A 1,153,433-nucleotide genomic window follows, 5' to 3' on the forward strand; every position below is an offset into this window, starting at 1 on the left:
TCGAGTACCTTTACTGGCTGCCATGGACCGTGTGGTCACACACGCCCAATCCGGCATACCCAACATCTCCAGGTGAGCACTCCGCTCCACCTGAGCCCAAGGTGAGCTCTCCAAATCGTTCCCTAACAAACAGTCTACAGGCATGGCGGGCCTCACAGCTACCTGAAGAGTACCAGAGACCCCCCCCCACTCGAAGGGAACCTGAGCCACCTTGCAGTGCCTCTCTGTGTTGTCAGCGGCAACAACGGGATAGAATGCATTGGGGACCACCTGCTCCTGAGACACCAGGTGACACCTGACAGCGGTCACACTGGCTCCTGTATCTCTAAGAGCTTCCACCCTATGGCCATTTATGGTCACCCACTGCCTGTACTTCTTAGTGTTCTCAGGCAGCTGGGTTGGAGGGACCACTTCACGGTCTCCTAGCGAGACCAGGGACATCTCTGCGGGACCCCACCCACCTTGGACATCCCTCTCCTCCCCCAAGGCTACACTAGTCACCTGCCGGGGTGGAGCACCAGTGGGTGCTGGTTTACCAAACATCGGACACTTCACATCAGAGGCAAAATGCCCCAAATTGTTACACCTGTAACATCTTACGGGCCCCTTCTGAACAGGAGGACCTGTCGGGGCCCCGGTCGGTTTCTGGGGTGGGGGAGGCTGAGAACCCTTCCCTTGGTTCCCGTGGGGATTATTTTGTGGCCCTTTTTGGAACTGCTTCTGTTTACCCCTGTCCCCCCCACTCTTCTGCTGGGGACCCTGCCCACCTTTGGCGGAATCTCCCACGGTACCCTTGTGGACCCTGGTACTGACCCAGCGGTCCGCCTCCTCAGCAAGCTTCCTCGGGTTAGTCAGCTTACTATCGATCAGGTGCTGGCGCAGCTCAGGAAAACAATTACTGGACAAGTGCTCCCATGCCATTAGATCAAGAAGCCCTTGATAATCAGTCACCTTACTACCCTTCACCCAACCATCCAGCGCTCTGCAAAAGAAAGTCACATACTCCACATACGTACTATTGGGAATCTTAGTGCAACCCCTGAACCTCTGTCTATATAACTCAGGGGTCAACCCATACCTAGTCATCAATGCTTCCTTCATATGGGGGTAAGAATTACGAACATCAACAGGTAAATCTAACAGTGTGTCCCGCCCTTCACTCAGGAACCTTCCCCACAACCCCGCTCCCCAATCTTTCTCAGGGACCCGGTGGGAAGACATGGCTACCTCGTAGGCTCTGAACCACTGCCCGATGTCGTCATTCCTGAAGAACTCCTTCACTACATCCTTAGGAATATAAACTCTTGGTTCCGCCGATCCTGGCGGTGTGCTGCCACCAGAGGGATTAAGCTCCAAACTTTTGGCTTTCAGCTCCAGCTCCCTCAGCTTCATGTCATGCTCTAATTGTAGTTTCTTTTCTTCCATGGCTAATCTTTGTTTTTCCATATCCATCTGCCCATGAAGTTTCGCCATTTCCACCTCGTGTGCCCGGGTTGCTGCCCTGTCCGCCAACTCCTCTGGCGACAGGCATCTGCCGAACTCATGGACACTTTCTGGTGGAACCACTTCCACCTGATTCTCTGGTGCCTTTGACTCATACCAGGCCCTCAGCGCCTTTACGAGTTGCTCCTTCTTTTTCAATCCAGTTTGGGCAATCCTGAACTTGGAGCAAAGACCTTTCAAGTCTTCATTGGTACGATCATGAAGTGCGCCTTCCTCCCAATCTATGTCTTCAAATCCAGAGATTACGGAAGCCGCCCTTCCGGCGGAAAGTGAACCAGGCATGGCTCTAACAACGGAGATTCTTGGCAAAACAAAAACAATGCTAGCCTTGTGGCTGTGTTACTGGTCTGCTCTCACTACGTGGTGATCAGTGATTCACTACACGCAAACCACAAATGCAAATCCGTAAATCCTCACCGCTGCCACCAATGTTAGAAATGAGGGGGCTCTGGTTGACGCAGGTGTGAACCCACAACAAGCAGGGACCCTTTACTTCTTGTCAGGGCGAAGGATGACTCCCCAGAATAACCCCTGCTCACCCTCTAGGTGCGTGGCGCGAGCAGTCTAGGCTAAGTCTCAGGCGTACACGGTTAAGCAAATGCAATACACATACAGTAAACCCCTTGCATGCACCACAAACGGACACCAATCCGGGAGTATATAAAAATAAGCTTTTATGTAGTTTCAGCAGAGTTAAATACAAGGCCCAGTAACGTTGAACTGATGGGGCCACAATTCTTGGAAATACGGTCAAGTTCTCTTGGTTTTACGGAAAGTTCTTTAGGCGGGCACAAGGTAACTGTAGGCCTCAGCGCACTTCGTGCTGAAGCAGCGCCCGGGGAGCACACAGCAGATGACAGGGAAATAAGAACGTTGCGGACCCTGGATCCGATGCGAGCTCGCGGTCGAGTTCGTAAGTACAGTACCTTGTTTCTTGACGCAAAGGCGGGTGCGGGATTTCAGCGGCTCTTCGACAGAAGAGCGAGGCGGCGTCCGGGGCTCCCACACTTCACGATGGGGGTCTGATCTTCAGGCTCACGACAGGAGCGGGGTGTTGCAGGTGGCGGGTGAACAAAGCGGGGCAGCCGGGCACGCCGATGCGTCCGGGCCGTCCGAGGCTTGGAGATGCTCACAAACGCCGATTCCGGCGGGAGGGTGAAGGGGCACAGCGAGCCTCCACGAGCGAGGTGACGGGGCAGCCCAGCACAGCGTAGGGGGAGCGGCTCCGATCGAGCGAGGCTCTTCCCAAGGCGGGGGCGGCTAAGCAGTCCTGGTCACGGCTCAGGGAGGGACTGGGCACGAGGGTCACAGCTCCGGCGAGGGAAAGGACACCACAGTCCAGCAGCAGGCGAGTGAAGATCAGGTAGAGCCCAATGTTCCTGGGGCTCAGTTCAGGGGGCAAGCTCAGTTCCAAGCCCTTGGAGATCGTTTTGGAAAAGCACAAGTTTTGAAAGTAAAAGTAAAGTAAAAGTATTCAGCAACAGTTTCTCTTCTCTCCTTTGGCAGCAAGGTCACCACTGCAGGCCAATCCCCCAGGATAGGGACAGTCTTCCTCCTACAGCTTTCCCGGTGCCTCCTCCTCAGGCAGAGATTCTTCTTGGTCAAAAGCGGATCTAGTTTCTTAGGAGCAGGGCTCCTCCATTTATACCACAAATCTTTTGTTCTCCCAGGCCAGGGGGGCCCTTGCCTAGTTCAGTCCGGTTTCTGAGCACTTTGTTTACGTGATGCAGGCTTCTTCTTTCAGAGTGCAGGGCAGAGTCATCAGACGCTCCACAGGGGGTGGAGCCGGCATCGAGGTAGCGGAGCACTGTCCTATTCAGAGCCTAGGAGCACTCCTCCCACCCATCTACCTGTCGATCGTCCTATTCATACCAGGCTACCTAGCCCTGCCCATCTGGGTTCCCCCAGCCCTGTCACTCACACCAGCCAGACATCAGATACACATCACGCAGAGGCGGCTGAAATAGTTAGGCAAGCAAAGGCCAACTTTCTAAAAGTGACATTTGCAAACCCGGAATATTAAAATAAACCTTGCGAAAAGATGTACCTTATCATTCCGAGTTCAGGCATACTAAACTCGATCTCCTACCATGTTCCCTGGGTCGGTTAGGATCATAGGGGGTAATAATCCAGGCCGCCCATACTGGCCTATGAGAACAGGGTAGCCTTACAGTAGTGAACAACAAAATGGCGGTCATTCACTACCAGGACATGCCACGCATCTAGGCTTGTCCTACCTCAGGCTCACAATGCACCCTGCCCGTGGGCCTACCAGAGGGGTGACTAACATGCAGCTAAGGGAAGGTTTCGGGGACCGGCAAGTGTGGGCACTTGTCGGTCGGCGCGTCAGTACCAGACTGCACGCAGGCTCTGCGACGGCAGACCTTAGACGTATTTTACCGGCCGCTTCCGTGGGTGGCACAACCCGTGCTGCAAGCCCACCAGCGGCGTTTGCCTTTACATGCCCTGGCGCTCCTGGCGCACTTTACTGGGGTCTGATAGTAAATCAAACAATCCAATCATGGAATCCAACCAACACATACAATTTATAAAGGGAGCACTCGCACCGTGACACTGGTTGGCAGTGGCACAGCGCGCTGAGCGGCCAACACCATAAAATCACATGAGGCACAGCGACAAAAAGAGGAAGGGAGACTCACGCCAAGGTGCCAGGTCTAACAGTTGAGGTCTTTTATGATGGGCCCGTCCGGCCTGTTCGAACAAGAATGCTGGATTTTTGCTTTGTCATTGGCGATGGGTTGGATAACTGAAAGTGGGTTTGTTGTTATGTGATGCCTCTGTAAATATCATCCTCTGATTGGTCAAATTTGTGAATAATTGATGCTAGCCAGGAACGTGGTTTTTGGCATAAAAGACGATGATCCGCTCTATTATGTTGAGCAGTCTCCTGAGAACATACACCGTGTTGTACTTCTAGGACCTCTGTTACTGGCTGCAGCTAATAAAATTGATCTTTGATGTCAACAGAAGAATCCCGTGTCTCTGTACTCTAAGATAGGTGAACCCGAAGACTTCGGGCGTGTCCCCTGCGCCGCTGGGATTAAATCCCGGTTCTTCAGTTGGCGCCCAACTCTGGGGCGACTTCAGCGGTACTGGTCCAAGCCTGAAGATCGTGAGGAGCTTCGTGTGAAAATTCTGGAGGGAGGCCTACCACTTCATCGACCCCTGTATGTCGTTGTGGTCCGAAAGTCTTTGCTGCGAAGTTCCCCGCATTCCGACGGCTACGAAGGACTGCTACCCTGACTGTCGCCCTGTCTTGGAGCCTTTGATGACTTGTAAAGCGAGACGATAGACGGGTCTTCTGGCGACGTCATCGATATTTCAGTTAAGTATGAGTGGAGCGTCTCCCAGTCCTTAGTTTGTTTTGGTATCCTTCCGGATCGCTTTGATTTGGTACCTGCAGGCCCCAAAGCCGAGGGACTCGTGTATTCCCGAGGCTATCGTTTTGATATTCCCTTGAAGTTTGAAGCTAGACTAGTGAGCGAAGATGCCTGGTTTTAGCAGACTTGGAAAGATATTTTGTTATGGTTATAATAGGGATTCCCGATTGGAGGACTCGTGTCCGCTACCTCCGATTGGAACTCCGACCTATGAGCTCTATTTAAAACACGGCGTGGGCCCCATCACGTATAATGATGTATGGATTAGGTATACTAGGAAGGATGGTGTCCTAAAGTGGCCCCAATATGGTAGTTACGACACGGAAATTTTAGATAATTTAGAAGTCAGACTCTTCAAAAAGAAAGCCCGGTCGGCAATGTTTGACTCTTTCCGCCTTTGGCGAAAGGAAGCCAAACAAAAGGAAATTAAGTTAGCGAAACAAAATAAGCGTGCACGAGGTATGTCGATGGTGCAGGCTGCTATACAGTTTAAGGATAATGAGGAAGAGCAAGAAAGCGAACAGATGTTTAGGCAACGTAAATTAGCGGTAGACAAATGTTACCCAGCTTTGCCGCCTCAACAGCAAGAAGAAAAGAAAGATCTTGCGAAAGATCCTTTAATGTCACATCTATTAAGTTCACCACCCCCTTATGCTCAGAGTGCTACCGCACCTCCGCCACTTGTAGTTGCGCAACCCCCGGTTGTTTTACCTCCAGTGGTTCCTCAACAGCCAGCTCTCCCTCTACTGGTTACTACTGCCTCGGCGCAGCCTTCTCAAGGGCCGCCGTCTTTGCTACCTCCTTCGTCTGCTACTCCTATACCTGTGTTGTCTGTTCCCTCTGTCACTGTTCCGACTTCGGTTCCTTCTCATTCTGCTTTGTCTCCTGTTCTTTTGTCACCTTCTCCATCTGCTCGACGGAGGATGACTGATGCGGTTGCTAGTCTTTTTTCTCCTCTAATGGGTTCATTGGGTATGTCTCCTGTTGTAGAGCGTAAGCAATTGCGTAGTCAATTGCCTGGTCCTGATGAACGGACAGTGTTAGATCACTTGGCGCGTAAATGGGTTACCTTTCCTTCGCACTATGATCTTGAGGGTGTTATCGATGTTTTCCATCAATGGGAAGCACCGAAACAGAGATACGTATTTGAATTGATGTGTTCTTTCCTTCGTGAACAGTGGGAAGATAGTGCGGTAGGGCAGACTCCGCATGAGTTGTTCCGTGTGCCGTCCGAGTTTGCGAAAGGAACTATAGTGGGTCTTGATGTTGAAAGAGCAGTCGCGACATTGTTGTCGTTTAGGAGTGAGTCTCCTTCCAGGTCACTATTTCAGCCTGATTCTTGAGTTAGGAGAAAGGCGCATCAATATCCCATGCTTGAGTTTCCTCCCGTTTGGAGACCTGGTGATTTGCAAGCTAATCCACAGGTTCTGCCACATTTCCAGTGCGTTTGGGTACATGTTCCATGGTAGCGTGCCGAAGTCCTAGCTCTAAAGCAGACTCTGCCTGATCCACGTAAAAATCCTGCAGGGTTTTATAAGGAGCTATCTCAAACTGCGGGTTCCTGTATTATGAATTTGGCTGCTATAGATATGTTATTTGGGAATGTGGTTCCACAGCCTATATGGAGTAAGATTCGTCATACGGATCATGCGCAGGAATTAGGAGATACATGGAATAACCTTAGAACTGCAGATGAAAGACAAATAGGTGGTGCTAAACCCGAGAATGTGATTGCTGATCTCCCTGGTAGAATTATTGATTATATGAAGACTTTGATGCCTGCTATGCGTGTCAATTGGGACAAGTTGTCTGCATGCAAGCAGAAGAAAGACGAAACTGTGTCTGACTTTTTCACTCGATTTGAAGAGACATTTGCAGACCACAGTGGTCAAGACATGAGTACAGAAGGTGGTCAAAGGTTGTTCGTTGACAAGTTTGTGCATAATTTGCTTCCCGAGTTGTGCAATAGGTTGAAGGATTCTGAAAGTGCCTGGGCTGTTTCTTCGTCGGCACAGATATTGGCTACTGCCCAGTACTATGAGAATAGAAATAAGGATGAGATAGAGAAAGCGGACAAAAAGACTAAAGAACTGAAGACTAAGGTTCTTTTGCATCAAGCATACCCGCCTCGCAATACCCAGCGTGATTATCAACAACACCAACAATATCAGAGAATGGTTTTCCCGTGGCCCCCCCTCCCTCTCAGACCCCCTTTTTATTGACCACCCTAGGGTGGTCCTATGTGGAGTTCCTCTGCTGTGGTTAGACGCCCTTTGAATGTTTTTCGCCTTGCTTTTTGTTTTTCTTTACTTTTGTTGATATTTATGTAAAATAGGGTGTATCCTGACTTCCCTTATGTGCAGCCTGATCTCCTGTCATTTAGCGGAGCCCCTGCGGGCCAGTCATTGTTTTTGAACTGCTTGAACATTTCTGAATACTAGCGGCCGGCCCAGGTGGTTGTAGGCCCGTGCTTGTACCCTTTTTCTCTGCACAATAAAATTAAAAAAAAAAAAAAAAACAATATCAGAGAAACTCGCAAAGGTTCGAGTCTTCTCAACAGCGTTTTTCTGTAGGTCCTAATCAGTGTGCGTATTGCAAAGAAGAGGGTCACTTCAAGAATAGTTGCCCGACTTTATTACAGCGCACGAATGGTGTTTCTGGTATGAGAGGTCGAGGGGTTCAACAAGCTCCGCGAGGTCGAGGACGTGGTATGTCTCCGATTGCGCATTCCTTGCCTCCGCAAAATTCGATGAATTGTTTTGATCAACAGAATGGTACGTCTGGTGGGACGGCTCAATACTATGCGGATGATTATTACATTGAAGGTGAGAATATGGAAGGTAACGATTGCTAGGACAGCCACAGACAAAGAAAGGGAGTCGTTTCAGTTCCAGTAGATCAGAGTGGACCTTATGTTGAAGTGATTGCATCAGGTGTGTCAGAGCCTTTTCTGTTGGACACTGGTGCTGCGAAGAGTTCTATCATGCACTCTAAACTCCCTGGCGCACCTTTGTCTGGCTCAACGAATGTTTCAGTAGGTTTTTCTGGCGCCCCGGTTAGAAATCCGATTTCTAGTCCTTTGTCTCTTTCTGTTGGACCTTGTGAATTCGAAGCACCCCTCATTCTGACGACAGGTTGTGGTGAGAACTTGTTGGGCTTGGACTTGTTGAAGAGATTGCATGCAACGCTTTATTGTTCTCCTTCAGGAGTGCAGCTTACATTGGGAAAGAGAGTGATCTCTCCGATGTATTTGGCTAAAGACCAACTTCCAGCTGAATTGTCTTCTCTTCCTGATTCTCTTTGGGCTACTGGTCCTAATGATGTGGGTCTTTTGGAGATTCTGCCTTATGTTGTGACATTGAAGGCGAATGCTAGATTGCCACGCATTCCACAGTATCGTATCTCAAGTGATGGTGAAAGAGCACTCTTGGCGATCATCTCTGATCTGATTGAGAAAGGTGTGATTGAGGAAACGAGAGGTAATGTGTGCAATAGTCCGGTGTTGCCTGTTCTGAAAAGAACCGATTCTTCACAACCTCCTGCATATAGGTTTGTGATCGATCTTCGCGAGGTGAATAAGATCGTTGTTCCACAATTTCCTGTTGTGCCTGATATCACCGCTTTACTGACTTTGATTCCGGCTACAGCCACGTGGTTTTCGGTGATTGATTTGAAGAATGCTTTCTTCAGCATCCCAATTGCCGTGGAGAGTAGAGATATTTTTGGCTTCTCTTTAGGAGGCCGAAGTTTCCGGTTTAAACGCGCTCCTCAAGGCTATTGTGAGAGTCCATCAATCTATAGTCAAGCCTTGAAGATGCAACTTGATTTGTTGGTTTTACCTGATGGTGCTGCCCTTATTCAGTATGTTGATGATCTTTTAGTTGCTGCTGACAATGAAGAGACTTGTAGAGAGGCTACTCTGTCGTTGTTACGTCACTTGTCTGATTTCCATCATAAGGTTTCTCTTTCAAAGTTGCAATATTGCCGACAAGAAGTTACCTACATAGGTCACCTCTTATCGAAGGAGGGAAGAAGATTGACCCCAGAAAGAATTCAAGCGATTGCGAAAATGAGTGTGCCTACGACACAGAGAGAAGTGCGTGCGTTTCTAGGTATTGCATCGTACTATAGACAGTGGATTGCTAATTTTTCATTGCTTGCAAAACCTTTGATAGCTCTTACTGTTAAGGATACTCTGAATCCTATTCCTTGGACTGACGAATGTCAGAAGAGTTTTTCAGAATTGCGTGATGCGCTGTGTTCGGCTCCTGTGTTGGGTACTCCCGATTACGGTAAACCCTTCACATTGTATGTCCACGAGAGAGAGGGATGTGCATTGTCAGTTTTGACTCAACAGTTTGGTGATAAGCAACGTCCATGCGCTTATTTTTCGTCGACTTTGGATCCGGTAGCTAGAGCGTTGCCGAGTTGCTTGAGAGCTACAGCGGCATCGGCTGTTTCAATCCGACAGTCTGCTGGTTTGGTGATGGACAATACACTGATCGTGATGGTTCCACATGCAGTGGATACCTTGTTGAACCGTACCAAGACACAGCACTTAACTAGTGCTCGGTTGTCAGGTTACGAATTGACATTGTTAGCAAGTCATGTACATATAAAGAGATGCAACACGTTGAATCCAGCCACGTTTTTGCCGATCTCAACTGAGACAGATGATACCGAACAGCATGATTGTTTTCTTAGGACTGAGGAAGAAACGAAAGGGAGGATAGACCTTAGGGACACTCCTCTTGCGGAATGTGATGGTACTTTATGGGTTGATGGTTCGTGCTTCAAGCTTCCGAATGGTGATACGACTGCGGCATATGCGGTTACGACTTTGCATACGATTGTTGAAGCTGCTCGTATCCCACATAATTCAGCACAAGCGGCAGAGTTGATTGCATTGACAAGAGTGTGTGTGTTGTCGAAAGGGAAAAGAGTGACTGTGTACACTGACAGCCAGTATGCGTTCGGTGTTGCTCTTAGCTTTGGACGATTGTGGAGAGAACGTGGGTTTCTGACTTCGCATGGGACCAAGATCCAACATGGTCAATTGGTGAATGAACTTCTTGAATCCCTTACTCTGCCGTTGCAAGTTGCGATCGTGAAATGCAGTGCGCATAAGAAAGTCACGGATGATGTTGGTCGTGGTAATGCGTTTGCAGACCAAGTCGCGAAAGAGACTGCGAGAGATGTGATGAGTCGAATGTACGTTGCGGGTCCGGCAAGATGGGTTCCAGATAGAAGTATGTGTGAAGATACGATTGAGAGTGTGAAATCCATTCAAGCTGAAGCTACAGAGAAAGAGTTGAATGAATGGAGAGAAAGCAAGGGTAAATTGGACTCGAATGGTTGTTGGGTTGAGTTGTCAGAGCATCAGCGATGGTTGTTGCCTGATGCGTATGTACTTCTAGTGGTTACGATGGCACATGGAATGGCCCATATCAGCGTGAAAGGAATTTGTAAGATGTTGGCCCCAGTATGGCAAAATGCTGGAATTCCTAAGTGTGCAGAGAATTTGGTCAAGAACTGTATGGTTTGTTTGATGTACAATCCTGGTAAGGGAACTCCAACTCCAGCTGGTCATTTTATCCTCCCACGTATCCGTTTGAGGCTTTGCAGCTAGATTTCATCCACCTGGAGAGGTGCAACAATCTGAAGTATGTCTTAGTGGTTGTTTGCTCTTTTTCTAGATGGGTGGAAGCCTACCCTTTGAAGGACAATACTGCCTTGTCCACAGCTAAAGCCCTTATTAAGGAATTTTTCCCTAGGTATGGGTTGCCGAGAATGGTCTGGAGTGACAATGGGAGTGAATTTGTGGGTCAAGTGATGAAGAGAGTGTGTGATGGGTTAGGAATCCGGCAGAAGTTCCACGCTGCCAATCATCCCCAGTCAGCTGGTCTAGTTGAGTGCTACAATGGCACGTTAAAATTGAAATTGGCCAAAATTCAAGCGAGCTCTGGTCTACAATGGCCTGATGCTCTGCCGTTAGCCCTTCTGTCCAAAAGAATGACTGTGCATTCACGAATGGGTCTGAGTCCTGAGTTGTGTTTGGTCGCCCGGCAAATATTTGGGGAGTGCCGCGGCCGACAAAATTTAGTGAGATAGAATACCCTGTATTGCTTGACGACCTGTACGAATTGACGGCTAAATTGCGTGTTCTGCATCAACAGGTTCATGATACTTTGCCACAGGTTTCTGAAGATCCAGGGCACACCATTGAACCTGGCGCGTGGGTGCTCGTGAAGAATTTTCAGCGAACCAAAAACGAGCAGCCCCGCTGGACAGGACCGTATCTGGTGTTATTATCCACCCGTTCTGCGGTACGAGTGCATGGTAAAAAGAACTGGATTCACGGCGTACATTGTAAGAGGGCCCCTTTGCCTCTGCCGTACGACCGTGGGTCCAAAAAGGACTTCCTGAATCTGAGACTGAGACCGTGCCTTGTTTTCTGCCTTTCAGCGATGCCCGTTTGATTGGAACAAACACTGAGCCAGAAAGCGATAATCTTCTTCAAGAAGCTGTGCCTCCATCGAACCGTTTGAACACTGTTAAACCTGAGCTACTTTTCCGAGAACAGACATTGCCTGGCAAAGAGCGTTACAATTTGCGACCAAGAGTCGCGGGACAAATAATAAATTAAGTTCCTTCTTTGCTTTTTTTTAAGGTCAGCTCCCCTCCGAGAAACTATTTTTGATTTTTGTTTTTCGAACCACCATCCGGGTTGAGCTGTAGGGTCGCGGTGCCAAGTCCTTGGAGTGCAAGCCGAAGACGTTAGGTCGACGGTTCTGGGTGGTCTAAGGGCGTTCCCTGGACCAACAGGCGCATTCCTTAGTACGGAACACCCATCCGCCGCGAGCAGCACGGTTAGAGGATGGAGTTTTTCGGGATGGAGAGACCTACTAAAAGAATGAGCTTCAAGAGCGAAATGTGTATAATAATAAGTAGAAAGCGGTTTTTAATATTATGTCTGTTTATACTGTTCAGTTTAATGATGTTTTTAATTGGATATGTGACATTCTCTATTCAAGTGACATTCATGCCCACTGCACAACCCATGCCTCCTCCTACTGTCTCTTCACATTCTTTTCACCCCCTGCCCGAACATGAGTCCATTAGGAGAATGGAATTCGCTAATAATTCCTTTGTTCAGCTTCTGCACCAACACCAGCTAGTAGTGAACACAACTAATTGTTGGGTGTGTGGCCTTATGCCCCATACTACCGAAAAAGGTATTCCTTACCTGGTCCTGCCATTTAGCTACAATGGTTCTGTGTGGGCATACAGAACAATGTTCATTTATGCCCGTGAAGTTAACCCCCTACGTTCTGTGAAGGATAATTCGAAGAATAGTGCTCTGGTCAAGGGAATAGTCGACATGGTTAGAGGAATAGGTTCTTATGAGACTATCCCGAGAGATGAGACGCTAGCGTATATTGGATGGAACGTTACTGGATATGGAACTAGTCTGAGTGGGAACCAGCGAGCGAAGAGATCCTCCCCGATTTGGATAGTACCCCATCAGGGTCATTACTGTCTGCAAGGCAATGGCAAGAATCCTAGAGCTCAGTTAGGGAAGAGTGTTTGCATTGAGACATATGTTTTTGCATCCAAGACTTACCCACCGTTTCTAGCAGCTAAGGGTACCTACTTCATTTGCCATGACAGAGCGTATACATGGTTGCCCCCTGATTTCTCGGGCACATGTTTTGTCTCGTTCTTGTTACCCCCTACATTTACAGCTGTGGCAGATTACCATAAGATGAGAGTCGTTAGAGGTGTCTTCAGAAAGGAAGATACCGCAGGACAAGAATTGGGAGATTTCTCGAAGGGTTTTCTGCCGTTTTGGGGACCTATGGTTAACAGCAGGAACATACGGCAATTGACGAGAGTAGTTGAGTCCACCATAGTCGAGACTGCCGGCGCCCTTAGTAAATTGACTGCTGAGCTCCAGTCGGATCGCCTTATGACTCTTCAGAACAGAGTTGCGTTAGATGTCATACTTGCAGATAGAGGAGGGGTCTGTAAATTGATCCAATCAAGCTGTTGTGTTTTCATTCCAGACAACGCTCCGACAGTTTTCCAAGCCATCTCCAAGCTACATAAGCTCTCCGAGTCCGTACATGTGGACGAAGGAGATTGGTCGTTAATGGGATGGTTCTGGGGATTGTTATCAACCTGGGGATGGAAGATTCTGATGGTCATTGGGATGGTATTAGCAATCCTTTTCCTGTTCTGCCTTTGTATACAGTGTGCTCCTGCTATATGTGCCCTTTTTGCTACCTCGAGTTCGAGGAGACCTGTCCAGAGAGAGTTACTAAGTACCAGGATGATGCTACAGCAACATCTCAATGATCTGATGAATATAGACCTGGACTCAGATTGACGTGAGTTTAGGTTATTGTCTATGTAAGGGCAAAAGGAGGGTCTGTGGTTCTGTGAATTCTGAACCCATTCAATGAAGGTTGTCGTATCGTGATGATTTTGGTATCAGCGAACCGCGACTGACAAGTGCGGTATGCGTAAGCGTTTTCGTCATGCTACACCGATGGATTCACTGTGTATTTGACGATCTAGTCTGCACCCGTGGGTTCCATTTTGTGCATAACCGCCATTTTGTGGTTGCCCTCACATAGGCTAACGACTACAGGATGACTGTGGCCAAGCGAGCCTCTAGGGACGCATACACTTTAGTTCGAGTTCGTGTTGACTTCAGTTTGACCTGAGTCAACTGACCCTGTTGCCCGAGGCTAAACTTGTTGAGCCAGTACCTTGTTAAGCAGCTGGTCAGATAGAGATCAAAGAGCAGGGCATTAATGATTCTATGGCACACGCACACACCCCTCTATCTTTCCCTTCATCTGTTTCTGCTCCTTCCTTTTATGGCCTTATGGCCTAATTATTGATTTGGGTTGAGGTCTTTTATGATGGGCCCGTCCGGCCTGTTCAAACAAGAATGCTGGATTTTTGCTTTGTCATTGGCGATGGGTTGGATAACTGAAAGTGGGTTTGTCGTTATGTGATGCCTCTGTAAATATCATCCTCTGATTGGTCAAATTTGTGAGTAATTGATGCTAGTCAGGAACGTGGTTTTTGGCATAAAAGACGATGCTCCGCTCTATTATGTTGAGCAGTCTCCTGAGAACATACACCGTGTTGTACTTCTACGACCTCTGTTACTGGCTGCAGCTAATAAAATTGATCTTTGATGTCAACAGAAGAATCCCGTGTCTCTGTACTCTAAGACAGGTGAACCCGAAGACTTCGGGCGTGTCCTCTGCGCCGCTGGGATTAAATCCCGGTTCTTCAAGCTGTTCTGCGGTGCTGAGGGTGTCGTTGCTGCTGGTAGAGACTCTGAGAGTGTTCCTGTGGACAATGGCGATTCCTCCACCTACTCCGTTGGTGCGGTCCCTGCGGGTGATCTTGTAGCCTTCCTGGATGGCTATAGCGATGTCAGGTGTCGAGGTGGCGTCCAGCCAGGTCTCCATCAGGAAGGCGACATCTGGGGAGGTTGAGTTGAGTAGTGACCCAGAGTTTGACGGCGTGTTTGCGGGCAGAGCGGGTGTTGAGAAGAATGCATCTGAGGTAGTTGTGTTCTTTCCTGGTGGTTGGGTTGGTTTTCCGGATGCTGGTAAAGCTGCAGTTCTGGCAGGAGATGGGTCCTTGGGTGCGCTTTGGGGCGGGCAGGCAGCAGGTACGTGATCATCCGGTGTTGAGTGCGTGGAGGGTGCTGGAGTCGTATTGGTGATGGTTGTTGTGGCGGAGGCGGGGGCCAGGTGTTCTTGTGCTGGGCGTAGTCCAGGCGTGCCTTTAAAGCGCCAGCGGCGCCAACGCTGTGCGTGTCCACTGCGCGCGGCAGCTTTGCAGCCGCCATAAGAAGGGGAGGTGGGAGGGAGGAGTATCTGGGAGGGGGAAGCGGACAAATGGAAGCGCGTGGGGTGCGGGGCCGCAGGGGACTCAGCTGCGTAAAACGGGGGTGTGGAACAGCGCGGGATACAGAAGGAAAAAGATGGTCAAAGGCAAAGGGCACAGTGATGGCACAGGTGGGGAACAAAGACACCAAAAATTACAGTGAAATGCAATAAGAATAACAATACAGTGTAAAATACCGAGAGCATGAGCGGGAGCAAGGAAGGGTCTCGAACCCCTGTCAGCGGCAGCGGCAGCCGGGCTGAGGGCACGGGCGCACAGGTGGTGCTGTGCGGCGTGGGGAGCAACCTGCCAAAGGGTCAGGGGTCGAAGTTGTGTTAAAATTTGGTGCTCTGCTCGTGACAGATGACGCAGTCCAGGAAGCCTACGTCATGTCATGTGATGTTGATGGTGTGTGCAAACTGTCACTTTCCTCAGTGGACCCTGCAGGTGAGGTGGCTGCTGTCTGTTGCTTTGTTTTAGGTCTGGACATATAATTGCATGGCTTGTGTGGTGCCACAGTTCTGCCATCAGCATGAGATGGATGTCTGAATGTGAGCTGTGTCAGGCGTGGCCTATGTCATTGGAACATTCACATGGCGGTGACTGGAGGAGTGTGGATCAGTGCCTTCGCTAGATGGTATGAGAGCCAGGGTGCCTGTTGGTGTCTGTGTTTTTGGTGCAGGTCTCATTCCCAGTTTGTACAGTTGTATTGACGCTGATGCAACCGTGCAGAAAAAACTAGCAAAATGTCTGTTTGGAGGATCAACACTGAGGCAATGTACTCAGCATTGATGCCGCTAAATAGACAGAAGCAACACATGTCCAACCTAAGTCTGATAATAGCAAAAATCACCATAGACCAAACTCTCAACACTGCCAACATAGTATGCATAATGAATCATGGACCCATCTCTCTCTTACATGTCACAAGTGATCAAGGATATGCTCTCTGCCCGTGGATGATGACACCCATACGAAACCCCACCACCCAGGCACAGAGGCAGTACAATGCTGCACATCGACGCACACGTTGTATCATGGAGCGCACATTTGGCGTGCTGAAGTCATGTTTCCGTTGCTTGGATATCACAGGTGGCAAACTGCTGTACAGCCCAGAAATGGTAAATAAAATCATACTAGCATGTTGTGTATTGCACAACATTTGTGTGCGCACAAATGCCCCCTGGATCCAAGTGCCTGCAGCACCGGACGATGATGATGAAGATCTGCGAGGTGGACCCCACCACACAGCCACTGCAGCAGTAATTGCCCGAAGGGACAGTATAATAAACAATTACTTTCCGTGAGCACATCACATTGTGAATGTCAAAAATAAAGAGAGGTCTTTGGGAAATTACCACAATGACTGTTTGTGGCAATAAACAAACTCCACAAACGTACCCTGTCTGCAAATTACTTTCCTACATAAGTAGATCTCAATGAAATGTTACCATTGTACAATAATTGCAAGTAAGATCCCAAAAGTTAAATCATGGTGTGTATGTCCCCTCATTACAGAGATGCCATAGTGTGTCAATTGTGCACAACTTGACTTTACAAGGAGTAAAATCTGGCACCCAATTCATCAGTTGATGTGTCAAATTGTATGTAAATCATGATTCACAGGGTGTACTTGGTATGAAAACGTGAAATGTAGGGGTTTGAAAGTGGTAAATAATGAACTTGAATGTTTAGTCGGTGTTAAATTTCACTGTTAAGGTTGTGAAAAGGGGGACAAATCTGAAAAGTGGGTGTTGAATGGGGGTCAAATCTGAAAAGTGGGTGTGAAATGGGTGTCAAATCTGAAAAGTGGGTGTAAAATGGAGGTCAATTCTGAAAAGTGGGTGTGAAATGGGGGTCAAATCTGAAAAGTGGGTGTGAAATGGGGGTCAAATCTGAAAAGTGGGTGTGAAATGGGGGTCAATTCTGAAAAGTGGGTGTGAAATAGGTGTCAATTTTGAAAAGTGGGTGTGAAATGGGAGTCAATTCTTAAAATATATCTCTGCATGTATCCAATACTTTGAATGAGCCACCAGCAGAGCTCACATGCACGCCATCTCTGGACACCTTTATGAAGACTGTCAAGACCTGTCTCTACGTCGAACAAATCTGCTCATCGGCAGTATGCCCCAACAGACAAGATGAACTATCTGACCATCTCCCTACACCCTGTGGCGGACAAAATCACCACAAAAATACCCAGTGACTCAAAAACACCCAGCTGACTGCCTTTATTGAAGACAACTCCATCATGGACCACTCCCAGCCTGGGATTGGCAGCAAGCACAGCACCAAGAATGCACACCATGCTGCCAATAATTACATACGCATGCCACATGACCCGGGTCACATTGCGGCCAACACATCCTACTATACCTCGATGCCGCTCTCAACAACGTCTCACACCGCACCACATACGCCACACTCCACAACCTGGGGAAATGAGGAACCGCCCTCTCATGGATCCACTCCTTCCTCTACGCAATAAGCCAAAGGATCAGAAACCCACCTCCATCTCCGAACCCACAGAGGCCAACTGAGGAGTACCCCAGGGACCGTCACTAAGCCCCACGCTTCTCAATATCTACAATGCCACCCTCACCGCTATTGTCAGACAGCACGGGCTTAGCATATCATCCCACACAGAGAACACACAGCTCATCCTCTCCCTCCCTCACGAAGAAAGACGCAGACACAAAACCCTGTGACCAGCAAAGAATGTCTGAACTTGCAGATTGGATGAAAAACATCTGCCTAAAGCTGAACTCCGAGAAGAATGACCTCCTCATCCTTGGTCCATCCACATCGCATGGGACAACCCCTGGTGGATCTCTGGCCTTGTGAGCCTGCCCCCAGTGACAGACCACGCACGCAACCTCGGCATCATCCTCTACTCCTCCATCATCATGACCTGCCAGATCAACTCCATTGCCTGTAACAGCTACAACTGCCTACTGATCCAACGCTATAAATTCCAATGGGTAACCCCATAATACATCACAAATGTCATCAACACACTCATCACCAGCAGACTGGAATACGGCAATGCCCTCAATGCAGGGATGAACAATATGCCACAACACAAGCTCGACAACATGCAGAAGGCTGATGACACACCCATCCTCAGACCCCCACGTCACTAACATATTAGCCAACACATACAAAACCTCCACTGGCTCACAGTCAAGAACAAAGTTACCGTCAAACTACTCACACACGTCTACAAATCACTCCACATCATCGGACACAAAGACAGCCACGAGAGAGTCACCACAACATCCCCAAGTGGAACTGCTGCTCCGCCAACCTTGGCCTCGCACACTCCCTGGATCCGTAATGCCAGGGCGGGAGGAAGAGCTCTCACCTACATCACCAGCAAAGCCATGTACAAGATGACAGTCAACATCAAACGCTCCACCACCATGCATGCTTACATGCGGGACGACAAGGCATGGGTATTTGACTGAGACGGAGCTGCACTCTCACTCCCCCACAGCGACTTGTGAGCCTCACATGAGAGTAGCGCACATCATGGCCACACTTATTGTCTGATTGATCTGCGCACATACTCATCACCTACAGACCACCACAGGTGAGTAGTGCCCTTACAATTCACATCATTTTTGGGAATTCATTTTTGCGCAAATTGCTATTGAGATGGTGATGATTCATGTTGCATGCAAGTTAGGCTGTCAACTGACATGAAATATAAAATGTAGGCTGTCTTCATTGTGGAAAACAATCCTTTCAGTGTATTATTGTGCTTTGATTTGGAATTTGCTCTGACTGTCCATCTGTTTATGGAATTTGTCTTGGCGCTAAATATTCACGCCCAGGCAATGTTTCTATCATCCTTGATATGGAAAAAACATCGCTGTACAATACTGTATCAGCCTTGGGGCATTTGCGGCCTCTTTGCGTGCAGATTTCAATCGCATTCAACAAAACGGGCCGCATACCCATCACAGTATCAGACTAAGGACCTTTGCGGCCTCTTCGCGTGCAGATTTTAATCGCATTCAACAAAACGGGCCGCATACACATCACAGTATCAGACTAAGGACCTTTGTGGCCTCTTTGCATGCAGATTTTCATCGCATACCAAAAAAAGGCCCGCAAACACACAGGAAGTGATGTATGCATGCTTCCTGTCTCACAGGGTAGTGGTCTTTCACTTTTGAGCACATTGCTGTTGATTTGTCTGAGAGAAGGAGGTGTCTGGTGGTTTCTGGTGTTGTGCTGAGAGTTATAGAGTGTTGCTGTGTCCTGTGCCCTGTCAAAAGTGTCTGTAAAATCTTTTTTTATTGTTTTAAATTGTCTAACTGTCTACTGTCCTCTGTCTTGTTGTGTTTCTGTAGGGGTATTTAATTACAGTTTGTTTAGAGCGTTATTATTTGTTAGGCTTGATTGGTTACTGGGGGCAGGGAGATTCTGGCTGTGGGCAGGTATGGGAGGATGACTGAGGGGGCATTGGAGGGCTTCCTCTGGATGATACTGTTTCACCTGCCATTAATGTTGGAGAGTAGATGACGTATCCTGCAGGGGTACAATGTCTCAGTGCGGAAGCTGTGGTGGGAGCGAGTGCGTGCCCAGATGCTCCGGTGCTTTGGAGTGGACCGGACAGTGCAACAGTGGAAGCACCGCTGGCAGGACATGCTGGCACGTGAGGCCGACCTCCTCGACTTCACTGGAGTGCTGCCTGGCCTACAGGGTGGTGAGTACAAAGCCTAATTTTGTCCATGACCAATGTTACGTACATAAACAAGTGACGTGTGTGACAAGAAGGTATGACGTCAATATGCTGTCTCAACACCCTGACACTGTAACAACGTGGTCAAGACAATGCAATTCACCGAAAGAACTTGCGCATGATGCACGGGACTTGTGATTTGTATGACTTAGTCTTCCCACAACAGTGTGTGCCAGAGTAGAGAAGGTGTTTGAATAGTCAATCCTAATCTCCCTTATTGTAGTGCGCCATCCAGTGCAAGAAGCATTGACGAGTTGCGTTGTAATGACCGCATTGAAAGGGTTTTGCGCAGTAAAGAGCACATTGAAACAGAGGTCTCACGTGTGACCCATCCTAAAATTCATATGCTTATTGTGAGCGGCTACTCAGCAGCAAGGGTCGCAATGTGCGGGGGGGGCTTTGCATGTTGAAGTACATCAAGGGGGGTGTCTGTCGAAGAGGTATGTCCAGAGTTTATCATTCTTGATGTTGAGCAATGTTGTCTGTCGGAGGTGGAGTCGAATGTCGTTTCAGGTTAGGTCTGTGATGTAGGAAAAGGAGCAGACTCCCGATCTGGTCTCTCTGGTGCGGGTGAACACATTGTAGGAGAGATGGTCTGATCGCAGGGGCCTCTGGTGTGTGTAGAAAGAGATTCTGACGTTAAGGTATGCTGGCCCAGTGTTGAGGAGGGCTGTGTGAGCGTGGGGGAACATCTTGAAGGGGACTCTAGCTCCAATGTGGAGACAGTGGAGTGTGCGCAGGTGGTGGGAAATGTGTCAGTGTCTTGGCAGTGTGAGGATCAGTCCTGCAGTGGCATTTGCGACGTCCTGTAGCTTACAGATGTGGTTTGTGTTAATTCCAGCATGGATATTGGTGCTGTACTTGGGTGACCTGCTGCCCAGGGCATGAGTGACTGTCCATGTGAGTTTGAGTGGGATACATTTTGATGGGCTAACATAGGAGGCAGAGGGTGTGGAAGCAGCAGGAAGAGATGGGCTAGATCTTGCGGTTCATTTTGATATTTGAGTACAAGATGATTCACAGGTTGCGTGCGTTGTCCGTGGGGGTTTTTGGGTTTCCAAGTGCGTGGGATCACCAGGTGTACATCCATGCGTCACTGTTTTGGAGCATGACGGGACTGGACGTTTTGTTGTTGTTTAGTTGTAGGCAGTTGTCTGCCATCCATATGGCAATGGCTTCCATGCCTTCGCAACAGTTGTGTATGGCGGAGTTGTGTCATTTGGATGTAAAGGGGAGGAGTTGTTTGTCCTCTGCGTATGGTACAATGCTGAGTCCATAGCTTATGACGATTGTGACAGGTGGAGCCATGTAGATGTTGAAGAGCGTAGGGCTGAGGGCGGTTCCCTGGGGTACTCCACATGTGGCTGTTGTAGGGTCTGAGAGGAAAGAGGGGTGTCTGACCCACAGCGTTCGTTCGGAGAGGAAGGAGCCTTGTCTTGGATCCCTGCGTCATGGACTCTGCATATTGGTGTGTGTTGACAGACAGTGTTGAACGCCGCCGAGAGTTCAAGTATGATGAGGGCAGCTGTGTTTGCTTTGGCCAGTAGGGTACAGATGTCATCCCTTGCGTCGAGGATGGTGGTTCATAGACTGTGGTTTTACATGATGCTGTATTGTGAGTCGAGGGTGTTGTCTTGTCTGATGAAGCTTGCAAGTTGGTTGTAGATGGCTTTCTCCAAGAGTTTTGCAGGGATAGGTAGCAGAGAGATGGCTCTGTATTGTTGGATGTTTGTGTGGTCTGCCTCGGGTTCCATCATGAGTGGCTTGATCTCGGTGTGTTTCCTGTCGTTGGGCAACAATGCATTTGCCAGAGAGGGTTTGATGGTGTTGCAGAGTATGGGTGCAATGTATTTTGCAGCCAAGTTGAAAAAGTGTGTGTGGCAGGGGTCCGTGCGGCACCCGTAGTGGATTGACGTCATTACCTTCAGTGTATCTTCGTTGGTCATGGGTGTCCAGTTGTTGATCGCTGGTTTCCGGTTGGTGAGGGTTCAGTGTGTTGGTTGTTTTCGTCAGAGTTGTCGTACATGCTCATGGTTTAGTGTTTTAAACACAATGGATTTTAAAAAGTGCAGAGTTGGTCGCAGATATCTTGTGAGGGAGGGATGTTGGTGAACTCGCTGGTGTGTCGGGCCAACTCCATGGATGATGTGGAATATTCCTTTGATGTTGTGCGCATGAATTGGGATCCTGTAAACATTTCATGTTTCTAATGTTTGTTGTGATGAGTTGGTGTTGGCCGTTGCTGGCGGGTCGGAAGTTGTAGTTGTGTTCTTTTGTATGTTGGTCCTCCATTCCTTTTTAATGCAGCGGCAAGTGCGTCTGGACTTGCAAAGTTTGTTTAAAAACCATCTTGCTTTCGGGGGGGCGGGGGTGCCCAGTTTCTTCTGGGGGGCCATGGTGTTGTGGCTGTTGACGATGCATCTGTGCATGTTTTTTGATGCGTTGTCGTTGGTCTAGTCTTCAACAATGTTTTGGGTGGAGTTGCTGAGTGATGAGTTTGGATGTTGAGCACTGAATCCGGTGCAGTCTTTTTGTGGGAGTAGGTGCAGGTTCATGTGGATGGTAACTGGCTTGAAGGTGAAGTGGACACATCAATGGTCAGTCAATGCAAATTTGTGGGCCTGGCAGAAGCTCATTGAGTCTCCTGTTGTGTAGAGTGGCGCAAGTGTGGGTCCTGATGAGTGTGTGGGGTCAGTCATGATCTGGCAGAGTACAATGCTGTGTAGGTTGTCCTGGAGGGTTTTTGTGCTGGGGTACAGTTGTTTTTTTTACGTGGAAGTTGCGGTTCCCAAGCGGGTTGTAGTTGGTGGATGCAATGGCATGCGGGGAGATGATGTCGGTGATGGAGATGGCAAGAGGCCCGCGAGGGCAATAGTTAATGGCTGAGGGCGGTTCCCTGGGGTACTCCACATGTGGCTGTTGTAGGGTCTGAGAGGAAAGAGGGGTGTCTGACCCACAGCGTTCGTTCGGAGAGGAAGGAGCCTTGTCTTGGATCCCTGCGTCATGGACTCTGCATATTGGTGTGTGTTGACAGACAGTGTTGAACGCCGCCGAGAGTTCAAGTATGATGAGGGCAGCTGTGTTTGCTTTGGCCAGTAGGGTACAGATGTCATCCCTTGCGTCGAGGATGGTGGTTCATAGACTGTGGTTTTACATGATGCTGTATTGTGAGTCGAGGGTGTTGTCTTGTCTGATGAAGCTTGCAAGTTGGTTGTAGATGGCTTTCTCCAAGAGTTTTGCAGGGATAGGTAGCAGAGAGATGGCTCTGTATTGTTGGATGTTTGTGTGGTCTGCCTCGGGTTCCATCATGAGTGGCTTGATCTCGGTGTGTTTCCTGTCGTTGGGCAACAATGCATTTGCCAGAGAGGGTTTGATGGTGTTGCAGAGTATGGGTGCAATGTATTTTGCAGCCAAGTTGAAAAAGTGTGTGTGGCAGGGGTCCGTGCGGCACCCGTAGTGGATTGACGTCATTACCTTCAGTGTATCTTCGTTGGTCATGGGTGTCCAGTTGTTGATCGCTGGTTTCCGGTTGGTGAGGGTTCAGTGTGTTGGTTGTTTTCGTCAGAGTTGTCGTACATGCTCATGGTTTAGTGTTTTAAACACAATGGATTTTAAAAAGTGCAGAGTTGGTCGCAGATATCTTGTGAGGGAGGGATGTTGGTGAACTCGCTGGTGTGTCGGGCCAACTCCATGGATGATGTGGAATATTCCTTTGATGTTGTGCGCATGAATTGGGATCCTGTAAACATTTCATGTTTCTAATGTTTGTTGTGATGAGTTGGTGTTGGCCGTTGCTGGCGGGTCGGAAGTTGTAGTTGTGTTCTTTTGTATGTTGGTCCTCCATTCCTTTTTAATGCAGCGGCAAGTGCGTCTGGACTTGCAAAGTTTGTTTAAAAACCATCTTGCTTTCGGGGGGGCGGGGGTGCCCAGTTTCTTCTGGGGGGCCATGGTGTTGTGGCTGTTGACGATGCATCTGTGCATGTTTTTTGATGCGTTGTCGTTGGTCTAGTCTTCAACAATGTTTTGGGTGGAGTTGCTGAGTGATGAGTTTGGATGTTGAGCACTGAATCCGGTGCAGTCTTTTTGTGGGAGTAGGTGCAGGTTCATGTGGATGGTAACTGGCTTGAAGGTGAAGTGGACACATCAATGGTCAGTCAATGCAAATTTGTGGGCCTGGCAGAAGCTCATTGAGTCTCCTGTTGTGTAGAGTGGCGCAAGTGTGGGTCCTGATGAGTGTGTGGGGTCAGTCATGATCTGGCAGAGTACAATGCTGTGTAGGTTGTCCTGGAGGGTTTTTGTGCTGGGGTACAGTTGTTTTTTTTACGTGGAAGTTGCGGTTCCCAAGCGGGTTGTAGTTGGTGGATGCAATGGCATGCGGGGAGATGATGTCGGTGATGGAGATGGCAAGAGGCCCGCGAGGGCAATAGTTAATGGATGAGGGTGATAAGATTTGATGTTACAATTTTTAATGATTGCAATATGGAGCGGTAAGCGGGAGACAGAGGTTCACTGGAACACCAGGGATGAGGCACAGGTGAACCTGCGGATGGAGGATGCCTTCAGACAATCACACTAGAGAGTGCAGTGGCTTGTGGGAGCCCACATGCAATGGTGGATGTGTGAGGGGGAGAGCAATTTCACTGACAAATAGTCAGTGGTCATGCTCGTCTGTCCACGCAGTGGACGTCATTAAGTAGTGTTCCAATTGCTAAAGATTTGCGGAGTGAGGTGTGAGGTGCAATGTGTCTACGCATGATGTGGTCACATCAGACACACAATGCTGCATCATGTTGACAAGCATAGGGGGCTATTGTGTGTGTGCCACTGTGCAGGATCAACACTTGGGAATGTGGTACCAAAGCTGGAACATTTGTGCAAATACTGTGTGCAGGTTGCCGTATGTGTGTGTCTAATAAGGGTGACTGTACATGTCCAATACAAGCCATTGTGTGTGTGAGCTATGTGTGGGACAGAACCTACTGTAAAAATTGCAGACCTACATGAAAAGTTGAACCGTACCTACACTGCCCCTGTACATAGTTAATGTGTGTTAATGTGCTTGTGAGGTCAAAAGACACCAAGGAAATATGACAGCTCCGGAGTGTCATACACCACAGACCTCTGTGTAACTGCTGAGATGCCCTCATACACAGAACAAATGTTATCTCATGCCTGTGTAGGAATGGTGCCTTGAGATTGCGTGACACAACTCATATGTGCGTGTCTTTGAGCACTGATGTTTTTTGTGGCCCACCACTGCATTCACAGGTCGTGTGTGAATGGCAGTCAAAGTAGACCCAGTCATGTGGCCAACATGTAAGTCAACACCACAGTGATGTTGCTTTTTCAGTGACTGTAGTGGATTTCTTTTTGAATATGTCAAGTTTGTTTATGTCTGGTGATGTCAGAACTCCAAAGGATCAGAATCATTCAGTCTGTTTTACACATCAAGAACACACGATTTCTAGCACACAGAAGGTAAAGGCCATTACTTGGAAGGAAGCTTGGAGATTGTATAACTCCAAGATGGCCGACGAAGTGCTGAAGTTGATGGTCTAGTCTTTCTTCGTTACGGAGCTACTAGTGGCGCTCACAATAGAACGTTGGTGCACTTCACCGAGACTTTTGACAGAAGCGCACGCATTCTTGTATCCCAGTCAGTTAGTTAGTTAGTTAGGTTTCGTTGATGCTAGTCTGTTATCAATTCTTGCCATAGTGAAACTATTCCTGAGATATTGCCGAGTCCGAGATATTCAAATTCTACTCTCGTCATAGAAGCTTCGTTGGATTGCTTGCGCAAGCCTCCAGCAGAGACACTATTCAATAATCTTTGAAAACCAATTCCAAGACCACTACCTCGCCGAGGGAGCAGTGTTCCAGTCAGAATCAGTGCTGTCACTGAAGCTCCAGAATTTCGACTTCCTCACGGGAGCAGCGTTCCAAACCGAAGACTGTTCAGAACTAGACGCTAACTCGTCAAGTAGTAGCGAACTCTCCATACCTCAGCTAAGTACCACGAGTTATCGATTGAGTGTATGTAATTACTTATTGCTCGAGTTCCTGATAGTTCTGAGGAGACCATAGACTGTATATATATTATTATCTCTGAGGAGGAACTTGATATACATCTCATAATCACCATCTACCAGTTGTCTAGAGGAGGCTACGTGAGAAGGTTATCCGGTTGCCTTGTCTCTACACTCCTTATTAGAAAAAAACTAGAATGAGATAGTAATAAGAAATTAGGTATGTATAAGTTCAGTTAAGATAATAATTGATTAGAAAAGAATACAGTCCATTTACAGAATCACTTATAGATATTTATCTTGCTACAGAACGACCCTATCTTTAAATGACAGAAAGATTCTGAAGACACATTGAGGAGAGGCAAAGGCCAAGGTTATTCTGGTATGTACACAGAGAGAAGGAAGTTGAGAGAGTATTTAGGATTTAAATTAATATTAGAACTAAGTATGCATGTGTTTAGTTTCTAGAACCAACTATCAAGAAAGACCACAAGTGCAGAGAAGAAACAGAAGGTTGGAAGCAGAAAACCTCAGGCAGTCTCTTTGTCTTCTTTATTATTTTATCCACTCCCCCTTCCCCCACTGGGAGATTCCCATGGGGGCTAGCAACATTGGCACCAGAGGTTCTCCTGGACGGGGCATTGGGAACAAGCATCTCTGCTCCTGCACAAGTCCAAGATTTGACAGAGTGAAGTGCCCAAGTGTTGAAACTTGCGCCTGAGCAGAAATGGCTGAAGGTTTAGAGTTAAAAGACTTGGGGGAAGTTTTAGGTCTAATCCAAAAAGAGCTTACAGCAGTTAGAGACGAGAATAAGGGATTGAGACAAGAAATAATGGACGCTAGAAGGGAAACTGTGGAGTTGGCAGCTAGATTAACTGAAACGTCTAGATTTCCAGACACAGAAAGAGAAAGCTTGGGTTCCACTTCCCGATTAGCAACTCATGTGGTGCACTCCCTGTCCCCAGTGATACCATTAGCACCTCCAGAAAGATTTAGTGGGGATACACAAAAGGCCCAAGTGTTTTTGACACAATGCTCTTTGCATTTTATGTGTCGTCCTACGATTTTTCCGGATGTACAGACCCGCGTGGCCTTCATTTTGTCCTATCTCAGTGGTGACGCCGCCAATTGGTCCATGCCATTGATCTCCAGAGATGATGCTCTGCTATATGATTTTGAGAACTTTAAAAAATAATTTCTTCGAATTTTTGATCGACGAAAGATATCGCAGGCCACAGATAATGAATTATTAGAACTAAAACAAGGTAATAAGGAACTTGTGGCATATCTGGCCCAATTCAACAAGTTGGTAGTAGAAACAGACTGGCCAGAGAGTAAAAGAGCTGCTGTCTTCTATAGAGGGCTTAAGGACGAGTTGAAAGTAGGGGTGGGCGGAATTTGCGTAATCGCGTTACGCAAATCTCCGCGAAACGGTAAAAAATCTCCGCGAACACGCAGAAATTCCGCGAACACGCGGAATTGCTTGTTCGCGATGCTTTTTTCCTGTTTACAATCGCTGTTTGCATGCTCGGGGAGAAATATCTCGCGAACACGCATTTTGAGAACGCGAACAAGCAAAAAATTTCGCGAAATCGCGGAAAGCAGACTTTAGGGCAATTTCGCGTTCTCCGCGGAACGCGAAATTACGCAAATTACGCAAATTCCGCGAGCGGAACGGAATTTACCGCCCAGGCCTAGTTGAAAGACGTTTTAGCCCAAATTCCAAATCGACCCACTGATGTATCGGCCTTGATAGACTTAGTTTTGGAAATCGACTTTAGACAAAGCGAGAGGAGAGGTGAAAAGAAGAAAGAATTCAGATTCAACGCTCCAAGATTTGACAGAGTTAAGGTAGAATCAACAAGAAATACAGAAGGTCAATCTGGGGTGGAGCCAATGCAGATCGGAACTGTCCGTGGGCCTTTAACTAAGGAAGAGAAGGAGAAAAGACAACAGAATAATTTATGTATGTATTGCGGAAATAGTGGACATTTTGTGAGAATGTGCCCAAAGAAACCAAAAATGTTTTCCAAGGAGAAGGAAAACTTCAAGCACCACCAGTAAAGGGAGTTGGGCTGGTGGTTGCAGAGAATAAAACAACTCCAGAAGAGCATTATTTGGCAAATACCTTACAGTCATCGAATCCTCACCTAGTGATTTCTATGACATTGAAATTCAGAGACATTACCCTGACAGAAGTTTCAGTCATGTTGGACTCAGGAGCGACTGGAAACTTCTGTGATATAAAATATGCCAGGAAGATTGGTTTGAGAGCAATTCAAAAGGCGAAAAGTGAACCAGTGAGGGCGGTGGATGGGACCAATCTTTCTTCCGGACCCATCACCAGTCATACGGAACAAGTGGAAATGAGCTTTCAGGAGGGTCATCGAGAAGTTATACAATTTAATTTAATTGATGCTCCTCAATTCCAGATTATACTGGGCTTGCCATGGCTCACTGAGCACAACCCGAGTATAAAGTGGGAAACTAGAACTGTGAAAATGAACTCTGACTTTTGCACCGAAAATTGTTTTAACATTACAGACAGAGTTAGAGAACCTGGGCCGGCCACACATTTGAGCGAACAAGATGTATCAGTTTGTGTGATCCACACAAGTGAGATACCACCGGAGTACAAAGAGTTTCAAGATGTATTTGATGAAGTTGAAGCGGAGAAACTGCCCCCCCATCGACCATTCGATTATCGAATAGAATTGGAGCCAGGTGCGAATCTACCGTGTAGCAGAGTCTATGCCTTGACAGAAAAGGAGAACGAGCATCTAAAGAAGTATATAGAGAAATATCTGGCAAATGGGTTCATACGCCCCTCCCAATCCCCCGTCTCTTCGCCGCTTTTTTTTTGTCCCAAAGAAAGAAAGAGACCTAAGAACGTGTATTGATTATCGAGCAATAAATAAGGTCACCATCAAGAACAGATATCCTTTACCACTCATATCAGTACTCTTAGACCAGGTGAAGGAAGCACAGATATACACTAAGCTGGATCTTCGTGGTGCTTACCATTTGATTAGGGTTAAGGAGGGCGATGAGTGGAAGACGGCCTTCAGGACGAATTTGGGACTGTACGAATATCAAGTAATGCCTTACGGATTGTGCAATGCCCCAGCTGCCTTTCAGCACTTCATCAACAGTGTGCTGAGAGAATTCATAGACCAATCCGTTATTGTATATATCGACGATATTTTAATCTACTCAAAGACAGAAAAAGAACACCCAGATCAAGTAAGGAAGGTTTGCCAAAGGTTGAGAGAAAACAATTTGTATGTCAAATTAGAAAAATGTGAGTTCAATACAAAAGAAGTGGAGTTCCTTGGATTCGTTCTCACACCATCCGGAATAACCATGGATACAAAAAAAGTGATGGCTGTTCTAGAATGGAAGTCTCCAAGGAATATTAAGGAGTTACAAAGCTTCATAGGCTTTGCCAATTTCTATCGAAGATTTGTAAATGAATTCTCTCTTAAACTCATTCCACTCACTCGACTTCTGAAGAAGGGTGTTCCTTTTAATTGGACAGAAGAAGCTGAAAAGGCCTTTCAACAATTGAAACTAGAATTCACCACCGCACCAGTTTTATTGCATGCCGACCCCACTGAACCCTTTTATCTGGAGACTGATGCTTCAGATTTGGCATTTGGAGGAATTCTATCCCAAAGGAATAAAAAGACTGGACAACTCCATCCGGTTGCTTATAGGTCTAGAAAATTAACTTCGGCAGAAATCAATTATACAATTACCGAAAAGGAGCTACTAGCCATCAAGGACGCTTTTAAGGAATGGAGGCACTACTTGATGGGAGCAAGACATGTCGTGACGGTGTTCACGGATCATCGAAACCTGAAGTTCTTGAAATTAGCAAAGACTCTTACTCCACGCCAACTTAGATGGTCACTGTATTTCGCAGATTATGATTTTGTAATCACGTACAGACCTGGAAACAAGAATGGAAAGGCTGACGCCTTGTCCAGATTAGACACTGATGGTGTGGAGAAACATCAAGAACAACAAAAGATCATTCCAGAAAATAAGATTGTGGCTGTAGTGAATCAAGAGACTGTAGAGACAGTAGAGGAAAAGATAATGAAGGCTATGACATCTGAAGAAATGAGAGAATGGACAGAACAAGAAGCTGAAAGAGAAATTCGACATGGTTTACCATTCCACGCAGGAAAATTATTTCTACCAAACCAGGACACACGACAAATAGCTCTTGAAGAAAACCATGACCACAGATTGGCTGGACACAAGGGAATACAGAAAACTAAAGAATTGGTTAAGAGAAACTTTTGGTGGCCACAAATGTCTCGGGACATTGATTCCTATGTGGGTTCATGTGAGGTCTGTGCTCGGGGAAAATCTGAGAGACAATCCCCTAAGGGATTACTCCAACCCATGCCCACTCCCCCATATCCATGGCATACAATCACTATGGATCTAATAGTGGATTTGCCTTCAGATCAAGGTTACAACACCATATTGGTGTTTGTTGATGCCTTCACCAAGATGGCTCATTTTGTTGCCCTAAAGAAAATCCCAACAGCCAAGGAGTTAGCCAAACTCTTCAGCACTCATGTCGTGCGAGCTCATAGTATCCCAAGGGTAGTGGTCTCAGACAGGGGTTCCCAATTCCTATCCCATTTTTGGAAGACATTCATGTAAGGTTTAGGGGTTGAAGCTAGATACTCCACGAGTTTTCACCCAGAAACAGATGGGCAAACGGAGAGGGTGAACCAAGAATTGGAACAATATTTGAGGCTATACTTACTTGATCAAGAAGGGGACTGGCCAGAGTATATTTGGGCAGCTGAATTTGCATATAATAACGCAAAAAATGTCTCCACAGGTTTTACTCCCTTTTATTTAAATTATGGAAGACACCCTAATTCCTCTACACATTTTAGAGAAGTTTCAGTTCCTGCAGTCCAAGACATGATTAAAGATCTAACACACGTTCATCAGGTAGCACAAGGAAATTTGATCAGGGCTAAAGAAAGTTATAAAAAATATGCAGATAAAAAGAGAAGAGAGGGTCCAAACCTAAAAGTTGGAGATCAGGTATGGTTAAACTCAAAAAACCTTAGGTTAAAAGGAACCCGCAAATTTCAACCAAAACTTATAGGGCCTTATCAGATCAAGAAACTAGTTAACCCAGTAACTTATCGATTGAAATTACCAAAAAAGATGAAAATCCACCCAGTGTTTCATGTCTCCCTGTTAAAGAAGACCTCACCACACCTCAGAGTGACACTACCTCCAAAAACTGTACAATTAGAATCTGGAGAGGAATTTGAGGTTAAAAGAATACTGGATTCTGCTAGACGTAAAGGAAAGATCTATTATTTAGTTGACTGGAAGGGTTATGGTCCTGAGGAGAGATCCTGGGAACTAAATTCTGATGTTCATGCTCCTCGTTTGGTAAAGGCCTTCCACCGAAAATTTCCAAGGAAACCCCAACCGGAAGGACCTACCTTGCGAGAGGGTACTGTCAGAACTCCAAAGGATCAGAATCATTCAGTCTGTTTTACACATCAAGAACACACGATTTCTAGCACACAGAAGGTAAAGGCCATTACTTGGAAGGAAGCTTGGAGATTGTATAACTCCAAGATGGCCGACGAAGTGCTGAAGTTGATGGTCTAGTCTTTCTTCGTTACGGAGCTACTAGTGGCGCTCACAATAGAACGTTGGTGCACTTCACCGAGACTTTTGACAGAAGCGCACGCATTCTTGTATCCCAGTCAGTTAGTTAGTTAGTTAGGTTTCGTTGATGCTAGTCTGTTATCAATTCTTGCCATAGTGAAACTATTCCTGAGATATTGCAGAGTCCGAGATATTCAAATTCTACTCTCGTCATAGAAGCTTCGTTGGATTGCTTGCGCAAGCCTCCAGCAGAGACACTATTCAATAATCTTTGAAAACCAATTCCAAGACCACTACCTCGCCGAGGGAGCAGTGTTCCAGTCAGAATCAGTGCTGTCACTGAAGCTCCAGAATTTCGACTTCCTCACGGGAGCAGCGTTCCAAACCGAAGACTGTTCAGAACTAGACGCTAACTCGTCGAGTAGAAGCGAACTCTCCACACCTCAGCTAAGTACCACGAGTTATCGATTGAGTGTATGTAATTACTTATTGCTCGAGTTCCTGATAGTTCTGAGGAGACCATAGACTGTATATATATTATTATCTCTGAGGAGGAACTTGATATACATCTCATAATCACCATCTACCAGTTGTCTAGAGGAGGCTACGTGAAAAGTTTATCCGGTTGCCTTGTCTCTACACTCCTTATTAGAAAAAAACTAGCATGAGATAGTAATAAGAAATTAGGTATGTATAAGTTCAGTTAAGATAATAAGTGATTAGAAAAGAATACAGTCCATTTACAGAATCACTTATAGATATTTATCTTGCTACAGAACGACCCTATCTTTAAATGACAGAAAGATTCTGAAGACACATTGAGGAGAGGCAAAGGCCAAGGTTATTCTGGTATGTACACAGAGAGAAGGAAGTTGAGAGAGTATTTAGGATTTAAATTAATATTAGAACTAAGTATGCATGTGTTTAGTTTCTAGAACCAACTATCAAGAAAGACCACAAGTGCAGAGAAGAAACAGAAGGTTGGAAGCAGAAAACCTCAGGCAGTCTCTTTGTCTTCTTTATTATTGTATCCACTCCCCCTTCCCCCACTGGGAGATTCCCCTGGGGGCTAGCAACATTGGCACCAGAGGTTCTCCTGGACGGGGCATTGGGAACAAGCATCTCTGCTCCTGCACAAGTCCAAGATTTCACAGGTGACAACACATATTTACATTTGTTCACTCACAGATGGACGTACACCGATCACACAGGGGGACATTGACAGATTCCGGGAGCCAGACGCCACTGGTGAGTATGGTCAAGATATATTGGCATGGTGTGGTGTCATGAATGTCTGTGCCAAATGCTACACGTTGTCGATTAGCAGTAAGGGTGTGTATCGCATGTCACTTGCCCACAATGTGAAGATGTATTTGTTTTTTCCGATTTGTGTACAAATTGGTAGGTGAAGGTGGGGCAATGCATCTTATTCACAGTTGTGACTTTGCCCATCAACAGTCAGTGATACACCTTTCAATTCATGTGCATAATTTCTAGCACCTAATCATGCAAACTAGTCATTTTCACTGAAGTTGTGTTGGCAATAGGCTCTTTGATTTTAGCACCTGCTTAGTTGCGCTTTTTAGTCAATACGGCAGTTTCCTGCTGTGTATATCGTCCATGGTGCGTGCAGTGGGTGTTGCATCATGCACAAGGAGGCAGTGCTCTTCAGGCCGTGCAAGCTCAGAAATGTTGGCACAGTGAATTGTAATGTATGCTGCATTGCAGCTTCACAGAAGTGGCAGTGTGTAGCTTAGAGCCAAACTTATCAATGGCATGTTACACACACATGCAAAAGATGTGTATATCAATTGCATCTCTGTGCACTGCAATGGTGTTGTCAGGCTGTGTCCGTGGGGACATTCCATGCTTGACTGTGGATCATGTGTACAAACTCCTCTGTCACAATTGGTGACATTACTCAACAAGCATTTTCTACGCATGCTTTCCCGAAGCATTATCTGATGTCACATTGTGTTGACAATGCAGGGCTCGATGACACTATCTGTGAGTAGGCATTAGCCATCAGAATTACACAACCTGCATGGTGCCATTACAATGTGGAATCCATTGTTACTGTTTGCGTTGTGAATGCCTGCGTGTTCTCATCTACTACGGAGAGAGATTATTGGTAACAAGACATGCATGAGTGACATATTTGGTTATGTGATGTCTGCCCCTCGCAGTGTCAAAAGTGTCAGATATTGTATAGTAATGGTAGAGTGAGTAAAAGCACATCATGCAATAGTCAGCGTTCATACAACAAACATGTTTACATGTGTGCTGCATGATGCAGCATGATTGTAAGTGTGAGTAAGGCTGTCCCAGTCTTGTTCATGTGCATGTAGGGTGAGCTTACAATAGGTTGACATTCACACCGGCACACAGCCACCCTTGCCCTCTTGTGTAAGAGTGCCACTTTTGGCAATGACTCGCTGTACTGCACACAGCTGCTGGTGGACACACAGGGCTGCACATGTGCATTGTACAAAAGTAGCAGCAGTGTGTCACAGGAGAGGATGAGGGTGGTGCTGTGCATGGAGAGCTAATGCCTCCCTACTCAAGTCAATTGTACATGTCACCCACACTCAGGGTGTACAATGGTGCCATGTTTTGACTGGGTAATTAGCATTTTTTCATGTCAGTACATGTCCCATGCCATGCACTGTCATGTCTGTCTCCACAGCCTGTAGTGTACGATTCATGCCTTGACATTTGTTTGAACAGGTCACTTTGTTACTCAACAGAGTTACGCTGGTGTGTTGCCTCCCATGTTGTTTTGAACTTTGTGTAGGAGAGTAGGATCTGCTTCACATGGGTACCCCCACTTTTTGCTAGTGTTTCACTGTTTTTCGACCTTAGTCTGGCTGTGGCCCTGCTAAACAGGACACCAGCCTAGCTGCTTCCTCTCTAAAATGGTTTCCATGTACATTAGGTACATATCCAATTGGATTCTGGAGTGCCTTATAAGCCCCTAGTATATGGTATACTATGTACCTAGGGCATAGGTACCTCAGAGGCCTACCAGGGACTGAAACATGTATTATGCCACCCCTGGGAAGCACTCCAAAATGACACCACAGGTCTGCTACTGTAGCCTGGGTAAGGTGGTGCTTGCACCCCTTACAGTGGTATAGGCTACCTATATCACTACCATTGCACACACATATAAAACCTATAAGTCACTCCAATGGCAGGCCTTAACAATCCTGAAGGCAGAGTGCTTGGTTTTTATGTGAGAGGGTGCCCCTGCATGAGCACAGCCCCTCTGCAGCGTTCGGAGTACTTCCTCTGATGCTGTTTGTGGTGCAGCCTGACCATATACTCTTAAGTGCATTATAACCTCACGGTAAATGCTAACTTTGGACTGGCTGCACGGAAACATGTTGTGTTTGGTGTCAAACGCTTTGGAATACTACCCCCCCCCCCCGCTAGTTCTGGCAGTGGGGGTAGCATTTCACCCTTCTAGAGGGAGAGACATGTTCACACTGCTCTAACCTGGTAGGACTTTCTACAGTCCTGGCATCACAAAATGGATGCCTCTGCCACAGACACGGGTCTGGCCTCCTGCTGCTGACCGAAACTCCGGCAGGTGAGGCCTGGACAATAGGTTTCCTGTCGAAGGAAGGTGTAACCACCTCCCCAGACAGGCAGATGTGTATTGGGGCTGGGCGGGAGCACTCTCTGGTGCTCTGAAGTCCTGCACTGGAGGCACACTTGGGTGTCCCTGTGCATAGTCCAGTTCAAACCGGTTGCAGGGGCTACCTGCCCCTGCTCTGGCGCGAAACTGGACAATGGAAATGGGTGTAACCACCCCTCTTTCCAAACCCTCACATAGGTGGGTCCCTAGAGTATGTCCAACCCCCAAACTTTGTATAAGTATGGGAACCCAGTCCTTGCGACTTTAGATTACCCTGGATGAAAATCTGCAATATATATATCCTGGACCTTCGACGCTCTACTTTGATTAGAAGACTGAAGAAATCTCCCTTGGGTCAAGGAGTGACTCCCCTGCTTGGCAGGCACCAAAGAAGCAACTGACCGGTCTGCATCACTGAAGCTCCTGCCGGATACCGAAGTCTTTGCATCACCAGAGGTAGATTTCCAGACTTCGCCAAGGCTACCCTGAGTCCACAGCAAAGCTGAGGCCCGTGGCTATCATGGGTGACGTGGAACCGTGAACACTGGACACCATGAACTTTTGCAGCAACATCATCTTCCTGGTCTTCCTCGAAGTTGTGCTTTGGGCTCCGAGTAGACCCAGCCTTTAGCATCTCCAGCACCAAAGATTTCTGGCCTCCACTCCATGAGTGACCCATGGGCCAATTTCCGGTGCGACCGCTTGAGGCTCCTTTGCGATTGCTAGCCCGTTGGCTAGTAGGTCCCCACGAAGGCAACTCTTCTTCTGATTGGGCTTTCCTGGTTGCTCTAGACGTGCCCCGACTTACCTTTGCTGGGTGAGTCCTCCAGACCTTGCTGGTCTGCACCAACGTCCTTTCTCTGATTCCAAGTGACTTGCCGTTGCCAAGGCTTGTTGGGTCCAATCTGGTCACCGACACCTCAGCACTCAACAGACTTCGTGGGACAGCTCGAATCCAGCTCCTTGTCATCATCGGTGTACCTCGTGGCTGAAGAGTCAAGACACCCATTGTTAGAAATGGCGATTTCTGGTTGGCTAGGGCTTGCGCCAAAGCCAGGCAGAAACCACCACTCTAAGTCAGGGCTGTGGAGTTACACGCCAAAGATAACCCCTGCTCACCCCCTTGGTAGCTTGGCACGAGCAGTCAGGCTTATCCCGGAGGCAATGTGTAAAGTGTTTGCGCGTGCACACAGCAACAACACCCTAGGCCCACCACAAAAGGAGCTCCACACAAGGTTATATATAAACAATAGCCTTTGTATTACAATAAACACATTAGATGATAATCACATAATTTACACTGTGCAACTGGCACTGGGCAGACTTTTACAGGGGAATATTTACACAAGACAGGGCCACATGGACCACTGTCAGAATTAGCACAAATCACCAATAGTAAATGTAGAACATATACCAACGGAAACACAAATTATCACTGTAGAGCACAACCAGTAACTACTGGCGCAATAATGACCTCAGCATTATCACAATAGAATCAGGTATAAAACCTATCCTGTATACATCACAGGGGCATAAACACATTATGCAATTTCTCATAAGTCTAACGCATTAGACCCTACCTCCTAAGTATAATTACACTAGGGGCGTACATCACACAGGGAAGTATAATCTCCCTAACATAAACCTGAATAGGTAAAACAACCTCCTATGCAGAAATCATATCTAGAGGTATAAAACACAGGGTGCGCAAAATATACTACACACGGTACATTTCCTAACACCCAACGCATTAGTATATAAATCACCATAACACCTAAATCGCATTAGGGTCCAGGTCGCACCAGAACCTAAACGTAGCAGCTGCCCACTACTTGCTGGGCAGCTGGGGACAAGAACAGGGCCTAAACGCTGCAGCTGGGGAAATCAAATGAGGCATGGGCTCTCAATGGCCCTTGAAATAATGTCCAAAACGTTGGAGCTACCTAGGCTCTAAAAACAACATGTCCCCCAGTACTGTGGAGCCACACGGGGCTCCTGAAATTAATATGCGCCAAACGTTGGAGCCATCTAGGCTCTAAGAACCAACTTGCCCACTTGTTGGAGCCACCCGGGGCTCTTGGAATAATTATGCCAATCGCTAGAGCCCCACGGGGCTCTGTAAACCACTCTGCCCCCAAAGAGAGAGGAGCACTGGCACTCTATGTGCCGTGGAATCCCTGCTAACTGGGACTCTTAAACAAATGGGGCCACGGAGGAGCAGGCTGGCTCCTGAAACAAAATCATGCCTGCCTCGTTGGAGCGGCCCGCTGCTAGACGGGGCCACTCAGAAGACTAAAGCACCAACCATGCGCCTTGAAGAGCACCCCAGCACTGAGGCGGCATGCATACTAGAGCCCCCACTCACCGGGCTCTGCCGGGGACTCCGCTTCTTCATGGCGATGTAGGTGGCGGGGAGAACCTCTGTTCTCTGGCTGCTGGCGCCCGTGGGGCTCTCCCTCACTCCTGGGAGCCCCGCACAGGCAGGCGCCGGCTTCCCTTCGCCACTCCTCTTCACCCGGGCCCCCTCCTGGGACCCGGGACTTCGACATGGAGCCTCCGAGGCTCCGGGCAGCACTCTCTCCCTCTCGCATCCCTGGCGGGCGGGACTTCCTTTCATGAGGAGGAAGTCCCGCCTCGCTCCAGGCATCGTACTGCCTGACTTCCTTTCTGGCCTCCGGCCGGCGGCGGTGAGACGCGGGATGGGCTCCCGCTTTGCATAAAGATACCAGCGGGGTGGGCACCCGCCAAGACGCTAAATAAGCGGGGTGGGCACCCGTAACTAAAATAGATAAATGAGCGGGGTGGGCTCCCGCGCACTCTAAAATATACGTAACGGACATAAGCAGGTGGGCACCCGCAAGGCTCATTAAAAGGGGGGAATCCCTACGCTGGGGATTCCCCCCAGCAGCGATGTGCGGCCCTGGGGCAGCGAAGCTTCAGCGTCCCAGGGGAATCCATGTAGAGTGCTCCCAGTGTGCAGAAGCAAGAAGGAGCAATAAAGCGCTCACCAGGCACTAGAAGTACAGCACAAAGTCCTTGATAGATCAAGGAAACAGCAAAAAGGTCCCAAAAAGTCCATCAGGCATCCAGGGGCTGGGCCCCAGCAGCAGCACTCCCCTGGCAGATTCGAGTCCAAGAACAAGAACATTTTCATGGGGTCACAGCCCCTCTTTTATACACAGAATCCTTTGTCTCCAAAGGTGCAGGGAAGGGGCGAACCAGATGCAACTGGTTCCTGAGCACTTTGTTTTGCTCAGCCCCTCTCCCTATTCACAGGACAGGCCAGGGACATTAGACGCAACACAGGGGGTGGAGCCAGCATAGTGTGGGGAAATCCCAGCCCTATTCAGGTCCCAGGTGTACTCCTCCCACCCATCAACATACAGATCTCTCCATTCACCACCGGGGCGGACCCATCCTAACTCCTGGAGCCAGACACGCCAGCCAATCACAAAGCCAGACAGTCACTGCACATTTATTACACAGACATGCCAGCTTCTAGAAGTGGCACTTCTACACGAGACACCGTAACGCCACACACATCATTGCGCGGCATTCACTCCCACGAGTTCGCACATACCAAACTCGACCCTGCACTCCTCTCACATCAGGACTTAACACGGTCACTCAGATCCCCCATGCATTCCTATGGGAGGGAAGGTCAGTCTCACTAAAACATACACAGAGCACACGCACTTTCCACTGGGACACAGTGTGAAAGCGCCTAGAGGCCTAAAACCACTAGTACAACATAGGAAAAAGGCTAAGATAATGCAAAAAGTTCTAGGGGTGAACTGGCCAGAAGGGCCAAGTCCAACAACCGTCAGCTCACCTGAAGCACCAGACATCTGTGGGCATTGGTCCATCCTGCCCTTGGTCACTGGTAAGTGACCCAGACTCTGTACTCTCTGCTTTCAGGTTCCTTCCATCCTAGATCTAGGCTTGGATCGCTTCGGACACTTCTCCTCTTCACGACATTAGCACTTCTTCGCCAGCTTCCATTGAAATCGACGATGCGACCCGACATCAAAAGACACAGATGCACCCGGCTTCCCGGGGTGAGGTAACACGAGTACTCCAGTGCTCCCGTGGGCTCTAGCCCAAGAACTTCCTAAGTCCAAAAGGGTTTGGTCCTGACTCATTTCTAAGTGTCCCTAATCTTTAAATTTCAAACCGCGACATCGCCCATAGAAGCTAACGGGAATCCGCGGTTGTGTTTACACACTGCACACGGCCCCGTGGGTCCCCTGCGTCACTACCTTGGGTGGTTCCTTGGGGTCCCAGTGATTCTACAGGCTCTAGGACTTGTGTCTAGTTCAGTCGTCGTTCTTATACCACTTTATTGGTATATGGTATAGTACGCGTCTAGGGCCCAAACATGTATTTGTGCGTTTACTGTTGATTGCTAACTTGTAAATTAAGTACTTCGAACTCCAGTCTCATAAAGAGACTAGAGCGGTGTGTTCTATCTTAAATACATATATTTTAAATAAATAACTGGTGTGGTTGTCCTTTCATTTGATCATTCAAGAGATTATAGACTGGTAAAACAAGCTGCTTTACATTCCTTCAAGACTTAGCCTGAAGACTGCTCTCCATAGCTACCACTAGGATAGCTTTCAATAAAGGTTGTCTTTGACCTGTTCACCATAAGGGGTTGTTTGGACTCATACAGGGTGCCCACTATAACTAGTGGACAGCATATATCAGGCCAACTTCTCACATTTGTGTGCAGCGTGTGGGATTCCAGCTTGCTATTGTTTTACCAGATAATCTCAATTGAATTGATAAACTGAAAACCACTAAAGGTACCTTAGGTACATATAGTATCAAGTTTAGTATACAGTAAGTTCTACTGAACTTAGAGTTGTGTGTTAAGGGATAGCATACCCTTTCTACAACTCAAGAGAGTTTAGTAGGGCACACTAGTGTAGGTAGTGCATTACACCACACCACATTAGTAATGTCTAATCAGCCAGGAACCAGTGGGTCCCTACCAGGAACCAGTGAGCTCCTTCCCTATAAATATCAGGATCTCTCCTTTGCAAAGATTAGGGCCTTATGTTCCATCAGGAAGCTCAAGACAGGCAAAAGCCCAACCACCCAGCATCCCATAAAGATACTCAAGCTGAATGATATCTCAGGGCCTAGTGGGTCTGGTGGGGTAGGCAGAGTGGGCTACAGAAGCTGAGGGTGGGTCTAGTGGTAGAAATTCCCCTGACCCTACCTCTAATCCTAACCAGACTGATGACAATGATCAGGATCTGGTGAACCCAGCTCCCCTGGATGAGGATGAGGAGGATGACAATAATGCTCCCCTCTTTGTTCCTCCAGGGAGAGTTGAAAGTAGGGCTAGAAGGGATAGGTTTCTCTCAAGGGGATCTGTCCAGTCTAACTCATCTGTAGGGACCTCTGTTTCTTCTCACAGAGGGAGGGAAACCTCCCAGGAGAGGAGAGAGAGACTGCTGAAGTATGAGCAAGATAAATTCAACCTCAGAAAGCAGCAGATGGCCCTAGATAGGGAAGCCCTAGAGCTCTATAGAGCTAGTAAAAAGGAGGGACTAGAATCCCTTGGTGGCAGCAATTTCCCTAAAGGTAGGGAGAGGTCTTATGACCTTAGAAACCTAAGTAAGATTGTCCCTCCCTACCAGAGTGGGGATGACATCCACAAATGGATAACTGCCTTGGAGCGGGCCTGTAAAGTACAGAGGGTCCCACAAGGGCAGTTGGCAGCAATCTTATGGCTCTCGTTTGCAGAGAAAGGTAGAGATAAGCTCCTCACTGTAAGAGAAGAAGATGCTGATGATTACAAGGTCTTGAAAAGTGCACTGATAGATGGGTTTGGCCTAACCACTGAACAATACAGGTTAAAGTTCAGAGACACCCAAAAAGCACAAAATCAAGACTGGGTGGACTTTGTTGACTGTGCTGCTAAGGCTCTGGAAGGTTGGTCATTGGGCAGTAAAGTGTGTGACTTCATAGGATTGAACAATCTGATAATGAGGGAGCAGATTCTTAATAACTGTCAAAATCAGCTGTTGCACCAGTACCTGGTGGACTCTGATCTGACCTCTCCCCAATAATTGGGAAAGAAGGCAGGCAAATGGGTCAGAACCAGGGTGAGGCAGAAGGTACAGAACCAAGGTGGTGATCCAAAGAAGAAAGATTCCAAGAACTCTGTCAAGGGTGGGGAAAAGGGTAAAGACCAGAAGTCTTCTCAAGGGCCCCAAAAATCTTCTTCCAATGGGGAGTCCCAGTCTAACAAGGAAAAAGGACAAAAGAAACCTTGGTGCAAAATCTGTAAACAGAAAACTCACTGGACCAGTGACTGCGCCAAGTCCAATGCATCTACTCCAGCCACCATTGCCCCTAATTCACATGTTCCCCCTAGTACAGCTACAATAGGTGGTGGCATTGTTCAGAATAAGGGTGTCGTAGGGTTGACCCTGGGTTCTGAGATGGACTCTGGCCTAGTCAGAGTTCCAACTCAGGCTGTGCTTGTCAGTGATGGGGGCATGGATATGTCCCCCTTTGTGAGCCCCAGTAACCTGGGCAAATACAGACAACAGCCTTTGATAAACGGAGTAGAAGCTTGGGCATTCAGGGACACAGGAGCAAGTGTAACCATGGTGACAAAAGATCTTGTGGATCCTGGGCAGATTATACTTGGTAAAATATACCAACTGACCAATGCTAGCAATGTCAGAACAGACCATTCTCTGGCAATTGTTAACTTCTCCTGGGGAGGGGTAACTGGCCTTAAGACAGTTGTGGTAAGTGCAGACCTACCAGTACAGTGCTTGCTTGGCAATGGTCTAGAGACTTCAGCCTGGGTTGAAGTGGAGCTCAGGACACATGCAGAAATGTTAGGGATCCCTGCTCATGTCTTTGCTGTGACTAGGTCACAGGCCAAAATGTCTAAAACTGGACAGGCCCTGGATTCTGGAATAATGGATCAGGTGCCTCACAAGAGGAGGAGCAGAAGGGTTAAGGCAGTGCCTTCACACCTGACTCAAAATGCTGATCAGTCTCCTCAGGGAAATGATCTTGAGCCTGAAGAAGGAACTGTCCCAGAGGAGCTTGAACCTGACCAGGTTGAGTTATTGGGGACAGGGGGCCCTTCCAGGTCTGATCTGAGCCAGGAGCAGAAAACCTGCCCCTCTCTTGAAACCCTCAGACAGCAAGCTGCTGGTGAGGCTGCTGGGAATGCTAGTGGCACCCATAAAGTTTATTGGGATGATGGACTCCTTTACTCAGAGAGTAGAGACCCCAAGCCTGGTTCATCCAGGAGGTTGGTTATACCTCTGAAGTTTAGGGGTTTCCTATTGACACTAGCCTATGATATTCCCCTAGCAGGACACCTGGGTCAGAACAAGACTTGGGACAGAATTGTCCCTCACTTTCACTGGCCACACATGTCTGAGGACACTAAGGAGTTTAGTCGCTCCTGCGTAACCTGCCAAGCCAGTGGCAAAGCAGGTGGCACTACAAAGGCCCCCCTAATGCCACTACATGTGGTGGGGTTTCCTTTGAGATGGTTGGGATTGACATTGAGGGTCCCATGGATCCTCAAACAGCATCTGGGCACAGATTCATACTGGTGGTGGTGGATCATGCCACCAGGTACCCAGAGGCAATTCCCCTAAGGACCACTACAGCACCTATAGTGGCAAGAGCTCTCTTGAGTGTGTTCTCAAGAGTAGGCTTTCCTAAGGAGGTAGTATCTGACAGGGGGCAAACTTCATGTCTAGTTACTTGACTGCTATGTGGAAGGAGTGTGGAGTGAATTACAAGTTCACCACACCCTATCACCCACAATGCAATGATTTAGTTGAAAGGTTCAACAAAACCTTAAAGGGCATGATTGAAGGACTCCCAGAAAAGCTTAGGCGAAGATGGGACATACTCTTGCCCTGCCTTTTATTTGCATACAGGGAGGTGCCTCAAAAGGAGGTTGCCTACAGCCCTTTTGAACTTTTGTTTGGTCACCCTGTCAGGGGTCCATTGTGTCTGGTTAAGGAAGGATGGGAGTTACCTCTCAAGCCCCCCAAACAGGACATAGTGGACTATGTACATGGTCTCCGCTCCAGGATGGCTGAGTACATGAAAAAGGCAACCAAAAACCTTGAGGCTAGCCAGGAACTGCAAAAGGCCTGGCATGACCAAAAGGCTGTACTGACTGTTTACCAGCCAGGACAGAAAGTGTGGGTGTTGGAGCCTGTGGCCCGAGCTGCCCTCCAGGACAAATGGAGTGGCCCCCATACAATAGTTGAACAGAAAGGGGAGGTTACCTGCTTTGTAGACCTTGGAACCCCTAGGAGTCCCCATAGGGTACTTCATGTCAACAGACTTAAACCATATGTTGACAGGGCAGACATGGGCTTGCTCATGGCTACTGATGAAGAACAGGAGGAAGAGAGTGACTCACTCCCTGACCTGCTTTCTCAGAACCCTGATGATGGGTCAGTTAATGGTGTAGCCTTGGCAGGCAGCCTCACTGCCCAGCAGCAAACTGACTGCAGAAAACTTCTCAGCCACTTCAGACATATGTTTTCTCTGAGTCCAAGTCAGACCACCTGGTGCACTCATGAAGTGGACACTGGGGACAGTCTGCCTGTGAAGAACAAGATCTACAGGCAACCTGACCATGTCAGGGACTGTATAAGAACAGAAGTCCAAAAGATGTTGGTTTTGGTGTGATTGAACCCTCAGTTAGCCCTTGGATTAGTCCAGTAGTCCTGGTACCTAAACCTCACACCATAGAGGCAAGAGCGAAATGAGGTTTTGTGTAGACTACAGGGGTCTCAATGCAGTCACTAGGACTGATGCCCATCCCATCCCCAGGGCACATGATCTAATAGATACTTTGGCCTCATCCAAGTTTCTAAGCATATTTGACCTGAGAGCTGGCTACTGGGAGATCAGACTAGCTGATGATGCAAAGCCAAAGACATCATTTTCTACCCCTAGTGGACACTATCAGTTTGTGGTAATGCCCTTTGGTTTGAAGAATGCACCTGCCACTTTCCAAAGGTTGGTGAATCAAGTCCTTACAGGCCTGTAAGACTATAGTGCAGCATATCTGGATGATATTGCTGTCATTAGCTCCACCTGGGAGGATCACCTGGTCCACCTGAGGAATGTTTTGGAGGCCCTGCAAAGGGCAGGCCTAACTATCAAGGCTACTAAGTGCCAGATAGGGCAGAGTCAGGTTGTGTACCTGGGCCACCTTGTAGGTGGAGGCCAGGTTCAACCACTACAGAGCGAAATCCAGACCATAATGGACTGGGTTGCTTCCACTACCCAGACTCAGGTGAGAGCCTTCTCAGGCCTGACTGGGTGCTATAGGAGATGTGTCAAGGGGTATGGATCAATAGTGACACCCCTGAATGAATTAACTTCTAAAAAGATGCCCAAGAAGGTTCAGTGGACAGCTAGCTGTCAAAAGGCATTTGATGACCTGAAGCAGGCCATGTGTACTGCTCCCATTCTGCAGAGTCCTGACTTCTCCAAAAAGTTCATTGTTCAAACTGATGCATCTGAATTGGGGGTTGGGGCTGTACTGTCACAATTGAATGAAGAAGGTCAGGATCAGCCAGTAGCTTTCATAAGCAGAAGGCTGACCCCTAGAGAGAAACGTTGGTCAGCCTTTGAGAGGGAGGCCTTTGCTGTGGTCTGAAGAAGATGAGGCCATACTTGTTTGGTACTCACTTCATTGTTCAGACAGACCATAAGCCCCTCTTATGGCTAAAACAAATGGTGAAACCCCCAAACTGCTAATGTGGTCCATTTCCCTACAGGTGATGGACTTTACAGTGGAACATAGACCTGGGAGTAATCATGACAATGCAAATGGACTCTCTAGGTATTTTCACTTAGAACATGAAGACTCAACTGCTCAAGGTTAGTTTAATGTCCCTGTGTTTGGGGGGGGGGGGGTTGTGTAGGAAAGTAGGATCTGCTTCACATGGGTACCCCCACTTTGTGCTGGTGTTTCACTGTTTTTCAACCTAGTCTGGCTGTGGCCCTGCTAAGCAGGACCACAGGCTAGCTGCTTCCCCGCTAAAATGGTTTCCATGTACATTAGGTACATATCCAATTGGATTCTGGAGTGCCTTATAAGCCCCTAGTATATGATATACTATGTACCTATTGCATAGGTACCTCAGAGGCCTACCAGGGGCTGATGCATGTATTATGCCACTCCTGGGAAGCACTCCAAAATGACACCACAGGTCTGCTACTGCAGCCTGGGTAAGGTGGTGCGTGCACCCCTTACAGTGGTATAGGATACCTATATCACTACCATTGCACACACATATAAAACCTATAAGTCACTCCTATGGCAGGCCTTGACAATCCTGAAATAAGAGTGCTGGGTTTTTATGTGAGAGGGTGCCCCTGCATGAGCAGAGCCCCTCTGCAGCGTTTGGAGTACCTCCTCTGATGCTGTTTGTGGTGCAGCCTGACCATATACTCTTAAGTGCATTATAACCTCACGTTAATTGCTAACTTTGGGATGGCTGCACGGAAATATGTTGCGTTTGGTGTCAAACGCTTTGGAATACAACCCCCCCCCCCCCCACCAGTTCTGGCGGCGTGGGTAGCATTCCACCCTTCTAGAGGGAGAGACATGTTCACACTGGTCTAATCCGGTAGGACTTCCTACAGCCCTGGCATCACAAAATGGATGCCTCTGCCACAGACACGGGTCTGGCCTCCTGCTGCTGACCGAAACTCCGGCAGGGGAGGTATGGAAAATAGGTTTCCTGTCCCAGGGAGGTGTAACCACCTCCCCAGACAGGCAGATGTGTATTGGGGCTAGGCGGGAGCACTCTCTGGTGCTTTGAAGTCCTGCACTGGGGGCACACTTGGTGTCCCTGTGCATAGTCCAGTTCTAACCGGGAGCAGGGGCTACCTGCCCCTGCTCTGGCGTGAAACTGGACAAAGGAAATGGGTGTAACCACCCCTCTTTCCAAACCCTCCCATAGGTGGGTCCCTAGAGTATGTCCAACCCCCAAACTTTGTATAAGTATGGGGACCCAGTCCATGTGACTTTAGATTACCCTGGACAAAACTCTGCAACATATATCCTGGACCTTCGACGTTCTACTTTGCTTAGAAGACTGAAGAAATCTCCCTTGGAGTCAAGGAGTGACTCCCCTGCTTGGCAGGCACTAAAGAAGCAACTTACTGGTCTGCATCGCTGAAGCTCCCACCGGTCGCTGAAGTCTTTGCATCACCAGAGGTGGATTTCCAGACTTCCCCGGGGCTATCCTGAGGCCACAGCAAAGCTGAGGCCCGTGGCTATCGTGGGTGATGTGGAACCGTGACCCCTGGACACCGTGAACTTTTGCAGCAACATCATCTTCCTAGTCTTCCTCGAAGTTGTGCTTTGGGCTTCGAGTAGCCCCAGCCTTGAACATCTCCAGCACCGGCGATTTCTGGCTTTCACTCCACGAGTGACCCGTGGGTCAGTTTCCAGTGCGACTGCTCGAGGCTCATTCGCGATTGCTAGCCCGTTGGCTAGTAGGTTCCCACAAAGAAAACTCCTCTTCTGATTGGGTTTCCTGGTTGCTCCAGACATGCTCTGACTTACCCTCGCTAGGTGAGTGCCCCAGACCTTGCTGGTCTGCACCGACGTCCTTTCTCTGATTCCAAGTGACTTGCCGTTGCCAAGGCTTGTTGGGTGCAATCTGGTCACCGACACCACAGCACTCGACAGACTTCGTGGGACAGCTCGAATCCAGCTCCTTGTCATCATCGGCGCCTCCTGGACCTCGTGGCTGAAGAGTCATGAGACCCGTCAACTCACCGGAAGCCCCCGACATCTGTGGGCATTGGACTATCGTGCCCTTGGTCACTGGTAAGTGACCCAGACTCTGTCCCCTCTGCTTTCAGGTTCCTTCCATCCTCGATCCAGGCTTGGATCACTTCAGACACTTCTCTTCACGGCAGCAGCACTTCTTCGCCAGCTTCCATTGAAATCGACGACACTTTCCTGGGTGAGGTAAGACGAGTACTCCTGTGCTCCCGTGGGTGCGGGCCCTAGAACCCCCTAAGTCCAAGAGGAAGATAGTAGAAGTTAAGATTGACAACCTGGCACGTCGGCAGACCTGCATAATCGACTCATGGAGCGGGGCTCCCCAAAAAGACTCACCTAAAGGGCACAGAAAAGGGCTTGGTATAGCCGACGTGAGAACCTGCTCACACCCAAGGAGAAGGACACAGGACCCATGGATAGGATGATATGCGTCACAACCTATTCAACGCAGAGTCATGCCATTACGAAAACCATTATCAAAGATTGGGGCCTAATATCCGATGACATAGAGCAAGACAACCCTCTGATGCATTCTTTCAAAAAAGCCAAAAGTATCAGGGAACACGTGGTACGGTCCAGACCCCTGAAACACCCTCGATCATGTGGAATCTGCCACCCATCCATGGCCATTTTAAATGTGGGCATTGCAAAGCGTGTCATAGAACCAGTCAAACGAAAGAGTTCACCTACAAGGGCCATAAAATTCCCTTGAAAACTTTCTCCAATTGTAACACAAATAATGTTATCTATGGCTTTATATGTCCGCGTGATCTCATCTACGTGGCCAAACCCAACAGAAGATAAAGGCCCCTATTCTCCAGCACTGCCGCCGGATAAGATGTGGCAGCGCCACTTGTGGAGCATTCGTCTTTGATGAACCACAATCCCGATGAGCTCAGATGGGCAGCACTAGAGGAAGCATCCCTTGGCCCCAGGGGGGGTAACATCGGGCCAGTCTTAATCTGAGGGAATGTCAGAGGGTGTCCCTCCTGGACCCCATTAGGAAGGGCCTGATCGAGTCTGAAATGAGCCATGTCCAGTTTGCTTGCTTGACATTTGACCAACAGGTATTTAGCAATCCTAACGGTTGTGCTCAGTCCCTAAAACTTGCCCACATCGTGTGCGACTAACCGACTGGGGGAGTATATAAATCAGATGACGCTGTCACGTGCATTAACGTCAGCAGATCTCAGAATTGTGAAGTTTTTCAAATGTGGCAATACATTAATCTGCTGAATATTATCATTGTTTTTTTGCATTATAGTGATGTATGACTCATCCCTGACAATATGACACCTGGAAATTATTATGCATTTTTACTGCTCTATTGTGTTAGTCGTTTGTTGATGAAATGTTTGCAGTCATGAGACGCCTTCTCAGAGCTGTTATCACTGTACATTTCCGTTCCATTACTTGAGTTTTTCATGGACTATTACGAATGCTCAAGCCGTGGTTTGTTTTGCTAACGGCATTGGACATTGTGTTTTGTGTGATTGTCCTTGTGACCCAGAGCGTCAGATTTGTTGGCACTTGTCCATACATCTTTGAGTTCAGCCTAGATTTGTGTCTCACACTCGCACGTGTAGATCGGCCGCTGTGACCAATCCAGCTTTCTCCAGCCTTCGGTTCGCTCTCTGCGAACGGAGGCAGTGTCGCTGAGTAGAGGTTAGTACACTTGAGCGCCCCCCCATGATCTACTGTACGCACCACTGTAATCCTGTGCGTGCCTTCACCACAACTAACTGTTACCCCCATTGTTATGCTTTCAGCTCTCAAGACAGTCGGAGCCGTGTGGCTGCTTTCAATAGCACGGGTAACTGCTCGAGTACTGGCAACCTCATGCTTGTGCTGTACTTTTTCTCTAATTCGTTCCCTTCTAATTGACATTTCCCACGCCCTTTATCCACAGATACATTGGATTCAGTGTGCTTTTCCCGATAATTCAGGTACATGCTTTTCCCGCGCCTGCGTTTTTAGGTCTCGCCTGAGACAGCGCTTTAGCGCTGCTCTCGCGAGAGCTTTTGTAAATGGGGGATCTGGAAGTGCAAACGAGTGCTTTCAGGCCTCCAAATACAGTGCATGTGCGCCGGACGCGCGCACCATTTGGAGGCCTGAAAGCACTCGTTTGCTTTCACTTTCGCGGGCCGCACGGTGATCGCGATTGCGATCACTTTCACACAGTGCATGCGGCGCGCGCACGATTTGGCAGCCTGCGTGTACATTTCGCGGGCGCTTTGATGTTCTCAGTGAGCCGCGCGGCCACTGCGAACATCAAAGTGCCCGCGAAATGTACACGCCATTTGCCACCCCCTCCCTTATCCCACTTCCACTTATCTCCTTTCCTTTCTTTCTCTCCGCTTCACTTCCTTTTCTGCCAGCTCCTTGTTGCTCCTTTTCAATAGGTCTCGCAGTTACACGAGTTAAAGCTATTGGCATTGTAAATGACAATATATGAAATAAAAGAGAGAGACCCCTTGTAATACTCAAGGGAATAGGGTACTCATAAAAGTGTCAACTAGCAGTCCCTTGTGTACTATCGTAATTAAACAATTATTTTCCACCACTCTTATACAGAAATCATTTGAATTTATTATTTAAAAAAACATGTTATACATCACTTTTTAAAAAACACAGTCTAAAAAAAGTCCCTACTTAGCAATTACTATGAACAGTAAATTTTTCTTAGTAGCACAGGAAGGAACCTGTTACAAATACATATGAGAAATTCAAATATACCGATTAAATTATTACACAAAAATCAAACAGTAACATATTCCGTTATGAACCAGCATAACCGAGAAAACCACATAAAAAGACAGTACACTTTGTCATATATTGCACATCCTCCTGAACATAAATCAGATTATACCACTTATGAGATACTTATATATTTATCTCTATAGGTCGGTACTTATTCCTTGAATTGTGCCTTTTTTGCGTCGACGCGTTTCGATGGGCTCATTTGTTTGCCACTATCTTTTTCAAGACCATTGATGAGGGTTTTCTCAACTCAATGTTCAATATTTCAATCCTGTATTGAGATAAATATAGCAATTCATCGTTTATTTATGATATTGCGATAATATGTATACTTTCGTGTGTATCTCACCTATTAATTCCCAAGCCTCTTTTTATTTGGCATGGTCTGGGGACTCATAAATAGACTTTCACGTGATCCTCACCTTTTTGCACTTTCAATTCCTTCTTATCTTGAGTTGATCTATTCTATGATCATACTCCCTTTCAGGTTTGTGATGGATCGTCACACTTTTCTATTCAATTGGCTGTATTCTGAAAAAAACATGTGTTTTATTATGTTGCCTAATTTCCATTGAGACTATCAAGTATCCATGTCAATTACTTTGTGTCTATCCCAAAATGGTTCCTACCTTCAAGTTGCTCTCATTGTTGCACATAAATTTCTTTGTTTCTGATCTGATTTATTTTTCTTTATTGGCGCAGGGGAGACGGATTCACGTCTATAATGTCTCTCCCTGTTTTCTGGGCCGCCTTCTCCTAATTGTTAAGGATCGGAAAACATTGTTTCAGTATGTTGCTTTAAATGAGCGATTGCTAACTTTAGCTATTCTACTAGTATTTATCAGCTACGGCATATTTATTGCTGTTCGTTTGGAGCGCTAAGTCAGTGGTAAAGGCACCAGTTCCCAATATGTGGTCCTCCTTTTATTCGACTAACGCCCAACACGAGTAGGGCCACGCTTCTCTTTTCTTGCATACGCCGAAACTCATATAATGCTGCCACCCACAATTTTTATGCGCTACGTATTGAGCCGTCAAAATGTTCGCGGGAGGCGCCATCCTGTCACTCCATATTTTTAATCTAAGGTCATTTCGGTGCTATCAATATCGCAGATTGCTACTATCTTTCAATGCCTACGCCTTACTAATAGCAGCGTGCTCTCTAATTAATTAAAAGCAATGTCTACGGTTAAATACATTGCTCAACTATATTACTCTTCATTCCCTCTTACCTGTGGCGTGCAGGTGATGTACTCGTGCAGAAACGTATCCTCGGTATTTTCTTACACCGCGTTCTATCGTGTGCTCCTATTTGATCTCACTCACCTCATTCCTGATTGGTCGTGAGTGTCACCTGACCCTAACTTGGCCAATCCTGGCCATATTAGTGGACCATCCCTTGATATTGTGTTAATCTTCTTTCTACGAGCCTATACTTTAAACTTTATTCAGCGAACACGATGTTCAATCGGCTCTTTAAAGGTAGCTAGTCGAATTCATAGCCAATCCATTAATGTTATATTTCACTTTACTTGTTTTGAGACCTGTTGTTTGATATTTATTCTACGAGCACAATGTTAAGTCGGCTCTTTTACGGTAGAATAATTAAACGCATTATACGTCTTCCAATCAGATTGCTTTGTCTTCATCCCTATATTTTCTTTTGTTTCATTATCCCCCTTCTGCTTAGTCTCATTCAAATCATATAGTTGTGTTGATTTCAACATAACTTTGTTCTACCTAGGAATCCTCCCACTATTCTACTCGCTGTAGACTCTTGTTTGACCAAAACTTATTATTGGGGACATTGGTATTGCACCTACTCTATAGGGTTGTTGTATTGCACTTTTTATTGAGATTTCAACAATATGTTAGCTGTGGGCAATTTTGTTTCTTGTTCTTTCTTGCTTTTTCTACCATTTTCCTTTTATTTCCCAAAGCTTTAATCCAGTTATATAGATTTATGCGATTTATTCGCTGCTGGTGCATATTAAACTCAGCATTGTGTGTTTGTTATTTGCAAACCATCATCTGCACTAATCGTTTAAAACATTGACCTTAGCTTATCTCTAAATAAACAGCTGTCACAAAAACCCCTGTGTTATTGTAATTGCTGCAATTCCTGTCTCATCATCAAATCTTCTGGGCCCATTATTTTGTAATTATGCTCATCCAATCTTCTTTGGAATTAAGTCCCCTATCTACTGTATTAAATTGACACATAAACCATTGTGCAACAATGAGAGCAACTTGAAGGTAGGAACCATTTTGGGATAGACACAAAGTAATTGACATGGATACTTGATAGTCTCAATGGAAATTAGGCAACATAATAAAACACATGTTTTTTTCAGAATACAGCCAATTGAATAGAAAAGTGTGACGATCCATCACAAACCTGAAAGGGAGTATGATCATAGAATAGATCAACTCAAGATAAGAAGGAATTGAAAGTGCAAAAAGGTGAGGATCACGTGAAAGTCTATTTATGAGTCCCCAGACCATGCCAAATAAAAAGAGGCTTGGGAATTAATAGGTGAGATACACACGAAAGTATACATATTATCGCAATATCATAAATAAACGATGAATTGCTATATTTATCTCAATACAGGATTGAAATATTGAACATTGAGTTGAGAAAACCCTCATCAATGGTCTTGAAAAAGATAGTGGCAAACAAATGAGCCCATCGAAACGCGTCGACGCAAAAAAGGCACAATTCAAGGAATAAGTACCGACCTATAGAGATAAATATATAAGTATCTCATAAGTGGTATAATCTGATTTATGTTCAGGAGGATGTGCAATATATGACAAAGTGTACTGTCTTTTTATGTGGTTTTCTCGGTTATGCTGGTTCATAACGGAATATGTTACTGTTTGATTTTTGTGTAATAATTTAATCGGTATATTTGAATTTCTCATATGTATTTGTAACAGGTTCCTTCCTGTGCTACTAAGAAAAATTTACTGTTCATAGTAATTGCTAAGTAGGGACTTTTTTTAGACTGTGTTTTTTAAAAAGTGATGTATAACATGTTTTTTTAAATAATAAATTCAAATGATTTCTGTATAAGAGTGGTGGAAAATAATTGTTTAATTACGATAGTACACAAGGGACTGCTAGTTGACATTGTAAATGACAATGCCAATAGGCATTGTTATTTGCAATGTCAATAACTCAAACTCGCGTAAATGCGAGACCTAATGCATTGCAAATGCTTGTTCCTCTTGTCCTTCACTTAGGAAGTGGTTTAAATTTAATTTATGTTGCTTATGAGTGACTCCGTTTATTTTTTGCAGCTCATTCTCACTATGGTAGTGACACCCGACATACCCGGCATGTCATAGCCTTAATTAATTATTCTATATAGGGGCCGATTCCGATCCGGGTCGGAAGGGCACCGAACATGATCCGGCCAGAAAAACTACGAGCCATACGCGTGTTTTCCGCCCGACTCGAACAGCTGTACGAGCGAGCAAGTGCGATGCAAGCTACATGAAATTCACGGACTGACTCATTTCCAAGTCCGCACCGCTCCGTACATCTCGGTCGTAAGCTAACCATGGCTAGGGTGACCAACTGACATTGGTGCAAATTGAGGACGGTGAGTGTACAAATTCAGGACAAAGGGTCAAAATTCAGGACACAAATTCAGGACAGGAGGTCAAAATTCAGGACAAAACTTCAGGACAATAGATAAGTTTTACAGACACATCAGAGGAGGTCGTGTAATAGTATATAAGTAAGCCCACATATTCAACCATTTGCAAACCTATCCATCATGTATCCTTCCATCTATCATTTCACTCATCCATCCCATCATCCATCCTTTCACTCATCCATCCATCATCCATCATCCATCCACCCTTTCACCCTATCCATCTGTACACTCATCTATCCACTCTTCTACCCATCCATCATTTCACTCATCCATCCAGCCATTTACCCTTTCACCCATCCAGCCATCCTTTCACTTAATCATCCACCCATCCACCCAGTCACCCAGTCACTCATCCTTCCACCCATCCACCCTTTCAGCCATCCATCCATCTTCCCTTTCTCTCTCTCTCCATCGACCCTTTCACTTAGCCATCCTTCCTTCCATCCATCCACCCACCCATCCATCTACTCATCCACTCATGAATCCATCCATTGACCCTATCTCTCATCCATCCTTTCTCTCATCCATCTATCCTTTCACTCCTTCACTCATCTATTCATCCTTTTGTCCATCTACCCTCCCTTTCACTCACTCATCCATCCTTACATCCACCCTTTCACTCATCCGTCCATCCATTCACCCTTGCACTTATCAATTCATCAATCCATCCATCATTTCGCTCATCCATCCACCCACTCACTCACCATCCACCTTTTCACTCATCCATCCTTTCACTCATCCATCCTTTCACTCATCCATCCACCCTTTTGCCCATCCAGCTACCCTTCCACCCATACAGCCAACTATTTACCTTTTCTCTCATCCATCCTTCCACTCACTCATCAATCCATCCATCCATCCACTCTCATTCTCCATCTATTCAAGCTTTCATTCATCCCTTCACCCTTTCACTAATTCATCCAGCCATCCACCCATCCCTTCACTTACTCACTCGCCCACCTTTTCATTTTAATTTTGAGTTGAGCCTTTTTGAGAAGAGGCCCATCAAGAACTTCACCCTCGCTGCAGGAGCCATTCCAGGACTGGGGCAGAAGCCACCCAGGGCGGAGACAGGATCCACCACAGGGGGGGGACAGGAGCCATCAAATGCGGGGGGGGCAGGAGTCACCACATGGGGGGACAGGAGCCATCACTGGGGGGGGGGCAGGAGCCATCACAAGAGGGGGAACAGGATCCACCAGGGTGGGCACAGGGGTGGGCATGCAGTATTCTAGTATCATCATGGTCTGTTCCAGGGTGGGGTAGGGCTCCTCACCCCCCTCCTGGACAAGACAACGAGAAGACAGGCTCTCTTTCCAAAATGTTAGTTTTGCCATCCCCCGCTGTGATGTACAGTACTTAAAGGAGATACTCCAAGAGAACTGATTTAACTGATTGTCCTCCATACTTTGTTAATCAGTGTGGGTGCGATTGTGTCATTTCTTTATTTTATTACATTATAGACTGCATGTTTGCAGAACCGAGGTTTGCTTACAATTTAGTGACAGTAATTAAGCTCTGTGAAGAGAACCACGTGCTGCCACAGTGTAATCAGGGCCAGTTCTAGGATGTTTGGGGCCCTGGGCAGAAAGGTAATGTGTGAGGTCCCTCTAAATTGCAGAGACGTGGCACATTCAGGGCTGTTTGCATCTGAATAGATGCCCCTGCGCCTGAAGCTGCAGCCCCTCCCTCTCAGTCACCTTCAAGCACCTCTTAACAGCTCATCAAGGGTGGAAGGTGTGAGGGTTGCCATCCCGCTGTGCCTCTCCAACGCTGCTGGGTATCTGAGCTTTGGTACTGCATCGGAGTCTGTTACACCCGACCTCAACAGCATCGGAGTCAAGAAGGGAGGTGGGTGGAAGCTGTGTCGGCTTAGGGTGGTGCGACCGGTGCCCGGTTAAAATTACAGTCAAATGGCGTCCGTTAAAGAATCCTTCACGGACAACGGACAGACGGCCGAAATTACAGACTGTCCGTGAAATTTACGGACGGTTGGTAACCCTAACCGTGGCATGCAATGGATGCGATTCATGACCGAACCAGTACGATGCAAGCGTCGGACAGCCTGTGCGAGCTGGAGTGTCCGTCTCGCAAATCGTCCGGGTGGTTGCCTTTGGGGGTCCGCGTCGGACCCACTGTCACCCGCAGCCCTACGACTCGGACACAATCTGAGACCCAAGGGTCCCCCCAACACAGGCATATACGGTGCGGATGGTACCGACGCGTACTCACTGTAGGGGGCGCACTTGACCGCGACGTACCCATTCAGTCAATGGGAGCCCATGTACGCGTCGTACGACCAGCTCCCATTTACTTCTATGGGAGTCCGACCGAACCGAGTCCGACAGCATACAGCCGCATCGTACTTGCTCGATCGGACTGCAGGACTCCGGCTCGGTCAGAAAACACTCCAGATCCGGCTCGGTCGGAGTGCTTTCCGACCCGGATCAGAATCGGCCCCTAAGTAAGAGACCACCCTTTAGTCATTTTTACCATTTTGTTAAAATTGCACTTCACTTAGTTAATTCGCACCCTATTTATTGCAGGTGCCTGATCGCTCTCACCTAATAGGAGCCCGCGCGCCCTTCTGTGCCCCTTGCCTTTGTGCAGAGGCTTCATGGTAATTATGGTTTGGGATTCAATCATGTACATCTAGACTTAACTCTGGTTTATACAACTATGGTCCTAAAGTCTTCTTCGTGTCCTTCCCTAGATCACTCCCCCCCTCATCCCCACACCTTTGTCCTGATGAAGACCCCGGCGTAAGGGACTCAGCAGCCTACTTCTCATCATCATCATCAAAAATACTTTATTTCGAATTTAGAATATAAATTCATAAAAAGTCACAAACAAGCACAAGTTTAAGTACACATCCAAGATAAAAAATCAAGTCCCATCAATATGTTTAACAGTCCATGTCCATTCTAGATTTCAAAGTAGATTTTAAAAAACGGACAATAAAATATACACAATCCATATTCAGTAGTTGTAAAAACGTTAAAGTGGGTTTAACTTGAGTAAAATTCATTTTCTTTAAAATTGGGATCAAGAAGGATTTTCTTGGGACTGAGTAAAAAGTGCAAAAGAACATAAAATGTTCTAAGTTTTGCGGTGATTGCCCATTACAGCCACATACTGGTAACAACTGACCTCTAGTTCCCCCTTTTGGTCTAGCCAATAAAAAATGAAATGTGTTACATCTGAACCTAGTTAACAGAAATTTTTCATGTGAGGTAAAAGTGGCCATCAGGTAGGGCTCAGCAGTGGGGGTCGTGATTAAGGGAGGATAGGACCGGACACTTGGTTTCATGACCTCAATCCCCTCCCTTTCTTGAATCCTATGATTCAAGAAAGCGATTTTGATTAGTGGGATGTCATTTTTAAGGCTTGCTTCAGGATTGATAAATGAGGAACCCCTTCCCAGTAGGTCAAATCCCTTTTTAATATACTTAAACCAGGGGATTCGTGCCATGTTCTCTAATGCCAGGCAGTCTTTAAATATAGCTCGGGTCAGGGGAATATCCGGGTTAAGCCAGCACTGTAGCCAAAAGACCATAGGGCGCAGTGTTAAATGGTCGAATAAATAAGGTACTCCCAGTCCTTCATGAGCCACCAAGTTGGGAGTACTTTGCGGGACACATAGTAATCTTTTTAGAAACTTATTTTCCTCAACCTGTAAGGGTTTAATTACACCGCGTCCCCACAGCTCACTACCGTAGCTTGCTATGGCGACACTCTTGGCTCTGTAGACCTGAAGCATGGCCCCCGTCGGTTTCTTCCCTGTTTTTGAGGCAAAATTAAAAATTGCAGCATTTGCCCGGGCCATCTCCCCCTTTTTTTTGTGTATCACAGCCTCCCACTTTAACTTATCGTCAAATAAAACCCCTAGATATGAGAACACCCTGGTACTGGGAATTATGTCACCCCCTGTTTTAAACTGGAATGCCTTTCTAGTGCGCTTACCCAGTCTCATAGTGTACGACCTGGTGCTATTAATCTTTAGATCTAGGTTATTCATAAACTCGTAAAAGGCGTTTAGCAGGGTTTGAAGCCCAGATTCTGTCCTAGCTATTAGAACAGCATCATCCTCGTATAGCAGAACGGGGATACCCCGTTTAGCTATACGCGGGAAATCTGCACCTGTCTCTATCAGGGTGCTCTCAAGTTCATTTATATAAAAGTTAAATAAAAAAGGAGCCATAATGCAACCCTGCCTTACACCTTTCTTAATGGGGAAATCCTTCGTTACTTTCAGATCCTTGCTGTACCGAACATTTGCCCGGGTTGAAGAATGTAAATCCCGTAAAAAATGTATCAACCCCGCATCTACCACTCTCGCCTCCATGGACTGCCAGAGTTTGGATCTGTTAACACAGTCAAACGCCGATGATAAGTCCATGAAGGCGAGATGTATTGAACCGGGGTACACCACAGTGTATTTATTGAGCAGCAGATACAAGTTAAGGCACTGGGTGGTGGTCGTACGCCCTGGATGAAAACCATACTGACAGTCTGATAACATCTTGGTGTTATCTGCCCAGTCCTTTAATCTGTTTAAGATGGCTCGCCCCATTACCTTCACAACCGAATCAATAAGTGATATCGGTCTATAACAGCTAGTATCACTTCTGTTGCCTTTCTTAAAAACGGGCACTATGGTTGACGATGCCCAAGAGTTCGGGCACCCTTCTATGGCGGCCGCATTAAAAACGGGATGGAGGGTAGATGCCCAAAAGTTGGGGTCTGATTTAAATAGGTCTGGTGGAATCCCATCAGGGCCAGGGGCTTTGTTGCTAGTCAAACCCGCGATTCCATCTAGGATCTCGGGTTGGGTAAAGGTTATAGCTGGAATGTCCCCGTGACTTAATAGCACATTGCTGTACTCGGCCGGGCTATCAAACATTAATTTATAGTGATAAACCCAATCCCCTTCTCCTATATGTGCCACCAGGCCGTCCCCCCCCTCTCCTGATGGAACAAAGGACCATTAACAGCTTTCCAGAACCTGGCGCTATCTTTCAGTGTGCTATTAATTCTTCCCAGGCTTTGCCCTTTAACGCAGCCTTACGAGTTGCAAGGGCTTCCCTATATTCCCTTCTCAAGGAGCGCACTACAATCGGGTTTCTGGGATTTTTTGCCGGTGCTTCCCTTAACCGTTTTGCTGCTTTGGTACAGTTGGTATCAAACCATTTGGGACCCAGTTTAACTCTATATCCTGGCTTTCCCAACAGTAACTCACTTATTTTCCCGGTCATGTTAGAAAATGCATCCAGGACACTACTAGCAGTTGCTCCATCTATAGTGCAAGTAACTATTTCTCCCGAACAGTAGACCTTTACGTTGTTGTTGAAGACATCAGATGATATTTGAGACCACCTTAGCATCCTCTTACCATCTGTGGTACTTAATGAGGCTGTTACTGGGATGTTACAGGTAAGATCGGTCAAGATACCACCAAGGTAAACTGACAGCGGATTGTGGTCACTGTATTCATTAGTTATGATGGTAAATCCCCCTAGAAGGGCGGCTAGGGATGCCGAGATAAGGATAAAATCAATAAAGGTACCCCTCCCCTTGCCTTTGAACGTTGGGATCGGGAACATTGTAGCAGGACTCATATAAGACATAGCCACCCCCATGTCATTATCACTCAGAAGATTATTAAGTTCCTCTCCTTGCAGCGAGTGTTCAAAATGCAAACCTGTCAAGCGCGGGCAACCTAAGTTGGCTAGACAGGTGGTGATAGGGCTACCACAGGGGTGAATGTTAAAGTCCCCCATTATTATCAAGTTATGTCGGTTGTGGGCTATATGTTTATTTATGAAGTTAGCCAATGTCTTGATGTTACCTCCTTCAACAGGGATAGTTGGGGAGTTGTAAAAATGTATTAAACCCCATTCAGACCCCCCCCCCTCCTTAATGTCATTGCCAGAATTCCTGGGTGTGGAATCATGCGGACCTCACATTTAATGTCAAGTGAGATATAGGTTACCAACCCTCCCTTGGGCCTGCCACTAGCCGAGGGGGAGGCCGGGACAAAAAAGACCTTGTAACCATCCAAGTAATAGTTACAGTCCATAGCCCATGTTTCCTGTAGGCTAATAATCTTAAATTGTCTGACAAAAGCAAGCCATAATGGGTCATTGCTTTTCCTGGCCAGCCCTGCAATGTTCCATGATAATATATTATTGCTAACAATTGACGAGCTGTCTTTTACTATCTCTTTAATAAGGTCCGGTGAGGAAATGAGTAGGCTTGTTCCACTTATTGCCTGAGGGCTTAGTCAGTCACACTCTTCTAAGTCGGATAGGGGTAAAAATCTATTTCTTAATTCTAATCTTGGGAAAAGATGAGCACTATCCATGTCCCTGGAAGAGTGAGAGCGAAGGGGGATTCGATGTTGGAAGTTCTGTTCTGTAGTGTCCCTTGTATGTGTATAAGCTCTACGACAGGTGTCAGACCTGAGCCTACGGGGCTCTCGGGTATAGAAGTAGCCCAGGGGTAAGATAACTATGTTAGCGCTGGGTCCCAGGTAACGCTTTTGTGTCTCCTGCAGTATCTTCTCAGCGGAGCACGGGTTATCAAAGTTTACGACAATACAGTCGCCTTGACACAATTTTGCCCTGTTACCAATCCAGCTAACTCTACGGGCCATTATTATATATCTAATAACATTGTGACCCATGTATATATTGAACCATTGGTTCAATTTATTTTTAAGTTGATCAAAATCCTCTGTAGCCCCTTCCTTTAGTTGGGGGACATTTCCCAGAATTATTGTGTATGGGGTGGACTCCATTCCATTAGTAAATCAATTGTCTGGATTCCCTGGAAGAGTTGGGCGTGCACGTCCCCCTCCCGATTTCTCCCTGATTTATCAGTGATACTGTTAAGCTTTCTAACTTCTGGAGGCCCCGATGAGGACGTGGTTTCAATAGGTGAATTGGAATGAGAAACTAAATTAACAGGAGCCTCTCTAGGTTTGCATGTACCGACATTATGTACCCCATTCTGGTCATCCTTAGAGACCCTGGGAGTGCCGATTGACAGGGCTTCTACTATATTGTCAGTCTGGTTGGCTGGTCTAACAATTGTTTTACAGCCACATCTCCCCTCTAATAGTGCTAACCTATCTTCTATATTATTAAGCTTCTTCAATATTGGGTCCAGTAGCTTTATTAACATGGTTTCTAGATTTACCAAGCTATACTCATTCACCTGACCCATAGACAGGTCACACTTAGATGCTTGTTTTCCCAGAGGACTAGTTTCAAGTACGATTGCCTCTGTACTCTGTTCATTGTGTGTTATCACATCCATACTGCCCTGACCACCCACTTGCTTATTTTCCTGCCTACTTCTCATTTGGGGTCGAAACGTTTTACACTTTAACGTATAGCCAGCGTAAACAACAGATATTTCATACTGTGTTACTGTTCTAAACCGTGGTTGTATACTGCTTCTGTCAAATTGTGATTCATAGGCTGGAAGAATGAGCCCATGATTTTTAAGTGATGCACTGTTTCTTGATTGACACTTCTTCCTCCAATCACTTTCCTATCCTCACTGAAGCACCATCACCCTACCCTCTTCATTCCTTCCCCCCCTTACCTCGTTCGCGCCTAGAGACACTGTCAAATGTAATAATGTACTAATGGAGGAGCCTAGCGCGCAACCAAGATGGCCGCATAGGTGCGAAGCTCCCGAGGACCTCCGCGACCTCCTGAATTAATCCTGATTATATCCTGTCTTTGATGAGGGGACTGTGTCTGTGTACCCGAGCTGAGGCGGCACCCGTTTTCCGTTTTCGAATCGGACCCCGGACACCGGTGGGAGCACCGATCGAAGATTGCGGCCTTCTCCGCGCCGGCCCCCCGGATTGGAGTTGTGGGGCGATCCGGGGACAAAGCGAACAACAGCGGCGGGCAGGGCTGGGCGACTCGCGTACCCCGCGCTTTCACTTTCGCTTTTGCGCCCTCCTTGCCCTCAAGCGAGGTAGGGTTGCGGAGCGGGGTGCGGTGGTGTGGCCTTGTCCCGGTGCCCGGCTGACCCGCCGGCTGTGAGTTGTCCTGCGGTCCAGTGGTCACCCCCCCCGGTACCCGTGAACTGGTTTATCGGCCCTTTCGAGGAGATTGGCACGACTTTGGGAGTGCGACATGTCCACAAAGCAAGATGGCGACCGGGCAAAGGTGAAATCGACCCGCCGTGGCCCGGCACTTCAGTCTAACAGCATGGACCGCTACACCCTCCAGAAGGGTTCTCCAGAGGCACCGCGTACATCCCCCGCGGGCCCGACTGAGGCGTCTGCTCAGCCCGCGGATCTGACCCTCCGGGACGTCATGGGCGCCATTGCCGAGATGAAGGCCTCGGTGGACCAGCGCTTTGATACTCTGGCGCAGAAGATAGACTCGGCCCTGGTGGATGTGGGCCTGGTGAGAGCCGACTTGTCTAAAACAAATGACCGGGTCGATTCCCTGGCCCACACTACCTCGAGTCTCACTACAGACGTGGCGGCCCTTCAAAAGGAGGTGCACCGGCTTGGCCAGGCGAGCGCCCTGATGGACCGTCGATTGGAGGACTCCGAGGGTCGGGCCCGGAGGAATAACGTTCGCATTGTCGGGGTGCCGGAGGGACGAGAGGAGGAGGCGGCAGATTTGTTTGTGGAAGACCTGATCCTCACCCGTCTCCAGCCCCGGGGGCTGAGTAAACTTTTTGCGGTGGAACGTGCTCACAGGGTCCCCGGAGGAAGACCTAAGGCCGGAGCCCCGCCGCGGCCTCTCATTGCCCGGATTTTTAACTTTCAGGACAGAGACGCTATCCTGCAGACTTCCAGGCTACAGGGACCGGTCAAGCTCGATAATATGGACGTGAATTTCTACCCTGACTTTACTCCGACGGTCCAAAAGCAGAGACTGAGTTTTCTCGGAGTTAAACGTCGCCTACGGGACCTGAACCTTAAGTACTCAATGCTTTTTCCAGCTAAGCTGAGGGTGGAGGTGGATGGTCGCACGCACTTTTTTGACCGTCCCGAGGCGGCTGGGGACTGGTTGGATACTCTGCCTGGGGATCGGGGCCGGGGGGGTGGGGGGGGTGCGGTTGGCGGGGAGGGCTCGCCGGATCAGAACTGAGGGGTGAATAGTAGGCCTTGCTCTGGACAACATTCCGGTTACCATTTACTGATCGTGTATGTTCCCCTCCTATGGAGGTCGTACGGGGTCCATTGGGGGCTTTCCCTCCTCCTCTGGGGGACTAGTTAGTTTTTCGTTTATGGGGCGACAGGCACACTGCACTTTGGGGGGGCTGTCTGGGCTCATGCAGGGGTGCAGGGAGGGGGGAGTTCTGTTGGGATGGGTGGGTGGGGGTGGAGTGTTGTTTGTTTGCACCGCAAGGCGAACCCTTTACTGTATTGTTGTTTTCGAGATGCTCTTTGGGGGACGACTGATGGCTTCCATGTATGATGGGGGGTAGGGATTTGACTGTGTTATCATGGAACGTTAACGGACTGGGGGATAGGATTAAGCGTGGTGTGGTCCTGCAGTATCTGAAACGAATTTCACCAGATGTGGTCTTCCTGCAGGAGACACACCTTATAGGTAATTCCTTTCATGCCATGAATCGGCGAGGCTATCGCTTGGTGGCCCATTCGGGCTTCACTTCGGGCTCGCGGGGGGTGGGCATCATGATTAAGAACTCGCTCCCATTGGAGGTTGATGAGGTGCGCCATGACGAGAGGGGACGTTACAATGTCTTGGTGGGTAGAATGGAGGGCAGAGTGGTCGTTTTTGTATCAGTGTACGTTCCGCCGGGGTTGCAATCTACCACGTTTGCGGACCTGGGGCGCCTCCTCCTTGACCTCCCGGGTGGGCTTCTGGTAGTTGGGGGGGACTTCAATGCGGTGGCTTCTGGGTCTATGGATCGTCATCCCCCCAGGGACCTCCACCGGGCACAGGCGTGGCTGTCCGGCCTTTTAGATACACTAGGATTGGTGGATTGCTGGCGACTAAAGCATCCCGCGCAGCTGCAATACACCTTCCACTCGGGTGCCCATGGTAGCCTCTCGCGGCTTGATTATGTCCTTGTCCCTGCGGCCTATGCTGGGAGAGTGGGAGAGGTGCGCCATTTGGCGCGGGGTATTTCAGATCACTCCCCACTACTGTTGCACTTTGATGTCTTCCCGAGGGGGGAGGGCAGGGTAGCCCCAATCAATGCCTGGTACCTGCGCGACCCCACTATTCGAGCCGAATTGATCAAATCCTTGCAGCGGTACTTTGAGGAGAATGTGGGGTCTGTCCCTTCGGCTATCTCCCTGTGGGATGCTTTTAAGTTAGTTCTCAGAGGGGAGGCCCTCTCCTTTATCTCCCATGCCCGGAGGCGCGAGTGGGAGGAGGTAACCCGGGTGGAGGCCGAAATTACTGAACTAGAGGGTGACCTGGGGAGCGGGGTGACGGATGCCACATTGCATGTTCTACACCTCAAGCAGGCGGCCTATAGGGCCCTCGTCACGGAGGCGGCCAGGGGCCTCAGTAGAGAGCAACAGGGGCGACTGTATGATGTGGGTGATAAGGCTGGTAAATTGATTGCGTGGTTGGACAAAAAGGAGAGAGCTAGTCGTGTGGTTCCGTTGATCGAGAGGATGGATGGTGTGTGTGTCACCGAGCCGGACGCCATTGTCTCCTGCTTCGCGGATTATTTCTGCGAGGTGTATTCCCCGGTTTCTCCCTGCTCGGAGGAGGATTCCCATGCCCTGCTTCGGGACATCGCGCTGCCCTCCCTTTCGGTGGAGGACAGGGATTCGCTGGACGCTCCTCCCACCTCGGACGAAATTGCCCTTGCTATCCGCTCGGTCGCATCTGGCAAGGCCATGGGCCCCAATGGCATCCCCATCGAGCTGTATAAGCTGCGACCGGATGTACTGGCGCCCCACCTGCGCGCGATGTTCCTGGCGGCCCGCTCGCGGGGTTCCCTTCCGCCGGACCAGCGTCTGGCCACGATCGTGGTGATCCACAAGGAGGGGAGACCCCGTGAGCGGGTCACATCCTATAGGCCTATCTCGCTCTTGAACGCGGAGCCCAAAATCCTCGCCAAGGTGCTGGCCAACCGGCTGGTCGGCGTGGTGGGCGATTTGGTCCACCAAGACCAGTCCGGCTTCATACCCCATCGCAACACGGCCCTTAATCTGCGACGCTTGCACGGGGTGCTAGCGCGTGTCCCGTTCGTGCGGGAACCGGCCATCTTGGCGTCCTTGGACGCCACCATGGCGTTTGATACGCTCGAGTGGCCATACATTTGGGCGATGCTGGCGAAATTTGGCTTCGGACCGGGCTTCATCAGCTGGGTCAAGTTGTTGTATTCCGGCCCATTGGCGCAGGTGGTGGTGAATGGACGAGTTTCGGCCCCATTCGCACTGGGACGGGGCACGCGACAGGGTTGCCCCCTGTCGCCTCTCCTGTTTGCACTGGCCCTGGAGCCCCTGGCGGAGTGGCTGCGGTGGCACCCTTCCATCCGTGGTCTCCGCTGGACCCCCGAGCATGAGGACCGTGTGTCCCTCTACGCTGATGATATCCTTCTATATCTCGCCTCCCCGCGTAAATCACTGATCGTCCTAGTTGATGTTTTGCGCTCATTCGGTCGCAACTCAGGCCTCGTCATCAACTGGGCGAAATCCTGTCTATATGTGCTTGCCGGGGAGGCTCCGGTCCTACCACGGGACTGTCCGATCCAGATTGCCTCCCAGGGGTTTCGGTACCTGGGTATATATATTACTCTGGACCCGGAGGCCCGCTATGAGCGGAATTTGCTGCCCCCCCTCCAGCGCTTGAAGGAGGACGTGGTGCGTTGGCGGCGTCTGCCGCTTTCGCCGCTTGGCCGAGCGGCCTTGTTTAAGATGATGTCGTTGCCGCGCTTTCTGTACGCTCTCCAGAACACTATGGACTTGGTCCCGGCGCGCTACTTCCGTGAGGTGGAGAGTTTGCAGCGTCGCCTGTTCTGGGACGGGAGGCCACGTATTGCCTTGGCTAAATTGACGCTCCCGTGGTACGATGGGGGGGTTGCCCTCCCGGATATTAAACGGTATTACTGGGCCTCCCAGCTAGCTGCGATTAATCATGGCCTTTACGGGCCCGCACTGAACCCGGCATTTGAAATGGACAAGATGCTCCTGCCCGGTGGCGACTACAATCGAGCGCTCTACTCTGGCGCGCCGGACCCTCGCCTGACGGGACCGACGCGTGTCATGGTGCGTGTGTGGCACGCGGCTAACGCAGCTATGGGGTGGAAGGACCGTTTGACCCGGGCGTCACCGCTATATGCGTCTGCGAGGTTGGGCTCCCTGTGGACCTCGAAGGGCTTCGAGAAGTGGGACACGATCGGCATCAGCACAGTGGGAGATCTCTGGACGAGGGGGGGATTCAAAACTTTCGAGACGCTGCAGACGGAGTTTCAGTTGCAAGGCAGTGAGTACTTTCGGTACTTACAAGTCCGCCACGCGCTGGGCTCCGTCTTCCCGGATGTCGCGTCCATTCCGGAGTCTTCCCCCCTGGAGGACAGAGTGCTGGACGGCCATGTCCCAGACAGCACGATCTCCCTTATATATAAAAAACTGATCAACGACCGATCGGGCCTGCTGACTGGCCTCCGCGAGGCCTGGGTTGCCGATGGGCTGGAGTTGGATGACGAGGACTGGATTTCCGCGGTGGCCTCTCCGAAGGAGGTGGCCATCCCGGCTCGCCTTCGCTTCGTCCAGCTTAAGATCCTCCACCGGGTTTACGTGACGGGGCCAAGGCTTTTACGTATGGGCTTTGCTGAGGATGGACTGTGTAAGCGTGGCTGTGGTGCTTTGGCAACTTTCTTGCATATTCTGTGGGAATGCCCAAAGGTGGAGCGATTCTGGCGTGATGTGCACGAGGTCCTGCGAGTGGTTACGCGTGTCGCGCTGTTGCCTGAAGCGAGGAGATGCTTGCTGAATGTGTGGGAGCCAACTGACTACTCGGTACCGCAGACGCGGTGGGTGACTCTGGGATACATGATAGTTAAGCGTGACATTGCTCAATTGTGGGGATCCCAGAGGCCCCCGGCGGTGTCGGCCTGGAAAGAACACATGGATTGGTGTATGTTTCGTGAAAAGGTGGTGTATGTTGCGAGGGGTAAGCCTGGGGCGTGGGTGAAAATCTGGGGCCCCTGGAACGCCTATGGCGGGGGTATTTGCGAGCCGCCACTGCTGCCGGCTGCCTCACCAGCTCCGTCCCCCTAGTCGACCCCCTCCCCCAGCCACGGGCACGTGGTTCCCCAGTCCCTGATCTGTTCTCATTCCCCTCTTCAGAGTTTGGCGATTGGTTGGGGTCCCCCACTTAAGGAGCGCGTGCTGTCACTTGGGATTGCGGGTTGCCTTGCGGGTGTGGTTTTTGTGTTGTTGTGTTTTGACAAAAGGAAACCGTATTGTGGTTTGGAGTTATGTGGCCTGCACTACTGATATCTCCTGATTTACCTTTTTGCACCGCCAAGAGATTTTTCTGTATATATGTCATATGCTTCTGCCACTCTAGCGGCCGGCCAGACGGTTGTAGGCCCATACCTGTACCTATTTGAGATTGCAATAAACGGTTTCAAAAAAATAAATAAATAAATAATGTACTAATATTGTCATTAAGGGGCATATTTACATTGAGGTGATAATACATTATCGCCACTTTAGCGGCCGTTTTCGGCCGAAAAGCGGCAATAATTTTATCGCTATATTAGCAAGGTCACGCTAACGCGTGAAACCTCGCTTTAGCGTGGGGATTCCTAACGCCCAGCTTTGCATCTCTAATGAGATGCAAAGTGGGCGTTCCTGACCTGACATGATAGGAGAAATGTCGCTAAGCGACATTTCTCCTATCATCAAGCCCCACGCTATGAAGCATAGCGGCAAGAAAGTAGCGATAACACCTGTTATCGCTACTTTCCTAACACCTGCTTCAGGACTGACTTAGCCATGATATCCTATGGAAGGTGGATACAATGGCTAAGTTTGTGAGTCCCTATCAACTAGCTAACGTGAGATTATCGCTGGGTTTCCAGCGATACTCTCACGTTAGCCAGTTAGCGTGAGGATTTTTATCGCTATTGAGATAAGCGTTGCTAATAGCACGCTATCTCAGCGATAAAAATCCGCGCTAGCCGGCGATAATTATCTTAGCGCTAAGTGCGCTGAGCGATAATTATCGCAGGTTGTTGTAAATATGCCCCTAAGAGACTATTGCCTGGTGTGAATTAAACACTGTGTGCACTAAATACCCTTTGTCTAATGTTTCGTTTTGAATATATATTTTGATAGTGTACATTACATTGGTGTTTTCTGCGACCATTGTTCCTACGTACTCTCTGATACCCAGGCCCCAGAGACTATTGTTGGGTTTACCCTTCATATGTAGCCATCTCTGCCCTGGCAGGCGATGAGAGTTTCATGTAACGTTTCTTGGGGTGCCCACACCTTCACTGATACCCTGGCGTAGTTTATGGAGTATTCAACGGAAGACGTTATTTTCTTAATGCCCACTAGAGGGTGCTCCGACTCCATTTAGCAGGACTAGTTTGCAAGTATTGCGAATCTCCCTCCCAGATAGTCTTCTTTCTGAAGTGTTTCCTTTCAATGATGAGGGGGTACAAACCCCCCGCCTCACTCCTTGCACATAACCAGGTCCCCTGGAATTATGGGGCAAGGGAGGGCCAAATTATGCATCAGGGCGTACTCAAATTTTGCAGCAAGAAAAATCAACTCTGTCTGGACAAAGGTTTCACCTTATTAGTTCTAGTCTAAAACCCAAATACAGCAATATGCAAATGAAAGGTGAAGAGCCGACCTTTGTACAGGGCCTTCACAGCAACACGTTTACCCGCATTTGTAGTAACAGTTTGAGCTAGAATTTCTTTTTAGTTAAATTCTGTCAATTATGCAGCAAATGGTGGATTATGCGGCAAATCCATGCCTATGCAAAATATGCAGCGGCCGCAGAATTACAGAATTACAGAGGCCCGGCAAATAACCAATTAGTTCGCAATTTAATTTCCTTGCATGCGTTGCCTCATCTATAATGTGCATATTTTGCTCTCATAGGAGCTTTGTTCGGGAGTCTTGGAGAAGTCAGGAGTTACTGTGAGCCCTTTATTTACTTATGCATTTTTATATGGTGCGAACATTACCCAAAGGGGATAGTTCGCATTACAGTAACGGTTGTGACATACGGTATAAAATTAGAAATCATAAGATAGGGCATAGAATGACATTATCCGAGGCAGTGTGAACATAAGCGAGGGAACAGGTTGTTGACCAGGGCATTGATTTACAAGTCATTACATAGGGCATAGAGTCCGATTACCCATAGAAAGTGCGCACATGGAAGAAGTGACAGGCTGTCTAGAGACGCCCAACTAGAGATGCGGACAAGGGCAGGGGGCGTCAGGGACTGTTCCCATGAGGCACAGGGTCAAGACTGATTTGCATATGGCTGGGTCCAAACTGGAATTGCATGGTGAGCAAAAAAACGATGGATTTAGGCCCAGATCTCTGTACTGGGGAGAATGCATGACATTGTTCTGCATTCTGTCCATCGACTGTTGTTTTTGCAGATGTCAGGGTAATGGCCATTGCTGAATCCACACCCTCAGGGTGAAAGGTGAGGAGCAGGAGTCAGAAGGGTGTTCAGCGGAGGTGTAAAGGTATCCATCGGGTGGTGAGTGGGTGCGGGGTAAAGAGGTCCATCGTCTGGCTGCGCTTCCTGAGGAGGATTGTGCCCCGAGTTCTCCCTTTCCCTCGGTCAGGGGTTCAAGCCGCAGTGCGTGGCATTCTTAGATGCCCTGGTGCCCGGGAAAGCTGGAGTTTGTCAGCAGGCACCGTGAGGTGAATGAGTGCCGGGCCTTGTGAGTGATACAAGCCCGTGTGTGGCCCCGGTGTCAATGGGCCCCCCGTGGAGAGGAGGCGGCATCGGTGAGATATGGTCATTTCTTTTGGCCCCACAGACTTCAGAGGAGTGAGGCGGGTCTGAGGGAGCTCAGTCAAGAGGGAGTTACAGTACTCGAGTCTTGAGGGCGCTGACCAGGCCCTCCGGGATTTCGGGATTTCATGGTTTGCAAATAACATTTTAAAACCTGCAGTTTTGTAAAAAGTGCCCTCGAAATTTGAAGAATGCGTTTGATATTTTTCTGGGGGGTGAAGAGGCTGACTACGGGTCGTGAAAAAATAATTCAAAGGGTCATGAAATGAAAACATAATTCGGCAACGAGGACATCTTGTGGCCGTCTTGTGGGTGTGCACCGACACAAACCGAGGCTGGGCACCCGGTTGGCAATCCCGCTCCAGGTAGTGAGATAGTTTATGGGTTTAGGCACCTGCAGCGATCGGGGCAACATGTGGCTGATTTCGTGTCCCTAGAACTGGGAACGTTTGATTCACTCATTCAGCTGCAGAAACTGTACACAATGTTATGTTTACATATTCTGCCACGGTTTATGTATGGAAACTTTACTTGGATATGCATAATTTTAATAACACATACATGAATAAACACGAATACACTGGGAGTTTTATTATTCTGTGTGATGACCTAAATTGTGTATCAAAATGAGAAAGGGATTCTGCGGCTTTTAGTAGGTTTAGATTGCTTGTTTTAAACCGGAAATTCACTATCGTTAAAAAAAAAAAAATACAATAGTAGGTATAAATTTGTGGAATTTGTATTTTGGTTTGAGAAACACTTCCGTGCTCGTATGCTGTGTTCTTTGAGAGCCGTACGATCCTGTGTCGGAGCGCACTGAGACATGGATCCTGTTAGCAGCATGCCAGCGTTAATGTCCAGGTAGATTTTTCCAACACGGCCTCAAGACGCCCTCACTCCTCTAAGGTATGTTCTGTAGCGTTTCTCCCTCGTCATCTCTGACAGCCCTTGAGAGCTTTTACACGTGACGCAATACCTCAGACTGCGACCCCACCGCATGCCCAGCAGGATTATGAGGTATCCACGGAGTACAATGTTTAGTAGATGCGATTTAAATACAATTCATTTATCTGTGTCACCATGCAGTAGTGAGACCGAGTAAAGTACATATAGGGGCTTATTCGCAAGCCCCTTGCGCCACTTTTGCATCATATTTAACAAGGGAAAAGCGACGTACGGGTGGCGCAAGGGGCTAGTAAATACGCCCCATAGTGGCAGATTTACAAGCCCCTTGCGCCACTTTTGCGTCACTTTTCCCATGTCAAAAGTGACGCAAATGTGGCGCAAGGGTCTTGTAAATTTGCCCCATAATGTTTTAGGGCAACGCAGGGTATCTGGGAGGGGGCTGTGTGCTTGGGAAAGGAGGGCGTCTTCTGACCTTAACAGAGAAGGAACCTCACTACACCGGAAGAGGCGTCGCTTTTGAACCAGGCCTGATGGAGAAGAGCCAACATCGCCCTCTAGTGTTTGTTGAAAATACCTCATTAAAGTTACATCCTGCCTTGCGAGGAAAGTATAGATTATACATCGCAGGCCTTATTTATGAAAAATGTTGCATCACCGTGAAAACAGCGATGATACAGTTTTCACTGCACCCGCCTTGCAACATGATGGATGCATCATATTTACTGTATGATGCGCCATGTCGCAAGAAAAGCTAGATATTACTGACGTATCTGTCGGCGCAAAACTGCCGCAGTGCTGGAGTTGTCTCGGAAGCGTGATGCATCTCTAGCAATGCAGGGGGGGGGGGCTATGATTATGTACTGCGCCAGTCTTACACCTGCTTCGAGGCAGACATAGGACATTGACGCAATGGCGTCCTAAAAGTTGAGCACTGAAATCCCATAGATTTCACTGGGTGACTTCTATGAGGCTTTATGCGGGGGAACACCCACCCTGCATACATTATACCTGGCGCTGGTATAATGAGGCACAGGGGTTTACAAAGCGACGCATCTGCCTAGATTAGTCACTTTGTAAATAGGGCGCAACAAGGCGCATCTTTTATGCCGCCAGTGAGTCACAAAAAGTGACTCACCAGCAGAGCAAAGTGTCGCAAGGCACCATAAATAAGGCCCGGCATATTTCAAAATAAAGTGCCGCAAAATGCCAAAAAATTTCCATATTTGTGCCACAAAATTTGCAAATCCATTCCGCAATGTCCTGCGACGTCTGACTAAGGTTTGAACAAGGGTTTACAGATCTTGCTCCGGAACGCAATGGTGGATTCCCCGGAGAACACGCGGTTGATATTGTGGATTTCCAACCATGGGGCTGATTTACTTAGGCAGGTTTAGTCTTTCATCCAGGATGACTCCTACGGGTTTTTTGATGTCAACACTGGTGGATTTTCTGTTAAGGAAGTTGAGTGCATCCACCAAGGATGACTGACCTCCACCGTGACTGACCACTCTCCCGCTTGCCACTCTTCTGATGTGCGCATACGCACATGACCATGTGGGGAGCCCAGGTGCAGCTCACAGTGCTCAGAGCTGCAAGAAAGAGAGGCTGCTCTCGGTGGCATCTTTGTTGGACAGACTCCAGGAGCTGCACTCAAGAAAGAGAGCCACCTGCAGGTCTTTGGCTCTGGGAGGGGGCCCGATTACAAAGAACCATTGGGAAGAGTCTCATGTTTTTATAAGCGCAACGTCATCGAAGTTCACAATGATGACAAACTGTCTGTTAAAGCCAGTAGGATAAAACTGCTCACACACAAAAGGTGATGGGTGGCATGCTTGCAAATACTTGAAGCCCTAGCAATTACTCGGGAAGCATTCCAATCCATCAGTTTGTGTCCTCAGATTGGACCCAGTCATATGCAAATCAGCCTTGTCCTTCTCCAATGAGAACAGTCCGCCTCAAACTGCCGGGCCAGGTCCTTCCTGAACCCTGAACACAAGCAGCCCAAGACCGGGTTCAGCCTCATGAGGCCACGTCAGCTGGGTGCAGTCTGGTTCCAGTGGCACAGTGAGAAAGGGACCCATGTTTGGGCCTCCTCAGGCGCTACCTCAGGCTCACAAATGTTGATGGGAGGAAGGCTTCCAATAAGTCTAACCACTGGCAATCACGAGGGGTAGCATTCCTCTGGATGAAATTCACGTATTGTGGGATTGATTTAACGCCCTAAGTAGCCAAGATTATGTCCAGACGTGGGTCCCTTGCTCCCTGTTCTGTAGGCGCCAAGCTGTACCTCCTGATGAGGCCTAACAAGGCTGAAGATGGTCTGGGGTCACTTGTGTTCCCTTCTGGAGGGGGCCTCATCTGGCAGTTCAGAGTGGACAGCTTCCATGAGGAGCAGAGTTGGTTCTGATGTGCCAAAGGCGGGACTTTCTCTAGACAGGCACAGTGGGCAAAAGCGCGATGGGTTGGGATGCGACCCTGAGTGACTGTCAGTGGTTAGAGTATTTACAAGCATTCCTCCATTCACTTTTTGTGTGATTGATAGAACTGTTCACTGCCGAAAGCGTTTTCACCTTCCTTCATTTGTAGTTGTTTCTCCATGTGCGCTGTTGTGATGTAATGTTATGTTATTGTGTTATGTTGATTTGTATAGCGTACTAACCACCCAAGAGGGTACCCACTGCCATCTTCTGTGTTTAGTATTTAGATGTGAGTAAAAAGGCCATTTTTAGGTCTCGCCTAACCCAGCGCATGCGCTGGTCTGGCGAGACTTATTGAGAGGGCTGCAAAAAGTGCTACCAGGCCAGCCTAGAGCTACAGTGCATGTGCGCGGGCGCGCGCACCCCGCTTTACCGCGATTACTTTCACTTTCGCGGCCGCACGGCCGCTTTGATGTTTGATCGTGATCGTGATCGCGATCACTTTCGCGGCGCACGGCCGCTTTGCATAGCCAATAGGTCTCGTTTTTGGGACCTTATAAGTATTTAGTTATGCAACTGTTGCATAGCTAAACACTTATAAGGTCCCAAAGGCGAGACCTTTTGGCTATGCCAATGCTTGTTTCTTCTTGAGACACTGATGTGTTAGTTATACGTTCCACCATGCGCTGCTCATTCAGCGTCTGCATGCCCTGCGTTTCAGGGACACGGCACTGACATTGCTGAGGTCCTTTCTGGCCGACAGGACACAGTGGGTGGAGTTGGGAGACGCGAAGTCTCATCATTGCTCGCTCCCCTGTGGGGTGCCGCAGGGCTCGGCACTTAGTCCCACTCTTTTTAACGTGTATGTTACCCCCCTGGTGCAGCTCATCCACAGCTTTGGTCTGACCGCACTGTCCTATGCGGACGATGCACAGATTGTGGTATCCATCTCATGTCAGGTTGAAAAAGATGCAGATAACTTTTGCAGATGTATGACGGCAGTGGCAGGTTGGATGCAGAATAACTGCCTTCAGTTAAACTCAGATAAAACGGAGGTAGTACTCTTTGGGGTAGAGACCTCCTTTTGGAATGCGTCCTGATGACAGGCAGAACTGGGCAACCCTCCGAAGCCCGTGGAGCAGGCAGGAAACGTAGGAGTCTCTTTCGACACTAAATTGTGCTTATCCACTCAAATCAATGCAGTTACTTCTGGGGGTTCTTTATGCTATGAGTTCTCCAAAACGTTCTCCCGTATATTCCATTCGACTTACAGAAGATTGTGTTGATGGCCCTCATCACATCTAAAATGGATTATTGCAATGCACTTTATCTCGGGACCTCCAAATATCTGGTGAAAAAATTGCAGTCTCTTCAGAATGCCGCAGCACGCACACTTTTGAAAATTCCTTAGTTTAAACCGGTGTCTCGCTTACTGCATTGATTGCACTGGTTGTCGGTTAAGAAGAGGATCTCCTTTAAGGCGCTGTGCCTTATGCACAAGGATCTAGGATCTCCTTTAAGGTGCTGTGCCTTATGCACAAGGCTCTAGGATCTCCTTTAAGGTGCTGTTCCTTATGCACAAGGCTCTAAGATCTCCTTTGAGGTGCTGTGTCTCATGCACAAGGCTCTGGGATCTCCTTTAAGGCGCGGTGTCTCATGAACAAGGCTCTGGGATCTCCTTTAAGGCGCTGTGCCTCATGCACAAGGCTCTGGGATCTCCTTTAAGGCACTGTGCCTCATGCACAAGGCTCTGGGATCTCCTTTAGGGCGCTGTGCCTCATGCACAAGGCTCTAGGATCTCCTTTAAGGCGCTGGGCCTCATGCACAAGACTGTGATCTCCTTTAAGGCGCTATGCCTCATGCAAAAGGCTCTGTGATCTCCTTTAAGGCGCGGTGCCTCATGCACAAGGCTTTGGGATCTCCTTTAAGGTTCGGTGTCTCATGCACAAGGCTCTGTGATCTCCTTTAAGGTGCGGTGCCTCATGCACAAGGCTCTGGGATCTCCTTTAAGGCGTGCTGTCTCATGCACAAGGCTCTGGGATCTCCTTTAAGGTGCTGTGCCTCACTCACAAGGATCTAGGATCTCCTTTAAGGCGCTGTGCCTCATGCACAAGGCTCTGGGATCTCCTTTAAATCACTGTGCCTCATGCACAAGGCTCTGGGATCTCCTTTAAGGTGCTGTGCCTTATGCACACGGCTCTAGGATCTCCTTTAAGGCACTGTGCCTTATGCACAAGGCTCTGAGATCTCCTATAAGGTGCTGTGCCTCACTCACAAGGATCTAGGATCTCCTTTAAGGCACTGTGCCTCATGCACAAGGCACTGGGATCGCCTTTAAGGTGCTTTGCCTTATGCACAAGGCACTGGGATCTCCTTTAAGGTGCTGTGCCTCACTGGCAAGGATCTAGGATCTCCTTTAAGGCGCTGTGCCTCATGCACAAGGCTCTGGGATCTCCTTTAAGGTGCTGTGCCTTATGCACAAGGCTCTGGGATCTCCTTTAAGGTGCTGTGCCTCATGCACAAGGCTCTGTGATCTCCTTTAAGGCGCTGTGCCTCACTCACAAGGATCTAGGATCTCCTTTAAGGTGCTGTGCCTTATGCACAAGGCTCTAGGATCTCCTTTAAGGTGCTGTGCTTTATGCACAAGGCTCTGTGATCTCCTTTAAGGCGTGGTGTCTCATGCACAAGGCTCTGGGATCTCCTTTAAGGTGCTGTGCCTCACTCACAAGGATCTAGGATCTCCTTTAAGGCGCTGTGCCTTATGCACAAGGCTCTAGGATCTCCTTTAAGGTGCTGTGCCTCATGCACAAGGCTCTGGGATCTCCTTTAAGGCGCGGTGCCTCATGCACAAGGCTCTGGGCTCTCCTTTAAGGCGCTGTGCCTCATGCACAAGGCTCTGTGATCTCCTTTAAGGCACTGTGCCTCACTCACAAGGATCTAGGATCTCCTTTCAGGCACTGTGCCTTATGCACAAGGCTCTAGGATCTCCTTTATGGTGCTCTGCCTTATGCACAAGGCTCTAGGATCCCCTTTAAGGCGCTGTGCCTCATGCACAAGGCTCTGGGATCTCCTTCAAGGAACGGTGCCTCATGCACAAGGCTCTGGGATCTCCTTTAAGGCGCTGTGCCTCATGCACAAGGCTCTGGGATCTCCTTTAAGGTGCTGTGCCTCATGCACAAGGCTCTGGGATCTCCTTTAAGGTGCTGTGCCTCATGCACAAGGCTCTGGGATCTCCTTTAAGGCACGGTGCCTCATGCACACGGCTCTAGGATCTCCTTTAAGATGCGGTGCCTCATGCACAAGGCTCTGGGATCTCCTTTAAGACACCGTGCCTCATGCACAAGGCTCTGGGATCTCCTTAAGCACGGTGCCTCATGCACAAGGCTTTGGGATCTCCTTTAAGGCGCTGTGACTCATGCACAAGGCTCTAGGAGCTTCTTTAAGGCACAGTACCTCATGCACAAGGCTCTGGGATCTCCTTTAAAGCACTGTGCCTCATGCACAAGGCTCTGGGATCTCCTTTAAGACACCGTGCCTCATGCACAAGGCTCTGGGATCTCCTTAAGGCACGGTGCCTCATGCACAAGGCTTTGGGATCTCCTTTAAGGCGCTGTGACTCATGCACAAGGCTCTAGGATCTTCTTTAAGGCACAGTACCTCATGCACAAGGCTCTGGGATCTCCTTTAAAGCACTGTGCCTCATGCACAAGGCTCTGGGATCTCCTTCAAGGTGCGGTGCCTCATGCACGAGGCTCTAGGATCTCCTTTAAGGCACTGTGCCTCATGCACAAGGCTCTGGGATCTCCTTTAAGGCACTGTGCCTCATGCACGAGGCTCTAGGATCTCCTTTAAGGCACTGTGCCTGATGCACAAGGCTCTGGGATCTCCTTTAAGGTGTGGTGCCTCATGCACACGGCTCTAGGTTCTCCTTTAAGGCGCGGTGCCTCATGCACAAGGCTCTAAGATCTCCTGTAAGGTGCGGTGCCTCATGCACAAGGCTCTGGTATCTCCTTTAAGGCACTGTGCCTCATGCACAAGGCTCTGGGATCTCCTTTAAGGCACTGTGCCTCATGCACACGGCTCTAGGATCTCCTTTAAAGCACGGTGCCTCATGCACAAGACTCTAGGATCTCCTTTAAGGTGCTGTGCCTCATGCACAAGGCTCTGGGATCTCCTTTAAGGCACTGTGCTTCATGCACAAGGCTCTGGGTTCTCCTTTAAGGCGCTGTGCTTCATGCACAAGGATCTAGGATCTACTTTAAGGTGCTGTGCCTTATGCACAAGCCTCTAGGATCTCCTTTAAGGTGCTGTGTGTTATGCACAAGGCTCTAGGATCTCCTTTAAGGCACGGTGCCTCATGCACAAGGCTCTGGGATCTCCTTTAAGGTGCTGTGCCTCATGCACAAGGCTCTGGGATCTCCTTTAAGGCACTGTGCCTCATGCACAAGGATCTGGGTTCTCCTTTAAGGCGCTGTGCTTCATGCACAAGGATCTAGGATCTCCTTTAAGGCGCTGTGCCTTATGCACAAGGCTCTAGGATCTCATTTAAGGTGCTGTGCCTTATGCACAAGGCTCTAGGATCGCTTGTAAGGTGCGGTGCCTCATGCACAAGGCTCTAGAATATCCTTAAAGCGCGGTGCCTCATGCACAAGGCTCTAGAATCTCCTTTGAGGCACTGTGCCTCATGCAAAAGGCTCTAGAATCTCCTGTAAGGAGCTGTGCCTCATGCACAAAGCTCTGGGATCTCCTTTAAGACGCTGTGCCTTATGCACAAGGCTCTAGGATCTCATTTAAGACGCTGTGCCTCATGCACAAGGCTCCAAGATCTCCTTTAAGGCACGGTGCCTCATGCACAAGGCTCTAGGATCTCATTTAAGACGCTGTGCCTCATGCACAAGGCTCCAAGATCTCCTTTGAAGTGCTGTGCCTCATGCACAAGGCTCCAAGATCTCCTTTGAGGTGCTGTGCCTCATGCACAAGGCTCTGGAATCTCCTTTAAGGTGCTGTGCCTCATGCACAAGGCTCTGGGATCTCCTTTAAGGCACTGTGCCTCATGCACAAGGCTCTGGGATCTCCTTTAAGGCGCTGTGCCTCATGCACAAGGCTCTAGGATCGCCTGTAAGGTGCGGTGCCTCATGTACAAGGCTCTAGAATATCCTTAAGGCGCGGTGCCTCATGCACAAGGCTCTAGAATCTCCTTTGAGGCACTGTGCCTCATGCAAAAGGCTCTAGATTCTCCTGTAAGGAGCTGTGCCTCATGCACAAAGCTCTAGGATCTCCTTTAAGACGCTGTGCCTTATGCACAAGGCTCTAGGATCTCATTTAAGACGCTGTGCCTCATGCACAAGGCTCTAAGATCTCCTTTAAGGCGCGGTGCCTCATGCACAAGGCTCTAGGATCTCATTTAAGATGCTGTGCCTCATGCACAAGGCTCCAAGATCTCCTTTGAGGTGCTGTGCCTCATGCACAAGGCTCCAAGATCTCCTTTGAGGTGCTGTGCCTCTTGCACAAGGCTCTAGAATCTCCTGTAAGGAGCTGTGTCTCATGCCCAAGGCACTAAGATCTCCTTTGAGGCGCTGTGCCTCATGCACAAGGCTCCAAGATCTCCTTTGAGGTGCTGTGCCTCATGCACAAAGCTCTAGAATCTCCTGTAAGGAGCTGTGTCTCATGCCCAAGGCACTAAGATCTCTTTTGAGGCGCTGTGCCTCATGCACAAGGCTTTTCACAAGACAGGTCCGTCTTACTTTCAAGAACGGTTCTCATGGTACCGGCCAAGCAGAAGCCTTAGTTCTAGTTCTGCCTTCATGGTCAGGGATCCAAGAATCCACAGAGTGAGGTGGGGAGGCAGATCGCTAGCATACAGGGGGAAAGCTATGGAACTCCTTCCTCTGGCTCTCTGCTCACAGCCAGCAGTGCAGCCATTCAGAAAGCAGCTTAAGACTTGTCTGTTTCCTCCTAAGCAGCCTGATTTCCCAGGTTCGAGCTCTCTTTAAATCTTTGGTCCCTTCTCTCGGTCCGGATCTGCTTAACGCTAAGATACCCTTGGGTAATGCGCGCTTTATATTACTATTTCCTTCATTCATACTGGAACGGCTCTGTGCGCTTCGTCTCTACCCCACACACCCTCTAAACCCCTAAAAAACCTAGGAATTCTGCTAGATGAGAAAGCTCAAAGATGAAGTTAACAAGACTACATCCGCCTCCTGTTCTCTGAGGCTAGTTAAGAAAATTGAACAAGCATTGACATAGCCAATAGGTCTCGCTTTTGGGGCCTTATAAGTATTTAGTTATGCAGCAGAATATCCTTGGTGCAACAACACCAACTGTTGCATGGCTAAACACTTATAAGGTCCCAAAGGCGAGACCTATTGGCTATGCCAATGCTTGTTAATAATGTAGGACATACTGTAGATGGGAGCATAGGCACACACTATGGCACTAGCAATTTCCCTAAAGCACAAGGATGTGGCGTAATAACCAGAGCTGTGGAGCAAGAAGCTAGAGAACCATGTTGGAGTTATGGTGTTGGCTTACAGCCTTGTGAAATAGAGTATGTCATGTTAAGACCATATCTGTAACCCCACATTGTGTGCTATACAGGCAGAGGGAAAAGAATTACGGGCAGATTTAAGAAAGGAACCTGCAATAAATTTAAACTGTGTAAGATAAGGCCTAAGAGACGATTAACAGTGCTGTGGCAATAATTATTAAAGGCAGACCGACCCCCAAAGTGGCCAAAATGCTGAGAGATGAACAGCAGCGTCCGTAAAGCGGTGCACGCTAATGAAGTCAACCAAAACATGACCCTCTCACCCTTGTCTGAAACTGGCGCCAGAATGTAGTCACATATGGGGCATACAGTACAGACGGTGCCGGCTGTCTGCTGCAAAGAGTCATTTTGAATAGATGACCCAAAAGAGTAGCATGGGAGTGAAGATTGCTGTGCTAGGGCTAGCCGCGGCTCACTGGCGACTGGTGAACTTTGGAAAAGGGGAGAATTTTGAAACAACAGGGACAAACAGTACAGTTTACTAAATAATGTTCATACATATTGGCTAAGAATCCAAGGGATCTGAAAGAGCTGTCCAATGCCAAACAGCAAAAGGGTTTAAAAGTTACAGAAAAATAGGGTATAATGCACCGATAAAGAAGGGGCGAGAGGAGGGAGCTCGGTGTTGAGATCAGTCAGATAGTGTGAGGAGTAAGGGAGAGAAGCTGGCAAGACTGAGGAGGAGAGAAGCCAGTAAGGATGTGGTTAGAAAGGGGTGAAAGGATAATAAAAGGGTGAGAGAGAGAAGCAGCAGGTGAAGGGTAGAGAGGAAGACTGGGTAGAACGGGGATGAGAAGCAGAGAGGAGGCGTGAGAGGAGGAGGAGCTAAGTGGTTCAGGAGAGATACACAAAGGAGAGAAAAAGATTAAAGAAAAGGAGAAATTGCAGGCACCAGGAGAGAAGGCAAAGGAGAGAATCTAGTGAGGGGAAAAGAAGCCAGTGAAGGACGGGGTGGGAGTGAGGGGGGTAGAGGCCAGTGAAAGTGAGGGAGATAGAATTGGCTAGTGATGTAGGAAAAGAGGCGGATCTAAAAAGGTTGAGGGTGAAAAGAAAGAGGACAAAGGAAAAGATCATTAAGGGAGTGAGGAGAAACCAGAGGAAGTGAGGAGGGAACAAGAGCATAAGAGAGACATAATTCAAAGAACAGCTAGAGAGGATGAGAAGCAGGAAAGCCATAGGAGAAGAAGCAGAGAGTGAGAGGGACTCCAGAGAAGAAGAGAAAGAGTGAAGCTAGGAGATGCCGGCGAGGGAGAGAACAGGGCAGTGGAAACCAGATGTCCGATGGCAAGTGAAAGACTGGGAAAAAAGGAAAAGATGGATAGGTAGCCAGAGTGAATGGGGAGCCCGACCAGGCAGTGGGTTACAATTGTAGAAGCGCTTATGCAAGTGCAAAGTAGCGACAACGTGGGTTGATGAGGGAACGGCTGTCATAGGAGACAGCCACTGAGTGAACAACATGGAAGGAAGCAATGCTGAGCTGCCGCTTCCAGTCTCTTTCTAACATGAATAGAGTGCAGAAAGAAAAATAGAACTAACAAGCGGGAGTTGTGTGCGCGCACGCACGCTAAAAGAAAACTAGAAAAATGATTAGAGAAATCAACTTTTTAAAAAACATTTAACGAAAAATATGTGAAGCGTAATATAACTCCAAACGCTAACTCTTTGAAGGGTGGTACATAGGCTGCTTAGCAGAATAAAGCAAACAATGTCAAGTCAAGTCAAGTCAGAGATATTTATATCACGCACATATCACTCAGAGAGTCTCATGGCGCTTGCAGAAAACTCCGAAAAGAAAAGAGGACCACAGATTAATTGCCGAAAAGCCAGGTCTTTAACTTTTTACGGAAGTCACCGTGATCAGGCAGGTTACGGAGATGATAAGGCATTTTGTTCCATGCAGAGGGGCCAGATAGGAAAAGGCACGGCCTCCCTGCCTAGCAGTGTGAATCCTGCGGGGGATGAGCAGGGCAGCGTCACTGGATCGCAGGGCTCTATAGGGATGGTACCAACGGAGTTTTGGCAGCCAATACTTGGGTCTGTTACCATACATTTGCTTATGAGTCAAGCATAGTATTTTAAACAGGGTTCGTTTCCTTATTGGGAGCCAATGAAGGGAGTTTAAGCAGAGGCGGGCCGAGGTCCTATATGGGCAATCCAAGACAAGCCTGGCGGCCGTATTTTGAAGGACTTGGAGTTTAGCTAAAAGATCTGAAATAATGGCATGTAAAAGCGAGTTCCCATAATCTACTCTGTTCATGATAAGGCCTTGTATTAGAGGTCTACGGGCCTCTAAAGGAAGCCACTTAAGCACTTTACGCAGGCTCCGCATGACACCATAGCAAGTGCTGATCACATGCTTTACGTGGCCACTCATGGACAAATTATTGTCAATGTAAAAGCCCAAGTTTCGGACCACGTTCTTATATGCGGGGCAAGGCCCGAGCTTGGACGGCCACCAGTCATGCGTCCAATGGTCAGCAGCTTTGCCGAACAGCATGATCTCAGTTTTGGTTCCATTTAACTGGAGATGATTTGATGACATTAATTCATCCACTTGGATCAGACAATTTTTAAAACGCTGTCTGGTTTCCTCTGGGTCAGGGCCCAAGGTGATTAAAATCTGAGTATCATCAGCGTAAGATATGACATCAAAGCCATATTGTCTGATCACCGCGGCCAGTGGAGTCATATAGAGATTAAAAAGGGTGGGGCTCAATATAGAGCCCTGAGGAACACCCATCTTTACTGTTCGTTCACTGGACGTGATGTTGCCCATCTGGACCACGGTTTTGCGATCTCTCAGATAGCAGCTGAACCAGTTTAGGGCTGGCCCCCTGACCCCCATCTCCCAAAGTCGACGTTCAAGTATATGATGGGAGATGGTGAGGTTCCGTATGAGACGGGACGGCACTTTTTGAGTGATGACGAATATGGATGAGTTTGGTATCCCCGAACCGCAAATGACGAGTATAGTGGGTGTACGCAGTTTCGCTATGCAGCCACGTATGGTTCGTCTCATTTTTGGGTTTGTTCATCCGAACCCTCGGGTTCCATTTTAGATACGGCATCCATTTTGTTTCTTGCCCTCAGGTAGCCAGCGAACGGGCTTTTTGTCCGCTTCGTGACCCTGGGACTTTCAAGCTTGCACGAAGGACACGTGTTTCTTTGAGGTGACTTTTACGATGGGGGAAATGACACGAGTAAGGCAGATGGCCCCGCTCAAGGCTCATCTTGCCGCTCCGGTCTATTGTTTCAGCCACGCATACATTAGACACGAGGTCTTTGACCCTTCTATCGAGTTTCCTTTATTGCCCCTGACACTCTTTTCTAACCTGTTGTGTATTCTGGTCCTTTCCTTGCATCTGTTTTTCGTCCTTCCTCTTAATGTGTTTATGGTTAGGATGGAATGTGTTTATTGCGGAGGGAATATGTTTTTACAGTTGAGAACCGGCAAGACTGTTGTAATTATGTTCCGGCCTCCTGAAATATGAACACGACCCTTTTGAAGTTTATTGTGGGAACTGAGTTGTAACCTTTGTTCGCCATACTGTGCTATGGCAAAAACCTGTATAAAAGGAGCGATCCACTTCTACGAATTTGAAGCAGTCTCCGAGAACCTACACGTTGTGTACTTCTTGTGACCTCTGTATCCCTGCAGTAAATAAACGCTGATCTCTGACGTCGCTGGAAGTGTCCCGTGTCTCTGTGTTTGGTACGCCAGAACAGGTAACCCACGAAGGTTTCAGGTGTTGTTCCCTGGCACCGCTGGGTCTTAAGAATAACCCAGTCCTTCAGTTGGCGCCCAACGTGGGGCGACATCAACGGTACCGGTCCAAAGCCCGACGATCGTGAGGAACTTCGTGTGAAATCGCCGAGGGAAGGTGCACCCCGCTTCATCGATCCAGTTGTCGAAATAAGTGGCCCGACGCCTTTTCCCGCGAAGATCCCCGCCTCCTGACGGCTGCGACGGACCGATGCCCTGACTGTCGACCTGTTTTGGCGCTTGGCGTAGTCCTTTGTACGGCGAGACGATAGACGGGCCTTCCTGGTGACGCCATTGTTCTCTCAGTTAAGTATTTGTGGGTCGCTCCCAGTGTTGCTTTGTTGTTTGCATGGTTCCATAGCATTCGTGGTTCTTAGTTGTTGGGTTTTATTTGACGATTGCAATTACCAAAACCGAGGGTCTTGCAATTTTTTTGCGAGGACATCGTAACTCGATAGCCCTTGAAGTTTGTATACTCGGTTAGTGTGCACGATGCCTGGCCGTAGTACTTTGTTTGGGTTTCTCAAATGTTGCAGCATGGATTCCCGGCTGGAGGATTCATGTCCGATACCTCCGGTTGGAACTCCAATTTACGAGCTCTATAGTCGTCATGGCGTGGGTCCTATCGTATATAATGAATATTGGGTCCGCTACACTAAAAATGATGGCGTCCTTAGTTGGCCATCTCATGGTAGTTTCGAGACTACCGTTTTAGATAATTTGGAAGCTAAATTATTTAAGAAGAAAGCTCGGCCGGCCATGTTTGATTCCTTCCGGTTATGGCGGAAAGAGGCCAAGCAGAAAGAAATCAAATAGAATAAGAAAAATAAAAGAGAAGGTGTTATCACGGTGATGCGCAATGCAGAACAATATCAGTTAGACAAAGATGAGAAAGAGCAGGAAGTTAGTGCTCGGCTTCACCATATGGCAGTGGATAAATGTTATCCGGTGCTACCTTCTAATATTGACAAGACAGGTGAAGAAGCGGTGGAGGATTCGCTCTTGTCTTATCTGATGAAATCACCACCTCCCTATGCTCCCGATGTTATGGGTCCCGTTCGTCCACCTCTTCCTCAACCCGCTGTTTTGGCGGCTGCTGGTCAGCCCGCCGTTCCTCCCGTACTCCCGAATCCCCTTGGGCCACAGATCGTACATCCTCTTGTTCCGGTTTCTCTCCCTGCTGCGCCTTTCCAAGTCCCTCCTCAGCCTGTCATTCCTGTTGTTCCTGCTGCTGCGTCTACTTCCACTGTTTCCACCCCTATTGTTGCTACGCCTGCATCTTCTTCCTCTTCTCCTTCTGTTCGTAGTCGTCTCATGACTGCGGTTGCTTCTCTTTATTCTCCGCTTTTTGGGCCGATACTTGGCTCGACTCTTTCAGATGTCGCTCAAAGACGCAGTCAGCTTCCTGATGGTAGAGAACGTGAATCGTTGGTGAAAACGGCACGTAGATGGATTCGTAACCCTGTTAAATACACCCCACGTGTAGTGTTTGAAACGTTTTCCCAGTTTAATGTGCCCACGCAACGATTTGTGTTCGAAGAATTGTGTAAGTCATTGAAAGAGGAGTGGGACGATGATATAGCTGATGATATACCACCTGAGGTTTCCGAGCTGCAGTTTCGGTTTGCCACGGGTGTAATCGTGGGTGACAAAGTTCGAGAGGCCCTAGAACGCTTGTTATCCTTTCGATGTACGGTGCAACCTCGTGCGTTGTTTAAGGACGCGACTGCGGAATGGGTGGCACAACCTGGTCAATATCCCATGCGGGAAGTTCCCCCGGTATGGATGCCAGGTGATCCGGCTGCTAACCCTCCTGTCCCAGGCCATTTCCAGAGAGTGTGGATTCACCTCCCTTGGAAACGATCGGAAGTTTTACAAGTGAAGCAATCCTTGCCTGATCCCCGTAAGAATCCTGCGGGTTATTACAAGGAGCTGTCCCAATTGGTGGATGCTACTGTCATGAATCTAGCCGATATTGACATGTTGTTTGGCAATGTGGTGCCTCAGCCGATTTGGGCGAAAATTCGTCACGAGAATCACGTAGCCGAGCTAGGCGGTGACTGGGCTGCCCTTACAGCGGCAGATGCCCGGCAGGTCGGTGGGGCTAAACCTGAACAGATTATTGTGGCTTTGCCTCAGAGGATAATTACCCTCATGAAAACACTTATGCCAGCGATGCGCGTCAATTGGGACAAATTATCAGCGTGCAAACAAAAGAGGGATGAAAGCGTTTCTGATTTCTTTACGAGATTTGAGGAAGCGTTTGTTGATCATAGCGGTCAGGACATGGGTTCTGAGGGTGGTCAGCGGCTGTTCGTTGATAAGTTTGTATCGAACTTGTTGCCCGACCTTAGCCACAAGTTGAAGAATTCTGAGAGTTCGTGGGCGGTTTCTACCACTGCCCAAATATTGGCTACGGCCCAATATTACGAAAATAGAGAAAAGGAGGAAAGTGAGCGCGCAGATAAGAAAACGAAGGATCTTAAAACTAAGGTCTTATTGCAGCAAGCCTATCCTCCGCGTTCGAATTTCGGTGATACACAGCAGCTAAACAGATCACAACCACAGTTCTCCAGATCGCAGACGCGAAATGTTTCGCCCGCACCTCGCTTTGTGCTGGGATATAATCAATGCGCATATTGTCGTGGGGAGGGCCATCTGAAGTTCGATTGTCCGGTTCTCCGTGATAGGACCAATGGTGTGTCGGCTCGAGGAGGACGTAGTGGTCCTCAACAGGCTTCCCGTGGTAGAGGTCGCGGAGTTACCCAGAATCAGGCCGACCGCTTTGCCACGTCTTCGGACTCGCACAATTGTTTCGATCGGCGCGAACCATCGTCCGGTCGGTCTGCACAGTATCATGTGGATGATTGCTATGTTGAGTGTGATGTTGATGCGGATGGTATCTACTAGGACAGCCATGGACAAAGGAAGGGAGAAGTATCAGTTCCGGTTGATCAGAGAGGGCCTTATGTTGCAGTAGCCACTTTGGGCGTCGTTGAGCCTTTTCTGTTGGACACTGGTGCAGCAAAAAGTTCCATCATGCATTCAAAACTCCCTGGCGCGCCCTTGTCTGGCTTAACGAATGTTTCCGTTGGATTCTCTGGCGCCCCCGTTAGCAATCCAGTTTCTAGCCCTTTGCCCCTTACAATTGGGTCTCATGAGCTAGAAGCTCCCTTGATTTTGACTACTGGTTGTGGTGAGAATATTTTGGGCTTAGATTTGTTGAAAAGGTTACATGCGACTTTGTACTGTTCTCCTACGGGTGTGGAGCTTACGTTGGGTAAAAGCGTGATTTCCCCTATGTATTTATCGATCGACAAGCTCCCGGCGGCATTGAGATCTCTTCCGGACTCCTTGTGGGCGACAGGTCCCAATGACGTGGGCCTGTTGGATATACCACCTTATGTTGTCCAACTGAAAGTTGGTGCGCGTTTGCCACGTATACCTCAGTATCGTATTTCCCTTGATGGTGAAAGAGCATTGTTAGCGATCATTTACGATCTGATCGGTAAAGATGTTATTGAGGAGACACGGGGTAATGTGTGCAATAGTCCCGTGTTGCCTATTCTGAAACGAACGGATCCCTCCAAACCTCCTGTGTACCGTCTAGTTATCGACTTACGGGAGGTGAATAAAGTCGTTGTTCCGCAGTTTCCTGTGGTGCCAGACATTACAGCTTTACTGACTCTGATTCCAGCCACTGCATCATGGTTGTCGGTGATCGATCTGAAGAATGCGTTCTTTAGCATTCCGATTGCTGAGGAAAGCAGAGATTTGTTCGGTTTCTCATTAGGTGGTCGCAGCTTCAGATTCAAGCGCGCACCACAGGGCTACTGTGAGAGTCCATCAATTTACAGCCAAGCTCTTAAGAGTCAACTTGATGCGTTTGTGTTACCGGCTGGTGCAGCCTTGATTCAGTACGTTGATGATCTATTGGTCGCTGCTGACACTGAACAGCTCTGTAGAGCCGCTACAGTGTCTCTGTTACAGCATCTCTGCGCATTACATCATAAAGTGTCACCTTCCAAACTGCAATATTGTTGTCAAGAAGTTACCTATCTCGGTCACTTATTGTCAAAGGCGGGAAGAAGGTTGACCCCTGAACGAATTGCAGCAATTGCTCGAATGACTGTGCCAACAACTCAGAGAGATGTGCGTGCCTTTCTAGGTATCACGTCATACTGCAGACAGTGGATTCCGAACTTTTCACTGTTAGCGAAGCCATTGGTAGCTCTCACGTGCAAGGACGTTTCGACTCCTTTGCCTTGGACGGAGGAATGTCAGAAAAGTTTTTCTGAACTACGTGATGCGTTGTGTTCGGCTCCTGTGTTAGGTACTCCTGATTACAGCAAGCCATTCACATTATACGTCCATGAGAGGGACGGTTGTGCGTTGAGTGTTTTAACGCAACAATTTGGTGATAAGCAGCGTCCGTGTGCATATTTTTCCTCGACCTTAGACCCGGTAGCTAGAGCGTTGCCGAGTTGCTTGAGGGCGACAGCGGCAGCTGCGGCGTCTATTCGACAATCCGCAGGTCTGGTCATGGATAATACGCTCATAGTAATGGTTCCGCATGCAGTTGATACGCTCTTGAATCAGACAAAGACTCAACATCTGACGAGTGCAAGGTTGTCTGGGTACGAGCTGACCCTTTTGGCAAGTCATATACAGATCAAACGTTGTAATGTACTGAATCCGGCGACATTGTTGCCGATTAATATGGAATCAGATGATGTACTGCCACATGATTGTTATTTACGGACTGAGGAAGAAACAAAAGGTCGTGTGGACCTGAAAAACACTCCCTTGGCAGATCCCGATGGTATTTTGTATGTGGATGGTTCTTGCTTCAAATTGCCGAATGGCGATGTGACGACTGCGTATGCTGTGGTGACATTGAGCACGGTTGTGGAAACTGCGAGATTGAATCAGAATTCCGCGCAAGCGGCAGAGTTAATTGCATTGACAAGAGCGTGTGTTCTGTCGAAGGGAAAGCGAGTGAATGTGTTTACTGACAGTCAGTATGCATTTGGTGTTGCGCATAACTTTGGAAGATTGTGGAGAGAAAGAGGATTTATGACATCGCATGGTACGAAGATCCAACACGGGCATCTCGTGAATGATCTTTTGGATGCACTTACGTTGCCTAAACAAGTGGCGATTGTTAAATGCAGTGCACATCGAAAAGTGACGGATGATGTTGGTCGTGGTAATGCATTTGCGGATGAAATCGCTAAGGAAACGGCTAAGAATATTGCGACTCGAATGTATGTTACGAGTTCAGTAAGGTGGCCGACGGAGACTGGTATGTGTGAAAATACCGTTGAGAGTGTGAAAGCAATTCAGAACGAAGCTACTGAAGCTGAAAAGACCAAGTGGAAAGAAAGTACAGGGAAATTGGATATGCATGGATGTTGGGTTGACCTGACGGAATGTCAGAGGTGGATGTTACCAGATGCGTATGTATTAGCTGTTGTGACGATGGCTCATGGTTTGTCACATATTAGTGCGAAAGGAATATGTAAGTTTTTGTCCCCTGTATGGAGGAATGAGGGTATTGCTAAGTGTGCCAAAAGAGTGGTTAAGAATTGTATGGTGTGTTTGATGCATAATCCCGGAAAAGGCACCCCCACTCCACCTGGTCATTTTGCTCCTCCTGTTTGTCCCTTTGAGGTTATCCAGCTGGACTTTATCCATATGGAGAGATGCAATAACCTGAAGTATGTTTTGGTTGTGGTTTGCGCGTTCTCCAGATGGATTGAGGCCTATCCTCTTAAGGATAACACTGCCCTGTCCACAGCAAAAATCCTGCTGAAGGAATACTTTCCTCGGTACGGAATGCCACGGATTGTATGGTCGGATAATGGGAGTGAGTTTGTGGGAAGTGTAATGCAGAGTGTGTGTAAGGGCCTGGGAATTCGACAGAAATTCCACAGTGCTAATCATCCTCAGGCAGCGGGTTTGGTTGAAGGGTACAATGGTACCCTGAAGCTGAAACTCGCTAAGGTTCAAGCTACGACTGGTCTGTCATGGCCTGATGCCTTGCCTCTGGCTCTCCTATCGACCAGAGCAACCGTACACTCTCGAGTAGGGCTTAGCCCATATGAGATTGTGTTCGGTCGCCCTGCGAATATTTGGGGAGTCCCGAGGCCTAGGGCTTTTGATAGTCTTGAGTATCCAATGTTAATTGATTACTTGCATGATTTGACCACTAAACTACGGTTAATCCATCAACAGGTCCTTGAAGCTCTACCGGCGCAGACAGAGGGTCCTGGACATCAGCTCCGGCCAGGAGACTGGGTGGTTACCCGAAATTTTGGTCGAAAGCGTAACTTGGAGCCAAGATTCGTCGGACCCTATCAAGTCTTGTTGACGACGAGGACAGCGGTTCGACTGGAGGGTCGGAAAAACTGGGTGCATGCCAGCCACACAAAGAAGGTACCGATCCCCTTACCAACTGACGGTTGGGTGAGGACTGGGATTTCGGCCTCAGAAACTGAGACTCCTTTGCACTTTGTGCCATTTAGTGACGCTCAACTTGTGGAGGAGGATTCGTCACTGCCAGATCCACATGTGGAGTCATCAGTAGTAGGGAACCCAAGGTCTGACTCGTTGTCCACTTCATCGAACACTGTTGCGTCAGCTGAACAATTGTTTGTAGAGCAAACTCGACCTGGAAGAAGTCGATACTTTCTTCGTTCAAGGACTAATAAAAAGTAACAGTACAGTGGTTTTTGACGTTACGAATATTATGAACGATTACATCCTTTCTTTTTGAGTTGTTTGTGCTTTTCCACTGCTAAGAGACTTGTAATAAATTTGAACGTTTCGTGGAAACCTCGCCATCCGGGTCACCGTAGGGCCGTGCGGGTACTCCTTTCTGTTTAGCAGGTTTCTGACGCTAGGTTGGTTACTTTTGTCGATCTCTGGGAACTCCTGGGGATTGATAATCGCTACTCAGAACGAAGTGCGTCAAGTACGTCACGGACGGTTTGTAGAGGATGGCATTCTCTAAGCTGTTGGAAGAAGAAAGGGTGTTGGCACAGAGATCAGAATTATGGAGGGTTGTACGAACAAAATGTTTTTTGTTTCAGGTGTTTCTACTGTTTCTGGCCTTATCTATGTTATTGGTGGGTGGAGTGTATTTCGGAGTGCCGTTGTTCTTGCCTTCTGTTTCACCTACCTTTTCTCCTAACCTAAGTTCCCTCACCACTGTCTCCCCACATTCCTTTCATCCTTTGCCTCAACATGAGCAGGTTAGGCGTGCGGAATTCATGAATAATTCCTTTGTTCAACTTCTACATCAGCATCAGTTGGTGGTGAATACTACCAATTGTTGGGTATGTGGGTTAATGCCACACACCATGGATAGGGGTATTCCGTATTTGGTCCTTCCATACAGCTCCCAGGGTTCAGCTCGAGCATTCCAAACTATGTTCCGTAGTGCACTAGATTCCTACCCCAGTAGAGAGCCACGGTCTGTCAATTTTGGTCCTGGGCCGTACCACAAGCCTTTGGCGATAGCCATAGCAGATCTGGATAGAGATATTTTTGATGCATCACTCATTCCAGATGAAGAAGTGCAGGCCTATAAGGATCTAAGTGAGACTGAGTATAGTACGTCAGTGGGTGATAGACAGCTTAAGAGCTCGTCCCCAATATGGATTGTACCGCACCTTGGTAATTTCTGCTTGAAAGGTTTGGGTCGAAATCCAAGAGCACAACTTGGGAACAGTGCTTGCACTGATACGTATGTCCTACCGATGCTCTCCTCCCCTGTTTTTCTGACTGCTAAGGGCACCTATTTTGTATGTTATGAACGCGCGTATACATGGTTACCCCGTGACTTTTCGGGTACCTGTTATATTGCGAATCTTTTACCTCCGACTTTCACAGTTGCTTCGGACTATCACAAAACTAGAGTCGTGAGAGGCGTTATTAGCAAAGAGGACACTGCTGGTCAAGAAGCAGGAGACTTCTTTAAGGGTTTCTTGCCGTTTTGGGGACCTATGGTTAATAGTAGGAACCTAAGACAGTTGACCCGTGTGGTAGAGTCGACTGCTAATATTACTGCAAATGCCCTTGGTAATCTAACAGCTGAACTACAGGCGGATAGACTCATGACGTTGCAGAACCGTATGGTTCTAGACGTTGTTCTTGCAGATAGAGGGGGTGTGTGTAAAATTATCCACTCGAGTTGTTGCATTTTTATTCCTGACAATGCTCCAACTGTTTACCAAGCCATCTCGAAGTTGCACAAGATTTCCGAGTCCATACACGTGGACGAAGGTAATTGGACGCTCCTGGGATGGTTTTGGGGCCTGATGTCAACCTGGGGTTGGAAGATTCTAATGATCGTAGGGGCTGTTGTAACGATTCTGTTCACGTGTTGTCTTTGTGTACAGTGTGGTCCTGCCTTATGTGGCTTATGTGCTGCGACGTGTATAAGGCGGCCATCTGTTACCAAGGAGACGTTGATGAATAGGATGATGTTCCAGCAGCAGCTGAACGATCTGATGAATATTGATATAGATTCCGATCTTGACTAGTGCTTGCCTACATGAGGGCAAAAGGAGCGTCTGAGGTTCCGTATGAGACGGGACGGCACTTTTTGAGTGATGACGAATATGGATGAGTTTGGTATCCCCGAACCGCAAATGACGAGTATAGTGGGTGTACGCAGTTTCGCTATGCAGCCACGTATGGTTCGTCTCATTTTTGGGTTTGTTCATCCGAACCCTCGGGTTCCATTTTAGATACGGCATCCATTTTGTTTCTTGCCCTCAGGTAGCCAGCGAACGGGCTTTTTGTCCGCTTCGTGACCCTGGGACTTTCAAGCTTGCACGAAGGACACGTGTTTCTTTGAGGTGACTTTTACGATGGGGAAATGACACGAGTAAGGCAGATGGCCCGGCTCAAGGCTCATCTTGCCGCTCCGGTCTATTGTTTCAGCCACGCATACATTAGACACGAGGTCTTTGACACTTCTATCGAGTTTCCTTTATTGCCCCTGACACTCTTTTCTAACCTGTTGTGTATTCTTGTCCTTTCCTTGCATCTGTTTTTCGTCCTTCCTCTTAATGTGTTTATGGTTAGGATGGAATGTGTTTATTGCGGAGGGAATATGTTTTTACAGTTGAGAACCGGCAAGACTGTTGTAATTATGTTCCGGCCTCCTGAAATATGAACACGACCCTTTTGAAGTTTATTGTGGGAACTGAGTTGTAACCTTTGTTCGCCATACTGTGCTATGGCAAAAACCTGTATAAAAGGAGCGATCCACTTCTACGAATTTGAAGCAGTCTCCGAGAACCTACACGTTGTGTACTTCTTGTGACCTCTGTATCCCTGCAGTAAATAAACGCTGATCTCTGACGTCGCTGGAAGTGTCCCGTGTCTCTGTGTTTGGTACGCCAGAACAGGTAACCCACGAAGGTTTCAGGTGTTGTTCCCTGGCACCGCTGGGTCTTAAGAATAACCCAGTCCTTCAATGGTGTCGAAGACCGCCGACAAATCAAGCAGAACAAGGATGGCAGACTGCTGCTTATCCAGGGCTAATCTAATATTGTCCGTGATCTCAATCAGTGCTGTCTCTGTGCTGTGTGCCGCACGGAACCCGGATTGAGAGGGATCTAAAAGTTCATGGCTCTCAAGATGACTCACAAGCTGCCTATTTACTAGAGACTCCAATATTTTTCCAAAAAATGGTAGCAGGGAGATTGGCCGATAATTCGAGAATATATCTGGATCCGCTGAAGTTTTTTTTAGAATAGGCCTAATTCTGGCTTTTTTCCAACACACTGGAAAATCGGCTTTTGCCAAGGACTTATTGAAGATTTCAACTAGTCTAGTTAGGACTGTGGGGGCCAGCGAAGGGAATATTTTAGGAGGGAAAGGGTCATCTGGGGAGCCAGATTTAATTTTTGTGCTGGCCTCGGTGACTGACTTAAGGTCACATTCCTTAAAATTCCGTAGATAATCATCTGAGATCAGAGGAGACTGTGAGAGTACTACCAGGACTTTGTCTATGTGTGCAGGGGCCAACGGAAAAGTGCTATGGATTTTCATGATTTTGGCCTCGAAAAAATCAGAGAGGGAGTCCGTCCATATTTGGGAGACGGGTGCTGCAGATGCATTAGTAGTTGTTGTAAATTCTTTGAAAATATGGTATAGCTCCTTAGAGGAATTCTCTGCCCTATTTATTCTATCAACCAGATATGATTTCTTGGCTAGTTTGATGTCGAGCACATAACCATTATGCATCTTGTTATAGTTGTCGCGATTAACGAGATTTCTGGTTTTCCTCCACAATTTTTCTGCAATACGGCACAGACGTTTAGTGGCCTTAAGTGAATCAGTGAACCAAGGAGAGTTTCTAGACTTGGGCCTAATGTTCTGAAGCGGGGCAATTAAGTCTATAGTGGTTCCAATAGCATTGTTTAATTGCAGTACGTCGTAGTCAACACTCAAGTCGTAATTTAGGGGATAAGAACTAAAGTTATCTTTGAATAATGGAGTAGTGACTTTATGCCAAGGTCTACGAAGAATAGACTCATTACCCTGATGGAATTTCTTTTTTGGTGCGGAAGGAATGTCAAACTTTAAAAGGTGGTGATCCGTCCATATTAGTGGTACAGGATTTTCCACCATCAGGTCCAAAACATTGTTTTAGTGAACAAAAGATCAAGCGTATGACCCGCACAGTGAGTGGACCCATTTACCCGCTGGCCTAGTCCCAGAGTACTCAGATCTGAGAGTAGTTTATCTGTGTCTGGATTGGCCGATAACTCCGCATGATAATTAAAATCCCCGATAAGCAGGAATCTATCAGAGGCCAGAACATGAGGGGCAATGATTTCTACTAGCTGGTCGGAAAAATTGCCCTTTAAGCCAGGGGGGCGGTAGACCAGGGCTCCTCTCCAGGAGCCATTTGAAAGACCAACAATTTTAAAAGAGCAGATTTCAATGGTGCTACAGGATACAAAATCCAGGATGCTTAAAGTGAACGCTCCTTTGTATATAATAAGTAGGCCACCCCCTCTTTTCTCCTTTCTATCGACTCGAAGAATTTTATAATCAGGGGGAAGGGCCACATGTAAATCGGGTCCCGAATGCTCGTGTAGCCAGGTTTCAGTAATAAAACAAATATCTGGGTCAATGAGAGTCAAAAGATCCCATACGTCCAGTGCATGTTCAGAAATGGAACGAGCGTTAAAATAGATGGCAGTCAATGAAGTAGAAGGAGCATTATTTTGATTCAGTAATATTGGTCTAATAGAAGGGGTGGGACTAGTCTGATCATGAGAACGCCTGATCTCAGGATGCAGAGACATGGCAGTTTCATGAGGGCCCAAATATGTAATGGGTGGGATGTTAAGGCTTTTTAATTGGGAACTAGAATATTGTATTAAAACCATTTTAAGAATAGGCCAAGATAGTAACAAGAGGAAAAGTCTAGGAGCAAAATTACACAAAATCACAGGACAAACCTGGGTAGAACAAGGGGTATGGCCACTGGACGCGACCGGTCGCGGACAGGCGCAGACGGGCTTGCCTTTGGCGCGCCTTTGGCGCGCCGCTGCGCGCGTCCGCGCCCTCGTCCAGATTAAGTAGGCAATGGGCCAGAACAACTAGAGCGCGTCCCTAGACTTCCATCGGAAGCAGGAAGTGTGGTCGAGCCCCTCCTGACCCTCCGTTCAATCGGCACACGCCGTGACGGAACGGGGTCGGGCTCGTAATCACTAGAGGCAGGAAATTGGAGCAGGTAGGCTACAATGATTTTAACAGCAGTTGTAATATTTGCAAGTAAATTAGATTTCCCACACTGACACTGACGGTATCTAAAACGTGCAAAGTGCAAATATAGTGCGGAATAGTGCAAAAACAGTCAGGGCAGTGAACATATGGTTAAAAACACAAACATTTAAATTTTAAAATGAAACGATTTCACCAGCAATAATTAAGACTAAAAGCAACAGCCAGTCTGTTCTGACCGGAGTAGTGCTGCGCGCGTCCGCGCCCTCGTCCAGATTAAGTAGGCAATGGGCCAGAACAACTAGAGCGCGTCCCTAGACTTCCGCCGGAAGCAGGAAGTGTGGTCGAGCCCCTCCTAACCCTCCGTACAATCGGCACACGCCGTGACGGAACGGGGTCGGGCTCGTAATCACTAGAGGCAGGAAATTGGAGCAGGTAGGCTACAATGATTTTAACAGCAGTTGTAATATTTGCAAGTAAATTAGATTTCCCACACTGACACTGACGGTATCTAAAACGTGCAAAGTGCAAATATAGCGCGGAATAGTGCAAAAACAGTCAGGGCAGTGAACATATGGTTAAAAACACAAACATTTAAGTTTTAAAATGAAACGATTTCACCAGCAATAATTAAGACTAAAAGCAACAGCCAGTCTGTTCTGACTGGAGTAGTGCTGTGACCTTTATTTCCATAAAAGAGGGACTTGTCCTTCAAAAGGCAAGACAGTGTGCCACCCTAACAATGCAGCACCACTGACCTTGCTGAGCGTCATTCCCTAACATCCAAGAAAGGCACGCCAGGCACAACAGCAGCAACTGACTGCGAGCAGCCATCGCCTCAAAGAGGAGGGGTCGAACTCCAGCATCTGCCAATGGAAGCGTAGAAGCAAAATGCTGCGTGAACGCCAGGAAAGGTCAAGCAAAAATGACGGCTATTGTAACCTAGCAAGTTTGCCTACTCGTTTGTATTAAAAAATTAAAATATCTGAGTTATAATCTTTCTAAAACAAAAAAATTAAAAGAAATTATTTTTGCCAGTTTTTGTTGTCATTTTGGTATTGAGAATATTGAATTAATCTGTGTTATTCGTTCTAAAAGCAACACGTTGGTGGTTAAACAGCTAGTGTGCCAGTTTGATATTGTGGTCTCTTTTACAAATAATAGTGCACTTAAAGCTAGATCACACATTTTCACTCTTGCAGAAAACTCACGTGAATTTAGGGGAAAGTCTTCCTTCTTCTGTTTCAATCGCAACAAATCGAAGTGAGGCTTAATTTGATCGCCATCTTGGAATGTCCAGAAACTCCCGAAAGCATGGTATTTTTAGCAATTTTTTTTTTTTAAATCAGCCAGATTTCACCTGAATGCACTTCAGTTCTTGAAATGTTGGAAACGTTTTGCATTTGTTTTCTGTAAACGGTATCAGACAATGTAAAGGATGTGAAAACGTGTTAGCCTTATCCGGCTTTATTGTAATCTGCTGGGGTTATGTTTAAATCATCATAAAATAGCCTTAAGAATTCAAATGTCAGCTATTGAGCATTGTATATAGGCTTTCGGCAGGACACAACTCCTAAAACAAGCATTGGCCGTGAGGCCATGAAAGTGACACTGCCGCGAAAGTGAAAGTGATCGCGGGCTGTAAGGGTGCCCGCGAGCGATGCACTTAATGACCCGTGACGGAGGAAAGCCAGATGGCGGCTGCGCGCGTGCACGTAACCGCAAGCTTGAGGCCAGCAAAAGCCTGTGGTAGCACTTTTAAAACCCACTTACTAAATGTCTCGCCAGAGCAGGGCATGCGCTGACTCAGGCGAGACCTAAAAAGTTCTACCTTTTGATTTCTTGAAGACAGTAGTCACGTCTCTTGTACTCACAAGACTTGACTACTACAATAGCCGGTCCCTTAACATATCAGCAGGGTCCGTGAAGAAGCTTCTGTCCCTGCAGAATGCAGGAGCTCGGTTCCTTTTTAAAACCTCAAATTTAAATCAGCAAAAGGGGCCATTAATAAACTTCACTGGTTACCAGTTAAACAAATTAGGCTTAAAGTGCTATGTACTTCCCATCAGTCGCTGCAAGGCCTCGGACCCTCACACTTCAAGGATAGGCTGAGATGGTTTATCCCGAGCAGGGCCCTGCGGTCCGGCTCAGCAAGGAATCTAGTTGTTCCCTCTTTCAGAAGGGGTGGGGAAAGCTGCTTTAGGAGCACTGCTGTACTCTGGGAAAGCCTCTACTTGGACATTAAAACCTCTCCATCGCCACCAGTTTTCAGAAAATCTCTGAAACATCCCTTTTTGTACAGCAGTAGCAGGCGTGGGCTCTTAATGGAGTACCTCTGCCCATTACGAGGACCCTACAATCTGCACCTTTCAAGTCTTTTTAGCACCAAGAACCCTCTGGGCTGGAGTTTGCGCTTAATAGATCCTTCATTCTTTCATTTGTCTCTACCCCCCACAACCTTTCTGAGTACCCCAAGACTGCTCGCCCCTGCCAACCCGAGGTTCAAGTGCTAGAGGGCTTTCATTTTTTGTCCAGTAATTAAGTTAGTTCCTGGACATAAAGGTAAAAGGCCCCGAGGCTCACTCTTGGAGCACGGTAACCCCTGATTGCACAGTGCCCCCCCAACTCCCAAACCAGTCCCCAGACCAGCTGAACCCGTGGGTCCTCGTCACTCACCAGGAATCTTGGAGGACGTTGCTTAGTTTATGGTTTGACGGATGGTGCTTTATCCATCACAAAGGCGGAGGACATTACCCGAGCCACCCTACTGGACTACCGTCTGTCAAGTTTAGAGATGACCGCCGGCCCAGTGGCCATCTCTGTACATTGAGGAACTACCTCTCGGTGATTCGGTTCAGTGCACAAACAATGTGGTGGACAGACAGGCACAGCTGGTTTTGAGGGACGTTCACTAAACCTTCTCAAAGTTTTTCATTTTTCAGAAACCAACTTTCAAAGCAGAATTTCTTTTTTGAGAAACAAAAAACCAATGACTCTCTCACCTTCTCAGTTTAATCCTGTGGTACCGGGGTCATTATTTGTTTTTTTCTGTTCCTCATCACCAGGTTTTTCATGGCAGTAACAGACAGAAAAAAAGGCATGATACTGCTCACCCTAAATAGGGCAGAAGAGTAGCGTCCTTCCTCTGGTGGCCCCTACTCCGTCGGGTAATCAGAGGAAGTTGTCTGGCAACGGCGCCAACAGAGGCTCCATTGACGTAAAACTGAAGGTCAGCCTGTCTCTGAATGAAGCAGTGGTGGGCAGTGCGTGTGGTGGGCAGTGGGTGTGGTGGCAGTGTGTGTGGTGGGCAGGGAGTGTAGTGGGCAGAGAGTGTGGTGGGCAGAGAGTGTGGTGGGCAGAGAGTGTGGTGGGCAGGGAGTGTGGTGGGCAGTGGGTGTCATGGGCAGTGAGTGTGGTGGTCAGTGGGTGTGGTGGACAGTGGGTGTGGTGGGCAGGGAGTGTGGTGGGCAGTGGGTGTGGTGGGCAGTGGGTGTTGTGGGCAGTGGGCGTGGTGGGCAGTGGGTGTGGTGAACAGGGGGCAAGGGACGGGGCGTTGGCCAGTGGCATCAGCTCACTAACATTACAGGATCTCGATAACGATGATGGTGTTCCTGATGGGCGAGGGCAGAACACCTTCGTGAAGGAGTGTGTGCTTGTGTGAGAGGAGGAGGCAGTGTGTTGGGTGAGTCTCCAAGTTGTGTTTGCGGAAATTTGGTTCAACAATGCACTATGAAGCAAAACACCTGAATATATTGACAAATGTGGCATCAATTTGCTATAGTAACACCTTAATACTGAGCACGTTTACCACCGAGATGAGGTGATGATAATATTTTAAGAAAGGGTGATTACCAGAAACAAGCAATCAGCTGCTTCATCAGAGTTATTTGGAGCACAGGCGGCTTCTAGCCGCTTTTCACAGCTCATGAAGATCTGTTCTGGAGGCAGAACCGACAGGAACCCAGGATACTCCGCAGTGCTAATCTGAATTGTTTTACGGTACCCCAAAACACCTTTAAATTGTGTTCCTTGATAAATTACAGGACAGTTTTGGTGTTACAAACATTTTTTTCATCTAAAACTGCAGAAGTAGCGCCCACCGCAGAGGTGGCTCCTCTAGGACACCGAATAAAGAGGTATTTTAAGATACCACCATTAACTTAAAATACCTTGGGGCATATGTACAAGGAGTTAACACCACCATAGTGTCAATTTTTTTGATGTTACGGCAGGTTTTTTTCATCGCCGTATTTACAAGTTTCCGCTAACCGCAGTTTGCGGCAGTTTTCCAAGGGAAAGTGCTTTATTCGGATCGCCAGTTCTGTTAGCGGGACTTTACTAAAATGAGATGCAAGGTAGGCGTTCCCGTGCAAAAACAGCCGCTAACCCCACTTCGCATTATTTACAAGGAATTTCTTGTATGGTGCAAAACCAAAAAACTGACTCTAACTTCAGTTAGAGGCAGTTTTTTATGTCCAGAAAATAGCTGTTCTTAAAAATGGTGCAAGCATATGGGGCCTCATTTCAGAAGCTTTTGGTGCTGGACAGCGCTGCAAGGAATGTTGCAGCGCTGTCCTGCGACAAAACCACAAGTCAGGAATGTGCACCATCAATAGGATAGGGCACATTCCTGGGCCTCATTCATGAAAAGTGTTCCATCGCTGCGAAAAAACAGTGTTGCTACACGTTTCACTACGCCCTTCTTGCAACACCATGGATGCGCTGCATTTACTGTACAGCGCTCCATGTCGCAATTAATTACTGGGAATCTGAGGTATTTATCAGTGCAAAAGTCACACATTGCTGCAGCTGTGTCACAAGCGTGACGCAACTCCAGCAATGCATGTGGCCAGCCCATCCCTGTGGCACTGCGTCACCCTTACGCCTGCTATGAGGTAGGTGTAAGGTACTGACGCAGTGGTGTCCTACAACTGTTGTGGTAAAATCTGATGGATTTCACTGTACCACTCCTATGAGGTTTTGTTGCATGGGAACGCCCGCCCTGTATACATCATACCTGATGCTGGTTTAATATGGAACATGGCTTCACAAGGTCACACATATGCCTAAATGCGTCACTGTGCATATACGGCGCAACATGGTGCAAGAATCAGGCTGCAAGTACGTCAAGAAAATGACACCCCGAAGGGCCACATGAATAAGCCCCCCTGTCTTTTTCCCCTACGTTGGCGCACAATGGCTGCCATGCGCCAACGCAGACACCCTTGCGCAATCGTGCATGGCTGACAGTGTTGTGGAGTTGATTGATGTTTTGGCTCCATCTGTTCTCGAGACGTCTGCAGGTGGGGCTGGACTAGTGGAGGGCGGGAGTGAACCAGTTGGCCTACTTGGAGTGTTGTTTGCCTGGTCATTTCTTGAGGGGTGCCACGGTGTTGACGCAGTTGGAGATCTAACGGTGGAGTCTGCACGTGACGGTGTTGGCGTCTATTAGCGTTGGTGGAGTAGTGGTGCTGAGGGAGTTGACAGGAAGTTCTTCAGTGGACTTGGTCGACCCACAACTGGGGGGGCAATGATGGCGTGGTGTACAGTGGACGTGGTGAAGGCGTGATGTGAACAATGATGGTCGGTACAGAAGAGTCCTGTGGTGGGGCCGTAGTCGAAGATCCAGCTGGCGGAGAAGACGTGCTCGAGCGTGAAACAAGCTATGTGGGTTGGTGCGGTGACTAGCTGCTCGATCCGATGCTGGCGAGGTTCCCCAGGAGTGGGGTAGTGTCCTGGTCACTGGGGTTGTCCAGGTGAAACTTGAGGTCTGCGAGTAGGATATAGTCGGTGGATGGGGGAGCCTGGGGTGCGATGCGGTCTACAATGGCATTGGTGAATGGGGGTTCATGGCCCGGGGGGGCTGGAGATGAGGGTGCCGCAAGGGTAGTGTTGGGTTTGGTCCTGATCTGGAAGTGGAGGTGTTCCATGGTCACCGTCGGGTCATTACAGTGCGTGGTCAGTCGGAGTGTGCCTTTTCCAGACAATGGCAATGCCTCCTCCTGGACACTTGGGGTGGTCCGTGCGAGTAAACCTGTAGCCGTCGTGGATGGTGATGGCGATGTCCGGTCTGGAGCAGAGGTTGGTCCAGGTTTCCGTGAAGAAGGTGATGTCTGAAGTGGTGGAGTTGAGGAGGTCCCAGATTTCTACAGACACCTACCCAGCCGGGCATCGGGTACAGCTCCCCTCTCAACTCCGCTGCTCGTCTTCCTCCTCCCCCCCTTCTCTCTGAAGTCCATGGTGTCTAACGTTTCGGCGGAATCCTTTCAAAGCTGCTAATGCCTCTCTGATTGCTCCGGATGACGCAGAGGAAACGGGCAGAGGTTCTACCCTCCTGACTCTCCCCCTGCTTCCGGGTTCGATTACCACTGCTTTTCCCTACAGTTACCTCGCCTACTGCGCCTCCCGCTTGTCAACTGGGACGATTTTGGGACTTACAGGAGGTAAGACCTATCGGCACTGCGCTACGTGGCGTTTTGAGCTTGTTACTCTCCTGTCCGTGCCGGAGAAGCGCCCATGCTGGTTTCCAACTTTGCTGCCTCCTGTTATCTTGATCTGCTGCCCTGGCGCCCATAACAGTTCCTCTGGTGACATTCAACAACAGATCTGACACCGCTGCCGAGTACACTTGCTCATGAACGGCATGGCTGTGACTCGAAAATAGACTGCCCCGCTCCTGACTTTCTGGATCTTTTCCCCTTCTAGTGCCTCTCCATGAAATCAGCGCTTATTTTTCTTTTTTCTCCGGACTTAACCTTTTTGGTCTTGGACCCTTATGCTCCCTGCCATTTTGGGACTCTTTTCCACTGGCTCTCCAACCCTCGAGCGGCCATTTTAGCAATCCCTGTTTCCTGCTGGACGACTTCGCAACTGTCTCTTGTTGGCCACGGACCTACTCCTCGTTCTTCTGATTTTGTTGACATCCCTGGTGCCATTTCCGTTTTGTTTCCCCTCTCACTTCCCTGTCCTTATCTGTTTTTCCATCCCCTTTCCTTTCTGTGCTCCCCTTTTTTTCACACCAGCCCCTTAGGCTGTGTCTTGCCTCTGTTTTTACTGTTATATCTCCTGCTGTTTTCTGCCTCATCACGCGTCCACTCATTGCCATCCTCGAGTTTTCTCATATTCCTAACTCGTGTTTTTTTTCGGCTACCGTGTAACATTATGTAATTGTTCTGTAACCTGTGTAACTTGCTTCGTACTGACACTCTGTAAAGCACTCTGCTACCTACGGGTCTAGCCAGCGCTATATAAAACTCAAGTAAATAAATAAATAAACAAATAAAAAATAAAAAAATAAAAAATGCCTTTTTGTGCAGAAGGTGTGTTTGCTGTTTCGACAGGCGCAGGGTGCAAGAGAATTCTACAGTGTTACTAGATGGCAGGCGGTGTGGTGTCCAGGGTGGATGGCGAGGAGGGTGCGGGCGTTGTAGCGGTGGAGTGTCCGAGAGGAAGGGTCTTTGGAGCTGGCGGACGGAAGCAGACAAGCTTGCCTTTGGAGCACAAGTGGTACGCAAGCTGCGTAAGGCTGCACAGCGGCTGCCATTATGTAGTACTGCATGGGGGACTGGACAGCTGGGAGGCAGGAAACACGGGAAAGGACCCTGGATGGCACGGGGATGCGGGGGGAGCGAGGTTTGTAAATATATATTTTTATAATTCTTACCTCAAGGCCGGGTCCTCCATCTTCTGTGCTCCTGCTCTCCTGAGTCTGCTTCCAGGAACAGGAAGCAGGTAGCCAGGCTCCCTCCCCCAAGCCAATCAAAATGCTGCAATGCGGCGTTGCAATTGTTTTTGAGAGCCGTGCCGTTCAGCCAGGGCCTGGAGGGGTGGGCATGTTCTCCATGCATGCTATAATGCGGCCTTCATTGCGAACAAGGATGAGCACATAACTGCTCTGGGCGGCCTGAGAGGGTTGACCAGTCAGTGCACACTTGAGTGGGCATACCACTCCGTCCTTGCCCAGCTCCCTGGGTAGTGCAGTCCCACCCACCCTCCCGCCCGCAAAGGAGACATAGCATGAGTACATCAGTAAGTTATCATCATGTTATGTTTCCTCTTCTTGCACTGCTTGAAAGCAGTGGGGCGACGCTCTTCCGCCACAGCGGATGAGCCACCACTGGGGGTGCGTCACCCGCAGGGGCTAGGCCTGGGCCAGACTCGACCCCTGGGCCTCCTCCGCTACATATCCCACCTTCTCCTCACCTGGGCATTGACACTGTGGTGCCCTCAACTGCACTCTCTCCAAATCTGTGACTCAGCCAGCAGGAGCCTCAGCCAGGCGGGATTCCACAAGCCAGGGTACAGCAGTCACTGCCAAGTCCGCTGGGGAACCTCCCGATGCAGGTGATGCAACAAGGCCTCCTTAGGCGTGAAGTAGCAGCGCTCCCGACACACAAGCTCGGCGCTGCTCAGGGGCCTCACCCTCCACAGAGTCCAGCCAGCGTAACATCCTCCGGCCTGTGATGCAGAGAAGCGCAGCCCACCATTGGTAATCCCCTCCGTGCACCCCGGTGTAGTGGTGGCGCGTGGTATGCAAAGCAGACCTCCCTACGCTGGTGTGCAGGAGCGCCTCTACCATTCACAGCTCCAAGGGGCACCAGGTGGTCTTCTCACACAGGTCAGCAACGTGTCTCCATGCGACCTGGCAGACTTCACCACCAGGTGTGGGCGATCGCCAATGCCTCAATGTCTACTCCCAGCAACTCCACAGCAACCTCCGCATCCCACTCCGGGTCTCAGACGCAGGCCCAGTGAGGTCTCCGGGCCCCGGGGGCTGTCCGCGCTTTCAAGGTTTTGGAAGCCGCGGTGTTGCAAGGAGTGTGCAATAATAAGTGATGCGTCACTGGTGTTGCCAGCGATGCACCTCTTTTCATGACTGTAGCCCTGGATTCCCTCTTCCCCTGGGACTCTGGCTGGTCATCCCGGCTGTTGGGGGCTTGGGGGGTTTGTTGATCTGTGCTGCACTTGGCCCTGGCTGCTCCAATCTGCATTCCATTGGTTTTGTTTCCTATTTTTCATTGGGGGGGGGGACTTAAAGGCTATTTTTGCATCTAGAGGTAAAAAAAAGTCACGTTGGGCTGACTAACGTGAGTTTTTCCCCCACAAATTGGCCTTTTGTCAGTTTTCACCCGCTAACGCCTGAATTTGTATCGCCTTCACGCTAGTGTTAACAGCGGTTTTCACCGCAGCTACCTGGAACTATCGCCATATAGCGACGTATTGTAAATACATCGCTAATAGGGCAATAGTTTTTGGTGATAGGCCGCGTTAAGCAAACTGTAGCTAACTAGCATTAGCGTTAGTTAGCGGCAGTTCTTGTACATATACCCTCTTGTACCTTATGCCAATGCACATTGAGGAAGATAAAATGTCCGGACTCTGCTGGGTCCAGCACCGGGCTGTACTGTTCTTTTCTGCTACGATACTGTTAATATGGAATTAGATGCATTTATCGATGAAAATAATATTTTGTCCATTTTAATAGATTCCCCTGTTGTGAACTCTACATCAACCTCGAATAGGCAGTCCAGAAGGCCCGCAAACCGAGACCCGGTATGGCTGATTGATAGGTCATAGGTCACAGGTGGGAGTGTGCATAGCAAGCAGGCTAGCTCTCAGGCAGGAAACTCTTGATGAATCCCACAGATAGGCGCAGCAACATGACAAAGGGTCAAGGGAAAGTGCCCCAACAAAGCCATAAAAGTCAGGTGCCACATGAGGTAGGAACACATAGCCAATCAGGGCCTAGCACACTTTGGGCCTCATGTAGGAAGCCAAATACCGGTCGGTAACGGCCGATTTTCGGTAATTATACCGTTACCGACCGGTATTTTGGCTTTTGAGATGTAGGGTGAGAATTTCATGATTCGGTATTTACCGAATCGGTAAAATTACCGAATCGGTAATATTACCGATTCGGTAAATTTACCGATTCGGTAAATACCGAATCATGAAATGAGATGTAGGGGGAGTGTGTGGTGGGTGTGGGGATTCGTTATTTACCACCAACTAAAGGTTGGTGGTAAATGACGAATAGGTGAAAAAAAGCAATTTTGTGCACGTTTAAGTGTGCAATGTGGCAGACATACATGCCCTTAGGGCATGTATGTGCGCCACATGTGCACACATGGCCGAATCAGGGGTGCAACAGGGTGTCAATGTGACACCCTGCCACCCTTGCATGTGCTCCCCCCATTACCGAATCGGTATTTACCGATTCGGTAATGAGGCATACCTCAATCAATGGGAAGGTATGCCTCATTACCGAATCGGTAAATACCGATTCGGTAATTACCGAATTTTTCCGATTCGGTAATATTTACCGACTCATTACCTACATTGCATTTACCACTTCATAAATACCGAATCGGTATGATTCGGTATTTATGAAGTGGTAAATGCCAGCCCACCTACATAAGGCCCATAGTGATCACACCCTCCTCACGCCAGACATCCGGACACGTATCCACTGGCCACATTCAGTCCATGCGAGGTCAAGACCTACCTGTGGTAATCATTAGCCAATCAATTTATGACTCCAAAGTTAGCAACCAATATGCCTCAACATATATGGTACGCAGGAAACTTTTAGAACCCATCATGTTTTGTATAAACAAAGGACATATACGGAATGTAAGTTGAGAGAGTCTTGAGGCCCTGTGCCTGTAACTGTTCTCTCTTTTGCAATGTTTAATTAAACAAACTGTTCCTGTTTTGCTAAACGCCTCTTGATTTCTGTTTTTGAAGGGATTTCAAACTCAAGTAACACTGCTATAAAGTTCTCTTATCTTCATTACATCCAGTGTCACTTTTCATTTTATACTTCATAATATAGAAACTACCTCAGAACTCTCTGAGAATTACCTAACATGCCTCAGAGGCCTGCTACTGAACGCTTAAAGCTAAGTGTGCATAAATTATAACACACGCACCTTAAATTAATATTAAGTGAAAGTGTTTGGTGGGAAATGCACTCATATACGTTATGAAAGCTCCACTGGATAACGCGATCACTGCAGATGTCTGTGCGTTTAACCAGAGAGTCACAGAGCTGAATCCTGGTTGGCGCAGTCGGGAACAGTTACTTGTGTTTTCGTAGTGCTACGCGGGCCCAGCCCAAGACCGAAAGTGAAAGTACCTGCCTGATTCTTACAGTCTGTGTAGGAATTCATCACATAGAATAACTACTTGTTCTTTGAAAACTTTCTCTGGTATCAGTGGTACTGGAACAGTTTTCAGAGTGGGTGTGGGGGGGGCTGCCATCAATGTTGCGTCACAGAAGTCAGAGGGATTGTGAAAAATCCAAGTGTCGTTGAAAGAACAAGTGTAGCAAATGAGCCATGTAAAGTCAGTAGGAGAGCGGTAAGGGTGCGGTGTGTGTTGAATTTTGGAGCTCACTGTCGCAAGTATATTACGAAAGCATGGTGTGGTAGTCACCGTCATTTACAGACAGCACACTTTCCATTGACACAGCCACTAAATTTGCATGGACAAGCAAATTAAGTGATAAAAGTATACAGCACGCAAACGATAATGTGTGGAAATCGGGTTTCAGCGAATATGTATTGTTTGCGCATCACCGAGTAAAGTGTCTTGATTTGTTTTGACCCTATTAAACCCTTTGTTTCCATCACACCTAAGAATTACAAAACATGTGCTTCATTTGTGGTTTTCTAACTGCTGATATATTTAGAAATATTTGCACAGTTCTTTTACAGGCATTTAAATGCTGCTTTGTGCAAGATTGTCAGAGTTCATTTTCCAAACTCCTCTCACTTTGCGATCAGGAAGAGAAACCTAAACACCAATCTCCATGTTAAGAGAATAAGCAGCAAAGTTTCAGAAAACAAAACCTGACATTTGATCTTTGTTTTTGAACCCACTACATATTGTGACAAGAAGAAAGCAGAATTTAAAGGAATCTTTATTGTTCATTCATCTTCTGAATTCCAGCATGGATTTTTTGGGGGTGCTGCAGTGGCCCCAGCCCCTATCCCCCGGATCTGCTTAATTTTAATTGAACTTACACTGCATTTAAAGACATGGCCAATGCTGCCCAAAAGGCAGGCTGTTTGAAGGGGCCATGTTTAGGTTTCGCCTGCACATCGCTAGTGAGATCTCGGAGAAATAAAATAAAGATTGAAAACTGGCTTAGACTCTGCCAATTACTTACCATTACTTATCATTGGTTGGCTCCCACTTCACTTTTGTTTCCTTGCTTCTCATTGGACCACACCTCCTACTCGCCTCCAGCTTTCTCCCGAGGTTCGAGTCTTCCTCCCGCCGTGGCGCATGGACGAACTACAGCTTCCTGTGGCGGTATCCTTCCACTGGCCACAGGCTCCTGCAGGCACTCTTTATTGTATTTACCTTTGCACATGCACTCTTGCAGAGTGCATGTGTCAGCAGTCCCTCTTCTTCACCCCTGCCATCCGTTGTGTTTTGATCCACCCCCTATCCTGCTCCCACCCTCAGTTATGTTTTGACTCACCCCTTTCCCAGCCGCACTACGATGTGTTTTGAAACCCACCCACCCCTCTCCCACTCTCCGTTGTGGTTTGAACTCTAGGAGTGAGCATAAGAGAACTATAAGATTGGGATATTTGACCGGTGCCGTCCAGAAACACCACTGCTGGCTGTCTTTTGGAAATTGTTATTGGGAGTGAAACGTGCACGGTCACCAGGAAGAAACGTGTTATATATCCTAGGATGGAAGATTACCGAGAAAAAATGGTGGAAGACTTGTTCAAATGTGCTAGAGAACATACAAAAGGTCAATGGTGACAAAGGATAGTCTATAAAAAGAATTCCAGAGACTTGAAATATTGAAGAAGAATGACCTTTCTGAATGGAGGCAAGGGGTTACATTGAAAAGCTAATTAGAGAACAAATGAATACCAAGGGGCTTGAGGATCCTAATATTTCCCACATTTGATGATGAGGACAGTGATTTGTTGACCGGATGATAGGAAAATTTGGCACAATGCGTCATTTAGCAAGATGAATACTTAGATAAAAAATTCTGATTGGAAGGTAATGATACTGAAAGAACAGATAGAAAAATTGGAGTTAGAAATAAGACAGATGAATTTAAAGGAGCTAACAGAGAAAAACTATGTAATTTTGAATAAAACCATTAAAACACACCAAGAGGAACTAAAAGAAAGGAAGTTAGGAGGCATGAACGGGACTGTGCCAAAGGCAGGGCCTTTACATTCGCAAAGTGCATTGATGACGTCCCGACTGGGAAAGATGAGATAAGGATGAATGAAGGGAAAGAGCAGGAACCCATCTCGATAAGCACCTGGGAACCCTCCTCCGTAGAGGAAGGGGGCGCAAACAGCATGCAGTCGGCTGTAGGGCCATCACATAGTTCGTCTTTTTCTGACAAGGTTACATGCTTGAGAATAGGTACACAGAAAAAAGGAAGACAAAGAGTGAGGAGGGAGAACAAACAATACAGGGATGATAATGAGGAACAGGTCAGAGAACAGAATAGAGTACTTACTAACAGGGAAGGAGAGCAGACAATGGCAGATTCAGACACCAAACTGCAGGTTATCAATCTCACAAATCAGAACTTAAGTGAAGAAGAAGTGTCGCTGGTGAGAAAAGGTCTTGGCCTTCGTGGTCTTGATAACTGGGATTTTGCCGCTTTGAAAGTAGATTTGTTTAAATTCGCTTGACATCTAAAATTGAAAAGTTTCTTTGAAACTCTTGACAAAAAGGAAGGGATAAGAAGGGCTGCAGAAGCAGCATTGAGGGAACTGTCGGCTGAGGATGTCAATGGGGTACACATGCTTATGCCAATTAATTGAATGATAATGATTTGCTGATTATGGAAGTGTGTGATCAATTGACAGTGGTCTGAGGCCAAATTCTAAGTCTACACTACAAGGGAAACAGTTTTCCGGGATAGATATGTTTTCATCAAGTGTTGGCCCTACGAGTGCTGTTCGTTGTTATCGCAGTTTGATAGATAGTCTGTTCGGAGCAAAGGAAGACGGTCTCAAAATGGTGATGGTGACTCTTACATGGACTTCTGGACCATGATTGGTAGTTATATGTAAAGTACCATGTTAAACATAGCTTGTATAATGTTAAAATGTTTTTCATTGGTTGCTGTGTTTTTTGCATTTAAAGAAAGAGAAGCAATAATCCTCGCCTCCGTATCCTTAATAGAATTGAAAATTCTTGGCGAGAATGCTAGCAAATATTTTGCTCCCCATGAATCCGTACAATTTTTTCTGAACTCGCCGGGCTTGGGAGGAAATTGATGCTGTTCCTCTTCTTTGCTGCATTGTTGGATTTCCAATTTACACTTGGGACTCACTGTGCGTAATGTGATTTCTTAAGTGTTGCCGTTCGTTCATTGTAGTTGATGAATTCTCATTTGGACTTGAATTTCTTGAGTCTTATCTGCAATTCATTGGAGAGCATTGAGAAGAGTCATTACTTGCATTTCTCGTTTACCCCTTTGAACCATATGCAGATTCTTGGAAGAAGTTATTTGGCACAGCCTCATGAGTCACGGGCCTTCTTGGACCTCTTCGCCCTGTGCTTAAGTATTTACTAACAGACTAAGGGGTATATTCACAAGAACGTGTGATACCTACCACACGAGTAGCTTAACGCAACTCTAAACATCACAGCCCATCGCGGGAAAATAACCTTGTGTCAACGTGGAATTCACAACAAGGCGGCCCCATGCGATAGTTTGCCGAAACCACGGACAATGCCCGCGATACAACCACCTTGACGGAGATAAAAACACAAACCCCAACGCCAAAAAACCTGCGATGGGCCAAAGCGCGATAAGAAAACAGTGACAACCAGCGTGAGGGCAGCAATACTCATGCGTAATGCGGGGAAAAAACACAAGAACAGCACATGGAAAATGTCACCGAAAAAATACATCAACAGCGGAGTACCACGGATGCACCCTGACCAACTGCAGAGGACAACATGTACACCACAACATCCAAGCACCGTGGAAGAACAGAACCGACAGGCACACCGCATGAAAGAGACCAGTAGCAGACAAATCAGAGCCGCAGGAGCGACTCGCCCACCGTGCAGCATATGCACATAAGCAGAAGTGCGCCTCGACATCGACAACATCCCGGTACAAACAGCAACCCCTCCACAACTGAACACAGGACACAACTGGTTCCGCAAATGTGCACAACATGGCAAATCACATCTGAAACCGCAGGAAAATGTAACATAACAATGTACAAGTACAACCTGTAACCTGCAAATATGTTTTAATCACACATGCAGTGCAATTGGACATCTTCTATCGTCCCATGATTGGCAGGGACGCCACAATGTGACGTGCTCATGAGAAGTAAGTGTCGATAATGGAGTTACTACGGGCCATGCCTGCCGCAGCTGCAGTGGGATGTGGGCCACCTGCCCCATCGTCCCCATCATCGTTCGGTACCTCTGGAACTGGGATCCATGGGGCATTGGGGCGAACACAGATGTTGTGCAACACACAACATGCAACGATCATCTTGCACACGATGTCTGGGCTGTACAGGAGCTTTCCACCTGTGCCGTCCAGGCACCTGAAACGTGACTTCAACACACCAAATGTGCGTTCAACGATGCCCCTGGTGCGTATGTGGACCGCATTGTACTGCCTCTGGGTGGGTGTGTTCGGGTCTCGGAGGAGTGTCATCATCCAAGGGCAGAGTGCATATCCTTGATCACCTGTGACAGTGCAGGGAGAAAGGAGTCAATACTTGGTTCGGCAGGATGTGATGGCAGGGCCACTAATACAGTGACGCCTGTGCTGGCTGTGTGTGGGGTGAGTGTAAGCCAGCCCTCAGGGAGTAGCTGGTGCTGGCAACAACTCCAAAAGTCATCAGGCACTCAGAAATGCAATGTCAGTACAACAAGGGGGAATGACTTGAGTCGCACAGGGCTAGTGGCCCCGGATGCACAGCCGCAGACACAGGCCCACCGCCACGGGACGCTGACCTACGGGAGACTGGGGTAGGGTCATGAGGGCAGAGCAGGGCCTCACATGTGTCATGGGTGCCTTCTGCGGAGTCTCATGAGGGAGAATGGGAGGCCTACCCCAAGGGCATGATGAAGAGGGTACATGCCAGCTGTGTCCAGCAACATGGCGGATATGAATGACACAGATCCAGGCCAGACACCAAGTCCGTACGTGTCCATTACTGATGACAACCCCCAGGCCACAGGCTCAGACACCAACGATGTTCCACCGGAGGATGACGGTCACTCATGGCACACATGGTTAGTGGCAACACGTATCGCCGGCTTGCGTTGAATAGGGTAAGTGGCAACACGTGTTGCCGGCTTGCGCTGAACAGGGTTAGTGCACCATGTGTTGCAGGCCTGCGATATGGAATTATGCCTCACTGATCGAAGGGAGTCTTGTGCTGTGGCCGCTGCCACGGACTTGGGGTCACTGCCATTCAGGACTCAGGACACTGTTCCACATGTGGGACCTACTGGGCCAAAGAGGACGCCGGTGGAGCATGTAAATTAGTAAGGAGTGATGTGGACCAGCGTCGGGGGGGCCAACGATGGTCTGCGGAGGCTGCAGAGGTCACGGGACTTGGGCTTGGTGCTTGCACCGGCACGTGTTGGGCCCTCTTGGACACACAACAGTGTCGGCAGGTGAGCAGTGCGGCACTGGGGTGGGCAGGCCTGGTCTGTGCATCAGCATCCTGGGGTGCAGCAGGCGCACAGGGTCGCAGGCCCCGCTGCTCTTGGCGTCGGCCTCGTGGCAGGCCGTGCGGCACTGCACTATCAGTGATGTTGGCCTTTCCGGGAGTGGACCACGCCATGCGCAATGGGGTTTGTCACCACACCCCTGCGCAGCCCTGGCGTACTCAGGGCCAACCCACTATGCTCACGCACACAGGGGGGGACGCAGCGTGCGACACTTCCGCTATCTGTCCCACGACCTGGGGGTGACATGGTTGCGTCCACTGCTCACTACTCTTCAGTCACCAGAAGTTGTGGTCTGCATGGACATATCAGTTGTTTGCATTCCCATGTCTGTCCTGCACATCCACGCCTCACTTCTCGTTGTGTATATTCCCACTCATGGGTCACTTGCATCACATGGCTGCATTCCGCATCTCCACACGTTCAGCTGTTGTGTGTCTGTGGTGCCATGAAATGTATGTATTGGGTGCAGGGGTAGCCCAGGATGACCATGGAGTGGTGTAGTCGTGTCTGGTAGGTGGTCGTGTAGTTTGACATGTTGTATGTGGTTTGGTCACGTGTGCTTTGCCACAGTTGTGCGTTGTGTGTTGGTGGGTTTGGGGTGTGTGATGTGTTGATTTGGCACTTACCAACTAGCAGTCCCGTTCCATATATGCCATCCTGGAAGCGCTGGTTGATGATGGACTGTCGGAAGGTGAAGGAATCATGCACACTGCCTGGGTAGTTGGCGACGTCATTGGTGAAGAGTCCCCGGTGGTCCACTATTGCCTGCACATTGATGGAATGCTGATGCTTTCTGTTGCGGTAGTGGTGGGCAGTATCCGCAGGGGGCACAACTGGGACATGTGTGCAGTCGATTGCACCCAACACGGCGGGGAATCCGGCTATGGTGTAGAAGCCTTGCTTTGTCTCCAGCTGTTCCTGCGCAGTGTTGGGGAAGTGAAGGTACTGGGGTATGAAGCTGAGGATGGCATCCAGGACAGGTGTGATGAACTTTGATAGGGTGGCTGTGAGACCCTCCGACTCTGGAAGTGTTTGGTTGGAAGGTACAAGAGGCCAAAAGGTGCAGCACAGCCAACAGCTTTGTCTGAGGTGGGATTTTGGTTCTCCGCTGTGTTGGGACCATCAGCCCATGGCGATGTGGGTCATGATGCGGAGAATGTTGACCCTTTTGAGCCTGTAGTGGGCAATGACTTCTTCGGGCGTTAGGTCTGTGAGACTGGTGCGTTTTCTGTAGATCCGCTGTCTTACTCTGCGCTGCCTCTGTGGTGGTCCGGGGGGGGGGCGGGTCCGGGTCCTGGGGGTGGTAGCGGTCCTGGGGGTGGTGGCGGTGGGTGTTGTGGCCCTGTTGAGGCTCCGAGCTTCATGATGAGTAGCTCCATGGTGTTGTTTCTTCTTCGGGTGTGGCTGTGTGCGGGGCTCCGTTGCCTACTGCAGGTAGTCGTCTGTCTTTACACCTGCTTGAGGCAGGTGTTAAATACCTGCGGCTACCGCAGCTTATTGCCTCTTTTTGGTTCACTTCGCAGATCTGGCAGTTCGTTGTGAAAGTGGTGTTGTGGTTTTTTCGTGTGTTTTTGCACGGGCACGCCTACTCTGCATCTCATTAGGGTTAATTGGTGGTGTCCACCGTTGTGATACATTTTGGGGCAGTTATCGTGGGAATACTGGTGATGTCTGCAGTTTGCCCCAGCTTGCGAATGGGGTGTTAGGTCTATCTCCACTTTTGATGCATTAAGGTAGAGATAAATCGGAGATAAGTCCTTGTGAATATCCCCCAGGGTGATTTATACCTTTGCGTGTTTGAGTTTGTGCACATTCTCTCTTTACATGATACAGTCTATCATTCATCGACTCTGGCCCCACCTTATGCTTGCTTATGAATGTACAAACACAACAGTTGATGGACAGAATGCAGAACAATGTCATACATTCACCCCAGTACAGAGATCTGGGCCTAAATCCATCGGGGCAGATTTATGTTTCCTGGCGCATCCCTGCAAATCAGCAGGGATGCGCCAGGAAAGATGCGTCACGCAAGTTTACCCTTGCGCCACCACAGATGCGCCGCATTTACAATGCAGCGCATCGTGGTGCAAGGATAAAAAGATGCGTGACGCATCTGATGGCATAAGGGCGGCGCATTGCTGGAGTCGTGTCGCAAGCACGACGCAACTCCAGCAATGCTCAGGGGCTGCCCATACATAACATGCTGCGTCATGCCTTACGCCTGCTTCAAGCAGGTGCAGGGTTTTGACGCAGCAGCGTCGGAAAAGTGACTCAAGTGAAATCTTGTAGATTTCACTGCGTCACTTTTCCGAGGCTTTTTCCAACGGAACGCCCACCCTGCATACATTAAACATGACGCAGGTTTAATGTAGCGCAAGGCTTTACAAAGTGACGCATCTCCCTAGATGCGTCACATTGTAAATAAGGCGCACCATGGCACATGGTTTACGCCGCCGCTGCGTCACAGAAGTGATGCAACGGCAGCGTAAATGTCTCGCAAAGGGCTTGTAAATTTGCCCCATCGTTTTTTTTGCTCACCATGCCATTCCAGTTTGAACCCAGCCATATGCAAATCAGTCTTGACCCTGTGCCCCATGGGAACAGTCCAGCCCGAACTGCCAAGCCAGGTCCTCCCTGGACTGGAACCAAGCATCTTAGGACCGGTTTCGGGGTTTGACCCCTCTTCAGCCAGGATAGCTTGATTCCAGTGGCATGGAGAGCACGAGACTCACGTCTGAGCATACCCGTCCCACTCGGGGTGACAAATGCAAAAACAACAGTTGATGGACAGAATGCAGAACAATGTCATACATTCACCCCAGTACAGAGATCTGGGCCTAAATCCGTAGTTTTTTTGCTTACCATGCCATTCCAGTTTGAACCCAGCCATATGCAAATCAGTCTTGACCCTGTGCCCCATGGGAACAGTCCAGCCTGAACTGCCAAGCCAGGTCCTCCCTGGAATGGAACCAAGCATCCTAGGACCGGTTTCGGGGTTTCACCCTTCTTCAGCCAGGATAGCTTGATTCCAGTGGCATGGTGTGGCAGAGTGGGCTAAAGAACGGTGATGGATCAAACCCAGATCTGTTGACTGGGTGTGAGTGTTTGATTGGTTCTGATGCTCCGTCCATCACCACCCCCTTTTGTACTGCTTTGTTCGCCATAAGTTGGCAGGGTATGCTCAGACGTTGAGTCCCTTGCTCACTTTGCCACTGGATTCAAGCAAGCCTGGCTGAAGACGGCTGAAATGCCAGAAACCGGTCCTTGGAAGCTTGATTCCGGTCCAGGGAAGACGTGGCTTGGCAGTTCGGGCTGGCCTGTTCCCATGAGGCACAGGGTCAGACTGATTTGCATATGGCCATGTCTGAACTGGGGTGGCAGAGTGGGCTAAAGAACGGTGATGGATCAAACCCAGATCTGTTGACTGGGTGTGAGTATTTGATTGGTTCTGATGCTCCGTCCACCACCACCCCCTTTTGTACCGCTTATGAATGTACAGCATTAATTTTTCACTTTTATACTCGCCTTTCCTTTCCTTCTTTCTCGCTCCAGGCTATCATTGGTGGCAGATCTTAGAATGCCTGCTCTGTGCAGCTTACTTCTTCCTGCTGCTTGGGCTGAACTCCCAAGTCGGCTCCCACATCTTGCAGGACTTCTCTTCATTTGGATTTTGGGACAGCACCGCGGATTTCAAAATCCTGTTCAACACCAAATGTCATGTTATGTAGTATACACCAGACACCAGGGGGCAGATCAACAACAACCAGCGATAATTATCGCTCAGCGCACTTAGCGCTCGGATAATTATCGCCGGCTAGCGTGGATTTTTATCGCTGAGATAGCGTGCTATTAGCAACCCTTATCTCATCAGCGATAAAAATTCTCACGCTAACTGGCTAACGTGAGATTATCGCTGGAAACCCAGCGATAATCTCACGTAGTGTGGCGTTAGCTTGCTGATAGGGACTCTCAAACTTAGCCATGATATCCACCTTACATAGGATATCATGGCTAAATCAGTCCTGAAGCAGGCGTAAGAGAAGTAGCGATAACAGGGGTTATCGCTACTTTTCCCGACGCTATGCTTCATAGCGTTAGGCTTGTTGATAGGAGAAATGTCGCTTAGCGACATTTCTCCTGTCATGCCAGGTCAGGAACGCCCACTTTGCATCTCATTAGAGATGCAAAGCTGGGTGTTAGGAATCCTGACACAGAAGGAAGGTTTCACGCGTTAGCGTGACCTTGCTGATTAGGCGATAAAAGCGGTGATAATTTTTTATCGCCTGCTTGTTGATATGCCCCCAGGTGAGTAAGCGCCCACACTACCAGGTACTTATGAATATTCTTAATTCGCTCGCTAATTTTGGATTCGCAGTATTATCCTCTACAGATGATACACAGCTAATAATTCTTTCGATAAAGATCTGAATCAGGCAAAGGAGCGCTTTTCGGCTGAGATGAACTCAATTGCCAATTGGATGACTGAAAACCTCCTCCAGTTAAATACTGGAAAAAAATAAATTATGCTGTTCGGCAAGGCCCAACAACTTTGGGCCCCTGATTGGTAGCCATCTGAGCTAGACACCACTCCTTCCCCTGAACAATTAGTTAAGAATTTAGGTATATGAATCGGTCAATCCCTCCCGATGAAAGAGCAGATTCTGCCCATTACAAGCACTTTCTTTCTTACCATATGCCTGGTGAGCAGAGCCTTCCCCTTCCTCTTTCTGCGAGGAAAATATTGGTCCATGTTTTTGTCATCTCCTGTCTGGATTATAGGAATGCCTTATTGGCCTCTGCAAATGAGACATTGTTATCTAAGAAACATGTTGTCCAGAACACAGTAGCCCATCTCACTTGCAACCTCCCATCTGGGGTGGCTTCTACACTTCTTATATTGGCTAACAATTCGGAAAATACGCTGCCGAACCCATAATTCTTTGACTGGGAAAGGACCCAGCTATCTATCTTCAAAGCCCACCCATCATCGCCCAGTTAGACTTTCATTGGGTAAGGACCCAGCTATCTATCTTCAAAGCCCACCCATCATCGTCCAGTTAGACTTCCATTGGGAAAGGACCCAGCTATCTATCTTCAAAGCCCACCCATCATCGTTCAGTTAGACTTCCATTGGGAAAGGACCAGCTATCTATCTTCAAAGCCCACCCATCATCGTCGAGTTAGACTTTGATTGGGAAAGGACCCAGCTATCTATCTTCAAAGCCCACCCATCATCGTCCAGTTAGACTTTCATTGGGAAAGGACCCAGCTATCTATCTTCAAAGCCCACCCATCATCGTCCAGTTAGACTTCCATTGGGAAAGGACCCAGCTATCTATCTTCAAAGCCCACCCATCATCGTCCAGTTAGACTTCCATTGGGAAAGGACCCAGCTATCTATCTTCAAAGCCCACCCATCATCGTCCAGCTAGACTTTCATTGGGTAAGGACCCAGCTATCTATCTTCAAAGCCCACCCATCATCGTCCAGTTAGACTTTCATTGGGAAAGGACCCAGCTATCTATCTTCAAAGCCCACCCATCATCGTCAAGCTAGACTTTCATTGGGAAAGGACCCAGCTATCTATCTTCAAAGCCCACCCATCATTGTCAAGTTAGACTTTGATTGGGAAAGGACCCAGCTATCTATCTTCAAAGCCCACCCATCATCGTCCAGTTAGACTTCCATTGGGAAAGGACCCAGCTATCTATCTTCAATGCCCACCCATCATCGTCCAGTTAGACTTCCATTGGGAAAGGACCCAGCTATCTATCTTCAAAGCCCACCCATCATCGTCCAGTTAGACTTCCATTGGGAAAGGACCCAGCTATCTATCTTCAATGCCCACCCATCATCGTCCAGTTGAACTTCTAAGATCAAGTGACAAGGCTTTGCTTACTGTCCCTGGGATCAGAAATTCTCGCACTGGGGCAGGCCCTTTTCCTACCTAGCCCCTATATACTGGAATAAGCTGCCTTATTATGTTCGAACTTGCACTGATCAGGCCAAATTCAGGAATTGATTGAAGACAGAGCTGTTTTAATCTTCTTTCTTCTTGCCTGTGTCTCTGCTTTGCGCTGAGACACCCTACCCGGGGCGCGCACTATAAATGAAACTAATAATAGTAATGGCATGGGGCTAGTCACGACCGGTGCTTGTATCTGGTCTTCCTCTCTAGTCTCTGCCTGTTGCAAGCTGTCTGTTCCTGCCCTCCCTTGCCTGCCAATCCCTGGGTGCAGGAAGTGGTGACCAGTGCCAACATTCTCTCTCCATCTGCTGCAGGGTCCTAGTGTCCAGCTTTGACAGTCCAACAACAGTGCTGTAATGAAACTTGAGGGAGCCATCCTGCAAAGTACATGGAGGGGGCCTCCACTCTCCAGACCCAGTCAGGGGCTCTCAGGTCAGGGGCACGTGCAAAGTGCCTGAGGGGGCCTCCTGGAGATTGGGCCCCCCCTCGCACCACGGGCGCTGCGGGGGCTATTGTTACGTCACTGACCAACAAGCATCACTTAACCAAGTGCAAGATTTATAGTCTTGAGAAGTGCAAAAGATGGCAGCAGGTTGAATGTTTGGTCTCAGTAGGGTCCAAGGAGTGGCTTATCTCTTTAAGGCACTGATATGACGTCACATACATAGTCGGATGCATTCTAGCACTGTCGGTTTACAAGAATAAACACGTCTAGGTATCAGATATCTGGAACTTAAATCAACATATATTCCTGCCAGGTTCCTATGTTCTTCTGAACAATTGACCGTGCCGGTAGATCGCTAAGTGCCAACAGTAGACACTTATCACACCAAATAAAACATCCCCAAGGAGTTTTTAAGAATACTTAAAAGTATCCGGAAGCAGTCGCATCCAAACAAAAGGCGACCAGGCACTTGATTCGAAGAAGATATACCATTAGAACCTCAAACGTTTATTAGAGTTCTGCTGCAACAAAAACCAAAGAGCACTTATGAGTGTCTGTCCACCTCAGTAAAACATCTAGACATTAGCCATGATACTGTCCTGGGTGATAATGCGCTCTACAAATATGCATAACATAGCTTAACATGTGTCAAGAAATCATTGATAAAGACAATAGGTCTTGTATTGGCAAAACCTTTTAGATTTGCCAATGCTTGTTCAATTTCCCATTTTCTTTCTAAACCCCCTCCAAGTCCGGCGTGCTGCAGCACCTCCTGCACCCCTAGTTCAAGTGCCCGGGAGGAGAGTGGGGGTGGGGGAGCTAGGCAAGTAGCTAGAGATTACGGAAAGAGCTAGAAATGCCCCCCTTTGGACCAGCCTCCAAGCGATGCTGTGAGGGGACTCTGGGATCTGCTGAATCTGCCCCTCTGTTCCACATGCCGACAACCAGACACAAATACGTCCTGAAAGACAACTGTGTGTGCAGTTCCTCAAGGGGGTGGGAAAGGGAAAGGACAAGTCTCTTATTGAATGCCCCCACACACCTAGCAAGGTGTCATGCTTCATCATTGGGCTGTGCGCCCGCGAAGGGGCTCTTTGCCGGAGATCTTTTAAGAGACAGCCGTTTGGTGCGTGAGGGTGAGTGAACTGTGTAGAGAGTGAGTGTGAAGGGTGGTCTTAAATAGGTCCAGCACTGCCTTTAGGGTTTTATTTTTATTCATGAGGTGTGCTAACCTAATTAAAATGTGTGGGCCCTGTATGGATATACAATGATCCACAGGGTCTAGAACATGAGTGTGGTGGACATGTTTCTTGCCTACTGCCCCTAACGGGTCACTCTGCAATTCTTCAGGACCGTTGTCTCAGAGAGAAAATGCTCAAAAACTCTTACACTACTACACTGCCAGTGTCATAAAAATTCAGTATATCACCAGCAATGTAAGAGGCGGTCCAAGGACGGTGGAGGACCTGGAAAGAAGAGACCCCCAGTTGTGGGGTCGTGGGTAGACGGGATTGCCTTGTGAGCGATTCGTTGCTCACCATGAAGGGGGGCGCGCAACTAGCCGTGCCCCTACCCTGGCTCAGGCTCTCGTGAGCCTGAGCCAGAGTAGGAGCAGTAGGCAGTAGGGGCAGTAGGCAAGAAACATGTCGACCACACTCATGTACTAGACCCTGTGGATCATTAACTATCCAGACAGGGCCCACACATTTTAATTAGGTTAGCACACCTCATGAATAAAAATAAAACCCTAAAGGCAGTGCTAGACCTATTTTAGATCACTCTGCACACTCACTCACTACACAGTTCACTCACCCTCACGCACCAAACGGCTGTCTCTCAAAAGATCTCCGGCAAAGATCCCCTTCGCGGGAACCCGTCGGGCGTTGCGGCACCGGCCCGACGAGCAGCACAGCCCAATGATGAAGCATGACACCTTGCTAGGTGTGTGAGGGCCTTCAATAAGAGACTTGTCCTTTCCCTTTCCCACCCCCCTTGAGGAACTGCACACACAGTTGTCTTTCGTAATCCTTGGAGCATTGTGCAGGACCTCGTATCAAAAGCTCTAGGTTCCTCTCTTGGTTATAAACAAATAATTCCCGCCCATTGGACAAAGGCAGTAGGCTTGGCTTTTGTATGGTGCATGCACACAGAGGCACAAGACATATGGCACTGGCTAGCACAGTGCTGAAACAATGCAGACAACTTCTAACAGACTCTGACATTTCCGACCCCATGGGGTCTGCAGTCCTTTCTCTTCATGAGACAAAACCACTTGGAAGTGGCTAGATGGAAAACATATTCACCATACAATAGAGGATGAGGCCTCACGGCCAGAGCTGCTGACCTGGGAGAGTCTGGAAGAGAGTTGAGTAACTTGTAAGTACACAAAACGTGAGCAGGTCAATTGAACAAATAAATACAGGATTAATGTGGAGAGTCGGGAAGAAAGAATGAGCACTTAGTTGTCCTGACTCCAACTCATCGAAGGTGCCCAATAAATGTCTGTTAATCCTTAGTATCTCTCCAGGTTCACCGTCCTCTAGTTGCAAGGTGTCTTTACCCAGGAGACGCACGGCTGTCTCCCCACGGTGTCCACAGAGATCGCCAGCCCGCTCCACCATCTCTACTCCAGGCATTGCACAGAGATCGCCAGCCCGCTCCACCATCTCTACTCCAGGCATTGCACAGAGATCGCCAGCCCGCTCCACCATCTCTACTCCAGACATTGCCTGGACGTGGTGTCACCACCGAACTGGTGAATCCCACAGTGGACACAGAAAACTCACCCACACCTGCAATAGTCAACCCAGTGTTTATTAGGCACGTGCACTTCCTGAAGACTAGGTTACAAAAGTCAAAGGTTCATTAGAAGCCCACCTGGTGCCAATGTGGACATCACGTACTCAACCAGAAAGGACAAGGCAAGAAGAGACACAGAAATATTCAAAGGATCCTATGTGCATAAAAGGTTATATAGGTATATTAAAGACATGACCCAGGTGGATGTAACATGCACATATACATTAAGGGCACGTAAAGATAAAGTGTTAGATACATAAAGCATTTACATAGCAACTCACCCAAGCTCAAAGTTACACTTCCCTTTGTTATGGATAATATTGATCCATTATGTACAGCACATATCACAAAACTCTCTCAGCTCACAGTAGTGTAGCACAAGTCAGCCTGGTCCTACCACCTTCATATCCAGACCACAAGTGTCACTCATTGGGCGTGAGACTCACACCAGGTACAGTCCTATGATTATCTGTCTCAACACAACAATGACTTTAAGGAACTCACAATTGGAAATCAACTTTTGTCAAATAAAACGTTAATTATTAGGAGAAAGCCAGACTCCTATGGCTCTTAGGACCTAGAAGTCTATGGAATCTTAGGACCTAAAAACCTATGGAATCTTAGGACCTAAAAATCTATAATCTTAGGACCTAAAAATCTATGGAATCTTAGGACCTAAAAACCTATGGAATCTTAGGACCTAAAAATCTATAATCTTAGGATCTAAAAATCGAATCTTAGGACCTAAAAACCTATAATCTTAGGACCTAAAAATCTATGCAATTTTAGGACCTAAAAACCTATGGAATCTTAGGACCTATCTTAGGACCTAAAAATCTATGGAATCTTTGACAGAACCCAGCACCGTGCCCTGTTCTGCCTCAGTTCTGGGATGCAGTCGACTTACTATCTTAGGCTTTCCCGATGTGACACGCACTCCTGCTTTCAACCGTTCCAACGTAAAAAACAATATATATTAATAGAACTTTTATTCATAGTCACTCTTATTGTACACCTGTTATACTTCTAGCTTCGATTCCTGCTGTGTTAATGAGCTCAACGCCACTAGTTGTCAAGCCTCTGACTCCAATCCATCGTTAGCTGCTCCATTAAAGCACCTGAAACTAGCGCTAAAGAAATGAGGTGTGAGCGTCACAGAGATAGAGTTTCTTTCGGATACGTAGGTCTCAGTGGCAATATTGAGGAGAAGCTCCAGCCACAATCAGAATGTCCTGAACTGCCGGCCTCCTGTCGAGCCAGAGGTGATCTGGGAGAAGAAGTGACTTATCTTTAACAATGATTCTTCAAAGTGATTCCAAAGAACCAATGTGCTCAGGACTTCCACAGCGACTAGAGAATGCCAGAGTGTGAGTGGATGAAACGCAAGGCATGACGTTGTTCTTGCTAGATAATGAGCATTGTTTAACAAAAGTCATTGCTGGAGAGCTAAAGATTCTGGAGGTGTGGGAAGCAGGGCCAACTGGGAACTCAAAGCAGCCCTGGCAATTATCTCGGACCAGCCCCTGGAGAGCACTGCCTGGCCCCGGGAGGCTGGAAACGCTCGCTTGCCGCTTTTGTTACTGGGGCCACATATTGCAGCACGACTGTAAAACTGGACCCCATCGCTGCTATACCGGCTGCCATCCTTCCAGCCTCTCGGGGAAATGCCTGATGGCCGGTACGGCAAATCCAGCCCTGGTGGGAGGAGGTAGCTCTGCATGTGAACAGCAGAAAGACGGTACCAGACAAGCACCAGTGAATGTGGTGTTACATATGAACAGTGCTGTCGAGGAGATGCTACGCTTATCTATACTAAAACCGGACTCACAGTCGAGGCCGACGGTGAGCACAAGTTGTAGTTGTGCAACATGCTGCTCTGGCGGGTGGCCCTAGGTCATAGGTGAAGAGACCGTGGTGGCAGGTGAACGGTCCACTGTGGAGCGAGGAGATGCGATGCAGCAGTTGTTGAGGCATCTGGGGTCCAGGCTCACTGAAGAAGGTACCACAGCAGCACCGGTGGAGGAGGTGTTCCATAATCCCAGTGTAGTCGAGGAGATGCAACGCGGCTCTATACTAAACAGGACTCACAGTCGAGGCCGACGGTGAGCACAAGTTGTAGTTGTGCAACATGCTGCTCCAGCGGGTGGCCCTAGGTTGTAGGTGAAGAGACAGTGGTGGCAGGTGAACGGTCCACTGTGGAGCGAGGAGATGCGATGCAGCAGTTGTTGAGGCATCTGGGGTCCAGGCTCACTGAAGAAGGTACCACAGCAGCACCGGTGGAGGAGGTGTTCCATAATCCCAGTGTAGTCGAGGAGATGCAACGCGGCTCTATACTAAACAGGACTCACAGTCGAGGCCGACGGTGAGCACAAGTTGTAGTTGTGCAACAGGCTGCTCCAGCGGGTGGCCCTAGGTCATAGGTGAAGAGACCGTGGTGGCAGGTGAACGGTCCACTGTGGAGCGAGGAGATACGATGCAGCAGTTGTTGAGGCGTCTGGGGTCCAGGCTCACTGAAGAAGGTACCACAGCAGCAGCGGTGGAGGTGGTGTTCCATAATCCCAGTGTAGTCGAGGAGATGCAACGCGTCTCTATACTAAAACAGGACTCACAGTCGAGGCCGACAGTGAGCACAAGTTGTAGTTGTGCAACAGGCTGCTCCAGCGGGTGGCCCTAGGTCATAGGTGAAGAGACCGTGGTGGCAGGTGAACGGTCCACTGTGGAGCGAGGAGATACGATGCAGCAGTTGTTGAGGCGTCTGGGGTCCAGGCTCACTGAAGAAGGTACCACAGCAGCACCGGTGGAGGTGGTGTTCCATAATCCCAGTGTAGTCGAGGAGATGCAACGCGGCTCTATACTAAACAGGACTCACAGTCGAGGCCGACGGTGAGCACAAGTTGTAGTTGTGCAACAGGCTGCTCCAGCGGGTGGCCCTAGGTCATAGGTGAAGAGACCGTGGTGGCAGGTGAACGGTCCACTGTGGAGCGAGGAGATGCGATGCAGCAGTTGTTGAGGCGTCTGGGGTCCAGGCTCACTGAAGAAGGTACCACAGCAGCACCGGTGGAGGAGGTGTTCCATAATCCCAGTGTAGTCGAGGAGATGCAACGCGGCTCTATACTAAACAGGACTCACAGTCGAGGCCGACGGTGAGCACAAGTTGTAGTTGTGCAACATGCTGCTCTGCATCCAATGACGAGAAGGACTAGGAGGGGTGTGTCTTGATCACAATTAACTACATGAGGGAGACGGATCTGCTGGGAATTAAGAGCCCTTAACAAGAGGGCACACAGTAGGAACTACAAACTCTTCCTTACAACAGCTTCAAATGGCGCCACTTTCTGTCATCTTCTGTGCATGGCCTTATGAACGATACCATGCTGGAGAAGCAGTGTTACAGGTAAGTAACTTTTCATTTCACAGAAGTCTGTGGACAACCACTAACTCCACAGCAGAAGTCCGAGCTCACGAAGCTCTGACCACTCACAACAACAGAGGTGGGATGTGCGGGGTTGTCACCACGCATTGCATGTGTGCACTGAGGTCCTGCGGTGCAGAGGAAGTCGGACAGGGAAGTAGCCCCTTCGCCCACTCTGTACTGCATGAGTGCAGGAGGTGTGCCGGGTCACCTTATCCCAGGTAGGGGTTATATCAGAGTGCCTGGAATGCAACCATGGGCCGGAAGCTCATTTTCACATATCAGGAAGCCTAAGGGACAACACTCTGGGGCCCCAGAGCAGAAGGAACATACGAACAGCAAAGAGGAGAGGCGGCTTCTGCTGTGGTCAGGAGCCATGGGTCCTTAGCTCGGGCTCTGTACTCCAGAACATTTGGGATTTATATTTCTCTGCCTCAGATGTCTTCATTAATTAAGACAGGAAGTGCTTTAAAATGGCAAAACCCTAACTAAGTGCTAAAGAAAACACTGCCCTTACATTCACCTTTTCCTTTCTCAAGAATTCGAAGCAAAGGATGCTGCTCGCTCAGTGTGCGCAGTGATGAGGCTGCAATGAATAGCGTCTCCAGCTGGTATATAATCTGCATTGTCAGCAGTGTCCCTCCCGTTCCTTTCATTCACCATGGGGGTATCACCTCCACTAAAGATAGTGGTGGTCAGAAAGTCACCGGTATTCATCGCATCCATCATGGGGGGTGCCACCTTCACCACAGATAGAGGGGGTTGGAAAGTCACCAGCGGCGAGCTTCCATGGAAAGAAGAGGTCTGTGACCCAACATGTTGGCAGAGACCACCAGCATGCTATGGAGACGAGGTACATGGGTACTGATAATAGTGGGGTAACGCAACATTATGGGTCCCCTTGCAGAATGTGATGAGGGGTCTCTGAGTCTCCCATATCTCAAAGATATTCATTGACCATTGCCTAACTGGGTGCTCCCTGGAGGGTTGGGGGAGGCCCTGGAAGGGTGGGGACCACCCTGCTCCTCAGGGCCTGCAGGAGCTTGTGTTACACCCCTGACTGGCAATGTACCCCCACAGTGTGGCTCTATTGCTCAAAATGACAAAGGAAAATCCACCTTTTACCTGGGGGGTGGGCAGTAAACTCAGACCTGGCAGTGGGTTTCATGGAGTTTTGCCTACTTCGCTCTCCACCTGGAGTGCAGAGTGTCAGATAAACTTTACGATCCACTGCGTGGCAGAGTTATTCTCACGTGTGCTCACAAACATTAAGTTAGCAAGTGTGAGTGAGAAAAATTGAATGCTAGGAGTAGGACAAGTCCCGGCACAATCTTTCACCTTGGGCGGTCGGGACAGCTCACTGCTGTTCACGTTGAGAAAGTTGCCGCTCAAGTAGAAAATCTGTTCGAGCAGCAGAGAGAAGCAGCGCCCTCTGGCGTGGGGCCTGGTGTTGTTCGTGCAGTTTTACATCACAGAATAAGCTACCGGCAATAAAAAGCAGCATGAGCAACACGACGTGCCAAACTTCCGCCACTCGCGGAACTTAGTGGAATCTCGCAGAGCTTTTAAGAAACTCCACAGAATTCCAGAGTAAAACTCCACGAGTTCTGCCCACCCCTACTTTTAACATGTCCACTGGTGAAAATTCCACTGCAGGTTTCCCTCCAAGGCGGCTCCTCCCACAGCAGAAAAAGAAACTTGGAGGCAGGAACATCCACCCACCTTACCTAAGAACGCAGAATGTGGCCGACGTCCCCTCGCCAGTGTGTGGCAATAGAGGTGCACCCCGCAAAGGTGGAGAGAAATTCCATCAACAAGTCTCTAAAACAGCTAAGTCATCTCTTTAATCAGCAACAGTCCTGCCTCAGGTGACTTCTCTTTATGGACCTGTGGCAGCGGAGGTGACTCCAGGTGGCCGGTCACCTGACTATGTGCCCATGATTCTGGCCTCTGATAGGTCGGCTTCGTGGCACTGGAAGTGATATTGTAAATATTCATTTCTATAGAAGACTTGATGCTCAGCTGGCTTCATGAGGCTCCTAGTATTGACTTTTAAAGGCTAAATCAATGTGTCAAAATAGGAAGCAGGAACTGGGGCACAAGGATCCTGGCTTCAGCCTCTGGGCAACTAAAACACGCGTCCGCTGAACGGGTCAGGAAGGGGCCTGTTTACATACAACACTCACATCTATACCAGGGTGCCCAGTTCAGGGGGACCTTCTGTGAAGTTAATAAGGGCCAATATACTCCAGAACAGGTGTTTTTGGAACACCAACTCAATTTTACGTTGTGACTTACATACTGATGATCCTTATCACACAAGAGAAAAAGAGGCCGAGCTAGGCCCCACATCTGCCTTTCATCCTTTAGGCACGGTGTGCCCCTCAGCCGCTGTTTCTCATCTTCTCTTTCTAGATTACCTAGGTCAGCCACTCTTTCTAACACACCTTTATGCTTCCCACTTCAATCACCTACTTTGAATTCACGTGACCCTGTCCTTTCTCTATAAACGTCTAACCTCGTCCTCGCTCCTTCAAACTTCTGCCTCATGCATTATTTAAAGACGAGATTTGCAGTCTATCCTTTCTGGATCCCTTCTCCATGATTCCTTTCCTTTCCTCCTGCAATATCTGCACCTTCTTGACACCCAGACTTACCTTTCCTTTAAGAGTCCCATCTCACTCTATCCGGGGATCCTCTACCTCACCCTTCATTTCCAGACTGAGTTTCAGGTCTATCCTTTCTGCATCCCAGCCCCATGACTCCTCTCTAGAGCGTGCGCTGCAGCCACCGTTTCCGGACCACCACCCTTATCTTTCGTTCATGTCACCCCTTTCTCATTCGCCTTTCATGGAACTCTACCTCATCCTTCTTTCACAGGCCATGTAATGTTTCCTTTACTGATGGAATGCATCGCCTGCTTAAGGAACACCCAACACCTTTTCTTCCTTTCTAGAATCTCTGACTCTCCATGCTTTCCCATTAATTCCTCATCTGGGTCTGAAGATTCCCTCCAAAGGCTTCCCCCTACATCCCGCTTTAGCATCCCTATCTTTCGAAAGCCTCACCTCCTCCCCGCCATAGCTCCCCCTACATCCTGCTTTAGCATCCCTATCTTTCTAAAGCCTCACCTCCTCCCCGCCATGGCTCCCCCTACATCCTGCTTTAGCATCCCTATCTTTCTAAAGCCTCACCTCCTCCCCGCCATGGCTCCCCCTAGATCCCACTTTAGCAGCCCTATCTTTCTAAAGTCTCACCTCCTCCCCACCATGGCTTCCCCCTACATCCCGCTTTAGCATCCCTATCTTTCTAAAGCCTCACCTCCTCCCCGCCATGGCTTCCCCCTACATCCCGCTTTAGCATCCCTATCTTTGTATAAGCCTCACCTCCTCCCCGCCATGGCTCCCCCTACATCCCGCTTTAGCATCCCTATCTTTGTATAAGCCTCACCTCATCCCCGCCATGGCTTCCCCTACATCCTGCTTTAGCATCCCTATCTTTCTAAAGCCTCACCTCCTCCCTGCCATAGCTCCCCCTACATCCCGCTTTAGCATCCCTATCTTTGTATAAGCCTCACCTCCTCCCCTCCATGGCTTCCCCTACATCCTGCTTTAGCATCCTCCCTATCTTTGTAAAAGCCTCACCTCCTCCCCGCCATAGCTCCCCCTACATCCCGCTTTAGCATCCCTATCTTTCTAAAGCCTCACCTCCTCCCTGCCATGGCTCCCCTACATCCCGCTTTAGCATCCCTATCTTTGTATAAGCCTCACCTCCTCCCCTCCATGGCTCCCCCTACATTCCGCTTTAGCATCCCTATCTTTCTAAAGCCTCACCTCCTCCCTGCCATAGCTCCCCCTACATTCTGCTTTAGCATCCCTATCTTTGTATAAGCCTCACCTCCTCCCCGCCATGGCTCTCCCTACATCCCGCTTTAGCATCCCTATCTTTGTATAAGCCTCACCTCCCCTCCTCCATGGCTTCCCCTACATCCTACTTTAGCATCCCTATCTTTCTAAAGTCTCACCTCCTCCCCACCATGGCTCCCCCTACATTCTGCTTTAGCATCCCTATCTTTGTATAAGCCTCACCTCCTCCCCGCCATGGCTCCCCCTACATTTCGCTTTGGCATCCCTATCTTTGTATAAGCCTCACCTCCTCCCCTCCATGGCTGCCGCTACATCCCGCTTTAGCATCCCTATCGTTATAAAAGCCTCACCTCCTACCCGCCATGGCTTCTCCTACATTTTGCTGCTGCTGGCCAGTCCCTTTTGTGGATTTCTGGTTTTGGGCATCCTGCCTTTTTCTTATTTTGATCTTTTATTTTTTAAATAATGTTGTTATTAGTGCCATCATCAAGTGGCAGAGAATTAGTGTCTGACATATTTAGGGTTGTGCATAATCTGAATCCACCGAGACCTGACTGCTACAAGAGGTAGGTGGATGATGGTGACTGCTTGTGATACACATCCTAGAACAACACATGGCACAAAAGATGGATCACAAGGGCAGTCCAACTGTCTACGTATGACAAACCAGGCTTGAAAATATACAAGAATGATCCGGACCAGGGCACGGGCGTGAAGGCACCAACAACCAAGTGAGAAGGGGCCCCCTGAACGCGGACTGCAGCACGTGGTGCACCAAGGCACTAGTTCACAAATGACCAGCTCCCCATTGTGAGCATAACACTGAACCCCCAAATCAGCTCTTCACTAGACCCAGAGTCCCAGATTGCCCCTTTTAGAAGCAAATGGAAAGGAATGCTGGCCTGGCCTGGCATGGATTCACTGAGGAGCAACAAAACAGTGGGTTGGACGAGTGTCTACAAGGATCTCTGTACCAGTCTGGTGAGGGCGCGGCTGTAAAACCACAGTCCGGTGGTTTGAAGCTCTCAGCTCAGAAAGATTCTCTCACGAAGAAGCATCTGTGCCACACAAACTCTGACTCTCTCTGTTGCAGGGGGGTGTGTCCATGGACGAAGAATGGGTGATTCAAAGACCGACAGAGGCGCGGATACAAGGGTCATTGGATGTTTGGAGACATGTATGACACAATGAGCTGTCTCTTTCCGTAGAAGACATCCACAGACCTCTGGATTCCTTATACACCAGGAATAAGAACCTCTCACTACAGAAGGACCCTGACCGAACATCGTTAGGTTTCTCTGTAGAGTATCACGCATGTAGCCATGGCAGGTGGGTTGGACATCGCTCTTTAACATTCGTGAGCGCTGCTGGATTTCTCAGATGTGGAAGAAAGCATGAAAAGTTGGGTTTCTCGGTTGCAAATAAGGGTGTCCAATGACTGTGGTGTTTCTCCATGACGAAGGCATGTGTGACACTGCAGACCAGAACAGCACGTTCCAAATCTGTGCCCAGAGTCCGTCCTCAGACCCATGGGCTGTTCTGGCGAGAAAGCTTTATTTAGACAGTGCCTAACATTCTTTGGCTACGTGCAACCAAAGATGGCTGTGTGTCTCTCACATGTAGTCACTGTCTGCCCGGTGCATCCATGGAGGTCGTCCGCCAACACTCCAAAGGCTTCCAGTTGGCCATGCGCCATACTGGAATGACCCATCTCACTGTGGCCTTAGCACTGATGACAATCTACACCTCATTCTGTATTGGGCAGGAACAATGTTTGTTCTTCTCTAGTGTCCTGTGATGCAATATCATAATATTAAATGCTGTGTGTCACTTATGAACATATTCGGTATATTTTGGCGGTCACTGGTGTGTGACCGGACCATGGAATGTGAAGGGCTCTGCTAATAACACATTTGAGTTTACAGTTCGCCTGTGGTCCCCGGCAGGTGGTGTTCTCATCTCCATCCTTAGCCCCCTTGCTAACCTGAGACGGTGCAGATGGGAATAAATGCTCTTCTTCTCCCAAATACGTTTTGATGATAAAATCCTCTCGAAGGGTCAGGAGTTGCATCCTTAATTCTGGATTCCAACCCCTTAGTCCCTCCCACCAAACACTGTGTCCTGAGATTGTTCATAAAGAAACATCCTTTTCTAAATGGAATCCTGAGTGGTCGGGCTGGGGTGCATCAGGCCAGAGGTTGTCCAGAAACCTTGCACAAAAACCACAATTTCAGGTCCTCAAGACTGCACTAAGACCCTCTTCCTGTGGCCCTGGGATCTGGTGCTTGTGTTAAGTGTCCACGTCACTTGTCTGGAGTAGGCCTCGGTGTCCGTCCTGCAGGCATCGGTACCATCAGGCCTCGTTCCTTGTCCCCAGCTGTGGAATGAGGGATCCCTCGTCCAGCAAGGCCCGGGAATCGTCTTCTGAAAAACACAAGCACACACAGATTACTTCACAGAGTCAAAAATAGCCCAACAGCATCATAAATAGGGGAGGATGTAACTTGCGTAATTTGCTGTGGTGTAAATAGGCGTAGTTACTGCAAGATTCTGTGCAATTACATGAGGAGAGCAGTTCATTTATCGCTATTTTCTTAGCGCAGGAATGTCCTCCGCCCTCCAAAAGGAACTTGAGGATTCATTTTGAGCTAAGAAATAGCACTAAAAATAACACAACATGAATAGCAGCCGCTCACATTCGCTAAATTTGTTGTTTCTGTGCTCCCCCCCCCCCCCCCCCCAGCAAATTACTCTTCACTACGCGAGCGGGCGTAATTGCATAATTATTGGTAATTTTGCATCAATAAGCAACGCAGAATTACCACAATTACTCCAGCGTAATGACCATTGTTCCCAGGCTAATCATAAAGAGGGCCGAATTATGTCCCCTCACACTCGTATGACAATCATCAACCACAACACAAGGGGCATCAGCACCACACTGGCACCAGCTCTGTGTACTGGCCTGAAACTGATGGCAAGGTCCTTGTTATCTGTCAACGTGTCTTAAAATGAGCCATCATGGACGATGTAAGAAAAAGTTCATCTCAAGCAGCTCGTGAGTCATTTCCCTCACGAATCACCAGCCAATAAGCATTCTTGAAATAAAACTATTGGCCTTCGGGGAGCAGCAGTGAAGGGGAAAAGGACCTGGGAAATGTCTGGCCTGGAGCAGCGTCAGAGGTGGAAAGAATCCCATACGTGAGATGGCGTCGCCCCTCGCCTTACCCTCAGGGGAAGAGCATTTGGGCCTAAGGTGAGGAGATGAAATGGAGGAACAGCACCAATTAAAGGACCTGTTTGATACTCACATCCTCCCACGCATCCCTTTCTAACATATTCAGAAGTAGGGAAGGGATACTCATCAGAGCACGGGCTTCAAAATATGGGACCCCTGGTCCATAGAGGATGGAGGCAAGAGGCAGGAATTAGGGAGGCGAAGTACATCACAGGTGAAGGGATTTAGATGGTGGATAAGGAAAAGTCAATCACCTGTAACATAGGGTTACTAGGGCCTTCCGGGATAGATGAGGAAACAGGCGACAGTCATGGGAATACGTTTATTGATTAATTAGAGAAAGTAAATCATCTGTAACACGGGGAACGATGAGAAAAAGGGGAGTGAATAAGGAAATGTAATTCATCTGTGGTGACTGGTGCAAGCTGATGTATAGGGAAAAGTAATTCACCTGTAACACTGGGGTGTTGGGGATAAAGTGATCGATAATCAAAAATAATTAATCTGCAACATCTGGGTGATGGGGATAAAGTGTTGGATAAGAAAAATGAAGTCACCTGGAACACTAGGGTGTCCGAGATAAAATGATAACCAAAAGTAATTCACCTGAAACAGTTGAGTGCTGGGGATAAAGTAATTAATAAGCAAATGTAATTCAACTGTAATGCCAGGGTGGTGGGGATAAAGTGATTGATAAGCAAAAGTAATTCACCTGGAACATCTGGGTGCTGGGGATAAAGTGCTGGATATGAAAAATAAACCACATGGAACACTGTGGTGTCAGGGATAAAATGATCGATGAGCAAAAGTTATTCCCCTGCAAAGCCGGGGTGTTGGGAGTAGAGCGACTGATAAGCAAAAGTAATTCACCTGTAACACCTGAGTGTCAGGGGTAAAGTGATCGATAAACAAAGTTAATTCACCTGCAAAGCCGGGGTGTTGGGATTAAAGCGATTGATAAGCAAAAGTAAATCATCTGTAACACCTGGGTACTAGGGTTAAAGTGATCAATAAGCAAAAGTAATTCACATGAAACAGTTGAGTGCTTGGGATAAAGTCATCGATAGGCATAAATAATTCACCTGCAACGCCGGGGTGTAGGGGGTAAAGTGATTGATAAGCAAAAGTAAATCACCTGTAACACCGGGGATAAAGGCTTTGAAAAGCAAAAGTAAATCAACTATTACACCGGGGTGTCTGGGATAAAGTGATTGATAAGCAAAAGTAGATCACCTGTTGTGCCGTGGTGGTGGGGATAAAGTGATCGATAAGCAAAAGCAATTCACCTGTAACGCCCGAGTGTAGGGGATAAAGTGATCGATAAGCAATAGTAAATCACCTGTGAGGCCAGGGTGATAGGGATAAAGTGATCGATAAGCAAAAGCAATTCACCAAAATGCCAAGGTGTCTGGGATAAAGTGATTGATAAGCAAAAGTAAATCACCTGTAACGCCCGAGTGCTGGGGATAAAGTGATCGATAAGCAATAGTAAATAACCTGTGATGCCAGGGTGATGGGGATAAAGTGATCGATAAGCAAAACCAATTCACCTGTAACGCCCGAGTGCTGGGGATAAAGTGATCGATAAGCAATAGTAAATCACCTGTGATGCCAGGGGGATAAAGTGATCGATAAGCAAAAGTAATTCACCTGGAACATCTGGGTGCTGGGGATAAAGTGCTGGATATGAAAAATTAAACCAAATGGAACACTGTGGTGTCAGGGATAAAATGATCGATAAGCAAAAGTAATTCACCTGCAAAGCCGGGGTGTTGGGAGTTGGGCTGGGTGGTAAATTTCGTTCCGCTCACGGAATTTGCGATATTTTGACATTTTCGTGTTCCGCGGAGAGCGCGAAAATGTCAAAACTTTTGCAACCTGCTGCAAAACTGAAGTATTTTTCTTGTTCGCGCTTCAAAAATTCTCGCGGTCGCGACTTACCGGGTCCCTGCGTTCGCCGACGAGTTTTCCTATCCGTTCGCGCGTGCCACAATATGTTGAATTGTTGGTAGCCTGTCGCGCTATCCCGCGAGAGTTTGCGATCGTGAACTCGTCATTGCGATCGCGAACAGGAAGTAAGCATCGCGAGCAAGATGGCCGCGCACATTAGCGACCGCATGGGCAAGTTGGAGATATATTTCACCGCGAGCACGCAAAAACACGAATGGGCGGGAAAAGCAATCTCCGCATCTTCGCGAAAGTTTTGCATGCTCGCGGAGATTTTGCGCAATTTCACGATAATTTGCGAACGGCAATTTCGCAAATTCCGCCCACCCTTAGTTGGGAGTAAAGCGATTGATAAGCAAAAGTAATTCACCTGTAACACCTGAGTGTCAGGGGTAAAGTGATCGATAAACAAAAGTAATTCACCTACAAAGCTGGGGTGTTGGGAGTAAAGCGATTGATAAGCAAAAGTAAATCATCTGTAACACCTGGGTACTGGGGTTAAAGTGATCAATAAGAAAAAGTAATTCACATGAAACAGTTGAGTGCTTGGGATAAAGTCATCGATAGGCATAAGTAATTCACGTGCAACGCCGGGGTGTTGGAGGTAAAGTGATTGATAAGCAAAAGTAAATCACCTATAACGCCGGGGATAAAGTCTTCGAAAAGCAAAAGTAAATCACCTATAACACCGGGGTGTCAGGGATAAAGTGATTGATAAGCAAAAGTAGATCACCTGTAGTGCCGGCGTGGTGGGGATAAAGTGATCGATAAGCAAAAGCAATTCACCTGTAACGCCCAAGTGCTGGGGATAAAGTGATCGATAAGCAATAGTAAATCACCTGTGATGCCAGGGTAATGGGGATAAAGTGATCGATAAGCAAAAGCAATTCACCAAAATGCCAGAGTGTCGGGGATAAAGTGATTGATAAGCAAAAGTAAATCATCTGTAACGCAGGAGTGCCGGGGATAAAGTGATCGAAAAGCAAAAGTAAATCACCTGTAACGCAGGAGTGTCAGGGATAAATTGATTGAAAAGCAAAAGTAAATCACCAGTAACACCGAGGTGTCAGCGATAAAGTGATTTATAGGCAAAAGCAAATCACCTGTAACGCAGGAGTATCAGGGACAAAGTGATCGAAAAGCAAAAGTAAATCACCTGTAATGCCGGGGTGTCGGGGATAAAGTGATCGAAAAGCAAAACTAAATCACCAGTAACACTGCGGTGTCGGGGATAAAGTGAATGATAAGCAAAAGTAAATCACGTGTAACACCTGGGTGTAGTGGATAAAGTGATTGATAAGCAAAAGTAAATCACCTGTAGTGCCAGGGTGGCGGTGATAAAGTGATCGATAAGCAATAGTAAATAACCTGTGATGCCAGAGTGATGGGGATAAAGTGATCAATAAACAAAAGCAATTCACCTGTAATGCCCGAGTGCTGGGGATAAAGTGATTGATAAGCAATAGTAAATCACCTGTGATACCAGGGTGATGGGGATAAAGTGATCGATTTGCAAAAGCAATTCACCAAAATGCCAGAGTGTCGGAGATAAAGTGATGGTTAAGCAAAAGTAAATCACATGTAATGCCAGGGTGCGGGGGATAAAGTGATTGATAAGCAAAAGTAAATCACCTGTAACGCAGGAGTGTCGGGGATAAAGTGATTGATAAGCAAAAGTAAATCACCTGTAACACCCGAGTGCTGGGGATAAAGTGATCGATAAGCAATAGTAAATAACCTGTGATGCCAGGGTGATGGGGATAAAGTGGTCGATAAGGAAAAGCAATTCACCTCTAACGCCCGAATGCTTGGGATAAAGTAATCAATAAGCAAAAGTAATTCACCTGCAAAACCAGGGTGTTGGGAGTAAAGCGATTGATAAGCAAAAGTAATTTACCTGTAACACCTGAGTGTCAGAGGTAAAGTGATCGATAAACAAAAGTTATTCACCTGCAAAGCCGGGGTGTTGGGAGTAAAGCGATTGATAAGCAAAAGTAAATCATCTGTAACAACTGGGTACTGGGTTTAAAGTGATCAATAAGCAAAAGTAATTCACATGAAACAGTTGAGTGCTTGGGATAAAGTCATCGATAGGCATAAGTAATTCACCTGCAACGCTGAGGGGTTGGGGGTAAAGTGATTGATAAGCAAAAGTAAATCACCTGTAACGCCGGGGATAAAGTCTTTGAAAAGCAAAAGTCAATCACCTATAACACCGGGGTGTCGGGGATTAAGTGATTGATAAGCAAAAGTTGATCACCTGTAGTGCCGGGGTGGTGGGGATAAAGTGATCGATAAGCAAAAGCAATTCACCTGTAACGCACGAGTGCTGGGGATAAAGTGATCGATAAGCAATAGAAAATCACCTGTGATGCCAGGGTGATGGGGATAAAGTGATCGATAAGCAAAAGCAATTCATCAAAATGCCAGAGTGTCGGGGATAAAGTGATTGATAAGCAAAAGTAAATCACCTGTAACACCCGAGTGCTGGGGATAAAGTGATCGATAAGCAATAGTAAATAACCTGTGATACCAGAGTGTCGGGGATAAAGTGATTGATAAGCAAATGTAAATCAACTGTAACGCAGGAGTGTCGGGGATAAAGTGATCGAAAAACAAAAGTAAATCACCAGTAATGCAGGAGTGTTGGGGATAACCCCCATTGCTCCAGTCTTGGACATATACGCTGCAAAGGCGATAGGCAGTGCTCTTTATGGCGCGGAACTATGGGGTTTCTGCTGTGTAGATGCCCTTGTGTCCAGTGAAAATAGATTCTTTAGAGACCTTGCATCGCTCCCAAGGGGTACACCAACGTAACCATTACTGAGCGATCTTGGTAGGCGCTCTATCAGAGATTTAGTCACTCTCCGTCCTCTGTTATACTGGGCGCGGCATTGGCGTACCCCTGAGCTTTCTAACTATGCTGACGGCCTAAGGGAGGATATGAATTTGCGAGGAGCTCACAAAATTTTGTGGCTTACGAACATCAAGAAGCTTCTGGTCGCAACAGGCCTCGCATCTGACCGGGATTTGGGGGCACCATTATCTAAGGAGGAAACTAAAAAAGCCTTTTGGGCATGGGTCGATGCACTGGAGTCAAGAGACCCCAATCTTGGCAGATTGACAGAGGCATTCCGTCAGCACAAACCTATGCCCTTCCTAGAACCCTATCTGGACTTCATTACGAAGCCCAAGGATAGATCGCTTTTCATTCAGTTCAGGTTTGGGACTCTTCCCCTTCGCGATCGCACTAGCAAGTGGAACCCCCCGCACAAGACTCCCCCGGATTGTCCAACTTGCTTGGGTGTTATTGAAAATGTCTCCCACTTTTTCTTCGCTTGCCCAGTATATGTGCAACCAAGAATGAAATGGCTTAGGCCCGTTTGTTTGCAGTTGGGAACAAGGGATCACCTTGCCGCTCTAAGAATCCTCAAAACGGACACATTTACTACTATAGTTTGCGGGGTGGCCAAATTTTTAGGCTGGGCATGGCTGATTAGGCAGAGGCTAATTAGCTCCAGTTGATCATTCTATTTATCCTCAAAGCTGCTAAAGTTTAATACATTTTTAATTATTTATTGTATAAAAATTAATCAGATTCTCATTTTATATAACATGTTTTTAAAATGTATTTTTATGAAATTGTGTTTTATGTACTTTTGTGCTTTTATGACATTTCATGTCGAAATAAAGCTTTGATTGACTAAAATGATAAATTGATCGAAAAGCAGAAGTAAATCACCAGTAACACCGAGGTGTCGGCGATAAAGTGATTGATAAGCAAAAGTAAATCACCTGTAACGCAGGAGTGTCAGGGATAAAGTGATCGAAAAGCAAAAGTAAATCACCTGTAATGCCGGGGTGTCGGGGATAAATTGATTGATAAGCAAAAGTAAATCACCTGTAACGCAGGCGTGTTGGGGATAAAGTGATTGATAAGCAAAAGTACATCACCTGTGATGCAGGAGTGTCAGGGATAAAGTGATCGAAAAGCAAAAGTAAATCACCTGTAATGCCGGGGTGTCGGGGATAAAGTGATCGAAAAGCAAAAGTAAATCACGAGTAACACCGCGGTGTCGGGGATAAAGTGAATGATAAGCAAAAGTAAATCACCTGTAACACCGGGGTGTAGGGGATAAAGTGATTGATAAGCAAAAGTAAATCACCTGTAGTGCCAGGGTGGCGGTGATAAAGTGATCGATAAGCAATAGTAAATCACCTGTGATGCCAGGACAATGGCGATAAAGTGATCGATAAGCAAAAGCAATTCACTAAAATGCCACAGAGTGTCGGGGATAAAGTAATCAATAAGCAAAAGTAATTCACCTGTAACGCCAGGGTGCTGAGGATAAAGTGATCGATGAGCAAAAGTAATTCACCTGGAACATCTGGCTGCTGGGGATAAAGTGCTGGATATGAAAAATTAAACCACATGGAACACTGTGGTGTCAGGGATAAAATGATCGATAAGCAAAGGTAATTCACCTGCAAAGCCGGGGTGTTGGGAGTAAAGCGATTGATAAGCAAAAGTAATTCACCTGTAACACCTAAGTGTCAGGGGTAAAGTGATCGATAAATGAAAGTAATTCACCTGCAAAGCCGGGGTGTTGGGAGTAAAGCGATTGATAAGCAAAAGTAAATCATCTGTAACACCTGGGTACTGGGGTTAAAGTGATCAATAAGCAAAAGTAATTCACATGAAACAGTTGAGTGCTTGGGATAAAGTCATCAATAGGCATAAGTAATTCACCTGCAATGCCGGGGTGTTGGGGGTAAAGTGATTGATAAGCAAAAGTAGATCACCTATAGTGCCGGGGTGGTGGGGATAAAGTGATCGATAGGCAAAAGCAATTCACCTGTAATGCCCGAGTGCTGGGGATAAGTGATCGATAAGCAATAGTAAATCACCTGTGATGCCAGGGTGATGGGGATAAAGTGATCGATAAGCAAAAGCAATTCACCAAAATGCCAGAGTGTCAGGGATAAAGTGATTGATAAGCAAAAGTAAATCACCTGTAACACCCGAGTGCTGGGGATAAAGTGATCGATAAGCAATAGTAAATAACATGTGATACCAGAGTGTCGGGGATAAAGTGATTGATAAGCAAATGTAAATCACCTGTAACGCAGGCGTGTCGGGGATAAAGTGATCGAAAAACAAAAGTAAATCACCAGTAATGCAGGAGTGTTGGGGATAAATTGATCGAAAAGCAAAAGTAAATCACCAGTAACACCGAGGTGTCGGCGATAAAGTGATTGATAAGTAAAAGTAAATCACCTGTAACGCAGGAGTGTCAGGGATAAAGTGATCGAAAAGCAAAAGTAAATCACCTGTAATGCCGGGGATAAATTGATTGATAAGCAAAAGTAAATCACCTGTAACGCAGGTGTGTTGGGGATAAAGTGATTGATAAGCAAAAGTACATCACCTGTAATGCAGGAGTGTCAGGGATAAAGTGATCGAAAAGCAAAAGTAAATCACCTGTAATGCCGGGGTGTCGGGGATAAAGTGATCGAAAAGCAAAAGTAAATCACCAGTAACACCGCGGTGTCGGGGATAAAGTGAATGATAAGCAAAAGTAAATCACCTGTAACACCGGGGTGTAGGGGATAAAGTGATTGATAAGCAAAAGTAAATCACCTGTAGTGCCAGGGTGGCGGTGATAAAGTGATCGATAAGCAATAGTAAATAACCTGTGATGCCAGGGTGATGGGGATAAAGTGATCGATAAGCAAAAGCAATTCACCTGTAACGCCCGAGTGCTGGGGATAAAGGGATCGATAAGCAATAGTAAATCACCTGTGATGCCAGGGCAATGGGGATAAAGTGATCGATAAGCAAAAGCAATTCACTAAAATGCCAGAGTGTCGGGGATAAAGTAATCAATAAGCAAAAGTAATTCACCTGTAACGCCAGGGTGCTGAGGATAAAGTGATCGATAAGCAAAAGTAATTCACCTGGAACATCTGGCTGCTGGGGATAAAGTGCTGGATATGAAAAATTAAACCACATGGAACACTGTGGTGTCAGGGATAAAATGATCGATAAGCAAAGGTAATTCACCTGCAAAGCCGGGGTGTTGGGAGTAATGCGATTGATAAGCAAAAGTAATTCACCTGTAACACCTAAGTCTCAGGGGTAAAGTGATCGATAAATGAAAGCAATTCACCTGCAAAGCCGGGGTGTTGGGAGTAAAGCGATTGATAAGCAAAAGTAAATCATCTGTAACACCTGGGTACTGGGGTTAAAGTGATCAATAAGCAAAAGTAATTCACATGAAACAGTTGAGTGCTTGGGATAAAGTCATCAATAGGCATAAGTAATTCACCTGCAATGCCGGGGTGTTGGGGGTAAAGTGATTGATAAGCAAAAGTAGATCACCTATAGTGCCGGGGATAAAGTGATCGATAGGCAAAAGCAATTCACCTGTAACGCCCGAGTGCTGGGGATAAAGTGATCGATAAGCAATAGTAAATCACCTGTGATGCCAGGGTGATGGGGATAAAGTGATCGATAAGCAAAAGCAATTCACCAAAATGCCAGAGTGTCGATGATAAAGTGATCGATAAGCAAAAGTAAATCACCTGAAACGCCCGAGTGCTGGGGATAAAAGGATTGATAAGCAATAGTAAATAACCTGTGATGCCAGGGTGATGGGGATAAAGTGATCGATAAGCAAAAGCAATTCACCAAAATGCCAGAGTGTCAGGGATTAAGGGATTGATAAGCAAAACTAAATCACCTGTAACGCAGGATTGTCGGGGATAAAGTGATCGAAAAGCAAAGGTAAATCACCAGTAACACCGAGGTGTCGGCGATAAAGTGATTGATAAGCAAAAGTAAATCACCTATAATGCAGGACTGTCGGGGATAAAGTGATTGAAAAGCAAAAGTAAATTACCTGTAATGCAGGGGTGTCGGGGATAAAGTGATTGATAAGCAAAAGTAAATCACCTGTAACACCGATGTGTCAGCGATAAAGTGATTGATAAGCAAAAGTAAATCACCTGTAAAGCAGGACTGTCTGGGATAAAGTGATCGAAAAGCAAAAGTAAATCACCTGTAACGCAGGAGTGTCGGGGATAAATTGATCGAAAAGCAAAAGTAAATCACCAGTAACACAGAGGTGTCGGCGATAAAGTGATTGATAAGCAAATGTAAATCACCTGTAACGCAGGGGTGTCGCGGATAAAGTGATCGAAAAGCAAAAGTAAATCACCAGTAAATCTGGGGTGTCGGGGATAAAGTGAATGATAAGCAAAAGTAAATCACCTGTAACGCAGGAGTGTCAGGGATAAAGTGATCGAAAAGCAAAAGTAAATCACCTGTAATGCCGGGGTGTCGGGGATAAATTGATTGATAAGCAAAAGTAAATCACCTGTAACGCAGGCGTGTTGGGGATAAAGTGATTGATAAGCAAAAGTACATCACCTGTGATGCAGGAGTGTCAGGGATAAAGTGATCGAAAAGCAAAAGTAAATCACCTGTAATGCCGGGGTGTCGGGGATAAAGTGATCGAAAAGCAAAAGTAAATCACCAGTAACACCGCGGTGTCGGGGATAAAGTGAATGATAAGCAAAAGTAAATCACCTGTAACACCGGGGTGTAGGGGATAAAGTGATTGATAAGCAAAAGTAAATCACCTGTAGTGCCAGGGTGGCGGTGATAAAGTGATCGATAAGCAATAGTAAATCACCTGTGATGCCAGGGCAATGGGGATAAAGTGATCGATAAGCAAAAGCAATTCACTAAAATGCCACAGAGTGTCGGGGATAAAGTAATCAATAAGCAAAAGTAATTCACCTGTAACGCCAGGGTGCTGAGGATAAAGTGATCGATAAGCAAAAGTAATTCACCTGGAACATCTGGCTGCTGGGGATAAAGTGCTGGATATGAAAAATTAAACCACATGGAACACTGTGGTGTCAGGGATAAAATGATCGATAAGCAAAGGTAATTCACCTGCAAAGCCGGGGTGTTGGGAGTAAAGCGATTGATAAGCAAAAGTAATTCACCTGTAACACCTAAGTGTCAGGGGTAAAGTGATCGATAAATGAAAGTAATTCACCTGCAAAGCCGGGGTGTTGGGAGTAAAGCGATTGATAAGCAAAAGTAAATCATCTGTAACACCTGGGTACTGGGGTTAAAGTGATCAATAAGCAAAAGTAATTCACATGAAACAGTTGAGTGCTTGGGATAAAGTCATCAATAGGCATAAGTAATTCACCTGCAATGCCGGGGTGTTGGGGGTAAAGTGATTGATAAGCAAAAGTAGATCACCTATAGTGCCGGGGTGGTGGGGATAAAGTGATCGATAGGCAAAAGCAATTCACCTGTAACGCCCGAGTGCTGGGGATAAAGTGATCGATAAGCAATAGTAAATCACCTGTGATGCCAGGGTGATGGGGATAAAGTGATCGATAAGCAAAAGCAATTCACCAAAATGCCAGAGTGTCGGTGATAAAGTGATCGATAAGCAAAAGTAAATCACCTGAAACGCCCGAGTGCTGGGGATAAAAGGATTGATAAGCAATAGTAAATAACCTGTGATGCCAGGGTGATGGGGATAAAGTGATCGATAAGCAAAAGCAATTCACCAAAATGCCAGAGTGTCAGGGATTAAGGGATTGATAAGCAAAACTAAATCACCTGTAACGCAGGATTGTCGGGGATAAAGTGATCGAAAAGCAAAGGTAAATCACCAGTAACACCGAGGTGTCGGCGATAAAGTGATTGATAAGCAAAAGTAAATCACCTATAATGCAGGACTGTCGTGGATAAAGTGATCGAAAAGCAAAAGTAAATTACCTGTAATGCAGGGGTGTCGGGGATAAAGTGATTGATAAGCAAAAGTAAATCACCTGTAACACCGATGTGTCAGCGATAAAGTGATTGATAAGCAAAAGTAAATCACCTGTAAAGCAGGACTGTCTGGGATAAAGTGATCGAAAAGCAAAAGTAAATCACCTGTAACGCAGGAGTGTCGGGGATAAATTGATCGAAAAGCAAAAGTAAATCACCAGTAACACAGAGGTGTCGGCGATAAAGTGATTGATAAGCAAATGTAAATCACCTGTAACGCAGGGGTGTCGCGGATAAAGTGATCGAAAAGCAAAAGTAAATCACCAGTAAATCTGGGGTGTCGGGGATAAAGTGAATGATAAGCAAAAGTAAATCACCTGTAACGCAGGAGTGTCAGGGATAAAGTGATCGAAAAGCAAAAGTAAATCACCTGTAATGCCGGGGTGTCGGGGATAAATTGATTGATAAGCAAAAGTAAATCACCTGTAACGCAGGCGTGTTGGGGATAAAGTGATTGATAAGCAAAAGTACATCACCTGTGATGCAGGAGTGTCAGGGATAAAGTGATCGAAAAGCAAAAGTAAATCACCTGTAATGCCGGGGTGTCGGGGATAAAGTGATCGAAAAGCAAAAGTAAATCACCAGTAACACCGCGGTGTCGGGGATAAAGTGAATGATAAGCAAAAGTAAATCACCTGTAACACCGGGGTGTAGGGGATAAAGTGATTGATAAGCAAAAGTAAATCACCTGTAGTGCCAGGGTGGCGGTGATAAAGTGATCGATAAGCAACAGTAAATCACCTGTGATGCCAGGGCAATGGGGATAAAGTGATCGATAAGCAAAAGCAATTCACTAAAATGCCACAGAGTGTCGGGGATAAAGTAATCAATAAGCAAAAGTAATTCACCTGTAACGCCAGGGTGCTGAGGATAAAGTGATCGATAAGCAAAAGTAATTCACCTGGAACATCTGGCTGCTGGGGATAAAGTGCTGGATATGAAAAATTAAACCACATGGAACACTGTGGTGTCAGGGATAAAATGATCGATAAGCAAAGGTAATTCACCTGCAAAGCCGGGGTGTTGGGAGTAAAGCGATTGATAAGCAAAAGTAATTCACCTGTAACACCTAAGTGTCAGGGGTAAAGTGATCGATAAATGAAAGTAATTCACCTGCAAAGCCGGGGTGTTGGGAGTAAAGCGATTGATAAGCAAAAGTAAATCATCTGTAACACCTGGGTACTGGGGTTAAAGTGATCAATAAGCAAAAGTAATTCACATGAAACAGTTGAGTGCTTGGGATAAAGTCATCAATAGGCATAAGTAATTCACCTGCAATGCCGGGGTGTTGGGGGTAAAGTGATTGATAAGCAAAAGTAGATCACCTATAGTGCCGGGGTGGTGGGGATAAAGTGATCGATAGGCAAAAGCAATTCACCTGTAATGCCCGAGTGCTGGGGATAAAGTGATCGATAAGCAATAGTAAATCACCTGTGATGCCAGGGTGATGGGGATAAAGTGATCGATAAGCAAAAGCAATTCACCAAAATGCCAGAGTGTCGGGGATAAAGTGATTGATAAGCAAAAGTAAATCACCTGTAACACCCGAGTGCTGGGGATAAAGTGATCGATAAGCAATAGTAAATAACCTGTGATACCAGAGTGTCGGGGATAAAGTGATTGATAAGCAAATGTAAATCACCTGTAACGCAGGAGTGTCGGGGATAAAGTGATCGAAAAACAAAAGTAAATCACCAGTAATGCAGGAGTGTTGGGGATAAATTGATCGAAAAGCAAAAGTAAATCACCTGTAACGCAGGTGTGTTGGGGATAAAGTGATTGATAAGCAAAAGTACATCACCTGTAATGCAGGAGTGTCAGGGATAAAGTGATCGAAAAGCAAAAGTAAATCACCTGTAATGCCGGGGTGTCGGGGATAAAGTGATCGAAAAGCAAAAGTAAATCACCAGTAACACCGCGGTGTCGGGGATAAAGTGAATGATAAGCAAAAGTAAATCACCTGTAACACCGGGGTGTAGGGGATAAAGTGATTGATAAGCAAAAGTAGATCACCTGTAGTGCCGGGGTGGTGGGGATAAAGTGATCGATAAGCAAAAGCAATTCACCTGTAACGCACGAGTGCTGGGGATAAAGTGATCGATAAGCAATAGAAAATCACCTGTGATGCCAGGGTGATGGGGATAAAGTGATCGATAAGCAAAAGCAATTCATCAAAATGCCAGAGTGTCGGGGATAAAGTGATTGATAAGCAAAAGTAAATCACCTGTAACACCCGAGTGCTGGGGATAAAGTGATCGATAAGCAATAGTAAATAACCTGTGATACCAGAGTGTCGGGGATAAAGTGATTGATAAGCAAATGTAAATCAACTGTAACGCAGGAGTGTCGGGGATAAAGTGATCGAAAAACAAAAGTAAATCACCAGTAATGCAGGAGTGTTGGGGATAACCCCATTGCTCCAGTCTTGGACATATACGCTGCAAAGGCGATAGGCAGTGCTCTTTATGGCGCGGAACTATGGGGTTTCTGCTGTGTAGATGCCCTTGTGTCCAGTGAAAATAGATTCTTTAGAGACCTTGCATCGCTCCCAAGGGGTACACCAACGTAACCATTACTGAGCGATCTTGGTAGGCGCTCTATCAGAGATTTAGTCACTCTCCGTCCTCTGTTATACTGGGCGCGGCTTTGGCGTACCCCTGAGCTTTCTAACTATGCTGACGGCCTAAGGGAGGTTATGAATTTGCGAGGAGCTCACAAAATTGAGTGGCTTACGAACATCAAGAAGCTTCTGGTCGCAACAGGCCTCGCATCTGACCGGGATTAGGGGGCACCATTATCTAAGGAGGAAACTAAAAAAGCCTTTTGGGCATGGGTCGATGCACTGGAGTCAAGAGACCCCAATCTTGGCAGATTGACAGAGGCATTCCGTCAGCACAAACCTATGCCCTTCCTAGAACCCTATCTGGACTTCATTACGAAGCCCAAGGATAGATCGCTTTTCATTCAGTTCAGGTTTGGGACTCTTCCCCTTCGCGATCGCACTAGCAAGTGGAACCCCCCGCACAAGACTCCCCCGGATTGTCCAACTTGCTTGGGTGTTATTGAAAATGTCTCCCACTTTTTCTTCGCTTGCCCAGTATATGCGCAACCAAGAATGAAATGGCTTAGGCCCGTTTGTTTGCAGTTGGGAACAAGGGATCACCTTGCCGCTCTAAGAATCCTCAAAACGGACACATATACTACTATAGTTTGCGGGGTGGCCAAATTTTTAGGCTGGGCATGGCTGATTAGGCAGAGGCTAATTAGCTCCAGTTGATCATTCTATTTATCCTCAAAGCTGCTAAAGTTTAATACATTTTTAATTATTTATTGTATAAAAATTAATCAGATTCTCATTTTATATAACATGTTTTTAAAATGTATTTTTATGAAATTGTGTTTTATGTACTTTTGTGCTTTTATGACATTTCATGTCGAAATAAAGCTTTGATTGACTAAAATGATAAATTGATCGAAAAGCAAAAGTAAATCACCAGTAACACCGAGGTGTCGGCGATAAAGTGATTGATAAGCAAAAGTAAATCACCTGTAACGCAGGAGTGTCAGGGATAAAGTGATCGAAAAGCAAAAGTAAATCACCTGTAATGCCGGGGTGTCGGGGATAAATTGATTGATAAGCAAAAGTAAATCACCTGTAACGCAGGCGTGTTGGGGATAAAGTGATTGATAAGCAAAAGTACATCACCTGTGATGCAGGAGTGTCAGGGATAAAGTGATCGAAAAGCAAAAGTAAATCACCTGTAATGCCGGGGTGTCGGGGATAAAGTGATCGAAAAGCAAAAGTAAATCACCAGTAACACCGCGGTGTCGGGGATAAAGTGAATGATAAGCAAAAGTAAATCACCTGTAACACCGGGGTGTAGGGGATAAAGTGATTGATAAGCAAAAGTAAATCACCTGTAGTGCCAGGGTGGCGGTGATAAAGTGATCGATAAGCAATAGTAAATCACCTGTGATGCCAGGGCAATGGGGATAAAGTGATCGATAAGCAAAAGCAATTCACTAAAATGCCACAGAGTGTCGGGGATAAAGTAATCAATAAGCAAAAGTAATTCACCTGTAACGCCAGGGTGCTGAGGATAAAGTGATCGATGAGCAAAAGTAATTCACCTGGAACATCTGGCTGCTGGGGATAAAGTGCTGGATATGAAAAATTAAACCACATGGAACACTGTGGTGTCAGGGATAAAATGATCGATAAGCAAAGGTAATTCACCTGCAAAGCCGGGGTGTTGGGAGTAAAGCGATTGATAAGCAAAAGTAATTCACCTGTAACACCTAAGTGTCAGGGGTAAAGTGATCGATAAATGAAAGTAATTCACCTGCAAAGCCGGGGTGTTGGGAGTAAAGCGATTGATAAGCAAAAGTAAATCATCTGTAACACCTGGGTACTGGGGTTAAAGTGATCAATAAGCAAAAGTAATTCACATGAAACAGTTGAGTGCTTGGGATAAAGTCATCAATAGGCATAAGTAATTCACCTGCAATGCCGGGGTGTTGGGGGTAAAGTGATTGATAAGCAAAAGTAGATCACCTATAGTGCCGGGGTGGTGGGGATAAAGTGATCGATAGGCAAAAGCAATTCACCTGTAACGCCCGAGTGCTGGGGATAAAGTGATTGATAAGCAAAAGTACATCACCTGTAATGCAGGAGTGTCAGGGATAAAGTGATCGAAAAGCAAAAGTAAATCACCTGTAATGCCGGGGTGTCGGGGATAAAGTGATCGAAAAGCAAAAGTAAATCACCAGTAACACCGCGGTGTCGGGGATAAAGTGAATGATAAGCAAAAGTAAATCACCTGTAACACCGGGGTGTAGGGGATAAAGTGATTGATAAGCAAAAGTAAATCACCTGTAGTGCCAGGGTGGCGGTGATAAAGTGATCGATAAGCAATAGTAAATAACCTGTGATGCCAGGGTGATGGGGATAAAGTGATCGATAAGCAAAAGCAATTCACCTGTAACGCCCGAGTGCTGGGGATAAAGGGATCGATAAGCAATAGTAAATCACCTGTGATGCCAGGGCAATGGGGATAAAGTGATCGATAAGCAAAAGCAATTCACTAAAATGCCAGAGTGTCGGGGATAAAGTAATCAATAAGCAAAAGTAATTCACCTGTAACGCCAGGGTGCTGAGGATAAAGTGATCGATAAGCAAAAGTAATTCACCTGGAACATCTGGCTGCTGGGGATAAAGTGCTGGATATGAAAAATTAAACCACATGGAACACTGTGGTGTCAGGGATAAAATGATCGATAAGCAAAGGTAATTCACCTGCAAAGCCGGGGTGTTGGGAGTAATGCGATTGATAAGCAAAAGTAATTCACCTGTAACACCTAAGTCTCAGGGGTAAAGTGATCGATAAATGAAAGCAATTCACCTGCAAAGCCGGGGTGTTGGGAGTAAAGCGATTGATAAGCAAAAGTAAATCATCTGTAACACCTGGGTACTGGGGTTAAAGTGATCAATAAGCAAAAGTAATTCACATGAAACAGTTGAGTGCTTGGGATAAAGTCATCAATAGGCATAAGTAATTCACCTGCAATGCCGGGGTGTTGGGGGTAAAGTGATTGATAAGCAAAAGTAGATCACCTATAGTGCCGGGGATAAAGTGATCGATAGGCAAAAGCAATTCACCTGTAACGCCCGAGTGCTGGGGATAAAGTGATCGATAAGCAATAGTAAATCACCTGTGATGCCAGGGTGATGGGGATAAAGTGATCGATAAGCAAAAGCAATTCACCAAAATGCCAGAGTGTCGATGATAAAGTGATCGATAAGCAAAAGTAAATCACCTGAAACGCCCGAGTGCTGGGGATAAAAGGATTGATAAGCAATAGTAAATAACCTGTGATGCCAGGGTGATGGGGATAAAGTGATCGATAAGCAAAAGCAATTCACCAAAATGCCAGAGTGTCAGGGATTAAGGGATTGATAAGCAAAACTAAATCACCTGTAACGCAGGATTGTCGGGGATAAAGTGATCGAAAAGCAAAGGTAAATCACCAGTAACACCGAGGTGTCGGCGATAAAGTGATTGATAAGCAAAAGTAAATCACCTATAATGCAGGACTGTCGGGGATAAAGTGATTGAAAAGCAAAAGTAAATTACCTGTAATGCAGGGGTGTCGGGGATAAAGTGATTGATAAGCAAAAGTAAATCACCTGTAACACCGATGTGTCAGCGATAAAGTGATTGATAAGCAAAAGTAAATCACCTGTAAAGCAGGACTGTCTGGGATAAAGTGATCGAAAAGCAAAAGTAAATCACCTGTAACGCAGGAGTGTCGGGGATAAATTGATCGAAAAGCAAAAGTAAATCACCAGTAACACAGAGGTGTCGGCGATAAAGTGATTGATAAGCAAATGTAAATCACCTGTAACGCAGGGGTGTCGCGGATAAAGTGATCGAAAAGCAAAAGTAAATCACCAGTAAATCTGGGGTGTCGGGGATAAAGTGAATGATAAGCAAAAGTAAATCACCTGTAACGCAGGAGTGTCAGGGATAAAGTGATCGAAAAGCAAAAGTAAATCACCTGTAATGCCGGGGTGTCGGGGATAAATTGATTGATAAGCAAAAGTAAATCACCTGTAACGCAGGCGTGTTGGGGATAAAGTGATTGATAAGCAAAAGTACATCACCTGTGATGCAGGAGTGTCAGGGATAAAGTGATCGAAAAGCAAAAGTAAATCACCTGTAATGCCGGGGTGTCGGGGATAAAGTGATCGAAAAGCAAAAGTAAATCACCAGTAACACCGCGGTGTCGGGGATAAAGTGAATGATAAGCAAAAGTAAATCACCTGTAACACCGGGGTGTAGGGGATAAAGTGATTGATAAGCAAAAGTAAATCACCTGTAGTGCCAGGGTGGCGGTGATAAAGTGATCGATAAGCAATAGTAAATCACCTGTGATGCCAGGGCAATGGGGATAAAGTGATCGATAAGCAAAAGCAATTCACTAAAATGCCACAGAGTGTCGGGGATAAAGTAATCAATAAGCAAAAGTAATTCACCTGTAACGCCAGGGTGCTGAGGATAAAGTGATCGATAAGCAAAAGTAATTCACCTGGAACATCTGGCTGCTGGGGATAAAGTGCTGGATATGAAAAATTAAACCACATGGAACACTGTGGTGTCAGGGATAAAATGATCGATAAGCAAAGGTAATTCACCTGCAAAGCCGGGGTGTTGGGAGTAAAGCGATTGATAAGCAAAAGTAATTCACCTGTAACACCTAAGTGTCAGGGGTAAAGTGATCGATAAATGAAAGTAATTCACCTGCAAAGCCGGGGTGTTGGGAGTAAAGCGATTGATAAGCAAAAGTAAATCATCTGTAACACCTGGGTACTGGGGTTAAAGTGATCAATAAGCAAAAGTAATTCACATGAAACAGTTGAGTGCTTGGGATAAAGTCATCAATAGGCATAAGTAATTCACCTGCAATGCCGGGGTGTTGGGGGTAAAGTGATTGATAAGCAAAAGTAGATCACCTATAGTGCCGGGGTGGTGGGGATAAAGTGATCGATAGGCAAAAGCAATTCACCTGTAACGCCCGAGTGCTGGGGATAAAGTGATCGATAAGCAATAGTAAATCACCTGTGATGCCAGGGTGATGGGGATAAAGTGATCGATAAGCAAAAGCAATTCACCAAAATGCCAGAGTGTCGGTGATAAAGTGATCGATAAGCAAAAGTAAATCACCTGAAACGCCCGAGTGCTGGGGATAAAAGGATTGATAAGCAATAGTAAATAACCTGTGATGCCAGGGTGATGGGGATAAAGTGATCGATAAGCAAAAGCAATTCACCAAAATGCCAGAGTGTCAGGGATTAAGGGATTGATAAGCAAAACTAAATCACCTGTAACGCAGGATTGTCGGGGATAAAGTGATCGAAAAGCAAAGGTAAATCACCAGTAACACCGAGGTGTCGGCGATAAAGTGATTGATAAGCAAAAGTAAATCACCTATAATGCAGGACTGTCGTGGATAAAGTGATCGAAAAGCAAAAGTAAATTACCTGTAATGCAGGGGTGTCGGGGATAAAGTGATTGATAAGCAAAAGTAAATCACCTGTAACACCGATGTGTCAGCGATAAAGTGATTGATAAGCAAAAGTAAATCACCTGTAAAGCAGGACTGTCTGGGATAAAGTGATCGAAAAGCAAAAGTAAATCACCTGTAACGCAGGAGTGTCGGGGATAAATTGATCGAAAAGCAAAAGTAAATCACCAGTAACACAGAGGTGTCGGCGATAAAGTGATTGATAAGCAAATGTAAATCACCTGTAACGCAGGGGTGTCGCGGATAAAGTGATCGAAAAGCAAAAGTAAATCACCAGTAAATCTGGGGTGTCGGGGATAAAGTGAATGATAAGCAAAAGTAAATCACCTGTAACGCAGGAGTGTCAGGGATAAAGTGATCGAAAAGCAAAAGTAAATCACCTGTAATGCCGGGGTGTCGGGGATAAATTGATTGATAAGCAAAAGTAAATCACCTGTAACGCAGGCGTGTTGGGGATAAAGTGATTGATAAGCAAAAGTACATCACCTGTGATGCAGGAGTGTCAGGGATAAAGTGATCGAAAAGCAAAAGTAAATCACCTGTAATGCCGGGGTGTCGGGGATAAAGTGATCGAAAAGCAAAAGTAAATCACCAGTAACACCGCGGTGTCGGGGATAAAGTGAATGATAAGCAAAAGTAAATCACCTGTAACACCGGGGTGTAGGGGATAAAGTGATTGATAAGCAAAAGTAAATCACCTGTAGTGCCAGGGTGGCGGTGATAAAGTGATCGATAAGCAACAGTAAATCACCTGTGATGCCAGGGCAATGGGGATAAAGTGATCGATAAGCAAAAGCAATTCACTAAAATGCCACAGAGTGTCGGGGATAAAGTAATCAATAAGCAAAAGTAATTCACCTGTAACGCCAGGGTGCTGAGGATAAAGTGATCGATAAGCAAAAGTAATTCACCTGGAACATCTGGCTGCTGGGGATAAAGTGCTGGATATGAAAAATTAAACCACATGGAACACTGTGGTGTCAGGGATAAAATGATCGATAAGCAAAGGTAATTCACCTGCAAAGCCGGGGTGTTGGGAGTAAAGCGATTGATAAGCAAAAGTAATTCACCTGTAACACCTAAGTGTCAGGGGTAAAGTGATCGATAAATGAAAGTAATTCACCTGCAAAGCCGGGGTGTTGGGAGTAAAGCGATTGATAAGCAAAAGTAAATCATCTGTAACACCTGGGTACTGGGGTTAAAGTGATCAATAAGCAAAAGTAATTCACATGAAACAGTTGAGTGCTTGGGATAAAGTCATCAATAGGCATAAGTAATTCACCTGCAATGCCGGGGTGTTGGGGGTAAAGTGATTGATAAGCAAAAGTAGATCACCTATAGTGCCGGGGTGGTGGGGATAAAGTGATCGATAGGCAAAAGCAATTCACCTGTAATGCCCGAGTGCTGGGGATAAAGTGATCGATAAGCAATAGTAAATCACCTGTGATGCCAGGGTGATGGGGATAAAGTGATCGATAAGCAAAAGCAATTCACCAAAATGCCAGAGTGTCGGGGATAAAGTGATTGATAAGCAAAAGTAAATCACCTGTAACACCCGAGTGCTGGGGATAAAGTGATCGATAAGCAATAGTAAATAACCTGTGATACCAGAGTGTCGGGGATAAAGTGATTGATAAGCAAATGTAAATCACCTGTAACGCAGGAGTGTCGGGGATAAAGTGATCGAAAAACAAAAGTAAATCACCAGTAATGCAGGAGTGTTGGGGATAAATTGATCGAAAAGCAAAAGTAAATCACCTGTAACGCAGGTGTGTTGGGGATAAAGTGATTGATAAGCAAAAGTACATCACCTGTAATGCAGGAGTGTCAGGGATAAAGTGATCGAAAAGCAAAAGTAAATCACCTGTAATGCCGGGGTGTCGGGGATAAAGTGATCGAAAAGCAAAAGTAAATCACCAGTAACACCGCGGTGTCGGGGATAAAGTGAATGATAAGCAAAAGTAAATCACCTGTAACACCGGGGTGTAGGGGATAAAGTGATTGATAAGCAAAAGTAGATCACCTGTAGTGCCGGGGTGGTGGGGATAAAGTGATCGATAAGCAAAAGCAATTCACCTGTAACGCACGAGTGCTGGGGATAAAGTGATCGATAAGCAATAGAAAATCACCTGTGATGCCAGGGTGATGGGGATAAAGTGATCGATAAGCAAAAGCAATTCATCAAAATGCCAGAGTGTCGGGGATAAAGTGATTGATAAGCAAAAGTAAATCACCTGTAACACCCGAGTGCTGGGGATAAAGTGATCGATAAGCAATAGTAAATAACCTGTGATACCAGAGTGTCGGGGATAAAGTGATTGATAAGCAAATGTAAATCAACTGTAACGCAGGAGTGTCGGGGATAAAGTGATCGAAAAACAAAAGTAAATCACCAGTAATGCAGGAGTGTTGGGGATAACCCCATTGCTCCAGTCTTGGACATATACGCTGCAAAGGCGATAGGCAGTGCTCTTTATGGCGCGGAACTATGGGGTTTCTGCTGTGTAGATGCCCTTGTGTCCAGTGAAAATAGATTCTTTAGAGACCTTGCATCGCTCCCAAGGGGTACACCAACGTAACCATTACTGAGCGATCTTGGTAGGCGCTCTATCAGAGATTTAGTCACTCTCCGTCCTCTGTTATACTGGGCGCGGCTTTGGCGTACCCCTGAGCTTTCTAACTATGCTGACGGCCTAAGGGAGGTTATGAATTTGCGAGGAGCTCACAAAATTGAGTGGCTTACGAACATCAAGAAGCTTCTGGTCGCAACAGGCCTCGCATCTGACCGGGATTAGGGGGCACCATTATCTAAGGAGGAAACTAAAAAAGCCTTTTGGGCATGGGTCGATGCACTGGAGTCAAGAGACCCCAATCTTGGCAGATTGACAGAGGCATTCCGTCAGCACAAACCTATGCCCTTCCTAGAACCCTATCTGGACTTCATTACGAAGCCCAAGGATAGATCGCTTTTCATTCAGTTCAGGTTTGGGACTCTTCCCCTTCGCGATCGCACTAGCAAGTGGAACCCCCCGCACAAGACTCCCCCGGATTGTCCAACTTGCTTGGGTGTTATTGAAAATGTCTCCCACTTTTTCTTCGCTTGCCCAGTATATGCGCAACCAAGAATGAAATGGCTTAGGCCCGTTTGTTTGCAGTTGGGAACAAGGGATCACCTTGCCGCTCTAAGAATCCTCAAAACGGACACATATACTACTATAGTTTGCGGGGTGGCCAAATTTTTAGGCTGGGCATGGCTGATTAGGCAGAGGCTAATTAGCTCCAGTTGATCATTCTATTTATCCTCAAAGCTGCTAAAGTTTAATACATTTTTAATTATTTATTGTATAAAAATTAATCAGATTCTCATTTTATATAACATGTTTTTAAAATGTATTTTTATGAAATTGTGTTTTATGTACTTTTGTGCTTTTATGACATTTCATGTCGAAATAAAGCTTTGATTGACTAAAATGATAAATTGATCGAAAAGCAAAAGTAAATCACCAGTAACACCGAGGTGTCGGCGATAAAGTGATTGATAAGCAAAAGTAAATCACCTGTAACGCAGGAGTGTCAGGGATAAAGTGATCGAAAAGCAAAAGTAAATCACCTGTAATGCCGGGGTGTCGGGGATAAATTGATTGATAAGCAAAAGTAAATCACCTGTAACGCAGGCGTGTTGGGGATAAAGTGATTGATAAGCAAAAGTACATCACCTGTGATGCAGGAGTGTCAGGGATAAAGTGATCGAAAAGCAAAAGTAAATCACCTGTAATGCCGGGGTGTCGGGGATAAAGTGATCGAAAAGCAAAAGTAAATCACCAGTAACACCGCGGTGTCGGGGATAAAGTGAATGATAAGCAAAAGTAAATCACCTGTAACACCGGGGTGTAGGGGATAAAGTGATTGATAAGCAAAAGTAAATCACCTGTAGTGCCAGGGTGGCGGTGATAAAGTGATCGATAAGCAATAGTAAATCACCTGTGATGCCAGGGCAATGGGGATAAAGTGATCGATAAGCAAAAGCAATTCACTAAAATGCCACAGAGTGTCGGGGATAAAGTAATCAATAAGCAAAAGTAATTCACCTGTAACGCCAGGGTGCTGAGGATAAAGTGATCGATGAGCAAAAGTAATTCACCTGGAACATCTGGCTGCTGGGGATAAAGTGCTGGATATGAAAAATTAAACCACATGGAACACTGTGGTGTCAGGGATAAAATGATCGATAAGCAAAGGTAATTCACCTGCAAAGCCGGGGTGTTGGGAGTAAAGCGATTGATAAGCAAAAGTAATTCACCTGTAACACCTAAGTGTCAGGGGTAAAGTGATCGATAAATGAAAGTAATTCACCTGCAAAGCCGGGGTGTTGGGAGTAAAGCGATTGATAAGCAAAAGTAAATCATCTGTAACACCTGGGTACTGGGGTTAAAGTGATCAATAAGCAAAAGTAATTCACATGAAACAGTTGAGTGCTTGGGATAAAGTCATCAATAGGCATAAGTAATTCACCTGCAATGCCGGGGTGTTGGGGGTAAAGTGATTGATAAGCAAAAGTAGATCACCTATAGTGCCGGGGTGGTGGGGATAAAGTGATCGATAGGCAAAAGCAATTCACCTGTAACGCCCGAGTGCTGGGGATAAAGTGATCGATAAGCAATAGTAAATCACCTGTGATGCCAGGGTGATGGGGATAAAGTGATCGATAAGCAAAAGCAATTCACCAAAATGCCAGAGTGTCGGTGATAAAGTGATCGATAAGCAAAAGTAAATCACCTGAAACGCCCGAGTGCTGGGGATAAAAGGATTGATAAGCAATAGTAAATAACCTGTGATGCCAGGGTGATGGGGATAAAGTGATCGATAAGCAAAAGCAATTCACCAAAATGCCAGAGTGTCAGGGATTAAGGGATTGATAAGCAAAACTAAATCACCTGTAACGCAGGATTGTCGGGGATAAAGTGATCGAAAAGCAAAGGTAAATCACCAGTAACACCGAGGTGTCGGCGATAAAGTGATTGATAAGCAAAAGTAAATCACCTATAATGCAGGACTGTCGTGGATAAAGTGATCGAAAAGCAAAAGTAAATTACCTGTAATGCAGGGGTGTCGGGGATAAAGTGATTGATAAGCAAAAGTAAATCACCTGTAACACCGATGTGTCAGCGATAAAGTGATTGATAAGCAAAAGTAAATCACCTGTAAAGCAGGACTGTCTGGGATAAAGTGATCGAAAAGCAAAAGTAAATCACCTGTAACGCAGGAGTGTCGGGGATAAATTGATCGAAAAGCAAAAGTAAATCACCAGTAACACAGAGGTGTCGGCGATAAAGTGATTGATAAGCAAATGTAAATCACCTGTAACGCAGGGGTGTCGCGGATAAAGTGATCGAAAAGCAAAAGTAAATCACCAGTAAATCTGGGGTGTCGGGGATAAAGTGAATGATAAGCAAAAGTAAATCACCTGTAACGCAGGAGTGTCAGGGATAAAGTGATCGAAAAGCAAAAGTAAATCACCTGTAATGCCGGGGTGTCGGGGATAAATTGATTGATAAGCAAAAGTAAATCACCTGTAACGCAGGCGTGTTGGGGATAAAGTGATTGATAAGCAAAAGTACATCACCTGTGATGCAGGAGTGTCAGGGATAAAGTGATCGAAAAGCAAAAGTAAATCACCTGTAATGCCGGGGTGTCGGGGATAAAGTGATCGAAAAGCAAAAGTAAATCACCAGTAACACCGCGGTGTCGGGGATAAAGTGAATGATAAGCAAAAGTAAATCACCTGTAACACCGGGGTGTAGGGGATAAAGTGATTGATAAGCAAAAGTAAATCACCTGTAGTGCCAGGGTGGCGGTGATAAAGTGATCGATAAGCAACAGTAAATCACCTGTGATGCCAGGGCAATGGGGATAAAGTGATCGATAAGCAAAAGCAATTCACTAAAATGCCACAGAGTGTCGGGGATAAAGTAATCAATAAGCAAAAGTAATTCACCTGTAACGCCAGGGTGCTGAGGATAAAGTGATCGATAAGCAAAAGTAATTCACCTGGAACATCTGGCTGCTGGGGATAAAGTGCTGGATATGAAAAATTAAACCACATGGAACACTGTGGTGTCAGGGATAAAATGATCGATAAGCAAAGGTAATTCACCTGCAAAGCCGGGGTGTTGGGAGTAAAGCGATTGATAAGCAAAAGTAATTCACCTGTAACACCTAAGTGTCAGGGGTAAAGTGATCGATAAATGAAAGTAATTCACCTGCAAAGCCGGGGTGTTGGGAGTAAAGCGATTGATAAGCAAAAGTAAATCATCTGTAACACCTGGGTACTGGGGTTAAAGTGATCAATAAGCAAAAGTAATTCACATGAAACAGTTGAGTGCTTGGGATAAAGTCATCAATAGGCATAAGTAATTCACCTGCAATGCCGGGGTGTTGGGGGTAAAGTGATTGATAAGCAAAAGTAGATCACCTATAGTGCCGGGGTGGTGGGGATAAAGTGATCGATAGGCAAAAGCAATTCACCTGTAATGCCCGAGTGCTGGGGATAAAGTGATCGATAAGCAATAGTAAATCACCTGTGATGCCAGGGTGATGGGGATAAAGTGATCGATAAGCAAAAGCAATTCACCAAAATGCCAGAGTGTCGGGGATAAAGTGATTGATAAGCAAAAGTAAATCACCTGTAACACCCGAGTGCTGGGGATAAAGTGATCGATAAGCAATAGTAAATAACCTGTGATACCAGAGTGTCGGGGATAAAGTGATTGATAAGCAAATGTAAATCACCTGTAACGCAGGAGTGTCGGGGATAAAGTGATCGAAAAACAAAAGTAAATCACCAGTAATGCAGGAGTGTTGGGGATAAATTGATCGAAAAGCAAAAGTAAATCACCTGTAACGCAGGTGTGTTGGGGATAAAGTGATTGATAAGCAAAAGTACATCACCTGTAATGCAGGAGTGTCAGGGATAAAGTGATCGAAAAGCAAAAGTAAATCACCTGTAATGCCGGGGTGTCGGGGATAAAGTGATCGAAAAGCAAAAGTAAATCACCAGTAACACCGCGGTGTCGGGGATAAAGTGAATGATAAGCAAAAGTAAATCACCTGTAACACCGGGGTGTAGGGGATAAAGTGATTGATAAGCAAAAGTAGATCACCTGTAGTGCCGGGGTGGTGGGGATAAAGTGATCGATAAGCAAAAGCAATTCACCTGTAACGCACGAGTGCTGGGGATAAAGTGATCGATAAGCAATAGAAAATCACCTGTGATGCCAGGGTGATGGGGATAAAGTGATCGATAAGCAAAAGCAATTCATCAAAATGCCAGAGTGTCGGGGATAAAGTGATTGATAAGCAAAAGTAAATCACCTGTAACACCCGAGTGCTGGGGATAAAGTGATCGATAAGCAATAGTAAATAACCTGTGATACCAGAGTGTCGGGGATAAAGTGATTGATAAGCAAATGTAAATCAACTGTAACGCAGGAGTGTCGGGGATAAAGTGATCGAAAAACAAAAGTAAATCACCAGTAATGCAGGAGTGTTGGGGATAACCCCATTGCTCCAGTCTTGGACATATACGCTGCAAAGGCGATAGGCAGTGCTCTTTATGGCGCGGAACTATGGGGTTTCTGCTGTGTAGATGCCCTTGTGTCCAGTGAAAATAGATTCTTTAGAGACCTTGCATCGCTCCCAAGGGGTACACCAACGTAACCATTACTGAGCGATCTTGGTAGGCGCTCTATCAGAGATTTAGTCACTCTCCGTCCTCTGTTATACTGGGCGCGGCTTTGGCGTACCCCTGAGCTTTCTAACTATGCTGACGGCCTAAGGGAGGTTATGAATTTGCGAGGAGCTCACAAAATTGAGTGGCTTACGAACATCAAGAAGCTTCTGGTCGCAACAGGCCTCGCATCTGACCGGGATTAGGGGGCACCATTATCTAAGGAGGAAACTAAAAAAGCCTTTTGGGCATGGGTCGATGCACTGGAGTCAAGAGACCCCAATCTTGGCAGATTGACAGAGGCATTCCGTCAGCACAAACCTATGCCCTTCCTAGAACCCTATCTGGACTTCATTACGAAGCCCAAGGATAGATCGCTTTTCATTCAGTTCAGGTTTGGGACTCTTCCCCTTCGCGATCGCACTAGCAAGTGGAACCCCCCGCACAAGACTCCCCCGGATTGTCCAACTTGCTTGGGTGTTATTGAAAATGTCTCCCACTTTTTCTTCGCTTGCCCAGTATATGCGCAACCAAGAATGAAATGGCTTAGGCCCGTTTGTTTGCAGTTGGGAACAAGGGATCACCTTGCCGCTCTAAGAATCCTCAAAACGGACACATATACTACTATAGTTTGCGGGGTGGCCAAATTTTTAGGCTGGGCATGGCTGATTAGGCAGAGGCTAATTAGCTCCAGTTGATCATTCTATTTATCCTCAAAGCTGCTAAAGTTTAATACATTTTTAATTATTTATTGTATAAAAATTAATCAGATTCTCATTTTATATAACATGTTTTTAAAATGTATTTTTATGAAATTGTGTTTTATGTACTTTTGTGCTTTTATGACATTTCATGTCGAAATAAAGCTTTGATTGACTAAAATGATAAATTGATCGAAAAGCAAAAGTAAATCACCAGTAACACCGAGGTGTCGGCGATAAAGTGATTGATAAGCAAAAGTAAATCACCTGTAACGCAGGAGTGTCAGGGATAAAGTGATCGAAAAGCAAAAGTAAATCACCTGTAATGCCGGGGTGTCGGGGATAAATTGATTGATAAGCAAAAGTAAATCACCTGTAACGCAGGCGTGTTGGGGATAAAGTGATTGATAAGCAAAAGTACATCACCTGTGATGCAGGAGTGTCAGGGATAAAGTGATCGAAAAGCAAAAGTAAATCACCTGTAATGCCGGGGTGTCGGGGATAAAGTGATCGAAAAGCAAAAGTAAATCACCAGTAACACCGCGGTGTCGGGGATAAAGTGAATGATAAGCAAAAGTAAATCACCTGTAACACCGGGGTGTAGGGGATAAAGTGATTGATAAGCAAAAGTAAATCACCTGTAGTGCCAGGGTGGCGGTGATAAAGTGATCGATAAGCAATAGTAAATCACCTGTGATGCCAGGGCAATGGGGATAAAGTGATCGATAAGCAAAAGCAATTCACTAAAATGCCACAGAGTGTCGGGGATAAAGTAATCAATAAGCAAAAGTAATTCACCTGTAACGCCAGGGTGCTGAGGATAAAGTGATCGATGAGCAAAAGTAATTCACCTGGAACATCTGGCTGCTGGGGATAAAGTGCTGGATATGAAAAATTAAACCACATGGAACACTGTGGTGTCAGGGATAAAATGATCGATAAGCAAAGGTAATTCACCTGCAAAGCCGGGGTGTTGGGAGTAAAGCGATTGATAAGCAAAAGTAATTCACCTGTAACACCTAAGTGTCAGGGGTAAAGTGATCGATAAATGAAAGTAATTCACCTGCAAAGCCGGGGTGTTGGGAGTAAAGCGATTGATAAGCAAAAGTAAATCATCTGTAACACCTGGGTACTGGGGTTAAAGTGATCAATAAGCAAAAGTAATTCACATGAAACAGTTGAGTGCTTGGGATAAAGTCATCAATAGGCATAAGTAATTCACCTGCAATGCCGGGGTGTTGGGGGTAAAGTGATTGATAAGCAAAAGTAGATCACCTATAGTGCCGGGGTGGTGGGGATAAAGTGATCGATAGGCAAAAGCAATTCACCTGTAATGCCCGAGTGCTGGGGATAAAGTGATCGATAAGCAATAGTAAATCACCTGTGATGGCAGGGTGATGGGGATAAAGTGCTCGATAAGCAAAAGCAATTCACCAAAATGCCAGAGTGTCGGGGATAAAGTGATTGATAAGCAAAAGTAAATCACCTGTAACACCCGAGTGCTGGGGATAAAGTGATCGATAAGCAATAGTAAATAACCTGTGATACCAGAGTGTCGGGGATAAAGTGATTGATAAGCAAATGTAAATCACCTGTAACGCAGGAGTGTCGGGGATAAAGTGATCGAAAACAAAAGTAAATCACCAGTAATGCAGGAGTGTTGGGGATAAATTGATCGAAAAGCAAAAGTAAATCACCAGTAACACCGAGGTGTCGGCGATAAAGTGATTGATAAGCAAAAGTAAATCACCTGTAACGCAGGAGTGTCAGGGATAAAGTGATCGAAAAGCAAAAGTAAATCACCTGTAATGCCGGGGTGTCGGGGATAAATTGATTGATAAGCAAAAGTAAATCACCTGTAACGCAGGTGTGTTGGGGATAAAGTGATTGATAAGCAAAAGTACATCACCTGTAATGCAGGAGTGTCAGGGATAAAGTGATCGAAAAGCAAAAGTAAATCACCTGTAATGCCGGGGTGTCGGGGATAAAGTGATCGAAAAGCAAAAGTAAATCACCAGTAACACCGCGGTGTCGGGGATAAAGTGAATGATAAGCAAAAGTAAATCACCTGTAACACCGGGGTGTAGGGGATAAAGTGATTGATAAGCAAAAGTAAATCACCTGTAGTGCCAGGGTGGCGGTGATAAAGTGATCGATAAGCAATAGTAAATAACCTGTGATGCCAGGGTGATGGGGATAAAGTGATCGATAAGCAAAAGCAATTCACCTGTAACGCCCGAGTGCTGGGGATAAAGGGATCGATAAGCAATAGTAAATCACCTGTGATGCCAGGGCAATGGGGATAAAGTGATCGATAAGCAAAAGCAATTCACTAAAATGCCAGAGTGTCGGGGATAAAGTAATCAATAAGCAAAAGTAATTCACCTGTAACGCCAGGGTGCTGAGGATAAAGTGATCGATAACCAAAAGTAATTCACCTGGAACATCTGGCTGCTGGGGATAAAGTGCTGGATATGAAAAATTAAACCACATGGAACACTGTGGTGTCAGGGATAAAATGATCGATAAGCAAAGGTAATTCACCTGCAAAGCCGGGGTGTTGGGAGTAAAGCGATTGATAAGCAAAAGTAATTCACCTGTAACACCTAAGTGTCAGGGGTAAAGTGATCGATAAATGAAAGTAATTCACCTGCAAAGCCGGGGTGTTGGGAGTAAAGCGATTGAAAAGCAAAAGTAAATCATCTGTAACACCTGGGTACTGGGGTTAAAGTGATCAATAAGCAAAAGTAATTCACATGAAACAGTTGAGTGCTTGGGATAAAGTCATCAATAGGCATAAGTAATTCACCTGCAATGCCGGGGTGTTGGGGGTAAAGTGATTGATAAGCAAAAGTAGATCACCTATAGTGCCGGGGTGGTGGGGATAAAGTGATCGATAGGCAAAAGCAATTCACCTGTAATGCCTGAGTGCTGGGGATAAAGTGATCGATAAGCAATAGTAAATCACCTGTAATGCCGGGGTGCTGGGGATCAAGTGATCGATAAGCAAAAGCAATTCACCTGTAACGCCGGAGTGTCAGGGATAAAGTGATCGATAAGCAAAAATATTTCACCTGTAACGCGGGGTGTCGGGGATAAAGTGATCGATAACCAAAATTAATTTGGGTGTAGGACTGGGATGATGGAAATAAAGCTTCAGAAAAGTAATTGGCGCTGGCTCTATTTCTTGATGTCTTGATACAGATTTAATTTCCTGGATGTGAAACATTTATAAATCTTTGAGAACACAAGGAGGCACTGATGCAAGGACATGTCTGTAACTATTGGGAAACATCCTGAACAACGACTCTGGAACTATGATTTCTGGATTCAAGCAAGCTGAACCACAACTTGCCCGAACAGCATCTTAGCCTTAACCACGCATGTGCGTGGTTAAGGCTAAGTCGGTCTAGTATTCGGGATGGGTGTAATTGAGAGGAGCGTCAGAGAGGAACAGGACAGGTAAGAGGGTTTCGATAGTGGGAAGTTTGTGTTAGTTTTTAGGGGATGGGAGGGGTTCAGGTTAATTTTTAGGGATGGGTGTTTGTGCTAGTTTTTATGGGGCTGGGGGTTTCATGTTAGTTTTTAGGGGTGGAAGAGGTTCGGTTTGTTTTTAGGGATGGGGATTCCTGTTAGTTTTTAGGGAGTGGAGGATTTGTGTTAGGTTTTAGGGGGTTTGAAGGGATTGGGTTAGTTTTTAAGGGATGGGGTTTGTGGTAGTTTTTAAGGGGTGGGGGTTTGTGTTATTTTTTAGGGGTGGGGGTTCATGTTATTTTTTAGGGGGTGCAGGGTTTGTGTTAGTTTTTAATGGTGGGAGGGGCTTGTGTTAGTTTAAGGGGTGGGAGTGGTTTGGGGTAGTTTCTAGGAGGTTGGGGGTGTACTTAGGACTGAGGGGGAGAGGAAGGTGGGCGGTAAACTTAGCCACTGATAGGCGTTTACCAAGCATGCTTTTACCACAAAAAATCATGGTAAAGGAATGAATGGTAAAGGAATGCATGGTTAAGACATGATCGTTCTAGAGACCGCGTTGTTAAGGTAGGCAGTTCAGTTCAGTTCATGAAGCTTTATTCGGTTCATATCATATAATGACCATGAAAGCACAGCAAAACACAAGAATACAGAAATACAAACGACAAATGTTTAAAAAATCATACTTTTCCTATAATAAATAGATTTGCAAATAAAACTGGCAGTATAAAAACATGTGTCTGGAGAGTTCATGTTAAAAAGCAACCTCATTGCGTCATCCGTATTAAAAATGCCATATTTTAAAAACAAAGGTTTTAAAAATGTAATCCTTACATCCATAAAGAGAGTGCAAATAAGCATAAAGGGCATACTACTTTGCTTTGAGTGTCCGTCGCACGGGCAAGGGCCAACAGGATGCCTTTTTTGTTGGGGGAAAGCCACCAGGACATGTGCCATTCCTAGCCTTAATCTCGTTAAGACGAATCTATGGGCTGGGCGGGTTACTAGGTTCAGATACTGCTGGAATCCTTCACTTTCAATATATGTGTTGGAGGTCTGAACAGTAGTGAGAAGACCAGGCCCTACTAAACGTTTTAGAGTTCTAGATAACATAAAAGTATTTTTCAAATCTTGTTTAGCAAGAACTCGGGGGGAACTAGGATCTAACACTAAGTTCAGCCCAAAAATAGCCTGGTAACTCTCAACAACAAACTTGAGCCAAGGGATTTTCATGCAGTTATCTAATTTAAGGCAATCCTTAATAATAAGTTGGTTAAACTCTGTCTCTTCTTTGTGCCAAATTGCTTTATAGAGTGATAAAGGCCTAAGTAAAACAAGGTCGCTCAAATAGGCTGCCCCAACCTCTTTGTGGATCAGCTCTGTTGGGGCAGAAGCAGGTAGACACATAAGTTTTTTAAGGAAAGTATTTTCTTCTGTCTGCAGACAACCAACATTAGAATACCCCATAGCCCAGCCCCATATAGGGCGATGGAAACACTTTTTGCCTTGTATATCTCCATCATGTCTCTTATTCGTCTATCCCCTATCTTTGTGGCAAATTTAAATATGCCATAGGAACTTTTAGTCATTTTGGTCCTAACGTTAATTAGGTCCTGGGCCCAGCTTCCGTCGCTCGTAAAAGTGACACCCAGATAGCAAAAATTTTTCACTTGCTGTACTTTCACTCCTTCTATGAAAAAAGCATGATTTTTACCAGTCTTGGCCCCACAGATCATAACGTGTGTTTTACTTTTATTAATCAGCAGCTTCCTTTCCCCAATAAATGTGGTAAACCGATCCATCAAAAGCTGCAGACCAATAGGAGTCCGAGATAGGAGCACGGCATCATCCGCATAAAGCAGGACTGGCACACTAATCCCGGCAACCTGGGGTGCGTCGGCCTTAACTGTTTTCAGGACGGTTTCCACCCCATTAATAAATAAAATAAACAACAACGGGGCGAGGACACAACCCTGTCTGATTCCACGTTTCTCATTAAAATTCGGGGTACATTCCCCATTAACCCCAAATCGTACACATGCTTGCATCTTATTATATAATCTAGCAAGGAAGAAGATAATTTCCTTTGGAGCGCCTAGTTCTAGCAGGACTGACCATAGAAGTGAATGATTAACTAGGTCAAAGGCGCTGCTTAAGTCGGCAAAGCAAAGGTACAAGTTACCATGGGTAGCCTTAGTAAATTTACCGATTAATAATTCTAGATTCAAACATTGGTTCAGCGTCCCGCGACCCTTTCGAAAAACATATTGGGAAGTTGCAAGTATCCCATTTTCCTCAGCCCAAGATTCCAATCTGGACAGCAGCACCCGGCTCATAATTTTTACCGATGAGTCCAATAGACTAATTGGTTGATAATTACAAGCTGATGCTTTGTCCCCTTTTTTCTAGATGGGGACAATAATTGAATCTCCCCATGTAGGTGGAATCAAGGTAGTTACCGCTGCATTGAGGACCAAAGTAAGTATCGGTCCTCAGATTAGTGGTAGGGCTTTATAAACGTCAACAGGGACTCCGTCGGGACCCTGGGCCTTCCCTCCCTTGCTAGCGTAGGGAGATGTCTAATGGGACCATGGGCCATTGCCTTTGATCGTTTTCAATCGAGGTACTATCTTGAAAAATAGATGTAAAATGGGATACCCAGGCCTGGCTCCCCACATTAGAAGAGAGTTGGGGGGTTATATCATCTTGTAGGAAAGGGGAATTAACAGTGGACCAGAATAGGCAGCTGTCCAGGGTTTCTGCCGCCTGAGTTAAATTATCCCAGGCTTCCTGCTGTAATTCCTTCTTCCTTCTAGTAAGTGCCGTTTTATATTCATAACGCAGTAATGTGACTTGATTCTTATCCCTCGGGGTGAGTGCTAAAGCTTGTTTAAGTTGGGTGAGAAGGGTTGTGCAAGCGTGATCAAACCAACCCTTCCCCTTGCCTCTCGTACCCGGCTTATTCCCCATAAATATGTTGTTAATAATCATATTAATGTTGATAAAATTAGTCACAACAGAGGTAGGTGAACACCCTGGTGTCAAGATAGCATTAATACTTATCAGGTTTTTTGATATAATTACAGGCACTACTACAGCAGATTTTTCCCCTTTCCATCTAAGCCTGGTCCCATTTACTCTATGTGGCTCAATATTAACTAGGATTCTTGGCACCACCTGACCTCTACATTTCCATGATTCGATTTGCATGGTAATACAATTATGGTCACTCAAATCAGAGGTATCCTTTATTTTGATCAAACAATGGGGCACTAAACTGGATGAGACCATGATATGGTCAATGCTTGAGCTAGCGTTTCTCCCTACAAATGTAGGGATAGAATAAGCGCTTGCCTCTAATACAGGCCTTACCAGCTCTAAATCATAGGTTGCCATAACTTTATTAATAGCCTCCCCATAGGCAGTATGTGGGAAATGATACATATTCTCACCACTAATGTTTAGTATCCCACAGGCCCTTGAGGAGGACAAACCACAAATTGTGGAATTAAAATCGCCTAACCAAATAAATGAAAAAATGCATTTTGCTTCGACTACAAGCTTCATGAGGGCACTATCAAGCTCAGCTATCACTTTGTGCCGGGAATTATTAAAAATATTGTTATAAAAATGTATTAAAAGCACCTCTGTACCATCTGATAGTCGCACCCATAGGATTTGAGAGTGGGTACCAGTTGACAAATGTTTAACAACCGTCAGTTTAAGGTCTACTGATATGAGGCAAATCAGTCCCCCCTTTGCTCTTCCATATCTAGACTCTAGAGCTTCTACGCTATAACATACATATCCTTCAAAGCTAGGTGTAGCGGTGCACCAAGATTCTTGGAAACAGAGAATGTCAAAAGATCTAATCAAGGCCTCCCATCCTAGTTTGTTTCCCTTAGAGGCCCAACCGGCTATATTCCAACTAGAAATGGAGATACCCCCGGAATGAAAATCGTTCCCAATCGAATCCGAGCATCCATTTACATCAGTAATCAGATCCTGATTGTCCTCAGGGGCATTTACTACTGTTACCCCACTATTAATAGTTTCCAGGCTGTCATTAATCTGTAAATCCTCAGTGGCTAACCTTATCTTATTAGATTTGTTAGATAAGTCGCACGTAGTAATGGACAACTGGGATTCAACAACCTTCTGATGTCAATCGTTCTGATCTAGGGAGCTCAGGGATTGAAATCTATTCTGAACAGGTATTTCATAAACTGGTCTAATGTTGGGGGGAAATGGTCTTTCTCCATTGTTGGTATGTTTAGGGGAAAAGGCTCCGTCTCTTTTTATAGCATAGGACGTCCTGTTAAGATGGTTATAAAAATAACCAAGAGGTCGTGCAATAATAGCAGTTTCGTTCTGAGTTACAGACGCTGCTCTTAACAGGACCGTCGCAACATGCTGAGGGTGTTGGAAATTAACAATTACACATTCCCCCCTGCAGGACTTCCTAGAATTTCCAATCCAACTGACCCTTCTAGTTGTCAAAATTTGGTCAGAGTGTTTAAGCGGAAATCCACAATGCCTGTTTAGCCAAAAGATAGTTTTGTTTTTTAATGAGTCCTGCGACTCTGGAGAGGTTCTAGTCTGATTAGAATCTAAAGAGGGGACATTAGATAGAACAATAACATAGGGTGCACATTCTGGTGGTAGATCTACGGGTCGGTTGTTGTTGGGTATAGCTTCTCTTTCTAATCTTGTAGACACTGCGGGTGCCTGCACAGAACTACTTAGTTTTGGAGCCGATACTCCACTCTGATATACAAGTGCTGATGCAGCTCGGACCTGTACCACCCGTCTATCTGCTTGCGAGCCTGATGTGGCTACTATCGCAGAACAGATACTATCATTAATAGATTTTGAGGCTAAATCACCTCCAAGGCCATCCCTCCCTGAGGGCCTAGGATAAACCATCTTGGTCGAATGCCTATCTAGAGCACTCCCTAGTCTAGATACTTCGGCTGTTAGTTGATCAATTTTAGTAGTTAGTGGTTTGACAATCGACTCAAGTTTACTCTCTAAAATACCAACTAACAAATTGAATTGCTCAGTATTGATAGTCACTGTATTGTCTTTAGTCAATGTACCTTTATCGCAGACAGTGTTCTTCGGTGAAGGTTCTAATTTTTTCCGGTTGGTGTTTCCTCCCCGTTTGGTAGTCGCTTTTCTGCACGCCCTCACTGAGCGCGGAGCCGGCGGGCATTGCTCTGATATATCCTCCGTGACTACTAATGTAGCCTCAATCGGGGCGCAGGCATCTGAAATTACTATGGGTGGGGCATCAGAAATACAACCAGTGACCACATCCTCAGCGATGTCAATAGTGTCTTTTTCGGCGGCTCCCTGGGGTAAGTCAGACAGGCTTTCTCGGCCTAATGATTTCCTCCGGTCGCTATTAATTTTGCTCACAACTTTAACAAGATAATTGTCCATAATTGATTTTTGTTTGGACATAGTATGACAGGTGGATGTTCCAGCTATATCGAAATATCCGTACTGTGGATCACAAGGTATGGTTCACAATATACTTTAGGTCCACATACCCAGGGTGCACCCTCAAAGCCCAGAGACTATGTTGCAGACACAGCACACTTACTGGCTTCGATGGCAGCAATCAAGGAGGATGGCCCAGCCCAGCCTCAATCGGTCCTCTGAGGGCCACAGAGGGCCCGCCCTTTGCCTGGGCTTAGCCCGGCGCCTGCCCGCGCCCGTCCCACGTCGCGGAGGGAGCCGTTTGCTTTTAGCGCCTCCGGGCGCGGAAGTGCTGACGGGAGGGGGCGGTGTCAGCTGGGATCCTAAGAGGCGTAGTCCTGCCCTCCCCTCGTGTGGCACCCAACGGCAGCAACAGCGGCGTGAAAGGAGAGAGCGTCCGCTCCACGAGCCCCCAGCAGCAACCAGGTGAGAACTACTGTGTTAGTTTTTAGGGGGTTTGAAGGGATTGGGTTAGTTTTTAAGGGATGGGGTTTGTGTTAGTTTTTAAGGGGTGGGGGTTTGTGTTAGTTTTTAAGGGGTGGGGGTTCATGTTATTTTTTAGGGGTGCAGGGTGGGAGGGGCTTGTGTTAGTTTAAGGGGTGGGAGTGGTTTGGGGTAGTTTCTAGGAGGTTGGGGGTGTACTTAGGACTGAGGGGGAGAGGAAGGTGGGCGGTAAACTTAGCCACTGATAGGCGTTTACCAAGCATGCTTTTACCACAAAAAATCATGGTAAAGGAATGAATGGTAAAGGAATGCATGGTTAAGACACGATCGTTCTAGAGACCGCGTTGTTAAGGTAGGCAATGTTGAGGAACTCGTTGTTCCGTCATACAACCGTAACTATTCCTACGAACATAAATCAGAACCTGAGAATGCTCTTTAAACCAATGTTTCCTCTCTGTCTCTGTGAATGTTTATGTCAGATGAGTTCAAACCTCATCTGTTCTCATTACTGGGTGGGGAGGTGGTGAAAGGATTTTTCAGAGGCCTCAGGTTAAAACACACTGTGCCGGTGTCACATAGTTTGCTTTGGCATCAAGTAGTGATTACAGCAGTGAGTTAAGAGGAGGTGCTCACCAAACCTCTTGATGCTACTTCTATCTACGTGCCATAGCGCCAGGACAACGGTTGGTATTTGATGCGCTTGATAAGTTGTTGATGTACACATGAATACATAACATGCTGTACAATGAGTCGAGGATTGTGTTTTTCAGTTGTTTTAGCTGAATACATCTTGCATCAGCGAGTCACCTCTGAATCCTACCGTGGCACCGTTATCACCAATCAGTGTGCACTTGGGACACTTGTAAGATGTCTCAGAAAACACTGGCAGTAACAACAGATATATGTGTCACCATCAGAGAGATGGGCGAACTTTAGAGATAGCTGTAGTAATACTACTACTACTACGACTACTAATAGTAATAATAACAATAATAGTATCAATAATCTGTCTCTCTTGAGGCATTGTTGGAAAACCGACACATAATTATTAATAGCTGCCATTCACTCAATGCACTGCATTATCTTAAAACTGTTTGGGTGTCTTGTGTGTGTCTTTCAAGGGAAGAATACTGATAAGTCAAGTGTCTGATTAAAGTCAAAATCAGGCCTAACCCTATTTAATACAGACGGCTGCTGCATCAGCACCACCTTACTTACAAAGAAACTTGTGACGGAATAATCCACTGGCAGAACCTGTGAATATTTCACTGACCTTGCAAGCTGTGATCACAGCAGCAAACGCGACATTCCAAGGAAGGAACTGGGGGCGGATTTACTAAGATTTTGCTTTGGAGTTGCATCACAGCCCCAACGGGAAATCATTTTATTTTTTTACTAAGCCATGCAAAGCCACTTTGCTTGCTTTGATAAGTACAAAGTAAGGCAAGGTAGCGCACTGTGTTACCTTACATTGGGAAAGCGTTCCATGGGCACAGCATGGGTGTTTCCACGCATCCACCAATGGATTCTGGCACATTCCCAGATTTACAAAGACTGGTAAACCCAGGAATACCTAAAAAACAATGCTTTCCCCGGTTATTTCCTCTTTCTACAGGTACTACATACATTCATTCTGCAGCTCACATAGAAAGAGGAAAACACTGTTGAGGGTTGTTTTTGGCAGGAAGGCATCCCTACCTGCACAAAAACATTCCTGTCTGTAACGGAGGCCCTGTTGCATCATGGTTCAAGGGCCTGCATTGGTGCTGGGCAGGACACAGTGCACCAGCAATAGGAGGCAGCAGAAATGCATCACATCTTTGTTGATATTGCGCATTTCTGCCTTTCACGCATTGCCTTGCTGCTCTGCGTGAAAAGTGAGTGAATCTGCCACATGAATACACTTTACCCTACAGTGCCCTCGATCACCAAGAAGTCTCATTCAATGTCGGGTCAAATTGACTTCTTGATTGTGAAATATTGAAATTAATTTCTTTAGGGGCCAACTGCCTGATCATGAAAAGGTCAGTCTTTCATTTTTGAGGGTTCAATCAAGCACGGTGCCAATGTTTTATGACTGGTCTTCTCCAGCAATCCCTGTTCCAGTGCCTTTGAAATGTACGCCTCTTTGATGCATTGGTTACGGAAGCGGCTGCGACCCGTGGTATAGTGAGTACTCAGTCTCACTCACCCCACGCCATCCCAGTAACCTTTCAGCTATGAGATAAGAAAGTGGAGAGCTGATGGGGCTGGTGGCCGCGCTCCCTTCCTTGTGATGGGGGAGCCGTGGGTGCACCTCAATGCTGCTTTTAACCTCATCTCTCCTTATGGATATCACTAGTTCCTTAGTATAATTATTATTAGAGGGATATTGCATTGCTGTTTGTCATATTTTTCTTGACATATTACAGTTCCCTTATTGTATTTTTATTTTTATTGGAGGAGGGGGGTGTGTTATGGTTTTGCATCAGAATTAGAACAGTTGATTCTAGAATACACCCAGGTCTGTACAGTCGAGACCCTCGAGCTGCCCTGGGATTGTTGATGAATCCAGATCCTGAATAAACATATCCTCACTTACCTCTTTGGATATCGTTGGCATGAGGGAACAAACACACTATCGACAGCTCGAGTACAGCGGTATGCCATGGTGGCCGTGCCTATGTAGAAGCTACTAGAATTAAGATGAGATGAGCGTGAGCGTCCTCATCACATATGGAAGTAGTGAGAGAGGCTGAAAAATGTAGGCAGATATCCCTGACCAGTTCATCCATTGTGCATGGCTCAGTGACTGGTGAAGCCCGGAGGCGACGTGCGTTCTCTGCTGTTGCGAGGAGATCTATGTCTGGCATTCCCCAAACTTGGAAGTACTGCTGAAGGACTCATGGGTGAAGTTCCCACTCATGGACTTGTGGCTGCGTCCTTCCTAAAAGGTCCACAACGTCGTTGTCTTCTCCTGAATGTGATGTTGTATTGCCCATTTATATGCTCTGCGCTAGCTGATCTGGCAGAAAAGAGAGAGCGCCTCCCTGGTTCTGCTTGTAACACACTGCTTTCATCTTGCCCGTCTTTATGAGGACTACTTAGTGGTGAATGTACGAGAGGAAGGCCCCGAGCACCAACTGGATCCCTAGGATCTCTAAATGTTGATGTAAGGGGTCCTCTATTGAGCAGTCCATACTCCCTGGACTGACATATCCAACGTGTGTGCCCCATCGCGTGAGTGATGTGTCTGTGGTAATGAGAGCGGGTCCATGAAAGCCCTTACCTGCAACAGGTTGTTGCTGTTCCACCACTGCAGGGAATGATTAACTGTGAGCCGAATCAACGGTAGACCCCCCAGACTGCCCTCCGGCTCTGACCACTGTGATGCCAGACACCTCTGTAAGGGGCCCATGTGTAGCCTCACATGGGGGTACAATGGCTATGCAAGAGGCCATCATGCCTAGGAGGCATATTACCGTCCGGACTGCCAGGTGACGATGTGGCTGGAAAAGAGGAAGTTGGTTATGGGGATTGAGAACCCTCTCGGGATTGCCGTCGGCTTTGGCTGTGACAGAGTTGAGAACTGCACCCAGATAGTGTTAGATCAGGAGTGCTTCCAGATGAGATTTTGTGATTTTTAGTGAATTCCAATCTGTGGAGCGGGGTGATGGTAGCTTGTGTATCCTTTAGGCATTTTGCTCTTTCTCCACTCTTAAATTGCCAAGCGTCTAGACAGGAGAATACATGAATACCCCGTCTTCACAAGCAAGCCTCTACTACTGGAAGACATCTTCTGAATACCCTTGGAGCTGATTCAGAAGGGCAGTTGTAGGAGAGTAGGATCTGCTTCTTATGGTTACCCCCACTTTTTGCCTGGTGCTATGCTGTTTCTGACTAGTCTGACTGGGATCCTGCTAGCCAGGACCCCAGTCTCTGTACTTTTCCCCTAAATTGGCTATGGTAAGTACTTAGGTACACTCCAGATTGTCTACTGGTGTACCCTTATAAGTCCCTAGTACATGTTACAAAGGTTCCCAAGGCATAGGTACACCAGTGGTCTCCCATGGGCTTAAGCATGTATTATGCCACCCATGGGGGATCACTCAAACTGTAACTACAGGCCTGCCATTGCAGCCTGTGCAATCTGGTGCTAGCACCACTTATGCAAGATATAGGTTTACCTATATCTAGGGTCACTGCGCTTAAAACCTATAAGTCACCCCTAAGGCAGGCCTTTCAATCTTGAAGGCAGGGTGCTCGGTTCTAAGTGTGAGGGCACCCCTGCATGAGCAGGACACCCCTACAGCCTACAGAGTCCATTCTCCCAGGATGTAAGTGCATCAGCCATTACGCTATATCGGGTGGCCATGCATCATTATGCAATGACCATCTCTAAACTGACTGTAACGAACCCTGTAATATTTGGTACAAACCCGTTTGAATCATACACCCACACGGTAAAAGCTGTGGAAGTTATGATTCCAAGCACTGTAAAGCTCCTCCGGGAGGCCCTCAGTGCTCTTGGTACCAGTATCCCAGAACCGGACAGCAAGCTAGGGCTGCTGCCGACCAAAGACGTGTTTCTGCCCTCCTGCTGCTGAGCCAAGCTGGAGCAGGGGAAGGCAGAACAATAGATATCCTGTCACAAAGAGGTGTGCTCATTTCCCAGACAGGGTTTAGTGTATTGGGGCCCGGTGGAGCCTCTTCCCAGCACCACTCAGACTGCTTGAAGGGCACAATTGGTGCCCTGCTTGCATACGCCAGTTCAAACCAGTTCTGGGAGCCGATGGCTCCCACTCTGGCACGAAACTGGACAAAGGACATGGGAGTATCATCCCCACTGTCCAACCCCTCCTCTGGGAGGGACCCCTGATTCATCTGAACCCTATCCTTAGAGTACTTAAGGGCTTACCTGTCGGTGGGTCCCTAGATTCGTCGTGGGACAAGATTCAGATCAAGACAGCACTTACTCTTCGAGCATCTGGGCACTCTGTACTGCTGGACTTTGACTGGACATAGAGACTGCAACTGGGAAGACTCCTGCTGCTTCTGGTCTCATCGCCCTGCTCATCTGCTGCAACATCCATGCCTGTGCTCCATACAGGAACCTTCAAAAGCCTGTGGACATCCAAGACATCCCAAGGAATCTCCCTTGGAGTGAAGGAGTCACTCCCCTGCATCTGCAGGCACCGCAACTAAGCTGATCGGTCTGCTGATCCTGGGCTCCTACGGACTCCGAAAGGCTCAGCAACACAGGTGGTGGTTCTTCACATCCTTCGAGGCCTGCCCTGTCCTCTCACCAAGTTTGAGGCCAGTATCCCTCGATGGAGCAGTAGGAAACCGAACTCCTGTGACTTGCCATTGCAAAGGCTTTTTGGCTTCCTTTCTCAAAGATCTTAGGGCTCCAAGTAGCCCCAACATCAAGCATCTCTTGTGACCAAGATCTTTGTCTTCACCGCATCACTTGTACCGTGGGCCTGCATCTTTGGTGAGCTGCTCGAGGTCCTCTTGTGACACCAGTGCCCTTGGCCTCTGGGTCCTCCTGAGGGTCTTCTTTGATTTCTGCGGGATCCCCTGATTGATCGGGGCCTGCCCTGACTTCCCTTCTTGTGGCGAGTCACTTGAACCTTGCTGGTCCTACTTATGCACCTTTTTTGCTTGCCACATTGTTTGCAGTTGCCAAGGCTTCTAAAACCGCGGCATCTTCCTGAAGTCCTCCATTGAATTTGAATTTGGTTTCTGATGCCACTTCACACCTATGCACCCGGCTTCCCTGGTGTAGGTATCCTGGTTCCTAAGGTATGCACGAGTGGGGGGACTCTCCAACCTTCTGTCTTCCACAGGGTTTCTTCAGGGTCCACTGGGAAGGGTCCTTCTTAAACTTTGCAACTGTGACTTACCCATTGACTTGAATGAGCACACGGTTGTGTTCCCACACTGCACATGGCCTCCGTGGGATTCCTGGGTACTTACCTTTGGTGGTTCCTTGGGTCCGCAGCATTTCTACGTCCTCTGGGTACAGTCTTGACTCAAGCCACGATTCTCATCTCTCTATTTTAGTATTTGGTTTGGTCTCCCCCTGGCGACAACTGTGTATTTATGCTACTTACCTGTTTTTATTGCAAAGTATTGTGTGCATTGTGTTATATCTCCAGGCAGGAGATATTATCATGTGTTAGTGAGAGTCTTCTAATAAATACCTATTTTTATAAATACATTGTGTGGTTCTTTTTCACTTAACCTATACCAGTAAGACTAAGATCTGGTAAAAACAAGATGCTTTACACTCCTTCTGGACTAAGCTTGAAGGCTGCTCTCCACAGCTACCACTTAAAGAGCTTTCTAAGGTTATCTAAGACCTCTTAAATCACATTAAGAGTTGTCTAGATCAGTGCAGGGTGCTACACTTACATAAGTGAGCACCATAACCTACCTACAGCAGTACTTTGACCTGATAATGACGGTCACTTACTACAAGTCTTAGATATTTGCGGTGAGCAGGATGAATGGGAATGTGGAAGTATGCATCTTTTAGGTCGAGGTTAAGAAAACGATGGAGGGTAGTGCCTTCTTAATTGGTCCACGTCAGTGGATAATCAATATCAGAGACATTGCTCGAATGAAGATCATTTCTGACAGCTCCTTTCACTAGTCGACTTTCCCGAGGACCGCAGAGACGTCTTTTCTACTCTCACAGGAAGACTGTGTTGATTAATATTCACCGCCTTGAAAAAGCCCACGGCCAATGGGCCACTAGGGCGAAACACGTGTCGGCTTTTGTTTTTCTCTTCACAATTTGAAATTTTTGCGCTCCTTTGATAAAAAGATAAATAAAAACAACACAAATGATCCTCATTCGAGCAATGTCTCTGATATTGATTATCCACTGACGTGGACCAATTAAGAAGGCACTACCCTCCATCGTTTTCTTAACCTAAACTTTTCAATGGCTCTTGGGTGTAGCCATTTACAAGGACTGTGCCACATATAAAATTGGGCCCTAACAACTGCAGCGTCGCAAGTCCAGAACTTTCCACCCATACAGCAACCTATAATCTTTTAGGTCGAGGGCTGTCATGAACTCGCCTTCCTGTAAAAGTGGTATAACATCTGGTAGGGTGACCTTATGAAAAGGTTCCAATATAAGATATCGATTGAGAGGCCTGTGGTCTAGTACAGGCCTTAGTGTCTCATTCTTTTTAGAATTAAGATGCACAGGGAATACACTCCTCTGCCTTGATACTGCTTTGGAACAGACAGAAGTGACTTTACTTCAAACTTCAGAAGTTATAAATGTTGTGCACTGAGGCTGTTTCTCCGTGGAGGTATGTTTGGTGGGGTTGATAAGATTTCAAGACAATATCCGTGCTGTGCTATTGAAGGCACCAATGGGTAGGAGGTGATGTCTGTCCAATTAGTCTGGAACCCATTAAATCTGCCCCAACAGGAGTTGAGTGGTCGGCGGCATGCGAGGGGAGTCACTGCTTAGTAATGGAGGCATCCTTGTCTGGTGTATCTCTGCCTTTCCCTCTGGCTCCATTGCCTCAGTGTGAGTCATGCCAGACCTTTTCCTCCTTGCTGATAGTAAGCCTGCAGTTGTTATTGAGAGGTTTGCCCTTGGTCTGAGGTGGCTGTTTGCAGTGCGCCCCTTTGCTGTTAACGTGTCCATTTTAATTTTTTTTAACATTTCATCGACCTGAGGGCTGAACAAATGTTCCCTATCAAAAGCTACATTCCGCATGTGTTGTTGTTGCACCTCCAGTTTAAAACCCGAGATACGCAACCACGCATGTCTGCGTAAAAGCCCAGCAGATTTGGCACCTCTTGCCGAAGTGTCAGCTGCATCAAGTGTACACCTGATGGTTGCATTAGAGATAAGCTTCCCTTCATTTACCAGATTCTCAACTTTCTTCTCATCATCATCTGAAAGATGCTGAAGGATAGCTTCCAACTCGTCATCCCGCTGCGGTCGGTTGTATATATATCTTTGTATTGCAGTCCCACAGAGGTTGCAATCCGCCTGTGATCCGCGTTGCCGACCACCATCCTCTTCCCGCAGCATCTGTCCTCTTGCTCTCTTTGCCTGGAGGAGGAGCATCTCCTCTTGCTGTAGAAACCACTAAGGATTTGGGGGATGGGTGCCCCTAATGTAGAGGGCGCCTGAGGGTGATGGCTTGCATTTCCTCTGTACCATAAGATAAAGTACTCTACTTTTGACAGGATCCTCAAACATGCCTGTAGACAGTTTCAGTATAGACTTTTTTTACAGGTGCACACTGAACAGATCTTTATGTTTTGAATAAAGTCTCTATTAAAGAGTCCTCCTCTTCAGGGGGGTCATACATATCTACCTTGTGGTATGCTGCAGCTCTTTGAAGAACACTATGGTTACTTGGGGTGTCATCTGGCCGGATGATGGGGAATGGGAACTAAATCTGGGTCTCCTGTGGGTCGACATTACCGTCCTCCCAAGGATTATCAGTGCTGTGGATGATCTGTAGGCTCTCACAAATCATCGCCTTTGCAATAAGGATCTACGCTCCCTGAAGTTGAATGTGTAGGAGGGAGTGGTGTAAGTGAATGTGCTGGTGAGCTGTGTGGTAATGGAGGTGGTGATGGACTGGTGCCTTTTGCTCACTATATGTCTCTTTGGCAGTGGGAACATCAAAGCTCCTCAAACTCTAGCTTCTTCCTTTTAGGAGTACTAAGTTTCCCAGTCTTGGGGTCAATGGTCTGCAGAGTCTTGTTGTGGAACTGATGTATCTTTTCCCAAATTGGAGTCTCTTCCTCGTCAGCTGGTGTTTTCGGGCTGACTTTGCTTTCGGCTCTGAAATATCCTTGTGAGGGCTTTTCAACCGTTCCTTCAGTGACTGGTCATTTGAAGCAGAGGGATTTGATGTCCATTGTTTTCACGCCATAGGTTTAGACGCTGAAGACTTTAACACCGGTGGTGCTGAAGTGTAGGGCGGCCAGAGGTCTGCGACTGCAACACCTCAGCACCCTGCTAGGACTTGTGGCTGGAACCCCGATTGGGATGGAGGAGTCTCTTGTCCTTTCTCTGCTTTAAAGCCTTGACTTGTGTGGACTGGAACCATTTGGTTACAGAGCACCAAGACCTCTCTGGTGCAGTGGGCTGCTGGGGCAATCCGCTCTAGGGCGTGGCTCGATAAAGTCTTTCAGCTGTGCTTCAAGGGTTAGTGTTGAAGGGCCAACGCTACTCATGACCCATGGAGTAGTCTTCAGCCCCAAGTTTGCCTCTGGATCGACGTGAGGGCCCTCACGGAAGGACACCGATGACTGACCATAGTCAGTGCTGCCTCCAATGTCGATGTTGAAGTCTCCGAAGGCGATGTTGGGTGGGCTACCTGCCAGCTCGGCTCCCTCTTTATCGGCGCCAATGATTTCCTCTCCCACTAATACCTCGAGCTCGGCTGTGGTCTCCATACTATGAGGAAGTCGTTGGGCCCGATGGTATCTCAAAGTCTTTTTTGACTAGTACTGCTGGCATGCCACACAATCATGGTCGTTGTGTTTGCAGGAAGGACAGAAGTTACAGACCAGGTGCTGATTGGTGTGCGGGCATTTTGCATTGCACTGCAGACACCTTTGATATGTGGTCCGTTCCATCACCCCTTCCGGAACATGCTTCGCTCCGAGTTGAAGGTGCTGAGCAGTCGACAAGTCCGTTTTTTCAGACAGTCATCTCAGATGCAGGGCATCCATTGCAGGCCGGGTCCTCGATGATGGTGTGCGGTTCTCCAGGTCTATAAGGCCTCAGGAAAGGACGTTCAGAGTGAGCTGCGACAACCACGTCCAAGCCTGATGGAGGAGAGACACAATCTGAAGGTGGAGCCGATGACCATGCACATTGCCTCGAAGAGGAGAAATCACAGGATATTGTGACCCGAAAGACTTATTCGAAGACAAATAATTTGTAAACGTCCAAGTCCAACACTGGATAGAAGGAGTGTGCAGAGCACGTGTATCTACAGCCGCACATGCTACAATTATGTTGTTTCTTTACAAGCAACCAGGGATTCCACTAATCATCTTTGAGGTCCACAAGTTTTGCTTCTGAAATTTGGTAACAACCCATAACTGTGCTACCTTGTTATCTTTGTATTGCAAGCTTTATTTTTATAAGCAAGCTGGAGAAATAGGCTGCATAGAAAGAACTAAAGAATGGCGAGATAAGCAAAAAAAAGGAGGGCAGTAGAAGAGTGCTATCAATAGTGAACAAAAAGAGGTAAATTGAGCTGTAATCAATAGAAATGACTCTGTAGTTGGCTTCAGAAGTGATAAGAGAATACAATATTTAAGACATGAGCACTCTTACCTGCCTGGTACTCATACACAGCTCTCAGGCAAGCTTTAGGAGTAGATTCCAACCCCGCCTAGAACAGAAGAGCGACAGTCAGCCCGAGTGATCCCTCTTGTTATGTTATTCCTCTCTGGAAAACGACATCTGTCCTCCTACCAGAGCCATGGCATCTTCATCGCATCTTACAAACCAAAAGAACAGAGCTCAACAGCGGACTTTCCAATCTGCACCTTACGCTAGTTTTGTTTGGGTGAAGTGTTCTGCGCACACTCCGGCACCTGCTGTTGTGTGATGCCCCTGTTAGTTAAATCCTCAATCCATAAAGCAATAGGAGGTATGTCAGATGATGAAGTCAAGGTAAGCGTAGCAGTTTTCTTCAAAAGCCTTTATTCATTTTCTTTATTTACATGTGTAATTCCTTATTACAACAGAACAGCTCAGCCAATGGGTTTCATTCCCAAGTGTGGGAACTTCATCAGGGCTTAAAAATCATATAGATCTATGTCGAGATGATGATCGTTCACTGAAGGGCTCAAGACTTATCAAGGTACTCCCTGGGCGTGCTGATACTGTGAGGCACTATTCCTCGTTTGATGCTTTCGATGATGACACTGTGAGGCATTTTTCTCCTTTGATATTGTGGATCTAGAACACCATCATTTGTTCTTAAACGGACTGTGATTGTCTATATGGTTTTAAAGCCCTGATGAAGTTCACATGCTTAGGACCGAAACACATTGGCTGAGCTGTTCTGTTGTAATAATGAATTACACATGAAAATAAAGAAAATGAATAAAGGTTTTTGAATAAAACTGCTACGCTTACCTTGACTTCATCATCTGACCCACCTCCTATTGCTTTATGCATCTTACAAACCACATGACATCAGCTAAATACTGACAACTCAACACAGAAACTCACTCACACTCTACATCACCTGCGCTCTCCGTACCTCAACCACGGTAGATGCCACCCAACTTATTCTAACTTGTCTAACTTCATTACCAGCCTACTCTACCCCACTAAATGCTAATGCCCCTTACCACAACATACAATGCATTACTGTACATGTCAGCAACACACCGTACCTCATCCACTCTACAGTACCTTAATGTACTGAAGGCTTTACTACCACATTAGTACTATATGCCATTACAGCCTGCTGAATTATGATCCAACCACACAACCCTTCTGTGCTCTGTCCAGATCTATGCAATCACCTCCCCGCACACTCCAACACAACCTTTCTCACCACTCTCTACCACACACAGCTTAACTGTAACACTCACAACAGATTCCAATACACCTACACTACTCAGTCCCAACCCTTGACAGCATCAAACTGCACTCCACCGCATCCACCCAGCCACTATTTTCAAGCTCACACTTTCCCACGTCACACCACATTATCGTTGACCACCCTCAGTCACCCCACTTTACAACTATTACCCTGGTCCACTCTACCACATGCTCACCTATGGTTACAGATATCCCACCCTACACTCTGCCCCTCTGCAGTCAGACAAAACACACATGCAGTTGTCAGTGGTAAATCCAGTGGACATGGGCTGCAGCACCCTTTAGCATCTATTGTTTTCCCTTTTCGTCCATCTATATAAGATGACTGTGCTCATGTACAGAGTTTGCTTAGCCGATGGATTCTGGTATGCTCTGCACATGCCATGCACTCATATACTTTGGCACTTGTGTATGTTCACACACAAACCAACTGACATACATGGATCAAAGGAAGGCAAAACCTTACACGTGCCCATCAAATGAGGTTGACAGCCGGAGCTAAATCAATGTTTCATTCTATTTTACTGGCTGTGTGCACGCCTTCAAGTAGGATACCTGCTCTCCTTCTTCGTCCGGCATCGTTTGCTGCTGCGGCATCTCTTCTTCCTCCTGCCCTCCGATGCCGTTGAGCCTTGCGCCATTCACCTGAATCCCTCCCAATGTGTAAGGGGCATCTGCATGAGGAGCACTGGGGCCCTGGCAGGCCAGACGTGCCTCTACACCTGAAGGGGCAGAAAAAGAGACATTCTCACTACTACTGAGGAGCAACCTGGAGAAGCACAACTACGGTAGAAGCAACAGTGGTGACTCAACATAAATCCACTCTGTGATGGAACAGTGGTGACTCAACATAAATCCACTCTGTGATGGAACAGTGGTGACTCAACATAAATCCACTCTGTGATGGAACAGTGGTGACTCAACATAAATCCACTCTGTGAAGGAACAGTGGTGACTCAACATAAATCCACTCTGTGATGGAACAGTGGTGACTCAACATAAATCCACTCTGTGATGGAACAGTGGTGACTCAACATAAATCCACTCTGTGATGGGGTTAAACCCCCATGGAACAGACCCTCTCAGGACCCTGCAATGATTCTTTCCAGTTACTATTGCTCTTGGGGGGACAGCCATATCTCTTTAGCTCTCAGTACATTTTACAACACACAAAATACCCTTCCACATAAACCGGGTTGTACCTCAGTAGAAAGACAGGAGGGCACATATCTACGTCACTTGCCACTGTTCGTGGGGACTGTGGGGAAAAAATGTCATACTGGGGTTGAATGTTCTTTATTCCCTGCTATTCATGTACCCCCCAGTGCAGACACAAACTTCACACAAAGATTTAAAATATTTAGAAATATAAGTGGCTACTATGGTTACTGTCATCAACTGCAGGTAGCGTCAAAAAAGTTAAACCAGGGGAATGGGTACCCAGTTCAGTGGTGTTTATTTATTGATGTAGATTTTATGAGCAGTGAACAAGGCCACGCAGGCACCGCGGCACCTTATAGAGAAGCAGAATAACTTTATCTGGCATCAATGAGGAAATGATCGGGGTGGATTAACAAACTAGGTACTAGGCAGACAGAACCAAACGAGGATAAGGAAGGTCAGTGCATGGGACAAGGTAAGAACGACCAAAGCCAGAGTGACCTGCTCAAGAACTCACTATTACGGACAAGACTTTAAAGTTAAATTGAAACTAGTGTGCGAAAATGAGATGAGTAAGGACGCGTAGTCATAAGAGATGAAAGTAGGAGATGAAAGTAATCAGGACTAAGAATAGCTTTGGAACAGAATATCTGTGAAGCAAGGAGAAGATGCTGTGGTTTGCTGAGATGGTGCGCTCTCCGAGAAGAGCTGAAGCAAGATGCGCTGTTTCTTGAAGAATATACTCAAAGATGCGTAAGGCGTGGCTATCTGCAGATAAAGTCAGGTTTTGGGTCAGATGGTCTGGAATGCCCACCAGAACGGCCTTCTGGATAAGAGACGCCAGTTTATCGATTTGTCTGACTTTGATCAGAAGCAATTGCAGTGTAATGAGAATGGGTCAAATGCCATCACGTTTCGCAGCCGCCTGGAGCATGGCTGTGGGCGACCAACATGGCTTGTAGGAGTGCATGTAGCAAGAGGATACTCCTTGACTAGGGAGAACAATCGTGTTTTTGAAGTCTTATTCCAGAATGTAGAATTTGATCCCTTGGATAAATCTCTCTGCACTTGGGCAATGCTGGCCTCCTCATACATTCCAGAAAATGAACTCTACTCTCAAGAAAGACATGTAGAATTCAGCATGTTTAGCGATGGAGGCTGTATTTCAAGGGTGGAATGGTGGTTTTCAAAGATGTTCATTGACTCTCAAGGTGTGTCTCGACAGTAGAAATACAGGTTTAGAAGGATTGGCTTGGAAGTGTTGTTGGGTCATCTCAATAAATACTGAATTATATGAATGGAAGAGAAATGTACTCAAGAAAGAAATCCGAAGCCACAGCTGAGTGCCACAGTATAGAGATGGTAGGACATGCCTGGACTGTTGAGCGGAGTTCGGGGGGCTTCTTGTACAGAATGAAAAGAGAGGCTAAAATAAAAGAGGCCTGAGGGACCCTTTGTGAGAGAGGATTTGTCTTGAGAGAGTTTCCCTTCTTAATGTTGTGTTCGATTTGTTTGGTCTGCGGAAGACAGTCCGATCGAATATGGCCCCATACACTCTCCTAGAGTGTCTAGGATGGTGCCCTGGTTCACAGCATCAAACGGCAGCGACAGGTCAAGGAGGATGAGGAGGCACGAACCAGAGGAATCTAGAAAACTGAGGCGCTCATGAACGAGGAGGTTGTCATCTTGGAGCAACGTCTTCAATTAGATGCACTGGCGACTTCAAGAATTTCCACCAGACTAGGAAAGGTCATACATGGAGGAAGAGTTCTGCTTTTCAGGATAATTTAGATTCTTTTTGACATTTGCTTTAATTTTGCTATCTGTCTGCTCACAAAGGTTTGGTACCTCATTTCTTTTGGATTGTACTTTCCTTATTAAAAAATACTTCTTATGCTTGTCTGCAGACTTACAGTCTATGCCTCTGACACCACTGGTAGGAGAAATGATGGTAAACACTGCGCTAACTCTCTAGAAAGAACAATACCTCTGAAGATAAGTCTAGAACTAGAAATCAACGCGCCAAATGGCTCAGAAAAAACAAGAAATCGTTTTTTGCCCATTTGGCCAGGAAGGCAGATTTCTTGTATGGCTGAAACAGGGACGCTACCAAAACATTGGACGAGTCGCTAAATGTAACATTAACTCCATAACTAATATTGAAGGTTAATCCTAAACAACCTAGAGTTACCTGATTGAGGCACGCAGCCAAACATTCACGCGCATCTTAATTACAATGTAACCTTTTGTGGTGCATAAACACTTAACCACAAGCTGCAGCCCCAGGGGAAGGTGGGGAAATGCAGAGAAGGGAGGAGGCGAAGACATTAGCGATGAGCTGTTTAGTAACATGGCCCCGATTCAACGTATCCAGATCAGGAGTGGTGGTGTTTGGGTTTGCGGGCTCTAAACATGCTTCTCATGAGCCGCTGCTTGCCTTTGGCCTGAAAGCAGAGTTACTGGAGCTGAACCCTATGAGGTTACTGGTGGTGGGCCATATGCGGTTACTGGAGGTGGGCCCTATGCGGTCACTGGTTGTGTTCCCTATGGGGTTACTGGTGATGTGCCCTATGCAGTTCCTGGTGGTGTGCCGTACGGGGTTACTGGTGGTGTGCCCGGTGGCGTTACTGTTGGTGTGCCCTATGCAGTTCCTGGTGGTGTGCCATACGGGGTACTGGTGGTGTGCACCATGCATTTACCGGTGGTGTGCCCGGTGGCGTTACTGTTGGTGTGCCCTATGCAGTTAATGGTGGTGTGCACTATGCAGTTACTGGTGGTGTGCCCTATGCTGTTACTGATGGTGTGCCCTGTGGCATTACTGGTGGTGTGCCCTATGCAGTTACTGGTGGTGTGCCGTACGGGGTTACTGGTGGTGTGCACTATGCAGTTACTGGTGGTGTGCCCGGTGGTGTTACTGTTGGTGTACCCTATGCAGTTACTGATGGTGTGCCCTGTGGCATTACTGTTGGTGTGCCCTATGCAGTTACTAGTGGTGTACCCTTTGCAGTTACTGGTGGTGTGCCCTATGCGGTTACTGTTGGTGTGCCCTATGCTGTTACTGGTGGTGTGCCCTATGCAGTTACTGGTGGTGTGCCCTATGCAGTTACTGATGGTGTGCCTTGTGGTATTACTGGTGGTGTGCCCTATGTGGTTACTGGTGGTGTGTCCTATGCAGTTACTGGTGGTGTGCCCTGTGGCATTACTGGTGGTGTGCCCTATGCAGTTACTGGTGGTGTGCCCTATGCAGTTACTTGGGGTGTGGCATTTGCAGTTACTGGTGGTGTGCCCTGTGGCATTACTGGTGGTGGGCCCTATGTTATATGTTATAATGGGTTTTATACCGCGCTCAAATACTCAAGAGTGTCCTGGCACGCACAGTTACCAAAGCCTAGTGGAGCAAAGTGTTTAAGTCATCTGGTTAAAGAGGAAGGTTTTAAGTTTTTCAAAAAGTCTGAAATCCTGAATATGCCGTAGTTCCACTGGAAGGGAGTTCCATGCTATAGCTGCTTTAACGGAGACGGACTGACCACCCAGCCGTATCCTACGGAATCGGGGGATCATCATCCGTCGTTGGGTGACTGAGCGCAAAGATCTACTGGGGACATAGAAAGCAAATCGCTTCCTAATGTACATTGGCCCAAGACAGTGCACAGCTCTGTGGGCCAAAGTGAGAGCTTTAAATTGCACTCTCTGGGCCACAGGAAGCCAGTGCAGGTCTCGTAGATGCTGTCTTACGCTAGATCTTCCAGAGATGTTAAGCAGGAGTCTGGCCGCGGCATTCTGTATAGTCTGCAGTTTTTTTTGCAGATAACCAGGGATGCCAATGTACAAAGCAGTGGCATAGTCAATGCGGGAGAGAATGAGAGTGCGGGCGACCATTTCCTTGGCTGGCCTTGGAAGCTGGGGAAGACCCTTCTTAATGATTTAAGGGTACCAAAGCAAACTCTGGTAAGTTTCTTAATTTGCACTGAAAACCAAAGGTCTTCTCCAAACCAGACCCCCAAATTCTTTGCTGGAACGCCCTCTGAGTTGGGTCGAGGAAATTTTGGTGGCCACAAAGTGTCTCTGAAGGCAGGCGGAAACTGACCATACAGAAGGACCTCCGGCTTGTCTTCGTTGCACTTCAGTTGGGCAAGTGCAAGCCACTGAAACACGGAGAGACAATTCTGAGCAGTTTCCGTCGACAAGTCGGAGTCCTTCCAGGTAAATAGGAGCTGGGTGTCATCGGCATAAGCTATTATTTTTGCCCCCAGCTCCTCTGCCAGAGAAATCAGAGGAGTCAAATAGATATTAAAGAGCAAAGGGCTCAAGTTAGAACCCTGTGGGACTCCAGTAGACATTTTCTTGGCAGCCGAAGAAAAAGGTGGCATCCAGACCTGCTGAGTGCGTTCTTCCAAAAGGATTTCATCCAATCCCAGGCAGGGCCAACGATGCCAATGTCTGAGAGTCGAGTGAGAAGTAGTTGATGGGGCACCGTATCGAAGGCGGCAGAGAGGTCAAGCAGAATCAGGGCCGCCCTGCCGCCCACGTCCAGGCGTTCCCTAATTGCCTCTGCCATTCCCACCAGTGCGGTCTCGGTGCTATATGATGCCCTAAAACTGTGAAGAGCACCGGATACTTCAACATAAGCCTCAAGCTGTCGAAAAACCACCTTTTCACAAACCTTAGTCAATGCCGATAGGAGAGAGATGGGGCGATAACTAGCAAGTTTCAACGGATCTAAAGAAGGTTTTTTTAAAGTGGCAAAAGCTTTGCCTGCTTCCAATTCGAAGGTACCATAGCAGTCTGTAGGGATAAATTGATAATCGTGGTTACTTCTGGGTAGACCACCTCAGCGACTCCAGCCAGAACTCTAGCTGGACAGGGGTCTGTCGGGGAACCCGACTTAAGTGATTTGAGGATGGCCAATATATCTGACCCAACTATGGGCAAGAACCGCGTAAATGGAGAGGTCACTGAGGTAGGAGTTAAAAGGAGCAGAGGGAAGGGATCCCTCAGCACCCGGAAACCCGTCCATAAACTATCTTGAATGGTCTGTATCTTTTTAAAAAAAAAAAAAGAAGGCAACTCCTCACACCATTGCGATGAAGCGGGAAGGGCCGCTTGTTCGGCGCAGGGTGCCAGAAAACCTCTGACATTGCAGAAAATCTCCTTGCTTTTGTTATTAGCTTTGGCAATCCGTTCCGCATAAAAACTACTTTTCGCCACCCTAATGGCTGCATAGTACTCTCTCTGGGCTTTGCGAAGATCAGTTTTGGCCAGAGGACAATACTCCCGACAATACGCCAGCCTCGTTCAAGTTTTTTACATCCCAGTTTATGCTCTCTAAGAGCGCCAGAGTACCAAGGTTGAGATGGAATAAGTCTTGATCGCCTATTCGAAAGTAGTTGAGAAGCGGAACCGACCCCTTGGCTGATCCAGGTGGCAAAGCTATCTACCGCCCATTCAAGATCATGGGATACCAACGGGCGAGACAGTAAAAGGGCCTTAGAGAGGGCCGGGATATCAATCTTCGGTAATGGCTTGATTTGGGCCAAAGCAGTAGAGGGAGGGAACTTCCCTATAGTCCAGGAACACCGGACCAGGTAATGATCAGACCAAGTGACCTGAATAGGGTCAATAATGGACAAGGCAAAGTTGGAGCATACCAAGTCGATCGTATGTCCTCCTTTATGAGAGGGAGACTTGAACCACTGGGTCAGTTGTGCCAGATCAAACAGATCCATTAATTCCCTGGAGTCAGAAGCCCCCGGGCAATCTACATGGATGTTGAAGTCACCCAAGAGGAGGAAATTTGAGAAGCGAAGGGCACGGGGGACAATGACATCATTCAGGGCTTTCAAAAATGCACCCGAGGGGCCAGGGGGACGGTACACCAGGGAGCCACCCAGCGTATAATGCGGCGACATAACAATGGTAAAGTCAAGGGCCTCCCCATCCACTAACCCAACAGAAACCTCACTAGAGAAAACCCAAGTGTCTCTGAACACCACTGCAATCCCGCCCCCTCTCCCAGTTGTGCGAACCACTCTTGCAATTTTGTAGCCCGAGGGGATGGCCAACTCAACCACAGGGGCGCAAGACTCATTGAGCCAAGATTCAGTTACAAATAACACATCTAAGTGTTTGTCAAAGAGAAGTTCATGAATATCAAGGGCATGTTTGACCATAGAACGGGAGTTAATGAGCACAGCCCGAATCCTGTTATCCCGCTCAAATCGAGGAGCTGGGGCTGTCTGCTTAGTTTGGAAGCAGAAATGGCAGGTGGGACATGTCCTAAAAAGACTATGAAGGACTGCCCATTGATCCCCCCCATTGCACTTAGCAGTATCAAGCGCCAATAGTTCCTTACGACTAAAGGACCTCCGGCCATCCTGCTCCTCAAACATATTGCGAACAACGTGGCTGGCGCTGGGCGCTCTCGGGGCACGGACGGGCGCAGATGGGTTTGCCTTTGGCGCACCAGCGGTGCGTCCGCTGTGCGCTCGCGCCAGCCCCATAATTTATACTATGCCCGCATTAATGGGGAATCAGGTGTGGGAGCTGGGAAAGCCTAGACTGCTCACCCTGACTCAACCCAAGATGGCGGATCGGCAGCACGGAGCGAGAGGTGGCGTCCGGGACCGATATCAAACCCTCCAAGTAAGGTGCAGTTTTAATTAGGTAAAAAACAAGTCACATTGGTTTAAATAACAATTTTAAAAAGCGTAGCTTGTGCAAAATAGGCAAATAGATCGATTCAGTGAGCGAGGACTTCAGAATTAAACAGATGGCTAATCACATTAAGTTATCTCCCGGCTCACGCCTCAGGAGTGGTAACGCTGCGCGCTCGTGCCAGCCCCCTATGCAGTTACTGGTGGTGTGCCCTATGCGGTTACTGGTGGTGTGCCGTATGCAGTTACTGGTGGTGTGCCCTGTGGCATTACTGGTGGTGTGCCCTATGCAGTTACTGGTGGTGTGCCCTATGCGGTTACAGGTGGTGAGCCCTGTGGCGTTACTGTTGGTGTGCACTATGCAATTACTGGTGGTGTACTGTACAGGGTTACTGCTGGTGTGCCCTATGCAGTTACTGGTGAACTGCCCTATGCGGTTACTGATGTGAGCGCCAAACATAAGTTCAATTGCTTCATATATTTACAACCAAACGCTGTTCATGAGTTGACACCGCTTTACTAAATTCATGAATGCAATGACATTATTAATGGTGTTGTGTGTCCTCTTTCATGGTGGTCTTGCTGTCTTCACTGAACCAGCTCTGACGAAGCAACGCGTTCCTCCTTCGGACTCTGCAGTAATCATTGTCTGTCAATGTCCACCTGGGCCGGAATGGTTCGTCCCACTTCAGGATGTAATACATCACAGTTGTGTGGTTTGTCTGGATCAACAATCTCTTGTGATCTTCTCCCCTGTTACACCTGCACACATTTCATCCATGTAGAACTTTTCAATCTTCCCGTGACTGCCTGTTCTGGTTGTCTCACGCAATGAGCGCATACTTAGACTCGGCCACAGTTGTACATGGCACCATCTTGATGAGGAACACTAGACGACCTGCCGTTGACGTTCTTTATCATTAGTGATGAGGACAATTGACCTGTGGGAAGGATATTGTTGAAATAAGCAGCCCACGGGGACCACCCTCAGGTCCATGCTGATGTCTGCGACAATGATGCTAAGAGTGGGGTGAACTTTGATTCCGCTCCATCAATGGGGCATTCTGGATGTTGTAAAAGTTGTGTCACAAAGCACACTTGGCCTCTATGGGAGATCGAAGCAGCGGAAGATCTACACAGTCCTAGGTGGGAAGGGAATGCCCAGACGTGGGTCCCGTGAACGCTATGCCACCGCATTCAAGCTACCTTGGCTGATGAGGGGTGTTACCCCGAAACCGGTCACAGGATGCTTGTTTCCGGTCTAGGGAGGATCTGCCTGGCAGTTTGGCTGGACTGTTATCATTGCGGGCAGGGTCAAGATTGATTTCCATACGGCTGGGTCCAAACTGGGGTGGCATGGTGAGTAAAGAAATGAGGAATTTAACCCTGATCTGTGACTGGAGGTGAATGTTTGATAATGTCCAGAATTCTGTCCATCATCTTTTTGGTTGCTATAGTTGCCCTAAGTGTGCCGGGTATGCCCAGACATGGGTACCGTCCTCACTATGCCACTGGATTTAAGCTACCTGACTGATGAGGGTGATACCCCGAAACCGATCCTAGGATGCTTCTTTCTGGTCCAGGGAGGACCTGTCCTTGCAGTTTGGGCTGGTCTGTTCCCATGGGGAGCAGGATCAAGACTGATTTTCCATATGGCTGGGTCTGAACTGGAGTGGTTTAGGAGCATAAAAAAACGACAGATTTAACCCAGATCTATTGACTGGGGGTGAATGTTTGATTTATTCAGCATTCCGTCCATCATCTGTTCTTTTTGCATTTGTCGCTCTAGACAGCGGCAGACGTGTACCCCACCTTCTCGTGTCTGCTGCTACCACTCACAAGCGTTCAATGAATACCCTGAGCACTGGTTTCAGTCAGGAGGATCACAAAAAGGTCGGGCACAGCCAATCGCATAGTTAGGGGAAGCATCCTTTAGACCTACGGCGGACATGTATTCACCCTCCCCTATGTGCTGTTATAAACAATTCTAAATTGTTTTCCAAACTGCGTTGTTCTCTGACCCAAGGCCAGATAATGGCCAGTGAGTAACGAGTGTTGTGGTATTAAGCGCCCTCCATGGCTTAGTTCATGCCTTTCACATTTTATAGCCTCTGCTAAGTTTGTCCAACATCGACCTCAACATTCTGTGAGTGCACTGCAGGTGCAGCATGCTTTCACTCTGCTGTCTGTCAGAAGAGCTCAACTTTCCTGCTGAGGGGGGTCATAAACAGGGAATCCCCCAGAGAGAAGACAGCTACATCCCCCCTCATTCAAGAACAGGCTGGCAAGGCTGGTAGTATAATTCTAGCCTAGGAGGGGCAGGGTTTTTATCCTGTGCCACCCTAGAGAGACTCCTATGAACTCTCCCCTGCAGCGAACCATAGAGTCGCTGTCGACTGGGTCGCTGACTACCCTCATGTGTACAACATGAGAACATGACTCATGTATGCTGAGTATGTTTTATGTCCTTGTTTTACAGTAACATGGGTAAGTAGAGGTATGAGTTGAGATGCTGTATTTATGGGTGTGTAAGATGTAGGTTTTCCTTCAGGTTTCCGCTCTAAGGCTGCACTTGGCTAACTGGAGATCCTGCTGTTCGGGTGCCCCTCAGCATAACTGGTTCTTCTTGTTACGTGGTGGGAAGGTGCCATCTTGTTGCGCAGTGGGAAGGTGCCATCTTGTTACGCAGTGGGAAGGTGCCATCTTGTCATGTGGGGGGAAGGCTGAAATCTGATTATCTGGGGAGGCTGCCATCTTATTACTTGGGAGGGCATTGTAAGAAACTGTCTCTATATATACTGCACCAAAGTCAGGTACAGTGTGCACAGAGTCCACAGTCCCCAGAGGTTTGGCAGAGGTTAAAGTTAGATAGAACCTTACTCTCAAAAGTGGTAGCTTGGTCGAGCAGTAAGGCAGTATCAGAGGACAGTGTTAAGCATTTGATGTACACACTCAGTCAGCAAATTAATTCACACACACAAGAACTGAACTCTAGGCCAATGGTTTTTGTATAAAAAGATCTACTGTTTTATTTTTAGAACCAAGCAAGCCTGTAAATACTTTTCAGATATGAGATGCTGTTATTGAATACTTTCAGAATACAGTAGGACTTTGTACCAATTCGAGTTTACAGGGGTTGCAATGCAATGCACAAACTTAGACTTAGTACATAGGAATCAATAGGCTTTTACAGTAAAATGCAATTAAATTACTTTTCGGATTACTTTTACTAACACAGTGCTGGATCTTAGATTCAGCCCTGGGACATTTCCGGAAAACAGTTGAGTAAATGCGTTTTAGTTAGATGTACAATTTTTAAAGAATATTCCTGTATTTCAAAAGTTGACACTTGAAATCTTTTTCACATAGAATCACCAATGTTATCCTAAGGAAGGAAATTCAATTCACAGGTAAGTTACTTTTTAGTTACTTTTCTTACTCAGTGCTGAACACCTGGGTTCAGCACTGGGACATTTCCTGAAAACAGTTGAGGAAATTTGGTTAAGATATTTGTGCGATTATTAAAGAATATTCTTAGTTTTCAAAAGTCGACACTTAGAAACTTTTTGGGAGAAAAAGTGTCAATGTTATTATATGAAGAAAATCAGGTTATCGGTTTTGGGGCAAGACTCAGGGGTCTCCCAGGGTCAGTGATGCACTGTTGCACCCCCAGTGGCACTAGGGAGGTCGGGTGCAGAGTGTTGAGGCCCAATGTTATCCTAAGGAGGATAGGGGGGCTCCGGATGGTGGCTGCTGGCAAGCAGGCCACGGGGTTGTAGGGGCAAAGCTCCTAGGGTTTAGCTCAGGGCAAGTTGGGGACCAAGTTAGCACAAAAGGGGCACCCTCAGCGGCACTAGGGCGGCCGGGTGCAGGGTGCTGTTTTGAGGTCGGGTTCCCTGTTGATTTCAATGGAGATTTACTGGGACAAAGAAACACTGCAGGCTCGGGGACGAGGATCTTGCAGGAGTGATCACCATTTCGAAGGGGTAAGTTGGGATGTAGAGGTTTGGTTAGGCACCTCTGGGTTGGGCACACAAGGCTGTGGGGCGTCGGGTGCAGGGATGCCTTGGGATGTCGGATTTCCTTACCCGCTCTGGTCACAGTAGGGGGGTTCTCTGGATTGAGGCTGCAGGCGTCGTCAGGAGGCTTGAGGCAGGTCATGGGTCGCTGGATCTCGGGTCAGGATCGCTGGGGGGACCTTTGCATTTGACCACTCGAGCTCGGGCCGGATTCGGCGGGTGCAGAGTGTGCGGAATTCGTGTTTCCTGGCTGGCACCAGAAGCTGCAGTTCAAACACTTCCGGTGTTCACAGGAGAAACAGCGTAGAAAGTGAAGGCAGGCAGGTCCTCCGGGGTTTGTGAGGTTGCTGGCTGCTGGAGATGCTGGAGTTTCGCAGGAGCAGGTTTGAGGGGAGACAGGCCTGTAGAGCTGGAGCCAAGTCAGTAGGCGTCGTCCTCTTGTTAGCTCTGCACGGCTTTTCGTCCTTCTTCTTCTCTTCTTTTCTTGTTGTTGATGGGTCTGAGGAAGGAAGGTTCAGGGTGCCCCCCTAAATACTAAATTTAGGGGCGTTACAGGTAAGTAAAGGGCAGAGACCAATGGGTCCCTTCCCTGGCGTGGGTACACCCCCTATACTGCCACTCTCCAGTGGGAGGGGGGCAGGAGACTGTCCCTGGTTGGCTGGGTCCCCCCATCTTCAAGATGGCGGGGACTCAAGGTTGTGCTTCACCTCGCCTCCCCCACCTGAGGGGTGGAGTTGGCAGAGGTGGGCACACCTCTTTCACTCACTTGTTTTTCCCGATGGTTCTCCCTCCCAAAGTGGGGGGTAGAACCAGTGGGGACCAGTTGCTGAAAGCAGCAAATGGTCTGGAGAGGCTCGCAAAGGCCTTCATGAACCCTGCCTATTCTGGGTGAGGAGGCTTGGCACCTAAACATGTCTGGTGGTGGCAGCCTAAGCAGCCACTCAGTCAGGTCACTAGTAGTTGGTCGAATTTCAGGGGGCATCTCTAAGATACCCTCTGTTCTGCATTTTACATTAAATCCCACACTGGCATCAGTGTGGGCTTAATGTGCTGAGAAGTTTGATACCAAACTTCCCAGTCTTCAGTGTAGGCATTATGGTGATGTGGAGTTCGTAATGACAAACTCCCAGCACCATAAACTCTTAATGGCAGCACTGCACTTACAGTGCCAAGGAATGGACTTGGGCACTGTAGAGGTACAGGACTCATGCACCTGTGACCTCACCACTGGCATAGGGCACCCAGCTAGAGAGGTGACTGATGTATGCCAGGGCAGTGGTTTGTGGGCATGGCACACAGGGATGTGTGCCATGTCGACTCTTCACTTTGTTCTGCACCAAGGCACTCAGTCTGCAAAGGCAGTGTGTGAGTGTCAGGGTACAGGGCCTCTGAGGGTGGCACACTAAGTGCTGCAGCCCTTAGAGGCCTTCTCTGGTCATAGTGCCCTGGGTACCTGCGGTACCATTTACCAGGGGCTGACATGTGGCCAGAGATGCCAATTGGATTTGTTTTTGGTGAAAGAACCCAGGCCCTGGGAACCTGATTGGCAGGGACCCAGGACTCATCAAGAAAAAGTGCATCAGTAGTCTGGCAAAAAGTGGGGTTACTGCAACAGAAACCCACTTTCCTACACAAGCCCCTCCCCCGCCCAAAGGCCAGGAGACTTTGCCAAAGCTGGGAGAGTCTTTCTAGTCTTTCAGGCGAGGAGGAGTAGAGGAAGTGGTTTGAAAGTTGCAGGGCCTACTCTGCCTTACATCCTTCTGTCCAGGTCAGTCCCTTTGGGGAGCTGTCCTACCTCAACAGTTTCAGGACCTAATTCCCAATGCTCCTTTCCTAGCTCTTTAGTGTCTTCACCCCATCTTTTTAGTTTGGGTTCAGAGGTGCCCACCTCTGTAAATTCTAACTGAGCCAGGGCAAAGCCCAGCCTGACAGCTGTCAGTGCCCAGAACCACACCTTTAGCTCCTCAATGGTAAGTGAAGAGGCTACCTTACTGGGTTCTTGGGGTTCTGGTTGCCTGTCGGCTGTTTTAGGGTGGGGTTCACTACACTTGTTAGTGAATACCCTTCCTCCACCCTTTGTTCTGCCAGCTGAGGAGCCACCAACTCAGGCTGGAGAGTTGCCTGACTAGTCAGGTCTTTTTGTTGGCTAAGGGGGACTTTACCAGTGCCATTTTTGGAGTTCTCCCTCACTGGGATAGAATCTCCCTGGCCCTCTGGAACTGTGGCTAACAGTTGCCCCCCTTTCCTACCCTGTTTCTTCTTTTTCTTTTGGGGCTTAGCTGCACTAACTGCAGGTTGAGCCCCCCCAGGTTTCTTGGGTGAGGTCTGGCATTGGACCAGTCCCTCTCTTTGGCTCAGACCAACCTCTGAGTGGTCATTTCCCAGGGGATAATCAACGGGGAGGTCTTTACTGATTACCACCTTTCTCCATATAAGGGACCCAGCTATTGCTAGGGGCACTACATCCACAGGCCTAACAGTGACTACCCCTGGGACAGCCCTTACTCTTATTGTTTCCCCTGGGACATACTGGTGTGGGAATACCAACCTGTCATGCACCACAGTGTGACCAGCAAAGGTATCTCTCAGGGTAGTGGCTGGGATTCCATTCACCAGTAGGTGGTGGGAGTGTCTACTCCCCTCTGGAATCTCCAGCTCACCCCTTGGGCCCATTTTCCAGTTGAAGGCTAGGAGGACTTCCTTATCTGAGGACCCTTCCTCCAAAGCTACACTAGTCACCCCTGGAGCTGTACTAGGGACTTCGTTTTTAGGACAGGTAGGGTCCTTGGTGTGGTGTCCTGCCTTTTGACAGTTGTGACACCATATTCTGTTGGGATCCCAATTCTTACCTTGGTACCCTGTTTTAGTTTGTGAGGTGTCTTTGGGCCCGCCCTCCTGGACAGGTTTTTGGGGGGTTACCTGGGACTCCTTACTTTTTTCTTTGAGGGGTTCACTATCTTTCCTCTGGGGAGGCTTTGTAACCCCTTCCTTTTGGTCACCCCCAGTGGACATCCTAGTTACCCTTGTTTTGACCCAGTGGTCTGCCTTCTTTCCCAACTCTTGAGGAGAAACTGGACCTAGGTCTACCAGGTACCGATGCAACTTCTCATTAATGCAGTTACTTAATATGTGTTCCAGGAATGGTTCTGGGTTTTGTGAGCCCCCCTGAATCAAATTCTGTACTCCTCAGTTGTGTGCCCCAAATCCCTCAATCAGAGTCTTCCTCATGAGGTCATAAGACCCAGCATCTTCCCCAGGAAGGGCCAGGAGTCTGTCTCTGCAGTTACCAGAGAACAGTTCCCAAGAGAGTGCCCCCCAGAAAGTCTTCTTCACCCTTCTGGCTTCACAAACCCTCTCAAAAGCTGTGAACCACTTGGTGATATCATCACCCTCCTCATATTTAGGGACAATCCCTTTGGGGATTTTAGGATCATAAGATTCCTCTCTATCCTCATTATTTTGATTGCTGCCACCATTGATGGGTGCTAAACCCATCTCCTTTCTTTCTTTTTCTAGAGCCAGGAGTCTGGACTCTAGATCCAATCTTTTGGCCAGCCTTTCTAAAAGGCTGTCCTCCTCATTGAGGCTGTCCTCAACGTCCTCACTGGAGCCTGACCCACCTGTGTGGCTTCTAGGTCCCCAGGGGTTGATTCTTGGAGTTAAGGGTATGGAGACCCTTTCCTCCTTAGGGATTATTGGGGGTGGGTTACCAGCCCTGTCCTCCTCATCCCTTTCCCCATCTGATTGGTCATCACCATTTTCAGATGGGTGGGCCTGTGCATACTCAGCCAGGAGCTCCTGGAGCCCTTGTTTGGTTGGATGCTGGCCCATTGGTATATTTTGAATTTTACATAAAGACCTTAATTCCTTGAAAGACAAGTGAAGGTAAGGGGTGAGATTGAGCTCCTCAACCATGTCCTCTATGTTATCTTGGTTATCTTCACCACTAGCTGGATTCTGTTTTTGAGACATTCTAACAAAAGGTTCCAACCCCTCTACCCTTAGCTAAAGTGATTTTTTATTTTCTAAAATCCTAAAGGGACTTAAGCAAGGCCCTAACAAGACTTTTATTAATTTGGAGAAAAAAAATGCCAATTTGAAAAATCAGATTTCTAAAGGCAATTTAAGAGTTCTATCGTGTGATCAGGTGGTAACCAAGTGGTCCAACAAATGCAAGTTGTGTATCCCACCTCTGATCCACCAATGTAAGAAACTGTCTCTATATTTACTGCACCAATGTGAGGTTCAGTGTGATAGAGTCTAAGGGTCTCAGAGGTAGGCAGAGGTTAAAGTTAGATAGAACCTTACTCTCCAAAGTGGTAGCTTGGTCGAGCAGTAAGGCAGTATCAGAGGACAGTGTTAAGCATTTGATGTACACACTCAGTCAGCAAATGAATTCACACACTCAAGGACTGAACTCTAGGCCAATTGTTTTTGTATAAAAAGATCTACAGTTTTATTTTTATAACCAAGCAAGCCTGGCACAGGTAAGCATTAAAATAATTTTCAGATATGAGATGCATTAAAATACTTTTCAGATATGAGATGCTGTTATTGAATACTTTCAGAATACAGTAGGACTTTGTACCAATTCAAATTTACAGGGGTTGCAATGCAATGCACAAACTTAGTAGACTCTGCACCGGGGCATTTCCTGAAAACAGTTGAGAGAATGCGTTTTAGTTTAGTTGTACGATTTTTGAAGAATATTCCTGTATTTCAAAAGTTGACACAAAAACTTTTTCACAAAGAACCACCAATGTTATCCTATGGAAAAAAATTAAATTCACAGGTAAGTTACTTCTGAGTTACTTTTCTTACTGAGTGCTGGACACCCGGGTTCAGCACTGGGACCTTCCCTGCAAACAGTTGAGAAAATTTGGTTAGGTTATTTGTGCGATTTTTAAAGAATATTCTTAGTTTTCAGATGTCGACACTGAAACTTTTTGGGAGAAAAAGAGTCAATGTTATTATATGAAGAAAATCAGGTTATCGGTTTTGGGGCAAGACTCAGGGGTCTCCCAGGGTCAGTGATGCACTGTTGCTGCACCCCCAGTGGCACTAGGGTGGTCGGGTGCAGACAGGGCCGGCTTTAGGGCGGTGCGACCGGTGCCACCGCACCGGGTGCTGGCTTCCTGGGGGCGCCGTGTTTGCAAGTTTATTAAGCTTTTGAAGCACCTGCTGCAGCGTTTCTTTCCGCCGGCAATTACCAGGCCTCACATAAATGTCAAGAAAACTCGTGTGATTAATTATCTTCCTGGAGAGAGAGCAGTATTTTGTATAGTTGAGGTTTTGACTCATGTGAAGTTAGTGCAGAGGGTTAACACATGCCTGCTGCAAAGAACGTGTACCAAGTAGATTACAGAGTGCGTATGATGTAAACAGATTACAGCTTTCAAAAGAGACATCCTTCTGTTACTTGCCATTTATAACTTAAAGTCCTAATATAGAATAGTGAGCTATTACCTTTCATCCCAGAACTGCAAACACACTGCAAAGTATACATTATTAGAACATTGATTAATGTTGCAAAAATGGTTAATTTGGCTAGAAATCAATTCGTATTATTAAAGAAAACTCCCAACTATGCTGTTTCTTTTTCGACTCTGGGTTTGTGCTTCTCCACACAAGCACTCTTAAACTATACTGCCTACCAGTATGATTGACATGTGACTCCTACACTTTCAGTCCTTTGGCTTATGTAACATTTCCTATTCACTGATTTACACACGTATGATTGATTGTCTCTGTGTAATGTGTGTGTGATGCAAAGTGCTTGGATACCCTACACTGGTAGTATGAGTGGCGCTATATAACTAATTCAATGCATCTGAGAGTGTGTGGTTATGGAGACTTGGTCACTGTTAAAGGGTTCTAGTGAGAGAATCCGTGGCAGAGGTGATCATTGGGGGGGCGCCAACAAACATTGTCGCACAGGGCGCCACCAGCACTAAAGCCGGCCCTGGGTGCAGAGTGTTGAGGCCCAATATTATCCTATGGAGGATAGGGGGGCTCCAGTTGGTGGCTGCTGGCAAGCAGGCCACGGGGTTGTGGGAGCAAAGCTCCTAGGGTTAAGCTCAGGGCAAGTTGGGGACCAAGTTGGTTCAAAAGGGGCACCCTCAGCGGCACTAGGGCGGCCGGGTGCAGGGTGCTGTTTTGAGGTCGGGTGCCCTGTTGATTTCGATGGAGAGTCTCCGGGACAAAGAAACACTGCAGGCTCGGGGACGAGGATCTTCCAGGAGCGACCACAATTTTGAGGGGTAAGTTGGGATGTAGACGGTTGGTTAGGCACCGCTGGGTTGGGCACACAAGGCCGTGTGGCGTCGGGTGCAAGGGTGACTTGGGACGTCGGATTTCCTTACCCGCTCTGGTCGCGTGGGGGGGTCCTCTGGATTGAGGCTGCAGGTGTTGTCAGGAGGCTTGAGGCAGGTCAGGGGTCGCCGGATCTCAGGTCAGGATCGCCGGGGGGACCTCGTCATTGTATTTTTCCACTTGAGCTCGGGCCGGATTTGGCGGGTGCAGAGTGTGTGGGATTCGCGGTTCCTGGCTGGCACCAGAAGCTGCAGTTCAAACACGTCCGGTGTTCACGGAAGAATAGCTCGGAAAGTGAAGGCAGGCAGGTCCTCCGGAGGTTGTGAGGTTGCTGGCTGATAGACACACCGGGGTTTCGCAGGAGCAGATTCGAGGGGAGACAGGCCTGTAGGGCTGGGGACAAGTCAGTGGGCGTCGTCCTCTTGTTAGCTCTGCACGGCTTTTCGTCCTTCTTCTTCTCTTCTTTTCTTGTTGTTGCTGGGTCTGAGGAAGGAAGGTTCAGGGTGCCCCCTACATACTAAATGTAGGTGTGTTACAGGTAGGTAAAGGGCAGGGACCAATTGGTCCCTTCCCTGGGGTGGGTACACCCCCTATTCTGCCATTCTCCAGTGGGAGGGGGGCAGGAACCTGTCCCTGGTTGGCTGGGTCCCTCCATCCTCAAGATGGCTGGGACTCGAGGTTGTGCTTCACCTTGCCTCCCCCACCTTAGGGGTGGAGTTGGCAGAGGTGGGTACACCTCTCTTCCTCACTTGTTTTTCCCGCCGGTTCTCCCACGCTAAGTGGGGGGTAGAACCAGTGGGGACCAGTTGTTGAGTACAGCAAGTGGTCTGGAGAAGCTCACAAAGGCGGCATGCCTTTGAAGCTTCTCCTTCGTGAACCCTGCCCATCCTGGGGGAGGAGGCTTGGCACCTCATCCCAGGATGTGCATTGTTTCAGGCCCCCGAGAGCAGCAAGCTCTCGACCCAGGGGTTCAGAAACATGTCTGGTGGTGGCAGCCTGCGTAGCCACTCATTCAGGTCACTGGAAGTTGGTAGTTTTTCAGGGGGCATCTCTAAGATGCCCTCTGTTGTGCTTATTACATTAAATCCCACACTGGCATCAGTGCAGGTTTAATGCGCTGAGAGGTTTGATACCAAACTTCCCAGTCTTCAGTGTAGGCATCATGGTGCTGTAGAGTTCGTAATGACAACACCCAGCACCATATACTCTTAATGGCAACACTGCACTTACAGGGCCCAGGAATGGACTTGGGCGCTGTAGGGGTACAGGGCTCATGCACCCATACCCTCACCACTGGCATAGGGCACCCTGCTATAGGGGTGACTGATGTATGCCAGGGCAGTTGTTTGTGAGCATGGCACACAGGGATGTGTAACATCCATACGAAAGTGCATGAAGAAAGATTTCTTCTGCTGGCGTGAGCACTGTTGCATAAGCAATTGTATTGCTATCTTCCAATTACTCTGTTAAACCTCTATAAATCACTCTTGAGGCGAATGTTCAATAACTTCAATAATATTATTCCCAAATAGGGTGCATTAAACTCCATGCGAAAATCATTCTTGGCAATCCAATTATAGCATCAATATTTGCAAACCCAATGCATTTCGGGTCCAATCAAGACCCTTCATCAGGGGTCTTATATGCCAATACTGTAATGCAAAAAGAACAAAAGGCATTTTATCTTACAGTCCTTACTGTAACTACTAACAAACTATTATTATGAAACGTGGAACACTAAAAAGGTGCTCAGGTTCAACAAAATGAGAAACAGAGACGTGTTGTATAAAACAAAATGGGAAATGCATGCTCGTGGCCAGTGAATACATTGATAGAAGATTGTTGTTAAACTGCGTGCGAGTTGATTGACAGAGAACGCGCAACTTGGTTTGAACGGAGAGAAACAGGGACAGGGATGTGTGCCATGTCGACTCTTTGTTTTGTTCTTCGCCAAGACACTCAGCCTGCAAAGGCAGTGTGTGTGTGTGTCAGGGCACAGGTCCTCTGAGGGTGGCACAATAAGTGCTGCAGCTCTTAGGGGCCTTCTGTGGTCACAAGGCCCCGGGTACCTGTGGTACCATTTACCAGGGGCTGACATGTGGCCAGCGAGGCCAATTGGGTTTAGGCTTCAATGCAGTTTTAGGGAAGGAACACAGGCCCTGGGTCCCTGATTGGCAGGAGCCCAGGGCATTCTCAGTCAAAGTACATCAGCAATTCAGCAAAAAGTGGGGGCATACCATGCAAGAAAGAGGGCACTTTCTCACAGGGATGACATCTTGTTACGTGGGGGAGGCTGCCATCTTGTTATGTGGGAAGGCTGCCTTCTTGTGTGAGGAGGCTGCCTTCTTGTTATGTGAGGAGGCTGCCTTCTTGTTATGTGGGGAGGCTGCCTTCTTGTTATGTGGGAAGGCTGCCTTCTTGTTATGTTAGGAGGCTGCCTTCTTGTTATGTGGGAAGGCTGCCTTCTTATGTGAGGAGGCTTCCTTCTTGTTATGTGGGAAGGCTGCCTTATTGTTATGTTAGGAGGCTGCCTTCTTGTTATGTTAGGAGGCTGCCTTCTTGTTATGTGAGGAGGCTGCCTTCTTATGTGAGGAGGCTTCCTTCTTGTTATGTGGGAAGGCTGCCTTCTTGTTATGTGAGGAGGCTGCCTTCTTGTTATGTGAGGAGGCTGCCTTCTTGTTATGTGGGGAGGCTGCCTTCTTGTTATGTGGGAAGGCTGCCTTCTTGTTATGTGAGGAGGCTGCCTTCTTGTTATGTGGGAAGGCTGCCTTCTTGTTATGTGAGGAGGCTGCCTTCTTGTTATGTGAGGAGGCTGCCTTCTTGTTATGTGAGGAGGCTGCCTTCTTGTTATGTGAGGAGGCTGCCTTCTTGTTATGTGGGAAGGCTGCCTTCTTGTTATGTGAGGAGGCTGCCTTCTTGTTATGTGGGAAGGCTGCCTTCTTGTTATGTGGGAAGGCTGCCTTCTTGTTATGTTAGGAGGCTGCCTTCTTGTTATGTGAGGAGGCTGCCTTCTTGTTATGTGAGGAGGCTGCCTTCTTGTTATGTGAGGAGGCTGCCTTCTTGTTATGTGGGGAGGCTGCCTTCTTGTTATGTGAGGAGGCTGCCTTCTTGTTATGTGGGAAGGCTGCCTTCTTGTTATGTGGGAAGGCTGCCTTCTTGTTATGTGAGGAGGCTGCCTTCTTGTTATGTGAGGAGGCTGCCTTCTTGTTATGTTAGGAGGCTGCCTTCTTGTTATGTGAGGAGGCTGCCTTCTTGTTATGTGAGGAGGCTGCCTTCTTGTTATGTGGGAAGGCTGCCTTCTTGTTATGTGAGGAGGCTGGCTGCCTTCTTGTTATGTGAGGAGGCTGCCTTCTTGTTATGTGGGGAGGCTGCCTTCTTGTTATGTGGGAAGGCTGCCTTCTTGTTATGTGAGGAGGCTGCCTTCTTGTTATGTGAGGAGGCTGCCTTCTTGTTATGTGGGAAGGCTGCCTTCTTGTTATGTGAGGAGGCTGCCTTCTTGTTATGTGACGAGGCGCCTTCTTGTTATGTGGGGAGACTGCCTTCTTGTTATGTGAGGAGGCTGCCTTCTTGTTATGTGAGGAGGCTGCCTTCTTGTTATGTGGGAAGGCTGTCTGCTTGTTATGTGAGGAGGCTGCCTTCTTGTTATGTTAGGAGGCTGCCTTCTTGTTATGTGGGAAGGCTGCCTTCTTGTTATGTGAGGAGGCTGCCTTCTTGTTATGTTAGGAGGCTGCCTTCTTGTTATGTGGGAAGGCTGCCTTCTTGTTATGTGGGGAGGCTGCCTTTTTGTTATGTGGGAAGGCTTCCTTCTTGTTATGTGGGGAGGCTGCCTTCTTGTTATGTGAGGAGGCTGCCTTCTTGTTATGTGGGAAGGCTGTCTGCTTGTTATGTGAGGAGGCTGCCTTCTTGTTATGTTAGGAGGCTGCCTTCTTGTTATGTGAGGAGGCTGCCTTCTTGTTATGTGAGGAGGCTGGCTGCCTTCTTGTTATGTGAGGAGGCTGCCTTCTTGTTATGTTAGGAGGCTGCCTTCTTGTTATGTGGGAAGGCTGCCTTCTTGTTATGTGAGGAGGCTGCCTTCTTGTTATGTTAGGAGGCTGCCTTCTTGTTATGTGGGAAGGCTGCCTTCTTGTTATGTGAGGAGGCTGCCTTCTTGTTATGTTAGGAGGCTGCCTTCTTGTTATGTGGGAAGGCTGCCTTCTTGTTATGTGAGGAGGCTGCCTTCTTGTTATGTTAGGAGGCTGCCTTCTTGTTATGTGGGAAGGCTGTCTGCTTGTTATGTGAGGAGGCTGCCTTCTTGTTATGTTAGGAGGCTGCCTTCTTGTTATGTGAGGAGGCTGCCTTCTTGTTATGTGAGGAGGCTGCCTTCTTGTTATGTGAGGAGGCTGCCTTCTTGTTATGTGGGGAGGCTGCCTTCTTGTTATGTGAGGAGGCTGCCTTCTTGTTATGTGGGAAGGCTGCCTTCTTGTTATGTTAGGAGGCTGCCTTCTTGTTATGTGGGAAGGCTGCCTTCTTGTTATGTGAGGAGGCTGCCTTCTTGTTATGTGGGAAGGCTGCCTTCTTGTTATGTTAGGAGGCTGCCTTCTTGTTATGTGGGAAGGCTGCCTTCTTGTTATGTGAGGAGGCTGCCTTCTTGTTATGTGAGGAGGCTGCCTTCTTGTTATGTGGGAAGGCTGCCTTCTTGTTATGTGAGAAGGCTGGCTGCCTTCTTGTTATGTGAGGAGGCTGCCTTCTTGTTATGTGGGGAGGCTGCCTTTTTGTTATGTGGGGAGGCTGCCTTCTTGTTATGTGAGGAGGCTTCCTTCTTGTTATGTGGGGAGGCTGCATTCTTGTTATGTGGCAAGGCTACCTTCTTGTTATGTGGGGAGGCTGCCTTCTTGTTATGTGAGGAGGCTGCCTTCTTGTTATGTGGGGAGGCTGCCTTCTTGTTATGTGGGAAGGCTGCCTTCTTGTTATGTGAGGAGGCTGCCTTCTTGTTATGTGGGAAGGCTGCCTTCTTGTTATGTGGGAAGGCTGCCTTCTTGTTATGTTAGGAGGCTGCCTTCTTGTTATGTGAGGAGGCTGCCTTCTTGTTATGTGAGGAGGCTGCCTTCTTGTTATGTGAGGAGGCTGCCTTCTTGTTATGTGGGGAGGCTGCCTTCTTGTTATGTGAGGAGGCTGCCTTCTTGTTATGTGGGAAGGCTGCCTTCTTGTTATGTGGGAAGGCTGCCTTCTTGTTATGTGAGGAGGCTGCCTTCTTGTTATGTGAGGAGGCTGCCTTCTTGTTATGTTAGGAGGCTGCCTTCTTGTTATGTGAGGAGGCTGCCTTCTTGTTATGTGAGGAGGCTGCCTTCTTGTTATGTGGGAAGGCTGCCTTCTTGTTATGTGAGGAGGCTGGCTGCCTTCTTGTTATGTGAGGAGGCTGCCTTCTTGTTATGTGGGGAGGCTGCCTTCTTGTTATGTGGGAAGGCTGCCTTCTTGTTATGTGAGGAGGCTGCCTTCTTGTTATGTGAGGAGGCTGCCTTCTTGTTATGTGGGAAGGCTGCCTTCTTGTTATGTGAGGAGGCTGCCTTCTTGTTATGTGACGAGGCGCCTTCTTGTTATGTGAGGAGGCTGGCTGCCTTCTTGTTATGTGAGGAGGCTGCCTTCTTGTTATGTGGGGAGGCTGCCTTTTTGTTATGTGGGAAGGCTGCCTTCTTGTTATGTGGGGAGGCTGCCTTTTTGTTATGTGGGAAGGCTTCCTTCTTGTTATGTGGGGAGGCTGCCTTCTTGTTATGTGAGGAGGCTGCCTTCTTGTTATGTGGGAAGGCTGTCTGCTTGTTATGTGAGGAGGCTGCCTTCTTGTTATGTTAGGAGGCTGCCTTCTTGTTATGTGAGGAGGCTGCCTTCTTGTTATGTGAGGAGGCTGGCTGCCTTCTTGTTATGTGAGGAGGCTGCCTTCTTGTTATGTTAGGAGGCTGCCTTCTTGTTATGTGGGAAGGCTGCCTTCTTGTTATGTGAGGAGGCTGCCTTCTTGTTATGTTAGGAGGCTGCCTTCTTGTTATGTGGGAAGGCTGCCTTCTTGTTATGTGAGGAGGCTGCCTTCTTGTTATGTTAGGAGGCTGCCTTCTTGTTATGTGGGAAGGCTGCCTTCTTGTTATGTGAGGAGGCTGCCTTCTTGTTATGTTAGGAGGCTGCCTTCTTGTTATGTGGGAAGGCTGTCTGCTTGTTATGTGAGGAGGCTGCCTTCTTGTTATGTTAGGAGGCTGCCTTCTTGTTATGTGAGGAGGCTGCCTTCTTGTTATGTGAGGAGGCTGCCTTCTTGTTATGTGAGGAGGCTGCCTTCTTGTTATGTGGGGAGGCTGCCTTCTTGTTATGTGAGGAGGCTGCCTTCTTGTTATGTGGGAAGGCTGCCTTCTTGTTATGTTAGGAGGCTGCCTTCTTGTTATGTGGGAAGGCTGCCTTCTTGTTATGTGAGGAGGCTGCCTTCTTGTTATGTGGGAAGGCTGCCTTCTTGTTATGTTAGGAGGCTGCCTTCTTGTTATGTGGGAAGGCTGCCTTCTTGTTATGTGAGGAGGCTGCCTTCTTGTTATGTGAGGAGGCTGCCTTCTTGTTATGTGGGAAGGCTGCCTTCTTGTTATGTGAGGAGGCTGGCTGCCTTCTTGTTATGTGAGGAGGCTGCCTTCTTGTTATGTGGGGAGGCTGCCTTTTTGTTATGTGGGGAGGCTGCCTTCTTGTTATGTGAGGAGGCTTCCTTCTTGTTATGTGGGGAGGCTGCATTCTTGTTATGTGGCAAGGCTACCTTCTTGTTATGTGGGGAGGCTGCCTTCTTGTTATGTGAGGAGGCTGCCTTCTTGTTATGTGGGAAGGCTGCCTTCTTGTTATGTTAGGAGGCTGCCTTCTTGTTATGTGAGGAGGCTGCCTTCTTGTTATGTGGGAAGGCTGTCTGCTTGTTATGTGAGGAGGCTGCCTTCTTGTTATGTTAGGAGGCTGCCTTCTTGTTATGTGAGGAGGCTGCCTTCTTGTTATGTGGGAAGGCTGCCTTCTTGTTATGTGAGGAGGCTGCCTTCTTGGTATGTGGGAAGGCTGCCTTCTTGTTATGTGAGGAGGCTGCCTTCTTGTTATGTGAGGAGGCTGCCTTCTTGTTATGTGGGAAGGCTGTCTGCTTGTTATCTGAGGAGGCTGCCTTCTTGTTATGTTAGGAGGCTGCCTTCTTGTTATGTGGGAAGGCTGCCTTCTTGTTATGTGAGGAGGCTGCCTTCTTGTTATGTTAGGAGGCTGCCTTCTTGTTATGTGGGAAGGCTGCCTTCTTGTTATGTGAGGAGGCTGCCTTCTTGTTATGTTAGGAGGCTGCCTTCTTGTTATGTGGGAAGGCTGCCTTCTTGTTATGTGAGGAGGCTGGCTGCCTTCTTGTTATGTGAGGAGGCTGCCTTCTTGTTATGTGGGGAGGCTGCCTTTTTGTTATGTGGGAAGGCTGCCTTCTTGTTATGTGGGGAGGCTGCCTTTTTGTTATGTGGGAAGGCTTCCTTCTTGTTATGTGGGGAGGCTGCCTTCTTGTTATGTGAGGAGGCTGCCTTCTTGTTATGTGGGAAGGCTGTCTGCTTGTTATGTGAGGAGGCTGCCTTCTTGTTATGTTAGGAGGCTGCCTTCTTGTTATGTGAGGAGGCTGCCTTCTTGTTATGTGAGGAGGCTGGCTGCCTTCTTGTTATGTGAGGAGGCTGCCTTCTTGTTATGTTAGGAGGCTGCCTTCTTGTTATGTGGGAAGGCTGCCTTCTTGTTATGTGAGGAGGCTGCCTTCTTGTTATGTTAGGAGGCTGCCTTCTTGTTATGTGGGAAGGCTGCCTTCTTGTTATGTGAGGAGGCTGCCTTCTTGTTATGTTAGGAGGCTGCCTTCTTGTTATGTGGGAAGGCTGCCTTCTTGTTATGTGAGGAGGCTGCCTTCTTGTTATGTTAGGAGGCTGCCTTCTTGTTATGTGGGAAGGCTGTCTGCTTGTTATGTGAGGAGGCTGCCTTCTTGTTATGTTAGGAGGCTGCCTTCTTGTTATGTGAGGAGGCTGCCTTCTTGTTATGTGAGGAGGCTGCCTTCTTGTTATGTGAGGAGGCTGCCTTCTTGTTATGTGGGGAGGCTGCCTTCTTGTTATGTGAGGAGGCTGCCTTCTTGTTATGTGGGAAGGCTGCCTTCTTGTTATGTTAGGAGGCTGCCTTCTTGTTATGTGGGAAGGCTGCCTTCTTGTTATGTGAGGAGGCTGCCTTCTTGTTATGTGGGAAGGCTGCCTTCTTGTTATGTTAGGAGGCTGCCTTCTTGTTATGTGGGAAGGCTGCCTTCTTGTTATGTGAGGAGGCTGCCTTCTTGTTATGTGAGGAGGCTGCCTTCTTGTTATGTGGGAAGGCTGCCTTCTTGTTATGTGAGGAGGCTGGCTGCCTTCTTGTTATGTGAGGAGGCTGCCTTCTTGTTATGTGGGGAGGCTGCCTTTTTGTTATGTGGGGAGGCTGCCTTCTTGTTATGTGAGGAGGCTTCCTTCTTGTTATTTGAGGAGGCTGCATTCTTGTTATGTGGCAAGGCTACCTTCTTGTTATGTGGGGAGGCTGCCTTCTTGTTATGTGAGGAGGCTGCCTTCTTGTTATGTGGGAAGGCTGCCTTCTTGTTATGTTAGGAGGCTGCCTTCTTGTTATGTGAGGAGGCTGCCTTCTTGTTATGTGGGAAGGCTGTCTGCTTGTTATGTGAGGAGGCTGCCTTCTTGTTATGTTAGGAGGCTGCCTTCTTGTTATGTGAGGAGGCTGCCTTCTTGTTATGTGGGAAGGCTGCCTTCTTGTTATGTGAGGAGGCTGCCTTCTTGGTATGTGGGAAGGCTGCCTTCTTGTTATGTGAGGAGGCTGCCTTCTTGTTATGTGAGGAGGCTGCCTTCTTGTTATGTGGGAAGGCTGCCTTCTTGTTATGTGAGGAGGCTGCCTTCTTGTTATGTGAGGAGGCTGCCTTCTTGTTATGTGGGAAGGCTGCCTTCTTGTTATTTTTTTTTTTTGAAAACTTTCTTTATTGGCATTTATAGAGAGTATAACACACGGGCACAGGCGATATCGGCATTATCACATAGGTTTACATTTCAAGTGCACCCGTGCACAGTCCATACAATCGTGCAGCCTTCTGGCCCTTCAAGCCATTCGTCGCTGTCCTGAGTGGGGCTGCAGATGTGTGCCCGGGCCAGCCTCTGGGTGCACCCTACTGGAGCGCGCCATAATCGCCTTGCCGCAGGGGTGCCATGCAGTAGGACTACCCCCCCTGTGAGGGGCGTCGCAGGGGCTATGAAAGTGCAGCCATTAAGTAACCATGAACTAACTGGGGGCGGAGAAACCGGGGAAAGGGAGGGTGCACTGTGTCGCCTTTCGGGAGTACTGGGAGCTGCGCGCTCATACGCTGGACCATCGTGTGGGAAAGGACCGGGGTAGTCGCGCACGCGGAGGTGAGGAGGGGGGCAGGGGGGGCGGGAGCATCCAAAATGGCCTATGAGGGCTCTGGTCGTGGGGCCCGGGGGGACAACCTCTGCGAGACCCCAGGAGCCCGGCCTGCCTGCGCACTACCCGGGATGGACTCCGGCGTTGCGGGTGCCCCCAGAGGGTCTATCAGTCTCGGGTGCGCCGCGGCCTCCGTCTCCTGCGTGAATGTGTGCATTAACATGGCCCAGGGCATTGAGATCGGGTGTTTGCGCATCCCACGGGCTTCCTCCGTTCTGAGTGTGGTTTCCTCCGCTCTGCCCCACTTCCTGACAGCCCCCACCCATGCCGCTAGAGGGGGCCCTCCCGGCGCCTTCCAATGCATGGCAATGCATCGTTTAGCGAGGATCAAGATGAGGAAGGCAAACCTTCTCTCCACTTTCTGCCGCTTATGCCGGTCATGAATTCCCAGCGCGCACGCCTCCCATGTGTCCATGTCCCGGAATCCTGTGACCATTTTTAGGGTAGCGTGAATCGTGTGCCAGTAACTGTAGAGTGTCGGACAGTCCCAGAACATGTGCCTGAACGAAGCAGCAGGCTCCAGGCATCTAGGGCATCCAAATACCCTGTCGGGGAAATATTTCTGCAACTTTTCTGGGGTTAGATACGCCCTATGCAGGATATGTAGCTGGATGTTCTTAAACCGGTAGTTACGGGACACTTTCTTGGTATACTCCAAAGCCCTTGTCCACTCCCTATCGTGCAGAGGCCGTTGAAAGTCATCTTCCCAGTGTTCTCTAAGGGTCGCCAACGTAGGGCTCCGCAGGGCCCTCACCGCTTTATATATCCACGTGACTAGATGGCGACCGGGCCCCATCTGCAGCATCGCATGGATGACCGGGTGTGTAGGGGGCTCCACTTCAATCCCTCCCCACTGCCTCCGGCAATCTAATAGAAGCTGCCTATGTCGCAGGAATTGGCCCCCAGGGAGCTCGAAGTCCTCGACCAGTGCCTCGAAGGGCTGCAGGCCCTCCCCAGAGAACAACATCCCCACCTCTGTGATCGCGTAATCCGTCCACACTCGCATCATTTGCTCCGTGTAGTACGCCCGACCCCTAGGTAGCCCCACCAGCGGTAACAGCGGGGAGTACAGGGGAATACCCCGGCTGAGTCGATGAACACGCGCCAAGCAGGCACGCGCCGTCATGACTTGGAGGGGCCGGGATGCCGGCGGCGCTGCACCCGGCAGCAACATACGGTGGACCGCTGGGGTCGGGATCCGCCCCGTCTCCGTGCACAACTCCTCTTGTGCCCTGCCTGCCGTCCAACGCGACACCCATTGTAGTTGGGCAGCGAGGAAATACGCCTCGAATGAGGGAGCCGCCAACCCGCCCTGATCAAGGGGTAGCTGTAGTTTTGCCAGGGCTATCCGCCGGCGGCCGTTTCCCCAGATAAGGGTCCCGAGCAGGGTATCCAATTCCCGGAACAGGGATCTCGGGGGTACCACTGGGAGATTGGAGAAGAGATAGAGCAGGCGCGGCACCAAAATCATCTTCGCAACGGCTATCTTTCCCGGAACAGCCAAGTGGAGATCCTACCAGAAATGGACTAAGGATCGAATACTACCCATCAGCGTGCGGTAATTCCCCTCATAGATATCTTGCGGCGTATGATATAGTTTAACGCCGAGATATCAAACCGCCTGGGGGCTCCACGAGACTGCTATGCCTCCGATTCGTATCGGACCCTGGGGCACGGTGGGTGTCAAGGGATAAACAGTGGACTTGGCCCAATTCACCCTAAGGCCCGTCGCCTCTGCGAAATCGTGCAGGATGCTTGATATTGGGGTCAGGTCGGTCGTGATGTCCCGGACGTATATGAGTACGTCGTCGGCATACAGTGATACTGCGTGGGTATAATTGCCGATCGGGATGCCCCACTCTTCGCTCGCCCCCCGCAGCATGGCCGCCAGCGGCTCCATTGCTAACGCGAATAGGAGGGGGGAGAGGGGGCACCCCTGTCGAGTACCGCGCCGGATCGGGAAGGAGTCCGAGATGAGAGGGCCTATACGCACTCTGGAACTGGGCGAGGTGTAGCTGAGCCGTGTGTAGGCCAGCAGTTGGGGTCCGACGCCCACTCGGAGCAAGACCTGAAACAGGTAAGCCCAAGAGAGCGTGTCGAACGCTTTTTCGAGGTCCAGCACCAGACACGCTGCCCGGGGGAACCGCTCCCGCACCTGGTCCTGCACGTGGAACAGCCGTCGGATGTTTGAAGATGTGTGCCTGCCAGGCACAAATCCATTCTGATCGGGGTGGACAAGCCGCGGGAGGATCGTGGCATACCTGTCCGCCAGGGCCTTCCCGTAGATTTTATAATCCGCCGACAATAGGGTTATGGGTCGGTAAGAGCCTAGCTGCTGCGGGTCTCTATCTGGTTTGAGGAGGGATACTATGACGGACTCGCGCATGGAGTGTGGCAGGACTCCCACGTCCAGAGCCGCTTGGAACTGCAATTCCAGCTGGGACACCAGCTGGGACGCAAACGTCTGATAAAATTCCAGGGGGAAGCCATCCAGACCCGGGGCCTTGTGGGTGGCTAGCGCCTTCATGGCGCCCCGAATCTCTGCCGCTTTGAGAGGGCGGTCGAGGTCCAGCCGCGTATCCCTGTCTATGCGGGGAAGCTGAATACGATCCAGGAAGGCCGCCGGGGCGGCATCCGACCCCGAGGGGCGGGGGCTAGCGTACAGGCGCATGTAGTGCTCCTGGAAGGCCTTGAGTATCTGCCCCTGCGAATACACCAGGGTGCCCTGGACGTCCCGGATGGCCGTGATGGTCGGGAGGCATGAATCCCGCTTTATGAGCCACGCCAGCAGAGCGCCCGCCCGCTCACCCTCCGTATGGGCCCTAACCGCGTACGCCGCGAAGTTAAACCGACGCATGCTTGCCAGCGCTGTGGCGTATGCGGTCTCAGCATTAGCCAACACAGCCGGCGCGGCCCTCGCAGGGTCCGTCTCCTTGGTGAGTGCGGCCAGCGCCCCCTCCGTCCGCTGTATGTCCCCCTCCAGAACCCGCCGGACCCCTGCAATATGACGAATACAATTGCCACGCATTACCACCTTAAAAGCATCCCATTCTGAAGCTCGGGTGTTGGCAGTGCCAGTATTTTCCCTAAAATAGTGACTGATGTGGTCCGCTAAGGTTTGCCGGAAGACCGGGTCCTCGTGACTGTCCCTGGGAAGGCGCCAGGCGGGGACGGGGGGGTGCGGCGGGCGCCATTGTAGTGTGATCGTGTGGGCGTCATGGTCGGAGATAGTTCTGCCCAGGTAATCCGCGTCCAGAACAGCAGGGAGGATGGTGGGAGAACCAAGGAAACAATCCAGGCGCACTCTAAGGTCATGCGGCCTGGAGTGGAACGAGTAAAGTTTAGCGGTGGGGTTCCGAAGCCGCCAAGCATCCGCCAGGGACCAATGACGCATCCATGTGGTAAACCGTTTCGCCTGCGTTACAACGGGGGAAGAGGGGAGGGGCGGATGAGATCTGTCCAGGTTCACGTCTTGTACGCAATTATAATCGCCCCCCAGGAGCCATGGTGCCTGCGTGTATGCGCTTAAGGGATGGGAGAGCGCGTCCCAGAATTTGGATTGGTCGACATTTGGCCCATAGATACTGCCCAGCAAGATCGTCTGGCCGTCTAACCGGCCAAGCAACAATACATAACGACCCTCCGGATCTATTACGTGGGACAATTCCTGGAAGGGGACTCCCGGGCGCACCCATATGAGGGCACCACGCGCGAATGCAGAGTAAGTCGTGGCATAAAGGGTCCCCCGCCAACGCCTGCGCAGCTTTGTCACCTCCCCCGCCGCTAGGTGTGTCTCTTGCAGGAGTGCAATCTGTGCCTGGTGACGTTTGAGATATGCGTAGACGGAGTACCGCTTGCGCGCTGTGTGCATGCCGCGCACGTTTAGTGTAAGGAATGTTATTCTACCAGCTTGCGCCATCAGGACATGTGCCTAGCGTGCGTCTCAGGACTGGTCCCCCGGGACCCCCAAGGGCCCCCCCCAGTGCCAATCCCTCCATCCCACCCTCACGGATCCAGCGCAGCAGCATGACCTTTCATCGGCGCGCGGGCAGGGACACAGTGCAGAAGGGGTGTGTGTAAGGGGAAAGGGAAACAAGGTTGAGGCGAACATAACGTGCCCCAACACACGGGACCTATCGTCAAGCGCGACACGTCCAAACTAACTCCCATGTTGCAGGGGAGCATGAACCTATTAGGAAAGGGGGGGGTCGGCTGGCGTCCGTCCTGAGCTCTACAAGCGGGCTATGCGCAGGATCTATGGCTAGCCAGTGGGGGAAAAAGTGAGCACTTCAGGGGGGGAAAGAGTGCCCCGGGCAGCAGGGACAACGCCAGAGGCGCCGGGCTTGCAATTGCATGGGGCGGGGAGCATCACCTCGGGCCGCAGACGTGCGGCCCTCCGCACGGAGCCAGTCATATCAGGTCGTCCGCGGGGTGACTGAGGGCAGGGCTCCCGAGTCCACCCCGGACTGTGTCGCCTCACTGTCCTCCTCTTCTTCTGACGTGAAAACGTGAGGAGCCCGCTCCAAGTCCGTTGCCGGGGAGGCCGGGCAGAGGCCCGCCACCGCTTTGAGGGCCTGGCGCCGTTCCTGGACGATCTGCTCCAAGTCCGGTGACCCCAGAGTGCGTGCCGGCCCCCCGGGGGTACCAGGGCGGTGTCTCTTCCGTGAGCGCTGCCTCCTGCGTCCTCCCGCAGCTGCTCGTTGTTCGACAGGGCGCCCAGCCCTCTGGGCCCCGGCACAGTTCTGGTCTGCCCAGTCGTGCGCCTCCTCCGGCGCCGTGAAGAAGTGTGTGACACCGCCGTGGATAATCTTCAGACGGGCCGGGAAGAGGAGAGAGTACTGTACGTTTTCAGCTCGAAGGCGCCGTTTCACCTCCAGAAAGGATGTGCGTTGGCGTTGAACCGCCCGGGAGTAGTCGGGAAAGATCATGACGGTTTTATTCTCGATGCGTAGTGGGCCCGCCTGTCTGGCCGCTCGTAGTACCGCATCTCGGTCCCTGAAATGGAGGAACTTGGCCAGCATCGGGCGAGGTGGGGCCCCCGGCCGCGGCCGACGAGCTGGCACGCGATGCGCCCGCTCAACCGAGAAGTAGGCCGTGCGGTCGTCATCAGGGGTGAATGATTTCGTCCAGGTCTCGATGTACTCCACCGCATCGGCCCGTTCGATTCCTTCCGGCAGCCCAAGGACTCGGATGTTGCAGCGCCGAGACCGCCCCTCCAAGTCATCAACGCGTTCTTCCATGGTGGACATGCGAGTCATCAAAGCTTGCATCGAGTCCCGGTGTGCGTCCACCATAGGTTGGATGTCAGCGACTGCTTTGGCGTTGTCTGCAACTCTATCGGCTAGCTTCCGGTGGTCATCTCGGAGGAGACTGACGTCCGTGGTTAGGGTGCCCAATTGTTGCTCCAATGAGAGTCGTGACTGTTCAATCGCCATCAGGACCTGATCCAGCTTGATCGACAAAGAGGGCTCTCCGCTTGATCCAGCCGCTGCCGGGGCCCCTCCACGTGCGCCAGCCTGGACCCCCGACGCCGTCCCCGGGGCCGACTGCCCTGTCCTGGACTTGCCCATGGCGCCCACCCGGAGGGCCGCTGCAGGTGCAGGCCGATTGCAGTGTCCGAGCGAGATGTGGCCGCTGCCTGTACCGGACCCCCCGGCACTCCGCTTCTGCCTACCTCCAACTGTTAGTACCTTCGGGCCGTGTCACTCGTGTGGCAAGCGGGGCCACGGAGGGCAGATCAATCGCCCGGGCAGTGGAGGCCCCCTTCCACGGCGTCGCAACCAGTCCCTTGTCTCCTGCGGCCAGTGCTCTGCGCCGCGTGTCCCCGGGCCAAATGTCGCCGCCGGGTCAGTGGGGCCCGGCAGTCCAGGCACCTCTCGGTATCTCCTCCGCCGTCAGGGCGGGATCCGGGCAGCACCCTCGGGCCTCAGCAGATGGCGCGCACCTCCCTCGCCGATCTGCCCTCCAAGTCAGTAGGCCGGGGCGCCACTGGCCGCCATCTTAAGGCCAGGCAGGCACCACCGCAATCAGCATCCGAGGCCTCCCCGCACGGGTATCACCCCCCCGGGGGGGGGGGAAGCGCCGCCGTCACACCGGACTGCCGCCGCGCGGGCCCACCTGAATCCCAGTCTCTCAGGCTCCGCAGCACAGCCGTCTCCCGGTCCCTCTCTGGTCTCCACTCCGCCGCACTGGGTGACAGCGAAGGCAGTCCTCGTTGGTCGGCGTCTACAATATCCGCACCCCCCGGGGAATCACTCCTCTCAGCAGCGCCGTCCGCGCTCCGCGTCGCCAGCAATGTCTGCCACTCGGGGGGAGGGGGGGGGGACTCACGGGCAGCCCACCAGCACCTCCGCAGCTCCGGAGCCCGAAGTTCTCTGCAGCCCCGCCTCCGCTCCCGGCACTCTGCTCCCGTGATATGCAGCCGGGGAGCGGGATCGATCAACGCCAATGCCCTGACCGCCGATCGTCAGTGACCGCGGCAGCACCAGGCGGGCGCCATTTTGTGGCCGGCTCCTCCGCACCCGGCCAGCTCCCGCATCAAGGGTCCGGCGCCCGGGGGCCGCTTCGCTACCGGGTCTGCAGCGCCGGTTTTCCCCGCTCCTCCGGACAGCCTCAGGATGTCATGTGGCGCCCCCAGGCTTGCTGAGAACGGGCGAGGGTAAAGCCCGATCCCGGAGCTCTAGCAGGACGCGTCCGTCGTGGCGGCCATCTTGGCCACGCCCCCGGCTGCCTTCTTGTTATGTGAGGAGGCTGCCTTCTTGTTATGTGAGGAAGCTGCCTTCTTGTTATGTGAGGAGGCTGCCTTCTTGTTATGTGGGGAGGCTGCCTCTTTGTTATGTGGGAATGCTGCCTTCTTTTTATGTGAGGAGGCTGCCTTCTTGTTATGTGAGGAGGCTGCCTTCTTGTTATGTGAGGAGGCTGCCTTCTTGTTATGTGGGGAGGCTGCCTTCTTGTTATGTGGGAAGGCTGCCTTCTTGTTATGTGAGGAGGCTGCCTTCTTGTTATGTGAGGAGGCTGCCTTCTTGTTATGTGGGAAGGCTGCCTTCTTGTTATGTGGGAAGGCTGCCTTCTTTTTATGTGAGGAGGCTGCCTTCTTGTTATGTGATGAGGCGCCTTCTTGTTATGTGGGGAGACTGCCTTCTTGTTATGTGGGAAGGCTGCCTTCTTGTTATGTGGGAAGGCTGCCTTCTTGTTATGTGAGGAGGCTGCCTTCTTGTTATGTGAGGAGGCTGCCTTCTTGTTATGTGGGGAGGCTGCCTTCTTGTTATGTGGGGAGGCTGCCTTTTTGTTATGTGGGGAGGTTGCCTTCTTCTTACGTGGAGGGCGGCACATGTTTTGTGAACCCCTTAGGTATGCCCAAGGATTTGTGATCCCCTTACATTCCATTTGAAACCGCGGGCATAGGTAACGGTCAACTGAGTCCGTTGGCGTGAGATTATCTCTGAGGACGACATTGTACTCGGTGTCAGGGCGCTACTCCAATAAAGATACTTACTTCACTTCACCTTGTTGTTCCTCTGTATCTTTACAATTTTGAAGTCACAGGTCACATGATATGATAGACACAGACAACATATTAAGAGATTATAATTCATACAATATCATATACTTTGCAATATAATTCTTCTTAAGAAATGCCTCACATAAAGTGTGTTTCCCTTAATTCATGCTTAATTATATTTCATTTGAACATGAATAATAAAATGTGTGGGTTTTTTGTTTTGTTTTTGATAATCCACTTCATTGTTTCATTTTTTACATTCTTTCTGTTTTGTTTGGCTGCTATGCAGTTTCCTATTTTTACATTTTAAATTTTTCTATTTTTCTTATTTTTACTCATGCCACAAAAATAATTTCACTTAAATTGAGTTGGAGTATAACAGTGCGGTGCTCACTGCTCATCGGTGTGTGTGACTCTAATCTCATTTCTTGTATTCACTGACATTGACCCTTGCCCCCTCTCTTTAAACTTTTATTCACAAGTTTGTACACCCTCCAGGACTCAGTCAAACAAGCATTGGCATAGCCAATAGGTCTCGCATTTGGAACCTTATAAGTGTTTAGCCATGCAACAGTTGGTGTTGTTGCACCAAGGATATTCTGCTGCATAACTAACTACTTATAAAGTCCCAAAAGCGAGACCTATTGGCTATGCCAATGCTTGTTTAAGAATCGCATGACCGTATCCAAAACGTATGAGTGTATGAGGATGGCGTAAGCTCCAGGAGCTTGCGGCATCTTCCCATGCTAGGAGAAACTCTGGCCTGTTGACTGGGGTTCAAAGACTACTTATTGGTCTTTTATTAATAAACTTTTTCAAACTTTCAGTGGCGTGTGAGATTTTCTTTAACAATATGTTTTACCTTGTATTTTATGACTGGGTTGAGTTGAGGAAATTAGAGTGAAATGTATGTAGCGCGTCTCTGTGGGCTCTTCAGTTCAGAGCAGTCGGGTACACCACATGTTTAGTGGTGGTGGCATAGTCAGGCAAATAGAAGATTACTTATCCAAGTGTGAAAAGGAGCCTACTTTCTTAAGAACATGTTATTTGTTGTCTGAGTTTTCGCTGGATGTAATCCTAAGAAGCAGCTAGGGTAGAGGCACTCTTTGTATTTTGTTCAAATGACATCAGTGCACCTTGTAGCCTTTATCCCATGGGGGGGGGGGGGCCGTAGCAGGTTTCTGTTGGATGTACATACGATCCAAACCATTTTGAGCCTCATGTTCACTGCCCAAGGTGCTGCGGTATATGTTGGCTGCAAATGGACAGGAAAATGATACAAAGAAGATAGAAATCTGCCACGAAAGATGCAGCGCAGTGTGAAAAGGACACAGGCGTCTGCTGCATGCCATCTTGAAAAGCAAGTGCACGAAAGATGATGGGGCTGTGCCCAATGCAAGACATACTATTAAATATATGGCAACGCTTCATATAGAATACATGGCTATGTTTAGAATCCTTGTTTCCTAAGCACACTCAATAAATCCATTTGGGGGCAAAAACTACGACTGACAGTCAAACTGACATGCACACTTATAAGTGCACACTCCTCGTCCTACCTGCTGTGTCCGGCCCGCACTATACTCAGACATTGTGTTTTTATCATTGTATTTCTCAGCTGCTGGCTGTGGGCCGTGAGGCGACGCTCCCTTTGAGCGGCAGTGGTACCCACTGAAGTCTGAAGAGACAAGGAGAATAGAAATCACGACGAAGGGAAATAACCGCACTATGGTGCCTGGGACAGATGGAGTCCAGATGTAGCCAAGGTCTGATATGTCTTCTGTTGTTTTTGTTCCAGACTAGCGAAACCATGGTGATACAGCCAGGGAGATACATATGTTTTGACGCACCTGCTTACAAGAAAAAAGATTGCCTGAAAAGTAGATCACAATGTAAGTCAGGGTGGTGGCAGGAATGGAGTGGCTGGACACTGCAGTATTGTTTTTGATACCAATGCATGTGTGCCAAGTTTATGGCAACCTTCTTTTCGAGTGGCAGAAAAATAGTGTAAGTACACCAGTGCGCAGCAATTGGGGTACCTAAAGGGAAAGAGATGAGCGCGTGAAGCACAGGTGCTGCATTTAACTATTCAGAGATGAGCGAGTGAAGCACTGGTGCCGCATTTAACCATTCAGAGATGAGCGAGTGAAGCACTGGTGCCGCATTTAACCATTCAGAGATGAGCGAATGAAGCACTGGTGCCGCATTTAACCATTCAGAGATGAGCTAGTGAAGCACTGGTGCCGCATTTAACCATTCAGAGATGAGCGAGTGAAGCACTGGTGCCGCATTTAACCATTCAGAGATGAGCGAGTGAAGCACTGGTGCCGCATTTAACCATTCAGAGATGAGCGAGTGAAGCACTGGTGCCGCATTTAACCATTCAGAGATGAGCGAGTGAAGCACTGGTGCCGCATTTAACCATTCAGAGATGAGCGAGTGAAGCACTGGTGCCGCATTTAACCATTCAGAGCTGAGCGAGTGAAGCATTGGTGCCGCATTTAACCATTCAGAGATGAGCGAGTGAAGCACTGGTGCCGCATTTAACCATTCAGAGATGAGCGAGTGAAGCACTGGTGCCGCATTTAACCATTCAGAGATGAGCGAGTGAAGCACTGGTGCCGCATTTAACCATTCAGAGCTGAGCGAGTGAAGCACTGGTGCCGCATTTAACCATTCAGAGCTGAGCGAGTGAAGCATTGGTGCCGCATTTAACCATTCAGAGATGAGCGAGTGAAGCACTGGTGCCGCATTTAACCATTCAGAGATGAGCGAGTGAAGCACTGGCGCCGCATTTAACCATTCAGAGATGAGCTAGTGAAGCACTGGTGCCGCATGTAAACATTCAGAGATGAGCGAGTGAAGCACTGGTGCCGCATTTAACCATTCGGAGCTGAGCGAGTGAAGCACTGGTGCCGCATTTAACCATTCAGAGCTGAGCGAGTGAAGCACTGGGGCCACATTTAACTATTCATAGATGAAGCACAAAAGGGGTTGTCACTTGTTTATGATAGTGTGTACAGTGGGATATTATTTCCGGGAGCAGACCCTTTTAGTGCTCTATCGTATGAGCTAAGGAATAATGCTGGTCCATTGTCACACTTCCCATTTAAGCCCTATTACACGGGAAAAGGATTCAAAACATTTGTGGCCGACAGTGTATACGTAGTGAACTGGTAATCACATTTCTGGCCTGTTGGTGGTGTTCTGCTCAGCTTTAGCTCTTATTGTAAACCCTGCATATATCCTATAAGCAGAGGATGATTGTGGCAACATAGACTGCGCAACCTACTGTTAAAGGTACCTTTAGTGCTATGATCAGCCCAGGGACTTTACACTCTGGGAGTGCCAGGCAAAGTCCTCCTTCCATCAAGGCAATATAGATGTAGCTTTCGGGTATGACACAGGCACATCTCTCTTAGTCATTGTGTTTGATTTGTGTTGGAGTTTAGTGTTTCCCCACACAGTAGCACCTGTGTGTTCTGGGTCTTTGTTGCCTGTGACCCTCACAAGGATCTGTGCTCAAAGCACAATCTGCCATAAAGTATTGTGTCCTGTTTGCAGTTCGGTTTCAGGTATCATCTCCTATCTTGTAAGCAATACTGTGATACATTCAAACTCTAGTGTATTAAAAAGGAATGCAAGCTCCTCGAGGCTGAATAAAATATCCCTATGCACCCCTAATTGCAAATGCATTAATAAAAGCAGATGAGGCATTAGAAGAAGATAGTTGTGGAAAATGTATAGAAAGCCATAGTTTGTCTTGGGAAAAATATAGGAAGTGGTGATGGGTGCATCAGTCTATAACATGCATGATAGTTAGGGGAAAAGACGATTATCAGTTGTAATATTCTAAAGTACCAGAATTCATTGACCCTTCTAATGCTGCATAAGTTGCCACTATGAGAGGGATAAGCACCCAAAACTATTTGCCACAGATAAACACAGACAAAATGTTAACCAATCCTGCAAACTGCAATCCTAGAGGAAAGCCTGAGACAAACTACAGAGCAGTAAATCAGGGATATATTTACGTCTGTGTTTACATGATGAAAAGTTTAGAACAGTACATTAAAATCTGTTGAAAATCAACATGGCTGAACTAACTGGAGCACAGGAAAATGTTTTAACATAGAAGGACATTGGATAATAACTGTTCACTGTTCGATCGGGCATAACACCCAGGATCCAGCAGTGTTGGATCTACTATATTATATGCATAAATGTCTAATTTCTGCAACAACAAAAAAATGATTTCTCGGGTGAGGGGGGGGAAAGTTATAGGAAGCGGCGGTGCACAGGAGGAATCTGAGTAGGCAATGCTGGCTGACAATAAACGGGTGCAATAGTTGTACAGTACACCAGAGTCAACAAGCACCAAAAAGACGCGCGACCGCGAAACGCGCTCTGTGGTGGGGGAGGGGGAGGAGCAGCATTGAAGCCAAGGCGGAGAGACTGAGCAAAACAAGCATTGGCCGCGTGGCCGTAAAAGTAACAGCCGCGCGGCGTGAAAGCGAAAGTGATCGCGATCAAAGCGAAAGTGATCACGATCGCGAGGACACGCTCTGTGGTAAGTGACCACTCGCACACCAGTGATCGCGCTGGAAGGGAGGCAGATGGCTTCTGCGCGCGTGCATGCTCGCGTGAATGCAAGCGTAAGGCCAGCGAGGTCTGGTAGCACTTTGAAAACCCCTTTACTAAATGTCTTGCAGAGCAGCGCATGCGCTTGCTCAGGCGAGACCTAAAATCAGTACTGCAATCAGTGTGATCATAAGTCATTTAGACTGGCAGAGATGTTGTGCTCTCTATATATACAGTCACCCTGTATTCCCTTTAAGATCCGTGATGTCCTACAATAAAAAGTGCACGTGCAGTAGTGCAATTCAATCCTTTCCGACTTACAATTGGAATAGAAACAAACTCTTTAAAGGGCATATGCAATGATGTAAACTTGAAAGACTTTTGCACAATAAAGACAATGCAACCTGCAACAATAAAGTGCTGGTACTTCCATGTCCAAATAGATACATGTATGTTATTTGAGTTATAAAGTTATTTGCTATATTGAAATGTGGTGGAATGTATTACCGGTGAATGTTTGATACTTTTTGAAAGTTTTGTACAGTAATTTATTACTGTGATTTATTGTTTCTAGTTCTAAGTGAGTTATCTTTTAATTAAGGAAGGTCACGGTGGTATCCTGGTTAGGGAAGTCGAGTTCTGGAAGGGATTGTGTGGGGAAACGACAGTTGGAGAAGGATGGGTGGAAGGAGGACGCTGTCTTGCTTGCTCCAATAAAGTAACTCTTACTTACCTTAACACTTGGTTGCCGTGCACCATTCTACAGGGGATACAGTAATATAATTTAGTAGGTGGGGAGGGGCCATGACTCACAAGAGGCAAAGCCTCGAGTGGGTCCTAATGTCCCTTCCCTCCCTCAACAGTAGCACTAAATACCATACTACACTCTGCACATCTTCATGCAAGGCTTATGCCATAGTCCTTTTTGATGGTTTAAAAAAAATATGTTTAATCAAATCCAGGATGCAAGGGTTTTAATTTGTGTGGTAAGGTGAAATCACATCAAAGAGGCCTTGTAACTACTACAAAAGTTGTTACAATGCGTAAGGTAATTTAAACATGTAAGATGGCGGGCAGTAAACACCGTAGGGCATCACTCTAATGAGACAAGAAACTGGAATTGGACATCTGTACTGTAGTAGTAAATGTGTTCATAGTGTTATTACATTTGCGCCACAGAACGTGTTTTGGCCACATTCGTTGTCACTGCCATGGCATAAATCCATGTATGCATAGAAAACATTGTGCATAGAAACAGTAAAACAGGACTGCATAGGCATATCAGCTGTACAATATAACCAAGATCGGTCTCTGCGCCTCTCCATCTTGACATATAGAAAGACAAGTGTTAACCACCCTGCCCGGAATGCCTACCTGTCTCAGAGTCCTTTTCATGAGTGTTCACTGAGGCTACGGTGAGGTCTCTCGGCTGCTGAGGAGTTGAGGTCTCGACTTCTGCCTCCAGAGCAGTGTAATGAGCCAGCGTCTGAAAATTTGTGGAAATTGAGACAGTGTCAACTGCAGAAGAAGTGTCTTTGCTGATGACATATTCCCTCTGCCAAGCTTCGTCGACGAATGACACATGGACCTGTGACGTTTCCAAATCGTCGCCGGTCCTGGTGGGCAGACCGTGGACCTGTGACGCTTCCACACCATCGCTGGTCCTTGTGGGCAGACCATGGACCTGTGACGCTTCCACACCGTCGCTGGTCCTTGTGGGCAGACCATGGGCCGGTGACTCCAAGCGCAGGTCAGGCGCTTCAACTGCGACATGCATCCTTCGAGAGCTGATTTTCTGGCACTCAACGACAAAACCCTTTTCTCTGAGAGAAGCTTCAGGTGGCATCAGCTCTTCACTGGTTGTGTTCAACAAGGAACTCTGTGTTTCATTGCATATGGTGGCAACGACTGACGACGAAGGTCTAGGCGGACTGCCAGGAAGCGCAGGCTCACAGCAAGGTGTCTCGTCAGAGGTGATCGCTTCATCTATGGAGGATAAGGCAAAGAATGGAGACGCTGCTGCTTCTGGAATTAAAGTCGGCACTGACTCGACTGTGGGGGGGATTACAAGAGGTGGGAAAGCTGATCTCATTGGGCTGAGAGGCAGGATAGGCTTCCCTTCTTGTGTGAAGTCATCACACCCAGCTGAGGAGGTAGGGGGCTGGAACTCTGTTGTACTGGAGGTTAAGGAGTGTACTAACTCAACCAGGGAAGGGACTGCGGAGGGTGGAGGCTCAGCTCTGGGTGGGGAGGCAGACCATGTAACATCATCAAGGAGTGATTCATAACCAGATGTAATGACCACAGGTGCGGCCTCTTGGGTAACGGATGCAAAAGATTGGCTGGATTGGTCTGGGAGTGGGATTACAAGAGATGGGGATACTGCTCTGGGATAGCTGGTGGACAGAAGTGGCTCAGCACATGGGGAGACATGTTCAGGGATTAGTTCACTCCTGGGGAAGGTGGCAGAAGATTGACATTCAACTCTATTCGCTGTCCCAGAGAGTATTGACTCCTCTGCAGATGGCATTAAGGCAGGCGGGGAGCCGGCTCTGGGTGGGCTGACTGGTTCAGTAACATCATCAAAGAGCGATTCATACTTAGATGTAAGCATCGTGGGTGGTGACTCTGCTCTAAGGGATGTGAAAGATGGCACTGAATCCACTACAGGTGCAATTAGGAGAGGCGGGGATACTGCTCGGGGAGGGATGGCAGGTAGGAGTGTTTCAATGTAAGGTGAGACATGATCACATATTGGTTCACACCTGGAGGTGACATCAGGGGATTTGAATTCTACTGTATTCGATGTAACCAATGGTGTGGACTCCTCCTGGAGTGGGATTCCCAAAGGTGGAGACACAGCTCGGTGCGGGTTGGCCGGCAGGAGCAGTTCAACGCATGGTTCATCCTCAGAGATTGGTTCCCGCCTGGTGATGATGGCAGGGCACTCAAACTCTGGGGTAGTCAATGTCAAAGAGGACACTGGCTCCATTTCAGATGTGACTGTGGGCGCTGGGGGTCCCCCTCTGGGTGGGCTGGCAGGCAGGTCTGCCTCCACTCTTGGTGAAGGGTCATGGAGTAGGGATTCCCACTTGGTTGAAATGGCAGTGGGTGGTGAATCTGCTCTGCCTGCTGTAAACGCATCAACAGCGTCTACTGGGACTGGAATGATGGGAGCTTGAGATGCAGTGCTGTGAGGGATGGAAGGCGGGTCAACTTTTACTGAGTTTGGTACTGATACAAAGTCATCTGTAGAGGGACTGACAGGGGCCGGAGACTCATGATCGGGCAGGCTGCCTACAGATCGGAAATCATCTTTGGGTAAACGGGCAGGAGGGTTGGATTCATTAATTGGTGGGCTGGTAGGTGGCTTGGCTCCATCTCTGACTGGGCTTGTAGGAGAGAGAGAGTTAATTCTTCCAGGGCTAACATGGTTTAGAGCCTCAAACCTGTTTGCAGTGAGAGGAGATAAAGGTTGTGATGAAGAAAGGCTAGATGGAGAAACCACCCTAACATTTGGTGGACTAGAGGGTCTCGGAGGCATAGTTTGTGTTAGACTTGCAGCCGGCAAAGAGTCAGCCCTGAAAAAGGGTTTGGGTGGTGGCACGCCTGCCCTTGGTGGGTTAGCGATGGGGAATCTGCCGCCTCTGGTGGGCGCTCCAGCCTTGGAAAAGATCATGGATGGGGAGCATGTCTCTGGTGGAGTACGGGGACTTGTGGATGTGAAGAATTCATGGCGACGTGCATAGGAGGGAGAAGGAGAGGGTGAGATGGGGGACTCTGGCTTTCGAGACATGAAGGATGACTCGGTCAGGCTGCGCTGGTACCGCAGGGCTGGTCTCCTGGTGCCTCCTAGAAGAGAAGTGTGACAAAACAAAGTAAGGTAACAGTAATGATAAACACAAATACAGCATTAACCTAGTCATACTCGAATAACATCGATCACTCCACTGTGTGGGACCTCAGAGTGGCGCAAATCTTAGTGTCGTCCTCTCGCCTGCAGTGAAACGTGAGGACTAGCCCTTCCAACAGCCGCAGCAGTTCATTTTTTAAAGAACTCTAGCAGTTTTGCCATCTCTAGCCCTGTATATGTTCTCTTATTCTACTCTGGGGAACCTTCCATTTAAGGGCATGGTTGCCTCTTGGTTGCTGTTTTGAAATGATACATGCTTGTGGCTCCAAAGGAGGACAGACAGACAAGTTACTCCCCTGCTGTAGCTCTCTTTCTAGTGGACACTCTGTCTAACTGTAGAATCCTCACCTTAGAAAATCCCCCAGGCAGTAGATTCGAACCAGAGAATTTTAAAGCAGTGCTCCCATGCGCGATAAGTGGCATTGTGTGGCTCCACACTGACTTACCGCCCCAAAGTGAAGCAGTGGAGCTGCATATGAACTCCACCTCTGTACGCTGACGTCAGTCTCCTGTCTTTTCCCTTTCCACGACCATACATGCACAGTGTGAACAATTGTTGGTAAGTACTAACTTGAGACCTTTCTAAATGTTAAAAAGAGGCCAGTCCACTGAACTGGGAGGTGGGAGGGACACGCGGAATCTGCGGTTAGATAGAGTATCCACCAGAGAGAGCAGTAACGAACGTAACTACCTTGTTCTTCTGACAGATTCTTCCAAGCCTAGATCCCGCACCTTAGAATAGATACCAAAGAAGGACCTTCCATGGAAGTGAGTCTGTGTACTGGCCTAAGAGCAAACATTCTTGCAGAACCATGCAGGCGAGATGATATTCCTAGCGGCCCTGGCTGTCAAGGCAATAGGGCTTTATGAACATGTGCACCAGTGTCCACGCCAGGCCCATATCAAGGAGAGGCAATCCTTGCACCAACGCAGTGGTAGCGGCCTTAGCCCTGGTGGAATCCGCCCTCAGACCTTCGAAGTACTGATTCCTGACCAGTGCATAGCGCTTCTTTATGCAGAGAACTATACTCCTTGGCAGGGTCGTCTTCTGCACAGCCTTCCCATTCCTTACCCCAGAAAACCCATAGATAGTTAATTGTCCACTCAATGGTTTTTTGGGGGAGAACTGATGGAATCTCTCTTCCCCTTTTGAGGGGTGGGGAAGAGAAAGGAACGGTGGTAGAGGGATTGATTGTCTAGCATCAAAAGGAGTCACAATTTTCAGCAAGAATGCCGCCTGAGACCTCAGAACCAATTAGGTTAAAAAAAGTGATGTACGGCAGTCGCACTGAAAAAGCCTGTAGTTTACTTACATGACAAGCTAACTTAATTGCAATGAGGAACAGAGTCTTCAAGATCAGGAGATGCAGCGAGCAGCTATGTTTAGGGTCAAAAGATGTACAAACGAGGAATGTCAAGACCAAGTTATGGTCCCAGTGCGGCATCACAAACGGTTTGGGAGAAAACGTGTCAAACCCATAATAAACCTCAGGACAACAGATTCTTTAAGGTATCAGGGGTAACCCCATAGCAGGATGGCCAGCTGCTCTTCTGAACATCGATCTGGTGTAGGACGACTATTCGGTGGGGAGAAAAAAAAGGAAGGGTGTAGCCCTTTTATACAATCTGCAAGAACCAGCTGTCGGACGTGATGGATCGCCAACCCGTGCGGAAGCATTGGATCCTGACGCCCACTGGTTGGGCATGCACCACTGAGGGCAATCTAAAGCGTGTTTTAGCCACTGTAGCAGGGAAAGAGGACTGATGCCCAAGCTGGGCTGCATGGTGTTTGCAGGTTTCACGTACATGGCTCCGAAAAGACTGGGTTGACTGCTACATCACTCATGAAAAGGCTGACTCTGTCCATCCATCAACCCTCAGGAGGAGCCTCTCAAGTTCCTGAACTGGTGCAGCAATGTTTAGCCGGGTCAATGGCCAGAAACAGAGTGCTGTAGCTCTACCGCCTCTAAAGTGTTCCCAAGTGGAGTCCGCCTTCTGCCCAAAGAGGAAAGATCCATCCAAGGCATGTCTATCAGCGGAGCTGCACACTGATGGAGAACTCATTGGACCTCATCCAGGAAGGTCAACGATGGAAAACACTGGTGCCAGCCACCCTGCCAATGCAGTCCTTGGTTTCTAAACCAGCATGGATAACATACTTGGTCACTGCTCTCATCACAAATAGTCTGATCAAGAGGAGTCTGATAATCCTGTGGGGCTGCCGGCAAGATCTCACTGGCCATGTTCCAACGGGGACATCTATTTTGGCCCATTAGCTAGACTGTGAAGAAACCATATGTTTGCCGAGTGCATGAATCCGTTTAGATTCTCAATGCAGAGGACTGGTTGGAAATGAGTTAGAGGTCACCTTACTGGTTAAGGCCTGTACAATGAAACTTTCCAGAGTAGAGCGCTCGGTGAGAATATCCAGGTCACCAGCTGCCCTCTGGTGACGTCTCGTCACTTATCAGCTAATGAGAAGGCAAGAAGATTGTTTCAACCAGGTAGCCATCAGAGTATCTGTGAGGGCATCTGTTGCTGGCCGTGGCTGTAGAATTGATGTCAAATTCTTTTTTTCATTCCGGTGGAGGCCATCTGTCACTGCCGAACCACCAGTGCAAATGAGCCACTTTCTTCCGTTGGTGGACAAGTCATGCTTTGCCTCAGAAGAAGTATCAAGCTCACTGCGATTCTGCAAATCAAGGTATTCATCATCATCAGTGAAACAGGAGGGGGGAGCTAGCCGCCTTCCTCCCCATCATCATCAATATCCTGAGGTGCAGCTTTTTCTGGCACAGGACCAGAGTCAGAACCTAAAAGAGAATGAAGACTCTGCTGACACCTGCGAAGTGGGGATGCCATCTCCTGTGTCCACCTGTGAACAATCGGCTGGACACCAACCCTATGCAGAAAATGGAGCGTGAGGTTTCGTGGGCTCATATACCAGAATTGAGAAACAGCTTATGGCATCCGGGCTGGCTGGGGGTGAGCATGTTCCTCATTGACCCAGTTGCCTGGAGGGCAGTGTAGTAGCAAAGACAGGTGTGACTGTGCCTTCTCATGGAGGCGCAAGGCTTGGTGTCCATCTTTCAGGAATCCTTCCAAGCGTGGTCTTTCGTGGTTCATTGTGTGACAGCCCACCCTGAGGATGTGCCCTTGCTATCATTCATTCACATTCAAACAAGGGCTGGTCATCTGCCCACCACTGGAGGTGGAGCACACCTTGCTTAAAAGATTTAAACCATGGGCAAGTTGCTCAACAGATACAATGAAGCAGAGAAGCTTTAGGCCAACCATTTGTCTGCTGGTTTCCATAAACATAGGCATCTATAATCTGACGGCGTCTGCCCACTGCCATCCTACTGGCATCAGATGCTACTTGAATTGTGGTCCTCCCAGGGCCAGGCTTTTGATGCCCCTTCAATGCAAAACAATGTTCTGGGTGGACTCCAAGCGCCGCGTGCTTATAAAGGGTGCTTACGTGAACATTTAGAAAGATCATGGCAGTCCAAGCAGTTTGTTCATTCCCTGTAGCTCTGAGCTCCATGATCCTGCCCCTTGTCCATATCTTTCTTCGATGTCTGTATATGTCATGTCCCCTACAACTCTGTTCACAAGACGCACTGTAGCTTTATGTTCACCCATTTCTGGAGTTTGTTATCTTTGGATACAACCACAATTTAATGTCAAGGACAGACCCCTGAGAAATCAGTCCAGTTTTATAGGTGAAAGAAGAATGCTGAAATTCTTGAAAGAATAAAATATCAAGACAACAGCGAGCACACAGAAAACATACATGTGGAGGGGGATAGGACGGACAGGCTGCTGTCACATGTTATTAAAACGAAGGTTGATAGAAATCCGATGACTGCTTGTGAGCAGAGAATGGGGAAGTTGGATATGCTTGTGGTAATATTAAAAATGCACTTAGGCACTAATATAAGCACTTATATACCCCAGGGCCTGCCAGTCCCAGGGAGGCATCTGTGGAATATCTGGCAGAAATGTGCCTGCCAGGCCAATCCTCAGAAGATAGAGCTCTGCCCCCTGATGCTGAAGGACATCTGGTTAGCGATCCTTTCCGTGAATGCCAGCAACACCTCAAGTACGGGTGGCTTGCTGGACGAATTCTATATGGTGTACAAGGGATTACTTACTCCTCAGCTATTGTAACTTTATGACTCCTTTCGGGGTGTGGAACCTGTCCTGATACCACCAAGAAAGCACTTGTAGTAGTGCTACTAAAGCTCGGACGAGGTTCCCTGGACGTGGCCTCCTACCCTACCTCTCTCCTCGCTTAACACTGATGATAAAATATACCATAAGATGATGGGCTCTCGGCTACTGAGAGTGGTGCTATCATCATTACATCCTGATCAGTTGGGATTTGTACCCGGCACAGCATGTCATACAAGAGGAGACTGTTACATCTCATGGGGAGCACGGAAAAAGCTGACCACCAATCACCAATGCCAGCGACTAATATGGAAAAGGCCTTTGACACAGTTAGTTGGGAGTATGTCTACACCACTCTGTTCTGCATGTAATATGAGGAGCTTTTTCTTCAATGCTGTAAAATAGATGCAGCCACAACTCCAAGAGTTCGGACGGGGGCAATCATCTCGAAGAAGCGACACATCTTAAGAGGAACTCGTAAGGGCTGTCCCTTGACTCCTTTAATGTTCACAGTTTAATGGAGTCACTGAAGTGGAGAGTGAGCAGTGGCAAAGTACAGAAGTGTAGGGCTTCATGGTGTCATTCATAAAACGCAAATGATGTTTTTCTCATATCTCTCTAAATCTCATTGAGACCGCTATCCACTTTGGTGGCGTGTCAGAAACCATCTATTTCCCCTGCGAGACAGAGCAGTGAGACACACAAAGTGGAAAGATGAATGGGGTACATAATGGACTCCCAGACACGTTTGAATATTTGTTAGATGAGCTATATTGGCTGTATAAATGTCACAAATGGAAATTAGCGTATGCAATGGCGGCATTGGGTGGACGGTCAACGTTTTGGTGAAGACTCCCACTGTCAGTGATGGGTAGGGTAGCCCTGAGGAGAATGGCGCCACCCCCAAGAATTCTATACATCTTTGCAGTCCTCATAAATGATTCCTACTCATAGAGATAGTTTGGGTGATGGTAGAAAAGTATGGCACTGAATGAACTTAAATTTCCAATAACGACGGGACGTCTTGTTCTGCCCGAACTAGGGCTACGTTTTCTGGTAGCACAGTTCTAGTGGGCAGCAAGATGGATGGCAGGGCCTAAGACGCCATAAACATAACTACTTGATAAAGCATCAGCAACGTCTACAATAGTGTGGAAAGATTTGCCTCTGCTGATGACTTGTGAGAAGTTGCTTGTTGAGGTTCACTAACAAAGCGAGGGTGACAATGGCACATGCTCCAGGGCTGCCGATAAGGATCATTATCAATATGAGGGACATGGGAGGGGTGGCGAAAAGATCAATATGGGAAGTAGCAGAAGCTATCAATACCGGGGATTTGTTTGTGGCAGGCGGTTTGAGGAGTAGAGATTTCAGCCAACCTCCCGGTTGTATAATACTTTTATTCCTGTGATCCAATAGTTGTGGGAAATAGGGAATGAAGAACTCGCCACAGATGGTGCACAACAACTATTACTTATGATGGATATGGATCCCATAGCAGTTACTCAGTTGTATGAGACACTCAGGCAGAGGGTCGCAGGTGAAGACGGGACTTAAATGGGAAACATCCCTAGACAGGGAGTTTACAATGTCACACTGAGGTGGGATTGGAAGTTTTAAGAGGAAAGTTTCCAAGAATGGCAGACTGAAATATATTCAATGTAATTATGTACATCAGACGTATTTGGCCCCAGCTGGATTACACAGGATTTACACTAAAATCCCTAGTAACTGCCCTGGGTGCAGAAAATCAGCACACAACTTTTATCACATGATGTGGTTATATGATTGATTTGTGGGCTCCCGCGAAAAAGGTATGACAACCTGAACTGGAGCAACAGGCCGGTGTACTGTATTCAGGCCCCTGCTATGCTCCCTGGGCGAAATGCCAAAATCCAAAAAAGGTAAAGTAGTAATTACATTCATAGGCCTGGTGATGTTGAACAACAACAACAAATTTCCAGGTCTTGGAATCTGCCCATTCCACATAAAGTGGAGGACTCGATGTCAGAAGCTAGTAGATTGGTGGGGACCAAAATCAAAGAGACCTTTGCAGAGGGCTGCAGAACTAGGACCATAAGTTCTGCACAAGCACGGTATGTTCGATTCATACATTTCCTAAAGGGGATACTTATCCACCTTAGGTCATAAAGGGAATTGCTCAGAGTCAAGGGATGTGTCTAAAATCAAAGAGCTGAGCAATTACTGTGGCAGTTGAAGAACATTTATATTAAATTATAGGTTGTCTACTAAGGTATATCCCGTCGGGAGATAGGGACGGAACGATTGGAGGGATTATAGGTACATAACACCATGGGTCACCTTATAACTGAGATGGATTGGAACAAAAAGAATTCAAAGGACAATGGGAACAGCATTGTTAATGGATCCTATTAGTCTGGTTCGTTTGAGCTGAAAGTAAGTCTGGGCAGTGAACTCCAGTGAGATTTTTCCTTATTCACGCTTGTCAATGTCAGGTTGGCGAGCACGAGTGAAGGATAGCAACCTCCCTGCAAGATTTCTCAATGCAGGCGGTTGGTTTTCTCAATGCTAGTGGCCAAGTATGCTCGCACCCACTCGTGTTAAAAAAACGTCCGCTCGCTTTGAGAAAGTTGCTGCTCAAGAAAGAAGGCAGCGCCCACTTGCGCTGTGCATGGTGCCATTCGTGATAATTTCACAGTGCGGACAAACACCCAGCACTGAAAATTATCGCGAACAGCATTTTATTAACTCACTCCACCGCTCAGCGTATCGCGGCGGAGTTTTTTTGCACTTGGCGGGATTAACTCCAAGAACTCTGCCCAGGCTTAGCTAAATGATGAAAAGGGCAATGCTTATTGGCATGAAAAATCACTGCAACTAATATTGGAATAGTGCAACATAGGAGAAAGAGCATAATGGAAAATCAATAAATGTCCAAGGAAAGAGCAAGCTCTTCCAGTAGCCACTGTGCCACCCAGCACAGAATAGTGTGCATGAAAAGTGTCATGAGTCCTTTAGAGGGTCCCAGTTAGGAGGAGCACAACACAATACAACACAATCAACACAAAGGGTAACATCCCTCCTTTGCATTCATGTAGACCCTTATTCGAAGATGACAATTAAAACAGAAGGAGTAGGAAGGCACCAAAGTCCCCCTTACATCATAGAATTGGAGGAGCCAAGCAAGGACATCCCGCAGGAGCTGCATCAAACATGTGGTGCCACATCTAATACTTATAAATGTCTCCATAGACATGATTCAAACAGGAACTGACCTTACCGGAAGACTCCATTTCATCTTAGAATGGGAACCTCCAGGAGAGTTCACTGAACAGACTGCCATCTTGGAAAGGGCAACTCATAAGGCTTGCCAATGCCTCTTTCCTATAACTGATGGCGTCAGCCTAAAAGATGGAGAAGCTAAAGTTTAGCACTCGTTGCCCAGCACAGAACTGCCCCGTCCTGGTGCTGCCCCTCCTGTATAAACTCAGAACACTCATCCAGGGGCCTGCATCAAGGGCAGAGCCGGTGTGTACCTGCAAAAAGGGAAGACCCAGTGTGGACCTGCAAAAGGGACAGAGCCTGTGTGGACCTTCAACAGGAGCAGAGCAAGTGTGGAACTGCAACAAGGGCTGAGCCAGTGTGGACCTGCAACAATGGAAGAGCCAATGTGGACCTGCCGCAAGGGCAGAGCCAGTGTGGACCAGCAACAGGAGCAGAGCCAGTGTGGACCAGCAACAGAGGCAGAGCCAGTGTGGACCAGCAACAATGGAAGAGCCAGTGTGGACCTGCAACAAGGGTAGAGCCAGTGTGGACCTGCAACAAGGGCAGAGCCAGTGTGAACTTGCAACAGGAGCAGAGCCAGTGTGGACCTGCAACAAGGGCAGAGCCAGTGTGGACCTGCAACAGGAGCAGAACCGGTGTGGACCAGCAACAGGAGCAGAGCCAGTGTGGACCTGCAACAGGAGCAGAGCCGGTGTGGACCAGCAACAGGAGCAGAGCCAGTATGGACCTGCAACAGGAGCAGAGTAAGTGTGGAACTGCAACAGGGGCAGAGCTTGTGTGGACCTGCAACAGAAGCAGAGCCAGTGTGGACCAGCAACAGGAGCAGAGCCAGTGTGGACCAGCAATAGGAGCAGCGCCAGTGTGGACCAGCAACAAGGGCGGAGCCAGTGTGGACCAGCAATAGGAGCAGTGCCAGTATGGACCAGCAACAGGGGCAGAGCCAGTGTGGACCTGCCACAAGGGCAGAGTCAGTGTGGACCTGCAACAAGGGCAGAGCCAGTGTGGACCAGCAACAAGGGAAGAGCCAGTGTGGACCTGCAACAGGAGCAGAGCAAGTGTGGACCTGCAAAGGGGACAGACCCTGTGTGGACCTGCAACAGGAGCAGAGCAAGTGTGGAACTGCAACAGAGGCAGAGCCAGTGTGGACCATCAACAGAGGCAGAGCCAGTATGGACCTGCCACAAGGGCAGAGCCAGTGTGGACCTGCAACAAGGGAAGAGCCAGTGTGGACCTGCAACAGGAGCAGAGCAAGTGTGGACCTGCAAATGGGACAGAGCCTGTGTGGACCTGCAACAAGGGAAGAGCTAGTGTGGAAAGGCCACAGGGGCAGAGCAAGTGTGGAACGCCAACAGAGGTTGAGCCAGTGTGGACCAGCAACAGAGGCAGAGCCAGTGTGGACCAGCAATATGAGCAGAGCCAGTGTGGACCTGCAACAAGGGCAGAGCCAGTGTGGACCTGCAACAATGGAAGAGCCAGTGTGGACCAGCAACAGGTGCAGAGCCAGTGTGGACCTGCAACAAGGAAAGAGCCAGTGTGGACCTGCAACAGGGACAGAGCAAGTGTGGACCTGCAAAAGGGGCAGAGTAAGTGTGGATCTGCAACAGGGGCAGAGCTAGTGTGGATCTGCAAAAGGGGCTGAGGCAGTGTGGACCTGCAACAAGGGCAGAGCCATTGTGGGCCTGCAACAAGGGCAGGTCAAGTGTGGACCTGCAACAAGGTAGGAGCCATTGTGGACATGCACACAGGGATGGAAGTAGTGAGGACCTGTACCAGGGGCAGGGCCAGTGTGGACTTGCAACTATAGCAGAACAAGTGAGGATCTGCAACAAGGGAAGACCCAGTGTGGACCTGCAACAAGAGCAGAGCCAGTGTGGACCTGCAACAATGGAGTAGCCAGTGTGGGCATGCAACAGGGACAGAGCAAGTGTGGACCTGCAAAGGGGGCAGAGCAAGTGTGGATCTGCAACAGGGGCAGAGCTAGTGTGGATCTTCAAAAGGGGCTGAGGCAGTGTGGACCTGCAACAAGGGCAGAGCCAGTGTGGGCCTGCAACAAGGGCAGATCAAGTGTGGACCTGCAACAAGGTAGGAGCCATTGTGGACCTGCACACAGGGATGGAAGTAGTGAGGACCTGTACCAGGGGCAGAGCCAGTGTGGACTTGCAACTATAGCAGAACAAGTGAGGACCTGCACCAAGGGAAGGCCCAGTGTGGACCTGCGAAAGGGACAGAGCTAGTGTGGACCTGCAACAAGGGCAGAACAAGTGTGGACCTGCAACAAGGGAAGACCCAGTGTGGACCTGCAACAAGGGCAGAGCCAGTGTGGACCTGCAAAAATGGAGGAGCCAGTGTGGACCTGCAACAGGGGCAGAGCAAGTGTGGACCTGCAAATGGGGCAGAGCTACTGTGGATCTGCAAATGGGGCAGAGCCAGTGTTGACCTGCAACAAGGACAGAGCCAGTGTGGACCTGCAACAGGGGAAGGGCAAGTGTGGACCTGCAACAGGGGCAGAGCCAGTGTGGCCCTGCAACAGGGGCAGAGCCAGTGTGGACCTGCAACGGGCAGAGCAAGTGTGAACCTGCCACAAGGGCAGAACCAGTGTGGACCAGCAAAAGGGACAGAGCCAGTGTGGGCCAGCAACAAGGGCAGAGCCAGTGTGGACTTGCAACCGGGTCAGAGCCAGTGTGGACCAGCAACAGGAGCTGAGCCAGTGTGGACCTGCAACAGGGGCAGAGCAAGTGTGAACCTGCAGCAAGGGAAGACCCAGTGTGGACCTGCAACAAGGGCAGAGCCAGTGTGGACCTGCCACAAGGGCAGAGTCGGTGTGGACCTGCAACAAGGGCAGAGCCAGTGTGGACCAGCAACAAGGGAAGAGCCAGTGTGGACCTGCAACAGGAGCAGAGCAAGTGTGGACCTGCAAAGGGGACAGAGCCTGTGGACCTGCAACAGGAGCAGAGCAAGTGTGGAACTGCAACAGAGGCAGAGCCAGTGTGGACCATCAACAGAGGCAGAGCCAGTGTGGACCTGCCACAAGGGCAGAGCCAGTGTGGACCTGTAACAAGGGAAGAGCCAGTGTGGACCTGCAACAGGAGCAGAGCAAGTGTGGACCTGCAAATGGGACAGAGCCTGTGTGGACCTGCAACAAGGGCAGAGCTAGTGTGGAAATGCCAGAGGGGCAGAGCAAGTGTGGAACGCCAACAGAGGTTGAGCCAGTGTGGACCAGCAACAGAGGCAGAGCCAGTGTGGACCAGCAATATGAGCAGAGCCAGTGTGGACCTGCAACAAGGGCAGAGCCAGTGTGGACCTGCAACAATGGAAGAGCCAGTGTGGACCAACAACAGGTGCAGAGCCAGTGTGGACCTGCAACAAGGAAAGAGCCAGTGTGGACCTGCATCAGGGACAGAGCAAGTGTGGACCTGCAAAAGGGGCAGAGCAAGTGTGGATCTGCAACAGGGGCAGAGCTAGTGTGGATCTGCAAAAGGGGCTGAGGCAGTGTGGACCTGCAACAAGGGCAGAGCCAGTGTGGGCCTGCAACAAGGGCAGATCAAGTGTGGACCTGCAACAAGGTAGGAGCCATTGTGGACATGCACACAGCGATGGAAGTAGTGAGGACCTGTACCAGGGGCAGGGCCAGTGTGGACTTGCAACTATAGCAGAACAAGTGAGGACCTGCAACAAGGGAAGGCCCAGTGTGGACCTGCGAAAGGGACAGAGCTAGTGTGGACCTGCAACAAGGGCAGAACAAGTGAGGACCTGCAACAAGGGAAGACCCAGTGTGGACCTGCAACATGGGCAGAGCCAGTGTGGACCTGCAACAATGGAGTAGCCAGTGTGGGCATGCAACAGGGACAGAGCAAGTGAGGACCTGCAAAAGGGGCAGAGCAAGTGTGGATCTGCAACAAGGGCAGAGCTAGTGTGGATCTGCAAAAGGGGCTGAGACAATGTGGACCTGCAACAAGGGCAGAGCCAGTGTGGGCCTGCAACAAGGGCAGATCAAGTGTGGACCTGCAACAAGGTAGGAGCCATTGTGGACCTGCACACAGGGATGGAAGTAGTGAGGACCTGTACCAGGGGCAGAGCCAGTGTGGACTTGCAACTATAGCAGAACAAGTGAGGACCTGCAACAAGGGAAGGCCCAGTGTGGACCTGCGAAAGGGACAGAGCTAGTGTGGACCTGCAACAAGGGCAGAACAAGTGTGGACCTGCAACAAGGGAAGACCCAGTGTGGACCTGCAACAAGGGCAGAGCCAGTGTGGACCTGCAAAAATGGAGGAGTCAGTATGGACCTACAACAGGGGCAGAGCAAATGTGGACCTGCAAATGGGGCAGAGCCAGTGTGGACATGCAGCAGGGGCAGAGCAAGTATGGATCTGCAACAGGGGCAGAGCTACTGTGGATCTGAAAATGGGGCAGAGCCAGTGTTGACCTGCAACAAGGACAGAGCCAGTGTGGACCTGCAACAGGGGAAGGGCAAGTGTGGACCTGCAACAGGGGCAGAGCCAGTGTGGCCCTGCAACAGGGGCAGAGCCAGTGTGGACCTGCAACGGGCAGAGCAAGTGTGAACCTGCCACAAGGGCAGAACCAGTGTGGACCAGCAAAAGGGACAGAGCCAGTGTGGGCCAGCAACAAGGGCAGAGCCAGTGTGGACCTGCAACAGAAGCAGAGCCAGTGTGGACTTGCAACTGGGTCAGAGCCAGTGTGGACCAGCAACAGGAGCTGAGCCAGTGTGGACCTGCAACAGGGGCAGAGCAAGTGTGAACCTGCAGCAATGGCAGAGCCAGTGTGGACCTTCAACAGGGGCACAGCCTGTGTGGAACTGCAACAAGGACAGAGCCAGTGTGGATTTGCAACAGAGGTAGAGCCAGTGTGGATCTGCAACAGAGGCAGAACCATTGTGGACATGCAACAGGGCAGAGCCAGTGTGGCCTTGTTATGGTGCAGAGCCAGTGTGGACCTGTAACAAGGGCAGAGCTAGTGTGAACCTGTGAAAGGGACTGAGCCAATGTAGACCTGCATGAGGGGCTCAGCCAGTGTAGGTCTGCAACAAGGGCCCAGCCTGTGTCGATCTGCAACAGCAGAGCCAGTGTGGACCTGCAACAAGGATGGTGCCAGCGCGGACCTGCAACTGTGGCGGAGCCAGTGTGGACGTGCAACAAGGATGGTGCCAGCGTGGAACTGCAACTGTGGCAGAGCCAGTGTGGACCTGCAACAGGGGCAGAGCCAGTGTGGACCTGCAATAGGGGCAGAGCCAGTGTGGACCTGCAACAGGGGCAGAGCCAGTGTGGGCCTGCAATAGGAGCAGAGCCAGTGTGGACCTGCAATAGGGGCAGAGCCAGTGTGGACCTGCAATAGGGGCAGAGCCAGTGTGAACCTGCAACAGGAGCAGAGCAAGTGCAGACCTGCAACAGCGGCAGAGCAAGTGTGGACCTGCAACAAGGGAATACCCAGTGTGGACCTGCAACCAGGGCAGAGCCGGTGTGGACCAGCAACAAGGGCAGATCAAGTGTGGACCTGCAACAAGGGAGGAGCCAGTGTGGACCTGCACACAGGGGCACAGCCTGTGTGGAACTGCAACAAGGACAGAGCCAGTGTGGATTTGCAACAGAGGTAGAGCCAGTGTGGATCTGCAACAGAGGCAGAACCATTGTGGACATGCAACAGGGCAGAGCCAGTGTGGCCTTGTTATGGTGCAGAGCCAGTGTGGACCTGTAACAAGGGCAGAGCTAGTGTGAACCTGTGAAAGGGACTGAGCCAATGTGGACCTGCATGAGGGGCTCAGCCAGTGTAGGTCTGCAACAAGGGCCCAGCCTGTGTCGATCTGCAACAGCAGAGCCAGTGTGGACCTGCAACAAGGATGGTGCCAGCGCGGACCTGCAACTGTGGCGGAGCCAGTGTGGACGTGCAACAAGGATGGTGCCAGCGTGGAACTGCAACTGTGGCAGAGCCAGTGTGGACCTGCAACAGGGGCAGAGCCAGTGTGGACCTGCAATAGGGGCAGAGCCAGTGTGGACCTGCAACAGGGGCAGAGCCAGTGTGGGCCTGCAATAGGAGCAGAGCCAGTGTGGACCTGCAATAGGGGCAGAGCCAGTGTGGACCTGCAATAGGGGCAGAGCCAGTGTGAACCTGCAACAGGAGCAGAGCAAGTGCAGACCTGCAACAGCGGTAGAGCAAGTGTGGACCTGCAACAAGGGAATACCCAGTGTGGACCTGCAACCAGGGCAGAGCCGGTGTGGACCAGCAACAAGGGCAGATCAAGTGTGGACCTGCAACAAGGGAGGAGCCAGTGTGGACCTGCACACAGGGATGGAGGTAGTGAGGACCTGCACCAGGGGCAGAGCCATTGTGGACATGCAACTATAGCAGAACAAGTGAGGACCTGCAACAAGGGAAGACCCAGTGTGGACCTGCGAAAGGGACAGAGCTAGTGTGGACCTGCAACAAGGGCAGAACAAGTGTGGACCTGCAACAAGGGCAGAGCCAATGAGGACCTGCAACAAGAGCAGGACAGGTGTGGACCTGCAACAAGGGAAGACCCAGTGTGGACCTGCAAAAGGGACAGAGCCAGTGTGAAACAGCTACAAGGGCAGAACAAGTGTGGACCTGCAACGAGGGAAGAACAGGTGTGGACCTACAACAAGAGAAGACCCAGTGTGGACCTGCAAAAGAGACAGAGCCAGTGTGGAACAGCTACAACAGCAGAACAAGTATGGACCTGCAAAAGGGACAGAGTCAATGTGGACCTGCACACAGGGGCAGAGCAAGTGTGGACCTTCAACAGGGGCAGAGCCAGTGTGAACCTGCAACAGAGGCAGAGCCAGTGTAGACTTTCAAACAGGGGCAGAGCCAGTGTGGACCTGCAACAGGGGTAGAGCCAGTGTGGACCTGCAACAAGGGCAGGGCCAGTGTGGACGTGCAACAGGGGCACAGCCAGTGTGGACCTGCAAAAAGAGCACAGCATGTTGGACTTGTAACAGGGGCAGAGCCAGTGTGGACCAGCAACAGGAGCAAAGCCAGTTTGGACCTGACCACGAAGACAGCTATCAATGGACACAGTCAATACACTGCACGGAAACATATCGCTTGTTGCCATGATCCATTAAAATGTGAGAATGATGCATAAAGGGCAAGAAACAACCCTGAAGGTCTCTTACAAACCCTTGGCAGCCATATGTCGGGAATCAATGTGGTAATTGCAAATCTGTACCCTAGCAGTTACTCTGATCACTCACCTGGAGGGGGCGATGTCGGGGACAGAGAGGAGGAGGACGAGAAAGAGTTCTCCCTCTGCCGGAAGAACTCACGTGGATTCAGGGATCGCTGCGACACGAGCACGGCTGCCTCCTGAGGGAGAAATAAAGAAAACATAGCAGTCAAGAGACTTTAATACTGATGTAACATGAGGGACAACAGATGAGCCCATGGTGAGTACAAAAGAAGCTTCGTAGCTGCTAGTGGTGCAACTGGTGCAGTGGCACCAGGGCACGGAGGTGGAAGGGGCATTGGCTGCAGTTCCCTTAGAGGCCCCTACTCTATACATACAACTTGCCTGCGGCCCAGCTCTGTGTTGACTCTTAGAGGAGAGTGGGTGGACAGAAGGAGGGGCGAAGAGGAGAAAGGAGAAATGGAGATGGAAAAGAAAAGGGATGAAAGAAAGGTCCCAAGAGGGGAGGAGAGGATGACGCCACAGAATGGGAGATGCAGATAAGGATGAGAGAAAAAGAGAAATGAGAAAAAGAGAAGCGAAACGGACGAGGAAGGTACAAGGGGCCAGAAGGAAAGATCTACTAGAGAGAAGGGAGAAAACAGATAAGGACGAGTGAGATTCAGCAGAAGGGAAGAGAGAGACACAAGATGGGGTTATAGGGAGAGAATGGAATGGGAGGAAGCAGATACGAGAAGGAAGGGGTGAAGGGAAGAATAGAAATATCGGTAGAGTGAGAAACCTGGAGATCCATACGTAGCAGCACAGCTATCATTACTGCATTGACACCGGGGTCAAGGGTGGTGTGAGACCTATTGCACCAGAATCACATCTGTAATTTAATATTGATCCATGGGGACCTGGGAACTATTTTCCCTGCTTGTATTTGGGCCCATTTCATGCAGGGTGTAAAACGACTCAGGTCAAGTAAAGAGCCGGGCACCCATGACCACGTATCGGGTCTATGTTTTGAACTCCAGTCAATCATGGGCTTCACCCTGATAGTCTGTGTACTTTGGGCTTCTTTCACAAAATGGGTTCTAGCCTGGAAAGAGTAAGTATTTCTACCGGCTCAGCTCGGTGATTCTAAAAGCCCTGAACAACCAAGTCAGGCAGGCAGAAAATATATTATGTTATATGTTAGGTTATTTAAATATGTTATGCTATATGTTACATTACTTTATCAATCAATCAAACAGCATTTGTAAAGCACACACTGTCACCCCTGTGGGTATCTGGACGATGTGTCTCTGTGGAAGAGCCAGGTCGAGAGTCTCCTTCTGAAGTACGCCAGCGAGGGGGCTGTACGGAGCTGGAGGGGAAGGTCGTTCCAGGTCTTGGCAGCGTTGTAGGAGAAGGAGTGGCCACCGTTGTGGCTGCGATGGATGTGGGGTGTGTGTGTAAGGGTGAGTGAGGAGGAGCCCAGGTGTCTAGAGGGTTGGAGGAAGTTCAATCGATGGTTGAGATAGGCAGGTCCTAGATCGTGGAGGGCTTTGCAGGTGTGTGTGAGGATCTTGACCTGGCATCTCTTCTGGATGGGGAGCTAGTGGTGGGTCTCTCAGGTGGGGGGGGTGATGTGGGTTAGTTTGGGGAGGTCCAGGATGAGTCTGGCTGCGGCATTCTGTAGGCACCTTTTTTCACCACAAAATCAAGAGCATCTACGACAACTTCGATGAAGACAACCAACACACTGAACCCTCACCAACCACTCCCAACACCCTGAAGCCAGCGATCGACAACTGTACAGCCCTCACCACCGAAGACACACTGAAGACAATGAAGTCAATCCACTCCGGGGCCCCCACGGACCCCTGCCCCCACCAACTTTTCAACAGAGCCGCCGACACAATCGCACCCATGCTCTGCCACATCATCAACCGCTCCTTGGCAACCGCCACGTTCCCCGACGACTGGAAACATGCCGAGGTCAACCCCCTCCTGAAGAAACCCTCGGCGGACCCTACCGACCTCACAAACTACAGACCCATCTCCCTGCTCCCGTTCCCAGCAAAAGTCATCGAGAAAGCCATCAACAGCCAACTCACCACATTCATCGAAGAGCACAACATCCTCGACTTCTCCCAATCCGGCTTCAGAAAAAAACACAGTGTGGAAAACACCTTCCTCGCTGCAACAGATGACATCCGCACCCTACTGGACAAAGGAGAAACAGCAGCCCCCATTCTCCTCGACCTCTCAGCGGTGTTCGACACAGTCTCTCACCGCACCCTAATACGCAGACTCCATGACGCAGGGATCCAAGACAAGGCCCTCAACTGGATCTACTCCTTCCTCTCTGGCAGAACGCAGCGGGTCAGACTCCCCCTTTCCTCTCGGACCCTACACCTACCACCTACAGAGTCCCCCATGGCTCCTTCCTCAGCCCTACACTCTTCAACGTCTACATGGCTCCGCTCGCCCCCATTGTCAGAACCTACGGACTCAACATTGTGTCATACGCAGACGACACCCAACTCATCCTCTCCCTATCCAACGAACCCAATACCTTCAGACACAATTTTCGAGAAGGCATGGAAGCCGTCGCCAAATGGATGAAAAACAGCTGCCTACAACTAAACACCAACAAAACAGAAGTACTCATCATGGGCCCAAACCCCGATGCCTGGAACGATACCTGGTGGCCACCAGCCCTCGGAAGCAGCCCACCCCCACGGACCACGCACGCAACCTGCGAATCATCCTGGACTCCGAGCTCAATATGGACCGCCAGATCAACTCCGTCTCGTCCTCCTGCTTCCACACCCTCCGCCTCATACGTAAGACCTTCAAATGGATCCCCCTTGAACACAGAAAGACCATCACTCACACCCTGGTCGCCAGCAGACTCGACTACGGCAACGCACGCTACGCCGGAATAAACAAAAACCTCACCCGCAAGCTACAGAACATCCAGAATGCCGCCGCAAGACTGGTCCACGACCTGCCAAGACACTGCCACATCTCCCAGTACCTGCACACAGTCCACTGGCTCCCCATCGAACTTAGAGTCACCTTCAAGATGCTCACACACCCCACAAGGCCCTCCACGACACCGGACCAGCATACCTGAACAGCCGACTCAAATTCCATGCACCCCAGAGGACCCTACGATCAACACAGCTCTCCTACGCCGTGGTTCCCCGCATCAGAAAGACCAGATCGGGAGGCCGCTCCTTCTCCTCCCTCGCGGCCCGAGCCTGGAACGCCCTTCCGCTCCACCTCAGACAGACAACATCGCTCCCCATCTTCGCAAGAAACCTCAAAACCTGGCTCTTCAACAGACCCCCCCCCCCTTGATGGACTGGAGCCTGCTACCCCCTTCCCCCCCAGCGCCTTAAGACCCTTACGGGTGAGTAGTCGCACTTAACAAACGACTGATTGATTGATTGATCTTCTGAGGAGATGGGTGGAGATGCCTGCGTAGAGGGCATTGCTGTAGTCGAGGCGGCTGGTGACGAGGGCCTGAGTGGCGGTTTTTCCTGTGTTGGTTGGAATCAATCTGAAGATTCTGGGGAGCATGCGTAGTGTGTGGGAGCAAGAGGAGGCAACTGCGTTGACTTGTTGTTTCATGGTCTGTTGGCTGTGAAGAATGATGCCGAGGTTGCGTGCATGGTCGGTCGGTGTGTGTGCAGGTCCAAATTTTGCCAGCCACCAGCTGAGGTACCATGCGGAGATGTTCTTCCCAAAATCAATACTTCAGTTTTGTCGGAGTTGAGTTGGAGGCTGTTGTCTCTCATCCATTTGGCTATGTTGGTCTTGCCGTTGCAGAAGTTGGTTTTGGCATTGGAGGGGTCCTCCTGAGTGGGAGGATCAGTTGAGTGTCATCTGCGTACAAGATTATGTTGAGTCTGTGGGATCTGACGACGTCTACAAGGGGGGTCATGTAGATGCTGAGCAGGGTGGGGCTGAGGGATGATCCTTGTGGTGTGGTGCCCCATATGATGACTTGGGGTGCGGAGGTGAAGGGAGGCAATCGGATGCTGTGTGTTCATCCTGTGAGGAAGGAGGTGATCCACTTGAGGGAGTCTTGCTGTAAGCTTATGTTCTAGAGTCGGTTGATGAAGGTGTTGTGAGAGAAAGTGTTGAACGCCGCGCAGAGGTCGAAGCGGATCAGGGCCACAGTTTTTCCACGGTCGAGACGTGTTCTGATGTCGCCTGTGGTGGCACTAAGTGCAGTCTCAGTGTTGTGGTTGGCCCGGAATTCTGATTGTGAGGTGTCCAGTAGGTGTTTTTTGTTCCAGGCTGGCTGATGGCTTTCTCGAGTACTTTGGCTGGTTAGGGGACAGGGAGATCGAATGCTAATTTTTTAGATCGCTGGGGTCAGTAGAGGGTTTCTTTAGGAGGGGCCTGGGTTCATCGTGTTTCCATCTGTCTGGGAAGGTTGCAGTGGACATGGAGGTGTTGAGGATGCTGGTGAGTTGCGTGCTGATCGGGTTCGTTGTGAGGTTACAGAGGTGGTGGGGTAGGGGTCGCTGGGGGCAGCGGTCGATTGGCTCCCCGGAGTGGACGTTACTTTATATATTATGTTATCTTATCTTATGTTATGCCATGCTATGTTATGTTATGCTATATTGTGTCACAGAGAGCTGTATAGATGGGGGGTGGAACTGCAGTTCCACCACTGCAGTGTTGTTGACATTCATTCATGTTAGAAAGAGTGACGGCAAACCTAGCGGTGAGAGATGATGTCCTCCATAATGTGAGAGGGATGATGTTAGTCTGTCCCTAAAGCAGGAAAGTGAGAGTGAGGATCTCATGTCAGGTCTGTGAGTGCCAGAGGGGAAAGGCAAAACCACCTTCAGAAGCTCCGTGGTATGTGCACAGGAGCTTCCCGACTTGAGCTACTGACCAGTGGAGGAGACATCAGATCTGTGGGTGCTGCATGGGGTGGTCTTTCTGACCCTTGTCTGAGGTCCACAGGGGGGAGACACTGACCCCTGGGGTGGGGGCTCTATATGTCTAAGATCCACAGGGTGGAGGCCACGATCGGTAGGGTGGGGGTTGTTTCTGTCTGAGGCCCACAGGGTGGAGGCACTGATCCCTAGAGTAGGGGTTCTTTCTGTCTGAGATCCAGAGGGTGGAGGCACTGACCCATGAGATGGGGGCTGTTTCTGTCTGAGCTCCACAGGATGGAGGCACTAAACCCTGGGGTGGGGGCATTTCTGTCTGAGCTCCACAGGGTTGGGGCACTGATCACTATGATGGAGGTTCTTTCTATGTGTGGTCCACAGGGTGGAGGCCATGATAGCTAGGGTGGTCTTTCTGACCCTTGATGGAGGGCCACAGGGTTGAGACACTGACCCCTGGGGTGGGGGTCCTTTCTGTCTGAGCTCCACAGGATGGAGGCCATGATAGCTAGGGTGGGGGTTGGGTCTGTCTGAGGTCCACAGGGTGGAGACACTGATCACTAGAGTGGGGGTTCTTCATGTCTGAGATCCAGAGGGTGGAGGCACTGATCGTTAAGAGTAGGGGTTCTTTCTGTCTGAGATCTAGATGGTGGAGGCACTGACCCCTGAGATGGGGGCTGTTTCAGTCTGAGCTCCACAGGATGGAGGCACTAAACCCTAGGGTGTTTTTTTTTCAGTCTGAGCTCCACAGGGTGGAGGCACTAAACCCTGGGGTGGGGGCTGTTTCTGTCTGAGCTCCACAGGGTGGAGGCACTGATCCCTAGGGTGATGGTTCTTCCTGTCTGTGGTCCACAGGGTGGAGGTCCTGTCCCCTGGGGTGGGGGTTCTTTCTGTTTGAGATCCACACTGTGGAGGTCCTGGGGTGGGTTTTATTCTGTCTGTGGTCCACAGGGTGAAGGTCCTGTGGTGGGAGTTGTTTCCGTCTGAGGTCCACAGGGTGGAGGCCATGACCCCTGGGGTGGGGGTTATTTCTGTCTGCGGTCCACAGGGTGGATGCCATGACACCCAGGGTGGGGGTTCTGTTCTGTCTGAGTTCCACAGGTTGGATGCCATGATCGCTAGGGTGGGGGTTGTTTCTGTCTGAGGTCCACAAGGTGGAGACACTGATCATTAGAGTGGGGGTTCTTTCTGTCTGAGATCCAGAGGGTGGAGGCACTGACCCCTGAGATGGGGGCTGTTTGTGTCTGAGCTCCACAGGATGGAGGCACTTAACCCTGGGGTGGGAGCATTTCTGTCTGCGGTCCACAGGGTGGATGCCATGACACCCAGGGTGGGGGTTCTGTTCTGTCTGAGTTCCACAGGATGGAGGCCATGATCGCTAGGGTGGGGGTTGTTTCTGTCTGAGCTCCACAGGGTTGGGGCACTGATCCCTATAGTGGAGGTTCTTTCTGTCTGTGGTCCACAGGGTGGAGGCCCTGACCCCTGGGGTGGAGGCTCTTTCTGTCTGAGCTCCACAGGGTGAAGGCCCTTTCTTATGTAATGGGGGTTCTTTCCAGAGCACAAGTCAAAGGAAGACGTGGGTAAACAGAGTCTGCCCACTTTTTTCACAGGGTGGATGCAGACTACTCTACCAAGAGGTTGGGCCACACAGAAATAGGCAATACTTGTCCAGGTGTTATTTTCAGACACTGGAACACATTCAGCAGCACCTGCACATTGTCTGCTATCGTTCTGAGCAGCAATGTTCAGGCTGTGTGTGAAGAGCGGGGTGCTGGTGTTACCTGCGGCGGCCATGTGCAAAAGCGAGGTGGGGGCGTGCTGGCGATGCCACAGGTAAGAGAGGGGAGGCCACCCCTTCTTGCTATGCTACTGACTGGGATAGGGCTTATAGGTGTAACAAAGGCCAAAGTTAAGTGGCCATCAGGCCTCCTGTTTTTTGGGAGGATTCTGTCTGGAAGCTATCGGGAGCCTCACACCGAGATGTAAGAGAGAGGAAACAAAGGCTCACAGTTTGTTATTACTTCACAGGTACTGAAGAGGGCCATGTTTTGACTGTGTTCAGACCCTGTATATAAGACACATGCATGCACTGTACAAATGTCAGATGCATTGGCCTTTCCCAGTATTTACACAAATAGCAAATCAAATACCACTAAGACAGTGAGGGTGACAAAGTGTAGGAACCACAAGTCCTCCATGCCTCATTGTGCTGTATGAGCAGTATTACAATCAATGAAGTGCAAGTAACAAAAGGATCTCTGTGTTGAAAGCAGTAACCCACTTACTACCCATTTACATTACTTAATAAAAATCTGTCATTTGCACGTCACATAATGTGCTTTGCAGGAGACATATTAACCCTCTATGCGACTTTGATTCAAAACTGGGACTAGACAAAACACGGATCTGTTCAGCAACTGCATTTACCTCCAGGGTTATCTTACCATTATTATCTCAGATTTACTGAGCACACAAAGATCTCTGCAGCACGTGTCTTAACCCCAAACGATATTTTAAAATCCAGACTTTGCAACCAATGAAGCAAAACAGCTTTACAGCCACGAGTCTCCTTGTTGCCAATTTCTTTGTGGCAGGGTTTTAAAAAATGAATGTACAAGTTGAAGCCCAGATTTTGCATAGGGGGTGTGTCACTTTTTTGGAACATCCCCGTAGCGAAATCTAATTTGTTAAATATCGTAATGCGCTCAAGTGTATTCATGATACACCTGCTAAACATATGTGAGGTCTTAAGATCTGATATCACCTCTTGTGATGTCACTTCCTGAGAGAGCAAGGGCTGTGATGCCACTTCCTGTGATGCCATGTGTGACGTCATGCGTCTTGTTCGCAAGCGCCATGATGTCACTTGCATACTGCCTAACTTGGTTAGTCCCCCCACTTCTTGTTTTGGACTTGTGCACTGGTTCTTTCTGTCTGAGCTCCACAGGGTGCAGGCACTGGTCCTGGGGGGGGGGGGGGGGGGGGTTCTTTCTGTCTAAGCTCCACCAGGGGTAGGCACTGGTCCCTGGGGTGGGGTTGTTTCTGTTTGCGCTGCATGAGATGGGTCCTCGAGCGTGGGAGGGTGTAGTTGGGATCAATGAAATTACAAATTAAGGGTCCGGGGAAGTACGATCGGACGCAAGTGAATCTGTGCGAGACAGGGCCCGCTACAGATGCACCAAAGTCCTAGAGAGACCCCCTGAAGGACGCCCATGCGCAAATGTTGTTGGCGGAAGCTAGAGCAGTCTTGAGGATGACATTAGCAGCTTCTGGTTCGAGAACCAATGACTGTGCAGAGAGTTCATGCATTACTGTGTCAGCATGGAACTACAAATCATGCCATCCTTTGTGCTTTGGGCTGAAAAACTGGGACTGGCTGGAGGTTAACATCATGAGTAGGGACCAGACGACTGCTACGGAATCCCAGGAGGGTGGACGTAAAAAAGTCGCTTGGAAGAAGTTAGGGATGTCGCTTGGAAGGAGTTAGGATTGTTGCTTAGAAGGAGTCAGGGATGTCACTTGGAAGGATGTAGGGATGTCGCTTGAAAAGAGTTAGGGATGTCTCTTGAAAGAAGTTAGGGATGTCACTTGGAAGGAGTTAGGGGTGTCACTTGGAAGGAGTTAGGATTGTTGCTTGGAAGGAGTCAGGGATGTCGCTTGGAAGGAGTCAGGGATGTCGCTTGGAAGGAGTTAGGGATGTCACGTGGAAAGAGTTAGGGATGTCACTTGGAAGGAGTTAGGGATGTCGCTTGGTAGGATTTAGGGGTGTCACTTGGAAGGAGTTAGAGATGTCGCTTGGAAGGAGTTAGAGATGTCGCTTGGAAGGAGTTAGGGATGTCGCTTGATAGGAGTTAGAGATGTCGCTTGGAAAGAGTTAGGGATGTCGCTTGGAAGGAGTTAGGGATGTCGCTTGGAAGGAGTTAGGGAGGTCACGTGGAAAGAGTTAGGGATGTCGCTTGGAAGGAGTTAGGGATGTCACTTGGTAGGATTTAGGGGTGTCACTTGGAAGGAGTTAGGGTTGTCGCTTGGAAGAGTTAGGGTTGTCGCTTGGAAGGTTTTAAGGGTGTCACTTGGAAGATGTTAGGGATGTCGCTTTGGAAGAGTTAGGGTTGTCGCTTAGAAAGAGTTAGGATTGTCGCTTGGAAGGAGGTAGGGATGTCGCATGGAAGGAGTTAGGGATGTCGCATGGAAGGAGTTAGGGATGTCGCATGGAAGGAGTTAGGGATGTCACTTGGAAAGAGTTAGGATTGTTGCTTGGAAGGAGGTAGGGATGTTGTGTGGAAAGAGTTAGGGATGTCGCTTGGAAGGAGTTAGGGATGTCGCATGGAAGGAGTTAAGGTTGTCGCTTGGAAGGTTTTAAGGGTGTCACTTTGAAGGAGTTAGGGATGTCGCTTGGAAGGAGCTAGAGATGTCGCTTGGAAGGATTTAATATTGTCGCTTGTAAGGAGTTAGGGATGTCGCTTAGAAGGAGTTAGGATTTTCATCTGGAAGGAGTTAGGGATGTCGCATGGAAGGAGTTAGGGATGTTGCTTGGAAGGATTTAATATTGTCGCTTGGAAGGAGTTAGGGATGTCACTTAGAAGGAGTTAGGATTGTCATCTGGAAGGAGTTAGGGATGTCGCTTGGAAGGAGTTAGGGATGTTGCTTGGAAGAAGTTAGGAATGTCGCTTGGAAGAAGTTAGGAATGTCACTTGGAAGAAGTTAGGGATATCGCTTGGAAAGAGTTAGGGATGTCACTAGGAAGGAGTTAGAGATGTCGCTTGGAAGGAGTTAGGGATGTCGCTTGGAAGGAGTTAGGGATGTCGCTTGGAAGAAGTTAGGAATGTCAGTTGGAAGGAGTTAGGGATGTCACTTGGAAGAAGTTAGGGATGTCACTTGGAAGAAGTTAGGGATGTCACTTGGAAAGAGTTAGGGATGTCGCTTGGAAGGAGGTAGGGATGTCGCTTGTTAGGAGTTAGGGATGTCGCTTGGAAGGAGTTAGGGATGTTACTTAGAAGGAGTTAGGGTTGTCACTTAGAAAGAGTTAGGGATGTCGCGTGGAAGGAGTTAGGGATGTCGCTTGGAAGGAGTTAGGGATGTCGCTTGGAAGGAGTTAGGGATGTCGCTCGGAAGGAGTTAGGGATGTCGCTTGGAAGGGGTTAGGGATGTTACATAGAAGGAGTTAGGGATGTAGCTTGGAAGCAGTTAGGGATGGCGCGTGGAAGGAGTTAGGGATGTTACATAGAAGGAGTTAGGAATGTTGCTTGGAAGGAGTTAGGGATGTCTCTTGAAAAAAGTTAGGGATGTCACTTGGAAGGAGTTAGGGTTGTCACTTGGAAGGAGTTAGGGATGTCACTTGCAAAGAGTTAGGGACGTCGCTTGGAAGGAGTTAGGGATGTCACTTGGTAGGATTTAGGGGTGTCACTTGGAAGGAGTTAGGGATGTCGCTTGGAAAGAGTTAGGATTGTCGCTTGGAAGGAGTTAGGGATGTTGCATGGAAGGTTTTAAGGGTGTCACTTTGAAGGAGTTAGGGATGTCGCATGGAAGGAGTTAGAGATATCGCTTGGAACGAGTTAGGGATGTCGCTTCAAAGGAGGTAGGGATGTCACTTGGAAGGAGTTAGGGATGTCACTTGGAAGGAGTTAGGGATGTCTCTTGGAAGAAGTTAGGGATGTCGCTTGGAAGGAGTTAGGGATGTCACTTGGAAGGAGTTAAGGTTGTCGCTTGGAAGGTTTTAAGGGTGTCACTTTGAAGGAGTTAGGGATGTCGCTTGGAAGGAGCTAGAGATGGTGCATGGAAGGAGTCAGGGTTGTCTCTTGGAAGAAGTTAGGGATGTCGCTTGGAAGGAGTTAGGGATGTCGCATGGAAGGAGTTAAGGTTGTCGCTTGGAAGGTTTTAAGGGTGTCACTTTGAAGGAGTTAGGGATGTCGCTTGGAAGGAGCTAGAGATGGTGCATGGAAGGAGTCAGGGATGTCGCATGGAAGGAGTTAGGGATGTCGCTTGGAAGGATTTAATATTGTCGCTTGGAAGGAGTTAGGGATCTCGCTTAGAAGGAGTTAGGATTGTCATCTGGAAGGAGTTAGGGATGTCGCTTGGAAGGATTTAATATTGTCGCTTGGAAGGAGTTACGGATGTCGCTTGGAAGGAGCTAGGGATGGTGCATGGAAGGAGTCAGGGATGTCGACTGGAAGGAGTTAGGGATGTCGCTTGGAAGGATTTAATATTGTCGCTTGGAAGGAGTTAGGGATCTCGCTTAGAAGGAGTTAGGATTGTCGCTTGGAAGGAGTTAGGATTGTCGCTTGGAAGGAGGTAGGGATGTTGTGTGAAAAGAGTTAGGGATGTCGCTTGGAAGGAGTTAGGGATGTCGCATGGAAGGAGTTAAGGTTGTCGCTTGGAAGGTTTTAAGGGTGTCACTTTGAAGAAGTTAGGGATGTCGCTTGGAAGGAGCTAGAGATGTCGCTTGGAAGGATTTAATATTGTCGCTTGGAAGGAGTTAGGGATGTCGCTTAGAAGGAGTTAGGATTTTCATCTGGAAGGAGTTAGGGATGTCGCATGGAAGGAGTTAGGGATGTCGCTTGGAAGGATTTAATATTGTCGCTTGGAAGGAGTTAGGGATGTCACTTAGAAGGAGTTAGGATTGTCATCTGGAAGGAGTTAGGGATGTCGCTTGGAAGGAGTTAGGGATGTTGCTTGGAAGAAGTTAGGAATGTCGCTTGGAAGAAGTTAGGAATGTCACTTGGAAGAAGTTAGGGATATCGCTTGGAAAGAGTTAGGGATGTCACTAGGAAGGAGTTAGAGATGTCGCTTGGAAGGAGTTAGGGATGTCGCTTGGAAGGAGTTAGGGATGTCGCTTGGAAGAAGTTAGGAATGTCAGTTGGAAGGAGTTAGGGATGTCACTTGGAAGAAGTTAGGGATGTCACTTGGAAGAAGTTAGGGATGTCACTTGGAAAGAGTTAGGGATGTCGCTTGGAAGGAGGTAGGGATGTCGCTTGTTAGGAGTTAGGGATGTCGCTTGGAAGGAGTTAGGGATGTTACTTAGAAGGAGTTAGGGTTGTCACTTAGAAAGAGTTAGGGATGTCGCGTGTAAGGAGTTAGGGATGTCGCTTGGAAGGAGTTAGGGATGTCGCTTGGAAGGAGTTAGGGATGTCGCTCGGAAGGAGTTAGGGATGTCGCTTGGAAGGGGTTAGGGATGTTACATAGAAGGAGTTAGGGATGTAGCTTGGAAGCAGTGAGGGATGGCGCGTGGAAGGAGTTAGGGATGTTACATAGAAGGAGTTAGGAATGTTGCTTGGAAGGAGTTAGGGATGTCTCTTGAAAAAAGTTAGGGATGTCACTTGGAAGGAGTTAGGGATGTCACTTGGAAGGAGTTAGGGATGTAACTTGCAAAGAGTTAGGGACGTCGCTTGGAAGGAGTTAGGGATGTCACTTGGTAGGATTTAGGGGTGTCACTTGGAAGGAGTTAGGGATGTCGCTTGGAAAGAGTTAGGATTGTCGCTTGGAAGGAGTTAGGGATGTTGCATGGAAGGTTTTAAGGGTGTCACTTTGAAGGAGTTAGGGATGTCGCATGGAAGGAGTTAGAGATATCGCTTGGAACGAGTTAGGGATGTCGCTTCAAAGGAGGTAGGGATGTCACTTGGAGGGAGTTAGGGATGTCACTTGGAAGGAGTTAGGGATGTCTCTTGGAAGAAGTTAGGGATGTTGCTTGGAAGGAGTTAGGGATGTCACTTGGAAGGAGTTAGGGATGTCACTTGGAAGAAGTTAGGGATGTCGCTTGGAAGGAGTTAGAGATGTCGCTTGGAAGGAGTTAGGGATGTTGCTTGGAAGAAGTTAAGGATGTCGCTTGGAAGAAGTTAGGGATGTCACTTGGAAAGAGTTAGGGATTTCGCTTGGAAAGAGTTAGGGATGTCGCTTGGAACGAGTTAGGGATGTCGCTTGTTAGGAGTTAGGGATGTCGCTTGGAAGGAGTTAGAGATGTCGCTTGGAAGGAGTTAGGGATGTTGCTTGGAAGAAGTTAGGGATGTCGCTTGGAAGAAGTTAGGGATGTCGCTTGGAAAGAGTTAGGGATTTCGCTTGGAAAGAGTTAGGGATGTCGCTTGGAACGAGTTAGGGATGTCGCTTGGAAGGAGTTAGGGATGTTACTTAGAATGAGTTAGGGTTGTCACTTAGAAGGAGTTAGGGATGTTGCTTGGAAGGAGTTAGGGATGGTGCGTGGAAGGAGTTAGGAATGCGCTTGGAAGGAGTTAGGGATGTTTCATAGAAGGAGTTAGGGATGTCACTTAGAAGCAGTTAGGGATGGCGCGTGGAAGGAGTTAGGGATGTCTCTTGGAAGAAGTTAGGGATGTCGCTTGGAAAGAGTTAGGGATGTTGCTTGGAAGAAGTTAGGGATGTCGCTTGGAAGGAGATAGGGATGTCACTTGGAAAGAGTTAGGGATGTGACTTGGAAGGAGTTAGGGATGTTGCTTGGAAGGAGTTAGAGATGTCGCTTGGAAGGAGTTAGGGATGTTGCTTGGAAGAAGTTAGCGATGTCGCTTGGAAGAAGCTATGATTGTCGCTTGGAACGAGTTAGGGATGTCGCTTGGAAGAAGTTATGATTGTCGCTTGGAACGAGTTAGGGATGTCGCTTGGAACGAGTTAGGGATGTCGCTTGGAATGAGTTAGGAATGTCGCTTGTTACGAGTTAGGGATGTCGCTTGGAAGGAGTTAGGGATGTTACTTAGAAGGAGTTAGGGTTGTCACTTAGAAGGAGTTAGGGATGTCGCTTGGAAGGAGTTAGGGATGGTGCGTGGAAGGAGTTAGGAATGTCGCTTGGAAGGAGTTGGGGATGTCACTTAGAAGCAGTTAGGGATGGCGCGTGGAAGGAGTTAGGGATGCGCTTGGAAGGAGTTAGGGATGTTTCATAGAAGGAGTTAGGGATGTCGCTTGGAAGGAGTTAGGGATGTCGCGTGGAAAGAGTTAGGATTGTCGCTTGGAAGGAGTTAGGATTGTCGCTTGGAAGGAGGTAGGGATGTTGTGTGAAAAGAGTTAGGGATGTCGCATGGAAGGAGTTAGGGATGTCGCTTGTAAGGAGTTAGGGATGTCGCTTGTAAGGAGTTAGGGATGTCACATGGAAGGAGTTAAGGTTGTCGCTTGGAAAGTTTTAAGGGTGTCACTTTGAAGGAGTTAGGGATGTCGCTTGGAAGGAGTTAGGGATGTCGCTTGGAAGGAGTTAGGGATGTCGCTTGGAAGGAGTTAGAGATGTCGCTTGGAAGGAGTTAGGGATGTCGCTTGGAAGGAGTTAGGGATGTTGCTTGGAAGAAGTTAAGGATGTCACTTGGAAGAAGTTAGGGATGTCGCTTGGAAGGAGTTAGAAATGTCGCTTGGAAGGAGTTAGGGATGTTGCTTGGAAGAAGTTAGGGATGTCGCTTGGAAGAAGTTAGGGATGTCGCTTGGAAAGAGTTAGGGATTTCGCTTGGAAAGAGTTAGGGATGTCGCTTGGAAGAAGTTATGATTGTCGCTTGGAACGAGTTAGGGATGTCGCTTGGAACGAGTTAGGGATGTCGCTTGGAAGGAGGTAGGTTTGTCACTTAGAAGGAGTTAGGGATGTCGCTTGGAAGGAGTTAGGGATGGTGCGTGGAAGGAGTTAGGAATGTCGCTTGGAAGGAGTTGGGGATGTCACTTAGAAGCAGTTAGGGATGGCGAGTGGAAGGAGTTAGGGATGCGCTTGGAAGGAGTTAGGGATGTTTCATAGAAGGAATTAGGGATGCCGCTTGGAAGCAGTTAGGGATGGCGCGTGGAAGGAGTTAGGGATGCGCTTGGAAGGAGTTAGGGATGTTGCTTGGAAGGAGTTAGGGATGTTGCTTGGAAGGAGTTAGGGATGTTGCATAGAAGGAGTTAGGGATGCGCTTGGAAGGAGTTAGGGATGGCGCGTGGAAGGAGTTAGGGATGTTGCTTGGAAGGAGTTAGGGATGTTGCTTGGAAGGAGTTAGGGATGTTACATAGAAGGAGTTAGGGATGTCGCGTGGAAGGAGTTAGGGATGGCGCGTGAAAGGAGTTAGGGATGTCGCGTGGAAGGAGTTAGGGATGTTGCATAGAAGGAGTTAGGGATGCGCTTGGAAGGAGTTAGGGATGGCGCGTGGAAGGAGTTAGGGATGTTGCTTGGAAGGAGTTAGGGATGTTGCTTGGAAGGAGTTAGGGATGTTACATAGAAGGAGTTAGGGATGTCGCGTGGAAGGAGTTAGGGATGGCGCGTGGAAGGAGTTAAGGATGTCGCGTGGAAGGAGTTAGGGATGGCGCGTGGAAGGAGTTAGGGATGCGCTTGGAAGGAGTTAGTGATGTTGCTTGGAAGGAGTTAGGGATGTTGCTTGGAAGGAGTTAGGGATGTTGCTTGGAAGGAGTTAGGGATGTTGCTTGGAAGGAGTTAGGGATGTTATATAGAAGGAGTTAGGGATGTTGCTTGGAAGGAGTTAGGGATGTTATATAGAAGGAGTTAGGGATGTCGCGTGGAAGGAGTTAGGGATGGCGCGTGGAAGGAGTTAGGGATGTCGCTTGGAAGGTAAAAGACACATGGATAGTATTGTAATGACACAAGGAGAGGCCTCTCGTTCTCAGACAAGATGATGTCAGCAGGGTGGGGGTAAATGTGTGCATGGTCTGAAGAAGAATTTGTTACGGTTCATACTCACTGCTGCTTTCTCAATGGATTCACTTCTTCTGAAGCGGTCTCTCATCTCCTCCTCATGCTCCCTTTGCTGCTGTTCCTGTCTCCAAAAAGAGTATTGAGAAGCACTTCAGCCACGATGGACACCTCAGACCTAGGCCTGCTCAGATGCAGCGCCTATCTAAGCACATTCCACCCAATTCGCCCTGCAGACTCTTCTGTCATTCCACCCAATGCACCCTGCAGACTCTTCTGCCAGGCCTGATAGAGGTCATTCCACCCGGCGCACCCTGCAGACTCTTCTGTCATTCCACCCGGTGCACCCTGCAGACTCCTCTGTCAATCCACCCAATGCACCCTCCTGACTCTTCTACTAGGCCTGATAAAGTTCGCCCCACCTTGTGACCCTGCAGACAGTTCTGCCAGGCGGAGAGGCCAGTCCACCCATTGTAGCCATTCTCCACCAATCAACTCATCCCAGTGACACCCCACCTGCTGGATGCAACATTAATCAAAGGTATTTTGTTGACTACCTTTCTGACACAACCTTCCCACACGCTGGATCATGCCAGCACGGCAGAGGGGGGCTCACTCTCTGCCTCCATCATCAATAAACATGATGGAGACCATCGCCTAAAGGCAATAATCGAAGGGATGACCCGCACCCCCCTGCACACGCCGCTGAGCGGCCACTAGCCAGACTCACCCAACAATCAAGGATGAAGTAACAGCCCTGGCAGAACCGCAAACTCTTGTGTATCACCCTCTTGAAAAGCTCAAATACTAATTAAGCAGCCAACAAATGACAGAAAAGCCACATCTAACAGACCATTTCCTGCAAATACTCCAACACTGAAGTCTCGAACTACAGGTTCTCTCATAAGTTGAACCAATTTTAACTTAATCAATAATCTGTATTTATACAGCGACTCTGGAAACCAATACCTCGCCAACAAAGGAGTTTCATCATAAAATCCAGAACTCCCCCCACCCAACTCGCCACTGCACTTTGACATCTAATCCAGAGCAAAGCTCCTGACCTCCACCACCTCACTGCTAGCCATCCACCCACTCACAGCAGACAGTCCTCGAATCCAGAGCTAACTTTCTGCCCTCCATCAACTGACCACAATGGAAGGACCTCTACTCTAGACCAAAAGTTCAACCCCTCACTAACTCACCAAAAACTAATGGTTTTCTCTCAGAGTTATTGTATTGGCCTCCACCAAATCACCCCAAAATGATGGTCTTCTAATCCAGATCTAAGGCCCTGCCCTCCCCCAAATCAGCCACTTCAGATGTCCTCCAATCCAGATCGAAGGTCCGTCTCGCCGTCAATTTACCAACAACCTTGCACATCTCTGCAGGAGCTATGTTCCTGTTCTCCACCAACTCAGCCACATCCAATGATCCTTTAATCATGATCAACGGTCCTGACCTCCCCCACCTCACTGCCCTCCACCCACTCACTCGCAACTGACAGCCACCGCATCCACGGCTAAGGTCATCCCCTCCACCAACTCAGCCACAAACAATGGTCCTCTGGTCCAAAGATAAGGTCCTGCTGCTCTCCACCCCAGTGCTCTCCACCACTCACCAGCTGCCTTCTATCATCCAATCCAGAGCTGGGGACCGGCCTTCACCGACTCACCCGCAACCAACAGGGCTCTACTCCAGAGGAATGGGCCTGCCCTCTACCAACCGACCCACAACCGACAACCCTCTATTCCAAATCTAAGGTCCTGCCCTCGAGCAGCTCACCCACAAACGATGGTCCACGAATCCAGAACAGAGGCCCTGCTGTCCACCAACCCACTGCCCCCCACCCTCTCACCCACAACTGGCAGCCCTTAAATCCAGAGCTAAGGTCCTGCCCTCGACCAGCTCACCCACAAACGATGGCCCGCTGATCCAGAGCTGAGGCCCTGTTGTCCACCAACCTACTGCCCTCCACCCTCTCACCCACAACTGATAGCCCTTGAATCCAGAGCTAAGGTCCTGGCCTCGACCAACTCCCCCACAAACGATGGCCCACTGATCCAGAGCTGCCCTCGACCAACTCATCCCCAATCAGCGGGCCTCTAATCCAGGGCTCCACTCCCCCCCCCCCCCATCCCCCAGCGGAGCGCTGCTGAAGCAACAGCCCCCCCTCCACCCCCACTCTGCAGCCAAGCATCCCTTCACTCACCCACTTGGCCTTCTCTTTCTTCCTCTCCTCTGCCTGCAGCCTGGCGTGTTCCTTCCTGGCAGAGAGGACAGAAGGGGTCTTGTTACCAATGAAAGTGAATAATGCTGCCCCCCTCCCCCCCCAGACGGGCCTGTCTATCTATTGTCGGATTCGGATCGTTGCGGGTCTTGTGTGTTTAAGAGGCTTACAGGGCCTTGCACTGCATGACAGACAGGACCCAACAGGCACCGGGTCTGTCCTTCGATAGCTCCGCTTCTTTCTATGCGCGCCTCGAAGCGCACGGATAAAGGAGACGCAAGAATGGATCAAGGGCCGGGCCCAGCAGACAGGGGGCAGGAAGGATGAAGGCTCGCCTCGGGCTCTAGGGCTTTCAGCGGGGAGAGGGGTGGGAGGGAACGGTGCATGGACCTCTTACTGTATGCAGTAACACGTGGGACGGAGACATTCGTCGGCGCTTATTCTGTAGGATACTTTGTGATTTCACAAGCAATTCAAAACTTCCATTAACCAGTGTTTTTTCAGTGACGACCTGGGCTTTGCAGTCATTTACTGGGACAACACCCCTCTGAAGATCCCGCAGGCCCGGCTCGAGGCCGGTCTCTGCAAGCAGTAGGCATGAAGAACGGCCTCACCCAGACCCTGTGTGCACCCCCCTTACCTGTGGTACCTACAGGAGATGGCCTCACCCAGACCCTGTGTGCACCCCCATTACCTGTGGTACCTACAGGAGATGGCCTCACCCAGACCCTGTGTGCACCCCCATTACCTGTGGTACCTACAGGAGATGGCCTCACCCAGACCCTGTGTGCACCCCCATTACCTGTGGTACCTACAGGAGATGGCCTCCACCCAGAGCCTGTGTGCACCCCCCTTACCTGTGGTACCTACAGGAGATGGCCTCCACCCAGTGCCTGTGTGCACCCCCCTTACCTGTGGTACCTACAGGACATGGGCCGCACCCAGAGCCTGTGTGATCTGGGGTTGGGGGGATAAGTCCTGAACCCACACCTCCTCTTTCTCCTTCAGACAGCGGGGGCAGAAGATCTGGGGTGAAGGGGGGCAAGGCTTGAACCCACACCCCCTCTCCCACCTTCAGACAGCAGGGGCAGAAGATCTGGGTTGAAGGAGGGGGGCACACCCTGATCCCACACCCCCTCTTCCTCTTTCACACAGCAGGGGCAGAAGATCTGGGTTCAAGGAGGGGGGGCAAGCCCTGAACCCACACCCCCTCTCCCTCCTTCAGGCAGAAGGGGCACAAGACCTGAGGTGATGGGAGGGGCACACCCTGATCCCACACCCCTCTCCCTCCTTCACACAGCAGGGGCAGAAGATCTGGGGTGAAGGGGGGGCCAAGCCCTGAACCCACACCTCCTCTTCCTTCTTCACACAGCAGGGGCAGAATATCTGGGGTACAGGGGAGGAGCAAGGCCTGAAACCCCATCTCATCTGCCCAAGTGTGATGAACGTCCATGAGTGTCGTACGGCAGAGGCCACGTTCATGGTGTGTTGCTCACCTCTGCTCCTCGATCATCTGCTCCTTCTCGCGAATCTTGCGGTCTCTCTCCTCCGCTTCCCTCCTCTCCTGCTCCATCCTCTCGCGATCCCATCGCTTGCGCTCGTCCTGCAGCCTGCGGCGCTCTGCCTCCTTCCGCTCCTCTTCTTCCCTCTGGAGAACACAAAGAGAGATGTCAGAGGGGAGAAGCAGCCAGTGCTTAATTTGAGGCAGTGGTTTCCGGTGCTCGACACCAGCACTTAATTGTCAACACTGGCACTGATGACAGTCTGCCACAGGATGGCGCCGCTGTTTATCTAATATAGAGGCGAGCACAGCAGCAGTTCGGGTTATTAATTCAATACACTTTAAAATGGCTATTTCCTGCCTTCCAGGCCATGTATACAAAACAAGGGGACCCAATTAAGATCGGTCAGGGACCTTGGGAGCTAACTTTTTATAAGAGACAATGGTCCCTGGGACAGCGAAGGATGTACATACAATGAATATAGCCCCAGTCAGTACTATATTTGTGCCAGTATCCAGCCGGATAAAGGCAATTTTAATATGCAAAATAGTGGAAAAATAGAACCAAATTGTGAGTCAAATAACAGTGGTATACAAGCCTGTATCCACGGACCCACGTATAAAACAGACAAACAAAGTAAAAGGGCTCAGGCAGTTTGCGGTTGTTTCTATCAAGAAATGCAAAAATTGTGAAACAACAAATATCAAAAGGTCCCCTTTACACAATATTAAATGCAAGAATCACTGTGTATAAGGTTGACATTTATGTCGACGGCGTTTCGATCCTTATCTGTGAGATATTGGATCATCATCAGGACTATCAAATAGAGTGCCTGAAAACATTTGCCTGTAAATTACTGTAGTATCGCCCTGTGGTTGAGGGCAGTTTTAGGCGTGTCTGGATTGGAAGCGCGGATCCCTATGATAACGGAGCAGAAGTCGTGTGAAGCGATAGCAGGACGCGTCTTCGTGAAAGAAGATCGGGATTTGTAAAATATACATCTCGCGGCATGATGAAAGGCTAGGCGAGAGAGATGCTCGCGCCACTGATAATGTAGAGAGTTTCCGGGTCGGCAGACAGTGCCTAAATCGCTGCTGTACGCGGTGTGTGGTTATTTGGGTAATCTGCCAGTCCTACAGCTTTGGGGGCCTGGAATAGTTTGAATTGTCACACTGGCAGGGTTTCATGGTCAGTAGCTGTGTAGATTCTGTCATAAGTAACGCTGAGTGGAGTAGTGGCCTCCTGACGAGAGCCCCCACTTACTTTTTCACAAATTAAGCACTGGAAGCAGCTCGAAGCCAGACTCCATCCTCCCAAACCTCCCTTCGCGACCTGGGGACCATCATTGTACAGGACACCAAGTGACCACAGTAGGCGCCCACCACTGGCATCTGCTATCCATGTCCATGAGTGATAGAGCAGCACAGGCCACTAGCCACAGTATGGAAACTGTGGCCTTCAGTCAGACAATCATTCAGTCCACGGCCTTCAGTTAACACATCCAGCAGTCACACGATGTAAACTGTCACCTTCAGTTAACACAACAACCAGCCACACTGCAAACCAGTGGCGACGTGAACCCCCCACTTTAGCAGCATAAGAGCGGGGTAGCCACTGCCCCGAAGGACCTTGTTTGTGATCTGGGGCCACTCAAGGCCTTCTCTGTGTGTCTCTTCACTCGTCTGTCTGCACTGTGCAGACTACAGCCGCAAAGTGAGCGAAGTCCAATGAAGGAGACAGAAATGAGGAAAACATCTTAAAGCACAAGTTACTACTTGTGTAACGATCTATCTGTAAAAGATATTAGTTAGTGATAGATTCCTTACCGTAGAATATCCCCAGGCGTCAGACTGGATCCGGAAAGTTTTGCTAGCAGTACCGCTGCGCATCAGTAGGTGGCTTCGTGCGGCTCCGCATCCGTCGCTGGCGTCGTAAGCGCCGAGATGACGTCACGGAGACTGCTTTGGCGCCACCTATGCGCGCTGACGTCAGTTCTGTACACGACTTTCCGCACCAGGAACTAATGTCTCTTACAGATATACAGTTAGTGATAGATTCCTTACCTTAGAATAGATACCCCAGCAATACCAACCCCGGTGGTGGGTCTGCGAATAGATTACACCAGAAAGTCACAGAGAACAGAACGGCCAAAGAAGCCGTCTCTCCGGACCTGACTGTCAAGGCAGTAATGCTTGGTAAATGTGTGCAGCGAGGCCCACGTAGCTGCCTGACAAATGTCCTGCAAGGGGACACCGCGTCCAAAGGCAGTAGTGGCTGCCGTCGCCCTGGTAGAATGGGCACGCAGCCCCACAGGAGGCTCCTTCTTAGCCAACGAGTAACAGGCCGTGATGCAGAGAATGACCCACCCAGAGATGGTCCGCTTGTGCACAGCCCGACCTCTTTTTGGCGCCCACGTAGCCAACAAAGAGCTGGTCATCCACTCGGAATCGGCGTGTGCGCTGCAGGTTGAACGAGAGCGCACGTTTTGGGTCCAGACAGTGGAGCCTCTCCTCCTCTTTCGAAGGATGCAGAGGCGGAAAGAAGGTGGGCACAGTGATGGTCTGCCTGATGTGGAAGGGCGTGACTACCTTTGGCAAGAAAGAATGACGGGTCCTTAAAACCACCTTGTCCGGATGAATAGAAAGGAAAGGAGGTGTGGAAGAAAGAGCCAGGAGCTCACTCACTCTTCTGGCAGAGGTGATAGCTACCAGGAAGGCCGTCTTGAGAGTGAGAAGACACAAAGGACAGGTATGAAGGGGCTCGAAGAGAGCGCACATCAGATATGTCAAGACAAGGTTTAAGTCCCATTGAGGCATTATAAACAGCACGGGAGGAAACGTGTGCGTAATGCCTTTTAGGATACGGTTAACAACCGGAGACTTAAAAATAGAAGGCTGATCTGGAAGCCGTAAAAAGGCAGAGATGGCCGAAAGATAGCCTTTGATAGTGCCCAGAGCAGAGCTCTGCTGGGCCAAAGAAAGAAGGAACAGAAGGACTTCAGAAAGAGGGGCAGAGAGGGCATCTACAGCCTTAGCTGTGCACCATGCCAAAAACTTGTTCCACCTGCAGGCATATACCGTTTTAGTGGAGGGATGCCTGGCTGCCAGAATGACATCGCAGACTTCGGGATGAAGATCGAAGGCTGTCAACTGTCGGCGCTGAATCTCCACGCATGGAGGTGGAGGCTGGATAGATTCGGGTGGAGGACAGTCCCCTGCTGCTGCGACAGAAGATCCTCTTGAAGTGGCAGACGAATCAGGGGGTCGATCGCCATGCTGAGTAGCTCGGGATACCAGTATCTTCGTGCCCAATCCAGAGCCACAAGGATGACTTGGGCCCGGTCGCGCCGAATCTTCTTCAGCACTCTGGGCAGAAGTGGTATAGGCGGAAAGACGTACAACAGACCGCAACTCCACTCGCGACCAAAAGTGCCGCAGAGCGAGTGCCGCCTTGGAAATTCCAATGCGCAGAGCTGATGACGTTGCGTGTTCTCTTCGGTGGCGAATAGATCTAACGAAGGCTCTCCCCACTTCTGAAAGAGACCTTGCACCACGTCCGAGTTCAGACGCCATTCGTGATCCATCAAGCACCGGCGGTTGAGTTCGTCCGCCCTGGTGTTCAGAGAACCTGCCAGGTGTTGAACCACCAAGGAGATGCCTTGATGTTCCAGCCATGTCCAGAGGCGCAGAGCCTCCCGACATAGGGTCCAGGACCCCACCCGCCCTGTTTGTTGCAATACCACATGGCGGTGGTGTTGTCTGTGAACACCTGCACCACACTTCCCCGGACAGAGGGAAGGAATGCCTTCAGTGCAAGTCGGATCGCCCGAACTCCAAAAGGTTGATATGGAGCCGGGACTCCGCCGGAGACCAGAGTCCTCTGATCTCCGCCTCTCCCAAGTGGCCTCCCCGTCCCAGGAGGGACGCATCGGTCACCACTGTGTGCTCCGGCTGGGGAAGGGAGAGGGATCTGCCATTGACCCAATCACAATTCGTGAGCCACCACTGCAATTGTCGTGCAGTGCACTCCGAGATCTGGACATGATCAGACAGGTTGCCCTGATGCTGCGCCCACTGAAACTTCAGGTCCCACTGCTGAGCCCGCATATGCCACCTGGCATGTGGCACCAGCAGGATGCAGGAGGCCATCGGGCCCAGGAGCCAGTGGGTCATCCTGACTGAAACCCGGGATAGAGGCTGAAAGATTGGAATTATAGCCTGAATATCCCGTACTTGCTGCTCGGGAGGATAAACCCGAAACCGCATCGAATCCAGAACCACTCCGATGAAGGGGAGCTTCTGAGAGGGTCTCAGGTGCGACTTTGGCATGTTGATGAAGAACCCCAGCAAATGCCTTCAGCAACCAGTCGTCGAGGCAAGGGAACCCCTGGCCTGCGCAGGTGAGCTGTGACCACCGCCATCACCTTCGTGAACACCCGAGGGGCGCTGGTAAGGCTGAAAGGGAGCACGGCAAACTGAAAATGCTCCTGGCCCACCGTAAACCGCAGGTAACGCCAGTGGGCCGGTAGGACGGGGATGTGAAAATAAACATCCTGCAAGTCCAACGCTACCATCCAGTCTCCAGGGTTGAGAGCAGCCAAGACCTGAGCCAGAGTCAGAATTTTGAACTTCTCCTTCCGGAGGAAGCGGTTGACGTTCCGGAGGTTCAAGATGGGACGCAGACCCCATTTGTCCTTCTTGGGGACCAGAAAGTAGTGGGAATAACAACCACTCCCTACTTCCGGCCCAGGAAAGCACTCGATGGCCCCCTTGGCCAAAAGTACCGTAACTTCCTGTTGGAGAGTTGCCAAGTGTTCCCCCGACATGCAGTGGTACTGAGGTGGCATGGCTTGAGGGGTGGACTGAAAGGGAAGGTAGTAACCCTTGCAGATGATCTGCAACACCCACTTGTCCGATGTAACAGCGTGCCGGTGTGTGAGGTGATGGCAGATCCTGTCACCCACTGGTGTAGGGTGCTCCAAAAAGCACGGATTAGGAAGGTTTGGAGGTAGAAGCAGTGGGGGCAGAGGTGGACTGACCCCCACGCTGATTCCCAGACCCGTCCCTGCGGAAGCCGCGTCCGCGGCCGCGCTGAGTCTGGTTCTGCACAGGCTTGCTGAAGGAACGTGCCTGGGCACCTCTACCATGGCCACGAAAGGAACACAAATCAGGAGTGGCTGGGCTTTTCGTGGAAAGACCTAAGGACTTGACCGTGGCCCGCAAGTCCTTAAAACTCTCCAGTGCACTGTCGGCGTTATCGCCAAACAGGCGAGTGCCATCAAAGGGCATATCCATGAGCGAGCTTTGGACATCTGACGAGAACCCGGTAGATCTCAGCCAGGCATGGCGACGAAGCGCCACAGTCATAGAGATCGCTCTACCCAGCGAGTCCGCGGTGTCCAACCCACACCGAATGGCGAACTTTGCCGCATTCTTACCCTCAGCAACCGCTTGGGACAGCACAGCTTGGGCCTACTCAGGACACTGAGGCAACACCTGTGCAACTGTATCCCACACCGCATGAGAATAGTGGCCCAATAGGCATGCGGTGTTCACCGACCGCAGCCCCAAGCTGGCCGAAGAGAACAACCGCTTACCGAACTGCTCCAGCTTCTTAGAGTCCTTGTCCGGCGGAGCCGTGGGAAAGGCACTCGGCGACGTCGAGGCTTGGATGACCAGGCTCTCAGGCGTAGGATGAGTGGTCAGAAAAGCGGGGTCACCAGGCGCCGGGCATGACACCTGGCAACATTCTTATCCACAGGGGCCCCTGTGGCCGGCCGCGATCAAGTGCCCAACAAGACGTCAGTGAGGGCGTCGTTAAATAGTAGCAGGGGCTCTGACGAAGTGGATGCCATCTGGAGCACTTCAGTGAGGAGATCAGTTTTGAGGGCCACTGTAGGGAGATCAAGGTTGAGGACCTCGGCAGCCCGACGGAGCACCATCGTGTAGGAGGCGCCCTCCTCCATGGTAGGCGGGGGAGAGGCAAACCCCGGGTCAGAGAAGATGTCGAGGTCACTGGCATCCTCCAAGTCATCCACCCAGTCCTGCTCGGAGTCACACTGATGGGCAAGAGGGTCCTCAGACCTCTCCCAGTCGTCCTCCACCTCCGCCACATGGGGAACAGACCACAGCAGCAGAGCAGGAGCCGGAGAAGGAACAAACAGCGTCGGGCACGGTGCCGAGAACAGCGCCGGCAGGGGCCGAGCCGGCACTGCGTCCCAATACGGATATCAGGTAGGAACAAAATGGTCCTGGAATCTGGGCAAAGGTGGAACAAATGGCACCCACTGCGGTGCCGGAGGCGGAGCCAAGGGTGGCACTGGGGCCAGGGCCGGCAGCAGTGGACCTCGTGGCGCCATGGCGCAGGTTCCTGTGGTGCCGAAGCTGGATCCGCCGGCGGCCCAACAGGATCCGGACACGGGACCGCGGGGCCTGAAGGCGCACCGGCGGGAGCCCGAGGCCTAAAAATGCAGTCCATGGTAGCAAGAAACTCTTGCACCTGTGCGGGAGTCGCCGACAGGCCCGGGTAAGGTGGGTAGGCCGCAGGACTCCTGGGCTCCGAAGGAGCCGCAGGGGCAGAACCCCTGTCCCATCGTCCGCATCCGGGGACTGACGGGGGGAAGTCAGAGAGCGAACACGCTTCTTCGACTTCTTTTTGTGTCGTCTCTTACCTGAATCCGAGGGTGAAGACTTGGAGCCCGAGGGGCGACGACTGCGGCCCCGCGAGCGTTCCCTGGAATGGCCCCTGGACAGGGAATGGCGCTGGAACGAGTGCCGGACCTCCAGCAGCTTCCGGCGCCGCTCCCTCAAGGCCTTCGGGGCCATGGCTCGACAGTCCCGACAGGACCGGGAGTTGTGGTCGGTCTCCAGGCAGTAGAGACAGACATCATGGGGGTCCACCACCGACATATTGCGACGGCAGGCCCCACAAGATTTAAATCCAGGCATCCCTACGTGCACCGAGGAAACCAAAATTGTACAGGAGACAAAAGTCTCAAAAAGGTTAGTCAAAAAGTGACTAAGGTATGTGCTCTAACCGGATCTGCGCTTTCTGGCGCGGAAAAAGAAAGAACTGATGTCAGCGCGCATGGGTGGCACCTAAGTAGTCTCCGTGACGTCATCTCAGCGCTTACAACGCCAGCGACGGACACGGAGCCGCACAACGCCACCTACTGACGCGCAGGGGTACTGCTAGCAAAACTTTCCTTATCCAGTCTGACGCCTGGGGATATTCTAAGGTAAGGAATCTATCACTAACGTGTCTCTTTCAGATAGGACAGACAGAATCAAAAAGAGCTAAGGGGAAGGGAAAAGAAAGGAAGAAAACAATGTGAGGAAAGAAAATGGAGACGTAGGGCAAAGGAAGACAGGGTCAAAGGTGAAAGGTAGAAAAAATGGAAGAAAGGAAATGGAAAAGTGAAAGGGACGTAGGGTGAAAAGAACCCAGGAAGGAAGGGTGCAAGGCTGGGTGGTAGGAAGGATGAAAGAATGGATGGGTTGTAGTGTGAAAGGCTCAGTTGAAAGGGTGGAAGAAAGGATGGAAGGATGTATTGATAGGTGGATGGAAGGATTAACAGAAAGGATGAATGCATAGAACACTGAAAGGATGGATTATCGATGTGTGAATGAAATGATCGATAGATGTATGATGGCATGAATGTATGGATGGGTTGAAGGATCGAAAGGATGAATGGATATAACAGTGAAAGGATCAAAAGGTGAAAGGATGAATGGATGGGTGGGTGAAAGGATTGAAAGGTGTAAGGATGAATGGATAGATGGATGAAAGGATCAAACGGGTGAAAGGATTTATGGGTGAAACGATCGAACGGTGAAAGGATGAATCGATGGATGGGTGAAACGATCGAAAGGTGTAAGGATGAATGGATGGATGGATCAAAGGATCGAACTGTGAAAGGATGGATGGGTGAAAGGATCGAACGGTGAATGGATGAATGGATGGAAATTTGAAATTATGGATTATCTGCTTGTGAACAAAGTGATCAATAGATGTATGATGTCATGATTGATGGGTTATAAGATTGAGAGATGAATGGATGACTGGATGGGTGGGTGAAAGGATCAAAAGGATGAATGGATGGGTGAAAGGATCGAACGGTGAAAGGATCGAAAGGTGAAAGGATGAATGGATGGAACAGTGAAAGTATGGATGATCAGCTTGTGAATGAAGTGATCAATGGATGTATGATGACATGATTGATTGATGGATGAAAGGATCGAAAGGATGAATAAATGGAACAGTGAAAGGATGGATTATCAATGTGTGAACAAAATGATCAATAGATATATGATGGCATGAATGGATGGATGGATGAAAGGATCAAAAGGTGAAAGGATGAATGGGTGGATGGGTGAAAGGATCGAACGATGAAAGGATGAATGTAGAGAACAGTGAAAGGATGGATGATTGGCTTGTGAACTAAATGATCAATAGATGCAGGATGGCATTAATGGATGGATGGGTGAAAGGATCGAAAGGTGAAAAGATGAATGGAGAGAACAGTGAAAGAATGGATGATCGGCTTGTGAACGAAGTGATCAATGGATGTATGATGTCATGATTGATTGATGGGTGAAGGGATCTAAAGGTGAAATGATGAATTGATGGATGAGTGAATGGATCGAACTGTGAAAGGATGAATGGAGAGAACAGTGAAAGGATGGATGATTGGCTTGTGAATGAAGTGATTAATGGATGGATGATGTCATGATTGACAGGTGGCTTGTGAATGAAGTGATTAATGGATGTATGATGTCATGATTGATGGGTGAATGGATCGAGAGGTAAAAGGATGAATGGATGGAAAAGTGAAAGGATGGATTATCGACGTGTGAACTAAGTGATAACTGGATGGATGGCTAGAAAGGGGAAAAATGGATGGGCGAAAGGAAAGATGGGAGGATGAAAGGGTAAAGGGGACCAATCGGGGATGCTGGGCTTACTTGTGTTACTGAATCGGTGTCAGCAGAAGTTTACAAACAAGTGGGGGGCATTTTTATTTTCTGCCTACTCCCTCTCTGTAAACTGTGACCTTCAGATAGCATAACTACAAGCCGCATTCTGCAACCTGTGGCCTTCAAATAACACAACTAGAAGCAGCACACAGCAAGCCGTGCCCTTCAGATAACAAAACTAGAAGCAGCACACTGCAAACCGTGGCCTTCAGATAACAAAACTACACGCCGCACACTGCAAACCGTGGCCTTCAGATAACAAAACTACAAGCCACACACTGCAAACCGTGCCCTTCAGATAACAAAACTAGAAGCAGCACACTGCAAACCGTGGCCTTCAGATAACAAAACTACATGCCGCACACTGCAAACCGTGGCCTTCAGATAACAAAACTACAAGCCACACACTGCAAACTGAGGGCCAGATGTACGAACAATTTTAGCATGTGCAAACGGGTTAGCGACCCGTTTGCGCATGCTAAAATTGTCATGGCCATGTACCAACACAATTTTGTGAGTCGCAAATGAATTGCGACTCGCAAAAAAGTGTTTAGAGACTCGGTATTTGGAAGGGGCGTTCAAACCCATGTACTAATGTTTTGCGACCGCAATTACGGTCGCAAAACACTCGCAATTACCGCATACTTCAAGTAGGTGGTAATACATCCACAAATGGGAAGGGGTCCCCAGGGTCCCTTCCCCTTTGCAAATGCATGCAAAATTAGTTTTTTAAGGGCAGACAGTGGTCCCAGGGACCACTGCCTGCCCTTAAAAAATGAAACGAAAACGTTTCATTTTTTATTTTTTTAAATGCATCCCATTTTCCTTTAAAGAAAACGGGATGCATTTAATCAATCAATCAATCAAAGACATTTATAAAGCGCACTACATACCCGTAGGGTCTCAAGGCGCTGGGGGAAGGGGGAAGCCGCTACTGCTCGAACAGCCAGGTCTTCAGCTTCTTCCTGAAGGAGAGGTGGTCTTGGGTTAGGCGCAGGTCGGTAGGGAGGGAGTTCCAGGTCTTGGCGGCCAGGTAGGAGAAGGACCTTCCTCCTGTCGTCGCTCTTCGGATGCGGGGGACGGCGGCGAGGGCGTGGTTGGCTGATCGGAGGTGGCGTTTGGGAGCGTAGAAGTTGATTCAGCTGTTGAGGTAGCTCGGTCCTTGGTCGTGTAGGGCTTTGTGTGCGTGGGTGAGGAGGCGGAAGGTGATTCTTTTGTTGACGGGGAGCCAGTGTAGGTCTCTCAGATGTCCGGAGATGTGGCTGGTTCATGGGATGTCGAGGATGAGTCTGGCTGAGGCGTTCTGGATCCGCTGGAGTCTCTTCTGGAGCTTGGCGGTGGTTCCGGCGTAGAGGGCGTTGCCGTAGTCCAGTCGGCTAGTGACGAGGGCCTGGGTGACGGTCTTCCTGGTCTCGGTGGGGATCCACCAGAAGATCTTCCGTAGCATGCGTAGGATGTTGAAGCACGCCGAGGAGACGTTGTTGACTTGCCTGGTCATGGAGAGGGAGGAGTCCAGGATGAAGCCCAGGTTGCGTGCATGGTCTGTCGGTTTGGGTGCGGTGCCCAGGGCGGGAGGCCACCAGGAGTCGTCCCAGGCGGAGGGTGAAGAGCCCAGGATGAGGACCTCCGTCTTGTCTGAGTTCAGTTTCAGGCGGCTGGTCGTCATCCACTCGGCTACCTCTTTCATCCCTTCGTGCAGGTTGGCTCTGGCGGCGGCGGAGTCGTTGGTCAGGGAGAGGATCAGCTGGGTGTCGTCGGCGTAGGAGATTATGCTGAGGTTGTGTTGGCGTGCGATGGCCGCGAGGGGGCTCATGTAGACGTTGAAGAGGGTGGGGCTCAGCGAGGATCCTTGAGGGACGCCGCAGATGACTTCGGTGGCCTCTGACTTGTACGGTGGTAGGCGGACTCTCTGTGTTCTTCCGTCGAGGAAGGAGATGATCCATTCCAGAGCCTTGTCCTGGATTCCGACGTTGCTGAGGCGCTGTACTAGGGTGCGGTGGCAGACAGTGTCGAATGCCGCGGAGAGGTCTAGGAGGATGAGGGCCGCTGTTTCTCTGTTGTCCATCAGTGCTCGGATGTCATCGGTGGCGGCGATGAGGGCGGTCTCGGTGCTGTGGTTGGCTCGGAAGCCAGACTGTGAGGGGTCGAGGGATCCATTCGTCTCGAGGAAGGCGGCCAGCTGCTTGTTGACGGTCTTCTCGATGACTTTGGCTGGAAACGGGAGAAGCGAGATGGGGCGGTAATTCTTGAGTTCGGTGGGGTCCGCTGTGGGTTTCTTGAGTAGAGCGCTGAGTTCGGCGTGCTTCCAGCTCTCAGGGAAGGTGGCGGTGTCGAAGGATGTGTTGATGATGTCTCGCAGGTGGGGTGCGATGACAGCGTCGGCCTTGTTGAAGACGTGGTGAGGGCAAGGGTCGGTCGGAGATCCGGAGTGGATGGAGTTCATCGTGCGGATGGTGTCTTCGGTGCTGATCGGGGTCCAGGCGTGGAGGGTGGTGGTGGGGGGTGGTTGTTCGGTCGTGGTGTGCGTTGGTTGGGTGTTGAAGCTGTTGCGTATGTCCGCGATCTTGTTGTGGAAGTATGAGGCGAGGGAGTTGCAGAGGTCTTGCGATGGGGTGATGTCGTTGTTTCCTGCGCTGGGGTTGGATAGCTCTTTCACGATGTTGAAGAGTTCCTTGCAGTTGTGTGCGTTGTTGTCCAGCCGGTCTTTGAATGCAGTTTTCTTGGCGGCGCGGATCAGCTGGTGGTGCTTCCGGGTGGCAAGCTTGAAGGTGGTCCTGTTGTCCGGTGTAGGTTCCCTTTTCCAGACTTTCTCGAGGGCTCAGCAGTTCTTCTTGGAGCTCTTGAGTTTGTCGGTGAACCATGGGGCTTTCTTGCTGCCGGGTCTGCTGGGCGGGGTCCTCAGCGGGGCGAGCTCGTCCGCGCAGTTGCTGATCCACTTCGTGAGGTTGTCGGCGGCCTGGCTGGGGTTCGCTGAGCTGGCAGGAGGGTGCTGGCTCAGGGAGGTGGCGAGCTGGTCGGCTGTGATCTTGTTCCAGCTTCTGCGGGCAGCCTGTTGCTGGTGGTGGTGGGTCGTCGTTCTTTTGAAGGTGAAGTGGACGCAGCTGTGGTCCGTCCATTGAAGCTCTGTGGCGTGGCTGAAGTCGATGTCTGTGCTGGATGAGAAGACTGCGTCGAGTGTGTGTCCGGCGAGGTGGGTGGGGGTGGACACCAGCTGCTTGAGTCCAAGATTGGCGAGGTTGTCGATCAGGGTGCTGGTGTTGTGGTCGTTGATGTTCTCCAGGTGGAAGTTGAGGTCCCCCAGGAGGATGTAGTCAGCGGAGGGGAGGGCATGCGGGCTGACGAAGTCGGCGATGTCCTCGCTGAATTGGGTGCGTGGTCCCGGGGGTCGGTAGATCAGGGTGCCTCTGAGTGTGGTCTTCGGGTCGGTGTGGATCTGGAAATGCAGGTGTTCGGCGGTGGTCAGGGTGTTGTCGGTGCTGGTCGTGAGACGGATGGTGTTCCTGTGGATGATGGCGATGCCTCCTCCCATCTGGTTGGCGGTGCGATCCCTCCGGGTGATCTTGTAGCCCTCTGGGATGGCGATGGCGATGTCGGGAGCCGAAGAGGCGTTCATCCAGGTCTCCGTGAGGAAGGCGACGTCAGGGGATGTGGTGTCGAGGAGGTTCCAGAGTTCGATGGCGTGTCTGTGGACGGAGCGGGTGTTGAGCAGGATGCACTTGAGGTGGGTGCTGCTGGTGTTCGACTTGGCGGGTGCTGTTGCGAGGCAGGTCCGGATGCAGGTGAACTTGCAGGCGAGGCAGCTGAAGGGTCCGTGGGTGTGTCGTGGTGTGGCTTGGTGGCAACCTGGGAATCGGCCGGAGTTGAGAGCGATGAGGGTGGCGGCGGTGTACGTCCGGCGGGTGGGCTGGGGTCCTATTTAAAAGCAGTCCCAGACATGGTGGTCTACTGAGCCCAGCAGGCCACCATCCACGGAAGGGCCTGTCATTCCCAATGGGCTCGCAAATTGCGAGAGGCTCATTAATATTCATGAGCCTCGCATTTTGCAACCCCATTGGGAATCACAAACAGTGTTAAAAACACTGTTGTACATTTGATTTTGCGACTCACAATTTGTCGCATATTGCGAGGCGCAAAATCAAATGGTCGTACATGTGGCTCTGAGTCCTTCAGCTAACATAACTACAAACCGCAAACTGTGCCCTTCGGATAACACAGCTACAAGCCCCACACTGCAAGCTGGGGCCTTCTGACAACATAACACCAAGCCGCACACTGCAACTTGTGGTCTTTAGTTAAAACAACTACCAACCATGCACTGTAAACTGTGGCCTTCAAATATCACAATCAGCCATGCACTGCAAACTGTGGCCTTCAGTTCACACAGCCAGCCATGCATTGCAAACTGCAGCCTACAGTTAACATAACTACCAGCTATGCACTGCGAACTGTGGCTTTCAGTTAACACAACCAGTCACACACTGCAAACTGTGGTCTTCAGCTAACAAAACCAGCCACATACTGCAAACTGTGACCTTCAGTTGGCACAACCAGGAGCTACACAATACAAACTGTGATATTCAGCTAACACAACCCGCCACCAACTGTAAACACCCACTGTGACCTGTAGTCTCCAGTTTAACACAACCAGCAGCCGCACACTGCAACCTGTGGCCTCCAGTTTATCACCCCCAGCAGCCACACTGCAACCTGTGGCTTCCGGTTCAACACTCCCAGCAGCCACACTCTGTTATGTTATGTTAATGGGTGACTTATATAGCGCACGGCTACTCCAAGGAGTGTCCCGGCGCTTTCTGACCCATTACTGAGAAAAGGAGAAAAGACAACAGAAACATAACAGAATTACTGATTAAAAAGCCAGGTTTTCAAGGCCTTTCTAAAGGCAAACAGGTTGGGAATGCGGCGGAGATCAACAGGAAGGGAGTTCCATAGTTTGGGGGCGAGATGTTTAAAGGAACGTCCACCTATTCTGACTTTCCTAATGGGAGGCACCATTGCCAGGCCAAGATTTTCCGACCGGAGAGATCTGGTGGGTTTGTAGAAAGAAAGCCGTTTCTGAATGTAGGAGGCCCCCACCGAATGGAGTGCCTTATGGGCCAGTGTAAGAGCTTTGAATGTGATTCGCTTCTTGATAGGAAGCCAGTGAAGGGAGGAAAGCAACTCAGATGATCTGGCTTGCCGGGGTAGGCCGAAGATGGCTCTTGCCGCAGAATTTTGTACAACCTGGAGTTTGTGCAAGAGATAATCCGGCAAACCCAGGTAGAGGACATTTGAATAATCAAGCCTGGAACAAATCAGAGCTTGTACTGTCAGCTTCCTGTGGGCTAAAGGGAGCAAAGGAAGGAATTTACGCATCATTTTTAGCAGACCAAAACAGGTACCCGTGAGACCTGTGATCTGTGTTTTCAGAGCCAGGGTGTTATCGATTTTGACCCCAAGGTTTTTAGCGACCAAAGAGGAAGAGGAAGGGGGGACATGCAAGCCGGCCACCATTCCTGCCAGGGCGGTTCTGCCTGACAGCCGAAGAAGAGCACCTCGGATTTATCAGGGTTGCACTTGAGGCTGCTCCACTGAAACCAGTTGAAGACAGCCCCAAGGCAACCACGGATGCTCTCCCCGTCGAACTCCATGCCCTTCTTGCAGGTGAAGAGGAGCTGGGTGTCGTCAGCGTATGATATGATCTGGGCACCCATCGACTCCGCCAGTACCGCCAATGGAGTCATGAAGATGTTAAAAAGGGTCGGGCTCAGCACCGAGCCTTGTGGGACTCCGACATCCATAGGCGGCACCTCGGCGGAGTACGGGGGGGCCCAGACCACTTGTCGACGACCCGCTAGGTAAGATCTCAGCCAGCTCAACACCGTCCCTCTGAGACCGATCTCGTGAAGTCTTCTCAAGAGGGCCTCATGCGGGACGGTGTCGAAGGCCGCCGACAGATCCAACATCATCAGCATTGCTCTTCCACCTGTGTCGAGAACTTCCTTAATGGCTTCATTAACTTCCAAAAGAGCGGTCTCAGTGCTCAAGTTGGAGCGGAAGCCAGATTGGGTAGAGTGGAGTAACCCATGGTCTTCAAGGAAGGAAGAAAGCACAGAGTGGACGTGCTTCTCGACGATCTTAGCCAAACTGGGCAGGAGAGAAATGGGCCTATAGTTAGCATGTATCTCTGGGTCAAGGCCTGGTTTTTTTAGAAGGGGAACGACCATTGCCTTCTTCCAGGCTGGCGGAACAATGCCGCAGGACAAAGATAGGTTCAAAACAGGAGAAATTAAGGAATTCAGAATCTTGGCAGTCCTGGCTAAAAAGCTCGCCGGGCACGGGTCAAGCGGAGAGCCAGATTTAATCCTGAGTAAAAGATCCAGAGAATTAGATTCCAATAAAGGAGGAAACTCCGATAGAATGGGGCAGGAATCAGGAGGTAAAGTCGTCAGATTGGAGTCATGCAATGATGCATTTGGGGCAGCTGGTGGAAAAGATTCTTGAATCAATTTGATTTTAGTATTAAAGAAGATGGCCAGCTCCTTTACCCAAGGTTCGGAGAACTTATGCTGGACTATGGTAGATTTGGGAGAGATAAACTCTTTGACAATGGTAAAAATTTCTTTACTGGAATTTGACGCAGACTCAATTCTATTTGCAAACCTGTGGCCTCCAGTTTAACACCCCCAGCAGCCACACTGGAGCCTGTGGCCTCCAGTTTAACACCCCCAGCAGCCACTCTGCAACCTGTGGCCTCCAGTTTAACACAACCAGCAATCGCACACTGCAACCTGTGGCCTCCAGTTTATCACCCCCAGCAGCCACACTGCAACCTGTGGCCTCCGGTTCAACACTCCCAGCAGCCACACTCTGGAACCTGTGGCCTCCAGTTTAACACCCACAGCAGCCACACTGGAGCCTGTGGCCTCCAGTTTAACACCCCCAGCAGCCACTCTGCAACCTGTGGACTCCAGTTTAACACAACCAGCAATCGCACACTGCAATCTGTAGCCTCCAGTTTAACACCTCCTGCAGCAACACTGCAACCTGCCCCCTCCACTTTGACACAACTTGCAGCCACACACTGCAACCTGCCCCCTCCAGTTTAACACTCCCAGGAGCCACACACTGCAATCTGTGGCCTCCAGTTTAACACCCCCAGAAGCCACACACTGCAATCTGTGGCCTCCAGTTTAACACCCTCAGCAGCCACACTGCAACCTGTTGCCCCCAATGTAACACAAGCAGCAGCCACACTGCACCCTGTGGCCTCTAGTTTAACACAAGCAGCAGCCACACACTTCAACTTGTGGCCTCCAGTTTAACACAAGCAGAAGCCACGCACTGCAACCTGCTCCCTCCAGTTTAACACCCCCAACAGCCACACTGCACCCTGTGGCCTCCAGTTTAACACAAGCAGCAGCCACACACTGCAACTTGTGGCCTCCAGTTTAACACAAGCAGAAGCCACGCACTGCAACCTGCCCCTCCAGTTTAACACCCCCAACAGCCACACTGCAACCTGTGGCCCCCAATTTAACACAAGCAGCAGCCACACACTGCAACCTGTGGACTCTAGTTTAACACCCCCAGCAGTCACACTGCAACCTGTGGCCTACGGTTTAACACCTCCAGCAGTCACACTGCAACCAGTGGCCTCCAATTTAAGACAAGCAGCTGCCACACCTTGCAAACCGTGGCCACCAGTTTAACACCCCCAGCAGTCACACTGCAACCTGTGGCCTCCTGTTTAACACCTCCAGCAGTCACACTGCAACCTGTGGCCTCCAATTTAACACAAGCAGCAGCCACGCACTGCAACCTGCCCCCTCCAGTTTAACACGCCCGGCAACCACACTGCAACCTGTGGCCTCCAGTTTAACACTCCCAGCAGCCACACTCTGGAGCCTGTGGCCTCCAGTTTAACACCCCTAGGAGCCACACTCTGGAGCCCGTGGCCTCCAGTTTAACACTCCCAGCAGCCACACTCTGGCGCCCTTGGCCTCCAGCTTAACACCTCCTGCAGCCACACTGCAACCTGTGGCCTCCAGTTTAACACAACCAGCAGTCGCACACTGCAACCTCTAGCCTCCAGTTTACCACCTCCTGCAGCCACAATGCAACCTGCGGCCTCCACTTTAACACAACTCGCAGTCACACACTGAAACCTTCCCCCTCCAGTTTAACACAACCAGCAGTCACACACTGCAACCTCTAGCCTCCAGTTTACCACCTCCTGCAGCCACACTGCAACCTGTGGCCTCCAGTTTAACACAATCAGCAGCCACACACTACAACCTGTGGTCTCCAGTTTAACACAAGCAGCAGCCACGCACTGCAACCTGCACCCTCCAGTTTAACACCCCCAGGAGCCACACACTGCAATCTGTGGCCTCCAGTTTAACACCCCCAGCAGCCACACTTCAACCTGTGGCCCTCAATTTAACACAAGCAGCAGCCAAACTGCACCCTGTGGCCTCCAGTTTAACACAAGCAGCATCCACGCACTGCAACCTACCCCCTCCAGTTTAACACCTCCAGGAGCCACACACTGCAATCTGTGGCCTCCAGTTTAACACCCCCAGCAGCCACACTGCAACCTGTGGCTCCCAATTTAACACAAGCAGCAGCCACACTGCACCCTGTGGCCTCCAGTTTAACACAAGCAGCAGCCACACACTGCAACCTGCCCCCTCCAGTTTAACACCCCCAGGAGCCACACACTGAAATCTGTGGCCTCCAGTTTAACACCCCCGCAGCCACACTGCAACCTGTGGCCCCCAATTTAACACAAGCAGCAGCCACACTGCACCCTGTGGCCTCCAGTTTAACACCCCCAGGAGCCACACACTGCAATCTGTGGCCTCCAGTTTAACACCCCCAGCAGCCACACACTGCAATATGTGGCCTCCAGTTTAACACCCCCAGCAGCCACACTGCACCCTGTGGCCTCCAGTTTAACACAAGCAGCAGCCGCACACTGCAACTTGTGGCCTCCAGTTTAACACAAGCAGAAGCCACGCACTGCAACCTGCCTCCTCCAGTTTAACACCCCCAACAGCCACACTGCAACCTGTAGCCCCCAATTTAACACAAGCAGCAGCCACACACTGCAACCTGTGGACTCTAGTTTAACACCCCCAGCAGTCACACTGCAACCTGTGGCCTACGGTTTAACACCTCCAGCAGTCACACTGCAACCAGTGGCCTCCAATTTAACACAAGCAGCAGCCACACACTGCAAACCGTGGCCGCCAGTTTAACACCCCCAGCAGTCACACTGCAACCTGTGGCCTCCTGTTTAACACCTCCAGCAGTCACACTGCAACCTGTGGCCTCCAATTTAACACAAGCAGCAGCCACGCACTGCAACCTGCCCCCTCCAGTTTAACACGCCCAGCAGCCACACTGCAACCTGTGGCCCCCAATTTAACACAAGCAGCAGCCACACTGCAACCTGTGGCCTCCAGTTTAACAACCCCAGCAGCCACACTCTAGAGCCCGTGGCCTCCAGTTTAACACTCCCAGAAGCCACACTCTGGAGCCTGTGGCCTCCAGTTTAACATCCCCAGCAGCCACACTCTGGCACCCTTGGCCTCCAATTTAACACCCCAAGCAGCCACATTCTGGATCCCGTGGCCTCCAGTTTAACACCCCCAGCAGCCACACTCTGGAGCCCGTGGCCTTCAGTTTAACACTCCCAGCAGCCACACTCTGGAGCCTGTGGCCTCCAGTTTAACACCTCCAGCAGCCACACTGCAACCTGTGGCCTCCAATTTAACACAAGCAGCAGCCACACTGAAACCTGTGGCCTTCAGTTTAACACCCCCAGCAGCCACACTCTTGCACCTGTGGCATCCAGTTTAACACCCCCAGCAGCCACACTGTGGAGCCTGTGGCCTCTGTTTAATACCCCCAGCAGCCACACTCTGGAACCTGTGGCCTCCAGTTTAACACCCCCAGCAGCCACACTCTGGCACCCTGCCACATTGAGCGCAAGAAGGAAATGGTGAATGTGGAGGTGATTCCGCTGTAAAATGCCCCCACCAGGCTATCCCCACCTAGGGTTACCACCTGCCATGAGCTCCCTCTGCAGATGAATTCTGGCCTACCCAACTCTGAGGCAGGCCCGGAATGAGTGCCCGTGTGTCCCCTAACACTCTCCTCTCCCTGAGGCATTGGGTTAAACACAGCTGCTCCAGAGATTAAATGTGAGCCTTTCAACACGTCAAACACAAGTTGGCACACACAGGATGAGCGGATCTTCCAGTAAACCGATAAAACACCCTCACCCGCCCAGCCTTAAGCACACAACTGCTCCTTTAACAGGCGGAGAAGAGAATGCTGCAATGCTTGGCCCAGGCAGGCAGGTGAACCTGTGCGGTGTGCACTACACATCAGGCTGGCACTTGTTGAAAATGTGTTGAATGGCTATTTTCAGGGTGAATGTGTGCATCTTGGTGTGCGTACTTGTGTGCGAGCGCACGTGTGTGGGCGCATGTTTGTGCGTATGTGCGTGTGTGGAGGGTATGTGTGAGGGTGTGTGTCTGTGTGCGCATGTACCTTTGTGTGTGTGTGGAGGATGCATGTGTGAATGCATTGGTGTGTGTGTGTGTGTGTGTGTCAATGTCAGAAATGCCAAAAGACACAATTCAGGCAGGAGACTCACTATTCTTGAAGCAAAAATTTACTTTATTTTCCTGTCTCTCACCTGAAATTGCCTCTGGTTCAATAAAAGCCAATGAGAAAATCTATTGTCTTCAATTTCTTGTTTTCTTTCAAAGTCTTACACTTTCCTGTTCTAAAATGTTGGCTAGCATGGTGTGTGTGGTATATGTGTATTGGTATATGTTTGTGTGTATTGGTCTATGTATGTGTGTGTTTTTATGTGTATGTGCGTTCATGTGTGTGTGGTATGTGTGTACTGGTCTATGTATGTGTGTTTGTGTATTGGTCTATGTATGTGTGTGTTGTGTGTGTGTGCACGCATGCATGCATGCGTGTGTGTGTTGGTCTATGTACGAGTGTATATATGTGTGTGTTGTGTGTGTGCACGCATGCATGCATGCATGCGTATGTGTGTGTGTGTGTGTGTGTGTGTGTGTGTGTGTGTATTGGTCTATGTATGTGTGTGTGTGTGTGTATGGAGGATGTCTCTGTCCACATAAATATATTATAATTGAGGGTGTGCAGTTCTTATCAGACAAGAGAAATTTGTGACTTCCAGATCACAGGGAGGTGCTTCAATAGGAGCGAGGCCTTCACACACCCCCAAAGGAGTCATGATTCATCATTTGGGCATGCTCCTTGTCGGGCCGGCACTGCAATGCCGACGGGCACCCACTAGGGGGCTCTTTGCCAGAGATCTTTTCAATGCCGTCAGGTGAAGTGTGGGTGTGTGGGTTGTGTTGTGTAGTGTGGTGATGAGAGGTAGATTAAAATAGGTGTAGTGATGCTAAGTGTCAATTTATTTAATGAAAAAAGCACACTACCCCAGATAAAAACATGGCGCTCAACAAACACATAATGGTCTTTACTGAGCTAAAAGCAAAAAAAGTAGTACAGTATTGTTGGAAGCCCGAGTCCCAGTCCCGCACTACTGTCACCAAATGCGCGACCCAGGACTCCCTACTCAACGTTAGGCCAAGTAAGGACACCGTTGGAGATAGCCCTGCTCACCCCCTAAGTAGCTTGGCACGAGCAGCCAGGCCTATCTCCGAGGCAAGAGTGTACAGTATGTGCAACCACACCCACAGCAACCCACTGGTGACAACACAAATGGACTCCACACGAGTTTGATAAAACGAGTATAAACTTTATATCAAAAGATATATGATCAGACCACACAATACAAAAGCCAACATATAATAAAGGGTAATATTCGTTCCGGCTGGCTGGTAGGTTCAAATCCCAGCCACCGCTTTCACAATCCTATGCTGGTCGCAGTGCTAGAATCACACACGTTGCAATGATCAAACAATAGTGCGCTGCATAAAGATACAATCCTGTGCTGTGCAAAGGAGAAATAATACAATGCGTAACGATACACCCCGGTACCTTGCAATGGGAGAAATAATGCAATACGTACCGCTACAATCAAGTACTGCGCAATGAAGGAATAAGGCAATGTGTCACACTACAATCACGTACTTTGCAAATAAGGAATAATGCAATGCGTAGCTACAATCATGTAATTTGCAATGAAGAAATAATGCAATGTGGGCCACTACAATCCTGTACTTTGCACCGGAGAAATAATGCAATGCGTAGTGCTACAATAATGTACTTCGTTATACAGAAATACTGTCAGGCGTCATAAGACAGTCCGGCAGTTCGTTAGCAGCAATATTGGCAATGTGTATTACCACAGTCAGTCTCTTCGATAACAGTTGCCCCCCACACGGATCCACGATGAAATAAATCACAGCTTCTCACACTGGCCCCTGTACTGCCACTCCTTTGGTCAGAACGGGCCCCACTCTGAGCCGAAGCAAAGGCTCACATTACCAGAAGGACCGAGAGAGTGTCCCTCCGAGCCCGCACCCCACCCAGGCAGTGACCCACGATACCTGGGAGCATGACCCCACTTCCCTCTCCTCCATCACCGGACTGGGCCTTCCGTGTAGAATCTTCCTCAATGGGCCTCAGCGGCTCGGCCTGGCAGCTCAGCTCCTACGGGGCTGCCGGTCTGGGCCGTGACTGTTAGGAAGGTCTCAGGTGACCGCGGGGCACACATACCCCATGCCCTTAAGATTACATTACTCCAGGTGCACGTTCACCACAGCACCCTCCGGGTCTCCTCTGGCACGAAGCCACACACACAATGCTGATGAGTCTTTACATAGACTCTGAGTGCACGTTCAACAAGACTAGTACACCGCGCTGCAGAGACTCGCTTTCTTCCGGTGCACACGATGATCAGCGGATCACCTCCACAGTCCCAAGTTGCACCAAAGCACGCACGTTACTTTACTGAGACTTACTCCAATTCCGGTGCTCCGATCTCCAGGCGCTCTTCACCAACGCCTCCCGCTGCACCTCGACACGCTCACCGTGTCTGAGCCTCACTTCTCCTTCAGTGCACCCAATGACTAGGCGCTCTTCACCAGCGCCTCCAGTGCTCCTCGACATGCTCACCATGCACGAGACTCGCTTCACCTTTGATGAACACGTTGACCAGGAGCTCCTCACCAACGCCTCCTGTGCACCATGACATGCACCCAGTGCGTCCGAGTCTCACTTCTCCTCCGATGCACACGCTGGCCAGGCACTCCTCACCAACACCTGCGGTGCGCCACGACACGCACCCTGCGCGTCCGAGACTCACTTCTCCTACGTGTGTCCAAGATCACAGGGCACACCCTCCGAGGGTTTCAAGCTGCCACAACACGCGCCCACCGCGTCGCTTGAAACTTCTCCAGAAACTTTTATGTTCCTGTGTTTCCAAACAGGGAGCCAGCTCAGCTCGGGCTCTTGGGGTTACAAGACACAGCACAAATCACAGTCTTCTTCAAGCAGGGGGACCCAGCGCACACAGCACAGTCCCAACAGCCTCTTCCTTGGTTAAAACAGCAAACTGCAGACCAGCCCCAGATCTGGAGGCAAGGGTTGGTCCTTCTCAGCAGTCTCTTCAGTTGTTCTTTCCTTAGCAGAGGTTCCTCTTAAGCACGAAATGGGTCTAAGCCTTTTCAGTCTCCATCCATTTCTATTCCAATGTTCAGGGGCCTCAGCTCTCATAGTTATACCCCTAAATGTCTTTGAAGTTCGTATGTGCTCAGGGGTCCCTGACCCCTACCTAAATCAGTTCTGGGTGTCTCCCTCCCAGTGTCACCTTTCTCCCTTTGATACTGGGGGTCTGGATCCTTAATCACTTAGCAGGAAATGGGTCAATTGGTTTATAGCACCAGCCCAGGCCTTTTCCCCTCCTGGGCTTCTCCCCCTACTCTCCAGATGCAGGACAGCCTGGTGCCATCTCAACCCCCTCCCTGGGTCAATACCTCTCCCAGTTCCTCGCACCTCTCAGATCCAGACAGTCAATCCACATTCAGCAGAGACACACAGAAATGCTTAAACACAAAACTCAGCCACTTTCTAAAAGAGTGGTTTCTGAACACACAGTGACAAAACAACCTTCATAGGAAGATGTGTTATGACACTGTAAGTTCATACATACTAAACTTCACCTCTCCATTTTAAACTTATGAGAAAGTAGGCTATCAAACACAATACCCAGCCTCCCCCATTCTGTCCTATGGGCAGAATGGCCTTTTATCAGTGAAAACGAAATGGAGTGTTTTTCACTGTCATGACATAGCACACACCTCAGTATATGCCCTGCCTTTTACTTACACTGCACCCTGCCCAGGGGTTACCCGGGACCTACCACAGGGATGCCCACTGTGTATGCAAAAGGGAAAGTAAGGCCTGACAAGTGGTTGCACTTGTCAAGACAACATGTTCACTTAGCACACTGTGCGCAGGCTCTACACTGTAGGCCTGAGTTCCCTTCTCCGCGCACCTTTGCATTACTAGCCCTCTCACACACAGTGCACATCACTAGGGACTTTACTAGTAAGGCAAACATACCAATCATGGCCAACCAATTACCATTACACTTTACACAGGGAACACTTGTACTTTGACATTGATCAGCAGTGGCAAAGTACCCAAAGCATCTAATTTGGCAACTCTATGTCAGGAAAACGGTCTAGGTGGAAAGCAAAAAGTTTTAGGGAACTTTAGCCATAAAGGCCAAGTCCTACAACTATTATATAGTAAAGACCAAGGACCAAGACCTAACACACAGACGTGCACCTGAGTACGATGAGCACAGGCGTGCTGTCAGAGAGTTGCTGAGACCCTCAGAAGGTGAGTTATCAGCTGTAGAAGGATTGGCCTGTAACCGTGGCAATGGGCGACTGGTAGTCCAGTGGTGACTGTACTCGGCCAGACCGTAGAGGACTTTGTGGGATGTTGCCCCTGCAATCAGGCCCCCCCTCACCATATTGGTGGGCCGAGAAATCCCTGTAGGAAGACCTCCACTGACTGTGTCGCATCCACAGCATCCTTGGAGCATCTTCAGCATCCTTCATCCCTTGCATCAGGACCACATAGGAATCCATTACAGGGTGGATCAAGTGCCTGGCACTGCTGAAGGACTGCTCTTCCTCTGAAGATAACTATTCTTGAGGACCTTGCCAATCCCGCTGACTAGCTGTTTGTCCCAAGCATTTCGAACCAACTGCATTTACATTTGCATAATTTTCCTTGAAAACATTTCTAATTGTCCAATTCATTGACTTTCCCAAGGCTTGTTTGCGGTTGAGTGTAATTGCTTTGATTTATTTTTGCTTGTAAAATCTATGTCTCCGAAACCCTCCAGTGGATCTTTTTCATTCTAGTGTCTGAATTCCTATAAAAATACAGTCTATTTTTTATAAATTGTTGTTGAATTTCTCGAGTGTCTTGTGGATTCCTTCTTCAATTGTTAAATGCTGTTTAAATGCCCTACAGTAGTTCCTCTGTGTAAGCCTTGCTGCCCGGCGCCACAGCTACCTAGGGCTGAGCTGAGGGTTTTACAGATGAAACCTACTGGACTTAAAGGGGTTGGGATGTGCATTACACGGTGTGGTTGCACAATCGCAACATATATTACTCCACATTTACAAACACTCACGCGCACACACACACACACATATACGCACACACACTTACAGGGAGGAGACCCCCACAAGACGCTCGCTCACTGAGTGTATTCGTGCATCAACTGTGCCTCCGAAGGCCTCCCAATGAAGCCACTTGGACGACAAGGTAGAGGTGAAGGCCCAGAAATGCCCTTTACCTCTAAACACCCTTGAGATGAGACTTCTAAAGGTGGCAGCAACAGTGTCTTGTTTTCTTCAAATTACAAGTCACACGAGCAGCCCGTTTAAGCCCATAATTGGAGAACTTTGATTTGAAAGTTTACAGAATGATTTCTATAAAAGCTGCCAGGAGGTGAAAATATTTGGACAAACTCAGTGTTGCCAACCCTCCAGCTGCAGAGAACTTGCCGCTTATGGTCAGGAAAAAGGATGGCATTTGTAGGAGTTATTCCTCACCCCAAAATGTCCCTTTTAACTCAGCTTCCCAGTAATGGTAAACTCTGCTTTTTCTATCAATGGTGGGTAGGAAAGACAGACCTCCTCCTTCTGGACAAAGGGTATCTTGGCACTAGAAGCTTCTAGTTGGGCCCTTGTAGCATGCCGCAAGCGGAACTGTCTGAGTTCTAGGTTCATTAATGCAAGTAACGCACAGCTGTGTGTACAATATTCGCTTTATTACGTGAGCACCACCAGGTCTCTGCCGCAGAAAGAGACCTTTGCTGGCTTCAGGTAGGGCGCGTAGACTCACCAGGGCTCCATGTCTGGCTTCTAAGTACTTACCAGCATGAAGTCAAACTACTTTCAGAATTAAAACAAGCACTGCCAAAGCCAGTTGGCCTGGTGTTGGCTTCCAACGTTTGGGCTTTGTCAATGCTTCTTTGGTGTTGGCTTCCAGGGTTTTGGCTTTGTCAATGCTTGTTTTGTTTTGACATTGTTTTTGTAAAGTATTTCTGTTGGAGTAGCTGCTGGGCCAACAGCAGTATGTAAAAACCATTGGCCAAAAGTAAAAATGTATTTTGTGGTCTCACAAAGCACACATTGCCGTGTTACTCCCTGGAACTGAAAGGAACCAAAGAGCAGAGCGTCGTCATCACTCACAGTGAAGTTAGCCAATAGCTGTAGTGGGCCCTGTGATGTATGCTGTAGGGGGTGGAATAAAAATATGAATGACACAACAGACCAATGGATGATGAGGGCTGACCCACTGCTCCATGATGCATGCTGTAGTGGGTGGAAGGAAAATGTGAATGGCACCATAACTGACCAATTAATGAAGAGGGCTGATTGAAGGCCCACCCCTGGAAGTGAGTATATTGTATGCATAATTTTACTAGAATCAAAAGGTCTTGGCTAACCCCAGAGATAGTGAACCCTACTTATAGGAAGCCCTCCTGCCAGAAATGTTTTTTCTTTTGTCTGCTCCCATGTGGTGTGCGGACTGATGTGAAGTCGATAGACCTCAAGGTCACTGTCGTGACATGGATAAGTCACCTGCCTCTTTCCCTTTCTCCACTCACCTCCAGCAGCTGAGTTGAGTACACTCGGCCGCATCATGTCCCTACCATGTCTGTGCACATCAGGGCCGGACTGGGAACCCAAAGCCACCCCTGGGGAAGCATGCCTGGCCCCGGGAGGCTGGAAATGCTTACTTGGTGCTTTTGATGCTGCAAACTCGGCCCCCACCCCTCCACCCTCCCGGGAAAACGCCCGATGCCCGGTAGGGCCAGTCCAGCCCTGGTGCGTTCTCCAGGTGCACGCGCTATCTTTGTGGCACAGTGGCACAGAGACGCCTTGGGTATACCTGGCAGAGACCAACTACTACTTACAGGTTTATTGTTAGCACCCAGAAACGAGTAGCAAGGCTCTGTGTGGGCCGGCCTGGCCTCGTTGCCTCCGGTGCGCACTTTAAATACATGTGCATTTATAGAGTGCAGGAAATGAGTGGGACCCAGCGGAATCCGGCAGCTTTTATTGAGCCGGATCCAGGGTGGGTCCGTGAAATATCCTAAATGTGTCCCGATGTCATCTGCCGATTATAGATGTTGTTCCAGGAGATATATCCTTATATACCTTAGTCCTGATGAGGCCCGCAAGCAAGTTGGGCTGAAACGCGTCGACTGTTGTTGAATATTAAGTGCCCAGGAAGAATTCAAATCATTGTTTTTATTGAGATATACATAGTACCAATAAATTGTGGAAGAGGTATAACGGTTACTACCTCTTAGTACTATCCAATGGGGCGACTTCAAACAATGGAATGCTCATGATAATAGTGTCAACATCCATTATTATATTGTTTGTAGGGGAAAAAGGAATGGATTAAATGCCTTTTGTTGTTTGTGTTTATGCTCCTTCCCTTCTCTTTGTTTGAGTAATGGACCGACGTTCACTGAATCACGTATGAAATGAATATTTGGAACTTTATTTATATGTTGATAAAAGAGATTTATCAAATGAAACTGTGTCCAGACAATGATATGATTAGCAGATGATTAATTTCAATATATAAATAACTTACTGTGAAGGAGTAATTTGTGGTTTCCTTCATATTTTGAGAAAAATATCATTTGATCGGTTCCTTCGCATCATCTTGTTTTTTGCTATTATCTGCCGATATTGCGACACATTCAGCAGCGCCCAGAGCAGCAGCCTGCACAAGGTGAGTGGGGCTCTTACTGTCACGTGCCGCGGGGCCCAGCACTTAAAGGGCCCGCAGCCATGCCCAGAGCAGCAGCCAGCACAAGGTGAGTGGGGCTCTTACTGTCACGTGCCGCGGGGCCCGACACTTAAAGGGCCCGCAGCCACGGCCAGAGCAGCAGCCTGCACAAGGTGAGTGAGGCTCCTACTGTCACGTGCAGCGGGGCCCAACACTTAAAGGGCCCGTAGCCACACCCAGAGCAGAAGCCTGCACAAGGTGAGTGGGGCTCTTACCTGCACGTGCAGCGGGGCCCAACACTTAAAGGGCCCGCAGCCACGCCCAGAGCAGCAGCCTGCACAAGGTGAGTGGGGCTCTTACTGTCACGTGCAGCGGGGCCCAGCACTTAAAGGGCCCGCAGCCACGCCCAGAGCAGCAGCCTGCACAAGGTGAGTGGGGGTCCTACTGTCACGTGCAGCGGGGCCCAACACTTAAAGGGCCCGCAGCCATGCCCAGAGCAGCAGCCTGCACAAGGTGAGTGGGGCTCCTACTGTCACGTGCAGCGGGGGCCAGCACTTAAAGGGCCCGCAGCCACGCCCAGAGCAGCAGCCTGCACAAGGTGAGTGGGGCTCCTACTGTCACGTGCAGCGGGGCCCAGCACTTAAAGGGCCCGCAGCCACGCCCAGAGCAGCAACCTGCACAAGGTGAGTGGGGCTCCTACTGTCACGTACAGCGGGGCCCAGCACTTAAAGGGCCCGCAGCCACGCCCAGAGCAGCAGCCTGCACAAGGTGAGTGGGGCTCTTACTGTCACATGCAGCGGGGCCCAGCACTTAAAGAGCCCGCAGCAACGCCCAGAGCAGCAGCCTGCACAAGGTGAGTGGGGCTCTTACTGTCACATGCAGCGGGGCCCAGCACTTAAAGGGCCCGCAGCCACGCCCAGAGCAGCAGCCTGCACAAGGTGAGTGGGGCTCTTACATGCACGTGCAGCGGGGCCCAGCACTTAAAGGGCCCGCAGCCACGCCCAGAGCAGCAGCCTGCACAAGGTGAGTGGGGCTCTTACTGTCACGTGCAGCAGGGCACGACACTTAAAGGGCCCGCAGCCACGCCAAGAGCAGCAGCCTGCACAAGGTGAGTGGGGCTCCTACTGTCACGTGCAGCGGGGCCCAACACTTAAAGGGCCCGCAGCCATCTTCTCAAAGTCCCATCCTGCTTGGGAGCTCTGTGGAGCCTAACACCTAAACGCCAATACAATGGAAGGGAATGTTACCACTTCACAAGTACTTAAGAGAAACACTTGAGACAGGTTTTTAACTTTTTTCAACCCCCGTATAGAAATTATATTCATGTATTGTAAGAATGTCAGATGTATCGAGTTAGTAGTTACACAAATAACGATTTGAATAGCACTTACTAATTTTTTACTCATTTCATTTTATTTATTTTTGATTATAACACTGCTCAGAGCGCTTTACATTACACACATACATATTATACAGAGACAATTAATCCTATAAGAATGTAAATCAACATTCCACAGGTTTCAACCTATTGGAATCACATATTATCCTGAGTGCTCGGCTTCATATGTTAAAAGGGCTTGGTCTGGAGAAACACAAAGTCAGAATGTAGCGCAGTGGTTGGGGGTTGTCTGGTCTAATGGAACTTTATTACTACTCAAATAAAACTTTTACCAGCTTTACAATAACAAAAGATTGAGAAAAAACCCACAATTCTGAAGCCATGCCTCGCAGCTTGCATGCAGCGCCTTGATGGCAAGTTTCCCCTCACTGTGCTATGTTAGGCTGTTGAAGTATTATCTGCAAGTAACAAAAGAATGTCTGTGGCGTAAGCAGTAACTTACTGAGCTATCCACATAAAATAGAAGAAATCTGTGATCTGCATGTTACATCATGTGCTCTGCAGCAAGCACATTAACCCTCTGTGCTACTTTCAGATTCAAAACTGGGACAAGACAAAAAGATCTCTGCAGCAAGTGCACTAACCACAAAAGTTACCTTACAGTTGTTATTGTTATTCTCTATAAATTGGTGGGCACACAAGATCTCTGCTGCAGGTGCATTAACCCTGTCAGATATTTTAAAATGCAGCCTCTTTGTGGCCTCTTAAGTAAGCCAGAGCATGTTTACTGTCACCTTTGCCCTTCGGCAGAGCTTTCGAAAACATAAATGCTTTTAATGACTCGGCCCCTTGTGGCTCCACCCCCTCGGCTCTGCCACACCTTGACCCCCAGTTTATAGGCTCCCAAAGCAAGAGCCCCTCCCGGCTCTATCATCTCGCCCGTCCTCTTCAACATCTACATGAAATCTTTACCAGACCCGATCAACGTGTTTGAGTTCACCTGCTCTACCTACACAGGTACTTCTTAAAACCCGAAGGGCACTGGAAACTCTGAAACCTTCAGTTCAATTGACCAGTGGCTGCCATGGAGCCACCTCAAACTGAACACCTCCAAAACTGAAATACGCACCTGTGGCGACTTGAAAAATGATGCCCCTCTCTGCGCCTGACCCGATGATCTAGGGCCACCGCCAAAAATATCCGAGAAGGATAGAAAGCTCGGATCCCCATTGACTCCTGTCATGGACGTGTCAATGAATGTCCGAGTGGATAAGATGACCCGCTCAAGCTTTCTTTCACCCAAACACTGACGCATCTTCCCACACAGCGTCCAAACTATCTCTCCTGCGCTACAAAAACTAGATTACGCTAATGGTCTGTATCACGGCTCACCTTTATCAACCATGAGAAGATAACAGAACTCTGCTGCCAGACTGCTCCTATGTGTAAAGCCGCAAGTGTACATCTCCCCTGCCTTGACGGTCCGACCCTGGCGACCGGTTCCCAGAGGAGGCTCCCTAAAGCCGCCTTGTTTCACCTACAAAGTGATACACAGCTGAGGACCACTTTCCATCCTCTCTAGACTGGGCCCCATCTCAAACTCCCTGCATGCAAGACAAAAAACAATCGCTGAACCCCTTTCTCTCTGCAAGCAGCTCAACTACGGAATTCTTTCCTCAAAACCTCAGATCCACAAGGAGGCATCTCAGCTTCGGAACATTAGTCGAGAGCTCACCCTTCTTCACATGACCACATTACTCACAACACAACGACGTACAGCAATCCTATGAACCAGATATTGAAACAATGAAAACCATACCGCTGCTGTGTATCTAACAATGCTTGTATATTTATACCTCACACGTGTATATACCTGAGAGGCACGGGGTTCAAGTGGTTCTCCTCCTTTTTGGAGGATAGACACCAAGAGGTCTGCTCCCCTCCTTTTGCCGCTCCTATCCCCCCTCTGAAAGTGGGTGTTCCGCAGGGCAACATCCTGAGCCCGACACTTTAATCTCTGCATGGCCCCCGTCTCCCCCTTGTTAAAGCATGTGATGCTACGACAATCTCCTACGCTGGCGATACCCAGTTTCTGTTCACATGTGAGAAGGGCGAGGATTTTGCAGGGGAGAAGATAAAAAAGTGCCTGACTGGAGTCTTTACCTGGCTTAGACAGAACCAATTAAAATGCAACCCTGAGAAATCAGAAATAATCTTCTTCGGCTCTCCATCTCGGGAGAAGTGGAAACAATGGTGGCCCTCAGATATGTCACCCCCCCCCCCAATCTTCGGTAAATACGGTCAAGAATTTTGAGGTAAGCGTGGATGACACTCTATCCATGAAAGCCCAAATAAGGGCAGTCACAGGATCCTGTTTTGGCCTCCTGCGAATGCTCAGGAAATTCCTCCCCCTGGTATCTCTCACTCACAGAAAGACTGTGGTCCAAGCCCTTCTAGCCTCCAGGTTGGACTACGTAAATGTTTTGTACTTAGGTCTCCCAGAGTACTTATTAAACAGACTTCAGGTGGTCCAGAATGCGGCCGCCAGGGCGGTTCTCATGCTTGGACCCAGAGCACGGATTTCTCCTCACCTGAAGGCCTTGCACCGGCTGCTTTTCCGTCACAGAATTCGCTTCAAAGCTCTAGTCTTGGCATTTAGGGCTGTACACGGCACGGGAGCCCCCTCCATCAGAAAGAGAATCCTACTCTGTGCCCCCGGCAGAATCCTGAAGTCGTCTTCTCAACAACAGGTGGCCGTTCCCAAATGTTCTCGTGTTCGGACTGGCGGCCGCTCCTTTCAAGTGCAGGCCGCCCGTGTTTGGAACCTTCTGCCGGTGACTCCCAGGCAGGTGCCTGATTTACTGGCTTTCAGGAGGCAACTTAAAACCTGGCTGCTCCATCAGCAACTTTAGACTTTCCCTTTTTGTGTGGCAGTAACAGACCAGCCATATGGTTCACATAGCGCCGGGACACTCGTTCTGAGCAGCTGTGCGCTCTGAAAGTACTCTGTAACATAACATAACATATACGTCTATAGACTTTGGAATGGGTAAGCACATATGTGTAGGTTTATGGATGAATACTGTGTACAGGAATCGCAGCTTCATAAGTATGTATATGTGAATGGATATACATATATATATGTTCACTGAAAAAAACATAGGTTTCAGGTACGTTATAGTTAGAAATTAGCATTTAAAAAACCTTAGAAATTCACTGAAAAAACCATAGGTTTCATAGACGTTATAGTTAGCTGAACATTTCACTCTTACAAAACCATAGAAATTCCACCTTTATAGTTAGTTCAGCTAACTATAACTCGAGCACCCGCAATGCACTGCTCATGACGTCACATATTACATCATTCATGACATGGTCAGTGGTATCACTGATGACATCTCAAATGACATCACTGATGACATCATCCAGTGATTGTGTGTTTCTGTAAAGTTTAAATATGTTTTATATATATTCCAAGGTGTATTGAAGAATGAGTGGGTGTATAAGTGTCTGGATGGAGGATTTAGTAGGTGCATGGCTGACTGTATACGTGAGTGATTAAATGTGTCTTACTGAATGCATGGGGTAGTGACTAAACTGTGTGAATGTCTGTATCAGTCTGTATGTTGTTGTGCAAGCTGCTGCATGGGTTGGTTAGTAGCTACATGAGTGTCTATATACGTTATTGATTAGTTGTCCGAGTATTTTTTGGGGAGATTGAGTGTGTGGGTGGGTGGGTGGGTGGGAGGTGTGTGACTGTGCATAGATGTGTGAGTGGTTGATTCACTGGGTGTATGGGTTCAAGAGTGTGTGTATGGGTGTGTTGGTGAGTGAATGGATGTCTCAGTGGTACATGTCCAAGTAACTACATATGTAAAATGCAGTGTATGTAAGAGTTGAAGTATATAAATGACTCTACATGATAGTCAGTGATTGTGAGAGTGGCTGTATGGATGAGTGTGTACTTGTATCACTGATTATATAAGAGAGTAAGTATGCGTTAGGATCTGTATGAATAAGTAAGGTGGTGTGTGTATAATTGTATAGGTGAGTAAATGGGAGTGGGATTGATTCTTAGCATGACTGACTAGGTGTGTGAGTAACTGCATGGATGAGTGGCGGTGTGTGAGTGTCTGCATAGGTGTATGAGTGTATATGATAGTGTTGTATTGATGAGTGACTGCATGTACGAGTGATTGTATGGATGAAAGAGTGGATGTGTGTGTAGACCTAGGAACCAGTGAGTGCATATGAAGTAACTGGTATTGGTGTGTCAATGATTTAGAAAATGGTAGTCTGTATTTTACAGTGGGTGTATCAAAGGTTATATTGGAGGGTGAGGAGGTGCATCAGATTTTCACGTGGGTGATGTCATCAGTGATGTCACTGAGTATGTCATGAATGCTGTAATATGTGATGTCATGAGCAGTGCATTGCGGGTGCGCGACGTATAGTTAGCTGAACTAACTATAACGGTGGAATTTCTATGGTTTTGTAAAAGTGAAATGTCCAGCTAACTATAACGTCTCTGAAACCTATGGTTTTTTCAGTGAATTTCTAAGGTTTTTAAAATGCTAATTTCTAACTATAACGTACCTGAAACCTATTTTTTTTCAGAAAATATCAATGTTTTTTTAAATGCTAATTTCTAACTATGACATCCCTATTAAGTCCCCTTGAATCCAGAAGGTCCCTGGTGGCCAAGTAGCCCACCAGGTACATCCAGTAAGCGCCACAGAGAGGTGCTCTGAGGCCATGCCCCTTTTTACACCACTCTGCAAACGCGGCTTCTGGCGCACTGCTGTTCAGCGGATGAAGTCTGTGAGAAGTTGGCCTGGCATATGCTGTTCCTAGTTATAGGGACACCTTGCACCAGTCCAATTCGACTCTTATTGATGGTAGGTTTAAGACAACCTTTAAAGAAAGCTATCCTAGTGGTAGCTGTGGAGAGCAGCCTTCAGGCTAAGTCTTGAAGGAGTGTTAAGCTTATTGTTTTACCATAATAACCTCTTGAATAACCAAATGAAAGAGTAGCCCACACAGGTATATATATAAAATATATGTATTTATTCTAGACAGAATCCCACAGTCACTTTATGTGGCTAGTGGCAAAGTTACAATTCAAACAAGCATTTCTAAACACAATAAGTAGCACAGAAATCAATGGGCCCCAGGGGGGGTCCAAACCATATACTAAAATAGTGGTATAAGAACCACGACAATTCTACAGGCAATGCCTAGGGCATTCAGGATCGCTTGCCCCTTCAGAATCCACCCACAGTTAAGAGGAAGGGGACCCACGGGAGACGCGTGCAGTGCAAAGAGCTGCTATCGGGATCGCAATGATAGCCTATGGAGAATGTCGCGGTTGAATATTCACAGTTAAAGGACACTTCTAGCAACAGTACAAAGTTAAGACTTGAGACTTAAGGCTTTGGGGAGCCCACCACCACTGGAGTACCGAAGTACCACTGTTACCTGCCCCAGGGAAGCCGGGTGCATAGGTCGATTCTGGTGTCGGGTCGCGGGCTGATTTCCTATGGGAAAGTAGTCCAAACTGCTGCTAGCTGCAAGTGTCGCTGAAGTCGTGAAGATTGAAGTTGAAGAGAAGATAAAGATGAACCTGAAAGCAGAGGGGACAGAGTCTGGGTCACAGCAAGTGACCAGGGAGCTCACAGCAAGGAGCTCGTGGAAGTCGGGTGCTTCAGGTGTAGGAAGTACAGCTGGGCTCTGCAGTCACGGGCTCCGGGAGGCTTCAAGGAAGGCCAGCTTCTGGAGGGCGACTGTCCCACGTTGGCTGAGGGTCGCTGCGGTGTTAGTGTCCCGATTGGATCCACTAAGCCTTGGCAACCGCAACCCACGCAAAATAAACAAAGCAGCTGCTGGTGCAGACCCACGAGGTCTGAGAGTGCTCTCCTTTGCAGGGAGCGTAGAGCAGGCCTGGAGCAACCAGGGGAACTCTTAGAAGCAAAGATTGTCCTCCGTCAGGGCCCACAAGTCGAGGGACAAGGGACCGCGGAAGGCAGCAAAAATGGAGTGCGTAAAAGGGCTCCCACGGGCCACCGGAGCGGGCCAGGGAGCTGAGGGTCGGCACAAATGCTGCTGGATGGTTGGCTCAGAAATGGGCCAAAGCACAACTTCCCCACTGGTCGGGGTCGTGTGCTGGACAAGAAGTGGCCGGTGTCTCGGGGTATGCGGGGATCTCGACACCCACGTGGTCCAGGGTGCTCAGACTTGCTGGGCACGCTCACAGGACGCTGGGATGCACTGGAGACCCACCTCGAGGTTGCTGGAAGGCGTCGAAGGTCGTGAGAGCAACGAAGTTCCAACCGGGTATCTTGTAGTCTTTTAGGTGCCTGCCAAGCAGGGGGATAACTCCTTTATCCCAAGGGAGATTTCTTCGGTCAGCTGGGCAGCAGCTCGTTGAAGGTCAGTTCTGTGAAGTTCTGGACGAATCTAAGGCTCTAGGGCAAAGTTATTCCCATATATCCCCAAGATTAGGGGATGGTCCAAAATAGAGCCTACCAATCAGAGTAGAGGCGGGAAAGGGTGGCTACACCCACTCCCCTTTGTGTGTTTCCCGCCTGGGCGAGGGGCAGGATGCCCCTGAACCGGTTCCAGGCGGTGTATGCAGAATTGGGGCTCTGCAGCTGCCTACGTGCAACTCTGAATGGACTTTTGGTGCACCCACCCTGTTCCAATCCACATATCCTGTCTGGGGAGGTGCTGGCACCTCCCTGCCACAGGAGCCCTATTGTCCAGATGGCGAGGCTGGGGTTTTCCCCAGCAACAGCCAGCCAGAGTCGTGTAGGTGGCGAACAGTAGCCATTTTGTGGTACATGTGCACTTTTAAATTGGTTTCCAAAATATACCGCTTTTCCCATATCACCCTCCTAGCAAGGGGGAATCGTGCCCCCATGCCCATGGCTGGACTGGGGGTATGATTCCTTCATGTTTGACACCAAACACGATATGGTTCTGTGTAGCCAGTCCCAAGTTACAGCGATGACGCAATAACTTATAATGCGGTAGAGTATATGGTATGGCTACACTACAAACAACCCAGTAACGGTGTTACGAAGGTTGCAGAGAGGTCCTACTCATGTAGGGGTCCCCCCTCACACATACCTCAGCACCCAGCCCTGTAGGATTACCAGGGCCTGCCATAGGGGTGACCTATGAGAGTATATGTGTTGTAATGGTATGGGACATAGGTTATCTACATCCCTGTAAGGGGTGCTAGCACCACCTTACCCAGGCTACGGTAGTGGCCTGGTGGTGTCAGTTTGGGTGGCTGTCCCAGGGTGGCACAATAAGTGCTGCAGCCCTGGTAGGCCTACTGGGGGACCCATGCCCTGGGTACCTAGGGTACCTATCTACAAGGGACTGGAAGGGCATGCCCAGCATCCAATTATGTTTGTACCTAGAGTACTCACAACAGTTTTAGGGAGAAAGCAGATAGGCTGGGGTCCTGGTTAGCAGGATCCCAGCCAGACTAGTCAAAAACCACTTAAATACCAGGCAAAAAGTTGGGGGCAACCATTAGTCAGATTCCACTCTCCTACATAACCCCCCCCCCCAAACGAAAGGAGATAAGGCTAACCTTGTCCAGATAAGCCTTTATTTCCTGAGTGGCCATATAAGGAAGAACCTGTACTAACATGGTTGCTCCCTGTGTCATGGTCCACTTGGGAAATCCTACCCCAAGGGGTTCTAGAGTTTCTCCAAAGTCTAGGGAAATTACCTGTATTGGTTTTTGGGTCAGAGGTGGGCTGGTGGGGTGTCTGAGTCTGGAAGTGAGACCCTACTTGGGTTGGTCTCAACCTCCTCAGATCACTGGCCACTATGGAAGCCTTTCTGCCCAGGACGGTGTCATATCTGGCCCTAAGGGTCAACCTCTGGCTGCCTACAGCTGGGGGTTGGATCCCTTTGGCTGGAGTAGTGGAGGGCACTGGAAGGTTTGGGGCAGCTAGGCCCCAGGTTTCCCTGTGCTCAACAACATCCATTTGAGGGGTGCCTATACTTAGGGGTAAGGGGGATCCCTCAGTTTGTAGAGGAATATTCACCTGGCTGAAACTACTCTGCTGGGTGTCCCTAATCTGTTGATGAGGGGGTTCCTCTGGGCAGGGGCCCAATAAGGGTCCACTGACCTCCCTGACCTCTGCAGCCCTGGGCTGACTGAGGCAGGGTAGAGAGGGGCAGGATACCTGCTCCAGACTGGGTACCACCTTGGAAGGATCCCCTGCCATCAGAGAGGTGGGCAGGCCAAGCCTGTCCACTTCTGGGGCAGTTACTTCACAAGGGGCAGGGTCAGTTCCCTGAGAAACTGGACCTTTACCTGTAGTCTGGTGGGGGGAAGACTGCTCTTCCTCCCCTATGCTCTCTGTTTGTGTAGAGTGATCCATAGTTTCAGGCTTCACTCTTTCTATTTCCTCCTGGGGTGGAGGTGAGGCCCTCAGGGTCTCATCCACTCTCTCAGGAATTCCTACCATTTTCAAATGGGCCTTGTGGTCAACCTCAGCCCAGGCTGAGATTTCTAGATCATTCCCCAGTAGACAATCTACAGGCAAGTTTGGGGACACTGCCACTCTCTTGGGGCCAGTGACTCCTCCCCAGCTGAGATTTATCACTGCCATGGGATGATCTGTCCTGATTCCATCAATATTGGTCACCTGATAGCTAAACCCAGGTAAAAGCTGATCTAGGGGCACTAGCCTCTTGGTCACCATGGTGACACTGGCCCCTGTGTCCTTATAGGCCACAGCCTTCTGACCATTGATCATTGGTTCTTGTCTGTACCTGCCCAGAATACTGGGGCTCATGGTAAAGTTGGCAAACCCCATGCCACCATCACAGACCATTGTTGCTAATGCAGGGGACCTGGCTAGGCCAGAGTCCACTGGTGTCCCCAAAGAGAACCCAACTAAGTTTTTGGGTGCACTCCCACCGCCTGGGGGATTACTACTAGTAGTAACAGGAGGTGTTGGAGCTGGTTTTGGAGGAACACTTTCTTTATTGCCATTCTTAGGACAGCTGGAGTCAGTTTTCCAGTGGCCAGGTTTCTTACACACATGGCAATATGGTTTCTTGGTATTAGAGGAAGTGTTTTGGGACCCACCCCCAGCACTGGTTTGTTGGGGCCCTTCAGAGGACTTTTCTTGTTTATCATCCCCACCTTTCTCTTTGGGCTTAGTGGAATCCTTCTTCTGGTCACCAACTTGGTTCTTAGGCCTAATCCTGGTTCTGACCCATTTGTCTGCCTTCTTTCCCAATTCTTGGGGAGAGGTCAGATCAGAGTCCACCAGGTGCTGGTGTAAAAGTTGGTTCTGACAATTATTAAGAATCTGCTCCCTCATAATGAGATTATACAATCCTTGATAGTCATTAACTTTACTGCCATTTAACCAACCTTCCAGTGCCTTGGTTGCACAATCCACAAAGTCTACCCAATCTTGATTTTGTGCTTTCTGGGTGTCTCTGAACTTAAGTCTGTATTGATCAGTGGTTAAGCCAAACCCATCTATTAAAGCAGCTTTCAAGATGTAATAATCATCAGCATCCTCTTCTCTTACAGAGAGGAGCTTGTCTCTACCTTTATCTGAAAAGGAGAGCCACAGGATTGCTGCCCACTGCTCTACAGGGACCCTCTGTACTCTACAGGCCCTTTCAAGAGCAGATATCCATTTGTGGATATCATCCCCATTCTGATAGGGGGGCACAATCTTGTGGAGGTTCCTATTGTCAGGGACTCTCTCTCTAACTCTAGGGGTTTCCTTACTGCCACCAGGGATCTCTAGACCCCACTTTCTTGAAGCTTTCTGAAGCTCCAGGGTTTCCCTGTCTAATGCTAACTGTTCTCTTTTAAGCTCAAGCTTAGCCTGCTCAAATTTGATCAGTCTGCATTTCCTCTCATGAGAGGTTTCTCTTCTCTGAGAAGAGGCAGAGGACCCTTTGGATCCCTTAGAATGGTTGGATCCCACTGAGGGGGATCTGTTCCTTCTTGGACCCACCACTCCCCTTTTAAGGGTGGAGGGAGTGCCTCTTGGGCCATCACCTCCATGCTGTGAGTGGTTTGTTTCTTCCAGGTCAGGATTTTCATCCTCTTCCTGTTCCTCTTCAGATTCCACTCTGGGAGTGTCCTCTTCTGAGGGGTGCCCACCCACTCTGTCCGTCCCTCTGGATCCTATGGACTCCATAAAGTCTGCTATGAGCAGGATCTCCTTGAGACGTTTTGTGTTGGCACCTCTTTCTGTCTTCAGTCCCCTAAGGGTGCACATTTCCCTGAGCTCTGCAAAGGTGAAATTATCATACTTATCTACTGGGACCCTCTGGGGTCCTTCCATAGCCTTAGTGCCACCTGAAGACATGTTTAGTGTAGTGATGTATCTACCTACACTAAGTGTGGCCTACTGAACCCTCTCTTGAGTTGTAGTCAAGGTGTGCTAAACCCTCTACACACAACTCCAAGTTCAGTAGAACTTATTGTATTCTAGCTTGAATTTATATGTACCTTTGGTACCTTGTGGCTTTCACTTTAGAAATTCAATTTGTTATCTGGTAAAACAATGGCAAGCTTGAATCCAACCGCTGCACACCAATGTGAGAAGTTGGCCTGGCATATGCTGTTCCTAGTTATAGGGACACCTTGCACCAGTCCAATTCGACTCTTATTGATGGTAGGTTTAAGACAACCTTTAAAGAAAGCTATCCTAGTGGTAGCTGTGGAGAGCAGCCTTCAGGCTAAGTCTTGAAGGAGTGTTAAGCTTATTGTTTTACCATAATAACCTCTTGAATAACCAAATGAAAGAGTAGCCCACACAGGTATATATATAAAATATATGTATTTATTCTAGACAGAATCCCACAGTCACTTTATGTGGCTAGTGGCAAAGTTACAATTCAAACAAGCATTTCTAAACACAATAAGTAGCACAGAAATCAATGGGCCCCAGGGGGGGTCCAAACCATATACTAAAATAGTGGTATAAGAACCACGACAATTCTACAGGCAATGCCTAGGGCATTCAGGATCGCTTGCCCCTTCAGAATCCACCCACAGTTAAGAGGAAGGGGACCCACGGGAGACGCGTGCAGTGCAAAGAGCTGCTATCGGGATCGCAATGATAGCCTATGGAGAATGTCGCGGTTGAATATTCACAGTTAAAGGACACTTCTAGCAACAGTACAAAGTTAAGACTTGAGACTTAAGGCTTTGGGGAGCCCACCACCACTGGAGTACCGAAGTACCACTGTTACCTGCCCCAGGGAAGCCGGGTGCATAGGTCGATTCTGGTGTCGGGTCGCGGGCTGATTTCCTATGGGAAAGTAGTCCAAACTGCTGCTAGCTGCAAGTGTCGCTGAAGTCGTGAAGATTGAAGTTGAAGAGAAGATAAAGATGAACCTGAAAGCAGAGGGGACAGAGTCTGGGTCACAGCAAGTGACCAGGGAGCTCACAGCAAGGAGCTCGTGGAAGTCGGGTGCTTCAGGTGTAGGAAGTACAGCTGGGCTCTGCAGTCACGGGCTCCGGGAGGCTTCAAGGAAGGCCAGCTTCTGGAGGGCGACTGTCCCACGTTGGCTGAGGGTCGCTGCAGTGTTAGTGTCCCGATTGGATCCACTAAGCCTTGGCAACCGCAACCCACGCAAAATAAACAAAGCAGCTGCTGGTGCAGACCCACGAGGTCTGAGAGTGCTCTCCTTTGCAGGGAGCGTAGAGCAGGCCTGGAGCAACCAGGGGAACTCTTAGAAGCAAAGATTGTCCTCCGTCAGGGCCCACAAGTCGAGGGACAAGGGACCGCGGAAGGCAGCAAAAATGGAGTGCGTAAAAGGGCTCCCACGGGCCACCGGAGCGGGCCAGGGAGCTGAGGGTCGGCACAAATGCTGCTGGATGGTTGGCTCAGAAATGGGCCAAAGCACAACTTCCCCACTGGTCGGGGTCGTGTGCTGGACAAGAAGTGGCCGGTGTCTCGGGGTATGCGGGGATCTCGACACCCACGTGGTCCAGGGTGCTCAGACTTGCTGGGCACGCTCACAGGACGCTGGGATGCACTGGAGACCCACCTCGAGGTTGCTGGAAGGCGTCGAAGGTCGTGAGAGCAACGAAGTTCCAACCGGGTATCTTGTAGTCTTTTAGGTGCCTGCCAAGCAGGGGGATAACTCCTTTATCCCAAGGGAGATTTCTTCGGTCAGCTGGGCAGCAGCTCGTTGAAGGTCAGTTCTGTGAAGTTCTGGACGAATCTAAGGCTCTAGGGCAAAGTTATTCCCATATATCCCCAAGATTAGGGGATGGTCCAAAATAGAGCCTACCAATCAGAGTAGAGGCGGGAAAGGGTGGCTACACCCACTCCCCTTTGTGTGTTTCCCGCCTGGGCGAGGGGCAGGATGCCCCTGAACCGGTTCCAGGCGGTGTATGCAGAATTGGGGCTCTGCAGCTGCCTACGTGCAACTCTGAATGGACTTTTGGTGCACCCACCCTGTTCCAATCCACATATCCTGTCTGGGGAGGTGCTGGCACCTCCCTGCCACAGGAGCCCTATTGTCCAGATGGCGAGGCTGGGGTTTTCCCCAGCAACAGCCAGCCAGAGTCGTGTAGGTGGCGAACAGTAGCCATTTTGTGGTACATGTGCACTTTTAAATTGGTTACCAAAATATACCGCTTTTCCCATATCACCCTCCTAGCAAGGGGGAATCGTGCCCCCATGCCCATGGCTGGACTGGGGGTATGATTCCTTCATGTTTGACACCAAACACGATATGGTTCTGTGTAGCCAGTCCCAAGTTACAGCGATGACGCAATAACTTATAATGCGGTAGAGTATATGGTATGGCTACACTACAAACAACCCAGTAACGGTGTTACGAAGGTTGCAGAGAGGTCCTACTCATGTAGGGGTCCCCCCTCACACATACCTCAGCACCCAGCCCTGTAGGATTACCAGGGCCTGCCATAGGGGTGACCTATGAGAGTATATGTGTTGTAATGGTATGGGACATAGGTTATCTACATCCCTGTAAGGGGTGCTAGCACCACCTTACCCAGGCTACGGTAGTGGCCTGGTGGTGTCAGTTTGGGTGGCTGTCCCAGGGTGGCACAATAAGTGCTGCAGCCCTGGTAGGCCTACTGGGGGACCCATGCCCTGGGTACCTAGGGTACCTATCTACAAGGGACTGGAAGGGCATGCCCAGCATCCAATTATGTTTGTACCTAGAGTACTCACAACAGTTTTAGGGAGAAAGCAGATAGGCTGGGGTCCTGGTTAGCAGGATCCCAGCCAGACTAGTCAAAAACCACTTAAATACCAGGCAAAAAGTTGGGGGCAACCATTAGTCAGATTCCACTCTCCTACAAAGTCCACTTGTGTCTTGAGGTCCTCAGGACACAAGAAGACCTCATCGCCCCACCAGCAGTGCACCAGAAGCCGCGTTTGCAGAGTGGTGTAAAAAGGGGCGTGGCCACAGAGCACCTCTCTGCAACGTAGCCCTGTGGCGTTTACAAGAGGTACCTGGTGGACTAGTTGGCCCCCAGGGACCCTCAGGATTGAAGGGGAATTAATCCCCCAACTTAAAACGTGCCACATGGTGCGTTTGCACTGAGGAGCAGGGAGGGAGCTGGGGCCTGATGTGACAAATGTGCAAACGTGCCCTGTGGCGCGTTTTAAGTTGGGGGATTAAGTCTCCTTGAATCCTGAAGGTCCCTGAGGGCCAACTATCCCATCAGCTACCTCCAGTAAGCTCCACAGTGGTGTAAAAAGGGGCGTGGCTTCAGAACACCTCTCTGCAACGCAGCTCCCTGGCGCTTACTGATGGTACCTGGTGGGCTAGTTGGCCCCCAAGCACCCTTAGGATTGAAGGGGACTTAATCCTCCAACTTAAAACGCGCCACAGAGTGCGTTTGCAGACTTGTCAAATCAGGCCACGCCCCCTCCCTGCACCACTGTGCAAACTGCCCCCTGGAGCATTGTAAATTGGGGGATTAAATCCTCTTGAGTCCTGAAGGTTCCTGGGGTCCAACTAGCCCACCAGGTACCTCCAGTAAGCCCCACAGAGCTGCGTTGCAGAGAGGTGTAAGAAGAGGCGTGGCCTCGGACCTCCTATCTGCAAGGCAGCCCTGCGGCGCATACTGGAGGTACCTGGTGGGCTAGTTGGCCCCCAGGGACCCCTAGTATTGAAGGGCGCGTTTGCAGAGTGTTGCTTGGAGGGGGCGGGGCTTAGGCATGATGCCAGTCTTTTGTTTTATTTTTATTTTTTTAGTGTGGCCCCCCCCTTCTTTTTCCTTTTTTTGGGCCTTGGGGACCCCATCCCCCAGGGTCTGACCCCTTTAAAAAAAAAAAAAAAAAAATCTAAACGGGAAGGGGGCCCCCCTCCCATGGCCAATTTCAGCCCGGGGACCCCATTCTCCGGGGCATGGCCACATATATTTATTTTTTTAAGGAGGGGGCTGCGTGGCCCCCCTCCTGAGGCCTCTGTTGGCCCCGGGGACCCCATCCCCTGGGGCCGGCCTTAATTTTTTTTTAAAAAATTGGGGGAAGAGGGGGCCGCGAGGCCCCTCTCCTGGGCCACTTCTAGCCCCAGGGACCTCATCCCCCGGGGCCGACCCTATCCGTTGGGGACCGTGGGGGGATCCCAAATGCCCCCACGGTCCCGCCGGCTCCCCGCCTCCTGCGGGAGCCGGCATTGCTTTTCCACACGGGGAGCTGCTGACATGCAGCTCCCCGTGTGGAAAAGCAATCTATTTTGGAATTTGGAACTCGCTTCCAAATTCCAAACCAGAGTTTGCAATGACAGGGCGGGAGCCGCACGGTTCCCGCCCTGTCATTGCAAACAGCAGTGTCCCGGGGGTGGGCCCCCCCGGGACACTGCAGGAGCCGGCCCTGAGGGGTGGCCATCCCCAGGGCCATCGAGGGCTCCATGAGGGAGGCCGCGCGGCCCCCCTCCCAACTAGTGCACAGCCCCGGGGAGGCGGTGGTCCCCAGAGCGCGGGGATCCGTAACGGACCCCCGAATTTACATGATTAGTGCCCCGGGGAGGTGGCGGTCCACGGGGCATTTGGGGGGGCTCGAGCCCTCCTACACAGTTTAATATATATTTTTTTTTTTAAAAAGCCCTGGGGTTGGCGGTCCCTCCAGCGCATATTTGAGAAAAGCCCCCTGCGGGAGGGCCGCGTGCACTCCCGCATATTATAAACATAGCCCCGTGGAGGTTGCGGTCCCCGGGGCTGTGGGCGCCTCTGCGGGCCCCCGCTATTATTTTTTGGCAATGCTCCGGGACCTGGCCCAACCGGGGGCCACAATTAAATGAAGCTCGGGAGCCCACGATTCATTTTTAAAAAAAATTTCGGCTGGATTTGCGACCCCAGCACGAATTTCACCGAAATGTGAAAAAAAAGAAGCTTTTTTTGGACCTGGTGGTCCTTGTGGGACCCCCTGAGCAGGCCTAGGGGGTCAGGGTGTTTCTACCCTGCCCCCTTTTCTTGTTTTTCAACTTTGTTTTACTGTTTTCTTGAGTCACAAGATGGCTGACAAAACTTTCTGGTTTGGAGTGTTGGCAGCCAATCACAATGAAGCTCATGGTCGGGAGGGGTCGCGAATCCACCGCGTCCCTAAATATCAAAACTTTTATTTGTGAATTTCTCAGCAACTACTGAACAGATTTACACCATTTAAAAAAAAGGACACTTTCTGAACCAAGCACTACCTTTTTTGCCAAATTTGGTGTAATTCCTTTCAGCAGTACGGGCTGTAGCCTTGGCTAAAGTTTCCTATGGGAAATTGATTTTCCGACCTCTATTCTTTGAATTTCTCAAGAACGACTGAACGGATTTACACCATTTGAAAAAAAGGGCTCTTTCTGAACCAAGGGCTGCCTTTTTGCTAAATTTGGTGTAATTCCGTTCAGCAGTTCGGGCTGTAGCCATGTCTAAAGTTTTCTACGACAATTAACATGGGGAAAACACGTTTTGGGACCCCCCATGTTTCTCGGCCCCCGCTTGGCGAATCACCATGAAACTTTCAAGACAGGAGCTGACCGGAGCGGGCCACTAATTTTGAAAATTTCGCAAAGATTCATCATCTGGCGCCAAAGTTATTGGAAAAAGAAAAAAAACTTTTCCTATGGAAAATATGTCCTAACTATAACTAACTACAAACTTGCATGTATTACACATATTTGAGCACATGTATATGTGTGCATTTTATGTACGTATGTATGGTGTCTGTATGGGTATTTTCTCTCCTTTTATTAAGGTTGTCCCCCTCCCAAGCACACGTGTTTACCACTTCCAATAACATCTCCAGAGTAAATACGTGAGATGTTAAGAGCACAAACTCAACAACCCTAAGACAAGTAACCCTACAAGGAAGTGAAAGCACACATTACTAACCTATTTACGGCTTACCTCGGGTTTCTGGGGAGCAGGGCCGGGCTGGGGACCAAAACCGGCCCTGGCAACGAGCTCGGTGGGCCCCCCTGGGAGCGGCCGAGCTGTTTGCCAGGGCCGGTTTCGGCCGATTTTGTTACAGGGGCCAATTTTGCAGCTATGCTGCAAAAATGGCCCTATAACAAAAACGGCCCTCAGGGGCCCGAATCGGCGCCCACCCTAGCGGCCCACCGGGGAAACGCCCGGTGCCTGCTGCGCCCAGTCCGGCCCTGCTGGGGAGCCTGCTGCGTGCCTCAAAGCACTTCAATGCCTCCTCTGGGTAGTAAGTGCTACATAGATATAATTCAAAATTAGAATTACTTTTATCATTTCTCTCATGTTTTTAGCACTTATGTGTTTTCAAGGTAATTACACTTGTTCGTATTGTAAGAATCATCCTTTAAGGATAGTACGACCTGCGCTACCAATGGTGGGCCAAGGTCCCTGCAAGGGGCCCCAGATCCGGGCTCAGTTACAAAGTACTGGACAGAGCCATTTGGAGAGGCAGCGCTTGAAATGGAAATTTAGAAGGGCAGAAACTCACTATCCGAGAGTACCCGCTTGCTGGTAAGAAGTGCTGGTACTCTCCCACTATGAGGACTGACGCCCTGCTGAGAAGTGCAGGTAGTCACCCATTCAAAGTATTGCACCCCTGCTGAGAAGTGCAGGTACTCTCCCATTACATGTACTTCACTCCTGCTGAGAAGTGCAGGTACTCTCCCATTCAAAGTATTGCATCTCTGCTGGGAAATGCAGGTATTCCCCCATTAAAAGTACTGCACCCCTGCTGAGAAGTGCAGGTATTTCCCCATTAAAAGTACTGCAACCCTGCTGAGAAGTGCAGGTATTCCCCCATTAAAAGTACTGCACCCCTGTTGAGGATTGCGGGTATTCCCCATTCAAAGTATTGCACCCCTGCTGAGAAGTGCAGGTATTCCCCCATTAAAAGTACTTCACTCCTGCTGAGAAGTGCAAGTATCCCCCCCATTAAAAGTACTGCACCCCTGCTGAGAAGTGCAGGTATTCCCCCATTAAAAGTACTGCACCCCTGCTGAGAAGTGCAGGTATTTCCCCATTAAAAGTACTGCAACCCTGCTGAGAAGTGTAGGCATTCCCCCATTAAAAGTACTGCACCCCTGTTGAGAAGTGCAGGTTCTCCCCCCATTAAAAGTACTGCACCCCTGTTGAGAAGTGCAGGGATTCCCCCATTAAAAGTACTGCACCCCTGTTGAGAAGTGCAGGTTCTCCCCCCATTAAAAGTACTGCACCCCTGTTGAGAAGTGCAGGGATTCCCCCATTAAAAGTACTGCACCCCTGTTGAGAAGTGCAGGGATTCCCCCATTAAAAGTACTGCACCCCTGCTCATTGGCTTTGTATCTCACATTTTCTGGTTTTCTATGTTTTAGGCTGTCCAGGTTCCGTTCATCCCTCCCAAGGAGCAGAGCCTTTTCACACGACCTCTCCTTGTATTCTTCCACCAGTGCTCACTTCCTGTCGACAGGCCAGTAAATCTTGTTCTTATCTTGTCACAATTGTTGCGCATTCAGAGACAGAGTTCAAATGTCAGGCACTGTCTTCTGTGGGAGCTTGGTGTTTACTTTCTTTCTCTGACTTTAAAGTGGGAGGATTTATGTGAGAATCTTGCTGGACACTGGGGGTAGAAAGTGTTTAAATGAAATGTGCAAGTATTTCAGAATATATAATTTTTTGTTATTTCTAAAGTGCGGTGGATACAAACACTTTAATATGATCAAAACATATACTAGATGATGCAATTTCCACACATTATCGGTTGTGCGCTGTATAGTTTTAGCAATAAACTGTATGTACATGCAAATATAATGGTCATTTCAATTGAGAATGTGTTGTCTGTAATGGCAGTGCGCTACCGCACCATGCATACTCCACTCTGCACCACTCCACTCTGCACCACTCCACATAACGCCACTCCACTGTATGCCACTTCACACTGCATCACTGCACTCTACTCTGTACCACTCCACTCTATCCCACTGCACTCTTTGCCGCTGTACTCTATGGCATTCTACCCTGCACCACCCCACGCCACTGCACTCTACTCTGCACTACTCCACAAACCACCATGCCACTGCACTCTACTCCAGGGGCGGTAACACAGGTCCTCACATCCTCTGCTTTGCGGGGGGGCCCTAGCTGCAGGGGGGCCCCTCAGCACAGTATACAGGCCTGAGCGCTCCAGATTAAATCTGGACCGGGGGGCCCCTCTGTATACATTGCAGGGAGGCACCTTAAACTTTCAATACGCCAGTGCTCTACTCCACTCTTCACCCCTCCACTTTATGCCACTGTACTCTACATCGCTTCACTCTAAGCATCTCTACTCTACTTTGCACGACCCTACTCTATGCCAATGCACTCTACACCACTCTACCCTAGCCACTGCACTCTTCTGCATTGCACTCTGCACCACTCCAGTCTAGGCCACTTCACTCTACTCTGCACAACTCCACTATATGCCACTCTGCAACACTCTACTCTACGCCCTGCACTCTTTGTCAAAACACTGCACGCCGCTCTAATCTACTCTGCACCACAGAACTCTATGCCACTGCACTGGACACCACTTCATGCCATTATACTGCTCCATTCTACTCTGCCCGACACCACTTCACTCTACTCTACACCACTCCACTCCACACTACGCCACTTCACTCCATTCTGAAACAACCTACTCTACACCACTCCACTCTACGCCACTTAACTCTAAATCACTGCACTCTATGCCACTGTACTCTATGTCACTGCACTCTACTCTGCACGGTAATTAGTCATAATATCGAATTCAAAATATCGCGCGGACAAAATATTGAGTTTTTAATATCGAGTGGACAGGATATCGACTTGCAAAAATATAGTGGTCAAGAATATCGAGATGCAGGTAAGAAATATCGTTTTTATAATAAAGTTAGTAATATCGTTTGTCAAAATATCGTTGTTAATATCGATTTTTTTTTTTTTTTTAGTGTTTTGTATGTTGGTATATGTGTTAAAAGTATGTATTATTTTTGTAACGTATGTTTGAATTTTTTTAAAGTAATGAATTTTATGTTAATTCATTTTTGTGTAATTTAATTCCGTAGCGGGTAGTGGGTTTATAGGGAGTAGGGTAGGAAGTAATTTAATTATAATATATTTTTTAAGAATTATTTAGAATTAATTAATTATATGTTAATTACTTTTTGCGTAATTTAATTTTGTAGCGGGTTATGGGTTTATAGGGGAATAGGGTGGGAAGTAATTTAATTTAAATTAATAAATTAATTATTTTATTAATGAATAATTTAGTATTTAATGATTTATATTGTTAATTACGTTAATTAATTTACTATACATTAAGTATACATTTATTAATAACAATTAATAATTAATTGGTAATGATATCAATTGTGTTAAACATTTATTAATTAGTAATTACTTAGATATTAATTATTAATTATTATTTTGTAAATATGTTAATTGTGTACTTTTTGGGGGAGTGGTTTGAGGGTTGATAGGGTAGTAGGGTGAGAAGTAATTACATTTTAATGTAATTTGTATTATTTTTTATATAATATTTATTAAAAGTTATTTTATAGTGTTAATTATGTGAAGTAATTTAGATTTGATGGTTATAAATTGTATTGTTAATTGTTATTAGTTAATTAATTGTTAATTAATTATGTTAATTTATTAATATTTTACAATATTGTAGGTGACGTTTATAGGGTAAAATGGTGGGAGGTAAATTAATTTTGAAAAAATAATTAATTGTTAATTAATTTGCAGGAGTGGGTATACTAAATTATTCCCCTACGCTATCCAACACTTTCCCTACTGTTACACTTGGTGGAGGGGGAATATTAAATTATTCCCCTACGCTATCCAACACTTTCCCTAGTGTTGCACTCACTGGAGTGGGAATAGTAATTTTTACCCTCACGCTATCCAACAATTTCCCTATTGTTGCACTCTCTGGAGTGGGAATATTAATTTTTACCTCTATGCTATCCAACACTTTCCCTACTGTTGCACTCACCGGAGTGGGAATAGTAATTTTTACCCAGCCGCTATTCCAACACTTTCCCTACTGTACCACTCATTGGAGTGGGAATAGTAATTTTATCCCCTACGCTACACAACATTTTCAGTATTGTTATATTTAATGTAGTGTAAAATATTATTTTTTTAAATGTATTTTAATATTTTAAATTATATATAATTTATTTTTATATTTATATTATAGGTGTATATATATATATATATATATATATGTATATATATGTAATTATATTTTACATTATGTTTTTAACATTTTATAATTAAAAATAATAATTATTTTTTAAAAATATTAAGTTAATATATATAAATAAATGTATAAATGCAATGATATTTAGGATTCAATATTTTTGTACTTACCTGTTTGTAGATAGGAAGTCGATATTCTATCACTCAATATTTTTACTTCGATATTGTGGCAGCTCGATATTCTTCTCCTCGATATTCTGTCAGTGATCGACTCTGCACCACCCCAGTCCATCCCACTGTGCTCTGCACCACTCTACTCTACACCACTGACTCTATACCACTGCACTCTATGCTACTCCATATCACTGCACCCTACAACACTCTACTCTGCAACACTTCACTCTACAACACTGCACTCTGCAGCAATCCACTCTACGCCACTTCACTCTACTCTACTATACTCTACTTTGCACCACATTACGCCACTGAACTTTATGCTACAGCACTCTATGCCACTCTACTCTGAACCATTCCACTCTGCACCACTGCACTCTATGCCGCTGAATTTTACTTTGCACCACTCTAATCTACACCACTGCATTCTACGATGCAGCATTGTACGCTGCTGAATTCTATGCTCCTGCACTCTACACCACTATACTCTGCAGCACTCTACTCCAATGCACGCTACATGAGTCCACTCTATTCTACTCCACTCCATTCTATGCCACTGCAATGTACTTTCAACTACTGTACTTTACTCTGCACCACTGTACTGAAAACCATTGCACTCTACACCACTCTCAGCCATTGCACTCTATGCCCCTCTACTCTGCGCAACTCTGTTCTACGCCACAGCATTCTAAAGCACTCCACTCTACGCCACTGCAGTATATGCCATGGAACTCTACAGCACTCCACTCTATGCCACTGCACTCTACAGCACTCCACTCTATGCCACTGCACTCTACAGCACTCCACTCTATGCCACTTCACTATACACCACTACACTCTATGCCATTACACTCTATGGCAGTACACTCTACTCTGCATCAATCTATGTCACTGACCTCTATGCCATTCTACTCTACACCACTGCACTCTACAGCACTCCACTATATACCACTGCACTCTACAGCACTCCACTATATGCCACTTCCCTCTACACCACTGCACTCTATGCCATTACACTCTATGGCAGTACACTCTACTCTGCATCAATCTACGTCACTGAACTCTATGCCATTCTACTCTACGCCACTGCACTCTACAGCACTCCACTCTATGCCACTGCACTCTACAGCACTCCACTCTATGCCACTTCACGCTACACCACTTCACTCTATGCCATTACACTCTATGGCAGTACACTCTACTCTGCATCAATCTACGTCACTGAACTCTATGCCATTCTACTCTACGCCACTGCACTCTACAGCACTCCACTCTATGCCACTGCACTCTACAGCACTCCACTCTATGCCACTTCACTCTACACCACTTCACTCTATGCCTTTACACTCTATGGCAGTACACTCTACTCTGCATCAATCTACGTCACTGAACTCTATGCCATTCTACTCTACGCCACTGCACTCTACAGCACTCCACTCTATGCCACTGCACTCTACAGCACTCAACTCTATGCCACTTCACTCTACACCACTTCACTCTATGCCATTACACTGTATGGCAGTACACTCTACTCTGCATCAATCTACGGCACTGAACTCTATGCCATTCTACTCTATGCCACTGCACTCTACATGGCACCACTGTATTCTACGCCACTGCACTATACAGCACTCCACTCTATGCCACTGCACTCTACAGCACTCCACTCTATGCCACTTCACTCTACACCACTGCACTCTATGCCATTACACTCTATGGCAGTACACTCTAATCTGCATCAATCTATGTCACTGACCTCTATGCCATTCTACTCTACGCCACTGCACTCTACAGCACTCCACTCTATACCACTGCACTCTACAGCACTCCACTCTATGCCACTTCACTCTACACCACTGCACCTTATGCCATTACACTCGATGGCAGTACACTCTACTCTGCATCAATCTACGCCACTGAACTCTATGCCATTCTACTCTATGCCACTGCACTCTACAGCACTACACTCTATGCCACTGCACTCTACACGGCACCACTGTGTTCTACGCCACTGCACTATACAGCACTCCACTCTACACCACTGCACTCTATGCCACTGCACTCTACAGCACTCCACTCTATGCCACTTCACTCTATACCACTGCACTCTATGCCATTGCACTCTATGGCAGTACACTCTACTCTGCATCAATCTACGTCCCTGAACTCTATGCCATTCTACTCTACGCCACTGCACTCTACAGCACTCCACTCTTTGCCACTGCACTCTACAGCACTCCATTCTACAACACTCCACTCTATGCCACTTCACTCTACATCACTGCACTCTATGCCATTACACTCTATGGCAGTACACTCTACTCTGCATCAATCTACGTCACTGAACTCTATGCCATTCTACTCTACGCCACTGCACTCTACACCACTGCACTCTATGCCACTGCACTCTACAGCACTCCACTCTATGCCACTTCACTCTACATCATTGCACCTTATGCCATTGCACTCTATGGCAGTACACTCTACTCTGCATCAATCTACGTCACTGAACTCTATGCCATTCTACTCTATGCCACTGCACTCTATGCCACTGCACTCTACAAGGCACCTCTGTGTTCTACGCCACTGCACTGTACAGCACTCCACTCTACACCACTGCACTCTATGCAATTGCACTCGATGGCACTATACTCTACTTTGCACCACTCTACGCCGCACCACTCTTAGCCACTGCATTCTATGCCACTCTTTTCTACTCTACGCCACTGCACTCTACAGCACTCCACTCTATACCACTGCACTCTACAGCACTCCACTCTATGCCACTTCACTCTACACCACTGCACCTTATGCCATTACACTCGATGGCAGTACACTCTACTCTGCATCAATCTACGCCACTGAACTCTATGCCATTCTACTCTATGCCACTGCACTCTACAGCACTACACTCTATGCCACTGCACTCTACACGGCACCACTGTGTTCTACGCCACTGCACTATACAGCACTCCACTCTACACCACTGCACTCTATGCCACTGCACTCTACAGCACTCCACTCTATGCCACTTCACTCTATACCACTGCACTCTATGCCATTGCACTCTATGGCAGTACACTCTACTCTGCATCAATCTACGTCCCTGAACTCTATGCCATTCTACTCTACGCCACTGCACTCTACAGCACTCCACTCTTTGCCACTGCACTCTACAGCACTCCATTCTACAACACTCCACTCTATGCCACTTCACTCTACATCACTGCACTCTATGCCATTACACTCTATGGCAGTACACTCTACTCTGCATCAATCTACGTCACTGAACTCTATGCCATTCTACTCTACGCCACTGCACTCTACACCACTGCACTCTATGCCACTGCACTCTACAGCACTCCACTCTATGCCACTTCACTCTACATCATTGCACCTTATGCCATTGCACTCTATGGCAGTACACTCTACTCTGCATCAATCTACGTCACTGAACTCTATGCCATTCTACTCTATGCCACTGCACTCTATGCCACTGCACTCTACAAGGCACCTCTGTGTTCTACGCCACTGCACTGTACAGCACTCCACTCTACACCACTGCACTCTATGCAATTGCACTCGATGGCACTATACTCTACTTTGCACCACTCTACGCCGCACCACTCTTAGCCACTGCATTCTATGCCACTCTTTTCTACTCTGCACCACTGCACTTTGTGCCACTGCACTCTACCTTGCACCACTGTAATCTATGCCACTGCATTGTACGACGCTAAATGATATGCTGCTACACTCTACACCACTCCACTGTGCGCCACACCACGCAACTCCATTCTATGCCACTCTGCTCTACGCCAGCAACTTATAGCATCGTTGCCAACATTTGAAAACATTTCCCGGGACACTTTGCAGCACAGGGCTGCTGCAGATAGAAAGTTCTTATATGCGTCCCTGTGTAACAAAGAGGAACATTGTCTGCAACAATATTACTCAAGACAGTCTCCAACTTTCCGGGACTGTCCCTGTAAAAACGGGACAGTTGGCAGCTATGTCTTGGCCATTGTGAACAGCAGCCACGCTGGGGTACAACATGGCTAATACACATTGGCAAAGCTAAGCGGTCTTGCATGGGTGAGACCTTTTGACTTTGCCAATGATTGTTTGTTCAGAGGCCACAAACTTTAGGTGGGACGATCAGCGCCTAAAGGATGAGGAGTCAATTTAGAGCGCTACAGAGTTACATTCAGTCAGTCACTCTTACTCGTGTAATTCATAGTATGAATATATTCAATGCCGAGGCAATGGGGTTCACTCACACATTCACTCCCTCGCTGATCAGCACTGACTTCCATGACGAGGGCCTGCCTTTCAGTGCCGGCCCTCGGAGCTCACAGTGGGTCGGGCCAGGGAAGGGATTCCGTCTCTGACATAATGGAAAGAAACACGCATGGGAACCCAGACAGGCCCGGGGCGCCTCGTGCCCAGCCATGCGCTTCCAGCGCTAGAAGGATCGGAAGGAAGACGAGACGGGTTTCCAAGGCAGGGGGTGACAGGTCCCAACAGGGCCCCTCGTGCCCAGCCATGTGCTTCCAGCGCTAGAGGGATGAGAAGGACGACAACCATGTTTCCAAGGCAGGGGGGTGTGAGAGGTCCCAACAAGGCGCCTCGTGCCCAGCCATGTGCTTCCAGCGCTATAGAGGGGGCCACAGAGTCATCAGCAGCAGGGGCCACATGCTCATGGGCAGCAGGGGCCACAGGCTCATGGACAAGAGGCGCCACTGGCTCATCAGCAGCAGGGGCCATAGCCTCGTGGGCAGCAGGGGCCACAGACTCATGGGCAATAGGGGCCACAGGGTCATCGGCAGCAGGGGCCACAGGCTCATGGACAAGAGGCCCCACTGGCTCATCAGCAGCAGGGGCCATAGCCTCGTGGGCAGCAGGGGCCACAGACTCATGGGCAATAGGGGCCACAGGGTCATCGGCAGCAGGGGCCACAGGCTCATGGACAGGAGGCGCCACTGGCTCATCAGCAGCAGGGGCCATAGCCTCGTGGGCAGCAGGGGCCACAAGCTCATGGGCAGCAGGTGCCACAGGCTCATGGCCAGCAGGGGCCACAGAGTCATGAGCAACAGGGGCCATGGGCTCATCGGCAACAGGGACCACAGGCTCATGGGCAGCAGGGACCACAGAGTCATGAGCAACAGGGGCCACTGGCTCATGGACAGCAGGGGCCACAGACTCATGTGCAACAGGGGCCACAGTGTCATCGGCAGCAGGGGCCACAGGCTCATGGACAGCAGGCGCCACGGGTTCATCTGCAGCAGGGGCCATGGGTTCAACTGCAGCAGGGGCCACAGAGTCATCGGCAGAGGGGGCCATGGGCCGCAGCGGCCAATGCCTCATGGGCAACAGGGGCCACACAGTCAGGAGCAGCAGGAGTCAAGGGCGCACAGGCAGCAGGGGCCACGGGGGCCACGGGCTCATGGGCAGCAGGGGCCACAGGGTCATGGGCAGCAGGGGCCAAAGGCTCATGGGCAGCAGGGGCCACAGGCTCATGGACAGCAGGGGCCACAGGTTCCTGGGCAGTAGAGCCCACAGGGTCGTGGGCAGCAGGAGCCACAGGGTCATGGGCAGCAGGGGCCACAGAGTCATGAGCAACAGGGGCCACAGACTCATGAGCAGCAGGGGCCACTGGCTCACACGCAGCAGGGACCACGGGCTCATGGGCAGTAGGGGCCACAGGTTCATGAACAGCAGAGGCCACAGGGTCATGGGCAGCAAGGGCCACAGGCTCATCTGCAGCAGGGGCCACCATGTCATTGGCAGCAGGAGCCACAGGCTCATCTGCAGCAGGGGCCACAGAGTCATCGGCAGCAGGGGCCACAGGCTCATGGACAGCAGAGGCCCCAGGCTCATGGGCAGCAGAGGCCCCAGGCTCATGGGCAGCAGAGGCCACAGGCTCATGGACAGCAGGGGTCACGGGCTCATCTGCAGCAGGGGCCACCATGTCATTGGCAGCAGGGGCCACGGTCTCATGGGCAGCAGGGGCCACAGGCTCATTGACAGCAGAGACCCCAGGCTCATTGACAGCAGAGACCCCAGGCTCATTGACAGCAGGGGCTTGTGTTTAATCTCATGGTCACAGATTCAAATCCCTGTGGGGACACTCAGCCTTTCAGTCTTCTGAGGTCCATAAAATGAGTACCATTGAGTTGGGAAACAATAAGCATCTGTTATCCAGCGCCAAGAGACCCTTCTGAGTGAAAGTGCGCTTTACAAATACACATGTTATGTTACGAGTAGTGAATGACTATTCAGACGTCAATATCAAGCTGCAACAAACTAACGGCATTTTTATATTTTTATTCTTTACACTGAGTAATTGCTCAGTATATGTTACATTAATTTTCATAAAAAAGTTATAGTGCAGATATAAATATTATTGTTCTGATCTTACCTGCATCTGCAGTAGAATGGAACGCTACGAGTGTCAACTGTGACCTGAACCAGCTCTAAACCGTGACGTGTCCTGAAGTGTCCCACAGGGACAATGGACCCCTGGGGGCCACTGACGTGGACAACGAGGGCCTCATTTACATAGAATTGGCGTACGGCAGCGGCGCAAGTCGTTTAGCTAGCGCCCAGACTCTTGCAGACGCTGCCGGGGTGGGACCCCTCTCATTTCGGGGAGCGGTATGGGCGAGTACTTGTTGGTAAAAACGATGGAGACCTCAAGTTTCTGACGGGGTTACTTCTACTATGATATTTACAAGTATTTGCACAAAGAACATTTTCACTGTTTCCAAAGTGTACTTTCAGTAGAGGGATTGTACAACTGAGTATCGAAGATAGAAACATCGTGATATAAGAAGATTGTGGACAGAATATCGAAGACCAACATATGGAAAGGCGCGTGCATATTGAGGAAGTATAGATGTACCATCCCTGACTCCGCAGCTACGTAACTTGAAGATATACGCACTGCGTAGGAGCATTTAGGTGGAATTAGGTATAAAAAATCTATACCTACTTACCTTGGTGTTCACGACTGCTATGGTGTCTGTGTTCAGTAACCTTATGGCGTACCCACGAGTACCCGTGACTTGTGCCCTGCTTATGGTGTTCACCGACATCACGCTACACGTGCCCACGATGCTGCCACTGTGGTGTTTACTACTTCTGGTGTACCCGTGCGTACCCTCAACTTGAGCCCTGCTTATGGTGTTTGAGATCAACATTCATCGTCATCCTGCTACGCGTGCCCACGATGCTGCCACCGTGGTGTTTATTACTGCTGTGGTGTCTGTGTTCACTAACATTACGGTGTACCCGCGTGTACCTCCGACTCGTGCCCTGCTTGTGGTGTTTAAGCTCAACGTTCACAGACCTCATGCTACACGTGCCCACGACGCAGCGGCCTTGGCGTCTCTGCTCTCTAGCATTATGGTGTACCCTTGACTCGTGCCCTGCTTGTGGTGTTTAAGCTCAAAGCGCACCGACATCGTGCCACGCGTGCTCACAATGCTGCGACCATGGTGTTTATTACTGCTGTGGTGTCTGTGTTCACTAACATCACGGTGTACCCCCGTGTACCTCCGACTCGTGCCCTGCTTGGGGTGTTTAAGCTCAACGTTCACAGACCTCATGCCACGCGTGCTCACAATGCTGCACCAGTGGTGTTCATTACAAGTGTGGTGTCTGTGTTCACTCCTTATGGTGTTTAATCTCACGGATGACGCGCTATCAGTAAAACTTTTCATCTCTTGGAGCCTTGGAGTCAGAAATTCCATCAATTTACAGAACGTGAACTGGAGACAAACCACGAATGGTTCCAAAAAGTGCCTTGGGTGATGTGCTCGGGTGTCCACGCACGTGCACGCGCCTTTCTGTCATGCGTGCTATTTCAGCAGCTACTGTCTGCTGTGATGAGCAGTTGAACATGCTGCTTGATGCCTCCATTGTGGACTCAAAGGCCCGGGGGCCCCACAGGCCCCTTCCTCCCTAGTGGGGCCCATCTGTGCTGTGATACTTCTGCCTGCACAGTCCCAGGGGCAGCTACAATCCACGGATCACAATAAATTATCCACACAAGAGAAACACAAAAGGGTCGGGGACTTTACTGCATGAACATGTTTCAGCCTTGAAGAGCCTCTGGCGCAGGGGCCTTCTCCTTTTCAACTTCCTGCTGCAAAACATACAAACAGCTTCTGAGACTGTGAGAAGAGGATGTTTAAACTCACACTGGGAGCACTTACCCCCAACACACGCACACACACAGAAAGACGAGAACACAGATACAAACTTCCACGCCATTTCCACACGCAATGCTCTCACAAATACACAGAAACACAAACACATGGATGCAAACACAGACACGCACACATCTAAAGGCACAAATGGACACGCACACAGATCCAGGCACAAAAAAACAAACATACAGAGGTATAGACACACACCTACACATAGACATAAGCATACATACACACACAATACAGACACACACATTCAGAGACACATAAACAGATCTGCTCACATACTGTACATGTATATATATACACACACACACACACACATATATATATGTACAGTATATACTCACTGAAAAAAACAAAGATTACAAAGACTTTATATAGTTAGGCTGAGGTTTCACTCATACAAAACCAGTGAAATTCAGCAGTGAAAGCTAGCTAAGCTTACTAGAACTCGCGCCTCTGCAATGCACTGCTTATGACCTCACATATTACATCACTCATGACATGGTCAGTGACATCACTGATGACATCATCCAGTGAATGTGAGCATTTAAAAAAAGTTTATGACTGTTAGATATATATATATATATTCACTTAAAAAACCATAGGTTTCACACATGTTATAGTTAGCTGGACATTTCACTCGTAAAAAACCAATGAAATTCCCCCGGTATAGTTACTGCAGGCAACTATGACTCACGCGACCGCAATCCTCTGCTGATGACGTCAGATATTACATCACTGTATTTAGACACTTATTTACCCATGTCTTCTTCCATTATTCTTTAGCTATACATATATTACAAATATTTATTTTTCATAAAGACACATATGTCATCAGTGATGTAATATCTGACGTCATCAGCAGAGGATTGCGGTCGCGTGAGTTATAGTTGCCTGCACTAACTATAACGGGGGAATTTCAATGGTTTTTTACGAGTGAAATGTCCTGCTAACTATAACATGTGTGAAACCTATGGTTTTTTAAGTGAATTTGCAAGGTTTTTTAAATGCTAATTCGTAACTATAACGTGTGTGAAACCTATGGTTTTTTAAGTGAATTTGTACAGTTTTTTAAATGCAAAGTTATGTATTTATTAATTATTATTTTTTTCAGGTTTTTCACCGTGAGCGCGACCGCCAGTAGATAATATATATATATATATAATCTGCTGGCAGTCGCCAGTAGATATTTATTATATATATATATGTGTGTGTGTGTGTTATATATATAGATAAATAGATATATAGATAGATATATAATGATGGCATTACTGATGACATCTCAATCATCCATACAGTCACTCATACACCCACTGATTCACCAATACACACACATATATATATAATGTATACATGTGTGTGTGTGTGTATATATCCAAACAAACATCTCCTTTTGCTGGGAGCCCCCATCCCTGCAGCGTGGCTAGACATGCTAGGAGTGTCCTGTCATTCAAATCACCACACAGCGAAGATTACTTCTGAAAGCCCCAATCTGAGGAATATCTGTGTTTTATTCTATCAGACTCGCAGCATTTCTTCCACTGACGCGTTTCGGCTGTATGATCAGCCTTGTTCACAGGTGAGCCGAATAATAGTGCAGGGTGATGTAGGCCATAAATCCTATTAAACACCTGACCTTCTTTTCAGAAAATACAACTCCCACATTGCACCTGAAAGGTAAATACATTCTGTGTGAGTACACTTTCACTTTTTTTTTTGCTTAATAGCATTGAAAACATCACGTTATCGTGTAGTCCAAGTGTACCAAAAGTTCAATTATAAAAAGTCACGCATTAGAGGGAGGCTTCATTTTGTATTTGCGTTCTCGCTTGATATCATGCTGCTGGACTCACATCCGTGTTATAATGGTCAAAAACCAGTTCTCAGAAATGGCAAGAGGAGACACTTCTCCTTCTGCTCACTTTCTCACCTCAGTGCTCCTTTTGCCAGACTTCATCATAGTGATGCAGAAGGAGGCAAGCGGGACGTGCTCCCCAAATAGATCCAAACAAACATCTCCTTTTGCCGGGAGCTCCCATCCCTGCAGGGCGGCTTCGTCAAGACAGGTAAGGAGTGTCCTGTCATTCAAATCACCACACAACGAAGATTACTTCTCGAAGCCTCAATCTGAGGAATATCGGTGTTTTATTTTATCAGACTCGCAGCATTTCTTTATCTGACAACCTTTATGGGATTTAAGGCCTACATTACCCTGCACTATTACTCGGCTCACCTGTGAACAAGGCTGATCATACAGTCGAAACGCGTCAGAGAAAGAAATGCTGCGAGTCTGATAGAATAAAACACATATGTTGGCACATTCCCCTTGTTATTGGGAGGGCACAGTCCCCCTGTTGTTGGGAGGGCACATTCCCTTTGTTGTTGGGAGGGCACAGTCCCCCTGTTGTTGGGAGGGCACATTCCCTTTGTTGTTGGGTGGGCACATTCCCCCTGTTGTTGACAGGGGCACATTCCCCCTGTTGTTGAGAGGGCACATTCCCCCTGTTGTTGGGTGGGCACCTTCCCCTTGTTGTTGGGAGGGCACATTCCCTTTGTTGTTGTCCAAACTGAGGTGGCATAGTGAGCAAAATAATGATGGATTGGTATGCAGCCCAGAGTTGTAACCCTCGGCTAAGATTCATTCAAGCATTCCATCCATTCCTTTTCCCTAGGGAGCAGTGCTCTTCAGCATCGGACTTCTTATGGGGGCCCAGCTTGGTGATATGTACCCTGGGGGCCTAAAATATACTCATGGTACTGAGGGAGGCCAATCAGCAAAGACCGTCTTTGGCAATGGTTTGACATCCTGCATCTGTGGTTGACGGACTCAGTCAATAACAATGAATCCAGATTTGGTGGTGGTTGCGAGGCCAGAGACCTGACACGCCAGCGTCCTCCTCCTGTTCTGCTCCGAAGGGATCGTCTTTGTCAAAGATGTCCGGGGTCTCTGAAGAGCCCTGATGATGCCTTCCCCTGTGTGCCCAGCCCTGGCGCTTTTGATAGTGGCGGGTTCTCTTGAATCACAGGGTGAGCATGACGGACAGGGGCCGTCTTTGTGTTTGGGAAACACAACTCGTGATGATCTGCCCTGGGATGTCATGAGTGGCAGTGAGGACAGTTCTGTTCCATCACCCACCTAGCATTTTTATTTAGAGGATATTATAGATGCTGACAATGCTAGGCTTCAAGAAATACTTGGTGGGGGGGAACTTATTCACCTAGTCCCAGAACCCACCCATACTGCTGGTCACACCTTGGATGGAATTTTTTCTAACAATCCTAATATTCATTACTGCAGAGTGCCGCCAATTCCCTGGTCAGACCATGCAGCCGTTTTATTTGAGATCTGTCTTACTAAGAATTCCAAATTAATAACTGATCCTTCATTTAGGGCAGTGGCGGGTCGTCCATTGGATGCGTTGGGGCGTAGCCCCCCCGCCCGTAGCTCCCTCGGCGTTTCTAAACTTAAGTAAACTGAATCAGTTTACTTAAGTTCAAAGACGCCGAGGGAGAACCAACTGACAATCATGTCAGTCAGCATGACGTCGGACCGCCCACCCCCTTCAGAGTCTGAAGGGGGTGGGCTGTCCGGCGTCATGTTGACTGACATGATTATCAGACCAGGGGCAACAGGCAGCAGCAGCACAAGTGCGCATGAGTGGGGAAGGTGAGCGAATTTTCACCCGTGCCCAGTCATGCGCACTTGTGTTTGCACTGGCTTGCGCATGCCCATTAGGAGCCCCTCGGTCTCCTAATGGGCAGGCGGTGGGCGTAGCGTAAGCTGTGCCCTAAGCCAATCCTGGCGCTGCTGGCAGCGCCAGGATTGGCTGAGAGGGGTTGGCAGGCCCCTCCAGTGCCGTTCGTGAAGGCGCCCAGGGGAGTAGAGGTCTGAGAGGTGGCGTGGACCCGGGACCGGGTGTGAGGTAAGTTTTTTGTTTAATATTGGTCTCAAAAAATGTGGCAGTCATAATTTATACACGCCTGCAAATAAATTATATTTTGTATCCTAATCAAGTTATGAAATAATGTGTATACGTATTTTATGTTAAGGGACATTTGAAAGCACTGGTACGCTTGGCGCTTTAACCATATTCGCACACGTATTTATATTATTGTGTATTTTATATAGAGCTACGATGCTGACTTCTCTCCGCTTCGCAGCACTAATATGGAACCTTAATTATAAAATAGCGTGAATGATTTGTTAAAACTTGACATATATGTTGCAACGTATAGGTAATATTTTGCAACATTATTAGCTAAAGAACGATATTATTAATCATAATACCATTATATAATTCCGAAATAAACAGTAGCAAAAATTGTAGCGATATTAACCCTTATAATGTTCAAAATTATAATGTGTTTTCGAACAGATGAGCTTCACAAGAAATATTTTTTTTGAGAAATGTCAATTAAGGCACCGCGTTCGTCTGTGAAAACATCCGCATTAGACAAGGTACTCTTCAATAACCCCATCTCTGAGAACTCGCTCCAATTCATTTGCCTTTAAATCGCTGTCTACAGTCACTGAACACCGCCGATGCGGATTCTGTTCTAGAAACAACGTCTCTTTTTTGGGGGGGGAGGGGGTGGAGTTTTATAGCTCGAACTCGACCGAAAAGTATTGGAGCACCGGTTGCGTTACAGACGGGCTCATTGATTTTGTTAGAAACGGGGAGGTAAAGTGATTTGCACAGAATCACGGGACGTTGAGTTTCGCTGCTGAGACTCAAACCTGCTTCTCCCGCTTCAAGGTCGATTACTCTAGCCGTTAGACCACATCCTCTTCGGCGTGAAATGTACAAAAACTCAAGGCAGCACCGGGAGGACCTCCGAGAAAAGCTCTCGGATACTTAACGTACCAGGTTCCTACATTTCTCCTTTGCTTTCTTTCTACGCCGTACATTTTGACCAGGATTATTAATTAATGCTCACCGTGGTAGTGGTGGAGTCTGGAAGAGTAAAGGCCAAGCGACTCACAGAGACTGGTGAAGTATGTATAATAGAACTAGATAAAAAGAGTCTAAAAAAGAACTGGCTAATTGTGTGTTACATATTTGATCAATAGGACCTCTGGACACGTTTTAATAGTGTCTCAGGGAAATGGTTAATAGAAACTGCTGCTTAGTGATTCTGAAGGAAATGTTTAATAGTGGGCTAGGGAACTAGCTAATAGCGCTCCATGCAGTTGGTAAATAGTGCCTCAAGAAATTGGTTAATAGATACTAATCGATGTGGTGGTTAAAAGTATCTCAAGAAACTGGGTGATAGTGTCTGAGAAAACTTGCTAATAGTGTCTTGTGGAATATGCAAAACATGTGCTGCAGAACTGGTTATACGAGTATCATGCAATTAGTTAATAGTGTCCCAGGGAATAGTTTAGTAGTGTGTCATGGTGACATTACACTTATACCCAACTTTTACGCCCCACTACTTTCAAATGTCACCAGCCGCCACTGATTGAGGGTCAAAACGAGGGCCTGGAAAAACATTAATAGCGAGGAACTCGATAATTATTTGAAGTCTACTATGGGTGTTTGGCCCCCATCAGTGGATAAGGCTCCGGTGGCATACACTGAATAGTTAGATTCGACCTGTAAAGTATTAGCCCCAATTAGAATGTGAGGATGACACCCTCGCCCCCCTGGTATTCTGAGAATCTAAAACTACAAAAAACGGAATGTAAACGACTGGAACGCCCATGGAGGAAAGGTTACACCAAATCCACCAAGACGGCCTATAGGGATAGCCTTTATAGCTACAAAAAATCGCTCTCTGACACAAAAAACAACTGTTATGGGGAAGAGATCAGTAACGCGAAATCTTCCACAAAAGAACTTTTTATTCCAGTTTTAAAACTTACAAAACCTATCGCGGCAAAACCTCGGAGCAGCCCTGAATTCTGTGAAACTCTTGCCTCCGCTTTTCGGGAAAAGGTTGCCACTATCTCTTCGTCTTTCAGCACTCTGCCAAGGGAGGGCATTAAGATGGGTGTCTGGGATTCTCCCAACGACACCAAGATAGTGCCCACCTTTGACAATTTCGAGACTATGAATGCCCAAGATGCTTCCAAGCTTCTGCGAGCAATTCAATCAGGGTCCCCTTTAGATCCGTGTCCAGCACTAGTAGCCAAACCACTTCCGAACACTCTTGGAACTGCTCTTGCCCCTGTTTTTAACAATATTTTTAAGTGTGGTCTGCTTCCCAAAGTTTGGAAAAAAGCCTCAATCCTCCCCCTTCTCAAGAAAGCTAACCTGGATTCTGAGGAGCCTAACAATTATAGGCCTATCTCTCGTCTTCCCCTACCGGCTAAGTTGATTGAAAGAGAAATGAACCGTCAGTTAAGCTCCTTTATTAATATCAACGGACTTTTAGACTCTACTCAGTTTGGCTTCCGTACAGAACACAGCACAGAGCTGGCGCTGATTAAGTCAACAGAGGAAATTAGAGAAGTACTAGATCAGGGTGGAGCTGCGATTCTGATTATGTTGGACCTTTCGGCAGCCTTTGACACGGTGCACCATGAAGTATTGTTGGACAGGCTAGGCGAAAGGGGGGTTACAGGCAACGCCCTTCTAAAATCCTTCCTCACTAACAGAATTCAAACAGTTGACATGGGTGAAGATTGCTCAAAGCCATTTTCTCTGCCCTGTGGGGTTCCACGGGGGTCAGCGCTCAGCCCCACGCTGTTTAACATATATGTGTCTCCTCTGGCAGCCCTCATACGATCATTCGGCTTCCTGCAGACCTTCTATGCAGATGACACACAAATAGTGTTATCTATACAAGAAGGCAAAGAGGCTGAGACTGGTCGGGACTGCTACAATTGTATGCAGTCTCTTGCAGGCTGGATGTCAGCAAATTGCCTCAAACTGAATGCAGGGAAGACTGAGGTGATTATCTTTGGTAATCCCTCAAATCTCTGGTCAACCGACTGGTGGCCAGAGTCACTGAGTTCACCCCCAGCCCCCACTGGTAAGGCAAAAAATTTGGGAGTGATGGTGGACTCCAGACTGTCTTTTGGGGACCAGATTGGCAGAGTGGTATCCTCCTGTTTTCATCTCTTTAGGATTATGAGGAAAATCAAGCGTTTTCTCCCGAAGGATAGTCTTAGGACAGTAATAACTGCGCTTATTCTGTCTCGCCTAGATTATTGCAATGCCCTGTATCTTAACGTCCATAAAAGGCAGCTCAATCGACTGCAAGTAGTGCAAAATGCAGCCGCTAGGGTCCTGCTGGGTATCCCTAGGTTTGTTTCTGCCAAGAAGGGACTTCGGGACCTTCATTGGCTCCCAATGAAACAACGTATAGAATTTAAGGCCCTATGCCTGGTTTTTAAAACCCTTGAGGGGCATGGCCCTGCCTTTATGAGACATTATCTTCAATGGTACACCCCCCCCAGGGCCTTACGTTCAACCAAGGCAAAGTTGGTAAAAGTTCCACGCGTTAAAACTGCTAGTTGGGGGGCAGGAGCTTTTTCTGCTGCGCCGCAAAGGCCTGGAATGGCCTCCCCCTGCAGCTTAGAGGAGCTGACGGGCTCCGAGAGTTTAGGAGGGGCTTGAAAACGTGGCTCTTTTCTTAATTAGAACTTCTTTTCTGACCTCGTAGGCAACGTTTCAGCGCCAGGACACCTTAGGGTAACAGTGCGCTTTATAAGCTTCATTAACATAACATTCTCAGGTGACGAAGGACTGGAGGCGGTTCTTAGCCCCTGAGGGATGCGAGACCCTCAATGCCCCAAGGCATCGACAACAGTCTTCAGTGCTAAAGAAGGTATAAGCAGGTCAGGAGACAAAGGTTCCAGAGCTTTGTCGAATCCAGTAAGATGTGATCGAAAGGTAACCTAACGGGGCCAACAAAAAACAAGCTTGCGACACAAAAGTGAATGACAAGACCCCACACCCGAATAAACCAAGCTAAGACAGAGAGTGTGCCCATTCACAACAAACAGCAAGAGAAGGAGTCAGACCACATCTTGTGACTCAAGAGACTCCTTCAAACACAAACAATGTCCGGCTTCGAAACTAGATGGTAGGCGTATGCTATACATGCGTATCTACAGCACACATGCTATGAACATACCAAGATATACAAACCCCAAAGGATGCATGCGGTCACAGGCCCTCCCCTTCCACAAGCCACAAGCTCCCCCGAGACCTGAGAAAAGAACCCAACTACTTACGTTTCAGGAAACGGCTCAAAGCTCACCTGTTCCCTTAATTTTAACCTTCCTCCTTCTGAAACTTGCCGTCCCCCCCTCTCAGCCGCCCAACCCACAGAGGTAGAGATCTTTAGCGCTGGGATACCTCAGGGTGACTACGCGCTCTATAAAATTTTTTAATAATAATAATAATAATAACAAGCAGACCTGTGTTAGGAGCAGGTCACTCAGCGTATGTTCTGATGTCCAGTTAAGTGACCTCTTTCAAAGATCCAGAGAAACTGCATCTCAGGAAGGTATGACGGAAAGAGCTGTGCTATGGCGATTCTTCTGAGAGAAGTCATACACAGGACCAAGAAGAGCTCTCTTTCCACAGTACAAAGGGCTGTAATGAGACCCTACTGCTCACCGATGCACAGCGCATGGCTTTCCATTCAGAGCAGCCAGGATTCACCACATCTTCATAGCTAGTCCCACCCATATAACCTGCCTGTAACACCTGGGCTTGCATGAAAGAGGGATGTCTCCACTACTCTTGCCACTGAGAGACCATCCTAACATTCAGGGTGTGGCAGCGCGAGCACATCTACCAAAACCCATGCATCTGTACCCCCTGCACGTACCCATGAAAACATGGGGAAACTGTGCTTTATATATTATTTCTATTTAACTCATGCCCCCACCTGGGAAGAATGGGCTCTGAGAGCAGCCCAGAATATGTGGCTTTCCAGAGTAAACGTTCATGAAAAGTTGCATCCGAACCTTAGGGCGTAAAAAAACAATCTAACGATGGAGTTGATGCCCATGCGCACTATCGTCCAAGGGAGGAGTCACCTATCTCATGACCACAAAGACTTCTTCCAAAGACAACAACAACGTGCAAGCATCGGAGCCCAACACCAGATGGTGATTTATTATCCTAGTGTGTGATCTGCAGCTCATATGCCTCGAACATTGCATTTCTAAAGCGCACTGTCACTCGTGGTTGAGCATCCTGGCGCTGTGCTATGTGACACTGTGAACCCTGAGGTAGAACCGGACGGGTCAATTGAAATAAGAGCGTGACAAAGTGACCAGGGGTCTTGGAAAAGCCAGGTCTTCAAAGTTTTTTGGAATGAATCGTCCGTGTCCTTAAAGCGGAGGTAAGATGGCACCGTGAAGGACTCCCCACCTCAAGCTTTTACTCTGAAGGAAGGGGGCTGAGTTGATTCGCATTTGAGGATCTCAAAGTGCCCTGGGTCTTATAATGACTGAATCTGACCGCCGGGTACTTAGTGCCAGTGGGCTTGAATGCCCTGAAGAGCAGCAGCAGGGTCTTAAAAAGGATTCTTCGATCCTCTACCTCAGAGTTATATTTGAAGGATGCTCTCACTGGATGGCAAGAGGGTCGAGGTGTCGCTTTTAGATTCGATAACTTGTCTCAGTTCATTTGTTGCCTTGCCCACTGCTGCAGGAAACACATCCTGATGAGTGCTACCAGTTTGCAAATTTCTCCCTCAAGATAGAGCCCGCTCACTGTCCAGAGCCAGAATTTCACAAGACCATGAACCAAGTCAAGTAGTATGCCCAGGGGCAGAGTGGGCATAGAAAGGGTGGTCATGATCGAAGAATGGAGTTCAGAGTTGGACTTATAAACTGTCAACCGTTACCTTTAGAAAAAACAGTGATGGCATGTGAGTTACCACTGTAAACTGCATCACCGTTGGCTGGGACAGTGTACATTCCACACCAGACTGCCTTAAGAGAAAAGTGCATGCACTGTGAAAGGGAGCAAGGAAGTGACGTTCCTCTTCCTGCTTCTGTGCTCCCAATGAAAAAGGAATATGGAGGCATATCAACAACAACCGGCCATAATTATCGCTAAGCGCACTTAGCGCTAGGATAATTATCGCCGGCTAGCGTGGATTTTTATCGCTGAGATAGCATGCTATTAGCAACGCTTATCTCAAAAGCAATAAAAATCCTAGCGCTAACTGACTAATGTGAGATTATCGCTGGAAACCCAGCGATAATCTCACGAAATGTGGCGTTAGCTTGTTGATAGGTACTCTCAAACTTAGCCATGATATCCACCTTCCATAGTATATCATAGCTAAGTCAGTCCTGAAGCAGGCGTAAGGAAAGTAGCGATAACAGGGGTTATCGCTACTTTTCCTGACGCTATGCTTCATAGCGTGGGGCTTGATGATAGGAGAAATGACGCTTGGCGACATTTCTCCTGTCATGTCAGGTCAGGAACGGCCACTTTGCATCTCATTAGAGATGCAAAGCTAGGCGTTAAGATTTCGTACGCTAAAGCAAGGTTTCACGCGTCAGCGTGACCTTGCTAATTAGGCGATAAAATTATCACCGCTTTTCGTCCTAAAACGGCCGCAAAAGCTGCGATAATTTTCTATTGCCTCGTTGTTGATATACCCCAAAGTATTTACCCTGTAAGCATTTGTTTGTAGCATGTAGTGCTGTAGATTCACATATTTTGCATACTCATGACATCTTGTGTGGTGGTAGCTGCTCTGCAGGAAGCACATCATATGATGCTGCCGTGTGTACTGGTGTGTCGCGATAGCTGCTCTGCAGGAAGCACATCATATGATGCTGCCGTGTGTACTGGTGTGTCGCGTTAGCTGCTCTGCAGGAAGCACATCATATGATGCTGCCGTGTGTACTGGTGTGTCGCGATGGCTGCTCTGCAGGAAGCACAACATATGATGCTGCCGTGTGTACTGGTGTGTCGCTATACCTGCTCTGCAGGAATCACATCATATGATGCTGCCGTATGTACTGGTGTGTCGCGATAGCTGCTCTGCGGGAAGCACAACATATGATGCTGCCGTATGTACTGGTGTGTCGCGATAGCTGCTCTGTAGGAATCACATCATATGATGATGCAGTGTGTACTGGTGTGTCGCGATAGCTGGTCTGCAGGAAAAACTTCATATGATGCTGCTGTGTGTACTGGTGTGTCGCGATAGCTGCTCTGCAGGAACCACATCATATGATGCTGCCGTGTGTACTGGTGTGTTGCAGTAGCTGCTCTGCAGGAAGCACATCATATGATGCTGCCTTGTGTACTGGTGTGTCGCAGTAGCTGCTCTGCAGGAAGCACATCATATGATGCTGCCGTGTGTACTGGTGTGTCGCAGTAGCTGCTCTGCAGGAAGCACATCATATGATACTGCCATGTGTACTGGTGTGTCACGATAGATGCTCTGCAGGAAGCACTTCATATGATGCTGCCGTGTGTACTTGTGTGTCGCGATAGATGCTCTGCAGGAAACGCTTCATATGATGCTGCCGTATGTACTGGTGTGTCGCGATAGCTGCTCTGCAGGAAGCACATCATATGATGCTGCCGTGTGTACTGGTGTGTCGCGATAGCTGCTCTGCAGGAAGCACATCATATGATGCTGCAGTGTGTACTGGTGTGTCACGATAGCTGCTCTGCAGGAAGCACTTCATATGATGCTGCCGTGTGTACTGGTGTGTCGCGATAGCTGCTCTGCAGGAAGCACATCATATGATGCTGCCTTGTGTACTGGTGTGTCACGATAGCTGCTCTGCAGGAAGCACGTCATATGATGCTGCTGTATGTACTGGTGTGTCGCGATAGCTGCTCTGCAGGAAGCACATCATATGATGCTGCCTTGTGTACTGGTGTGTCGCAGTAGCTGCTCTGCAGGAAGCACATCATATGATGCTGCCGTGTGTACTGGTGTGTCGCAGTAGCTGCTCTGCAGGAAGCACATCATATGATGCTGCCGTGTGTACTGGTGTGTCACGATAGATGGTCTGCAGGAAGCACTTCATATGATGCTGCCGTGTGTACTGGTGTGTCGCGATAGATGCTCTGCAGGAAACGCTTCATATGATGCTGCCGTATGTACTGGTGTGTCACGATAGCTGCTCTGCAGGAAGCGCTTCATATGATGCTGCCTTGTGTACTGGTGTGTTGCAGTAGCTGCTCTGCAGGAAGCACATCATATGACGCTGCCGTGTGTACTGGTGTGTCGCGATAGCTGCTCTGCAGGAAGCACATCATATGATGCTGCCTTGTGTACTGGTGTGTCGCGATAGCTGCTCTGCAGGAAGCACATCATATGATGCTGCCATGTGTACTGGTGTGTCACGATAGATGCTCTGCAGGAAGCACTTCATATGATGCTGCCGTGTGTACTGGTGTGTCGCGATAGCTGCTCTGCAGGAAGCAAATCATATGATGCTGCCTTGTGTACTGGTGTGTCGCAGTAGCTGCTCTGCAGGAAGCACATCATATGATGCTGCCATGTGTACTGGTGTGTCGCGATAGCTGCTCTGCAGAAAGCACATCATATGATGCTGCTGTATGTACTGGTGTGTCGCGATAGATGCTCTGTAGGAAGCACTTCATATGATGCTGCAGTGTGCACTGGTGTGTCGCGATAGATGCTCTGCAGGAAACGCTTCATATGATGCTGCCTTGTGTACTGGTGTGTCGCAGTAGCTGCTCTGCAGGAAGCACATCATATGATGCTGCAGTGTGTACCGGTGTGTCGCGATAGCTGCTCTGCAGGAAGCACATCATATGATGCTGCGGTGTGTACTGGTGTATCGCAATAGCTGCTCTGCAGGAAGCACGTCCGATGATGCTGCAGTGTGTCCTGGCGTGTCGCAATACCTGCTCTGCAGGAAGAGCATCCGATGGTGCTGCAGTGTGTACTGGTGTGTCATGATAGCTGCTCTGCAGGAAGCGCATCAATGGCGCTGCGGTGTACTGGTGTGTTGCGATAGCTGCTCTGCAGGAAGCGCCTCTGATGGTGCTGTGGTGTGTACTGGTGTGTCACGATAGCTGCTCTGCAGGGAGCGCATCCGATGGTGCTGAGGTGTGTGCTGGTGTGTCACGATAGCTGCTCTGCAGGGAGCGCCTCTGATGGTGCTGAGGTGTGTGCTGGTGTGTCACGATAGCTGCTCTGCAGGGAGCGCATCCGATGGTGCTGTGGTGTGTACTGGTGTGTCACGATAGCTGCTCTGCAGGGAGCGCATCCGATGGTGCTACGGTGTGTGCTGGTGCGTCACGATAGCTGCTCTGTAGGGAGTGCCTCTGATGGTGCGGTGGTGTGTACTGGTGTGTCACGATAGCTGCTCTGCAGGGAGCGCCTCTGATGGTGCTGTGGTGTGTACTGGTGTGTCACGATAGCTGCTCTGCAGGGAGCGCATCTGATGGTGCTGTGGTGTGTGCTGGTGTGTCACGATAGCTGCTCTGCAGGGAGCGCCTCTGATGGTGCTGTGGTGTGTACTGGTGTGTCACGATAGCTGCTCTGCAGGGAGCGCCTCTGATGGTGCTGTGGTGTGTACTGGTGTGTCACGATAGCTGCTCTGCAGGGAGCGCCTCTGTGGTGCTGTGGTGTGTACTGGTGTGTCACGATAGCTGTTCTGCAGGGAGCGCATCTGATGGTGCTGTGGTGTGTGCTGGTGTGTCACGATAGCTGCTCTGCAGGGAGCGCCTCTGATGGTGCTGTGGTGTGTACTGGTGTGTCACGATAGCTGCTCTGCAGGGAGCGCATCCGATGGTGCTACGGTGTGTGCTGGTGTGTCACGATAGCTGCTCTGTAGGGAGTGCCTCTGATGGTGCTGTGGTGTGTACTGGTGTGTCACGATAGCTGCTCTGCAGGGAGCGCATCTGATGGTGCTGTGGTGTGTGCTGGTGTGTCACGATAGCTGCTCTGCAGGGAGCACCTCTGATGGTGCTGTGGTGTGTACTGGTGTGTCACGATAGCTGCTCTGCAGGGAGCGCATCCGATGGTGCTGCGGTGTGTACTGGTGTGTCGCAATAGCTGCTCTGCATGAAGTGAATACGATGGTGCTGGGTGTGTACTAGTGTGTCGTCTTGTCTGCTGTATGGGTCGCCCACCAGCTGAGGCTCTACTCAGCACCTGTGAGCTGTATTCACTGCTCGACAGGTCCCACATCAGATGCTGTTGCGTGCTCCTGTGTTGTGTTTACTGCTCTGTATTGTTACCACAACTACATTTTCTGAAGGTCCATAAGTCATCACTGATACCACAGAACCCCCTGATTCCTTTTCCCTGCTGCATTTCTGTCTGGGGGCACAGACAGTGGGGGGCACAGAGGAGGGGGGGGGGGCTCAGAGTAGGCTTCACTCACCTCCGCCTGCGCCCAGAAGGAGTCCCTCTTGCTGCGACGCATCTCCAGCGCTGGGTTTGTCTTCCTGTAGTTGGTTCCCTGGAGGAAAAGGAAGCAGAAGTTGTCATATGTATGTTTGTGAAGTCACTTCCACCTTTGAGAGTTTACAGTGAAGCAGCCCTCACTTTCAGACAACGGGGTGGCTGCAGCAGGACTGGGCACCCACAGGAGGTGATGAGAACAGGCTGTGCCCCTGGGGGATCAACAGGCTTTAAACAGGCCAGTGCCTCTTAGAGGCTGGTAGGGCTGGTGCGGTCAGTCACTTGTCCTGCACTGACGTCATGGAGGCATTTACGTCGGCGGTACCGAGGTGGTGCCCTGCCCTGGTTGGTCCCGAGTGCACTGTGTTCAACGGGCGCATGTGCCCTATACATACTATTCCTCAAGGTGGCACTTGGGGTAGGACCCAGGGTGCCCTCAGAGGTGCTATTGTGCCGTCCTGGGGTACTCTGTATCTGGCTCAGGTGTAACCGGTCTCTCTCCTGGCCGCCTGGGTGCAAAGCTCAGGAAGGGCCCTCAAAGAGCCCAGCGCCCAGAGGCAGGAACCCTTGGGCACTATATAAATGCCTCATTTATGTGTTCTTTTTAAGCTTACCTCATAGACATAGTAATTTTTTTCATTTTCGGACCATAAATATGTTTCAGATTTTCCCACACTAGGCGGATACGGATAAAATCTATTTTACAATGTGATAGATTCTTGCAAAACACAGAAGGGACCAGAAGGGACCCCTCCATCCGCAGCTGACTACCCTGGGCACCCATTGGCGCCTACCCTCCTCAGGTTAGGGTTCGAGGCGCCCCCAGTCACCATGCCTTCGCTTGGCTCTATATCGCCTCTGGCCTGGTTGCCCCCTCGCTGCTCCGCGATCCTGCTCCAGGGCCCCTTGCTGTGCTAGTTCTTCACCGACGCCGAGAGCGGCGTCCCAGCCGCCGCAGGGCCGCCTGCTCAACCCGATCCCGTTTTCCCGCCGCTTCCTGCCTGCGGCCCCGCCCCCTCGCCAGTCCATTGGTGGACGCGACCCCGCCTCCCAGCTGACCCGCCCTCCCGGCTCCCTTCTTATGTCGCCCCCTCAGCGACCGCGCAGCGGACGCGCGCAGCGGGAGCACCGACTGAGCGCCGAAGGTGCGCCAAAGGTAAGCCCGTCTGCGCCCGTCCGCGCCTGGACCACGCCCAGTGCCAGGACCCCTGGCCCCCGCAGACCCCAGCCCACCCGACGGACTTACGACGCCACCGAACTCTACGCACTCAACGCCGGAAGAATCCCGGGTTGCTACCGAGCCACCCCGAGACGCACACACGGACCCTTCTGCTGCAACTCCTGCAAGTTCACCTGCACTACACCTGCACCAACCAAGACCAAGACGAGCAACAGCAGCAGCCACCTGAAGTGCATCCTGCTCAACACCCGCTCCGTCCACAGACACGCCGTCGAGCTCTGGAACCTGCTCGACACTACGTCACCAGACGTCGCCTTCCTCACGGAAACCTGGATGAACGCCTCTTCAGCGCCCGACATCGCCATCGCCATCCCAGATGGCTACAAGATCATCCGAAAGGACCGCATCAACCACACCGGAGGAGGCATCGCCATCGTCCACAGGAACACCATCCGCATCACGACCAACACCGACGACGCCCTGACAACCGCCGAACACCTTCACTTCCAGGTCCACATCAACCCCAAGACCACCCTCAGAGGCACCCTCATCTACAGACCCCCGGGACCCCGCACACAATTCTGCGAAGACATCGCCGACTTCATCAGCCCGCACGCCCTCTGCTCCGCTGTCTACATCCTCCTAGGGGACCTCAACTTCCACCTGGAGAACAACAACGACCGCAACACCACCACCCTGCTGGACAACCTCGCCAACCTGGGACTCAAGCAACTGGTGACCACCCCCACCCACTACGCCGGACACACACTCGACCCCGTCTTCTCATCCAGCAAGGACATCGCCTTCAGCCACGCCACCGGACTCCACTGGACGGACCACAGCTGCGTCCACTTCAGCTTCGGTAGGACCACGATCCACCACCACCAGCAACAGGTTGCACGCAGGAGCTGGAACAAGATCACAGCCGACCAGCTCACGACCTCCCTGAACGTGAACCCTCCCACCAGCACAACGAACCCTAGCCAGGCGGCCACCAACCTCACGAAGTGGATCAGCGACTGCGCAGACGAGCTCGCCCCCCTGAGGACCCCGCCCAGCAGACCCGGTAGCAAGAAAGCCCCATGGTTCACTGACGAACTCAAGAGCTCCAAGAAGAACTGCCGAGCCCTCGAGAGAACCTGGCGCAGAGACCCAACACCGGACAACATGACTGCCCTCAAGCTCGCCACCCGAAAACACCACCAACTCATCCACACCACCAAGAAAACTGCATTCAAGGAACGACTGGACAACAACGTACACAACAGCAAGGAACTCTTCAACATCATCAAAGAACTCTCCAACCCCAACGCCGGAAACAACGACATCACCCCTTCGCAAGACCTCTGCAACTCCCTCGCCTCCTACTTCCACAACAAGATCGCGGACATACACAACAGCTTCAGCTCTCTACCGACGAACGCCATGACCGAACCACCGCCCCCCACCACCACCCTCCGCGCCTGGACTCAGATCAGCACCGAAGACACCGTCTGCACGATGAACTCCATCCACTCCGGATCTCCGACCGACCCCTGCCCTCACCACGTCTTCAACAAGGCCGACGCTGTCATCGCACCCCACCTGCGGGACATCATCAACACCTCCTTCGACACCGCCACCTTCCCGGAGAGCTGGAAGCACGCCGAAATCAGCGCCCTACTCAAGAAGCCATCGGCCAACCCGACCGACCTCAAGAACTACCGCCCCATCTCGCTGCTCCCGTTTCCAGCAAAAGTCATCGAGAAGACCGTCAACAAGCAACTGGCCGCCTTCCTCGAAACGAACGGATCCCTCGACCACTCGCAGTCTGGCTTCCGAGCCAACCACAGCACCGAGACCGCCCTGATCGCAGCCACCGATGACATCCGAGCGCTACTCGACAACGGAGAAACAGCGGCCCTCATCCTCCTCGACCTCTCCGCGGCCTTTGACACTGTCTGCCACCGTACCCTAGTACAACGCCTCAGCAACATCGGAGTCCAGGAGAAGGCACTGGAGTGGATCATCTCCTTCCTCGCCGGAAGGACACAGAGAGTCCGTCTCCCTCCGTTCAGATCTGAAGCCACCGAAGTCATCTGCGGCGTCCCTCAGGGCTCCTCGCTCAGTCCAACCCTCTTCAACGTCTACATGAGCCCCCTCGCAGACATCGCACGCCAGCACAACCTCAACATCATCTCCTACGCCGACGACACCCAGCTGATCCTCTCCCTAACCAACGACCCCGCCACCGCCAGAGCCAACCTTCACGAAGGGATGAAAGAGGTAGCCGAATGGATGAAGAACAGCCGCCTGAAACTGAACTCAGACAAGACGGAAGTCCTCATCCTGGGATCCTCACCCGCCGCGTGGGACGACTCCTGGTGGCCCCCCGCCCTAGGCAGCGCACCCAAACCAACAGACCACGCACGCAACCTGGGCTTCATCCTGGACTCCTCCCTCTCCATGACCAGACAAGTCAATGCCGTCTCCTCGTCGTGCTTCAACATACTGCGCATGCTACGTAAGATCTTCCGGTGGATCCCCACCGAGACCAGGAAGACGGTCACCCAGGCCCTCGTCACCAGCCGTCTGGACTACGGCAACTCCCTCTACGCCGGAACCACCGCCAAACTCCAAAAGAGACTCCAGCGGATCCAGAACGCCTCAGCGCGACTCATCCTGGACATCCCCCATCGCAGCCACATCTCCGGACACCTGAGAGACCTGCACTGGCTCCCGGTCAGCAAGAGAATCACCTTCCGTCTCCTCACCCACGCACACAAAGCCCTACACAACCAAGGCCCAGGATACCTCAACAGCCGCCTCAACTTCTACGCTCCCAAACGCCAGCTTCGATCGACCAGCCACGCCCTCGCCGCCGTCCCCCGCATCCGAAGAGCCACCACAGGGGGACGGTCCTTCTCCTACCTCGCCGCCAAGACATGGAACTCCCTCCCCACTCACCTCCGCCTGACCCAGGACCACCTCACCTTCAGGAAGCAACTCAAGACCTGGCTGTTCGAGCAGTAGCGGACCCCCCCAGCGCCTTGAGACCCTCCGGGTGAGTAGCGCGCTATATAAATGCGATGATTGATTGATTGATTGAACCCCAACATACCGGCTCATCCCACAGAGAAGGATGGAGACATTGAACCATTTCTTCGCCGTTCTCCACCAAAGGTGAAGCTCTTTCCAGGTCAAGTCGAGACATGACTGCGATTCTCCCCGTTAAGCCCCTCTTAATGTTCGTATGTGCACGAATATTGATACTTTTGGCCCACGCCTTCGATTAATAAACTTGTTGTTAGTGTTTCTCATGGGGGACTTCGGGCCACCCCTGTCGGTGGGTTTAAGACCCCCCCATATCTGAGACTCTCTGCATCCCATACACTCAGCTGCACTACTAGCTTGGGCCTGCAGATGGCACTAGTTCTTGTGCCCCCCCGACCTCCACACCCAGTGCTCTCTGGGATACCCCTCTACCTGCAAGAGGTGAGAGAATAGACCACAGTGAGACCAGTGTCGGGTCTGGAGTAACCCTGGGCGGAGTTCGCGGAGTTGCGCTACGCAAACTCCGTCGCACTACGCGGAGCTCCGCAAGCGGCGGAGTGCGATAGACAAATGCCGTTCGCATGATTTTCAGTGCCGGATGCTTGTCTGCACTGTGCATCGCGAACAGCACAGATATTTACTCGAGCAGCAGCAGCTTTCTCATCGCAAACAGGCAGTTTCTCAACACGAGCGGTCACGAGCATACACGACCACTTGCAATGAGAAACCTGACCATCCAGCATTGAGAAATCTCACCGGGAGGTTTATTTTCAACACTTGCGCTCGCCAACTTGATGTTGACAATCGTGAACGGGGAAAAATCTCGCCGGTAGGTGGATTTTCCTCGCTCGCGCTAGCCAATTTGACGTTGGTGAACGCGTGCGAAGGAAAAAACTCCGCTCCTCTGTGCGAAGCAGAGTTTTTCGGAACTCTGCGAGCTCCGCGTAATGCGGAGTGCGAAAAACTCCGCAAACTCCACGAGCGGAGCGGAGTTCACTACCCAGGCTTAGTCTGGAGTGAACAGAAAGTTTGGGGGCCATCTGCTGGGCTCAGGTGCCTGCAAGCAACCACCCTGTGGCTAGTTAATCACTTCTCTGGGCAACCCAAGGTGCTGTCAGGTGCCTTCCTTCAAGGTATAAGAGCTGACCCTACCCCGAGGGAAGGGGGACCTAGGCTACACGTTGGGCCTGATTCACAAATGTAATCAGAGACAAAATCCTAACTTTACGACTTTCGGTATTCACAAACGACATTTAGGGGTAGTAAAGTTAGGAATTTGTCTTCAGTTTAACTTGAGTTAGGATTTTGTCTTAAGACCAAAACTTGAGACAAACTTAAGACAAAATCCTAACTTTACTACTCCTAAATACCTTTTGTGAATACCGAAAGTCGTAAAGTTAGGATTTTGTCTCAGATTACTTTTGTGAATCAGGCCCTGAGAGAAGAAGTAGGCTACAAGCTGACCCCTACCTTGAGGAAAGCTTGTCTGCACTGAGAGATAAACGGAACCCTAACCTGAGGGAAGCTTGTCTGCACTGAGAGATAGACTGAATCCTAGCCTGACAGAAGCTTGTCTGCACTGAGAGATAAAGTGAACCTTAACCTAAGAAAAGCTTGTCTGCATTGATAAACTGAACCCTAACCCGAGTGAAGCTTGTCTGCACTGAGAGATAAACTGAACCCTAAACCCGAGGGAAGCTTGTCTGCACTGAGAGACAAATTGAACCCTAACCTGAGAGAAGCTGGTCTGCAGAGAGAGGTAGACTGAACCCTGACCTGAGGGAAGCTTGTCTGCACTGAGAGATAAACTGAACTCTAACCTGAGAGAAGCTTGTCTACACTGAGAGATAAACTGAACCCTAACCTGAGGGAAGCTGGTCTGCAGAGAGAGGTAGACTGAACCCTGACCTGAGGGAAGCTTGCCTGCACTGAGAGATACACTGAGCCCTAACCTGAGAGAAGCTTGTATGCACTGAGAGATGAACTGAACCCTAACCTGAGGGAAGCTGGTCTGCAGTGAGAGGTAGACTGAACCCTAACCTGAGGGAAGATTGTCTGCACTGAGAGATAAACTGATCCCTAACGTGAGGGAAGCTTGTCTGCACTGAGAGGCAAACTGAACCCTAACCTGAGAGATGCTTGTATCCACTGAGAGATGAACTGAACCCTAACCAGAGGGAAGCGTGTCTGCACTGAGAGATGAACTGAACCTTAACGTGAGGGACGCTTGTCTGCACTCAGAGATAAACTGTACCCTAATGTGACGGAAGGTGGGACCTCGGCTAAACTTAGGGATAAACTGAACCCTAACCTGAGGGAAGCTTGTCTGCACTGAGAGTTACACTGAACCCTAACCTGAGGGAAGCGTGTCTGCAGTGAGAGGTAGACTGAACCCTAACCTGGGGGAAGCTTGTCTGCAGTAAGAGGTAGACTGCAACCTAACCGTAGAAAAGCTTGTCAGCACTGAGAGCTAAGCTGAGCCCTAACCTGAGGGAAGCTTGTCTGCAGTGAGAGGTAGACTAAACCCTAACCTAAGGGAAGCTTGTCTGCACTGAGAGATGAACTGAACCCTAACCTGAGGGACGAATGTCTGCACCAGAGATAAACTGAACCCTAACCTGAGGGAAGCTTGTCTGCACGCACTGAGAGATAAACTGAATTCAAACCTGAGGGAAGCTTGTCTGCACTGAGAGATAAACTGAACCCTAACCTGAGGGAAGCGTGTCTGCAGTGAGAGGTAGACTGCGACCTAACCTAAGAAAAGCTTGTCTGCACTGAGAGCTAAGCTGAGCCCTAACCTGAGGGAAGCTTATCTGCAGTGAGAGATACACTGAACCCTAACCTGAGAGAAGCTGGTATGCATTGAGAGATGAACTGAACCCTAACCTGAGGGACGAATGTCTACACCAGAGATAAACTGAACCCTAACCTGAGGGAAGCTTGTCTGCACTGAGAGATAAACTGAACTCAAACCTGAGTGAAGCTTGTCTGCACTGAGAGATAAACTGAACCCTAACCTGGGATAAGCTTGTCTGCACTGAGAGCTAAACTGAGCCCTAACCTGAGGGAAGCTTGTCTGCAGTGAGAGGTAGACTGAACCCTAACCTGGGGGAAGCTTGTCTGCAGTAAGAGGTAGACTGCAACCTAACCTTAGAAAAGCTTGTCAGCACTGAGAGCTAAGCTGAGCCCTAACCTGAGGGAAGCTTGTCTGCAGTGAGAGGTAGACTAAACCCTAACCTAAGGGAAGCTTGTCTGCACTGAGAGATGAACTGAACCCTAACCTGAGGGACGAATATCTGCACCAGAGATAAACTGAGCCCTAACCTGAGGGAAGCGTGTCTGAAGTGGGAGGTAGACTGAACCATAACCTGAGGGATGCTTGTCTGCACTGAGAGATACACTGAACCCTAACCGGAGAGAAGCTTGTCTGCACTGAGAGATAAACTGAGCCCTAACCTGAGAGTAGCTTGTCTGCACTGAGAGATACACTGAACTCTAACCTGGGATAAGCTTGTCTGCACTGAGAGCTAAACTGAGCCCTAACCTGAGGGAAGCTTGTCTGCAGTGAGAGGTAGACTGAACCCTAACCTGAGGGAAGCTTGTCTGCAGTGAGAGGTAGACTGCAACTTAACCTAAGAAAAGCATGTCTGCACTGAAAGCTAAGCTGAGCCCTAACCTGAGGGAAGCTTGTCTGCAGTGAGAGGTAGACTAAACCCTAACCTGAGGGAAGCTTGTCTGCACTGAGAGATGAACTGAACCCTAACCTGAGGGACGAATGTCTGCACCAGAGATAAACTGAACCCTAACCTGAGGGAAGCTTGCCTGCACTGAGAGATAAACTGAATTCAAACCTGAGGGAAGCGTGTCTGCACTGAGAGATAAACTGAACCCTAACCTGAGGGAAGCGTGTCTGCAGTGAGAGGTAGACTGCAACCTAACCTTAGAAAAGTTTGTCAGCACTGAGAGCTAAGCTGAGCCCTAACCTGAGGGAAGCTTGTCTGCAGTGAGAGATACACTGAACCCTAACCTGAGGGAAGCTTGTCTGCACTGAGAGATGAACTGAACCCTAACCAGAGGGACGAATGTCTGCACCAGGGATAAACTGAACCCTAACCTGAGGGAAGCTCGTCTGCACTGAGAGATAAACTGAATTCAAACCTGAGGGAAGCTTGTCTGCACTGAGAGATAAACTGAACCCTAACCTGAGGGAAGCGTGTCTGCAGTGGGAGGTAGACTGAACCATAACCTGAGGGAAGCTTGTCTGCACTAAGAGATACACTGAACCCTAACCGGAGAGAAGCTTGTCTGCACTAAGAGATAAACTGAGCCCTAACCTGAGAGTAGCTTGTCTGCATTGAGAGATACACTGAACTCTAACCTGGGATAAGCTTGGCTGCACTGAGAGCTAAACTGAGCCCTAACCTGTGTGAAGCTTGTCTGCAGTGAGAGGTAGACTGAACCCTAACCTGAGGGAAGCTTGTCTGCACTGAGAGATAAATTGAACCCTAACCTGAGGTAAGCTTGGCTGCACTGAGAGATACACTGAAGCTCGTCTACCTTTAGAGTTAAGCCATGGCCATGAAATTGCCCAGAATCCCCCGTGGACTCACCACCAGCTCCTCGGAGTCAATGAGTCGAGTCTTCCGTGAGGTGGAGGTGGTCGATGTGAGGCTGGAGAGGGCATGGTGGATGGCGTTGGATGTGACCTCCTCTGCGTGGCGCGCGCTGATGATCACACTGGCTTCCTGGGAAGAGATCACATAGAAGGACATGGTCACAGAGCTGTGGGTCACCTCACACATTTCATGAAGCAATAACAACCCAAACTGAAAAGCGGACTCAGGTCCTAGCCACAGAGGTGTCTAAGGTCCTAACACAAGCGAGCAAGACCCCTCCCCATGCCCTCTTAGATGCTTTATTAGTAGAAGCAGCCATACCTGGGGTGCAGTAGCCCCTCAGACCCTAGGCCCTGGTGCCACTGCACCTCTTGCATCAAAGAGAGCTTTGCCAAGGAGTGGTCACTGTTTGTTCCTTCACCACTGCCGGCCCAAGGGTTCCCACTAACTGGGAGTCTGAACACACCATAAACATATCTAACACATAGTGTCCATCACACAACCTTGGCTGCACGTGTAGCTTGTGAGGGGCGACACATAGGCCCGCCCATCACACGCCCCTCAACATATCTAAACACATCACCAGTGCAACAGGCATAGGAATCACCAGCCGTGCAGGGGTGGGTGCTCTGTCACAACGAGGTCAGGGCGATGCCCAGTTCATGGTCACCGTAGATGGCATGGATGCCCAAATCCTGTGCAGCGGTGCGGGGGACAGGGGGGAGGGGTCCTAACAGTCCAATGGTTCACCAAGGGCACAGCTTGCCAACCACCATGGCTAGTCGGGCAGGGCACCATGGTGAGAGCACGATCTCCACTATGCACTGTGGTGGACCCTGTTGCGGTTGGGTAGGGCGGAAGAGTAGTTTATCACTACAACGCGTAAGTGTCCAACTGGTCATTGCAGAATATCGGGTCCGACAACAAGACCCCCCTCCTTCTTCACACGCAGGCCCCTCCTCGCTAAAAGCATAGCTATGGGGGGCGTACAGGAGGAGGAGCCGCTCAGTATGTCCCAGCACAGCCACCGTGGGAGATGGTGACACTTCAGTGTCTACCACAGACAATGTCGGACACCTTGCAACATACATCAGTCCTTTCAGGACACTCCCATTCCAGGTGTACGAGGCCGGAAAGAGGGGCCGAACATCTGGCACAGTTTATTTCATGTGAGGGGTACATTTGTAGGATCTGATGGTGTGTTCTATATCTGATGAAGAAACTGGAAATGAATTAATCGCAGTCCACCATTCAGTGACAATACTTCAATCTGACTCCAACAACATGTCCATTCCTTGTCAGTGGGGGCGTGACCCAGAGCGGCGTCCACCTTGTTCTAGCTGTAGGACAGGTATGGATGGCTGTGTATATACTCTGGCGACCAGGGGCCATATGTAGGAAGCCAAATTGCGATTGCAAATGCTGAAATTCGCCGAATTTCAGCGTTTGCGATCGCAATTTTGGCAGTGTGCTATGTAGCACACAAAAACCCACATGCAAAATAAGGAATCGCAAAATTTGTGATTCCTTATTTTGCTAATGCATTTAAGGAATCCCAAATTGCGATTCCTTAAATGCAATGTAGGAAGCACCCAAGTTGTGCGATTTTGGCTTAAGGAATCGCAAATTACCACCAACTTCAGGTTGGTGGTAATTTGCGATTTCTTTGAAAAATGCACTTTTTTGCATTTTTCAAAGTGCCCTGTGGCGCACATACATGCCCTTAGCGCATGTATGTGCGCCACATGTGCACACATGTTTATTTCAGGGGTGCAAAAGGGTGTCCTATTGACACCCTTGCAACCTTGAAATTGCATTCTCAATTTGCGATTCTCTAATTGAGAATCGCAAATTGAGAATGTCTTCCTATTCATTCCTATGGGCCTTCTAGCCCATAGGAATGAATGGCAAGGTATTCCTTATTTGCGAATCTCAATTTGGGATTCGCAAATAAGGAATAGGTGGGAATCGCAAAATATTTTGCTAATCCTACCTACATTGCGTTTTGCAATTCTCTAATTGCGATTCCCTAAAAATTGCAATTAGAGAATCGCAAAACACGTTTTACCTACATATGGCCCCAGGTCTCTGCCCAGGGAAGAGTCAGGAGTAGCAGCAGGCCTTGCAGGGTTGAGGTTCTAAAGGGACGGAAGGGGCTCTGAGACTGAGATAAGTGAACCCACTGCCCTGCCACCCTCACCTCTCTCTGTACCTCACTCTGATACCCTAATGGTCATATTCGTGCTTTAAAAAAACACACTGTAAATAAATAAATAACCTGTAATAGTAGTGGCAGTCTTGGCTTCTTGTACACATTTACCCTCTGTAATAGGTCACCAATAGTGTTTACTCCCCAAATCTGATATTGTATGGAGGAGTCTCCGCTCTGCGGGTAGCCCGCAAAGAGGGTGTTGTGACAGTGGCCACTGTGGTGCGTAAAGACAGGCTCGTTTTCTGAATCCCTCACTTGCTACCTGTGTAGAAGTGACTGAGTTCACTTCCGGTCTCCCGCCGGGGGTCAACGCGCAGTGTCTTGTTTCACCACCAGGGGAGCTATGTATGGCGGTGGTTGAATACAGAAGTGGGCCAACGGCGCATGTGTGCAAAGATGATATAGCTGGAAATCTGGGGCTGCTGAACCCTCCCTGTTCATGGTTTTAGCTCGAAGGTTTCTCAGTTTAGAGGGGGCTGTCCCCCCACAAATGCCAATATAATCATGTTTAAAGTGTTTTGAACAATGGTTTGTTTAGTGGAATGGTAATATTGTAGAATAATTAGAGCAGCTTCGGCAGGATGGCCCTTTTCGTTAGGGCCCACCAGAGACACGGAGAGCTCTTTCTTTGATCTCTGATTTTAGATACTGCTGTACCGTACTTTCAGCTCTTACCATGTTTCCATATAGGCCTGGGTGGTGAAATCCACTCCGTTAGCATTTAGAAACCTTCCGTTTGCGTTGAGAAAGCTGCCGCTCGGGTGGAAAATCTATGTGAGCGGCAAGAAAAGAAGTAGTTCCCTCTTACGTGGCCCAAGGTGCCGTTCAAGCACAAAGACCCGGTGCTGAAAATCAACACGAACGGCATGACCAAACGCACTCTACCGCTGTGCAGAACTCCACGTAGTGCGGAGGAGTTTTTTGGTCACTTCGCGGAGAACTGTGAACTCCACCCAGGCCTAGTTTCGATCACAGCTGGTCCAGCTGTGTAGAAGTGTAGCTCACTGGTTAGAGGAGGCATACTCTGAAGCAGAGGTCAGACCCGGGACCAGGGTTCGATTTCCGACGCGGCAGGGTCTGGAGCCCAATTGTCCACGGACTCGATAATTCTCGCTTCGGTGCCTACTCTAAGCACGAGTTCACACTATGCAGCTCTGGGCAACAAGCTTGCTTAATCTCCACAATGGCCCCCCGCGGTGGGATGTCTGGCTTTCACCTTGGGGATGCCCAGTACGGGTTATCTCACAGGGAAAAACCAGGACGGGTTCCCAATGCAAGCGCCGAGATGCCCAAGGGTAATTTGAGCGCTATATAAGACCGCACATACATACATACATACATATTTCTAAGTATTTAACAGATGACTGGGTCCAGGAGGGGGACCTAAGTTCACAAACAAGTGTGCCAGGGGTAATGGAACAATTGTTGACTTATCCCAGTTTATCCAAATACCGCTAGTGTTTTAAAAAACATACATTTCTGAATAACTGGGCTCCGGTTTTTGACAGGATTTTTCAGGTAAAGGGTAACATTGCCTACAAATAAGGAAAGTAATAATTTCCGAGCTCTGAACTGCAGGCAGCTCTGTGCGAGATGTTGTCTATCGGTGCTGGCCAAAGGCTCTGTGACCACAGCATATAGTAGGGGGGACAACGGGCTTCACTGACAGGTTCCCGGTTCAATAACAAAAGGGTCAGACAGGAGCCCATTCAGCCTTCGCTACTGGCAGTTTGCTTGAACAGTGGTCAGATCCGAGCTGAAAACCTGCCCTGGATGCCCATCCTGTTCAGGGCAGTGGACAGAAGCGCTCACTCTGTGAGTGAAAGGCTCTGGTGGCGTCTAGGAAGACAACCACTGCCTCGGCCGGCCATATGCCCTCCATAGTTCATTTATTTGGAAGTAACTCGCTGTCTCCCCCTTAATTTCACCCCCAAAGGTTGATTCCAGCAGAGCCAGGAGCGATAAACGCCAGGCAAATGCTCTGTGTCACGAGCCTGGTATTTAAATTGTTAATTTCACTGGGGCATGATCTCAGAAGATGCATGAGAGGTGATCAATAGAGCCCACCCAGGTGCAGATGCCCATCAACAGACCCACCCAGTTGCAGATGTCCATCAACAGAGTCCACCCAGTTGCAGATATCCATCAATAGAGTCCACACAGGTGCAGACGTCCATCAACAGAGCCCACCCAGGTGCAGACGCCCATGAACAAAGCCCACCCAGGTGAAGACGTCCATGAACAAAGCCCACCCAGGTGAAGAATTCCATCAACAGAGCCCACCCAGGTGCAGATGCTTATGAACAGAGCCCACCAAGGTGCAGACGTCTATCAACAGAGCCCACGCAGGCGGAGACATCCACCAACAGAGCCCGCCCAGGTACAGACATCCATGAACAGAGCCCACCTAGGTGCAAATGTCCATCAACAAATCCCACCCAGGTGCAGACACCCATCAACAAAGCCCACCCAGGTGCAGATGCCCATCAACACAACCCACCCAGGTGCAGACAGCCATCAACAGAGCCCAGCTAGGTGCAGGCACACATCAACACAGCCCACCTAGGTGCTGACGTCCATCAACAGAGACAACCCAGATGCAGACGTCCATCAGCAAAGCCCACCCAGGTGCAGACGTCCATCAAAAGAGCCCACCCATGTGCAGATGTCCATTGACAGAGCCCACCCATGTGCATACGCCCATCAACAGAGCCCACCCAGGTGCAGAAGCCCATTAACAGAGCCCACCCAGATGCAGACATTCATCAACAGAGCCCACCCAGGTGTAGACGCCCATCGACAGAGTCTACCCAGGTGCAAATACCCATCAACAGAGCCTTCCCTGGTGCAGACGCCCATTAACAGAGCCCACCCAGATGCAGACATCCATCGACAGAGCCCACCCAGGTGTAGACGCCCATCGACAGAGTCTACCCAGGTGCAAATACCCATCAACAGAGCCTTCCCTGGTGCAGATGTCCATCAACAGAGTCCAGCCAGGTGCAGATGCCCATTGAGCCCAAGCGTAGTGAAGTGAGGAAATATGAGTAACATCTCGATTTGCAGGATGGCGATTCCTCCGTAGGACCAGCAGATCACAATCTATCACGATGACCTGCAGTGCTTGTGTGGCAGCTTTATGAGTGAGGGTCATTGGGTGGCACGGTGCCTTTCTCTGTCCAAAACTAGAGTGAAATCCCCACCCCATCAAACACTTAGGAGACTCAATGTAGTGCTTTTATGCCATTGTTACTGAATGAAAACTGGGTCATGAACATTGGGTCCATATACGCTTATGTAGGTAGCGTGTTTCCCATGAACAGACGCTTGCACCAGGTAGGACCGGCCCTGCTGATTATTTATTTAATGTAAGATTGTAACAGGGACACCACGTCTAACAAGAATGGCAACGCCATGGGCATATGACAAGTATGTGGACCATATCCTGTGACTGTAGCATTAAGTCGGGACTTTATTGGCTGTAGAGTTAGTGAGTTGCGTCTCCTGGAATAAAGCTATATTGATCCCATGTTCATCTAGATATGCTGATATGAGTCTAATTTCGTGCAGGTTATTTAGCCCCTTTACATTCCAAGTTAATAACTGGATACAAACTTGTCCCTTCTTATCTCAGCATAAAGTTTCCTATGTAATACTACACACAATTATACATGTGAGATTGTGTATTGACCATTGACTTAATTTTACTCTAACTACATTTTGTGAGCAGGGTTTCATCTTCTGTCTGTCTGACTTTGCCTTTTAGCTGCAAAGGCAGGCAGGCCCAGGTAACTTGCGCACACAGAATTGTTTATGTCTCCCACTCCACCGAGTGAGAGAGATAAGCTGCTAAAACAGACAGTGTGGGATACATACAGTGTCTAAAGAGGAGAAAGTGAAGAATTCTGCCTCAGCTCTTGTCGGAGCCTGGCCAGCTCTGTTGAGTGACCTGGATGCAGAGAGTAGAGCCAGGGCCTACAGTGCAGAGGGGGAGCTACTAGAAATCACTCTCCCTGTTAGGAAAGAGTATAAAGATAAAGACCTCTTGGTTCTTTGACAAGAACTCTCATGGAAGTAGACGCCCTTCCCAGGGCTTTTTATGCCCGGTTGATATCTCCTGCCTGAGACTGCCAACGTGTTCCCCAGTCGTGCTGGCAAGGATGATCCTAATTAGTCATCTGGTGAAGTATTTCAAGTTTTAATTATTTACTCTTTGTAGATGAAGTTATCTTTTTATACATTTATTCTTGTGTATATACATTTACTATATGCATTAATTTTACATGCGCATTATTGACATTTTATGTATGGGAACCTGCTGCAATAAATATTCCTCTTTACTAGGCAAATAAATGTTGAGCTTTGCTTATGTTACATTTAGGTATTCTAAAGTGTGTAGATTCCTATTTTGTGTCCTGGCATTTTGAAGTCTTGCTCAGGTGTTCTCACGAAAAAGCAACACATTCTCCCATTGTGACCTGCATGCCAAGGAGTGCAGAGCTGACATTTTTCAAAAGGCTGGATTGATGTTCACCTACGCTGTGTTTGTGGTAAATGCCTGGTAATAACTGAACCCCATAAATCCCTCCCTCCACACACACTAGCCAACCCAACAGTGAAAATCTCAACAATTAACCCAACCCCAGTCCCAATAAGGGCATTAGGCGGTGGTGCCACAAAAACAATAAAGATGCACATTATGGGGGAACTGGCTTGTCAATACCCTGACACAAATGAGTGAAGTGGTGTCTTGGTGTGAGCACAGTGGTAGTCACCCGAAGTCAAGCAATATGATGTGTCAAGCCGTCCCCTGGGGCGGGGACAGCCCAGGGTTGGTGGTAGCTCATATCAAGTTGTCCCTGCCTGAGACCGCCTGACATCTTAATGGCCTAGGGATGGGAACCCGCCCACCCAAGAGTGATGAATTTTCATCTACAAGTACCGGTAGGAAGTCTGCAACATCTGTCTATATCATGATGCACTAGGGAATATTTGAAACGCGTAATACTCAAGTTATACAACAACACACATTCTAAACCTGATCAGGCCAGCAGTCAAGTAGCGTGTTTGGGCGCCTGGGCCATCGACCCACATTCTTACCCATCAAGTAGAAATATCTGTTTAATATAAATCAATGTCACCGAGCTCATTCGGGGTCTGCGAGCCACGGGAAGAGCACGCTCTCACTGGTGAGAGTAACTGGTTAAGATAAGTGCTATCTCTCTGTGCTCTTGTTCAGAACTCTTTGTGAGGGAGTTTTAACCTCTTTGGGTACAACTTTGCATACTGCAGTCCAGCCTGCCTTAGATTTTGCTTTAATTGGAGATATTTTCAGCTCACCACCTGAAGCACCATAGTAAAATCCAGGCACACAGAAAATGTGTTTACTTCATACGACAGCGTTTGTTTCTCTCTGTCCATTCTGAGTGCCATGCTGCCCTCCTCCTAGTTCAACCGCCTCGTTATTATAGGGAGCGGAGCGGTGCCCAGTGGAGGGTGAGGTCCCAGCACACGGTGGGCATGCTTGATTGTGAACACAGGGGAAAAACATTCTAACCTGAACACAGTTTTCAGGGATGTGTCGGCGTTGTCCACCACATTCCCAGTATTAGTGATTCGGTTATCCCCATGATCTGCAGGTTATTTCTCCTTGACCTCACCTCCAAATCTTCAATCTTGGCTTTAATGACGTTTGTTACTTGCCTATTTACTACCTTTACAAAATGACTTGTTGTGTTGTCTTCAAGGGCTAAGAGACAGGATTTTGTAGTGGATATCCGCTTGTCTTGTTTGATAATTGCAACTGAAGGATTATATTGTGGACCAGTGCTATGTACAGGTAATACATTCACTGACTTGCTGGGGGGATAGATGTAGGCACCCCTGCACGTGTTTCACGTGCCGCTACTCACCAATGGTGGCAGGCCCCGATATTCATGCAACAGCAAGCACAGCAGGGGCTCTCTATGACCACAGTATTTCATTAAATCCTATGATTTTACAAGGAGGGCCTGGGGAGGTGTGCTGAAGCAGGATGGTGATTGCCTTATCCATTTATCTTGGGTCCGCGCCACTCGGCAAGGCAGAAGATTGTGGTAGGTGCTGTGAGGTAGAATTCACCCATATATGCAGTCCTGGTGCATTTGAATGTCATTAGGGCCCTTAGGCCTCCAGCACCACATCAGCCAGCAGCTCCGTGGGCCCCCCTGACAAAGGATCACAGGGCATGCCACAATGCACCATGGTGTGTTCGTCTGGACTGGTCCTTGACCCCGGCGCAGCCAGGCTGGGCTCGCTCCCCTGCTGTTTCCTCCCCCCGGCTTACCTCAAGCTTTAGGCACAGTGGACCTCCAAGAGGCAGCCCAAGGCCTGCCAGCCAAAGAGAAGCCTATGTATGAGGCTAGGGGGTGCCCGGCGAAATATCGTAAAGTCTGGGGCAAATGGTTGGCGCAGATAGAGTAATCATACCTCACTTCAGGAACTGTGAGCAATATGTGAGTTTCACGAGCTCGTGTAAAATGCCTTCTCTGTATATGTGACACGGTGACGTCCTATAACTGCTGTAAAAGGCGACCGCTGATCAACGCAGGTTTTTCTTGTTCCAAAAAAACAATAAAATTGCTTATCAAAAACAAAAAAGAGTAAAGCTAAGACAGCAGACCTTTTCCATCCGTGCTTCCAGGAGGTGGACCAGCATCCCTGTGTCCATCAGATCCGCCCAGCGCTGCTCCAGTTTGAGGCCGAACTGAAGACGCGCCTCGAAAAGAACATCACACCACACGCACGAACCATCCCGAACCAGCCGCCTCTCTCACCACTCCTTGACTTTATGCTCGTCGTTGAGCCTGTACAGCCGTCCGCTGCCTTTTGGATAGGTTCATGCTATACAAATACCATATACATACATGGGTACACCTCACATTGTATGAGGGTGAAGGAGGTCCCGTGACTGAGAGGGAAGTCTAGTCGTCTCCAGAGGGAAGAAGTGTAGGCACAATGGTGAGCTGCAGGTACCGGGGGCGGAGCCAGGGAGTCCAGCGGCACACCTGACTCTGATAAGTGCACGTGACGCTGTTGTAACACTTTAAGCATCTTGTAAGGTTTGTCGTCTGCGGGAGGCTTCATGGCGTTGCCTGGACAGCCCAAGGGATGCTGCCCTCAGCACCATGGGGGCAGGCAAGCTTTCAAAAGTCATCTTCTGAAGTACCCTCCTCGTGCGCAGGGCGAGGTTGTTACCCAAGTACCAGTGTGAAAGAGGTCGCCCCGGCTGCGGGCACAGAATATTTGGGGGGTCGGCCCTAGTGTGAGGATCTCATGATTCGATCGTGTGGTCATTAAAGACCCAAGACCAGCACTCAGTGCACGACCGGAGAGTACAGAAAACCGAACCTGTACTCTCTTTCAGTACACGGATGGCTCAGTGAGTTAAACGCTCGCTTCTGACATCTGGCTCCATCTGCAGTAACACCTGAGGAGAATTATAATGTGCAACAGCAGCACGTGCTATTGTACAGCGCATAGAAACACAGCGCCACGATGTGCTGAGTGAACAACAAGCTCTGATCATTGTAATATGTTACATATTATCAGACCCTCTGCTCGCATCCCTCAGAGGCAGGAAGAGAGTGACGTCACCTCACAAGCCTGGCTCTGAAGCAGCTGAGTCAGGGGCCCAAGTGCAGGTCCACACACCAGAGAGGGTGGGAGTTCAGTCAGAAGGAAACCTGCACCGTCAGCCTTACAAGTACAGGTCAAAGGGTGAAGGCTGCTACAGACCTGCTGTGCTGAGCCTGGAATGCAACCTTTGAGCTGGGTATGTGCCAGGAAACTCTGGGCAATAAATGCCATGTTCTGGTCTTATCAGGCAGGCGGTGCCCAGTGGTGAACCAGGTATTTATTGTCCCCTTGGACTAGCACGTGAGGCTCAGCAGAAGGCACAGCCTCGAGGGCAGAATCACACGTGGCGCTCAAGAAGTCACCAGCAACGATGCAAGGATAGAGGCTGCCCCTGCCAGGCTGGGCCCTCGTGCCAAGGAAAGGAGGAGGCCCTGCCCGCAGCGCAGTCTGGCTTCAGTGCGCTCCACCGAAAACCGAGGCTCAACTTCCACCGCCACCAATGGAAGGGGACAGTGGTCGAACTGGGGGAGGGGGAGTATCTAACTGACACCGCATGCCCATACTTTTTAAATTTTAGTAAAACAGATCCCCTACTTTTAGTGAAAAGACAACCATCCCAGGACGCGTAATTCCGAGAGTTGAAACGCTTCTGCTGCAGTGTAAAGAAGGGGGTCTCCTGTGCTGTGAAACCGAGGGAGGGACAGGCAGCTAAACAAGCCTTCCTGCCAGCGTGCCTGCTTCCCTGAAAGAAATGTAGAACGGTGTCACCCCATGTGATGGTGTCACCCGGTGCGGTCCGCACCCCCCCCCGCACCCCTCTAGTGACGCCACTGAAGGAAGGGAGTCCCCTGTGCTGTGAAACCGAGGGAGGGACAGACCGCTAAACAAGCCTTCCTGCCAGGGTGCCTGCTTCCCTGAAAGAAATGTAGAACGGTGTCATCCCATGTGATGGTGTCACCCGGTGCGGCCCGCACCCCCCCCCCGCACCCCTCTAGTGACACCAGGGAGTCCCCTGTGCTGTGAAACCGAGGGAGGGACAGACCGCTAAACAAGCCTTTCTGCCAGGGTGCTGCTTCCCTGAAAGAAATGTAGAACGGTGTCACCCCATGTGGTGGTGTCACCCGGTGCGGTCCGCACTCCCCCCCCCCCCGCACCCCTCTAGTGACACCAGGGAGTCCCCTGTGCTGTGAAACCGAGGGAGGGACAGACCGCTAAACAAGCCTTCCTGCCAGGGTTCCTGCTTCCCTGAAAGAAATGTAGCACGGTGTCACCCGGTGCGGTCCGCAACCCCCCCCCCCGCACCCCTCTAGTGACGCCACTGTAAGGAAGGGAGTCCCCTGTGCTGTGAAACCGAGGGAGGGACAGACCGCTAAACAAGCCTTTCTGCCAGGGTGCCTGCTTCCCTGAAAGAAATGTAGAACGGTGTCACCCCATGTGATGGTGTCACCCGGTGCGGTCCGCACCCCCCCCCCCCGCACCCCTCTAGTGACGCCACTGAAGGAAGGGAGTCCCCTGTGCTGTGAAACCGAGGGAGGGACAGACCGCTAAACAAGCCTTCCTGCCAGGGTGCCTGCTTCCCTGAAAGAAATGTAGAACGGTGTCATCCCATGTGATGGTGTCACCCGGTGCGGCCCGCACCCCCCCCCGCACCCCTCTAGTGACACCAGGGAGTCCCCTGTGCTGTGAAACCGAGGGAGGGACAGACCGCTAAACAAGCCTTCCTGCCAGGGTGCCTGCTTCCCTGAAAGAAATGTAGAACGGTGTCATCCCATGTGATGGTGTCACCCGGTGCGGCCCGCACCCCCCCCCGCACCCCTCTAGTGACACCAGGGAGTCCCCTGTGCTGTGAAACCGAGGGAGGGACAGACCGCTAAACAAGCCTTTCTGCCAGGGTGCTGCTTCCCTGAAAGAAATGTAGAACGGTGTCACCCCATGTGGTGGTGTCACCCGGTGCGGTCCGCACTCCCCCCCCCCCCGCACCCCTCTAGTGACACCAGGGAGTCCCCTGTGCTGTGAAACCGAGGGAGGGACAGACCGCTAAACAAGCCTTCCTGCCAGGGTTCCTGCTTCCCTGAAAGAAATGTAGCACGGTGTCACCCGGTGCGGTCCGCAACCCCCCCCCCCCCCCCCCCCCGCACCCCTCTAGTGACGCCACTGTAAGGAAGGGAGTCCCCTGTGCTGTGAAACCGAGGGAGGGACAGACCGCTAAACAAGCCTTTCTGCCAGGGTGCCTGCTTCCCTGAAAGAAATGTAGAACGGTGTCACCCCATGTGATGGTGTCACCCGGTGCGGCCCGCACCCCTCTAGTGACGCCACTGTAAGGAAGGGAGTCCCCTGTGCTGTGAATCCGCGGGAGGGGCAGACAGCTAAACAAGCCTTCCTGCCTGGGTGCTGCTTCCCTGAAAGAAATGTAAATGTGCACAAGTGATCAATCTACAGATGCAAAGGTTGCTTGGAACCAGTATTGGTTTTAATTAATGAATCATGTGAGGAAATGGGGTGTATTATATGGTGTGTTTATGCAAACTCACGGTGTAATCCACTTACCACCCAACCTTTGTAGAACCCTTGGGTTTCATCTGTAAAACCCTCAGCAAGACCCTGGGTAGCTGTGGCCCTGAGCAGCAAGGCTTACAGAGACGAACAAGTGTCAAGCATTTAAACAGTACCATCACCACTGCAGAAGAAATCTAAACAATACTCAAGATCACCGACAGCAATTTATAAAAATAGACTTTATTTTTATAAGAATTTAGACACTAGAATGAAAAGGATCCACCTGAGGGTTCCAGAGATATTGATTATGCAAGCAATAATAAACCAGAGCAATTTCATTCAACCGCCAACAAACCTTGGGAAAGTCAACAAATTGGACACATAGAAACTTAAAAAAGCAAACTCAGGTAAGTATCAATGCGGTCAGTCTCAAGTACTTGGGGTGACCAACTCCGTCAGGGAGCTGGTCAAGGGGGCGCCAGTAAAAGCCCTCAGAAACGTTACCTTCACATGAGGAGCAGGTCCTCAGCAGTTCCAGGGGCTTTATCCACATTGCAAAGCATCCGTAAGGAGTGGTGCTGATGCAAGAGATGAAGGGATGGATAGAGAGAGTCTACACGCAGGGGAAGAGTAGACCCTGGAGGGAACCCTGGAGATGGAAGGAAGGGGCTCCTGGGCGGGAAGGTGCAGGCACAATAGGGATAGATGGCAGAGGGACCCCATGAGTCGAGGACTGAAGGGGCCCCTCGACAGGAGAGGGACACATTAACCGAACAGCAAGAGACCTCCCAGATAGAGGTGAATGGACCCCGTAGTCCCCATAGACACTGGTCCAAGGGGACCCGAAGCTCCATCAATCCTCTGGACAGAACCCCCATGGATGCGCTCGAACACAGTCCACCCGGCAGGTCCCAAACGGACACACAATGTGACCACTGACATCCAATGACAACAACACAGTCCATCTGGGCAAATCTTTTCAATTGACATCTCATTGTGACAGTCTTGTAAAGGCGAAATGTAACGCGGTCTGTACAGGCAGATCTCTGATCCCCCCCAACCCAGAGTGGACGACCCCCTACCACGGTCAGCACAAGATATCACATCAAGAGCATGAAAGAAAGCCACTAACATGCTACAGGGACCAGCACAGCTCATGCCTGTCAGTGTAACACGCTTGTACAGGGCGTGTCCACCTCTTGTTACTCTATATTCATAACACGCTGAGTGCTGTGTACACAATATGACAACCGCACCTCAGTAGTCATCACGCACAACATGGAACGACTTCTCATAAAGGCTCAAAGAGAAGCCAACACTCTCAACCACACACCCACCACAGCGAGCTAACCTCGCGGACAACTGCTTGCACCGCATAGGGGTAGAACGCGCTTTACATATACGATGACACAATACAATAACGTTCTTTCAATATGTAAAGCGCTCGCTGTCAGTAATGCCAATTCACACAATATAAAAGCACTAATCAATTTTAAAAGCGAGATTTATTTAACCTGTGGATAAGGGATGATGACGCCCCAAGAATTGAGGAAAAAGGGGCTGCACGCGTAGACGACGAAGGAACCGTAGGTATAGAGATGAAACGCACCTCAGGGAGAGATGCAACAAAAAGCACCAGGTATAGAGTTGAAGGACCTACATGGATGGGGGCAGAGATAGAATTCAGAGAAGGTAAAGGCAAACCTATAGACGGGTTACGGGGGACCCATGGGCGGAGCAGGGTCCCTGGACAGCCACATAATGGAGCATTAGGAATAGAACAGAAGGAGCACATGGATCGGATGGAAGTGACCACCATCGATGGGGTTGAAAGCGACTTGTCGGATAGCAGTGTAAAGTACCCTATAGATAGGATGGAAGGGGCCACTGCCAAGAGTGTTAGAGACAACCCTACGAATGTAAGAGTAAACTACCCTGTAGATAGGATCGAAAGGACCACAATTGATAGGGTTGGAGTGTCCCTATGGACAGAACTATAAAATACCCTAAAGATAGGATCAAAGGGACCACCATCAATAGGGTTGGAGCTTCCCTATGGACAGAACTATAAAATACCCTAAAGATAGGATCGAAAGGGACCACCATCAATAGGGCTGGAAGTGACTCAGTGGATGTGGGTATAAAGGACCTAAAGGTTACGGGAGGACGGGACCACCACCGATAAGGTTAGAGGCCACTCCATGGATTTGGGAGGCAGAGGCCGCCATCAATAAGGTTAGAGGCCACTCCCTGGATACGGGAGGCAGGGGCCACCATCGATAGGGATGCCGGCGACTGTCTGGATACGGGAGGCAGGGGCCACCATCGATAGGGATACAGGCGACTCTCTGGATACGGGAGGCAGGGGCCACCATCGATAGGGATACAGGTGACTCTCTGGATACGGGAGGCAGGGGCCACCATCGATAGGGATACAGGTTTGGGGAGAGGAGTTGGCCTAACAGGACGGGACCACCACCGATAAGGTTAGAGGCCACTCCATGGATTTGGGAGGCAGAGGCCGCCATCAATAAGGTTAGAGGCCACTCCCCGGATATGGGAGTCAGGGGCCACCATCGATAATGTTAGAGGCCACTCCCTGGATACGGGAGGCAGGGGCCACCATCGATAGGGATACAGGCGACTCTCTGGATACGGGAGGCAGGGGCCACCATCGATAGGGATACCGGCGACTGTCTGGATACGGGAGGCAGGGGCCACCATCGATAGGGATACAGGCGACTCTCTGGATACGGGAGGCAGGTGCCACCATCGATAGGGATACAGGCGACTCTCTGGATATGGGAGGCAGGGGCCACCATCGATAGGGATACAGGTGACTCTCTGGATACGGGAGGCAGGGGCTACCATCGATAGGGATACAGGTTTGGGGAGAGGAGTTGGCCTAACAGTTAGGGCGCTCGACCTCGGACCTTGGGAACTGGGTTTGAGTCTCGGTAACGACGCTAAACCTCCTGTGATTCTGGGCAAATCACTTAATCTCCCCGTGCCTAACAAAAAAATGAATGTGTGTCCTCATGTAACGTAACTGGTGCCATGTAAACCGCTCTGATACCTGATTGGATTCGGGTCAAGTTCGCGCTATATAAAACTCTGCTAAAAAAATAAATAAACAAAAAGTGACACTATGGATACCAGAGGCAGGGGCCACCATCGATTGGGATACAGGTGACTCTCTGGATACGGGAGGCAGGGGCCACCATCGATAGGGATACAGGTGTCTCTCTTGATACGGGAGGCAGGGGCCACCATCGATAGGGATACAGGCGACTCTCTGGATACGGGAGGCAGGGGCCACCATCGATAGGGATACAGGCGACTCTGTGGATACGGGAGGCAGGGGCCACCATCGATAGGGATACAGGTGACTCTCTGGATACGGGAGGCAGGGGCCACCATCCATAGGGATACAGGTGACTCTCTGGATACAGGAGGCAGGGGCCACCATAGATAGGAATACAGGCGGCTCTCTGGATACGGGAGGCAGGGGCCACCATCGATCGGGATACAGGTGACTCTCTGGATACGGGAGGCAGGGGCCACCATCGATAGGGATACAGGTGTCTCTCTTGATACGGGAGGCAGGGGCCACCATCGATAGGGATACAGGCGACTCTCTGGATACAGGAGGCAGGGGCCACCATCGATAGGGATACAGGTGACTCTCTGGATACAGGAGGCAGGGGCCACCATCGATAGGGATACAGGTGACTCTCTGGATACGGTAGGCAGGGGCCACCATTGCTAGGGATACAGGTGACTCTCTGGATACTGTAGGCAGGGGCCACCGTTGCTAGGGATACAGGTGACTCTCTGGATACGGGAGGCAGGGGCCACCATCGATAGGGATACAGGTGTCTCTCTTGATACGGGAGGCAGGGGCCACCATCGATAGGGATACAGGCGACTCTCTGGATACGGGAGGCAGGGGCCACCATCGATAGGGATACAGGCGACTCTGTGGATACGGGAGGCAGGGGCCACCATCGATAGGGATACAGGTGACTCTCTGGATACGGGAGGCAGGGGCCACCATCCATAGGGATACAGGTGACTCTCTGGATACAGGAGGCAGGGGCCACCGTAGATAGGAATACAGGCGGCTCTCTGGATACGGGAGGCAGGGGCCACCATCGATCGGGATACAGGTGACTCTCTGGATACGGGAGGCAGGGGCCACCATCGATAGGGATACAGGTGTCTCTCTTGATACGGGAGGCAGGGGCCACCATCGATAGGGATACAGGCGACTCTCTGGATACAGGAGGCAGGGGCCACCATCGATAGGGATACAGGTGACTCTCTGGATACAGGAGGCAGGGGCCACCATCGATAGGGATACAGGTGACTCTCTGGATACGGTAGGCAGGGGCCACCATTGCTAGGGATACAGGTGACTCTCTGGATACGGTAGGCAGGGGCCACCGTTGCTAGGGATACAGGTGACTCTCTGGATACGGGAGGCAGGGGCCATCAGCAGATTTGGAGGTGACACCATGGATAGAGATATAAAGGAACGCGTGGTTATGGAATAAAGGGATCAGCATCAGCAAGGTTAGAAGCTACTCCATGGATATGGGAGGCAGTTACCAGGATCTGTGGGGTTAGAGGTGACCCCATGTATACAGGAGGCAGGGACCAGCATCTGTGGGGTTAGAGGTGACCCCATGTACACAGGATGCAGGCACCCACATCTGTGGAGTTGGAGGTAACTCCATGTATACAGGAGGCAGGCACCAGCATCTGTGGCATGAGAGGTGACTCCATGGACACAGGAGGCAGGGACCAGCATCTGTGGGGTTAGAGGTGACCCCATGTATACAGGATGCAGGCACCCACATCTGTGGAGTTGGAAGTAACTCCATGTATACAGGAGGCAGACACCAGCATCTGTGGTGTGAGAGGTGACTCCATGGACACAGGAGGCAGGGACCACCATTACTAGGGATGGAGGGCACTGCATGGATATGGGTGTAATGGACCTCAAGGATATGGAGGGAAGGTACCACCGTCAGCAGGGTTAGAAGCAGCTCCATAGATACCGGAGGCAGGCTCCAGCATCTGTGGTGGGGTTGGAGGTGACTCCACGGATACATGAAGAATGGACCACCATTAATAGGGCAGAAGGCCACGCAATGAATATGGAAGGAAGGGAGCACCATCATTAGGGTTAGAAGCCACTCCATGGATACAGAAGGCAGGCACCAGCATCTGTAAGGTTAGATGTGACCCCATGTATACATGATGTGGTGACCACCATCACTTGGGAAGGAGGGTGCTCCATGGGTATGGGAGGCAGGCACAAGAATCTGTTGTGAAGTTGGAGGTGACTCCACAGATACGCGAAGAAGGGACCACCGTTGATAGGGCTGAAGGTCACACCATGAATATGGAATGAAGGGGGCACCATCAGTACGGTTGGAGGTAACCCCATGGATGGAGGTGTAAGGGACCGCAAGGGTAGTATCTAAGGGGTCCCAAGGTTTGAGGTATAAGGGTCCTCACTGGTAAAGGAGAAAGAGATTCTTCCAAAGTGACGGCTGCCTTCTTGGGGTGTATCTGCCATCTTGAACCACAACCTATTACCGATGCAACATCAGCAGTTGTCACTTACAAAGAGGATTGGGCACCCCAGAATGGCTGCAAAAACAGCCCCTTGCTGCTGAGACAACTTTCAGAGTTCAAGCTCCTTTCAACAGCTATGGAAGGGGAGGTCACTGTCATCCCTCGAGGCGTGTCACCAACAGTGGGTGCAGCGGCAAACACATCAGCACCCAGCTCTGTTCCGCACAAAGACCCGGCCCATTATGTACCCCACTGCATGCACCAAGGCCACAAGAAATGGAGCGTAGCAGCGCCATGTTTTACCAAAGGACTCCATGTATGCTAACCATGGCCATAGGCCCAGGTGTCTTCTGTGGCGCTTCCTGTGACTGCCTCTGCATGGACAGCACACCGGTGGAGTCCGCCGAGCGGGCCTGTACTAGATTATTACAAATATCTTTCACATCTATAGTGTTCTACTTTTCTTTCTGTTTGTATTTTGTTTGCATTGGTTTAGAGTCTGTCGTCCAAATGCACATTGAATGTTGGTAGTCTGCTCCACGAAGCTTAGGAAAACTGTCTTTATAGTAATAAACCAGTTCCTTCCAACATCTTTCCTGGGGTGTGCTTTGTTTCTCATTTTCAGTTTACTGCTGAGCAATCTTGTATAAGCGTACTGAAAACTGCCAAAAATGAATACGCATTAAGATGCTGGGATTCAGGCGCTACATTTTGACGAAAATATCCATTAGATACATTTAGCATTACTTAATTTTTTTCCTGACTAAATTTGTCATTAGATAAAGCCAGAAAGTGGTATTTGATTTGGTTAAAGGCACCAAATAGAATAATTACACAAATTATTATAAAGGACCCTCTATATGACGGTGCTATAAGGTGAGGAAACCACCCTACTCCTCAGGACAGGCCTCAGCCCTCTGTAACACAAATTATTATAAAGAACCCTGTATATGACGGTGCTATAAGGTGAGGAGAACCACCCTACTCCTCAGGACAGGCCTCAGCCCTCTGTAACACAAATTATTATAAAGAACCCTGTATATGACGGTGCTATAAGGTGAGGAGAACCACCCTACTCCTCGGGACAGGCCTCAGCCCTCTGTAACACAAATTATTATAAAGAACCCTGTATATGACGGTGCTATAAGGTGAAGAGAACCACCCTACTCCTCAGGACAGGCCTCAGCCCTCTGTAACACAAAATATTATAAAGAACCCTGTATATGACGGTGCTATAAGGTGAGGAGAACCACCCTACTCCTCAGGACAGGCCTCAGCCCTCTGTAACACAAATTATTATAAAGAACCCTGTATATGACGGTGCTATAAGGTGAGGAGAACCACCCTACTCCTCGGGACAGGCCTCAGCCCTCTGTAACACAAATTATTATAAAGAACCCTGTATATGACGGTGCTATAAGGTGAAGAGAACCACCCTACTCCTCAGGACAGGCCTCAGCCCTCTGTAACACAAAATATTATAAAGAACCCTGTATATGACGGTGCTATAAGGTGAGGAGAACCACCCTACTCCTCGGGACAGGCCTCAGCCCTCTGTAACACAAATTATTATAAAGAACCCTGTATATGACGGTGCTATAAGGTGAAGAGAACCACCCTACTCCTCAGGACAGGCCTCAGCCCTCTGTAACACAAAATATTATAAAGAACCCTGTATATGACGGTGCTATAAGGTGAGGAGAACCACCCTACTCCTCAGGACAGGCCTCAGCCCTCTGTAACACAAATTATTATAAAGAACCCTGTATATGACGGTGCTATAAGGTGAGGGAACCACCCTACTCCTCAGGACAGGCCTCAGCCCTCTGTAACACAAAATATTATAAAGAACCCTGTATATGACGGTGCTATAAGGTGAGGAGAACCACCCTACTCCTCAGGACAGGCCTCAGCCCTCTGTAACACAAAATATTATAAAGAACCCTGTATATGACGGTGCTATAAGGTGAGGGAACCACCCTACTCCTCAGGACAGGCCTCAGCCCTCTGTAACACAAAATATTATAAAGAACCCTGTATATGACGGTGCTATAAGGTGAGGGAACCACCCTACTCCTCGGGATAGGCCTCAGCCCTCTGTAACACAAATTATTATAAAGAACCCTGTATATGACGGTGCTATAAGGTGAGGGAACCACCCTACTCCTCAGGACAGGCCTCAGCCCTCTGTAACACAAATTATTATAAAGAACCCTGTATATGACGGTGCTATAAGGTGAGGAAACCACCCTACTCCTCAGGACAGGCCTCAGCCCTCTGTAACACAAATTATTATAAAGGACCCTGTATATGACGGTGCTATAAGGTGAGGAGAACCACCCTACTCCTCAGGACAGGCCTCAGCCCTCTGTAACACAAAATATTATAAAGAACCCTGTATATGACGGTGCTATAAGGTGAGGGAACCACCCTACTCCTCAGGACAGGCCTCAGCCCTCTGTAACACAAAATATTATAAAGAACCCTGTATATGACGGTGCTATAAGGTGAGGAGAACCACCCTACTCCTCAGGACAGGCCTCAGCCCTCTGTAACACAAAATATTATAAAGAACCCTGTATATGACGGTGCTATAAGGTGAGGGAACCACCCTACTCCTCAGGACAGGCCTCAGCCCTCTGTAACACAAAATATTATAAAGAACCCTGTATATGACGGTGCTATAAGGTGAGGGAACCACCCTACTCCTCGGGATAGGCCTCAGCCCTCTGTAACACAAATTATTATAAAGAACCCTGTATATGACGGTGCTATAAGGTGAGGGAACCACCCTACTCCTCAGGACAGGCCTCAGCCCTCTGTAACACAAATTATTATAAAGAACCCTGTATATGACGGTGCTATAAGGTGAGGAAACCACCCTACTCCTCAGGACAGGCCTCAGCCCTCTGTAACACAAATTATTATAAAGGACCCTGTATATGACGGTGCTATAAGGTGAGGAGAACCACCCTACTCCTCAGGACAGGCCTCAGCCCTCTGTAACACAAAATATTATAAAGAACCCTGTATATGACGGTGCTATAAGGTGAGGGAACCACCCTACTCCTCGGGACAGGCCTCAGCCCTCTGTAACACAAATTATTATAAAGAACCCTGTATATGACGGTGCTATAAGGTGAGGGAACCACCCTACTCCTCAGGACAGGCCTCAGCCCTCTGTAACACAAATTATTATAAAGAACCCTGTATATGACGGTGCTATAAGGTGAGGAGAACCACCCTACTCCTCAGGATAGGCCTCAGCCCTCTGTAACACAAATTATTATAAAGGACCCTGTATATGACGGTGCTATAAGGTGAGGAGAACCACCCTACTCCTCGGGATAGGCCTCAGCCCTCTGTAACACAAAATATTATAAAGAACCCTGTATATGACGGTGCTATAAGGTGAGGAGAACCACCCTACTCCTCAGGATAGGCCTCAGCCCTCTCTAACAAATGACACTCCTTAGCACACGTGACAATTTTAAAGTAACATAAGTATGTAACGCGTTTCCACAAATACCAAACAAAATAATGCGCAAAAGATTAGTCTTCCCTCTTCTTTCTTCTTCACTTTATTTCGTGCAAGTCTTCCCAGTAATTCTCTACAGCCAACACGTGTTTCGTCGCAAAAGGGGGATGTCGTCCCGCGACTTTCTCAAGGCTATATCCGGTATGAAAATTAATTTTATTAAGCGGTGATAATTCCAAACTGCAGAGGGTTTCAGGTGTGGTTGCGTCTGTGTTTCGGAATGCGTTTCTCTGGTTCCTATTTCTTTCAGAATTAATCCTCTCAGTGCTTATTCCACTCCAAGGAAGTCTCCGTGACGCCACCATGTAACCTCGATGCCGAGTGCGCTCGTGCGAGGAACTTTCCCACACTAGTAAATTAGCTCAGTGCTATGAGTATTTTGTACCACATCTGGGAGCGTATGTGCATTTAAATTTCTATAATCTAAAACTATTCTATATGAATAGCCAGGTTTTGCTGCTTGAAAAAGAGGAGTGTTCCTGGTGGAATGACAAGGCCTTATTACATCTCGATACAGCAACGGATCTGGTTTGTTTCTGTATCGCTCTGGTCTTCTGGTTTGAGAGGATATTGAGCCTGAACCAGGGGCTCCCTCCTTACTGGAATCACATGTGGAACAGGTTCAGTGTCTCACTCCGCTCCGCTTCTTAACACGGCTCGAGCCTGCTTTAATGCCCACTCGCAGGCTGCTTATGTAATGTTATGTTTAGGCCTGGGTGAAGTTCCTGGAGTTCCACTTTGCTTAACTCAGCGAAGTGACCAGAAAGCTACGCTTTGCTACTCGGAGTTCCGCAAGCGGCGGAGTGCATTAGGGCACGCCGCTCACGCTGATTGTAAATGCCGGGGGTTTGTCCTGCGCTGGAGAATAAGAGCGAATGGCACCACGCGCAGTGCAAGAGGGCGCTGCTTCTTTCTGCCATTGGAGTAGATTTTCTACTCAAGCGGCAGCTTCCTCAACGAGAACGGAAGACTTCGCAACGTGAGCGGTCGCGAACATCTGCGACCGCCCGCATTGAAAAATCTCAATAGGAGGTGGTCTAGCGTTGGATTTTCCTCACTTGTGCTCGCCAACTTAACGTTGGCGAGTGCGGAAAAAACTCAGAAACTCTGCATGCTCCACAGAGCTCGGACTGTGGAAAACTCCGCAGACTTCGCAAATGAAGCACAGTTCACCTCCGAGGCCTAGTTATGTTGTATCTACGTTTAAAGCGCACGAATACCTGGAGGTGTCTTTGCGCTATCACTGTTAGAGAGAGCAAGACAAGCCCTTACCGACTACCGAGTAGTCAGGTTTGTAGCACTTTTCTGAAGAATTGCAGATTGGTCATGGATATGATGTGCGCATGTAGAGTGCGCCACGCTGTAGCCGTGCTGATGACAAAGCCTCCTCCTCCCCAGGAGGAGCGTTTGAACTTGGGGACTATGACATTTGTGGCCCCCGCGGAGAGCAGTGTCCCACTAGGGCAGTACCATCTACAGCTGGCGTTCAGATATTCTGGGCCCGTACCGTGAAGCGCTTTATGGGCGATACATAGCGCCTTGACAGTGACCCGTTGCTGGATTGGTAGCTAGTGTAATTTTCGTGTAGCTTGAAATGCAGATTGAAATGTGGGGGTCCCTGAAAGCGGGTGTACTCAGCATGTGCCAGCGTTTGGAGCTTACTCATGAGTTGCTGTTGCCCATTGAGGTAGAGTCCATTCAACAGTCTGTTTTAGATAAAACTAAAGGCGTTTCTACCATGGTCTGTGCATCAGGTGGAATGCAAGGATTCAGTTTTTATTATCAGTAGTGTGTTCAAGGAAGAGGAGATCACAGCGTTGACTTGATCCCCATAGGCGAGGTTGTCCACTGTAACTCCCAGGTTCCTTCACTTCCTAACTGGAGTCCGGAGAGTTTCTAACTCATGAGGCCACCAAGACGGGGACTGCAATGGTGTCTTTGAGATGGGAACTGATGGGGACTGGTAAGCTGCTGTTGTGGGAAGGGCTTCAAAAACAGCACCTGGGGCTGTTATCTGTGATTTGTGTACAGTCAGGGTACTGGTAAGCTGGTGGTAAGTTAGCGCAGGGAAGGGTCATGGCGGGAGGACCGGCGCGCTGGATACGAGGGTCGTTCGTGGTGTCGTACGAGAGATGCCAGGAGGTTTGAGCCTGGTTCAGTGGCTACTAAGGGTTGCGTCGAGCGCCTCTGGGGTACGGTCGCCCCGGCATTGCTTCATTGTGAGTTAAGACTCAACAGTGAAAGGGATCATCTCATAAATTTGCTCACAGCATCAAATTGACTCCAGAGACGCAGCAGAGATCTCCTCACCTTGAAAAACGCCTTAATGGCGGGCAGGTGCGTGGCACACGTCTGTCTGTACGATTCTTCCACCTTCTCCCCAACCTGCAGAAGAGAATGAAGAGAGGAAATATCAGAGAGGGGAACACATGGTCTCTACTTGCACCTGAGCATGGAATCCCTGAAACTCATCGCTCCCCTTGCCAATGTTAGGGTACCTCTTTGCATCCCCTCACTCTGTACCCCATCATGGCCGGCCTCTTTTTGCTAGTAATGCATCTTTGACCCTTCCACTTTCTATGCATGTTTATTCAATGTTCTGGCTCTGCTGGGTTAAAATCTTCCATGTACCCTAGATTTGCTCCAGCCCCCCATCTCCGCTCTGAAGCCCTCACTCTTCGGATCATTCTTTCTTCACTTGACTGCTGCCCTCGTCTGGCGCCAGACCCCTCTTTCTCCTGTCTATTCACACTGCTTCCATCCTCCTTCTCATGAGACACAGGTTCTTCTGCAAGTCTTTGTGTCTGTCACCTGCCTGTCCTATTATCTGAGTCCTTCGACCCCTGCGTAGTCTCCGGTGGCCCCAGGCCTTCGGCTACAGGTACCAAGAGATAAGATACCCCTCTTGGTCTTGGCTTTCTTTGGAGAAAGTCCTCCTATCCAGGGGGCCCCTAAAACTCCTTTGTTTTTATCAATAGTAGGGGCATCGCTAAGCTTCTGGGCCATAGCGCCAGGAAGCCCTGTATGGCGACCATGCTCCCTAGCGTAACTAACAAAGGCCTCTCTCAGTGTCCCTCCAGGAGCCCACCCACACTCCTTGCACCATCTCCAAGAGGGCCCACCCATGCTTCAAAACCATCGACGTGCTTTCGTTTCTGCTTCTTCCCCCTCGACACCCCTCAATACCGGTCTCCCCTGGACATTGGCACTGGGCACTCCCTTCTCTGCATGTTGTGCCACCGGTCAAGGCTAAGCATTTCAGTCAGGGTCAGTCTCACATTCTAGCTGCCGCTTATCCCTGCCTGCTTGGAGTCACTCATAAACTGTACCCCCTTATTTATTTCACGGATTGCGCTGCATTATTTTGTGGTTACACAAAGAATTTTTACAAGTCTGTCACAGAACTGAAATAAAACAAATACATAAAGAGACAAAGGGTCTGATTTGGATCTCAGCGGACGGGTTACTCCGTCACAATCATGAGGGATATGCGCTCTGTCCAAATATAAATCCCATGGGATATAATGGGATTTCTATTTCCACAGCCGGGTTACACGTCACCTTTGTGGTGGAGTAACCCGTCTGCCGGGATCGGAATCCGGCGCTAACACTTACAACCTGACTTTAGTTGTGCAAAGTCAGGTGGACGACATCCACCAGTGAGCCGGTCTCCACTCACCTTTAGCACGAACCCCAGAAACCAGAGGATTTCCTGTTACTACCCAACTCTAAAGCCAGCCACAGGCCTCCGCGTATGTGGTCTGGCACCTAGCATCAGCCGCCCCTACCTCGAGGAGTGGACACAACCACTGACAGAGCTAGTGGAGTGTGGAGGTGCACACGGCTCATCCACAGGGGACTGCCTGTGCTACCCTGGTCTCAGAGGGAGCAGAATCGGTGCCACGACCTGCACCAGGGGTATCTGCACCTCCTTCTTGACTCTGCCCTTCTTTGATTACACTGACAGTGAATAATAACCTTCTGCAATAATGTAATGTATGACCAGCAGCTGGAATGTGACCTTCACTAGCAGTTGAGGTAAGTAACATAAACGTCTTACATGTATGTCGTGTGCGTGCTTCATGGCAAACGTGTCCGTGTACGAGACAGAGTGTGCAACTGTGAGAATGTATCAATGTGTATGTGTGAGTATGTGCACGTGGGAGCGGAAGTAAGTGAGTGAGAGTCAGTGACAGGTATGAGTGAGACTGAATGAGACTGAGTGCAATGAGTCAGAGTAAGTGAGAATGAGGGAGAGTGAGTGTAAGAGGAATGCAACCGAGTTAGAGTGGGAGAATAAGAATGTACGGGTAAGAATGAGTGTGAGGGAGGGGTAGACAGAGTGAGTGAGAATCAGTGTGAGTGAGAATGAGCGAGTGATAGTTATTGTGACGGTGAGTGAGAGTGGGCTAATTAAATGACACTGGGTTAGTCCAAGTGAGAGTCAGTGCATGTTGTAAGTGAGTACATACGAGTGTAAGAGTGAATGTGATTGTGAGTGAGTCACAGCATGTGAGAGTAAGTGAGATTGAGTGAGAATAAGGGACTGAGAGTAAGAGTGAGTGCAAAGGAGTGAGAACGTATGAGTGATTTGGAGTCAGAGGGAGTGAGCAAGAATGAATGTGTGAGAGGGAATGAGTATGAGTGTCGGTGAGTGAATATAAGTGAGTATCGCTGCTAATGTTGTGTTCTGGCTGCAAGTGTAGGAAGGTGACCCCCTAAACGGATACTTTTAGGTCTGGGTGTAGGGGGGAAAACTACTAACAGAACATGATACGCACCCGCAGGGCTGTGTTACTTCAACTTTGCTCTTGGCACTGACCCTTTCCAATGTATCTCTGCTGAGGCTGGTTTGATGCGTAGATCTCTGGGACACCTGTGTGAATGCTGAGAATGCTGCTAGTGTTACAGAGTGGATGGCAGTAAGAAAGAAAGGGTTGGGCGTGAAGGTGGTTGGTTTATCTTTGGTGATACCATTGTGTTTTTAACAAAATCAAAGAAACATGTGTTACTAAATGTATCAAAATACATAGAAAAGATTTCAGAGCTGCACCACACCACAACAGCCATGTCTATATAAGTAATCACAGCTCAATAAAGCGTAGAATGTAGACTTGAATTCTCTCTTCTTTATTTTCAAGAACACAGCCAACGCATTTCGTCCTATGAAACAGGACTTCTTCAGGGCTTTAAGTTATGAACATATATAAAAGAAGGACATTTACAATACATAAAACATACAACATGTGTATTTACATATATATACACATATATATTTAAATACATTAAACAAACAAATTCACATGCATAAAAACACAACATACATGGACAATTCATATGTCAAACAAATATATAATAATCTAAACAGGACCATACCCAAAGTCCCACACATACAAAGTCATAAAGAGAAAAAAAAATCACAATCCTAAAGCATTGTAAAAGGTTGTGTCAGATCCAGATTCATGCGCACTCTCAATGAGGTCATTCGTATTACGCATGCTGAAGATGCACCCCTTGAAAGAGCCATCCACAGCTGACTGAGAGAATAAAGACTGACGCCTCATCTCACGACGGAGAGGGAACCGGGACCAGTGAGCATGGGTCGAGTGGTGCGTGACACTATCCCCCATCACCCAAACTGGGCCCCTCCTCAGATCGACACCGGGAGGACCCTAGCCAAACGGACCAGCACCAACAACCGAGCTAGCATCAACCGAAGAGCGAGAGCGTTGACCATTCAAGAAAAGGACATAGCAAGTTCCGTCTCCCGTTTCAAGAGCGTCCGTGGACAGTGATCCGCCGAACCGGCACGATGGTAACAGCCCGCAGAGGAACCGAAGAACTCACTCGGAATATATCATTCTTCAAAAAGGTCCATGCTGGAACTCCCAACTCGCCAAGACCGGATCATGTGGAAGCTGGTCCAAGTCAACGGAGAGTAGCTGAAGAGATGGAGGATGGCCAAGGGACTATCCCCATGGATGGCCTGGACAGATCTGACCGAGAATCACCATCACCACTCGGAACTCCAGACAGAGGACTGTCCAACTCCCTGGTGAGATTCTCGGAGGGCGGAGTATCACAGGAAGTGGGCCCCTCCCTATCATCATCACATGGAGAACAGTCCAGATACGGCCTGAGGAGCAATCCGGCTCCATCTTCCCGGTTGGCGGGATTCCTGGTGTGAGAGAGCCGAAGTTTCGCAGCGGACTGTGTCCTTTGTCTGGGCAGGAACTGAGGACCGATGGCCCACCCGGAACTGGTACCAGATCTTACATGTTGATGTTTTGTTTATAAAGGTTAGAAGGAATGTAATATCCTCCGGCGGGGTAGCGTTCCAATCTACCCACGCCCGGAGGTGACGAGGAGCGCTGGCGCGTGACGCCAGACGCGAATATAAAATAAAGGGGCGTGGCCCGGCTCCGGCAGTCGGGACCACGCTGAGCAAGCAATTAGAGCGTTGTGTCTTCATTCAGGCCCCCGCGGTGCTCAGTAATACCCGCGCCGCGGTCATTCTCACAGGGTGAAAGAATAACAAAGCCTCGTTAGCAAGTAAATGTTCTTTTAAAGACCTGTGAAGTCCTCGGGTGCGGCTGTGTGTGTGCCCGGGAAGCTGTCTCAGCCCGGGCTGCCGCACACGACAGGGGGGCCTCAAGCCCTTTGAGCCCAATGGGCGTTGCGGGTCTGCTTGTGGTAGTATCAGGGAAATCAAAAGTACAAACCTGCCCACCTGGCCATAAAACAGACCCCACACTGATCTGTGGGAGCAGCCATCGGGCCCGGCCTGATTGCCCCACAGGGCAGTCCGACAGTGTGTGTGATGTCCCTTCTGCATCAGTGGTATTTTGGTGACTCGGCGTCCATGGCCAGGAGATCTGTCTGCTCGTGTGCAGTTCGGAAAGACGAGGACATTTCTTCCTGTTGCTGTCGGATGTGGGCCTGAGTGTAAGGGCCTCCACAGAGGCTTTCTCTCCGGCAGACCAGAGAGGAGCGAAGGGCACACAAGCCTAGAGTCCCGATTCATTTGGAGACTTCTGCTTTTATGAAACCAATAATGGCTTCGTTTTCCTGTCTCCCACCTGAAGTTCCCTCTGCTTCAATACAAGTCAATGGGAGAAATAGATGGTCCCAATTCTTTATTTTTAAATCTCCCGCTTTCCTCCTCTATAATGTTTCCATGTAGGGCCGGCAGTGTCCCAGCTCGGTCTGAGATGAGTGCTTGGGGTCCCCTCACGGTGCGGGGAGGGGGGGGGCAGTCTTCTGTGAATAAAGGAGGCCCCCAGCTTGTCAGCTTGATTGTATGGGTGTTACCAGAGACACCCTCACCATCCTTTGAATGTATGGGCACCTTTACATGGAGGACGCGCGTGCCGCATGGCGCTATGCAAGATCCGATGCTGACGCGGAAATGAGATCAGGGTGGAAGAGCGACCGTGTGCACGTGAGCGCGTGCACGTACACCCAACCATAGCCCTTCCGCCCTGTCCTCCGGCACTTGCCTGAACAGACAGACTGCTGCATGGGAACGTATGACCTCACAGTTATAATTCAGGATTTTATACAGAGATTATAGTCCTGGACTCCCTGGAACAAAACAACCGAGAGGAGGCCAGGAAGTGGGCGGTGCTTGTCAGTGGGGGAGGGGAGCTGGATTTTAACACATTTATGAAATAAAGGGGTCTCTTTCACAGCTTACGCGTGTAAGGAGCTCGCTTGACAGCAGCAACAGAAATAACTAATATCATATATTGGAGCCGGCAAACCCGTCATTAATACAGTCGAGTTGTAACGTCCGAGTCACTTGTAACAAGAACATGACGCAGCCACTCAACTGCAACAACTTACTGCAATACATTTATGACGTCATGATACCTGCTGCAACACACAGCAGCCAAACAGAAAGACACACCAGAGACCATAACTACAGCTGCAGTTTAAACAAAGAAATGGGGAACTGCTGCTTTCATCCTCCCGTTTCGTGTATTCATTTTAAAATGAGCTGTGATCACCCAAAAATAGCAATTTATGGCAAAATGCTTGTTTTTTGCTTGTTGTGCGTCTTTACATCTTTTCAAGTTAGATGGAATCTCTATAAATGTTTCTACACATTCTGAGCAAAGCCTTCTTTAAATCCGACTAACATTCAACTCATTATAATATGTTTTCACAACAAACTACGACCTGCCTTTTGGCGACTTTAACTTCACCCTACAGACTCTACTGCCATTGTTCAAGTCGGCAGCCATGCTGTCCTCTTCATAAGAAAGAGCAAGACCCCGAGGATGAAAGTGGTTTGCAAGAAGGATGCAGGCAGTATTTCCTGCTCCCCTCTCGTCCCCCCTCCCTCTCTCACACTGGTACTGTGGGCAGTAACCCCTGCTCCCCTCTCGGCCCCCCTCTCTCTCTGGCACTGGTACTGTGGGAAGTATTTCCTGCCCCCCTTTCGTCCCCCCTCACTCTCTGACGCTGGTGCTAGGGCAGTCTTTCCTGCCCCCCTCTCGTCCCCCCTCACTCTCTGGCACTGGTGCTAGGGCAGTAACCCCTGCTCCCCTCTCGGCCCCCCTCTCTCTCTGACGCTGGTGCTGTGGGCAGTATTTCCTGCCCCCCTCTCGTCCCCCCTCACTCTCTCACACTGGTGCTGTGGGCAGTATTTCCTGCCCCCCTCTCGTCCCCCCTCACTCTCTCACACTGGTGCTAGGGCAGTATTTCCTGCTCCCCTCTCATCCCCTGGTCTCTCCCCAGGCATCATCTGGCAGTTCTTTCTGCTGTACTGGGAGGGACGGAATTTTAATGCACACCAGCTGTGCCTGTGTGTACAGTCAGCATGTGCACCCCTTCCAGGGGGGGCGGGGTGCTATTGTGCAGAAGGCAGGAGAGAGCTGTAGCAGAGAGCAGTGTGTAGCAGGCACCAGAGAGCAGTGTGCAGCAGGCAGCGGAGAGCAGTGTGCAGCAGGCAGCAGAGAGCAGTGTGTAGCAGGCAGCAGAGAGCAGTGTGTAGCAGGCAGCGGAGAGCAGTGTGCAGCAGGCAGCAGAGAGCAGTGTGTAGCAGGCAGCAGAGAGCAGTGTGTAGCAGGCAGCGGAGAGCAGTGTGCAGCAGGCAGCAGAGAGCAGTGTGTAGCAGGCAGCAGAGAGCAGTGTGCAGCAGGCAGCGGAGAGCAGTGTGTAGCAGGCAGCAGAGAGCAGTGTGTAGCAGGCAGCAAAGAGCAGTGTGCAGCAGGCAGCGGAGAGCAGTGTGCAGCAGGCAGCAGAGAGCAGTGTGTAGCAGGCAGCAGAGAGCAGTGTGCAGCAGGCAGCGGAGAGCAGTGTGTAGCAGGCAGCAGAGAGCAGTGTGCAGCAGCCATAGAACTTACGCTGTAGGCAATGGTGGCAGTCACAGGAGAGGTAATCTCAGCAGTCACAGAGAAGGCAATGAAGGCAGTCACAGGAGAGACAATGAAGGCAGTCACAGAGGAGGCAATGATGACAGTCACAGGAGAGACAATGGCGGCAGTCATGGTGGAGGCAATGAGGGCAGTCACAGGAGAGACAATGGGGGCAGTCACAGGGGAGGCAATGAGGCAGTCACAGGAGAGACAATGAAGGCAGTCACAGAGGAGGCAATGGTCACAGTCACAGAGAAGGCAATGTCGGATGTCACAGAGAAGGCAATGGTAGCGGTCATAGGAGAAGTAATGGCGGCAGTCACAGAGGAGGCAATGGTGGCAGTCACAGGGGAGGCAATGGGGCAGTCACAGGAGAGACAATGAAGGCAGTCACAAGGAGACAATGGGGCAGTCACAGGAGAGACAATGAAGGCAGTCACAAGGAGACAATGGTGGCAGTCACAGGAGAGGCAATGGCGGCAGTCACAGAGGAGGCAATGATGACAGTCACAGGAGAGACAATGGCGGCAGTCATGGTGGAGGCAATGAGGGCAGTCAGAAGAGAGACAGTGGTGGCAGTCACATAGGAGGCAATGATGACAGTCACAGAGGAGACAATAGTGGCAGTCACCGGCGAGACAATGGGGGCAGTCACAGGGGAGGCAATGATGACAGTCACAGAGGAGACAATAGTGGCAGTCACCGGCGAGACAATGGGGGCAGTCACAGGGGAGGCAATGTTCACAGTTACGCGGGAGGCAACGGTGGCAGTTAAAGGAGAGGCAATGATAGCAGGTACATGACACGGAACTGTGCCCACACAGAGGCGGCAATGGTGGCAGAGACAATGGTGGCAGTCACAGGAGAGACAATGGGGGCAGTCACAGGAGAGACAATGGGGGCAGTCACAGGGGAGGCAACGGTGGCAGTTAAAAGAGAGGCAATGAGAGCAAGTACATGACACGGAACTGTGCCCACACAGAGGCGGCAATGGTGGCAGTCACAGGAGAGACAATGGCGCGTGTCACAGAGACGGTAATGGCGCGTGTCACAGAGACGGTAATGGCGCGTGTCACAGAAACGGTAATGGCGCGTGTCACAGAGACGGTAATGGTGTTTGTCACAGAGGGGACAGTGGGTCCAAGTCAAAGGAAAGGTAATGATGTTAATTACAGAGGAGGCAAAAGTTACAATCACAAAGCAGACAACTGCAGCAGGCACAGAGGAGCATTTAGGGAAGCCACAGGCGAATTATAGGGGAATTGTGTAAGAAATAGGAAAAGTGTAAGGAGGGCTGTTGCCTTCACAACGTGGCAAAGAAGGCAGTGCCCGGGGACAGAGGGAGATGTTACAGATTATGCACTCAGTATGGAAGGTGTAAGGGAGGCACAGACCTCCATCATTTGTGGGCAATTGTGGCAGGGACACAACAGTGGGGCACAGGACAGCTTTCATCAAGCAGAAGCAATGGTGGCAACGGGTTCTCTTTAGGGACAGGTGACGTCACCACGAGGAGGGCACCTGCAGCTGTCCGAGGGATAGGTACCCTGCCTCAGGTGGGTACGAGAGGTCCTAACTGCAGGCCCGTGCTGCTGGGGGCGTGCGCGTGCATTGCCGTGTTTACACAATCGTTGGCCGTGCACAAATGTCCCCCTTGCATCTCCGGGGCCATTATAGCTCCGGGCAGATCCTGTCTGACTGGTTACAGGTGGGTCCGTCCCGGCCCTTTATAAAACCAAGTGTCGCGAGGAGTGATATAACCGCACCCACAAGGAGCAGGAAACCGCTGAGCTCGCCCCTTCTGTGCTGCCCGCGGCCCCCAGCACTCACTCCTTCGGTGGTGCTACTTATGCGGTGCCACACTATGCAGCTGAGTTTTTATTTATTTTATTTTATTATGAGTATTTGAATGTCCCAGATCACGCACAAATGTTGAGGGCAGCGGAGCCCTGGGCGTTGCATCAGTGACGGATGCTCGCGAAGCAACGAGGATACAGTACACAACCGAGGTCGGAGCGTGAGACACTCAAGGTCACTCAGCACTGAGGGCACACGAGTGCATAAGACAACGAGACATCTATAGGTCACTCAGGAGTGAAGGCGCACGGGTGCATAACACAACGAGACATCTATAGGTCACTCAGGAGTGAAGGCGCACGAGTGCATAACACAACGAGACATCTATAGGTCACTCAACAGTGAAGGCGCACGAGTGCATAAGACAACGAGACATCTATAGGTCACTCAGGAGTGAAGGCGCACGGGTGCATAAGAAACCGAGACATCTGTAGAACACTCAACAGTGAAGGCGCACAGGTGCACAGCACAACGAGACATCTATAGGTCACTCAACAGTGAAGGCGCACGAGTTCATAGGACAACGAGACATCTATAGGTCACTCAGGAGTGAAGGCGCACGGGTGCATAAGAAACCGAGACATCTGTAGGACACTCAACAGTGAAGGCGCACAGGTGCACAGCACAACGAGACATCTATAGGTCACTCAACAGTGAAGGCGCACGAGTTCATAGGACAACGAGACATCTATAGGTCACTCAACAGTGAAGGCGCACGGGTGCACAGCACAACAAGACATTTCAAGGTCACTCAACACTGAAGGCACACGAGTGCATAACACAACGAGACATCTATAGGTCACTCAGGAGTGAAGGCTCACGGGTGCATAAGAAACCGAGACATCTGTAGGACACTCAACAGTGAAGGCGCACAGGTGCATAAGACAACGAGACATCTATAGGTCACTCAACAGTGAAGGCGCACAGGTGCACAGCACAACGAGACATCTATAGGTCACTCAACAGTGAAGGCGCACAGGTGCACAGCACAATGAGACATCTAAAGGTCACTCAACAGTGAAGGCGCACGGGTGCACAGCACAACAAGACATCTCATGGTCACTCAGCACTGAAGGCACACCGGTGCATAAGACAACGAGACATCTATAGGTCACTCAGGAGTGAAGGCGCACGAGTGCATAACACAACGAGACATCTATAGGTCACTCAAGAGTGAAGGCGCACGGGTGCATAAGAAACCGAGACATCTGTAGGACACTCAACAGTGAAGGCACACAGGTGCATAGCACAATGAGACATCTAAAGGTCACTCAACAGTGAAGGCACACAGGTGCATAGCACAATGAGACATCTCAAGGTCACTCAACAGTGAAGGCACACGGGTGCACAGCACAACAAGACATCTCAAGGTCACTCAACACTGAAGATGCACGGGTGCACAGCACAACAAGACATCTCAAGGTCACTCAACAGTGAAGGCGCACGGGTCCACAGCTCAACAAGACATCTCAAGGTCACTCAACACTGAAGATGCACGGGTGCACAGCACAACAAGACATCTCAAGGTCACTCAACACTGAAGATGCACGGGTGCACAGCTCAACAAGACATCTCAAGGTCACTCAACAGTGAAATCGCGGGGGGGAGGAGCCTAGCGCGCAACCAAGATGGCCGCGTAGGCTTGTGGCTCCCGAGGGCCTCCGCAACCTCCCACGTCTATCCTGTCATAATCCTGATCTTTTCGACGGGCTTTTGTCTATGATCTTACGCTAAGGTGCCACTCGTTTTCCAAATCGAAATTGGACTCCGGGAACCTGGTTTTTTGGCGACCTGAAGTTTGCGGCCTTCTCCGGCTTTGGTCCCGGACTCGGGTTGGTGAGGTGCCCGGCTGCAAAGTGAACAACAGCGGCATGCCAGGCTGGGCCTGCCCTGGAACTCGTACTTTCACTTTCGGTTTCGAGTTGAACGGCCGAAACTGTTGAGGAGACATCGGGAGAGCTGCACCGAGTGCGGAGTGCCAAGCCTGGACATCAGCAAGCGGCCCGGATCCCCGGGCCTTCCTCCGAGTGCTGGAGGATGCTGACCTTGCTGATCGCCAACGATGACGACAAGAGTGGATGGCGACAAGCTAAAACCCAAATCTACCCGGAGGGGAGCCTATTCTCAGGCCAACAATATGGACCGCTATGCTCAGCCAAGGGGATCCCCTAGTGGATCACGTAAATCGCCTGAGCCGCCCAAGGAGGCCTCGGGCGCATCACCCGAATTGACTCTGCTGGATGTCATGGGGGCCATCGAGGAGATGAAGGTGACCGTGAACCAGCAACTGGATACTCTGGCCAATAAGTTGGACTCGGTGCTGATCGATGTCACCTTGGTCAGAGCAGACCTGTCGAAAACCAACGACCGGGTCGACTCGTTGGCCCAAGCGACGTCGAGCCTAACGGTGGATGTGGCCGCTTTGCAGACGACGGTGCGGAGGTTGCAGCTCGCAAGCGATCTGACGAGCGTCGCCTCGAGGACTCTGAAGGCAGGGCCAGGCGGAACAACGTCCGCATTATCGGCGTGCCCGAACGATCGGAGGAATCTGCTGTGGACCTCTTTGTGGAGGATCTAGTGGTGACTCATCTAGCACCCAAAGGGCTGAGCAAATTCTTCGCCGTGGAACGGGCCCACAGGGTTCCAGGGGGTGCGCCTAAGGTGGGTGCCCCCCCGCGGCCGATCATTGCCCGACTTTTTAATTTTCGGGATAGAGACGCTATCCTGCAGGCGTCGAGGGTGGCGGGGCCATTACGCTTTGAGAACTCTAATGTTAGCTTTTACCCAGACTTTACGCAAGCGGTTCAAAAGCAACGGATGGGTTTCTCGGCCATCAAACGGCGCTTGAGAGACATGGACTTTAAGTATGCGATGCTCTTCCCGGCTAGGCTGCGAGTCGAGCTAGATGGTCGCTCACACTTCTTCGACCGGCCGGAGGCGGTGGGAGAGTGGCTGGATGCCCTGCCCAAGAGTCGGAAGCCGGAGGGGCGGATGACGGAGAGCGGAGTAGGTTCGCCGGAGTAGGAATGGAACTGTGATTCTGGCGCTGGACTGCTTTGGTAACGTTTTGCGCCTGTGGCTGCACCGGACTCCAGTTGTTGACACTATGCCCCGTGGTGTTTGGAGGTTGCGGGGGGCTTGCTGGGGCCCTTTCCTCCTTCTGGGGTTCTTTTTTTGTCCTTCTTGTAGTGAATTTTATAATGGGGCGACAGGCACACTGCAGGTTGGGGGGGCTGTTTGGGCTCACGCAGGGGTGCAGGGAGGGGGGAGTTTTGTTGGGGTTGATGGGACGGGGTTGGGGATTGTTTGTTTGTTTCACAAGGCGGGATAATATTTCATGCTGTTCTACTATGATTGTGCCACCCGGGAGGGGGATGTTCTGTGCTGGGAGGGATGGGGGGTAGGGGGCTGAAACTTCTTTCCTGGAATGTGAATGGGCTGGGGGACAGGATAAAGCGGGGGGTAGTCCTGCAGTTTCTGAAACGTATCTCGCCAGACATTGTGTTCCTGCAGGAGACGCACCTCATAGGGAACTCTTTCCATGCCATGAATAGACGAGGGTATCGCCTTCTGGCCCATTCTGGCTTCACTTCTGGCTCGAGGGGAGTGGGCATTTTGGTCAGGACCTCTCTCCCGTTAGTGGTGGATGAGGTGATCCACGACGACAGAGGGCGCTACGCTGCGCTGGTGGGGAGGTGGGAGGGTAGATTGATTACGCTGGTCACGGTCTACGTCCCGCTGGGCCTGCAGACGGCCACCTATGCTGATTTGGGACGTCTGCTGCTAGGGCTCCCGGGGGGGTGGTGGTCCTGGGGGGGGATTTTAACGCTGTTGTTTCCGGAGTTGAGGATCGATACCCCCCTAGGGACCTCCCTCGGGCCCAGAGTTGGTTGGGGGGTTTTCTGGATGCCCTGGGACTGATAGATTGCTGGCGGTTGAAACACCCTGGACAGGCGCAGTATACCTTCCATTCTGGGGCCCATGGTAGTCTTTCGAGGCTTGACTATATGCTAGTTCCTGCGGCCCAAGCTGGGATGATCGGGGAGGTGAGACACTTGGCACGCGGTATTTCAGATCACTCCCCCCTTTTGTTACACCTGGATATCGCCCTGGGGGCGGAGGGGAGGGTGGCGCCGATCAACCCCTGGTACCTACGGAGCCCCACGATTCGTGCAGACTTGGTCAAGTCTCTGGAACATTACTTCAAGGACAACGTGGGGTCGGTGTCTTCCGCCATCTCCCTTTGGGAGGCCTTTAAAACGGTGCTCAGGGGACAGGCCCTATCTCTCATTTCCTCCACCAAAAAATGCGCTGCGCAGGAGGTTGTTCGGCTAGAAAATGAGATTACTGAGTTGGAGAGTGAGTTGGAGCAAGGTGTAACGGATGACAGATTGCATATCTTGGAGCTCAAGCAGGCCGACTACAAGGCGCTGGTTACTGAATCTGCTAAGAGTGTGAGCAGGGAGCAACAGGGACGTTTGTATGATATGGGTGATAAGGCCGGGAAATTGATTGCTTGGTTGGATAAGAAGGAGAGAGCGAGTCGAGTGGTACCGGAGGTTGAGAGGGTGGACGGTGTGCGTGTGACTGACCCCGGTGATATAGTTGATTGCTTTGCGGAGTATTTTCACGGGGTCTACTCTCCGGTCTCGGAACGCTCGGAGGAAGACTCTTGACTGCTGCTTCGGGACGTAGCTCTGCCCTCCTTGTCCGATGAGGATAAAGTAGTGATGGATGCGGCCCTGTCGTCAGATGAGATTGCTTTGGCCATCCGCTCGATTGCATCGGGCAAGGCCATGGGTCCTAACGGACTCCCCATTGAATTATACAAGTTGCGCCCAGATGTTATTGCGCCTTATCTCAGGGACATGTTCCTTGAGGCTAGGGCGGCAGGCTCTCTCCCCTCTGACCAACGTCTCGCTACCATTGTTGTTATCCATAAGGAGGGGAAGCCCCGTGACCAATGTGCTTCTTACAGGCCCATCTCCTTGTTAAACGCGGAACCTAAAATCCTCGCCAAGGTACTGGCCAATCGTCTGATCCGGGTTGTGGGCGACCTGGTTCATCAGGATCAATCCGGCTTTATACCCCATCGCAATACCGCTTTGAACCTGCGGCGGTTGCATGGCGTCCTTGCTCGCGCACCATTCCTTCGTGAGCCGGCCATCTTGGTGTCCTTGGACGCTACCATGGCGTTTGATACCCTGGAATGGCCATACATCTGGGCAGCATTGGCGAAGTTTGGTTTTGGCCCGGGGTTCATCGGTTGGGTAAAATTGCTCTATGACAATCCGCTGGCACAGGTAGTGGTCAACGGACGGGTATCGGCTCCCTTTATCTTGGGCAGGGGCACCCGACAGGGTTGTCCGCTGTCGCCTCTCCTATTTGCGCTTTGTTTGGAGCCCCTTGCGGAGTGGTTGCGATGGGAACCCTCGATGCGTGGTCTTAGATGGACGCCGGAATACGAGGACCGGGTCTCCCTATACGCGGACGATATACTCTTGTACCTTGCATCGCCGTGCAAATCGCTCATCGTGTTGGTGGACGTTTTGAGCTCCTTTGGTCGCAACTCCGGATTGGTCATCAACTGGGCTAAGTCCTGTGTGTACGTTCTTTCCGGGGAGGCCCGCCCCTTCTGCGGGGGTGCCCTATCCAGATTGCGACATCGGGATTCACTTATTTGGGTATTTTTATAACATTGGACCCAGTGGCCCACTACGAACGGAATCTTCTCCCCCCCCTCCAGCGCCTAAGGGCGGAGGTGGCGGGTTGGCGGCGGCTGCCGCTTTCGCCACTTGGCCGGGCAGCATTGTTCAAAATGATGTCGCTGCCCCGCTTTTTGTACGCCCTACAGAACACCATGGACCTGGTGCCGGCCCGTTATTTTCAGGAGGTGGAGTGTCTCCAGCGTCGATTGTTTTGGGATGGGCGGCCGCGGATTGCTCTTGCCAAACTAACCCTGCCATGGTACGATGGGGGGGTCGCCCTCCCGGACATTAAGCGATACTACTGGGCCTCCCAGTTGGCTGCCGTCAATCACGGGATGTATGGCCCTGCTTTGAATCCGGCTTTTGAGATGGACAAATTGCTATTGCCGGGCGGTGACTATAATCGAGCATTATACTCGGGGTCCCTCGATGCGCGGTTGACGGGCCCGACGCGGGTCGCGGTACAGGTGTGGCATGCAGCAAATGCGGCGATGGGGTGGAGGGATCGCTTGACTCGGGCTACACCACTGTATACATCTCAGCGCTTGGGCTATCTGTATACTACGAAAGGCTTTGAGAAGTGGGATACGATTGGTATCAGCACGGTAGGGGATCTCTGGACGAAAGGGAAATTCAAGACGTTCGACATGCTGAAAACTGAATATCAGTTGAATGATAGGGAATACTATCGGTATGCCCAGGTTCATCATGCCCTGTGCTCCGTGTTTCCGGACGCGGCGGCTATTCCGGAGAATTCCCCGTTGGAGGACAGGGTCTTGGACGGCCATATGCCGGATAGCACCATTTCGCTGATCTACAAGAAGCTTATTAATGATCGGGTGGGTTTGCTGGCCTCATTGCGGGAGACTTGGATTGCCGACGGTTTGGAGCTGGACGACGAGGATTGGGTGTCAGCGGTGGCCTCCCCGAAAGAGGTGGCTATCCCGGCCCGATTGCGGTTCGTCCAGCTTAAAATACTCCACAGAGTGTACGTCACGGGGCCTGGTTTGATGCGTATGGGATATTCGGTGGATGGGTTGTGTAAGCGAGGCTGTGGGCTACTGGGGAGTTTCCTCCATATCCTGTGGGAATGTCCGGAGGTGACTCGGTTTTGGTGCAGAGTGCATGCTGTGTTAGAAGAAGTCACGCATGTGGCCTTGTTGCCGGAGGCACGGCGATGTCTGTTGAATGTCTGGGAGCCTACTGATTACAATGCGACGCAGACGCAGTGGGTGACTCTGGGCTATATGGTAGCGAAGCGTGACATTGCACAATTGTGGGGCTCCCAGAGGCCGCCCACGGTCAGCGAGTGGAAAGAACACATGGACTGGTGTATGTTCAGAGAGAAAACGGTGTACGTGGCGAGAGGCAAGCCTGGCAAGTGGAGTAAGGTGTGGGGTCCTTGGAACGCCTATCGCGGGGATATATGTGCCCCGCCTCAGACGCGTGAGATAGATGCCGCGCTGTCGCCCTAGCCCGCGCATTCCTGAACGCTCCTGCGACATGCGAGTTTGGTTTCTTCGGCCTTGCCCCCCTCCCCCTCTGTCTACCCGGGTTGGTTTACTCCCTCGATACGATGGGCACATGCTACTGCTCTAAAATTCCTTGCCTTGTGTGTTTGTTGTTTTTCGTTTCTTAAAAATATGAAACCTTTGTTTGTTCATGGACTGCAACTGCGGCCGACGGCAAGGATTTACACTCCAGTGACCCCCTTTCATGGCTTTATCGACGTGAATGTTCCGTTGTACCTAGGGTCACACTGCATTTTAGCGGCCGGCCTATTGGTTGTAGGCCCATACTTGTATTTCTCTGAAATTGTAATAAAGGTTTTTCAAAAAAAAAAACCAGTGAAATCGCACGGGTCCACAGCTCAACAAGACATCTCAAGGTCACTCAAGAGTGAAAGCACACAAGTGCACAAGACTACGAGACATCTATACGTCACTCAAGAGTGAAGGCGCACAGGTGAATAGCATGAGACATCTATAGGTCACCCAGCAGTGAAGGTGCACGGGTGCATAGCACAATGAGACATCTATAGGTCGCTATTGAGTTATCTCGCTGGGGCCATGGGGGCAATAGAGAAACAGATCTCCTCAGTAGAATGGCAGTAGAGGAGACATTAGTTTCGAGTACATTGGGGACAAATGTAGCCCCACCAAATATACAAGTAGAAGTCCCTGTTTCTAGAGGGGGGGGGGGTCAAGGGAAAACAGCTGCATTCAAGATATATCAGATCAATTAATAGCTACAGTCAATGTACCTCTTCTAGCGAAGGGAGAGCTCCAAACCGATTTCCGACCGGAATATTATATCCAACATTTTCTCTCACCTCTAAGTCCATACTATTAATCCCTCTGTCCCGCGTGCGTGGTGGTCGATAGAAATAGCCGGGAGGCAAGATGTTGATGCCTCCCACTAAACAACCAAGTGAAACCCTGGGGTCTACGCTAAAGTTTTATAAAATGTAAAGAACTACAATATCATTGGTGGGTCAAAGGATCCCAGATATACAAGTGAAACAAGTGAAACACCGCCTAAGAAAAATAATGCTAATGGGCATATCCCTTGAAAGGACGAAATCCCTCACTCACCAGAGGTGACATGCTTCATCATTGGGATTCTCCAATCCCAGAGGAAACCCCTAGTTCCTCTGGGGGCTACAACTCCCTCACTGTGAGGGAGGAGCACACGGATGTTTTGTTGTACAGATAAATGGGATGTACTAAATCCACAATGGCGAGCCAGTGATATAAGTGAGGGCGCAGCGCAGAAAAAAATATTTTTGTTATTTATATTTTATGTGATATGAAGTGAAAGTGATCTTAAAAATAGCTCAAGAGCGTCCAAGCACTGCTTTGTTGATAGTGCGTCCTTGGCTACAATTAAAACGTAAGTGCACCACTAGTCAACAATTTTTTAGACCATGGTGATGGTGATAGTTGTCGACATGTTTCAGCCTTAGAGCCTACAGATATGGCACGGCTTTCGTCAGGACTTGAAACAGCTGCTGCGTATCAAACAACCAGAAAAGGATACTCTGGGTCCAACACTTTAAGTCAAGTGCATCACGAGAAAAGACCACCTGAAAAAGACCCAAAAACCACTAATATAAAAAAAACGGTGTCGCACACACAAACAGGATTGAAGCAATTCATTGATGACAGTGTGCTATCAAAAAAAGGAAAAAGGAAGGACTTACCCGTGAATACTGGGTGAGTCCACCAACCTCTCACTGGCAACTGCTCAGGAAAGAGTGCACCGCTCTATGAGAAAGTAAGGTGATCGCTGTTATAGTAACACTCAGATCTCTAACCTTAGGGGATGAAAACAGCCAAACCCTACCGGAGAGTCTATCTAAAAAGTAGGAGTTAACATAATGTAACGACAGGGACGCGTAAAGGAACCACTAAGTTTGAACAAACAGGCTCAGTGTTGTTTGTCAGGGTGCAAAACAAAAAATTTTTTAGGCATTAGATATAGGGTGCACTAGCAACGGGGATAAGACCACTAATAATGTCCACACCTAACATACGCCAGCTGGTAGTACTCAACAGTACACCCCAAACAAAGTAAAACGAGATTCAGAGCAATTGCTACAAAAGAAGGAGACTGCCCCATGAGCGACCTACCTGTCCGTCGGTACACCGTGGCCTCAATGAGCCCGATGCCGGAGGTGCCGTGGACAGGAAATCCTCTGCTTAAAAAAGGCAGTTCCACAGGTTCGAATAGCCAATCAGGTGCCCTAATGCTGGTCGGTCAAAAGCACACGGAGCAAGCAGCGATTGACTTCAGCACGCATGCTCCAAGAGAACACTGCTTCGCGCATGCGCGTCTGACCACTCCTGGTCTCTGGATAGCGCATGCGTAAGTGAATGTATGAACGCTCCGATCAGGACCATCATATCTCTCACCTTGAAACGGAGCCTAATCGTCATACTAGACGATACAACCCGAAAAAGCACATATGCATCATCGGTCATGTGGTGAACCAGTCCTTCTCTTCAACACTTCTTTTAGAAATTTTAAAAACCACTATGTTGTAATTCCCAAAAGTGCAGGTGCTAAGAAGGAGAATCTATCAATAACCAAAAAGTGCTGTATGGTTCTGGAAAAGCATGTAAGAGTGCTGGAAAGGAACTATATGAACCCTATGTAATCTCCATCAAGTACAAAAGGACAAAAAACACACACTAGGGTGCCTCTTTTAAGACCCACATAGATAGTGTGAAATGTCAGAAGAAAACATGATATGAATAATGCGACCAAATAATCTCATGGTCAGGCTTATAGTGACAACCACGGAATATCATCATTCATGCCATTGGTATCTGTGTGTAACTTGTACACCCACCATTGTTCTCGTTTGAATAAGAATGCTGCGATATCAGTGTAATGAGGTGGAATGAATGGTTTCTCCAAAACTGTCCATTTGAGATCGTTGGAATTATGTCGCATGGTCAAGAAATGTTCTGTTAATTTTGTAGACGCCCTGCCACAGCGTATTGTACTCTTGTGTTCTAATATACGGATCTTGACCTTTCTAGTGGTCATGCCCACATATCGTAATGCACACGGGCATGTGATCATGTATATTAGGTTATTACTGTTACAGTTAGTGTGAGAATTGAGGCGCCAAGGTCTTGGTGATCCTATATCAATCTCAGTGGTCGTGGTGGTATGCGGGCAAGCCGCACATGACCCACAAGGAAAATGTCCTTGTACCGCTGGCAAACCCCATAGAGTGTTCTGAGTTTCTTTGTTTTTGACCCGGGGTCGGGTGTGCACTAACCTATCCTTTAGATTAGTACTTCGTTTGAATGCAAACAATGGACGTGGTAATGCTTCATCATCTACATTCAGAATCTTCCAATGAGATAAGATGGTGTTTTTAATCTGATTGGAAAATTTGCAAAAAGTATGGACACACGTCAGTCTATCCTGAGTCTCTTTCTTCAGTTTTGGTTCCAATGATGCTTCACGATTGTTGTTAAGTGCTCGTTTGAAAGATCTTTTTATCAGTTTCTTGGGGTATCGTCTCACTTGTAATTGTTGGGACAAGTTTTTGGCGTGTTCGCGGTATTTGGCTGTAGTGGAACAGTTCCTCTTTACCCTCAGAAACTGGCCAAAGGGTAAATTGTCCCTCAGGGCTTTAGGATGATAACTGTCGTACAGCAATAAGGAATTCCTTGCTAGTGGTTTCCTATATAGTTCGGTATCAAGCCCCCCATTAGAGGGTGTAATCAAAACATCCAAAAAAGGAAGTTGTGTTTTGCTGTATTCACACGTGAAGTTAAGAAAGGTGTTGCAGTTGTTTAGCCATGTCTTGAATTCCAGTAGCAATGGCAAAGAGCCCCGCCAAACTACAAAAATATCATCAATATATCTCTTCCATATGAGAATATTGGTTAGATAGGGATTGATGATGTTAAGAACATTCTCACACTCAATGGGGGCAATAGAGAAACAGATCTCCTCAGTAGAATGGCAGTAGAGGAGACATTAGTTTCGAGTACATTGGGGACAAATGTAGCCCCACCAAATATACAAGTAGAAGTCCCTGTTTCTAGAGGGGGGGGGGGGGGTCAAGGGAAAACAGCTGCATTCAAGATATATCAGATCAATTAATAGCTACAGTCAATGTACCTCTTCTAGCGAAGGGAGAGCTCCAAACCGATTTCCGACCGGAATATTATATCCAACATTTTCTCTCACCTCTAAGTCCATACTATTAATCCCTCTGTCCCGCGTGCGTGGTGGTCGATAGAAATAGCCGGGAGGCAAGATGTTGATGCCTCCCACTATCCTAATGTTATTCCCTGCCATCCATAGAATATTTTCCACTAACTGGGGTGTTCTAAAAGTAAGTGCCACACAATCTCCTGGTAACGCTCTCTGTTCTTTACCCAGCCACTCAACCCTTCGGGCCTTCTTAAACTCCAAGAATAGTTGTTCAATCTGCCCAACTTTCATGCCCAGCCAATGCAATGATTTATTTCGTAGGGTTTCCCAGGATTCACTATCTTGAGTTCTCAGCTTAGGTACATTTGCAATTATTACCGTGTATGGTGTAGCTGCTGGTGGTAGGTCCAAGTAGGATGGTTTAATCCGGGATTTCCTTGTTAATGGGGGGCCGTATGATGGTTAGCAAAAGGCCTGATGAGATTCTGCTCTTGAGTAACGGTTCGCTTCGAACTCCTTTTTGAGACCTCCCGTAAATATTGACAATTAGTATTATGAGATGGGGAATGTGGGGGAAGGGAACATCACGATTGATGGAAATTAGTCGGGCAACTGCTTGTATCTTCTCCATCCTGACTTTGCGTGCTCGATGCATTGGAGCATTTGCAAGGCTCGGGACTCCCGTTGCCCACCTTTGTCGGGTCGTTCTTTGCGTGTTTTCTAGTTCCCTCCTCAGTTATACAATTAGCCAACCGGGTTTCTATCTGGTCGACTCTTTTACCCAACTTGTCTAGTGAGTCTCTCATGTAACCATCTAGCTTTTCAATTACCCGAATTAGTTTGCCTTTCTCGCTACTGTGTAGTTTTGTATCATTAGCTGTGTCTTCTACATACTTCATTATACAGTGCTATAGATCTTGCTACCCAATTCGATCAAACCATCAAAGGGACGAGTTTAACGATTTTATTTTGGAACATAGCAGGTCTACAATCTAAAGTAACAAACCACCTCTGGTATGAGTTTGTGGGGAAATTTGATGTCTTCTGTCTACAGGAGACGTGGTCTGTAAATGGAATTCACATTGAAGGTTATACGACCTTCCAAATACCTGCTATTGGATCCACACATGGGAGATCGAAAGGAGGTCTGAGTATCCACGTCTCAAATTTAGTGACAATAAATAAAATCTCCTTTCTAATTTCCAAACCAAACTATCAAATCGTGACACTGTATATGGATTAACAAAATGTCTCTGTCTTGATTAATTTTTATAATAACGTCTCAAAGGAATATATGGCAGACTTGTTAAAACAGTTGAGAAATACCTTGCTAGAAATTCAGAATAGTAGTAAAGAGAATGTTTTATTTGTATGGGGGGGGGGGTTTAATACAGCCCTGTGATTGCACAATACTGATGCAACTCGTGGATTGGCTGATGAAGATAACTGTAACGTACCTCATTGTCCCCATTCCGCGTACGGGGATTTCTTAAATGATATTTCATGTGTCCTAGACCTGGGCTTTGCTAATGCTCTGTGTTCACCACCAGTCCCATTCTCGCAAACCTTTAACGGGCGGGGATTGAACACTATTATTGATTTTATAATCATTCCTAACCGATGTAGAACACCCTTGAGGTCCTTTAAAACACACAAGAACGCAATAAGCGATCATTTCCCATTGAGCGTGTCCATATTCTTTTCTTTGGAAACACGGACGCCATACAAGAAACGGGCGTATGCAGCCCAAAGTTTGATTATTGACAAGATAAATGGCTACTCTCTGAAATGGGATAAGGTAGTTTCACAGGATTTCGTGAAGACTGTGGTCAAGAAAAGTCTTAAACCAATCATGAAATGTCTGGATGATTCATCATCACATGTGGAAGTGTTAGAGTCATATGCACAAGTATTGGACACAATTAGGAATTCTCTGACAGTTAGTTATAAAAAGACAAATGGAAAAAACAAGGGGTGGTTTAACAGTAATTGTACAAGAGCCTATACAGAATTGAAAAATGTGGTGCATAAAAAAGATAGGGACAGAAATGAAGTTAGGGTGTGTAGGAAGGCCTACAGTGAGGCTGTGAAAAAAAGAAAGATAGAATTAAAAAAACAGATATGGGCTGACCTACACAAAGCAAGTGTTGATAAAGATAGTACAGCCTTTTGGCGAGTGGTAAAATCCCTTTTTATGAATGTAGAAAAAACCCCGACAATAGAATTTGCCATTGACGAAGCTCGCTAGGTGGAACATTTCGCTAACATCTTTGGTAAAACCAGGGAGGAGGATTCTATAACTGTAAATACCACAGCCTTAAGTCTTCCTCCAACAGATTGCCCATTCGACTTGGCCTTTACCCTGGAAGAGGTAGAAGGTGCCGTAAAAGCTAGTAAAGGCGGAAAGGCTCCAAGCCCCGATGGTGTACCTGTCGACATCTTCAAACATTATTTACAGCTTTGGGGTCAAATATTAACAAAAGTATTGGAAGCCGGTTGCGCAATCGGACTTTTAGATTTGTGGTGTGAATCTATAAACGTACCGATTTTCAAAAAAGGAGATCGACAGAACCCGGGATGTTATCGCCCCATCACACTGCTGGACTCTGTGGGCAAAGTCGCAGGACGCATAGTCCTGAACCGACTCCAGCAGTGGGCGGAGGGTAATAACATCATATCAGATCTCCAATTTGGTTTCAGGGAAGGGCTAGGAACAGTAGAACAGGGCCTGAACCTGACCATCATTATGGGTAAATATACAAAGGCGAGAAGGCGAAATCTGTGCCAGACCTTTGTAGACTTAACCGCTGCTTTTGACAGTGTCAGTCATAGTAAACTCTGGAGTATCTTGGCGAGTATGGGGGTGGAAGCGCCCATAATTCTTTTTCTAAGAGAACTGTATAATAATGCGAGTGCACGGGTACGATACGGACGTAAGGGAGAATGCACGGCGCCATTCCAAGTAGAGAGGGGGGTTCGACAGGGCTGCGTTCCGGCACCCTTCATATTTACTTTATATACTAATGGCCTGGAGCAAGCCATGTTAGAGGGATGCCGGGACTCACCATAGTCACAAAGACGCCCTATACCCGCCCTACTCGATGCGGACGACGCCGTAGTCATGGCCCGCACACCAATAGGACTACAACCGGCCCTGGACAGTTATAACAAGTTTATGGAAAACTTAGATCTAAAAATCAATGCTACCAAAACTTTTATAATGAGCTGTGGGTCAGCTGGAAGAAAACGGAAAGACATATATATAGACAATAAAAAGGTGGAATCTACAAAAAGGTATCCCTATCTAGGAATTCTATTCGATAACAATGCCTTATGGTGTCAGGCTGTAAAAGCGAAGAAATTACTCTTCATGAAATCTGCTATGGCTCTAGTTAATGTCTGCCAAAAATTAGGAAAGAGGCCCCCGGCAGAGATGCTACAGATATACCAAGCCAAGTGTGTTACCGTAGCCACTTATGGGGCCGGGATATGGGGGTATCGCGATGTAAAAGATATCCAGAAGGTGGAAAATGCTTTTTTAAGGTATTTATTGGCAGTTCCACGTTCTACTTCTACCTATGTTTGCCACAGTGAGTTGGGCCTACTATGCATTACTGATATAATAAAGGTACAACCAATATTTCTATGGCATCGGATTTGGACTTCGCCAAAAACTAAATTTTGAAAACCGAATAAAGCTAATTCATTCATTCATTCATCTATAGGTCACTCAATAGTGAAGGCGCACGGGTGCATAGCGCAACAAGACATCTATAGGTCACTCAACAGTGAAGGCGCACGGGTGCATAGCACAACAAGACATCTATTGGTCACTCAACAGTGAGGGCGCATGGGTGCATAGCATGAGACATCTATAGGTCACTCAACAGTGAAGGCGCACAGGTGCATAGCATGAGATATCTAGAGGTCACTCAACAGTGAAGGCGCACTGGTGCATAGCATGACACATCTATAGGTCACTCAACAGTGAAGGCGCACGGGTGCATAGCATGAGACATCTATAGGTCACTCAACAGTGAAGGAGCACGGGTGCATAGCATGAGACATCTATAGGTCACTCAAAAGTGAAGGTGCATCGGTATATAGCACAACAAGACATCTATTGGTCACTCAACAGTGAGGGCGCCCAGGTGCATAGCATGAGACATCTAAAGGTCACTCAACAGTGAAGGCGCACAGGTGCATAGCATGAGACATCTATAGGTCACTCAACAGTGAAGGCGCACGGGTGCATAGCGCAACAAGACATCTATAGGTCACTCAACAGTGAAGGCGCACAGGTGCATAGCATGAGACATCTCAAGGTCACTCAACAGTGAAGGCACATGGGTGCATAGCACAATGAGACATCTATGGGTCACTCAACAGTGAAGGCGCCTGGGTGCATAGCATGAGACATCTATAGGTCACTCAACAGTGAAGGTGCATGGGTGCATAGCACAACAAGACATCTATTGGTCACTCAACAGTGAGGGCGCACGGGTGCATAGCATGAGACATCTATAGGTCACTCAACAGTGAAGGCGCACAGGTGCATATCATGAGACATCTATAGGTCACTCAACAGTGAAGGCGCACAGGTGCATAGCGCAACAAGACATCTATAGGTCACTCAACAGTGAAGGCGCACGGGGGCATAGCATGAGACATCTCAAGGTCACCCAACAGTGAAGGCACATGGGTGCATAGCACAATGAGACATCTATGGGTCACTCAACAATGAAGGCGCCCGGGTGCATAGCATGAGACATCTATAGGTCACTCAACAGTGAAGGTGCATGGGTGCATAGCACAACAAGACATCTATTGGTCACTCAACAGTGAGGGCGCACTGGTGCATAGCATGAGACATCTATAGGTCACTCAACAGTGAAGGCGCGCAGGTGAATAAGACAACGGGACATCTATAGGTCACTCAACAGTGAAGGAGCACTGGTGCATAGCATGAGACATCTATAGGTCACTCAACAGTGAAGGCGCATGGGTGCATAGCATGAGACATCTCAAGGTCACTCAACAGTGAAGGCACATGGGTTCATAGCACAATGAGACATCTATGGGTCACTCAACAATGAAGGCGCCCGGGTGCATAGCATGAGACATCTATAGGTCACTCAAAAGCGAAGGTGCATGGGTGCATAGCACAACAAGACATCTATTGGTCACTCAACAGTGAGGGCGCACGGGTGCATAGCATCAGACATCTATAGGTCACTCAACAGTGAAGGCGTGCAGGTGCATAAGACAACAGGACATCTATAGGTCACTCAACAGTGAAGGAGCACTGGTGCATAGCATGAAACATATATAGGTCACTCAACAGTGAAGGTGCACGGGTGCATAGTGCAACAAGACATCTATAGGTCACTCAACAGTGAAGGCGCACGGGTGCATAGCACAACAAGACATCTATTGGTCATTCAACAGTGATGGCGCACAGGTGCATAGCACAACAAGAAATCTATAGGTCACTCAACAGTGAAGGCGCACGGGTGCATACCACAACAAGACATCCATAGGTCACTCAACAGTGAAGGCACACAAGTGCATAAGACAACGAGTTGTAGGGGGAGGGCAAAGGGTGGACTCCTAACCCTTATCTCATTGAAAATTGAAGGAACCTATATCAAAGTGGAGACAGGTTTGCCTTATTGCCTTGCAGTGGAAATCCAAACCAACTCAAATGGGAACTGGCTTATTGTCAATTTTTACAATTCTTTTGCCAAGAGTACGCCAAATGAACATTTAGTCAGTCTATATGATTTTCTGGAAATGTATAACGTTAACAATAGGAATCCCTATTCGGTTATAGTGCTTGGTGATTTTAATGTTCATCGTTGTTTAGGTAACTGTTTTGTTTGGGACAGTTTAGGTCCACCAAACCAAGAAAATATTCATTTTGAACATACCCCGCAGGGTTTGTACCTAGAGGACCTCATCGCTGGAAATGCTTTGATTTACCCCGCTAATCATACAGGTGATATCCCAACATACAAAGGAAGTGGCCTGGGGTCCACTATTGATTACATTTTTGTGAGTAGAAATTTAGTAAACAGGGTGACCCAGTACAAGGTCAGCTGGTCTACTTATGGTGATCATAATCCTGTCCAGTTGACCTTGTCCGAAGACTTAAGGAAAAAAGAATCTGACACCCTGACTGTTGGAATTCTGGACATAAGGCCCATTGACCAAACACGTCGTCTGAAATGGTGCTGAGTGGTACTGAAGGACTTCAATGAAAACTTGATGGGAAAGGTTGGGGATGAAATGTCTACCTGCTTGAAAGAAGGGATTATAGGCGATGAGGTCTTGGTAGCCTACAGCAGAATTTGTTCCCAGGTCGATAGTGACCTCAAAAAAGCATGGAAGGGGCAACCCAAGAGCGGGGAGAAATGGTTTGATCACAATTGCTCAATAGCCCAACGGAAGTTGATGGTGGTGTTGAAAGCTGTGCCACTAGACAAAGCAGAAATCGCTGTACTTAGGAAAGCCTATAAAAAGGCTCAGAGTAAGCGTAAAAACGAACTTAGGGAGGAAGCATGGAATGAACTTTTATCTATAGATGTAATTAAAAATAGTGCCAAATTTTGGTCCGTGGTCAATAAGCCCTTCTTTCAGGGCAAAAGTAACAACGAGCTTGACTGCGGCATTCAAGAAAACAAATGGTTTAGTCATTTTAAACAGGTGTATGATGGAGATGGGATGATAGAGGGCCCAACTTTAAATATGGCGAAGTATACTCTGTCCTTTACAGAATTAGAAGTCACACACGCCATCATGCAAATGACAAGTAATAAGGCTCCGGGACCCGATGGAGTCCCGGCAGACCTTTTTAAATCAGATATAAAAACTTGGTCCAAAATGTTATTTAATATCTTTGTCAATGCCTGTCATCTGGGTCTTCCCTCCACTTGGGCGAAATCGGTTATAATACCCATATATAAAAAAGGTGACAGAAGTGATCCGAGTTGCTATCGCCCGATATCCCTAATAGATTCCTCTGTGAAAGTACTGGGTAGGGTGGTCCTTGCCCAATTGACTGGCTGGTTAGAGGAATCTGGTACACTCTCTATGGCCCAGTACGGCTTCAGAAAAGGGATGGGCACCATAGATCAATGCCTGAACCTGCAATTATTAATAGGCAAATACACGGTGGCCAAGAAGGGAGCATTATTGGTAGCCTTTATGGACCTGTCTTCGGCCTTTGACCGCATAAATAGGTCAAAATTGTGGTCCTTGCTCCTATCCTATGGAGTAGACAAAAACATCGTCTACTTCTTAGCTGACTTACATAGGGATCTATCGGCCACGGTCAGGTATGATCAACAGGGAAACTGCACGGAAGATATACCTATATCTAATGGAGTTAGACAGGGGTGCATTTTGGCACCCATGCTCTTTACCCTATACATAAATAATCTAGACAATGCCCTAATTGCCTCATGTAATGATATCCCGCGTGCAGGGAAATGCCTGATTCCCGCACTTTTATACGCGGACGACGCCGCCGTACTTGCAAGAACGGCGGTGGGTCTTCAATTACTGTTAGACTCTTTTGCGGGTTTTATGAAGGCGCTGGATCTTAGTGTCAACTTCTCAAAATCGTATGTAATGGCCATTGGACAAAAATCTTCAAAGATCAAAACTTTTAAATGTGGGGGCCATCCATTATCCAGGGTATCGTCATTCCCATACTTGGGTGTATTTTTTGATGATCAAGGATCCTGGGTAACTCAAATAACAGCAAAAAAGTCTGTCTTAACTAGAGCGACTTTGGCTGTATTAGGTTTTGCCAGAAAGCTAGGCGCCAGGCCAATGAAGGCCCTTATTCAAATATATAGAGCTAAATGCTTCTCCCTAGCAATGTATGGAGCCGAGGTATGGGGCATAAAAAATGTTAAAAGTATACAGATTGTCGAGGACAGGTTCTTAAAAAACCTCCTATTAGTTCCGATAACAACTGCTAATTATAATACCCACCAGGAGCTTGGAATTGGTTTTGTAGAAGATTCCATTGCTGTGGCACCATTATTGAAATGGATAAGCATTTGGTTAAACCCGGACCTACAGCTCAATCGTACGATCATGAAAGACTGTATGTCACTAGATTGTGGGTTATGTATACCCTGGCTGAAATACATTCAGAAACTGGCAATAAAGTTGGGCCGCCCTGAATTATATCAGTCACCAGAAGCCCTAGTAAAAGGAGACATAAATTGGTGTAAGGAAAACTTTTTGCGCATAGCTACCATGGATAGGGAAGGGAGTGAGCTGTTAAAGGAAACTGTCAGGGCTCACCAGCTATGTAAAACAACACCATCCATGGAACCATACCTAGGATACGTCACAAATGCCAATCACCGTTTTTTATTGACCAGATTTAGACTAAATCAACTGCATCTACTCTTCGGAGAAAAGAAAGGTTGGAAAAGGGTAGAGGATCTGGGCCCTTGTTCTTGTGATAATTTTTCACCACAAGATATTACACATCTTTTTTTCTGTGAGCATTTTATTGATATCAGGAAACGCTTCTTAGTCCCTATTTTAAAAAACAAAGGCTTTGCGCAGGTGAGACCTGCTCTTCTCCACCTTCAAATGTTAACTGGTGTTTGGGAAACTTTTAATATTGCTAACTTTTTATCTGTAGTTATTAGATTCTTGAGGAAATGAATGTGTAATCATACTATGTATGTCTTCTTTTAAACGCTTTTAAAATGGAACTGTTTTTTTCTTTAACTGTTTTATTAGCTGTTTTTATAGGTTTTTAGGAGCTATTGATCACTCAAAATGATTTTTCTACCTTCAATTGTTTTTCTACATTGTTATGTAGTATGCTTTTATGGTTTGCACTTAAACCGAATAAAGACTTTTGACTGACTGACAACGAGTCATCTATAGGTCACTCAAGAGTGAAGGCGCGCGGATGCATAAGACAACAAGACATCTATAGGTCACTCAAGAGTGAAGGCGCGCGGATGCATAAGACAACAAGACATCTATAGGTCACTCAAGAGTGAAGGCGCGCGGATGCATAAGACAACAAGACATCTATAGGTCACTCAAGAGTGAAGGCGCGCGGATGCATAAGACAACAAGACATCTATAGGTCACTCAAGAGTGAAGGCGCATGGATGCATAAGACAACAAGACATCTATAGGTCACTCAACAGTGAAGTCACACAAGTGCATAAGACAACAAGACATCTATAGGTCACTCAACAGTGAAGGCGCATGGATGCATAAGACAACAAGACATCTATAGGTCACTCAACAGTGAAGTCACACAAGTGCATAAGACAACAAGACATCTATAGGCCACTCAAGAGTGAAGGCACGCGGATGCATAAGACAACAAGAAATATATTAGTCACTCAAGAGTGAAGGCGCGCGGATGCATAAGACAACAAGAAATATATTAGTCACTCAAGAGTGAAGGCGCGCGGATGCATAAGACAACAAGAAATCTATAGGTCACTCCACAGAGACGGTGCACGGGTGCATAGTACAACTCAACAGATCGTGGTCGCTGAGTCCTTATACACAGGCCGATCAGGCAGAAAGGCGAAGCAGGGGTGTTAGGAAGAGAGGGGTGGGTGGAGGGAAGGAGTGTCTCGCTGGAGGCCGGAAGGGCAAAAACATCTTTCAATTCACCACAAAGGCTGTTCTTAATTCCGGAGGAGAGAGAGAAAGATTGGCAGCAACTCAAGGGAACGCTCACTCCCATGAAAGCACCTACAATTACATGACATTGAGGCAAATGAAATAACATACGGGAGTGCAAACTGTTCTATATGTTTTGTAAACATGGTGATAAAAGTATAACCTGGACAGCATACTTCACAAGTCAATATAAGAGGCAAGCAGAAAAAAGAAATTCAAATGTAACAAGCATTGGCAATGCCTCCGGCCTGGCTTGTAAACGAGCGCCTCTTCAGACACGGGTGGGTTTAAGCACTCAACACGTCATACATCAACTAGTCACGCATCCTCGCCCTCATGCACCCATTCATCCATCCACCCACCGACTCATTCCTGCGTTCAACAACTCACACAAGCAGAACAAAACACAAACCCACAAACGGACACAAGATAAATTAAAAGAAGAAAAGTAAACGTCCTGCAGCTAATCGTAGCAGACGTTTGTTTGTAATAAGAAGTAAAATTAAACTCGGCTGCGGGCGGCCATCTTGCAATGGTATTGAGCACAGTCTGTCATTATTTTAATGTTTTTGCATGGCATGGAAAATATAATTCCATGGTGGCCTCCGGGATTAGAGACCATGCCACGCGTGCAGTCCCTATGACGTCAGTGATATAACATGGATGGCAGCACCCCCACGCCACTGCTGTAGAGATGCACACCAGGCTTCGTGCCAACAGCTCAGCGGGTTAGTACCACTGCTGTAGAGATGCGCGGCAGGATGTATGCCAACAGCTCAGCGGGTTAATGCCACTGCTGTAGAGATGCGCGTCAGGATGTATGCCAACAGCTCAGCGGGTTAATGCCACTGCTGTAGAGATACACCTCAGGCTGTGTGCCAACAGCACAACTCAGTGGGTTAATGTCACTGCTGTAGATGCACGTCAGGCTGTGTGCCAACAGCTCAGCGGGTTAATGCCGCTGTTACACGTCAGGCTGTGTGCCAACAGCACCGCTCAGCGTGTTAATGCCACTGCTGTAGAGAAGCACGCCATGTTGCATGCCAACAGCTCAGCAGGTTAATGCCACTGCTGTAGAGAAGCACGCCAGGCTGCGTGCCAACAGGACAGCTCGGCAGGTTAATGCCACTGCTGTAGAGATTAATTTACAAGCAAAGGCATTGCTGAATCTACCTTTCAACCACCTGATGTTGACCTTTGACCTGGGCAGCAATATTAATCATTCTTCAAGTACCAAATACAGATTCAGTTTATGGGGCCTGCAGAAAACATATTCATTGTGCTGCTCTGCACTCCAACTCCTAGACTAGACCCCCCACCCCTCCCCCACATCCCCCGCCGCCTGAGACTGCATCACAATATCATGTTTGCTCAACCCTGGGGCTCTGTAACTCCATCTCTACTTCTACAAGCCCCCCTGCGGCGGGAAGGGGTGTCCGGCACGCACCCCGAGGAGCAGGCATGCTGGGACACAGCCGGGACCCCGACCTCAGACACTGACCATAGACAGAAGGACTGAGAGCGCAGGGCTGCTGAGACTGACTGCTCTTCACACTACAACAGGCCCATTCCAAGAGTAGTGTTCCAGTGGACTTCACACCACTAGCACGTCCACTCTATGTCCACTCACATCAGAGGGCACGGCCTCCTGTGTATGGGACGCTAGCACTCGCCAGACAGGAGAGTGCCACAAGGCGGGCTACTCATGTGATGTTATGCTATGTTATATGTCATGTCGTGTCGGGTCGTGTTATGTTAGAGGCCTCGTCCCCGGAGGATCTGCGACCCCTGGCAGGAGATGCAGGAAGATCGCACACACCAGATCTCCAACCAGGACAGTCGGTCTAAGACTTAAAGGGATCCCACCCAGGGGTCCTCCAATCTACAGGAACTGGGCGCTATCTAGCTCCTACATAGCTCCTACATAGCTCCTATCTAGCTCCTATCTAGCGCCTGCATAGCTCCTACATAGCTCCTATCTAGCTCCTACATAGCTCCTATCTAGCTCCTACATAGCTCCTACATAGCTCCTACATAGCTCCTGCATAGCTCCTATCTAGCTCCTATCTAGCTCCTGCATAGCTCCTACATAGCTCCTACATAGCTCCTACATAGCTCCTGCATAGCTCCTATCTAGCTCCTATCTAGCTCCTGCATAGCTCCTACATAGCTCCTACATAGCTCCTACATAGCTCCTATCTAGCTCCTACATAGCTCCTACATAGCTCCTACATAGCTCCTATCTAGCTCCTATCTAGCGCCTGCATAGCTCCTACATAGCTCCTACATAGCTCCTACATAGCTCCTACATAGCTCCTGCATAGCTCCTATCTAGCTCCTATCTAGCTCCTGCATAGCTCCTACATAGCTCCTAGCTAGCTCCTACATAGCTCCTACATAGCCCCTACATAGCTCCTGTGTATCTGCTACTAAGCCGCTCTCATGATTCTTGTGCCCCAGCTCCCGTTTCTGCTCACTTTCAATTTCACTTAATAGACAAGTTTTATAGGAATTTAGGTGCGAAACATAAAAGTTTCCTCTAACATGTTTACACAGTTTCATATTAAAGTTCCTTGCACACCCAAGCAGGCGGGCCTCCGCGTCTGATGCTAAGGAGGGGATTTTATGTTAGGAAAGAATGGTGTCTTTCTTAGTATTATCTTTACTAGACTAATAGAATACATCTCTAACTCTTAGGGAATATAAGCAAACCCGGTGCCCTGTATCTTTTACAGCCCTGAACACGTCTAAGAGTGCGGGAGGACACGCGTGTCAACTGAAAACCGACAGCGCCAGTTGTGAAAGACATAACGCGGGCTAAGAGGGCAGAGAATCCCCTGCTGTCAGCAGTCGACCTACAAGCGACTATCTAACTAAGGCTAACCTGCGTGTGATGACGTGATCTGTTTCATGCAACTCGATTGGCCACAGCACCTGGAATTATGCGATGTTTGCATAATTACAGATTGGAGCATTTGCCAGATAATCCATCATCTGCAGCATAATCTCCAGATTTTAACAAAAAAATTGTTTCTAACTCAAATGGTTCAAAAGTTACAAAAAATGCAGCGACACGTGCTGGCCCCTTGCAAAGCTGGCTGGTCACTGGTCACCTTTCTGTAGGTTGTTTCTATATTTTGGTGTCAAACTGGTACCAATGAGGTGCGAGGCCTGTCACCAAGCTTAAAAATGCTGAAATAATGAAGTAATACTATTACAAAATGTGCAGCATGATGCCACATAATTTGCCTTTTTGTCCTGCATAATTTATTCAACCCTGCCGCATAATTTGGCCATCTCCTGCCGCACAATTCCAGTGAAAAAAGAACTATTGATGGACGGAATGCAGAACAAATTAAAACATTCACCCCCAGTCAAGAGATCTGGGTTAAATCCATCATTCTTTTGCCCACTACGCCACCCCAGTTTAGACCTGGCCATATGCAAATCAGTCTTGACCCTGTGCCTCATGGGAACAGTCCAGCCCGAACTGCCAAGCCAGGGTGTGTGTGCCCACGTATGCCCTCTCCGGAACTCACTTCCTTATTGGATCCAGGTGCTTTTCATGGCCCATTATCTTTTTTAGTTCATTTCGGACCAATTTGATATACTTTCCGATTTTGGCCAAATCCATAGAGTCTGTGCAAGTAAAAAGCCATGAGATTGCCTCTACACAGGTCCTAATCTAATATCGTAGGAATATCGGCTTTAAAAGCGTCCGGCGTGGTTGTAATGAAGCAGTGCAGCAACAGACACTGTGTAACAGGGTCACTGCTCTATATTTGCACAGCCTACATTTAGTTACCTGCTGCAAGCATTTTGCTGTATTCTGACTCTAATGTCATTCTTGGCCTGCCAATGGAATCTTGGTGCAATGACATAACATGGAACGTTGGGAGTGAAATGGGCTGAGCGGCATGCTGGCTGCTCCTGGTGGGGTCTTCATTTGTCTGGATCTGGTCCTGATTGTGATCTTGTAACTATCCTGAATAAACCTATCTGAACCACCTCCACCTGCGTGGACTTGATCAGGGCACGTTTCCATCCTGGGTTGAGTTCCGTAATTGGAACTTGTACTATCCTGGCCCACTGGATGTCTTTCACACATTTCTTGCCCAGCGCGCTCTTCAAATATAGCTGCTCAAAGTGTGTTTCATGAGAGGAAGTCAGGCCAGGTAAGTCTCCCTTTTCATTGTGTCTGGCTATGTCTTCAGCCCTCGAGAGCAGAAATAATTGAGTATTTAGAGCTTTTTTTATTGTCAGGTCACTGACTTCTTCCAGCGACCAATTGGCCATTGCTAAGTTCAGTTTGGACACTGTCAATTGCATGTAGATGTTCCATTGGTTCGCTCCCCCTTCAAAAATTACTTTGAGGATTTCTTTTAGGGAATCTATAAGTGCCTTAAGTGTCTGGGAATAGTATTTTGTGAGGGTACCCATTCATTCATATGTTTGTTGTACTAATCCAAACTCCAGCCTGGTCAAGCAATTGCTACTCAACAGTTGTTTGTCCCAAAATTATTGAGGTCCCAGCCAGTAGATTTCCTAAGCCCTGAAAGGATCTTACAAAGTTGTGAAGCAAAGAGAACGGTCAGGCGTCTGTCACTCTTCCCTCCTGAGCTAGGCTGACCCTGGCAGGAGTGGGGGAGTCAGGCAAAACCTGGCAGAGAATCTCCACCCGAAGTCCAAGAGCAACACGCGCATGCAATGATTATTGTGTTACACTATATGATCATTTATCAGCCACGATTAAGCTAAACATTACCCAGTTTACAATGATTGTAACTACTATAAACTGCTCAGCAAACATTATACACATTAGTGCAAAGATCAGAAATGTCTTAATCATATTTTATCACACATCCTTATTTAATTAGCTTAATCCCTAACTAAACTGTAATTAGCTGCTTAACAGTTTAGTCACACCCATTTATTTGCTTCTCTGCGTACTTTGTTACGCCATTGGGTTTAAGTTGGAACTTTGTATTTTTGCAGCCCTCGAACCTGTCAGTGAGTCTAAATGTGTCAAAAAACACTAGTCTCAGATACACTACTTTATGCATGATCCTCTATGGAATGAGGAGCCCTCTACCTACACTCGGCATCTGTTTTGTTACAGAGGACAGACAAACACACTCTTACATGGGAAGTACAGAGGAACTGCATACTACTTTTCATCTTTCCTCCTTCAAGATGGAACTTTGTAGCCTTGCGTCAGCTGTCGTGTTTATTAAAGAGTGTCAGAGAATTTCAATCTTCTCTTCTTTAGATTTTTGTGAACTTCAAACCGCATAGCATAAAGCAGACATTTGAATGATTCTTCCTAGAAATGAGCAGGCCAGATTTCTAAGCCTTGTAACTTAAGCACACACTTCAATGCATTTAATGCACAAACAGTGACTATGTTAACAAACAGCGAGAACTGTGCTATATGTAACACTGAAAAACACATTAAAAAACCTTGCCACATGTCAAAACACTTCTGAAAAAAACAATTTAAAGCAAAGGATAGAAAAGTAACAAATGATTGTCCAGATACCACCCAGGTTCTATTCTATCAGTAGACAGAAAATAAATAAACAAAGTTCATCTGTGCTTCATCAAACATTGTGCATGAGAGCACAGCAAGAAACAGGCCAGCAGTAGTCCAGGGAGCACTAGATGATCTACCCCTTTCATGTACACTCTGCAAACCATGTGCACTGTTGTGCACCTCCCTGTGTGTTCAAGTAGCAACGCAAATCTCATATTCCATCAGTCAACGAGAATACCAGCATCTATCGGTTGCATACAACAGTTCAGTTACTAAATATCGAGGGACATAATATAGAATGCCCAAAATATCGACGCCAAAATATAGAAAGACAGAATATCGACTCCCTATCTACAAACAGGTAAGTACTAAAATATCGATTCCAAAATATAGAATGTTAAAATATAGTTAGCTAAAATATCAAATTTTTTAAATGTATTAAAAATAATATAAAAGTAATTAAATATTAAAAACAATTAAATAAAACATACATAATATAATATAAAAAAGCTTAAAATGTAAACATAACAAAAGTAATGTAAACAAAGTAGAGCTTTTGTTGGATAGTGAGAGCGTACAAATTATTATTCCCACTCCAGTGAGTGCAACAGTAGGGAAAACGTTGGATAGCACAGGGGTAAAAATTACTATTCCCACTCCAGTGAGTGCAACAGTAGGGAAAGCGTTGGATAACGTAGGGGTAAAAATTACTATTCCCACTCCAGTGAGTGCAACAGTAGAGAAAGCGTTGGATAGCGGGAATGGAAAAATTAATATTCCCACTCCAGTGAGTGCAACAGTAGGGAAAGCGTTGGATAGCGTAGGGGTAAAAATTACTATTCCCACTCAAGTGAGTGCAATAGTACAGAAAGCATTGGATAGCAGGAAGAGAAAAATTACTATTCCCACTCCAATGAGTGCAACAGTAGGGAAAGCGTTGGATAACGTAGGGGTAAAAATTACTATTCCCACTCCAGTGAGTGCAACAGTGGGGAAAACGTTGGATAGCGTAGGGGTACAAATTACTATTCCCACTCCAAAGAGTGCAACAGTAGGGAAAGCGTTGGATAGCGGGAGGATAAAATTTACTATTCCCACTGCAGAGAGTGCAACAGTAGGGAAAGCGTTGGATAGCGGGAAGGGAAAAATTACTATTCCCACTCCAGGGAGTGCAACAGTAGGGAAAGCGTTGGATAGCGTAGGGGTACAAATTACTATTCCCACTCCAGTGAATGCAACAGTAGGGAAAACGCTGGATAGTGTAGGGGTAAAAATGACTATTCCCACTCCAAAGAGTGTAACAGTAGTGAAATCGTTGGATAGCAGGAGGGTAAAAATTACTATTCCCACTCCAGTGAGTGCAACAGTAGGGAAAGAGTTGGATAGCGGATGGTAAAAAATACTATTCCCACTCCTGAGAGTGCACAAGTAGGGAAAGTAATGATTTAAATTTAAAATAAGATTACATTAATTATCGATACCAATAAAAAGTTATTTAAAAATAATTACCAATTAATAACAATTAATTACCATTGAAAAATATTAATTATCAATTAATAAAAATTAATTACCAATTAATACAAATTAATTACCAATTAATAATTAATTATCAATACACATAAATAAATAAAAATATATTTACTTTATTACAATTAATTTACTTCCCACCCAATTCCCCTATAAACCCACAAACCACTCCCAATAATAAAAAAATACAATTATCATTATTATCAATTAATCAATTAATAAAAATAATTTTGCAATTAATAAAAATTAATTAGCAATTCATACAAATTATTTACCCATTAATACAAATGAATTACCAATTAATAATTAATGATCAATTAATTATCAATACACATAAATAAAAAAATAATTATTTACTTTATTACAATTAAATTACTTCCCACCCAATTCCCCTACAAACCCACAACCCGCTCCTAATAATAAAAAATACAATTAACATAATTATCAATTAATCAATTAATATAAATTAATTACCAATTACTACAACGTAATTACCAATTAATAATTATCAATCAATTAATTATCAAAACATATAAATATAATTAATATTTAATTAACCATAATTAAATTACTTCCCACCCTATTACCCTATAAACCCACAACCCGCTACGGAATTAAATTATGCAAAAATTAAATTACATAACATTCATTAGTTTAAATAAATTAAACATACATTACTAAAATAATACATAATTTTAACACATATACTACCATACATAACACTAAAAAAAAATCGATATTATGGTCATCTATATTTTAAAATTCGATATTATGGAATTCTATATTTTTAAATTCTATATTATGGAAATCGATATTTTGTACCCCAAATTCGATATTCTGACCTATCTATATTTTGATAATTTGATATTCTGTCCACTCTATATTTTAACTTCGATATTCTGGGCAGTCGATATTTTGGAATCGATATTTAGGGTGTTCACCGCATACAACATGTGCACAAGTATACGTAACGCTAACTTACAACACTCAAGCACCATCAAGCAAGTAATGAAATGAAATTAAATTAAATTAAATAATGAAAGGAAATGAAATACCAGCATTTGTAACAAAGCTACCTCCGGAGAGGTGTCTTGGCGCTGGGGGCAGTTGTGAAGATTAAGCAAGCTATTGCCCAGAGTCACATTGTGCTGGGCTAACCTGCCACCGGCACTGGGGATCGAACCATGAACCCCGTGGTCCGGAGTCAGGCACCCTGGCCGCTGCGCCACACCTCTTCCACTTACGTAACGCTAACTTACATTACCTCCTCATAAGTCTTCCTCGCCACATGACTAACGAAGTGAGCTTTAAATTCCCAACAGAATTCTTCCAGCAAATTAGCGCTCTGGTCCTCCCATCCCTCCCTAACATGGCCGCCCACCTTCACCCCTGACCTAGTACAAGAGAAGGCACAAATCACGCCAATCCTTTTTAGGTCTCGCCTGAGCCAGCGCTTTAGCGCTGCTCTGGCGAGAGGTATAGAAAGCGGGATTTGGAAGTGCTAACTAGTGCTTTTCAGGCCGCCAACTACAGTGCATGTGCGCCGGGCGCGCGCACCATTTGTCAGCCTGCTGATCACTTTCGCGGCCACTGAGAACATCAAAGTGGCCGCAAAAGGGTCTTTTCGAAAGTCTTGGCTCCCTTGGTTGGGTTCATCCATAGGGAGGGGATTCATATGTTCCCAGACTTTGATGATTGTCTGATTTCTGCCTCTTCTTTTTCCAAGGGGACTCTTTACGTCCAGAAGGTCTGCAAGATTCTGGAGGTTTATGACTTCCAGATCAACCACAAGAAGTCACATCTGGGCTCCACCCAGGACTTGGTGTTCATTGGGGGCCACATGGACATGGTCATGGGACTGGTGTTTTTGCTAGCAGATCGGAGGGCAACCTTGAGGAGGGACCTGGGTTGTCTTCTTGCTCTGGATTCAGCCTAGGTGCATCTGTGGTTGAAGTTACAGGGTTTGATGTCTGCAGCAATCAATGTGTTGCTGTGGGCTCGGTTGCACCTGTACCCGTTGGTGAGCCATCTCCTGTCCCACTGGTCCTTTTGTTCCACCAATTACGATCTTCAGGTGGTGGTGTCTCCTCAGATTCAGATCGTCCAGGGCTGGTGGATGGAGTAGCACAATCTGGTGAGGGGTCTTCTGTTTCAGGTTTCCTCCTCCCGGATGGTGACAACAGATGTCAGCAAGTTGAGCTGGGGGGGTGATGTTGGATTCATGGTCTGTGTAGGGTCTCTGGGATCGCTTGCAGGCTGGTTGTTCTTCCAACTACAGGGAACTGAAGGTGGTTCAGATGGCTTATTGGGAATTTGCATCAGCCCTTAGAGGGCATCATGTTCTGGTCCGGATGGACAATCATGTTGTGATGGATTATCTCAATCACCTGGGAGGGTTGCAGGGTTCAGTCCTTGTGGCTCCTGGCTCAGGAGATTCCGACCTGGGCGGAGGGCACTGTGTTGTCTCTGAGGGCAGTGTATCTCCCGGGAAGGGAGAATTGTACAGCAGACCACCTGAGCAGGTTACAGACAAGGTTTGAGTGTCTCACGCTGGACTTATTTGTGGCACTGGACAATGCTCTACTGTCCTGCTTCTACACAATTACTCCCTGCCCAGAAGCTTGGCTAGTGGCGGTGTCGTTCTGGTGGCCGGATGGCCTGCATTACGCCTTCTCTCTGATCCCCTTGATTGGCAGGGTACTGTGCAAGATCCGCCTGGAGAAGGCTTTTGTTCTGTTGATTGTGCCGGGCTGGGTTTCGCCGCCCCTGGTATCCTCTTCTGAGGAAGCTTGTTGTTCAGAAGTGTTGGGCGATTCCCGACCATCAGTATCCTCTGAGGGGTTCGCCTCTACCGATGGGGGTTCTGCAGTGGCTCCATCTTCAGGACTGGCTATTGAAAGGGTGAGTCTGTTGTCCTGTGGCTGCTCAGAGGAGGTGGTGGATCTGCTTCAATATTCCAGAAGTCCGGCGACTCTTCATTCTTATTCCCAGCATTTTGGGTCCTTTTCTAGGTGGTGAGTCACTAAGGGGCTGGATTCCCGTTGAGTTGATCCTATCAAGATACTGGATTTTCTGTTGGATGGTTTTTCATTGGGCCTCTAGTAAATAAATTACCAATATTAGATATTCAAAGACCCCATGTGTAAACCTCTAGTAAATAAATTACCATTATTAGATATTCAAAGACCCCATGTGTAAACCTCTAGTAAATAAATTACCATTATTAGATATTCAAAGACCCCATGTGTAAACCTCTAGTGAATAAATTAGCAATATTAGATATTCAAAGACCCCATGTGTAAACCTCTAGTAAATAAATTACCATTATTAGATATTCAAAGACCCATGTGTAAACCTCTAGTAAATAAATTACTATTATTAGATATTCAAAGACCCCATGTGTAAACCTCTAGTAAATAAATTACCATTATTAGATATTCAAAGACCCCATGTGTAAACCTCTAGTAAATAAATAAATTACCAATATTAGATATTCAAAGACCCCATGTGTAAACCTCTAGTAAATAAATTACCATTATTAGATATTCAAAGACCCCATGTGTAAACCTCTAGTAAATAAATTACCAATATTAGATATTCAAAGACCCCAAGTGTAAACCTCTAGTAAATAAATTACCATTATTAGATATTCAAAGACCCCATGTGTAAACCTCTAGTAAATAAATTACCATTGTTAGATATTCAAAGACCCCACTGTGACCATGTCCGGCATTTAAAGGTTCCATGTGACGTAAAATCCTCTAGTAAAAAAGTGGATGTTCAGAGACAAAGTTACAAAGTTCTACGACCGTCGGCGATATTCCATCCTCCCCTCTTCTTCCCACTTAGGACCGTGTTTTCTTGTGCATAGAGTTTCAAAGACCACATGAGGAAAGCTCTAGTAATAGCTGTTGTATCATCAGATATATACAGTATTTCATGTGTAAACCTTACGTAATAAATATGACACTAACCGTTATTTAAAGACCGATGTGTGATCTTCTAGTAATACCTTTTGCACCATCACATATTGAGACACCGATGTGTAAACCTCAAGTAATAGGTGTGACTCAAGGCCCTGTGTTTAAATCTTTAGTGATTGCCATCTCACTTTGAGATATTCAAAGAGTGTGAGGAATAATTGTGATGTTATCAGACATTCAAACACTCTCGTCCGTGTAACTTTCTGGTAGTAACTGTTGCACCATCAGCCATTCAAACACTCCCCGTTTGACCGTCTGGCAATAACTGTTGCACCATCAGCCGTTCAAACACTCCCTGTGTGACCTTCTGGTACTAGATGTTGCACCATCAGACGTTCAAACACTCCACGTGCGACCTTCTGGGACTAACTGTTGTACTATCAGATGTTCAAATACTCCCTGTGTGATCATCTGGCACTAACTGTTCCACCATCAGCAGTTCAAACACTGCCCGTGTGACTATCTGGTACTAGCTGTTGCACCATCAGATGTTCAAAGATGCCCCATGTGATCTTCTGCCACTAACTGTTGCACCATCAGATGTTCAAAGACTCCACATGTGACCTTCTGGTACTAACTGTTGCACCATCAGATGTTCAAAGATTCCACGTGCGACCTTCTGGTACTAATTGTTGCACCATCAGACGTTCAAAGATGCCCGTGTGACCTTCTGGTACTAACTTTTGCACCATCAAACGTTCAAAGACTCTCCATGTGACCATCTGGCACTCACTGTTGCACCATCAGACGTTCAAAGACTCCATGTGCGACCTTCTGGTACTAACTGTTGCACCATCAAACGTTCAAAGACTCTCCATGTGACCTTCTGGGACTAACTGTTGCTCTGTCAGCTGTTCAAACACTCCCAGTGTAACCTTCTGGCACTAACTATCAGACATTCAAAGATGCCCCATGTGACCTTCTGGTACTAACTGATGCACCATGAGATGTTCAAACACTCCCCGTTTGACCGTCTGGCACTAACTCTAACACCATCAGACGTGCAAACACTCCCTGTTTGACCGTCTAGTACTAACTGATCAGACGTTCAAAGACTCCACGAGTGAGCTCCTGGTACTAACTGTTGCACCATCAGATGTTCAAACACTGCCCGTGTGACCTTCTGGCACTAACTGTTGCACCATCCGGCATTCAAACACTGCCCGTGTGACCTTCTGGCACTAACTGTTGCACCATCCGGCATTCAAACACTGCCCGTGTGACCTTCTGGCACTAACTGTTGCACCATCAGATGTTCAAACACTGCCCGTGTGACCTTCTGGCACTAACTGTTGCACCATCCGGCATTCAAACACTGCCCGTGTGACCTTCTGGCACTAACTGTTGCACCATCCGGCATTCAAACACTGCCCGTGTGACCTTCTGGCACTAACTGTTGCACCATCCGGCATTCAAACACTGCCCGTGTGACCTTCTGGCACTAACTGTTGCACCATCCGGCATTCAAACACTGCCCGTGTGACCTTCTGGTACTAGCTGTTGCACCATCAGCCATTCAAAGACTCCACGTGCGACCTTCTGGCACTACCTGTTGGACCATGAGACGTTCATGTAATAATCGTGACACTGTCTGATATTTAAATGCCAAGTGACTGAAAGGTCTTAGAAATCCCAGTTCCATGTATGTGTAGCTCATCCAGCTAGGTTTTCTTTCTGTTGCATGCTGGGATTTGTAGTCCCGTTTAACCAGTCCTAAACCAAGGCTGTAGTGGCAGAGTTGAAAGATGCTTAAAGCTGCAGTGATAGGTTCCACACCACCAGATTCTCTAAGTCCCAGGAATGAAGTGTTGTAAACATGTATGCGTCCGTTCGGCTGTGAATATCAATAAACACTGATGCGTTGCATCAGGCCCCTCCCCCCAGGGCGGTGCAGGACACGTCACTAACAGGAAGTCCAGCTGCACTTCCGACCTCTGACCCCCCAGTCGCCCCGAGTTTATTTAACTGCTGAACTGTTGTAGTGCCTTGGCGGTGGGTGCTCTGCATGGGTGGGGGAGGGGAGCGCCTGGGTCTGAGGGACCAGGGCTGGAGGGCAGATGAGGAGAGCCGCTGACGTCTTAGCAGGCTGGGTCAGAGGTCAGATGGAAGGGGTGTCTGCTTGGAAGAAGGGGGAGTTTAATGGTTGTGTCCCTTCCATCTTTAAACCCTGACAGCTGCGTGTTTGTCACAGAGCGCCCTATTTACAGCTGACGGGGGGATGTTTGTTTAAAACGTTTAATTACAGGAATTCTTACAAGCAAGCTCCCTGGCTGTGCGCCTAGAAGACAGTGCCCAGGAATGGCACTATTCCTAATAAGGAAGTGCCCAGAGGGCTGCGGTTGTGGTTTAAACAAGCGTCTCATTTCCACCTTCGCAAATCTATTTTTTGTTTTGTTTTCCACCTTCACAAATCTATTTTTTGTTGTGTGGCTGGCATTTAAGAGAACATGTGGGGTTATAGCGCCTATTTTTAACAGAACAAAAAAGCAAGAGGTGGGAGCAGGGCTGGTTAGCGGCGGGAGCACACCTACTGTCGGAGCCGACACCCCCTTGGATGTAGGTAGAGCCCCGCTGCACGGTAGAATTAAATTAATTCCACTGAGTTAGACAATACAGACATTTGCAAATAATAGCGCCAAAAGACAGATCAGTTCGTGTTGGGCGCTATATCATAGGTACAAAAAAACAGCAGTTTATTTACTAGGACTACTGTCTGCTAACACTGTGTCAGAGGGATGTCTTTGTTCTACTCTTAGATGCTTACTTAGCACACAAGTGAATTCTGGGACTTGTAGTTTTGCTTTAACTGTATCGTTGCAGCATTGCAAAGTGTTAGTAGATACTCGATTCATAAACAACAAGCATTAGCATAGCCAATAGGTTTCGCCTTTGGGACCCTATAAGTGTTTAGTTATCCAGCACAATATCCTTGGTGCAACAACACAAGTGTTCCATGGCTAAACACTTATAAGGTCCCAAAGGCGAGACCTATTGGCTATGCCAATGCTTATTTTGAGTGAGTGGCTCATGCAGGTATGCCACTGTTAGATAGAGATGCTGCGAGTGCTTTTCCAGGAGCCCCTGTGACATTGCGCCTCTTCAAAAGCTCCTATTTCCATCTTCTTGCACCCAATGCATCCTTAAATGTCCCATGTACAGCCGGGGTTGACACTCCTATTACCCCTGCCCTCCAGTGACACTTTACCTGTCACGGGTGGTGGTGGTGGTGGACGTGGTGGTGGTGGACAAGGTGGTGGTGGTAGATGTGGTGGTGGACGTGGTGGTGGTGGACATGGTGGTGGTGGTGGTGGACGTGTTGATGGTAGACGTGGTGGTGGTGGACATGGTGGTGATGGTGGATTTGGTGGTGGACATGGTGGTGGACGTGGTGGTGGATGTGGAGTTGGGCGTGGTGGTGGACGTGGTGGTGGTGGACGTGGTGGTGGTGGTAGACCTGGTGGTGGACGTGGTGGTGGATGTGGTAGTGATGGTGGACGTGGTGGTGGTGGATGTGGTGGTGGAGGTGGTGGTCATGACGTGGTGATGGACGTGGTGGTGGTGGACATGGTGGTGGATGTGGTGGTAGTGGATGTGGTGGTGGTGGTGGTTGACATGGTGGGGGACGTGGTGGTGGTGGATGTGGTGGTGGTGGACATGGTGGACATGGTGGTGGTGGACGTGGTGGTGGTAGACATGGTGGTGGTGGATGTGGTGGTGGACGTGGTGGTGGTGGTGTACGTGTTGGTGGTGGACGTGGTGGTGGTGGACGTGGTGGTGGTGGACGTGGTGGTGGACGTGGTAGTGGTGGTAGTGGTGAACATGGTGGTGGTAGACGTGGTGGCGGTGGATGTGGTGGTCGTGGTGGATGTGGTGGTGGAGGACGTGTTGGTGGTGGTGGAGGACGTGTTGGTGGTGGTGATGGTGTTGGTGGTGGACGTGGTGGTGGTGGTGGACGTGGTGGTGAACGTGGTGGACGTGGTGGTGGACATGGTGGTGGACGTGGTGGTGGACGTGGCAGTGGTGGACGTGGTGGTGGTGTTGGACGTGGTGGTGGTGGACGACTTTTGGGTAGGAGGGTGCTGGCAGAATGCGGATGGCGAGGAGGATCTCAAAGGGGGCACATGGGAGAGCAGAAAGAGGCCGCATATTAGATGCAAAAATGGCGAGAAGATAGAACACGAAACAGATTTAACAGGGTGGTCCCTTCTTATAGCGCATGTGAATGTTCCTTAGCACCCCGTTTTTAGTAAACAGGTGGACCATGGGAAGATGAATTGATTATTCATGCATAATGACCGCGTTCGATTAATTGATTAATCACTCATGATGATCGCGTGCAGAAGCTAGTGTTGTTCGAATCACTGCGTTGGCTTACCAATGTGTGATTTTGGGCAAATTAGTTAATCTCCCGTGCCTTCTAAAAGGCAACGTGTTCCTGTGTGAATGTGTTCTTGTGTAATGTACAAGTTGAAATACCACGCACACCTGTTGTACTGAAATATGCTCAATTTAACAAAAGATAATGGCGTGCTGAAGAGGAGCAACCTCTAAACCAAGGCGGAGAAATAATGACAATAGTTGCACTGCCCGGACTGAGCAGTGTCCCTCTTTTAGCACAGCGATAAGTAGGTGACGAGGTCACCAAGGATCCAAAAAATATTTCACCAAGAGGTTCAGCAATGCTTTATTAAGCGAGAATATTCATTTTTCACTTGTAACTCAAATGTTGAACAAATCTCAAATTGTTCTTAGAAAAAACCAAAGGAAAGTCCCCAATGCATTTCGGGTGTGACCCTTCACCAGGAGGAATCCTAAACAATAAAGGGTAGGAGTAAATATCACAGCCCCCTAATGGACTAATTCTGTATAAGGAATGTCTAAATGTGTGAAAAACATAAGTGTAAAAACAGTGACATTTAAAAATGAAAAATAAACAAGTGACGAGAAAGAAGGAGAATACTCCGATTTGCTACCACCAAGTGCAACCAATGGTGAAAAATCAATAGTGAAAAATAGAAGTGACTTAATACATGCAACGAGAGTAAGTTATGAAAATGCTGAGTTACCGAAATTAACGAGTGAACGAAAGCCAGAGGATAACAACAATCGTGGTGTAAATGTGCAAACAAACAAACGGTCGAAAGATAGAGTCCCAGCCCCAAAGGTGCACCGACCGTCAAAGGTCAGAAGCTAACTATGGAAACATTGTGGAAAGGTTACCTCGGTTGGAACATAAACGAACATCAAACGAGTGCTCGCAGAGACGCAGTAGAAAGCTACTGCCGCGTAGGTGTGTTATAAACAGTGAGAGCGGACACCCGAACGGCAGCCATCTTGAAAAGGGCAAATACGGGATTAACCATTTGTGAAACCGCTGGAGAATGCGGTGAAAGCTGTTCAAATGGTAAAGAGTGAATAAAGACGAACAGACATCAGGAACAAAAATAACGTGACTCCGCTGTAACAAATAGTGAAATGATCTATAGAGTGAATGATGATAAGAAAAATGATCAAAAACAAGGATAATGTGAATGTAGTGCTTGACCAATAAAGTTAAGAAAAAAGTTAAGAAAAAACATTACCAAAACGGAAAGGAAAGATAATCAAGCAATAATGTGTGTTAAAAGGGTGGAGATCAACCTGTATGAAAAAATAAATAAATGGAGGTGAAATTAGAGATGCCAAGACTTAGCGAAATAAGCAGTTAAAGAAGTCGTGTAGTAAGAATGTAGTGAATGACAGATATACAAAAGTGATGAAAATATAGATAAAGGAAAAATATGACATATAATAAATGTGACGTATATAAAAGAATGTAACACATATAAAAGAATGCTTATACATGGGAACAGGCAACAACGTACATAGCAAGTTTATATAAAGCAACTGAGTTCAATCCGGTCATTGAGTCCATAAGGTACCAGGGAGTTCATTTTGTAAATCCACGCTGTCTCACGTTGGATCAAAAACTTGCGGTTGTCACGGCCTTCTTTGAGTGGAACAATTTCACACACCAGGAACCGTAGCTGACTGACATTGTGTTTGTGTTCATTGAAATGTGTGGCAACAGTAGATTTTAAATTGTTGTTCCGAATGTTACTCTTGTGTTCATTCATACGTGTTTTTATTTTTCTTTCAGTTTTACCGATGTATGGTAGGCCGCACGGGCATTTCAACATGTAAACCAAATTTTTTGAATCACAAGTTGCTGATACAAACAATTTAATATTGTAACCCTTCGTAGGATGTTGAACAACATTACCCTTGATGATACTATTACAATTGCCACAATTATAACAGGGTATCGTGCCCTTGGGTATCAAAATAGACTGTGGTGAATGAATGGGTTTCAAAAATTCCATAAGATTTTTGCTCCTTTCATAGGCAAATAGCGGTTTGTCTGAGAAAATCTGATTAAAATCAGGCTCAAGTTGTAACAAAGGCCAATGTTTGAGAACAGCTCTTTTGATGTTATGACTTTCAGTGGAGTATTTAGTGACATTGACAGCTCTTGAGGAAGACTTGGTGTCTGTCCGTTCTTGATCCAGTAAGTGTTTTCTTTGTGTTTTAGAAGCTTTGTCGATCGCTTTGATAAGAATCTGTGGAGGATAACCTCTGTCAGAGAAGCGACGTTCCATGGTGGACACTTGTTGCGCGAATTGTTCAGGTTCAGAGATGATACGTTTGATCCTAAGGATTTGAGAATATGGAAGGTGACGTTTAAGTGAAGACCGATGGAAACTGAAAAAGTGTAACAGATTGTTTCTGTCAGTATCCTTCCTGTATAGAGTAGTTTGAATATGTTGATTCTTGATATAGATGAAGACATCAAGGAAATTTATGTGAGACTCGCTGTCGTTGATGGTGTTGAGTTTAACTATGGCTTCTGTTAAAGTGATTTTTGAACCACGCCAGATCAAAAAACATATCATCGATGTAGCGTACGAACAAAAGTAAATGTGTTTCCCATGGATCGGTGTGAAGAATGTGGTCTAACTCAAATTTGTGCAGGAATAAATTTGCATAGCAAGGAGCTGCACAATTACCCATTGATGCACCGTTAAGTTTTATAACACACCTACGGGGCAGTAGCTTTCTGCTGCGTCTCTGCGAGCACTCGTTTGATGTTCGTTTATGTTCCAACCGAGGTAACCTTTCCACAATGTTTCCATAGTTAGCTTCCGACCCTTGATGGTCGGTGACCCTTTGGGGCTGGGACTCTATCTTTCGACCGTTTGTTTGTTTGCACATTTTCACCACGATTGTTGTTATCCTCTGGCTTTCGTTCACTCGTTAATTTCGGTAACTCAGCATTTTCATAACTTACTCTTGTTGCATGTATTAAGTCACTTCTATTTTTCACTATTGATTTTTCACCATTGGTTGCGCTTGGTGGTCGCAAATCGGAGCATTCTCCTTCTTTCTCGTCACTTGTTTATTTTTCATTTTTAAATGTCACTGTTTTTACACTTATGTTTTTCACACATTTAGACATTTCTTATACAGAATTAGTCCATTAGGGGGCTGTGATATTTACTCCTACCCTTTATTGTTTAGGATTCCTCCTGACGAAGGGTCACACCCGAAATGCATTGGGGACTTTCCTTTGGTTTCTTCTAAGAACAATTTGAGATTTGTTCAACATTTAAGTTACAAGTGAAAAATGGATATTCTCGCTTAATAAAGCATTGCTGAACCTCTTGGTGAAATATTTTTTGGATCCTTGGTGACCTCGTCACCTACTTATCGCTGTGCTAAAAGAGGGACACTGCTCAGTCCGGGCAGTGCAACTATTGTCATTATTTCTTGTGTAATGTAACTGGGTGTCTTGTAAACGTCTTTACTACTCTTGAGTTCAGTTTGCGCTGTATGAATTTGCAAAACAAACAGCCAGCAGACCTTGTAGAGCAAGAGCCTACTATACCAGTTCATGTAGAACACGCACAGCAGTGAGGGCTCTGTACAGCCCAGTACTGCACACTACACAACAAACAAATATCCGGTCATGTAGCACACGCACAGCAATGAGGGCTCTGTACAGCCCAGTACTGCACACTACATAAAAAAAAAAAATATCCGTACATGTAGCGCATGCACAGCAATGAGGGCTCTGTACAGCCCAGTACTAGATTTAAATTATAAAGCGCATTAAGGCGCAATGCTCCATTAATAAAAAAAAAAACACATCGAGCCTGCAGTGAGAGTGGCACACAAAGAAAAGAAACAAGCCACGGCATCGCTCTGGTTGATGTTTGGGAGGTGGGAGGGGTGTTCTGTGCAGAAAGGCATTACAGCGCTCTAGTAAATAAATAAATAAAACAAGCGCGGTACGCGAAAGTGAAAGCGACCGCGTTTGGAGCCGAAAGTGCACGCTGTGCTTAATGAGCCAGGACGAGGGAGGAAACCCGCGCTCGCTCCCGCGGACCCTAGGCCAGGGCAGAGAGAAGGTGGGACATGCACCCGCCTTTGGCCAATTGCGTGCTGTCTTTCTTAGAAAGATGCATGCAAAGGCCAATAGTGGGTGAAGAAAACAAAAGCACACGCACAAGCGTGTGTTTCAAAGTTTAAAGCCCTTTTCTAAATGTCTCGCAGAGCAGCGCATGCACGCTGGCTCAGGCGAGACCTAATCTCAGGAGTGTCCCCAGGCCTACTCATCATCATGGAGGGTGAGTGGACTCCTCTTTCTCGAGTAACTCTCCAGGAGATACTGCAGGGCAGTAAGGTGAAGAGGCCCCCCTCCCTGCTCCTTCCTCCTGATGAACAGACCCCATCCCAGCAGTGGGAGATGTAAAGATGCTCCAATGCACAACGCCCCACAGACGGCCCCACAGACGATGACATGCTCGGTGGGGCCCTGACCTCTGGGTCAGACGTCGAGAGCTAACCTCAACCCTAAAACCATCACACCAAACCTCCAACCTGAACCCTAATACCATCATACAAAACCTCCAACCTCAACCCTGAAACCATCACACCAAACCTCTAACCTCAACCCTAAAACCATCACATCAAACCTCAACACTAAAACGATCACACCAAACCTCAACCCTAAAACCATCACATCAAACCTCCAACCTGAACCCTAATACCATCATACAAAACCTCCAACCTCAACCCTGAAACCATCACACCAAACCTCTAACCTCAACCCTAAAACCATCACATCAAACCTCAACACTAAAACGATCACACCAAACCTCAACCCTAAAACCATCACATCAAACCTCTAAACTGAACACTAAAACCATCACACCAAACCTCTAAACTGAACACTAAAACCATCACACCAAACCTCCAACCTGAACCCTAAAACCATCACACCAAACCTCCAACCTGAACCCTAAAACCATCCCACCAAACCTCAACCCTAAAACCATCACACCAAACCTCAACCCTAAAAGAATCACATCAAACCTCTAACCTGAACGCTAAAACCATCATACAAAACCTCCAACCTCAATCCTAAAACCATCACACCAAACCTCAACCCTAAAACCATCACATCAAACCGCTAAACTGAACACTAAAACCATCACACCAAACCTCTAAACTGAACACTAAAACCATCACACCAAACCTCCAACCTGAACCCTAAAACCATCACACCAAACCTCAACCCTAAAACCATCACACCAAACCTCAACCCTAAAACCATCACATCAAACCTCTAACCTGAACGCTAAAACCATCATACAAAACCTCCAACCTCAACCCTAAAACCATCACACCACACCTTAACCCTAAAACCAACACACCAAACCTCCAACCTGAACCCTCAAACCATCATACAAAACCTCAAACCTCAACCCTAAAACCATCACACCAAAGCTCTAACCTCAACCCTAAAACCATCACATCAAACCTCAACATTATAACGATCACACCAAACCTCAACCCTAAAACCATCACATCAAACCTCTAAACTGAACACTAAAACCATCACACCAAACCTCTAAACTGAACACTAAAACCATCACACCAAACCTCCAACCTGAACCCTAAAACCATCACACCAAACCTCAACCCTAAAACCATCACACCAAACCTCAACCCTAAAACCATCACATCAAACCTCTAACCTGAACGCTAAAACCATCATACAAAACCTCTAACCTGAACCCTAAAACCATCACACAAAACCTCAAGCCTAAAACCATCACACCAAACCTCAAACCTAAAACCATCACATCAAACCTCTAACCTGAATGCTAAAACCATCACATCAAACCTGGAGACCTCAACCCTAAAACCATCACACCAAACCTCAACCCTAAAACCATCACATCAAACCTGGAGACCTCAACCCTAAAACCATCACACCAAACCTCAACCCTAAAACCATCACATCAAACCTGGAGACCTCAACCCTAAAACCATCATATCAAACCTCAACCCTAAAACCATCACATCAAACCTCCAACCTGAACCCCAAAGCCATCACATCAAACTTCTAACCTCAACCCTAAAACCGTCACATCAAACCTTGAGTCCTCAACCCTAAAACCATCACATCAAACCTTGAGTCCTCAACCCTAAAACCATCACATCAAACCTCGAGGCCTCAACCCTAAAACCACTGGCCCTATGAAGAAGCCGGGAACCAGACACCACTAAAGCCATTAACCGGGACTAAACACAGGAAAAGGGTAACATGGACCCTGCAGCCCGAAGAAGTCAGCTCAGAGATGCCTCAGCCGCCACAAAACTTTAAAAACAGCAGAGGTCTAAAGCGAAAGGACTCCTAGTCCAGGAGACAGGAGGGCTGAGAACAGAGATCACAAGAGTTAACGGCCTCTGACTCCCGGCAACACACTCCTGGAAGGGAACTGTGCACCCTTATCACGGAGATCAACCAATCAGGGTCCCCCACTTAGGATCTATCCAACCCAAGATCAGACATCAGATCTCTTCCCAGAAAGAGAAGCCTTGACCCTTTCAGGCCTGATGTCCACAGACCAGCGTCCAAGGGGGGTTCATGGGTGAACGCATGAGAGAGCGCTCTTCCCCCAGCGCTCGGGCCTCAGTGAGGTAAAGAGCTGCTCTCAGATCCAGAACTGGGACTCTGAAGCATGGATCCTGGAGCTCGGATCCTGGAGCATGGATCCTGGAGCATGGATCCTGGAGCATGGATCTTGGCATGTGGATCCTGGAGCACGGATCATGGAGTGCGGAACCTGGAGCGTGGATCCCGGATCTTGGATACTGGAGCACGGATCCTAGAGCGTGGATCCTGGAGCGTGGACCCCGGATCGTGGATACTGGAGCATGGATCCTGGAGGATGCCTTCTTCCACGACAAGATCGCCAACATTCACAACAGCTTCGGCCCACCAACCACAAACCCCACCACCGAACCGATGCCCCCCACCGCCACCCTCCGCACCTGGACCCCAGTCATCACCGAAGACACAACACGCACAATGAACACCATCCACTCCGGATCCCCTACGGACCCCTGCCCACACCACATCTTCAACACAGCCGACCACATCATCGCACCCCACCTCAGCGACATCATCAACGCCTCCTTCATCACCGCCACCTTCCCGGAGTGCTGGAAACACGCCGAGATCAGTGCCCTGCTGAAGAAACCAACTGCGGACCCCTCCGACCTCAAAAACTACCGCCCCATCTCGCTCCTCCCGTTTCCTGCCAAAGTCATAGAGAAGACCGTCAACAGACAGCTAGCCGCCTTCCTCGAGACCAACGGATCCCTCGACCACTCGCAATCCGGCTTCCGCGCCAACCACAGTACGGAGACCGCCCTCATCGCAGCCACAGACGACATCAGATCCCTAATGGACAACGGGGAAACTGCGGCCCTCATCCTCCTGGACCTCTCCGCAGCGTTCGACACTGTCTGCCACCGCACCCTGGTACAGTGCCTGAACAACACCGGCATCCAGGAGAAGGCCCTGGAGTGGATCACCTCATTCCTCGCCGGAAGAACCCAGAGAGTCCGCCTCCCCCGTTCCGGTCAGCAGCCACCGAAGTCATCTGCGGCGTTCCACAAGGGTCATCGTTCAGCCCCACCCTCTTCAACGTCTACATGAGCCCCCTCGCAACCATCGCACATCAACACAACCTCAAGATCATCACCTACGCCGACGACACCCAGCTGATCCTCACCCTCACCAGCGACCCGGACGCCGCCAGAGCCAGCCTACACGAAGGGATGAAAGACGTCGCCGAATGGATGAAGAACAGCCGCCTGAAACTGAACTCAGACAAGACGGAGGTCCTCATCCTGGGATCATCACCCTCCGCCTGGGACGACTCCTGGTGGCCCCCCGCCCTGGGAGCCACCCCCAAGCCAACGGTCCACGCACGCAACCTAGGCTTCATCCTGGACTCCTCCCTCTCGATGACCAGACAAGTCAACGCCGTCTCGTCTTCATGCTTCAACACCCTGCGCATGCTTCGAAAGATCTTCCGGTGGATCCCCACCGAGACCAGGAAGACGGTCACCCAGGCCCTCGTCACCAGTCGGCTGGACTACGGGAACGCCCTCTACGCTGGCACCGCCGCCAACTCCGATGACACCTTCACCTCCGCCGAACACCTCCACCTCCAGATACACACCGACCCCAAGACCACGCTCAGAGGCACCCTCGTCTACAGACCACCGGGACCACGCACACAGTTCAGCGAAGACATCATAGACTTCGTCAGCCCACACGCCATCAATTCCACCGACTACATCCTCCTGGGGGACCTCAACTTCCACCTGGAGGACAACAAGGACCGCAACACCACTGCTCTGCTGGACAACCTGGCCAACCTCGGACTCAAGCAACTGGTAACCACCCCCACCCACTATGCCGGCCACACGCTTGACCCAGTCTTCTCATCCAGCAAATACGTCACCTTCAGCCACTCCACCAATCTCCAGTGGACTGACCACAGCTGCGACCACTTCAGCTTCAGTAAAACGACGACCCACCACCACCCTCAACAAGCCCCCCGCAGGAGCTGGAACAAGATCACCGGCGACCAGCTCACCACCTTCCTCAGCCAGAACCCCCCCACCAGCTCAACGGACCCCAACGAAGCCACCAACAACCTCACACAGTGGATCACCAACTGCGCAGATGCCCTCGCACCACTGAAGAAGAACCTCCCCAGCAGACGTGGCAGCAAGAAAGCCTCCTGGTTCACCGACGAGCTCATCACCTCCAAGAAGAACTGCCACTCCCTGGAGAACACCTGGCGCACCAACCAGACCACAGACAACATGACGGCCCTCAAACACGCCACCCGCAAACACCACCAACTGATCCGAGCCACAAAGAAGACAGCCTTCAAGGAACGACTGGACAACAACACCCACAACAGCAAGGAACTCTTCAGCATCGTCAAAGAGCTCTCCAACCCCGACGCCGGAAACAATGACATCACCCCCTCGCAAGACCTCTGCGACTCCCTCGCAGCCTTCTTCCACGACAAGATCGCCAACATTCACAACAGCTTCGGCCCACCAACCACGAACCCCACCACCGAACCGATGCCCCCCACCGCCACCCTCCGCACCTGGACCCCAGTCAGCACCGAAGACACAACACGCACAATGAACACCATCCACTCCGGATCCCCTACAGCCCCCTGCCCACACCACATCTTCAACACAGCCGACCACATCATCGCACCCCACCTCCGCGACATCATCAACGCCTCCTTCAACACCGCCACCTTCCCGGAGTGCTGGAAACACGCCGAGATCAGTGCCCTGCTGAAGAAACCAACTGCGGACCCCTTCGACCTCAAGAACTACCGCCCCATCTCGCTCCTCCCGTTTCCTGCCAAAGTCATCGAGAAGACTGTCAACAGACAGCTAGCCGCCTTCCTCGAGACCAACGGATCCCTCGACCACTAGCAATCCGGCTTCCGAGCCAACCACAGCACGGAGACCGCCCTCATCGCAGCCACAGACGACATCAGATCCCTAATGGACAACGGGGAAACTGCGGCCCTCATCCTCCTGGACCTCTCCGCAGCGTTCGACACTGTCTGCCACCGCACCCTGGTACAGCGCCTGAACAACACCGGCATCCAGGAGAAGGCCCTGGAGTGGATCACCTCATTCCTCGCTGGAAGAACCCAGAGAGTCCGCCTCCCCCCGTTCCGGTCAGCGGCCACCGACGTCATCTGCGGCGTTCCACAAGGGTCATCGCTCAGCCCCACCCTCTTCAACATCTACATGAGCCCCCTCGCAACCATCGCACGTCAACACAACCTCAAGATCATCACCTACGCCGACGACACCCAGCTGATCCTCTCCCTCACCAGCGACCCGGACGCCGCCAGAGCCAGCCTACACGAAGGGATGAAAGACGTCGCCGAATGGATGAAGAACAGCCACCTGAAACTGAACTCAGACAAGACGGAGGTCCTCATCCTGGGATCATCACCCTCCGCCTGGAACGACTCCTGGTGGCCCCCCGCCCTGGGAGCCACCCCCAAGCCAACGGACCACGCATGCAACCTAGGCTTCATCCTGGACTCCTCCCTCTCGATGACCAGACAAGTCAACGCCGTCTCGTCTTCATGCTTCAACACCCTGCGCATGCTTCGAAAGATCTTCCGGTGGATCCCCACCGAGACCAGGAAGACGGTCACCCAGGCCCTCGTCACCAGTCGGCTGGACTACGGGAACGCCCTCTACGCCGGCACCGCCGCCAAACTCCAGTAGAAACTCCAACGGATCCAGAAAGCCTCAGCACGACTCATCCTTGACATCCCCCGACACAGCCACATCTCCGGACACCTGAGAGACCTGCACTGGCTCCCCGTCAACAAAAGAATCACGTTCCGACACATCACCCACGCACACAAGGCCCTCCACGACCTGGGCCCCAAGTTCCTCAAACGCTGCCTGACCTTCCACAAGCCCACCCGCCAGCTCCGCTCCGCCAGCCTCGCTCTCGCCACCGTCCCCCGCATCCGCAGAGCCACCGCCGGAGGAAGATCCTTCTCCTACCTGGCAGCCAAGACATGGAACTCCCTCCCCATCCACCTCCGGACAACGCAAGACCATCTCGCCTTCAGGAAGCAACTCAAGACCTGGCTGTTCGAGCAGTAGCGTTCCCCCCCGCCACCCACCCCCCCAGCGCCTTGAGACCCTCCGGGTGAGCAGTGCGCTATACAAATGCCTATGATTGATTGATTGATTGATCCTAGAGCGTGGATCTTGGAGCACGGATCCTGGAGCATGGATCCTGGAGTCTGAATCCTGGAGCATGGATCCTGGAGCATGGATCCTGGAGCATGGATCATGGAGTATGGATCCTGGAGTGTGGATCCTGGAGCGTGAATCCCAGAGCGTGGATACTGGAGCATGGATCCTGGAGTGTGGAACCTGGAGCGTGGATCCTGGAGCATGGATCCTGGAGCATGGATCCTGGTGCATGGATCCTGGAGCGTGGATCCTTGAGCGTGGATCCTGGAGCATGGATCCTGGAGCATGGATCCTGGTGCATGGATCCTGGAATGTGGATCCTAGAGCATGGATCCTGGCACACGGATCCTGGAGTATGGATCTCGGAGTTTGCATCCTGGAGCATGGATCCTGGAGTATGGATCCTGAAGTACAGATCCTGGAGTATAGATCCTGGAGCGTGGGTCCTGGAGTATGGATCCTGGAGCACGGATCCTGGAATATAGATCCTGAAGTGTGGATCCTGGAGCATGGATCCTGGAGCACAGATCCTAGGGCACGGATTCTGGAGCATGAATCCTGGAGTATGGATCCTGGAGCACGGATTCTGGAGTATCAATCAATCAATCAATCAATCACGTAATTTGTACAGCGCCCTACATACCCGTAAGGGTTTCAAGGCACTGGGGGTGGAGGGGGGGGGGGTTGCTGCTGCTACTGGTCGAAGAGCCAGGTCTTGAGTTGTCTCCTGAAGGTCAGCAGGTCTGGACCGTGGATCCTGGAGCACAGATCCTAGAGCATGGATCCTGGAGCATGGATCCTGGAGTATGGATCCTGGAGCACAGATCCTGGAGTGTGGATCCTAGAGAGTGGATCCTGGAGCACGGCTCCTATAGCATGGATCCTGGAGCACGGACCCTGAAGTATGGATCCTATGGTTCCTGGACCATGGATCCTGGAGCACGGATCCTAGAGCATGGATCCTGGAGCATGGATCCTGGAGCACAGATCCTGGAGCACAGATCCTAGAGCATGGATCCTGGAGCGTGGATCCTGGAGTATGGATCCTGGAGTGTGAATCCTGGAGCATGGATCCTGGAGCATGGATCCTGGAGCATGGATCCTGGTGTATGGATCCTGGAGTGTGGATCCTGGAGCGTGAATCCCAGAGCGTGGATAATGGAGCATGGATCCTGGAGTGTGGAACCTGGAGCGTGGATCCTGGAGCGTGGATACTGGAGCATGGATCCTGGAGCATGGATCCTGGTGCATGGATCCTGGAGCGTGGATCCTTGAGCGTGGATCCTGGAGCATGGATCCTAGAGCATGGATCCTGGTGCATGGATCCTGGAGCGTGGATCCTTGAGCGTGGATCCTGGCACACGGATCCTGGAGTATGGCTCTCGGAGTATGCATCCTGGAGCATGGTTCCTGGAGTATGGATCCTGAAGCACAGATCCTGGAGTATAGATCCTGGAGTGTGAGTCCTGGAGTATGGATCCTGGAGCACGGATCCTGCAATATAGATCCTGGAGTGTGGATCCTGGAGCATGGATCCTGGAGTATGGATCTCGGAGTGTGCATCCTGGAGCATGGATCCTGGAGTATGGATCCTGAAGCACAGATCCTAGGGCACGGATCCTGGAGCATGAATCCTGGAGTATGGATCCTGGAGCACGGATCCTGGAGTATCAATCAATCAATCAATCAATCATGTAATTTGTAAAGCGCACTACATACCCGTAAGGGTTTCAAGGCGCTGGGGGTGGGGGGGGGGGGGGTGCTGCTGCTACTGGTCGAAGAGCCAGGTCTTGAGTTGTCTCCTGAAGGTCAGCAGGTCTGGACCATGGATCCAGGAGCACAGATCCTAGAGCATGGATCCTGGAGCATGGATCCTGGAGTATGGATCCTGAACCACAGATCCTGGAGTATAGATCCTGGAGCGTGGGTCCTGGAGTATGGATCCTGGAGCACGGATCCTGGAATATAGATCCTGGAGTGTGGATCCTGGAGCATGGATCCTGGAGTATGGATCTCGGAGTGTGCATCCTGGAGCATGGATCCTGGAGTATGGATCCTGAAGCACAGATCCTAGGGCACGGATCCTGGAGCATGGATCCTGGAGTATGGATCCTGGAGCACAGATCCTGGAGTGTGGATCCTAGAGAGTGGATCCTGGAGCACGGCTCCTATAGCATGGATCCTGGAGCACGGACCCTGAAGTATGGATCCTATGGTTCCTGGACCATGGATCCTGGAGCACGGATCCTAGAGCATGGATCCTAAAGCATGGATCCTGGAGCACAGATCCTGGAGCACAGATCCTAGAGCATGGATCCTGGAGCGTGGATCCTGGAGTATGGATCCTGGAGTGTGAATCCTGGAGCATGGATCCTGGAGCATGGATCCTGGAGCATGGATCCTGGTGTATGGATCCTGGAGTGTGGATCCTGGAGCGTGGATCCTGGCACACGGATCCTGGAGTATGGCTCTCGGAGTATGCATCCTGGAGCATGGTTCCTGGAGTATGGATCCTGAAGCACAGATCCTGGAGTATAGATCCTGGAGCGTGAGTCCTGGAGTATGGATCCTGGAGCACGGATCCTGCAATATAGATCCTGGAGTGTGGATCCTGGAGCATGGATCCTGGAGTATGGATCTCGGAGTGTGCATCCTGGAGCATGGATCCTGGAGTATGGATCCTGAAGCACAGATCCTAGGGCACGGATCCTGGAGCATGAATCCTGGAGTATGGATCCTGGAGCACGGATCCTGGAGTATCAATCAATCAATCATGTAATTTGTAAAGCGCACTACATACCCGTAAGGGTTTCAAGGCGCTGGGGGTGGGGGGGGGGGGTGCTGCTGCTACTGGTCGAAGAGCCAAGTCTTGAGTTGTCTCCTGAAGGTCAGCAGGTCTGGACCATGGATCCAGGAGCACAGATCCTAGAGCATGGATCCTGGAGCATGGATCCTGGAGTATGGATCCTGAAGCACAGATCCTGGAGTATAGATCCTGGAGCGTGGGTCCTGGAGTATGGATCCTGGAGCACGGATCCTGGTGTATAGATCCTGGAGTGTGGATCCTGGAGCATGGATCCTGGAGTATGGATCTCGGAGTATGCATCCTGGAGCATGGATCCTGGAGTATGGATCCTGAAGCACAGATCCTAGGGCACGGATCCTGGAGCATGAATCCTGGAGTATGGATCCTGGAGTACGGATCCTGGAGTATCAATCAATCATGTAATTTGTAAAGCGCACAACATACCCGTAAGGGTTTCAAGGCGCTGGGGTGGAGGGGGGGGGGTGCTGCTGGAGTGTGGATCCTGGAGCGTGGATCCTGGCACACGGATCCTGGAGTATGGCTCTCGGAGTATGCATCCTGGAGCATGGTTCCTGGAGTATGGATCCTGAAGCACAGATCCTGGAGTATAGATCCTGGAGCGTGAGTCCTGGAGTATGGATCCTGGAGCACGGATCCTGCAATATAGATCCTGGAGTGTGGATCCTGGAGCATGGATCCTGGAGTATGGATCTCGGAGTGTGCATCCTGGAGCATGGATCCTGGAGTATGGATCCTGAAGCACAGATCCTAGGGCACGGATCCTGGAGCATGAATCCTGGAGTATGGATCCTGGAGCACGGATCCTGGAGTATCAATCAATCAATCATGTAATTTGTAAAGCGCACTACATACCCGTAAGGGTTTCAAGGCGCTGGGGGTGGGGGGGGGGGGTGCTGCTGCTACTGGTCGAAGAGCCAAGTCTTGAGTTGTCTCCTGAAGGTCAGCAGGTCTGGACCATGGATCCAGGAGCACAGATCCTAGAGCATGGATCCTGGAGCATGGATCCTGGAGTATGGATCCTGAAGCACAGATCCTGGAGTATAGATCCTGGAGCGTGGGTCCTGGAGTATGGATCCTGGAGCACGGATCCTGGTGTATAGATCCTGGAGTGTGGATCCTGGAGCATGGATCCTGGAGTATGGATCTCGGAGTATGCATCCTGGAGCATGGATCCTGGAGTATGGATCCTGAAGCACAGATCCTAGGGCACGGATCCTGGAGCATGAATCCTGGAGTATGGATCCTGGAGTACGGATCCTGGAGTATCAATCAATCATGTAATTTGTAAAGCGCACAACATACCCGTAAGGGTTTCAAGGCGCTGGGGTGGAGGGGGGGGGGTGCTGCTGCTACTGGTCGAAGAGCCAGGTCTTGAGTTGTCTGCTGAAGGTCAGCAGGTCTGGACCGTGGATCCTGGAGCACAGATCCTAGAGCATGGATCCTGGAGCATGGATCCTGGAGTATGGATCCTGGAGCACAGATCCTGGAGTGTGGATCCTAGAGAGTGGATCCTGGAGTATGGATCCTGGAGCACAGATCCTGGAGTGTGGATCCTAGAGAGTGGATCCTAGAGCACGGCTCCTATATCATGGATCCTGGAGCATGGATCCTGGAGCATGGATCCTAGAGCATGGATCCTGGAGCATGGATCCAAGAGCATGGATCCTAGAGCATGGATCCTAGAGCATGGATCCTGGAGCATGGATCCTGGAGTATGGATCCTGGAGTATGGATCCTGGAGCACAGATCCTGGAGTGTGGATCCTAGAGAGTGGATCCTGGAGCACAGCTCCTATAGCATGGATCTTGGAGCATGGATCCTGGAGCATGGATCCTAGAGCATGGATCCTGGAGCATGGATCCTAGAGCATGGATCCTGGAGCATGGATCCTGGAGTATGGATCCTGGAGTATGGATCCTGGAGCACAGATCCTGGAGTGTGGATCCTAGAGAGTGGATCCTGGAGCACGGCTCCTATAGCATGGATCCTAGAGCGTGGATCCTAGAGCGTGGATCTTGGAGCACGGATCCTGGAGCATGGATCCTGGAGTGTGAATCCTGGAGCATGGATCCTGGAGCATGGATCCTGGAGTATGGATCCTGGAGCACAGATCCTGGAGTGTGGATCCTAGACAGTGGATCCTGGAGCACGGCTCCTATAGCATGGATCCTGGAGCATGGATCCTAGAGCATGGATCCTAGAGCATGGATCCTAGAGTATGGATCCTGGAGTATGGATCCTGGAGCACAGATCCTGGAGTGTGGATCCTAGAGAGTGGATCCTGGAGCACGGCTCCTATAGCATGGATCCTGGAGCACAAACCTCGATCCTAAGAATAGAAGAATATATTATATATATTTTTTTTATCACTGAAAAACCAAAGGCCACAGGGGAGCCTCAGCCAGGCCCAGACTGCACAGGTATAAATCCGTTTTATCATGCACATCTGAAGACGAGGCCTCCTCTGAAATGATGGATCCGTGAGAGGACAAACCTGCCAGGAGAGTCCACTTTTACTGAGGATAGAAACTCTTCTTGGAAAGGGTTTCTCGTGGAGAGAAACTGGGGGAAAGTGGCTTCTCACTGCCCTTCTATTCCTCTGTTAGTACCTTTCTCACACCAGGATGGAGGGGTGAGGACTCAGGTTCCCTTCGCAGGTACTGGGCGAACAAATCCTCCTCATCTGTAGAAGCCGGTTCAGGAAACCCAGATTTTATCTGAAGTAGGTAAGTCATTCGTAGAGTCAGGACCCTGAATAGTGCCATCTCTTGGGTGAGACATGCTCCACTGGACCCGATACCCTGTTGTTGTCCAGTTGAGGCAGTGACCACTGCCTCAATCATCATCTCCTGTGGGTCATGGTGTGAAGGGTCCGTCTGTCTCACAGACTCCTCCATCCCCACGGTCTCCAGCTCAGGGTCTCTCTCCATCAATGTGTCTCTTCTTAGAGACCGCCTTACGCCCTTCCACCTCCATGGCTGTAGCCCTAGTGACAAAACTCACATATAGACAACTCCAACTCTCATTGGAAGAAATCTCATGAGATCTGGAAGTCATAAAAACTTCTTTTCTCTGTTTTTTGGGAGAGGAGCAGACACCACCACAGGTAGGCTTTTCAACTTCATATGAAAAAAGAAAATCTCAACTCTAAAACTGAAAAGGGACACTTTTCTCATAACAAAAGTGAAGTGCTGCATTTATAACATAGCGAATATTTCTAAAGTGCACGGTCACCCAAGGGTATCTTGGCGCTAAATAACAGATGTTTCATGTTACTCAACTCAATGGTACTCATTTTACCGTCCTCAGAAAGATGAAAGGTTGAGTGGACATGCTGGAATTTGAACATGTGACCATGAGGTCAAACACAGGACCCTACAGTGGAGCGACCCTTGACCTTGACCCTTGACGGTAGGTCGCTCCCCCACCACACATCTCCGCCTGTGTGTCCTGACCCTGCCACAGCTGCCGCTGCTGTAGAAGTTGAGGCCCTCCTCCAACCGCAGGCTACCACCTGCGCCTCATCCCTGGTGGCCAGTTGTAGGCCTTAGGTTTGTATCACTGACGCTGTTTTTCCCTGTACTGCCCATACTGTCTTCTGGTGTCTGTGACCGCTGTTGCCTGTCTCGCCCCTGTGCCTGCATTCTTTTCTGTGCCCGTTTTTTTGCCTTCTGTTCCCCTTGTTGCCCCTACATTCTGTGCCCTCTTTTGCCTTCTGCTCCCCTCGTTGCCCCTTCATTCTGTGCCCTCTTTTGCCTTCTGTTCCCCCTCGCTGCCCCTGATTTGTGCCCGTTTTTCTTGCCTTCCGTTCCCCTTGTTGCCCCTTCATTCTGTGCCCTCTTTTGCCTTCTGTTCCCCCTCGCTGCCCCTGATATGTGCCCGTTTTCTTGCCTTCTGTTTCCCTCGTTGCCCCTTCATTCTGTGCCCTCTTTTGCCTTCTGTTCCCCCTCGCTGCCCCTGATTGTGCCCGGTTGCCTTCGTTGCCTTCGACGCTCCCGTTCCCGCCGCTGCATCCCCTGCAGCCCCGCCCCTGTCACTGCCCATTCGCTGCCCCTGCCTCCCGCCTCCCAGCTGCTCCTCCCTCCCACATCGCCATATATGGCGGCCGCTATGCGGCCGCGCCTAAGGCAAGCCCGTCTGCGCCCGTACGTGCCCGGACCGCGCCCAGCACCAGAACCCCTGGTCCCCGCATCCGCCACGACGAACACCACCGCTACGATGCCAGCATTCTCCACGCTCTCAACCCCGGATGGACCCACACATGCTTCAAGGCCGCCCCGAAACGCACACACGGTCCCTTTACCTGCCGGAACTGCAGCTACACCAGCCTCAGAGCCACCGAACAACCCGCCAAGAAAGACCTCAACCACCTCCGATGCATCCTACTGAACACCCGCTCCGCATGCAAACACGCCGCCGAGCTCTGGGACCTGCTCGACACATTATCCCCAGACGTCGCCTTCCTGACCGAGACCTGGATGAACGACTCCTCCACACCCGACATCGCCATAGCCATCCCAGATGGCTACAAGATCACCCACAGAGACCGCACCAACGGAGTCGGAGGAGGAATCGCCATCGTCCACAAGAACAGCATCAGGGTCAAGGCCAGCACCGACGACACTCTCAGCACCGCCGAACACATGCATTTCCAGATCCACACAGACCCCAACTCCACCATCAGAGGCACCCTCGTCTACAGACCCCCCGGACCCTGACCCCAGTTCAGCGACTCCATCGCCGACTTCATCAGCACGCACGCCCTGACCTCCATCGACTACATCCTCCTCGGAGACCTGAACTTTCACCTTGAGAACAACAACGACAGCAACTCGACAACCCTGATCGATAACCTGCCAACCTCGGACTGAGGCAAGTCGTCACAACGCCTACCCACTCCGCCGGCCACACGCTTGACCCCATCTTCTCCGCAAGCCCCCACGTTTCCTTCAGCCACATCACTGAACTCCTCTGGGCCGACCACCGCTGCATCCACTTCTCCTTCCAGAACCTCACCACACACCACCGCACCCAAGAGATCCCTCGCCGCTGCTGGAGAAAAATCACCGAAGACCAACTACACGCAAACCTCGCTCTCAGCCCACCCACCGAACCCTCCAACACCGACGACGCTGCCCACAGCCTCAGATGCTGGATCGACGACTGCGCCAACACCCTCGCCCCGCTGTAGAAACCCCCCCACAGAGACACCAGCAAGAGGGCCAGCTGGTTCCCCCCAGAACTCCTAGCCTCCAAGCGAGCCTACCGGAAACTAGAGAAGAAATGGCACAGCGAACAGACTCCGGACAGCCACGCAGCCGACAAGGACACCACCTGCAACCACCATCACCTCATCAGGACTGCCAAGAGGACCTCCTTCAAAGACCGCCTCGCCAACAACACACACAATAGCAAGGAGCTCTTCAACATCGTGAAGGAACTCTCCAACCCCAGCTCCAACACCAACGACATTCTGCCACTGCAAGCCCTGTGCGACTCCCTCGCCACTTTTTTCCACCGTAAGATAGCAGACATCCACAACAGCTTTAACACCCAGACAGCCCCAACAGACAGCAACACAACAGACTCTTCGCACACCATCGACCACGACCCCCTGCTAGCCTGGACCAGGGTGAGCATCGATGACACCATCAAGACCATGAGCACAATCCACTCCGGCTCCCCGTCAGACCCATTCCCGCACCACATCTTCAACAAAGCCAGCAGCTCCATCGCACCCCACCTGCGCAACGTCATCAATCTCTCCCTCTAGACCGTAACCTTCCCAGAGAGCTGGAAACACGCTGAGATTAACGCCCTACTCAAGAAACCCAAGTCAGACCCTAGAGACCTCAAGAACTTCCGGCCCATCTCTCTGCTCCCGTTCCCGGCCAAGGTCATCGAGAAGATCGTCAACAGACAGCTAACCTGATACCTCGAAGAAAACAGAATCCTGGACCCTTCCCAGTCAGGGTTCCGCAGCAACCACAGCACCGAGACCGCCCTCATCGCCGCCACCGACGACATCAGGACCATGCTGGACAACGGTGAGACCTCAGCCCTCATCCTCCTGGACCTCTCCGCCGCCTTTGACACCGTCTGCCACCGCACACTACGCGCACGCCTCCACGCCGCAGGGATCCGAGACAAAGCCCTGGAATGGACCACCTCCTTCCTCTCCGGCAGAACCCAGAGCGTCCGCCTCCCCCTATTCCGATCCGAAGCCTCCAAGATCATCTGCGGGGTACCCCAGGGATCCTCCCTCAGCCCGACACTGTTTAACATTTACATGGCGCCGCTCGCACACGGCGCCCGACAGCACAAGCTCAACATAATCTCCTACGCCAACGACACTCAACTGATCCTCTCCCTCACCAAGGACCCCATCACTGCCAAAGCCAACCTCCACGAAGGAATGAAGGCCGTCGCCAACTGGATGAAGATCGGCCGACTGAAGCTGAACACGGACAAAACGGAGGTCCTCATCCTCAGCTCCAACCCTTCAGCCTGGGATGACTCCTGGTGGCCGACGGAACTGGGGGCAGCCCCGACACCCACTGACCACGCACGCAACCTGGGAATCATCCTCGACTCAACGCTCTCCATGACCAAGCAAGTCAACGTTGTCTCCTCCTCCTGCTTCAACACCCTCCGCATGCTCCGCAAGATCTACAAGTGGATCCCGACAGATACAAGAACAGTCACCCAGGCCCTCGTCAGCAGCAGACTCGACTACGGAAACGTTCTCTACGCGGGAACCCCGCCCAAGCTCATCAAACAACTGCAATGCATCCAAAACGCCTCTGTACGACTGATCCTCGACGTACCACGCTACGGCCACATCACCCCCCACCTGAGAAACCTGCACTGGCTCCCGTCAACAAGAGGATATCCTTCAAGCTCCTCATCTATGCACACAAGGAACTCCACAAGACCGGCCCAGCCTACCTCAACAGACGACTTTCCTTCTACATCCCCAACCGCCAGCTCCGCTCCGCCGACCTCGCACTCTCAACCATCCCGCGCTTCCGAAGGAAAACCACCGGCGGGAGGTCCTTCTCCCACCTCGCCGCCAAGACCTGGAACACCCTCCCACTGAGCCTACGACAGACCTGCTGACCTTCAGGAGGCTACTCAAGACATGGCTGTTCGATCAGTAGTGGCCCCTCCTAGTGCCTTGAGACCCTCACGGGTATGTAGTGCGCTTTAAAAATGATTGATTGATTGATTGATTGATTGATTGATTGATTGATTGACCCACCCACACTTACACACCCACAATTCCCCACCCACCCTACCCCCAGCATGCTACCAGTCCAGGAAGGCGCTTTATCGTCCCACAGGGGTGTAGGAAGCAAAATATACATTCTGCAATACAATACAAAAGAGGGCATCGCAGAGTCCTCTCTTAATGACTCCTTGGCCTCTCTGCTGAGAGTGTCTGACTGATGCTCACTGGCCTGAGGACTGAACCGACCACCATAGGACTGAACATCTGTCTCACAGACCCCCGAGCACCACACAGACCCCCGGGCACCTCGAAAGCTGCGCGCTTTACATTTTAGCAACAAAGTCTCAGAAGGGGAAATGGTGTAACTTGAAGACCCCAAACCCAGGACTGTGAGGGGGGCAGGCAGGGGGTATGTGGAAGCATCCATAGACCCCATTCGTGCGGAGGACGACCGGTTTTTGAAGCAAGAATTGCTTCGGCTTTATGTTCCTGTCTCCCGCCTGAAATCCCGTCGGCTTCAGTAGAAGTAAACGGAGGAAATAGATTCTGCTGATTTTTGTAAAATCTCCCACTTTCCTCTCCTCAAATGTCGGCTGGAGGCGGCAGCCACGGCTGTCTCTCCTCCCCTTCTATGGGCATTCTGCATGTCTCGGTGTCGGATACTGCTTGTGGGGCCTTTCCACTGTGGTTTCACTGGCACTGCCTGAGCTTGGGGGGCTCCGAGGGGGCTCTCTCCCCTCAGCCTGCCACCCCAGGCCTGTGGTGAACCCCATTTAAATGCCTGCCTTACTCACAGACACAGACACACGCTGCCTATATATGGGAACGAGTGAGCCGAGCTGCTGCCGCTTTCGGGCCCAGAGCCTGACAGTGCGACGCAGCATTTGCACTCTGGGACTTGTAGTTCTAAACTTGCCGTTACACTATAGGCCAGGGCTGAGGAATGTCTGTAAGAGAGAACAGGTGATCTGAACAATATCTTCACATACAGGAACTGATCACCGAGAGGTAAAACGCCGAGGATCACACAGCTCTTCTTGTGACTTTCCCAGGCGGAAGTAAGGCCCGAGTTATTCGTTTCTCGTAGCTGCTCTGGTGTAGGGGGCGCTCTGGCGCGAGTGTTACGGTTGCCCGGATACTCCTGGGGGGAGGGGGGCGCACAATGACCCAGCAATTAGAACTCTTAACAGGGGTCATGTGAGAGTTTGACCCGTGACATCCAGTCATTTACCAATTAGGGCCGGGCCATTATTCAGACCCACGAAGACGCTTTGTTCGACCTTTTCTCACAACGTGGCGGGAAGAGGAAAGACGCAATTGCCGAGGATCACCCAAGGCTACAAATTGGGGTGCTCCAGCATACGATGCAATCAGTCCCTTGTCACGCGTGACCTCCAGCCCCCTGGCTCTTTACTCCGCCCCATCTCTTAATCTGTGGGTTTTACTTTTGAGCTGTTACTTAAAGTGTGAAGAGAGAACGGGCGCAATCCCAGAATGCACCGCACTGTGGCAAAGACACCTGTTGGCGTCAGTGCCCCAGGCCTCTGGGGGTTCCACCTGGCTGAACAGCACATGGGCGATCTGTTGAGTTCAATGTTTACACTGCTAGGTACCCCCGAACCAGCAAACCCGTCTGTACTTCAAACTGGAGAGAAACTCTAGCACAGAATGAAGCCACCCCAGGCACGCGGACCAGGGAACGCCAGGTACAGAAGCAGCCACCCCAGGCACGCGGACCAGGGAACGCCAGGTACAGAAGCAGCCACCCCAGGCACACGGACCAGGGAACGCCAGGTACAGAAGCAGCCACCCCAGGCACGCGGACCAGGGAACGCCAGGTACAGAAGCAGCCACCCCAGGCACGCGGACCAGGGAACGCCAGGTACAGAATGAAGCCACCCCAGGCACGCGGACCAGGGAACGCCAGGTACAGAATGAAGCCACCCCAGTCAGGCGGACCAGGGAACGCCAGGTACAGAAGCAGCCACCCCAGGCACGCGGACCAGGGAACGCCAGGTACAGAAGCAGCCACCCCAGGCACACGGACCAGGGAACGCCAGGTACAGAAGCAGCCACCCCAGGCACGCGGACCAGGGAACGCCAGGTACAGAAGCAGCCACCCCAGGCACGCGGACCAGGGAACGCCAGGTACAGAATGAAGCCACCCCAGGCACGCGGACCAGGGAACGCCAGGTACAGAATGAAGCCACCCCAGTCAGGCGGACCAGGGAACGCCAGGTACAGAAGCAGCCACCCCAGGCACGCGGACCAGGGAACGCCAGGTACAGAAGCAGCCACCCTAGGCACGCGGACCAGGGAACGCCAGGTACAGAATGCAGCCACCCCAGGCAGGCGGACCATGAAGTTCTAGTCCAGAAAGAAGCCACCCCAAGCAGGCGGACCAGGGAACGTCTAGTAAAGAATGCAGCCACCGCGGCAGGCAGACCAGGGACTTCTAGTCCAGAAAGAAGCCACCCCAGGCAGGCAGACCAGGGACTTCTAGTCCAGAAAGAAGCCACCCCAGGCAGGCGGACCAGGGAACGTCTAGTGAAGAATGCAGCCACCCCAGGCAGGCGGACCAGCAACTTCTAGTACAGAAAGAAGCCACCCCAGGCAGGAGGAGCAGGGAACTTCTAGTACAGAAAGAAGCCACCCCAGGCAGGAGGAGCAGGGAACTTCTAGTACAGAATGCAGCCACCACAGGGGTCCAATGAACTCTGCTCCATTTTCCAGTTCCTACAGCAAGCAGGGACCCATTCCATCCTTGCACTAGAGCCCATGACACCCTGGCGACACTACTGATGTCTGGAGAGCCATGACCTGCACCTAGGGGTGATGACCTGGATGTCATTTCTATCCAGAGCCCTTTACTGCACCCTCCCTCCAGAGACGAGGTGCTGACTCTCCTCAGACCTTCAGCTCTCTATCTGAACATCTCTAGAGGCCCTGCCTGGAGCACTGTGCCTAGATCTGGTGCTGTTCCCACACTGATGCCACCTGATTCAGGGGGCCTGTCCCTGGGCCGCCCAGCAGTGCTCAGTGCAGCCATATATTCGGGGTGAAGTCAGCTCGCTTTTAGGGGTGGGTGGAATGTTTTATTCCGCCATTGGAACCCTTACTCTTTAATCAGCCAAATTTGCACCAATGGTGACATATTTCTCCCACGAGACTAAAGAAATGCGAGCTGGCGAGTGCGATTTGACATCCCCTCGCTCGATTTTCTAATAAGGGTGTTTGCGAGTGGCCACAGTCAGAGGGCTGCCGCTCTAGTAGATTTGCTGCAGCCCGAGTAGATTTTCTATAGCGGGCGGCTGTGAGCGGCCACGGTCAGAGGGCCGTCTCTCGAGTAGATTTGCTGCAGCCCGAGTAGATTTTCTAATGCGGGTGTTTGCGAGTGGCCACGGTCAGAGGGCTGGCTCTCGAGTATATTTGCTGCAGCTCGAATAGATTTTCTAATGCGGGCGTTTGCAAGCGGTCACGGTCACAGGGCCGGCTCTCGAGTAGATCTGTTGCAGCCCGAGTAGATTTTCTAATGCGGGTGGTTGCAAACAGTCACAGTCAGAAGGCTGGCTTGAGTACATTTGCTGCAGCCCGAGTAGATTTTTTAATGCAGGCGGCTGTGAGCGGCCACGGTCAGAAGGCTGGCTCTTGAGTAGATTTGCTGCAGCCCGAGTAGATTTTCTATAGCGGGCGATTGCAAGCGGTCACAGTCAGAAGGCTGGCTCTTGAGTATATTTGCTGCAGCCCAAGTAGATTTTCTAATGCGGGCGGTTGCGAGCGGTCACAGTCAGAAGGCTGGCTTGAGTACATTTGCTGCAACCCGAGTAGATTTTTTAATGCAGGCGGCTGTGAGCGGCCACGGTCAGAAGGCTGGCTCTTGAGTAGATTTGCTGCAGCCCGAGTAGATTTTCTATAGCGGGCGGTTGCGAGCGGTCACGGTCACAGGGCTGGCTCTCGAGTATATTTGCTGCAGCTCGAATAGATTTTCTAATGCGGGCGTTTGCGAGCGGTCACGGTCACAGGGCCGGCTCTCGAGTAGATCTGTTGCAGCCCGAGTAGATTTTCTAATGCGGGCGATTGCAAGCGGTCACAGTCAGAAGGCTGGCTCTTGAGTATATTTGCTGCAGCCCGAGTAGATTTTCTAATGCGGGCGGTTGCGAGCGGTCACAGTCAGAAGGCTGGCTTGAGTACATTTGCTGCAACCCGAGTAGATTTTATATAGCGGGCGGCTGTGAGCGGCCACGGTCAGAGGGCCGTCTCTCGAGTAGATTTGCTGCAGCCCGAGTAGATTTTCTAATGCGGGTGTTTGCGAGTGGCCACGGTCAGAGGGCTGGCTCTCGAGTATATTTGCTGCAGCTCGAATAGATTTTCTAATGCGGGCGTTTGCAAGCGGTCACGGTCACAGGGCCGGCTCTCGAGTAGATCTGTTGCAGCCCGAGTAGATTTTCTAATGCGGGTGGTTGCAAACAGTCACAGTCAGAAGGCTGGCTTGAGTACATTTGCTGCAGCCCGAGTAGATTTTTTAATGCAGGCGGCTGTGAGCGGCCACGGTCAGAAGGCTGGCTCTTGAGTAGATTTGCTGCAGCCCGAGTAGATTTTCTATAGCGGGCGATTGCAAGCGGTCACAGTCAGAAGGCTGGCTCTTGAGTATATTTGCTGCAGCCCGAGTAGATTTTCTAATGCGGGCGGTTGCGAGCGGTCACAGTCAGAAGGCTGGCTTGAGTACATTTGCTGCAACCCGAGTAGATTTTTTAATGCAGGCGGCTGTGAGCGGCCACGGTCAGAAGGCTGGCTCTTGAGTAGATTTGCTGCAGCCCGAGTAGATTTTCTATAGCGGGCGGTTGCGAGCGGTCACGGTCACAGGGCTGGCTCTCGAGTATATTTGCTGCAGCTCGAATAGATTTTCTAATGCGGGCGTTTGCGAGCGGTCACGGTCACAGGGCCGGCTCTTGAGTAGATTTGCTGCAGCCCGAGTAGATTTTCTATAGCGGGCGATTGCAAGCGGTCACAGTCAGAAGGCTGGCTCTTGAGTATATTTGCTGCAGCCCGAGTAGATTTTCTAATGCGGGCGGTTGCGAGCGGTCACAGTCAGAAGGCTGGCTTGAGTACATTTGCTGCAACCCGAGTAGATTTTTTAATGCAGGCGGCTGTGAGCGGCCACGGTCAGAAGGCTGGCTCTTGAGTAGATTTGCTGCAGCCCGAGTAGATTTTCTATAGCGGGCGGTTGCGAGCGGTCACGGTCACAGGGCTGGCTCTCGAGTATATTTGCTGCAGCTCGAATAGATTTTCTAATGCGGGCGTTTGCGAGCGGTCACGGTCACAGGGCCGGCTCTCGAGTAGATCTGTTGCAGCCCGAGTAGATTTTCTAATGCGGGCGATTGCAAGCGGTCACAGTCAGAAGGCTGGCTCTTGAGTATATTTGCTGCAGCCCGAGTAGATTTTCTAATGCGGGCGGTTGCGAGCGGTCACAGTCAGAAGGCTGGCTTGAGTACATTTGCTGCAACCCGAGTAGATTTTTTAATGCAGGCGGCTGTGAGCGGCCACGGTCAGAAGGCTGGCTCTTGAGTAGATTTGCTGCAGCCCGAGTAGATTTTCTATAGCGGGCGGTTGCGAGCGGTCACAGTCAGAAGGCTGCCGCTCTAGAAGATTTGCTGCAGCCCGAGTAGATTTTCTAATGCGGGCAGTTGCAAGCGGCCACGGTCAGAGGGCCGGCTCTCGAGTAGATCTGTTGCAGCCCGAGTAGATTTTCTAATGCGGGCGTTTGTGAGCGGCCACGGTCAGAGGGCCGGCTCTCGAGTAGATCTGCTGCAGCTCGAATAGATTTTCTAATGCGGGCGTTGCAAGCGGCCACGGTCAGAGGGCCGGCTCTCGAGTAGATTTGCTGCAGCCCGAGTAGATTTTCTAATGCGGGCGTTGCGAGCGGTCATGGTCAGAGGGCCGGCTCTCGAGTAGATTTGCTGCAGCCCGAGTAGATTTTCTAATGTGGGCGTTGCGAGCGGTCATGGTCAGAGGGCCGTCTCTCGAGTAGATCTGCTGCAGCTCGAATGGTGCGCACTCTTGAGCAACGCATGGTGCAGTTTGTTCTCAGTTTTCAGCGCTGCTCACACTAACGGCCATAAATTGCAGCGCAAGATGCATATTTTCAGCTCGTTGGTGAAACTCCACGGAATCCCACAGAGTTTTTAAGCAACTCTGCGGAATTATACGGAGTGAAATTCTGTAAGTTCCGCCCACCCATGAGTCTTTTATTGCTGCTGACTCCCTCAGAAATTAATTTGCAACGCAAATAAAACCCAAACATATCTATTGCTCGGGGCAAGGAGCTCGTCTTTCTGCTGATGGCAGCTGGGCCCTTGTTTCTGAAATTGCTGACTGAAAGCCAACCCGAGGAATGCATAGAAAGGGCCTTGTAGACACATGAGAGCCCAATTGACATCTTCCATGGACGCCGGAGAGAGGGGTTCTGAGCTCTGTGGGGTGCCAGAGGGCTGTTATGCAGCCTCCTGTAGCTCCCTGCAGCCCCATTCAGGCTCCTGGAGCTCCCTGCAACCTCCTGCAGCCACCTGCAGCCCCGCCCCCTGAATCTCTCTGCTACCCCCTTCAGCCACGTGTAGCTCCCTGCAGCCCCTGAATGTCTCTGCTACCCCCTTCAGCAACCTGTAGCTTCCTGCAGCCACCTGGAGCTCCCTGCCGCCTCCTGCAGCCACCTGCAGCCCCACCCCCTGAATCTCTCTGCTACCCCCTTCAGCCACGTGCAGCTCCCTGCAGCCCCTGAATGTCTCTGCTATCCCCTTCAGCAACCTGTAGATTCCTGCAGCCACCTGTATCTCTCTGCAGCTCCTTGCAGCCATCTGTAGCTCCATGCAGCCTCCTGCAGCCACCTGTAGCTCCCTGCAGCACCCTGCAGCCACCTGTAGCTCCCAGAAGCCTCCCTGCAGCCACCTGTAGCTCCCTGCAACTCCCTGCAGCCCAAGCAGCCACCTGTAGCGCTCTACAAGTCCCTGCAGCCCAAGCAGCCATCTGCAGCTCCCTGTATCCTCCTGTAGCTCCCTACAGCCCCATGTAGCCGCCAGTAGCTCCCTGCAGCGCTCTGGAGGCACCTGCATGTCTCTGTAGCTCCCTGCAGCCACCTGTAGCCGCCTGCAGCCCCATACAGCCATCTGGAGCCCCCTGCCGCCACCTGTAGCCCCCTGCAGCCACCTGTAGCTCCCTTCAGTCCCCTGTATCCATCTGCAGCTCCCTGCAGCCTCCTGTAGCTCCTTACAGTCTCATGTAGCCACCTGTAGCTCCCTGCAGCGCTCTGGAGGCACCTGCATGTCTCTGTAGCTCCCTGCAGCCACCTGTAGCCCCCTGCAGCCATCTGTATCTCCCTGCAGCCCCCTGCAGCCATCTGTAGCTCCCTGCAGCCCCCTGCAGCCATCTGTAGCTCCCTGCAGTCCCCTGCAGCCATCTGTAGCTCCCTGCAGTCCCCTGCAGCCATCTGTTGCTCCCTGCAGCCATCTGTAGCTCCCTGCAGCCATCTGTAGCTCCCTGCAGCTCCCCCCTGCAGCCATCTTGGACCCTATACCCAACTCTAATCCTTAGCTATACACTGACCCTAACTTTCACCCTGATCCCAGCTCTGATCCTTATCCTGACTCTAGCACTGAGCCTCATTTTAACCCTGACCCTAACTTGACCCTGACTGTCCCACCCCACCTACTTTATCCTTGCACTCATCCTAACAGTTACTCCTAGCCTGACATTTCCCCTCAATCTTATCCCAATGGGTGCCCTTACCTTTACTGTTACCCTTCTCTGCCCTTCCCCCTTAGGTAACCCTAACACTACCTCTTCCCTCCCCCTAACCCTGACTCTGACCTTGACTCTGACCCTGACCCTGACCCTGACCCTGACTCTGACCCTGACTCTGACCCTGACTCTGACCCTTACCCTGACTCTGACCCTGACTCTGACCCTATTACCCTCACCCAAACAGTTACCCTTACCCTAAATCCCTTACCTTCACCCTTACCTTTCTTCCCTTCCTTCAACCCTTACCAGGAGCCTCTGCCTTACCCTGACCCCAACCTTTCATCTCACACAAACCTTTACCCCACTCTTACCTTAAATCCCATCCTTTTGCCTTATGCTAATACTGACCCTTTACCTAAGTCTTACTCTAACCTTTTACTTGCTCCTTTGCCTAACCCTTTACCTTACCCTAACCCTTTACCTCGCCCTAACCCTTTACCTTACCCTAACCCTTTACCTTACCCTAACTCTTTACCTTACCCTAACCTTACCCTAACCCTTTACCTTACCCTAACCCCTTACCTTACCCTAACTCTTTACCTTACCCTAACCCTTTACCTTAACCTAACCCTTTACCTTACCCTAACCCTTTACCTTACCCTAACTCTTTACCTTACCCTAACTCTTTACCTTACCCTAACCCTTTACCTTAACCTAACCCTTTACCTTACCCTAACCCTAACCCTTTACCTTACCCTAACCCTTTACCTTACCCTAACTCTTTACCTTACCCTAACCCTTTACCTTAACCTAACCCTTTACCTAAGCCTTACCCTTTACCTTAACCTAACCCTTTACCTTACCCTAACCCTTTACCATACCCTAACCCTTTACCTTAACCTAACCCTTTACCTTACCCTAACCCTTTACCTTACCCTAACCCTTTACCTTACCCTAACCCTTTACCTAAGCCTTACCCTAACCTTTTACCGTAGCCTTCCCCTTTCCCTAACCTTTTACCTTACCCAAAATCTTTATCTGACCCTACTGTAACCTTTACCCTTGTGCGAACAGTTACTGTTACCCTAACTATTCATTCCTTTACCTTTATGGTGGCCATTTCCTTCCCTCAACACTTACCTTAACCATAATATTTAATCTTCCCTTACCCTACTATACCATACACTATCCCTCAATATTCAAAGAAAGGTTCCGTGAAAGGCCTGGCCGCGCGGTGCTCGCAACCCCGTACCAGTGACCCCTCTGCTTTACAAGGAACTGAAATACAATGATATTCAGTGCCAAGAGCATGAAATATAACTGTTCGGACATATATTCTATTGATTAATTGAATGTATTCAAAATTTGATTAAAAACATTTATCAGAAAAACATATCAAAACTATTTTATATGAATCAATTGTTTAATACTTCTTATAGTAGAGTTTGCAAATGAGTACTGCAGTTGCAGGCCGTCCCCTGACAAAGAGGCGAGGAAGCGGTGGGGATGAGAGATACTTGGGGGACAAAATATAAAAAACAAAAAATAAAAATACACATATTTGATTGCCGCGGCCTCCGCTGTCCGCTCCACTGTGCTCTTCCTGCTTCTGGGACAGGCTCCCAGACTGCATTGCGGCCAATCATGGCGCTGCACGAAAGCAGCATTAGGATTGGCCCTGGGCGCTACAACTTCACGCTCCCAGGCAGACTGGGAGCCTGTGCCTGCTTACCCCGCCCCGGCAGCGCAGCTTCACTGAAACAGCCGGCCAAACACGTCATGCGCAGCGAAGGGACAAGGATGCACTAGCCCTCCCCCACCGCAGTGTCATATCCCGGGCCGGCCCTCAAAACTCGCTGGAGTACTGGGGGCGGGTCCGGGAGGATTAAAATAAAACAGGTTAGAAACCCGTTTTATCATCCTTTTATTTGCGGCTGGTTGCGGGGGGGGAGCGGTGCTCCTCCACCCTAATGGAGGGACCACCGCTTGAGTACTAGTCGTCTATATATGGTATTATTAATGTGCTGATCACAATTGTCCCATTCCTTCGTAGTTATTGTAGTGGGTCCATCATTCAATTGTAAGGATGATTTTCACAGGGTACAGCCAGCATGTGTTTCGCGCCCACAATGCGTCTTCATCAGTACCATATACTTTATTCGCGCCCTTGTTTTTACACATGGCTTCTTGTAAGCGCTGGATCTGGCATCGAAGTATAGATCCTGATTGGTAAGAACTCTCTTATTGGGATACTTTTAGGGCTGATGCTCACCAAGGTTATTGATCCATATCTAATGCGATCATCGTTATGTTTTCCGTATAGGGATTCAGTTATGCTTTGGGAGTCATCACAAGCATCTCCCTCCGTGTGAACAAACCTTTGTGACAACTGATGGTGTGATGTAGACAAAGAAAGCTGATGAAGATATAGAGCAACATGTAGCCCTGATGAAGGGCGTCGTAGAGGCGAAACACGTGTCGGTGAATCATCCTTCCAATGGAACGGCCCTTCTACCGTAACTCTTACCCACATCCGAAGCGTTACCATCACCCTCACTACTCATTCCATTACCCTTAGGGTTACCTTCTCTTCCCTCAGCCCTTACCTGTCCCAGACCCTGATACTAAGGCCGCAAGAACCACAACTGTGACTCTCACCTGTCCACTCCCCAAAGACTTCTGTCTCTTACAGATGCACTTTTATTCACCCCAGAGATTTCGATGGCACTTTAGTGACATCGGAGGCTCAGGTCAGTAATATTCCATCACTTTCTGAGCTCGGCGTTCCTGCCTCAAGAAACAGTTCCTAGTTTTCACACACAGCTAGGGTAATTCCTCTGGTTCTCATGCAGAACTTCTTCACATAAATGTTTCTTGGAGTAAAATACTTTCTAAATAATTTCTCCACCCACAAGAAAAAAGGCAGGAAAATTGTTCTGTGGGTTATGCGCCTCCTGCAGAGATAATTTTGTAACGCAAGTCATAGGTAGGACTCTTAAGAAAACCATCACACACTGTCATCCTTGCTACGTTGATAAAATAAATTGACTAAAATTACAGTAGAGAAATAATTACCCCTTCTGTAAATGCCAAGATGGAATTTACAAATGCTGTACAAATGGCACATATCACATGGCGTTTCATGACCAAACTTGAACGGTCTTTACTGCGGGAATCATGTACCCTTTGCAAACTCACAAGGGAACCAAAATACCAGAACTGCACACACGGGTGGGGATTTACTACATTTTGCTATTCACCATCACTCCCAGTAGTATGGCTGGAAAGCTGCGCCAGGCGTAGTTTTCCAGACGAGCTACGAGGTGAGTCGCGTGACATCTCCCACGGGTTCTTGTCACCTGTGTGGTACTCTGCCCAGAGGTAGCAGAGGTTCCTGTGAAACTACAATTTTTATTTTTTGTCTTCTGGGCGTGATCTGTCCGTTTCCATCACTTGGCTGGAGTAAATCTCTGACCATTTCCAGAGTGGGAAGGGGTCTGATAGGAAACTGGGGTTGTGCACAAAAATATGTGTCGTGGGCCTTCACTAACTTCCAAGGCAAGCCACGCCTTGGAATGGCCACATTGCGCTCCTTCAGTGGGATTCATCCAGAGAAATCAGCAGCAATAAATCCAATTAAATCTGCCAGATATCCCTTGGTCGGTACCTATAAGGCATAAATGGAGGTATTTTTGCCGTGGAAGCATGTTTAGAATAGGCCTGGGTGGAGTTCGTAGAGTTCCGCTATGCGCAATTCCGCGAAATGCCGAAAAAACTCCGCCGTGCTCCGCGGATTTCCACAAGCCGTGAAGTTCAGCAAGCTGTGGAGTGCGGTAAGTCGCACTGCTCGCTCTCATTTTCAGTGCTTGTAGTTTGTCCCACGCTGCAAAATCAGCGCGAACGGCACCAGGCACAGCGTAAGAGGGCGCTGCTTCTTTCTGCCGCTGATGTTCTACTCAAGCGGCAGCTTCTTCAAAGCAAGTGGCAGTTTTTTCAGCTCGAGCAGAAGCGACGTGCCATGACCGTCCGCGTTGAGAAATCACGCTCGCCAACTTAACATAGGCAAGCAGCCTATGCATTGTGTGTGGGACACTGCCTTAGGTGGGCTGGGTGGATCATGGTGTCCGCAGATTTTTGCCCATTACATTGAACCGGGGGTGGGGGGGTTTAGGTCAGCGAGACACTGTTTGCCTTCCGCGATGCTCACAGCAGAGGAATAACTATACCAGTTGAGACACTTTACAATAAAAAACCCAACTATCGGGGTTCCAATAGCACCTCACAACACCACACCCGTATGCTGATCACTACCTTACTCAAAGCAAAGTCCATTTTCCCTGCGCTTCGAACATGTGCCATTCGAGGCATTCCCGCTTGGAGAGGGCCTTTCCTATAAATTAGGATGTATTTAGTACAAACTGCGCCAATGGTCCTGATTTCACAGGATTGTGTCAAAGCAAAACACTTCTCCACCGTCACAAGAGTTTTCTATAGAACGTTGAGGCAGAGACACCTGAGACCGCGTCACTGAGGTCACGTGGGCAGATGACCTGCTTGAGAGCACCCTTGGGTGCTACAACTCTCGGACGTAAACTGGTTAAGAGTTTACAAAAAGTGTAGGGGATTGGAGGTCAGGAACTATGGGGGGTAAAGAACTTTGTGTCCCTAGTGTTCCCGTTCCAAGGCTGGCCAGGACATCAGATGCCTCCTGGGTCGTTCCCGGGAGCCACACTGAGCCAAAGATCGCAACATAATGAAGGGACCCGGAGGAAGTGACAGTCGCAGACTCAGTGGCCGCTGCTCCACTAAGGTAGAGGAGCGTCGCCATAATGAAGGGACCCAGAGGAAGTGACAGTCGCAGACTCAGTGGCCGCTGCTCCACTAAGGTAGAGGAGCGTCGCCATAATGAAGGGACCCGGAGGAAGTGACAGTCGCAGACTCAGTGGCCGCTGCTCCACTAAGGTAGAGGAGCGTCGCCATAATGAAGGGACCCAGAGGAAGTGACAGTCGCAGACTCAGTGGCCGCTGCTCCACTAAGGTAGAGGAGCGTCGCCATAATGAAGGGACCCGGAGGAAGTGACAGTCGCAGACTCAGTGGCCGCTGCTCCACTAAGGTAGAGGGGCGTCGCCATAATGAAGGGACCCGGAGGAAGTGACAGTCGCAGACTCAGTGGCCGCTGCTCCACTAAGGTAGAGGAGCGTCGCCATAAGGAAGGGACCCGGAGGAAGTGACAGTCGCAGACTCAGTGGCCACTGCTCCACTAAGGTAGAGGAGTGTCGCCATAATGAAGGGACCCGGAGGAAGTGACAGTCGCAGACTCAGTGGCCGCTGCTCCACTAAGGTAGAGGAGCGTCGCCATAATGAAGGGACCCGGAGGAAGTGACAGTCGCAGACTCAGTGGCCGCTGCTCCACTAAGGTAGAGGAGCGTCGCCATAATGAAGGGACCCGGAGGAAGTGACAGTCGCAGACTCAGTGGCCGCTGCTCCACTAAGGTAGAGGGGCGTCGCCATAATGAAGGGACCCGGAGGAAGTGACAGTCGCAGACTCGGTGGCCGCTGCTCCACCAAGGTAGAGGGGCGTCGCCATAATGAAGGGACCCGGAGGAAGTGACAGTCGCAGACTCGGTGGCCGCTGCTCCACTAAGGTAGAGGAGCGTCGCCATAATGAAGGGACCCGGAAGAAGTGACAGTCGCAGACTCGGTGGCCGCTGCTCCACTAAGGTAGAGGAGCGTCGCCATAATGAAGGGACCCGGAAGAAGTGACAGTCGCAGACTCGGTGGCCGCTGCTCCACTAAGGTAGAGGGGCGTCGCCATAATGAAGGGACCCGGAGGAAGTGACAGTCGCAGACTCGGTGGCCGCTGCTCCACTAAGGTAGAGGGGCGTCGCCATAATGAAGGGACCCGGACGAAGTGACAGTCGCAGACTCGGTGGCCGCTGCTCCACTAAGGTAGAGGGGCGTCGCCATAATGAAGGGACCCGGAGGAAGTGACAGTCGCAGACTCAGTGGCCGCTGCTCCACTAAGGTAGAGGGGCGTCGCCATAATGAAGGGACCCGGAGGAAGTGACAGTCGCAGACTCAGTGGCCGCTGCTCCACTAAGGTAGAGGAGCGTCGCCATAAGGAAGGGACCCGGAGGAAGTGACAGTCGCAGACTCAGTGGCCGCTGCTCCACTAAGGTAGAGGAGCGTCGCCATAATGAAGGGACCCGGAGGAAGTGACAGTCGCAGACTCGGTGGCCGCTGCTCCACTAAGGTACAGGAGCGTCGCCATAATGAAGGGACCCGGAGGAAGTGACAGTCGCAGACTCAGTGGCCGCTGCTCCACTAAGGTAGAGGGGCGTCGCCATAATGAAGGGACCCGGAGGAAGTGACAGCCGCAGACTCAGTGGCCGCTGCTCCACTAAGGTAGAGGAGCGTCGCCATAAGGAAGGGACCCGGAGGAAGTGACAGTCGCAGACTCAGTGGCCGCTGCTCCACTAAGGTAGAGGGGCGTCGCCATAATGAAGGGACCCGGAGGAAGTGACAGTCACAGACTCAGTGGCCGCTGCTCCACTAAGGTAGAGGGGCGTCGCCATAATGAAGGGACCCGGAGGAAGTGACAGTCGCAGACTCAGTGGCCGCTGCTCCACCAAGGTAGAGGAGCGTCGCTCATAATGAAGGGACACGGAGGAAGTGACAGTCGCAGACTCGGTGGCCGCTACTCCACTAAGGTAGAGGAGCGTCGCCATAATGAAGGGACCCGGAGGAAGTGACAGTCGCAGACTCGGTGGCCGCTGCTCCACTAAGGTACAGGAGCGTCGCCATAATGAAGGGACCCGGAGGAAGTGACAGTCGCAGACTCGGTGGCCGCTGCTCCACTAAGGTACAGGAGCGTCGCCATAATGAAGGGACCCGGAGGAAGTGACAGACGCAGACTCAGTGGCCGCTGCTCCACTAAGGTAGAGGGGCGTCGCCATAATGAAGGGACCCGGAGGAAGTGACAGTCGCAGACTCAGTGGCCGCTGCTCCACTAAGGTAGAGGAGCGTCGCCATAAGGAAGGGACCCGGAGGAAGTGACAGTCGCAGACTCAGTGGCCGCTGCTCCACTAAGGTAGAGGGGCGTCGCCATAATGAAGGGACCCGGAGGAAGTGACAGTCGCAGACTCGGTGGCCGCTGCTCCACTAAGGTAGAGGGGCGTCGCCCAAAAGGAAAAATAAAATGATACTAGCACGAGGTTATTATCCTTTTACTTTCCCCTGCCGCAGCAGTTTTCCGGGTGGGGCTGCTCTGCTCACAGAGCAGGGGGAGGAGAGGTGACCACTTTGCAAGAGCCCTTCGGCCCGCCATACGCTCATGCGCACTTTGCATGTTCGCCAACCAGGCTGTATTACAGCCCGGGTGGAGAACATGCCCAGACTCCCACTGCCTGTCTGAGCAATGAACCACGGTGCTCAGATCAATCACAATGCTGCATTGCAGCGTTGTGGTTGGCTCAGGAGAACCTGGGTGCTCCCTGCTTGGTTAAGGCCGGAAGAGACGCTGAGAGATGACCGAGGAGGGATCAGGGAAAAGGTACGTGAATTTTTTATTTTTCTCCCCACCCCCGCCCCACTTTCCCCTATCCATGCCAACAGCCACTGCGCAAACTAGTATTTCCCCAGGGAATTTTATGAAGGCGCAAGGCCGGACAGGGGATAGGTAGGGTCTAGGGGAAGGGGCGGGTGTTAGGTGTAGAATAAAGGAGTCAGGAGTGGCGGGTCCAGCCTCTTCCTGACTCCTAAGCATCACCAGCGTGTAGGGGTTTGAGAGTGGTGGGGAGGATTACTTTACACAGCGATACCATGATAGGACAGGTTGCATGGGTGTAGGAGGTATTTGGGGGGCGGAGAGTCACATATGGGCGTATCCACCCCTGGGGAGGGGAGTTATGGGAGCACAGGCGAACAAAGACGGGGTGCGGGATTCTTGGACCAGGACAAAGAGGAATCATTGGAGGATGTTTGGGAGGGGAAGTGAGGGAGAGACTGGGAAAGGAAGGGGGTCAGTGAGTGGAAGGGGAAAGAATGAAGCAAGGTATGGGGCACTGGGGTGGACGTTTGGTGAGAAGTGAGAAATGTTCAGTGAAAAGGGGAATGACGTATTAAAGATGTGTTGTCGTTGTGTTAAGGTTGATTATCTGTTTTGCAACCCTTTCCTAATAAACTGGCCTTTTATGCTACATGGTCCTATGGTGTGTGATTATTTCACAAAATATTTTCTTCACCAAATCGGAAGTTTTCTGTCTGAAAATAGAAGCCGCATCTCAGGACATGATTTCATCGCTGTGACTCAGCCGCTGTCATCACCTCCGAGACGTCCCTAATTGTGTATCTCGGAGGCTTCCTCTTTCCTAACTTTCCAAGTAGAGATTACCCAAGGCGTCTGGCTGCCATTGCGTGTCCCTCCAGAAGCCGCTGTGTCACGCCAAGCTGAGCGCTGGAGCACTGGCCCAAGCCACCGTGTCACGCCAAGCTCAGCGCTAGGCACTAGCCCAAGCCACCGTGTCACGCCAAGCTGAGCGCTGGACACTAGCCCAAGCCACCGTGTCACGCCAAGCTGAGCGCTGGTCAGTAGCCCAAGCCACCATGTCATGCCAAGCTCAGCGCTGGGCACTAGCCCAAGCCACCGTGTCACGCCAAGCTGAGCGCTGGTCAGTAGCCCAAGCCACCATGTCATGCCAAGCTCAGTGCTGGACACTAGCCCAAGCCACCATGTCACGCCAAGCTCAGCGCTGGGCACTAGCCCAAGCCACCGTGTCACACCAAGCTGAGCGCTGGACACTAGCCCAAGCCACCGTGTCACGCCAAGCTGAGCGCTGAACACTAGCCCAAGCCACCGTGTCACACCAAGCTGAGCGCTGGAGCACTAGCCCAAGCCACCGTGTCACGCCAAGCTCAGCGCTAGGCACTAGCCCAAGCCACCGTGTCACGCAAGCTCAGCGCTGGGCAGTAACCCAAGCCACCATATCATGCCAAGCTCAGCGCTGGGCAGTAACCCAAGCCACCATATCATGCCAAGCTCAGCGCTGGACAGTAGCCCAAGCCACCGTGTCACGCCAAGCTCAGCGCTGGACACTAGCCCAAGCCACCGTGTCACGCCAAGCTCAGCGCTGGACACTAGCCCAAGCCACCGTGTCACACCGAGCTCAGCGCTGGACACTAGCCCAAGCCACCGTGTCACGCCAAGCTTAGCGCTGGACACTAGCCCAAGCCACCGTGTCACGCCAAGCTGAGCGCTGGTCAGTAGCCCAAGCCACCATGTCATGCCAAGCTCAGCGCTGGGCACTAGCCCAAGCCACCGTGTCATGCCAAGCTGAGCGCTGGAGCACTAGCCCAAGCCACCGTGTCACGCCAAGCTCAGCGCTAGGCACTAGCCCAAGCCACCGTGTCACGCAAGCTCAGCGCTGGGCAGTAACCCAAGCCACCATATCATGCCAAGCTCAGCGCTGGACAGTAGCCCAAGCCACCGTGTCACGCCAAGTTGAGCGCTGAACACTAGTCCAAGCCACTGTGTCACACCAAGCTGAGCGCTGGACACTAGCCCAAGCCACCGTGTCACTCCAAGCTCAGCGCTGGACACTAGCCCATGCCACCGTGTCACTCCAAGCTCAGCGCTGGAGCACTAGCCCAAGCCACCATGTCATGCCAAGCTCAGCGCTAGGCACTAGCCCAAGCCACCGTGTCACGCCAAGCTGAGCGCTGGTCAGTAGCCCAAGCCACCATGTCACGCCAAGCTCAGCGCTGGGCACTAGCCCAAGCCACCGTGTCACGCCAAGCTCAGCGCTGGGCAGTAACCCAAGCCACCGTGTCACGCAAAGCTCAGCGTTGGAGAACTAGCCCAAAGGGCTGCCCGAACCCCATCGCCTACGATGGATTGGCGAAGCAAGGCCTCGGTCTCCGGCAGGAAAGGTTAGGCGGTTCTCGATGCCTTACCGCGACGCACCCTGTTTGTGGGCCCTGTCTGTGAGCCACGTAATTACACAAATGCTAATCAGTTGTTTTGAAGTATATTTTAGTGCGAAATGTGTTGGCGTGTCAATATTTGCCACGAGGATGTATTGGTATTTGTATTAAGGGGCAAAACCTCAAAAATCTCACATTCCGTGCATTAGAGATAAAAAAAAGTCCTACAAATTGGCACATTAGCAATATTTCTTTACTTTGAAAGGCGCATATTACATGAACTGTTGTAATGTCGTTATTTTGGTAAATTTATGTAACCACCAGAAGGCAAAATTCCCAACTTTATTCAAATTATTCGAGCGTAGTTTAAGTTTCGTACAGGCCTGGTTCATTCCGTCGTGGGGAGCGTAGTTCAAAAGACATGAATGACTCATGATAGCACCAAAAAAGATTCTTCAAACAGGAAAGGAAATTCATCTTTGAAAGGTGATATTGTGGTCACATTTGGCACTCGCGGCAGGTGTCACGGCGCCTGCGCAGCTCAATCCTGAATATCTCATGTGACATCTTGGTTCAGTGTTATTGGGAAGAAAGGCTCCCGATAGTGGTGAACCCACACAGATCACCCCTCTCGTCCTGGAAGGAAGGCTCCCGGTAGCGGTGAATCTACACAAATCACCCCTTTCTTCCTGGAAGGAAGGCTCCCGGTAGCGGGGAATCTACCCAGATCACCCCTCTCTTCCTGGAAGGAAGGCTCCCGGTAGCGGTGAATCTACACAAATCACCTCTCTCTTCCTGGAAGGGAGGCTCCCGACAGCGGTGAACCCACACAGATCACCCCTCTCTTCCTGGAAGGAAGGCTCCTGGTAGCAGGGAATCTACACAGATCACCCCTCTCTTCCTGGAAGGAAGGCTCCTGGTAGCAGTGAATCTACACAGATCACCCCTCTCTTCCTGGAAGGAAGGCTCCTGGTAGCAGTGAATCTACACAGATCACCTCTCTCTTCCTGGAAGGGAAGCTCCTGGTAGCAGTGAATCTACACAGATCACCTCTCTCTTCCTGGAAGGGAGGCTCCCAAGAGCAGTGAATCTACACAGATCAGCAGTGAATCTACACAGATCAGGAGTGAATCTATACACATAATCCCCTCTCTTCCTGGAAGGGAGCCTCTAAGATCAGTGAATCTACACAGATCAGCAGTGAATCTACACAGATCAGGAGTGAATCTATACAGCTCATCCCCTCTCTACCTGGAAGGGAGGCTCTGAGAGCATGAAGCTACACAGATCAGCAGTAAATCTATACAGCTCATCCCCTCTCTTCCTGGATGGAGGCTCCGAGAGCAGTGAATCTACACAGATAAACTCTCTCTTCCTGGAAGGGAGCCTCCTGAGAGCAGTGAATCTACACAGATCACTCCTCTCTTCCTGGAAGGGAGGCTCCCGATAGCAGTGAATCTACAAAGATCATCCCTCTCTTCATGGAAGGGGGGTTCCGGTAGTGGTGAATCTACCCAGATCACCCCTCTCTTCCTGGAAGTGAGGCTCCCGATAGCGGTGAATCTACACAGATCACCTCTATCTTCCTGGAATGGAGGCTCCTGGTAGCAGTGAATCTACACAGATCACCTTTCTCTTCCTGGAAGGGAGGCTCCCGTTAGAGGTGAATCTACACAGATCACCTCTCTCTTCCTGGAAGGGAGGCTCCTGGTAGCGGTGAATCTACACAGATCACCCCTCTCTTCCTGGAAGGGAGGTTCCCGATAGCAGTGAATCTACACAGATCACCCCTGTCTACCTGTAAGGGGGCTCCCGATAGCAGTGAATCTACACAGATCACCTCTCTCTTCCTCGAAAGGACGCTAGCGGTGGCCATGAATCTACATAAATCATCCCTCTCTTCCTGGAAGGGAGGCTCCCGATAGCGGTGAATCTACACAGATCACCCCTCTCTTCCAGGAATGGAGGGTGCCAGTGGCAGTGAATCTACACAGATCACCCCTCTCTTCCTGGAAGGGAGGCTCTCGAGAGCAGTGAATCTACACAGATAAGCAGTGAATCTACACAGATCAGGAGTGAATCTATACACATCATCCCCTCTCTTCCTGGAAGGAAGGCTACCAGTGGCAGTAAATCTACACAGATCAACCCTCTCTTCATGGAAGGGAGGCTCCTGATAACTGTGAATTCATCGGGTGCATAGTTTACGTTCCAGTAGCTGCTCTTCACTGCAGCACTGGGACGTTATCGTTCCGCCCATCTTTCATGTACATCTTGAAGATACAGTAACATTAAGACTGGATGTAAATTTCTTCCACATGTACCAACAGCAAAGAGGGCCCAAGAAACACATCTATTTGTTTTTTCCACCTCCTTTTCGTACTGAAGAAGAGCGATCGCACTTGTTGGCTGTAAAGAGAGCTCTGGGCATCGGCCTGAAAAGATCTACCTTTAAGAATCCTTTCTAGAGCTTGTCACTTTGAGAGCTTGAGGTCAGGGAAAGAAGGCTTCCTTGTTGACTCTCTGTACACGGATGAGGTCAACGAGTGCTCGTCCCCTCTCTCCTGGAGGGTCCACCAGGGGTTCACCGTGGTCAGAAGTCGATGAGGGTGCCCCATCGGAGGTCTGTAGAGCAGCCACATGGGCTGTTCCTCATACCTTTGTTACACATTAGCGACCGCCCGTCCTTTACTCTGATGAAGAGAGCCTTGGAGTTGGGGGGCCGCCTTCAGTTTTTTGGGAATCATTCCTTTTCTAAGATTCAAGATACATTAAAACACTGGCTGCAGCAGGATTCAGCGTTTTTTTGGTGTTGTAGTTGGTGATAATGAACCAGGATTTGTAGAGTGCACTGATGCACACAACCGTACCCTGCTCTGGGGTCGCACTGATGCACACACCCGTACCCTGCTCTGGGGTCGCACTGATGCACACAACCGTACCGTGCTCTGGGGTCGCACTAATGCCCACAACCATACCCTGCTAAGGGGTCACACTGATGCACACAACCATACCCTACTGTGAGGATCACACTGAGGCACACAACTATACATTGCAATGGGGGGTTGCACTGATGCACACAATTGTACATTGCTTTGGGGGTCGCACTGATGCACACAACCGCATCCTGCTATGGGGGTCGCATTGATGCACATAACTGAATCCTGCAACGGGGTCACATTGAGGTACACAGCCGTACCCTGTTTTCGGGGGTCACACTGATGCACACAACCGTACCCTGCTCTGAGTGTCATAGTGGTACACACAACCATATTTTGTTGTGGGGTTAAAAGTGGTGCACACAGCCGTAGCTACAAGTGATGGCCAGTGTGGGTGCATCCGTAATTTCACGGGTGTCGCACCAATGCACACAACCTTACCTGCAAATAACAGGGAATTGGAGAGCACTCTCACCACGTCTGGAAATAAGAAAGTTCAACAATAACACAAAACCCATAGAGTTCGGGGTCTCTTTGAGGGCATTAGTAAGGCGCGGGACCCCAAAACAAGTTTATTACACTTCACACTCACCCAGTGAATGAGGACAATGCGTGGCTGTGCTGTGACAGGGTCCTTCACCTGGCACAGGGCGTACAGGAGGCGTGTGTCCGTAAACTTTGGTTCTAGCTCCTCGAGGCCGCCAGCTGCAGGGAGACAGAGAGATGGAAAAGGGTGAATGTCACTGTTCTTGACTCATGTGTCAGCACCCTATAACTAACCCTGGGTGTAGTACTACGCTACGCTCGTGGAGCGTGCGCAGTTTGCGCTACTACGCACTACGTGAATTGCACGTAGCACAGTGCAAAAACGAGTAGCGTTGCGGGCATTTTTTGCTTACTTGCGGTCCTCAACGTCAAGTTGGCGACTGCGAGCAAGCAAAATCAACATCCCGGCGAGACTTTTTCCTCGTTCGCGATCAGCAACATCAAGTTGCCGATCGCGAGCGTGGAAAATAAACCTCCCGGTGAGATTCTCAACGCGGGGAAATCAGGTTTCTCATTGCGAGTGGTCGTGTATGCTCGCGACCGCTCGCGATGAGAAACTACCAGCCCGTGTAGAGAAAGCTGCAGCTCGAGTACAAATCTACTCGAACGGCAGGAAACGACCGCTTGCACTGTGCAAGATGCCGTTTGCAATGATTGCACAGTGCGGACTAGCATCCGGCACTGTGCAATCAGTGCAAACAGAATTTCCCTACCGCACTACGTAGTTCGCGTAACTACGCGTAGCGTGCGTAGTGTAAAGTGCACTTCGCGTAGCTACGCATAACGCCACTACGCAAACTACGCCCAGGGTTACCTATAACTTGTTAAACACTGAGCCCCGCACAAAACCTGTTCGTGCATGGGTCGTAAGTATGAGCTATGTGCACGTTATCACACTAAGGGCCGTATGGTGTGTGATGCAAACTTTAAGTCATATTTGTGAAGCCACGCACAGCCACTTTGCATGGCTTTGAGTGACTCAAAAAATATATAGTAACGCAACGCAGCGCAAGTCAGTCCATTTTATTACTCTTTCCTTGGTAGGCATTCCACGGGCTTTGTGTGGTCGTTCCCACCAACTCCCATGGTTTTTGACGCATTCCCACATTTACAAGACCATATAAACCTGGAAATGTGCCAAATAGATAGGCCTCCGCAGGCGGAGGCGCTACGGGGAGAGATATCTTTTTAACCCCTCCCAGACATGCAAATTAACAGCATCCCTCTTTGCCACACAGTGTACCCTCCCACCTTCCTCTTAAATCACACGGGAAACAGTTTATGGCACCTAAAGGCTGCAGTTTGTTGCACATTATATCAACACATGTGTCATACATATCATAGCTTATTGGCTGGTTATTCGCAATCACCATGCTTACTTGATAAACATAACATTTGTCAATGTCATTACGCTGTTCCCTTTTATTAACTCCTATCTCAAGTACCCTGAGCGACAGCTCTTTTGCAGTGCCTCAGTGTTTGCAGATTCTAGGCTTCCCTTGCTACCGATCTTTGTGGCGGCCGTCAGGCCCGGTCTGGGCGCTGGTGCCGTGTTCGCCTGCCCCTGCTCTCCGTACCCATGCCGTGAGGCATCCCAAGGGCACTGTTTGAGTAGCTCTTCTTCCTAGGTTACTCTTTTCTCTGGCCGGCAAATACTGGAATGGATCGCCACCACCCCCCACACTCCCTGGCTCTTACGGTCGGCAAAGGCTGGGATCACACGGGCATCACAAGGCCAAGCTGCCCTGACCGCGCATTTCGAACCTCTGGCCAACCCAGATTCCGAACGTTTTCTTCTGCGACAAGCACGACAACAACCAGAGGAATGGGTCGATACATTCTGCGCTCGTTTGAAGGAATTGGCGAGCCATGCACGTTGCCTGATGTAGATGACGAAATAAGGGCGCAATTCATCCAGGGGTGTTCGTCCGTCAAATTGAGAGAAAATGTACTCGAAACGCCAGGAATCTCCATGGCTGACATCCTAACCATGGGCCGATCCAAGGAGTTGTCCACATGGAAGCGGCCCTTCAACGACAAGTGAAAACTGAGCTGGTAAATGCGGTGGTGGCCGCACCTTCAAAGAAAACTGCTGCAATGAAACCAGGTATCTTTCTGTGCAGTCTCTGCCACGCGGATCGTGGTCAGCTCTCCCAATTGTGCTAAGGGTACCCGTGCCCCTTCTTTTGACCTAGAACTCGCCAAGCCCCTCTTGCTTGATTTGGGCGATTCAAAACACGCCGCCAATCAATGCACGCGACTTTCACTGGCTTTTGCCTCCCACTTCCTAGCGTTCCCGGGGCGGCATTGAGTTTTGGGGCGGAGGCCTCCTGGCCCTTTGCGTGGCCGGCAAATACTGGAATGGATCGCCACCACCCCCCCACACCCCCCCGGCTCTTACGGTCGGCAAAGGCTGGGATCACCACAGGCATCACAAGGCCTAGCTACGCCATTGACTTACACCAGCGCGTAATTTGCTTACATTTGGGAATTTCACATTAAACTTGTTAACGCAAAATTCCCATAATTATGCCATTAGGTCACTTCACGTGATTGTGCATGATCGCTGTAAAAATGTAGCATGGGCGCACAGAATGAGAGGGGCTGTTGATCGCAGGGATCTGTTTACATGTGTTGTTATGTTGTGTGGACCACCCCAGTGTGTCGTCACACAGGAGGGGGGTCACACACCACACCCCTGTGTTTTCCTGAAACAATGGTAGTTGCCCGACCCGGAAGGAGATGAATAATAAAAGGGTCTTTGCACCGGGAGATCCGGGTCAATCGGCCAAGTACTGCATCCAGTGTGGGAGTGTATTTCTTTATGCTGCGTGTGTCCTGCCCTCCTACACTGTGTTTCATACATGCACCATCCACGTGCATATCACTCACCCACACATGCAACAACTGGCGACGAGGGTGTCTGTCTACCTCAGGACCCGCGGCGGCCGTGTCTGCTGGTGTTTCTGCCTGCTCCGGTGTCGGAGCACTGTCCTGCGCCCTCTGGTGACAGCCGCCACGCGGCGAAGGCCGTTTCTCCCTCCGGAGCTGTCCCGCTGAGTCTGCGTCGACCACCTGCCTGCCGCTGGTGAGTGCGGCGATCCTTGGTGCCGTTGGTGGTTCTGGCGCTTGCCCCTGTGCACCGTCTACGGTGCATGCGCCCACGTACGCGCTGAAGTAATTAACGCCCGATGATGCGGCACCGCTGTGTCAGCGGATCGGCGGCGTTTTCTTCTCAACCTGGTTGCATCCTCACAGGGGAGCCCTCTCTGGTGGCGCTACGGTGAAGGCAGCCAGTCCCGGCTGCTGCCTCAGGACAGTTTTCAATGTTTTTCTCCCCTGGAACTGGCGATCTGGACCTGGTGAGAGTTTTTCTTCTCCATTGGGGCTGCAAGGGAGAGGGCCTTTCTCAGCTGCTACAAGGCACCATGTGGTCTCAGTTTCTTTCCCTGGCAAGAGCAGTCTGGTCATAGGTGCTGGGGGCCTATACCACAGAGTCCTGGTCTGGAGTGCCTGTGGGCCTGTATCCTGCTGCAGTCTGCGCCAGAGGTGCACGTTTTAGCGGACAGCTGATTTTCTTTCTGTGGGTGCAACTCTTCAACCTTCAACCTCTGTGCCACGAGGCACAGGTGCATCACGGCCTACGTCTTCTTCAGTACTTGCTGTGTTCTGGCGGACGTCTGGGTGGTCAGGTCTCCGTTGTGCAGCCAGACTCCATTTCTTTCGTCTGCCGGTGTGAAAGATGACGACGGTGCCCCCGGTTGAAGCGTTTGTGGTGGATGGTCCGCCATCAGCACAGGTGGCCAAATGGAAGGAATGGTTGGAGCGCCTGGAGAACTACTTTGCCGCGGTGGGCCTGAAGCCGTAAGGCATCGGCCCATGCTCCTACATCTGGGCGGTCCCGCGATTCACCGACTGGGAAAATCTGTGGTGGAAGCCGGTCCTCCCCACACTTATGCCACGCTCAAACCTGACCGCGCATTTCGAACCTCTGGCCAACCCAGATTACGAAAGTTTTCTTCTGCGACAAGCACGACAACAACCAGAGGAATGGGTCGATACATTCTACGCTCGTTTGAAGGAATTGGCGAGCACATGCACGTTGCCTGATGTAGATGACGAAATAAGGGCGCAATTCATCCAGGGGTGTTCGTCCGTCAAATTGAGAGAAAATGTACTCGAAACGCCAGGAATCTCCATGGCTGACATCCTAACCATGGGCCGATCCAAGGAGTTGTCCAAGGTGCGCGAGGCGCACATGGAAGCGGCCCTTCAACGACAAGTGAAAACTGAGCCGGTAAATGCGGTGGTGGCCGCACCTTCAAAGAAAACTGCTGCAAAGAAACCAGAGCGTGGCAAGCCACCACATACAACTCGATTCTGCTACATGTGTGGAGGGTCGTACCCTCATCAAGGTCCGTGCCCTGCTCAAGGGAAGAGATGCACGGTGTGTCGCCGTTTAAATCACCTGGCTAAAGTGTGCCGATCGGCTGGACATCAACGGCAACAGGGTCGACAGATCAATGCTGTGGACACACCACAGCCGGGGGAGGAGGAAGACGACATGGATGATGATGATGCCGAAGGTGTGGTCCAGGTCATTCACACTCTACAGCCCAACGGATGTCCAAGGCGGAGAGTCCCAAAGTGCAACGTCAAGATTGCATGACATCCGACGCCGGCACTCATTGACACGGGGGCGTCAATAAACATTATGGCCCAATCCATGCTAAAGACATTCCCAATACAGCCAACCCTGAGGCCAACGTCCATACAAGTGTTTGCTTATGGCTCCAGCATACCCCTCACAGTGGTAGGCGTCTTCACCACCGACATCTCCCATGGATCATTGTTCCATTCGCACCAACGTCTACGTCACCAAGGAAGGTGCTGGGATGCTCCTGGGCTGTCGTACAGCAGAATACCTACAGCTGGTGGTTTTTGCGTTTGCTGTGCATCTGGAAGATGTAGAGTCCCTGGTAGAAGAATTTCAATCTTTGTTTGACTGCATCGGGTGTCTTAAGGCCCACATGGTACGGCTCCATGTAGACCAGTCTGTACAACCAGTTGCTCTCAAGCATCGGAGAGTTGCATTCCACCTGAGGCCAAAGGTTGAAGAGGAGCTGAGGAAACTGGAGGCCGCTGATATCATCGAGCGAGTGGAAGGTCCTACTCCATGGGTATCTCCCATTGTGATAGCCCGGAAGCCGAAACAACCAGGCGAGGTCAGGATCTGCGTGGACATGCGCCTGCCAAATCATGCCATAAAAATGGGAACGTCATCTAACACCCGCGGTCGACGATATTGTTGCGGAAGTCAGCGGATCACACTGGTTCTCAAAGATGGATCTCCGGGCGGGTTATCATCAACTCCTATTAGATCCTAAGTCGAGAGCCATTCTCTACCCACGTGGGTCTGCGCCACTATAAACGTCTCAGTTTTGGTGTGTCCAGCGCGGCAGAAGTCTTTCAAGACACCATTAGAGGAGTACTAACTGGTCTCAGAGGGGTCATAAATGTCAGCGATGACATTTTGGTACATGCACCCACCTTGGAGGAGCACATGGTTCGTCTTCGATGCGTATTCCAGAGACTACAAGACAGCGGTCTCACTTTACATTGCGAGAAATGTGAGTTTCTCAAAAAGGAAATAGCCTTCTTCAGATATCATTTCTCACAGCAAGGCGTATCGCCTGATCCAGCGAAGGTTCGTGACATCTAGACTGCACCAGCCCCAACCACAGTGACTGGCGTAAGAAGCTTCCTGGGCATGGTCACAAACTGTGGCCGTTTCATCCGCAATTTAACAAGTCTAACTGCACCATTGCGAGAGCTCGCGTAGAACACCGCCACGTGGGAATGGTGCCCCGTGCAGGAAAAGGTTTTTCTGGACACCAAACATGCCCTTTCAGCCGAGACTACGATACCCTTTTTTGACCCAGCCCGTGAGTCAGAACGATCTGTTGATGCAAGCCCCATCGGACTGGGAGCAGTGTTATCTCAGAAGCAACCGGATGGGGAGTGGGCCCCCGTAGCCTACGCTAGCCGGGCTTTAACTAACACGGAGCAAAGATACTCACATATCGAAAAAGAGGCAATAGCAATTCATTGGGGGTGTCATCATTTCCATTTATACCTCTACGGGCAGCCCTTCACGGTCCATACCGACCATAAGCCGTTGATTCCCCTTTTCACGGGCATCTCGTCAAAACCTCCACCAAGGATTGAGAAATGGATCCTGCAGCTTCACGAATACCAGTTCAAAGTGGTCTATCGCCCAGGGACACAAAATCCCGCAGATTTTCTCTCCAGGCATGTCAGGCCAGTGACCCTAGAGGAAGAAAGTGAAGCGCAGGAGACGGAAGAGTATGTCAGACTAGTGGTGGAACGCTCTTGGCCTCTACCCATAAGGCTAAATGACATCATAGAAGCAACCAAGCGGGACGACTGCTGGGAGATGGCAATCTCAGCGGTAGGATCGGGAAGGTGGCATTCCCTCTTGGAGAACTTGACATGCAGAACTGAAGAAGCACAAATGGCGCTCAAGGATCTCCACAATGTCCGCTCAGAGTTAGCCGCGTCCCCGGAAGGGTGTCTGATGAGAGGTACTCGCCTGGTCATCCCCAGGTCACTGCAACAGCGAGTGGTGGATTTAGCTCACATTGCTCACCAAGGGGTAGTAAAGACAAAATCACATCTGCGCAGCAAGGTATGGTTTCCCGATCCGGACAATGTCGTGGAGCGGACCGTCCGAGCATGCTCTCTCTGTCAAGCTGTTGGGCCAGCTGAACCGCCTGCCCCGATTGTGACGGAAGACATACCCCCTCACCCTTGGCACAGGGCGAGTGCTGACTTTGGGAGCCTACCTGATGGCAGGGACATGCTGGTTGTTATCGATGATTTTTCTAAATATCCCGAGGTTGAGGTACTGGATTCAATCACAGCGAGCAACACAATACCTCGTTTTGAAAAGATACCGGCCACCCATGGGCTGATCCGGGAGCTACGCACAGATAATGGCCCACCATTCTCTAGCCACTAGTTCTCCGAATACCTCCAGTCAAGAGGTGTTCGACACCAGAAGATTACACCCCGGTGGCCTCAGGCCAGTGGTGAACCCGAGCGCTTTATGCGTACTCTAAACAAAGTTTTGAGAATAGCAGTTGCCCGAGAACAAAACATGGAATGCGCTTTGTACACGTTTTTGAAAGAGTACAGATTAACACCTCACTCTACGACCATGGCCAGCCCTGGGTCCCTGTGCAACCAACGGCTGCTAGATGATGTCTTCCCTCATGTGACACCATCGTCTGCCCTACGTGATCAAGTTTCTGAACGAATTCGGCAGCGGCGTACCAAGAACGATCATGTGTCCAAACGGCGACATACCAAGAGCCGATCATTGATGGCAGGCGACATGGTGTTGGTGAAAAATCGACATCCACGAGGGAAGTTCTCACTCCCATTCAAACTCGACCCCTGGGTTGTCCAGACAGTAAAAGGAACAATGGTTACGGCCCAAAGAGGAAATGATAGATTTGCGTTTTGTTTAATTACGTGCAATTTATTTGCCGAGCATTTGCATAGTCGTGTGCAAACAAATTACGCAAATTTCTCACACCCCAAACTGTCATGTTTCTGCTGTATATAGTTATGATTTAATTGAACTCCTCTTTTCCAGAAGTCCAACTCTGAGGTCAAAAACCGGTCCTTTGAGATGCACAGTTCCACCCCTGCTCTGAAATGGAGCAGCTCACAAGGGGGACACCTCTGGTTTGATGAATCCACTCCCTTCACCTTGGTGGTCCTTGCAGCACCAGGCACTAGATTTCTGGCCATTTCCTTGACACTCACATTATGAGAGTGTAAATGGAGTCGCTGGGCTGCTCTGTCCTAGCAACCCCCACATATGTGCAACATTCAGGGAGCGCTTGTTTAGGGAACGTGTACATTTTGCACACATTTAATTCCAGTTTTTAGGCTGAAGCCTACCAGACGGAAGAGCTGTCTGGTTTGCTTAGGGCATCTTGGGGACATTCAGAAAGCTTCCCTGGGAATGCATTCCGTTTGTTGCTTCCCATTGGCTGCCTGGTTTGTAACTGACAATGCTTGTTTTCATTTTGCTGACTTTATTTGCTTTAGGCTGTCGAGCTTGAGTTCATCCCTTGCCCAAACTCCATTTACTGTATCCTTCCACCAGTACTGGATTTCTGTAAACAGGCCTTTAAATCTTGTTCTTATCTTGTCACATTTGCTGTGCATCGACAGACAGAGGTCAAATGTCAAAGTCTCTCTCCCCAGGGAGCTTGGTGTTTACTTTTCTTTCTCTGAATTCAAAGTGAGAGGGTTTATGTGACGATCATGCTGGCTATCGGGGGAGTGCTCAAGGAAGGCTGTACAATGGTTTTGTTTCTAGGGCACAACAACATTTAAATGACTGTAAATAAACTGTGCAGATGTTTCAGAATAGATCAGAATTAGAAAGTACCAACGAAGCACATTTTTGGGGAATTCTGAAGTGTGGTGGAAACAAAGATTTTGATACAATCAAAACAAATCAATACACTAAGTGATGACATTTCCACACATTCTCATTTGTGTGCTGTACACTTGTATCAGTAAAACTGTATGCCTGTCCAAATGCAATGGTCATTTCAATTGAAGATGTGTTATCTGTAGTAGCAGTACGCTGCCACACCATGCAAACTCCACTCTACGCCACTCACTCTACTCTGCAGAACTCCACACTACGTCACTCCACTTCATGCCACTCCACACTGCGTCACTGCACTCTACTCTGCACCTCGCCACTCTGCGCCACTCCACACTGCGTCACTGCACTCTACTCTGAACTACTCCACACTGCACCTCTCCACTCTGCGCCACTCCACTCTACTCTGTGCCACTCCACTCTACGCCTCTCTACACCACTCTACTCTATTCAAATACACTCTACCCCAAACAACTCTACTATGCACCCCTGCACTCTTTGCCACTGCACTATTTCCCACTGCACTCTACACCACTCCACTCTGCACCACTCCAAACAATGCCACTCTACTCTGCAACATTGCGTTCTATGCCACTGCACTCTACCCCACTCCGTAATACTCCACTCTATACCGGTGCACTCTGGTAATACACTCTACGCCACTCTAAACTACTCCACTCTCTACACCACTCTACTCTGCGCCACTCCACTCTACTTTGTACCACTCCACTCTACTCTGCGCCACTCCACTCTACTCTGCGCCACTCCACTCTACTCTGCGCCCTCCACTCTACTCTATGCCACTCACCTCTACTCTATGCCACTCCACTCTACTCTGCGCCACTCCACTATACTCTGCGCCCTCCACTCTACTCTATGCCACTCCACTCTACTCTATGCCACTCCACTCTACTCTGCGCCACTCCACTCTACTCTGTGCCCTCCACTCTACTCTGCGCCACTCCACTCTACTCTGCGCCACTCCACTTTACTCTGCGCCCTCCACTCTACTCTGCGCCACTCCACTCTACTCTGCGCCACCCCACTCTACTCTGCGCCACCCCACTCTACTCTGCGCCACCCCACTCTACTCTGCGCCACTCCACTCTACTCTACTCTGTGCCACTCCACTCTACTCTGCGCCACTCCACTCTACTCTACGCCACTCCACTCTACTCTGCGCCACTCCTCTCTAATCTGCGCCACTCCACTCTACTCTACTCTGCGCCACTCTACTCTGCGCCACTCCACTCTTATCTGCGCCACTCCACTCTACTCTGTGCGACTCCACTCTACTCTACTCTGCACCACTCCACTCTACTATGCGCCACTCCTCTCTAATCTGCGCCACTCCGCTCTACTCTACTCTGCGCCACTCCACTCTACTCTGCGCCACTCCACTCTTATCTGCGCTACTCCACTCTATTCTGCGGCACTCTACTCTACTCTGCGCCACTCCACTCTACTCTGCGCCACTCCACTCTACTCTGCGCCACTCCACTCTACTCTGTGCCACTCCACTCTACTCTGCGCCACTCCGCTCTACTCTGTGCCACTCCGCTCTACTCTGTGCCACTCCACTCTACTCTGCGCCACTCCACTCTACTCTACTCTGTACCACTCCACTCTACTCTGTACCACTCCACTCTACTCTGCGCCACTCCGCTCTACTCTGCGCCCTCCACTCTACTCTGCGCCACTCCACTCCACTCTACTCTGTACCACTCCACTCTACTCTGTGCCACTCCACTCTAATCTGCGCCACTCCACTCCACTCTGCATCACTGCTCTCTACAGTAATGCACTCTGCACCATTCTACTCAAAACTAATGCACTGTACGCCACTGCATTCTACGCCAATCTACTCTGCACCACTGCACGCTATGCCATTGTTCTCTACTCTGCCACACCATAGGCCACTGCACTCAGCACCATTGTACTCTACATCACAGAACTCTATGCCACTCTATTCACCTCTGCACCACTGTAATCTACGCTACTCTACTCTGCATAACTTTACTTGTGCCACTGCACTGTGCCCCACTCTACATCACTCCATGCCAATGCACTCTACGCCATCCTATTTTACACCACTGCACTCTACAACAGTCTACTCTGCAACACTGCACTCTGTGCCACTGAACTCTTTGCCACAGCACTCTACACTGCACCAGTGTATGCCACTCTGCACCACTCTACTCTAGGACACTGCCCCCTACGCCACTCTACTCTAAACCACTCCACTTAAGCCAATACACACTAGACCGAGGTGCACTGGTGGAGCCACGAGACCCCTCAGAACCGAAAGGAGCAGGGGACCCCGCACACCAGACTGAGGTGCATCAGCTAAGCTGCATTACATGAAGCAGGTGGGCAGCAGGTCGAACTGAGGTTGTAGGACCTCCTATTTGGGGTAAAGTTGTATCTACAGGTGAGCTGCTGCTGTGTCTTACAGGATGTGTTGCAGTCTCCTGTCTAAGCCTCAGCCTGTGTCAGGATCCTGTGTGCAGAAGAGAGACAGCCAGGGAAGGGGCCGAAGCAGTCACCCCTTCCTTAACAAGAAGAATATTTGCAACAAACACTCACAGCTACGGGGCAGGGTTTGGCGTGTGTCTGTGCGCGTGTGTGTGTGTGTGCGTGTGTGTATATGTATACTGTATACACACATACACTGTGATTTTACGGTCCACCAAACAAGAGATGGTAGCCAATGTGATTTAATCCAATAAATGACATGGTGATTGGAATTTACTGGAGGAACATTAGCCTCTTCACCCAGGACCCAAAGACATATGATCCCACCAGGCCGCCCTGATGGACCTCCAGTGGTTTCCATCGCCCGGATCATCTCCACAACCAGCTGCGTCATTCACAAAGTCATCACGACCAGCACCCGTTTGGCTTCCAGACAAGCTCGCCACCTCTGGGGGTTCTCGGCACACCCGCAGCCAGGACACGATCGGACTCCACACCAGGAGCAGAGAAGAAACACAAGGCAGCCGGCCTTTGCCATCGATGTGCCCAGGATCAGCAACAAATCCCTGCGTCTGCCAGGACCGTCCCGAGGCTTTCTCATTTAGTAAAGAATTGAAGACTCCCCTTTTTTAAACACACTACATCCCAAGGTGTTAACAGTTTCCTCGCTCTTGGAATCCAGGCACCGATTCGATCACAGTGAAAAACAATAGACAACAAGGAGCGCTTGAGAAATTCAATATTTTTACTGAAAGTTCAACTTATCACATTTTAATTCAGAGCCTTCAAACGTGAATTCTTTTTATAGATCCAATATTACGCAGGAGCTATGATATTCAAAACAAGCATTTTCAATACAATCGGCCTCGCGTTTGGGACCTTATATGTATTTAGCGATGCAGCACAGTAGCCTGGGTGCTGAAACATCTAATGTTCTTTAACATGGAGGGAAAGTAAGCACCAAACTGCGTGACACGTCAGGTATGGGAATGCATGGAGAGAAATATTGCCTTTCAGCGGGAAATGGTAGAGTCCAAAGCTCTGTTTTTAATATAAAAGCAGGGACTTTGGTGGTCATATCCCTGAAAATACAAGATTTGAAAAAAATATTATTGTCTACGGGTGCCAGTGGACGACAATTTCAATGGCCAAATACCATTACTTTGGGGCGGATGTATGTCGTTAAAACGCACACTTTTACAACGCATGCACTTACAACGCATTTTTTACAACGCAAAATCCATTACAACGCATTGCATTACAACGCATGACACTACAACGCATTTCTAAAAACTACCTTTACAACGCATTCCATTACAACGCCTACTACCTTTACAACGCATACCATTACAACGCATAATATTAAATTGCATTTAAGGTAAGTATTAGATAGTATAGGGGTAAAAATTACTATTCTAACTCCAGGGGGTGCAACAGTAGGGTAAGTGTTGGATAGTATAGGGGTAAAAATTACTATTCTAACTCCAGGGGGTGCAACAGTAGGGTAAGTGTTGGATAGTATAGGGGTAAAAATTACTATTCTAACTCCAGGGGGTGCAACAGTAGGGTAAGTGTTGGATAGTATAGGGGTAAAAATTACTATTCTAACTCCAGGGGGTGCAACAGTAGGGTAAGTGTTGGATAGTATAGGGGTAAAAATTACTATTCTAACTCCAGGGGGTGCAACAGTAGGGTAAGTGTTGGATAGTGTAGTGTAATATTATGCGTTGTAATGGTATGCGTTGTAAAGGTAGTATGCGTTGTAATGGAATGCGTTGTAAAGGTAGTTTTTAAAAATGCGTTGTAGAGTCATGCGTTGTAATGTCATGCGTTGTAATGGATTTTGCGTTGTAAAAAATGCGTTGTAAGTGTAGTGCGTTGTAACAGTTGCGTTGTAAAGGTTGTTCCGCCTTTGGGGCCGCCCCCAGCTTGTTGTTGCTCTAGGCAGAGAAAGACTTCGACCCTCTATGGAAGCAGACGATAAGAATTGACAAGCATTTGCAATGCAATAGGTCTCGCATTTACGAGACTTTGAGCTATTGGCATTGTAAATGACAATGCCTTTTATTCATGTGTTGATTTTTAAAACATAAATAATAGGCATTTAACAATGCCAATAGCTTAAAACTCTCGCAAATGCGAGACCTATTGCACTGCAAATGCTTGTTGAAACTTGCGAGTAAATGAAAAACTTTCAGGCAACTACAGTTTCTCTGGGTTTTTTGTAATTTTGCTCATGCAGTACTTTATACATATATACCGCGACGCTAAAATTCGTAGGCGTAACAGACTCTGTACAGGAAACTTCACTGATAAAGGGTCGGCAAAGAGCTCGTTCCTACTGAGGATTCCACTGGTCCCGAGGAAATTCAGGACGACACAGTACCCGACCACGACTATCAGCGGGGCTGCGACCGACGACACAACACTGTCTCATGAAATGCACTCTCGGGAAGGTGGCAGGGTGGCGGGGGCAGGGAGAGGGCATGCATGAAAGCAGGAGCGGCTGTGAACAGGAATGCCAGGGCCCCTTATCGTTAGATAATATTATAAACGTGTCTTTACGCAGCTGAGAGGTAGAATGAACAGGATTCGATGTCATGACACAGTATTCGATGTAATGACACAGGATGCCGTCCATCCTCTTTCTTTTAAAACACTTGGCAGGAGACGCAGGGGGTAGGTCACAGCATGCAAGCTAGCAGGGGCGATATCAGCCCCCTCTCTATCCGCTATAGCTGGGGGCTGGAGCTAACACTGGGCCTGAAGGGCTAGGAGGCCGGCACCCGCCAAAGTTGAGATTAGTTGTTTATTGTGTGTTCTGCCTGCAGACAAAAGACCATAACTAACACTTGAATAAAAGCCGTGTCAGAGCTGAGGGGTGGGTGGCCGATGCTGGCAAGTGAGCAAAGTGTCTAAAGGAGACAGTAACAAGAAAAACAGAAAGCAGCTCCACATACGGGCCGGGGAGGAGACCTGGGAGGGCGAAGGCTGCCCGTGCATGTGCGGTACCTGTAACTTTCACGTGCCCAGTGACGACGCGTGTGGCCGGTGCAGGCAGCGCCTGTCCCCTTCCGGGGCTCCCGTGGTGAAGAGGGAGCCCCGGCGCCAGAGAGGAAGCGCGGGAACTGAAGTCCCGGGTCCCAGGAGGGGGCCCGGGTGAAGAGCGGCAGATAGCAGTGCGGGGCTCCCATGCCTAAGGAGAGAGCCCCGCGTCGTGCTGCCAGAAGTATAGAGGAGCTGGAGTGCTCGGGAAGCGTGCCGCAGCCAGCCGCCATTCAGGAGGATTCACCCCACAGACCGGGTGAGTGGGAAATTCTCCATTTGTCCAGTGGTTGTGCCAATGAAGGCACAGTGTCAATATTTATTTCCTGAGCGGACCCGCCGTTGCGGGCCGCTCCAACGATGGGGCGAGGTTTAAAAAAAAGTGAAAGTGAAAGTGCATGCAGGCTTGCGAGGACGAAAGGAGGACAGGAGATGTGCACGCCGCGTGGCTGTAAGCACGTACACAGGCTCCAATCCCCCAAAAGCCTGCGCGTGCCCATCTCCTGTCCCACTTCCGAGGCAAGTCAGCAACAATAGATCTCGCTGGCGACAGCGCTTTGCCCTGCGTTCGCCAGGCGAGACTTATAAAAGGACTAAACACCAACAGAGCTACAGAAATTGAAATAGGACTACTTCTGGCTCAGCCCAGTTAATGGAAAGAGACACTGGACTATCTTGCTGGCTATGGTGTCCACTCCTAATGAAGTGGCCATCTTGGACTGACTCCCTCATAGAGGACCAGCCCCTGTACATTGCTAGGTTACGCCCATTGATCTTTCTATCTACTTATACAGGGCAGAATCTCAATTTCAACTTTAATTAATTTATCTTTATTTTTCTCAGTCTCACTCTTTAATGCTCCCTGCCTCACCCCCATTCTTTCATTCGCCTGTCACGGTGCACTTACCATGTTACTTGAACCAACCCCTACTCCTCCCTCCGCCTTCTTTCCCTCTGCCAAAACCCACACCACCACCACAGCTGCTCCATCACCCTCCTCCGCACGTCCCCCCCCCTGCTTCCCAAGCCATCACCCCCTCACAGCACTGACCCCCTGTACGGGCCACATACACACATATCGCCTCATAACGCCCTATCCCATACTAACAGTGCCTGCCCCATTATGGAGCTCACAGGCGCACATACCTACACCACCAACTACCCCCCAACCTCTCAAAAAAAGCATCCAAACGCTTTAAACACAATATGATAAAACTACACCCTGAAACACCCATCTCTGATCCCTACTTCTCAGCAAACAAAGGGCATTTAACCACTGACATCATCGTCTACACTAAAGAGCACAATGGAGGAAAGCATTCCTAGCCATGTTCTTGATCTCCTCCACCAGGAACACTGCACACGGCCTCACAATCTCTATCTCCCCCTCCCCAAACTTCAAAGCTGCAGCAACCATCACCATCCATAATAACGGAATCATTCTCATGCAATCAACAGACCGCAGCCTAAACCTGTTGGATAACATCTTCCCCATTATCAGAGAGCAAGTTTATAAAACCCCAAACCTCCCCCCAGGCGACTCCCACCACCAGCACACAGCCTATCACACCCCCAAATTCTACCTTTAGGCACGCTCCACTGTTATCACGAGCTCGAGCTCTATGCTACCCCCCTCCCCGCTCGACTCACCCATAAGACACTCCCCCCTTCCTACTGCACCAGCATTTACATCCATCACAGACTCACACACCACCACACTGATATCACGACAATTAGCTACAATTAAGCTCCCATCCCCACTCGATTCCTCCATAAGACACTCCCCCTTCACTACTGCCCCAGCACTTACTCCCACCACAGACTCACCATTCTCCCCTGGAACGAACATATCTCCCCCCCTTGTCAACACTACCCTTGCAAAACCATCACTCCCACGGCCATATCCCCACCGCACGCCTCTACGCCTCCTACATCGTCTCCCTATTCCAGTCCACCACCCCCAATCTGGAGAGAGAACCAGATAGGACGCCGTACAACAACCTAGAATACGTGCTTCCATCTTACCACCAACGGGACGTTAGCACAAGAACAACAACCTTAATACATTCACCAGGCTTTACCTCCTGCAATACCATCACATCCATGACCATATCCCCACCGCAAACCCCAACCCCTCCTACATCCACTCCCATTTCAGTCCATCCCTCCCCGATCTGTAGAGGGAATCAGATAGGAGGCCCCATAACAACCTAGAAGACATGCCTCCCTCTTACCACCCATGGGATATAAGCACACCTCCCACTCCCATAATACATCCACCAATCCTGCTCCCACCCTCACCATACCCTAAACTTGACGAGATCATACTCTCGTTACGGCAATCAAAGAACTACAAGCTTTATCAGTAGTCACCTCGAATTTATCGACCCCCAGGTGGAAATCAGTTCCTCTTCAACAATAAATCAACATGCCCAATTAGCAGGACTAATCCGCTATCGGAGAAAGATTTACTCTCTCTACTCCATTCCTATGAGCCCTCACACCGGAATCGCAACACTATGCCCCCAGATAACTTCCCCTATTCCCCCCAACACTCACAGGCCCACTAAACACAATCCTAGCGGTATCATCGAAAACAACCTTAGACAAGTCCCCTCATTCAGGAACCCAATACATCCCACATCACGCCCCCTCTTAAGTGTGTACTACTAAATTGTAGATTGGCTTCAAGACACGCAGCCGACATAGCTGACCTCATTCTCACATAAGAACCAGATTTGCTAATTTTAACCGAAACTTGGTTAAAGGAATCCTCTACACCCATCATTGACATACTCGTACCCCCAAACTATGAGATCATCAGACTGGACAGAAATGTTAAGACAGGGGGTGTTATCGCCTGCATACACCGGAATAATATCTCAGTAAATGGATCCATAGCCCCTGTATTTTCTTCTTGTGACTACTTATGCCTTGACATAGCTAGAAATGGCAAACCAGTATGCTCTCTACACACCCTTTATCATCCACCAGTTGATAACCTCACCTTTACCGAACATTTCATGGACACAGTCTCTACTAATGCCGGACATCAAAATACCCAAATATTTCTCGGAGACCTCAATCTCCACTGGAATGACCCCAATGATGCAGTGTTCAATAGTCTCAAAAACTTCCTCTCTGACCTCGACCTCACCCAAATTTGCAACAGCTCTACACACGGTAAAGGATCAATCCTTGATTTAGTCATCTCTAAAGTCGATTCCATCCAGCTAGATATGATCCTTCCATGTGATTGGTCCGATCATCAGATTATCTCCTTCTTCATCAATGAAACAGTGAAACTTAACTCGGTTCAGCCCACAAGACCTAAAGTTTGGAAGAGGGATCTGAAAAACATTGACCCTAACATAATCACAACTTCCAGCTCCAACTTACTTCTTCCCCCTGAAGGGATATCCAATGTTCATGATCTCACCAACCACTACTTCAATTCCATGAACATGATACTAAGTGAGGTAGCCCCCCTTCAACTAAAGAGAGTCTCCACAAAAGATTCTAAGCCTTGGTACGATGGAAGACTCAACGAGGACAGACGATCCCTAAGAAGAACTGAATGCAGATGGAGATCAGCTCCATCCGCCAATCACCTCAAGATACTAAGAAAGAAGAGAAACGCTTACTACAGAAAGATCAAGCGCACTAGAGCAGACTTCTTCAGCCACCAATTAGACCAGGCGAAAAATCATCCCAAAAACTTTTCGAGCTAATCAAAACTCAATCTAAGGATGCACCTCACCGCCCCCAAGATAACTTAGGCCCACGACCCATCTGTGAAGAATTTGCCTCCTTCTTCACTCAGAAGACCGATAGCATAAAGAAGGACCTTCTCAACGATCTAATCACACACACTGTCTCATATACGAACCCCTCACCATCCCTTCTAAATGCCTCACATCGAAACTCATCAAAGTTTGACCTATAAAATAATGCATCTTGGTCATCCTTCAATACCTACAATGAAGAATCTATTCTCAAAATGCTTATTGCCCTGAACCCTGCAATCACTTCATTGACCCTCTACCAGCAAACTTCGTAAAAGACTTCACCCCGCTGTTGCTGCCTCTCTGGACCAAGACCATAAATAACTCTTTACACCGAGGATGCATCTCTGACACCCTCAAAGCCGGGCAGGTATCCCCCATTCCAAAGAAACCTACGGCTGACCCTGCTGACTTAAATAATTACCGCCCTATATCCAACATCCCTACCCTGGCCCAACTCTTGGAAAAATGTGTTCACCTCGAGTTGGTAAGACATATAGACCATTTCAACCTACTCAACAAATACCAATCAGGTTTCCGTGCAGGTCACAGCACTGAATCAGCCATGACCCATATAATTGACGATGCTCTACAAATCCTAGATCAGAATGGAGCCTGCTTACTCATCTTGCTAGACCTTTCCTCTGTCTTTGATACCGTCAAACACGATAACCTGATTGACCATCTGCAACACAGAATGGGATTATCTGGATCAGTTCTAAACTGGTTTACTTTGTTCCTCCAAAACAGATTGCAACGATTCAAGGTCAACCACTCCCTGTCCAAACCCGTCCCAGTCACCTAAGGAGTCCCACAAGGATCTTCTCTATCTCCGACACTGTTCAATCCAATCATGGAACCAATCACTGAAATTCTCTACTCGTATAACGTTCAATATCACATGTACGCTGACGACACACAACTATACCTTAAGATCCATACCCTGGAGGACATCAAATCGCTCAACACAACTCTCGGAAAACTCAGACATGGCTGGCAGAAAACCATCTAAAACTGAATGCCCTCAAAACCGAATTCCTCCTAATCGCTCCTCCCGCCCAAGTACCCATAATGCAAGACTGGATCAAACACCTTACTGCACTCAACTGCCAACCTCTCATGGTTGACTCAGCGAAATCGCTGGGAATAACACTGTACAGAAACCTTAATATGCAGAAACACATCTGCAACGCAACAAAACAAGCAAACTTTCAAATAAATACTTTGAGAAAACTGAAACCCTTCCTGCCAGAAAAGGACTTCAAGCTGGCACTACAAGCTCTAGTCATCCCAAGAGTGGAATACGGGAGTGTCTCTCTCTGCGGCCTGTCCAGAGCTGCAACGGCCCCTCTAAGAGCCTCAATCAACGCCACAGCGAGACTTATCACTGGCTCCAAAAGAAGCTCCCACATATCCCCTGACCTAAAATACCTTAATTGGCTACCTTTTGAAGCCAGAATTCATCTGAAAATAGCATGTATGAAACATAAAGCCATTCATCACAACGCACCCAGCTATCTGGCACAGAAATTGGTGCCCTCATGTGGGGTCAGATCTTCAAGAAGAGCGAAAAACCTTCTACTGAAACCGCAAAGATTCAACAAGAAGAAAACATATAACCGAACCTTTTCAGGGATGGCGCCCAGAATTGGGAATGCCCTACCCCCAGAAACTAGACTTAATCCCTCTACTGCGTCTTTCAAACAAGCATTTACAATGCAACGGTCTCGGCATTGTTAAAGTTAGAGCTGTTGGCATTGCTCATGACATTATTTTTGTTTGTTTTTGTTTTTAACAATGCCGTTTATTTAAATGTTTTGAAAGCAAAAACATAAACAAAAATAATGTCATAAGCAATGCCAATAGCTCTAACTTTACCAATGCCGAGACTATTGCATTGTAAATGCTTGTTAGTCAGATATGCGTTTATACCTCGGTGGAAAAGCCACGGGGTCATGCCCTAAGCTACAGCGGACTTTGCATTTCCGTGGTAGGATACAGGAAGGGAAGACCAGCCCCGCAAAGCACGTACCCTAAACGGAGATGCAAGCAGAGCTGGGTCGGGGGTAGACATTTTTGCAGGGTTTCCCGTGGTGACTCGTCAATTCTTGCGGCTGTGTTACCCCTTTCCAGTGGAGAGCTTACTAAGCAGGAGGGGGTCGGAGATCTACTTAAAAGCCGTTTCAGTAGATTTTACTTCATTTGTTGACTCACCGCTCCCGCCACCGGCCCCTGCTGACTTCCGGCCGCCTGTCTCACTGGTGCTCCCCAGGGGGTGAAGGCGGAGGATGACCAACACGCGGGACAAAAACTGCCACTTTCGAGGAGAACATTACAGACGTTTGCGGGTTTTGAGCCTCCTCTGCGCCCCTCGGGGGAGAAGCTTCCAGACTTTCTGTTGAGAAACACTTTCCGTAAGTGGGAGATGTGGCACACCGGTCAGCACGGCTGCCAACCCACTGAGGTGTTTCCATGGACCCTGAAGAGTGACGCAACGTGAAACGGAAACCGAGTATAAGAACAGAAGTCGGACGTGCCAAATACAATTTATATATACGTAAATTGCATCATAATACCAACGAACGGTTTGCATATTTCGCCTATAATCGTATATCATGCCGCATAATTGTGTTAACCTGCCTAATAATGTGGTCATCTAGTGCCATATGATTTCAGTGGCCGCGTTTGAAAGGGAGGCACTGACTGGCACGTGAAGTCTGGGGCCTGGGAGTGAGTGCCTGTACATTCACCCATCTTAGGACACACTTCTCGGTTCGTTTCCATACAGGTACCAGAGGCGAGAGCCTGTGGAAGCCAGAAGGGGTTGGGGTGGGGGGAGCAGAGTGTACCCCCACAACACAGGCCCTGCAGTGGAGGGAGGGGCCCGGTTTCTGTCCACCGCAAACCTGTCCCACCAGCACGCCCCCCCCCCTCCCCAAGACAGCACCCCCTGGGAACGGCGGCACCTGGGTGCAAATGAGCGCAGCTTTGTATGCACGGCCATAAACCGCACTCACAAAGGAAGGGACGGGCCGGGGTTTGCTCAAGGGTATGTGAAGGGTAAGTGAGAGCCCTGGTTCCCAGAGCTCTGCTCACATTTTAAGGGTCCATAAACCTTTCTAAGTAAACTTTGCCTGCGTGCGCCCCAATCCTCCGACAACCCCCCCCCTCAACCCCCCGCTCGCTGCCCAGACGGAATTGTTAGAAAGTCCGGCTTCCCGCGCTGCGCCTCTCCGGGATGTTAAGCAATCTAGCGCCTCGTAGGCACGCACAGCCACCTTCCCAGTCCGGCATGGCGCTTCTCCAGGGCCACAGCTGAGTGCCGAGCGTTCAAAGCAGCATTTCTCTGGAATGATGTCGTGATAACCTTCAGACGCTCAATGTGGTGCTTCTCTGCATAATGTCGCGATAACCTTCGGACGCTCTCCGTGGCGATTCTCTGAATAATGTCGCGATAACCTTTTGACGCTCAACGTGGTGCTTCTCTGGAATGGTGATGTCATGATAACTTTCGGACATTCAGCGTGGCGCTTCTCTGAAGAAGCAAGGCGTCCGTCGATGGGTGGCACCGAGGATCAGAGGCCACCTACATCGGCCTTTAGCAGAGAGATACACCAGGCACAACGGACCACAGTAGAAAGAGGCGACGAGACATCCGACTAACGAATAACTAACAGTGAAGGAGCAGCCAGACAGCTGGTGGGGAACAGCAGGAAACAATGTTTCTTACCCATATACATTTCCCACTGCATTGCCCAGAAAGCAGTCAGTCATCCTTAAACGTCTCATTCAGCTGTGGCACATTTACAAATAGAAAGTAAAGAGGAACAAGCCGAGGGCACCGGAAGACACCACCTCCTTTCTCCGAGGCAGAGCAGAAATGCCTCGGAGAAAGGCAGCGGCATTTTCGGATTCGGGGGCGTGTTTGTCTTTTCTCTCCTCCAGCCATTGGCTGGAGGAGAGAATGAGACTTCTTGCAAAAAACACGCCCCCCGATCCGAAAAGGACGGGGCCTAATCGGAATGACTGACCTCTTCTCCAATGGCTGGCCAGCATTCAAGAGGCCAGCCAATGGAGAACAGGGGAGAAGAGGGGCGGGTTCAAGCCCCTCTTCTCCAAGTCATTAAATCTCGGAGCTAGACTGCGCAAGCGCAGCCTTCGCAGCCGAGACCTAAAAAGAAGTGAAATCGCTTCTCATGGCTAAATTCACTTGAGCAGGGACTACTGTTATTATGTGACCCAATGTATGTTCTACATGGAACTATACATTGTCTACTCTCCATCCAGGTATCCTAGATATTGTACCTATATTATGCTTGATATACATGGAACGTTTTGCTATATACCATATACCTATGTATCTACGATAGGGTGTTTACACAAGCATTGACTAGCACTGAACTTAATGTTATTTACCTTGTACCTATGTACCTATAATACTTACCTTGTAAAGCGCTCTCATACTCGCAAGGGTCTTGTTCGCGCTATATAAAACTTTTAAAATAAATAAATAAATGGTATGGAATCTAGAAAATGCTACAGTGATTCTGGTATTTTACTGACCTTTGCTGGTCGTTTTCTATCAAGGCAGTTAAATAGAGGCAGTTGAACAGAAAAAAAGGCCCTAAGCGGAAGCAGACAAGTCCTAGGGCTGATGGCCACAGCCCACAAAGGACATACACATATAAGTATATACTAAAGTATATACAGTAAAGTATGTACAAGAGGTCTCGAATGCTCGACCTAAAAAGAGTTTGTTTATTCTTCACATCAAACTGCATTTGGTCCCCACAAGGGACTTTAGCATAGATGAAAAATTCCTCATTGAATCTTCCTGGAAAAGACACGGAATATCTGAATCCCTAGCGGGACTGGCCAGGTTAGGCAGAAATATGGGACACACACAAAGCATTCTCACTGCTAGCTGCCCCTCCAGAGGCCTAGGGTCAGAGGTCAGTGACTTCACATTTGCGCAACACACACTTACAGCAGCAACACATTAGGCACACCACAAAAGGAACTCGACACAAGGTTATATAAAAAATAGCCTTTGTATTGTCATAAACACATTAGAAACATAATCACGCATTTACACTGTGCCAACTGGCACGGGAAATATTCACAGGGGACTTATATACAGGACCAGGCCAATCGGGCTAGGGTCAGAACCACCAGAATGCAAATATAAAACACAACCAGTAACCACTGGTACCATAATGACGTAAGCATTATCATATTAGCATAAACCCACATTAGGCCGAAACCTCATCAGCATAAACACATTATGCAATAACCTCATAAGCATAACCGCATAACGCTAATAGGTACTCCCCAAAACATCATAGCATGACACTAGACATTAGCATAAACACATTATGCAATAACCTCATAAGCATAACCACATAACGCTAATAGGTAATCCCTAAAACATTATAGCATGACACTAGACATTAGCATAAACACATTATGCAATAACCTCATAAGCATAACCACATTACGCTAATAGGTACTCCCCAAAAACATCATAGCATGACACTAGACATTAGCATAAACACATTATGCAATAACCTCATAAGCATAACCACATAACGCTAATAGGTACTCCCTAAAACATCATGGCATGACACTAGACATTAGCATAAACACATTATGCAATAACCTCATAAGCATAACCACATAACGCTAATAGGTACTCCCTAAAACATCATAGCATGACACTAGACATTAGCATAAACACATTATGCAATAACCTCATAAGCATAACCACATTACGCTAATAGGTTCTCCCCAAACCATCATAGCATGACACTAGACATTAGCATAAACACATTATGCAATAACCGCATAAGCATAACCACATAACGCTAATAGGTACTCCCTAAAACATCATAGCATGACACTAGACATTAGCATAAACACATTATGCAACACTCATGGTGCAGGAATCACATTTGGCAATAATCAGATCAGGCATTAACACATTACGCAATCCTTGTAGCGCCTTGTGCCCTATCCATCACCAAAACGGACCACGGGCCAACTGGCCTCTCACAGGGGGGTCCCAATGCCCTATGTCCACAATGTCAGGGTTCGGCTGCCGATGCAGCAACATCAACAGTGTGCAATGGGGCAGGCCTAAAGGCTGCAGCTGCCCACTAATTGATGGGCAGCTGTGAAACTCTCTGTAGGCATGGGCACTCCGGGTGCCCTCTAAACAAATATGCCCAATCGTTGCAGTGGCCCACTACGGCGGCGCCACTGAGGAAACTGGCCCCAGCACTAGGGAAGAACTGGTCCCCCACTGCCAAGCGGGCAGCAGAAGGAAAATTAGCCCTGGCATGCAGTGCCCTGAGAGCCCCACTCCGGGACTCTAACTTGCCAACTGCCCCCAACAGGAACAAGCATTTGCAGTGCAAAAGGTCTCGCATTTGCGAGATCTTGAGCTATTAGCATTGTAAATGACAATATCTCTCATTTATTTGTTTTGAAATTCTGCAAACAATGACTATAAGTACAAAGTGCACATAAATACAAAGCATTGTCTCTTACAATACCAATAGGTGAAAGTTTCGAAAATGCGAGACCTATAGCATTACAAATGCTTGTTTAACTTTATCCACCTTGCACAGGATCAGGGATTCTTTGCAGCATGTTTAGAATACATTGGCAAAGTAAATAGGTCACAAAGCGAGACCTATTGACTTTGCCAATGCTTATTAAGTAATGCATCTAGTAATATAGACGTTTTATTGATTTTAACCATGTGGTTACAATCATGAACACCACCATCGAGTTACAGCCGCTACCTAACCAAAACCGAGGACTGAAAAATAGTACATGACGCATGAATCGCACCAGCAGCTGATTTCCAGAAGGAATTTTCCACAATTATGGAATTATTTTGCAATTGTGTAATGCATTCACTCAATTCCTAATTGTCCTATCCAAGCCTCTCCCCCCCTTATAATTTTTTGGATCCCAGTGACAGAACCTTCTGAGTGCCCAGGAATGGACCCGAGCCCACTTTATAGCTATGAGGCGAGAGCCGACGGCCACATTCATGTAACATGTGAAATATAAACAGGAACTAAATGGCAGATATCGATTACCTTTAAGCATTTGCATTTAATGTTCAAAAATCGATCAGTGTTCTTTGCCAGTAAACTGGTCCCGTTGTGTATCCGTTTCAACGCCCGATGGTAATTATCAACGGGTCTGGGGCCCGCCCAGTTATACCGCTGCAAAACAACGAAAACAACTTTCAAAACAAAGTTAAACTCACAGGGCTGCTCTGCTGTGTTTCTCCCCTTCTTCTTCACGAGGGCTCCCCTTCTCTCCTGACAGGGGCGTGAAATGACATGTAGGGTGTGGCGGAACCCTGTCTTCAAGAACCCGCTGGGGATCATGTGACCCGGGTCCCTGACGAGAATCGAAACTGAACATAACTTTAAACAAAGGCTACAGAGCAACCTGTCCAGCCAGAAGCAACGGCCGAGTCAAACTGAAATACATCACTGCCAGAGCTGGAGCAGGCGCATTACTATCAGGGGCCGCACAGCGCTCTGTTAGAACTGTCAGTGTCGAGGCGCTTCCTCTATGAGGGAGAAAGAGGGAAGCAAACCCAGTGTTGATGGGGGCGAGACAGGGCGGAATGCGAGAGTGACAGATTGTCCATGATAAGCGCTATACCGCAGGAGTGTGACAGACAACCTGCGATGACTGATGGACTGTGGAAGGAGGGACAGTATGTGACAGGACAGAGAACAGCGATGAACATATCAAGAGTGCGAGGATGAGGGCTAGAGAGACAGCGATTAATGGAGGCCAGTGGAAGAAGAAGGGGCAGAGTCTTCGGATGAATTGAGGGGCAGTGGGAGAGGAAGGGACAGAGTCTGCAATGCATGGAGGGGAATTAAGGAAAGACAGGACAAAATGTAAATGAAAATAAAAATGAGAATAACAATCACCCAGATAGGGGGGGAAGCGGGGATCGAACTCCCAAATCTCAAAAGGACGAACGATACGTTCAAACCTCTGAGCTATTGTCGGATCCATTGACTGTAAAGCAACAAGCCCGCGAATGGTGCGCGCGAGATGCGGGAGCTGCAGGTGTGCGGGCACGGTTGCGAGCAGCAGCATACGTTTCCAATTATCGCGCCCGTGTCTGGGCACAATAATTGGAAACATATGCTGCTGCTGCACATAACAGACACCAATAGACCATGGGCAGAGCAATGCACCCGCCTTTGGCCAATTGCATGCTGTCTTTATTAAAAAGACGCACACAAAGGCCAATAGCGTGGCCCAAAAGGAAAAGCACACGCACGAGCGTGTGCGATTCCTAGGTCAGTTTCCAAACACCCTACAAGAGGTCTCTCGCTGCGCGAGCAGTGCTGCGCACTGCAACGCTAGGCGCAGGACCTAAAAACGGCACAGGGCTCGGGGGGGACCCCGCCCTGGGGCACTCTCCATAAGGGTAGCCCAACAACGTTGCAGCGGCCCGCAACTGCGGCACCGCTGTGTAGCCCCAGGGACACTGGCTCTTCACCACTGTGGCCCGGGAGGGCACAACCACAGAAAACGAGAGGCTCAGCCCCACTCACCGGAGCTCCTTGTGATGACTCTGCTCCTCTCGGCGACGGTCCTCAGTGTGCATGGAGGCGGGGTTGGGTCCTGCTCTCCTCTCGGCACCGTCCAGTGCTGGGTGGGCTCCCGCCTGAATTCTCCTCACTTCACCAGGGCGCCCTCCTGGGACCCGGGTCTTGGATGTGGAGCTTGCGAGGCTCCGAACTTCTGGTTTCCGGTCGCAGGCTCCGCCCCAGGCCAGGCAGACGTGCCTGACTTCCTGGTAGTGCTGCTGCAGCCGGAATCCCCTCTGCGGCCGGGCAATTTGAACTTGGATGGGTCTGCGGCGGTGAAACGCGGAGTGGGCTCTCGCTTCAATTATAACTCATAAGCGGGGTGGGCACCCGCCTATAACTCCAAACGTGGAATAGGCTCCCGCTCGTAAGACAGGAAGACGGGGGAATCCCTACGCCGGGGAATCCCTCCTCCACGGGCAGCTCAGCCCTGCGGAGCCCTCGTGCTCCTTCTCTTCGGGAATTTCAAAATATAGCTCTCCCCAGGCGCTAGGCGTCATTAAGCTCCTGGAAAATAAAAAGAAGAGCGCTCACAGGGCACCAGATGCCCTCCAGGGTCCAGGGGGTATCAATAGGCCCAGGGAGGCCAGCACAGAGGGCCCTCCAGCAGGGAGGTAAGCCCCCATGGCAGTTCCTACCGGGCCCCAGCAGCAGCATCCCCCCCCAGTCAGGAACAGCACACCTTCATTGGGTCACAGCCCCTTCATTTATACCCCCATTCTCTTTGTTCTGCAGAGCACAGGGCTTGGGGGAACCAGTTCCAACTGGTTCTGGGCGGTGTTGAAGCACTTTGTGTACAATGCTCACACCCTCCTTTGTCAGGTGGGGGCTCGTCATCAGACACACCACAGGGGGCGGAGCCAGCATTCACTAGGACAGGCCCCATCCTATTCAGGGACCAGGGACTTCTCCCACCACTCCATATGATGATGTCCTATTCAGCCTAGCGCTGACTCACCTTGCCCCTCCTGGAGCCACACACACCTCCCAGCCCCTGTCACTCACAAGCTAGACATGCAATTCACATCAGGCAGGCAGACACATAGCACACGGAAATGCCAACTTCTAATAGTGGCATTTCTAAAATAGTTATAATAAATCTGTGCACACCATTGCGTAGTATTTATTATCACTATTTCAAACATACCAAACTTGACCACGCTGCACCTCTCATATCAGGGATTACCACTGAAAGACTTATCAGGGAATCTCCAATGCATTCCTATGGAGGGCAGCCCCACAGTAGTGAGGAACTAAAATGGCTTTTTGTCACTACTAGGACATGTCACACACTTAAGGTAGATGTCCTATCTTTTAGCTATAATGCACCCTGCCCATAGGGCTAGCTAGGGCCTACCTTAGGGGTGGCTGACATGTAGTAAAAGGGGGGTCATGGACATGGCACACACTTTAGGTGCCACGTCACAGCGGCAGTCACACTGCGCGCACAGACCCTGCAATGGCAGAGGCCTGAGATTGGTGTGAAAAGCTACTTTGGTGGGTGGCGCAATCAGCGCTGCAAGCCCACCAGTAGCATTTAATTTACCAACCCTGGGTATACGAGATGCCACTTTACAAGGGACTGACAGGTAATTTTAATAGGCCAAACAGGTGCAGACCAATCTTACCACATTTATCACAGAGAGCACACGCACTTTACACTGGACAGCAGTGCTAAAGTGCCCAGAGGCCTAAAACCACCAACACCACGTCAGAAAAAATGCTAGGAGAAAGGCAAAAAGTTTAGGGATGACCCTGCGAAAAGGGCCAAGTCCAACAGTTTGCAAGAGACAGATGAACCCTCTACGCTACTTTGATTCAGAACTGGGACTAGAGAAAACACAGACTCCAGCAAGTGCATTAACCTCCAGAGTTATCTTACTATTGTTATTATTCCTTAAGATTTATTAGCACACAAAGACCTCTACAGAAGATGCCTTAGCCCCATAAGATATTGTTAATCGTGGACTTGGCAACCAATTAAGCAGGACAGATTTACTGCCCCCTTTCCACATGTAGTGGAGACCACAACTATAACAAGCATTTGCAATGCAATAGGTCTCGCACTATTAAAGTCTGAGCTATTGGCATTGCTATTAATAATGCAACACAAATAGCTCAAACATTCAGTAATGCGGGACCTACTGCATTGCAAATGCTTGTTTTCTTAAGACATGGTACGGGGCAGAGTCAGAAAGGGGGTAACAAAAACGAGCAACAACATCCTTCCAAACACTGCAGTTTGTTATTACAGTCTGGCTCCAAGGAAACATCTGAGATGTACCGAGGAAAAAGCCCTGAGCTGAATAAAAACATTGACACCTAGACGAGGTTTGTCCACTTATTGTCCGGGTGGAGGGCTCCGATCACCGCCCAAACCTGCCGCGAAGGCGACTTCTACGAGCCGCAGGCTCTCCGAGGGTGAAACATGTCAAATTCCAAAACCCTGGCCCATGTGGATTCGGAAACACTAGCCCATGTGGTCACAATAGACAACCTATCCGAGGGTAACACAGGCAGAATAGGAGACTGTGAGAACGAGTCAATTGGTGAACGAGTAGATGCATGCGCAGGTCACGTACGTACGAATGAATTCAAAAATGAATGACTGGGCACAAGGCTAAAGTATTAGTTAATGAGTACTGGCAGAGCGCAGGCACCTCTCACGAGTAGATGACACCACCCTACAACATCCTGGCCTCCCTCAGTCTTAAGCATTCATCCAGCCACACTGTCACTTGTTTTTCACTCATTCATGCACTCTCATTCATCCATTTGTGCATACATCATTCATCCATACATTCCCTTTTTCGTGCATTACTTCACACACGCACCCTACGACTCGCCCATTCATTCTGCTTTGAACTGGGTCAATAACCCATTTGCCCGTGCACTACCTTATACTTGCATTGGATTGCCCCCTGATACGCTCTCGCCTTCACCCAGGCACCTATAGACACAACTACTCATACAAAATCATATTTTTAAAAAAGATGACTTATTGGCTTTTCTAGCGCTCGTTCTGGTCGAAATAACAATCGATGCGGCTCTTCTCAACCTGGTCGCAGATTCAAGGCACATGGACTGCAAACAATAGTCAGCGCTGTTCTTTTGAAATGAAAGCTTTGGGGTTGTCGCGTGGTCAGCGCTCCGACTCCCATTGGTTGCTGGCCTCTTGTGAAGTCTGCAATAGCACAGTGGACTAGCCTAGCCTACTTGCCATGTTCACTGTGCGAGGATACCTCCAGCTGATGTTTACAATCACACACTTACAAAGGTAGCGAGAGCTGGAAAATGTAGGAGTGCCATCGAAATAAAGTCCTATGTGTTCCCTCGTAAACTGCATTCCCACATGAACACACGAAACGCATTCGCTGTAAATTCAATTGTGTACGTTCGAGGCTACCGCAGTACGGAGCAGAGGCGTCTTAACACAACATTCTCTGCCTACCAGGCAAAGGAGGGAGAAAAACCCAAGAAGGCTGGGGCTTAGAAATACAATGCGCTCGACCAAGGATGCTAGTTGAACACAACATGACCCTGGGCAGCTCACCGTTCCTAAAGAGTGGGCTGAATTCGCTTCTTCTTTTATTGAAATTATTTTTCTCCAGAAAAATCTTATAAAAACATACACATGTTCACAATACATGTGGATAGTGAATAAAATCATAAAGATTGACTTTATAACAGTTTAAGCATTCCCAAAATCTGCCAGTGCAGACACTGCTACCAAGGCTACCACAGGCGCAAGAGTCTGGTAAGAACATAAATTACCGGGATCGTAATCCGGAATCCGAGCTTGGTAATCAGCTCCCACTCTCATCCCGACATCTAGAAAGACAAAAGCAAGGGGATGAGCCTGATGGGCATTCTTTTTCTCCCCCACACAGCCCTCCATGACCTCTCTTTCACAGCGATCGAGGCTCCCACCGTGCTCGTCGTCGCTGCCGCTCTCGTCGCTCATGAGCCCGTTGGAGGGGCTTTTGGCGCCGTTGGGTCGGGTCCTCCCCAGGAACTCAATCCCCTTGTCCATCATGCCAGGCATGGTGGGGCTGCGGTGTGTTAGGTGTGAGTAAGGGGCAGCCCCGCGCCTGGCCGGCTCTGGGTCTCTGGGAGGTGGGGAAAGTTAAACATGGAGTCGCGGTGGTGCTGCTGCAGGCGGCGCTCGGTTACGCTCATAAACGACGCCCCTTTACGCACAGCAGGAACGTTAGAGCAGAGGCAGGGTGGTGGCTGAGGTCCGTTTGCTTTCCGTTATGCTGTCTGAGTCTGAGGACAGTTACTGGGTGCCGCTTTTCAGTCCCTGGTTGTTCCTGTCCGTCGGTCTGTGCGCTGCTGTCGCTCATCGCAGGCAGCCGAGGAAAGGAGCTTTGGTCAGTACTGCAGGAAACACCGAGGTTTGTTAGCCGCTTTCTATCTCCTAGGAGGAATCCCGCCCGCATGTGTGCTTGGACAGCAGCAGCCCTGCTCCAGGAGTGAGGGACACGGATGGGAGCGGTGGTGGGGGAAGCGGAGGGCACAGGGGTGTGGGGGTTTGGAGCAGGAGCACATAGTGGTTGCGCGCTGCCTAGGACGTGCGTGTTGAGAAACTGCATGCTGGCTTGCGAGGGAAGCGGGACAGGAGATGTGCACGCCGCGTGGCTGTAGGCGCGTACACCAACTCAAATCCGCCAAAAGCCTGCGCGTGCACATCTCCTGTCCCCCTTCCGAGGCAAGTCAGCAACAATAGATCTCGCTTGCGAGCAGCGCTTCGCGCTGCGTTCGCAGGCGAGACCTAAAAATATTATGGGGCGCTACAGCGCCCAACTCCCCATAAACTACTGCCCTGGTGCGCATCTCTCTCCCAGATCAGCGTCCACGAGCAGGAAAGGGAAGGACTTCCTTCCTGTTCAGCCTGGGGATTGCTGGGTGCTCACTGCGCATGTCAGGCTGGCCGTAACAATAGAGCTGTGCCATCCGGCAGGTGAACCGCAGGGGCAGTTGTAATCCTGCAATTGCAGGACTCAGCCCCACCCCCTGCCCTCGCTCTGCAACGTTTCAGTAAAATAACATTGACGCGCCATTTTACTGCGCTCGCAGCAGGCGGGGCGACGCTCCTCCGCTTAAACGGAGGAGGCGCCCCTGCCTTGTTCCCAATTTCTTTGTGCTAGGGTTCTACAAAATAAATGTATCGGTTGAGGCCCAGATTGTGCGTCAAGGTTGCATCACATTTTTCGCACAACCCCATCATCAAATCTTATTTGTTAAGTATTGTAATGCGCTCAAGTGTACTCATGATCGACCTGCTAAACATGTATATGAGGACTTAAGATCTGATGTCACTATTTACAATGTCACTTCCAGTGAGGTCACTGGGTTGTGAACCACTTTGTGATGTCACGAGCTGTGATGTCACGCACTGTGTTGTCAATCGCCATGATGTCACTTGCATACTGCCTAGCTCGGTTCCGTCACTTCTGTATTTTTAGGCCTTGTGCCCTGGGTGTGCCTACAGAGCGGGATTACATGTCTGTGCTGCACGCGCGGCTTCTGCGGGTACTTTGCAGGGTCTGTCCTGAACTGCATCCGGAGCCAGCTGGACATCTGCTTGTCAAAGTGATAAAGCAGAAAGGACCACTTATATTTAAAGATGTAAGGCTGTGGCTGGCTGCTTTACCTCCCTGTGCGTCCGCTGTAAGACCTGTCTCCACCGCACTCTAATTGTAGATATTACGCAGATGCATAAGGCATTAAGTGTATTATTACAAAGCATTGACATACATTATATTTCCCATCCTTGGCTGAGTAGAAGCAGAACAGCCACATAGTGGAGTACAAAACAGTACCAGATGTCCAAGCCAATAGCACACTGCAGGATAAAAACTGAAGCCATGAACCAGAGCTGTGACTTAATACATGAATAAAACATGACCAGAGAACATGATCAGTAACTTAATACATGAATAAAAAACAACCAGAGAAACCGACCTGAAACTTAATACATGAATAAAACACAACCTGAGAACGAGACCTATAACTTTATACATAAATAAAAAACAACCATACATGAATAAAACACAGCCAGCAAAACAGATGAGTAATTTAATACGCGTATACAACGCAAACAGAGAGCCAGACCTGTACATAAATACATGAATAAAACACCATCAGAGAAGGTGAACTGTAATGTAATATGTGAATAAAACACAACCAGAAAGCTAGACATATAAATTAATATAAGAATAAAATAGTAGAAGAGAAGCAGACGTACAACATACTACAGGAATAAAACAGAACCAGAGAAACAGCCCTGTAACTTAATATGTGAATAAAACACAACCAGAGAAACAGACATGTAAGTTAATGCAAGAATAAAACAACAACCAGAGAACGAGACCTCTAACCTAATACACAAATAAAACACAACCAGAGAAACAGGCGTGTAACTTAATACATGAATAAAACAACAACCAGAGAACGAGACCTGTAACTTAATACACAAATCAAACACAACCAGAGAAACAGGCCTGTAACTCTATACATGAATAAAATAATAGAAAAGAAGCAGACCTACAACATACTGCATAAATAAAACAGAACTAGAAAACCAGACCAATAGGATAATACAGGAATACAACAGGACCAGACAAACAGACATGTAACTTCATATATGAATAAAACACAGCCAGAAAACGAGACCTCTAACCTAATACCTGAATAAAACACAACCAGAGAATCCGATATATTACTTAATACATAAATAAAACACAAACATAGACCCAGACATGCAACCTAATACACTACTAAAACACGACCATAGAACCAGACATGTAACTTAACACACTACTAAAAGACAACCATAGACCAAGACATGCAACTTAACACACTACTAAAACACAACCATAGACACAGACATGCAACCTAACACACTACTAAAACACAATAATAGACCCAAACATGTAACCTAACACACTAATAAAACACAACCATAGACCCAGACATGTAACCTAATACACTACTAAAACACAACCATAGACCCTGACATGTAACTTAATACACTGCTAAAATACAACCATAGACCCAGACAAGTAACCTAATACACTACTAAAACACAACCATAGACCCAGACATGTAACCTAATACACTACTAAAACACAACCATAGACCCAGACATGTAACTTAATACGTTGGTAAAATAGTAGGAGATAAGCAAACCTACAACATACAACAGGAAGAAAATACAAATAGAGAATGAGACCTGCAACTTAATACAGGAATAAAAGTCACTCATAGCACCAGGCCTGTAACTTAATGCATGAATAAAACTCAACCAACAAGCATTTGCAATGCAATAGGTCTCGCATTATTAAAAGTTGTTTTCACTCCAAAATGAACGTTATTCCCAGTAATGGGACATCAGAAGAGTAAAACTGAGAGAGATGGGGACTCGGTGGGGATAAAGCTGAGTTGCATTGAGAGTGTTTGAAGGCCATGGAGAGGGAACACGATAGGCCAGAGGCTTTTAGGGGGTCACAATACTGACAATTCTTTTTCTTACACCAACGAAGCACTGTAAGCAACAAATATGCTTAATTAACTCCTCTCTGGCAGATGCACCGATGTTCGATTAAAGCACAGAAATCAAATAGCGTCCCCTAGTAAGGCTCATGTATGGGTCTCAAGTGCAAACACTCCATCTTTCTGGGTTTAATCTGTCTGAGGTACAGAAACATTCTTCAAAACAGCTTATAAACCACACTGTTGTTTTTCTGCAGTCCTTTCAGCAAAGTAATTTGGCCTTTGGTTTGAATAAAATGACTCTGGTGACCTGGCAATGAGATTTGTGTAGGTACATTAAATTATTGTCAAGATAAAGGTCAACAGGCTTGGATAGAAAGCTATATGGGGCATGAGAACTTAAAAATAAGATACAGACTTCTGAAAAGTCGCCGTTCCTTCAAATAGCAAATGATAACATTCACTCTATGAATGTGACACAAGCCAAGCAGGACACATTTACCTTTCAATAAATATATATTGTAACAGTGTCAGGTGTCATGTGCGATGGTGTTTGAATCTCTGGAAACCAAAACAATGTGAAACTGCCCAGTTCAGCTGACAGTGACAAAGACCAAAGGAAAGCTGCTGCGTTAAAAACAAGGCACTTGCAGGCTTCTTAAAGCATATCATACTGCTAACAGGAGGTGCTGTGATAACGAGCACAGTCTTGATGGAAAGTTCAGACCTGATCAACCCTCTAAAGCACCTGTCAGATGTGGACGCATGCATCTCAAGAAATCCCACAAACTGCCAAATCACGGGATCATAGTATGATGCAGGTCTTTAAATCTCAAAACCACCAAGGTGATATGCACGGGCAAGCAATTTAAAATCCTCAAAGAACAGATCACACACTCAATTGCATGAGTCAGATCCTGGCAATGTCAATCAAAATGCTTATAAGAGTCCGAAAGTCATAAGCAGGTAGAACGCTCATTGCAGCAATTCTAAAGCCAACGCCAGATTTCATTGTTGTAGTTAAAACATTTTTTTCACTTAATCCAATCTCAAAGATGTTCGACAGCAGAAGCCTGACTTGGAGAAGTCATACTAAACCCAGGTTCAAAAAAATTATGCAAATCTATGGCTTTTTCGCATATTATGGATTTTCTGCATTTGCCACATAATTCACCACCTGCTGCGTAATCTGCCGATTTTTTACAAAAAACTGTTTCTAGTTCAAACGGGCCAAAAGTTACTTAAAATGTGGCGACATGTTTGCGCACAGTGGAAGGCTTTGCAAGGGTTAACTGGTCATCTTTCAGTTACTTATTTGTGTAGTCAGAAAACAAATGTCCGCTTCCTAGAAGCCACTATCTGAACGCTGCGAGTGCCATTCACTGATTATATAAAAACCATTAACTGACAACGGAAATAAATAACTCATAAGAGGAACTAAGAACCAACCCTTGCTTCCAATATGGACACAGCAGCGTAAGTTCAGGCGAACATCAAACAAGTGATCCAAAGAGCTGCAGAGAAGTATGGGAGCAAGCAGGACAAAACTCTCCATTTGAACATTGCGTTGCTTCCCCGTGAAATGGATCCAAACACAGAAGAAGCCCGCGAGTAGTGCGCGCACGTGCGCCACTGCGAGCCATGGCCTATTGGTATCTATTACGCACACCAAGCGCGTAATAGACACCAATAGGCCGTGGGCGGAGCAATGCGCCCGCCTCTGGCCAATACCATGCAGTCTTTCATTAAAAGACGCACGCTAGGGCCAATGGGGTAGCTGAAAAGGAAACGCACACACAGGAGCATGTGCGATTCCTATGTCAGCTCAGATTCTCTGTTTATCACCTACAAAATGCCTCGCGCCTGCGCGAGCACTGCTGCGCAGTGCAACGCAGGCGCGAGACCTAAAAAAACAGACATTTAACTTAATAAGTTATAAAAATAGAACCAGACTTATACAAGAATAAAACACAACCAGAGAACCAGGCCTGAACTTAATATATGAATAAAACACAACCAGAGAACGAGACCTGAAACTTAATGCATGAATAAAATAGTAGAAGAGACACAAACGTTAAACAGACTACACAAATAAAACTGAACCAGAGAACCAGACCAATAGCATACTACAGGATTAAACCAGAACTGGCGCACCAGATCTGTCATTTACTAAATGAATAAAACAGTAATGGGGAATCAGATCTAAAATATAATACAGGAATAAAAAAATGCTAGACACCCATACCTACAACGCACCATGGGAATTAAATATTATAGGGAGGCATTCGGCATCCAAATTATGCAGCAGAAAAACAAAGGGAGCACAGAACTTCCCTTAGACAGGCTTCAGCAAAGCAACACTACCATAAAACTACACTTACACTACCATTGAATACTAAAACTAAAATAGCTCCAATCGAGCCAGGCCTGTCATGTCCTACAGTCAAAATAATAAAGCACAGAACCAGTCCAATGTAGAGTATAGATTAGAAGACAGAGCCATAGTGCCAGAGCAACCACACACTACAGCAAAAACAAGAGAACAGAAATGCCGTGAGGCATACTAAAGCAAAACAAGACAAGACAACAGAAACAGTGACCCACGTCCTACAGGCACAATAAGTCAGCACTGGAGAAACAACCTTCCATATACTCCAGCCATAAGACGTCGGCACCATAGAAACAAACTGCCATATACTTCAGCCACAAGACGTCAGCACCATAGAAACAACCTGCCATATACTCAAGTCACAAGACGTCGGCACCATAGAAACAACCTGCCATATACTTCAGCCACAAGACGTCAGCACCATAGAAGCAGCCTTCCATATACTCAAGTCACAAGACGTCGGCACCATAGAAAAAACCTGCCATATACTCCCGCCACAAGACGTCAGCACCATAGAAACAACCTGCCATATACTCCAGCCTCAAGACGTCAGCACCATAGAAGCAGCCTTCCATATACTCAAGTCACAAGACGTCGGCACCATAGAAACAACCTGCCATATACTCCCGCCACAAGACATCGGCACCATAGAAGCAGCCTTCCACATACTCAAGTCACAAGACGTCGGCACCATAGAAACAACCTGCCATATACTCCCGCCACAAGACATCGGCACCATAGAAACAACCTGCCATATACTCCTGCCACAAGACGTCGGCACCATAGAAGCAGCCTTCCATATACTCCCGCCACAAGACATCGGCACCATAGAAACAACCTGCCATATACTCCAGCCACAAGACGTCGGCACCATAGAAACAAACTGCCATATACTTCAGCCACAAGACATCGGCACCATAGAAACAACCTGTCATATACTCCAGCCACAAGATGTCGGCACCATAGAAGCAGCCTGCCATATACTCCAGTCACAAGACGTCGGAACCATAGAAGCAGCCTGCAATATACTCCAGTCACAAGACGTCGGCACCATAGAAGCAGCCTGCCATATACTCCAGTCACAAGACGTCAGCACCATAGAAGCAGCCTGCCATATACTCCAGTCACAAGACGTCGGCACCATAGAAGCAGCCTGCCATATACTCCAGTCACAAGACGTCGGCACCATAGAAGCAGCCTGCCATATACTCCAGTCACAAGACGTCGGCACCATAGAAGCAGCCTGCCATATACTCCAGCCACAAGACGTCGGCACCATAGAAGCAGCCTTCCATATACTCCCGCCACAAGACATCGGCACCATAGAAACAACCTGCCATATACTCCAGCCACAAGACGTCAGCACCATAGAAGCAGCCTACAACATACTGCTGCTGAAAGAAGGTAACATCATAGATACAGACTACTACGTCCTCCAGACAAAACATGTCAGCAAACATAGAAACATCCTACCACATACTGCAGCTGAAAGAAGACAGCACCATAGATATAGAGTATAACGTCCTCCAGCCAAAACAAGTCAGCAAACATAAAAACAACCTATCACATACTAGCACGAAAAGAAGTCACCAACATAGACAAAATCCTAGAAAAAACTTACCACATACTACAGCCACAGCAGCATGGAAACAACCTATCACATACTACAGCCAAAAGACGACAACACCATAGAAACAACCTACCACATATCCTATGGTTCCTATGAATCTAGTAGGACTGTGTATCTCAACACCTGAACTGTCAGACTATAGGGAACGCGTCCACGCATATCATCAGAGTATGTTGGCCCAATTCCTAGCTAGCACACGGTGCCCACACTGAACCCCCCCGAGGCTCCAGGGCACCGGATGAGATCTGCAACCTCAGAACATGACTCCTCTAATTCCCCAAGGAGACTGTGGAAACAGATCTGCCCAAGGGAGACACAAGAAAGATACAAACTGGCTTTTCAAACATTTATTGTAACAATTGTATTCTTGTGTAAAGGTCGCGAACTGCAATTATTATTTGAATGGAACAAAGCAGCGTCACCAGCAATACAAGGATGGTGAAAAGATAAACATTTCAACCATTATAACACTACAATGTGATTAGAAGTATATATGGCGATATGTCATCCTTAGAGTCCTACCTAATACTACCGACACTATCGAGAGCACAGCGGGAGTTCCCTCGGCCAGATCTCTTGGGATAACCCAACCCCCCCATGCCTGAGTGTGATGTACCAGGAAGCCGATCTGATGTAGACCAGGCTACCGTCCTTTGAAGGATGATGGTTAGAGTCAGCAGGGCTGCATCTCAGTCACAGCGTTCCAGGATAATCCATACAAGTGCTCATCTGTCGCATTGGGCTCAGAGGTGCTTTATATAACAAACAGCACTGTTCCATCGCACGGTGTCAGAGGGGCAGCGCTGCTGTGATTGTTTGTCTTAGGACTCACTGCTGTCTCCAACCGCACAACCAAATGCGAGGGCATCGCTTACAATGTTTATTAGCCTTTGACAGAGTGTACGAATGACATGATAGAATGCTTACTAAGAAATGTGCTGCAAGCAGATTCATGTCCAAGTATATTACAGTGTAAGTGCAAGCATGTAAAAAGTCACCATTTAAAAAAAGATGCCAAGTTTAAACGTGGAACTAAAATCGAGATGTGCGCAGACCCGATTGAACCTTACAACACACACACTACCACCAAAAGAAGTCAGCAACATAGAAACAGCCTACCACACCCTACAGCCAAAAGCCAACAAACATAGAAACAACCTAGCACATAGTACCAACAGAAGAAATCACCACCAAAACCAGGGAAACAACCTCCCACATACCACAGACCAATGAAGACAGCACCATAGAAACACCCTACCAGATATTGCAGCCAAAAGGCGTCGGAACCACAGAAACAACCTCCCACGTACTGTAACCACAAGAAGTCAGCATAGCACCGAAACCGCCCTTCTGCCAGTTACGGGACACCTTCGGAGCTCACTGCATGAAAAATTCACCTCGGCTCTGATCCTTCTGGATCTGAGCGCTGCATTCGATACGGTGTCTCATGAGATCCTTTTGCAGCGCCTAAGGGACATCGGTATCGGAGGTACGGCCTTGAGCTGGCTCTCTTCCTTCCTTGCTGAGAGATCCTTCCAAGTGATTGCTCCCCCCCCTTCTTCTCTCAGACGCATGCTGTGAGCCAAGGGGTTCCACAAGGCTCTGCTCTGTTCCCTACTTTATTCAATGTCTACATTCAACCTTTGGTGGCAGTGGCCACGGACAGGGCCTAACTGTGGTCTCCTATGCGGATGACACACAGTTAGTGGGTGCATTAGCCGATAACTCCGCACAGGATGCTATCAAATTAAAGAACAGCTTGACGGCCGTCGCAGACTGGATGACATCCAACTGCCTACAATTGAATGCCAATAAATCTGAGATCCTCCTCGTGGGCAAAAATACTCACCTATGGAGCAAACCCTGGGACCGTCCGCCCTAGGCCCCACGCCTGCTGCCAAACAGACTAAAAAATCTGGGCGCGTGGGTCGACTCTGCGCTAACCTATCAGGCACAAACAAAGGTGGTTGCTGGAGTTTGTTTTGGGCTCCTACGTGGTCTCAAACCACTGCGAGGATTGTTCGAGGCCAACACCCGCCAGCTCATCATTCAGGCTACCAAACTATCGAAGCTGGACTATGCAAGTTCTCTGTACCTTGGGGCCAATAAAGTAGAGATACAGCGCCTACAAAGGGCACAAAACGCTGCCGCACAGATGCTCTTCGGCCTGCCAAGAACCTGCGCCACTTCTAGCTTCTTGCGCAGGTTGCACTGGCTCCCGGTGGAGGAAAGAATTCATTTCAAAGCCCTTTGCATCTCTCACAGAATCCTGAATGCCTTGCCTCCGATATTTTAGCCGAGCTTCTCATGCCCTACACCCCCAGCCGCCAGCTGCGCTCCACTGGTCAACACCAGGCGTGCGTTCCCCGTGTTGGGAAAGCTCGGGCTGGGGGACGCTCCTTTCGTGCCCTTGCCCCAAACTCTGGAGTGCCCTCGAAACATCCAAAATCATGTTTCCTTCTGAAAGGCGATAAAGACACATATTTTCCAAAATAACTTGCGCCCCCCTTCCAGCGGCTCTTCTGTTTCACTGCTTGCTTTGGGTTCAGCGCTGGGACGCCCCTTCGCTGGGGCAGCTATGCACTCTACAATATTAATAACATAACATAACATAACATAACAGCATATAAACCATCCTTAAAGAAGATTTACTGTTTCTATGTGTGCCACACTTTGCAGCTCATATGGAAAGAGCAAAATACGAGGAGGACTGAAACATTTCTCCTTGTATCGCCATCCGGAGACCAGGTTTTACCTTTCCTTGGTTTCTGCGCTGCCCAAGCCCTGTAAATATGGGGCAGCCTTTAAAAGCAATGGGTGTTGTGGTGGAACACCCACAGCTTGCAACACCAGTCAGGCGGCGGAAAGGGCCATATTTACATGGTGGTGTTAAGCTAAGTTAAGTGGCATACAGCCTCCTTGTAAATAAGGGGTTGAGAGCAACGCCATGTCAGAAAAAGTGATTCTCCGGTGGCTGGCGAAAGGAGCTTGTAAATATGCCCCACCCTCTGTCTGTCTGGGCAGCCAGTGCCTGTGGCAGCAGACTATCTTGGCTTATCCAGGGACTGGAGACTGGGCCCACTGCATACATGAACGGGGTCAAGACCCTTTTCTGGTCCGTTTTTTTTTTTTTATGCAGATTTATATCGCGCAAACTCGACCCAAAGGTATTGGAGCGCTTACAGATTCAGGCACGGGGAGATTTAGTGATTTGCCCAGAATCACAAGATGTGGACGCGACCCGAGGCTCGAACCCTGGGTTCCAGCACCAAAGTCGGCAGCTCTAGCCGGTGGACCACATCCTCGCCCCAACCTGTTAATCAGCTCTCACGATGCTTCTCGCATGTAGGCTGCACGTCCCTGCTTTTTACGTTTTACTTTATTGTTCATTGTGTCCACTTTTTAAACCTATACCATAGGTTTTATGTCCAAATGCGAAAACTTACGCATCACATCCACGGTGGGCACAGAGACCCGTCTGTCAAGACGTGCAGCGCGGAACTCAGGAGCAGGAGCTGCGAGGTGTCAGGGGGCGCGCTGAGATCCGCAGTGCTTGCTGTAGCAGTCTAGTTGTTATCACCCACGACTGCCTCCTTTGCCCGGAAGAGCATCCTGACATTGTAACACTCTCTGGCCAGGCGTGGCCTGAGAGCTTAAGTAAACGGGCGGAGGTCGCACGGGACTTCCGGCCCATACTAGACTACCAGTGTGTCGGTGTCATTATTGCCTCTCTAGCTCCTAGGCCGCAATCAGTCGTTTCTGACACTAGATTACTACACTGGCGACAAGGGTGGGCACCGTCACCATCGCGTGCTGCCTACTGTTACAAACTGCTGACCGGCATCGTCATCTGGGCGCAGATTCCACCAAGCGGAGGGCTGTCGCAGTCCCGCTGCATCCCGCAACGCAGCCGCATGCATGCGGTAAGGAAGGCCAGCCACGTCTGATCTCTGAGACGCTGCCCTGGGGCTCACCGGCTGCCGAGCAAGTATACCCTACGGGTGTCCCTGGAGCGCCCTACCGCTCGCGCATGAGCGCTGTGTCACCCTCGCTGTGTTTCAACATCGCGCATACGCGTGCAACGGCCTGCCCGACAGCAACTTCTGCTTCATTAATTAATTGACTGTGCATGTTTGGCCTGCAGCGTCTGGCCCGAGATTCTGCCCCATCATCCCTGCACATCTTGTACCAGTTTGTTTGAAGAGACTGTATCCTATACAACTGTAGAGGCAGGCACTCACTTGGGCATATTCCCAGGCCTGTGAGGGGGGCAACTTTCTAATCTGCTGCAACACTCCGGCGCTGTCCCAGTGTACATGAAGTAGGGGCCCCTGTAGAAGCCTGCTCCGCCCACACGCCACACCTGGCTTTACAGAAGCAGTGGTCAACACCAGCAGAAGGTCCTGTTGTGCCCACACTACCGAGGCATCACTATGTCAGGTCCCGCGGCGGCAGCCGTGCCTGCGGCCCAACAAAATGCGCCTCCTGCACAGCCAATAGCACAAATCACGTCGCAATATGCGCAAATCACAGCGCTGCCCCCGTTCAGCGAGCTCATCGATCCTGCGACAGCGTCTCCGAGGTGGACAATTTGGATTGGCAGGCTCAGCAATTACTTTACTGCCACTCGTGAGATGGACGGCGCAGTGAAAAGGTCGCTGTTGCTTCATTTTGGCGGGGAGGAAATACACAAGCTGTTTGCACACCTTCCAGATACTGGCGCTCCCACTGATTACAACTCAGCTGTCAGGGCGTTAAACGCCCATTTTGACCCACAACTTAACCCGGATTACAAGCGTTTCAAACTCTGTCAAGCGCATCAGAGGGAGGGCGAGACCATGGATGCTTTTCACACTCGGCTGCGAGAATAGGCCAGTACCTGCACAGACGATGACCAGAACAAGGAAGTAAGAGCCCAAGCGATCCAAGGGTGCTGCAACAAACATCTTCGGACCCTCATACTGCGCCAACCAGGAATCACCCTGGAAGACATTCTTATCCTAGCAAGGTCCCACGAACTGTCTGATGTCAGAGCTATCGTGATGGACGCCGTGCTTGCCCGGCAAGCAGAAAAGCCAAATAACAATAAAGACCGAACGAGCAGATGCAATCCGAACCCCAGCCAGAGGCACCCGAGGACGATGGGTGAACAGAAACCCGCATGGGTCACGCTGTGGCTACTGTGGTAACGAAGAACATCCGCCCGAAGAATGCCCTGCTCAAGGTAGGACGTGCTCTAAATGCGGTATCCTCAATCACTATGCAAGCGTCTGCCGGGGAGGAGCCCGAAGCAGAGGAGCTCGAGGAAGCCGTCCGCCGTCCAAGTCAGTTGAGACACAGATTCGACGGAGGGCTACCAACAACAAAGCTAGCAGCCGGAGAAGAGCACGACCAAGAGTTCTAGCACCTGGATGCACCATCCTAGTGCGTCACCGCCGCAGCGGGGGAACATTCCGCACAGTATATGAGGCGGGGCTGTGGACAGTACTAAACATCAACGTAACAGCCATCACTGCCAAGAAAGGAGGGGAGATCATCACCCGGAACATTTCCTGGTTTAAACAAGTACAGCCGGACAATGCTGACCTGGAATACCTTGGTGAACCAGAGGATGAGGGCGCGCTGAGAGACGGTACGTCCCCACGACCCGACGACACCCAATGCCCAGTTCCAGGACCTGACACTCCAGCAGAGGATGACGAACAACACGATACCATAGAAACTCTACCGGCCGCCAGCCCGGTGGTAAGTCAGCGAAATACACAATGCCTAAGGCCCAACCCTAGGCCGAACCAGAGACTGTCAGACTTTGCATGTTGATTCATTGTTAAAATCTTTTTGAACACTGATTTGGGATGGGATGTAGCAGTCTAGTTGTTATCACTTACGACTGCCTCCTTTGCCCGGAAGAGCATCCTGACATTGTAACACTCATGGCCAGAGAGCTTAAATAAACGGGCGGAGGTCGCACGGGACTTCCGGCCCATACTAGGCTACCAGTGTGTCGGTGTCATTATTGCCTCTCTAGCTCCTCGGCCGCAATCAGTCGCTCCTGACACTAGAGCACTACACTCGCGCGGCTCCAGTGTGATGGAGGTGGGCACTCTGGGGCTCATCCTCAAATAATGAGTAGATTTACTCTAGGGCGCAACGCCCAAGCCCTGGGCACCACCTCCGCCCTCACCAGAAGCACGTGCTTGGTTCTAGGTCACTCATCACTCGGTACAAATCTGTCCCGTGTGTGCAATCCTCCTGCGCGGCTCCACGGAATGAATGTCAGTCATCGCCACGGCTGATGCAGAAGTGACTGACTGGCACCCCCTCCCACCCCACCCCACCCCCTCCTGTGAACTTCATTTATTTGGCATGGTGCTGTGATCAGTGTCCTCCGTCTGATATATGGTTGGACCCCCATGCAAAACCCATGAAACATGGATGTCGTCGCATGTGCACGTCCTGGGAGGTGACTGTCATTGCATAAGCATGCACTGAGATCTGGCTATCATTGCACGTGCCTGGTGTATAGCTGTTGTCGCATGTGCACACCCTGGGATGAGACTGTCATTGCATGAGCACACAATGGGATATGGCTATCATTGCACGTGCACGTGCCTGTTGTCGCGCGGGCACGCTCTGGGATTTGGGGGCCCCCACGTGCCTTCTCTTCCGAGTGGCGCTCCTCCCCTCCTTGATTATAAAATGTTCATCTTGAGGCTACATCACCAAATGCGCCAGACGTATTCAGCTTGGAGCCCTGATTGGTCGCAGGAGAAAGTTGCCCTCACCCTACAGCTCACAGAACTGATGGCTGACACAGATCATATAACTGATGGCTGACGCAGCTGTATGCCCGGATGGCTGACACAGCTCTCAGAATGATGGCTGACATAGCTCTCAGAACGGATGGCTGACACAGCTGTATGCACGGATGGCTGACACGGCTAATATAACTGATGGCAGACACAACTCTCTGAACAGATGGCTGACACAGCTCTAGGAACTGATGGCTGACAGATGTCAGAACTGATGACTGACACAGCTCTAGGAACTGATGACTGACACAGCTCTAGGAACTGATGGCTGACACAGCTGTCAGAACTGATGACTGACACAGCTCTAGGAACTGATGGCTGACACAGCTGTTAGAACTGATGGCTGACACAGCTGTCAGAACTGATGACTGTCACAGCTCTAGGAACTGATGGCTGACACAGCTGTCAGAACTGATGACTGACACAGCTCTAGGAACTGATGGCTGACACAGCTGTCAGAACTGATGGCTGACACAGCTCACAGAACTGATGGCTCACACGGCTAATATAACTGATGGCTGACATGGCTCATGTAACTGATGGCTGGCACAGCTCGCAGAACTGATGGCTGATGCAGCTGTATGCACGGATGGCTCACACAGCTCTCAGAAGGATGGCTGACACAGCTCTCAGAACGGATGGCTGACACAGCTCTATGCACGGATGGCTGACACGGCTAATATAACTGATGGCAGACACAACTCTCAGAACTGATGGCTGACACAGCTCTAGGAACTGATGGCTGACACAGCTGTCAGAACTGATGACTGACACAGCTCTAGGAACTGATGGCTGACACAGCTGTCAGAACTGATGACTAACACAGCTCTAGGAACTGATGGCTGACACAGATGTCAGAACTGATGGCTGACACAGCTCACAGAACTGATGGCTCACACAGCTCTGAGAATGATGGCTGACACAGCTCCGAGAATGATGGCTGACACAACTCTCAACAGATGGATGATGCAGCTCTCAGATTTATGCTCGAAGTTTCATGAAGTCCAACTACTTTTCCTACAACTTTCAGGGTCTCAGCTCTGCTGCGGATCTTTCAGTCATTTTCTCAGAGGCACCCCTGCGTCCCCAGCCCTTCTAGCTCTGAACAAAGACACTATAAGGGGTGGCCCTACACACCTGACCTCGATGGGTCCCACTAAATACTCCACTGCCCACATTCTCCAGCACGCTGGTCTCCGATGTCCAACACTGATCCATGTCAGATCTCAAGAATAAACACTCACTTTGTACATTTAGATCGGTTTTATGTACATTTATCTCATGTGAGCTTCTGGGAAATACACCTGGGACCCGGATTGAGACATTCCTGAGCCCGGATCACCACGCCCAGGACCTGCTCTCGAGAGCTCAGAACTCTTCAAACTCAAGCGAAGTCCGGAAGTGGGATATTCACTGTGGAGTGGCAGAGCCCTAAACATGCACGCGGCCTTCACGTTTCAAAGAATCCGCACACCTTGTGAGTCTTGTGCGAATATACACCAGTGTGCGAGGCAGTTTCCTCCAAAAATGCGGAGTTTTGAATTTTTCGATTTAGTCACCGTGTTTGCTTTTTTTCTACAATTCAGATTTTCTTGGTTCTTTTCAAAATTGCGTCTCGGACGGATTACGCAGACTTCCGGCAGCGGTTAGAGACGGAAACCGGAAGGGAACTGGGCGAACAAACATCTCCCCCTCTATTGAAAATCATTTCTCTCATCAGAGTGAGGGCTTCCTGTAAAGAAAGCTAAAAGGCTCCCCAATGACATGGTATTTTGCTAATAAGGAAATGGCAGGCACTTGAAGGGACAGCCGCCTCCCTGATTGTGGAAACAGTCAAAACAACCCCAGGGTGATCCGCACCGGAGGGTAATGACATGAAGAGACCCCTTGAAGCATCACTCCTTTCACGAGCTTACCGAGAGCACCCCAAACTCACCCAACCCTTGAATGGGCTTAGGACACTGATAACTGATGGGTCCAAGAGGATGGCATCTTTTCTTGGTCTTGGAAAGAGGAAAGTCTAAGGCAAACCCCACAGACATCAAACCACGGAAAGAAGAAAGTCTAAGACAAACCCAACAGACATCAAACTACTGAAAGAAAAAAGTCTAAGGCAAACCAACACACCAAACTACTTAAAGAGGAAAATCTAACACAAACCCAACAAACATCAAACCACAGAAAGAAGAAAGTCTAAAACAAACCCAACAGACATCAAACCACGGAAAGAGGAAAGTCTAAGACAAAACCCAACACACCAAACTACTGAGAGAGGAAAATCCAACACAAACCCAACAAACATCAAACCACGGAAAGAAGAAAGTCTAAGACAAAACCCAACACACCAAACTACTGAGAGAGGAAAATCTAAGACAAACCCAACAGACATCAAACCACGGAAAGAAGAAAGTCTAAGACAAAACCCAACACACCAAACTGCTGAAAGAGGAAAATCTAAGACAAACCCAACAGACATCAACACACGAAAAGAGGAAAATCTAAGACAAACCCAACAGACATCATACTACTGAAAGAAAAAAGTATAAGACAAACGCAACAGACATCAAACCACGGAAAGAAGAAAGTCTAAGACAAAACCCAACACACCAAACTACTGAAAGAGGAAAATCTAACACAATCCCAACAGACATCAAACCACAGAAAGAAGAAAGTCTAAGACAAAACCCAACACACCAAATTACTAAAAGAGGTAAGTCTAACACAAACCCAACAGACATCAAACTACGGAAAGAGGAAACTTTCAGTGGAGGAAAGTCTGGGACAAACCCAAAAGACATCAAACTACTGAAAGAAGAAAGCCTAAGAGGAAAGGCAAAGACAAAACCCAACAGATGTCTTACAGATGAAAGAGGAAAGTACAAGAAAAACCCACCACACATCAAACCACTGAAAAAGGAAAGTCTAAGACAAAACCCAACACACTTTAAACTACTGAAAGAGGAAAATCTAAGACAGATCCAACAGACATCAAAACACTGAAAGAGACGAGTCTAAGAAAACCCAACAGAAATCAAACCACTGAAAGAGTAAAGTCTAAGATAAACACAACACACATCAAACCACTGAAAGCGGAAAGTATAAGACAAAACCAGCAGACGTTAAATCACTAAAAGAGGAACGTCTAGGGCAAACTTAACACACATCAAACCACTAAAAAAGGAAAGTCTAAGGCAAACCCAATACACATCAAACCACTGAAAGAGGAAAGTCTAAGACAAACCCAACAACATCAAACCACTGACAGAGGAAAGTTTAACACAAACCCAACAGACATCAAAACACTGAAAGAGTCAATTTTGACACAAACCTCAGACACGTTAAACCACTGAAAAAGATAGTCTGAGATAAACCTAAGACACATCAAACCAAAGTCTAACACAAACCCACCAGACATCAAACCACTGAAAGAGGCAATTCTAAGACAAATCCAACGGATATCAAACCACTGACAGGGGAAAGTCTAAGACAAACACACATCAAACCACTGAAAGAGGAAAGTCTAAGGAAAACCCAACAACATCATCCACTGAAAGAGGAAATACTAAGACAAACCCAACAACATCAAACCACTGACAGAGGAAAGTTTAAGACAAACCCAACAGACATCAAAACACTGAAAGAGTACATTTTGACACAAACCTAACACACGTTAAACCACTGAAAAAGATAGTCTGAGATAAACCTAAGACACATCAAACCACTGAAACAGTAAAGTCTGTCACAAGCTCAACTAACATCAAACAACCGAATGAGGAAAGCCTCACACAAACCCAACAGATATCAAACCCCTGAAAGAGGAAAGTCTAAGGCAACCCCAACACACATCAAACCACTGAAAGAGGCTAGTCTAAGGCAAACCCAACCAACATCAAACCACTGAAAGAGAAAAGTCTAGGACAAACCCAACAACATCAAACCACTGAAAGAGGAAAGTCTGACACAAACCCAACACACATCAAACCACTGAAAGAGGAACGTCCAACACAAACCCAACAGATGTCAAACCACTGAAAGTGGAACGTCAAGCACAAACTCAACAGACATCAAACTACTAAAACAGGAAAGTCTAAGACAAATCCAACAGATATCAAACCACTGACAGAGGAAAGTCTAAGACAAACCCAACAACATCAAACCACTGACAGAGGAAAGTCTAAGACAAACCCAACAGACATCAAACCACTGAAAAAGGAAAGTCTAAGACAAACCCAACAGGCGAGATGCCACTGTAAGAGGAAAGTCTAAGACAAACCCAACAGATGTCAAACCCCTATAAGAGGAAAGTCTAGGACAAACCCAACTGACATCAAATCACTGAAAGAGGAAAGTCTAAGACAAACCCAACAGACATCAAAACCACGGAAATAGGAAAGTCTAAGGCACACAAAACAGAAATTAAACCACTGAAAGAGGAACGTCTGAGCAAACCCCACACACATCAAACCACGGAAAGAGAAATGTCTAAAACAAACCCAAAACATCAAACCACTGAAAGAGGAAAGTCTAAAACAAACCCAACAGTCTTCAAACCACTGAAAGAGGAAAGTCTAAGACAAACCCAACAGATTTCAAAACACTGAAAGAGGACTGTCTAAGACAAACCCAACAGACGTCAAACCACTGACAGAGGAAAGTCTAAGACAAACCCAACAGATTTCAAAACACTGAAAGAGGAATGTCTAAGACAAACCCAACCACTGACAGAGGAAAGTCTAAGACAAACCCCAACAACATCAAACCACTTAAAGAGGAAAGTCTAAAACAAACCCAACAGACGTCAAACCACTGAAAGAGGAAAGTCTAAGACAAACCCACCAGATTTCAAACCACTGAAAGAGGAATGTCTAAGACAAACCCAACAGACGTCAAACCACTGAAAGAGAAAAGTATGAGACAAACCCGACACACATCAAACCACAGAAAGAGGAACATCCGAGACAAACACAAACCCAACAGACATCAAACCACTAAAAGAGGAAAGTGTAAGAAAAACCCAACAGACATCAAACCACTGAAAGAGGAAAGTCTAAGGCAAACCCAACACACATCACGCTACTGAAAGAGAAAAGTTTAAGACAAACCAAACACACCAAACCACTGAAGGAGGAAAGTCTATGACAAACCCAACAACATAAAATCACTGAAGGAGAAAAGTGAAAGGCAAACCCAACAGACATCAAAACCTCAGGGCCTCATTTACAACAATTTGACGCAAGGAGGCGCTGCACGTCATTTTGCAGCGCTGCCCTGCGTCAAGAGAAAAGGGCAGGAATGCGCTGTATCTATCAGATACGACACATTCCTGTCCCCCAACACTGCACTTGCACCCAAATGGCTGCCTAGCACCAGCGCAAGCACTCTTTCACCATGGCGCAAGTGTGCCTGCGCTGAAATCAGGTTGTTATTTTGCAGGAAGGGAAATCTTCCTTCACAAAAACAACTGTTACGCCACCCCGGGGGAGGCGCAGTATTTTGACGCAGTCCCAGATTTTACGCTATGTTGTAAATCTGGGAATGTGTCAAAATCAATTGGGCTTCAGTGGGAACACCCACCGCAACGCCCATGGCACTCCTCCCCGAGGCAGTGTGCGGCAACGCAGTGACTTGCACTGCATTCCCTTATGCCATATGTATGATGCCATTAAAAGCCATGCAGGGTGACTTTCTGTGACCTCGTAGATATGGGTCTGCACTGTGCGCCGCCGGAGCGTCACGAAAAGTGAAGTTGCGGCGGCGCACTGGGCTTGTAAATATGCCCCTCAATGTGCTCCCAGTGTAGACCAAAGCCAAGCAACAGCAATGAATGTACAGCTGGGACGGGTGTAATTAATGAGAGTCAATGTATGGAGTGAGCGGCTGATCCACACCTTGACACCGTACAGATGGGACGGGTGTAGTTAATGAGAGTGACTGTAGGGAGCAGCTGATCCACACCTTGACACCGTATAGATGGGACCGGTGTAGTTAATGAGAGTCAATGTACAGAGTGAGTGGTCGATGCACACCTGGACACTGTACAGCTGGGACCGGTGTAGTTAATGAGAGTGACTGTAGGGAGTGAGTGGTCGATCCACACCTTGACAGCGTACAGATGGAACCGGTGCAGTTAATGAGAGTCAATGTACGGAGTGAGTGGTCGATCCACACCTTGACAGCGTACAGCTGGGACCGGTGCACTTAATGAGAGTCAATGTACGGAGTGAGTGGCTGATCCACACCCGGACACTTTAGAGATGGAACCGGTGTCGTTAATGAGAGTGACTGTAGGGAGTGAGTGGTCGATCCACACCTTGACAGCGTACAGATGGAATCGGTGTCATTAATGAGAGTCAATGTACGGAGTGAGTGGTCGATGCACACCTGGACACCGTACAGATGGAACCGGTGTCATTAATGAGAGTCAATGTACGGAGTGAGTGGTCGATGCACACCTGTACACTGTACAGATGGGACCGGTGTAGTCAATGAGAGTCAATGTACAGAGTGAGTGGTCGATCCACACCTTGACAGTGTACAGATGGAACCGGTGTCGTTAATGAGAGTCAGTGTATGGAGTGAGCAGCTGATTCACACCTGGACACTGTACAGCTGGGACCGGTGTAGTTAATGAGAGTGACTGTAGGGAGTGAGTGGTCGATCTACACCTTGACAGCGTACAGATGGAACCGGTGTCGTTAATGAGAGTCAATGTACGGAGTGAGTGGTCGATGCACACCTGGACACTGTACAGATGGGACCGGTGTAGTTAATGAGAGTGACTGTAGGGAGTGAGTGGTCGATCTACACCTTGACAGCGTACAGATGGAACCGGTGTAGTTAATGAGAGTCAATGTACGGAGTGAGTGGTCGATGCACACCTGTACACTGTACAGATGGGATCGGTGTAGTTAATGAGAGCTACTTTAGTGAGTGAGTGGTCGATCTACACCTTGACAGTGTACAGCTGGGACCGGTGCAGTTAATGAGAGTCAATGTACGGAGTGAGTGGCTGATCCACACCCAGACACTTTAGAGATGGAACCGGTGTCGTTAATGAGAGTCAATGTACGGAGTGAGTGGCTGATCCACACCCAGACACTTTAGAGATGGAACCGGTGTCGCAATGAGAGTGACTGTAGGGAGTGAGTGGTCGATCCACACCTTGACAGCGTACAGATGGAACTGGTGTCGTTAATGAGAGTCGTTGTACGGAGTGTGCAGCTGATTCACACTTGGACACTGTACAGATGGGACCGGTGTTGTTAATGAGAGTCAATGTACGGAGTGAGCGGCTGATTCACACCTGGACACTGTACAGCTGGGACCGGTGAAGTTAATGAGAGTGACTGTAGGGAGCAGCTGATCCACACCTTGACAGCGTACAGATGGAGCCGGTGTCGTTAATGAGAGTCAATGTACGGAGTGAGTGGTCGATCCACACCCGGACACTTTAGAGATGGAACCGGTGTCGTTAATGAGAGTCAATGTACGGAGTGAGGGGTCGATGTGTTATGCCCTGCATAGTATTTTCATATCTTGCAGTTTCCCAGTTCTCCTGCTGTTCAGCCACAGCGTGTGTTTGGAGTAGAATGTTGAGAATGCTGTGATGCATAGAACGTTGGGAGTCTGACTGGGGGACAGATGACAGTTACAGATGGGCTGAGCAGCAGGCAGGCTGCTCCTGGTGGGGTTAGATACAACCAAGGGGGTTTGATACATCAATGGGGGTTTGCTGTGACATAGTACCAAGGACTGACCACTGGGCTACCCTACTCACCTTATCTTGTTACCTGTTCTACCTGTTTGATGTACCTGTGAACCATCTTGCTGTACAACTGGAATAAAGGTACTAAAAGATCTTACATGGCTAACAGCGTCTACTTCATGTGAGAGTACAACATATTTTTGGCGACGAGCGAGAGTTGGAAATGTACTCACTGCCCTGGGAGATGGTACAGTAACAAGAAGAAGAAAGAAGAAGAAATTTCTAACAGCGCAACTAAAGAAGTAACTCAAGATGTCACTAGCAACAGAAGAAAGTCGCACAGCACTCTTCGCAACCCCTCCAGTGTCCTGTACATCGGACAGCCCAAGCAACAGAGTGCTGTACTGTGTGGTTGTGCGTACACCCACAAGTTCTGCGCCTAAATGGAAAGTTAATGGCTTGGAAGTATATGTCTACAAGTACTTGGGCGCAGCAAAGATTAAGACAAACAAGGACTGCTGTTTAGCGCCTTATTTTGATGATGCCTGGTGCTGGCGCTACTTTGGAGGTGCTTAAAGACTGACTTTAAATTTACTGTTCACTTTGGAAGCAGCGCAAGTCAAGTCTTATATGTGGAGGTGCTTTAGAGGTGTCTGAAAAAACGATTTATACATGCCTCATGGAGCTACAATGTGTGTATACATGTGGGTCAGTTGTGTCCTCTCACAACGATTTGGTTTTAAAAAGTGCATTTTTGGGTCTTTATCAGCGTGGAGAGATCACACAGAGCTGAGTGCGTTATGGAGCTTCACTAACGGGATCTGGTCAAATATGAGCTTTTTCATGGCAGTGGCTAGTAGTATGGCAATAGGTGAGACTTGTTTTTTTTTTGGTTTGTAATTGTTTTTGAGCTCTCTCTGAGACCTTAAAATCGCGGTGCCAGTTCAACCGCCGATGCCTTATTTCAAAATGTGTAGCGGGAGCCATGCTATGCGCGTGCCTACCTCAGAGTTTCAACGTCGTGTCCATCTTCGATTCTTGGTGCACGCTGGAGGAGGGAGCCACTCGACGCGGCGTGTAAAAACGTGCCGCCATTTTGTGTCATGAACATTTATAGTCTGCCAACCACGTAATTGCCATTTGAGACGCGAGCCATTTCGCCAACCACGTAATTGTGCCAACCAAGTTTTTTTTTTTGTTTCTCCACGAGCCCAGTTTCTTCAATAAAGTTTTATGTAGCAGGAAGATGATCGAGGTGGTCGTTTCAACTCTTGTGAGCGGGCTGTTTGGATCATCCATCAGAGGACAGATGGACCCGTTTGTTACACCGGCGGTGAGTGGAAGTTTTTGGTTCTTTCAGATCTATAAGTATCCGGTGGCAGAATTTGTGTTCCCGCTACACATGGACATTTAGAGAGTTAAATTCAGAGACTGATCTTGCTTCTGAACATTCGGGCTGAATAGTATGGTATGACTATTTGGAGCACTGGTGATTTAACAACACTAACGGTGGAAATGTTTTCGGGTGAGAGATCGCTCACCGGTGTGGCATACAGTTTTAAGATGTTGTGCATATAAAGTATTTGCAAATTTTATGTGATATTGTTTGGATTCTGATATTCCACAGTTTTTGTTTCCCTTCATATGTGTGGGACATCTAATGTAATGTCGGGGAGGTAATCACAGGTTTATCTCTAATTTCAGGGATGTGTTCAGTTTACGCTCATTGCATAGTTACAGTACCCTTAGTTTAGGGATGCCCATTAAGTGTTGTTGGGCAGAGGCTACACGTATGCCTGATTTAGTTAGTGAGTGTAAAGTTGAGGTTTTTTTTTCCTCAGTGGTTCTATTTCCACAAGTTTAGTGCCCTCACACAAGGGATGCCCTATTAGTGTCCTTAATGGGCTGGGTTCACTTGTTCCCTTATTTTAGGGATGGGTTTGGGTTTGGTTCTAGTCCCTTCCCTTTTAGAGATATTGGAACCCCTGCTCTGGGGTGGGTATGCGGTCTTGTTACACATTAAGCGTTACACGCGGCCTTTGAGGCGAGTTGGTGAGTGTGATTTCTACTCACAGTTCCCTTACATGAGGGATGGTCATGGTTTGGGTACGAGCCCCTTTCCATAGTGCGTTACACGCAGCCTTTACTAAGGTGTGTTTATGGGTATTGTTCCCATAACAACATTGTTTATAGATTCGTTTTTTTTTGGTAACCCGGACGCGGGTCATGTTTTCTTGGTTTTCACCAGTTAACATAACATTTTACCCTCTCAGGGTTGGTTTAGATTTATGGGTACGGTTCCCCTACTCAGGGTGTATCTTTTAGTTATGTGGTCCCATATTCATTGTTATAGTCTCAGACCCTTACATTAGGGTGGATTTTAGAGTCATAATCCCGAGTTTTGTACCTCACTAGAGGTGTGAAGGTTTGCTTTTACTCATCTTCACAACGTAGGTGAGTTTCCTTATGCTAGGAACTTTGCTTTTCATTTGTTCCCTTTCTTTAGAGATTGTACTATAGAGTTGGTATGTGTCGGATGGGTCCCATGCTTTTCTAGGTCATTCCTACTCAGGATGTGCATGCATGGGAGTTAGACTTAAATACAGTGGCATGGTTGTTACCTTTTGTCTAACGCAATGACACTTTCTCATTTTTGTTTTTGGGAGAGGATGGGTTGTTGTACTCAATTTTTATAATTGTTGTATTTTATCCGTTCTCTACTTTGAATGGTTCATTATCTCTCGTGATGTTCTTATTTGCACATCCCTGGTTTTGATTCATTCTTTTCTTGGGTAATTTTGCTATGTTTGAGACTTGGCAATTTGTGCTTTATGCGGGTTTGTTCCCCTTTTGCTATACGCTACTTATTGTCTCAATCTATTGTATTCATTTTATTACAGGTGTATTTTCTTTTGTGTATGGCTTGCTCATATTGCATTGTTGCATTTCCATAGTACAAATGTCACTTTTGTTTTTCATTTTAAAAGAAGGGGGATATGTTATGCCCTGCATAGTATTTTCATATCTTGCAGTTTCCCAGTTCTCCTGCTGTTCAGCCACAGCGTGTGTTTGGAGTAGAATGTTGAGAATGCTGTGATGCATAGAACGTTGGGAGTCTGACTGGGTGAGGTATGACAGTTACAGATGGGCTGAGCAGCAGGCAGGCTGCTCCTGGTGGGGTTAGATACAACCAAGGGGGTTTGATACATCAATGGGGGTTTGCTGTGACATAGTACCAAGGACTGACCACTGGGCTACCCTACTCACCTTATCTTGTTACCTGTTCTACCTGTTTGATGTACCTGTGAACCATCTTGCTGTACAACTGGAATAAAGGTACTAAAAGATCTTACATGGCTAACAGCGTCTACTTCATGTGAGAGTACAACACGATGCACACCTGGACACTGTACAGATGGGACCGGTGTAGTTAATGAGAGTGACTGTAGGGAGTGAGTGGTCGATCCATACCTTGACAGCGTACAGATGGAACCGGTGTCGTTAATGAGAGTCAATGTACGGAGTGAGTGGTCGATGCACACCCGGACACTTTAGAGATGGATCCGGTGTTGTTAATGAGAGTCAATGTACGGAGTGAGTGGTCGATCCACACCTTGACAGCGTACAGATGGAACCGGTGTCGTTAATGAGAGTCAATGTATGGAGTGAGCGGCTGATTCTCATCTGGACACTGTAAAGCTGTACAGTGTCCAGGTGTGTATCGACCACTCACTCCCTACAGTCACTCTCATTAACTACACCGGTCCCAGGTGTACACTGTACAGATGGGACGGGTGTAGTTAATGAGAGTCAATGTACAGAGTGAGTGGTCGATCCACACCTGGACACTGTACAGCAGGGGCAGGTGTAGTTAATGAGAGTCAATGTACAGAGTGAGTGGTCGATCCACACCTGGACACCATACAGCTGGGGCAGGTGTAGTTAATGAGAGTCAATGCACGGAGTGAGTGGTCGATCCACACCTGGACACCATACAGCTGGGGCAGGTGTAGTTAATGAGAGTCAATGCACGGAGTGAGTGGTCGATCCACACCTGGACACGGTACAGCTGGGGCAGGTGTAGTTATTGAGAGTCAATGCACGGAGTGAGCGGCTGATTCACACCTGGACACGGTACATAAGAGACCGACCAGTGTAGTTAATGAGAGTCAATGCACGGAGTGAGTGGTCGATCCACACATGGACACCATACAGCTGGGGCAGGTGTAGTTAATGAGAGTCAATGCACAGAGTGAGCGGCTGATTCCCACCTGGACTCCGTACAGCAGAGACCGACCAGTGTAGTTAATGAGAGTCAATGTATGGAGCAGGTGGTCCGCACCTGGACACCGTGAGCATTCAGCGCAGTGCTTTAGCTGAGCAGAGAGGGGTCCAAGGTGGACCAGTGAGTTTGCTCCAGGTCTGACCACAATCCTTCTCGGGTGACATTGAACGTAAAGAGCCCTGAAGCGTGTACCATGTTGCGGACAAAGGTCGTAGTCACGTGTCTGTCAGGTTTCATGCTATCAGCGAGGCATCCACACGCCAGCTTCTCCAGTGCCCTCCCACACCTGGGCCCTCGGCTCCCTTTTAGGTGAGAGCTGATGGAGGGGCCACTAAAGTGAGGCACCGATGACATTGGTGGTCGGCGAGATGCACCTCGGATCCATCACAGACGCAGGCCACATTCGGGAGGCTGCGGTTTGTATGTTGCAGCCTCCTCTGGACTCCTTACATGTTTACACTGGACAATGATTGTGGACAGTGAAACCCATCAATGAACAGAAACATTTATCAAGTGAAGGCCTCATGGAGGAGCAGAAGCCCCCTTACCTCCTGAGTCCAAGAGTTTCAGGTCGTTCCGTTTCTCATACGTGAAGATCGCCCTGCACACAGAAAAAAAGAGGACATCAGAGGGGATTGTGGGTAATCCGTTTTACAACATTGTCAGCTGTGTTACACATTCACTTATTTCACAATCCTTCGAGCAGACACTTGCCAATCTATGTGCAGACCTGCAAATAGCCCCTTCACTTCCCAATGCTACATCAGAGACCAGGCTTATAGCGTCATGAATGTCATGTCCCAACCATTGCTATCATCTTGCACTCTGCGACAGGAATCTGTGCAAAGTGTGGTAAAAAGCTTGATGTGTTCACATTATATTTTGAAGATCCATTGATATTTACAGTATCACATTTTTTCAGAAAGCATGTTTTGTGTAGGGGTGGGCGGAATTTGCGAAATCCACTTTCGCAAATTATCGCGAAAATGTAAAAAATTATCGCAAACACGCAGAAATATCGCGAAGATGCGGAAGTTTTTTTCCCGCATGTTCGCGAGATTTTCTGCATGGTTGCGGCTCGCCAACTTACCCATGTGGTTGCTCGCGGGCGCGGCCATCTTGTTTTCAGTTGTCTCGCGGTGCATGATCGCGAGAAGAAAGACGTGATCACGCGACGCATGACGTCACTGCGGGCGCGAACTGTCGCGAGACAGCACAAATGGCTAAAAACAATACAACATCTCATGGAGAACGCGACCGGATCAAGAAAACTTGTCGGCGAACACAGGGATTCAGGTAAGGCGATCGCGCGCGCGCGAGAATGTATTATTTTACAGCGCGAGCAAGAAACAAATTATCGCCAAGCTGCGGAATGCGGAAATTTTGACATTTTCGCGCTTCCCGCGGAACGCGAAAATGTCAAATTATCGCAATTTCCACGAACGGAACGAAATTTTAGCCCAGGCCTAGTTTTGTGTAGCCTAACAAATGGATTGTATTAATAGGAAAGAGAATCTTTAACTCCTCCAATCTAATATCCAACCATAGTGGGGCCCTCTTCTCTGCGTCACTCTGACATCATCAGCCCAGATATCCTCAGGGGTGAAGAGCAGCACTTTATAAATATCTTATTCACTGATTGATTGATTGATTAGCTGATTACCGGGCCGATAGTCATTCACTTCTGCCCCTGACCCAGTCAGTCCAATCAAACGCCTCATGCATCCCATTCTCACACAGGCTCCGCCTTCATGTTCTCCTGAATCCCGGCAGGTCCTGGGATGGCTTGGGCCCCTCCCCCTAGCCCGAGCCACTTCACGCACTCTTACAAGTGGTCATTTTCAGGCATTCTTCCTGTGACGTCATTCCCTTCAACAAGGAGGTGACGGGGTAGAGTTGCCTCCACTCCTGAGCCTCGTACCAATCCCATTACAAGATGTCGGAGGCTGGAACTTACACGTCTATCAACCTTCTGGTGCCATAGTGGGGCCCTGGATCCCCCTCATTAACTGCCTTTGGTGCTTGAACCCTCAGCTTCATCTTCTCTAGCTCAACAGCCGTTTCTCTCTCACTCACTCTCTTTCACTAACTCCCTCTCTCTCACTCACTCTCTTTCTCTGACTCCCTTTCTCTATCTCTCACTCACTCTCTTTCTCTGACTCCCTTTCTCTATCTCTCACTCACCCTCTTTCTCTGACTCCCTCTCTCTATCTCTCTCTCTCGCTCACTCTCTTTCTCTGACTCCCTCTCTCTATCTCTCACTCACTCTCTTTCTCTGACTCCCTCTCTCTATCTCTCTCTCTCTCTCTCACTCTCTTTCTCTGACTCTCTCTCTCTCTCACTCTCTTTCTCTGACTCCCTCTCTCTCTGACTCACTCACTTTCTCTGACTCCCTATCTCTACCTCTCTCTCACTCACTCTCTTTCTCTGACTCCCTCTCTCTATCTCTCTCTTTCTCGCTCACTCTCTTTCTCTGACTCCCTCTCTCTATCTCTCTCTCTCTCGCTCACTCTCTTTCTCTGACTCCCTCTCTCTATCTCTCACTCACTCTCTTTCTCTGACTCCCTCTCTCTATCTCTCTCTCTCTCTCTCACTCTCTTTCTCTGACTCTCTCTCTCACTCACTCTCTTTCTCTGACTCCCTCTCTCTACCTTTCCCTCTCTCACTCTCTTTCTCTGACTCCCTCTCTACCTCTCTCACTCATTCCTTCTCTTTCTTTGACTCCCTCTCTCTCTCTCACTCTCTTTCTCTGAGTCCCCCTCTCTCTCTCTCACTCTCTTTCTCTCTCTCTCTCTCTCTCTCTCTCTCTCTCTCTCTCTCTCTCTTTCTCTCACTCACTCATTCTCTGACTCCCTCTCTCTACCTCTCTCTCACTCAACTCTCTTTCTCTGACTTCCTCTCTCTATCTCTCTCTCTCACTCTCTTTCTCTGACTCCCCCTCTCTTTCTCACTCTCTTTCTCGGACTCCCCCTCTCTCTCTCACTCTCTTTGTCTGCCTCCCTTTCTCTACCTCTCTCACTCACTCTCTTTCTCTGACCCCCTCTCTCTACTCTCTCACTCACTCCTTCTCTTTCTCTGACTCCCCCTCTTTCTCTCTCTCACTCTCTTTGTCTGCCTCCCTCTCTCTCTCTCTCTCACTCACTCTCTTTCTCCGACTACCTCCCTCGATCTCTCTCACTCACTCTCTTTCTCTGACTCCCTCTCTCTACCTCTCTCTCACTCACTCTTTTTCTAACTCCCTCTCTCTACCTCTCTCACTCACTCCTTCTCTTTCTCTGACTCCCTCTCTCTATTGCTCACTCTCTTTCTCTGACTCCCCCTCTCTCTCTCACTCACTCTCTTTCTCTGGCTCCCTCTCTCTCCCTTCTCCTGCCTGTTTCCCTGTCCCTTCCTCCTGGGCGCCTCTTGCTGACTATCCTTGCCCCTTCCCTGTTCTGTCTGCTGAGCCACCTCATCCTCTCACTCTCAGACCTCTGTGGAGTTTCCTTCTGTCTCAGCCTTCGCCTCCGACATCCACGGCTGGAGCACCACGGTCTCCTCGGGGTCTAACCCTCTTAAGCGGTGATCTCCAGAACAGTGGACTGGGAAATCCTAGAAGAAGAGGGTGGAATGTCTCAAGGATACTCTTGTGGGTCACCAGGGGACACCCTAGGGCTCAGACTAGAGGGGCTATTGCATAGATCCCTTCTCTGCGCTCTCCTTCTCCGACAAGGATGTGTTGTCCGTTTCAACCGCTCTTTGTCCCTGCACACTTGGCTGTTTCCACACTTTTGGGGGAGACGGGATGTGGAGAAGTCATAGGAAGCAAGAGCAGGGGTGTAGGGACGATGCCAGCGGAGAAAACTTCTCGCAATCAGAACACTCCATACTTTGAGGGTTGTGGTCCTGTTGCCTTTTAAGATGGCGGCGCCGTGCTGCGGTGCGTGCCGTGGATTCCTTTTGGGAGCGGCCCACTGGTAATGGACATTTCATTGAAAATGTGCTGCCATGCTGCATTGGAGAGGCCGGCGAGTCACCTGAAGCCCTTTTGCCTGACTACTTCACGCTCTTGGTTGTTTAACACCGGCTCTGGGGGATTCCTTCAATTGACTACAGAGGCAGCGCCACCATTTTAAATGGTATTTCGACTGCACCTCCTCAGAAATCCTCCTTCCATCACGTCTCATTAATACTGGTTATGCGCTTTTACTCTCCCCACCCTTTTTTACCTTAAATGCCTCTTCTTTACTGCACTGGTCAATGCCGTCCCTGGGAGATTGTTTCAAATAAATGCTGCAATATACCTGCCAATATGACAGGTGTTTGGGTCACGCCTTTTTCAGGAAACCTCCCTTTTATTGTGCCTCATGGAATTAACACTCTCAACATGGTGCAGGCATTGTTTTTCCTTATACTCCGTGCCTCCTCTTCAAATTTTCTCAATTTTCTCAAGATTAACACAGAAGTTTGTTTTATGCAGTTTGTCATAATCCCTCTCACCCCAAATGTCCTTGTAGCGCTTGGAGTGAATACATTTCTACTACTACTTATTTCTTTCTGTTCAATGAAGAGAGCTTTTGGCCATCCTTAACACTACAATCTTTGGTCCATCTAACTAGACCCTTTAGTATATGGAGAAAACAAGAAAGCTTAAACGTAACCGCTCACAGACTAAATTCCCAATCTCAGAGTTTGAATTCTCACAAGAAATGGAGGACTCTACAACCGAGAAACCAGACAATGGTCCTGTATGCAACTGGAAAACCCTCTACATCTACCAAACTACCATTGGGATCGAACAAACGGCCTAAAAAGGATCGTCCTTCTCCGGTTAAACCATCCTCCCTATCAATGGAAGTGATACTGGATGAAATTTGTGCTTTAAAACCCTTTGTGGAGCAAACAAACACTAATTTACAGCACCTAGATGACGAATGGTCATATTTGAATTAGGTGTGGATCTGAAATTCCCACTCCGCTCATGGAGGTTGTGGAGTGTTTCCCACTCTGCGTAGCGCGTGGTGTTCAAAACAACTCTACAGAGTGGAGATTTTTCCTTGCTCACACTCTCCAATGCTAAGTTGGTGAGCACAAGCGAGGAAAATCTCACTCCAGACCACCTCCCAGCGGGATTTATCACATGCAGGTGGTCGCGTATGGTCACTGCTGCTCACGTTGAAAAAACTTAAGTTCACATTGAGGAAGCTGCAGCTCGAGTAGAACCTCTACTCGAGCAGCAGAAAGAAGCAGTACCCTTTTGCACTGTGTATAGTGCCATTTGCACATTTGCGCTGATTTTACATCATGGGACAAACACCTGGCGCTAAGAATCAGCAAGAATGGACCAATGTAATGCACTCCACCACTTGTGGAACTCCAAGTATCCCGGCGAAGTCTTTTAGTCACTTGGTGGAGTTCCGTGAATTCTGCCCAGGCCTACTTTGGGCACTAAAATATCATTAGTAGAGCAGAAGGTTGACGAATTACAGGATACTTTTACGTGCATAGCTCATCTAGAACCAGAAATCTCTACATATACAGAAGATCTTGAAAATTGGAATCGAAGAAACAATCTCTGAATCTATGGCCTTCCTGAAGGAAGTGAAGGTTCCGATCCCATCACTTACTTCAAACCTTACTTCCAAAACTTCTGGATTTACGTCCTACCACAGCCCTCAACATTCAGAAACCTCACAAACTTGGCCCAAAGATCTCAACCAGACCCAGAGGAGTTATTATGCTCTTTCTACAATATACTGATCTCCTAACTATTTTATCTGCTGTTTAAGCTATGAAACAAATAATTTGGTCAGGATGCAGGCTCTATTTTTCCCAGGACGTGGCAAAGGTTACTGCGGATCGCCGTAAGCAGTAATGTGACCTACTCTAAGAGCCATGAATGTGAATTTGGTCTCCTCCATCCATGTCTTTTCAAAGCAACTTATAAAAACAAAACGACTACTTATGAGGATCTCGCCACTCTCAAAAAGTTTCTTCAACAGCATGAAGATGAAGCTATGGAGGCGGCAAGAACATCTTTACTGTCTATATTCTCATATGCCGCAGCTTACAGAAAACTGTTGTTGTATCTGTTTCACGTATTCTATATCATAAGTATTTTAAGGTTTATAGTTGATCCGTTTTACTTATATTTTCTAATCTATTTTTCTCTTATGCAGGTTCAATGTCTTGGATCTAGTTCCTCCCATGGTCCCATTCCATTGATGTTCTAACTTATTCCTTATCTTCCCCGCCTGCCTATGGAGTGAAGTTTTTGTCGTTGTCATCTTGTGGTGCTGCCACTACCCTTTCATGTTACTCATATTTGTAGTTACTTCTCTCCGTAATCATTTAATTGATGTGTACTATTTCTTCTTTCTTCTATATGTACTATCTCTTTCCCTTTTCTATTCCCTTCTCTTCTTGTATCATATTGTCCTCCCTTTGTCATCTTTATATCCCTCTATGCCTCTTCTTTCCCCTCTTCCTCTTCCTGGTTCTCACTTGTTTTGCGGGTTTGGGATTCAGATAATCAACCATTTCAAATTCATGCTATTGTATAATATTTTAGACATGTATACTGCTCATACTATGGTTTCGGATTCACATTCCAGGTTCATTCATGGAAAGTTAAAGTTAAAGGGAGCCCTATCAAACGACAAAGTGTCGTTAGTCATTTAGCCAAACTCAAACCTGATATTTCCGACATTCAAGTATCACATTTATCTGAAGTGTAAGCCAATAAATTGAAAAAATGTTGGGTTTTCAATGTTTTTACCTCCCCAGCTATGGGCAAGAAGAACAGTGTAATGAGTCTCTGTCATGAAAAATTGCAATTCAAGAACATGACTTAGAAGGCATATGGATCATAGTTCAACTACTTATTGATAATATCACAATTATTATTTTCAATATATATCATATCAAAAATATTATCTGTGGATAATATTTTTTGTTTACTATCTCTAACAAATTACATCAGTACAATGACGAATATATCATCCTTGGAGGTGATTGTAATCAGGCCATGGATCCTATTTTAGACAGGAGCTCCAAAGTCAAATTTGTTCATACCAAAATTCATGCACAATATAAATCTGCACTCAACAGCAAATCTCTCACTGACATTTGGAGACTATGTCGTCCTGACCTACGTGAATTCTCCTTTTATTCACACCACATCATTCACAATCTTGTATCGAGTATCTTTTTCAGCAAAAACCTTACTCAACTTGTCTCCCACTCTGGTGTAGGAACAATTCTAATCTCTGACCAATCCCCAGTATACACAGACGTACACCTTATTCCTTTTTCACCACACTCAGATAGATGGCGTTTTAACAACTCATTACTTTTAGATTAAATTTTACCTCGCAATTTGAAGAATTTACTAAAGACTTTGTAACTATTAATAACACAAAGGACACCTCTTTCCCAATGGTTTTGGATTCTTTCAAGGCAACAGCTCGTGGTTTCATCATCAATTATGTATCACATAAAAAGAAACTTACGGAAACCAAATCAAATAATCTTTTGGATAACAAAAAAACCTTGAATACACATTGCATGATTCCAAAAATGAAGTTTCGTTACAGGACCTAATTGAGGCTAAGTTAAAATGTAGTTGCCTTACCACTAATACTGCTTCTACTTATTTATTAAAAAGCAGCGCCCGCTACTATGGAGGCCAAAATAAGGTGGGAAGCTACTTGCCAATAACTTAAAAGTAAAAAAGAACACTCAAAGGTTGATTCTTTAATAGCAATGGAGTCGTGCTTCTTATAGCTAAAGATATTCTGAATGAATTTGTTCAGTTAAAAAATATTGATTCTCCACAAGACCCTTGTGTTGATTTTACATCTTTAGAGAGAGATTTCACTTTGACTAACATCATTAACACAGAAGCTCTTATTAAAAAGGGAAAAGCCCGTGACCAGATGGTTTTTCATTGAATTCTATGCCCACTTTGTGAAAATTCTTCTTATATATCTTCTACTTTTATTTAATTTTTTCATTACATAAGATCCCTCTCAATGGATCTTTCAAGCAGCAATGATTTTTTTTAATTCCAAAAGAGAACAGATATCATAAATATTGCAAAATCTACCAACCCATTTCTTTAGTTAACACGAATTAAAAGATTCTCACAAACATACTAGCCATGCTTACATACCTCCATTGGCTGCTATTCCCTGTGACACCAAGAAAGCATTCAACAGGATTGGATGGGACTTCATGTTTGTAGCACTAAAATGGATTGGTTTACCCCCAAAATGCTGTAGCTTGAGTTCCTGGCTCTACTCCGGTCCTAAAGCTGCCGTTTTTGTTAATGGTATTATATTCGATTATTTCCCCATATTTAGAAGAGTGTGTAAAGGTTTCCCCTCATACCCTCTCATTCATAGTTGCACTGGAACTTTTCCTGACTTAAATTCAACAATATCCCAACGTTTCCAGCTTTCAACTTGGAAAAAACCACATTCAATTATCTGTGTATGCAGACAACATTATTTGTATTGCTCCAATCCATTTTACTCTGTTCCATCCGTCATGGAACAGTTTTCCGATTTGTCATGCCTGTCAGATTAAAAGCTAAATATTGATAAATCGGAAATACTCCCTTTAAATATTCACTTACCAAACAACACTTTGGTTTTGTTGATTTCACATGTCAATCTCCTACAAACAAGGTTTTGGGGATTATGGTTCGCAAGTAACATCATAGACACTATTAAATTAGGATTTTGGTTGTATCACTAAAACTTTAAACAATTCAGTTACCAGATGGAGTCCATTATTTCTCTCTTGGTGGGGTAGATTGGGGGAACATCCATTATAACGCATGCGTTATGTCGCATGCATTTACGTCGCAAGCGTTACAACGCAAGCGACGTCACGACGCGGACCACTACCACGTGTAATCGCATGCGCATTTAAAACACATACGCTTTTAAATCGTATGTGGTGTAATGGACGCGAGGCGGGCGGCACGGACGAGCACCGAGACAGAGGCGGAGGAGCACCGGGACAACGCAATGAGAAAGAGGTAAGGGGGATTATGCTTAGAGTGTAGTGTTTAGGGTTTAGGGCAGTGTCTGGAGATTGTGCTTACAGTGCAGTGTTTAGTGTTTAGGGCAGTGTCTGGTGGTCGTACTGTAGGGCAGTGTGTTAGGCGTAGTGTATTAGAGTTTAGGGCTTAGGGCTAGGGTTTAGGGAAGTGTAGGCTACTTTTTTAGGCTTTAGGGTAGTGTGTGTTATGTAGGGCAGTGTGTTAGGCGGACTGTCTTAGGGTTTAGGGAAGTGTAGTGTACTTTTTAAGGCTTTAGGGTAGTCTGTGTTATGTAGGGGGTATTCGGGAAACAAATCGCGATTTTAAAGCATGCGGAGTGTTTGTGTGCGTTGTGAATGTATTTTGCATGCACTTCGATGCGAAGTAATGGTTTGCGTGGTGAAAGCGTGCGTTGTGAATGGCCATGCGATGTAAAGACGCCGATGCAAAGGTATGCGATCTTAACGCTTGCGATGTAGCATCATACATCCGGTAGATTGGACTCAGTGAAGCTTATCTTACCCCTGATATTTTATACCTTTTCAATGATCCCAACTCGAATCCCAAATTCATATTTTAACAAAATTGACACTCTACTGTCCCATTTCTAATGAAAGGGTGAGAAATCTCGGACAGCATTATCAACTTTAACCCCTTCAGTGCCCATGACGAGCCCTCTTGGGTTGTGATAGAGGGTTCAGAGTCATAGACACTTGTCTCTTAAGAGTGCGTGGTGGAAAGTCCAACCTGCTCGTATCAACCATGGTGGGAGGCATGTAATGTTGAGGCCGAGTGGTGATGGTTGAGCACATATTATACTGTCTGTGTTTATTTTGTGGCCTCCCAGTTTACAGGAGGGAGCCCACTCCTGGTTTAGAGGGAGGGGGCACCCTGGGGGAAGCCCACCCCCCCTCATCCAGCGACACAACAGAGTCCTAAAGTCAGGTGAAGGGAGAGATCTTTTCAGGACTCCAAGAAGGCCTGAAGGGGGACGGCCATTCTAGGGAGCTCACAAAGATGCTTGTGTAGGGTTCCAAGAGGCCAGAAGGTGGCGCTGTCCCAGGGTCCTAAGAGGCCAGAGGGTGGCGCTGTGCCAGGGTCCCAAGAGGCCAGAGGGTGGCGCTGTCCCAGGGTCCCAGGAGGCCAGAGGGTGGCTCTGTCCCAGGGTCCTAAGAGGCCAGAGGGTGGCGCTGTCCCAGGGTCCTAAGAGGCCAGAATGGTGGCGCTGTCCCAGGGTCCCAACAGACCAGAGGGTGGCGCTGTCCCAGGGTCCCAAGAGGCCAGAGGGTGGCTCTGTCCCAGGGTCCTAAGAGGGCAGATGGTGGCACTGTCCTAGGGTCCTAAGAGGCCAGAGGGTGGCTCTGTCCCAGGGTCATAAGAGGCCAGAGGGTGGCGCTGTCCCAGGGTCCTAAGAGTCCAGAGGGTGGCTCTGTGCCAGGGTCCCAAGAGGACAGAGGGTGGCGCTGTCCCAGGGTCCTAAGAGGCCAGAGGGTGGTGCTGTCCCAGGGTCCTAGAGGCCAGAAGGGTGGTACTGTCCCAGGGTCCCAAGAGGCCAGAGGGTGGCTCTGTCCCAGGGTCATAAGAGGCCACAGGGTGGCGCTGTCCCAGGGTCCTAAGAGTCCAGAGGGTGGCTCTGTGCCAGGGTCCCAAGAGGACAGAGGGTGGCGCTGTCCCAGGGTCCTAAGAGGCCAGAGGGTGGTGCTGTCCCAGGGTCCTAGAGGCCAGAAGGGTGGTACTGTCCCAGGGTCCCAAGTCGCCAGAGGGTAGCACTGTCCCAGGGTCCCAAGAGGCCAGAGGGTAGCGCTGTCCCAGGGTCCTAGAGGCCAGAAGCATGGCGCTGTCCCAGGGTCCTAAGAGGCCAGAGGGTGGCGCTGTGCCAGGGTCCACTCCCAAGAGGCCAGAGGGTAGCGCTGTCCCAGGGTCCCAAGAGGCCAGAGGGTGGCTCTGTCCCAGGGTCCTAAGAGGCCAGAAGGTGGCGCTGTCCCAGGGTCCTAAGAGGCCAAAGGGTGGCGCTTTGCCAGGGTCCTAAGGAAGTGCAGTGAGGGAAGAGTCGTGTCAGGGTGCTACGAATGTCGAGGCAGGCGAGCCCTCCCAGAAGAAGCTCCCGTCCATGGACTAGACCTCCACTGACACTGGGACCACGAAGCTTTGGTGGGACTCTGTTGCCTTTGCTTGGGTTTGGTGGGTTGATGGTATCTCCAGAGCAGCTGTTGGGTCTCTTTAACCTGGGAGTGAGGTTACATTATGTGGAGAGAATAGTGTGAGCAGAGAAAATACTGTCTGAGAGTGGGGCATATACATCCTAACTCTGTACAAGTAACACACTGACACAAGATCACACAGCGCGTCTGGAGAGAGCAGAGAAGTACAAACATGAAACTCCCAAGACCGGTGCCAAGGCCCAACCACTAGGACATTCACGGCCTTCCTGCTTCAGGTCGTGATCTGTGCACAAGTGATGCACTATTTTCACTGTGTCTTTTCCTTGCACTTGACCTCAGGTCAGGGCGGTGGGGGGGGGGGGGGCTCCACGTCGAAGGAGCACTTCTACGCTCCTTACCTGTCCCATGGGTTAGTATTTCTGATTGGCAAAGATGGTATCAGCCACGTGACCCCCACAACCCCCGCTCCACCAAAAGCGCGGACCCACGCTCGTGACTCCAGCCACCGAGGCAGGAACAGACTGGATGAAGGAAAAAAACAGACACAGAATCAGCAAATATTAAAAGGATCTGAAGTTAATTGCACGGCGTTCCTGGAGCGACCCTTCTGACCCGGGCTCGCGGCAAGGACTCCCCGCATGAGCGGCCCCGTCCAGACACATTCTTTGCGGAAAAAACACCTCTTATGACCTCTTAGCTGCTGTACTTTAAACACGTGCTATGGGGTTTCTTTACTTTTAGTCCCTGTAAAGCACAAAGGCCCAATGAACAAAGTATTTTTCCAGTCCCAAAAACTTCGAATTCGGAAAATCAAGGTGGCAGGATGGCAAAAGAGCTTTTCACTATGTGCTAAACCCCTTTTGCGAGCCAGAAATGCGTTCGCAACTCAGAAAATGGGTTTACTGACCCATTCGGAATGGTAACTGGGAAGAGGTGTGACAGGGCGGCGCTTCCTATTTGAGGCTGGGACCGGCTGCATCAGTGGTTGCCACTGCAATTGTGGTCGTAAACCATTGCAAACTTACCGCCTCTCGGAGGAGGTGCAAATTTACTGACTCTCGAAGGAGGTGCAAACTTACCACCTCTCAAAGGAAGTGCAAATTTACCTGTTCTCAAAGGAGGTGGAAACTTACCGCCTCTCGAAATAGGTGCAAAATGATCGCCTTTCGAAGGAGGTGCAAACTTACCGCCTGCTGAAGAAAGTGAGAACTTACAGACTCTCGAAGGAGGTGCAAACTTTCCGCCTCTCTAAGGAGGTGCAAACTTACTCCCTCTTGAAGGAGGTGCAAACTTACTCCCTCTAGAAGGAGGTGCAAACTTACGGGGAGGTGCAAACTTAACACCTCTAGAAGGAGGTGCAAACTTACCACCTCTCAAAGGAGGTGCACATTTACATGCTCTCGAAGGAGGTGAAAACTTACCGCCTCTCGAAGGAGGTGCAAAATGACCGCGTCTCGAAGGAGGTGCAAACTTACCGCCTCCTGAAGAATGTGCGAACTTACTAACTCTCCCAAGAGGTGCAGACTTACTGACTCTCCAACGAGGTGCAAATGTACTGCCTCTCAAAGGAGGTGCAAACGTACCGACTCTCGAAGGAGGCGATAGATACCATATTCACAAAGAAGGAGTTGCACCGCTGGTTAGCTTCTCCTTTTGGAGAGTGGGGGCCTCCCTGGGGAGCAGCAGTGGTCCCCAAATGTGCTCCCATTTTTGAAGCAGACTGTTGTCTCAGGGCTCACAGATAGTGAGGTATCAGGGAGGCAGGGGGTTCTTTGACCCTTCCCTGGTGGCAGGAGACGCCGCAGTGCAATCGGTCGCATCACTAAAGAAGCACTGGTCACATAAGACAGCAGCACGGCGCTTGGGACCCCTCTCACGGACCAGTCTTTTCACACATCACTCCCGATTTTCATTTTTCAATCACTCATTCATGGATTTATAAAGTGCATGAGGGCCTCAAGGCGCTGGAGATGCTAGCTACTTCGCGGAGCTCTCTTCATTCGAACAGCCAGGTCTGGAGTCCTTTCCTGAATTGCTGGAGTAATGAGGCGGTACTGAGGTGATGTTCTTAAAAGTAGAATCTCTTAATTTGCCCATCGATTCTTACATGGAATGATCTTGCTGTCTAGTTCCTGGAATGGTGGCATGGGGATTCTGGGCAATGCAGGGGCAGTGTGTTCAGGACCTGGGCAGTGTGACCAGGCCTGTGTATTTTGGGAGTAAAGCAAACACAAGGAGATGATGGATGGAGCGCTGAAACTTTTCAACCACTCATCCCAGTCAAGAGATCTGGGTTTAATACTTCGGGCCATATTATCAAGGAACAGTAATAACATTATCGCCGCTTTAGCGGTAGGAAACTGCCGCTAAAGCGGCGATAATGGGCGTGATAATATGCCCTTGTGAATTCCAATAGAAGCCCAGGTTCACACTAGAACCTGGGCTTCTATGGGAATTCACAAGGGCATATTATCAAGCCCAGTTTCCTGCCGCTAAAGCGGATATAATGTTATCGCCGTTCCTTGATAATATGGCCCTTCGTTCTTTAGCTCAATTTGCCACCCCAGTTAGGACCCAGCCATATGCAAATCAGTCTTGACCCTGTGCCTCATGGGAACAGTCCAGCCCGAACTGCCAAGCCAGGTCCTCCCTGGACTGGAAACAAGCATCCTGGGACCGGTTTCGGGGGTTTCACCCCTCATCAGCCAGGCTAGCTTGAATCCAGTGGTGTAGCACGGGACCCACATCTGGGCATACCCATGGCCACTTTTGGGAGTTTATCCTGGCTACTCCTTCCTTAGTCCTACCCTTATAAGAGTGTACAGGGCAGGGACGGGAGGTGGAGGCAGCCTTCAGAAATGGCACATTTCCTCATTTCTGAGACTCACATTAACTAGTGCCTTGATGACTTGAGCAGAGATTGAGGCGGGAAACAACCTTTACAACGCAACTATTACATCGCACTACACTTACAACGCAGGCATTACAACGGAACATCCTTTACAACGCATGACACTACAACGCATACCATTACAACGCATACCATTACAACGCAGACACTACATCGCATGTCACTACTACGCAGGCATTACAACGCATACCATTACAATGCATACCATTGGAGTTAAAATATTAATTTTTAACCCCTACACTATCCAACACTTACCCTACTGTTGCACTCCCTGGAGTTAGAATAGTAATTTTTAACCCCTACACTATCCAACACTTACCCTACTGTTGCACCCCCTGGACTTAGAATAGTAATTTTTACCCCTATACTATCCAACACTTACCCTACTGTTGCACCCCCTGGAGTTAGAATAGTAATTTTTACCCCTATGCTATCCAACACTTACCCTACTGTTGCACCCCCTGGAGTTAGAATAGTAATTTTTACCCCTATCCTATCCAACACTTACCCTACTGTTGCACCCCTGGAGTTAGAATAGTAATTTTTACCCCTATACTATCCAACACTTACCCTACTGTTGCACCCCCTGGAGTTAGAATAGTAATTTTTACCCCTATACTATCCAACACTTACCCTACTGTTGCACCCCCTGGAGTTACAATAGTAATTTTTACCCCTATACTATCCAACACTTACCCTACTGTTGCACCCCCTGGAGTTAGAATAGTATTTGTTACCCCTATACTATCGAACAGTTACCCTACTGTTGCACCCCCTGGAGTTAGAATAGTAATTTTGACCCCTATACTATCCAACACTTACCCTACTGTTGCACCCCCTGGAGTTAAAATAGCAATTTTTACCCCTATACTATCCTATACTTACCTTAAATACAATTTAACATTATGCGTTGTAATGGTATGCGTTGTAAAGGTAGTATGCGATGTAATGGAATGCATTGTAAAGGTAGTTTTTAAAAATGCGTTGTAGTGTCATGCAATGTAATGGAATGCGTTGTAGTGGATGTTGCGTTGTAAGTGCATGCGTTGTAAAAGTATGCGTTGTAACGTCATACATCCGATTAAGGCACTTATCCGACAAGTGCTTCTTCACAGAGAAGAAGTCCGGGGTGAATGACAAATGCCATGGTGAGACCCTACTCTTCTCTGCCAATGACCGCACAGAAAGAGATGTGGGTGGAAGGCTCTGACCATGCTGTGCCCACTCATCACGCAGTGCCAGGGAACGAGCTGGTGCCAGCACAGTGACCCCCAGGGTGTACTTAAAGTCAGCTCTCAGTCAGCAGTCTGTAAAATGAAGGTGAGGCGCTACTGTCGCAATACGTACAGCTGAGACGTTTGCTATCTTCATTACGGAGTATCTGGTGTACACATCTTACACAGCCTCTTTTGCTGTTGCACAAACTGTTCTATAGTTACAAATCTCCCTGGGATTAGCCTTTTAATAACTCCTGGCACCAGGTTATATTTGTCCACATAGCACTGGTCAAAATATAACACCCAAGTTCTTGTACGGCCTTTGTTCTGAGAGGTGTGGTTTGTTTCAGTCTGTTTAAGTCTTGCCTGCCAGGCATGGCGTGCGCTGTCTGTTGCGAGACACCTTGTGAGCTTACCCTGAACATACAGGAGGCTCAGAGTCCGCCCAGCATTTACCATTGGCTGGCTTTCTTGTCATTCTCCTTTGCTTGCTTCTTAATTCAATGGCTTCCCGTGTCCGCCTTGCCACCGTCCCATCCTTTGAGCATTTACAAGTAATTCGAGTCCCTCCGCTGCTCACTGCTGGCGACCGACTTTTTAGGTCTTGGTTACTAGGCTTGCACAGGTGCTGTCTGTTGCAAGACATATTGTGGACTTACCCTCTTCACTCTCACTTTTGATTGGCTGGCTTCTTACTTCCACAGCTTGCCTTTCAAGCACTACTTTTTTATTTTCGGTTAAGCACTCGGTAAGAGGGCATGTTTTTCTAGCTGTCTCACTTCTGTACTTCTCTCTCATTGCACTCCATGTTACTCGCTGTCATCTGTTTACTTCTCCCCCCTCTAGATTGCGCTCATCCTCATGTACTGCCCCTATTGCTGTCTCTTTTGTGCGCTTCTCCTCTGCCCGCTCCACATTGCTCTTTCAATCGTTGTAATCCTCCCACCCCTCCCTCTGTGTTGCTTCGCACATCCACGCACTCCTCTCTCGCCAGTTGCGTCTCTTCCCACCCCGCCCTCTGTGTTGCTTCCCACATCTGCGCACTCCTCTCTCACCTGTTGCTTCTCCTCTCACCCCGCCCTCTGTGTTGCTTCTTCACATCCACGCACTCCTCTCTCGACCACTGCTTCTCCTCCCACCCTGCCCTCTGTGTTACTTCCCCACATCCGCGCACTCCTCTCTTGCCGGTTGCTTCTCGTCCCCAACCCGCCCTCTGTGTTGCTTTCCCACATCCATGCACTCCTCTCTCGCCGGTTGCTTCTCCTCCCACCCCGCCCTCTGTGTTACTTCCCCACATCCGTGCACTCCTCTCTTGCCCGTTGCTTCTCCTCCCACCCTGCCCTCTGTGTTGCTTCCCCACATCTGCGCACTCCTCTCTCGCCCATTGCTTCTCCTCCCACCCTGCCCTCTGTGTTACTTCCCCACATCCGCGCACTCCTCTCTCGCCCATTGCTTCTCCTTCCACCCCGCCCTCTGTGTTACTTCCCCACATCCGCGCACTCCTCTCTCGCCCATTGCTTCTCCTCCCACCCTGCCCTCTGTGTTACTTCCTACTCACCCGTGAGGGTCTGAAGGTGCTGAAGGAGGAGGGGGGGGGGGGGGGAGTCAGCAGATCTGATTAGCCGAAGAGCCAGGTCTTGAGGGCCTTCCTGAAGGAGTTCAGGGAGGGGTCGCGTCTGATGTCTGCCGGTAGCTCCTTCCAGGATTTAGCTGCAATGTGAGAGAAGGATTTTCCGCCTGCTCTGGCTCTGTGGATGTGCGGGGTTTCAGCCAGTGCGAGGTTGGAAGATTGGAGGTTTCTTTTGGGTACGTGGAAGTTGATTCTGTCGTTGAGGTATTTGGGTCCGTTGTTGTGTAGGCATTTGTAGGCGTGAGTGAGGATTTTGAAGGTTACTCTTTTCTCCACGGGGAGCCAGTGGAGTCTTCGTAGGTGTTGGCTGATGTGTTCGTGCCGGGGATGCCGAGGATGAGTCTGGTGGCGGTGTTCTGTATTGTCTGGAGTTTGCGGAGTAGGGACTTGTTGATGCCGGCGTAGAGTGCGTTTCCATAGTCCAGTTTAATGGTGATGAGTGCGTGGGTGACTGTCTTCCTTGACTCAGGGGGATCCATTTGAAGGTCTTGCAGAGGATGCGGAGGGTGTTGAAGCAGCTGGAGGTGATGGCGTTGACCTGGCAGTTCATGGTGAGTGATGAGTTGAGTACGACGCCAAGGTTTTTGGTGTGATCTGAGGGGGTGGGTGGGGGTCGGTCCCCAGGTGTTGTCCCATGTTGAAGGGGTAGTTCCCAGGACGAGAATTTCTGTCTTCTCGGCGTTGAGTTTCAGGCAGCTGTTGGTCATCCAGACCGAAACGTCTTTCATTCTTTTCTGGAAGTTGATTTTGGCAGTGGTGGGGTCTTTGGTGAGGGACAGGATGAGCTGGGTGTCGTCGGTGTAGGATACAATGTTGAGGCCGTGTTGTCGGGCAATGGCTGCGAGGAGGGCCATGTAGATATTGAAGAGGTTGGGGCTCAGGGATGAACCCTGTGGGACTCCGCAGGTGATTTTCGTGGGGTCGGAGAGGAAGGGTGGCAGTCTGATCCTTTGGCTTCTTCGGGTGAGGAATAATCGGATCCATTCCAGGGCTGACTGTGGTATGCCTGCGTTGTGTAGCCTGGTGACTAGTGTGCGGTGGGAGACGGTGTCGAAGGCCGCTATAGGTCGAGTAGGATGAGGGCTGCGGAGTGGTCTTGGTCCCTGAGGGTGTGGATGTCGTCTGTGGCAGCGAGTAGGGCAGTCTCTGTGCTGTGGTTGATCCAGAATCCGATTGGGACAGGTCGAGGATGGCATTCTCTTCGATGAATCGTGTTAGTTCCCTGTTGCCATTTTGACTGCAAAGGAAAGGAGCGAGATGGGCCGATAGTTCTTGAGTTGGGTGGAGTCAACCGTGCAAAGGTCTCACTTCCACGTACTCCTTTCTCACCCGTTGCTTCTCCTCCCCACCCTGCCCTCTGTGTTGTTTCCCTACATCCGCACACTCCTCTATTGCCCCGCCCTCTATGTTGCTACCCACATTCGTGCATTCCTCTCTCACCTGTGGCTTCTCCACCCACACCGCCCTCTGTGTTGGTTCCCCAAATCAGCGGACTCCTCTCTCGCCCGTAGCTTCTCCTCACCACCCCGCCCTCTGTGTGGCTTCCCCACATCCGCGCACTCCTCTCTTGCCTGTTGCTTCTCCTCCCACCCTGCCCTCTGTGTTGCTTCCCCACATCCATGCACTCCTCTCTCGCCCGTTGCTTCTCCTCCTGTTGTGTGTAGATTTAGATTCCGTATATAGGTTTCCCGATTTATGCCATTATATAGGTACAATTCACATTGCCCTTATTTGGACATAGAAATCCGGCCCTTATTTAGCCATTGTCCGTACAAACCAAATACAGTCATGGCCACCTACATCCGTCCATCCACGTCACAACGAATTCTTGGAAAACCAGACCCTTAAGCCTTTAGGAATTTCTCTCAGCTTGAAGATTGATTTCTCCAAGAACTCATTAAGTATGCATGAACATCTATTCCTTAGGTGTTCATTCATGACATTCCTCTGCCCGACTTTTACGTCAATACTGGCATTTCTAGACACCTTCAAGGTATAAATATACCAGCACTTGCCCTGGCAAATTGTGGTTCCCGGAGGATTCGATCCAACCCAGACTACGCGGTTTGTCACGGCAAGTTCGGAAGGAGATCGAGTTCCAGCCTAATGCACTGACCTGACGCTGCCATCCTCCTCGCAGAGAATCCAACTCCAGTGCTCTCTGACTTCCCTTGAGGGGGTTAGACTATTGAGTCCAGAAAAGAAATTCCAACCTCTCTCATTCTCAGGTATGGAGCTGACTAGAACTTAGAGAAACGTTTGGCAACTCTTGGCTAAACTAAAATATAGCTAGCTATACTTTAGAAATGGAACCTACTTCAAACCTCGTACTGCACTTAGGTTAGGTACACTGGGGTAGAACAATTTAGAAGCATCAGATGAGTATCACATTTTAGCTTGTGTTATTTATGTATGTATTTTGATTAGTATATGTCATATCTACAAACCATGCTATTGCAGTATTATTTTATCTTACTGCTAACCTCGTACATATTGGACTTCGCAGTCTGTCTTACGATTGTAGCAATTCATATCTCTTGCATGAGAAATAAGACTGTTCAATAAACCCTATTATTGAAACGCCCGTCTCTCTATTTCTGTGCAACTCTGTAGAAACGAAGCATGCACGATTGACTGAGTGAAACTGTTATCTATTGTTTCCACGGTTCTGAGACTGTTCCGATTCTAAAGGGAAACAAAGTTGTCATGTTTATGCGGTTGTCAGAGACTAATCCCTCCTTGTATATTCAAGAAGTTTCTAGTGACCTCTGAGTTAGCTGGCACACACAAGTAATTGAGTTTAATATAGTCGATAGAGACATACTGACATTAGTCCTATGTCAAATCTATAGTGTATGTTATTCCAATGCGCAGAGCCTATCAGGGATATAGGAACTACACTAAATGGCGCCCAACGGTTTGGGAAGGCACTAATTTAACGCTAGATACTGAAGTAACTCAGTCATGCTTTTCTCAGAGACCCTCTACTCATAAAACTCCATAAGACGTCTGGAGTCGGTAGGGATAATTTCCACCTTAGCTGAGTAGGACGAAAGTCCTATGTATTAGCTGTTTGGTTTTGTTCAACGTTGGAGGATACAGTGTTCCAAACTATTGAAACTTGCTCTGCAATTTTTCATTAAACAATGTCCGACACCGGAGATGCTGTCGTCGACAACGGTGCAGCTGCGGATGACCTTACAGGTTTAAATGAAAACGAAGCGGGTGTTATACACATCCTACCAAATTTAAGGAGAGCCATCACTCTAAAACTTATAAAACATGGTCTAACACCAAGAGGTGGTAGAGCAGTTTTTGTGATAGAGGCACATGAATCTCACCGGACAGTGGTATTCTATTCATGGATAGTAACACACTTGTTTCACTTATACAAAGAAGATAACCTACTTGAGGAATATATTCCTTTCGAGGATATTGAAATTCCACTCACATACCAGGAGCATGAGCTCTAGTTTAAATGCGCCCTAAAACATTACAATCACATTACCAGGCTCGGTCCACTAGGTAGACCAGGAGCAACATGGCCCATTTTAGCCAGCTATACACCTCACCCTGACATTGAATCAATGTCAGACGAGGAATTACTTAAAAATTTCGACCAGGTCTCAACAATAATATTATCTAATATTAAAGGAGAAGCAGCATCAGTGGCAATCCACCAGAAATTAAGGGAATTTGATGTAACAGAACAACCTCAAGAACTAGACAGAATAATTGAAAAATCCTATGAGGAATTAGGCAGAGACAGTCTGGGAGGGAAACCAGTAAAACCACAACTGTCTGAAAGTCCTGATAAGGTCTTTCCTAAAAACACTCCTACCTCTTCTAAAAAGAAGTGGGAAAATAGCAAACAGCATTCCAAAGAGAAGCGTTCTCAATCCCGGGGTAGGTCTCCTCCACAGAAGGAGCCCTCTGAAAGGAGGTACAACCTCAGGAATAGGGATAATTTGAGAAAACCTGACAGATATGAAGATAATGATACACGTTCCTCTCGTACCTTTCAGATATCATCACAGACATCCGAAAGAAGAGGACGGTCAGAAAACAAAGAAGAACACGTGAAGTCCAAAGACGATCAACACGTTCAGAAAAATAAAACAAAACCTCAATTCTCCAAGAAAAAGGTAGCAGGTCTGAAGATAAGACATGCCGAGAATACTGAGAACCCAACTCAGGAACGGAGAATGGGCCCAGACCATGCTGGACAGTGCAGCAGAAGTTACAATAGCTCGCCAGAACCTGAAGGGACTTCTGGAGACAGTGGACTCTAATGAAGACATACAAGTAGAGACTGTAGACACCAAGGTTAGTTCACCACAAAGGTTATCTGAAATAACACTCCAGATGGAGGGAGAAATACCAAGAAAAGTGAAAGCACTCTTTTGGGAGCATCTTTCAAGGGGTTATGATAGACTTCTAGCAGAACAGGACTGGCCACCAGAATTTGTAAGGGAGTGCCCACATGGCGAGGCCATCATTATGCCTGCCTTCTCCAACCATGTTCCAGTTCATTAGACAGGAAATGGGCAGTAGTCCAAGCCCCAGCATTATATAAAAATCATGTAGGATGAGATGAGGACTCACCTCACCATAAAATCTATGTAAAAAATCAACCGACTGCACAAAGGCAGTACCCAGTTAAGCAAGAAGCTAAAAAACAGGTCAGGGAGATTTTAGATCAACTTGAATATCAGGGGGTGATTGAAACATGCACCTCATCAATGAACAATCCTTTGTTTCCTGTCTCCAAACCAGACAACACATATTGTCTAGTTTTGGATAACGACACTTAAATTCTTGTTGCAAAACATTTGCAGTGCAAAATGCATAAAGTACAGCGTTAATGAATAACATTGTGCGTAAAAAATATAAAACCACATTAGACATTTCAAATGGTTTCTTTGTCAAAATATTGCACCTGAAAGCAGATATTTGACCACTTTCTCAATAATGGGGACTTAGGGTCAATTTTGTCGACTGCCCCAGGGATTCAAAAACAGCCCGGGGTTATTCTCAGCTAGGATAACAGAGTTACTACAAACTTATGATGATGAGGCATTGTCATATGTCGATGATATATATCTGACAGACGATGACCTGGATAGGCACTTGAACAGGGTGAACACCATAATATTGGGCTTCGCCTCAGAGGGTTACAAATTCAACTTTAAAAAGTCAAGAATTGCCCACCTCAACGTCCTTTTCCTAGGATATGGACTATCTAGTGAAGGCAAAAGCCTGGCAGCCAACTTTTTAGAAAAGTGTGCGCTGCTCCAAATGCCAAAAACACTGAAACATTTATAGTCGATTCTAGGTTTCCTGAATTTTGAAAGAACTTACATTTTAAATTACGCAGAAAGGGTTAAACCTCTCTACGAATTAATCAAACCTGTTTTTAAAATCACACATTGGACACAAAAACACACAGAAATGTTGCGTTCACTACAAACAGACATGTTAGCAATGAAACACTTGCAAACACGCGTAAACGTACGCAACTTAGTGATCCGAATAATTCCGGGTCAATGCGTATTCACCTACTTAACTTTTAACTAAGGTGAAAAAGTACCAATTGCATACAAATCCCACTTGTATACACAAGCAGAAATGAAATTCACTTCTACAGAAAACATTCTGACAGAAGTTCAATCAGCTGTAGCAAAAGAAAGAGCCCTAGCACAGGGGAAACGCATTATGGTTGTGACTACTGTACCAGCCCTAGAGGCAGTTACTAAAGCTAGCATTCCAAATGCAAAATCTTTACATCCGAGATGGATACAATGGGTTAATTCTCTTGCTGCAACTGATGTTGAATATGTTTTTGATCCTTATTTAAAAACACAAGCATTCCTGCAACATGAACACGAATGTCCTCTGCCTACTGAAATTCTCCCTCTTGACCAGTACGAATTTATAATTTATACTGACGGATCTGCACAACCCGCTACAGGGAGTAAACAGGCGTACAGTGCAGCGTGTGCTATCGTTAAAGGTTGCATGCGAGATGGTAGATTCAGATCAATGGTCACAAAAACCTAATCTCTAGGAGATTGTACAGCTCAGCGAGCTGAACTACAAGCATTTAAGATGGCACTTGAAAACACGGATCGTGAATTCCCCACACTGATAGTGTGCAATTCTTTTTACTGTGTTCAATCTTACAAAGAATATTTACAGAATTGGATTCAAAATGGTTTCAAAGATGCAAAATGTGGCACAATCAAGCACAAATTGCTTTCGGAACAAGTAGTTCAGTTGCGAAATGGACTACAGAACATTCATGTGATACACACGCTGAGTCACCAACATGATGGCATTCACGTTGAAGGGAATTCATTGGCTGATGAAGCCGTGAATGGGGCTGTGCAAACGGCTTCCATAGCTGCAATCACTCGTTCAAAAAAGAAAATAGACAGCGGAATAATGCTGGCTGTCAATGCATCAAGCAAAGGCAGCGGTGCGGCATTACCTAATAAGTTTCCACTCAAATACTCATATATAATTGATGCAAATGGCGTTTCGTTTGCTTGAATCCCTGGAGTGGAGATAGAGTAATTCCAAACAGGGAACGTAGAGCAGCTTTGATTTACGAAGCGCTTCTGGGAGAGGGTCTGATACATCAGGGGATCTCAAAGACAATTTTAGAGTTAAAAGAGATATACTGGTGGCCATTCATACCTTCATTAATAACTGCATAAACTGCAATAGAGATCGCAGTACAGAACGCCACCAGATACCCTACTACAACATAGCCGGCCCAGTTCAGACACCATTATTAGACAGCATTAGACTATCTACGTGCAGGCGTCCTCTTGGAAAATGCAATCCCAGAAACACTAAGTCTAGGTTCCTATGGATGTGGCCTCAGCACTCAGCTGATGCTCGAACTGTTACAACAGATTTGCGAGTCTTTATCGGCACATACGCAATAGGCACACTACATTCTGACCAGGGTCCTGCGTTTAGCTCTAGGGCTTACAAAGAAGCCATGGCCAGTCTGGGCGTAGCATTGCGGTATTCTTCTCCATTCCATCCTGAGGGAAATTCTGTTGTGGAAAGAAAAAACCGGGACATAAAGCAGTCTATAACAGCTAGGGTATTAGGTTCGGGTGATGGGTGGGTCAAACATTTATATGGGGTCCAGCGCGCAATAAACAACTTGCCAAGAAGTTCTCTAGGGGGTGTCACTCCATATGAGGTCCTGTTTGGGACTAGAATGTTGGTTCCAGACTTAGATATGAAAGGCACTGTGGTGGAAAACAAACAATTTGATATCAAAGATCGTTTGGCTGTTTTACAGGACTTTAATAAACTAAGAACGCAACAAAGCAAGGTGGTCGTGAAGCCAACCACCATTGAGAAAAATCCGGCCGTCCCAGCAAGGCCTGTCCGGATCCCAAAGCTTGGAGATCTATTCAGAGAAAAGATCACGGACAAGAAGGAATTTGGGCCTTCTTACAGACAACCAGTACCTGTCCTAGCAATCCACGGATCAAGAACAGTACTTTTGCCATCCCTTTCTGGTAAAAATGAGAAAAGATTTGTGTCCATCGACCTGATCAAACCACACTATGTGGCCGATACTGAACAGTAGGCCAAGTGGACTCCGCCAATGTAGCGGACACACTCCTCTAGCTACAATCCAAGAGGTTCAAACTGAGAGACTCATCACCTTTGAAGATTCAACAGTAAGAAATAGAGGACTAAGCAACAATGCTATGGACCTTGTACCTCTTGAGACCCAAATAACAGTTCGTCCAGATACACCAGTTTACAACGAAGTAACACGTGATCAACTGGTTCCAGCAATTTCATCAAATACGGATGCAATTCCAACCATTGACAGAACTGCTTCTGGCTATTTTATGAACTTTGATATGTTTTCTGAGGACCCCAGCGAGCCTGAAACGACGCCAGTACAAAGAACTTTCAAAGAACAAGCAACAGACTTTTTTCATCTACTGGAAAAGACTTATCTGGTTTCACCATGGATTGAACTATGGATTGGTTTGGGAATATTCTTCTTTCTACTTTGGTTAGCTCTGGTAATAACTCTGGGTTATGCTGATAAATGGAAGATATATTTAAATGGACACAGCAAGTAAGAAAGTGAACTTACTTCTCCAGCCACACAAATCATCCCATTGTGAAGCTAGAGACTTGTCAGCAGTGAACATCACAGCGATTCCAATACATGATGGTATAGTTTGGGATAAAACTGAATATGACATTTTTGGACCGTCTGAGCTTTTGAAAATTCCACATTTATTTAAAATTTCATTAAGTGACTTTATTGCCTCCAGTACCTTTTCAGATGATTGGGACTTTGAGACTGTTAATAATATGATGTCCGATCTAGAGATGTCAACTGCATTTAGTAATAATGAATATTTACAAGGTTCTATGAACAACTACATTGTTATAACCACTATGGTCATCATTTCTTGCATAAATCTGCAACACCACGAAATGTATTTATGAATAACCAATGGGAACATTGTCCTACGCCACCAAAGGGTAGCTCGAAAACATTTGCAATACAATTTCCATATTTTTCAGGGTTTAATATCTCGAATGCTGAGACATTTTACTTTAAGAATGTCGATAAGACCGGAATGAAAACTATGTTAACGAATACCAAACAGATTTATTCTACAACCTTTATTACCTAACTGTCTAGACAGGGTTACGACTTTTGGACATTGAGACAAAAACTGTCTGGGGTACTAAAGATTGGCAAGTACAGGGAATAGAAGCTTTGTTTAGAGCCTGCATCATCCCTGAGCAAATTATGTTTTTGAACGATACTGTCCAACAAAAATCATGCCTTGGAAAAGCCAAGATAAAAGACATGAACACTCCGTCTATACCTGCACCTACAAGTGAAAGCACTACACAGGAGGAGGTCGATGTACATACTATTTTGAACAAGCATTGGCATAGCCAATAGGTCTCGCTTTTGGGCCCTTATAAGTGTTTAGGCAGAGCTATTGACTTTGCAATGTGTTTAAGCTGTGCTGTAGAGAAGTGTGGCTGCTGTGCAGTATGCTGAAATGTTGTAATAAAAAAGTGCCAGAAGCATTTTTGTTACCTTTTATATTATCAAGAAGGCATTATGTCCAACAGAACGACCATATTAAAAAATGTATGTACAATAAAAAATGTCCCCATTATTATTTTGTTCTTGCAATGCTGGCAACTTGTTTTTGCCTATTCCAATTGTTGTTTGTTAACTTTTTTTTTGAGGGGCATAAACAATTGGAGGTTGAAGGTTGGGAACTAGTACCTGTATTATACCACTAGCAGCGGCCAGACGCTAGGGGAGACTCAACAGATGGCAGATTCTGAGAGCAAGCTGAGATGTTGTTGAGTGATGTTGAGGTGGTAGTGGTGGTGGTGGTGCTGAGGGATGATGAGGTGGTGGTGGTGGTGGTGGTGGTGGTGCTGAGGGATGATGAGGTGGTGGTGGTAGTGGTGGTGGTGGTGGTGGTGGTGGTGACTGGTGCTGAGACGATGCTGAGGTGATGCTGAATGATACTTAGGTTTTGCTGAGTGATGATGATGTGGTGGTGTACTATTGGAAAGGCGATGCTGAGTGATACTGATGTGGTGCTGAGTGATGCTGTGGTGGCGCTGAGTGATGCTGTGGTGGTGCTGAGTGATGCTGTGGTGGTGCTGAGTGATGCTGTGGTGACCCCGAGTGATGCTGTGGTGGCGCTAAGTGATTCTGTGGTGGCGCTGAGTGATGCTGTGGAGACGCTGAGTGATGCTGTGGTGGCGCCTAGTGATGCTGTGGTGGCGCTGAGTGATGCTGTGTTGACCCTGAGTAATGCTGTGGTGGCTCCGAGTGATGCTGTGGTGGCGCTGAGTGATGCTGTGGTGCCGCTGAGTGATGCTGTGGTAGTGGTGAGTGATGCTGTGGTGGCGCTGAGTGATGCTGTGGTGGTCCTGAGTGATGCTGTGGTGGTGCTGAGTGATGCTGTGGTGGTGCTGAGTGATTTTGTGGTGGTGCTGAGTGATGCTGTGTTGGTGTTGAGTGATGCTGTGTTGGCCGTGAGTGATGCTTTGGTGGTACTGAGTGATGCTGTGGTGTTGCTGAGTGATGCTGTGGTGGCGCAGAGTGTTGCTGTGGGGGCGCTGAGTGATGCTGTTGTGGCACTGAGTGATGCTGTGGTGGCCCTGAGTGATGCTGTGGTGGCCCTGAGTGATGCTGTGGTGGCCTGGAGTGATGCTGTGCTGGCCCTGACTGATGCTGTGCTGGCCCTGAGTGATGCTGTGCTGGCCCTCAGTGATGCTGTGGTGGTGCTGAGTGATGCTGTGGTGACCCTCAGTGATGCTGTTGTGGTGCTGAGTGATGATGTGGTGGCCTTGAGGGATGCTGTGGTAGCCTTGAGTGATGCTGTGGTGGCCTTGAGTGATGCTGTGGTGGTGCTGAGTGATGCTGTGGTGGTGCTGACTGATGCTGTGGTGATGCTGACTGATGCTGTGGTGGCGCAGAGTGTTGCTGTGGGGGCGCTGAGTGATGCTGTTGTGGCACTGAGTGATGCTGTGGTGGCCCTGAGTGATGCTGTGGTGGCCCTGAGTGATGCTGTGGTGGCCTGGAGTGATGCTGTGCTGGCCCTGACTGATGCTGTGCTGGCCCTGAGTGATGCTGTGCTGGCCCTCAGTGATGCTGTGGTGGTGCTGAGTGATGCTGTGGTGACCCTCAGTGATGCTGTTGTGGTGCTGAGTGATGATGTGGTGGCCTTGAGGGATGCTGTGGTAGCCTTGAGTGATGCTGTGGTGGCCTTGAGTGATGCTGTGGTGGTGCTGAGTGATGCTGTGGTGATGCTGACTGATGCTGTGGTGGCGCTGAGTGATATTGTTGTGGCCCTGAGTAATAGAGGGGTAGAGGGGTAGAAGAGGGGTAGAAGGGTAGCAGAGGGGTAGTAGAGGGGTTGAAGAGGGGTAGAAGGGTAGCAGTATACAAATCTTGGTTAAATGCCCGTCCTCCCTGGCATCAGCTCCCCAAACTCATTAGAATCAAAGTCGAGTGACTTACGTGGATATTGCTCGTAAAGTAAAGTCTTGCCATTATTCCCGAGTGGTAGGCCTCGCCAAGTCGCGCCCCTCCACCCCCTTGCACTCCTCATCACTCCACCCCCTCCGCTTATGGAAGGGGGTCCCAGGCGGATGGGGTGTGGGGAGGACTTTAGGCAAAGAGTACAGTCGACTCTACAGAGAGCAATATGTACCGCTTTGGTTTACGCGCGGCAATGATAATTTATAATAAGTATATTTAATTCTGTGCAGTGACAAGTGACAGGATGGCCGTGCGCATTTATCTGTTGCTAAAATTATTTTTCTGCACATTTGTCTGCTGCATCAACCATTGGAGTGCACATGTATCTCCTGTATTAACAATGCGGCTGCGCATTCATCTGCAACAATTATTTTGCTGTTCACGTATTCTGTAAAACAGATGGTTGTTTATCTGTTTATTTATCTGCTGTGCCAATAGTGATTTAATTGCACATTTATCTGCTATTAGAGTAATTGAGCTATTCATGTATCTGTGAAAGTAATCTTTTATGTGCACATTTATAGGTTGCAGTAGTCTGTATTCGCAGTATTTGTATTTGCGGCTCACTGTCTCAACAGTGCAACTCTGCATATTTGAGTTGAAACAGAACATACCAGCATGTGCACGTAGATGGTGCAACACATGAACAAAAGAATGTCGTATGGATTTACACAAGATGCTAAACACGACAGAAGTGTCACTGAGTTGCGCTTTCACCAAGAGTCCGAGTAGTGAGCGGGGCTGGAGAACAGTGCGTTTGAGAGCGTGTTTACCTCAAAGTCCATGACCTGGAGCTGCCTCGGGCTGTGTTTAGTAGTAATGAAAGGCCTCATGGGTAGCATGCAGTGGAGGCGGTATTTATGGTCTTGTTGGGCACGAGTGAGGGTTGGTTATGCAGGCCCTCAGCACTAGTGCGTTTACGCATTGGCTGGTGGGGGACGAGATTTGGTAGAATCCTAAGCAGTAGGAATGGCAGCAATGAGGTGGAAATGTTATTGAGTAGCCCCGTAGATAATATTTATTTGGGCTCAGTCAGCATTCAATAGCATGCGGCCACTGAGTTACATTCATTTTTGCATGCAACTGGGAGGAGGTGCTCGTGCTGGGGAAAGAGATGAGGCAGCGTTATCACTCAGCAAAGAGCTGATTCGAGAACCCAAAAGAGGAGATCGTTCATGCCTGTAGACTCCCCTACCGTAAAGGGCTATAAGGAAATCCGTGCCCCCCTGAGGTTTTGGTATTCATGCGCCTGGATAGCTGGTGTTTTTGACCTCTCGCTGTATTGGGTCTACCATCCGCGCTTTACTTTAACATGGTTTAATGTAAAGCGTCGGTGCCGCGATTATAGCAAAAGTAAAGAAATAGATTTTTTTTCTATTTCTTTAGTTTTGCAGAAATCGCGGCACCGTCACTTTACCATTAACCATGTTAAAGTAAAGCACGGATGCCGCGATTGATCAAAAGTAAACAAATAGAAAAAAAACATCTATTTCTTTACTTTTGCTACAACCGCGGCACCCGCGCTTAAATTTTAACATGGGTAAAGGTAAAGCGCCGGTGCCGCGACTATAGCAAAAGTAAAGATGAAACTGATTAAAGTGATTGCGCGGCCTGCTGCGGTATAGAGAGGCGTGGGGTGGGAGTGGAAGCAAGGCGGAGAGAGGCATGCAAGGCTTAATGACCTTGACAGAAACCCACATGGTGGCAGCGCGCGTGCACGCGCACGTGCACGCAAGCTTGAGGCCAGCAAAAGCCTCTGGTGGCACTTTGAAAAGCCACTTACTAAATGTCTCGAAGCGATAGCGCATGCGCTGTCTCCGGCGAGACCTAAAAATAACAGATCAGATCCTGAATGGAAAAAATGGTTGCTCTGGCCCTTAGACACAAACAACTATCAAGATAAATTCCTGAACAAGACACAAGGTTTTACCTTTCATAGGCCAGACCCACATTATGTCTAAAGACAGAATCCGGGGGTAAGAACAACTTACAGTGTAGGGAAACTGTGCCTTGATTGGCTACAGAAAGCTACACTAGAGGATGTAAAACAACACGTAACTTTACTTCAAGAATGCGCAGATCTTAGGGAATTCTTGCTAGGACCAAGAAAACCGCATCAAAAACTTTTCATATATGCCGGCATCTACGCTGCTTATAAGGAAGCATGGAAGGTCACCCAAGCAGAGACTGCAGAACGAATACAAGAAATTGATCGTATTAATTTAGAGAAATCTCTCTCTGTAGTAGACAATGGATTAACGACTCTGTCGTCCAGGATATATTCTTTGGACAGCATTGTATCCTCTGTCATAGACATCATGGAACAAGACTTGGTCATGTTGCAACATGGTCAGTCCCAGCTACGTTCTATAATGCTATTAGGCTGGACGCTTCAAAACCTGCATTCTGGCTATGTGCCTTGGAGTTTAATCAATACTACGTCACTGTTTGCAGAATTCAATCTCACTGATAAACAGATCAAACTGGCACAAAGGGGAGCAGACTACACTGTGCTGAGCATTGAAAAACTGGAGAAATTACCATTCACAGTGGCAGAAAAACCAGCTACTGAGTGGGTAAGATTACTCTGCCTGTTACGACTTTCCATTTTCAGTATTGCCTAAAAAATATACCAGCAGGCAAATATGAAAGGTTGGGTAAAGAATACATCAAGACATCCTGGGATTTACCTTACACACACAGATGTTGGAGTGGGGAACGTGAAGTGTTTATTAGCGGTGAAAACTGTGAACACGCACTAAGCGGTTCTCTCCTTTGTCAGGGTATTAACTTACCCGGGGCCTGTGATGGTTCCACTGCAAACTTATCCTGCCACCTGCAAGGTTCACCGGCAGCAGTGATTAATCCAATCTTTAGTCAACTTTCAAATGGGAGTTACATTATGTTGAATGATCACGGCTGCTGTGGCATGCTGCCAGGTATCCCATATCTAGTAACGGTTACATCCAGGGTCATTTGCTGTATACAAGTCTTGTTTCCACAAATAGACAGAGTCGGGGAGTCGCCTTTATGGCCTTCACTGAATATCTCTTCTATACGAATTCATACTCTAAGCAGAATGAAAGTCATTCTTTTACAAAAAACTGTGCCTTTGACTTCTGCCAAGGAAACCTATGCTCTCCAAGTCGCAAGGATTTCTGCGCAGATACATACCCTTTTGTATATAAACTGCCTTGTGTATTTCTCAGAAATGTTAGGTCGTATCTTCAACATGTTTGATATGAGCAGTATTATACATGTATTTAAGAACGTGTGTGCAGGACTGTTAGCACCTTTTCAAGCAGTCCTCGGAATTTTTCCAAACTTCGTGCACTCTGTGTTTGGCGGACTGCCGCTCCTTTTAGCACTCGTTGCACTCGTTTTTGCTCCTATTGCTACAATATGGCAAGCCAAATCACCAGCGACACCCAGTTCACCATGGAAAGAACTCTATTGGAGATGAAGTGTCCTGAGCGGATGTATGTCGTTACAACGCACACTTTTACAACGCATGCACTTACAACGCATTTTTTACAACGCATAATCCATTACAACGCATGACATTACAACGCATGACACTACAACGCATTTTTAAAAACTACCTTTACAACGCATTTCCATTACAACGCATACTACCTTTACAACGCATACCATTACAACGCATAATATTAAATTGCATTTAAGGTAAGTATTAGATAGTATAGGGGTAAAAGTTACTTTTCTAACTCCAGGGGGTGCAACAGTAGGGTAAGTGTTGGATAGTATAGGGGTAAAAATTACTATTCTAACTCCAGGGGGTGCAACAGTAGGGTAAGTGTTGGATAGTATAGGGGTAAAAATTACTATTCTAACTCCAGGGTGTGCAACAGTAGGGTAAGTGTTGGATAGTATAGGGGTTAAAATTACTATTCTAACTCCAGGGGGTGCAACAGTAGGGTAAGTGTTGGATAGTATAGGGGTAAAAATTACTATTCTAACTCCAGGGGGTGCAACAGTAGGGTAAGTGTTGGATAGTATAGGGGTAAAAATTACTATTCTAACTCCAGGGGGTGCAACAGTAGGGTAAGTGTTGGATAGTATAGGGGTAAAAATTACTATTCTAACTCCAGGGGGTGCACAGTAGGGTAAGTGTTGGATAGTATAGGGGTAAAAATTACTATTCTAACTCCAGGGGGTGCAACAGTAGGGTAAGTGTTGGATAGTATAGGGGTAAAAATTACTATTCTAACTCCAGGGGGTGCAACAGTAGGGTAAGTGTTGGATAGAATAGGGGTAAAAAGTACTATTCTAACTCCAGGGGGTGCAACAGTAGGGTAAGTGTTGGATAGTATAGGGGTAAAAATGACTATTCTAACTCCAGGGGGTGCAACAGTAGGGTAAGTGTTGGATAGTGTAGTGTAATATTATGCGTTGTAATGGTATGCGTTGTAATGGTAGTATGCGTTGTAATGGAATGCGTTGTAAAGGTAGTTTTTAAAAATGCGTTGTAGTGTCATGCGTTGTAATGTCATGCGTTGTAATGGATTATGCGTTGTAAAAAATGCGTTGTAAAGGTAGTGCGTTGTAAAAGTTGCGTTGTAAAGGTTGTTCCCCGTCCTGAGCGCATCGTCCAAAATCTGGGTTTACCTCGTCTATGAGAATTAAACACCACTTGGTTTCTGTCATTCAGACCAATCTGGCAAGATTGCATCTTACCTGTTCTACGCTGCCTGCTTTGTGGTGAAGAATGCGTGCTGGACATTTGTCTGACACTCCCATCAGTCATGCCTACGGATATCGATACTCTGCTGGACCCGATATCGGCCCATGCTATGTGTTGTCCCCAGCGGCTTCCAATTCTGATGGCGGCATTCATTGAGGTCTCACAGACGCAACATGCTACTGCTGAGGTACGAGAGGAAACACCAGGCGCGCAGGTAACATCCAATCCGGACATGATGCTTCCCATGCTGAAGGCGATAGTTCGCATCTCTGTGCTGTTGATCTTCTACACGAGGTATTCCAACTCCCACCCACAACGGTATACGACTTGTTGTATACAGGTTTAGAAAATGTTATGTTTTCTCCATCCCCACACACTGACTTTTGAATCGAGCACACAGAGTTCCGGAGAGACTCTGAATTTGGCCTTCATTCTTTTTCAAACGTGATACTGACTTTGGAACTTTTTCTATGATTATATTTTTTTCTTATTCCCAGTCCCAAAATTGTATTTTTCATTTTTTGGCACAGTAATCTGCTTATAGTAGAACTATTCATAGTGAACAGAATTCTTTCATAACACTTCCAGGGATAGTATGCCACCTTGTCGTGAATAACAATTTGACTTATGTAACCTGATATGAAATGGTTTCGCCCCCTTTTTCTTCTGTATTTACGAGCCATTTCATCACATGTATATATTTTGGTTCATTCATTTAGCCTTCCGATATGATCCTATGCTTAGAATGGAACATTGCCTTTAATATGTACAACACTTTATGCATAGCAATGGTTTTGTAATGTATTTTTATGTTTTAGATATGTTTTTAGCTTATTTCAGAAAAGCCATGCCATACTCTGTTTTAAGATACGTTTAGTATTTAGTAACGTCTTTCATATGAAACTGGAGTGGGTGTTGTGTGCAGATTTAGATTCCGTATTTAGGTTTCCCGATGTATGCCCTTATATAGGTACAATTCACATTGCCCTTATTTGGACATAGAAATCCGGCTCTTATTTAGCCATTGTCCGTACAAACCAAATACAGGTATGGCCACCTACATCCGTCCATCCACGTCACAACGAATTCTTGGAAAACCAGACCCTTAAGCCTTTAGGAATTTCCCTCAGCTTGAAGATTGATTTCTAAAAGAACTCATTAAGTATGCATGAGCATCTATTCCTTAGGGGTTCATTCATGACGTTCCTCTGCCCGACTTTTATATCAATACTGGCATTTCTAGACACCTTCAAGGTATAAATATACCAGCACTTGCCCTGGCAAATTGTGGTTCCCTGAGGATTCGATCCAACCCAGACTACGCGGTTCGCCACGGCAAGTTCGGAAGGTGATCGAGTTCCAGCCTGATGCACTGACCTGACACTGCCATCCTCCTCGCAGAAAATCCAGCTCCAGTGCTCTCTGACTTCCCTTGCGGGGGGTTAGAGTATCGAGTCCAGAAAAGAGATTCCAACCTCTCTCATTCTAAGGTATGGAGCTGACTAGAACTTAGAGAAACTTTTGGCAACTCTTGGCTAAACTAAAATATAGCTAGCTATACTTTAGAAATGGCACCTACTTCAAACCTCGTACTGCACTTAGGTTAGGTACACTGGGGTAGAACAATTTAGAAGCATCAGATGAGTATCACATTTTAGCTTATATTATTTATGTATGTATTTTGATTTATATATGTCATAGCTACAGACCATGCTATTTTAGTATTATTTTACCTTACTTCTAACTTCGTACATATTGTACTTCGCAGTCTGTCTTACGATTGTAGCAATTCATATCTCTTGCACGAGAAATAAGACTGTTCAATAAACCCTTTTATTCAAACATCCGTCTCTATACTTCTGTGCAACTCTGTAGAAACGAAGCATGCACGATTGACTGAGTGAAACTGTTATCTATTGTTTCCACGATTCTGAGACTGTTCCGATTCTAAAGGGAAACAAAGTTGTCCTGTTTATGCGGTTGTCAGAGACTAATCCCTCCTTGTATATTCAAGAAGTTTCTAGTGACCTCTGAGTTAGCCGGCACACACAAGTAATTGAGTTTAATATACTCGATAGAGACATACTGACCTTAGTCCTATGTCAAATCTATAGTGTATGTTATTCCAAGGCGCAGAGCCTATCAGGGATATAGGAACAACACTACACTCCCACCCCGTCCTCTGTGTTACTTCCCCACATCTGCGCACTCCCCTTTCGCCCGTTGTTTCTCCTCCCACCCCGCCCTCTTTGTTGCTTCCCCACATCTGCGCACTCCCCTTTCGCCCGTTGTTTCTCCTCCCTCCCCGCCCTCTTTGTTGCTTCCCCACATCTGCGCACTCCTCTCCCCCTTTGCTTCTCCTCCCACCCCGCCCTCTGTGTTGCTTCCCCCTATCCGTGCACTCTTCTCTCGCCCGTTGCTTTTTCTCCCTATCCCCTGTACTCCCCCGATTGCCTGCTCCATGATGTTCTGTCATCTGTTGCTTCTTCTCCCCCACCCACACCCCTGTGTTGCTTGCACGTCCCCCTCCCCCCCATTTTGCTTCTGGTTCCCCCTGTTGCTTCCCCAATGCGAGTTTTTGCTTTAAGAAATTGCCCGCATGTTTTTCTTTTTCCAATCCCACTCTGTTCGGTAACGAGGGTCTTTTTTTATCCTTTAGCCAGGCTGCATAGCACTCTGGGGCCATTGCCTCCTGAGACGCTGACCGCCCTCCCCATTTTAATTTATAAACAAGCATTGGCATAGCCAATAGGTCTCACCTTTGGGACCTTATAAGTATTTAGCCATGCAACAGTTGCATAACTAAATACTTATAAGGTCCCAAAAGCGAGACCTATTGGCTATGCCAAGAGCCATGCGGCCGCGAAAGTGAAAGTGATCGCAATCAAACATCAAAGCGGACGTGTGGCCGCGAGGGTGGAAGTAATCGCGGTAAAGCGTGGCGCGCGCGCCCACGCACATGCACTGTAGCTCTAGGCTGGCCTGGTAGCACTTTTTGGAGCCCTCTCAATAAGTCTCGCCAGACCAGCGCATGCGCTGCGTCAGGCGAGACCTAAAAATCAGGGGAGGGCGCTGTAAAGAGCCGCCTCGCTCCTGTAACGAGCTCAGCTCCCAGTGCCCCGTAGGAATGAGTTTGTTCCTGTCAGCCTTGTTATTTCAGCCGGGTCTAGTATAGCGCCTCCCGTGGCCTCGTGGCGCTGTGAGTTTACTGCTTGCTGGGGTCAGATAGTCCTGGGAGTGAGTCTAGAACGGATCCTCGGCGCAGCTCTGGTGGGGAGAGACCCAGGCCCCTCCCCCATCACCCAGGTACCCGAGGCTCAGCTGGGCTCAGGTTCTAGCGCCTTGAGGACACAGTGTCGGCGGTATACATCCATCCTGTGGGACTGGAGGCGTTGACGAGTGGCCCACAGGAGGAAGTGGGGAAGACTCGGGTTAACATAGTTAGTTGGCTAGTTAGTTACTCATGCATTTTTATGTCGCTCGTCTCCCCCAAAGGAGCTAGAGCGCTTCACAGTTAAACTTAGGTCTTTACATAAGGTCCGAAATTACAGAAAATAAAAGTTACATAAGCTCGTTGCCTAAGGTCAAAAATGACAAAATAGCAGATCGGGGTTCGAGCAGCAGTACTGACTCCGGCACTGTGCGATGGTCTGGAGCCTCCGGGCGGCTTAGGTCTGTCCACCAGTAAGGAGCGGACAGAGTCACCGCCGCCTCGTGATAATGAGGTATTTTAACTCCAAGTCCTTTCCGCTGTGTGACCTTGGGCTCTCGCCTCCGTCACGTGTGACAGTGGCCTCAAGACACGAGCAGAGGTCGGGGGGGGGGGGGGGGGGGGGGAGCTGGTCCAGGCCACAGAAAAACAAGTTAATTATTACGAAACGTGCAGCAGGTCTCTGCTGGAGCCGCCTCCCCCGTGAGGCGCTCGCTGCTGGCCTCGGAGGTGACCCAGATAGAACGCCGACAGGAGCAGCAGTATATAGGGGCGTGGGGGCACCACTCAGCTGCCCTGGGTAAAGACAGTGCTGTGGGGCTGTAGGAGGAGCAGGTGCACGAGCGACGCGCCTCCCTTGAGCTGCCTTCACGGAGCCAACCTGCTCTGTCCAGCACCTGCACCTGTCCAGCCCAGTACACCCGAGACGACACTTGTCCGGGCCAGTACATCATAGAGACACCTTTCCAGCCCAGTACAGCTCAGACGACACCTTTCTAGCCCAGTACATCACAGGGACACCTTTCCAGCCCTGCACACCTGAGACGCCACCTGTCCAGCCCAGTACACCTGAGTTGCCTCCTGTCCAGCCCAGTACACCTGAGTTGCCTCCTGTCCAGCCCAGTACATCATAGATGCCACCTGTTTATTTTATTCATTTTATTTTAAAAGTTTTATATAGCGCTAGCTTGACCCGTAGGTATCAGAGCGCTTTACATACATACTGTAAAGAAAAACAGACGGAGATTGCATTACATAGTAGGCGGGCAGTAAGGAAGCAAAACCAGGGATACAAAAAAATACAGCGTGGAAGATAAGGTGGTGAACACAGTCCGGTCACCAACTATCCTTGAATGTCAACAGAGAGGAGTAAACTCGGATATTGAAGTCTAGGTTAGTTGACGTTGGTCAGGAAAGTATTTGTTAAGGAGATGTATTTTCAGGTCCCTTTTGAAACAGGAGAAGGAGGGGTTGCATCTGAGGACTCTAGGGAGAGCGTTCCACATCCTGGGAGCGTTGCCAGAGAACGATCGGTTTTGTGTGGTTTTCATTTTCGGTTTCGGAGGAATAAGAAGGAGTGAGTTGGAGCTTCTCAGCGTTCTGGATTGACCTGCTCTTACCAGTTTGTTGTTCAGGTAGTTAGGGGCCGGAGAGTGAAGGGTTTTGTGTGTGATGCAGGCCAGTTTGTAAATACACCTCCCTTCCATGGGAAGCCAGTTGAGGGAGTTGAGAGCTGGAGTGATGTAATCAAATCTTTTTACTCCAGATACGAGCCGAGCGGCCATGTTCAGCACTGCCCTTAGAGGGGCTAGGTGAGCTTTTGGAGTCCCTGTTAGGATGGCGTTCCCGTAGTCGATTTTAGAGAGAACTAGGGATTGGACTACTGTCTTGACGTTATCATGGGGAAGAACAGGTTTCAATTTCTTGAGGTGTTTTAGAGAGAAAAGAGCACTTTTTGCAGCGTTTTTGATGCGGGCCTCCAAAGATAAGTTCTTGTCAAGGGCGATGCCTGGAGACTTAACTGAGTCGGATAGGACGATGGGGCAGTTTAGGGCAACCAGATTCTTGAGCCACTCTTGGATTGGACGATGGTTGCTTTTTGGAGAGAATAGGATTAGTTCTGTTTTATCTGGGTTGAGCTTTAAGTGGTTAGCGTTGAACCAAGTTTGGATCTCGGTTAGAGTGGCATTGAGGTGTTGGATGTCGCTGGGAGAATTGATTTTGAAATAGATTTGGGTGTCATCAGCGTAAAGGTGGTAATTCACTCCAGCTTTTGTCAAGATGATTGTGAGGGGCTCCATGAAAAGATTGAAGAGGGCCGGGGAGAGGATCGAGCCTTGTGGACCCCAAGTGTGACTTTGTTGGCTTCGAGAGACAGGAGTTGATTTTAATTTGTTGCGAGCGGTGTTGAAGGAAGGAGGTGAACCATTTTAGTACTGTGCCATTGATGCCCGAGCGCTTCGACAAGGTCTCCAGAAGCGCTGGATGATTTACTGTGTCGAATGCCGCAGAAGGGTCAATAAGGATGAGTAGTCAGGCATCACCTTCATCTAAAGCCTTGTGAATATCATCAGACGTTGAGCATCGCTGTTTCCGTGCTGCAGCCTTTCCTGAATCCTGATTGAAAGATGTCGAGGAGGTTGAACTCATCAATGTGTTTGTTGAGTTGGTGGAGAACGTATTTCTACAATGTTTTTGCAAGAAATGGGAGATTGGAGAAAGGTCTGAGGTTGTTGAGATCATTAGGGTCGGCCCCTGGTTTTTGAGAATGGGTGTGATTTGTCCAAGTTGAAGGGAGTCTGGGACACAGCCTGAGGTGAGAGAGGCGTTGATGATTTTTGTCTAGAAAGGGGAAATGGTGTGGTTAAGTTCTTTTATGATTGTGGATGGGATAGGGTCCATAGTGTGGGAGGAAAGTTTTAGGTTAGAAATTATACTGAAAACCTCATTTTCCGACATTAGCTCAAAGTCGGACCAATGCGCATTGTTTTTTAGCTGGAGGCAGACCTGATTGTCCTTGGTAAGAACTCTTTCTGAATGATCAGGGGTGGTTAGAGTGGGGCAGGTTAAGAGGGAAGGAGGGTTAGGGGTTTGGATGAAGGATTGATCAATTTTTGAGACTTTATTAGTGAAGAAGGTGGCAATTTCTTCACAACGCTCATTGGTGGCTTTGATTTCTTGAGAGGGAGTGCAGTTAGTTTGGCTTTTGACAATGTTGAAGAGTTCTCTCGATCTGTTTTTCGCCAAATATAGTTGGCTGCGAAAGAAAGATGCCTTTTCACTGAAAATTTGTTTTTTATATGCTTGCCGAGCAGATCTAAGTTGCGCTAGGTGTACGGTCGAGGGGTTTAGTCTCCAAGACCTTTCCGTTTGCCTGAGTTGACGCCTTTCCTCATTCAGATCCACGTTAAACCAGGGTTTAGATTTGGTTGCCTCAATTGTTTGAGTTTGAGAGGAGCTACTTGGTCTAGAACCTCTGTCATTTTTTAGTTAAAGTGTGTTATGAGGTCATCGGCCGTCGATGATGAGGGTTGGAGTTGAAGATGGGCATGAATCCTGGATTCAAGTTCGGATAAAGGGATTGCTTTGATATTTCTGGTCCAGTGTTTAGGTTTGTCATCGCGAATAGGTTGGTGGAAGACAAGTGCATCAATTTTGAACAGAATGAGGAGGTGGTCGGACCAGTCAATGGGAGAAATCGCTCTCAGAGAGACCAGATCATTGTTGGTAATGATCGCATCCAGTGTTGCACCTTTGATGTGAGTTGGATAGGTTCTGGGCAGTGGAGTCTTCTGGGTCGTTCCAGTGGATATTGAGGTCACCCAGGAACATGTCATTAGTGTCTGTCATGGAGAACCGCGATATTAGGTCTGTTAGTTCTTCGGGGAAAAGGGTACGCTCTCCAGGAGGATGGTAGATGGTGTGGAATTTGATGGGGGAGGTGCCCTTGGCATTGAGTTCGACCCCCAGGTATTCAAACGATAGGTATTCTGCAGGTTTAAGTTTGGTAATCTGTATTCCTGCCTTGTGGATGATGGCTAGTCCTCCCCCCGTTTTGATCGGTCTGTCTTGTCTGATGATGGTGTACCCTGGAGGGGTGAGAATGTCAAGGATAGGGGTGGAGTGGACATTGAGCCAGGATTCAGTGAGGAAAGCGGTGTCAATTTCGTCAGCGAGTAGAGCTTCAGCAATGTCTGTGGCGTGTTTTACTGCTGATCTGCAGTTGAGGAGCAGGCAAGAGAGAGGACGGGGAGCCTCGATGATGGGGGGAGTAAGGTGGATAGAGGAGTATTGAACAGGAGGTCTAGGCGAGTGGACATTTTTAGGGATTCTGTTAGTGCCGATAATAACAGGGATGGGGAAAGGAGCTGACTTCTGGCTCAAAGTGAGGTAAGAGTCGTTGATCTCATCAGGTTTCGGTATCGAAAAGGGTTGGCGATCCCGGTTGGGTCGAAGTGCCTGATTCGCTGACGGACTGGAGGGACGAGGGGTGCACTGTCGAGCCAATGGAGCGGTATTGAGTGGGGTGGGAGGAAATCTACCCGGGGAGAGGGAGCACGGCGGCTTGGTCCTGTTGAGAAGATCTTGTTGTAAGTATAGGAAATCAGCAGCAAGGGAGTTAATTTTCAGCTCCATTCTGTTCAGTTGCTGTGCTATTGAGCTGAAGAAGTTTAAGGTTTTAGCAGGGGCCGATAATGACTTGGGTATTTGGAGGGAGAGTGAACAGGGGTTGGGAATTGGACGGAATCAGTGGGGTTAGGAGAGGGGAGAGGTTGGACGCGGGGAGCCGGATTAGTAATGCTCCCATTCAAGGGGTTCAAAGGAGGAGAGGGTCTACTGTCCAAGTGAGGAGGGAGAGAAATTCTAGGTAAGAAGTCAGAGTTCCGGGGAATGTCAATGAGATTAACGGTGGAGGCAGGTTGTGTATGTGGGCGTGCGACGGAGGAGGGGGAGCGTGTAGTGATAATAGGGGGGAATGAGTTTATAGGATTGGTAACGACGTTGGCCATGGGGATGTCACGGGGTTGTCAGTGAGGTAATCGGTGGAGACCGGTTGTGTCTGTGGATGTGGGACATCGGAGGGGGAGTGAGCAGTGGTAGTAGGGGGAGAGTGACCACTGGATTGGAGATGACGTTGGGCATGGGGGAAGTAAGGGTTGGGGAAAAAGGATCTGTGTTAGAGGAAAGGGTAGTTTGTGAGGGAGGGTTCATATTGCCAGGGGTCGAGCGGAGAGTGCCTGTGGGGATTTCGGTCACGGGAGGGCAGAGGTTAGAGTCTGAGCTGTCAAGATCTAGATCGGTCTTGTGGTGTTTGTTGATTGTGAGTTTGTTGTTCCTGATGTGCTCACTAGATGTAATAGTTGTGGGTGTTTGGCAGCGGAGAGTAATGATAGGGGTAGTGTGATTATAGCGAGTGATGGTGGATGTCCATGAGTTGAGAAGAGGTTCTTCAGGGCAGGGAGATGGGATCAGTTCCACGTTATTAGTAAGGGTGATGGTGGGTTGGGGAGATATGGTTTTACGGCTCAGTTGAGTTAATGAGGAAAGAAGTGTGGGGAAGTTGCGGTCAAAAGTGGTGAGGTGCGGGTCAGTGGCCTGTATGAGAATGGTTCCAGTTCTGTAGATGGAGATGGTGAGTTCCTCTTTGAAGGTCGGGGAGATGGTAGTGGAGATTTTTTCACCATAGGGAATGATTACTGACTTGGCGACTTGAAGGTGAAGAGAGAAGGTGTTTTTCCATTTAGCCGGGCGATTAGTGTAGAAAATGAAGTTAGTTTTTGTGTTGCCGCTGGTCGCTGTGTGGTAGTTATCTACAAAGAGTGTTTCCGGGTGTTGTTTTAGAATACTATGCTTGAAGTTCTTTTTTGCATCACTGGTCATTTTGTCTGGGTAGTTAATGGACCAGGAGTTTGGTCCGTAGCGCACAAGATTCAAGTTGCGGGTGGGGTAAGGTGGGCGCATGGTTGAACAGTAGAAATTCCGAGATACAATCAGGACTCAGGCCAAAGAAGAAGTGCAGAGGCACAGTCTGGAATCAAGCATAAGGCAGGGAGGTAGTTATCATACAATTATATGCAGTATATACACTAAACTTTAAAGTGCCATATTAACTGCAGTGTAAAACATTTCTAGCAGTGTATCTCCTAAATCACAAGAGGTCAGGGCCCCACCAACCATGTTTTTACAGTATCTGCTGTGCCTTAAGGGGGGTGAGGGTGCAGTGCAGGCCTCTCAAGCCTGGGCGAGAACCTCAAGCGAACTCCAGGTCCACACCTGGACCAAGTCTCGTCGGGCACTCCAGCCAGCCGAGCCCTCACCCATCGGCAGTGCCACCTGGGCCACACTCGAAAACAAAGGCCCAGCCTCACCTTGAGTCGCAGTCACCACCATCGATCCAGGGATGCGGCGAAAACCAACGACCTGCCAGGGCACCTCTCCTGTCCCTTCTTGAAGCGTCCCGGCCACTGGCAGTGAGTCCCCATTCAGATAAGTTCCCCAGCATGGGTCGAATGTTCCGATATCGGCTCGGGGGTCCAATGTATGGGATGCGAGGCCAAACAAGGATTACAGCTCGCTTGAGCAATCCTCAGCCTCGGAGCTCCCTCCTGGAGCTCCTCACCGTCTGGCGACCATGGTGGATGACATTTACTTTCCCAACCTCATAGCATTACTTGCCTCGGGACTCCTGTCACTACCCTTAACCTTTGACACCGAGATGTCTCACCTGTGCCAAGCTGTAAGGTCTCCACGTGCACTCCGAGGTCATGAAGGGCACTGCCAGTTTGCCTCCGAAGACCCTGCTGAGAGTGCCAGGGGCCGCAGCTATCCTGCACCACAACATCTTTAATCGTCGAAGGGTGCTGGAATTGTTCAAATCACAGAGGCACAAGGGCTTCGATGCCTCGTCAGGGGTAGTGAGCGCTACATAAAAATGTAGTCGTGGGATCGATCTGATGTTATTACAGACTATTGATTATACAGCAAAGCACTCCCACTTTGACCCAAGCGTTAACACTGTAACTTATTATGTACAAGCCAAATCCTCAGCATACAGCTTCTATGCGTTCCTATGCCTAAATCAGCTGCAGCAGCAAGATCACAGCTGCCACGAGATAGTCTGGTGCAGTCTCTCCCAATAGCCCAATAAGTGCCAAGCAGTAATTGAGCTCATTTAGGGCCAGATCTTTACAGTCTATGCTGCGGCCAGGATCTTCTGTGGCCCAGAGAGCTTATAGCACTTAGGAGTCCTAGTCTTGACTACTCTTGCTGTGCCCTCGGGTTGCTCACGTTCATTTGCCTTCTAGCTCGCAGGCCCCACTAGTCCCGCTGCACAGGGCTCTAGTCGCTGGTATAGGCCTGCGACAAGGGGGGGCGGTGGCAAGGAGAAGAAGAAGAACTGGGTCCGCACTCCCTCGCAGGCCACGCCGGCACAGGGTCTGTGCCCGATAGCTGCTGGGGGCCTCAGATCCACGTCGTAGCCAGAGTCGTCTCAGCTCCTGTCGCTCAGGAATCCTAGGGTCGTCTGCCACCTTTGACCCCAGTATGCCTCATTTATCTGCCGCCTCTGGCGCTCACAAGTTCTGTCTGGTCAATTGCCAAAGTCTCTGGTCCCTTAACTAGGCCCACAGTGGGGGAGGCCTAACGAGTCCAAGGCGGGAAAGAGGGCTGGGGCCGCCCCCTCCCCCCAGCCGGGCGCGGAAGCGCTGGGGCATGGATTGAAATCCGCTGTGGCTGCCCAAGACGCATTCACTCACCCGGGTGTTCACAGCAGGCCCAGAGATCATCCATTCGTCCGCTGGTCGCAAGATGGCGGCCGCTATTCTCCATCTCTTGCCTCCCGGTAAGAGTGCAGCACTTTCTCCCGCTGTGTGTCCCGGGCAGAGAGAGGCCACGTTGGAGCCCCCGGGGAGTCACGTTCCCTCGGATCAGGACCAATCTCGCTACGGGAGCGTGGTGTGCTGTGGGTGTACTGTGGGTGTTGTTAGGTTTCTGCGCACTTGTCACGAGGCTCCGTGTGGTCTCCTCCCTCCGCACTTCTGACTCGCCCGTTTCTCACCTCCTTCTGTTAGCACCCCCCCACTCTGTGCCGACTTTCACGAGCTCGCTGTTAGCACTGCTGCTTCCTATCGCTGTTTTCACACACGCTCCGCTTGTTTGTGAGCGTGTTTCTTTCACTCCCTCCGTGTGTTTTTGCTCCCCCCCCCCCCCCCGATGTGCTCACAGTACCTGTTTTGCCTGGTAGAGGGCTCAGTAGGATTTTCCCGCCTCTTGCACTGTCACTTATGTGCTCTGTGCACTTTGATCTCTCCGCCGTGAAACTCCGATCATTCCTGCTCCCCCGGTTCCGATGGCGGCGTTGTTGTTTAGCTGCTGGTCCCGGAGTCAGGCTGAGTTTCAGTTTTGAATTGTGTGTCCGCAATTCCTCTTTGTTTCTCCTTGTCGGTATGGGGACTGCCCCGATGTCCACTGCCGATCCCAAAACTCGACGGTTCTGCTAATCTGGTCCAGTTTCTACCAGCCCAGTACATCATATATGCCACCTGTCCCGTCCAGTGCACCTGAGATGCCACCTGTCCAGCCCAGTACATCTGAGATGACACCTGTCCTGCCCAGTACTCCCGAGAAGACACCTGTCCAACCCAGTACACCTGAGATGACACCTGTCCAGCCCAGTACACCTGAGATGACACCTGTCCAGCCTAGTACACCTGAGACACACCTGTCCAGCCCAGTACACCTGAGACGCACCTGTCCAGCCCAGTACACCCGAGACAACACCTCTCCAGCCCAGTACACCTGAGACGCCACCCGTCCAGCCCAGTACACCTGAAATGACACCTGTCCAGCCCAGTACACCTGAGACAACACCTGTCCAACCCAGAAGACCTGAGACAACACCTGTCCAACCCAGTACACCTGAGATGCCACCTGTCAAGCCCAGTACACCTGAGACAACACCTGTCCAACCCAGAAGACCTGAGACAACACCTGTCCAACCCAGTACACCTGAGACGTCACCTTTCCAGCTCAGTACACCTAAGATGACACCTGTCCAGCCCAGTACACCTGAGACAACACCTGTCCAACCCAATACACCTGAGATGACACTTTCCAGCCCTGCACACCTGAGATGCCACCTGTCCAGCCCAGTACACCTGAAACGCCACCTGTCCAGCCCAGTACATTATAGATGCCACCTGTCCAGCCCAGTACACCTGAGACGCCACCTGTCCAGCCCAGTACATCATAGAAGCCACCTGTCCCGTCCAGTACATCATAGATGCCACCTTTCCAGCCCAGTACACCCGATATGCCACCTTTCCAGCCCAGTACACCCAAGATGCCAATTGTCCAGCCCAGTCCACCTGTTAATATCAGTGAATGTGATGTCAATGTACACCACGATATATGCATGCACAACAGCGACAGCAATACCAATAAATGCAATGTTGATGAATGCCATAAAGTCTGCACGCATAACAATGTCAAAACTAGTAGAAACAATGTGGCTATACCCTTTGACAACTATACGTATAGTAATGAGAATGCCTACAAATATGATGCCAATAACCACCATGCGCTATGCACATGCAATAACAAACTCATATCAAAGATGAGCTCCCCACCAACCCAGAGTCGGAGATACATGGTCAGACAGGCCCTGCAGCCAATCAAGTGACAGGTCACAGCTGGGGTTACACTCACTCCGAAGACAAACGTGCTACCAGGGAAAACCCTGATCGATCCCACAGTTAGGACTACACCACAAACTGGTCCGAGGAGACTGGCCCAATAAAACACATTTAGCCAAAGGCGTGCATTCCCAAAATATCAGATGCCACATGTAGATAGGAACACTCAGCCAATCAGGACACAGCACGCACACCACACGTAGGGATCACGCGTTACCCATGCCGGACATCTGGACACATACACACTGGCCCACACTAGCTCTCCACGAGGTCGAGATCCACCTGTGTGCCCCTTATCAGATGGTTGTATCCATGATTTATAACTAGGCCGGGACGCACATGCTCTCTAAGAATGCTAAATTGTTTTATTCTACCTCACGAAATGTATATATAATCGACAAAAACGTCTGTACATTGAGGATGTCTTCAGACGCTAGTCTGTCAATGCTCTCACATCCGCTGCGTTTAATTAAACCCACGTGTTCCTGTTTTGCCAAATGCCTCTTGTCTTTTCATGTTTTCAAGGTAAATTCATATCGGAGCAACACACCTGAGAAGACACCTGTCCAGCCCAGTACATCTGGAATGACACCTGTCCAGCTTAGTACATCATGACACCTGTCCATCTCAGAACACCTGAGAAGAAACCCGTCAGCCATTACACCTGAAATGACACCTGTCCAGCCCCGTACACCTGATACGCCACCTGTCCAACCGAGTACACCTGAGAAGACACCTGTCCAGCCCAGTAAATCATAAAAGACACCTGTGCAGCCCGGCAATCCCGAGATGCCTCCTGTACAGCCCAGTACACCTGAGATGCCATCTGTCCAGCCTAGTACATCATAGAGACACCTGACCAGCCCAGTACATTTTAGAAGTCACCTGTCAGTCCAGTACATCATAGATGACACATGTCAAGCCCAATATACCTGAGATGACACCTGTCCAGCCCAGTACACCTGCGAGGACACCTGTCCAGCCTAGTACATCATAAATGGCACATGTCCATCCCAGTACACCTGAGATGACACCTGTCCAGGCCAGTACTTCTAAGATGCCACCTGCCCAGCCCAGTGCACCCAAGACCATGCCTGTGTAGGCCATTACACCTGAGATTACATCTCTCCAGCCCAGTACAGCTGAAACGACACCTGCACAGTACAGCTGAGATGCCACCTGTCCAGCCCAGTAAATCATAAAAGACACCTGTCCTGCCCAGTACACCTGAGATGCCATCTGTCCAGCCTAGTACACCTGAGATGCCATCTGTCCAGCCTAGTACATCATAGAGACACCTGACCAGCCAGTACATTTTAGAAGTCACCTGTCAGTCCAGTACATCATAGATGACACATGTCAAGCCCAATATACCTGAGATGACACCTGTCCAGCCCAGTACATCATAGATGACACCTGTTCAGCCCAGCACACCCAAGATGCCTCCTGTCCAGCCCAGTACAATTGAGATGACACCTGTCCAGCCCAGTACATCATAGATGCCAACTGTCCAGCCCAGTACACCTGAGACGACACCTGTCCAGCCCCGTACATTATAGATGACACATGTCCAACCCAGTGCACCTGAGATGTCACCTGTCCAGCACATTACACCTGAGATTACACCTGCCCAGCTCAGTACACTAGAGACGACACCTGTCCAACCCAGTACACCGGAGAAGGCACCTGTTCAGCCCAGTACATCATAGAAGACACCTGTCCAAGCCAATACACCTGAGAAAAACACCTGTCCAGGCCAGTACTTCTAAGATGCCACCTGTCCAGCCCAGTGCACCCAAGACCGTGCCTGTCTAGCCCAGTACATCATAGATGCCAACTGTCCAGCCCAGTACACCTGAGATGACACCTGTCCAGCCCAGTACACCTGAGATGACACCTGTTCAGCCCCGTACAGCTGAGACGACACCTGTCCAGCCCAGTACACCTGAGTTGACACCTGTCCAGCCCAGTACACCTGAGATGACACCTGTTCAGCCCCGTACAGCTGAGACGACACCTGTCCAGCCCAGTACACCTGAGAGGACACCTGTCCAGCCCAGTACACCTGAGATGACACCTGTCAAGCCCAGTACACCTGAGACGACACCTGTGCAGCCCAGTACACCTGAGACGACACCTGTCCAGCCCGGTACACCTGAGACAACATCTGTCCAGCCCAGTATATAATAGATGAGACCTGTCCAGCAAAGCTCACCCGAGATGCCTTCTGTCTTGCCCCCTACATCATAGATGCCACCTGTCCAGCGCAGTATGTCATAGATGACAGCTGTCCAGCCCAGTACACCTGAGGGGAAACCTGTCCAGCCCAGTATGCCTAGATGCCACCTGTCCAGCCCAGTACAACAATACCCATGGCCACTAGAATTATGCAGGAGGAGAAAGCACCAAATTTTGTGGCAGGGTTGACTAAATGTTGCAGCAAGAATTTCTAAATTATGTGGCATACTACAGCTCATTTTTTTTCGTGTTGCTTCATTATTTTATCATTGTTTGACACATGGTAATCCTGTCTTGGCAATGATTTCACCTCATTGGTACCAGATTACCAACCAAGAACAGAAACTGAAAGATAACCAGCTACCTTTGCGAAGGGCCTACGATGCACCCACACATGTCACAATGTTTTTAGTAACTTTTGATATGTTCAAGCTAGGAACAATTATTTTTTGGGTTAAAATCTGCAGATTATATGCCAGATGGTGGATTACGTGGCAAAGCCATAATTATGCACACAAAAAGTAGTGGCCGCAGAATTGCACGATTTCAGTGGCCCTGGTATACCTAATACTTATAATGCTACATTGTGCCGTGTGCTTGTACAAGTCCGTCCTGCACAGGTTTAGCCTAGTGATTCATGTGTTACCTAAGAGTGTGTAAAAGGAAGAGAAGGAAGTCCACAGATGGAGTGCAGTAGAAATGATGCTAGGAGTCTTATAGGACAGCCGCATATTTCGAAGCTCCTGCGGAAATGTAGAGCGCCCAATGGGGACGGTGATGGGACAAAAGTGATAATGATAACTTGGATATCTATGCCCCCCTCCTCCACATTCACATGGCAAACTTTATAGGCTATTAACCGAACACAAGATTTCTTTTGTACAGCGCACTTTCTGAATGGAAGTATTTAGAAATGCTTTCATATGCAATAAAGAACAAACAGGATACTCATCCATTTCCTTTTTGATAGCTCTACTCATTGTTCACTCACACTCAGTTCTGTGATGTGCATGTTACACCTCTTTGTAACAGGCACATTAACTGTTTGCTCTACTTCCGGATGAGCGGAAACTAACACTAGATGCAGCAGGAGCATTGATCACCAGAGCTATCTTGACAATGATATTGTTGCATGATACTGCTGACACCCACGGAAACCTGCAGCACCTTCTTGTCAAACGAAAAGTTATTTTGAACACAGCACCCCACAAGGCAGGTGCACCAGGTGCTAAAGCCCACAGTACCAGACAATGCCATAATAAGTCATAGATGTCCATCATACGCTATCCTTTGAAAAATAACATTAAAAAAGCAGTAATAATCGGTGATATTTACCTGGATCACAGTCCGGTGGTGTAACTGTGGGCCCCTGTTGAGTGAATCCTCCTGAGGCGTCTTCGCGATCCCTTGCCGGTTGGCTTGTGGGTCCCCAGGAGACTTTTCTACAATTCCAAAGGGCTCCCCTGGTTGCTCCAGGCCTGCCCTGACTTACCCTCGCTGGGTGAGTCCCTCAGACCTGGCTGGTTTGCACCGCTGACTTTTTATCCTTTCCATGAGACTTGCTGTTACCAAGGCTTGTTGGTTGCAATCTGGTCACCGACACCGCAGTAAGCTGCAGACGTCGTGGGACACGCTGAATCCAGCTCCTGGTTGTCGTCAATGCCTCCTGGACATCGTGGCTGAAGAGTCAAGACACCCGTGGATCACCTGAAATCACCCGACATCTGTGGGCATCCATCTTCCTTGCCCCGGGTCACTGCCAAGTGACTTTGAACACTGTCCTTTCTGCTTTCAGGTCTTCCTTCTTCAGAATCCAGCCTTGGATTCCACCGGACACTTCTTCAGTCTTCACAAGCAGCAAGTCTTCTTTGGCTCCCATTGAAAAGGACGCCGTGACCCGACATCAAAAGACACCTATGCACCCGGCTTCCCTGGCTGATGTAACTCCAGCACTCCGGTGCTCCTGTGTGTGTTGGCTCTAGAACTACTTACCCTGTAAGTGACTTGCTTGTAGACTCTCCCGAAGTATCCTAAAACTTTAAAATTCCAACCGCGACTTGCACCATTGAAGTCATTTGGGACCCCAGCCATATTTGTGCTTAACTTGTTGTGAAATGTTGATTTGTGCATATGTCCTTGACTTCTAATCTCATAAAGTGATTAGTAGAGTGTGTCTAGTAATAAATACATATATATTTTATATATGTACCTGTGTGGTGTTCTTTCATTTGGTAATTCAAGAGATTATAAGGTAAAACAAGCTGCTTTACATTCCTCAGAGACTTAGCCTGAAGGCTGCTCTCCACAGCTACCACTAGGATAGCTTTCTTTAAAAGGTTGTCTTTAAACCTATCTACCATAAGAGTCGAATTGGACTGGTGCAAGGTGGCCACTATAACTAGTGACCAGCATATGCCAGGCCAACTTCTCATAACATGTTTGTCATATATGGAGTGGGGTGGGGAGATGACAGCTTCGATGTACTGGGCCGGACAGGTGACATCCCTGGCGTACTGGAGTGGACCGCTGACAAAGTTCCCTCTAATTTTTTCCTCTGTGTGCGGCAGTGCAAGATGTCTGTGCGCTGCAGCCAAGGCTGTGTGCATAAAGCATGCAAGCGCAGCACGCACGTATATAAATCTGTGCCAGTTTGCACTCAAAATCTTTGTTTATAATGAGATCGAGAACAAGTGCATTTCACACATATGGCTCTAATTAACGGGGTCTGGAGACAGTTTTGGGGCGTAGAGACCGATCATCAAGACATTAATTGTTTATTCTAGTTGCACCGATATCCCAGGATTCGAAGAGGACAGGACGCGGAAAGGACAGGACTCGGAAAGGACAGGACTCGGAAAGGACAGGATTCGAAGAGGACAGGACACGGAAAGGACAGGATTCGAAGAGGACAGGACTCGGAAAGGACAGGACTCGGAAAGGACGGGACTCGGAAAGGACGGGACTCGGAAAGGACAGGACTCGGAAAGGACAGGACTCGGAAAGGACAGGACTCGGAAAGGACAGGATTCGAAGAGGACAGGACGCGGAAAGGACAGGATTCAAAGAGGACAGGACTCGGAAAGGACAGGACTCGGAAAGGACAGGACTCGGAAAGGAGCACCATTATAAGAATTTGATTGAATATCCTTGATCGGAGCACTGATCATTGGGGGGGGGGGGGTTTGCTGGAAGACTATACAAGCGAATATCTATTTTGCAAGTTGACAATTACATAGCACAGTTACATTTTGATGTACAACCTAATGATGCATGTCTTTGCTAAGAGGATGTGTGTGAAAGGTGCCCATCCAGGCCAAACATAGACTGTGGGAAAGGGTGGCTCAGACGAGTCAAGTACCAGCACTAGATGTGTCACACATTTGCTTTTCTTGCTGGTCCTGTCCTGATAAAGTCTATTAAAGTCAACTTTGCTATTTAGGAGAGGGGCCTTTGTCCTCATCAGCATAACCACGTGATCCTCCTACAGTCTAGTCCTTGGTTGAGACTTGATCGAGTTCAAGAGACTGAATCCTCGTTCACAGTCTGCACCTGATGACTGAAATGTTGGAACGTGGCTGACGAGCCACACAATGTAAAACATGCAGGCTGGACATTCAAGAACGGCGGATGGTATGTGTCAATAGCACTCAGCAAACCTGAGAAGGGAAAGATAAAATGTAGTTCTTGTATACATGGGTGTTGTTGTTCAGATTTGGTACAGCACTCAATGTGCAATTGCTATAATTCCATTTAATTAATAGACACATACAAATGTTCTTTAACTCACCTTCTCCTACAGTCTTGCTTCTCATACACACACTTTCAGGCCATACACTCTGTCGCACTCTCTCTATCTCCTCAATGCCCCTCAACCGACAAGCCATTCAGGTTCAGAACGGGCCTTTCTATGAGGAAGCTAAAAATGTATAAAAACATTAAAAACTGGATTAGCAAAGAGAAGCCAGCAGCAAATGGCAGATCAACTGGCTTTTTGGCTTTTTTTGGCTCTGGTGTTATCCAAGACCTTTTGATTTTATGAATGTTCTGTGTGTTACAGGGCTTTTCAGTCGGGCATCCTCCATTGGCCTGTTGTGTCATTCACATTTTTCTTGCACCCGTTCCAGCATGTATCATGGCGCAATGAGTCAGTTCGCTTCAGCCATTGACTGACTTCACTGTAAGTTATAACATGATGTCTTTTCAAGGGTACAGCCACAAAAAAAGTTGTTCTTTTCAGAGCCAGGAACTAGTAATGTGCGTTATTTGCAGACCAGAAAATATTTTAGCTTTTAACCAGTTGTTTAATTTTTATAGATTGATGAGGGCACACCCGCTTACTCCAAAAATATTTTTGTAAAACCAAAACAGAGCACAAACTGAATTGCCGAAGCCAAAAGGGTAAACAGACACAATATCGAATAAAAAATATCGCCAGGACAGAATATCGAGTTTTTAATATAGAATGGACAGAATATCGAATTGCCAAAATATAGTGGTGAAGAATATCGAAAATCAGGTAAGAAATATCGATTTAAATAATATAGAAGTAAGTAATATCGACAGTCATAATGGAGTTGTTAAAAATATCGAATTTGTTTATAGTGTTTTAAGTGTTAGTATATGTGTTAAAAGTATGTATCAATTTTGGAATGTATGTTTGAATATTTTTAAAGTAATGAATTTTATGTTATTTAATTTTTGTGTAATTTAATTCTGTAGTGGTTTGTGGGTTTATAGGGGATTAGGGTGGGAAGTAATTTAATTATAGTACATTAAATAATAATTTTTAGGAATTATTAATTATTTTTAATTTAATTTTGCGTTTTAATTCTGTAGCGGGTTGTGGGTTTGTAGGTGAATAGGGTGGGAAGTAATTTAATTGTTATTAGGTAATTATTAATTGGTATTGAAAATTAATTGGTTGTTGATGAATTATTAATTGGTAAATAATTTGTATTAATTGGTAATTAATTTGTATTAATTGTTTAATTGATAATTATGTTAATTGTATTAATTTATTATTTGTAGGGGGTTGTGGGTTTATAGGGGAATATGGTGGGAATTAATTTAATTGTAAATAATTAATTATTGAAATAATTTTTGTATATTGCTAATTAATTTATGCTTAATTAATTATTAATTGGTATACATTTTATTTATTAATTTTTGGAATTGAAAATTAATTGGTTAATTAATTATTAATAGGCAATTAATAAAAAAAATATTGGTATTTATAATTAATTAATTATTAAATATTGTGTGATTGGTAATTCATTGTAATACTTTTTTGGTATTAATAATGTCTTTATTTTTAATAAAATATTAAATTATTATTTTCCCTACTATTGCACTCACTGGAGTGGGAATAGTCATTTTTACCCCTACGCTATCCAACGCTTTCCCTACTGTTGGACTCACTGGAGTGGGAATAATAATTTTTACCCCTACGGTATCCAACGCTTACCCTACAGTTGCACTCACTGGAGTGGGAATAGTAAATTTTACCCTCCCGCTATCCAACGCTTTCCCTACTGTTGCACTCTTTGGAGTGGGAATAGTAATTTTTACCCCTACGCTATCCAACGCTTTCCCTATTGTTGCACTCTTTGGAGTGGGAATAGTCAGTTTTACCCCTACGCCATCTGACGTTTTCCCTACTGTTGCACTCACTGGAGTGGGAATAGTAAATGTTGCCCTCCCGCTATCCAACGCTTTCCCTACTGTTGCACTCTCTGGAGTGGGAATAGTAATTTTTACCCCTACTCTATCCAACGCTTTCCCTACTGTTGCACTCTCTGGAGTGGGAATAGTAATTTTTACCCCTACGCTATCCAACGCTTTCCCTACTGTTGCACTCTCTGGAGTGGGAATAGTAATTTTTAGCCCTACTCTATCCAATGCTTTCCCTACTGTTGCACTCACTGGAGTGGGAATAGTAAATTTTACCCTCCCGCTATCCAACGCTTTCCCTACTGTTGCACTCTTTGGAGTGGGAATAGTAATTTTTACCCCTACGCTATCCAACGCTTTCCCTACTGTTGCACTCTTTGGAGTGGGAATAGTAATTTTTACCCCTACGCTATCCAATGCTTTCCCTACTGTTGCACTCACTGGAGTGGGAATAGTAACTTTTACCCTCCCGCTATCCAACGCTTTCCCTACTGTTGCACTCTTTGGAGTGGGAATAGTAATTTTTACCCCTACGCTATCCAATGCTTTCCCTACTGTTGCACTCACTGGAGTGGGAATAGTAAATGTTACCCTCCCGCTATCCAACGCTTTCCCTACTGTTGCACTCTCTGGAGTGTGAATATTAATTATTACCCCTACGCTATCCAACGCTTTCCCTTCTGTTGCACTCACTGGAGTGGGAATAGTAATTTTTACCCTCCCACTATCCAACGCTTTCCTTACTATTGCACTTATTGGAGTGGTAATAGTAAATTTTACCCGCCCGCTATCCTACGCAAAAAATATTGCATATTTTTAATTAATATTATGTTAATATATATGTATTATTATTATTTTTTACTTACATTAATTATTTATTATTTTAAAGATATTTAAGTATTTTTAAGTATTTTTCAGTTAATTATATGTTTTATTTCATTAATTTTACATTAATTTTAAGACATTTAAAAAATTCGATATTGTGACTAACTATATTTTTTACAACGATATTTTGGATTCTATATCTTTGTACTTACCTATTTTGGAGATAGGGCTTTGATATTTTGGCATTCTATATTTTTACTTCGATATTTTGGCAATTCGATTTTCTCCTTCTCGATATTTCGTCAGTGATCCGCCAAAAGGTAGCGGCTGGCACCAGGCTGCTTGGCTTTGCTAATGCTTGTTTATTTTGGAGCCCAAAAATCCCTACTCTACCAAATTGTGTGATCCAATGAAAATACTTTATTTAACTGGACCTCCGTTTTGCTCATTATTACGCGATCACCTGCAAACACGTAAGAACAAGATGTGCTTTAGACAGAAACCTTGGTGTTTTTGATTTAATAGTCTATAATATTTCTCTAGCTATAGAACAAATCAAACCACCAATTAATGTATACATGATAACGGACATGCCTCTTAGCTCAGTAGCATTCATTGTAAAGACGGGGCCAGGAATGTAGGGTGAAAGATTTCTGTGTGTTAAGGAAATACTTTCTTGAAGTTTGAATGCACCTTCTCCTACTCTGACATGTTTGGCCTTGGCTCTGCGCTACTCATTCATTTCCTGCCTCGTCCACCTCTACTCTGAGGGATTCCTTCTCCTGTATTGCCATATTCTGGGGTCGGTGCTTTAAAAATGACGGAAATGGGGATGGTCGGGGTAATTGAGTATTTCTTATCTTGCTCTTTTGTCAGCCTTCCACATTACTTTGTGGTTTTGTACAGGCCCTACGTGATGCATCCGTCTGTTACGAAAGTATACCTACAAGCTGCTAAATGTATACAAGAACTACATTTTATCTTTCCCTTCTCAGCTTTGCTGAGTGCTATTGACACATACCATCCGCCGTTCTTGAATGTCCAGCCTGCATGTTTTACATTGTGTGGCTCGTCAGCCACGTTCCAACATTTCAGTCATCAGGTGCAGACTGTGAACGAGGATTCAGTCTCTTGAACTCGATCAAGTCTCAACCAAGGACTAGACTGTAGGAGGATCACGTGGTTATGCTGATGAGGACAAAGGCCCCTCTCCTAAATAGCAAAGTTGACTTTAATAGACTTTATCAGGACAGGACCAGCAAGAAAAGCAAATGTGTGACACATCTAGTGCTGGCACTTGACTCGTCTGAGCCACCCCTTCCCACAGTCTATGTTTGGCCTGGATGGGCACCTTTCACACACGTCCTCTTAGCAAAGACATGCATCATTAGGTTGTACATCAAAATGTAACTGTGCTATGTAATTGTCAACTTGCAAAATAGATATTCGCTTGTATAGTCTTCCAGCAAACCCCCCCCCCCCAATGATCAGTGCTCCGATCAAGAATAATCAATCAAATTCTTATAATGGTGCTCCTTTCTGAGTCCTGTCCTTTCCGAGTCCTGTCCTTTCTGAGTCCTGTCCTTTCCGAATCCTGTCCTTTCCGAGTCCTGTCCTTTCCGAGTCCTGTCCTCTTCGAATCATGTCCTTTCCGAGTCCTGTCCTTTCCGAGTCCTGTCCTTTCCGAGTCCTGTCCTTTCCGAGTCCTGTCCTTTCCGAGTCCTGTCCTTTCCGAGTCCCGTCCTTTCCGAGTCCTGTCCTTTCCGAGTCCTGTCCTTTCCGAGTCCTGTCCTTTCCGAGTCCTGTCCTTTCCGAGTCCTGTCCTTTCCGAGTCCTGTCCTTTCCGAGTCCCGTCCTTTCCGAGTCCTGTCCTTTCCGAGTCCCGTCCTTTCCGAGTCCCGTCCTTTCCGAGTCCTGTCCTTTCTGAGTCCTGTCCTTTCTGATTCCTGTCCTTTCCGAGTCCCGTCCTTTCCGAGTCCTGTCCTTTCCGAGTCCCGTCCTTTCTGAGTCCTGTCCTTTCCGAGTCCCGTCCTTTCTGAGTCCTGTCCTTTCCGAGTCCTGTCCTTTCCGAGTCCTGTCCTCTTCGAATCCTGTCCTTTCCGTGTCCTGTCCTCTTCGAATCCTGTCCTTTCCGAGTCCCGTCCTTTCCGAGTCCTGTCCTTTCCGAGTCCTGTCCTTTCCCAGTCCCGTCCTTTCCGAGTCCTGTCCTTTCCGAGTCCTGTCCTTTCTGAGTCCTGTCCTCTTCGAATCCTGTCCTTTCCGTGTCCTGTCCTCTTCGAATCCTGTCCTTTCCGAGTCCTGTCCTTTCCGAGTCCTGTCCTTTCCGCGTCCTGTCCTCTTCGAATCCTGGGATATCGATGCAACTAGAATAAACAATTAATGTCTCGATGATCGGTCTCGACGCCCCAAAACTGTCTCAAGACCCCGTTAATTGGAGCCATATGTGTGAAATGCACTTGTTCTCGATCTCATTATAAACAAAGATTTTGAGTGCAAACTGGCACAGATTTATATACTTGCGTGCTGCGCTCGCATGCTTTATGCACACAGCCTTGGCTGCAGCGCACAGACATCTTGCACTGCCGCACACAGAGGACAAAGATTAGAGGGAACATTGCTCACCGGTCCACTCCAGTACGCCAGGGATGTCACCTGTCCGGCCCAGTACATCGAAGTTGTCATCTCCCCACCCCACTCCATATATGACAAACATGTCATCCGTCCAGCATATTTCTAAGGTTCCCAATTTTGGAAGCTAACGTAACGCGACTAGAGAAAGGGTACATGCCCAAGATCATACAAGTGCTCAGGTAGAAAAGCCAGGATGAGACTTTCGACCAGCCAACCCGCCACAAACCTCCATCGATTTTAGCCTAGAGAGGCCATGGGCCAAATCTCATGCCCATTCTGTCATTGCCCTCTCAGATGAGACAGCTGATAGAGTTAGGGAAGCAATGGTGAGTTTTGGAGGTAGTAATGGTGGGAAACCGTGTGTAGGCATTGTGAGAAGTGGACTAGCTCGTGCTCCCCCAAACCAACTCCCATCACCAGACTGCGACTCTTCTCTGCCAAAGGTCAAGTGGATCAAGAATGTTCTATGCGGTGTACATAGAATGTTCTGTGCATAGGATGTTCTGTGCATTGTGCATATAATGTTCTGTGCAGTGTGCATAGAATGTCCTGAGCAGTGTGCACAGGATGTTCTGTGTAGTGTGCATAGGGTGTTCTGTGTAGTGTGTATAGGATGTTCTGTTTAGTATACATAGGTTTATCTGTGTTGTGTACATTTTATGTTCTGTCTAGTGTGCATAGGATGATCGTAGTAGTGTGCATAGGTTGTTCTGTGTCGTGCGCATAGGATGTTCTGTGCAGTGCGCATAGAATGTTCCGTGCAGTGTGCATGGGATATTCTGTCTAGTGTGCTTAGGATGTTCTGTTCGTACGCATAGGATGCTCCGTGTAGTGTGCATAGGATGTTCTGTGTAGTGCGCATAGGATGTTCTGTGTAGTATGCATAGGATGTTCTGTGTCGTGCGCATAGGATGTTCTGTGCAGTGTGCCTAGGATGTTCTGTGTAGTGTGCATAGGATGTTCTGTGTAGTTTGCATAGGATGTTCTGTGTTGTGCGCAAAGGATGCTCTGAGCAGTGTGCACAGGATGTTCTGTGTAGTGTGCATAGGGTGTTCTGTGTAGTGTGCATAGGATGTTCTGTTTAGTACACATAGGTTTATCTGTGTTATGTACATTTTATGTTCTGTCTAGTGTGCATAGGATGATCGTAGTAGTGTGCATAGTTTGTTCTGTGTCGTGCGCATAGGATGTTCTGTCCAGTGCACATAGAATGTTCTGTGCAGTGTGCATGGGATATTTTGTCTAGTGTGCTTAGGATGTTCTGTTTCGTACGCATAGGATGCTCCGTGTAGTGTGCATAGGATGTTCTGTGTAGTGCGCATAGGATGTTCTGTGTAGTGTGCATAGGATGTTCTGTGTCGTGCGCATAGGATGCTCCGTGTAGTGTGCATGGGATGTTCTGTGAGGTATGCATAGGATGTTCTGTGCAGTGTGCATAGGATGTTCTGTGTCATGCGCATAGTAGCTCCATGCAGTGTGCATAGGATGTTCTGTCTAGTGTGCATAGGATGTTCTGTGTAGTGCGCATAGGATGTTCTGTGTCGTGCGCATAGGATGTTCTGTGTCGTGCACAAAGGATGCTCCGTGTAGTGTGCATAGGATGTTCTGTGCAGTGTGCATAGGATGTTCTGTGCAGTGCACATAGGATGTTCTGTGTAGTGCGCATAGTAGCTCCATACAGTGTGCATAGGATATTCTGTCTAGTGTGCATAGGATGTTCTGTGTCGTGTGCATAGGATGCTCCGTGTAGTGTGCATAGGATGCTCCGTGTAGTGTGCATAGGATGTTCAGTGTAGCGGGCATAGGATGTTCTGTGTCGTGCGCATAGTAGCTCCATGCAGTGTGCATAGGATGTTCTGTCTAGTGTGCATAGGATGTTCTGTGTTGTGAGCATAGGATGCTCCATGTAGTGTGCATAGGATGTTCTGTGTAGCGTGCATAAGACATTCTGTTTAGTAAACATAGGTTTATCTGTGTTGTGTTTATTGGATGTTCTGTCTAGTGTGCATAGGATGTTCTGTGTAGTGTGCATAGGATGTTCTGTGTCGTGCACATAGGAAGCTCCGTGTAGTGTGCATAGAATGTTCTGCGAGGTGTGCATAGGATGTTCTGTGCAGTGCGCATCGGATGTTCTGTGTCATGCGCATAGTAGCTCCATGCAGTGTGCATAGGATGTTCTGTTTCGTGTGCATAGTAGCTCCATACAGTGTGCATAGGATGTTCTGTGTAGTGTGCATAGGATTTTCTGTGTAGTGTGCATAGGATGTTCTGTGTCGTGTGCATAGGATGCTCCGTGTAGTGTGCATAGGATGTTCTTTGTAGCGTGCATAGGATGTTCTGTGTCGTGCGCATAGGATGCTCCGTGGAGTGCGCATAGGATGGTCTGTGTCGTGCACGTAGTAGCTCCATGCAGTGTGCATAGGATGTTCTGTGTAGTGTGCATAGGATGTTCTGTGTCGTGAGCATAGGATGCTCAGTGTAGTGTGCCTAGGATGTTCTGTTTAGTATACATAGGTTTATCTGTGTTGTGTTTATTGGATGTTCTGACTAGTGTACTTAGGATGTTCTGTGTCATGCACATAGAATGTTCTGTGCAGTGTGCATAGGATGTTCTGTGTAGCATGCATAGGATGTTCTGTTTAGTATACATAGGTGTATCTGTGTTGTGTTTATTGGATGTTCTGTCTAGTGTACTTAGGATGTTCTGTGCATTGCGCATAGGATGTTCTTTGTCGTGTGCATAGGATGTTATGCATTGTGTGCATAAAATGTTCTGTGTAGTGCGCATAGGATGTTCTGTGTCACGCACATACTATGTTCTGTGCAGTGCGCATTGAATGTTCTGTGTAGTGCTCATAGGATGCTCTGTGTCGTGCGCATAGGATGCTCCGTGTAATGTGCATAGGATGTTCTGTGAGGTGTGCATAGGATTTTCTGTGTAGTGTGCATAGGATGTTCTGTGTAGCGTGCCTAGGGTGTTCTGTTTAGTATACATAGGTGTATCTGTGTTGTGTTTATTGGATGTTCTGTCTAGTGTACTTAGGATGTTCTGTGTCATGCGCATAGAATGTTCTGTGCAGTGTGCATAGGATGTTCTGTGTAGCATGCATAGGATGTTCTGTTTAGTATACATAGGTTTATCTGTGTTGTGTTTATTGGATGTTCTGTCTAGTGTACTTAGGATGTTCTGTGCATTGCGCATAGGATGTTCTTTGTCATGTGCATAGGATGTTACGCATTGTGTGCATAAAATGTTCTGTGTAGTGCGCATAGGATGTTCTGTGTCATGCACATACGATGTTCTGTGCAGTGCGTATTGAATGTTCTGTGTAGTGCTCATAGGATGCTCTGTGTCGTGCGCATAGGATGCTCCGTGTAGTGTGCATAGGATGTTCTGTGAGGTGTGCATAGGATTTTCTGTGTAGTGTGCATAGGATGTTCTGTGTAGCGTGCATAGGATGTTCTGTTTAGTATACATAGGTTTATCTGTGCTGTGTTTATTGGATGTTCTGTCTAGTGTACTTAGGATGTTCTGTGTCAATTGCATGGGATGTTCTGTGTCGTACGCATAACATGTTCTGTGCAGTGTGCATAGGATGTTCTGTGTAGTGTGCATAGGATGTTCTGTTTAGTATACATAGGTGTATCTGTATTGGATGTTCTGTCTAGTGTACTTAGTATGTTATGTGCATTGCGCATAGGATGTTCTGTGTCGTGTGCATAGGATGTTCTGTGAGGTGTGCATAGGATGGTCTGCGCAGTGCGCATAAGATGTTCTGTGTCGTGCGCATAGGATGTTCTGTGCAGTGTGCATAGGATGTTCTGTGTAGTGTGCATAGGATGTTCTGTGTAGTTTGCATAGGATGTTCTGTGTTGTGCGCAAAGGATGCTCTGAGCAGTGTGCACAGGATGTTCTGTGTAGTGTGCATAGGGTGTTCTGTGTAGTGTGCATAGGATGTTCTGTTTAGTACACATAGGTTTATCTGTGTTATGTACATTTTATGTTCTGTCTAGTGAGCATAGGATGATCGTAGTAGTGTGCATAGGTTGTTCTGTGTCGTGCGCATAGGATGTTCTGTCCAGTGCACATAGAATGTTCTGTGCAGTGTGCATGGGATATTCTGTATAGTGTGCTTAGGATGTTCTGTTTCGTACGCATAGGATGCTCCGTGTAGTGTGCATAGGATGTTCTGTGTAGTGCGCATAGGATGTTCTTTGTAGTGTGCATAGGATGTTCTGTGTCGTGTGCATAGGATGCTCAGTGTAGTGTGCATGGGATGTTCTGTGAGGTATGCATAGGATGTTCTGTGCAGTGTGCATAGGATGTTCTGTGTCATGCGCATAGTAGCTCCATTCAGTGTGCATAGGATGTTCTGTCTAGTGTGCATAGGATGTTCTGTGTAGTGCGCATAGGATGTTCTGTGTCGTGCGCATAGGATGTTCTGTGTCGTGCACAAAGGATGCTCCGTGTAGTGTGCATAGGATGTTCTGTGCAGTGTGCATAGGATGTTCTGTGCAGTGCACAGAGGATGTTCTGTGTAGTGCGCATAGTAGCTCCATGCAGTGTGCATAGGATATTCTGTCTAGTGTGCATAGGATGTTCTGTGTCGTGTGCATAGGATGCTCCGTGTAGTGTGCATAGGATGCTCCGTGTAGTGTGCATAGGATGTTCAGTGTAGCGGGCATAGGATGTTCTGTGTCGTGCGCATAGTAGCTCCATGCAGTGTGCATAGGATGTTCTGTCTAGTATGCATAGGATGTTCTGTGTTGTGAGCATAGGATGCTCCATGTAGTGTGCATAGGATGTTCTGTGTAGCGTGCATATGACATTCTGTTTAGTAAACATAGGTTTATCTGTGTTGTGTTTATTGGATGTTCTGTCTAGTGTGCATAGGATGTTCTGTGTAGTGTGCATAGGATGTTCTGTGTCGTGCACATAGGAAGCTCCGTGTAGTGTGCATAGAATGTTCTGCGAGGTGTGCATAGGATGTTGTGTGCCGTGCGCATAGGATGTTCTGTGTCATGCGCATAGTAGCTCCATGCAGTGTGCATAGGATGTTCTGTTTCGTGTGCATAGTAGCTCCATACAGTGTGCATAGGATGTTCTGTTATTTATTTATTTATTTAAGAAGCTTATAAAGCACACGGCTACCTCCAAAGGGGGTGTCCCGGCGCTATAGACTGCATACTTAGAGAGAGAGGAATTTAAAGTTTGGAAAACAGCCAGGTTTTTAATTTTTTACGAAAAAGAGGCTCAGCGGAAAGGAACCTCAAGTCAAGGGGTAAAGTGTTCCAAAGCTTGGCAGTCATGACTGTGAAGGCTCTACCGCCCATTCTAGAGCGGCGGAAGCGGGGAACAGTAAGAAGACGTAGAGAATTTGATCTCAGAGATCTAGCTGATTGAGAGAGAACAAGTCTCTTTCTCAAGTAGTCCGGACCAGACCCATTAATGGCCCGGAAGGCAACAATCAGCATCTTGAACTGAATGCGATGAGAAATAGGAAGCCAATGTAACTTCTTACGGTAAGCCGCAATCGACTGACGGTAAGAAATATTACCTATCAGCCTAGCCGCCGCGTTCTGAACGATCTGAAGGCGTTCAATTTGATACAAGGGGGCACCGGCATAGAGACTGTTAGCATAGTCCAGGTGAGATGTGATCAAAGCATGGATTACTGTTCTACGGGCATCCAAAGGAAGATAAGGAAAGATCTTTCTGATCATACGTAATTTCCCAAAACAGGCTGCAGTGACCTTATTAATCTGAGCTCTACAGGAAAGAGCGTTGTCAAATTGAAAGCCCAGGTTACGAGCAGTTTGGACAGGGGTGGGAGGGGGGTCAAGCTCAGTCGGCCACCAAAGGATAGCAGGAGGAATAGATTTCTGATTGAAAAATAGAACCTCCGTCTTGTCAGTGTTAAGTCGAAGATGATTCAAAGTCATCCAAGAACAAATATTGCTGAGACAGTGGCGGAAACTGACAAAGCTAGAGTCCGAGTGATCTCGAAAGGAGAACATAAGCTGTGTATCGTCAGCGTACGAGATCACTCGGATCCCCCAAGACTCTACCACCTCAGCTAGGGGGGCAAGGTATACGTTAAAAAACAAAGGGCTGAGAGCGGAGCCCTGGGGCACACCACATCGGAGGGGTTTACCCTCTGATTCGTAGGGTTTGAGAAGAACCTTCTGGGTTCGTCCAGTAAGAAAGGAGGCGATCCAAGCTAGGGCGGAACCGCCCAAACCAATCTGTCTCAGACGATCCAGCAAGATAGCATGAGACACAGTATTGAAAGCTGCAGATAGGTCGAGGAGGACCAACAAGGCCTCCTCGCCCCTATCTACACACTCCCGAATCGTCTCAGAGACCTCCAGCAAGGCAGTCTCAGTGCTAAAGCCAGTTCTAAATCCGGACTGTGAGTCATGAAGCAGTGAATTGGCTTCTAGATAATCTGCTAGTTGTAACTGCACAGCCTTCTCCAGGACTTTCGCCGGATGGGGCGATAGTTGCAAAATTGCACCGGGTCCGCATCAACTTTCTTCAAAATGGGGACTAATAAGGCCTCCTTCTAAGCAGTCGGGAACTGGCCCAAGGCCAGTGACGTGTTCCAGATAGAAAGCAGAGGTTTGACCAATAATGGGGCCAAATTGCCCATGACTTTGGCAGGAACTGGGTCTAAAGGAGAACCAGACTTACACTGAACGAGCAGGGTAAGTGCGGACTCAGTAGTAAGTTCTTTAAAAGTCATCAAAGATGGTCCTGCCGAGTCTCTGGGACAGAGGATATGGGAAGTCGGTGCAGAGGGAAAAGAAGATGAAATCTTATCAATCTTATCTTGGAAGAATACTGACAACCCATTACATAAAGCCTGGTTAGAAGAGTTCTGGGGCACCATGGCAGAAGGATTGACAAAGTCCTTGACAATCTTAAACAGAGTTTTAGACAAGTTATCAGCATTCTTAATTTGTAAAGCAAAAAAATCTCTCATTGTAGATTTTTTTAATTTCGAGAAATTTTTTAAAGCAGCCTTATAAATAAATTTAGCCTCAGGATTATAGGTAAGTCGCCATTTGCGTTCTAGTTTTTTACAATGACTCTTTTCCTCACGTAGAGCAGGGGAGAACCACGGGGCAGAAGGACGAGATCTGGCAGAAGTAAGAGGCTGTACAGGTGCAACGGCATCAACTGCACTCAATAGAGTAGAGTTGAACTGAGCCACGCTGGCGTCAACATCTTTAGACAAGGCATCCGAAAAAGGTGATGAAAGAAATGGATCCAAAGCAGAGCAGGTGATTTTATGCCATTTTCTCCCAAATTCCCTAGCCGGCGCCATTGGATCAGATGCCGAGGGCAGAGTAAGGTCAAAAGGGACAAAATAATGGTCTGACCAGGTAAGGGGGAGGGAGGGATGGACAGTGATAGCAGGATGGTTGGAGAAAATCAGATCAAGAGTATGGCCTGCTACATGCGTCGGGCCAGTGACTAGTTGGGTCAAATTTAAACAATTGAGTAGCCTGGGGGCAGGAGGGATTATCAACATGTAAGTTAAAATCACCGAGCACCAGAAAGTACGGATGTTTGAGGGAGAGATCCGCTATCTGATGTATCAGCGATGTGAGGGAGAAGGCAGAGGCATTGGGGGGATTATACACTAAAATCCCAGCCAAAATAACAGCTGTCGAATCTGAAATGGTGAAGTACATGGCTTCAGTCAGTCCAGTATTCGTGAGTTTACGGATCGTCAAACGAAGATGGGATTTCAGTATGATGGCAAGACCTCCTCCAGCTTTGCCACTCTCTCTATTAATGCCCATTAAGAGATAACCAGCGGGACAGCTAAATGAATATCAGGTTTAGAAGTGTCTTTTAACCAGGACTCGGTGAGAAACAGGATGTCCCAAGCATGGGTATCCAGAGATGTCCAAATCTCACTGGCATGGCGAGGGAGAGAGCGGCAGTTGACCAGACCAGCCCTCAGCGTCAAGGAGTGAGAGGGGCGTTTGTTCGAGTAGGAAGGAGGGAGGACACGTCTGCTCACAGGGGGGAGTACCAAATCACAATGAGGGCACGAGAAAGGATGTCCCACAAGCCTACACGGGGAGCAGGGATAGGTCGGCATACACGTGTTCAAACGCATCTGTAGCAGCTGATCTCTAGACCAGCAGAGAGGGCGGATTTTAGGGCAACAAGCAGGAGGACTGGCCCTAGGCACGGGCCAGGCGCGGACGGGCGCAGACGGGCTTGCCTTAGGCGCGCCTATGGCGCGCCAACGGCGCGCCCGCTGCGCGGATGAGAAGACAATCTACTTAAATACATAGAGGAGAGGGTGGGAGGCGTCCAAGATCTGGACCGCTACCCTGCCTTCCCCTAAGATGGCGGCGACTGTCCTCTGCGAGTCGGCGTTACAGATTGGCTACGCCGGTGACAGTCGGAGAAAGGGGACTGACCATGCAGGAAGTGCGGAAATGCGGTGGGTAAAAACAAACTGCTTAAAATATATACATACTTTAAAACAAGTTATCAGCCAGCGAACACAGTGCACAGAAAATGCGTAAAATAAAAACACACTTTAAAACAAATTATTAGCAGGCGAACACAGTGCACAGGAAGCAAGAAATGATAGAAGGAGCGCCCCCGGCTTTCGCCTCAGGGGAAAGTAGTAGTTCTGTGTAGTGTGCATAGGATTTTCTGTGTAGTGTGCATAGGATGTTCTGTGTCGTGTGCATAGGATGCTCCGTGTAGTGTGCATAGGATGTTCTTTGTAGCGTGCATAGGATGTTCTGTGTCGTGCGCATAGGATGCTCAGTGTAGTGTGCCTAGGATGTTCTGTTTAGTATACATAGGTTTATCTGTGTTGTGTTTATTGGATGTTCTGACTAGTGTACTTAGGATGTTCTGTGTCATGCACATAGAATGTTCTGTGCAGTGTGCATAGGATGTTCTGTGTAGCATGCATAGGATGTTCTGTTTAGTATACATAGGTGTATCTGTGTTGTGTTTATTGGATGTTCTGTCTAGTGTACTTAGGATGTTCTGTGCATTGCGCATAGGATGTTCTTTGTCGTGTGCATAGGATGTTATGCATTGTGTGCATAAAATGTTCTGTGTAGTGCGCATAGGATGTTCTGTGTCACGCACATACGATGTTCTGTGCAGTGCGCATTGAATGTTCTGTGTAGTGATCATAGGATGCTCTGTGTCGTGCGCATAGGATGCTCTGTGTAATGTGCATAGGATGTTCTGTGAGGTGTGCATAGGATTTTCTGTGTAGTGTGCATAGGATGTTCTGTGTAGCGTGCCTAGGATGTTCTGTTTAGTATACATAGGTTTATCTGTGTTGTGTTTATTGGATGTTCTGTCTAGTGTACTTAGGATGTTCTGTGTCATGCGCATAGAATGTTCTGTGCAGTGTGCATAGGATGTTCTGTGTAGCATGCATAGGATGTTCTGTTTAGTATACATAGGTTTATCTGTGTTGTGTTTATTGGATGTTCTGTCTAGTGTACTTAGGATGTTCTGTGCATTGCGCATAGGATGTTCTTGGTCATGTGCATAGGATGTTACGCATTGTGTGCATAAAATGTTCTGTGTAGTGCGCATAGGATGTTCTGTGTCATGCACATACGATGTTCTGTGCAGTGCGCATTGAATGTTCTGTGTAGTGCTCATAGGATGCTCTGTGTCGTGCGCATAGGATGCTCCGTGTAGTGTGCATAGGATGTTCTGTGAGGTGTGCATAGGATTTTCTGTGTAGTGTGCATAGGATGTTCTGTGTAGCATGCATAGGATGTTCTGTTTAGTATACATAGGTTTATCTGTGCTGTGTTTATTGGATGTTCTGTCTAGTGTACTTAGGATGTTCTGTGTCAATTGCATGGGATGTTCTGTGTCGTACGCATAAAATGTTCTGTGCAGTGTGCATAGGATGTTCTGTGTAGTGTGCATAGGATGTTCTGTTTAGTATACATAGGTGTATCTGTATTGGATGTTCTGTCTAGTGTACTTAGTATGTTATGTGCATTGCGCATAGGATGTTCTGTGTCGTGTGCATAGGATGTTCTGTGAGGTGTGCATAGGATGGTCTGCGCAGTGCGCATAAGATGTTCTGTGTCGCGCGCATAGTAGCTTCATGCAGTGTGCATAGGATGTTCTGTGTCTCGCGCATAGTAGCTCCATGCAGTGTGCATAGGATGTTCTGTGTAGTGTGCATAGGATTTTCTGTGTAGTACGCATAGGATGTTCTGTGCCATGTGCATAGGATGCTCTGTGCAGTGTACTTAGGATGTTCTGTGTCATGCGCATAGGATGTTCTGTCTTGCGCATAGAATGTTCTGTGCAGCGTGCATAGGATGTTCTGTTTAGTATACATAGGTTTATCTGTGTGTGTTTATTGGATGTTCTGTCTAGTGTACTTAGAATGTTCTGTGCATTGCACATAGGATGTTCTTTGTTGTGTGCATAGGATGTTGCGCATTGCGTGCATAAAATGTTCTGTGTAGTGCGCATAGGATGCTATGTGCAGTGCACATAGGATGTTCTGTGCAGTGCGCATAGGATGTTCTGTGTAGTGCGCATAGGATGCTCTGTGCATAGGATGTTCTGTGCAGTGCGCACAGGATGCTCTGTGCAGTGCGCATAGGATGTTCTGTGCAGTGCACATAGGATGCTCTGTGCAGTGCGCATAAGATGTTCTGTACAGTACGCATAGGATGTTCTGTGTAGTGAGCATTGATTGTTCTGTGCAGTTTACATAGGATGCTCTGTGCAGTGCGCATAGGATGTTCTGTGTAGTGCGCATAGGATATTCTGTGCATAGGATGTTCTGTGCATTGCGCATAGGATGCTCTGTGCAGTGCGCATAGGATGTTCTGTGTAGTGCGCATAGGATGCTCTGTGCATAGGATGTTCTGTGCAGTGCGCATAGGATGCTCTGTGCAGTGCGCATAGGATGTTCTGTGTAGTGCGCATAGGATGCTCTGTGCATAGGATGTTCTGTGCAGTGCACATAGGATGCTCTGTGCAGTGCGCATAGGATGTTCTGTGCAGTGCACATAGGATGCTCTGTGCAGTGCGCATAAGATGTTCTGTGCAGTGCGCATAGGATGTTCTGCGTAGTGAGCATTGATTGTTCTGTGCACTGTGAGTTGCTCACAAGCAACCCCCGCACTCTCCATGCGGTTCTCCTCCAAGTGAACCAATTTACAGAATATTTACATGAAGCTACAGACAAACCTTCCTGTTCATGGAGAAAACACGGAAGTGTCCTCGGCTGCTGGAGGCGGCCTGGAGCCGTCCCAGCCGCTGAAACCACAATATTTAACTTCCTCGTTTTGGTTTATTAAAAATAAAATAACACGTTTTTCTTGCCCTATTTGTAGCAGGTGCCAGAGCTGTGAATCACGGGAATCAGCCCTGTGACAGGAAGGGGCGTGGCTTCGGGTAAGCTGGGCTCCCCTCTCTGCAGAAATTGGCACATTCCGCCCACAGTACCACAAGCATGGGGTTACCGTGTTCTGTGTTACTGTACATTAGCAGAGTCCTGTGGGGGGGGGGGGGGGGGGGGGGGGCGTGACCCAGAATCGGTAGGAGGATTCCTGCCAACGATAAAACGGGTCAGGGCACTGTGAGGACCCAGGATAGGTGGACTGCCTGGAAGGGGTTCTGTGAGGGCATGAGATAGGTGGACTGCCTGGCAGGGGTTCTGTGAGGGCATGAGATAGGTGGACTGCCTGGAAGGGTTCTGTGAGGGCATGTGATAGGTGGACTGCCTGGAAGGGGTTCTGTGAGGGCATGAGATAGGTGGACTGCCTGGAAGGGTTCTGTGAGGGCATGAGATAGGTGGACTGCCTGGAAGGGGTTCTGTGAGGGCATGAGATAGGTGGACTGCCTGACAGGGTTCCGTGAGGGCATGAGATAGGTGAACTGCCTGGAAGGGGTTCTGTGAGGTCATGAGATAGGTGGACTGCCTGGCAGGGGTTCTGTGATGGCCCAGGATTATTGGAGTGCTTGGCAGGGGCTCTGTGAGGTCCCAGGATACGTCGACTGCCTGGCAGGGGTTCTACGAGGGCCCAGGATTGGTGGACTGCCTTGCACGGGTTCTGTGACGGACTGAGATAGGTGCATCCTGGCTGTGGCGCTGTGAGGGCCCGGGGTAGGTGGACTGCCTGGCAGGGGTTCTGTGAGGGCCCAGGATAGGTGGACTGCCTGGCAGGTGTTCTGTGAGGGCCCAGGATAGGTGGACTGCCTGGCAGGGGTTCTTTGAGGGATAGGTAGACTGCCTGGCAGGGGTTCTGTGAGGGCCCACAATAGGTGGATTGCCTGGCAGGGGGTTCTATGAGGGCCCAGGATAGGTAGACTGCCTGGGAGGGGTTCTGCGAAGGCCTGCAATGGGTGGACTGCCTGGCAGGGGTTCTATGATGGCCTGCGATAGGTAGACTGCCTGGGAGGGTTTCTGTGAAGGCCTGCGATAGGTGGACTGCCTGGCAGGGGTTCTGTGAGGGCCCAGGATAGGTGGACTGCCTGGCAAGGGTTTTGTGAGGGCCCACAATAGGTGGACTGCCTGGCAGGGGTTCTATGATGGCCCAGGATAGGTGGACTGCCTGGCACGGGTTCTAAGAGGGCCCGGGGTAAGTGGATTGAGTGGCATGGGTTCTGTGAGGGATGGTGAGAGGCATGGGCTATGAGACGGCCACGGATAGGTGGACTGCCGGGCAGGGATCAAGCAAATCCGGGGCAGAGGGGCACTGCTTGGTGGGGCCAAGCAAGGACTGATGGGCTTCCAGGTGCTCTGAGGGCTGGGGCAGGAAGGGCGACTGCCTGGTAGCAGCTCTCAGAGCTGGTCACTTCTAGATTAGCCAATGACACTCCCTTCTCGCGGTCACTTAAACCTGTCCCTCCCCACAGCTTGAGATATCACTTTCATTAATTTAAATCTGCCGTCCTTGCTGCAGGACTCCACATGTGTGGATGAGAGATACGTGCGTCTCTGCGCTTGTTGCAGCCAGGCTTTCTGGCTCATGCTGACTGACCCTAAAGGAAGCTTATCCGGCATAGTGACACCGGAAGCAATAGCTGCTGCCCTGAAAACAGGGTTACGTTCTAGTTGCATTTGAGGCCCTCTTCCTGTCTCAGGATCTCAGACCCCAGCACCCTTGTGCTCCCTTCGCTTTACGTTGACATGTGGTTCCCATTTAAAGCCCGCATATGAACACTGGGGGTTTCTGCCTTGTTCTGGCTTTGGGGTCTTATGTTAACTCTATTTGTCTCCGTTTTGAGTCCCAGCAGGTCCACCCACCGTGTCTTCCCTCTGGCGGTCCTTAAAATGAGTATAAATAATTTGGGTTACAATAAACCAGGTAAACGCACACTTTGCAAGTACACTTTATGCTAAGCACTTATGCAAAAAGATTTTTGTTTTTAACCTTATCAAACAAATTATATCAAAATTCGTAGGAGTGTTTTTCATTTCATAGTTCGGCCTTTTTAGATTGTTCTAGTTTTCATTCCTTATTTCATCTCCTTATCGTGACTTCAAGCGGGTGCAGTAGGTCTCTGAGCGCTGCTGCTTGTAACTACATTCAGCCGGAGCGACGACGGACAGACACCCCCTCCACATTACAGTGTTGCCAGATTGGGCTAGATCACGCACAATTGGGCTATATTTTGCCGGTTGTGCGGTAAAATTTTGGTTTGTGCTAGTTGCCAGATTATAAATATATACACAGTGCTCCAGCAAACTAGTATGTTAAAGCACTTTATTAGACAAATATTTACTTGGCATCCTGCTGCAACATCCATTCCAATGCATTCACCGCCTGCTTGACGCTGTCCCAGCCCCTCCTTCCCTAAAGTAGCAATATTGGGCTACTTTCGGCTACTTTTTGGTTGGCTTTGGGCTATAGAAAGCTTAAAAAATCCACAACCCCAGACACAAGAACCCTCCCTTCTCAGGAGGGAGATATATCACCTTCTCTGTGGGCCTCTTGGGGGATACACAGTCCTGAGCTGAGTTACATACCCACTCATGTGTTACACACACTCTTGTGTTATACACACTGTAGTCCACACACAGAGAGGCAGCTCGTCTGCTTCCCTTGATTTATTTCCATCCATTTATACTCAAAATCCAGGTTTTGGGAGTCAGTGGGGGCGAAGAGGCCCCTCCTCGCTGTCTGCCCCTTCCTGGCCCTGCTGACCTCTGCCTCAACCTCCTACCCTGGCCACAGGAGTGGAACATGTTTTGAAGCAGAGACGTTTTGCGAAGCTTTCAATAGCCCCCCCCCCCCCCTCATCCTAGAGGTCGTGAAGTTTAAGATCGGACACGGCCAGCTGAAAATATTTGCAGAGAAAATGCCTTGGAGGGTTTGCTTGTTTCAGAGTTTTTCCATGGACAGTACCATTGCGCGGAGGAAGGGGGGGGGGGGGGTCGCTGAGAAGCAGATCTTTCTCATGCAGAGCTTAACGCATGTTATTAGCATTGATAGGGATACGCACCGCACACGGCAGATGGCTCCGTCGCAGAAGGTTATAGCACATCGAACCTCTTTGCAACAGTTTCTCAAAGGTACAACAAACTCTTTGTTCGCCACTTTACGTGTTTTAATGTTAAACTTCTCTATAGAGCGTTGCACATACGAGGGTGACAAAGCACAGTTCATAAAATTATGTATAAAAAATACACCTTAAACGACACAATAGCGAGTCAATACCTCCCCAATGCGCCCACGCACTTCCGCACAGCGCTTTGATCTGCGGCCACAGCGCTTCCTGGACGGTGCGATTCTAGGGCTCTCCCGTGCACTCCCCCAGCCCCCCACGTACCACCCCTTCAGCCCCACCACCCCCTCCTCGCCATCCCAGGGCCTTAAACGTTTCCTGATGCGGGCCTGGCCACAGGCCTCAGCCTCACAGTTACTCTGCAGTAAGAGGCAGAGGGCGTGGCCTTTTCCATCACACGAATAAGCCCTGGGCCCCTCCCCCAGCCCTGGCTCTGTCCCCTTTTTTTTGCATCTTTTATATAGCGCGAACTCGACCCGAAGGTATTGGAGCGCTTTACATAGCACCGTATTTACATTACATATTCAGGCACGGGGAGATTGAGTGATTTGCTCAGAATCACAGGATGTGGACGCGACCTCGAGGCTCGAACCCTGGCTTCCTGCACCAAAGTCGGCAGCGCAGCCGACGGACCACATCCCCTTAAATGCTGTTCTCTTCAGTGACGTGGCTGGTTACCACCGCCTCGTTTCTTCCTGGTTCTTAGCAGCAGTTTCTGCAGATCGAAAGCAGGCGGCCTCTGTCCATCACACTGTCCCCTCTAGCAGGCGGCCTCTCTGTCCATCACACTGGCCCCTCTAGCAGGCAGCCTCTCTGTCCATCACACTGGCCCCTCTAGCAGGCGGCCTCTCTGTCCATCACACTGTCCTCTCTAGCAGGTGGTCTCTCTGCCCATCACACTGTCCTCTCTAGCAGGCGGCCTCTCTGCCCATCACACTGTCCTCTAGCAGGCGGCCTCTCTGTCCGTCACACTGTCCTCTCTAGCAGGCGGCCTCTCTGCCCATCACACTGTCCTCTCTAGCAAGCAGCCTCTCTGTCCGACACACTGTCCTCTCTAGCAGGCAGACTCTCTGTCCATCACACTGTCCTCTCTAGCAGGCGGCCTCTCTGTCCATCACACTGGCCCCTCTAGCAGGCGGCCTCTCTATCCATCACACTGTCCTCTCTAGCAGGTGGTCTCTCTGTCTGTCACACTGTCCTCTCTAGCAGGTGGTCTCTCTGTCCGTCACACTGTCCTCAGCAGGTAGCCTCTCTGTCCATCACACTCTCCTCTCTAGCAGGTGGTGGCCTCTCTGCCCATCACACTGTCCTATTCAGTAGGTGTCCTCTCTGTCCATCACACTGTCCTCTCTAGCAGGCAGCCTCTCTGTCCATCACACTTTCCTCTCTAGCAGGCGGGCCTCTCTGTCCATCACACTGGCCCCTCTAGCAGGCGGCCTCTCTATCCATCACACTGTCCTCTCTAGCAGGTGGTCTCTCTGTCTGTCACACTGTCCTCTCTAGCAGGCGGCCTCTCTGTCCATCACACTGGCCCCTCTAGCAGGCGGCCTCTCTATCCATCACACTGTCCTCTCTAGCAGGTGGTCTCTCTGTCTGTCACACTGTCCTCTCTAGCAGGCGGCCTCTCTGCCCATCACACTGTCCTCTCTAGCAGGCAGCCTCTCTATCCGACACCTTGTCCTCTCTAGCAGGCGGACTCTCTGTCCATCACACTGGCCCCTCTAGCAGGTGGCCTCTCTGTCCATCACACTGTCCTCTCTAGCAGGCGGCCTCTCTGTCCATCACACTGTCCTCTCTAGCAGGTGGTCTCCCTGTCCGTCACACTGTCCTCAGCAGGTAGCCTCTCTGTCTATCACACTGTCCTCTCTAGCAGGCGGTGGCCTCTCTGCCCTTCACACTGTCCTCTTGAGCAGGTGGCCTCTCTGTCCATCACACTGTCCTCTCTAGCAGGCAGCCTCTCTGTCCATCACACTGTCCTCTCTAGCAGACGGCCTCTCTATCCATCACACTGTCCTCTCTAGCAGGCGGCCTCTCTGTCCGTCACACTGTCCTCTCTAGCAGGCGGCCTCTCTGCCCATCACACTGTCCTCTCTAGCAGGCAGCCTCTCTATCAGACACACTGTCCTCTCTAGCAGGCGGACTCTCTGTCCATCAAACTGTCCTCTCTAGCAGGCGGCCTCTCTGCCCATCACACTGTCCTCTAGCAGGCGGCCTCTCTGTCTGTCACACTGTCCTCTCTAGCAGGCGGCCTCTCTGCCCATCACACTGTCCTCTCTAGCAAGCAGCCTCTCTGTCCGACACACTGTCCTCTCTAGCAGGCAGACTCTCTGTCCATCACACTGTCCTCTCTAGCAGGCGGCCTCTCTGGCCATCACACTGTCCTTTCTAGCAGGCGGCCTCTCTGTCCATCACCTTGTCCTCTCTAGCAGGCGGCCTCTCTGTCCATCACCTTGTCCTCTCTAGCAGGCGGCCTCTCTGCCCATCACACTGTCCTCTCTAGCAAGCAGCCTCTCTGTCCGACACACTGTCCTCTCTAGCAGGCAGACTCTCTGTCCATCACACTGTCCTCTCTAGCAGGCGGCCTCTCTGCCCATCACACTGTCCTTTCTAGCAGGCGGCCTCTCTGTCCATCACACTGTCCTCTCTAGCAGGCGGCCTCTCTGTCCATCACACTGTCCTCTCTAGCAGGCGGCCTCTCTGTCCATCACACTGTCCTCTCTAGCAGGTGGTCTCTCTGTCCGTCACACTGTCCTCAGCAGGTAGCCTCTCTGTCCATCACACTGTCCTCTCTAGCAGGTAGTGGCCTCTCTGCCTATCACACTGTCCTTTTCAGCAGGTGGCCTCTCTGTCCATCACACTGTCCTCTTCAGCAGGTGGCCTCTCTGTCCATCACACTGTCCTCTTCAGCAGGTGTCCTCTCTGTCCATCACACTGTCCTCTCTAGCAGGCGGCCTCTCTGTCCATCACACTGTCCTCTCTAGCAGACGGCCTCTCTATCCATCACACTGTCCTCTCTAGCAAGCGGCCTCTCTGTCTGTCACACTGTCCTCTCTAGCAGGCGGCCTCTCAGCCCATCACACTGTCCTCTCTAGCAGGCGGCCTCTCTGTCCATCACAGTGGCCCCTCTAGCAGGCGGCCTCTCTGCCCATCACACTGTCCTCTCTAGCAGGCGGCCTCTCTGTCCATCACCTTGTCCTCTCTAGCAGGTGGCCTCTCTGTCCATCACACTGTCCTCTCTAGCAGGCGACATCTCTGTCCATCACACTGTCCTCTCTAGCAGGTGGTCTCTCTGCCCATCACACTGTCCTCTAGCAGGCGGCCTCTCTGTCCATCACACTTTCCTCTCTAGCAGGCGGGCCTCTTTGTCCATCACACTGTCCTCTCTAGCAGACGGCCTCTCTATCCATCACACTGTCCTCTCTAGCAGGCGGCCTCTCTGCCCATCACACTGTCCTCTCTAGCAGGCAGCCTCTCTATCCGACACCTTGTCCTCTCTAGCAGGCAGACTCTCTGTCCATCACACTGGCCCCTCTAGCAGGTGGCCTCTCTGTCCATCACACTGTCCTCTCTAGCAGGCGGCCTCTCTGTCCATCACACTGTCCTCTCTAGCAGGTGGTCTCTCTGTCCGTCACACTGTCCTCAGCAGGTAGCCTCTCTGTCCATCACACTGTCCTCTCTAGCAGGTGGTGGCCTCTCTGCCCATCACACTGTCCTCTTGAGCAGGTGGCCTCTCTGTCCATCACACTGTCCGCTCTAGCAGGCAGCCTCTCTGTCCATCACACTGTCCTCTCTAGCAGACGGCCTCTCTATCCATCACACTGTCCTCTCTAGCAGGTGGCCTCTCTGTCCGTCACACTGTCCTCTCTAGCAGGCGGCCTCTCTGCCCATCACACTGTCCTCTCTAGCAGGCAGCCTCTCTACCAGACACACTGTCCTCTCTAGCAGGCGGACTCTCTGTCCATCAAACTGTCCTCTCTAGCAGGCGGCCTCTCTGCCCATCACACTGTCCTCTAGCAGGCGGCCTCTCTGTCCGTCACACTGTCCTCTCTAGCAGGCGGCCTCTCTGCCCATCACACTGTCCTCTCTAGCAAGCAGCCTCTCTGTCCGACACACTGTCTTCTCTAGCAGGCAGACTCTCTGTCCATCACACTGTCCTCTCTAGCAGGCGGCCTCTCTGCCCATCACACTGTCCTCTCTAGCAGGCGGCCTCTCTGTCCATCACCTTGTCCTCTCTAGAAGGTGGCCTCTCTGTCCATCACACTGTCCTCTCTAGCAGGCGGCCTCTCTGTCCATCACACTGTCCTCTCTAGCAGGCGGCCTCTCTGTCCATCACACTGTCCTCTCTAGCAGGTGGTCTCTCTGTCCGTCACACTGTTCTCAGCAGGTAGCCTCTCTGTCCATCACACTGTCCTCTCTAGCAGGTAGTGGCCTCTCTGCGCATCACACTGTCCTTTTCAGCAGGTGGCCTCTCTGTCCATCACACTGTCCTCTTCAGCAGGTGTCCTCTCTGTCCATCACACTGTCCTCTCTAGCAAGCGGCCTCTCTGTCTGTCACACTGTCCTCTCTAGCAGGCGGCCTCTCTGCCCATCACACTGTCCTCTCTAGCAAGCGGCCTCTCTGTCCATCACAGTGGCCCCTCTAGCAGGCGGCCTCTCTGCCCATCACACTGTCCTCTCTAGCAGGCGGCCTCTCTGTCCATCACCTTGTCCTCTCTAGCAGGTGGCCTCTCTGTCCATCACACTGTCCTCTCTAGCAGGCGACATCTCTGTCCATCACACTGTCCTCTCTAGCAGGTGGTCTCTCTGTCCATCACACTGTCCTCAGCAGGTAGCCTCTCTGTCCATCACACTGTTCTCTCTAGCAGGCGGGCCTCTCTGTCCATCACACTGTCCTCTCTAGCAGGCGGCCTCTCTGCCCATCACACTGTCCTCTAGCAGGCGGCCTCTCTGTCCGTCACACTGTCCTCTCTAGCAGGCGGCCTCTCTGTCCATCACAGTGGCCCCTATAGCAGGCGGCCTCTCTGCCCATCACACTGTCCTCTCTAGCTGGCGGCCTCTCTGTCCATCACCTTGTCCTCTCTAGCAGGCGGCCTCTCTGTCCATCACCTTGTCCTCTCTAGCAGGCGGCCTCTCTGCCCATCACACTGTCCTCTAGCAGGCGGCCTCTCTGTCCGTCACACTGTCCTCTCTAGCAGGCGGCCTCTCTGGCCATCACAGTGGCCCCTCTAGCAGGCGGCCTCTCTGCCCATCACACTGTCCTCTCTAGCAGGCGGCCTCTCTGTCCATCACCTTGTCCTCTCTAGCAGGCGGCCTCTCTGCCCATCACACTGTCCTCTCTAGCAGGCGGCCTCTCTGCCCATCACACTGTCCTCTCTAGCAGGCGGCCTCTCTGTCCATCACACTGTCTTCTCTAGCAGGCGACATCTCTGTCCATCACACTGTCCTCAGCAGGTAGCCTCTCTGTCCATCACACTGTCCTCTCTAGCAGGTGGCCTCTCTGTCCATCACACTGTCCTCTTTAGCAGGCGGCCTCTCTGCCCATCACACTGTCCTCTCTAGCAGGTGGCCTCTCTGCCCATCACACTGTCCACTATGACACCTGAGACCCCCCCACATCTCACACAGTGGGCCCGGTCACAAAGGCAAACTTGCACTTTTGTGTAACTTTGCTACTTTTCGGTATTTACAAAGGAAAATTTAGACTGAAAGTCTGACTTTACTAGTAGTAACTTACCTCTGTGAATACTGAAAAGTAGTAAAGTTACACAAAAGTGTAAGTTTACCTTTGTGAATCGCCCCCTCCTGCCCCAGGTATAGACATTCTCTTTCCAATTGTTCTAGCCCTGCTGGGGCCGGCCAGTCCTCACATGAACCCCTTGACCTAAGGCTGTCTCTGTGTACCCCGACAGTCAGGTACCTCCAACCTTCCGCCTTGATTAATGAAAACAACCTTAGAAGATGCTTGGCTTCTAGAAGTCGCTTCTAGCAGCACAACACAACTCACCTACTCTGCCCTCCCCAGCACCCCCTCTCACCTCACATCTCAGGAGCCTCGGCTTTCACTTCTAAACCCAGAACTAGAAAAAATGTCTAGATGTGGCCTCCAGGGTGGGCACAGTGGTCTAGATGTGGCCTCCACAACAAGAGATACCATACATCGGATGCGGCCTCCAGATGTGGACACAATATTCCAGATGTGGCCTCCACAACAAGAGATACCGTAATCAGATGTGGACTCCACAACAAGAGATACGGTACATCGGATGTGGCCCACAGAAGTGGACACAGTGATCCAGATGTGGACTCCACAACAAGAGATACCATACATCGGATGTGGCCTCCAGAAGTGGACACAGGGCTCCAGATGTGGCCTCCCCAATAAGGGAGATACCATACATCAGATGTGGCCTCCAGAAGCGGACAATATTCCAGATGTGGCCCCCAAAACAAGAGATACCATACATTGGATGTGGCCTCCAGAAGTGGGCAATAGTCCAGATGTGGCCTCCACAACAAGAGATACCCTACATCGGATGTGGCCTCCAGAAACTGACACATTATTCCAGAAGAGGCCTCCACAACAAGAGCTACCATACATCGGATGTGGCCTCCAGAAGCGGACATAATATTCCAGATGTGGCCTCCCTAACAGGAGAGATACCATACATCGCATGTGGCTTCCAGGAGAGGACACAGTGCTCCAGATGTGGCCTCCACAACAAGAGATACCGTACATCGGACGTGGCCTCTAGAAGTGGACACATTGCTCCAGATGTGGCCTCCACAACGAGAGGTACCGTACACCAGATGTAGCCTCCAGAAGAGGACTCACTTCTCCATATGTGGCCTCCACAACAAGAGTTACCGTACATCGGATGGGGCCTCCAGAAGTAGACACAGTGCTCGATCTGTGGCCTCCACAACAAGAGATGCCATACATCAGATGTGGCCTCCAGAAGCGGACACAATATTCCAGATGTGGCCTCCACAACAAGAGATACGGTACATCGGATGTGGCCTACAGAAGTGGACACAGTGATCCAGATGTGGACTCCACAACAAGAGATACCATACATCGGATGTGGCCTCCAGAAGTGGACACAGGATTCCAGATGTGGCCTTCCCAACAAGGGAGATACCATACATCGGATGTGGCCTTCAGAAGCAGACAATATTCCAGATGTGGCCTCCAAAACAAGAGATACCATACATCGGATGTGTCCTCCAGAAGCGGACAATAGTCCAGATGTGGCCTCCACAACAAGAGATACCATACATCGAATGTGCCCTCCAGAAACCGACACATTATTCCAGGGGACCATACATCGGATGCGGCCTCCAGAAGATGACACAATATTCCAGGTGTGACCTTCACAACAAGAGATACCAAACATCGGATGGGGCCTCCAGAAGTGGACATAATATTCCAGATGTGGCCTCCCTAACAGGAGAGATAACATGCATCGAAGGTGGCCTCCAGGAGTGGACACAGTGCTCCAGATGTGGCCTCCACAACAAGAGATACCGTACATCGGACGTGGCCTCCAGAAGTGGACACATTGCTCCAGATGTGGCCTCCACAACAAGAGGTACTGTACATCGGATGTAGCCTCCAGAAGCGGACACACTTCTCCAGATGTGGCCTCCACAACAAGAGGTACCGTACATCAGATGGGGCCTCCAGAAGCAGACACAGTGCTCGGTATGTGGATTCCACAAGAGATACCGTACATCGGACGTGGCCTCCAGAAGCGGACACACTTCTCCAGATGTGGCCTCCACAACAAGAGGTACCGTACATCAGGTGTGGCCTCCTGAAGCGGACACATTTTTCCATATGTGGCCTCCACAACAAGAGTTACCGTACATCGGATGGGGCCTCCAGAAGCAGACACAGTGCTCGATTTGTGGCCTCCACAACAAGAGATGCCATACATCAGATGTGGCCTCCAGAAGCGGACACATTTTTCCATATGTGGCCTCCACAACAAGAGTTACCGTACATCGGATGGGGCCTCCAGAAGCAGACACAGTGCTCGGTATGTGGATTCCACAAGAGATACTGTACATCGGATGTGGCCTCCAGAAGTGGACACAGTGCTCCCGATGTGGGGTCCACAAAAAGAGATACCTTACATCGGATGTGGCCTCCAGAAGTGGACACAGTTCTCCAGATGTGGCCTCCACAACCAGAGGTACCGTACTTTGGATGGGCCTTCAGAAGCAGACACAGTGCTCGATATGTGGATTCCACAAGACATACCGTACATCGGATGTGGCCTCCAGAAGTGGACACAGTTCTCCAGATGCGGCGTCCACAACAAGAAATACCGCACATCGGATGTGGCCTCCAGAAGTGCACACAATATTCCAGATGTGGCTTCCACAACAAGGGATACCATACATCGGATGTGGCTTGCAGAAGCGGACACAATATTCCAGATGTGGCCTCCCTAACAGGAGAGATACCATACATCGAATGTGGCTTCCAGGAGCGGACACAGTGCTCCAGATGTGGCCTCCACAACAAGAGATACCGTACATCGGACGTGGCCTCTAGAAGTGGACACATTGCTCCAGATGTGGCCTCCACAACGAGAGGTACCGTACATCGGATGTAGCCTCCAGAAGAGGACACACTTCTCCAGATGTGGCCTCCACAACAAGAGGTACCGTACATCAGATGTGGCCTCCAGAAGCGGACACAATATTCCAGATGTGGCCTGCACTACAAGGGATACCATACATCGGATGTGGCCTCCATAAGAGGACACAATATTCCAGATGTGGCCTCGACTACAAGAGCTACTATTCATCGGATGTGGCCTATTCCAGATGTGGCCTCCAAACCCAGAGACCCTGCATCAGATGAAGCCTCGAGACCAGTGCTTCTTAACCCTTTGAGTTCAGTGGGCCTCCACTTAATCATTCCTGGAATCTGGGGACCTCCCGTGGAATATGAGAATTCGGGGAACTCCATCTAAGTCTTTATTGGATTCCAGGGACAGCCCCAGAATCAATATTCAAATTTGGGGACCCCCCAACAGACTCATCATGGGTTCCAGGGACCCCGACCGAAGATTTTTTCGAGAATTTGAACTTCAAAACGATATGCCTTGTTGAAGCCGCGGTGCCCCCTGGGGCATTTCAGTGTCTCTGAGGTGCTGGGCCGCGGCGCAGCTTCGGGCGAGGGTCACACGGTGTGAGGGTAAGATCCACTCAGCTGCCCTGTGTTTTCACTCACTGATGTTCAGAGAAGGGCACCCTGCCCGTCCACTCTGGGCTCGGAATGGGCTTCACTCTTCCAGACAACCCCGCGGGTCAGACGGTGGTGCCCAGAGAGGCAGCGGGCCTTAACACTGAACGTGTAATAGTGCCCGGTGACACCACATCCTTCCGGGAGGGAGGGGGGTGGTGCCGATTCGGAGTACACACTGTAGAGCACCGCTTCTCCCCCCTCCCCCACCCCCCCTCGACCCCCCTCCAGGACTCGCACCGGCCTCACGGGCGGTACTAGCATTGCCCCCTCCCCCCGGCTCCCAGGGGGCCACAGCTGCATTCTTCGGGGACATCACAGCTGGACTTGAGATTCCTCGGTGCATTGTGGGCCAGACAATGACTGCCCGGCCTGTTTGTACAAAGGTCACGTGTACAGAGCGCTGTTTGTCCACAGCACACGCACAGAGCGTGGTGGCAGCTCCCGTGGGGGCTGAGGGGGCCCTGGAATGCCTTGGGGAGGGGCCAATCCGGCTGTGGGCTCTGAGGCAAACATCTACGGTATCTGAGAAGGACGCTATACTTACTATATACATAAACCATCTTGCAGGTGAACATGTGTCCAGCCGCATAAATGTACCGCATGGGTCCACCTAAGTACTGCTAGAGGTAGGAAGGGGGATAGGACTGCTCTAGGGCCAGCCTGGGCGGGCGGAGGTTCTGGGACAGAGGCATTGTGGTCAATGTAAACGTGTCTCATCTTAGGTGACCAATAGACTGCTACATAATTGTACCGCATGGGTCCTCATAACTACCCTTGTGGGTATGGAGCGAGCTAGGAAGGTGGTAGGGGTGGCCAGTCAGGCTGGGGCAGACACTTGGGCCTTCTCAAGACCCCGAGATCTGTGTAACTGTAACGTCAATATATCACTGCAATGGGGGGGGGGGGGTACATGGTGAGAGAGATAGTCTCAAAGTATGAATATAGAAAGTCTTCACCCCCGCACCCGCCTTGATGCGACCCCATGAGTGAACCAAGAGACTCATGTCGCATCCATAGGGCCTATATCAGTGGTCGGGGGACCCCTGGAGGTCCGCGACGCCTGCTCAGGTGGTCTGCGACTTCTTAGAAATGAAACAATACTTACAACTTAATAAAGTGCATATAAATAAAGACGCAAAATGTTCAGTTACAAATATTAAAATGTTGAGTGAGTGTTTGGGAATTTGAAATTGTTGCCCTCAGATATATTTGCGGCTGCAGTGCAAGCGCATTAAATAGAACAGAGTGCGATGAGCGGTGACCTCAGCTGAATTTACAAAAGCCCCAACCTTCCCATGAAAGGGTTTTATTTTTTTACATTTGTTTGTGTAGTCAATAACAAATTTAATAATTTGTGTACTTGTCTGATCAATGCTTGCTTCCGGATTTTTGTTGATCGTTTTGAGGTTGAAATCATCGAAACTGCTGACGCCGGGGTCCCCGCTTCCATAATGACTCAGTGGGGGACCCTGGATTCAAGTAATGATCATGTGTGTGTCCACAGAAGTAAACAAGCATTTGCAATGCAATAGGTCTGGCATTTGTGAGAGTTTAAGCTGTTAGCATTGTAAATGGCAATACCTTTTATTTATCTTTCTTCTTAACTAGCACATAAATAAAAGTCACCGTCATTCACAATGCCAATAGCTCAAAGTCTTGTAAATGCGAGACCTATTTCATTTCTAAGAAGCGGCCGCCATTGTCCCAGGCTGCTTAGAAAGTGAAAGCACACATGGCGCGCTGAATGTTGCAGGAAAGCGTCATGCCTGCAGTAGGAGAAGATTAAAGAAAACAGCGCTTACAGACTAAAGAAGACGTACAGTGTAACCACCGAAGTAAAAGGGCCAGTCCTCATGGGAGGTTACAAATGAAGACAAGGCGGTGCTAAGGAGGGACTAAGAAGCCTAATAACGAATCAGAAGCCAGCATTTACGAAGGACATTGACACAAGCCATTGACAAATATGGGCAGAGCTTCAGGTCTATATTCGAATAGAACATGCTTCAGAGAGCCAAGCAGGTGCGGCCCAGGCTCGACCTAAAAACAGGAAGGGATTTGGGCTGCACAGGGCATTATGGGAGGGGTTTGGGCTACGTAGGGTATTATGGGAGGGGTTTGGGCTACGTAGGGTATTATGGGAGGGGTTTGGGCTACGTAGGGTATTATGGGAGGGCTTTGGTCTGTTTTTGCTTTTTCTCTGGTACTACTGAGGGGTCTGCCGGGAGGTAAAGCCTCTGCTAAATTAAGGACGGAAACGAGGAAGTGCATTGAGGAAGTCATAGAGTAAGCTCAGCTTTTTGCTTTGGCCACGCCCTATTTATCACAGGACAGAGGTGTGCTTGTGAACCAATGTGTTTCTCCACTCCCTTCCATCATGAGGCTGTTACTTGAATGCTACGGGTGTACATTGGTAATATATGTTAGTAGTTATGCACGTACCACTGTGAAGGGCACTTGTCAAATAAACCTAGCAGGGCGCCCCAATAACAGCAGAGTTTTGACGCAAACAGCCAGTCCTGACCCTCCCTCGCTGGCGTTTCTTGAAGTGCAGCCCGAGTCTCCAGGTGAAGCCTGAACAGAGTGCGCTACGTCGGGACTTACCTATCCCACCCAGGGGGACTCACCGGACAACCTCAGCGGTGGGAATGTTAAGTACGATGCCTTATTGCTCTCCGTCAGAAGACATCCCTCCTTGGGCCTTTTCCTTTATAATTAAAAACAGACATCGAAACACGCCCTGTGGGTCCCTAAGCTCATGACCTTCAGGAATGACTGACTTCTATTCCCACACTGAGGGCTAAACCGAGGGAATCCTAGACAGAGATGCCACGCTCTGTTGCGTTTCCCACGTCTTACCTCTTATTACATGGCTCTGTGTCCCTGTCCTAGGAGTGTTTCCTTTTCACAGATATGATTCTGAAGTTTGGTTTCATGCACCCTATGGGGCAGATTTACAAGCCCCTCGCGTGACTTTTGCGTTGCAGTTGCGTCACTTTTTTGACGTGACAGCGGCGCAAACAATGCGGCCTATTTACAACGTGACGCATCTAGGGCGATGCGTCACGTCGTAAAGCCCTGCGTCACATTACACCTGCGTCAGGTATAATGTATGCAGGGAGGGCGTTCCCACGCAGGAAGGCCTCGTAAAAGTGACTCAGTGAAATCTACAAGATTTCACAGCGCCACTTTTAGGACGCCACTACATCAAAACCTTACGCCTGCTTGAAGCAGGCGTAAGTAGTGACGCAGTGTAGTGGGAATAGGCCTCAACACGCATTGCTGGAGTTGCGTCGTGCTTGCGACACGACTCCAGCAATGCGTGACTTTTCCGCCAACAGATGCATCAGAATTTCTGATGCATCTGTCAATCCTTGCGCCATAGTGTACCGAATTGTAAATACGGCGCATCCATGGTGGCGAAGGGTTTCTAAGGGTGGTGCAGGGTGCGTGACGCATCTGTGCAGATGCGTCACTTTCTTGTAAATCTGCCCCTATGAATCTTGCAGAGCGCAGGCTGAGTCGCCTCATGGTGTCTCGGTGGAGTCAGGGTGGGTTACGGGTGGGCGTGCAAGATGTGGTAGGACTGAGAGCTCTGGGGTGGACGCTGCAGTGATGTAGGTTTCTAACAGTGTGTGCCAGTCCACCATAAAAGGGGTGGAATGCTTGCCTCTTCCCAGAGCAGGCAGGGTGATGGACGCAGGGCATCAGAACTCTATGGTAAAGTGTGTGAAAGAGAGACACAGCAGTGAACTATGGACAGCGCCAAAGGGGGAAATGCAGTGTTTGTGAGAGGGCATAGTGAGGTGGAGGGGACGAGAGGAAGCACATGCAGAAGGAGACAGTGAAAACGCAATGATGTAGAAGAAAGAGATGAACTGTGAGACATGCAGAAAAGAAAGAGGTGTGGAGAAAAGAAGGCATAAGAGACTAACGCAGAGGGACATGACAGAGAAAAGTGATGTGAAGGGAAGAGCCTCAGTTGGTACTTATATGATTTTCAATTAAAAAAATTCGATGCTAAGAAGTTTTGGTAACAGCTTGTGAATGGGACTTGTTTCAGGCGTACGGTTTCTTGTTTGTGTGGTGCTTTGAACGCACAACCAGAAACGCAGCGGCACCGAGATACTGGGCGCGTGGCTGGCTACGGCAAGTTTCAGACCAGTTCCGTGATTCAACTGGCCACGCCTATGTAATGTATTTTTATTTACGCTTCTCTGGTCACGCCCTTTTTAGGGACCACCGTCTTTTTTGTCCCACTTACTGGGATGTGCTATTAAACGCACCTTACAACCAGTTTTGCTGCGTGGTAAAATGGTAAAATGTGCGGAAAATCTGATTATCAGGTGTCTTGGTTCAATGCAAGCAAAGACTGGAAGTCTCAGAGGGTGAAAAGATTTACCGCCCATGCTGAGCACTGGCAGGACCACACCACCTTAAACCCCGACCCTTTGGGCATCAGTACAATTCCACCACATGGAATGGGAAACAAGTCTCCATTTAACAGCAACAAAGAGCTCCTGGTAAACCCGTTCTAAAAATATTTTTTTAAACATTGTGGTAACGTGACTGCTCTTTAGTCCACATTTTCCACAAATCGCTAAATCTGGAGGTGGAACTCAAAGAAGCAGCCGCCATTGTCCGGGGCAGCTTTGAAAGTGAACGGGGGCATGACGAGGAAAGCACATCGGGCCTGCAGTAGGAGAAACCCATTAAAGGAAATAGTGCTTTCAGACTAAATTAGACATATCGTATCACATCCAAAGTAAAAGGGCCAGTCGCCATGGAAGGTTACAAATGCAGACAAGGCGGTACCAAGGAGGGACTAAGAACCCTAATAACGGCTGGCAAGCTAGCGTTTACGAAGGACAATGACACAAGCCAATGAAAAATATGGGCGGGGAGTGGGCAAGGCTTCTCTTCTATACTCCACTACAACAAGTCTCACAGAGCAGCGCATGCGCGCTGACTCAGGCTCGACCTAAAAACATAAGAACCACTGGCCTATACTGTTGCTTCGAGCCGCTTCATGGCGCTTTCAGATGTGATACTCAAGTAAAATGAGACACAGAGAAGTAAAGTCATTTCACTGGGATCACACAAATTCCTCAAGGTGGAAGCTGGGATTTCAGCTCACGTAGGCTTCTAACCTCTTTGTGTGCTTGTTTCTCACCTGGAGCATGCACACACTACTATGTCCTTCCACTGCTTGCCTTTCAGGCACTACTTTTTAATTTTTTTATTTAAGCACTCTACAAGAGTGTGTGTGTGTTTTTACAGCTTGTTTAAACATAAAAAATGTTTTTTTCATCTGCTTCTTGAGTTAACATATATCAAATGTATACAATGTGTATTCATGTCAGTCCAAGGGCAGAGCATGGCCCAGTGGCAGAGTCTGAGTGCTGAGGTGCAGTGGTGACGTCACGACTCAGCAGCATGTCCAGGTGCTTCATAATCACAAGTGGGGATGGTCAACGCATATTCAACACCATGGGGAAGTTTGAATTTGGAGCCCTGACACTGCTGAGAGCCTGGTTTTGCGAAGGGGAAGTTGCTGGTGCCCTGCCCTCACTCGCTCACCCTAAGTCCCGCTGGTGCTTCGCTGTGTGTTTCCCTGCCGTTGCTGTTGCCGCCATATCACCTCGCGGCCCTGGTGAGGGGAGACCACAGCTCCCAGGCGCCCTAGCGCCCCTCGACATCACCGAAGCGCCCGGAGGCGCTCAAAAGAACGCCACTCCCTCGGTGGAGCGGGAAGTTTGAATTTGGAGCCCTGACACTGCTGAGAGCCTGGTTTTGCGAAGGGGAAGTTGCTGGTGCCCTGCCCTCACTCGCTCACCCTAAGTCCCGCTGGTGCTTCGCTGTGTGTTTCCCTGCCGTTGCTGTTGCCGCCATATCACCTCGCGGCCCTGGTGAGGGGAGACCACAGCTCCCAGGCGCCCTAGCGCCCCTCGACATCACCGAAGCGCCCGGAGGCGCTCAAAAGAACGCCACTCCCTCGGTGGAGCGGGAAGTTTGAATTTGGAGCCCTGACACTGCTGAGAGCCTGGTTTTGCGAAGGGGAAGTTGCTGGTGCCCTGCCCTCACTCGCTCACCCTAAGTCCCGCTGGTGCTTCGCTGTGTGTTTCCCTGCCGTTGCTGTTGCCGCCATATCACCTCGCGGCCCTGGTGAGGGGAGACCACAGCTCCCAGGCGCCCTAGCGCCCCTCGACGTCACCGAAGCGCCCGGAGGCGCTCAAAAGAACGCCACTCCCTCGGTGGAGCGGGAAGTTTGAATTTGGAGCCCTGACACTGCTGAGAGCCTGGTTTTGCGAAGGGGAAGTTGCTGGTGCCCTGCCCTCACTCGCTCACCCTAAGTCCCGCTGGTGCTTCGCTGTGTGTTTCCCTGCCGTTGCTGTTGCCGCCATATCACCTCGCGGCCCTGGTGAGGGGAGACCACAGCTCCCAGGGGCCCTAGCGCCCCTCGACATCACCGAAGCGCCCGGAGGCGCTCAAAAGAACGCCGCTCCCTCGGTGGAGCGGGAAGTTTGAATTTGGAGCCCTGACACTGCTGAGAGCCTGGTTTTGCGAAGGGGAAGTTGCTGGTGCCCTGCCCTCACTCGCTCACCCTAAGTCCCGCTGGTGCTTCGCTGTGTGTTTCCCTGCCGTTGCTGTTGCCGCCATATCACCTCGCGGCCCTGGTGAGGGGAGACCACAGCTCCCAGGCGCCCTAGCGCCCCTCGACGTCACCGAAGCGCCCGGAGGCGCTCAAAAGAACGCCGCTCCCTCCGCGTCACGGGACGCGCGCGGGATGGCGCTGGACGAAGCCCGGAGAAAGGGCGGGCCGTCTGAGGCTGTCAGGGGCCAAAGGAGGCCGGGCTGGGCCACCCCTCTTGTTCCTGTCTCAAACCCCTGACTGGTATGCTAACATTGTTGCTTGATAGACTTGGTGTATTGCTTTACAATAGACTGTTTGTTACATTTCACGCTGTGACTACCGCTTTTACTCATTGTCTATGGCAATGTCCACACGTTCGGGCAAGGGAGGCACACTGGGAGGGGCTTCTGTTAGTGGCACTCTTGACCACTTTATAATTCGTGCCTGCTCTGTATTAGAGAAAGAAATTGCAATTACAGAGCGGCGCCTCTCCCTTGACGTTCTAAAAGATAAACGCTCCTCAATGGGCGCATTTGCGCAAGCTGCCTCACCCGCCCAAGCCAATATCCAAGTGGTTGACATTTTAACAGGGAATTCACAACGTCTGCCGATAAGTGCGGATACAAATCCTGCCGGTCCTAGTGATCCTGCCTCTGTAACATTGTTAGACCTTTCATACTCTCCCCTGTTAGTTGCCTCCCAAGTTACACCTAATACTGCCACTACTGTCACTTCACCTCTTGTAACCCTTGTGACCACTGAGCCACCCACCGTAGTGGACCTAAAAACCGTTCCAAACCAAAGGAAAAGAGCAGGTAGTGGTAATAAGGAGGATCAGACAAAAGCTCCTAAGAAAAGTAAAAGCAAATCACGTATTGGCTTGGGTAAGAAAGTGGGTCGAACAGTACTACCTAAACCCCACCAGCTCAGGATAAGATCATCCCCTGCTCACCCGGTCAACTTAACCACCGATATTCTTGCAGAGCAACCTCCTCAACAATCTGCATCACAAAATGACCTTGACCCCCAACTTGCACTTATTGGTCAACTTGAAAAAACTATTAAATCTTTGCTACTTCCTATGATGGAAAGAGTAAGATTATTGTCCGAGAGGCTCGAGAGATTTGAGCAGGTCTCTCTTGACAACTTCTTTTCTCTTAAGTCCCTAATCAAGTTGCACTCAAAGTTAGGTCAGGATCATGCCACTGCTGTTGACCCTCCTTTAATTACCTCTAATGAACCCATGCCCCAAGCTGCCTTGCCGAACCCAAATGCTGCCTTAAGCTTAGGCCCAAAGAATGGAGTTACCCCACCAGGCTTAGGGCCTCTAATACCCACAACCTCCTCGGGTAGCTTTCCTACAAATAAAAAATCAGCCTCTGGCCCGACTGGTAGCCATCCAATCTCCGGGGTATCGGGATGCATTGCAGAATCTGCACAGAATCTCTCTAATTCATCCATCAATGAACCTATACAAATTCAATCCAAAGTCCCCCCCACCGGCTCAGAACAGTCCTTACCTCATGTAAACCTTCCACCGGAGTGCCTACCCTTTGTTGCCATCTTGACTGGAGTTCCGCACCCTAAAGCTGCCAAGCCAGAATCTTACATCGAATTACGTATTAAAACAACTCACTGGCTGAATACTAATAGGCCACTCCCAAACCATCTGGATGGGCAGGTTCTTCATGTCAGAAGGGTATCTTGGGTGGGCAACAAACCGAAAAATACGCCTGGTGATTGTGTCATCATAAATTTCAGGGATCCCCGGGTCACAAGATTAATCTGCAACTACCAACAACCCACCATGAGTGGCATAGGATGCCTTGACTTAAGCCATTTCTACTTCGATACTCTTTACTCTCACTACCCGCATTCTTTTTCCCAATCATCCTATGATGGCTATTTCAAGGGAGTTGGGAACATCAGGGAAAAGGCTTTTCCTACTTTCGCCCCCAGCAGATATCATGACACTTATAGCTGCTATGAGCATTACTGACATGGAATCCCAGCAATGGTAGATATTCCTTTTCCTGTTGGAATCCATAATAACATAAAAGATCTCAAAGTAGCTACTGACCTTCATAGGGATCCCCTTCAAACCGATTTGAGTCCTCACGCTCAGCAGCACTGTTCCCAGCTTACTTCAATCTCTCAGGTTACTAACCATCTCCTATTGCCTTCTTCTTGCACTTCTACCCTGGTTACTCCTAATTCCTTCAATCCACCTGCACTACAAGATACAGCTACTACGTCTCCTCCTCTTAGGATTATAAATTGGAATGTAGCTGGCCTCGCCACCAAATTAGATCTCCCACATTGGAACTCCTTTATAATGACCTATAGTATCTGTATTTTCCAGGAGACTTGGGCAACAGAGCCGTATCATATGATGAGCTATACCACCTTTTGCATACCGGCCACTCCATCTTTGACAGGAAGAGGACGCCCTTTTGGCGGCCTGTTGATTTGGGTTAGTACTTCCCTTGGGTGTACCATTAGGCAGGCCCATATTGCCTCCCCTGACATATTAAGACTTACTCTCAAGGGAGCCCAGGGAAAGAAGTCTCTTGATATATTTAACATCTATGCAAGGGGCCTCAGTGGAGGAGCCTTGTCACCTACACTTGTACTCCTAGAGGGCGAACTACGCAAGTGCCATCATGCATCCTACGTCCTGGTAGCAGGAGACTTTAATTGCTCCTTCGAGCCCCTTGCCTCAGTAGATCTTCCTGATCTATTTGAGGATGACGCTAAACGAGGCATTCCGTCACTAACGTTGACTTCTATCAAGAGATGGACTAAATCTGTTGTATTCCTTAACACCGTGACCTTGGAGTTTGGCTTAAGGGCGGCCAACGGTAGAACATCCTCTGATCCCCAGGGTGCACACACTTACAACAGGCCTAATCACACCTCAAGGATCGATTATATACTTCTTGACCTCAAACTTTGGACATTCATGGTGGATATGGAAATAACTCCTTCTTATGATAGCGATCATAATCAGCTATCTCTTTATATTAAATCATTATGGGCAGATTCACATGGGTCCCTGTTTCCACCAGTAGCTAGTCCTCTACAAACCTCTGAGGTTTATCCTGCCAACTGTGAGAGGCGCCTTAAATGGCGCAAAGTCATGCTGGATGATGGTAAAGTTGAACTAATAAGGTTAATCTTATATGCTACACAAGTTGAGTTGACTCCAACAAATACCCATCAGGCTGTCCTTGATAGGGCTCCCTCTATCTTTCAAGACACCATTCTCAAATTGGGAAACTTATTCCGAGCACATAACAAGGGTGGCCCATTGAAGGGAGGGCTTAAGCCTATCCCTAAGAATGGTTGGTATACGCAAAGTTGCAGAATTAAGAAATCTGCTTTAATAGTGGCCCTAAAAAGCGGGATTGCATCTGCGATCCAGAAAGCTAGGTAAGACTATAAGACTTCTGTCTTTGATGCCAAAAAGTCCTGGGAGGAACAGTTTTGGCAGACTTTAAGGGAGGCCTCCCTTAAGCGCAACCCTGGTGCCTTTTGGGACACAATCAGATTAAAGAATAGACCAGTCCATGAACTTCTGACATACAACATCACTGGTATAGCATGGTACGAGCATTTTCTCAAATTATATTCCACCAGTTCTGAGAATGTGGAGAAGTTCCTCCCCGAGGGGGAACGCCCCCTCGGGGACGTCCTGAATATTGACCCCTTCTCCGAAGGAGAGGTTCATAGTGCTATCCAGTCCATCATTCCGCAGAAAGCAGCTGGCCCGGATGGTATCCCCGGTGATGTTCTTAAGCTTGATCCATCTAACTGGGGGAAGCTTCTCTCTACCCTTATTAATGCCATCGCTAATGGCGCCCCGGTCCCCGAATCTTGGAAGGGGGCCGAGGTCGTTCCCATTTTCAAAAAGGGTGCCCGAGACGATCCAGTTAATTATCGGCCAATTAGCTTGATCGACTCCTCCCAGAAGGTCATCGGGAAAGTGATACTGGAGAGGATACTAACTTGGGTGAATGACAATAGTATCCTCTCTGACTATCAAGCAGGCTTTAGGGCCGGAACAGGCACTATAGAACAGGTCTTCAGATTGTTCCTTATCTATTGGAAGGTCGTCCTTCTTGGAAAGGGCAGTCTCTATCTAGCCTTCATAGATTTAAAAACAGCATTTGACCTTGTTCCCCGAGATACCCTTTGGCGTGTTCTGACCAATATGAACATCCCTTCTTACCTGTTGGCCCTGCTAGTAAAACTCCATGATGGCAATTATGCCCAGGTACGCTGGGGTCCCCAGGGTCAGAAAACTGAGAGAATTCCAGTAAACAGGGGCGTCCGCCAGTTATGTGTTCTTGCTCCCACCCTTTTTTCACTTTATGTGAATGGGGTAGTGGACCATCTGCGGGAAGTTCCTGCTGATGCACCATCCCTGGCGGGCGAACGCGTTCCAACACTCCTGTTTGCTGACGATACTCTTCTCTTGTCCAAGACACCCATGGGCTTGCAAACTCTTCTCGACAGCTTTCAATCTTTCTGTAACGACAGAGGCCTTATTATCAATACCACCAAAACAAAATACCTAATTTTGAATCCTCCGAAAAAATTAGGCCGGCCCCCAGTCCTGAATGCAGTTTCTCTTGAAAGGGTCAAAGAGTTTGATTATTTAGGCATCCGCATCACAGACACTATGCGCTGGACATCTCACGTACAAAAGATGCTCTTAACCCATAAGAGGGTTACTGGTGCCCTTCTTAGAGAACATAGTTCCTCCAATGTTAGACGGCGACCTCAGAGGAGCCCGGAAAGGGGTCCTGACTTCCCTGAGTCCCACCCGTATTGTATTGTAGCCGGGCACTGGCGAGAGATTCCCCAGGGGGAGGAATCTCGCAACTAGGATCGTACTTCTGGCACCACACGACACAGAGAGACCACACTGGGTATTCTCAGAAACAAGCTTTATCAAATAGGTATCACTGCAAATATGTACAAGATGAGCACGGGCTCAAGAGTCTCGGAAAGGTAGGGGGTAGCGGGACTGTCTCTGGTAACGGTTCAAAGCAGGGACGTATCCGGCGCACAGCTCACAATCCTCGAGCTGGGAGATACGTGGTCGGAGTCGGGGTCCGGCGGGACCGTGAGAGTCTGGGGGAGCCGCGAGTCACTCAGCAGGGCTCAGGTACAAGTTCGGAGGTCTTACGATCTTCAGGGAGCCGCGAGTCACTCAGCAGGGCTCAGGTACAAGTTCGGAGGTCTTACGATCTTCAGGGAGCCGCGAGTCACTCAGCAGGGCTCAGGTACAAGGTCGGAGGTCTTACGATCTTCAGGGAGCCGCGAGTCACTCAGCAGGGCTCAGGTGGGTTCCAGTTCCAGGAGCCGCAACCACGTCAGCAGGCTCTCGTTGTTCCAGCGTCGAATCTGCCGGACAGTCTCAGAGCACCCCTTGTTATAGGTCGACCCCGCTTTGATGTCCGGAGTCTGCGCAGGCAGGGGTCTTGTCACCTGGGGGCCGCTTGTCGGGGTTTCCTGCTATTGTCTTTTGATCCTTTCAGGGCCGGGTCGGGAGGAGTCCCAGACACCCAGCAGGCACGGAGCCAGCCCGCAGGGAGGCCGGAGGGCCGATCGAAACCCATCGTCCCAGGGGAGTTCAGAGGTGCGATAGAAACTGCTCCTCCCTCTCTCATCCCCTGGAAGCGTGATGTCCTCCAGCCGGAGTGGCGCCTCGAGGCCCGGGTCGCGCTGGAGCCGGGCGGCCATCTTGTTGCAGGGAGTGGGCACGCGGGCCCGGGGTGGCCGAAAGGAGAGAGGCCATGGACGGGGATGTCCGGGGTTGGTGCAGGTGTCCTGGTGGGAAAGGTCGGCTGGGCCGCGGGCTTGGGCTGCAGGCACTAGGTTTCGGTGGTGCGGGGGCACGGAGGGCCATTCTACGAGGCCGGGTCCAACACGCGTCCCCCCCAGCTGAAAGCCGGAGAGAACTGCCCATCACCTTGGGGGGTTCTCTTCGCTGAGGCGGAAGAACCGGGAGAGGCCGTCAGCGTTGGCGTGGTCCGTACCAGGGCGGTGTTCTACGGTGAAGTCCATTCCCTGGAGGGAGATTGACCACCGCAGTAGCTTGGGGTTTTCTCCTCGCATCTGCATGAGCCATCGCAAGGGCCGATGGTCAGTTTGGACCCTGAAATGAGTGCCGAACAGGTAGGGTCGTAGTTTTTTGAGTGCCCAGACCACGGCAAAGGCTTCGCGCTCTATGGTGCTCCACTTCTGTCCTCGGGGTAGCAGCCGCCGACTGAGGAAGGCGACGGGCTGGTCTAGGCCTTGATCATTCACTTGGGACAGGACGGCCCCAATGCCATGCTCGGAGGCATCGGTCTGGACTATGAACTCCTTGGTGTAGTCGGGAGCCTGGAGGACGGGGGCCGTGCACATGGCCTTTTTTAGAGCATCGAAAGCTTCCTGGCAGGCAGCCGTCCATTGCACCTTCTTTGGCTGTTTTTTAGACGTGAGTTCCGTGAGAGGGCCGACCAGGCTGCCATACCCCTGAATGAATCGGCGGTAGTAGCCCGTGAGTCCCAGAAAGGCTCGGACTTCCGTTTGGGTGATGGGTGGGTCCCAGGCCAGGATGGCGTCGATCTTTGGCTGTAGAGGAGCGACCTGGCCACTCCCGACTTGGTGCCCCAGGTAGACTACGGATCCTTGCCCGATCTGGCACTTGCTGGCTTTTATGGTGAGGCCTGCCTGGCGCAGGGCGGTTAGCACTCTCCGGAGGTGCTGGAGGTGCTCACTCCACTCTGAACTGAAGACAGCGATGTCGTCCAGATAGGCCGCGCTGAACTGTTCTAGCCCGGCCAGGACCCTATTTACCAGTCTCTGGAAAGTGGCCGGGGCATTTTTCATCCCGAAGGGCATCACGCGGAAGCGGTAGTGCCCATCGGGGGTGGAGAAAGCAGACCTCTCCTTGGCCCCTTCGGTGAGCGCAATCTGCCAGTAGCCGCAGGTGAGGTCGAAAGTGCTGAGGAACCGGGCGGCCCCTAGTCGGTCAATGAGCTCGTCGGCTCGTGGAATGGGGTGGGCATCGGCTCGGGTAACGTCATTGAGCCCCCGGTAATCCACGCAGAACCGGAGCTCGGGGGCGACACCGGGGGCTGCTGCCTTCGGAACCAGGACCACGGGGCTGGCCCAGGGACTGTCAGAGGGCTCGATCACCCCCAGGGTCAACATCTTCGAGACTTCGGCTTGAATACAGGACCGGACCCGGTCAGGAACCCGGTAGGCTCGGTGTCTCACCGGCGGGCTGTCCCCGGTGTCCACATCGTGAACACACCAGTTGGTGACCCGGGGGGTCAGGGAGAAGAGGTCAGAAAATTGTCTGAGGAGCTGGCGGCAGTCCGCTTGTTGCTGGGCAGTGAGGGCTGGGGAGACGTTCACTCCCTCCACGGAGCCATCCTGCTCCTTGACACACAGGAGGTCCGGGAGGGGATCCGACTCATCTTCGGCCCCGTCATCGGTGGCCAGCAGGAGGCTCAGTTCTGTCCGCACGAAGTGAGGCTTGAGGCGGTTCACGTGCAGGACCCGGAGGGGATCCCGAGGCGACTGGACGTCCACCAAGTAGGTGACTTGGCTCTTCCTCTCAACCACTTTGTAGGGCCCAGTCCATCGGTCCTGGAGAGCGCCAGGCTTCACGGGGGCCATGACCCACACCTGCTGGCCCGGCTGGAACTCGACCAGAGTAGCATTCTGGTCGTACCAGCGCTTCATTTCTTCTTGACTCGCCTCCAGGTTGGCCTCGGCCAGTTCTCGGAACCTCCTGGTCTGGTTCCGGAGGGCCAGGACATATTGGAACACATCTCGGGGGGTGGTCTGGGGTGCTGCCTCCCACCCTTCCTTAACCAAACTGAGGGGACCTCGGACGGGGTGCCCATAGAGTAATTCAAACGGGCTGAACCCTAAGGACTTCTGGGGGACCTCCCGGAAAGCGAACAAGAGGCAGGGGAGCAGGACGTCCCACTTACGCCGGAGGGGCTCTTCTAGGCCAGCGATCATCCCTTTCAAAGTCCTATTAAACCTCTCTACTAGGCCGTTCCCTTGGGGATGGTACGGGGTGGTGAACTTATAGGACACCCCACATTGTTGCCACAGGGACGTCATATACCTTGATATAAAATTAGTTCCGCGATCGCTCACGACCTCGCGGGGGAAACCCACCCTGGAAAAGATCCCCATCAGGGCCCGGCCCACCACGGGGGCCGTAATGGTGCGCAGGGGAATAGCCTCTGGATAGCGGGTGGCGTGGTCTACTAGGACCAAGATGAAACGGTGACCTTGGGAGGTGGGGGGGTCCAGTGGCCCCACGATGTCGATTCCGACTCGTTCGAAGGGGGTACTGACGACCGGGAAGGGTTGGAGGGGAGCCTTGCGCTTCCCCCCACTCTTCCCACTGGCTTGGCACGTGGGGCAGGACTTGCAGTGTGCCTCTACCGCTGCTTTCATCTTAGGCCAATAAAAATGGGTCACGAGACGGCTGTAGGTCTTGTCCTGACCCAGGTGACCGGCGAGGGGGACATCGTGGGCTAAGCCCAGGAGGAAATCCCGGAAGCGGAGGGGTACCACCAGTACCCGTCCGGATCCCAGCTCCACTGATTTCTGCTCACTATACAGGATGTTATTTTCCCAATAGATTCGGTGCGTTCCGGTCTGGTCACCTGCGGCTTGGCCCTCGGCCTGGCGCCGCAGCCCGACCAGGGAAGGACAGGTGGCTTGCTCCCGGCAAAATTCGCCCCGGGTGGGCCCGCCCTCGTGGCGCCAATGGGCCAACTCGGGTAGATCCCCCAACTCGGGGACCGGGGCGGGGTCGGATGGTGCGGGTTCGTCGCTGGCGACGGACCCTTCCGATGGGGGAACGGGAGGACCCTCGGCGGGGACGGTACGGGCTTCTTCGACCGGGGTGCTCTCGACTTCTCTCCGGGGAGTGAGTCGGGCTGTTATAGATCGGGTGGTGGCACACACCCACTCGGGGAGTCCCATCATTCCTAGGTGGGCCTTGCGCTCTACGTGCTTCCAGGGAGAACTCTCCAGGTCGTTCCCTAAGAGGCAGTCGACCGGCTGGGATGTTCTTACGGCCACCTTGAGTTTACCTATCACCCCTCCCCACTCAAATGGCACCAGGGCTACCTGACACATACTTTCCCTATTGTCTGCAGAGATTACGGGGCAAAAGACATTGGGGAGGATCTGCTCCTCGGGAACTAGGTGCCTGAGGACACCGGTGATACTAGCCCCGGTGTCCCGCAGGGCCTCTACCTGGTGGCCATTGATTTTGACGAGCTGCCCATATTTCTGTGTGTTGGACGGTAGGAGGCTACCAGGGATCATTTCCCTATCTCCCAGGGATACTAGGGCCATAGCGGCGGGTTCCCACTCCTCGGCTTCCTCAACCTCCTCCCCTAGGGCTACGTTGGCTATCTGTCTCGCAGGGGTGACTTGGGTGGCCATGGGGCACTCTGGGTCATTGGCGTAGTGCCCGGGTTTCTGGCAACGAAAACAGGTGACGGTCACCCGGTGTCCTCGTCTCCCAGGGGGCCCTGTTACTGGTGGGGGGGGCGCCGGGAAAGGTGGAGGTGGTGTCTTCGGGGGGCTAGGCTGGGACTCTCTCGGCCCTCCCTGGTTCCCTCCCCCTCTCTGGCATGGTGGTCCCTGACTGGTTCGGGGGTACTCTCCTACCATCCCCCGGGAGACCCGGGTGTTGGTCCAGCGGTCGGCCTCCATAGCCAGCTTCCGGGGATCTGTGAGCTTGCTATCCAGCAGATGTTGACGTAGCTCTACGAAGCAGTTCGCAGCCAGATGTTCCCATAACATGAGGTCAGTGAGTTCGGCAAGGGTGGTGACCTTGCTGCCCTTGACCCACCCATCGAAGGCCCGACTAAAAAAGTTTACATACTCCACCCAGGTGGTGCCCGGGATCTTCCTGCAGTCCCGGAACCGTTGGCGGTACATTTCTGGGGTGAGGCCGTATCTTGTGAGGAGAGCCTCTTTCATGTGGCTGTAGGAGGTCTGCAGGGAGAGGGGTAGGTCGAGCAGGGTGTCCCTTCCTTCGCTCAGAAACCGCCCCCACAACCCCGCCCCCCAGTCCTTCTGTGGAATCCGATGGGAGGTCATGGCGACCTCGTAGGCCCGAAACCATTGCTGAATGTCATCGTTTTTATAATATTCTTTGACCACATCCTTGGGGATGTGGACCTTCTGTTCCGCTGGGGGGGCCGTCTCTCGGTTCCCCGAGGGCCTCCCGTCCTCATTTCGGGCCTTGAGCTCGAGTTCTTTTAAGCTGCGTTCGTGCTCTAGTTGGAGCTTTCTTCCTTCGTGCTCCCGTTGGAGCTTCTTTTCTTCCAGTTCGCCTTGTACGCGCATTTGCTCTACCGCTAGCTTTTTCTCCGCTAACTTCAATTCGCCCTCGATTTTGAGTTTGGCTAACTCGAGTTCATGACTGCGGCTTCTCTCTCTGTCCGCGAGTTCTCCCGGGGATAGGCCCCCGTCTGGTACAATGCCTTGCACCTGATTGTCGCTGCTTTCACTTGGAGGGGGTTCGGCTTCGTCGGGGCGCTCCCCCGTGCCTTCCGGGCGGGATGCCCCGGTCTCCACCCAAGTTTTCAGTGCTTTCTGCAAGTCTTCCTTAGTGTTGAGGCCAGTGGTAGCTATTTTAAGTTCTTTGCAAAATTGTTTTAGCTCTTTGTGTGTGTATTCTTCCAGATGCTCCACCTGGAACACTCTGTTGGCGTTGGTTTCTGCGGAGCTCATGGCGCTTCCTTCTGCCATCTTTGTTGGTCGTGCGTCCGTTGTTCACTGTACGATCTCTAGGTGATGGGCCCGAATCCCGTCGCTTGCCACCAATGTTAGACGGCGACCTCAGAGGAGCCCGGAAAGGGGTCCTGACTTCCCTGAGTCCCACCCGTATTGTATTGTAGCCGGGCACTGGCGAGAGATTCCCCAGGGGGAGGAATCTCGCAACTAGGATCGTACTTCTGGCACCACACGACACAGAGAGACCACACTGGGTATTCTCAGAAACAAGCTTTATCAAATAGGTATCACTGCAAATATGTACAAGATGAGCACGGGCTCAAGAGTCTCGGAAAGGTAGGGGGTAGCGGGACTGTCTCTGGTAACGGTTCAAAGCAGGGACGTATCCGGCGCACAGCTCACAATCCTCGAGCTGGGAGATACGTGGTCGGAGTCGGGGTCCGGCGGGACCGTGAGAGTCTGGGGGAGCCGCGAGTCACTCAGCAGGGCTCAGGTACAAGTTCGGAGGTCTTACGATCTTCAGGGAGCCGCGAGTCACTCAGCAGGGCTCAGGTACAAGTTCGGAGGTCTTACGATCTTCAGGGAGCCGCGAGTCACTCAGCAGGGCTCAGGTACAAGGTCGGAGGTCTTACGATCTTCAGGGAGCCGCGAGTCACTCAGCAGGGCTCAGGTGGGTTCCAGTTCCAGGAGCCGCGACCACGTCAGCAGGCTCTCGTTGTTCCAGCGTCGAATCTGCCGGACAGTCTCAGAGCACCCCTTGTTATAGGTCGACCCCGCTTTGATGTCCGGAGTCTGCGCAGGCAGGGGTCTTGTCACCTGGGGGCCGCTTGTCGGGGTTTCCTGCTATTGTCTTTTGATCCTTTCAGGGCCGGGTCGGGAGGAGTCCCAGACACCCAGCAGGCACGGAGCCAGCCCGCAGGGAGGCCGGAGGGCCGATCGAAACCCATCGTCCCAGGGGAGTTCAGAGGTGCGATAGAAACTGCTCCTCCCTCTCTCATCCCCTGGAAGCGTGATGTCCTCCAGCCGGAGTGGTGCCTCGAGGCCCGGGTCGCGCTGGAGCCGGGCGGCCATCTTGTTGCAGGGAGTGGGCACGCGGGCCCGGGGTGGCCGAAAGGAGAGAGGCCATGGACGGGGATGTCCGGGGTTGGTGCAGGTGTCCTGGTGGGAAAGGTCGGCTGGGCCGCGGGCTTGGGCTGCAGGCACTAGGTTTCGGTGGTGCGGGGGCACGGAGGGCCATTCTACGAGGCCGGGTCCAACACTCCTCAACTGGGCCAATAGCCCCAGCATTGGACATATACAAAGCAAAGGGCGTGAGCTCGGCACTCTACGGTGCTGAGTTATGGGGCTCAAATAATATTGAGGAACTTGCCAAATCCAATTTCAGTTTCTATAAGGAACTGATGGCACTTCCACAGAGTACACCTATAGTGCCTCTACTATCGGATCTAGGGTGCTATGCGCTGAAAGACCTGGCAAGAGTACGCCCTCTACTTCTCTGGGCACGGCTCTGGCGGACCCCCGAGCTAGCTAAGTATGCGGAGGGCTTATCCGAAATACTCTCTATGCCTTCTTGGAATAAAGTCAAATGGTTGAAAGATGTAAAGACCCTTCTCTACGACCTTGGTCTTAAAGATGCTTGGATAAATAGAACTTCGCCCCCAAAAGCTGAGCTGAAGAAACTCTACTGGAGTTGGGTTATAGGAAAAAGGAATTTTAGCTCCCAATTCGGCAGATGTACCACTGAGTTCCTTCTCCTCAAAGATGTAGTTCGCTTCGAGCCTTATCTTGACATTATTCAGAAGCCATATGACCGAGCCCTTTATTTCAAATTTAGGGTTGGTACCCTTCCGGTGCGCGAGCTGACTGCTCGCTGGAAATTTCCCTCTCAAACTTCGCCTTTTTGTCCTTTCTGTGAAACCAAAATCGAATCTATTGCACACGTGCTTTTTGCATGCCCAGAGTATAAAATCCCAAGATCATATTGGCTTAAACCACTATGCAGAAGCTTGGGCACACGTGACCACCTCATAGCGCTGCGTATTCTTAAATCAGACACGCGTTCTATGTACGCTTGCGCTCTATCGAAATTCTTAAGGTGGGCCTGGCTCCTAAGAACTAAAGCCCTTGTAGTCCTTGACTAAGTAGCCCGACTGTTTCTTCTGCTTGCCTGCATATCTATTTTATATTGTCCTATTTATAATGTCTACATGTTTCTTTTAATTTTTTGTAGATCTTGGGAATATGATGATTTTATATTTACATGATTCGTTTGTTGGTTTCACATGTTTGTACATTTTATATCTGCATGTGCTTTTTAAGATACTTTTATCGAAATAAAGCTTATTTTCAAGTTCAAGTTCAACACCATGCCTGGCTGCTTCATAACCATAAGAGTGTGTGGTCACTGCATATTTAGCAGCATGTCCAGGTGCTTCATAATCACAAGTGGGGATGGGCAACGCATATTCAACACCATGCCCGGCTGCTTCATAACCATAAGTTTGTGGTCACTGCATATTCAGCAGCATGTTCGGCTGCTTCATAATCAAAAGTTTGTGTGACCTGGTGACTCTGGCCCTTTAAGAGACTTCTGATGACTCTGACCCTTTAAGAGAATTTGTGATGACTCTGGCCCTTTAAGAGAATTCTGATGACTCTGGCCCTTTAAGAGACTTCTGATGACTCTGGCCCTTTAAGAGAATTCGTGATGACTCTGGCCCTTTAAGAGACTTCTGGTGACTCTGGCCCTTTAAGAGACTTCTGGTGACTCTGGCCCTTTAAGAGACTTCTGGTGACTCTGGCCCTTTAAGAGAATTCCGATGACTCTGGCCCTTTAAGAGGCTTATGATGACTCTGGGCCTTTAAGAGAATTTGTGATGACTTGTGACATTTTATATCCATGGCACACCTGGCTCCTGTGAAATGCTTTGATGCAGATGGTAGACATAGGTATTCCCAGGGCAAAAGTCAGGGGTACACGCAGGTACACAGCGTTCACCCACTATTTTCACAGTGTGGACGCCGTCCCCCCTGCCAAGAACTTGGGCCCCACATCGGTCAGCAGCGCCTGCCCCTTGTCTGCTTTGAATTCCCAAAAGCACCATGCAGGTGGTGAGGGGGCTTGTTTATCCACCTCCAGCCAGGCCGAAGTTAAGGGTCCATCAGACCTCCTCCTGTTTGAATACCCTGACTGGGGTGGCCTGGAACCCCACACTTAAATGTAAATGACATGGAGGGGAAGCAGGGGCTCACAGCTTGGAATCTCTGTACAGGTATTTAAAAGAGGCAGCTTATGCCTTTGTCCATTCCATGTATGTAAGAGATGCGCTGTAAGAATGTCAGGTGTGTTGGTCGTCCCAGTATTTACACAAACAAGTTTAATAGTATGCAACCCAATGCAGGGAGTCAGAGCTCTTTACGTATCATATACATTATACCTTTATAATAAATCATGTACATGTGTAAATCAATGTACAAGATGAGTTACATGGGACAGGGCTGCACGGAGTCGGAGTCGCATGTCGCGTCCTTCATAGCTGACTGTGCTATTTTAAAAGGATTACAGTTTATGAACAAAGGGGTCCCAGTGTTAGAAGCAGTGACCCACTCCACTATTTACATATAATACAAATCTGTCACCTGCCTGTTATGTGATGCGCTTTGCAGGGGACGCATGGACCCGCTATGCTACTTTGATTCAAATCTGGGACTTCACAAAACACAGATCTCTGCAGCAAGTGCATTAACCTCCAGAGTTATCTCACCATTATTACTATTCCCTGAGATCTCCTGGGCCGCTCTACAGCAGATGCCGTAACCCATTACATACTTGGAAATGCAGACTTTGCAACCAATTAAGCCCTACAAATCTACTGCCATGCCTCTTCTTGTTGCCAATTTCTTTGTGACAGCTTTTAAAAAATAAATATATTAGCTGAGGCCCGGATTGTGCGATGGACGCCGAATCTCATCTGTTAAATCTCATAAAGTGCTGAAATGTCCCTGTTATATACCTGATGAACATGTATGAGGTCTTAATATCTGATGTGACTGCTTGAGATGTCACGCCCAGTGAGGTCACTTCCTGTTACGTCGCATGCAATGTCATGCGTGGATACTGCCTAAAGAGGTTAGTTTCTGTTTTTAGGACTAGGGCCCTGGGTATTCCTTGTCTACAGACAGTGCGCCAGGACCCCGCCCTCCGTTCACCATGACTTCCGGTCCAATGTTAGGCCCAGAAAGGAAGGGGCGGGGCAGCAGCCGGCAGGCACGTCTCTGGTGCACACATTTCTACCGCCACAGTTTGTGCCAAACACTCCTGTGGCCCCACATCTGAAGCTGCCCCTCTGATTCTAGCACAAGGAAAAGGCCTTTAGGCGCTGCATCACCACGTTCACGACTGGTTCAGTTTGTGTCTCACCAGTGAGACTCCTCGAGGGGGTATAAAATGAAGCTAATATCGTGCAAGGGAAGATTGTGCTCCGAGACAAGCCACAACGAAATACACAAATACACTAGTGTGGTGGTTGTGATGATGAAGGGGGCGTGGTCTGTGACAAGGTGACACCACACAACATGAAGAGGGGATAGCACCAGAGTGCTTTAAGGCTGTGACCTGAGACACCTTCCAAGAAGTTCCTTTAAAAGCCACGTTTGAATGAGAGTTTGGATTTGTGGGTTCATGAAATATTTCAATAATTTAAGGACCGCCAAGCGAGCCCACAGGTTCCCGCCTTTCTAGGCGTATCCAGGGGCCCCCATCACAACAGGAATATGTTGAAAAAATAGAGAAAGACAGCGCGTGAAGGCACATTATCTAAAAGAAATGGTAAAACAATATTTTTTTCTGGTGTCTTTCTGAACCCATTGATAATTGAATGAATGAATGAATATCAAAGGCTGACATATCGCACAGCTCACAAAGAAAAAGACCCTGGTGTGCCGAGTATGCCCAGACGTGGGTCCTGGGCTCACTGCGTCACTGGATTCAAGTAACCTGGCTGATAAGGGGGGAAACCCCGAAACCGGTCCTAGGATGCTTGTTTCCGGTCCAGGGAAGGCATGGCTTGGCAGTTCGGGCTGGACTGTTCCCATGAGGCACAGGGTCAGACTGATTTGCATATGGCTGGAACTGGGGTGACTGGTGAGCAAAAGAACGATGGATTAAACCCAGATCCTTGTGACTGGGATGAGTGTTTGCATTGTTCAGGATCCGGGGGTGAGTGTATGCATTGTTCAGGATCCGGGGGTGAGTGTATGCATTGTTCAGGATTCGGGGGTGAGTGTATGCATTGTTCAGGATCCGGGGGTGAGTGTATGCATTGTTCAGGATCCGGGGGTGAGTGTATGCATTGTTCAGGATCCGGGGGTGAGTGTATGCATTGTTCAGGATCTGGGGGTGAGTGTATGCGTTGTTCAGGATCCGGGGGTGAGTGTATGCATTGTTTAGGATTCGGGGGTGAGTGTATGCATTGTTCAGGATCCGGGGGTGAGTGTATGCATTGTTCAGGATCCGGGGGTGAGTGTATGCATTGTTCAGGATCCGGGGGTGAGTGTATGCATTGTTCAGGATCCGGGGGTGAGTGTATGCATTGTTCAGGATTCGGGGGTGAGTGTATGCATTGTTCAGGATTCGGGGGTGAGTGTATGCATTGTTCGGGATCCGGGGGTGAGTGTATGCATTGTTCGGGATCCGGGGGTGAGTGTATGCATTGTTCAGGATCCGGGGGTGAGTGTATGCATTGTTCGGGATCCGGGGGTGAGTGTATGCATTGTTCAGGATCCGGGGGTGAGTGTATGCATTGTTCAGGATCCGGGGGTGAGTGTATGCATTGTTCAGGATCCGGGGGTGAGTGTATGCGTTGTTCAGGATCCGGGGGTGAGTGTATGCATTGTTCGGGATCCGGGGGTGAGTGTGTGCATTGTTCAGGATCCGGGGGTGAGTGTATGCATTGTTCAGGATCCGGGGGTGAGTGTATGCATTGTTCGGGATTCGGGGGTGAGTGTATGCATTGTTCAGGATCCGGGGGTGAGTGTATGCATTGTTCAGGATCCGGGGGTGAGTGTATGCATTGTTCAGGATCCGGGGGTGAGTGTATGCATTGTTCGGGATCCGGGGGTGAGTGTATGCATTGTTCAGGATCCGGGGGTGAGTGTATGCATTGTTCAGGATCTGGGGGTGAGTGTATGCATTGTTCAGGATCCGGGGGTGAGTGTATGCATTGTTCAGGATCCGGGGGTGAGTGTATGCATTGTTCAGGATTCGGGGGTGAGTGTATGCATTGTTCAGGATCCGGGGGTGAGTGTATGCATTGTTCAGGATCCGGGGGTGAGTGTATGCATTGTTCAGGATCCGGGGGTGAGTGTATGCATTGTTCAGGATCTGGGGGTGAGTGTATGCGTTGTTCAGGATCCGGGGGTGAGTGTATGCATTGTTTAGGATTCGGGGGTGAGTGTATGCATTGTTCAGGATCCGGGGGTGAGTGTATGCATTGTTCAGGATCCGGGGGTGAGTGTATGCATTGTTCAGGATCCGGGGGTGAGTGTATGCATTGTTCAGGATCCGGGGGTGAGTGTATGCATTGTTCAGGATTCGGGGGTGAGTGTATGCATTGTTCAGGATTCGGGGGTGAGTGTATGCATTGTTCGGGATCCGGGGGTGAGTGTATGCATTGTTCGGGATCCGGGGGTGAGTGTATGCATTGTTCAGGATCCGGGGGTGAGTGTATGCATTGTTCGGGATCCGGGGGTGAGTGTATGCATTGTTCAGGATCCGGGGGTGAGTGTATGCATTGTTCAGGATCCGGGGGTGAGTGTATGCATTGTTCAGGATCCGGGGGTGAGTGTATGCGTTGTTCAGGATCCGGGGGTGAGTGTATGCATTGTTCGGGATCCGGGGGTGAGTGTGTGCATTGTTCAGGATCCGGGGGTGAGTGTATGCATTGTTCAGGATCCGGGGGTGAGTGTATGCATTGTTCGGGATTCGGGGGTGAGTGTATGCATTGTTCAGGATCCGGGGGTGAGTGTATGCATTGTTCAGGATCCGGGGGTGAGTGTATGCATTGTTCAGGATCCGGGGGTGAGTGTATGCATTGTTCGGGATCCGGGGGTGAGTGTATGCATTGTTCAGGATCCGGGGGTGAGTGTATGCATTGTTCAGGATCTGGGGGTGAGTGTATGCATTGTTCGGGATCTGGGGGTGAGTGTATGCATTGTTCAGGATCCGGGGGTGAGTGTATGCATTGTTCAGGATCCGGGGGTGAGTGTATGCATTGTTCAGGATCCGGGGGTGAGTGTATGCGTTGTTCAGGATCCGGGGGTGAGTGTATGCATTGTTCGGGATCCGGGGGTGAGTGTGTGCATTGTTCAGGATCCGGGGGTGAGTGTATGCATTGTTCAGGATCCGGGGGTGAGTGTATGCATTGTTCAGGATCCGGGGGTGAGTGTATGCATTGTTCAGGATTCGGGGGTGAGTGTATGCATTGTTCAGGATCCGGGGGTGAGTGTATGCATTGTTGAGGATTCGGGGGTGAGTGTATGCATTGTTCAGGATCTGGGGGTGAGTGTATGCATTGTTCGGGATCCGGGGGTGAGTGTATGCATTGTTCAGGATCCGGGGGTGAGTGTATGCATTGTTCAGGATCCGGGGGTGAGTGTATGCATTGTTCAGGATTCGGGGGTGAGTGTATGCATTGTTCGGGATCTGGGGGTGAGTGTATGCATTGTTCAGGATCCGGGGGTGAGTGTATGCATTGTTCAGGATCCGGGGGTGAGTGTATGCATTGTTCAGGATCCGGGGGTGAGTGTATGCGTTGTTCAGGATCCGGGGGTGAGTGTATGCATTGTTCGGGATCCGGGGGTGAGTGTGTGCATTGTTCAGGATCCGGGGGTGAGTGTATGCATTGTTCAGGATCCGGGGGTGAGTGTATGCATTGTTCAGGATCTGGGGGTGAGTGTATGCATTGTTCAGGATCCGGGGGTGAGTGTCCGGGGGTGAGTGTATGCATTGTTCAGGATCCGGGGGTGAGTGTATGCATTGTTCGGGATCCGGGGGTGAGTGTTTGCATTGTTCAGGATTCTCTCCATCATTTGTGTGCCTTTTGCTTAATGTATAAATTCCAGACTCTAGTTTACGGATTACAGTCGAGTAGTGACGACCCTGGAAAACCTGCTCAACCGTAATAACTTTTTTGAGTTGAGTTGTGAGGTCGCAATGGTGTTCACGGAGCTTCACTGAAGGTCCAGTTGAAACAGCCAGCATTGAGCACGGACTTTTCATTCTTAAACTCTAGTTTTATAAACTGATGAGTCAGCACATATATTCTTTGCTCGCATAGATCATTACAGGACAGATTGGATCGCACTGCATGTGTCCACACGTGCTGTGCTGCAACCTTAGTGACGGGGCCAGACTGGGAACCTAAACCGGCCCTGGCAGAGTGCTCGGCCGGCCCCCGTGGGGTTAGGGGTAGGCCGAGCAGTTTCCAAGGGCCGGTTTCGGGTGATTTTGTTACAGAGGGCGTTATTGCAGCTATGCTGAAAAACTGTCCGGTAACAAAAACGGCCCCCTAGGGGCCCAAAACCGGCCCCCACCCTGGCGGCCCACCGGGGAAACGCCCAGTGCCCGCTTCGGCCCCTGCGTAGTGATATGATATATATTACACCGATTGTAATACTGCCTTTTGCTTGTTTAATTTCACACGAAAGATTTTCCTTGTGTTCTTCGCCTCCGAAACCACGCGATATCTTTCAGATAAAAGAGCAAGACGCCAAGGATTCGGGCTGTTTGTAAGAAGAGTGATGGGGCGTCTGTGTACTATAAGGAATAAAGTACACCCTGCTGTACATCAGAAGGCGACTGCAATTCACGTTAGTGTTTCATGAGCTTGTGAAGGAACTTGGCCTCCTGCCTGGTGTGTCTATATGGTCACGGACGTCCTCTTGACCCGCAATGTCCTTAGAATGTAAGGCAGGGCGTACATTGCCCCATATGTAACACAGGCAAACCTATGGCCCCTGTAAAATAACATTTTTCTAATGTTCTTATTACAGTTAAGTTGTGACAACACTACAATAGGAAAATGATGTTGTAGCTGCTGACCTGTACTAGGGTATTACAGTTTAGTTGTGACTTTCACACAGATGGCATGTTGCAGCCAGCGTGCAGTGTGAACGCAGGTCACGGAGCAGAAACACAAATGCTGTTTAAACCCCAAAGGGGGGGGGGGAGAGTATCTTTCCCACTCTTTAGTTAACGGGCAGTCGTTAGCAAACAGGAGACATTGGTAGTTTTATTTTACAGAGTTTTCGAACTTGACCCGATTCGGGTATCAGAGCGCTTTACATAGCACCAGTTGCATTACATGAGGACACATTCTTTTATTTTTGTTAGGCGCGGGGAGATTAAGTTATTTGCCCAGAATCACAGGAGGTTCAGTGGCATTGCTGGGTCACGAACCCAGTTCCCCAGATTTGAGGCCGACCGCCCTCGCCGTTAGGCCAGCAGGAGGCGCAGCTACGGCCAGCGAGCCTCGACCATTCCAGGCAGGACTCGAGCTGCTTAGGAGCGCTCATTACGAACGATAAATTTACAGTAAATGTCATGTTTTTACGCCACATTTCCAGCAGCGCACAGATGTGTTTACTGCCAAACCAGAGATTCCCCGTTTATTCTTCATATCAGCCTTTCACACGTGCCCAAGGATTTCAAGGAGGGCTGGGGAAAGGGTGATAGTGCGACCATGTATTATAAGGAATAAAATACCCTCTCCCTTACATGCATGAAGGTGTAGTGCAAGTCACCTCACAATGCCTTCGGCCTCGTTCCTTTATATGGCCATGGACCTCCTCGTCACTTGCGCCCTCCTTCTGAGGTATGGTAAGGGGTGCCCAGTCACATACATATCCATGACCAGTGGTCTGTGATACAGTCATATTGGTAACATATTGGGCAGGCGTGTTTCCCTAAAGTTAAAGGGATTCCAGGCAGGACTGTGGGCTGCAGCGCTGACCAAGGCGGGTTCCCACATGGGGGCCCAGGGGGGCAACACATCATGTTTATTTCCCGGTTTCCTGTTGCCTTCTTGCCCGGGTGTCTCGGGGAGTCTGGGAATGTGAAAACAGAGAGACATTAGCAGCCTGGAGGCGGAAGACGTCTTGGCCACAGGGAGGCATTTCCGGTGCATTTGGCGCCAACCCAAGAGGCCATTGTCCTGAGCTGGGAGACGGGGGCCAAGTGCTCCTGGCGCCCCACAGCCCCCCCCCAAGGAACACCCCACAGCAGGCCTGACCATCTGGAGGAGCACACAAGCATTGTCTACTGCGCAGAACATTCCAGAGCTCGCCTGACCATCTGAAGCAAACAAGCATTGTCTACTGCGCAGAACATTCCACAGCAGGCCTGACCATCAGGAGCAAACAAGCATTGTCTACTGCGCAGAACATTCCAGTGCAAGCCCGACCATCTGGAGCAAACAAGCATTGTCTACTGTGCAGAACATTCCAATGCACGCCTGACCATCTGGAGCAAACAAGCATTGTCTACTGCGCAGAACATTCCACAGCACGCCTGAGCATCTGGAGCAAACAAGCATTGTCTACTGCGCAGAACATTCCAGTGCAAGCCCGACCATCTGGAGCAAACAAGCATTGTCTACTGCGCAGAACATTCCACAGCAGGCCTGACCATCAGGAGCAAACAAGCATTGTCTACTGCGCAGAACATTCCACAGCAGGCCTGACCATCAGGAGCAAACAAGCATTGTCTACTGCGCAGAACATTCCAGTGCAAGCCCGACCATCTGGAGCAAACAAGCATTGTCTACTGCGCAGAACATTCCACAGCACGCCTGACCATCTGGAGCAAACAAGCATTGTCTACTGCGCAGAACATTCCACAGCACGCCTGAGCATCTGGAGCAAACAAGCATTGTCTACTGCGCAGAACATTCCAGTGCAAGCCCGACCATCTGGAGCAAACAAGCATTGTCTACTGCGCAGAACATTCCAGTGCACGCCTGACCATCTGGAGCAAACAAGCATTGTCTACTGCGCAGAACATTCCACAGCCCGCCTGACCATCTGAAGCAAAAAAGCATTGTCTACTGCGCAGAACATTCCACAGCACGCCTGACCATCTAAAGCAAACACGCATTGTCTACTGCGCAGAACATTCCACAGCACGCCTGACCATCTGAAGCAAATAAGCATTGTCTACTGCGCAGAACATTCCAGTGCAAGCCCGACCATCTGGAGCAAACAAGCATTGTCTACTGCGCAGAACATTCCAGTGCACGCCTGACCATCTGGAGCAAACAAGCATTGTCTACTGCGCAGAACATTCCACAGCCCGCCTGACCATCTGAAGCAAACAAGCATTGTCTACTGCGCAGAACATTCCACAGCACGCCTGACCATCTGAAGCAAACAAGCATTGTCTACTGCGCAGAACATTCCAGTGCAAGCCCGGCCATCTGGAGCAAAGAAGCATTGTCTACTGCGCAGAACATTCCAGTGCACACCTGACCATCTGAAGCAAACAAGCATTGTCTACTGCGCAGAACATTCCACAGCACGCCTGACCATCTGAAGCAAACAAGCATTGTCTACTGCGCAGAACATTCCACAGCACGCCTGAACATCTGGAGGAGCACACAAGCATTGTCTACTGCGCAGAACATTCCACAGCACGCCCGACCATCTGGAGCACACAAGCATTGTCTACTGAGCAGAACATTCCACAGCACGCCTGACCATCTGGAGGAGCACACAAGCACTGTCTACTGCGCAGAACATTCCACAGCACGCCTGACCATCTGGAGGAGCACACAAGCATTGTCTACTGCGCAGAACATTCCACAGCACGCCTGACCATCTGGATCAAACAAGCATTGTCTGCTGCACAGAACGTTCCACAGCACGCCTGACAATCTGGAGCAAATAGGCATTGTCTACTGCAGAGAACATTCCACAGCACGCCTGAACATCTGGAGCAAACAGGCATCATCTACTGAGCTAAACTTTCCACAGCTCACCTGAGCATCTGCAGCAAAACAAGCATTGGCTACTGCGCAGAACCTTCCAGAGCACTGCTGGAGTAAAGCACTCACCATCTTTAACTGGAAACATTCTAGAGCAAGGCTAACTATGTGGAGTAGAGCAAACCTCATCTCCTACAACGAGCGCCCTGCACCTAGGCTAAACATCTGGAGGAAAGAGCCAGTTCTGCTCTGCAGAGAACATTCCAGAGCACGGCTGGAGTAAAGCACTCACCATCGTCCACACAGAACATTCTAGAGCACGGTTATCCCTCTGGAATAAAGTGCCCCCATCTTTCACAAGCAGCGTTCCGGAGCAGGCCTAAACATCTGGAGTACATCATCAGCCACGTGCCACACAGAACATTCTAGACCACAGCTGCTCACCGGGAGTAAAGTACCCACATGTCCAACAAAGTAAGGGCCGTTCGTCCACCTCTGGAGTGCTGCATGAGATAACCGTCCGGAGATCCGAACAGGAGATTCCAGAGCCGGACCTGGATATACCACTCTCTGGACCACAAGGGGCCCCTGTTACTCTGGTCTGTGGCACCGCCACCGTCCACAGAGGACATGCTGGACACTGGGGGGGGAGTGGGGTCGTGCGGATCCAGTCTGCCCCGGTGGGACCCACGTCACCCACAAAGAACATTCCAGAGCCGGACATGGATAAACAACTTCCAGACAGAACCCTCTGGACCACGAGGCCCCCCCTGCCTCTGGTCTGTGACACCGCCACCGTCCACAGAGGCCTGGACCCTGGTGGGGTTAGTGAAGCACCGGTTCCTTTCCACACAGAATGCTGTGCACTGTGGGGGGGCTGCCTTGGGTGGGGTTAGTGAAGCACAGGTTCATTATACACAGAATGTTCTGCACTGTGGGGGGGTGCTGCCTTGGGTGGGGTTAGTGAAGCACCGGTTCATTTCCACACAGAATGCTGGGCACTGTGGGGGGGCTGCCTTGGGTGGGGTTAGTGAAGCACCGGTTCCTTTCCACACAGAATGCTGTGCACTGTGGGGGGGCTGCCTTGGGTGGGGTTAGTGAAGCACAGGTTCATTATACACAGAATGTTCTGCACTGTGGGGGGGTGCTGCCTTGGGTGGGGTTAGTGAAGCACCGGTTCATTTCCACACAGAATGCTGTGCACTGTGGGGGGGCTGCCTTGGGTGGGGTTAGTGAAGCACCGGTTTCTTTCCACACAGAATGCTGTGCACTGTGGGGGTGCTGCCTTGGGTGGGGTTAGTGAAGCACCGGTTTCTTTCCACACAGAATGCTGGGCACTGTGGGGGGGCTGCCTTGGGTGGGGTTAGTGAAGCACCGGTTCCTTTCCACACAGAATGCTGTGCACTGTGGGGGGGCTGCCTTGGGTGGGGTTAGTGAAGCACCGGTTTCTTTCCACACAGAATGCTGTGCACTGTGGGGGGGGGCTGCCTTGGGTGGGGTTAGTGAAGCACAGGTTCATTATACACAGAATGTTCTGCACTGTGGGGGGGTGCTGCCTTGGGTGGGGTTAGTGAAGCACCGGTTCCTTTCCACACAGAATGCTGTGCACTGTGGGGGGCTGCCTTGGGTGGGGTTAGTGAAGCACCGGTTCCTTTCCACACAGAATGCTGTGCACTGTGGGGGGCTGCCTTGGGTGGGGTTAGTGAAGCACCGGTTCCTTTCCACACAGAATGCTGTGCACTGTGGGGGGCTGCCTTGGGTGGGGTTAGTGAAGCACCGGTTCCTTTCCACACAGAATGTTCTGCACTGTGGGGGGGCGGCCTTGGGTGGGGTTAGTGAAACACAGGTTCCTTTATACACAGAATGTTCTGCACTGTGGGGGGGTGCTGCCTTGGGTGGGGTTAGTGAAGCACCGGTTCCTTTCCACACAGAATGCTGTGCACTGTGGGGGGCTGCCTTGGGTGGGGTTAGTGAAGCACCGGTTCCTTTCCACACAGAATGCTGTGCACTGTGGGGGGGCTGCCTTGGGTGGGGTTAGTGAAGCACCGGTTTCTTTCCACACAGAATGCTGTGCACTGTGGGGGTGCTGCCTTGGGTGGGGTTAGTGAAGCACCGGTTTCTTTCCACACAGAATGCTGGGCACTGTGGGGGGGCTGCCTTGGGTGGGGTTAGTGAAGCACCGGTTCCTTTCCACACAGAATGCTGTGCACTGTGGGGGGGCTGCCTTGGGTGGGGTTAGTGAAGCACCGGTTTCTTTCCACACAGAATGCTGTGCACTGTGGGGGGGGGCTGCCTTGGGTGGGGTTAGTGAAGCACAGGTTCATTATACACAGAATGTTCTGCACTGTGGGGGGGTGCTGCCTTGGGTGGGGTTAGTGAAGCACCGGTTCCTTTCCACACAGAATGCTGTGCACTGTGGGGGGCTGCCTTGGGTGGGGTTAGTGAAGCACCGGTTCCTTTCCACACAGAATGCTGTGCACTGTGGGGGGCTGCCTTGGGTGGGGTTAGTGAAGCACCGGTTCCTTTCCACACAGAATGCTGTGCACTGTGGGGGGCTGCCTTGGGTGGGGTTAGTGAAGCACCGGTTCCTTTCCACACAGAATGTTCTGCACTGTGGGGGGGCGGCCTTGGGTGGGGTTAGTGAAACACAGGTTCCTTTATACACAGAATGTTCTGCACTGTGGGGGGGTGCTGCCTTGGGTGGGGTTAGTGAAGCACCGGTTCCTTTCCACACAGAATGCTGTGCACTGTGGGGGGCTGCCTTGGGTGGGGTTAGTGAAGCACCGGTTCCTTTCCACACAGAATGCTGTGCACTGTGGGGGGCTGCCTTGGGTGGGGTTAGTGAAGCACCGGTTCCTTTCCACACAGAATGCTGTGCACTGTGGGGGGGCTGCCTTGGGTGGGGTTAGTGAAGCACAGGTTCCTTTATACACAGAATGTTCTGCACTGTGGGGGGGTGCTGCCTTGGGTGGGGTTAGTGAAGCACAGGTTCATTATACACAGAATGTTCTGCACTGTGGGGGGGTGCTGCCTTGGGTGGGGTTAGTGAAGCACCGGCTCCTTTATACACAGAATGTTCTGCACTTGGGGGGGGGGGGGCTGCCTCGGGTGGGGTTAGTGAAGCACAGGTTCCTTTCCACATAGAATGCTGTGCACTGTGGGGGGGCTGCCTTGGGTGGGGTTAGTGAAGCACAGGTTCCTTTCCACACAGAATGCTGTGCACTGTGGGGGGGCTGCCTTGGGTGGGGTTAGTGAAGCACAGGTTCCTTTCCACACAGAATGCTGTGCACTTTGGGGGGGCTGCCTTGGGTGGGGTTAGTGAAGCACAGGTTCCTTTCCACACAGAATGCTGTGCACTTTGGGGGGGCTACCTTTGGTGGAGTTTAGTTCTTGAGTGAACATGTTAGATGAGGCCCGTTGATGCTTATGCAATGTCATGTCTTAGTTGGAATTCGCTACACCCTTTCTTTGGTGGCTCCATTATAGTCTGTTCGAAACTAATCCCGTCCACTTCTGAGAAATGCCCTTTGCTAAGTTTTGTTTTAGGAATGAGTAACTGTAGTGAAGCACCTATCATTTTCCACACAGAATTTTGTGCACGGGAGGTGGGGGGCGTGATGGGGCGGGGAAGCTGCCTTGAGTGGGGTTCAGTTTTGTTATGTAGCACACATCATTTTCCACTAGAATACTGTGCACGTGGGGGGGTTGCTTTGGGTGGGGCTCAGCTCCTGGAGTGCAGCACCGATCCGTTTCCACACAGACCTTTGCACAGCATGGGGGTGTCATTGCAATCTTTCACCAAAACCTTTCTGAAGAATGTGGGGTTTATGACTGCTCCACGAAGAGCAAACTTCAGTATGGGATGATGCATGCGCGTGCATGCGTCACCGCGCACGCGGACACGTTTGCATCCATAGGCTGTAGCAGCCATTTTTAGGTCTCGCTAAGTCAGCGCGCATGCGTTGCACGGAGAGACTTTAGTAAGGGCTTTAAAAAATGCTACCGCCTGCTACAGCTTGCAGTGCATGTACACGGGCGCGCGCTTCAGCAGAGGCGCCATATGGCGTGATTACTGCTGCGCGTGCACCACTCGCGCACATGCACTGCAAGCTGTGGTCGGTGGTATTATTTTTAGTTTGCTAATCGCGGCACCGGTGCTTTACTTTTAACATTAAAAGTAAAGCACCGGTGCCGCGATTACAGCAAAAGTAAAGAAATACAAACAAACATCTATTTCTTTACTTTTGCTATAAACGCGGCACCCGCGCTTTACTTTTAATGTTAAAAGTAAAGCGCGGTGCCGCGATTATAGCAAAAGTAAAGAAATAGAAACAAACATCTATTTCTTTACTTTTGCTATAATCGCAGCACCCGCGCTTTACTTTTAATGTTAAAAGTAAAGCACCTGTGCCGCGATTAGAAAGAAAACAAGCATTGGCATAGCCAATAGGTCTCGCCTTTGGGACCTTATAAGTGTTTAGCCATGCAACAGTTGCATAACTAAATACTTATAAGGTCCCAAAAGCGAGACCTATTGGCTATGCCAATGCTTGTTGCCTTGTAATTAATTTACTGCTCTAAGATGGCAGGCCCCAGCCTAAAGAGCTGCATTTTCCTATACAAGGGTTTTAAAAAGTGTGTTATCAAGAAAGTAGTGGCCCCGCACAAGTTACAGCTTCTGGGCCCTGTGAAAAACAACAACAAAATACAAATTTAACAAAACAAAAGGAGACGGGCTGGTGTGGGAGCCACGGAGCAGGTGGGGGGCCTTGGGGTAACGGAGCTGAGCGCCTCTGAGGAGCAGGAAGTAAGGCAAAGATGAGCATGAAGGGACAGTGGAGCAACAGGGGGGTTGGGGAGAAGGATGACGATCTAAGTCCAGACTTGGCTTTTCTTACTGAGACTTGGCTTGATGATAATAATACTCCGGTAAGTACGTGAGGGCAACATGGAGGGGATTGGGGAGAAGCGCACAGGTAACAGATAACAGTACAGGATGTAAGGTGGGGAGAAGTACATAAGGGAGACAGTTGGAAAACACATGCACTCCTATAGGGTGCGTATGCCAAAAGAAACAAGAACTTGCAAAGCAATAGGTCTCACATTTATGCGAGTTTGAGCGATTGGCATGGTAAATGACAATGGCGTTTATTTATGTTTTCGTTTTTAAAACATAAATAATAGGCATAGGCATTTACAATGCTAATAGCTTAAACTCTCGCAAATGCGAGACATATTGCACTGCAAATACTTGTTAAAATTCTCTGGCTGCTCCAAAAGATACCTCCTTTTTTTCTCCCCGTTTTGTTTTAAATCCAATTACTTATTTGCAGTTTATAATTGGTGTCAGCTTGTGGTGCAGCAGCAGCTCACGAGTGAAAGTCGAGGGGAGTTATGTGGGCTGTCTGCTGTTGCATCGCTTGTGCCACTCGCGAGTTGTAAAAGAAACCACACAACTAGTTGTAATAATGTGTTTTCTTATTTGGCTGAGAGGTGCAGGATACGAAAGTGAGCATCGGGGCCGGAAAGACACACATTACTGGAATGGAGTAATGAGGTACTCAAATGTAAATACAATTCCAGAGGTTTGCATTCATCTATGTACTGTTTAAGTGTTTATGCCATATTACTGGGAGTAATGTACGCTTCCACGACAGCTCTCGCAACAAGCAGCATCCTGCCAATGGCGCAAGCAAAGCAGCACCGTTGCAGAAAAGCCTGTCATGGCTGCAGAAGAAGAAACCTATTGAAGAAAATAGTGCTCACAGACAAACAAATAAATACTGCTCAACAACTGAAGCAAAAGGTCCAGTAGTTATGGGAGGTAACAAATGCAGACAACGCGGTACAAAGGAGTGATTAACAAGCCTAATAACGACTCGGAAGTCAGCATTTACAAAGGGCAATGACAAAAGCCAATTAAAAATATGGGCGGAGAGTGGGCGGGGCTTCAAAGCCATACTCCACTACTGCATGCCTCGCAGCAGCGCATCCGCTGCCCAGGCTCAACCTAAAAAATAGTGCCTGAAAAGCCTGTGATGGAAGCACAGAATCCAGGCACTCAAAGGTCATGGTAAGGAGTCTATGCTCCATGGGAGGGACAAACACAAGATTGACAAGCTAGCACATAAATAAGAAGCAGGCAAATGAGAGTTACAAGGAAAGCCAACCAATGGTAAGCAGTCGTCTGAACCAAAGTCCACTGTAAACATTTGTACTGTCCACAATAGGTCTTCAACAACTGTCTGTAGGTGAGGTCTAAAAAGGTCCCTGAATGTAAGCAGTGGAAGGATACGACTCATCCAATCATAACACTATAACAAGTATTGGCATAGCCAATAGGTCTCACTTTTGAGACCTTATATGTATTTAGTTATGCAGCACAATATCCTTGGTGCAACAACATCAACTGTTGCATGGCTAAACACTTATAGTTCCCAAAGGCGAGACCTATTGGCTGTGCCAATGCTTGTTTGTTTTTGTCGCTGTTTTGTTTAAGTTTTCAGATCTACAATAGCTGAAATTGTTTTTGTTAACAGTTCTTTGCATCAAATGAACTTGTTTTCATAGCTCTGAATGTTGTTTCCATTCTGGTTGTAGGAAGCAGTCATTCCCGGGGGTGAGGGAGGCCTAGCTGTGCGCATGTGCAAAACTTTGCACATTAGAAAATGCCTGGTGCAGGCACAATTTGCAAGTGTGGCGTGAGTGAGCCCCAGGCAGCGTGACTCACTCACACAGGAGTTCACGCACTGCACCGGTATACTCTGCATGTTTTAAGGAAACTCGACCTACTCCCTCCCAGGCATCGAACATATATTTACCGAGAAACTCTGAGTAGAGCCTGCCTTCTGCAATGACGGCTGGTGGTGTGTGTGCCTGGTATTGTATTGTATTGTATTAGTATTTGTATAGTGCAGCTGTCACCCTATGGGTATCCTGGCGCTCTGACAAAATGGATGGTGGAAGCGTGCACTGACAGCTGGTGGTGTCTGTGCCTGGTGGATGCGTGCACTGATGGCTGGTGGTGTGTGTGCCTGGTGGAAGCGTGCACTGACAGCTGGTGGTGTGTGTGCCCGGTGAAAGCGTGCACTGACGGCTGGTGGTGTGTGTGCCTGGTGGAAGCGTGCACTGATGGCTGGTGGTGTGTGTGCCTAGTGAAAGCGTGCACTGATGATACCAGTACTGCGCCTGTGTTTGTGAGAAGCAGGGGGTCGTTGTTGGAGCTACATTCTGACCCCGCTTGCCCTGTGGCTGGTGGGCCCTGGGGAGGGTGCATGGCTGGGCCTCTTTTCCAAATGTCCTCCTTTCATATGCAGATTGTGGCCAGGCACTTACACGCTGTCACACGTAAAAACAAAAACGAAAATTGTAACTGAAAGCAAAAGAGACAACGCATTTACCACTGCCCTGGCGGTTTACCTGGTCCTGCCCCCGCCTGAAAAACATCTAAACATCTCACCTCTGCATCTGCTGCGGCTGTTAGCATACATTAGCTGCTGAGAACGCAATCCTAGCAGAAGGAGCCCTGTGTGTTTGTACAAGAGAAGACATATGCAAAACAGTAATTTCGGACAATGGTGTATGTGAAGAGCGACAATATACGTCAAAACCGTCAGCGTCAAGCATTTCACCCCCGCGCGCGCCGCGGCCGTGAAAATAAACGTCACCCAATAATGCATGCTATTGAGATTAATTGGACAAATCAACGCACATTCACAGATTTATTACAACAGTGGGAAGGTCAGATTCACATTTATCACCACAGTTCAACGGCATTAACATGAGAAAACAAGCGAGCGTGGCCGAGACAAGAGGGAGGGGTGGGGGGAGTACGGCTGAGAGCAGGGACACGCAGTGTTTACCTTGCGGGAGTTAGCGCGATAATTGCTAACACATGGTGCCGCTGCTCGCTCCAGCAAGGAAAACGCCAAATGTGCACGCGTTGTAATAAGCAATGCAAAGCTTGCACGTTTTTGGGTGAAAAAGCGAATCGATTCCAAGAGGTCCCCTCCTAAGCAGCGCATGCGCGCTGCATAGGCGAGACCTAAAAAAAACTATGCTGCAGGAGTGGAACAGACTCAAGAAGAGGAAGGAAAACCATGGACAAGCTGATGTGTTTTACAAAACACACTCCAAGAACTGGCACTCTACGAGGTAGGGTTGTAGTGAGAACCTAAACTGCAGAGATTAGCCCTATTTTTTCCAAATGTGCTTTTGAAAGAATAACACTCTGCCTCTCTGCCCGTAGAACCCCTCCGCAGAGCCGGACTCACTCGCTGATCTTACTTCGGCTACTATGGGTCAGCTGGCATTCCAGCATGGCCAGGGCGGCCGAGGGTTCTTTACCGGGCACCATCTTGGCTGCTCTTCTCTGCACTGTTTGTGGGAGTGGTCTTTGTCCTCTCTGCCCGTAGAACCCCTCCGCAGAGCCGGACTCACTCGCTGATCTTACTTCGGCTACTATGGGTCAGCTGGCAGTCCAGCATGGCCAGGGCGGCCGAGGGTTCTTTCCCGGGCACCATCTTGGCTGCTCTTCTCTGCACTGTTTGTGGGAGTGGTCTTTGTCCTCTCTGCCCGTAGAACCCCTCCGCAGAGCCGGACTCACTCGCTGATCTTACTTCGGCTACTATGGGTCAGCTGGCAGTCCAGCATGGCCAGGGCGGCCGAGGGTTCTTTCCCGGGCACCATCTTGGCTGCTCTTCTCTGCACTTTTTGTGGGAGTGGTCTTTGTCCTCTCTGCCCGTAGAACCCCTCCGCAGAGCCGGACTCACTCGCTGATCTTACTTCGGCTACTATGGGTCAGCTGGCATTCCAGCATGGCCAGGGCGGCCGAGGGTTCTTTACCGGGCACCATCTTGGCTGCTCTTCTCTGCACTGTTTGTGGGAGTGGTCTTTGTCACTAGACACAATATTCCAAGTGTGGCAAGTGTCGCCTTAAGATCATGCCAGAACATTCCAGATGTGGCCTCCGGGTCTTAGTACAACATTCCAGATGTGACTTTTCAGAACTTAACATAACATGTGGCCTGCACTTGCAGATATGTCATTCAGAACGTGACACAACATTCCAGATGTGGCCTTCATAAACGTGACACAACATTGCAAATGTGTCCAGCCTCTAGAACGCAACACAACATTCCGCATGGTGGCCTCCATAAATGTGACACAACATTTTGCATGTGGCCTCCATAAATGTGACACAACATTCTGCATGTGGCCAGCATCCAGAACTTAACACAACATTTCAGATCTGCCCTCCAGAACTTGACACAACATATTACTTGTGGCCTCCATAAATGTGACAACATTCCAGATGTGGACAGCCTTCAGGACTTCACACAGCATTCCACATGTGGCCTCCATAAATGTGACACAACATTCTGCATGTGGCCAGCATCCAGAACTTGATGCAGCATTCCAGATGTGGCATCCAGAATTTGATACAACAGTATACATGTAGCCTCTATAAACTTGGCAACAGTCCAGATGTGGGCAGCCTTCAGGACTTGAGGCAACATTCCAGATGTGGCCTCCAGAACTTGACAAAACATTCATCATGTAGCCTCTATTAAACGTGAAAACAATCAGGATGTGTACAGCTTCCAGAACTTGACACTACATACCAGATGTGGCCTCCATAAACGTGACACAACATTCCAGATGTGGCATCCGAACATGACACAACATTCCACATGTAGCTTCCAGAAGCTGGCACAGTATTACAGATGCGGCCTTGTTTGAGCCCAGATGTGGCCCCCAGGCCCCCACGGGAGACCTCACCGGTGATCTGTAGGGGGGAAACACTGCCCCCGTTTCTGCTGCTTACAGCTCTCCGCCTGCACCCCATCATGACACATCCTCGCCTCCACCTCTCACTCTGAACTTTGAGGGCGCAAAGGGGTTACCTCCGTGTCATCCTTGAACCATAGTCCCTGGTACCCTTCAGCCCTCCCACAGCCCACTGTGCTGTGAGGACACAGCAAGGCGCTAGAAAGGAGGAAGGCCATAGAAACAGTCCAAGTCCAACAGCTCTATAGGGGGCTCTGAATCGAGGCTGAAGACCTTACAATACCACAAGACCGCTCAGTGGGTTGCACACCTGCTGCGGAGAGAGTTGTGTGAAACCCACAGGCCACGGATGACTGTGGGCCGACTCAGACCTTTATCATTCCGAAGTACAGACAACAGGAGATTCTGCCAGGAGTGATGGCGACAGCTGCTGCCAGAGGAAAAGAAACAGTTCTGTCTCAGAGCTCTGTCTCACACCTGAAACCCACCCAGTCCTGCCAGTGAGAGGCTCTCTCTGCACACTCCCCGCCAGACACAGCCGCCCAGACACAGCCACCCAGACACAGCCACCCAGCCCCCCAGACACAGGACAGGATGAAGGCAAAGACAGTAATGAGGCTGGGGGCACCTCTCTCTCTGCACTCCCCGCCAGACACGGCCAGTCACACGTTAGGCCGGAGCCTCCACAGGTCGGCAGGGCTGGAGAGAGTCAGTCACACGTTAGGCCGGAGCCTCTAAGGGTCGGGAGGGCTGGAGAGAGTCAGTCCCACGTCAGGCCACAAATCCTGGAGGTTGGGAGGTCTGGAGAGAGTCAGTCACTCGTCAGGCTGCAGCCTCTTGAGGTCGGTAGAACTGAAGGCAGTATCGGGAGGGCTGGAGAGAGTCAGCCCCACATCAGGCCGGAGCCTCTAAAGGTCGGTAGGGCAGGAGAGAGTCAGTCACACATCAGGCCACAGCCTCTACAGACCGGGAGGTCTTGAGAAGGTCGGGAGGGCTGGATGGAGTCAGTCACACATCAGGCTGAAGCCTCTAAAGGTCGGTAAGGGCTGGAGAGAGTCATTCACACATCAGGCCGGAGCCTCTACCAGTCGGGAGGGCTGGAGAGAGTCAGTCTCACATCAGGCCGGAGCCTCTACCAGTCGGGAGGGCTGGTGAGAGTCAGTCACACACCAGGCCGGAGCCTCTAATCGTCGGTAGGGCTGGAGGGAGTCAGTCCCACATCAGGCCGGAGCCTCTACAGGCTGGGAGGGTTTGAGAAGGTCGGGACGGCTGGAGAGAGTCAGTCACACGTCAGACCGGAGGCTCTACAGGTCGGGAGGGCTGGAGAGAGTCAGTCACACTCAGGACGGAGCCTTTACAGGTCGGGAGGGCTGGAGAGAGTCAGTCATACTCAGGACGGAGCCTCTACATGTCGGGAGGGCTAGAGAGAGTCAGCCACACATCAGGCCGGAGCCTCTACAGGTCGGTAGGGCTGGAGAGAGTCAGTCACACGTCAGGCCGGAGGCTCTACAGGTCGGCAGGGCTGGAGAGAGTCAGTCACACGTTAGGCCGGAGCCTCTAAGGGTCGGGAGGGCTGGAGAGAGTCAGTCCCACGTCAGGCCACAAATCCTGGAGGTTGGGAGGTCTGGAGAGAGTCAGTCACTCGTCAGGCTGCAGCCTCTTGAGGTCGGTAGAACTGAAGGCAGTATCGGGAGGGCTGGAGAGAGTCAGCCCCACATCAGGCCGGAGCCTCTAAAGGTCGGTAGGGCAGGAGAGAGTCAGTCACACATCAGGCCACAGCCTCTACAGACCGGGAGGTCTTGAGAAGGTCGGGAGGGCTGGATGGAGTCAGTCACACATCAGGCTGAAGCCTCTAAAGGTCGGTAAGGGCTGGAGAGAGTCATTCACACATCAGGCCGGAGCCTCTACCAGTCGGGAGGGCTGGAGAGAGTCAGTCTCACACCAGGCCGGAGCCTCTAATCGTCGGTAGGGCTGGAGGGAGTCAGTCCCACATCAGGCCGGAGCCTCTACAGGCTGGGAGGGTTTGAGAAGGTCGGGACGGCTGGAGAGAGTCAGTCACACGTCAGACCGGAGGCTCTACAGGTCGGGAGGGCTGGAGAGAGTCAGTCACACTCAGGACGGAGCCTTTACAGGTCGGGAGGGCTGGAGAGAGTCAGTCATACTCAGGACGGAGCCTCTACATGTCGGGAGGGCTAGAGAGAGTCAGCCACACATCAGGCCGGAGCCTCTACAGGTCGGTAGGGCTGGAGAGAGTCAGTCACACGTCAGGCCGGAGGCTCTACAGGTCGGGAAGGGCTGGAGAGAGCCAGTCACACATCAGGCCAGAGCCTCTACAGGTCGGGAGGGCTGGAGAGAGTCAGTCACACTCAGGACGGAGCCTCTACATGTCGGGAGGGCTGGAGAGAGTCAGTCACATGTCAGGCCGGAGCCGCCACAGTTCGGGAGGGCTGGACAGAGTCAGTCACACTCAGGACACAGTCTCTACAGGTCGGGAGGGCTAGAGAGAGTCAGTCACACGTTAGGCCGGAGCCTCCACAGGTCGGGAGGGCTGGAGAGAGTCAGTCACACGTCAGTCCGGAGGGTCTACAGGTCGGGAGGGCTGGAGAGAGTCATTCACACTCAGGACGGAGCCTCTACATGTCGGGAGGGCTGGAGAGAGTCAGTCACATGTCAGGCCGGAGCCGTAACAGGTCGGGAGGGCTGGAGAGAGTCAGTCCCAAATTAGGCCAGAGCCTATAAGTGTGGGGAGGGCTGGAGAGAGTCAGTCACACGTCAGGCCGCAGCCTCTACAGGTTGGAAGGGCTGGAGAGAGTCAGTCACACATCAGGCCGGAGCCTCTACAGATCAGGAGGGCTGGAGAGAGTCATTTACACATCAAGCCGGAGCCTCTAAAGGTCGGTAGGGCTGGAGAGGGTCAGTCACACGTCAGACCGCATCCTCTGAAGGTCGGGAGCGCTGAAAAGAGTAAGTCACACGTCAGACTGCAGCCTCTGAAGATCGGGAGGGCTGGAGAGAGTCAGTCCCAAATCAGGCCAGAGCCTCTAAGGATGGGGAGGGCTTGAGAGAGTCAGTCACACATCAGGCAAGAGCCTCTAAGGGTCGAGGGCTGGAGAGAGTCGGTCACACGTCAGCCCACAGCCTCTGAAGGTCGGGAGGGCTGGGAGAGCGTCAGTCACACGTCAGACCGCAGCCCCTGAAGATCAGGAGGGCTGGAGAGAGTCAGTCACACGTCAGGCTGCAGCCTCAAGAGGTCGGTAGAACTGAAGACAGTAAGTCACACGACAGGCCGGAGCCTCTACAGGTCAACGGGGCTGGAGAGAGTCAGCCCCACATCAGGCCGGAGCCTCTAAAGGTCGGTAGGGCCGGAGAGAGTCAGTCACATATCAGGCCACAGCCTCTACAGGCCAGGAGGGCCTGAGAAGGTCAGGAGGGCTGGAGAGAGTCAGTCACACATCAGGACAAAGCCTCTAAAGGTCGGTAAGGGCTGGAGAGAGTCATTCACACATCAGTCCGGAGTCTCTACCAGTCGGGAGGGCTGGTGAGAGTCAGTCACACATCAGGCCGGAGCCTCTAAAGGTAGGTAGGGCCGGAGAGAGTCAGTCCCACATCAGGCCGGAGCCTCTACAGGTCGGGAGGGCTAGAGAGAGTCAGTCACACGTCAGACCGAAGCCTCTAATCGTCGGTAGGGCTGGAGGGAGTCAGTCCCACGTCAGGCCTCAGCCTCTAAGGGTCGGGAGGGCTGGAGAGAGTCAGTCCCACGTCAGGCCACAAATCCTGGAGGTTGGGAGGTCTGGAGAGAATCAGTCACGCGTCAGGCTGCAGCCTCTTGAGGTCGGTAGAACTGAAGGCAGTAAGTCACACGTCAGGCCGGAGCCTCTACAGATCGGGAGGGCTGGAGAGAGTCAGCCCCACATCAGGCCGGAGCCTCTAAAGGTCGGTAGGGCAGGAGAGAGTCAGTCACACATCAGGCCACAGCCTCTACAGACCGGGAGGTCTTGAGAAGGTCGGGAGGGCTGGAGGGAGTCAGTCACACATCAGGCTGAAGCCTCTAAAGGTCGGTAAGGGCTGGAGAGAGTCATTCACACATCAGGCCGGAGCCTCTACCAGTCGGGAGGGCTGGAGAGAGTCAGTCTCACATCAGGCCGGAGCCTCTACCAGTCGGGAGGGCTGGTGAGAGTCAGTCACACACCAGGCCGGAGCCTCTAATCGTCGGTAGGGCTGGAGGGAGTCAGTCCCACATCAGGCCGGAGCCTCTACAGGCTGGGAGGGTTTGAGAAGGTCGGGATGGCTGGAGAGAGTCAGTCATACGTCAGACCAGAGCCTCTAATCGTCGGTAGGGCTGGAGAGAGTCAGTCACATGTCAGGCCGCAGCCTCTAAGGGTCGGTAGAACTGAAGAGAGTCAGTCCCATGACAGGCCGGAGCCTCTTCAGGTCGGCGGGGCTGGAGAGAGTCAGTCACTCAGTCCCACATCATACCGGAGCCTTTACAGGTGAGAAGGGCTGGAGAAAGAGTCAGCCCCACATCACGCTGAAGCCTCTAAAGGTCGGGAGGGCTAGAGAGAGTCAGTCATACGTCAGACCGAAGCCTCTAATCGTCGGTAGGGCTGGAGGGAGTAAGTCCTACGTCAGGCCGCAGCCTCTAAGGGTCGGGAGGGCTGAAGAGAGTCAGTCCCACATCAGGCCGAAGCCTCTAAGGGTCGGGAGGGCTGGAGAGAGTCAGTCACACATCAGGCCCAGCCTCTTCAGGCCGTGAGGGCTTGAGAAGGTCTGGAGGGCTGGAGAGAGCCAGTCACACATCATGCCGCAGCCTCTACAGGCCGGGAGGGCTCAAGAGAGTCAGCCCCACGTTAGGCTGGATACTCTACAGGTCGGGAGGGCTGGAGAGGGTCAGTCACACTTCAGCACAGGGACTCTACAGGCCGGGGGGGGGGGGGGGCTGTAGAGAGTCAGTCACACGTCAGACCGCAGCCTCTGCTGGTCGGTAGAGCTGGAGATAGTCAGTCACTACAGGCAGTACATTATACCTTATGATCGGAAGTGTTCCTGCAGCCCCGGAAGCTGTGTGGGGTCTGCTCAGACCGCAGGCGCTGCTGGGTAATTTACTGACAACAAATGAGAGGAAAAGAAGCGTTAATTATAGCTGTCGCCTGACCCTGTCCCTGTAAACAGTGGTTGAGGGTCCTGCACGGCGTACCACGGTCCCTCAGAGCCCCTCCCTCCCCCGCACACCTGTAATTATATCAGGCAGCCTGAAGCTTGGGGCTGGGGGGGGGGGATGGGGTGGGAGGAGGGCATTACGGACGCAAACACCACACACCAGGCACCAGAGTCCTTTGTTAGCTGCACTTCCACGGCTCTTTCAAGACACATGGACTTTTTTACAAAGAAATTGAGCCAGCGGTGCGTCGCTTTTACTGACGCACCCGCGGCGCAATGGGCTCCCCCATATTTACAAGGCCCCGTGAAGTCACCCTGTATGACTTTTCATGCCTTGCAAATATGGCCCCCTGTCACGCATAATTTCCTCTGCGTGAAAGGGGCGTTCCATGGGCATTGCTGTGGGTGCTCCCACGCAACATCCATAGAACGTGACGCGTTCCCAGATTTACAACCTTTTGTAAAGCTTGGATCCGTCAGAATCCTACGTCCCCCTAAGGGAGGCGTGGAGTGGCGCAACGAGGAGAAATACTTTTATTTCTCTTCCTACGCGTGATGCAATGAGGAAAATGGCATTTAAGATTATTTGTGTGCAGGAAGGGTTCACTTCCTGCACAAAAACAATCAGTCCCACAGTGCAGGCACCCTCGCAAAATGACGCAAGGGCGCCTGCACTGGCGCGTGGCAGCCAATTGTGCACCAGCGCAGGGGGAAGCGCAGGGATGCATCGTACTGTTGTTAATATTTATCCGGTATCCGGTATTTGTAAAGCGCAAACTAATCACCCCTAGGGGTCTCATGGCGCTGGGGGCCGTCGGGGACATTAAGAGACATATTTACAGCTGGATGGGGAAGGCTGGCATTAAGCAAATATTGATAACGCCACGCGTCTCCATTCTGAAAACGCAGGGATGTGCCGTATCCACAAGAATGCAGCGCACCCCTGCGTTTCCCCTAGCACTGGCGCTGAGTTCAGCTGCCTAGCACCAACATAGGCACACTTGCACCATAGTGCCACGGGGTCTGCATTGGGGGGAAGATTGTTTATGTGCCAGAAGGTCTACCTTCCGGCACATAAACAATCTTTAAATGCCGTTTTGTAACTTCTATGTGTGCTGCTTAATGCAGCCCACAGAGAAGTTGCAAAACTGCATTTTTTTTAAATGATTGTTTATGTGCAGGAACGGGGACCTTCCAGCATATGAACAATCATAGGCTATTTGCTGTTTCCATGTGCGCTGCACAAGGCAGCACACGTGGAAACAGCAAAAATGAGGAGAAATAAAGCATTTCTCCTCGTTTTGCCTGTTTAAGACCAGGTTCCCTGGTCTTAATTTTGGCGCTGCCTCCTGTGTACGATGCCCTTGTAAATAGGGGGCAGTGTCAAAATGAATTGGTGTTGCTGTGGAACGCCCACCGTAACACCTACTGCCCGCCCCTTTCATGCTAAATTCAGCGTGAAAAGGTGCCTTATTTACAAGTCAGCGCTAAGCCACGTTAAGTGGGTTCACGCTGCCTTGTAAATAAGGCGAAGCCCTTATCGCCACCACAACATCATGTAAAGTGACGTTGCGGTGTTGGTAGGGGCTTGTAAATGTGCCCCTAAGAGAGCTATTGCCCAGGATCACAGGGTGCTGAGCTGATCTGCCGCCGGCGCTCGAACCGTGAGCCCCGTGCTGTTAAAACAACGCATCCCTGTGCTTTGAAAATGCAAAGCGGCGTTTCTTGCAGATGAGGCCTAGCACGGGGCAGGTGTAGGATGCTTGCGTATTGCCACCTGGTTCCGGAGATATTTACTAACTACTTCTCAGGGTATTAAAGTGCAAGTGAAGCTAGGGCACACTACTTACACGCTGCGATCACTGACCTGCCCTAAGTTAACAAACAGCACTGGTTAATGGAGGCTGAAACCTGAGAGCCAGGCGTTCCACAGGCCCCGGGACCTGGTTTGCTCAAGTGACCGGTGTTCATGAGACACAGGGTAAGCCCAGCTCGGGTGCCGAGAGCCTCCTACATGCTCTGCTTTTACATTCCCATTTCTGTGGGAAACGTCCAAGCAGGAACGCACCCTACGCAGGTTCATGCACCTGCTCAGCTGTCCTGGCTTTAACCGTTTTTTCTGTTTCATAAAAAGTATTTATTTATTTTCGAGTTTTATATAGTGCGAACTTGACCTAAGGGAATCAGAGCGCTTTACAGAATGGGCACAGCAAACATTTACAGACAGTGTACAAGTAAAAAGGTAAAAGGATGGGCATACGTGGTAATGATATGCAAACGATGGGCATTACCAATGGGCATACGTGGTAATGATATGCAAACGATGGCCATAAGTCGTAATGATATGCAAACGATGGGGATACATGGTAATGATGTGCAAACGATGGGCATACCTGGTAATGATATGCAAACGATGGGCATAAGTCGTAATGATATGCAAACAATGGGGATAAGTGGTAATGATATGCAAACGATGGGCATACGTGGTAATGATATGCAAATGATGGGCATACGTGGTAATGATATGCAAACGATGGGCATACGTGGTAATAATATGCAAACAATGGGCATCTGTGGTAATGATATGCAAACGACGGGTATACGTGGTAATGATATGCAAACGATGGGCATAAGTGGTAATGATATGCAAACGATGAGCATACGTGGTAATGATATGGTAATGATATGCAAACGATGGGCAAACGTGGTAATGATATGCAAACGATGGGCATACGTGGTAATGATCTGGTAATGATATGCAAACGATGGGCATACGTGGTAATGATATGCAAACGATGGGCATAAGTGGTAATGATATGCAAACGATGGGCATACGTGGTAATGATATGGTAATGATATGCAAACGATGGGCATACGTGGTAATGATATGGTAATGATATGCAAACGATGGGGATACGTGGTAATGATATGCAAACGATGGGCATACTTGGTAATGATATGTTTATGACATGCAAATGATGGGCATACGTGGTAATGATATGCATACGATGGGCATACGTGGTAATGATATGGTAATGATATGCAAACGATGGGCATACGTGGTAATGATATGCAAACGATGGGCATATGTGGTAATGATATAGTAATGATATGCAAACGATGGGCATACGTGGTAATGATATGAAACGATGGGTATACGTGGTACTGATATGGTAATGATATGCAAACGATGGGGATACGTGGTAATGATATGGTAATGATATGCAAACGATGGGCATACGTGGTAATGATATGCAAACGATGGGCATACGTGGTAATGATATGCAATCGATGGGTGTAAGTGGTAAAGATATGCAAACGATGGGCATACATGGTAATGATATGCAAACGATGGGCATACATGGTAATGATATGGTAATGATATGCAAACGATGGGCATACGCGGTAATAATATGCAAACGATGGTGTCGTAGAATGGCTTATATAGTTAGCAGGTAGCAACGGAAGGTTACTTCAAAAGTTTGGAGAGTGCGCAGTTAAATTCGGAGGTAAAGCTGCTCGGGCTCTCCGATGGTCGGACAGGGAAGTTCGTCGGGGATTGTCTTATTTCAGGAGGGAGGGTTCAAGTATTTGAACAAAAGAAGTCAGTTCACTTTTTTTCTGAAGTGTAGAAATGAGTGACTGTCACGCAGATCCGGGGGGGGGTGGGGGTGGGGGGGGGCACTCCGAATTCCAGGCGCATTCCCAGAGAAGGATCGGGTGTGGTTTTTTTTTCATTAATTTAGGTGGAATGAGTGGGGTGTTTGAGGTTCGCAGGGGCCTCTTCGTCCAGCTTTGCTTTTGAACGTTTTTTTGCGAGGCAGGTTGGTTTGTGGGTGTAAAGAGCTTTGTGGCTCGTGCATTAACCCCTTCCCTGCTCATGACGGAACCGTTCCGTCATGAGCCACGGTTGCCGTGTGCTCATGACGGAACGGTTCCGTCATGACAATCCTGTCGGCGGCCGCTCCGCCTGCGCGGCGCTGTTTCCCCGCCTGTGCGGGGCGACAACGCAAATGGGCGGAGTCATGACGGAACCGTTCCGTCATGAGCACAGCTCAACTGTGGCTCATGACGGAGCGGCTCCGTCATGAGCACAGGCCCGCCGCGCTGCCCCCCTGCCCCCCCCAGCGCTGCAGCGGAATGTCCGCAGCAGCGAAGGGGTTAAGGGGGGAAAGGGGCAGTCCCTTGCAGTGCTGCTCCGGGCTCCATATTAGCTGGCCACCAGTCGCCCAGTTACGAGCCAGGGACAGACACTGGACTGAGGACAACACACCAGGGGGCTTCCTCACCGACCCCTATGACACCAGCTCTGAACCTGAGCGGCGAGGGCCCCCGAGCAGACAGGTTTGACTCAGAGCCATGTAAACAATATTTACAAAGTACCAAACACCGAGAACGTGGAAATGTGAAACAAAAATCCCAAAACACATTAAAAAAAGATACATTTACCATTAAAAATAATGACAAAATGACAAAAGTCCAATAAGGGGAACAGGAGACATAAATTTTTAATGTTCTAAGCAGAAATAGTGCCAAGATGCCCAAAGTGCCGATGATAGTCAATGGTCGCACAATGGTCGCAGTAGAACAGGACATAGGCGCAATCTGAGGCTGACCGCAATGGTACACAGGCTGGATACACTTTCCAGGTTTGTCCGGATCAAAGATTGTACCTCCTGACTGTGAGGGACATATTCACAATGAAGTGACGGAGCGCAACGTTAGCCTCCTTGGCTTAACGTCGCGTTCCGCCACTTTAGAAACGCAGGGCTGCACTGTATTTACAAGAATATGGTGCAGCCCTGCGTCTCTCCCTGCACTGGTGCTAATTGCAGCTGCCTAGCGCCAACGCAGGCACCTTTGCACCACTGTGCAAGGGTGCCTGCGTCGCAGGGAAAAATTGTTTATGTGCAGGAAGGTGTCCCTTCCTGCACATAAACGATCACCAAGAGCGTTTTGTAACTTGTATGTGCGCTAAAGAATGCAGCGCACATAGAAGTTGCAACTCATCATTTTTAAAATGATCGCTTACGTGCAGGAAGAGACACCTTCCTGCACATAAACAATCAATGGTGTTTTGCTGTTTGTATGTGTGCTGCACAATGCAGCAGACATACAAACAGCAAAAACGAGGAGAAATAAAGCCTTTCTCCTCGTTTCTCCAGGGTAAGACTAGGTTTTTTTTGTCTTAATTTTGGCGCTGGCCCATATTTACGCCACCCTTGTAAAAATGGGACAGCGTCCAAATCAATGGGTGTTGCGGTAGAAGCGCCACCACAACACCCATTGCCCACCCATTTCACGCTAAGTACAGCGTGAAAGGGTGCCTTATTTACAAGGCTGCGTTAAGCCACATTAAGTGGGCCATGCTCCATGGGAGGATTCAAACACACAAAGAGGAGGTGAAGCTGACACGCGCTTACCAAAGAGAAGCAATGAAATAGGAGTGACAATGAACCCAACCAATGGTAAACAATAGCAGGAATATAATCCCACTGTCAGATTAAATAATATTTAACAAGAGCCAGTGCATGCGCTGTCTCAGGCGAGACCTGAAAACTAGTTTTCAGTGGAGCATCGACTTTCAGACCAGGGTAACAGGGTGATGCGCCACTCACCCCTACTGCCTACTAGTGAAAGTAGAATCACTCCTCTGCCCAGTATCGTGTCATGGGGAGGCACTGCCTGCTGCCCTTAAAGGTATTGACCCTACATTGCAGGTGAGGTGGGCTTCCACTCGCTACGGAGGGTCTGTCCACTGGCTAGGCGTGGTCGCGTTCCTTGCTAGGATGGCCTCTAGGTCTTCCCTTCACCTAGTTGTGAGCACAGCTGGGCACATGTAAAGGTGAGGCTCGTTGGGAGCACAGGGTGGTGAGACTCTACCCACCCCCGCACCTATTCAGCGCCAAGAGTAAAAGTGTCCCGAAGACGCCACTCAGCTCAAATAGGGCACAACTCTCACTACTGGTGACTGAAAGAATTACAGGTGAGAAGGACACGTCCCAGGCAGCTGGCCTCTCACAGACCAGCCCAGGGGTGCGACTGTTGATGTCAGTGGGGTTCCCCTGCCCTGAATGCATGTGTCATGTCATGTTGTGTTACGTTATGGTGTTGCGCTATGTTGTTATGTTTTGTCATGTCACGTTCCATTACCTGTTGTTATGTGATGGTATAGCGCTTTTCACCCGTGAGCGTATCCAGGCGCTGTGCAGGTGGGTAGGTGGCTGTGTCCCTGCTGCGTTTACTCGAAGAGTCACGTCTTCCGCTTCTTGCGGAGCTTGAGGAGCACGGGGTGAACCTCTGATGTGATGTGGGGAGTCCTTCCATGATTTGGGGGAGATACAAGAGAAAGTGCGGCCTTCGGCTTTGGTTGTGTGAGTGCGGTTGCATGTGCGAGTGAGAGTCTGACTGGGCACAGGCACATGGGAGGTATGGGGGAGCATACGCGGCTGCTGGACCCATGTTGTTTAGCACTTTGTATGTGTGTGTGACAGACCTGCCAACTCACTGAAACATTTCACCGTGTGGGAATGGGGCGTGGTGGTGAAAGGGGCGGGGCCTGGTGCCGAGAACTGCTTCTGACCCCTCCCTCCTCGATGACCCCACTCCAAAAGAAAAACATACAGGAGCTTGCCGAGGCGACTGCCGCCGATGTCCTGGGGCGCTTTCACGCTCCTTAATTGACATTGGCTACTCAGACTCTGCAAGAACAGCTGAGAAGCCCCTGTTGTGCCCGTGGTTTCAATCTGTTTCCCCTCCCACCGTGTGATATTGGCTCCTCACCAGGTGATCGTGTGAGGGGAGCAGCTATCATGTGGCACAGAGACGCTGTGTGTCTCTGCCAGGTCTTGTGTGAGGAGTTTGAACCCAGTGTGTTTGTCTATGAGGAGCTGGTGAAGTTCCCTGAGGTGTAGGAGGATGTGGGTGTGGCGAGGTACAGCGGTGTAACGATAGCCCCCGCAGCCCCTGTGGTGTGGAGGGGCCCTAGAGCTCCAGGGGCCGCCTCCGGTGCTGGGCACAAGCAGCGGGTCCCTGGTTTGAGAGCTCCTGACTGGGTCCGGGGTGTGGGGGTCCCCTCCATGTACTTTGCAGGGGGGTCCCCTCAAGTTTTGTGACACCACTGGCGATGTAGGTTGGATATGAGTCTTGCCGCCGTGTTTTGGATGGTTTGAATCCCGTTCAAGAGTCTCTTGGTGATCCCGCCATAGCGGGTGTTGCCGTAGTCCAGCCTACTGGTAATTAGGACCCGTGTGGACCAGTGGCATAACGAAAGCTCAGGGGGCCCCCCTGCAAGGTACATGGAGGGGCCCCCACTCCGGATTTAATCTGGAGCGCTAAGGCCTTAGTACTGGGCTGAGGGGGCCCGCTGCAGCTCAGGCCCCCCTGCACCGCGGGGGATGCGGGGGCCTTTGTTATGCCCCTGGTGTGGACATTTTGCTAGTGTCCTCTGGTACCCACTTGAAGATCTTCCGCAGCATCCTCGGGGTGTAAAAGCAGGTGGCGGTCACTGCATTCTCCTTGGCTGTCATGTCGAGCTGGTCATCCAAGATGGCTCCTACGTGTCCGGTGTCGGTGGTGGGGGAAGTTGTGGGGATGAGGTCGCTTGGCCACCAGGAAGAGTCCAAAACAGAGCTTTCCTTCCAAGGAGCACCACTGCAGTTTTGTCTGTGTTGAGGCACTTGGATTTCATCCGTGTGGTTACCGCGGTCATGTAGGTGGCGAAGTTAGATTTTGTAGTGGGGTCTTGTCTGAGAGAGACGGTCAGTTGGGCGTTGTCTGCAGGGTAACGTATGTGGATGCCGTGTGATCTGATGAGGTCTGCAGCGGGGTCATGCAGATGTTTAATAATGTCAGACTTAGAGAAGACCCTTGGGGGACTCCACAGAGGAGGGTTTTGGCCTCCGACGTGTACGGTGAGGTCCTGAGATTCTTCACGGTCAAGGATCGAACTGATGTTGTCTGTTGCTGCGATGAGGGCAGTCTCGGCGCTGCAGTCGGGCAGGAAGCCCGATTGTCTGGTGTCTAGGAGCTGGTTTGTGTTGAGGCAGTGAGCGCGTTGCTCGTCGATGGCTTTCTCCATGAGCTTGGCAAGGTAGGGTAGAAGGGAGACGAGGCAGTAGGTTGTTACTTGGGTGGGGTCTGCTGAAGGTTTATTTAGCAGTGCGTCGACCATCGCTAACTTCCTGGCTTCGAAGAGCATTGCAATGGTGACGGAGTCATTCAGGATGGATGTGAGGGCTTCGCTGATAGGGGAGGCGCCCAGACTGGAGATGTGGTGGGGGCAGGAGTCCGTCGGTGCCCTGGAGGGGGTGGTCCTCATGACGTTGGCTGTTTCTTCAGCGGTGAGTGTTTCCCATGAGCCAGGGTGCTTCCCCGGTTGTTGGTGGGTCGGCTCGGAGTGAGGGTGCAGGGGTTCGGTTGGAGGTCGAAGATGCAGACGGTGTTGTGTTTGTTGCTAAAGAATTCTGAAAGGTTGTCGGTTCCTGCGAGGGCTGACGCTCCTCGTGGTGTGATCTGGTGAGGTGACGTATTTGATGCTCGTGAACATTTCTTTACAACTCTTGCAGCTGCTGTTCATGTGCTCTGCTAGGACCGTCCTCTTGGCCTCTCTGATCTGCTGGTGGCAGCATCTCAAGCAGGGCTTTAAGTGGGCCGGGTCCTGCCGGTGCTCAGCGCCCGTAGCTCTAAAAAGCAGGTACTGAGACGGTCCTTATCAGGCTCACAATGTTTGCCCTCCACCTCAGGCTTAAAAAAAAGTGTTAACTCTACAGCTGTTTAAGGCTTTTGTTGCAAAAATTTTGCAACTTTATTTAAAAAGCGCAGAAACTCGATCCTAGGGTATTGGAATGCTTTTCATGAGCCCCCGTTACATCACGGTAGGACATTTTCATTTTATTTTACTGTAGGCACAGGGATTTTCCCAGAATCAAAGGATATTGACCTGACACAAGGACTCAAACCTGCTTCCACCGGGATGCAAAGGCAGCAGCTCTAGCCATTACGCCACAACCTCTCTCATAAGAACTAAACCATTTTCAATATTCTTACAACAAAGCCATAGTTGTTGCTTATTTATCTTATGCAACTAACAACCATTGACAAAGCCAATAGTCCTGTCTTGCTGTAGTTGTATAGTTACTTATTTTTATTATGTATCTGGGTGCAATGACAGAAACAGCAAAATACAAGTCGTGCAACGCACTATGCTAAGCACTGATTTTTAGCTTGTTGTTTTTAAGCGACACCCTTATTTGCATCAGCCACGCCCCTTTGAGAGACCCCCCAGTTTCTTCATCCCACTTAAAGCCCTGGCCTCAGGGCTGCTTTGTGAGTGTCCTTTCTGTTTTCAAGATGCTTCGTTCTCCATCTACTTTCCAGTTGTTTTCAGTGTTGTTCGGTCGCGCTCTATGCTCCATGGGGCTGGGCCTGGCTCTCTCCCCTTCAGCCTGACCGATCTGGCCCACAGAACTCAGCTCTCTCTGGTACCCGGCTGGCACCACCCAGGAAACGAGTGTTGGCCAGGTGCCAGGCACATCAGCAGGTGCAGAGACCGCCAAGACCCGTCCTTCCTCTCCTGCAGCAGCCCCCAACCATCCTCACCTGTGGCAGGGCTCCCCCACCTTCCTCACCTGCGGCAGCCCCCAACCATCCTCACCTGTGGCAGGGCTCCCCCACCTTCCTCACCTGCGGCAGCCCCACAACCATCCTCTCCTGTGGCAGGGCTCCCCCACCTTCCTCACCTGCGGCAGCCCCACAACCATCCTCACCTGTGGCAGGGCTCCCCCACCTTCCTCACCTGCGGCAGCCCCCCAACCTTCCTTACCTGTGGCAGGCCCCCCCACCTTCCTCACATGCGGCAGCCCCCACCTTCCTCACCTGTGGCAGCCCCTCAACCATCCTCACCTGTGGCAGGGCCCCCCCACCTTCCTCACCTGCGGCAGCCCCCCACCTTCCTCACCTGCGGCAGCCCCCCACCTTCCTCCCCTGCGGCAGCACCCCAACTATCCTCACCTGTGGCAGGGCTCCCCCACCTTCCTCACCTGTGGCAGCCCCCCACCTTCCTCCCCTTCGGCAGCCCCCAACCTTCCTTACCTGTGGCAGCCCCCCAACCATCCTCACCTGTGACAGGGCCCCCCCACCTTCCTCACCTGCGGCAGCCCCCCAACGTTTCTCACCTGTGGCAGGGCCCCCACCTTCCTCACCTGTGGCAGCCCCCCAACTATGCTCACCTGTGGCAGGGCCCCCCCACCTTCCTCACCAGCGGCAGCCCCTCAACCTTTCTCACCTGTGGCAGGGCACCCCCACCTTCCTCACCTGTGGCAGGGCACCCCCACCTTCCTCTCCTGCGGAAGGGCCCCCACCTTCCTCTTCTGCGGCAGGCCCCCACACCTTCCTCACATGTGGCAGGACTTCCCACCTTCCTCACCTGCGGCAGGGACCCCCATCGTCCTCTCAGGGCTCCCCCACATTCCTCACATGCAGCAGGCCCCCCACCTTCCTCACCTGAAGCATGGGCCCCACCTTCCTCACCTGCAGCAGGGCATCCACACCTTCCTCACCTGCAGCAGGCCCCCCCACCTTCCTCACCTGCGGCAGGCCCCTTCCTCATCTGCGGCAGGGCCCACCAACCTTCCTCACCTGCTGCATGGCCCCCCAACTTCCTCACCTGTGGCAGGGCCCTCCACCTTCCTCACTTGCAGCAGGCCCCCCACCTTTCTCACCTGCGACAGCCCCCCACCTTCCTCACCTGCGGCAGCCCCCCACCGTCCTCACCTGCAACAGCCCCCCACCTTCCTCACCTGCAGCAGGGCCCCCACCTTCCTCACTTGTGGCAGGCCCCCCACATTCTTCACCTGCAGCAGGGCTCCCCACCTTCCTCACCTATGGCAGGGCCCCCCCCACCTTCCTCACCAATGGCAGGGGCCCACACCTTCTTCATCTGCAGCAGGCTCCCCCACCTTCCTTATCTGTGGCAGGGCCCCCCCACCATCGTCACCTGTGGCCGCCCCCCACCATCCTCACCTGCGGCAGGGCCCCCCCACCTTTCTCACTTGCGGCAGCCCCCCCACCTTCCCCACCTGCATCAGGCCCCCCACCTTCCTCACCTGCGGCAGGGCCCCCACCTTCCTCACATGTGGCAGCCCCCGCCTTCCTCACCTGTGGCAGGGCCCCCCTACCTTCCTCACCTGTGGCAGGCCCCCCACCTTCCTCACCTGCAGCATGCATGCCCCCCACCTTCTTTAACTGTGGCAGCCCCCCCACATTCCTCACCTGCAGCAGGGCCCCCCACCTTCCTCACCTGCAGCAGCCCCCCCTCCTCCCCTGTTGCAGGGCCCGCCCACCTTCCTCTCCTGTGGCAGGGCCCCACACCTTTCTCACCTGCAGCAGCCCCCCCACCTTCCTTACCTGTGGCAGGGCCACCCCACTTTCCTCACCTGCGACAGCCCCCCACCTTCCTCACCTGCGGCAGGGTCCCCTCCCCCTTCTTCACTTCCAGCAGGCCCCCCACCTTCCTCACCTGCGACAGCCCCCCACCTTCCTCACCTGCGACAGCCCCACCCCCCCTCCTCACCCGCAACAGCCCCCCCCCACCTTCAGCAGGGCTCCCCACCTTCCTCACCTGCGGCAGCCCCCCCCCCTCCTCACCCGCAACAGCCCCCCCCCCACCTTCAGCAGGGCTCCCCACCTTCCTCACCTGCGGCAAGGCTCCCCACCTTCCTCACATGCGCCAGCCCCCCCCCACCTTCCTTATCTGAGGCAGGGCTCCACCCACCTTCCTCGCCTGCGACAGGGCCCCCCACCTTCCTCACATGAAGCAGCCCCCCTCCCTGTTCCCGACCCCGCCCCCCAGCACGGGGAGTGTGGAAACAGCGCTCGCAGCAGCGTCACTATCACAATAAACATGAATTATAAATGGCGCTGGAGCGGGACAGCTCACCCCCTCACCCCCCACCTCCCCCTTCACTTGCAGCACGTGCTCCGTGCAAACAGCGCTCAATCAAAACACAAGGCCATGAATATTTCAACAGGACACTGGTGGAAAACAGCCGCGTCAAGTGCCTGGGAGGGCGCCCACTCTGCGAGGCGCTGTAGCCAGCGGTGCGTGAAAGCGCTGCAGGCGCAGGTGGCGCCGGTCCCTGTCCCCTTCTCTGTCCGGCGGGGGCGGGGGGGATTTACCATTCAATGTTAGCCTGCCGGAATAAAAATACAGTAACATCTGTGTACAGTGCACGGGAGTCCCAGCCGTGTCCTCATGTGCCACACACATGCCCAGCTCACTGGGCTTGAGTGCTTTTGTGTCTGGCTTCACACTCGGGCGAGTGTTACTCCTCAGTGTCCAGGGCGGCCGTGCGCAGGTCTGCTCCAGGCCTCGGGGGACCTGCTGGTGTGCACAAGAGCCAGACACACAGACACCGAGGGGTGACGGCCTTGCTAGTCTACAACCTTCAGCTACAAAAAACCCCCACACAATCTGGAGTTCAAGGAAGGGCCGAGATGGGGCTGTGCACGGCAGTGCTGCCTTGTTGTGTGTCACTTGTAGAGTGTGTCTTGTGCACACTCAAAGAGGTCCTCCACCAGAGAGGAGCAGGCCCATGTAGGGCCAGAGGAGCGCGTGCGGGACAGCTCTGCACTCAGACACGCATGGGCGTGGAGGAATGCGCCATGCTTGTGGATTCATGTCACAATCGGACATACTACTGTTCCCGAGCGGACTGAGGACTTGTGTGTGCGTGGTGAAGACTGACCTTTGAATGTATGTGTGTGTGTGCGTCTGCGTGTATGTGTGTGTGTCTACATGTGTGTATATGTCTGTGTGTGTGTATACGTGTCCGTGTGTGTCTGTGTGCACTTGTGTGTCTGCGTCCACGTGTGTGTCTGCATATGTGTCTGCGTAAGTGTCCGTGTGTGTCTATGTGTATGTGTCTGTGTCTGCGTGTGTGTCCATGTGTTTCTGTGAATAATTTAAAATAAATAAATAAAAAGTGTTAACTTACCGTCGCCGGCCGGGTCCCACGTTTTCTTGGCTCCTGCTTTTGTTCTCCTGCCTCCTGCAGGAACAGAAAGCAGGCAGCTCCCCTCCACTCCCCATAGCCAATCACAACGCTGCAATAGCTGCATTGTGATTGGTCGGGACGCCGACCAGCCAGGCGCCTATGGAAGGCCATTTTCAAAGGGAGAGTATGCATGACTGGTTTGGTCGGCCCTCTGGGGCCGACCAAATAATCAGCTCCCTCAGAGTGGGCAAGCCACTCCTCCCCTGCCCTAGAGCAGAACCACCCGCCCGCCCGTCCCCAACCAAACTCTTCTGCTTTCTCGCAGTGGAGAAGCTGAAACATAAAATTGTAGTTTTTCCATTTTATGTTTCTGCTTCTTACACTGCGAGAAAACAGTGGGACGACGCTTCTCCGCCCTAGTGGAGGAGCCGCCCCTGCGTGATAAACGCATAGCAGAGGATGAGAGCGGCCCAGTTTGCACAATGCGCGACTATGTGCAATAAGGGCCCCCAATAGATGCGTCACTCTTTACACATCAGGACGGTACCTTTTTGAGCTGTACCAATTTTCAGGTGTTCGGAAGAAGGATCATGGGGCGGCCAGCGACCCCATGGGCCATTGCGGAACTCTTTTCTTTAAGAAAGGGGCAGCCACTGTGTGAGCAAACCATGGCACGGGCGAGTAGGAAATAAAGCGACTAGACAAATGGAAGTCCCGGGCCTACAAGGAATGTCTCCGGCCCGATGAATCCTAAAGGTGGGCATTGTGGGTCCGATTCAGAAAGGGCCTTCGCACTCATGGAGTCCCCACAGTCATGGCGAGAAGCCTCACTCATTGCGGGACCTTCGCTAAATGAGAAAGTGCAGCTCAGAGGTCCAGCCGTAAGTGAGGGCCCCCAACCGGGATCGGGGGGCCTTCGTGGCGGAGGCTCCTTGTGAATCAAGCCTGTATTCTCTGCCTCCAGGAATGGCACTTGGTGCCCGTATGGAGTGGGTGCTTGGGTGCCCATGCATTACAAGTGCCCAGAGATGGGCGAGCCTGCGGAAGCAGTACAAAGGAATATGGCTAAAGAACGTAAACATGGTTTGGCTGGGTAGGCCGGGAAGAGATGGGCACAACTACTGCCAGTGGTAAACGGACCTGTGCATGAAGGGGCCACCGGACGCCATAATGATCCATCTAGGTGGCAATGGCCTGACGTCACTAAGCGGGCAGGAGCTCCTGGCCAACATGAGGTCTGACCTAACAACGCTAGGTGGATGAGTACGACCTGCAAACAGACTGTGGTCAGAAACCATTGCGCGGTTTGAGTGGTCGAGAGCCAAGGGCCACGGTGTGGTGGAAAGGTCCAGAAGGAAGATGAGCACTGCCATGAGCAAGTTTTGCCAGGGCATGGGCTGGGAGTCTGTAAGACACAGACTCATAAACCTGGGGATGCCAGGCTATTCTGCAGAGGGTCGAGTCTTCCTCTCAGGGTCGGTATGGATATGTTCCACCTTAACATAGCGGGGGCAGTCGCGGCCGGCTTGATTCACGGGTGGTGAGGCGGGTGCTGGGGTGGGGGTTGGATTTCGGGTGGGAGGGTCAGAAATAAATAAAAAATAAAAAACTCACCTCCGACAGGAACAGGAAGCAGGCAGCCAGGCTCCCACCCCTAAGCCAATCACAAGCGGGGTGGACATGCTCTCCATGCAGGCTGATCAAACAGTCATTGTGCACTTTAGGAGTGGGCAAACCACTCCGCCCCTGCCCTGCTCCATGAGACCACATTCTCAATAAAGAAGAACGGAAAAGACACTTGACGACATCTTCATATTACGGCAAGGATCATCCATAGAACTCCAAAAACTCGTGAACGACCTCAGTAAAGTTGACGAACACATTGAATTCACATCTACCAGTAGCAATAACTACATCTCCTTTTTGGACACTGCCATAACCAACATGAATGGCAAGTCGATCACCCAGGTACATGTCAAACCCACAGATCGCAATAATCTTCTACATTTTCACAGCTTTCACCAGCCGTCTCTTAAGGAACACCTACCATACTCACAGCTACTCAGACTAAAAAGAATATCCAGCACGGAGCAACTCTACAGAGAAAGTAGGGACGCATGCATTGAAAAATTCAGAAAACGCAAATACCCAGAACATATCCTTGTGAAAGCATGTACAAAAGCCGATAAAATCTCCCGAAAGACCTTGTTAAGTTCCAAACCGAAAAAGACTACCAGCAACATAAGTGTGTCCGTATCGAAATATTCTTTTCAAAGTTACATCATCAAAAAAACGATATTAAAATATTGGCCCATGTTGGAAACTGAAATGGATTTCAAACAGATTTTTGATGCACCTCCTATATTTGCATACCAACGGTCAAAAAATCTCAAACAGATTCTCACCACCAAAAAGAGCGTTGACGAAACACATTACAAAGGAACTATCTCATGCTTCAATTGTGGAAACTGCAATCCATTATCAAGGGGAACACTATTAAACATCCCAGTAAAGGTACCAACATCAAACTCAAAGTAACTGCCACTTGCAACAGCCAGAATGTTATTTACCTTTTGAAATGTCCCTGTGGATTAGTGTACATTGGGAAAACAGAGCGAAAAATACGTATCAGATTGAATGAGCACAAAAGCAATATACGTATACGAAACATCAAACCTCCAATTGCCAACCATTTTCATCTTCACAATCACAACATCAGCCAACTACGTTTCTTGATTTTGGAACAAGTACCTGTCCTCAAAGGCCAAAATAATACACAAATTATGTTGCAAAGAGAAGTGTATTGGATCAATAAAATGGACTCCATCAGCCCGAACGGACTCAATGAACGCTGCGATTTAAGCTGTTTCCTATAAAATATGTCCCCGGTATCCCTTGTTGTATACCTATTTATTCACCAACCCTATGTCATTTTTTCCGACATTCCGCAATCTCATATCTTCGGTTCCACCTATGAAATCGTATTTCTCACATTTATGTTCTTTTTGTCAGCTAACACTTTTTACTCCTTTTACAGCATATTACTATCTCCAAGATGCATGTTTCTATTATACCAGTCTTTTTTCCATTGCTACTGTCCATTAACCTGGCGTACATTGTTGGTTTGTTTTCCCCTGTTTAAAATTACATCCGCACTCGGCTACTTTGCACATACAGCATTTCTCTTAAGTAATCTCTTTTTACATTTATACACATCTCGGATTCTTTTTTTGCTCTTTAGACACTAACGAACCAGTACCGAACTAATACAGCGTTGTGATTGGTCTGAGAGCTATGACGATGCTCAGCCAGGGGCTGGAGGGGTGGACATGTTCTCCATGCGGGCCGACCAAACAGTCATTGTGCACCTTAGGAGTGGGCAAACCACTCCGCCCCTGCCCTGCTCCATGAGAGAGCAGCCCCGCCCGCACGCCGCAAAGCAGCAGGACAAGAAACATAAAATAGCAAACACCCTAAGTTCCTGTCCTTTTATGTTTCTCACTGCTGAAAAGCAGTGGGGCGACGATCCTCCGCCATAGCGGAGGAGCTGCCCCTGGGTCCTGGAGCTGGTAGGGGGCTCATAAATTGTCAGTTGCGGAATGGAGGGAGCCACCGGTGGTGGAGGAACCACCAGCGGGGTGGCCGGGTCAGCACCATCTCTCATACACCAATAAGCTCCAGAGGGCGGCCAGCAGGCCGGGAGAGGGCACAGGGGTGCCAGCAAAGGAGTCCTTGAGGTGTCTCAATGCAGGGGCACTGAAGGGCATCAAAGGTGCCCAAACGAGAGTGGCACTGCAGCCCGGGCTTGACCATGCCGCACATTGGTCGTGAGGGAAGCCTCGACCCGCTCTGAAGAAGAAGCAGCGGATCAGCCAGGGGGGTGGAGGGTTAAAGGGGGGAGGGGGGATTCAATGCAGAGGTGCAAGGAAAGAAGGCGGGCAGCGACTCGCGGTTGTTATTGAAGGCGTGGCCTCCAAACACAGAGACAGCATGATATGTTTCTAGATTAGGGTGACCAACCGTCCGTAAATTTCACGGACAGTCCATAATTTCGGCCCACTGAATGCGTCATGTCTCTGCAATTTAGCGGGACTTCACACATTCCCTTTCTGCCCAGGGCCCCAAACATCCTAGAACCGGCCCTGATTACACTGAGGCAGCACATGGATCTCTTCACAGAGCTTAAAAACTTTCACTAAATTATAAGCAAACCTCAGTTCTTCAAACATGCAGTCTATAATGTAATTTAAAACAAGCATTGGCTTAGCCAATAGGTCTCGCCTTTGAGACCTTATAAGTGTTTAGCCATGCAACAGTTGCATAACTAAATACTTATAAGGTCCCAAAAGCAAGACCTATTGGCTATGCAAAGCGGCCGCGAAAGTTAAAGTGATCGCGATCGGGATCACGATCAAACATCAAAGCGGCCGTGCGGCCGCGAAAGGGAAAGTAATTGCAGTAAAGCGCGGCCCGCGCGCCCGCGCACATGCACTGTAGCTCTAGGCTGGCCTGGTAGCACTTTTTGGAGCCCTCTCAATAAGTCTCGCCAAACCAGCGCATGCGCTGGGTCAGGTGAGACCTAAAAAATGGCACAATCGCACCCACACTGATTAACAAAGTATGGAGGACAATCAGTTAATTCAGTTCTCTTGGAGGATCTCCTTTAAGTACTGTACATCACAGTGGGGGATGGCAAAACTAACATTTTGGAAAGAGAGCCTGTCGTCTCGTTGTCCTGTCCAGGAGGGGGTGAGGAGCCCTACCCCACCCTGGAAGAGACCAAGATGATACTAGAATACTGCATGCCCCCCCCCCTGTGCCCACCCTGGTGGATCCTGTTCCCCCTCCTGTGATGGCTCCTGCCCCCCCCCCCCGCCTGTGATAGTTCCTATCCCCCCCTGTGGTGGATCCCGTCTCCGCCCTGGGTGGCTTCTGTCCCAGGAATGGCTCCTGCAGCGAGGGTGAAGTTCTTGATGGGCCTCTTCTCAAAAGCTCAGCTCAAAATTAATATGAAAAGTTGGGCGAGTGAGTAAGTGAAGGGATGGGTGGATGGCTGGATGAATTAGTGAAAGGGTGAATGGATGAATGAAAGATTGAATAGATGGATAATGAGAGAGGATGGATGGATTGATGAGTGAGTGGAAGGATGGATAAGAGAAAAGGTAAATACCTGAATGTATGGGTGGAAGGGTAGCTGGATGGGTAAAAGGGTGGATGGATGAGTGAAAAGATGGATGAGTGAAAAGGTGGCTGATGAGTGAGTGAATGGGTGGATGGATGAGCGAAATGATGAATGGATTAATGAATTGATAAGTGCAAGGGTGACTGGATGGACGGATGAGTGAAAGGGTGGATGTATGAGGATGGATGAGTGAGTGAAAGGGAGGGTAGATGGACAAAAGGATGAATAGATGAGTGAAGGAGTGAAAGGATAGATGGATGAGAGAAAGGATGGATGAGTGATAGGGTCAATGGATGGATTCATGAGAGGATGGGTGGGTGGGTGGATGGATGGAAGGAAGGATGGCTAAGTGAAAGGGTCGATGGAGAGAGAAAGGGAGGATGGATGGATGACTGAAAGGCTGGATGGGTGGAAGGATGAGTGACTGGGTGGATGGATGAGTAAGTGAAAGGATGGCTGGATGGGTGAAATGGTAAATGGCTGGATGGATGAGTGAATGGATGGATGGGTAGCAGAGTGGATGGATGAGTGTACAGATGGATAGGGTGAAAGGGTGGATGGATGGATGAGTGAAAGGATGGATGAAGGGATGGATGAGTGAATGGATGGATGGGTAGAAGAGTGGATGGATGAGTGTACAGATGGATAGGGTGAAAGGGTGGATGGATGGATAATGGATAGATGAGTGAAAGGATGGATGAAGGGATGGATGAGTGAAATGATAGATGGAAGGATACATGATGGATAGGTTTGCAAATGGTTGAATATGTTTGGATATGGCTGGGCTTACTTATATACTATTGCGCGACCTCCTCTGATGTGTCTGTAAAACGTACCTATTGTCCTGAAGTTTTGCCCTGAATTTTGACCTCTTGTCCTGAATTTGTGTCCTGAATTTTGACCCTTTGTCCTGAATTTTTACACTCACCGTCCTGAATTTGCACCAATGCCAGCTGGTCACCCCATTCTAGATGTTTATGTACAACTCCTTCCACATGAGAGATGGGAGGCCTCGGGCAGCGGTGCACTTTACAAGACCATAGAATAGACCAGAACGGCAGCTTTTGAGGACAGTAACATTTAATGACCGGCTGCTATCGCGATGATGGCTCTGTGTACTAGACACTGTCAATAAACTGCTGTGTGTATGGTGTGTCTGTGTGCGTTTGTGTGTGTTACCACCACCCAGAGGAGCCAGGGGTAAGATACGAGGGTGGTGGGCATCTGGGCAGTGCAGCAAGAGAGGCTGGAAACCTGGGCACGGTGGGCAGTGCACCCACCTGGGACAGGCTGGAAGTACCAACACTGGCGTAGCTAGGGGGGGGCGGTGGGGGCGGTCCGCCCCAGGCGGCACTATGTGGGGGCGGCGGCCGTGCGGCTCTCGTGGCCCATGGCGGAGGCCTTTCTAATTTATTTGGACACTCGCTGACACTACTGTCAGTTACTACAGTAGTGTCCGTGTATTCAAATAAATTAGAAAAGCCGCCGCCATGGGCAGCCAGTGCCGCGCGTGTGAACAGCAAGCACACTTAGGCGTGTGAACAGCAAGCACACTTAGAACACTTAGGACCTACGTAACCCGGTTGGCCAGCCCTCGCGCTGAAACGTAGCGCAGCACGGCAGTAGTGATGCGTCACGCGCACGCACTCGCCTCTCGTGAGCGCGGCCCTCAGCACGACTATTATCACCGGAGGCGGGCGGCAAACTCAAATTGCCGGCCCGCTGTTTTTCATGGCCTGAACCTGCCTGCAGCCAGCCTTGCTTGCACCTTTGCAGCCTGGAGCACCTGAATTGTCACAGTGACAGCGCACAGCAGCGGCCTAATTAAGCCTGCAGCCACTGCCTTGAGAGAGGCAATTCTTGGAGCGCCACCGCCACACTCCGACCTCCGGACTCTGCCTAAGTAAGTGCCACCAGCCTGTTGAGAGTGGGGTAAAAAATCTGGATTAGTGCTCTGGGAAGGTGGAGGGAAATTATCCTGCCTCAAGAGTGAAACTTGCACAGAGGGCGGAGAGGGGGGGGGAATGTGTGTGTGTGTGTGGGGGGGGGGGGGGGGTGTCTAGGAAGGTTCGGTCCTGGGTGAGGGGCAGACGCCTACAGGCACTAGGGGAGAGTCGGGGGACCTGCACGGTTGAGTAAATTCTGCGGCAAGACCAATTATGAAGCTTTATGCGGCACATTTTGTAACAGTATTACTTCATTAGTTTTTTCAAATTGGTAACACTGTCTAGGCATTGGCTGCACCACATTAGTACCAGTTTAGTACAGAAATATAGCAATAAGCAATAGGAAGGCGGCCAGTCCTGCTTTGTAAAGTGCCTTTCACTACGCTGCAACATTTTTAGTAGCTTTTGAATCATTTAAGCAAGAAACAGATTCTGTTAAAATCTGCAGATTATGCGGAAGATGATGGACTGTGTGACAAACATGGCAAATCTAAAATTATGGAAAAGTTTCTGCGGCCGCACAATAGCATAATTCCAGTGTCCCTGCCTTTAGGGCAATCTGGCAGTGCCCAATGGTCTGGTCTGATTGGTCAGTGTGTGGGCTGGCTTTTTGTTTGTGTCCTGTTTTATTGTCTTGTGGGCCGGTTTTTACTGTTGATTTCCCTGACAGTACCATAAACATGGTCTTCAGAAAACACAAATAGTTGCAGTCTACTATATCTTGCAAAACACACAGCGTGTTTTTACAACTTTAAAAGTGTCCCAATTTGCATACATGAGAGACTTTTTTAGCTTTCTGATTCACTATCGGGGCAACTTTTTATTTTTATTTTCAGGCCTGGGTCTATTTTCCTCCCAGTGCAACACTGCAGAGCTGCATTGATAAACAGTGTTAGTGAAAAACAAATTTGAGGCGAATTTCAACCTGCACCTGGTTTTAAAAGGGGACCCCTGAGGTGCAGGCTTGCTGTACTTTGGGGTGCCGCTGTGAATGTTAAATTAGCATTGTCGATTTCATTGAACAATTTTAGTGCCTGCCGCTCCGAGTGCACTACGAGAAATAACGACTGGTGGAGAGATCTGGGAAGGCAAGCTGAGGGGACGGAAAGGGACGGTGGTAGGTGGTGGGGGTGCAGAACGCGCCTGTGAGTCGATGTAGCACTGAGAACGGCATAGCAATAAGGCAGTCATGGCTTTGGCAGCAGGGAGGTATCTGGGCAAGTACACAGTTGCAAGATTAAACGTTTTCCGGGACAGAAACATGCACAGAGCGGAAAAACGACAAATTTTTGGAGTATCGAACGCTGCATCAAAGGGAGAGCGGAACATAGGGGCATATTTACAAGCCCTTATCGCCCAGGAACGTCACTTTTTCTGACATTCCGGTGGCGATAAACCCTTCGTCTTATTTACGAGGCAGCATTAAACCACTGAACTTGGCTTAAAGCCACCTAGTAAATTAGACCCCATTTCACACTGCATTGTGCAGCACAAATAGAAACAGCAAAACACCATGAATCATTTAAAGAAAATGACAATTTGCAACTTCTATGTGTGCTGCATAATGAAGTTACAAATCACGATTTGTTTATGTGCAGGAAGGGACACCTTCCTGCACATAAACAGACATTCCCACCAAGGTAGACACCCTTGCACTATGGTTCAAGGTTGCCTGCGTTGGCGCTAGGCAGCTAGATTTAGCACCAGCGCCAGGGGAAACACAGGGGTGCACCGCATTCTTGTGAATACGGTGCATCCCTGCATTTTTAAAATGGCGCAGCGAGGCATTAGCAATGTTTGTTTAATGTCACATTTCGGCATGTAAATTTGCCCCTTAGTACCATGTTCGTAAGATATGGCGCTGCTTCTCTCCACTGCTGCTGGCGCATCTAAGTTCCCTTCCTTTCTGGTGCTTTGCAGCTGTTAGAGTTTCTCTTTGCTCAAATGGGAGTAATTTCTGATATTTATATGTTTCCCTTGTCTTCTTTGCTTGATTTTGCTCGGGAGAAAGTGTCACTCTTAGTCATTGAAATGTCACTCATAATTACACTAAAATTATGAAAATGACCCTCATAGCAATCTGAAATCTTGGCAGTTATGAGTTGAGTCTGGGGCAGTGGCAGTGCTGGGCGATAGACTGCAGCAGAACCAACCCCTTCGGTAGAGACCCTGCCACCACTGTGGCGTACTGGAGCCTGAGGAAGGTAAGAGCTAAACATTTGTCACAAGGGGAGGAAAGGATCTTTGGTGAGTGGCAGGGCAGTGGGCACAAGTCCTATAAAAAGAAGTGGGGGGGACTAACCAAGTTAGGCAGTTAGCAAATGACATAATGACACGTGCCATCCATAGCTGCCAAGGTTTCAGATTGCTATGTGTGACATGTTCATAATTTCAGTGTGTTTATGAGTGACATTTGACACTTTCTTCCGAGCAAAAATCAAGCAATGAAGATGAGGAAACATAAATATCAGAAATTTGACCCATTTGAGCAACGAAAAACTCTTAGAAGATCTAAAACTGCTGCAAATGCCTGCTGCAGCTGACTATAATTAAAATGACAGCTATGGACCTCTAGAAAGCAGGTCACATGGCTTCGCTAAAAATTAACACCGAAAAGAGCAAGGACCTGCGGTTAGGCTGTAGAACCACTGGAGCGAAGCTGTGCAATAAGAGCCACTGACAATACAAGACAACAGTTTAGTAGAGAACACAGATCTTTACTGGACCCCACTAATGTAGAAGGGGTATTGCTGGGTGCATATGAGGCATTCAGAGTTGTAGTGGCATGAGCATCACCAGAGCCTGCCTTGATGTCCTGGCATAAATATTTCTAGTGTCGCAAAGCGAGTGACAAGTTACACACCAAGTATAAATACACCAGACGCCACTTCAAGCAAAGATTGAAATTTGTTTTTGGCTCCCATGGCTCATTAGCAGCTTGGTCTTCAGTTGGGTATTCAGTCCACCCTGCATTGCTGTTTAAAGCCTGCAGCACAGCAGGTGTCGAAAGACCCCTAAATCCAACACCCCACCTTCAGATCCAGATTCACACAGGTAAGTGCAAAAGTAGTCTGTCTCGAGTGACAGTCACAACGCACACTGATGAGAGTACTTGTCTGTGAACATGTGGCTGTTTGGAGAGAGCTCAAATAATAAACCAGGAGAGAAGAATCACTAAACTCCATGCTGCTCTCTCTGTCCCACATGGGACCTGGGCCCAGACTATATCAGGGCGTGAGAGGCCCTAACTCAAATCTCAATTGCCTCAGGCCTATACCATAAATTCATTAGTCAGCTGACTCACGGACTCCGGCCACCACAGTGAGCATGTGCGTGATACCATGATTGCTGGGCAAGCCTCAGGAAAGCCTGTGAGAGACCCATAGCAGTCACAGTCAGGCAGGATGATAAATATGTTTGAAAGTATTTTAAAAAAATCACACCAGTATATTTAAGCGAGTGGCCCCGGGGTGCTGTGCGCAGCCTCTACAACTGCAAGTTCAGATAGTTAACACTTACTTGCACTAGTTATTAGACCAATGTAAAACTAGCATTCCAATGATACATGTGAGAAGAATTTATGGCCGAAATTTGACAGTAGGGTGAGATTCAAAATTCGAGTCCGAGACTTAACCTCACACAATCACAGGGCTACGTATGCCAGGGGCGGCAATCTGAGGGATAGCCCCGGGCGCCACAAGCTCTAGCTACGCCTCTGAGTACCAAGTTCACCTCTCTGCACGTGCGGTCGCGCAGGGCCGTGAGCTTTCAGTGCAAGCGAGGGTGTGGGCCCCAAGACCACAGTTAGAGTATAGCCATAGAGGGGCCCACAGGCTCCTCAGACCACTGGGACACGGGGCCACTGCACCTGCGTGGACCCTTGGCCCGGTGCCACTGCAACTGCTGCACTATTGAACTATCAGTCCTGTACTGGTGGACAAACCAGGCGGAAACACAAGTCCGACCCTCGCTAGTCCCCTGAAGCCCCCCCCCCCCCCTGGCTGGCATTTTTAGAATACATTCCTGTTCTCCTCACTTTCTCGCTCCTAGAGCCCTCCCCCCAATAGATCCTCGCCATAATCCCTTGTTTATCCGCAGCTGCCTGGGGGTCTTTCCACATTCCTCCTGTCCCCAAGTCTTGATGTACAACACCCTATAAAGTACCCCCTGCAGAAAGGGCTGTCAGGGCTTCTTGAGCTCTAGTGGGGCTCGCAGACCCCCCTGACCCGTGGCTCGTGATTTACACCCTGGGGTCCCAGGGCCATCTTGTCCTAATTACAGGATCTCACGTGCAGGGGGTGTTCTGCGCACGTGCGTTATTTATGAGAGGACACAGGCCATGACAGCGCTGCACGCGGGGTGGGGGGCGAGAAAGGGGGTCGGGGGGATGCACTCCAAGGGTCCCAGACTGCACCGTTTCAGAAAGAAACAAGCATTTACAATGCAACGGTCTCGGCATTGTTAAAGTTAGAGCTATTGGCATTGCTCATGACAATGCCGTTTCTTTAAATGTTTTAAAAACAAAAACAAAAATAATGTCATGAGCAATGCCAACAGCTCTAACTTTACCAATGCCGAGACCATTGCATTGTAAATGCTTGTTCTTGTTTGATATTGTGAAATTCAACTACTAGAGGTACACATTTGACTTCCCCTTCACCCACTTTACAGTCCTAATGAAGATGAGGGTGAAGACCCGACAAAACTGGATAAACTGCAAAATACACTTCTTTGCTGCACCCCAGATGGGACTCGAACCCACAATCCCTGGTTTAGGAGGCCAGTGCCTTATCCATTAGGCCACTGGGTCTACTTACTACGGTCAGAAATCTCAAGCTACAATTACTTCCTCCATAACCGATGTCTACCCACTCGTTGTTATTAGGTATAAAACAAGTACATACAGTCTTCAAAAATACCCATGCTGCGGTGATCAGAGTTTGAAATGTCAGCGCTTAAGTCAACAGGTTAATCCATCATGTTTCAGCCCTATTGAGCGGCGTATAGTTACGATTTCTACCTGGGCGAGTGAATGAATAATATATAATCTTAAATAAATATTTTCACGGTCAGGTGCAAAATACCACTGCTGTGGATGATTAAAGTCTGTGTAAATAGAATTTACCGGAATCCTAACGAAGCCATCACGCTGCAGTTCATGCGATTGAAGATCGAATCCATTACGCTGCAGTGCACGAGATTGAAGATTCAAACAAAATAGGACGCTTGCCAATAACATTAAAAAACTCTGATTTAACCAGCCACCCCAGATGGGACTCGAACCCACCATCCCTGTCTTAGGAGGCCAGTACCTTATCCATTAGGCCACTAGGGCTCTATATTTCACGCCGTTGCCATGACCCTTCCTATAGTAAGTGCTCCTGCGCAGGCGCAGGGCAATTATTTATTTTTTTCCGCATACTTCCATCTTGTAAACATTCTGAGTTACAAGCAAGACGAAGGTTAAAAATTCAGGGCATTGCGGGGCTCAGTCTACGCGGAAGTTCACATAAATTGTGTGGGGACGACGTTTTACAGGCCATCACACAAACAGATCTCTGAAGGAATTACCAAAAAACACTACAGTTCAAACAAACATTGTTTAAATTCGTAGAATTCCGAAATACACTAATATCTCTCGCGCAAATACATATCTCCCAGTCAGACTCAGTAACACTTCACTTTATAATTTCTCTCTTTCGACCTTCAATTGGGCTCCCTGCGCAGTAAGCAAATCGGTAGGTTCAATAATGCTTCGGTCCAGGCAAAAGCAGGAAAAATGACATTAATCCACCCCAGATGGGACTCGAACCCACAATCCCAAGGGGGCTCAGGTGGAGGTGGAGGAGGTGGTGGTGGGGGTGGGGAACAGAAGCCGGGAAGCGGGGAGCTGAAACTAGGGGGTGGAGGGAGAAAACCGGGAGGAGGAGAGCTAAAATCGGGGGGTGGATACAGCATGAAGGGTTCCATGGTAACGGTACCGGTATCTACTAAGTCCTGCAAAATCCTGCTACAGCTTGTTGAACACATGGACAGGTGCAGGAAACTCGCGTCACTGCAACAAAACATGTGGAGCTGCCAACATAGAGAAGGAACTAACACGACAGCCTTCGAGTTGAGCAAAGGAGACCAACTCGAGGAAGACGTGAATCCTCAATCTTTTAAGGAAAAGTATTTAAAATAAACTACACAGTAATCAAATACGTCGTTAGAAACCGAACGGGAAGTGCAATTTCTCTTCTCTGTACTTTAAACTTTTTTTAATCTATAAATGAATTTTACAGCTTTGTAAAATCGCTGTTAAGATAGTTTGCAAAATTCTTAAATGCATATATTAAAAGCCGCTTGGCTAATAATTATTTAGTTGAGTAACCATATTTATTCATGAAATTAAAGCTACTATTTGCGTTTACAACAAGCCGAGGGCACCTGAAGACACCACCGCCTTTCTCCGAGGCAAAACAGAAATGCCTCGGAGAAAGGCAGCGTCGTTTTCGGATTCGGGGGCGTGTTTTGCTGTTGTCTCCTCCTTGAGACTTCTCGCAAAAAACACGCCCCCCGATCCGAAAAGGACGGGGCCTAATCTGAATGACTGACCTCTTCTCCAATGGCTGGCCAGCATTCAAGAGGCCAGCCAATGGAGAACAGGGGAGAAGAGGGGCGGGTTCAAGCCCCTCTTCTCCAAGTCATTAAATCTCGGAGCGAGACTGCGCAAGCGCAGCCTTCGCAGCCGAGACCTAAAAAGAACTCTAATCCAGCCAGGCTTTTTCCTTTTAAACTCGAGTTGCGGCTGTATTTCTCTGGAGTTGATCCGACTGAATGAAACCCCTGTCAGCACGTGCTTTGTAACAGAAACGGCCGGACGGCGGTCATGGAGGGTTTGACAATCCTGTCATGGGATAAGGACCGAGGAGAATCGAGTCCCAATCCTACCTCCGATGTGTGGCAAACCGTGTGATCTTCATCAAATGGTATTGTTTGTCACCTGCTCCTTTGGCCACCACGACGGTGAAGACTCACAGACAGGAGGCATTTGTCGGTGGTCAGAGATGATTCCTCCAAGAGCAGCGAGGAGGAAACAGTGAAGTTCACGCCACAGAGGAGACCATACCACAATCAGAGGAAATCATGGCTACTCACGCCTCTGCACTGACAATGCCCCCCCCCCCCCCCCCACCCTTCAACGGCCAGGACCTCGCCGACTCCCTCTCATCACGAAGGACCAAACACAGCAAGATCACACCGTGCGGCCTCAAGCCAATGGGCGGTCGCGAGATTCATCGGGACTATCACCCAAGCGACCCAGCTGGCCCGGGCGCAGGACCGGCGTGTTCAAGAAGCCATCAACGCGTTTCACCACCACAGGGAAGCACCCAGCACCCTCTGCTTTGGATGAAGGGTCGAAGATGTCATTCCGCACCATCCTCCGTGGGAAAAGGCCCCAGGCCCAGCAGTCAAGCTCCTTCCAGACGGAGAGCAGCCCAGGAAAGCCAAGACCCCAGGCATCTGTGTGCTGGTGAGGGACCCCCCAGGGAGCAAGGTCCAACTCCTATTCCAAATCTGAGGATCCGAGGTGCCATGGTGTCAGCAGCACGAGGTCGAGAGACCGTCACCAGGAGCGTTTCTTGTTTCAAACTGTTCCACGTATCCCCCGAGAGCCAATCAAGACACAGGAACCTTCACCCCAGACGGGTGACATCATCAGAACCTCGAGGGCCTGGATGAAGAACTGATCGACCAGTCCTTCACCCTGAGGAACCAGTGTCCACTTATGATCTCTGACTAACAACTCAAGCCACCCAGTCGGAAGCAGAAGACACCGGGACCCCACCCCGAGACCGGAGGGGTACGGATGTGGTTTACCCCAGAACAATCTATGGAAGTCGCCCCCTAAAGACACTGTCATATGCCGATGACACTCAGATGATTAATTCTATGTCTAAAGACACGCAGGGAACCACAGACACCTTCAGTCTCTGGGCCAAGAACCACTTGAAGCTGAATGGAGAGAAGACAGAAGTACGGCTCTTTGGTGGTCTTACTTCGATTTGGAATAGCGACTCGTGCCAGACATGTTAGGCACACTGCTGACTCCAGTGGGCACAGCTAGAAATCTGGGAATCCTTCTGGATAGTGAGGGGTTTCCGGACCACCATGTTAATCGTAGGGTTTCAATGTGTTTCTGGATGATCAAAATGCTGAGGAAGGTATTTCGCTCATAAGCGCGTCGCTCTTGCTGTGGCCTTCTCAAGGATAGACTATTGTATTGTCATCCACCTTGAGACCAACCTGTCAACTCTAGCAAGGCTGGAACTTGTGCAGAATGCACTGGCACAGCTTACGTGGGGCATTCCTAAGCCGCATTCGGTGTCGAAAGGACTCTGAGATTTGCACTGGCTTCCGGTAGAGAAACGTGTATGGTTTAAGACCTTATGCACAGTACATAAAACTCTGTATGCGGCAAGTCCAGTTGACATCAAAGCCATGTTTAAATGGTATGTGCCCACTAGAAATCTCCGCTCAGCAAGCCAAAATTGGGTAACGGTTCCCAGAGACTGGAAGAAATGGGGATGCAGAGCCTTTTCAGGGGCAGCGGCAACACTCTGGAACATTCTTCCCCACTATCCTTCCATAAAAAGAGAACTGGTTTCAGAGCTTTTTCAGGTATCGCTCCAAAGATTTGGAACTCCCTACCTCCAGCGGTTCGGGGAATCTCTTCCTTTACCGCCTTAAAAAAAGAGGTAAAAATACTCCTAATGAACAATTTCACGTCCTAAGATTCGATCCTATGCTGGCATCGAGTCACCGATACGATCCTCATATCACTGGCTACCTCGTGTGGATTGCAAGAGAACATTATAGGTTTGTTTATTTCCACAAGACTGGCCTAAGGCTCAATAACTGTGTAGATTGTAATATGCTGTTGCCCTCCGGGATCATCATGTGTCGTCCACTGGTCACCTATGTTATCTTATACCTTTTACCTGTTTTGTAAGTAATGACGAATACCAAATGCGTGTATGCTACCTCATTTCTTATGTCTTTATAACTATATACTGTAAAGCGCTCTGATACCCTCGTGGGTCATGTTCGCGCTATATAAAACCTTATAAATAAATATCTTACATCCCAGAAAACGTATCTCCCTTTTAGGAAAGCTTTAAAAGCGTGGCTGTTCCCTTTATAGATAGGCACAGTATTATCTGTATTCTAACAGTTCACTGCGTGGTTTGCTATACTACAGCGCCTAGACGCCTATGGACCTTTGTGTGGTTTATAAATCTTGGTCACTCTGTCCCAGACGGTTCAGGACTATGTGATGAACCCGTGATACACGAGACCAGGCCGAAGCTGCTACGGATTTTGACAGCTGGTATTCTTCGGCCCACGCGGGCAGTGTTTTTGCTGAATGCACCTCCCCGAGATGCAAGCGTGGATTTGTGTGTTGAGTATTGTGTTTTGTGTTATCCTTTTTTGTTGTGTGTAAAGGAATAATGTAATGTTACAGTCTGAGGGCGTTCTATTAGTAACCCCTGCCTCAGAATGAATATGGTTTGTTCGAAAGTCGCGCAGGGTGGGGACGTTCGTCGGCAGCTCTGCACCAGCCATGCAGCGAGTGCTTGTGGGTACCTCACTGTCCGCGCAATACACCCGATCACTGTATCCTGGCGTGGCGTGACTGTGCCGCCGCGTCACTGGGACACAACAATGGGGTCTACATTCGCTTCTCACTTTTATTTAACCTTATTGCCTTGTTTGAAGGATGTATTGACACTGTAGCTTACATTATAGCGCTACCTCTAACCCTCTGAAGGGAGCCTGGGTCTTGCCGGCGCTACCACGAGACGTGAGCCGCTGCAGCAGCTGTCTGTCTAGCTAGTCTCATCTCAAGGATTTGGGGGCCTCAGGCAAGACATATTTTGGGGGCCCCGTAAGGGATACATTTTGAAATGTATTACCCACTGATGCCAAACAATACTAAAAAGGGTCTCACAAAAACAGTCGGAATATGTATAATTTGGACCCAAAAAATCCTTATCATGACACAGAGGCACAGGCAGGCAGAGAGGGAGAGACATTTAGATAATGAAATAGAATCGACAGACGTCAAAGAGAGAAAGTACATTTTTCCAGTGACGCCCTTGGACAGTGGGGGCCCTTGGAAGGTGGGGGCTCTGGCCAATGGCCACTTTGGTGAGGTCTTCGAACGCCTCTGCGTCCGGCTGCATTTGATGTCCCGGATGTTTCAGTTCACTTCCGGGTCTAGGCCCTCACTTGGGACATGAAGCCCTCCCGAAGAGGTCAGACTTGCCTATCCGTGAAACTGAGGCCTTCCTCCGAGTGCTCAAAGCAGCTGTGCCTTGGGAGAGGGGCAGGGCTGAAAAGGCTTCAGTCTGGGATTAACCGCACGAATGTTCCCCCATGGACAGCGGACATTTCTCTGTTTACTTCAGTTTCAGCAGTGCCAACGAAACCCTGGCAGTTTGAGAGTTAAGAGCGACCCATGGGAACTATTCACCTGCTGCCATGGTTTCCATAAAAAAAAATCTAAAATGACAATTTCCCAGGCTCCCCACAATATAGTGACAACCCAAGTTTGGAAAATCGATTTCAGGGAGAGCAGAGCAGATAAAAGCGGGCTGGTACCTAATTTACATATGCATTCATCCAGAGTGCGTCTCGCTCTCCGCGCTTCACCCATCTCAAAGACACTCAGTATTGGAGAAATGTAGGGTCTCTGGTGCCCCAGGGGCATCAGAACCCATGCAGGCCTACATAGAGAAGGGTGGTCTATAGTGCCCCTGGGGCATCAGAATCGATACATCCCTCACAGGGAAGGCATCAGAACCCATGCATACCTTGATAGAGTAGGGGTCTCTGGTGCCCCGGGGGCATCAGACCCCATGCATACCTTGATAGAGTAGGGGTCTCTGGTGCCCCGGGGGCATCAGAACCCGTGTCTACCTTGCTAGAGAAGGGGTCCCTGGTGCCAAAGGGGCATTAGAACCCATGCATACTGTCATAGAGTAGAGGTCTCAGGTGCCCCGGGGGGCATCATATCCCAGGCAGACCTTCATAGAACAGTGGGGTGGGCTTCTGGTGCCTTGGGGATATCAGAACCCATGCATACCGCCAGAGAGTAGGGGTCCCTGGTGCCCCAGCGGCATCAGATCCCATGCATACCTTGATAGAGAAGGGGTCTCTGGTGCCCCAGGGGATTCATATCCCATGCATACCTTCATAGAGGAGGGGTCCCTGGTGCCCCAGGGGCATCAGATCCCATGTATACCTTCAGAGAGAAGGGGTGCCTGGTGCCCCGGGGGCATCAGAACCCATGCATACCTTCATAGAGAATGGGGTGCCTGGTGCCCCGAGGGCATCAGAACCCATGCATACCTTCATAGAGAAGGGGTCCCTGGTGCCCCAGGGGCATCAGATGCCATGCATACCTTCAGAGAGAATGGGGTGCCTGGTGCCCCGGGGGCATTAGAACCCATGCATACCGGCATAGAGTAGGGGTGCCTGGTGCCCCGAGGGCATCAGAACCCATGCATACCTTCATAGAGAAGGGGTCCCTGGTGCCCCAGGGGCATCAGATCCCATGCATACCTTCAGAGAGAATGGGGTGCCTGGTGCCCCGGGGGCATCCGAACCCATGCATACCTTCATAGAGAAGGGGTCTCTGGTGCCCTAGGGTCATCAGATCTCATGCATACCTTCATGGAGAAGGGGTCCCTGGTGCCCCAGGGGCATTAGAACCCATGCATACCGTCATAGAGTAGGGGTCTCTGGTGCACCAGGGGCATTAGAACCTATGCATACCTTCATAGAGAAGGGGTCTCTGGTGCCCCGGGGATTACAGAACCCATGCATACCTTCAGAGAGAAAGGGTCTCTGGTGTCCCAGGGACATCAGATCTCATGCATACCTTAATAGAGAAAGGGTCTCTGGTGCCCCAGGGTCATCAGATCTCATGCATACCTTCATAGAGAAGGGGTCCCTGGTGCCCCAGGGGCATTAGAACCCATGCATACCTTCATTGAGAAGGGGTCTCTGGTGCCCCGGGGGTTACAGAACCGATGCATACCTTCAGAGAGAAGGGGTCTCTGGTGCCCTAGGGGCATCAGAACCCATGCATACCTTCATAGAGAAGGGGTCCCTGGTGCCCCAGGGGTATCAGAACCCATGCATACCTTCATAGAGAAGGGGTCCCTGGTGCCCCAGAGGCATTAGAACCCATGCATACCGTCATAGAGTAAGGGTCTCTGGTGCACCAGGGGCATTAGAACCCATGCATACCTTTATAGAGAAGGGGTCTCTGGTGCCCCGGGGGTTACAGAACCCATGCATACCTTCAGAGAGAAGGGGTCTCTGGTGCCCCAGGGACATCAGATCTCATGCATACCTTCATAGAGAAAGGGTCTCTGGTGCCCCAGGGTCATCAGATCTCATGCATACCTTCATAGAGAAGGGGTCCCTGGTGCCCCAGGGGCATTAGAACCCATGCATACCTTCATAGAGTAGGGGCCTCTGGTGCCCCAGGGGCATTAGATCCCATGCATACCTTCATAGAGAAGGGGTCTCTGGTGCCCCGGGGGTTACAGAACCCATGCATACCTTCATAGAGAAGGGGTCCCTGGTGCCCCAGGGGTATCAGAACCCATGCATACCTATATAGAGAAGCGGTCCCTGGTGCCCCAGGGGCATTAGAACCCATGCATACCTTCATAGAGAGGGGATCCTTGGAGCCCTGGGGGTACCAGAATCCAGACAGGCATTCAGAGAGAAGGGGTGCCTGGTGCCCCGGGGGCATCAGAGCCCATGCATACCTTCATAGAGAAGGGATCCTTGGAGCCCTGGGGGTACCTGAATCCAGACAGGCATTCAGAGAGAAGGGGTGCCTGGTGCCCCAGGGCATTAGAACCCATGCATACCTTCATAGAGAGGGGATCCTTGGAGCCCTGGGGGTACCAGAATCCAGACAGGCATTCAGAGAGAAGGGGTGCCTGGTACCTTGATAGAGTAGGAGTCTCTGGTGCCCCGGGGGCATAAGAAACCATGCATACCTTGATAGAGTAGGGGTCTCTGGTGCCCCACCCTGACCTCTGTGCCAAGGGCACCTTTTGCACGTTCTGCTCCTGTACAGAGCCACCCTGACCTATGTGCCAAGGGCCCCTTCAGCACGTGCTGCTCCAGTCGGAGCCACCCAGAACTATGTGCCATTGGCCCCTTCAGCACCTGCTGCTTCTGTACAGAGCCACCCTGACCTCTCTGCCAAGGGCACGTTTTGCACGTGCTGCTCCTGTAAAGAGCAACCCTGATCTCTGTGCCAAGGGCACATTCAGCACGTGCTACTCCAGTCAGAGCCACCCAGAACTCTGTGCCAAGGGCCCCTTCAGCACCAGCTGCTCCTGTACAGAGCCTCCCTGACCTCTGTGCTAAGGGCCCCTTCAGCACGTGCTGCTCCAGTCAGAGCCATCCTGACCTCGGTGCCAAGGGCCCCTGTAGCACGTGCTGCTCCAGTCAGTGCCACCCTGACCTCTGTGCCAAGGGCACCTTCAGCACGTGCTGCTCCAGTCAGAGCCACACTAACCTCGGTGCCAAGGGCCCCTTCGGCACCTGCTGCTCCACTCAGTGCTACCCTGAGCTCTGTGCCAAGGGCATCTTCAGCACGTGCTGCTCCTGTACAGAGCCACCCAGAACTCTGTGCCAAGGGCACCTTCAGCACGTGCTGCTCCAGCCAGAGCCACCCTGACCTCTGTGCCAAGGGCACCTTCAGCACATGCTGCTCCAGTCAGTGCCACACTGACCTCTGTGCCAGGGGCCTCTACAACACGTGCTGTTCCAGTCAGTGCCACCCTGACCTCTGTGTCAAGGGCATCTTTTGCACGTGTTGCTCTAGTCAGTGCCATTCTGACCTCTGTGCCAAGGGCACCTTCAGCATGTGCTGCTCCACTCAGTGCCACCCTGCTCTCTGTGCCAAGGGCACCTTCAGCATGTGCTGCTCCACTCAGTGCCACCCTGATCTCTGTGCCAAGGGCACCTGCAGCAGGTGCTGCTCCAGTCAGTGCCACCCTGACCTCTGTGCCAAGGGCACCTATAGCACATGCTACTTCAGTCAGAGCCACCCAGAACTCTTTGCCAAGGGCCCCTTCAGCACGTGTTGCTCCAGTCAGAGCCACCCAGAACTCTGTGCCATGGGCCCCTTCAGCACGTGCTGCTCCAGTCAGAGCCACCCTGACCTCTGTGCCAAGGGCACCTTCAGCACGTGTTGCTCCAGTCAGTGCCACTCTGACCTCTGTGCCAAGGGCACCTTTTACACGTGCTGCTCCAGTCAGATCCACCCTGACCTCTGTGCCAAGGGCACCTTTTGCACGTGCTGCTCCTGTACAGAGCCACCCTGACCTCTGTGCCAAGGGCACCTTCAGCACGTGCTGCTCCACTCAGTGCCACCCTGACCTCTGTGCCATGGGGCCCCTTCAACACGTGCTGCTCCAGTCAGTGCCACTCTGACCTCTGTGCCAAGGGCACCTTCAACATGTGCTGCTCCACTCAGTGCCACCCTGACCTCTGTGTCAAGGGCACCTTCAACAGGTGCTGCTCCAGTCAGTGCCACTCTGACCTCTGTGCCAAGGGCACCTTTTACACGTGCTGCTCCAGTCAGATCCACCCTGACCTCTGTGCCAAGGGCACGTTCAGCGCGTGCTGCTCAAGTCAGTGCCACCCTCACCTCTGTGCCAGAGGCCCCTTCAACACGTGCTGCTCCAGTCAGAGCCACCCTCACCTCTGTGCCAAGGGCACATTCAGCACGTGCTGCTCCAGCCAGAGCCACCCTGACCTCTGTGTCAGGGGCCCCTTCAGCACGTGCTGCTCAAGTCAGTGCCACCCTGACCTCTGTGCCAAGGGCACCTTCAGCACGTGCTGCTCCAGTCAGAGCCACCCTGACCTCTGTGCCAGAGGCCCCTTCAACACGTGCTGCTCCAGTCAGTGCCACCCTGACCTCTGTGTCAAGGGCATCTTTTGCACGTGTTGCTCCAGTCAGTGCCATTCTGACCTCTGTGCCAGAGGCCCCTTCAACACGTGCTGCTCCAGTCAGAGCCACCCTGACCTCTGTGCCAAGGGCACCTTCAGCACGTGCTGCTCCAGCCAGAGCCCCCCTGAACTTTGTGCTAAGGGCCCCTTCAGCACGTGCTGCTCCAGTCAGAGCCACCCTGACCTCTGTGCCAAGGGCACCTTCAACATGTGCTGCTCCAGTCAGTGCCACCCTAACCTCTGTGCCAAGGGCACCTTCAGCAGGTGCTGTTCCAGTCAGAGCCACCCTGACCTCTGTGCCAAGGGCACCTTCAGCACGTGTTGCTCCAGTCAGTGCCACCCTGACCTCTGTGCCAAGGGCACCTTCAGCACGTGTTGCTCCAGTCAGATCCATTCTGACCTCTGTGCCAAGGGCACCTTCAGCACGTGCTGCTCCAGTCAGTGCCACTCCGACCTCTGTGCCAAGGGCAGCCTCAGCACGTGTTGCTCTAGTCAGTGCCACTCTGACCTCTTTGCCAAGGGCACCTTTTGCATGTGCTGCTCCACTCAGTGCCATCCTGACCTCTGTGCCAAGGGCACCTTCAGCACGTGCTGCTCCAGTCAGTGCCACCCTGACCTCTGTGCCAAGGGCAGCTTCAGCACCTGCTGCTCCAGTCAGAGCCACCCTGACCTCTGTGCCAAGGGCCCCTTCAGCACGTGTTGCTCCTGTACTTAGCCGCACACGAAGACACGCGCCCTTACAGGCATCAACTCTTCAGAAGCAGTCCCTCCCTGGTGCTGCCATGACAACCTACACTGCCCCCCCCCAACCCCCCTCCCGCTGTCAGACAGGTGACCTTCCACTCAATTTTTCAAACAACCCAAGGCTCACCTTTCTCGACAATTCCTAGACGAGGCGCTATAAAAAAAAACTTCGGAATCAAGCCGGCTAAGACGAGTTTCAAAGTGATCCGACCTTCCCGCCCCAATGTGATCTGTCCCTTGACAACACTGGTGGAATGTAAAGCGCCTGGTGACAGCCGGTGCAGGGGCGCTATATACATGGAGGAATCGATAATGATCAATAAATGCATGCACCGAGCTCAGTTGGTGCGACATACTTTCCTAAAGATATATATGCGTCATCAATGATGGTGTCGATGATCTAATATGTGACGTCATGAGCTGGGTGTGCACTGCAGGGAAAAAGGTACAATGGTGAATATATTAAGTTTTACCTTTTATGTCGTTTTCGGTTTTGAGTTGCAACCTTTGCATCTCTGTAAGCTAGTTTGTTGAGGTCATTTTAAAATGTTTATACTGATATAGCTGGATAGCTAGACGGACAGACAGACAGATGGACGAGCTGGGTGGGTGGATGGATGGATGGGTAGGTAGGTAGGTAGGTGGACGGACGGTGGCTCACACACGCTACAGGAGTTAAGGGATGAAGAACCCTCAAATTAAGCACCCTCTCTTCAGCTCCCCCAGAAGTCTCCACACAGCCCGGGGTTGTGGAACTGTTATTGAGGCTGTTTACACAGCAGGGTGACCTCTCTCTGAGCCCCGGCGCTCTCGGTTCCTTTAAAGGGCTGCGAGCGCACTGTGTGCTCTTCTGCAGACTCCTCGCGGGTGACCCTACAGGTGTCTATGGGTGACCCTGTACCCTCTGCCCCGCCTGGGTAAACAGGCCTTCAACAGCCTCTGTGAGGGAAGGAGGGATAGCTCGGCTGTGTGAAGCACTGGCTAACATCTGGGTCACAGGAGGTCACAGCGGGGACCCCAGGAGAGTCTTGAGGTGGGGAGTTAGTGGTAAGGCGTTAATGAGCAGCGGAGGGGCTGCTCCCGAGACTGCCGACCTACCCAGAGTGCACTGCTGCACACAAGAGGAGTCCTGCAAACACGTCATGGGCGATGCGCAACCATCCTGTAACAGCTGTGCAATACAGGCGCGGAACATTCATTCACCCTTTCTTTGTCGATATACCTGATTCACGCATTCATTCAGGGCCTGCAGTGTAGAATGTTACCACCCCAGCCGCGCCGCCCACAGGACTGAGCCCCCCCCCCCCATACCCTCAGGCCATGACCTCCCCATTCAGGCCACTGCCAGCCTGTGGCCTGCTGGAAGTAGTGTTACCACCCCAGCCCCGCCGCACTCCAGTACTGAGAACCCCCCCCCCCCCTCAGTAACCCCAGGCCATGACGCTCCCATTTAGGCCACTGCAAGCCTGTGGCCTACTGGAAGTAGTGTTACCACCCCAGCCCCGCCACCCTCCAGTAGTGAGACCCCCCCCCCCCCAGTAACCCCAGGCCATGACGTTCCCATTTAAGCCACTGCGAGCCTGTGGCCTGCTGGAAGTAGAGTGTTACCACCCCAGCCCCGCCGCCCTCCAGTATTGAGACACCCCCCCCCCCCCCTCAGTAACCCCAGGCCATGACGTTCCCATTTAGGCCACTGCCAGCCTGTGGCCTGCTGGAAGTAGTGTTACCACCCCAGCCCCGCCGCCCTCCAGTACTGAGACCCCCCCCCCCCCTCAGTAACCCCAGGCCATGACGTTCCCATTTAGGCCACTGCAAGCCTGTGGCCTACTGGAAGTAGTGTTACCACCCCAGCCCCGCCACCCTCCAGTAGTGAGACCCCCCCCCCCCAGTAACCCCAGGCCATGACGTTCCCATTTAAGCCACTGCGAGCCTGTGGCCTGCTGGAAGTAGAGTGTTACCACCCCAGCCCCGCCGCCCTCCAGTATTGAGACACCCCCCCCCCCCCCTCAGTAACCCCAGGCCATGACGTTCCCATTTAGGCCACTGCCAGCCTGTGGCCTGCTGGAAGTAGTGTTACCACCCCAGCCCCGCCGCCCTCCAGTACTGAGACCCCCCCCCCCCCCCCTCAGTAACCCCAGGCCATGACGTTCCCATTTAGGCCACTGTGAGCCTGTGGCCTGCTGGAAGTAGTGTTACCACCCCAGCTGGGACAGCAGGTGAAAAACCGGGACCGTCCTGGCAAATCCGGGACGCCTGGTCACCCGAAGTAAAGGGGGGAGGAGGGGGGAGGAGGGGGGGGGGGGGCTACTGGCACCCGTGCCCAGTGCCCTAAGACTGCCAGGAGTGAACTCTGGCTCCCAAGGTCTCTGAGAGGCCTCTGGTTTGCAGACACAGGCTCAGAGTAACCCTTGTATTATGGTCTGGATCGACAGTGCAGCGGTCGCCAGGCAATTATGTGAGCGTCACGAGAGAGGGGCTTCGGCTCCGCCCACGTGCTGGGATTGGGCAGAAGTTGTGCGCTTCCGCTGAAAAGTGCTGACCCTGCAGGCGGCAGCGATCTCGGGGTTTCTTTATCCAGCTGCCTGAGCTTGAACTTTCAGGCGCACACAAACGCCATTGGAATGATATTTAAGTGTCTCGCGGTAACTAGATCATGTATGTCTGGCAGCAGCACACATCGGAGGAGGGCAGCCATTAACATATATGCATGTTTAGGTCTGGCTGGACAGTGCATCTGTCATCTGACCTTTTACCCCATCCCAAATGTATTCTACAGCTCTTTGCTTTTCCACAAATACATATCTATCCCCGCGCTGTCCACCAGCAATGCTTCACGTTATGGTGCAACATTCCTTTAAAGCCAGGACTATTGGCATCGTCAATCCTTGATCAGATTTCATGTCCTTGGTTCTCCCATGTTAAGTATTTTTGTCTTTTAAAGATGCGCGAGGAAACCAAAAACGCAGCGCCTGAGATGCTCGGCTAGGTACTGTTTCGTCGAATCATAGAGCCGAGCCAGAACCAAGCTTTCTCCAAGGGACTAGAGCCGAGCCAGAACCAAGCTTTCTCCAAGGGACTAGAGCCGAGCCAGAACCAAGCTTTCTCCAAGGGACTAGAGCCAAGCTAGAGCCAGGCATCCCCCCCACCCCCCAAGGGACTAGAGCCAAGCCAGAGCCAGGCATCACCCCCACCCCCCAAGGGACTAGAGCCAAACTAGAGCAAGGCACCCCCCCCCCCCCCCCCAAGGGACTGGAGCCAAGCCAGAGCCAGACATCCCCCAGGCACTAGAGCCAAGCCAGAGACAGACATCCCCCAAGGGACTAGAGCCGAGACAGAGCCAGGAATCACCCATAGGAACTGGAGCCGAGCCGGAGCAAGTCTATCAGCTCGGCCCCGTCCTCAGTCCGGCTTGCCTGCCATGCCCCGGTCCGATCTAAGGTCCAGTTATTACGAGAACATTAGAACAGCTGGGAAACTGGGCTTAAATGCACCCACAATGTGCGTGCACTGTCGATGCTGTTGCTGTTCCCGCACATAGCGCTTAGAAGTACCCTCTGCGTGCATAGGCGCTTTACAAAGGACTTGTAGAAACAAACGAGGGACGGGGCGGAAGCTGGGCGTCCTATCCTCACCCATCCAACAGCTGTCAGGCGGCTCCTGTGTTTCTCGTCTTGCCATGGGCGGGCGCAATGAAGCGACCAATCGGCGTCCCCTCGGAATATGTAAAATATTTTTGGTCGCAAAAGCTCTTAATAAAGTTGGAAGCAATTAAGCTAGTGCTACGACTGCGTACTTCTCGCCACTAGAGCAGAGAACGCGTAAAGGGCGCCATAGCATCACCCGGGCTTGCAACCGGTCTCCGTGCTGCTTCTGTTAGGACACGCGCGCTCTTCCTGGACATGTAGCGCTTTGAAGTGCCCAGTATAAGCAGCACTTTGCAACATGTGACTCCCTAGCATGGCGCATAGGCTCGTCTATCTGTGATATAGCCACAATCGCTCCGAAGACGCTTCAGTTACATTAGGCGCTATACCCAATGGTGACGGTCTAACAGCCCCACCGCCAGGCTCCTCCAAGCGCTTTCGGTTGAGTGCGACCTCACAAAAAGGGACGTGTTTCCAAAGAGGGGTTCCCCACGAGGGTCCCCACCTTCCCAAAAAGCCGGTGCGCCCGTAGCCCCTGGAGACGTACGTCATCGAAAGCCTAAGGCTCCCTGGACCCGGGAATCTCAATCACCCATTCAAAACCCATACTGCATAGCGCCACCGGGGCAAATCCGCGTTTCAAGCCACTAGACATATTCAATCACCACCTGGTGTCTATGTGTGTACTCATGCTGTAAGTATGCAGTATATAGCGCCTTGAACCCCTTACGGGTAAATAGCCGCGCTATATAAAGCCCTGATTGATTGATTGCTTGCATGTACAGTATGCAGTATGTATATACCCATGTGTTTTGAATGTATGTTGTATGCATGTAAGTACACATACGTAGTACGTGTGTATAAGATGAATGCACTTGGTACTTCTGTAGTACGTGTACATGCAGTATGTATGCACTTCACATGCCGCATGTATAAAATCTCTATACTGTGTATGTAGGCGGTAGTTATGCGTGTAAGAATGTAGCATGCATGTTATATGCAGCGATTGTCACATGTGTGTATGTATGTATGTATTTGCTTGCATGTTGAGCCTGGGGCAGCCCACGGGGCGTATGGGGTGCTCTACGACATGACTCCCGGGGTCTGTCTCTGGTGCAACACCCTCCATGAGAGAGCTCTCGGGGGGTAGGGGGGGGGGAGGGGGGTCAGACAGGCCTCGCTGCGAGGTAGGTTCACCCTGTCTGGGGCTGGTGAGTTAGGAAGTGAGGGTATTATGGAGTCAAAGTGAGCCTGGGTGGGGTAAAGCAGCGCGGGGTGACCCTGAGGCTAGAGAGGTGTCACTGAGTGAGAGAGGGGTGCCCGTGCCCCTGAGGCGAGAGGTGTCACTGAGGGAGAGAGGAGTGCCCCGAGGCGAGATGTGTAACTGAGTGAAATAGAGGCGCCCTTGAGACGAGAGGGGTCACTGAGTGAGAGACAGGTGACCCTGAGCCTGGAGAGGTGTCACTGAGTGAGAGAGGTGTCTGTGAGTGGGAGCGAATATAGAGGTGTCCTGAGGTGACACAGGTGTACACTAGAGTGGGTCAGGCTAGAGTTGTGTCTCTGAGTGAGAGTGGTGCCCCTCAGTCAGAAAGGGGTGTCTCTGAGTAGGTCAGACTGGAGGGGTGTGTTTGAGTGGGAAGGGGTGGAGAGGTGTCTCTGAGTGGGATGGGGTGCCCCTGAGTGAGAGAGAGGTGTCTCCGAGTGGGTCAGAGTAGAGGTGTGTCTCTGAGTGGGATGGGGGTGTCCCCGAGTGAGAGAGAGGTGTCTCTGAGTGGGTCAGAGTAGAGGCGTGTCTCTGAGTGGGACGGGGTGCCCCTGAGTGAGAGAGAGGTGTCTCTGAGTGGGATGGTGTGCCCCTGTGTGAGAGAGAGGTGTCTCCGAGTGGGTCAGAGTAGAGGTGTGTCTCTTGAGTGAGAGGGGTACCCCTGAGAGGAATGTCTATGAGTGGGTCTGAGTAGAGGGGTGTCTCTGAGTGGCAGGGGGTGGAGAGGTGTCTCTGAGTGGGATGGAGTGCCCCTGAGTGAGAGAGAGGTGTCTCCGAGTGGGTCAGAGTAGAGGTGTGTCTCTAAGTGGGATGGAGTGCCCCTGAGTGAGAGAGAGGTGTCTCCGAGTGGGTCAGAGTAGAGGTGTGTCTCTGAGTGGGATGGGGTGCCCCTGTGTGAGAGAGAGGTGTCTCCGAGTGGGTCAGAGTAGAGGTGTGTCTCTGATTCGGATGGGGTGCCCCTGAGTGAGAGAGAGGTGTCTCTGAGTGGGAAGGGGTGCCCCTGTGTGAGAGAGAGGTGTCTCCGAGTGGGTCAGAGTAGAGGTGTGTCTCTGAGTGGGAAGGGGTGCCCCTGTGTGAGAGAGAGGTGTCTCCGAGTGGGTCAGATTAGAGGTGTGTCTCTGAGTGGAATGGGATGCCCCTGTGTGAGAGAGAGGTGTCTCCGAGTGGGTCAGAGTAGAGGGGTGTCTCTGAGTGGGAAGGGGTGCCCCTGTGTGAGAGAGAGGTGTCTCCGAGTGGGTCAGAGTAGAGGTGTGTCTCTGAGTGGGATGGGGTGCCCCTGAGTGAGAGAGAGGTGTCTTTGAGTGGGATGGGGTGCCCCTGAGTGAGAGAGAGGTGTCTCCGAGTGGGTCAGAGTAGAGGGGTGTCTCTGAGTGGGTCAGAGTAGAGGTGTGTCTCTGATTCGGATGGGGTGCCCCTGAGTGAGAGAGAGGTGTCTCTGAGTGGGAAGGGGTGCCCCTGTGTGAGAGAGAGGTGTCTCCGAGTGGGTCAGAGTAGAGGTGTGTCTCTGAGTGGGAAGGGGTGCCCCTGTGTGAGAGAGAGGTGTCTCCGAGTGGGTCAGATTAGAGGTGTGTCTCTGAGTGGAATGGGATGCCCCTGTGTGAGAGAGAGGTGTCTCCGAGTGGGTCAGAGTAGAGGTGTGTCTCTGATTCGGATGGGGTGCCCCTGAGTGAGAGAGAGGTGTCTCTGAGTGGGAAGGGGTGCCCCTGTGTGAGAGAGAGGTGTCTCCGAGTGGGTCAGAGTAGAGGTGTGTCTCTGAGTGGGAAGGGGTGCCCCTGTGTGAGAGAGAGGTGTCTCCGAGTGGGTCAGATTAGAGGTGTGTCTCTGAGTGGAATGGGATGCCCCTGTGTGAGAGAGAGGTGTCTCCGAGTGGGTCAGAGTAGAGGGGTGTCTCTGAGTGGGAAGGGGTGCCCCTGTGTGAGAGAGAGGTGTCTCCGAGTGGGTCAGAGTAGAGGTGTGTCTCTGAGTGGGATGGGGTGCCCCTGAGTGAGAGAGAGGTGTCTTTGAGTGGGATGGGGTGCCCCTGAGTGAGAGAGAGGTGTCTCCGAGTGGGTCAGAGTAGAGGGGTGTCTCTGAGTGGGGGGAGTGGAGCAGTTTTTCCCGGGTGGGGAGGGGGCAGGGGTGCACTTGTAAGGGACTGCGTGGGGACCAGTGACAACATCAACGCTTGGAAAGGGCCCCCGGAAGCAGGGGCCTGTGAGTCCCGAAGCCCAATGAACCCTATATGTAGAGAGAGACGTTTTCCGAGTCAGGGCACCGCATCTTGCCGCGTCCTGCCACATACCGCCACATCTTACCACATGATCACACCGTGCTTCGTCCACAATCCCCTATTGCATCAGAACGGGGTCATTTTCCCGCTGTGCAGCCCCCGAGTCAGCAGGCTGCACCCCCAGACCCTCTCCACACCCCCTCGTCCTTGCCCCCGCCCCTTACCAGTTGGTGGAGCACCTCCCGCTCAGGATGTCCTCCTTGGCCGTTAGTAGGGACAGGCTGTAGGTGTCCAGGTTCACGGAGCCCATGGTGGCCCCCCCGTGTCCAGAGAGGCCGCTCTCTGCGCGCCTCACTCAGGTCCTCTGCTGCCCTCCTCTTGGTCCAGGCCCCTCTAGGTCCACTCTCCTCCACTCTCTTTTCTCCTCTCCTCTCGGTTCACTCTCTCCTCTCTCCTCCTCTCCTCCTCTCTCCTCCTCCCCTCCTCCCGGTCCTCTCGGTCCTCCTGCGCTCTCACCCCTCGTCCAGTCCTTCTCGGCGCCTCGTCCAGGCTCCTCTGACCCCTTCTCTCTTGCTCCTGTCTCTGCAGCCGCTTCTCACGCCCCCTGGCACACACAGGCTGGCAGCAGGGCGAGGCTGGCACTGGGCACAGGGCACAGCTCACTGGGCTCCGGGGGAAAAGTTCTGGAGTGAAAAGCAACTCAGCCTTGGCTCCTCCCAGCCCTCAGCACCCTCCCCTGTCCTAGAGCCTTAAACAAACCGTCTGGGGCAGGGAGGGGAGGGCGGGGGGAGCTGTGGAGACTGGAGGGGGAGAGGAGGTGGGCAGGAGGGAGTTGTGTAGACTGGAGGGGGTAGTAGGGGGGCAGGAGGAGGGCAGGAGGGAGCTGTGGAGACAGGCTGAGGGCAGGAGAGAGCTGTGAAGACTGGAGGGGGAGAGGGGGAGGGCAGGAGGGAGCTGTGGAGACTGGAGGGGGAGAGGAGGAGGGCAGGAGAGAGTTGTGGAGACTGGAGGGGGAGAGGAGGAGGGCAGGAGGGAGCTGTGGAGACTGGAGGGGGAGAGGGAGCTGTGGAGACTGGAGTGGGACAGGAGGAGGGCAGGAGGAGAGCTGTGCAGACTGAAGGTGGAGAGGGAGCTGTGGAGACTGGAGGGGGACAGGAGGAGTGCAGGAGGAGAGCTGTGCAGACTGAAGGTGGAGAGGGAGCTGTGGAGACTGGAGGGGGACAGGAGGAGGGCAGGAGGAGAGCTGTGCAGACTGGAGGTGGAGAGGGAGCTGTGGAGACTGGAGTGGGACTGGAGGGGGACAGGAGGAGGGAGCTGTGGAGACTGAGGCGAGGGCATGAGAGAGTTGTGGAGACTGGAGGGGGAGAGGAGGAGGGCAGGAGGGAGCTGTGGAGACTGAAGGGTGAGAGGAGAGGCGGTGGGAAGAAGGGAGCTGTGGAGACTGGAGGAAGGCAGGAGGGAGCTGTGGAGACTGGAGAGGGAGAGGGAGAGGGAGAGGAGGAGGGCAGGAGGGAGCTGTGGAGACTGAAGGATGAGAGGAGAGGCGGTGGGAAGAAGGGAGCTGTGGAGACTGGAGGAGGGCAGGAGGAGTGCTGTGGAGACTGAAGGAGGAGGGCAGGAGGGAGCTGTGGAGACTGGAGGGGGAGAGGGAGCTGTGGAGACTGGAGGGGACAGGAGGAGGGCAGTAGGAGAGCTGTGGAGACTGAAGGGGGAGGGCAGGAGGGAGCTGTGGAGACTCGAGGGGGAGCTATGGAGACTGGAGGAGGAGAGGGGAGGCGGTGGGTAATAAGGGAACTGAGGAGACTGGAGGGGGAGACGACATCTGAAGGGGGAGAGGAGAGGCGGAGACTGAGGCAGAGGGCAGGGGGGGCTGTGGACATTGAAGGGGATGGGAGCAGGACAGGAGGGAGCTGTGGAGACTGGAGGGGGAGAGGAGAGGAGTAGGGCAGGAGGGAGCTGTGGAGACTGAAGGGGGTGAGGCAGAGAGCAGGAGGAACTGTGGAGACTGGAGGGGGAGCGGAGAGCGGAGGGCAGGAGGGAGCTGTGGAGACTGCAGGGGAGAGGCCGAGGGCAGGAGGGAGCTGTGGAGACTGAAGGGGGAGAGGAGGAGGGCAGGAGGGAGCTGTGGAAACAGGAGGGGAGAGGGAGCTGTGGAGGCTGAAGGGGGACGGGGGGAGGAAGCTGTGGAGACTGGAGGGAAGGGCAAGAGTGAGCTGTGGAGGATGGCGGGGGAGTGGGAGCTGTGGAGACTGGCGGGGGAGGGGAGGATGGAGCTGCTGAGATTGAAGGGGGAGAGGGGAGCGGACGGCAGGAGGGAGCTGTGGAGACTGGAGGGGGAGAGGGGAGCAGAGGGCATGAGGGAGCTGTGGAGACTGGAGGGGTGAAGAGGAGGGAGCTGTGGAGTCTGGAGTGGGAGAGGAGAGATGGAGGGCAGGAGGGAGCTGTGGTGACTGGAGGCGGAGAGGAGAGGCGTAGGGCAGGAGGAAGCTTTGGAGACTGGAGGAGGAGAGGCGAGGGTCAAGAGGGAGCTATGGAGACTGAGGCAGAGGGCAGAAGGGACTCAGGGAGCTGTGGCGACTGGAGGGGGAGAGGGAGCTGTGGAGACTGGAGGGGGAGAGGGAGCTGTGGAGACTGGTGGGGGAGAGGGGGCTTTGGAGACTGGAGGGGGAGAAGAGAGGCGGAGGTCAGGAGGGAGTTGTGGAGACTGGAGGGGGATAGAAGAGGCTGTGGGGAAGAGGGAGCTGTGGAGACTGGAGGGGGAGAGGAGGAGGTCAGGCGGGACCTGTGGAGACTGAAGGGGGAGAAGAGGGGGGCAGGATGGACCCGTGAAAACTGGAGGGGGAGGGTAGGAGGTAAGGGAGCTGTGGAGAGTGAAGGGAGAGAGGAGGTGGGCAGGAGGGTGCTGTGGAGACTGGAGGGGGAGGGGAGGCGGGAGCTGTGGAGACTGAAGGGAGAGAGGCGGAGGGCAGGAGGGAGCTGTGGAGGGGAAGAGGATAGGCGGAGGGCAGGAGAGAGTTGTGGAGACTGGAGGGGGAGAGGCGGAGGGCAGGAGGGAGCTGTGGAGCCTGGAGGGGCAGAGGAGCGTGGAGGGCAGGCGGGATCTGTGGAGACTGAAGGGGGAGAGGAGAGCAGCGGGCAGGAGGGAGCTGTGGAGGCTGGAGGGGGGCGCTGTGGAGACTGGAGGGGGAGAGGCAGTGGGCAGGAGGGAGCTGTGGATACTGGAGGGGGAGAGGGGAGCAGAGGGCAGGAGAGAGCTGTGGAGACTGGAGGGGGAGGGCAAGAGGGAGCTGTGGAGACTGGAGCGGGAGGAAGGAGGGAGCTGTGGACACTGGAGGGGGATAGGCGAAGGGCAGTAGTGAGCTATTGAGACTGGAGGGGGAGAGGAGGGAGCTGTGGAGACTGGAGGGGGAAAGGAGAGGCAGAGGGCAGAAGGGAGCTGTGGAGACTGGAGGGGGAGAGGTGAGCGGAGGGCAGGAGGGAGCTGTGGAGACTGGAGGAGGAGAGGCAGAGGGCAGGAGGGAGCTGTGGAAATTGGAGGAGGAGGGGAGGAGGGCAGGAGGGAGCTGTAGAGACTGGAGGGGAGAAGAGGAGGGAGCTGTGGAGACTGGAGGGGGAAAGGAGAGGCAGAGGGCAGAAGGGAGCTGTGGAGACTGGAGGGGGAGAGGAGAGGCGGAGGGCAGTAGGGAGCTGTGGAGACTGGAGGAGGAGAGGCAGAGGGCAGGAGGGAGCTGTGGAGACTGGAGGGGGAGAGGTGAGCGGAGGGTAGGAGGGAGCTGTGGAGACTGGAGGAGGAGAGGCAGAGGGCAGGAGGGAGCTGTGGAGACTGGAGGGGAGAGGTGAGCAGAGGGTAGGAGGGAGCTGTGGAGACTGGAGGAGGAGAGGCAGAGGGCAGGAGGGAGCTGTGGAAATTGGAGGAAGGGAGGAGGGCGGAGGGCAGGAGGGAGCTGTAGAGACTGGAGGGGAGAAGAGGAGGGAGCTGTGGAGACTGGAGGGGGAAAGGAGAGGCAGAGGGCAGAAGGGAGCTGTGGAGACTGGAGGGGGAAAGGAGAGGCAGAGGGCAGAAGGGAGCTGTGGAGACTGGAGGTGGAGAGGAGAGGCGGAGGGCAGTAGGGAGCTGTGGAGACTGGAGGAGGAGAGGCAGAGGGCAGGAGGGAGCTGTAGAGACTGGAGGGGGAGAGGTGAGCGGAGGGTAGGAGGGAGCTGTGGAGACTGGAGGAGGAGAGGCAGAGGGCAGGAGGGAGCTGTGGAGACTGGAGGGGAGAGGTGAGTGGAGGGCAGGAGGGAGCTGTGGAGATTGGAGGGGGACAGAGGTTATGTGAGAGGAAGGAGGGAGCTGGGGAGTGAGGGTATGTGAGAGGAAGGAGGTGTGCTGGAGAGTGGGGGGGAGGGGTTATGTGAGAGGAAGGAGGGAGCTGGGGAGTGAGGGTATGTGAGAGGAAGGAGGTATGCTGGAGAGTGGGGGGGAGGGGTTATGTGAGAGGAAGGAGGGAGCTGGGGAGTGAGAGTATGTGAGAGGAAGGAGGTATGCTGGAGAGTGGGGGGGAGGGGTTATGTGAGAGGAAGGAGGGAGATGGGGAGTGAGGGTATGTGAGAGGAAGGAGGTATGCTGGAGAGTGGGGGGGAGGGGTTATGTGAGAGGAAGGAGGGAGCTGGGGAGTGAGGGTATGTGAGAGGAAGGAGGGAGCTGGAGAGTGGGGGGAGGGGTTATGTGAGAGGAATGAAGAGCTGCGAGAGTGGAGGGGAGGGGTTATGTGAGAGGAAGGAGGGAGCTGGAGAGTGGGGGGAGGGGTTATGTGAGAGGAAGGAGGGAGCTGGAGAGTGGGGGGAGGGGTTATGTGAGAGGAATGCCCCGATTACTTACCGGTAATCTTCATTACTCCGAGTCCTAGTCTTCCTCGCCACAGTATTCACATATGAGCCTCAGGCTCCACACAGAACTCCAAGTAAAATTAAAAGAGCAGCGCTCTAGTCTCCCCTCCCTCCTCCAATATGGCCCCCAGTGTCTTCAGCCAATCCCATAAAGGGATACAGAACCAACATCACGACCTGATACACAAAGCCGCAGACATGAAGCCACCACCAGGGCCGGGAGGGAAGGGAAACTATACTGTGGCGAGGAAGACTAGGACTCGGAGTAATGAAGATTACCGGTAAGTAATCGGGGCATTACCTCCTCGTCCAGTCTTCCTCGCCACAGTATTCACATATGAGCCGATACCAAAGCAATCAGCTTCATGTAAGGAAAAGACCACAACAAAGTGCAGTGAAAAACAATATTTAATATACAGAGGTACAGCAATTAAAGGCAACCTCTCAAGGCATCCCCGCAGTCAACACAGAAGATGCAAACGAAACAGAACCCCCACCCCCAACCTGGAGGCGGTAATGGGACATGAATGTATGAGGTGAAGACCAAGTAGCAGCCCGACAAACATCCTCCATGGACACCCCTTTGAAGGAGGCCCAAGACACAGCAACAGAGCGGGTGGAACGCCCCTGAACAGGAAGGGAGGGAACTTCAGAAACCGAAGCATACGCCAACAAAATGGCCTCCTTAATCCAGCGACTGATCGTCGAGAGGGAGGGTTTCAGTCCCTGACGTGACAAACCATAATTGACAAACAAGTTGTCCACTTTGCAAAATGAAGACGTGCGCGACAAATATATCAATAAAGCACGCCGAACATCCAAGAGGTGCAACAGGGATTCCTCATCCGAGGAAGGATCAGGACAAAGACATGGAAGCACCACCTCAGAAGACCTGTGAAAATAAGAATCCACTTTCGGAATGAACGTAGGATGAGGGCGCAACACCACCCTGTCCGACAAAACCAACAAAAAGGGAGCAGAACGAAGGAATGCACCCAACTCACCCATACGTCTGGCAGAAGCAATCGCCACAAGAAACACCACCTTGAGTGTTAAAAACTTCAACTCCACCGACTCCAAAGGCCCGAACGGAGCCAACTGCAAGGAGCGCAAAACCAAAGGCAGGTCCCAAGGTGGAGGACACAAAATAGGACGGGGGCGTTGGAAAGAGAGAAACTTAAAAAGTCTAGCAACCAATGGGGAAACAGAAATCAAAGGTAGGACATGGAACGCCTGAATCGCAGCCCACTGAGCCCGAAGAGTCGAAATGGCCAAGCCCAGCACAAAACCATCATTCAAAAAATCCAAAATGCGAGCCGGATCCAAAGAAGCCACCGACAGATCGCGACACAGACACCAAGAAACAAAATTATCCCAGTGTTTAGCATAGGATTTAAGAGCAGAAGGTCTCCTGGATCGTTGAATGACCCCAGCCACAGCCAATGAACAGCCAGTTCGCATCAACGAATCCCTCTCAAGAGCCAGGCCCGCAGACCCAAGGAACGGAACACAGGCAGAGGAAGAGGAGGTCCCAACAGAGGATAAGGACTGAATGGCAAGGCCCACCCCGGAGACACAGCTAATTCCAACATCAGGGGATACCAAGGGCGACGCATCCAACCCGGAGCAATGAGAAGCACAAAGGAACCCTCCCTCTTGATCTTCTGCAAGACCGCCGGAATCAGGGGAACAGGAGGAAAGGCATACAATAGACCCTGCGGCCAAGGGAACGACAGGGCATCCACCCTCCATGCATCCCGGCAAGGCATAATTGTGCAATAGCAACGGATCTTGAAATTGTCCCGGGAAGCAAAGAGGTCGACAATGTAGTTGGAGGAACATGACAACACCGACTGAGGCCAAACCCCCTGAGTCGTTGAATCCCCCAGAGTAGCACCCCACCCCAGCAGGCTGGCATCGGTAGTGACCACGCGGGTGGGAACAATCAGAAATGGGCGGCCCCTGGACAGATGACCTTCGTCCAACCACCAACTCAAGACCACCCGAACATCTTCCGACATAGGAATCAAAACAGTCATATCTAGGGAACAGGGGTCCCAATGCGACAAAACGTGCGATACCACCGGGTACATGTGTAGTCGAGCCCAAGGCACCGTCAACAATGACGCCGACATCAGACCCTGAACCCTCAGCCATAGGCTCACAGGATGAGAATGTCCCACCAACAGGGCACGAACCGCAGATATCAGGGACAGAATCCTGGGAGGAGGAAGGAACACCATACCCAACTGAGTCCTGAACAGAGCCCCAATGAAAGTCAATTCCTGTGCAGGAACCAGGGAGGACTTCGGTACATTCACTAGGAACCCATGATGTTCCAGGACATGGCACACCCTCTTGACATGCAACACCGCCTTGGGAAGAGAAGAAGCAGAAATTAAAATGTCGTCCAGATAAGGAAACACACTAATGCCCTCCCCATGCAAAAGGCCAATAAGAGGAGCCAGAACCTTAGTAAAGACCCTGGGAGCAGAGCAGAGTCCAAACGGCATTACCTGGAATTGGTAATGCTGACCCATCACGCAAAACCGGAGAAACTTCTGAGAATCCGGATGAACAGGGACATGTAGATAAGCATCCCTCAAGTCTATCGATGCAAGGAAGTCGCCCTGAGATATCAGAGGAAGGATCAACTGAAGGGAAACCATCTTGAACTTTTGGTGAGGGATGTAAGTATTCACCCACTTCAGGTCCATCACAGGCCGAAGATCCCCAGTGCGCTTCGACACCAGGAATAGGATGGAATACACACCCAACCCCAACTGATCGACGGGAACAGGAACCAACGCACCCTTTACCACCAGGGAGTCGATGCCTTCCAAAAGCGCCAATCTCCTTACAGGATCTCTGGGACAAGGAGTAGCCCTGAAATAGTCTGGGGGAGTTAGGATAAATCCAATACGCAAACCCTCTGAAACCACCTGCAGCACCCATTTGTCCGACACAGACAGTCTCCAAGACTCCAGGAAGAAACTGAGGCGACCCCCAACCGGACCCGTACCAGGAGCGATCCAGTCACGACTTTGGTGCAGGAGTGGAGGAGGAAGAGGAACCGGAGAACCGGGTTTTTCCAAAGGAAGGAGCACCCCGGCCACGCCCCCTCCCACGAAAGGGCTGACCAGCTCGACCCCTCCGAGAAGGGCCAAAAGCCCTCTGAGAACCAAAGGAACGGAAGTGACCCGCCCTCTCAGGAGCCAGGAGCTTACGGTCCTCCGCCGTCTTCTTAACCATGTCATCCATCAGCGACCCAAAAAGTTTAACCCCAGAAAAAGGAATCTTCATCAGGAGATTTTTCTGCGCAGCATCAGCCTTCCATGAACGAAGCCACAACTGTCGCCTCGCAGCCACTGAAGACCCAGCTGCGGAAGCCGCAGCACCTAAAGAGTCAAAGGAGACATCCGAAAGCAACCGAACTTGTTGCTCCATCATCGCCAGGGTAGAAGAAACATCCTCCCCCTGGTCCATCAATTCAGACAGAGACTGAAAATCCTTAAGCAAGGATTGTATAGTGTAAGACGCATAGGCAGCCGCCCTGATAGAGAAATTTGCAGCCGCAAAAGTGCGTTTCACCGCACCATCCACTTTACGGTCAACCGGGTCAGCAGGAGAAGAATCCTCAGACACTACAGTTCCATGAGACACCATGCTGGCCAACAATGAATCAACCTTCACCGAAGAAGGGAATTTCACATCAAAGTCCTGTAGCGGGTACCTTTTACTCAAAAAGCGTGGAAAGGAACCTTTGTCCACATCTTTCCATTCATTCTCCAGGACCTTCAAGACTGAAGAGTGTAAAGGCAAAGAATCAGGCTCAGGACGCTGGTATTGTGCAAAGAGATCGTCTTCCAGAGGAACAACAGAAGCAGGAAACACCAAGTTCTCTCTAATGTGACCCAGCACCTCCTTCAGGTCGGCACCCTGCACAAAACGACCTCTGACATCAACATCCTCCTCAATGTCAGAATCAGCAGCCGCAGCATCATCCACCTTAGCCCGCTTCGCAGGAGGAACAGGCGTCTGACTTTGCATAGCAGTAGCTACAGCAGAATTGATCATCCGCTGTAACACTTCCATAGATGGGACCTGGATACCGGAACCAGAAGCCCCAGGAGCAGAATCAGGAACAGAACCACTCTCCATAATATCAACACACCAGTGAACGCATGAAGAGAAACACAGGCATGGGAGAAGACAACACACCTGGCATAAAAGGCCCCGGGGTTGCTAGGCAACCAAACAAGCCAGAACCTGTAATTCAGACAATCCAGCATAAATGCCGGAAGAAAAACAGTCGCGCGCATGCCCAAAGACATTCAGCGAGGACCGATACAGAGTGGAACCTCAATGAACGCGCAATGACCCAGCAACCAAAGAAACGCGGACGGGATACACCCGCCCCCACAGCACGCACACGCGGCATCCCCAGGAGGTAAGAATGAGAGCGGGAGCCTCGGGCCCCCATATCAAACGCATCCGGCCGCGCTATGCCCGCTTAGCAGGACGCGCGGCCGGGAAACTAAACAAACCACGTGTAGCGGGTACCTTCGTTAGTTATAGTACCTCGCTAGGCAAGCAAACATGTGTAGCAACACATTCTACGACACATGTATTAAAAAACAAAACGAACGCCACTGAAAGTCCGCTAAAGCAGGACCAGAGGCGCAAAGGCAGAAGCAGGAGGTAAAAACAATACATACAATTCATCGTGAAAAAACAACTCACTACTACCCCCATGCTAGATACCCCAGGGCATAACGGGTCTGCTCAAGCAGGAACCCAGCCCCACTCACCTGATCAACAGGCAACACAGCACTCGGAGAAGTGCAGAAAAAAAGAACAGGTCGTGATGTTGGTTCTGTATCCCTTTATGGGATTGGCTGAAGACACTGGGGGCCATATTGGAGGAGGGAGGGGAGACTAGAGCGCTGCTCTTTTAATTTTACTTGGAGTTCTGTGTGGAGCCTGAGGCTCATATGTGAATACTGTGGCGAGGAAGACTGGACGAGGAGGTAATGAAGAGCTGCGAGAGTGGAGGGGAGGGGTTATGTGAGAGGAAGGAGGGAGCTGGAGAGTGGGGGGAGGGGTTATGTGAGAGGAAGGAGGAAGCTGGAGAGTGGGGGAGGGGTTATGTGAGAGGAAGGAAGAGCTGCGAGAGTGGGGGGAGGGGGAAAAGTTTAAGTGAGAGGAAGGAGCGCTGCTGGGGGGTGGCTGCAGGAATGAGCAGGGGGTCTCTTTAGGGAGGAGGGGCTGGGGTGAACGGGGGGGGTGGGCAGGGGGTTGTAGGGAGGAGTAAGGGGTGGAGGAAAGCCTCGAGCGACGGAGAGGAGGGAGGGACTGGAATCGATGAGTGAGTGTACGGAAGGCGAAGGAGGGTTAATGGAGGGGGGGGGGGTGAGGTGGAGTGATGGACGGACAGCAAGTTTATGAAACAAGAGGGGGTGCTCGTAAGCAAAGGGAGGGCTGGGAGGGGAGAGGGCTTCAGTGAATGGAAGGAGGGCGAGTTGAAGGAAGGGAGGCGGGTGATTCAGGGAAGTCCGTTTATGTGACAGATTATAGAGATGTTGAGGAAGGAGGGGGGGCAGACCAGGGTGAATGGAGGGCTAGGAGTTTATGGAGGGGAAAGGGATGCTGGTGAGGGGAGGGTCGGACTTGCCTCTCCTGCAGTCCGGTGTTTGGCTGCTTGTAGCCTGTTTTATGGTCGGCTGGGGTGGTGTTTACCTAGTAAAATACCTAAGGGGGGTCTGTGTACAAGTTCAAAACTGCCCCGATTTACAAATGTGGCCACTTTTTGGGTCTGAAAGCAAAAGACACACAGTTGATGGAAGGAATGAAGAACAAATCAAAACATTCACCCCCAGTCAAGAGATCTGGGCTAAATCCATCATTCTTTTGCTCACCTGGCCATATGCAAATCACACAATGACCCTGTTCCTCATGGGAACAGTCCAGCACACACAATTGATGGGCGTGGGTCCTGGGCTCACTGTGCCACTGGAGTCAAGCTATCCTGGCTGAAGAGGTGTGAAACCTCGGAACCGGTCCCAGGATGCTTGTTTCCGGTCCAGGGAGGACCTGGCCTGGCAGTTCGGGTTGGACTGTTCCCATGAGGCACAGGGTCAAGACTTATTTGCATATGGCCAGGTCTTAACTGGGGTGGCATGGTGAGCAAAAGAATGATGGATTTAACCCAGATCTCTTGACTGGGGGTGAATGTTTTGATTTGTTCTGCAGTCCATCCATCAATTGTGTGTCTTTCACTTTTTGGGTCTGGCTGCACAGCGCAGCGATCATCAGACATCATGTGATCCGCCTGTGAGGAGAGCTACAGAGAGGGGTTCGGGCTCCGCCCACACGCTGGTGGACAGGAGCACACGTTTGATTGGACAGAAGTTCTGTGCTTCCACAGAGAGTGATTCCTTGTGATTCTTTCGTTTGTTTACCAAGCTGCTGGGGCCAGAGCAGTAAGGCAGCCTACAGAAGACTTTCTAACATTCTTAAAGCATCAAACTTACAATGGGGTGGAGCTTGACTTTTCTGGGGTTGGGGGGGCACTCACACGGTGCTGTCATGCTGTAAAGTGTCTAAGATAACTAAATCATGTATGCGTCTGCTACTCCAGCAGCATGGCTGCCTAGAGAAGGCTCGCTAACATCCAGAAAGTGCCAAGCTTTCCATGGGATGGAGTGGAAACATTCAGGGGCACACGCATGACGCTGCAATGCTGAGAGCTGTTTTGGAAAAGAAGATAATTAACGGTGCAGCACTCACCATCATCAACTTTAGACTCCAGAGTGCAGTTGAGTGTTTGAGAGCAGTAGGTGATGCTCAGAGCTACGTTAATAAAGGTGCATTTTAGGTCTGCCTGGATAGCACAGCTCTCGCGTACCTTCTGTGATCAACAAACTTCAGAGTAAACAGAGCGGTGTTTGGACTCCGCTCACATGTTGATTTCCCTAAGAGAATTTGAATTCACCGAATGTGTGTGCTTCCACTAGAAAGACTGCTTGGATTGCATTTTTTCTCTTGTGGCAAAGCTTGTACAGATAGGAATTTAAGAGTGGAGTGTTAGTACGCAACATGAAGTCCACAGACTGGATTGTTAGTACGCTGTATGAAGTCTAGAGATAGGTATTTAGCATTGGACTGTTAGCACGCTGTATGAGGTCTACTGATAGGAATCTAAGAGTGGATTGTTGGTACGCTGTATGAAGTCCACAGAGTGGATTGTTAGTACGCCGTATTAAGTCTACAGATAGGAATTTAAGAGTTGATTGTTAGTACGCCGTATTAAGTCTACAGATAGGAATTTAAGAGTGGGTTGTTAATACGCCATATGAAGTCTACAGATAGGTATATAAGAGTGTATTGCTAGTATGCCGTATGAAGACTACAGATAAGTATTTAAGAGTGGATTGTTAGTTTACCGCATGAAGTCTACACATAGGTATTTAAGAGTGGATTGTTAGTACGCGGTATGAAGTCTACAGATAGGTATTTAAGAGTGGATTGATAGTGTGCCGTATAAAGTCTACAGACAGGTATATAAGAGTGGATTGTTAGTACGCCGTATGAAGTCTACAGATAAGTATTTAAGAGTGGATTGTTAGTACGCTGTATGAAGTCTACAGATAGGAATTTAAGAGTGGATTGGTAGTACGCGGTTTGAAGTCTACAGATAACTATTTAAGAGTGGATTGTTAGTACGCTGTATGATGTCTACCCATAGGTATTTAAGAGTGGATTGTTATTACGCTGTATGACCATATGAAGTCTACAGATAGGTATTTCAGAGTGGATTGTTAGTACGCCGCATGAAGGCTACAGATTTATAAATAAGAGTGTATTGTTAGTAAGCCATATGAAGTCTACTGATAGGCATATAAGAGTGGATTGTAAGTACGCTGTGTGACCGTATGAAGTCTAAAGATAGGTGTTGGAGCCGGCCTCGCGGAGTGGTCCTGTTCCCCCTCGCTAAGCCGCACGAGGACCCATGCACCTCGGGGCTCCTCCATCTTGGATTATACGTCACTCCACGTGACCACCTACGTGACCCTGCTCGTCCCGGCCTAGGTCCCAGCGAGGCCCGACATCGAGGCACCAACCCCTGGCCCGGGGGATACCACGTGAGCCCTTCCCACTCCCGGCGGAGGGCAGTATCGATGGGACCCCCAACCGTCCTTCCACACCTAGGTGCGATCGCCCCACAGCTCTCTGGGGCCTGGCGCCTCTCCTGCTGGGCGTCTGGCCGCGCCCTACCCGGCCTCTCCGCCCTCCTGGGCGCAAGGGTCCGGACATCAAAGGGCTCCAGACCTATATCTGGGGCGACCCGGCAACAAGACAACAGTTGTATCCCGGAGTCAAGAGCCCTGCTGATCGGATCGCGGCTGACCCTACGGAGAAAGACTCTTCCTGAAACCACACTCTGAGCCCTGCTGACGACGTCGCGGCTCCATCGTGCTTACAAGACCTTCACGAACCTTTGGGGCCCTGCTGACGCTGTCGCGGCCCGACCTTGCTGAAACGTACCATCAGAGCCCAGCTGACCTCGTCGCGGCTCGACCGAAGCGGACCTACCACCGGAGCCCTGCTGACTGTGTCGCGGCTCGACCCTAGCGGAGCTACCACCCGAGCCCTGCTGACGCCGTCGCGGCTCTCCCCGTCCGAGCCGCTCTGAGACCAGCACCCAAGGTCTGGCGCAGAGCCTTCCCGTACCTTGCCGGTACTAAGACTGTCCCGCTACCCTACCCCTCCAAAGACATTGAGACTCTTATTGGACCACTCGATCCCACTGTAAATATTGAACGTGCTCCTTTTTATATAAAGAACCAAGATAAGCAACTGATACGGAGTCCTGTGTGGTGGTGTTACTGGGCCTAGTACGATCATAGGAGAAGGACCTCTCCTAGGAGGCTTCTCAGCGGCGCTCGGCTATAACTTTGCGGTAGGAAGGTGCCCCGGAGTAGTCCCCCCGACTCCCCGGTGGTCCTCCCTCCAACAATAGGTATTTAAGAGTGGATTGTTAGTACGCCGCATGAAGGCTACAGATTGATATATAAGAGTGTATTGTTAGTACGCCGAATTAAGTCTACAGATAGGCATATAAGAGTGGATTGTTATTACGCTGTATGACCATATGAAGTCTACAGATAGGTATTTAAGAGTGGATTGTTAGTACGCCGCATGAAGGCTACAGATTTTTAAATAAGTGGGTATTGTTAGTAAGCTGTATGAAGTCTACAGATAGGTATATAAGAGTGGATTGTTAGTACGCCGTATGAAGTCTACAAATAGGAATTTAAGAGTGGATTGTTAGTACGCGGTATGAAGTCTACAGATCGGAATTTAAGAGTGGATTGTTAGTACGCGGTATGAAGTCTACAGATAGGTATATAAGAGTGGATTGTTAGTACGCCGTATGAAGTCAACACATAGGTATTTAAGAGTGGATTGTTAGTACACGGTATGAAGTCTACAGATAAGTATTTAAGAGTGTATTGTTAGTACGCCATATGAAGTCTACAAATAGGTATTTAAGAGTGGATTGTTAGTATGCCATATAAAGTCCACAGAGTGGATTGTTAGTACGCTGTACGAAGTCTATAGATAGGTATATACGAGTGGATTGTTAGTACGCCGTATGAAGTCTACAGATAGGTATTTAGCATTGGACTGCTAGCACGCTGTATGAGGTCTACAGATAGGTATTTAAGAGTGGACTGTTAGTACGCCGTATGAAGCCTACTGATAGGAATCTAAGAGTGCATTGTTGGTACGCTGTATGAAGTCTACAGATAAGTATTTAAGAGTGGATTGTTAGTACGCCATATGAAGTCCACAGAGTGGATTGTTAGTATGCCGTATGAAGTCTACAGATAGGTATTTAAGAGTTGATTGTTAGTACGCCGTATTAAGTCTACTGATAGGAATTTAAGAGTGGATTGTTAGTACGCCATATGAAGTCTACAAATAGGTATTTAAGCGTTGATTGTTAGTACTCCGTATTAAGTCTACAGATAGGAATTTAAGAGTGGGTTGTTAATACGCCATATGAAGTCTACAGATAGGTATATAAGAGTGTATTGCTAGTATGCCGTATGAAGTCTACAGATAAGTATTTAAGAGTGGATTGTTAGTTTACCGTATGAAGTCTACACATAGGTATTTAAGAGTGGATTGTTAGTACGCGGTATGAAGTCTACAGATAGGAATTTAAGAGTGGATTGTTAGTGCTCCGTATGAAGTCTACAGATAGGTATATAAGAGTGGATTGTTAGTACGCCGTATGAAGTCTACAGATAAGTATTTAAGAGTGGATTGTTAGTACACCATATGAAGTCTATAGATAAGTATTTAAGAGTGGATTGTTAGGGCGCGGTATGAAGTCTACAGATAAGTATTTAAGAGTGGATCGTTAGTACGCCGTATGAAGTCTACACATAGGTATTTAAGAGTGGATTGTTAGTACGCAGTATGAAGTCTACAGATAGGAATTTAAGAGTGGATTGTTAGTAAGCCGTATGAATTCTACAGATAGATTTATAAGAGCGGATTGGTAGTACGCGGTTTGAAGTCTACAGATAACTATTTAAGAGTGGATTGTTAGTACGCTGTATGATGTCTACCCACAGGTATTTAAGAGTGGATTGTTATTACGCTGTATGACCATATGAAGTCTACAGATAGGTATTTCAGAGTGGATTGTTAGTACGCCGCATGAAGGCTACAGATTTATAAATAAGAGTGTATTGTTAGTAAGCCATATGAAGTCTACTGATAGGCATATAAGAGTGGATTGTAAGTACGCTGTGTGACCGTATGAAGTCTAAAGATAGGTATTTAAGAGTGGATTGTTACTACGCCGCATGAAGGCTACAGATTGATATATAAGAGTGTATTGTTAGTACGCCGAATTAAGTCTACAGATAGGCATATAAGAGTGGATTGTTATTACGCTGTATGGCCATATGAAGTCTACAGATAGGTATTTAAGAGTGGATTGTTAGTACGCCGCATGAAGGCTACAGATTTATAAATAAGAGTGTATTGTTAGTAAGCTGTATGAAGTCTACAGATAGGTATATAAGAGTGGATTGTTAGTACACGGTATGAAGTCTACAGATAAGTATTTAAGAGTGGATTGTTAGTACGCTGTATGAAGTCTATAGATAGGTATATACGAGTGGATTGTTAGTACGCCGTATGAAGTCTACAGACAGGAATTTAAGAGTGGATTGTTAGTACGCGGTTTGAAGGCTACAGATAGGTATATGAGTGGATTGTTAGTACACCGTATGAAGTTTACAGATAGGTATATAACAGTGGATTGTTAGTACGTCGTATGAAGGCTCCAGATTGTTATTTAAGAGTGGATTGTTAGTACGCCGAATGAAGTCTACAAATAGGAATTTAAGATTGGATTGTTTGGACGCTGTATGAAGACCAATGACAAGAATTTAAGAGTGGATTGTTAGTACGCCGTATGAAATCTACAGATGGGAATGTAAGAGTGGTTTGTTAGTATGCCGTATGAAGTCCACAGATTGTTACTTAAGAGTGGATTGTTAGTACGCCGCATGAAGGCTACAGATTGATATATAAGAGTGGATTGTTAGTACGCCGTATGAAGGCTACAGATAGGAATTTAAGAGTGGATTGTTAGTACGCCATATGAAGTCTACAGATAGGAATTTAAGAGTGGATTGTTAGTACGCAGTGAGAAAGTGCTATCTTTCTTGCATGGTATGCCCCCACTTTTTGCTGAATTGCTGAATGTACTTTGACTGAGTGTGCCCTGGGCTCCTGCCAATCAGGTACCCAGGCCCTATGTTCCTTCCCTAAAAACTTTGCTGAAACCTAAACCCAAATTGGCAAACCCTGGCCACATGTCAGCCCCTGGTAAATGGTACACTAGGTACCCAGGGCCTTGTGACCAGGGAAGGCCCCTAAGGGCTGCAGCACTTATTGTGCCACCCTTAGAGGCCCTGTACCCTGACACACACACACTGCCCTTGCAGGCTGAGTGTCTGGGTACAGAAAAAAACAGAGAGTCGACATGGCACACATCCCTGTGTACCATGCCCACAACACACACTGCCCTGGCACACATCAGCCACCCCTCTAGCTGGGTGCCCTATGCCAGTGGTGTGGGTACAGGTGCATGAGCCCTGTGCCCCTACAGTACCCAGGTCCATTCCTGGGCACTGTAAGTGCAGTGCTGCCATTTAAGAGTATATGGTGCTGGAAGATCGTCAACATGAACTCCACAGCACCATGATGGCTCCACTGAAGACTGAGAAGTTTGGTATCAAACTTCTCAGCACATTAAACCCGCACTGATGCAAGTGCAGGATTTAATGTACAATGCACGACAGATGGCAGCTTAGAGATGCCCCCTGAACCTAACCTACAAACCACGTCTTGTCTGAGGGGCTGCCTAGGCTACCACACAGCAGACATGTTGCTGGACCACTGGGTAGAGAGCAATCCGCTCTCCTGGGCCTGCAACAATGCACATCCTGGGCGAGGTGCTAGGTCTCCTCCCCCTGAATGGGCAGGGGAAGCTTCAAAGGCATGCCGCCTTTGTGAGCTTCTCCAGGCCACTTGCTGTACTCAGCAACTGGCCCCTACCGGTTCTAAACCCCCACTCTGGCGGGAAGACTAGCCGGAAACCCCAAGGAAGGACAGGGGTGTGCCAGCCTCTGCCAACCCCACCCCTCAGGTGGGGGAGGCGAGGCGAAGCACATCTCCGGGCTCTCGCCATCTTGAAGATGGGGAGCACTGTCCAATCAGGACTAGGCCACTTCCCCCCTCCCACAGGAGAGTGGCAGGATAGGGGATGTACCCACCCCAGGGCAGGGACTCAGTGGTCCCTGCCCTTTACCTACCTGTAACGCCCCTAAATTTAGTATCTAGGGGCACCCTGAACCTTCCTTCCTTAGATCCAGATTCCAAAACAGCAAAGAAGATCAAGAGACAAGAAGACCTGCCGTGCAGCTGCTCACAAGAGGAAGACACCAACTGCTTTGGGCCCAGCCCTACTGGCCTGTCGACCCTCGAACCTACTCCTGCTAAACTCTGGCATCTCCAGTGGCCAGCAACCTCACAAACCCCGGGGGACCTGGCTACCTTGTGACTCTAAGCAACTGGGACTCCCACGAGCAGTGGTACTGCTCAAAGCAAGTAACTGACCCCTGGCATCAGCCAGGAACCGCGAACCCTGCACACTCTGCACCCGCCAAGCCTGGCCTGTGCTGGAGTGAACAAAGACCCCAAGGACATCCCCCTGGCGACTGTGACCCTGAATCCAGCACCCAAGTACCCACCTCGATGCTCCTGACGATGCCTGCAGCCTCAGAACCAGGGACCCCTCCAACCGCGACCAGCCGAGGTTAAGATTTCCCAACACCAAAAGGCACCCCAGCACCCGGTGCCCTGCGGCCCCCAGTGCCCAACTCCTGGGTGCCTACCTATCCTCCAACTACCCAACTTACCTCTCGAAGTGGTGGTCACACCTGAAGAATCTTCGTCCCCGAGCTTGCAGCCTTTGTTCATTTTTGAGCTTCTCCATTGCAATCCATTGAGCGCCCTAAGGCTCAAAAGCACCCTGCATCCAGCCGCCCGAGTGCCCCTGGCAGTGCAATCTCTACTCTACTCTATTTCCCCTTTTTCCCTGAGAAAGTTACCAGGAGCCCAGCTCTCACAGCCGCGTGGCCTGCTAGCCAGCAGCCACCAACCAAGGGCCCACTGCCTCCCATAGGATAACATTGGGCCTAACTCACTCTGCACCCGGCTGCTCCTGTGCCGTTGAGGGTGTACCAACTGTACTGACCTGACCCTGGGAGACCCCTGAGTCTATGCCCAGAACCTTAACTCTGCCAGTCGAGAACTTACCCAAAAGCCGATAACTCTCTTTTCTTCCATAGGGTAACATTGACTGGTTTCACTTGGAAATTCTTCTAAGTGTGGAGTTTCTAAACTTTAAAATATTCACCTAAAATCAGTCGAGTAACGAAAACGAAAATACTCACCTGCTATCTGGAGAGATCCCAGTGCTGGATCTTGGTGCCCAGCACAGACCCTGAAAAGTAATTACAACCATACTTACCGCGAACCCAATTTTCTTCCTTAGGAAACCATTGACTGTTTTTCTGTGAAATTTCTTCTGTGTCGATTTTTGTAAACTACAAATATTCTTTAAAAATCGCACCAACTGTGAAAACGTAATTATTTACCTGTTTTAGATAGATGTCCCAGTGCTGAACCTAGGAGTCCAGCACTGGATTACAAAAGTAACGAGAACCTACTTTACCTGCAACTTGAATTTCCTTCCATAGGATAACATTGGCTGGTTTTTGTTGAAAAAGTTTCAAGTGTCGATTTTGCAAACTTACAAATATTCGTTAAAAATCGCCTGTATAACCAAACCCCATTCTTTCAACTGTTTACAGGTGGTGCCCCAGTGCTGGATACAGGATCCAACACTGAGTTAGAAAAAGTAACAATAACCCCACTTACCTGCTAAGTGAAATTCCTCCCATAGGATAACATTGGTGATTCTATGAGAAAAAGTTTCTAAGAACCCGATTCACAGAATTAACTTAAGACAAAATCCTAAACTTACTGCTTTTGGTATTCACAGAACGCACTTACTACTTTTGGTATTCACAGAATGCACTTACTACTTTGGGTATTCACAGAATGGATTTACGACTACTAACTTTACGTCCGCACTCGGGCCGGAAATTCCGGCCCAGAGGCGGAGCTTCCGGGCCGGAGGCAGAGCTTCCGGCCCGGAGGCGGGGCTTGCGGGCCGGAGGCGGAGCTTCCGGCCCAGAGGTGGGGATTCCGGCCAGTGGCGGAGATATAGCCATGGCCAAAATCTCCGCCTCCAGCCCGGAAGCTCCGCCTCCAGGCCGGAATTTCCGGCCCGAGTGCGGACGTAAAGTTAATAGTCGTAAATCCATTCTGTGAATACCAAAAGTAGTAAGTGCATTCTGTGAATACCAAAAGCAAGAAGTGCAATCTGTGAATACCAAAATAGTAATAAGTTTAGGATTTTGTCTTAAGTTAGTTCTGTGAATCGGGCTCACAGTGTCTACTTTTAAAATACCAAAATATTGCTTAAAAATCATTACTGTAACCAAAACGCTTTTACTCAACTGTTTACAGGAAATGTCCCGGGACTGAATCCAGGATCCAGTCCTGGGGTTAGAAAAGTAATCCTCAAAGTAACTAATTGCATTTAATTAGAAATTCCTATTGAGCTCAATGTATTATTGTGTTTGAAATCATGTTGCCTATTGCAACAACTGTGTCTATTGCATTCAAAAGTCTACTGCATATTGAAAGTATTTATATAAAGCCTCTCATTCAGAGAAAGTATATTTTGAAATCTATTGTTGGTTCTAACATAAAACAACCATATATTTGTATACAAAACCATTGGCCTAGAGTTCAGTTCTTGAGTGTGTGAGACCATTTGCTGACTGAGTGTGTGCAACAAATGCTTTACACTGTCCTCTGATATTGCCTTACTGCTCGACCAAGCTACCACTTTCGAGAGTAAGGTTATATCTAACTTTAGCATCTGCCAAACCTCTGGGGACTGTGGAACAGTATATACAGAGCCACTTTCCTACATGCGCTGCATGAAGGCTACAGATAGGAATTTAAGAGTGGATTGTTAGAACGCCTTATGAAGTCTACAGATAGGAATTTAAGAGTGGATTGTTAGTACGCTGTATGAAGTCTACAGATAGGAATTTAAGAGTGGATTGTTAGTACGCTGTATGAAGTCTACAGATATGAATTTAAGAGTGGATTCTTAGTACGCTGCATGAAGGCTACAGATAGGAATTTAAGAGTGGATTGTTAGTACGCCGTATGAAGGCTACAGATAGGTATTTAAGAGTGGATTTTTAGTACGCTGTATGAAGTCTACAGATAGGAATTTAAGAATGGATTTTTAGTACGCTGTATGAAGTCTAAAGATAGGAATTTAAGAGTGGATTGTTAGTACGCCGTGTGAAGGTCCCAGATTGTTATTTAAGAGTGGATTGTTAGTATACCGTATGAAGTCTACAGATAGGTAGTTAAGAGTAGATTGTTAGTACGCCGTATGAAGTCTACAGATAGGAATTTAAGAGAGGATTGTCAGTACGATGTATAAAGTCTAAAAATAGGAATTTAAGAGTGGGTTGTTAGTACGCCACATGAAGGCTACAGATAGGAATGTAAGAGTGGATTGTTTGTACGCCGCATGAAGGCTACGGATAGGAATTTAAGAGTGGATTGTTAGTACGACGTATAAAGTCTAAAGATAGGAATTCAAGAGTGGATTGTTAGTATGCCACATTAAGGGTACAAAGAGGAATTTAAGAGTGGATTTTAGGTACGCCGCATGAAGGTTACAGATAGGAATTCAAGAGTGGATTGTTAGTATGCCGTATGAAGTCTACAGAGAGGTATTTAAGAGTGGATTGTTTGTACACCGTATGAAGTCTACAGATAGGCATATAAGAGTGTATTGTTAGTATGCCACATTAAGGGTACAAAGAGGAATTTAAGAGTGGATTTTAGGTACGCCGCATGAAGGCTACAGATAGGAATTTAAGAGTGGATTGTTAGTACACCGTATGAAGTCTACAGATAGGAATAAAGGAGTGGATTGTTAGCATGCCGCCTGAAGGCTACAGATAGGAATTTAAGAGGGGATTTTAAGTACGCCGCATGAAGGCTACAGATAGGAATTTAAGAGTGGATTGTTAGTACACCCTATGAAGTCTACAGATAGGAATTTAAGAGTGGATTGTTAGTACGCCGCATGAAGGCAACAGATAGGAATTTAAGAGTGGATTGTTAGTAAGCCGTATGAATTCTACAGATAGATTTATAAGAGTGGATTGGTAGTACGCGGTTTGAAGTCTACAGATAACTATTTAAGAGTGGATTGTTAGTACGCTGTATGATGTCTACCCATAGGTATTTAAGAGTGGATTGTTATTACGCTGTATGACCATATGAAGTCTTGTCAGAACCAGCTCTTCTGTTGCTGGCCGTTGACACAGGAGCAGAATGACGCAAGCTCCCAATTCCTCCTCCGAACTCCCCGGCCTCCACACAATCTAAATGCTTAGCCAGAAGAGCCCCAAGGGGGAAAGGGGAATTGGACAGAGAAGAGAATGCACACACTGGTGGTCTTCCTTTCTTCTTCTTCTTATGAAGTCTATCTTTTCTCTGGCTCTTGCTGTTGCTCGTGAGCTGTAAATAAACAATTACATGTAAATCACTTTCTACTTCCCTTCTCTTCCTACCTTGATCTTTCCTTATTCTCTATTGTACCCACCCTGGTGCTGTGTGCCTTTGCTTCTCTTCTAAGCTACTCGTTCTTCTGTTCTTAATGTTTTTTCACTGTAAGATAAATAACTTGTGTTATTATATTTCTTTCTCCCTTCCTGACCTCTCCTTTGTCTTTTCCTCTAGACTCACTTACAGGACAGAGAACGGAAGCCTTGGTTAATTTTCTTATTCTTCTTCACCTTTTATAAGTATTTCTTATTCTCTAACTACTGTTGCTTCACTGTAGTTTTAGTCCATACTATTCTGTGTCATTTGTATTCTGCCCTCAAGAGTTTCCACTCCCTAAGGTTTCTTATTGTCAGGAATCGGAATTCACTTGGAACTACTTTAGTGTACCTTATACCTTTTAAATTCTAGACTTGAGCTGACTCTAACTCGTACTAATAGCTGGCGCTACTCTTGTACTTGTGCTGACTTCTTTGAACGCTGTGCACTCATTTACTAGAACCGGTGCTTCTGCCAAACTTCCGCTGTTGCTAAGTTCGGAACGTTTTCTCTGGTAGAAATTGGAACAGTCTTACTTGGGTTTTCTGGCTGCCTTCGAACTCAAAATTTCTCCTCAGAATTCTCGCAACGCGTAGCTTCTTTTCCCTGACTAACGCGACGCGTTGAAGTACCTCCTACTCCTCTCACAGTTCAGGTGAAGTGCGCAGCTCTCCGCGCGCCTCACCTGTATCACGCAAATCTGCCAAATCAACTAGAGCGCTAACCCGTTTCGGATTAAGGAATGCTCTGCCGCCATGTTGCATTCGCCCTAGCACCAAATGCTGTTTACACAGTTTTGACAACACGGCCACCATCATTCCTTTCTTCTTATACTGGATACCTTTCTTGACATGTGACCTCTTTGTTGGGGACCTGACAGTACCCTCCCTCAAAGATCTTCCTTCCTTCTGGATCTTGTTTGGAAATCTACTGTGGAATTCTGCTACTAGTCGTGGAGCATTAACTTCAGACTCTGGCTCCCAGGATCTTTCCTCCGGACCATAACCCTTCCAATCTAGTAAGTAATACAACTTTCCATTCTGCAGTTTAGAGTCTAAAATCTGTTGAACTTCAAACTCATCTCCCTTCTCAGTTTGAATTGGCTTTGGGGTCTTACTCAATCTAACTTCTGGTTCTGCCCTCTTTAATAAAGAAACATGAAAGACTGGGTGTATTCGCAACCTCTTAGGTAATTTTAGCTGATAATTTAAGGTGCTGAGTTTTTTCGCAATTGGATAAGGTCCAATATATCGTGGTTGGAACTTCCTAACCCCTTTTAATCTGATATTTTTTGTACTTAACCAAACCTTGTCTCCCACTAACAATTCTGGTTCCTTTCTTCTCTTTTTGTCTGCGTAGTGTTTGTATTTTGCCTTCGCTACTGTTAGATTTTTGATAGCTCTACTATGGGCTTGTGTCAGTTGTTCTACCCAATTGGATACTGCTGGAACACCCACTTCTTGGAAGTTTAAGGAATGTTGTGGATGTCTACCAGTATTCAGAAAGAATGGAGTGTAACCAGTCGAAGCATTTGTAGTGTTATTATGTGCAAATTCTGCTGCCCATAAATAATCGGGCCAATCTCCCTCCTGTTCTAAAAGACACAATCTCAGATATTGCTCCAGTTCCTGATTCGTGCGTTCTGTTTGACCATCTGACTCTGGGTGGAAACTAGTGGTGTATCGATTCTCTATGTTTAAACGCTTGGTGAATGCCTTCCAGAAATGAGACAGAAACTGAGAGCCCCTATCTGACACCAAAACCTTAGGTATGCCATGTGCACGAACTACATGCTGGCTGAAAGCATCCGCTAAAACCTTGGCAGATGGTACCCCCTTGAAGGGCACAAAATGCGCCATTTTTGTAAAGGCGTCCACACACACTAGAATGGAATCATAACCATGACTAGAGGGTAAATCTACTATGAGATCTAAGGTCACAGTGTGCCAGGGAAAAGGAGGGGTTTCCAAGGGCTGTAACAGGCCTTGTGGACGTTTCCTTTCTGATTTTCCTCTTGCACAAGTCTCACAAGTCACTACATACTTATGTATATCCTTGATCATGTTTGGCCACCAGAATCGTCTGCGCACCAATTCTTTAGTCTTGTTAATTCCCTTGTGTCCTGATAAGATGCTATCATGACATTCTTTTAAAGCCTTTAATTGCATCTCTGGAGTGGGCAAGTATAATGCTCCATGGTGATAGGGTAGTCCTTCTCAAATTTCTCTTTTGGAATCTTCTTTTAACCAACTCCTCATCTCTTCGCAACTCAAAGGATCTTCTTTCTCTTGATTCTCAACGGTTTCTTGCAAGACGGCATTGATCACTTTTTCCGCTGGAATTATTGCCTGATCCAAAACCTTTTCCGTGACTCCTTCCTTCTCTAATCTAGATAGGGCATCCGCCTTTCCATTCTGGGTTCCAGGTCGAAAAGTAATTACAAAATCATATTCAGAGAAATACAAGGACCAGCGTAGCTGTCTGGGAGTTAAAGTTCGGGCTGATTTTAAAAACTTCAAATTTCGGTGATCAGTATACACTGTTACTACATGCCGAGCTCCCATCAAATAATGCCTCCACTCCTTGAAAGCATCCTTAATGGCCAGTAATTCTTTTTCAGTGATTGTATAATTAATTTCTGGAGTTGTTAATTTTCGAGAGCGGAAGGCCACTGGATGGAGCTGGCCCGTAGTTTTGTGTCTCTGCGATAACACTCCTCCCAAGGCCAGATTCGACGCATCCGTTTCAACAAAGAATGGTTCTGCAGGATCTGGATGCAACAAAATAGGCGCTGTGGTGAAATCCTTCTTTAATTGTACAAATGCTGCCTCTGCTTCAGCATTCCACTGGAAAGGAACTCCCTTCTTCAATAAACGTGTGATTGGGATTAACTTTTTTGAGAAATCCTGAATAAATCTTCTATAGAAGTTGGCAAATCCTATGAAACTTTGGATTTCTTTAACTGAGGTAGGGGATTTCCACTCAGTCACAGCCTTTATCTTATGTTCATCCATGGTGATTCCTCCAGGAGCAAGTACAAATCCCAAGAACTCAACTGTGGTTACATCAAATGCACATTTGTCCAATTTGACAAATAACCCATTCTCACGAAGTCTTTGTAGTACCTTCTTGACATGTTCTTCATGTGTCTCTACTTCTGTCGAGTAAATCAGTATGTCGTCAATATACACGATTGCTATTTGATCTATGCAATCCTTCAATACATCATTTATAAAATGTTGAAATGCAGCTGGCGTGTTGCATAGCCCATATGGCATCACCTGGTATTCGAATAACCCTTGCTTAGTTCTAAATGCCGTCTTCCACTCATCACCTTCTCTGATTCGGACCAGGTGATAAGCTCCTCGCAGATCAAGCTTGGTATAGATTTTAGCTTCTTTCACCTGGTCCATAAGAGTGGAAATCAGAGGTAAAGGGTAACGGTTCTTGATTGTTATTCGATTTATTGCCCTGTAGTCTATGCACGTGCGTAATTCTCCATTTTTCTTTGGAATGAAAAACAAAGGGGAAGATACTGGAGACTGCGAAGGTCGAATGAATCCATTCTCTAGGTATTCCGCCAGATACTTCTTTAAATGTTTATCTTCTTGTTCGGTCAAAGCATAAATTCTACTGCAGGGTAAGTTCACTCCAGGTTCCAAGTCTATTTTACAATCATACTCCCTGTGAGGAGGTAATTTCTTTGCTTCAACTTCATTAAAGACATCCTGATACTCTCCATATTTTTTGGGTAAGGTTACCGTGTCTATCAAACAAACTGAATTTTCGTTTTCACTTAAATGATAAGCAGGAGATTTTTTTATTCCAATTTTGCAGTCTTTGAAACAATTTTCCTTGCAGTAATCCGAGTTCAAGGTTATCGTTCTTGCGGCCCAATCTATGGTGGGGTTATGCCCCGTGAGCCAAGGTAACCCTAAGATCAATTGGAACTGTGGGGCGTCTATTAGATTGAATTGTAATATTTCATGATGACCTTCTGTGGTTTCTAGATGCACTGGTTCTGTGTGACTCACAATGGGGCCTGATGACAGATTGGTACCGTCTACTGCTCTGACGGGCTCACTCTTCTCCTTTTGGATTGCTAGTAATCCAATTCTCCCTGCGAATTGTAAATCGCAGAAATTACCTGTCGCTCCCGAGTCTATCATCACAGCTATCTGATTCCTCTTTTGTTCTCGATAGCTCAGAGTGACAGATATCACCAAATGAGGAGCGGCTGCTTGTAAAGTATTTGCCAAAGCATGATTCTTTGGAGCTGAATTTGTTTCTGCAACCACCAGTCCAACTCCAGCTACTGGTGGCGCGTGGCGTTTTCCGCCGACTGCGTCTTGGGCCTTTTGGGGCAATCTCGAACAAAATGCCCACTTCCTCCACAATAGAGACACAATTTATTGTTCCGCCTTTTCTCCTTCTCCTCCTTTGTAAGAGGTCCACGGATAGTTCCTATTTGCATGGGCTCAATTCCGCGATTTGTATCATGCTCCTAGTGAGGCTCATATCTGGCTCTATCAAAACGCGGTACACTGGGTCGATAATCTCGTTTCTTCTCGCCTCTTCTCTCGCTCTGGCGAAAATCAATCTCCAACACTAGATCCACCAAAGCAGAGATGTCTGTTGGACGATTGGGAACTTGCGCTAAGGCATCTTTTAATTCATCCTTTAGCCCCCGATAAAATACTGCGGCTCGTTTGTTCTCTGGCCATTCCGTCTCTAACACCAACTTGTTGAATTGTGCCAAGTATGCAACTAACTCTCTGTTTCCTTGTCGGATCTCTAAAAGTTCATTGTCGGTAGCTTGAGACACCTTCCGACGGTCAAAAATTTGCATGAACTCTTTCTTGAAGTCTTCTAAATTGAATAGCACAGGGTCGTTTCTGGTGACCAAAGGCATTGACCAAGCTGCGGCATCCCCATTTAAGTAGGATAGGATTAAATGCCACTCGAGACTGCGCATCTGGAAACAATGCTGGTCTGCACATAAAGTGCAAGGAACATTGTGTTAAAAAGACTTGGGCCTTCTGGGGGTCTCCACTAAAGCGTTCTGGGGGTGCTAGGGGAATCACCGGGGATAAAGAATGTATTACTTGTGTGTTTCTCCTTGACTGGGACGGAGCTGCTTCCTCAAATGAACCCAAAACTGGGGAAGATATCTTGTACTCATCTCCCGCAACCAAACTCCCTATTCTTTGTGCCAATTCTGTGGTGTCCCTTTTGAGTTCCCTGTTTTCTTCTCTAACGGTAATTAATTCTCTTTGTATCTCATCCAAAATGTTCCCCAGCTTCTTTAAATCCAAACCTTCCGCCATTCTGCTCAGGTGCCTTATACCTCGTGGGCACTTCACTCTGTCAGAACCAGCTCTTCTGTTGCTGGCCGTTGACACAGGAGCAGAATGACGCAAGCTCCCAATTCCTCCTCCGAACTCCCCGGCCTCCACACAATCTAAATGCGTAGCCAGAAGAGGGGAATTGGACAGAGAAGAGAATGCACACACTGGTGGTCTTCCTTTCTTCTTCTTCTTATGAAGTCTATCTTTTCTCTGGCTCTTGCTGTTGCTCGTGAGCTGTAAATAAACAATTACATGTAAATCACTTTCTACTTCCCTTCTCTTCTTACCTTGATCTTTCCTTATTCTCTATTGTACCCACCCTGGTGCTGTGTGCCTTTGCTTCTCTTCTAAGCTACTCGTTCTTCTGTTCTTAATGTTTTTTCACTGTAAGATAAATAACTTGTGTTATTATATTTCTTTCTCTCTTCCTGACCTCTCCTTTGTCTTTTCCTCTAGACTCACTTACAGGACAGAGAACGGAAGTCTTGGTTAATTTTCTTATTCTTCTTCACCTTTTATAAGTATTTCTTATTCTCTAACTACTGTTGCTTCACTGTAGTTTTAGTCCATACTATTCTGTGTCATTTGTATTCTGCCCTCAAGAGTTTCCACTCCCTAAGGTTTCTTATTGTCAGGAATCGGAATTCACTTGGAACTACTTTAGTGTACCTTATACCTTTTAAATTCTAGACTTGAGCTGACTCTAACTCGTACTAATAGCTGGCGCTACTCTTGTACTTGTGCTGACTTCTTTGAACGCTGTGCACTCATTTACTAGAACCGGTGCTTCTGCCAAACTTCCGCTGTTGCTAAGTTCGGAACGTTTTCTCTGGTAGAAATTGGAACAGTCTTACTTGGGTTTGCTGGCTGCCTTCGAACTCAAAATTTCTCCTCAGAATTCTCGCGACGCGTAGCTTCTTTTCCCTGACTAACGCGACGCGTTGAAGTACCTCCTACTCCTCTCACAGTTCAGGTGAAGTGCGCAGCTCTCCGCGCGCCTCACCTGTATCACGCAAATCTGCCAAATCAACTAGAGCGCTAACCCGTTTCGGATTAAGGAATGCTCTGCCGCCATGTTGCATTCGCCCTAGCACCAAATGCTGTTTACACAGTTTTGACAACACGGCCACCATCATTCCTTTCTTCTTATACTGGATACCTTTCTTGACATGTGACCTCTTTGTTGGGGACCTGACAAGTCTACAGATAGGAATTTAAGAGTGCATTGTTAGTAAGCCGTATGAAGTCTAAAGATAGGAATTTAAGAGTGGATTGTTAGTACGCAGCATGAAGGCAACAGATAGGAATTTAAGAGTGGATTGTTAGTATGCCACATGAAGGCTACAGATAGGAATTTAAGAGTGGATTGTTAGTACGCTGTATGAAGTTTACAGATAGGAATTTTAGAGTGCGTTTCTACCCTCTCACCATGTTTGAGGCCAGTATCCCCCTTGGGGGTTGCAATATCCAAACCCCTGTGCAACGCATCCAACTTGCAGTTGCAAAGGCTTGTTGGTTACTTTTCAAGAAGATCTTTGGGCTCCAAGTAGCCCCAACCTTGAGCACCTCCATTGACCAGAATCTTCAGCCACACCGCATCGTGGCCTGCCTCTTTTGGTGAGCTGCTTGAGGGCTTCTCGCAACTCCAGTGTCTCCGGCCTGTGGATCCACTTGAGGGTCACACTTGTTTCTGTTCAGCTCTCCTGATTACTCAGGGCCTGCCCTGACTCCCCTGCTTTTGGTGAGTCCCCTGGACCTTGCTTGTGCACGACTCCTGGTCCTCCTCAGAGTCACCTGGTCCTCACAGCTGCACAGTCAAGGTCCTTGTCATCCATCCTGCAACCGCCAACATCGGAGAGAATTTGTCTTCCAAGTCTCCTGTTCACCCCTGAGTGACATAGACTCTGTCTCCTCTGCTTGCAGTTACCTCTCATCAAGAACCCATTGTTGGATTCCACCAAGCACTTTCTCCTTCCTCCACAGCAGCACTTTCTTGATGTCTTCCATTGGGTTAGTCGGTGGTTTCCGACAGCACTTCACATGTATGCACCCGGCTTCCCTGGTGTAGGTAACGTTGGTACTAGGGTATCCACAGGTGGGGTGGCTCTCCAACCTTCTGTATTCCATGGGGTTTCTTCAGGGTCCACTGGGAAGGGTCCTTAATCTTTACAAATCCAACCCCGACTTACACGTAGAGTTGTACAGAGCCCACAGTCGTGTTCCCACACTGCACACGCTCTCTGTGGGGTCCCTATCTACTTAACCTTGGGTGGGTCCTTTGGGTCCCAGCATTTCTACGTCCTCTCAACACTGTACTGACTTGAGTCGTGGTTCTTATACCACTTTCTTAGTATATGGTTTGGTCCTCCCCTGGCGCCCCTGTGTATTTCGTGCTATTTACTTTGTTTCTTTGCAAAGTATTGTGTGCATTGTGCATATCACTGGGTAAGAGATATTTTTAGGTGTTGGAGAGTATTATTTAATAAATACATATTTTTATAAATACCTTATGTGGCTCTTTTTCATTTAATCTATACTATAAGATTGCATTCTGGTAAAACAAGCTGCTTTGCACTCCTTTTGGACTAAGCCTGAAGGCTGCTCTCTACGGCTACCACTTAGAGAGATTTCTAAGGTTGTCTAAGACCTCTTAATTTACCATAATGGTTATCTGGACTGGTGCAAGGTGTCCACTTACATAGGTGCACATCATATACCAGGCGAGCTTCTCGCATTTGATATCTTCAGTGATATCTTCTTGACATAATCTTTCTAGTTCACTTTTGAATTGTTCCTGCATCATCGTGGGGACATTGCAAACATGGAGAGCTTTAGGTACCACAACATTTGTTAACATGATCTTGTTCATGAATCCTTTCAATAAACCACAACTGTAACTATAGACCGCGGGGGACCTGGGTTTCTCATTTCTAGTTTTCCACTGCACACTCCTCTTCTTCAACAGTCGATGAGGGTCTAACCTCGTCTTGAGATCTCTCCATCATGGCAGCCCAATAAACATGAACTATCTTTTTCAGCTTGCACTTTTACCAACCTAAAGCTCTCTTGCAGTCTCAAAACATCCCACAACCTCTATGGGTGTAATCTTGCATGTTCTTAATTAGAAGGTATCATTTTTCCCCAAACCCTAGTAACAGATGTAGGTGCACCTTGTGCCAGGATCTGTTGGCACCTGTACATCCCGGTCTCTGATCTGGATGCTGCAGGGTGGATTATCCTTATAAACCCATCGGTTTCACTGGAAGGATCAATAACTCAGTATCCATAGCTCTCTGTTCGAACACGTTTAGTCTTCCCCGCTTTATATGGACCACTTTTGCCTTTTCACATCACGGCATGATGTCCTCAACCTTTGCAAATCTGGGAACTAGAGGAACCACGGCAGAGTGGTCCAGTCCCGCTCATCAGAAATATATGATCACTTATACAAGTCCTTCCTTGTCATCCTTTTCCACCACCGGGTCTCTCCACTTCTTGTTTGCTTCTGATGAAGCTGGCATCTCCCTATTTCATTGTCACCTCCAACAATTTCTTAGTCCTCCGAGATGTGTCCTCCGAGATGTGTCCTCCGAGATGTGTCCTCCGAGATGTTTGTGACTCCAGCCGCCTTTTGTAATGCCACATCTTGGCTCTTTTTGTCCCTTTTTGCTGGTCCTTCTCTCAACCTTTGACCTCTACGCCTCTCGTTGTGGCGCATCTCCCCTTCATGTTGCAGCCGCAGTCCTCGAAGGTGCCACGTGCCTGCCCAGGGGATCGCCAGAGGATGGACTTCTGCTCAGAAACCTGTGTCTCGCCTGAGGGTTGCTTCTGTCTATCCATAATTCCCCCCTCCCTTCGGTTAATTCATAATCCCCCAGGCCGCCTCCCTCACGCGCTCCTCTCAGTGGAGGAGAGTCATTGCTTCAACGGTGTTGGACACAGTGAGTCTCTTGGGTTGCTAAAAATGCCTCCAAAAATGCTTTGAATCAGGGGTGTGAGAGATTTGCGTAATTTGCTTTTGTGTAATTGCAAAAAATGTGAGGAAAATGATGCAAAATTACCTGTAATTATAATAAATGCGAAACCGGCATGCGGTGCTATATTGTTTGGTGTTCACACCCAGGTGCCACACACTGCAGCCGCTCGCGCTCTAGTCCTTGTGTTGTTGCTGTGACGTCCCATCTTCTTAATGCTTCAATAGAAGAATCTAAGATCCCTTCGTCATGGAAACATGCAATGATACATCCCCTGCTTAAAGCAGCGAATGCTTGCCCAGAGATATCTAGCAACTACCGTCCTATATCCCGGCTCCCCGTATTGTCAAAAATCTTAGAAAAACATATTCACGTTCATCTAACTCAGTATGCCACAACATACCACCTTCTCCATTCCTCTCAATCAGGCTTTAGAGCAGGTTTTTCGACTGAAACCACCCTACTCGGGGTTATGGAACGCATACGTCACCATCTAGACAACGGTGAGACAGTGGCGCTCATTCTTTTGGATCTGAGCGCCGCCTTTGACACGGTATCCCATACGGTGCTTATACATACACTAAAAACCCAGGGTATTGGAGGGGCCGCCTTAAATTGGCTCGTTGCCTTCCTCTCCAACCGTACCTTCCAAGTTTTCTCCCAAACTGCCTGCTCTGAAGTCCACTCTTTTGCCCATGGGGTCCCTCAGGGATCCATTCTCAGCCCTCTGCTATTTCATCTTTATGTAAGACCATTAGCTGAGCTGGCAGAGAAATCCGGCTTATCCTTGTTTCTTATGCCGATGATTCTCAAATTATCTTCCCTCTATCCTCACCCCTTCTACTCTGGGCTAAACACCATAGCATCTTGGATGCAAAATAATTTTTGGGAATTAAACGGTGAGAAAACAGAGGTATTCGTGCTGGGAAAACAGAAAGACCTCTGGAACCAGCAACATTGGCCGTGCAAAAGGGGGGATCCCCCATCCCCCTCGCCTCAGGTCCCAAATTTAGGCATCAGAATTGACGATGCACTCGGTATGGATCCCCAATCCGTCAAAGTCGCAGCAACCTGCTTCAACGCCATTAAATGGCTGCGAAAAATCTGTTGGATGCTACCAGAGGGGACTAGAAAAACCGTAGTCAACGCCTTAATTGCATCGAGGCTTGACTAGGGCAATGTGCTCTGTGCGGGATCAAACAAATCAGCAATTCACAGACTGCAGATGGCCCAAAATGCCGCTGTTAGACTTCGATGTGGGGTCCCTAAGACCATCCCCATCTCGACTTATCGACGCACATTACATTGGCTGAAGATCGAGAGTCGAATAAATTTCAAGGCACTCAAATATATGCACAAAATTAAAACCCGAAATGCTCCCAGCTACCTGCTTGCCCTGGCCAAACCATATATTCCTTCCCGCAACCTTCGATCTGCCACCCAAGGAAAATGTGTTGTCCCCAAATTCAAATTAGCCCGGATGGGCGGCAAATCTTTCTCACACTTGGACCCCTCACTTTGGAATTCTCTTCCCACTGTTCTTCGAAATGAAACAAACTATATTACATTCCGCAAGTCGCTAAAAACCTGGCTGTTCGCTAAATAGAAGGCATTCTCTCTAGCACACCTTGACCTGCTGCTGCGCCGGGAAACCCTTTTTGGGTAGCTGCCGCGCATTATAAATTTAAAAACTAAACTAAACATGTTTGCTGCACTCAGATTGCGCAACGTGGTGTAATCACACCATTCAGGGAGATTTGCATAACCGCCGAGACACGAAATGACTAGTTACGCGAGATTGCGCCGCATAACGGAGATTTAACCAGGGCCTACTTTGAACTCTTCCTGCCCTGGTTCCCAATCTGGAGAGGGTTCACTTGGGCTTTCCAAAAGAAACCGTGGAAGTGGCGGGCAGAAGGAGGGGCAGTCATTCCTTCCATGGTTTTTATTTTTATCTGTTCCTTGTGACAAGATCTGCACACACACAGGTCCGTGCTCCCCAATCTTCTCCCCCCCCCTGCTGGGGCAGCATCAACGAGCACGGCTTGTGTGACAGGTGCCACCCCCAAACACCCCCGTCCTGTCTGCCCTTGGGTGGGGATGCCCAGGCAAGGGGGGGCCCTTAGGAGCTGACGGATCAGGAGAGGGGACAGAACGTTTGACAGCGGTCACTTCCTTTTCCAATGGATGTTGGTAAATTCAGTGATGTCACTTCCTGTTGGGACGGATGCTGGGAAATGTAATCTGTATGTCTGGTTTCTTCTTTTGAAAGAAGGATTCAACTTTTCTGCCTTTTGGCCTCTCTCGGAATGTGAAGCAACCATTCCCTGGGTCTCCTGTCTGGGACAAAAGCAGTCCCAGGGGCTTCATAGCCAAGCAGGCCACTAGTCAGTCGCAGGCCACTGGTGGGAGCAGGAAGCAGCCAGGAGTCACCCTCAAAGCATCCTTCACAACCCCTTGAACCTGACACAGGCCGGAAGCAACAACACGTTCTCATTCAGCGCCTGGAAGAGGCTGCAAGCATGGCTCTGCGCCAATCGCAGGGCAGAATGCCAATTTTGAACTTGCATTTAGCACACAAGATAAACACGGAATTGTTTCCCATCCAAAAGGCTACATTGTGTTCTGATTAAAGAAGGACTTCACGCTAAGAGGATTCCTTTCTTCTAGTGAATTTCCACAACTCCTCTTCACTTCCGCTTCGTCAACACAGCACCTCTCAGGACGCGCTGCTTTTACCGCCCAGAGCTGGAATATTTCGAAGCGCATTGTTTTGTTTTTTACTCCTTTTTGTTTGTTGCACTCCTTGAGTTTACTATGGCTTCTTTCGTCTGGCCCTATCAAGCCGAGCTGATGGCTTTGGCAATGCTTGTTGCCACTGGCATGTGAACGCCTACCTCAAGAGTCAGAATTTAATGATTTTTTTACAGCAAAGCCAGTCCAAAATGGCTGCTGATGCCTTGGTACCCCGATGCCACAAGAAGAAGGGCTTGCACCATAAACAGCCATGAGCAGCGCCAGGAGGCACACGGCGAACTCGTGTGACCCGCGCACCTGAAGAAGTCCACCATCGAGAAATAAACAGAAACGTTACAAATAAGACTCTTTTAAGGCCATATAATGATGGGTGTGATTTTCTGTCTCCACTGCTGGTCAGCCTAGCTTCTCACTGGAGTCAGGACTTTAAGTGGGATGAAAAACTAGGGAATCTCTCAAAGGGGCGTGGCCAATGCAATTAATGGCGTGGCTTAAAAACACGTAAGCTAAACATCTGTGCTTTGCATAGTGTGCCGTGGACTTGTTGATATTTCTGTGATTGCACCCAGATATATGATACAACAAGTAACATCATACCTACAAGAAGTCAGGACTATTGGCTTTGTCAATGGTTGTTAGTTGCATAAGATAAATAACCAGCAACTACGGCTTGTATATAATATTGAAAAAGCTTCCACTTAAAGCCCTGTTGACACCACAAAAATGTTGCTGCTCCTGTGTTTCAAAAAGAGAAGGAAAATCCAGAGAGAAAATGACTCTCTTTAAAGGATTTCTCTTTCCCTACAACGCTCACCTGGCATGATGTCATGCCGTAACTTCTCCATTAGTGAGAAGTGAGCCGTGTGAGCTGTGCACATCCATGTGCCTGCTGTCACTACAGTCCAGAAAAAAATGGACCTGCCTGCACCAGGGCACAAAACAGAGCCCGATAGAGACCAGTTTCCCCCTTTAAAAAACTGCCGGTGCTCAGCACTGGTGTGACCCGGCCCACTTAAAGCCCTGAGTGGAGTTACGAAACTTGAGGGTCCCCCTGCAAAGTACATGGCACCCCACCCCCACGCTCCGAACCCAGTCAGGAGCTCTCTGGCTAGTGGCCTGTCACCTGTCGCCTGTGCACAGTGCTGGATGGTCCCCCTGGAGCTCAGCCCCCCCCCCCCCCACCGTGGGGGTTGAGGGGGCTATTGTTACACCACTGAGCTCCTAGCCAAAGGTCAAATTATCTTCATGATCTTTTCAACCTGCACATGAACTACAGTACAGTTTTTGAAGGTATTCTAGGTTTTCATTTCCATCATAACTCCTACACTAGAGACAAGGGGTTTTCTCCAACTACTATGGTCTTCTTTGTCCCTCGGTCCTTTATAGATTTGGCAACGCATGCTCTAAGGTAAACATTGAGCACGACTCACTCAGCACAACTTTCTGCTATTCAGCCGTGTGACCTTACTTAACTGAATCCGCATTTCTGTGAATTATTTCATGCACTTGTTTTAGGGCCTGAGGAGACACCATAAACAGTAAGCAGAGGTCGAAACGTGTCGACTTGTAACACAGGAGGGGAGATGCAATGCCATTTTTAAGGACTTATGTTACTAGGCATGTGAGATTAATAAGCACTCAGTGATTCTCACGGAGGAGCTCTTCTGTCTCCCGTACATACCTGTATATACTTTTAAAAGTATGAGTGACTCATTTTATGGTACTAAAAACTGGGAGACATTTGAGTTTGATTAATGGGCTTTGAGATCTATCTAATATTACAAAGTAGTTTGATCAGAGAACACGGTACTCACATAAACAAAATGATGGGCACTAAGGCCCAGGTGTACTCACATTCCATGGTAAAAAAGGTCACAAATTGCGCACTAACTTTTTCACAAACTCTAATTTTATGAAGTCACCTGTGTACAAACAGGTGGCATTGCAAAATCTCCATTCACATGTCATCAAGGCTGCGAGGCTAAAATGTGTCACATGGCAGGTTGCACACTGATAAATATAACTACATATATATATATATATATATTCACAGAAAAAACCATAGGTTTCAGGCACGTTATAGTTAGGAATTAGCATTTAAAAAACCTCAGAAATTCACTGAAAAAACCATAGGTTTCAGGGGTGTTATAGTTAGCTGGACTTTTCACTTGTACAAAACCATTGAAATTCCCCCGTTATAGTTAGTTCAGCTAACTATAACTCGCGCGCCCGCAATGCACTGCTGATGACGTCACATATTACATCACTCATGACATTGTCAGTGACATCACTCATGACATCACTGATGACATCTCAAATGACATCACTGATGACATCACTGATGACATCATCCAGTGAATGTGTGTTTTTCTGAAAATTAAATATGTTTTATATATGTATATCTCAAGGTCGATGGAAGAATAAATGGGTATATAAGTGTCTAAATGGATGATTTGTTTTTGAAAAATTGATTGTGTAACTGACTGATTAAGTGTATCATAGTGAATACATGGCTTAGTGAGTAATGTTTAAATATGTAAATATCTGTATCAGTCTCTCACTTTGTGTATAAGTGGCTGCATGGGTTGGTGAGTAGCTACATGGGTGTCTATATAGGTTATTAGTTGGTTTTTTGAGTATCAGTCTGAGTGTCTGCATGGTTCGGTGGGGGGTATTACGTAGTGCATAGGTGCATGAATGAGTGACTCACTGTTTGTATGTGTTGAATACAGCATGTGTGCAGGACTGTATGGGTGGATGAGTGTGTGTATGGGTGTGTTAGTGAGTGAATGACTGTCTCAATAGTGTCTTTATGAGTAACTACATATGTTTTAAACTAGTATATGTGACTATTGGTGTATATATGTGAGTATATGTGAGAGTGAGAGATTGAAAGAGTTCCTGTATGAATAAGTATGTGTTTCTATAAGTGATTGTTTAAAAGAATAAGTATGTGTAAGTTTCCGTAGAAGTAAGTATGGTGGTGTGTGTAGAACTGTATATGCAAGTAAATGTATGTTTGATTCTTTATTAGCATGAGTGACTATGTGTGTGAGTAACTCTATGGATGAGTGGCATTGTGTAACAGGATGTATAGGTGTATGAGTACATATGATGAGTGAGTACATGTATGAGTGACTGTATAGGACTGTTGGTGAATGAGTGGATGTGTATGTGGATCTTAGAATTACTGAAGAGGTTGTTGTAACTGGTATTGGTATGTCCATTGTTTTGAAAATTTTAGTCTCTATTTTTGAATGTGTGTATCAAAGGTTATATTAGGGTGAGAGGAGGTCTGCCACTCTATCACAAGGATGATGTCATCAGTGATGTCATCAGTGATGTCATTTGAGATGTCATCAGTGATGTCATGAGTGATGTCACTGACCATGTCATGAGTGATGTAATATGTGACGTCATCAGCAGTGCATTGCGGGCGCGCGAGTTATAGTTAGCTGAACTAACTATAACGGGGGAATTTCAATGGTTTTGTACAAGTGAAAAGTCCAGCTAACTATAACACCCCTGAAACCTATGGTTTTTTCAGTGAATTTCTGAGGTTTTTTAAATGCTAATTCCTAACTATAACGTGCCTGAAACCTATGGTTTTTTCTTTGAATTTCAAAGGTTTTTTAAATGCTAATTTCTAACTATGCCTACAGAGATAGGACATGTGAAGAAAGAAGAAAAAATGCACAGAAAGAAACAAAAGAAGTGCAGAAAGAAGCAACAGAAGTCCTCAAATACGAAGATAAGTGCAGGAAGAAGGATAACGTGCAGAAAGAACAAAAAGAAGAGCAGAAAGAAGCCTTGTTGCAAAATCATCCTGTACCCTCAACTTTTTCAGACGGATACTGGTGGTAACTGAGTCTGACTAACCAGTCCTAGAGCCAGTGCTATGTTAAAAGACACTTAGAATACAGTGAAAACACCTACATACACTAGGGAACATTATGCGTTGGGGTCCCCCTGTGATTAGCATCACCTCCTCTGTAAGCCCCTAGTATATAATAGGGCATGGAGATTAAAACTACCTCTTAAAACAGGCCACAGGGCGTTTTTGCACACGTTAACTCAGGCCCCGTCCCCTCCATTCACCACTGTGTAAACACGCCCTGTGTCCATTTTTAGTTGGGAGATTAAGTTCATTTGAATCCTGAGGGTCCCTAGGGTCCAACTAGCCCACTAGGTACCTCCAGTAAGTGCCACAGAGCTGCGTTGCAGAGAGGTGTAAAAAGTGGCACGGCCTGGACCACCTCTCTGCAATGCAGCTCAGTGGCGCTTACTGGAAGCACTTGGTGGGCTAGTTAGCCCCCAGGGGCCCTCAGTATTGAAGGGAAATTATATCCCCAATTTAAAACGTGCCATAGTGCGTGTTTGCACACGTCACCTCAGGCCCCGTCCCCTCCCTTCACCACTGTGTAAACGCGCCCTGTGGCTGTTCTAAGTTGAGAGATTAAGTCCCCTTGAATCCTAAGGGTCCCTAGGGTCAAACTAGACCACTAGGTACCTCCAGTAAGCGCCACAGAGCTGCGTTGCAGAGAGGTGTAAAAAGGGGCTTGGCCTCAGAACACCTGGCTGCAGCGCAGCTCCCTGGCGCATACTGGAGATGCCTGTTGGGGGCGCGTTTGCAGAGTGCTGCACGGAGGGGGCATGGCCTCCGGCACGATGCCAGTCTTTTATTTATTTTAGTTTTTTAAGAAGGGGGGCTGTTTGGTTCCCCTTCTTATTCTAATTTATTGGCCCTGATGACCCCATCCCCCAGGGCCAGTCTCCTAATTATATGTTTTTGACCCCAATCCCCAGGGCCGGCCACTGTTTTTTATTATTTTAAAAAAATATATATTTATAGACACACCTAGGACATGCTGGACAAACCGTACGTACCTATCACCATGACGATTTGCGTGATATTCATTAAAAGGCGACTATGCATGCAATGAATCCACGTGGAATGTATTTACACCACTAGTGAAGCTCTGACATGTCTGATGCCCTACCGTGCCTAATCCTGGTAGACACCCTTGTCGTTTATTTATACAAACATGGGTAGCTATTGACGGGCACATTTAATACACATGCACACCAAGCCATTCAAAGGGGATTCGACAAAAATTCGACCAAAACTATGCAAGAAACCCCCCTCACGGTTAATAAAACACACATCCACTGCTGGATGTGTAATACTTTTTATTTTACTCTCTGGAAAGGGGACGAACATCACTTGAGAGTCACAGCGTGCTCCTGACAGAGCCCAATGCTGAGTTACACCCACCATTGCCTGCCGAGTGCCACACACCTCTGTGTTGTATTCCACTATCTAGTGCATATGCTATGACACTCTCTAGCCCATGTGCACTGTAACACCACCCCGTGAATATGTCATGCCACACTTGTCTTCGCACGGGTTATATTGCCCCATCTAACGTGCCTTTCCCGATGCCTATGTTATAACGCACAGTGCTATGCCATACATATTACAATCTGGGATCCATATCTTTGTCACAGTGCATATGAAACGTTACACTCCCCAGCACATATTTTATATTACAACTTTAGAGACTAGTTAGGTTACACAACACTGCCCTGTGCATATTACACTCCAAGGCGCATTCGCATAGCACGCGCTAGTGCCTGTGCTATCTCGCGCTCTCCAATGAATCTGTCATTGCGCACAATGTATTGCATATTATATTTCACGCCCGGTTCATCTTATATCACACTTTTTGGTGCATAGTTTATACCATACACTATATCTAGTTTTCATTTTCAATCGTGCTCTCAGGACTATGTTCTATATAACACTGTGTTCACCTACCCTTTTCACGGGCATTACATTTTGCGATAGGGGGTGGAGGGTCAGGGGGTGTTTCTGCCAAGTGAGCCCGGAGTCACAGTCACAAACGTCCTCTTCTTCCTGAATAAAAGTGAGATTATGCTGCATACTTGTTCATATTTTAAGTAGTTCGCACAGACACAATGTTTTAAAAACAATAAAGTTCCTAATACCCGCCTTCTCTGAACAGTTAGCTTGCTGCCCCATCCCCTTCCTCCCTATCCTCTGTTGTGTGAATCCATGGACTAGCCTCCTCCCTCCTGCCATGCATGGTCTGATGTGCTGCCACTGCCCTCAATTTAGTATGATGTACCAGTCCACTCCTCCTGCCCTCCATTGCCCAATTCTATGCCCCATCATTGACCTCCTGCTTAAACTTTGTGCTTAGCTTGCTGCCCCTATTCTCCTTCCCCCTGCCCTCCGATGTCTTTGTGCATGCCCCTGCTCCATCCTTTTTGCCCACCATGTCCCATGGACCTGCCACTCCTATCTACTCTGAGTGTTCTGTTGAGCTGCCACTCCCCTCCCACCTGCCTAGCATTGTCAGATGACTGTAACCTGTCCCTGCCACCTCCACCCTGCCTGTCCACATGCCATGCCCCTATCCTCTTCCTCCTGTCCTACATGGTCCATTGTACTGCCACACCCTTCTGCCCTCCCTGGTCTGTTGTGCTGCAACTGCTCCTCCTGCCAGCCCCGTGTGGTCTGTTGTGAGGTCCCTTCCCCTGAACTTTCTTGTCTGTGCACAGGTCCTGACCCTCCCTTCTATCCTCCATCGTCCTTTGTGCATGCCCCTCCACCCTCCTTCTTGCCCATCATAGCCATTGTGCTGCCACTAACCCTCCCACTTGCCATGCATGGTCTTCTGTGCTGCCATGGCCCCTCCCACCTTCCCTGTGTGGTCAGTTAGCTGCCCCTGACCCCCTCCCACCCATGGTCTGTGTGTATGCCATCACAGTCTCACTGTTGCTCTTCATGGTGTGTCTTGCTTCTAGTGCCCATCCTGCCTGACCTCCATGGCTATCTTGCTGCTCCTGCCCCCTTGCCCCCAGCCCTACTCCCTCCCTCCTGGCTTGTCTGTTCCATTGTAATGCCCCTGATCCGTCCCTCCTGCCCTTTATGGTCTGTTATGCTGCAGCTTTCTCTCCTGTCTGTCCATTATGGTCACCATTGCCTCTTGCCCCTCTGTTCTCTGTTGTCCATGTGCATGGTCCTGTCCCCTCCCTCTTGCTTTCTATGGATTGTTGTGCTGCACTCCCGTCCTGCATGCCCTGTGTGGTGTATTGTGCTGCTGCAAACCCTGATGCCTGCCCTGCAGGGTCAGTTTGGTGCACCTCTCCATGTCCCTCCTGTCCTCTGTTATCCAAGTCCATGTCCCTATCCCATTTCCTTCCATGATCCAATGTACCATACTTGCGAACATTTTGAACTTGGTAAGAGGGAGATTTTGAAAAAAAACTGGGGTATTGATTTTCCCCTTTGAGTTACATTGAAAAAGAGGATATTGTAGACAGGAGACAGATCAAATAAAGCCCATTTGAGCTTAAAAACATTGGACGTTTCCTGGCTGAATCGGGTCTGTTGGCATGTATGGGTTTACTACCATTGCCTCTTCCTTCTGCCCACAATGGTCTATTACATTGCCACAGCCTTGAAGGAGGGTAGATTTTGTATCACAGGGGGCCCCTGGCCCGTTCTGTCCACACCTGAAGTATGAGACCCTTGTCCTTGCCCTGCCAGCTGCATTTGTAGGCCGTATTAAATTGACCAGCGGGTCCTGTGTTGCTATATAATTATCCTGAGACATCCTTACCACTCAGCCAGCATAAAACCCCTGTGTAGGCCCTTCTGTTCAATATGTAGGCCTCTTTGTTAAATTGACCATAGCTCTGCAATTTTAGTGTATAGCAGTCTGAAGGCAGGTCTGCGAGGCCTTCTGATCCAAACTAGTAGCCCCCACCCTACCCGAGTGCTCCGTGCTCGGTATCAAAGTTCAACATCCCCCTGAAGCTGTCGACATACAGTAGGCTGCATCCTGGACTGGTACTTGCTTCCTGGGCAGGTTTCCCGCTTTTAAGGAAGTGGCAACCGCAGAGCGTCAAGTTAGGAGAACTGAGGAGATTTTATACATGAATATATTGAATTCCCGTACAATACCCATTATTTTCTGCTTGCTCTATGGAACTTACGATAAGCGATTGGCCTGAGAGACTGACCTTTTCACCCAGTCCATTGTCAGCATTAAGTGGGTAAATGACGAAATGTCTGGTAAAATCTGCAGACGAAGCTTTTGGGTAGCATACGTAGGTAGATGTAGCGTGCAAAGGAGCCCACAAAATGATATAAAAAGGGAGCACCCACAGATATCGACGGACTACCTCGCCGTCTGTATGTAGGTTAACAGGCTGTGCAGGTTTTCCCCAAGAGCTGGGAGCTCTTGTCTTCCTTTGCCTAAAATGTCTTGCTCTGCTTTGCTTGAAGTATCTTATTCTATTTTACCTATATGAAATGTCATGTTATGTTTAACCATTGTTCTCTTTACTTTTGCATTTAAAAGATTTTGTATTGTAATTGCAGGAATGCTTGCTCTAAGAGTAAATGTGAGTGTTCCTAGGTAACATTTTCCTTGGTGTAACTTGTTTCCCATGATGCATTTATAGATGTGTTTTCTCTCTCTCTCTGTCAGTACATTAATTGAGATACAGAGAATATTATGACAGCTGTATGATTATCTGGATTCTGTATTTTGTACTTTATGTCTCTATTCTGCGGTTTCTTTGAAGTTGCATCTTCTCATTAAACTGCCATTGTATTCTGCCTCCAATTCCATGTCTCATATGTCTGTTTTCTTCATTTTTGGAGCAAGCGTTCCTAGGCACCCCGGCTCAAATTAAGGTGCCCCTTTTGTCCCTGACTCACTCTCCTGCTCAGTTCTGTGGTGGCTCCCGGGGATCTGGGGACCGCCCCTAGCTTCCTTGACCCGTAATAGATCTTCCCTCCAACAGCCTCTCTTGCAAGTCCTGTATTGTTGGTTTGTTGCCCCTGCCCCCCTTTCCACTGCCCTCCATAGTCTGTTGTGCTTCCACGGCCCTTCCTGCCTGCTCAGTGTGGTTAAATTGTTGCCTTTGCACCCTCCTACCTGCCTTCAATTTTCAGAGTCCGTGCCCCTGGCCTCTGCCTCTCAACAGTATCCTAATGAACAACTAGATTGCTAACATTCTATATTTATTACAAAAGTGTGGAACGCCTGACATCATCTTGATGTAATCAAAACTGTAATACCTAGAGCATTTCCTTTAGAAATTACATATATGAGAGGGTCTTATTGGCATCAAAATTATGGTTAGTGCTCTAAAAGACTAAAATAAGGACATATTTTCTGAGTTTTCAAATAGCGACAAAGCACTTTTAAATTATTTGTTATCTTTATGTTTTTTTATCCAGTTGACCACTTGATTAAATGTTGCACTTAGGGGAGAGGATGTGGTGTTACTTCCAGAACTGCAGACTTTGCAACTGGGGAACCAGGTTGAAGTTTCTGCTGCAGCTCGACATTCTGTGATTCTGGTCAAATCACTTAGTCTCCCCATGTCTACAACCAAAATGAATTTGTTCTTGTGTGATGTAACCAATGCTCATGTAAAGCACTCCAATACCTGACAAGTCTGCACTATATAACACTGCAAAAACACAAAATAATAAGTGTTTTGCACACTTCTGTCATTGGGCTATATTTGGGCTACATCTGGGTGATTTTGGGCTACATTTGGGCTCTTTTTTCTCCGGTGGCCATCTTGGGAGATTTATTTGTTATGAAGTTTCCTAATTTCCTCATGTACTGCAGTCTCCTCAGTAGGAAATGCTTTCAGTTTTTTACTTTGATTCCATCATGAAGATATTCAGATATGTCACACATTTGCCATAAATTCTGAATGTTAGCACTCTAGTTGCTCATTAGATCACTGTAGTAAAACTACTGCACCATGGAAGTCTGCTCCTGGTATTAAAAGTGCATGTTTCAGTCTGCATGTCAGAATTTTTTAATGAAATAGAAGAGGATTTGAGAAGTCACTCAAAATGTGCCCTCATTTTCTTTCTTCAGCATTAATCATAATTTCTATGGCAAAATGAACCTCCTCATTGTGTTCCTTTTTAAATTAAATGTTTTAAGTGTTACCAGTTTATTCCAATCAAGATGGCTTCAGGTGTGCCATACTTTTGTCATAATGAAGACAGTAAGCGCTCTAGTTGTTTTTAAGAACATTCTGGGACATTCTGTCATTGGGCTATACTTGGGCTACATCTGGGTGATATTTGGGCTACATTTGGGCTCTTTTGTCTCTGGTGGCCATCTTGGGAGACTTATTTGTTATGAAGTTTCCTAATTTCCTCATTTACTGCAGTCTCCTCAGTAGGAAATACTTTCAGTTTTTTACTTTGATTCCATCAAGAAGGCATTCAGATGTGTCACACATTTGCCATAAATTCAGAATGTTAGCACTCTTTTTGCTCATTAGATCACTGTAGTAAAGCTACTGCTCACCAGGGAAAACTGCTGCTGGTATTGAAAGTGCATGTTTCAGTCTGCATGTCAGAATTTTTTAATGAAATAGAAGAGGATTTGAGAAGTCACTCAAAATGTGCCCTAATTTTTCTTTCTGCAGCACTAATCATACTTTTTATGGAAAAATGAACCCCCTCATTTTGTTCCTATTTAAATTAAATGTTTTAAGAGTTACCACTTTAATCCAAGCAAGATGGCTTCAGGTGTGCCATACGTTTATCATAAGTAGGACTGTTAGCGCTCTAGTAGTTCTTTGGAACACTCTGGGAAGCTGCAGTAGAACACAAAGGAATCAACTGACAGTCTCTGCCCTTGTTGGATGTACATGTTTTACTGAGAATGTCAGACTTCATTCTCACATGACTGAGAAAGATAATGTGAATTTACAGAAAATAAGCTCTCAGTTTAGCCTATAGATCACCTTCCAAACCTCTGTGGTAAAAGCATGAGAAAATATTTTTCTCTCAATCATGATATCCCAGCAGAAGGCTTTTTCACATGGTGAAATCACCTTAGAACATACCACAATTCCTAAAATGAGTATGGTACCATCAACAAATGATTTATAATGTAACTAAAGTCTTAAAACCTTCTATTAACTGCAATGCTTTTTAATGAGGTGCTATCATGTATATTGGTCCCAAGATGGCTGCCAACACTTCTTGGATGAAGTGCTGACAGCCAATCAGATCTCAGGATGAGATGTGTGGTTAGGCTCCGCCCACATATATATATGCTTTTAAATGCTATTTTCTCAGGAAATACTGAACAGATTTACACCAGACCTGCAAAAGGCACTTCCTTGACCTTATGGCTACCTCTCTGCCAAATTTCAAGTTATTCTGTTCAGCCGTTCGGGCTGTAGCTGTGTCTAAAGGTCCTATGGAAAAATGCATGGGGAAAACGCGTTTTGGGACCCCCCTTTTTTCTCGGCCCCTGCTTGACGAATCCCCCCGAGACTTTCAGGGTAGGAGCGGAGCGTAGCGCCCCACCTATTTTGAAAATTTCGCGAGGATTCGTCGACCGGCGCCAAAGTTATTCCAAATAGAATGTTGCGGATTTCCTATGGAAACAGGGTCCTAACTATAACTACCTACTGGCGACCGCCAGTAGGTAATATATATATATATATATATATATATATCAAACGCTATTTTCTCCAGGGAAGAAGAAAGGATAGGGTCGCACTCAAGCGGTCTTTTTGTAATTCAATGCTCCATTTATTTACAATTCATTTCGGTCCACAAATCAAACGCAAACCAACCAACGCGTTTCGTTAACTTCTGTTAACTTGGTCACAGTTGTTACCATTGAAAAAAACATTACATTTTAAACAGCTGTGATACCAGGAAATGTTGTGACTTCATTTCCTGTTAGTCACGGGGTTTTCAATCCCAGGCTCCTGGGAGACGTAGTCCCCTTTGAAACTTATACATTATTCATGAGTAGGCTGAAAATAAACAATTTACCACTTCTAATAATGACAATTTTAAACATTAGCAACATTGAACTCTTTGCACATTGTGTTATGTGCTGCTTTATAAACAAAGCTCAGTATTTTTTCTCATAGTGATGTCTCATATTACCATTCTCAATTCAAATCATGCCCTCTAGTGGGCAGTCCCGCTTGTTGCAATTTTAGAGGCCCTAATTGGCCTTTCACACTTAATCTTGTGTCAGTTACATTCTTGAGTTTTTTACGATTGTTCATGGTTAAGAGACACACCACATGAGTTCGATCCTTTAATCCAAAGGTCCAAAATTTATTGCGTATAATCCATCTTTGTGGTTCCACATGATTTTGATCATCTTTCCTCATTAAAGATGTATGCACAGTTCTTCCGACTGGTTCAGGCCAAACGGTGTCATGCTTCTAAAGTTTATGATATGCCGTGATTCTTTCTGTCGAACGGGTGAACGGAATTACCCCAAGTTGGCAGGGAGAAGGGTCTTGGTCTAGAAAGCACGCTTTTGTTTATTTTGTGTAAATCTGTTCAGCAGTTTTTGAGAAATATCGAAATTTACAGATATCGATATTTGGGAATTCTGCCATCTGATTGGCTGAGGCGTTACGAGCACGAGCTTGCTGCTTATTGGTTGGGAGCGCTGCGAGCGGTTGCAACTAGGAAGTGTTGGCCGCCATTTTGTGATTCCGTCGAAGCGAGTAAGGGGAAAAAAGGGCAAAAAAAGTGGGAAAGAGAAGGGCAGGAGCACTGTAACCTCTGTGGGGTGTTAAGGGTGTGCCATAGACGGGGTGTGAAGCGAAGTATTCACTCCTAGCAGTGTGAAAGTGCAGGGCTACGGAAATTATGTGAGGTATTGCCTAGAGTCTGATGCTGCTAAGGTGAGCTGGTGCCGGAGTCGGGGATGAAAGCGTGAGCCCAAATTGTGTGTCGTATGCTGTGAAGTAATGTGCCGTGGCCGCTGCACTACACCTGTGGAAGTGGTTTCAGAATGTGTTTATACCTACTAGGACGAACTACTGACCCGTACTGGTCTGAAAGTGCTGGGTTACGGAAAATATGTGAGGTATTGTGTACAGTCTCATGGTGCTAGGCTGAGCTGCTGCCGGACTCGGGGATGAAAGTGTGAGTCCAAACAGTGTGTCATATGCTGTGAAGTCATGTGCTCTGGCCGCTGTGCCACATATGTCCAAGTAGTGTCAGTATGTGGTTATACCTACATGGAGGAACTTTTGTTTCGAACATTGTAACTTGTGTATGGTGCTTAGGGGGTGTTATCCAGGGAGCGCGAAGGTAAATTTGCGCATATCAAATCAATTCGGTATTTGTAAAGTGCAAACTACTCACTCCTACGGGTCTGATGGCGCTGGGGGCGTAAGCTGAGCTGCTGACGGACTCGGGGTAAAGCCGGTGAACTACTGACCCCTACTGGTCTGAAAGTGCTGGGTACGGAAATTAAGTGAGGTATTGCCTAGAGTGTCATGCTGCTAAATTGAGCTGCTGCTGGACTCTGTTATGAAACCGTGAGCCTGTGTTTGCTGTGAAGTCATGTGCTCTGGGCGCTGTGCCACACTTGTCCAACTTGTATATGGTGCTTAGGCGGTGTTGTACAGGGAGTGCGAAGGTAAATCAATACAGTATTTGTAAAGCGCAAACTACTCACCCCTATGGGAGAGTAGAGGTGGTGATCAATGCGAGAGCTCTGTGCTGCAAAGTCAGATGGTCTGGCCGCTGCGCCACAGCTGTGTGGAGAATACATTTTGGCACGGGTCCGGGAGTTGCCGTTACCTGGCCCTAAAATAGCGGGCCTAAGTTGACAGTTATAGGGTGGCTCTAAAAAGAGCCCTTGTGCTGATTAGTTGGAGCTACATATAAGTGCGGATGCACAGCTTCAAGTTATTCAGGAAAACTCCGTGAAGTGTACTCCATCACTTCTGTAGATATCAGCCATATCAAAACGTATGTTGTTGTTGTAGATGGACCCCATGTTGTGGTCTCTGAGGTATGCAGACACAGCTTTGTTGAGTTTCTTCCTAGATTCTTCAATCTGAGGACAAAATTGGTTTGACCATTTCCACTTCTGTCTTTGGCATACATTGGAATATACAAAGACAGTTTGAGGCAAAAGCAACATCAATTGTCCAAAGGTGTCTTTCTTTAGCATTTCCAAACCTACCCCACAGCCTAGGCCGTTTCCATCACAGTGCACAATCATGAGGTCAGGGTGTTGGAGATGCAAACAGGTTTTAACCAAAGACAACAATTGGTGCCACTTCAATCCTCTCTCTGCAAACCATTTAATGTCCACATATTGTAAACCTAGGTCTAAGTCAATACGCCTCTGTTCTGCATACCTCTTGCACCAGAAAACATAGCTATGTCCTACGATCCACACTAGCATTTTGAAGGTATGGCTGGAAGGTATGGAAAGATGTCTGTAGCTCATGCAGTTCCTTGGTAGAATAAGAGATATGTTTAAAGATGGGGAACTACTTTTTATTGCCATACAAAACGATGCGTGATTGGGAGACAAAAAGCATTCTTTTTTAAAAGTAGGGTGCACATTCGTTTTGTGGAAAAGCATCTTTGTGATTGGTTAAGAAAAAGCAGTTTCAACGTGAAGTACATATCATAGGATAAAAGTTGTCAACTCAACCACACCTGCTACTTGCATTTGGAAGGCACTTTTCGAACTTAAAACAACCGTGAACTTTTAACCTGCACGTGCCGTTAAATGTTCGAGAAAGTGTTGCAAAAAAATATGGTTAAGTTTAAAAAGATTGATGAACTTTTAACCTGCACCTGTTGTAGAATGTTCTAGAAAGTGTGTTGATAGAATACTTTGCACTTCTGACTTGTATGTGTTGTTGAATATTAAAAAAAACTGTTTATATGGAAAATTAAAAAGAAACCAAGAGAGAGTATTTTTGAAACCTAAGAGAATCAAGGAACTATTCTAATTTGTTCTTTACTTGTATTTATGTGTGGAGCAAAAAAATTATAGACAGAACAGCACCAGGAAGACGAAGAAGCAGGGAGTGGGGGGACGGGGAGGTGGGCAGAATGGCAGACATGCACAATTAAGTACAGCACAAGTACAGACAAACAATGGCCAAAATGAAACACACCAACAAGGAGCACAAGTCACACAACTCGCCAACATCACACCAGTGAACGAGCATAGAAGTGAAAACCACGCTGCATTCATAGAGGATCTGTACAAAGGCGGGTCGTTGGAGACACACTTACCGCACTTCCTGTAGACGGAGATGTCGGAGACACCCCGTTCCCGTTGTCAGATAGGCACACCCCTGCGCTGACCTGTGTACTTCGGACCAGCACACGCCGGTTGTGCATGCAGGAGGATGCGTGCGTAGCTACATGTCCAAGTTCAGTGCCTACGCCGAGGTGATAGCACACTGTGATGTTGAAGGACTGGTGCCTATCATGCTAACACAATGACCAGAGGGACACACTTGCTCAGATGCGGGTTTGGGGGGCTTTGGCGGTCCCGGAGTTATTCCGAAGAGTCTTGTGGCCCTCATGGGTCTCCCTATATCAAGCTCATTTATTCTATGGCACCTGTGGGTGTTCTGGTGTGGCTCTTGGCTGTGTTCTCTTTCATGGTGCAGGTAGTCATCCTGCTTAACACCATCAGAAAGCAGGTGTAAAATCCCTGGTGTTAACGTGGCTTATCGCCGGAATCTGTTTCGCATTGCAGTTGGTGTGAAAGTTGTGATGTGATTTTTTGCGTGTGCAGGACAATATATGAACTGAGCAGTGTATCTCGTCAAGATCCAGCACCTGACGCCCGATTCCCAATCAATATAAATACAATGAGGTTTCGTAAATGATTTTGTGTGTACACTGTGAGTGCAGCCACTACGTCAGTGCAATTCAATACAGGATTTTAGTATTTAGAATAAATCGCAAAGGTGCACCTAGTGTCTTTTTGCACGGGAAAAGCTACTCTCTATTTCATTATCAGCACTTTAACGGAAGTAAAGTTGAGATAAATCTAACACACTAATCAGAAGTTGGTGCAAACTGCAGACATCACCAGTATTCCCGCGATAAGTCCTCCAAAATATAAGACCATGGTGGACTTCATCAAATAGCGGTTATAAGAACAAGAAAGAGTTACACAGCAGTTAAGAAAACAACCAGAAACGTTATAATTTTTTTTTTCAAACTTTCTTTTTTTATTAACATATATGAACGATAAAGTCATAAACAAAATTTATCCCAAAAAAAATAAAATAACAAGGTGGAACACTGCTGTGGGGACCATGGATGTGGACGACAGAGCCTGGAAAATAAAGCACAAAATAATGACGTGTGTAATGCGCATATCAAAGGAGAGAGACATAGAGAAAAAGAGAAGGAGAAAAAAAGCTAGAGAGGGAAGGAAAGAAAGGGAGAAGGGAGAGAGAGAGATAGAAGGAAAAGAAGGAAGAGAGAGAGAGAGAGGGAGAGAGAGAGAGAGAGAGGGAGAGAGAGAGAGAGAGGGGGAGAGTGAGAGAGAGGGAGAGAGAGAGAGAGAGAGAGAGAGAGAGAGAGAGAGGGAGTGAGAGAGAGAGAGAGACACTGCCGCCCCTGCGCATCTATGAGCAAATAATTACCTGGTCCCACCGGAGTGTGCAGTAGTGGGCACTCCACGTTCCCGTCAAAACAAAGCGCATCCCAGATATGTCGCTGAGTCCTGAGTCATGAATGGCGGAGACCACATCAGGTTCTCCTCAGATCTCACAGATGTCGCTGAGTCCTGAGTCATGAATGGCGGAGACCACATCATCTTCCCCATGGCCTGGTAGATCTCACACATGTCGCTGAGTCCTGAGTCATCAATGGCAGAGGCCACATCAGCTTCTCCGCGGCCCGGCAGATCTCACACATGTCGCTGAGTCCTGAGTCATCAATAATGGAGACCACATCAGCTTTTGGGGCCACTAAGCCTGTGGATGTTAAGTTCGTGCCACGTGATGCCCCTGATGGCCATATGAGCTTCGGGTGGCACTAACCCTGTGCATCTGAAGTCCGTGCCAAGGGGGTGGTAGGCCCCTAAGGGCTATACAGATTAGGGTGCGAGTAACCTTCTGCGCATGTTTTGAAAGAATCTTTATGGTTGAGACACGTGGAGCGTCCGACATCTAGTCAACACCGGCAATAAAGGATGTGACGTTGTCAATCTATTATATTTGCGTGGTCACATGGCCTGTGGCGCATGTGCCGGACGGGTGTGGTGTGTGTGCAAACCTGCTCTCAGGGAGTGGGCGGGAGATGTGGAGAACTAGACCACTGACCTGCACACCAACAGCGAGTACGCCTGCGTCAGGTAGCTATGTGGGGCCATCGTCGGAACGTAATCTGAGTGGAGTGGCGTGGCGTACGATGGAACAGGGCAGGGATAGCTACAATGGCGCGGACGGCTCATAGTACTATGTCTGTGAGAGGACTGGAAGGGCCGCAGCTCTCCCTCTGCGAGCCTGGGTGCGAACAGTTCATAATTCACACTACATAAGTATTGAAAAATCAATTTGTGATTTAGTCCGTCAGCTGGCATTTGTCCGAGGTATTTGTGAAAACATATCGGAGTTCTTTCTGTGATAGATACCCCTTTGATGCTGACTCTCCCCACATCAGCAGGTAACGCACCCTCTTCCCACATTACCATCATACCCCCAACGACCTTCTTGGGCCTGGAAGTGTCCCTGTGCGGTTGGACAAAGTAGAGTCTTAGACATGTATAGATTTACATATAAAAATATTTATTTAAAGAAAAGAACAACAAATAAGACTGAAGGGACTCTGGTGCTGTGGTCGCTGCCACGAAGTTGGGGTGACTGCCATGCAGGATTCAGGACACAGTTACACATGTGGAATCGGCTTGTGTTAAAGAAGGTCAGTGGGACTACGTGCCGCCGACCTTGCAAATCGAAATATGCCTCAGAAATCGAAGGGAGTATGTTGTGTGGTTGCTGCCTCGGACTTGGGGTCACTGCCATTCAGGACTCAGGACACAGTTACACATGTGAGATCGGCTTCTATTAAAGAGGGTTAGTGGCACCAGAAGTATTGAGAGTGTATGAGACTGTGATGATGCTTGGTGTGGACGGGCCGCACTGGGAGCAATGTGTCTTGGCTATAGGACTGCGTCATGTGGAATCACAACTGTATCTGAATTGTGAGGCCTGCTGATCGTAGTGTAGACTAGAGGTAGCGGTGAGCAAGGGCCCACAGCCACGTGCATACGTTGGTGGCCTCACCGGCCTGCGTAGTGCAGGTTCAGTGGCACCACTTGTCGTCAGCCTTCAATATGAAAAGATGAAATACGTATAGAATACACTGACGAAGTGTTGTATTTTCTGAGTCCAATCTTGTTGTTAGAAATTAGCATTTAAAAATGGAATTGCGAGCTGTACTGCCTGTAGTGTAGACTGCTATTCCATTTTAGTTTTCATTTGAAGATTAATTTGGTCATTGTAGTAAAGCTATAACTGATATAAAAAAAAGTTCTTGAAGCAAGGATACTAAAAGGATAATATGTAGGCTGTAGGACTGTGATACTTACTTGCCTACTGGAGTCTGTAGTTGCATATGGAAATACCCCACACTGATCAAACGGAGTGTGGTGGTACGGAGTTGGGGTCACTGCCCTTCAGGACTCAGGACACAGTTACACATGTGGGATCGGCTTGTGTTGAACAGAGTTATTGGCACCACATGTCGCCGCCGTTGCATATGGAAATATGTCTAACTGATCAAAGAGAGTATGCTGCTGTGGTTGCTGCCACGGACATGGGGTCACTGCCATTCAGGACACAGTTGCACATGTGGGATCGGCTTGTGTTAAAGAGGGTTAGTGGGACTCCGTGTCGCTGGCCTTGCATATCGAAATATGCCTCAGTGATTGAAGGGAGTGTGGTGCTGTGGTCGCTGCCACGGACTTGGGGTGACTGCCACTCAGGACTCAGGACACAGTTACACATGTGGGATCGACTTGTGTTGAACAGGGTTAGTGGTAGTACATCTACATTCCTAGTTTGAATTTTATAATGAATATGTCGGCAATAAATATAAACATGGTTGGGATTTTCACCAGAAACTACTTTAAACTTTGTTATTTCTTTTTCAATCTTTACAACAGTATTAACTTCCATTTGTTGATCAACACCTAGACATATCCAACTGTTATTTTCTGTACAGTTCTCTTTACTAGCAAAGAAACGTAAGTCTATATCGTCACAAATTTGTTTTATAACATTTATATTAAAACTCGATTTCATGCTGCAGGAAAACCTAGACTTATCCAGATGGTTCTTGTTGACTTTGAATATAAACTTGCAGATGTCTATCAATCCGAACATAGGTAGGATCCAATGTCTCGATGTGAAAGTATCTTCAAAGTGAAGCTGTACATTTTTTTCCTAAGTGTCTTCTCCTGTGAAATTTCTTCCCACATTTCTTTCAATTCTGTCTTCTCAGAGTTGGTAATATATGACGTGACATAGTGAGAAACAGCAATTGAGTTATGTGCATCATATTGTATGTTTATATTTGCATTTCACATCTTCAAAATCTCCGTATTCTAATCATTATTGTACTTCGATGCTTCTGTTCCTTTTAAATTATAAGTATTTTTGGGTGATTTTCGAGTGATGGTATGTCTCGTTGCTGACATAAAACTGTTCACTCTTCCTTTGGAAATTACTGGACGGGGAAAGGGAAATCGACAGTTTGTGTAAAATTTATCTTTTGCGTTATAATTTAGTTGGCAATACTTTCCACACTGATGACTTCGATATGCAAATACGCCACACTAATCGAAGGAAGTCTGGTGCTGTGGTCGCTGGCAAGAAGTTGGGGTCACTGCCATTCAGGACTCAGGACACAGTTCCACATGTGGGATCGGCTTGTGTTGAAGACGATTTGTGGTAGCATTTGTCGCCGGTCGCCAACAGTGTAGGGCAGAGGTAGCGGTGAGCTAGAGTCCACAGCCACGTGCATACGTTGGTGACCCAAACAAACCTTGCGTAGTACCGGTTTAGTGGCACCACGTGTTGCCGGTCTTCCATGTGGAAATACCCCTCGGTGATCGAAGGGAGTCTGGTGCTGTGGTCGCTGCCATTGAGGACTCAGGACACAGTTACACATGTGGGATCGGCTTGTGTTGAAGACGGTTAGTGGTGCCATTTGTCACCGGTCGCCCACAGTGTAGGCCGGAGGCAGTGGTCAGCAAAGGCCCACAGGCAGGTGACGTTGACTTGAGCTGCACAGATTGGGAGCATTTGGTCTTCTTAACCCATTATAGTCAATTTGCGTCGCTACTAATGTTGAATCGTGAACCATGTAACTCCAGTGTAGGGCGGAGGCAGCGGTCAGAATGGGCGCACAACCACGTGGCGTTGAGTTTAGCTGCACAGTTAGTGGCACCTGGAGTATTCAGCGTGCGCGCACCCTGCGATGAGACGTGGTCCCAGCGGGCCGCACTGGGAGCAATGTGTTTTGTCTAATGAATTCTGCGTTGATAAGGCCACGTGGGGATGACTTATGGTGCAGTGAGTTAGTAGCACCTGAAGCACACAGTGTGTGCGCAGCCTGTGATCATGCGTGGTCCGTGCGGGCCACTCTGGGAGTAACGTGTCTTGCGAACTGGACTGCGACATCTGCAATCGCCACTGCATCTGAATTGTGAGCTGTGCTGTCCGTAGTGTAGATCGAAGGCAGTAGTCGGTACAGACATAAGTCTGCAGTGCTGTGCCGCTGGGATCGCAGGGGCCCTGTTATGGCGGCTGACATGTGCCAGGGTGAGGGCTACCGTTCTGACAGACTCGTTGGTCTTCCCACACGTGAACCACACCTAGGGCCTGGTCTATTTATTCATACTCCTACGCTGGAGTGGCGTACGTTGGAGCAGCCCACTCAGCTTCCGCTTCCAGGGGGGGACAACACAACTACATGACCGAGATCTTCCCCACTGTCTGAGGTAACATGGTTGCGTCCACTGTGCACTACACTACAAGTATCAATAGTATATCTCCACACTGAGAGGTTTGTGTTTTGCATAGTGAGGTTTGTGCAGCACATGAGCGTTACACTTGGCATTGTGTGCTTTATCAGTGATGGGTGACTTGCCTCCTTCACATGTCGTTGGTTGCTCATCTCCCAACATTCAGATATTGTGTGGCTGAGGGGCATGGCGTTTTGGGAAGGTCCGTTGTTCTGTTTTGTGCTCCCTCGGTGGTAGTAGGGGGTTAGTCCGGGGGGAGGTTCTGGTGGTGGTGGGGCTAGGTGTTGTGGCGCTGTTGGGTGTCGGAGCTGCATGATCAGTAGCTGTTTCACGTTTTGGTCTTTAGATGTGGCTGTGAGTTGGGTCCAATTCACAGAGTAGATAGCTGACCTCCTTACACCAGTTAAAGGTTAATGTTAATTTGTTACTGCTAACTCGGCTTATCGCCTGCTTTATGGATCACATTGCAGATGTGGCTGGTCGTTGAAAATATGGGGAAGTGGTGTTTTCGTGTTTTTTTTGCATGGGAACGCTTACTGTGCATTTCATTAGCATTAGATGTGGCTCTTGATTGTGGCGATTTTGTTGGTGTAAGGTATTGATGGAAGAGTGGTGAGATTTGCAGTTTTCACCAAGTTGAGAATGGGATTATAATTAAAAAACACAGGAAAAAAATGTGGTTTAATGAACTGTGAGAAGTTGGCCTGGTATATGCTGGTCCCTAGTTAAAGTGGCCATCTTGCACCAGTGCAATTCGACTCTATAGGTTTAAGACAACCTTTAAAGAAAGCTATCCTAGTAGTAGCTGTGGAGAGCAGCCTTCAGGCTAAGTCTTTAGAGGAATGTAAAGCAGCTTGTTTTACCTTATAATCTCTTGAATCACTAAATGAAAGGACACCACACAGGTATATGTATAAAATATATATGTATTTATTTCTAACACACTCTACTAATCTCTTTATGAGATTAGAAGTCAAGGACATATGCACAAATCAACATTTCACAACAAGTTAAGCACAAATGTGGCAGGGGCCCTAGGGGCGTACCAGACCATATACTAAAAAAGAGGTTTAGGAATATCGACTTGAGAAGAGACAAGGCCTAGGGCCTTCAGAAGCGCTGGGGTCTCACTAATCCACCCAAGGCAGGTAAGTAAAGGACCCACAGGAAACGCATGCAGTATGAGAACACAGCCGCGGATCCCAATAACTTCAATGGAGCAAGTCGTGGTTGGAATTTTAAAAGTTTTAGGATACTTCGGGAGAGTCTACAAGCAAGTCACTTACAGGGCAAGTAGTTCTAGAGCCAACACCCACAGGAGCACCGTAGTGCTGGAGTTACCTCACCCAGGGAAGCCAGGTGCATAGGTGTCTTTTGGTGTCAGGTCGCGGCGTCGTTTTCAATGGGAGCCAAAGAAGACTTGCTGCTTGTGAAGACAGGAGAAGTGTCCGGTGGAATCCACGGCTGGATTCAGAAGAAGGAAGACCTGAAAGCAGAAGGGACAGTGTTCAAAGTCACTTGGCAGTGACCCGGAGCAACGAAGCTGGATGCCCACAGTCATCGGGTGATTTCAGGTGATCACGGGTGTCTTGACTCTTCAGCCACGAGGTCCAGGAGGTGTCGACGACAACCAGGAACTGGATTCGGTGTGCCCACATAGTCTGCAGCTTACTGAGGTGTCGACAACCGGATTGGAGCCAAAAAGCCTTGGCAACAGCAATTCTCGTGGAAAGTGAAGAAAGTCAGCGGTGCAGACCAGCAAGGTCTGAGGGACTCACTCAGTGAGGGTAAGTCAGGGTAAGTCAGGGCAGGCCTGGAGCAACCAGGAGAGCACTTTGGTTCTGTAGAAAAGTCTTGTGGGGACCCAGAAGCCAACCGGGAAGGGATCGCGAAGACATCTTGGGAGGATTCACTCACCAGGAGCCCAAGGTCACTCGGGACGAGGTAGGCCTCTGATCTTCGGAGGAAATCCTGCTGGAGTCTTGGACCACACGTGGTCCAATGCACAAGTTCACAGAATGTCGAGAAGGGGTTGCACTCGACAATAGTGCACGGTACCTGGGTATTGCTGTTCCTCGTCACTCGTGGGGTCCACTTGCCTCAATGTCACTGGGGACTCACGATGGCCATAGAGAAGTCAGGAAATCCACTTCTGGGGCTGCAGGGACTTCGGACTCCGGCAGGAGTGGGAACGTTTGCGACCAAAGATGCAAAGTTTTGGTACCTGCCAAGCAGAGGATTCACTCCTTGACTCCAAGGGAGATTCTTCAGTCTTCCAAAGGTAGTGGAACATCGAAGGTCCAGGATTCTTCTTCAGAGCGTCGTCCAGGGATATCTAGTTTTCAATGGCAAGGGTTCCCTAACTTATACTACAAGGAAGGGAGGGACTAGCTCTATGACCACTCCCATGGGAGGCTCAGGGGAGTGGGTGGCTGCACCCACTTCCCTTTGTCCAGTTTCATGCCAGAGCAGGGGCTGGTAGCCCCTGAACCGGTTTGAGCTGGCATCTGCACAGAGGAGCCTACTGCTCCCCCAGTGCAGGACTTCAAAGCACTCTAGGAGTGCACCCACCCAGCCCCAGTACATTAAACCCTGTCTGGGAGGTGACCACACCTCCCTGTGACATGATGCCTATTGTTGGGCCTCCTCCACTGCGAGTTTCGGTCAGCAGCAGGAGGGCAGTCCAGTGTCTGTGACTGGTGGCATCCATTTTGGGATGCCAGGGCTCTTCAGGATTCTACCATGTTTCCACAGTGGGTACATGTCTATCCCTCTAGAAGGGTGGGATCATACTCCCACACCAGTTACTGGTGTGGGGGTATGATTCCAAAGCATTTGACACCAAACACGACATGTTTTGATGCAGCCATCCCAAAGTTAACATTTACCGCTAGGTTATAATGCACTTAAGAGTATATGGTTTAGCCGCATCCACAAACAGCTACAGAGAATGGACTCTGAGAGCTGCAGAGGGGCCCTGCTCAGGCAGAGGCACCCCCACACATGGAAACCAAGCACCCTGCCCTCAGGATTGATACGGCCTGCCTTAGGGGTGACTGATAGGTTTATATATGTGTGTAAGGTGAGATATAGGGAACCTATACCTCAGTGAGGAGTGCTAACACTACCTTACCCAGGCTGCAGTAGCAGGCCTGTGGTGTCAGATTTGGTCTGCTTCCTAGGGGTGGCATACTACATGCTTCAGCCCCTGGTAGGCCTGTGAAGTACCTATGCCCTTGGTACCTAAGGTACCATATACTAGGGGCTCATAAGCTGCCACAGTATCCAATCACTAGTGCATCTAATATGCACTCCAAGTTGTTTAGAGAGAACAGAGAGGCTGGGGCCCTGATTAGCAGGGACCCATCCAGACAATAGCCAGAAACCAGTGTAAACATCAGAAAAAAGTGGGGGCAACATAAGTGCAGATCCTACTCTCCTATATGAACGGTATAAATAGAAATTAGCATTTAAAAAACCTTTGAAATTCACTGAAAAAACCATAGGTTTCAGGCACGTTATAGTTAGAAATTAGCATTTAAAAAACCTTTGAAATTCACTGAAAAAACCATAGGTTTCAGGCACGTTATAGTTAGAAATTAGCATTTTTTTTTTTTCAGTCAGAAAACTTTATTTCGGCTATTAGCCATAAAAGTGCATAAAAAGACATGATATAAAATCAACAGTTATTAAAATTAGTAAAACATTAGTCTAATAAAACACATTCATCATTACATAGGATAAGAACGGTTGATAAAATAAGAATAATAACACCAAAGTTGCCTTAGTGGGGTAACAATTTTCTTCTAATTAGCCACATTGAGAAGAGGAATTTGGCAATCACAGTAACATATATGGGAGAAGTATCATACTTTAGCAACCTATGGCGTTCTATACAGTGTCTAGCCCCTATATTCTTAGCTAGTTGGATTATCCATATTCTGCGAGGTGTTATGTATGCCGGACAAAAGAAAATAACATGTGCCTCAGTTTCTTCAGAGGCACCACAGCCAGGGCAGGATTGCCGAACTGAGCCAGGCCACTTATTTGTTCTCGAAAAGAGCGGGAGGGAGCCATGCCTAAATTGTAGAAAGAGTTTTTTGGCCATAACTGGATGAATCAAATCTATTACAGGCTCAAATTTGTAACTAATTTTGACCTCAAGAAAAACAGAGGTCAAATTTGCTGTAGTAGCAGATTGAATAAGATGGGTCAAGTTTCGTTCCTCCAGAATTTTTGCCAAAGATCTCTTTGATAAAGAAAGGCATGCGTGCTCAGGAGAGAGCCAGAAGTCTTCTCTCCCTATCTCCCTTAGTAATTTCTTTATGTAAGCTAGCCAAGGGATGGCACCTGCCATTGGGATCAACAGAATAGACTTCAATTCCTCCTGGAAATTTATCAGTTCAGGAGTACTCCATAGGCGGCGCCAATACATTACTGGTCTAGAGGCGACCATATCCGTAATCGGTTGGATGCCTAAGTCCATCCTAAGTGGCTGCATAGGAGTACTCATTGGGAGTGCAAATAGGTTTCTAAAAAAGTTGTTTTCTGACTTAACTAAGATCTGGGAGGGGGTGTGGCCCCATAATTCTGCACCATAAGCAGCAACACCCCTGGCCTGGGTTTTATAAATCTCTACAAGTGGGCTGATCAATTTTAGGTGGCTATTTTTGAGCATCTTAGAGATGCCCCCGGTTAATTGGACAAGTTTTAAATTTACTTTGGAGATCTGGGGGCCCCAGGTCATTTTATTATTGTGGGTCAAGCCCAGATAGTCAAATGTATTGACCCGTTCTAGCGGCTGACCGTCCAGTTTAGGGGTAGGATGGTTGGTGGTATCTGCATGGAACACCATATATTTAGTCTTGCTTACATTAATGACTAAATTCCTTTTCCTGCAAAAAGATGCAAAACCGTCCAGGACTCTTCCCATCCCCATGGGAGTCCTGGAGAGGAGCAAGGTGTCGTCTGCAAACATTAGTGCAGGAATTTTCCTACCTGCCAACTTGGGGGCGTCTATGTCTCTTAGGGCCAGAATATCCTCAACAAGCCCATTTAAAAATAGGGCAAAAAGGGTTGGGGCTAGGACGCACCCCTGCCTTACTCCCTTTTCAACCCCAAATGGGTGCGTGAGTTCTCCCTTTAATCCAAACCTGACCCTGGCAAAGGTGTCTTTGTGGAGTCGCTCTAATAGGTCCCAGAGATAAAGGGGTACTCCCATCTCCTTTAACAGCTCCCAAAGCTGACTTCGGTCCACCATATCGAAGGCAGACTTTAAATCAACAAACGTGAAGTAAAGACTGCCCCCTTCTAGAATAATAGTTTTCCAGTGGATCATTTGCAACCTAAACAATTGGTCCACGGTTGACATCTTGGCTCTAAAGCCCACTTGTAGAGGAGTCAAGATGTTAGAATCCACCATCCAAGTCTGGAGTCTCCCTAAGAGGATGCGAGCGAAAATCTTCTGAGCTACATCGATTAGGCTAATAGGCCTATAATTAGCCGGGTCGAGTGGGGAGCCCTTTTTATGAATTGGTATTATCTCGGCTCCGGCCCATGTGGATGGTAACGGCATTCCGCCTAGGATTGCATTAAAAAGGCCATAGAGATATGGGACCCAGATATCAGGTTCACTTTTGAAGAGGTCTCCTGGGATCTTATCTAAGCCGGGGGCTTTATTAGGCAGTACTTTGCTAAGAGCCACTCTAACCTCGCTAAGGGTGCACATCTGAGCCGGCCCCGGAATGGTGAGTAGGCGGGCATAGGAGCAAGGGGGGGGTTTATTCGCTACTGGTGCGGTAGAGGCATACAGATCTTTAAAATAACTGCACCAGATTTCTTCCCCGAGGTTGGGTTGGAGTGCTTGGTTAGGGGCTGATGATCCTGTCTTAACTAGATTCCAGAAGGATCTTAGGTCCCTATTCTTGAGTGCAAATGAGATCTCCTCCCATCTGGTAGTTTCCCAATCTTTTTTTGCTTCATGGGAGATTTTCTTAAAGGAAGCCCTTGCTTCCTTAATTTCTAACATATTGCCATTCTTGAGGGTTGTCAGGAGCAATAACTTTGCTTCCCTACACGGTTTCTTGAACCAAGTAGACTTCCCCCTCGTGGGTGCTAACTTGGTCCTAATAGCTCGGCTAAAATGGGTCCCAAGGATGGCGCAAAGTTCTGTATGGGTAGTTCCGAATAGTTCAGAGTTTGCGTGACCCTCAAATATAATAGATTCTCCCATTGTTTTCTCTAGGAGAGGATAAATCTCGGAGTACATTGCGCTGAGATCCCTTTCAGATTGAGCAATCTTCTCCCATCTAATTCTCCGTGCTCCACCGGTAATAGTCAGAGGTACTACGGTGGGTGAATCGTTGGCGGTGATAAGAGAGGTAATAAAACCCTCCATAGTTACGACTATGGGATTGTGGTCGCTTTCATGGCGTTTAATAACTTCAAAGTTCAGGATCCTTGGCCACAGTCCCATACTAATCATAATATAATCTATAATGGAGGATTGCCCATTTCTTTCGAAAGTTGAGTTACCTGGGCTATCAAGGGGGAACCTGCCGTTACATGCTCTCACCGAGAAGGTGAGTGTGATTTGTGTGAGTTGTAGGACCAATGGCGTCCAGGCCTTTGTGGGGTAAGTATTGGGTGGTGGTATATCCCATACTTGAGCCTCCTCCTGGGATACAGGCGTGGTTAGCCCGTTCAATGGTTCGTGGTGGCAATTGAAGTCTCCACCGATTATAAGATGCTCAGGATTAGTAATCGTACTCAGAAAGGCCTCTAGGCTGACCAGAGTGGGAGACAATTGGCCATAGTTCACTGGGCGGGAGTATATATTTATCAGGTTCAGCACCTGGCTATCCTCAGAGGACATGGCTAGGCACATGATATCCGGGGAGTCGGTACATATTTTTTTAAAGTCATATCCCAAATGAGTTCGGACCCAGTTAAGCATCCCTCCCGACGGTCTGCCCTTTTTTGACCTTACCGCGGGTTCCCAAAAGGTAGCGAACCCTACACGGTGGTAAGGCCTCAGTGCCCAGGTCTCCTGTAATAGGCAGATGTCATAGCCATCAATGAATTCCCCCCAATCGGGGAGTTCTAACAGGCGTGTCAGACCTGCCACATTCCAGGATAGAATATTTAACCCCACAACCTGATTGGTAGTGAGGTTACCAGAGTGAGTCATACAAGAGGTTGGAGTAATACCCAAGGGGATAGCAAAACTGTCCCTAATGATGTCTCTTGGTCCCAAATCTGTGGGAGGAAGAGGGTGGGGCGTGTTAATGAGATGGGTGGGGGAACAGGGCACAGCTGGCTTAGGAAATATTAAATCCATTGACCTCACCGTAACTCGGTTTTTTGGCCCTTTTACAGAGTGTCCATCCTTGTACAGGGTCGAGGTCAAAGTGGAAGAGATGCCCTGGCCATCAACCTTTCCCAGAATAGGCCTAAATTCCCCTGATCTTTGATAATCCAAGGTTAGCGAAGGGGGTCTTAGGGATTTTCCCCCTAAGCTTAGGTCATGACCACCATCCCAGAATTTCCTATTATCATAACCCAGGGGTACCAAGGAATATGGGGGAATAACCAAACTCGGGGTTAGCTCCATCGATAATGAGACGGCAGGCCCTTGGACAAAATTAGGCTTCAGTCAATCTATACAGTCCAAGGGACTGAACCTATTGTGGCAGGGTATGTTGAACTGTATCGGATAAGTGTCAGCCTCTTGATTTCCAATTTGGCCAAAGCCCAGTCTCTCTCTACCCAGTTGCACATTAACTATGTCCCTCTAATAGGTAAGTGATCCTAGAGGATAAAAGTGTGAAAGGGGAGAGGTATGTATTCCATTAGCAATGCCAGCCCATCCCCCCTCAAACACATATTTTGGCACCCTTGGATCTCTAAAGTTTACAACTATACAGTCTCCCCTTATATTCTTCGGGCCCCGACTCACCCAGGAAACTCTTCGAACCATCAGAATTTCCCCATTCAAATTGGATGGCAAAGGTCTTGTATTCATCCAGTGTATTGCCTTAAACTTCAGAGATAGATAAGGTTCGGCTCTATCCTTCGGGAGTTCGGGTACACCTGTTAGGACAACAACATATGGACTACAATCTGGCGGAAGATCGAGTCTCAGGAGGATCTTAATATTGGGGAGAGTGTTAGGTCTAAGATTAATCAGAGGAGGAGGGGGAAACTGAGTTAGGGGATCTACAAGGCTGCCAGCTATGGTGGGAGCAATAGTCTGGTGTGGAGGAGCGGGAGGGAAAGGTCTATCATTCTCGGTAGGAGCTAATTCCCCTATATTCTCAACTAGATTACAATGAGAGATATTAGATGTAATCCTTTTGCTAGGCATGTTAGAGGGCAATGTAGTTGAATAGTGGCTAGATGTTTTCGCGGCTGGATATACTGCAAATGAAATGTCAGGTTGAATCTTTTCAACTAATGATGCTAATTTCGCTTCTAGAGCAGAAAGGCGCCTGACTAGAGGGGACAACCTTCCGTCAATTACATCAGCCATTTTATCCCAAAAGTCACTGGGAAGCGACACCCCCAAAACTTCCTCACTTATAGTTGTAGGGATAGTAAGTATATTGGGGTCCTGGGTCGGGATATTTTGTGAGTCTATACTTAGCATAGGGGTATTGTGAGCAGGATTGGGAGCTAATATTTTTTGTTTTTTTTTAGAGGGACATGTCATTATAGCACCCTCTCGTTTCTTGCCCTTTGTGACTGGGGGATTTATCCCAGTGTTTTTCCTTCTAACAGATCGGTCGACCATGGACCTTGTTTTAGGACAGTTAACAGTAGGTGCGGGGGCATGATTATCACCCTGAGTAGACCCAGAAAGAAACGAATTAGCTAAGGTAGAACCAGCGAGGGGGGGTGAGTCCCTTATCAATGCCTCATCTATATGACCACTTGTTGGGGGGGGCTCAGAGTTATCGGGAGAGGGAGCAAGCGCGATAGCTCCCAGTGAGGATCTTTTCCGTAGTAATGGATCGAGGGATAATCTACGTTCTGTGGCAGCGATCTCATAAGCCAGAACGTTACTCGCACGAGTTATAAAGTTGTCCAATGTCCCCATAACGTTGCACCCCTTAGTGCCCGTCCGCAACAATCCAGTGGCCATTATATTTGCCTTACAAAGATTATCAACCAGGGGGGGAGGCCAGCCCAGCCTTGTACAGTCTCGAACGACCTCAAACGGCCCGCTCTTTGCCCGGTCTTCGCCCCGGTAAGCGTCCCGTGCGCGTCCCGCTAGCGCGTGTGGGCAGGTATGTATATAGCAATAATTATGTCAATGAGGAGGCGGGGCCGAGAAGAGCTGCCAGGTGTGCTAGATGATTTCCGCCGACAGCACCCTGGTCCTCGCAGTCCCGGCGATCAGGCCCCCACAGCGTCCAGCGCTACAGCAACAGCAACCTTCCCACAAGTCTGGTGAATCGGGCAAAGTAGAATTCCTGCTCCGGTAAGTGATGAATCAACGCCCACGAGCGGCATTTAAAAAACCTTTGAAATTCACTGAAAAAACCATAGGTTTCAGGCACGTTATAGTTGGAAATTAACATTTAAAAAACCTTTTAAAAAAATTCAGTGAAAAATCCATAGGTTTCTGGGACGTTATAGTTAGGAATTAGCATTTAAAAAAACCTTAGAAATTCACTGAAAAAAACATATGTTTCAGGGACGTTATAGTTAGTTGGACATTTGACTCATAGAAAACCAGAGAAATTCGCCTGTTATAATTAGTTGAGCTAACTATAACTCGCGCCCCCGCAATGCACTGCTGATGACGTTACATATTACGTCACTCCTGACATGGTCAGTGACATCACTGATGACATCACTGATGACATCACTGATGACATCACCCACGTGAAAATCAGATGCACCTGATCAGACCCTAATATGTCACTTGGTACACCTAGTCTAAAATACAGACTTTAATTTTCGAAACCGTGAACACACCAATACCAGTTAGTGTATATCCACTCTCTAATTTGTAGGTCTACACACATCCATTCATTCACCTATACACTCACTCATACATACAGTCAGACATCAATACAGCATTATCATATCCAGTTGCATATCTATACAGACACTCACACACTGCCTCTCATTCTTAGAGTTATTCACACACCTAGTCAGTAATGGAAATAATCGATAACACTTTCATTTACTCACCTGTACAGTTATACACATACCACGTCACTTATTTAAACATATACTAACACATACTTACACTCTAATACAATAACTAATACAAGGACACACTGATCCATACAGGCACTCTCACAACCACTCAATCTCACATATAGTCATTTATATAGTCCAACACTCATATATACTGCCTTTCACATATGGAGTTACTCACATGTACCACTGAGGCATCCATTCACTCACCGAGACACTCATACACACACTCACTCAGCCATACAGACCTTCACAGATACAGACTTGAACACATATACCTAGTGAATTAGCCACTCACACATCTATGCAGAGAGTCACACCCACCCACGCAGACACTCAGGTACTCATACAGGTACTCAGACAAGCAATGAATAGCTCATATAGATCCTCATTTAGTTGCTAACCAAACCATGGAACTGCTTACACACCAACTAACAACCTAAACTGTGTGAATGTCTATATCAGTCGCTAACACATGCATTAAGAAAGACACAATTAATTAGTCACTTATACAGTTAGTCACACACCTACTTAATCATCCATCCTGAGTCTTATACACTCATTCATTCTTCAATACACCTTGGCATATATATATTTATAAAACATATTTAAACTTTACAGAAACACACATTCACTGGATGATGTCATCAGTGATGTGATTTGAGATGTCATCGGTGATGTCATCAGTGATGTCACTGACCATGTCATGAGTGATGTAATATGTGACTTATCAGCAGTGCATTGCGGGGCGCGAGTTATAGTTAGCTCAACTAAGTATAACAGACTAATTTCTCTGGTTTTCTATGAGTCAAAGGTCTAACTAACTATAACGTCCCTGAAACCTATGGTTTTTTCAGTGAATTTCTAAGGTTTTTTAAATGCTAATTCCTAACTATAACATCCCTGAAACCTATGGTTTGTTCCAGTGAATATATATATACGTAGTTATACTTAGGACCTAGCTAATAACTTTCTGCCCCTCTCTTGCCTCTTTCTGCACCCATGTTCCCTCTTTCTTTCTGCCCCTCTCTTGCCTTTTTCTGCAACTCTCTTGCCTATTTCTGCAGTACTCTTGCCTATTTCTCCAACTCTACTCTCTTGCTTCTTTCTGTACCTCTTTTACCTCTTTCTGCACCTCTCTTGCTTCTTTCTGTACCTCTCTTGTCTCTTTCTGCACCCCTCTTGCCCGTTTCTGCACCTCACTTGCCTCTATCTACACTTCTCTTGCTTTTTTCTGCACCTCTGTTGTTTCTTTCGGCAACTCTATTGTGTCTTTCATCACTTCTCTTGCTTCTTTCTACACATCTGTTGCTTCTTTCAGCACTTCTCTTGCTTCTTTCTGTACGTGTCTTGCCTCTTTCTACACCTCTCTGGCCTGTTTATTCACTTTTCTTGCCTCTTTCATACCTTTCTTGCCTCTTTCTGCACCCCTGTTCCCTCTTTCAGAACCTCTCTTAGCTGTTTCTGCACCTCTCTTGCCTCTTTCTGCAGCTCTTTTGCCTTTTTCTGCACCAATCGCCTCTTTCTACAACCCTATTGCCCGTTTCTGCAACTCACTTGCCTCTTTCTGCACCTCTCTTGCCTCTTTCTGCACCTCACTTGCCTCTATCTGCACTTCTCTTGTTTTTTGGAAGCAATTATCTTGTTTCTTTCAGCAACTCTCTTGTCTCTTTAATCACTTCTCTTGATAGTTCCTACACCTCTCTTGCCTGTTTATGCACTTCTGTTGCCTCTTTCTGTACCTCTCTTTCCTCTTTCTGTACCCCTATTCCCTCTTTCTGCACGTCTCTTGCCTGTTTCTGCAACTCTCTTGCCTCATTCTGCAGTTCTCTTGCCTGTTTCTGCACCTCTTTTGCCTCTTTCTGAACCTCTATTGCCTCTTTCTGCACCTCTCTTGCCTCTTTCTGTACCTCACTTGCCTCTTTCATTACATCTCTTGCTTTTTTCTGCACCTTGCTTTTTTCTTTCTGCAACTCTCTGCTTCTTTCAGCACTTCGCATGCTTCTGTCTGCAACTCTGTTGCTTTTTTCTGCACTTCTCTTGCTTCTTTCTGCACTTCTCTTTCTACTTTCTGTACCTCTGTTGCCTCTTTCCGTACCCCTCTTGCCAGTTCCTGTACCTCACTTGCCACTTTCTGCACCTCTCTTGCCTCTTTCTGCACCTCTCTTGCCTCTTTCTGCTCCTCACTTGCCTCTGTCTGCACTTTTCTTGCTTTTTTCTACACCTCTCTTGTTTCCTTCAGCAACCCTCTTGTCTCTTTCATCACTTCTCTTGCTTCTTTCTGCACCTCTGTTGCTTTTTTCAGCACTCCTCTTGCTTTTTCTGTGCTTGTCTTGCCTCTTTCTCCACTTCTCTTGCCTGTTTATGTACCTCTCTTGCCTCTTTCTGCACCGCTGTTCCCTCTTTCTGTCCCTCCATTGCCTGTTTCTGCAACTCTCTTGCCTCTTTCTGTAGTTTCTTGCCTCTTTCTGCACCTCTCTTGCCTCTTTCTTCACCCCTCTTGTCCATTTCTGCACCTCACCTGCCTCTTTCTGCACCTCTCTTGCCTCTTTCTGCACCTCACTTGCCTCGATCTCCACTTCTCTTGCTTTTTTCTGCACCTCTCTTACCTCTTTCTGTACTTCTCTTGCATCTTTCTGGACCCATGTTGCTTACCTCTGCACTTCTCTAGCCTCTTTCTGCATTTCTGTTCCTTCTTTCTGCACTTCTTTTGCCTCTGTACATTTCTGTTGCTTCTTTCTGCACTCCTCTTGCCTCTTGAGGCACCCCTTCTCCATCTTCATCAACCTCTCTTACCTCTTTCTGCACTTCTGTTGCCTCTTTCAGCACTTCTCTTTCTTCTTTCTGTACCTCTCTTGCTTCATGCTGTACCTCTCTTGCCTCTTTCTGCACCTCTCTTGCCTCTTTTTGCACCTCACTTGCCTCTATCTTCACTTCTCTTGCTTTGTTTTGCACCTCGCTTGTGTCTTTCGGCAACTCTCTAATCTCTTTCATGATGTCTCTTTTTTCTTTCTGCACATCTGTTGCTTCTTTCAGCACTTCTCTTGCTTCTTTCTGCACTTGTCGTGCATCTTTCTGCACCTCTCTTGCCTCTATCTGGTCTGATCTTGCTTTTTTCTGCACCTTTCTTGTTTATTTCTGCAACTTTCTTGTCTCTTATATTACTTCTCTTTATTCTTTCTGCACCTCTGTTGCTTCTTACAACACTTCCCTTGCTTCTTTCTGCACTTGTCTTGCCTCTTTCTACACCTCTCTTGCCTGTTTATGCACTTCTCTTGCCTGTTTCTGCAACTCTCTTGCCTCTTTCTGCACTTCTCTTGCATCTTTCTGCACCTCTCTTGCCTCTTTCTGCACCTCACTTGCCTCTTTCATACCTTCTCTTGCTTTTTTCTGCACCTTTCTTGTTTCTTACTGCAATTTATGATTACGATACCTCTGAGCCGGAAGCCGGAGGACTGACAATCGCTAATTTTAACTTGGATGATTTGTTTTTGCGCACTGTAATTTTGTAAAATTGTATTCTGTGTTTTAAACCACAAGTTTCGTACTCACCCTGCCCCGCCGCATCTATTGGCCGCTCCTCGCGCAGACCACTAGAATCTGACGCGTTGGAGGCAGGGTTTGCCACTGCTGGGGCTTGAGTCGTTCACCGCACCTGTGCTGGGATGAGTCCCGCCCTCTCCTCTCCCTATATAATACATGCTACTTGTGGTAAATAATTTAATTACCGGGACTTAATTTGATACAGAAACATAATAAAATAGCTCAGTAAATAAGAGGCAGAATCCGTGGTATTAGAGGTTCGGAATGGGCTTTATTCCAATGGTCGATTATAATCGGTTGCTCCAAGTTCCATCACCACGGGGGTTCAGGAAGTGAAGTACATACATTATTGACAAGAAATGACTTTTATAGAACATACATTACAATGAAGCGAATGCGGCAGGCGTAACAATTGATAAGGAAAATGACGATTCATATGCGTAACCGAAAATGGGCGTAATAAGGAGTAAAAAGGAACATAATTGGTTATGATGTCATATATAGGTGGATCTATAAGATAATACTTGGCATAGATGCGCGCGCAGCAGCATGACGTGTGATTGACGTGCAACTCGGGGGTGAAGGGGACTTGACATTTAGCTCTACATGTGGAGACAAAAAGTCTGGGGGGTCAAGTCAACCTAATCCCAAATCATATCTAACATCCTATGTTTAAAGAACTATGTTATCCACAAAAGAAGGACTCTCGGACAGAATCTATTCTATACTGACTGTGCGTGCGTGTACAAGCGTCCAAGTGTCTACACTAAATGCGAGGGGGTAGGAATATTCCATGGTAACAGGGCTATGTATTACTTGCATAAAGACAGAGAGGCCGAGCCTTTGCTCGGTAGCTGGAGGAATGTTTACTTAAACTACTAGACAGGAATGCATCGGCTGAGGAGCGAAGCAGATAACTCGAAGGTGAAATACAGTTCTTGGCAGAGAATAGGCTGATGTCAGGCTTCGTGAGCCGCGCAGAGAATGAGACAAAGTTCATGGTCACAGATGCAGGCTCAGACTGGAGTTTTCAGAGGCAGAAGGCAAGAAGAGTTTGATGACAGAATCAGGGCCTACTTGCCTGGACTGAAAAATGGCATAAGTGAACCATATAAAGCCGGTGGCCTTTCATACTTAGGAATGAAATATCCGACCTATTCATGGTGGATCTGACAGAGGACATGTTGACGGTGGACGCACATGTGTTTGCGTCTTCATAACTGGAACTGGAGGGAACATACATGTACTTGTGATTCATACATGAAACCGTTGGGGTCCAAGATAGGGGACATAACTGATCAGAAAAATCCATATTTCCACATTCCCTCCTTGTCCCCTACTTGCCCGTTAAGAGATATCAATCTTCATCAATCCATTGATCTGTTCATATAACATCATTTGTTCTTCTTTCTTCTTCCGTGACGAATGAAATCTTGGTGGTGGAATATACGATGTGGCACACAGACCACAGATCGCTGGTCCACATTGTAGACATAGACAGCAACTGAATAGTATGAGAAGGCCAATACCTAGGAAGGATAGAACTCTCCATCCCCAGGCTGATATCACACTCCAAAACCAACCGGACCAAGTCCAAGTGCCTGGGTTCTGGTGTATCTGGCTTACAATCTTATGAAGGCGAGTTATGGCTTTATATACAGATGGCGAATTTTCTGGTATGAATACGCAGCAGCTTGATCCGATGACCCTACAAGCTCCGCCCCTATCAGCCAGGATGACGTCAAGGACAAGACGATTTTGAAGCACAACAATCCGCATAGCAGACTGCTCTTCTGTTAAATTGCCTAAGGCGGAAATAGTTTCATTCACTACTGCTTCAAGGGTTCTAGTTAATCTACGTATCAGCTTACTATTAGTAACAGTACCTATATAGGGAAAGATGCCTTTATTAAAATCTACATACTTGTCCCATGCCGTCTCAGTATAATCGACAATTGGGAGATCTCTCCGCTCTCTGTTGTGTACTAAATGAATATTTCTATAATAATCAGGAGGAGCTAGGAAAACAGGTGGCAAAAGGAATGCAATGTAGCAGGTACCATCCCAATCTAGAGGTAGACGCATATATGCAGTCTGACCACATATAAAGTAGGAGTGGCGAGAAGCTCTAAATGAAGATTTGCCTTGATCACTGAATTCTACTATAGTAGTGCATTTACTATGGCCCATATGTATGGAACCAACTTTTCTTACACACAATTCACCCTTCGCTGGGAATACTGACATGGTGGGTAAAACTAGTTCAACTTCGGATTTGACATTTAGAATCATGAGATTAGGTGTAAAATTACCTAATCCATATACTTCATTTTCTAGATCAGTTCCTGTTCCTTTGGGGCGACCCTCCTTGTCAGGGTAACAGACTTTGAATAAAACTAGGTTCAGATTTCCCCATACCCAATGGTCTTGATAAACTGCTGTGTCTGAGTCTATGGAATTGATTAAACTAAACCATGCTCCACAGGAGCCATTATGTGTAAACGGATGTGGAAAGAAAGGCAGGACTCCTTCATAATTCTGATAGGGAGGGAGCCGGCCACACACCCAACAATTAGTGGCATTACTAGTCTGATGGGAATGATGTAACATACTAATGAAAGTGTTATTGCGCAGCGCAAGTCTATAAGACAATTCATGCGGGGGTAGGTCACTAAAAGAATGTTCAGCAGTAACATTGTAAACATTTCTGGCAATAGGGTAATATATGTGCAACAATATACTTGCAGTAATTATTAAAAGACTTAAGAAAAACAAGATTAATAATGTCACTATGCAATGACTACGCAGTGATTTACAATACGCCTGTCGTTTCAACATTTTTCGTGATTTTCCATGATTCAGGTCTAAGGGATACATGTCGGAGACAGATTCAACCGCTTCACCTTGGAGAGGACTTAAACAATCAAATCGTCCGACGGTCTAGGCCTGAGTTTTAGTTTATAGAGTTCCTGACGGTTGGCCTCAGCCAAAGGTAGTTTTGAGTCAATGGGTGAAGACACACGAGGTGGGCTATTTACATCTGAAGGAAGTCCATGAAATTTCTTGATATGACTTGAATGAATCCAACCTTTTCTGCCCTCGATCTTCACGGCTGTTCTTGTGGTCAGCAGGACCAACTTGGGTGACTTCCACCTGGGTTCCAGCTGAGTCTTTCGGTCAAAATTCCTCACAAGAACGAGGTCTCCCGGAACTACGTCATGGGGTTTCACCTCAGTGTTGTCGGGAAAGGCTGCAGCTACCTGTGAACGACAAGATTGTAGTGCAGACATCAAGGAAGCCAAATAATCTGTCAGCATATTACAGTCAATATCAGTTATTTTGCGTGGTATGGGCGTCCCCCACATATTTGGTGGTCTGCCGAAGATCACCTCATACGGGGATAGCCCTGTTCGAGAGTGTGCGACCATTCTCATGTAAAAGAGTGCAACTGGTAACGCTACTACCCAGTCGACACCTTTCTCTCTGCATATTTTGGACAATCTGATTTTCAGTATCTGATTATGTCTTTCTACGAGACCTGCTGCTTCGGGGTGTCGGACACAGTGGAATTTCCACTGATATCCTAACAGAAGTGAAACATGTTTCATTAATTCGGATGAGAATGGCTGGCCGTTATCTGAGTGAACAACACGTGGTAAACCGTATCGTGGGAAGAATTCTCGAACCAACTGTTTGGCAGTAGTCGGGGCAGTGTAATCTGAAACCGGGTATGCCTCTGTCCAACGGGAAAGAGCGCAGACAACTACGAGAACATATTTGAATCCTCGACATCGTTCCATCTGGATATAATCCATCTGGAGTACTTCAAAAGGGTGATTAGGAGGATGAAATCCACCTTGTTCTACGGGAACGCTTTTTCCTGGGTTGAACTGGCAACAGATCATACAGGTACGAACTTTGTGTTTGGCTGCTGCTCGCAAATGTTTATTGAACTAAATGTGTTGAATGCTGTCTAGCATAGCTTTTTCTCCGAGGTGTGCTGGACTATGTATAGTGTTAACTATAACTTGGACCATTGAATCAGGAAGGAACCACACAGACTTTTCCTTCATCATCCATCCTTGGTCCGTTTGGATCCCTCCTAATTCAGTCCATTTCTTTATTTCATCTGGTGTAGCATGTGTCTGTATGTCAATTACGTCAAGAGTAGGATCTTTAACTGTCATACAATGTGTCGGCATCGGGACTATTGTCTTTGTCATGTCGGAGGTTTGAGTTTGAGCAGTCTGTTTAGCTGTTCTGTCGGCTAGATCATTGCCTTGAGAAATGATATCAGTGACCTTCGTATGAGCCTTACATTTCATAATTGATATTGCAGTGGGTAGATGTATTGCATCTAATAAGGCATGAATGAGGGGTCCGTGCTGAATGTGGGCACCGTGGGAAGTTAAATAACCTCTCTCTCGCCACAGCACGCCGAAGTCATGTACAACTCCGAATGCATAACGTGAATCAGTGTATATGTTGACTTTTTTATTTGTGGCTTGAATACAGGCTTGAGTCAGAGCGATAAGCTCTGCGGCTTGAGCTGACAAGATATTTATGCGATCAGTTTCAATTATTTCAGTGTCTGTTGTGACTGCGTAAGCAGCCACTAACTCTCCTGTACTTGTTCTCATACATGAACCATCTACATACGATGTCAGGTCTGGGTCTGACAATGGAACATCGGTTAAGTCTTGTCTAGGTTTCGTCGTTATTGTAATAACTTCAATACAGTCATGGGCTAGTGGGTCTGTTCCGATTACAGGTAAAAGTGTGGCAGGATTCAATGTGTTACAACGTCTGATTTCTATATGTGGCTGAAACAATGTTAGTTCGTACCCAGTGAGTCGCGCAATAGTCAAGTGTTGTGTTTGCGTTCTGTTTACAAGAACCTCTACTGCATGTGGTACTTGAACTGTCAATGGATGTCCTAACACTATGGCGTCACTCTGTCTTATTGCTAAAGCTGTCGCTGCTACTGATTTTAGGCATGCAGGCAAAGCCTGAGCTACGGGATCTAATGTACTAGAAAAATAAGCACATGGTTTGTGTGCTCCTGCTTGTTCCTGTGTGAGTACTGACAAGGCAGTACCTTCGCGTTCTGTAACAAAGAGTGTAAACTGTTTTCTGTAACATGGCGTTGCTAAAACAGGTGCTTGACAGAAAGCTTTCTTTAGGCTTTCAAAAGCTTGTGTATGTTCCTGAGTCCAAGGGAGAACAGTCGATGTGGCTGCCTCCTGTGTTGTCAACTGAATGAGTGGTTTTGCTAGAACTGCATACTGAGGGATCCACTGCCTGCAATATGAAGTGAGGCCTATGAAAGCCCGCACCTCCTTTTGTGTCTTGGGTATTGGCATGTTAGCTATTAACTGAATGCGGTCGGGTGTAAGCTGCCTTCCCTCCTTGGACAGCGAGTGTCCAAGATAAATAACTCGCTGGACACAGAATTGCAGCTTAGAAGGGGACACCTTGTGCCCCTTTTCGGCTAAAAATTGTAAAACTGTCAGTGATGCTTTCTCACATTCGGGTTCGCTTCTCGCGGTGATCAGTAGATCATCGACATATTGAAGCAGAGCAGTGTTAACTGGCATGTGGATACTGTCGAGTTCTCGTTTCAGTGCTTGGCTATAGATGCTGGGGCTTTCTGTAAATCCTTGAGGTGCGCGTGAGAATTTAAAGCTACGCCCATTTAAACTAAATCCGAACAAATATTGGCTTTCCGGATCTATTGGGACGCTGAAAAAGGCATTCTTGAGATCAATTACAGTAAAGAATGTTGCTTCGGAATCAATAGCTGTCAGTAATGACGAGATATCTGGGACCACAGGAAATTGTGGCACAATGCATTTGTTTAATTCGCGCAGATCAATAACCAATCGATATACTGGTGGGGCCTTTGGATCTGTTCGTTTAAGAATCGGAATTATCGGTGAATTACATACATTGGAGTCTGTTTCCACAACTACTCCTTGGGCAATGAGCTCGTCAATGATTTGTAGTAAAGCCACTACAGCATCTGGTGGTAACTTGTATTGTCGCATTCGTGGTAGTACCACTCCTGCTTTCAGAGTGACTCGATATGGTGTAATATTCATGCAACCAACATCAGTAGGGCCTTGTGCCCATAGATGTACAGGTAAAGTCTGCAGTCGGGGATCCATGTCTCTAGACACATAGTGACCTTTAAAATCACGTAAAAACAATCTTACTCCTTCCGGAGAACAACATATTATAGCTCCTAGAGCTTTCAGTGTTTTTATTCCTAACAAGTTTTCTGGACATGATTTAGTAAGCAATAAATCTGTAGTTCGGGTCAAAGGTCCTATCGTAAGTGGAAGAGGCTGTGACACTTCATTAACAATAGGTTTTCCTGAAAAACCAAGGGAAATATTCTGTGAGCCTGAGAGGGGTGCCCCTGGAACTTCACTACGTTTTATGGTTGTTCGACTTGCCCCTGTATCGAGTAAAAATTTTCTGTCTTGGCCTAATAATTCACTATGTACATAAGGTCCTTCTTGATCTACAGGGATCTCGATAAGGGGTAAGTCAACTTCCCTCTCTAGGCTTGTTCATGCGTATCGTTGATAATCAGGATAATCGTACTGTGCGGTCTGGTACAGTTGTCGTGTCGTGGTTTGTGTGGCAGCAACGGGCAGCGCTGGTGCAGCTGGCACAAACTGTATAGATTGTGGTGGAGCTGGCATGGACTGTGCATGCTGCGGGGCTCCTTGTTCATTCTGATCCTGTCTAGGTGGCCGTGGTCTTTCTTTTGTATTACCTATGGCGATATTATGTTTCAAAACTAGACAATCGTGTACATAATGACCTGGCTTTTTACAATAGTTGCATGTCCCTTTTACAGGTCCTGTTGAATCACTGGAATGTGTCGTACCCTTTTTATGTCCTTCAGCTGGAACTGTCTGGGAAACTAGCATTTTCATTTTCGTGTCTTTCATGCGTCTGTGTTCATGTTCTTGTTCCTCTCTAATTCTATTGTGATGGTACTGTAACATTTGTAACATTTGTGATGGAGTGTTACCTTGCCAGGTACTCTCGAATTTTAATACTCTATTCTTTACTTGGGGCAGGGCATTTTCTACTAATTTTGTTACAAACAGATGCGGGTATGATTCGCTACTTGCTTTTATGCCACTATTTATACCAAAACATTTTTCAAATCGGGCATAGTAATCACTAGTGTCTTCATCTTGCTTCTGCTTACAGGCTGAAATTGTACCCCAATCTTCCTTTTTCGTAGTTAATAAACGTGGCAGTACCTGTACTAATAAACCTGGTAGCGCTTTAGTTTTATCACCAAGTCCTGCTCCTGCAGTTCGGGCCTTCTCTTCCGCTTCTAATACTGACCATTCTATCTTTTGGTCTCCTACCTCCCACTCCTTTTCCCTGAGTTTCTCATAAATGCCAGCAGGCATCAATACCTTTAATATTGTCATAATGTCGGGATAGGTATACTCTCCCATGAGTAACATGTCTTTAATTTCTCGGTGAAAACCCGCTGGATCTTTGTCATGACTGGGTACCACTTTCTTCATTTCTAACAATTCTATTTTCGATATGGGCGTATATACAAATACGCGTTTAAACTCGTTGTCCTCGCCTTTTATTGGGTGCACTTCTCGTAAGGGATTCTGTCTATCCATGTAATACGTGGTTCTTTCCTTGATGGGCAATGAGACACGGTCTGAACATACAAAAAGAATATACTGCTTTCTTGATTCTAGAATTTCTTTAATTAATTTAGTACCTGAACCTCTCCATCTATTCATGAGCAATTCAGTCAATATGTCAGGTAAGGGACCAGGGTCCGAATGCTGACTCTGATATAGTATAATGAGTTGTTGAATCATATAAATCCCAGCTAACCGCTGTTCATCTGGGGTGAGATTCAAAAATGTGCGTGCTACTGTATCATCACTATATTTTCCGGGACTGTCCACCCAATGGACAGCTGACCTAGCTAAATCTTGTTCATCCATAGAATCGAGAAAATGATAACCCCTTCGTTCTCGGAGTAGTTTGTCGGCGGCTTGGAACGAATGCTCGTTAGACCTTATATTAATTATAGGTATTTGGAAATTCCTGTTATTATCTGGACATATCGGACGTATCGGGTCAATAAGACATCTATTACTATTACAAGATCTTCCTCTACCTACATAGGCTATGGTGTCTGACTGTCCTGCGGGCAGTCCTGACCCTTCCTCCTCGCTTTGTTCGAACTGGTCTACCGCTAATCTTTCTTCGTGTAGACGTTCTATTTCTTTACGGATCTTTCGGCACATGGCTATTATACAATTTTGCTTATCATGTCTACCTTCTGATATATTCTGGCTCCATCTGGTAAGAATTTGCATTGCTTCCGGGTCTACCCCCGGTCGGTCTTGATTTCTGATCACACAATTTATGAGGAAACGTAACAGTTCCCCCTGTATCTCCACTTTCTGGTATTCCATAGCTCTGTTAATACATTCTGAATCTCGCCCTGTTTGGACAAAATGATATATTTTATCTAGATGCGCAGTCATTCCTGGTAACTTCCCTAAATACACTGCGGCTCGTCTGATACGCAATGATGCCAGGGTCATTTCGTCCTCTTTACCGGGCACAGGGTCATATCTACAATCTACAAGAAGTTCCTTAAGCGTACGGGCATTTATGAGTTTGGGGGTACGTGAATGTGCTGACTCTTGAAAGGTAAGTTTATTTATTCTGGGTGGCGTAGAAAAAATATTGGTAGCACCTCCCGTAGCCCCATCTGGGGTGTCGGGTGTGAAAGGATTCGTTGAACGTGACACAGCAACTATAGGTGTGGACACAGCTATAGAAGTAGCTGTAGGAACGGATGTAGAAACAGATGTGCTTGCCGGAACTTGTGTCAGGATTTGTTGCTGTAGAGATACAGATACTGGATCTTGGCGTTGAACCTCCCTGGTATGCGGTCTATTTGTGGCGGAATTAGCATATTCGGGAGCTGCGTCATCTAAATATGAGGAAAGAAAAACATCTTCTGCGGTTCTAGGATGCCCCTTAGGATGTACCTTTATTGGGAATAATGGGGGTGGCAAGTCTTTCGGTATTTCTGGAGTAGCTTTAGGTAATCCTTCGGCCAGAAGGGGATACATACCATTCATAAGGGCATTTCTTTGTCTGTCTACTTGTTCTGATTTCACTCGGATACCTTCTTCAATTAATAAATTTTCTCGAACTTTATTTGAACTCTCTTTATTCTTTTCTTCCTGTCGGAGTGCTTTTTCTGTACGTCTATGAGATTCTTTACGCCATAACTCAACGGCGTCTTTCTGTGACTGTCTGACTTTCCTTTTCCATAACTCTTCTTCTACTTTCATGATGCACTCTGCATCCCAGGTTCCCGCTGTGGGCCACCTCTGACTTTCTGGTAATTCCTTGGTGTAGTCTACCCATAAATCAAGAAATAATATAGCGTCTAAGCCATGTTTATGATACATGAAGTACCCTGGAGTGTCCCTAGGAGGAATAGGAACGGCTTCTTCGAGTACCCCTTTTCTTGTAGTGATCTGTCTTAGTTTCGAAAAGAGCGGCATATTGAGAACTGATCAGATACTTGATTTTGAACAAACTTAATACAGTAAACACGATAATGAACAGTCATTCATACCACGATATGCAGAACGTACTTAAAACATTTAACATTTAACATTTACCTGAGCAATCAAAAATGATGACGGTCTAAGGAAAACTTAAACACAAAAACATAATACTCGACTTTAACTGATTTATTCTGAATTTATATACTTGATATACTAGATATACTGCTAAACAGTACAGATACACTGCTGAAACAGTGCAGACCGGATTTGTGTACCCAAACCCGTCTTGACCGGCACAACCTATGTGCACGTCAGAAATGCCTCCCCAGTAATGGTACTCACCGGGTAGCTTCGGAAACGGAAGGCCTCGGAAACTGAACTGAACTTGAACCGGACTGAACTCGACTCGACTCGTCGGAAACTGGACTCGACTTCGAACTGGTGGGCCTCTGTATACCTCGGATCTTGCTCTCTCAGCTAGGCTCTGGTCGGGATACTTCGAACTTCTCACCGCCTCGTCTGGGTGTTGATCGCAGCCTCAGTCGCCCCCGCTTGACCGGAAGGAGATACAGGAAATCCTGCTGGTACGCGTTATTGTCCGTCCAGCTGTGGCAGGAGACCGGGCCTGCAACTCACCGCCGGCGCGTGAGATGAGAAAGTGTCCCTGTTCGGGCGCCATTCATGTGGTAAATAATTTAATTACCGGGACTTAATTTGATACAGAAACATAATAAAATAGCTCAGTAAATAAGAGGCAGAATCCGTGGTATTAGAGGTTCGGAATGGGCTTTATTCCAATGGTCGATTATAATCGGTTGCTCCAAGTTCCATCACCACGGGGGTTCAGGAAGTGAAGTACATACATTATTGACAAGAAATGACTTTTATAGAACATACATTACAATGAAGCGAATGCGGCAGGCGTAACAATTGATAAGGAAAATGACGATTCATATGCGTAACCGAAAATGGGCGTAATAAGGAGTAAAAAGGAACATAATTGGTTATGATGTCATATATAGGTGGATCTATAAGATAATACTTGGCATAGATGCGCGCGCAGCAGCATGACGTGTGATTGACGTGCAACTCGGGGGTGAAGGGGACTTGACATTTAGCTCTACATGTGGAGACAAAAAGTCTGGGGGGTCAAGTCAACCTAATCCCAAATCATATCTAACATCCTATGTTTAAAGAACTATGTTATCCACAAAAGAAGGACTCTCGGACAGAATCTATTCTATACTGACTGTGCGTGCGTGTACAAGCGTCCAAGTGTCTACACTAAATGCGAGGGGGTAGGAATATTCCATGGTAACAGGGCTATGTATTACTTGCATAAAGACAGAGAGGCCGAGCCTTTGCTCGGTAGCTGGAGGAATGTTTACTTAAACTACTAGACAGGAATGCATCGGCTGAGGAGCGAAGCAGATAACTCGAAGGTGAAATACAGTTCTTGGCAGAGAATAGGCTGATGTCAGGCTTCGTGAGCCGCGCAGAGAATGAGACAAAGTTCATGGTCACAGATGCAGGCTCAGACTGGAGTTTTCAGAGGCAGAAGGCAAGAAGAGTTTGATGACAGAATCAGGGCCTACTTGCCTGGACTGAAAAATGGCATAAGTGAACCATATAAAGCCGGTGGCCTTTCATACTTAGGAATGAAATATCCGACCTATTCATGGCGGATCTGACAGAGGACATGTTGACGGTGGACGCACATGTGTTTGCGTCTTCATAACTGGAACTGGAGGGAACATACATGTACTTGTGATTCATACATGAAACCGTTGGGGTCCAAGATAGGGGACATAACTGATCAGAAAAATCCATATTTCCACATACTTCCCGACCGCGCAGCGGGCGGGCGCAGCGGGCGCGCCGGTGGCGTGCCGGAAGCGCGCCAAAGGCAAGCCCGTCTGCGCCCGTCCGCGCCCTGAGGCGCCCAGCAGCCCGGCACTCTGCCCAATCGGATCCGCCATTACTCAGCTTAATTACTTACACTTCTGAGGAGCTTCACTGCCTAAACAATACCCCTCCCTCTTGCCTACCTCTTGATTGCTCGCTCATAACGTTGTCCAAATGCCCATATTGCAACTTTGCTTATTCCTGTTACATTGCACCTTTAGTGCCTTCAACCCCTCCCTATAAGTTCTGGAGTATTAATTGTCGATCTCTGCCTAAAAACCGAGACCACATTTTTGATTTACTGACTTCCACCCAACCAGATGCCCTGTTCCTAACGGAAACCTGGCTCCATGCGAGCTCCGGCCCAGATGTGGCAAGTGCCCTGCCACCTGGATATGTAATAGTTAGGCAAGATAGAGCCACGGGGAAAGGTGGGGGGATTGCGATTATTTTTAAAGATATCTACTCCTGCTCTCTGGATGCTGTTTCTTTCCCGAACTGTGAAGCCGCACTGTTTAAGATAGCAGTTTCCCCTCAACTGACGTTATCGGGCATTTTAATCTACCACCCCCCTGACAAGCCTACACAGTGGCTAACCTCATTTGCTGAGTATGTAGCTCCCCATGCTATGAAGGCAGCAAACTTCACTATCCTGGGAGATCTAAATCTCCATCTAGAGGATTCGCAGAACAGACTAAGCAGAACGTTTTTATCCGATTGTGAGGCCATTAACCTAATACTGCGCAACCGAGGCCCTACCCATCAGGCAGGCCATTTACTTGATCCTGTCATTTCTAACATTCTGTTTGACTGTACCTCTCCTGCTCTTCCCCTTGATTGGTCCGATCATTTTGCCATACATTTCACTCTGCCTGCTGACACTATAAAGTGCATGTCTCTTCTTGGCTTTAGGAATAACCATAGATCCTGGTCTAAGCTGAACATCGCGGCGTTTAACGCCTCTCTTATGGACACCTGCCCCGACATTAACCTCGGGTGCACCTCCTTAGCTCAGGAAGTGTCCTACTGGTTAACTTCTAATATAAATCACCATTTGCCGTCGCGTCCGAGACTACCGACCCCGCATCTCGCCCCTGCCCCATGGTTCACGGATGATCTGAAAGTATTTAAATCCGAATGCAAACATCTGGAGAGATCTTGGCGGAAAACCTATGCCCTGAATGACAAATTAATTTATCGTTCATCACTCAGGCAATAACATCAGGCCCGTCGAAAGTCAAAAGCCCTGTTTGTCTCCGAGTCTATTGGAAAGGCTATTAACCGTCCAAAAGCCCTCTTCTCTATGGTTAAGAAGCTAGCTGGCTCAAATACCGTCCCCACTCCACCTGCACTAGGGGAAGTGGAATGCAATGAAATTGCTGACTTTTTTATATCGAAAGTCGAAACCATCTACAATGCCCTATCCCGAGCTTCCCCATACTCCCTTCTGACCTTTCTAGTCTGGACTCACTGAGAACGCAATCTTAGGAAATACAGATTTCTGAATGGCCCCTGCTAGATTCCAACTCGCTGCTCGCCTGTATAACTAAGGTCAACTCAGGCTCTCCCCTGGACCCAATTCCTATGAACATCCTTCGCCAGCTTTCCCCTGATGCTCTACTAATCATTCAAGAGCTCTTGAATTCCTCATTGCGAGAATCCACAGTCCCGGAGGAATGGAAAAGAGCTTTGGTAGTGCCACTTTTAAAAAAACCTGGTGCAGACCCTAAGACACTCGCCAATTTCCGGCCTATCTCTTTGCTGCCTCTGTTCTCAAAAATCCTGGAAAGGCATATCAACATACATCTTACATCTCACGTGGAGACTACAGGCTTTCTACATCCGTCCCAATCGGGATTCCGTTCTCACTTCTCCACTGAAACAACCCTCCTGGGGGTCACTGAGAACCTACGCACCCGTCTTGATCATGGTGAGACCGCGGCGCTTATTCTTTTAGATTTAAGCGCCGCATTTGACACGGTCTCACACTCTATTCTTCTGAGAGCCCTGAGAACGGCTGGAGTGACTGGCCCTGCTCTTGCTTGGCTGGCCTCTTTCTTAAATCACTGCACCTTTCAGGTTGTTTCTTCCAGCTCTTCTTCCTCTGTTCGTTCATCTGCGTATGGTGTCCCGCAGGGGTCTTCACTGAGCCCTATGCTCTTCAATATCTACGTGAGACCCCAAGCTACCATCGTGGAAGACTCCGGTCTCTCCCTCTACTCATACGCCGATGACACTCAGATTCTTTTTTCCCTCTCCTCGGCTGCAGCAAACGCTCCATCTGCTCTTAAATTAGGACTCAGCCGAGTGGCAGAGTGGATGCAGGCGAACCTCCTGAAACTGAACGGAGATAAGACGGAGATGCTCATTCTGGGTAAGCAAAAGCATCTCTGGAGCCCTGCACACTGGCCGTCAGAAATGGGCCCACCACCCATTCCAGTGGCCCAGGTTCGCAATCTTGGCTTTGTCCTGGATGATTCGCTTTCCATGCGACATCAAGTGGTTAAGGTGGCAGCCACTTGCTTCTCCATCCTAGGGTGGCTCCGAAAAATTTTATGGATGCTCCCAGTATGGACTAGACGCTCGGTGGTCCAGGCATTAATCACCTCTCGCTTAGACTACGGCAATGTGCTTTACCTAGGAGTTACCCTAGAGCTTCGGAGGAGACTTCAGCTTGTACAGAACTCAGCTGCTCGCCTCCTCTGTAAGGTCCCGTGGAGATCTCCTATTTCCCCTTTTCTTAGAGACCTTCACTGGCTCCGTATCGATAACCGTGTCAAATTTAAGGCCCTTTGCTTTCTGCATAAAATCAAGCAAGGGTCGGCCCCAGGTTACCTTAAGGCCCTTGTCCAACAATACTCTCCATCCCGCCCCCTTAGGTCATCTGCTTATGGCAACTTTGTGATTCCGCGCTTCAAACTGATGAGAATGGGCGGATGCTCTTTCTCTTGCGTTGCCCCCAGGTTGTGGAACTCTCTCCCGGCTACGCTGAAACTTGAACCATCTCTGCTAAAATTTCGCAAAGACCTTAAAACCTGGCTCTTCTCTCACTAACAACTGCAATGCGTAATCATAAACTCTATTGGCGCCGGGAGACCCCTTGTGGGTAGCTGTGCGCCCTATAAATTCAATTACAAATACAAATACATACAAATACAACTCTCTTGTCTCTTTCATCACCTCTCTTGCTTCTTCCTGCACCTCTGAGCTTCCTGTAGCACTTCTCTTGTTTCTTTCTGCAACTCTGTTGCCACACTTCTCTTCCTTCTAGCTGCACCTCTCTTGCTTCTTTCTGTACCTGTCTTGCCTCTCTCTGTACCCCACTTGCCCCTTTCTGCACCTCACTTTCTTCTTTCTGCACCTCTCCTGCTTCTTTCTGCACTTGTCTTGCCTCTTTCTACACTTCTCTTGACTGTTTATGTACTTTTCGTGCCTGTTTCTGCACCCCTGTTCCATCTTTCTGCACCGCTCTTGCCTGTTTCTGCAACTCTCTTGTCTCTTTCTGCGGGTCCCTTGCCTGTTTTTACACCTCTCTTGCCTGTTTCTGCACCTCTCTTGCCTCTTTCTGCACTTCTCTTGTCTCGTTCTGTACCTCTGTTGCTTCTTTCTGCACTTCTCTAGCCTATTTCTGCATTTCCGTTCCTTCTTTCTGCACTTATTTGGCCTCTTTCTGCACCCCTCTTCCCTCTTTCTGAACCTCTCTTGCCTCTTTCTGCACCTCTCTTGCCTCTTTCTGCATTTCACTTGCCTCTATCTGCAACTTTGTTGCTTCTTTCTGCACTAATCATGCTTCTTTCTGCACCTCTATTGCTTCTTTCTGTACCCCTCTTGCCTCTTTCTGCACCCTTCTTGCCCATTTCTGCAGCTCACTGGCCTCTTTCTGTACAGCTCTTGCCTCTTTCTGCACCTCTCTGGTCTCTTTCTGCACCTCACTTGCCTCTATCTGCACTTCTCTTGCTTTTTTCTGCACCTCTGTTGTTTCTTTCGGCAACTCTCTTGTCTCTTTCATCACTTCTCTTGCTTCTTTCTGTACCTTTGTTGCTTCTTTCAGCACTTCTCTTGCTTCTTTCTGCAACTCTGTTGCTTCTTTCTGCAACTCACTTGCCTCTTTCTGCACCTCACGTGCCTCTATCGTCACTTCGCTTGCTTTGTTCTGCACCTCTCTTGTTTCTTTTGGCAACTCTCTTGTCTCTTATATCACTTGTAGAAGAGTAGGATCTGTTTCACATGGGCGCCCCCACTTTTTGCTGGTGTTTCACTGTTTTTATTACCTTAGTCTGGCTGTGGCCCTGCTAATCAGGACCCCAGCCTAGCTGCTTCCTCTCTAAAATGGTTTCCATGTTCATTAGGTACATTCTGAATTGGATTCTGGAGTGCCTGGTTTCTGGCTATAGTCTGGCTGGGAGCATGCTAATCAGGGCCCCAACCTCTCTGTTCTCTCTAAACAACTTGGAGTGCATATTAGATGCACTAGTGATTGGATACTGTGGTACCTTATGAGCCCCTAGTATGTGGTATATTATGTACCTAGGACATAGGTACCTCAGGGGCCTACCAGGGACTGAAGCATGTATTATGCCACCCCTGGGAAGCACTCCAAAATGACACCACAGGTCTGCTACTGCAGCCTGGGTAAGGTGGTGCTTGCACTCCTTACAGTGGTATAGGCTACCTACATCACTATCATTGCACACACATATAAAACCAATAAGTCACTCCTATGGCAGGCCTTAACAATCCTGAAGGCAGAGTGCTTGGTTCTTATGTGAGAGGGTGCTCCTGCATGAGCAGAGCCCCTCTACAGCGTTCGGAGTACCTCCTCTGTTGCTGTTTGTGGTGCAGCCTGACCATATACTCTTAAGTGCATTAAAACCTCGCGGTAAATGCTAACTTTGGACTGGCTGCACGGAAACATGTCGTGCCCGGTGTCAAACATTTTGGAATACTACCCCTCCACCAGTTCTGGTGGTAGGGGTAGCATTCCACCCTTCTAGAAGGAGAGACATGTTCACACTGGTCTACCCGGTAAAGATTGTCTAAAGCCCTGGCATCACAAAATGGATGCCACTGCCACAGACCCGGGTCTGGCCTCCTGCTGCTGACAGAAACTCCGTCAGGGGAGGCCTGGACAAAAGGTTTCCTGTCCCAGGGAGGTGTAACCACCTGCCCAGACAGGCAGATGTGTATTGGGGCTAGGCGGGAGCACTCTCTAGTCCTTCACCGAAGTCCTTCACTGGGGGCACACTTGGTGTTCCTGTGCATAGTCCAGTTCAAACCGGTTGCAGGGGCTACCTGCACCTGCTCTGGCACGAAACTGGACAAAGGAAATGGGTGTAACCACCCCTCTTTCCAAACCCTCCCATAGGTGGGTCCCTAGAGTAAGTCCAACCCCCTAACTTAGTATAAGTATGGGAACCCAGTCCTTGAGACTTTAGATTACACTGGACAAAACTCTGCAACATATATCCTGGACCTTCAACTTTCTATTTTCGCTAGAAGACTGAAGAAATCTCCCTTGGGGTCAAGGAGTGACTCCCCTACTTGGCAGGCACCAAAGAAGAAACTGTCCGGTCTGCAACTCTGAAGCTCCCGCCGGACGCTGAAGTCTTTGCATCACCAGAGGTGGATATCCAGACTTCCCCGAGGCTACCCTGAGTCCACAGCAAAGCTGAGGCCCGTGGCTGTTGTGGGTGACGTGGAACCGTGACCCCTGGACAATGTGAGTTTTTTGCTGATCCATCATCTTCCTGATCTTCCTCGAAGTTGTGCTTTGGGCTCCAAGTAGTCCCAGACTTGAGCACCTCCTGCACCAAGATCTCTGGCTTCCACTCCACGAGTGACCCATGGGCCAGTTTCATGTGCGACCACTTGAGGCTCCTTCGCGATCGCTAGCCCGTTGGCTAGTGGGTCCCCATGAAGGCGACACCTCTTTTGATTGGCTTTCCTGGTTGCTCCAGACGTGCCCCGACTTACCCTCGCTGGGAGAGTCATCCAGACCTTGCTGGTCTGCACCAACGTCCTTTTTCTATTTCCACGTGACTTGCCGTTGCCAAGGGTTGTTGGGTTAAATCTGGTCGCCGACACCGCAGCACTTGACAAACTTTGTGGGACAGCTCGAAGCCAGCTCCTGGTTGTCGTCAATGCCTCCTTGACCTCGTGGCTGAAGAGTCAAGTAACCCATCAACTCACCTGAAGCACCCGACATCTGTGGGCAGTGGACTATCATGCCCCTGGTCACTGGTAAGTGACCCAGACTCTGTCCCCTCTGCTTTCAGGTTCCTTCTATCCTCGATCCAGGCTTAGATCTCTTCGGACACTTCTCCTCTTCACAGCAGCAGCATTTCTTTGCCAGCTTCCATTAAAAACAGCGACGCGACCCAACACCAAAAGACACCTATGCACCCAGCTTCCCTGGGTGAGGTAACTCGAGTACTCCAGTGCTCCCGTGGGTGTAGGCCCTAGACACCTCTAAGTCCAAAAGGGTTCACTCGTAGACATCCTCTAAGTGTCCTTAAACTCTTAATTTCCAGTCGCGACTTTCCCCATAGAAGTTAACGGTGATTCACGGCTGTGTTCTCACACTGCACGCGTCCCCCATGGGTCCCCTGTGTCACTACCTTGGGTGGTTCCTTGTGGTCCAAGCACTTCTACAGGCTCTAGGCCTTGTGTCTAGTTCAGTTGTGGTTCTTATACCACTTTATTGGTATATAGTTTGGTACGTCCCTAGGGCCCAAATGTGTATTTGTGCTTTTACTGTTGAATGCTGACTTGTAACTTAAGTACTTCGAACTCCAGCCTCATAAAGAGACTAGAGGGGTGTGTTTTATCTTAAATACATATATTTTAAATATATACCTGGTGTGGTTGTCCTTTCATTTGGTCATTCAAGAGATTATAGACTGGTAAAACAAGCTGCTTTACATTCCTTCAAGACTTATCCTGAAGGCTGCTCTCAATAGCTACCATTAGGATAGCTTTCAATAAAGGTTGTCTTTAACCCCTTCGACGCTCATGACGGAACGGTTCCGTCATGAGCGTCGGTTGAGCTGTGCTCATGACGGAACCGTTCCGTCATGACCACGCCCGCGCAAGCAGCGCTCAGCACAGCGGGGGAATCCGCCCCGCATGGAAGGGGTTATCCTATCACCATAACGGGTTGTTTGGACTGATACAAGGTGCCCACTATAACTAGTGGACAGCATATATCAGGCCAACTTCTCACATCACTTCTCTTAATTCTTTCTGCACCTCTGTTGCTTCTTTCAACACTTCTCCTGCCTGTTTATGTCCCTCTCTTACCTACTTCACACCTATCTTGCCTCTTTCTGCACCTCTGTTCCCTCTTTCTGCCTCTCCCTTGACTGTTTCAGCAACTCTCTTGCCTCTTTCTGCACCCCTCTTGTCAGTCTCTGCACCTCACTTGCCTCTTTCTGCACTTCTCTTCCTTTTTTCTGCACTATTCTTGTTTCTTTCTGCAACTCTCTATTCTCTCTTTCATCACTTCTCTTGTTTCTTTCTGCAACTCGCTTGTCTCTTTCGTCGTTGCTCTTGCTTCTATCTATACCTCTGTTTCCTCTTTCAACACTTCTCTTGCTTGTTTCTGCAACTCTCTTGCTTCATGCTGTTCCTCTCTTGCCTCTTTCTGCACCTCTCTTGCCTCTTTCTGCACCACACGTGCCTCTATCTTCACTTCTCTTGCTTTGTTCTGCACCTCTCTTGTGTCTTTCGGCAACTCTCTTATCTCTTTCATCACGTCTCTTTCTTCTTTCTGCATGTCTGTTGCTTCTTTTAGCACTCCTCTTGCTTCTTTCTGCACCTCTCTTGCCTCTTTCTGCACTTCTCTTGCCTCTTTCTGCACCCATGTTGCTTACTTCTGCACTTTGCTAGCCTCTTTCTGCATTTCTGTTCCTTCTTTCTGCACTTCTTTTGCCTCTGTACATTTCTGTTGCTTCTTTTTGCACTCCTCTTGCCTCTTTAGGCACCCCTCCTCCATCTTCATCAACCTCCCTTGCCTCTTTCTGCACTTCTGTTGCTTCTTTCAGCACTTCTCTTGCTTCTTTCTGCAACTCTGTTGCTTCTTTCTGCACTTCTCTTTCTTCTTTCTGCACCTCTCTTGCCTCTTTCTACACTTCTCCTGCCAGTTTATGTCCCTCGCTTGCCTATTTCACACCTCTCTTGCCTCTTTCTGCACTTCTGTTCCATCTTTCTGCCTCTCTCTTGACTGTTTCTGCAACTCTCTTGCCTATTTATGTAGCTCTCTTGCCTTTTTCTGCACCTCTCTTGCCTCTTTCTACACTTCTCTTCCTTTTTTTCTGCACTGTTCTTGTTTCTTTCTGCAACTCTCCTCTCTCTTTTATCACTTCTCTTGTTTCTTTCTGCAACTCTCTTATATCTTTCATCACGTCTCTTTCTTCTTTCTGCACATCTGTTGCTTCTTTCAGAACTTCTCTTGCTTCTTTCTACACTTGTCTTGCCTCTTTCTACACCTCTCTTGCCTCTTTCTGCACCTCTCTTGCCTCTTTCTACACCTCACTTGCCTCTATCTGCTCTTATCTTGCTTTTTCTGCACCTCTCTTGTTTCTTTCTGCAACTTTCTTGTCTCTTATATCACTTCTCTTGATTCTTTCTGCACCTCTGTTGCTTCTTACAACACTTCTCTTGCTTCTTTCTGCACTTGTCTTGCCTCTTTTTGCACCTCTCTTGCCTGTTTATACACTTCCCTTGCCTGTTTTTGTGCACCTCTCTTGCATCTTTCTGTACCTCTCTTGCCTCTTTCTGTATCTCACTTGCCTCTTTCATACCTTCTCTTGCTTTTTCCTGCACCTTTCTTGTTTCTTTCTGCAACTCTCTTGTCTCTTTTATCACCTCTCCTGCTTCTTCCTGCACCTCTCAGCATCCTACAGCACGTCTCTTGCTTCTTTCTGCAACTCTGTTGCCACACTTCTTGTGAGAAGTTGGCCCGATATATGCTGTCCACTAGTTATAGTGGGCACCCTGTATCAGTCTAAACAACCCCTTATTGGTTATAGGTTAAAGACAACCTTTATTGAAAGCTATCCTAGTGGAAGCTATGGAGAGCAGCCTTCAGGCTAAGTCATGAAGGAATGTAAAGCAGCTTGTTTTACCAGTCTATAATCCCATGAGTCACTAAATGAAAGATATCCACACCAGGTATATATATAAAATATTTGTATTTATTACTAAACACACCCTCCTCATCTCCTTATGAGACTAGAGGTCAAAACACATAAGTTACACTTCAATAATCACAGTAAAATCGCACAAATACACGTCAGGCCCTAGGGGTGAGCCCAACCATATACTAAAATAGTGGTATGAGAACCACAACTTAACTAGACACCAGGCCTAGAGCCTGTAGAATCGCTGGGACCCCGGGTACCACCCAAAGTAGTGACACAGGGGACCCATGGGGGCCATGTGCAGTGTGTGAACACAGCCGCGAGCTCCCGTTAGCTTCTATGGGGAAAGTCGTGGTGTGAGAAGTTGGCCTGATATACGCTGTCCACTAGTTATAGTGGGCACCCTGTATCAGTAGAAACAACCCCTTATGGTGATAGGTTAAAGACAACCTTTATTGAAAGCTATCCTAGTGGTAGCTATGGAGAGCAGCCTTCAGGCTAAGTCTTGAAGGATTTTAAAGCAGCTTGTTTTACCAGTCTATAATCTCTTGAATGATCAAATGAAAGGACAACCACACCAGGTATATATTCAAAATATATGTATTTAAGTTAAAACACACCCCCCTAGTCTCTTTATGAGGCTAGAGTTCGAAGTACTTAAGTTACAAGTCAGAATTCAACAGTAAAAGCATAAATACACATTTGGGCCCTAGGGGCGTACCAAACCATATATCAATAAAGTGGTATAAGAACCACGACTGAACTAGACACAAGACATAGAGCCTGTAGAAGTGCTTGGACCACAAGAAACCACCCAAGGCAGTGACACAGGGGACTCACGGGGGACGCGTGCAGTGTGAGAACACAGCCACGAACTGCTGTTAACTTCTATGGGGAAAGTCGCGGTTGGAAATTAAGAGTTTAAGGACACTTAGAGGATGACTACAAGCAAACCCTTTTGGACTTAGAGGTGTCTAGGGCCAACAGCCATGGGAGCATAGGAATACTCGAGTTACCTCACCGGTATAAAGATTGAATATCGACGGGAAAATATCGACTAGCATTAATATCGTGGTAAGAATATCGACTGTGAAAAATATCGTAATAGAAAATATCTTTTTAAAAAATATCGTTTCGTGAGAATGACAAAAATATCGTCATAAAAAAATATCGATGAACAGAATATCGTTGATCAAAATGTCGTTTCATATAATATCGACAGAAAAATATAAGTTGTTATAAAATTTATAAAAAAATATGTATTATGTTTTTAAAAAACTTACAAAACTCCTACTAGTAATAATATGTGTTAAAAAATATTTTCTACAAAAGAATTGTTAAAATTTTAGTAGCGGGTTATTGGTATTATAGGGGATAAGGGTGGGTAGTAATTTAAAATTTGTTTTTTAAAAAATTTATAAAATATAAACAAATTAGAAAATATTTAAGAAATCCAAATTTTAATTTGAAATTTCGAATTCTTCACGAAATTACATTTGTAATTAAATTTTAAAATTTCAAATAAAAATTTTAGGAGCGGGTTTTTGGTATTATAGGGGATTAGGGTGGGTAGTAATTTAAAAATGTAGTGTTTAAAAATTGTATAAAATATTAATAAATTAGAAATTTATAATGAAATCAAATTTTAACCTCGAAATTTAAAATTTTACACGAAATTTATTTTTTAATATTAATAAAAAATATTACATTAATATTGAAGAAGCGTTATTTTGGTATTATAGGGGAATAGGGTTTAAAAAATAATTTAGATATAAAAATTTATATTGTTTACTAACCTGCACATTTCCTGATTTATGTTGGATTGGAGTTAGAATAGTAAATTATTATAAAATATAAACAAATTAGAAAATAATTAAGAAATTTAAAATTTAATTTTAAATTTCTAATTGTTTACGAATTTAAATTTGTAATTAAATTTAAAAATTTCAAATAAAAATTTTAGGAGCGGGTTTTTGGTATTATAGGGGATTAGGGTGGGTAGTAATTTAAAAATGTAGTCTTTAAAAATTGTATAAAATATTAATAAATTAGAAATTTATCATGAAATCAAAATTTAACATCGAAATTAAAATTTTTACACGAAATTTATTTTTTATTATTAATAAAAAATATTAAATTAATATTGAAGAAGCGTTATTTTGGTATTATAGGGGAATAGGGTCTAAAAAATAATTTAGATAGAAAAATGTATTTTGTTTACTAACCTGCACATTTCCTGATTTATGTTGGATTGGAGTTAGAATAGTAATTTATTATAGTTTACTATCCAGCACTTTCCCTGAGTTATGTTATGTTTGGAGTTAGAATAGTAATTTATTATGGTTTACTATCCAGCACTTTCCCTGACTTATGTTGGATTGGAGTTAGAATAGTAATTTATTATGGTTTACTATCCAGCACTTTCCCTGACTTATGTTGGATTGGAGTTAGAATAGTAATTTATTATGGTTTACTATCCAGCACTTTCCCTGAGTTATGTTATGTTTGGAGTTAGAATAGTAATTTATTATGGTTTACTATCCAGCACTTTCCCTGACTTATGTTGGATTGGAGTTAGAATAGTAATTTGTTATGGTTTACTATCCAGCACTTTCCCTGAGTTATGTTATGTTTGAAGTTAGAATAGTAATTTATTATGGTTTACTATCCAGCAGTTTCCATGACTTATGTTGGATTGGAGTTAGAATAGTCATTTATTATGGTTTACTATCCAGCACTCTCCCTGACTTATGTTATGGTTTACTATCCAGCACTTTCCCTGACTTATGTTATGTTTGGAGTTAGAATAGTAATTTATTATGGTTTACTATCCAGCACTTTCCCTGACTTATGTTGGATTGGAGTTAGAATAGTAATTTGTTATGGTTTACTATCCAGCACTTTCCCTGAGTTATGTTATGTTTGGAGTTAGAATAGTAATTTATTATGGTTTACTATCCAGCACTTTCCCTGACTTATGTTGGATTGGAGTTAGAATAGTAATTTATTATGGTTTACTATCCAGCACTTTCCCTGACTTATGTTGTATTGGAGTTAGAATAGTAATTTATTATGGTTTACTATCCAGCACTTTCCCTGACTTATGTTATGTTTGGAGTTAGAATAGTAATTTATTATGGTTTACTATCCAGCACTTTCCCTGACTTATGTTGGATTGGAGTTAGAATAGTAATTTATTATGGTTTACTATCCAGAACTTTCCCTGACTTATGTTGGATTGGAGTTAGATTAGTAATTTATTATGGTTTACTATCCAGCACTTTCCCTGAGTTATGTTATGTTTGGAGTTAGAATAGTAATTTATTATGGTTTACTATCCAGCACTTTCCCTGATTTATGTTGGATTGGAGTTAGAATAGTAATTTATTATGGTTTACTATCCAGAACTTTCCCTGAGTTTACAATTTATTTTTGATCAAAAGGGTATTTAGTCCTCTGGAACGCGTAGACCCTCGGTTTGAGTCGTCACATACTGTAACTACATATTCTGTGGGAAAGTTATGTCAATCCTGGCTGCGACATTCCACCTTAGCATCTGTCAAAGTTCATTTATCGAAGTTACATGACAAAATAGATTTGAATTATTTTGTTAAAGGTCCTGTGGGTGGCAGAACCAAAAGGTGGGCGTATGCTATTTACAACGAAGTGTGGAAATTTTCGCAAATTGAGGCGGCTTCAAGATTGAGAGCTATTGACCAAGCAAACATGGAAAAGGTTTTAGCCGTTATAGATAACAGCATTAGCACTCTCTCTTCCAGAATTTATACATTAGATAATATTGTTTCGTCAGTTGTTGATATTGTGCATGATGATATGTCTGTGTTATATAATGGTCAAAACCAGTTGCGTTCTGTTATGCAGTTTGCATGGACATTGCAGACGTTAAAGGCAGGGAGGGTCCCTTGGACCTATTTGAGCACTACATCGTTATTCATTCCTTTTAACATTACTGATAAGCAGCGATTTATGTCCATGAAAGATGCTACATATTCATTATTACATATTGAAAAATTAGAACCGTTACCTTTCTCTGTGGCGGAAATCAATTCAGTCACGTGGCTTATACACGGGTTGATAACTCTACCGTTCGCACTTCTTAAGTTTACGTCTTGTATGAAACATTATGCTCTGGGTAGATATGAACAGCTGGGCACTGCTTTCATACATGAGGTTTGGTCCCTCCCTCTTTACGTATAGATGTACTAGGGACGGAACTGAGGTTTATCCGAAGGGTGAGGAATGTACCACGACACCAGATCATTCCTTGGTATGTAGGCACATTCAATTACACGGTGCAATGCAATGTACAAGCCCCGATTTTGGCCTGCGTCCTACGAGGTGTCCCAGTGCCTGTGATTACGCCTTCTTTGACGCTGCTTGCAAACAGTAGTTATTTAATTTTGAATAATGAAGCTTGCTGCGGGGTGTTAGTGGGAATCCCATATATAGTAACTGTATCGCAGAGGGTTGTCTGCTGCAATAATGTTCTCTTTTCACCCCCGCACGGGCGGCTGGATGTTTCCATCTGGCCTTCGATTCCAACCTTGAAAGCAGAGTTCAACAAGTTGAGCAGAATAAGAGCTGTATTGTCCCAAAAAGAGGTGTCATTGACTTCCTCTCGTGAAACATTTGTCCTTCACGTTGCTAATACGCGCACTGAGGTACAGGCGGTTTTGAATACTGACCTCCCCCTACATTTCAGAGCTTTGATCCTAACTATTTTCAATGTCTCGTCCACGACCGGCCTGGCTCATTTTTTTAAACTTGTAGGCTCAGGCCTCGTGACCTCTTTCCAAACTATTTTTGGTGTGATTCCGGCATTTTTTCATTCGATTTTCTCGAGCATCTTTGGAGGTGTTCCGCTGCTTCTGGCGCTGGTGGCAGGTGTGCTGCTTTTACTTTTCATACTACGGAATGGCTGCTGTTTCTGTGCCACACGAGCACCTGTCCCGTCTGCATCTTCTTCGTGATAGGATGCTTGACTTTTATGGTACTCTGCCATTGGCGACTTTAAGCCTGGCATATGGATTATCCTTCAGGTATTCCTACTTCACCTGCGTGCAACCTGTATTTCACTGCCTGGATTGTCCCTTTGAATGGCCTCTGGATTTGTGCTTGACCAACACGGTGTCTCCGGTGCCGGATTTCGATCGACTGATGAGGCCCTTAGTGTCTCACGAGTTGGCCTGTTCTGGTGTCCGGATTATGGCTTGTGGTGCGGCGCATGGTATCCTGGGTAATTGGGACATATCAACGGCTGCCTACGACTTCTTGGCTATGAGCTATTTAGAGGAACATTCCGGTTGCCCTCTGATTGTGCTAGAGGCTCCGATGGTTGAAGAACACGTATGTTCCTTTTCTTTAATTAATTGGATGGCTGAGACTTTTAGTGGCCCTGCAAACGATTTTTTGTTGGAAGCAGTTGCCACGTATGCTGCCTATACATTCATGGATTAACTGAACTATCCTCCTTTGCGCCTGTGCTACTGGACAGCAACCTAGCGCAGCATTCATTTTTTTTTTCTAATCATTGTGTTACTTATAGTATTTGGATGATAGTAGTTGTTAATATATGAAGTAAATTGTACATTTACTTAGCAAGTTTAAATAATTTTTGTCAGCTATCTAAGTAGACATGGATAAGGTAGTTAATAAATGTTTTTACATGTAAGTTTCTGGTCGTTGTTGATAAGTTCAACATGTTCTTTTTTCACTCTAAAGAAGAACACTTTTTAATTTAGGGAGTTTATCTACTTTATGCTAAGTTCAAATGAAAAAAGCAATGGGATTTTACTTACTTCAAGTGTAGTATGACGTTTTGTAGTTGTAGTCGTAGGTTTGTATTCTCTTCTCTCAGCAAGGTAACCGTTTTTCTCCAAGTTTGGCCCAAAAATGGTAAATTACGTTAAGTGTATAATTGTTTTTATATTAGTGAGTTAATTAATGGTAGCTTTTGATTGGTTCAATTAGTGAAATTTCAAAATCATTGGTCGAGAACGTTATTTTGAATTAGAAAACCGTTAAATAATTATATGTGTGAATAGTTTTGTAAAGTAAAATAGTTTAAAAAAGTGTGTAAAATAAAAGAATAGTGCATATCGAGTTGGTAATAAAAAGACGATATTTTTTGTATATTTCTATAAGCAGATAGGTCGTCGATGTTAGTGTAGTCGATATATATGTCTAAGGTCATGTTATTTAAAATAAAGTCGATCATGTAGTAGTCGATATTTATGTTGTCGATATTAGTGTGAACGATATTAGGGTTGTCGATAAAAAAAAATCGATATTTGTGTGAATCCTTGTTTAAGTATAGGATGACGATATTAATGTAAGCGATATTTTAGTGACGATATTTATTTCTGACGATATTTATGTTAACGATATTCCATCATGGAACCACCTCACCCAGGGAAGCCGGGTGCATAGGTGTCTTTTGGTGTCGGGTCGCGGCGTCATTTTCAATGGAAGCTGGCAAAGAAGTGCTGCTGCCATGAAGAGGAGAAGTGTCCGAAGAGATCCAAGCCTGGATCGAGGATGGAAGGAACCTGAAAGCAGAGGGGACAGAGTCTGGGTCACTTACCAGTGACCAGGGGCACGATAGTCCAATGCCCACAGATGTCGGGGGCTTCAGGTGAGTTGACGGGTGTCTTGACTCTTCAGCCACGAGGTCCAGGAGGTGTCGACGATGACCAGGAGCTGGATTTGAGCTGTGCCACAAAATCTGTTGAGTGCTGCGGTGTCAGCGACCAGAATGGACCCAACAAGCTGTGAAACCTTAAAATCTGAATTTCTCGTTTTCTGATTCATCTTTACCTCATCCATACTCACCTTTGACCTGTTTTCAGCCTGATTCTGTCCCTGACGCCACCTGTATAAACATTAGGTCACGAAGCTACAGTTGAGACATTGTAGGGGGCGTAAATATGCAGAGTCAGCTTGCTCGAAGGTTTTCAGGCAATAGTTAATCCTTAAGTAAAGTCTACTCAGAATAGCATATTTTGTTGCTCAGCCTTAAAACGTAGAAATTGTAAAAGACACCGAGGCTGTCAGATTCTTGGCTTAGCTCATTTGAGTGTTCTTTCCAAAGTTCTATTTACCTCTGGGCGTTCCTTGTTTGTGATCTTCCCTATAAAAACCCAAGTAGCCATTGTTCAAGTGTGCTCCTTTCCTTGAGTAACTCCATGGTGCTCGTTGGATGGAGAACCATTCTGAATGCTTAATAAATTACCTATGGTTTGTACTTTGCTCCACTATTGATTCCTCCTTACTTGATGAGAACCCGTGGCGAAGTGGTGATCCCTGCACCAGCAGGTTAGTAATTAATCTGCTCCACAAAGCCTTGGCAACGGCAAGTCAAGTGGAAATAGAAGAAAGACGTTGGTGCAGACCAGCAAGGTCTGGGGGACTCACCCAGCAAGGGTAAGTCCGGGCACGTCTGGAGCAACCAGGAAAGCCCAAGCAGAAAAGGAGTTGCCTTCGTGGGGACCCACTAGCCAACGGGCTAGCCATCGCGAAGGAGCCTCGAGCAGTCGCACTGGAAACTGGCCCACGGGTCACTCGTGGAGTGGAGGCCAGAGATCTTTGGTGCAGTAGGTGCCCAAGGCTGGTGCTACTCAGAGCCCAAAGCACAACTTCAAGGAGGACCAGGAAGATGATGTACCTGCAAAAGTTCACGGGGCCCGATTCACAGAACTAACTTAAGACAAAATCCTAAACTTACTACCATTTTGGTATTCACAGAAGGCACTTACTCATTTTGGTATTCACAGAAGGCACTTACTCATTTCGGTATTCACAGAAGTTAGGAGTCCTAACTTTAGGACTCCTAAATGCCTTCTGTGAATACCGAAAGTCTTAAAATTAGGATTTTTCTCAGTTTAGTAGTAGTATAGTTAGGACTCCTAACTTTAGGACTCCTAAATGCCTTCTGTGAATACCGAAAGTCTTAAAATTAGGATTTTTCTCAATTTAGTAGTCCTAAATTTAGGACTCCTAACTTTAGGACTCCTAAATGCCTTCTGTGAATACCGAAAGTCTTAAAATTAGGATTTTTCTCAGTTTAGTAGTAGTATAGTTAGGACTCCTAACTTTAGGACTCCTAAATGCCTTCTGTGAATACCGAAAGCCTTAAAATTAGGATTTTTCTCAGTTTAGTAGTTGTAAAGTTAGGAGTCCTAACCTTAGGACTCCTAAACTCAGAAAAATCCTAATTTTAAGGCTTTCGGTATTCACAGAAAGCATTTAGGAGTCCTAAAGTTAGGAGTCCTAAATTTAGGACTACTAAATTGAGAAAAATCCTAATTTTAAGACTTTCGGTATTCACAGAAGGCATTTAGGAGTCCTAAAGTTAGGAGTCCTAACTATACTACTACTAAACTGAGAAAAATCCTAATTATAAGGATTTCGGTATTCACAGAAGGCATTTAGGAGTCCTAAAGTTAGGAGTCCTAAATTTAGGACTACTAAATTGAGAAAAATCCTAATTTTAAGACTTTCGGTATTCACAGAAGGCATTTCGGAGTCCTAAAGTTAGGAGTCCTAACTATACTACTACTAAACTGAGAAAAATCCTAATTTTAAGGCTTTCGGTATTCACAGAAGGCATTTAGGAGTCCTAAACTTAGGAGTCCTAAATTTAGGACTACTAAATTGAGAAAAATCCTCATTTTAAGACTTTCGGTATTCACAGAAGGCATTTAGGAGTCCTAAAGTTAGGAGTCCTAACTATACTACTACTAAACTGAGAAAAATCCTAATTTTAAGGCTTTCGGTATTCACAGAAGGCATTTAGGAGTCCTAAAGTTAGGAGTCCTAAACTTAGGACTACTAAATTGAGAAAAATCCTAATTTTAAGACTTTCGGTATTCACAGAAGGCATTTAGGAGTCCTAAAGTTAGGAGTCCTAACTATACTACTACTAAACTGAGAAAAATCCTAAATTTAAGACTTTCGGTATTCACAGAAGGCATTTAGGCGTCCTAAATTTAGGACTCCTAACTTCTGTGAATACTGAAATGAGTAAGTGCCTTCTGTGAATACCAAAATGAGTAAGTGCCTTCTGTGAATACCAAAATGGTAGTAAGTTTAGGATTTTGTCTTAAGTTAGTTCTGTGAATCGGACCCATGGTGTCCACGGGTCATGGTTCCACGTCACCCACGATAGCCACGGGCCTCAGCTTTGCTGTGGACTCAGGGTAGCCTCGGTGAAGTCTGGAAATCCACCTCTGGTTTTGAAAAGACTTCGGCGTCCGGCGGGAACTTCAGAGTTGCAGACCGGACAGTTGCTTCTTTGGTGCGTGCCAAGCAGGGGAGTCACTCCTTGACCCCTAGGGAGATTTCTTCAGTCTTCTAGCGAAAATAGAAAGTCGAAGGTCCAGGATATATGTTGCAGAGTTTCGTCCAGGGTAATCTAAAGTTTCAAGGACTGGGTTCCTATACTTATACTAAGATAGGGGGTTGGACATACTCTGGGGACCCACCTATGGGAGGGTTTGGAAAGAGGGGTGGTTACACCCATTTCCTTTGTCCAGTTTCATGCCAGAGCAGGGGCAGGAAGCCCCTGTGACCGGTTTGAACTGGACTATGCACAGGGACACCAAGTGTGCCCCCAGTGCAGGACTTCAAAGCACCAGAGAGTGCTCCCGCCCAGCCCCAGTACACGTCTGCCTGTCTGGGGAGGTGGTTACACCTCCCTGGGACAGGAAACCTATTGTCCAGGCCTCCCCTGCCGGAGTTTTGGTCAGCAGCAGGAGGGCAGACCCGTGTCAGTGGCAGTGGCATCCATTTTGTGATGCCAGGACTTTAGAAAGTCTTTACCGGGTAGACCAGAGTGGACATGTCTCTCCCTCTAGAAAGGTGGAATGCTACCCCCGCCGCCAGAACTGGTGTGGGGGGGTAGTATTCCAAAGTGTTTGACACCAAACACAACATGTTTCCATGCACCCAGTCCAAAGTTAGCCTTTACCGCAAGGTTATGATGCACTTAAGAGTATATGGTCAGGCTGCACCACAAACAGCATCAGAGGAGGTACTCCGAATGCTGCAGAGGGGCTCTGCTCATGCAGGGGCACCCTCTCACATAAAAACCAAGCACTCTGCCTTCAGGATTGTTAAGACCTGCCATAGGAGTGACATATAGGTTGTATATGTGTGTGCAATGATAGTGATATAGGTAGCCTATACCACAGTAAGGGGTGCAGGCACCACCTTACCCAGGCTGCAGTAGCAGACCTGTGGTGTCATTTTGGAGTGCTTCCCAGGGGTGGCATAATACATGCTGCATCCCCTGGTAGGTCTCTGAGGTACCTATGCCCTGGGTACATAGTATACCATATACTAGGGACTTATAAGGCACTCCAGAATCCAATTAGAGATGTACCTAATGTACATGGAAACCATTTTAGAGAGGAAGCAGCTTGTCCGGGGTCCTGATTAGCAGGGCCACAGCCAGACTAAAGTCGAAAAACAGTGAAACACCAGCAAAAAGTGGGGGTACCCATGTGAAGCAGATCCTACTCTCCTACACAACCCCCACCCCCAAACGCAGGGACATTAAACTAACCTTGGCCAGTTGAGTCTTCATGTTCTAAGTGGAAATACCTAGAGAGTCCATCTGCATTGGCATGGTTACTCCCATGTCTATGTTCCACTGTAAAGTCCATCCCCTGTACGGAAATGGACCACCTAAGCACTTTGGGGTTTTCACCCTTTATTTGTTTTAGCCATAAGAGGGGCTTATGGTCTGTCTGAACAAGGAAGTGAGTACCAAACAAGTATGGCCTCATTTTCTTCAGAGCCCAAACCACAGCAAAGGCCTCCCTCTCAATGGCTGACCAACGTTTCTCTCTAGGGGTCAGCCTTCTGCTTATGAAAGCTACTGGCTGATCCTGACCTTCATCATTCAATTGTGACAGTACAGCCCCTACCCCAACTCAGATGCATCTGTTTGGACAATGAACGTTTTGGAGTAGTCAGGACTTTGCAGAATGGGAGCAGTGCTCATGGCCTGCTTCAGGTCATCAAATACCTTTTGACAGCCAGCTGTCCACTTAACCTTTTTGGGCATTTTCTTAGAGGTTAAGTCATTCAGGGGTGTCACTATTGATCCATACCCCTTGACAAATCTTCTATAGTACCCAGTCAGGCCTAAGAAAGCTCTCACCTGAGTCTGGGTGGTTGGAGGAACCCAGTCCATGATGGTCTGGATTTTGCTGGCCTACAAGATGGCCCAGGTACACAACCTGACTCTGCCCTATATGGCACTTGGTGGCCTTGATAATGAGGCCTGCTTTTTGCAGGGCCTCCAAAACATTCCTTCGGTGGACCAGGTGATCCTCCCAGGTGGAGCTAAAGACAGCAATATCATCTAGATAAGCTGCACTGTAGGCTTCCAGACCTGTGAGAACTGTATTCTCCAACCTTTGGAAAGTGGAAGGTGCATTCTTCAAACCAAAGGGCATCACCACAAATTGGTAATACCCACTGGGGGTCGAAAATGCTGTTTTTGGCTTTGCATCATCAGCTAGTCTGATCTGCCAGTAGCCAGCTGTCAAGTCAAATATGCTATGGTACTTGGCTGAGGCCAAAGTATCTATGAGCTCATCTGCCCTTGGAATTGGATGGGCATCAGTCCTAGTGACTGCATTGAGACCCCTGTAGTCCACACAAAACCTCATCTCTCTTTTCCCATCACTGGTGTGAGGTTTTGGCACAAGGACCACTGGACTAGCCCAAGGGCTATCTGAGGGTTCAATAACTCCCAAATCCAACATTTTCTGGACTTCTGTCCTGATACAGTCCCTGGCATGGTCAGGTTGCCTATAAATCTTATTTTTAATAGGCAGACTGTCCCCAGTGTCCACTTCATGAGTGCACCAGGTAGTCTGACTTGGAGTCAAAGAAAACATGTTTCTGAACTGATTGAGTACCTGCCTGCAATCAGTTTGCTGCGGGGCAGTGAGGCTGCCTGCCAAGGCCACACCATCAACTGACCCATCATCAGGGTTCTGTGAGAAGAGGTCAGGGAGTGGGTCACTCTCTTCCTCCTGTCCCTCATCAGTAGCCATGAGCAAGCCCATGTCAGCCCTGTCTACATATGGCTTTAGCCTGTTGACATGGAGAACCCTGTGGGGACTCCTGGGAGTTTCTAGGTCTGCTAAGTAAGTAACCTCTCCCTTCTGTTCAACAATAGTGTAGGGTCCACTCCATTTGGCTTGCAGAGCTGCTGGGGCCACAGGCTCCAACATCACACTTTCTGTCCTGGCTGGTACACAGTCAGTACAGCCGTATGGTCATTCCAGGCTTTTTGCAGTTCCTGGCTAGCCTCAAGGTTTTTAGTTGCCTTTTTCATGTACTCAGCCATCCTGGAGCGGAGACCAAGTACGTAGTCCACTATGTCTTGCTTTGGGGGCTTGAGAGGTAACTCCCATCCTTCCATCATGAAACACAATGGACCTCTGACAGGGTGACCAAACAAAAGTTCAAAGGGGCTGTAGCCAACCCCCTTTTGTGGCACCTCCCTGTATGCAAACAAAAGGCAGGGCAAGAGAATGTCCAATCTTCGCCTGAGCTTTTCTGGGAGCCCTTCAATCATGCCCTTTAAGGTTTTGTTGAACTTTTCAACCAAACCATTGCATTGTGGGTGATAGGGTGTGATGAATTTGTAAATCACTCCACACTCCTTCCACATTGCCGTTAAGTAACCAGACATAAAGTTTGACCCTCTGTCTGATACTACCTCCTTAGGAAAACCCACTATTGAGAAAATTCCCAACAGGGCTCTTACCACCACAGGTGCTGTAGTGGTCCTAAGTGGACTAGCTTCTGGGTACCTGGTAGCATGATCCATTACCACCAGGATACATCTGGGCCCAGATGCTGTTTGGGGATCCATGGAACCAACAATGTCAATCCCCACCCTTTCAAAGGACACCCCCACCACAGGTAGTGGTATCAGGGGGGCCTTTGTAGTGCCACCTGCTTTGCCACTGGCTTGGCAGGTTACACAGGAGCGACAAAACTCCTTTATGTCTTCAGACATGTGGGGCCAGTGAAAGTGAGGGACACATCTGTCCCAAGTCTTGTTCTGGCCCAGTTGACCTGCTAAAGGGATATCATGGGCTAGGGTCAATAGGAAGCCCCTGAACTTCAGAGGTATAACCAAACCCCTGGTGGTACCAGGCTTGGGGTCTCTACACTCTGAATACAGGAGTACATCATCCCTATACACCTTATGGGGACCACTAGCATTCCCAGCAGCCTCAGCAGCACCCTGCTGTCTGAGGGGTTCAAGAGAGGGGCAGATCTGCTGCTCCTGGCTCAGATCTGCACTGGAAGGGCTCCCTGTCCCCAAGAACTCAACCTGATCAGGCTCAAGCTCCTCTGGGACAGTTCCTTCTTCAGGACTGTGATCATCTCGCTCAAGAGACTGATCCTCCTTCTGAGTCAGGGGGGAAGGCTCTGACTTAACCCTTCTGCTCCTCCTCTTGGATGGCACTTGGTCCATTCTTCCAGAATCCAAGGCCTGTTCAGTTTCAGACATTTTGGCCTGTGACCTGGTCACGGCAAACACATCTGCAGGGATGCCCAGCATTTCTTCATGAGTCCTGAGCTCTACTTCTGTCCAAGCTGAAGTCTCTAGATCATTGCCAAGCAAGCATTTGACTGGTAGGTCTGCACTCACCACAACCTTCATAAGGCCAGTTACCCCTCCCCATAAGAAGTTAACAACTGCCAGAGAATGGTCTGTTCTGACGTTGCTAGCATTGGTCACTTGGTACATTTCACCAAGTATAATCTGCCCAGGATCCACAAGATCTTTTGTCACCATAGTGACACTTGCTTCTGTGCCCCTGAATGCCAAAGCCTGTACTCCATTGATTAAAGGCTGTTGCCTGTACATGCCCAAGTTACTGGGACTCACAGAGGAGGTCATATCCATGCCCCTATCACAGACAAGAACAGCCTGATTGGTTTCTCTGACTAAGTTAAAACACACCCCCCTAGTCTCTTTATGAGGCTAGAGTTCGAAGTACTTAAGTTACAAGTCAGTATTCAACAGTAAAAGCACAAATACACGTTTGGGCCCTAGGGGCGTACCAAACCATATACCAATAAAGTGGTATAAGAACCACGACTGAACTAGACACAAGGCCTAGAGCCTGTAGAAGTGCTTGGACCACAAGGAACCACCCAAGGCAGTGACACAGGGGACCCACGGGGGACGCGTGCAGTGTGAGAACACAGCCCCGAATCGCCGTTAACTTCTATGGGGAAAGTCGCGATTGGAAATTAAGGGGCATATCAGCAACGAGGCGATATATTTTATATCGCCGCTTTTGCGCCCTTTTTCGGGCGAAAAGCGACGATAATTTTTATCACCTAATTAGCAAGGTCACGCTATCGCGTGAAACCTTGGATTAGCACCCGGTTTCTTAACGCCCAGCTTTGCATCTCTAATGAGATGCAAAGTGGGCGTTCCTGACCTGACATGACTGGAGAAATGTCGCTAAGCGACATTTCTCCTACCATCAAGCCCCACGCTATGAAGCATAGCGGCAAGAAAAGTAGCGATAACCCCTGTTATCTCTACTTTCCTTACGCCTGCTTCAGGACTGACTTAGCCATGATATCCTATGGAGGGTGGATATCATGGCTAAGTATGTGAGGCCCTATCATCAAGCTAACGCCAAACTTTGTGAGATTTTCGCTGGGTTTCCAGCGATAATCTCACATTTGGCAGTTAGCGCTAGGATTTTTATCGCTTTTGAGATAAGCGTTGCTAATAGCACGCTATCTCAGCCATAAAAATCCACTTCGGCTGGCGATTATTATCCTAGCGCTAAGTGCGCTTAGCGATAATTATCGCCGGTTGTTGCTGATATGCCCCTCAGAGTTTAAGGACACTTAGAGGACGAATACAAGTAAACCCTTTTAGACTTAGAGGTGTCTAGGGCCAACACCCACGGGAACACTGGAGTACTCGAGTTACCTCACCCAGGGAAGCCGGGTGCATAGGTGTCTTTTGATGTTGGTTCGGGGCGTTGTTTTCAATGGAAGCTGGCAAAGAGGTTCTGCTGCCGTGAAGAGGAGAAGTGTCCGAAGAGATCCAAGCCTGGATCGAGGATGGAAGGAACCTGAAATCAGAGGGGACAGAATCTGGGTCACTTACCAGTGACCAGGGGCACGATGGTCCAATGCCCACAGATGTCTGGTGCTCCAGGTGAGTTGATGGGTGTCTTGACTCTTCAGCCACGAGCTGTCCCATAAAGACTGTCGAGTGCTGCGGTGTCAGTGACCAGAATGGACCCAACAAGCCTTGGCAACGGCACATCAAGTGGAAATAGAAGAAAGACGTTGGTGCACACCAGCAAGGTCTGGGGGACTCACCCAGCAAAGGTAAGTCAGAGCATGTCGGGAGCAACCAGGAAAGCTCAAGCAGAAAAAGAGTTGCCTTAGTGGGGACCCACTAGCCAATGGGCTAGCGATCCCGAAGGAGCCTCAAGCAGTCCCACTGGAAACTGGCCCACGGGTCACTCGTGGAGTGGAGGCCAGAGATCTTCAGTGCAATAGGTGCCCAAGGCTGGGGCTACTCGGAGCCCAAAGCAGATATTCAAGGAGGACCAGGAAGATGATGATGTACCTGCAAAAGTTCACGGTGTCCAGGGGTCAAGGTTCCACGGCACCCACGATAGCCACGGGCCTCAGCTTTGCTGTGGACTCACGGTAGACTCAGGGTAGTCACGGGGAAGTCTGGAAATCCACCTCTGGGGATGCAGAGACTTCGGCGTCCGGCGGAAGCTTCAGAATTGCAGACCGGACAGTTGCTTCTTTGGTGCCTGCCAAGCAGGGGAGTCACTCCTTGACTCCAAGGGAGATTTCTTCAGTATTCTAGTTGAAATAGAACATCAAAGGTCCAGGATATATGTTGCAGAGTTTCGTCCAGGGTAATCTAAAGTCTCAAGGACTCGGTTCCCATACTTATACAAAGTTTGGGGGTTGGACATACTCTAGGGACCAACCTATGGGAGGGTTATTAAAGAGGGGTGGTTACACCCATTTCCTTTGTCCAGTTTCGCGCCAGAGCAGGGGCAGGTAGCCCCTGCAACCGGTTTGAACTGGGCTATGCACAGGGACACCAAGTTTGCCCCCAGTGCAGGACTTCAAAGCATCAGAGAGTGCTCCCGCCCAGCCCCAATACACATCTGCCTGTCTGGAGAGGTGGTTAACCCTCCCTGGGACAGGAAACCTATTGTCCAGGCCTCCCCTTCTTGAGTTCCAGTCAGCAGCAGGAGGCCAGACCCGAGTCTGTGGCAGTGGCATCCATTTTGTCATGCCAGGGCTGTAGAAAGTCTTTCCTCGGTAGACCAGTGTGAACATGTCTCTCCCTCTAGAAGGGTGGAATGCTACCCCCGCCGCCAGAACTGCTGGGGGGGGGGGGGGTAGTATTCCAAAGCGTTTGACACCAAACACGACATGTTTCCGTTCAGCCAGTCCAAAGTTAGCATTTACCGCGAGGTTAGAATGCACTTAAGAGTATATGGTCAGGCTGCACCACAAACAGCATCAGAGGAGGTACTCCGAACGCTGCAGAGGGGCTCTGCTCATGCAGGGGCACCCTCTCACATAAAAACCAAGCACTCTGCCTTCAGGATTTTTAAGACCTGCCATAGGAGCGACATATAGGTTTTATATGTGTGTGCAATGATAGTGATATAGGTAGCCTATACCACAGTAAGGGGTGCAGGCACCACCTTACCCAGGCTGCAGTAGCAGACCTGTGGTGTCATTTTGGAGTGCTTCCCAGGGGTGGCTCCAATTAGAAATGTACCTAATTTACATGGAAACCATTTTAGAGAGGAAGCAGCTAGGCTGGGGTCCTAGTTAGCAGGGTCACAGCAAGACTAAGGTCGAAAGACAGTGAAAGACCAGCAAAAAGTGTGGGTACCCATGTGAAGCAGATCCTACTCTCCTACATGCCGTGAAGATGCAAAGTGTCCGAAGAGATCCAAGCCTGGATCGAAGATGAGAAGATCCTGAAAGCAGAGGGGACAGAGTCTGGGTCACTTGCCAGTGACCAGGAAGGCGATGAGCAGATGCCCACCGATGTGGGGTGATTTCAGGTGAAAGAGGTGAAGCTTGACTCTTCAGCCACGAAGACTAGGAGGTGTTGAGGACAACCAGGAGCTGGACTCAAGCTGTCCCACAAAGGATGTCGAGTGCTGCAGCGTCGGTGCACAGATTGGACACAACAAGCCTTGGCAACAGCAACCCACGCAGAAACGAGAAAGATGCTTCGGTGCAGACCAGCAAGGTCTGTGGGACTCACCACTTGGTAGGAAGTCGGGGCACATCTGGGGCAATCAGGAAAGCCCTAGGAAATACAAAGTTACCCCCTCAGGGACCCACCATTCAATGGACCAGGGATAGTGAAGGGTGGAGAAGTGTGGCTCAATGATTAGAGCGGCAGACCCTGATGCAGAGGTCTAGCCCGGGACCAGGGTTCAATTCCCCCCTTGGCGGGTCTTGGGCTCAAAAATTCCACGGACTTGATCATTCTCGCCTCGGTGCCATTCCAATCATGGAGTCCCACTCTGCAACTCTGGGCAATAGCTTGCTTAATCTCCACAACGGCCCCCACAACGCTAAGGATGCCTGGCCTCCACCTTGGGGGTGCCCAGGAGTGGACGCCTCACAGGGAAAGCCAGGATGGGTTCCACAGCGGTATTCGTACAAGCGCCTTGAGACCCTTGCGGGTGAGTAGTGCGCTATACAAGTATCAATTTACATTTTTTTACCTCGAGACGAAACACAAAATGGTGGCCCACGGGTCACTCGGACCAGGCTGACAATCTTTGGTGGATTCAGTGCTCGAGATGGGGGCTACAAGTCAGCCCAAGTACGACATCAAGAGATGTCGAGAAGTCAATGCACTTTCAAAAATGCACAGTGACCAGCAGTTCCAGTTCCACACTACTCACAAGGGCTGCGGGTCTCAGCTTTGCTGGGGACTCGCGTCGGCCTCTGAGATGTCTGGAAATCCTCTTCCTGGGCTGCAAATACTTTGGAGTCCGGCAGGAGCTTCGATAATGCAGACTGGCAAATTGCTTCATTGGTGCCTGCCAAGCAGGGGAGTAACTTCTTGTCCCCAAGGAAGATTTTTTCAGTCCTCTGATCTTGGGCAGAGCGTCAAAGGTCCAGGATTTGGCTTTAGAGTTTTGTCCAGGGTAATCTTCAATTCTGGTTACAGAGGTTCCTTCCTTATACCTAAAGAAGGGGTTGGACTAGCTCTGGAGACCCACCTATGTGAGGGTTTGGAAAGAGGGGTGGCTACACCCATTTTCTTTGTCCAGTTTCATGCCAGAGCAGGGGCTGGAAGCCCCTGAACCGGTTTGAGCTGGACTATGCACAGGGACACCAAATGTGCCCCCAGTGCAGGACTTCAAAGCACTCAGAAAGTGCACCCACCCAGCCCCAATACACATAATCCTGTCTGGGAAGTGGCCACATCTCCCTGTGACAGGAAACCTATTGTCCAGGCCTCCCCTGCCGGAGTTTCGGTCAGCAGTAGGAGGCCAGACTTGTGTCTGTGGCTGCAGCATCCATTTTGTGATGCCAGGGCTCTATTAAGTTTCTACCGGGTTTACCAATGCTGCCATGTCTCTCCCACTAGAAGGATGGGATCATACTCCCACACCAGTTACTGGTGTGGGGGTACGATTCCAAGGTGTTTGACACCAAACACAACATGTTTTCCTGCAGCCAGTCCAAAGTTAGCATTTACCATTTGGTTATAATGCACTTAAGAGTATATGGTCAGGCTGCACTACAAACAACATCAGAGAAGGGTAACCGAACGCTGCAGAGGGGCTCTGCTCATGCAGGGGCACCCTCTCACATAGGAACCAAGCACTCTGCCTTCAGGATTGATAAGGCCTGCCATAGGAGTGACTTATAGGTTTATATGTGTGTATATATATAGTGATATAGGTAACCTATATCACAGTAAGGGGTGAATGCACCACCTTACCCAGGCTGCAGTAACAGACCTGTGGTGTCATTTTGGGTGGCTTTCCAGGGGTGGCATAATACATGCTTCAGCCCCTGGTAGGCCTCTGGGGTACCTATGCCCTGGGTACATAGTGTACCATATACTAGGGACTTATAAGGTCACTCCAGATCCAATCTGAAATGTCCCTAAAGTACATTGAATCAATTTATAAGAGAAAGCAGATAGACTGGGGACCTGGATAGCAGGTTCCCTGCCAAACTAAGTCAAAAACCATCAAAACACCAGGAAAAAAGTGGGGGCAAACATGCAGTCAGATTCCACCTTCCTACATCTTTCATCGCTGCTCTTGCTTCTATCTGCACCTCTGTTTCTTCTTTCAACACTTCTCTTGCTTATTTCTGCAACTCTCTTGCTTCAAGCTGTATGCACCTCTCTTGCCTCTTTCTGCACCTCTCTTGCCTCTTTCTGCACCGCACTTGACTCTTTCTGCACCACACTTGCCTCTATCTTCACTTCTCTTACTTTGTTCTGCACCTCTCTTGTGTCTTTCGGCAACTCTCTTATCTCTTTCATCACGTCTGTGAGAAGTTGGCCTGATATATGCTGTCCACTAGTTCTAGTGGGCACCTTGTATCAGTCCAAACAACCCCTTATGGTGATAGGTTAAAGACAACCTTTACTGAAAGCTATCCTAGTGGTAGCAATGGAGAGCCGCCTTCAGGCTAAGTCTTGAAAGAATGTAAAGCAGCTTGTTTTACCAGTTTATAATCTCTTGAATGACCAAATGAAAGGACAACCACACCAGGTATATATTTAAAATATATGTATTTAAGATAAAACACACCCCTCTAGTCTCTTTATGAGAATGGAGTTCGAAGTACTTAAGTTACAAGTCAGTATACAACAGTAAAAGCACAAATACATGTTTGGGCCCTAGGGGCGTACCAAACCATATACCAATAAAGTGGTATAAGAACCACGACTGAACTAGACACAAGGCCTAGAGCCTGTGGAAGTGCTTGGACCACAAGGAACCACCCAAGGCAGTGACACAGGGGACCCACGGGGGACGCGTGCAGTGTGAGAACACAGCTGCAAAGCGCCGTTAACTTCTATGGGGAAAGTAGCGGTTGAAAATTAAGAATTTAAGGACACTTAGAGGATGACTATGAGCGAACCCTTTTGGACTTAGAGGTGTCTAGGACCAACACCCACGGGAGCACCGGAGTACTCGAGTTAACTCACCCAGGGAAGCCGGGTACATAGGGGTCTTTTGGTGTTGTGTCGCTCTTTTCAATGGAAGCTGGCAAAGAAGTACTGCTGCCGTGAAGAGGAGAAGTGTCCAAAGAGATCCAAGCCCAGATCTAAGATGGAAGGAACCTGAAAGCAGAGGGGACAGAGTCTGGGTCACTTACCAGTGACCAAGGTCACGACAGTCCAATGCCCACACATGTCGGGTGCTTTAGGTGAGTTGACGAGTGTCTTGATTCTTCAGCCACGAGATCCAGGAGGTGTTGACGACAATCAGGAGCTGGATTCTAGCTGTCCCATAAAGTTTGTCGAGTGCTGCGGTGTCGGCGATCAGATTGGACCCAACAAGCCTTGGCAACGGCAAGTCACTTGAAAAAAGAAAAAGGACGTCGGTGCAGACCAGCAAGGCCTGGAGGACTCACCCCATGAGGGTAAGTCGGGGCATATCTGGAGCAATCAGAAAAGCCCAATCAGAAGAGGAGTTGCCTTTGTGGGGACCCACTAGCCAATGGGCTTGCGATCGCGAACGAGCCTCGAGCGGTCGCACTGGAAAGTGGCCCACGGGTCACTTGTGGAGTGGAGGCCAGAAATCTTCAGTGCAGGAGGTGCTCAAGGCTGAGGCTACTTCGAGCCCAAAGCACAACTTCAAGGAAGACTAGGAAGATGATGGTTCAGCAAAAGATCACAGTGTCCAGGGGTCATGGTTCCACGTCACCCACGATAGCCCATGGCCTCAGCTTTACTGTGGACTCAGGATAGCCTCGGGGAAGTCTGGAGATCGACTCTGGGGATGCAGAGACTTCGGCGTCCGGCGGGAGCTTCAGAATTGCTGAATCGGACAGTTGTTTCTTTGGTGCCTGCCAAGCAGAGGAGTCACTCCTGGACCCCAAGGGAGATTTCATCAGTCTTCTAGTTAAAGTAGAACATCATAGGTCCAGGATATATTTTGCAGAGTTTCATCCAGGGTAATCTAAAGCCGCAAGGACTGCGTTCCTATCCCTATACAAAGTTTGGGGGTTGGACATACTCTAGGGACCCACCTATGGGAGGGTTTGGAAAAAGGGGTGGTTACACCCATTTCCTTTGTCCAGTTTCGCACCAGAGCAGGGGCAGGTAGCCCCTGCAACCGGTTTGCACTGGACAATGCCCAGGGACACCAAGTGTGCCCCCAGAGCAGGACTTCAAAGCACTAGAGAGTGCTCCCGGCCAGCCCCAATACACATCTGCCTGTCTGGGGAGGTGGTTACACCTCCCCAGGCCTCCCCTGCTGGAGTTTCGGTCAGCAGCAGGAGGCCAGACCCGTGTCTGAGGCAGTGGCATCCATTTTGTGATGCCAGGGCTTTAGAAAGTCTTTACCGGGTAGACCAGTGTGAACATGTCTCTCCCTCTAGAAGGGTGGAATGCTAACCCCGCTGCCAGAACTGGTGGGGTGGTAGTATTCCAAAGCGTTTGACACCAAACACGACAGGTTTCCGTGCAGCCAGTCCAAAGTTAGCATTTACTGCGAGGTTATAATGCACTTAAGAGTATATGGTCAGGCTGCACCACAAACAGTTTCAGAGGAGGGACTCCGAATGCTGCAGAGGGGCTCGGCTCATGCAGGGCCCCCCTCTCACTTAAAAACCAAGCACTCTGCCTTCAGGATTGTTAAGGCCTGCCATAGGAGTGACTTATTGGTTTTATATTGATATAGGTAGCCTATACCACAGTAAGGGGTGCAAGCACCACCTTACCCAGGCTGCAGGAGCAGACCTGTGGTGTCATTTTGGAGTGCTTCCCAGGGGTGACATAATACATGCTTCAGCCCCTGGTATTCCTCTGAGGTACCTATGCCCTAGGTACATAGTACACCATATACTAGGGGCTTATAAGGCACTCCAGAATCCAATTAGAAATGTACCTAATGTACATGGAATTCATCTTAGAGAGGGAGCAGCTAGGCTGGGGTCCTGATTAGCAGGGACATAGCCAGACTAAGGTAAAAAAAACAGTGAAACACCATCAAAAAATGGGGTACCCATGTGAAGGAGATCCTACTCTCCTACAAAATCTCTTTCTTCTTTCTGCACGTCTGTTGCTTTTTCAGCACTCCTCTTGCTTCTTTCTGCACTTCTCTTGCCACTTTCTGCACCTCACTTGCCTCTATCTGCTCTTATCTTGCTTTTTTCTGCACCTCTCTTGTTTCTTTCTGCAACTCTCTTGTCTCTTATGTCACTTCTCTTGATTCTTTCTGCACCTCTGTTGCTTCTTACAACACTTCTCTTTCTGCACCTCTGTTGCTTCTTACACCACTTCTCTTGCTTCTTTCTGCACTTGTCATGCCTCTTTCTGCACTTCTCTTGCCACTTTCTGCACCTCTCTTGCCTATTTCTGCACCAAACTTGCCTCTTTTTGCATTTCTCTTGCTTTTTTCTGCACCTTTCTTGTTTTTTTCTGTAACTCTCTTGTCTCTTTCATCACTTCTCTTTATTCTTTCTACACCTCTGTTGCCTCTTTCAGTGTTGCTCTTGCTTCCTTCTGCAACTCTGTTGCTTCTTTCTGCACTTTTCCCCTTCTTTCTGTACCTCTCTTGCCTCTTTCTGCACCCCTCTTGCCTCTTTCTGCAACTCACTTGCCTCTTTCTGCATCCCTGTTCTCTCTTTCTGCAACTCTCTTGCCTCTTTCTTCAGTTCTATTGCCCGTGTCTGCAGCTCACTTGCCTCTTTCTGCACCACTCTTGCCTCTTTCTGCAACTCACTTGCCTCTTTCTTCACTTCTCTTGCTTTTTTCTGCACCTTTTTTGTTTCATTCTGCAAATCTCTTGTCTCTTTCATCACTACTCTTGCTTCTTTCTGTACCTTTGTTGCTTCTTTCAGCACTTCTCTTGCTTCTTTCTACACTTATCTTGCCGCTTTCTACACAGCTCTTGCCTGTTTATGCACTTCTCTTGTCTGTTTCTGTACCATTCTTGCCTCTTTTTGCACCTCTGTTCTCTCTTTCTGCACCTCTCTTGCCTGTGTCTGCAACTCTCTTGCCCCTTTTTGCAGCTCTCTTGCCTGTTTCTGCATTTCACTTACCTCTTTCTGCATTCTTTAGCTTTTTCTGCACCTTTCTTGTTTCTTTATGCAACTCTCTTGTCTCTTTCATCACTTCTCTTGCTTCTTTCTGCACCTCTGTTGCCTCTTTCAGCACTTCTCTTGCTTCTTTCCGCACCTCTCTTGCCTGCTTCTGCAGTTCTCTTGCATGTTTTCGCACCTCAGTTGCCTCTTTCTGCACCTCTCTTGCCTCTTTCTATACCTCGCTTGCCACTTTCTGTACCACTCTTACCTCTTTCTGCACCTCCCTTGCCTCTATCTGCACTTCTCTTGCTTTCTTCTGCACCTCTCTTGTTTCTTTTGGCAACTCTTGTTTCTCTTTCATCACTTCTCTTGCTTCAATCTGCACCTCTGTTGCTTCTCTCAGCACTTTTCTTGCTTCTTTCTGAACTTGTGTTGCCTCTTTCTTCACCTGTCTTTCCTGTTTATGCACCTCTGTTCCCTCTTTCTGTACCACTGTTACCTCTTTCTGCACCTCTCTTGCCTGTTTTTGCAACTCTCTTGGTCCTTTCTGCACCCCTGTTCCCTCTTTCTGCACCTCTCTTACCTCTTTCTGCACCTCTCTTGCCTATTTCGGCACCTCACTTGCCTCTTTCTGCACTTCTCTTGCTTTTCCCTGCACCTATTGTCTCTTTCTGCAACTTTCTTGTCTCTTTCATCACTTCTCTTGCTTCTTTCTGCACCTCTGTTGCCTCTTTCAGTGTTTCTCTTGCTTCTTTCTGCAACCCCGTTGCTTCTTTCTGCACTTCTCTTGATTCTTTTTGCACCTCTCTTGCTTCTCTCTGTACTTCTCTTGCTTCTTGCTGCACCCAACTTGCCCGTTTCTGCAACTCACTTGCCTGTTTCTGCACCCCTGATCCCTCTTTCTGCAACTCTCTTGCCTCTTTCTGCAGTTCTGTTGCCTCTTTCTGCACCTCTTTTGCCTGTTTCTGCAACTCTCTTGCCCCTTTCTGCGGCTCTCTTGCCTGTTTCTGCACCTCATCTTCCTCTTTCTGCATATCTCTTGCATTTTTCTGCACCTTTCTTGTTTCTTTCTGCAACTCTCTTGTCTGTTTCATCACTTCTCTTGCTTCTCTCCACACCTCAGTGGCCTCTTTCTGCACCTCTCTTGCCTCTTTCTGCACCTCTATTGCCTCTTTCTGCACCTCGTTTGCCTCTATCTGCACTTCTCAGGCTTTTTTCTGCACCTCTAGTTTCTTTCTGCAACTCTCTTGTCTCTTTCATCAATTCTCTTGCTTCTTTCTGCATTAGTCTTGCCTCTTTTTACACCTCTTGCCTGTTTATGCACTTCTCTTGCCTGTTTCTGAGCCTCTCTTACTTGTTTCCATACCCATGTACCCTCTTTCTGTACCTCTCTTGCCTGTTTCTGCAACTCTCTTACCTCTTTCTGCAGTTCGCTTGCCTGTTTCTGTACCTCACTTGTCTCTTTCTGCACCTCTCGCCTCTTTCTCCACTTCTCTTGCCCCTTTCTGCACCTCACATGACTCTTTCATCACTTCTCTTGCTTTTTTCTTCACCTTTGATGATTCGTTCAGCACATCTCTTGCTTCTTTCTGCACCTCTCTTGATTTTTCTGCGCCGCTATTGCCCTCTTCTGCACTCCTCTTGCTGGTTTCTGCACCTCACTTGCCTTTTTCTGCACCTCTCTTGCCTCATTCCGCAACTCTCTTGTCACTTTCATCACTTTTCTAGCTTCTTTTTGCACCTCTGTTGCTTCTTTCAGCACTTCTCTTGCTTCTTCCTGAACTTGTTCTGTCTCTTTCTACACCTCTATTATTGCATGTTTATGCACCTCTCTTGCCTCTTTCTGCACTCCTGTTCCCGCTTTCTGCACCTCTCTTGCCTGTTTCTATAACTCTCTTGCCTATTTCTGCACCCCTGTTCCCTCTTTCTGCACCTCTCTTGCCTCTTTCTGCACTTCACTTACCTCTTTCTGCACCCCACTTGCCTCTTTTTGCACCCCTCTTGCCTCTTTCTGCACCACTCTTGCCTCCTTCTGCACCTCACTTGCCTCTTTCATCACTTGTCTTGCTTCTTTCTGCACCTCTGTTGCTTCTTTCAGTGCTTCTCTTGCTTCTTTCTATGCTTGCCTTGCCCCTTTCTACACATCTCTTTCCTGTTTCTGCACTTCTATTGTCTGTTTCTGCACCTCTCTTGCTTCTCTCTGTACCCCTGTTCCCTCTTTCTGCACCTCTCTTGCCTGTTTCTGCAACTCTCTTGCCCCTTTCTACAGGTCTCTTGCCAGTTTCTGCACTTCACTTACCTCTTTCTGTACCTCTCTTGCCTCTTTCTGCACCTTTCTGGCCTCTTTCTGCACCTCAGTTGCCTCTTTTTGTACTTCTCTTGCCTTTTATCTGCACCTTTCCTGTTTCTTTCTGTAACTCTCTTGTCCCTTTCATCACTTCTCTTGCATTTTTCGGCATCTCTGTTGCTTCTTTAAGCACTTCTCTTGCTTTTTTCTGCAACTCTGTCGCTTCTTTCTGCACTTCTCTTGCTTCTTTCTGCACCTCTCCTGCCCGTTTCTGCACCTCACTTGCCTCTATCTTCACTACTCTTGCTTTTTCTGCACACCTGTTGTTTCTTTCAGCAACTCTCTTGTCTCTTTCAATGAATCAGTCAATCAGGGGTTTGTAAAGTGGTAGCTACTCACCTGGTGAGGGTCTCAAGGTGCTGAAGGGAGGGGAGGAGGGGGGTTCGCAGATCCGGGAGATCACTGAGTTCCATCAAATAGCCAGGTGTTGAGCTCCTTCAGGAACTTGGGGAGCGATGCTGTCTGTCAGAGGTTTAGAGGGAGGGAGTTCCACGCCTTGGCCGCGAGGAGGGAGAAGGAGCGCCCCCATGTTCTGCTTTTCTTGATCCGAGGTACTGTTACGAGGGAGAGCTGTGCCGAGCGGAGAGAGTTCCTGGGAGCGTGAAACACAAGGTGTTGGATCAGGTTAGCGGGTCCGGTGATGGGGCGGGCCTTGTGTGTGTGGGTGAGAAGCTTGGAGGTGATTCTCTTCTCAACAGGGAGCCAGTGTAGGGTCCGTATGTGCTGGCTGATGTGGCAGTGGCACGGTAGGTTGAGGATAAGTCTGGTGGTGTCATTGTGGTCATTCTGGAGTTTCCTGGTGAGGTTCTTGCTGATCCCAGCGTAGAGTGCTTTGCAGTCATTGAGTCTGCTAGGGATGAGAGCATGTGTGACAGTTTTCCTGTGTTCAAGGGGGATCCACTTGAAGGTCTTGAGGAGAAGGCCTAGGGTGTGGTAGCAGGAGGAGGTGATGGCACTGACCTGGTGGTCCATTTTGAGTTCGGAGTTGTGAGAAGTTGGCCTGATATATGCTGTCCACCAATTATAGTGGGCACCTTGTATCAGTCCAAACAACCCCTTATGGTGAATAGGTTAAAGACAACCTTTATTGAAAGCTATCCTAGTGGTAGCTATGGAGAGCAGCCTTCAGGTTAAGTCCTGAAGGAATGTAAACCAGCTTGTTTTCTCTTGAATGAATGACCAAATGAAAGGACAACCACACCAGGTATATATTTAAAATATATGTATTTAAGATAAAACACACCCCTTTTAGTCTCTTTATGAGACTGGAGTTCGAAGTACTTAATTTACAAGCTAGCAATCAACAGTAATAGCACAAATACACGTTTGGGCCCTAGGGGCGTACCAAACCATATACCAATAAAGTGGTATTAGAACTAGACACATGGCCTAGAGCCTATAGAATTGCTGGGACCCCAAGGAACCAGCCAAGGTAGTGACACAGGGGACCCACGGGGGCCGTGTGCAGTGTGTAAACACAACCGCGGGTTCCCGTTAGCTTCTATGGGCAATGTCGCGGTTGGAAATTTAAAGATTAGGGACACTTAGAATCGAGTCAGGACCAAACCCTTTTGGACTTAGGGGGCCCGATTCACAGAACAAACTTAAGACTAAATCCTAAACTTAGTACCATTCTGGTATACACAGAATGCACCTAGTACCTCTGGTATTCACAGAATGAACTTACTACTTTTGCTATTCACAGAATGAACTTAGTACTTTTGCTATTCACAGAATGGATTTACGACTACTAAACTTACGTCCGCACTCGGGCCGGAAATTCCGGCCCGGAGGCGGAGCTTCCGGCCCGGAGGCGGGGCTTCCGGGCCGGAGGCGGAGCTTCCGGCCCGGAGGTGGGGACTCCGGCCGATTTAGCTATGGCCGAAATCTCCACCTCCGGGCCGGAAGCTCCGCCTCCGGCCCGGAAGCTCCGCCTCCGGCCCGGAAGCCCCGCCTCCGGACCGGAAGCTCCGCCTCCGGGCCGGAAGCTCCGCCTCCGGGCCGGAAGCCCCGCCTCCAGGCCGGAAGCTCCGCCTCCGGGCCGGAAGCTCCGCCTCCGGGCCGGAAGCTCCGCCTCCGGGCCGGAATTTCCGGTCCGAGTGCGGACTTAAGTTTAGTAGTCGTAAATCCATTCTGTGAATAGCAAAAGTACTAAGTTCATTCTGTGAATAGCAAAAGTAGTAAGTTCATTCTGTGAATACCAGAAGTACTAGGTGCATTCTGTGAATACCAGAATGGTACTAAGTTTAGGATTTAGTCTTAAGTTTGTTCTGTGAATCGGGCCCAGGAAGTTCTAGAGCTAGCACCCACGGGAGCACCGGAGTACTCGTGTTACCTCACCCAGGGAAGCCGGGTGCATAGGTGTCTTTTGGTGTCGGGTCGCATCGTCGATTTCAATGGAAGCTGGCAAAGAAGTGCTGCTGAAGTGAAGAGGAGAAGTGTTCAAAGCGATCCAAGCCTGGATCTAGGATGGAAGGAACCTGAAAGCAGAGGGGACAGATTCTGGGTCACTTGCTAGTGACCAGGGGCACGATTGACCAATGCCCAAAGATGTCGGGTGATTCAGGTGATTTGACGGGTGTCTTGACTCTTCAGCCACGAGGTCCAGGAGCTAGATTCGAGCTGCCCCACAAAGTTTGTCAAGTGCTGCGGTGTCGGTGACCAGATTGGACCCAACAAGCCTTGGCAACGGCAAGTTACTTGAAAAAAGAGAAAGGATGTCGGTGCAGACCAGCAAGGATTGGGGGACTCACCCAGCGAGAGTAAGTCGGGGCACGTCTGGAGCAACCAGGAAAGCCCAAACAGAAGAGGAGTTGCCTTTGTGGGGACCTACTAGCCAACGGGCTAGCAATCGCGAAGGAGACTCAAGCGGTCGCACTTGAAACTGGCCCACGGGTCACTCGTGGAGTGGAGACCAGCAATCTTCAGTGCAGGAGGTGCTCAAGACTGTGGCTACTCGCAGCCCAAAGCACAACTTCGAGGAAGACCAGGAAGATAGTGTTGCTGCAAAAGTTCATGGTGTCCAGGGGTCATGGTTCCACGTCACCCACAATAGCCACCGGCCTCAGCTTTGCTGTGGACTCAGGGTAGCCTTGGGGAAGTCTGGAAATCCACCTCTGGTGATGCAAAGACTTCGGCATCCGGCGGGAGCTTCAGCGATACAGACCGGTCGGTCAGTTGCTTCTTTGGTGCCTGCCAAGCAGGGGAGTCACTCCTTGACCCCAAGGGAGATTTCTTCAGTCTTCTAAGCAAAGTAGAACGTCGAAGGTCCAGGATATATATTGCAGAGTTTTGTCCAGGGTAATCTAAAGTTGCACGGACTGGGTTCTCATACTTATACTAAGTTTGGGGGTTGGACATACTCTAGGGACCCACCTACGGGAGGGTTTGGAAAGAGGGGTGGTTACACCCATTTCCTTTGTCCAGTTTCGCACCAGAGCAGGGGCAGGTAGCCCCTGCAACTGGATTGAAGTGGACTATACACAGGGACACCAAGTGTGCCCCCAGTGCAGGACTTCAAAGCACCAGAGAGTGCTCCCGCCCAGCCCCAATACACATCTGCCTGTCTGGGGAGGTGGTTACACCTCCCTGGGACAGGAAACCTATTGTCCAGGCCTCTCCTGCCGGAGTTTCGGTCAGCAGCAGGAAGCCGGACCCGTGTCTGTGGCAGAGACATCCATTTTGTGATGCCAGGGCTGTAGAAAGTCCTACCGGGTTAGACCAGTTTGAACATGTCTCTCCCTCTAGAAGGGTGGAATGCTACCCCCGCCGCCAGAACTGGCGGGGGGGGAGTAGTATTCCAAAGCGGTTGACACCAAACACGACATGACACGACCGTGCAGCCATCCCAAAGTTAGCATTTACCGCGAGGTTATAATGCACTTAAGAGTATATGGTCAGGCTGCACCACAAACAGCAACAGAGGAGGTACTCCGAACGCTGCAGAGGGGCTCTCCTCATGCAGGGGCACCCTCTCACATAAAAACCAACCACTCTGCCTTCAGGATTGTTAAGGCCTGCCATAGGAGTGACTTATAGGTTTTATATGTGTGTGCAATGATAGTGATGTAGGTAGCCTATACCACTGTAAGGAGTGCAAGCACCACCTTACCCAGGCTGCAGTAGCAGACCCGTGGTGCCATTTTGTAGTGCTTCCCAGCGGTGGCATAATAAATGCTTCAGCCCCTGGTAGGCCTCTGAGGTACCTATGCCCTAGGTACATAGTATACCATATACTAGGGGCTTATAAGGCACTCCAGAATCCAATTAGTAAAGTACCTAATGTACATGGAAACCATTTTAGAGAGTAAGCAGCTAGGCTGGGGTCCTGATTAGCAGGGCCACAGCCAGACTAAGGTCGAAAAACAGTGAAACACCAGCAAAAAGTGGGGGTACCCATGTGAAGCAGATCTTACTCTCTTACACAACCACACCCCCCAAATGCAGGGACATTAAACTAACCTTGACCAGTTGAGTCTTCATGTTCTAAGTGGAAATACCTAGAGAGTCCATCTGCCTTGGCATGGTTACTCCCAGGTCTATGTTCCACTGTAAAGTCCATCGCCTGTAGAGAAATGGACCACCTAAGCAGTTTGGGGTTTTCACCCTTCATTTGTTTTAGCCATAAGAGGGGCTTATGGTCTGTCTGAACAAGGAAGTGAGTACCAAACAAGTATGGCCTCAACTTCTTCAGAGCCCAAACCACAGCAAAGGCCTCCCTCTCAATGGCTGACCAACGTTTCTCTCTAGGGGTCAGCCTTCTGCTTATGAAAGCTACTGGCTGATCCTGACCTTCATCATTTAATTGTGACAGTACAGCCCCTACCCCCAATTCAGATGCATCTGTTTGGACAATGAACTTCTTGGAGTAGTCAGGACTCTGCAGAATAGGAGCAGTGTACATGGCCTGCTTCAGGTCATCAAATGCCTTTTGACATCTAGCTGTCCACTGAACCTTTTTGGGCATCTTTTTAACGTTAAGTCATTCAGGGGTGTCACTATTGATCCACACCCCTTGACAAATCTCCTATAGTACCCAGTCAGGCCTAAGAAGGTTCTTACCTGAGTCTGGGTAGTTGGAGCAACCTATTCCATGAAGGTCTGGATTTTGCTCTGTAGTGGTTGAACCTGGCCTCCACCTACAAGGTGGCCCAGGTACACAACCTGACTCTGCCCTATCTGGCACTTAGTAGCCTTGATAGTTAGGCCTGCTTTTTGCAGGGCCTCCAAAACATTCCTCAGATGGATCAGGTGATCCTCCCAGGTGGAGCTAAAGACAGCAATATCATCTAGATATGCTGCACTATAGTATTCCAGGACTGTAAGGACTTGATTCACCAACCTTTGGAAAGTGGCAGGTGCATTCTTCAAACCAAAGGGCATTACCACAAACTGATAGTGTCCACTAGGGGTAGAAAATGCTGTCTGTGGCTTTGCATCATCAGATAGTCTGATCTGCCAGTAGCCAGCTGTCAGGTCAAATGTGCTTAGAAACTTGGCTGAGGCCAAAGTATCTATTAGCTCATCTGCCCTGGGGATGGGATGGGCATCAGTCCTAGTGACTGCATTGAGACCCTTGTAGTCTACACAAAACCTCATTTCTCTTTTTCCACCACTGGTGTGAGGTTTAGGTACCAGGACTACTGGACTAGCCCAAGGGCTATCTGAGGGTTCAATCACACCCAAATCCAACATCTTTTGGACTTCTGTCCTTATACAGTCCCTGACATGGCCAGGTTGCCTGTAGATCTTATTCTTCACAGGTAGACTGTCCCCAGTGTCCACTTCATGAGTGCACCAGGTAGTCTGACTTGGAGTTAGAGAAAACATATGTCTGAACTGGCTGAGAAGGTGTCTACAGTCAGTTTGCTGCTGGGCCGTGAGATGCCTGCCAAGGCTACAACTTCAACTGACCCATCATCAGGGTTCTGAGAAAGCAGGTCAGGAAGTGGGTCACTCTCTTCCTCCTGTCCTTCATCAGTAGCCATAAGCAAGCCCATGTCTGTCCTGTCAACATATGGTTTAAGTCTGTTGACATGAAGTACCCTGTGGGGACTCCTAGGGGCTCCAAGGTCTACCAAGTAGGTAACCTCCCCTTTCTGCTCAACAATTGCATGGGGGCATTCCATTTGTCCTGGAGGGCTGCTGGGGCCACAGGCTCAAACACCCACACTTTCTGTCCTGGCTGGTAAACAGTCAGTACAGCCTTTTGGTCATGCCAGGCTTTTTGCAGTTCCTGGCTAGCGTCAAGGTTTTTGTTTGCCTTCTTCAGATACTCAGCCATCCTGGAGCGGAGACCAAGTACATAGTCCACTATGTCTTGCTTTGGGGGCTTGAGAGGTAACTCCCATCCTTCCTTCACCAAATACAATGGACCCCTGACAGGGTGACCAAACAAAAGTTCAAAAGGGCTGTAGCCAACCCCCTTTTGAGGCACCTCCCTGTATGCAAATAAAAGGCAGGGCAAGAGTAGGTCCCATTTTCGCCTAAGCTTCTCTGGGAGTCCTTTAATCATGCCCCTTTAAGGTTTTGTTGAACCTTTCAACTAAACCATTGCATTGTGGGTGATAGGGTGTGGTGAACTTGTAGTTCACTCCACACTCCTTCCACATAGCAGTCAAGTAACTAGACATGAAGTTTGCTTCCCTGTCAGATACTACCTCCTAAGGAAAACCTACTCTTGAGAATACACCCAAGAGAGCTCCTGTCACCACAGGTGCTGTAGTGGTCCTTTGGGAAATTGCCTCTGGGTACCTGGTGGCATGATCCACCACCACCAGTATAAACCTGTGCCCAGATGCTGTTTGGGGATCCATGGGACCAACAATGTCAATGCCTACCCTTTCAAAGGGCACCCCCACCACAGGTATTGGTATCAGGGGGGCCTTTGTAGTGCCACCTGCTTTGCCATTGGCTTGGCAGGTTACACAGGAGCGACAAAACTCCTTTGTGCCTTCAGACATGTGGGGCCAGTGAAAGTGAGAGACAATTCTGTCCCAAGTCTTGTTCTGGCCCAGGTGTCCTGCTAGGGGAATATTATGGGCTAGTGTCAATAGGAAGCCCTTAAACTTCAGAGGTATAATCATCCTCCTTGATGCAGGTCTCTACTATCTGAGTAAAGGAGTCCATCATCCCAATAAACGTTATGGGTGCCACTAGCATTCCCAGCAGCCTCATCAGCAGCTTGCTTTCTGAGGGGTTCAAGAGAGGTGCAGGTTTTCTGCTCCTGGCTCAGATGAGACCTGGAAGGGCCCCCTGTCCCCAAGAGCTCAACCTGGTCAGTTTCAAGCTCCTCTGGGACAGTTCCTTCTTCAGGCTCAAGATCATCTCCCTGAGGAGACTGATCAGCATTCTGAGTCGGGGGGAAGGCTCTGCCTTAACCCTACTGCTCCTCCTCTTGTGAGGCACCTGGTCCATTTTTCCAGAATCCATGGCCTGTCCAGCTTTAGACATTTTGGTTTGTGACCTAGTCACAGCAAAGACATGAGCAGGGATCCCTAACATTTCTGCATGTGTCCTGAACTCCACTTCAGCCCAAGCTGGTCTCTAGATCATTGCCAAGCAAGCACTGTACTGGTAGGTCTGCACTTACCACAACCTTCTTAAGGCCAGTTGCCACTCCCCAGGAGAAGTTAGCTACTGCCAGAGAATGGTCTCTTCTGACATTGCTAGCATTGGTCACTTGGTACATTTCACCAAGTATAATCTGCCCAGGCTCCACAAGATCTTTTGTCACCATTGTGACACTTGCTCCTGTGTCCCTGAATGCCCACGCTTCTACTCCATTTAGCAAAGGCTGTTGTCTGTATTTGCCCAAGTTACTGGGACTCACACAGGGGGACATATCCATGCCCCCATCACAGACAAGCACAGCCAGAGTTGGAATTCTGACTAGGCCAATGTCCATCTCAGAACCCAGGGTCAACCCTACTACACCGTTATTCTGGACATTGCCACCACCTATTGTAGCTGTACTAGGGGGAACAGTTGCCTTAGGGGCAATGGTGGCTGGAGTAGATTCTTTGGACTTGGTGCAGTCACTTGTCCAGTTAGTTTTCTGTTTACAGATTTGGCAAAAAGGTTTCTTTTGGCCTTTTCCCTTGTTTGACTGTGACTCCCCATTAGAAGAAGATTTTTGGGGCCCTTGAAAAGACTTCTGGTCTATACCCTTGTCCCCACCCTTGTCAGAGTTCTTAGAATCCTGCTTCTTTGCGTCACCACCTTGGTTCTGTACCTTCTGCCTCACCCTGGTTCTGACCCATTTGTCTGCCTTCTTTCCCAATTCTTGGGGAGAGGTCAGATCAGAATCTACCAGGTACTGGTGCAACAGCTGATTTTGACAGTTATTAAGAACCTGCTCCCTCATTATCAGATTGTTCAATCCTATGAAGTCACACACTTTACTGCCCAATAACCAACCTTCCAGAGCCTTAGCAGCACAGTCAACAAAGTAAACCCAGTCCTGATTCTCTGCTTTTTGGGTATCTCTGAACTTTAACCTGTATTGTTCAGTGGTTAGGCCAAACCCATCTATCAGAGCACTTTTCAAAGACCTTGTAATCATCAGCATCCTCTTCTCTTACAGTGAGGAGCTTATCTCTACCTTTGTCTGCAAAGGAGAGCCATACGATTGCTGCCCACTGACCTCGGGGACCCTCTGTACTTTACAGGCACTCTCCACGGCAGTTATCCATTTGTGGATGTCATCCCCACTCTGGTAAGGAGGGACAATATTACTTAGGTTTCGATGGTCATAAGACCTCTCCCTATCTCTAGGGAAATTGCTGCCACCAAGGGACTCTAGTGCCTCTTTTTTACTAGCTCTGTAGAGCTCTAGGGCTTCCCTATGGAAGGCCATCTGCTGCTTTCTGAGGTTGAACTTGTCTTGCTCATACTTCAGCAGTCTCTCCCTCCTCTCCTGAGAGGTTTCCCTCCCTCTGTGAGAAGAGACAGAGGTCCCTATAGAGGAGTTAGACTGGATAGATCCCCTTGACAGATATCGATCCTTTCTAGCCCTGTTGTCAGGTCTACCTGGAGGAATAAAGGAATGGGCATTATTGTCATCCTCCTCATCCTCATCCAGGAGATCTGGGTTCACCAGAGTCTGGTCATTGTCACCAGTCTGGTCAGCATCAGAGTAGACACCTCAAGGTTTTCCCACACTGGAGGCAAATTAAGTATTGGCATTTAATGTGAGTCCTACACCCTGGAGCAGTCGATGTGAGTCTCACACTTGCAGCAGTCACTCTTTTGCATTCATGAGTCTCACACCTCGGCTTGGAGTCAAGCCAGTGTCTTATGGGACCACCGAGTTTAATGAATGTTTTTGGACAGCAACCACACATTTTCAGCTAAAACTAACTTCTGAGTCAATATTCAACAGCACACCCCTTACCCCCGACTAAGAACTGATCTCTTACAACATGACTGTGCAGGCGAAATACCTACCGAACGCAAATTATACTTTCCAATTGTCACCAGCGTCCTAATAATGAAGCACAGTAATTTATAGGGCCAGTGCCCTGCAGCCTTACCTGACGGCTCTGCCCCTAGGTGATGCTGGGGAGGGTATTGCAGATGCTACTGTTGGTGGTGCTGATGAGGCAGGTGGTGCTGCTGTTGGTGGTGCTAATGAGGCAGGTGGTGCTGCTGTTGATGGTGCTGTTGATGTTGGTGCTGGTAGTGGTGCGAGCTCCCTGCCCCCTCTAGGCTTGCCCCCAGCTGGTAGTGGGCACCCCCAGGGTGCTGCTGAACACCTTGCTATAGACTGAGCAGGAAACAGGAGCGGGACCGGGAGCGGTTCTTGGGGGGTTCCATGAGGGGGAAGAGGAAGGGCGGCGAGGACCCTGGCGAGAAGGAGTGGAAATAGGACCCCGAGGGGAGCGAGAAAGATGCGCCGTCCTACTGCGGGGGTAGAGGGGACTCAGGCGACCGCAGCCTGGGCTCCCTGCTCGCGGCCTGCCCGTGCTCGGCCGGGGCGGTGGGGTGTGCTTCAGCCCGCCGGACCCCAGGGATCCCCCGGACTGCTGCTTGGGGGACTCCCTGCGGCGCGGCTCGGGAGGAGCCCCAGAGCGCAGCCTGGGGTAGAGGCGCGGCTCGGGGGACTGCACGGAGTCGGCGATCGGCATCCTCCTGCCGCCGGAGGAGCGGGTAGGACCGGGCACGGAGGCAGTTCCCGGGATCTGCTCTCGGCGCCTCCTTTGTGCGGGCGTCCCTGTCCCTGCGCCGCTCCGGGGCTGCGGCTGCCGACGGTCAATGCCTGCTCTGCCCCGGTGCCGTGCGCCACCCTGGATCCTCCTCCGGCCCCAGCAGCGGCGCAGCATAAATTAGCAGCCGGGCGGGGAGCTCCCAGCCGCTGCCTCCCCCACTTCCGCACCAGCCCCGCTATCTCCTCCCAGCCCAGGGCAGGCGCCGCGCGGGCGTCAGCAGCGGCTGCCCGTCAAGCCCTGCTTCGCGCCGACCCCAAACTTTACCCCTGCCCGGGCTCGCTGCTCCACTGTGCTTGGCGTTTATGTTCTCACAAACTTAAATCCCCAGCGTTTGAGGTGATACGGAAGAGCGCCTCAAATACTGAGACGTGGAGTTGTGGGAGCCTGGGCAGGGAAAAAATTCACAGAAAAGGAAGGTTGCAAAACTCGATCTTTCATTAGAGGGTCTCTATTGTATGTGCTAATTACAACAACGGCCTGAGAGTGCTGTACAGTGGCGGGCTGAGACTCTGAGAGACGAGAGCTCACATTGGCCTATGAGTGTTCAGCAGCGGCTGTCTGAGCTTCTGACAGAAGTTGAATAAACAATTGATCTGTCCCTGCGATGACCCGCCCTCCCTCCTGCAGAGGTACCTGCAGAGCCCCCACTGCTCCCCAGTCCGCTTTCACTTTCGTCCTTTACGAAAGCTTTCTTGTCTTTATGGGGCCATATGTTTGAAACAGATGACCCCATAAAGATAAGAAAAGCTTTTACCACAGACGTAAAGGAACCGAGCCAGTCCAACTGGGACGGCTCTAAAAGAGAAAAGTGCACGTCACTAGACGCTCTTTTCCAATGGCTGGCCACCGTTTAGCATAAACGGTGACGCCAGCCAATGGAAAAGAGGGGCGGGGCTTAAAGCCCACTAGAGAAATCTCCTCTAAATCATTAAATCTCGCCAGCGAGACTACGCATGTCTGCACAGCCTACGCTAGCCGAGACCTAAAAAACAATGGAGTGGAATGCCACCAGAGTAATTACCAACTCTTTGACGTCTAGATATTTCTGCGCTGCAACCCCGTATTTTCAGACCAAAGGCATGTCCAGCTTCGCCGGTGGGAGGACATGAGGACAGAAACAAGCATTAAAAATGCAATAGGTCTCGCCTTTTATAAAGTTAAAGCCATTTGCTTTGCTATACAATACCATTAGCAAAGCAAATGGCTTTAACTTAAAGGCGAGACCTATAGCAATTTCAATGCTTGTTAGTTTGGTGGGTGGAAACTGTCGGCATGCAGGATGGAGGTTCCTGCTGTTGCTTTTCTGAATGTGCGTGTGAGTAGTCTATTGTCTCTTACATACATTTCTAGGTCTAGGAATGATACTAGGGACCTATCAAGGGTGTCTGTAAAATTCAAATTTAGTGTGTTGTTGTGAAGCTGAGTAACAAAACACTCTGCAGACTCCATCGATCCTTCCCAAACCACAAAAAGGCCGTCAGTGAACCTCCTCCACACAATCACATTCTCAATCCACTCTTTGGCGATATATATATCCATCAAATGTTGCCCTCAACACAGACGCGCTCACAGGAGGGTGGTTACTTCTTTATTGCGATCCGCAGTGGACAAACGTCAGCAGGCCACCACCACTGGACGGCCTTACGCGTTTCTACCCTTGATCACAGGCCAGGAAATGAGCAAAACCGGCACAGCCGCCTTCATTGTACTTTTTTGGGCTGAAAGTTCCACTCCCTGTGGGTGTCATGTAAATCAGGAATTATGGTTCTGGTAGTCCTGCAAAGCCCTGTGGGGTCGTGTTCCCCCAGTGGGTTGGCCAATCCCGAGCCGCGGAGACACTCAGGGCAGTGGCAAAGAGAGCAGGCCAGACCCATTCAGGGGTCCAGGATTCAGGGGGGCCCTCTTACCTCAGGCGGTATTTTTTTGTTGTTGCAGTTTTACACCATGTTGCCGGGCTGGAGTTACGGGCACGCCTCGGTCGGACACTCGGGTAAGGAGCTTCAATCTTAGAAACTGCACAGACCTGTATAAGCTCTCTGCAAGCCCGCAGCATCGTTCAGTTGTAAATGGCATTTTGTAAGGGGGGCGTTCATCATGTGGTCCTACAGACAGCGGTGGTACAACGCCTTGCGTTGGTGGATGCCATTGGCTTGCTCAACCGTCAAGGAATACTTTATGGGGTTTGGCTGCACTTCGAAGAACTGTCCTCTGACAGGGAACTGGTCCTGAACATTACCCATAAAGTCCTTCCTGGAGCCCTCCTCTGCTGCTGCATCTCTTGTCTTTGCAGACATCTTGAACAGGAAGACAACCCCAGAATCTAAAAGCAAGCTTGGACAGGCTTGGCAGGAGATGTCCAGGTGTGCAGAGACGTCTACCACATCTCCCAGGACCAATGACGTCACCAATCAATGCCCGGCAATGGCCGCTTCACACATAGATGCCATCACCAGAGGAGGCCTATGTAGTCTTCGAGCCCACATGGACTTTAGCATTTTACAAAAGCCTTAACACCGGATAGAGACGAGTTTGTGTTACAAAGTGTGTGGGTGACACATTATCGCGCGCTCTGTCCCGGTGTCCATAAAAGCTATTCTAGGCTGGAGCCAGATGTAAATACTCAGCGCATCTTGGACAAAGAGCAGAACTCACCGCAGGAATGTAAACCACTTGGACCTGAAGGAAGTCAAGAACTTGGCAACTGAACTTCATAACAATAAAGGCACCGCACTTCAGAATGAATGAATGATCCATTCAACATCACTTTCAAGAGAATCTGAGGGAAGGAGTTTATAAGAGGTGTTCTGGGGAATCGCCAAAAACGAATCGGGTAAGAACTTTCCCATACTTTAACCCCGAGGAGGAGCGAGTTGGGAAATATCCTTTGAAAACTTGAAAGAAACACAGAGAGACAGGGGGGAGAATGAAGTTTACTGCATCAGAGTTAACACGGAGTTACAAGTTCTCCATTTCAAAAATAAAGAGCGCATGTTTTAAACACCAGGAAAAAAGGCAGGTCGAATGGACCTGGGCAGACTTACACATGGAAATAGTCAAAAGATGACGAGCGCCCAAAGGATAAGTACAAGGACTCATTAAAGATGGCAGAGCTTCGAAAATACTAGGGGGCAGATTTACAAGCCCCTTGCAACACATTTGCGATGCCGTTGCGTCATTTCTGTGATGCAGCGGAGGCGTAAACCATGCGCCACGTTGCAACTTATTTACAACGTGACACATCTAGGCAGATGCGTCACGTTGTAATGCACTGCGCCACATGAAACCTGCGTCAGGTTTCATGTGGACGTTCTGTCAGAGTCAGTTTAACGACGCTGCTGTGTCAAACCCTTATGCCTGCTTGAAGCAGGCGTAAGGAGTGATGCACCACGTCAAGTATGGGCGGCCCCTGTGCATTGCTGGAGCTGCGACGCGCTTGCGACACGACTCCAGCAATGCGCCGCTCTTACGCCTCAAGATGCGATACGCACCTGCCTATCCTTCTGCCACGGTGCGCTGCATTGTAAATGCGACGCATCCGTGGTGGCGCAAGGAGAGAAATGCGTGTCGCATCTATTCTGGCGCATCCCTGCTGATTTGCAGAGATGCACCAGACCTTCTAAATATGCCCCTAGAAGCGTCCCACTCAGAAGGAAAAACTGGATGCATTACTGTAGGAAGCGTTTCTACAGCCTCAGGGGTTTCTGCAGCTCAACTTGGCTGAAACCTTGCAGGCGCGAATCTGCGGTTTCATAGGCACAAGCGGCTCTTTTTCTGATAGCTGCATGCCAGGGCTCGCGGACCACTCATCGGACAGTTACAAGACATATTAGAGTGCATTGGCCAAGCCACTGGCATATACCGAGCACGAGGCCAGATGTGGTATGCACTGCTCGCACAGTTTGAGACCAGTGTTTTTGAGACTAGTTCCGTACTTTGCAAACCGATGTAGGCACGAATAGATCGGTTTGCAAAATGCCTAATCATAGTCGATCTCAATTCCACCTACGTATTGAGGTAGTTTGCAAAGTGAGACCCACTATGATTCGTTGACATCACAGGGATGGTAGCATGCGGGGGACAGCAGACCACCATGTCTGCGATTGCTTTTAAATAAAGAAATCATGTTTTTTTGTAAATGCCGCCCATTTTCCTTAAAGGAAACGGTGTTAAGTTAAAAAAAAATGTCAATATTCGCAAAGGGGGCGGGTCTTTGAACGGTTAGCCACACCCTCTCAGTACTCAGTGAAATAAAACTGTTTTGCAACTGGATTTCAGTTACAAAATATTTATACATCTCATTCCAAATTGCTATTTCGAAGGAATGCCCTAAACATGCCCCTGCAAAATAACAATTCAGAGGCATATTTGTGAGATTCTGATGCAGTGCAGCAAGTCACCTCGCTGTGCTGCGCTGCGCCAGTGGGTAAGGGCAGAAATGCGCTGTTTTTAAGAAATACGGCACCGTCCTGTCCATTCTCCCTCACTGGCGCCATTTTGCCAGCCTAGCGCCAACGCAGGCATCTTTGTACCATGGTGCAAGGGTGCCTGTTTTGTAGGCAGGATTGTTTTTGTGCAGGAAGGGGCACCTTAGTGCACAAAACCAATCATTAGAAGCATTCTCCTCCTTCTATGTGGGCTTCAGAATGCAGCACACATGGAAAGAGCAAAAAAAACAAGGAGAAATAAAGATATTTCTCTTTACACCTCACCTGGACAGGCAAATCTTTTTGGCACATTCCAAGGTTTACTATGGACCATATGTATGAAGGCAATTTTGCGATCGCAAAACAGCAGTGTCATATGCATGACACAAACCACCCCATGCAAAATGAGGAATCGCAAATTTTGCAATTCCCTATTTTGCAATTGCATTTAAGGAATCGCAAATTGCGATTCCTTGAATGCAATGTAAAAGCACACAAAAAGTGCAATTTGGACTTAAGGAATCACAAATTACCACCAACTTCAAGTTGGTGGTAAATTGCGATTTCTTTGAAAAATGCACTTTTATGCATTTTTCAAAGTGCCATGTGACTCACATACATGTCCTTAGGGCATATATGTGCGCCACATCTGCACCCATGCTCATTTCAGGGGTGCAACAGGGTGTCCTTTTGACACCCTGGAACCCTTGAAATTGCATTCCCAATTTGCGATTCTCTAATTGGGAATCGCAAATTGAGAATGTCTTCCCATTCATCCCTATGGGCCTCTAGGCCCATTGGAATGAATGGGGAGGTATTCCTTAATTTCAAATCGCAATTTGCGAGTCGCAATTAAGGAATATGTAGGATCCGCAAAATTTATTCCAAATCCTACATACATAGGGTTTTGCGATTCTCAAATAGCGATTCACAAAAAAATCGCTATTTGAGAATCGCAAATGGGCATTTTCATACATATGGCCCTATGTTTGGTAATTCTGGGAATGTGTCAAAAACTATTACATTTGCATGGAAACACTCGATGCAGCGCCCACGTAACGCCTCCCGTGCACCAAGTGAGGCAATGCAGTGATTTGCGTTGCATTGTCTTACTCCAGATAGATGAAGCCACTCAAACCCACGCAATGAGGCTTTACGTGGCTTCACTTAGGGGCTGGCGTCATGCATGTGGTGCAACCATGACGTAAGCCTCCCATAAATATGCCCCTCAGTATGTCGTTCAAATCCAAATTTCATAACATGTTACCAAATCACAATTTAGGTTTGGCACATACAAAAAGGTCATTTTGCAGCCACAAATGGTCAGTTTTTGCATATCGGACCCTTTGCGACCACAAAAACCCTCACCACAAATGCCCTTTAGTTCTGAACACAGATTAAACCAAGTCATTGAAGTCCAGTCTAACATCGATTGCCAACCCAGGAAATGTTCCAGCAGCGTCACCCTTAATGATTGCCAACCCAGGACATGTTCCAGTAGAGTCACCCTTAATGATTGCCAACCCAGGACATGTTCCAGTAGAGTCAACCTTAATCATTGCCAACAGAGGACATGTTCCAGTAGAGTCACCCTTAATGATTGCCAACCCAGGACATGTTCCAGTAGAGTCACCCTTAATGATTGCCAACCCAGGACATGTTCCAGTAGAGTCACCCTTAATGATTGCCAACCCAGGACATGTTCCAGTAGAGTCAACCTTAATCATTGCCAACCCAGGACATGTTCCACTAGAGTCACCCTTAATGATTGCCAACCCAGGACATGTTCCACTAGAGTCATCCTTAATGATTGCCAACCCAGGACATGTTCCAGTAGAGTCAACATTAATCATTGCCAACCCAGGACATGTTCCACTAGCGTCACCCTTAATGATTGCCAACCCAGAACATGTTCCAGTAGAGTCACCCTTAATGATTGCCAACCGAGGACATGTTCCAGTAGAGTCACCCTTAATGATTGCCAACCCAGGACATGTTCCAGTAGAGTCAACCTTAATCATTGCCAACCCAGGACATGTTCCACTAGAGTCACCCTTAATGATTGCCAACCCAGAACATGTTCCAGTAGAGTCACCCTTAATGATTACCAACCGAGGACATGTTCCAGTAGAGTCACCCTTAATGATTGCCAACCCAGGACATGTTCCAGTAGAGTCAACCTTAATCATTGCCAACCCAGGACATGTTCCACTAGAGTCACCCTTAATGATTGCCAACCCAGAACATGTTCCAGTAGAGTCACCCTTAATGATTACCAACCGAGGACATGTTCCAGTAGAGTCACCCTTAATGATTGCCAACCCAGGACATGTTCCAGTAGAGTCACCCTTAATGATTGCCAACCCAGGACATGTTCCAGTAGAGTCACCCTTAATGATTGCCAACCCAGGACATGTTCCAGTAGAGTCAACCTTAATCATTGCCAACAGAGGACATGTTCCAGTAGAGTCACCCTTAATGATTGCCAACCCAGGACATGTTCCAGTAGAGTCACCCTTAATGATTGCCAACCCAGGACATGTTCCAGTAGAGTCACCCTTAATGATTGCCAACCCAGGACATGTTCCAGTAGAGTCAACCTTAATCATTGCCAACCCAGGACATGTTCCACTAGAGTCACCCTTAATGATTGCCAACCCAGGACATGTTCCACTAGAGTCATCCTTAATGATTGCCAACCCAGGACATGTTCCAGTAGAGTCAACCTTAATCATTGCCAACCCAGGACATGTTCCACTAGCGTCACCCTTAATGATTGCCAACCCAGAACATGTTCCAGTAGAGTCACCCTTAATGATTGCCAACCGAGGACATGTTCCAGTAGAGTCACCCTTAATGATTGCCAACCCAGGACATGTTCCAGTAGAGTCAACCTTAATCATTGCCAACCCAGGACATGTTCCACTAGAGTCACCCTTAATGATTGCCAACCCAGAACATGTTCCAGTAGAGTCACCCTTAATGATTACCAACCGAGGACATGTTCCAGTAGAGTCACCCTTAATGATTGCCAACCCAGGACATGTTCCAGTAGAGTCACCCTTAATGATTGCCAGCCCAGGACATGTTCCAGTAGAGTCAACCTTAATCATTGCCAACCCAGGACATGTTCCACTAGAGTCACCCTTAATGATTGCCAACCCAGGACATGTTCCAGTAGAGTCACCCTTAATGATTGCCAACACAGGACATGTTCCAGTAGAGTCACCCTTAATGATTGCCAACCCAGGACATGTTCCAGTAGAGTCACCCTTAATGATTGCCAACCCAGGACATGTTCCAGTCGAGTCAACCTTAATCATTGCCAACCCAGGACATGTTACAGTAGAGTCACCCTTAATCATTGCCAACCCAGGACATGTTCCAGTAGAGTCATCCTTAATGTCCGCAAAGTTTTAGCCATATTGATGGTCATCAGGGGAAATGTCCTTGAAGAGTGAGCCTTATTGATTGTCAACCAGGAAATGTCCCCAAATAATCTGACTTATTCAACCCAGGAAATGCCCTTGAAGAATGAGCCTCGTTGATTGCTAACGTAGGAAATGTTCCCATACAAGGAGCCTTATTAATTGTCAACCTGATTAATGTCTGCTAAGTTTGAGCCATATAGATAGTCAACCCCTGAAATGTCCCCAAAGAATGAGGCTTATTGATTGTCAACCCTGGAAAAGTTCCCAACAATCAGCCTTATTGTCAACCTGGATAGGATCCCGGTAGAATAAGCTGTGTTGAGCGTCAACCTGTGAAATGTCTCCAAAGAATCAGATATATTGATTGTCAATGCACAAAATGTCCCCAAAGAATGAGTCTTATTGATTGCCAACCTGGGAAATGTCCCAATAGAATGAGCCCTGTTGATTGTCACCCTGGCAAATGAAGCCAAAGAATGAGGCATATTCTTTGCCAACATGGGAAATCTCTCAGTAGATAAGCCGTATTTATTGCCAACCTAGGAAATGTCCCATAAAAGTGGGCCTGCCACACACCAGTCTCGCTTTCAAGCTCAAATATTTGCCAAACTCTTTGCCATGAATATGAGAAGAGTATGTTCTCTGCCTTGTTTATTCTAGCAGCCAATTGGAAACACTTGGTTTCTTGGAAATATTCCTCAAGAACGAGCCTTATTGCTTGCCAAACCAGGAAATGTCCCCATAGAATCAACCTTATTGATTGTTGACCTGGGAAATGGCCCCTTAGAATCATTCTTATTGATTGTCACCACTGGAAATGTCCTTGAAGAATGAGCCATATTGATTGCCAATCCAGGAAATGTCCCCAAAGCATGAGCCTTATTGATTGCAACCAAAGAAATGTCTCTGAAGATGAACCTTAACCATTGTCAACCCCGCAAATGTCCCAGTAGAGTGAGCCTGATTGATTGCCAATCCGGTAAATGTCCTGAGAAATGAGACTCATTCTCAACTGGGTAATATCCCCATAGAATGAGCCTTGTTGATTGTCAACCTGGGAAATGTCTTCAAAGAATGAATGAATGAATGAAATGAAATGCGTCTTGTAGAGTGCACAGCTGCTCCATGGAGTGTCCCGGCGCTGTGAGGTTTGGTCACCCACAGAGGGCAGTCAGATAATGTGGTCTTGTTGGAATAGCCAGGTTTTCAGCCTTTTCCTGATCAGCGAGGTAACATCCATCGAGCGTAGCTCAAGAGGACGTTTGTCCCATGTTGTTGGTCCAAGAGAGGAGAAGGTCCTCCCACTAGTTCTCATGCGATGAATCTCAGGAATCCTCACTAGAAGGCTGTTGGCTGACAGCAGGTTTCTAGAGGGGACATAGAAACTGATTCTGGCCCTAAGATAGCCTGCACCTGTATTGTGCAGTGCTTTGTGGACCAAAACAAATTTTTTAACGAGAGTTCTCTTCTCTATTGAGAGCCAAGGAAGGGCATGCAGGTGCGGGGACATATGTGTTCTTGGAGGCAGTCTAAGGAGAACGCGGGCTGCCGAATTCTGGATGACCTGAAGCCTGTTGAGCAGATTGTCCGGGAGACCCAGATGTAGGGCATTTCCATAATCGAGCCTGGAAGTTATGAGTGCCTGGAAGACCGCCTTTCTTGCAGAGAAAGAAAGAAAATGTGGGAACTTTTTTAATATATGCAGAAGCCCGAAGAAAACCAACCACTGACTTAATTTGTGACATATTCTTTGCTGACCCGGGAAATGATATTGTAGATAAACCTTATTGGATGTTAACCCGGGAAATTATATTGTAGATAAACCTTATTGATTGTCAGCCCAGGAAATCTCCTATAAAACAGGCCTTCTGCACACCAATCTCGCTTTCATGCTCAAATATTTGCCAAGCTCTTTGCATTGAATATGAGAAGAGAATGTTCCTGCCTTGTTGACCCAAGCGGCCGAAGGGAAACAGCCGGTTCTGGTCATCGATGCTCATAAAGGTAAATTTATTTAGTAAAGAGCATATGGGGCAACAGCAGCAGGACACCATGGCCGCCGGTCAACAGCAAACCCCAGAAGCCTGGTCCACGCTTGACCATTCCAGATCCCTGACCCGCAAGTGACGTGGACTCTGCAAAGCTCAGGCACATGCCAAGCACAAATAAGAACATAAGATCAAGGCTCCAGTTTTCAGTTTTTACTGATTTTTACAGATAATTTCAGACAGAACACTATCTATTTTCTTATCTGTATTTATTTGTAAATATGGATAAACACAGAACATACATTTTCTTTTGGACCATACTCACTACTATGACCATGAGTGCCTGGTCAATAGCTGTGAAGATTAACAGGTAGGGGGTGTCCATCGCTGCAGCGGTGCAGCTCTTGAAGCTGTTCTATGACGCAAGGGGTTTCACATGACTCTATTGGACTGCAAATGACTAAACTCCATTGGGAATCCAAACACAAGGAAACATTTGCTGGTTAAAGAAATGTGGAAATATACCCACTGGAGCTTCATGATGAACACTCAGCACAAAATATGGAGAAATACACTTAACATTTCAAAATATATATATAAAATAAATATGGATGAATACAGATGGAAATGTTAAAAAAAATACCTTAAAACCTACACCCGTACATAAGAGTTATCCTTGGCCAGGATGAGCTCTTTACCACAGAAAAACACATCTGCTCACATCTGTAGAATTCTTCATGAGCAGAAGATGAGCAAAGCTGACAGCGCACCACGAGGACTGCTATCACCGATGCACAAAGAACGCATTTCAATGGACTGGCTCGGTGCCCCCTTCACTGAGGCTGCAACATATGGATTTGTTCAAAATATTCAAAATGTTATGCTATCAATCTTCTCCAGGTGCTTTGGCTACTGCCTGCGTATAATTGGCCAGAATTTAAGGTCTGTTTTCCCGAACATTTATTCAATGAGAAGGGAAGAACCAGCAGAAAACCCCCATCATTTAGGGGGTCACTGGGGTGAGGACTCTGTGGCAGCATAGGCACTACCACGACTCCCACAGTACAGGTTCTAAAGGAATTTAGAGTCTTTTTTTTACAGAGTTTTATATAGCGCAAACTTGACCCAAAGTTATCGGGTATCAGAGCGCTTTACATAGCACCAGTTGCATTATATGGGGACACATTCATTTTTGTTAGGCACAGGGGGATTGAGTTATTTGCCCAAAATCATAGGATGTTCAGCATCATTGCCTAGACTCGAACCCGGTTCCCCAGATACGAGGTCGACCGCCCTGGCTGTTAGGCCAACTCCACTCCCATTGAGTTGAATTTAGAATTTAAAATTTAAATGCAAACAACAACTCTCCAAATTTGGGAAATCCATTGAGGATCCACCAGAAGTTCCTCTAACATCCCATACTTGTGGTGGAGGAAATCCCTCCAGAAATGAAAGGATCTAAAATTCCCACCCAACACTAACTCCTCCCTTTGCAGCATCATTTAGAGTAGGGTGGACTGCATCCGTCCGCTGTAGCATGGGTCGCCACCATGTATGCAGGAATTTTTCTCACAGCAGGTTTTGTCGCCTGTCTCACACATGACACCTGTACTCCTCAATGGACAGGGGGCAACATGTGGAGCATGGGGGAGTACGGGAGAGGGGCAGTGTCTTCTCCCCAGGGCAGCCGACTTATGTGTGGTCAGCATTTGACGCAGTGAATCAGGTGAGCAGAGGCTGCATCAGCACCAGTTGAGGAGGCTGCATCAGCACCAGTTCGGGAGGCAGCATCAGTACCAGTCGAGGAGGCTGCATCAGTACCAGTTGAGGAGGCTGCATCAGTACGAGTGAAGAAGGGTGCATCAGCACCAGTCGAGGAGGCTGCATCAGCACCAGTGGAAGAGGCTGCATCAGTACGAGTGAAGAAGGGTGCATCAGCACCAGTCGAGGAGGCTACATCAGCACCAGTCAAGGTGGCAGCATCAGTACCAGTCGAGGAGGCTGCATCAGCACCAGTCGAAGAGGCTGCATCAGTACCAGTCGAGGAGGCTGTATCAGCACCAGTCGAGGAGGCTGCATCAGTACGAGTGAAGAAGGGTGCATCAGCACCAGTCGAGGAGGCTGCATCAGCACCTGTCGAGGAGGCTGAATCAGCACCAGTCGTGGAGGCGGCATCACTACCAGTCGAGGAGGCGGCACCAGTACCAGTCAAGGAGGCTGCATCAGTACCAGTCGAGGAGGCTGCATCAGCACCAGTTGAGGAGGGGGCATCAGTACCAATCGAGGAGGCAGCATCAGCACCAGTCGAGGAGGCTACATCAGCACCAGTTGAGGAGATGGCATCAGTACCGGTCGAGAAGGCAGCATCAGCACCAGTCGAGGAGGCTGCATCAGCACTAGTTGAGGAGCCGGCAGCAGTACCAGTCGATGAGGCTGCATCAGCACCAGACGAGGAGCTGGCATCAGTACCAGTCGAGAAGGCTGCATCAGCACCACTCAATGGAGGCTGCATCAGCACCAATCAAGGAGGCTGCATCAGCACCAGTCGAGGTGGCTGTATCACTCCCAGTCGAGGAGACTGCATCAGGACCAGTCGAGGAGGCTGCATCAGCACCAGTTGAGGAAGCTGCATCAGTACCAGTCGAGGAGGCTGCATCGGCACCAGTCATGGAGGCTGCATCAGCACCAGTTGAGGAGGCTGCATCAGCATCAGTCAAGGAGGCTGCATCAGCACCAGTCGAGGAGGCTGCATTAGCACCAGTCAAGAAGGCTGCATTAGCATCAGTCTAGGAGGCTGTATCAGCACCAGTTGAGGTGGCGGCATCAGAACCAGTTAGGGAGGCTGCATCGGCACCAGTCGAGGAAGCTGCATTAGTACCAGTCGAGGAGGTTGCTTCAGGACCAGTCAAGGAGGCTGATCAGTACCACTCAAGGAGGCTGCATCAGCACCAGTCGTAGAGGCTACATCAGCACCAGTCGAGGAGGCTGCATCAGCATCAGTTCAGGAGACAGCATCAGTACCAGTCGAGGCGGGTGCATCAGCACCAGTTGAGGAGGCAGCATCAGTACTAGTCGAGGAGGCAGCATCAGCACCAGTCCAGGAGGCTGCATCAGCACCAGTCCAGGAGGCTGCATCAGTACCACTCGAGGAGGCTGCATCAGTCACCAGTTGCGGAGGTGGCATCAGCACCAGTCGAGGAGGCAGCATCAGCACCACTCGATGAGGCTGCATCAGCACCAGTTGAGGAGGCTGCATCAGCACCAGTTGAGGAGGCTGCATCAGCACCATGCGAGGAGGCAGCATCCTCACCAGTCGAGGAGGCTGCATCAGCACTAGTTGAGGAGGCTGCATCAGCAGCAGTGAAGGAGGCTGCATCAGCACCAGTCGAGGAGGCTGCATCAGCACCAGTCGTGGAGGCTGCATCAGCACCAGTTGAGGAGGCGGCATCAGTACCAGTCGAGGAGGTTGCATCAGCACCAGTTGAGGAGGCGGCATCAGAACCAGTCGAGGAGGCTGCATCAGTACGTGTGAAGGAGGCTGCATCCGCACCAGTTGAGGAGCCGGCATCAGTACCAATCGAAGAGGCTGCATCAGCACCAGTCGATTAGCCAGCATCAGCACCAGTCGAGAAGGCTGCATCAGCACCATTCGAGGAGGCTGCATCAGCACCAGTCGAGGAGGATGCATCAGCACCAGTCGAGGAGGCTGCATCAGCACCAGTCAAAGTGGCTGCCTCAGCACCAGTCGAGGAAGATGCATCAGTACCAGTCGAGAAGGCAGCATCATCACCAGTTGAGGAGGCTGCATCAGCACCATTCGTGGAGGCTGCATCAGCACCAGTCAAGGTGGCTGCCTCAGCACGAGTCGAGGACGATGCATCAGTACCAGTCGAGAAGGCAGCATCGTCACCAGTTGAGGAGGCTGCATCAGCACCAGTCGTGGAGGCCGCATCAGCACCAGTTGAGGAGGCGGCATCAGTACCAGTCGAGGAGGTTGCATCAGCACCAGTTGAGGAGGCGGCATCAGAACCAGTCGAGGAGGCTGCATCAGTATGTGTGAAGGAGGCTGCATCCGCACCAGTTGAGGAGCCGGCATCAGTACCAATCGAAGAGGCTGCATCAGCACCAGTCGATTAGCCAGCATCAGTACCAGTCGATTAGCCAGCATCAGTACCAGTCGAGAAGGCTGCATCAGCACCATTCGAGGAGGCTGCATCTGCACCAGTCGAGGAGGCTGCATCAGCACCAGTCGAGGAGGCTGCATCAGCACAAGTCGAGGAAGCTGCATCAGTACCAGTCGAGGAGGCTGCATCAGCACCAGTCGAGGAGGCTGCATCAGCTCCAGTTGAGGAGGCTGCATCAGCACCATTCGAGGAGGCTGGATCTGTAACAGTCGAGGAAGCTGCATCAGTACCAGTCAAGGAGGCTGCATCAGCACCGGTGAAGGAGGCTGCATCGGTACCAGTCGAGGAGGCTGCATCAGCACCAGTCAAGGTGGCTGCATCAGTACCAGTCGAGGAGGCTGCATCAGCACCAGTCGAGTAGGCTGCATTAGTACCAGTCAAGGAGGATGCATAAGCACCAGTCAAGGAGGCTGCATCAGCACCAGTCATGGAGGCTGCGTCAGCACCAGTCAAGGAGGCTGCATCAGAACCAGTCAAGGAGGCTGCATTGGTACCAGTCAAGGAGGCTGCATCAGCACCAGTGTGAGATGCTGGCCTGGTATATGCTGTCCACTAATTAAAGTGGACACCCTGTACTAGTCCAAACAACCCCTTATTGTGATAGGTTAAAGACAACCTTTATTGAAAGCTATCCTAGCGGTAGTTATGGAGCGCAGCCTTCAGGCTAAGTCTTGAAGGAATGTAAAGCAGCTTGTTTTGCCAGTCTATAAACTCTTGAATGATCAAATGAAAGGACAACCACACCAGGTATATATTCAAAATATATGTATTTAAGATAAAACACACCCCTTTAGTCTCTTTATGAGGCAGGAGTTCGAAGTACTTAAGTTACAAGTCAGTATTCAACAGTAAAAGCACAATTACACATTTGGACCCTAGGGGCGTACCAAACCATATACCAAGAAAGTGGTATAAGAACCACTACTGAACTAGACACAAGGCCTAGAGCCTTTAGAAGTGCTTGGGCCCCAAGGAACCACCCAAGTTAGTGACGTATGGGACCCACGGGGGACGCGTGCAGTGTTAGAACACAGGCGCGAATCGCGGTTTACTTCTATGGGGAAAGTCGCAGTTGGAAAATGACAAGTTAAGGGCACTTAGAGGACGACTACAAGCAAACCTTTTTGGACTTAGAGGTGTCTAGGGCCAATACCCACGGGAGCACTGGAGTACTCGAGTTACCTCACCCAGGTAAGCCTGGTGCATAGGTGTCTTTTGGTGTCGGGTCGCGGCGTCGTTTTCACTGGAAGCTGGACAAGAAGTGATGCTGCCATGAAGAGGAGAAGTGTCTGAATAGATCCAAGCCTGGATCGAGGATGGAAGGAACCTGAAAGCAGAGGGGACAGAGTTGGGGTCACTTACCAGTGACCAGGGGTACGATAGTCCAATGCCCACAGATGTCAGGTGCTTCAGGTGAGTTGACTGGGGTCTTGACTCTTCAGCCACGAGGTCCAGGAAGTATCGACAACAACTAGTAGCTGGATTCAAGCTGTACCACAAAATCTGTCGAGTGTTGCGGTGTCGGCGACCAGAATGGACCCAACAAGAATTGGCAATGGCAAGTCAAGTGGAAATAGAAGAAAGACGTCAGTGTAGACCAGCAAGGTCTGGGGGACTCACCCAGCAAGGGTAAGCCAGGGCACATCTAGGGAAACCAGGAAAGCCCAAGCAGAAATGGAGTTGCCTTCGTGGGGACCCACTAGCCTAGCCAATGGGCTAGCGATCGCAAAGGAGCCTCGAGCTGTCGCACTGGAAACTGGCCCACGGTTCACTCGTGGAGTGGAGGCCAGAGATCTTCATTGCAGTTGGTGCTCAAGGATGGGGCTACTAAGAGCTCAAAGCACAACTTCGAGGAAGACCAGAAAGATGATGTACCGGCAAAAGATCACGGTGTCCAGAGGTCACGGTTCCAAGTCGCCCACGATAACTATGGGCCTCAGCTTTTCTGTGGACTCAGGGTAGCCTCGGGGAAGTCCGGAAATCCACCTCTGGTGATGCAAAGACTTCAGCGTCCGGCGGGAGCTTCAGAGTTGCAGACCGGACAGTTGCTTCTTTGGTGCCTGCCAAGCAGGGGAGTCACTCCTTGACCCCAAGGGAGATTTCTTCAGTCTTCTAGTTGAAATAGAAAGTCGAAGGTCCAGGATATATGTCGCAGAGTTTCATCTAGGGTAATCTAAAGTCTCAAGGACTGGGTTCCTATACTTATACTAAGATAGGGGGCTGAACATACTCTGGGGACCCACCTATGGGAGGGTTTGTAAAGAAGGGTGGTTACACCCATTTCCTTTGTCCAGTTTTGTGCCAGAGCAGGGGCAAGTAGCCTGTGCAACCGGTTTGATCTGGACTATGCACAGGGACACCAAGTGTGCCCCCAGTGCAGGACTTCAAAGCAGCAGAGAGTGCCCCCGCCCAGCCCCAATACACATCTGACTGTCTGGGAAGGTGGTTACACCTCCCTGTTACAGGAAACCTATTGTCCAGGCCTCCCTTGCCAGAGTTTCGGTCAGCAGCAGGAGGCCAGACCCGTGTCTATGGCAGGGGCATCCATTTTGTGATGCCAGGGCTCTAGAAAGTCTTTACCGGTTAGACCAGTGTGTACATGGCTCTCCCTCTAGCAGGGTGGAATGCTACCCCCGCCACCAGAACTGGTGGGGGGGGGCGGAGTATTCCAAAGTGTTTGACACCAAACACGCCATGTTTCCGTGCAACCATCCCAAAGTTAGCATTTACCGCGAGGTTATAATGCACTTAAGAGTATATGGTCAGGCTGCACCACAAACAGCATCAGAGGAGGTACTCCGAATGCTGCAGAGGGGCTCTGCTCATGCAGGGGCACCCTATCACATAAAAACCCAGCACTCTGCCTTCAGGATTGTCAAGGCCTGCCATAGGAGTGACTTATAGGTTTTATATGTGTGTGCAATGGTAGTGATATAGGTAGCCTATACCACAGTAAGGGGTGCATGCATCACCTTACGCAGGCTGTAGTAGCAGACCTGTGGTATCATTTTGGAGTGCTTCCCAGGGGTGGCATAATACATGCTGCAGCCCCTGGTAGGCCTCTGAGGTACCTATGCCCTGGGTACATAGTATACCATATACTAGGGACTTATAAGGCACTCCAGAATCCAATTAGAGATGTACCTAATGTACATGGAAACCATTTTAGAGAAAAAGCAGCTAGGCTGTGGTCCTGATTAGCAACAACAGCAAAAGGTGGGGGTACCCATGTGAAGCAGTTCCTATTCTCCTACAACCAGTCAAGAAAGCTGCATCAGTACCAGTCGAGGAGGCTGCATCAGTAAAAGTCGAGGAGGCTGCATCAGCATTAGTTGAGAGGCTGCATCAGTACCAGTGGAAGAGGCTGCATCAGTACCAGTGGAAGAAGCTGCATCAGTACCAGTCGAGGAGGCTGCATCAGCATCAGTCGAGGAGGCTGCATCAGTACCAGTCGAGGAGGCTGTATCAGCACCAGTCGAGGAGGCTGCATCAGTACGAGTGAAGAAGGGTGCATCAGCACCAGTCGAGGAGGCTGCATCAGCACCAGTTGAGGAGGGGGCATCAGAACCAGTCGAGGAGGCTGCATCAGTACGTGTGAAGGAGGCTGCATCCGCACCAGTTGAGAAGCCGGCATCAGTACCAATCGAGGAGGCTGCATCAGCACCTGTCGATTAGCCAGCATCAGTACCAGTCGAGGAGTCTGCATCAGCACCAGTCGAGAAGGCTGCATCAGCACTATTCGAGGAGGCTGCATCAGCACCAGTCGAGGAGGCTGCATCAGCACCAGTCGAGGAGGCTGCATCAGCACCAGTCAAGGTGGCTGCCTCAGCACCAGTCGAGGAAGCTGCATCAGTACCAGTCAAGGAGGCAGCATCGTCACCAGTTGAGGAGGCTGCATCAGCACCATTCGTGGAGGCTGCATCAGTACCAGTCAAGGAAGCTGCATCATTACTAGTCGAGGAGGCTGCATCAGTACCAGTCGAGGAGGCTGCATCAGCACCAGTCGAGGAGGCTGCATCAGCACACGTCGAGGAGGCTGCATCAGCACCAGTCGAGGAGGCTGCATCAACACCAGTTGAGGAGGCTGCATCAGCACCATTCGAGGAGGCTGGATCAGTAACAGTCGAGGAAGCTGCATCAGTACCAGTCGAGGAGGCTGCATCAGCACCAGTGAAGGAGGCTGCATCAGTACCAGTCGAGGAGGCTGCATCAGCACCAGTCAAGGTGGCTGCATCAGTACCAGTTGAGGAGGCTGCATCAGCACCAGTCGAGAAGGCTGCATTAGTACCAGTCAAGGAGGATGCATCAGCACCAGTCAAGGAGGCTGCATCAGCACCAGTCATCAGCATCAGCAGCAGTGAAGGAGGCTGCATCAGCACCAATCGAGGAGGCTGCATCAGCACCAGTCGAGGAGGCTGCATCAGCACCAGTCGAGGAGGCTGCATCAGCATCAATTGAGAAGGCTGCATCAGTACCAGTCGAGGAAGCTGCATCAGTACAAGTGAAGGAGGCTGCATCAGCACCAGTCGAGGAGGCTGCATCAGCACCAGTCGAGGAGGCTGCATTAGCATCAGTCTAGGAGGCTGTATCAGCACCAGTTGAGGTGGCGGCATCAGAACCAGTTAGGGAGGCTGCATCGGCACCAGTCGAGGAAGCTGCATTAGTACCAGTCGAGGAGGTTGCATCAGTGTGAGAAGGTGGCCTGATATATGCTGTCCACTAGTTCTAGTGAGCACCTTGTATCAGTCCAAACAACCCCTTATGGTGAATTGGTTAAAGACAACCTTTATTGAAAGCTATCCTAGTGGTAGCTATGGAGAGCAGCCTTCAGGCTAAGTCTTGAAGGAATGTAAAGCAGCTTGTTTTACCAGTCTATAATCTCCTGAATGATCAAATGAAAGGACAACCGCACCAGGTATATATTCAAAATATATGTATTTAGGATAAAACAATTCCCTCTAGTCTCTTTATGAGACCGGAGTTCAAAGTACTTAATTTACAAGTTAGCAATCAACAGTAATAGCACAAATACACGTTTGGGCCCTAGGGGTGTACCAAACCATATACCAATAAAGTGGTATTAGAACCACGACTGAGCTAGACACAAGGCCTAGAGCCTGTAGAATCACTGGGAACCCAAGGAATCACCCAAGGTAGGGACGCAGGGGACCCACGGGGGCCGTGCACAGTGTGTAAACACAACCGCTGGTTCCCGTTAGCTTGTATGGGCAATGTCGGGGTTGGAAATGTAAAGATTAGGGACACTTAGAATCGAGTCAGGACTAAACCCTTTTGGACTCTAGAAGTTCTAGGGCTAGCACCCACGAGAGTACCAGAGTACTCGAATTACCTCACCCAGGGAAGCCGGGTGCATAGGTGTCTTTTGGTGTCAGGTCGCGTCGTCGATTGCAATGGAAGCTGGCAAAGAACTGCTGCTGCCGTGAAGAGGAGAAGTGTCTGAAGAGATCCAAGCCTGGATCTAGGATGGAAGGAACCTGAAAGCAGAGGGGACAGAGTCTGGGTCACTAGCCAGTGACCGAGGGCAGGATCGACCAATGCCCACAGATGTCGGGTGCTTCAGGTGAGTTGACTGGTGTCTTGACTCTTCAGCCACGAGGTCCAGGAGGCGTCGACGACAGCTAGGACCTGGATTCAAGCTGCCCACAAAGTCTGTTGAGTGCTGCGATGTCGGCCAGCAGAATGGACCCAACAAGCCTTGGCAACGGCAAGTCACTGGATATCAGAGAAAGGACTGCGGTGCAGACCAGCAAGGTCTGAGAGGCTCACCCAGCGAGGTTAAGTCGGGGCACATCTGGAGCAACCAGGAAAGCCCAAGTAGAAGAGGAGTTGACTTTGTGGAGACCTACTAGCCAACGGGCTAGCGATCGCTAAGGAGCCTCAAGCAGTCGCACTTGAAACTGGCCCACGGGTCACTCATGGAATGGAGGCCAGCAATCTTCGGTGCAGGAGGTGCTCAAGGCAGGAGCTACTCAGAGCCCAAAGCATAACTTTGAGGATGACCAGGAAGATAGTGTTGCTGCAAAAGTTCACGGTGTCCAGAGGTCACAGTTCCAGGTCACCCACGATAGCCATAGGCCTTAGCTTTGCTGTGGACTCAGGGTAGCCTCGGTGAAGTCTGGAAATCCACCTCTGGTGATGCAAAGACTTCGGGGTCCGGCGGGAGCTTCAGCGATGCAGACCGGTCAGTTGCTTCTTTGGTGCCTGCCAAGCAGGGGAGTCACTCCTTGACCCCAAGGGAGATTTCTTCAGTCTTCTATTCAAAGTAGAACATCGAAGGTTCAGGATATATGTTGCAGAGTTTCGTCCAAGGTAATCTAAAGTCGCAAGGACTGGGCTCCCATACTTATACTAAGTTTGGGGGTTGGACATACTCTAGGGACTCACCTATGGGAAGGTTTGGAAAGAGGTGTGGTTACACCCATTTCCTTTGTCCAGCTTCGCACCAGAGCAGGGACAGGTAGCCCCTGCAACCGGTTTGAACTGGACTATGCACAGGGACACCAAATGTGCCCCCAGTGCTGGACTTCAAAGCACCAGAGAGTGCTCCCGCCCAGCCCCAATACACATCTGCCTGTCTGGGGAGGTGGTTACACCACCCTGGGACATGAAACCTATTGTCCAGGCCTTCTCTGCCAGAGTTTCGGTCAGCAGCAGGAGGCCAGACCCGTGTCTGTGGCAGAGGCATTAATTTTGTGATGCCAGGACTCAAAAAAGTCCTTCCGGGTTAGACCAGTGTGAACATGTCTCTCCCTCTAGAAGGGTGGAATGTTACCCCCGCCACCAGAACTGGCGGTGGGTAGTATTCCAAAGCGTTTGACACCAACCACAACATGTTTTCGTGTAGCCATCCCAAAGTTAGCATTTACTGCGAGGATATAATGCACTTAAGAGTATATGGTCAGGCTGCACCACAAACAGCATCAGAGGAGGTACTCCGAACACTGCAGAGGGGCTCTGCTCATGCAGGGGCACCCTCTCATATAAAAACGAAGCACTCTGCCTTCAGGATTGTTAAGGCCTGCTATTGGAGTGACTTATAGGTTTTATGTGTGTGTGCAATGGTAGTTATATAGGTAGCCTATACCACTGTAAGGGGTGCAAGCACACCCTTACCCAGGCTGCAGTAGCAGACCTGTGGTGTCATTTTGGAGTGCTTCTCAGGGGTGGCATAATACATGCTTCAGCCGCTGGTAGTCCTCTGATCTACCTATGCCCTAGGTACATAGTATACCATATCCTAGAGGCTTATAAGGCACTCCAGAATCCAAATAGATATGTACCTAATGTACATGGAAACCATTTTAGGGAGGAAGCAGCTAGGCTGTGGCCCTGATTAGCAGGGCCACAGCCAGACTAAGGTCAAAAAACAGTGAAACACCAGCAAAAAGTGGGGGTACCCATGTGAAGCAGGTCCTACTCTCCTACACAACCCCCCCCCCCAAACGCAGGGACATTAAACTTACCTTGACCAGTTAAGTCTTCATGATCTAAGTGGAAATACCTGGAGAGTCCATCTGTATTGGCATGGTTCGTCCCAGGTCTATGTTCCACTGTAAAGTCCATCCCCTGTAGGGAAATGGACCACCTAAGCAGTTTGGGGTTTTCACCCTTCATTTGTTTTAGCCATAAGAGGGGCTTATGGTCTGTCTGAACAAGGAAGTGAGTACCAAACAAGTATGGCCTCAACTTCTTCAGAGCCCAAACCACAGCAAAGGCCTCCCTCTCAATGGCTGACCAATGTTTCTCTCTAAAGGTCAGCCTTCTGCTTATGAAAGCTACTGGCTGATCCTGACCTTCATCATTCAGTTGTGACAGTACAGCCCCTACCCCCAATTCAGATGAATCTGTTTGGACAATGAACTTCTTGGAGTAGTCAGGACTCTGCAGAATGGGAGCAGTGCACATGGCCTGCTTTAGGTCCTCAAATGCCTTTTGACAGCTAGCTGTCCACTGAACCTTTTTGGGCATCTTTTTAGAAGTTAAGTCATTCAAGGGTGTCACTATTGATCCATACCCCTTGACAAATCTCCTATAGTACCCAGTCAGGCCTAAGAAGGTACTCACCTGAGTCTGGGTACTTGGAGCAATCCATTCCATTATGGTTTGGATTTTGCTCTGCAATGGTTGAACCTGGCCTCCACCTACAAGATGGCCCAGGTATACAACCTGACTCTGCCCTATCTGGCACTTAGTAGCTTTGATAGTGAGGCCTGCTTTTTGCAGGGCCTCCATAACATTCCTCAGGTGGACCAGGTGATCCTCCCAGGTGGAGCTAAAGACAGCAATATCATCTAGATATGCTGCACTAAAGTCTTCCAGGCCTGTGAGGACTTGATTCACCAACCTTTGGAAAGTGGCAGGTGCATTCTTCAAACCAAAGGGCATTACCACAAATTGATAGTGCCCACTAGGGGTAGAAAATGCTGTCTTTGGCTTTGCATCATCAGCTAGTCTGATCTGCCAGTAGCCAGCTGTTAGGGAAAATGTGCTTAGAAACTTGGCTGTGGCCAAAGTATCTATCAGCTCATCTGCCCTAGGGATGGGATGGGCATCAGTCCTAGTGACTGCATTGATCCCCCTGTATTCTACACAAAACCTCATCTCTCTTTTTCCACCACTGGTGTGAGGTTTTGGTACCAGGACTACTGGGCTAGCCCAAGGGCTAACTGAGGGTTCAATCACACCCAGATCCAACATCTTTTGGACTTCTGTACTTATACAGTCCCTGACATGGTCAGGTTGCCTGTAGATCTTATCCTTCACAGGTAGACTGTTCCCAGTGTCAACTTCATGAATGCACCAGGTGGTCTGACTTGGAGTCAGTGAAAACATATGTCTAAACTGGCTGAGAAGGTTTCTGCAGTCAGTTTGCTGCTGGGCAGTGAGGCTGCCTGCCAAGGCTACACCATCAACTGACCCATCATCAGGGTTCTGTGGAAGCAGGTCAGGGAGTGGGTTACTCTCTTCCTCCTGTCCTTCATCAGTAGCAATGAGCAAGCCCATGTCTGCCCTGTCAACATATGGTTTAAGTCTGTTGACATGAAATGCCCTGTGGAAACTCCTAGGGGTTCCAAGGTCTACCAAGTAGGTAACCTAGCCTTTTTGTTCAAAAATAGTGTGGGGTCCACTCCACTTGTCCCGGAGGGCTGCTGGGGCCACAGGCTCCAACACCCACACTTTCTGTCCTGGCTGGTAAACAGTCAGTACAGCCTTTTGGTCATGCCAGGCTTTTGCAGTTCCTGGCTAGCCTCAAGGTTTTTGGTTGCCTTTTTCATGTACTCAGCCATCCTGGAGCGGAGACCAAGTACATAGTCCACTATGTCTTGCTTTGGGTGCTTGAGAGGTAACTCCCATCCTTCCTTCACCAAGCACAATGGACCCCTGACAGGGTGACCAAACAAAAGTTCAAATGGGCTATAACCAACCCCCTTTTGAGGCACCTCCCTGTATGCATATAAAAGGCAGGGCAAGAGAAGGTCCCATTTTCACCTAAGCTTCTCTGAGAGTCCTTTAAGGTTGTGTTGAATCTCTCAACTAAACCATTGCATTGTGGGTGATAGGGTGTGGTGAATTTGTAGTTCACTCCACACTCCTTCCACATAGCAGTCAAGTAACTAGATATGAAGTTTGCATCCCTATCAGATACTACCTCCTTAGGAAAGCCTACTCTTGAGAACACACTCAAGAGAGCTCCTGCCACTACAGGTGCTGTAGTGGTCCTTAGGGGAATTGCCTCTGGGTACCTGGTGGCATGATCCACCACCACCAGTATAAATCTGTGCCCAGATGCTGTTTGAGGATCCATGGGACCAACAATGTCGATCCCTACACTTTCCAAGGGCACCCCCACCACAGGTAGTGGTATCAGGGGGGCCTTTGTAGTGCCACCTGCTTTGCCACTGACTTGGCAGGTTACACAGGAGCGACGCAACTCCTTTGTGTCTTCAGACATGTGGGGCCAGTGAAAGTGAGGAACAATTCTGTCCCAAGTCTTGTTCTGGCCCAGGTGTCCTGCTAGGGGAATATCATGGGCTAGTGTCAATAGGAAACACCTAAACTTCAGAGGTATAACCAACCTCCTGGATGCACCAGGCTTGGGGTCTCTTCTCTCTGAGTAAAGGAGTCCATCATCCCAATAAACTTTATGGGTGCCACTTGCATTCCCAGCAGCCTCATCAGAAGCTTGCTTTCTGAGGGGTTCAAGAGAGGGGCAGGTTTTCTGCTCCTGGCTCAGATCAGACCTGGAAGGGCTCCCTATCCCCAAGAACATAACCTGGTTAGGTTCAAGCTCCTCTGGGACAGTTCCTTCTTCAGGCTCAACATCATCTCCCTGAGGAGACTGGTCAGCATTCTGAGTTAGGTGGGAAGGCTCTGCCTTAACCCTACTGTTCCTCCTCTTGTGAGGCACCTGGTCTATTATTCCAGAATCCAGAGCCTGTCCAGTTTTAGACATTTTAGCCTGTGACCTGGTCATAGCAAAGACATGTGCAGAAATCCCTAACATTTCTGCATGTGTCCTGAGCTCCACTTCAGCCCAAGCTGAAGTCTCTAGATCAGTGCCAAGCAAGCACTGTACTGGTAGGTCTGCACTTACCACAACCTTCTTAAGGCCAGTTACCCCTCCCCAGGAGAAGTTAACAACTGCCAGAGAATGGTCTGTTCTGACCATTGTGCCACTTGCTCCTGTGTCCCTGAATGCCCAAGCTTCTACTCCATTTATTAAAGGCTGCTGTCTGTATTTGCCCAAGCTACTGGGACTCACAAAGGGGGACATATCCATGCCCCCATCACTGACAAGCACAGCCTGAGTTGGTACTCTGACTAGGCCAGAGTCCATCTCAGAACCCAGGGTCAACTCTACTACACCCTTATTCTGTGTATTGCCACCACCAATTGTAACTGCACTAGGGGGAGCAGATGCCTTGGGGGCATTGGTGGGGGCTGGAGTATTTTCTTTGGCCTTGGTGCAGTCACTAGTCCAGTGAGTTTTCTGTTTACAGATTTTGCACCAAGGTTTCTTTTGGCCTTTATCCTTTCCTGGCTGTGAATCCCCACCTGAAGAAGATTTTTGGGGCCCTTTAAAAGACTTCTGGTCTTTACCCTTGTCCCCACCCTTATCAGAGTTTTTGGAATCTTGCTTCTTTGGGTCACCACCTTGGTTCTGTACCTTCTGCCTCACCCTGGGTCTGAGCCCTGTGTCTGCCTTCTTTCCTAATTCTCGGGGAGAGGTCAGATCAGAGTCTACCAGGTCCTGCTGCAAAAGCTGATTTTGACAGTTATTAAGAATCTGCTCCCTCATTATCAGATTGTACAATCCTTTAAAGTCACACACTTTACTGCCCAATAACCAACTGTCCAGACCCTTAGCAGCACAGTCAACAAAGTCAACCCAGTCTTGATTTTGTGCTTTTTGGGCGTTTCTGAGCTTTAACCTGTATTGTTCAGTGGTTAGGCCAAACCCATCTATCAGAGCACTTTTCAAGACTTTGTAATCATCAGCATCCTCTTCTCTTACAGTGAGGAGCTTATCTCTACCTTTGTCAGCAAAGGAGAGCCACAAGATTGCTGCCCACTGACCTTGAAGAACCTTCTGTACTTTACAGGCCCTCTCCAAGGCAGTTATCCATTTGTGGATGTCATCCCCACTCTGGTAGGGAGGGACAATCTTACTTAGGTTTCTATGGTCATAAGACCACTCCCTATCTCTAGGGAAATTGCTGCCACCAAGGGACTCTAGTCCCTCCTTTTTACTAGCTCTGTAGAGCTCTAGGGCTTCCCTATCTGAGGCCATCTACTGCTTCCTGAGGTTGAACTTGTCTTGCTCATATTTCAGTAGTCTCTCTCTCCTCTCCTGGGAGGTTTCCCTCCCTCTGTGAGAAGAGACAGAGGTCCCTATAGAGGAGTTAGACTGGACAGATCCCCTTGACAGAGATCTATCCTTTCTAGCCTTGTTGTCAGGTCTACCTGGAGGAATAAAGGAAGGGGCATTATTGTCATCCTCCTCATCCTCATCCTCATCCAGGAGATCTGTGTTCACCAGAGTCTGGTCATTGTCACCAGTCTGGTCAGCATCAGAGGTAGGGTCAGGATAGTTTCTACCCCTAGGCCCACCCTCATGTGCTGCCCCACCCACAGTGTCTATCCCATCAGGCCCACTAGGCCCTGTGATATCATCCAGCTTAAGTATCTTTATGAGATGCTGGGTGGATGGACTTTTGCCTGTCTTCAGCTTCTTAATGGAACATAAGGCCCTAAGCTGTGCAAAGGAGAGATCCTCATATTTATAGGAAAGGAGCTCACTGGATCCTGGTAGGGACCCACTGGTTCCTGGCTGGTTAGACATTACTAATGTGGTGTGGTGTATTGCACTACCTACACTAGTGTGGCCTACTAAACTCTCTTGAGTTGAGAAAGGGTGTGCTATCCCTTAACACACAACTCTAAGTTCAGTTGAACTTTCTGTAGCTAAACTTGATATTATATGTACCTCAGGTACCTTTAGTGGTTTTCAGTTGATCAATTCAATTGAGATTATCTGGTAAAACAATAGCAAGCTGGAATCCCACACGCTGCACACCAATGTGAGAAGGTGATATAAGAACCGCGACTGAACTAGACACAAGGTCTAGAGCCTGTGGAATCGCTGGGACCCCAAGGAACCACCCAAGGTAGTGACACAGGATTCCCACGGGGACTGTATGCAGTGTGTAAACACAACCGCGGGTTCCCGTTATCTTCTATGGGCAATGTCACGGTTGGAAATTTAAAGATTAGGGACACTTCTAATCGATTCAGGACCAAACCCTTTTGGACTTAAGAAGTTCTAGGGCTAGCACCCGCGGGAGCACCGGAGTACTCAAGTTACCTCACCCAGGGAAGCCGGGTGCATAGGTGTCTTTTGGTGTCGGGTCGGGTCGTCAATTGTAATGGAAGCCTGCAAAGAACTGCTGCTGCCGTGAAGTGGAGAAGTGTCTGAAGAGATACAAGTCTGGATCTAGGATGTAAAAGCAGAGGGGACAGAGTCTGGGTCACTAGCCAGTGACCGAGGGCAGGATGGACCAATGCCCACAGATGTCGGCTGCTTCAGGTGAGTTGATGGGTGTCTTGATTCTTCAGCCACGAGGTCCAGGAGGCGTCGCCGAAGTCCACGAGCTAGATTCTAGATGTGCCACAAAGTCTGTGAAGTGCTGCGGTGTCGGCGACCAGATTGGACTCAATAAGCCTTGGCAACAGCAAGTCACAGGAATTCAGAGAAAGGACTGCGGTGCAGACCAGCAAGGTCTGAGGGACTCACCCAGTGAAGGTAAGTCATGGCACGTCTGGAGAAACCAGGAAAGCCCAAGCAGAAAAGGAGTTGCCTTTGTGGGGACCTGCTAGCCAACGGGCTAGTGATCACGAAGGAGCCTCAAGCGGTCGCACTTGGAGCTGGCCTACGGGTCACTCGTGGAGTGGAGGCCAAGAATATTCGGTGCAGGAGGTGCTCAAGGCTGGGGCTACTCGGAGCCCAAAGCACAACTTCGAGGATGACCAGGAAGATAGTGTTGTTGCTGCAAAAGATCACGGTGTCCAGGGGTCACGGTTCCACATCACCCACGATAGCCACGGGCCTCAGCTTTGCCGTGGACTCAGGGTAGCCTCGGGGAAGTCTGGAAATCCACCTCTGGTGATGCAAAGACTTCAGCGTCCGGCGGGAGCTTCAGCGATGCAGACCGGTCAGTTGCTTCTTTGGTGCCTGCCAAGCAAGGGAGTCACTCCTTGATTTGATTTGATTTGATTTATGATTTTGTATAGTGCTGAATCACACCGAGGGGTATCTCTGCGCTTGTAACGGCCGTACTGCATTGGCAGACTGATTAAAAGAGATAGGTTTTAAGGAGTTTTCTGAAGTGAGAGATGGTCGTACAATCACGGAGATGTTGTGGTAATTCATTCCAGAGAACCGGGGCCAGATATGAAAAAGCTTTACCGCTGCTACGCGATTTTTTCATTCTAGGGATAGAGAGTAAGCGTTTAGATCCTGACCTCAGAGAGCATAGAGGAGTGTAATTGGTTATTTTACTAGAGCGATAGGACGGGCCGAGATCGTTTAAGGCCTTGAAGACAATGCAGCCTATCTTAAATATCTCTCTCTTCCTCACTGGAAGCCAGTGGAGCTTAGTCAAAAGGGGCACGGAGGGAGTCCTGAGCGGGGGTCCCGTGACTAGGCGGGCCCCCGTGTTCTGCACAACCTGCAGTTTGTTTAAGGAGGCTTCATTGGCGTCACAATAATATTTTCTACTCATGATCAGAGCCTGGATCAACGCTTTTCTAGTCGCAGGAGGAAGTAAGGGAAAAAGTCTCCTGAGTAGACCCAAAGCATAGTCGCAGGTGCCAATAGTGGAGTTGACATCGGCATCGAGAGTAAGCTTTCGATCGATTTTGACACCAAGATTTTTGATCACTTCATGTCTCTCCCTCTGGACGGGTGAAATGCTACCCCCGCTGCCAGGACTGGCTGGGGGGGTGGGGGGTGGATAGTATTCCAAAGCGTTTGACACCAAGCACGACATGTTTTGATGCAGCCATTCCAAAGTTAGCATTTACCGCGAGGTTTTAATGCACTTAAGAGTATAGGGTCAGGCTGCACCACAAACAGCATCAGAGGAGTTACTCCGAACGCTGCAGAGGGGCTCTGCTCATGCTTGGGCACCCTCTCACATAAAACCAAGCACTCTGCCTTCAGGATTGTCAAGGCCTGCCATAGGAGTGACTTATAGGTTTTATATGTGTGTGCAATGGTAGTGATATAGGTAGCCTATACCACTGTAAGGGGTGCAAGCACCACCATACCCAGGCTGCAGTAGCAGACCTGTGGTTTCATTTTGGAGTGCTTCCCAGGGGTGGCATAATACATGCTTCAGCCCCTGGTAGGCCTCTGAGGTACCTATGCCCTAGGTACATAGTATACCATATAGTAGGGGCTTATAAGGCACTCCAGAATCCAATTAGATATGTACCTAATGTACATGCAAACCATTTTAGAGAGGAAGCAGCTAGGCTGTGGTCCTGATTAGCAGGGCCACAGCCAGACTAAGGTCGAAAAACAGTGAAACACCAGCAAAAAAGTGGGGGTACCCATGTGAAGCAGATCCTACTCTCCTACAGTAAGCTGCAGATACTGTCTAACTCTACAGTCGCGGCTTTACATGACATCACCACCCAGTTGGAAAGTATGCTAATTTATTCCGAGCAAACAAGATATGCTGTTGATTTCATCCTAGCTAAGAGCGGTGGTGTGTGTGCGGTCGTAGGAGATCAGTGTGTAGTCTGGATCACAGTTATGGAAAAGAACATTACCCAACACATTTGAGATATTTTGGAGAGTGTCGAGGGGACGGAGAGCGGACCTTGGGGCTGCTCCCCCTTTGGTGGACGGGGTTGGATTCTGGAAAAGCTGATCTACGTTGTTGTGGTTCTGGGTGTCTGTTGCATTCTGGTGCAGCGCCTTCCCTTATGCTGTTCTTACTGTACAACGTTCCTCACCCCTAAGCCGCAGAAGACAGTCCGTGACACTCCTGCGATTATGGTGCAGAGGATTCTCACGGAATGATGCAAATAGATGAGGGCATCTTTGGTTCTACCGCCTCCCTTGCGACTTCTATTCCTGATATTGAAAATATGGATAATTGTCAGTGTTGAGGTCCCAATGCATCTCAAACAACGCCCCTGGTGAATATTTAGGCTACTAACGAGCTTATGTCTATTCCTGTAGGGTATGGTATGAATATCACTTATGTGTGTACGGGCATATACTGATAGTCCTTTTACTTTGCATAGAGCATTAGACAAAATAGTCAGGCTGGTCAGACCGGACTCCGCTCGAGCAAATACTAATAAAATAACCTTGGTTTGTAATCTCTACAGCCTGACCGACTCTTCATTTGTATGGAAGGTTGAAGGGCGGTCGTGAGTGGCCCGGGTGGCCCTAATCGGGTCACTTCCTTCAATGTGAGCTGTTCATCACAGCACATACGCAAAGTTGGAAAACTTGGGAGGAAAAAAATACTTTTTTCCAAAGTTGCACCTGCGTGGAGGAGGCGTACATTTCTGTCACAAAGCCCTGCCTGCCGTCATGCGTGGTCGCTTGGGAACGCCCATGCGTGACACCTGCCACGCCCCCTTGATGCCCAGTATCGCAGCTTTACGTTATGGCTACTTTCCAGCACAAAATGAGATATGCGCTGTAAGTAAATCTCACTCCGACCGGTGTACGTCACTTGTGTGACGTCAACCTGGCAGAAAGTGTTAGCAGATCTGGGCCTGGGTGTGCACAAGGAGGGTGAACACTTCCCCTCACCAGAGTGAGGGTGAAAGGGGCAGTTGAGTATTAATGGCCTGCTTGAGAGGGTCGCAGACTCTCCTTCAGTGCTCGTTCTCCCGACCCTGGGAGAGTCAGGTGCCCGCAGGAGGCCCTGGTACCACGGGCACTGCCCGGTGACCCCTGCCTGCCCCGGGGAAACACTCCTACACACGGGTAAATAAACACAGAGCAGCTGGGAGGCATCTAAACACAGGCAGAGTGTCCTCCTCGGGACATGCCGGGGCTTTAACAGCCTGAAACGTGAGCCTGTGATCTGCGGCGTGGGGGGCGGGGGGCCCTCTCATCACTGTGAGGTCACAGCCTTGCCCTGTACAATTCCTGTGGCCACTCAGCCTCTAAAGTGACAATCTGTCAACAAGCCAACAAGACCAAAGGTTATCAGCGAGGGCCGAAAAGCAAACAATTGGGAATTCCACAACAAAGGAGGCTGCGGGCCGGCAGGTGCCTCAGCTCACACGTTTTGGCACAGTCAGCTGCTGCTGCTGGGATCACGGGGTCCGACCTACTGCCAAGGAAGCGTTTTGAACATATCCGTGAGTTTGTTGCTGAGTCTTAAAAAGTACCTTATTCCTGAATATTCGTAAAGAACGGAATGAACTGTGCAGACCTTGCTCCATGTCCTCGTGGTCGGCGATGCACCCCGCGCCTGGCTGCTTGTGAGACCCGTGTGCAAAGTAAGGTCTCCTGGGATTGCCTGACTATAGAATCAACCTGTCTCTTTCATCTGCATTTACACGACGAAAAGTGATTACAAGTTATGCAACTTTTATTTACCCATAATTAACTGTTTGAAAGCGCCCTTCTATGAGCGTGACGTTTGAAGCAGGTTTTGCATTTTAATCAGTGAGATAGTTGTGTGGTGAATAGTGCGCGTGCGCTGGGCCTGGCTGTCACGGTTCTTTGTTCCAGAGAGCTGCCATTCTTTGGTGTAATTGTGATATTTATTGGATCAAGAGGGTCGATGCACGTGCTGTGAGTGTGATAAGAGTTTGGTGAAGTGGGCCATGCACGTACTGTGAGTGTGACCTGAGTTTGGTGAAGTGGGGCCGTGAACGTGCTGTGAGTGTGATAGGAGTTTGGTGAAGTGGGGCGGTGCACGTGCTGTGAGTGTGATAAGAGTTTGGTGAAGTGGGGCGGTGCACGTACTGTGAGTGTGATAGGAGTTTGGTGAAGTGGGGCCGTGAACGTACTGTGAGTGTGATAAGAGTTTGGTGAAGTGGGGCCATGCACGTGCTGTGAGTGTGATAGGAGTTTGGTGAAGTGGGGCCGTGAACGTGCTGTGCTGTGAGTGTGACATGAGTTTGGTGAAGTGGGGCGGTGCACGTGCTGTGAGTGTGATAAGAGTTTGGTGAAGTGGGGCCATGCACGTGCTGTGAGTGTGATAAGAGTTTGGTGAAGTGGGGCGGTGCACGTGCTGTGAGTGTGATAGGAGTTTGGTGAAGTGGGGCGGTGCACGTGCTGTGAGTGTGACATGAGTTTGGTGAAGTGGGGCGGTGCACGTGCTGTGAGTGTGACATGAGTTTGGTGAAGTGGGGCGGTGCACGTGCTGTGAGTGTGATATGAGTTATATGAAGTGGGGCGGTGCACGTGCTGTGAGTGTGATAAGAGTTTGGTGAAGTGGGGCGGTGCACGTACTGTGAGTGTGACCTGAGTTTGGTGAAGTGGGGCGGTGCACGTGCTGTGAGTGTGATAAGAGTTTGGTGAAGTGGGGCGGTGCACGTGCTGTGAGTGTGATAAGAGTTTGGTGAAGTGGGGCGGTGCACGTGCTGTGAGTGTAATAGGAGTTTGGTGAAGTGGGGCAGTGCACGTGCTGTGAGTGTGACATGAGTTTGGTGAAGTGGGGCCATGCACGTGCTGTGAGTGTGACATGAGTTTGGTGAAGTGGGCCATGCACGTGCTGTGAGTGTGACATGAGTTTGGTGAAGTGGGGCGGTGCACATGCTGTGAGTGTGATAGGAGTTTGGTGAAGTGGGGCAGTGCACGTGCTGTGAGTGTGACATGAGTTTGGTGAAGTGGGGCCATGCACGTGCTGTGAGTGTGACATGAGTTTGGTGAAGTAGGCCATGCACGTGCTGTGAGTGTGACATGAGTTTGGTGAAGTGTGGCGGTGCACGTGCTGTGAGTGTGATAGGAGTTTGGTGAAGTGGGGCAGTGCACGTGCTGTGAGTGTGATAGGAGTTTGGTGAAGTGGGGCGGTGCATGTGCTGTGAGTGTGATAAGAGTTTGGTGAAGTGGGGCGGTGCACGTGCTGTGAGTGTGACATGAGTTTGGTGAAGTGGGCCATGCACGTGCTGTGAGTGTGACATGAGTTTGGTGAAGTGTGGCGGTGCACGTGCTGTGAGTGTGATAGGAGTTTGGTGAAGTGGGGCAGTGCACGTGCTGTGAGTGTGATAGGAGTTTGGTGAAGTGGGGCGGTGCATGTGCTGTGAGTGTGATAAGAGTTTGGTGAAGTGGGGCGGTGCACGTGCTGTGAGTGTGATAAGAGTTTGGTGAAGTGGGCCGTGCATGTGCTGTGAGTGTGACATGAGTTTGGTGAAGTGGGGCCGTGAACGTGCTGTGCTGTGAGTGTGACATGAGTTTGGTGAACTGGGGCAGTGCACGTGCTGTGAGTGTGATATGAGTTATATGAAGTGGGGCGGTGCACGTGCTGTGAGTGTGATAAGTGTTTGGTGAAGTGGGGCGGTGCACGTACTGTGAGTGTGACCTGAGTTTGGTGAAGTGGGGTGTGCACGTGCTGTGAGTGTGATAAGAGTTTGGTGAAGTGGAGCAGTGCACGTGCTGTGAGTGTGATAAGAGTTTGGTGAAGTGGGGCGGTGCACGTGCTGTGAGTGTGATAGGAGTTTGGTGAAGTGGGGCGGTGCACGTGCTGTGAGTGTGATAGGAGTTTGGTGAAGTGGGGCGGTGCACGTGCTGAGAGTGTGATAAGAGTTTGGTGAAGTGGGGCGGTGCACGTACTGTGAGTGTGACCTGAATTTGGTGAAGTGGGGTGTGCACGTGCTGTGAGTGTGATAAGAGTTTGGTGAAGTGGGGTGTGCACGTGCTGTGAGTGTGATAAGAGTTTGGTGAAGTGGGGTGGTGCACGTGCTGTGAGTGTGATAGGAGTTTGGTGAAGTGGGGCCGTGAACGTGCTGTGAGTGTGATAAGAGTTTGGTGAAGTGGGGCGGTGCACGTGCTGTGAGTGTGATAGGAGTTTGGTGAAGTGGGGCGGTGCACGTGCTGTGAGTGTGATAAGAGTTTGGTGAAGTGGGGCGGTGCACGTGCTGTGAGTGTGATAAGAGTTTGGTGAAGTGGGGCGGTGCACGTGCTGTGAGTGTGATAGGAGTTTGGTGAAGTGGGGCGGTGCACGTGCTGCGAGTGTGACATGAGTTTGGTGAAGTGGGGCGGTGCACGTGCTGCGAGTGTGACATGGCCGAGTGGGCGATGGGGGGTCAAATAGGGGGAAACTTCACAGTATCAGATTGGGAATAGTTGTTGGCAACAGAAGATATGTGGTTTTGTTTAAAATGTTAGCAAGATGTGGCTCACAATATATAGTTTTGTTTATCTGCTTATGGCTACCCGTGGGCTGAAAATGTGTTCTTTTAACGTCTGTGGCCTCAATAATTACAATAAAAGAAAGAGGGTCTCCGCGGAATTGCGTTCGATTCAACCGGATGTATTGTGTATCCAAGAGGCACATGTCCCCTGGGGGAAACGCTCTGTATTGACTGATTTAGGGTTTGTACTGCTTGCAGCGTCACAGCAGACATCAATGACACGGGGGTGGCAATATTGGCTAAACCTGCTATTCAAAGTACAGGGCATGTTTTAGTTGACAAACTTGGGGGATGGGTGATTGTGGAATATGTACAGGGTGCATCTAAGTTTACCATCTGCACTGTCTATGGGTCCAACTTTGACGAACCGCTACTTTTAGAAGAATTAAATATCGAACTTGCACTGTGGCCGGCTCTTTTAGTGTTTTGTGGAGATTTTAATATTAATCTGGTTAATAAAGAACTACAAAAGGGAAGACAAGGATAGACGGGTCGAAAACCAAAAGTGTTTCAACCATTATTTAATCTGTTGAAAGATCATGGGTTATTGGATGTATGGGACAATATCCAAACGTCAGCACCTGGGTATACGTTTTATTCCTTCCCTCATCAGAAACTGGTCCGTCTTGACTATTTTTTTATATCAACTGAGCTGCTTGTTGGGGCCCAGATTCAGATGTATCCCAGGATTACCTCTGATCATGCGCCAATAGCGGTGGAAATCTCGGCACTTTCGGGTGATTGTGCTCCAAGAAACTTTACATTTGACAGGAAACTGCTCCTTGACAATGGGTTTAAGGAACATATGAGAAAATGGATTAAGGAGTTTTTTGAGAATAATAAAGATACAGTCCCTGTTTCAGTGCTTTGGGATGCTTTTAAGGCCTGTTTTAGAGGAGAAGTGATGAGTTTTGGCATTCAATATCAAACAAGCATTGGCATAGCCAATAGGTCTCGCTTTGGGGACCTTATAAGTGTTTAGCTATGCAACAGTTGCATAACTAAATACTTATAAGGTCCCAAAAGCGAGACCTATTGGCTATGCCAATGCTTGTTTCTGTTTATTACTGCTCTGTAGTAATGGCGGCGCACAGGTGCCACCATTACTACATAGAAGTAATAAACAGGAAAAAAAAAACTGGCTCACGGAGAACATTAAAGCGGCCGTGCGGCCGCGAAAGTGAAAGAGATCGCAATCGCGATTAAACAACAAAGCGGCCGTGCGGCCGCTAAAGTGAGGCACGCGCGCCTGCGGCTGCATGTCATGAATGTACAACTGTATGTTATTATAACATGAATTACTGGTGTGAACCGTACAATGTAGCATGAATTACTGGTGTCATTTGTATCATGTAACTCGTACCTCGGCAACATACCCGAGCACAATGTGAACCATGTATGGAGACTTCAATCTTTGTCTCAGATGTTTATGCTGACTATTAACAGTAGGTGTTCACACGGCGCATTTCTTGAAGGGTGTGGAGCTCTCTACACATTGAGATGCGTGCACCGTTCGAACCGGGAATCACAATGCCTTCCAAATTTATAATCAATGTGTTGTACTCCATACAACTATATGACCACACTACTCCGGTCACTGATATCAATTGCTAACATTTATCATTTACTCTGCACCTTGGTATTACATCCGAGTGATGTACACCTTTAACTGTGCCTCGAGACTCCGACATGGGTGCAGGAGTTTCTACTAAGCCGAGTATTCGTATGGCGCAATCCCTATGTGACGTGGTTATTTACTATGTTACCTCGGTAACGCATGACGATTAGGCACGTTCGTTGGCGCCAGCGCTACTCGTTGCTAGGCAACCCATAGCGTTTGGCGTACACGCGCACGTAACCCTCGGCCTTTATGCAGACTCACTCTGAACGCTGCTGCCGACTCAATCAGACGAGCCAGGACCCACGGCCTGCCGCCCGATCTTCCGAATGAGGTAATTGGGCTACTTCTCCCTAAGCGCCCTTTTATTTTATTTTAAGTCGTGTATCTTTGCTCCCAGTTGGCTCCCAGCCTTTTAATCAATTTAAACTGAATTATTGCTTCCTTGCAGTTAACTTCGGTTGAAGAGCCTTTTTTGCCTACTATCCACACTAAGGGATTAGAAGCGCCTGGATTATAGACAGCACTTCGCATGAAATTAGGTGAGCGCTTACCCTGCACTACTCGACCCATTAATCGGCCGATTTGTAGCGGATGATTATTCTAACGTCCCGTTATTATTTATAGATGCAACTGTGGAGCCTCGAATGCTACGTGACCAGTGATTCAACTGCTCTCGCATGCAACATAGGTGAGCAAGTTAGGCTCCCTCCCCACTTTACCTTGATTCTTAGCTTTTTGGGATGTACTTAATATAATTGATCCCGAATTATTTACAGGCCCAATACCTAACTGGCACCCCATCCTGAGATTTATGCTGGATGTTTTCCAACTCCACAGGCCCAGACCATTTTGAATTTCTATCATACTAAGGTGAGTTACCTGCCACCCTTAGTACTTAGGTCCTTTCACTTATGCCAACACACCTGACTAAGTCCTTTTGTCACTCACAGGCCGTCACCTTCTATCCAAGTCCTGATGAAGACCCGCACTGACCTATCAGTAGTGCAGTACCAGGGTTGAAACGTCGACTATTATGTGGACCATTGCATAGAATCTGCGCCAAAAGGAACTCTTCCATCACGCAGCTTTACTATTGAACCCTCTGGCCATTTTCGAATATTCTCGATTTTAAACTATTGTACATATCACGCACATTGTCACTGAGCACTCACTATTCACTGTGTCACTTTTATTATTACACTATTGCTTGACGGCCTCTCATGAAATATCGATGCATATATATATGAATGACGTACTTTATATATAAAGAATTTGATTTACATATGAACTGTTTTGTGTGTTGCTTACAGTAGAATATCGTATATTATCTGAATAACGCTTGACTATGCCCAATGCGTAAAGTAATTCTTTCACCCAACGGAACCACTGTTTACCTTATAAATTGGGATGCTTTTAAGGCCTGTTTTAGAGGGGAAGTGATGAGTTTTGGCATTCAATATCAAACAAGCATTGGCATAGCCAATAGGTCTCGCTTTGGGGACCTTATAAGTGTTTAGCTATGCAACAGTTGCATAACTAAATACTTATAAGGTCCCAATAGCGAGACCTATTGGCTATGCCAATGCTTGTTTCTGTTTATTACTGCTCTGTAGTAATGGCGGCGCACAGGTGCCACCATTACTACATAGAAGTAATAAACAGGAAAAAAAAACTGGCTCACGGAGAACATTAAAGCGGCCGTGCGGCCGCGAAAGTGAAAGAGATCGCAATCGCGATTAAACAACAAAGCGGCCGTGCGGCCGCTAAAGTGAGGCACGCGCGCCCGCGCACATGCACTGTAGCTCTAGGCTACAGTGGTAGCACTTTTTTGAGCCCTCACAAAAAGTCTCGCCAGACCAACGCATGCGCTGGGTCAGGCAAGACCTAACAAATGAGCAATTGTAAAAGCAGGTGCTGTCCATACACAGAGACAAGTGTTAAAGAGTACAGAGGGTAGCAAAGAAAAGGAAGGGTGGAAAGAACTGAAGATCAAGGTGATAGAAAAGAAGGAAACATGAAAGTAAGGAAATATAACACAGTGTGACAGAAGACATGAAAAATTCAAAGACGAGACCAAGAGAAGCAAAGACATTCAGTATGCACACACCAGAAGTCAACATTGTAAAAGGGGAAATTTATTTACACAGATTTCTGTAGCAGAGAATATGTATATTGGGTTTCAGAGCACTGTACAATATGCTGCATATGGTTAACGATTGGGAAGAAAGGAATTAATTAGAAAAAATGTTTTAAGGAATGAATTTAATTAACTTCCACAAACAGAGAACATTCAACCAGGCCATCGCGCATGATGGAAGGTTTGTCAGCATCAGGACACTGGACTGTTTTCCCCTGAAAGATCCATTCACAAAACAATAATTGCAGAAACTTCTAAAGAAGACAGAAAAAAAGAGAAAGGAACATATGCCCAGGAAGGGACAGAGTCATAGGAGGGAGCGACAGGACAACGAAGCTCTGTCCTGGGAGGAAGGGAGCCAGCCAGCCTGGGAGACAGTTAAAGTGAGCACCTGTGAACCCTGTGATTATTTCAACGACATTTTCATTAACCGTGTGTGATTTCATTACACGAGTCATTATGTGGTTGATTGTACGTGGAGTTGTATCTTGTTCCTCTCTGTAAGTGCCTGCTGCCGGGAGTGCTTCCACCGGAGGCCCTGGGTGGGCGTAGCTGTTGTTTCCCGTCGGCTCACCGCACACTGCCGCTGCTGATTACAGTAATTAGAGCGCGGCCGTCGCAGCGCCGGGATACGGTGAAGGGGCTGATGAGGAAGAGGTGCTCTCGCACTCGGGCGCCAACAGGAGATGCAGTCCCCCCACCCCCACACACACTCCAATCGCATTTGGATTAAGATACCCTTGGAGAAAGGTCTTATTTATTTGAAGAATATTGTTTTTATAAAGCCTACATTGCCCAATGGTGTCAAAGCGGTTTAATAGAAGAAAAAAACCCGCAATTCTTGGTAGGGGCGGGTGAAACATTACCCCAGAAAGCAAAGCGTGCAATATTCCCCCTTAGAGAATCTTTTTCAGATTCAATCAGCCTGGTGGTTGTGGCAGCTTTTAGAGACTTTTTGACAGGGTGAGATAGCGGAACTGAAGCATAACTCGCTTTCGCATTACAGATACAAACACCCAGCTTTAGAGCGTCTGTACGAAGTGAACAAAAAATCTTCAAATAGATTTAAGCGAGGGATTATATATGCTCCAAGCATGGATAGAGTATAATATAGGGTCGTATCATTGGTGTGGAAATGAGCCACTGATGGAAGGGCGAAAAGAAACGGAGGGCCACAGAGCACGGTACAGCAGCACAAAGAGAAGCCTTGCTCAGTAAGAGTGTGGGTGGAACAGGAGTTGTTTATATCTGTTGAAGAAGAACAAGGAGCCGAAAAACCCCACTGCTTTATTACAAGCGTGCTGAGCTACAAATCTGAGCCGCCAAGGAAGCGGGTGGCAAATGGTGAGCACTTTCGCGGCCGCTTTGATGTTCTCAGTGGCCGCGCAGCTCACTGAGAACATCAAAGCGGCCGCAAAAGTGATCAGGCAGGCTGACAAATGGTGCGCGCGCCCGGCTCACATGCACTGTATTTGGAGGCCTGAAAAGCAATAGTCTGCACTTCCAAATCCCCCGTTTAATAAAGCTCTCGCCAGAGCAGCGCTAAAGCGCTGGCTCAGGCGAGACCAAAAAATGGCTAAGGCAGAATTACAGGATTTATATTTAAAACTGGTTCTTACTGAGGCAAAACTAACGCAGGGGATCGCTTAGCGTAAAGATATTATGGGGTTGGAGTCTGAAACTGCACGATGTCGGGCGAATATTAACACACTTTGGAATAAAGAGAACGCCAGGAAATACTTAATACATAAAAGAGAGTGCCAGGAGTATGGTGAGGCGGTAGGGTGCTGTTTGGCACTCCGAATGCGGATGAAAGAATCTTCCCAGAGAATTATTAATTTTAGGGATAGCTCCGGTCTAATCTCACGTGATCCTCTGGGAATTCTTGCTATTTTTCATCAGTTTTATACTGATTTGTATACACAGCAGAACTCACAGGGTGATGTGAATAATATGCCGATGGCAGGGGATTTTATGCAGCTAGATCGGGAGGAGGTGGAGATGCTAGATAGTGTGATTACTATGGATGACTTAGAGGCAGCCGTCAATGGATTAGCGATTGGGAAGGCTGCTGGCCCAGATAAGCTCCCTGTGGAGTTTTACAGAGTATTCTTTCACGATCTTAAGAAGGAGCTGTTAGAGACAATACGTGCTCCTCAAAATGGTCACGCACCTAAAACATTTGATGTTGCTCAGGCTGAAGGGCGGGATCTGGGACTAATATTGTTAGATGCTGAGAAAGCGTTCGATCGCGTTGCGTGGGATTATTTATGGAACATCATGGGTCGAGCAGGATTTGGTCAGGGATTTATTCAGGCGCTACAGGTGCTATATAAATCTCCAGTAGCTAGGATATGCGTTGGGGGTAGGGTATCGGAACCCGTGAAGATAAGTAGAGGAACCCGGCAGGGGTGTCCCTGCTCCCTTTATTATTTGCTATTTACATCAATCCTTTTGTCAATATGTTGGCTAGTAGCCCCTTAGTGAGACCGTTTATTGTCAAGGGAAATTCAGCACTCCGTATTTGCCTATGCGGACGATATATTGCTATTACTACCAGTGACCCGGCCACGGCAATTATAGAAGTGAAACGGTTAGCACAAGAATTTGGAAAAATATCTGAGTATAAGCTTAACAGGACAAAAACACAAATACTATGTACAGACAGCATGATGTCCGAGGACCCAAGATCTGCCAAGGAGGCGACGTATCCAGGGATGAAAATCCGGGCATCCAAGAAAGAATGAGTGGAAGTTAATTGGATGGATATTATGTCTAAGATTAGCAGGATGGGGCCATCTCCAACTCACAGTGGTGGGTAGAGGCAATATTTTAACAAGCATTGGCATAGCCAATAGGTCTCGCCTTTTGGACCTTATAAGTGTTTAGCCATGCAACAGTTGCATAACTAAATACTTATAAGGTCCCAAAAGCGAGACCTATTGGCTATGCCAAGCGGCCCTGCGGCAGCGAAAGGGATTGCGATCGCGCTAAAACATCAAAGTGGTTGTGCGGCCGCGAAAGTGAAAGAAATCGCGGTCAAGTGCGGCGCGCGCGCCCGCGCACATGCACTGTAGCTCTAGGCTGGCCTGGTAGCACTTTTTGGAGCCCTCGCAAAATGTCTCGCCAGACCAGCGCATGCGCTGGGTCAGGCGAGACCTAAAAATGAATATTCTACCTAGAGTTCTATATTTTTTTAGATCCGTCCCTTTAGAGGTGACTAAGGAGCAACTCCATAAACTGCAAACTGCATGTGCTACATTTTTAAGGGCCCCAGGTAGACGTACAAGGGCTACGCTGTATATGACGCTCCCGAGAGAAAGGGGGGGCTGGTCAATACCCGATTTCACATTTTATTATTATGCGTGCTTCCTGCTTAAAATGCATATACTGTTGACCGGGGAAGAGGTCAGTAATGTTGCAGAAGCCCCATACATTTTTCACGTATTACTTGGGGCGAAAATAAAAAACTGCTTGTTTAAGGAAGTTGATGGTAGCTATTACAAGAGGACACGTTTTAAGATTATGGAGGCCGTTTTTAAGGTTTGGAAAGCTATTCGGACAAAATCTTCTTTAACAGGGATAACATATTACACTCCTACCAATTCCGTACGTATTTTGCCTTCCATCTTTTGGGATCAAGTGGTTAGAAATTGGAGAAGCAAAGGTATTGTGCAAATTGGTGATTTTTATGAGGGGCAGGGGCTCTACTTATCATTTTCAGATTTTGCCAGACTATATAACATACCTAGGACACAGTTTTTTAAGTTTCTCCAAATCCAGGATTTTTTAAGTAGGAAAAGAAACTTGCCATTGGTACGTCATAAACTAATTGAATCAATCAAGCGTCAGGAGAGAATTGGGGCTTTATATAAAATTTTGTTATCATCTAAGGTGGATGATTTGGAGAAACATAACTTAAAATGGGCTAACGTTCTGGGTGAACATGAGGTGTCTTTAGGGAAGGTTATTATTATAGCTCGAGAAACATTCTTATCAGTGAATCTGAAAGCTCAATTTTTTTAAACTGCCTTCAATTTATACTATAACCCTGCAAAGATGTAGAAATGGGGTGGGAGGTATGATGGCAAGTGCTTCCGCTGTGGGAGTGATAATGCGGATTGTTTACATGTATTCTATGTCTGTAGTAAGTTGTCTCTGTATATTAGCAATATTGAAAGGTTTTTGTCTGTAATGACTGGGATGCCTATTAGAATTACTGCAGCCATGATGTCATTAGGTACTGGGCCTGAGTTAGAGTTTGGGAAACCAATGTACAAACATCGCTATTTATTGTTTTTGGCTATGATTGTTGCCCGTTTGTGTATTGCTGCAGCTTGGCTGCAACCTGAGGCCCCTGTCTTTGAAGTGTGGCGAGCCAAAATGTATAATATGTACAATTTAGAATTTAGTTTATTTTCTGCTAAAGGCTCAAGGAAACGTAAGATGGGTATTTATAGTTGGGGGGCCTTTCATGAGTATATGACTGCTTAAACTATGTTGATACAATCTGATATTGTGAATCAATAAAATAAAAAAAATGAGTCTGGTGTAGAGGGGCGGTTTTATTTATTGATTAATATTGTTGTTTATCTTACATGGTTGGTTTATGGTGTATTATTCATTTTATGATTTCAGTTAATGATTACTCTTTTAGAAAACAGGGCTGGATTTGTGAGCACATTTTGTGCGCTGTTGACATGAAATCGGCGCAAACACGAAAGGTATTTGCACACGTTACTTCCCCGTCTTTGGAGAAGCGTGAACCGCTCAGAGGGCTTTCTCGAGAGAAGTCGGTGGACGAGAGGGTGGTGAGAGGGGTTCATGCAGGGGTGGGCGGTGAGAGGGGTTCATGCGGGGGAGGGCGGTGACAGGGGTTCATGCGGGGGAGGGCGGTGAGAGGGGTTCATGCGGGGGAGGGCGGTGAGAGGGGTTCATGCAGGGGAGGGTGGTGACAGGGGTTCATGCGGGGGAGGGCGGTGACAGGGGTTCCTGCGGGAGAGGGCGGTGAGAGGGGTTCATGCAGGGGAGGGGGGTGAGAGGGGTTCATGCGGGGTGGGCGGTGAGAGAGGTTCATGCGGGGGAGGGTGGTGACAGGGGTTCATACGGGGGAGGGCGGTGAGAGGGGTTCATGCGGGGTGGGCGGTGAGAGAGGTTCATGCGGGGGAGGGTGGTGACAGGGGTTCATGCGGGGGAGGGCGGTGAGAGGGGTTCATGCAGGGGAGGGCGGTGAGAGGGGTTCATGCGGGGGAGTGCCATGAGAGGGGTTCATGCGGGGGTGGGCGGTAAGAGGGATTCATGCGGGGGAGGGCGGTGACAGGGGCTCATGTGTGGGACGGCGGTGACAGGGGTTCATGCGGGGGAGGGCAGTGAGAGCGGTTCATGCAGGGGAGGGCGGTGAGAATGGTTTATGCGGGTGGCGGTGACAGGGGTCCATTAGGGGGAGGGTGGTGACAGGGGTTCATGCGTGGGACAGCGGTGACAGGGGTTCATGCGGGGGAGGGCAGTGAGAGCGGTTCATGTGGGGGAGGGCGGTGAGAGGGGTTCATGCGGGGGAGGGCGGTGAGGGGTTAATGCGGAGGAGGGCAGTAAGAGGGGTTCATGCAGAGTAGGGCAGTGAGAGGGGTTCATGCAGGGTGGCGGTGACAGGGGTTCATGCGGGGGAGGGCGGTGACAGGGGTGTTATGATGTCCGCGGCGTGGTAATTACTGAGCGCCGCGGGGCCTGAATGAAGACACAATGCTCTAATTGCTTTCTCAGCGTGGTCCCAACTGCCGGAGCCGGGCCATGCCCCTTTATTTTATATTCGTGTCTTGCGTCACGCGCCAGCGCTCTTCGTCACCTCCGGGTGTGGGTAGACTGGAACGCTACCCTGCCGGAGTATATTACATTCCTTCTAACCTTTATCAAACAATAAACAAAACATCAACATGTAAGATCTGGTACCAGTTCCGGGTGGGCCATCGGTCCTCAGTTCCTACCCAGACAAAGGACACAGTCCGCTGCGAAACTTCGGGTCTCTCACACCAGGAATCCCGCCAACCGGGAAGATGGAGCCGGATTGCTCCTCAGGCCGTATCTGGACTGTTCTCCACATGATGATGATAGGGAGGGGCCCACTTCCTGTGATACTCCGCCCTCCGGGGATCTCACCAGGGAGTTGGACAGTCCTCTGTCTGGAGTTCCGAGTGGTGATGGTGATTCTCGGTCAGATCTGTCCAGGCCATCCATGGGGATAGTCCCTTGGCCATCCTCCATCTCTTCAGCTACTTTCCGTTGACTTGGACTAACTTCCACATGATCCGGTCTTGGCTAGTTGGGAGTTCCAGCATGGACCTTTTGAAAAATGATATATTCAGAGTGAGTTCTTCGGTTCCTCTCCGGGCTGTTACCATCGTGCCGGTTCGGCGGATCACTGTACACGGACGCTGTTCAAATGGGAGACGGAACTTGATTCTGGGGTGTCTGTCTCTGACATAGACTATGTCCTTTTCTTGAATGGTCGACGCTCTCGCTCTTCGGTTGATGCTAGCTCGGTTGTTGGTGCTGATCTGTTTGGCTAGGGTCCTCGCAGTGTCGATCTGAGGAGGGGCCCAGTTTGGGTGATGGGGGATAGTGTCACACACCACTCAACCCATGCTCGCTGGTCCCGGTGCTCTCTCCGTCGTGAGATGAGGCGTCAATCTGTATTCTCTCAGGAAGCTGTAGATGGCTCTTTCAAGGGGAGCATCTTCAGCATGCGCAATACGAATGACCTCATTGAGAGTGCGCATGAATCTCTCTACTTCCCCGTTCACTTGGGGCCAGCGCGGTGTCACCTTCCGATGTTGAATGCCCCAGGACTTGAGATAATCAGCAAACTCTTGCCCCTGAAAGGGCGGGCCATTATCCGTCTTCACCACCTCAAAGATCCCGTGAGTTGCAATGATCTTTTCTATTTTCGTAATTACTTCCATGGCTGTTTGAAATCCAATGATTTCAATCTCGGGGTACTTTGTATAATCATCGATGACCACGAGGGCATAGCGCCCATGCGGCAGATGACCAAAGTCAATACTGACGCACTCTCACGGTCGTCGGGGGTTGTCTTCAGTGAAGACGGGGTGAAGACGATCCAGTTGGCCTGACACTTGGCACCATTGGCACGTTCTGACTGTCTGCTTGACCATCGGGTCCATCCCCGGGAACCATACCTTCGCTTTTAGGCAACCCTTTGTCTTCACCACACCCTGGTCCCCCTTGTGTGCGAGGTCCACTGCTTGTTGAGTAAGGCTTGACGGGATCACCAGTCGCGGATCTCTGAGCAAGCAGCCACTGCCGTCGACCGAGAATTCGTCCTTGACCCGCATAATCGACTCGAATGTGGCCTTCGCCTGGGGGGTTCGACGGGCCTTCGTGGTCTGAATGGGGCACCAGTCGTTCTCCCGAACTGCGGTGATGACTAGTTGCAAACACTCGTCGTGCCGGGTGGCCTCTATAATAGTTTCAAGGCTTATCAGAAGTGATCGGGATCTCTCCGCTATGAACCGGACGTATTCTTCAGTGTCCGCAGCATCTTCCTCTTTGGATGCGGCCCTCGGGTGCCTTGATAGGTAGTCAGCTGGGTTGGATGAGCCTGGCTTGTACTCCACCCGGTAATCATACCCTTGTAGTTGAAGGATCCATTTCTTTATCCTCGGGGGGGCTTTGATGCAGATCCTTGAAATAGTGGGATGAGGGGCTTGTGGCCCGTGGAGACCATGAATGGGTGGCTGTGAGAAGTTGGCCTGGTGTATGATGTTCACTAGTTAAAGTGACCACCTTGTACCATGCCAAGCAACCCTTATGGTGTGGTTGTAAGTCAACCTTTTCAGACTAGCTGCCCTAGTGGTAGCGTAGGCTAAGCAGTCTTTGAGGCTAAACTCGTGAAGCGTGTTAAGCCAGCTGTTTTACCAAATGCAACCCCCTTTTATACCAATGAAAGGACACCACACAGATATATATTCAAAATATATATGTATTTATTTCTCAAAGTAACCCCTAGTCTCTTTATGAGCACAGGAGCACAAATCGTCAAACAAGATTACAGTAGAATACACAGAAGTTGCACTTTATATGGATAGGCCCTGGTGGCCGCTCAAACCATATACTAAAATAGTGGTATAAGTACCACGAACAGAAAAGGGAAAAGGCCTAGGGCCTCTAGAATCGCTGGGCCTACAAGGAGCTAACTTCAGTTAGTGACCAGGAGGTCCACGGGTTGTGTGTGCAGAGCAAATAGTCACACGCGAGCTCCCATAGGTTTCAATGGGTGCGTAAACAGTACAAAGTTACTGCAAAGAGGATCTTCCGGATGGACTATGGACTCAAGATTGGAAACACAGACACTAGAGATGATACTCTACACTTGGGCACCGGAGTGCCAGCTTTACCTCACCCACAGGAAGCTGGTGCGTAGATGTCGAAGTGCGTCGGGTTTCTTCTATCTGTTCAGTGGAGCCTGTGGACAAAGATGCTGCAGGCGGTCGGTCCGGAAGGGATGCGGTGGATCCAAGGGTGGATCGGAGTTGTAGAAGACCTGTAAGCAGAGGGGACAGTGTTCACAGTCACTAGCCAGTGACCAGCGTGGCACCAGGTGGGTACCAGGCGATGTCGGGTGCAAACAGGGAGAAAGGTGTAGCTTGTCTCTGCAGCCACGTGGTCCCTGAAGGTCGACGACGTCCAGGAGTCGGTTCACGAGCTGTCCCACGCAGGTTCTCGCTGTCGGCGGTGTCAGCGACTTGATGGAAGCAAACAAGCCTTGGCAAAAGCAATTGTTGTGGAAAACGAAATAAGCTGATGGTTCTGACCAGCAAGGTCAGAGGGACTGCTCCTTTGGAGGGGAGCAAGGGCCAGTCTGGAGCAACCAGACCAGCGGTGTAGTTCTTGAAGTTCGTCGCCAAGATGGCCACTAGCCAGCGGGCCAGCAACCGGTTAGGCGCATCGAGTGGCAAAATGCAGAAGGGCCCCACGCAGATCGTGGAGATGCTGGAGGGCTCACCTTTGGTGCAGATGCTGCTCGGGTGTTGGGCTTCTCAGATCCCAAAGCACAACTTGGAGGGAGCCTCGGTTGTTGCACTTGTCAGCTTGTCGTGGTCGTTTCAAGATGGCTGGCTCCACGGGTCTCGGTGCCTCCACGGGTCTCCTCTTTTCAGGGACTGTGGATCGGGCGGTGAGAGGTCTGGAGGTCCAGGTCTTGTCAGTCTCTGGGCTCGGGCTCCGGCGGGAGGCGGCGGCAAAGCAGACGTTGATTCGCTGGATGGTGCTTGCGTTAGCAAGGTGGTCACTCCCTGACCACAGGGGAGATTGGCTTCAGTCCTCTGTGCGGCAGAGCGTCGAAGTTCCCGTCTTCTTCTTAGTTTCAAGTTGATTCCAGGATGTCTGAAGTCTTAGGACACAGCTCCTACCTTTAAGCGGATTCTAGGGGCCGGACTACCTGCTAGGTCCCTCCCTAAGGGTGGGACCAGGAAGGGGGTGGTTACACCCCCAATCCTTTGTCCAGCTCGCCCCAGGCCCGGGACTGGTGTGCCCCAGGACCGGATTGAACTGGCATATGCACCGAGGCTCCTTGTGAGCCTCAGGCATGTCTGGTTTCTTTCAAGCCCTACCTGACCAATACACAAAATCCTGTCTGAGGTGGTGCATGCACCTCCCCTGGCAGGAAACCCTTTGTCCACACCTCCCGAGCTGGAAGGACTCCCAGCAGCAGGAGGGCAGACTTGTGTCTGTGGTGGCAGCATCCATTTTGTGGAGCTGAGGCTATGTCTGATTTTACCCGGGTTTCAGGTACTCTACATGTCGTGTCCCTCTAGAAGGGTGGAATGCTAACCCCGTCGCCAGAATTGGCAAGGGTTTAGTATTTCAATTCGTATGACACCTTACTCGACATGTTTTGATAAAGCCAAACCAAAGTTAGCATTTAACCGCGAGGTTCATAATGCACTTAAGAGTATATGGTATGACGATACCTGGAAACAGTAGAAGGAAGTTGTTCCGACCACTGCAGACAGGCTCAGCTCATGCCAGAGCACCATCTCACATGGAACCAAGCACTCTGCCTTCAGGATTGTTAAGGCCTGCCATAGGAGTGACTTATAGGTTACCAGGTGTCCCATTTAAGGTTAGGTATAGGTATACTACACCTAAGTAAGAGGTGGTTACACAAACTTACCCCAGCTGAGTGATCAGCCAGTTGTGTCAAATTTGTTAGGCCAAGCCTGGGGTGGCATAATACATGCTTCAGCCCCTGGCAGGCCTTAGATACACCAATGCCCTGGGTACCTAGTGTACACTGGTACAGGGGCTGACAGGGTGATCCACTTCCAATTGGTTATGCACCTAGGGTGCATAGTGTAAATTTAGTAGAGAGAACAGCAGGCTGGGGGTCTGATTGGCAGGCCCACAGCCTCAATATGTCAAAAACCAGTGAAGCAAAAAGCAAAAATTTGGGGTGACCATAGGATAGCAGACCCTACTCTCCTACACAACCCTCCCCAAACGCAGGGACATTAAACTAGCCTTGACCAGTCTCGTCTTCATGTCCTAAGTTGAAGTACCTGGAGAGACCATCTGCATTCCCATGGTTAGTACCTGGCCGGTGCTCCACTGTAAAGTCCATACCCTGTAGGGAAATGGACCACCTAAGCAGTTTGGGGTTTTCACCCTTCATCTGATTTAGCCACAAGAGGGGCTTATGGTCGGTCTGAATCTTGAAGTGAGTGCCAAACAAGTATGGCCTCAGCTTCTTCAGGGCCCACACCACAGCAAAGGCCTCCCTCTCAATAGCTGACCAATTCTTCTCTCTGGGGGGTCAACCTTCTGCTAATAAAAGCAATGGGTTGGTCTTGACCATCTACATTAAGTTGTGACAGCACAGCTCCCACACCCAACTCGGAAGCATCTGTTTGGACAATAAACTCTTTGGAGTAGTCAGGACTTTTCAGGATACGTGCAGAGCACATGGCCTCCTTCAGGTCATCAAATGCCTTTTGACAGCTTACTGTCCACTGAACCTTTTTGGGCATCTTCTTGGATGTCAGATCATTAAGAGGAGTCACAATGGACCCATAGTTCTTAACAAACTTCCTGTAGTACCCAGTCAAGCCCAAGAAAGCTCGAACTTGAGTCTGGGTGGTTGGAGGAGACCAGTCCTTGATGGATTGTATCTTACTCTCCAGTGGTTGAACTTGGCCTCCACCTACAAGGTGGCCAAAATACACAACCTTACTCTGCCCTATCTGGCACTTAGTAGCCTTGATAGTGAGGCCTGCCCTTTGCAGAGCCTCAAGAGCCTTCTTCAGGTGGATCAGGTGATCCTCCCAGGTGGAGCTAAAGACAGCAATGTCATCAAGATATGCTGCACAAAAGTCATCCAACCCAGTAAGGACTTGGTTCACCAACCTTTGGAAGGTGGCAGGTGCATTCTTCAGACCAAAGGGCATCACCACAAATTGATAATGCCCACCTGGGGTTGAAAATGCTGTTTTGGCCTTAGTCTCCTCAGCTAATCTGATTTGCCAATAGCCAGCTGTTAAGTCAAATGTGCTCAAAAACTTAGCAGAAGCTAGTTTGTCTATGAGCTCATCTGCCCTTGGAATAGGGTGTGCATCTGTCCTGGTGACAGCATTGAGACCCCTGTAGTCCACACAGAACCTCATCTCTCTCTTGCCATCTTTGGTGTGAGGTTTGGGGACCAGAACCACTGGGCTAGCCCAGGGGCTCTCTGCGGGTTCAATGACACCTAATTCCAGCATTTTGTGTACCTCAGCCTTTATACAGTCCCTGACGTGGTCAGGTTGTCTGTAAAGCTTGTTCTTTACAGGCAGACTGTCACCAGTGTCCACCACATGGGTACACCAGTCAGTTTGGCTAGGTATTAGGGAAAACATGTGTTGAAATGATTGTAGAACTTGTCTACATTCAGTCTGCTGATGGGCAGTGAGGTTGCCTCCAAGGGTCACTCCTTCAACTGAGCCATCTTCAGGGTTCTGAGACAACAGGTCTGGGAGAGGGTCACTCTCCTCCTCCTGTCCCTCATCTGTAGCCATGAGCAAGCCCATGTCTGCCCTGTCAACATATGCTTTTAACCTGTTAACATGGAGTACCCTGTGGGGACTCCTGGGAGTTCCTAGGTCCACCAAGTAGGTGACCTCTCCCTTCTTTTCCAGGATTGTATGGGGTCCAGACCATTTGTCTTGGAGTGCTGCTGGGGCCACTGGCTCCAACACCCATACCTTCTGTCCTGGCTGAAACTCAACCAAGACAGCCTTTTGGTCATGCCAAGCTTTCTGTAAGGCCTGGCTTGCCTCAAGGTTTTTGGATGCCTTCTCCATATACTCAGCCATCCTGGAGCGGAGACCAAGTACATAGTCCACTATGTCTTGTTTAGGCTTTTTGAGAGGTAACTCCCATCCTTCCTTCACTAAACACAGTGGGCCTCTTACAGGGTGCCCAAACAACAATACAAAGGGGCTGTAGCCAACTCCTTTTTGTGGGACCTCTCTGTAAGCAAACAGAAGGCAGGGTAGAAGGATGTCCCATCTTCGCCTGAGCTTTTCAGGTAATCCTTTGATCATACCCTTTAGGGTCTTGTTGAATCTCTCAACAAGCCCATTGCATTGTGGGTGATAAGGGGTGGTGAACTTGTAGTTGACACCACATTCCTTCCACATAGCTGTCAAGTTTTCTGACATGAAGTTGGTACCTCTGTCAGAAACTACCTCCTTAGGAAACCCCACTCTGGAGAATACTCCCAGCAGGGCCCTGGCCACAACAGGTGCTGTAGTGGTCCTAAGGGGAATTGCCTCTGGATACCTGGTGGCATGATCCACTACCACCAGTATAAATCTGTGCCCAGATGCAGTGGGAGGATCCATGGGACCCACTATATCTATTCCCACTCTTTCAAAGGGGACCCCCACCACAGGTAGTGGTATTAGGGGGGCCTTTGTTGTGCCACCTGATTTGCCACTGGCTTGGCAGGTCACACAGGAGCGACAAAACTCCTTTGTATCTTCATTCATGTGAGGCCAGTGAAAGTGAGGGACAAGCCTGTCCCAAGTCTTGTTCTGGCCTAAGTGTCCTGCTAAAGGAATATCATGGGCCAAGGTAAGAAGGAAGCCCCTAAATTGCAGAGGTATAACCAACCTCCTGGTTGCACCAGGCTTGGGGTCTCTAGCCTCTGAATAAAGGAGCCCATCATCCCAATACACTTTATGGGTACCTTGAGCATTCCCAGCAGCCTCAGCAGCAGCCAGCTGTCTGAGGGGTTCAAGAGAGGGACAGGATAACCGAGCCTGCCTCAAGTCAGCCCTTGAAGGTCCCCCTGTCCCCAGAAACTCAACCTGATCAGGTTCAAGCTCTTCAGGGACAGTTCCTTCAGGGTTCTCTAGATCAGCTTCCTGGGAAGGTTGATCATCACTCTGAGGCAGGGGGGAAGGCACAGCCTTGACCCTCCTGTTCTTCTTCTTGGTAGGTGCTTGGTCCATTGTTCCAGGATCCAAGACCTGTGGTTCAGTAAGGCACTTTTTGGCCTGTGACCTGGTCACAGCAAGGACATGTGGTGATATACCTAACATCTCTGCATGTGTCCTGTACTCCACTTCCGACCATAGAGAACTCTCTAGGTCATTGCCCAACAAACATTCTACTGGGAGGTCTGCACTAACCACAACCCTTTTGAGGCCAGTTACCCCTCCCCATGAGAAGTTAACAATTGCCACACTATGTGAAGTAGTGGCATTGCTGGCATTGGTCACCAGGTAATTCTCACCTGGTATGTACTGTCCAGGGTCCACAAAGCCTGGTGTCACCATAGTGACACTGGCACATGTGTCCCTGTAGGCTTGAGCCACTTTTTCATTAATTAAAGGAGTCTGTCTGTACTTGCCCAGGTTACTGGGGCTCACAGTCAGGGACAAATCTATGTCCCCATCACAGATCAGGACTGCCTGTGTCAGGGTTCTGTCTAAGTCAGAATCTCCTTCAGTTCCCATAGTGATTCCCACTACATCCTTTGGGGACCAACACTGCTAACAGTAGTACTGGGAGCAGGTGCCTTAGGGGCAACAGTGTTGGGGGCTCCACCCTTTTTACAATCACTAGTCCAGTGAGTTGTATTCTTGCAAGAGTTGCACCAGGGTTTCTTTTGACCTTCTTTCTTCTTTCCTTTAGGCTGGGACCCACCCTCTTTAGTACTAGTTTGGGGCCCTGTTGAAGACTTCTAGTCTTTAGATTTCTGATCTCCACCCTTTTGGTCTGTTTTCTTCTGATCACCCCCTTGGCCCTGGTTCTGGTTCTTTTGCTTAACCCTGGTTCTGACCCATTTGTCTGCCTTCTTTCCCAATTCTTGGGGAGAGGTCAGATCTGAGTCAACCAAGTGTTGATGCAGTTGCTGGTTCTGACAGTTATTTAAAATCTGTTCTCTCATCGTCAAATTGTACAATCCTGTATAATCAGATACCTTACTTCCCAGCAACCAACCCTCCAAAGCCTTAGTGGCACATTCAATGTATTCAGACCAGTCCTGAGTCTGTGTCTTCTGGGTGTCTCTGAACATTAACCTGTACTGTTCAGTGGTTAAGCCTAACCCATCAACTAGGACACTCTTCAGGACTCTGTAATTTCTGACATCCTCTTCCCTAACAGTGAGGAGTCTATCTCTGCCTCTCCCCTCAAAGGAGAGCCATAAGATTGCTGCCCACTGGTCTTCAGGAACCTGCTGCACTTTGCAGGCTCTCTCAAGAGCAGTCATCCATTTGTGGATGTCATCCCCACTTTTGTAGGGGGGCACAACCTTGGACAGGTTCCTATTATCAAAGACCCTATCTCTGTCCTTAGGGACAGTGCTGCCACCAGTGGGTATCGACCCACTCTCTTGATGCTGCCTAGCCTTGCTCAGTTTCTCTTCAATCAGAGCTACTTCTAGCTCCTGCTTCCTGATCCTCAGCTGGGCTTCTTGCATTCTGGCCTCATGCTCCCTCCTCTGAGGGGTGGTCATCCTTCTCCTGGAGTGACCTTGAGAGCCTCTAGAGGTATGAGAAGCATTAGATTCACCTGAGTGATTCCTTTGCCTCCCAGACCCCTGGTTAAGTCCACTGGGGAGATCCAATGGGGTGATCCCATTGTCAGTCCCCAATAGCCTTAAGTTAGCTGGGCCAGGTATAACACTTGGCACTGGGCTAGTTCTCCCTTCATCCTCACTACCTTCTGTATCCCCACCACTTTCTTCCTCTGTAGTATGATTCTCCTCTAAGGGATGACCATTGGAAAGGGGTACTTCAGTAGCATCTTCAGAAGGGGGGCCTCCTGTTCCTGTCCCTAAGGGGCCTAACTGGGAGGCTTTCCTGAGAGCTTTCTGATCTTCATCAGCCTGTAAAAGCTCTCTGAGTTCAGCAGAAGTAGGATTCTTGGGCTGTTTAAGGCCCCTGATATTTGCCAACTGCCTGAGCTCATTTTGGTTTAGGGTAGCAAAGATGGATGGTGCCCTCTGGGGGTCACTCTCAACAGAGATGGGTACATTGGACCCCTCTGCCCCAGCCATTGCTCTTAAGTGTGGGTGGATGTGTTGCAATCTACCTACACTTGGGTTTACCTACTAAACCTATCTAGTAGTTGTAGTCAGGGTGTGCTACTCCCTTTGCTCTACAACAACTAAGTTCAGTAGAACTTAAGTATATCTAATCTTGTTTTATATGTACCTACAGGTACCTATGTGATCTTTCAATTGGTAACCAAGAGATTACAATGGTAAAACACAGCAAGCTCAAATCCAACCGCTGCTCACCAATGTGAGAAGTTGGCCTGGTATATGATGTTCACTAGTTAAAGTGACCACCTTGTACCATGCCAAGCAACCCTTATGGTGTGGTTGTAAGTCAACCTTTTCGGACTAGCTGCCCTAGTGGTAGCGTAGGCTAAGCAGTCTTTGAGGCTAAACTCGTGAAACGTGTTAAGCAAGCTGTTTTACCAAATGCAACCCCCTTTTATACCAATGAAAGGACACCACACAGATATATATTCAAAATATATATGTATTTATTTCTCAAAGTAACCCCTAGTCTCTTTATGAGCACAGGAGCACAAATCGTCAAACAAGATTACAGTAGAATACACAGAAGTTGCACTTTATATGGATAGGCCCTGGTGGCCGCTCAAACCATATACTAAAATAGTGGTATAAGTACCACGAACAGAAAAGGGAAAAGGCCTAGGGCCTCTAGAATCGCTGGGCCTACAAGGAGCTAACTTCAGTTAGTGACCAGGAGGTCCACGGGTTGCGTGTGCAGAGCAAATAGTCACACGCGAGCTCCCATAGGTTTTCAATGGGTGCGTAAAAAGTACAAAGTTACTGCAAAGAGGATCTTCCAGATGGACTATGGACTCAAGATTGGAAACACAGACACTAGAGATGATACTCTACACTTGGGCACCGGAGTGCCAGCTTTACCTCACCCACAGGAAGCGGGTGCGTAGGTGTCGAAGTGCGTCGGATTTCTTCTATCTGTTCAGTGGAGCCTGTGGACAAAGATGCTGCAGGCGGTCGGTCCAGAAGGGATGCGGTGGATCCAAGGGTGGATCGGAGTTGTAGAAGACCTGTAAGCAGAGGGGACAGTGTTCACAGTCACTAGCCAGTGACCAGCGTGGCACCAGGTGGGTACCAGGCGATGTCGGGTGCAAACAGGGAGAAAGGTGTAGCTTGTCTCTGCAGCCACGTGGTCCCTGAAGGTCGACAACGTCCAGGAGTCGGTTCACGAGCTGTCCCACGCAGGCTCTCGCTGTCGGCGGTGTCGGCGACTTGATCAAAGCAAACAAGCCTTGGCAAAAGCAATTGTTGTGGAAAACAAAATAAGCTGATGGTTCTGACCAGCAAGGTCAGAGGGACTGCTCCTTTGGAGGGGAGCAAGGGCCAGTCTGGAGCAACCAGACTGTGGTAAATATTTCATTACCGGTACTATTTTTTATGCGGTAAAGTCTAGTAAGAATAACTCAGTAAATATAAGAGGCAGAATCCGTGGTATTAGAGGTTTTAAAAGGCTTTATTCCTATACAAAGGAATACAATTCGAATTGTAGGCTTTCTATTCCATCTCCACGAAAGTTCAGGAAGGAAGGGCATACATTATTGACAGATAATCTGTTTTATAGGAAAATGCATTACAGTGAAACAGATGTAAGAGGCGTAACAGCTGATAATACAGATAAACTGTGCATACGTAACTAATAGAGGCGGTCATATGGGCGTAATTTAATAAACGTCATTATACATGATGTCACAAGTGGGTGGATCCATAAAAGAATCCTGCAATGTCAGCAGAAATATTTGGCAGAGATGCGCGCGCAGCCGCATGACGTGTGATTGACGTGCAACTAGAGGGTGAAGGCGACTTGACATTTAGCTCTACATGTGGAGACAGAAGTCTGGGGGTCATGTCAACCTAATCCCAAATCATATCTAATATCCTATGTTTAAAGAACTGTGTTATCCAAAAGGAAAGGTCTCTAGGATAGAATCTATTCTATACTGACTGTTAGTGCGTGTACAAGCGTCTAAGTGTCTACATGAAATGCGAGGGGGTAGGAATATTCCATGGTAACGGGGCTATGAATTACTTGCGTGTGGACAGCGAGGCCTGGCCCTTTGCACGGTAGCTGGAGGAATGTTTACCTAAACTACTAGACAGGAATGCATCGGATGAGGAGCGGAGTAGATAATCTTGAAGGTGAAATACAGTTTTTGGCAGGCAATATGCTGGATCAGGCACCGTTAGCCGCGCAGGGAGTAGGACAAAGTTCATGGATACAGAGGCAGGCTCAGACTGGAGCTTTCAGAGGCAGAGGACAGGAAAATGCTTGATGACAGAATTCAGGGCCTACTCGCCTGAATCTGTAAAATGTGGAAAGTGAACCACATAAAGTCGGTGGCCTTTCATACTTAGGAATGGAATATCTGACCCATTCTTGGTGGATCTGAAAGAGGACATGTTGACGGTGGACGCACATATATTTGCGTCTTCAAAACTGGAGCAGGAGGGAACATACATGTACTTATAGCATGCACATGGAGCCGTTGGGGTCTACGATAGGGGACATAACTGATCACAAAATTCATATTTCCTCATTCCCTCCTTGTCCCCTACGGACCCTCAGGAGATATCGATCTTCATCAATCCATCGATCTGTTCATATAGCATCATTTGTTCTTCTTTCTTCTTCCGGGATCTTGAACGAAAACTTGGATGTGGGATACACGATGTGGCACACAGACCACAAATCGCTGGCCCACATTGTAGACATAAACAGCAACTGAATAGTATGAGAAAGCCAATACCTAGGAAGGATAGGATTCTCCATCCCCAGGCTGACAACACGCCCCAGAACCAACCGGACCAAGTCCAGGTGCCTGGACTCTGGTGTATCTGGCTTATAATCTTATGAAGGCGGGTTATGGCTTTATATACCGACGGCGAATTTTCTGGTATGAAAATGCAGCAACTTGATCCGATGACCCTACAAGCTCCGCCCCTATCGGCCAGGATGACGTCAAGGACAAGACGATTTTGAAGCACAACAATCCGCATAGCAGACTGCTCTTCTGTTAAATTGCCTAAGGCGGAAATAGTCTCGTTCACTACTGCTTCAAGGGTTCTGTTTAATCTACGTATCAGCTTACTATTAGTGACTGTACCTATATAGGGAAAGAACACTTTATTGAAATCTGTGTATTTTTCCCATGCTGTTTCAGTGTAATCGACAATTGGGAGATCTCTCTGTTGTCTATTGTGTACTAAATGGGTATTTCTGTGATAATCAGGAGGAGCTAGGAAAACAGGTGGTAGAAGGAATGCTATGTAACAGGTACCATCCCAATCTAAAGGTAGACATATATATGCGGTCTGGCCACATATGAAGTAGGAATGATGGGAAGCTCTGAATGTAGACTTGCCTTGATCACTGAATTGTATTACAGTGGTGCATTTACTATGGCCCATGTGTATGGAACCATTCTTTCTTACACATAATTCCCCTTTTACTGGGAATACTGACATGGCAGGCAAGATTGGTGTAGCTTCGGATTCAACGTTCAGGATCATGAGGTTAAGTGTAAAATTACCTAATCCATATACTTCATTTTCTAGATCAGTTCCTGTTGTCTTGGGAAGTCCCTCCTTGTTAGGGTAGCAGACTTTAAGCAAAACTAGATTCAGGTTTCCCCATACCCAGTTGTCTTGATAAACTGCGGAATCTGAATCTAGGGAATTAATCAAACTAAACCATGCTCCACAGGAGCCATTGTGTGTGAACGGATAGGGAAAGAGGGGCAAAACTCCCTTATAGTTCTGATAGGGAGGGAGTCGGCCACATATCCAACAATTTGTGGCATTGCTGGTCTGATGGGAATGATGTAACATACTAATGAATGTGTTGTTGCGCAGCGCAAATCTATAGGACAACTCATGCGGAGGTAATTCGCTAAAAGAATGTTCTGCAGTTACATTGTAAGCACGCTTAAGAATAGGGTAATACATGTGCAATAGTATGCTGAAAAAGATGATCAGAAGACTTAGAAAAAACAAAATTAATAATGTTACTGTGCAGTGACTACGAAGTGATTTACAATACGCATGCTTTTTCAGCTGCATCTGTTGATTTCTTTCTCTATTCCAGTCTAGAGGATACATGTCAGAGACAAATTCAACCGATTCACCTTGGAGAGGACTTAAACAATCAAATTGTCTGACTTGCTAGACCTCAATTTTAGTTTGTACAGTTCTGGTTTTGACTGCTCAACCAAAGGGAGCTTTGAGTCTGTCTGTGAGGGAATACACGGTTGAGTATTCACACTGGATGGTAGTCCATAAAATTTCTTGATATGACTTGAGTGCAACCACCCTTTCCGTCCCTCGATCTTCACGGCTGTCCTTGTAGTGAGTAGAACCAACTTCGGCGACTTCCACCTAGGCTCCAGTTGGGTCTTCCGGTCGAAATTCCGGACCAGAACCAGGTCACCAGGAACCACGTCATGGGGCTTCCCCTCAGTATTATCGGGAAAAGCTGCGGCTACCTGTGAACGACAAGATTGTAGTGCAGACATCAAGGAAGCCAGGTAATCTGTCAGCATATTACAGTCAACATCAGTGATTTTGCGAGGTATAGGCGTCCCCCACATATTTGGTGGTCTACCGAAGATCACCTCGTACGGGGATAGCCCTGTTCGAGAATGTGCTACCATTCTCATGTAAAAGAGCGCAACTGGTAAGGCTACTATCCAATCGACACCTTTCTCTCTACATATTTTGGACAATCTAATTTTCAGGGTTTGATTATGACGTTCCACGAGACCTGCTGCCTCGGGATGTCGGACACAGTGGAATTTCCATTGGTAGCCTAACAAAAGGGAAACGTGTTTCATTAGTTCGGATGAGAACGGCTGGCCGTTATCTGAGTAGACAACACGTGGTAAACCGTACCGTGGGAAGAATTCTCGAACTAACTGTTTGGCAGTAGTCGGGGCAGTGTAATCTGAAACCGGGTAGGCTTCCGTCCAACGGGAAAGAGCACAGACAACTACGAGAACATATTTGAATCCTCGACATCGTTCCATCTGGATATAATCCATCTGGAGGACTTCAAAAGCATGATCGGGAGGTTGAAATCCACCCTTCTCTACGGGGACGCTTTTACCTGGATTAAACTGACAACATATCATACAGGTACGAACTTTCTGTTTAGCTGCTGCTCGCAAGTGTTTGTTGAACCAAATGTGTTGAATGCTGTCTAGCATAGCTTTTTCTCCTAGGTGCGCTGGACTATGTATTGTATTAATGATGACTTGAACCATGGAGTCGGGAAGAAACCATATAGATTTTTCCTTCGTCATCCATCCTTGATCCGTTTGGATCCCTCCTAATTCAGTCCATTTCTTTATTTCTTCTGGTGTAGCATGTGTCTGTATGTCAATTACATCAAGGGCGGGATCCTTAACTGTCATGCAATGTTTTGGTGTCGGGACTATTGTCTTTGTCATGTCAGTTGTGTGAGTCTGATTCTGAGCAGTCTGTTTAGCTGTTCTGTCAGCTAGGTCATTACCCTGAGAAATGATATCGGTAACTTTTGTATGGGCTTTGCATTTCATAATCGATATTGCAGTGGATAGATGAATCGCGTCCAATAGGGTTTGAATGAGGGGTCCGTGTTGGATGTGGGCACCGTGAGAAGTTAAATAACCTCTCTCTCGCCACAGTACGCCGAAGTCATGGACGACTCCGAATGCATAACGTGAATCTGTGTATATGTTGACTTTCTTATTTGTGGCTTGAATACAAGCTTGTGTCAGAGCGATGAGCTCTGCTGCTTGAGCTGACAAAGTGTTAATACAATTTGTTTCAATGACTTCAGTGTCTGTTGTGACTGCGTAAGCGGCCACTAACTCTCCTGTACTTGTTCTCATACATGACCCATCTACATACAATGTCAAGTCTGGATCTGACAAAGGGATATCTGTCAAGTCTTGTCTGGGTTTCGTCGTGATAGTAATGACTTCGACACAATCATGTGCCAATGGATCTGTTCCGCCCACTGGTAACAGTGTGGCAGGGTTTAACGTATTACAACGTCTGATTTCTATATGTGGCTGAAACAATGTCAGTTCGTAACCAGTGAGTCTCGCTATAGTCAAGTGTTGTGTTTGTGTGCGGTTCAAGAGAACCTCTACTGCATGTGGTACTTGTACTGTCAATTGGTGTCCTAACACTATGGCATCGCTTTGTCTGATTGCTAAAGCTGTTGCTGCCACCGATTTCAGGCACGCAGGAAGAGCCTGAGCTACTGGATCTAATGTACTAGAGAAATAAGCACATGGTTTGTGTGATCCTGCTTGTTCCTGAGTGAGTACTGACAAGGCAGTACCTTCGCGTTCTGTAACAAAGAGTGTAAACTGTTTACTGTAACATGGTGTTGCTAAAACAGGTGCTTGGCATAAAGCTTTCTTTAAGCTTTCAAAGGCGTGTGTATGTTCTTGAGTCCAAGGGAGGACAGTCGATGTGGCTGCCTCCTGTGTTGTCAACTGGATGAGTGGTTTTGCTAGAAATGCATATTGAGGGATCCACTGCCTACAGTATGAAGTGAGGCCTATAAAAGCCCGCACCTCCTTTTGTGTCTTGGGTGGTGGCATGTTAGTAATTAACTGGATGCGGTCGGATGTAAGCTGCCTTCCCTCCTTGGACAGCGAGTGCCCAAGGTAAACAACTCGCTGGACACAGAATTGCAGCTTAGAAGGGGACACCTTGTGCCCCTTGTCAGCCAGAAATTTTAAAACCGTCAGTGACGCTTTTTCACATTCATGTTCACTTCGGGCGGTAATCAGCAGATCATCGACATATTGAAGCAAGGCAGTGTTAACTGGCATGTGGATACTGTCAAGTTCTCGTTTCAGTGCTTGGCTATAGATGCTGGGGCTTTCTGTAAACCCTTGAGGTGCGCGTGTGAATTTAAAACTTCGTCCATTTAAACTGAATCCGAACAGATATTGACTTTCCGGATCGATTGGGACACTAAAGAAAGCATTCTTGAGATCAATTACAGTGAAGAACGTTGCTTCTGAGTCAATAGCTGTTAGCAATGACGAGATATCTGGGACCACAGGGTATTGTGGTACAATACATTTGTTTAATTCGCGCAGATCAATAACTAATCGATATACTGGTGATGCTTTTGGATCTGTTCTTTTAAGAATCGGAATTATCGGGGAATTACATACATTGGAGTCGGTTTCGACAACCACTCCTTGTGCAATGAGCTCGTCAATGATTTGCAGTAAAGCCACTACAGCATCTGGTGGTAACTTGTATTGTCGCATTCGTGGTAGTACTATTCCTGTTTTCAGTGTAACTCGATATGGTGTAATGTTCATGCAACCAACATCAGTGGGGCCTTGTGCCCATAAATGTGTAGGTACATTCTGCAGTCGGTGATCCATATCTCTGGACACGTAGTGACCTTTGAAGTCACGTAAAAATAATCGTACTCCTTCCGGAGAACAACATATTATAGCTCCTAGAGCTTTCAATGTTTTTATACCTAACAAGTTTTCTGGACATGATTTAGTAAGCAATAAATCTGTAGTACGTGTCAATGGACCAATCGTGAGTGGAAGAGGTTGTGTTACGTCATTTATTATAGGTTTTCCTGAGAATCCAAGGGAAATATTTTGTGAGCCTGAGAGGGGTGCCCCTGGAACTTCACTGCGTCTTATAGTTGTTCTGCTTGCCCCTGTATCAAGTAAAAACTTTCTGTCTTCCCCTAATAATTCACTATGTACATAAGGTCCCTCTTGGTCTACAGGAACCTCAATAAGGGGTAAGCCAACTTCCCTCTCTAGGCTATTTCATGTATATCGCTGATAATCGGGATAATCTGCTTGTGCATACTGATACATTTGTTGTGTTGTCGCTTGTGTTGCAGCAATAGGCTGCGCTTGTGGTGGTGCTACGGTCTGTTGTGGAGCTCCCTGTTGCGGAGCTAGTTGTTGCGGAGCTAACCTAGGTTGTGCATGCTGAGGGATTTGTTGTTGATTCTGATCCTGTCTAGGTGGACGTGGTCTCTCCTGGGTTCTACCTGTAGCAATATTATGTTTCAGGACTGGACAATCGTGTATATAATGACCTGGTTGTTTACAATAGTTGCATGTCCCTTTCGTAGGACCTGCGGAATCACCCTTTTGATGACCATCAACTGGGACTGACTGAGCAACAAGCATTTTCATTTTTGTATCTTTCATACGTCTTTGTTCGTGTTCTTGCTCTTCTCTAATTCTATTGTGGTGATATTGTAACATCTGTAACATCTGTGATGGGGTATTACCTTGCCAGGTACTTTCGAATTTCAATACTCTATTCTTGACTTGTAGCAGAGAATTTTCAACTAATTTTGTCACAAACAGATGTGGGTATGACTCACTACTGGCTTTTATGCCACTATTTATACCAAAACATTTTGCAAATCGGGAATAGAAATCACTAGTATCTTCATCTGGCTTTTGTTTACAGGCTGATATCGCACCCCAGTCTTCCTTTTTCGTAGTTAATAAACGTGGCAGTACCTGTACTAGTAGTCCTGCTAGTGCTGTAGTCTTTTCCCCAAGTCCTGCTCCTGCAGCTCGGGCCCTTTCTTCGTTTTCTAATGCTGTCCAATCTATCTTTTGGTCTCCCACCTCCCATTCCTTTTCTTTGAGTTTCTCGTAAACACCGGCGGGTAATAGGACTTTTAATATTTTCATAATGTCGGGGTAGGTATACTCTCCCATGAGTAACATGTCTTTTATTTCACGGTGGAAACCTGCTGGATCCTTGTCATGGCTGGGTACTACTTTCTTCATTTCTAATAATTCCAGTTTAGTTATAGGCGTGTACACAAACACGCGTGTAAAGTTATTACCGTCACCTCTGATTGGGTGTACTTCGCGTAACGGGTTCTGTCTATCTATGTGATACATTTTTCTTCCTATGATGGGAACTGAAACGTGTTCTGGGCATACGAAAGCTATATACTGGTTTCGAAATTCTAGAATTTCATTAATTAAATCAGTACCTGACCCTCTCCATTTATTCGTGAGTAGTTCTGTCAATATATCAGGTAAGGGTCCTGGATCGGAATGTTGGCTTTTATATAATATAAGGAGGTATTGAATCATGTATATACTAGCTAAACGCTGTTCGTAAGGGTCAAGATTCAGAAACGTGTGTGCTAGTGCACCATCATTGTATTCGCTGGGACTATCAGCCCATCGTACTGCTGACCTGGCTAATTCTTGTTCGTCCATGGAATCGAGCATATGATACCCCCTTCGATCTCGGAGTAATTTATCAACGGCTTGGAATAGGTGTTCAGGGGATCTTGTATTTAACATAGGATTTGGAAAATGCCTATTATATTCTGGACGTATTGGACGTATCGGGTCATTAAAGCCTCTAGTATTATTATGGGGTCTTCCTCTACCTACATAAGCTATCGTTTCTAATTGTTCTGATTCTTGCTCCTCCTCTTCTTCTGATTCTACTCTGTCTGTTTCTCGTCTTTCTTTATGTATTCGTTCTACTTCCTTGCGGATCTTTCGACACATGGCGATTATACACGCCTGTCTGTCATGTTTCTCTTCTGATATGTTCTGACCCCATTTGACAAGTCTTTGCATGGTATCGTGATCTGCCCCAGGCCTGTCTTGATTCCTAATTACACAATTTATGAAAAAACGTAGTAGTTGTCTTTGGACATCCACTTTCTGGTATTCCATAGCTTCGTTAATACTTTCTGGACCTCGCCCTGTTTGGACAAAGCGATATATTTCGTCTAGGTGTTCACCCATTCCTGGTATCGTCATTAAATATAATGTAGCTCGTCTTATACGTAGTGATGATATGAGCAATTTATCCTGTCTACCTGGTACTGGGTCGTATCTACAATCCACAAGCTGTTCTTTAAACATGTCGGATGTCGCTAGTTGGGGTGTACGTTGGAGTGCTAAATCTCTAAGGGTCTGTTTATTTCGCGGCGGGGTGGCAAACATGTCTGTCGTACCTCCTGTAGCACCATCTGAGGTGCTAGGCACGAAAGGATTCGTTGGACGTAGGATAGAGATGGTAGATGTGGGAAAAACTGTAGACACAGACGGACCTGTGGGAACTTGTGTAGGAGGTTGTAGTTGCGGGGATACAGACGGATGCTCTTGGTGTTGAACACCATCGGCAAGCGGTATGTGTGGTATGGCATTAGCATACTCGGGAGCTACGTCATCTAAATAGGAGGAAAGGAAAACGTCCTTTGCTGTTTTGGGATGTGCTTTTATCGGGAGCAATGGAGGAGTTAAGTCTTTTGGTATTTCCGGGGAAGCCTTAGGTAACCCTTCGGCCAGAAGAGGATACATACCATTCATAAGAGTGTTTCTTTGTCTATCTATTTGTTCTGAGTTTACTCGGGTACCTTCCTCAAGTAATAGATTTTCTCGGGTTTTATTTGAATTCTCTCTACCTTTCTCTTCCTGTCTGAGCGCTTTTTCTGTACGTCTATATGATTCTTTACGCCATAATTCAATGGCATCTTTCTGTGACTGTCTAGCTTTCTTTTTCCATAATTCTTCTTCTACTCTCATGATGCTATCTGCATCCCAGGTCCCCGCTGCGGGCCATCTCTGATTTTCTGGCAAATCCTTGGTGTAGTCCACCCATAAATCAAGAAATAATACGGCATCTAGACCATGCTTATGATACATAAAATACCCTGGAGTGTCCCTAGGTGGGATGGGAACAGCTTCTTCGAGTACCCCTTTTCTGGTTTTGATCTGTCTTAGTTTCGAAAAGAGCGGCATTTTTAGACCTTATTACTAGAACACACTTTATACAATAAACACAATAATGAACAGTCATTCACGCCACAATGTATAGAACGTATTAAAACATTTAACATTTAACAGTTTTAACGAACAATGATAACTAATAGAAAACTAGTTACTGACATAATACTGACACTAGATAATACTTGTTTATATGCAAGGCATACTATATATACTGCTTAACAGTACAGATACACTGCTGAAACAGTGCAGACCGGATTTGTGTACCCAAACCCGTCTTGACCGGCACAGACTATGTGCACGTTAAATGCCTCCCCGGTAATGGTACTCACCGGGTAGCTCGGAACGGAAGGCCTCGGAACGGAACTGAAACTGGACCGGACTGGACTCGACTCGACTGGACTCGGAGCTTCGGAACCTGGTGGGCCTCTGTATACCTCGGATCTTGCTCTCTCAGCTAGGCTCTGGTCGGGATACTTCGCACTTCTCACCGCCTCGTCTGGGTGTTGATCGCAGCCTCAGTCGCCCCCGCTTGGCCGGAGGGAGATACAGGAAATCCTGCAGGTACGCGTTTTTGTCCGTTCAGCTGTAGCAGGAGACCGGGCCTGCAACGCACCTCCAGCGCGTGAGATGAGAAAGTGTCCCTGTTCGGGCGCCAATTTATTTGGTAAATATTTCATTACCGGTACTATTTTTTATGCGGTAAAGTCTAGTAAGAATAACTCAGTAAATATAAGAGGCAGAATCCGTGGTATTAGAGGTTTTAAAAGGCTTTATTCCTATACAAAGGAATACAATTCGAATTGTAGGTTTTCTATTCCATCACCACGAAAGTTCAGGAAGGAAGGGCATACATTATTGACAGATAATCTGTTTTATAGGAAAATGCATTACAGTGAAACAGATGTAAGAGGCGTAACAGCTGATAATACAGATAAACTGTGCATACGTAACTAATAGAGGCGGTCATATGGGCGTAATTTAATAAACGTCATTATACATGATGTCACAAGTGGGTGGATCCATAAAAGAATCCTGCAATGTCAGCAGAAATATTTGGCAGAGATGCGCGCGCAGCCGCATGACGTGTGATTGACGTGCAACTAGAGGGTGAAGGGGACTTGACATTTAGCTCTACATGTGGAGACAGAAGTCTGGGGGTCATGTCAACCTAATCCCAAATCATATCTAATATCCTATGTTTAAAGAACTGTGTTATCCAAAAGGAAAGGTCTCTAGGATAGAATCTATTCTATACTGACTGTTAGTGCGTGTACAAGCGTCTAAGTGTCTACATGAAATGCGAGGGGGTAGGAATATTCCATGGTAACGGGGCTATGAATTACTTGCGTGTGGACAGCGAGGCCTGGCCCTTTGCACGGTAGCTGGAGGAATGTTTACCTAAACTACTAGACAGGAATGCATCAGATGAGGAGCGGAGTAGATAATCTTGAAGGTGAAATACAGTTTTTGGCAGGCAATATGCTGGATCAGGCACCGTTAGCCGCGCAGGGAGTAGGACAAAGTTCATGGATACAGAGGCAGGCTCAGACTGGAGCTTTCAGAGGCAGAAGACAGGAAAAGGCTTGATGACAGAATTCAGGGCCTACGCGCCTGAATCTGTAAAATGTGGAAAGTGAACCACATAAAGTCGGTGGCCTTTCATACTTAGGAATGGAATATCTGACCCATTCTTGGTGGATCTGAAAGAGGACATGTTGACGGTGGACGCACATATATTTGCGTCTTCAAAACTGGAGCAGGAGGGAACATACATGTACTTATAGCATGCACATGGAGCCGTTGGGGTCTACGATAGGGGACATAACTGATCACAAAATTCATATTTCCTCAAGACCAGCGGTGTAGTTCTTGAAGTTCGTCGCCAAGATGGCCACTAGCCAGCGGGCCAGCAACCGGTTAGGCGCGTCGAGTGGCAAAATGCAGAAGGGCCCCACGCAGATCGTGGAGATGCTGGAGGGCTCACCTTTGGTGCAGATGCTGCTCGGGTGTTGGGCTTCTCAGATCCCAAAGCACAACTTGGAGGGAGCCTCGGTTGTTGCACTTGTCAGCTTGTTGTGCTCGTTTCAAGATGGCTGGCTCCACGTGTCTCGGTGCCTCCACGGGTCTCCTCTTTTCAGGGACTGTGGATCGGGCGGTGAGAGGTCTGGAGGTCCAGGTCTTGTCAGTCTCTGGGCTCGGGCTCCGGCGGGAGGCGGCGGCAAAGCAGACGTTGATTCGCTGGATGGTGCTTGCGTTAGCAAGGTGGTCACTCCCTGACCACAGGGGAGATTGGCTTCAGTCCTCTGTGCGGCAGAGCGTCGAAGTTCCCGTCTTCTTCTTAGTTTCAAGTTGATTCCAGGATGTCTGAAGTCTTAGGACACAGCTCCTACCTTTAAGCGGATTCTAGGGGCCGGACTACCTGCTAGGTCCCTCCCTAAGGGTGGGTCCAGGAAGGGGGGGTTGTCCAGCTCGCCCCAGGCCCGGGACTGGTGTGCCCCAGGACCGGATTGAACTGGCATATGCACCGAGGCTCCTTGTGAGCCTCAGGCATGTCTGGTTTCTTTCAAGCCCTACCTGACCAATACACAAAATCCTGTCTGGGGCGGTGCATGCACCTCCCCTGGCAGGAAACCCTTTGTCCACACCTCCCGAGCTGGAAGGACTCCCAGCAGCAGGAGGGCAGACTTGTGTCTGTGGTGGCAGCATCCATTTTGTGGAGCTGAGGCTATGTCTGATTTTACCCGGGTTTCAGGTACTGTACATGTCGTGTCCCTCTAGAAGGGTGGAATGCTAACCCCGTCGCCAGAATTGGCGAGGGGTTAGTATTCCAATTCGTATGACACCTTACTCGACATGTTTTGATAAACCCAAACCAAAGTTAGCATTTAACCGCGAGGTTCATAATGCACTTAAGAGTATATGGTATGACGATACCTGGAAACAGTAGAAGGAAGTTGTTCCGACCACTGCAGACAGGCTCAGCTCATGCCAGAGCACCATCTCACATGGAACCAAGCACTCTGCCTTCAGGATTGTTAAGGCCTGCCATAGGAGTGACTTATAGGTTACCAGGTGTCCCATTTAAGGTTAGGTATACTACACCTAAGTAAGAGGTGGTTACACCAACTTACCCCAGCTGAGTGATCAGCCAGTTGTGTCAAATTTGTTAGGCCAAGCCTGGGGTGGCATAATACATGCTTCAGCCCCTGGCAGGCCTTAGATACACCAATGCCCTGGGTACCTAGTGTACACTGGTACAGGGGCTGACAGGGTGATCCACTTCCAATTGGTTATGCACCTAGGGTGCATAGTGTAAATTTAGTAGAGAGAACAGCAGGCTGGGGGTCTGATTGGCAGGCCTACAGCCTCAATATGTCAAAAACCAGTGAAGCAAAAAGCAAAAATTTGGGGTGACCATAGGATAGCAGACCCTACTCTCCTACACAACCCCCCCCCCAAATGCAGGGACATTAAACTAGCCTTGACCAGTCTCGTCTTCATGTCCTAAGTGGAAGTACCTGGAGAGACCATCTGCATTCCCATGGTCAGTACCTGGCCGGTGCTCCACTGTAAAGTCCATACCCTGTAGGGAAATGGACCACCTAAGCAGTTTGGGGTTTTCACCCTTCATCTGATTTAGCCACAAGAGGGGCTTATGGTCGGTCTGAATCTTGAAGTGAGTGCCAAACAAGTATGGCCTCAGCTTCTTCAGGGCCCACACCACAGCAAAGGCCTCCCTCTCAATACCTGACCAATTCTTCTCTCTGGGGGTCAACCTTCCGCTAATAAAAGCAATGGGTTGGTCTTGACCATCTACATTAAGTTGTGACAGCACAGCTCCCACACCCAACTCGGAAGCATCTGTTTGGACAATAAACTCTTTGGAGTAGTCAGGACTTTTCAGGATAGGTGCAGAGCACATGGCCTCCTTCAGGTCATCAAATGCCTTTTGACAGCTCACTGTCCACTGAACCTTTTTGGGCATCTTCTTGGATGTCAGATCATTAAGAGGAGTCACAATGGACCCATAGTTCTTAACAAACTTCCTGTAGTACCCAGTCAAGCCCAAGAAAGCTTGAACTTGAGTCTGGGTGGTTGGAGGAGACCAGTCCTTGATGGATTGTATCTTACTCTCCAGTGGTTGAACTTGGCCTCCACCTACAAGGTGGCCCAAATACACAACCTTACTCTGCCCTATCTGGCACTTAGTAGCCTTGATAGTGAGGCCTGCCCTTTGCAGAGCCTCAAGAGCCTTCTTCAGGTGGATCAGGTGATCCTCCCAGGTGGAGCTAAAGACAGCAATGTCATCAAGATATTCTGCACAAAAGTCATCCAACCCAGTAAGGACTTGGTTCACCAACCTTTGGAAGGTGGCAGGTGCATTCTTCAGACCAAAGGGCATCACCACAAATTGATAATGCCCACCTGGGGTTGAAAATGCTGTTTTGGCCTTAGACTCCTCAGCTAATCTGATTTGCCAATAGCCAGCTGTTAAGTCAAATGTGCTCAAAAACTTAGCAGAAGCTAGTTTGTCTATGAGCTCATCTGCCCTTGGAATAGGGTGTGCATCTGTCCTGGTGACAGCATTGAGACCCCTGTAGTCCACACAGAACCTCATCTCTCTCTTGCCATCTTTGGTGTGAGGTTTGGGGACCAGAACCACTGGGCTAGCCCAGGGGCTCTCTGAGGGTTCAATGACACCTAATTCCAGCATTTTGTGTACCTCAGCCTTTATACAGTCCCTGACGTGGTCAGGTTGTCTGTAAAGCTTGTTCTTTACAGGCAGACTGTCACCAGTGTCCACCACATGGGTACACCAGTCAGTTTGGCTAGGTATTAGGGAAAACATGTGTTGAAATGATTGTAGAACTTGTCTACATTCAGTCTGCTGATGGGCAGTGAGGTTGCCTCCAAGGGTCACTCCTTCAACTGAGCCATCTTCAGGGTTCTGAGACAACAGGTCTGGGAGAGGGTCACTCTCCTCCTCCTGTCCCTCATCTGTAGCCATGAGCAAGCCCATGTCTGCCCTGTCAATATATGCTTTTAACCTGTTAACATGGAGTACCCTGTGGGGACTCCTGGGAGTTCATAGGTCCACCAAGTAGGTGACCTCTCCCTTCTTTTCCAGGATTGTATGGGGTCCAGACCATTTGTCTTGGAGTGCTGCTGGGGCCACTGGCTCCAACACCCATACCTTCTGTCCTGGCTGAAACTCAACCAAGACAGCCTTTTGGTCATGCCAAGCTTTCTGTAAGGCCTGGCTTGCCTCAAGGTTTTTGGATGCCTTCTCCATATACTCAGCCATCCTGGAGCGGAGACCAAGTACATAGTCCACTATGTCTTGTTTAGGCTTTTTTTCAGAGGTAACTCCCATCCTTCCTTCACTAAACACAGTGGGCCTCTTACAGGGTGCCCAAACAACAATACAAAGGGGCTGTAGCCAACTCCTTTTTGTGGGACCTCTCTGTAAGCAAACAGAAGGCAGGGTAGAAGGATGTCCCATCTTCGCCTGAGCTTTTCAGGTAATCCTTTGATCATACCCTTTAGGGTCTTGTTGAATCTCTCAACAAGCCCATTGCATTGTGGGTGATAAGGGGTGGTGAACTTGTAGTTGACACCACATTCCTTCCACATAGCTGTCAAGTTTTCTGACATGAAGTTGGTACCTCTGTCAGAAACTACCTCCTTAGGAAACCCCACTCTGGAGAATACTCCCAGCAGGGCCCTGGCCACAACAGGTGCTGTAGTGGTCCTAAGGGGAATTGCCTCTGGATACCTGGTGGCATGATCCACTACCACCAGTATAAATCTGTGCCCAGATGCAGTGGGAGGATCCATGGGACCCACTATATCTATTCCCACTCTTTCAAAGGGGACCCCCACCACAGGTAGTGGTATTAGGGGGGGCCTTTGTTGTGCCACCTGATTTGCCACTGGCTTGGCAGGTCACACAGGAGCGACAAAACTCCTTTGTATCTTCATTCATGTGAGGCCAGTGAAAGTGAGGGACAAGCCTGTCCCAAGTCTTGTTCTGGCCTAAGTGTCCTGCTAAAGGAATATCATGGGCCAAGGTAAGAAGGAAGCCCCTAAATTGCAGAGGTATAACCAACCTCCTGGTTGCACCAGGCTTGGGGTCTCTAGCCTCTGAATAAAGGAGCCCATCATCCCAATACACTTTATGGGTACCTTGAGCATTCCCAGCTGCCTCAGCAGCAGCCAGCTGTCTGAGGGGTTCAAGAGAGGGACAGGATAACTGAGCCTGCCTCAAGTCAGCCCTTGAAGGTCCCCCTGTCCCCAGAAACTCAACCTGATCAGGTTCAAGCTCTTCAGGGACAGTTCCTTCAGGGTTCTCTAGATCAGCTTCCTGGGAAGGTTGATCATCACTCTGAGGCAGGGGGGAAGGCACAGCCTTGACCCTCCTGTTCTTCTTCTTGGTAGGTGCTTGGTCCATTGTTCCAGGATCCAAGACCTGTGGTTCAGTAAGGCACTTTTTGGCCTGTGACCTGGTCACAGCAAGGACATGTGGTGATATACCTAACATCTCTGCATGTGTCCTGTACTCCACTTCCGACCATAGAGAACTCTCTAGGTCATTGCCCAACAAACATTCTACTGGGAGGTCTGCACTAACCACAACCCTTTTGAGGCCAGTTACCCCTCCCCATGAGAAGTTAACAATTGCCACACTATGTGAAGTAGTGGCATTGCTGGCATTGGTCACCAGGTAATTCTCACCTGGTATGTACTGTCCAGGGTCCACAAAGCCTGGTGTCACCATAGTGACACTGGCACATGTGTCCCTGTAGGCTTGAGCCACTTTTTCATTAATTAAAGGAGTCTGTCTGTACTTGCCCAGGTTACTGGGGCTCACAGTCAGGGACAAATCTATGTCCCCATCACAGATCAGGACTGCCTGTGTCAGGGTTCTGTCTAAGTCAGAATCTCCTTCAGTTCCCATAGTGATTCCCACTACATCCTTTGTCTGGGGACCAACACTGCTAACAGTAGTACTGGGAGCAGGTGCCTTAGGGGCAACAGTGTTGGGGGCTCCACCCTTTTTACAATCACTAGTCCAGTGAGTTGTATTCTTGCAAGAGTTGCACCAGGGTTTCTTTTGACCTTCTTTCTTCTTCCCTTTAGGCTGGGACCCACCCTCTTTAGTACTAGTTTGGGGCCCTGTTGAAGACTTCTGGTCTTTAGATTTCTGATCTCCACCCTTTTGGTCTGTTTTCTTCTGATCACCCCCTTGGCCCTGGTTCTGGTTCTTTTGCTTAACCCTGGTTCTGACCCATTTGTCTGCCTTCTTTCCCAATTCTTGGGGAGAGGTCAGATCTGAGTCAACCAAGTGTTGATGCAGTTGCTGGTTCTGACAGTTATTTAAAATCTGTTCTCTCATCATCAAATTGTACAATCCTGTATAATCAGATACCTTACTTCCCAGCAACCAACCCTCCAAAGCCTTAGTGGCACATTCAATGTATTCAGACCAGTCCTGAGTCTGTGTCTTCTGGGTGTCTCTGAACATTAACCTGTACTGTTCAGTGGTTAAGCCTAACCCATCAACTAGGACACTCTTCAGGACTCTGTAATTTCTGACATCCTCTTCCCTAACAGTGAGGAGTCTATCTCTGCCTCTCCCCTCAAAGGAGAGCCATAAGATTGCTGCCCACTGGTCTTCAGGAACCTGCTGCACTTTGCAGGCTCTCTCAAGAGCAGTCATCCATTTGTGGATGTCATCCCCACTTTTGTAGGGGGGCACAACCTTGGACAGGTTCCTATTATCAAAGACCCTATCTCTGTCCTTAGGGACAGTGCTGCCACCAGTGGGTATCGACCCACTCTCTTTATGCTGCCTAGCCTTGCTCAGTTTCTCTTCCATCAGAGCTACTTCTAGCTCCTGCTTCCTGATCCTCAGCTGGGCTTCTTGCATTCTGGCCTCATGCTCCCTCCTCTGAGGGGTGGTCATCCTTCTCCTGGAGTGACCTTGAGAGCCTCTAGAGGTATGAGAAGCATTAGATTCACCTGAGTGATTCCTTTGCCTCCCAGACCCCTGGTTAAGTCCACTGGGGAGATCCAATGGGGTGATCCCATTGTCAGCCCCCAATAGCCTTAAGTTAGCTGGGCCACGTATAACACTTGGCACTGGGCTAGTTCTCCCTTCATCCTCACTACCTTCTGTATCCCCACCACTTTCTTCCTCTGTAGTATGATTCTCCTCTAAGGGATGACCATTGGAAAGGGGTACTTCAGTAGCATCTTCAGAAGGGGGGCCTCCTGTTCCTGTCCCTAAGGGGCCTAACTGGGAGGCTTTCCTGAGAGCTTTCTGATCTTCATCAGCCTGTAAAAGCTCTCTGAGTTCAGCAGAAGTAGGATTCTTGGGCTGTTTAAGGCCCCTGATATTTGCCAACTGCCTGAGCTCATTTTGGTTTAGGGTAGCAAAGATGGATGGTGCCCTCTGGGGGTCACTCTCAACAGAGATGGGTACATTGGACCCCTCTGCCCCAGCCATTGCTCTTAAGTGTGGGTGGATGTGTTGCAATCTACCTACACTTGGGTTTACCTACTAAACCTATCTAGTAGTTGTAGTCAGGGTGTGCTACTCCCTTTGCTCTACAACAACTAAGTTCAGTAGAACTTAAGTATATCTAATCTTGTTTTATATGTACCTACAGGTACCTATGTGATCTTTCAATTGGTAACCAAGAGATTACAATGGTAAAACACAGCAAGCTCAAATCCAACCGCTGCTCACCAATGTGAGAAGTTGGCCTGGTATATGATGTTCACTAGTTAAAGTGACCACCTTGTACCATGCCAAGCAACCCTTATGGTGTGGTTGTAAGTCAACCTTTTCGGACTAGCTGCCCTAGTGGTAGCGTAGGCTAAGCAGTCTTTGAGGCTAAACTCGTGAAACGTGTTAAGCAAGCTGTTTTACCAAATGCAACCCCCTTTTATACCAATGAAAGGACACCACACAGATATATATTCAAAATATATATGTATTTATTTCTCAAAGTAACCCCTAGTCTCTTTATGAGCACAGGAGCACAAATCGTCAAACAAGATTACAGTAGAATACACAGAAGTTGCACTTTATATGGATAGGCCCTGGTGGCAGCTCAAACCATATACTAAAATAGTGGTATAAGTACCACGAACAGAAAAGGGAAAAGGCCTAGGGCCTCTAGAATCGCTGGGCCTACAAGGAGCTAACTTCAGTTAGTGACCAGGAGGTCCACGGGTTGCGTGTGCAGAGCAAATAGTCACACGCGAGCTCCCATAGGTTTTCAATCGGTGCGTAAAAAGTACAAAGTTACTGCAAAGAGGATCTTCCGGATGGACTATGGACTCAAGATTGGAAACACAGACACTAGAGATGATACTCTACACTTGGGCACCGGAGTGCCAGCTTTACCTCATCCACAGGAAGCGGGTGCGTAGGTGTCGAAGTGCGTCGGATTTCTTCTATCTGTTCAGTGGAGCCTGTGGACAAAGATGCTGCAGGCGGTCGGTCCGGAAGGGATGCGGTGGATCCAAGGGTGGATCGGAGTTGTAGAAGACCTGTAAGCAGAGGGGACAGTGTTCACAGTCACTAGCCAGTGACCAGCGTGGCACCAGGTGGGTACCAGGCGATGTTGGGTGCAAACAGGGAGAAAGGTGTAGCTTGTCTCTGCAGCCACGTGGTCCCTGAAGGTCGACAACGTCCAGGAGTCGGTTCACACGCTGTCCCACGCAGGCTCTCGCTGTCGGCGGTGTCGGCGACTTGATCGAAGCAAACAAGCCTTGGCAAAAGCAATTGTTGTGGAAAACAAAATAAGCTGATGGTTCTGACCAGCAAGGTCAGAAGGACTGCTCCTTTGGGGGGAGCAAGGGCCAGTCTGGAGCAACCAGACCAGTGGTGTAGTTCTTGAAGTTCGTCGCCAAGATGGCCACTAGCCAGCGGGCCAGCAACCGGTTAGGCGCGTCGAGTGGCAAAATGCAGAAGGGCCCCACGCAGATCGTGGAGATGCTGGAGGGCTCACCTTTGGTGCAGATGCTGGGGAACTACCTTTACAACGCAACTTTTACAACGCTGTGCTATTACAACGCATTTTTTACAACGCAAAAACTTTTACAACGCATGCTTTTACAACGCGTGCCATTATATGGTAAGTGCTGTTACAACGCATATACCTTTACAACGCATTATTTGAAAATGCATTTACAACGCATGCATTTACAATGCATGTGTTTACAACGCAAGATGTTATATTGTAAGTACTTTTACAACGCATATACTATTACAACGCATTTTTTTTCCAAAATATTTATCTTGTTTATTACTTGGGTAGCAGTAAAATTAATACTTGAGTATTATTTTTTTTTTTAATATAGCAATTCTAATTTAAAAAAGGTGAGTAGTTAATAAAAAAATTAATACTTGAGTTTTTTTTTTTTAATATAGCAATTCTAATTTAAAATAGGTGAGTAGTTAATAAAAATATTAATACTTGAGTATTTTGTCTTGTAGAAATGTTTGGTTGGTTAGCAGTTAAATAAATACTTGAGTATTAAAATAATTTTTAAAAATGCAAAATTTATTTGAAATAAGTGAGTAGTTTATAAAAATATTAATACTTGAGTATTGTGACTAGTAGAAAAGTTTGGTTTGTTTGCTGATAAATTAATACTTTAGTATTTTTAGTTTGGTTTAATAAAGCTATAATAGTTTGAAAAAGTGAGTAGATTATCAAAATATTAATACATGTGTATTTTATTATGTAGAAATGTTTAATACTTCAGTTTTTAAATTTTAATTCTTGGACATTTACTTTAGTAGCAAATTATTTGATGGATAGTTTAAAAAACTAACAGTGTTATAAAATATAAAAAATAGATACTTATTAAAAACTTATTTTAAATGTTGAGTATTTATCTACTAAAAAATTATTTTTAATAAACATTAAAGAGTATATAATATTAAAATTTAAAGAAAAATGTTTGAGTACCTAAATTTAAATACTAGAGTATTTTTATCACATATGAAAAGACTAGAGTATTTATATGTTAAAAAGAAAGTGTCCTTTTAAAAAGAAATGGAAGTGTATTTTTGATTTATTTAATATATAAATAAAATAATAATATATTATAAATATTAACACAAACATTAAAAAATATTTAAAGTAATAAATATAACAATTTAACATTTTTAAAATTTAAAAATAAGAAATAACAATTATAACTTACTGTTTACATTTATTTCCCACGGTTTTCCATTTAAGTCTATGAGCGTGTTTGTCCTTCATTTATTTTGGCAGCCTCAGAATATACAACCCGCGGAACAAGAAAAGAAGGTACAGAAAGTGAAGTAAGAGGAAGTTTTGAAAGGAAAAGACAATAGAGCCAAGGTAAGGAAAATATTTAGTAATTTTACATTTATTAAATTACAATATTGGAGTTTATAAAACTTAATTAAAAATAATGACAGTATACAATTATTTATTTCACAATTTTATTTGAATTATAAAACATGAAAAAAAAAAACATATTTTTTCATTAATTTTTCAAAGTAAGTTTCTTTTTTATAACAAAATAAAAATATTTAAATAACATATATTAACATTTATTTACAGTTGAATGTAAAAAAGTAGTCCGCCATAAATAGAGAAGCACGCGATGACGTAAGGACGTGTGCGTCGACGTAATGCGCCATTTTGCAGAGCATCGGAGGAGGAAGCAGCAGGAAGCTGATCTGCGTCCAGGTAGGAAATATTTTCAGTTGATATTATAGATTAAACCTTTTAAAGGGATACATATATAGTAAGGAAAGAATAAGGGGAGGTTGCTGGAAAACTAATAGATGTTTGAAAAGTTGGTAAACATGTCCACAATAATGTCATTAATACATGCCTATGTCGGGTCGTTGAAATAAGTTAGTTATTTTAAAAAAGTATGTAACTCATTCTAAATAAAAAGTTACGGTTCAGACAGTTGATTTGTTTGTGTCCGAAGATAAAGATGTACTGTCGATCTTCATTTCTTTGTTCAAAAATTGTGCGTACTTTTATATTTTGAAAATCTAACATTGAAATACAAATGATGATTCAGCTGCAATGTGCATTAAGGAATATGGTTTTATTTGTATTTTATACATCGGATTGAGTTTTGGTGATTGGTTTTGACGCAATTTAAATTGGATTTTTTCGGTAAATTGAAAAATGGCGTACCGATAATGATAAATGGTTCAAATACTATGGAACAGTAAATTTGTCATCATTTGTTTATTTTGGATGAAATGAAGATTTGTTTTAAAAAATGGAAAAAAACCCGACTTGTTAATTTGTAAAAATTTTTTAAAAAAAAAACTTTATATGCAAATTGAATTGTTGTAATTACTATAATTTTGGGCAAAGCAGGAAAGTAAGCAAATTCATTGTTTTAAAAAGAAAGAATGTTAGAAAGATTTTCCAGGTAGTCTATAGCCACACACAACGAAAACTGTTGTAGAATTGCCAATAGTCTCTCAGACATTTCCATTGTTTTGACTGTTACTCGTGGGTTTAGACTACCTGCGAGTGTTTGTGCTAATCTCATTTCTTGGAAACTTTGCTCCTTCTTCAAAGTTTCCAAAAATGAGTAGAAGTTAGGATGTGGTTTTCCAATTGTATGATTGAAGGAGTTATGCCACCCCTCAATGGCATTGTTTGTTTTGGCCTCTCCCTCTAAACAACTCGTGTAGCAGTTCCACCACTCCACATGGAATCGTGGCTTCCTCCTGCGACCCGATCTGCTTAGGTGTCCAATCCATGTGTCCTCAAAATAATTTAGAATGGGTGCCAATTTTTCCTCGTTACTTGTATAATAAACAGATTCTATAATTGCAGTGTAGTACTCGTCCACACTATCGGGAGGAACAAAACAAAGTGCAGTTAATTTTTTTAGTTCAAACTGTAATTTGCTATCCCGAGAATATTCTGCAACTAGGGATGTTTTCTGTAGTTTACGCCAAAATGCCTGCGAAAAATGGAAGAAACATCCCTGAATTTGGGTATCCGTGTACGTTTTATTGATCACATTGATCATGCTCAATTCGAAATCAATAATTATTTTTCGAGGACTTGCAGATGTTTTGCTTTTAATCACTGTTAAAAGTTCAGTGTATGTTGCAGAAGTCTTATCAGGTAGCAAACTATACACTAAGGGAATTACACTATTGTTAATTTTAGCATGTATAGTGTAAATTTGAGTGAAAGGATGGGGTGTACTTTTAAACGTCCCATCCATCATCCAAATTTCACTACTTTCTAACTTAGCAAGGTTACGGGGGGTACTAAAAATTAAAATACGTTTCTGAGGGTTTTCATTGTCATGCAGAAGGAAAGGTTCATCAGAAAAAGAAATAGAAAGATCATGAGGAATTCTAATGTCAGAGAATGTATGTGGTGTAGACAATTGAATATTACTTGCCTGCTTTTGTCTCTGAATAATTCTTCTCAAATTGGGTATTATAGGCATGTTGCTAGCAACATGACTGGGGACATGCTGTGCAACCTCCCTTAAAATGGATCCTGTAGAATCATTGGAGGTGCTTGCAATAGCTTTCATCTCATTTATTGTCTCTCTGATTTCTACATCCATTGCAGAGGCAGAGTGGTTATGTTCTGTGGTTTTGACAACCAAATTATCAACAGTAACCGCTCTGCCACTGCAATGGGTAGTGTAGTATTGCACGCACCTCCAATGATTTCTAGTTAAACTTATTCTTTCCTTACTATATATGTATCCACCATGGTTTAACAAATTTTTGCCCTTCCTGGATTTAATGAAGTTTGCTGCTCCAAGGCTAGACATTATCTGAAAAAGGAGAAAAGATAAAAATTTTAACATGATATATTTTAATATATGTATACAAAACATAACATGTACTCAATCCTTTCTTTTGCCTACTGATGCATCTTCATGGAGTAAGAATAGTAAATTAATACCCCTACACTATCCAACACTTACCCTACTGCTGCACCTTCCAGGAGTTAGAATAGTAAATTGATACCCCTACACTATCCAACACTTTCCCTACTGCTGCACCTTCATGGAGTTACAATAGTAAATTGATACCCCTACACCATCCAACACTTTCCCTACTGATGCACCTTCCTGGAGTTAGAATAGTAAATTAAAACCCCTACACTATCCAACACTTACCCTACTGCTGCACCTTCCTGGAGTTAGAATAGTAAATTGATACCCCTACACTATCCAACACTTTCCCTACTGCTGCACCTTCATGGAGTTAGAATAGTAAATTGATACCCCTACACTATCCAACACTTTCCCTACTGCAGCACCCTCATGGAGTTAGAATAGTAAATTAATACCCCTACACTATCCAACACTTACCCTACTGATGCACCTTCCTGGAGTTAGAATAGTAAATTAAAACCCCTACACTATCCAACACTTTCACTACTGCAGCACCTTCATGGAGTAAGAATAGTAAATTAATACCCCTACACTATCCAACACTTTCCCTACTGCAGCACCCTCATGGAGTTAGAATAGTACATTAATACCCCTACACTATCCAACACTTTCCCTACTGCAGCACCTTCCTGGAGTTAGAATAGTAAATTGATACCCCTACACCATCCAACACTTTCCCTACTGATGCACCTTCCTGGAGTTAGAATAGTAAATTAAAACCCCTACACTATCCAACACTTACCCTACTGCTGCACCTTCCTGGAGTTAGAATAGTAAATTGATACCCCTACACTATCCAATACTTTCCCTACTGCTGCACCTTCCTGGAGTTAGAAAAGTACATTAATACCCCTACACTATCCAACACTTTCCCTACTGCAGCACCTTCCTGGAGTTAGAATAGTAAATTGATACCCCTACACCATCCAACACTTTCCCTACTGATGCACCTTCCTGGAGTTAGAATAGTAAATTAAAACCCCTACACTATCCAACACTTTCCCTACTTCTGCACCTTCATGGAGTTAGAATAGTAAATTGATACCCCTACACTATCCAATACTTTCCCTACTGCTGCACCTTCCTGGAGTTAGAATAGTAAATTGATACCCCTACACTATCCAACACTTTCCCTACTGCAGCACCTTCATGGAGTAAGAATAGTAAATTAATACCCCTACACTATCCAACACTTTCCCTACTGCTGCACCATCCTGGAGTTAGAATAGTAAATTAAAACCCCTACACTATCCAACACTTACCCTACTGCTGCACCTTCCTGGAGTTAGAATAGTAAATTGATACCCCTACACTATCCAATACTTTCCCTACTGCTGCACCTTCCTGGAGTTAGAATAGTAAATTGATACCCCTACACTATCCAACACTTTCCCTACTGCTGCACCTTCCAGGAGTAAGAATAGTAAATTGATACCCCTACACTATCCAACACTTTCCCTACTGCTGCACCTTCCTGGAGTAAGAATAGTAAATTAAAACCCCTACACTATCCAACACTTACCCTACTGCTGCACCTTCCTGGAGTTAGAATAGTAAATTGATACCCCTACACTATCCAATACTTTCCCTACTGCTGCACCTTCCTGGAGTTAGAATAGTAAATTGATACCCCTACACTATCCAACACTTTCCCTACTGCTGCACCTTCCAGGAGTAAGAATAGTAAATTGATACCCCTACACTATCCAACACTTTCCCTACTGATGCACCTTCCTGGAGTTAGAATAGAAAATTAATACCCCTACACTATTCAACACTTATCCTACTGCTGCACCTTTCAGATTTTGGAAAAGAAAATTGTTACCTCTACTGCATGGTACATTTTAAAAATTGTTGCAACTTACAATGTTGGTCTTAATTACCTTGTTTTTCCGAATTGGTTTTCTGGCAGACTCTAGTTCAGTGGTATTGGTGAGTAGGCTTGTGTAGACACTTTTGAGGTGATTTGTTGGGGAATGGATAAATAAATGTCTGGAAATGTGAAAAAAGAAAAAAATTTGAAAACAGTACGATGTTGAGAAATGTGTTTTGTACAATTATTCCACAAAAATTGCACATGTGATATAAGTTGCTGCACATAACTATTTCCGTAATGATAAACCATCCTTTAGACATGAAAAATAAATCTAAAATGGGAAAATGTTATCATAATTACATTGATTATTTATTTGAAATTTAGCTATGTGATAGTTAGTCAAATATTTAGAAGGTAAAGAATCCGTGCTGTAAAAAAATACCTTGTTTTGGAGAATTCGCTTTTGTGGATGAGGTCGCTGAAGATGTTTTTCTTTGTTGGCTCAAAATTTTAGTTTTGTGAAAAAAAATCTTTTCTGTGGGGTAAAAAAGGAGATAAAAAGATAATTAACGGTGGTTAGAAATGTAGTACCTGAGTATCTTTAAAATTAAACAGACATACAATATAACTAGTACTACATGATACTGTCCTAATCAATGCACCTTACTGCAGTAGAAATAGAGATATGTACCCCTACCCTACACAAAAATATCACTGATGGTGCTCTGTCCTAGAGAAGAAATTGAATATTGTTTCTCAAAACTATCCATTAGTTTTCAAATTAGGTACGATACAGGAGGAATTATTGCAAAAGGAAGGATTAATAATGTATCGTTAAAAAAAAATGGAAAAGATAATATACCTTTTCTAGTAGGTTTTTTGTTATCGTGCCTTTATCCTGATGCTTGCAGGAGGTTAATAGGTTTTGGGGAAAAGATGTTCACTGTTGGAGAAAAAAAAAAAAATAATAATTGTTCCTTTGTCAACGTTGGTGAAAAAAAAAAAAAAAAAAAAAAAAAACGATTTGGAATAAGAAAAAGGAGTATGAGTAACAATTGGTGAGAGAAAACATACTACATATTTAATGCTTTTTTCAACAAAAATATTAGAGGTAATTTCCAAACTATTACTAAACGAGTAAAATGCTGTAAATTCATGGACTTAGATTAGAAATATTTTTCTATGTAATATGTAACGCTTTTGCAGATGTGCTAACTAACTGAAGTCTTATTAGGAATTGTTATTCCAGCATCATGGTAATATTTAGATTATTATGCGGTGACATTGAGTATTAAAAAAAAACACCATTGGCATACATGACTTTATGTAATTTTTAAAAATTAATTTTACAAGTAAAACCATGACACATAAATAACATTTACCTTAACAATTGAGTTTGTCAGTCGTTTACGTGGTGGGGATGCCCAAATAGGTTCAGCTGCTGTGGAATGTAAAAATCTTCCGATTTTCTGGTTGAGGGAAATAAATTACTTGTTTTAATTTTGTGTTTTATTTTATTGATAATATATTGGAAACAGTTCATTTCTTAAGTTTTTATTCTTAATTGAAAAAAAAATTTTTGTGGCTTAAGAAAATATATTTTTCTAAAAACTAACGTTTAGATATATATTAATAACTTACTAGTAATTGGTCTGTTGTTAGGCTTTCTCGAGTGAATTCCGTGCTCTCTCTGAGGAGGTCGCAGTGCAGGTGACAGAGGGTCAGCTTATTACGTCTGCTCTCTCTGCTAGTTGATAATCAACTGAGTGCAAAATGGTGTCTCACTTGTATTTATAAGTTTTACTCTGTGTCACTATTAATTTTTTAAAAAACTGCGTTCGTTGTGTTTTTTTTAATGCTTTGTTTTACTGTGGAAAATGATAATTTAAAAATGCTTTTAAAGAAATATTGTTTTTAATCATTTACTCCGTTTTGGCATCCATTTTGGAACATGTCTTTTGGTATTGTTTACATAGAAACTGTGGTAGGACAAGTTTTACAAGTGAGATGGGTAAAATGGCGCCTATGTGTATGTGTGTTATGTTTCAGTTGGTTTACTTACTTTGCGATCTAATCATGTTAAAAATGTGTTTGTTCTGTTATTTATTGTTTCGTTATTTTTTAAAAACTTAGTAATGTGTGAAAACGGATTTTTTTGGGGAATTTTGAGTATTAATTTTAATACTCGAGTATTAATTTTAATACCCGAGTATTAATTTGGTTAAGCATTTCAGTCGATTTACGCACAGTTGTTCTCCACATTTTAATACACTTCCCCACCCTAAAACCCCTAATTTCCCTGCATCCCGTGCCAGATTTTATTGTACTTTTAATTTAAAAAAAAAAAAATTCGCGTTGTAATGGTATGCGTTGTAATATACTTCGTTGTAACAGCACTTTTCAGTATTGTAATAGGTTTTGCGTTGTAATAGAATTCGTTGTAAAGTAATGCGTTGTAGTAGTACTAGCGTTGTAAAAAATGCGATGTAAAGGTATGCGTTGTAATAGCATGCGTTGTAACGTCATACATCCGCAGATGCTGCTCGGGTGTTGGGCTTCTCAGATCCCAAAGCACAACTTGAAGGGAGCCTCGGTTGTTGCACTTGCCAGCTTGTTGTGGTCGTTTCAAGATGGCTGGCTCCACGTGTCTCGGTGCCTCCACGGGTCTCCTCTTTTCAGGGACTGTGGATCCGGCGGTGAGAGGTCTGGAGGTCCAGGTCTTGTCAGTCTCTGGGCTCGGGCTCCGGCGGGAGGCGGCGGCAAAGCAGACGTTGATTCGCTGGATGGTGCTTGCGTTAGCAAGGTGGTCACTCCCTGACCACAGGGGAGATTGGCTTCAGTCCTCTGTGCGGCAGAGCGTCGAAGTTCCCGTCTTCTTCTTAGTTTCAAGTTGATTCCAGGATGTCTGAAGTCTTAGGACACAGCTCCTACCTTTAAGCGGATTCTAGGGGCCGGACTACCTGCTAGGTCCCTCCCTAAGGGTGGGTCCAGGAAGGGGGGTGGTTACACCCCCAATCCTTTGTCCAGCTCGCCCCAGGCCCGGGACTGGTGTGCCCCAGGACCGGATTGAACTGGCATATGCACCGAGGCTCCTTGTGAGCCTCAGGCATGTCTGGTTTCTTTCAAGCCCTACCTGACCAATACACAAAATCCTGTCTGGGGTGGTGCATGCACCTCCCCTGGCAGGAAACCCTTTGTCCACACCTCCCGAGCTGGAAGGACTCCCAGCAGCAGGAGGGCAGACTTGTGTCTGTGGTGGCAGCATCCATTTTGTGGAGCTGAGGCTATGTCTGATTTTACCTGGGTTTCAGGTACTGTACATGTCGTGTCCCTCTAGAAGGGTGGAATGCTAACCCCGTCGCCAGAATTGGCGAGGGGTTAGTATTCCAATTCGTATTACACCTTACTCGACATGTTTTGATAAACCCAAACCAAAGTTAGCATTTAACCGCGAGGTTCATAATGCACTTAAGAGTATATGGTATGACGATACCTGGAAACAGTAGAAGGAAGTTGTTCCGACCACTGCAGACAGGCTCAGCTCATGCCAGAGCACCATCTCACATGGAACCAAGCACTCTGCCTTCAGGATTGTTAAGGCCTGCCATAGGAGTGACTTATAGGTTACCAGGTGTCCCATTTAAGGTTAGGTATAGGTATACTACACCTAAGTAAGAGGTGGTTACACCAACTTACCCCAGCTGAGTGATCAGCCAGTTGTGTCAAATTTGTTAGGCCAAGCCTGGGGTGGCATAATACATGCTTCAGCCCCTGGCAGGCCTTAGATACACCAATGCCCTGGGTACCTAGTGTACACTGGTACAAGGGGCTCACAGGGTGATCTAGTTCCAATGGGTTATGCACCTAGGGTGCATAGTGTAAATTTAGTAGAGAGAACAGCAGGCTGGGGGTCTGATTGGCAGGCCCACAGCCTCAATATGTCAAAAACCAGTGAAGCAAAAAGCAAAAATTTGGGGTGACCATAGGATAGCAGACCCTACTCTCCTACAGTGGCCATACACGAAAACGTGGAAATGCCGGCAGGCCCAGTGGATTGCGATGGCCTCTCTCTCAATCTGAGAGTAGCGCTGCTCCGTATCCATCAAAGAGCGGCTCGCGTATGCAATCGGGGCCCATTCATCATTGCGTTGTAGCTGTGTGAGCACTGCTCCTAGTCTGTAGGGACTGGCATCAACGGCCACATTGGTGAACCAGGCAGGGTCAAAATACAATAGTGTGGTTTCCGCCGACAGGGCTGCTTTACTATCTTTGAAAGCTTGTTCCTGGTCGGGGCCCCACTGCCACGTGGTGGTGGACTTCGTCAGCTCCCGAAGGGGCTTTGTGATGTTGGATAAGTCCGAGATGAAGCACCCACAGAAGTTTACCATCCCTAGGAAACTCCGTACTTCCGAGATGTTGGAGGGTGCCGGGGCTTCCTGAACGTCTCGCCCCTTGTCAGGGTCTGGGGCCACTCCTTTGTCTGAGAACGTGTAGCCGAAGAAGCTAATTTTGTTCTTCCAGAATTGGCACTTTTCTTTGTGCAGAGTGAGTCCGGACTATTTGATCCGTTGGAGAACACTGCGAAGCCTTCGGTGGTGGTCTTCCATTGACGAGGCGTACACCAATAGGTCATCACTTACATTTAAGACTCCCGGGAGTCCACTGAGGACTTCTCTGATGATGTTCTGATATACCTCAGCGGCACTTGAAATCTAAAGTTGAGACACCTGTAATTCCTGAGGCCGACGTGTGTAGAGAATGTAGTGATGTACCGAGAGTCCGGATGTAGGGGCAGTTGGTGGTATCCTGAACGTAGGTCCATTTTTGAGAACCACACCGTACCATTCAGTTCCCCCAGGATATCATCGATTGTCGGTGTTACGTGGCGCTCTCTTTTCACCGCTACGTTTGGGAGCCGCATGTTGACACAAATGCGGACCTGCCCTGGCTGTTGTGGATTTCTCGCCACCATGATCGGGGACACCCACGGAGTAGGCCTGCTCACCTTCTCTATTATCCCTTGCTTCTCTAGTGCTTCCAGCTCTTCCTCGACCTTTTGTCGTAGGTGGAATGCGATGCGCCTATGCCTCAGTGCTGCCGGTTGGACTGACGGGTCAATATGGAGAGATACCTCTTTCCCTTTTAGGCATCCAATGCCCTTGAAGACGTCCTCAAAGTCTTCCATGATGGCCATCAGTTCTTCTTCTTGCACTGCCAGAGCGAATGAGATCAGTCTCAGTTCTTCTGCTGTCTGACCGCTTACCAGCATTCCAACCCCTTCCTTGTACACCATGGTGGGGATCTTAAGGTCTTGGTGCTTAAGTTCTGTTTTGAAGCATTCCAGGAGTGGGATAGGTGTCTTTTGTCCATAGGCAAACACCCGAATCTTCGCTTCGCGCAAAGGTGGGCGTGGACTTAACTGGTTGAACACGTTGGCAGCCATCAATTCAATTGAGGTTCCAGTGTCTATGGTGGCCCTTACTTCTTGGTGGTGAATCTTGAGTCTGCACTTTGGAAGTCGCCGTATCTTCCATTGTGGCTGATCCACTGCAAATACATAATGGATAGGGTAGCCCCCCGTGTCATCATCCATATCTTCGCTGTCTTGCGCTTCGGCTACCATCTGTGCCTTCTCTTTCCAGGGCTTTGACGACCTGCAGACTGCCGCAAAATGGTTCATCCACCCGCAGGCTGTGCACTGCTTCCCTCTCGCTGGGCAGTCTTGCATGCGGTGGGGCGTCCCTCCACAGTAGCCACAGTCTTTCCTTTTGTCTTGCAGGCGTTTCCCCGGGGATTGGCGTGACTTGGCCTTCACTACGTTCACTGTCTCTGCCATGTTCACCTGTTCCGTCTTGATGGGGCGGTGAAGGGCGGCCTCCATGTGGGACGCTCTGGCTTGCAACAGTTCCTTTGGCCGTCCCAGGGTGAGGATATCAGCCAGAGATTTGCCGGACTCTTGGAGGATGCTCACCCGGAGTTTGGAGGAGTAGCACCCTTGTATTATCTGGCCTCTGATCTCCTCTTGTTCGTCCTGGAAGCCGCAGGTGCTGGCCAGTTCCTTCAAACGCCCATGGAATGCGTCCAAGGACTCTTCTGCTTCCTGTTTGGCCAGGCGAAAAATGAACTTTTCGTAGTCTCTGTTCGCCATAGGCTCAAAGTGCGCGTTAAGAGCGTTGAGCAGCATCACATACGTTTTGGGGGTGGCCTCCACTAGTGTCTTGTAGATGCGGTGTATGTCCTTGCCCCCTAGGTGGAGGAGTAGTGCTCTGCATCTGTCCCGGGCTATACCTGCCCCTTCAAAAAAGATTTGGAGACGATCAGTCCAGTCCCTATACTGGCGCAGTTATGGGTATAACTCGCAGCATGTGCACTGCCCCTCTACTGGATGGGGTGGCAGCCGCCTGGCCGAGATTGATAGTGGCGCAGTCGGGGTTTATGTCCTACGTATTACGGGTACTCAGTTTGACTTCCATTCTGCTCTCCTCCAGGGCGTTGGGGTCATCCACGTGCGTGTGCTCCGCCTGATGGGGGGCTGAAAGTGGGTCACTTGCTCCACACAGGTGTCTCCAATGGCTGCAGGGCTGTCATAAGTGGCAGCAGGCTGGACTTATTTATTTGTGGATGTGGGCCTGAAAACAGGGACAGCAGGCCTGCAGAACGTAACTGGCACACCATGTGGCTGCAGGGCCTTCCCACACAGCACCAGCCACTCAAAATTAGCAGCTGCACACAGACCTCGGCGTGAGCCCGTCACAGCCACGTCGCCAGTGTGATGATGCCAGCGGCACTGTAATTACTGAGCGCCACGGGGGCCTGAATAAAGACACAATGCTCAAATTGCTTTCTCAGCTTGGTCCCGACTGCTGGAGCTGAGCCACGCCCCTTTATTTTATATTCGCATCTGGCGTCACGCGCCAGCGCTCTTCGTCACCTCTGGGCGTGGGTAGACTGGAACGCAACCCCGCTGGAGGATATTACAAGGGGTTCATGCGGGGGAGGGTGGTGATAGGGGTTCATGCGGGGGAGGGAGGTGAGAGGGGTTCATGCGGGGGCTTGCGGTGACGGGTTCATGCGGGGGAGGGTGGTTAGAGGGGTTCATGCGGGGGAGGGCAGTGACAGGGGTTTAAGCGGGGGAGGATGGTGACAGGGGTTCATGCGGGGGCAGGTGGTGACAGGGGTTCATGTGGGGGAGGGCAGTGAGAGGGGTTCATGCGGGGGAGGGCAGTGAGAGGGGTTCATGCAGGGAGGGTCAGTGAGAGGGGTTCATGCGGAGGAGGGCGGTAAGAGGGGTTCAAGCAGGGGAGGGCAGTAGGAGGGGTTCATGCGGGGAAGGGCGGTGAGAGGGCTTCATGCAGGAGAGGGCGGTGACAGGGGTTCATACGGGGAGGGTGGTGAGAGGGGTTCATGCGGAGGAGGGCGGTGACATGGGTTCAAGCGGGGGAAGGCGGTAACAGGTGTTCATGCGGGGGCGGGCGGTGAGAGGGGTTCATGCGAGGAGGGTGGTGAGAGGGGTTCATGCGGGGAGGGTCAGTGAGAGGGGTTCATGCGGGGAGGGCGGTGAGAGGGGTTCAAGCGGGGAGGGCGGTGAGAGGGGTTCATGCGGGGGAGGGGGTGAGAGAGGTTCATGCGGGGGAGGGCGGTGACAGGGTTCATGCGAGGGCGGGCAGTGAGAGGGGTTCATGTGGCCACTCACTCATCTCCAGAACATGGTCGCAGCACCACCTAAACATGGTCTTTCTTCTGGAGCTGCCAGCGGCCATGATCCTATGAACAATAGTGTCATCAATGATCTAATCCAAACTATAAACTGTGACAAATAACATCCCTATATATTGCAGTGCCACAAAAACAGCAACAAGCATTGGCATAGCCAATAGGTCTCGCCTTTGGGACCTTATAAGTGTTTTGCCATGCAACAGTTGTTGTTGCACCAAGGATATTGTGCTGCAGAACTAAATACTTATAAGGTCCCAAAAGCGAGACCTATTGGCTATGCCACTGCTTGTTAAATCCTGTTGCCTTCTCTTAGCAGCAGTTCCTATTTTATATGTGTATCCAGGGCTACAAATCCCAGAAAGGAAAAGGAAAATCAATTTTAGTCCTCGAGGCAGTCACAGCTGCGTCTCTGGTTCCAGTTGTAATTCCTCATTCATAGTCCTCTACGCAGTGCTGCAGCTGTGTCTCTGTTCCCAGTGGTTATGCCCGATTCTTAGTCCTCTAAACAGTGCTGCAGATGTGTCTCTGTTCCCAGTGGTTATTCCCCACTCTTCATCCTCTTAGCAGTGCTGCAGCTGCGTCTCTCATCCCAGTGGTAATACGTCATTATTAGTCCTGTAGAAAGTGATGCTGCTGTATCTCCATTCATAGTGGTAATTCCTCATTCTGAGTTCTCTAGACAATGCTGCTACCTGCTTCTCTGGTCCCATTGGTTATTCCCCATTCTAAGTCCTCTAGACAGTGCTGCTAACTGCTTCTCAGGTCCCATTGGTTATTCCTCATTCTAAATCCTCTAGACAGTGCTGCTAGCTGCTTCTCTGGACTCATTAGTTATTCCTCATTCTAAGTCCTCTAGACAGTGCTGCAGCTGCTACTCTGGTCACAGAGTTAATTCCTCATTCTTACTCCTCTAGGCAGTGCTGCAGCTGTGTCTCTCTTCCCAGTGGTAATTCCTCATTCTTAGTCCTTTCCACTCCTATAGAAAAAAACAATATAATTTAAAACACCAATAGCTCTAAGTTTAAAAAATGCGTGACCGGTTGCATTGCAAATGCTTGTTAAAGACCGGCACAATTGCAGATTTGGACCAGTAACTAGCTCCCCTCTTACAGTTGTCAGCATGGTAGCCCAGAAATCTGTCTCATCTTTAAAGAGATCCCCTAGGATCCCACCGGGGCTTTGTCCCTCTTGTTGACACAAATAGCCAGGGTTCCCTCTTCCACCCTGAATACGGGGGATCTCCCACTGTTTCATGGCCCTGGTGGAGGCTTTCAGGGAGGCCTCCTTGAAGTCTGATGACAAGAGGTATGTGATCTCCAAAGCACTGGCGGCTGGTGAAGTTTCAAAGTGGTGCGGCGCGACAGGATGAACCCATTCATTAACCAAAGGAGTGAGTGCAGTGGGCGGCCACAATAGACCCAGAAGGGAAGGGAAGTTATACCCGTAAGGTCTACTTAAGTTATAAGCATTGTTTCATTGAGTGGATTTCTCCTCATGTTTCCACTGCTAAGTACACCGGGGCAGATCTATATTGGAGATGCGCCACTTTTACGCCGCCGTTGCATCACTTTTGTGACGCAGCGGCGGTGTAAACCCTGCGCCACGTTGCGCCATATTTACATCGTGACGCATCTATGGAGATGCGTCACGATGTAAAGCCCTGCGCCACGTAAAACCTGCGTCAGGTTTCACGTGGGCGTGTCGACAGAGGGGGGGCGTTCCGTCGCAGGAACGCACCTGAAAAGTGACTCAGTCAAATCTATAAGATTTGACTGAGTCACTTTCCCAACGCTGATGCGCCAAAAACCCTGTGCCTGCTTGAAGCAGGCGTAAGGCTTGACGCACCATGTTAGGGATAGGGTAGGTTGGAACAGTGCTGGAGTTGCGTCGCGCTTGCGACGCAACTGAAGCACTGCGCCAACCTTACGCCATCGGATGTGTCACGCATCTGTTTATTCCTGCGCCATGATGCGCCGCATTGTAAATGCGGCGCATCATGTGTGGCGCAAGGGTAAACTTGCGTGACGCATCTTTCCTGGCGCATCCTTGCTGATTTGCAGGGATGCGCCAGGAAACATAAATCTGCCCCACCGAATCCAGTTGAACATTGTAAATCAGCCATTGCATGCAACTTAATGTGAACAGAGATTGCTTGTTGTGTAGCATTTAAATGTTCACATATTTAAGTCATCAGCCACCAAGGTACACTGTTGTAGAGGGCCACCCGGCCTGTACCAAACTTTGTATCTGCTTCTCACCCCTCACCCCTCGTGACCGGGTCAGGCTCGGTCCGAGGGTATAAATAAATGGGCCCCTGGTTGCACGTGACCTTTGGCCGAGAACTGTAGTGTCTCTTTGCAGCACGCTAGCAAGGGCCAGCCCTCACCAGTACCAGCGTGCTACACTGGCGACGAGTGGTGTACGGACCCATGCGTCTCCCCGTGACTGAAGGGCGTGGATCCTGAAGGTGACGTGTCCCGGCAGCCACCACTGAGTTTCCACGCTGCCTGCACATTTGGCCGCACGGCCTGTTGCCCTCACGTCCTGGGTTCGAGGCAGAGGCGCGTCGTGCTGCCTGCTGGGAGGCTGAAACCCCTTTCGGCGGTCCGCGTCCGAGCGGAGCAGTTCGACAACAGTAGTCAGGCCCAGCACGGGACCCCGCACACCTGCACCTCGCAACGCAGGGCAGAGCTCTGAAGCCTGCCACCGGGGGATTCTCTTTGGAGGGACTGATCGGAGGCCCATGCCTCCTGGAAGGCACGACCTCTAAGGCTTGCAACCGGGGATTTTCCTCAGGAAGACTGTTCGGACGCCCGCGCCTCCTGGCTCACACGCCCTGACCCCTGCACTGGCACCCCCCGAAGGGCTGGAACAGTCTCAATAAGTAATAAAAAGCATTTGAAGAGAAAAAAAAAAAAGAAAGCGAAAACGAAGAAGTGGAAAATCAGGGAAACACTACAGAGATTCACCTGCACACAGGAAAGAAGGTCAGAGAATTATTGCTCCAGGGCCCACAGGGACACCTGCACATAACACATGAATGTCAGTTACCAGGGCCACAGAGGCACAAAGCAGAGGCAAACGAAAACAAAAAGAAAAAAGGGCAAAGGTATTCATCTCGTATGGAGAGCGAGACAAGACCACCCCATGCGCTGCGCACATCAGAGCACTAGCACCAGGAGAAGACCACCCTCAGCACAGCACGGGAGATCCCTCGCCACCACAACACCCGGCTCAAGCACCAACGGCACCCCATTCACTTGCGTTAGTAACGCCCATACCCTCGTTCAGCCAGCTTCCTGACCCCTCCACAGCTGCGCCCAGAGGAAAGCTCTGGGTAGGTCGCCTCAATAACTACTTCACGGGAACCCGGGAAACAGACGGGGCAGTAAAACGCTCCCTGCTGATGCACTTTGGAGGGGATGAGCTCTACGAGCTGTGTAAGACACTACCCGACACTGGAGCAGCCCACGAGTACGACACTGCCATTGCGGCTCTCAACAGATACTTCGACCCCCAGATGAACCCAGATTATAGGCGCTCCAAACTGCACCAAGCCAGGCAAACTGAGGCAGAAACTGTGGACATGTTCTGCACCCGGCTCCGGAAGTTAGGGCGCACATGCACAGGCATCGACCAGAACGAAGAGATAAGGACGCAAATCATCCAGGGATTCAAGTTGCACTGAGATGACAGATGCTCCAACAGCCGGGAATATCCCTCAATGAAATCCTTGTCCTAGCCCGGTCACAGGAACTGTCAGACAAGAGAGCGGAGGAAATTGAAGTGGTTCGAGTTAGGAACACGCAAGATGCACCGATGCAGAAGGTGGTCTGGGTCAAAGAGGAGGCGGGGGATACTGTGCAGCGGCGACTCGCCATCAGCCAGAGGCAAGGTACTGGAGGCTGGCCAACCGGCAAGTGCGGACACTGCGGGTTCGAGCACAGGGAACAAGACAGGTGCCCGGTGAGAGAACAAACCTGCTCGAAATGTGGCAAAGCCAACCACTACGCCAGCGTCTGCCGGAGAGGAGGAGGTAGACCACATGGAGGCACGTCCAGAGGGCACTCGACGGCGCTGCAAAATCTCACGCTGGAAGACCGCGACGACCCCGGGGCTCCTACATAATATGGGGTGACGGCTTATTATGAAGATGATGATGACATGTTTGTTATCTCCTTCGCAGGACGGCCTGGACAAAAGAGGTGTCCGCCCCCATTGTGCACGATCAAGGTCCACAGAACACCAGTGCAAGCCCTCATTGACACCGGTGCATCAGTTACCGTGATGGACTCTGACCAGTACAACCATATGTCGCCCAAACCACATCTCATGCCCAGCGCAGCCAAGATCTACACATACGGGGCACAGAACCCCTACCACTCAGAGGAATGATGGAGGTTGTGGTCTCGATCTCCGAGTGTACCGTGAAGACCAAATTCTATGTGACAGAAGGAAAAAAGGAACACTCCTAGGATGCCACACCACAGAAGACCTAGAACTGGTGTTCTTTGCCAAACAAGTCCACGAAACACAAACGGAGGACATTCTGAGTGAATTTCCCCAGCTCTTCAGAGGGCTAGGTAAACTCCGGGGACGCCAAGTAAAGCTGAAGATTGATTCTGCGGTCCCACCAAGAGTGCTTCATCATCAATACATCCCATTTCATCTTCACCCAGCGGTGGAAAAAGAGCTGCAAAACCTTGAAGATCTGGGAGTCATTGAGAAGGTGTCTGGACCAACCCCCTGGGTGTCCCGTTGGTAGTGGCACCGAAACCGAAGCAGCCTGGCACCATTCGACTGTGTGTCGAGATGAGGCTTCCAAATCAAGCTATCTGGAGTGTGGAAATGTACCCTTCTCAAGGGCACACTGGTGCAGGGTCACCCTCTTGTCCACGGGCGAAGACTAACAAAGAGAGATCTGCACTGGAGTTGAAGTAAAACAAACCAAGTTTATTAAACACTCATGAGTGGGGCTGCATCCGAACAACACTCTGAAGTGTTTTTTTGGAGGAAGTACATTGAACACAAAAACCATCACCCTTATATACAGTTTGTTGCAGTGTAATCGCATGGGAAGGAACACTGGAGGAAGCAGGTTTAAACATGGAAATAGCTACAGGCAAACAAGAGCAGATGGGTGACCACATGGTCAGGACATGAGGGGGGGAGTAAGGAATGTTTATGGCAGCAATAAGCAATCAATTGATAATATCTGAGACCAGGTGCACCGGCAGCTGCAGCCCCCCAGCACGTACATCAGATTGACCATGTCAGAGAGGTCAGCTAAAGTTAAGGACAGAGGCTGGGTGAAAAGGCGAACAGCAGAGAGTAAAATGAACACGACAGAAACGAAATGGACGTGACAGACAAAATGGCTGCTGCTTATGCTAACATAGAATTTACACTTTTCCACAGATGACCCTTTTAGCATATGCTAAGACAGTTTGTGTCCCTTCTAAGGGGCATAGGGTACATGCTCAACATCTATTACCATAAGTCTATGTATTTCTTGTTCCACTGCTAAATGGGCATATATATTTTGGACAGTCGCCTTAGACGATATGCAGCCAGTACAAGGAGAAGTGCAGAGTGAACAAAGCATTGGTCCACAATTAATACACAAGCAACAAGAGAAGATGATAGCTATTAATAAGAACAGGACTGACAATACTTTCAAACCCCAAACTGAAAGCAAGTTCCAAAACCACCCAGTCCAAGTCCATGTTCCTGGGTCTTGATGTGTTTCGGAAGCTATCTTGTGTAGTTGGAGATCGCCGCATAGACAGATAGTGAATTGTCCGGTATGAAAACACAGCAGCTGGATTAGATGACACGGCATGCTCCACCACGATCAGCAAGAACAAGTCTATTCTGTAAAGTAACCGTGCGGATTGATGCTTGTTCTTCCGTCAAGTTTCCTAAGGCCGCAGTTGTTTGATTAATCACTGCCTCCATTGTACGGGTGAGGCGATGGACCAGCTTGCTGTTTTGTACTGGGCCAAAGAAGAAGAAAAATCCTTTATTAAAGTCTCTATATTGTTCCCATGTGGTCTCTGTCTGATCGACAACAGAGACATCGATGGCACGTTTTCCTCTACTACCAACGTGGTGATTGAACAATTGCAAGTCTTGGTGGTATGTTGGGGGAGCTAGACACACAGAAGGTAGAGGAAAGGCTATGTAACAGGTACCAGACCAGCCTGAAGGTAGGAAGTAGTATGCCTTAGCTCCACAAACGAAATAAGTATGACGTGATGCGAGGAAGCTGCTTCGGCCCCTCGTGGACATTTGCAACACTGTAGTCCAGTTACTGTGGCCCATTAGCACATTGCCTGTACTCTGTGCACAGAGGGGGCCAGTAGTCAGAACAACAGAGATAACAGGTGGCCCATTTCCTTTAGCCGATCTAGAGTTTGGATACACATATTTTATTGCTGCATTTCCTCTACTATATTCTTCCATCTCCAAGACAGTCCCCTTTGCTTGTGGGTCCCCCTCTTTGTTGGGATAGCATACTTTATTCAGTTTGGTGTTGAGGTCGCCTACATCCCATGTTTCTGAGAGCTTAAATTTGTAGAAAGCATATTGAAGCTCAAACCAAGCTCGGCATGAGCCATTGTGAGAAAATGGCAGTGGTGGCAACTGGATTCCTTTTATGTTCTGATGAGGAGGAATCTTGCCACAAACCCAACAGTTAGAAGCATTTCTTAGCTGGTGTGTCTGATGCAACATTTGAAGAAATGAGTTGTTTCTCAGATTTTGCCGATAATCCTGTACATGTTGCGGCAAATCAAAATAATGGTGTTCGTTTGTAGCAGGCGATGTAGCAATAATGTTGAGCAAGGAAGCCCCAGGCATTACTTCCTCCACCACCCACATTACAGTAGCGATAAGGGCCGCAGTCAAAGTCAAACCAAGAATGCAAAGTGTACAGCCATTACACATGGTCGTAGCAATCCCCTTCTTCTCCTTAGGGGGGATCATCTTTCGGCAAACGACAAGAAAGGTAGCGCCCTAAGAGTCCTCAGTGGACATTGGTTTCTTCACTGAGGTTGAGATGAGTAGCCACTAATAGGCTGACCCCCCTTTGTAGTCAGGCTTAACCACTCAGGACAATGGCTTCACCTGTCTTGTTTTGCACTGGAGCGCCTTTCTTCCTGGGTTGGAGCAGGTACCTGGATGTACCGGGGATAGAGTGATCTGGAAAGACTTCTTCAGTTCTTTCAGGAGATGCAGCTCGTCCTGTCTCTGTGACCAAGATGTCGCGGTGATCTTTCAACACAGTAGGATTTACCAAGGCGAGCGGGACTTTCTTGCAGTGACTGGCGTGGGTCCAATTCTTCCTGTTGGTCACTCGAACTGCAGTTCGGGTGGCGAGGAGAACTTGTTCAGGGCCTCTCCAGTGAGATTCCAGGCAATTCTGCCGCTTGAAGGCCTTCACCAGCACGAAGTCCCCCGGATGCAAGCCATGTCCGTCACCTTGCGATCTGTCTGGGAGAGCTTCTCGGACCTGCTGATGAATAGAAAGTAAACTGTCAGTCAACTGAGACAGATAATCACTCATTAAGGTGTGAGGCACATCAGGTATAGGGCGAGGCTTAGGAACCCCCAAATATTCATGGGCCTGCCGAATACAACCTCATACGGGGTAAACCCAAAGCGTGTATGCGGTATTGATCTGATAGAAAGCAATGCTAAGGTCAATGCATCAGGCCATTTCAAAGAAGTGGAAGCCTGTAATTTTGCCAATTTCAGCTTCAATGTAGAGTTATAACGTGCCACCATGCCTGCTGACTGTGGGTGAAAAGCAGCATGGAGCTTCTGCTTGACCCCTAGCGCTTTCATAACATACTCTACAACCTGTCCAATGAAATGAGGCCCATTATCGCTCCATAAAACTCGGCAAACACCGAATCGAGGAACGAATTCCTTCAGGAGTATTTTTGCAGTTGTGAGGGCTGTATTGTCTTTCGTAGCATATGCCTCCACCCATTTGCTGAAGGGGCAGACTACTACTAAGACATACTTGAGGTTATTGCAGCGCTCAAACTGTATTTAGTCCATCTGAAGGACCTCAGAGGGTGCAGATGGTGTCGCAAATCCCCCTGCTGGAGGTTGCGTTCCCTTCCCAGGGTTGTACTGGAGGCAAACCAGGCAAGACTGGACTATCTTTTTAGCGGTGGCAGCAATGTCAGGATGATCCCAAACTTGCATAAGCTGTTTTGCTACTGAAGATGCACCAACATGTGCTGGACCATGTGCCATATGGATCAGAGGGTATAGGTATGCAGTGGGCAACTTCCATTTAGTCATATCTTTGCTCCTCCAACAGCCCTCATCATCCAAAGCTCCCTCCTTAGACCATTGGTCTAATTCATCGATGGAGGTAGATTGTTGCATGTCCAACACTTCCTGTCTAGCATCATGCCAACGTTCAGCTTGCGACTTAGCCACATACATAGACGTGGTGCTTCGCTGCGTTGCGGTCTCATGGGCTGTGTGATCCGCAAAGGCATTACCTGCTCCTATTTTATCTGTCACCTTTTTGTGCGCGCTGTACTTGACAATAGCTATTTTCTTAGGATAGGTTAAGGCAGTAAGAAGGTTGTGCACTAATTCTCCATGCACTATCTGTGTTCCATGTGAAGTGAGAAAACTGCGTTCTTTCCACAGGCGGCCAAAATTGTGCGCTACCCCAAACGCATACTGACTATCGGTGTAGACATTGACAATCACATCTGTGCTAAGCTCACATGCTCTGGTTAGAGCAATCAGTTCAGCTGCTTGAGCTGATTTCTGTGCGATACGTGCTGTCTCAACTATTGTCTGGAGTGTCGTAATAGCATAGGCAGCAGATGTGGTGCCATCGGGTAATTTCAAACATGACCCATCAACCCATAACTCCCCCTCTGTAATAGAGAAGGGAATGTCTTGCAGGTCAACACAACCTTTTGTTTGTTCTTCTGTGAGAAATATGAAATCATGTGATTCTTGTGACTGAGGCTGAGTGGATGGAAATGGCAGCAATGTGGCCGGATTTAGTGTCAAGCATCTTTTAAGCGTGATATGGGGGGCCAAAAGTGTCAATTCATATCCTGCCAAGCGAGCACTAGTCAAATGCTGTGTCTTTGTTTGGTTTAGCAAGGCATCAACTGAATGGGGTACTAACACAAGCAGTTTGTGTGACAAAACTATTCCTTTACTCTGACGTATGAATACAGCCATTGCTGCCACCGCTCGGAAACATCCAGGCAGCGCACGGGCGACTGGGTCAAGGACAGCTGAGAAATATGCACAAGGACATTGTTTAACACCGTGTATCTGTGCTAAGACCAAGAGGGCACAACCTTCCCTTTCATGTACATAGAGTGTGAAAGATTTAGTGCAATCTGGGATACCTAATACTGGTGCAGAGCAAAGGGCTTGAGGTTACTGTTGGAAGGCACTCTAGCATTCAGCAGTCCATGGGAGGGGCATTGGGGTGTCTTTGGTCAAAAGGTCCAACAGAGGTTTGATAATATGTGAAAAGCAGGGGATCCACTGCCTACAAAAGGAAGTGCGGCCAATCAGTGCGCGATCCTCTTTATGAGTACGGGGTACAGGAGTGTCTAGAATGGTCCGAATGCAATCTGGTATGAGCGCACGTACCTCCTTAGACAGGAGGTGACCTAAATAGGTGACCTGCTGTCTACAATATTGCAATTTCTTTCTAGAGACTTTGTGATTATGTGATGCAAGAAATGATAACAGCAACAATGTGCCTTCTTCACATTTTTCAGGAGTATCTGCAGCTAGCAGAATGTCATTAACACACTGGATGAGGGCCACCCCTTTTGGTACAGGTAAGGAATCAAGTTGTCTTTTTAATGATTGACTGTAAATACTGGGACTTTCTGTATAGCCCTGTGGAGTTCTACAGAACCGGAAGGATCTGTTTTGCAGTGTGAACCCAAATAGATAACAGCTGTCCGGGTGAATGGGTATTGAGAAGAATGCATTTTTCAAATCGAACTCTGAAAATGTGATGGCAGTGGGAGGGACCATAATGAGAAGGGTTGTTATGTCAGAAACTACCGGATATTGGGGCACCACAATTTTATTGACTTCACGCAAATCAATAATGAACCTGTAAGTCTTGGTATCAGTGTCCTTTTTCAAAATAGGAAGGATAGGGCTATTGCAGGTATTATAGGGAACCTCTTCCACTACACCTGCTTTAATCAAATCCTGAACAATACCTGCTAGTGCTTCCTCGCCCTCTCAAGATATCTTATATTGGGGCAAACAAGGCAACGAGGCACCCTCCCTTACTTGAATTTGTATAGGTAGAATAATCATTTGGCCCACATCAGTGTCCGATCGAGCCCACAAGGTACAAGGTAGGGACGCCAGAGTGGCACCCTCATTGATAAGGCAAGATCTATCAACCATTGGATAGTTGTCATTAAGGATAACACGAACACCTTCTGGGGAACAGCGTATCGTAGCCTGAAAATATTTTTGCATATCGATACCTACAATGTTATCTGGAGTGTTAGGGGAGAGCAGGAAAGGACATGTTGCAGTGAATTTATCTAATCCGAATTCAAGTGGCTGTGATAGTGGGCTAGGCGTAGGTGTTCCGTCGAACCTAATCAATGTTATCAATGTGTTTGAGAAGTAAGCAGGATTAACGGCGGACTCCAATGACTGCACCTCCTTACTGAGTTCCCAGTGTGTGTAGAATAATATTAGTTGATGACGGTGTGCATACTAACACCCCTGCATCCGCCGTTAGTGGATGCCAACTGCCAAGCAGATCAATGAGAATTCGAAAAGGGTTTGGGGTGGTGCACCACCACAGAGTTTGTAAGTATATTACACCAAGTGGTCAGTCGTTGGTATACAAAAAAGTCTTTATTTTAGTTCAATTGTTGAAACAAAGCCTCAGCCAACGCGTTTCGTTCAGAATGAACTTCGTCAGGGCTGGAAGAATGCAGAGAAACATAACATAAGTGGACGCACCATACATAACATTTAAAAAATACATATATAAGACACCAATTAAAAAAAATTTTTTACAAAAGTTTTTTACACATACTAAGAGAGAATGCACAGGACAGATCTTGAATATACATTGTGTTGTTGATCTGTTGACAATATCACACAAAACAGTACCGTAAAAAATGACATATAACCTTACGATTGAAAAAATGTTTTACATTAGTAACAGAAGAAGCACAAGTGTGCCGCCGTAATTCTAAAGCGAGTAAACTTTTGATTTGCTAAAAATGGATAATTTAATCAAGGTGTCCCCATCTGAAACATATTTTCCCTATCAATAGTTTGTGTCTTTTTACCCCATCACACCCCATGTGGTATAGCAGGTTTTGTCATGAATAGGGGAGAAAATGCTGGTGGAGGGGGAGGGGACATCTGTGTATCTACGTTATTGCGCAGTTGGAGACACGTACCATAAGTGGAAATGCGAGTGCAATCCAATAAAAAACCGGGGTTCATGTAGACCAGAAGCCGTCTCTCGGTAGGTTGCGAAACCGTTGTATTTTATGTTGAGTAAACAATCCTGTTCAATCATCCAGTACCACCTTGATAAGGGCACTGTACACGTATCTGTTAAAACAGAGTAGATAAATAAATAATTGTCGCTAATTAACATTTAAGAATAATTCCAAACTTAATATAACTCCAAAATCCTGAAGTCCCATTCTAATGTGTCTGACTGACAGAGTATAAATTCGTCTATGAATTTCAAAAACGCTACATGTAGGATATGTTAGTGAGTTTCGACTCTATAATCAAACGCAAAAAGACCAGAATCGTGCAATACAAAAATGCCTATATTGCTGGCATTGGTTCGTCAAAGGAAAAACAGAAAACACAAGTATAAATTCAGCCCACAAGTAATGTGCGGGGACCCCTGTCTGGGCAACAAGTGTGTCTGCTTGGTAGACACTGACGTGGACAGTGTCGTGCCTTCATGCGTAAAATCAGACTACCAACTGTTAGGTCCCATCGTATAGTCAACCACAGATGTTAGTTCATTGCTTGAATTGGTTTAACATGGGAGATAAAAACCAAACAGGCACCTAAGTAATTCAGGCGGCTTGCGCAGAAACAAAGGTGTTCGCAAAACATAGCATGCATGTGAGAATGCATACATTTTAAGTAAAAAAAAACTTAGAAAAAGTGGCCAGCTGCCACACAGTCAGAGGGACAAGTGTTATCAATGTGCCAGACAGGGCAGCCCTAGGAACCAGTCTTTTAGACAGGGCACTACGGGTAGCCCCTGTATAAACCAGAAATTAATTGGTAGATCCCAATATATTTGCGACAATATTGGGACCCATTTGATCTACTGGCACCTCAACTGGTCCCACGCCCCATCCTAGGCATCCCTGTGCATAATCGGAATCTGTAAGCGTATCAGCAGAATAATCAGTCATTTGGTACTGGGGTCGTTTGTCAAATGTATTAGGGTAGTTCGGTCCCTGTACGACTGTCTCAAAAAGAGGGAGTGCTCCGCGTGTATGCATTGCACGTCCGCCTCTTCCACCTCCTCTAAAGGGTGGACCATACGCTTGAGCCATCATAACCTTTGTTTTCAAATCTTTAACCTTTTTATCCTCCCTTCCTTTTGCTTCTTGTTCCTGTTGTTCATAATATTGTGCCATCGTCAAAAGAGAAAGTGGGAAAGACGTGGTCCAAGAACTTTCACTTGCTTTAAGACGACTAGATATTTCTGGTAACATATAAGCAACAAATTTGTTGACAAACAGGTGTTTACCTGTCTCGTTGGTCAACAACTGGCCACTAAAGTCATGAAATGTCTCCTCAAATCTTGAAAAGAAATCAGAAACTGACTCATCCTTCTTCTGTTTACAGGACACTAATGTAGTCCAATCTATTTTCTTAGGGGGTATGAGAGTCTTTAATTTACTCACAATAGCTTTAGGGAGATCTAATATCTCCTGTTGGGGTTTCTGGGCAGGTTCCCTGTCCGCATCTATTTCTTCTAATTTCACCCAGGTGTCACCAAATGCCCCAGCGTCATTGATTTTAAGTATTGTTCTCCACATATCAGAGGGCAAAATAAGTCCAAAGAACATATCTATATCCGCTAAGGTCATAGAGCAAGAGCTAATAGCTCCCTCCACCTCCTCGTAGAAGGCAGCGGGATTTTTCCAGGGGTTGGGCAAGGCAGCCTTAAGGGCCATAACATCTGCTCTACTCCAAGGAGTGTAGACCCAGTTATATATGAAATATCCCTTTGCATCATCAGAACTCTTATCATCATTCGTTCCCGCACCCTTCGGGGGAACATACAGGGGTGCAGCTTCACGCATTGGTTTCATATCAACTTCACTACTACTGGGATTGTCCCCCTCTACCGGAACATCTGTTTTCTCTGTCTGAGACTTTCCTGTTTCTATGCCTTTGTGCTGCTTTGTAGCTAATTCTTTTTTCTTTTGCAGTTTTAATGTATCATCCCGTAGTTTAACCGCTCGTGTAATTGTATCAGATATGGTTGTGGAAGGGTAAGTCCCATCTCCGAACTGCTTATAATCTGCATTGAAGTCTTTTGGGCCTGGTTCATCAGAGATATGTTGCCAATTATATAATACATCCCAACAGAATTTCTCTAAATATATAACTGTTTTGCGTCTTCCTAAGGCTGGACCATATTTGTGAGGATCGTCGCTGTAGTAGCCCGACGAGATTCCTCTCTAGCACTGCTCTTCAATTCATCTTTATCTGCACTAGACAGAGTAGAGCGAGTCTGTCGCATGGATCGCTGATCTTTATCCATCTCTTCTGAGGGCGAGATCTCACCTTTAGAAGTACCGCCTTCAGGGGCACTCGGAACGGGGGATTTACACGGGGCGGGGGTCGCTCTAGTATGATACAATCATCAGGAAACGCATCAAGTATTGGATAGACAGGATGTCTAATAGGGTACTGGCCATTTATCTGCAATCGGCGTTCTCCATCTTTCTTTTCTACTCCTTCCTGCATTTCCTTGTCTCTTAATTCAACACATTGCTGATATATCGTCTTCCACTGTTCTTTCTTTTCTATAGCTTCTGCTTTCTTCGTTCTCTCTCGCACTTCCTTATCCCACATACGCAAACAATCAAACATATCCTGTCTACTCTTCCTTTTGAACAAACACTGTTCCATGTGCTGAACCTTTTTAGAATCAAATGACCCATCCACTGGCCACTGCAGGTCGGGTTCTTTCTTTGTGTATTTGTTCAACAATGAGCCATACATTATGGGATAAATACCATATTTTATATACATATCTCTATTCGGGGTCCCCTCTGGGAAGCAGGCTGACTTTGTTCCAGAACAGTCCTAGTACTACAACAGCAGCACCACTTACAAAGTGTGCTCAAAGCAGGCATGCTTTTACAAGTATATGTAAAATATTACTTATCCAAACAAGTTTCAGAAGGAGAAAAATCCCCACATTACCTGCCTTCAGTCTTTGCAAAGAATGAATACCAAAACCAAACCAAACAATCAAGAGAGCCGCATCAGCGACCTTACCAAACAGAAGTCTCCAACTCCCACCTGCCGATCTCTGGTCGATCTAATGGCCACTGCAAAATTCGCCAAAGAAGCCCCAGTCGAGACCGGCCACCACCCGGAGGGTCAAGTCAGGGAAACCGGAAATTTCACATCGACTGCAAAGACAAGGGTCTTCTCATGCAGTGCGCTTCCTCAGTGATAATTTCGATCTTCCGTCGAGACCACTCCTTCGGACGTCTGCGTCTCCGATGGAGCCCAACCTCCTGGGTGCCAATTGTGGAAATGTACCCCCGTGAGGGCACACTGGTGAAGGGTCACCCTCTCGTCCATGGGTCCGAAGATTAACAAAGAGAGAGCTGCACTGGAGTGAAGTAAAACAAACCAAGTTTATTAAACACTCATGAGTGGGACTGCGTCCGAACAACACTCTGAAATGTTGTGGGAGGAAGTACATTGAACACAAAAACCATCACCCTTATATACAATTTGTTGCAGTGTAATCGCATGGGAAGGAACACTGGTGGAAACAGGTTTGAACATGGAAATAGCTACAGGCAAACAAGAGCAGATGGGTGACCATGTGGTCAGGACTCAGGAGATGAGGAGGGGGAGTAAGGAATGTTTATGGCGGCAATAAGCAATCAATTGATAATATCTGTGACCAGGTGCACCGGCAGCTGCAGCCCCCCAGCACGTACATCAGATTTAGTGGAGAAGTGTAGCTCACTGGTTAGAGGAGGCATACCCTGAAGCAGAGGTCAGACCCGGGACCAGGGTTCAATTCCCGACGCGGCAGGGTCCGGAGCCCAATTGTCCACGGACTCGATAATTCTCGCTTCGGTGCCCACTCTAAGCACGAGTTCACACTATGCAGCTCTGGGCAACAAGCTTGCTTAATCTCCACAACGGCCCCCCCGCGGCGGGATGCCTGGCTTTCACCTTGGGGATGCCCAGTATGGGGTATCTCACAGGGAAAAACCAGGACGGGTTCCCAATGCAAGCGCCAAGATGCCCAAGGGTGAGTTGAGCGCTATATAAGAACTAATAATAATAATAATAATAATAATAATAAGATTGACCATGTCAGAGAGGTCAGTTAAAGTTAAGGACACAGGCTGGGTGAAAAGGCGAACAGCAGAGAGTAAAATGAACACGGCAGAAACTAAATGGACGTGACAGACAAAATGGCTGCTGCTTATGCTAACATAGAAATTACACTTTTCCACAGGAGAGTGAGATACGTGACCCCGATGATGGACGACATCGTGGCAGACTTGAACGGGGCACAGTGGTTCTCAAAACTCAACCTGAACTCCGGAAACCACCAGTTGGAGCTGGGGCCAGAAAGCCGGTTTATCACCACGTTCTCTACGCACATGGGTCTTCGATGGTATACCCGGCTCACCTTCGGCGTGTCATCCGCGGCAGAGGTGTTCCAGAATGCCGTCAAGGAAGCCCTGTCCGGCCTGATTGGCATAATCAACCTAAGTGATGACATCCTGATATATTCGAAAAGCTTGGAGGAACACCATGTTCGGTTGAGGGCAACCCTACAGATGATGGCAGACTGCGGGCTCACGCTCCATAAAAAGATGTGCGCATTCTACCAAGGGTCAATAGACTTCTTCGGGTATGTCTTCTCGCGAGATGGACTACGAGTCGACCCGCGCAAGGCGGAGGCCATATGGAGTGCTCCCGTCCCGCAGAATCCGACGGAAGTAAGGAGCTTCCTTGGGATGGCAACATACTGTGGGAGGTTCATCCCGAGACTCGCCACCATCTCGGAGTCCCTCAGACAACTGACGAAGACCAGCACGCCATGGGAGTGGACGCCAAGAGAGGAAGTGGCGTTTCAAGACATCAAGAAGTGCTTGGTGGATCAGACAACCATGGCATATTTTCATCCCAAGAGAAAGACAGAGCTTGTGGTCGACGCCAGCCCGGTAGGGCTCGGGCAGGCTTCCTCTAAGAAGACACCATGGGAGTCTATGTCCCAGTGGCATATGCCAGTCTAGCCCTCTCCCCAAAAGAGACAAGATATGCACAGATAGAGCGAGAAGCTCTAGCCATAAGGTGGGCATGCCAACACTTCCACCTCTACCTGTGTGGCCATCCCTTTGTGGTGATCACAAACCTCTTCTGCCGCTGTTCAGTGGAACCACATGCCTGGCACCCCCACGCATTGAGAGATGGGCAGTCCAGCTGCAAGCGTACTCCTTTCACCTGCTGCACAGACCTGGGGTGGACAATGCTGCCGATTTTCTGTCTCGACACCTTGCGACGACGGTTGGGAAATCGCCACTGGATGATGCTGCCGACACCGAATCCTTCATACGCATGCTGAAAGACAACGCCTGTCCTGTGGTTGTGACAAAGGAAGATCTTCGCAACACCACAAACGAAGATAGCACCATGAGAAGAGTGAAGGAGGCCCTGGAAAAAGGGCAGTGGCATTGGTTCCTGGACGCGATCTCTCTGCTGAGCAGCGAGGACCAAAACTCCAGACGCCAAATCTGGAGGGTGCAACGCGAACTCAGCATCAGCGGGTCTGGCCTCATCCCGAGGGGCAACGGATCGTGGTGCCAAAGAGTCTCTGCCACCAAATGGTCGCGCTCGTCCATCAAGGCCACCAAGGCACTGCCAAGACCAAGGCCAGGCTCCGAACGAAGGTGTGGTTCCCCGGCATGGACAATATGGTAGATGAGGAAGTTCCACGCTGTCACCCCTGTACCATCATCGGCGGCGACCCTGCTCCAGCACCGGTAATCACCGAAGACCTGTGCCACATGCACTGGACAAAAGTCAGCATGGACTTTGGGAGCTTCCTGGACGGGCGGCACATCCTGGTCATCATAGACTCTTTCCCAAAATTCCCAGTGGTGGAGCTGGTGCCGTCCACGGCATTCAATCATGTTCACCCAGCACTTGAAAGGATCTTTGCCATGTTCGGGCTGCCTGACGAAATAAAATCGGACAACGGGACACCATTCCAGGGGCAGGATTTCCACGACTTCCTAGATCGGAGAGCCATCCACCATCACTGAATCACCCTGCAGTGGCCCCAAGCCAATGGCGAAGTGGAGCGGTTCATGAGGACCCCCAACTGAGCTCTCAGGATCGGTGTGGACCAGCTATAGGATCTCGAGGGAATCCCTCAATCAATTCCTGCTCGCCTACCGGCAAACGCCAAACTCCACCACCGTATGTGCCCCAGCCTCACTCCTGCTCAAGCACTCACCACGAGATCTAATTCCTCAAGACCCCGAGTGGGCACCACCCAGTTTGGATATCCAGAAAGCGCAGCAGAAAAGGAAGACGACCAACAAAAAGGTGACAGCAAGCAGAGGGGCCAAAGCTTCAGGTATCCACATAGGATCTCAAGTTATCCTAAAGGATCGTCATCCAGGCTGGAAGTTTTGTACGCCTTACAAGCCCGAGTTGTGTGGACGGTCACTCACGTGGATGGCATCATGATCACAGCGCAGCGTGGCCAGCACATGGTGGTTAGAAATGTGTCATGGTTCAAAGAGGCCCAAGGCATACTGGATGACAACCATCCAGCTCAGGAAGAGGATGAGGGACCAGGGGTGATTCCGAGAAGGTTCCCGTAAGTACTGGCTAGAGCCAAGCGCTCATCGCCAACTCTGGCGGAGCCAGCACTCCAGGGACCCGCCACCGTGACAGACATCAGTGGGGTGCCCAGAGAACACGGCAACAGACTCCACGGGAGGGCTCTCCCGAAGTCAATGATACCATCTCTGTCCAGCCGTTGGCGCCCAGCCAACGGCTGAAAGACTTTGTGTGCAGAAAAAGCGGGGCACCCGTTTGTCTCCGAGCCGAGGACTGTGCCCTCAAGACACTTTCCCTTAATGCATACGTTACTCTTGTTGGTTAGTATTTTCTGTTCTTTTTCTTTCCCCATTCCCTAAATCACATTTGAAGGAAAGGAAGGATGTATGGGGCCAACCGGCCCGTACCAAACTTTGTATCCGCACCTCACCCCTTGTGACCAGGTTCGGTTATATCCGCACCTCACCCCTTGTGACCGGGTTCGGTTGTATCCGCACCTCACCCCTTGTGACCGGTTATATCCGCACCTCACCCCTTGTGACCAGGTTCGGTTGTACCCGCACCTCACCCCTTGTGACCAGGTTCGGTTGTATCCGCACCTCACCCCTTGTGACCGGTTATATCCGCACCTCACCCCTTGTGACCGGGTTCGGTTGTATCCGCACCTCACCCCTTGTGACCGGTTATATCCGCACCTCAACCCTTGTGACCGGGTTCGGTTGTATCCGCACCTCACCCCTTGTGACCGGTTATATCCGCACCTCACCCCTTGTGACCGGGTTCGGTTGTATCCGCACCTCACCCCTTGTGACCGGTTATATCCGCACCTCAACCCTTGTGACCGGGTTCGGTTGTACCCGCACCTCACCCCTTGTGACCAGGTTCGGTTATATCCGCACCTCACCCCTTGTGACCGGGTTCGGTTGTATCCGCACCTCACCCCTTGTGAGCGGTTATATCCGCACCTCACCCCTTGTGACCGGGTTCGGTTATATCCGCACCTCACCCCTTGTGACCGGTTATATCCGCACCTCACCCCTTGTGACCGGTTATATCCGCACCTCAACCCTTGTGACCGACCAGGTTCGGTCCGAGAGTATAAATAAATGGGCCCCTGGTTGCACGTGACCTTTGGCCGAGAACTAATTGTGTACCTGTAGTGTCCCTTTGCAGCGCGCTAGCAAGGCCCAGCACTCACCAGCGCTACAACTGTGACAACGATCTGTGCGTAGGGGGGGGGGGGGGGCTAAAGATGCGCGTGGAGGCGGGAGCCTTTGTGACAGAGAGGCGGTGCCTGCAGGAACTTGTGACACGAGGCAGAGGTTAACAATGGCGCAGATTACAAACCCTCATGTTAGTAAACGGACTGTAGTATCCGGCTGGATACATTCTAGTGTTCCATTTCACTGTAACCCACACTGAACACCCACCCACCACAGGCGTCACGAGTCAGGTAACCCTGTCAATAAAAGGGGCCGAGCGCACGTGCTCGGGGCCAGTTCACAGAACCAGTAATCCAGTGTCCTGCGTCCCTTATTTGTATGCATGCGGGCCTGAGGGCCCAATCACCACAATGGCGACGAGGGTGGGATCCGCTTGGCTCTTCGACCCCACCGGGGGACCGCAGCAGGCTCGACGGGGGTCGGGGTGGGCACCCGACTTCCTCTTGCAGGGGTCACAGCGTGGCGGCCGCTGCGGGTGGGCTCCGCTCGGCTTGCTCTTCGTTCGGGGCAATACCCCACCAGGGACACGGCGGCCGGCTCATGAGGTGCGGGGTGGACTCCCGGTCGCCTCAGTCCCTTGCTACAGGCCCGGGGCTCGCCACATGCTCCGCAGGCCTTCCGGCGGTTGGCACCTTCCTCGCAGGGGGGGGGGGGGGGTGCCGATTCCACGCGGCAGCGCTCTTCCGTCGGAGAGCACACTGACCTGCCAAGGGTCAGAGCCGGAGAGAAGAGAAGTGAAGAGGACCCCATGAGAGGTTCACAAAGAGGACCAGGAGGAGCAGGAAGAGAGGTCCGGTAACATCACTCTACATCAAAAGCAACTACGAGACAGAAGGTCGCGACGACCGGTCCAGTCACAGAGCGAAAAGAAGACAGTGTCCTAGTGGCGGGACAAGACCAGAGGGAAACGCGTAGAGTGCACGCTACACGAGGAAGCCTGGTAAGGACGAGCAAAAGGCGGGAAGACTGGATCACGTCGCAGTGGAAGGAGAAGGAGAACACCCGAAGAAGAAAGGAGAAGAGCACAGAGGTGTGCGTAACAGATCAACACGCACACACCAGAAGGAGAACACCCGAAGAAGAAAGGAGAAGAGCACAGAGGTGTGCGTGACAGATCAACACACACACCGGAAGGAGTACCCGAAGAGGGGAGTGAGAAGGTGCGTGGACACCCCGACCCAGTACCTGGAAAACAACATCAGCCCCACTGGGAGTATACGTCGATGCGCTAACCCGAAGGTCACCAGGGGATGACAGAGACGAGCAGGCCGGTCCGTTGGTAACAACCACCTCTGGGACGTCACGGAAACAGGACCGTGGACATCCAAGGGGCAGAGGCCTCAGGGACACCGGTGGCAGCGGATCTCAAGACGAGAGATGGACTGTTGAAGCTGGCTCTGGAGATCCCAGGAGAACAGAGGCAGAGCGTGAAGGACCAAGTGCCAACAGCACCCTTTTAGGTGGAACTTCGGACACGGGAAAAGGACCCGTAGCGACTCCTCCAACGCGATTGGAGCGACCAGGCGCGGTCAACCGTTCCAGTGGAAGCCTGGCAACAAAAGGGCCTCCGGGTCGTCCAGTGAGAGGGGACACCCACGAGAGAGGGGTATCCGTGAGAGGGATATCCTGCAACGGTGAGTCCTATAAGAAGACAACTACTAGTTGGAGGAAACACCTCTACCAGGGCATACAGCAGAAAGTTGAATAACAGTGGTCCACCATCATTTCACCCACCCTTCCACCGTTGGCGGTACAAGAAAGAGACTGTGAGGCGCACTTCCACGGTGTAAGTCCAAAAGAACACATCCGTAGAGCACTCGGACATCGTGCCAAGGAGACGGAGTGGTCCCGGCTGTCAGAACACCCTCGCCGGCAGTTGACCATCAGCAAAAAGACTACGTGGAAGTCTTGATCACCAACTTCTGTTTTATTTGTAATTTGTGTTTACTCCCACAGGTTCGGACTTCATTTTGGTTGAACTTTCATTAAAGTTTGGGAGGGATGTAGTATCCGGCTGGATACATTCTAGTGTTCCATTTCACTGTAACCCACACTGAACACCCACCCACCACAGGCGTCACGAGTCAGGTGACCCTGTCAATAAAAGGGGCCGAGCGCACGTGCTCGGGGCCAGTTCACAGAACCAGTAATCCAGTGTCCTGCGTCCCTTATTTGTATGCATGCGGGCCTGAGGGCCCAATCACCACACGGACGTGTGCACATTTTACGTAGCTCTTGAATGTGACACGTTGCGCGGCTTCACATCTGACGAATATTACAAAAGTGTTCAATGTCACAACACTGATAGGTGCCCCCACACAAAGGGGCAGCCCGCATTCCTTGAACCACCGCAAGGTCTGTGGTCAGCAGTTCTGGTTTAAGCTGCAGAGGGGCGAGTTGTGGGGGAAAGTTTGCTACTCTGTTTATCCTAGTCCCGATTTTGGACATCCTGCACGTCTTCAAACTGAGTTAATTACTACGTGTGCTGATTTAATTGCATGTTTTATGGTTGTCAGCACATCTCAAAGTGAGGAGGCCCCTTATTAATTTCATACTAAACAGGGAACCCCCTCAAGCAGATTGTTTGACCAGTTGTATCCTTTTCTTCCCCTTGTTTCTGTGGAGTGAGTTTCTGACAGACACACCCCACACCAAGCAGCATTGACACGTTCATGTGCCCTCGATCTCCCACAGTACAGGACCCTGCAGGTCACTCACAGCCACGCCCTGGGGACCTGCATTTAAAATGGATGAATGGACCCACCGGCTCCGCCGCATGCTCCTGGCTCCATCGCTGCTCTGTGTATTTTAAGGGCACCATAGATTCCGACCACTGGAGCCTTGGGGCAGCCTCTCATGAACACTCACGGGGCAGAACCCTCGCGCAGTCTGCAATGAACCCTGTCTGGCCTCGGCGTCTCTCCGACGCTTGCGCAGCTGTCACGGGAGATGGGGGGGCCAGGGAGGGTTCCTAGCCCCACCACAACCTGTGACTGTGCTGTGGGGGCGAGGTGTCTAGCGTCAGCGTATGATGGGGCTACAGGGCTACAGGGCTCCAGCCTGAAACGCCAAGTTCACATCCTTGACAGTAGGGGGTGGTCAGTGGCGTTGCACACAATAGCTTTGCTAGTTTGAGGACCTCACAGGCCTGGGGGCTGTGCAATCATCAGCCCGGTGAATGCTGATTAAGTGTAACCTGGCTGCACATGCGAATTAGTGCATTGAAGCCACAAATATATGGTCTGACTTCATTATTTTCAGCAAATCACCTTCTTCAAATTTAATAACAAATTAACAAAATAACTATTTGGAGGGGAAATTAAAGGGGCGGGGCCCCGACGCTCATAACAAGGAGCCGCTCCTGGACCCATCAGCACTCAACAGATGACAACACCCTTCTCAACATCTACAAAACCTCTCTGAAGAATCACAGAGAAGGCTATGCTCCTGTGAAAACACATGCCACTAAACGGAAGGCAGCTGCAAACTGAAGGCGGCAGCACCCTGATGCATCCACAAATTACCAGAAACAAGCACTCTGTATGAAGCCAAGAGAAACAAGCATTGGCATAGCCAATAGGTCTCGCTTTTGGAACCTTATATGTATTCCGTTATGCAGCACAATATCCTTGGTGCAACAACATCAACTGTTGCATGGCTAAACCCTTATAAGGTCTCCAAGGCGAGACCTATTGGCTATGCCAATGCTTGTTTACATAGTAACTGTTGAACATCAGCTACGTCCTACTCCCAAATAAACAGCTAGCATGTCAACCGACCAGAGTGAGAGAGCGATTTAGAGAGAGAGAGATTTAGAGAGAGAGAGAGATTTAGAGAGAGAGACACATTTAGAGAGAGAGAGAGATATTTAGAGAGAGAGATTTAAAGAGAGAGAGTTAGAGAGAGAGAGAGAGAGATTTAGAGAGAGAGAGATTTAGAGAGAGAGAGATTTAGAGAGAGAGAGAGATTTAGAGAGAGAGAGAGAGAGAGAGAGAGAGAGATTTAAAGAGAGAGACCTGAAGGTTTGCTACATTTTTGAAAGACAATAATGTGACAAGAGTACGTTGACAACGGTTAAATACTGTTTCCATTCTCTTCATTCCACATTGCTTTGAAAAATGGAAATGGAAACTTTAGAACTTCAAAGCAGGTGGTGGTTTGACCTGTGTTTACGTCAAGGAAAGCAGAACTATCGTGGAAAGAGTAAGGACTTTGGTGCTTCCCTACATGAAGCACAGACCAGTAGCAGTGGTGGGCATTCAAGCCGTGTGTGTGACGTACACTGAATATTAGACCATCTCACCTTAGACATGGAAAGCAGCATCTACATTCTGATTGAAGACAATCCTCCTTATCTCCCAAACAATATCTGTTTTGTGCTAACTGATAGATGTTGTTGGAAGGGTCTTTAGTAAGATGTTTATAGCGCGTCTGGAAGACATGCATTACACAGATGTTAAAGGCATCAGAGCTTCAGACAGGTTTTTATACAATGTATACAGCCATTGCCTAGAACAAAAATATTATGCATGAGAGGAGTGAAGATATTTCAAGCAGACCCACACTAGGAGGAAAGAAATATATGGAAAGAGAGACGGGGAGATACAGAGGGAAAGAGAAAGTAGAAGACAGCCGCAAGAAAGGACAAGCCCGGCAGGGAGTGGTGCGCGCGCGTACTAGGGTAGAGGGGAGACAAATGAAGAGCAAAAGAAGGGACCTGGCCATGGGGGAGGGACAATGAGGGAGAATAAGGATAAGAGAAAAATAGTTTGGGCGGACAGACAGCTCCAGGGGAAAGAGAATATAAAGCTGGAGGGAGAAATACTGAAATCGGACTATGGTGATGGATAGGAGTAGTGGAGAGAATCCAAAAAAACTAGATATATGACGAGAAGAAGGGCTGAAGACCAGGGGGCAGAGAGAGGGTGACAGTACTGAGAGTAACAGTAAGGGAGAGAAAGTAGATTACAAGAGACAAAGATAGAGACACCAAGGGTGGCAAAAGACAGAGGCAACAGAGGAAAGAGGGGAGAAAGGGCGAGAAAAGAGTGGGGCGTGAGGACAGTAGAAGTCACATGAGTGAGCGGCAATAGTTTACGAAACAGTAAAGGAGATACAGTTGGTGAGAAGAGAGAAACGGATTGATGACAAAGAACAAACATGCGGCAAATGGCACACAGGGTTGTGTAAAGCCAAGCAGAAGAGGAGTTAATTTCTTTGGAGGAATTGGATGCTGTGTGGCCGAAAACTCTACCTTCCACACTACCAAATTGAGTGACTCTGGGCATACAAACGTACATAACATTTGGCTAAATCAGATATAACCTTTCTAAAATTACATTTGGAAACTGTGAATTATATTACATGCCCTTAGTTTTATAAGCGAACATATATTGTTCAGTGCAAAGGAAATAGTTGACCACCTGTCCACTACTTACAGGGGTTGTCCTTGAATTCAGCTTAATGTTCACCCGAACACGAACAGCGCGGGCATACTTTAAAACAAAGTGCTAAATAGGAGCATAGATGGAAGCAATGACGGGCAGAGGTGCGGGCGAGGAGGCGCGCGCGCTAAAAGGAAATATTTTTTTAAAAAGCATTGGCCGCGCGGCCAGTTGTGAAAGTGACAGGGCCGCGCGTCCCTGAAAGTGAAAGTGGCCAGATGGCGCCAGGGGCAGCAGCAGCCAGCGGGAGGAGCTGGACGTGCTCTGTGGTGGGGGAGGGGAAGGAGCGTTCAAAAGGAAAGCCAAATGGCGCCTGATCAAGCGATGTGTGGAATGCCATTAAAGAAAGCCAGATGGTGGCTGCGCTCGTAACCGCAAGCTTGAGGCCAGCAAAAGCGTGTGGTAGCACTTTGAAAACCCGCTTACTAAATGTCTCGCAGAGCAGTGCATGCACTGGCTCAGGCGAGACCTAAAAATGGAGAAGCTCAAAATGCGAGGAGGACCGCACCCTTCTGAAAGCACTCTGCTCCAGCTGTTGTTCCATCATCACCACCGCTAAAGCCACCAACTACAAGACCAGAGCATAAAACCTGCTATACCTCTACCGACAATTAAAACACTATCAACCTCTCCTTCACAGAGAAAATCAACAAAACCAATTCTAACATCACAAATTCATCATTTCCATCCACACTATCACATATGCCCACCCGCTACACCGCAAACTGGTCATCCTTCAACACTGTCTCCCACGTAAACCTATCCGACATTCTACACTCACTTGAAACCACCTCCTACAAAGATGACGCTCTTCTGTCCTCTCTCACGAAGTCTCTGCACGCAGAGGCCCTCACGTATCTTCTGTACATTGGCACTGCCAGACGACCCCATTGCACCTTCCCACACAACGAGTTTGCGCATGAATCTGGCTGATGCGTTTAGGATGACCTGGAGTCTCTTGGTGAGCTCATCGGTGATGCCCACATAAAGTGTGTTTGCCTTACCCAGTTTGCTGGTGATAAGAGCCTGAGTGATGATCCTACAAGTGTTGAGCAGAAGCCATTAGATGATGTTTTGAAAGATCTTGAGGGTGTGGAAGCAGGTGGAGCTGACCGTGTTGATTTGGCTGGTCATCAAGAGTACTTAGTTCACCACTATCCCTGGGTTCCTAGGTTGATTGGCTGGATTGCGTACTGGTCCGAGTTGGGCTGGCTACCAGGCTGAGGTCCACAGTCAGGTGTCTTTTCTGAAGAGTACCACTTCTGACATGTCTGAGTTGAGCTTCACACTGTTGGTCTTCATCCAACTGGTGATTTCAGACATGCAGGTGGCAAACTTAGTCCATGTGTTGGGAGTGTTGTCAGAGAGGGAGAGGATGAGTTTGGGGTTTTCGGCGTATGAAATCATGTTGATTCCGTGGATTCAGATGATGTTGGGGAGGAGTACCATATAGTCGTTGAACAGCGTGTGGTTGAGTGGGGATCCTTGGAGGACTCTGCACATCAGGTTGGTGGCAGCATAGGTGTATAGTGACCAGAACCCTGATTTGGTGCATCCAGTGAGGAAGGAGCTGATCCATTGAGAGTGGGTCTGCACATGACAGGTTAGTGGAGGTGCTGGATGAGGATGGGGTGGGAGACGGAGTTTAATGCAGCTGAGAGGTCAAGCAGGTTGGGAGCCGTGGTGTTTCCTCTATCCACAATCAGGTGGATGGTGTTGGCGGTGGCGATAATGGCAGTCTTGGGGTTGTGGTTGAACCTGAAACTGGATTGAGAGGGGTCAAGAAGGTAGTTGTTGTGGCTGGCCAGTCATTTGTTGACAGTTGAATTTTTCCCAGGATGTTAGCTGCTTAGGGAACAAAGGAGACCAGTCAGATGCTTGCCTGCTTCTCTAGGTCTTCTGAGTGTTTCTTGTGGTGGTGTGTTCAAGGTGTCCGGGAAGGTGGATGTAATGAGGGAGTCATTGAGCATCAGAGAGATAAGGGCAGAAGTAAGGTCAGGTCCTTTGGTGACGTGAAGTGTGCACAGGTATCCAATGGGGCTCCTGGGTGAACAGAGCACATGATCCACTCAGTTATCAGCACGGTCATAGTGGGCCTGCAGGTCCTTGCGGTTTCCAGGATGTTTACCTCATTATGTTGGAAGGCAGCGAGGGTGGATGGTCCGGTTGGAGAGCAAAGTGGTTGTAGAGGCTTTAATTGTCTTGCTGAAGTAATAGGAGAGTTGGGTGCAGAGGTCCTGTGATCGGGTGATGGTCATGGAGCTGGCGGTGGAGGAGGTGAAGTCCTTCACTGCGGCAAAAATGGATTTAGCATCATTGGAGCTGCTCTCAATTCTGTCAGTCAGTGCTCCGTGTTTGGTGGATCTGAGTTGATGATGATATAACTGGAGGGCTGATTCGTAGATGCTTTTGTCATTTTCATGGTGGGTGTGTCTCCATCTGCGTTCAAGTTGCCTACATTGGCATTTGGTGAGTTTCAGGTCTACTGTGTGCTATCGCTTGTGGTTCGGTCCTTGGAGTCGGATTGGGATTGAACAGTTCCTGGGAGCCTGCGCAGCAGGGGATCCAGGTGTTGAAGTCGATGATGAATCATGAGAGGTTGTCTTGGTCCCGCTGACAGTGGGGTTGGGCCTCTATAATCCATGGTTCTTTGGGGATCCTGCTCCAGTTGCTTCGAGCAGCTTTGGGGGTTGGGGGGGGGTGCTTCCAAGTTGGTAGGGGATGAAGAAGGAACTTGGAAAGGTCTTCTCAGAAAGACTTCTTTTAACCAACAGGAAGGAAGGACTGACTGCAGGAGAGAACTATCCCTGCTTGAAATAAAACCCATCTAGACGAGGAGGACCTTGAAGAGTTGAGCAGGAAGAAATGAAAGTTGGGCCCCTGTGGCCCAACCAAGGATCTGAACAGCCAGGTCTTGTGGCAAATTGGCTCACTCATGAAATCTATGTTTGCCTAGGGCACTCCCATCCTGCTCGCCAGATTCCCAGAAGCATTACGGAAGGCAGACAGCGGCTGAAAAAGTGACTACAAGGTACAAAATCTATGAAGAAATTGTCATGGTATGGGCCTACAAATGATCACCACCAACTTTGGCGGTTTCACCCTCAGGAGAAGCAGAATCTGTGATGGTTTGGAAGATCATCACTGCATTCAACGCCTTTTCCACAACGTGATCACCACTATGACCTGGAGTGGGGTCTTCACTTGTGTGGGGGGTGGGCTTAAGCTTTGAGCCTGAGGACCTCCAGATGGTAAGATCTCCCCACCCCCAGCAGGCTGACCTGGAGAGGGATCTTCACTTGTGTGGGTGGTGAGCTTAAGATTTGAGCCTGAGGACCTCCAGATCGTAAGATCTCCCCACCCCCAGCAGGCTGACCTGGAGAGGGGTCTTCACTTGTGTGGGTGGTGGGCTTAAGCTTTGAGCCTGAGGACCTCCAGATGGTAAGATCTCCCCACCCCCAGCAGGCTGACCTGGAGAGGGGTCTTCACTTGTGTGGGTGGTGGGCTTAAGCTTTGAGCCTGAGGACCTCCAGATGGTAAGATCTCCCCACCCCCAGCAGGCTGACCTGGAGAGGGGTCTTCACTTGTGTGGGTGGTGGGCTTAAGCTTTGAGCCTGAGGACCTCCAGATGGTAAGATCTCCCCCCGCACCCCCAGCAGGCTGACCTGGAGAGGGGTCTTCACTTGTGTGGGTGGTGAGCTTAAGCTTTGAGCCTGAGGAACTCTAGAGGGTAAGATCTCCCACCCCCCAGCAGGCTGACCAGGAGTGGGGTCTTCACTTGTGTGGGTGGTGGGCTTAAGCTTTGAACCTGAGGACGTCCAGAGGGTAGGATCTCACCCCCCAGCAGGCTGACCAGGAGTGGGGTCTTCACTTGTGTGGGTGGTGGGCTTAAGCTTTGAACTTGAGGACCTCCAGATGGTAAAATCTCCCTCGTACCCACAGCAGGCTGACCTGGAGTGGGGTCTTAACTTGTGTGGGTGGTGGGCTTAAGCTTTGAGCCTTAGGACCTGTGGATGGTAAGATATCCCCCTGTCACCCCCCAGCAGGCTGACCTGGAGGGGGGTCTTCTTCACTTGTGTGGGTGGTGGGCTTAAGCTTTGAGCCTGAGGACCTGTAGATGGTAAGATCTCCCCCTGTCACCCCCCCAGCAGGCTGACCTGGAGGGGGGTCTTCACTTGTGTGGGTGGTGGGCTTAAGCTTTGAGCCTGAGGACCCTCCAGAGGATAAGATCTCCCACCACCTGCAGCAGGCTGACCTGGAGTGCGGTCTTTACTTGTGTGGGTGGTGGGCTTAAACTTTGAGCCTGAGGACCTCCAGAGGGTAGGATCTCACCCCCCAGCAGGCTGACCTGGAGGGAGATCTTCACTTGTGTGGGTGATGGGCTTAAGCTTTGAGCCTGAGGACCCTCCAGAGGGTAAGATCTCCCACCCCCCAGCAGGCTGACCTGGAGGGGGGTCTTCACTTGTGTGGGTGGTGGGCTTAAGCTTTGAGCCTGCAGACCCTCCAGAGGGTAAGATCCCCCACCCCCAGCAGGCGTAAGGGTGTGCCCCCAATCACTATCTGTGCCTGTGCAGTGTCTCCTCTTCTGATTCAGAGGAGAATACCTGAGGTGAGCAGCTGGCCCCAGAGATGCTGTGGAGTTGGCAGGACCAGGGCAGCATCAGCTCAACCCCTGTCTGTGGTACATGTGCAGGCACATAGCAAAGAACGCCACACGCCCCCGCCTCTGGCCGACAGACGCGGGAAGTGAATCTGCGATTGATTTCTTAAAGGTACAGTGCAAGACTGAACTATTGTGGGGATTGCATCAAGCAACAGACAGTGAGGTGGCTGAACCATGGCCACACCTGTGTTAGTGAAAGCCCCAGAGAAGGTGCATTGAGTGACTGATCCCAATATCTTCACATATTTGAGTCTGTGAGTAACTAAAGAGAGTTCAGGCTCGCTCGCCCCCGTACAGGGATACAATCTATGGCTGTGTATAATCTCTTACCTCAGGGTTCCTTTGGGTAGTATCTGGCTGTGCAGAGTAATTAAAGTATTCTTCCTTTGAAGCATTGGCAAAGGCTGGACAATGGATTATACATTGTTTTGTAATTGGAAAAGGAAAAGTAGTAGTGGTATAACAATCGCACCTCCTATTACAATGCATTATTATGGGTAAGTATAGAGAACATATAACTGTGGTTGGTGCTTACTTGGCACAACAACAGCAAACCCAGGGGCCCACTGTACAAAATGAGGTAACATGCATCTCACGGCTGTTGTTATGATGACATATTCACAGTGGATCAATTAATTCTCTACGTATCAATAAATCCCTAATACTGGAGTTTCTACAAACCCTACTTTGTGGACTCTGGCTTGTCGAACTCCTCTTTTGAGTGTTGTGGGCTTCTTACATTGCTTTCTACTCTCCTGAGTTCTGAGTCTCTGCTCCAGACCACCTCATTGAGTAAGGCCGGGACTCCTGTGACTCCCCACAGGGTCACCTTCTAAGGGCTGCACCTGGTGGTGCTCAGTGTTGGGCTCAATAGTGAGGCAAAGCCCCAGGACAGCAGGGGAAGAGGGCTCGTTTTTCTTTGCACAATCTGAATCAAGTAGCCCCTGATCGCCTGGGACTGCTTGTGATCTTTTTCATTGGCCCAGAAGTGGTAGACACTAGGGAGTCACAAGGGTAACTAAAACCTTTATTTGCCTGTTTATCTAAATCTATGAGTTGGGCTAAAACGTTCTACAGACATGGTACTCACTGAAGTCGTGGGATTTACCAGTTTCCACATGGAACTGGACTTTAGATTCAGGACTGAGTGCAACATTAAAAATTGACCGCTCCTGGACCATGCAGGGTAGAAAGATGGTTCAAACGTTTCCAAACCAGGTCAACAGAACCCGGTGCTGTACTGGGTGTGAACCCAGATTGTGTGTGTTTTCTTCTGGGGCCGAGTAGGTGAGATACTGGTAGGTGCACTACTCTGTAGGTAATGTGTGGGACGCGGATGGTGCAGACTCATCAGTGCTTCAACGACGGACGACAACACAGTTCCACCAGCGAGATGTTATGTTTATTTTGTTTTTTCTTCTGTGGGAGCAACATTATTCCATAGAATGTCTTCTAATTATTCTCCACAGTCAGCTGGGTCTTCGCAGGTTTTGCCTCAGGTCAGATGAGTCCTTCCTGGTAGGTGCAGTCCAGCCCTTCCCTCCAGCATGTAGGGTCTCCATCGCGGCTTAGGTTCAGACCCAATTCTTCTCGCATGCTCTCCAGACTTGTGCCGGTAGCAGCCGCTGAGCTGAAGTTCCATCCACTCCTGGTACATTGTCCTTTCCCACACTGATATGCAGGACTCCTCGGTGTCTAGAATAGCTACCAAGTATCAGCCAATCCAGTCAATGTCCTCCTCTGGTGGCCAAGACAACTAGATGGCCTGCACTGGATCCAGTTCCAGTCCTAGAGACGTGCATCTTCCTGTCCTGATGCCACGGGTCATAGGTCATGCCAAATGGGACTTGCCCACTTGTTTTGTGTTTCACAGCTTAGAGAGCCTCCTTCTCAGAACAGAACTACAGCAAGCATTTGCAAAGTCAATAGGTCTGCCATTGATCATCATCCTTTTAGCTTTAGTCATTCTTGTTTTGCTCTCTTGGTCTTTGCAAAACATTATTGTTGGGAAATCTGCCAAGCACTCAACAATCTGAAAAACATTGGCTAAATGAAAGATATGCTTTGGTCTCAAAAAGGCACACATTACCATAGTAGTTGCTGGAACTTAAGGCAACTACTTTGTGCGTTGATGTACTCCTTGTGAAAGGACAGCATTTGTAACTCTCAATAAAATGTGGGCTGTAAGTGTAAGAAAAATGTGAATAATACAACAACAAACTAATAGATGAAGTCAGACTGAAAACAATGATATATAATCACGCTATTCACCGTAATGTTAGTAAATTAAAAGGTCTTGGCTAACACCAACCTTGCCAAAAGAAAGGCTGGCGTGGGCTGTTAGTCTGTTGCGTTTATTAATGCTTTTTTTCGCAATGTTTTAACTTATTTACAAATAGAGCGGAATGAAAAGACAGAAAGACAGAGAGGCCTGCAAACATAGAAAGATAGATAGACAGAGAGAAAGGCTTGCAAAGACAGATGGACAGAGGGACAGAGAGGCTTGCAAAGACTAATAGATAGTTAGACAGTCTTGAACTCCCATAGGCACTCTCCTTCCTCCAGCCTTGAACCCCCACACTCACAATCCATCCACCAGCTTCGAACCCCCACACTCGCTCTCCTTCCACCAGCCTTGAACACCCACATTTGCTCTCCTTCCACCAGCCTCGAACCTCCACACTCCCTCTACTTCCACTAGCCTTGCACTCCCACACTAGCTCTCCTTCCACCAGCCTTGAACCCCAAACTAGCTCTCCACCCACCAAACTTGAACCCCCACACACACTCTCCTTCTACCAGCCTTGAACCCACACACTAGCTATCCACCCACCAAACTTGAAACCCCACACTCCCTCTCCTTCCACCAGCCTTGAACCTCCACACTCCCTCTACTTCCACTAGCCTTGCACTCCCACACTAGCTCTCCTTCCACCAGCCTTGAACCCCAAACTAGCTCTCCACCCACCAAACTTGAACCCCCACACACACTCTCCTTCTACCAGCCTTGAACCCACACACTAGCTATCCACCCACCAAACTTGAAACCCCACACTCCCTCTCCTTCCACCAGCCTTGAACCTCCACACTCCCTCTACTTCCACTAGCCTTGCACTCCCACTCTAGCTCTCCTTCCACCAGCCTTGAACCCCCACACTAGCTCTCCACCCACCAAACTTGAACCCCCACACTCCCTCTCCTTCTACCAGCCTTGAATCCACATTTGGTCTCTTTCCACCAGCCTTGAAGACTCACACTAGTTCTCCTTCTACCAGCCTTGAACCTCCACACTCCCTCTACTTCCACCAGCCTTGAACCTCCACACTCCCTCTACTTCCACCAGCCTTGAACCCCCACACTAGCTCTACTTCCACCAGCCTTGCACTCCCACTCTAGCTCTCCTTCCACCAGCCTTGAACCTCCACACTCCCTCTACTTCCACCAGCCTTGAACCTCCACACTCCCTCTACTTCCACCAGCCTTGAACCTCCACACTCCCTCTACTTCCACCAGCCTTGCACTCCCACACTAGCTCTACTTCCACCAGCCTTGAACCTCCACACTCCCTCTACTTCCACCAGCCTTGCACCCCCACTCTAGCTCTCCTTCCACCAGCCTTGAACCTCCACACTCCCTGTACTTCCACTAGCCTTGCACTCCCACTCTAGCTCTCCTTCTACCTGCCTTGAACCCCCACACTTGTTCTCCTTCTACCAGCCTTGAACCCCCACACTCCCTCTCCTTCCACCAGCCTTCAACCCACCCCCGGTCTCTTTAAACCGGCCTTGACGTCTCACACTAGTTCTCCTTTCACCATCCTTGAACTCACACACTCACTCTCCTTCTACCAGCCTTCAAGACTCACACTAGTTCTCCTTCCACCAGCCTTGAACCCCCACACTCGCTCTCCTTCCACCAGCCTTGAACCTCCACACTCGCTCTACTTCCTCCAGCCTTGCACTCCTACTCTAGCTCTCCTTCCATCAGCCGTAAACCCTCACACGTGCTATCCTTCCACCAGCCTTGAACCTACACACTCACTCTCTTCTCACCAGCCTTGAACCCACTGTTGGTCTCCTTCCACCAGCCTCACACTTATTCTCTTTCCACCAGTCTCGAATCCCCATTCTCGGTGTCCTTCAATCAACCTTGAACACTCACTCACTTGCTCTCCTTCCACCAGTTTTGTGCCAACGCACTCACTCTCCTTCCTACAATCTTAAAATTCAGGTCGATAGTATTTTTGGTAACGCTTGCTTTCGGCTCTTTCTCCTCTTATGCAGGTGCCCTCCTAGGGCAATCCACATTCTCCAGATTCTTTCTCCCTGCACCTGCGCTGATGCAACTCACCTGACCGACCTGTTGGGTGGCTTCCCTTTGCTGCTAGAGTCTGTCCCAAGCAACTGGCTAAGTAACACTGACTCAAGCTAGGACTAAACCCACCCATAATCAACTTAATTCATGGTCAACAGCCACGGCGTGGACTTACTGGGAGCGGATATTGATTCAAGGAACCCTCTTACAGCACAGGCTGACACATCATGAGTACCGATTCTAAAGTACTGGGTGAAACAAACTCATGTTGGGTCCTCATCATAGTGTGGCCTTAACAGTTGCCACCAACCTTCGGAGTCAATAGTAGCTACCAGGCCAAGGTATTCCAAAAGATCTTGGGGTGTTTGTGTAACATAATCACCAGCTAGCATGTGAGTGACTGAGTGAGTGGATGAGTGAGTGCGTGATTATGTGACTAGTAGAGTGAGTGAATGAAGGAATGAGTGAATGGATATGAGTGTGACTGATTTTGTGACTGGGGTGATTGTCTAAATATGTGAGTGAGTGAGTGAGAGAGTGAACGAGTGAGTGGAGAAATGGGTACATAGTTGATGAGGTTGGAGAACAACACGTAAATTATGAAACGCCACCCATTGCACTGCCCTGTAGCAGTCCCTTTGTAAAAGTTTAACTGGTCACCTTTTAGCTGCTGATTGCTGTATTAAGGTTTTAAGCTGGTTAGTAAAGAGGTGAAACGTTTTCCCCAGGCAATGTAAATGTGTGTTGAAATGGTAAATCAGTGAAATAATGCTGCCACAGTATTTGCAACCTTTAACCACACGAACAGCCATTTGTTTCTGTGCAATTTAGTCAAAGGTGACACATAAGTTAGTCTTACATTGCCGGACAATTTCAGTGGCTCTGCTATAGCACATCCAGTAAACTCAAGAAACACCCCATGTTTATTCCATATGTTGCAGAACATACAGGGCACAGCCTCAGCTCACTCACCTCAGAGATGACTGACCTCACACTTAGGTCACCTTTCACTTAACTCACAGCACAGTAAGTTCATACATGTGTGGGCCCCATTACACCTTTTACCCTTTAGCCATCTTCCCCAAACGTACTTAAGTAATCAAGCTCATCTCATTGAACATGGGTGCAGATGTTACAAAGCAGTAACAATGCTTGAAATGGTGTGGGAAGATGTGCGTGAGTGTCTGTATCACTGCCGTTCAAAAGAGATGGTTTTGTGCTAATCCTGGTTTCAGCAGTTGGCCCTTCAATAGTTTATATATGTCACAATAAAAAGAAACGTGTGTGTGTGTGTGTGTGTGTGTGTGTGTGTGCGTGCGTGCGTGTGTGTGTGTGTGTGTGTGTGTGTGTGTGTGTGTGTGTGTGTGTGTGTGTAACGTAAATAACCAACTTCTCAGAGTTCTGTCTTCTACTGTCTCAGTTACATGTTTACACTTTCAGCCTCACCCAGTCCTGACCTCACCTGGGCCTTACACATCAAAGTGCTTTCAATGCAGTTCTTCTTGCTTCAGACACACCAACTATCATGAAATGATCTACATGGAACGCCTGCCGCACATTACAGCCAGACCTGTGTGATGTAAAGTATCTTTAATGTATCACATCTATCTGTCTAGGTCAGTGATTTCCAAACCTTTTAAAACCACCACCCATTTTTAGAACAAGAAACATTCTCAGCCCACCTCACTTGCTTGAGGCAGGTGATTTTTTTAATGTAACTAAAGCATCATGTGGCAGTGCACTGTCATTTACAGACAGCACATTTCCCAATGATATGGCCACTGAAGTTACACAGACATAGTTTTACAGATAAAACTAGACTACACACAAATGATGATGTGTGGAAATCGGGTTTCAGTGAATATGTATCATTTGTGCATCATCAAATAGTGTCATGATTTGTTCTGAACTTATTAAAATCTCTATTTCCAGAGCTCATGTACAGGTGTTTACATTTTGTTGAGTGTTACAAAAATTATAATCTACTGCCTTTCCTTTCATACTCTGTGTAACCCACCAAGATTGTCACATAATTCACTTTACCTTTCTTTCTCTGACTGCAGAGTGGGATGAGTTTGTAGACACCAGTCCCACATTAGGCATCAATTTGTCTGAACACAGAGCCTGACATTTGATCTTTCTCATTGAAGCGCAGCAAATGGGCCAGGATAAATGCAGAATGCGTTGGCATCTTTATTTATTGCTAGGGATTTCACCACCCACCAAACATCTGCTCATGACACACCAGTGGGTCCACTGAGGTAACTTGGCCGTCATGGCTCTCCCAAACATAAGGGTTTCCCAGCTTTCACCTTTGGTCGAGTGAGAGGTCAGACGATCAGCTCTGGAGAGTGGAATTCAAAACAGTGTTAAGACTGAGCTTTTCCAACACAGCACTCTGTGACCTTCTGCCGCGTGTTTCGGTTCACTCTTCATGTTCATGACTGACTTACTCTGGACACCCCCGGCCTCCATGTCAGCTGCTTATCGATCAGCACGCTCTTCAGCCCTGGCAGCCATGAGAACTCACTCCAGGCTAAGACTCTCTCTCACCATTCATCATCTAAATAAAGCTGAGAAGTATCCATCTATAGCTCTGAGACGTATAGCTTCTTTATTAAATTAATTGAACTTATAGTGCTTGTTGAGGGTGTCAGGTTTCCCAACTAATTCATCAAGATTTTCTCCCACTATCTGTCGTTCTTGACTGAAAACATATCTTTCTTAATCTACATTTGGGACTGGATTGAACTTGAGATTCAAAGCTGTTTTAATTTGACTGTATGTAATTTCGTCAGCGCGTGGCATTTTCTTTGGCTTTTTTTACACCTTCACCAGCCAGATTCTTACGATACTTGTTAATCTTTCTGTTATCAGTCTCTTCTATGGCATCAATGAAGTCTTCAACTGTCTCTATCCAGGCAGTCCATCTGTCGCCAATATTTTGCTTTTGACTGTATCAAATGATGATGGTGGTTTCAGGAAGGCAGCGGCATTGTAACCATTCATGAGATTGGCTGACACAGAGGGTGGAGTCTTTGTTGTCACTGTCTGCTGTCCACTAGGACTCGCGTCCTCCATGCCATCTCTAAGACCCTGTGTTGCTCTGGCCCGGGGATCATCCTGGACAGTTTGTGGAACCTTGAACTCCCTCTTCGCCTCTATTGGAGCCCTTCACTTAAGTGGAGACATGGAGTTGTTGTGAGCCACCACCCGGCAGCTTTAGTGGTGCACCGCTACACGGTTGGACAGCTCCGTAAGCACAGCCCTGAGTGCTTCTTCTGGGGCCACTTCACCTAGCGCTGTGGTTTGTTGACTCTATTTAATCGTTTTTGGTAAGTAGACAGCCATTCCACATTTGAAATGGTGTTACACAGAGGTGTCTCTTTGTACTGTTGGACCCCTGGCTGAGCTCTAGCCTGCAGCGCTTCCAATCGCAGCTCTGACTTGCACTTGTCTGTCACTGTATGCAACTCTTTCAAAACCTGTTTGCATCCGCCTTTAGCATTTCCCACTCTGTATGATGTATAGCATTAAGTTGCCTAGTAGCACAGTGTGTCAGGCTCACCTGAGGTCTCCGCGGGGGCAGGAGGTAGGAGTCGGATGAACAAATCCCAACTTCCCTTCACCACTGGTCTGCCCAACAAGCGGAGAAGAAGAGACAGGGCAGGTCCAGCACACGTCCAACACCACAGCAGCTCCACCGGGATCCGGACGAATTCCTGTGAACAGAAGGCTAAATCAACAGCTGAACAAACTATGAGAAAACATATATATCTAATGGTCTGCAAAATATTCGACCTGGAAATCTCCCTTCTTCCACTTGTGCATGTAAAGGTACATCATAAGCGATATTCCTAAATACAAAAAGTAAAGTTAACACCTAGTAAAAATGCTTCCTAATGGTGTACTTAGGTGGAAAAGTAGCAGCATATCTTACCCCCCAGAACTTGTGAGGAAGTATTTTGGTCATAGATTGTTAACAGCACAATCTTCCAAAGAGTAATAAAGATTCAGTAGGTTGCCGCCTACTCAACTGCGTCAGGTCTGTAACGAATCCCCAAAGAAATAGAGGCGACTGCCCACCTCTGTAAATATTGTGCTCGATGCTGCGCCACGATGTACTCCTTGCCTCAGGAGCCGCGGTGGCCGTTATGGGGAATAATAAATAACAAATCAAATCAACCGATTACTTGCCAAATCATATGCAAAACACTTGTTCATGCCAAACAATTATTTGCCACAGTCGTATGCAAAACACTTGAAATATAAGCAAAATGCAGATGCCCGAAGCATACGAGGGAACGAGCCCTCCTTTGAATAGGCGAAGGGAGCAGGCCAAGGAGGGGGGGGCGTAGCCGCCTATCAAGCGCGAGCGTGTTACCACCAAACCCAGAGGTTATGTTTCAAGTGCCCAGGAAGCAGAGAAGGACCGCAGAAGATCCTAGAACTGCCTTTGAAGACCCGGGGCGCGGGAACCGCTGCAGGACCTCCGTGGCTCCAATGGGGAAGCGGAATTTCTCCGCACGTGACGCTGCACGCTGACGACCGGGACCCGGAAGAGACTCTAACTACCCGGAAGTGCTTAGCGAGGGAACAACAACTAGAACGCGAAGCGTCTGTATTTCCGATGCATCGCGTTTTATGCCGACACTGACTCCGCCTTCGCCTCCACCGGTAATACCTCGCTGATTTGGGCGCAACCGTGACACAGTGCCTCTGTTCATGGCGCTCATTGGATTCTCAGTCAACAATGTCTAAATTCATCAATGCAGCTTTTTTTATCTTTAACTGCTTACACGGGCTGGAGTTGCGCTGAGACTCCACGTACGCCAGCGTCGATTCAGCCATTCAACAGAAGCACACGAGGCACTCACGAGCAGTCTGTTGGGCCACAGCACACTCTCTGGGAGAGCTCTGTCGATCTTCAGGCTACTTCAGTGGCGTAATGAAAGCTCAGGGGGCCCCCTGCAAGGTCCATGGAGGGGCCCCCACTCCGGATTTAATCCGGAGCTCTAAGGCCTTAGTACTGGGCTGAGGGCGCCCCTGCAGCTCGGGCCCCCCCCCCACACCGTGGGGGATGCGGGGGCCTGTGTTACGCCCCTGGGCTACTTATCCCCTAATTGTCACCAGTTGTAGCGTCCTCCACAGCCCAGGCACTCATCAATGACTACGACATGCAGAGAGGGTAGTTCTACAAGTCTTTATTCATCAATGTGTAAACACGAACTCAAAATCCTAACCCTTCATTCACTGCACTACACTCTACCACTTATGTCACAGGTCTACGGAGTCCATCAGGAGGCAAAAGATGTCCGTCATTTCTAACTCACACGACACTACACCCACATTGTTAACAGTTCATGAAATAAACTCAATTAATTATTCAACATCCTTCATCAGGACAGATACATTTATAGATATTCGCATGAGGAAGGAAGTCGCCTTCTGGTGTGCCAGTTTTATAATAAATTCATTATCTTAATTGGCTAAAACGCACAGTCTTATCGTCTCTGCCCTGATCATCTCAGTTTAAACTTAGAACAGAATTGTCAGGGGGATAGTTGAGCTCCTATGTCGAGTCTGTTAGAACAGTCTGACGTGTCACAATAAAGGGCGTTACTGTGAATAGTATGGGAAACCTAAGTCATCCTTGTGGTCCTCCCTCTACATCGCTGACCTTCAAATGTATGGACCTGTTAGATCTTTTTGATGTCATAACCCAATCTTTCCTCCTTACCCTAGCGAAGGCCAAGCTCTAGGTATCTTCTGTCCCACCTAACAGTGTCAAGCCGCCCACCCTCTTCCGTAACCACACCCTATCCTTTAGTTTGCCTTTCTCTTGTGAAATTCTCAGGTTTGTGACAGCTAGAAGGTTGATCTGCCCTGAGATGAAGTTTAGGAGGTGGAGCGCTGTCTCAGCAGACTCCTCGGTCGCAGAGATTCCACCGCGGTGTTGAGATTTCTTCACATCCCTCAATGCTACTGAGTCTGCGTTACACCTCTGCTTTCTCCAAAAGGACTGTATTCAAGTTTTCTGTAATCTTTTCCATATTAGTTTCAAGTATATGGGGCCATATTAGCAAGGGCTTGATCGCCGCTTTAGCTGCACTTTTTGCCGCTAAAGCGACGAGTTTTTTATTTTATCGCCCTATCATCAAGCTGTCGCTAACAGCAGTTAGCGACAGGTTCCAGGCGATAGCGACCGGTTTGGGGCCCGCTTTGCATGTCAGCGATATTTATCGCTAATGACATGCAGAGTGGGAGTACCCAAACTAGTGACTGAAAGCAGTCGCTAACACAGCTATCGCCTATTAGCAACGCAGGCTGTGCGATAAATAAAGTCGCGCTGAGTGCGATTATCGCTGGTATTTAACACCTTCTGGAAACCTGACTTACCTTTATTCCTCAATGGGAGATGAATTGTCAGGTTAAGTCCCCATTGGCGTTAATGCGTGAATATCGCTGGATTTCCAGTGATATTCAGGCATTTTGCCGCTATCGCTGGATATTTTAGCACAGTGGAGATAAACGTTGCTAATTGCATGTTTTCTCTGCTAAAATATCCGGCGATAGGCAGCGATAAAAATAAACGCGCTAGGCGCGTTTTGCGATAAATATCGCGTGTTCTTGCTAATATGCCCCATGGCTTTTAACTTGTTGAAGACGTTTGTGGTATAAAACAGATCACATAACAATCTGGCTGCTGCATTCAATGGAGGAATGAACATCGAAGTGTTGAGAGGGCGGGAGATGGGGCTGGTCCAGTGGACGAGGGATTGGCGGATGGGGGTTGTATTACAACTCTGTCATCAGAGCTGCTGACAACCCTGCTCCACTCATTACCAAACCAATGAAGAAGAGCCGTACAGCAAGAATGGCAGTTAGATGGTTGGCTAGGCAAAGTCCAACACTGGCGCGAACCATCTCAGGTTGAATGGGGGCGAGTAAACTCTTGCGTCCCACCTTCTCCTCACCTTTCTGTGATCTGCATTACTCTCCAGAGGGACTTGAACCTGCACCCCCACCTGTCCCTTGTGTGGAAAATCTGTCCATCAGAATCAAGTCAAATCCTGTTTCTTTCCGCTTCATTCCCTAAAGCGCACCCGCCATCGATTCAACCTGTCCCAGGAGCTTCCGTCACCTCCGCTGTAACTCCATCCACCCTGAACTCCACTCTACCAGGTGCCTAGGCTGCAATGAAACCCAAACTATGCTGCCAGCATGCACTAGGGCTCTGAGGCAGACTCCAGATGTTGAGCATCCTTTCTTCCTTGGACTGGTGTCCACAGAAGCAATGTATTGTTTTTAAATGATTGTTTCTGATGCTTAAAGTGGTCTTCATGCCACAGTGCCCATGGTTACACCTCAGATTTAGCTGGTACTGTGCCAATCGCCAGCTTGGACCTGCGAATCAGAGATTGTTAGTGGTCACCAGGATGTAAAGCTGTCAGGGCAGAGTCTTCTGTGTGGCTGCCACCACCCATTGGCATTCTCTGCCTACCCAGAATCCAACCTGCTGAAGGTTTTAGAACTTTGAAAACCTGGCTATTTCCCACCAGTTTGGTGCTCGTGACATCTTCCTTTTATTATCGGTGCATGGTGTGGGTAAGATTTCTTTCAGCACCAAGAAACCCAATCTAGGTGTAAGACACACTCTATAAATCCCCCAAATAAATCAACTGAATTAATTTGCTGTTTAAACACAGTTAATATGAGATAAAACTGTTTGCACTTTTTTGTATTATATATATGCCTCTAGGACTGTCGCAGCTGTTCATAACAGCAGGTGAATATTGGTAAACGCCATCATCATCAATAGCGCCACACTGACCGATCACTTCATCAGCGTCATTACATCAGGGGGACCCCTGCACTGACGCCCCTGCACTGTAGCAGGTCAGTGTATTAAGAACAGTGAGGTCAGAATATTACTGTAACATTGAGTTTAAATTGGGTTAAACCACTAAAAGCAAAGTTAACAGATTCAATTGATTAAAAATTATGAACATAAAACAACTATCAAAGAATTTTCAGATGTATTACTTTAAATTAAATTGAAATAATAAATGAATAAGGCTACACTAAAGAATGCATTAAATATATTTTTAAACAAAATTAAAATGCATTTAAATTACTGAAGGGTTCTGTTGAGAACATTAATTAAAATGCATTATTTAAGCATTCAGGAAAGTATCAGAATTAGTTTAAAGGAAAATAGGGTTAGGATCAGAGCTATGATAGAATATTGAAGGCCGACTATGAAAGGGTCACTATATCGTGGCCGGAGTATCGAGGGCCACATTATCGAAGAGCGAAGTGCACACAGGAGGTTTTGATTAACTGTTCTTAACTTCACATCTACTTCCGCATAGATGTACCATTGTCATATATATATATATAGCGAGCGAGAGAGGACTGGCGCAGCGTCCAGGGTGGCTGACTCCGGAGCGCGGGGCTCACGGTTCGATCCTCAGCGCCCGAGGCAGATCAGCTCAGCATCATGTGACTCTGGGCAATAGCTCGCTTAATCTCCCCAACGGCCCTCAGCGCCTGGAGACCCTCAGGGGTGATTAGTTTGCGCTTTACAAATACTGTTTTTTTTTTATATATATCTATATATATATATAGATGTTACCCGCTGGCAGTAAATCTATCAAGTAACCTTCCCTTTCGATATTTTTTCATTGCTGTTCTGTTCTTGATAATGTGATGCTTAGATATTCTGTCGTCGGAATTCCTGATCCACAGCGCTAAGGTAGAAACCGTCGTACAGTTCCTACGAATTAAGTAGGGCTGTGTATCTGGGCAACGTGTCTGTCAGAATATGGGACATAATTCCACACATATAATCAGCGTATGTTGACCTCATTTCCGGCTCCCTCACGTTGTGTCATCTGGACCCTTAACTTCACAGGGTACAAACTGCCCAAGGAAATCGTGGGAAGAGATCTACCCTTTCATTGTTACTCAGGCATGTCCAAAGGGGGACACAAGCGCTATACAAACACTTAGTGGAGCAATTGTATTCTTGTGTAAAAAACATGAAGTGCAGTTATTAGCAGAAGGAAACAAAGCATTGTAGCCACCATGACAAGAATGGTGAAAAAGAAACAGTTCAACCATTATAACGTTACAGTGTGATTATATGAATATCTTACACTCCTATCCTAAAACTACCCACACTATCGAGAGCACAGTGGGAGCTTCCTCTGCCAGATCCCTTGGGGCGATCCAACTCCCCATACCTGCGTGTGATGTATCAGGAAGCAGATCTGGTGTAGAGCAGGCTACCGTCCTTTGAAGGATGAAGGTTAGAGTCAGCAGGGCTGCATCTCAGTGACAGGCAAGCGTTTCGGCATAATCCGTAGAACTGCTGCACTGCCGAATGTGGCTCAGAGGTGGTTCATATATTCAAAGCTCTGTTCCGATCGCACTGTATCAGAGGTGCAATGCTGATGTGATTGCTTGTCTGTCTGATTCAGAGCTGTCTCCAGCCGCACAGCGAAAGCAAGGGCGTCACTTACAGTGTTTCTTAGCCTTGGACAGAGTGTACCAATTATGTGATAAAGCGCTTAGCAGGAAATGTGCTGCAAGCAGAATGCCAGGTTTAAGTAGAGAGTTCAAAATGGATGCTTTATGCACGAGCCATGTTGAACCTTACGACAAAACAATGAGTTAAACAGTTTGTTTAAGTTTTAGTGATAATCATCAAATGCAATGAAACATTAAATTTACATAAACAAATTACAGTTTGAAAAATTCGAAAAAAATATACAGATATAAAAATTATATATTTAAAAAAATTGATGTTCCTGTTGGGATAATGTAGTAAGTGTCAATGTAATGGTAAATTAAATTACACATGTAACAGGATGATGTAGTGTTCAATTGTGTAGTGATCTTGATGAAACCTTGATGAAGCTGTCGGTTGATGTAGTAGACGTTGAGTAGTGACATGCAATGGAATACGTTCATACAATATAGTACGGCTGATTGCTCTATCAGCGATGGGAACGTCTCAGATGTATGGGTATCCTAGAGTGGTCAACAAGTCTCTTTGCAGAATAGATATTCTAAGTAACATCACTGTTGATATGTCAATGGACACACAAAAACATCGGTCATACATGAGTGATATGCAGACAGACCCCAACATGCATCTGGCTAGATTAACTTTCCAGATTTATTTTGGGTCCAATGCTTCTTTTTAATCCACCATTCCACCGTGGCTGCACATGTTCACGCACAGCCATAGCGTTCCGCAGTTTTTATCCTATCGCGTAAACGTTTGCATGCCGACTGTAATAGTTCAATAATAAGTATGCCAGTGGGTGTCACTCACAACCCACAATTATTGAACTTAACTTAGCACTAACCTTCAGTTACCTGGTCTTGACGGGATATTGTAGGTCCAGTAGTCTCCCCTCGCTTGCCAGTCAGTCATTCATTATTGCATATAACAGGCTGCCTTGTGAGTGGGGGGAAGGAAATGGGGGTTGTAGGAGATAAAGACAGCCCAATCGTCCTAGTGGAGACTTTTTCTTCAAATGAATTCCTTTCAAGATTAAAGAAACAGGCTTTTGGAGATCCAGCTCCTGTACCTTCTTGCATACTCACTTAAGTCTTTCGCCCTTGTCCAGAGTCTACCCTGCCTCCATGCATGGCTGTGTCTCCCTGTTTGCTCGTGATGAGCCTCTCTTGATCTCATAATGTTTCCTAGACACACATATTCTTGAGTAAGTAACGACTTTGAATAGTAAATACCCCCAAGAATACAAAGTGTCTAATATACTTGTGGTATTTACCTTCTACGAGGTCGGCTCTAGTTCCAAAACAATGTGGACCGGATACGGCATCCAACTAGGACAGTCCTAACCAATGACATGCTAAGTGGGCTTGTCCCAAAACACAATCAAACAAACTCACGAAAGAAAAGACCCCTAAATCTAACTGTTCTGTAAACTGCTCCCGAACTCAGCAGAGCAGTTTGGCTAAAAAACAAGGGTTAGTATTCCCAGCAGACGGGAAACAACCATTACATCGCAGTAATTACAACGCACTACCTTTACAACGTAGTCATTACAACGCAACATCCTTTACATCGCATTCCATTACAACGCAACCATTACAACACATGTCACTACAACGCATGCCATTACAACACATGCCACAACAACGCATGCCATTTCAATGCATTATAAGGTAAGTAATGGGAAACAGTAATTTTTACCCCTACATTATCCAATACTTACCCTACTGTTCCACTCACTAGAGGGGGAATAGTAATTTTTACCCCTACACTATTCAACACTTACCCTACTGTTGCACTCACTGGAGTGGGAATACTAATTTTTACCCCTACACTATCCAACACTTACCCTAGTGTTGCACTCACTGGAGTGGGAATAGTAATTTTTACCCCTACACTATTCAACACTTACCCTACTGTTCCACTCTCTGGAGCGGGAATAGTAATTTTTACCCCTACACTATCCAACACTTACCCTAGTGTTGCACTCACTGGAGTGGGAATAGTAATTTTTACCCCTACACTATTCAACACTTACCCTACTGTTGCACTCACTGGAGTGGGAATAGTAATTTTTACTCCTACACTATCCAACACTTACCCTAGTGTTGCACTCACTGGAGTTGGAATAGTAATTTTTACCCCTACACTATCCAACACTTACCCTAGTGTTGCACTCACTGGAGTGGGAATAGTAATTTTTACTCCTACACTATCCAACACTTACCCTACTGTTGCCCTAAAAGTAGTATGCGTTGTAAAGGTATGTGTTGTAATGGTATGCGTTGTAATGGAATTAATTTCTAAAAATGCGTTGTGATGGCATGTGTTGTAAAATCATGCGTTGTAAAGGATGTTGCGATATAAAAACTGTGTTGTAAAGGCATACGTTGTAAAAGTTTGCGTTGCAACGTGTCCTATTCCCAGCAGACGCTCAAACAAAGCGATTAGTAATATCTGTGTCACACTCACACCATCATAAAGAAGTGATGGGCCAGAGCAAACGTGGCACTGATGTTAACACTGCCTTAGACTCACTCACGATGCAATAAAACATTAAATTTAGTTTAGAAGCCGTTAGGGTGCTCCTATCGAGATCACTTTTCTATGTGCTAATTTTGGGGGCGATGCAGCGCTTCTGGATGGATCGCAGTCCAGAAGTGACACAGGGGAACAAAACATTCAATAATATGTGAAGCACATTGGGCTCCACAAAAAAGAAAAATAATATTTTACTTTGACAAGAAGATTTATTAAAGGTTATTAGTTTACTGAAGGCAAAAATCAGGTTATTTGCAAATAATAATAAAAATGCATATGCTTCATTTAATATGAATTTAAAATAAGTCAAAATCATATAAATCAGAGAACAATTCACTACAAAGGAAAGTCATCCTTCTCTCTAGGCGCACCCTAACGATCTCCTACTCAGCTGTAGTGTTACCAACTTCTGCCTCGAAGTCTGTCCATTAAAAACCTGAACTATAATAAAACCGAACTCACTTTTCATAAGACTGTCTAACCAGGTGAAAGCGGGATGGAACAATGTTATGCTCATCCGATTCTCAGGACTCCTCACAATACAAGCTTCTCGCAGCGCACTACAAACCGACTCTACCTGTAACAGGATAAGATGCGTGACCCTGGACACTCCCTGTAACAGGATAAGATGACTACATCCTCCTAGGGGACCTCAACTTCCACCTGGAGAACAACAAGGACAACAACACCACCACCCTGCTAGACAACCTCGCCAACCTCGGACTCAAGCAACTGGTCAACACCCCCGCCCACTACGCCGGCCACACGCTTGACTCCATCTTCTCCTCCAGCAACCACATCTCATTCAGCCACTCCACCGGACTTCACTGGACCGATCACAGCTGCGTCCACTTCAACTTCAGGAAAACCACGACTCACCACCGCCCACAACAAGCTCCCCGTAGATGCTGGAGCAAGATCACCACCGACCAGCTCACCACCTCCCTGAGCCAAAATCCACCCCCCAACACTACGGACCCCAACAAAGCAGCCCTCAACCTCACACAGTGGATCACCAACTGCGCCGACGCCCTTGCACCACTGAAGAACCCTCCAAGCAATCCCGACAGCAAGAAAGCCTCATGGTTCACGGACGATCTCAAAGACTCCAAGAAATCCTGCCGTACTCTCGAAAAAACTTGGTGCAATGACCAGTCAACAGAAAACATGACAGCCCTCAAGACCGCCATCCGCAAACACCACCAGCTGATCCGCACCACCAAAAGGATTGCATTCAGAGACCGACTGGGCAACAACACCCACAACAGCAAGGAACTCTTCAGCATCGTCAAAGAGCTCTCCAACCCCAGCGCCAGCAACAACGACACACCACATCGCAAGACCTCTGCGACTCACTCGCCACGTTCTTCCACCGCAAGATCACCGATATACACGACAGCTTCAGCGCTCAGACCACGTACCCATCGACCGAGTCAACGCCCCCCACCACCACCCTTTGCACCTGGAACCCCGTCAGCACGGAAGACACCACCCACATGATGAACACCATCCACTCCGGCTCCCCAGCCGACCCCTGCCCACACCACATCTTCAACAAAGCCGACTCCATCATCGCACCCCAACTCCGGGACATCATTAACAACTCCATCGCATCCGCCACCTTCCCGGAGAGCTGGAAGCATGCGGAGATCAGCGTCCTCCTGAAGAAACCCATCACGGACCCCACAGACCTCAAGAACTTCCGCCCCATCTCGCTCCTCCCCTTCCCAGCAAAAGTCATCGAGAAAACCGTCAACAAACAGCTGACCACCTTCCTCGAGACGAACAACTCCCTCGACCCATCGCAGTCCGGATTTCGAGTGAACCACAGCACCATGACCCTGCTGGACAACGGTGAAACGGCCGCCCTCGTCCTCCTCGGCCGCATTCAACACCGTCTGCCACCGCACCCTGACAACCCAACTCCACCATGCCGGGATCCAAGGAAAGGCCCTGGAATGGCTCACCTCCTTCCTCTCCGACAGAACTCAGAGAGACCGTCTCCCGCCCTTCCGCGCAGCGCCCACCAAGATCATCTGCGGCGTACCCCAAGGATCCTCGCTCAGCCCTACCCTCTTCAATGTCTACATGAGCCCCCTCGCAGCATCGCACGCAAACACAACTTCAACATCATCTCCTACACCAACGACACCCAACTGATCCTCTCCCTCACCAACGACCCCGCCACCGCCAGAGCCAGCTTCCAGGAAGGAATGAAAGACTTTGCAGAATGGATGATGCTCAGCCGTCTGAAGCTGAACTCAGACAAGACGGAAGTCCTCATCCTCGGACCTTCCCCCTCTGCCTGGGACGACTCCTGGTGGCCCCCTGCTCTGGGCACCGCCCCCAACCCACGGACCACGCACGCAACCTGGGGTTCATCCTTGACTCCTCCCTCACGATGACCAAGCAAGTCAACGCCGTTACATCTTCCTGCTTCAACACCCTCCACTTGCTCCGAAAGATCTTCCGATGGATCCCCACTGGAAGCAGGAAGACGGTCACCCAAGCCCTCGTCACCAGCCGACTGGACTACGGGAACGCCCTCTACGCTGGGACCACCGCCAAACTACAGAAAAGACTCCAGCGCATACAGGACGTATCTGCACGACTCATCCTGGACATTCCCCGACACAGCCACATCTCTGCACACCTGAGAGACCTGCACTGGCTCCCCGTCAGCAAGAGGATCACCTTCAGACTCCTCACCCACGCACACAAGGCTCTCCACGGCATGTGCCCCAAATACCTCAAAACCCGCCTCACGTTCTACACACCTACCCGCCTGCTCCGTTCCGCCAGCCTCGCCCTTGCCACCGTCCCTCGGATTCGCAGAACCACCACCGGAGGAAGATCTTTCTCCTACCTGGCGGCCAAGACGTGGAACTCCCTCCCCACCCACCTACGACTGACCCAGGACCATCTCTCCTTCAGGAGGCACCTCAAGACCTGGCTTTTCGAGCAGTAGCGCCCCCCCCCCCCCCCCTCCCAGCGCCTTGAGACCCTCGCGGGTTAGTAGCGCGCTCTATAAATGTTCCTGATTGATGCGTGACCCTGGACACTATCCGTAACAGGATAAGATGCGTGACCCTGGCTGTGCTCTGCAGGAGTCTTCAAAAGATTACATGATCATCAAAACAAAAGAAAACATTTCTTCAAAAGAGAAAGAAGGCAAAAGGACAGAAATAACATGGTCACGTGTCACAAAGCAAGGTGGCAAATTTGAATTCAGGCCTTCCTTTACAATACTACATCTAAATGGGATTTACTATGATTTCTCTCTATATAATGACATGAGTCTATCACCTATGCTTCACTCTCATGTGAATGCAGAACCCTTTAATCTCTTTCCCCATCTCCAGGATGTGTCCTGAAGAAGGCAGCGCAGAGGCTCTGGCAAACGATGGAACCTTGGTGTGTTTTCTGAAATCGAGCTGCTGTGCAGAATGGGCTGTTGACAAACAAAAGGGAAGGCGGGAACCGGAAAAATGCACTTACTGGACCCAGCGACCTCTTCGCAAGGTGTCGGCTTGTCACTCCCTAAAGTAATGATGCTGCACGAGCGATGACCACGCCCCTCCCAGGGCTGGAGAGTCGTGCCAGAATTCGAAGGTAGCAAACCCCTGATTGGCTAAGCCTGTCCCTAAAGGGATGATAGAAAACTGACCTCATTACCCAGTGAACTATTCAACCGTTCACTTCTGAGGAGGGCCACACACCAGGATGATAAAGAAAGCCAAGACCCAGGCATGGATCCCACGTGGGTTGCCATTTTCCTTCCATGCCCGGGTACAGGATCTCGGCTTCAGAAAGTGTCTCTGTGACTGATTTGCATTCGGAAAGGAATCTGCCAGTCAGACAGGACGAGCTCAGTTTACTGACTGACCATACAGAAGCCCAGCATGAAACCAGCTATCTGCAAGGACCTGTGGGGCGTGGCTGCGGAAGGGTGAGCGCCTTGAAGCCCAGGGAGACTCGAGGCAGACGCTGAAGACAAGGAAGCTTGCTGCACATCAACATCACAAAGAAACAGGACGTTCCTCGCTGGCAAAACATCACTAAATATGAGACGGCCATGTCTATGGGCGCGACCAATCACAGTCCAGAACTGGAGGGGACTGCCCTGTTGGAGAACTTACCATTGAATCTCTGCTCTTTATCCAGGAGCTTGTTATACTGTGCCTGACCTTTCACTAGAAACTCAAGGCTGTGACTAGTGCGCTGGAGGCACAGGGCCCCACCCCCTTTGTGTCATCTGAGGGCATCAGGGTGGACTGGCAACCAACAACGACTCCCCCACACCAAGCCCATTGGCTACTGACTCCTCATTGTGCTACAAGCAGGGCCGAGTACCTGCACCGTTGACACCAGAGAGGTGCCCTCTCCGAGGAAGGGTGGGTGGTGGGGCAGTGGCGGACTGGTAACGTTTCCGTTTATTGCAACTGATGAAGGCAGATCCGTACTACAAGCACTGGGACAGATGTGATAGCTTTGAGGAGTAACTCTGTGTAAGATGGTCTGTAGATTTTAATGTTACCTGTTTAGGTCGAGCTTAGAGCAGCGCATGCGCTGCTTGCACGACTTTTAGTAAGGGGGTTTTCAAAGTGCTACCAGAGGCTTTTGCTGGCCTCAAGCTTGCGTGCATGTGCGCGTGAACGCCTGCAGCCGCCATCTGTCTTTTCTCCGTCACGGGTAATTAAGTGCATTGCGATCACTTTAACCCCCGCTGCCAATGCTTCTCGCGTGCGCTTGTTATCTCTATCTCGAGCTCTTAACTTAACTTAACTTAACTTGCATGTTGGAATTGCAGTGTTTATGCTTGTTTTTGTTGTATTATAGGTAAGCTTTTTTTATCTGCAGCTGCTCCTGTTACACTCCCGCTCTGTTTGTTGCTCTCCCGATGTGCTTTCACGTCCTCCGTTACACTCCCGCTCCGTTTGTTGCTTACCGGATGTGCTTTCAAATCCTCCCAGTGCATCGGTGCTGCCAATGCTTGTTTAATGTTGCAGAGTGTATGCGCAGCTGCTCCTGTTACACTCCCGCTCCAAATGTTGCTCTCCCGATGTGCGTTCACTTCCTCCGTTACACTCCCGCTCCGTTTGTTGCTCTCCCGATGTGCTTTCACGTCCTCCCAGTGCATCGGTGCTGCCAATGCTTGTTTAATGTTGCAGAGTGTATGTGCAGCTGCTCCTGTTACACTCCCGCTCCAAATGTTGCTCTCCCGATGTGCGTTCACTTCCTCCGTTACACTCCCGCTCCGTTTGTTGCTCTCCCGATGTGCTTTCACGTCCTCCCAGTGCATCGGTGCTGCCAATGCTTGTTTAATGTTGCAGAGGGTATGTGCAGCTGCTCCTGTTACACTCCCGCTCCAAATGTTGCTCTCCCGATGTGCTTTCACGTCCTCCGTTACACTCCCGCTCCGTTTGTTGCTCTCCCGAAGTGCTTTCACGTCCTCCCAGTGCATCGGTGCTGCCAATGCTTGTTTAATGTTGCAGAGTGTATGTGCAGCTGCTCCTGTTACACTCCCGCTCCAAATGTTGCTCTCCCGATGTGCGTTCACTTCCTCCGTTACACTCCCGCTCCGTTTGTTGCTCTCCCGATGTGCTTTCACGTCCTCCCAGTGCATTGGTGCTGCCAATGCTTGTTTAATGTTGCAGAGTGTATGTGCAGCTGCTCCTGTTACGTTACACTCCCGCTCCAAATGTTGCTCTCCCGATGTACGTTTACTTCCTCCGTTACACTCCCGCTCCGTTTGTTGCTCTCCCGATGTGCTTTCACGTCCTCCCAGTGCATCGGTGCTGCCAATGCTTGTTTAATGTTGCAGAGTGTATGCGCAGCTTCTCCTATTACACTCCCGCTCCAAATGTTGCTCTCCCGATGTGCTTTCACGTCCTCCGTTACACTCCCGCTCCGTTTGTTGCTCTCCCGATGTGCTTTCTCGTCCTCCCAGTGCATCGGTGCTGCCAATGCTTGTTTAATGTTGCAGAGTGTATGTGCAGCCGCTCCTGTTACACTCCCGATCCAAATGTTGCTCTCCTGATGTGCGTTCACTTCCTCCGTTACACTCCCGCTCCGTTTGTTTCTCTCCCGATGTGCTTTCACGTCCTCCCAGTGCATTGGTGCTGCCAATGCTTGTTTGATGTTGCAGAGTGTATGTGCAGCTGCTCCTGTTACACTCCCGCTCCAAATGTTGCTCTCCCGATGTGCGTTCACTTCCTCCGTTACACTCCCGCTCCGTTTGTTGCTCTCCCGATGTGCTTTCACGTCCTCCCAGTGCATCGTTGCTGCCAATGCTTGTTTAATGTTGCAGAGTGTATGTGCAGCTGCTCCTGTTACACTCCCGCTCCAAATGTTGCTCTCCCGATGTGCGTTTACTTTCTCCGTTACACTCCCGCTCCGTTTGTTGCTCTCCCGATGTGCTTTCACGTCCTCCCAGTGCATCGGTGCTGCCAATGCTCGCCTGATCCAAGACCACTTCTCCTTCAGGAAGAAACTCAAGACCTGGCTGTTCGAGCAGTAGCGGCACCTTACCCCCCCCCCCCCAAGCGCCTTGAGACCCTCCGGGTGAGTAGCGCGCTCTATAAATGCCTTGATTGATTGATTGATTGATTTAATGTTGCAGAGTGTATGTGCAGCTGCTCCTGTCACACTCTCGCTCCAAATGTTGCTCTCCCGATGTGCTTTCACGTCCTCCGTTACACTCCCGCTCCGTTTGTTGCTCTCCCGATGTGCTTTCTCGTCCTCCCAGTGCATCGGTGCTGCCAATGCTTGTTTAATGTTGCAGAGTGTATGTGCAGCTGCTCCTGTTACACTCCCGCTCCAAATGTTGCTCTCCCGATGTGCGTTTACTTCCTCCGTTACACTCCCGCTCCGTTTGTTGCTCTCCCGAAGTGCTTTCACGTCCTCCCAGTGCATCGGTGCTGCCAATGCTTGTTTAATGTTGCAGAGTGTATGTGCAGCTGCTCCTGTTACACTCCCGCTCCAAATGTTGCTCTCCCGATGTGCGTTCACTTCCTCCGTTACACTCCCGCTCCGTTTGTTGCTCTCCCGATGTGCTTTCACGTCCTCCCAGTGCATTGGTGCTGCCAATGCTTGTTTAATGTTGCAGAGTGTATGTGCAGCTGCTCCTGTTACGTTACACTCCCGCTCCAAATGTTGCTCTCCCGATGTGCATTTACTTCCTCCGTTACACTCCCGCTCCGTTTGTTGCTCTCCCGACGTGCTTTCACGTCCTTCCAGTGCATCGGTGCTGCCAATGCTTGTTTAATGTTGCAGAGTGTATGCGCAGCTTCTCCTGTTACACTCCCGCTCCAAATGTTGCTCTCCCGATGTGCTTTCACGTCCTCCGTTACACTCCCGCTCCGTTTGTTGCTCTCCCGATGTGCTTTCACGTCCTCCCAGTGCATCGGTGCTGCCAATGCTTGTTTAATGTTGCAGAGTGTATGTGCAGCCGCTCCTGTTACACTCCCGATCCAAATGTTGCTCTCCTGATGTGCGTTCACTTCCTCCGTTACACTCCCGCTCCGTTTGTTTCTCTCCCGATGTGCTTTCACGTCCTCCCAGTGCATTGGTGCTGCCAATGCTTGTTTGATGTTGCAGAGTGTATGTGCAGCTGCTCCTGTTACACTCCCGCTCCAAATGTTGCTCTCCCGATGTGCGTTCACTTCCTCCGTTACACTCCCGCTCCGTTTGTTGCTCTCCCGATGTGCTTTCACGTCCTCCCAGTGCATCGTTGCTGCCAATGCTTGTTTAATGTTGCAGAGTGTATGTGCAGCTGCTCCTGTTACACTCCCGCTCCAAATGTTGCTCTCCCGATGTGCGTTTACTTTCTCCGTTACACTCCCGCTCCGTTTGTTGCTCTCCCGATGTGCTTTCACGTCCTCCCAGTGCATCGGTGCTGCCAATGCTCGCCTGACCCAAGACCACCTCTCCTTCAGGAAGAAACTCAAGACCTGGCTGTTCGAGCAGTAGCGGCACCTTACCCCCCCCCCCCCAAGCGCCTTGAGACCCTCCGGGTGAGTAGCGCGCTCTATAAATGCCTTGATTGATTGATTGATTGATTTAATGTTGCAGAGTGTATGTGCAGCTGCTCCTGTCACACTCTCGCTCCAAATGTTGCTCTCCCGATGTGCTTTCATGTCCTCCGTTACACTCCCGCTCCGTTTGTTGCTCTCCCGATGTGCTTTCTCGTCCTCCCAGTGCATCGGTGCTGCCAATGCTTGTTTAATGTTGCAGAGTGTATGTGCAGCTGCTCCTGTTACACTCCCGCTCCAAATGTTGCTCTCCCGATGTGCGTTTACTTCCTCCGTTACACTCCCGCTCCGTTTGTTGCTCTCCCGATGTGTTTTCACGTTCTCCCAGTGCATCGGTGCTGCCACCAGTCTGACTGTTCCAAGTCAGTCATTTTGTTTGCTTTTATACATCATAAGTTAAAACCGTTTCTGCCGGATGCTATTGAGTTCTACTGGTTGTGCTGTTTTTATTAAATTACTCAAACACAGGTGAGTTCACAAGTACAGAAAGAGAAAACCGAATACTACTGCCAAACAGACAGGAAATTGTAGTAAACCTTGCAAACTGAACCACGCCTACTGCCCAATCAGCTGCCCTGACCTGAAATATGCGGCTGCCCGCGGCCCCCGCAGGGGGCCACCCAAAGCGGGCGGCCACCCTTAGTCGCATTTGGCACTCCCCCACCCCCGCTAATACGGGGGACTATAGGAGGAGTCCCCTGGCCAGATACGTCACTTCCGGCACAAAGAGGAGGGGGAGGTATTTATGCCTCCCCCGGCCACCTTGGCGTCCTCTTTGCGCCGGACACTAGCAGTAGTTGGGAGGACAAGTCTCCACCTAGGGGGGTGACTGGCTGAATTTGATGGACTTGTTCAAACGTTTCACAGCGACTACACGTGGGAGAGTGTCAATTACCTGTGCATAGTTCGACCGGACACTCTGTATCATAATAATTTAAATACTCACTGTAGTTGCAAGCGTGAGTTTCCCTCAATGTCAGCGACTGCTCACAATTTTAGCAGTACGGCTGCTGGGGAAGTCGGGGTGCAGCCACCACAGATAAAACCGAACAGGCACCAGTCTGACAGGAAAGGAGGGATGGTGAATTGATTGCCCACTTACCAGTATAACTATCGCAGGGAGGAAATGGGGGTGATTCAAAGGACTCAGGTGATATGATAGCAACCCAAGACTTTCAGCTTATGCTGGGGGAGGTTTAGTATCACCTCCCGGTAGGGTGTCAAGTGGCAAACCCAGCGACCATGTCTCATAGTCCATGGCGGGACAATCATCATTTGACACTGGGAACCTTAATGTCTAAGAGTATCACTGGTAATATACACACGAGTCCGTGGTCCCGTGGGTTATGCAATTCCACCCTTTAGGGTAGAATGTCCGGTTCAACGATTTGCTCCCTGCCAAAGCAAACGGAGAGGAGCTGGCCTAACGGCTAGGGCCGTCGGCCTCGAATCTGGGGAACTTGGTTCGAGTCTCGGCAATGACGCGAACATCCTGTCATTCTGGGCAAGTCAATTAATCTCCCCGTGCCTAACAAAAACAAAAACAAGCATTTACAATGCAATGGTCTCGGCATTGTTAAAGTTAGAGCTATTGGAATTGCTCCTGACATTATTCAAGTTTCTTATGGCCAAAGGTATGTTCTTATGTGCTTCCTGGAGGCCATCACATCCTTGCAGGGCATGCGAGGCACTGGTCCATTCCCAGAGAAGCATGCACCGCTCCATGCGCAAATTCGAAGGGCAAAGGGCTTTGGCTTCATCAGGCATGAGCCATGCCGGGCGAACCCCAAAGCTTATGGTGACAAAGTTGGGTTGCACTTGGCACAGGTGGGCTTGGAACTGTTCCTACAGGACATGAATTTGGCCCGGGAAGTTGCAGGTGGCAGTGAGAAAGGAACTGTTTTGGTGGGGGGGCTCTTTAGGCGACGGTAGCCGCCTCCAGAGCTGTGGCGGAGTTACAGGGCGATCTGGAAGCATATGGGTACAGAAAGTTTACCTCTGCAAGAGCACAATAGGGGTGCCAGAGCCAAATCACAGGAACCTCGTGTGGAGGGTCCTGGAACAACTACGTCGGCGCCCCGTTAGTCCTTCGGGCAGTTGTGGGCCTGAACAACCAGGGGTTTGCCTTGCTACGCTCCGCCCTGAAAAGGGCGTGAGTAATAAGGGACCAATGTGTCACATGATCCAGTAAGGGGATCACCCGTGATCCAGTAAGGGGATCACCCCCCATAAGGGTAGCGCTGATTGGTTTCTCCACAGTGCGTGGCTCATCAGGCGTGCAGGGCAGCATAGGTTGGTACAGCTGCCTGCCCTTGGATCGCCCGTAAGATAACCCACCATATTGCATACTTTTGTATGGAATAAACCTGCAGCAATATTTTTCCCAAACAAAAGTTGTGTTGTGTATTTATTTATGCATGCATACTCTGTTGTGGTAAGGGTGGGGCCTGGTGCCATAATGGGACTATGCGGCTGCCCGCGGCCCCCGCAGGGGGCCACCCTAAGCAGGCGGCCACCCTTAGTCGCATTTGGCACTCCCCCACCCCCACTAATACGGGGGACTATAGGAGGAGTCCCCTGGCCAGATAAGTCACTTCCGGCACAAAGAGGAGGGGGAGGTATTTATGCCTCCCCCGGCCACCTTGGCGTCCTCTTTGCGCCGGACACGCCGTCTCCCACCCTACCGCTTACCCGGCGTGGGGTTGGCAGGCGAATTACATAGGATGTTGTAATGTTTTTCTTTGTCGTTGCAGGCGGAGTTACAGGGCGATTTGGCAGCATATGGGTATAGAAAGTTTACCTCTGCAAGAGCACAATAGGGGTGCCAGAGCCAAATCACAGGAACCTCGTGTGGAGGGTCCTGGAACAACTACGTCGGCGCCCCGTTAGTCCTTCGGGCGGTTGTGGGCCTGAACAACCGGGGGTTTGCCTTGCTACGCTCCACCCTGAAAAGGGCGTGAGTAATAAGGGACCAATGTGTCACATGATCCAGTAAGGGGATCACCCGTGATCCAGTAAGGGGATCACCCCCCATAAGGGTAGCGCTGATTGGTTTCTCCACAGTGCGTGGCTCATCAGGCGGGCAGGGCAGCATAGGTTGGTACAGCTGCCTGCCCTTGGATCGCCCGTAAGATAACCCACCATATTGCATACTTTTGTATGGAATAAACCTGCAGCAATATTTTTCCCAAACAAAAGTTGTGTTGTGTATTTATTTATGCATGCATACTCTGTTGTGGTAAGGGTGGGGCCTGGTGCCATAATGGGACTAATAAAATTGTTCCACCGAATCTCGATGTCTAGAACAGGCATGCGACCAGCAATGGCTTTTAAACGGAAATTTCCTTCAAGAAATATCACTCTAATAAGGTAAACTTGCTCTCGCTTGAAAGCCAAAATGCAAACAAACTTGTTGTTACGTTGAATGCCCCCTCTTTTTTTAAACAATTAAATGCACTTCTACAGCCATGGCATCTTTTCAGCATTTGGTAGAGTCCTGAACACCTCTTGTGGTCCTTCTCCTCATGGGACCAAATCAGTGGTACCCCCACGCCCCTCTCGTATCCTGACCTGGGATCCCGGGGAACCGGACAGGGCCCCTATTTATGCCACCGACCCACGCAATATGATTTTCTCGCTAAGGACTGTGGAACTTGAAGTTCCGTCTGCACACTTTTTAGGTCTCGCATAGGCAGCGCGTGTACTGCCGTCTTCACACAGTAGACGGAAATAATGCTGCATGCAACGTCGAGCTGTGTCCCTCAACCACAATGCTTTCCTCTAACCGCTGCAGCCATCTGTATTCATCAGAAAAACCAGCATCCTTTTCACAACCAGGAAGCCGCTTCCCAACACAGGGATTTCAGTATGATTTGCGTGGAGACAAAGTATTGCACAAAAATCACTGCTTTTGTTTTATTTCTCCCTCTCGTATTTCTCTTTCTTTCTCTTTTCTTCTCGTTTCTCTTACCCTCTAGTTTTGTTTTTCTCTTCTCACCTTCTCCTTTCTCTTTCTTTAGCTGCCGGTTTTCTTTCTGCCTCAAATTTCTCTTTCTCTCTCTCTCATTAACCTATCAGTTCACTTTCTTTCCATCTCGTTTCTTTCACTCTTGTTTTGCTTTCTATCCCTCACATTTCTTTTGCACTCTCGTTTGTCCATGATCATGCCGTTTATATTTCTCTTGAACTATGGTTCCTGCTTTTTCTCTCTTCGTTTTCCTTTCGCTGCTCATTCTGCTTTCTATATATTTGTATTCTTTCACCTTCAGTCTCTGCCCGTTACTCTTCCTCACTCATTTCTTGTTCTGTGTAACTCACTTCTCTCCTTTCTTCACCTTGTATCTATTTCTCAACACTTCCTTGCCCCTCTGTCTTCCTAGTTTTCTTTCTCTCATTTCTTCTTAGTTTGCACTCCCTGTCCTCTCCCGCTCTGATTTTTCTCCCCTATGGTTCCCACTTTCTACCTTTTCAGGCTTCGCCTTGGACTGTTGCATAATGTGCTGTATGGCTAAATACTTCTAAGGTCCCCAAAGCGAGGGACTGGCACATACCTTTGCACAGACAAACGCAGTTTTGCTCTCACATTTGCACCGATGGATTGATGCAATAAATGTGTTTTTCTTCCAAACAGCTCGTGCACATCTTGTTTTTTGCACGTGTTGATCGATGTAGACTGTTATGCAAAATTGGCATTTTGTTGCAATCTGCACTGAATCAAATGAATGCATCATATATGTTCATGTACAGTCCTTGCTACAGCTGTCAATTTTAATGCAAGGTGTCTATCCAAAGCGCTCTGATGCCTATGGACAAAGTTCGCGCTATATAAAACTGCAAGAAAAGTCCCTGAGGTCTATTATCATTATGCAGAAACAAGTTGCCAGCATCGCAAGAACAAAAGACAAGCATTGGCACAGCCAATAGGTCTTGCCTTGAGGACGTAAGAAGTCTTTAGCCATGCAACAGTTGATGTTGTTGCACCAAAGATATTGTGCTGCATAACTAAATACGTATAAGGTCCCAAAAGCGAGAGCTATTGGCTATGCCAATGCTTGTTTTAAAGCGCTATTGATCTAGGCACTATCATGCTGTTTGAGGTCAGGACACTGGCCCAGGGGCAGTGAAGACTTCTGTTTTTCATTATTTATCTTAGTTTTATGTGTAGTATATATTTATTGCGTATGAAGCGCTTTTCTTTTATAAAGTACCACCTGGACCTTCGTGTTTTCACCTGTGTTACTGTGTAGACTACACTCCGAGCACCTACGCGACCTCACCCTGAGAGAGACAAGTGCTGGACAGGAGGACTTTGTTATCCACTCCGGGGTGCACCGACATGAAGAAAAGACACCCCAAAGCAGTGGGGGTACCAGACCCCCCCCCCCCCCCCCCTTCTCTACAGCAATCTCCGTTCACAGCATAAGCCAGACCCAGGGAAGGCAGCATTTGAATCCAGTGGGATCTGAGGACCACACGCATCTCGCAGTGCCTGTGGAGGAGATCACATGAGGGCAGAGGATCTCCTCCCCCCTGATCTAGAGCAAGTGATCAACCCTCCTCCCCTCCTCCTATCAATGTGCAGAGTCTGTGGTGAGACCTACCAATCCTTGGGTGCTCTGTGTATGCAGGGCGCTAGGTGGAGTTCTAGAGTTGCAGAGCTGTAGAGCTGTAGGGGTCTGGAGCTGTAGAGTAGTAGAACTGTAGAGTTGCAGAGTTGTAGACTTATAGAGTTGTAGAGCTGGGGGTTGTACAGTTGCAGAGCTGTAGAGCTGTAGGGGTGTAGAGCTGTAGAGTAGTAGAACTGTAGAGTTGTAGGCTTATAGAGTTGTAGAGCTGGGGGTTGTACAGTTGCAGAGCTGTAGAGCTGTAGGGGTGTAGAGCTGTAGAGTAGTAGAACTGTAGAGTTGTAGGCTTATAGAGTTGTAGAGCTGGGGGTTGTACCGTTGCAGAGCTGTAGAGCTGTAGGGGTGTAGAGCTGTAGAGTAGTAGAACTGTAGAGTTGTAGGCTTATAGAGTTGTAGAGCTGGGGAGTTGTACAGTTGTAGAGCTGTAGACTTGTGGAGTTGTAGAGATCAAGTGCTGTGGAGCTGTAGATATGTGGAGATGCCCAGGTTCACAGCTCTAAAGCTGATGAGTTGTAAATTTGTAGAATTAGAGAGATGTACAGGTGTGGAGATGTAGAGAAGTCGAATTGTAGATTTGTTCTGCTGTGGCGTTGAAGACTTAGAGAGGTGTATAGTTGTAGAGCTGTAGACTTGTGGAGCTGTAGACTTGTAGAGCTACAGAGATACTGGGCCCGATTCACAGAACTAGCTTACGATAAAATCCTAAACTTACTACCATTTTGGTATTCACAGAAGGCACTTACTCATCAATGAGTAAGTAAGTATCTTCTGTGAATATCGAAATGAGTAAATGCCTTCTGTGAATACCAAAATGAGTAACTTACTCCTTTTGAGTGACTTACTAATTTTGAGTTACTCATTTTGAGTAACTTACTCATTTTGAGTGACTTACTCATTTTGAGTTACTCATTTTGAGTAACTTACTCATTTTGGTATTCACAAAAGGCACTTACTCATCAGTGAGTAAGTGCCTTTGTGAATACAAAATGAGTAAGTGCCTTCTGTGAATACCAAAATGGTAGTAAGTTAGGATTTTGTCATAAATTAGTTCTGTGAATCGGGCCGTAGAGTTGTACAGATGTAGAATTGTACAGGTGTAGAGTAGTGGAACTGTAGAGCTGTGGAGCCATAGTGTTGGAGACTTATAGAGCTGTACAGTTGTAGAGCTGTAGAGACTTTACCGGAGGACCACCTACCTGTTGGGGGACTGTTCCACTGCCTGCTGCACCCGTGCTGCTGCCGCCGTTCTCGGGCTGAATGCGCTGTGTCTCCCCCGCCGCCGCCATCACAGCACGTGCCTGAGTGCGGGGAGAGACTACAGCCCCCAGGATTCCTTGCGCTCCTTGACGCGGATGCCACCCACGCGCCCGGAGGCGCATAAAAGATCGAGGCTCCCTCGGAGGAGCGGGAGACTTAACCGGAGGACCACCTACCTGTTGGGGGACTGTTCCACTGCCTGCTGCACCCGTGCTGCTGCCGCCGTTCTCGGGCTGAACGCGCTGTGTCTCCCCCGCCGCCGCCATCACAGCTCGTGCCTGAGTGCGGGGAGAGACTACAGCCCCCAGGATTCCTTGCGCTCCTTGACGCGGACGCCACCCACGCGCCCGGAGGCGCATAAAAGATCGAGGCTCCCTCGGAGGAGCGGGAGACTTAACCGGAGGACCACCTACCTGTTGGGGGACTGTTCCACTGCCTGCTGCACCCGTGCTGCTGTCGTCGTTCTCTGGCTGAACGCGCTGTGTCTCCCCCGCCGCCGCCGCCATCACAGCTCGTGCCTGAGTGCGGGGAGAGACTACAGCCCCCGGGATTCCTTGTGCTCCTTGACGCGGACGCAACCCACGCGCCCGGAGGCGCATAAAAGATCGAGGCTCCCTCGGAGGAGCGGGAGACTTAACCGGAGGACCACCTACCTGTTGGGGGACTGTTCCACTGCCTGCTGCACCCGTGCTGCTGCCGCCGTTCTCGGGCTGAACGCGCTGTGTCTCCCCCGCCGCCGCCATCACAGCTCGTGCATGAGTGCGGGGAGAGACTACAGCCCCCAGGATTCCTTGCGCTCCTTGACGCGGACGCCACCCACGCGCCCGGAGGCGCATAAAAGATCGAGGCTCCCTCGGAGGAGCGGGAGACTTAACCGGAGGACCACCTACCTGTTGGGGGACTGTTCCACTGCCTGCTGCACCCATGCTGCTGCCGCCGTTCTCGGGCTGAATGCGCTGTGTCTCCCCCGCCGCCGCCATCACAGCTCGTGCCTGAGTGCGGGGAGAGACTACAGCCCCCAGGATTCCTTGCGCTCCTTGACGCGGACGCCACCCACGCACCCGGAGGCGCATAAAAGAACGAGGCTCCCCCGCTTCGCGGGACGCGCGCTGGCTAAGCCCGGGCAAAGGGCGGGCCGTCTGTAGTCGTCCGAGGTCGGCAGAGGACGGGACGGGCCACCCCCCTTACATCACCTACAAAGCTTTGGTACTGTTAAGGTCTTGCTCTTTAAGGTACTGTTGACTCCTAAGTTCCTTTGCATATGATTCGAAGCAGCACAACACTGCATTGTATAGGTAGCAACTTGTAACTGTCCAATTATTACCTGCTATTCTTGATTTGGGCGACTTAATACAGAGCATATCGAGGTATTCGTATACTACTTCTGAGGTATGTCCAAATCAAAGGTTACTTCTGCAACTAATACCATAGACAATTACCTGGTGCAGATCGTAAGCAAAATCAACAATGACAGAAGGGCGTCTCTAGGCTTGAATTCCTCTTCCACCTCCCCTATGTTGAGGACTTCTTCTGAACCTTCGGAACTTTCGTTGGATTCTTCGTTTCAGCTCAATAGTAGTATTGCTGCTGACGTAGAGGTTGTAGTCTGCGACACGTTTGATCAATGTATGTCCTCTGTTACTATCCAGCACCCTAATCTTACCTCAGACGCAGTCCTAGACACTGAAGTAGCTGTAACTTCGCCTCCAGTCCCTCCCCTTTTGTCTAGAGCAGTTAGTGCATGTAGAAAAGTTCAGTCCAAAAGCAGTGGGCCTCGTCCAGGTAGAAAAAAGGTAACCTCTGTAACTAAAAACCTGAACAAGGATGAGGCAAATGGGTCTTATGTTAACAAAGAGACCGAGAAAGAACTATCTACAAAAATAGCTAGCATGATCGATGCAAAGATCAAATGTATTATTAACCCCTTGGTAGCTAAAATCGATCTGCTTATGACTGAGGTATTACGATTGAGTGCTCTTATTAACAAGCCTGTGGAGGAGGTGGGTAGTACTTTGTCCCCGGTGTCATGCAGACCTGAGTCAAATGTGGTTCCCTTTAGTTGTGGAGCAGGGGCTGAAGCTAAAACAATAGTAAACTCTCTCCCTTCCCAACCTATAGTTGATAAGAATTTTCAGATTATAGTGAATGATGATTCTCCATCCAGACCATCCAGACCCACCACATTTTATCAGGAGAGAGACCAATTTGAATGTATTGTTGAGGCTTCCTGTTGGAAGGCGTTCCCCGGGGAGGCTGCGGAATACGTTCCCGACCACCCGGAGGCCCACCTTTCCCAGAGTTTAGGCCGAGCAAGAGCGGGGAGGCCCTTCCTGGAAGGGTCTCGTACCTAGGATCGCACACGCTGCACTTACTCTCTTCGGATAGAGGGACACCACACAGGAATTCTTTGCAAGACAATAGACTTTATCGTTAGTTGTCAGGGATCTTTATGATCCGGAAGGCAGGAGCAGAATTAGTGCCACAAGCGGCAGCGATCTCGTGATGAGGGGTAAGGGGTAGCGGGACAGTCTTTGAATCAGTGTCTCTGCGGAGTATCCGGCGCACAGCTCTCAATCCTCGAGCTGAGGGGATGTTACTTCTTTCGGCAATCTCTGCCGATTCTCTTGGAGGAGCAGGCCGCGAGTCACTCAGCAGGCACTGGAGGTTCGTAGTTCGGGGAGCCGCGACGGCGTCAGCAGGGCTCAGATGGTTCAGAGTTCGGGGAGCCGCGACAGCGTCAGTAGGGCTCAGATGGTTCAGAGTTCGGGGAGCCGCGACAGCGTCAGCAGGGCTCAGAGGGTTCAGAGTTCTTCGGTTCCGGGAGCGATCGAGCCGCGACCAGGTCAGCAGGCTCTCGTCAGTCCAGGTCTTTTTCTGCCTCCCGTCCCTTCAGCACCCCTTGTTATACTCCCCCTCCTCTTTGAAGTCCGGAGTCCTCGCCGAGAGGGGTCTTGATGCCTGGGGGGCGGTGTGTCGGGATTTCCTGTCGCTCGGCCCTTTGATCTGTTCAGCTGGGTCCGGGAGGGACTCCAGACACCCAGCAGGCGAGGCGGCCGCTCACCGGGGGCCTGGTGGTCGATCGAAACCTCCCTTGGGGAAGAGACCAGAGGTGTGACAGGGTCGGCGCCTCTCGGTCTGGTTTGGGGGGTTTCGCTCTCCCTCGGCCGGGCATGCGTGTTGGGGATCTGGCCGGCCCTCAGAATGTTGGGCCACGGGGGCCGGAAGTCTGTGACATCGAGGTTCGGCGTTGTTGCAGGGTAGCTTGCTGGTCGGGAGGGCCCACGCCACGAGGTCGGTCTCACACTTCCCCTCTTGTATTAGTTCTTGCCAACGTACCCTCCTTGTCGTCTGATAAAGTGGAATCTACCTCTTCGCTGATCAGTAAATCGTTGCACTGGTTGTCTATAACATGAGCAACTAGCTGGGGAAATCATTATGGCAAGACGAGTACCATGGTTAGGGAATCACCCGAAAAAATTTGGGGGAGATTGTATAGTGCTTAATTTCTCCAACGTAGGGGTCCTCCCTAATGTCTTGATCAATATATTTCCCCCACAACAAAGGCGTACTACTATTGTTCCACTAACGTCAGAATATTTTTACAGTAAGAGAGGCAGTAAAGTCCATCTGGAGGGACCAAGGATAAAGTGGACTCCTGTTCCCAAAAATAGGTGTAGGAGCAACTTAAACTGCAATTGGAATATTAGGCTGGAAAACAGGTTTGGGGTTTTGTCCGATTTAAATGAATGCGATTGACATGACCAGGTTGATAGATTAGGGAACATGAACATAGAGAAGTCTGGCTGTGTGAGTGCCGCCATGTCACAGAGCCCAATTGTATCAACTAGCAATCTAAATGCCGAATCTGACATGAGAGGACCTCCTAACCTTATAGTGAGTCAATCCGAGTCAATTGATCCAGATAAACTAATATCCTCCAGCCCCTCAGTATGTAATGGCTCAGGTCCTAATGTTTTACAAATAGAGCCACTGAGTACTATTAGCATCAGCGGCGATCATGACATCGGGATGGAAGGTGAGACTCAAGACGTACCACCAGCCAACGCCCCTCCCTGCCTTTTAGCCGCTGAGGCAGGGCTGTCCCTTCTCTCTTGGAATCTCGCAGGAATTGGTAGCAAACTACAATCTCCGATTGGTGCAGCTTTGTTGACCAGTTTGATATTATTTTATTTCAGGAATCCTGGTCACTGGTTCCGGTTTATCGATTGGGGTGTTTAAACTTCCGGGGGTCTTATAATTTGGATCCGCCAATCATTATGCTGTATAACTAATCAACAGAGCTCCCCTCTAAACGACATCTTGTCAGTAAATATTATATGGCCTTCTGGTCAGAAAACGGCAATTTTTAACATCTATGCTAGAGGGATGGTTGGGGATCCTCTATCCGATGTGGTCTCTGTGCTTGATCAACAGCTTGCAATACTGCCAACCCAGTTTCCCATAATTGTGGGTGGTGATGTCAATACGACATTTGAGCCACTTGGTCCAGAGGAACAATTTCTTGCATCGGAGGAAGACAGCAAGTGGGGTGTCCCTCCGCTGGATCTTCCCGGAGCCAAGAGATGGTCAGCAGTTGCCATCCAACTTAAAGCTCTATGTTTAGAAAGAGGGCTTAGAGCAACTAATGGGCGCACTTTGTCAGATCATCTAGGGGCAAACACATTTGACAACGGTAGGTCCTCTAGTCGTATAGACTACTTTCTGGTAGATGTTAGAGATTGGCATAGACTGATCGACATGATTATAATACCAAGAGTGGAAAGTGACCATAACCCCCTTTGTATGACATTAAAAATTCCGAAAGGGGCTAGAGAACTTAAAATGGGTGGGGAGAAAACTACTTTGGATATTGTAGTATCGAACAACATGCGCCACGTTAAATGGGGCCGATTTATTGAGAATCCAGAGAAATTGGAAACCCTTAAAAAAGTGGTGACCGATGAAGTGGCCCACTTAAAAACTCAATGTGAGAATCAAAATTTCCCCCAAGCTATGCTTCAGGCCCACACCCTCTTTTTCACTAAACTCCAAGGATTTTTTTTGAAGTCTATCAAGGCAGTAAAGGCACATAAAACCATAATAGCTGAGGCAGGATGGTATAATAAAGCTTGTAAATTGGCCCGCCAGAACCTTAGCGCCGAACTTAGATCCAGAAACATCGAGGGTGTGAGAAATGCTAGAAATATATATAAGCATACACAGAAAGAGGCAAAGAAACAGTGGGACGAGGAACGGTGGCATGATTTGAGACTCGCCTGTGCAGCTAAAGACCAAAAGCAATTTTGGGCTATAGTCAAATGGGATAGAGGCGGGATTGCCCCTCCGCCTCAAAATCATGTTGCTAAAAATCAGTGGGTTGACTTCTTCAGTCCCCAATATGCTTCCAATCTATCTGAAGATGAGTGCTCACTCCCTCCCACCATTTACTATCAAAGGCAGTTATTTTCGCTTAAGGATGTTAACTTAGCACTTGATTGTGTGACAGGAGGTAGAACTCCAGGAATGGATGGGATACCTGCCGACGTGTTTTTAAGTGATCGACCATCTTGGTGTCAGTATTTTCAATGGCTAGCTAATTCCGTGGCCATGGGTGCGCCTATTCCCACCTCATGGAAAGGTGCGGAAATAATTCCAGTTTTCAAGAAGGGAGACAAATCACTACCCAGCAACTACAGACCTATTAGTCTTATTGACTCTGCCCAAAAACTCATAGGTCGATTAGTGCAAAACAAATTACAATCCTGGGTAGAAGAAAATGACATTTTAACCCCGTATCAAGCTGGTTTTCGACCCTGTACTAGTTCTGTTGATCAGGTCTTCTATTTTCTAGCACTTTATTGGAGGAACGTGAAATTGACCAATGGGACTCTTTATGCGGTCTTTATAGACCTGAAGTCAGCTTTTGATTTGGTGCCCCGCTCTAAATTATGGAGGGTTCTTGCTGATGCAGGGATGGCGCCGGAACTGTTAATGTTACTAGTCCGTTTGCATGAAAACAATCACGCAAGAATCAGATGGGGGGCTCAGGGTGAGGTGACTGATCAATTTCCTGTCGAGCGTGGTGTTCGTCAGGGGTGTGTTTTGGCACCCACACTGTTTTCCCTGTACATCAACGGCATTGTAGACCATCTTAGCCGCTCCCCTACGGATGCTCCAGTATTAGCAGGGGCTCGCATGCCTGTTCTCATGTTCGCGGATGACACGTTGATAGTTTCGCGGACACCGAGCGGGCTTCAAAAGGCACTAAATATGTTTGGAGATTTTTGTAAATCACGTGGTCTTGAAATAATGCCTCCAAAACCAAGTTTATGTCCCTAAGCCAGCGGAAAAGATTTAGAGGTGTAATTAATTTTAATAATACCCCGTTGGAACAGGTCGAGGCATTCACGTACTTAGGAATATCCCTCCAGAGTAACATGTGTTGGAAAAACCACATTGATATGGTTGCCCTAAAATTCCACCAGTTGGCAGGGGCAGTAGCCTCCAAACATAAACTTTCCCTAACCAAGCCCATTACTCCTGTCCTAGAAATTTATAATATGAAAGTCATAAGTGCTTCATTGTACGGTTCAGAACTGTGGGGCTTTGCTAACTTGAACCAATTAAGTTTGGCAGAAAATAAGTTCTTACGCTGCTTTATTGGAGTTCCTCAAAGTACCCCAACAATACCGCTCATATATGACCTAGGCAGAAAAAAAATAGAGTATATAGCACGGCTACGTCCTCTCCTTTTTTGGCGACGGATTATGACTACTCCTGAACTTACCCATTATGCCATCGCCATGAAAGATATTATTGCGGCCGATCGCTTTCACTCTATCCAATGACTAAAGGAAATTAGGGGCTTGCTAACTAAACTAGAATTAGGCCACCTATGGGACGAATCAAGTGGCTTAAGCTTTCCATCTAAGCAAATCCTCAAAAAAATGTACTGGGATATGACCTGGACGTCTGTCCTCAGTTCTGGCCAAAATGCTAAGCTAGCAGGTCGTTTCCTTGACATTAAATCTATACCCTTCTGTGAGGCCTATTGGGACATCATAGAAAGGGCCTTTGACAGGAAACTGTATTTTCAGTTTAGAATTGGGACCCTGCCTGTAAAAGCATTTACCCATAGATGGTCATCTACCCAGGATAACAAATGCCATGATTGTAAAGACCTGATTGAGGATATAGGCCACCTGTTGTTTGTATGTCCTTTGTACACCAAACCTCGTCACAAATGGCTAAAACCAGTGTGCCTAAATTTGGGGACACGTAGGTACAAAGTGGCTCTAAGAATATTAGAATCGGATTGTTCCCCTCCCATGGCTATTGCTGTGGCAAAATTCCTAGGGTGGGCTTGGATTATTCGTTTACGCACCTTAAAATCTTTAGAAAGATGAATGAATGTATGAATTCCTGACACCTAAGAATGTATGATCAATTTTAAAATCAGGTTTTCCTTTTTTCAGAATTGTTTTTAACCATTGTTGCTGAAGCTTTTCTTTTAACTTTCTTAATTCGCCAGCATCATGATCTAATGAGTTTTTAAGGGAAAATATGCATATTGTATTTTATTGTAGTATTTATGGTATATGTTAGGATGTTATATGCTTTTATGACATGCTGTCGAATAAAGCTTTGAAAATTGAATTGTAACTTACTCATTTTGGTATTCACAAAAGGCACTTACTCATCAGTGAGTAAGTGCCTTTGTGAATATAAAATGAGTAAGTGCCTTCTGTGAATACCAAAATGGTAGTAAGTTAGGATTTTGTCATAAATTAGTTCTGTGAATCGGGCCGTAGAGTTGTACAGATGTAGAATTGTACAGGTGTAGAGTAGTGGAACTGTAGAGCTGTGGAGCCATAGTGTTGGAGACTTATAGAGCTGTACAGTTGTAGAGCTGTAGAGCCACAGAGATGTAGAGTTGTACAGTTGTAGAGCTGTAGACTCGTGGGGCTGTAGAATTGTAGAGCCACAGAGATGTAGAGTTGTACAGTTGTAGAGCTGTAGAGCCACAGAGATGTACAGTTGTACAGTTGTAGAGCTGTAGAGCCACAGAGATGTAGAGTTGTACAGCTGTAGAGCCACAGAGATGTAGAGTTGTACAGTTGTAGAGCTGTAGAGCCACAGAGATGTAGAGCTGTACAGTTGTAGAGCTGTAGACTCGTGGAGCCACAGAGATGTAGAGTTGTACAGTTGTAGAGCTGTAGAGCCACAGAGATGTAGAGTTGTACAGTCGTAGAGCTGTAGACTCGTGGAGCCACAGAGATGTAGAGTTGTACAGTTGTAGAGCTGTAGAGCCACAGAGATGTAGAGTTGTACAGTTGTAGAGCTGTAGACTCGTGGGGCTGTAGAATTGTAGAGCCACAGAGATGTAGAGGTGTACAGTTGTAGAGCTCTAGAGCCACAGAGATGTAGAGTTGTACAGTTGTAGAGCTGTAGACTCGTGGGGCTGTAGAATTGTAGAGCCACAGAGATGTAGAGTTGTACAGTTGTAGAGCTGTAGACTCGTGGGGCTGTAGAATTGTAGAGCCACAGAGATGTAGAGTTGTGCAGTTGTAGAGCTGTAGAGCCAGAGAGATTTACAGTTTTACAGTTGTAGAGCTGTAGAGCCACAGAGATGTAGAGTTGTACAGTTGTAGAGCTGTAGAGCCACAGAGATGTAGAGTTGTACAGTTGAAGAGCTGTAGAGCCACAGAGATGTAGAGTTGTACAGTTGAAGAGCTGTAGACTCGTGGAGCCACAGAGATGTAGAGTTGTACAGCTGTAGAGCCACAAAGATGTAGAGTTGTACAGTTGTAGAGCTGTAGAGCCACAGAGATGTAGAGTTGTACAGTTGAAGAGCTGTAGACTCGTGGAGCCACAGAGATGTAGAGTTGTACAGTTGTAGAGCTGTAGAGCCACAGAGATGTAGAGTTGTACAGTTGTAGAGCTGTAGAGCCACAGAGATGTAGAGTTGTACAGTTGTCGAGCATCGCTGGCAGAACTCGGGAGGACGGGCCCTGGGGCCCTGGCACAGTAAAGGGCGCAGGCGAGCGCGCGCGGACTGAGCAGGTAACCAACAACCGTGGGAGGCCTGTGGTCGAAAAGTGGCGGCTGTTTGGCGTGATGATCTTTTGTTATGAATCTTACTAGCCCGCAGCACCCTCCTGAGACGTGATAAATTCGTTATTTTGACAGGCGCTGCACTTACCGCATACCAGCAGAGTTCATCCTGTGGGGTAAGGATATATTTCTGGCTACCCGACAATCCTCCGTTTCTTTAATCAGGGCTCTTTGTTAAACACAACGGAAATGAGTGGAAGAGTCGCCTAGCGTGTGTGCTGCTGACCTGTGTATGTGATAACAGGCGCAGGATAACATGCTGAGTCCATGTGCACAGAGGCTGTGTGTGGTGACAGGCGCAGGATAACATGCTGAGTCCATGTGCACAGAGGCCGTGTGTGTAGTGACAGGCGCAGGATAGAACGCTGAGTCCATGTGCACAGAGGCTGTGTGTGGTGACAGGCGCAGGATAACATGCTGAGTCCATGTGCACAGAGGCTGTGTATGGTGACAGGCGCAGGATAGAACGCTGAGTCCATGTGCACAGAGGCTGTGTGTGTAGTGACAGGCACAGGATAGAACGCTGAGCCCATGTGCACAGAGGCTGTGTGTGGTGACAGGTGCAGGATAACATGCTGAGTCCATGTGCACAGAGGCCGTGTGTGTAGTGACAGGCACAGGATAGAACGCTGAGTCCATGTGCACAGAGGCTGTGTGTGGTGACAGGCGCAGGATAACATGCTGAGTCCATGTGCACAGAGGCCGTGTGTGGTGACAGGCGCAGGATAGAACGCTGAGTCCATGTGCACAGAGGCTGTGTGTGGTGACAGGCGCAGGATAACATGCTGAGTCCATGTGCACAGAGGCTGTGTATGGTGACAGGCGCAGGATAGAACGCTGAGTCCATGTGCACAGAGGCTGTGTGTGTAGTGACAGGCACAGGATAGAACGCTGAGCCCATGTGCACAGAGGCTGTGTGTGGTGACAGGTGCAGGATAACATGCTGAGTCCATGTGCACAGAGGCCGTGTGTGGTGACAGGCGCAGGATAAAACGCTGAGCCCATGTGCACAGAGGCTGTGTGTGTAGTGACAGGCGCAGGATAACATGCTAAGTCCATGTGCACAGAGGCTGTGTGTGGTGACAGGCGCAGGATAACATGCTGAGTCCATGTGCACAGAGGCTGTGTGTGTAGTGACAGGCGCAGGATAGAACGCTGAGCCCATGTGCACAGAGGCTGTGTGTGGTGACAGGTGCAGGATAACATGCTGAGTCCATGTGCACAGAGGCCGTGTGTGGTGACAGGCGCAGGATAAAACGCTGAGCCCATGTGCACAGAGGCTGTGTGTGGTGACAGGCGCAGGATAACATGCTGAGTCCATGTGCACAGAGGCTGTGTGTGTAGTGACAGGCGCAGGATAGAACGCTGAGCCCATGTGCACAGAGGCTGTGTGTGGTGACAGGTGCAGGATAGCATGCTGAGTCCATGTGCACAGAGGCTGTGTGTGGTGACAGGCGCAGGACAGCATGCTGAGTCCATGTGCACAGAGGCTGTGTGTGGTGACAGGCGCAGGACAGCATGCTGAGTCCATGTGCACAGAGGCTGTGTGTGGTGACAGGCGCAGGACAGCATGCTGAGTCCACGTGCACAGAGGCCGTGTGTGGTGACAGGCGCAGGACAGCATGCTGAGTCCATGTGCACAGAGACTGTGTGTGGTGACAGGCGCACAATAGCATGCTGAGTCCATGTGCACAGAGGCTGTGTGGGGTGACAGGCGCAGGATAGAGAGCTGATCCTATGTGCACAGAGGCTGTGTGTGGTGACAGGCGCAGGATAGAACGCTGATCCCATGTGCACAGGGGATGTGTGTAGAGACAGGCACATGATATCATGCTGAGTCCATGTGCACAGAGGCTGTGTGTGGTGACAGGCGCAGTATAGCATGCTGAGTCCATGTGCACAGAGGCTGTTTGTGGTGACAGGCGCAGTATAGCATGCTGAGTCCATGTGCACAGAGGCTGTGTGTGGTGACAGGCGCAGGATAACATGCTGAGTCCATGTGCACAGAGGCTGTGTGTGGTGACAGGCGCAGGATAGAACGCTGAGTCCATGTGCACAGAGGCTGTGTGTGTAGTGACAGGCACAGGATAGCATGCTGAGTCCATGTGCACAGAGGCTGTGTGTGTAGTGACAGGCACAGGATAGCATGCTGAGTCCATGTGCACAGAGGCTGTGTGTGGTGACAGGCGCAGTATAGCATGCTGAGTCCATGTGCACAGAGGCTGTTTGTGGTGACAGGCGCAGTATAGCATGCTGAGTCCATGTGCACAGAGGCTGTGTGTGGTGACAGGCGCAGGATAACATGCTGAGTCCATGTGCACAGAGGCTGTGTATGGTGACAGGCGCAGGATAGAATGCTGATCCCATGTGCACAGAGGCTGTGTGGGGTGACAGGCGCAGTATAGCATGCTGAGTCCATGTGCACAGAGGCTGTGTGTGGTGACAGGCGCAGGATAGCATGCTGAGTCTATGTGCACAGAGGCTGTGTGTGGTGACAGGCGCAGGATAGAACGTTAAGCCCATGTACACATGGGATGTGTGTAGAGACAGGCACATGATATCATGCTGAGTCCACAGAGGCTGTGTGTGATGACAGGCGCAGGATAGCATGCTGAGTCCTTGTGCACAGAGGCTGTGTGCAGTGGCAGACGCAGGATAACATGCTGAGTCCATGTGCACAGAGACTGTGTGTGGTGACAGGTGCAGGATAACATGCTGAGTCCACGTGCACAGATTCTGTGTGTGGTGACAGGTGCAGGATAGCATGCTGAGTCAATGTGCACAGAGGCGGTGTGTCTAGGGACAGGCGCAGTATAGCATGCTGAGTCCACATGCACAGAGGCTGTGTGTGTGGTGACAGGGGCAGGATAACATGCTGAGTCTATGTGCACAGAGGCTGTGTGTGTAGTGACAGGTGCAGCATAACATGCTCAGTGTGAGAAGTTGGCCTGATATATGCTGTCCACTAGTTCTAGTGGGCACCCTGTATCAGTCCAAACAACCCCTTATGGTGAATGGTTAAAGACAACCTTTATTGAAAGCTATCCTAGTGGTAGCTATGGAGAGCAGCCTTCAGGCTAAGTCTTGAAGGAATGTAAAGCAGCTTGTTTTACCAGTCTATAATCTCTTGAATGATCAAATGAAAGGACAACCACACCAGGTATATATTTAAAATACATGTATTTAAGATAAAACACACCCCTCTAGTCTCTTTATGAGACTGGAGTTCGAAGTACTTAAGTTACAAGTCAGTAATCAACAGTATTAACACAAATACACGTTTCGGCCCTAGGGGCGTACCAAACCATATACCAATAAAGTGGTATAAGAACCACGACTGAACTAGAAACAAGGCCTAGAGCCTGTAGAATCGCTGGGACCCCAAGGAACCACCCAAGGTAGTGACACAGGGGACCCACGGGGGCCGTGTGCAGTGTGTGAACACAGCTGCGGGTTCCCGTTAGCTTCTATGGGCAATGTCGCGGTTGGAAATTTAAAGATTAGGGACACTTAGAAATGAGTCAGGACCAAACCCTTTTGGACTTAGGAAGTTCTCGGGCTAGCACCCACGGGAGCACCGGAGTACTCGTGTTACCTCACTCAGGGAAGCCGGGTGCATAGGTGTCTTTTGGTGTCGGTCGCGTCGTCGATTTCAATAGAAGCTGGCGAGGAAGTGCTGCTGCCGTGAAGAGGAGAAGTGTCCGAAGAGATCCAAGCCTGGATCTAGGATGGAAGGAACCTGAAAGCAGAGGGGACAGAGTCTGGGTCTCTAGCCAGTGACCGAGGGCAGGATGGACCAATGCCCATAGATGTCGGGTGCTTCAGGTGAGTTGACGAGTGTCTTGACTCTTCAGCCACGAGGTCCAGGAGGCGCCGATGATGACCAGGAGCTGGATTCGAGCTATCCCATGAAGTCTGTTGACTGCTGTGGTGTCGGCGACCAGATTGGACCCAACAAGCCTTGGCAAGTAATTGGAATCAGAGAAAGGATGTCGTGCAGACCAGAAATGTCTGGGAGACTCACCCAGCAAGGGTAAGTCGGGGCACGTGAGGAGCAACCAGGAAAGCTCAATCAGAAGAGGAGTTGCCTTCGTGGGGACCCACTAGCCAATTGGCTAGCGATCGCGAAGGAGCCTCGAGCGGTCCCAGTGGAAACTGGCCCACGGGTCACTCGTGGAGTGGAGGCCAGCAATCTTCGGTGCAGGAGGTGCTCAAGGCTGGGGCTACTGGGAGCTTAAAGCACAACTTCGAGGAGGTCCAGGAAGACAGTGTTGCTGCAAAAGATCACGGCGTCCAGGGGTCACGGTTCCACATCACCCACGATAGCCAAGGTCCTCAGCTTTGCTGTGGTCTCAGGGTGGCCTCGGGGAAGTCTGGAAATCCACATCTGGGGATGCAGAGACTTCGGCGTCCAGCTTCCGAATTGCAGACCGGACAGTTGCTTCTTTGATGCCTTCCAAGCAGGGGAGTCACTCCTTGACCCCAAGGGAGATTTCTTCAGACTTCTAGTTGAAATAGAACGTCCCGAGTGGGACGGGTACGCTCAGACGTGAGTTTCGTGCTCTCCATGCCACTGGAATCAAGCTATCCTGGCTGAAGAGGGGTGAAACCCCGAAACCGGTCCTAGGATGCTTGGTTCCAGTCCAGGGAGAACCTGGCTTGGCAGTTCGGGCTGGACTGTTCCCATGAGGCACAGGGTCAAGACTGAATTGCATATGGCTGGGTTCAAACTGGAATGGCATGGTGAGCAAACAAACAATGGATTTAGGCCCAGATCTCTGTACTGGGGTGGATGTATGAAATTGTTCTGCATTCTGTCCATCAACTGTTGTTTTTGCATTTGTCACCCCGAATGGGACGGGTATGCTCAGACGTGTGTCCCGTGCTCACCATGCCACTAGAATCAAGCTATCCTGGCTGAAGAGGGGTGAAACCCCGAAACCGGTCCTAGGATGCTTGGTTCCAGTCCAGGGAGGACCTGGCTTGGCAGTTCGGGCTGGACTGTTGCCATGAGGCACAGGGTCAAGACTGATTTGCATATGGCTGGGTTCAAACTGGAATGGCATGGTTAGCAAAAAAACGATGGATTTAGGCCCAGACCTCTGTACTGGGGTGAATGTATGACATTGTTCTGCATTCTCTCCATCAACTGTTGTTTTTGAGTATATGCAAAAGGCAGCCAAAAACCTTGAGGCTAGCCAGGAACTGCAAAAAGCCTGGCATGACCAAAAGGCTGTACTGACTGTTTACCAGCCAGGACAGAAAGTGAGGGTGTTGGAGCCTGTGGCCCCAGCAGCCCTCCAGGTCAAATGGAGTGGCCCCCATACAATAGTTGAACAGAAAGGGGAGGTTACCTACTTAGTAGACCTTGGAACCCCTAGGAGTCCCCATAGGGCACTTCATGTCAACAGACTTAAACCATATGTTGACAGGGCAGATATGAGCTTGCTCATGGCTACTGATGAAGGACAGGAGGAAGAGAGTGGCCCACTCCCTGACCTGCTTTCTCAGAACCTGATGATGGGTCAGTTGATGGTGTAGCCTTGGCAGGTAGCATCACTGCCCAGTAGCAAACTGACTGCAGAAACCTTCTCAGCCAGTTCAGACATATGTTTTCTCTGACTCCAAGTCAGACTACCTGGTGCACTCATGAAGTGGACACTGGGGACAGTCTGCCTGTGAAGAATAAGATCTACAGGCAACCTGACCATGTCAGGGACTGTATAAGGACAGAAGTTCAAATGATGTTGGATTTGGGAGTTTGTGGTAATGCCCTTTGGTTTGAAGAATGCACCTGCCACTTTCCAAAGGTTGGTGAATCAGGTCCTTACAGGCCTGGAAGAATTTAGTGCAGCATATCTAGATGATATTGCTGTCTTTAGCTCCACCTGGGAGGATCACCTGGTCCACCTGAGGAATGTTTTGGAGGCCCTGCAAAGGGCAGGCCTCACTAGCAAGACTACTAAGTGCCAGATAGGGCAGAATCAGGTTGTGTACCTGGGCCACGTTGTAGGTTGAGGCCAGGTTCAACCACTACAGAGCAAAATCCAGACCATCATGGACTGGGTTGCTCCATTTACCCAGACTCAGGTGAGAGCCTTCTTAGGCCTGACTGGGTACTATAGGAGATTTGTCAAGGGGTATGGATCAATAGTGACACCCTTGAATGACTTAACTTCTAAAAAGATGCCCAAAAAGGTTCAGTGGACAGCTTGCTGTCAAAAGGCATTTGATGACCTGAAGCAGGCCATGTGCACTGCTCCCATTCTGCAGAGTCCTGACTACTCCAAGAAGTCCAAACAGATGCATCTGAATTTGGGGGTAGAGGCTGTACTGTCACAATTGAATGATGAAGGTCAGGATCAGCCAGTAGCTTTCATAAGCAGAAGGCTGACCCCTAGAGAGAAACGTTGGTCAGCCATTGATAGGGAGGCCTTTGCTGTGGTTTGGGCTCTGAAGAAGTTGAGGCCATACTTGTTTGGTACTCACTTCCTTGTTCAGACAGACCATAAGCCCCTCTTATGGCTAAAACAAATGAAGGGTGAAAACCCCAAACTGCTTAGGTGGTCCATTTCCCTACAGGGGATGGACTTTATAGTGGGACATAGACCTGGGAGTAACCATGCCAATGCAGATGGACTCTCTAGGTATTTCCAGTTAGAACATGAAGACTCAACTGGTCAAGGTCAGTTTAATGTCCCTGCGTTTGGGGGGGGGGGGGTTGTGTAGGAGAGTAGGATCTGCTTCACATGGGTACCCCCACTTTTTGCTGGTGTTTCACTGTTTTTCGACCTTAGTCTGGCTGTGGCCCTGCTAATCAGGCCCACAGCCTAGCTGCTTCCTCTCTAAAATGGTTTCAATGTACATTAGGTACATTTCTAATTGGATTCTGGAGTGCCTTATAAGCCCCTAGTATATGGTATAATATGTACCTAGGGCACAGGTACCTCAGAGGCCTACCAGGGGCTGAAGCATGTCTTATGCCACCCCTGGGAAGCACTCCGAAATGACACCACAGGTCTGCTACTGCAGCCTGGGGAAGGTGGTGCTTGCACCCCTTACCGTGGTATAGGCTACCTATATCACTACCATTGCACACACATATAAAACCTATAAGTCACTCCTATGGCAGGCCTTAACAATCCTGAAGGCAGAGTGCTTGGTTTTATGTGAGAGGGTGCCCAAGCATGAGCAGAGCCCCTCTGCAGCGTTCGGAGTACCTCCTCTGTTGCTGTTTGTGATGCAGCCTGACCATATACTCTCAGGTGCATTATAACCTCGTGGTAAATGCTAACTTTGGGATGGCTGCACGGAAACATGTCATGTTTGATGTCAAACGCTTTGGAATACTACCTCACCCCCCCCCCCCGCCAGTTCTGGCAGCGGGGGTAGCATTCCACCCTTCTAGAGGGAGAGACATGTTCACACTGGTCTAACCCGTTAGGACTTTGAACAGCCCTGGCATCACAAAATGGATGCCTCTGCCTTCAAATTTCCAACCGTGACATTGCCCATAGAAGCTAACGGGAACCCGCGGTTGTGTTTACACACTGCACACGGCCCCCGTGGGTCCACTGTGTCACTACCTTGGGTGGTTCCTTGGGGTCCCAGCAATTCTACAGGCTCTAGGCCTTGTGTCTAGTTCAGTCGTGGTTCTTATACCACTTTATTGGTATATGGTTTGGTACGCCCCTAGGGCCCAAACATGTATTTGTGCTTTTAATGTTGAATACTGACTTGTAACTTAAGTACTTCGAACTCCAGCCTCATAAAGAGACTGAGGGGTGTGTTTTATCTTAAATACATATATTTTAAATATATACCTGGTGTGGTTGTCCTTTCATTTGGTCATCCAAGAGATTATAGACTGGTAAAACAAGCTGCTTTACATTCCTTCAAGACTTAGCCTGAAGGTTGCTCTCCATAGCTACCACTAGGATACCTTTCAATAAAGGTTGTCTTTAACCTATCACCATAAGGGGTTGTTTGGACTGATACAGGGTGCCCACTATAACTGGTGGACAGCATATATCAGGCCAACTTCTCACAGCAGTGATGTCATCAGAGCTGCCACCTCCCTGCAGTGATGTCCTCAGAGCTGACAGCTCCTGCAGTGATGTCATCAGAGCTGCCTCCTTCCCGCAGTGATGTAATCAGAGCTGCCAGCTTCCTGCAGTGATGTCATCAGAGCTGTCACCTCCCTGCAGTGATGTCATCAGAGCTGCCACCTCCCTAAAGTGATGTCATCAGAGCTGCCACCTCCCTGCACTGCAGTGATGTCATCAGAGCTGCCACCTCCCTGCAGTGATGTCATCAGAGCTGCCACCTTCCTGCAGTGATGGTCCTCAGAGCTGCCACCTCCCTGCAGTGATGTCATCAGAGCTCCCACCTCCTGCAGTGATATCATCAGAGTTGCCACCTCCTGCAGTGATGTCATCAGAGCTGCCACCTACCTGCAGTGATATCAACAGAGCCACCACCTCCCTGCAGTGATGTCATCAGAGCTGCCACCTCCATGTAGTGATGTCATCAGAGCTGCCACCTCCTGCAGTGAAGTCATCAGAGCTGCCACCTCCATGCAGTGATGTCATCAGAGCTTCCACCTCCCTGCAGTGATGTCATCAGAGCTGCCTCATCCTGCAGTGAAGTCATCAGAGCTGCCACCCCCCTGCAGTGATGTCATCAGAGCAGCCACCTCCTGCAGTGATGTTGTTGGAAAGGCGTTCGCCGGAGGGGGGTTCGATACACGTCTTGCCCACCCCTTTGACCCACCTCTCCCAAGTAAGCCGAACCAGGCGCGCACACCCTGAGATGCACTACGAACAGAGTGACACCACACGTATTCTTTGTAGGTCGATAGGTTCTTTTATCGATGATTTCAAGGGATCTTTATGATCCAAAAGGCAAGTAGTACAGCAGTGGCACAACGTACCACAAATCAGTCGGGGGGAATGGGGGTAGCGGGACAGTCTTTCAAGATAGTGTCTCTGCGAAATACCCTGCGGAAGCTCACAATCCTCGAGCTGGAGGGTGTCGTGTCTCTGGGCAGTCCTCAAGGGGAGCGCCGTGAGTCTCTCAGCAGGCACAGGTGGTCGGAGTTCGGGAGCCGCGATTCCGTCAGCAGGGCTCAGATGGTTCAATAGCTGGGGGCCGCGAGTCACTCAGCAGGCCTAGGTGGTTCAGTGTTCGGGAGCCGCGACCTCGTCCGCAGGGCTCAGATGGTTCAATAGCAAGAGGCCGCGAGTCACTCAGCAGGCCCAGGTGACTTCAGCGTTCAGGAGCCGCGACAGCGTCAGCAGGCTCAGATGGGTCCAGGTCTTCTCTGTCCTTGTTTCTCCGGCACCCCTTGTTATACTCCGCTGGTTCTTTGAAGTCCGGAGTGCTCGCAGAGGGGGGACTGGGGTGACGGAGGGGGTTCGGCGGGATTTCCTGCCGCTCACTTCTTTGGTCTTTTCAGGTGGGTCTGGGAGGGACCCCAGACGCTCGGTAGGGGAGGCGCCTGCTCCCCAGGGGCCTGGTGGCCAATTGAGTCCTCCCGGGGAAGGCGACCCGAGGTGTGACTGGGCTGGCGCCTCTGGGTCTGGCTCGAGGGTTCCCGCTCCCTCGGTTGGGCATGCGTGGTAGGGTGTTGAGTCTGTCAGGCCTCTGGCCGGCCCGCGGATCGGGGGTGGCTGGGGCAGCCGGAGTCGGAGGTGTCGTGTCTTGAGGGTGGTTGCAGGTTGACTGGATGATGGAGAGGGCCACGCTGTGAGGCCGGTCTCACACGCGTCCCCCCAGCTGAAAGGCGTGGAGAACTACCCATCCACTGGGGGGTTCTCCTCGCCGAAGCGGAAGAACCGGGACAGGCCGTCGGCGTTGGCATGATCCGTCCCGGTGCGATGTTCGACAGTGAAATTCATCCCTTGGAGAGAGATGGACCATCGTAGTAGCTTGGGGTTCTCCCCCCTCATCCGCATTAGCCACTGCAAGGGCCGGTGGTCCGTCTGTACTCGAAAATGGGTTCCGAACAAGTAGGGCCGCAGTTTCTTGAGGGCCCAGACTACGGCAAAGGTCTCTCGCTCTATAGTACTCCAACGCTGCTCTCTCGGCAGCAGCCTTCGGCTGATGAAGGCTATGGGCTGATCAATGCCCTTGTCGTCGAACTGCGAGAGCACGGCCCCGATGCCGTGTTCGGATGCGTCGGTCTGGACCACAAACTCTTGGGAGTAGTCGGGGGCCTTGAGTACGGGAGCGGTGCACATGGCGGTCTTCAAGGCGTCGAACGCCTGCTGGCACGGGGTGGTCCACTGCACCTTCTGCGGAAGCTTTTTGGAGGTCAACTCCGTGAGGGGCCCTGCGATACTACCATAAGTTTTAATGAACCTCCGGTAGTACCCCGTATGGCCCAGGAAGGCCCGAACCTCTGTCTGCGTGGTGGGGGGCTCCCAGGACTTGATGGCGTCGATCTTCGGCTGGAGAGGGGCGACCTGGCCGCTGCCCACCTGATGCCCCAGGTAGACCACGGAACCTTGCCCGAGCTGGCATTTGCTGGCCTTCATGGTTAGTCCGGCTTGGCGTAGGGCCATGAGTACTTGTCGGAGGTGCTGGAGATGCTCGTGCCATTGAGAGCTGAATACAGCGATGTCGTCAAGGTACGCTGCGCTGAACTCCTCGAGTCCGGCCAGGACATTGTTCACCAACCGCTGGAACGTGGCTGGGGCGTTTTTCATCCCGAACGGCATGACCCTGAAGCGGTAGTGGCCATCTGGCGTGGAGAAGGCAGAGCGCTCTTTCGCTCCTTCCGTGAGAGCAATCTGCCAGTATCCGCAGGTCAGGTCGAAAGTGCTGAGGAACCGGGCGGCCCCCAGGCGGTCGATGAGCTCGTCGGCTCGGGGAATAGGGTGAGCGTCTGCGCGGGTGACCGCCTTGAGCCCCCGATAGTCCACACAGAATCTTAGTTCGGGGGCGACCCCTGGGGAAGCCGCCTTCGGGACCAGAACCACCGGGCTGGCCCAGGGGCTGTCGGAGGGTTCGATTACTCCCAGGGTGAGCATCTTCTGTACCTCGGTCTTGATGCAGGTGCGGACCCGGTCAGGCACCCGGTAGGCTCGGTGTCTCACAGGCGGGCTGTCGCCGGTGTCCACGTCGTGGACACACCAGTCGGTAACCCTTGGAATGAGAGAGAAGAGGTCTGCGAATTGTCTGAGCAGCTGGCGGCAGTCGTCGGCCTGCTGGGGAGTGAGGGTGGCCGACAGTTTCACCCCCTCCACGGAACCGTCCAGTTCTTTCGTGCACAGGAGATCGGGCAGGGGTTCGGTGTCTTCTTCCGCCCCATCATCGGTGGTGTTGGACAGGCCACACGAAGGGCTTGCTCCCTCCCCGCATGACAGGGCCTAAGCCCCGGCCCGCCAGGCGTGACCCACACGAATCACCCGCACTCCGTCTCCCGACGGAACTCCTGCCCCCGGACCTCCATGTATCACGGGACCGAGCCACCACCGGCTCCCCCAGCCGGATCAAGCCGCCATCTTGGGCCCTGCGCCACGAGGCCGCGTGGCCTCCACCCGACCCTAACCCTGGGCCTGGCCGGCCCCGGCATCCCGGCACCACCATCCACCCAGGAGGTGAGCGGACCACTTGGCAGGTCAATGGGAGAACGAAGCGTCAAGGGCTCTCCCCCGCCAGGTGCCGATCGCCTCCAGCTCCCCCAGGCGCTGGCTCCACCCCCTGCTGGGTGTCTGGACACCTTCATCCCGGACCCTCCGACCTCCAAGTGCGAGGGTCCGGACATCAAAGGGCGCCAGACCTATAACTAGGGCAGCTCCGGAGCAGGACGGCAGTTGTATCCTGGAGTCGAGAGACACCGAGAGAACTCAGCCTTGACGGACTACTGGCGCTGCCGTAGCCCTATCTTGTGAACTATCGTCCTGCCTGCTGGCGCTGCCGCGGCCTTCTGCAACATCCATCCTCGTCGGGACCTGCTGGCGCTGCCGCGGCCCGTTGTAACGACCATCCTCACCGGGACCTGCTGGCGCTGCCGCGGACCGTGCATCGACCATCTCTCCGGGACCTGCTGGCGCTGCCGCGGACCGTGTATCAACCATCTCCACCGGGACCTGCTGGCGCTGCCGCGGCCCGTCCCAGCTAGAACACCGAGCTCGAGGATTGTGAGCTATCCACCGTACCACCTCAACTACCAGACTGGTAACCAGACTGTCCCGCTACCCCCTTTCCCCATCTTGAGAGACTTGAATCGAGGGGACCCCTGAGTCCAGACCTCCTTGTACCTTCCATCGTACCGTAAGAAATTGCCTATAAAGAACGCTAAATCTTCTCCTTGTGTGGTGTCTGTCTGTGGGGGGGAAGTTATTTATCTGTACGATCGCTGGAGACGGCTCTCCCCGGAGACCTCTCCCCTTGTCCTCGGCCGACCCTCCCGGTCCGTCTAACATTGGTGGCCAGCGGCGCGATCCGAATCAACGCGTAATCGTACAGAGAGTAGCTCACCCCACGACAAAACCACGATGTCAGCCAAAGATAGCGGTTCCACTGAAAAGTTCCAAATGGATAAGTTGGAAGAATATAGCCACCGCGAACTTAAACAATTCTGCATGGAACTAGGCATTGCTACCACCGGCCTGAGTACCAAAGACGATTTAAAGCGCGCCCTTGAGTCGTGGGCAGAAACTGGGGTCACCGGATCCCCCGATCAAAACAGTGTCGCACCAGAGGGGAACGCCACGGCTCCCGAGGAGCGGGGAACGGGCCTCTCGCAGGAGGAGATCCAAGAAAGAGAAAGAACCAGATTACATGAGTTGGAAATGGCACGACTCAAGATGGACTGTGAACTAAAGTTAGCCGAGCAGAAACTAAATCTAGAACATCTGCGGCTCCGAGAAGAGCGAGAAGAAAAACAGAGACAGAGAGAGCTCGAGGAAAAAAGAATAACACTCGAACACGAGCGCAAACTGGCGGAAATAGAACTCCGGAAACAGAATAAAGAACCGGGGGTGCCTGAGCGACCGCACACCCCGGGAGCAACCGAGAGAAAAGTCCACATCCCCAAGGATGTTGTCCGAGAATATGTCCGAGAGGACGACATACAACAGTGGTTCAAAGCCTACGAGATCGCCATGACCTCCCACCGGATCGACCGGAGTGATTGGGGAGCCGGACTATGGGGGAGGTTCGTCAACGAAGGCCGCGATGCCCTATTGCAGCTCCCAGATCACCAGATGTCGTCCTACGACCACATGAAGGCTGCCCTCCTCACCCGCTACGGCCTCACGCCCGAGATGTACCGCCAGAGGTTCAGAGACTGCACCCGGATCCCGGGTACAACTTGGGTGGAGTACGTCAACTATTTCAGCCGAGCCTTCGAGGGTTGGATCAAGGGGAGCCATGTAACGACCTACGAGCAACTCTTTAACCTTATGGTATGGGAGCACCTGTCGAACAACTGTTTCGTCGAGCTCAGGCAGCACCTCCTCGACAGTAAATTGACTGACCCCCGGCAACTCGCCGCCGAAGCTGACCGATGGGAAAGCACCCGAGTGGGCCGGAGAGGACCGCACGAGCAAAACCGAAACAACCAAGGCCAGCACCGTCCCCGGGGAGGAGGAGGAGGCCAGGGGCGAGGGAGAGACACCATCCCGGCAACACCCGTGGCCAGCACCCCGCCCCCGGCCGGGCGGGGCAACCCCCCGATGCGCCCGGGGTTCCGAGCCAACGTCACGTGCCACCGATGCCAGCGAGTCGGCCACTACGCCAATGACCCGAGCTGCCCGCAGAACCAAACACCAAAGCCCCGCCAGGTAGCGGCCGCCGCCCTGGGGGAAGAACGACTATCAGAGGAACAGGAAGAATATGAGCCGGCCCAGCAAGAGTGGGAACCGGCCGCCATGGTTCTAGCATGCCTAGGGGGAAAGGACATGGTTCCGCGGGCCCCCCTACCCGCCAACACCCGGAAATATGGGCAATGGGTGACCATTAATGGACGTCGGGCCGAGGCCTTACGTGACACAGGCGCCAGTGTGACGGCCGTCCGCTGTCACCTGGTGAAGCCCGAGCAGATCTTGCCGAACATTCTCTGCCCCGTCCGCTCAGCCGACAATTCCGAGAGTCTGTGTCAAATGGCCTGCGTCCCCTTCGAATGGGGAGGGGTCTCCGGCCTGTTGAAGGTGACGGTCCGGGATGATGCACCCGTGGACTGCCTCCTGGGGAATGACCTTGAGAGTACCCCGTGGGCCATCGTCGAAAGAAGAGAGCACCTGGGGATGCTGGGCCTCCCGGACTGGGCCTGCGTAACCACCCGGTCCATGGCCGCCCGTGCCGTCCCCCGATCAGAAGATCCAGAATGGCCAGCACCTCCGCCCCCGGTCGCCCCAGTAGAGGACCACGACGAGACCAACCCCCCAGAACCAACGGCCGAAGGGGTCGCGCAACCCCAGGACCTCCCCGGCCTGGCTCAGTGGCGTCAAGAAGGGGGGCCCACCCAAGAGCAGTTCCGCCAGGAGCAAAAGACCTGCCCCTCCCTCGAGGGGCTCCGCCAGCAAGCCAGCGCCCAGAGCGCAGGGGACTCCACCGGAACTCATTGGGTCTATTGGGATAACGACCTGCTATACAGCGAACAAAGAATCGCAGAACTAGGGGCCAGTCGAGTGCTGGTGGTGCCTCTCCGCTTCAGAGACTTCCTACTAACTCTGGCCCACGATGTCCCCCTGGCTGGACACCTGGGCCAGGACAAAACCTACAGTCGCCTAGTGACTCACTTTTTCTGGCCGAAGATGCGGAACGACGTCCTTAACCACTGCCGGTCCTGCCCCACGTGCCAAGCCAGTGGGAAGAGCGGCCGTAAGCTGAAAGCCCCTCTGCAACCCTTCCCAGTGGTCACCACCCCGTTCGAGAGGGTAGGAATAGACATTGTGGGGCCCCTGGACCCCCGCACGGCACAAGGACATAGGTTCATCCTGGTACTGGTGGACCACGCCACCCGCTACCCCGAGGCGGTGCCCCTACGAACTGTAACAGCCCCGGTGGTTGGCCGGGCCCTAATGGGGATCTTCTCCCGAGTGGGCTTCCCCCGAGAAGTCGTCAGCGACCGAGGCACGAACTTTATCTCGAAATATATGAAGTCCCTCTGGCAACAGTGCGGGGTCACCTACCGATTCACGACCCCCTATCACCCCCAAGGGAACGGACTAGTGGAGCGATTCAACCGCACCCTCAAGGGGATGATTGGGGGATTGGAAGAGCCCCTCCGTCGCCAGTGGGATGTACTACTCCCGTGCCTCCTCTTCGCCTATCGAGAAGTTCCCCAGAAGTCCCTCGGCTTTAGCCCTTTCGAACTCCTGTACGGGCACCCTGTGCGAGGGCCCCTCAGCCTAGTCAAAGAAGGTTGGGAGATGGCCCCCCTAAAGACCCCTCCAGACGTCTTCAAGTACCTCCTGGCCCTCCGCAATCAGACCCGACGCTTCAGGGAGATGGCAAAAGCGAACCTCGAGGCCAGTCAGGAGGACATGAAAAAATGGTACGATCACAATGCCTCCTCCGTCGAGTTCGAACCTGGTCAACAAGTGTGGGTGATGTCCCCCACCGAACCATGTGCCTTGCAAGATAAGTGGACGGGGCCCTTCAAAGTGGTCGAGCGCAAAAGCCCCGTCACTTACCTCATCGACATGGGGACCCCCCGGAACCCCCTTCGGGTCCTCCACACCAACAGACTCAAACCACACTTTGTGCGCTCAGAACTCAGCCTCCTGATGGCTACGGACAGTGGGGCGGAGGAAGACTCCGAACCCCTCCCGGATCTCCTGAAGACTCAGGAGAACGACGGTTCCGTGGACGGGGTCCGGCTCTCCGATGCCCTCACCCCAGAGCAACGCCAGGGCTGCCGGGACCTCCTACTGCGGTTCGCTACACTGTTCTCCCTCACCCCCGGGATCACCCCTTGGTGCTTGCACGACGTGGACACCGGGGACAGTCCCCCTGTCCGACACCGGGCCTACCGCGTGCCAGATCGGGTACGGGCCTGCATCCAAGAGGAAGTGGCCAAAATGCTCACGATCGGGGTCATCGAGCCCTCGGACAGCCCCTGGGCCAGCCCAGTTGTACTGGTCCCCAAAGCCGCTGCCCCCGGCACCACGCCTGAACTGAGATTCTGCGTCGACTACCGGGGCTTGAACGCTGTCACCCGGACCGACGCTCATCCTATCCCCCGAGCAGATGAATTGATCGACCGGCTGGGGGCCGCCCGCTATCTCAGCATCTTCGACCTAACAGCGGGCTACTGGCAGATCGGTCTCACACCCCGGGCTCAGGAACGGTCTGCCTTCTCTACCCCCGATGGCCACTACCACTTCAAGGTCATGCCATTCGGCATGAAGAATGCCCCCGCTACTTTTCAACGTCTAGTGAACCAGGTCTTGGCGGGGCTCGAGGAGTTCAGCGCTGCCTACCTGGACGATATCGCGGTGTACAGCCGCCACTGGTCCGACCACCTCCTCCACCTCCAAGAGGTCCTGCAGGCCCTCCAGCGGGCCGGCCTCACGATTAAGGCTGGCAAATGCCAAATTGGTCAAGGGTCCGTGACCTACCTCGGGCACCAGGTGGGAAGCGGGCTGGTGGCCCCGCTGCAACCTAAAATTGCTGCCATCCAGTCCTGGCAGCCCCCCGTCACCCAGACCGAGGTCCGAGCCTTCTTGGGACTCACCGGCTACTACCGGCGGTTCGTGAGGGACTACGGCAGCATTGTGGGGCCCCTCACGGGTCTCACGTCCAAAAATCAGCCGAAGCGGATTAACTGGACCACCGACTGTCAAGCGGCCTTCGAAAAGCTGAAGGCCGCCCTGTGCACCGCCCCTGTGCTCCAGGCCCACGATTACAGTCGGGAATTCATTGTACAGACAGACGCCTCCGACCACGGCATCGGAGCGGTTCTTTCCCAACTGAACCCCGAGGGCCATGACCAGCCGGTGGCCTTCATCAGCAGACGTCTCCTGGCCCGAGAACAGCGCTGGAGCACAATCGAGAGGGAGGCCTTCGCAGTGGTGTGGGCCCTCAAAAAGCTCCGGCCCTATCTCTTCGGTACCCACTTCCGGGTACAAACCGACCATCGACCCCTGCAGTGGCTGATGCAGATGCGGGGGGAGAACCCAAAACTATTGCGCTGGTCCATCTCCCTGCAGGGAATGGACTTCACCGTGGAACACCGACCGGGCCAAGACCACGCCAACGCAGATGGCCTGTCACGCTTCTTCCGCCTCGACGAGGAGAGTCCCCAGGAAGATGGGTGACTCTCCCTGCCTTCAGCTGGGGGGGACGCATGTTGGACAGGCCACACGAAGGGCTTGCTCCCTCCCCGCATGACAGGGCCTAAGCCCCGGCCCGCCAGGCGTGACCCACACGAATCACCCGCACTCCGTCTCCCGACGGAACTCCTGCCCCCGGACCTCCATGTATCACGGGACCGAGCCACCACCGGCTCCCCCAGCCGGATCAAGCCGCCATCTTGGGCCCTGCGCCACGAGGCCGCGTGGCCTCCACCCGACCCTAACCCTGGGCCTGGCCGGCCCCGGCATCCCGGCACCACCATCCACCCAGGAGGTGAGCGGACCACTTGGCAGGTCAATGGGAGAACGAAGCGTCAAGGGCTCTCCCCCGCCAGGTGCCGATCGCCTCCAGCTCCCCCAGGCGCTGGCTCCACCCCCTGCTGGGTGTCTGGACACCTTCATCCCGGACCCTCCGACCTCCAAGTGCGAGGGTCCGGACATCAAAGGGCGCCAGACCTATAACTAGGGCAGCTCCGGAGCAGGACGGCAGTTGTATCCTGGAGTCGAGAGACACCGAGAGAACTCAGCCTTGACGGACTACTGGCGCTGCCGTAGCCCTATCTTGTGAACTATCGTCCTGCCTGCTGGCGCTGCCGCGGCCTTCTGCAACATCCATCCTCGTCGGGACCTGCTGGCGCTGCCGCGGCCCGTTGTAACGACCATCCTCACCGGGACCTGCTGGCGCTGCCGCGGACCGTGCATCGACCATCTCTCCGGGACCTGCTGGCGCTGCCGCGGACCGTGTATCAACCATCTCCACCGGGACCTGCTGGCGCTGCCGCGGCCCGTCCCAGCTAGAACACCGAGCTCGAGGATTGTGAGCTATCCACCGTACCACCTCAACTACCAGACTGGTAACCAGACTGTCCCGCTACCCCCTTTCCCCATCTTGAGAGACTTGAATCGAGGGGACCCCTGAGTCCAGACCTCCTTGTACCTTCCATCGTACCGTAAGAAATTGCCTATAAAGAACGCTAAATCTTCTCCTTGTGTGGTGTCTGTCTGTGGGGGGGAAGTTATTTATCTGTACGATCGCTGGAGACGGCTCTCCCCGGAGACCTCTCCCCTTGTCCTCGGCCGACCCTCCCGGTCCGTCTAACAGGTGGCCAGTAGCAAACTTAGTTCCGTCCTTACAAAGTGGGGCTTGAGACGGTTCACGTGGAGGACCCGGAGGGGGTTCCGTGGGGACTGTACGTCGACCAGATACGTGACCTGGCTCTTCCGCTCGACCACCTTGAAGGGACCAGTCCATTTGTCTTGTAGGGCGCAGGGTTTCACCGGAGCCATGACCCAAACCTGCTGGCCCGGCTGGAACTCGACCAGGGTGGCGTTCTGGTCATACCAGCGCTTCATTTCTTCTTGGCTGGCCTCGAGGTTAGCCTCTGCAAGTTCTCTAAACTTCCTCGTCTGGTTGCGGAGCGCCAGGATGTAGCGGAACACATCAGGGGGTGTCCCCCGGGGGCTTGTCTCCCAGCCCTCTTTGACCAGGCTCAGGGGCCCTCGGACGGGATGTCCGTACAGCAGTTCGAAGGGGCTGAGCCCCAGAGACTTTTGGGGGACTTCTCGGTATGCGAACAGGAGGCAAGGGAGGAGGACGTCCCATTTCCGGCGCAGGGGCTCTTCGAGGCCCAGGATCATTCCCTTCAGGGTTCGGTTGAAGCGTTCCACTAGGCCGTTGCCCTGGGGGTGGTAGGGGGTCGTGAACTTATACGTGACTCCGCACTGCTGCCACAGGGACTTCATGTAGCGGGATATAAAGTTAGTGCCGCGATCACTCACAACCTCGCGGGGAAATCCGACACGGGAGAAGATCCCCATGAGAGCCCGGCCCACCACGGGAGCAGTCACGGTGCGGAGGGGGATGGCCTCGGGGTAGCGGGTGGCATGGTCCACCAGGACTAGGATGAATCTGTGGCCCTGGGCGGTCTTCGGATCCAGGGGTCCAACGATGTCGATGCCGACCCGCTCGAACAGGGTACTCACAACGGGGAACGGTTGTAAGGGAGCTTTGCGTTTTCCGCCACTCTTCCCACTGCCCTGGCACGTGAGGCAGGACTTGCAGTGTGCTTCTACATTCGCTCGCATCTTGGGCCAATAGAAGTGGGTCACCAATCGCTGGTATGTCTTGTCTTGGCCTAAGTGTCCTGCCAAGGGTACATCGTGGGCCAGGCCCAGGAGGAGGCTCCGGAACCGCAGGGGTACCACCAGTACTCGTGCTGCGCCTAGCTCGGCGGACTTTTGCTCGCTGTATAGGAGGCCATTGTCCCAATAGATCCAATGGGTTCCGGTTCGGTCACCGGCGGCCTGGGCTTCTGCTTGTTGTCTTAGTCCCTCGAGGGAGGGGCAGGTGGTCTGTTCCTGGCAGAACTCTTCGCGGGAGGGCCCCCCTTCGCAGCGCCACTGGGCCAACTCGGGCAGTTCTTCGAGTTCCGTCGGGGCCTCTGGGGAGGAAGGTTCCGGTCCTTCCCCTGAGTTTGTGTCTCCTTCTCCCTCGGAAGGAGGGTTGTCTGCTTCTGGGAGGGGGTCCCGGTTCTCGGGGATAGTGTTCGGTAAGAGGGCTTCACCGCCCTTGGAGGGAGGCACTCGTGCGGTCATGGAGCGCGTGGTGGCGCAGACCCATTCGGGTAGGCCCATCATCTCCAGGTGGGCTCTTCGTTCCACTTGCCCCCACAGGGAACTCTCCAGGTCGTTGCCCAGGAGGCAGTCTACGGGCTGCGAGGTCCGGACCGCTACCTTCAGTTCTCCGGAGACCCCTCCCCACTCGAAGGGCACCAGCGCCATCTGGCAGAGGCTCTCAGAATTGTCGGAGGATACGACCGGACAGAGGGCCCCGGTTAGGATCTGGTCTTCTGAAATTAGGCTGCGGTGGACCGCGGTGACACTCGCCCCGGTGTCGCGAAGGCCCTCGACTCGGTGGCCGTTGATGGTCACCCGCTGTCGGTACTTTTCTGTGTTGGCGGGCAAGGGTGTCCCGGGGACCATTTCTCGATCACCAAGGGAGACCAGGGCCATGGCCGCCGGTTCCCATTCCTCGGAGTCTTCCATCTCTTCCCCCAGAGCCACGGAGGCCATCTGCCGGGCCGTGGGGTTGGTCGTTGTGGTTCGCTGATACTGGGGACACTGTGGGTCATTGGCGTAGTGTCCGGGCTGCTGGCAGCGGAAGCAGGTGATCCTAGCTCGTGGACCTGGTCGTCCTGGGGCTCCGGTGCTTGCTGGGACGGTGCCGAACCCGCCGCTGGTGGGCTGCTGGGGGGGCTGGTTGAGGACCCCCCGGGGAAGTCTCTTGGTCGGCCGTGGTTCCCTCCGCCCCTCTGGCGGGGGGGACCCTGACTGTGGCGGCCGTAGTCCCCCACGGGGCCCCGGGTGGCCCGGGTGTTCACCCAACGATCAGCCTCAGCGGCCAGCTTCCGAGGGTCGGTGAGTTTACTGTCCAGGAGATGCTGGCGCAGTTCTATAAAGCAATTGGCCGCTAAATGTTCCCAGGCAATCAGATCGAACAGTTCTTCGAAGGTGGAGACCTTGCTGCCCTTGATCCACCCGTCCAAGGCTCGGCTGTAAAAGTTCACGTATTCTACCCACGTGGTGCCCGGTATCTTCTTGCAATCTCGGAACCGTTGTCGGTACATTTCGGGGGTGAGTCCGTACCGGCCCACGAGGGCTTCCTTCATGTGGCTGTAGCAGTTCATGACCGTGGAGGGCAGATCTAGCAGAGTGTCTCTTCCTTCGCTTAAGAACCGGCCCCATAGGCCAGCCCCCCAATCCTTTTGCGGGACTCGGTGAGAGGTCATGGCGACTTCGTAGGCCTTAAACCACTGCTGGATATCATCGTTCTTATAATACTCCTTTACCACATCCTTGGGGATGTGAACTTTGGTTTCCCCGGTGGGAGCGGACGGTGGATTCCCGGGTGGCTGCGACTTTTCGTTTCTAGCCCGCCACTCAATCTCCTTCAGGCCGCGTTCATGTTCTAGCTGGAGTTTCTTTTCGTCGTGCTCCCTTTGGAGTCTCTTCTCTGCGAGTTCCCCTTGTAGCCGTAACTGCTCGACGGCTAACTTCTTCTCTGCCAGTTTTATCTCTCCCTCGATTTTTAGTTTTGCCAGTTCAAGTTCGTGGTTGCGGCTTCTCTCTCGGTCCGCTAGTTCCTCGGGGGACAGGTTCCCCTCTGGGCCGTTGTTTCTCGCCGGGATGCTTGGTGGTTCATAGGTAGAATCCCCTTCCGTTTGGGTCGGGGGCGCCCCCGTCTCGACCCAGGCTTTCAGTACTTTCTGGAAGTCTTCCTTTGTGCTTAGTCCGGTGGTAGCGATGCCAAGGTCTTTGCAAAACTGTTTTAATTCTCTATGCGTGTAATAGTCCAATTGATCCTCTCGGAACGGTGAGCTTACTTCGGTACCTGCGGCACCCAGGGAGGTTTCTCCTTCCATCTCTGTTTGGTAGTGCGTCAGTCGTTCACTGCACGCTCTCTTTCGGTGTCGGCTCGGATCCCGTCGTCTGCCACCAAATGTTGGAAAGGCGTTCGCCGGAGGGGGGTTCGATACACGTCTTGCATACCCCTTTGACCCACCTCTCCCAAGTAAGCCGAACCAGGCGCGCACACCCTGAGATGCACTACGAACAGAGTGACACCACACGTATTCTTTGTAGGTCGATAGGTTCTTTTATCGATGATTTCAAGGGATCTTTATGATCCAAAAGGCAAGTAGTACAGCAGTGGCACAACGTACCACAAATCAGTCGGGGGGAATGGGGGTAGCGGGACAGTCTTTCAAGATAGTGTCTCTGCGAAATACCCTGCGGAAGCTCACAATCCTCGAGCTGGAGGGTGTCGTGTCTCTGGGCGATCTCTTACCGAGTCGTCCTCAAGGGGAGCGCCGCGAGTCTCTCAGCAGGCACAGGTGGTCGGAGTTCGGGAGCCGCGATTCCATCAGCAGGGCTCAGATGGTTCAATAGCTGGGGGCCGCGAGTCACTCAGCAGGCCTAGGTGGTTCAGTGTTCGGGAGCCGCGACCTCGTCCGCAGGGCTCAGATGGTTCAATAGCAAGAGGCCGCGAGTCACTCAGCAGGCCCAGGTGACTTCAGCGTTCAGGAGCCGCGACAGCGTCAGCAGGCTCAGATGGGTCCAGGTCTTCTCTGTCCTTGTTTCTCCGGCACCCCTTGTTATACTCCGCTGGTTCTTTGAAGTCCGGAGTGCTCGCAGAGGGGGGACTGGGGTGACGGAGGGGGTTCGGCGGGATTTCCTGCCGCTCACTTCTTTGGTCTTTTCAGGTGGGTCTGGGAGGGACCCCAGACGCTCGGTAGGGGAGGCGCCTGCTCCCCAGGGGCCTGGTGGCCGATTGAGTCCTCCCGGGGAAGGCGACCCGAGGTGTGACTGGGCTGGCGCCTCTGGGTCTGGCTCGAGGGTTCCCGCTCCCTCGGTTGGGCATGCGTGGTAGGGTGTTGAGTCTGTCAGGCCTCTGGCCGGCCCGCGGATCGGGGGTGGCTGGGGCGGCCGGAGTCGGAGGTGTCGTGTCTTGAGGGTGGTTGCAGGTTGACTGGATGATGGAGAGGGCCACGCCGTGAGGCCGGTCTCACAGATGTCATCAGTGCTGCGATCTCCCAGGAGTGATGTCATCAGAGTTGTCACCTTCTGCAGTGATATCATCAGAGTTGCCACCTCCTGCAGTGATGTCATCAGAGCTGCCACCTACCTGCAGTGATATCAACAGAGCCGCCACCTCCCTGCAGTGATGTCATCAGAGCTGCCACCTCCATGCAGTGATGTCATCAGAGCTGCCACCTCTTGCAGTGAAGTCATCAGAGCTGCCACCTCCATACAGTGATGTCATCAGAGCTTCCACCTCCCTGCAGTGATGTCATCAGAGCTGCCTCCTCCTGCAGTGAAGTCATCAGAGCTGCCACCTCCCTGCAGTGATGTCATCAGAGCAGCCACCTCCTGCAGTGATGTCATCAGTGCTGCGATCTCCCAGGAGTGATGTCATCAGAGTTGCCACCTCTCTGCAGTGACGTCATCAGCCTTGCCCTGATAACGCGTTTGAGTTGACAGATTGGGTGCCACCTCTCTGCAGTGACGTCATCAGCCTTGCCCTGATAACGGGTTTGAGTTGGCAGGTTTGGTGCCACCTCCCTGCAGTGACGTCATCAGCCTTGCCCTGATAACGGGTTTGAGTTGACAGATTGGGTGCCACCTCTCTGCAGTGACGTCATCAGCCTTGCCCTGATAACGGGTTTGAGTTGACAGGTTTGGTGCCACCTCTCTGCAGTGATGTCATCAGCCTTGCCCTGATAACGGGTTTGAGTTGACAGGTTTGGTGCCACCTCTCTGCAGTGACGTCATCAGCCTTGCCCTGATAACGGGTTTGAGTTGACAGGTTTGGTGCCACCTCCCTGTAGTGACGTCATCAGCCTTGGCCTGATAACGGGTTTGAGTTCACATGTTTGCAGCCAATGGTAAATGGACGAGGCATACAAACCTCACATGGCAGACACATGCGAGCGCCGCTGCAGGAAGGAATGTGGTGGACACTTGCCCAGGATGCAGACTCGTCCGAGCACTGATGGCCTCTTGGCATCTTTACAGCTCGCAACGGTCAAAGGTCACGGCGTCCGATAGCTAGCATGTTGACTCAGAACTGATAAAAGTAAATATTTGCGCATTCTGATTGCCATATGGCGGGGGGAGGGGCGTGGAGCCCAGGCCTGCTGACTGCAGTAACTGATACCTGAATGAGCGGTAGAGACTCTCTCCAGTGTGTGCATTTACACACTCAGTACAGGGGTGCAACACTCTAGTGCACAGCTGTGAGGTGTGGAGCCAGGCTGAGTGCACACAAGTGTGGGGGAGCTGAGATTCTCTCCAGTGTGTGCATTTACACACTCAGTACAGGGGTGCAACACTCTAGTGCACAGCTGTGAGGTGTGGAGCCAGGCTGAGTGCACACGAGTGTGGGTGAGCTGAGATTCTTTCCAGTGTGTGCATTTACACACTCAGTACAGGGGTGCAACACTCTAGTGTACAGGTGTGAGGTGTGGAGCCAGGCTGTGTGCACGGGGGGCATAGATCCTCTCCTGTGTGCACGGGGGTCAGAGATTCTCGCCTGTGTGTGCATTTACACACTGCAGAGATGCAACACCCTAGTGTACACCTGTGAGGTGTGGAGCCAGGCTGAGTGCACACAAGTGTGGGGGAGCTGAGATTCTCTCCAGTGTGTGCATTTACACACTCAGTACAGGGGTGCAGCACTCTAGTGTACGGTTATGAAGTGTGGAGCCAGGCTGAGTGCACACGAGTGTGGGTGAGCTGAGATTCTCTCCAGTGTGTGCATTTACACACTCAGTACAGGGGTTCAACACTCTAGTGCACAGCTGTGAGGTGTGGAGCCAGGCTGAGTGCACACGAGTGTGGGGGAGATGAGATTCTTTCCAGTGTGTGCATTTACACACTCAGTACAGGGGTGCAACACTCTAGTGTACAGGTGTGAGTTGTGGAGCCAGGCTGTGTGCACACGAGTGTGGGGGAGCTGAGATTCTTTCCAGTGTGTGCATTTACACACTCAGTACAGGGGTTCAACACTCTAGTGCACAGCTGTGAGGTGTGGAGCCAGGCTGAGTGCACACGAGTGTGGGTGAGCTGAGATTCTCTCCAGTGTGTGCATCTACACACTCGGTACAGGGGTGCAACACTCTAGTGTACAATTGTGAGGTGTGGAGCCAGGCTGAGTGCACACGAGTGTGGGTGAGCTGAGATTCTTTCCAGTGTGTGCATTTACACACTCAGTACAGGGGTGCAACACTCTAGTGTACAGGTGTGAGGTGTGGAGCCAGGCTGTGTGCACGGGGGGCATAGATCCTCTCCTGTGTGCACGGGGGTCAGAGATTCTCGCCTGTGTGTGCATTTACACACTGCAGAGATGCAACACCCTAGTGTACACCTGTGAGGTGTGGAGCCAGGCTGAGTGCACACAAGTGTGGGGGAGCTGAGATTCTCTCCAGTGTGTGCATTTACACACTCAGTACAGGGGTGCAGCACTCTAGTGTACGGTTATGAAGTGTGGAGCCAGGCTGAGTGCACACGAGTGTGGGTGAGCTGAGATTCTCTCCAGTGTGTGCATTTACACACTCAGTACAGGGGTTCAACACTCTAGTGCACAGCTGTGAGGTGTGGAGCCAGGCTGAGTGCACACGAGTGTGGGGGAGCTGAGATTCTTTCCAGTGTGTGCATTTACACACTCAGTACAGGGGTGCAACACTCTAGTGTACAGGTGTGAGGTGTGGAGCCAGGCTGAGTGCACACAAGTGTGGGGGAGCTGAGATTCTCTCCAGTGTGTGCATTTACACACTCAGTACAGGGGTTCAACACTCTAGTGCACAGCTGTGAGGTGTGGAGCCAGGCTGAGTGCACACGAGTGTGGGGGGAGATGAGATTCTCTCCAGTGTGTGCATGTACACACTCAGTACAGGGGTGCAACACTCTAGTGTACAGGTGTGAGGTGTGGAGCCAGGCTGAGTGCACACAAGTGTGGGGGAGCTGAGATTCTCTCCAGTGTGTGCATTTACACACTCAGTACAGGGGTGCAACACTCTAGTGCACAGCTGTGAGGTGTGGAGCCAGGCTGAGTGCACACGAGTGTGGGGGAGCTGAGATTCTTTCCAGTGTGTGCATTTACACACTCAGTACAGGGGTGCAACACCCTAGTGCACAGCTGTGAGGTGTGGAGCCAGGCTGAGTGCACACAAGTGTGGGGGAGCTGAGATGCTCTCCAGTGTGTGCATTTACACACTCAGTACAGGGGTGCAGCACTCTAGTGTACAGCTGTGAGGTGTGGAGCCAGGCTGAGTGCACACAAGTGTGGGGGGAGCTGAGATTCTCTCCAGTGTGTGCATTTACACACTCAGTACAGGGGTGCAACACTCTAGTGTACAGGTGTGAGGTGTGGAGCCAGGCTGAGTGCACACGAGTGTGGGGGAGCTGAGATTCTCTCCAGTGTGTGCATTTACACACTCAGTACAGGGGTGCAACACTCTAGTGTACAGGTGTGAGGTGTGGAGCCAGTCGGAGTGCTCACAAGTGTGGGGGAGCTGAGATTCTTTCCAGTGTGTGCATTTACACACTCAGTACAGGGGTGCAACACTCTAGTGCACAGCTGTGAGGTGTGAAGCCAGGCTGAGTGCACACGAGTGTGGGTGAGCTGAGATTCTCTCCAGTGTGTGCATTTACACACTCAGTACAGGGGTGCAACACTCTAGTGTACAGGTGTGAGGTGTGGAGCCAGGCTGTGTGCACGGGGGCATAGATCCTCTCCTGTGTGCAGGGGGGGGTCAGAGATTCTCGCCTGTGTGTGCATTTACACACTGCAGAGATGCAACACCCTAGTGCACAGCTGTGAGGTGTGGAGCCAGGCTGAGTGCACACAAGTGTGGGGGAGCTGAGATGCTCTCCAGTGTGTGCATTTACACACTCAGTACAGGGGTGCAGCACTCTAGTGTACAGCTGTGAGGTGTGGAGCCAGGCTGAGTGCACACGAGTGTGGGGGAGCTGAGATTCTCTCCAGTGTGTGCATTTACACACTCAGTACAGGGGTGCAACACTCTAGTGTACAGGTGTGAGGTGTGGAGCCAGGCTGAGTGCACACAAGTGTGGGGGAGCTGAGAGTCTCTCCAGTGTGTGCATTTACACACTCAGTACAGGGGTGCAACACTCTAGTGTACAGGTGTGAGGTGTGGAGCCAGGCTGAGTGCACACAAGTGTGGGGGAGCTGAGATTCTCTCCAGTGTGTGCATTTACACACTCAGTACAGGGGTGCAACACTCTAGTGTACAGCTGTGAGGTGTGGAGCCAGGCTGTGTGCACGGGGGGCATAGATCCTCTCCTGTGTGCACGGGGGTCAGAGATTCTCGCCTGTGTGTGCATTTACACACTGCAGAGATGCAACACTCTAGTGTACACCTGTGAGGTGTGGAGCCAGGCTGAGTGCACACGAGTGTGGGGGGAGCTGAGATTCTCTCCAGTGTGTGCATTTACACACTCAGTACAGGGGTTCAACACTCTAGTGCACAGCTGTGAGGTGTGAAGCCAGGCTGAGTGCACACAAGTGTGGGGGAGCTGAGATTCTCTCCAGTGTGTGCATGTACACACTCAGTACAGGGGTGCAGCACTCTAGTGTACAGCTGTGAGGTGTGGAGCCAGGCTGAGTGCACACAAGTGTGGGGGAGCTGAGATTCTCTCCAGTGTGTGCATGTACACACTCAGTACAGGGGTGCAACACTCTAGTGTACAGTTATGAGGTGTGGAGCCAGACTGAGTGCACACAAGTGTGGGGGGGTGAGAGATTCTCTCCAGTGTGTGCATTTACACACTCAGTACAGGGGTGCAACACTCTAGTGCACAGCTGTGAGGTGTGGAGCCAGGCTGAGTGCACACAAGTGTGGGGGAGATGAGATTCTCTCCAGTCTGTGCATCTACACACTCGGTACAGGGGTGCAACACTCTAGTGTACAATTGTGAGGTGTGGAGCCAGGCTGTGTGTACACGAAGGGGGCCGGCAGCGATTCTCTCCAGTGTGTGCATTCACACACTCAGTACAGGGGTGCAACACTCTAGTGTACAATTGTGAGGTCTGGCGCCAGGCTGTGTGTACGGGGGGAAGAGATCCTCTCCTGTGTGCACAGGAGGGGCAGAGATTCTCGTCTGTGTGTGTATTTACACACCCAGAGCAGGAACACAACACTCTAGTGTACAATTGTGAGGAGTGGAGCCAGGCTGTGTGCACAAGAGGGGGGCAGAGATCCTCTCCTGTGTGTGTATTTACACACCCAGAACTGGGACACAACACTCGAGTGTACAATTGTGAGGTGTGGAGCCAGGCTGTGTGCACACGAGGGGAGGGGGCAGAGATTCTCTCCAGTGTGTGCATTTACACACTCAGTACAGGGGTGCAACACTCTAGTGTACAACTGTGAGGTGTGGAGCCAGCCTGTGTGCACAGGCAGTGGGAAAGATTCTCGCCTGTGTGTGTATTTACACCCCCAGAGCAGGGACACAACACTCTACTGTACAGCTGTGAAGTGTGATGCCAGGCTGTGTGCACGGGGTCAGAGATCCTCTCCTGTGTATACGGGCGGGGGGAGAGATTCTCTCCTGTGTGTGTATTTACACACCCAGAGCATAGTGCCAATACCGGCAACACTCACCACCCCTCATGCACCATCATAATGAATAAATAAGACACTGTTTTTATGGAGAAAATGGCTGCAAGTTTATTAGCATACCAACTATGCCAACATGGTGGGTTATCTTACAGGCGATCCAAAGGTAAGCCGCCCCTCGCTGCCTACCACCTGATGGGCCAATTTGCATTGTGGCCTTAGCTAATCGGTGCTTAGCGATTATGGTGAGGGGATAGCCCCTCCCACCTCCGGTGAACCGTCGGTGCACCCCATTACTTACACCCCCCCACGAGGGGCGGAGTGTTCAAGCGACCCTCGGTTGTACAGGTTTCCAACCGCCTGTAGGACAGACGGGGCGCCGTCGCACCTCAGGGTCCACCGTGAAGACTTCCTGTGGATATTAGGCCTCAGCACCCTTTGTGCTCATGAAGAGGGTACCCCTGAGTACCTTTCCGCCTCTGGATCGCCATGTAACTCCACCTGCAACACAAAACAACAGATTAGAAATTTCTTCCCCCCCACCCTGATTACGCTGGGTAAGTGGTAGGAAGGGAACGGCGTCAGGGGTGAGGAGAAAGAGGCCGCTAGGTGGGCGGGGGAGGAACTTATACCTCTCCCCTTCCCCCACTTGGGCCGGAAATGATGCGCAGGACCCCTAAGGGGTCTCGCAATGCTGGGCTGTCCCGTGTGCCATCTTGTGGCACTAAAGGGGCCACCCTCTTAGGAGGGTCCCCTTCATGGACGTCGGGCAGCCCACATAGTGCCAATATCGGCAACACTCACCACCCCTCATGCAGCATCATAGCGAATAAATAAACAGACAAGACACTGTTTTCGTGGAGAAAATTGCTGCAGGTTTATTAGCATACCAACTATGCCAACCTGGTGGGTTATTTTACAGGCGATCCAAAGGCAAGCCACCCCTCGCGGCCTACCACATGATGGGCCAATTTGCATTGTGGCCTTAGCCAATCAGTGCTTAGCGGTTATGGTGAGGAGATAACTCCACCCACCTCCAGGGAACCATCGGTCCACCCCATTACTCACCCCCCCTACGAGGGACGGAGCGTTCAAGCGACCCCCGGTTGTACAGGTTTCCAACTGCCCATAGGACAGATGGGGCGCCGTCGCACCTCAGGGTCCACCGCGAAGACTACCTGGGGATATTCGGCCTCAGCACCCTTTGTGCTCATGAAGAGGGTACCCCTGAGTACCTTTCCGCCTCTGGATCGCCCTGTAACTCCGCCACAGCCCTGGGTGTGGCGACCGTCGCAGCAAGGACCCCCACCTGGGCCGGAAATGATGAGCGGAACCCAGAAGTGGTCTCGCAGCGCTGGGCTGTCCCGTGTGCCATTTTGTGGCACTAAAGCGGCCGCCCACTTAGGAGGGTCCCCTTCGTGGATGTCGGGCAGCCAACAGGGACACAGCACTCTAGTGTACAATTGTGAGGTGTGGAGACAGGCTGTGTGCACGGGGGAGGGGGCAGAGATTCTCTCCTATGTGTGCATTTACGCACTCAGTACAGGGGTGCAACACTCTACTGTACAGCTGTGAAGTGTGGAGCTAGGCTGTGTGCACGGGGGCAGAGATCCTCTCCTGTGTATACGGGTGGGGGGAGAGATTCTCTCCTGTGTGCACAGGCAGCTGGAGAGATTCTCTCCTGTGTGTGTATTTACACACCTAGAGCAGGGACACAACACTCTAGTGTACAATTGTGAGGTGTGGAGCCAGGCTGTGTGCACACGAGGAGGGGCCTAGAGATTCTCTCCTGTGTGTGCATTTACACACTCAGTACAGGGGTGCAACACCCTACTGTACAGCTGTGAAGTGTGGAGCCAGGCTGTGTGCACGGGGGCAGAGATCCTCTCCTGTGCATATGGGTGGGGGGAGAGATTCTCTCCTGTGTGCACATGCAGCGGGAGATATTCTCTCCTGTGTGTGTATTCACACACCCAGAGCAGAGACACAACACTCTAGTGTACAATTGTGATTTGTGGAGCCAGGCTGTGTGCACACGAGGGTGGGGGCAGAGATTCTCTCCAGTGTGTGCATTTACACACCCAGGGCAGGGGTGCAACACTCTGGTACACAGCTTTGAAGTGTTGAGCCAGGCTATGTGCACACGAGGAGGGGGGGCAGAGATTCTCTCCAGTGTGTGCATTTACACACTCAGTACAGGGGTGCAACACCCTACTGTACAGCTGTGAAGTGTGGAGCCAGGCTGTGTGCACGGGGGCAGAGATTCTCTCCAGTGTGTGCATTTACACACCCAGCGAGGCATGCAACTCCCTAGTGTATACAGCTGTGAAGTGTTGAGCCAGGCTGTGTGCACAAGCAGGGCCAGTCCTAGGATATGTGGGGCCCCGGGCAGATTAGGAACATGTGAGGCCCCTAAGCAGCGAGAAATCGGATCGGGCCAGCTAAAGAAAGTTTTTAAAAAAAACATTCATATAATTAAAATTAAACCAACCCCCCACGACCCCCACACCCACGACTCATGCGGGCCGTGACTGGGTTTGGTCAATGGTTGTTAGCTGTTTAAGCTAAATGAGTAACAACAATAAATTATTTTCCTTTCCCCTTGTTGTTTTGACCAATAAGTAGCTCCTTCACGCACATTTGCATAGGATCACAACTGGAATGCAGGACCATTGCTCTTTGTGCTCTGCAGAGAGGCCATATTTGGAATGATCATGTAATGTGAACACCTTTTTGACCCACAGACAGGCCCAGTGTGAAAGTTGTACTGCCTGCAGCCTCAATTCTGTAGTGCTCAACTGTAGCCTGTTATAAACACCTGGAGGCAACTCGGTACAAAGGGTGCATCATCCAAGAGTCACATGCTGTGAGATGAGATACAGAAACACACATGCTGGAAATAGCACTCTCGGGGAATACAAGATTAAGTAAAGCATGGTAAATATAACCAGGAACAATATCACTGCCATGGATTACCCTAACATCAGGACCACTGGAATTATGTGGCAAAAGATGGCTTATTTATGTGGCAGGGTGAGTAAATTATGTTTAAAGAAAAGGCAAATTATGCGGCATAATCCGGCACATTTTGAAGAGTCGATCGCCAGTGACGAACCACCGCCTTCCGACTCCACCCCAGACACCGAGTTAGGCGATCTGCCCGAATTAGCACAGTGGCGCCACGAAGGGGGCCCCTCCCGAGAGGAGTTCTGCCGAGAGCAGGCTACCTGTCCCTCCCTGGTCGGGCCCCGGCAACAGGCAACAGGCAGAGGCCCAGGCCGCAGGCGACCAGACGGGGACGCACCGGGTCTATTGGGAGAATGACCTTCTGTACAGCGAACAGAAGTCGGTGGAGCTAGGGTCTGGCTGAGTGCTGGTGGTACCACTACGCTTCCGAGACCTCCTCCTGGGCTTGGCCCACGACGTCCCCCTCGCAGGCCACTTGGGTCAGGACAAAACATACAGTCGCCTCGTGACTCACTTCTACTGGCCCAGAATGAAAGCGGATGTAGAAGCCCACTGCAAGTCCTGTCCCACGTGCCAGGCCAGTGGGAAGAGTGGAGGGAAGCGCAAGGCTCCCCTCCAGCCCTTCCCTGTCGTCAGTACCCCTTTTAAGCGGGTCGGGATCGACATTGTAGGACCTCTGGACCCCCCAACTTCCCAGGGGCACCGGTTCATCCTCGTCCTGGTGGACCATGCCACTCGTTACCCTGAGGCCATCCCCCTGCGCACCGTCACGGCCCCCGTGGTGGGCCGGGCGCTGATGGGGATCTTCTCCCGCATGGGTTTTCCCCGCGAGGTCGTGAGCGATCGCGGTACCAACTTTATCTCCCGATACATGAGGTCCTTATGGCAACAGTGCGGGGTGTCCTACAAGTTCACCACCCCGTACCACCCCCAAGGAAACGGCCTGGTAGAGCGGTTTAACCGGACTCTGAAGGGGATGATCGCGGACCTGGAAGAGTCCCTCCGGCGTAAGTGGGACCTCCTGCTCCCCTGCCTCCTATTCGCATACCGAGAAGTTCCCCAGAAATCCTTGGGTTTCAGCCCCTTCGAGCTACTCTACGGGCACCCCGTCAGGGGGCCCCTCAGCCTGGTCAAAGAAGAGTGGGAGGCGGCGCCCCGAGGCACCCCCCGAGACGTGTTCCGTTACGTCCTGACCCTCCGCAATCAGACTAGGAGGTTCCGGGAAATGGCAGAGGCCAATCTGAAGGCGAGTCAGGAGGAGATGAAGCGCTGGTACGACCAGAATGCCGCGCTAGTCGAGTTTCAGCCGGGCCAGCTGGTGTGGGTCATGGCCCCCGTGAAACCCTGCGCTCTCCAGGATAAATGGACCGGGCCCTTCAAAGTAGTTGAGCGAAAGAGCCAGGTCACGTACTTGGTAGACATCCAGTCACCCCGGGACCCCCTCCGGGTCCTCCACGTGAACCGCCTCAAGCCCCACTTTGTGCGGACAGAGCTGAGCCTCCTACTGGCCACTGACGACGGGTCCGAAGAAGAGTCGGATCCTCTCCCTGATCTTCTATGCACCAAGGAGAAGGACGGCTCCGTAGAAGGAGTGAACCTCTCCCCGTCTCTCACTCCCCAGCAACGTGAGGATTGCCGCCAGCTCCTAGGGCAGTTTCCGGACCTTTTCTCCCTGGTCCCCAAGGTCACCGACTGGTGTGTCCATGATGTGGATACCGGGGACAGCCCACCAGTGAGACACCGAGCCTACCGAGTCCCCGATCGGGTCCGGTCCTGTATCCAAGCCGAAGTCTCGAAAATGTTGACCCTAGGCGTGATCGAACCCTCAGACAGCCCCTGGGCCAGCCCCGTGGTCCTGGTCCCAAAAGCAGCCGCCCCCGGGGTCGCCCCGGAACTCCGCTTTTGCGTGGACTACCGGGGACTCAATGAGGTCACCCGAGCCGATGCCCACCCCTTTCCCCGAGCCGACGAGCTCATTGACCGGCTCGGAGCTGCACGGTTCCTCAGCACCTTCGATCTCACCTGCGGCTACTGGCAAATTGCGCTCACAGAGGGAGCCAAGGAGCGGTACGCCTTCTCCACCCCGGATGGGCACTATCGCTTTCGCGTAATGTCCTTCGGGATGAAAAATGCCCCGGCCACCTTCCAGCGACTGGTAAATAGAGTCCTGGCCGGGCTGGAAAAATTCAGCGCTGCATATCTCGACGATATCGCAGTTTTTAGTTCCGAATGGAGCGAGCACCTCCAACACCTCCGGAGAGTGCTAACCGCCCTACGCCAGGCGGGCCTCACCGTGAAAGCCAGCAAATGCCAGATTGGGCAAGGTTCGGTAACCTACCTGGGGCACCAGGTCGGAAGCGGGCAGGTCGCCCCTCTACAGCCCAAAATCGACGCCATCCTAGCCTGGGAACCTCCCACTACCCAAACAGAGGTCCGAGCCTTTCTGGGCCTCACGGGCTACTATCGGAGATTCATCCGTAATTACGGCAGCCTGGTCGGTCCCCTCACGGGGCTCACGCCCAAGAAGCAGCCCAAGAAGGTACAGTGGTCCCCTGCCTACAAGAGGCGTTCAATGCCCTGAAAACGGCCATGTGTACGGCCCCCGTCCTCCAGGCCCCCGACTACTCCAAAGAGTTTGTGGTACAAACTGATGCCTCCGAGCATGGCATCGGGGCCGTCCTCTCCCAAGTAAATGACCAGGGTCTGGACCAGCCCGTGGCCTTCCTCAGCCGAAGGCTGTTGCCCCGGGAACAGAGATGGAGTACCATCGAGCGCGAGGCGTTCGCAGTAGTCTGGGCCCTCAAGAAACTACGCCCTTACCTGTTCGGCACCCATTTCAGGGTCCAGACCGACCATCGCCCCTTGCGATGGCTCATGCAGATGCGAGGAGAAAACCCCAAGCTTCTGCGGTGGTCAATCTCCCTCCAGGGGATGGATTTCACCGTGGAACATCGCCCTGGTACGGACCACGCCAACGCCGATGGCCTCTCCTGATTCTTCCGCCTCAGCGAAGAGAACCCCCAAGAAGATGGGTAGTTATCTCCGGCTTTCAGCTGGGGGGGACGCGTGTTAGACCCGGCCCTCGTAGCATTGTCAGACCTGACCCCTGCACCTCACACCAGCCCCGAGCCCCTGGCCTGGCCGATCCTTCCCACCAGAACACACACACCCGACCCGGACTTCCCCCGTCCGTAGGCCTTCCTCCTTCGGCCACCCCGGGCCCGCGTGCCCACTTCATGCACCAAGATGGCCGCCCGGCCCCAGCGCGACCCTAGCCTACAGGCGCCACTCCGGCTGGAGGACATCGCGCTCCCCTTGGGATGAGAAAGGGAGGAGCAGTTTCCATCACACCTCTGCGCTTCCCTGGGAAGGTGGGTTTCGATCGACCCGCCGGCCTCCCCGAGGGCTGGCTCCACGCCTGCTGGGTGTCTGGGGCTCCTCCCGACCCGGCCCTGAAAGGATCAAAGGACAATGGCAGGAAACCCCCAACGAGCGACCCCCAGGTGACAAGACCCCTGCCTGCACAGACTCCGGACATCAAAGAGGAGTCGCCCTATAACAAGGGGTGCCCTGGGACTGTCCGGCAGATTCGCCTTGGAAACACCTGAGCCCTGCTGAGTGACTCGCGGCTCCCTGAAAGATCGTAAGACCTCCGAACTTGTGCTTGAGCCCTGCTGAGTGACTCGCGGCTCCCTGAAGATCGTAAGACCTCCGAACTTGTGCTTGAGCCCTGCTGAGTGACTCGCGGCTCCCTGAAGATCGTAAGACCTCCGAACTTGTGCTTGAGCCCTGCTGAGTGACTCGTGGCTCCCTGAAGATCGTAAGACCTCCGAACTTGTACTCGAGCCTGCTGAGTATCTCGCAGTGCCCCCAGACTCCCTTGGTCCCGCCGGACCCCACGACGACAAGCGTATCCCCCAGCTCGAGGATTGTGAGCTGTGCGCCGGATACGCTCCTGCATTTGATCCATTCCCCCAAAGACTGTCCCGCTACCTCCTAACCCCCCCTCCAAGGCCTTGTGAGCCCGCGCTCTACTTGTATATATATTGCCTTGCTGATCATAAAGATCTTACCACTCCGATCTGATAAAGATTTGCTCTTAAGAACTCTCGGTGTGGTGTCTCTTTGTCGTGTGGTGCCGAGTGTACGATCCTAGATACGAGATTCCTCCCCTGAGGAGTCTCCCGCCAGTGCCCGGCTACGATACCTCGAGGGTTGGTCTCAGGACAGTCAGGGCCCCCTCCGGGCCCCTCTGAGGTCGCCTTCTAACAGTATTACTTCATTTTTTGCCATTTTTAAACTTGGTAACACTGCTTGGGCACTGGTTGCACCCCATTAGTACCAACTGAACACCCACATTTAGCAGCGGGAAACAAAGTTGACTATTCCAAGGGCCTTCCCACATGCGGCAAGACGCTGCATTTTTAGTAACTTTTGAACCGTTTGAGATAGAAAGCAATTTTGTTGTTAAAATCTGTAGATTATGCAGCAGATGATGGATTATGTGACAGATGCGTCAAATGCATAATTCTGCAGAAGTCGCTGCTGCCGCACAATCATAAAATTCCATCGGCACTGCCAAACATGCAGCATGAGACTGGGACAGAAAATAGGCCCAGTACCAAAATAAAAGGGGCCCCCATTAGTGAGTTAGTTAGCTAGAAAGGTGTCCCATGTTTGCAAACTGGGGCAGTTTTAAACTTGTAAAGATATGCTGTGTAAGTCTTTTGAAAGGTATGGAAGACTGCACTGATTTGAGTTTGCTGCAGGCAATGTTTGCTTTAATATCATAAAACTGAACAGTAAAAACCGGCTCAGCTGACCATAAAGCAGGTCAACAACTAGTCAAAAACAGGGTCAACATACTGACCTGAGAGCAGGGCTTTACGTGGGATGAAAAAACTGGGGGGTCTTTCAAAGGGGCATCGATGACGTGATTAAGGGTGTGGCTTAAAAACATGTATGCTATATAAATCTGTGCTTAGCATAGAGCGCTGCCCGACTGGTATTTTGCTGCCTCTGTCATTGCCTCCAGATAAATATTGCAACAAGTAAATTTACACCTACAACAAGCCTGGACTATTGGCTTTGTCAGTGGTTATTAGTTGCATAAGATGAATAAGCAACAACTACGGCTTCCTTATATATAATATTGACAATGCTCCAGTTCTGACACGGTGAGACTGTGAAAGAACTAGAACGAGTCTCGTTGAAGCTGCACTAAAGGCAGCAAAGGAGGGCGGGGGGCACTGCTGCAGAGTTAAGATTCGTTTTTTCACTCTGAGGGTGAGGGCAGAAATGTAGAGCGGCCCCGTCTCATCACCTGCTTTTCAGAACTTTCATTCTTTGCGCAGACACTGGATCAATGCTCTTGCAGGCGAACCTAAGGACATGAATCTAAGGCCCCTTTTGAATGTCCATTTTAATTCACTACCAGATCTGAGACTCGAGTGACCCAGCAGACTTTAAACCTGCTCCACCCCCTTTTACACGCTGATTCTCCTCCTCTGCTGCACCAGTGCACTTTAAACCTGCTCCACCCCCTTTTACACGCTGATTCTCCTCCTCTGCTGCACCAGTGCACTTTAAACCTGCTCCACCCCCTTTTACACGCTGATTCTCCTCCTCTGCATGCACCAGCACACTTTAAACCTGCTCCACTCCCTTTTACACGCTGATTCTCCTCCTCGGCTGCACCAGCGCACTTTAAACCTGCTCCACTCCCTTTTACACGCTGATTCTCCTCCTCTGCTGCACCAGCGCACCTTAAACCTGCTCCACTCCCTTTTACACGCTGATTCTCCTCCTCTGCTGCACCAGCACACCTTAAACCTGCTCCACTCCCTTTTACACGCTGATTCTCCTCCTCTGCTGCACCAGCGCACCTTAAACCTTCTCCACCCCCTTTTACACGCTGATTCTCCTCCTCTGCTGCACCAGCGCACCTTAAACCTGCTCCACTCCCTTTTACACGCTGATTCTCCTCCTCTGCAGCACCAGCACACTTTAAACCTGCTCCACCCCCTTTTACACGCTGATTCTCCTCCTCTGCTGCACCAACACACTTTAAACCTGCTCCACTCCCTTTTACACGCTCATTCTCCTCCTCTGCTGCACCAGCGCACCTTAAACCTGCTCCACTCCCTTTTACACGCTCATTCTCCTCCTCTGCTGCACCAGCGCACCTTAAACCTGCTCCACCCCCTTTTACACGCTGATTCTCCTCCTCTGCTGCACCAGTGCACCTTAAACCTGCTCCACTCCCTTTTACACGCTGATTCTCCTCCTCTGCTGCACCAGTGCACCTTAAACCTGCTCCACCCCCTTTTACACGCTGATTCTCCTCTTCTGCTGCACCAGCGCACCTTAAACCTGCTCCACTCCCTTTTACACGCTGATTCTCCTCCTCTGCTGCACCAGCGCACCTTAAACCTTCTCCACCCCCTTTTACACGCTGATTCTCCTCCTCTGCTGCACCAGCGCACCTTAAACCTGCTCCACTCCCTTTTACACGCTGATTCTCCTCCTCTGCTGCACCAGCGCACCTTAAACCTGCTCCACTCCCTTTTACACGCTGATTCTCCTCCTCTGCTGCACCAGCGCACCTTAAACATGCTCCACTCCCTTTTACACGCTGATTCTCCTCCTCTGCTGCACCAGCGCACTTTAAACCTGCTCCACTCCCTTTTACACGCTGATTCTCCTCCTCTGCTGCACCAACACACTTTAAACCTGCTCCACTCCCTTTTACACGCTCATTCTCCTCCTCTGCTGCACCAGCGCACCTTAAACCTGCTCCACTCCCTTTTACACGCTCATTCTCCTCCTCTGCTGCACCAGCGCACCTTAAACCTGCTCCACCCCCTTTTACACGCTGATTCTCCTCCTCTGCTGCACCAGCGCACCTTAAACCTGCTCCACTCCCTTTTACACGCTCATTCTCCTCCTCTGCTGCACCAGTGCACTTTAAACCTGCTCCACCCCCTTTTACACGCTGATTCTCCTCCTCTGCTGCACCAGTGCACTTTAAACCTGCTCCACCCCCTTTTACACGCTGATTCTCCTCCTCTGCATGCACCAGCACACTTTAAACCTGCTCCACTCCCTTTTACACGCTGATTCTCCTCCTCGGCTGCACCAGCGCACTTTAAACCTGCTCCACTCCCTTTTACACGCTGATTCTCCTCCTCTGCTGCACCAGCGCACCTTAAACCTGCTCCACTCCCTTTTACACGCTGATTCTCCTCCTCTGCTGCACCAGCGCACCTTAAACCTGCTCCACTCCCTTTTACACGCTGATTCTCCTCCTCTGCTGCACCAGCGCACCTTAAACCTTCTCCACCCCCTTTTACACACTGATTCTCCTCCTCTGCTGCACCAGCGCACCTTAAACCTGCTCCACTCCCTTTTACACGCTGATTCTCCTCCTCTGCTGCACCAGCACACTTTAAACCTGCTCCACCCCCTTTTACACGCTGATTCTCCTCCTCGGCTGCACCAGCGCACTTTAAACCTGCTCCACTCCCTTTTACACGCTGATTCTCCTCCTCTGTTCTGCACCAGTGCACCTTAAACCTTCTCCACTCCCTTTTACACGCTGATTCTCCTCCTCTGCTGCACCAGTGCACCTTAAACCTGCTCCACTCCCTTTTACACTCTGATTCTCCTCCTCTGCTGCACCAGTGCACCTTAAACCTTCTCCACCCCCTTTTACACGCTGATTCTCCTCCTCTGCTGCACCAGCGCACCTTAAACCTGCTCCACTCCCTTTTACACGCTGATTCTCCTCCTCTGCTGCACCAGTGCACCTTAAACCTGCTCCACCCCCTTTTACACGCTGATTCTCCTCCTCTGCTGCACCAGCACACCTTAAACCTGCTCCACTCCCTTTTACACGCTGATTCTCCTCCTCTGCTGCACCAGCGCACCTTAAACCTTCTCCACCCCCTTTTACACGCTGATTCTCCTCCTCTGCTGCACCAGCGCACCTTAAACCTGCTCCACTCCCTTTTACACGCTGATTCTCCTCCTCTGCTGCACCAGCGCACCTTAAACCTGCTCCACTCCCTTTTACACGCTGATTCTCCTCCTCTGCTGCACCAGCGCACCTTAAACATGCTCCACTCCCTTTTACACGCTGATTCTCCTCCTCTGCTGCACCAGCGCACTTTAAACCTGCTCCACTCCCTTTTACACGCTGATTCTCCTCCTCTGCTGCACCAACACACTTTAAACCTGCTCCACTCCCTTTTACACGCTCATTCTCCTCCTCTGCTGCACCAGTGCACCTTAAACCTGCTCCACTCCCTTTTACACTCTGATTCTCCTCCTCTGCTGCACCAGTGCACCTTAAACCTTCCCCACCCCCTTTTACACGCTGATTCTCCTCCTCTGCTGCACCAACGCACCTTAAACCTGCTCCACTCCCTTTTACACGCTGATTCTCCTCCTCTGCTGCACCAGTGCACCTTAAACCTGCTCCACCCCCTTTTACACGCTGATTCTCCTCCTCTGCTGCACCAGCGCACCTTAAACCTGCTCCACTCCCTTTTACACGCTGATTCTCCTCCTCTGCTGCACCAGCGCACCTTAAACCTTCTCCCCCCCTTTTACACGCTGATTCTCCTCCTCTGCTGCACCAGCGCACCTTAAACCTGCTCCACTCCCTTTTACACGCTGATTCTCCTCCTCTGCTGCACCAGCGCACCTTAAACCTGCTCCACTCCCTTTTACACGCTGATTCTCCTCCTCTGCTGCACCAGCGCACATTAAACATGCTCCACTCCCTTTTACACGCTGATTCTCCTCCTCTGCTGCACCAGCGCACTTTAAACCTGCTCCACTCCCTTTTACATGCTGATTCTCCTCCTCTGCTGCACCAACACACTTTAAACCTGCTCCACTCCCTTTTACACGCTCATTCTCCTCCTCTGCTGCACCAGCGCACCTTAAACCTGCTCCACTCCCTTTTACACGCTCATTCTCCTCCTCTGCTGCACCAGCGCACCTTAAACTGCTCCACCCCCTTTTACACGCTGATTCTCCTCCTCTGCTGCACCAGCGCACCTTAAACCTGCTCCACCCCCTTTTACACGCTGATTCTCCTCCTCTGCTGCACCAGCGCACCTTAAACCTGCTCCACTCCCTTTTACACGCTGATTCTCCTCCTCTGCTGCACCAGCGCACCTTAAACCTGCTCCACCCCCTTTTACACGCTGATTCTCCTCCTCTGCTGCACCAGCGCACCTTAAACCTGCTCCACTCCCTTTTATACGCTGATTCTCCTCCTCTGCTGCACCAGCGCACCTTAAACCTGCTCCACTCCCTTTTACACGCTCATTCTCCTCCTCTGCTGCACCAGCGCACCTTAAACCTGCTCCACCCCCTTTTACACGCTGATTCTCCTCCTCTGCTGCACCAGCGCACCTTAAACCTGCTCCACTCCCTTTTACACGCTGATTCTCCTCCTCGGCTGCACCAGTGCACCTTAAACCTTCTCCACCCCCTTTTACACGCTGATTCTCCTCCTCTGCTGCACCAGCGCACCTTAAACCTGCTCCACTCCCTTTTACACGCTGATTCTCCTCCTCTGCTGCACCAGTGCACCTTAAACCTGCTCCACCCCCTTTTACACGCTGATTCTCCTCCTCTGCTGCACCAGCGCACCTTAAACCTGCTCCACTCCCTTTTACACGCTGATTCTCCTCCTCTGCTGCACCAGCGCACCTTAAACCTTCTCCACCCCCTTTTACACGCTGATTCTCCTTCTCTGCTGCACCAGTGCACCTTAAACCTGCTCCACTCCCTTTTACACGCTGATTCTCCTCCTCTGCTGCACCAGCGCACCTTAAACCTTCTCCACCCCCTTTTACACGCTGATTTTCCTCCTCTGCGTGCACCTCTTGTCTCACTGTCGTACACACAGGTCATTGCGCCCTCCTTACTCTATTCAGTGTGTCTTACCCCTTTAATCCCCCTCTCTGCTCCCTTTCCACCTGTCCTAGGTGAGCAGTTTCCTTTGTGATGCGCCATCATCGCCCATCAATCTTTTGCTCTGCGCCCATTCATTGATGCGTGCTCACTGGTGACGTGTTTAGCCCAAACTGCACATTTAAAACTTGACCACATCCTATAGGGGTAACTTTTTACCCCAGAAAAGTTGCCCCCATATGATATGGTCAATATTAACCCTGCAGTTTGGGCTAAGCACGTCACCAGTGAGCACGCATCAATGAATTCTAAGGTTAAACAAGGAGGAAAATAAGGTGTGCCATCCGTCCCAGAGAGGATGCTCATGAAAATATGCCAATAACGGATTCGCAGCCACAAAGAATACCGTGAACTTTTGAGAATCATGACGAGACTTTCATGCAAGGCGGCACATCAGTATTCATGAAGTATTGTTTTTAAAGGCGTCAGATGAAGATTGAATTAGCAGTAAAAAAACATTGGACAGATCATACATTTGTAAAATTGTCGGCAGATTATTAAGATTCAAAGGAGTTGCAAATGACTTTCATAGACACATGCAAAATAAGTGTAGAAACACGGCACCATTAAGCAAGTTTACGCGGGTATTATGGGAGATGTAGTGTTCTAGGCAGACTCGGGAGAGTAACGGGTGGTTGAGAAGGAAATCACGTGGTAAAAGCAAAACGTCAGGCGGGCTGAACGCCAGGTTTAAATCCGGGTGGTGGTCAAAGACATGGGGAGAGAAGGACGGTGCCAAAAGCAGGAACGTACCCGGGGAGTGAATTGATAGTAGGAGGGGGAACGAAGCGTATTCACGGATGCGTGCAGAGTGGAGATAAGGGCCTAAGAGCAATGAGTATGAATGAAAAGACTTTTGATGGGGGTGGAATGGAAATGGGGAGTAGAAAGGAAGTGTGTGGGGAAATGGTTCCTGAAGTGAGGGGGAAGAAAGAGAGGTTAGGCGGGGTGTTGCAGTCAAAATGGTTTAATTGTTTAACGCATAAGACATTAACCGGGTGGAATCCTGTTACACAAAATGGTAAAGAGACCGAGGGCTGCCAGAAAAAATAGGGGATTATTTCTTTAAAATAACATTACTGAATTGCATGTGGTTATTAAGGAGAAAATGAAGGACAATTTATAATAAAAATACTTTTTGGATAAGATAATCAACACACATTATGGAGGATAATTTTTAATGTATGTTTTATTGTTAATTTCAGTTTTCCCTGACGAAGGGCCCACTAAGGCCCGAAATGCATTGGGTTAATAAACTGCTTCTGATGAATACAGCGCTTGTACGCGTTCTGAATTCGAGGTTCGGATGGCCCATTTTGAACATTAGAAACCCCAGGAAATTGCTTTCCTTGCATGAAGCTTAGAAGAGTTTCAAGAGCGAAAGAGTGGAGAATGATTTGAGTAAACAGGAGTAAAATGGTTTGAAAAGGAAAAAAAATATTGCAAACGCAGCATCGGCAGTGCCATCGGTTCTGGGGTAAAAAGTTACCCCTCTATGATGTGATGCGGCCATTAGGCCCACAGAGAAAGGCCTGCAGGGGAGCTTGTTCAAACAACAGAAAAAAATAAACTCTCAGGGGGCCCCTGGGCCTCAATAGTCTGCAGTCTTTAAAGAGAAGAAGAGTACTTGTATTGGATTTGTTAAAATCGTAAAAGGGTGGAACATACCACCATGTGGTAAACAACAACATATTGAATAAAGATTAAACATGCCCCCGTGTCCTGGGCGACATTGCACAGATATACATGATGAGTAAAAACAGGGAAAGCGTTTATAAATATGCAAGAAAAATAAAAACAGTAATAGCATTTTATAAGGCAATGGCCCTCTCATTAGAAGATTGGGGCCAGCAAATGAGTGTTATTGCAGGGGATGCTGCACACGTTAGGGCTTATATTTGATTAGATGTGACGGTCCCCCGTGTCTCAAGTGAAGTGCTTGCAGTGACTTGGAATAAAAGAGAGGAGGAGGGGGAGGAGAATGGCTGTGCAGTACACCAAGGAGGATCTGGGTCCGGCTGCAGAGTATCCATATGTCCCAGTTCCTCTTTTGCTGCTGCCTTTTTTTCGAGCTCTTGGGCCGCAAATGTCAGGAATTGTATCGTTTTGCAGGAAAGTTGTATCGAAGACCCACTGAGGCATTTTATCACAGCCGCTCTGCAGGTCCTGACTTGTGTTTCTCTTAGGGTTGGCCTCAGGAGGATCTTCCTTAGATTGTGTGAGGCCGGGCAAATACATAATAGATGTAGTAACGACCCTACTCCCTTGTCACAGAGGCGACAATCCAGAGATGGCCAGGTCCGTAACCATTTTGGGGTAAGGTCTTTGGTCGGAAACCACCCCAATCTCAGAAAGCTTAGTTTCCTCTTATAGCGATCCCTGAAGCATTCTTGTAAATAGGATTGTTGTTTCAGTTGTTTATACGTTGGCATCACGATCCAGGCATGTTATGTTATGTTAGGAGCATTTGTAGTGCGCACAGCTGCCCCAGCTAAGGGGCGTCCTGGCGCATGACAAGGTAAAACACAACTAACACTGAACAGAAAGAAGCAAAAGAGACGAAAAAGGGGTATTTAAAATAAGAGCGTTTTTATAGCGTTTTATATGACTTTTGCCAGCCACTAATGCTTTGTCTATTTGCAACGATGCTTGTTTGACGGCTTTGTTGGTGGTTTGTTTAAAAGCAAGATATGACATTGGTGAATGCCAAGCTTCTTCCAGGTATAGCGATAGAAGCGCTTGCCTAAGCGTCTTGCATGTTGAATTGGTCTGCCTAGCCTGTGTTTCGACCTCTTCCCAACAGTGATGGGGAAGTGTGTTATCTTCAGCGGCCCTCATTCGCCAGTAATATTTGGCAAGGACCCCTTGTCTGGCCGGTATCTGGTTTGTTAATCCGTATTCCAGACGTATTTGCGCTTGGGAAATATGGCGCAGAATTGAGAACAGTTTTTTTAACAATCTTGATTGAGCAAGATTTAGCGTTTGAGTCCTTGGTGGCCATCATTTCCGAGCCATATGTGATTGAGGGCAGAAATGTTACTGCTACAACTTTTAGCAAGTGACTGGTTGAGCTTCCGCTTCGTTTTTTTGTATCGTTTTGAAAGCGAATTGTAGTTGTTTTGATTTTGTATTCCCACGGTCTAAATGATGTTTATAGTTTAATTGGCGATCTAGTGGGATGCCTAAATATTTGTATTCGTCCACCTGGAATTTATCCTCCAAACAAATTTTGGTCGTTTTTTGCGAGTGCTGGAGAAGCATAGTACGTTAGATTTTTTGTGGTTTATTGTTAATTGTGCATTTGCGATGTACAGTGCGAGTTGTGAGATCAGCCGTTGTGAGCCGCGTGGGGTTTGTGAGAGAAGCACGATATCATCCGCGTATTGCAGACTCGCTATGGTGGTTTGTCCCAATTTCGGTGGGTCACCCCGGATTGTGCGTCGGTCGCTCTCTAGGTCGGCGGTATAGATGTTGAATAGGCTAAGAGCCAGCACACATCCTTGCTTTAGCCCGTTTATTGTTGGAAATTTCTTTGTAAGGCGCCAACCATCCCCTTTTTTAATTTGGACCCAGGTATGCGAATATAAGTTGATGATTGCTCCCAATCGGTTGGGAGGGGCACCCCAAGCTTTCATTTTAACCCATAGTTTGGATCTTGGCACTTTATCAAAAGCAGCTTTGAGGTCTAGAAAGCATGTATATAGGATGTTAGAGTTGTCAATAGCTTTCTTGTCTAGGAGAGTTAGTGCTGATAAGTTTGTTAGGGTGCCCATGCCGGCCCGGAATCCTGTTTGTGTCTTTGGGATCCGGTTTTAACTTCTGACCCAAGTCTCCAGGTCTGCCAGTAGGTTGGATGCGTAGATCTTGACCTCAACGTCTATTAGGGCTATTAACCTATAGTTGTTTGGGTCTGAGCGTGTCCCTGATTTATGAATCGGTTGAAGGATGCTGGCACTCCAGGAGTCAGGAATGTTCCTGTCCTTAAGCTGTTACAGAACAAAGGGAATAAGAAGCGAGACCAAAACGTAGGATCTTGCCTGAATAGAGCGTTGGGTAGGCCGTTTGGCCCGGGAGCCCTGTCCGCTCTCAAGTGGTTTATAGTCCTCACAACCTGCTTTGGCGGTATCTGGTCTGTTTCTTCCTTGTGCTCCAGAGTGGCTAGCTTACTGCTTTCTATATAGGTTTCTCTGTTTGTGGTTTGTGATTTAGTTTGGGATGGCTTCATTGGGTCTGGGGCTGAAGCTTCCACTGGTACCAGACAATGGGTGTTAGGTAAATCTTTTTCCTTGTTGGGATTCCCGGCTTCTGGTGGTGTTCTCGAACTGAGGGTTGGATTGAGCTCTGTTGGAATATTAATTATGCTGTCTATACGCTTGTCCATTGTGGTATTGCATGTTGCATCGATGTGAGCGCTCCAAATTTGATCTGTCATGTCCGAGTTGAACTGCCACTGCCGCTGTTTGCCGTTAAGCATACGGTTTATTTTTTACCAAAACTGTTTTGAATTTCGCTGCTTACTGGCGTATGGAGTATGGTGGTCTCAAGGTTTTGCTCCTTTTTTAAATGTTCTATTGTTGTGAGAGTTTGTTGTGATAATTGGGGGTCCTTTTTTCGAAGTGACCTTAGGTGTATATTCAGCTGCGTTTTTATTGAACGCATTTTTGGCGTATACCACTTCCCTCCTCAGTTTCTTGTTGTTTTGTGTCCTCTGCACTTGTTTTGGTATTTTTTGTTGATGTTGACTACGAAAGATTCCCAGGCCTTTACTGTGTCTTGAGTTTGTACTGGCGGTGAGACCAATAAGCAGCGTGTCTCCATTAGATTGGAAATGTTGATTTCATTCCAATTTAATCATTGTAAGTTGAAAAGTTGGGTGTTCAATGTTTAAAGGTTTGAGGCCCCACGGCTGCCAGCAGGCGAGGGGCCCTGGGCAGCTGCCCACTCTGCCCATGCCTAGCGCTGGCCCTGTGGACAAGGGGGCAAAAGACACACAGATGATGGACGGAATGCGAAACAAATCAAATCATTCACCCGCAGTCAACAAATTTGGGTTAAATCCATCGTTCTTTTGCCCACTACGCCACCCCAGTTTAAACCCAGCCATATGCAAATCAGTCTTGACCATGTGCCTCATCAGAACAGTCCAGTCCGAACTGCCAAGCCAGGTCCTCCCTGGGCCGGAAACAGGCATCCTCAGACTGGATTTGGGGTGAATGTATGACATCGTTCTGCATTCTGTCCATCAATTGTTGTTTTTGCATTTGTCTCTCCGAGCGGGACGGGTATGCCCAGACATGGGTCCCGTGCTCTCCATGCCATTGGAGTCAAGCTATCCTGGCTGATGAGGGCTGAAAGCCCGAAACCGGTCCTAGCATGCTTGATTTCTATCCAGGGAGGACCTGGCCAGGTAGTTCGGGCTGGACTGTTCCTATTGGGCGCAGTGTCAAGGTTCTCTCCTGTGTGTGTATTTAGTATTTACACACCCAGGGCAGGGATACAACACTTGTGTACAGCTGTGAGGTGTGGAGCCAGGCTGTGTGCACCAGGAGGCACTGTTGTATCTGGCGGGCCGGAGGGGCTGGGGAATACCAGAAAGAGATGCCACGACCACTCTGTATACGCCAGCTCTGAGCTGGAAGGCTGGCAGGCGCTGTTTCTCATTAGGCGCTATAATTCATTTTACAACGTCCCGCTGGAGTGTCAGGAAAACTCTTTGTGCACTATTATGAATCCGCCCCACTCCCCCGAACTTCCCAGGGGCCCCCACGGGCGCCATGTCAGAGCTCTGACACAAAACATGTTTAAAAGCAAACATGATAACTCGTAGTGTCAGAGGGGTGTGTGAGGGACCACTGAGGAACCGGTCCTGGCAGGGGGCCCTGGCTCTATCGAAGGTAAGAGCCGCCCAGCCCCGCCCCCGCCTACAGGGCTCCATCTCACCAGAGTTTGCACCACAGCGGGTCACCATCGACCGAGTGACGCACTGAGTGTCACCCACATGTCCCGCTGTGCCCCAACATGCCGCTGAATTAATACCACTCCTATATTGGGGGTGAGGGGGCTGGATATGATGGCATTGAAATGGCGCCCCTCCTGTGAGGGCGCGATGCAGGGCCCACATATTGTGGTAAACATTATACCCTTCTTCCTGTGCGATACTGGAATTTGCTTCATCATTTCCGGAGGGTCTCCCCCCATGGTGTTAACAGGGCCCTGTGGTGAAGAATGGAGCCCCTGGGGGCCTGTCTCCCGGGCTTTGTTCGAGAGAGTGGTACTGGCCGCATAGCTTTGGGTTAGGGCATAGGTTTGGGCTCTTAGGAGGGCGGGGTTTTGGGTGGGTTTAGTAATAGTAGGGGTCAGGAGTTCATCCTCATTGACTAACTCCTGATCTGTGGGCATTTAGCGCAGTGAAGCAGTATTTCCTCCCACCCAGCTGACCCCTTCTTAGTTCGGGCCTGCAACAGTGCATGCGCTCTACGCGCTTTGGTTTGCCAGACGTTATGGTTTACAATACAGGGTGTGGAGCCCGCCCATTGTTTACCATTTGTAGGCGTCAGTGTCACTCTTCTTTGCTGCCTCCAAATTGGCCAGCACAGGCCAAGTGTCACTTCTGTTCCTGTCTGTGGAGCATGGACAAAGCACAGGCCAAGCGTCACTTCTGTTCCTGTCTGTGGAGCATGGAACAAGCGCAGGCCAAGCATCATTTCTGTTCCTGTCTGTAGAGCATGGACCAAGCACAGACCAAGCGTCACTTCTGTTGCCGTCTGTGGAGCATGGACCAAGCACAGGCCACGCATCAATTCTATTCCTGTCTGTGGAGCAAGGACCAAGAAAAGGCCACGCATCACTTCTGTTCCTGTCTGTGGAGCATGGATCAAGCACAGGCCACGCATCACTTCTGTTCCTGTCTGTGGAGCACTGACCAAGCACAGGCCACGCGTCACTTCTGTTCCTTTCTGTGGCGCATGGACCAAGCACAGGCCACGCGTCACTTCTGTTCCTCTCTGTGGAGCATGGTCCAAGCATAGGCCACGCATCACTTTTGTTCCTTTCTGTGGAGCATGGACCAAGCACAGACCATGCGTCACTTCTGTTCCTTTCTGTGGCGCATGGACCAAGCACAGACCATGCGTCCCTTCTGTTCCTCTCTGTGGAGCATGGACCAAGCACAGACCACGCATCATTTCTGTTCCTATCTGTGGAGCATGGACCAAGCAATTAGTGCCCATCCCCTGCTCGTACTCTGTTTGAGATACTATTTCTTCTTTCCCCTTCTACTCATCCCTTCTCCATGTTGCTGCCCCGTTTGGTGCTCCCTCCCCCGCATCCCTGCTGTGTTGTTTTCCTCTCTACCCTTGTTGCTGGATCCAACCCCGCTCCCCTATGACACGGCCAGCGTTGGCTGTTTCAAAACGCTTTTTTTGTATTGACCTCAAGCCATGTATCACATTAGTGTGCGCTGCTGTACAAAATGCCTAAAAAACACTAACAAAGCCAATAGACCGTGCATAGGTGACATCTATTGGCTTTGCCAATGCTTGTTTTATGTGACACCACAGGGGCATGTTGGGGTTAGGGTCCTGGTCAGTGGATTATTTGTTTTTCACCACAAAAGGGAGGTGCAGTTTGCTATGTAGCATTGATGAAGCGTAGCTGGGGAGTAATGAGAGGGTTAATCCGCCTCTGGTGGGGAGGGAGAGCACAGCTGGGGGCGGGGGTAGCAGTTGTGAAAGCTGGAGCAGGACAAGGTGAGGAAAGCTTTGAGAGGTAGGTGATTCCCGCGGATGAGGCTCTGGCAGAGATAGGCTGTGCTCTGTCGGTGTCAAGTGCACGTCTTTGCCACGGCTGTAGTGGTGCCATTAGATGCCACTGAAGAGGGTGGTGCAGGGTGGCGAATTCTATGCTCTATATGATGTCACTAAAGGGGGTGGTGAAGGGTGGCTAATTCTGCGTTCAATCTGATGTCACTAAAGGGGGTGGTGAAGGGTGGCTAATTTTGAGTTCCATATCATGTCACTGAAGAGGGTGGTGCAGGGTGGCTAATTCTAAGTTCTATATGAAGTCACTGAAGAGGGTGGTGCAGGGTGGCTAATTTTATGCTCTATATGATGTCACTGAAGAGGGTGGTGAAGGGTGGCGAATTCTATGCTCTATATGATGTCACTAAAGGGGGTGGTGAAGGGTGGCTAATTCTGAGTTCCATATGATGTCACTGAAGAGGGTGGTGCAGGATGGCTAATTCTACATTCTATATGATGTCACTGAAGAGGGTGGTGCAGGGTGGCTAATTCTAATTTCTATATGATGTCACTGGGGGGGTGAAGGGTGGCTAATTCTAAGTTCTATATGATGTCACTGAAGGGGTGGTGCAGGGTGGCTAATTCTAAGTTGTATATGATGTCACCAAAGTGGGTGGTGAAGGGTGGCTAATTCTAAGTTCTATATGATGTCACTGAAGGGGTGGTGAAGGGTGGCTAATTCTAAGTTGTATGTGATGTCACTGAAGAGGGTGGTGCAGGGTGGCTAATTCTAAGTTCTATATGAAGTCACTAAGGGGGTGGTGAAGGGTGGCTAATTCTGCGTTCCTGACTCTTTTGAATGGGGCGTACTAGAAGCACACCCAGGGATGTCCAGAAATGCACTGTTCCGCATGGAACAAGGGTGGGTCCGACGGCTGGCAACTGACAAGTCAGGGCTCAACGATAATATCCCATGGAGCCTATTGACCTGAGTGACAATCTGGGCTTATTCTGTCTGTGCGCTGCATCTGCACTTCTAGCAAGACATCTCACTAGCGCAGTTAAGACCCCTCATTACAGTAGGTTGAAACACTAGACTTCTAGACATGAACCATTGGGCCTACCCATGATAAATACTTATTCCATCTGCACATGTAATACAAGACCTCTTTAGCGCGTGAAGATTTAACCTCATTACACATCGGCTCTCTTCACTATAAATTGAAATCTTCATTGCTCCATACCATATTAATACAGGATGACCAGGTTAATACAGGATGACCATATTTATTATCTCGGTACCTGCATGTGACATTTTCCAGACAAGAGCGGGTTAATTCAACTCCTTGTCAAGACATTTAGAGCTTATACACATATGGGATTTGCATGTTTCCCGCGGATGCAATGAGCCTGTCTTGTCAAGCTCGCAAGAGATGAGGGAGACCAAACATGGCGCCCGCGATCATGTTCACGTTCTAGTTACTTCGCTAGGCATCTTAGGAATCGCCGGTAGTACCGCTCCCTCTTCCGGCCGCCCGCGGGTACTTGAAACCAAGCTACCGACGCTATCAACACTGCCCGGACCGGCTGAGTGAGGGGTAGGACTTCCGCCGACCAAATTCCGAGAGAACTGTAAGTAATGTGAAGGCTGTGTCCCTGAGTGGCTTGACCCACGCTTCTGCTCGGGCTTCTTTTGCAAATGGCACCCTCCCGATCTGGTGGAGAGTAGCCCGGTTTATGTGTGTCGTACGTGAAGTAACGTACTAGTCTTTCGATGCAGAGGACAGTCCTCTTTCCATGGTATGTTGCCTCCTGACGTCACTGGCCAATCCGATGTCGAGGATGGCTGTGACGTCAGGGGGCGGCGGGAGGAGGGAGAAAGAGCGCGAGGACGCTAGCCGGCGGTTGTTTCATCCGCTGCTCCTCGTGGGCCGTAATATTCTATGTACTTAATAAAAGGCTCTGATATACATAGCAACGTGTCTCGCCTCCCTCATTCATGCCACTACAAATGGCGACGAGGGTTAAAGCTTTCGTTACGGCCCACGTGTGATTCCCGATGTGCCTGATGTTCCGGTGTTGCTGAGGCGGCGCGCCGATGTCTCCTCGCTTGATCCTGCGCGCTGGATTCCACCGCAGATGACTCCTTGTACCTGCCCATGCCTGCTGAATGCGTGGCTCTGCCAGTGAGCCCTGAGGTGCAGCCTACTGCCGCCCGCTGTGATGATGTGCTGTTGTGCCCCGACGACCCCGTGAGCTGCCCTTGGTGAGCTGCTGTGGGGAGAGCGCTGTCTCTGCTGTTCCTTGGTGCTTCCAGTCGCCTGAGGCTGTGTTTGCTTGCTGCTGCGCCCGGCTCCTGCCTCCCTGCAACCGGTGGTGTCCTTCTGAGCTGCTTGGGAGCTGTCTGTGTGCTGCGCTCCTGTTCCACGTTACCTGCTCGCCAGCCATGGCGCAACCTATCAACATTTGTGTGCCGCCCCTCTTTCTGGACTCCCCTGGTAAGCCGTGTATGAAGTGGAAGGGGTGGCTGCGCGCATTTGAGAATTACATCGTTTCCATTGATGGCGAAGGGTATAGCCCCGAACGTAAAAAGTCGCTTCTATTCGGACTGTTGGGGAAAGCAGGTCAGGAGGTTTTCGACAGCCTACCGGTTTATGCGGACCCTCCAGGGGCCCTTGCCCCCCTGAATGCGTACCAGGAGGCGGTTAAGCAGCTCGAACTGCAATATTCGGAGGAGGGTAACATCATGGTGGGGCGCCATAAGTTCGCACTGCGAAAGCAAGAGGAGGGAGAGACTATCGAGGAATATATTGCTTGTCTACGCGTCTTGGCACAAGACTGTGAATTCGCTGAGATGACTGATACCTACCTCAGGGACCAGGTGGTGTTCTACTGCCATTCTAAGAAGGTGCAGGAGCGGTTGCTTTCTTGCAGAAATCCTTCACTGAAAGATGTGGTGGCCATTGCGAAGGCCGTTGAGCGCTCCATGGTGTCCACGAAGGAACTTGCGAGCACAAGTCAGGCTTCTAATGTGTTCTATGTGCAGGACAGACATAAAAGCTCACCCAAGACTCCAGACAGGGCGGCGAGTGAGAGAGGGGGGGTGTAGGAACCTGGGGTCACCAGGCCCTATAGGCGGTAGCGTGGCGCGAGCCGGTCGGGCAACCAGAGGGCTATGTGTTAAGCAACCATACACCACACGCTTCTCATGGACTAGAGTCACACACAATAAGGGACGCCACACCGTTTAAATTATGCAAATACTTCAAGTTTATCCAAGTATAGCTGGTCAGATGCAGTTCAGGAAATAGCAAGGTAATACATGAATCATAATACCATTGTGACATTACATTCGACACTCTGGGTGATATCTATGCAGTGCCTAACCTTGTTCTAGCGCCGTGCGCGCTTACGTAAAGTCTTTCCCTGAACCGGCCGTCTAACTAAGCGTAATACCTGAAAGGGGACACATTGGGTTCACTAACATGGCGCCTGTAGAACTGAGCGCTCCTCGTGATCAAGGGCCCCTAGTACTGTGAAGCAAGGCATATAAACATAGCGCTACGCGCAATCAGTTGCATGTGGATACGTTTGCGTAGAACATTTAATACATCGCGTGACTCGTAATCAGTCGCATGTCATTACCTTGGAGCAGAGCATATAACACAGTGCGCTGCTCGCATTCCTGGGCATGTAACTACTTTCGAGCAGAGCATATAACACAGTGCGCTACTCGCATCCCTGGGCATATAATCTACTTCGAGCAGAGCATATAACACAATGCGCTACTCGCATTCCTGGGCATGTAACTACTTTCGAGCAGAGCATATAACACAATGCGCTACTCCCATTCCTTGGCATGTAATTACTTTCGAGCAGAACATGTAACACAGTGCGCTACTCGCATTCCTTGGCAGGTAATTACTTTCGAGCAGAACATGTAACACAGTGCGCTACTCGCATTCCTTGGCAGGTAATTACTTTTGAGCAGAGCATATAACACAATGCGCTACTCGCATTTCTTGGCATGTAATTACTTTCGAGCAGAGCATATAACACAATGCGCTACTCGCATTCCTTGGCATGTAATTACTTTTGAGCAGAGCATATAACACAATGCGCTACTCGCATTCCTTGGCATGTAATTACTTTCGAGCAGAACATGTAACACAGTGCGCTACTCGCATTCCTTGGCATGTAATTACTTTCGAGCAGAACATGTAACACAGTGCGCTACTCGCATTCCTTGGCAGGTAATTACTTTCGAGCAGAACATGTAACACAGTGCGCTACTCGCATTCCTTGGCAGGTAATTACTTTTGAGCAGAGCATATAACACAATGCGCTACTCGCATTCCTTGGCATGTAATTACTTTCGAGCAGAACATGTAGCACAGTGCGCTACTCGCATTCCTTGGCATATAGTTACTTTCGAGCAGAGCATATAACACAATGCGCTACTCGCATTCCTTGGCATATAGTTACTTTCGAGCAGTGCATATAACACATGGGGTTACTCGCCGTCCCGGTCTCTCCGGCTGAGGAAGCAGAGTCGGTGGCGTGAAGCGCCACACAAGAGTATTGTCAGTCAGTACTTTGAACGGCTTCCAGCGGGGAAGATTACTGGACTTGAGGAGCGAGTCCCTATGCTCCGGTGCAGTTCACAGAGCACCGCGCTCAGTAACACAGGAGGGGGGACACGGACAGGATCCCTCGGCGGGGTCTCTCCGTCGCGCAAGCAGGGGAGGTGATTCCCACGGAGGGGACAACCCGGGCCAAGTGCGGTGTGGTTTCCAGACCAGCAGGGGGCGCACCAGGGGGGATCTCGGCCTCCGGGCTTACCTCCGTCTCGGCGTCAGCAGGCGTCCGTCCTCACGACGTTGGGGGAACTCGGCCCCGACCTTGCGCTTCTCCTCACACGGCTGCGACGGCAGCGACGGGGCCCCGGACTTCGCCTGGGCCTCGCGACACAGCAGAGCACTCTCCCAGGCCTCCAGGCCGCGGCGGTGAGCGCGCTGGCTTCGTCGTCGCAGGGGGGGGGCTCAAATTAAGGATGGGGATATGGTGCTCAGCGGAGCACGCTGCCGGGGGTCCCAGACCAGGGCAGGGAGCGCGGGGGTCACAGCGCTAGTACCTGGTCGATCCCCGGTGGCTTGGCAATCGGCTTAGTATTTTGTTCACTAGGGTAGCTTGGACACGCAGTCTCAGCTCTGGCATTCAAGGCTTACAGCTCGCTCTTGTCATGCAGTCTCAGTTCTTAAAGTTAGGTTTCAGTTCTCAGTTGACAGATGAAGTCTTTTGGCGCAGATGTATCTGGCGCCCTTAAGGGGTTCTGTTACAGGGGTAGGGATGGAGAGGGTGACTAGGTCCTTCCTAGTCAGGCTGGCAGAGAGTCTCTGGGTCCTCCTACTACTGGGCAAGATCAGTGGGATTCACAGGGCACCTCACTCACTTAAGAGGCAGTACCTAAATCCTGTCACTCTCAGAGGCATAAGTCCCTGGCTAGGCCCTACCGCCTACACTCCTGGTGGATTCTTCCAGCTCTGCTTCACCCCAATGGCCAACTCACCACAAAAGTTTCCCTCCCACTCTTAAGTAGCCCTAGGTCAGGTGACCTCTAGCCAAGGCGGCAAAAGTAAAACCCCACCTCCCTTCTAGAAGGTTCCAGCATATCCCAGGAGCTTCCCCACTCTACCTATGGGACAAAAAGGCGGGCTGGTGTCGCAACATTGTTGTGGGTCCCAGCCAGCTCCTGGCAGCTAGGGTGCTCCTATGAAAAACGACCACCCTGCAGTAGCAGGGGTCTGTGGCAGCCATCTTGGGAGAAGGGAGCACCTGCACCTTAACACTGCAAAAACGAAAAAAATCAGGGAAAAAGGGCCCAGTCCAACAGGGGGGCAAGAGACAGCTCGCTTGTTTTAGATGTGGGTCGAGGGACCACTTAGCGGATAGCAGGACCTGCCCGGCCCTGTCCAAAAGCTGTTCTAAGTGCAGGAAGGTGGGCCACTTCGCGGCAGTGTGCAAGGCCAGGAGACCTGATGGGGGCATGAAAGTGAGCTCGGTGAGCGATTGTGATGTGGATGCGGATGCGGACATCGTACTTTCCATTGATGCTGAGGATGGTAGAGTGAAGGGGCCTATTGGCTCTGTCCTGATCGGTGCGGTTGAATTGCCATTTACGGCTGATTCTGGTTCCCCTATTACCCTGATATCTGATACTACATATGATTTGAAATGGCAGGGTGTGCGATTGCATGAGACGGATGTGAATCCGAAGGCCTTTGGGGAGCAAGACATAGTGATGATGGGGTACTTCTGGGACTTCCTCACTTTCAGGGGGCGTACAGTGAGAACGAAGATCTATGTGGCTGAGAAGGGAAGGAGCCTGGTGGGATGGAAGGACCTGGCAAAGCTAGGGGTGATGCTAGTCCCGGGGGCGGACGATCCCATAGTTCTGAGGGTTGATTGGGTCAACTACATGCAGCCAGATGACGCGCATGAGGGCTTGGATGAGGTCATCGGCAAGTTTGAGTCTGTTTTTGAAAACAAAGTAGGGTGCGTGAGAGGATTCGTGCACGCCATTCGACTGAAAGAGGATGCTGTGCCGATAAAGCACAAGGTCAGGTCGGTTCCCTTATCTGTCAGAGGGGAGCTCAAGGCTGTTCTTGATAGACTGAAGTCGGAGGGAGTGATAGAGGAAGCAGGCGCATCAGAGTGGGTGTCCGCAATCGTGGTGTCCAAGAAGAAGAGGACAGGGGACATTCGTCTGTGTGTTGAACAGAAATATCCTGGTGAACTGCCATCCTCTGCCCAACATTCAAGAGATCCTGTCTTCCACGTCTGGATCGAGGTTTTTCACCTTGATAGACCTGAAGTCCGCGTACCACCAGGTGTGCCTCACGGAGGATTCCAAGAAACTGACCACCTTTATTACCCCATTCGGAGCGTACAGGTACGTCCGTCTCCCATTCGGCCTCGCTTCGGCTTCCGGTGTCTTCCAAAGACTGATGGATCTGCTCTTCTGCGACATGAAGGGCGTTGAAGCCTTCCAGGACGACATCTTGATACACACCGCGGATGAGGAGGGGCACCTGGAGCTGCTGGGCAAAGTGCTGGAGTTGCTGCAAGACAAAGGGATGACGGTCTCCAAGGACAAGTGCAAGTTCATGGAGGGCAAGATCGATTATTTAGGACACGTGCTGACCCCGGAGGGCATAGCGCCTAAAGATGACTTGGTGAGTGCCATACGTGATGCTCCATGCCCCGGAGACAAAGACGCCCTGCGATCGTTCCTGGGGCTCAGTGAATACTACTCCAAATTCATGCAGGGATATGCGGCCAAGGTGGAGCCTTTAAGGAAACTGTTGAGAAAGAACGAAAAGTTTACATGGGCGCAGGACCAACAGGCTGCTTTCGAATCGGTCAAGCAGGCCATCATGGCGGCTCCGGTGCTACAGCCGTACAACAAGGCATTCCGGAACGTAATCACCGTTGACGCCAGCGCCAAGGGTATCGGCGCGGTGTTTTGCCAGTTTCATGGGAAGAAGGAGAACACGGTCTCTTTCATATCCCGGTCACTGAGCGACGCTGAGAAGCATTACAGCACTATCGAGCGGGAGACGCTCGCGTGCGTATGGGCCGTGGAGAAATTGAAGAACTATCTGTGGGGTATGGAGTTCGAACTGGTCACCGACCACAAGCCCCTGATCTACATGATGGATGGCGAAGGTCGCGGCAACGGGAAAGCCAGCTCGAGACTGCTACCTCTGTTGTCCAGGCTGCAGGAATATCACTTCGTCATCAGACACATCAAGGGGGGCCTCAATTGCAGGGCGGATTGCCTGTCGCGCATGCCGGTCAGTGGTGAGGAGGACGTTTCCCTAGATGACACGGAGTGCGTGGTGGCACTGGTGGACGCTACGGCCATTTGCGAGGGATCCATATCTGAGGAAGAATGGCTGACGGCCCAGGAGAAGGATATGACTATTCGTAGGGTGATGGACCATATGACAGCTCGTTGGCCCCCGATCCGGAACTTGAACGGTGCTCTCAGAAGTTTCCAACAGGTTAGCCCTGAACTCACCATCGAGGGCGGCTTCGTGAAGAGGCATGAGCTGTTTGTGCCGCCGAAAGGGTTGAGAGAAAAGCTAATCAGGATAGCTCACAGGGGGCACCCGGGCGGTACTGCCACGAAGAATCTTCTTAAGCAATACTACTGGTGGCCAGGGATGTGCAGCGACGTCGGCAGTTTCATTGATCGGTGCGGACCGTGTTTGAGGGCCGACAAGCATTGGAAGACGGCAAAAGGAACGCTGCAACTGGTGGACATTCCTGCCGGTCCATGGATCAAGGTTGCCATTGACTTCGCAGGCCCATTTACCCTGCTGCCGGACGACTGCAGACTTCTCATTGTCCTCACGGATTACTTCTCCAAGTGGATTCACTACAAGTTCGTCAGGGAGGTTACCACTGAACGAGTGATCAAGGAGCTGAAGAAGATTTTCGCTAGTGAAGGTCAGCCGAAGGTTTTGGTGTCCGACAACGGCACGCAACTGGTCTCCAGGCAGATGAAGGACTTCCTGGCCAAATTGGGAATCAAGCAGGAGAAGACCCCGCTCTACAGTCCTAAGAGCAATGGGCAGGTCGAGCGGATGAATAGATTTTTGAAGGAGGGTGTGCAACAGGCGGTTGCCTCCAACTTAGATGTGAAAGCATTTCTGGCGGACAAGGTGCACACTTTTCACAACACGCCCAATGCAGTCACCGGGCACACTCCGTTCTACCTGATGAGAGGGAGAAGGTGTATGAGTGAGCTTACTCCCAAATTTAATAAGTGGTATGACATGAGGGAGGAACCTGAGAATATACCTGATGAGAGGTTGAGAGTCAAAGAGAGAATTGTGGCTAAACAGGAAAGCAACAAACGGTATGCAGATATGGTGAACAGAGCCAAAGTTAAAGAGGTAGCGCAGGGGGATTGGGTATTGGTGAAGAAACCAACTAAGGTGATGAAAGGAGAATCTGTTTTTCAGACCCCTGCACGTGTGCAAGGAGTGACTAAGGGAGCTGTCTGTTTGGAAGGAGGGGGATGGCGTAGCAAGGACGACATTGTCAGACTCAAGGCAGGCCAAGAGGAAATCATCATGAGAGGCAACCAGGTGCGCGAGGCCGAGAGCGATGATAGCATGTACGAATGGCAGGTTCAAGAAGACAATGATGGTGCCACTGGTGATGGTGTGAGTGGTGATACGCCTCCTGTACGAGGGCGGACTGCGCACGGAAGTGCAGACCGGTGTGAGAATACGTGGCACGGCCTAGGGGATACCGAAGGCCGTAATGACAGCAGTCCTAAATCAGTGAGGAGTGACAGTCATAATGTGATGAGTGCAAGCCAAGGTGGTACAGGCACCAGCGGTGGGGGGTCCACCATGTATGTCACTCCCCGCAGACCTACAAGGCATATCAGGGCTCCCAAGAGGTTCGAAGATTTTGTTATGAGATAAAAGTTATGTATAATTCTCTATTTGTTGAGAAAGGGAGATGTCGTACGTGAAGTAACGTACTAGTCTTTCGATACAGAGGACAGTCCTCTTTCCATGGTATGTTGCCTCCTGACGTCACTGGCCAATCCGATGTCGAGGATGGCTGTGACGTCAGGGGGCGGCGGGAGGAGGGAGAAAGAGCGCGAGGACGCTAGCCGGCGGTTGTTTCATCCGCTGCTCCTCGTGGGCCGTAATATTCTATGTACTTAATAAAAGGCTCTGATATACATAGCAACGTGTCTCGCCTCCCTCATTCATGCCACTACAATGTGGTGTTTTAAAAACTGGCTTAAGCGCGTTCCCATGTACCGGTCAGGGTGCCTCTAGCAGGGGAATTGGGTGAGCGCTTGCCTTTCTTGATCTCCGCATCTTGAACCGGTTAAATGCTTTCTCTGCACGGGGTTGGTTTATATGCTGTCGAGATTCATGTGTAGCCTGCCTCGTTTTGTGTCCCGTGACGTGCGCTTGATACGGACTGGACTTCACCCGTTGTGGATGTCGAATAAGCAACCGAGCGCGCTGACGGGGGTTTAACTACGCAGATACAAGACAGTGTGTCTTCATTAGGAATGCGGACATTAATGCGTGGAGAGGCACAACCAGGGAAGTCCTAGTTGGTGCCTCCTACTGTTGCACTGCTGACTTTACCTCCAGGCCGGTGTACCAGGGAGGCTATGCCTCATCCCCACACACATAGGTTTTCTCTTCACCCATTAGGACACTACACCTTCGTGTCTACACCAGCCGGTACTAATGCCATGCGTCCTTGACCCTAATGGGGTGATTTTTACGATGAATGCTCCTCTCAGCTGCCAATTTTTCTATATGTTGTTTTTAATGCTCTAAGTCATACCGAGCTTTCACCTCACGCGTGCCACCAGTCACTTGTGTTTAGCATGCATGTGCTGCATCATAGACACTGCATGGTGCATATTCTCCTCCTTTTAACCAGAATATCCTGACATGATACATTAATGTTTGTTATTCTGTTTTTCTTTGCAGGTTGTTTTTAGATCTACAGGTACCACTTTTTAGGGTGCTGTAAGTGTTTAGGGTGCTGTAAGTGTTACCTCACTTCACCTGTTGACTTATTTCACAGGCGCATAACTTCACATCCTTAGAGTGGAGATACGCGCCCTTCTACTTTTAATTAGGGTGGGGGCCACCTGTCATTAAAATTATTTTGAGTGGACCTCCTTCCCTATTTTAATCCACATCCCTACACATATCTATCACCTACACTGGTCTAGGGCCCTCACACGCACTTCACCCTACGGCATAAGGAATAAAGATCTCCGCCAAGAAGGCCCCATCTCGGGTGCCGATCGGGTATTGCAGCGCCGACCCCATAAGGAGCAGACCCGATGATGAAGCAAGACACCTAGCTGGCTGGGTGTGTGAGGGTCTTTTTCCGAAAGGGTGGCTGATTTTGCGTTCCATTTGATGCCACTGAAAGGGGTGGATCAGAGTAGCTAGTTCTGGGTTCCATCTGATGCCTCTGAAGGGGGTGGTGCAGGGTGGCTAATTCTGGGCTCCATTTGATGCCACTGTAGGGAGTAGTGCAAGGTAGCCATTCTGGGTTCTGGGATAGATCAACACAGTCTCCTCAGCCTGCTTCCCATCACTCAAGCCCTGATTACTAGCCATCTGGACTACTGCAATGCTCTATTGAACTCATGAGAAGCCTCCAGATGATACAGAACTCAGAGTCCAGACTGATACCCAACCTGCCCAAATGGACCCTCACCCTGGCACAGACTCCGCGCATCCGCCGTATCCACAGCTGTGGCCGCTCCTTCTCCCACCTCTCCCCGAGTCCTGAAACGCACTCCTTCTCCACCTCCGAACATCACCCTCGCTGATGGACTTCAGGAAGAATCTCAAGTCCTGGCTTTTCAACTGAGCCAATAAACCCAGCACCTGGGTACCCTCTGCAAGTGCCGATTGATTAATTGATTGATTTGATGTCACTGAATAGGGTGTGGCAGGATAGCTAATTCTGGGTTGGATTGAACAGCAGCAATGGGGACGGTACGAGGTTAGCACAGAATCCCTGAATTGTAGATTAAGAGGACCTTGGATTTGCAGGCATGTGTTAACCGCTGGAGCAGGTCACAATACATGACAATGCTGTAATCCAGATCCGAGTTTATTAATGACCCCCGTCAGCCCCACACATTAGAATATTGAGGGGTCAGGGGAAGCCCTGGCTGCAAAGACCACAGCTTGAACCAGGAGCTCTGAATCACCGCTCCAAAGTCCTCAGAAGGGTCATCTCCTTGGGCGGCACCAGTGCTACGGCAGCCCCCTTGACCAAACTCAAGATCCAAAAACAGTCACAAAGATCACACAAAGGTTCAGGACTTCTCACACTACACCCCAAGACTTCCCACCAGCCTGGCCCTACATCTGGGGCTTGTCTCCTCCCTACAACATTACAGGAAAAACAAAATCACTTTTTCTTCATCCAGATATCTCCCAAGGACTAACGTCCCTTTCCCTCCCCCCCACGCCCTGGTGTAGCGCTTTATCATTTATGCTGTTCACAGTCTCACACGCACTCTCAATCCCTTCCCTTCATGCCCTGGTGTAGAGCTTTATCTCTTATGTTACACACACTCTCACACGCACTTCTACTCCCTCCCCTCCACGCTCGGGTGTCAGGCTTTATCACTTATGCTGTTCACAATCTCACACACACACCCACTCCCTCCCCTCCACGCTCAGGTGTAGCGCTTTATCACTTATGTTACGCACACTCTCACACGCACTCCTACTCCCTTCCCTCCACGCTCAGGTGTCAGGCTTTATCACTTATGCTGTTCACAATCTCACACACACACCCACTCCCTCCCTTCCACACTCAGGTGTAGCGCTTTATCACTTATGTTACGCACACTCGCACACGCACTCACACTCCCTCCCTTCCACGCCCTGGTGTAGCGCTTTATTACTTATGCTACGCACACTCTCATGCGCACTCCCACTCCCTCCCCTCCACTCCCTGGTGTAGTGCTTTATCACTTATATTACGCACACTCTCGCACGCACTCCCACTCCCTCCACTCCATGCTCAGGTGTAGCACTTTATCACTTATGCTGTGCACACTCTCACACGCACTCCCACTCCCTCCCTTTCACGCTCAGTTGTAGCACTTTATCACTTATGTTACGCACACTCTCACATGCACTCCCACTCCCTCCCTTCCACAGTCAGGTGTAGCGCTTTTCACTTATGTTATGCCCACTCTCACATGCACTTCCACACCCTCTCCTCCACGCCCTGGTGTAGCGCTTTATTACTTATGCTACGCACACTCTCATGCAGACTCCCACTCCCTCCCCTCCACGCTCAGGTGTAGTGCTTTTCACTTATGCTGTTCATACTCTCACATGCACTCCCACCCCTCCACGCCGTGGTGCAGCGCTTTATCACTTATGTTACGCACACTCGCACATGCACTCCCACTCCCTCCCCTCCTCGCCATGGTGCAGTGCTTTATCACTTATGTTACGCACACTCGCACATGCACTCCCACTCTGTGAGACCGGCCTCACGGCGTGGCCCTCTCCATCATCCAGCCAACCTGCCACCACCCTCAAGACACGACATCTCCGACTCCGGCCGCCCCAGCCACCCCCGATCCGCGGGCCGGCCAGAGGCCTGACAGACTCAACACCCTACCACGCATGCCCAACCGAGGGAGCGGGAACCCTCGAGCCAGACCCAGAGGCGCCAGCCCAGTCACACCTCGGGTCGCCTTCCCCGGGAGGACTCAATCGGCCACCAGGCCCCTGGGGAGCAGGCGCCTCCCCTACCGAGCGTCTGGGGTCCCTCCCAGACCCACCTGAAAGGACCAAAGAAGTGAGCGGCAGGCAATCCCGCCGAACCCCCTCCGTCACCCCAGTCCCCCCTCTGCGAGCACTCCGGACTTCAAAGAACCAGCGGAGTATAACAAGGGGTGCCGGAGAAACAAGGACAGAGAAGACCTGGAACAATCTGAGCCTGCGGACGCTGTCGCGGCTCCTGAACGCTGAAGTCACCTGGGCCTGCTGAGTGACTCGCGGCCCCCAGCTATTGAACCGCCTGAGCCCTGCTGACGAAGTCGCGGCTCCCGAACACTGAACCACTCAGGCCTGCTGAGTGACTCGCGGCCCCCAGCTATTGAACCGCCTGAGCCCTGCTGACGGAATCGCGGCTCCCGAACTCCGACCACCTGTGCCTGCTGAGAGACTCGCGGCGCTCCCCTTGAGGACGACTCGGTAAGAGATCGCCCAGAGACACGACACCCTCCAGCTCGAGGATTGTGAGCTTCCGCAGGGTATTTCGCAGAGACACTATCTTGAAAGACTGTCCCGCTACCCCCATTCCCCACGACTGATTTGTGGTACGTTGTGCCACTGCTGTACTACTTGCCTTTTGGATCATAAAGATCCCTTGAAATCATCGATAAAAGAACCTATCGTCCTACAAAGAATACGTGTGGTGTCCCTCTGTTCGTAGTGCATCTCAGGGTGTGCGCGCCTGGTTCGGCTTACTTGGGAGAGGGGGGTCAAAGGGGTGGGCAAGACGTGTATCGAACCCCCCTCCGGCGAACGCCTTTCCAACATTTGGTGGCAGACGACGGGATCCGAGCCGACACCGAAAGAGAGCGTGCAGTGAACGACTGACGCACTACCAAACAGAGATGGAAGGAGAAACCTCCCTGGGTGCCACAGGTACCGAAGTAAGCTCACCGTTCCGAGAGGATCAATTGGACTATTACACGCATAGAGAATTAAAACAGTTTTGCAAGGACCTTGGCATCGCTACCACCGGACTAAGCACAAAGGAAGACTTCCAGAAAGTACTGAAAGCCTCGGTCGAGACGGGGGCGCCCCCGACCCAAACGGAAGGGGATTCTACCTATGAACCACCAAGCATCCCGGCGAGAAACAACGGGCCAGAGGGGAACCTGTCCCCCGAGGAACTAGCGGACCGAGAGAGAAGCCGCAACCACGAACTTGAACTGGCAAAACTAAAAATCGAGGGAGAGATAAAACTGGCAGAGAAGAAGTTAGCCGTCAAGCAGTTACGGCTACAAGGGGAACTCGAAGAGAAGAGACTCCAAAGGGAGCACGACGAAAAGAAACTCCAGCTAGAACATGAACGCGGCCTGAAGGAGATTGAGTGGCGGGCTAGAAACGAAAAGTCGCAGCCACCCGGGAATCCACCGTCCGCTCCCACCGGGGAAACCAAAGTTCACATCCCCAAGGATGTGGTAAAGGAGTATTATAAGAACGATGATATCCAGCAGTGGTTTAAGGCCTACGAAGTCGCCATGACCTCTCACCGGGTCCCGCAAAAGGCTGGCCTATGGGGCCGGTTCTTAAGCGAAGGAAGAGACACTCTGCTAGATCTGCCCTCCACGGTCATGAACTCCTACAGCCACATGAAGGAAGCCCTCGTGGGCCGGTACGGACTCACCCCCGAAATGTACCGACAACGGTTCCGAGATTGCAAGAAGATACCGGGCACCACGTGGGTGGAATACGTGAACTTTTACAGCCGAGCCTTGGACGGGTGGATCAAGGGCAGCAAGGTCTCCACCTTCGAAGAACTGTTCGATCTGATTGCCTGGGAACATTTAGCGGCCAATTGCTTTATAGAACTGCGCCAGCATCTCCTGGACAGTAAACTCACCGACCCTCGGAAGCTGGCCGCTGAGGCTGATCGTTGGGTGAACACCTGGGCCACCCGGGGCCCCGTGGGGGACTACGGCCGCCACAGTCAGGGTCCCCCCCGCCAGAGGGGCGGAGGGAACCACGGCCGACCAAGAGACTTCCCCGGGGGGTCCTCAACCAGCCCCCCCAGCAGCCCATCAGCGGCGGGTTCGGCACCGTCCCCAGCAAGCACCGGAGCCCCAGGACGACCAGGTCCACGGGCTAGGATCACCTGCTTCCGCTGCCAGCAGCCCGGACACTACGCCAATGACCCACAGTGTCCCCAGTATCAGCGAACCACAACGACCAACCCCACGGCCCGGCAGATGGCCTCTGTGGCTCTGGGGGAAGAGATGGAAGACTCCGAGGAATGGGAACCGGCGGCCATGGCCCTGGTCTCCCTTGGTGATCGAGAAATGGTCCCCGGGACACCCTTGCCCGCCAACACAGAAAAATACCGACAGCGGGTGACCATCAACGGCCACCGAGTCGAGGGCCTTCGCGACACCGGGGCGAGTGTCACCGCGGTCCACCGCAGCCTAATTTCAGAAGACCAGATTCTAACCGGGGCCCTCTGTCCGGTCGTATCCTCCGACAATTCTGAGAGCCTCTGCCAGATGGCGTTGGTGCCCTTCGAGTGGGGAGGGGTCTCCGGAGAACTGAAGGTAGCGGTCCGGACCTCGCAGCCCGTGGACTGCCTCCTGGGCAACGACCTGGAGAGTTCCCCGTGGGGGCAAGTAGAACGAAGAGCCCACCTGGAGATGATGGGCCTACCCGAATGGGTCTGCGCCACCACGCGCTCCATGACCGCACGAGTGCCTCCCTCCAAGGGCGGTGAAGCCCTCTTACCGAACACTATCCCCGAGAACCGGGACCCCCTCCCAGAAGCAGACAACCCTCCTTCCGAGGGAGAAGGAGACACTAACCCAGGGGAAGGACCGGAACCTTCCGCCCCAGAGGCCCCGACGGAACTCGAAGAACTGCCCGAGTTGGCCCAGTGGCGCTGCGAAGGGGGGCCCTCCCGCGAAGAGTTCTGCCAGGAACAGACCACCTGCCCCTCCCTCGAGGGACTAAGACAACAAGCAGAAGCCCAGGCCGCCGGTGACCGAACCGGAACCCATTGGATCTATTGGGACAATGGCCTCCTATACAGCGAGCAAAAGTCCGCCGAGCTAGGCGCAGCACAAGTACTGGTGGTACCCCTGCGGTTCCGGAGCCTCCTCCTGGGCCTGGCCCACGATGTACCCTTGGCAGGACACTTAGGCCAAGACAAGACATACCAGCGATTGGTGACCCACTTCTATTGGCCCAAGATGCGAGCGAATGTAGAAGCACACTGCAAGTCCTGCCTCACGTGCCAGGGCAGTGGGAAGAGTGGCGGAAAACGCAAAGCTCCCTTACAACCGTTCCCCGTTGTGAGTACCCCGTTCGAGCGGGTCGGCATCGACATCGTGGGACCCCTGGATCCGAAGACTGCCCAGGGCCACAGATTCATCCTTGTCCTGGTGGACCATGCCACCCGCTACCCCGAGGCCATCCCCCTCCGCACCGTGACGGCTCCCGTGGTGGGCCGGGCTCTCATGGGGATCTTCTCCCGTGTCGGATTTCCCCGCGAGGTTGTGAGTGATCGCGGCACTAACTTTATATCCCGCTACATGAAGTCCCTGTGGCAGCAGTGCGGAGTCACTTATAAGTTCACGACTCCCTACCACCCCCAGGGCAACGGCCTAGTGGAACGCTTCAACCGAACCCTGAAGGGAATGATCCTGGGCCTCGAAGAGCCCCTGCGCCGGAAATGGGACGTCCTCCTCCCTTGCCTCCTGTTCGCATACCGAGAAGTCCCCCAAAAGTCTCTGGGGTTCAGCCCCTTCAAACTGCTGTACGGACATCCAGTCCGAGGGCCCCTGAGCCTGGTCAAAGAGGGCTGGGAGACAAGCCCCCGGGGGACACCCCCTGATGTGTTCCGCTACATCCTGGCGCTCCGCAACCAGACGAGGAAGTTTAGAGAACTTGCAGAGGCTAACCTCGAGGCCAGCCAAGAAGAAATGAAGCGCTGGTATGACCAGAACGCAACCCTGGTCGAGTTCCAGCCGGGCCAGCAGGTTTGGGTCATGGCTCCGGTGAAACCCTGCGCCCTACAAGACAAATGGACTGGTCCCTTCAAGGTGGTCGAGCGGAAGAGCCAGGTCACGTATCTGGTCGACGTACAGTCCCCGCGGAACCCCCTCCGGGTCCTCCACGTGAACCGTTTCAAGCCCCACTTTGTAAGGACGGACCTAAGTTTGCTACTGGCCACTGATGATGGGGCGGAAGAAGACACCGAACCCCTGCCCGATCTCCTGTGCACGAAAGAACTGGACGGTTCCGTGGAGGGAGTGAAACTGTCGGCCACCCTCACTCCCCAGCAGGCCGACGACTGCCGCCAGCTGCTCAGACAATTCGCAGACCTCTTCTCTCTCATTCCAAGGGTTACCGACTGGTGTGTCCACGACGTGGACACCGGCGACAGCCCGCCTGTGAGACACCGAGCCTACCGGGTGCCTGACCGGGTCCGCACCTGCATCAAGACCGAGGTACAGAAGATGCTCACCCTGGGAGTAATCGAACCCTCCGACAGCCCCTGGGCCAGCCCGGTGGTTCTGGTCCCGAAGGCGGCTTCCCCAGGGGTTGCCCCCGAACTAAGATTCTGTGTGGACTATCGGGGGCTCAATGCGGTCACCCGCGCAGACGCTCACCCTATTCCCCGAGCCGACGAGCTCATCGACCGCCTGGGGGCCGCCCGGTTCCTCAGCACTTTCGACCTGACCTGCGGATACTGGCAGATTGCTCTCACGGAAGGAGCGAAAGAGCGCTCTGCCTTCTCCACGCCAAATGGCCACTACCGCTTCAGGGTCATGCCGTTCGGGATGAAAAACGCCCCAGCCACGTTCCAGCGGTTGGTGAACAAGGTCCTGGCCGGACTCGAGGAGTTCAGCGCAGCGTACCTTGACGACATCGCTGTATTCAGCTCTCAATGGCATGAGCATCTCCAGCACCTCCGACAAGTACTAATGGCCCTGCGCCAAGCCGGACTAACCGTGAAGGCCAGCAAATGCCAGCTCGGGCAAGGTTCCGTGGTCTACCTGGGGCATCAAGTGGGCAGCAGCCAGGTCGCCCCTCTCCAGCCGAAGATCGACGCCATCAAGTCCTGGGAGCCCCCCACCACGCAGACTGAGGTTCGGGCCTTCCTGGGCCTTACGGGGTACTACCGGAGGTTCATTAAAAATTATGGTAGTATCGCCGGGCCCCTCACAGAGTTGACCTCCAAAAAGCTTCCGCAGAAGGTGCAGTGGACCACCCCGTGCCAACAGGCGTTCGACGCCTTGAAAACCGCCATGTGCACCGCTCCCGTACTCAAGGCCCCCGACTACTCCCAAGAGTTTGTGGTCCAGACCGACGCATCCGAACACGGCATCGGGCCGTGCTCTCGCAGTTCGACGACAAGGGCATTGATCAGCCCATAGCCTTCATCAGCCGAAGGCTGCTGCCGAGAGAGCAGCGTTGGAGTACTATAGAGCGAGAGACCTTTGCCGAAGTCTGGGCCCTCAAGAAACTGCGGCCCTACTTGTTCGGAACCCATTTTCGAGTACAGACGGACCACCGGCCCTTGCAGTGGCTAATGCGGATGAGGGGGGAGAACCCCAAGCTACTACGATGGTCCATCTCTCTCCAAGGGATGAATTTCACTGTCGAACATCGCCCCGGGACGGATCATGCCAACGCCGACGGCCTGTCCCGGTTCTTCCGCTTCGGCGAGGAGAACCCCCCAGTGGATGGGTAGTTCTCCACGCCTTTCAGCTGGGGGGGACGCGTGTGAGACCGGCCTCACGGCGTGGCCTTCTCCATCATCCAGCCAACCTGCCACCACCCTCAAGACACGACATCTCCGACTCCGGCCGCCCCAGCCACCCCCGATCCGCGGGCCGGCCAGAGGCCTGACAGACTCAACACCCTACCACGCATGCCCAACCGAGGGAGCGGGAACCCTCGAGCCAGACCCAGAGGCGCCAGCCCAGTCACACCTCGGGTCGCCTTCCCCGGGAGGACTCAATCAGCCACCAGGCCCCTGGGGAGCAGGCGACTCCCCTACCGAGCGTCTGGGGTCCCTCCCAGACCCACCTGAAAGGACCAAAGAAGTGAGCGGCAGGAAATCCCGCCGAACCCCCTCCGTCACCCCAGTCCCCCCTCTGCGAGCACTCCGGACTTCAAAGAACCAGCGGAGTATAACAAGGGGTGCCGGAGAAACAAGGACAGAGAAGACCTGGAACCATCTGAGCCTGCGGACGCTGTCGCGGCTCCTGAACGCTGAAGTCACCTGGGCCTGCTGAGTGACTCGCGGCCTCTTGCTATTGAACCGCCTGAGCCCTGCTGACGAAGTCGCGGCTCCCGAACACTGAACCACTCAGGCCTGCTGAGTGACTCGCGGCCCCCAGCTATTGAACCGCCTGAGCCCTGCTGACGGAATCGCGGCTCCCGAACTCCGACCACCTGTGCCTGCTGACAGACTCGCGGCGCTCCCCTTGAGGACGACTCGGTAAGAGATCGCCCAGAGACACGACACCCTCCAGCTCGAGGATTGTGAGCTTCCGCAGGGTATTTCGCAGAGACACTATCTTGAAAGACTGTCCCGCTACCCCCATTCCCCACGACTGATTTGTGGTACGTTGTGCCACTGCTGTACTACTTGCCTTTTGGATCATAAAGATCCCTTGAAATCATCGATAAAAGAACCTATCGTCCTACAAAGAATACGTGTGGTGTCCCTCTGTTCGTAGTGCATCTCAGGGTGTGCGCGCCTGGTTCGGCTTACTTGGGAGAGGGGGGTCAAAGGGGTGGGCAAGACGTGAATCGAACCCCCCTCCGGCAAACGCCTTTCCAACACACTCCCTCCCCTCCATGCTCAGGTGTAGCGCTTTTCACTTATGTTACGCACACTCGCACATGCACTCCCACTCCCTCCCCTCCACGCCCTGGTGCAGTGCTTTATCACTTATGTTACGCACACTCTCACACGTACTCCCACTCCCTCCCCTCCACTCTCAGGTGTAATGCTTTTCACTTATGTTACGCACACTCACACATACTCCCACTCCCTCCCCTCCACGCTCAGGTGTAGCGCTTTATCACTTATGTTACGCACAATCTCACACGCACTCCCACTCCCTCCCCTCCACGCTCTGGTGCAGCGCTTTATCACTTATGTTACGCACACTCTCACACGCACTCCCACTCCCTCCCCTCCACGCTCAGGTGTAGCGCTTTATCACTTATGTTACGCACACTCACACACACTCCCACTCCCTTCCCTCCACGCCCTGGTGTAGTGCTTTATCACTTATGTTACGCACACTCTCATGCGCACTCCCACTCCCTCCCTCCACGCTCAGGTGTAGCACTTTATCGCGTATGTTACGCACTCTCACACGCACTCCCACTCCCTCCCCTCCATGCCCTGGTGTAGCGCTTTATCACTTATGTTACGCACACTCTCACACGCACTCCCACTCCCTTCCCTCCACGCCCTGGTGTAGTGCTTTATCACTTATGTTACGCACACTCTCATGCGCACTCCCACTCCCTCCCCTCCACGCTCAGGTGTCGCGCTTTTCGCTTATGCTGTTCACAATCTCACACGCACTCCCACTCCCTCCCCTCCATGCTCAGGTGTCGCGCTTTTCACTTGTGCTGTGCACACTCTCACACGCACTCCCACTCCCTCCCCTCCACACTCAGGTGTAGAGCTTTATCACTTATGTTACGCACACTCTCACAGGCACTCCCACTCTCTCCCCTCCATGCTCAGGTGTCGCGCTTTTCACTTGTGCTGTGCACACTCTCACACGCACTCCCACTCCCTCCCCTCCACACTCAGGTGTAGAGCTTTATCACTTATGTTACGCACACTCTCACATGCCCTCCCACTGCCTCCCCTCCAAGCTCGGGTGTAGCGCTTTTCACTCATGCTACGCACTCTCTCACACGCTCTCCCACTCCCTCCCCTCCATGCTCAGGTTTAGCGCTGTTCACTTATGCTGTTCACACTCTCACGAGCACTCCCACGCCCTGGTGTAGCGCTTCATTACTTATGTTACGCACACTCTCACACGCATTCCCACTCCCTCCCCTCCACGCTCAGGTGTAGCGCTTTTCACTTATGCTGTTCACACTCTCATGCGCACTCCCACTCCCTCCACGCTCAGGTGTAGCGCTTTTCACTTATGTTACGCACACTCGCACACGCACTCCCACTCCCTCCCCTCCACGCCCTGGTGTAGTGCTTCATTACTTATGTTACGCACACTCGCACACGCACTCCTACTCCCTTCCCTCCACGCTCAGGTGTAGCGCTTTACACTTATGCTACGCACACTCTCACACGCACTCCCACTCCCTCCCCTCCATGCTCAGGTGTAGCGCTTTACACTTATGTTACGCACACTCGCGCATGCACTCCCACTCCCTCCCCTCCTCACCCTGGTGTAGCGCTTTATCACTTATGTTACGCACACTCGCGCACGCACTCCCACTCCCTCCCCTCCTCGCCCTGGGGAAGCGCGCCTCACCTATGCTGTGCACACTCACACGCACTCTGACAGATTTCTACGACAGGGCTCCGCTCAAGCTCTGAGAGAGGTCAGAGCTCAATAAATACCCTGATTAAAATGGTAATGCACAGTAAATGACAGTATCAGGTGAAAGCGCGGCCGCCTAGGGCAGGCGAGGAGCTGCAGTCGGAGAGCTGAGAAGGTTGGAAGCTGTAAGTGAGGACCACAGTGAACTAGAAAGAGGCGCCTTGAAGCCTACCCTGACAGCTGGCGGCACACCAGCACAACCTTTCAAAAGAGAGGTCTGCTAGAGTCCTGCCAGCAGAGGAGGTGACACCAACAAGAAGCGTTGTCGAAGCCAATAGGTCTGCGTTTAATGTGTTAACAATCGCAGCGTTCGACATTAGAGGGAAGCACACGGGGAGCCAGCAGGAGCGGGCAGAGAGCGCTAGACCTGTAAAGTAGTCCCTCATACAGTTCAATGCAAGCACTCGAGTGGAGGTGGAAGGATACACCCAAAAGCCAACAGGATGAGGTGAGAGGTACCTGCACACTGCGCAGGGCTAGACATGATGGGAGAGCCTCGAGACAGAGACTGAAGAGGCAGGTCACTGAAAGCCGATGATTGACAGGGGCGGACCCAAAATCCACTCTATGGCACTGTTCTGAGAGGGCTCTTTGAGCGTTTCTGCGTCATATGCCAGACATAACAATGCCCACCGCGTGCCCGCTGTGCACCCCAGGCAGGATGAGACCCATGTCTGCCCTGCATCCCTGACAGCTCTACAGTTGCACCACAGGGCACAACGACGTGTAATATTCCAGAATGCGACAGAGAAAACACTGTGCACAGGCTGCTATAATTAGGGGCCGCAATCACAACAGAAAAGCCTTTGTTGTGCATTGCACCATGCAGGAACCTGAGAGCTTCCTGGCTTTTCACCAACTGGCACTCTACGCGATTCTTGCAAAATTAAATTCCTGCGAGTGCAGAGCGGGCTCCTCGTCCAAGTCTTTTGTTTGTTTTTATTATTGTCAGTGGTGCAGTGTCCTGGGAAGACTTTTGTGCTACATATTGGATTAACTCCGATTTCTGGCAGCTTGGTCCTGCTCTGGACTCCCTTTCTCATTGTTGGGTATATAGCGCCCTGATGCAACCAGTGGGCGCTGTCACTTCACTCTGGGGAGGCTTCGAACAGGAAGGGGCGAGTAGTGTGATGTGTGAGTAGAGCGACACGTGTGCGTACAGGCACGTGCAGGTATGTAAACAAAGTGACCTGAGGACAAGTGTGTACAGTGCAGGAATTGGGAAAACGTTACCCGGGATGTGGGAACCCGTAAATTGGAATCAAGTGTGCCCAAAAAAGGGGTGGAGTCATGAAAAGCAGTCTCACAGTCAAATTGTAGATTTATTGTTTTAAAACCTTACCACAAGGAAATTGGCAACAAGAAGACACGTGACAGTAAATCTGTTCGGGTTTGATTGGTTGCAAAGGCTGTAGTTCGAAATATCCTGTGGGGTTGAGGAATTTGCTGTTGAGAACTTTGTGTGCCCCATAATTCCCAGGGAGTGATAATAATTTTAAGATAGCTCTGTCGGTTAATGCACTTGCTGCAGGGATCTGTGTTTTGTCTACTCACAGATTTGGACTCACAAAATAGCATAAAGGGTTAATGTGTCTTGGCAAAGCACACTGTGTAACATGCAGAGGGAAGATTTCTATTTTATGTGGTTAGCTCAGTGGGTTAATACTTTTGCAAGGTGATCCTTTTGTTACTTGCAGGTCCTACATTGCAATCCTTCTAATATAGCTCAGTGAGCTATGAACTGACACCAAGGCCGTGCATGAAAACTGCAAGTCTAGGGTTTGGAACCGTATTGTTCTTCTCAATGTGTTGTTGTTATAAGACAGATAAAATGGGTTTCTTTGTGGAGCAATAGAGTTTTATTAGCACAGACAACCCCAGGCACTGTGTTAGGTTATAAACCCTGACTCCATGCACTCCTAACATATAATCCCTCCCATTCAACATGATGTGTGGCTCCTACACCTTGAACCCTTCATTGTCTCATGTCACATCCTGTACATTGATTTACACACGTGTATGATTTATTGTCAATGTATAATGTGTGCGCATTATGTAAAGCTCCCAGACAGACAACACTGGGATGAGTTGCGCAATAAGTCTTACATAACAAAAGCTAGTCAGCGCTATTTAAATTGTTATTCATGTGAATACTTGTACTTCCTGATACATCGGAAATTCTTACAGTGCATGCATATCTATTATACACAGATTTTCAACACAGTGGAAAGCTTGCCCCCAATCGCAGTTTCTACTTGTCAAGTGATAACAAGTTAAGTGCCTCTGTTTCACTCCATTGCATTTGTATCTAGTAGTTAGGCTTTAAATAGCTTCCAGCCAGGATTACAGAATAAAACGAGGGCTGATGGCCCTTTAAATCCTGCCTTTGTTTTGAGCCCAGCCAGAAGATGAAATAAGAAAGCCCCTTCACTGCCTGCACGTTGCTTCTCCGAACAGAAAACAGACACTGCTGAATTGTGTCCAGTTGTTGACAAATAACACCAGGACAAACTCGGGATATTTCTCTGGGGCCAGATGAATCCCCGATCCGGTTCAATATTAGCTGCTGGATCCGGCTGATCCCCTTTGGAGGAGAGTAGGATCTACTTCACATGGGTACCCCCACTTTTTGCTGGGGTTTCACTGTTTTCGACCTTAGTCTAGCTGTGGCCCTGCTAATCAGGACCCCAGCCTAGCTGCTTCCTCTCTAAAATGGTTTAATGTACATTAGGTACATATCTAATTGGATTCTGGAGTGCCTTATAAGCTCCTAGTATATGGTATACTATGTACCTATGGCATAGATACCTCAGAGGCCTAGCAGGGGCTGAAGCATGTATTATGCCACTCCTGACAAGCACTGTAAAATGAAACCACAGGTCTGCTACTGCAGCCTGGGTAAGGTGGTGCTTGCACCCCTTACAGTGGTATAGGCTACCTATATCACTACCATTGCACACAAATATAAAACCTATAAGTCACTCCTATGGCAGGCCTTAACAATCATGAAGGCAGAGTGCTTGTTTTTTATGTGAGAGGGTGCCTCTGCAGCGTTCGGAGTACCTCCTCTGATGCTGTTTGTGGTGCAGCCTGACCATATACTCTTAAGTGCATTATAACCTTGCAGTAAATGCTAACTTTGGGATGGCAGCACGGAAACATGTCGTGTTTGGTGTCAAATGCTTTGGAATACTGCCCCGCCAGTTCTGGCAGCGGGGGTAGCATTCCACCCTTCTAGAGGGAGAGACATGTTCACACTGGTCTAACCTGATAGGACTTAAACAGCCCTGGCATCACAAAATGGATGCCACAGACACGGGTCTGGCCTCCTGCTGCTGACCGAAACTCCAGCAGGGGAGGCCTGGACAAAAGGTTTCCTGTCCCAGGGAGGTGTAACCACCTCTCAGACAGGCAGATGTGTTTTGGGACTGGGCGGGAGCACTCTCTGGTGCTTTGAAGTCCTGCACTGGGGGCACACTTGGTGTCCCTGTGCAAAGTCCAGTTCGAACCGGTTGCAGAGGCTACCTGCCCCTGCTCTGGCATGCAACTGGAGAAAGGAAATGGGTGTAACCACCCCTCTTTCCAAACCTTCCCATAGGTGGGTCCCTAGAGTATGTCCAACCCCCAAACTTTGTATAAGTATGGGAACCCACTTCTTGCGACTTTAGATTACCCTGGACGAAACTCTGCAATATATATCCTGGACCCTCGACATTCTACTTTGCTTAGACGACTGAAGAAATCTCCCTTGGGGTCAAGCAGTGACTCCCCTGCGTGGCAGGCACCAAAGAAGCAACTGACCGGTCTGCATCACTGAAGCTCCCGCCGGACGCCGAGGCCTTTGCATCACCAGAGGGGGATTTCCAGACTTCACCGAGGCTACCCTGAGTCCACAGCAAAGCTGAGGCCCGTGGCTATCGTGGGTGACGTGGAACCGTGACCCCTGGACACTGTGATCTTTTGCTGATCCATCATCTTCCTGGTCTTCCTCGAAGTTGTGCTTTGGGCTCCGAGTAGCCCCAGCCTTGAGCACCTCTTGCACCGAAGATTTCTGGCCTCAACTCCACGCGTGACCTGTGGGCCAGTTTCCAGTGCGACAGCTCGAGGCTCCTTCGCGATTGCTAGCCCGTTGGCTAGTAGGTCCCCACGAAGGCAACTCCTCTTCTGATTGTGCTTTCCTAGTTGCTCCAGACGTGCCCTGACTTACCATCGCTGGATGAGTCCCCCAGACCTTGCTGGTCTGCACCGCTGTCCTTCCTCTGATTCCAAGTGACTTGCCATTGCCAAGGCTTGTTGGTTCTAATCTGGTCGCTGACACCTCAGCACTCGACAGACTTCGTGGGACAGCTCGAATCCAGCTCCTGGACCTCATGGCTGAAGAGTCAAGACACCTGTCAACTCACCTGAAGCACCCATTATCTGTGGGCATTGGTCTATTGTGCCCTTGGTCACTGGTAAGTGACCCAGACTCTGTCCCCTCTGCTTTCAGGTTCCTTCCATCCTAGATCCAGGCTTGGATCGCTTCGGACACTTCTCCGCTTCACGGCAGCAGCACTTCTTCGCCAGCTTCAATTGAAATCGAAGACGCGACACCAACACACACCTATGCACCCGGCATCCCTGGGTGACGTAACACGAGTACTCCAGTGCTCCCGTGGGTGCTAGCCCGAGAACTTCCTAAGTCCAAAAGGGTTTGGTCCTGACTCATTTCTAAGTGTCCCTAATCTTTAAATTTCCAACCGCGACATTGCCCATAGAAGCTAACGGGAACCCGCGGCTGTGTTCACACACTGCACACGACCCCGTGGGTCCCCTGTGTCACTACCTTGGGTGGGTCCTTGAGGTCCCAGCTATTCTACAGGCTCTTGGCCTTGTGTCTAGTTCAGTCGTGGTTCTTATACCACTTTATTGCTATATGGTTTGGTACGCCCCTAAGGCCCAAACGTGTATTTGTGCTATTACTGTTGATTGCTAACTTTTAACTTAAGTACTTCGAACTCCAGTCTCATAAAGAGAACAGAGGGGTGAGTGGGGGAGCAGCTGAGAGTGGGTCTAGGTGTGGAAACTCCCCTGACCCCACTTCTACTGCTGACCAGACTGATGACAATGATCAGGATCTGGTGAACCCAGCTCCCCTGGATGAGGATGAGGAGGATGACAACAATGCTCCCCTCTTTGTTCCTCCAGGAAGAGTTGAAAGTAGGGTTAGAAGGGATAGATCTCTCTCAAGGGGATCTGTCAAGTCTACCTCATCTGTAGGGAACTCTATTTCTTCTCTCAGAGGGAGGGAAACCTCCCAGGAGAGGAGACAGAGGCTGCTGAAGTATGAGCAAGATAAGTTCCACCTCAGAAAGCAGCAGATGGCCTTAGATAGGGAAGCCCTAGAGCTCTACAGAGCTAGTAAAAAGGAGGGACTAGAGCCGCTTGGTAGCAGCAATTTCCCTAGAGATAGGGAGAGGTCTTATGACCATAGAAACCTAAGTAAGATTGTCCCTCCCTACCAGAGTGGGGATGACATCCACAAATGGATAACTGCCTTGTAGAGAGCCTGTAAAGTACAGAAGGTCCCCCAAGGGCAGTGGGCAGCAATCTTATGGCTCTCCTTTGCAGACAAAGGTAGAGATAAGCTCCTCACTGTAAGAGAAGGGGACACCTTGACAAACCTGCCTTGCTGTTTGGATTGCCCGTGGATTCCTTGCATCTGCACCAACGCCTCGCGGAACCCGCTGCGCGGGTCCCGCTTCGCAGAGGGGCGCTCTCCTTCGTGGGCTGTTAGCTGCTGCTGGGGTAAGACAGGGGCTGAGGGCTGCGAGCAAGAGGGCTGGGAACTACATTTCCCAGGAGTCCCAGTAACCCCGCCCGTTCCACCTGGGCTGCTCTCCCTCCCCGCCCCGCCCCCAACGACCGGGTGATCAAATACCGGCTTGCCCTGCACTTCGTGGGACACCTTGACAAACCTGCCTTGCTGTTTGGATTGCCCGTGGATTCCTTGCATCTACGCCAACGCCTCGCGGAACCCGCTGCGCGGGTCCCGCTTCGCAGAGGGGCGCTCTCCTTCGTGGGCTGTTAGCTGCTGCTGGGGTAAGACAGGGGCTGAGGGCTGCGAGCAAGAGGGCTGGGAACTACATTTCCCAGGAGTCCCAGTAACCCCGCCCGTTCCACCTGGGCTGCTCTCCGTCCCCGCCCCGCCCCCAACGACCGGGTGATCACCGTAAGAGCCATATATTAACGTGTGAATACCGCTGCGCGGGAGCTCGCCGGGAGAAGGCCGGGACAAGGGCGGGACCGTCTGTGGCCGTCAGAGGCCGTGTGAGGCCGGGCCGGGCCACCTTCCTAACATTTACCACTCAATATTTATAACATCTCATGGTATCACCTAACAGACGTTTTAAATGTTTATTTTGTAAACATTGCATCTGACCATAACCAGGCTTGTGTCCTCATTGTTAGTATAACCGCTTTGACCTAACTTTGCCCATTATTGTACATAACTTGAGGTCTGAGGTTGGTGTTAATTTGGTTATTTGTATATCTAAAGATGACCCTAAGATCTGGCAAAGAGAGGCAAGTCCAGGTCTCCACCTCTAATGGCACTTTTACGGGTACAATTGACCAGTTTTTTAAACGCTCTACTGCCATACTGGAGAAAGAAATCGCTCTAGTTGAAAAACGTCTTTCACTAGATATAATTACAGGCAAGCGATCCTCTCTTGGGAAAATTAATGAGGCAGTCTCCCCCATTCCGCTTTCCCTTTTAGACACTGATAGCAATGATGTTAATACAGATTTAGTGCTTGTAACTGTTCCTGAGACCCAAACTGTGGAGTTAGCGGGGACGGGTCAAGATAGCTCATATACCACTGCACATGATAATATGCTAAATGGAGGGACTACTATTTTTTTAGACCAGCCTGGAGAGAAATCAGGTCTCTCGGACTCACCTAATCTTAATATCAGTAAGGAGCAAGTGACTTCCCCTCCCCTTTCACAACTTCTACCCTCACAGAACCCTGGGAAACGTAAAAGGTTAGACTCTCCCGACTTAGTTGAACATATTGAGGGGGCGGGAAGTACTATTGATTCACCTATACAGTTGCCTAATACTAATGTGGTGGTTCAACTTGAAGACCATAATACCACAGTTAGTATTGCAGAAGGCATACTTCTGGCTAAGATAGAGTTACTAATGAAATCCCTGCTCTTACCACTATTCGAAAGGACAAGACTATTGAATACAAAAATGGATTCCTTGGATAGGTTGGTTAAAGATAATATAGCATCTACAAACAGAACTCTTGCCAGTTTAGCCCCCAAAGGCTTGCCCCCCACTGCCCTGTCATCATCGAAGTCTACTCTGGTGAATAACAAAGCAGGGGCCTCAAGTTCAAAAGTGGGACCCACTACTTTAAAAGCCCCGCAGCCAACAACTGTATCGGCCCCCAAGAAAACAGTTAGCTCTGAGGGCGCACCTAGACAGAAGGCCGCAAAGCAACCCCAGGCCAAGAAAACTCTTAGTAGTCACGACCAAAACATCCGGCCCTATATCAAACCTATCCCGAGGAAACAATGTGTTAATCTCCCCCCAGAGTCACAGCCTTACACCATCATCTTAACTGGCGTGGCTCCTTTAGTAGATGGTAAAAGAGAAACACACAAGGACCTCTACAATAAAGTAACATTCTGGCTTAATAAAAATCGCCCGCTCCCACCCAACATGAATCCTGAAATTCTTAATGTAAGAAGGGTGGATTGGATAGGTTATGGTAAGAAAGATCTTGAGGGGGACTGTGTGGTGATAAGTTTCAGAGAGCCATGGGTGGCTGAATTTACCAGCAGGGAACCTAGATTCGGAAGAGTTGGGGATGTGCAAACATTATTTCTTCTGCCTGCTCCGCCGAGATGTCGCCATTGGGTGTCGGAGTTCCTCAGGGCTCTGTCCTGAGCCCAACTCTATTTAATATCTTCATGACCCCTCTGGCGGCCCTGGCGGAGTCTTTCGGGGCCCAGATCGTTTCTTACGCCGATGACACCCAGCTCCTCTTCACTTGTGAGAGGGGTGCGGACTTCGATGGAGGTAGGATCCAGGGTTGCCTTGAGGCTGTGTTTCAGTGGTTCCATCATAACAGCCTCAAGTGCAACTCGGATAAATCCGAGGTCCTCTTTTTTGGGTGCAGCTCGGACCCGGACTGGAAAGTGTGGTGGCCTGAGAACATGTTTCCACCAGCAAGTTCGTCCCAGGTAGCTAAAAACCTTGGGATTAAGATCGACAATGGCCTCACACTACGCTCGCAGGTAATAGGTCTCACAGGCACCTGCTTTGGCTTACTCCGGATGCTTTGCAAGTTCCTTCCCTTGTTATCGGAGGAACATAGGAAGATAACGGTGCAGGCGATGATAGGCTCGAGAATAGACTATTCCAACGTCCTCTATCTCGGCCTGCCAGAATACCTGCTTCAACGATTACAGGTTGTTCAGAATTCGGCAGCACGTGCTATTTTTGGACTATCTCGCCGTGCCAGAGCCTCGGGCCTTTTGGAGGCTCTGCACTGGCTTCCTGTCCGGAAGCGGATAGTTTTTAAAACTCTCACCCTGGCACACAAAGCCTTGCACACATCTGGAGCAAAATATCTTCAGAAAAGGCTGTCCTTTTACCGTCCTGCCAGATCGCTTAGGTCTGAAGCCTTGTTTCTTGCTGCAGTGCCCCGCGTGAAGAGAGCTCGCATCGGTGGCCGCTCCTTTAAATTATTAGCGCCTCAGCTGTGGAACAAATTGCCTGTGTCCCTGCGCAGCACCCCTAACTTGTTGGCCTTTAGGAAGGGGCTTAAAACTTGGCTTTTTACTTCTTAGTTTCAGGTCCTATCCGGTTTCTTCTTTTTCTGTTTTTGTTCATTTTTCCTGTTGTGTTTTGAGATTAGTGTGCAATTCAAAGCGTCGGGACACTCTTTCGAGTAGCCGCACGCTATACAAAAAAACCTGTATAACATAACATAACATAACATAACATAACATATTGTTGAATTATTTCTATCCTGCTTTATATACAAGTAGACCCCAAACCCCATTTCAACATTCTAGAAGAGACAGGCCAAGAGGGAGATTTCACTTTGATACCCCAGTCTACCCTTTGTTTCACCCGCACCTCACAAACCGGTTCGCTCCGCTATCCGGCTTGGAAGGTGTGGATTGACTTGACAATCTACTACCGATTCCCGGGCCGAGTGAAGTTGTACTGAGTTCCCCTAGCCCTACTCCATCTCCCAGGGCTGAGATTGTAACAGGGCTGAGTGGTAATTCCCAAGGGGAGGTAGAAAGGGTAAAACTTCCAAATCCCACATATAGACCCCTGGTCCCTGAGGAGACTGTGAATCCATTTAACAACTTGCCGAAAGAAACAAGTAATACCCTCACAGTTTTGTCTTGGAATATAGCGGGATTAAAAGGGAAAATGTCTGAGGATGACTGGGGCTCTTATGTGGACTCTTTTGATGTTATCATTTTACAGGAAAGCTGGTCAACTGATGCTATCTTTCGGGTTGGCTATCTTAACTACTATAAACCAGCCTGTAAAGGACCTAAAGGTCGTCCTTCAGGTGGTCTGGTTATTTGGATCAGACAATCCCTAGCCTTTAAAATTATAGACATTCCTACCTTAAGTAGTGATATTCTTGCCTTGAAATTATCTGGTAAAAATAACGAGGACTTTTTTCTGATTAACATATATGCAAGAGGGCAACCTGGTGGGAAGCCTGCGAGAGCAGCTAGCGATTTAGATTCCCTATTAAACAATATTACTAGCGACAAATGTATAATGGTGGCAGGTGATTTTAATTGTTCTTTTGAACCTTTTCCTAGTCTTGACAAAGAAGGATATGGGGAAATCGATCAAATTTGGAATATTCCACCATTCTCCATCCCTCCAATTAAAAAAGTTACCGAGGCCGCAATGCAGTGGTTAGGCCTCTGCCTTGAATGGGATCTGCGCGCCGCTAACGGTAGAACTAAATCAGATTCGATGGGAAAGGTCACTTTTGACAATTCCCAGCATTCGAGCCGTATTGACTACTTCTTAATAAAGATAGAGTTTTGGAAAATCCTAGAGGATATGGAAGTAGTCCAAAGACCTGAAAGTGACCATAATCCCCTGGCAATTAAATTACTACTGAATGAGGGTCTCAGATTGGATTCTGCATCCACTACCGTTACAGCCGAGGCTGTTCTCACGAATGACTGTAGAAGGGTACGCTGGACTAGGCTTATAGACAACCCTACCGTATTAGAAAGGGTTGCGGTAGAGGTCTCAGCAGCCACCAATTCGATGGTACCCATAGTTAATGAAGGCACTTCCCTGGAAGAAATAGGGTCGATCCATGAGTCTCTGTTTAATAAGATTAAAACTTTTTTTAATGAACCCACAAAAGGAAGGAATAATGGTCCAGTACCAACTAGGACCAAATGGTATGATAAATCTTGTCGTCTTGCCCATAGCACCCTAATAGCTGCTATTAAATCCAAGTCAGCCAATGATATTAGGCTAGCTAGGGTTAATTACAAGAAAGTACTTAAAGAGGCAAAAACCAACTGGGACGAACAGCGCTGGTTAGATTTATACCAAGCAAGCACCTCATCTAACCAACAAAAATTCTGGGAGGTTGTGAGGTGGGGTGGGACTGGGGACTCGAAAGTCCCTGTTAACCATGTGCCTGCAGAACAATGGGTCAAGCACTACGCGACGCAGTTTACTAACACGGTACGGATCTCCCACACTTGGGAAGATGCCAGTGTACAGACTGCGGTGCCCATACTTGACCACATTGTCTTCACAGAAACAGAAACTGTAGTTGCTCTTAAACGAGTCCAGAACGGTAAGGCCCCCGGTATGGACTGTGTCCCAGCGGACCTTTTTAAGTATGACCAGGTGCATTGGGTTCCGTACATAACTACCCTAGCAAATGCGATAGCTAGAGGGACCAGGATCCCAAATTCATGGAAAGGGGCAGAGATCCTGCCCGTGTATAAAAAAGGGGACAAAACTGATGCAGGAAACTACCGACCCATCAGTCTTATTGATGCCCTACAAAAGGTAGTGGCTAGAATGCTTTTAGGAAAAATCGACACCTGGATGACCGAAGCTGACATTCTCTCTCCATTACAAGCTGGCTTTAGGGCTCACATTAGTACTGTAGATCAGATCTTAAGATTTGTTATGATCTACTGGAAAACTGTGTTTTTGAGAGGTGGCACGATATACGCTGCATTTGTGGACCTCAAATCAGCGTTTGATTTGGTCCCCAGAGGAAAGATGTGGGCTGCATTAAGAAAGATGGGAGTTCCTTCTGCGCTCCTAGAATTTACCATCAGGATGCACGAGGGAAATTTTGCTAGAGTTAGGTGGGGCCGCCAGGGCCAGGTCACAGAACCCTTCCCTGTGACTCGTGGAGTGAGACAGGGCTGCGTCCTGGCCCCTACCCTTTTCATACTTTTTATTAATCAAGTGGTTAAGTTTCTCTCAGAAACCCCTACCGATGCCCCATCACTGGGTGGGACTAAATTCCCCCTTTTAATTTTTGCTGATGACACGCTCATATTGGCTAAAACACAGAAGGGTCTGCAGGTAGCTATAGACAAATTTGTGGATTTCTGCAATGAGAACGATTTAGAAATTAACATCAACAAAACCAAATTAATGGTCTTCACAAAGAAAAAACCACAGAGGGGCAATGTTACGATGAACGGGTCTAGTCTGGAACAGGTTGAAGTTATGACCTATCTTGGTGTGACAATGGACTATAGATTACGCTGGAAAGAGCAAATAGCGGCGCTTAGCTTGAAATTTACGCGTCTGTCCGGTTGTCTGGTGAAGGAGCAGCGGAGTTCTCTGACCAAAAGGGTATTGCCCGCTCTTAAAATATACAGTGCAAAAATCAGCTCTGCCATATTATACGGGGCTGATATTTGGGGTTGTGTGGACCTGGCTGTCCTTGATAGGATACAGATCAAATTTTTCCGAAACCTAGTCAGTCTTCCTCCATCAACACCCGCTCTACCACTATTGATGGATATGGGGTTCCATTCAATTAAACATCAAGCCCAGTACAGGATGGTGGCGTTATGGAGACGAATATGGTCCACACCGGAACTTGCCATGTTTGCCCAAGAGCTTCAGGATGTTAGATCACAACAGGGGGCAGGTGAAATTCCATGGTTTAAGTCAATTAGAAACACTCTTATCGGAATGGGCCTCCCCCAGTTGTGGTTTGAGCCGGGCTCTCACATCTTTCCCTCTAAGAAAGATTTTAAATCTCTCTTCTGGTCTATGGTTAAAGATGAACACGTTGCTCTTTCAGAGAAACCGAACCTGACCGGTCTGTTCCTGCTACATAAAATAGTCCCTCATACCGAGTGCTTTTGGGATGTAATTGTCAAAACCTTAGATAGGAAACTTTACTTTCAGTTCCGTCTAGGTACATTGCCATTACGGGCCTTCACCAGTGGTTGGCAGAAGCCGGCGACTTCACTTTGTCCATGTTGTACTGACCATAAAGAAACAATAGGTCATTTCTTGTTTGTTTGTAATGCTTACCGTGAACCACGCCACAAGTGGCTAAAGCCTATATGCTATAGATTAAAGACCCGGTCGAGCAGTGAAGCCTTGCTCATTCTAAGAACTAACACCTCTGAATGTCTTTCCATTGGATTGGCCAAATTCCTTGGATGGGCTTGGTTATTAAGGTCTAAGACAGTTTGTAACATACCGTCATGAAAAACCCATATAGTACGTTACTTTACTAGATTGTGTCTCCGACCAGTATTGATGTTGTGTCTTTTAATATGCATTTGTTCAATAATAATCTTCTCTTGTCGTCTTTATGCACATATTTAATTTAATTGAGGTTTTAATCAATTCTTAATTCTTTTTGTTCTATTGTTCTTTACGCTTAATTTTCATATAATATCATTGATTATGTAATATTGTTATTATTTATATGTATGTAAATATTTTGTCTTTTATGAAGAATATTCGAAATAAAGACGTTAAAAAACTGAAAAACTGAAACTGAGAAGAGGATGCTGATGATTACCAGTTCTTGAAAAGTGCTCTGATAGATGGGTTTGGCCTAACCACTGAACAATACAGGTTAAAGTTCAGAGACACACAAAAAGCACAAAATCAAGACTGGGTTGACTTTGTTGACTGTGCTGCTAAGGCTCTGGAAGGTTGGTTATTGGGTAAGTGTGTGACTTCAAAGGATTGTACAATCTGATAATGAGGGAGCAGATTCTTAATAACTGTCAAAATCAGCTGTTGCACCAGTACCTGGTAGACTCTGATCTGACCTCTCCCCAAGAATTGGGAAAGAAGGCAGACAAATGGGTCAGAACCAGGGTGAGGCAGAAGGTACAGAACCAAGGTGGTGACCCAAAGAAGCAAGATGCTAAGAACTCTGAAAAGGGTGGGGACAAGGGTAAAGACCAGAAGTCTTCTCAAGGGCCCCAAAATGTTTCTTCAAATGGGGAGTCACAGTCTAACAAGGGAAAAGGCCAAAAGAAACCTTGGTGCAAAATCTGTAAACAGAAAACTCACTGGACTAGTGACTGCACCAAGTCCAAAGAATCTACTCCAGCCACCATTGCCCCTAAGGCAACTGTCCCCCCTAGTACAGCTACAATAGGTGGTGGCAATGTCCAGAATAAGGGTGTAGTAGGGTTGACCCTGGGTTCTGAGATGGACTCTGGCCTAGTCCGAGTTCTAACTCAGGCTGTGCTTGTCTGTGATGGGGGCATGAATATGTCCCCCTTTGTGAGTCCTAGTAATCTGGGCAAATACAGACAGCAGCCTTTAATAAATGAAGTAGAAGCTTTGGCATTCAGGGACACAGGAGCAAGTGTCACAATGATGACAAAATATCTTGTGGATCCTGGGCAGATTATACTTGGTGAAATGTACCAAGTGACCAATGCTAGCAATGTCAAAACAGACCATTCTCTGGCAGTTGTTAACTTCTCCTGGGGAGGGGTAAGTGGCCTTAAGAAGGTTGTGGTAAATGCAGACCTACCAGTACAATGCTTGCTTGGCAATGATCTGGAAACTTCAGCCTGGGCTGAAGTGGAACTCATGACTCATGCAGAAATGTTAAGGATCCCTGCACATGTCTTTGCTGTGACTAGGTCACAGGCTAAAATGTCTAAAGCTGGACAGGCCCTGGATTCTGAAAAAATGGACCAGGTGCCTCACAAGAGGAGGAGCAGTAGGGTTAAGGCAGAGCCTTCCCACCTGACTCAGAATGCTGATCAGTCTCCTCAGGGAGATGATCTTGAGCTTGAACAAGGAACTGTCCCAGAGGAGCTTGAACCTGACCAGGTTGAGTTCTTGGGGACAGGGGGCCCTTCCAGGTCTGATCTGAGCCAGGAGCAGAAAACCTGCCCCTCTCTTGAAACCCTCAGAAAGCAAGCTGCTGATGAGGCTGCTGGGTATGCTAGTGGCACTCATAAATTTTATTGGGATGATGGACTCCTTTACTCCGAGAGTAGAGACCCCAAGCCTGGTGCATCCAGGAGGTTGGTTATACCTCTGAAGTTTATGGGTTTCCTATTGACACTAGCCCAGAACAAGACTTGGGACAGAATTGTCCCTCACTTTCACTGGCCCCACATGTCCGAAGACACTAAGGAGTTTTGTTGCTCCTGTGTGACCTTCCAAGCCAGTGGCAAGGCAGATGGAACCAAAAAGGCCGCCCTCATACCACTACCTGTGGTGGGGGTTCCCTTTGAGAGGGTTGCGATTGACATTGTTGGTCCCATGGATCCCCAAACAACATCTGGGCACAGATTTATGCTGGTGGTGGTGGATCATGCCACCAGGTACCCAGAGGCAATTCCCCTAAGGACCACCACAGCACCTGTGGTGGCAAGAGCTCTCTTTGGTGTATTCTCAAGAGTAGGCTTTCCTAAGGAGGTAGTATCTGACAGGGTTGCAAAGTTCATGTCTAGTTACTTGTTATGTTATGTTATGTTAAAAGTTTTTGTAAAGCGCGCGTACACCACAACGGTTTCATGGCGCTATTGAATAAGATGTAGCACAAGTATACTGGGCCAGAATGTTCATAGATAAGCCTGTGTGAATAAGAGAGTATTAATAAGGGTTCTGAACCGAGGAAAAGAAGATTCAATTCTGAGCTCAAGATGGAAAGAATTCCAAAGTTGGGGAGCAAGGAACGAGAAGCTTAATCCACCATGTTTTTTCCGCTTAAAAGGGGGGATGACAAGAAGGTTAGAGTGAGAGGAACGAAGAGCACGAGAGGGTGTGTAGCGGAGAACCAAAGAGGAGATGAAGACAGGGCCGAGGCCGGCTAAAGCTTTGAAAATGGTGCAGCCCAGTTTGAAGATACACCGCTTGGCCACTGGGAGCCAATGAAGGCTCTTCAACAGGGGACAGACATGTTGATGTCGTGGTTGTTGAAAGATAAGACGAGCAGCTTGGTTCTGAACCAATTGAAGGCGATGCAGTTGGTAGGCTGGAATGTCGGCATACAGTGAGTTGGCGTAATCTATACGAGAAGTGACTAAGGCCATGAGAACCAGAGTGAGGGCCTCGGTTGTTAGAAACCTCGAAATCTTGCGAATTCTGTGAAGATGAAAAAAGCAGGATGAAATCACCGCGCTGATTTGGGCTTTCATGGTCAAGTCATTGCTGATTATGACTCCGAGGCTTTTCACGGACTCGGTAGGTTTAGGGGGGTTACCTAACGTAGGAGGCCAAAAGTTGTTGTTCCAGGGATTGGAGGTGCCAGTCAAAACCAACTCAGTTTTATCAGGGTTGAGTTTGAGTTGATTGGCGTTCATCCAATCACTGATAAAACACAAGGTAGCCTGGAACCTAGTAACAGACGTAATGGAAGAATCGATTTTGAACACAAGTTGAAGGCCATCAGCGTAGTTAAAGGAAGGTACCTCGAAATTACGAAGAGAGCGGATCAAAGGAAACATGTACAAATTAAAAAGTAGAGGGGAAAGAGAGTATCCCTGAGGGACTCCGCAGGTCAGGCTGACCCTCTTGGCAGAAAAGGTGTCAAGGCGAACAGCCTGAGACCGATTTTCGAGAAAAGAGGAGATCCATTTTAGAGCTGTTCCAAGGATGTCGGCATCCTTGACATGGTCGATCAAGAGATTATGATCGACCGTGTCAAAGGCGGCGGATAGATCCAGAAGGACAAGGGCCTGAGAGAGGTTATTGTCTGCCCCCTTTCTGTGTTCATTCATGACTGCAAGTAAGACCAACTCAGTGGAATGAGTTGGTCTGAAGCCAGCCTGTTGAGGGTCTAGAAAAGACGAGAGTTCCATGAATGAGCTGAGACAATGAGTAACATGGGCTTCTAGGATCTTGCTGAGGAAGGGGAGAAGAGAGATTGGACGATAGTTGGTGAGATTAGAGGGGTCAGCATTGAGTTTTTTTTAGGATGGGTACAACCTCAGCAGCTTTAAAGGAATCGGGAACTAAGCCTAATTTCAGGGAATTATTGAGAAGTGCTAGAGGGGGATCAGGACAGGAACAGAAAGCTTCTTGGAGCAGGAGGGGGGGACATGGATCAGTGGGGGAACCAGAGCCGACCTTCTTTACAAGTATAAGAAAATCCTCTTTCGAAATCAGAGGTATCTGATCCAATACTTGCGAGTTCTTAAACGGGGTCACAGAAGCTGCAGGAGTAATTGGTGGAGGGATGCTACTTTTGATGGTGATAATTTTCTGCAAAAAGTAGTCATTGAGGGCATCGCATAGCTGTTGGGTAGGGAGAGGTTTAACTGTTACTCTATCAGGCAGAGATAATTCGTCCACGATAGCAAAAATGTCTTTCGTTTTAGCTGCAGAGCTTGTAATTTTTAAAGAAAAATACGTGGATTTGGCCTGAATTATGGATTTTTTATAATCATTAAGGTACCCGATGAATATAGCTTTCTTTTCAGGAGAGTAATTGCGTCGCCAACAACGTTCCGCTTGTCTGAGCGTTAGTTTCTTTAGTTTTAAATCATTGGAAAACCAACGTTGGGCATCGTGAGGTCGTCTAAGTGTGGATAATTTGAAGGGGGCAATGATATTGTTGGCAGAGTCAAGCCAGCATTTAATAGCAGCCGCCTGGTTGTTAAGGCAGTCAGTTTCGACGGGAATAGAGGTGGGAATAGAGGTAGAAAGTAAGGAGCGAAACTCGTCCTTATTAGCCCGGTTCCAGTTTCTGGCCCAGAACTTACCCAAGGTCAGTGATTTGGCAGGGAGGGGAAGATCCAAAGAGAATTGAATAATATTGTGGTCGGACCAGGGACATGGAGAGATGGAAAGGGGAGAGATGGCCAAATCTTAACTGCTATGTGGAAGGAGTGTGGAGTGAACTGCAAGTTCACCACACCCTATCACCCGCAATGCAATGGTTTAGTTGAAAGGTTCAACAAAACCTTAAAGGGCATGATTAAAGGACTCCCAGAGAAGTTTAGGCGAAGATGGGACATACTCTTACCCTGCCCTTTATTTGCATACATGGAGGTGCCTCAAAAGGGGGTTGGTTACAGCCCTTTTGAACTTTTGTTTGGTCACCCTGTCAGGTGTCCATTGTGTCTGGTTAAGAAAGGATGGGAGTTACATCTCAAGCCCCCCAAACAGGACATAGTGAACTATGTACTTGGTCTCCGCTCCTTGATGGCTGAGTATATGAAAAAGGCGACCAAAAACCTTGAGGCTAGCCAGGAACTGCAAAAAGCCTGGCATGACCAAAAGGCTACTACACGACACGCTGTGCGCTGATTCTTTGATGATCGACTGCCTCGAATGGCCAAGGCTATCGAACCTTGATTTTCCTACGTTCACACTACATAAATATAGATGTGGATCGTTATAAATACACAGACTTATGAACTCTGAATATTTACTTATAGAATATCTAATGTTACGTTGGATTGCATATACATTACTTCTTGAGCCTTGAAGAAGTCCCATTGGGACGAAACGCGCCGCGTCGGCTATGAATTGTATGCTGTGCTTTTAAAATTGAAACATTTTGAAAGCAAGAATAAAGAAAATTTCATCACCAAGACATTGAAGTTCATTGTGAATCTTTTGGGAGACATTGCACTTTTGTTTGCTTTTAGATATTGACATATATTAGTGTCTGCAATATATAAACTTTAGCTGTGTGCTGAGCCATTTCTATTTCATGACCAAAAGGCTATACTGACTGTTTACCAGCCAGGACAGAAAGTGTGGGTGTTGGAACCTGTGACCCCAGCAGCCCTCCAGGACAAATGGAGTGTCCCCCATACAATTGTTGAGCAGAAAGGGGAGGTTACCTACTTGGTAGACCTTGGAACCCCTAGGAGTCCCCACAGGGTACTTCATGTCAACAGACTTAAACCATTTGTTGACAGGGCAGACATGGGCTTGCTCATGGCTACTGATGAAGGACAGGAGGAAGAGAGTGACCCACTCCCTGACCTGCTTTCTCAGAACCCTGATGATGGGTCAGTTGATGATGTAGCCTTGGCAGGCAGCCTCACTGCCCAGCAGCAAACTGACTGCAGAAACCTTCTCAGCCAGTTCAGACATATGTTTTCTCTGACTCCAAGTCAGACCACCTGGTGCACTCATGAAATGGACACTGGGGACAGTCTGCCTGTGAATAAGATCTTCAGGCAACCTGACCATGTCAGGGACTGTATAAGGACAGAAGTCCAAAAGATGTTGGATTTGGGAGTGATTGAACCCTCAGTTAGCCCTTGGGCTAGTCCAGTAGTCCTGGTACCTAAACCTCACACCACAGATGAGAGAAAAATGAGGTTTTGCGTAGACTACAGGGGTCTCAATGCAGTCACAAGGACTGATGCCCATCCAATCCCCAGGGCAGATAAGCTAATAGATACTTTGGCCTCAGCCAAGTTTCTAAGCGCATTTGACCTGAAAGCTGGCTACAGGCAGATCAGTCTAGCTTATGATGCAAAGCCAAAGACAGCATTTTCTACCCCTAGTGGGCACTATCAGTTTGTGGTAATGCCCTATGGTTTGAAGAATGCACCTGCCACTTTCCAAAGGTTGGTGAATCAGGTCCTTACAGGCCTGGAAGACTGTAGTACAGCATATCTAGATGATACTGCTGTCTTTAGCTCTACCTGGGAGGATTACCTGGTCCACCTGAGGAATGTTTTGGAGGCCCTGCAAAAGGCAGGCCTCACTATCAAGGCCACCAAGTGTCAGATAGGGCAGAGTCAGGTTGTGTACCTGGGCCACCTTGTAGGTGGAGGCCAGGTTCAACCACGACAGAGCAAAATACAGACCATCATGGACTGGGTTACTCCCACTACCCAGACTCAGGTGAGAGCCTTCTTGGGCCTGACTGGGTACTATAGGAGATTTGTCAAGGGTTATGGATCAATAGTGACACCCCTGAATGACTTAACTTCTAAGAAATTGCCCAAAAAGGTTCAGTGGACAGCTAGCTGTCAAAAGGCATTTGATGTCCTGAAGCAGGCCATGTACACTGCTCCCATCCCCTAGAGAGAAACGTTGGTCAGCCATTGAGAGGGAGGCCTTTGCTGTGGTTTGGGCTCTGAAGAAGTTGAGGCCATACTTGTTTGGAACTCACTTCCTTGTTCAGACAGACCATGAGCCCCTCTTATGGCTAAAACAAATGAAGGGTGAAAACCCCAAACTGCTTAGGTGGTCCATTTCCCTACAGGGGATGGACTTTACAGTGGAACATAGACCTGGGAGTAACCATGCCAATGCAGATGGACTCTCTAGGTATTTCCACTTAGAACATGAAGACTCAACTGGTCAAGGTTAGTTTAATGTCCCTGCATTTGGGAGGGGGGTTGTGCAGGAGAGTAGGATCTGCTTCACATGGGTACCCCCACTTTTTTTGCTGGTGTTTCACTGTTTTTCGACCTTAGTCTTGCTGTGGCCCTGATAATCAGGACCCCAGCCTGGCTGTTTCCTCTCTAAAATGGTTTCCATGTACATTAGGTACATATCTAATTGGATTCTGGAGTGCCTTATAAGCCCCTAGTATATGGTATACTACGTACCTAGGGAATAGGTACCTCAGAGGTCTACCAGGGGCTGAAGCATTTATCATACCACACCTGGGAAGCACGCCAAAATGGCACCACAGGTCTGCTACTGCAGCCTGGGTGAGGGTGTGCTTGCACCCCTTACTGTGGTATAGGCTACCTATATCACTACCATTGCACACACATATAAAACCTATAAGTCACTCCTATGGCAGGCCTTGACAATCCTGAAGGCAGAGTCCTTGGTTTTTATGTGAAAGGGTGCCCCTGCATGAGCAGAGCCCCTCTGCAGCAGTCGGAGTACCTCCTCTTATGCTGTTTGTGGTGCAGCCTGACCATATACTCTTAAGTGCATTAAACCTTGCGGTAAATGCTAACTTTGGGATGGGTGCACGGAAACATGTTGTCATTGGTGTCAAACGCTTTGGAAAATTCCCCCCCCCCCCGCCAGTTCTGGTGGCGGGGGTAGCATTCCACCCGTCTAGAGGGAGAGACATGTTCACACTGGTCTAACCCGATAGGACTTTCTGCAGCCCTGGCATCACAAAATGGATGCCTCTGCCACAGACACTGGTCTGGCCTCCTGCTGCTGACCGCAACTCCGGCAGGGGAGGCCTGGACAATAGGTTTCCTGTACCAGGGAGGTGTAACCACCTCCCCAGACAGGCAGATGTGTATTGGGGCTGGGCGGGAGCACTCTCTGGTGCTTTGAAGTCCTGCACTGGGGGCACACTTGGTGTCCCTGTGCGTAGACCAGTTCAAACCGGATGCAGGGGCTACCTGCCACTGCTCTGGCGCGAAACTGGACAAAGGAAATGGGTGTAACCACCCCCCTATCCAAACCCTCCCATAGGTGGGTCCCTAGAGTGTGTCCAACCCCCAAACTTAGTATAAGTATGGGAACCCAGTCCTTGCGACTTTAGATTACCCTGTACAAAACTCTGCAACATATATCCTGGAACTTCGACTTTCTATCTCGACTAGAAGGCGGAAGAAATCTCCCTTGGGGTCAAGGAGTGACTCCCCTGCTTGGCAGTCACCAAAGAAGCAACTGTCTGCAATTCCGAAGCTCCTGTTGGATGCCGAAGTCTCTTCATCACCAGAGGTGGATTTCCTGACTTCCCCGAGGCTACCTTGAGTCCACAGCAAAGCTGAGGCCCGTAGCTATCATGGGTGACGAGGAACGGTGACCCCTGGACACCGTGATGTTTTGCTGATCCATCATCTTCCTGGTCTTCCTCGAAGTTGTACTTTGGGCTCCAAGTAGCCCCAGCAATGAGCACCTCCTGCACCAAAGATTTCTGGCCTCCACTGCACGAGTGACCCGTGGGCCAGTTTCCAGTGCAACCGCTCAAGGCTCCTTCGCGATCGCTAGCCTGTTGGCTAGTGGGTCCCCACGAAGGCAACTCCTCTTCTGATTGGGCTTTCCTGCTTGCTCCAGATGTGCCCCGACTTACCCTCGCTGGGTGAGTCCCCCAGACCTTGTTGGTCTGCACTGATGTCCTTTTTAGGTCTCGCCTGAGCCAGCGCTTTAGCGCTACTCTGGCGAGAGTTTTAGTAAGCGGGATTTGGAAGTGCAAACTAGTGCTTCTTTCAGGCCTCCAGCTACAGTGCATGTGCGCCGAGCGCGCGCACCATTTGTCATCCATCGCGATCACTTTCGCGGCCGCTTTGATGTTCTCAGTGAGCCGCGCGGCCACTGAGAACATCAAAGCGGCCGCGAAAGTGCACACCATTTGCCAGCCTGCGTGCCTCTCTCCGCCTACCCCCCTCCCTTATCCCACTTCCTGCTACACACACGCACGCACCACTCCCGGGCGATCGCTGCGAAAGCGGCCAACGCTTGTTATTATTTAGATCAAGCACCTAGAAGTTCCTGGCCTTTAAATTCTGGCTTTAGCGCTCTTCCCACTTTCCGCGCAGCCCCTTTAATTTACAGCCAAGTGATTCAACAGGAGCTACGCTGCGTGGGGATGATTCTCCTATGACTGCCCTCGCTGCTCTTGTTGACTTTAACAGTGCTTATTTTAAATATATTTGAAGCTTAGCATTGCGCCAGCATTTCCCCTCTGCTCTTCTTCACAGTAGTTAGAGACCCAAGGTAAAGGCAGGGGTGTGTAACCGGAGCCTTTAGAATGTGCTGTCAGTAACCCAGCTTCTCTCCTTGTCTTAGTCACAAACGCCTTCGTTTAAAGTTTACAAAAACTCATTTTAAGAAAAGTATGTCAAATTCTGTCCATAACGTTGTTAAATTAAGCAAGAGATTGAAAATCTACACTATTTTTTTTGCATAAAATTAGTAATTTAACCCCTATACTTTTTTGCAAAATTACGCTTTTTAGGTTTCTTCCTGTGTGAGCTGCACACTCGACTGCGGAAAAGTACAGTAGGCCTCTGTTTGTACGGAAGCCGTCCCCTCCTCCAAGTGGCCACCAAGGTGCCCGCAGATGTTGCCCTAAACTGTTCAACCCTTGAGGGAAATGACTAGTTGATAAATCCAGTATTGGAAGTGGAAAGCATCCCATACATTGGGGGTTGAGATATTTCAGCAGAAAGGTGGTGGAGTGAAGACAGACAGACCAATAGGGACTGTTCAGTGACAATCCTGCTGTGCATTATTTACACAAAGACTCTCCCCAAAAACCACGTGGTCTCAATCTTTGGATCGCAAGTAATATTAATGTTAAGGTTCACGCACCTGATGCAGAGATGTGTTGCAGGTATGGCACTGGTAACATGGCCAGGGTAACTTGAAAGACCTGTGTGTGTAATCTTGGGCCAGAGACTTGATTGACTAAATAGCTAGTTCAGATGATTTATCTGTCGGTTGCAGAGAATTACATGTGATTTGTAGGTCACCGGTTTTTATTTCATGTAATGTAGCTCAGTGGGGTAATGCTTTTGTTGCAGATGTCCTCATTTAGCCTACACGTCCCAAGTTAAACTCGGGTAAAATGGATCTGTGACTTTATGTCCCAATAGTAAACATCTGCATGTGCCCTTCCCCTGCAGACATAATTTATATGATGCCTATCAGGAGGCTTTAACCCCCTCTTTAGTCACTTACGGTTGATCAGTGGGTAGGTTGGATAGTCAAACACTGTCAAACATTTTAACTATCTTGCGTGCTATATAAAGGATTAGAGATTAGCGTACTTAAGATTCTACAAAGCACACATTCTTACCTACAGAGCACTTGGGTCTCAATGTATTTATTATAAACATCTGAACTAACACCCAGAGTACCCAGGAATGTTGTTCAACTTAGAGACAAGGGGGCAGATCTATATTGGAGATGCGCCACTTTTACGCCGCCGTTGCGTCACTTTTGTGACGCAGAGGCAGTGTAAACCCTGCGCCACGTTGCGCCATATTTACATCGTGACGCATCCATGGAGATGCGTCACAATGTAAAGCCCTGCGCCACGTAAAACCTGCGTCAGGTTTCACGTGGGCGTGTCGACAGAGGGGGGGGGCGTTCCGTCGCAGGAACGCCCCTGAAAAGTGACTCAGTCAAATCTATAAGATTTGACTGAGTCACTTTCCCAACGCTGATGCGCCAAAACCCTGCGCCTGCTTGAAGCAGGCGTAAGGCTTGACGCACTATGTTAGGGATAGGGTAGTTTGGAACAGTGCTGGAGTTGCGTCGCGCTTGCGACGCAACTGAAGCACTGCGCCAACCTTACGCCATCGGATGCATCACGCATCTGTTTATTCCTGCGCCATGATGCGCTGCATTGTAAATGCGGCGCATCATGTGTGGCGCAATGGTAAACTTGCGTGACGCATCATTCCTGGCGGATCCTTGCTGATTTGCAGGGATGCGCCAGGAAACATAAATCTGCCCCCCTGGGGTTTCTGCTGGTCCCTTGCCTCCAACCGTTGAGTGTTTACTCAACTAGAACAACAATGATGGGTCCTTTCCCTCAAAGTGAGCCATGTATTGCTGGACCTGTGCCTCCCCCTGCAGGCAGCACCATCGCACAGTGAAACAAGCTGAGAGTGCATAAACCCCCTGGGAGTTTTAACCATTCCTTGTATGCCCAATGCTTTGTGTATAGTCTGGTAGACTGATGCCAGTCAAAACAAGCCAACGATTCACCCTGAGATTTGTTTTAAGTCTTGTGGTTCTGGTTGCCATGCTATGCGCGCTGTGCTAGGAGATGAGCTCGTAGAACCAATGGAGATCCCACCCTTGTCCATACTATTGCGCTCACAGTCGCCTGTTAAGCCAGTTTTGTGGCTTTATGCTTCGGCATTACTTGCTGAGACGACTCCTTTCACGGAGGTGTGGCTGGCTTGGCAGGCCGACATTGGGGTACCACTCACGGACGATATTTGGTATTACTGCTGTGAAGTTACACGTAAGGTCTCCCTTAATGGCCGCCACAGGTTAGCTCATTTTAAATTCTTAATCAGGGTTCATTGCTCTCCAGAACGCCCACATACATGTGGGCTGTGTGACACTGATAGCTGTGGAAGATGTGACACGCCAGGCGTTTTTCCACCTTGCTTGGCAATGCCCCCCAGTGAAGGAATTTTCAAGCAATATTTTTAAGATTTTAAACGATATTGTGGGCCTCTCTCTTGCTCCGGACCCCCTACCGGCGTTGTTGGGGTATACGAAACCCCTGCGGGAAAATGTGCACGAATTAATTGCTATTGGTCTCCTTCTCGCTAAGCGCAGACGAGCAATGAGATGGGTGTGAGGTCCTGTACATTCAGTTGCAGAGTGGGAAAAAATATGGTGTATTGTAACACTCGATCGGATATTATAACGAGCTGCTTCCACCCTGTAGCCGGCCGTTAGGTTTCTGGAGTCTATTGACACATATCAAATGTCACGACAATATGACAATGAAGAACAGCCCTGATGATGTGTGTGCTGTTACTGTTGTTCACTGAACACACCTGCCTGGAGTTGCCTTCCGTTAGTGGGGGCTTGCCTTTCTGAGTATTTATCTGTCAATGCCTATGTGATGTAGAGTCGCTGTACATTTGGTCATTTCTTTTTGTTGGGTGTGTCCTTTATGCCGCTGTAATCTTATGAGTAGTGCAACAATGGTGCTTCTAGGTTACGTGATCTGTTTTATTTTGATTATTTGTAATTGTTTCTTGTGTTAAAAATCAATAAAAAAAATCATTTTTAATCTATGCAGACAGGGAAGGAAGATACTACGGGGCAGATCTACAAGAAGGTACCGCAGCACCGCAAGCCCTTTTGCTGCGCCACACTGCGGCACAAACAGCTGCCATGCACCGGCGCAGGCATCCTTGCACCATTCACCATTCAATGCGTGCTGTAGAATGCAGCACGCATTGAAAGAGGCAAAAACGAGGAGAAATGAAAAATTTCTCCTCGTTGCGCCTGGCTACACCACCCCTAGGGTGGCGTAGCAAACTGACGCCTTTCCTGGTTTACGATTTCTCGTAAATCTGGAAATGTGTCTTGTTCCATGGGTGTTACGTGGGAACTCCCACAGCAACACCCATGCAACGCCCCTTTCACGCAAAGTGCCGCGTGTAAAGGGGCAAAATTGACAAGGACAGGAAAAGCCACGCAGGGTTGCTTTTCCTGTCCTTGTAAATATGGAGCAGGTAAATGCGCTGCCAGTGCGTCACAAAAAGTGACATACTGGCAGCGCAAGGGGCTTGTAAATCTGCCCCTACGTGTCTGCAGTCTTATACAACAGACACTGTGAAGTCACTGAAACACCCTACACATATGTATGAAAAACTACAAGTTAAGATCACCTACAATACGATCTATTAGCTCCAGAGGATGAGGTATTTGGAAATAGTTTATGCATCTCCAAATTTCAAAGTGACTTCCAGTACATGACCCTATTCAAAATTAGTTATGTCTTTTACATCTTCTAGATCACTTACTGCGTCGGTTACAGAAAGCATTCACCCAGACACAACTTCGAGCTCTGTCAAAGGAGATGATGTTATATGGATCGACACCAAACAGAGAAACCTCCCTGTAACCTGTACGGGAACAGTGCCGATAAGGGCAACCCTCCCCACCCCAATGAACATGGCATGCATTGCAATAAATAATCACGCAAAACAATTTTGTTGGAAACAGTTTGCTGCAGGGTTATTCCATACAAAAGTATGCCAAGGTGGTGGGTTAACTTACGGGTGATCCAAGGGCAGGCAGCGGTGGCTGACCTAAACTGCCCTGCCCGCCTGAAGAGCCAAAATACACCGTGTCCAACCCATTCGGTGCTACTGGTTATATGGGGATTATCCCCCTTGGATACTGTGAACCACCGGTCCACCACTTTACTCACGCCTTGTCGAGGGCAGAGCATTGCAAGGAGAGCCCCCGGTCGCTCAGACTTACAACCGTATGAAGGACTAGCGAGGTGCCGACGACTTTCATCCAGGGTCCTGCAGTAAAGACTCCTGGGGCTTGGCACAGGCACCCCTACAGTGCTCCCAAAGAGGTACCCTTCCGTACCATTTTGCCTCCGGATCACCCTGTAACTCTGCCAAAGCTCTGGATGTGGCCGCCATCACATCCAGGGCCCCCTACCATGGCAGGCAGCTTACTTCACTTACAACCAGCTGTTACCAGAGCCTCGCCTAGATCCATTAAGAACAATTCCATCCCCACCTTAAACAAGTGCACCACATCCTCTTCAAAATATTCTTCGGTGTTGCCATGTCTCAGCCCACGTCTGATGAAGCCAAAACATCTCTGCTCCAGGAACTTGCACATGACGCTGTTTACCCTTCTCTGGGAATGTTCGATCCCCTACCCCGACCTGCCATACCCTCAGCGGAATTATCCCAACCACCATAACTCACATTGCCCAATGTATCTGCTAATTTCACCCATAACCGCCTTTATGGTCTGTAATAGTGCTCCTCTCCCCATGGCTGTGACGTCGTTGTCACCAAGGTGGATGACCAGAATGTCCCCTCCCCGCTAGTTGAGCAAGCTGTGCCATCGCATGGCAGGGAACCCCAACCTGGCCAATCTTCTGTCTGGGAGAACCAATGCTTCCAGGTCCTGGTATCAGCCCATTGCGCCAACCTGGTGATGCACCAGTGGCCGATCACCCACACCTTGAACCTTGGTGAAATAAAGAAATATGGATATGCACACACCATTTAATTTTACATACACCATACACTTGCGGAACTTGTGTAAACACAATATACCACTGCAAACCACACTGCAGGTAGACAATAAACACTGGAAGCTGATAAAACACTTCTATAAACACACTAGTTTGCCTTGTTCGCCCCACTTATTCCGTTTGAAGCTTCATGGGTGAATATAGCGCTCCTGACACTGTGAATCCCACCATCCCACTTTTTTGATGCGCTCAGAAAGGAGGCCAACCTTAAAAGCTGAGATGGCTGCTTCGATCTGCCCACCCTCAGTCCTCTTTCAAAGCATAAGGCCTTCAGGTCAGTGTAGGCCATGTCTTTGTACTGAGATGGGGTGGACCCACTGGCTCCACCTTGGTGAGAAATTTTAGTGTTGTGCAGTGTTGTACTACCTACACTAGTTGAGGCCTACTGAACCTAGCTTGAGCTGTAGCAAGGGTGTGCTTATCCCTTCACAAACAGCTCTAAGTTCAGTAGAACCTATTGATACTAGCTTGACTTTATATGTGCCTTTAGTGGTTTTCAGTTAGTAATTCAAATTGAGATTTTCTGGTAAAACAATGGCAAGCTGGAATCCCACACGCTGCCCACCAATGTGTGAAGTTGGCCTGGCATATGCTGGTCACTAGTTATAGTGGCCACCTTGCACCAGTCCAATTCGACTCTTATGGTAGATGGGTTTAAGACAACCTTTTAAAGAAAGCTATCCTAGTGGTAGCTGTGGAGAGCAGCCTTCAGGCTAAGTCTCTGAGGAATGTAAAGCAGCTTGTTTTACCTTATAATCTCTTGAATTACCAAATGAAAAGGACACCACACAGGTGTATATATATCAAATATATATGTATTTATTTCTAGATACACTCTACTAATCTCTTTAAGAGATTAGAACCCAGATACACATTCAAATGTTAACAGTTCTCAATAAATTAAGCACAAATATGGCTGTAGCCCTAGGGGCGTACCAGACCATATACTAAGAGAATGGTTTAACAAAGTCGACTTGCAAAATGACAAAGCCTAGGGCCTTGGGAATCGCTGGGGCTTCACTACTGCAGTGTTAGCAGGTAAGTAACAAGCCCACGGGAGATGCGTGCAGTGTCTAAAGACAGCCGCGGGTTTCCTATAGGTTACAATGAAGCAAGTCGCGGTTTGTATTTTAAAGTTTTAGGGCACTTTGAAGAAGTCAACAAGCAAGCCACTTACAGGGTAAGTATTTCGAGGGCCAACACACACTTGGGCACCGGAGTGCACGAGTTACCTCACCCAGAGAAGCCGGGTGCATAGGTGTCTTTTGGTGTCGGGTCGCGATGCTGTTTTCAATGGAGACCAATGGAGACTTGCTGCTTGAGACGACTGAAGAGGTGTCCGCTGGAATACGAAGGTGGATTGAAGATGAAGAGGACCTGAAAATTGAGGGGACAGTGTTCAGAGTCACTTGCCAGTGACCGGTGCCCAGCAGGATGGATGACCACAGATGTCGCGTCGTTTCAGGTCGTCGATGGTGATTTGTCTCTTCGCTCACGAGGTCCAGGAGTGATCGACGATGACCAGCAGCTGGATTCGGAGGGTGCCACAATGTCTGCAGCTGATGACGGTGTCGCCAACCGGATTGGAGCCAACAAGCCTTTGCAACTGCAAGTCTCGTGTAGACTGAAGATAGTTGGTGATGCAGACCAGCAAGGTCTGATAGACTTACCCAGCGAGGGTAAGTGAGTGCAGGCCCGGAGCAACCAGGAGAGCCCTTGAAGTTGGTTAGAAAGTCTTCGGGTGAGTCACTAGCCAATGGGCAAGTAACCGCAAAGACGCCTTCACAGGAAAAGTTTCACAGGAGCCCACGGTCACTCGGGACGGGGTAGGCCGCTGATTTTGGGAACAAGACCTGCTAGGGACTTGGACTATAGATGGTCCAAAGCACAAGTTCGTAGAACGTTGTTTAGGGTTTGCACTCAAAATCAGTGCATGGTTCCCAGGTATTGCTGTTCCTCGTCACTCATGGGGTCCAGATGCCACAGCTTCGCTGGGGACTCAAAATGGCCGTTGAGAGGTCAGGAAATCTGCTTCAGGGGACGCAGGGACTTCGGGCTCCGGCGGGAGCTGTAAAGTTTGAAACCGTTGTAGAGAGTTTTGGTGCCTGCCAAGCAGGGGAGTCACTCCTTGACTCCAAGGGAGATTCTTCAGTCTTCCAGAGATAGTGGAACGTCGAAGGGCCAGGATTCTTCTTTGTAGAGCGTCGTCCAGGGTAATCTGAATTGCATTGGCAATACTTGGTATCTTATAGTGAAGATAGGGGAGGGACTAGCTCTATGACCACTCCTCTAGGAGGGTCAGGGTAGTGAGTGGTTACACCCACTTCCCTTTGTCCAGTTTCGCGCCAGAGCAGGGGCAGGTAGTCCCTGAACCGGTTTGAGCTGGCATATGCACAGAGGAGCCTACTGCTCCCCCAGTGCAGGACTTCAAAGCACTCTAAGAGTGCACCCACCCAGCTCCAATACACTAAATCCTGTCTGGGAGGTGGTGACACCTCCCTGTGACAGGATACCTTTTGTTGGGCTTCCTCCACTGCGAGTTTCGGTCAGCAGCAGGAGGGCAGCCCAGCGTCTGTGCTGGTGGCATCCATTTTGTGATGCCAGGGCTCTAGGAGATTTCTACCGTTTAGTACAGTGGGTACATGTCATCCCCTCTAGAAGGGTGGGATCATACTCCCACACCAGTTTCTGGTGTGGAGGTATGATTCCAAGTTGTTTGACACCAAACACAACATGTTTTGATGCAGTCATTCCAAAGTTAGCATTTACTGCGAGGTTATACTGCACTTAAGAGTATATTGTTTAACCGCATCCACAAACAGCAGCAGAGAATAGACTCTGCCAGCTGCAGAGGGGTCCTGCTCATGCAGAAGCACCCCCTCACATAGTAAACCAAGCACCCTGCCCTCAGGATTGTTAGGGCCTGCAAGAGGGGTGGCTGATAGGTTTATATGTGTGTGTATGGTGAGATATAGGAACCTATACCTCAGTGAGGATTGCTAACACTACCTCACACAGGCTGCAGTAGCAGGCCTGTGGTGTCAGATTGAGAATGCTTCCCAGGGGTGGCATAATACATGCAGCAGCCCCTGGTAGGCCTGTGAAGTCCCAATGCCCTAGATACCTAAGGTACCATATACTAGGGGCTCATAAGGTACCACAGTATCCAATCACTAGTGCATCTAATATGCACACCAAGTTGTTTAGAGAGATCAGTGAGACTGGGGCCCTGATTAGCAGGGACCCAGCCAGACTATAGCCAGAAACCAGTGTATACATCAGAAAAAAAGTGGGGGCAACATAAGTGCAGATCCTACTCTCCTACACAACCCCCCCCCCCCCCCCAACGCAAGGACATTAAACTAACCTTGACCAGTTGAGTCTTCATGTTCTAAGTGGAAATACCTTGAGAGTCCATCTGCATTGGCATGTTGGGTCCCAGGTCTATGTTCCACCGTATAGTCCATCCCCTGTAGGGAAATGGACCACCTGAGCAGTTTAGGATTTTCACCTTTCATCTGTTTGAGCCATAGGAGGGGCTTATGGTCAGTCTGAACTATGAAGTGAGTGCCAAACAAGTATGGCCTCAGCTTCTTCAGGGCCCACACCACAGCAAAGGCCTCCCTCTCAATAGCTGACCAACGTTTCTCTCTAGGGGTCAGCCTTCTGCTTATGAAAGCTACTGGCTGGTCTTGACCTTCATCATTAAGTTGAGACAGTACAGCTCCCACACCCAGCTCTGAAGCATCTGTTTGGACAATGAACTTCTTTTTGTAATCTGGACTCTGTAAGATGGGGGCAGTGCACATTGCCTGCTTGAAGTAATCAAATGCCTTTTGACAGCTAGCTGTCCACTGAATCTTTTTTGGCATTTTCTTGGAGGACAGATAATTTAAGGGGGTCACTATAGATCCATATCCCTTAACAAACCTCCTGTAATACCCAGTCAGGCCCAAGAAGGCTCTCACCTGTGTCTGGGTGGTTGGAGCTACCCATTCCATTATGGTCTGGATCTTGCTCTGCAATGGTTGAACCTGGCCTCCACCTACAAAGTGGCCCAGGTACACAACCTGACTCTGCCCTATCTGGCACTTAGTGGCCTTGATAGTGAAGCCTGCTTTCTGCAGGTCCTCTAGTACATTCCTGAGGTGGACCAGGTGACCCTGCCAGGTGGAACTAAAGACAGCAATATCATCAAGATAAGCTGAGCAATAGGTTTCCATACCAGTCAGAACTTTATTCACCAACTTCTGAAATGTGGCAGGTGCATTCTTCAAACCAAAGGGCATTACCACAAAGTTATAGTGCCCACCAGGGTCGAAAATGCTGTTTTAGCCTTGGCATCATCAGCTAACTTGATTTGCCAATAGCCAGCTGTAAGGTCAAATGTACTGAGATACTTGACTGAGGCCAAAGTGTCTATTAGTTCATCTGCCCTTGGTATTGGGTAGGCATCAGTCCTGGTGACTGCATTGAGACCCCTGTAGTCAACACAAAACCTCATCTCTTTCTCACCACCCTGGGTGTGAGGTTTTGGCACAAGGACTATTGGGCTAGCCAAGGGCTATCTGAGGGCTCAATAACACCTAGCTCCAACATTTTCTGGACTTCAGTCCTGATACAATCCCTGACATGGTCAGGTTGCCTGCAGATTTCACTCTTTACAGGCAGACTGTCTCCAGTGTCCACCTCATGGGTGCACCAGGAAGTCTGACTCGGGGTCAGGCTAAACATATGTCTAAACGGATGTAGCACTTGTCTACATTCAGTTTGTTGATGTTCAGTGAGGCTGCTTGCCAAAGCAACACCATCCACTGATCCATCATCAGGGTTCTGTGAGAGCAGGTCAGGGAGAGGGTCACTCTCCTCCTCCTGGTCCTCATCAGTTGCCATGAGCAAGTTCATGTCAGCCCTGTCCACATATGCCTTAAGTCTGTTGACATGGAGCACCCTAAGGGGGCTCCTGGAAGTGCCAAGATCTACCAAGTAGGTGACCTCTCCCTTGTTCTCAACACTTGTATGGGGGCCACTCCATTTGTCCTGGAGAGCTGCTGGGGCCACAGGCATCAACACCCATACTTTCTGGCCTGGCTGGTAAACAGTCAGGACAGCCTTTTGGTCATGCCAAGCTTTTTGTAATTCTTGGCTTGCCTCAAGGTTTTTAGTGGCCTTCTTCATATACTCTGCCATCCTGGAGCGGAGACCAAGTACATAGTCCATCACATCCTGTTTGGGAGGTTTGAGAGGTAACTCCCATCCCTCCTTCACCAGACATAATGGTCCTCTAACAGGGTGCCCAAACAGAAGTTCAAAAGGGCTGTAGCCAACCCCCTTCTGTGGAACCTCCCTGTATGCAAACAGAAGGCAGGGAAGTAAAAGGTCCCATTTTCGCCTAAGCTTTTCTGGGAGGCCTTTAATCATTCCCTTTAGGGTTTTGTTGAATCTCTCAACTAACCCGTTGCATTGTGGGTGATAGGGAGTAGTGAATTTGTAGTTTACACCACACTCCTTCCACATTGCAGTTAGATATCCTGACATAAAGTTAGAACCTCTGTCAGAGATGACCTCCTTAGGGAAACCCACTCTGGAGAAAACTCCAATGAGGGCTCTTGCTACCACAAGAGCTGTGGTAGTCCTTAGGGGTATAGCTTCTGGATACCTGGTGGCATGATCCACTACCACCAGTATAAATCTGTGCCCAGATGCAGTTGGTGGGTCAAGGGGACCAACAATGTCAATCCCTACCCTTTCAAAGGGAACCCCCACCACAGGTAGTGGTATCAGGGGGACCTTTGTTGTGCCACCTGTCTTGCCACTGGCTTGGCAAGTGACACAGGAGCGACAAGACTCCTTGGTGTCCTCAGACATGTGTGGCCAATGAAAATGTGGTACAAGCCTGTCCCAGGTCTTGTTTTGGCCCAAGTGTCCTGCTAATGGGATGTCATGTGCTAGGGTCAAGAGGAACCCCCTAAACTTCTGAGGAATTACCAACCTCCTGGTGGCTCCAGGGGTAGGATCTCTATCCTCAGAATATAGGTGCCCCTCATCCCAATAAACCTTATGGGACCCACTAGCACTCCCAGCAGCCTCAACAGCAGCCTGCTGTCTGACGGGTTCAAGAGAGGGGCAGCACTGTTGCTCTTTGCTCAGATCTTCCCTGGAAGGTCCCCCTGCCCCCAAGAACTCAACCTGACCAGGCTCAAGTTCCTCTGGGGCAGTTCCTTCTTCAGGATCTGCTCCTCCTCCCTCAGGAGGGGAATCTGAGATCTGAGACAGAGGGGAAGGCCCAGCCTTAACCCTACTGCTCCTCCTCTTGGGTAGCATCTGGTCCATAGTTTCAGGATCCAGAGCTGGTTCAGCTTTATGCATTTTGGCTTGTGACCTGGTCACAGCAAATACCTCTGCAGGTATGCCCAACATCTCAGCATGAGTCCATAATTCTACTTCAGACCAGGCTGAAGTCTCCAGATCATTGCCCAACAAACATTCGACAGGGAGGTCTGCACTGACTACTAGCTTTTTGAGGCCAGTTACCCCTCCCCAGGAGAAATTCACAACTGCCAGGCTATGGTTGGTCCTGGTGTTGCTTGCATTGGTTACCTGGTACATTTCACCCAGGATGATCTGTGCAGGGTCCACTAGATCCTCTGCCACCAAGGTGACACTAGCACCTGTGTCCCTGAATGCCAAAGCCTGTTTGCCATTTATGATAGGCTGCTGTTTGTACTTGCCCAGATTACTGGGGCTCACTAGGAAGGACATATCAAGGTCTCCCTCACAAACTAGCAATGCCTGTGTTGGTACTCTGACTAGGCCAGAGTCCACATCAGAACCCAGGGTCAACCCTACTACACCCTTATTCTGAGTATTACCTCCACCAATGACTGCACTAGGGGGAACAGTTGCCTTAGGGGCTGGAGTGGTGGTGGTTTGGTCTTTGGACTTGGTACAATCAGAAGTCCAGTGCCCTTTCTGTTTACAGAATTTGCACCAGGGCTTCTTTTGGCCGTTTCCCTTTGCAGATTGTGACTCCCCACCAGATGCAGATTTTTGGGGCCCTTGTGAAGACTTCTGGTCTTTAGACTTATCCCCACCTTTATCTGAGCCTTTAGGATCTTGCTTCTTAGTGTCACCACCTTGGTTCTGGTTTTTCTGCCTCACCCTGGTTCTGACCCATTTGTCTGCCTTCTTTCCCAATTCTTGGGGAGAGGTCAGATCAGAGTCTACTGGGTACTGGTGCAACAACTGGTTCTGGCAATTATTAAGGATCTGTTCTCTCATTATAAGATTATACAATCCTGTGAAGTCACACACCTTACTGCCTAATAACCAACCTTCCAGAGCCTTAGCAGAACAGTCAACAAAGTCCACCGAGTTAGGGCTCACCGGCTGCCCTGACGATAACACCGGGTTTCCAGATGCCCCCTATAGGAACCCAGTGCTGCTGGGTACAGTCCGATGTGAGTTCTGAACCCACGCCTCGTGGCAAGACTGTGGCCTAGCACAGCGCCTTCACCCACTAGGCCGTACTGACCTCATGAGGAGTGGGGGGGACCGGGTGAGCCTGTGCCCCCCCAAAGGGACCCAGAGGGCCCAACCATTTTTCTTCCCCCCTGAAGGCCCAAGATCACCGTGCTGCCCACCTGGAGACACCGGTGTACTGATGGCGGAGGGGCGTCGGACCGAGCACGCAGTCCGCCCACGGTGGCGACACAGTGAGCCCACAATAAAACATTCACTCCCGCTGAAACCAGGGGGTGTAATCCTGTGAGGAGGCCGTACGTAGGTGATTCGTCAGGGGAGCTAACAAGATTGAAGCCCCGTAGACTAGCGGCAACCCGGTATGGCCTGGCCAAATAGGCGAGAGGAGTCTGTTCACTCTCCCCACCCCTGGCCCCAACCTGTGCCATAGCGCCATGCAGTTAGCACTGTCCACAGTGGTCCTCGGACGGGCAGCTGAATGAGGCCGGGAAGGGGGGAGGTATGTGTTGCTGGGAAGGGTCAACCCCACAGACAATGGCCTCTTAGGGTGGGACTCAGAGGGAGACAAGCCACTAACATCCCCTTACTCCTGCAAAAAACCGACCAGCACGAGCTCTCGACTACAAGCACGACAGCGTAACCAGAGCAAAGAGGGCGGCCAGATGGGCGGAGCAGGTATAAATACCTCGCCCCTACCCTCTGCACTCCGGAAGTGACGCAGCCCGAGCGCCGGGCTTGGGCACTCCTCCCCGGGGTCCCGACCACTAGAGAGGTGGTGGTGTGCCTAATGTGGCACTAAGGGGGCCGCTCTTTTGAGATGGCACACTGCATGCGCCGCGGCAGCCTCATTTGCTAGGGTGGGCAGCTGCAGGCCGGTGTTCATTTCCATGTGAAAAACAAATGATAGACGACTAACTAGTCGGCAAAACAACTGCTGCTTTTCACTGTGGAAATGTGTGAATATGTTTTGTTGTAGGTAACAAGTGGAGAGTGACATAGCGAGAAAGAAAGAAAGGGAGAGAGAGGAAGAGCGGGGGCACCTAAGAGCGGGAAGAAAGAAAGCAAAGGTAGATGGGAAGAGGGGTCAGCCTAGCGAGACGTGGAGGGGTGTGGGGGTGCGCACGCACGGCATTAAGTGGAAAGTGCTGATGTTATTTATTAACCAACTTTAACCGTAATCTAAATATATTCATGTATAATCTAATTTCTAATGTACTTAATAATGTTAAAATGTACTCAAAGCGTGAGCCATTCAGTGAAGCATTAATTGTAACAGAGACATCTCAGTTTGTTGGAAAATAAACTGTGGTCATACAATGCCGGTGACATCTGCGTCAACAGATCCAACCCTGTGCGCTTGGCTTTTCCATCCTTCTGAGAGGTGTAAAGTATGCTTACACCGTGCCACGTTCTCTCAATTGTTCTTCACAGTTTAAGGGATGCGGTAAGATTTGGAGACGTATACACAGAAGAAGGAACGAATCTCGAGACATGACGTGTGCGCACGGCCTCACAGTGAACTAAAACGGGGATCGTAGGTGATATATGCAAGACAAGGTTATGTGCCATGTTTAGAATGATAGATACTGAAAACAGACTCCACATCCCGGATTAATCATGTACTAGAATACAAAATTTCCCAGCATTCGCAATAAGAATTTTAGATTGTGTTAAGGACACGAGGCGAGGATTATGCTTCTCAATTTCTCACTACACATCCCTTGAGGCTTTGAACCACGCCTCCTTCATTAACCAATCAAATGTGAGTAAAGCATACAAAATAATGAGGCACCATCTTGGCTTCCTCTTTCTTTGCTGCTCCGCAGTCAAGATAAGTGCCTCATTATTTTGCTCATGCTTGTCCTTTGTTTATTGGCTTAATGCTTATTATGTGATATTTTTATTGGTTTATGTATAGAAACCCCAAAGTGAATGGGGTGCAACCAGTCTGCCACATAAGGGTGTAAAATAAAGAATTGCAGAGTTACTTGTTTTGTTCACCAGCACGATGCACGCCGCACTTTATCTTATGTGTTTTTTTGGCTTTCGCTGCATGCAATATTGGCGACCACACTTGCATTTTTTTTTTTTTAATTAAAATCAACGCAACTGCTGCCACTCTTTATCTTTGGCAGCTGCATGCTTTTCCTGCCTGTTTTTTAGAGATAGCAAGCTCCCTTAAAGCCTGCCCTTTGCTGGCGAGCGCAGCACCCCACCTCCACACGACCAACAATTGTTCTGTGAGCATGTGCATGCGTCTCCTCTGGATGGGCTTGCCCAGGGAGCGTGTGATGGGGATCGGGTGCTGTGCTTGCCAGGAAAGGACTAGCTTTAAGGGAACTTGTTTTCTGTAAAAAAATTAGCAGGCAACAAAAGCACGCAGCTGCCAAAGATAAAGCACGGGAGCAGTCGCGCTTATTTTAATAAAAATAAAATACAAGAACGGTCACCAATATTGCATGCAGCGACCTAAAAAAATAGTGCTTACAGACTAAAGAAGACGGATGGTGCAGCAACCGAAGTAAAAGGGGCAGTCCTCATTGAAGGTTACAGATGAAGACAAGGCGGTACTAAGGAGGGACTAACAAGCCTAATAACTAATCAGAAGCCAGCATTTATGAAGGTCAATGACACAAGCCAATGACAAATATGGGCGGAGAGTGGGCGGGGTTTCAAGTACATATTCTAATACAGCATGGCTCGCAGAACAGCGCATACGCTGCCCAGGCTCGACCTAACAAGTTTAAACTCACACAATTTCATTAGTGTTTAACTTCTATGTAAAAATGGACACACCTGTGTGAAAAGTTGGCCTGGTATGTGCTGTCCACTAGTTATAGTGGGCACCCTGTACCAGTAAAAACAACCCCTTATTGGTTATAGGTTAAAGAGAACCTTTATTGAAAGCTATCCTAGTGGTAGCTATGGAGAGCAGCCTTCACGCTAAGTCTTGAAGGAATGTAAAGCAGCTTGTTTAACCAGTCTATAATCTCTTGAGTGCCTAAATGAAATATAACCACACCAGGTATATATATAAAATAAATTAATTTATTTCTAAGCACACCCTCCTAGACACTTTATGAGACTAGAGGTCAAAACACATAAGTTACACTTCAAATATAACAGTAATAAGCACAAATACACTTCAGGCCGTAGGGGCGAGCCAAACCATATACTAAAATAGTGGTATAAGAACCACGACTTAACTAGACACAAGGCCTAGAGCCTGTAGAATCTCTGGGACCCCAAGGAACCACCCAAGGTAGTGACACAGGGGACCCACGGGGGACGTGTGCAGTGTGTGAACACAGCCGCGAGCTCCCGTTAGCTTCTATGGGGAAAGTCGCAGTTAGATTTTTAAAGATTAGGTACACTTAAAATTGAGTCAGGACCAAACCCTTTTGGACTTAAGAAGTTCTAGGGCTAACACCCATGGGAGCACCGGAGTACTCGTGTTACTTTACCTCACCCAGGGAAGCCGGGTGCATAGGTGCCTTTTGGTGTCGGGTCGTGTCATCGATTTCAATGGGAGCTGGCGAAGAAGTGCTGCTGCTGTGAAGATGCGAAGTGTTCAAAGAGATCCAAGCCTGGATCGAAGATGAGAAGAACCTGAAAGCAGAGGGAACAGAGTCTGGGTCACTAGCCAGTGACCAGGAAGGCGATAGGCAGATGCCCACCAATGTTGGGTGATTTCAGGTGAAGAAGGTGAAGCTTGACTCTTCAGCCACGAGGACCAGGAGACATCGAGGACAACCAGGAGCTGGTTTCAAGCTGTCCCACGAAGGATGTCAAGTGCTGTAGCGTCAGAGCCCAGATTGGACACTAACAAGCCCTGGCACCAGCAACCCACGCAGAAATGAGAAAGATGCTTTGGTGCAGAACAGCAAGGTCTGTGGGACTCACCACTTGGTGGGGAGTCAGCACATCTGGAGCAACCAGGAAAGCCCAAGGAAATACAAAGTTACCTCCCTCAGGGACCCACCAGTCAACGGACCAGGGATCGCGAAGGGACCTTGTGAGACCGGCCTCGCGGCGTGGGCCCTCCCGACCAGCAAGCTACTCTGCAACGACGCCGAACCTCGATGTCACAGACTTCCGGCCCCCGTGGCCCAACATCCCGAGGGCCGGCCAGATCCCCTACACGCATGCCCGGCCGAGGGAGAGAGGAACCCCCCAAGCCAGACCGAGAGGCGCCGACCCTGTCACACCTCTGGTCTCTTCCCCGAGGGAGGTTTCGATCGACCACCAGGCCCCCGGTGAGCAGGCGCCTCGCCTGCTGGGTGTCTGGAGTCCCTCCCGGACCCACCTGAACAGATCAAAGGGCCGAGCGACAGGAAACCCCGACACACCGCCCCCAGGCACCAGACCCCTCTCCGCGAGGACTCCGGACTTCAAAAAGGAGGGGGAGTATAACAAGGGGTGCTGAAGGGACGGGGGGCAGAGAAGACCTGGACTGACGAGAGCCTGCTGACCTGGTCGCGGCTCGATCGCTCCCCGCACCGAAGAACCCTGAACCATCTGAGCCCTGCTGACGCTGTCGCGGCTCCCCGAACTCTGAACCATCTGAGCCCTGCTGACGCTGTCGCGGCTCCCCGAACTCTGAACCATCTGAGCCCTGCTGACGCTGTTGCGGCTCCCCGAACTCTGAACCATCTGAGCCCTGCTGACGCTGTCGCGGCTCCCCGAACTCTGAACCATCTGAGCCCTGCTGACGCCGTCGCGGCTCCCCGAACTACGAACCTCCGGTGCCTGCTGAGTGACTCGCGGCCCGCTCCTCCAAGAGAAACGGCAGAGATTGCCAAGAGAAGCAACATCCCCTCAGCTCGAGGATTGAGAGCTGTGCGCCGGATACTCCGCAGAGACACTGATTCAAAGACTGTCCCACTACCCCCTACCCCTCATCACGAGATCGCTGCCGCTTGTGGCATTAATTTTGCACCTGCCCTCCGGATCATAAAGATCCCTGACAACTAACGATAAAGTCTATTGTCTCGCAAAGAATTCCTGTGTGGTGTCCCTCTATCCGAAAAGGGTATGTGCAGCGTGTGCAATCCTAGATACGAGACCCTTCCAGGAAGGGCCTCCCCGCTCTTGCTCGGCCTAACTCTGGGCAAGGTGAGCCTCCGGGTGGTCAGAAAAGTATTCTGCAGCCTCCCCGGGGGACGCCTTCCAACATTTGGTGGCAGGCGACGGGATTCGAGCCAACACCTAGAGATCGTGCAGTGGACGGCTAACGCACTACCAGGAAGAAATGGAAGGAGAAACCTCCCTAGGTGCCGCAGGCACCAACCCGAGCACGACATTCCGAGAGGACCAGCTGGAATCTTATACGCACCGAGAACTGAAACAATTTTGCAAAGACCTTGGAATCGCTACCACCGGACTAAGCACGAAAGAGGACTTCCAGGGAGCATTAAAAACCTGGGTCGAGGTGGGAACTCCCCGGACACAAACAGAAGGAGAGCTGCCTAACGAACCACGAAGCACCCCGGGGAGGAACGGCGCCCCCGAGGGGGGCCTATTCCCAGAGGAACTAGCGGACCGAGAAAGAGGTCGCAACCACGAACTAGAACTAGCAAAATTAAAAATCGAAGGAGAACTAAAACTGGCCGAAAAGAAGCTGGCGGTAGAACAGTTACGCCTACAAGGAGAACTTGAGGAAAAGAAACGACAAAGAGAACACGAAGAAAGAAAACTCCAACTGGAGCACGAACGTGGCCTGAAAGAGATCGAGCTCAAGGCTAAGAATGCGGAGGCCAGACCCTCGGAAACCCAACCCATCTCCTCCACCGTGGAACCAAAGGTCCACATCCCCAAAGATGTGGTGAAGGAATACTATAAGAACGACGACATCCAGCAGTGGTTCAAAGCCTACGAAGTCGCCATGACCTCCCACCGAGTCCCGCAGAAAGACTGGGGGGCTGGGCTGTGGGGCCGGTTCCTGAGCGAGGGGAGAGATACCCTGCTGGACCTGCCCTCCCCGGTGATGAACTCCTACAGTCACATGAAAGAGGCACTAGTAGCCAGATATGGGCTCACCCCTGAAATGTACCGACAACGGTTTAGAGACTGCAAGAAGATACCCGGTACCACCTGGGTGGAGTACGTGAACTTTTACAGCCGGGCCTTGGACGGGTGGATCAATGGCAGCAAGGTCTCCACCTTTGAGGAGCTGTTCGACCTAATCGCATGGGAACACTTGTCCGCTAATTGCTTTGTAGAACTGCGCCAGCACCTCCTGGACAGCAAACTCACCGACCCTCGAAAACTGGCCGTCGAAGCCGACCGGTGGGTAAACACCCGGGCCTCCCGGGAGCCCGTGGGAGACTACGGTCGCCACAGTCAGGGACCCCCCCGCGAGAGGGGCGGAGGGAATCAAGGCCGGCCCAGGGAACTCCCGGGGGATCCCCGCTCAGCCCCCCCAGAGGACAACCTCCGCCATTTCCAGCTCCACCTCCGGCCAGCACCGGGCCACCGGGGAGGCCGGGGCCCCGAGTGAGGATCATCGGTTTCCGCTGCCAACAGACCGGACACTACGCCAGCGACCCTCAATGTCCCATGTACCAGCGAACCGCCACAACCACCCCGCCGGCTCGGCAAATGGCCTCCGTAGCCCTGGGGGAAGAGATGGAAGACCCCGAAGAATGGGAACCCGCCGCCATGGCCTTGGTCTCCCTAGGGGACCGGGAGATGGTCCCCGGAACGTCCCTACCAGCCAACACGAAGAAGTTTCGACAGCAGGTGACGGTCAACGGTCACCGCGTCGAGGGCCTCCGGGACACGGGGGCAAGTGTCACAGCGGTCCATTGTCACCTGGTCTCCGAAGACCAGATCCTGCCCGGCGCCTTTTGTCCCGTCATTTCATCAGACAATTCCGAGAGCCTCTGCCGGATGGCTCTGGTTCCCTTCGAATGGGGGGGAGTCACTGGCAAGTTAAAAGTGGCGGTCCGAACCTCCCAGCCCGTGGACTGCCTCCTGGGCAACGACCTTGAGAATTCCCCGTGGGGACAAGTGGAACGAAGGGCCCATCTCGAGATGATGGGCATACCCGAATGGGTATGCGCCACCACGCGCTCGATGACTCTCCGAGTGCCTTCCTCCGAGGGGGAAGAGGCCATGCCACGGAGCACCGCCACCATCCCCGAGGTCCCAGATGCGCCACCAGAGGCCAACGACCCCCTGCCGGGAGAAGCGACCGTTCCCGACGAGGGGTCCGGGCCTTCCGACCCCGAACCCCTGACCGAGCTCGGGGACCTGCCGGAATTGGCCCAGTGGCGCAGCGAAGGAGGTCCCTCCCGAGAAGAATTCTGTCAAGAACAATCCACCTGCCCTTCCCTCATTGGACCCCGACAACAGGCCGAGGCCCAAGCAGCAGGCGGCCGGACCGGCACCCACTGGGTATACTGGGAAAACGGCCTCCTGTACAGCGAACAGAAGTCGGCCGAATTGGGATCGGCCCGAGTACTGGTGGTACCCCGGCGCTTCCGAAGTCTCCTCCTGGGCCTGGTCCATGATGTACCCCTGGCCGGACACTTGGGTCAAGATAAGACCTACCAGCGACTCGTCACCCACTTCTATTGGCCCAAGATGCGAGCGAATGTGGAGGCCCACTGCAAGTCCTGCCTCACGTGCCAAGCCAGCGGAAAGAGTGGGGGGAAGCGCAAGGCTCCACTACAACCCTTCCCCGTCGTCAGTACTCCTTTTGAGCGGGTAGGCATCGACATCGTGGGACCGCTGGACCCCAAGACCGCCCAGGGCCACCGGTTCATCCTCGTCCTGGTGGACCATGCCACCCGCTACCCCGAAGCCATCCCCCTCCGCACCGTGACGGCCCCCGTGGTGGGCCGGGCCTTGATGGGGATCTTCTCCCGCGTGGGGTTCCCCCGCGAAGTCGTGAGTGATCCGGGTACGAACTTTATCTCCCGATACATGAGGTCCCTCTGGCAGCAGTGCGGAGTACCGTACAAGTTTACCACCCCGTACCACCCCCAAGGGAATGGCCTAGTCGAGCGCTTTAACAGGACACTGAAAGGAATGATCATGGGCCTCGAAGAACCTCTACGCCGGAGGTGGGACGTCCTCCTCCCCTGCCTCCTGTTCGCCTACCGGGAGGTTCCACAAAAATCCCTGGGGTTCAGCCCATTCGAACTGCTATATGGACACGCCGTCCAGGGACCCCTGAGCCTGGTCAAGGAGGGTTGGGAAACAACTCCCCGGGGGACCTCCCCAGATGTGTTCCGATACATCTTGGCACTCCGCAACCAGACCCGGAAATTCCGAGAACTCGCAGAGGCGAACCTCGAGGCTAGCCAAGAAGAAATGAAGCGCTGGTATGACCAGAATGCTACGCTGGTCGAGTTTCAGCCGGGTCAACAAGTCTGGGTCATGGCCCCGGTGAAACCCTGCGCCCTCCAGGATAAGTGGACTGGACCCTTCAAGGTGATCGAGCGGAAGAGCCAAGTCACCTATCTCGTCAATGTGTAGTCCCCGCGGAACCCCCTCCGGGTTCTCCACGTGAACCGCCTCAAACCCCACTTTGTAAGGACAGAGTTGAGTTTACTCCTGGCCACCGACGATGGGGCCGAAGAAGACACCGAGCCCCTTCCAGACCCCCTGGGGGCGAAAGAGACCGATGGTTCCGTGGAGGGGGTGAGACTATCAACCGCCCTCACAGCCCCACAGTCCGACGACTGCCGCCAGCTACTAAGGCAGTTCGCAGACCTCTTCTCCCTGATCCCTGGGGTCACCAACTGGTGTGTCCACGACGTGAACACCGGCGACAGCCCGCCAGTGAGACACCGGGCCTACCGGGTCCCTGATCGGGTCCGAACCTGCATCCAGACCGAGGTAGAGAAGATGCTGGCTCTCGGGGTGATTGAACCCTCCGACAGCCCCTGGGCCAGCCCGGTAGTCCTGGTCCCGAAAGCGGCGGCCCCTGGTGTCGCCCCCGAGCTGAGATTCTGTGTAGACTACCGAGGACTCCATGCGGTCACCCGAGCAGACGCTCACCCTATCCCCCGCGCAGACGAGCTCATTGACCGCCTCGGGGCCGCTCGCTACCTCAGCACCTTCGACCTAACGTGTGGATACTGGCAGATTGCCCTCACCGAGGGAGCCAAGGAGCGCTCCGCCTTCTCCACCCCGGATGGGCACTACCGCTTTAGGGTGATGCCGTTTGGAATGAAGAATGCCCCGGCCACCTTTCAGCGGCTGGTGAACAGGGTCCTGTCCGGACTAGAGGGGTTCAGCGCAGCGTACCTCGACGATATAGCGGTATTCAGCTCCCAATGGACCGAGCACCTCCAGCACCTCCGACAAGTCCTGCTGGCTCTGCGCCGGGCCGGCCTCACCATCAAAGCCAGCAAATGTCAAATTGGGCACGGCTCCGTAACCTATCTGGGACACCAGGTGGGAAGCGGACAGGTCGCCCCCCTCCAGCCAAAGATCAACGCCATCTTGTCCTGGGAACCCCCCACGACCCAAACAGAAGTCCGGGCCTTCCTGGGCCTCACCGGTTACTACCGGAGGTTTATTAAGAACTATGGCAGCATCGCAGGCCCCCTCACAGAGCTAACCTCCAAAAGACTCCCCAAGAAAGTACAATGGACTCCCCCTGCCAGAAAGCGTTCGACGCCCTAAAAGCAGCTATGTGTACGGCTCCGGTGCTTAAAGCCCCTGACTACGCCCAGGAGTTTGTGGTCCAGACGGACGCTTGGGAACACGGCATCGGGGCAGTCCTCTCACAGTACGACGACAAAGGCATAGATCAGCCCATAGCTTTCATCAGCCAAAGGTTGCTGCCCCGAGAACAGCGGTGGAGCACAATTGAAAGAGAGGCCTTCGCAGTAGTCTGGGCCCTCAAAAAGCTACGGCCCTACCTGTTCGGAACACACTTCCGAGTACAAACAGATCACCGACCCCTGCGGTGGTTGATGCAGATGCGAGGAGAAAACCCCAAGTTGCTACGCTGGTCCATCTCCCTCCAAGGGATGGATTTCACTGTGGAACATCGCCCCGGGACGGACCACGCCAACGCGGACGGCCTGTCCCGATTCTTCCGCTTCAGTGAGGAGAACCCCCAAGTGGATGGGTAGTTCTCCCTGCCTTTCAGCTGGGGGGGGCACGTGTGAGACCGGCCTCGCGGCGTGGGCCCTCCCGACCAGCAAGCTACCCTGCAACCACGCCGAACCTCGATGTCACAGACTTCCGGCCCCCGTGGCCCCAACATCCCAAGGGCCGGCCAGATCCCCTACACGCATGCCCGGCCGAGGGAGAGAGGAACCCCCCCAAGCCAGACCGAGAGGCGCCGACCCTGTCACACCTCTAGTCTCTTCCCCGAGGGAGGTTTCGATCGACCACCAGGCCCCCGGTGAGCAGGCGCCTCGCCTGCTGGGTGTCTGGAGTCCCTCCCGGACCCACCTGAACAGATCAAAGGGCCGAGCGACAGGAAACCCCGACACACCGCCCCCAGGCACCAGACCCCTCTCCGCGAGGACTCCGGACTTCAAAGAGGAGGGGGAGTATAACAAGGGGTGCTGAAGGGACGGGGGGCAGAGAAGACCTGGACTGATGAGAGCCTGCTGACCTGGTCGCGGCTCGATCGCTCCCCGCACCGAAGAACCCTGAACCATCTGAGCCCTGCTGACGCTGTCACGGCTCCCCGAACTCTGAACCATCTGAGCCCTGCTGACGCTGTCGCGGCTCCCCGAACTCTGAACCATCTGAGCCCTGCTGACGCTGTCGCGGCTCCCCGAACTCTGAACCATCTGAGCCCTGCTGACGCTGTCGCGGCTCCCCGAACTCTGAACCATCTGAGCCCTGCTGACGCTGTCGCGGCTCCCCGAACTCTGAACTACCTGAGCCCTGCTGACGCCGTCGCGGCTCCCCGAACTACGAACCTCCGGTGCCTGCTGAGTGACTCGCGGCCCGCTCCTCCAAGAGAAATGGCAGAGATTGCCAAGAGAAGCAACATCCCCTCAGCTCGAGGATTGAGAGCTGTGCGCCGGATACTCCGCAGAGACACTGATTCAAAGACTGTCCCGCTACCCCCTACCCCTCATCACGAGATCGCTGCCGCTTGTGGCACTAATTTTGCACCTGCCCTCCGGATCATAAAGATCCCTGACAACTAACGATAAAGTCTATTGTCTCGCAAAGAATTCCTGTGTGGTGTCCCTCTATCCGAAAAGGGTACGTGCAGCGTGTGCGATCCTAGATACGAGACCCTTCCAGGAAGGGCCTCCCCGCTCTTGCTCGGCCTAACTCTGGGCAAGGTGAGCCTCCGGGTGGTCAGAAAAGTATTCTGCAGCCTCCCCGGGGGACGCCTTCCAACAGACCTCAAGACGAAACACAAAATGGCGGCTCACGGTTCACTCGGGGTGATTAGGCCAACAATCTTCGGTGGATTCTGTGCTCGAAATAGGGGCTACAAGTCAGCCCAAGCACGACTTCAGGAGACGTCGAGAAGTCAATGCACTTGCAAAAGTGCACGGTGACCAGGAGTTCCGGTTTCACACTACTCACGAAGGCTGCGGGTCTCAGCTTTGCTGGGGACTCAGGTCGGCCTGTGAGATGTCTGGAAATCCTCTTCCTGGGCTGCAAATACTTCGGAGTCCGGCGGGAGCTTCGGAAATGCAGACTGGCAAATTGCTTCATTGGTACCTGCCAAGCAGGGGAGTCACTCCTTGACCTCAAGGGAGATTTCTTAAGTCCTGTAGTCTTGAACAGAGCGTCGAAGTTCCAGGATTCAGCTTCAGAGTTTCGTCCAGGGATATCTAAAGTTCTGGTTACAGAGGTTCCTTACTTATACCTAAGGAAGGGGTTGGACTAGCTCTGGGGACCCACCTATGGGAGGGTTTGGAAAGAGGGGTGGCTACCCCCATTTCCCTTGTCCAGTGTCACGCAAGAGCAGGGGCTGGAAGCCCCTGAACCGGTTTGAGCTGGACTATGCACAGGGACACCAAATGTGCCCCCAGAGCAGGACTTCAAAGCACTCAGAGAGTGCTCCCACCCAGCCCCAATACACATAAGCCTGTCTGGGAGGTGGTTACACCTCCCTGTGACAGGAAACCTATTGTCTAGGCCTCCCCTGCCGGAGTTTCGGTCAGCAGCAGGAGGCCAGACCCGTTTCTGTGGCTGCAGCATCCGTTTTGTGATGCTAGGGCTCTATTAAGTTTCTACCGGGTATAACAGTGCTGCCCTCTCTCTCTCTCTAGAACGGTGGGATCATACTCCCAAAACAGTTATTGGTGTGGGGGTATGATTCCAAGGTTGTTTCCGTGCAGCCAGTCCAAAGTTAGCATTCACCATTTGGTTATAATGCACTTAAGAGTATATGGTCTGGCTGTACTACAAACAGCATCAGTGAGGGGTCTCCGAACGCTGCAGAGGGGCTCTGCTCATGCAGGGGCACCCTCTCACATAAGAGCCAAGCACTCTGCCGTCAGGATTGATAAGGCCTGCCATAGGAGTGACTTATAGGGTTATATGTGTGTATATATATAGTGATATAGGTAACCTATATCACAGTAAGGGGTGCATGCACCACCTTACCCAGGCTGCAGTAGCAGACCTGTGGTGTCATATTGGGTGGCTTTCCAGGCGTGGCATAATACATGCTTCAGCCCCTGGTAGGCCTCTGGGGTACCTATGCCCTGGGTACATAGTGTACCATATACTAGGGACTCACAAGGGTACCTCTGGATCCAATCTGTGGTGTACCTAAAGTACATGCAATCAATTTAGAGTGGAAGCAGCTAGACTGGGGCCTTGAATAGCAGGGCCCCAGCCAGACTAAAGTCGAAAAACAGTGAAACACCAGCAAAAAGTGGGGGTAAACATGTGAAGCAGATCCGACTCTCCTACAACCTGCCCATAGGTAATCAACACCCAACCTTTCAACCTTTCGATCAACTCATTATATTTCCTTAGATTGCATCCTACCTCAGTGTCCTACCCCCGCCTTACTGCTGTATAATTGTCTGCTGCCGGACACTACTGTATTTCAGTAAACTAACCATACCTATCTTTACACCCCATCCCTCTGCCTCCTTAGTGCCTCTGAGTGTACCCTACTATACACGTGTCTGCCGCCTTACTCTACTATACATCAGTAAACTAACCATACCTCCCCTTACACCCCATCCCTCTGCCTCAGTGCCTCTGAGTGTACCCTACTGTATCACATGCCTGCCGCCTGACTCTACTATACATCAGTAAACTAACCATACCTCTCCTTACAGCCCATCCCTCTGCCTCCTTAGTGCCTCTGAGCGTACCCTACTGTATCACATGCCTGCCCCCTGACTACTATACATCAGTAAACTAACCATACCTCTCTTTACACCCCATCCCTCTGCCTCCTTAGTGCCTCTGAGTGTACCCTACTATACACGTGTCTGCCGCCTGACTCTACTATACATCAGTAAACTAACCATACCTCTCCTTACACCCCATCCCTCTGCCTCCTTAGTGCCTCTGAGTGTACCCTACTGTATCACATGCCTGCCCCCTGACTACTATACATCAGTAAACTAACCATACCTCTCTTTACACCCCATCCCTCTGCCACAGTGCCTCCGAGCGTACCTTACTGTATCACATGCCTGCCGCCTGACTCTACTATACATCAGTAAACTAACCATCCCTCTCCTTACACCCCATCCCTCTGCCTCCTTAGTGCCTCTGAGTGTACCCTACTGTATCACATGCCTGCCCCCTGACTCTACTATACATCAGTAAACTAACCATACCTCTCTTTACACCCCATCCCTCTGCCTCCCTCAGTGCCTCTGAGTGTACCCTACTGTATCACATGCCTGCCCCCTGACTCTAATATACATCAGTAAACTAACCATACCTCTTGTTACACCCCATCCCTCTGCCGCAGTGCCTCTGAGTGTACCCTACTGTATCACGTCTGCCGCCTGACTCTACTATACATCAGTAAACTAACCATACCTCTCCTTACACCCCATCCCTCTGCCTCCTTAGTGCCTCTGAGTGTACCCTACTGTATCACATGCCTACCCCCTGACTCTACTATACAGCAGTAAACTAACCATACCTCTCTTTACACCCCATCCCTCTGCCTCTTTAGTGCCTCTGAGTGTACCCTACTGTATCACATGCCTGCCCCCTGACTCTACTATACATCAGTAAACTAACCATACCTCTCTTTACACCCCATCCCTCTGCCGCAGTGCCTCTGAGCGTACCCTACTGTATCACATGCCTGCCACCTGACTCTACTATACGTCAGTAAACTAACCATACCTCTCCTTACACCCCATCCCTCTGAGCGTACCCTACTGTATCACATGCCTGCCGCCTGACTCTACTATACATCAGTAAACTAACCACACCTCTCCTTATACCCCATCCCTCTGCCTCAGTGCCTCTGAGTGTACCCTACTGTATCACATGCCTGACTCCTGACTCTACTATACATCAGTAAACTAACCATACCTCTCCTTATACCCCATCCCTCTGCCGCAGTGCCTCTGAGCGTACCCTACTGTATCACATGCCTGCCGCCTGACTCTACGTCAGTAAACTAACCAGGCCTCTCATTAACACTCATAAACTCCCCTCCTGAGTTACCCCTCCAGTAATACCTAACCTTATCTAGTCTGTCTAACTCACCCCACTCCCATAAATCACAAATTCCCTTTCTGTGTGACCTCTTCTTGCAATCTCACAATATCTAACATGCTCGGCCCTGTTTACTTATCTCTTTTTCCACTTACCTGAACTCACTCCAATAATCACTTCTAATTCCTATTAACTGAATCTACTGCTTGATAATGGAGAAACAAATTCCATTTCAACAGAGCACAAGACTTACCCAGTAACCCCAAATCTACGACAATAATTAATAGCCACTGGTTAATCACCAACTTTGAGTTACAGAGAAGGCGGCTACCAGCCATAAAGTGCTCCAGCGCCTCGTCAAGGTAGTAAGCACTACATAAATGCAGCTACACTAGATGAAGAAGGTGGGACCTGGAGGGATGCCCAAAAATGAAAAGGAGCAGCAAGGCGCATCGTCGGGGGGGCAATAACACAATGGGGCAGATTTATATCAGACTTGCGCCACTTTTACGCCGCCGTTGCGTCACTTTTGTGACACAGCGGCAGCGTAAACCCTGCGCCATGTTGCGCCCCATTTACATCGTGACGCATCTATGGAGATGCGTCACGGTGTAAAGCCCTGCGCCACATGAAACCTGCGTCAGGTTTCATGTGGGCGTTTCTACTCAGGGGGGGCGTTCCGTCGCAGGAAAGCCCCTGAAAAGTGACTCAGTGAAATCTATAAGATTTCACTGAGTCACTTTCCCAACGCTGATGCGTCAAAACCCTGCGCCTGCTTGAAGCAGGCGTAAGGCTTGACGCACCATGTTAGGGATAGGGTAGGTTGGAACAGTGCTGGAGTTGCGTCGCGCTTGCGACGCAACTTCAGCACTGCGCCAACCTTACACCGGCAGATGCGTCACGTATCTGCTTGTCCTTGCGCCACGATGCACCGCATTGTAAATGCGGCGCATCTGTGGTGGCGCAAGGGCAATCTTGCGTGACGCATCTTCCCTGGCGCATCCATGCTGATTTGCAAGGATGCGCCAGGGAACATAAATCTGCCCCTTTGTGGGTAGAAGAGCTGATGTCAGCTTTCTGATGGGGGAGGGGCCTTGTGAATGTCACTGCTGTGTTTCCCTTATATCACCACTATAACTGCCTGCAGCGAGCACAGATACCTGCGCCTCCCTGTCAGACACCACCCAGACAGCATGGCTTAAAACATTTAGACCTGCTTTATTTAGCAATCTTGGCCATTAAGTCTACTACTCCATTTGCAAATGGGGATATTTGGAAAAAAATATTGGATTAAAAATATCAGGTGGAAAATAAATAATGCATCTGACGGAAGAAGAGGTGGTTGGGGCGATAAAATGAGTACAATCCGGGAAAGCAACAGGACCCAATGGCCTCCCTCTCGAATTATGCAAGATGTGCACGAATAGGGCGGCCACACCCATGCTGGCCATGTTTCAAAAAGCCTAAGAGGAGGGTGGGCTACCAAGGGACCAGAGGACTGCCACGATACTCACCATCCATAAGGCGGGCAAGCCCCCTTCCAGTGTAGCTCATACTGCCAGATCTCCCTCCTAAATGTAGAGGTCAAAGTGCTTGCCAAGCTGCTGGCGACAAGACTGAGAAGGGTTATCATGAAAATAATACATACAGACCAGTTCGGTTTCATGCCCCATCGTAGTACGCAACTAAACCTCTGACGCCTATACGGGGTCTGAGCCAAAGCAAGTCGCCTTTCTTAGAGAAAGCAGTGGTGATGGCACTCAACGCAACAATGGCGTTCAATAGTATACTATGGAACTATAGCTTTGCTGTACTGCCAAAGATGGGCTTTGGGACGAAATTTAGCAAGTGGGTCTGAGTACTAAATCAGGATCCCTTGGCCCGAGTACCGCTCAATGCAGCAAACTCTCGGGTGTTCCCTCTGGGCAGGGGGATGCATCAAGGCTGCCCCCTATTGCTGATAATCTTCACGCTGGAGCTGGAACTACTCGCGGTGTGGATACGTGGAGACCAACTGATTTGGGGGATACCAATGCTCAGAGGGTGGGAGGAACTCATATCACTTCATTCGCTGACGATATCCTACTATATGCTGCACCCCCATATGGATCCGTGAGTAGGTTGCTCCAGATATTCACAGAGTTCAGCAACCACTCAGGATATTGGATAGACTGGTCTAAAACATTGATGTTCCCGCTTTCGGGGGGTACTCCCGACTTACGTCAGACTGCAGGCTCCTGCAGTCTGACGGAAGATGAGTTCAGATATTTGGGTATTCGCATTACCAGGGACCCACAAAAGTTTCTCAGATTAAATGTACATCCCCAGAAAGTTAGACTACAAGAAGACGTGACTCAGTGGCGTACACTGCCTCTCACATTATCATGGAGAGGGGCACTCTATACAATGATTACCCTCCCTCGTCTTCTATATGTGTGGCAAAACACATCGTTTTGTTTGCCCCCAGAACTTTTCCAGAAGATAGAAGAGGAGGTTTGAACAGTGCTATGGCAGGGAGCGCTCCCTCGATTAGCTCTGTGTAAACTATAGAAGGGCGTGTATGATGGGGATTAGGGGTCCCAGATGCCCGACTTTATTATGGGCAACGCAGCTCATATTAATTAATGACTGGGTATTCACAGACCTGCAGGAGCCCGCAGATAGGCATGTGATGAGAAACTGAAATTTCGAAGCCGATTTCTATTGAAGGAGAAAAGAAAACACTGCTTCCGAGCCTACTCGTTCAGTGATCAGAGTCTGGCGGGAGGCAACATGTTATCTGGGTTGGCGCAACAGGCTGAAAGAAAAGACCCCCCTGAGGTGCATTGAACTGAATACCTTACACCCGAAGGGGCTGAATCTGGATGAAGAGATGAATACCCACCTTCATCCGGAGTTATCATTTTACGATTTCTGTGTGTCATTTTCTCCGTTCTCTCTGTTGATTTCATGTTTTCATCCTTTAGTGAACAAAAAGTGTACATAATATGTTTTTAATCCAGACAAGTGTGTACATCTGTACTAATATTTGACATTATGTGTGTTTTTATAGGAGGAAAGGAAGGAGGACTCCAGGATACATCAACTTTATCTTTGTGTATGAGACCCCTACCCCTTTCTTCAACTTCCTGCATGGTGCAGTTGGACATTTCAGACAAGATTTGGTCATTGTTAGACCTGGCACCTTGGCGTGGGTCTCCCTTCCATTTTTCGCTGTTGCCTCATGTGTTTTTGCTGGTGTTAGTTGCTCAGGGCACTGTGCCACTGCTGTCCAGTGCCACAGTGCAAGTGCTCCCTATTGTAAATTGATGTATGATTTGTGATTCCATGATTGGTTGGTTTGGTTTACCTGTCAGACCCTAGTACAGTGCGACAGGAGTGCCCAGGGCTTGTAAATCCAAATGCTGCTGGTGGGCTTGCTAGAAAACAACACTGGGTTGTGGCTCAAAAAACTCAGCTGAACTGAGCCCAAAATACAAGAAAACAAAGCAAGTAGTCCAAGCTGAGAATATTCAACACAATACTTTACTGACTCCTAAAAAGAAATGAAACTAAAAAGGAGGGCTTTATGAATTTCCTTATTATTTAGTGGAAATGAATTTATTTCATATTTCAAAGCATAATTTTGCGCAAAGAAATTTCTTTTGTTGCGCTAAGGTCTTATATACAAAAATTTTTTTACAAAACATATATTATAATCACCAACAATTAATAATCCCCTGGAAACAAAATGGAAAATATGTACAAACATCATCAAACACTCATGGCCATTATACTCATGCATACACAGCAAACATACAAAAACTATCAAAAACAAAATCCTTGTGGTGACCTTCTTTCCCTTGTACCATCAATTACAACTCAGTTTGAATGTTCAGAAAACATTTCATTATTACATTGTCCACAATGAATATGACCAATTGTTTTTTAAACTTTACAAAAAAGAGAAAATTTTTGAAAGCGGTGCAACACAAGGAGAATGAGAACTGGTCGACGCGTTTCGAACCCCAGAATTTAAGGGTTCTCCTCAGGACCAACCAATTTCTGTAATGAACAATGACAAAGATTTAGAATGTAAAATTGGACTTAGAAAAGCTACAGAGCACTTAACAGGGCTTAGCAAAACCCACCTTAAAGCGTGAAAATCTATCTGCCTGAAGTGGATGCAAATCGTTCCCAATCCAGAGGGACCTAAACCAAAAAAGTACCAAAACCAACTAGATTAAAATTGACTTTACTAACCAAGACTACACACATAGCACATGACACACAACGGACTATAGACAAAGGTTAGAGATATTTGCTCAACTTACTGCAAGAAGAGAACGTATCCTCTTTTCCGGCTGCCAATAATTGAATCCTTATGTATCTAAAGGGAGAGGGGGAGGTCGAGATGAGTTCCGTTTGTTATTGTCGTTTCTTTTGCCACTCTGAACTAGTGTACACATGCGCATTTGAAAAACTGGACCGAAGTCAGCTGTATTCAGTCAAGAACTTACTCAGATAAGTCTTGCGGTCAACTTCAAGATGCTTTTCCCGCGCCGGAATCTGAAAAGGCGAACGAAACGGGCTAAGTGAGTAAACAAAACGACCTGACGTCTCAGAGCTCCTATCTCCTAGGAATGACTAATACCTGTTTCCCTAAAGGCTTACCGGGAGAACATTTTCCATCCGTCCACAACTTTGTCAATCCACGAGTGAGGAAGCACAGAGCCTTGTGGGTAATGGTTGCCTACAGCTTTCCTTAGGACTCTAAGAAGCGCAAAGCTTCCTGGGACCTGTAGTTTTGTGAATGGCAAACCTACAGGTGTGTGTTTACAAAACGTGGCTGGAATTGAGTGACCCTGGGAAACAATGTTTTGAATATGGGATGCTGATTCCGGGTGATGAGCTTAAACCTTCTTCCTTACAGTTGTGTCTATATATTAAGAACAATACCTTTGCTACGCACACAAGATTCGGGGCGGACATCCCCAAAACGAGTGATCGGAATTCTCCATCACTTATGATCGTATAACAATGAAAGCAGCAGACCAGAGCAAGCCCAAGATGTAGAGACAGTGACAGAGGACAAATGTCTTTTTTCATTAACCAATTGGTCTGAAGATCTCAGCGACTTCATTGAGGCCATTAATAGCCGTGTTGTATTTCATAATTAATAATGCCTCGCGACGGCTTAATTGGCCTTCAAGATCACCTCCACGTGGATCTCTTTCAATTTTGGACAGAACTGTCCATCTCAGATCTGTCTCACTGTGTGAATGAGATACCCAATGATGGACTAAAGGGGCATTCTCAACTCGACGTCTGATTCTCGATTTATGCTGAGTAATGCGTTGTCGCACCTCCTGCGTTGTCTTCCCAATGTACAGTTTGGGACACGGACAGACTATTGCATAAACGACATTCTTCGTTTTGCAATTGCTGAATGTGTTATGTTTCCAGTGCGTGGTGTTGAATGAAAAAACATCGCCCTCTATGGTCTGGTCACAGTTTATGCATGTTCCACATTTGTGGTGCCCCATAACTGGTGGTAGGTTGAGCATACTCCTTAATGTACGCTGTTCTTCTTTCGGTAAGGCAGCACGTACTATGTAGTTAGCTACACTCTTCTCCTTTTTGAACGCAAACATCGGGGGTCTCGAAAAATCCTCATGGAGGTCCTTGATTAAATGCCAATTTCCCAAGATGAGTTTGCGGAGTTGGTGGCTGTTAGGGCAAAATGTTGTCACACAGACCGATCTGTCTCCCTTCTTCTTAATCCTTTGTTCCAGCAATGTCTCTCTTGGTGTCCACCAAGCTCTCTTTAAAGAATGTTTGATTAATTTCTTTGGATATCCCCTCTCTAGGAGGCGATCTCTTAACTTGTTTGCATGCCTGAAATATTCTTCTTTTTTGGTGCAGTTCCTGCGAATTCGCAAGAACTGACCATAGGGTAGATTTTGTCTTAGACTACGAGGATGGTTGCTCGTGAAATGAAGGGCCTTATTTCGATCTGTATCTTTTCTGAAAAGTGTGGTTTCGAGCTCTCCATCAGAAACTACTACCTTGACGTCCAGAAAAGTAATTGAATCATTTGACGAGATACAACTGTATTTAATATCATTTGATCTTCCATTGAGCCAACAGATAAACTCGTCCAGTGATTGCTGTGTACCAGTCCAAATTAAGAAAATGTCATCGATGTAACGCATGTAGTTAGAAATATTAGCAGCAAACGGGTTGTTGTTATATATGAAATTATTTTCATATAAACCCATGTATAAAACTGCCAACTCCGGTGCGAAAGGACAACCCATGGCCACGCCTCGTGTTTGGTAGAAGAACTCGGAGTCAAAGGAAAAGTAATTTTTTGATAGTGCAAACTTAGCCAATGAAAGGAGAAATTCCGTGGGGACTTGTACTGGTCGTTCTCTTAGATTTAAAAACCACTCTAAAGCCTCCAAAGCTTGATCTTGTGGGATTTGGGTGTAGAGTGACACCACATCCATTGTAACCATCAATTGTGTATTTTTGTCGAAATGCACGGATATAATTCTATTCAAGAAAGCAGTGGTGTCTTTCAAATGTGCCGGAATCAGCTTGATGAATGGTTTCAGAAAAAAGTCAATATATTGAGCCACTGGCTCGATAAGTGATTCACATCCAGACACTATGGGTCGTCCTGGGGGGTCCAATTCATTTTTATGGAGTTTGGGTAAGGCATAGAAGACCGGTATCCTTGGGTTCATATTTTTCAGGAACAGGCGCTCTTTTGGTCCAACGAATCCTTGTGAAAAGCCTTCCTCTATGATATGAAATAGTTGGTCTTGTAGTTCTTTAGTTGGATCTTTTGTAATTTTCCGGTAACAAGTCACGTCTCCCAATTGACGGAGTACCTCCTTCTTGTATTTATTGACATCCCAAAGGACAACCGCTCCACCTTTGTCCGCCTGCTTCACCACGATAGATCTATCATTTTGCAGGTCGATAAGGGCATCTTTTTCCTTTTTGGCTAAGTTGAACCTCACGAAGCTTTTTTTACTTTCCATTGCCTGTATCCCTGATAAGATGGTTCTCTCAAAAGTGGAGATTTCTTGTATTTTGGGCTCAGTTCAGCTGAGTTTTTTGAGCCACAACCCAGTGTTGTTTTCTAGCTGTAGGAGCGGGCAGCTGCCCGCGAGGTTCAGTTTAGTGGCTAAATAACCACCACCCTTGAGGGAACTTCAGGGTCAGCGTTGTTTAAATTGTTTTTTCTGTAGTAGGTTTCTTTTGTATGGTCAAGTCCTTGTTAAATGTTTAGTTTGTCTTGTGTTGTCTGAGTCTTAGTCATCCCCTGTTTGTCATTTGGGATGGCAGAGAATGATGCATTCGCTTATAGCGAAGAACACATTCAGAATTTGATACGAGCACCGCCGGTCTTCGCATCGGCCACCTTAAGTGTTACAGCCAAAACACAGAACGAGTCGGACAAACTCACCAGATTACGTAAAAAACAAATACGCACGGACCTTCACGGACATTTCTTACTACAGCACTTAAAGGAAGGCACCATTCCATCAGGACTTCAGATACGTAACATTCCAGTAGTTTTTATAGACGATCCAATTTACAAGAAAGGTTACAGTTGTATAGAGACCAAATGCAGCAGGGACCTTATGGTCCTCACGGTGGAGACAGCCCACAGACTTTCATTGATACAACTACAGGAGATTGCGGACCTTGAAAGTGAGATCAAAAACAATTCCAACCTCACGGATGCGAAGGCCTTGTTGGAAAAAGTGGAGAAAGAAATCCTTGAGTTTAAAGATTATACGGTTATCCAAAAAAGCAACAAATTCGAACAGGATAAAAAGAATTTCTCATTGGAATCAACTTATCCGTACCTGAATAAAGATTTTTATTCCACCAACGATTCTAGAAATTATCTCCAAAACTACCAGGGGAGATCCCGGAAGAGATTCATTAACTTTTCAGAATCGTCGTCATCTTCTAGTGAAACTGCAGATACAACGACTAGGGTGAATCAGAACCAAAGAGGTAATCAACAAAATCAGGACCCACAAACATCTAACCAGGAGGCACGTTTTTTAGGCCGAGGCCAACGTCAAGGCAGAGGACGGTTGCGATATTCCCAACCATGGGAAATGAGGACACGACGCCAATACTACAGGAGTTAACTTTATCACCAATTTATAATTTGTCTGACAAAATACTCACAGCAGCGGAAATTTCTATTCTCCAAAAAGGACTTAGCTTTGTTCCTTCTAGATCTACAGACTTCATCAAAATGAAACTTGAAACCATGGAGTTCTGCCGAAAAATCCGTTTGAAAACGTTTTTTTCTGAAACAACTGAGGCCGTTACAGCAGAAATCACCGGACTAAGAAAGAAATCAACTTTTTGTCCAACAGGACCCAAAGTTCCCAAGGAAATCTCCACTTTTGAGAGAACCATCTTATCAGGGATACAGGCAATGGAAAGTAAAAAAAGCTTCGTGAGGTTCAACTTAGCCAAAAAGGAAAAAGATGCCCTTATCGACCTGCAAAATGATAGATCTATCGTGGTGAAGCAGGCGGACAAAGGTGGAGCGGTTGTCCTTTGGGATGTCAATAAATACAAGAAGGAGGTACTCCGTCAATTGGGAGACGTGACTTGTTACCGGAAAATTACAAAAGATCCAACTAAAGAACTACAAGACCAACTATTTCATATCATAGAGGAAGGCTTTTCACAAGGATTCGTTGGACCAAAAGAGCGCCTGTTCCTGAAAAATATGAACCCAAGGATACCGGTCTTCTATGCCTTACCCAAACTCCATAAAAATGAATTGGACCCCCCAGGACGACCCATAGTGTCTGGATGTGAATCACTTATCGAGCCAGTGGCTCAATATATTGACTTTTTTCTGAAACCATTCATCAAGCTGATTCCGGCACATTTGAAAGACACCACTGCTTTCTTGAATAGAATTATATCCGTGCATTTCGACAAAAATACACAATTGATGGTTACAATGGATGTGGTGTCACTCTACACCCAAATCCCACAAGATCAAGCTTTGGAGGCTTTAGAGTGGTTTTTAAATCTAAGAGAACGACCAGTACAAGTCCCCACGGAATTTCTCCTTTCATTGGCTAAGTTTGCACTATCAAAAAATTACTTTTCCTTTGACTCCGAGTTCTTCTACCAAACACGAGGCGTGGCCATGGGTTGTCCTTTCGCACCGGAGTTGGCAGTTTTATACATGGGTTTATATGAAAATAATTTCATATATAACAACAACCCGTTTGCTGCTAATATTTCTAACTACATGCGTTACATCGATGACATTTTCTTAATTTGGACTGGTACACAGCAATCACTGGACGAGTTTATCTGTTGGCTCAATGGAAGATCAAATGATATTAAATACAGTTGTATCTCGTCAAATGATTCAATTACTTTTCTGGACGTCAAGGTAGTAGTTTCTGATGGAGAGCTCGAAACCACACTTTTCAGAAAAGATACAGATCGAAATAAGGCCCTTCATTTCACGAGCAACCATCCTCGTAGTCTAAGACAAAATCTACCCTATGGTCAGTTCTTGCGAATTCGCAGGAACTGCACCAAAAAAGAAGAATATTTCAGGCATGCAAACAAGTTAAGAGATCGCCTCCTAGAGAGGGGATATCCAAAGAAATTAATCAAACATTCTTTAAAGAGAGCTTGGTGGACACCAAGAGAGACATTGCTGGAACAAAGGATTAAGAAGAAGGGAGACAGATCGGTCTGTGTGACAACATTTTGCCCTAACAGCCACCAACTCCGCAAACTCATCTTGGGAAATTGGCATTTAATCAAGGACCTCCATGAGGATTTTTCGAGACCCCCGATGTTTGCGTTCAAAAAGGAGAAGAGTGTAGCTAACTACATAGTACGTGCTGCCTTACCGAAAGAAGAACAGCGTACATTAAGGAGTATGCTCAACCTACCACCAGTTATGGGGCACCACAAATGTGGAACATGCATAAACTGTGACCAGACCATAGAGGGCGATGTTTTTTCATTCAACACCACGCACTGGAAACATAACACATTCAGCAATTGCAAAACGAAGAATGTCGTTTATGCAATAGTCTGTCCGTGTCCCAAACTGTACATTGGGAAGACAACGCAGGAGGTGCGACAACGCATTACTCAGCATAAATCGAGAATCAGACGTCGAGTTGAGAATGCCCCTTTAGTCCATCATTGGGTATCTCATTCACACAGTGAGACAGATCTGAGATGGACAGTTCTGTCCAAAATTGAAAGAGATCCACGTGGAGGTGATCTTGAAGGCCAATTAAGCCGTCGCGAGGCATTATTAATTATGAAATACAACACGGCTATTAATGGCCTCAATGAAGTCGCTGAGATCTTCAGACCAATTGGTTAATGAAAAAAGACATTTGTCCTCTGTCACTGTCTCTACATCTTGGGCTTGCTCTGGTCTGCTGCTTTCATTGTTATACGATCATAAGTGATGGAGAATTCCGATCACTCGTTTTGGGGATGTCCGCCCCGAATCTTGTGTGCGTAGCAAAGGTATTGTTCTTAATATATAGACACAACTGTAAGGAAGAAGGTTTAAGCTCATCACCCGGAATCAGCATCCCATATTCAAAACATTGTTTCCCAGGGTCACTCAATTCCAGCCACGTTTTGTAAACACACACCTGTAGGTTTGCCATTCACAAAACTACAGGTCCCAGGAAGCTTTGCGCTTCTTAGAGTCCTAAGGAAAGCTGTAGGCAACCATTACCCACAAGGCTCTGTGCTTCCTCACTCGTGGATTGACAAAGTTGTGGACGGATGGAAAATGTTCTCCCGGTAAGCCTTTAGGGAAACAGGTATTAGTCATTCCTAGGAGATAGGAGCTCTGAGACGTCAGGTCGTTTTGTTTACTCACTTAGCCCGTTTCGTTCGCCTTTTCAGATTCCGGCGCGGGAAAAGCATCTTGAAGTTGACCGCAAGACTTATCTGAGTAAGTTCTTGACTGAATACAGCTGACTTCGGTCCAGTTTTTCAAATGCGCATGTGTACACTAGTTCAGAGTGGCAAAAGAAACGACAATAACAAACGGAACTCATCTCGACCTCCCCCTCTCCCTTTAGATACATAAGGATTCAATTATTGGCAGCCGGAAAAGAGGATACGTTCTCTTCTTGCAGTAAGTTGAGCAAATATCTCTAACCTTTGTCTATAGTCCGTTGTGTGTCATGTGCTATGTGTGTAGTCTTGGTTAGTAAAGTCAATTTTAATCTAGTTGGTTTTGGTACTTTTTTGGTTTAGGTCCCTCTGGATTGGGAACGATTTGCATCCACTTCAGGCAGATAGATTTTCACGCTTTAAGGTGGGTTTTGCTAAGCCCTGTTAAGTGCTCTGTAGCTTTTCTAAGTCCAATTTTACATTCTAAATCTTTGTCATTGTTCATTACAGAAATTGGTTGGTCCTGAGGAGAACCCTTAAATTCTGGGGTTCGAAACGCGTCGACCAGTTCTCATTCTCCTTGTGTTGCACCGCTTTCAAAAATTTTCTCTTTTTTGTAAAGTTTAAAAAACAATTGGTCATATTCATTGTGGACAATGTAATAATGAAATGTTTTCTGAACATTCAAACTGAGTTGTAATTGATGGTACAAGGGAAAGAAGGTCACCACAAGGATTTTGTTTTTGATAGTTTTTGTATGTTTGCTGTGTATGCATGAGTATAATGGCCATGAGTGTTTGATGATGTTTGTACATATTTTCCATTTTGTTTCCAGGGGATTATTAATTGTTGGTGATTATAATATATGTTTTGTAAAAAATTTTTTGTATATAAGACCTTAGCGCAACAAAAGAAATTTCTTTGCGCAAAATTATGCTTTGAAATATGAAATAAATTCATTTCCACTAAATAATAAGGAAATTCATAAAGCCCTCCTTTTTAGTTTCATTTCTTTTTAGGAGTCAGTAAAGTATTGTGTTGAATATTCTCAGCTTGGACTACTTGCTGGTGGGCTTGCAGCATTGGTTGTGCCACCCACAGAAGCAGCCTGTAAAAGTGTGTCTAAGCTCTGCCATTGCAGAGCCTGCGTGCAGTCTGGTACTGTCATGCTGACTGGGCAAGTGCACCCACTTGCCAGTCCCTAAACCTTCCCTTTTCTTCATATCAGACACCCCTATGGTAGGCCCGAGGGCAGGGTGCATTGTAAGGATAAGGTAGGAAATGCCCTGGTGAGTGTGTGTGGCATGTTCTAATAGTGAATTACAGCCATTTTCGTTTTTCACTATTGCACGGCTACCTGTTCTCCATAGGCCAGAATGGGCAGTTTGGTTATTACATTTTATAATCCTAACTGACTCAGGGAACATGGTAGAAATTCGAATTTTGTATGCCTGAACTCAGAATGATAAAAATACATCTTTTAGTGAAGTTGGTTTTAACATTCTGTGTTTGAAAATGCTACTTTTAAAAAGTAGGCATTTTCTTGTCTAACCATTCAAACCTGCCTCTGCTAGGCTGTGTATTCCTTGTCTGGAGTTTGAGTGGCAGGGCTGGGGAATTCCAGGAGACAGGGTGAGGTGTCCAAGTGGTGAATAGAGAGATCTGCATCTAGATGGGTGGGAGGAGTTGCACCTGGGACCTGAATGGGGCTGTTCCTTCCCTCCACAATGCTGGCTCCACCTCCTGTGGTGCGTCTGATGTCTCTGCCCTGCACTCTGAAAGGAAAGAAGGAGTCAGGTAAACAAAGTGCTCCAGGACTGACCAGAACCGGTTTGAACAAGGCAAAGGCCCCTCTGCAGGACAAAGGATTTTGGGGTATAAGCATTGGGACCCTGATCCCAAGAATTTAGATCACTTTGGGAAAACAAGAAGAAACCTCTGGTGAGGAGAGGAACCAAGAAGAAACTGAGGAGAGACTATCCCTGAAACTGGGGGATTGGCCTGCAGGGGTTACCTTCTGCCAAAGAGAGGAGAAAGGAACTTTGTGTGTACTTTTGCTCAACTTGTGAAGGATCTCCAAGGGCTTGGAAAAGAGCTTGCCTCCTGCTGAAGTCTCAGGAACAACAGACTTCAACCACCAGCTCCCCAGAGATCTTTGGAAGTGCCTGCTGCTGTTTTAGGGCGAACAGCAAAACACACAAGATGATGGACGGAATGTTGCACATTGGCAAAACATTCACCCCCAGCCACAGATCTGGGTTTAATCCATCCTTATTTTGTTCATCACGCCACCCCAGTTCAGACATGGCAATATGCAAATCAGTCTTGACCCTGTGCCTCATGGGAACAGTCCAGCCTGAACTGCCAAGCCATGTCTTCCCTGGACCGGAATCAAGCATCCTCGGACCGGTGAGTCACGTGCTCACCACGCCACTGGAGTCAAGCTATCCTGGCTGAAGAGGGGTGAAACCCCGAAACCGGGAGGGAAGCAGAGGGAAGCACAGCCATGCCCCACTAACCAATCACAATGCTGCAATGCAGCATGATTGGTAGGCACCCAGGCTCCCCTGACCAATCCGTTGTGATTGGTTTTGAGCGTCCTGGTTGGACGCTCAACTAGGGAATGGGGGCCTGGGCATGTCCTCCGCCCAGGCTGCAATGCAGAATGCATGGAGAACGGGTAAAAGGCGCATGACTGGTTTGGGTGGCCCGAGGGGGCCGACCAAACTGTCACTGTGCACTTAGGAGTGGGCAAACCACTCCTCCCCTGCCCTGCTCGCAGAGCAGCCCCGCCCGCCTACCTGCAAAGCAGCAGAACACGTCACGGAGCATAACAGGATAATAACTTTAAGTTATTCTCTTTTTATGCTTCTCTGCACTGCTTAAAAGCGGTGGGGCGACGCCCCTCTGCCATAGAGGAGGAGCCGCCACTGCATTCTAAACTCTTACCTCCTCTCTATCCTTTCCAATCCAACTAGCAGACTCACGTGTCCACCTCTCAAATTAACAACTTAGATTTCCCTACACTAATCCACCATTAATCCTTCGGGTTCCATCAGAAGCGTGCTAGTCACCGAAAAGCACTTCAGCGCCTCGTCAGGGGTAGTAAGCGCTATATAAATACAATTACAATTATAAACTGATGTGATGATAAGAAATGTTACCCCTCTGAAAACCAATGCTTTCGCTACCGTTGCACAGACTGGAGTTGGAATAGTAAATTGTTGCCCTTCGAAGTCCAACACTTTCCCTATGCTTGCATAAACTGGACGTGCTACTTGCAGGCTGTTTGTGACATATTTTGGTGAGCCCAGAAACAGGGAGTTGCCATAGTCCATACGGGACACCACAAGGGCTTAGATCGCGGTTCTTCTTAGCTGTTCCGGGATGAGTCCTATAATCTGCTGGATCATTCGAAGTAGGCCAAAGCACGTGCCCGCTAATGTTTTTTGCCTGATCTTTCATCATTAGTGTTTTATCCAACCACATGCTCAGATTCTTTGTAGGGGTGTTAGGAATGGAAAGGTTTCCCCAGCCATCCAGCCAGCTCATCACAGGCCTGGGAGAGTGGTTATTCCCCAGAATCATCAGTTCTGTTTTGTCGCCGTTTAATTTCAGGCAACAGCTGGCCATCCAATAAGCCACCTTTTCCAGACAGGGCACTAATTGATGATGTTTCAAGTTCGGGCCAGCAGCCATGGAGACCACCAGTTGTGTGTCATCTGCACAGGAGACAATAGGCAGCCCAAACTCCTGTGAAATTTTCATCAGCGGATGCATGGATACGTTAAACAATGTGGGACTACACAACGAGCCCTCTGGGACTCTGCATAAGGCTGCCATTGTGTCAGAGAGACACGTGGTTTCCATAATCTGAAATGTTCTATCACTCAAAAATGAGGTAAGCCACTCTAGGGCTTTACCTTGAATCCCGACTTCCCTAAGCCTTTTTAACAGGATTGGGTGGCCCGCGGTGTCAAATGCAGCGCTTAGGTCCAGGAGCAGGATTGTGGTAGGGGGCCCCTGGCCCAGGATCCTTTTGAGCTCCTCGGTAACCACCAGAAGAGCCGATTCTGTGCTATGTTGTGGTCGAAAACCCATCTGTGTCTGATGTAGATAGTTGTTCTCTTCCAGAAATTGGGATAACATATGGTTGACATGTTTCTTAAGTATTTTTCCAAGGGAGTGTAGTAGCGAGATAAGGCGTAAGTTGCCCAACATCGCTGGATCTAGAGGGGTTTTGTTGTAAAGTGGGTTATTAGTTGCGGCAGATACACATCTACCACTGGTAGCAATACCACTGACAGGCTACAGGGCTCAGAACGGGTCTTAGAAAAGTATTCCCATGCCCAACCCTTGGTAACGTGGCTACAAGCAGGCAGACTTAACTTCAAAGGCAGGTATGTAAAGCATTTAAAAACACCAATTCAGTAAATAATTAAGACACCACACACAATAAAAATCAAACACCAATTTATAAAAATGGGAAATATTCTTAGCTTTAAAATGACACCAAAACGAAAAGAAATCCTATTTTTTGTAAAGATTAGACACTTTTGGACATGTAGTTGCCTCTGACAGGGACAAATTCCCACTTAGCAACTTTTCTGGAGGATTTCTCACCTGACGTCATGCAGACTCCACCAGCAGGCCGGATTCAGCGAGGAACTCCTTCCTGAAGTTCCTCTTGCGGGTCCAAAGTGTTCAAAACACCATCCAAGGGTCTGAAATCTCCAAGAGGGTCCTTGAAAATTTGGGACTTCAGTTCCCACAATCCACATGGACAAAACCCATACAAATCCACTGGTAGTACTCCAGACTGGGGATTCTTGGTGGTGATGTCCAAGTGAGCTCTGTAAACCTGTAGCTTGCAGGGAGTCCACTCTTTAGTCCTTTTGAACCCGGTTTGATCCACAGGGCTGTAGTTTCAGATGGTGCAGTAGGTGCCATCTTCGGAGTGCCGGGCCTGGTTAATGCACATCAAACTCCTCAGTGTGGGCCCTTCTGATTCTCTTAGGTTTCAAAAGCAGATCTGAGAGGCACCGCCCCTCTCAGATACTTATTCAGTGCTCTCTGGGGTCAAGCAGGAGGGCCCTCCTGTCCAATGAGGTGCAGGGCCACACCCCAGAGCATGACCACTTCCTCCAAAGTGTGGCACAATGATATCCCAGAAAAAGAAAATACTCCAATTCCTCAAATAGGAGGGTTGTAAATGAAACTGGTGTCTTCGGCTTGTCTCACCTTCTCTTGAAGAGAATTATTTACTACCCCTCCCCCTGGCTCTGGCATTCCTATGCCCAGCAACCTCTCCTCCTTGAAAGGCTTCCTAAACCCAGGGGCCATTTATCACCTCTTCAAAGCAGCCAGGCTCACCCACTTATCTCTGACCAATCAGGGCAGAGCAGTACTGGGTTGAATTTTGGCATACAGACAAAAAAAAGTCTTATAACTTATTGTATGTACATTTTACAATAAATTCAACAATACCATATTGTTGGATTTATCATTACCATTCTACTGAGTCCTTTAATCCTAGTTTTATTGCTTTTCATTCTCCAGTTATTAACTAATAACCTTTTCCAATGTTAACCCATGGCATGGGATTTGTAGTGGGAAAAGGGACTTGGGCCATTTTTCCAGCACCAGGGCTTTTAAAAACATATTTTATAAGTACTTTGCTCATATTATCTACAGGACCCCCACCCCTGGTACACCGAGGGGAGACTTTAGGGGTTCTGAATATGTAACAATATTGTAGATCCTCCCTCCAGAGGGCCCTACCACCAAAGTCGGTTTTGGGCAGCACTTTATTACAATATGGGGAGTGAAATGTGCAATTTCATTTTACCCCAGGCATATAAAACTCATTTTATAAGGGTCTACCTTATACATACCTGACCCCCCCCCCCAACCCTGGGACCCATAGGAAAGACTTTAGGGGTTCTAAATATGTCACAGTGCTCCTAGAACAAAAGTTGATTTTGGGAAGCACTTTACTACGATGTGGGGAGTGCAATGTGCCATTTCAGTAACCCCAGGGCATATAAAAACCTTTTTATAAGGATTCTCCTTATAAGTACCTGCCCCCCCACCCCTGGAACGCCTGGGAGAGACCCTAGGGGTACCTACCATGCCAGGACATTGTAGTTTATTAATTTTTAAGTGCTGCAAACACCAAAGTCGAGTTTGGGCTCAATGTGCATTTTAAAAGCAGTCCTGCAACACGGGGATGATTTTAAACTGACCTCAGGTCTCAGCAGTGCACACATGCAAGTACAGAAGGGCAGCTGGCCTCTAAACTGCCCTGCCCTGTTATATGCTAGGGACTTAGAGGTAGTTTCAATCCCCCTGCCCTATTATGTACTAGGGCCTTACAGGGGAGGTCATGCCAATCACAGGGGTGCCCCAACCCATAGTGTACCTTAGTGTATGTAGGTGTTTTCACTGCATTCTACGTGTCTGTCAGCATAGCACTGACCCTGGGCCTGGTTAGGCAGAGCCCAGGGTCAGTCAGAGTCAGTTACCACCAGTACCAGTCAGCAAAAAGTTGGGGGTGCCCAGGGCACAAGGATGAGTTTGCAGCAGGTTTCTTCCGCAGGGGCCTAATGATTGCACGCTTTCACTTCTTTGGGACGGTCCCAGAATCTAGTGCGAGTGTGAGTAAAGCTCCACTGTGGTGGGGAGAATGGATTCCAAACCCTTGAGTAAGATATGGGGGGGGGGATCTAGGGGAGATCCTGATTTGATTTAACCCAAAAGTAGCCGCAATCAGGATGGAATGTGACTCTGAACAGGAGCGGCTGAGATCACTGTGGAGGCCGCTCCTAGATGTTGGTCTGTGCGGGTTTCCACAGAAGTGAATCATACATGTCATCCACTTTAAAAAACAAAACAACTGCCAACTCTTAAATAGTCCCCTGGGGGGATCGGCAGCCCTGTTGATCTTCTCCTGGGAGAGCTTAGCCTGGGCTTGTTTTCACTGTAGTTGTGTCTAATGGTTATTTTATATTGAGGTTTTAAGGCCGGGACATAAGACTTCCTCCAATTCCTTTTGAGTTTCTTACCTTTGTTTTTGGGAGGCCAGGTGGTTATTAAAGCAGCTCTTCTGGTGTTTAGTTGAGACCTTGGCCTGGATTTCAGATTACATTTGACTGCTCCATCCAGTGTTCCCATTGGGGTAGGCCTCCTATGGATTGTCTGCTAGGGGTGGAGTGGAGGCTCCAGGGCTTGGCCCAAGCTTCGGGTGGAGGGTCCAGGGCTTGGCCCAAGCTTCGGGTGGAGGCTCCAGGGCATGGCCCAAGCTTCGGGTGGAGGCTCCAGGGCATGGCCCAAGCTTCGGGTGGAGGCTCCAGGGCTTGGCCCAAGCCTCGGGGGGGGGGCTCCAGGGCTTGGCCCAAACTTCGGGTGGAGGCTCCAGGGCTTGGCCCAAGCTTCGAGTGGAGGCTCCAGGGCTTGACCCAAGCTTCGGGTGGAGGCTCCAGGGCTTGGCCCAAGCTTCGGGTGGAGGCTCCAGGGCTTGGCCCAAGCTTCGGGTGGAGGCTCCAGGGCTTGGCCCAAGCTTCGGGTGGAGGCTCCAGGGCTTGGCCCAAGCTTCGGGTGGAGGCTCCAGGGCTTGGCCCAAGCTTCGGGTGGAGGCTCCAGGGCATGGCCCAAGCGTCGGGTGGAGGCTCCAGGGCTTGGCCCAAGCTTCGGGGGGAGGCTCCAGGGCTTGGTCCAAGCTTCGGGGGGAGGCTCCAGGGCTTGGCCCAAGCTTCGGGTGGAGGCTCCAGGGCTTGGCCCAAGCTTCGAGTGGAGGCTCCAGGGCTTGGCCCAAGCTTCGGGTGGAGGCTTCAGGGCTTGGCCCAAGCTTCGGGTGGAGGCTCCAGGGCTTGGCCCAAGCTTCGGGTGGAGGCTCCAGAGCTTGGACCAGCTCCTGACCGGTCTTAGGGTGGTCCTAGATGGTGCTCGCGTTGGTGTCCTCATAAGAGTGAGAGGATGGTGGTCTGGCCATGGTGCGGGGTGGGTGTGTTCACCTGAATCTTTGGGTCGTTAGAAAAAAGGGGATCGAGAATGTGACCTTTCTCATGGGTAGCAGGGCCTACTGCTTGGGTAAGTTGCAGAGCCTGCCGGCACCCCGGCCGCCATAGAAGGACGCGGCTGTACCACGAAGTGCACCCTCTGAGCAATGCTATGCTATGCTATGCTGTGTTATGCAATGTGATGCTATGCTCTGTTATGTTATGTTATGGGATGGTATGGCATGGTGTGCTGTTTTATGTTATATTATTGTTTTTTTAGCGCACACAGCTCCTCAGGTAAGTGTTCCGGCGCACGCCCTGGCTCTCTAGCGCCCTCTCATGGATTCCTCATGGCCTCTCACCTCATGGGCCGTCCTTCCCCTAGTGTTCCCTCTGCAGTGCTTTGAAGTGGCTTCACGGTGGTGTAAGCACTACCCAAACAGTAATCACGGCAAACCATCCTACCCTCTTCCCTAGGGTGACCAACCGTCCGTAAATTTCACGGACAGTCCGTAATTTCGGCCGTCTGTCCGTTGTCCGTGAAGGATTCTTTAACGGACGCCATTTGTCCGTAATTTTAACCGGGCACCAATCGCACCACCCTAAAGCCGGCACAGCTTCCACCCACCTCCCTGCTTGAGTCGGATGCTGTTGGGGTCGGGTGTAACAGACTCCGATGCAGTACCAAAGCTCCGATACCCAGCAGCATTGGAGAGGCACAGCGGGATGGCAACCCTCACACCTTCAGCCCTTGATGAGCTGTTAAGAGGTGTTTGAAGGTGACTGAGAGGGAGGGGCTGCAGCTTCAGGGGCATCTATTCAGATGCAAACAGCCGTGAATGCGTCATGTCTCTTCAATTTAGAGGGGCCTCACACATTCCCTTTCTGCCCAGGGCCCCAAACATCATAGAACCGGCCATGATTACCCCGAGGCAGCACATGGTTCTCCTCACTGAGCTTAATTACTGTCACTAAATTGAAAGCAAACCTCGGTTCTTCAAACATGCAGTCTATAATGTAATAAAATAAAAAAATTGCACAATCGCACCCACACTGATTAACAAAGTATGGAGGGCAATCAGTTAAATCAGTTCTCTTGGAGTATCTCCTTTAAGTACTGTACATCACAGTGGGGGATGGCAAAACTAACATTTTAGAAAGAGAGCCTGTCGTCTCGTTGTCTTGTCCAGGAGGAGGTGAGGAGCCCTACCCCTCCCTGGAAGAGACCAAGATGATACTAGAATACTGCATGTCCACCCCTGTGCCCACCCTGGTGGATCCTGTTCCCACTCCTGTGATGGCTCCTGCCCCCCCCCCCCAGTGATAGTTCCTGTCTCCCCATGTGATGGCTCCTGTCCACCAACCCCCCTCGCCCCCCCGTTGATCCGGTCTCCGCCCTGGGTGGCTTCTGTCCCAGTCCTGGAATGGCTCCTGCAGCGAGGGTGACGTTCTTGATGGGCCTCTTCTCAAAAAGACTCAGCTCAAAATTAATATGAAAAGGTGAGGGAGTGAGTAAGTGAAGGGATGGGTGGATGGCTGGATGAATTAGTGAAAGGGTGAATGGATGAATGAAAGATTGAATAGATGGATAATGAGAGAGGATGAATGGATTGATGAGTGAGTGGAAGGATGGATGAGAGAAAAGGTAAATAGCTGGATGTATGGGTGGAAGGGTAGCTGGATGGGTAAAAGGGTGGATGGATGAGTGAAAGGATGGATGAGTGAAAAGGTGGATGATGAGTGAGTGAGCGGGTGAATGAATGGATGAGTGAAATGATGGATGGATTGATGAATTGATAAGTGCAAGGGTGAATGGATGGACGGATGAGTGAAAGGGTGGATGTAAGGATTGATGAGCGAGTAAAAGGGATGGTAGGTGGACAAAAGGATGAATAGATGAGTGAAAGAGTGAAAGGATAAATGAATGAGAGAAAGGATGGATGAGTGATAGGGTCAATGGATGGATTCATGAGTGGATGAGTAGATGGATGGGTGGGTGGGTGGATGGAAGGAAGGATGGCTAAGTGAAAGGGTCGATGGAGAGAGAAAGGGAGGATGGATGGATGACTGAAAGAGTGGATGGGTGTAAGGATGAGTGACTGGGTGGATGGATGAGTAAGTGAAAGGATGGCTGGATGGGTGAAAGGGTAAATGGCTGGATGAATGGGTAGAAGAGTGGAAGGATGAGTGTACAGATGGATCGGGTGAAAGGGTGTATGGATGGATAATGGATGGATGAGTGAAAGGATGGATGAAGGGATGGAGGAGTGAAATGATAGATGGAAGGATACATGATGGATAGGTTTGCAAATGGTTGAATATGTTTGGATATGGCTGGGCTTACTTATATACTATTGCGCGACCTCCTCTGATGTGTCTGTAAAACTTACCTATTGTCCTGAAGTTTTGTCCTGAATTTTGACCTCCTGTCCTGAATTTGTGTCCTGAATTTTGACCCTTTGTCCTGAATTTTTACACTCACTGTCCTGAATTTGCACCAATGCCAGTTGGTCACCCTACTCTTCCCTCGTCTGCACCCTTGTTCCCCCCTCTTTCGCCCCTGACCTCTACCGCTTGTTCTCGTCACAGTGCTTTGAAACTGACTTCGTGTGCTTAAAGCGCTATAGTAACAATGGCATCACACATTCATCGGTGCCTTATTCAAATCTGTAGAGAGCTACCCTTTCTTTCAGGGGGCATGGGGTATTACATTTAAATGCCATGGTAATGCCCTGGATGTGACGTCAGTTCCAGGAGAATGGGGGAGTGGTGGTGGGGGTCCCTAGAATAACAGTTATCCTTACCGATTTCTTTTTGTTTCATCGGCCGCAGATGGATGAAAGGCGGAGTGAGCCCCGCGAGGAGTACACCCTGCGATAACCCACTCAGACAATATTAACGCCTGGAGCCCTGCTTCTACAGACATCCGTTGGTGCCCCGGGCACCGGTGGTACAGGCAGCCTGGCTCTGAGGCTGGCCCGTGCTCGTGGGCAGCTGGGGGCAGAGGGGGTGCTTTATCTCCGCATCACTCCCAAAGGAAGCGACACACAAAAGAATTCCGCAGAAAGAAGCCTTTCCGTATTAGGCCAGGAAACCATCGACGGCGCAGGCAAGATGTATGGCTTGTGGTTCAGGGCAGCAGAAAAACTATTTCTGTCTGACCCGATCAAGGCTGGGGGGGACGGAAAAATGTGGGGTCGGGCTCCCCGGGGACCGATCGAGCCAGGCAGGGAATGTCTCTTTCCCTTGAGACTTCAGGCCCAGCGCTGCCCGGGTCCGGGCAAGGCTCAGCTGCGAGCAGCACATTGCCCAAACAGACGACTTTAAATCCGAAAAATCCCGGCTTCCCTATTGGAGAACACTGTGTGATCCTGGGCAAACACCCTAACATCTCCGTACCTTGGACTCTCATCTAAAAACGTCAGCGTTAAAAAGAGTTTTACTGTTTATCTTTACCCAAAACAACCTTTAAATTCAAGAAAAACACGTGAATACAAGCCAACTAGAAAAGATTTACAAAACCATCACAGAGAAAAGCAAGAATATACCACAGTAAGATGAAAGAAGTAATGTGAACATAGGCATTGATTGGTTAAAACCATAGGGCCATATGTACAATGAAGTGGCGGAGAGGCGTGAGCCTTCCTGGCTTAACGCCGCGCTCCGCCACGATAGAAAGGCAGAGCCGAACCACATTCACAGGGACATGATGCAGTGTAGCGCCAAAGCGGGCACCCTTGCACCATGGAGGCTCTAGACCGTCTCGTAAAGGGGAAAATCTACTGCTTGAGCCCCCCACTTTCAAAGGGGAAAGATCGATGGCTCAATCCCGCTCAGGCGATGCGGTGAGAATCGGGACCTCAAATCTCTTCTCTTCCAGAGACACTTCCAGAACTAATGTACCCCTTTTCATGCCCCTCAAGGAAGTTCTTTCAATATTTTAAATGTGTTATTTACGCCTGTACGATCTTCATCCTAATGTGTTTTTTTTTTTCTTGTGTGACTGCCATCTATTGTTTTATTTTACTTTTTCTTCATTCTCGTTTGTATCTGTAGCGTGTAAACATGTAACACTCTCCTCATGTAACGTACTTGCTTCTATTGTGAAATGCTCTAACACCTTTGGGTAAGTTAGCGCTATATAAAAATGTATTAAAAAGAAACCATGGCATTTTGCTTTTTCCATGTGAGTTGATCATGGCTGCGCCCATGGAAAAAGCAGAAACGAGGAGAAATAAAGCATTTCTCCTTGTTTTGCCAACTTGAGACCATATTCCCTGGTCTTAATTTCGGTGCTGCGCCCTTGTAAATAGGGAGGAGCGTCCAAATGAAGGGGTGTTGCAGCAGAACGCCCACCACAGCACCCACTGCCCACCACTTTCACGCTAACATTGCGTGAAAGGGGGCCTTGTTTACAAGGCAGCGTTAAGCCACGTTCAGTGGCTTAGCGCTGCCTTGTAAATAAGGCGCAGCCCCTATCTCCACCACAACGTCGTTAATAGAGACATTGTGGTGGCGATAGGGACTTGTACATATGCCCCATAATTCATTAAACAGAGAGCATCCAAGCACACCAAACAACGCGCGATGATGAGCGCCAGAGATCATCAACCACAGACACCACTCGAGGGGCGGGATGGACACGACAGGGGAGCACTGGATCGCCCACATATCACCTGCAACAACTAATGGAGACTGTGCCATGCACACTTAGGGCCTTTTTGCGATAACGGGAGGACAAACACCGTTGCGCTCTCGGGACCGACCGACTGACCTCTGGTCGGCAGTCCCAACACCGCTACATGGTGCGGTCGCATACTCCCATTACTCTATAGGAGCTTGTGCTGTGGCCGTAAACCAGCCGTAGCACAAACTCCCATAGAGTAATGGGAGTTTCTGTTAATCCCTGCACTGCGTGGCAGGCACCTCAGGGTGCCTTTTAGACGAAAGGGACGAACCGGGAGCTTTTAATATAGGTCCTGCACTGAGCTCCTGAAGGTCAGTCAGTCAAGTGGGTGTGCAGTTCCTGAGAGGGAAAAGGGGAAGTGCACAGGTCTCTTATGAATGCCCTCACACACCCCGAAGACCGACATGGAAAGCCTGTCGGAAACCGGCATCGTATTCCCGACGGCGGAAACACCGTTCATAGGGATTACAGTGAGGCCTCTGACTGGCCTGTCGGAACCCAGCCGGAATGACCATCTGGTTTCACTTTCGACCACCTGCATTGTAATGGGGCGGTCGGAAGTGAAACCTACGATGTGACTCGAAAAGCCTCCAACCGCGAGGCCCTTAGCCATCAAGATTCAGCCTCTTGCTGACAAAGGAGCCAGTCAACGTTTCGGCGCATCCCTTTGGCGTCTGCACCATCATCAGGATTAAACAAGCATTTGCAATGCAATAGGCCTCACATTAGCAACAGGTTGAGTTATTGGTGCTGCAAATGAAATAAGTATTTAGCCATGCACATTTTTCTGTGGGTACAGCAATATTACTGTGCCGGATATAAGGAAGTCTCGGACTGCTAGCCGTAAAATGTCCGAAGCAGGGAAAGGTTGCGGTACCACAGGCTGTTACTAGGTGTCCCTTGGTACCTCTTTTGGCCATATAAGAATCGCATCCTGAAATCCTGAGAATTGAACACATCCCTAGGAGAGCTATTGTTAGGTGAAAAATATAATCTGCCTTTTGCCGCCATGTGCAGAAGGGGAAATTTTGAAGGAGTTCTGGGTGCTGTGCTGAAAACTGAAGCGCAGCGCCCACGTTGTGAAAAGTGTTACATTTTGCAATAAAAGCACTGGCGTCTTGAAACTGCCGCATTTGATAAAAGCGGGCCCGTTCTAAAAACTGAAGTGTGGTGCCCGTGTTGTGAAAAGTTTGACGGTGTGCACTAAAAGCACCGGCCTCCTAAAGCAACCGCATTTCATGAAAGCAGGCGCCGTGCTGCAAACAGAAGCGCGGTGCCCATGCTGTGAAAGGTTTTACGTTATACAGTAAGAGCACTGGCCTCCTAAAGCCGCCGCATTTGATGACAGTGGGTGACGTGCGGAAAACTGAAGCATGGCATCCATGTTGTGAAACGTTTGATGGCATGCACTAAAAGTGCCGGCCTCCTAAAGCTGCCGCATTTCATGAAAACTGCAGCGCGGCACCCATGTTGTAACAGGTTGCATGGTGCAGCTGAAGCAAAAAGCATAAGTTACAGTTAAAAAAACAAGCAGTTGCGGGAGAGCGTGTCCTTCTTGCAACAGCAGGCAGGAGAAACTCATTTAAAAAAATAGTGCCCACAAACTAATTGAAACATACAGAGTGATAACACATGTAATATGGGCAGTCCTCATGGGAGGTTACAAGAGGAGAAAAGGAGGTACTAAGAAGGGACTTAAGGCGATTCACAAATCAAAAGCCACCATATTCAAAGGACAGTAACAGGAGCCAATTGAAAACATGGGGGGGAAATGGGTGGAGCTTAAAGTCCATACCTGAATACAGCATGTCTCAAAGAGACAGAGTAAGCACCGACTAGGCGAGACCTAAAAAGGCTGATTCCAGGAGAGCGGGCTCTGGAGCTGCCCTTGTGTTGTACTCATTTCTTTGGAGTTTTAATAGTCGGTGCCCTACATTTGTGTGATCCGTGTTCTGCTCACAGGCATTCTGCGGGTGCTACATGTGGCTGGGATTCGGCTGAAAACGCGCAGATACACGTGACGTAGGAAGAAGAAAGGAAAGTATAAACTTGGTATCTGACTAAGCTCCTAGTAACCCATCCTCATCTCTGCTGGCAGTGATCACAATCCCAGGTGACTCCTCTAGCGCCTTATAGTAGTCATAAGGCAACATGTGGCACTTTATAACTTACTTGGAATAGTGGGTGTAATCTCTGAGACCCAATGTTGAACAGAATCTAGCTGTGCTCTGCAGTTGGAGGACTTAAGCAGTCTCTTCTTCAGCCTAGTCCCCCTACTATAGGTCATGGAATGTGGGTTCAAGCCCTTCCCATTGGCTGTCAGTCTTGGAACCGTGCACTTTGACCTGGGCAGGGTAAAGGGGTACAGAAATCCCTAATGGCGGGTTTTGAATTCTTACATTGGCACATGCGACAACCATGAGCATGCACTGATGGCCTTTGTGAAATGGGATGAGGCCCAGAGCCAGGCTCTGCAGTCTGGAGGGAGACGCCTCTGTGAGAGTAACTGGTGTCATCTCACCGCGCATTAAAGTCCTGGCAGTGGTGGCAGCAAATGGCAGCAGCTGAAGGAACCGGCCTTAATACCTGCTGCAGTCACTGGGGTGCTGCCTACCAGAGTTTCCATCTGTGGACAGATGGATCACTGAACATTCAACCATGTCCTTCGGTCCAGCCATACAGCATATCAAGGGCTCATAGTATGAGTGAGACAGAGTGGGCATGGAACATGTGTGAGACAGTGTATGTGTATGTGTGAGACCGAGTGTATGTGTGTGTGTGTGTGTATGAGGCAGAGTGTATGTGTATGTGAGACTGAGTATGTGTGTGTATGTGTGAGACAGAGGGTATGTGTTTGTGCGTGTGAGACAGTGTGTGTGTATGTATGAGGCAGAGTGTATGTGTATGTGAGACTGAGTGGGCATGGAGTATGTGTGAGACAGAGTGTATGTGCGTGTGTATGTGTGAGACAGTGTATGTGTATGTGTGAGACAGAGTGTATGTGTTAGACAGAGTGTATGTGGTTGTGTCAGACAGAGTAGGCATGGAGAATGTGTGTGAGACAGAGTGTATTTGGGTGTATGTGAGACAGTGTGTGTGGGTGTGTCAGACGAAGTGGGCATGGCATATACATGTGAGACAGTGAGTATGTGTGAGACAGTGTGTGCATGTGTATGTGTGAGACAGAGTGTATGTGGGTGTATGTGAGACAGTGTGTGTAGGTGTGTCAGACGAAGTGGGCATGGAATGTACATGTGAGACAGAGTGGGTATGTGTGAGACAGTCTATGTGTGTGTATGTGTGAGACAGAGTGTGTGTGGGTGTATGTGAGACAGTGTATGTGGGTGTGTCAGACAGAGTGGGCATGGAATATACATGTGAAAGAGTGTATGTGTGTGTATGTAAATCATCTACTTCTCTGAGGACCTGGTCCTCAAACGCCAAGATCTCTGTAGGCAGTGTTGTCCTTTCAGGGCAGAAGCTGGCTTTGCAGGTCCAGATGGTTGATAGTGTCAAATGCAGCGGATATATCCAGGAGGACCAGGAAACAGGAGTTGCCGGAGTCGAGGATTCTGGTGGAGTCATCGACTATTTGGAGGATCGTAGTCTCTGTACTGTGACCCTGGCGGAAACGTGATTGGAGAGAATCTAGGAGGTTGTTTTGTTGGAATGTGTGAGGCTAGTTGAGATGCTGCACAAATGTTGATGACTTTGCCTAAAACTGGAAATTTCGAGACTGGGCGGAAGTTGTTCAGGGTCTCTGGATCGAGAGGTTGTTTTTTGAAGAGCAAAGTGATTTGACCCACTTTTAGTTATTCCGTGAAGAGGCCTTGTTTGGGAGAGTAGTTCACCAAGGTGGTCCTTATGGGGAGAAGGTGTGTGGCAAGAGTTTTGCTGTTCGAACCGAGGCTGGCGTGCTGATGGTGGTTTGAGGGTTTTACTTTGGAGATTGTTTGTTGTAGGTCCTGTTCAGAAACTGCAGAGAAGGATGACCATAATTGTAGTGCCTTGCATGGCAGAGTATCAACCATTTCAAGGGGTCATTGACGGGCAGCGAGATATGGATGTCTCCAACTTTATTATCAAAAAATGTCACAAAGTTGTTGCAAAGAGCCACTGATGACTTAGGAGCCGAAGTGGTGAAGGGGTTAATATTAATCTGTACAATAACGTCGAACAGGCGCTTCAGTCTGTTGTTTGCTGAATTCACGAGGGTTCTGATATGAGAGGATTTGGCTCTGAGGATTCGGTCTTTTTAAAGTGTTCTCGCTTTCTAAAGCTTTGTCAAACTCAAGTGAGATGGCGCTTGTCTCCATGCTTTCTTGCATTTTCAGATCAGCTTTCTTTCTTCATAAAACTCTTTAGGGAACCAGGGCCTGGAGGGTTTAGGTCTTCATAATTTGCATTTCAGAGGTGCACATTTGTTGATAAGGGATGCCATGCAGGAGTTGTACTTTCGGTGGCCTCGTTTAATGTCCTTATGAGGTGTGAGCGACATTAGGGTGGGAAGGGCTGTGACAGCCATGGCTTCTGTGTCACGGTTGGATGTGTCCCTGAACCATATTCTCTCTTTCTTGGGTTGCCCGTATGTTTTGGTATGTGAGCCGGTTAGCGAGAATGGAATCTGTATCTGATCAGACCAGTCGACTGGGATGGGGTCATATGTCTTTAGATTGGGAGAGTTAGATATTATCAGATCCAGAATGGTGCCTTAGAGGTGTGTGGATTTATGGTAGTGTTGTTTGAGATCGGTGGCATTGAGAAAGGAGGTGAAAGTGTCCACATAGATGTTGCCCACGCCTCCCCAGTGGATGTTGAAGTCACCAAGGAAGATTGATGAGGGTAGCAGTGATGAAACGACAGGGAGTCACTTCGATTGAGTAGAGCTGATGTGAGGATGTCCATTCTTCTAGAGAGGTGAGAGAACGAGGAGAGGAGCTTGTTGAACAAAGGAGTTATTTTCAACAATTGTGGGAGGGTTGGGGTGGGCTGACAGGGATGGACTCTGAGGGGTTGCAGTGCAGGGAGGGGAATGGTTGTTGGTATCAGCTGTTGGGAGATGTTAGGGCAGGGGGGCGGAGAAGGTAGGCAGGAAGGGGAAGATATGTGGGCCGGCTGAGGAGATGAAAAGAAGGTGGCGGCGGCAACCGGAGGGGGAGATGTTTTCAGGGAGGTTAGAGGGGAACGGTGCGGGGCGATGCTCAAGGTCTGGTATTGGCAGTGAGCTATGGGTTGTGGGAGGTGTATGGGATTGTAAAGAGTCCGGGATGAGAGGTGCTTTCTGGGTTTAGAAGTTGTGGAGAGGAATTGGTGAGGGGTGTTATGGGTGGATGCAGAAGGGGAGCATGGAGGTTCGCCGGCAGCCTGAGGGTGAGATAAATTAAGTAAATCGTGGCTTGGAACATGATTTTTCCATTGTTGTGGATGGATATAGAAAGGTTGACCGAGAGGCCAAAGGGGGAAGAGCATTTGAGTTTACAACCAAAGGGGATGCTAGAAAGAGAGAAGGATGGAAGAAAATTGCGTAAGGACCTTATCCGTAAGTCAGTGTTATGAGCACAGTGTTGCAGATTGGAGCACTGTGCTTGTTTAAGGACATCTTATACTTACCTCCCGACAATCTTTGTTCTCCTTGCTGGAGTTGCCTGGCTCTAGGCACCGTGGGGGCCATCTTAAGAGCAGGTTGCCCATTGCTTGCTTGTATTATTTTAACTTGTCACCTTTGTTTTAACTTGTTTAATTATGCCTGTACTCTTCCCTGGTAGGGAAGCCTTCCAGGAGGGAGGGGGGCTGCTGGGCTCCAGTTTTATTTTTATTTGCCCCCCCTGTTCTCGTTATTGGCATGACTCCTTTGGTCATGCCCCTTTAGTGGTAAGCTTTTAGGGATGCGAGGTGCGTGTCCGAGCTTGGTCTAGCTCCAGACGGGAGCACTGTGCTTGCTTAAGGGCATCTTATACTTACCTCCCGACAATCCTTGTTTTCATTGTACTGCTTTCACTGCTGGAGTTGCCTGGCTCCAGGCACTCTGGGGGCCATCTTAAGGGCAGGCTACCCATTGCATGCTTTTATTATTTGAACTTGTCCCCTTTGTTTTGACTTGTTTTATTACGCCAGTAATCCCTCCTGGTAGGGAAGCCTTCAAGGAGGGAGGGGGGCTGTGGGGATACAGTTTTGTTTTTATTTGCCCTCTGCTCTCGTTCTTGGCATCGTCACGCTTTTTGCCATGCCCCTTTAGTGGTAAGCCTATATGGTTGTGAGGTGTGCGTCTGCGCAGTGGACAAGTGCAGTGGGCGCACCGCTGGCACGCCAAAGGTGGGCCAAAGGCAAACCTGTCTGTGCCCATCCACACCTGGACGCCACAAGGGCCAGGACCCATGGTTGCGTGACCCTACCACTCGAACAGTATTCTTCTACGGAACTTCGGAAGTTAGCTCCGGCATCCCCCCATGGTGGTTGTCAGGTTTTGGATCTGGCTGCAGAGCGATTATGCAAACACTGCGGCTTTGCACCTCTGTGCATTTCATACCCAAGTTTGGAGGTGAGTGCAATGTCTTTACATGTTCTGATGCTGAGGTGAGTGGACCCTCTCGAGTTCCTGCTAAAGCCCTCTTTTATTCTTTAAACTGCCGATCTTTGGTGAAGCACAAGCTTGAAATCTGTGACTCCATCTCTGATTATCTTGCTAGTGCTTTTTTAGGTCTCGCCTAGCGACACCGCCCATGCGTTGCTTGCTTGTTAGGTCTCGCCTAGCGACACAGCCCATGCGCTGCTCGCTTGCTAGGTCTCGCCTAGCAACACTGCCCATGCGCTGCTCGCTTGTTAGGTCTCGCCTAGCGACACAGCCCATGCACTGCTCGTTTATTAGGTCTCGCCTAGCGCTGCAGCGCATGCGTTTTGCTCGCTTGCGAGATCTGTTGTCACCGGTCTTCTTTTGGAAGTGGTTGGTGACCGCCCTGTCTCCCTTAGGCCCCGCCCACCCGGACTCGACTCGTTGTCTGTTGCTGGTCATGCGCACTGCATCTTTTCACTTCTTCTGCTGTGGGTGTTTCGGCACTTGTTCTCTCCACTCCAGACTCCCACAGACTGGCTGGCTCAGATTGCCCCGGCTTTCTTTCCTCTCGACTTCCTGATCCCTCCGGCTGGCAGTCCAGCGCACCTGCCTGGTGCTCATGTGATGGCTCTGTCGAAAGGCCGCTCACTGAAACCCATTACTCCTTTCTAGCAGGGATAAGAAATCTGTCCCAAGGAGGAGGCTAAGTGCATTTCTTGAGAACGCTGCTCGATGTGGAAAATAAGGGGGATCATTCACCAGAGGCTTTCTACGTCGCTCTGTTTCCTGTGTCAGGGACTCGCGTGCCAGGGTGGGGGGGAGGAGTAGATCATCTCCTTGGCTTAATTGGGCGTGGTGTGAGGCAGCTTCACGATGCCATTCAGCGGGAATTGTCATCGATAGTGCAATCAGCCCCCTCCCCAGGTCTGTGCGCAAAAGCATAATAAAGGCCGCGATGTGACAGAAGTGGGAATATATTAACAGTAGGGTCAGGAGTTACAGCAGGGCCGCACGGGGCTAGGTCTGTGAATGATCTGTCTCACGGGCAACGTTAATTTCAATCTTTTGTGATAGAAACGCACGGAAGCAGAGGACGGCGTTTCTTAAGCCCAAGCCAAGTTCATGCACAAGAGGGTTTTTCTACTTCAGTCAGTTACACTTGGGGATGGATGACAGCGTCGGGTTCACCTTTCCCAGAACAAAATGCCTCCCATTTTTGTTAATGTTTTCAGATTTTGCAAAGGTCTTTACGGGATACTTAAATAGGACTTTATATGTCTTGCTGTCTTCATTTAAATCCAGTCGTGATTCATTGCAGCCAGGGCTTTAAGTGGGCCGGGTCTTGCAGGTGCGGGAATGGGTCTCTATCGGGCTCTCCATTTTTGCTCTCACCCTCGTTGAAATAAAAATCTTAACTCTGCAGCAGGGCCACCCTTCACTGCCTTAAATGTATAATAATCCACATTTATAAAGCGCAAACAATCACCCGTAAGGGTCTCTAGGCACTGAGGGCCATCGGGAAGATTAAGCAAGCTATTGTCCAGAGTCACATGGTGCTGGGCTAATCTGCCGCCAGCGCCGGGGATCGAACCGTGATCCCCAGATTCCAGAGTCAGTCACCCTGGCTGCAGCACCACACCTCTTCCCTAGATGTACAGTCAAAGAGACTCATTCATTATACTGCTTTCAGTCTCATCATTTTAGAACTGAAGAATTTTCAATATTATATACAACGAAGCCAAAGTTGTGTGTTTTTTATCTTATACAACTAACAGCCATAGCGATGGCTTGATTTAGGTGTAATATTTATTATTTTATTTTATTTATTTATATTACTTGTAGAATATATCCAGATTCTGGATGTAATGACAGAAGCAGTAAAATACCAGTCAGACGACACACTATGCTAACCACAGATGTTTAGCTTAAGTATTTTTAAGCCACGCCCTTCATTATACTGGTCACGACCCTTTGAGAGACCCCCAGTTATTTCATGCCACTTGAAGCCCTGGTTGCAGAACTCGTTTTAAAGTACCTCTGCTTATGTTTGCTATTTTAAGTTTTTACTGATAAGAGAAACAGCTTCAGGTGATTTTACTATTTTTTGTACTGACCAAGACACTACCGAGGACTGCTTGGCACACAGGCTGGCAGCATTGACCCCACCATCCAGCATAGTGTGTTTCCTGTGCCATGCTGCTTCACACCGTTCAGCCCCACGCCAACGCACAAATGTGTCGCAGGGAGCGTTGCAACCTTTCCCACAGAAAAATACTGGTCATTTGTTTACATTTTAAGATTGTGCATAAGCCTGGACATGATACTTGAATACCATTTTGTATAAAACTGTTGTGTGTAGATTTAGATTCCGTATATAGGTTTTCCGACTTGCACCCTTATATAGGTGCAATTCATATTGCCCTTATTTAGGCATAGAAAATCCAGCCCTTATTTAGGCATTGTCCATGCTCGCCAAATAAAGGCATGGTCTCCTACATCCGTCCATCCACGTCACGAGTTCTTGGAAAACCAAACTTTTAAGCCTTTAGGAATTTTCCTTGCTTGTATATTGATTTCTCCACGAGCTCATTTAGTATGCATGAACATCTATTCCTTAGGAGTTCATTCATGACGTTCCGATGCCCGACTTTTACGTCAATACAGGCATTCCTAAACACCTTCAAGGTATAAATATGCCTGCAGCTGCCCTGGCAAACCACGGTTCCGGTACGGTCCAGCTCGACTGCCTACTTGCGGTTCGCCATGGCAAGTTCCGAAGGAAATCGAGTTCCAGCCTGACGCACTGACCAGACGCTGTCATCCTCCTCGTAGAGAATCCAGCTCCAGTGTTTCTGATTCCTCTTGCGGGGTGTTAGATATTGAAGCCCGGAAAAAAAGAGATTCCAACCTCGCACATTCTAAGGTATGGAGCAGACTAGAACTTAGAGAAACTTTTGTCAACTCTTGGCAAAACTAAAACTATAGCTATAGCTAGCTATACTTTAGAAAACAGCACCAACTTCTTACCTCGTACTTCACTTAGGTTAGATACACTGGGGTAGAACTATTTAGAATCATCAGATGAGTATCCACATTTTAGCTTATGTTATTTATGTATGTAGTTTTTTGAATATATGTCATAGCTAGAAACCATGCTATTGCAGTATTATTTTTTCTTACTGCTAACTCTGTACACATTGTACTTCGCAGCCTGTCTTACGATTGTAGCAGTTCATATCTCTTGCACGAGAAATAAGACTGTCCAATAAACCTTTTTATTGAAACGCCCGTCTCTCTGTTTCTGTGCAACTCTGTAGAAACGAAGCATGCACGATTGACTGAGTGAAACTGTTATCTATTGTTTCCACGGTTCTGAGATTGTTCCCACTCTAAGGGAAGCAAAGTTGTCATGTTTATGCGGTTGTCAGAAACGAATCCCTTCTGGTATATTCAATAAGTTTCTAGTGACCTCTGAGTTAGCTGGCACACACAAGTAATTAAGTTTAATGTACTCGATAGAGACATACTGACCTTAGTCCTATGTCAAAACTATAGTGTATATTATTCCAATGTGCAGAGCCTATCGGGGATATAGGAACTACACTACATGGCGCCCAACGGTTTGGTAAGGTACTAATTTAACGCTAGATACTGAAGTAACTTAGTCGTGCTTTTCTCAGAGACCCTCTACTCATAAAACTCCATAAGAATTCTGGAGTGGGTAGGGATAATATCCGCCATAGATGAGTAGGACAAAAATCCTATGTATTAGCTGTTTGGTTTGTTCAACGTTGAAGGATACAGTGTTCCAAAATATTGTGCACCTTATCTTAGTTCCCTTGAAACTTGCTCTGAAACTTTCATTAAACAATGACCGAAAACAGCACAAATACCGATACTGGTGGAGCTGCGGCTGACCAAGTCACAGCAGCTTTTAATCGTACAGGTTTTCAAGAAACCGACGAGGATGCTATAATCATCCATCCAAATGTAAGGAGAGTCATCACTCTAAAACTTATAAAACATGGCCTAACACCAAGAGGTGGTAGAGCAGTTTTTGTGATAGAGGCACATGAATCTCACCAGATAGAGGTATTCTATTCATGGATAGTATTCCCAGAATCAAATCCAGTAACACACTTGTTTCACTTCTACAAAATAGATGAACCACCTGAGGAATATATTCCTTTCGAGGATATTGAAATTGCACTCACATACCAGGAGCATGAGCTCAGGTTTAAAGGCGCCCTAAAACAATACAATCACATTACCAGGCTCGGTCCACTAGGTAGACCAGGAGCAACATGGCTGATTTTAGCCGGCTACACACCTCATCCTGACATTGAAGAAATGTCAGATGTGGAACTACTATCTCAACTCAAGGAGCGAATCAAAATTTATAAACAATTGGTTCAATATGTCATGCAGACTTTCACAGTCCAACCACTATTAACCATTCAAAATCCCGCCCCGCATCAGAGGAATACACTAAAAATCGCTCCACAGACTTTACACGCAGTTATGGGTAAAATGCCAACAATTCTGAATAGCTAAAAAAATTACTCAAATCGAAGCAGTATTTCCTAATACTTGCCCTTATGAGAAACACAGAATTCTAACAATCTGTTTACCAATGGGGATCACACCACATCTGGAAGACTGCACCACTTGGGGCACAGTCTTTGCTGCAATCTACACAAAAACACATGGTGTTCCGTCAATGGCGGTAATACCGGATGACCTGAAACAAATTCAAAACGAATATGGGGCAGAGCCTGCTCTGAATTTAGGTATGAAGTTACTGAAAAATTTCGACCAGGTCTCAACAATAATATTATCTAATATTAAAGGAGAAGCAGCATCAGTGGCAATCCACCAGAAATTAAGGGAATTTGATGTAACAGAACAACCTCAAGAACTAGCCAGAATAATTGAAAAACCCTATGAAGAATTAGGCAGAGACAGTTGGGGGGGAAACCAGTTAAACCACAATTGTCTGAAAGTCCTGATAAGGTCTTTCCTAAAAACACTCCTACCTACAGCATTCCAAAGAGAAGCGTTCTAAATCCCGAGGTAGGTCTCTACAAAAGGAGCCCTCCGAAAGGAGATACAACCTCAGGAATAGGGATAATTTCAGAAAATATGACAGCTATCAAGATACTGATACACGTTCCTCTCGTACCTCTCATATCATCACAGACATCCGAAAGAAGAGGATGGTCAGAGAACAAAGAAGAACGCGTGAAGTCCAATTTCGATCAACACGTTCAGAAAAACAAACAAAAACCGCAATTCTCCAAGAAGAAGGTAGCAGGTCTGAAGATCAGACATGCCGAGGATTCTGAGAACGCAACTCAAGAACGGAGAATGGGCTCAGACAATGTTGGACAGTGCAGCAGAAGTTACAGTAGCTCGCCAGAACCTGAAGGGGCTTCTGGAGACAGTGGACGTGAATGAGGACATTCAAGTTGAAACTGCAGACACCAGGGTTAGTTCTCCGCATAGGTTATATGAAATAACACTCCGGATGGAGGGAGACATACAAAGAAAAGTGAAAGCACTCTTTTGGGAGCATCTTTCAAGGGGTTATGATATGCTTCTAGCAGAACAAGACAGGCCAACAGAATTTGTCAGGGAGTGCCAACATGGCGAAGACATCATTATGCCAGCCTTCTCCAACAATGTTCCAATACATTTAAAATATACTTATGCCAGGAAATGGGCAGTGGCCCAAGCCCCAGCATTGTACAAGAATAATGTAGGATGGGATGAGGACTCACCTCACCACAAAATCCAGTTAAAAAATCAACCAACTGCACAAAGGCAGTACCCAGTTAAACAAGAGGCTAAAAAACAGGTCAGGGAGATCTTAGATCAACTTGAATACCAAGGGGTGATTGAAACATGCACCTCATCAATGAACAATCCTTAGTTTCCTGTTTCCAAACCAGACAATACATAGCGTCTAGTTTTGGATTACAGACACCTAAACTCATGTTGTAAAACATTTGCAGTGCAAAATGCACACAGTACAGCATTAATGAATAACATTGTGCATAAAAAGTACAAAACCACATTAGACATTTCAAATGGTTACTTTTGTCAAAATATTGTACCTGAAAGTAGATATTTGACCGCTTTCTCAGTAATGGGGACCCAGGGTCAATTTTGTGGACTCCCACAGGGGTTCAAGAACAACCCGGGATTATTCTCAGCAAGAGTAACAGAGTTACTACAAATTTATGATGGCGGGACATTGTCATATGTCGACGATATATATCTGACAGACGATGACCTGGACAGACACTTGAACAGGGTGAACACCATTATATTGGGCTTCGCCTCTGAGGGTTACAAATTCAACTTTAAAAAGTCCTGAATTGCCCATCTCAACGTCCTTTTCCTAGGATATGAACTTTCAAGTTAAGGCAAAAGCATGGCAGCCAACTTTTTAGAAAAGTGTGCGCTGCTCCAACCTCCAAAACCGCTGAAAAACTTACAGTCGATTCTAGGTTTCCTGGATTTTGGAGGAACATACATTCTAAACTATGCAGAGAGGGTTAAACCTCTCTACAAATTAATCAAACCTGATTTCAAAGCCACAACTTGGACACACAGAAATTCTGCGTTCACTTCAAACAGACATGTTAGCAACTAAACACTTGCAAACACGTGTAAACGTACGCAATTTAGTGATCCGAATCATTCCGGATCAATGCGGATTCACCTACTGAACTTTTAACGAAGGTGAAAAAGTACCCATTGCATACAAATCACACTTGTATACACAAGCAGAAATGAAATTCACTTCTACAGAAAAAATTCTGACAGCAGTTCAAATCGCTGTAGCAAAAAAAAGAGCCCTAGCACAGGGGAAACGCATTATTGTCGTGTCTCCGGTACCAGCTTTAGAGGCAGTTACAAAAGCGAGCATTCCTAATGCAAAAGCTTTACATCCAAGATGGATACAATGGGTTAATTCTCTTGCTGCAACTGATGTTGAATATGTTTTTGATCCTTATTTGAAAACACAAGCATTCCTGCAATACGAACACGAATGTCCTCTGCCTATTGAGATTCTCCCTCTTGATCAGTACGAATGTATAATTTATACTGACGGATCTGCACAACCCGCTACGGAGAGTAAACAAGCTTACAGTGCAGCGTGCGCGATCGTTAAAGGTCGTATGCGCGATGGCAAATTCAGACCAATGGTCACAAAAACACAATCTCTAGGAGATTGTACAGCTCAGCGAGCTGAACTACAAGCATTCAAGATGGCACTTGACAACACAGATCGCAAATTCCCCACACTCATAGTGTGCGATTCTTTATACTGTGTTCAATCTTACAATGAATATTTACAGAATTGGCTTCAAAATGGTTTCAAGGATGCAAAAGGTGGCACAATCAATCATAAAATGCTTTGGGAACAAGTAGTTCAGTTGCGAAACGGACTACAAAACATTCATGTGATACACACGCTGAGTCATCAACGTGATGGCATTTACGTTGAAGGGAATTCATTGGCTGATGAAGCCGTGAAAGGGGCTGTGCAAACGGCTTCCGTAGCTGCAATCACTCGTTCATAAACGAAAATAGACAGTGAAATAATGCTGGCTGTCAATGCTTCAAACAAAGGCAGCGGTGCAGCATTACCTAAAAAGTTTCCATTCAAATACTCATATATAATTGATGCCAACATTGTTCTGTTTGCTCGAATCCCTGGAGTGGGGGATAGGGTAATACCAAACATGGAACGAAGAGCAGCCTTGATTTACGAAGCACATCTGAGATGGTCTGATACATCAGGGGATCTCTAAAACAATTTTAGAACTAAAAGAGATGTACTGGTGGCCAGGAATGAATACACTGATTCACACTTTTATCAATAAATGCATAGACTGCAATAGAGATCGCAGTACAGAACGCCACCAGGCACCTGACTAAAACATAGCCAGCCCAGTGCAGACACCATTATTAGACAGCATTAGACAATCTACGTGCAGGCGTCCTCTTGGACAAATGCAGTCCCACAAAAACGAAATGATGGTTCCTATGGATGTTGCCTCAGCGCTCGACTGACGCTCGAACTGTTATAAAATATTTGCGAGTCTTTATCAGCACATACGCAATTGGCACACTACATTCTGACCAGGGTCCTGCATTTAGCTCTCGAACTTACAAAGAAGCCATGGCCAGTTTGGGCGTAGCAGTGCGGTATTCTTCTCTATTCCATCCTGAGGGAAATTCTGTTGTGGAAAGAAAAGAACGGGACATAAAGCAGTCTATAACAGCTAGGGTACTAGATTTGGGCGATGGGTAGGTCAAACACCTTTATGGGGTCCAGTGCGCACTTAATAACTTGCCAAGAAGTTCTCTAGGGAGTGTCACTCCATACGAAGTTCTATTTGGAACTAGAATGTTGGTACCGGACCTTGATATGCAAGGCACAGTGATGGAAAATAAGAAATTTGATATCAAAGATCGTTTGGCTGTTTTACAGGACTTAAACAAACTAAGAACGAAACAAAGCAACGTGCTCCTGAAGCCAACCATCACTGGGGAAAAACCGTCCGTCCCAGCAAGGCCTGTCCGGATCCCAATGCTTGGTGATCTAGTCAGAGAAAAGATCGCGGACAAGAAGGAATTTGGGCCTTCTTACAGACAACCAGTACCTGTCCTAGCAATCCACGGATCGAGAACAGTACTTTTGCCGCCCCTTGCTGGTAAAAAGGAGAAAAGATTTGTGTCCATCGACCTGATCAAACCACACTATGTGGCCGATACTAAGCAGTAGGTCAAGTGGACTCCGCCAATGTAGCGGACGCACTCTTCTAGCTACAATCTAAGAGGTTCAAACTGAGAGACTAATCACCTTTGAAGATTCTACAGTGAGAAATAAAGAACTAAGCAACAAAGCTTTGGAACTTGTCCCTCTTGAGACCCAAATAACAGTTCGTCCTGATACACGTCTACAACGAAGTAACAAGTGATCAACTGGTTCCAGCGAATTCAACAAATCCTGATGCAATTCAAACCATTGACAGAACTGCCTCTGGCTATTCCATGAACTTTGATACGTTTTCGGATGATCCAAGCAAACTAGAAACGACACCAGCTAAAAGAACTTTCAAAGAACAAGCAACAGATTTTTTTTATCTCCTGAAAAAGACTTATCTGGTTTCACCTTGGATTGAATTATGGATTGTTTTGGGAATATTCTTCTTTCTACTTTGGTTAGCTCTGGTAATAACTCTGGGTATGCTGCTAAATGGAAGATATATTCAAATGGACACAGCAAATCAAAGAGTGAACTTACTTCTCCAGCCACACAAATCATCCCATCATGAAGCAAGAGACTTGTCAGCAGTGAACATCACGGCCGTTCCTATACATGATGGTATAGTTTGGGACCAAACCGAATATGACATTTTTGGCCCGTCGTAGCTTTTGAAGATTCCACATTTATTTAAGATTTCATTAAGTGACTTTATTACCTCTAGTACCTTTTCTGATGATTGGGACTTCGAGACTGTTAATAATATGATGTCTGATCTAGAGATGTCTACAGTATTTACAAATCATGAATATATTTAGAGGGTTCATCAGACTATGAACAAATGAATTGTTATAACCACTTTGGTCATCATTTCTTGCATAAATCTGCAATGCCTAGAAATGTATTTATGTATAACCAATGGGAACATTGTCCTACACCTCCAAAGGGTAGCTAAAAAACTTTTGCAATGAAGTTTCCATATTTTTCATGTTACAATTTGTCTAATCCTGAAATGTTTTACTTTAAAAATGTGAACAAGACAGGAATTAAAAATATGTTAACCAGTACGAAACAGATTTATTCTGCAGCCTTTACTGCCCAACTGTCTAGACAGGGTTTTGACTTTTGGAAAGACAACATTGAGACAAAAACTGTCTGGGGTACAAAAGATTGGCAAGTGCAGGGGGTAGAAGCTTTATTTAGAGCCTTTATCATCCCTGAGCAAATTATGTTTTTGAATGACACTGTCCAGCAAACGTCTTGCCTTGGATTAGCCAGGATCAAAGACATGAACACACCGACCATACCAATACCTGCAAGTAATAGCACTACACGGGCGGAGGTCGATGTAAATAATATTTTGCATCACAACAGATCAGATCCAGAATGGAAGAAATGGTTGCTCTAGCCCACAGACACAAACAACTGTCAAAATCGATTCCTGAACATAACACAGGGTTTCACTATCAATGGGCAGACCCACGCTATGTTTAAAGACAGCATCCAGGGGTAGTAACAACATATAGTGTAGGGGAACTATGCCTTGATTGGCTACAGAAAACTACACTGAAGGATGTTAAACAACACTTAACTTTACTCCAAGAAGGCGCAGACCTTAGTCAATTCTTGCTAGGACCAAGAAAACCACGTCAAAAACGTTTCATATATGCCGGTATCTACGCTGCTTATAATGAAGCATGGAAGGTTACCCAAGCAGAGACTGCAGAACGAATACGAGAAATTGATCGTATTAGTTTAGAGAAAACTCTCTCTGTAGTAGACAATGGGTTAACGACTCTGTCGTCCAGTATATATTCATTGGACAGCATTGTGTCTTCTGTCATAGACATCATTGTCAGAACCCCTAATGTGAGTTCCAAAACGAAGCGCAAGGAATTAAGTTCTATGGGCGCTTCAGTCTTGAATGGATTTCAATGGTCGAGTTTGTGGCATGCCCGCATTTCCAAGATGGCCGCGCAGACGCTGGGGTCGGCGGTCTAGTTGTTAACAGATCCAGAGGGAGACTATGTGACGCGCGCGCGCCTGAGGTAGTGCGCACTTCACCAAGACTTTTCCTCAGAGAAGACGTGTTCGAGAGAGTTCCCAGTTCTGAAGAGAATACCTTGTCTAAGAAGTTTTCCAGAGTGACGCAAGAGAGTTGTGTCGATACTTACCGAAGAGAACAGGGAAAGCCGCAGAGTCCGTAGAGGCAACTTACTGAGAGAGTTCGGAGTTTTTCCTCGTCGCTCCAGGAGACAAGATACGACTTCTACAGCACCTGAAGAGAAGACAGTAGAAAGCTAAGTGAATTGCTGACAGATTATCTAAGGTCACATTAAAATGACAAGTTGTGTTGGGTGACGCAATAAGTAAAGACTTACCAGAGACTGCAGAGATCTGCATACCGAGTCCTGAAAAGAAAAGAAGTATATTGTAGTAGATACTGAAGAGGTTACTAAGGGAAAAAATATTAAAGACAATAAGAACAGTCAACTAGGAAAGTAAGGAGAAACACTTACCAGAGCTATAACAGTTCGGAGTAACATAGGAGAGGAAGCAACTGGAGAAGTTAAAGCATAAAAGACTCATCTAGAAGACAACAGTTATGGTATAGCTAGAAGCAAGAAAAGAAAGAAGAGAAACCACGAGAAGAAAGATTTATGGTAGGCCAAAAGAGAAAGCGTTAAAAGATATTAAGACTACAAGATAAATAGGTATAATAAAGACGAATATATGTTTTACAGATAATTAGTGACATCAATAACCAGAAAGAAGAAAAGGCAGAGTTGAACAAGAAGAGAGGCACAGAGTTCAGGATACTGGGTAGGTAGAAAACACCATTAGAGAAGAGAAGGAAAGAGATAGAACAGAGTAGAGGAGGAATAATAATAATGTTGTGTGCTTAGTTACCTCAGGAATCTTCAGTAGCAGAGTGATAGCTGAAGAAGAATTCCAGATAGGAAAACCAGAAGGTCCAGAACCAGTCTCTTCTCTCGTTTGTTATTTTATCCAATTTCCCCCTTCCCCCTTGCTGATCAGTTAGAGCCAAAGACATTTCTTGGGGCTGAGTGATTAGTAGTGGGAGTCGGGAAGCTAGCAGCTTCTGTTCCTGTGCAAGACAACAGCAACCAGCGGGAAGCTGAAGATGAGCCCTGACAGAGTGAAGTGCCCACGTATTAATCTTGCACCCGAACAGAAAAGAAAATGGTTGAGGGAATAAATTTACAGACCTTAGGGTCAGTCCTAGAGGCGATACAAAAGGAATTGGTAGGAGTTAAGGAAGAGAATCAAAGTCTAAGGCAGGAGGTCATGAATTCTAGGAAAGAGACGGCAGAATTAGCACAGAGGATGAGACAACCGTATTCAACAGGAAGGGAGGGTCCCACCACTTCAATGGAAGACACAAATAAGCTAACAACGCAAGTAATACATTCTTTGTCGCCAGTAATACCGTTGGCAGCGCCAGAGAGATTTAGTGGGGACCCACAAAAGGCGCAGGTGTTTATTACACAATGTTCACTTCATTTCTTGTGTCGCCCTTCTATCTTTCCTGATGCGCAGTCGAAAGTAGCCTTCATATTGTCATATTTGAGTGGAGATGCAGCAGCATGGTCAATGCCGATAGTGTCACGAGATGATCCATTATTGCAGAATTTTGATGAGTTCAAGAAAGAATTTTTGAGAATCTTTGACCGAAGACGGATCTCTCAAGCAGTAGATAACGAGCTCTTGGAATTGAAGCAGGGAAATAGAGACTTAGTGGCTTATCTAGCTCAATTCAACAAACTTGTAATGGAAACTGATTGGCCGGAGAACAAGAGGACAGCAATATTTTATCGAGGCCTGCGAGATGAATTAAAAGATGGCTTGGCTCAAATACCGAATCGTCCAACTGAAATTTCCGCCCTGATAGACATAGTGCTAGAACTGGATTTCCGGCAGGGAGAGAGAAGAGGAGAGAGAAGACGAGAGTACAGAAGTACGGTTCCGCGATTCGACCGAGCTAAGTCTGAAACAGGAAGAAGTACAGAAGGAACCTCAGGATCTGAACCTATGCAAATAGGAACGATTCGAGGACCGCTCACAAAGGAGGAGAAGGAGAAAAGACGAGCCAACAACTTATGTATGTATTGTGGATCTAGTGGACATTTTGTGCGAAATTGTCCAAAAAAGCCAAAGGGTTCATTTAAGCCGAAGGAAAACTCGCAGCACCACCTGTAGAAGGAGTTGTGCAGGTGGATGCGAATCAGAAATCAACTCCTCAGGAACATCGGCTGGCGAATACATTACAGTCGTCTTCGCCTCATTTGATTTTATCTTTGACAATCCGTTTTCGTGAAAAAATAATGAAAGGAGTGACTGTGATGGTGGACTCAGGAGCCACAGGTAATTTCTGCGATCAGAAATTCACGACTAAGATTGGGCTGCAAGCAATTGCCAAGGCTAAAAGTGAACCAGTTCGAGCAATCGATGGTACCAATCTATCCTCAGGGCCAATCACGAGTCACACAGAGTTGATAGAGCTGATTCAAGAAGATGGGCATAGAGAAGCTATGCACTTTAACTTAATTGATGCCCCCCAATTTCAACTTATATTGGGGCTTCCTTGGCTCACAGAGCACAATCCTTCAATCAATTGGAGCAACAGAACAATTGAAATGAACTCGGCATATTGTAGTGAGAACTGTTTTGGGGCCCACGAGGCAACGAGTAAACAGAACCCGGCTCATGCCTTATGTTCAGCGGAAGTCTCTGTGTGCGTAATAAATACGCAAACATTTCCACAAGAGTATCAAGATTTCGAGGACGTTTTCAACGAACAGGAAGCCGAGTGTGGGAGCCGGCCTCGTGGCGTGGTCCTGTTTCCCCGCGCTAAGCCGCACGAGGTCCCATGCACCTCGGGGCTCCTCCATTTTGGACTATACGTCACTCCACGTGACCACCTGTGTGACCCCGCTTCACCCGGCCTCTGTCCCAGCGAGGCCCGACATCGAGGCGCCAACGCCTGGCCTGGGGGATACCACGTGAACCCTTCCCACTCCCGGCGGAGGGCAGTATCGATGGGACCCCCAACCGTTCTTCCACACCTAGGTGCGATCGCCCCACAGCTCTCTGGGGCCTGGCGCCTCTCCTGCTGGGCGTCTGGCCGCTCCCTACCCGGCCTCTCCGCCCCTCCGGGCGCAAGGGTCCGGACATCAAAGGGCTCCAGTCCTATATCTGGGGCGACCCGACAACAGGGCAGTAGTTGTATCCTGGAGTCAAGAGCCCTGCTGATCGGATCGCGGCTGACCCTGCGGAAGAAGACTCTGCCTGAAACTACCTGCTGAGCCCTGCTGACGACGTCGCGGCTCCATCGTACTTACAAGACCTTTACGAACCTTTGGGGCCCTGCTGACGCCGTCGCGGCCCGACCTTGTGAACTTGCCATCAGAGCCCTGCTGACCTCGTCACGGCTCGACCGAAGCGGACCTACCACCGGAGCCCTGCTGACTGTGTCGCGGCTCGACCCAAGCGGAACTACCACCCGAGCCCTGCTGACGCCGTCGCGGCTCTCCTCGACCAAGCCGCTCTGAGACAGCATCCAAGGTCTGGCACAGAGCCCCCTTCCCCGTACCTGGTTGGTACTGAGACTGTCCCGCTACCCTATTCCCTTCGAGACATTGAGACTCCTACTGGATCCCTCGATCCCACTGTAAATATTGAACGTACTACTTTTTGATAAAGAACCAAGTCAAGCAACCGATATTGAGTCCTGTGTGGTGGTGTTACTGGGCCTAGTACGATCATAGGAGAAGGACCCCCCCTGCAGGGGCTTCTCAGCGGCGCTCGGCTATACTTGTGCGGTAGGAAGGTGCCCCGGAATAGTCTCCCCGACTCCCCGGTGGTCCTCTCTCCAACATTTGGTGGCCAGCGACGGGATCCGAGCCAGACGCAATCGTACAGGCAAGTAACGCAACCACTACCTGACCAGACGGAAAAAGAGAAAGGGAACCATGGACGGCCAAGAAGCAACCGTGGCCGCAATCTTTCAGCTGGACAAACTGGAAGAATACACCCACAAAGAACTCAAACAATTCTGCAAAGACAAAGGGATCGCAACCACAGGATTGGGCACCAAGGAAGAGATGCAGAAAGCCCTGAAAGCCTGGACAGAACTCGAGACCACTCCACCCCGAGCCGAAGGGACCTCGGCCCGGGACGGAACCCTGCCGACCTCAACCCCGACAGATGGGGGGCGAGCCGACCCAGAAACCAGCCTTTCCCCCGAAGAAATGCGAGAACTGGAGAGGGTCCGGACACACGAAATGGACCTCGCCCGACTCCGGCTGGACGGTGAGCTCCTACTGGCGGAGAAGAAGATAGCCTTGGAGCAACTACGGCTGCAAGAGGAAATCGAGGAAAAGAAACGGCGTCGGGAACTAGAGGAGAAACGGCTAACCCTCGAGCACGAGAGGAGCCTTAAGGAACTTGAACTCAAAGCTAAAACGGGGGAGACCAGCAACCGCGGAACCCGGGACGCCCTGCCCCTGACCGAGCCAAAGGTTCACATCCCCAAGGATGTCGTCAAAGAGTACTATAAAAATGACGACATCCAGCAATGGTTCCGAGCGTACGAAGTAGCCATGACATCCCATCGGGTACCCCGGAAGGATTGGGGTGCCGGCCTATGGGGGAGGTTCCTCAGCGAAGGCCGGGATACCCTTCTGCAACTCCCCGATGCGGTGATGACATCATACGACCACATGAAGGAAGCCCTACTCACACGCTACGGACTATCAGCCGAGATGTACCGGCAGCGCTTCCGGGACTGCAAGAAGCTCCCCGGTACCACATGGGTCGAATACGTGGACTTCTTCAGCCGAGCGTTGGAAGGTTGGATAAAAGGAAGCAATGAACTGTTCGACCTCATTGTCTGGGAGCACCTCCCCAACAACTGCTTTGTTGAACTAAGGCAACACCTCCTGGACAGTAAACTGACCGAGCCCCGGAAGCTCGCCGCCGAAGCAGACCGATGGGTCAACACCCGGGTCCCCCGGAACCCAGTGGGGGACTATCCACGGAATACACCGGGACCTCCCCGCCAGCGAGGCGGAGGAGGGGGGTCCCACCGCAATCGAGAATTCCCGGCCGGGCCGCCCAGAAGCCCGCCACGAGGCCAAGCCACCAACCACACTTCACCGACCCAGGGCCGAAGGGGGACCCCTATCGCACGGCCTGGACCACGACCGACAGTGACCTGCTTCGGCTGTCAGCAGACCGGCCACTATGCGAGCGACCCGGCCTGCCCCGTGAACAGACAGAACGGGACCACTGGGCCCCCTCCCTGACAAATAGCCGCCGCAGCCCTGGGGGAGGAAGAAGACGAGGAGGAACACCACGACGACGGGTCCCCCGAGTGGGAACCAGCTGCCATGTCGCTCGTATGCCTGGGCTCCCGAGAAATGGTGCCCCGAGCCGCCATCCCAAGCAACACCCAGAAGTACCAACAGTGGGTCACCATCAATGGACGATGGGCCGAGACCCTCTGGGACACTGGGGCCAGTGTGACCGCTGTCCGCTGCCACCTGGGGATCCTGGTGATGGCCAGGATCCCCTTCGAGTGGGGAGGGGTGTCCGGCACCCTAAAAGTGACTGTCCGCGACGACGCCCCAGTGGACTGCCTCCTGGGGAATGACCTAGAGAGCTCACCCTGGGCCCAGGTAGAACGCCGAGAGCATCTGGGGATGCTAGGACTGCCCGAGTGGGCCTGCGCCACCACCCGGTCCATGACCGCCCAACCAGCCGCTGCTATGGCCCCCGACAAGCCGGCGGGCCCCGAACTATCACCCTCCTCCGGCACGGAGGAACCTGACGAGGAGGCCGGGCCACCCGAACTTTCTCCCGACGAGGCCGCCCCCCTCATCGAGATCCCCGAGCTGGCCCAGTGGCGCCACGACGGGGGCCCCACCCGCGAACAATTCCAGCAAGAGCAGAAGGCCTGCCCGTCCCTCGAGGGGGCGCGACAGCAAGCGGCCGCCCAGGCTGCGGGGGACCCCACGGGAACCCACTGGGTCTATTGGGACAATGACTTATTGTATAGCGAGCAGAAAGTCGCCGAACTAGGGGCCGGCCGGGTGCTGGTGGTCCCCCTCCGATTTCGAGAGTTCCTCCTGAACCTGGCACGTGACGTGCCTCTCGCCGGACACCTCGGGCGGGACAAAACTTACAGCCGCTTAGTGACCCATTTCTATTGGCCCCGAATGAGAAGAGACGTAGACCATCACTGCCGGTCCTGCCCGACCTGCCAAGCTAGCGGGAAGACTGGGGGGCGAGTGAAAGCCCCTCTCCAACCATTTCCAGCCGTCCACACCCCCTTCGAACGAGTGGGGATCGACATCGTGGGACCCCTTGACCCCCGAACCGCCCTGGGGCACCGCTTCATCCTGGTACTGGTCGACCACGCCACCCGATACCCCGAGGCCATCCCACTCCGCACCGTGCCAGCTCCAGTGGTGGGCCGGGCCCTGATGGGCATCTTCTCCAGGGTGGGGTTCCCCCGAGAAGTGGTGAGCAACAGGGATACGAACTTTATTTTGAAGTACATGAGATCCCTCTGGCAACAATGTGGGGTCACCCATAAATTCACTACCCCGTACCACCCCCAGGGGAACGGACTGGTCGAGTGGTTCAACAGAACCCTGAAGGGGATGATCAAGGGCCTGGAAGAGCCCCTGAGGAGGAGATGGGATGTCCTGCACGCCAACCGGCTCAAGCCCCACTTTGCCCGAACTGAACTAAGCCTACTGCTGGCTACCGACGATGGGGGCGAAAGTGACTCCGAGCCCCTACCCGACCTCCTGGGGTCCTCGGGCCAAGACGGCTCCGTGGAGGGCGTCCGCCTCTCCGCCACCCTAACACCAGAACAGCGCCATGACTGCCAGAAGCTGCTGCAACCCTTCGCTGCCCTCTTCTCTCTCACGCCCGGGGTGTCCCCCTGGTGCGTCCACGATGTGGACACTGGGGACAGCCCCCCTGTACGACACCGCGCTTACAGAGTACCTGACCGAGTCCGAACATGTATACAGGCCGAGGTCGCCAAGATGCTCGCCCTCGGAGTCATCGAGCCTTCCGACAGCCCGTGGGCCAGCCCGGTAGTCTTGGTGCCGAAGGCCGCCGCCCCCGGCACGGCCCCCGAACTCAGATTTTGTGTCGACTACCGGGGCCTGAACGCAGTCACCAAGATCGATGCCCACCCCTTGCCACGAGCCGACGAGCTGATCGATCGCCTAGGGGCCGCCCGCTACCTAAGCACCTTTGATCTCACCGCTGGGTACTGGCAGATCAAGCTCACTCCCGGCGCCCAGGAACGATCCGCCTTTTCCACCCCCGATGGGCACTACCACTTTCGGGTAATGCCCTTCGGTATGAAGAACGCCCCAGCGACCTTTCAGAGGCTAGTGAACAAGGTCCTGGCCGGACTAGAAGCCTTCAGCGCGGCCTATCTCGACGACATTGCCGTCTTCAGTGACCACTGGGCCGCCCACTTGGGACACCTGGGGGAAATCCTGGCCGCTCTCTAAAGAGCCGGGCTCACCATTAAGGCCAGTAAATGCCAGATCGGGCAAGGATCTGTGACCTATCTGGGCCACCAGGTGGGGAGTGGCCAGGTGGCGCCCCTCCAGTTAAAAGTCGACGCCATCCAGGCGTGGGAGCCCCCCGCAACCCAAACCGCTGTCCGGGCCTTCCTAGGCCTCACAGGCTACTACCGACGATTCATCAAGGATTATGGCAGCATTGTGGGCCCCCTTACGGAGCTCACTTCAAAGAAGCAGCCCAAGGCGGTGCACTGGACGCCCCGCTGTCAGACCGCTTTTGATTCTCTCAAGGCAGCCATGTGCGCTGCCCCGGTGCTACAGGCCCCTGACTACAGCAAGGAATTTGTAGTCTAGACCGATGCCTCGGAGTACGGAATCGGGGCGGTCCTCTCCCAGGTGGACACCAAGGGCCTCGACCGACCTGTGGCCTTTATCAGCCGCCGACTGCTGCCGCGAGAACAGAGGTGGAGCACCATCGAGCGGGAGGCCTTCGCCGTGGTATGGGCTCTCAAGAAGCTCCGGCCCTACCTGTTCGGCACCCACTTCAAGGTCCAAACTGACCACCGGCCCTTGCGGTGGCTCATGCAAATGCGGGGCGAGAACCCCAAACTGTTGCGCTGGTCCATCTCGCTGCAAGGGATGGACTTCACTGTGGAACGCCGGCCCGGCAACGACCACGCCAATGCTGACGGCCTGTCCCGATTCTTCCGCCTCGGCGAGGAGAACCCCCAAGGAGATGGGTGACTCTCCCTGCCTTCAGCTGGGGGGGACGCATGTGGGAGCCGGCCTTGTGGCGTGGTCCTGTTTCCCCGCGCTAAGCCGCACGAGGTCCCATGCACCTCGGGGCTCCTCCATTTTGGACCATACGTCACTCCACGTGACCACCTGTGTGACCCCGCTTCACCCGGCCTCTGTCCCAGCGAGGCCCGACATCGAGGCGCCAACCCCTGGCCTGGGGGATACCACGTGAACCCTTCCCACTCCCGGCGGAGGGCAGTATCGATGGGACCCCCAACCGTTCTTCCACACCTAGGTGCGATCGCCCCACAGCTCTTTGGGGCCTGGCGCCTCTCCTGCTGGGCGTCTGGCCGCTCCCTACCCGGCCTCTCCGTCCCTCCGGGCGCAAGGGTCCGGACATCAAAGGGCTCCAGTCCTATATCTGGGGCGACCCGACAACAGGGCAGTAGTTGTATCCTGGAGTCAAGAGCCCTGCTGATCGGATCGCGGCTGACCCTACGGAAGAAGACTCTGCCTGAAACTACCTGCTGAGCCCTGCTGACGACGTCGCGGCTCCATCGTACTTACAAGACCTTTACGAACCTTTGGGGCCCTGCTGACGCCGTCGCGGCCCGACCTTGTGAACTTGCCATCAGAGCCCAGCTGACCTCGTCGCGGCTCGACCGAAGCGGACCTACCACCGGAGCCCTGCTGACTGTGTCGCGGCTCGACCCAAGCGGAACTACCACCCGAGCCCTGCTGATGCCGTTGTGGTAAATAATTTAATTACCGGGTCTTAATTTGATACAGAAACATAATAAAAATAGCTCAGTAAATAAGAGGCAGAATCCGTGGTATTAGAGGTTCGGAATGGGCTTTATTCCAATGGACGATTCGAATCGGTTGCTCCAAGTTCCATCACCACGAAGGTTCAGGAAGTGAAGTACATACTTTATTGATAATTAATCACTTTTATACAATAGGCATTACAGTGAAGCAAATGCAAGAGGCGTAACAATTGATAGTGTGGATAAAATATACGTGCGTAGCAAAAGTAGGCGTAACTGGGTGTGACTAAAGAACGTCATCAGATGTGATGTCATAATAGGGTGGTTCCATGAAAGAATTTCGCAATGTCAGCAGAAATACTTGGCAGAAATGCGCGCGCAGCCGCATGACGTGTGATTGACGTGCAACTAGGGGGTGAAGGGGACTTGACATTTAGCTCTACATGTGGCGACAGAAGTCTGGAGGGTCAAGTCAACCTAATCCCAAATCATATCTAACATCCTATGTTTAAAGAACTATGTTATCCAAAAGAGAGGTCTTCTTAGAGTAGAATCTTATTCTATACTGACTATACTGACTGTTAGTGCGTGTACAAGCGTCTAAGTGTCTACACTAGACGAGAGGGCAGAAATCTTCCATAATAATAGGGCTATGAATTACTTGCATGAAGACAGAGAAGCCGGGCCTTTGCTCGGTAGCTGGAAGAATGTTTACTTAAACTACTAGACAGGAATGCATTGGGCAGGGAACGGAGCAGATAATTTCGAAGGTGAAATACAGTTTTTGGCAGGCAACAGGCTGATGTCAGACTTCGTGAGCCGCGCAGGGAATGAGACAAAGTTCATGGTCACAGATGCAGGCTCAGACTGGAGCTTTCAGAGGCAAAAAGCAAGAAAAGCTTGATGACAGAATCAGGGCCTACTTGCCTGGACTGTAAAATGGCATAAGTGAACCATATAAAGCCGGTGGCCTTTCATACTTAGGAATGGAATATCCGGCCTATTCATGGCGGATCTGAAAGAGGACATGTTGACGGTGGACGCACATGTGTTTGCGTCTTCATAACTGGAACTGGAGGGAACATACATGTACTTGTGATTCATACATGAAACCGTTGGGGTCCAAGATAGGGGACATAACTGATCAGAAAAATCCATATTTCCACATTCCCTCCTTGTCCCCTACTTGCCCGTTAAGAGATATTAATCTTCATCAATCCGTTGATCTGTTCATATAGCATCATTTGTTCTTCTTTTTTCTTCTGGGATGAATGAAATCTGGATGGTGGAATACACGATGTGGCACACAGACCACAGATCGCTGGTCCACATTGTAGACATAGACAGCAACTGAATAGTATGAGAAGGCCAATACCTAGGAAGGATAGGACCTTCCATCCAAAGGTAGATAATATACTCCAAAACCAACCGGACCAAGTCCAGGTGCCTGGGTTCTGGTGTATCTGGCTTACAATCTTATGAAGGCGAGTTATGGCTTTATATACAGATGGCGAATTTTCTGGTATGAAAATGCAACAACTTGATCCGATGACCCTACAAGCTCCGCCCCTATCGGCCAGGATGACGTCAAGGACAAGACGATTTTGAAGCACAACAATCCGCATAGCAGACTGCTCTTCTGTTAAATTGCCTAAGGCGGAAATAGTTTCGTTCACTACTGCTTCAAGGGTTCTAGTTAATCTACGTATCAGTTTACTATTAGGAACGGTACCTATATAGGGAAAGAGACCTTTATTGAAATCTGTGTATTTTTCCCATGCTGTTTCAGTGTAATCGACTATTGGGAGATCTCTCCTTACTCTATTATATACTAAATGAGTATTTCTGTGATAATCAGGAGGAGCTAGGAAAACAGGTGGCAAAAGAAATCCAATGTAGCAGGTACCATCCCAATCTAGAGGCAAACGTACATATGCCGTCTGACCACATATGAAATAGGAATGGCGGGAAGCTCTAAATGTAGACTTGCCTTGATCACTAAATTCTACTACAGTGGTGCATCTACTATGGCCCATATGTATGGAACCATTCTTTCTTACACATAATTCACCTTTTACTGGAAATATTGACATAGCGGGCAAAATTGGAGTAGCTTCGGATTCGACATTTAGGATCATAAGATTAAGCGTAAAATTACCTAATCCATACACTTCATTTTCTAGATCAGTTCCTGTTCTCCTGGGAAGTCCCTCCTTGTTAGGGTAGCAGACTTTAAGTAAAACTAAGTTCAAATTTCCCCATACCCAGTTATCTTGATAAACTGCAGAATTCGAATCTAGGGAATTAATTAAACTAAACCATGCTCCACAGGAGCCGTTGTGTGTGAACGGGTATGGAAAGAGAGGTAGAATTCCTTTATAATTCTGATAGGGAGGGAGTCGGCCACATATCCAACAATTTGTAGCATTGCTAACCTGATGGGAATGATGTAACATACTAATAAACGTGTTATTGCGCAGCGCAAATCTATAAGACAACTCAAGTGGAGGTAATTCACTAAAGGAATGTTCAGCAGTAATATTATAAACATGTCTAAAAATAGGATAATATATGTGCAACAATATACTTGCAGTAATTATTAAAAGACTTAAGAAGAACAAAATTAATAACGTCACTGTGCAATGACTACGCAGTGATTTACAGTACGCATGTCGTTTCAACATTTTTCGGGGTTGTTCTCTATTCAGATCTAAGGGATACATGTCAGAGACAATTCAACCGCTTCACCTTGGAGAGGACTTAAACAATCAAATTGCTTGACTGATTAGACCTGAGTTTTAGTTTATAATGTTCGTGATTACTCGTTTCAACCAAAGGAAGTTTTGAGTCAATGGGTGAAGACACACGAGGTGTAGTATTTACATCCGATGGTAGTCCATGAAATTTCTTGATATGACTTGAATGTACCCAGCCTTTCCTGCCCTCGATCTTCACGGCTGTCCTTGTGGTGAGCAAGACCAGCTGCGGCGACTTCCACCTAGGATCCAGCTGAGTCTTTCGATCAAAGTTCCTCACCAGGACCAGGTCCCCCGGAACTACGTCATGGGGTTTCACCTCAGTGTTGTCAGGAAAAGCTGCAGCTACCTGTGAACGACAAGATTGTAGTGCAGACATCAAGGAAGCCAAGTAATCTGTCAGCATATTACAGTCAATATCAGTTATTTTGCGTGGTATGGGCGTCCCCCACATATTTGGTGGTCTGCCAAAGATCACCTCATACGGGGATAGCCCTGTTCGAGAGTGTGCTACCATTCTCATGTAAAAGAGTGCAACTGGTAACGCTACTACCCAGTCGACACCTTTCTCTCTGCATATTTTGGACAATCTGATTTTCAGGATCTGATTATGTCTTTCTACGAGACCTGCTGCCTCGGGGTGTCGGACACAGTGGAATTTCCACTGATAGCCTAACAAAAGTGAAACGTGTTTCATTAGTTCGGATGAGAACGGCTGGCCGTTATCTGAGTAGACAACACGTGGTAAACCGTATCGTGGGAAGAATTCTCGAACCAACTGTTTGGCAGTAGTCGGGGCAGTGTAATCTGAAACCGGGTATGCCTCTGTCCAACGGGAAAGAGCACAGACAACTACGAGAACATATTTGAATCCTCGACATCGTTCCATCTGGATATAATCCATCTGGAGGACTTCAAAAGGGTGATCAGGAGGCTGAAATCCACCCTGTTCTACGGGAACGCTTTTTCCTGGGTTGAACTGACAACAGATCATACAGGTACGAACTTTTTGTTTAGCTGCTGCTCGTAAATGTTTATTGAACCAAATGTGTTGAATGCTGTCTAGCATAGCTTTTTCTCCTAGATGCGCTGGACTATGTATAGTGTTAATTATAACTTGGACCATTGAATCAGGAAGGAACCACACAGATTTTTCCTTCGTCATCCATCCTTGATCCGTTTGGATCCCTCCTAATTCAGTCCATTTCCTTATTTCATCTGGTGTAGCATGTGTCTGTATGTCAATTACGTCAAGAGTAGGATCTTTAATCGTCATACAATGTGTTGGCGTCAGGACTATTGTCTTTGTCATGTCGGATGTTTGAGTTTGAGCAGTCTGTTTAGCTGTTCTGTCAGCTAGATCATTGCCTTGGGAAATGATATCAGTAACTTTCGTATGAGCTTTACATTTCATAATTGATATTGCAGTGGGTAGATGTATTGCCTCTAATAAGGCATGGATGAGGGGTCCGTGCTGAATGTGGGCACCGTGAGAAGTTAAATAACCTCTCTCTCGCCACAGCACGCCGAAGTCATGTACAACTCCGAATGCATAACGTGAATCAGTGTATATGTTGACTTTTTTTATTTGTGGCTTGAATACAGGCTTGTGTCAGAGCGATGAGCTCTGCGGCTTGAGCTGACAAGGTATTTATGCAATTTGTTTCAATGATTTCAGTATCTGTTGTGACTGCGTAAGCGGCCACTAACTCTCCTGTACTTGTTCTCATACATGAACCATCTACATACAACGTCAGGTCTGGGTCTGACAATGGGACATCTGTCAAGTCTTGTCTGGGTTTCGTCGTGATTGTAATAACTTCAATACAGTCATGAGCTAGTGGGTCTGTTTCGATTACAGGTAAAAGTGTGGCAGGATTCAATGTGTTACAACGTCTGATTTCTATATGTGGCTGAAACAATGTTAATTCATACCCTGTAAGTCGCGCTATAGTTAAGTGTTGTGTTTGCGTTCGATTCACGAGAACCTCTACTGCATGTGGTACTTGAACTGTCAATGGATGTCCTAACACTATGGCATCGCTTTGTCTGATTGCTAAAGCTGTTGCTGCCACTGATTTTAGGCATGCAGGCAAAGCCTGAGCTACGGGATCTAATGTACTAGAAAAATAAGCACATGGTTTGTGTGATCCTGCTTGTTCCTGTGTGAGTACTGACAAGGCAGTACCTTCGCGCTCTGTAACAAAGAGTGTAAACTGTTTATTGTAACATGGTGTTGCTTAAACAGGTGCTTGGCATAAGGCTTTCTTTAGGCTTTCAAAAGCTTGTGTATGTTCCTGAGTCCAAGGGAGAACAGTCGATGTGGCTGCCTCCTGTGTTGTCAATTGAATGAGTGGTTTTGCTAGAAATGCATACTGAGGGATCCACTGCCTACAATATGAAGTGAGGCCTATGAAAGCCCGCACCTCCTTTTGTGTCTTGGGTATTGGCATGTTAGCTATTAACTGAATGCGGTCGGGTGTAAGCTGCCTTCCCTCCTTGGACAGCGAGTGTCCAAGATAAACAACTCGCTGGACACAGAATTGCAGCTTAGAAGGGGACACCTTGTGCCCCTTTTCGGCTAGAAATTGTAAAACTGTCAGTGATGCTTTCTCGCATTCGGGTTCGCTTCTAGCGGTGATCAGCAGATCATCGACATATTGAAGCAAGGCAGTGTTAACTGGCATGTGGATACTGTCGAGTTCTCGTTTCAGTGCTTGGCTATAGATGCTGGGGCTTTCTGTAAATCCTTGAGGTGCGCGTGAGAATTTAAAGCTACGTCCATTTAAACTAAATCCGAACAAGTATTGGCTTTCCGGATCTATTGGGACGCTGAAAAAGGCATTCTTGAGATCAATTACAGTAAAGAATGTTGCTTCGGAATCAATAGCTGTCAGTAATGACGAGATATCTGGGACCACAGGGAATTGTGGCACAATGCACTTGTTTAATTCGCGCAGATCAATAACCAATCGATATACTGGCGGGGCCTTTGGATCTGTTCGTTTAAGAATCGGAATTATCGGTGAATTACATACATTGGAGTCTGTTTCCACAACCACTCCTTGGGCAATGAGCTCGTCAATGATTTGCAGTAAAGCCACTACAGCATCTGGTGGTAACTTGTATTGTCGCATTCGTGGTAGTACCACTCCTGCCTTTAGTGTAACTCGATATGGTGTAATATTCATGCAACCAACATCAGTAGGGCCTTGTGCCCATAGATGTGTAGGTAAAGTCTGCAGTCGGGGATCCATGTCTCTAGACACATAGTGACCTTTAAAATCACGTAAAAACAATCTTACTCCTTCCGGAGAACAACATATTATAGCTCCTAGAGCTTTCAGTGTTTTTATACCTAACAAGTTTTCTGGACATGATTTAGTAAGCAATAAATCTGTAGTTCGGGTCAAAGGTCCTATCGTAAGTGGAAGAGGCTGTGATACTTCATTAACAATAGGTTTTCCTGAAAAACCAAGGGAAATATTCTGTGAGCCTGAGAGGGGTGCCCCTTAGGATGTATTTTTATTGGAAACAATGGGGGTGGCAAGTCTTTTGGTATTTCCGGAGTAGCCTTAGGTAATCCCTCGGCCAGGAGGGGATACATACCATTCATAAGGGCATTTCTTTGTCTGTCTACTTGTTCTGATTTCACTCGTGTACCTTCTTCAATTAATAGATTTTCTCGGACTTTATTTGAATTCTCTTTATTTTTCTCTTCCTGTCGGAGTGCTTTTTCTGTACGTCTATGAGATTCTTTACGCCATAACTCAACGGCGTCTTTCTGTGACTGTCTGACTTTCCTTTTCCATAACTCTTCCTCTACTTTCATGATGCACTCTGCATCCCAGGTCCCAGCTGCGGGCCACCTCTGACTTTCTGGTAATTCCTTGGTGTAGTCTACCCATAAATCAAGAAATAATATAGCGTCTAAGCCATGTTTATGATACATGAAGTACCCTGGAGTGTCCCTAGGAGGAATAGGAACAGCTTCTTCGAGTACCCCTTTTCTTGTTGTGATCTGTCTTAATTTCGAAAAGAGCGGCATATTGAGAACTGATCTGATACTTGATCTTGAACAAACTTAATACAAATAAACAAAATAATGAACAGTCATTCATACCACAATATGCAGAACGTATTTAAAACATTTAACATTTAACATTTAACTGAGCAACAATGATGATGACGATCTAAGGAAAACTTAATCACTAAACATAATACTCGGCATTATCTGGATTATTCTGAATTTATATACTTGATATACTAGATATACTGCTAAACAGTACAGATACACTGCTGAAACAGTGCAGACCGGATTTGTGTACCCAAACCCGTCTTGACCGGCACAACCTATGTGCACGTCAGAACGCCTCCCCAGTAATGGTACTCACCGGGTAGCTCGGAACGGAAGGCCTCGGAACGGAACTGAACTGAACCGGACTGGACTCGACTCGAAAACTTCGGACACTTTGGACACCTGGCGGGCCTCTGTATACCTCGGATCTTGCTCTCCCAGCTAGGCTCTGGTCGGGATACTTCGCACTTCTCACCGCCTCGTCTGGGTGTTGATCGCAGCCTCAGTCGCCCCCGCTTGACCGGAGGGAGATACAGGAAATCCTGCTGGTACGCGTTGTTGTCCGTCCAGCTGTGGCAGGAGACCGGGCCTGCAACGCACCGCCGGCGCGTGAAATGAGAAAGTGTCCCTGTTCGGGCGCCATTCATGTGGTAAATAATTTAATTACCGGGTCTTAATTTGATACAGAAACATAATAAAAATAGCTCAGTAAATAAGAGGCAGAATCCGTGGTATTAGAGGTTCGGAATGGGCTTTATTCCAATGGACGATTCGAATCGGTTGCTCCAAGTTCCATCACCACGAAGGTTCAGGAAGTGAAGTACATACTTTATTGATAATTAATCACTTTTATACAATAGGCATTACAGTGAAGCAAATGCAAGAGGCGTAACAATTGATAGTGTGGATAAAATATACGTGCGTAGCAAAAGTAGGCGTAACTGGGTGTGACTAAAGAACGTCATCAGATGTGATGTCATAATAGGGTGGTTCCATGAAAGAATTTCGCAATGTCAGCAGAAATACTTGGCAGAAATGCGCGCGCAGCCGCATGACGTGTGATTGACGTGCAACTAGGGGGTGAAGGGGACTTGACATTTAGCTCTACATGTGGCGACAGAAGTCTGGAGGGTCAAGTCAACCTAATCCCAAATCATATCTAACATCCTATGTTTAAAGAACTATGTTATCCAAAAGAGAGGTCTTCTTAGAGTAGAATCTTATTCTATACTGACTATACTGACTGTTAGTGCGTGTACAAGCGTCTAAGTGTCTACACTAGATGCGAGGGCAGAAATCTTCCATAATAATAGGGCTATGAATTACTTGCATGAAGACAGAGAAGCCGGGCCTTTGCTCGGTAGCTGGAAGAATGTTTACTTAAACTACTAGACAGGAATGCATTGGGCAGGGAACGGAGCAGATAATTTCGAAGGTGAAATACAGTTTTTGGCAGGCAACAGGCTGATGTCAGACTTCGTGAGCCGCGCAGGGAATGAGACAAAGTTCATGGTCACAGATGCAGGCTCAGACTGGAGCTTTCAGAGGCAGAAAGCAAGAAAAGCTTGATGACAGAATCAGGGCCTACTTGCCTGGACTGTAAAATGGCATAAGTGAACCATATAAAGCCGGTGGCCTTTCATACTTAGGAATGGAATATCCGGCCTATTCATGGCGGATCTGAAAGAGGACATGTTGACGGTGGACGCACATGTGTTTGCGTCTTCATAACTGGAACTGGAGGGAACATACATGTACTTGTGATTCATACATGAAACCGTTGGGGTCCAAGATAGGGGACATAACTGATCAGAAAAATCCATATTTCCACACCGTCGCGGCTCTCCTCGACCAAGCCGCTCTGAGACAGCATCCAAGGTCTGGCACAGAGCCCCCTTCCCCGTACCTGGTTGGTACTGAGACTGTCCCGCTACCCTATTCCCTTCGAGACATTGAGACTCCTACTGGATCCCTCGATCCCACTGTAAATATTGAACGTACTACTTTTTGATAAAGAACCAAGTCAAGCAACCGATATTGAGTCCTGTGTGGTGGTTTTACTGGGCCTAGTACGATCATAGGAGAAGGACCCCCCCTGCAGGGGCTTCTCAGCGGCGCTCGGCTATACTTGTGCGGTAGGAAGGTGCCCCGGAATAGTCTCCCCGACTCCCCGGTGGTCCTCCCTCCAACACCGAGCAACTGCTGCCTCATCGTGTTTACGACTGCAAAATAGACTTGGAGCCAGGGGCAAATTTGCCTTGCAGTCGAGTGTACGCCTTGACAGAACAAGAGAATCATCACCTAAGGGAGTATATCGACAAGTATCTGGCCAATGGATTTATACGTCCATCCCAATCGCCGGTGTCCTCGCCACTCTTTTTTGTGCCTAAGAAGGAGCAGGGCGAGTTGAGAACGTGCATTGATTATAGAGCCATAAATCGAATAACAAAGAAGAACAGGTATCCTCTTCCCCTTATCTCCGTCTTGTTGGACCAGATCAAAGGAGCACAGATGTTCACGAAGTTGGATTTAAGGGGAGCTTATCACCTTATTCGAGTTAGAGAGGGAGACGAGTGGAAGACGGCCTTCAGAACACGCTTGGGGCTATTTGAATACCAGGTGATGCCCTATGGGTTGTGTAATGCGCCTGCAGCGTTCCAACACTTCATAAATGATGTGCTCAGTGAATTCATTGATCAATGCGTAATTGTGTATATTGACGATATACTAATCTACTCAACGAATACGCAGGAGCATCAAACACAGGTTCGAGGAGTTTTGCAGAAACTGCGAGAGAACAAACTATTTGTCAAGTTGGAGAAATGTGCTTTTGGAGTTCCACAGGTAGAGTTCTTGGGCTTTGTAATCTCGCCAGCAGGCATTCATATGGACAAACGAAAGATTCAGGCTGTACAAGAATGGAAGTCGCCCACTTGTGTGAAAGAAGTCCAAGCGTTTATTGGGTTCGCAAATTTCTATCGGAGATTTATTGGAGAATTTTCTCGACGAATACTACCTTTGACGCGACTACTGAAGAAGGGAACACGATTCGAATGGTCGGAGGAAGCAGAGCAAGCCTTTAAAGATTTGAAGATAGAGTTCACCACTGCGCCTATCCTCCTTCATGCCGATCCGATGGAGCCCTTTTATGTCGAGACAGATGCTTCGGACCTTGCGATTGGTGGAGTTCTATCTCAAAGGAATAAGGAAACGGGCCAGTTACACCCGGTGGCTTATCGGTCCAGGAAGTTGACACCAGCAGAAATCAATTATACGATCATGGAAAAAGAGTTGCTGGCGATAAAAGACGCCTTCAAGGAGTGGAGACATTATCTAATGGGGGCCCACCACGTGGTAACAGTCTACACGGACCATCGGAACTTAAAATTCCTGAAGTCAGCCAGAACCTTGACACCTCGCCAACTCCGTTGGTCTCTGTACTTTGCAGATTACGATTTTGTGATAACCTATCGGCCGGGGGCACAGAATGGAAAGGCGGATGCTTTGTCTAGGTTGGGAACCGGAGAAGAAAAAAGTCCACTAAGCGCTCAAGTGATCATACCAGATACCAAGATTATAGGCGCCACTGATATATTGAACTTTAAGGAAAAGGTAATCCAAGCTCTAACCCCAGAAGAAATGCAGAGATGGGCGCAACTAGAGCCTGGAAGAGAAGTTTGCGATGAATTACCATTTAAGGAAGGTGCATTGTATTTGCCGACTACAGCATTGCAGAAGCAAGCCTTGCAGGAATGCCATGATCATCTGTTGGCTGGCCACAAGGGAGAGTTCAAGACAGCCGATCTAATTAAAAGAAAATATTGGTGGCCACAGATGAGTAAAGACATTGAACAATATGTAAAGACTTGTGAGATATGCGCTCAGGGAAAATCAGAACGGCACGCTCCACAAGGGCTGTTGCAACCCCTTCCCATTCCTCCTCATCCTTGGCATACAATCCCCCTAGACTTAATTACAGACTTACCATCCTGTCAAGGGACAAATACCATACTAGTAATAGTAGATGCATACACAAAAATGACACACTTCTTGGCCTTGAAGGGAATCCCTACAGCAAAACAGTTAGCAAGACACTTTAGTACACAGATTGTCAGATTACATGGAATACCCAAGATCGTAATGTCAGACCGGGGAACCCAATTTGTTTCACATTTCTGGAAGGCTTTTATGAAAGGGTTAGAAGTAGAAACTCGTTTTTCCACCAGTTTCCATCCGGAGACGGATGGACAAACGGAAAGGGTGAACAAGGAATTGGAGCAATATTTACGATTGTTCTTGCTGAAACAGGAGGGAGAATGGCCGGACTACTTGTGGACAGCAGAATTCGCTCATAATAACGCGAAGAATGTGTCCACTGGATATTCCCCGTTCTACTTAAACTATGGTAGACATCCAAATTCCGCAGTACAAGATGTGGAGCTCACAGTCCCAGCAGCCAAGGATTTGGTAGCACATTTAAAGTCAGTGCATGGAGAAGCATCAAAGAATCTAGTACAGGCTAAGGAAAAGTATAAGAAATACGAGATAAGAAAAGAAAGGAACCCCTTCCACTAGGAATAGGAGATAAAGTCTGGTTGAATACAAAAAATTTAAGGCTAAACGGGAACCGAAAATTTCAGCCACGATTTATCGGCCCTTACCCTATAGCAGAACAGATCGGTCCAGTGACCTATAAATTGACCTTACCCTCCCAATTCAAGATTCACCCAGTATTTCATGTTTCCCTTTTGAAGAAGGGAGTTTCTGATTTGAGAAAAGAACCAATTCCAAAACCAATTCAGCTAGATACAGGAGTAGAGTTTGAGGTGAAGGAAATTCTGGACTCAAAATTAGTCAGAGGTAAACTGTACTATTTGGTAGATTGGAAAGGCTATGGTCCAGAGGAGCGGTCTTGGGAATCAGATTCAGATGTTCATGCTCCTAGGCTAATAAAACTTTTTTATCAGCGCAATCCAACCAAGCCCAGAGTGGAAGGACCATCCTTGGTGGGGGGTACTGTCAGAACCCCTAATGTGCGTTCCAAAACGAAGCGCAAGGAATTAAGTTCTATGGGCGCTTCAGTCTTGAATGGATTTCAATGGTCGAGTTTGTGGCATGCCCACATTTCCAAGATGGCCGCGCAGATGCTGGGGTCGACGGTCTAGTTGTTAACAGATCCAGAGGGAGACTATGTGACGCGCGCGCGCCTGAGGTAGTGCGCACTTCACCAAGACTTTTCCTCAGAGAAGACGTGTTCGAGAGAGTTCCCAGTTCTGAAGAGAATACCTTGTCTAAGAAATTTTCCAGAGTGATGCAAGAGAGTTGTGTCGATACTTACCGAAGAGAACAGGGAAAGCCGCAGAGTCCGTAGAGGCAACTTACTGAGAGAGTTCGGAGTTTTTCCTCGTCGCTCCAGGAGACAAGATACGACTTCTACAGCACCTGAAGATAAGACAGTAGAAAGCTAAGTGAATTGCTGACAGATTATCTAAGGTCACATTAAAATGATAAGTTGTGTTGGGTGACGGAATAAGTAAAGACTTACCAGAGACTGCAGAGATCTGCATACCGAGTCCTGAAAAGAAAAGAAGTATATTGTAGTAGATACTGAAGAGGTTACTAAGGGAAAAAATATTAAAGACAATAAGAACAGTCAACTAGGAAAGTAAGGAGAAACACTTACCAGAGCTATAACAGTTCGCAGTAACATAGGAGAGGAAGCAACTGGAGAAGTTAAAGCATAAAAGACTCATCTAGAAGACAACAGTTATAGTATAGCTAGAAGCAAGAAAAGAAAGAAGAGAAACCACGAGAAGAAAGATTTATGGTAGGTCAAAAGAGAAAGAGTTAAAAGATATTAAGACTACAAGATAAATAGGTATAATAAAGACGAATATATGTTTTACAGATAATTAGTGACATCAATAACCAGAAAGAAGAAAAGGCAGAGTTGAACAAGAAGAGAGGCACAGAGTTCAGGATACTGGGTAGGTAGAAAACACCATTAGAGAAGAGAAGGAAAGAGATAGAACAGAGTAGAGGAGGAATAATAATAATGTTGTGTGCTTAGTTACCTCAGGAATCTTCAGTAGCAGAGTGATAGCTGAAGAAGAATTCCAGATAGGAAAACCAGAAGGTCCAGAACCAGTCTCTTCTCTCGTTTGTTATTTTATCCAATTTCCCCCTTCCCCCTTGCTGATCAGTTAGAGCCAAAGACATTTCTTGGGGCTGAGTGATTAGTAGTGGGAGTCGGGAAGCTAGCAGCTTCTGTTCCTGTGCAAGACAACAGCAACCAGCGGGAAGCTGAAGGTGAGCCCTGACACATCATGGAACAAGACTTGGTCAACGTTGCAACATGATCAGTCTCAGCTATGTTCTATCATGCTATTGGGCTGGACGCTACAAAACTTGCGTGCAGGCTATGTGCCTTGGCGTTTAATCAACACTACGTCACTGTTTTCAGAATTCAATCTCACTGGTAAGCAGATCAGACTGGCACAAAGGGGAGCAGACTACACTATGCTGAGCTTTGAAAAACTGGAAAATTACCATTCACAGTGACAGAAAAACCAGCTACTGAGTGGATCATACATGGTAAAATTACTCTGCCTGTTACAACTTTCCATTTTCAGTATTGCCTAAAACATATACCAGTTGGCAAATATGAAAGGTTGGATAAAGGATACATCAAGACATCCTGGGATTTACCTTACACACATAGATGTTGGAGTGGGGAATGTAAAGTGTTTCTTAGTGGTGAAAACTGTGAACACACACTAAGCGGTTCTCTCGTTTGTCAGGGTATTAACTTACACGGAGCCTGTGATGGTTCCACTACAAACTTATCCTGTCACCTGCGCGGTTCACTGGCTGCAGTGATTAATCCAATTTTTGGCCAACTTTCTAATGGGAGTTACATTATGTTGAATGATCACAGCAGCTGTGGCATGTTGCCAGGTATTCCATATCTAGTTATGGTTATATCCAAGGTCACTTGCTGTATGAAAGTCTTGTTTCCACAAATAGACACAGTCAGGGAGTCGCCTTTGTGGCCTTCACTGAAGATCTCTTCTATACGAATTGATACTCTAAGCAGAATGAAAGTCATTCTTTTACAAAAACAGTGCCACTGGCCTCGGCCAGAGAAACCTATGATCTCCAAGTCGCAAGGACCTCTGCGGAGATACATACTCTTTTGTATACAAACTGCCCTGTACATTTCTCAGAAATGTTAGGTCATATCTTAAACATGTCTGATACGAGCGGTATTATACATGTATTTAAGAACGTGTGTGCAGGACTGTTAGCACCTTTTCCAGCAGTCCTTCGAATTTTTCCAAACTTCGTGCACTCTGTGTTTGGCGGACTGCCACCCTTTTAGCACTTGTTTCAGGGATCCTATTTTTGCTCCTTCTGCTACGATATGGCAAGCCTCATCACCAGCGTCACTCCAGGCACCATAGAGAGAGCTCTATTGGAGATGAAGTGTCGTGAGCGCATCTTCCAAATTTTGGGTTTACCTCGTCTACGAAAATCAAACACCACATGGTTTCTGTCATTCAGACCAATCTGGCAAGATTGCATCTCACCTGTTCTACGCTGCCTGCTATGCGGTGAAGAAAGCATGCTAGACATCTGTCTAACACTCCCATCAGTCATGCCTACGGATATCGATACTCTGCTGGACCCGGTAACGGCCCATGCTCTGTGTTGTCCCCAGCGGCTACCAATCCTGATGACGGCATTCATTGAGATCTCACAGACGCAAATTGCTGCTGCTGAGGTACGAGAAGAAACATCAGGCATGTAGGTAACATCCGATTCGAATATTGCTGATGCAACCAATGCTGAAGGCGATAGTTCACATCTATGTGCAGTTAATCTTCTAAACGAGGTATTCCAACTTTTACCTACAACGGTAGACAACTTTTTGTCTACAGGGTTGGAAGATTTCATGTTTTCTCCAGGCCCACACACTGACTTTTGATTCCGGCACACAGTGTTCTGATGAGACTCTGACTTTGGCCTTCATTCTTTTCAGACAAGGGACTAACTTTTGAACTTTTTTCCTATGATTAATTTTTTTTTCCAAATTTGTATTTTTTCATTTTTGGCACCTCTGCACTCTGCATCACTCCACGCAACTCTATGCCTCTCTACTCTGCAACACTGCACTTTACGCCACTACTCTATGCCACTGCACTCTACGCCACTGTTCTATGTAACTGCACTCTACCCTGTATCACCCCACTTTACCCTGCACCACTCCACTCTACACCACTTCACTTTACTCTAAAACCTCCTACTTTACGCCACTGCACTCTACGTTGCGCAGCTCTATGCCACTCTGCTGTAAACCACTTCACGCCAATGCATTCAAAACAAATGCACGCTACGCACTCTACACCATTGTGCTCTGTCGCAACACTTTACGCCCCTCTGTTCTACTCTTCACCACTGTACTCTACACCATGCTACTCTGCACCACTGCACTCAATGCTCTGCATCCTACTCTGCACCAGTCTACGCCACTCTACTACACTCTATGCCAATGCTCTCTACAACACTACACTCTCCATCACTCTATTCGTCTATGCGCCATTGCACTCTTAACACTGGACTGTGCTCCTCTCAACTCTATACCACTCTACTAGATACTAGTGCACCCTGCCACACTCTCATATGCACCACTGCACTCTACACCACTCCAGCCCAATTTACTCTACGCCCCTCTACTCTGCAACACTGCACTGTACGCCACTACTCTATGCTAATGAACTTCAATGTACCTTGCACCACTCCACTGCACTCTGTGCCACTCCAGTCTACGCTACTGCACTTTACTCCACTCTAAGACAATCTACGCCGCTCTACTCTGCACCACTGCACTCTACGCCACTGCACGCTGCGACACTCTACATCAGTGCATTCTATGTCGCTACACCCACGCCACTATATTCTACCCTATACCACACTACTCTCTGCCACGGCAATCAACTGCTGCTGCACTCTACGGCACTCTACACCTCTGCACTCTGCATCTCTCCACGCAACTCTAATCTATTCTGCATCACTGCCTGCTTCTGCACTCTACGGCACTCTACACCTCTGCACTCTGCATCACTCCACGCAACGCTAACCTATTCTGCATCACTGCCTGCTGCTGCACTCTATGGCACTCTACGCCTCTGCACTCTACCTGACACTATTTCATGCCACTTCACTCTGCTCTGAAACAATCTACACAGGTGCACTCTATGCCACTGCTCTCTACACCATGTCAATGTATTCTGCATCACTCTAAGGCACTGCACTCAATATCACTCTGTTTTATATTGGTATACTCCACGCCAGTGCAGTCTACAGCATTTAACTCCAAGCCAGTGCATTCTACACCAATCTACTCTTCACTAATGTACATTACGTCAGTTCACTCTAGCCTATTCTACGACACGACATTCCACTCTTCGACACTCCCCTCTGATGCACCACTCCACAAGTCTCTACTCTGCCGGGCTGCAACACTACTCCACTTCACAATGCCCTACGCAACTCCCTCAATGCCACTCCATGCCACTTTTCTTCACTCTATTCTACAACACTCTGTTTCACTCTACTCCACTCTATGCCACTCTGCTCTACTCTGCACCACTCGACTCTACAACACTCTACCATTTTACTCTCCTACACTACTCCATTCTATGACAATCTACTCCACTTTACAATGCTCTACAACACACTATGCCCTTCCACTCTACGGCACTCTACTCCCTCCACAACACTCTACAATATTCCACACCACTCCATGACACTCCACTTCACTCCACGCCGCTCAACTCTACTCCACTCCTAAACACTCCACTGTACCCCACTTTACCACATTCCACTCCACGCCATTCTCCTTTACCCCACTAAATTTTAGCCATGCTTAACAGCATCCATGCGGGTGTAGAACATGGCTAAAACATATTGGCAAAGCCAATAGCTCTTCCATAGGTGAGACCTATTGGCGTTGCCAGTGTTTGTTGTAGACATGGGGCCCAGAGGCACTAAAGACGGAAAGAACTCGAAACGCTTGTGAACTTATTGCTAGACCTGAAAATACAGTCATCAGGCTGGAAGCCTTCAAGCCTCATAGAGGACACACAAAGAGCATTTACACCTTCACACAGGCAGGGGGCCTGTCTAGACACTGAAGAACTCAAGAATTATAGGCCCATAGCTAGTCTTCCCTTCCTAGCTAAAGTGGCAGAAAAGGCGATGAATCAGCAGCTCTCAGAATACCTAGAAACAAACCTGCTCCTGGATGACACACAGTACGGTTTTCGTAAATTCCACGGCACTGAAACAGCCCTTCTCAAGGCAGCAGATGATATTAGAACCACCCGTGATCAGGGCATGACAGCGCTGCTTGTACTGCTGGACCTCTCGGCGGCTTTTGATACGGTCGACCACAAGATCTTGGTCGACCGTATCGGGAAGAAAGGCATTGACCATCTAGCCAGAGAGTTGATCGCGTCTTTTCTTGCCGATAGAACTCAGGTGGTCACACTGGGACCATATCAGTCAGCTAAGCTGTCGCTCCCGTGTGGGGTTCCCCAAGGCTCATCCCTGAGTCCGACGCTATTTAATATCTATGTGTCGGACCTTGCAAGTATAATAAAGGCATCTGGGATGAGCCTAACTTCTTATGCTGACGATACACAACTCGTATTGGCCATTAAAGATAAAGGAACGGAAGTGGCGGAACGCTTTCAAAATACCATGAACCAGATAGGAGAGTGGATGGCAGGGAACTGCCTAAAGCTCAACTCCGACAAAACGGAGGTGGTCATTTTTGGACCCCTCTCCCCGAGATGGCCTGTTCCTTGGTGGCCCCCCGAGTTCGGTACTCCACCCAACCCGACCTCCAAGGTTAGGAACCTGGGAATTATTTTTGATGATCATCTAAACTTTATGGCACACGCCAACAAAGTAGCAGCTACCGCTCATTACAAGTTAAAAATGATAAGGAAAATCATGCCAGTTCTTCCCGATGTAGCTGCCAAAACACTGGTAACCTCCTTGGTCCTTTCCTCTTTGGACTACTGCAACTCGCTTTTTCTTAATGGTCAAACCAGAGTTATAAAAAAACTACAAACCATTCAGAACGCGGCAGCACGCCTCCTGACAAGATCACCCAAGTTTTCACCCATTTTGGACACCATCAAGACACTCCACTGGTTGACGATTAAGAATAGGATCACTTTTAAATCTCTTTGTATACTTTATAAAACCCTACACGACCAAGGTCCACGTCCTCTCAAGGACCAACTTAAATTCTATAGACCACCTAGACAACTCAGATCCTCGAGTCTTAATAATCTAATGGTCCCACGTTCTAAAACTGTCTCATGGGGTGACCGCCGCTTTACGGTAGCAGCTCCCAAGATCTGGAATATGCTTCCTCAGCATATCAGATCAAGCAAATCATTATTGCAGTTTCGCAAGAGCCTGAAAACTTGGTTGTTTAACCAGTAATTCCCCGGGTCCTTCTCAATGCTGTGGAGAGTCAGTCGTTCAGTCTAGCGCCGAGACGCCTACGGGTATTCGTTCGCGCTTTATAAATGCCAAAATAAATAAATAAATATTGGCATTGTAAATGATAATGCGTTTTATTTAATGTTTTAAAAACAAAAACAAAAGTAAAAGGCATTGTTATTTGCAATGTCAATAGCTCAAACTCGCGTAAGTGCGAGACCTATTGCATTGCAAATGCTTGTTTTTTATGGAAAGCTGGCTCTCTGAAAATGCAGATCCTGATGTCCTACTGGCTGTCCCTGCAGGCTGTGCAATAGTTAGACTGGATAGGAAAGATCAACGGGGTGGGGGCATTGCTGTTACTTTTAAGCAATCTCTTTCATGTGCTTTCTCCAAATTGACTATTGATGGCTTCGAGGCAACTCTCTGGTCTTTGGCCTGCGCCAGTAACTTTACCCTTCCTGGTATTCTCGGCCGCCTGGCACTGCGTCGACATTCGCCGCTTCCTTAGCTGATGTTCTTCCTCCGCTGGTTCTGCACTGCTCTAACCTCACTGTGACAGGGGTCTTAATCTTCATTTTGAGGATCTCTCTTGCCCAGCGGCTTCCTCACTATGTGCTGATCTAGCAGGGCTTCGAGTGTGGCATCTCGTCTCTTGGCCCACACATAAGGGCGGACATACGTGAGCTTGTGGTTGACTCTCCCTGCCTCTCTCATGGTCGGACCATTCAGCCTTCCCTCTTCAGGTCCCCGCGTGGAAAGTCTCCTCTAGCTCGATCTCAGGTCATAAGATTAGAGTTAGGAAATGGGCCAAAGTTACTACCAGCAATCTTACTAATGCCCTGGCCTTGACCCGCTCCAAACTTGACCATTGTCTCACCACTGCTAATATGCAAGTGGATAACTGGTTCTCTGGGGCGCTGGACTCTCTCCCACCTACAGTAGAGAGGGCAGCACGCAGCACCAGACCTTTGGAGGACTGGTCCATGAGGATCTAGCCATGCTTAAAAAAAATTGTGAACGCTGTCAGGGTGTGTGTACAAGGACTTTAATCAGGCTAGTAAGGAGATTTATCGTCCAGCCCTGAAATTTTATCACATCGGGCACGCTATGCAAATAAAGCTGAGTTGGCACAAAATTCCTCCAGAGAGATATTTGCGATTGTTAAAACCTTATCCCCTTCGGATGGTGTTTTGGCTGAGGTCGCCCCATCAGAGGACAGTTGTAATACTCTTGCTGATTCTTCTCTGAGAAAATAGCAGGCATCTACCGTCCTTTCCGGGGGCGGACAGAAATGTTTCTTGTCTTGACTGCTGGTTTGAGCCCTCTACAGACCCTGATCATTTTATTTTATTTATTTGAGGAGTTTTCTATAGCGCTAGCCAGATCCGAGGGTATTCGAGTGCTTTACAGTTCAAAAATCACATAATAAGGCATGTGTATACATGTTAGTTCGGAAGTCCCAGCGTGCAGTGCAACATTAAGGCATGGAAGTCCTGAGAAACCTCAATGAGTGTACGTTGTCTTGTGCTGAACCACTTTCAGGGAGGGGGGAACGAGGAGGGGAGTCTGGCGCTTGGAGGAGGTAGGTCTTAGTGACAAAGTGTCGGGGTGCTGCTGAGTGCTGGCTTGTGCGCTTCAGCAATGGCGATCGGTTCAGGAAAGGCCCAGTTGAGGAAGAGGTCTTTTAGGATTTTTTGAATTTCTCAAAGGGAGGGATAGTCCTGATATCTGCTGGGATGGAATTCCAGATTTTGGGTCAGTTTCCAGCGAAAGGTCGTGCAGTGGTTTTTTGTTTGCGTGTTTTCATAGGGATGAGTAGAAGGGTATTAGAGCTCCTGAGGTTCCTTGTCTGGCCGGATATCTTGAGTTTGGAGGCCAGGTAGTCAGGTTCCCTGTGTGCAGGACTGTGTGCACGAGGCAGGCAGTTCTGAAGCTGCCACACATTTCTACTTGGAGACATTTTAGTTCTCTGAGTGCGGGTGAGATGTGATCATATTTCTTAACTCCGGTGACCATCCTGGCTGCTGCATTGAGAGTTGTTTTGTGGGGAGCTAGGTGGGATTTTCCTGTATCGGTGAGGATTGCGTTCCCATAGTCGAGTCTAGATATCACCAGTGATTGAGTGGCTTGTTTGAGGTCCTTGGGCGGGATGAAGGGTTTTATTTTGTTGAGTAGCTTCAGATTGAGGAAGGCACTCTTTGCGGAGTTCTTGATGTGTTTGGCCATGTCGAGTTTAGGGAATAGGGTGATTCCTATTGATTTTACAGTTGGCCGGAATGAGATTACCATTGAGAGCATCGATTGCTTTTAGCCATTCCACGATTGGAGGGTGTTCTTCTTTATTGGCGATGAGGAGGATTTCTGTTTTGTCTTGGTTGAGTTTGAGGTGGTTTATTGATAGCCAATGTTGGACTTCTTTAAGAGTGTCATTGAGTCTCTGAATGTCTTCAATGGAGGAGGTTTCCAGATACATCTGGGTACCGTCTGCATATAGGTGAAAGGGGATTTTGGCTTTTTTGAGTAGGGAGGTGAGGGGTTCCATATATATGTTGAACAGTTGAGGGGAGAGCACTGAGCCTTGGGGGACGCCTCTGGTGTAGGTCGGAAGTGTAGGTTTTGATTTTTATCCTTTGGGATCGGTTATGTAAGAAGGAGGAGAACCGGTGTAGGACCACCTCGTCTGCACCTGCCCTATCTTGTAGAGCCTTGATGAGTAAATTGTGATCAACCGTGTCAAAGGCTGCCGATAGGTCCAGGAGGATGAGTAGGCAGCATTGGTCAGTATCTAGAGACTTGTGAATGTCGTCCACGATGTTAAGGATCGCGGTCTCGGTGCTACAGCCTTTTCTGAAGCCCGATTGGTGGGGATCTAGAAGACTGATGCTGTCCATGTGCAGAGTCCGTTGTAGGAGAACGCACGTTTCGAGGATTTTGGAAAGGAGGGGGAGATTGGAAACGAGTCTGAAGTTGTTCAGATTGTTGGTGTCAAGGCCTGGTTTTTTCAGTAGTGGTGTGACTTGTTCGACTTTGAGGCAGTCTGATATGACACCGGTTCTTAAGGAGCTGTTTATGATCTTGCACCAGAATGGAGCTAGGGAGAGTTTCAGCTTTTTGGACAATTGGGTGGGTATAGGATCTAGGATGTGCGATGTGGGTTTGGAGGAGGAGATCAGTTTAAGAATCTCGGCTTCAGGTATGGGGTTGAAGGATTTCCAGGATTTCATGGGGTGCTTGAGTGTGTTGGCTTCAGTTTCTGGGGTTGGATTTGTGCATGAGGGATTGAGGTTGATGTCTAGTGAGAACTCAATCTTGGTGAATTTGTCTTTGAAGAAGTTGGCAAAGTTGTTGCACAAATCTTTGGAGGCCAGCCCAGAGGTAGCGGAGGGCTTGGAGGTTTGTTGCCTGATGATGTTGAATAGTTCTTTGGGCCTGTTTTTTGCATTGTCCAGGGCGGTGCAGAAGAAGGTGGTTCTTTCGTTGTTGATGTGTTTTTTGTATTTCCTGCAGGTTACTTTGAGTTGCTTGTGAAGGCTTTTAGAAGAGTTGTTCCTCCATAGTCGTTCTGTGGCTCTTAGTTGTCTTCTTTCGGCATTGATGTCCGAGTTGAACCAGGATCTGGATGGAATGTTCCTGTTTTTTTTAGTTTCGGGTGGCTAACTGGTCTAGGATGGAAGTCATGGTTGAGTTATAGTGGGAGGTGAGTTCCGTTGTGGAGAGATCTTCTGTGGAGGTAGGTAGGAGTGAGCTTATCCTTTCCTCAAGGTCGGCCATGGAGATCTGTGTTAGATTTCTCGTCCATTTGGGGGGGTCTTTGGTGGGAGGTAGATATGTGATTAGTTGAGTGATGTAGAATAGGATTAGGTGGTGGTCGGACCAGTCGACGGGCAGGATGTGATCGATTGTGATTGGGTCATGTTGGGCGATAATGGCATCAGGGATCGCTCCTTTGTTATGTTACATCTGAAGAGTGCTGGGTAAGGTTGTTGCTGTGAAGCAGCTCATTCAGGTTTTGGATTAATGAGTTGTTTTTTTCATTCCAATGTAGGTTCAGGTCACCCAGAATCAGGTTGGACAGGTGTTCGGTGAGTGTGGTGGTGTTGCCTGGGGGATGGTATAGGAGATGCCAATGAAATGTCTTGTTGTCGCTTGTGTTAATGTTGGCGGATAGGCATTCAAAGGTGTTATAGTTAAAGTTGATAAACCTTTACAGTTTAATCCTATTGCACGTTCAGAGCTGCAGACTTGCTTGGCATCGGTCCTCTTCATCCGGCCTCTCCTGATATTCTGGAGCGTGGAATGGACAAGCTCCTTCCTGTTCTCAGAGATCTACTGAATGACTCCATCATGATGGCCCAGGCACCTCTGAGTTGGAAGCATGCCTCTGTGGTGCCATTGCTTAAAGAGCCTTCAATAGATCCCTGCAAACCCGAAAATTATTGGCCTATTTCCCTGCATCCTTTTCTGTCGAAAGTGGCAGAAAAGCACATTAATCAGCAGACTGTAGGGTTAATTCAGGAAAGGAATCTATTGCATAGAACTCAGTCGGGCTTTGGCTCATGGTAGAGTACCGAGTCTGCCCTGCTGCTGGCATCTGAGTCCTTGCGCCAGGTTGTGGACAGAGGAGACACTGCAGCAATCCTGCTGCTCGACTTGAGTGTGGCTTTTGATACCGTATTCCGCAGCCGCCTACTTGACTGACTGTAGAGATATGAGCTAGGCCACAGGGCCCTAAAATGGCTGTCATCCTTGTTGCAGGGCAGTTCCTATGAGGTTTTTCAAAAGCCTTTTCGATCTAAGGTGGTCCCACTGGCACAGGGCACACCTTGGGGCTCCTCCTTGAGCCATACTTTATTCAATCTCTACATGCGCCCCCTGGCTTATGACATTGAGCGTCACGGCTTTGATATTTTATCATACGCCGATGACACTCAGCTGATCGTCACCTTATGTCAGAACTCCACCCGTGGGGCTGCCTCCCTGAGTGCCTGTCAGTCTGAGGTTGCCCAGTGGAAGGACCTCAACTCCCTGAAGTTAAACGCAGGTAAGACTGAGGTCCTTATCCCGGGCAATCAGTCTACCATTTGGTCTCCGGACTGGTGGCCGGCACCACTTGGTTCTTTCCCTTCGCCGAAGCCGAAGGTCAAGAACCTGAGCATTTGGATCGATCGAAAGCTGACTATTAATGACCAAGTCACAGCCTTAGCAGCAGGTGTTTGGGGTGGTCAAGTCTTTGAGGACCTGTATTGGGCTCCTAGCATCATCTGCCTAACAGCCCGTGTGCCAAGCTTTGGTCCTCTTGGGGCTGGATTACTGCAATATCTTGCATTTGAGGGTCTCCAAGCCACGGCTGCTGAGACTCCAATGGGCTCGGAACTCGGCAGCTTGGCTATTAAATCTTGCAACACAGGCTCCCATGGGCCCAGCACTTCTGAAGCTTCACTGCTTCCAGTGAAGAAGCGTGTTGCTTTCAAAGCCCTCTGTTACTGCTACAGGATTTTCAGGATTCCCCTCTGAGGCATCTTAGATCCTCCGTGGTCTTATTAGCTAAGGTCCGGAGTGAAAAGAGTGTGTAGGAGGGAGATCCTTTAGCTACCTTGCGCCCAAGCTCTGTAACTCTCTCGCAACCTGAGACAGAATTACTGTTTCCCCAAAAAGTTTTAACTTGACTTTTCTCTAAATAGGCATCTGCTGTTCTAGTGCATCTGAGATCTCGGTTAGGAGCGTGACCTTAGCGCTGGAATGCTCCTATGGGAGTAGCAATGCGCTTTATAAGTCTCTTTCTTATCATTATTTTTTGAAGAGGAGGAGGAGCTCGGTTCGGAGGGAGCCTTTGAGTTGGCAACGGTTTGGGTCTGTGAAGAGGGTTTCCGGGAAGTCCATCAAGGTCCTGTGTTTCATGTTTTTCATATTTGGAACAATTCGGGGATATTTGATCTTGACAGCATTAGAGCCAGGTCTAGAGAGGGGCGAATGGGGGGCGCTGGTGGCAACAGGTGTCATCATCATAGTGGAGGCTGATGCTGGTTGGGAAGTTGTAGGTGTGCCCTAAGCAACCATTGCTACGGCAAGTATAGTCGTCAAGGGTTATCCACAGCCTTGCAAAGCTCTCTGTGTTCTCAGAGTTCGAAGGAGACCTCATTCAGAAGTCTTCGGTAGCGAGGCAGAGAAACTGGGATGGGGGTCCCAAAGTCATTGCTATGATGAGCTGTGGGATAGGAAGGTTTTCTACGGTTGGATGGGCTTGTTTTGTTGGAGTTCAGAAGCCAGAATAGTTGTTATATTGCAGTAACCCAACTGAAGCGCGGCAGTCTTCAATAAGGTAGATGCGTGCAGTGTGCTTCCAGGGGTTCCAGCCTGAGGATCGAAATCTTTTGAGTTGGCCTTCAGTGGATTGAGGCTGGCTCGTGGCTGGTCCAACCAAAGCTTCCAGCGCAGAGCAACATCATAGAAAGATGTAAGCCAGGTACATAGACTGTTGCATCAGCCAATAACTGACTTTAGGGGCACGGTGTTACTGGGATGGAAGGGTTGGAGACCTCATGAAGTTGGCAACTGAAATAAAGGGTGAGCTCAGGCTGTTTACTGGCCCCTGGGGCCCAGGCTGGATCATTGTCCCATTAATGAGTGCTACGCCAGTATGCAGATGGCATGCTTGATTCTGGCCGCACTGTTGCCTGTGAAATTTACATCACGGCTGCCATATTAAAGTCAGGCAGATGGGTGGGTTTCCTTGTACGGGCTATAACTTGCCGCACCCCAGGACTGACGTATGGCATTACTCCGCTGCAGTGCGGCTTTCTAAGGGAGACCCTTAGGACTCTGGGTCAGTCGAACATCGTAAACAGATCCACTCTCAGACAATGAGAAAGGGGGAGGGAGACACAAGCTCAGTGCGCTTGGGCGTTGGCCCACCAGGCCCTATTGGAAGTAGTAGCCCCGGGCGCCCCCGCCCTCACCGGCAATGTTCAAAATCAGAGGGCAGTCCATTACTTGTGACCGCCGCCCCCTCATCGAAAAGGAAGCGCCGTGTGTCCTGCGGCTCAGGCCAATGACTCTTGGATGGCTTCTAAGTAATCCTCTTTGACACGGGTAACAGCGTCAACAATCTTTATAGTCGCAAACTCCCTGCAGTTTCTTGTTGTGCACTGGATGTTGCTCTAGTGGTGGGTCCTGCTTTTATCATTAGGCTGTGCCCTTCTTGTGCGCCCCCTGCCTCCAATGCTGGCCACGTGGTAGTTTTCTTTAGACCACACCTCATATTGGGGGTGTCGGCAATCACAAGGCTGGAGAGAAAATGACCCAGACATTGAAAGGAATCCGCGTCATCCAGGGGTACAATCAGGTATCATTAGCTTGGCATTCTTTGAACATTGCACGGCTTTTGAAGCGTAGAGGCTTTAGGAGCGGGGCTTTTTGCAGTCAGCACGCTGTCTTTTGGCTGCCATGTTAGGGTCAGGCAGGGCGTTTATATTGAGTTATCAGCAGCTGGCAAGCTGGTCAATATTGGGATTGGTGAAGCGCGCTATAGACAAAGTGGTACCTGCCGCTGGGCTTGTAGAAGGGGAAGCCACCCTCCTGCTGTGATCAGTGCCCTGCAGCCGCCCCTCCCCCACCCGGCACAGGCTGCTATCGGCCCATTATCATCTGGACATTGGGGCGCTGTCCACTTCAAGCAGTCTGAGAGTCCTGTAACTCTCCCTGCATGGGCAGCCACCCTCCTGCTGTGATCAGTGCCCTGCAGCCGCCCCTCCCCCACCCGGCACAGGATGCTATCGGCCCATTATCATCTGGACATTGGGGCGCTGTCCACTTCAAGCAGTCTGAGAGTCCTGTAACTCTCCCTGCATGGGCAGCCACCCTCCTGCTGTGATCAGTGCCCTGCAGCCGCCCCTCCCCCACCTGGCACAGGATGCTATCGGCCCATTATCATCTGGACATTGGGGCGCTGTCCACTTCAAGCAGTCTGAGAGTCCTGTAACTCTCACTGCAGGGGCAGCCACCCTCCTGCTGTGATCAGTGCCCTGCAGCAGGCCCTCCCCCACCTGGCACAGGCTGCTATCGGCCCATTATCATCTGGACATTGGGGCGCTGTCCACTTCAAGCAGTCTGAGAGTCCTGTAACTCTCCCTGCATGGGCAGCCACCCTCCTGCTGTGATCAGTGCCCTGCAGCCGCCCCTCCCCCACCTGGCACAGGATGCTATCGGCCCATTATCATCTGGACATTGGGGCGCTGTCCACTTCAAGCAGTCTGAGAGT

General features: G+C 49.1%; 1 protein-coding gene across 1 annotated transcript; it reads right to left on the reverse strand.

Moving 5' to 3' along the window:
- Positions 1 to 128,147: 128,147 nt before the first annotated feature.
- LOC146863509 (uncharacterized) lies at positions 128,148 to 674,286 on the reverse strand. The gene is made up of 14 exons (XM_085642941.1): positions 673,821 to 674,286; positions 505,978 to 506,030; positions 448,723 to 448,835; positions 361,281 to 361,355; positions 337,516 to 337,650; positions 328,673 to 328,750; positions 256,684 to 256,835; positions 255,170 to 255,224; positions 253,007 to 253,081; positions 237,548 to 237,659; positions 220,340 to 222,817; positions 179,832 to 179,998; positions 177,993 to 178,050; positions 128,148 to 130,139 (listed from the first exon to the last, which is right to left on the reverse strand). The coding sequence occupies exons 1-14, from the start codon at positions 673,904 to 673,906 to the stop codon at positions 130,069 to 130,071; spliced, it is 3,708 nt and encodes a 1,235-aa protein (XP_085499067.1). The 5' UTR covers positions 673,907 to 674,286; the 3' UTR covers positions 128,148 to 130,068.
- Positions 674,287 to 1,153,433: the final 479,147 nt, after the last annotated feature.

Source organism: Triturus cristatus, chromosome 2_2 (assembly GCF_964204655.1).
Source record: "Triturus cristatus chromosome 2_2, aTriCri1.1, whole genome shotgun sequence".
Classification (NCBI taxonomy): domain Eukaryota; kingdom Metazoa; phylum Chordata; class Amphibia; order Caudata; family Salamandridae; genus Triturus; species Triturus cristatus.

Excerpts from the sequence above, each read along its gene's own strand:
- LOC146863509 (XM_085642941.1), bottom strand. The coding sequence starts at position 673,906 with ATGGGCTCCGTGAACCTGGACACCTACAGCCTGTCCCTACTAACGGCC. Across the intron at positions 328,751-337,515 it reads TTGACTCCGAGGAGCTGGTG|GGAACCAACTACAGGAAGAC; the intron begins GTGAGTCCACGG and ends CTTTTCCTCCAG. Across the intron at positions 178,051-179,831 it reads CGGACGAAGAAGGAGAGCAG|GCGGGGTTGGAATCTACTCC; the intron begins GTATCCTACTTG and ends CTTCTGTTCTAG.